General features: G+C 45.6%; 6 protein-coding genes across 18 annotated transcripts; 4 read left to right on the plus strand and 2 right to left on the minus strand.

The window, feature by feature from the left end:
• The first annotated feature begins 3,059 nt into the window (after positions 1-3,059).
• Positions 3,060-25,334, plus strand: MUC13 (mucin 13, cell surface associated). The gene is made up of 11 exons (XM_036242506.1): positions 3,060-3,069; positions 3,554-3,667; positions 5,790-5,896; positions 9,672-9,727; positions 14,510-14,673; positions 16,887-17,012; positions 17,353-17,482; positions 18,156-18,193; positions 20,003-20,084; positions 22,155-22,350; positions 24,275-25,334. The coding sequence occupies exons 1-10, from the start codon at positions 3,060-3,062 to the stop codon at positions 22,348-22,350; spliced, it is 1,023 nt and encodes a 340-aa protein (XP_036098399.1). The 3' UTR covers positions 24,275-25,334.
• Positions 25,335-43,103: 17,769 nt separating this feature from the next.
• ITGB5 (integrin subunit beta 5) lies at positions 43,104-169,332 on the plus strand. The gene is made up of 15 exons (XM_036243683.1): positions 43,104-43,214; positions 54,474-54,559; positions 69,675-69,879; positions 80,405-80,654; positions 89,809-89,977; positions 115,581-115,742; positions 117,080-117,175; positions 119,062-119,151; positions 127,463-127,597; positions 135,940-136,369; positions 158,229-158,451; positions 162,932-163,035; positions 166,151-166,270; positions 167,759-167,925; positions 168,574-169,332. Exons 1-15 carry the CDS (start codon positions 43,145-43,147, stop codon positions 168,667-168,669), a joined length of 2,403 nt encoding a protein of 800 aa, XP_036099576.1. The 5' UTR covers positions 43,104-43,144; the 3' UTR covers positions 168,670-169,332.
• A 10,325-nt stretch (positions 169,333-179,657) lies between these two features.
• Positions 179,658-212,475, minus strand: UMPS (uridine monophosphate synthetase). Of its 2 annotated transcripts, none has more exons than XM_036243701.1 (6): positions 212,303-212,475; positions 192,975-193,128; positions 189,889-190,560; positions 187,777-187,952; positions 186,230-186,344; positions 179,658-180,235 (listed from the first exon to the last, which is right to left on the minus strand). In XM_036243701.1, exons 1-6 carry the CDS (start codon positions 212,456-212,458, stop codon positions 180,066-180,068), a joined length of 1,443 nt encoding a protein of 480 aa, XP_036099594.1. In that variant the 5' UTR covers positions 212,459-212,475; the 3' UTR covers positions 179,658-180,065. The 2 variants fall into 2 exon arrangements, with proteins under 2 accessions (XP_036099594.1, XP_036099593.1); XM_036243700.1 differs by having other exon boundaries at positions 192,957-193,128.
• Positions 212,476-227,815: 15,340 nt separating this feature from the next.
• On the minus strand, positions 227,816-821,188 carry KALRN (kalirin RhoGEF kinase). Of its 10 annotated transcripts, XM_036242841.1 has the most exons (49): positions 820,966-821,161; positions 696,432-696,506; positions 689,482-689,596; positions 658,271-658,463; positions 655,135-655,647; positions 628,909-629,031; positions 600,033-600,224; positions 596,061-596,192; positions 593,195-593,425; positions 577,619-577,741; positions 546,061-546,252; positions 533,031-533,239; positions 529,557-529,731; positions 516,303-516,498; positions 508,259-508,425; positions 501,228-501,347; positions 494,717-494,935; positions 491,604-491,753; positions 488,777-488,891; positions 484,693-484,808; positions 484,116-484,238; positions 475,947-476,129; positions 474,447-474,565; positions 471,410-471,476; positions 470,736-470,845; positions 458,534-458,603; positions 456,079-456,168; positions 450,479-450,571; positions 445,163-445,274; positions 443,904-444,094; positions 443,387-443,488; positions 441,979-442,121; positions 438,519-438,621; positions 360,585-360,831; positions 300,312-300,595; positions 299,169-299,270; positions 295,709-295,804; positions 286,696-286,826; positions 283,408-283,474; positions 281,700-281,803; positions 281,456-281,525; positions 281,104-281,190; positions 280,188-280,280; positions 279,467-279,517; positions 278,564-278,641; positions 274,698-274,883; positions 274,180-274,351; positions 269,694-269,932; positions 266,747-267,837 (listed from the first exon to the last, which is right to left on the minus strand). In XM_036242841.1, the coding sequence occupies exons 1-49, from the start codon at positions 821,030-821,032 to the stop codon at positions 267,580-267,582; spliced, it is 7,194 nt and encodes a 2,397-aa protein (XP_036098734.1). In that variant the 5' UTR covers positions 821,033-821,161; the 3' UTR covers positions 266,747-267,579. The 10 variants fall into 10 exon arrangements, with proteins under 10 accessions (XP_036098737.1, XP_036098734.1, XP_036098739.1 ...); XM_036242843.1 differs by lacking the exons at positions 266,747-267,837; positions 269,694-269,932; positions 274,180-274,351; ... (11 more) ...; positions 300,312-300,595; positions 360,585-360,831 and adding an exon at positions 412,684-412,746 and having other exon boundaries at positions 494,717-494,908; positions 820,966-821,188; XM_036242842.1 differs by lacking the exons at positions 266,747-267,837; positions 269,694-269,932; positions 274,180-274,351; ... (11 more) ...; positions 300,312-300,595; positions 360,585-360,831 and adding an exon at positions 412,684-412,746 and having other exon boundaries at positions 820,966-821,032.
• Positions 821,189-965,346: 144,158 nt separating this feature from the next.
• On the plus strand, positions 965,347-975,243 carry ROPN1 (rhophilin associated tail protein 1). The gene is made up of 5 exons (XM_036243858.1): positions 965,347-965,462; positions 967,251-967,368; positions 968,596-968,757; positions 974,511-974,686; positions 975,177-975,243. Exons 1-5 carry the CDS (start codon positions 965,347-965,349, stop codon positions 975,241-975,243), a joined length of 639 nt encoding a protein of 212 aa, XP_036099751.1.
• An 11,342-nt stretch (positions 975,244-986,585) lies between these two features.
• CCDC14 (coiled-coil domain containing 14) lies at positions 986,586-1,029,701 on the plus strand. 3 transcript variants are annotated; one of them, XM_036243834.1, is made up of 14 exons: positions 986,597-986,676; positions 994,286-994,341; positions 994,660-994,732; positions 994,971-995,040; positions 995,132-995,254; positions 1,004,133-1,004,369; positions 1,004,467-1,004,561; positions 1,005,465-1,005,963; positions 1,009,231-1,009,372; positions 1,016,684-1,016,766; positions 1,020,392-1,020,610; positions 1,020,684-1,020,816; positions 1,028,766-1,029,151; positions 1,029,349-1,029,472. In XM_036243834.1, the coding sequence occupies exons 1-14, from the start codon at positions 986,647-986,649 to the stop codon at positions 1,029,363-1,029,365; spliced, it is 2,163 nt and encodes a 720-aa protein (XP_036099727.1). In that variant the 5' UTR covers positions 986,597-986,646; the 3' UTR covers positions 1,029,366-1,029,472. The 3 variants fall into 3 exon arrangements, with proteins under 3 accessions (XP_036099725.1, XP_036099727.1, XP_036099726.1); XM_036243833.1 differs by having other exon boundaries at positions 1,029,244-1,029,391; XM_036243832.1 differs by having other exon boundaries at positions 986,586-986,676; positions 1,028,766-1,029,701.
• The last annotated feature ends 123,732 nt before the right edge of the window (positions 1,029,702-1,153,433 follow it).

A 1,153,433-nucleotide genomic window follows, 5' to 3' on the forward strand; every position in this document is an offset into this window, starting at 1 on the left:
TCAGATAGAGCAGGAGGGAGAGAGAGAGAGAGAGAAACATCGATGTGAAAGGGACACATTGAGTGGCTGCCACCCGCACGACCAACCAGGGCCGGGGACAAACTGCAACCGAGGTACATGCCCTTAGCGGGAACCGAACCCAGGTCTCTCCGGACCGCAGGCCGACGCTCTAACCGCTGAGCCAAACCGGCCAGGGCTAAAATAGACTTCATTTTTTAGAGCATTTTTAGCTTCACAGCAAAACTGAGAGGAAGGTACAGAGATCAACATCCCAACCAGAGGGCACATGGTTACAACTGATGAGTCTGCACTACACATTCATCATCACCCAAAGTCCACAGTCTACAAAACTGAGAGGAAGGTACAGAGATCAACATCCCAACCAGAGGGCACATGGTTACAACTGATGAGTCTGCACTACACATTCATCATCACCCAAAGTCCACAGTCTACATTCAGGTTCACTGGCGGTGTTTGTACATTCTGTGAGTTTTGAAAAAATACATGTCACATCCTCACAGCATCTCATGGAGTGTTTTCACAACCCTAAGAATCTTCTGCGCTTCATCTATTCATCCTTCCCTCCCCAACCCCTGGCAACCACTGATCTTATAACTGTTTTATAATTTTGCCTTTTCCAGAATGTCATGTAGTTGGAATCATACAATACGTAGACTTTTAAGACTGGCTTCTTTCACTTAGTAATATGTATTTAAGGTCCCTACATCTCTTTTTATGGCTTGATTATTATTCAGCGCCGAAAAGCTCTCTTTTTTTTAGCACTGAATAATATCCCGTGGTCTGGATGTCCCACAACGTCTTTATCCATTCACCTGCCGAAGGACATCTTAGTTGCTTCCAGATTTATGGTATTTATGAATAAAGCTGCTTCCAGATTTATGGTATTTATGAATAAAGCTGCTACAAGTATTTATGTGTAGGTTTTTGATTGGGCGTAAGTTTTCAGCTCCTTTTGGTAAATACCAAGGAGTATACATGCTGGGTCATATGGTAAGAGTGTGTTTAGTTTTGTAGGAAATCCCCAAACTGTCTTCCAAAGCGGCTGCACTATTTTGCAACAAGCAGCGATGTTGCTCCGCATTCTCATCAGCACTATTTAATTTTATATATATTTTTTTTTTTAAGTTTTTTTTATTGATTTTATTTTTATTTCTTTATTTTTTATCTTCACTCAAGGATATTTTTGCATTTATTTTCAGGTAGAGCAGGAGGGAGACAGGGAGGAAGAGAGAGAGAAAAACATCGATGTGAGAGAGACACATCAACTGGCTGCCACTCGCATGACCCCAACCAGGGCCAGGGACAAACTGCAACCGAGGTACGTGCCCTTAGCGGGAACCGAACCAGGGACTCCCTGGTCTGCGGGCCAACACTCTAACCACTGAATAAAACCGGCCAGGGCCTTTCTTTATTGATTTTTAGAGAGAGAGGAAGGGAGAGGGAAAGAGAGATAGAAACATCAATGAGAAAGATGCTCATCTATTGGCTGCTCCCTGCACACCCCCGTCGGGGGATTTGGCCCACAACCTGGGCATGTGCCCTGACCAGAAGTCCATCCAGCAACCTCTTGGTGCATGGGTCAACGCTCAACCACTGAGCCACACTGACCGAACTATTTTATATTTTTTAATGAAAACGAATTAGGCCAGTAGTTATGGAAAAAGAAGCATACACAGGGTAAAAGTACATTCAGTAAAACTCTCCCTTTCATCCTAAATCCCTAGGACCCATATTTTCAGTTTTCTTCCCCAGGGGCCAGTTCTGTGGCCAGTGTCCTGTGACTCCCTCCATAGATAATCTACATAAACATAAACAGACATATGTGTGTGTTTTTGTGTATTCCCTCTTTTTTTAATCACAAAAAGAGAATGTTAGCCCTGGCTGGTTTAGCTCAGTGGTTAGCGCATCGGCCTGTGGATCAGAGAGTCCTGGGTTCGGTTCCCTCTAGGGCAGATACCTCAGTTGCAGTTTGTTCCTGCCCCAGTTGGGGTCAGGTGGGTGGCAACCAGTCGATGTGTCTCTCTCACATCAATGTTTCTCTCTCTCTCTTCCCCCTTCTCCCTCCCGCTCTATCTGAAGATAAATGCAAAATAAAATGTCCTCAGGTGAGGATAAAGAAAGAAAAAAAGATAATGTTATATACATTGGACCTTATATGTAGATTTTCTAAAAAATCTATTTCTACCTGTAGGTTCATAAGCATTCATACAGTTCTAAAGGCAATCAGACATTTAATTTATTCAGAAATCAAAGCTCAGAATCATTTTATTTTAAAGAGATGAATGAAATGGCCAGCCAAGATCATCGTTTGGCCACTGACCTAACTTTCTTCCTTGGATTCCTTCTGATCTCTGGAGATAGAAAAGATACTGCACTCTGCCTGGTGTGGGAGTCCCAGCCAGCACTGTGGAAATAGTACAGTATTAGTCTCACCGTTTATTCACGGCATCCACTCAGAAAGCCAGAGAGTAGAGTGTCATTTTATCGTTTTCCCTTAGAATTTTCACTGACATAATCCACATTCTCCCCTAAACATTCCTTTCCTTTCATTATGGATCTGGGCACCATGTGTGCTAACTAGAATATAACATCTAATTTCTTTTTGGAGCTTTTTGCCTTTTTGGAGCTTCCTCCCTATAAGACAGTTATTTATACCTTCCTTACAAATATTATGCTTTCTGTACCAATTTAAAAGAATAGATGCGTCCCTATGTTCATTGCAGTGTTATTTACAATAGTCAAAATCTGGAAACAGCCCAAGTGCCCATCAGTAGATGAGTGGATAAAAAAGCTGTGGTACATTGACACGATGGAATACTACTTTGCTGTAAAAAGGAAAAAACTTTTACCCTTTGTGACAGCATGGATGGACCTGGAGAACATTATTCTAAGTGAAATAAGCTAGTCAGAGAAAGACAAGTACTATGTGATTTCACTCATATGTGGAACTTAACAAACTGAACAAACTGAACTACCAAGCAGAATAGAGACAGCCCCATAGAGAGCAGGCAGACAGTTCTGGGGGGTGGGGGGGGGGCATGGGGGTGGGTACGTAGAAATTCAGCAAAAATGAAAGAGAGAGAGAGAGAACTCATGGACATGGCGGGGTGGAAGAGGGCATAGAGGCGATAAATGGTGATGGAATAAAGTAAAATAAATTTTTAAAAGATGATGCTTTCTATAAAATAGTTTTGGGGAGCCCTATCTAGTGTTAGAGGACCAGATATCAAGGTCTGGAGGATCCTTGAAGTCCAAAGATTCCTGACTTCTTGGAATTAAAAGACCACTCTGAGCCCATTCATGCCTGCCAACCTCTGACCTTTACTGTTGACGACATTGTTCCAGAGTTCCAGCAACAAACTCCCCAGATACATAAGAAAATATGTATTTGTGTCTAGCTCTTTTAAAGGTATGCCCTGGAAAACACAACCAAGGAATAAAAAGTGCCCAGGAGGGAGGCATGAAAATGTAAAAGCATGTTTCTGGGTGCTGTTTGTTCTGAGGATTTTTCATCTCTTTCTATCTACCTCAGGTCTTTGCCGAGAAAAATCCTGTTTTGGTGGTTCTTCATGTGTTAATCTGAATATGTCCCACTTTTGCCTGTGTATTGATGGGTATTACTATAACTCTTCCCAATGCAATAAAGGTGAGTTCCAAAGGATAAACCGTGCAGAGCTGCATCTCATACCTAAAGTGAAATAGAAAACTTAAAATAATGGCAAAAGGGGCTTCCAGAATAAGAGAGAGAGAGGAAACTTTGGGGGCAACAAAGGCCAGTCAAGTAGAAAAATGGCTGCTGTCTTTGTGAAAGTGGAACCAGGTGTGAGAGGAAATGGACCGAGTCAGATTTGTGAGCTCCTCTTGGGGGGGGTGGTGGTGTCCCTTCACTTCACCTGTTCAAGGGAGTGGTGCCATGAGGACAAAATGAGAATGACAGATGTTGAAGGCCCTGAAAAAGCACAAAGACTGCACAGAGTAGTGCTGTCACATGGGGACACTGAGGCAGAACAAGGTGATATACCTAAGACCACATGGTCAGACCAGCCCGGCTGGTTCTCCGTCATAGGATTTTCTTGCTCCATAACAGCAAGCCCCATTTTTAGAGACTAAGAGCCTCTCAGGTCTAGAAATGGACGTCAGGAGCAAATGGCCATAAACTTATTCATACCTTTTGGATTAGATCAGCTGGGTGCTATGAAGGTCCAAGGCTGTTTCCCGTGTAATATAATTTTATCTGTTTCGTGAGAGAGAAACATACCCCCTTGGCAGAGCAGATCAATTGTATAGAAAACAAATGCATAGTATTGCAAATGCATAGTAACACTGCAATAGTATTGGCCACAGGGATTAGAGATATTTCAAAAACCAAAAGGATGTTCCTATTTTTAGCATGAATAATCTTTTTAAGAAAATATGTTTTATTAATTTTTTTAGAGAGAGAGAGGAAGGGAGAGAGAAATAGAAACATTGATATGAGAGAAATATCCATCGGCTGCCTCCTGCACGCCCCCTACTGGGCACCTAGCCCAAAACCCAGGCATGTGTCCTGACTGGAAATCAAACAGGGACCTCTCAGTCCATAGGACAAGACAACGCTCAGTCCACTGAGCCACACTGACTGGGCAGCGCGAATAATCTTATTTCTGGGGATCCTCTCTAAGTAAAGGACCCCAAATATGGAAAGGCTTGGGCATGAAGATTTTCATTGCAACCTTTTCCCTACCCCCTTTCAAATAATTAAAAGTCCTAAAAACAAAAATGACTCCATCAATGAAGGGAACATATATTTCATAGAATATTATGCAGCTTTTTAAAAATAATAGTTATAAAGACCAGGTAACAATTTGGAAAAATGCTTATTATTTAATAATAAGTACAGAAGATTCATGATATAAACTAGGAATTATAATGATATAAACTATGCATAGGAAAAAGGGAGCCGGGAGAAATATAGGTTCCCCCCATTCTCTGAAAGTAGAGTATTACTATGAAACCTTTTGTAAGCTGAAATGACATATAATGAAGAAGCAATTATCTTAGGACACATCTTTTTTTTAAATTTTTTTTTCTTTATTGATTTCAGAGAAGTAGGGAGAGATAGAAACATCGATGGGGGAGAACATCAACTGGCTGCCTCCTGGATGCCCCCCACTGGGGATTGAGCTCACAACCTGGGCGTGTGCCCTGACCAGGAATCAAACTGGAGACCTCTTGGTGCATGAGTCGATGCTCAACCACTGAGCCGCACCGGCCAGGCAGGACACATCTTTTTAACGATGCACAGAATATATCGAGATAAAGCACAGATGCTCACAGACAGTTCAAAGCTATGGCAGCTTGATGCCAGGATGCTGAGTGTCATTCCCAGGGAAGGAGCTGGCGGGGCCACTCCCGCTGCCCAGGGTGTGTGCTGCCTCCATGGCAAACTGCTGCAAAAATGCGGAACACTATTTTCAATTTTCACCTTTTTTCATAAAAGCAAAAATTTTCTTAGGATTTCTTTTGGTTAGCGAAAACAGGTCCTAATGTGGGTTTCCCATCAAAGCGAAGTGGCATAAAGTGAACTTTTAGAAAGTAGGGGATATCTTGTACCAAAATGAAAATGATCGGTTAGGTTGGGTGGGATGTGGGGTCACATCCAGCATAGTCCCAGGCTTCCTGTGGTATCATCATATACTGTTTCAAATTTTTCAAAAGTGTGTTTTAAACAAATTGAATATGACCCTCTTTACATTAAACATTACAGCAAGATTCTGCTTGAATTTCAGGAAAGGTATTACCTGGAACAATTAAAGTTAAAATGTCAGAAATATCTGGCTTGGAAAATGAAACGTCTAAAGCCTATGAAATCTTACATAAGAAAATTACAAAGTTTGTAAGTATTTTCCAATCTTCCTTCCTGTAAAGTGTTCTTCATTCTAACACGGAGCTGTCCAGTGGTTGTGCAGATAGTGACATCACCCTCACTGGTTGGTAAACTGCCTCCCAGCGGCCCAGGCCCCTCCCCCATGACCATGCCCCTCTCTAAGGAACACCTGGCTCAGCGGAGGACTTTAGAAGTGTGCTCCAGCTGTGCCGTACTTGTCATTACATGAACTATTAGAATTTATTTTTTAATCCTCACCTGAGGATATTTTCCCATTTTTGTTCAGATAGCGTGGGAGGGAGAGAGAGGGAGAAAGAGAGAAACATTGATGTGAGAGGTACACATTGACTGGTTGCCTCCTGCATGACCCCGACCAGGGCCGGGAATCAAATTGCAACCAAGGTACCTGCTCTTGATCGGAATCGAACCTGCAACTCATTGGTCCACAGGCTGACGCTCTAACCGCTGAGCCAAACCGGCCAGGGCTAGAATATTTTTAATGAAACAGGTAAATATAGTGATGTTTTAAAATGAATTATTTCCACAAAATTGAAGAGAAAACTTTTTAAAGATGTTGCTTGTTCTTTCCTTTTTACATTCCAGTTTGCATACATTTCTGTACTGGTATGACTTTTTTAGAATCCGGCAGAGGAGCTCCATCTACAGTAACATCTGTTCCCTCCTTTTTTCCCCATTATCAAAAATGTCAGAGTGGCCCTGGCCAGTTTGGCTCAGCGGTTAGAGCATCGACCTGCGGTCTAGAGAGACCCGGCTTTGGTTCCCGCTAAGGGCACCTACCTCGGTTGCATTTTGTCCCCGGCCCTGGTTAGGTCGTGCGGGTGGCAACCACTCGATGTGTCCCTTTCACGTCAATGTTTTTCTCTCTCTCTCTCCCTCCCACTCTATCTGAACAAGAAAATGGAAAAATGTCCTTGGGTGAGGATTAAAAAAAAAAAAAATGTCAGAGTGAACAATAGCTTCTTTCCATGGTGGTTATTGTGAGTGACTGTGTCACAGGAGATGCCCACGCTGGACCCATGCATGTGAGATCTGCAAGGGTCTGCAGAGAGCATCCAGCCCGCACTTCCCAATGCGTAGCCAGGCTTTGAAAACGAACGCCTTGGTCTATGACAATGTCTTTCCATTTCGAGTTACGTATATCATTAAAAAAAGAGTTTTGTTATTAGAATTGATAAAATATGAAAAAGGATTATTCAAATGACTCTACAGGTTGTACGGGGGAAACGAGTGCTCACGACGGAACAGCCAGGGCCTGGCACCGCTGGGATAAAAACCCTCGCTGCCACAGCCCAGTGCTCGCCCTGGCCCCTTTGTCATACCACCTGTGCCTGATGGGCCAGCTGCCCAAGCCATCTCTTCTTATTCTGGATCTACAGCCCCATTGGCCCACTTGGATGACAGTCAGTACATTGAAGAAGGCAAGGCCAACGCCTTCCTATTTCCAGGGAGTCCCTTGATTTTCTTGTGTGCCTTTACTAAGCACTGGTCACTGTGGCCACCAAAATGCCCCTCCAACTCCAGACCTGTGCCCTGGTCTGCAGAGACCAGTTTAGAGACTTGATCTCAGTCAGGTCTGGATGGTCCCAGGGGGACCGGGAACGGGATAGTGTGTTTTATAATTTCCAAGAGGCTGTTCATCCGAAAGGGATGACCCCGCACTCCCTTGCACCTCCTAGAGATCAGAAAATAGAGACAATTCACTTTCTTTCCAGTCCTCTGAGCAGACTTGGTCACTGGGGCAGTACTAGCTCAGACCTTGCGAAGTCTCCCAGGATCCGTTTTATTAACCCACTGAATCCAAATGGATAGTCCCTGGTTCGGAGTTCCCCTGTTGTGTGCTGTACCTGGCATTTCATGTGTAATATTTCTAATTCTCAAAATAGCCCCGTGGGGAGAGAATACTGTGGTGCCTCTTTTGTGGATTAGGCAGTCATGGATCAGGAAAGTGAAGCAACTGACCCAGTTGCTGAGGGAGGAGGTTGGGACTGGAACCCAGACCTGCCTGACCACAGATCTGCCTTCTGCACACTTGCTGACTAGGGCAGTGGAGCCCAGGCAGGCCTGCTTGGCTAGCGCTGCCTTCTTATCCGACCTGGAGGTGTATATTCCAACACCCTCAAAGGGCGACCCGAAAGAGGGAAAAAAACAAAAAACACATTTTCCTATGCCAAATGCTAATCTAGCAATTTTTCCTTTTGGGATTAAGAAAACAAAATGGGCAATAGGAGAGCTAAAGGGACCCTGGGGGTCATCCAGTGAGCTTGTTCCTGAGTGGATTCCCAGGACCCTGGTAGAAATACCGACTATCCCTAATATTTAAAAGAATTAAAAGGAGTGGAGACATATTCTGGATATAAGGCTGCCCAGCCTAACTAGAGCATCAGATTTATTTGAATTTGACTAGATTAAAAGAGAAATTATTTAACATCTTTTTAAATGACATTGGTTGGCATGACCTTTTAAAAATGTGAGATTCCCCATGGGGAGAAAAGTAATAAAAAGTCATGGATTAGAAAAAGGTTGTGTCATCCCAGTTCAGCACCCATTAATAAATATGAAGACTGGGGCCCAAACAGGGGAAGACATGTCTAAGGTCATGTCTTTCACATTTAATTTATTCAATCATCAGTCAACCAGTGTTGGGCCTTTCCTAGGGACTGCCCTGTGCTCAGTGCTGTCGGGTAGGGGTGGGAAAGGTATCGTAAGAAGGAGAAAACAAACCCCATTCTTGGCATCAAAGAACTTATGTTCTAACTGGGACCCTCAACTCACCTCCACCCCATCCCTGCCAGGGGGCGCAGCTTTATCTCTGGCCACATCTCTACACGTATCTCAAGTTGTCTCTGTTCTTAGGACACAAGTCAAGCCTGGTACGATTCACCATCCAGCTCACAAAGCCTCTCATTTCATACCCAGTAGAGACCTGCATGGCAGGAATCTCTGCTCTCTCAAGTTTTTCAATGAGAAGAGTGAGGTTCAAACAAAATAAATTATGCAACTTATGAAAGAGAATTTCCTTGAACTTCCACAGTAGATCGTATTGCTCTGTGGCGTTTACCTGTCTCATGGTGTGGTCCCCTGTTTGATCAAAGGGCAGGGTCAGCCCATTTTTGTAATATCTAAGTCCCTTGGTATAATTGCTTTGTAGGCAATTAGAGACATGTGCCTTGGGTAAATTGATGAATGTATGTATGAAGCAGGCATATAGATAAGTCTAACAAATATGCAAAACTTTACCATGACTTTAAATATGGGTTGTTTTTTTTACTGATTTTTTTAGAGAGAGGGTAAGGGAGAGAAAGCTAGAAACATTGATGTGAGAAATATCAATTGGCTGCCTCTTGCACACCCCCTACTGGGGATCGAGACGACAACTCAGGCCTGTGCCCTGAACAGGATTGAACCAGGAACTCTTCAGTCTGTGGGATGACGCTCAATCCGCTGAGCCACATTGGCTGGGTTTTACCATGATTTTCAAAAGACAAACTTAATAAGTTAGTCACCTTAATTTTTAAGAGTATGATCATTGATTTGGCTATTTTAGATTTCCATCTTTTTCTTGGATAACCCTGACTTGTATTAAATTCTTAGTATTTTACAGCAAAAATCACTGAAAGGTGTTAGAGATCAAGTAAAGAATAAATCATTTGCTGTGATATTTATATACAGGAGTTTATCCTAGTATTTATGCTAAAACCTAGATATAGTATTACTCTCCTCCCCACTCTGTAGTTGTTATAAAATTTGTTCTTTTCTTCCACAGTTTGCAGATGTGTTTTTGAATGATGATTATGGACAGACTGTGATTTATAAACTAAGGTAAGTTTGCTATAGACCAAATGGAGTACTTTGGAGGCAGGTATGCATTTGCTGAACTTCTCATCTCTTGAGTTCCCTGTGCAGCACTAAGAAATCACAGTCAGGAGGAAATCACAAGTCAGGAGGAGGTAGTCATTCTGATGTCACACTGACCTTGGTGTGGATGGGCAAAGTTGTAACCTGGAGACAGCAAGATGCTGTGATTGGCTATTCAGCAATTTGCGCACATGGTCCTAAACATTACCTGGATCAGTTTGATTTGATTTGATTCCTTGGCTACAAACTGTACCTGGTCAATCCTCAGAACGTGCATTCCAGGGGGGCCAGGAAAGAATGAGTGGCTCATGGTCATCTCTTCCCTCATATGGAGGGAATAAGGGAGATAACACCCAAGTCTCACACTTGGCTACTAAAGAACCAGTAGTGAGCTCTTCCTGCAGTAAAAACAAGCATTTTTTGAGCATATCAATGGGCATTGTCCAGTGCGGAGGGCTATTTAAGGACCCAAAGAGGCAAAGGATTCTCCAGAAGTTAGCAGTTCTGTTTCAGCCTTCTCCGAAGCACATTCACACACAAGTGCTGCAGCCTGAGGAAAGTATGCTCTCAGACAATGAAGCTGAGCAGAAAAAGGAGCCCTAATGTATTCATATTTTATGGTTTTACTATTGCATCTATCTTTAGGAGCTTCCTCAAATTCTTTGTGGAACAAGATACAGTGTATGTTAATGCATAAAAATTCAGAGTGGGCCCCTGAAGCTGGTGAATTTTGAGCTGATAATGAATGAGGGGCCAGCGTGATTGGCAGCCAGGAGACCAGCAGGCAGACTAATGGGAGGCACAGTGCTGCATGGCAAGGGGTAGGCAGCAGGTGGGGGGGGGGGGGGCAGTACAGAGGCTCTGAAGCTGGAAGTTCACAGCGGACAGCTGCCGGAGGGCTAGGTGTAGTTTCAGGGCATTTGGTTTGACTTGGTGGAAAAGAGGGAGTCCATGCTTTGAGCATGACTGGATAACACAGGAACAGTGAGGTGGGATGGCTTCAGCCAAGTCTGGGCTCCAATCCTGGCCTTGGCACTTCCTCGCTGCATGAATGGGCAGTAGTTTTAACCTTTCTAAACTTTGGTCACCTCATCTGTATACCTAAGATAATCTGATCGCCTCTCCTAGAACCTTGGGAGGAATAAATGAAGTGACATTGGAAAGTTCCCCTGCACAAAGTGCTTGCACATAGATGATTTCAACATGTTAGTTTCCATCTACTTCCCTTCCAGAACATGGGGCCCTGCAAGGGTGATGGAGAGCTGGTCCCACAGGTCATTTGGCGGGGGTTGGGGGGTTCCTTCTGTTTCTATGGAGCTACTAAAAGGGAGCCCGCAGTGTTCCTGTGAGCTCAGTGTCCTGGCCAGTAACTACTTCCCTCAGGGGGCTGTGGCAGGGTAAATGTTTCTTAGTCTTATCTAGAAAGACTTTTCATTTACTTATTTATAATTTTTTAAAAAATTTTTTGGTACATGCCCCTAGCGGGAACCAAACCCAGGACTCTGGTCCACAGGCAATGCTCCAACCGCTGAGCCAAATCAGCCAGGGCTAGAAAGACTTTTTAAAAAAATCTTTACCCAAGGATATGTTTTTTTTATTGATCTTAGAAAGAGAGGAAGGGAGAGAGAGAGAGAGAGAAAGAAAGAAACATCAGCGTGAAAGAGGAACATTGATTGGTTGCCTCCCTTACGCACCCACAACCTAGGTATGTGCCCTGACTGGGAATCGAACCCACAACTTTTTAATGCAACCAATTGAGCCATCTGGCCAGGGCAGAAGACATTTCTTAGACTCCAGTGCAATACTCTTTCCTTTGAATCCCCAAGATCTTTATCTATGGTACAGATATTGGAATTGAAGGATCCTCAGAATTTCTCTAACTCTCAAATCTCTCTTTGGACAGAAGTGGAAACTTGGCTCAGGAGAGAAACTTGGGCCACAAGACATTGAGTCAGTCTTGGGTCTAGATCGCAGGTGTCTTAACTCCAAGTCCAGTGCTCTAGTCATTTATACTATACCTTTTGATGTCACTCAAGTCCACAGTGGCTCCTTTAACTCATGAGCATAATGTCTTGCTTCCTAAATTCGAGTGTAAGCTAACAGAATTTTGGAATGAATGAATTATGGATGGCATGTCTTTCCTCGCTCCACTCTGAATGCATGCCATAGATTTTTGGTCATTTAAAAAAAAATTTTTTTCTTTATTGATTTTAGAGCGGGAAGAAGGGAGAGGGGGAGAGAGATAGAAATATCGAAGAGAGAGAACATTGATTGGCTGCCTTCTGCATGCCCCTCACTGGGGATTGGGCCCAAAACCTGTGCATGTGCCCTGACTGGGAATCGAATTGGTGACCTCTTGGTGCATGGCGTCGATGCTCAACCACTGAGCCACACTGGCCGGGTTCTGGTCATTTTTTAACTGATAAAGATTAACTTGTGTCAAAGACCCCTCTCTTCTGCCACCTACCTGCCCCACTACCTCCAAATCCTATCACAAGTGAATCATGGGAGACCATTTAAAATGAGAATTTGAAGCCATTTGGTATTTTGGACTATGTTGAGGAGATCATTCCTAACAACAGAATTTGGTTAATGTTTTGGATCATGCTGATTGTTCTGAAGAACCAACAGGGCTGTAAACATTTCCTAAATAGGTGGGGTATGTTTTTGAGCTTCTGTATTTATTCAAAAGTCATAATGAGGTAGAGGGAAAAAACTGGGCAGGAAAAATATATCCTGAGTCTTAAAAATACACAGCAATGCCCTGGCTGGTTTGGCTCAGCGGTTAGAGCGTTGGCCTGCTGTCCACAGGGTCATAGGGTCAATTCTGGTCAAGGGCTCCTACCTGGGTTGTAGGTGTGATCCCTGCCCCCGTCAAGGTCGTTCGGGAGGCAACCAATCGATGTGTCTCTTTCGTACTGAATTTTTTTCTCTCTCTCCCTCCCTCCTGTCCACTCTACCTAAAAGTCAATGGAAAAATAATATTCTCAGGTGAGGACTAACAAAAATTAAAAAAAAAAATACACAGCCACAAATAAAATAGGGAGAGTGTTTAAAAAAATTTTTTTTATTGATTTTACAGAGAGAGGAAGGGAGAAGGAGAGAGATAGAAACATCGATGAGAGAGAACATCGATTGGCCACCTCCTGCATGCCCCCCACTGGGGATTTTGCCCACAACCTAGGCATGTGCCCTGACCAGGAATCGAACTGGTGACCTCTTGGTGCATGGGTTCATGCTCAACCACTGAGCTACACCAGCTGGGCAGGGAGGGTGGTTTTTTTTTTTTTTTCTCTCTTTTTTTAAAATTAATTTATTTATTTTTGTTACAGATGTTTCTCCTTTTTCCCCCACTGATTCCCCCCCCCTCCCTCCCCGCCCTGTCCCCAGCTTTGTTGTCCATGTCCATTGTTCATGCATACAAGTTCTGTGGTTTATCTCTCTTCCACCACCCCCTCTTCTGGGGATTGTTAGTCTATACCCGACTTCTACATCTCTGAGACTATCCCATTCCTCAGACTGTTATGTTCATTATATTCCACAAATAAGTGAGATCATATGATACTTGTCTTTCTCTGTTTGGCTTGTTTCTTAGGATAATACTTTCCAGGTCCCTCCATGTAGTCTCAAAGGATAAGAGATCTTTCTTTCTTACAGCTGCGTAGTACTCCATTGTGTATATGTACCACTGCTTTTTATCCATTCATCTACTGATGGACACTTGGGCTGTTTCCAGATCTTAGCTATTGTAAATAGTGCTGCTACGAACATGGGGGTACATGTATTCTTTCTGATTGGTGTTTCAGGCTTCTTAGGGTATATTCCTAAAAGTGGGATCACTGGGTCAAATGGAAGTTCAATTTTTAATTTTTTGAGGTAACACCATATTGTTTTCCATAGTAGCTGCACCAGTCTGCATTCCCGCCAGCAGTGTACTAGAGTCCCCTTTTCAGGGAGGGTGTTTTTAAAAGACCTTTTATTTCCCAGTGGTTGTATCATTTGATTCCTTTGGGACAATGGCAGAATTAGAACCTGGCCCAGCTGTTGTTGGGGCTCCAACTGCAGTGCTGATTAGAGAGAGTAACAAGTAACATCTGAAAGAGTAACTTTCAGTGTCTTCCTCTTAGCAGACACTCAGTATTGGGTGATATGATTTGGTATTATATGCTCATGTTTCCCACAGCCCCATCTGTCCTGTTTCAGTTCTCCTCTGGGTCTCGTGTACCCAGGCCCAATCACATGCCCACTTTGCCTGCTGACTTCCTGGCCATTGCTGGAGTGACCCAGACTCTGTGTGGTTGATTACCGCTCTCTCTGGGCACAGGGAGGAACGCCAGTCCTCTCTGTCTCTCTCTAAGTACAATTCTGAGGTTTAAAGGCTCAGCAAGAGACTTACTTTTGATTTTCTACAGAAGATAACAAGTTACTCTTTCAGATGTTACTTGCTCTACTTCTGATTCGTTCCAGGCTCCTAGATCCTAAAAATGATTGTCCACAGTTTTCTAAGTATCCTCCAATGGGTTAATTTAGCCTTTGGTTTCTTCCAAATACACATTAAATAGAGATCTCTGGGCCTGTAAACTGCCATCTTATTGTAACCCCAGGCCTCCTTATTGGGCCCCCCATTATGGATATATCTGTGCATCAGAATTAGAACTGGGAGACTTGGGAGTATGGGAAATTCAAAGACCAATTTGTTGATGCTTGTGTTTAGTTCATCAAGTGATGAATTCATTTCATTTTTAGATTATCTGCTCTAGCAAGATCCGAAATGCGTGCTGGTGACAAGCTTGTTGATGTAGAAGTAGTAAACATTTTTGCAGAAAATTCTAAACAAAATGAGATGACTGTATCTGAGGCAATTAATAAAAGAATTTCAAACAACTCTGCTGACTTTGAAAGCTATGCTAGTAAGTACCAAATAATTTTATTCAACGTTTACCTAAACACCCACCTACTTGTTTGTAGACGTCTCCATTGTATGTAAGAAGGGGGCAAGAAGAACTGATAACTGAATCTGCAGATGTCTCCAGGAACGGACCTTTTCACCAGTCCATTCTTCCTCCTTTTCTTCTCTCACTTGGCTCCCACGCCTTTCTAACCATCTCCCAGGTCATCAAACTGCCCAGTGTGTTTCTCTTTTTTGGAAAATAGTCTTGGACAAATGCTCTCTGGACAGGGAGAGATGAAGCAAGGCAAATCAAGAAGGTTTTATCTCCCGTTATAGCTTTCCAGATGATTAGAGAAATGTTACCTGTTGTCTTTGTCCATTGGTTATGTTTATATGCGTAAGTTCTTTGGATTGTCTCTTCCCCTGCCCCTCCTCTGAAGTTTGTCAGTCTGAACCCTACTTCTATGTCTCTGGATCTGTTTTGTTCATCACCTTATTTTGTTCATTATATTCCACAAATAAGTGAGATCATGTGATACTTGTCTTTCTCTGACGGGTTTATTTTGCTTAGCATAATACTCTCCAGGTCCCTCCATGTCGTCTCAAAGGATAAGAGATTTTTCTTTCTTACAGCTTCATAGTGCTCCATTGTGTATATGACCACAGCTTTTTATCCACTCATCTATTGATGGACATTTGGGCTGTTTCCAGATCTTAGCAATTATAAATAGTGCTGCTAAGAACATAAGGGTACATATATTCGTTCTGATTGGTGTTTCAGGCTTCTTAGGATATATTCCTAGAAGTGGGATCACTGGGTCAAATGGCAGTTCAATTTTTGATTTTTTGAGGAAACACCATATTGTTTTCCTAACATGTTTTTAAAATTTATTTTTCAATTACAGTTGACATACAATATTATATTGTTATACATAGTGATTAGACACTTATATAACTTACAAAGCGATTACCCTGATAATTCTAGTACCCATCTGACACCATGCATAGTTATTATAATATTATTGACTGTATTCCCTATGTTGTATTTTATATCTGTGTGACTATTTTTTATAACTGCTAATTTGTACTTTTTTAAAAAATATGTTTTTATCGATTTTTTTTTTTTTTTTTTTTAATCCTCACCCGAGGACATTTTTCCATTTTTTGTTCAGGTAGAGTGGGAGGGAGAGAGAGGAACAGAGAGAGAGAAACATCGATGTGAGGGGACACATCGAGTGGTTGCCACCCGCACAACCGACCAGGGACGGGGACAAACTGCAACCGAGGTACGCGCCCTTAGCGGGAACTGAACCCGGGTCTCTCAGGACTGCAGGCCGACGCTCTAACCGCTGAGCCAAACTGGCCAGGGCTGTTTTTATTGATTTTTTAGAGAGAGAGAGAAACATCAATGTGAGAGAGATACATCAACCAACTGCCTCCTGCACACCCTCCACTGGGGATTGAGCCTGAAATCTGGGCACATGCCCCGGCTGGGAATCGAACCAGGACCTCTCAGTCCATGGGACTATGCTCAATTCACTGAGCCACACTGGCTAGGCTACTGGCCCTATTTTATAGATGGAGGGAAGGACCCACCAAAAATCAAATGACTGAACAAAGAGAGCCCATAGCCAATAAATGGCACCGCCAAGAATTTTCTATTTTCTTCCACTTTTACCATCCTGTCTTTCCCCTACCCAAATACACCACTATGCCCTGACAAGAATTCTTTGCTTCTTTTCTTGCCTTGTTTACTTAGACAGACTTTGCCTCCTTAGACTGTTCAGATCTTCCCTGTCTTTCAAGACAACCCAATTCCCACCTCCTCCATGATGTCACCTTTACTACCTGAACCCCTAATTCCCATTGTACTTAAAGTCTGGACTAGGAGTTGCTATGGGTTCAAACATGTAACTCTACAAAGATGGGACCCAAAAGTTAGATAGCTACAAAGTCCTTTGTGGAACCCAGCATAGAGTAGGCGCAGAAGAGATCTTGAATTTGAACATAATTGCACTGCTTTGGATTGAATTAATTTGAATTGAATAATGTAAGGAAAAAGTCATGGAAGAGAAAATTGGGGAGTTGGGTTTTAGAATCCCAAATTTTCATTTGTTAAATCCCCAAACTTATTCAAAGGACATTATAACAACAAGGCGGGGGAGGCTTTCACATGTTGCTTTATCCATACTGTCTTACTGAATATATCTTTGAATTATTTGCAACCCTCAGTGCAAGATCGGTGTGAGTTTTATGGTTGTGTGAAGAATAATGTGCAAGATGACTGCAGCGATGGTTTACTGTGCCAATGCAAAGAGGGGCTGGAAAGGCCCAACCCACAGATTGCTATGTGTATTGGTAAGTGCTCCACCTGCTTCTAAATGGCCTTCACAACCCCTACCCTCTCTCCTCTCACATTTGCAAAATACAAACATACTGCTCAAGAGTCCAGGTGCATTTCAGATCCGAAGGGATATGAATTTTGGCTTTAGACATACAACCCTGAAGTGTGGCATTGGCTGTGAGCTGGGGTCGCAGCCCATGGGTAGCTTCATGGGGGGCACATCATGTGCACAGCCAGTGAGCACCTCATTTTGCCTAGAAAAAGAAATGTGGAAAAATTGTATTTTGTGACATATCACTTTGGGGCTCAAGAGGTTGTTTCTGAAAATCACCCAGAAATCACTCTGTTCTGAAGCGTTAGGTCCAAAGTGTGCTGATACCTGCAAGGCAGAACACAATATGCAATGCGTGGTGAAGAGCGATGGGACCCCTGACTGTGTGTGCCTGCCGGGCTACCAGAGGGATGACAGTAGGAACTGCCAACCGTAAGATAAATTGTTCCTTTTATATCTTGCCATTGCTGGAGCTTATGCATGGGGTAATGGATTAAAAGGACAGAGTTTGCAACAGGGCTTTAGGGTCAGGAAGTTGGTAGGATGGCATAAGTTAGGTAGAGAGCATCATCATCATTACCATTGTCGTCGTCACCATCTTCATCATCATCAGTAGTTTTTGAACGTTCTGTATGTGCTAGGACCCACACTAGGTAATACCTCCCACACAACAACACTGTCAGGAGTGTATTAGTCCTCCTTCACAGGTGAGGAAACTGAAGCTCAGAGAATATAAATGCTTCGACCCAGCTATAGGGCAGCAAATAAGTGGCAGAGCCCAAGGGGGTCCCACTAGGCATCATGCCTCTGGGGTTCGGCTTCACCTGAATTGCTGAATATTCCTGGAGCTCAGGGGATGGAGTATTCAGTCCGCAGAAAATAAGACCACATGGGATTGTATAACCCCTTCACCCCCCGCCCCAAACTTCCAGAGCTCCATGGAAGATGCTCACCTGGAACTGTTAGGAAGAAAAGAGAAAGGAGAAGGAACGAGGGAGGAGAGAATAGAAGAAAGATGGAGAGGAAGACATGGAGGTTGGGTGGGAACTCTGACATGTTCCCACACGCTCTTTACCATGGTTTCCTGTTACGTATTATATTTTAGGTGTGCCTTTGGCTACAGTGGAGTCGACTGCAAAGATGGTGAGTATAAATGTCTTGCTTTGTTGTTAAGCACCTGAAAAACAAACATTGACCACATTCAGAATTCAGTCCGGTCCCCCAAAGCCTCTGGATCCCTTCATAAAGAGGGAGAAAACCTGTCTGCAGTTTGTCTCCTGGGTCCAGCCATCCCGTCCCACCCTTAGGTCACAGGCAGCAGCACCTTTGCTCCAGGAAACCGTGGAGCTCAGCCTAAGAAGTGGGCAGGCGCCTCGGGAGGAGTCCCTGGTCGGCCAAGGGCATCCTTAGTTCTATGCATTTTCTACATTAAATATTCATTTTCTGCTACTAGAAAGGATAAAAGACCAGGATATTCCAAACATGTCTGTGGTCAGGGGAGAGCAGAACAAAAGGCCAGACATTTAAATATTAAAATCTTTTTGTTTCCCAGCTATTTCATAGTTTGAGATATGTTGTTGCAAATTTAATTGCTCTGTTTCCTCCCACGCCCACCAGATTGGGACAATACTAACTTTATATTTTAAACTATTTTATATTTAAATTTTTATATAATAAACTGAAGATCAGCCAAGACAAAGGAAATCCTACTGTTGGCCTCCCAGCTAGCCTTGAAATCAGCGATGGGGAACGCTGTCGTATCTGCAGGCAGGGCTGGGTTTGCTAAATCATTTCTTCCTTCCGGGCACTCAGTGTCCACACCTGTAAAGTGAGAGGTTTGGGCTGGATGACCTTTGAGGTCTTTTCCAGACATAATGGTCCACCGCCCCACGGCCCCAGGTGGGAGGTGGCGTACATGACTGTCACGTCACAGAGAAATACAGGGTCTAGAGCAGCACTACCTAGTAGACCTAGTAGAAATACAATGTGAGCTTCATATTTAACATCAAACGGTAAAATTCTAAATAAAATTTTAAAAGTAAAGAGAAATTGATTTTAATAACATTTTATTTTACTCACTATATCAAAAATATCACTTCGCCCTGGCTGGTGTTGGCTCAGTTTGTTGGGCGTCATCCCGGGCACTGAAAGGTCGCTGGCTGGATTCGTGGTCAGGCACATACCTAGGTTGTAGGTTTGGTCCCCAGTAGGGGTGTGTATGGGAGGCAACTGATCGATGTTTCTCTCTCACATCGATGTTTCTCTCTCCGTCTCCCTTCCTCTCTTTAAAATCAATAAAAAACATTTACAAAATATTATCACTTCAACATGTAATCAATATAAGAATTGTTCATGAGATATTTTACAGTTTTTAAAAATGTGTTTGAAGGCCACTGTGTATGTTACACTCACAGGCCAACTCATATCACGTGTCACGTGCTCAGCAGTGCTCCACGGCGATCTAGAGAAGGGAATGGGTGGCAAGGCGTCCCCAGGCTCTTCCCCCACCGACTCTGTCAAGCCATCACCTAGCTCCCCTCTTAGTGACAACTTGACTCCTCCCTCGTCCCCCCAGCTTCCCATGCAGGTCCGGTGTGGTGGGCAGGCAAAGGCGCAGAGCTCAGGAGGGAGTGTGGTTCTCGGGTGAGATCCCATTCCCCACGAAGTCCAGGCGGCGTCTGCCACCGTGGCCTCCTCTGAGTTTGTGGTCTTTTATCTGGCTGCCTCTTCTGACTGAGTTTTGAAGATATAGTTGGGTTTTGGAGGTGGAGGGGAGAGTAGATTAAAGGAGGTGAGCGACCAACCCATCCAGCCTGGCCCTGGAGGGGTGAGAGGTGAGAGTCTGGTTGTCCTCACAGCCAAGAGCCCCTGGGGACACCCGCACCTGTGCAGCAGACGACAGTGGGGCTTGCTTGTGGGGTACTCTTCCTACCCTTCTGTTTTCCCTTTCAGATTTTCAGCTGATTCTCACTATCGTGGGCACCATTGCTGGCATCCTCGTTCTTGGCATGGTGATCGCACTGATCTGCACGAGGTATGGCACGGAAAGGCCCCTGCCCCGGGGCACAGCGCCCCCGGCATTACACTCTGGTTTCCAAACACACGTGGCCTGTCCAGGCAGGGAAGGGAAGTGCGGCGAGACTTCTCAAAACCACTGACTTCCCCCCTCCTTCTGATTATATAAGATCACTGAAGAAAGTCTGGAAAATAGAGGGATATGTAAAGGAGCAGAATAAAAAACCACCCACAAATCCCACCACTCCGAGGCCACGAACATTTTGGCTTATTTCCTTCCAGGTTTTTCTCTATCTGTTTAAAGGATATTATATACATAATTTTGTATCCTTTGTGTTTTTAAATAATTCATTGAGGTTATTTTTGCTTCACACTCTCATGTGACATAGCAATCATTTTCTTATGTCATAAAAACTCTTTGTTAGCAGTACTGAACTCCACTGATATTGTCAGATGTCATTGTTGTTAAGTTAGTCCCCGGCCCAGGGCCTTGCTGCAGGTGATGGGAAATCGGCCTCACCTGGAGCCCCCTGGGTTTTAAGTAGGAGAGTTTTCTCTGCAGCAGTTTCTCAGCTGGGAGCCTTACATGATCATCTTAAGAACTTAAGTAGGGTCCATTCATTTATTCAACCAGTATTTAGACATCCTAAAGTTCCCTTCATTAACAGGTAGAGAGAATGCATTATCTATTGCATTCTAACTGTGCCAACTGGGGATCCATCTAGATAAAAAACAAGCTACTTAAAGAAATAGTATATAGCTCATACCTTATATTTTGGTAAAATGGTATTTTTGCACTATAATATGAGAGAATATATTTTTTTTCTCTTTTTAAAAATTTCATGTTGATAGTAACTCTTCTTCAGAGACCATCGTAAGGACAAAAATCTGGGAATGGGACTGTGTCTTTCTTCCCCTCCTCCAGGGAGAGGGCCAGAGCATTCCCATCACAGAGAAGGCTGACTCCTCCTTTCCGACTCCTCCTTTCTGAGGGGACTGGCCCTTTGCGCTGGGTCTCCAGGGCCCTCGGGGGCTGCTGCAGAACCCATGGCCTTGGGGCAGCCATGCCTCTCAAACCTCCTTCCTGCTGCAGAGCCCTGCTTGCTCTTAGCTCAGCCTGAGTCATGGTTCTTGGGTACACACCCCAAGAGTTATTTCTTGCCCATTTCGAAGGGAAGGAAGCCTCTCTGGTGCCCTAGACAGGAGTGTTGTCAAAGGGCAAGAACGGCTTTTGGGCTGGGCTGGGCTGGCCATCAGGGTCAGGGTGAGCAGGTCTTCCTTTGCGATTCTCACTGTGGCTGAGAAAGAGTGACTGTCACCCTGGCAGGGCCCTGTGGGTGTCATGGAGGTAACTGGCCCCACACCAGACTCCTACTGTGGAGGGTGCTACAGGGGCAGGTCCGTGGCCTATTAGAGAGAAGGAAGAATAGGGTCTCCGTCAGGGTTCATTGGACAGATGCCTCCCTCACCTGCAAAAACTTTCACTTGGCTTTAAATGCTTGGCCTTGAGGGGCCAATACCAAAAGCTATTAAGAGCTTTATACGTACCTTGAACTTGTTTCATTCACTGAGGTGCTTCTATAGACAGACTTTGCTCAAATATAAAATTATATCGTAAATCATTTCTTTCTGACTTCTATTATTATTTCCATAAATAGTTCAAAAGCACACTTAAGAATACTAACATCATTGGCAAAATGTACATGGACTGTGTACATGGACTGTGGAATTAGATGCTAATGTTGGGTCAGTGTTAGCCTTCTGGTTTTGATGGGTACACGAAGCCTGTGAGGAGACTGTCCCTAAACTTAGGGAATCTACACTGAACGAAGTAATGAAATATTATGGGTAATGGGTTATCAGGACTGCAACTTATGTTTAAATGGTTCAGAAATATTAACAGTTGGGGAATCTGGGCGATGATGTATGAGAACTCGGCTATATATATATATATATATATATATTCAGTAACTCACATGTAAATTTCAAAATATTTCCACATTTTAAAACATTTTTTAAAAGCGTTTTAATATTTGCTTTCAGGAACCTTCTGCCGTTTTCGTATCCTAATTCATGTTACTAATTACAGATCAAAGACAAGCAAGAATATTGAAGAACAGAACTTGATTGAGAATGATTTTCAAAGTCTGAGACTGCAGTACATGACAGGCTTCAGCAACCCAGGCACGGAAGGGCGCATCTTCCCGAGAGTCCAAACGAGCTTCCCCAACAGCCAGCCACGCAATCCCTATGCGCAGAGGAGCATGCCCCGCCCTGACTATTAGGTGAGTGTGTGTGTATGTGGGGGGGTATGATTGACTTTTCTTCGAGGATATTTTTCTATTTATCTTAAGATAGAGCGGAAGTGAGAGAGGGAGAGAGAGAGAGAGAGAGAGAGAGAGAGAAACATTGATGTGAGAAAGACACATTGATGGGTTGCCTCCTCCATCACCCTGACCAAACCACAACCACAGTACGTGCCCTTGACTGGAATTGAACCTGAGACCCTTTGGTACTCGGGCCAATGCTCTAACCACTGAGAAACTGACCAGGGCCTGATTGGCTTTTCTGAGTGCAATGCCCAGGGCAGAGTAGGGAGCTGGTCATTGTATCTTCATCAAGCCCTGGCTGCCTCCCAGGCCTTATTATTATTATTATTATTATTATCATCATCATCATTTATTATTTTTTTTAATCAAAAGAGGAAGAGCAGAAGAAGCTCTGTGCTGTTGTAAATAGCCACCACTTGGTCCCTAACACTGACCATCTTTGTGCCTTTAGTTACATCATGTAATTCCTTGGTCATCTATTTCCTCAACTGTAAAATAAACAAAGAAACAAACAAACAAGTAAATAAATAAAGCAGCAGCTTAATTTAGATTCCCTTAAGATCTCTTGAAAATAGAAGCTTCTGTGGCGATGGCTCCCATGGTTGTGTGGGGTTGAGTTACAATTCCCAGGCTGTTTAAGGACCCAGGGCACAGGTCAGGCCCTAGGAAGCCTGTAGGATATAAACATGGCTCTGTGGAGCCTTTCCAGGCAGCTCATGTAAATCTCTCCTTGGCTCCCCCCAGACTTCAAAGCAATCTGAGCACTTTCTAAAGAGAAAAGGCAAGTTAGACTGGTGATCGCTTATTTCCCAGGGAAGGACTGGAAAGGAGAAGAGCTTTTGCTCATGAGATTTGTACTGGATCATCGTAGCTGGCGTTGCTCAGTGTGGTTAATTGATCCAAAGCAAATGCTGAAAGGAGGAAGCCTGTGAGAGGCGACTCTTGTGGGAGGGTGACCAGGGGGCTGATCGATGGAAGGAGAGATGCTGAAGGAGGAGGAGACGGGGCTACAGAAGAGCCAGGAAAAAAGAAGGCAAGAAGAGAAGTGATTTTTTAAAAAAACCAAAGGAAAGACGAGGGGAGAAAGGGAGAGAAGAAAGGGTTAGGGTGAGGCATACCCAGAAGAGCAAAACAATAAAGAGGATAAAGGAGGAGGGCAGGGAGGGTGGTAGAGGCTGAGGACGGCAGGCATCGGCTCTGAGGCCCCGTGGGTACACTTCACTCTGCAGGCTGCCCAGGGGAGCACACTGCCCTTTCAGGATCTTAACGTACTTTGAACATGCTGGGAAAACTTGACTTGTTTTTATTTTGAAATCCTATGGTTTATATTGTGTATAAACTTCCCTTTAGTCAAGGAAATCTACATGATTTATGTGTGTACAAAGGGATGACGCATAATACGCACCACGTTGGGTCTTTCACAAGGTCTAGCCACCAACAGCCACAAATGGATGTCCTGTTGGCCCCACCTAAGGTGAACCTTAACCATTAAACTCATAAAAACCTCCTTTCCTCCTTATCAGTGGAGCCCTTACTTTCAGGATAACATCTAAAGAGAGCCCTTTAGTGGCAGAGTAACTGTGGGATTTAGAGTCAGACAGACCTGGGTTCAAAGCCTGGCCCTTCCTGTTACTAGCTGTGTGATCTCTGACAAGTTATTTGACTTCTCTGGGTTTGTTTTCTCATCTATGAAATGCACAGAATGAATCCTATCTCCTAGGACAAAGATCTAACACCGTGACAGGTTCTAATTTAAAAATAGTCATCAAATAATCTTAATTAAAATCATGTTAATTTATGGATCTAAATTTTCTCAGGTGTTTCTGTTGGAATACTTCTTTTCTAAGAGTTTTTCTTTTCCTTCTCTCTTTTTGTCTAGGATGGTAAAAATTTGCAACCATCCGTGGCTCTCAACCCAATGTCTGAGCTTTTATTTTGACTGAGAGACTGATGGAGAACTGAGCAGCAGTGAAGATCCAGCCTCTGGTATTATTCTGCCATCTGACATCCAGCCTCTCTGAAAGGAAGCTGTAACCGTTGGCCTGACTACAGCTTGTTTGCTAGTTCTTATGAAATTCAATGCACTTGGATGCTTATTAGCACTTGTAAGACAGTTGATTTTCTCCAGTCCGTACAATGGTTAGGGTTTTGTTTTTGTTGTTGCTTCTGGTGGGCAGTAATAACCATGTTCAATCTAGAGGAAAGTTCCTAAGGTTGTCTATTCCAGGGAAAACGTTGCTCTTGAGTTGATAGCCTAGATGAGTGACCTACTTCTGGGAGACTCTTACACATCAGCTGTGGGGGTCTCAGGGGATGGGAAGAGAGACCATGTTTTAAGGTTCTACTGTCCTTCAGCTGTAGGGATTTCATTGCCCTTGAATTGCCAGGAGCTCGTGACCAGGCCTCACACCAAGAAGGACAAAAAAAAAAAAAAAGACATGTCTCAGCTTTTTCAGGAGGAGTGATGAAATACAGGACCTTTTTGTGAATTAGAAGGCTTGGACAAATTAGAAGTGTCCATCATGGGGTGCATTCTTGAGTTTTTGGAATGCCGGCAGGTGGGAGGGGCTGGCAGCAGGAAAAACAGAGGCAGAAAGAAGCTGGACTGGAAGGATGAATGAAGGACGATTCGTCCTCAGATTCCCTTCCTCAATGGGCAAATGGGCACTTCCTCTAATTCATCCCCTACCCAATACTCAGAGCCTAGGAAAAAGTGTGAAGACAAAAACCCCAGGAGCAAGAGCTTTAAGTCACTTAGAAATTGCAGACATTCTGTCTGGCTGATGGTGGAAGAGGGAGTCTGTGCTCTGGATCCAGATGTCCAGCCTTGTGAAGCAGATTCCAGAGGTACTTCACTGAGGCCTCAGTCTTCTCTGGTGACAGAGGCTTAGCTGTGGCCACCAACACATACACACCCAAGAATGGGGGTGGCCACAGCCAGCAAGGGCTTTCCTTAATGTTAATAATGTCCGTATTTATGTCTAATGTCTGGTCCCCTTGCTAGGTGTTTTTATGTTATTATCATTATTTGCTTTTGACTTTATGTGAGAGGTAATAAATAAGTATCTTTGGTAGATAGTGGCCTTCCTTGTGTTTCTTGTGTTCGTGGCTTTTAGTGATGCACAAAGCAGGAAGTCTCGCTTTCAATAGCAACCATGACACATGACAAACTGGATTGACATCTGCTGTCCTGAGGGGCTGTTGGATGACCCAAGGCATTTATTAGCAGGTAGTAGATATTTTCAGCTGCTTCCTGTTGCACATCCTACTCCCCTCCCATTATGAAGCAGCCCAGCCCTTGGGTGGAACTGATTGGATCCTCAGCTCACAGGGGCGGGCTTTGGTTGACCTGAGCCAATCAGTGGAATCCCATCCCGCCCCTTGCCACAGTGACTGGCTTAAGAGTGAACACATGGCATAAGTGGACGCAGTGAGAATGAAGCCCAAACTCTGGTAGGAGGCTTAGAGGAAGAGAAACACTTTTTTTTTTTTTTCCCAAATCTTTATTGTTGGATGTAAAATGTATTACATATGTTCCACATTTTTCCCCCATTGACCCCCTCCTCCCCCCTCCCGCCCCCCTCCCACCTTTTCCCACACTATTGTCTGTGTCCATTGGTTATGCATATAAGTTCTTTGGTTTATTTCTTCCTACCCCCCACCCCAACCCCTTTCCCTTTGAGGTTTGTCAGTCTAGCAATGAGTTTGTGCTTCTTAATCCCTTCACCTTTTTCACCCATTCCCCCAACTCCCTTCCCAACTGGCAACCAACAAAATGTTCTCTGTATCTATGAGAATGTTTCTGTTCTACCTGTTCATTTTGTTTGTAGATTCCATTGTTGATAGATATGTATTCATTGCCATTTTGTTTGTTCATATATTTTATCTTTTTCTTCAAAAAGACCCTTCATCATTTCATATAATAACAGTTTGGTGGTGATGAACTCCTTTAACTTTTTCTTGTCTGGGAAAGTTTTTATATGGCCATCGATTCTAAATGACAGCTTCGCAGGGTCGAGTAATTTTGGTTGTAGGTTCTTGCTTTTCATCACTCTCAATATTTCTTGCCACTCCCTTCTGGCCTGCAAAGTGAGAAACACTTTCTTCTGGAGAATGAGCTTGAAGATGCAAAGCCTCGAACTGCTTCAGTTTTGCTGAGCTGACACATGGAGGAGGACAGAGCTGAGAGAACCACGGGAAAATGGAGCCAGAGCAGTGATCAGGCCGTACCGAAAGCCTCTGACTTCGCTGTTAGGCCAGCGTGAGTACAGGCACATCTCGAAGACATTGTGGGTTCGGTTCCAAACTGCTGCAATAAAGCGAGCTGTAATCTTGTTGGTGAGGGGTCTTGCCTTCAATTTGTAAAACATGCAACACCTGTGAAGTGCAGTAGTGCGAAGTAAAATAAAACAATGGAAGCCTATAGTTGTTTTCGGTTTTGCAGCTGAAAGCATCCTTACTGACACCACTTGTGTTTACTTTTGTGTTCTCAAGGCTAGATGGTGAATGGAATAAAAGAAACACACTCGTATGATCTATTAATGCCCACGGGGAGACATTGGCCATCAACCGACCACTTAACAGCAGCAGAATCAATGCAGACATAACTTAATATTGTCTGACCACTGTAACTTATAATTACAGACTTTATTTCTAATCTGCCTGTTACCTCCTTTACATCTGAAGATGGTTCTGGGAACCTATAGCTATTTGAACCATTTTTCTAAAGAGTCCCACCTCCCTGGTGCCCCTCTGCACTAGAGCAGGCCAGCTTCCATTGCTTTTAAAAGGTCCTGAGGCAAAAACTCTGGGCTTCATGGACCAGAGTATTATCCATTCTTCAGAGACTTTCATTGCCATTGTTTACATAAAAATAATGCTCTAAATATGTACATAAGTTATGTTTTTGAAAATAGCTTTCGCATTCAAAATGGTTTTTGATTCTTATAAAATATGACCTATAATTAATTTGTTTCTGCTCACTGGGACCTTTGCAAAGGCTTTCTGACTGATCGTCCTGCAACCTTGGAGGGCTGTCAATGAATTTTCTAAGATGCATATCTGATCATGACACTCCTTGCGTTAAGGCTTTCGGGGGTTCTCCAGGAGAGGATAAAGCTCATAGAATCAAGCCAGACTCCTATGGCTCATCACTCCTTGTCACCTGGCTGTTGTCACCAACTGCTCCCACTTTGCCTCATACCTCCATTCTCCCAGTGCACTAACACTGGCCACACCTGCTGCTACCTAAACATAGATCCTCTTCAACCTCCACTCTTTGCTCATGCTATTCCCTTCACTTGGAATGCTCCTTCCCTTCAACTGCCCAATAAACACCTCCATCTAGATCAGCTAAACCATCATCTCCTCTGACTAGCTTTTCCTAATCCTCTTCTCTCCACAGCACTCACAGGTAGAAGTGTGGCCTCCTTCATGGACCAGCTGGGTCCTGTAACCAGTTCTCATAGGGAAGGGGTGGTGCTTGGTTTCCTGTGTTTCCTTAAACCCAGCACAATGCCTGGCATAGAATGAGTAACAAATAATTGTGAAACAGGAGTATGAAATGGGACTCTTCCAGCTCAAGCTTGAAGAGTATGGTCTTTATCTTGAGTGTGGTGATGGTTATATCAAAACGTGTCAAATTGGTCCTGGCCAGTTTGGCTCAGTGGTTAGAGTATCGGCCCATGGACCAATGAGTCACAGGTTCAATTCTGATCAAGGGCACGTACCTGGATTGCAGATTGTCCCCAGCACCGGTTGGGGTTGTGCAGGAGGCAACCAGTCGATGTGTCTCTCTCACTTCGATGTTTCTCTCTCCCTCTCACTCTATCTGAAGATAAATAGAAAAATATCCTCAGGTGAGGATTAAAAAAAACTTGTCAAATTGTACACTTAATATATGGACAGTTTATTGTACATCTGTACCTCAATGCGATATTATGATTTATAAGAAATATGTATTTGGTCATTCAGATGACCAAAGTATATTTCTCATATATATTGGGCCTTGTTCACAATTCCTGGTTCACAACTCCTGGAATTCTTGGAATCTCCTAAGTGCTGAGAGTGGAAAAGGTGTCTTTTGTTATGTTAATGATGTGACTTTGGGAAAGCACTCCTCTAAGGAACCAGTGGAACTAACCATGTGATTGGAGGGTTGGAACTCTTAGTCCCACCCCCGAATCAACGGCCAATGGCCAATGATTTAATCGATCATGACTAGGAAACTGAAGCCTCCATAAAAACCCTGGGGTGGGGTTTAGAGAGCCTTGGGGTTGGTGAACACAGAGATTCAGGCAGAGTGGGACACCTAGAGAGGGCACGGGCATGGGCATGGGCACGGGCACGGGCACGGGCACGGGCACGGGCACAGGCACTGCTGCCTCTTCCCACACACCTTGCCGTGTGCATCTCCCCCATCTGGCTGTTCCTGATATCCCTTACAATAAACCAATGATCTAGTAAGTGATATGTTTCTCTGAAGTCTGTGAGCTTCAGAGAGTAAATTAATTGAATCCAAGGGGAGTCATAAAAATCTTTAATTTATATGGTCAGTTGGTCAGCAGGACAGGTGACGCATTATGAGTTGGAGGGGTTCGTTGGAACCGCTGGTTTGTGGCCAGTAGGTCAGAGCACAGTGTGCAGCTGGTGGCTGAAGCAGGGTGGAGGCAGGGAAGCAGGCAGTCTTCTAGGCCTGAGTCCTTAACCTGTGGAGTCTGATGCTGTCTCCAGGTCGACAGTGTCAGAACTGAGGTGAATTCCTGGACATCCTGCTGGTGTCTGAGAAGTGTGTGTTGGTGTGGGGGAACACCCCTGCAAGGTGAAATTGGGTCTGGAATCCAGTTTACTCAATAAAGTGGCAGGGGTTTTTTGTGCGTGGTTTTATTATTTGTTTACATGCGGGGCCTCTCGGACCTTGAGGAAGCATCCTGTGATCACAGCCCTAACACAGGACAGGAACATATACATGCCATTCTGCTGATTTCTGCATTTGTCAGAAAGTTCTTTGAGGTCAGTAGGGGGTGAAACCAACTGGGGATGGGCCACTGCCCTGACAGCTACAGGTCTCAGCTGCACATTGAAGTCACCTGAGGAGATTTAGAAATCTCTGATGCCTGGGTCCCATCCCAGAGCACTTCACTGGTGTAGGGTAGGCCGAGCATCGGGATTTTTAAGCTCCCCAGGTGTCTGGAATGTGCACCAGAGCTGGAGAACCACTGCTTTAGATCAGTGGCCTGGCTCCTCACTGTCCAGCCCCACATGACGTCATTGCCCATTCCTCCCCCAGAAGTCTGGAAACCAGAACCCCATTATGCAAGAAGCTTCAGTGGTCTTCCAGCTTCCTTAAGGAGGAGGAGGTTAGGCATACGGGTGGCATCGACACCCAAACCGCGTGAAACAAATCTTTGGGGGAGTTTTGAGTCTGAACCACAGCCCCCTCTCGCCTCTTCCTACCCGCTGGGCAAATTCCCGGGCCAGTAGGTGGCACTGTCTCCTATGGTTTGCAGAAAACCCAACTTTGCCTGGGGCAACTCTTTGAAAGGGCTTGTTTGAAATTGTTAAGGTTTAATGCACCAAATTCAAATAAATTTCCCTTGGACTTATTCTCTGTCTCTTTATTTCTCACTCTTGTGCTAGGGAAACATGAATGTTAACTCAGTCCATTCTTGTTACAATATTTGCATTATTTTTACTGGATTGTTAGAGATCATCCATTGTTCCTTTTTATTGGTATCTTATGTTGTACTGAAGTAGTGTCAATGTCATTAATGGTGCATAAAATTTGGTATATTGTTTAGATAATCAACATTTTATTTAGGGGTGATATTTTTCATAATAAAAAAGGAGATAAATCCATTTTCACGGAAAATTTCTTCTTAAAGTTAAGGTAAAAATATAATACCAAGAGTGGGAGGTCTGTCTTTCATTAGCTTTTGGGAGGAGAGCAAGGTCCGGCTGGGTTTTTTAGAGATGAGGTTGGAAGAGCTGAGGGGCACAGCCTGGAGGCTGGGAAATGTGTGTTCTTTTATTCAAGGACAGAAACAAAGGCCTCATCCTTTCTGAAGGCCTGGTAACATCTTTTCTGAGCCCACAGTCTGACATGCGGTCCACTAACAAAATTCTCTCCTGCTTTCAGGAGAGAGCCACTTTCAAAAATAATGATAATAATAGCTAACTTATTATGGAGTGCTTAATATATGCCAGGAACAATTCTCAGTGCTTTGCGTATATTAACCCCTTTAATCTCATGATAATTATGAATTCTGTTCACTAGTTGGGGAAATAGAGGCAAGAAACTTGCCCAAAGTCACATATATAGTAAGTAGTACAGCTAGGGTTTGAACCCAGGCAGTCCAATGCCAGAGCCTACTTCTCTGTCATTTAATGACAAAATATTGACATATAAGGTATTTCAATGGTTAGTAGGGACATTGAAACGGAGAGGTTCCTATATTTACTAGGCCTGGTGCCAGATAAAAATAGAGCTTTCTGGCCCTGGCCAATTTGGCTCAGCGGTTAGAGCGTTGGCCTGCGGTCCTGAGAGACCCAGGTTCGGTTCCCACTAAGGGCACATACCTCGGTTGCAGTTTGTCCCCGGCCCTGGTTGGGTCGTGCGGGTGGCAAGCACTCGATGTGTCCCTTTCACATCGATGTTTCTCTCTCTCTCTCTCCCCCTCCCACTCTATCTGAACAAAAAATGGAAAAATGTCCCCGGGTAAGGAAAAAAAATTTTTTTTAAATAGAGCTTTCTGGAGCTTATAGGTTAAAAGGACTTTCTTACCCCAAATGGAAAATTTTGTCTAAATTTATGCAATTATAATTTTTCAATTTTCAGAAAATAGTCTTTTTACTAAATTCACTTAAATTCATCTGCAAAATGCTGCTTATTACTTATTACCCCAGGTGTGTGTTCTGTCTTCGTATGAGGGATCTTCAGCTTCTCTCTCCACACTCAGACCAGCAGTGGTGCCCTGCCTTTTTGTGGAGTTGGAGAAATCTTTTGTTTTTAATGTAATGGGTTTAAAATCTTTTTTTCTATTACAATTAATATTCAATATTATTGTATACTAGTTTCAGGTGTATAGCATAATGGCTAGACAATGATATAATTTACAAAGTGAGCCCCTGATAATTCAAGTACCCACCCTGGCACTATACATCCTTATTATAATACAGGGTGGTGCAAAAGTAGGTTTACAGTTGTGAAACTGTTTATCCTTTTATTATTTATTAATTATTGTATTATTTTCCATATAAACAACTGTAAACCTACTTTTGTCCCACGTTATATTATTGAGTATATTTCCTGTGCTGTACCATATATCCCCGTGACTATTGTGTAACTAGCAAACTGAACTTCTTACCTTCAACTTTTTCACTCTGCCCCAAACTTCATCCCTTCTGGCAACCCTCAGTTTGTTCTCTGCATGTATGAGCCTGTTTCTGTTTTGTCTGTTCATTTATTTTGTTCTTTGTTTTTGGTACATGCCCCTAGCAGGAACTGAACCCGAGACTCTCTGGTCCACAGGCCTACGCTCCAACTGCTGAGCCAAACCGGCCAGGGCTATTTTGTTCTTTAGATTCCACATATAAGTGAAATCATATGGTATTTGTCTTACTCTGACTTATTTCACTTAGCATAATACCCTCTTAGTCCATCCATGCTGTCACAAATGCTAAGATTTCAGTCTTTCTTTTTTTGAAATCAGTATTTAAAAAAAAATTTTTTTTACCTTCAGGTAGAGAGAGAGGGAGAGACAGGGAGAGAGGGAGAAATGTCGACATGAGAGGGACACATTGACTGGTTGCCTCCCACAGGACCCAACTATGGCCGGGAATGAACCGCAACCAAGGTACGTGCCCTTGGCTGGAATCGAACCCGGGACTCACTGGTCCGTGGGTTAATGCTCAAACCACTGAGAAAACCGGCCAGGGAGATTTCAGTCTTTTTTATGACCGAGTAATATTCCATTGCATATATGTACCACTGCTTTTTTATCCATTCATCTACTGATGGATATTTGGGTTGCTTCTATATCCTGGCCATTGTAAATAATGCTGCAGTGAACATAGGGGTGCATATATCCTTTTGAATTAGAGTTTTGGGTTTCTTGGGATATATACCCAGAAGTAGAAATGCTGAGTCATGGGCAGTTCTATTTTTAATATTTTGAGGGACCTCCAAAGTGTTTTCCAAAGTTTTTGCACCAATCTGTATTCATACCAACAGTGCACGAGTTCTTTTCTCCACATACTCACCAATACTGGTTGTTTGTTGATTTATTGATTATAGCCATTCTGACTGGTGTGGGTTGATATCTCATTGTGGTTTTAATCTGCATTCTCTGATGGTTAGTTTGTTTAGCATCTTTTTGTATGTCTATGGACCATCTGTATGTCCTCTTTGGAGAAGTATCTAATTAGGTCCTCTGCTTATTTTTAAATTGGATTGTTTGGGGTTTTTTGGTGTTGTCTTGTATGAGTTTTTTATAAATTTTGGATATGAACCCCTTATCAGATGTATCATTGGCAAATATATTCTCTCATTCAGTAGGTTGTCTTTTAGTTTTGTTGGTTTTTCTTACTATGCAAACACTTTAATTAGATATAGTCCCATTTTTTATTTTTTCTCTCACCCGAGGATTCATGTAAGAAAAAAATATTGCTAAGAGAAGTGTCTTTACTACCTATGTTTTCTTTCAGGAGTTTTTTGTGTTTTTTTTTCTTTTATTAATTTTTAGAGAGAGAAGGAGGGAGAGGGAGAGAGAGATAAAAACATCTATGAGAGAGAACATCGACTGGCCACCTCCTGCATGCCCCCCACTGGGGATTGGGCCCACAACCTGGGCATGTGCCCTGACTGGGAATTGAACTGGTGACCTCTTGGTGCATGGGTCAATGCTCAACCACTGAACCACACCAGCCAGGCTCTTCTAGGAGTTTTATGGTTTCAAGTCTTACATTTATGTATTTAACCCATTTTGAGTTTATTCTTTTTTTTTTTTTTTTTTTTCCATCCTCACCTGAGGACATTTTTCCATTTTTTACTCAGATAGAGCGGGAAGGAGAGAGAGGAAGAGAGAGAAACCTCGATGTGAAAGGGACACATCGAGTGGCCGCCACCCACACGACCCAACCAGGGCCGGGGACAAACTGCAGCCAAGGTACATGCCCTTAGCGGGAACCGAACCCGGGGTTCTGTGGACCGCAGGCTGACGCTCTAACCGCTGAGCCAAACCGGCCAGGGCTAGTTTATTCTTATATAAGGTGTAAAAAGGTAGTCTAGTTTCACCTTTTTTGCATGTATCTGTCCAATTTTCCCAACATCATTTATTGAAATAGACTGTCTTTACTCCATTGTATGTTCTTACCATTGGGTAGGGTGACATCTCAAACTTTGTTCTTTGTTCTCAAGATTGCTGTGGCTGTTTGGGGTCTTTTTTTTGGTTTTATATAAATTTTTGGATTATTTGCTCTAGTTCTGTGAAAAACACCATTGGTAATTTGATAGGATTTGGATTGCATCTATAGATTGCTTTGGTACATATTAATGATGTTAATTCTCACTATCCATGAGCACAGCATATGCTTCCATTTATTTGTATTTTCTTCCATTTCTTTTTTTCAGTCTTCTAATTCTCCAAGTATAGGTCTTTTACCTCCTTGGTTAGATTTATTTCTAAGTATTTTATATATATGTATATATATATAGTTGTTAATCCTCACCTGAGGATATTTTTCCATTGATTTTTAGAGAGTGGAAGGGAGGGGCCCTGGACGGTTTGGTTCAGCGGTTAGAGCGTCGGCCTGCGGTCCTGAGAGACCCAGGTTCGGTTCCCGCTAAGGGCATGTACCTCGGTTGCAGTTTGTCCCCGGCCCTGGTCGGTCGTGCGGGTGGCAGCCACTCGATGTGTTCCTTTCACATCGATGTTTCTCTCTCTCTCTCTGTTCCTCTCTCTCCCTCCCACTCTACCTGAACAAAAAATGGAAAAATGTCCTTGGGTGAGGAAAAAAAAAAAAGAGAGAGTGGAAGGGAGGGAAGGAGAGAGAGACAGAGAGAAACAGAGAGAGAGAGAGAGAAATATCAATATGAGAGAGACGCATCAATTAGCTGCCTCCTGTACAACCCTGCCTGGCCAGGATCCAACTTGGAAACCAGGTTTGTGCCCTTGACTGGAATTGAACCTACGGGCCAATGCTCTAACTGCTGAGCCAAACTGGCCAGGGAGGTATTTTATGTATTTATTTTTTTTAGAAAGAGAGGAGGAGGGAGAGAGAGAACCACTGATGTGAGAGAGAAATGTCAATTGGCTGCCTGTGGCACGCCCCCTAGGTTTCAAGCCAGAAACCTAGGCATGTACTCTGATTGGGAATTGAACTGGGACCTCTCAGTCCATGAGACAACTCTCAATCCACTGAGCTACACTGGCTGGAGGGTATTTTATTTATTTTTATGTAATTCTAAATAGAACTGTTTTTTTAGTTTCTCTTTCTGATAGTTCATTATTGGTGTATAAAAATGCAACTGAGCCCCGCTGGTGTGGCTCAGTGGTTGAGAATCCACCCATGCACCAAGGTCGCCGGTTTGATTCCCAGTCAGGGCACTTGCCCAGGTTGTGGGCCCAATCCCCAGTGGGGGGCATCAGGAGGTGGCCAATCGATGTTATCTCATTGATGTTTCTATCTCTCTCTCTCTCCCTCTCCCTCCTTCTCTATCTAAAGTCAATAAAGAAAAATTATTTTATTATTATTTTTTTTGCATTTTTATTTTCAGATAGAGTGGGAGGGAGAGGGAGGAAGAGAGAGAGAGAAACATCGACGTGAGAGAGACACATCGACTGGCTGCCACCCACACAACCCCAACCAGGGCCGGGGATAAACTGCAACTAAAGTACGTGCCCTTAGCGGGAACCAAACCTGGGGCTCTCTGGTCCTCGGGCCAACGCTCTAACCACTGAGCAAAACCGGCCAGGGCGAAAAATTATTTTTAATAATGCAACTGATTTCTGAATATTTATTTTGTATCCTGCTACTAAACTGAATTCTAGTAGATTTTTGCTGTTCTTTCTATATAGCGTCATGTTATTTGCCAATAATGACAGTTTTATATCTTCCTTTCCATTTTGGATGCTTTGTATTTCTTCTTTTTGTTTGATTGCTGTGGCTAGGACTTCTAGTTCTATGTTGATTGAACAAGAGTGGTAAAAGTGGTCCTGGCCGGTTTGACTCAGTGGTTAGAGCATTGGCCTGTGGACCAATGAGCCGGGGGTTTGATTTTGGTCAAAGGCACATACCTCAGTTACGGTTCGTCTCCAACCCTGGTAGGATTCATGTGGGAGGTAACCAATGGATGTATCTCTCTCACACTCTCACATTGATGTTTCATTCTCTCCCTCCCTCCCACTCTATCTGAAGATAAATAGAAAAATATCCTTGGGTGAGGATTAAAAAAAAAAAAAAGAGTGGTGAAAGTGGACATCCCTGTCTTATTCCTGATATTAAGGGAAACAGTTTTAGTTTTTCCCTGTTGACTATGATGTTAGCTGTGGGTTTCTCATATATGGCCTTTGTTATGTTGAGGTATGTTCCCTTTATTCACACTTTGCTGAGAGTTTTAATCATAAATGGGTGCTGGATTATGTCAAATGCTTTTTCTGCAACTATTACTATGATCATGTGATTTTTATCCTTCATTTTGTTTATGTGGGTGTATCACATGATTTGACTTGAAGATATTATACCAATCTTGCATTCCAGGAATAAATCCCACTTGATCATGGTGTATAAACTTTTTAATGTATTGCTGAATTTAATTTGCTAATATTTTGTTGAGGATTTTTGCGGCTCTGTTCATCAGGGATATTGAATTTTCTTTCTTTGTCACGTCTTTGTCTGGTTTTGGGATCAGAATAATGCTGGCCTCATAAACCAAGCTTTGGGGTCTTCCCTCCTCTTGCAGGTTTTGAAATAGTTTGAGAAGAATGTTTAATAAAATTCACCTGTAGAGATATCTAGCCCAGGACTTTTTTTTTTAGGTTTTGTTCTGTTTGGTTTTTTTTTTACTGCTTTGATTTCCTTGGTTGTAATCAGTCTGTTCAGATTTTCTGTTTCTTCTTGGTTCAGTCTTGGACAATTATACGTTTCTAAGAATTTATCCATTTCCTCCTGGTTGTCTAATCTGTTGCCATACAACTGTTTGTAGTATTTTCTTATAATCCTCTGTATTTCTGAGTTGTCAGTTGTTACTTCTCTTTCATTTCTGATTTTGTTTATTTGGGTCCTCTCTCTTTTTCTTGATAAGTGTGGTCAAAAGTTTCTCAGTCTTGTCAAGCTTTTAAAAGAAGCAGCTCTTGCCCTGGCCAGTTTGACTCAGTGGTTGGAGTGTCAGCCCTTAGATCAAAGGGTTGCAGGTTTGATCCCTGGCCCCAATTAGGGTTGTGCGGAAGGCAATCAACTGATGTGTCTCTCTCACATCCATGTTTCTCTTTCTCTCTCCCTCCTTTTCACTCTATCTTAAAAAATATATATATATATATCCTCAGGTGAGGATTTTAAAAATAAAGGTGATGCGATCATTTTTATTTATTTATTTTTAAAATACATTTTTATTGATTTTTTATTTAAGAGAGAAGAAGGGAGAGGCAGAAACATCGATGTGACAGAGAAACATCGATCTACTGCCTCCTGCACACACCCCCACTGGGGGTTGAATCCACAACCAGGGCATGTGCCCTGACTGGGAATTGAACTGGGACCTCTCAGTACATGGGACAATGCTCAATCCACTGAGCCACACCAGCAGGGCCAATGTGCTCATTTTTAGAGTGCACCCTCAAGGTAGACCCTCACAGTTTTTCCACAGGCAGAACATGTTTTTAAAAGCATACGTCCTCTGTGAAAGGGCAGTGGTTTTTTGAAGGACAGTTTTTAGTTGGTAGAACAGGTTATGTAAACCAGATCCCTCTGCCAAGTGCCAAACAAGTATGACTTCACAGGTAGTAATTATCCAGCCAGCTCTGGCATGAACCAGAGCCTTTGATTTCCACATGAGCAAACTGAGGTCTAGAGAGGAGCAGGCAGTTGCGTGGTTGCTCAACTAGCTGACAGCATTGAGGACTGGAACTCCTAGTCCAGATTTGTACTTTTATTCCAGCAGCCTCTGCACACAGGGCAAAGTTGGGGTCCAGGCTTGCAGACTCAGTTCTTGAGCAGCTGTTTAGCCTCCACTTCCCTATCCTAACCTTGGCCAGGGCCACCATGAAGGAGGAGGGGTCAGAAGCTTGTCTCACCTTAGGAAAGGCTACCAAACTCCTACCTAAGCATCATCTTAAGGACCCTGATAGTCCTAAGACAAGGCAGAGAGAGAGGCAAGGAGGAAGAGGGGGTGGCAAGGAAGCGAATGGAGAATGGGTGAGAGGAAGAAGAAACAAAGTGGTACTCAAGTAGCCAAGGCAGAATGCTGGCTCAGCTCCCAGAAGCATTCCTGTTACTGGCTTCTCCCTTCTGGTCTACAGAGATCTCTGTCCTTGCCTGTGTCTGTGATGTTCCCTGTCCTCCTTCCCATCCTCCCACTCTGGGACATTGTTCCTCGGGCCACCTCTGCATGGACAATACCTGTTCTGTGCCCCTTTCTCATTCCCTACTCACTCCTTCTTTCTTGGCATTTACTCTAGAAGTTTTCATCCTTGATTAATTACAAATGTGTGTGTGTGTGTATACTTGTATTCATTCATCGTACTTTTTATTGAAATAACTGAAAAAGAATCTATGCCCTTTAGGTGGTATGCATAACTTCTCAGAACAGAGGAACAAATTTGATGGCTATGCTAGAGCAAAAGGGGTATTTACATAAAGACTTTAGCAGTCTCTTCTGGGTCTAAACCCTAATATAACTTTAGAGAAAAATTTTCTAAAAAGAAAGCAAACATGCCATAATTAATTGAAAAGTGTCACACTTTTATTGTATTTTTATTAATACTGTTTTTAAAAATTTGTTCACAAAAGATGGAAAACATGCATTCCATCTGGAATATATAATCTTGAAGAATATTTGCTCTCAGATATAATTAATGAATACTTTCAGAATTGATAATGATATAAACAGAGGTTGAAAACACATGACTTATTTGCCAAGGGTATGCCAGCTACTCCTTAAATAGTTTAAAATGCTTCTTAACTTCAGAGAAATAGGACATTTCTATGACTCACAGCTACATTTGTCATTAAAAGCCAAAACAACAAAAACATCTTTCCCTAATGTTGAACATTTCAGTCAAGACCTGTTTTTTATTCCCCCTCTCAGTGTGAAATTCCACCCACTCAGGCTGGGCATAACCACAGTGTTAACACCCCCCCCCCTCCAAAAAAAAAGCAAACAAAAATTACTGAGGGATCTACTATATGTCAGTTAACATAATAGGTTATTTTCACCAAAATGGCACCGTGGCCTGTCCTCTGCCCATCTTCCGTGTTCACCCATTATCTCAATGTTGCCGTTAGGACTGTCCTTGGCAGTCTGTGTAGGCTGTAAACTCTGAGAGCTGGAATGGGGATTAATGTTTCCTAACCAGGACCGTGGTATACAAGGGGAGAAAAATCTACAAAGAACATTTTCCTATTAAAAGGAATACACTTTGGCATTTTTTAAATAAAAAGTTAATATTAACATTAAAGAAAAATTTATACATTGCTGCAAAAGAATTTTATAATATTCTGTCACAGGGCCATCCATTCTTGCATTGTGACAAATCCCAGGCATAAATATTTAAAGCAGAGTACATTAAGCATATTACCTCAACTAAGGTGAATACTGTAGGGTGGTTGTCTTTTCCCCCTCAAACTTCCCCTCCCCCTGCATATTACATTTAAACCACGTATCAGTAAAATGTCATTGATCTAGATTATAAATTGAATTGTACAATATGACAATTCCCCATGGGAGTGAGTTAACATGTAAATCTGAATTGTGAAATAGAAGAGTTTTAACTAATCTGATTTTTAAGTGTTTTTTTTAAATTATGGTAAAATATACATAACATAAAATTTACCATTTTAACAGTTTTTAAGTATACAGTTCAGTGGTATTAACTCACAATGTTGTGCATCCATCACCACAATCCATTTCCAGAACTCTTTCATTATCCCAAACTGAAATTCTATAACCATTATTTAATTATTCCCCATTCTCCCTCTCTTCAGCCTCTGGTAATGTATATAATACTTTGAATTTGTCTATTTTAGGTTCACTCATATGTAGAATGATATAATATTTGTCCTGTGTCTTGCTGATTTCACTTAGCACAATGTTTTCAAGGTTCATCCATGTTAGAGCCTGTGTCAGAATTCAATTTCTTTTTAAGGCTTAATAATAATCCATTTTATATAGATACTACAATTTGTTTACTATTCATCTGTTGATAGACATTTAAGTTGCTTCCACTTATTATGAATAATGCTGCTGTGAACATGGATGTACAAACATCTATTTGAGTGCGTGTTTTCAATTCTTGGGATATATACTAGAACTGGAATTGTTGGATCATATTGTAATTCTTTTTTTTTTAGACATTTCTATATTGATTTTTAGGGAGAGGGGAAGAGAGAATCATCGATGTGAGAGCACAATATCGATTGGCTGCCTTCTGCAGCACACTCCCCATCTAGGGATCAAGTTTGCAACCTCCCCTCCCCTCCCCCGTGTGCCCTGACCCAAAATCAAACCAGTCACCCCTCAGTGCACTGGAGGACATCCAACCAACTGAGCCACACTGGTTAGGGCTGGTAATTCTGTTTCGCTTTTTGAGGAACTAACTTCATTTTAAAACTAATAAGAAACAAAGTTTCTCTGGGTTTTCTATGCTCAAACCTAGAGAGTCAAACCCAATGCAACCAGCAGCGTCCTTGGGGCCCAGAAGCTCAGCAATGATCAGAAATGGGATGTTCAGGAGGCAGCCACAAAGGAAACTGGTCCAGTGACTGTGGGAAGTACTGCCTTCTCTCTCTCCCGAGGGGGCTGTTACACCCTGACTTTGCTGATTTGAGAAAGTCAAAGCATTTGAAGGACACTTTCATCCTCCAGCTTAATAAAAAGAATGAAGGGTTCTTGGACAGAAAAAAGCTACAAACCAGAAAGCAAAAGCTTCAGAGGAATTAGAAAAGGCATCTTCAAACCAGTTCTAAGATAATGGAGCATGGAAAAGTGTTGTCATCACTTGGGATTCAGTGGCTTATGGCAGGTCTGGGCAGGTTGGGAACCCCTACGTAGGACAGGATGGGGGCAGATTTGATTTACAACCTTTTCCAGGTGCAGTCCAGGTAAATAGAGGTCTGTGTTGGTCTGAACAGTGAAGCATCATGTTGGGGTGGGGACGGTGATGGCACAGAAGACCAGACACCACAGGGCCTAAACTTCAAGGATGCTTGATAAATACAAGTTAGTATTGTACCTAATGCAGTATTTACCCAGTTTCTGAAACTTAACTTTCTTCTGTGTAATCTATCCTTTACCACCCTGCTAGACAAATCTTATAAAATCACCACCTGGCAAATGACACCTCCCAGTTCAAACTCTTTTACTGGCTTCCCACACTTTATAATCATTGCCTCTCAAGGTTGGATAAGAGTAGCCCAAGGCCACTGTCCTGAGAGGCAGAAAACCCAAGATAAACCTGGGGCAGCCTCTGCAGCACAAATTTTAATGAACAATGTTTGGAGACAAGCATAACTTTTACATCAAAACAAATAAGGAGATGTTATAGAGCAAATGATATTTGCATGTAGGTTAAGGGTGAAACACTGGCCTTCAGGGAAACCTGGAGTTTTTGCCTCCAGGCACAGTGTACTATAAGTTTACTTTCTTTGACATGGGGTCACCATCTTGGTAGAGTTGGTGGTGGTTGGGGGACTGGAGCACAAAAGGAGATTTAACTCCAAACACCCTAATCTGGGCAGTTAGAACTATCCTCTGCCTGGCCCCTGGTTCCTGACCTGCAAAGGCCACGTTACTCTTTTTTTTTTTATCCTCACCCGAGGATATTTTTCCATTTTTTGTACAGATAGAGTGGGAGGGAGAGAGAGGAAGGGAGAGACAGACAGAAACATCGACGTGAAGGGACACATCGAGTGGCTGCCACCCGCACGACCAACCAGGGCCGGGGACAAACTGCAACCAAAGTACGTGCCCTTAGCGGGAACCGAACCCGGGTCTCTCCAGACCGCAGGCCGACGCTCTAACCGCTGAGCCAAACTGGCCAGGGCAAATGTAATTTTTTTTTTTTTTTTTTTGAGTGTATGTGCCCTTAGCGGGAACCGAACCCGGGTCTCTCTGGACCGCGGGCCAACGCTCTAACCGCTGAGCCAAACCGGCCGGGGTGCCACGTTACTCTTGATTCCTTACTGCTTCTGTTCTGAGTCAACACATTCTGAACTTTTAGACAAGGCATCTGTCATGTCTGGCAAGTTAACGCCTCTGTGCCTCAGTTTTCTGATCAGATAACAGTAGGGTTGCCAGGAGTATGACATGAGTTAACAAGGTAAAGTATTTAGTGCGGTGCCTGGCTAGCAGTGTGCTGTTTTCTTCTACCTTTCCAGTCTTAACCCATTCATCAGTCCAGCTCAAGCCCTGGTCCTTCGCACGCGTTGTCACGGACAGTAAGTAGCTCCCCATCCTGGCCCCTCACCGGCTATTTCAGAACCAGCTCGGATGTAAATGATAAGGTCAAATTTCAACTGAGCATCTGTTTTTGAGTTAATCAGTTTGGCTACACCAAAACCGCCAGTGTATCGAGATAAAGAAAACAAACAACAGCAGCACATTGGCCAGGCGCGAATCCTAGAAAGGGGCAAAATATTAACGAGGAAAAGTGGGCTCCACGTCTCACTTGCCCTTCCTTCTCCATCAAGCTCCTCGCCTCACAATTACACGGCCTCTTTCCCTCCTTCGCAAGCACGGGCTGGAGGCACGGCTTTGGGGGAGACAGCCTCGGCAGGATCCCACCATACCTGCTTCCCTCCAGAAGTCTCGCTACCCAAAGAAACCCCAGCTCTCGGGGCAGAGAGGCCCGCCCCCTTCCGGCAGCGCCCGGCTGCAGAGAAAGCCCAGCCAGACCCCACCCAGGGCTTTAGAACCCCCGCCCCAAGTGCGCCGGAAGGTGCTTCCACCTGGACGCCCGCGGCCTTGCGTCCCAGGCCAGTCCCCACGCGGGGCGGAGCTGGCCGGGCCCGGAGCTCGCCCCGCCCCGCCCCGCCGTAAACTGATCGTGTGGCAGCCGGGCGGGGGCCAGGAAGGGGAGAGAAGGGGAGGAGAAAAGAGGGGAGGAAAGTGGAGCCGGGCGGGTTGGAGGGAGGGAAGGGGCGGAGGCGAGGAACAGTGTGCCGGCGCTCGGGGGAGCCTCGGCGCGGGGCGCGTCCCGGAGCCCAAGTTGCGGCCGCAGCGACTGCCTCTCCTCTTCGCGGAGCCGCCCGCCGGGGCCGTCCCGAGTGGCGACGCCCCAAGCGTCCCGGCGGCGAGCCAGGGCAGCGGCTGCCTCGGGACTCCGCTGAGAGCGCTGCGGGAGGGATGGTGGCGGCGGCGGGGCGCCGGCCAGCGCAGCCGCCACCGACTCCCGCCTGGCCCTGGGCACTGTGAGTCCCGGCTGCGCGCCGGGCATGCAGCTGCGGCCCCCGGCCCTCGGCCCCCGCGCACCAGCCCCGGACGCACATCCCCGCAGAGTGCGCCGCCCGCGCCGCCGCTGAGGCGGGCGCCCCCACCATGCCGCGGGCCCCGGCGCCCCTGTACGCCTGCCTCCTAGTGCTCTGCGCCCTCGTGCCCACGCTCCCAGGTAAGCCGCTCCGCCCGCTCGCAGAAAGAAACTTGGTTGTGCGCACAGCCGCCGGCAGGCGTCTTGGAGGGGCCGGGGTGGGAGGCGGTGCCTGAGGCTGGAAAGCGTCGTCTGAGCCTTCCCAGGTGGGCAGCCGCCGGGGTTCAGCCGGGTGGGGGGTGGGGGGATCCGAGTTGCGTGCGCCACCCCGGGCTGTCTTCGGCCGCCGTCCCCTCCTGGGCTGAGGAGGAGCCTTCCCTCCCTGGGTAAACAGCCTTGCCCGACTGCTGACCCAGTCGGCGTGCGCCCGCGCCCAGTGCGTGGGGAGGGCCGCAGCCGGCCTGAGTTTGGGCCGGGGCTCTGCACTCCCTGGCACAAAGCGGCTCTTGTGGCCGGCCGGGGGCGGCGGGCTTCTGGGAGGCGCCGACTGATGTCGCCGTTGCCCTGGTCCCGGGACGGAAAGGACACTTGGAGGTGCGAAACCTGGAGTCTTAGCTGGAGCCAAAGTGGGAGCCACGGCTATCCCGGAGAGCTCGTCTCCTGGAACTTCGGGTGCTCATGGCCCCATAGCAAATCCAAGAGTTTCACTGCGCCCTGGCCAACCGCCTTCCTTTAAAGGCGTAATCCCTCTGCTTCCTCCCCCGAAGAAACTGCAAACCCGAGGGGAGACCCGTGTCCCAAACCACAGCCGCACCTGGGACTACCCGACCTGATTTCTCTGCCATGCATTGTACTGCGATTTACAAACATTTCTTGCTGCACTCTCCCCTAACTCAGGAGGATTCTGGAGCGGAGGGCATGTGTGTGCGTGTGTGTGTGTGTGTGTGTGTGTGTGCGCGCGCGCGCGCATTAGCGCGACACTGCCATGGGCTGGCTGCAGCGTGTTACCTGCTTTAAGTTTTCGGAGTTGGGAGAGGGCTGGACGTGGCAGTTAGGAGGCCCCAGAGAAAGGATGCTGTGCTGGGGCTCTGAGGCAGTGAAGCTACTCCCATCCCCTCCAAAAAGAGCCAGAAGCTCCACACTTTCTCTTTTCCCTTTCCCGTAGGAAATAATTGTGTTGGGGTGCTCCCTTCATTTTCAACGCCCGCGTAATTAGAGGCTCTTGTGAGCCTAGTGCCTAGCTGCAGAGGGAGGGCAGCACTGGCCCCCTGCGGTGTCTCACAGGAAGGCAGTGGAAGTTTCTGTCTGAGAGGCAGGAGGGGTCTGAGCAAACCAAAACTTTTTTAGGCCCTAATTCAAACTTAATACTGTAGCTAGATTCCTTTTATGGGACACTAATCACTACAGAGCTTGGAACAGATCATTGGTTTCCAAACACCCATCTGGCAACCAGTACCCATCACTGATGTTTTTATGGGTCTCCAGGGAAATACAAAGAAAAAGATGTAGCCTGTCTCATACACAGGAGTGTGCCTTTGAAAGGACTGTCTTTTAATTTGAATTTTTTATTTTTATTTTTACTGAGAAACTTATTTTCTTTTAATGATTTAAAGTGGTAACAGAAGGTAGTTTTCATTTTTGACAAAATAAAAAAATCTGGCAATCCTATATAAATTCTGCTTTTTCCCCTGTTTTGTTTTGTTCTGTTCTTAATGTTCTGTGAAATCCAAAAATTAGGACTTGGTGGAGGAAATTACTTCTAAGATCTCTTACAGCTTGACATTCTGTGATTCTAATAAAAACTCATGTTTCCAGTTGCAAAGAATCCTTTCGGTGTTATTTGTCATTTGCGTTGTGATTTGTTTTTTTGAAGTTCATATGCACCCTTAAAATGATCTTCATTTTCGGGTGGGTCCAGGAGGGTGAAGCGACTTGCTCATCCTCCTTGTCCATGGCTCTCAGACTTTTAGGCCCAGTGCCTTTTGTCCTACTGCACCTTAGGTAGGAAAAAACATTGAGCCGTGGTGGTATGTTTCCACGTCCTCCAGGTTTCCCTTTTCTTCTTTGGTTGCCTTAGACCTCAGCCCAGCAGAAGGGTGATAGAGCAAGCCCATCGCTGGCCTGCAGGCCTGCAACTTCTCAAGGTTCGAAGGGGCTGACTCACATGCTGTGAGTTCCAGTTACCCAGTGGTGCTGAGCCAACTTCAAACATAATTTGAAACAGTTTCTTTCTTTTCTTTTTTTCTTGAAGCCCTGCAGGTACTCTTTCCAGAGCTTGTTTCTGTCTTGCGACTAGGAACATGGTTTGAAAGAAAAACCTTCCTTACCCATTGAAAGAAAGAGGTGACCTGCAGGGCCCTGCCTGCCTGGGTATCCCTAGGCCATTAGCCAAGTTGCCAGTACGTTGCTTTTACCACACTTTCGTCTCTGTGCTTAATCCAGCTGGAAACAGACTTTTAATTTAAGGGTGCTCATTTCAAACAAGCCTCTGGCAGGCAGACGGACCCCTGTCCCAGGGTTATCTTCTGCTCTCTGTATTATTCTATGGCTAAGAGCCTCTGGACAGGACCCTAGGACCGGTCTTCCCACAGAACCAAGGAAGGATTTCTCTGGGGTGATGCATAGCGAGTGGGGAATATGCTATTGATTTTATTGCAGGACTAGTCATATTTGCTATCTTCGTTTATTATTTTTTAAATGTTCTTTTAGTGATGCCCGGCAAATTACAATGAAGAGAGTACTTCAGTCTATTTAGGGGACTGTTGGCAGCCCTTCCCCACCCCTGTTGTCCTTGGTCTGTGATGGGGCTGTTGGAATTTGGCTGTGGGTTTTGGCTCTCTTCAGGTAATCAGACATGGGTTTAGAAGTGACAGGACAATGAAATGCAGATAGGTGGGCCTCATTGGTGGACTGCTGTTTACCCTAGATATTTACATTTTGGCTCCATCATCTTTGAATTAGGGGGCTTTATATAAAGGGGATTGAAGCAGAAGAGGGCAGGGTCTAATTAGCTCTAATTAGTATTCCTCTCCTGCTTGTTCTCCATGCTTATTTAGCTACTGAGGCAACGGAGAATTAAAATATCTAAGTAGTTGGCAAAAGGCCCTTTGTGCCTGCCTGCCCTGGTAACTACATTTTCTCCTTCAGCTGGTTCATGGACACGTTCTGAGAAGTTTTACTGATATAAGCAATGTGCAATGATTACACAGTATTTAAATAATAGTGTCCTTTCACGTGGTGGGGTGAAGCTGGGTTAATGAGGTAGGGGCTCTTTTCACAGGTATTTTCATTTGGCTGGGGCTCAGGGCTTTGGAAAGCCATGGCTATGATTTGTTTTCTTTCTTTCCAGTTGGAGTGGGATTAATGGCCTTTATAAATGTAAAGGAACACTTTATTTACAGGCGCCCATTTGTTTGTGAGGCTTCTTGCTTCTGTTGAAAGCAGGGTCTGATTCCTGGGCCACACCATGAAAAGTTTGCTCCGAGACAGGCCTTGACACATCCTCTAAGGCAGGTGTTTGGAGGGGCTGTAGGGTGGCTTATCCTCTCCTTTCTGCAGTCCCTCCCCCTCCCCACCAGAGTTTTTCAGAGATGGTTGCTTGTCTCTTGTAGAGCTGACACCAGCTTCTGTGCTTGTCCCTTGAGTTATTCTCAACTCTGACCCAGAGTGATCCTGTTAAAACTCAACTCAGATCATGCCACTCTGCTTAAAACCCTCCCATGGCTTCCAAGTCTTGATGGTGTCACTCAGGCTCTCCATGAACTCTCCCCCGCCCCCAACTTTCCTGACTTTACTTTTCTTTTCTTTTATTACTTAAAAAAATTTTTTGTTTATTATTGATTTTAGAGAGAGGGAGAGAGAGATAGAAACATCAATGAGCGAGAACATTGACTGGCTGCCTCCTGCATGCCCCTCACAGGGAATTTGGCCCACAACCGAGAATTGAACCGGCAACCTCCTGGTGCATGGGTCAACGCTCAGCCATTGAGCTACACTGGCTGGGCTCTTTTATTTTATTTTAATCCTCACCAAGGATATTTTTGTATTTATCTTCAGATAGAGTGGGAGGGAGAGAGAGGGGGAGAGAGAGAGAAACATCCATGTGAGAGAGACATATCGATTGGTTGCCTCCCACACCACCCCGGCCAGAGCTGGGGACTGAACTGCAACCGAAGTACGTGCCCTTGACCGGAATCGAACCCGCAACCCTTTGGTCCATGGGCCAGTGCGCTAACCACTGAACCAAGCCAGCCAGGGCACTGACTTTATTTTTCTTACCACTTCCCCTCGCATACCTCCCTCCAACAACAGGAGTCTCCTCCTGGCTGTTTCCAGCAGGTGTCCACGCTTCCGTTGCAGGCCCTTCCCTCTGCCCGGAATACTCTCTAGAGATGCAGGGCTGGCTCCCTCTACCTTTTCTCAGTAGTTTCCCACTCAGCCAAGTTTCCCTGGGCCACACCCAACTAAGTAGTTGGCAAAACTACTGCCCCACCTTCTTCCTATCGCCTTTTCTTCCTCAGTTTTTCCTCCTTAGCTCCTATAACCATCTAATGTACTTGCTTACCTTGTTATGGTCTCTCTTCCCCAATGAGATTCTCCCCTGACCAGGATGTAAGCTTTGTGAGGCAGAGGGTTTTATCTATTTTATTCATCTGTCTCTACCTTCCATGCCTAGAACAGTGTCTGAATCATATTTGTTGAATGCATACATGAACAAGTCTTGGCTATGTGTGGGGGGCTTGTCCATACCTACCTCCTGGCTGCCTTCTCCACCTAGTTTTGCGGTCAGGGACTCTGTATGTAGCTTATTAGGAAGAAACATTCTGGGGGAGAGAGGACCTATGATAGGGACTATGTAGTCAGGTTGTTTGCATGAAGATGCTGAGGCCCGGGAAGGTAAAGTGACTTGCCCAAGGTCGTGTAGCCAGTAAGTGGCAGAACATCCTGTTATCATCGCGTGATTCCAGCCTCCTCTGTAAAGGATTCTCTGCGTCCCTTTGTTGGAGCAGAATTGGCCTCCTTCCTTCCGTTGGCTCATAGCGCATACAGGGACTGGGATGGGGGGCAATCTGTCTCACCTGCTGCGAGGTGGATTGCCCGGGTCCTACTCACATTAGGTTTCTGATACAATCACAATCGTGGGCACTCAGTTGATTTCTCTCTTCACCACCTCCATGGTTTCAATGACATTAAAAAAAACAAACAAAAAAAACCCTTCAACTTTTAAAAAATGTGAAACAGTTTTAGATTTACAGAAAAATTGAGAAGACAGTACAGAGAGTTCCCAAATACTCACTTCTAGTTTTGCCTGTTATTAACATTTTATATTAGTATGGGACATTTGTTACAATTACTGCCGCATTGACGTTATTATTAATTGAAGTCTGTACTTATTCACACTTTCTCACTTTTTACCCAGTGTCCCAGGATCCCATCCAGGACACCACATGGCACCGAGTTGTGCAGGATATTGCCCAGACCCTTCCCTGCTGAGATCACCTCTGCTAGGTTTCTCATGTATCCAGAGTGTTTTCTATACATGTGCTACAAACATTCCTCCCCCATTTTCATTAAAAGGCAGTACTAAACACACTTCTGCATCTTACCTTTTATTTATTTATTTATTTATTTTATTTTATCCTCACTCGAGGACACTTTCCCATTTTTTGTTCAGATAGAGTGGGAGGGAGGGAGAGGGAGAGAGAGAGAGAGAGAAACATCGACTTGAAAGGGACACATCTAGTGGCTGCCACCCGCAGGACCCATCCAGGGCTGGGGACAAACTGCAACCGACGTACACGCCCTTAGCGGGAACCGAACCCGGTCTCTCTGGCCCGCAGGCCAACGCTCTAACCACTGAGCTAAACCAGCCAGGGCAGTTTGTTTATTTTTTAATCCTCACACGAGGATATGTTTTTTTTTAATCCTCACCTGAGGATATTTTTTACATTAATCTTCAGATAGAGCTGTAGAGAAAGAGGGAGGAAGAAAGAGAGAGAGAGAAACATTGACACGAGAGAGACACATTGACTGGCTGCCACCCGCATGACCCCAACCGTGGCTGGGATGAACAGCAAAGGATGTATGTGCCCTTGGCCAGAATCGAACCCGGGACCCCTGGGTCCGCGGGCAACACTTACCATTGAGCCATACTGGCTAGGGCATGTTTTATTGATATTTTAGAGAGAAGAAGGAGGGGGAGAGAGAGAGAGAAACATCAATTGGTTGCCTCCTGTGTGCACCCTGACCAGGGATCAAACCCACAACCTGGGTATGTGCCCTGACTGGGAATTGAACCTGTAACCTTTTGGTGTACAGGATGATGCTCCAACCCACTGAGCCACCCAGCCAGGGCTTGCCTTTTATTTTTAACTTAATATATCACAGTAAGTTTTATATTAGTATATAGAGAGCATGCACATTTTTAAAAAGTGGAAAGTACTCCATTATATGAAAAGATGTTAAAAATTCACATCTGGTCCGGCCGGTGTGGCTCAGTGGTTGAGCATTGACCCATGCATCAAGAGGTTGCTGGTTCGATTCCCAGCCAGGACACATGCCCAGGTTGTGGGCCCGACCCCCAGTGGGGGGCATGTAGGAGGAGGCCAGTCGATGTTCTCTCTCATTGATGTTTCTATCTCTCTCCCTTTCACTTCCTCTCTCTCTAAAATCAATAAAGGAAAAAACATTAAAAAAAAAATCCACATCTGTAAAGCTGACAGTGTTGGGTGTTCTGCCGACATCTGATGTTCAGAAAGGCAAGCTAAGATATGAACTAACTAAGACAGATCCTTTCTAGGGCATATTTACTCTTCACAGTAAGTTCTTTAAACCAGTGACCATTTCATTGCTAGATTCTATACTTGAAATAAGTTGTCTACTGTGTGACAAATGTGGTAGGTGTGGGTCAGGTCATGGGGAGAAGCACGTCAGTACCTTACCACCCTTTTTTCTCCCTTTTTAAACAAGAATACTGAAATGTTTTTACTTTAGTCTTGTAAACCGTGACTAAAATGTAATTCAGGACTGTATTTGTCTAGCCTGGCTTCTCGCTTGTACCATGAAGGGGATGGCACGGACGTGAACTGCTCCGGATATCGTGGTCTGTCACTGTTCACGTGCTTCCCGGGGAGGGTATCCACCCCATCCACGCACTGTGCTTTCCCACCGTCCCAGCAGAGTCGTGTCATGTCTCCTGTCCCCCAGCGACGAGGGCCCTTCCAGCTTGGCACTCACTTCTGTTGTCCCGCTGAATGTTTTGGATGAGGAAACTTCAAGTGTGGAATGTGCTGCAGGAGGTGGTGTCCGACCTTGGACCTTGGACGTGTGTGCTGGGGAGACGCACAGTGGAGGGAGGCCAGCCAGGAGGTTACTGCAGAGAATCTGCAGAGGGCCTGGCTTGGACTGTGTGGGGTGGAGGGGGCAGGCAGGAAGGGTTGGATTGGAAGAAAGAAACGTTTCATACATCTTGGTGGCCGCCTGGATATGATTGATGAAAGAGGGGTGAGTCAATGAGTTTCGGAAGGAGAGCATATTTTTAGATTATGGTTTGCAATAAACCCCGACTTCAGAGACATTAAGAGCTGCAGGAAGTTGAAGTTGAGTTGTGAATAGTCACTACACAAGCAGCAACTAAGGAGAGATGTGGCCATCGTCTGTGCCGCTAGGGCCCGTTTCCATGACCTAGACACAACACTCTGACATTTGTGAACTCCAGCTGTTTAGCTTTTTATTCATTGCTTCCTTCCTTTCACAATGCTATTGGTGCCGAGTGACTCATCCAGCCAAATCCAAACTGTCTGAAATAGTAATAGGTGGTGAGAGGAGAGATGCCAAAGGGAGTAACTCTGGCACTGTGACACGTATCGGCACACAGCCTGTGCATGCCTGTCTGCTGCCTGGTACCCGGCAGGCTGTGAGCTTTGGGGAGCAAGGCCTGGGGCATTCATCCCTGTACCTCTCGCATCCCCTAGTCCTGTGCTTGGCATGCTTAGTGCAGGTTTTCTTGAATTTGATTTTGTTCCAACAACATCCTAATTCTAGATGAATCATTGTGAGTGCAATAAAACTATTTTACTATTGCATGTGAATGTGTAATAATAAAATACCGTTAGCATTGCAGTGTGACAAATATATTACAGTTGTTCAGTATGTTTTCATACCGGATGTCTGTCACATTTGAACCTCTTCAGTGTTATGTCTAAGGTCTTTTAGGCTGGCAAAGCAGAAGAGCAGAGCTCAGTCTGATCTGGGTCAGAATCAAGGACTGCTGAGCCCAGAACCCCCAACATCCCTAAGTTCCCAGAGCTCATTGATGAGGCTGTGGTAATTAGAAAGTGGTATGTGTGAATTTATGTGGGTTGGAGCAGAGACATAAATGAGATGTCCGATCTCAAGTTTCTTTCTGACCAGTCTTGTTGGAAATTTCTTCCAGAGGACTCTGAACTAACTGGGCATGTGGCTTTGAGTCAGGGATGGTCACCAGGCAGGTATCCCACTTGCTGGCCAGCACCCTTTCTGACCTCTCCTTGTAGACTGAGCTTTTTGTGTCAAGTCACTCTTGTTTTTCATGTTTTCACCTATAAAATGAGGAGACTTGATTAGCTCATCTTAAAATATTTTTAGCCCAGCTGGTGTGGCTTAGTGGTTGAGCAATCGACCCATGCACCAAGAGGTCACCAGTTTGATTCCCAGTCAGGGCACATGCCCAGGTTGTGGGCCTGATCCCCAGTGGGGGGCATGCAGGAGGCAGCCAGTCGATGTTTCTCATCGATGTTTCTATCTCTCTCTCCCCCTCCCTTCCTCTCTTTAAAATCAATAAAGAAAAAAAAAAAAGTTTAGCTCCAAGGTTCTGTAGTTCCGTGATTTTATGGAAATAATTTCACATCAAAGCACACGACATGCCACCAGGGCCTGAGTTTGTGTTTGATGAGCAGAGGAGCCCAGGGTGAAAGTCACTTTCATTCTAGATTTGATTACTCCCCCCTCAGTTGTGGTTGGTTTCTGACAGGAAAGGAAATTTGACCAAAGAAATGAAATTGGCATTTTGAAGTGTATCCCACACACATTTTCTTTTTTAAAAGTTTAAGTGCCTATTTAAAAGTCACTTTAGCCCTGGCCAGTTTGGCTCAGCGGTCGAGCGTTGGCCTGTGGACCAGAGAGTCCTGGGTTCGGTTCCCTCTAGGGTCACGTACCAAAAAAAAAAAGTCACTTTAGCCCAGCCCGTGTGGCTTAGTGGATTGAATATTGTGCCATGGACTGAGCGGTCCCAGTTCGATTGCTGGTCAGGGCACATGTGGGGGGCATGCAGGAGGTAGCAGTTGATGTTTCTCTTTCACATTGATGTTTCTATCTCTCTCCTTTCCTCTCTCTGTAAAAAAAAAAAATTCAAACATATTAAAAAAAAAAAAGTCACTGCAAGCAGGAGGCAGGCCAGATTCTAAGATTTTCTTGGTCAGTGTTGGGACTTGGGATGGGCTCTTCCTGCTCAATGAGATTACGCACCGTGATTGGTCCCAGCTTGTTTCCTGTAAAAGTGTGTTCTGAGTCCAGGGCTGTGCCCAGGGGCCCTGCTTCAGCCCTTGCAGTGCGATACTGTCTGAGCAGTGCCATCTCTGTGGGTGTAAGGCAGGGGTCCCAGCAGGATGCTGGCTGGTTGGGGTCTGCAGCTGGTGGAAACAATTGTTTCCACCCTCAAAGCCCCCTTCCCTTTTCCCCAGCAACTCCGGTCCTGCTAGTTTCTCCTTCCTCCTATTCCAGCCACCATTCTTATCCCACCGTGTGGGTCACCCAATTTCTGTGGGTTTTTACTTCTGGTGACAAAGGAGAAGCAGGGACTTAAAATTAGCAAATTAGGGAAATGTTAGAGCTTCACAGTGCCTTACAATAAACGTTATGGTGTTTAGTGGAGATAGGGAACTATTTCCGCCTTCCTATATTTTCTCTTCCACTCTTCCCTTTTTCCTTCCTCCCTTCCCCCCTTCCCTCCCCTCCCGTCCCCTCCCCTGCCCTCCCCTCCCTTCTTTTCTTTTCTTTTTTGTTAATCCTCACCCAAGGATATTTTTCCATTGATTTTTAGATGGAGTGGAAGGGAGGAAAGGAGAGAGGGAGGAAGGGAGGGAGAGAGAGAGAGAGAAAGAGAGAAAGAAACATTCATGTGAGAAAGACACATAGATTGGTACCTCTCACCCTCTCACACTGGGGCCAAGAACTGAACCTGCAACCCAGGTATGTGCCCTTGGCCAGGAATCAAACCGGAGACCCTTTGGTCCTCAGGTTGACTCTAACCACTGCTCCACACCGGCCAGGCTCACCCCCCTTAACTTTCTAAGCCATACTACCTATGGCTGGTAGCCCTGGGTTTTTCTTACTCCATCCATCGTGCCTCCAGGCAACAACCAGGAGAGACCAGTGGGTCTGTTAGTGCTCTGAGGACCAAATAGAGTCATTTTCATTCAGAGATGAACCATCAAATTCTGCTCTTGGTCAAAAGAGCTCTGTTCTGATATTTCAGAGAGGAAGGAGAGCAAAAGGAAGATAAGTTTCACAAGGGATACCTGTACTGCTCATGGGGTGGGGTGGGAGTGGGTAGGAGAGATGGGGGTATTGGGGTGTGGTGGAGTTGGAGTATGAGAAGGAGGTGGGTAGGGAGGTGGGGGGGGGGAAGCAGGGGAGAATGGATTTAACCTCAATACCATTGATGTGATGGGGGGTCGCCTGGGTTTGAAGTAAGTAACTTTTACAGTAAAGCAATTTCCTTCTAATCTTAGTTTCTGAATTTTTTTTTTTTTTTTTAAGTGGGATGGGTTTTGAATTTGATCAAATGCTTTTTCATTGTCTGCTGAGGTGATGATATGGCTTGTGTTACTTGACCTACTAGTAGATGTATTGAATTAATGGATTTCCTTTATTGTAACTCAGCATTGTAGTCCTGGGCTACTTAATTCTCTAAGGGCTGTACAAGCTTCTTTCAGTACACTGGATTTGATACCTCCCAATTTGGGGTTTTCGTTTCTTATGCCTGAGGGAGGTTGTTCTTTTTTCTTTCCTTTTGGTACTTTTTTTTTTGTCTATTTGGCTGACTAATTGAAAAGGGGCCTATTCCCCCCTCAGTGAAGGAGAACCTGCTATGTTATAGGGAAGGGGGTAGAAATCCAAGCAGAAGAAATGGGAATTGCTAACACAGGTGAGCATGCACGCTAGACGCTTCAAAATGTCAGTGTTTAGCTTCAGCCCATGAGCCTTAACCTGCAATTAGCACTGGGGCCTGCACCCTGCAGCCTTGACCCAGACCCTCTGTATACTAAGAGGGTATGACTCCTCCTCCTGTCCCAGTCAAAGGCCTCATCAATAGGGATTATGGCCAGGAACTCATTGGTGCATCTTTATCTTGCTTTGAAGGTCTCAATGAATGCACTCGAGGAAGTGCCACCTCTTGTGAAGAATGTCTGCTAATCCACCCAAAATGTGCCTGGTGCTCCAAAGAGGTATGTGGGCGGCGGAAGGGGAGGAGAGGGGGATGCTGTGGGGGCAGGGAGAGGGTGGGCCGCACCGCAGCACACAAACTGATGGCGCAGAAAATGTGTGTGCAGATTCTGTGAGCTGCCTCTTCCTCTTTTTCTCGGGGCAGTGACAAAAGAAAAGCTTCATTTTTATGACATAAATAAAATTGGGTTTTTAGATCGTGATGAAAGTATTTTCTATTTTAGGGAAACAAGGCCTTCCTTTCCTTTGGGGGGGAACCCGCTATGACTCTTGTATAGATTTCTGCTTTCGAGTTTTCTGCTCAGAGACCTGAGCTTGTGAAGTGAGTAATACACCCATTTTATTGATGAAAAGTTGAGGCTCAGAGAGGTAAAGTGTCTGTCCCAAGTCCACATGATATTCCAAAGCTGGGGTTTGAGTCAGGCTTCTTGGACTTCTGTGTCCGAGCTCTTCCCTGCGTAGGCGACACTGCCTCTTCTGTGTGACTGTCCTAGAATTGTTTGTAGCAGAGAGTGAGACTATAACACAAGGGCTTTGAGAGCAGAATCAATGCAGTAGGTAAACCCTTCACTGACTTGTGTTGAATTAGTGTCTTTGTTATGAATGTTCTTGAAAATCTTTCGCTGGTTCCTTGTGACCTGCGGGACAAATCCAAGTGTCATGGCCACTGCCTGCCTCCCCACCATTGTCCCATGCCCACCCTCAACACTCAACCCAGAGGGGACCACCTGAAGATCTCAGAGAGCCCTGACTGATGGACACCTCCTGGGTTTCCCTGTGCCGCTCCTTCTGAAGGGCCTCTGGCATGCCACACCGTCCCCTGACCAACCCCTCGTCTTCCAGTTTTCAAGAATCAGTTCAAGCCTCATTACTCTATGAAGACTTTCATGGTTTTCCCCTGACACGTCCATTCATCCATCCATCCATCCATCCATCCATCTATCCATCTATCTATCCATCTATCTTTCTGTCCATATTTGATAGGAGAACACAAGCTCTTTCCACCAGAATGCTAGGGCAGGAGTTTTATCCATATTCTTCATTGCTGTATCTCCAGCACCCAGAATGGTACCTGACACACAGTAGTTGCTCAATAAATATCAATTGAAGTTCATTGAACAGCTATTTACTGCGTGTCTGCATGCGCAGGCCATGATCGCGTCCGCCATCCTCTGTATCACTTCAGTAGCACTTACAGCTCTTATTCTGTTCATGTGTTCTCGTGCCTGTTACCAACTCAGTCATCGTCTCCTTGAGAACCCAAACCATTCATCTTACTCATCTGAGCATCCTCAGATCCAGCCAAGAATCTGGCAGGAATTCATCATTGATAAAAGAGGCCCACTGCCCTGGCCGCTTTGGCTCAGCGGTTGGAGTGTTGGCCTGCAGACCAGAGTGTCCCGGGTTCGGATCCCGCTAGGGGCACATGCCAAAAAAAAAAAAAAGAGGCCCACTAAAAAGACATGGAGTTAGAAAACCAAAGCTTAAATATCAGTTTTGCCATGATTTATTCTTAGTTTCTTGATATGTAAAATGAATAGATGTTCCCCACCCTCCAGCAGTATTGGGAGTATAACACGAGAACAGTCCATGAGGGGCTTGTGGGTAGGACTGCTAAGTGACCAACCTCCTAAATGACTGAGTGAGAGTCATCCAGCAAACTGCTGTCCTCGATGGGTTTTTTATAACGAAATGTGGGCAGTGGGATCCCGACACCAGGATTAATTGTCTACTTTAGGTTTCTTCCTTTCTTGTGTCAGTATTGCCATGAGTCTGAGTCCTGATATTGACAGTGAATGACATTATTCCAAGGAGCACACCACTGTCCAGCCCACACTTTGGTTCCTTCTCTAGCCCCTTGGGCTCCCTCTGTGCTTAGAGAGAGCCCCATTCTCGGCTGCAGAACTTCCTACGAGGCCTGCACTGGAATGCAGCTTCCCATCTTCCCCGGGGTTAGCTTTCCCTGGGGCCTGAGTGTGTTTCAGGGAGCTGGGTCTGGAGAGTTCAGGGCCAGCTTTCATCAGTCCCTGCCCCTTCGTGAGACAGAATGAGTGTGGCCTAGTGCCTTCTTAACCATACACCCTGGGACATTATTGAAGAAATAATGTATTTGCTATGATGCATGTGTACTGAGGGCTCATACCGAGTGGACGGCATGAGGGGCCAGGTCCCTAACCAGAGTGTTCTTGTGGCTTCTGATCGGCAGGCTCCGTGTCATTGCATACCACCCGGCATGGATCCCAGCACATTCTCTGTTGGGGTCCCCGGCTCTAGATCCCACAATGACTTCCTTATTTCACTTGAGGAGATGGGGACTCCTTACCTTTAACACCCCTTGTAACCTCACCCCACCTCCCATACCCAATTCGTCCTTCCTTTACTGTGTCCCCCATAGGCCTCGCGTGTGAGTCCCCGCTGTCCTGACACACTCCAGTGCAGCACCACGTGCGGGTCTCTCCACCCAGTTCTGCTGCGTGGCCCGGTCAACCCCGCTCTCTCGTCGGTCTTCTAACATGCCTTACCGGTGGCTTCAGGCTTTAGGACCAGAGTTGCCAGACTCCTATTTCTAGACAAGAATGTGCAGGGGCTTCCTGTCCTCACCTGTCTGCACGGCACACCTCAGCCCGTCCCTTGTCCTTTGGGACCCCTGCTTCTCAGGCAGCTTGAACACTTACGCTGTATGGACTGCATGGCATGAAACACACTGCACACTCAGGCAGCTTTCCATCTATTTTGTCCTTAGTGTTTTTGAAGTGGAAACTCGCCTCTGCTCTAAGATTGGACATTTCACAACCCAGCCAGCTGTGAAGAGGAATGTGCTGGGAAGAATGCCTGTGGGTGCTTTCGGGGCAAGGCCTGGGGGAGCCCACATTTTCCTGTCTAAAACCCAGTCGCGATGAGAGCTGGAGACGTAGGGAGAAAGGGAGCCTGGCTTTGGGGACTGGCAGCATGCTGGAGGCAGGGAGGCCGCTGTGCCTTGCAGGAGGACAGCAGTTGAGGAGATGTGGCAGGCCTGAGGGACCCATGTTCCCTGTGGGACAGAAAGCAGGGTTGGTGGGAGCAGGAGAGGAAGCAAAGGCAGGCAAGGAGGTTTGGGGAAGAAGGGAGGCTGTGGGGTGTGATAGTGAGACACCTTGAGGTGATGTGGCCATGAGCGGTACAGGCTGCTGAGAAACTGGGCAAAGAAGGGCCAGGCTGCCCAGTGGGAGCTACATCCGCAGGAGAACAGGGAGCCTGTGCCGTGTGGATGGGTGGAAATAGGGTCAGTGTGGAAGGCGGCTTGGGGAGGCCTGAGCTGGGGTGAAGGGCCTTTGCCTTGGAGGTGGGTGTGGAGAGGAAGGAATGAAGGACTCCGTAGGACTGGAGGCAGGAATGTGAGGATGGAAGCAAGACAGGCTGACTGGACCTTCTGGGACAGTCTGGTGGCAGGGAAAGTAGAGGAGACATTACCAATATTTTCTTTGAGCTGGGAAAAAAGAAAAAAGTGAACATTTACTCCAGCTCACCAATAAAATATAGATTCTTTGAGAGAACATCTCTTTGTGGTCATGAGAGAGATAATCTTGGCCAGTTATATAGATGTTTTATAAATATTTGTTCAGTGCATCGAGTCAATCGACTGAAAGCTGACAGGGATTTCTCTATCCCCAGGCACTGAGTACACTTGGCGGTGTGTGGCTGGTGCACAGATTTTGCATTGCATCACTTACCTTCTGTCTTCCCTCTTCTCCAAACCCATGAGGGCTCTGCCAAGCCAGGGCTGCAGCCTTGGCATGTCAGAGAGCCTGGCCTCGTCATATCACAGGAGAAAGACCAGCCTTAGGACAGCCAGCTCCCCGCCTGTGCCCACTTCTCTGCTGGGCTTTCTGCCTGTTCACTAGTTTGCTTTTCCCCTCTTCATCCTAGGGATTGGCCTGGCTGCCTCCTTTCCTGCTTGGATTCCTCTTCTCCCAGCGCCTGCAGTTTCAAACAACAAAAAGCTGTCCCCCCACTCCCCCGGAACAACCACCCATGTCTTTTTAGCATTTTAGCCTTTGGCAGGAGTAGGTAGATGGTCTGAAGGTATACTGTAATGACTGGTGTGGCACAGACAGACGAACCTGTATGCGTTGGCCGAGATGCACTGGCGAGATGTGGGACTGCTGTGCTAAGAGCCAGCTGCGCACTGGCCTTGGCTACAGGAAAAGAGATTTTGATTAACAAAGTGTGCAGCCCTGGCCGGTTAGAGCTTTGGCCCGCGGACCAGAGAGTCCCAGGTTGGGTTCCCACTAAGAGCACGTAACTCAGTTGCAGTTTGTCCCCGGCCCCGGCTAGGGTCGTATGGGTGGCAACCAGTTGATGTTTCTCTCTCTCTCTCTTCCCCCCTCCCTCCCTCCCACTCTATCTGAAGATGAATGCAAAAAAAAAAGAGAGAGAAAAGTGTGCAGAGTTACAATGTTACAACAAACAGTAAACCTCAGTATGTGCTCTGGGTAATGGATGGAGGGAGTAGAGGGGCAGATTACAATAAAGTGCAAATGCCAGTGTTGAAACAAATGAAAAGGATCTAAATTTGGAATACCTCCCTTTTCTTTTTGATGTTATTACCATATAGTGACTGAAAGCTGCAAAAGATGTTTCAAGTTTCTGTTCCCATTCTCTTGCTTTTCTTGGTAATTTGGATAATTTGCCTATTGTGCAATGACCCCACGTGGATCCTTTGGAGAGTTGACGGAGGTTCTGGAGACCATCTACGGAGGCTTCCTTCGGGAACTGAAACCTCAGCGCCAAGCATCAGGAGCACCTGCAAGCAGTTGAGCTGTGCCCATCAGAATCAGAAGCCCATCCTGAAGCTAGTTTCCATTTTTCCACGTTGAGATGAAGTGCTGCTCCCCCCACCCCCCCTCTGATACTAATTCAGGGCAGCAAGGAGATACTAAATTCAGAGGGATAGAATCTGTGTGTCCAGTGAGTTTTCTGCTGTGGAATTCAGCAATGACCTTGGCTGAGATGGGGAGAGATGATGCAAAGAATAATGGACTTGGGTCCAAGAAGCTGAGGCCAAAAGAATTTAGACTTTTTGGGTGAACTCAGGCATGCGGGCCTCTGATTCCTCATCCACAGAAGTTAGGGGCTAGCACCAGGCGATGCTTCCCTGGCCCCGTCCCTTGGAACTTGCTTTATTCCCATACCTGGTGGAGGGTCTGGGTGTCAGGTATCTGGGATATGAAGGCTCTTAACCTTCACACATTGGGATGTCATTCATGTGAGGAGGATTTTCTTTTTGTATCCTCACTCGAGGACATTTTTTCATTCAGATAGAGTGGGGGGGGGGGTAGGGAGAGAAACATCAACGAGTAGCTGCCACCCGCACGACCCAACCAGGGCTGGGGACAAACTGCAACCAAGGTACATGCCCTTAGCGGGAACCAAACCCAGGTCTCTCTCTAACCGCTGAGCCAAACCAGCCAGGGCTAGGGTTTTCTTAATCACAAGTCTTCCTTTTCTCCAGGGGTTTATAATTTGGGGCATCTGCTCTCATTGAATTTGGAGCTTGGAATTGCCTCTACACTGTTTATGTATCTGAAAGGTCAGAACCATCACAGTATATGCCCCTGGCCTCTGTGGTTTTGGTTTTTCCTCTTTAAATATGCCCATGTCCTTGTTTAAAATTGACTAGAGAGGGTTTCAAGGGGATAGAGAAGTTCATGAGCTTGTGGGGTGAGCACTCTCTGTCCTTCTCTTGAGCAATGAGAACCAATAGCTAGAAATTAGCTATGGCTGTTTCCAGACTCCGTGCCATGGGGACCTTCAGCCATGGTGGGAGCCCACTGTTGAGGTAGCTGCCTTCCTCTCAAAAGGCTCTTCAGACCGGAGGCCCAGAGGTGCCTCAGCTGTGTCTCGAGACCCTAAAGCTCTGGAACAATGGCAAGGTGTGACATATAGGTCAGGATGTCTCAAAGGCTGTTGAGCACATCATTAAAACCATGAGGCCTGCCCCAAGTAGCAAGAAACTGAACCTGGGGAAACAGGATTTTGACGAACTGATGATAGAGACAAGTGGCACTGAGACCGACCAACTTTGGTACAGAGGCCGTAGTGGGGTACCCCTTACTGTTGTAAAGCTGGAGCTGCTGAGAAGGGGCGGCCTGGACAGTCACATTGCCGACTTGGTTGGCACTTCTGCAGTCATCCTGCAAGTGGCAGATTTAATGTGGTCAATGGTAGTTCTCGCACCGGGAACCAGGTGACAAAGCCGGAGCTCACTGTGCTCCCTGCTGGGGCAGCGAACTTCAGGGAGTCATGTGCAAGGGAGCCCAGGTTTTACCACAACCTTGAAGACTGCTATTAAGGAGAAAGAGGGGGAATGCTGCTACAGTGAGAGGAATGAAGAGGGCTTTGCTCCTAACATCCTGGAGAATCAAGAAGCCCCAGACGTATGACATCAACACTGTAAATGAAGTGGTACTTTCTGAAGGCCTGCTCAGTTTCAAAAGCTACGTTGGAATCCCTTTGTCCAACTTCCAAGACAGTGTTTTCCATTATACTATGGATATAATGTGGCTAAATCTATACTACCAACAATTTTACTTATACAATTTCATATACAAAAGAAAATGTAACCAGGAAAAAGAGGTGTTGTCTTATAGCTACTTTTAATTACTTTATAAAACTGAGAACCTGGCCAGTATCCGATCTTAGACTTCTAGCCTCCAAAATTATAAGACGGTAAGTTTGTCATTTAGTAGTAGTAGTAGTAGTAGTAGTAGTAGTAGTGGAGGAAGAAGAAGAGGAAAAAGAAGAAGAAGAAGCCACCGCCGCCGCCGCCGCCCCAGAGTTCAGTTGGAAAAGCCAGCTACACAAATAAGGTTGTAATTGGCACGAGTGTGGCTGCCTCTGAGTTCTTCAGATCTGGGAAGTCTGACCTGGACTTTGTGTTCCCTGATGATTCCAGCAGGTCCATCTTCCCTGGCCAGCAGACAGCCCTGGACAAGCCCTCTGTCAAGAACTGGTAGTGTCTGTCAAAAAACCCTTTCAGCAGGAGGGCCAGGAAGGTCTACGCAATAGGGGATGATCACGATGACCAACCTGGAAGCGAATGGCTGAGGCTGTGGATGAGGAATCATGCCGCTGCCTCCTACTTAGAGTGAAGCAGATGGGCTCTGTGACCGAGTCTATTTCAGAGTGTAAGCTGCTCGAAGCCAGTGGAGGGACATCAGGAGTTCCTGTTGCTCTGCAGAGACCAAAGATGCTTTCCTTGCCAACCTGGTGGCAGGGATCTGCATGGGACAGGTGTACCTTGCCAATCAGAACAGGGCCAAGGATAGCCAGCTCCTCAAAATTGGAGGAGCTGGCAGCAAGGCCCAGTGTGTGAGCCAGAAGTTCAGAAATCCTCTACCCAAGTAAGGTGGGAGCGGCAAGGCCCTAAGCCCTTCAGCTCTGGGCAGCTAATTAGACCTCTGCTTCAGACAGCTCAAGACAGCAGCCTGAGAGCCACAGGGCCCTCAGGAAGTTACCTCTCTCCCTTTCCCTGTACCTGTGCTATTTTATGGCTTCATTCGAATTGTTACATCAGAGTCAAACATGAACACTTGGAACCCAGTTCTGGAAACCATAACTTTGAGATCGTGTATAATTTTAAGGATAATCATTTTAAGCTAGAATAATCGTGTTTCTCGCCTTGCTCCACAAGTGGCTGGGGAGTCAGTTACACTTATGGTGCAGTCCTGAGGTTTGATGGGCAAGATTTCCAAGGGTTCAACACAGAAAACAAGAAAAATCCAGTTATAAAAACACACAAAAAATAAAAAAAGAGGCCCAGAACAACACATCTGGTTTTACTTATGTAAAAAATATACAAAGTCTTTTTTCTTGACTTCTTGGTGTTAAATCTTGCAGACTCGAACAGACATTGACTAGCCTCGGGGCATCCTAGACCATGCCAAAGGGTGAGTCCCAAGTCCCTCTGCATGCTTGCGCCTCTGCCAGCAGTCTGGCCATCGCCGCAGACCAGGGACACTCAGCCCACCCGAGGCTTCCGGGCAGAGTGTCCCGGAGGGGAGAGGTGATCAGCGCCCTGACTCCTCCAGCCTTTACGAGGATTATCCAGATCAGCACTGACATCTAACCAGCTGGAAGAGGTCATCTTAGTTTTCACATCTATTGGTGAAAGGGCATTCAGAAAGAATCCTGGGTTTGCTTTGCCATTAAAAATTTTCATTATTGGAAAATGATCAATACTTACTGTCACCATATCTTAAAACAAAGTATATTATTTTATTTTAAAGTTAATGGCCCAGCCCTGGCCAGTTTGGCTCAGTGGTTAGAGCGTCGGCCTGCGGTCTGGAGAGACCTGGGTTCGGTTCCCGCTAAGGGCACGTACTTCGGTTGCAGTTTGTCCCCGGCCCTGGTTGGTCGTGCGGGTGGGAGCCACTCGATGTGTCCCTTCACGTCGATGTTTCTCTCTCTCTCTCCCTTCCACTCTATCTGTACAAAAACGGAAAAATATCCTCGGGTGAGGATAAAAAATAAATAAAATAAAGTTAATGGCCCAAACTCTTGGTGCCCACATTAGGTTGGTTCATCCTGATGCCCCACTTCTCAATTCAGCTTAAGAAAATAAACATTTTTCTTATCAATGTGGCTTTATTGTTCAAACAGCAATAAAGATAAAAAAAAAAAATAACCATTTTACTTTCTCTGTTCTAATACCTCAACTGTCTTCATTCTAAAGTTTTCCTTTTGAATCCTATGCAGATACAATTATATTTTCTGATTTTTTTCTTAGTATGAATGTTTTAAAATTTCTTTTTTTTTTTTTTTTTATCCTCACCTGAGGACATTTTTCCATTTTTTGTTCAGGTAGAGTGGGAGGGAGAGAGAGGAACAGAGAGAGAGAGAGAGAAACATCGATGTGAAAGGAACACATCGAGTGGCTGCCACCCGCACAACCGACCAGGGCCGGGGACAAACTGCAACCGAGGTACGCGCCCTTAGCGGGAACCGAACCCGGGTCTCTCAGGACCGCAGGCCGACGCTCTAACCGCTGAGCCAAACCGGCCAGGGCGAATGTTTTAAAATTTCTACCTAGTCTTTATAATCATTGGTAATGGCCATGTCATCTGTTGAGGTGATAATACCATATTTTTCTTATGGTCTAGGGGTTTAGGTTTACAAATTAATGAGATTATGCTGTTCTAAATAACACTGCAGTATGTATCTTATAGAGTTTCCCGTTCCTTTTGATTATTTTCTTGTGGTAAATTCCTAGGAGTGGACCTCTAGGTCGGAGGATGTAATGTATATTGTGACATAGTTCTCTTAGCCAGATAGATGGGTGGACAGTTCAGAAGTTAACCCTTGATTGCCTGAGCGATGACTAACTTGGACACTTCTATCTGTCAAAAAAGTTTAGTTACACAACTTTTGACCATTTCATTTACTCTCCCTATCTAATCACATAGACATCTAGACACATTTATTTTTATTTTTATTGTTGAAGGTATTATGGATGTCCCCCTTTTTTCCCCATTGACCCCCCACTCCACGCCTGCTTTCCCCAACCTAATGTCCTTGTCCATTGGTTGTGCATATATGCATATAAGTTCTTTGGTTTATCTCTTCCCACCCCTCCCATTCCCCACCCCTCTGAGGTGTGTTAGTCTGTTCCCCACTTCCATGACTCTGGATCTCTTTTGGTCAACAGCTTATTTTGTTCATTTTGTTTCATAAATAAGTGAAATCATGTGGTACTTGTCTTTCTCTGACTGGCTTATTTCGCTTAGGATACTTTCCAGGTCCCTTCATGTCGTCTCAAAGGATAAGAGATCTTTCTTTCTTACAGCTGCATAGTACTCCATTGTGTATATGTACCACTGCTTTTTTATCCATTCGTCTACTGATGGACACTTGGGCTTAGCTATTGTAAATAGTGCTGCTATGAACATAGGGATACATATATTCTTCCTGATTGGTGTTTCAGGCTTCTTAGGGTATATTCCTAGAAGTGGGATCACTGGGTCAAATGGAAGTTCAATTTTTAATTTTTTGAGGTAACACCATATTGTTTTCCATAGTGGCTGCACCAGTCTGCATTCCCACCAGCAGTGTACTAGAGTCCCCTTTTCTCCACACCCTCGCCAACACTTGTTGTTTGATGATTTGTTGATGGCAGCCATTCTAACAGGTATGAGGTGATACCTCATTGTTGTTTTAATTTGCATCTCTCTGATGATTAGTGATGTTTAGCATTTCTTCATATGTCTTTTGGCCATTTGTATGTCCTGTTTGGAGAGGTGTCTATTCAGCTCCTCTGCCCATTTTTTAATTAGGTTCTTTGTCTTCCTTTTGTTGAGTTGTATGAATACTCTATATATTTTGGAAATTAACCCCTTATCTGATATATTATTGGCAATGATGGGTTGCCAATACAGTGGGTTGTCTTTCCATTTTGATGATTGTTTCTTTTGCTGTGCAGAAGCTTTTTAGTTTGATGTAGTCCCATGTGTTCATTTTTTCCTTTGTTTCTGTTGCCTTAGGTGATGTATCAGTGAAAACTCTGCTGCGTGTGATGTCCGAAATTTTGATGCCTACATTTTCTTCTAGAATTTTTATGGATTCATGGGTCACATTTAAGTCTTTTATCCATTTTGAGTTTATTTTTGTGTATGGTGTCAGTTGATGGTCTAGTTTCATTTTTTTTGCATGTAGCTGTCCAATTTTCCCAATACCATTTATTAAAGAGGCTGTCTTTACTCCACTGTATGCTCTTGCCACCTTTGTCAAATATTAATTGAGCATATTGCCTTGGGTCCATTTCTGGGTTCTCAGTTCTGTTCTACTGGTCTATATACCTGTTCTTGTGCCAGTACCAGGCTGTTTTGATTATAGTCGCTTTGTAGTATAACCTGATATCTGGTATTGTGATCCCACCTACTTTCTCCTTCTTTTTCAAAATTGCTGAGGCTATTCGGGGTCTTTTTTGGTTCCATATGAAGTTTTGAAGTATTTGTTCTAGTTCTGTGAAATATGTCGTTGGTATTTTGATGGGGATTGCATTGAATCTGTAGATTGCTTTGGGTAGTATGGACATTTTAATGATGTTAATTCTTCCAATCCATGAACAAGGTATGTGCTTCCACTTTTTTATATCTTCCTCTATTTCTTTTTTTCAATGTCCTGTAGTTTTCTGCAAATAGGTCCCTTACTTCTTTGGTTAAGTTTATTCCTAGGTATCTTAATTTTTTTGCTGCAATGGTAAATGAAATTGTTTTTTCAGTTTCTCTTTCTGTGAGTTCATCATTGGTGTATAAGAGTGCTGTCGATTTCTTCATGTTAATTTTGTATCCTACTACTTTTCCAAATTTATTTATTAAGTCTAGTAGATTTTTGATGGAGTCTTTAAGGTTTTCTATGTGTAATATCATGTCATCTGCAAATAATGACAGTTTCACTTCCTCCTTTCCAATTTGGATCTCTTTTATTTTTTCTTCATGTCTGATTGCTGTGGCTAAGACTTCCAGTACTATGTTAAATAAGAGTGGCGAAAGTGGACATCCCTGTCTTGTTCCTGTTCTTAATGGAAATGTTTTTAGTTTCTGCCCATTGAGTATGATGTTGATTATAGGTCTTTCATATATGGCCTTTATTATGTCGAGATATGATCCCTCTATTCCCACATTGCTGAGCATTTTTATCAGAAATGGATGCTGGATTTTGTCGAATGCTTTTTCAGCATCGATTGATATGATCATGTGGTTTTTATTCTTTATTTTGTTTATCTGGTGTATCACATTTATTGATTTGTGAATATTGTAACAGTCTTGCCTCCCTGGAATGAATCCTGCTTGGTCATGGTGAATAATTTTTTTGATATATTGCTGGATCCGATTTGCTAGTATTTGGTCAGGATTTTGGCATCTATGTTCATCAGGGATATTGGCCTGTAGTTTTCTTTCTTTGTAGTGTCTTTTTCTGGTTTTGGAATTAGAATGATGCTGGCCTCATAGAACGAGTTTGGAAGTCTTCCTTCTTGAATTTTTTGAAATAGTTTGAGAAGAATGGGTGTTAGTTCTTTTTTGAATGTTCGGTAAAACTCCCCCATGAAGCCATCCGGGCCTGAGCTTTTGTTTGCTGGGAGAGTCTTGATTACCTCTTTAATTTCCTTAGTTGTTATTGGTCTGTTCAAGTTTTCTATCTCTTCCCAGTCCAGTTTTGGGAGACTGTGCGTTTCTAGAAATTTGTCCATTTCGCTTAGATTGTAGAATTTGTTGCCGTATAGTTGTTCATAGTAGCTGTTAACAATCTTTTGTATTTCTGTTGTTACTTCTCCTCTTTCATTTCTGATTTTGTGTATTTGGGTTCTCTCTCTCTGTTTCTTGGTGAGTCTAGCTAAGGGTCCATCAATCTTGTTTATCTTTTTGAAAAACCAGCTCTTTGTTTCATTGATCCTTTGAATTGTTTTTTTGGTCTCCATGTCATTTATTTCTGCTCTGATCTTTACTATTTCCTTCCTTCTACTTGCTCTGTGGTTTTCTTTTTGTTTGCTTTCTAATTCTTTAAGTTGTGAGGTTAGACAGTCAATTAGAAATTTTTCTTGTTTCTTGAAATAGGCCTGTAGTGCTATGAACTTACCTCTCAGAACTGCTTTTGCCGCATCCCATAGATTTTGTGTTGTGTGTTCATTTTCATTGGATTCCAGGAAGTTTTTAATTTCTTCCTTGATCTCCTCGGTAACCCATTCATTGTTTAATGACATGCTATTTAGCCTCCATGTGTTCAAATGTCTTTGCATGTTCTTGTTGCTAGTGATTTCTAGTTTCATGCCATTGTGATCTGAGAAAATGCTTGATATGATTTCAGTCTTTTTAGAGATTTAGTTTGTGTCCTAACATGTGGCCTATCTTTGAGAATGTCCCATGTGCACTTGAGAAGAATGTGAATGCTGTAGTTTTGGGGTGTAATTCTCTGTAGATATCTATTAAATCCATTTGGTCTAGTGCTTCATTTAGAGTCTCTGTTTCCTTGCTAATTTTTTGTCTAGAGGATCTATCCAGTGGTGTCAACAGGGTGTTGAAGACCCCTGCTATGATTGTATTGCTGTTGATTTCTCCTTGGAAGTCCTCCAGAAGATTTTTAATATATTTTGGTGCTCCTATATTGGGTGCATATATGTTTATCAAGGTTATATCTTCCTGTTGGATAGATCTTTTCAATATTATGTAGTGGCCTTCTTTGTCTCTAGTTATGGCCCTCATTTTGAAATCTATTTTATCAGATATGCGTATTGCTACCCCAGCTTTTTTTGCTTTGCATTTGCATGGAAAATTTTTTTCCATCCCTTCACTTTCAACCTATGTGAGTCTTTTGTTGTGAGGTGGGTCTCTTGTATACAACATATAGATGAGTCATGCTTTCCTATCCAATCAGCTGCTCTGTGTCTTTTTATCAGAACATTCAGTCTATTTACATTTAAGGTGATTATTGATATGTTCTTGTTTATTGCCATTTTTGTTTAGTGTGGTTATATTTTTCTTCCTATTTGTTCTACTAATTACAGCTGTCCTTTTAACATTTCTTGCAGTGCTGGTTTGGTGCTAATGTATTCCCTTAGCCTTTTTTTTTTTTGTCTGGGAAGCTCTTTATTTGACCTTCTATTTTGAATGATAACCTTGCTGGGTAGAGTAGTCTTGGATTCAGATCCTTGTTTTTCATGACCTTGATTACCTCATGCCATTCCCTTCTGGCCTGTAGTGTTTCTTGTGAGAACCCAGCTGAGAGCCTTATGGGGTTTCCTTTGTAGGTATCCTGTTGCTTTTCTCTTGCTGCTTTTAGGATTCTCTCTTTGTCTTTAATTTTTGGCATTTTAATTACTATGTGTCTTGGTGTGGGCCAGTTTGGATTCTTCTTACTTGGGGCTCTCTGTACTTCTTGAACTTTAATGCCTGCCTTCTTTCTTCACCAAATTAGGGAAGTTTTCTGTCATTATTTCTTTGAATATATTCTCTGACCCTTGTTCATTTTCTTCTTCTTCGGGTACTCCTATGATGTGAATATTATTACGTTTCCAGTTGTCCCACAGTTCTCTTAAGCTGTCTTCCTGTTTTTTAATCGTTTTTTCCTTTTGGTTTTCTGATTGGTTGATTTTTTTCTACCCTGTCTTCTAATTCACTAATATGGTCCTCAGCTTCCTCTACTCTGCTTTTTAGACCTTCCAATGTGTTTTTAATTTCTGATACATCATTTTTTATCTCTTTTTGGTGGTTTTTAATTTTCAATTGGTTTATTTTCATCATCTCTATGTCCTTACTCATGTTGTTGAGATTCCTCAAGATCATGGCTCTGAATTCTAGCTCTGTTAACTTGCCTAACTGCTCCACATTGATCTCATCTTCAGTGGAGGTCTCTTGTTCTTTCATTTGGCTTCTGTTTCTGTGTTTCACCATTTTGGCTATCACAGTGGGCTTTGGAGCCTGTCAAGTTTTCCCTGTGGGTGTTGGTGTTCTGCTGTTTGTGGCTCCCTCTCCTGGGTTTAGATGAGTGAGGGAGGACCCACGTTAAACACCACTGTCAAGTCTTACTTTCCTGGTTAAAGTCTAGACACACTTTTTAAAGGAGCATTTTGACCATTAAAATAACCATGAAACATGTCTGGCAGTTGTGGCTCAGTGGTTGAGCATCGACCCATGCACCAAGAGGTCACCAATTCGATTCCCGGTCAAGACACATGTCCAGGTTGTGGGCCAAATCCCCAGTAGGGAGCATGCAGGAGGCAGCCAATCAGCGTTCTCTCTCATCGATGTTTCTCTCTCTTTCTCCCTCACACTTCCTCTCTCTCTAATATCAATACAGGAAAAAAAAACAACAAAAAACTTTATAATAATAATAAAAAAAAGCCATGAAACCAAACATTTTTGTTATGTATTTACAGTTTACAAAATGTTTTCATATCCAGCCCCTCAATCCTCCTAATACTTGGTGAGGCATTTGGGATACGGATGACAGTTTCTCCATTTTCACACAATGGAGATGGAATGTAGAGGGTTCAAGGTCAGCCAGATGGTGATGGCCCTACAACCTGAGGTGTTCTGGAGAGGCATTCTGACCACCTTCTGCTCTTCTTTGTTTCTTTTTGCCCAGAACTTCGGCAGCCTGCGGTCGGTCACCTCCCGGTGTGACTTGAGGGCAAACCTGGTCAGAAATGGCTGCGGAGGCGAGTTTGAGAGCCCGGCCAGCGTTACCGAGGTTCTGCGGAGCCTGCCTCTCAGCAGCAAGGGCTCCAGCTACGTGGGCGCCGACGTCATTCAGATGACGCCGCAGGAGATCGCTGTGAACCTGCGGCCTGGTGAGTGCCTTGAGGTGGGACACATTCACAGTGGAGAAATGAGCCAGGGCAGGCTGAGGGCCAGAGCCCGGCCAGTGGCATACAGGGCCCCTGTGGAAGGACCGAATATCTTTGCTATTTTTCAAATTGTGCTAAAATATTTGTAACATAAAATGTATCACTTTATCCATTTTTAACTGTGTAGCTGGATGGCGTTTAGCACACTCACAGTTGTGCCGCCGTCACCACCGTCCGTCTCCAGCGCTGCACGGAGATGCTGACTCCTCGTTCCTCTGCCGCCAGCCTCTGGCGAGCACCGTTCCACTCTCTGCCTCTGAGCTTCACTGCTCTAGGTCCCTCAGATAAGTGGAATCTCACAGCGTTTGTCCTTTTGTGTCTGACTTATTTCACTTGACATAATGTCTTCAGGGTTCATCCATGCTGTAGCACGAGTCAGAATTTCCTTTTTTCAGACTGGAGTATGTTCCATTGTGTGTATACACTGTATTTTATTTCTCCATTCATCCATCAATGGACACTTGGGTTGTTTCCACCTTTTCAATACTGTGAATAATGCTATTGGATTTTAAATCCTCACCTGAGGATATTTCTTCATTTATTTTCAGACGGGGTGGGAGGTGGGGGGGGTGGAAACATTGATGTCAGAAGGACACATCGATTGGCTGCCTCCCTCACAATCCCAACCAGGGCCGGGCACCGAATCACAAATGAGGTACGTGCCCTTGACCTGAATAGAATCCTCAACTCTTCAGTCCTTATGCCAATGCTCTAACCGCGGAACCAAACCAGCCAGGGCACGTTACTATATTTTATGGAGGATATAGTTAATGCAAGTTTCTCAGGGAAAGGGCTACTTCCCAGGAAAAGCAGTTTTTCCTGTCAGCAAATTCCACTGGAATCAGTGGCGTTCTAAAGGGACAAACTCTTAGAGTAGGAACGTTTTGTTTTATGGCCCCTGAGCCTCCGCAGGCCCTAGAGTTGATTGTGATGTAAGGAAACGGACAGATATGCACACCAGCCATGTACTAATTACTTGACCTGCCCTAAAGTAACCAATATCATTTTGTGCACGAGGAACAACCTGCTCCAGTTCTCCTGGTTAGAAGTGATGAATCTGATGCAGTCCCAGGCCTGGTGACCGCAGAACTCACAGTTGTTTTCAGTTCACCACTTTTGTTGCTCAGTGTTATACATATGCGAACGCTCGGGTGTCAAAAGATGGGTGTGCACATGGCTAAATTAGGAAGCGTCACATTGTTGAGAGAAGGCAGCTTTGTTCTAAGTTCCACTGATGTGTAGCCTTTTCTTCTGTACCATTGTCTAGGAAACTGTTGGCAGCCACTGTTTCTAGATGGCTTATTTATATTCCAGGGCAGCTTAGCACAGTGAAAATACCACGGCTCTGGTTGGCCGTTCTGGGTTCTGGCGCTGGCTCTGACCCCAGCTCATTCCTCACAGCTAAGTTCAGAGGCCTAAATGAGGCTTTAAAAAAAATTTTCTCATCTAAGGATACTTGTCCATTTATCTTCAGATAAAGTTGGGGGGAGGGACAGAGAGAGAAAGAAAGGAAACATCAATGGAGAGGGACATATCAATTGGTTGCCTCATGCAGGACCCCAACCAGGGTCAGGGACCAAACCACAACTGAGGTACATGCCCTTGACTGGAATCGAACCTGCATCTCTTTGGTCAGCAGGTTCGATTGGTTGCCTCCCACACAACCCCAACCAGGGCCAGGGACTGAATCCCGAACTGCAACTGAAGTACGTGCTCTTGACCGAAATCAAACCTGTGACTCCGGTCTGCAGGCTGACACTCCAACGGCTGAGCCAAACCCGCCAGGGCTAAAATTATTTTTAAAGAGTAATGGCCAGAGATGTAGATTCTGGAATCAGCCAGACACAGGTTTGACTGGGGATTCTCAGTGTCTCAGAAGTGGATTTAGCACAGCTCTGCACATTTTAAGTACTCAACAATGCTTCTTGTTTTGTTAGACAGAGCTCTGAGTCATCGTATATTTGAGAAATGTTTTATTTGCCTATTGAGTTATCTTGGAAATAAGAAATGAAAGAAGGATGTAAGTGACCCTGCTGGATAGAAACTACTGGACGGCTCAGGGATTAGAGCCGGGATTAGCTGAAGTTGCTATTTTTATAAGTCGTCTAATTATGAGTGACACGTAGCCATTTTGTTTGGTGAGACGTCAAGTTGAGACATGAAAAGACCTCATCCTGTGTATAGACTGGATCAGGGTCAAGGGCTTTGACCTGGAAGGGAGGTAGGAGTTGTGGTAGACCACTGAGATATTGGAACATTGTGTAGGATGAGAATGGTTACTAATTAAGGTAAATGATGCATCTTCCTTTTTATTCTAACAACAGTTTAACAGTAACTTAAAGGAGATTTTTAAAAGATCCATTTTGCCCTGGCCGGTTTGGCTCAGCGGTTAGAGCGTCGGCCTGCAGTCCGGAGAGACCAGGGTTCGGTTCCCGCTAAGGGCACATACTTCGGTTGCAGTTTGTCCCCGGCCCTGGTTGGTCGTGCGGGTGGCAGCCACTCGATGTGTCCCTTCACGTCTATGTTTCTCTCTCTCTCTCCCTTCCTCTCTCTCTCCCTCCCACTCGATCTGTACAAAAAAAAAAAAAAAAAAAAGGAAAATATCCTCGGGTGAGGATAAAAAAAAAAAAAAAAAAGATCCATTTTGCCTGGCTGGTGTGGCTCAGTGGTTGAGCATCGACCCATGCACCAAGAGGTCACCAGTTCGATTCCTCGTCAGGGCACATGCCCAGATTGTGGGCCAAATCCCCAGTGGGGGACATGTAGGAGGTAGCCAGTCAATGTTCTCTCTCATCGATGTTTCTCTCTCTCTCTCCCTCTCCCTTCCTCTCTCTCTCAAATCAATAAAGAAAAAAAAAAAATTAAAAAAAGATCCACTTTAACACAATATTATTTTTCATTTTCACTAGATCCTGTCTTAATTCATGTGTTCATATTTTTCATATACTTATACTGTATATATAATTGCGTATAGCTTTTACTGAATAATCTTTAAAAACAGGGACCAAAATTTATACCTTCAAAAGAGTTTCTAGTTTCAGGGTCATCACTGACAGAGGTCTTTTTTTCCTACTTATTATTATTATTTTTTTGGTACGTGCCCCTAGCAGGAACCGAACACAGGACTCTCTGGTCCGTTGAGCCAAACCGGCCAGGGCTGACAGAGGTTTTTATATTTTTGGAACTCCTCATCTAGAATTCCTCTCAGAGTCTATGCTATGGTATTCTCTAAGAAATACCCTTCAGAGTGGCACATTCTTATTCTTTAAAAAGAAAATTAAAAAAAAAATTATTTTAGAGAGGGAGGAAAGAAGAGAGAGAGACGTCCATTGACTGCTTCCTATTCGCCCCTGACCAGGGATTAAACTTATAACCTAGGTATATGCCTGACTGGGAATTGAACCCACAACCTTTGAGTGCACAGGACGATACTCCAACCAACAGCAACACCAGCCAGGGTGGCAAATTCTTTTCCTTTAGGGAGTAGATTTAATTTAGGAAAGAGTTGGAGGTCACACAAAACCAGAGATGTCACAGTTTTAATTCCAGTGTTTTAAATCAGGATTGAGGTGTAACTACAAGGTGGAGAAAATTATTGTTTGGTTTGACTTATCACCTGGCTTTTAAAACAGCCCCAAATAGGACCTAAAGAAGTGATGAGAGTGAGGGCAGCCTCCTTGGGCAAAGTTCTCCTAGCATTAAATTTATGCACAACACTTATTTATACATGAAGCTCAGTTAAAGAAAAAAAAATTGTCTTGCTCTCCCTGGCCGGTTTGGCTCAGTGAATAGAGCATTGGCCTGCAGACCAAAGAGTCCTGGGTTCGATTCCAGCCAAAGGCATGTACCTTGGTTGCATTTCGTCCCTGGCCCCGGTTGGGGTCGTGCAGGTAGCAAGCAATCGATGTGTCTCTCTCATATTGATGTTTCTCTCTGTCTCTCCCTCCCTCCCTCCCACTGTGTCTGAAGATAAATGTAAAAATATCCTCAGGTGAGGATTAAAAAAAATAATGGTCTTGCTTGGTGTAGTCACATCTCCTGCTAAGCATTATGATACAATTTCTGGTATTGTAAAGAAAATGGAAAAATGATCCTATGTTTATACAAAATCATGTTGTGGGTGCTGTGTGCAGCTCTGGTCCTGTGGAAAGTTTAGCAATGGAGAGCCCCTTGCTGGGAGGTCAAGGTGATGCAGGGGCTAGCTGCCCAGAGAAGACACCCTCATTGTGAGGATGTTTCAGTCTGTAGAGATGAAGACTAGGGGCAGATCTGATGGAAATACGAATTCTTAAAGGTCTAGAACCTTGTGAATATGTTTCTCAAATATAAAACTTGAAGCCGATGATGCCTCCTAACATTTTGAAAATGTTAATATTTAAAGAGAGATACAGGCAAACCCTGGATGTTTATTTTTTTGGGGAAAAGAGACAATGGGATGTTGCAGTTAGCAACATTTTCCGTTTACCAAGCGCAACGACCCTGATACCGTGAAGGAGGTCAGCTGTGCAGTGATTGCTTTTTCCATTGTGCTTCAATATCCTCCTTGCCCTGCCCCCACACCTCATAATAGATGTTTGCTGGATGAAATGTAACATTTTGCCAGCCTTGTACAGACTAGCCAAGGACAAGCCTCAGCATAATATGAAAGACTTCACCAAGGCAAAATTATTGTTCCAGGAGAGGCCTACAAAAAAAGACAAACATGTCCCTTTATTCAAGCAGGATTTTTTTATTTATTTATTTTCTTTATTGATATTAGAGAGAGAAAGGGAGAGGGAGAGAGACAGAGAAATATTGATGAGAGAGAACATCGATTGGCTACCTCCTGCATGCCCCCCACTGGGAATCAGGCCCACAGCCTGGGCATGTGCCCTGACCGGGAATCAAACTGGCAACCTCTTGGTGTGTGGGTTGATGCTCAACCACTGAGCCACACTGGCCAGGCTCAAGCAGGAGTTTTTTGTTTTGTTTTTATTTTCTTTTTAAATTGAGATATAATTCACATACCATAAAAGTCACCATTTTAAAGTGTACAATTTAGTGGTATGCAGGATATTTGCAAAGTTGCACAACCGTCTCCACAGCCGAATTTCAGAACATTTTCACGGCTCCAGAAAGAAGCCCTGGACCCATCAGCCACCTCTCCTTATCCTCTCCCTGCTCACCTCATTCAGCCTCGGATGACTGCTAATCTGTCTTCTCTCTCTGCGGGTACTTATGTTGGACATTTTATTTAAATCAGATAATATGTGGCCTTTTGTGTCTGACATCTGTCACTTAGTAAAACATTTTCAAGGTTCATCCGTGTTATAGCACATATCAGGACCGCATTCATTTTTATGGCCAAATAATATTCCGCTGTGTATAAGTAGATATACCACATTCTAGTTGATGACTCATTGGGCCGATTCTACTTTGGGGCAAGTATGGCTAATGCTGCTGTGAGCATTCGTGTACGAGTTTCTGCGTGGACATATGTTTTCAGTGATCTTGAGTGTGTAGTGAGGAGTAGCGTTGCTGGCCGTGTGGTGGTTCTGTTGAACTTTCTGAGGCACTGCCAAACTTCAGGCAGGATTTTGTATAAACACAGGATCATGTTTTCCATTTCGTTCTCAGTCCTGAAAATGTCAGGATAACAGTTTTAAAAAGGCCTTAACAAGGGACATAAAATCCTTAAGGAAGGACATAAACTTTAGAAGAAAGTTTATTGAAATGGTAAGAAGCTCGAGGTGGAGCAGTTGGGCAGGGTTTACTTAAGTCATTATTGGCCTCAATCCCTTAGCCTCTCAGAAGTGACCCTTGATTGGGGAGGGTTTTTGCTTTTGTTTTTAATTTAAAACTTTTTATTTTGAAATAATTTTAGATTCACAGGAAGTTGCAAAAATAGTAGAGAGTTCCTGAATACCCTTCTCAGCTTTTCCCAAGGATACCATGTGACATAACCAGAGTATGTTGTCAAAGCCAGGATATTGGCACTGACCCCATGCTGTTTACTAAACTGGGTGACGGGCTGCTTTGATAGGGGTTTCCTGTCAGCTACTTGTCTGTGTTGCTTCGGAGGTGCCAGTTACCTGACTGAGGTATTGCTTCTGCCGCCCAGAGTGACAATGCACACACTTCAAAAGACCTGATGCAGGATGGGTGAGAGTTTGCTGTGGACTGAATGTTTGTGTCCCCCCAACATTCATAAATTGAAATCCTAACCCTAGTGCGATGGCATTGGGGGCTGGGGCCGTTGAGAGGTGGTTAGGTCATGAGGGTAGAGCCCTCATGAATGCAGTTAGTGCTATAATAATAAAAACAAGGGCCCCTTTTACCACGTGAGGACATAGCAAGAGGTCGACAGTCTGTAACTGGACGAGCGCTCTCACCAGAACTCGGCTGTGCTGCCCTGGACCTCCAGCCTTTATCACCGGGACAACGACATTTCTGCTGTTTGTAAGCCGCCCGCTCTGTGGCACCTGTTACAGCAGCCCCAACTGTCCAAGACAGGGCTATTTTCAAGGAACCTGGGAATGCTGAGCCCGAGTGCTTGGGGGAGGACACTGGGGGCCAACCATGGTTCCATCTGTCCCAAGTCAGGGGGCGGGGGTGCAGCAAAGCGGCCTTGTTGCAGACCAGTGAGGCGACTCCTCGGCTGTGGGTCTGGATTTCATTCTGGGGTGCTCCAATCTGCTGCGGCCGTGAACAGAACTCAAGGGTGCACTAGAGCCCTGATTCCCCGTTCAGCTCCATTCCTGTTGTAATATAGTGGATTTTTTGGGTTCCTTTCTTTTCGTTTCTAGCAAAGAAGGGAAATTCTGGGGCATCAGACGTTGTTGACGTTTATCTGGGGATAAACATGTTTATCTGTTGAGGTGCTGCTTTGCCTTAACATAGTGATCTTAAAAGAACTGCAGGTTGTTGCTGGAGCTCTCTCCCTTCGCCACAGAAATGTCTGTCATCTCCTACATGTACCCAAGAAAAAGCTAGCTTTTCGCTTTTTACTGGAGGGCAGAGAGAAGAAAGCTTTAAAAAAAAGTCCGTTTCAGGTGGAATGCAAGTTGATACCTGAGGATGGTGGGGGGACCTCTAGTTAGGAGCTGAGCAGTGTCAGGAAGTCTGTGCAAAACACCCTTGGAGCCGGCTGCTTGGGAAACAGGAAAAACCAGGACACCAGCGGGCTGCTTGCAGGAGTAGACTCATCCTCACACTGCTCAGCTCCTAACTAGAGGTCCCCCCACCATCCTCAGGTATCAACTTGCATTCCCCCTGAAATGGACTTTTTTCAAGGCTTTTTTCTCTCTGCCCTCCAGTAAAAAGCGAAAAGCTAGCTTTTTCTTGGGTACGTGTAGGAGATGACAGACATTTCTGTGGTGAAGGGAGAGAGCTCCAAGGTGAGAACTTTTCTTTTAAGTTTGCTTTATCCTGTTTCTCTGATCTTGCTGCTGGCCCCGAGGCAGGAAGGATGTGGAATGTCCCCAGAGAGAAGGGGTGCAGCCACACAGGGAGGCAGCCCATGGGGTCTTATGTGGAGAAGAGGGGGAGGGGCTGTGTGGGCCAGGATGGTGTCACCAGAGACAGGCACAGACCCAGCACCCACAGGAGAGGTGAGAAGGCCTCCGCACCCTGCCGGACGCAGGGGAGGTGGTGCCTGGTTTGGAGCCGCAGACGGTGCGGGATGGGTGGCTGGAGGTGTGGCTGGAACATGGCTGAGTGTGCGTGGTTCCGGACATGTGTCCTGGGATGGTAAATGTACTCCAGACTTTCCCTCAGCAGAGAGGGCGCCTCGAACTCTGCAGCGCATCCCGGTCAGCTTGCTAGCCCTGGAGGCCACCCTTGTTGGGGACTTGGTGCACTGCAGCTTAACTCCCACACTGAGCATGGGTCCCGGAATGTTGCTCCCAACAAAATCTGCCGACAGCCTTGCATGAAGGCCAGGGCCCGCTGAGGAGTTGGTAGCATTTAAAATCAGGCATAGTTGAGGTAGCAATGAACCCTCGTTCTGAACACTGACGCTATTACTCCCTTTCTGGAAAACTGGAGAAATACTTCTTTTTAACATCTGCAGCCTCCCTCTCGGGTGGGTTCACATGCTGTCTCAGCGATCAATTTCTCTTAAAATTTCACGCGGAGAGACTGCTCACTTCAGAGAGATACCCTCATAGCGTACAGACCTGCATGTCACATCTTGTTGCCCTCTTTGCCCTCATGTCTGGAACATGTCATGCCTTTCACACTCAGGCTTCTGGCAGAATTTTCTGTCTCTCTTTATCCCCACAGGAAATTGCTTTAATAATTGACGTTGCGGGGAGTAAGGCTGAAGTTTTCCTTGTCAGCATTTGTACTGTGTTTGTGTATATTGTCTCCCTAATCCCTGCAGTAATCAACATCCTCCCATTTTACTAACCCAGAAACTGGGCAGCATGGTTAAAGAAGCCCCAGGTCTCTGAGTCCTTGGTGACAAGATCTGGAGTCTAGTCCCCCACCCCCACCCCACCAGGCCATTGTGTAACCACGTTTTCCTGTTTCCAGGTCCTAAAGTGCTCATCTGTTAATTACTCATAATTCACAAAAAGTGGAAGTGAATTCTGGTTAAAAGAAGGTGTAGCTGGGAACTTGGGGGGAGGGGTGCAGGTGACAGAAATGCAGAATACCCTGCACAGAGGTCATGGGAATGGACAGAGGGGACAGCATTGCAGGCTCTGGCCATTTGGGGTCTGTGGTCTCCCCTCCTCCCAAGATCTCCCTCCTTCCCACCCCTCCCCCAAGGTGGTGGGGCCTCCAAGGCTGGGAGGGACCCTGCTCTGTCTGCCTGATGGGAACCAGAGACAGTGCCACAACTGGGATTCATTCTGGAAGAAATCTCGAACCCTCTTCCACTTGAGTCAGACTTGGATGATTTTTTAAAAATAGGCTTATACCAATAGGCAATCCAGACGACATTAATCTTGAGGCGGCCGGAACAGTCCCCGCAACGACGAGTCGGAGGAAGCAGGCACGGTGTGTCATTCAAGCTGCAGATAGTAATTATAATGCTCACGTTCATTTCTGCAGGCTTCACTGCTTGCAAAACACTTCTCTCCCACGTGAGTGCTTCATAACCTTAACGCTGTGTTTTAGGGTTTTAATTTCATATCCAAGGAAATTAAAGCGCAGGTTATACCCCTAAATGAGGGACAGAGGTGGAACTTAGACTAAAATCTTGTGATCATTTTATTCTTCATGGTCTAGTTAATAATGAATATGTCTGATCTGGGGTGGGAGGAAGAGAGGGAGCCCAGTGGATTGGGTTCCCTTTCCTGCAAGTTCAAGAAGGCCTCAGCTTGCTGGTTGTCAGCTGGAGGTGAAAGATTGGTTTTTCTGAGACGTGACACCGGCAGATCAGGCGTGAGCCCCTTGGGCAGGTGTGACCACCTTCACTATTGCACCTCTGACCACATGGAGTACGTCCAGACTGCAGATGTGCGTGGACAGTTCTTCTACCCAGAGAGTTCGAGGACATCTCTTGGTGCCTCTGAGAGACTAGTACGCCCAAGGGCAGATAGAATTACCTGGTATGATTTGCTTCTTGATGTTGGATCTAAACAATGTGCTTTTAGAGATTATAAATGATTTAGGATCATTGTCCTGGTGTGAGACCTCCAGGTACTGAGTTGACTTGGGCCTTTCTGTACACCCTGGGATCGAGGTGAGACCGCAGAGGCCATGCCTCCCAGGCCCTGGATCTTCTCTTTGCTCTTTCCTCTGATTAATCCCCCTTTCCTCTGCCTGCTGACCATCTTGTCCTTCCTAAAACCAAAAATTATTTTCTTTCTCTTGTAGCTGGTGGACAAATCTAGTAGTGTTTTTTCTTGCTTTCTTTTCTTTTTGATGGAGCTAAAACTTGGAATCTGTCTTCCTGTATTTACACATATAATTTCAGATGATAATGATTTGTGTCTGTGATATTCCAAAACATCAAATGTGCCCAAGAACTAAATACTATTAGTAGTCTGCCATGACGAAGCAAGTGCTGGGGCTAAAGCCGCCCGAGAACGAAATACTCTTGTTGGATAAATAGCCAGAGCCATAGAAATAGGTGACATACACCTGTATCGTCTCCTCCCAGCCACATTCCCACCTTGGGAAGCTGGTGTGTGGTCGGTGAGCTTCTCTCACCCAGTTCGTGTCCATGGCGTTGTGCGGATCCCGTCCGCCAATTACCCAGGTGTCCTTTCTGCTGAGAAAACAGAGCACCACTGAGGAGACTGGTTGTTAAAGAGTTTCCTTAAATATACTGGGCCAAGTGTTAGGACAGAGAACCCAGAGCTCTATCCTCAGCACCCATATTCCCTTCTGTCACTCCACTTCCAAGAAAAATGTTTCTGCGAAGGTGCACAGTCTCTAGAGAAAAGGAAGCAGTGGACCAGCTTTGACAGCAAAATCCATCTTTCAGCCCCCAGCAAGTTGGATGACCTCTAACATGCATGGCTCTCTGTTGGCACAGGCGACAAGACTACCTTCCAGCTGCAGGTGCGACAGGTGGAGGACTATCCCGTGGACTTGTACTACCTGATGGACCTCTCCCTGTCCATGAAGGATGACTTGGACAACATCCGGAACCTGGGCACCAAGCTTGCTGAGGAGATGAGGAAGCTCACCAGCAACTTCCGACTGGGGTTCGGGTCTTTTGTGGACAAGAGTATCTCTCCTTTCTCCTACACAGCCCCGAGGTACCAGACCAATCCCTGCATTGGGTGAGTGACCAGTGTTCCTTCTGTTGGGTATTAAAGGGTGGGGGAATGGAGTAGTGGGACGGGCTGGGGGAGGGCATATTCAGGAGGGGGAACCAGGCTTAGGTGTTTAATTTGATTAACGACCCAGTTCTGTCACCCCCCCCCCCCCCCCGGGTGAAGAAGTGAACTGTCACAAGGTTGCATAAAGATGTGACGATCACTCTGGCCAGTTTGGCTAAGCGGTTCGAACATCAGCCTGTGGACCAAAGACTTGCAGTTTTGATTCTTGGTCAAGAGCACATACTTTGGTTGCGGCAACCTATCGATGTATCTCACATCGATCTTTCTCTCTCTCCCTTCTTCTCACTCTATGTAAAAAAATCAATGATAAAATATCCTCAGGTGAGGATTAAGAAAAAAAGATGTAATGATCATAGCTCATTTATTTTCCTGCCTGTTTGACTCGGGACTCTTTGCTCCATTAACAGATTTTGGAGAATGTTCTCAGGAAGTGATGGACCCAGGTGATCAGGGAGGGAGGAGACAGAACAACTTAAACTTTCCTCTTGTTTGGAGTGACTGAAATGCTTGGGATAAGTGAATTCAAAGTCTGTCCCTGTTGTTTATGTAAATAACTGCAACTTACCTTGACAAAACAAAATGAAAACCCTGTGTTTTAAAGGTATGACCGTTTTCCAACATAAGTACTCAAATTAGAAGATATTTGACACATTATTAGAGAAGAGGAATTTCTAACTGCTGCAACAAACAGATCCAAAAGTATCTAATGGCTCAAACTTGATGGGAGTTTATTCCTGTTTACCTAACTGTAAATGGGCCTCCTGACCAGTGGACACCTCTCCAAGCACGTCTCAGGGAGCCAGACTCCACCGTCTTCCACACGTGGCTTCCAAGGTCGTCACGCCTGGAGGTGGCTCCCAGGGGGACCTTATGGGCCAGGACTGAGTGGCCTTTGCCTCTTCTGCTCCTGCATTCTAAAGAATGGGTTCTAGCCCTGGCCAGTTTGGCTCAGTGGTTAGAGCGTCGGCCCGTGGTCCGGAGAGACCCGGGTTCGGTTCCCACTAAGGGCACATACCTCAGTTGCAGTTTGTCCCCGGCCCTGGCTGGGTCGTGTGGGTGGCAACCACTCGATGTGTCCCTTTCACGTCGATGTTTCTCTCTCTCTCCCCCTCCCACTCTGTCTGAACAAAATATCAAAAATGTCCTCGGGTGAGGATAAAAAAAAAAAAAAAAAAAAAAAGAATGGGTTCTAGCAAGGAGGCTGGAAACTGGTCTAGCTGTGCCCGGGAAGATGAGGCAGCAGGACTGGTGACTAGGTCTCTGCCATAGTGTATATGTGTGTGGATGGTGAAGGATCATATCCTCCAACTCCCCTAGCACAGCCTCTGCGAGGTTGGTTTGTTCTTTCTAGTCTTTCAAGTATCCCTTTCAATGCCAGGACTGTGCAGTGTGACTACAGTGAGTGGTAACTCCCAACTTTTCCCTGCCTCGTCTCCACATCCAGCTTCCTTTAGTCAGGCTTTGGCATGTCCCTGGATTAGAATAGCTAAGATTTAAGCTCTTACCAAGTGTCAAGCACCATATTAAATACTTTACCTGGATTTTAAAATTTAATCTCATAATCTTTGAGGTCTTTAAGGTAGACATGTGCCATATTTTGAAGATGAGGACACAGGCTTCATGAGAATAAATAACTTATCCCAGATCACACAAACAGTAAGGGATAGACTTGGGATATGAATCAGAACAAACGATTCCTAGCGTCTGCATGTCCATTAATATAATGTTTATTTCCCCCCACCATCCATTCACACTACAACACACACGGTTGACCTGTATCTAGATAATAATACCCATTCCAAGACCACCCTGACCCTAGATGCTCACCTAAGGGTCATGTTAGGCCATGCTGCAGTAGCACGTTATCTGTGGACCTCAGTGGTTCAACACAGTGAAAGTTCATCTCTTGCTCGTGCAAAATCTGATGAGGGCTGAACTGCTTGCTTTCCATGGCAGCTCTCTAAGCGGTGACTCAGGATCCAGGCTTTTTCCATCTGTGAGGTCACTTTCAGTTCTTGATCTCCTTGGCTGCCCCTAGGGGAAGAGAGCTGTTCTTAAGCCCTTGAGCCTGTCTAGCACCCCAACTCTTCTTTGGCAGCCTCTGCAGTTCCCAGGTCTGGGTTGGGCTGGGTGATTGGGGCGAGGTGGTATTTCTGGAGGTGTATGTTCTTTTGAATCCTTCCTGAGTCTTCTGTACCTGCTCCAATAAGTTAATTTAGATCTTCCCCAGGGGTTGGGAATGGACACAGTGGTGGAAAAAAACACTATGAGAAGTTTTAAATACAATTGAGATTGAGTTCCTAAGCCATGAAGAAGCACTAGGTGTCATCATTTGCTGGGTGTAGCTGCCTCCTGGCTACAGGTGGCTGTTGGCATTATTACCTTGGTCCTGTCTCCAGGACCCTTTCAGCTGAGTCCCAGTGCAAATGCCTTATTGTTAGAGTTCTGCTACTGACCAGGAGCACCAACATCTCAACCAAAACTTTTTTCAGTTCATCCAGAATAGTGATTCTGTGTGCTTCTTTTCACCTCTGACCTCCAGCTGGGCCCTGTCTCCAGAGAGACAAGGCATGTCCGACTTTCATTCTCCCATGGACCATCCACTAACTGAGAGACGCTAGCGTGGAAGCTGGCAGAGGCTGAAGGACTGGCTCTGGGCACCCAGCATTTGAATTCAGGTTATTACACGCTCCTTATTCAGAGCTCCTTTTCGGAGCCTTAGAAAGCAGAGCCAATTGCAGACAGTAAAAGTCTTGACAGCGAGTACAAGGCACACTGAAAAGCTGCTTGTAACACAGGAAATCTAGTGAAGAATGGGAGTTCTGAAGGAAACATCACCTCTAAGTTATGCAAATGTATCTTTTGCAGGCTGGGAAACACATCGAGGAGTCACACTTTGGCTCAGTGAGCAGGCTGAGATTTCTCTCCCAGGTCTAAGCAGTGAAACATGTGCAGTGCCCTGGGTGTCCATGGAGACGACGCACTGCTCCTGGGGAAAAACAGAGCAAGCTGTGGGATGTCATCTATTCTCATGTCTGATCCAACCTGTATATGTTTAGTCTGCCTTTCTGAGTTTTAATGGCACTGTGAAATAATTATCAACTTTTAGAAAATAGATTTTTAATCATGAATAACCAGGATTTCTAGGTTGTCTTGGAAAACTTAAGGTCTATAAAGCTGGGCTTATTCCACTTGTTTGGCTGCCGCAGTCCCCACCATTCCCTCTTGTCTCACAGCTGGCCTGCTTCACTGGTTTGCACTCCACACCTGGCTGGTAGATGTGATTATTATCGCTACTTTTTCTTTAGCAACTGTGGAGAGAAAATCACAGCATTCTTCTGAAGCTGCACTGGCATCTTCAGTTAGGTTTTTCACCCCTGTGGTGGCGGGAGCAGCAGGAGCAGCTCCCAGGAAGTTTTGGGGGCTTGTGGGGAGAGACAGGAGAGGTGACTTAACCACATGTGTAGGACATCTTAGAGAAAAGAGAGCCAGTTTTTCTTGTTATATGGGTGTGTGTGTGTACGTGTGTGTGTATCTATCTATACACACACACGTACACACACACACATTTATATTGATCCTTTTAGAGAGAGATAGAAACATCAATGTGAGAGAAACATCAATCGGCTGCCTCCTGCACGACCCCCCTACTGGGGATCAGGCCCACAACTGGGTATGTGCCCTGACCAGGACCTCTTAGTCAATGGGACGACACTCAATCCACTGATCCACACCAGCTGGGCGAGAGCCAGCTTTTCATGGGGCTTTCCCGAGGTTTATCCCTCCTCCTTCTGCTCTAGATGTTTCTGCTAAAGGATCAAAATCCTAGACTCATTCTTTCCCATGTTAGAATGCACCAGAAATGCAAGACTGAAGTAAATAGTACCAGGGTTGCCATAGGAGAAAAAAAATTGCAGAGTAGCCCTGGTTTGGTGGCTCAGTTGGTTGGAGCATCATCTCATACGCCAAAAAGTAACAGGTTTAATTCCCATACAAGACCCATATCTAGGTTGCAGGTTTGATCCCTGGACAGGTTGCATATGGGAGGCAACTGATCAATGTTTCTCTCTCTGTCTCTCTCTGTCTGTCTGTCTCTCCCTCCCTCTCCCTCCCTTCTTCCCTCCCTCTCTCTCTAACATCAATAAAGAAATATCAGATGAGAATTTTTTTAAAAAAGGTAGAGTAATTTAATAATCAAAGAACTATTTAATTGCTCTTCTGAGTAATATGAATAATATCACCGGGAAGAGTCACATGATAGTCACTGATTTGAAGGATTAATCCGGCATGCTATTTCTGGTTCCGAACACTTTTCCTTTTGTTAGAGGTATTAGGCTCTTGTTGAAATACATGTCATATTTCATGTATACGTGGAATCTAAAAACACCGAACTCACCCTGGCCGAGTAGTTCAGTTGGTTAGAGCATTGTCCCAATATGTCAAGGTTGCTGGTTTGATCCCTGGTCCGGGCACAACCAGTGAATGCATGAATAGGTAGAGCAACAAATCAATTTGTCTCTCAAAAAAAAATCAATTAATGAAATTTCATTTGTAAAAAAATAAAAAAGCCGAACTCGTAGAAACAGAGAGTAGAGAGGTGGTTGCCAGGGGCTGGGAGGTGGGAGAGGGAGAAAAGGGGAGACACTGATCAGAGGGTACCAGCTCCAGTTATAAGATGAATATGTTCTGGGGAATCTAATGTACAGCATGGGATTGATAGTTAACAAACCTACACTTGAAATATATACTTGTATAGTTGAAAGTTGTTAGGAGAGTAGATTTTAATGTTCTCACCATCCACAAAAGATGGAAATACTTGGTCTGCTTGTTTAATCAGAGAGTGCATCCTTATTCTTGAAAATTCTCAGACATGATCTCTTTGATTCCTCTCTCCTGTTCTCTCCATTTTTTTTCTTTTAATGTTTTTATTGATTTTTAAAGAGATAGAAAGGGAGAGGTAGGAATAGAAACATCAATTGGCTGCCTCCTGAATGCCCCCCGTTGGGGATTGAACCTGCAACCCAGGCATGTGCCCTGACCAGAAATCGAACCCGGACCTCTCAGTCCATGGGATGACACTCAATCCACTGAGCCACACTGGTTGGACTGTTCTCTCCATTTTCTTTCTAATACTATCAGGCGTGTGTCAGAGTTTCTCATTCTAAACTGTTTTCAAAATTTTCTCCCATAATTTCCACCTCTTTTTTACTGCATAAGAAATTTCTTCCAGTTTACCATTTTGTTCTTCAGTTGTTTAATTTGTACATTGAAGTTTCATTTTAAAATTTTGGTGACTGTATTTTTGATTTGGTTCTTTTTCAGACTCTCTGTTTTTCATACCATGTTTTCACAGCCTTCGGACTCCCCCCCCCCTCCCAATAATAGCCTGTTCTGGTCATTGGTATTTATTCCTTCCTCTCCCTGAATGTTTTAAATATCCTTGTTTTAAAGTACTTCAAATCATTTGCTATCTCTGCCTCTTGACCTGCAGAACCCTCGGTCTGTTGAATTTGCTGACACTCGTTCATGTGTTGGTTCTCATGGGACCTGGACTGCGGCAGCTCCTCTCCTTCAGAGGGTCACGTGCTTGAGGTGGGCAGGCTGCCTGCAGGGTGGTTTGGTGTTGGCTGCTGCAGGATTCTCCAGGTGTCACTGGGACTAGTTTTCCTGTTCATTTCTTAGTTTGGGGGTTCTTTCACTATAAAATAAGTGAATTCTGACTTGCTCGGGCCTGGAGTTGCAATTTTTATGGGTGATTCATCTCGCTCTTGGCCCGGAGTGGATGTTCCCTCTTTCCCAGGCCAGTGGCTGGAGTTTTTCTGTTTTTGATTTTAGTGACAGGGTAACTTCTCACAGCCCTCTGCTTGCCTAGTTCAGTGCTTGACCTGCACAGGCCGAGACTCATCATCGTCTCTGTGAGAATCCTGCCCCAAACCCGTAGGCCCTGCTGGCACATGGGGAGCTCTCTGCCATGAGCTCCTGCTCACTTCCCACCTCCACTCTGAGTGCATGCATTTGTTGCATGGTTTCCTCGTCATGGCTGACACCTGCCAGCCTCCTAATTTTGGCTACATATTAACATTTTAATAACTTCTACTTCCTCCAGCAGTTCTGTACAGAGTAAGAGGGGCTCTTCCCCTGGCAGCTCCATGATCCCACCGTGTTGTCCTGAGCGTGTTGTCCTGAGCGTTAGCTTGTTTTCTGCGTTTGTCTAGATCTAGTGTCTTCTAATTGAATTCACTCGTATGTACACATCTCCCCAGGCTCTTTAAGTACGTATATTGTATTTGTCTTCCTGGTTTATAATCCTTAATTTAGTAGTTCCCTGCGCATGGCCCTAAACTGAGGCCCTGTGACGCAGACACAGGGTGGAGGCGGGAGGGTTTCCTGACATGAGACCCCCAAACACCCGATCTTCAGGTCACTCAGCTCTTCCAGGGGTTAAATTAGTCACAGGTGACATTGTATTCCAGTGACTATGGAGATATTCAACAGGATCTGTTTTTCTCTAGCTAAGCTGTTTTTCTCCAAGAGATGAGTCTAATTTGGTTATAATAAATTCTCTGTAATGAAGACTTCTCTCTGGCAAACATATTTTCTAGTTCCTAATTACGTAATAGTAATTATCCACAGTAGAAATGTATCTACAAGTTGACCCTTGAACAACAGGTTTGAACTACTTACCTGCAGATTTTTTCAGTAACTATATACAGTATTGTGAATGTGTTTTCTCTTCTTTATGATTTTCTTAATAACATTTTCTTTTCTCGCCCTGGCCAGTTTGGCTCAGCAGTTAGAGTGTTGGCCTGCAGTCAGCAGAGACCCGGATTCGGTTCCCGCTAAGGGCACGTACCTCGGTTGCAGTTTGTCCCCTGCCCTGGTTGGGTCATGTGTGTGGTGACCACTCGATGTGTCCCTTTCACATCTATGTTTCTCTCTCTCTCCTTCCCATTCTATCTGAACAAAATATCAGAAAATGTCCTTGGGTGAGGATAAAAAAAACAACAAACCACACATTTTCATTTCTCTAGCTTTCTTTATTGTAAGACTACAATATGTAATACATATAACACACAAAATATGTGTTAATTGACTGTTTATGTTATCCGTAAGGTTTCTGGTCAACAGTAGGCTATTAGTAGTTAAGCTTTGGGGAAGTCAAAAGTTATATGAGGAATTTTACCTGCATGGGGCGTGGGGGGTGTCAGCGCCCCTAGCTCCCGCGTTGCTCGCAGGCCAACTGTACTTACTGCTGTTTGCAGGGTTGTAGGAGAAAAGGTAAAAAATGCTGAGCTTCCCACAGCTTTTCTGGTCTGCTCATTGAACGGCCCTTATTATTTTGCTGCTCTCCTCCCTTTCCTCAACTAACCTGGTTGACTGTGACAGTCAGCACATGCCTGAAGAACACAGAAGGAGTAGCAGCTTAGAGGAAGAGAGGGAGGGAAGTGAGAGTTTGTATTTACTTCCTCCTGGGCCTGTCCATTTGTCAAATAACCCTAGGTGGGACCTCAGCTCAGTTCCTTCTTCCAGATGGCAATATGATTCCCATGACTATGGCAAAATGGGATGAAAAGTGTGGGTGGCCCAGGCACGGGTCAGAGGAATCTGACCTGTCCAAGCACATGGTGTAGGTGAAGATTTGGGGGTAGGAGGAGGGAGTGAACAAATAGGACAGGCCAGTGGGGAAACCCCCTCGCTGCCCCTGTTGAGAGAACTGTGGCCATCGGGCCAGTGGGGCTGACTCTGTCCAGAGCCACCTTGTTGCTAGTGATTGATGGACAGAACAGGCACTGTAGGTCCCGAAGAAAATGGAATGGCCTCTCAGAACTCCAAAGAGTGCCTCTGCCGGAGCAGGGGGGCCTGCCCACACCTGCCCCGGCAGCCCGCTTCTTGGGGGCAGGTAGGCACGCTCCCTAGCAGTTGCTAAGCCTGTTTTCCTTCCCAGGCATAGGACTTGGATTGGAGTGCAAAGTCTTCTCCCCAGGCCTCTCTGTTAGTGTTTGTTTTTCATCTTTTTTTCTGAAAGAAAAGCTTTCTTAATATGTCCACAGAAATGAGTTTGGTCCAGCCTGCCTTCCCAGCCTGTTCTTAGCCCATTGCCGCCCGTACACCCTGCACCGCAGCCCACTGGCCTTCCCCTGTCCTCAGGCTCTCCACGCTGCCGCCTGCCTCAGGGCTCTTGCATGTCCTCTACTCTCTGGCCCGGATGCTCTTCCCTCTCCCCTTTTGCCTCGTGGACCCATTTGTGAAATAGTATAAAGCCTCTTGTCCTATTTCATTGGCTGTATATCAAGCTGAAATTCCTAGAACTTTAACTGGGATTGAACTTCCTCCAGGAAGGGGCCACTTGGGATCCCTACTGCATGCTCAAGATGAGGTCGCCCAGTATTTAATTAATATTGTGCATTAACCTGTGACTGAGATGCAGCACCTCCCTCTTTCCAAATGTCCTGATACAGTTTTCCATTGGGAGATGGTTGTTTGCTAAATGATATTTGCAGCATCTAGGAGAGGTGGTAGTTTATCGTCACAATATTTGTCAGTGAATGAAGAAGCAGAGAGAACGTATTCGTTCCTGTTGCATTAAGCACTGACTCGTGGCCAGCACATCCTGGTGGTGTCTGAGTAGGTTGACGCGAGGGGTTATGTGATCCTTGGTCACGTGGTAGCAGCCAAGTTGGAGAAGCTGGTTGCATAGAGTAACTGCTCACTTGCCTTCACTGGACGTCACCCACCTTCCTCAGCCGTACCGCCGTGCTGCCGAGGCCACAGCACCCAGACCACTGGCCCCTCGCATCTTTCAAGGCCACCACAGGGCTGCTCCTTGAGGTCTTCTCTGAGGCCAGTAGCTTACCATATTACCTACTTTCTCTCAACCAATTGTCCTTTTCATTCTCTTACAACCTGGTATGTGCTGTCTTGCCTGCAGTTTAGAGCTTGATGTTTGGGGAGTCGAGACTATGTTACTTCTCTGTTCTCCCCACTGTGCCGGTCCCGGGGGGCTCACAGTGGATGCTGGGTGAATGCTCAAGAAGACTTGGTTAAGATTTAAAGACAGTGATGGAAAAGTGACTCTTTTCTTCTTTCTCTCTAGTTACAAGTTATTCCCAAACTGCGTCCCCTCCTTTGGGTTCCGCCACCTGCTGCCTCTCACAGACAGAGTGGACAGCTTCAATGAGGAAGTTCGGAAACAGAGGGTGTCCCGGAACCGCGATGCCCCTGAGGGGGGCTTCGATGCAGTACTCCAGGCGGCTGTCTGCAAGGTAACTTTCCTCTTTGGTCCTGTCCCTGCGTGGGAGGTCAAGAAAGAGAGCATCAGGGTGGGCATTGACACTGCCTGTGGGAGATTTTGAGCCACTCCAGCATGTGGCTTCCCATCCATCATATCAGAGGGTGAGCTCAGTGGACCCTGGGGACTACAGCAGTCAGATCGGCCGGAGCTCAGGGATGGATCCGGGCTGGTGTGTATCTCTGTCAGGGTGTGGCTGTGCAATGGGATGCCGTCAGTGCCAGGAGACAGCTGTTCTCTGTTTATACATTTGGCTTTTAGCATCTCTTCAGGGAAAAAAATAATAATAAAGGTCCAGCCAAATGCATGGACGCTTACAGAGCTTTCTGGCCCAATTTTGGTAAACCTTAAATATTGCTCTGTTGGGGAATCCAGCTGAAGAGGAGAACTGCATGTCATCTTTGGTTGCATTTCTGTTTGTTTGTTTTTCTCCTGCTTCTCTGTGATGTATGAATCCAGAGGGAGGGCATAGACTTAGGTCAGAAATGAACTCATGCTTTGAGAGGCTCCAGCCTCAGCAAAACATATCATTGGAATGTTGGTAATAACTTATTCTTAAAATAATTTTCTGCTGTCAAAACAACCCAAATAACAACAACAAATCATAAAAGTCACTCTTGAGTTTGCTATCCCAACACACACTTTTGAAAAATTTCCATAGCGGTCATCGTAAAGCATGTGTAATTGGCAATGATTTCTTGAAATGTTAGGCGGGCTCGGCAGCAGGGCGGTGTTGGGGCGGCCGTGCTCCCGGAGGGCTGGGGAGGAGGTTGGGACTCAGTCTGGGAAGCTGCATATCGGAAGCTGCTGTTCCTTCACTAGATGACAAGCACTGAATTGTCCACTTACATGTTCTGATCCTAGAGAGCCTGTGATCAGTGTGTCTCTCTCACTTTTCCTCCACTCGGTCCTTGACAGGGTGATGAGAGCTACAGTCGCTCTTTCTGAAATAAAAAACCAAAATGGTAGACAAAGAGGAATAAGGGGAAGGAAAACAGTCAAGAAGGCAGCGGTCTCCTGTAGTCCTCATCCTGGTCCCACTGCCGGTCCTGTGCTGCGTCCTTGGGGCTGCTCTGGAGAGGAAGGTCTCCCAGCACCCCCTAACCAGGGTGGCTGTGAGCGGCCCCTTCCCAGCTGCTGGCCAGAGCCAAACAGTTTGATTCAGAGTCCCTGATGCTTTGTAGCAGTCGGGGAAAGCCAGATGGAACACAGCTAGAATATGTTCAGCTCTTAATCTCCCAGATGGGTCACAAAATAGACAGTGGATACATTTACTTCAGAAAGAAACATTGTATTTTGACTGGCCTTCAGACACGGATTGTAGGAGGTATCCTCTTCACAGACTTGCTGTCAATTCCGCTTCTTGGCCAGCATGAATAGTGCAGGGAAAACATAGGGTGCCTCTCTCTCCCCATCTTGAGAATTTTGTGGATTTTCTTTTTGGGGGCAAGGAATCCCATTTAAGGGTTTGGGGAAAGAACCTAATAACAGGCCTAAGCAATGTCCAATTATATAAATTCTGTTTAATTTCACTAATTGGAATGGCATGATTGAATGCTTAAAGCACAGTGATCTTTGAGAAGCCAGTAGAGGTGTTCTTGTGCCTGCAGAGCCTTCCTGTGTCATTCCTGACCTGTGACAGCCTCCTTCCCTTTGAAAACCTAGTTTTTCAAGATGGAGCCTTTCAGAGATTTCTTAAACTCATTGCCTGACTGTCTCGTGTGGATTATTGTTGGCAGAGAGGCACTCTGTTGACATTTTCTCTTATTCCCACCATGGCCTTTGTACTAGGGAATACCTGGAAAGTTAATAATTGCTTGGAATGATGCAGTCTGTGAGTCACCAGCTTCTCTCTCCACCTTTCTCCTGTGTGCTGTCAGCTTATGGTTGGGTATACACAGTCAGCAATTTCTTTCTCACCTGAAATCCCCTGTTTATAACAAATGTCATCCTTTCTGGTTCACCACTGCCTTATTTTCAGTAGCCAAATATTAAATACAGATTATGGCCTACCTGTGTTTTTTTTTTTAACTTTAAATAATTGTTTATTTTTCAATTACAGTTGAGATACAATATTATATCAGTTTCAGCTGTCCAACCCAGTGATTAGACATTTATATAACTTACTAAGTGATCATCCCGATAAATCTCAGGCCTATCCGACAGCATACATAGTTATTACAGTATTATTGACTGTATTCCCTGTGCTGTACTTTACATCCCATGACTATTCTGTAACTATAAATATGTACTTCCTTATCCCTTCACCTTTTCCCCCAACTTCCCTCCCATTTGGCAACCATCAAGTTGTTCTTTGTGTCTATGAGTCTGTTTCTGTTCTGCTTGTTTGTTTATTTTGTGTTTTAGATTCAATTGTTGATAGATATGTATTCATTATTCATATTTTTTTATTTATATTTTCTTCTTCTTAAAGAAGACCCTTTAACATTTCATGTAATACTGGTTTAGTGTTGATGAACTCCTTTGGCTTTTTCTTGTCTGGGAAGCTCTTTATATGTCCTTCAATTCTAAATGATAGCTTTGCTGGGTAGAATAATCTTAGTTGTAGGTCCTTGCTTTGTACCACTGAATATTTCTTGCCAGTCCCTCTGGCTTGCAAGGTTTCTGTTGAGAAACCAGCTGACAATCTTATGGAAGCTCCCTTGTAAGTAAGTAACTTTATCTTGCTGCTTTTAAGATTCCCTCTTTGTCTTCCATATTTTTCACTTTAATTATGATATGTGTTGGTATGGGCGTCTTGGGTTCATCTTCCCTTTTTTTTTTATTTGTTAATCCTCACCCGAGGGTATTTTTTTCATTGATTTTTAGATAGAGTGGAAGGGAGGGAGGAGAGAGAGAGAAACATCAGTGTGAGAGAGACACATCGATTGGCTGCCTCCCACATGACCCCAACCAGGTTGGTCGGGGATCAAACCTGCAACCCTTCAGTCCATGGGCTGACACTCTAACCACTGAGCCTAATGGACCAGGGCTGGGTTCATCTTGTTTGGGACTCTCTGCATTTCCTGAGCTTGTATGTCTGTTTCCTTCACCAGGTTAGGGAATTTTTCTGTCATTATTTTTTCAAATAGGATTTCAGTTTCTTGCTCTCTCTCTTCTCCTTCTAGCACCTCCATGATGCAAATGTTGGTGCACTTGAAGTTGTCCCAGAGACTTCTTACATTATCCTCATCTTTTATTCTTTTTTCATTTTACTGTTCTGATTGTGTGTATTCCTTATATTCCAAATCACTGATTTGATTCTTGGCTTCATCTACTCTAGTATTGATTCCCTATAAATCACTCTTCATTTCAGTTAGTATATCCTTCATTTCTGACTGGCTCTTTTTTATAGTTTCCATGTCCTTTTTTTTTTTTTTCTGTAGCAGTAAAAGAACAAAGGAGGGCCATGTCCTTAGTGAAGTTCTCACTAAGTTCATTGAGCATCCTTATAACCAGTGGTTTGAACTCTGCGCTTCGTAGATTGCTTGTCTCCAGTTTGTTTAGGTCTTTTTCTGGAATTTTGTTCTGTTCTTTCATTTGGGACCTGTTTCTTTGTCTCCTCATTTTGGAAACCTCCTTGTGTTTGTTTCTATGTATTAGGTAGAATACCTCCTGTGCTTGGAAGAGTGTTTTTATGCAATAGGTGTCCTTTAAGGCCCAATGGCACTGCCTCCCCATTCATCCAAGCTGGGCACTCCAGGTGCACCCCCTCTTATAGTTGAGCCTTGATTGCTGTTGGCACACTATTGGGAGGGATTTACCTCAGGCCAATCAGCTGCAAGGACTGGCGGTGACCACCATGGAGGATTAGCTGTGCAGGGGCCCACTCCATGGAGCAGGACTCACTTCAGCAAGGCTCTGATGCCCACTGAGTTCACACCTTGAGCGTGTCACTTGTGGAGGTGGTGGGTGGTGCTTCAACATGAAGCTCTGCACCCAGTGCACTGACTTTGGGGCCTCTTAGGAGGTGCAGGCCAAGGTCAGAACCACTTGTGCTGAGATTGGAGGTTCTCAGGAGAGACCAAGCTGCAAACCAAGGCAACTACCACTACTGCTGGGCCTGGGGCCACTTAGTGAGAGATACGGGCACAACGGAGGCCAGTGCTGCTTGTTTGAGAGATTTTAGGAAAGTCTAAAGCATGAGCCAGGGCTTGGGTGGGCCCGAATGTTGGGTGGGGTGTGGTCTCAGGGAATCAGTCACCAGGACAGGGCTAACAGTGTAAGCCAGGTTGATGGAGGCCTACCAGCTCTGTGGCAGAACGGCTTAGAAAAGGAACAGTGGCTTCTGTCAGCACTTCTGTCTGGAAGGACTTTGCCCCTCCAGCTCTTGCCCTGATGCCGGACAATTCAGTTTCTCCCCATATGTCCCTGGTGCCCTTTGAGCTGCTGACCCAGCACTAGAGCTCAGAGCCAATGAGTTCAAGTAAGTCTGTGTTAGGGCCCTTTAAGAGGAACTTCCTGGGCCCTGGCCGGTTTGGTTCAGCGGTTAGAGCGTCAGCCTGCAGTCCAGAGAGACCCCGGTTTGGTTCCCGCTAAGGACACTTACCTCGGTTGCAGTTTGTCCCCGGCCCTGGTTGGGTCGTGTAGGTGGCAGCCACTCAATGTGTACCTTTCACGTCGATGTTTCTCTCTCTCTCTCTCTCTCTCTCTCTTCCTCTCTCCCCCTCCCACTCTATCTGAACAAAAAATGGAAAAATGTCCTTGGGTGAGGATAAAAAAAAGAGGAACTTTCTGGGACTCTAGCAGCCTCTGTCTGTCACTCAGCCACAGTCCCCACTGGTTTACACAGCCAGAAGTTATGGGGAGTTTACTTTCTGGCTCTGGAACCCTAGGCTGGGGGGCCTGGTGTGGGACTGGGACTCCTCACTCCTTGGGGGGACCTGTGCACCTGAGATATCCTTCCTGATGTTTATCTGCCACACATGGGTGTGAGATCAGCCACCCCTCTTACCAGTCTCAATGTGGCTTCTTCTTTAAATCCCTATTTATAGGATTTCCATTCAGCCAGATTCAGGTGGTTCTGTAGTTTAGTTGTAATGACGTGGTTGTGGGAAGATAAGAGTACTCCGTTTACCTTTGCTGTCATCTTGACCCTGTGGCCTATCTTTGGGTGAATAACTATGCAGCAGTCATACCTTTAAGAAATATTTAAAGATATGAATGTGATGGAGCCGGCAGGCCCAGGACCTCTGAGACTCGGATATAGAATGTTCAGATGATCGACCTCCAACCCCACCTCCATGGCCTGCTCTATATGCCTTGGAAAGCGGTTCTTTGTGAAGAGAAGGAACCTGTCTTTCTATTTGAGATTTAGTTTAGGATAGGACCTTGCTTCTGCAAGTGGGAGTTTTGAATGGCCGTCTTTCCCCCAGCAGGTCACATTGGTGGAAGGCCGGCTGACAGTGTCCGGAGCTTGGGAATGCCTAGTTCTCAGTGCAGGCGTGTTTTCAGGGTGTCACACCCAGCTGGGTTGGAATGAGGGAATGTCACTCTGCTTAATTTCACGTCATTACCTAGAAACCTATTATCGAACCTGTGTATATGTTTTCTTGGTCAGAAAAACAGTTTCTTCCATTACCACTTTTATTGCTGTCCCAGGACTTTCTAGAAGTTGATGCTAAGTTGTTTATTTGGAAATAATGGGTGGAAATAGGAAGAAGGGTTCAGATTGGAACTGTGGTGCTGTCCTGTCCTCCCAGACGGAGTGATCTTGGCCTGGGGGGAAGGGAGGAACGGCCGAGGAGTTGTGTGTGCCAAGTCACCAGTCACCAATTTGCTTCTCTTCTTCATGGCTCTCAGATCAATACACTCTCTGCATATTTGAACTTAGCTGCGCACATCCCAGCTGCGTGGGGGTCTATGGACTGCTTTCTCCTTTCAAACAGAAAATGAGATCTATGCAACCCAGCAAATTCTGTTTTGGACTCAGCTTCTCGTGCCCTAGCATTTAGCTTCCATATCCTTCAGACAAACTTTCTATTTTAATCTTCAGTCTCACATTTTGCATTATGTGTTAAATTTTAAAAGTATTGTATGCCCTCCCAGAAATAGGTGGATGAATTAGTCTCAAAGCAAACAAGTTTACGTGCTGAATAAGATGTCTTGGCATGGTTTGGGTCCTTTCTTCCTTTGCTGATCTACAGTAGAGACCACAGCCCCAGGGGGGCTGGAGGGACAGCTTCACTCTGGCAAAGCTTTCTATAGGAATGCGAATTCTGTGGGCCTCTAGAAGCAAAACAATTTCTACCCTTGCTTGACCGTTCTCTGTGCTTCGGATGTTTTGTGTACAATGCCTCTGGTCCATACCGTAGTCCTTCAGTGAATTGGTGGTAGTTGTCCCCAGTTTTTGGTGAGAGCCTGGTTTTTCATTACTCTTAGTAAGAGGCTGAGCCAGGATGGGACCCAGAGCTGGTCCATTCTAAGGCCCAGGCCCTGTCTGTCACCTGGTGCCTGGGTGCTTTGAGAAGCAGCGACAGTGCAGAGCGGGGAGTCGTGTTGTCCTGATTCAAGCTCTGTCTCTTCTGTTGCTAAACAGCCCCGCAGAGGCCAGCTGACTTTTCTGGGCCTTGATGCTCACCTGGAAAATGCAGGAAGGTGGGATTGGAGGGGAGGTCTCCGGGATGCCCTCCAGCTATACCGGTCAGTGTTGCTTTTTACAGAGGATTGTCCCAGCCCCTGTTCTCTTTGCTCAGAGCTCTTGATTTTGCCTTTTTTCCCTCCTGCTTCAGGAATGTGCCTCAGGCTGGCCAGGGCTGCTGCAGATACTTAGTTCAAGCATGGAGTCAGGCATGACTATGAGAAGTTTCCATTCCGCACCCTCCCCTTTCCCAGCCTCCTGCAGAGTTGATTTGGTTTCTTTCGACTTGCTGCCTGCTTTCTTTTTTTTTTTTTTTATCCTCACCCGAGGACATTTTTCCATTTTTTGTACAGACAGAGTGGGAGGGAGAGAGAGAGGAAGAGAGAGAGAGAGAAACATCGATGTGAAAGGGACACATCGAGTGGCTGCCACCCGCACGACCAACCAGGGCCGGGGACAAACTGCAACCAAGGTACATGCCCTTAGCGGGAACCGAACCCGGGTCTCTCCGGACCGCAGGTGGGCGCTCCAACCGCTGAGCCAAACCGGCCAGGGCGCTGCCTGCTTTCTTGTAGACCTCAGACTTACATCGTTTTTCCGCGCATGTAGGGAATTGCCTTTTGTGGCTTGAGGAAGGCAGCCACCCCTGATGCCTACGTGCACCCCGAAGGGACTCCCCACATGTTCTGTTTTCGTGCTATCTGGGTTTTCTGCCCAGCATATGTGCGCTGTTTCTGCCAGCAGATAACCCCCCGTGTCTGGGGCTTGACCGAACCCAACCTGTTTGCTCTTCCTCTGGTTCAGGGTCTTCGTGAAGCGTGAAAGTTTGCCTCCCTGGGGCCAGTGGGAGCTGTGGGGCTGTGTGTGCAGGGGGCAGGCTCCCTGCCTGTGCAGCGTCTGTATGGGAGGAGGCGAAGGTTCTCCTTGGCTTTCTGTTTGCAGGTAGTTGTGGTTTGTGCACTTTTGAGTCCCTTGACTGTCTTCGTTGCTGAGGTGATGTTTCCTTGCTCTGCCTCCTGCCCAGGGGCTGTGCTGTGGGCTTCACTGCCCTGCTCACGGCTGCTTGTTCTGACAGGAGAACTGACTGCTTACAACTCAGAATTGTCAACAGGGCGTGAGTGAGAGTCTGCGTGTCTTTTTTTTTCCTTCCAGCATAAATCTCTATTTCCTGTTACAAGGTGTCTGCTCACCTGGCTCCTTGGCTAACGAAGGCAGGGAAGGCTCATCCTGGGAAAGTTAGGAGGCCCCTTCAACCACTGAGGCTGCGTTTCTGTACCTGGCGAGAACGTCAGTGTTTCAAGGGATGGCTCCTTTTTGCTTTAAATATCTGTTTGGCAAAGAGGAAAGGAGACAAGAATTTATCCTCGGCCCTCTGGGACCGCTCTCCCCAGACCCATCCCTGGCCTCTGCATTCCAGCCACAGTGACCTGAACGAGGCCCTTCGTACATAGTCTCCTCTGCTTGGAATATTCCTCCCCTGTATTCCAGCTCTTCTTTCCTTCGTTTCTTTTCTTTTCTTTCTTTTTTTAATTAATAGGCCTTATTTTGTAAAAGCAGTTTTAAGTTAATAGCAGAATTGAGCAAGAGTCTCCAGAGTCCCCATATACCCTCTCCCAAGCCCCCACACATAGCCTCCCCATTATCAGCATCCCCCACTAGAGTGGCACATCAGTTACAACTGATGAACCTACAGTGGTACATCATTGTCACCCAGAGTCTATAGTTTACATTGGGGTTCACTCTTGGTGGTGTACATTCTATGGGTTTGGACGAATGTACACTGACACGTGTCCCGTTATAGGTCACTGCCCTGGAAATCCTTGTGCTCTGCCTAGGTACCCCTCCTTCTCCTTCCTTGAAACTTCTTTTCTTTTAATGTCTGATCCATGGCTACCTGGGGTTCACATCTCTGCTTCCTTGTCTCTGAGTGATCCCCTGACTAGACCAGAGTCCCAAACACCAGACCCTTGGCCACACCCTCCCCAGTTCCCATTTTATTTCTTTTTAAGTTTTTATTGATTTTTAAAAAATAATTTTTAATTGTTTTTGTAGAGAGAGAGATAGAAACATTGATGAGAGAGAACATTGATTGGCCGTCTCCTGCATGCCCCATACTGGGGATTGGGCTTACAACCTGGGCATGTGCTCTGACCTGGAATCGAACCAGCAACCTCTTGGTGCATGGGTTGATGCTCAACCACTGAGCCACACCAACTGGACGGTTTTTATTGATTTTTATAGAGGGAGAGGAAGGAAGAGGGAGGGAGAGATGAAAATATTGATGTTAGAGAGAAACATCAATCAGTTGCCCTCTACTGGGGATCGAGCCCACAACCTGGGCATGTGCCCTGACCAGGAATCCCAGGACCTCTCAGTCCATGGGGTGATGCTCCATCCATGGAGCCACACCGGCCAGGCCCCATTTTATTTTTGTGTGAGCCACTCCTTGGGTGATACCTGCTTCCCCTTCGAGACAGTAAGCTCTCTGAAGACAGAGACCCTCCTCTCCCCAGACTTCAGGGGTGACCGTCTGCTCTGAGAGTTCCCCTGCCGGGAACCAGGGGTGCTCTGTTCTGAGTGGCCCTTCCAGCCCGTCCTCTGTGTTCTCCGCGGTGCGCCCTGTCCCAGCACCGGGCTCGCTGCCTGGCACACAGCCGGCTCTCCTTGCACGTTTGGGGAAGGAGCAGCTGCTCTGTTCATACAGATTCCTTTGTGCTTCCTCAGTTCAGGAGCCCCCAGACCCCCCTCACCACAGCAGGCTGCCGTCACTGGGCTTCCCACACGCCCATGACCGCAGACCCAGAAGGACGGTTACTTGGCAGGACTTCCCAACTCAGAAAGTATTCATCGAGTCCTCGCTAAGTGCCCGGCGGCAGCGAGGGGGACGGAAATGAAGGAAAGATGAGGGAAAGCCCCTGTCCTTGGGGATGGAGTTTGAGCTGGCAGATCCACGAGCGAGTCAGAAAAACCACCTGTCTGTGAGCATTGGGTGGAACCATGTGAACTTACTGACATTTGACTGACTGTGGTCATTTCTCCTACAAAAATAGAAAACTCATATGGTTCAGCCTTGCCCGTGCCCACTGCTCCTCTTCCTCGACTCAGATCGGACTCTGTAGAGCCCACACCGACTTGTCCTGCTGCACCATGGCGGGGCCTGGGTGAGGCCAATGCCTACATCCTGAGTCACAGGCTGAGGTTTCTTTTCCCCAACGAAAGAAATTCTACACTTTTGCCCTCAAGTTTAACCACAGAACAGATTTTTTTTTTTAAAGATTTTTTATTACAAAATATGGATGGAAGCAGGAAAAAAAACAAACTACTGTTGAGAACATGTTTATTGTTATAAAATGACAAAAATAGGCTTGAATGTCAGTAAGATTGGGAATGCCAATCCAGCCTGGTTTTTCATTACATGTTGGTTGGAATTCAGACCCCTCAGTGCCCAAGCTTAGATCTGCTGTGGGGACTGTCTCCTGGATGGTCAAGTCAGCCCCCTGTCCTTCCTCATCTTCTCTCCCAAACCTGTTCTCTCTCTCTCCGTGCTGGCCTGAAAGGTTAATGTGTTTATTATTATGACTTTTTTTTTTTTTATCCTCACCCGAGGACATTTTTCCATTTTTTGTACAGCTAGAGTGGGAGGGAGAGAGAGGAAGAGAGAGAGAGGGAAACATCGATGTGAAAGGGACACATCGAGTGGCTGCCACCCACACGACCAACCAGGGCCGGGGACAAACTGCAACCAAGGTACGCGCCCTTAGCGGGAACCGAACCCGGGCCTCTCCGGACCGCAGGCGGACGCTCTAACCGCTGAGCCAAACTGGCCAGGGCTATTATTATGACTTTTGACAATTTATTGAGTACTTACCCTGTGTAAGATACCACGGTAGGTGCTGTGAGGGCAGCATAGATGCATCGCTCCTGTCCCCGTGAACATCACTGCAGTTGGAAAACTGATGCCTGTGCAGCCACCTGAGTTACCAGCGGAGTGCACAGACGGTGGAAGGCCTGGCCCGAGGACCCAGTGGTTGAATCATAGTGCTCTTGTCCTGCAGGGGTCACCTTGGTTTCTTTGCCTGTGTTTGCCCTAAGGCTCCGATGCTGATGATGTTATTGATTACCATTGGCCAAATGCTCTGTGAGAGCAGGCTCTACGCCAAGCATTTCACAGAAGTTATTTTAGTTTACTGTCCCCTTTCAATGAGGAAACAAGCCTAAGAAGGAGGAGTAACTTCTCAAAGGTCTTACAGCTGGAAATAATGGAGCCAGAGAAGGAACTGTACCCACCAAAGCTAGAGCTCTTACTCCGGACATTAGCGTGCCTGCCACAGGAAGGGAGAAGTGGGAGACATGTGCTTCCAGAGGGAGCAAAGCCCTTATCCAAGGAAACACCCCGGTTTCCCACGTGGCCCAGTTTGCAGCCCGTGGAGCAGGACCGAGTCAGTCCTGGGAAGACAGTTGCACATGCTACTGTGCTCTGGAGCTGAGAGTTTCCTGTTCGTCAGGAAGTTACAACAACTCTGGCAGCCCTCAGGTTTTCCAGGGAGGCAGTTAGTCTCGTCCCAGGTCAGTGTGCTGCTGGAACCTAGCCTTTGCATGCGTATGTTTCTCTTTGCCCTTAGTTTTCCTGTCTGTGCATGGGAACACTGCTGTCTGCCTTCTCATCCATAATTCAGAGGGCGTCTCACAACTGTGGGGTCTCTGAGTCTCACACATAGTGCAGTGGAGATGCTTTTTCAGATGGTGGATCCTTTTCAGCAGTGAGGGAGCCTGTAGCTGGTGACTCTTCAGTGACAACTGGGGCCCCTGGGCCGTGTCTACAGCAGGCTAGAGGATCCATTCATTTGGGTGACCGTTCATTTTAATTAGACAGATTGGCCTGGAGATCAGAAAACCAGTCATTTAAAGGGAGTATTTCTGTCAACGCTGAAACTGCTCCTTGGACAAACACTGTTTACCAGAGTTTCGTGAGCGTTGTCTCCAAAGGAGAGGCCAAGGCGAGCAAGCCAGCCTCATTGAACCCTGTTTGCTGAGACAGCTGAGTGGGCGTCCACTTTCCTCGCTTCCCGGTTCGGTGTTCTAGGCCCTCCCTGCACCCTCCCTGCCCCTCTCACTAACTGTGGGCTGTCGTGCTCCCTGTGTGAGTCACAGTGAAGTGCATCAGGGGACCCTCAGGCTTTGTGGGAGCCCCTGGGAAGATTCAGCGGCCAGCACAGGACATGCACTCCAGGACCTGCTGGCCGCGGTCCCAGCCCTGCTTCCTCTGCAAGGCCAGACCACACCAGGGGGCCTGCGTCAGCCTCTGGAGGCCGCGTTTAAGACAGACGCTGCCGTCGAGAGCAGAGGGGCTGAGTGGGTGGTGCTGGACCTGGTGGTCCCTGAGGAGTGGTTAAAGGTCAACCAGGAGGAGAGACGCCACAGGAAGCAGCATGTGACCTGACCTCGGATATCATTATAGAAGAGGGATAGACTCCGTGTTAGGGTGGCCACAGGGAAACAGGTTTGAATTCAACATAAGGAAGAATTTTCTAACAAACATCGCTGCCCAGTAGAAAACTGCCAGACGTGCCCATGGTGGGGGGGTGCCAGACGAAAGATTTCTACATTGGCTGGAGCTTGGACAAGTCAGCCCCTGGGATTCCTTCCAAACTTTAAATGCTGCTGTTTCCTTTGAGTTAGCGTGCAGTTTTCTTCTCTAGTAACCACTGGTGCTGTTGTTCCGTGGCAGCCCCTCTCGTCTGTCTTCTGTGGTCCTCAGCGGTGCACCCTGAGGCTGTATTTGTGTTGACCACCCTGACCATGAACTCTCCCTGCATGCTCATTTGTGTGCCACGCTCAGCTTGCTCTGAGCTGGCGCCTCCTAAAGCTTCCCCTGGCTCCCAGGGGCTTCCCCATGGAGTCTCCTTAGCAGGTGGTGAAAGTCTCGCAGGGTGGAACGGCTGTACACGACGACCTGGGACAAGCTGGAGGTGGGCAGGGAGGGTGGGAGTCTGTTCCTGGTCCTTTGACTGACCGTCCTCCTTGCTCGGACCTTGCAGTCCCTGAGTGACTCCTTCCACTCCCAGAAACCAAATTGCCCATAGGCCGGAGGTCATGTCCTCCAACAGAGAAACCACTCCCTTACTCTCTAGCCCTTACTCTTCCACAGCCAGATATTGGAGATGAACAAGTCAGTATGTTTGTCTTCAGTCTTGGGAGGCGCCAGTTTTTCTCCATCTTCACAAAGGCTGGAAGGCTTGGTCTCCCATCTCCACTCTGCTTCCCCTTTTCATGAACCACCTCCTCTTCACCATTTCAGAGTCGCACATCCCCCGGGCTGACTTCCAGGCCTGGCTGCTCAGGTCCTCCTGTAACCATCCCCCGGCTGCCCTGGCCTCCCTCCCCTACCCCACCCTCCTGAGCTTGAGTCATACGATCCTGTGGTCTTGTTGCCACCCTTTCTGCAATTCCTATTAGTCTTCTCATATCTCAATGCGTGGCAGGTGACTTGATTACATGTCTTCACTTATGATGGCTTTTTAGTGCTTCTCATATTTATATGTTTAAATGAAGATATTTGTTACAGCCCTGGCCAGTGTGGCTCAGTTGGTCCCATACACTGAGAAAAGGTCGCAGGGTCGATCCCTGGTCAGGACACATACCTAGGTTTTGGGTTCAATCCCCGGTTGAGGCGCGTGCAAGAGGCAGCCTATTGATGTTTTCTCTCTCACGTTGATGTTTCTCTCTCTCCTTCTCCTCTCTCTCTCAAATCAATAAAACCATGTCCTCGAATAAGGATTACAAAAAAATGTTTAAGAAGATGTTTGTTAGCCCTGGCCGGTTTGGCTAAGTGGTTAGAGCGTTGGCCGGCAGTCCAGAGAAACCCAGGTTCGGTTCCCGCTAAGGGCACGTACCTCGGTTGCAGTTTGTCCCCGGTTGGGGCTGCCCTGGTTGGGGTCGTGTGGGTGGCAGCCAGTCAACGTATCTCTCTCTCATCAATGTTTTTTTCTCTCTCTCTTCCCCTCTCTCTCCCTCTCGTTCTATGCAAAAATGTCCTTGGATGAGGATAAAAATAAATAAATAAAGAATAAAATAAAAAGATGTTTGTTAGATTCCAAAGCATAATAGATAGCTGGTGGAATTGTGAGTGAAGTGATTGAAGATTAGTCGATCCTGTGAGGGAGTTGTTTTGGTGCCCAACCCCAATTTTGTTTGTCCTCACTCGCTGATTCCCCACTGAGTGGTTCTGTGCCAGGCAGTGGCTTGTCATTGTGCACACCTTCTCTTCTCTCAGCTCCAGATCTCTGCTTTCTGAGGGCAGAGCAGAGTTTGGGCACATTTTTTGCTGAGTTTCAACTCTGAGAAAGTTGTCTCGAGCCCCAGCTCTAGTTGGTCCTCACAGAACTAGAGGATTTGCTTCTTGCGACCTGGATGGAATCAGAGACTTGGGGCATGGTGACAGCTCCCCCAGCCACTCATTACTCCTGATGCATGTCCAGAGTCCACGGATGGCTGCTTTCACATACATGGCCACCCACCCACGTCTGGCTCACCTGCACCAGCTGGAGTAGCATGGGTCACAGAGCACCCTGGAGTGGCAGAGTGCAGGTTGGTGGCCGAGAGGGAGGTAAGACTCGGGCTTCGCCCGCTCGCCAGGGGAAGGTGCCACCCGGCCCGGAGGCTCCAGCTCAACCCAGGTCATGAGGATGGACTGTAAGACGGAATTGACGGTTCCGGACTGGACGGATACTGTTGGGAGGCGAGGAAAGTGTGATGGAAAAGACGGTTCCAAAGTTTCCTGACCAGGCATGTGACGGTCCCATTGTCGGCAGTGGGGAAGCCTGGCGCGGGCAGTTGATTTGCGGGGCAGTTGGTACAGCGGCTTCAGGTAAGTTAGTTCCGGGGGAAGGCACAGATCTGGGAGTGAAGCTCAGGAGAAAAATCCAGTGGTGGCAGAAGTGATTGTGAATTGTCCGAGCAGATTCCCGAACTTAGATAAATCTCTACAGGGGCATGTTACCTTTGACCCTGTCTGACTGCCGGGAGAGGAGATGGAGTCAGCAAGCAGCCAGAGCAGCCTGGGGAAGTCGAGTGGTGCCAGGTCGCAGAAGCCAAGGGCAGGAGGGTGGGGGACGGCCCTGGTCGTCAAGAGAGGCCACAAGAGTGAGGCCCGAGGATGTCTGTGGGGTTGGTGATGAACCTCAGCAGAGGTTCTCAGCCTTGGCTGCAGGGCAGACTCACCGGGGAGCTTTAGAAACCTTGGTGATGGGGCTGCAGGTCAGCCCAGGTATATGAGACCCTCTGGGCACCAGCCATGTGAAAGCATCTCCATTGCTTCCAAGAGAGCCACTGGGAGTGTGAGGTGGGCACGGGGCGGAGCCGCTGTGGGTGTGAGGTGGGCACGGGGCGGAGCCGCTGTGGGTGTGAGGTGGGCATGGGGCGGAGCCGCTGTGGGTGTGAGGTGGGCACGGGGCGGGGCCACTGTGGGTGTGAGGTGGGCGACGGGGCGGGGCCACTGTGGGTGTGAGGTGGGCGACGGGGCGGGGCCACTGTGGGTGTGAGGTGGGCGACGGGGCGGGGCCACTGTGGGTGTGAGGTGGGCGATGGGGCGGGGCCACTGTGGGTGTGAGGCGGGCAATGGGGCGGGGCCACTGTGGGTGTGAGGTGGGAGAAGGGCGGAAAAGGTCCAGGAGAGGTCGGATTGTAGGAATTGAAAGGAGGAAATAGAGGCACTACATCTGCTGGTCTTGAGATGGAGGGAGGGAGGAGAAGTGATGAGAGATTGGCAGAGTAGCTAAGTCACAAGAAGAGTTATAAGCAGATAAAAAAAATTGTTTTACTTTATTGATGTTAGAGAGAGAAAGTGAGAGGGAGAGTGAGATAGAAACACCGATGAGAGAGAACATCGATTGGCCGCCTCCTGCACGCCCCCCGCTGGGGATTGGGCCCACAACCCAGGCATGTGCCCTGCCAGGAATTGAACTGGTTACCTCCTGGTGCATGAGTCAATGGTGAGCAGATTTTTTAAAAATGTTTTTATTGGTTGATTTTTAGAGAGAAAGAAGGGAGAGAGACATCGATTCCATGTCTTATTGACTTATTGTCAGTCCACTTATTGATGCATTCATTGTTTGATTCTTGTATGTGCCCTGACTGGGGATTGAACCCGTAACCTTGGCATATCTGGATGACGCTCTAACCAACTGAGCTACCCAACCAGGGCCAATTATGAGCAGATTTGTAGGCACATGGGAAGGAATCAGAGAGACTGACCATTGAACAAATTCTCTGAAGAGGGTGGGATTTAGGGGCTGCATTTTCAGGAGAGGGAGAAGCACTCCTGAAACAGAGGAGAGGCCAGGAGGTGGCCCCTGTATTTACAAAGCGTCCTGGGACTGTGGAACCAGACGCTGTGAGAGACTGGAACAGGTGAGAGGCAAGTCCTGTCACCTGCCTTTCCGTTGGTGACAAGAAAGGTGAAGCACGTGAGGGAAGGGGGAGCTTGAAGGCTGACACAGAGCCTGTGGTGAATTCGATGCGGATGTCCTCAGGGTTCCGAGAGAAGTGAAGAGAATTGCAGCCTTGGCCAGACTCGAGTCTGGCGCGTTTCTGCCCCTCCTGCCCCTGATATTCTCATCTGAGGGCTGACCTCTGTCACCAGGAACGAAATTGGCTTTCAAAAACTTTGTTTTTACTCAGAGACATGGAGAAAAGTTAGGTCTTAGGTCTATAAGATGTTTTCTTAAAGTAGTTTGTATACCCCGCCCTTCAGGACTCTGCAAATTAAAAAAAAAAAATAGTTCGTACAAAAGAATATATTGAATCTAAACATTTAGAAAATGCTGGTAAGCAGAAAGGACATAAACATCACCCATCACCCTGCAACTCAACGATAAGATTGTGTGCTTCTGGCTTGAGACTTAAGTCACGGATTTTCAACTGCTTGGAATACCGGTGACCAGAACTGTCCATTCTTGACTGTTTCCTTAACATACGGGCACTGAGCTGGGTGTGCCATTTTGTTAAATCCTCTCAGCAGCCTTATTTGATGGGTACTCTTGTCTTCTCCTTAGAGCTGAGAAGCTGGAGCTGGGAGAGATTAAGTAATTCGCCTAAGATCACAAAAACAAGCTGAGGCAGATGTGGGGCTGGACTGAGGTTTGCCAGACATCTGAGCCCAAGCCCGACTGCTGTGCGGATGCTGCCCCAGAATGAAGAATGCATATAAGTGTTTTTCCCAGTACATTACTAATGCTCAGTCTATTAATATGATTTGTTGTATTTAAATAACTTTCTGAGCAAACCAAGCCTTCTTAAAAAAATAAAAGCTCTATTGAGGTATAATTGATATGCAAATAACTACATATATTGAAAGTATACAATTTGAAAATGTTGACATAAATACCTATATACCCACCTGTGATACACACACACACACACAGTCAAGATCATGAGCATATCTTTGTCATTTCTCCCTCCTGCATCTCCTGTCCCCTTACCTCAGGCAGCCACTCTAACTTGCTTTCTTTCACTACACATCAGTTTGCATTTGCTAAGATATTCTAAATACAGAATATACTATTTTTTTTTTTTTTTTGCCTATTGTATTTCACTTGCCACGGTTATTTTGCGATTCCTCTGTGCAGTGGAGTGTCCCCATTCATCCCTCTGTTACTGAGTAGTATTCTATTACATGGATCTACCACAGTGTGTTTCTCCATCTACCTGTTGACGGACATTTGGATTGTTTTGAATATTTATGGTTTTTGCTTATTGCAAATAGAGCTGCTATAAATGTTTGCGTCTGAGTCTTTGGATGGTTGTATGCTTTCATTTCTCATAGGCCAATGCTTAGGAGTGGGAAGGCTGGGTCCTTTGGCAGGTGCTTAACTTTTTTTTTTTTTTATCCTCACCCGAGGACATTTTTCCATTTTTTGTTCAGATAGAGCAGGAGGGAGAGAGAGGAAGAGAGAGAGAGAGAAACATCGATATGAAAGGACACATCGAATGGCTGCCACCCGCACGACCAACCAGGGCCGGGGACAAACTGCAACCGAGGTACGCGCCCTTAGCAGGAACCGAACCCGGGTCTCTCTGTACCGCAGGCCGACGCTCCAACCGCTGAGCCAAACCGGCCAGGGCAGGTGCTTAACTTTTTAAGTAACTTCCTGTTTTCCAAGGTGACGTGTGTCATTCTACAATTCCTACTGGCAGTGTATGGTAGTTTCATTTCCTCCACATCTCTATCAACATTTGGTGTGGTTAGTCTTTTTAATTTTTTTTTTTTTTTTTCCATCCTCACCCGAGGACATTTTTCCATTTTTTGTTCAGATAGAGCGGGAGGGAGAGAGAGGAAGAAAGAGAGAGAGAAACATCAATGTGAAGGGACACATCGAGTGGCTGCCACCCTCACGACCAACCAGGGCCGGGGACAATCTGCAACCGAGGTACGTGCCCTTAGCGGGAATCGAACCCGGGTCTCTCTGGACCGCAGGCCGACGCTCCAACCGCTGAGCCAAACCGGCCAGGGCAGTCTTTTTAATTTTTTTAAGTTGAGAAATAATTGGCATAACACTAGATTAGTTTCAGGTTTCAGGAGTACAATGTAATGATTTAATATTTGTATATATTGCAAAATGATCACCATAATAAATCCAGTCAACATCCATGACCACACAGTTACAGGTTGTGTGTGTGTGTGTGTGTGTGTGTGTGTGTGGTGTTGTTTTGGTAGTGAGAACTTAAGAGCCATTCTCCTGACTACTTTCAACTATGCGTTACCGTATTTTGAACTATAGTCACTATTCTGTACATTACATCCCATGTCTTATTTATTTTATAAATAACTTCTCAGATACTGGAAACTTTGGATTTGGGATCCAGAAACACATCGATCTGGGGATCAACTATGACCCAAGCGTTGGTGTCTACAGGCTAGACTTCTCCGTGGTGCTGGGTAGGCCAGGATTCAGCATCACAGACGAGAAAGGCAGGTCAGGCTGCGCTGGGCCAAACACAGAGTCGGCAAAGAGGAGGCCTGCGCTGGTGCCGGCAGAAGTGTGATGGCATCATCCTTCCTGGCAAATACATTCCCGTGTCTATCCAGAAGGCCAATACAATATTTTCAGTGAAAAACAAAACAAAACTGGAATTTTGTACCTTTGGACACTCCCCCCCTCCCATTTTGCCTTTTTAATTTTGGCCATTCTAGTAGATGTGTGGTAGATTCTCATTTAATGCCAAGCTTTTACAGTCTTTGGCATGCAGACTTCATAGTCCATGTAACAACTGGCGCCTCTCATATCGAGTAGTAAGAGGAGAAGTGAAGACATGTAATTATCACCTGCCTTAGAGTCATAATTACAGATCTTTGTTGAGTGCTTTTTATGTGCTGAGTACTTTAAAATGCGTTATGTCTAAACCTAACATCAACCTGCAGAGTAGGATTATCTCCATTTTACAGCTGGTGAAACTAAGGCGGAGAGAGGGGAGGTGGTTAACTCAGGGTCTCACAGTTAGAGCAAAGCAAAGATTTGAACTCAGCCTCGGCTGTTTCAAAGCTCACGTATTCTGGCCCCTATGCAGTACTTCATTTTTAAAATGTATTTTTCTACTATCGCCCTCTGCCCCAAATATGGAATACAGAACGTAAGACTTGAAAACAGATAGTTCTGCTGACCAGGCAGATAGTAGGAAGTATTTTGAATATAAATTCTTTGTGGAGTCACCACTTGTAAAATCTCCAAGCCCCATAGCCTGGGTGAATAAATAAGCCTGTCTTGACTCATTCTCTGTAGCCCTACCTCTGGGCCAAGTTTGTTAACAGCACTTACATAACCAGCGTCCACTTCAGAGAAAACAAAATGTGTTATTGTTATGCTATGCCACTCTTCATCTCTGGGGCTATTTCCATTTCAGAGCCAACCTTTAAATCCAACAAGCACTTACTTTGGTTCTGACAGTCATTAGTTGAGAGCTTACTATGTGGTTTCATGAATTATCACATTTACTACACACACACACACACACACACACACACACACCTCTTCCTCTTTTCCTCTATGACTGGGTAGTTTAGCCTTGTATGTAAGAGGCAAGTAATCTGAATCTGGCTTCTCTGCTCCTTATTAGTTCAGTGACCTTGGGCTAGTTACTTAATGTCCCTGAATGCCAGTTTTCTCATCCACAGCATGGCAGTACATGTATTACCTACTTCACAGAGGTTGCCGTGAAGATTAAATGGAACAGTGGAGGTGATCAATACATGTTAGGTATTATTATTCCTATTTTACTGACAAGCAAAATAGTTTTGAGGTGTTAAATAATTTGGTCAGAGCTACCCAGGTGATCAGGGCCACAACAGAATTCAGATGCCCTTCTCCAGGCACCAAGTTCCACGTTGTTCTGTCTCCTTGCTGCCCCAAGCCCCTTAGGAAGCTGGTGTGAAAGAAAAGGAGGCCAAACAGTTGAATGACAGAGTCAGCATTCAGAGCCCAGTCTTGTACAAGTAGTACTTGATTATTAAAGACAATTTGGAAAAAAGAAAAAGAGATCGGCCATCATCTTAATACCAACTCCATCACTGTGTATTTTGTTTCAATCTGTCTTACTGTCTTTTTTTAAAGAAAAAAAAAAGATACTTATTTCTTGCATAGTCTGCAATTCCAGTGCTATATTCTGTGTGTGTGTGTGTGTAATCCTTACCCGAGGACATACTTTCATTTATCTTCAGAGAGGGCGGGGAGAGAGAGGGGAGAGAAACATAGATGTGAGAGAGACACATCAATTGGTTGCCTCCCATATGACCTGACCAGGGCCTGGGACTGAACCGCAACCAAGGTACGTGCTCTTGACCGGACTCAAACCTGAGACACTCTGGTTCTTGGGCCGACACTCCAACAGCTGAGCCAAACTGGAAAGGGCTGTATTCTTTGTTTTTCACTTTATATCATACATGTTTATATCGTACACAGTTTCATACTTTTCATGAACATAATTTCTCATGGCCATAGAGGAGTTGTCTCCATTTCCTTATCTGCTCCCAAATAGTAGGATATTCATGCTTTCCCTTTTTGTCACTATTGGTTAAAATGCTGTTGTGCATTTTTCAGAATTCTTGTAGAGTCCCCTGAAGTGGAATCACTGAGTCAAATGACATATACTTCAGTAAGAGCTTTTTGAAGAGTTCTTTGAGGTCTATTGAGGTATAATTTACAGACTAAAATTAGCTCTTTTTAGGCATCAAGTCTTATAGCCACCCCCACAATTAAGATATACAGTTGTCCCTCGTTTATCGCAGTTAATCCGTTCCAGACTCTAGTGGTTGCACCTGGTATTGAAGGATTTCTGGGGTGCTTGAATACATAGACCTACAGTCCATACATACAGTAATTTTAATTTTAATTGTAATACAGGGGTATATAATTGACTCAGACAACTGAGTATGTGCTGTATCATTTTCACTATCTCAATCAAAATTTTTTTTTTTTGCATTTATCTTCAGATAGAGCAGGAAGAAGGGGGGAGAAGAGGGAGAGAAACATCGATGTGAGAGAGACACATCAACTGGTTGCCACACACCCCCAACTGGGGCCAGGGACAAACTGCAACCAAGGTACATGCCCCTAGTGGGAACTGAACTTGGGACTCTCTGGTCCATGGGCCAACACTCTAACCACTGAGCAAAACTGGCCAGGGCTCAATCAACTTTTCTTTTAATCCTCACCCGAGGACATTTTTCCATTTTTTGTTCAGATAGAGTGGGAGGGAGAGAGAGAGAGAAAGAAACATCAATGTGAAAGGGACACATCGAGTGGCTGCCACCCACACAACCCAACCAGGGCCGGAGACAAACTGCAACCGAGTTACATGCCCTTAGCTGGAACCGAACCTGGGTCTCTCTGGGCCACAGGCTGACACTCTAACTGCTGAGCCAAACTGGTCAGGGCTCAAACAACTTTTTAATGAATATATTTGAAAAAACCGCGATAGAGTGAAGCCGTGGAAGTCGAAGCGCGAAGTGGCGAGGGGTGACTGTATATCATTTCCGTCGCCAGTTTCCTAGTGTCCCTCTGTTGTCCATCCTCCTGTTACCCTCAGACTATGGCAACCACTTACCTGTTTTCTGTCCCTACATTTTTGTCTTTTCCTGAATACTATATGAATGGAGTTGGTAAATTGCCTTTTGAGTCAGGCGCTTTTCACTTAACACAATGCTTTCAAGATTCATCCAACTTGTTCTGTATCCGAAGTTTGTTTCTGTCATTGCTGAGCAGCGTCCCAAAAAGTACAGATACACTGCAGTGTGTCTGTCGGTCCACCACTTGACAGACATTTGGGTTGTTTCTGGTGTTTGCTAATTATGAATAGCTACTATAAATACTTGCACAGAGGATTTTAGGTGAGCATAAGTTTTCATTTCTCTTGCATGGGTAAATACCAAACAGTGGGATTGCTAGGTGGATGGTAAGTGTGTATTTGGCTTTATAAGAATTTGCCAAACTGTGTTCCAGTTGCTGAAATGTTCTGTATTCTCACCAGCAATGATGGGAGTTCCACTGTTTCCACATCCTTTCCATCACTGGTATGTCAGGGTTGGTTGGTTTGCCATTGGAATAGCTGTCTAATGGCTCTCTCATTGTAGTTTTAAGGTACATTTTCTTTTTTTAAATTTATGTTTATTGTTGAATGTATTACAGATGTCCTCCCTTTTCCCCCATTGACAACCCCCCCCACATGCCTTCACTATTGACTATTGTCCTGTGTCCATTGGTTATGCATATATGCATATACATTCTTTGGTTAATCTCTTCCTACCCCTCCCCCTTCCATCCGGGCTCTGTCTGACCCAGACAGTGTCATGGAAGGGGGAGCTTGCTGTGATTGTGGACACCCAGCTGTGTGGAAGGTGTGTCTGTGTGGCCTTGTTGGCCATGCTTGGGGAATAGGTCAGCAGCCCAAGAGCCCTGAGCTCCAACACCAGAGCCCGTTCTTGGGCATTTCTGTACCCCGCTTCAACAGCAGCCCCCAGGTCTAGGCTGTGGGCCCAGGAATCAGCTCCCAGCCCCAAATTCAGCTGCCTTACCCCCACCCTGGAGCCTCTGCTGCTCTGGTGCCTCAAATAAACAGATGTCCCCCCTCCCCCAAATAATGTGTATTTTCTTAATGACTAGTGATGTTGGGGATCCTTTCATGTGCTTATCTCCATCCGTATCTCTTTGGTGAAATGTCTGTTCAAGTCTCTATCTCTTCAAATTCAGTTATTTATTTTCTTATTATTGACCTATGAGAGTTGTATATATTTTAGACACAAGTCCTTTATCAGATTTTTAGTTTTTGCAAGTATTTTCTCCTCATCTGTCCCTTGTAATTTCATTTTCTTAATGGTAGCTTTCAAAGAGCAAATGTTTCTCATTTGGATGAAGTCCAATTCATCAATTTTTAAAATTCATTGAACTGTCTTATCTAAGAAATCTTTGCCTGTTACCAAGGTCACAACAGTTTGCTTCAGAAGTTTTATAGTTTCAGGTCTGTGATCTACTTTGAGTTAATTTTTATATTTAGTTAGTGAGAGGTATGGGTTGGGCATTTTTTTGCTTATGCATGTCTAATTGATGCAGTACCTTCTGTTGAGTTGGCCATATCTGTCATTTCTGGTCTGTCCGTCCTGTTCCACTGGTCTGTGTGTCTATCTTTCTGTCAGTACCGCACTGCCTCGATTACTGTAGCTTTCACAATAAGCCTCCGCCTTAGATGAGGCATCCCCCAACTTTGTTGTTCTTTTTCAAAATCGTTTGGCTTTCCATCCAAATTTCAGAATCAGCTTGTCATTTTCTCAAAAAGGTCTTCTGGGCTTCCCATTGGGATTGTGTCAAGTCATAGACCAATCTGGGGAGAATTGGCATCTCAGCAACTTTAACTATTCCAATCCATGAAAATGAGCTCTCTCATTTATTTAGGTTTCTGATTTTCTTAGGGTCCTTAAGACACCTGGTCAAATTAAAAGTTGGTCTTTTACATTCCTGTTAGGGTGCCTATTGCTGTGCCCTTCTGGCTAACAAAGCTACACTTTCCTGCAAAAAACCTTGCTGGTTTATACTCTCTCGACTATGCTTCCTCTCCCATGGACTTTGCCCCTCCCTTCCATACTCCATGTATTATAATTGCTGCTTTATTGATTTAAAAGTTTTAAGCTCTTTATCAAAGTATAATATACATATAGAGAACTTCACATAAGAATACATTTTGATAAGTTTTCACAAGGTGGAACTACCAGGTTAGGAAACAGAAGATTACCAACAACCCAGAACCTCCTTATGACCTCCCTTTACTCCCCCCACACAACCCTGCCACCAGTGGGAACCACCGTCTCAGCTTCTATAAACTAGTTGTGTCATGGCTTGAATTTCATTGCTGCAGGGGATCTTCTAGATTTCTTACTCCAAGTCCCCAAAAGGTACCCAGCCTCCTCATTTTGCCTTTGCTGGTGCTTAGAATGACCACCCAGCCCTAATCCCCCTTCAGCCTCAGGTCTTCCTCCAGCCTCCTTGAAAGGCCTCCTCACCTTCCAGCTCAGGTTCAGTTTCGTCCACCCTGGAAGCCTGTCCCTGCTCCTCCTCCCAGTTCCCACCGACCCTGCACTTGCCTTCATCAGCACATCGCTGACCGTACGTTCTTTACGTAGCAAACCACGGTACGCAACTGGTTTGATGAAGTCCAGTTCATCCGTATTTTTTATCCTATGAATCGTCTCGTCTGAGAAATCTTTGCCTAGACCCAGCGCCTTCACTGGGGCCTGGCACGCAGCAGGAGGTCAGTAATTGTGTGTTGGATGAATGTTGAGAGTCAAGGGAACGGATTCCCCAGAAGGTTTAGTTCTTTACTCACAGAAGGCCTCCTGGCTCTCAGTCCCCCTTTTCCAACCCCTTTTCTCCTGCCTGTTACTCTGACTTTCTGCGATTTTTAAAATATTTTTATTTCCATGCTGCTTTGGAACAAGTGAGAAAGCATCACAGCTCTTGAAGGCTGTTTTACCCATCGTTAGGGTGACACAACAGGGAGGAAGAAGCCCTCCGCCCCTCATCTGCTGTAGGAGCCATGGCCTTTAACTGAGTCGTGAGCCCAGCCTCGGTTTCCGTGTCCAGTGTAATGGGCCGAAGGCTGTCCACAGTGTGTGAACCCTTCGTGCGTTCGCCCTGCCGCCAACGCCCGGATGTCCTTTCAGGGTTGGTGAGACGGCAGCCGTGTCTCAGTGTTTGTTTCTGGGTATCAGGGTCCATTTGCTCCTAACGATAATGAGTGGGAGTGTCTTTGTGTAGCGCTGGGCTGCGTGGTTCAATGTGCAAACGAGTCCTTCCGCCGCGCTGCAGGTGGTGCTCTGTGCCTCGGACGGACGAGTGGGCGCACTCCATGCAGTGAGGCCTAGAGGGGCAAAGAGCTTACCTGATGGAACGAAGTGCCAGAGTGTTCAGCTAACGGTGGGAGTTACACCTGCCCACGTGGATAGCGGGTCACCAAATCCTCTGGACAGATCTGGCTGTTGGTCACTAGGGCTCTCCATTCTGAGCAAGTCAGTCTAACTTGGGGACTGAAGTGTTCACTTACTTGTCTCTCAAGACCAGCCAGCCAGCCCAGGTGTGTTGGGAGAGGTTGGGGTGGGGAAAGGCTGTTCTGGGAGGGAATCATTGATGAGGCTGGAAGGGGAAGCAGCCCTCAGGTGAACTGGAAGGAGCAGGGAGAGAAAGGTGGGCTAGGGAAGGTTCCAGGCACTTGGGCCCATAGGAGCCAAGCCTGGGAAACTTGTCTCCATTCGTTCAGGGTTCCCCAGTCCAGGCCGTGTCTCTTCTGAGCTCTGTGGGGTTCCTCTCCAGTGGTTTTATGAATATCCCCAGGTACACAGGGGAATGCCCCTGCTTCAGACCACGTCCTCTGGAGATGAGCCAGTGCCTTGTCCGAAACCCCCGGCAGGCTTGGCACGTGCCCAGGAAGGCTTGGCACCCACCAGCCCTCTGTCCCTCAGGAGAAGATTGGCTGGCGGAAGGATGCCTTGCACTTGCTGGTCTTCACAACGGACGACGTGCCCCACATCGCCCTCGACGGAAAACTGGGGGGCCTGGTGCAGCCGCACGATGGCCAGTGCCACCTGAACGAAGCCAACGAGTACACTGCGTCCAACCAGATGGTGAGGGCGGGAGCTCCAGGGCTCGCCTGGTGGTGAACCCCTTCTGGCCCTCTGCTCACGGACTTCCCGTCCATCCCGGGGACAGGGTTTCATTAGTCCGTCTTCTGCCGCTGGGCTTCCAGAACTCCTGATCGACTTAGAGCGGTTCTCAGGGGTTTCTGTTGCTGGGTCATCTTTCTGCCACTGTGCACCTAAGTGGGAGGTGGCTGTTCTTTGCAGGGGAGACGAGATGCATCTCAAAGAGGAGAGGCGATCTCACAGGAGGGTGGGGGCCGTGCCCCTGCAGGATCAAGGCTGGGATAGAAGGCACAGAACAAGCCAAGCCGAGGCTTCCTGGCTTCTAGGAGCGAGAGCTCCCTGAGCTCTGTGTCCCTTCAGTGCCACAGGCGGGCCAGGGCGCCCTGCATGGGATGGGAGGCCCAGGGACCTTCCACCCCCCAGGGCACACGGCCATGACCGTGTCGTTTAAAAGAATGTGTGTAAACTTTCAAACATATGTAATGATTACTAGACCAGTGGAATGAATTCCTACATTCCCATCACCCAGACCCAACAATTACCAAGATCTATTCAATTAAAACAGTAAATAAAACCATACCTTCTTCCTTCCCGAATCCACTCTGGTGTCTGGCTGGACAAGTCCATTTTCTCCATTTTCAAGAGGGGGCCAGTCTCAGCCTTCCGTGTTATCCAGGAATCATGGAGTCTGGGGAAGGGACTCATCACTGCAGAACTCGATGACTATAGAACTGATATGGACCCCCGTACCCATCATTAGCCCTTAAAATCCTTCAGGACATTGTTAAAGTGCCTCTCAGCCTCCTCCCGCCCTCCCTGCTTGTTCTCCTTGGCCCACCTTCTAGCACAGAGCTCAGCAGCCTCTCTGCCCATTCTGAGCCATGAGCAGGGCATGTGAGGGGCATTGGCAGGCCCAGTCGTGAGGAAAAGGAAAGTAGCTCAAGGAGGTCGGGAGGAACGGTCTTAAGGAACAGAGGAGAGGTGATAGAGGCCCATGGTAGATGGGAAGGTGCGGTGGCTGTTCTTTACAGGGCCTCCCAACTCTGCCCCTTCCCTGCGGAAAGGGTGGAAACACAGACAGGCGTGGGAAACCTCCATTCATCACTTCTCCTTTCTGGGGTGGGACCAGAGGGTCTGTTCTTGGAGGGGCTCCTCCGCACATTTCTGCAGTGGAAGCTGCCGACAGAGCTTTGTGACGAAGGGGCTGCCAGGAGCAGGTGCTTTCCATGGCACGGGATGGGTTACTGAACTCATGTTGGAGCCTGGTCGAGTCGCAGCCTGTAGAAGCCTTATAGCCTTGACTTTTGCCTTGGCCCTAGGACTACCCATCCCTCGCCTTGCTTGGAGAGAAGTTGGCAGAGAACAACATCAACCTCATCTTTGCAGTGACGAAAAACCATTATATGCTCTACAAGGTACACCTGGCGGGAGTAAGGGAAGCTGGTGTCTGATTCTGGGGGCCATACTGACCCTAAGGTGAATGGGAGACTAGAATGTGGGGTGAGGAGTGTTAACAGCCCTACTCTGTGTCGGGGAGAGCCAGAGGAGGGGTGGATTATAGTCCTGTCTGGTTCTAGTGGAAAATACCAGTGTTAAGCAATTTACCTAGCAGTGTGTCCCTTTACAAGGAATTTAAACATATGGTATCTAATTTAATCCTGAGAAAAACTTGGGAAATCTGAATTCCCCCTTTTCAGACAATGAACTGCAAACAGGCTCTAATGGGGAGGACAGTATAAAATGAAAACGTATGGAAAGCAAACTAAGGCGTCGAAGTAGCCTTCGCCACTCGTCCAGTATTCCAGCGTTTGTCCGCCTTGCCCAGAGGACGGGAGGCCAGCGGTTAGCCTGGGACAGGAATTCCCAAAGAGAACAGGGAATGTCTTGAGTGAACAGAGCGATCTGGGTATGAATCTGTTCTAGGAGACCATTTCTGGGTCATCCCATGGACCCCCGAATGATTCCCCTTGTGAACCTGCTCTTTCCCAGTCACAGGCAAGCGCATGGGAACTAGGGCGCCCTCCGCATTGCCCAGGTGTGCTTGTGAGCTCAGGGTGAAGCCCAGCCCGCCTCTGACATCTCGGAACTGAGAGGTTATGGGAACGTCATCCCCACCCCTAGCACAGCGGCCCTGGGCCCCTCTCCTTTCTGCTCTAAATACCCACAAAAAGCCTTTGTCTAGTTATGCTTTTCCACTGCTCCTGCCTGAGATTATTGCTGATAAAATGCCACTCACATGTTCCTGAGCTCTTTATCTTCTTTTAGTCTGAATGCATTTTAGAAGATGAAAACGAGGGAAGAGAGTTGTTTTTCTTTTTTTTTTTGTTTGGCGGAAGATAGCAGGATAAGACATGTCCATTCACAAAGAGCATTTTTAAAAAAAAATATTTTCTGTATTGAATTTTAGAGACAGAGAAGAAGGAAGAGGGAGAGAGAGAGAAACATTGATGAGAGACAACATGGACTGGCCGCCTCCTGCACGCCCTTCAGTGGGGATCGGGCCCACAACCTGGGCATGTGTCCTGACTGGGAATCAAACCAGCGACCTCTTGGTGCATGGGTCAGAGCTCAGCCACTGAGCCACATTGGCCGGGCGCACACAAAGAGCGTTTTTGAGGACCAGGCAAGCTGGCTGCAGAGTGCTGCCCCGTGCACAGGGGGAGCCACCTTGGCATCAGCCTTTCTTGCTCGGAACCTGGTGCACCTTGCTCAGGGAGGAGTCCAAGGCGGGCTGAGGGCATGGGTGTTTCTAGATGTTTCTGTAACTTTAATAAGTGACACACTCAGGTGTTGGTACAACTGAAAGAGGAAAGGTAATTACTTCAAGGCTGCCTACTTGGTTATAGGACTTCACCCAGAGATACCCAGAGGGCACCGTTCACATCTGCTCCCTATTAGGGAAAGAGACCAAATAGAATGAGGGCATTTTTGAACTGAGCCTGGGAAGACCTATAGACTAGGGGGAGATGGCAGGAAACATGGTAGAAGATGCTGACCTTGGAGGATGGATTTTCAGAGTTGTCTGTTACATGCCGGAGGAGAGGGGTCTCCAAGAAGGTGCAAACACCCTGGGCATTGCACTCTGGGATCAGATCTAGACCTCCAAGGTTGCATGCCTACTGCAATACCTGTTTCCCCAACCAGTCCCTTTCGCCTTTCCCGGGGCATCCTCTGCAGCATGGCATGAGAGAGTGGCAGACTAGTGTGGGGACCACTCACTGCTCTGGAGCAGGGTTCACTCTCTGATGGTATGGAAGGAAGGACACATGGGCTTACTTCTTTTTTCTTTTTTTCTCCCAAGAATTTTACAGCACTGATACCTGGAACAACGGTGGAGATTTTACATGGAGACTCCAAAAACATTATTCAGCTGATTATCAATGCCTACAATGTAAGTCATCAGTTTCTCTCCTGACCCCACCCTTCCCCCACCCTCTCCCACTGAGGCTTCGGGAGCTGACGTGGGCTCGGGTGTGCAGTGCATCATGCTGGGGAGCTGACGTGGACTTGGTTGCACAGTGCATCGTGCTGGGGAGCTGACGTGGACTCGGGTGTGCAGTGCATCGTGCTGGGGAGCTGACGTGGACTTGGTTGCACAGTGCATCGTGCTGGGGAGCTGACGTGGACTTGGTTGCACAGTGCATCGTGCCGGGGAGCTGACGTGGACTTGGTTGCACAGTGCATCGTGCCGGGGAGCTGACGTGGACTTGGTTGCACAGTGCATCGTGCTGGGGAGCTGACGTGGACTTGGTTGCACAGTGCATCGTGCCGGGGAGCTGACGTGGACTTGGTTGCGCAGTGCAGAGTGACGGGGAGCTGACGTGGACTCGGGTGGGCAGTGCATCGTGCCGGGGAGCTGACGGGGACTTGGTTGCGCAGTGCAGAGTGACGGGGAGCTGACGTGGACTCGGGTGGGCAGTGCATCGTGCCGGGGAGCTGACGTGGACTTGGTTGCACAGTGCATCGTGCCGGGGAGCTGACGTGGACTTGGTTGCACAGTGCATCGTGCCGGGGAGCTGACGTGGACTTGGTTGCGCAGTGCAGAGTGACGGGGAGCTGACGTGGACTCGGGTGGGCAGTGCATCGTGCCGGGGAGCTGACGGGGACTTGGGTGGGCAGTGCATCGTGCCGGGGAGCTGACGTGGACTCGGGTGGGCAGTGCATCGTGCCGGGGAGCTGACGGGGACTCGGGTGGGCAGTGCATCGTGTGGCGTGCTTGGCTCTGCTTCCTGTTTCTTGCCTCCTGAGTTTGGTGCCTTCCTCCTTTGTTCAGACTTGGGGTGGAGAAGGCCACCCTGTTGACGCAGCCCTCTGCCCTCACTTCTGCCAACTTGACTCTCATCATAAACTGATCCCTGCGAGCTGTGCTCAGTCAGGCTCAGCCTGTGGCTCCCAACCGTGCTTGGGTTCTAACTGCATGATACCCTGGGTCCCATTGGAGCACCTCGCGTGGGTGGGTCCAGGGGCCCTCCACCCATCAGTTGCCTGGGCAGTCCTGCCACTGTGCTCCCTGAGGAGAGACGGGGGAAACATGCACACTGAGGTCACCTTCAGTGGGCAGGACAGTTGAAATTCCCCAGGCTCACGGAGCTTGGCTTAGAGCCGCAGACCCTCTCCCTGCCGAGCCCCAGCTGGCGGTAGCTCCCAGCGCCCACCTTGCCCTTCTGAGGGCCAGGTAAATCCCAAATAGAATTCACAGTGTATCTTCCTGTTAAAACAAAGTTATATGTAGAGTAAGTATAGTTTAAGTAGCACTATTAGTTCTAAACTTATGTAAAAGAGACCTTTCTGTGGGCTAACCTGGGAACCCAGTTAACCACTGCAACATCATGTGTGTGAGAAACACCCTCTTTCCCAACCATGACTGTGTGCAAGTGAGCTTTGGAACTCAGCCTTTTTCAGTGTTGACTTTTCCAACTGACTGATGAAGCCCTTTTTTGAGTGACCAAGTACAGCTCAGCTAGGCCAGGAGCCACGGGGAAGGCCCCTCGCCACTGCCCGGGAGGAACCCTGGAGCTGGGGTGTGTGGGCAGCCCTCCCGTGGTCTCTGGGAGCTTCGGTGTGAATTTGGGGCCATGAGGATTTGGGGCTGGGTTTTCTTCCCTGCCCCACCTTCTGTTACAGTTAAGCGTCCTCTTCTTTACAAATTCTCCAGTTCCTCCTCACTCCAGACACTCCAGACACCCCATTGAGAGAAACTAAGACTTCCCTTTCCTCTCCTGCCCCACTCCCCACACAAACATCCTCTTTTCTGTTCTCTGACCTCTCATCTTTGCCAGGTTCATTGGCCGCCTTGGAACCCAGAAGTCAGTAAGATAGGGTTTTCAGGTTAGTTTTATACTTAGTGATTTTCCGATGTCCACCGTGAGTGGAGATGTAGCGGACAGAGAGAGGGTGGGAGAAAAGAGCATGGGTGAGGGGCCTGGCCTGCCCAGTGTTGTCCTTTTCCAAGGGCCATGCCTCACCCTGAACCTCCTGGGCACAAGCTCTGGACACTGGACTAAAGAAGTCACAGTGAGCCCGGCTGAGTGGTTCAGTTGGTCGGAGCATCGTCCTGTGCACCAGAAGGTTGTGGGTTCAGTTCCTGGTCAGGGCACATACCTAGGTGGTCCAGGTTCAGTCCCGGTTGGGGGATGAATAGGAGGCAGCTGATCAGTGCTTCTCTCTCTCCCTTTCTGTCTAAAATCAATGAACACGTCCTCAAGTGAAGCTAAAATAAAGTCCGTGCAAGAGCCAGAACCCGACCTGGGTGGTTCTCCCCATCCTTCTGGGGTCCTGAGGTCTGGGTTAGGAGCAGGTGCAGCAGCAGCATGCTCTTACTGGTAGGGTGTCCACAGCTCGCCTCCTGCTGAGCCAGGGCCTGCGAGGGAGAACTGGCCGAGGAGCAGCCACAGCTCAAGTTCTGGGGTGGGCTGAAGGTGTTCTCCTGAGCCGCTGGGGAGGAGCCACCTCCCAGCATTTCCATCCTCAGCTCCTGAGCCCAGGCCCCATGAGTGATGACAGACTTCTGGGCCTCCCCCAAGAGCATTTCCTGGTGAAGGCGCCGGCTCTCTGCTCCTCCTGGCTTTAATAAAGGAGGGCGTAACGACACCCGTTTCCATAGAACTGGCTGGGTGGTGTTCGCCAGAAATGAGAAGAGCATTCTGCTCAGTCAGCATCCTGGGGCTGAGTGGTTTTGCGTGTCCACACTTGTGTGTGGAGCTGCTAAACACCAGGGAGCACGAGGCATTGTGGTTGGTTCTCTGGGTGGGAATCTCAGATGCTTAGGGTGTTTTTTCTTTGAGATACGTTGCGTTGGCTCTGAGCAGGATTCATGCTAAACAGATGTGTTTTCTTTACGGACATCCAGGAACCTGGGGAAACATGCTCTGTCGGTGTGGTGGGCAGAGGTCAGGAAGGGGGTGGGGAGCCCTCTCTGCTGCGGAGGAGTCGGGAGGGATGAGTGGAGGCACGGTCTTTTCCAGGCCGGAGCTGCATCTGGAGCTGGGGGTGAGTCTGGTGAGGACTGTGGGAACCTCACACTGTAACTGGAATCTGAGTAAATTGTTCCTGTAAGAAAATATTTTAGGAATGAGACACACCACTGATGAATGAACATTTGAAACACCTTTTTTCAAATGGGCATTTCTGGAATACTATGACAATGACTAGTCAACTTTAGTGGAAATTTTTAAAACAGCTTTATTGGGAGATAATGAACATATAATAAACTGTACAGATGTAAAGTATACAATTTAAGTTTCTACACATGTATTTACTTGCAAAACTATCACCACCATCAACATATCGAACAGATCTATCACTCCGAGAAGGTAGGACATCTGATAATTGCCTAATTCTACCCTCCCTTCAGTGGAAATTTTAAAGTAATACATTAAATATAGAAATGTGGCCCAGCAGGTGTGGCTCAGTGGTTGAGCATCGATCCATGCACCAAGAGGTCACCAGTTCGATTCCCTGTCAGGGCACATGCCCAGGTTGTGGGCCAAATCCCCAGTGGGGGGCATCGTGGAGGCAGCCAGTTGATGTTCTCTCTCATCCATGTTTCTATCTCTCCTTCTCCCTTCCTTTCTCTCTATAAAAACAATAAAAAAAATTATATATAGAAATGTGAAATGGCAAGGAATTTGGAGCAAAGCCCTTTTGGTGGAAGCCATGTTGGGGGTGTACTGGAGCTCAACACTGATTAGTACCTGTTTCGCTGGTCACTAGTGTTGCTGGCAAATGGGAAGGCCTGGGCTGGACTTTAGTGCTTAGCCCTTCTCCTGGATGTGAGCCCAGCACTGGCCTCTGCTGTGGTGTGTGTAGTGTGTGTGTGGTGTGTGGTGTATGGTGTTCGTGTGAGGTGTGTGGTATTTGTATGTGTGTGTGGGGGGGATGTGGTGGTGTGTGGTATGTGTAGTGTGTGTCGATTTTATGTATGGAGTTTGTGTGGGGTGTTTGTGGTATTTATATGTATGGGGGGTGTGTGTGGTGTATAGTGTGGGGGTGTGTGGGTATGTGTGTGGTGTGTGTGGTTTGTGGTATATGGTATGTAGTATATGGTGTGTGTGTGGTGTGTGGGTGTAGGTGTGTTTGGGGGTATATATGTTGTGTGTGGTATATGGTGGGTATGAGGTATAAGGTGTAGGTGTGGGGGGTACAGAGGTGTAGGTGTGTGGGGGTGTATTGTGTGTGGGTGTATGGTGTGCAGGGGTATAGGTGTAGGGGATGTGGGTGTCAGGGTGTAGGGGTGTGTGGGGTGGGTGTAGGGGTGTTGTATGTGTATGGGGTGTCGGTGTGTGTGGTATATGGTGTGTGTGGTGTTGGGGTGGGTGTGGGTGTGTGTGGGGTGTGAATGGGGTGTAGATGTGTGTGGTATAGGTGGTATATGGTATGTGTAGTGTTGGGGTGGGTGTGGGTATATGTGGTGTGTAGGTGTATGTGGTATATGGTATGTGTGGTGTCAGGGTGGGTGTAGGTGTGTGTGGAGTGTGTATGGGGTGTAGATGTGTGTGGAATAGGTGGTATTGGTGCGTGTGGTGTCGGGGTGGGTGTGTGGGTGTGGGTGTGTGGGTGTATGTGGTGTGTAGGTGTATGTGGTGTATGGTATGTGTAGTGTCAGGGTGGGTGTAGGTGTGTGTGTGGGTGTCTGTGATGTGGGGGGGTATAGGTGTGTGTGGTGTGTGCATGTGGGTGTGTGGGGGGGCTTCGGTCTGCACTAAGGCTCCAGTGGCCCTTTCACCTGCTCCCCCCACAGCCAGGCTGTAAGCACCGCTCTAGCCGGACTCTGCATGTCTCTGTGTCACCTCGCCGTCTCAGCAGTTCGTTGTGACTTTCAAATGAGTCATGCAACACATGACTGAGTTCGGGTGTTGACTTTTACCACCCCCGAGAGCTGCTGGCGAACCCTCTGTGGGGAGATTCTGAAAAGATTTTGGTTGGAACATATGTAACAGATGAAATAGCTGTGGTATTTAGCTCAGCTGAGGAGGGAGCAAAATGGAAAGGGTATGTTTAATTTAATATCTTGCGGAATTGAGTCGGTCATATACAACTTCCATAGTGAGAAATCTTCAGCTCTGGGCTTTGATTTATAAATGTATTCTTGCTGTGCTGAATTCTTCATTGTGAGGGGTCACCACGTCCTCCCAAGGGCGTTTAGTGATGTGGAGCTTTGCTGTCTAGTGGGTGCTGGTGACAGGGTCTCCGCCAGCTCTCAGAGGGGCCCTGGCTGCACACACAACACCGGCAGGGTGTCGCACTGAGAAAGGGGAGGTAGGACGCAGAAGGAAAGAACAGAATGAGCTGGAAATCACTAGCGTTGCATGTGGTGGGTGACATCAGAGGCCATGTATATGTTTCTCCTCACTGAGCACATGTTTCTCTTTTTGTTGTTGCCATAAAGTCTGCTCCCACCCACACCACAGCTGCCTGACTTAAAGCAATTGCAGATGTGACCTAGCCTGACCGAGTATTTAATAGCTTTCAAACGTCTGACATTCTTGACATTGTCTCCTTGTTCTGGGATGAGGGGTAAGGAATCATCTTCGGGGCAAAACTGGTAGGAGTTTGTTGAATTTCAGGAGTCACACACAAGTCGTCGTGTGAAAGAACTGCATTGCCTGTGGCTTTGGTCCGCCGCTGTGTCTTGTTTTCTGTTCCTTTATTCATTCATCCGTTCATTCAGCAAATACATACTAATGGCTGTGGCAGGCATGATGCTCGGCCAGTGAACAGAACACAGTCCTGCCCCCTGGGATCTCACAGTCTATTAGGGAAGACTGACCCTTATAAGCAGAATACAGCCTGACCCTCCATAGTCTTCAAAGTGAGAGCCAGTTTTCAGAGAAGTATTGGGTGTAGTGACGACAGAGAGCACCGCAGGGGGATCCGAAGGCCTGGGCCTGGGCCTGCCTGCTTCCGGCAGCCAGATGGCCTTGGATGAGCCCTTTTCTTTGGCCTTTCTCTTCTGTCAAATGAGGGGTTTGAACTAAAGAATCTCCGTGATTCCTACCCCTCTAACATGTTGAGAGTTTCTGATTTTAGAGAATGTGTAGGGAGCTGGAATAATACATTTCAGATCAGATCACAGACTTTGGGACCTTGTGGCCAGAGTAGACGTAGAATTCCGTTTCCACCCATCGTAGTTACTGACTCCTAGGCTGGGAGTCCCAGGCCCCAGAGCTCTTCCCCTCCAGCACATTCCCCATCAGCGCTCGCGTCCCTGATCCTTAGGCTCGTGGGAGCACTGATGTGCCCTTGCAGCATCCTGTCTGTGAACCACAGGCCTGTGTTTCTTTTTTCTTTTTAATATGTTTTTATTGATTTTTTATTTTTAGAGAAGGGTGGGAAGGAGAGAGGGAGAGAGAGCGAAACATCAATGTGAGAGAGAAATATCGATCAGTTACCTCCCATAGGCACCCCGATCAGGGATCGAACCTGAAACCTGGGTATGTTCCCCGACCAGGAATCGAACTGGCAACCTTTTGGTGCATGGGATGATGCTCAGCCAATGGAGCCACCTGGCCAGGGCTCCAAGGCCCATATTTCTTTCATGTGACTCTTCCCAAGTGACTTTTTCCATAGCTGTTCATCCTTCCATCCACTCAACACCAAAGCCTGTGCTGGGTCCTAGAGAGAAATGTAGTGTGGCCCTTGGAATTCACGACTCAGTGGGGAAAAGATTGATAAGTAGCGAGTCAGCTCAGCAGGAGAGAGCCGTGTGTGGAGTGGTGCTGTCGCGCCCATGGCTGGCTGGGGCTGCGCCTCCAGAGGACTGGATCTAAGACCGAGTATTTTTGGAGTTGTAGAAGCACTTGCACAATTTGTTGCAAAGGAGAGACTTTTTCACTGAGACTATTTTTACCTTCTGTTAATTTGTCAGGAAAACTGCATGTTCAACTTACACAAGTGTAATACTACATGCTCAGCAAAAAAAGAAAGAAAAGCAGCCCCATGAGAACCAGAGGCAATTCTGCCTGTTGCTCTGTCAATGCCTTGTTTCCTGGAGGGCACCTGAGCAGTCAGACCGCCCATCAGGGGATCTGGGGTCCATGTGTTCACGAGTCTCTTGGAGTGCATGTGTCCTGCTATGCAGAGTGTACTAAGTGTACAGAAAAATTTTTGGTGGGGGAAGGTAAGATATTCCCTCTAAATATAAGCCACTTATTTTATTTGGTTTCAGTCTCCAACGTACATCCTCCTTAGAGATTTTCAATGGCAATTTTTTAAACTAACAGACACCAAAAATTTTTCATACTTTTCATAAACTATACCCAAGTATCCAGCACCTAGGTCAAAAACACAACAGAATATTACTAGCACCCAGAAGTCTCCATCATACCCTCCTCCATATCTGTTCCCCAAGGGTAAACATTATTTTTGCTTGTTTTCACATATACTGTATACGAGAACATGTCTGGCGTCTTTCGGATATTGTTATATTTATGAGATTCATCTGTGTTGTGACATGTCATATTTCATTCATTCCCATGACTGTGTGGTATTGCACGAACATACCACAGTTTAAAATAAAACCCGTTCTAGTGTTGATAGGCATTTGGGTAGCTATTATAGACAGTGCTGCTATAAACACTCTTGTACATGTCTTCTGGTTAGGACACATCTCTGTTGCCTGCCATCCTTGGGTGAATGGACAGGTCTAAGGTTGCCTAAGCCTCAGTAGATTCTGCCCAGTGGTTCCGAATGGTTTTCTCAAGGGCTGTACCAATTTACAACTCCACCAGCGGGGTGCAAGGGCCTGCTGAACTGATTTTGAAGGATGACAAGGAGCCAGCCAGGGGAAGAGGAGAGACGATCCAGTGAGCAAAGGAACGTTATTCCAGAGTCTGGAGAGCACGGGGCAGGATCTGAGGAGCTGCATGTCTGAAACTGAGGGTGGGATGAGAGGTGACCGGGGAGGCACACAGGACGGAGCGTCACCCCTTGAAGCAGATAATAACACCACATGGAAGGTGGACCATTATCAACATCTTCAAGCTCCCAGAGGGAGACGTCAGGCCAGGTTTAGCGAGATGGGGATGTGGGTGTGGAGAGAAAGAAGGGGATGAGAAAGGGGCACCGAAACAAGCCCCCTGGCCCTGGCCGTGGCTTGAGGCTCCCGAGTGAGAGAAAGCCACGTGGGTACCAGAGAACCACTGGAGAGCATCTCGGCCGCAGCCCTTACTAAGTGTTTGGCTTCATCTCCTCTCTCGGTTCAGAGCATCCGGTCGAAGGTGGAGCTGTCAGTCTGGGATCAGCCTGAAGACCTTAACCTCTTCTTCACTGCCACCTGCCAGGATGGTGTGTCCTACCCTGACCAGAGGAAGTGTGAGGGCCTGAAGATCGGGGACACGGTGAGTTCTCTCTCCCTCTCGGTTTGTAGAGCATGTGTTAGCAGTGGCCATCATTCTTTGGCTTCTGATAACTTTTGTGACTTATCAGTCTTTTAGGAGTTTGTATGCTGTCTTCCAACTAAACAGCTTGGGAGACTTTCCTAAGCCTGCTCTGTGTTGTATCTTCAAGGTGCCAGATGGACTGGTTAAAAAGCCCCAGTCGCCCTGGCCAGTTTGGCTCAGTGGGTAGAGCGTTGGCCTGTGGACCAGAGAGTCCCGGATTCGATTCCCACTAAGGGCACCTACCTCGGTTGCAATTTCTCTCCAGCCCGGTTGGGGTCTGGATGTGTCTCTCTCACATCGATGTTTCTCTCTCTCTTCCTCCCTCCTGCTCTATCTGAAGATAAATACAAAAATGTAACCCAGAACATGTAAGTGAGTTCTCTAGATCTGTGGATGAGTGGTTGGTGCAGTGTGTCAGGATGATGTGTGAAGAACACCAACAAGGAACCTTTAGTTAGAGAACTAAGTACAATAAAACAGGAAGAACGAGGATGCGCAGCGCACACACAGGACGCCTGGGTTCAGGAAGGTGCTTGACAGTGTCTGGTGCCATCCTTGTGAGCAAGTCCAATGATGTGAGTTGGTAACAGTGCAGTGGAGCAGATCTGTAGCTGAGTAAGCACACTTTCTAAGAATGTTGATGATGTCAACCGGAAGGAAGACTTGATGCGGTCCCAACCATCTCTTGTCTGTTTGTGCTTCCTACTGGCTTGGAGACCTGCCTGTCCATTATGGGAAGATCACAGAGCTGGAGAAAACAGGTGATCTTATAAACAAGAAAGCCAAGAATTTTATTTTTAAATGTTTTTCTGTGTTGATTTTAGAGAGGAAGGGAGAGGGAGAGAGATAGAAACATTGGTGAGAGAGAACATCAGTTGGCCACCTTCTGCATGCCCCCCACTGAGGATCAGGCCCACAACCTGGGCATGTGCCCTGACTGGGAATCAAACCAGTGACCTCTTGGTGCGTGGGTCGATGCTCAACCACTGAGCTACACCGGCTGGGCTTCACTTCCCTTTTTAAACAGACAGGTGACAAGCGAACTATCATGATGAATTGTCAAGAAACCAGGAAGGTCAAAGGAACCAGCGTCTATTGTTAATAACAGCATAAAATCAGAATTCTTTTTAGGTACAAGGAACTGAAACTCATGTATGCCACCTAAGAAAAAAAAAAGGAAAATTATTATAAGAATATTGGGGCCCCTAATGGACCCAAGAGGAAAAAGCATTTTGTTTGGGGAAGCACCGGAAACAAACAAAAGAGGGAGTCAGCTCTGTTTCCCCACCCAGTTCCCTGTGAGGGAGATAATGTTACTCAGGGAGAGAGAAACTGAGGCATGGAGAATGTAATTAAAGGCTCCACAGACAGGAAGTAGCAAAGTGAAAGTTCAAAGCCAGGGCTTCCTGGCTCTGCCACCAACCAGCACCCTACATCACCTTTCCCTGGCCTCTCGGTGCCCATGGTTCTGTTGTCACACCTGCGTCAAAGGCCCGGGTCAGAGCCCAGCACGACAGCGAAGAGCCAGGCCTCCCTCGGAATGCAGTCTAGTCGGGGCCTCTGGGAGCCTTCCGCACCCCCGCAGTTCTGCTGGGGACGGGGTGCTGCACTCACTGCTGCTGGCTGCCGAGATTCGGGGCTGTGATGACCTGCCCAGTGTCACCCAGCTAACAAGTGGTGAACTCTCCACTCCAAGCGAGGTCTCTGCCCTCCGGACTGAGGCATCATGTCACTAGTCACGGCCTCCTTGTCATGGAGGGAATAACCCGTTACCCCCGCGCGGGGATTGGTGATGCGCCCAGTACTGCGTGGGGGCTTTGCTGCTCCCTCATCTGCTTCCTGCGGTGGCCGTGGAAGGTAGACATGCACCATTGTCCCTGTCACGTGACAAAGACGCAGCAGGCTCGGGTGGGGAGGGTCGTCCTCTGAGAGTCTGGGAAGTCCCCTGCTGGTGAGCCCCTCGCACGGGGGTGAAATGTGAAACTGCTGCCACCCAAGTGGCAGGCTTGCCACCCCCGTCCCCGCACCTCACCTCATGCACTTCGGTGGTATCACTGCCACTAATGTGCGGATGGACACTCAAGTGTACACATTTTATTGTTTATTTTTTGCTGGGATACCTTAGGATTAAGGAGACATTGTCTAGAAGACAGAAAACAATTTTTTTTTTATCCTCACCTGAGGACATTTTTCCATTTTTTGTTCAGGTAGAGCAGGAGGGAGAGAGAGGGAGAGAGAGAGAGAGAGAAACATCGACGTGAAAGGGACACATCGAGTGGCTGCCACCCACACGACCAACCAGGGCCGGGGACAAACTGCAACTGAGGTACATGCCCTTAGCGGGAACCAAACCCGGGTCTCTCTGGACCGCAGGCCGACAGTCCAACCGCTGAGCCAAACCGTCCAGGGCCAGAAAACAATTTTAAATGACATTTTTTTTCCCACAAAAGTGGACAATCTCTGATGTGTTTGGATAATTTGTAGAGCACTTGAAATAGTAGAGAAAGAAGAATGCTCCTCCTCCCAACCCCAACGCCCTCGACAGCCAGGAGCCTTCCTGGGGATCGAGGCGCTGTGGCCCTGTTGAAACAGCAGCAGGCCCCAAAACAAGTGTCCGTGCTGGCTTCTGTCTCCTCTCAACATTGTAGTGTGTCTTGCTGTCCAAGGGGCTTGGTCACGTGGCCCAGGCTCCACTGCAAGGGCTGTGGGTTTTTGCTTTCAGTGGATGGAGACAGGCTGTCACAGAACAGCACCACTTGCCCGTCATAGCCGGACACAATGCTGCTTACAGGGCCACGGGAGGCCACGAGAGGCGAGCTCTTGGAGGGCCCAGGAGGCAGTGGGGAGCAGGGCCCAGTGCAAAATGAAAATGTTGGTACCTGTTCAAAAAGTATTAAGAAATTCAAGAAGACAACAGCAGAACATTAATCTAAGCACAGGGCTGTCAGAGAGAGGATGGTGCCCTGAGTCACCGCGCAGGCGTGCGTTCACAGGGATCCTGGAAGGGGAAACTGGGGGGCTTTCCCTCAGTTTGCTGAAGGAGAGGGCATGTCCAGCTGGGCCAGTCCGCTTTGCTTAACCCTGGGCCGGGAAGTCGGACTTTCTGTTCCTCCTCGTAGGCTGAATTGTCTTTCTCCAGAGTTTGGAGTTGGGCTTTGGCAGGCAGGCTTGCTGCTGAGTGAGTGGGCATTCCCCTCTTGGTGTTTGTCCCAAGGAGCTATCTGGCAGAGGAATGAACATGCAAACAAGTTAACCCTGGGGAGGCTGATGGGTGCGGTGATACAAGCTGGGCATGGTGCTACAGGAGCCCCCAGAAGTGAGGGGCCCCACATCGCAGAGGGTACTGTTTTTGCTGAGACTTGGAACATGAGAAAGAATTTTCCAGACAGAAAGGGAAGGTGGGCAGGTCCCACTAGTGGGCATAGCATGTGCAGAGCAGCAGGTGAGTCTTCAAGGGTGTGAGGGAACTTTGTCCTCTGTCATCAAAAAGCAGCTGAGGGGAGTGGGTTGGGGACCAAGGGGAAGGTGGTGGTGGAGCTGGGGCTGCAGAGGCAGGCTCAGGTCATGGGCTGGGACACGCGTGCAAAGCTGAGGTGTCTGGCTGTTATTTGGCAGGTGGGGTCCATTCTTTAGTGCCACAAGTTGGGAGGGCTTTGGGCAAGTCAGGAATGGTGCAGGGCTAGGCAGAAGTACAGAGAATAGCTATGGGCCCTGGGGCTCACCTGGAGAAGGGGGTTCGTGAAAGCAGATTGGGTGTAGCTATGGTCCGGCCGATGCATGAGGACATGTGGGCAGCTGTGGGACAGCTGGGTTGAAGTGGCAGCCAGGTGGTCTCACTTCCTCATAGCTAAAGCTGCCTGCAGGGGGTGGGGATGGGGGTGGGGGTGGCAGTCAGAGATTTGTGGTCACTTCCCGCCAGAGGTCGTGGCTGTGTGACTCTGTTCTCTGGGTTAAGATCTTGTCTAGGTAAGAAGCAGGAGAGGTGGCAGGCGGTGAGGGACAAGAATGTCCTCAAAGAGAAATATTACATAAATAAAACCTTGAAAGCCCCCAATCCAATGTGGTTCTCTTCTCCATTGACTTCAAACCCCCACCCCCCATTCCAGCACCAACCGGGACTGACTGAGGAGCCCAGCCTTGGGAGTCGGGTTTCTCATGGACTGGCTTTGACAAATCAGTATGCGAGTGGCCGGCTGTTCAGCGAGCCTAATGCCCAGTACAAAGGACCCAGTGAGCCCGTCATGGGCTTCCCATGGTGTCCCGTTCCTGTCCCCTCCTTTGGGGCTTTGCACTCCGTGCCCATGCCCGGGCTTTGTTTCCATGTGCTCCTAGTGGACTTGGCATCGGCACAGCCCTGGGATTGGTGGGTTTGGGGTGGGGGCTGGGTGGCCCATTTGAAAGGGTGGATCAGACCAGCAGCCCTGCTGGGGAACCAGGAGCATCCCAATGAGGTCTAAATAACATGCCTGGGCGGCAGGGAGGGCTGCTCTGTCCGTGGCCTTCCTCTGGGCGCTCTGAGTGGAGAATGAGAAGTCCCAGGAACTGAGGAGCCTGTAGTAGAGTCGGAGGGCATAGTAGTCAGGAAGAGCTCTTTCCAGACACCTGCAGGACCCTCCGGATTCTTTCCTGCTCCCTAGGGAAATGGTCTCAAAGGACGGGTCGGAGAACAGACTTACTGCTGTTTCCCAAGTGCTTTGTATAGCAGTCCTGTGCCCAGCAGGACCTGAGACCCAGGGGCTGGAGTAGAGCCAATCCGTGGTCTTCGGGTGGCCGACTGCCTGGAGGACGGAGGAAGGCCATTGGACCTGCTTAAAAGCCAGGTCCTCCTTGCTCTCCTGGCCAGGCAGAGAGGGTGTGAGCTTTTCTAAATCCTAGGTGGTTGGCTGCCAGCGCTGATGCAGGGGCGCCCCTAACCTCTCCACCTACTTCCAGCAGATACAGATACATCAGCAAGACTCGAGAGGTTTCATTCTCTCATTGCTTTGTCCTGTCACTCAGGCAGGATTTCCCGGGGGAAGGTTATGCTCACAGATGGGCACTTCCCACAGTGTTTCAATAATTAAATGCCTCTGGCTCTTGGTCCAGGTCATTCCTTTGTAGTTTATTCCACTTCTGACCCACAGATGCCTTTGGGGGCAAGGGCTTTTCATTAGTACGTGCAGCAAAGGGTAGCCCTGGAAAGTAAGTCACAGAGCAAATCACAGCTTCTCCAAGCTTCAGAAGAGACATGATGTTCATCTCTGCATTTTTTTAAAAAATTATTTTAAATTCCTTATTGATTTTAGAGAGAGGAAGGGAGAGGGAAAGAAAGATGGAAACATTGATGAGAGAGAACACCGATTGGCCACCTCCTGCATGCCCCCCACTGGGGATCGGGCCCACAACCTGGGCATGTGCCCTGACGGGGAATCAAACTGGCGACCTCTTGGTGAATGGGTTGGTGCTCAACCACTGAGCCATGTCGGCTGGGCCACCACTGCATTCTTGATGTCCCCATGGGAAGTTTCGGTCAGACGCAGTCTCCCCATTTGCAGGCTTAGGTCATCCCAAACCAAGGCAGGGGGATTCAAAGGAGCCTCTGGCCCTTGGGGGTCACCCTCTAGTCCCCACAGTGAGCCAGGCCACCTCTGTCCTGTACCCAGATATAGACACTGGGCATCTGCCTCCATCCCCACTTTCAGGAAGTAATATGCCAAGGAGAGCACAGGCCGAGCCCCTCAGATGTGAGGCCAGCACTAAACACACCAGCCCCGTTTTATCTGGTAAATGAGGGTGTCTCCTCCTAGGGCATGTAAGTGAAATGCTCATGAGCAGGGCTGCACAGTGCCAGGCACACGTGGTGCTTGGTACCTGGTAACTGTGAGTGTTGGCTGTCGTAGGCGGATTCTATGCCTAGTGGGTTCCCATCTTATTACTGAACCTTGAGAGCCCACCTGTACCTTAGGGCTGGAACTTTGTCCTGAACTTGCCTGTGTCAATCTCTCTTTTTGTCTCCCCGCCACCCCACTCTACACAGACTTGGGGGGTGGGGGTGGGCAAGTCCCAACTGTCTGCAGCTGGGTTGGTTTTCCCAGTGTCCTCTGACCCTGGCTCCTGGTCATTATTCTCAGCTCACCTGTCATCTCCTGTGACACCTTTGGCTAACACCAACTCCTGAGTGTATTGTCACGTTCCCTGAAGCCATGGCTTACTGCCAAGCAGGACTATCTCCAGGACCTAGGGAGCTGGGCCTACCTTCCTCTTCAGTCTCTCTCCACCCCACCCTGGGGTGTCCCTAGATGTCACAGAATCTGAAGGGAGGCTTTTCAGAATTAGTCAAGATATGCCCTAGCCGGTTTGGCTCAGCAGTTAGAGCGTCGGCCTGCTGTCCAAAGAGACCTGGATTCGGTTCCCGCTGGGGGCATATACCTAGGTTGCAATTTGTCCCTGGCCCTGGTTGGGTCGTGCAGGTGGCAGCCACGTTATGTGTCCCTTTTACATCGATGTTTCTCTCTTCCTCTCTCTCCCTCCCACTCTGTCAGAACAAAAAATGGAAAAGTGTCCTCGGGTGAGGATAAAATAATTAGTAAAGATCCCAAAGTGACAGGGATCTGTAGGACATTTAGGAAAAAATATATCTTCAGTGTTCTCCGAAAGTATATATTATTAACTGAAGAGTGCCCCGTAAAGCAAGTTATTGGTGACTTTTTAAAACTCAGCTGTATTCCAGCCCAAATAACAGAATTAAGAATAGCAATAGGGCCCTGGCCGGTTTGGCTCAATGGTTAGAGCGTCGTCCTGCGGTCCAGAGAGACCCAGGTTTGGTTCCCACTAGGGGCACACACCTCTGTTGCAGTTTGTCCCCACCCCGGTTGGGGTCGTGTGGGTGGCAACCAGTCGATGTGTCTCTCTCACATCGATGTTTCTCTCTCTCTCTTTCTCTCTAAAAGAAAAAAAATAGCAATAGGTAAAGGTGATTCCTAACCTGTTTTGAGCTTCAGAATGATCTGAGGAGACTTGAAAAGTAAAGACATTTGGGCCAGACGCATGAGTCGGTTTCTGGAGTGGTCCCCGGCCTCTGTCTGCGAGGGAACACCCCTGCCCAGGGGAGAAGCACCCCCGCTCAGGGAGAAGCCCCGGACGGCATTTGGTCAGGGTGTGCCAGCTCCCTGTCTGCATTTCCACGGTGCCTGCTACGAGGGCAGTGCTGGGTGATGCTAACCACAGGTGGCTCTGTTCTCCTGGGAGGAGGGCGGCGGAGGAGTCGCGCTCTGCTTCCTGGGAGAGACACTGAGCAGCGCCCTCGTTTTCCTCTCATTGCCGCAGAATGAGCAGCCAACGGGCCTCTTTCCTGCCATCTGCTGGTCTGGTCCACCTTGCTGCCTGTTTCCAAGGCAATGCATGAGTAGCTCAGGAGTTAGCATCGCTTCTTTACCTGCTTTATTTTAAAAAGAGTGTCCACGTGTGTGGCACATTTCATCAGTGATGACTTCTTTTTATTTTTTTAATCCTCAGTATATTTTTCCTTTTATCTTCAGATAGAGTCAGGGGGGGAGAGAGAGACATCGATGTGAGAGAGACACATGGATTGGTTGCCTCCCACATGACCCGACAAGTGCCGGGGACGAACCGCAACTGAGGTATGTGCCCTTGACCAGAATCGAACCCTCGACTCTGGCCCGCGGGCTGATGCTCCAACCTCCAAACTGGGCAGCGATGCCTTCTTTATGACCTCAGCGCCGTGGTCTGATTATGAAAGATGCAGCTGTGAGGACCACTCAGGCCCTGGGTGTGTCTGTGAAGAGGCAGGTGTACTAGGATGGACCCAGGTGTCCTATTGTCCCTTCTCCAGCAGGGAGGAGACTTCCAAAGAGGGGTCTGTGGGCCCCAGGGGCCATGAGCTCGGGACCATGTAACAGTGCCTGGCACAGAGGAAGTGCCCGGTAGATGACTTTCAAGATGGAGATGGGGAGAGGCTAGGGCAGAGGTGTAAGGGGAGGAAAAGAACTATGTGCTCGGAGTCTTTCTTCCTTTCTGTGGAAGCCAGTTCCTCGGGGTTGTGAGGATTAGAGAGATAATGAACGTTGAGGAACCAGGCTCGCTGCCTGTCACGTGTTGGCATGCCTGAATAGTCTCTTCTTCGATCGGCAGCTTGCTGACCCGGGGCCTCTTCCCGCCGGGCCCGTGAGCGTGGGCTGGGCTGGGTTTAGCTGCAGCTCCCCACTGAGAGCTCTTGGGCCGGGCCCCTGGGTGGTTGGGAGGCCAGCGCAGATACCCTGACTCACTGTGCCCACACTGTCCTGTCTCTTCGTTCTGCCCAGGCGTCCTTTGAGGTGTCGGTGGAGGCCCGGAGCTGCCCTGGCAAACACACGGAGCACACGTTCACTCTGCGGCCTGTGGGGTTTCGGGACACCCTGGAGGTGGGGGTCACCTACAACTGCAAGTGCGGCTGCAGCGCGGGGCTGGAGCCGGACAGCCCCAGGTGCAGCGGGAACGGCACGTACGTCTGTGGTCTGTGTGAGTGCAACCCCAGCCACCTGGGCAGCAGGTGCGAGTGCCAGGAAGGGGAGAACCAGAGCGGGCACCAGAGCCTGTGCCGCGAGGCGGAGGGCAAGCCCCTGTGCAGCGGGCGCGGCGAGTGCAGCTGCAGCCAGTGCTCCTGCTTCGAGAGCGAGTTCGGGAAGATCTACGGGCCGTTCTGCGAGTGCGACAACTTCTCCTGCGCCAGGAACAGAGGAGTCCTCTGCTCGGGTAGGCTCCCCGGCCAGCGCTTGCGCTCCGAGCCCGGCTCGTGCCCAGGTGCTGCGAGACTGTCCCCCAAAGCATGCCTTTAGCTTACTACCACCATCCTCTGGGAGGAGAAGAGGGCAAGCCCTGCCCGCTCCCAGGCCCGGGGGTGAGGACCAGTGTGTCAAACATAAACGCGGGGGAAGGTGCCGCCATCTGATGTGGACTGTCAGAGTTGGAGGGGTCTATCAGGGGTCACCCAGGACTTGCCTGCTCAGCACTCCTGACCCCTTCTGGATTGCCTTCCAGGACAGGGGCTCACTGGGGCCGGCAGGGTTGCTCCCTTGTTAGGCAGCACATTTCTCTCCTCTTGCTGCGCTAACAAGTGACCACAGACTTAGTGGCTGAAGACAACACAAATGTATTCTGTTATAGTTCGGGAAGTCAGACATCTGAGATGGATGCTGTTTGGCCAAAATGCAGGTAACCTCCAAAGGCCCCGGGGGGTCCATTTCCCGGCCTTTCCTGGTTTCGCAGAGCCGTGAGCCTTCCTTGGCCTGTGGCACCTTCCTCCATTTTCAGAGCAAGGCGGTGTAGTACCCGCAGGTCTTTTTCTGACTCAGATGAAGTCTCTCTCTCTGTGGTCACATCTCTTCCTCTGACGCCCCCGCCTCCCTGTTATAAGGAGCCTTGCGATTTCATTGGACCCACACGGGTAATCCAGGGAAGTCTCCCACCTCAGGATCCTTGACGTCATCACCTCTGCAAAGTCCTTTTGACCACGTCAAGTCACACAGACCCGGCTCCGGGGGTTAGGCCATGGACATCTGTCGGGGGCCATATTCTGCCTCCCACAAACAGGGTTTGAATGTTTCTTCTTAAACTGAACAGAAGATTGTTTCTCAATTACTTTCACCCAGTGGTTCACGTTCTCGAGAGAAACAACTTTATGTTTCTCTGTTCTTCTCCAGACTTCCCCAGGAGGAGGGCCCTGTCGTGTGCTGTGGGCTTCTCAGAGTTGAGCGCTATTTGTCTCAAAGGGGCATAACGGGGGCTCAGCCCAGGGCTCAGGTGGACATTGGCTTCCTGTGAGCTGCACATCCCACTGCCGTCAACACGTCCCGGCAACATGCTCACTTTTCTGCTCAAGAGTCACATGGTACTATTGAGCTTGTTTTTAACTTAACTACCAAAATATGAAGTTTTTATATTTTTTTAAGTGCAGCCCAGCCAAGTTTTTATTGTGTCATGTTTGAGCACTTAAGTGTTTTAATCTAAGCCTAGGATTTTACACGGATTCCAGTTAAATGACAATTTGGCAGTTCCCATTCTGGGAGTTGCATTCTGATGAGATAGTGTAAAATCGTGTCTCCAAAGGGCCATCCCGTCCAACACGGGACCGCTGCAGCAGAGTGAGCGGAACAGTCGTAGGTAGGATTGTCGTTTCTCTTGCTGTGTGTTCTGTGGGCTCTCTCTGGGCGGGCGTGTTGGTGTGAAAGGAACTTGGAGCCAGGGAAGGAAATCGCGACATGTCAATGAGCTGTGCTCGTGAGAGGAGTACTGTCCCTCCAGGGAAAAGCCTGCGCTGCGGCTTGCGCAGCGGTGGGCCGGCAGGCGGGGCCTGCTGGGGCTGAGCACACCATGCGACAAGCTCGGGCACACCGTCGGCGCAGTGGGTCTGACGTGCTCAAGATTGGAATTGCTCCAGAAAGTACAAGACATTTGAAGGTGACAGGAGTTAGGACGTGACGTTCTGAACCTGCAACACGGTTCCACTCTTTCCCTGTCAAAGGGACAAGGGGTAGATGTGCTGGCTGGTTCTGGCCGGCTTAGCAGAAAGCCTGCTCCGGACCCAGCGGACCTGGCTCTAACTCCAGCAGCACCACATGCTGCTGGGTCACTTTGGGCCTAGAGTTGTTCTGAGCGATGAGAGAGTGTGGGTACAGCTCCTAGCATGTTGCCTGGCCTGAAAGGAGGGCTTGCTGGTCACCGGCTGCCTAGGAGTCAGTGCCTCCCAGCTCTGGGAGGGGCAGCCTCCCCCGAGCGTGTTGGCGTGGTGGGACGGAGGCTGCGTTCCCCACAGCGGCGACCTTGAAAGCTCCAAGAAGCTGGCAGTGTTAGCAATTGGCTTTCAGCACGGTTTGTTTTGTTTTTAAACACATTAGCAAATATTTTCACAGAACTGTCCCCCCTTTCCCTCGGGAGCCACAAATAACCCTCCGAGAGGTCTTTCCCCAGAGGCTGCTGCCGTGCTGCCTGGAGCGAGGGCTCTGTCAGACACCGTCCGTCCCCACCGTTCCTCGGCCTGCTGCCTGGCTGTCCTGGCCTTCCAGCTCTCCTGTCTCTGAAATGGCCAGCATCCTTCTCTTCTGTGTCATTTGAATAACACGGAAGACATAGATGCAGGACCTGGCTCGGTGCTTGGCGGGAAACGGGGCCTACGTGTGGGCCAGGCCTCCTCGCCCTCTCGGACGTGCCGGGCCTGGGAACAGAGCACAGAGGCTGCCGGTGCAGGTGGCTGAGCGGTCTCAGGAGTGAGCACTTGTCACTGTGGAAACAGGATTATTCTATAGCTGAGTGAAAATGCAGCTTTTTTGCTCAACCACCAGAACACATAGTTCTTCTGAGTTAACCTTGCGGACGGGCGCGCGCTCTCCTCCCTTCACTCCACGCGGTCCTGTGGCGTCCCGAGACGCGTGTCCCTGGGTGGAGACACGGAGGCTCGCGAAGCCTTGGAGCCTCGCACATGCACAGCGCTTCAAGCCACCAGCTTCCCGGGATTGCTGAGGTGCCCTGCCTTCTCCCCCATGGGGAATGCCACGCACATCTCAGAGAACACTGAAAAACAGGGAAGTCGATGGCTGTGTGGTCACGGCGGGCCATCTGTCTCCTTCCGGGTGACCAGTACTCATTTGGACCCTCTGCTGAACCGCTCAGGGGCTTGACCCTCGCAATAACACGGTTGACCCACGCAATAACAAGCTTCACCCTCGCTGGCCCCCATGTGTGCTCCGTCAAGAGAATGACTAGATAGCTGGGGGTTCTTCTGAGGTCTAAAACATTCTAAAAAGTAGAAATGCATAAATTATTCATCACTCACACATTAAGAGTTAGTATGTTTCCTTCTCAACTGTTTTCCAAGTCAGGGTGTTCTGGTGGCTGTGTACCGTTTTGTATCCTGCTTTTCTCACATACTCTTCTACCCTAAGAAGCGCTTGGAGTTCAGTTACGTGACTCTGTCATTGGGTAGGACGCTGTGACTCTCTTTCATGACATTCCCAGTTAGCCTCCTTTATGCCTTCACTTTAAAAGCAGCAACGAGTCGAAGCATGAAGCTGTCCAAGTCTTCCTGGGGAAAGCAGTTTCTGGAATAAGGTCATTGTTGTTTTGATGATTGAGAAAGGGCTTAAAGCCCAGCCAGCTCCAGGCAGACTTACCACGGCCAGGCGGCTCCTGGAACATCTGGGTGGCTCCCAGCTCTTCTTCCTTCCTTGTCCCTCAAACAAGATAGCTTGTCCCATGGCAGCTGTGAGCGGGTGGGGGAGGGGTACCCGTGGCCCGCTCGGGGATGGTGCCTGTTCATTTTGAGCCCTTGGGCTGCTGCTACATTTGGGGTTTTTGTGGGAGAGAAGTCTGTTTCCTAATAACCACTCTGGTCTTGAAGATGCTGACTCAGAGACTCAGGCAGCCGACTTCAGCGTTCTCAGTCTTTCTCACCCCTTGGCCCTGCAGCCTGTCCTACAAGGGGACGGTGGTTGTGGTTTGTCTCCAGACTGGGGCGGAGGCAGAGCCCGGGCCAGAATTGGCAGGACGTCCTGGAGAAACTCCTTCCACTTCTCCCTGGTCTGTCCTGCCCTCCAGCTCCCCCACCAAGAGCCAGACTGGGGGGAAATGCAAGCAGTTGCTGGTTTGTAATAAGTTACACATCATAAAAGTTAGTGGTGAGGCGGATCAAACTAAGGTCTGGAAGCAACTAAACAACCGTGTTATTGCATTTGTGCCACACCGTCATGGGAATGCATGTGCAGTCAGGGCTGGCGTGTCTCCCTCTGGGTTCTGGAGGCACAGAACTGAGACTGGCCCTGTCCTTGGACTGTCCTGTGTGTGCAGAGGGAGTCCCACGGTGCCGTCGTGAGGGTTTCTGTCCTCCTGCGTCTCGTAAAGTGTTGGCCCTTCAGAGCCCCTCTGCTAAGAGCATATGGGAAGTAGGACGCGGTCTGGTTAGTTGTTTGCACTGTAATAGGAGATTATTGCTCCAACTTTGTTGTTCTCTGCTGGTCTCTGTTCCCAAACAGTGCATTTCTTGGGCCTTGAGTTACTCCTTTATGGAAAACTGTTGAAATCAGTCTCAACCTTGATGCTTTCAACAGTCTCTGTACTTAAAGCGACCGCACTGCGGTACAGTGGATACTTTGTTAATGGTCAGCCTACTTCTTGGGACTCACATTTTTTTTTATTCTCACCTGAGGACATTTTTTTTGCATTTCTCTTTAGATAGAGCGGGAGGGAGAGAGGGAGGAAGAAAGAGAGAAACATCGATGTGAGAGAGACACATCGAGTGGCTGCCACCCACACGACCCCAGGGGACAAACCGCAATCAAGGTACGTGCCCTTAGTGGGAACCAAACCCGGGACTCTCCGGTCCGTGCGCTGACGCTCTAACTGCTGAGCCAAACCGGCCAGGGCGAGGCTCCCATTTTGAGAGACTTTAAATCAAATGGGATATAGAATTTTGAACAGATCTCTTTTGGTCATGTGATTGTGAGAGTCCCCATAATAATCTAAATAAATGATCATACACCTAACAGGTTATTTGACCCATTTGTCCAATATATACATACATTATACACACACACACACACACACACACACACACACACATATCTTCTAATGTGTGACAGGTAGTTAGAGGTCAAGAGGCATTTGCACTTCTCTCCCAAACATAGGAATGTGGGGAACGACACGGTGACACTAGTGCTATCAGCCCTGGTGGCCAGAGCCAGCATCTAAGCACACGTTCTGGGTCTGGGCGGAGGGTTTCCAGAGGCTTCACCAGGTTCTGCCAACCCTCCCCAGTTACAAGTGCCTCTGACCCTGTGGCCTAGTTCTGGGCTTTTGGATTTTTGCCAAATGAAATATTTCCTGTGACAACAATGATCCAGATATGTTCATTAAAGTATGTCTTACTGCCCTGGCCAGTTTGGCTCAGCGGTTAGAGTGTCGGCCTGCGGTCCAGAGAGACCTGGGTTTGGTTTCCGCTAAGGGGCACGTACCTTGGTTGCAGTTTGTCCCCAGCCCTGGTTGGGTCATGTGGGTGGCAGCCACTCGATGTGTCCCTTTCACGTCGATGTTTCTCTCTCTCTCTTCCTCCCACTCTGTCTGAACAAAATATCAAAAAATGTCCTCAGGTAAGGATAAAAATTAATAAATAAAGTACGTCTTACCATATGTGTACTGCTTCCTTCAGAAATGCAGTGTTCACACAAGTCAGCAGCCAGGTGGGCACAGCTGTGTCTTCCCTCACTCCATTGCAGTGTACATATTATTTATTTTATTTTTAAATATGTTTTTATTGATTTTTTTAGAGAGAGAGGAAGGGAGAGAGAGCTAGAAACATCATGTGAGAGAGAAACATCGATCGACCGCCTCCTGCCCACCCCCTACTGGGGATCAAGCCGCAACCCCAGGCATGTGTCCTGACCGGGAATTGAACCAGGACCTCCCAGTCTATGGGACGATGCTCAGTCCACTGAGCCACACAGGCTGGCTGGGCACAGAGTGCGTATTTTTATACATGACTTGTCATAGGACCATCTTGAGTGTGACTGTGACAAAGGCCTCCAAAAGTACCTGTTAAATGAATCAAGATTTGACACTTACTTTCCCAGGAAACGGCCTCTGGCGGGTCGGCCATCCCTGTGTGCTCCGACGGGAGAGCCCAGAGAGTCCTTCAGGTTTTCACATGTACTAATCTCCGCTCAGTTTGCTCGTGGCTACAGGTGCTATTTGTAAATATAAGGATGCAAAGTATATATTTTTCTTCTTTTTTTTTTCCTAGATAAAGGGCCCCTCTCCCTCAAAGGCATGTCCCACATAGCAGTTCCCTCACCTGGTGGTGTGTAAATCCCAACTACATACGCCTTTGGAGTACTAAGAACACAGGGGCTCAGAACAGAGCTTGTCACAGGATTCTTCAATAACTGATTATGAGGAGTTATATACCCATAATTAGTAAAGATACGTCCACGTATCCATTTACCAGAATGGTTGAGGGTTAGTGCATGTTCCAATCTGGATCTTAACCTGGCAGTGCCCTTTTCTGCCTCTGTGACCTTGGACTCCTTGTGGGCCCTCTCTGACAGATACCCCAGGCCTAGAGGGTCGCTGTGAGCATCACACAGGGCACTGCTGTACAGCTCCTTGCACACTGCCTCGTCACCGGGGTGCCACTGCATGTATGCTATCACCTGTCCACGCCCTTCCTGGAAGAGCATTTTCTTACACACAAATAAGCATTAGAGGTATTCGCGGCATCAAAACATATTGGTTTGGGAAGTTTTCAATAGGTAAGGAACTCTCTGACTATTTCATCTATATCCAGATATTGCTCAAGTTCAACTGAAAGTCACAAAGGAACCAAAATGTGGGGCCAGGTCACATGGGAAACAGTGCTTCTTTCAGACCAGTCACTCAAACCCGGCGAGCTGGGCTGCTTAGATCTGGAGTCAGCTGGCTTCTGCAGCCCGTCGTTGGAGACACCAGAGCTTAATGGGTATCTGATCTTAGTACAGCTACAGATATGGAAACAAGGATCTCTCACCGAGGGTCATTTTATTTTAGATAGATCATTTTGTTTTGCTGCTTTCTTCTCATTCAACAAGAGCTCATTGAGCAACCCTCAGATACTAAGTTGTCCTGGCTGCCTTGGGTACAGAGTTGGAGTTGCTTGTGGTCTTGAATTAATTTCTCATTTTTGTGGCCCCTGGAATTTTCCATTTCTCAGAAACTTTCTGGGTTAGAGGAATGAAGATATGCATTGTTTAAGCTTCTCTCTTTACTATTCAGATTTATTTATTGATTGATTGTATTTTTTTTAGAAAGAGAGAAAGGGGAAGAGAGAGATAGAAACATTGATGAGAGGGAACATCGATTGGCTGCCTCCTGCATGCTCCTCACTGGGGACTGAGCCCACAACCTGAGCATGTGTCCTGACTGCGAATCGAACCATTGACCTCTTGGTGCATGGGTCAACACTCAACCGCTGAGCCACACTGGCCAGGCTACCATCCAGATTTATATGAGATCTTGAAAGACAAGAAAGAGAGGCCTGGCCCAATGGCTGAATTGGTTGAAGCGTGTCCCATACACCAGAGCATGGGCAGGAGGCAACTGATCGATGTTTCTCTCTCAAGTCAATATTTCTCTCTCTCTCTCTAAAATCAGTAAACTTATCCTCAGGTAAGGATTAAAAAAAACAAGAAAGAGTCCATCTGGTGTGGCTCAGTGGATTGAGCATCGTCCCATGGACTGAGAGGACCCAGTTCAATTCCCAGTCAGGTCACACGCCTGGGTTGTGGGCTTGATCCCCCGTAGTGAGCATGCAGAAGGCAGCCGATCAGTTTTTCTCTCTCCCTCTTTATCTCTTTCTAAAAAAAATCAATAAAAACATTTTGAAAAAAGAACGAAACATCTTATGCAGTGATTCACCTGTGATTGTGAAAATGGATAATCTATGCTTTGGGTCCTCCCTCACTGCCCTTCTCCCTCCACTTGGAAAGGGGTGTGTGTGAACGGGAGACCCTGTGATGAGGACTCTGTGCATGCCTTTGAACTTCAGGCCTGGTCCTCAAGGTCATATAGTTTGGCTTGTAAGGAAATAATGAAATTTCAAAAACACAGGAAGATCCTAGGAAGACCATGTGAATGACTTTGATGACTGTTATAGAATAACATGTTAGAAAATGTTTCATTTTTAGTTCAATTGAAAACTATGGGAGACCTCTGGTGACTGAAAGAGTTTATTACTAAGGTCCCTTTGGTTCCATTTCTTGGGTGTTGAGCCGTCACTTTGCCTTTGGTCTTGATTTTGGAAACTGTGACATCATTGATTACAGGCCTCTGCTGCTCAGTGCCTCTGGCCGGGTGGGGCGGGCTGGATGGAGCCCCGTTTTCCTTTGGGGTGAATGTCTGTGACTCTCTGAACGCTGACCTAAACACTCCACCCGGTCCAGCGGCTTCCTGGTATCCGGAAGTTACCCTGAGCTCATCTGAGCTGCTGGAAGTTTTGATTCTTCTCTCCAGGGCACCTTCCTGAGCCCAGCCTCTTGCCCTCTGACCTGGAGGAGGGGGCCTCCTATCACCCCAGCCCACAACTCCTACCCCCAAAAGTTGATCAAGTGGCTCCACTGTCCCCAAGCTAAAGAAATGTACTTCCCAGGTTGGTGTGCTATTCAACATCACTATGCTTTAGCAATAGGCCAATGTAGTAATGCAAGGAAAATCTATTTTAATATCCTTTCAGTTTCCTGGGAAACATACTGAGCTAACGTGTTCGTGTTTTGCACTCATCATGAGCAAGCACTAATAATGGCATCATGCCCATCTCATGCCTTTTGTAATGCCGCCAATCACACACTGGGTCCACTGTGTATACCTGCTTTAACTGTTTATATTTGGGGAAACTGAGGCCCGGAACTTAGACTAAAGCTCCTTGTGATTCTTGAATATAGATTCAGACATGGAAAACCTTGCAAGTAATAGTACCATAACTTCTACCTTGTTTATTTATTTTGATTAGCTGAGACCATTTGAATTACCGGTTCAGCCATCCCTGCTACCACCTAAACATTTAGCCCACGTTTTCCAAGTCTTACCTAATAAGTGCTCCTTATTTTTTTTTTTTAAATATAATTAATTTATTTATTTTTGTTACAGATGTTTCTCCTTTTTCCCTACTGATACTCCCCTCCCCCACCATTCAAAGTGCTCTTAAAATTTTAGGAAACATTTAGTTTCTGTTTTCCTAAGTGAGTGTCTCTGGGTTACATAAGAATATATCAGACACAGCAGACCAGGCCGAAGGACGCACATGGACCAAGGGACCGGCTGAGGTATCCGTCCTGTGATTATTATTGAATGAAAGGCACCGAGGGTCCCTCTTCGTGTTCAGCGGGTGCCTGGCTTTGTTATTGATTATTTTGACCCCAGTTTTCTTAAATGAACTTTTGTTAGCCTATGTTAATTTGTAAAACACTCTCGACAGGATGATCTCATTTAGTTGTTGCTGCTCTGCCAGGGGACTGGTGTACTGATCTCACCGTGTGGGTAGGCTGTGCTCCGGGCACTGGCCTGCTGGCCGCGCTCCTCACCGATGCTGGCCCAAAGCCCTGACCCAAGAAAAGCCCACCTCCCCTAACCCCGGGGGCGGGGTGTTCTCTTCTGGGCATTGCCTCCTGCCATCTCACGGCCTGGGCAGCGGGGCCCACTCATGTGACATTCCAGACCGACTCTGTCCATTGAGACTCCGCACCAGGCTCTGAGCAGCGGCCAGCGGAGGGTGGAATACGGCCACTGCTGACCAACCACCACAACATGACAGCGTTCCAGGCTGAAAATAGTAGCCTTCTCATCCTGTGGCTGTGACTAAGAGGGTATTGAATTCATGCCCTTCCAGATGTGGTTGGCATCTCCCTGGAGGTGCCTGGCGGGCAGATTGAGCAGGTTTTGCCAAATCAAGATGCCAATCTGAGGTACTTCTAATTTCTTCTGGCTGCAGGCCTTCGGTTTTTCTTTGTGAGTCAGCGTGCTCAGGGTCCTCTGAGGACTGCGCTTCGTCTCAGTTGTTTACAGGCTTCTTTGAACCCAGAGAGGTGAGTTCATTAAAGAACGTGGGGTTTTTCCATCGTCCCTTCACTACCGTAACCTCCCTGTGATCGGGAGAGTTGGGCCAGAGACCACGTCCGTTCCTCGCTGCTGCCGTGTGAAAGGCGGTGGTCACCAGAGGGACTTGGCTGCTTGGGCAGCCACACTGAGAACAGGTGTAAGACCAGAAAGGCAAAGCTGTCCTTGCTTTTGGCAGTGAGTCTGCTTTCCAGCTGCTGCTTTCATCTCAGAAAGGACTGTTGAGGTCTGAGGAAGCTTAGCTTACAGCCACATCACCTGACTGGTCTGGCCGTATTTTACTGCTCAGGTAAATGTGGCCCAGCAGATGGAGGCCAAGCTTGAGGGGCTTGTCCGGGAATTGCCTATTGGGAAGCACTGTTAGTTGACCTTGTCGGGGCTGGTTCATTGACACTAAGCCAAGCACAGAAGCAGCTGGCCCTGAGACGACGGATGACTCGTTGTTCGCCTCTCTGAAGAGGGGGGTGCAGAGCCTGTTTGACTGGGACATGTCCTGCCAAAGGAGAGAGCAGTCTTGATCCTCTTTCCCTCCTGTTACCGTGAAGTCTCTGGGTTTCTTGGACACGTGTTAAGAATTTGAAATATCTCGAGAATTGTATTTGAGTTCTTACACATCAATAAGACTTCTGTGCCTTTTCTAACGTCCAGCATTGAATGTTTGTCCCGTCCAGGACATCAGGCTTGTCCTGATGATGTTCACAGCTTCCGACAGCCAGCAGCATGGTCTTTGTGCCTGGCACCGTGCTGGGCACTGGACAGCAATCAAACACCATCTTTAACGTTGTATGGTGTAGGCTAATGAGATGAGGCAAATGAGTAAGTGCATAAACACTTCTCTTAACTAAGTATTCTGGTCGGTAATAGAGCATGCTCAGGTCTCTTAAATCTTTTTTTTTTTTAATTTTTATTGAATTTATTGGGGTGACATTGGTTAATAAAATTAGATAGGTTTCAAGTGTACAATCTGTATATTGTGTGTTCACCCAAAGTCATTTCCTTTTTTCACCATTTGCCCCCCTTTAGCCTCTTGTACTTCTCCCACCCCCTTTCTCTCTGGTAATCACCACACTGTTGTCTGTGTCTATGAATTTTGTTTTATTTTTGCCTAATCCCTTCACCTAGTCCACCTTCTTACACCATACACAGGAATAAACTCAAAATGGATTAAAGATGTAAATGTAAGACGCGAAATCATAAAAATCCTAGAAGAAAACACAGGCAATAACATCTCTGGCCTTTCTCAAAGCAATATTTTTTCTGATATATCTCCTCAGGCAAGGGAAACAAAAGAAATACATGAACAAGTGGGACTACATCAAACTAAAAAGTTTTTGCACAGCAAAGGAAACCATCAACAAAGTGAAAAGACAACCCACTGAATGGGTCTCTTCCATCTGAAAACAGAAAAGAATAGAAAGAGACATTCTCAGCCCACCCCCACTCACTGCCAGCTCCTTCCCTCCATGTCCACAACCGTATTTCTCAAAACACTGGTCTCCACTGTCGACTCCCACTCGCCCGCACCTCAGTCCAATTTGGATTCAGCCCTGTGATTCCACCAAAGTAGGTCTGTCCTGCTGCCTCTGATAACCTTTCTCAGCCCGCATCTTGACTTGCAGCAGCAGTTAACACTGTTAACCATGCCCACCTTGGCATGGTCACAACTCTGCTTTGCAGGATCCTTCTCCTCCAGCAACCTAGTCAATGCTGGGATTGTCCAAGGCATGGCCTAGCTTTCTTCCCCGTACTCTCTCAAACCCACAACCTCTGCTACCCCATGTGTTGCTCAGACTTGCTCTGAGCTTCCCCTGGCCCTCTTGACATCTCCACTTGGTTGTCTTAAATGCACCTCAGTCTCAGGATGTCTCAAACTGGTCTCATGATCTTCCTCCCAGCCATGGTTCTCTTCTGATTTTTCTCTTTCTCCATCTTTCCTCCAGTTGTGCAAGGCAGAGACCCAGGAATCATCCTTCTTCCTCCTTGTCAGCTCCTACATTCCATTGGCCCCCAAGTCTTGTCTACTGGCCTCTCATATTTCTTAGAAATTTATTTCTTCACCCTGGCCGGTTTGGCTCAGCGGTTACAGCGTTGGCCGATGGACCAGAGAGGCCTGGGTTCAGTTCCCACTAAGAGCACGTACCTCGGTTGCAGTTTGTCCCCGGCCCTGGTTGGGTCGTGTGGGTGGCAGCTAGTCGATGTGTCTCTCTCTCATCAATGTTTCTCTCTCTCTCTTCCTTCCTCTCTCCCTCCTGCTCTATCTGAGGATAAATACAAAAATGTCCTTGGGTGAGGATTAAAAGAAAAGAAAGAAAGAAAAAGAAATTTATCTTTTCTCCATCTTTGCTACCCCATCCCAGTCTATTTGCCCTTCACGGTGCAAAGTGATTATTTAAAAACAAAAGTATGCTAATGGTCATACCTTTTAGAGGCTGAGAGTGGTGTGGAATGGTTTGGGGTGCCTGGGGGAGCATGAGCAGGTGAAGAGACTTGAGAGGTCGGCTGGGATGTCAGACAATGAAAGACCTTGTACGTGGTGCACAAAGTATAATTATGGAAGATACACTTGAAGTGATGAGAAGCCATTGAAGAAGGGTTTTAAGCAAAAGAGCATCATCACATAATTTGCATTTTATTTATTTATTTTAAAATTGATTTTAGAGAGAGAGGGAGGGAGAGATAGAAACATCAGTGAGAGAGAAACATGGACCAGCGTCGTCCTGCAGCCCCCTACTGGGGATGGAGCCCACAAACCAGCCTTGTGCCTGACCAGGAATGGAACTGGTGACCTCTCCGTGCACAGGACGACACTCAACCAACACTGGCCAGGGCCGTAATTTACATTTTAGAGAAATGATCGAGGGGGCCACATAGGAACTGACTTGGGGAAGGGACAGACCATAGAATGGGAAAGCGACCAGGAGGATGCTAGTGTCCAGATGAAGCTTTCAGCCCACCTTAGTGACAGGAGGTTATTGTCAGGCCATTTGGGGCCTAAAGGATAAACTCACACTCCTCGGTCTAGCATTCAGTCCCGCTTCCTCCACAGTCCTCCCTCCCTTCCTCCCTTTCTCTTTCCTTCCCTCTTTCACGTCTTCCTTCCCTTCCTTTCATCCATCTACTTATACGTACAATGTACATACATATGTACATAGTACAGTAACCCTGTATTAGCCCCCTTGTTACCCATCTCTTCTTTTCAGACACTTCCCTTACAGGCTGCCTACTCGCTCTATTCATCCTCACAAATGAACTTATGCTTTTTTTGCTCCCAAAATGCCTCTCTCTTCTACCACTCCAAAACCTGTAGCCGAACCTGGCTCTTCAGACTTCTTTCTGCTGGATTCCTTTTCCCCCTTTATTGATTTTAGAGATAGAGGAAGTGAGAAGGAGAGAGAGATAGAAATATCCATGAGAGAGAACATCGATTGGCCACCCCCTGTATGCTCCCCACTGGGGATTTGGCACACAACCTGGGCATGTGCCCTGAACGGGAATCGAACCAGCAACCTCCTGGTGCATGGATCGATACTCAACCACTGAGCCACACCAGCCAGACTCTGCTGGACTTTGAACAGTAGTATCAGTGGTGGAGGAATCTACTGCCCTTACTTTACAAAAGATAAGAAAATAAATGGCCCAGAGTGATTTGCTGATTAGTGATAAAAAGCCAGTCCTGTGGCTCTGGTGGTCAACAGTTAGAGCGTCAGCCTGTGGACCAAAGAGTTGCAAGTTCGAATGCGGTCAATGGCATGTACCTCAGTTGCCATTTTGTCCCTGGCCCTGGTTGGCGGCCAATTGATGTGTCTCTCTCACATTGATGTTTCTCTCTCTCTCTCTCTCTCTCTCTCTCCCTCTCTCTCTCTCCCCCCCTGTCTCTCTCTCTCTCCCTCACCATCTCCCTCTCTCTCCCTCCCTCCCTCCTACTCTCTCCGAAGATAAATGGAAAAGTATATTCAGGTGAGGATTTAAAAAAAAAGCCAGCGTTGTGGATAGGTGTGTTGCACGTTTTTAACTATACCACACCCTGGGTCACCTTGAACATTTATCCTATGTGTTGTTAAATCACTTAATCAAGGCTAGATTATACTGGAGAGACAGTATGTATAGTGGTTAGGAATGTGGGCCCCAGGACCAACCAAATAAATGACATTCAAATCCCAGCCCTGACTCCTACCTGCTGTGTGACCTTGGATACATTACTTGGCCTTTCTGTGCCTCATTTTTCATATCTGGGAAAATTGGGGCAATCATTATACCACTACATAGGGTTATTGGGAGGACTAATGAGATAATCCAAGCAAAACGCTTAAACCTCACATTTCTCTGTTGCACCTTTACAGAGGACGTCCCCAGTCCTGGGAAGCCGACAAGTAACTAGCCCTCTTTTCTTTTCATTTATCTATTTATTTATTTTTACTTTTCTTAAAAATTATTGTTGAAAGTATTATAGATGCCCCCCCCCATTGATCCCCTCCTCCCTGCACCCACTCCCCTCCTGCTTTCCCCAAACTAATGTCTGTGTCATTGGTTGTGCATATATGCATGCATGTTCTTTGGCTTGTCCATCTTTTCTTGGTGAGGAAACTGGACCACTGCTCAGAGCAGCAAGCAAGTAGCTGCGACTGCACAGGCACCACTCAGAAAGGGCGTCCCCAGCCGAGCCGCTCCACGGAGTTTCCGGTGCAGGGCAAGGCCTGGACTGAGCTGGTCAGACACATTCTGCACGCACTGGATGCAGGTTGCCGTGTGACATGAGTGCTGTGCTCTCCTTGCTGGGCGGAAGTTGCCTTAGTTGGCAGGTGCTCCGGTCAGTAACGCATCCTTGGCAAGCCAGCGTGGTGTTCACAGGCTGAGGAAGCCTGTGGCGAGGACAGCAAGTGTCAAGAGTGACTTCTTTATTGCCCTGGGGGTTTATTTAGTTTCTGCTGAGGTGCCTGGAGCTAGGCTAGGATTCCTTATGAGGGAAGTGGGAATCTGTGGTTTTTACTCTTTGGGGACCAAAGCCAGTGCGTGGAAGGGAAAGATAAAGTGGGAGGGGCACATTCCCACAGAGACACTGGCCATGCTGGGACACTCCAGGCAGAGGGCCTGTTGTTATAACAACAACCTACTTGTCAACAAAGAACCAGGAAAAGCACTTCCTAGGAGGGAGTTCCCTCCTGTTCGGAAGCCCAGAGAGGCCAGACCCTTTGCAAACAAGCCTGTGTATGTGTTTGGCCACAGGGGTCAGCCCACGTCTGGCTTTGGTTCTCCAGGAAGATTTGTGTGGGTGCCATGAGGCTCCCTCTGCTGTGTGTCCACAGGCTCAGAGAGGGGCTCCGGACATCCCCTCTGGATGCTAAGAGGCAGGGCCGTGGGGTGTGCTCCCAGGGGCCCTGGGTGCCACGGCACCGTGACCGGAAGCACATAAAGCTCTGGGTTGGTTTCCTGCTCTTTTTAAGCTGGTTCTTGGAGGGCTCTGGGAGCGGGGCCCAGGGCTCACCCAGAGGTGTCCGGAACACAGACGAGACCGGACTTCCAGCGACAAGGAAATGGGCAAAGGCTTTCCAGGTGCCGTCCTCTTCTCGGCACCAGCCCGCCTCCCGTTCACATGGCTGGCCCGGTTCTGAGGGGAGGGGACAAGGGGCTGTGAGGAGAGCAGGGCAGTGAGGGAGGCAGACACTGAGGGAGCAGGGGTGTGATGAGAGGAAGTGATGTGACCCTGTGCGAGGGGGAGGGCGACCGGACGTGAGGAAGGAGAGGGGAGCTCCTTCCTGTCTCAGGAACTGAGCAAGTCCTGCCCTTCTCAGCCCTCTGCCAACCCGCTGGACTCCGGAGGGGACGGAGCTGCCACCGTGCATTCCAGAGCTGGACCGGAACTGTTTTTGGACCAGCTGCTGAGAGCCTGTAGGGACGCCCAGGGTCACATAGCCCTGCCTCAAGGCATCTAGCTGTCCCTTCCTGCTGAGGGCCAGGTCTAGCCCTCGCTCCCTGACTGCACTGCACATTCCCCAGCACACTGGCACACGAGGGGAGCTCCCCACCCAGGCTGGGGCCCCAGGTGTTCTCCCCTCAGGCTGGGTGTGGAGCAGTTAACCTTATGGGAGCTTTTAACCCTGAAAGTCTGATCTGATCCCAGAAAGTGCTCCTCCTCCCTCCAAACTGCTAGAAGATCTCCTCCAAGCCCCCCCCCCCCCACTGTAGCCGCCATGGTGGTGGTGATGGAGAGAGCTAGCGTTGCCCAGCACTTACACAGGCCAGCACCATGTGCTTTAGACAGACTGAGGGGTTGAACTCGCACAACAGCCCTACAAGAGGGCATTTTTATCAGCCCCATTTTAAAAATGAAGAAACCAAGATCCAGAGGGGCTAACCATTCATTCCTGCTGGTAAACAGCAGACTCGGGAGGCCAGCCCAGGCAGTCTGACGGCAGAAGTCTTGTGTCAACCACTACACTCCACCACCCCATTTTCTTCTTCTTAAATCCTCACCGGAGGATATTTTTCCATTGATTTCTAGATAGAGTGGGAGGGAGGGGGAGAGAGAGAAACATCTCAATGTGAGAGAGACACATCAATTGGTTGCCTCCCGCAGGACCCCAACAAGGGCCAGGGACTGAACTGCAACTGAGGTACGTGCCCTTGACTGGAATCGAGCCTGCGACTCTGGTCCGAAGGCCGTTACTCTAACTGCTGAGCCAAGCCGGCCAGGGCCACTGCCCCATTTTCTACGTGTGCCCGTGTACCCAGCTTTGTTCTTCTCCACCCTTCACGTGCTGTAGCAAACAGGCCCCTCTTCATCCTCAGCTGTGCAGAAAGCTCCACCCCTCTTGTTCCCGAAATGGATGGTCCCTAAGATCGTTGCTGGGGCGAAGTGGGGACGCTGGCCTCCTCCCACACCCCCGTCAGTGCTCGCCTGGGTCCTCAGTGCTCCTTCAGGTCTTTGCTTTCACCCCCTTGAAGGCCCCCCTCCTTTGAGGCTGTGCCCTCCCACTGCGTGGTCCTCGACCTTTCACCATCTGTCACTGACCTCCAGGTCACCCCTACCTTCCACCTCATACTCGCCCCTCTCTCTGAGTCCCACTGTCCACTGCATTTCCCTGTGTCAAGCTGTCCACCACACTGGTCCCCAAGTCCCTTGTCCCAGCAATTGCAGCCACCACTTCCCGAGCGCCCTGGTGCCAGACACCATGTGAGTGTGTTGACTTGCAGTAGTGCCCCTAGGTCTAACCATGTTCTCATGAGGCAGGCGTCGCCCTCATTGACAGATGAGGAAACAGATCACCACGCAGGTTCAGGGGCTCGTCAAGGCAGCATAGCGAATGGGGGGGACAGGCTTGACCGTGGTTCCAGCAGGGCCTCGCGGCCCTGCACGCAGCTGATTGCGACCGTGAACTCCCGCAGGAACTGAAAACTGGCCTCAGCCTCAGCCCTCAGCCTCAGCCCGCTCGCCCTCTCCCGTCCTCCTGCTACGTCTCTCTGCTGTGATCTCTGTAGAGCTTGCCGTTCACTCAGTTCTTCATTTCCCCCCAAACATTCTCTCTTGCGAATCTTTTTCTTCAATCAGAAGTACGCGTCAGTATATCCCATCTTCAAACTCCCGCCCTCCTCGCTCCCCTCGGCCGCTGAATCTGCCCTCCCGTCCACTGACTGACGACAGCCAGCGGCCACTGGAGGAACTGCCCTTCCTGAGCTCTGCAGAGCTCTTGCTGGGCTTCCTCTCCCGCCCCGTTGGCTTCCAGGCCACTGCTTCCTCCCTTCTTTCTGGCTGCTCCTTACAAGCGTGCTTCAAGGGCACCCCTTCCTCTAAATATCCCGCTTCCTGCTTTATGAAAGAAGACGAGAGGCGCGTCTTGGCCCCCAGCCCACACAAGCGCTGTTGTGCTGAAGGAGAGCTGCTGAATTCTGTATAAATAGGCACATTTACAACTTCCTGTCCGTTTAGCTATCAATCATTCTAACAAAGGTAGTACTAATAATAACTTGCACATGTAGCAATTCACAGCTCACAAAGTACTTTCGCATGCCCTTCAGTACCCCTATCTATGTGTAATGAAAATATTTTTATGTCTGCACAATATTAAACAGGCACCATTAAATTCAACTCACTTTGCCAAGGTGTTGGAGCTATCATTCTAAACGAGCTTCGTTTGGATGGGGAGGCATTGCTTAGTCCCTCTGTGTATCTTTAGCTAGGATCAGTTTTCCGCCCCCATTCAGGTCTGCTGGTGATTGACAGGTAATTGATCCTTGGGACAGGGCCTAATGAGCCTTGTCATTTTAATAACACCTGCTCCTAGGGTGTCAGGAGAGGCCACAGGCTGACCAGAAGATGTGGGGGATCCGTGCATGCAGGTTGAGCCCTAACAGAAGGACCTGAGACATCTGGATTAGGATGAAATATGACCAGACCTACCTAGTTTTTGACACTCTGTCTGGTCATGCTTTCTAAAGGAGACTTGGAAGATTTAGACGGCAAGTACTTGTATCTTGTGGTAGAACCTACTTGGGGTGCAGGGTAGGGGAGGATTCTGAGGCCCCGCCCAGGCTCACGGGAAAGGAATCCCATGACTCCACAGCACTGCTGCCGTGGGTGTGACGGAGGACGCAGTGGCCTGTGTCACGCCTTTGCTGTAGCTGCTTCAAGCTTTTCTGCAAGGCGATGAACAGACCGAACCAGAGCTACCAAGGGAGTCACTGAGGACAAGCATTGAGGTGGTTTCAGCCATTTCCCCAAGCGTAGAGCCCACAGTTTCTTTCCCGTTCGGCCTGCTGGGACTTTGCTTTGGAATCGTCAAATAGTTTACCTCCAAAGCCACACGGATAAGGATTTTTTGTGTCTCTCAGTGGCTCCCACTTGCTTTCCCACCCCACTGAAGTGGGCCGGGGTGGGTGCTCTGTCCACTTTCTGGGTTCTTTGCACACTGTTCTTTCTCGTCGTGTCTTTGCTGTGCTCAGGTGTCGTGGGAGGCTTTCGGGAACAGCTGTGTCTCCGGCAGTGCGTCCTGTTCCCCTGTCAGGTGACTCCCGCTGTGTCCGTCCCGACTCCTCATTCTCTACGTCAGCCCCAGATCTGGGGCACCCTCACCTGCACTGGCCTTGGGCTGGGTTTTGGAGCTCTGGGGCCTGCACGTATCAGGCGTATCCAAAGTCTCTGCGTTTACCTGCCGATCAACTGTCCTGGTGGCAAGTGCAGGCACCTCTGCCTGGTTTGCCATCGTTGTCACTTAGAGGCCCAGGCCCACGGGGAGCAGCAGGGTCTCCGTTCAGCACACACACTTCGACCAACACCCGGCTCTTCCACAAACCCAGCTCGTCCAAATCTTTGACACTGTGGAATATCGTGTCAGGTTGCAGTGGGATAATTTTATATTGCTGCCAAAAACAGTTCGAGCAGGAAGAAAACCAACACTGACCATGCCTTTCACTTCATGCACTGTGCTCTAAGGGACGGCGTGGCGTACAAGCCACCGGAAAGTGCCAGAGCTATACCCAAACCACCCCTGAAGCGCACTGGTGTCTGCAGCGCACGTGTTAAAAATATGGGTGGATGGATGGATGGAGGGCTGGGTAGATGGGGATAAAGGAACAGGTAACATACTAATGGTGAAATGTGGGTGGTGAGTAGATGAATGTTCACTGTATAATTCTTTCAACTTGGCTGCTGGTTTGGAAATTTTCGTAATAGAATGTTGGGGGGGGGTTTACCCCCGACAGTGAACCATGTTAATCTAAAACAGGCTCTTGACCAGTGTGGTCCCTGAGGCTGGAGAGTGAGGGAATTTTGCTATTGGAGCCGTTTCATTTGGGAAGACTTCCTGTGGGGAGTGGTTTCCTGCCTGCCAGGGCTTGAAACTGGTGCTGTTCATGGACGATGGAGGAGAGGGCTGCAGTCCTCCTCCCAGGGGGAGCTGTGCACCCTCTGCCATTCCCCTCCCCCACAGTCACACTGCACCGCACAGCCTCCTCCCGGCCAGCCTGGCTCCCGCCTCTCCCGGAGGGCGGGCTGCGTGTGCTCGGCACCGCCTGTGAGGTGGGAGGGCGCGCGGCCCAGCACAGCGTCCGCTGTGGCTCTGCGCCCTGGCCCAGCGAGCAGAGGCTGTTGGCCTGGCTGCTCCAGATGGCCTCCCTGCGCCTGCAGAGGCTCGAGCTACGGAGCCCACAGAGAGGGCAGGGGCACAAGGTGGTGGGGTGAAGAGGCTCTCAGAGGTTAGGTCCGGGCCTAGGTCGTGGGTCGCACTCACTGGTGGTCTCACAGAAGGTGCTGGGATCCAACTCCCAGGATGACGACTCAGGTGTGGGAGTGAAATGCAGGGCCCGCCTTTCTGGTGCCCATCCACGCCTCCAGGCCCCTGCTCCTGCTCCTGCGTAAGGGGGTGCTCAGTGAATGCACATTCTTGATCCTATTAATAGCAGCATTAAAAAAAATAAAAATTGAGTGCCATTTATAGCACTGCTTTCAGCCTCTGTTAGTGTAGCACATTGAGAATCCACTAACTGTTAGGCTCCTGGCCCCCTTGCACATGGCACTCTCCATGCCTGTCACTGCCTGTCGCATGTGCACACACACCCACTTACATGTACATGGTTGGTGCACACGCTCACTCTCACACATGCACTCAGTGCCTGGTGCACACACTCTATAATACATACACTCACACACATGCCTGGTGCACATGCTCTGCCATACATATACTCGCATACATGCCTGATGCACACACATACTCTTACACACTCACACGTGTGTCTGGTGCACATACTCTCTCACATGTGCCTGGAGCACATACTCTCTCACGCATGTACTCACACGTGTGCCATTGCAGATCTCTGTCATGCATATACTCACACACACTTGATCCTCTGAGCTGAGTGCTTCCCTGCCCTTGACATCTGCAGAACCTTGAGGGGATGCCTAGCCCTTCCCCCTGCAGGCTCTGGAAGGGGTCCCTCCTGTAGAGGGGAGCAGGGTGAATGACCCTCAGCTGGTTCTCGTCTTGGTTCCGGTCCTCTTTCCCCCTGAGAGGCAGTGGATCCTGGAGTCAGACCATGGACCTGGAGCCAGACCCCCTAGTTGGCGTCCTGGCTTGAGGGCCGCTGGCTGCATGACCTTCACCGAGCTGGTCCATCTTTCTGTGCCTCAGTTTCATCACTTGTAAAGTGAGGAGGATGACGATCCTTCCATCCAAGGTCTGGAAGATTCAGCCGAGTTTACACAGAAACCTGACGCGTGTCTATGAGCGCTGCTGGGTGTTAGCCACCGCTGTCCCCGTACCTGCCCCTCAGTCACCTGCTCAGGCGCGGGTCCAAGGCCGGAGCCAGAGCTCAGCATCTCACCAAGACCAAGGGATGACAACTGTTTTAGATCCTAGTGTGCTGTAACAAATGCCCACAAGCTAGTGACTTAAAACCAATCTGTTCTTTCAGCTCTGGAAGTCAGAGCCCAGAGTCTAGGCTGCAGTCAAAGTGCCAGCACTCCCTGCAGAGGCGTCTGGGGGCATCTCCTTCCTGCCCTCCTGTCTTCCTGCGTCCCTCGGCCGCTGGCTGCCTCCTCCTTCAAAGGCAGGAGCACGGCCTCTCGGTTCTGTGGGCCCATCTCCCTTTGCCTTCGCCTCACATGCAGGGCCCACTGGATAATCCGGGAGAATCTCCCCATCTCAGAATCCTTCCCCAATTGCTCTGCAAAGTCTCTTTTGCCATATGAGATGATGTTCACAGGCGATGAGGACGTGAGTCACACGACAACTGAGGCAGGAAGCGCTCTGGGTCCTGCTCCTGTGGCACGGCTTGGCCGAGTTCTGGGCCTACGCGGAGCACGGGCCCAGACCCGGCCAGGCCGCACAGCTGCCCTGACCTCCCTGGCAGCACTGGTCCTCCTGTCTGCCCACACGGACTCTGAGGGCACAGTGTCTCGTTCTGTTGGGTCCCGGTGCCTGGCACATGGCAGGCTCTGGGTGGTTGGTTTCGTGTCCAGGCAGGTGCTGATGTGCTGTGTGTGTCCTTTCAGGACATGGTGAATGCCACTGTGGAGAATGCAAGTGCCATGCGGGTTATATCGGGGACAACTGTAACTGCTCCACAGACATCAGCACATGCCGGGGCAAGGAGGGCCAGATCTGCAGCGACCGTGGACTCTGCATCTGTGGGCAGTGCCAGTGCACAGAGCCAGGAGCCTTTGGGGAGACATGTGAGAAGTGCCCGACCTGCCCAGATGCTTGCAGCACCAAGAGGTAATGGTCCCCACCCACAGCCCCTCCCTCCAGCTGCTCACCCCAGACCAGGCCTGTGTTCTAGCCAGTCAGCCCTCAAGGCCGGCCAGCCTCTCACTCCCTCGCTCCACCCTGCTGGGCAGCAAAACTCTTACTAGCATGAACTAAAATAGCATCTTTGAGATTCTAGTTCCATGGGGATTTTGTAAGAAAATAACAAAACAGAAAAAACCCGCCCTGGCCAGTTTTGCTCAGTGGTTAGAGCATCAGCCCGAGGACCAAGGAATCGCGGGTTTGATTCCGGTCAAGGGCATGCACCTCGGATGTGGTTCGTCCCTGGCCCTGGTCAGGGTTGTGTGGGAGGCAACCAGTCGATGTGTCTTTGTCGCATTGGGGTTTCTCTCTCTCTCTGCCTCTCCCTCTCTCTCTCTATCCCTCCCTCCCACTCTATCTGAAAATAAATGGAAAAATGTCCTCGGGTGAGGATTAAAAAAACAAAAATCCAAGACTGCTATTTTATTGCTAAACAAATTTAGAAATGACAAGATTACTGAGTTAAATGAAATTAAACGGTTTTGATACCAAAACAACATCTCAGAACCATTCGTGTGCTGCGGAGCATTTCAGAAGGGGACTCTGTGTGCACTTAGATGCATCTGCTTCCCTCCCCCGTTTAACATCTTCCAAACAGTGTGTCGGGGGAGATGTGCGCAACACAAAATGCGATCGGGAGGTAAACGGGGCAGGAGGGCACCTGACCTCGTTAGGGCATGCCAAGGCACACTGCCGCCGCGGCTGCATTTTCTGCTCCATTTATTCAGACAGTGGACGCTGGCCCTGTGCTGCTGCTGAAGGCACGATTGTCTGGCCCGGGCACCGGGCCTTCTCTGCCTCCGAGGGGTCACGTTCCCCAGGCCGGCCTCCCCATGGCCCGGGAGAGGGAGTTCAAGAAACCAAGGCGTTCCGCTGCCAGGAAAGCAAGGGCAGTTCCTCTGGAATCTCCCTGGAGGAAGAACCGCGTCCTCACCATCCTTGCCAAGGGGCCAGCAGGGACGGAAGCAGTGGCACAGATCATCAGAGACAGATAGTCACACAGCGGTGCTTCTCTGTGGTTGGAGAACGCAAGTGTGCAGCGTTCCCTTGGCAGATTTCCCTCCCAGCGTCTGGCTCAGGCTGGTGCTGAAGTGAGTCCATGCTCCCTGGGCCTGCCGGGGCTGCTGGTCAGCCTGTGCTCAGAACGTTCTGGATGGCAGGACCCCGGGTTGGACACTTGCCACAGACAACCCAGGCATGGGTCATGGGAGGCTGGCTGCAGACCAAGAGACAAGATAGACAGGGCCAGATTTTATGTTGTGTAACTGGAGGGGCGCCGGGGAGAGTAAGGGAGAAGAAAAACAGATCCACTTTAGGCCTGCAAAGAGTGGAGAAACAACAGAAATTCAGAGAGAAAGAGCCCGGGGCGCGGGTAGGGTCCTAGATCTGGAGCCCAAAGAGCTGTGGCCATGCGGCTGGCCGTGTAAACACCGCCACTATGTACGTTTTGTGTTGGAGGGAGGTGCCCTCCCCCAGTCCCAGCAGCAGACTTCTTGGAGTATATGTTCCCAGTCCTAGGGGCACACAGAGTTAGTGGGGTGGGGCCGAGCTCGGACAGCACACGTGGAACCAATCAAAGCAGATCAAGCCCCTTTCTTCCCTTCTGGGGAGCAGCAGGCAATGCACCGTCACAGGTCGGTTAGGAAATCCCAGGGCAGCAACCCTGGCTTTACGTGTTTAAAGCATCCACTTCCTAGAAGACACAGACGCGATCATTTATTATCCATTAAGCATTTATTACCAAAGGAGCGAGGAGAGCGAAGAGACGCTGCAACGGAACCTTCTCACTTGTTTCTCGGCCACACTGACCCTCTCTCTTTCATGGCCTAGTTGCAACTTTTTTTTTTTTTAATCCTCACCCGAGGACATTTTTCCATTTTTTGTTTAGATACAGTAGGAGGGAGGGAGAGAGAGAGAAACATCGACGTGAAAGAGACACATCAAGTGGCTGCCACCTGCACGACCCAACCAGGGCCAGGGACAAACTGCAACCGAGGTACATGCCCTTAGTGGGAACCGAACCCAGGTCTCTCTGGACTGCAGGCCAACGCTCTAACTGCTGAGCCAAACTGACCAGGGCTAATTGCAACTTTTTTAAAAAGTCCCTTTGCTAGTGACTTCTATCAATCTGATGTTCTTCTTGCTGCTCTGCCGAGAGCCACCATGTGAATGCCTTCTGTCCCCCCTGGGTTTCAGAGCGGCCAGTCTCTGCTTTCTAGAACTGACCGCACGCCCTTCACCTTGCGTGCGTCCACATTGAGCCTCCGCTGATTTCAAGGAACAGATTCTGTGCAGAGTCCTTCTCACAGACCAGACTTAGTGAGTACACGACGGCCACATGTTGCAGGTTTCAACCCACTATGACTCTCAAGTCAGACTGATATGTCCACAGGGGTAACAGGGAGTGTTTCCCAGCAGTGGCCCTGTGGCTTCATGACAAGATGCAGATGGAGGGCACAGTGAAGCCCGGGGCAGGGGGGACCCAGAGCAGCCCCCTCTGTGCCATGTGTTAATCCAGGAGGTTGGAGGGGGGTGGGGAGCTGGGTCACCCCTTTCTGCACTGCAGCCAAGTCTCACACACTGGCCCTCCGAGCTGTGCTGGGGGCAGGGATGCAAACCTACCAACTTGTTCGTAGCTCCAGAAGGTTTCCATGAGGTCACTCCTAGGCCAGTGGACTTTTTGCAGCCAATTCTGGAATAGTTGAACTCTTAAGCATATAAGAACCCTCTTGAGAAAATTTATCCACTTTCTCTTCAAGCTCTAGTCACGTGCCCATTCCTCCTTAATGATCAGAAAGTGGGTCAGGGTTTGAGAGGGTCGTCTGCGCTCCGGGTGCCTGGGTGCTGGACCCAGCGGCCCTTGACTTCCCCTTGGCCTCATTTCCCTCACCTGTAGACATAGGGGCCTGACGTGCCGTCCGAGCTCCCTTGCAGTTCTGCCCAGTCTGCCGTTTCTGCCCTGGACATGCATAACTGGCCTCTTAATCTCAAGGAATTAAAAAGGCGTGATGATAATAAGGGCTCTGCACTGTGATTGCACACCCTCTGTCTTTTGCTAGAGAGCTTTCCAGGTGCACAGCCCCTGGGGGCCCCACAGGCCTGTGGGGAAGCAGGGCAGCTGACCCCCACCTGGCTGAGGCTCTGCAAGGTCACCCTGAATTCCGGTGCCAGAGCACAGCTCTGGAGTCCACCCACTTGCCGGAGGGAGCCCCTGTTTGGGGGGCTCTCGCCTCCTGGCTTCACAAAGTCCCTGAAAGTTCACAGTCAGCTGGTTGTTTTGCCTCCGCCCACTCCCTCCTGGAGCCGAGCTCTCAACCGTTTATACTGTTTATACTGCCCCGTTCCGCAGTCCCGGGGGGCAGGGCTCCTCTCCCTCCGCAGACCTTCCGGACCTTCGTCAGAGCGGGGTTTCTCCGGCCTGGCACCCTCAGGGGTCCTGTTCTCCCCGATGTAACCGAGGTGGATGGAAACTTTCTGGAGTTGGGTTTGACCATAGAAAGTATAGATACTAATTGTTAATTGAGCATCTCAAGTAAGCATTTTGCACAATATCTGATTTAAACTGTTGGCCTGAGGTAGGAGGAGAAGGTCTCAAAGTGTCTCCTTATGGCTCCTCACCCTTTTTCTCCAGGCCTCTGTTGAATGTGGTTCCCTGGGAGGGCTGCCACCTGTAGCTTCTACCAGAGTTGAGTGTAGCTCAACGCACCGGTGAGGGGACAGCAGGGCCTTAGGGAGCCTGCCGGGTGAGCTCTGTCAGGGAGGGGAGGGGGCGAGGGCCTGAGAGTTTCCAGGCTGGTTCTCAGCTCTCACTGTTCATCTGAGCCCCAGGGGCCCAGGCTCTGCCCCAGAGATGCGATTCCATGGGGTGGTCAGCCCAGGCAGTGACATTTTGTTTTCAAAGCCCCCCTGGAGAATCCAACATGCAGGAGGGTTGAGGGTCCTGCCCTGTTGGTGACCAGGGGGTGGGGAGGATCCTGGGAATTGGGGCAGTGTGGGGTCATCAAGCACCGGCCATGGGTGTGAGGACCCCCTGCGGCCCTGGGATCACAGTGTCTATCACTCGGGAACTTCTTGCTTGGAGCGGACCCCTCCATCGGGCGTGTGATGTACCAGATGCAGATCACTTGGCTCCCGGCACCAGGATGCAAAAAGTCTGCAACCTGCGACTGACACATAGACCAGGCAGGGCTCTGCACTCACACGTGTTCCTCCAAGAACCCTGGGGCTTCCCTGCTCAGAGCCACCAGAGGGGCAGAGCAGAAACACTCCCTGAAGCCAAACATCTGAAGACAGGCAGTAGTTAGAGCCTTGGGACCGTAGGAGGGCTGGGGTTGCATTTGGGGGAGCTCATCATATGTGTGGAGCCACCACACAGCGTCTAACAACATTTATTGCCTCTTTTCCAAAGAGATTGTGTCGAGTGCTTGTTGCTTCACTCAGGCAGCCCAGCTGACAACCAGACCTGCCAAAACCTGTGCAAAGATGAGGTGATCACACGGGTGGACACCATCGGTGAGTGTGCAGGGCAGCCACGGGGAGCTGTCCACTTTGGATCTTACAGACACACACAGATTTTCTCCCCTGTGGGATGATCTTCAGGGCTACTTGGCTGGGAGGAGGGTGGTTTCAGTCTTGAGTGAAGAAGCATGACTGTTGCTCCCCAAGAGGATTTGGGGAACCTGTGCTCAGGTTTAGGTTCCAGGGTATAAGACCTCCTTGTTCATAAGTCTGCCCCATCATTTGAGCCCAGTCTTCTCCCAGGCTCCCTGAGAAGTTAGTATATTAGTTAGAATAAGTAACGTTAGCTGCTATAATAAACAAGCCTCAAACCTCAACGACAACAAAATATGTCAGTTTATCACTTACAGAAAGTCCAGTGGAGGTGGCCCTGGCTGACAAGGCCTTCCATGCGGTCATTCAGGAGTCCAGGCACCCTCTCTGCGAGGTCCCTTCTTCCTGGGGTCCTCTCAGTCCTCCCCATTGAGTCAGTGAACAGGGAAAGGCAGAGTGGAGGACCACGTGGGGATTTAAACGGCCAGGCCTGGAAGTGGTGCACATAACCATCCACATTTCATTGCAAGCGTGGCTGGGAAGTGTAGTCCAGCTGTGTGCCTAGGAAGCAGGAAAACCGCAGCTGGTGATCGAGTAGCAGTCTCGGCACTGTCTGGCCTCCGCCCAGCACAGCTCTCGATGCGGCAGGCAGCAGAGAGGGCGGAGCTCTCGTTCAGTCCGATGGAACCCGGACTGAGTGATGCCCTGGCTCTGCCCCCGTTTCTGCAGACCTCGCCCGCTCCCTGTCCTGTCTCTTGCCCGGCAGCTTACTTTCAAGGCTCTTCTCGCTCTGGCCACTTCAGTTTGACACCATCCCTCCATCCCTCTGCCTTTACCTCTGGACAAATGGCTCAAGTCCACCGCTGACTGTGAGCCCCCCGGAGGCTCAGACAGAGGGACCGAGATGTTTGCTTTTTAGCATCTTGGGGCTGCAGCCATAGCTTTTCTAGTACAGCCATGCTGTCCAGGCTGAGCACATATCTTAGCTCTAGGAGCATGTAACTAGGCTTAGAATTGTTCTGGAACATTCCATTTGCATCAAGTCAAACTGACCCTGTGTTGGAACCCTCATACACTATCGGTGGGCATGTAAAATGGTGCAGCCACTTTAGAAACAATTTAGCAGTGTCTCCAAAGCTAGACATAGAGTCACCATCTAATCCCACAATTCTACTTCCAGGTATATGCATAAGAGAATTGAAAACCTAGGTTAACGCAAAAGCTTGTACCTAAATGCTCATTGCAGCATTATTTATAGTAGTCAGAAACTGGAAACAGTCCGAGAGCACGTGACCTGAGGAGTGGAAAAACGAAGTGCGGTCCGCCTGTACGGTGGCTGTTCCTCAGTCGTGAGAGGGGCGCAGTGTCAGTCCACACTGCAGCATGGAGGAACCTCGAACACAGTATGCTAGTGAGAGGCTCCAGCCAGAAAAGGACATAGATTGTGGGACTCCATGTATATGACATGGCCCAAGTAGACAAAAGCAGTCGATTGTAAGCTGCCAGGGACTGGGGAGAAACAGGAATTGAGACTGACTGCTAACGCGTGTGGGCTTGCTCTTCGGAGCAATAGGAAAGTTCTGGAAGTAGATAGTAGGAATGGTTGCACAACATCGTGAGTATACTGGACTACTGAGCTGTGCACTCGAGGGCTCTGCATCCGAGGCCCCTGGCTGGCAGCCTTGCCCTCGACCTTGACTCAGCTGCTGCAGACTCCTAGCCCAGCCGCCTGCCTTGGCCCCTGCTTGCCTTCTTTGTAGACTTCCTGTTCCTGCTCATCCTGATCCTGACTGAGCTCTCTGCCAAGTCGTGGCTCCTGAGTATGTCATGTGTGCAGCCAGCATATTCCCCGGGCACCCGACTGTATGCCAGGGCTTGCGCTGCACGCCGGGCCAGTGGAGCTTACCGAGTCCCATCTTCCCGGCCCCTGTTTCTGTCTTGGTTCTTAAAGCGGAACAGCGGGTTCTGCTTGCAGGTCTGGGGCAGTTGCCCCTAACTAGATGCACGCAGTCGGGAAGGACGAGGCCTTGCCTGCCCACGGCCCACTAACTGGTTCGCTTGGAGCAACTGCACCGATCATTCATCCACCATTGCTCCACGGGGCAGGTTTCTGTTTGAACTTCCATTTACCCTTTCTCCTCCTCCTCCCTGGCTTTTACACACACACACTCACTCACTCACACTCACACTGACCAGCCTTGTGACTGGGGGCTGAGGGGAAAGTCCACATACACACACACACACACACATGTTCACACACAGACCAGCCTTATGACTGGGGGCTGAGCGAAAAGTCCAGGCCTTCGTGTTTGGAAACCACTACATCTGGTTGAAACCACTATATCCAGGTTGAAACGTGTTTGTACAACAGGGTCACAAAGGCCAGAGTGAAGGGCCTTCACGTCAGCCAGGATCCTGCGCCATTCAGGCCCCGCGCCCTTTCCTGGTCACTCAGCTTCCTCTGACTCACGCTCGTCCACAGCTCCTTCCCTCCAGACACCGAGGACGCCCTGGGAGGCAGATAATGCCTGGACGGGGCTTTACACCTTGACCGTGGGGTACAGCTGGGGAAGGGCCTGGTCAGTGTCTGGGCTCTGTCTCGGGGTGCAGGCACCACTGTGGGGACCAGTATTTTATCCAGATGCCCTCTTCTCCTGTGGGTCTTTTCATCTCACATCCCAAGGAAGAGCTGCCGAGGCTTGGCCTCGAGCCAGCGCTGACGCATGGATCCAGTGACCTCGCACTCGGGCCTCACAGGGCACCAGGAGGGCTCTTCCTGTCTCCACCCCTTCACTTCCACACCAGTCCCACGTGCTGGTCCCGCCCCCTTTCATTTCGCTCCCCCACAAACAGCGGTTTGCAGGTCCTGTCCTGCCGCCGAGGGAACTCACGTCCTGGAGCAAACTCCATTCAGTGCCGGGCCTGCGTTCTCGATGGGAGACGCTGAGCTCGTTGCTACAGGCCTCCCCTGCAGGCCTGTCTGCCCTGCCTTCTCTGAGGGGTCAGGCTCCTGCTCCTCTGGTGGGGTTCAGGGTTGCTCAGAGACACACGGGACATTCCTGCTTGGTTCCCCCAGTGAAAGATGACCAGGAAGCCGTGCTTTGTTTCTACAAAACCGCCAAGGACTGCGTCATGCTGTTCACCTACGCAGAGCTGCCCAGTGGGAAGTCCAACCTGACGGTCCTCCGGGAGCCAGGTGGGTGAGGGCCGGCTCGCCTGCTCCCCCAGGGGCTCGTCCGACACCACTCCCTGCTGGAGGCACTGACCGGCCTCTCCTCACCCCCGCCCGGGCTCCAGGGGAGGAGCGTTACAGTTCCTTAGAAAGATCAGGTCTGAGGCCACCCTCCCTGACTCCTAGAGTGAGAAGGGAGATGGTTGCATATCTGGGGACCCATTGCTGGGGCATAGTTCTAGGGGGCATGGGCCTTAGAGGAGATGGGGCCCTGCCCTGGGCACACATTGTTGGGGCAGCTCTGGGGGGCATGGGCCTTAGAAGAGATGGGGCCCTGCCCTGGGCACCCATTGCTGGGGCAGCTCTGGGGGGCATGGGCCTTAGAGGAGATGGGGCCCTGCCTGGGGGCATGTCCCATCCTGGAGGAGAGAGCACAGGTGAAAGTAAGCACAGAACACACTGCAGGGCTAAGGGTTAATGGTGGGAGCTTCTGGGCTCTGCAGGGAGCGCACAGAACCGTCTGGGCTGTGAGTCTGGACGATAAGGGCCCATGAGGGACGACAGGGGCCCATGAGGGAAGATAAGGGCCCATAAGGGACGCAGGCCAGCGCTTGCCTCGGGGCACCTGGGAATGCTCAGAGCCCTCGCCTGTGCTGCACTTCCCAGCGTGGAGTCCCCGGAGGGCAGAGGGAGCCAGTGACACGGTCCTGCCTGCTTTGGGGCTCCCTGGCCACTGGAGGCCACTGCCTCGTGCTTCCTGCCCAGGGACCAGTGGCCTTTTCCTTGGAGAAGAGTTTCTAGTGTGACCCCTTTTATTCTCTGGAGGGGGGTGGCGGGGGCAGAAACAGACGTGCTCTCTTTAATTCACAGCATCGCAAACTGTTTTTCCAAATTGGGCCAGACCACATAATGTGCCTCCCCGGGGAGGGGTGGTACAGCCCAGGGTGCGCTCCCGGAAGAATGGAGCTTTGTTTCCCAGCACCGACTTTGTGGTTCTTTGAAAATAAGCACATTTGCTCCAAAGGGCACCACACTAAGGGCTTACAAATGTTGGCTGGCCCGAGCCCAGCCCTTGTGGAGGAGGCTTCATAAAACCTTCTGCCTGCCCTGTCTGCTCCTGAAACCATTCACGTGGAGGCTGAGGCGTGGTCCAGCCTGCGCTGGAGACCGCGCCAGGCTGAAGCGGGTGCTTCGAGCTGGGAGATGCGGCCGTGTGTGTGTGGCACATGGGAGGAAGTGCAGCAGCCGTCGGGTCTCATCTAGACTTTGCGTAGACGTGCCACGTGGCCTTGGCACTGCCACCATCCCTCTCTGACTTCTTCACTGCTTGTGCGTTGAAGAAACCGCCTGCCCAGCCACGTCTCCCGAAAGCAGTGTGAGGATCTAAGAGAGAATGAGGGAAGGCCTTCGGGAGAGACACGTGCCTTTCATTTTATATGAGCCTGAGGTTGGGGGTGGGAGGGGCGCCCCGATGCTGGTGCCTCTGCTCACTGTGCCCCTGGTCCCGTCCAGAGTGTGGAACGGCCCCCAACGTCATGACCATCCTCCTGGCTGTGGTCGGCAGTATCCTCCTGATTGGGTTCGCGCTCCTGGGCATCTGGAAACTGCTTGTCACCATCCATGACCGGAGGGAGTTTGCCAAGTTCCAGAGCGAGCAGTCCCGGGCCCGCTATGAAATGGTAAGCCACTGGGAAGTGGGAAGTAGGAAAAAATGCAAAGTTTAGAGGTCTGGTTGAGTTCAAGCAAGTGATAAAGGTCCACTCACATCTTTGGCATTCAAAACAAAGAACAAAACCTGAAAGGTGTGCCCAGTTCTGGACAGTGAGAAGTGCGTGGCCCAGGAGCACAGCAGGCCCTAGGTCAGGAGACTCGTGGGGTGGACGTGCTTGGCGCAGCCTCAGCAGAAAGTATGGATGGTCTTGGAGGGATGACAGACCCAGGAAAGGACCTTAAGTTCTTACAGTCTATTACCGTATCCGTATGCATACGTCTTGTCTCCTAAGCGAACCACACACTCCCGGAGAGGACTGAGCACCGAATAAGGGACATCCTTGCCTGAATCCCCAGTTAGTTTCTGTTCGAGTTGGAAGGAACTTAAGAGACCATTTCCCAGCCCTCATTTCAGAGGAGGAGAGTGAAAGGTCATCGAAGGGGAAGGACTTGCCCAGGGCACAGCGCCTTAGAGGCAGCCAGTCCCTGAGCACAGTGTCACCTCCACCTGTGCTCTGCCTGCTGTCCTCTGGGTGACTGACAGGAAGGGCATCCCACTCTGAGTGTGTTGGAATGAATCAACTAACACATGTCCTCCTGCCTTTCATGTTCTGTAGGCTTCAAACCCTCTGTACAGAAAGCCCATCTCCACACACAGCGTGGATTTCACCTTCAACAAGTTCAACAAATCCTACAACGGCACAGTGGACTGACGGTTCCTCCTTCGAGGGCTGGAGGGGGCGCATGATAAAGTCAGAGACTGACACGCTTTGGACAGCTGCTTGACTCAATCACGGCTCCTTAGCTAGACAAGCGCAGAGACCCTGCCGTGAGGCTGGGAGAGGAGCCCATTGCCTGTACAGGAAGGCACACAGCCACGCCACCAGGCTGCTGGGTCTGAGACATGCTAGGGGCCGCCCTCCGAGCCTGGGAAAGGCCAGGGGAGCTCAGCGCTCTTGGCCTTCCTGCCACGTGCAGCTTGTCCTGTCACTGGACTGCTGAGTGGCTGGGCTGCTGCTCCCTCCCAGGAGGGCTGGGCCTCCCGTCTGGCCAGGGGAGGAGCTCTTGGGAGTGTCAGAATGTATAAAATGGACGCATGGTCTGGCTTTTTTTGTGTTGATCATTTTTATATGAAATAAAAAGATCGTGCATTTATGGTGTAGTTGTGATTCCTGAGAATTGTCTGCCTGGTGTCTATGCCTCGCACATGGGTGTTGGTGATGGAATTATTGAGACACCTGTGGAAGGCACCGAGTTTGCAAATGTCCATTTTCCTCTTCTGTCCATGTTTGTTCAGAACTTTTGTAATGAAAAGGAAAGAGGTTGTTTGGGATTGGAAGTAAAGATTTAAACCAAAATATTTTGTGTTTGCCTGACCCTCTCTACGATGTGTGTGTTCCTTCTGAAGCGGTTCTCAGTGGGGACTGAAGTGGCTGGCACTACCCTCAAGAGGGACACAGCCAGTCCAGGACTCCAGACCAGGGCTCTTCCAACACAGCTGCGTGGGCTGCTCAGGGGCAGTCGGAGTGGCTCCAGGGAGGGCTGAGCAGGTGCCCTTGGGACCCTCCCAGCTTTTGCTTAAAGAAAGAGTTTAGACTAGAAACCATGAAAACCACCCCTCTGGCCTCCCTCCCCAGTTCCCAGATACTGAGGCCAGAAACAGATTAAAGAAGGGGTCAAGATGTGGTTTCCATACAAAAATTACTTCTTACACTTCTCAAGAACATTACTTCAGTGCCTGCCCCAGCCAAATTCCTACATCCCAACCAGGCCCAAAGCACAAAACCCATTTCAGCTGGGTTTTTTTTTTGTTTTTTTTCTTGAGTCCCCTTAGGTTCCCATATCTGATATGGAAAAAGCCCCACAAGTGGTTTGACCCCATTCCCTGTTTATCAAAAAGGAAACTGATTGCCAGAGAGGGAAAGTAGCTTGTCCAGGTGTCAGGAGGATCACAGCTGACAAACTAAAGACCCAGGTCTCAACCGGAGTGCCAGCCTCCTACTACCTGCTCCTTTTTCTTTTTCTATTTATTTATTTATTTATTTATTTATTTATTTATTTATTTATTTATTTATTTATGTTTTTATCCTCACCCAAGGACACTCTTCCATCTTTTGTACAGATAGAGTGGGAGGGAGAGAGAGAGAGAGGGAAACATCAATGTGAAAGGGACACACCGACTGGCCACCACCCGCACGACCAACCAGGGCCGGGGACAAACTGCAACCGAGGTACGTGCCCTTAGCGGGAACTGAACCCGGGTCTCTCCGGACCGCAGGCGGACGCTCCAACCGCTGAGCCAAACTGGCCAGGGCTCCTTTTTCTTTTTGGCATCACTTCAAGGATACTGAGCTTTCATTCCAAATTCATCTGTTTTGCGCCTGGGACAAATGTGCAGAGACATTGAGTTTCCTTGTCTTGTGCAATTAGGAGCCCCTGTGACTTGGTGAAGCTGCCTTAAATCCTTTTTGGAATAAAGTCAAATGTAAATAAATATATAAAATAGGGCCCTGGCTGGTTTGGCTCAGCGATTAGAGCGTTGGCCTGCGGTCCAGAGAGACCCGGGTTTGGGTCCCGCTAAGGGCATGTACCTCAGTTGCAGTTTGTCCCCGGCCCTGGTTGGGTTGTGTGGGTGGCAGCCACTTGATATGTCCCTTTCACGTCGATGTTTCTCTCCCTCCCACTCTATCTGAACAAAAAATGGAAAAATGTCCTCGGGTGAGGATAAATATATATATATATCAAATAGGTAAATGGTGGCTTCAAGACTTCCTAAATTGAAAAAAATAGGATTTTGGAAGAAACATTGGATTTTTTTCTGTTTAATTGTGAGTTTTCTAGAGACAAATCATTAACTTGTTTGAGGTGTCATTTTCTGTAGGGTAGCTCTGGAAGGGTGCAGCATTCTTGAGAGCGGGCAGCAAAAGATTTGCTCCTGGCTTCCACCTGACATGATAGTCGGGGTGTTTCATCTGTGACACCAGGTGGCTGGTGATAGAACCAGCCGCACAGTGCCCTGCTGCCCCCTACTGGAAGCTCTTGGGACAAGCTGGAGACGGGACTTCTGAGATTCTGACCCAATACTCTATGTAATTTCTTAATGTCTTTCCTTTTCTTAGCGATTTGGTCATGCCCCCACCCCTCCTCCTTCACCCTCTTGTCCCCCAATTAACAAATAATGGGGCAGGAGCTAAAGGTGGGCTGGAAAGCTCAAACCAAGGGCTGACACTGCCCTTTCTGGGCTGTGGAAACAGATGAGGATGAACCTTCTAATGCAGAGCGATTGCCACAAGGAGCACCTGGCAGCCCCCGAAAATTCTTTCCTGGTGTCTGTCCGCAAAGATGATTAGTGCTGCGGTTGTTTGTTGGAAAGAAGGGGGCGCTATTTACTTTTGTAATCTATGTTGCTATACAGATTTCCAGACAGTTCTTACTATTTTTATTGATTTTAAACAAATTTTTAACTGCCAAAACCATACATGGAAATAGAGAGATTATAAAGTAAAAATATTTTATAATCATTCCATGTTTCTGACCTTTTTGTGTATGACTTCTCAACCCTTTTTTCTATGCATATATATGCAATTTGAACCAAGTTAGGATTCTAGTGTTCTCATTATAAGGACAGGGGACTGTCATTCAGCTTGGTTGACTAGTACTTAGTCAAACTGAAGGAACAGACACCTCTTCTGGGAAGACATGTTTTATTCTGCTTAATTCGGATCAAAGCTTGAGGTTGATTATCATGAAGCCCTTGGGATGAATTCCAGGTAAGAGCAAACAGATGGGGAGATCAGGGCAGAGGCCTTACTCTCTGTTCCAATCCTTTCACGCGAGCAGATCCTCCCTCCCTCTGAAGGGCTTTCCCCTGCGGGGCTCCGTTTGCTTCTGAGAAGGGCAGCCTGGCCGCTCCGCTCCAGCAGGGCTCTGGGGCCGGGAGGACAGGAAGGTGACAGCAGCTCGGATGAAACTCAGGAGCAGGTACGTGTTGGGCCTGGTGTCCGAGCCCCGGAGGGAGCCCGGCCGGGTGTCCGAGCCCCGGAGGGAGCCCGGCGGGTGGGTGCCCGAGCCCCGGGGGGGGGAGGGGGCCGGCCGGGTGCCCGAGCCCCAGGGGGAGCCCGAGCCCCGGGGGGAGCCCGGCGGGTGTCCGGCAGCTCCGGGAGTGCAGACAGGGCGCGGGTGCACCGGCGGTCCTCCGCCCGGGGGAAGCCTGGCTTCAGGGGCGGCTTCCAGCCCGCCTGTGAGTTCCGGCCCCTCGGCCCGTGGGAGAGCTGAGGAGCTCAGTCCCCCGCCTGGCTCTGTCCCCCTTCCCCGCCCCGCTCAGGCGCAGCAGTCTTCTCAGGACGGCTCCGCTCAGAGCTGCAGCCCCTCGGGGAGATGGATGCACGAGGGAGGGTGAGCAGCCGGCGGTGCTCGTGAGAGCGGTGCCTGCAGAATCGCCCTCAGCCCCCAAGGCCCCCTGCGGGCCTTGGGAGGGACTCAGGCTGTCACTGCCCGGCTAGTCCAGTCTGGCAGCGCCGTCCCCAGATCTGCCGGGTGACGTCACAGCGAGGAGGGCTCCAGGTCCAGTTATTCCTCCTGGAGCTCAGTGCCGGGAACTCTGACGCTTCATTCTGTCGTGCGGGGGACCGCGGTCACCCGGCCTGTTGGGGGTCTTGGTTGTCAGGAAGCTGGGAGCTAAGTGCGATGGGTTGTAACCTACCTCCAGTTCTCCCCGGGATCCTGGAACTCACCACCGAACCCCGCCCCGGCCCCGCCCCAGCCCCGCCCCGCCCCGCCCCCTGCTCCTCGCCCCGCCCCCGCCGTCCCAACTTCCCGCCCCTCGCCCCGCCCCCGCTCCAACCCCGCCCCGCCCCCAGCTCCTCGCCCGGCCTCCACACCGCCTTCTTTTTAAGTGGCCACAAATTCTTGGTGCAAAAAGGCGAGATTTAAATTGTAAGTAACCACAGGGTCCTAAGCCCCGGTGACTTTCGAGGCTAGGAGTATTTAACCTGTCCGTGTCCTGCACCCTTTTGGCGGTCTAGTGAACGCTACGGACCCCTTATCAGAATACACACGTATAAATGTGTCAGTAGGGAGCAGCCTAGAAATCTGGGCCTATTTATCAAGGCAACGTGAATCATTTAACATACGTTTGACTTAAGAGATACCCGGTAAGGTTCAGCAGTTAAAGCTTCTTTGGACCCTCACACTGGGCCCAAGTGATAGCCAGGGAAGGGATTCCCTATTTACAAGGGAGGACGTTCAGGTCAGTCACCTTGGAGTGAGGGTTGGCAAGTGAGACCCAGCTCAGGGTTCTCTTCTCTGGTTTGATACTCTTTCCTCTACTCCTGGAAAAGTGACTTTTTATCCCAGAACTCAGTGGTTCGATTAGGGGGTCATCTGAGTTTCTGCCTTGAAGATACACATCTCTCCTGCAATAAAATGAAGTACCTCTGTGCAGACTCAGAAATTACAGAAGGTCTCTCCCCCTTCCTCTTCCTTGTGTCTTTGTCTCTCATCCCCATCATGGGAGCAGTCCTTGATACGTGCATGTTAACCCAAAATCCAGATACAGGGCAATGAACTATCTTAAAATGAGGGAAGATGACAACTGACACAAATTTCATAATTCATGGTACAAAAGTTCAATACTTAAAAAAAAAAACACAAAAGTTCAGTACTTCAAAGATTCCTCCTTTCCATGGGGGGTGACACAGGGGTTGCCCTGCCAACCCAGCCAGCCCTGTGGCGACGGGACAATCCTGAGCTGACGTGTATGCTGGCTGGCATTCGTGTTCTGGCCCGAGACCACAAACACTATTTCAGAAAAGCTGCACTGAACAGGACACACGGTCAACTGGGGGCCTGTGGGCTGCACCTTGGGTGAGCTTGGTTTTTCCCGTCTACCCAGTGCCGACTCCAAGGGGCTCTTTCAAACTTGACTATGGGCTTGATTTGAGTTGGGAGACATTCCCCTATTGGATGGACCTGGAGTTTAAAAGGGGAAGAAGACAACAAAAATGAGGAAGAGGCGATGTAGCCCAAGGGGAGAGCACGGGGCTTTAGGAAAGTCAGAGGGCAGCAAGGTGGCAGAGGTGAGGGAGGAAGAAAGGACAAGGGACAGAAGGGACAAAGGACTTGACTGTTTTTCCTGAGCAAATTCTATGAGGTGAATTAGAATCTTTAGGCCATCCCTTCAAGGATGCAGAAATATAATTTTATATTTTTTTTGTCTCTTAACATTAGCTTAACTTTATTCAAATGAGGGAGAAAACAAAGTTACTGGGTAAAGAGGGACATTGTGTCTTGTTAAACAGTCATTTCAGGATCCTCCCACCCCTGGCCCTGGTGCGTGGCCAAGCGCAGGGAGACAGTACCGTGTTACTACACTGGAGGTAGGAAGGCTCACAGAGCCCAGTCTGACACCTGCTAAGACATCGTTGTCCTCAGTAGAACCACTTTCCACTGAGGTGTCCTTACATGGTGGTTGTCCTCACATTCAGGGCCACCAGCTCTGTTTCCCAGCTCACTCCCTTGTCAGGGAAGTTTGGCCTCTCTCTCATGTCACTCAGGAGCCACAGGCCACCTCAGGCCACCTCAGGCCACCTCAGGCTCTGGTCCAGACACACACAGCCTCCAAGTCCTCTGCCTTGCTCTGTGCCGGCGTGGGGGTCTCAGGATGGTCATCGCTTGCCTGGGCCCTCCTAGAAAAGTGAGACCCACAGCTTCTCTGTCTTCTGGGCAACAATTTCCCTCCCTCTTCGCCTCCTGAGGCGTGGCTTACCCCGGCATCTGACTGTGACACCGCCGCCACGCCTCACCTTCTGTTCTCCTCCCAGCGTTAGTGGGAAGGAAAGAGGCAGACATTCTTCCAAAGTAGTACTTGTGCAGAAACCTTGAACTTTAAAGTTAAAAAGTATTCTAATTGTTTTGTTGCTCTTTGTGTTTCCGTTGTGCCCTCCCCTTCCTGTGGCACAAAATCCAAGTGAGGACCTGGAAGGGCTTTGAAGAAAAGGAAGGGGGGGGAAAACTTGATAATTCATACAAGGCCAGATTATAAACTTTAAAGGCCCTAGAATCTACATTAAAAAAATAAAAAATAAAAAAGGCATGACATTTCATATTCAGTAATCCAAAATAAAAACAGCATTTAATAAAATAGCATTAACTGTAAAATAAATATAAAGAACCCCAAGGAGTCCCGAGTTTTTCCCCATGCTTAAAAAGGAAAAAAAAAAAAAAAATCAGATTCCTTCAAGCAACACGCTTAGGTATCACTGCTCCACTGGCACGCTTAGCCCTCACCGAGCCGGCCAGGTGTGCGGCTGACATAGCACACCCACCTGCACACGCCCGGGGTTACCCGTCACCACGCTCCATGATTGATACTGGGCTTGCTGTGTTGAAATGCTGTCTCCACACAAGAGCCAAATGGAGAGATCACTGAAAGCAGTCAGAGGTAGCTGAAGGAAGGTTGATCTTGGTGGAATAGGTTTTGTCTTCCTGGTCACCAGAGCTGGATCTGGGAGAGCCGGCCCATTGTTAGATGTATTGGTTTGCTACTGCTCCGTCATGAACCGCTCCAGAGTCCCATGGCATCCAGCAACAGGCAGTTGTTACCACGCTCACAGGCTTGCTGACCAGCTAGGGCCCTTGTGCGTCAGTCAGGCTGTGCGAGGTTGGTGTGGGCTCTGCTCTTTCTTTTATTCTTCTGGGATCTGTGGGCAAACCAAGGCATGTTTTTCTCATGGTAATGGCAGAAGTGAGAGGGGTGAGCAGAAATATATGAGCCTGGGCTCAGAAACGGTACCATCCGTCACCCCTACCCACATTCCATTGGCCGAGGCATTACGTGACCAAGCCCAACGTCAGTGGGGTGTGGACATATTCAGCTTGAATGGAACTGCTGAGTCACATGGCAAAGTGTGTGGATTTAGAGAGCAGGGAAGAATGGAGACAATAATGGAACTTCTATTTTGGTTTTGGCATTTACTACTGAATCCTGGTAGTAATGGAAGAACATGTCATTTGAGTTGTGACTGATAGGAAGGAAAAACTGGCTGATGTCTCTTCTGATAGTATGGAAGTCCTTTTGAAAGTTTAGTTTATAAACAAAGATCCATAATGTCCAAGACAATGTATATCTGGTTCACTTCATGTGTTTAGTAAAAATTTTTTTATTAAATGGTGTAAGAATATATGCATATGTATAGTTATGTGTCTGCATATAGACATAAAGGGTAAAAAAGTTAAATATATCTCCTTATAAAGGGGTAAAAGTGTAATAAAAATACCAAATTGGAGTCGAGACAGGGGTTCTAGTCCTTACCCTGCTTATTAATTCTTCTGCAACCTTGTGCAAATCATTTTTCAATGGGCCTCAATTTCTTCATTTGTGACATGGGGGGATTGAATTAGATTTTCTATTAGGAGCTCCAAATTTCAGTTTCCTAAGATGCTGGGATATAGTCACTTCAGCTGCTGACAGGTCCCATTTCTATTGGCTAGACAGACCGACTCTCTACCTCTGCACTCCCAGCCTCCACCTGACGAGCCGCTCAGAGCATCTCCCTCACTAATGTGGATGAGTCAGAGCACTGAGGTGCAACCTGGACAGGCCACCGGGAGTTATGAACACTCACAACCAGGCTACAACCTGAGGGGGGTCATATGGCTGGAATCAGGATAACTGGTTATGACAACCCTTTCTTCTGAGGGCCTATGGATGTCACTGTCACCAAGCTCCCAGTAGGTTAGTAGTCAGCTTTCTTTTACTTTGCAAGTAATTTATTCTTCTAGATGCTTGTAAAATTGTTTATCCTTGACACACAGTACTTTTTACAGAATGTGCCTAGGTGTATGCCTTTGTCCATAACTCCTGCCTACAACTTAGTGGGTCCTTTTAATCTGCAGACTTGTGTTTTTTTCAAACTAGAAATTTCCCTCATTTTATTTCTAATTACTTCCTCTCCTCACATTATGTCTTCTCCTCTAGCATCTCATCTACTCCCTCATTATTTCAATTTCTTTGTCCCGCTGCTTTGAATGTCGATGATCCCTTCCACTTGATCTTCCAGCCTACAAATATAGTTTACAGTACTAGACCATCTTCCATTTTTTCCATCAAATTTTGAAATTTAAAACTAAAATTTTCTTTTAGTTCCCCCAACAAAAGTTGTGTCTTGTTTTTGCTATTTTGGTCTTTGAAGGGGTTTCCTGTGGCAGCTCATTTTCACCAGAGTCTCGTGCTGGTGTTAGTCCAGAAACAGTTGCTGGGCTGTTCCAGGTGCAAGACCATGGAGGAAAACACGAGTGGAATCCCTGCTCTCTTGGGAGCTCACACCTGTTATAGGTTTTTTTTTTGCATTCCTCTCTGATTGGATTTCCTCAGGCACTTTCTTTTGCTTACCCTTGGCTCTGTCCACCAAGAAGTGGAGTGGACCCCCATGTAGCAGCAAACCCATGGTTGTAGGAGGCCGGTAGACTGCATCTATGGGCCAGCACTGCACTAAGCAAGATGCTGTCAGAAACAGTTCTTTCCAGTCAAGAGGACGCAGGTGGCCCTCTGAGATGCAGGCATGTGCAGGAGCGCGCGCGCGCACGCACACACACACACACACACACACACACACACACACAGTACCAAGCCTCCCCTCTATTGCTCCTTGCTCCCACCTGCCTTAAAGGAGAAAACACCCTGCACCTGTCCCCTTCTCAGGAGACCTAAGCAGAGCCTGTGGTCAGTGCTTCCAGGCCTTGCCTGACTGGAACCAGCAGTCACTGTGTTCAGAAGAGGTAGATGAATGGGAGTTGCAAGAACATTAAAGGTGTCCTCAGGCTGCCATCTTTGCCCTCCAGTGCCTTCTTTGCTATTTCACAGTCCCCAGGGGCTCCTTTAGGAAGCTTTTCCTAGGTATGACTCACAGGAGAATGAGTGAGTTGGGACTGAGATTACAGGCCTATGCTGGCCACAGGCTGGCTGTGAGCAGATCCCTTTCCTATCCCGGCTCTTTATTTCTGCAGGTTAAAGTAAAAGGCACCCCATCGGGCTTCTTAGGTTTCCCCAGCACTACAAATTGCCTGGCTCATGCTCTACTAAATGCCTGGAGTGCTGGAAGATGCCAGTTCTCCACTCCATTAGCTCTACAGATGTTCTGGGCACCTGGCGGGAACCATTCCTAGTTCTTCAGTAGGCCAGGTGCTATAATGCTCAGCGCTCATGCTCTGCAAATATTCCTTGACTGAGACAGGGCTGAACCATCTAATGCCTCTGACGTACTTCTATGCCGAATAGCACCTTCATAGGCCTGAGACAGCCCATTCTCCGTCTGAATCAGTTTGTGCTCCAAAGTTTTGACTCCCGGCCTGCCTGGGCTTTGCTTACACAAGAGGTCTACAACATCAATAGCACCTGGGCTCCTGCGAGAAATGTGGATTTCCAGGCCACACACCAAATCTGCTAAAGCAGGTTCTCTGACAGCAGGGCTCAGGGATTCTGCTTTTTAAATATGCAACAAGGGCCATGTGACTGACGGCCCTCTGATCTCCCTTCAAGTTTGATTGGGTCGTGGGTGAGCTTCAATAACAGGCATTGCCAGTCCTGGTATGGCAGCTGACACTTACCAGGGGTTGGTGACTCAGCACGAGGGAGGCAGACCCCGACTGTCCCATTGCAGAAGAAAATGTGACTAACAGTGCCGTGGTGCTGGGCGGTCCCTGCACAGCATCCCTGCTGCCCGAGAGCGTGTCAGGGATGCGTCTTCCAGCCCTAGCCTAGAATTATCCAGTCAGAAACGCGGGGGATGGGTCATGTGATGCACGCTTTAGTGTGACGACCACTGACCTCCTAAGTCCATTAAGTGGCCACTTGACACCCCAGCACATCACTCCAAAGGGCTCTCAGCCTCAAGGTCACCAAGACTTTGAAGACATCTAATTGGTTCCTACAGGCTCTGGGTCACTGGAAGGGCTGTCACCCTGAGGACACCTGCTGCGGTGGGTAGGAAGGGTCGCGACAGGAAAGGCAGATGGGGAGTGTGCGGCGGAAGCAGAGCCGAGCCTTCACGTGCCGCTGCCACCCTGGCCCTGCTGACAGGGCTCCGAAGGCAGAGCGGGGCCATTTCCAAAGGATCACCTGAGCCCACACCCTCGACGCTCCTCCCTCCAGGACGCTCCCTGAACAGACCAAGCAATATAAACGTGGGGAGTCTGTCAGTGCTGGAGAACAGAGATCACACGAAACTCGAGGAATTTCTGGGAAATAGTGCATTTGGGTGAGGAGGCAGCCTAACTGGTTATGCCCCACGTGTGACGGTGGGGCCGTGGGGAAGGTGGATGTCCCTGGCCCCACAGAATTGTGGTGGAAACCTAGAGGTGGGGACGACGTCAGCTCTGTTGCTGAGCTCTTCTCCTTACTTCTACTGGAGGCTGACTTCTGTCAACGACAGTCGGGACAATTACGTAGGATCCTGAAACCAACCTCCACACGGAACCTTAGCCCTCCTGAAGGAGCCGCTTGTCCACTTGTAATCCGAGTCAGCTGCTGCTCGGGGGAAGCGATGAGCCAGAGCGCCCTCTGTTGAAGTGAAGCCAGGTCCTGGTTTCAGGGGTCCGGCTGTAGGCATGTTCCCGCAGCCCCACCTCGCTCCTTGGTGAGCGAGCAATGGCAGCCCCGGAACCAGCAGCACTCGGATAACTGAACTACCACTTTTAAGAGGAGAACAACTAATATTTTATTATTGTTTAGGCATCACAGTAGACACAGAACAGAGGTCATGTGAAATGTACTTTGATGTCCTAAAATTTTTGTGTCATAGTAACTAAAAGAAAAAGTGTGATCTAGAGATGGGGGGATCCTCAGATGTGGAAGACTTCAACACAGATGGACTGGGACTGCCTGGCCAACGTCAGTCTCACTAACAGAATGCTCGAAACCAACTTATCACAGCACTAATGCAGTGATTACAGCGCTCAGTGTTTCCTCAACACTGTGGTAACTCTAGAAGTCATTCCAACAAAGGACCCTTGGAAGAATCCAAACAGTATTAAAGGCTGCTCATTATTTCCAGCCAATGCATTTCAGGAGACAACAGATCTTCACGGCCTTTGCAAAATGCATCTGAGACACTCAAACGCCAAGTCGACTCAAATAAGCTTCCCAGGCAGCTTTTCTGTACATCTCAGCTGCTTCCAGACGATTCGCTGATGTTAGTATGCCCCGACCTACAATGATGATATCAGAGCCTCGTTTGCCAATAACTTCTTGTGGGCTGTTGTACTGCTGGCCGAGATTATCACCTGCAAAAACAAAGGTTATTATTTAACACGATATAAAACATCAGAAAACCTGTCACATGACTTTACTGGAAATGTATCTAACCAGCTTTAATTTTTTTTTTTAATTATTGATTTTTAGAGAAAGAGAAAGGGAGAAGAGAGAGAGAGAGAGAGAGAAACATCAATGAGAACATCGACTGGCTGTCTCCTGCTTGGCCCCCACTGAGGATCAGGCCCACAACCTGGGCATGTGTCCTGACCGGAAATTGAACTGGTGACCTCTTGGTGCATGGGTTGACGCTCAGCCACTGAGCCACACCAGCTGGGCTCTCATTGTGGTCTTGATTTGTAATTTCCCTGATGACTAGTGATGTTGAGCATCTTTTTATGTACCTGTTGGCCATATGTATATCTTCTTTGGAAAAATGTCTTTTCAGATCTGCCCATTTTTAAATCAGATTGTTTGCTATTGAGTTGAACAAATTCTTTAATTTTTTTTTTTTATCCTCACCCGAGGACATTTTTTTGTTCAAATAGAATGGGAGGGGGAGAGAGAGGAAGATAGAGAGAACCATTGACGTGAAAGGGACACATCGAGTGGCTGCCACCCGCACGATCAACCAGGGCCAGGGACAAACTGCAACTGAGGTACGCGCCCTTAGCGGGAACCGAACCTGGGTCTCTCTGGACCGCAGGCTGACGCTCTAACTGCTGAGCCAAACTGGCCAGGGCTGAACAAATTCTTTATATATTTTAGATATTAACCCCTAATCAGACACATAATTGCAAATATTTTTTCCCATTCAGTAGGTTGCCTTTTCATTTTGTTAATGATTTCCTTTGCTGCACAGGACCTTGTTTGATATAGTCACACTTGTTTAATTTTGCTTTTGTTGTTTTTGCTTTTTGGTGTTAGATTTTAAAAAATTATTGCCGCCCTGGCCGGTTTGGCTCAGCAGTTAGAGCGTCGGCCTGCGGTCCGGAGAGACCCGGGTTTGGTTCCCGCTAAGGGCATGTACTTCGGTTGCAGTTTGTCCCCGGCCCTGGTTGGTCATGCGGGTGGCAGCCACTCGATGTGTCCCTTTCACATCGATGTTTCTCTCTCTCTCTCTCTCCCTCCCACTCTATCTGTACAAAAAATAGAAAAATGTCCTTGGGTGAGGATGAAAAAAAAATTATTGCCAAGACCTATGTCGAGCTTACCACCTATGTTTTCTTCTAGGAGTTTTATGGTTTCAGGTCTTACATTCAAATCTTTTATCTATTTTGTGTTAATTTTTGTGCATGGTATAAGATAGTGATCCCATTTCATTCTTTTGCATGTGGCTGTCCAGTTTTCCCAAACACATTTTATTGAAGAAACTGTCTTTTTCCCATTGTATATTCTAGGCTCCTTTGTTATAAATTAATTGACCATACATATATGGGTTTACACCGGAACTCTATTCTGTTCCTTTCACCGATGTCTGTTTTTATGCCAATACCATACTGTTTTGATTACTATAGCTTTGTAATATAGTGTGAAATCAATAAGTGTGATGCCTCCAGCTTGGTTATTCTTTCTCAAAATTGCTTTGGCTATTCAGGGTCTTTTGTGGTTCCATACAAATTTTAGGATTGTTCGTTCTTGTTTCTGTGAAAAATGCCATTGGAATTTTGACAGGGATTGCATTGACTCTGTAGACTGCTTTGGGTAGTTTGGACATTTTAATGATACTAATTCTCCAAGTCCACAAGCACAGAAAATCTTTTCATATATTTGTCTTCTTCAATTTCTTTCATCAGTGTCTTACAGTTTTCAGTGTACAGGTCTTTCACCTCCTTGGTTCAATTTATTGCTAGGTATTTTTTTTTTTTTAACTTTTTCGTAATCCTCACCCAAGGATATTTTTCTATTTTTCTTCAGATAGAGTGGGAGAAAGAGAGAGAAACATCGACGTGAGAGGGACACATCGACTAGTTGCCTCCTGCATGACCCTGACTAGGGCTGGGAATGAACTGCAACCAAGAAACATGCCCTTGGGCCCTGGCCGGTTTGGCTCAGCAGTTAGAGCGTCAGCCTGCGGCCCAGAGAGACCCGGGTTTGGTTCCCGCTAAGGGCATGTACCTCGGTTGCAGTTTGTCCCCGGCCCTGGTTGGGTCGTGTGGGTGGCAGCCACTCGATGTGTCCCTTTCACGTCGATGTTTCTCTCTCTCTCTCTCCCTCCCACTCTATCTGAACAAAATATCAAAAAATGTCCTCGGGTGAGGATAAAAAAAAAAAAGAAACATGCCCTTGGCCGGAATTGAACTCGCGACTCATTGGTCTGCACGCCGATACTCTACTGCTGAGCCAAACCGGCCAGGGCAAGGTATTTTATTATTTTTGATGCAACTGTTAATAAGACTCTTCTCTTAATTTCTCTTTCTGGTAGTTTGTTATTGAATAGAAACGCAACAGATTTTTGTATATTGTCTTTGTATCTGTCAAATTTACTGAATTATTTTAGTAATTAAAATAGTTTGTTGGCTAAATCTTTAGGATCTTCTGTGTATAATATCATGTCATCTGTAAACAGTGACAATGTTGCTTGTACCTGTATAATTTGGATGTCTTTTCTTGACTAGTTTTTCTAGTGCAGCGGTTCTCAACCTGTGGGTTGCGACCCCTTGGGGGATTGAACAACCCTTTCACAGGGGTCGCCTAAGACCATCGGAAAACACACATTTCTAATGGTGTTAGGAACCAAGACACCGTTCCTCTATCCGTCTCCAGGCAGGTCTGCCCACATACAACATGAGGAACTGCATTAAGGGTCGCGGCATTAGGAAGGTTGAGAACCACTGCTCTAGTAGGACTTCCAATACTATGCTGAATAAATTGGTGAGAGTGGGCCTCCTTGTCTTATTCCTGATCTCAGGAAAAAAGCTTTCAGCTTTTCAGCATTGAGTATGATGTGTTAGCTGTGGGCTTGTCGTTTATGGCCTTTATTATGTTGAGGTACTTCCCCTCTACTCACTTTGCTGAATCTCTATCATGAATAAATGTGGAATTTTGTCAACATTTTCTGCATCTATTGGTATGATCAGATGACTTTTATCCTTCATTTTGTTAATGTGGTGTATTACATTGACTGATTTGTAGAGTTAAACCATCCTTGCATGTCTAGGATAAATCTCACTTGATCATGGTGTATGATCATTTTAATGTATTTTTTTAGTTCATCTGCTAATACTTTGTTGAGGATTTTCGCATCTATGTTCATCAGGATATTGAACTGTAATTTTCTTTCCTCATGGTATCCTTGTCTGGTTTTGGTATCAGGGTAATGGTGGCCTGGTAAAATGAATTTGAAAGCATTCCATCTTTTTCTATTTTTTAGAAGGACTGGTATTAATCCATCTTTGAACATTAGAAATTACCAGTAAAGCTGTCTGTTCCTGGGTTTTTATTTGTTGGGAGTTTTTTCTGTCTTTTTTTTTTAGTGACTCAATCTCCTTACTAGTAATCAGTGTATTCAGTTTCTATTTCTTCATGAATCAGTCTTGGTTGGCTGTATGTTTCTAGGAGTTTACTAATTTCTTATAGGTTGTCAATTCTTTGTAATTCTGTGGTATCAGAGCTACATCTCCTCTTTCATTTCTGATTTTGAGTCCTCCCTCCATTTTTCTTGGTGAGTCTAGCTAAAGGTTCACATCTTTTCAAAAACCAGTTCTTAGTTTCAGTGATTTTTTTCCCTATTGTCTATTAGTCTCTATTCCATTTATTTCTGCTCTGATCTTTATTTCCTTCTAGTAACTTTGGGCTTTGTTTGTTCTTCTAGTTCCTTAAGGTACAATATTAAGGTGTTTGAGATTTTTCTTTGTTTCTTAAAGTAGAAATTTATCACTCTGAATTTCCCTCTTAGCACTGTTTTTGCCACATCCTATAAATTATGGTATGCTGTATTTCCGGTTTTATTTGTCTCAAGATCTCTCTCTCTTTTACTTTTATTTATTAAGGTTTTTCTCTTTTGATTTCTTCTTGGACCCACAGTTGTTCAGTAGCATGTTGTTTAATGTCCACATATTTGTAAATATTTCAGTTTTCTTCTTGTAACTGATTTCTAGTTTCATACCATTGTGGTTGGAAAAGACGCTTGATATGATTTCAATCTTCTTACATTTATTAAGACTTGTTTTATGGCCTAACATGATCTATCCTAGAGAATGTTACATGTGCACTTGAAGAATGTGTGTCTTTTGTTGCTTTTGGACGGAATATTTGGTATATATCTGTTTTAACATGTCATTTAAGTAAAGCCAATGTTTCCTTATTGATTTTCTCTCTAGGTGATCTACCTGTGATATAAGTGGGTATTAAAGTCCCTTACAGCCCTGGCCGGTTTGGCTCAGCGGTTAGAGTGTTGGCCTGTGGTCCAGAGAGGCCCAGGTTCGGTTCCCGTAAGGGCATGTACCTCGGTTGCAGTTTGTCCCGTTGGTTGTGTGGGTGGCAGCCACTCGATGTGTCCCTTTCGCTTCAATGTTTCTCTCTCTCTCTCTCCCCCCCCCCTCCAGCTCTGTCTGAACAAAAAAATGGAAAAATGTCCTCGGGTGAGGATAAAAATAAATAAATAAATAAATAAATAAATAAATAAATAAAGTCCCTTACAACAAGTCTGTTAATATTTGCTTTATATATAGGGTGGAGCAAAAGTAGGTTTACAGTTATTCATATGGAAAATAATACAATAATAAGTAATAATGCAGGAATAAACTGTTTCATATACTCACAACTGTAAACCTACTTTTGTCCCACCTGTATCAGCAAGCTGTAGCGAGGCAGAGGGAGAGCACAAAGATGGAATTCATCAGCTTATGTTCCCAGAGAATAGCTCTGTACGCCTCAGGTGTGTGCCAAACTGAAGCTGGCCCTCAGGCTCAAGCCCTAGCACAAATAAATAGGCTTCTTTCATAAAAAGACTGGGGCACATTTCAGTATGCTATCTGTGCAATGCCCTGGGGGTGGTAACATTCTAAGAATGTCACTCCAATTGTTAAGAGTCCTGTGGGACTCAGCAATGCAAGCCCCACCTGACCACTAGAGCCAGGTGACTAAGGGATGTCAGCTGCAAAGCACTGGTGTAAGAACTTCCCTCCAGGAGATACTAGAGCTCTGGAACACAGCAGAGGCAGGGCACACAGAGAGCACCTGCCTTTTGAGGTCTCTGGAAAGCCCTTGGATGTGGGTTTAATTAGAGGCCTGCCTCTCAGGCTGCAATTAAGATAATCAGCTAATAGGCATTTTTCACAGAAAGATGGAGTCAGTTGCCTCTTGCTGTGTCCTGTGGTGGCAACTGTTTAAGAACTTTTTCTCTATTGGTTACAGTAGGCCTAATCCATAAAGAAGGAAAGAGATGGAAGTAGGCTAGAATAAACTCCTATACTCGTGATTAGCCAACCTTTCTTGTACAACTCAGGAAAAACACCCATAGGATATTTAAATATGTATATTTTTATAACCTAGATTACTCTTCTATTGATTAGGGACTATCAATCAGTGAGAAAATCTGCACTGCTTTTTAGCCACTACAAATGTATTCCTCAGACTGCTGAAAGTGTTACATGTTCAAATACACTTGGGAGACCATGTATCTCCACACTGGAGTCACAATAGACATTAGCACATCAAAGGTCTGCCAAGTCCTTTAACAAGGAAACAACCATTTGATTTTGTTTAGCCCAGTGCATTCTTTCCCAAGCACCAAACACCTTTTTTGGCAGCATATTCAGAACATCAGCTGGGAAACACAACTAAAAAAGTTGGTACATTTCAATGAAAAGCAGCTCTCTAAATTTTCATCCTAAAATTAGACTGTAAGCTATTTTGCATACCTAAGTCAGTATCACTAGGCCAAAGGGGTCATTCATTACTGTTCTAGATAAACAAGCTTTCTCTTTAGCAACTTTATAACACACAACATTTCTTTCACCTTGCCCCGCTGACTTGCGTAAAGAAGTATATTAGAACTATGACCAATGAATGAACAGACTTACCTCCTGCTTCTAACTGAACTCCTGGAGTCAAGTGAAGAAATTCTGGTTTCATGCTTACTCGTGAGCCAGAAATAAAACCAATCACAAATTCAGAATGCTCTTCAGCCATTCTAACCTAAATGGAATGTAACAGAACAGATTACAAGAAAGCAGTTAATCACACAGAATAATAGGTCCACAAGTAAAAAATTAACTAGGAAGAAACTTTGCTGTTTTATAGATGTCTTTTCTCATTTCATATTAAACTCATTATATGCAAAACAGGCAATCTTGGCTATGAATCTACATACTTGCTCTATTAACCCTCTCTCCCTCTCCCAATTAACCGTACCCTAAAAACACTGAAAATCCTATTTGATGTGTATCTACAATCCAGATGCTATATAATTACTTATTTGTAATAATGCTTGGGGATCCACCTACTTCCAAAAAGGATATGAGGAAAGTACTCTAGAATACATTTCTAAAGGGCATAAAACCACACTGAAAACCTACTGCTTATTTACACAGGGTATTCCATATTCAAGGAGAGCTCTGTTGCCAAGAGCTAAAAAAATCTCAACTCGACAACTTTCCCTCTTCTTTAACATTTGCTTATAATTGGTCTCCACAATTTCTATACCACTGTCCAACATTCAAAGAAGTTTGTCTAGGTCTGTCTGACTTCCTAGTTTGGCTCTTCCCAAGGACGTACGCAGTTCTGTACTACCACCTACCAGAAAGCAATGCCTTGTCCTTGAGCCAGACCCAGACTCCCGGAATGCCTTATGGAGCCTCTGTTCTTATGAGAGCTGGGAAATCAGACATTTATGGACAGGCAGTTCAGGGGTGGGTTTAAAACCTGCTCCTAGGGCCAGGTGAATTCTTCACAGTTCCACAGACAGTATTTGAAATAATATGAAAAAATAAATTCCCAGGTAAAAATTAAAATGTTGTTAAAGTAAAAATTTCAGTTACTTTTAAAAGTAATAGTCTTTAAGACATCTGTAAAGGTGATCTATTCAACTCTCTAGGTGACTAACCAACTACGAAACTTTTTAACTAGGTAATTATCCTCTCTCCTTTTATCCTGACATGCAGTTGTGGGTGCTGGTATTAATGTGTAGGGTGTTATAAGAATGAGGGCATTACTAGAGGAAACAAAGTGTCTGGACTCTAGCTAAGAGCTTTCCCATACAATACCAATCAATAAAGAAAAGCCACTTCATGTGGGCTGCTGTCTTGAGAATGCATCTCTGTGGGGTCTGGGAAGAAGCTCTTCAGTTTCAACTGAGGTGAGATGAAAAACAACAATTCTATCTTAAAGGCCAAATGTTTATCCGACCAAATATCTGTTTCAATGTTTCTCTCTTAAGCATACAATTCAATTCTTTTAAGTGTCCACTACAAGATATAAAATGCTATGAACTATCAGGGAACTCTAGCCAGTTCGTATTAATATACTGTCACCTAAGAACAGCTGATTTTTTTTGTAAGCAGAGTTCCATAGACCCCAAATTCAGACATTTTCTTCCTCTGGAACACGCAGTGCACAGCGCAGTCCTTACCGCTGCTTTAGTGTAGTTCCCAGTGGCCAAGGAGCCGGCGGAGCTCATTTCTGCAACGAGCAGGCACCCCCGGTGCAAAGGCAGCCCGACTTCCTGCAGGCCTTTCACAACTCCCGAGCCTGGCACCACATGAGCATTTACTAGATCTGCCCAGGAAGCTATTTTAAAGACACCACCTAGGAAGGGAGAAAAAAGACACTTGTCAAATTTCACACAAAAACCTTATGAAATAATCTCTTAGTAACATGTTAATGAAATAGTGAAACACTTCAGGAATTTTCGTGTTTCAGTGGACTACTTGTGGTTCTAAATGTGAAAATTTATCTGTCTACCTTGTAGCTAGTTGAGAGATCACAATAAGAAAAAACTCTTGCAAGTTCTGTACTTAGTTTACAAGCAACACTAAGACTATTTTTCCTTGCAGCCTGAAGCCTGTGATCACCAACATAACTTGTGGAATTAGAAATGGACCCCAGTGAAGATGGTGCTTATGGAGGTCAAAGATATCAACATTCGGAAATTCCTTTGAGGATGACCAATTTTCATTCTGCAGGGATTTCATGGCAACTTGACCATTTCTCAAACCTTCTACTTGTTCCCAGGTCTGTCTCTTTCAGTCTTTAAATTTCAATAGGCAATTGTATTCTTTTTTTTTTTAATCCTCACCTGAGAATATTTTTCTATTTATCTTCAGAGTAGGAGGGAGAGAGAGGGAGAGAAAAGGAGAGAGAGAGGAACATCTATGTGAGAGAGACACATTGACTGGTTGCCTCCCACACGACCCCAATCAGAGCCAGGGATGAACCACAACCAAGGTACATACCCTTGACTGGAATCGAACCCACAACTCTTTGGTCTGTGGGCTGACGCTCTACCACTGAGCCAAACCAGCCAGGGCAGCATTTGTATTCATTGTAAAAGCTGACTGCAATAACCCGAATAGATTTTTGGAAAGATTATATGTAAACCTCTAGAAAGTTTCTATAACTTTTACTTCACTCAATAAACTAAGCAGGACATGTTAGGCACATAAAAAAAAAAAAAAAATCACTAATAGACAAATCTATCCTAAAGAAACAGCTTAAGAATATGCAGAAATTACTTTTAAAAAGATGCCTATCAATGTTATAAAATAAAAGGTTACATGAAAAAAAGTCTTAGAGTCCTGGCTGGTTTGGTTCAGCAGTTAGTGCGTCAGCCCATGGACCAAAGAGTCACGGGTTCAATTCCAGTGAGGAGCATGTACCTCGGTTGTGGTTTGGTCCCCAGCCCTGGTCAAGGTCATGCAGAAAGCAACTGATTGATGTTTCTTTGTTTGTTTCTTTGTTTCTTTCTCTCTCTCTCTCTCTCCCCCCCTCCCTCCCTCTCTCTCCCCCACTCTATCTGAAGATAAATGGAAAAATACCCTCGGGTAAGGATTAAAAAAAAATAAAAAGCTATGTACAATATGGCAGAAATTTGTATAGAATAGGTAGAAAATTAATCAATTTTTTTTCAACCAACATATGCTCTACTTTGAGTTCCTATTTAATAGAAAAAAAATGTAAATGAACGTATATCATCAACAAATTTTTTGCTAAAAGTAAATTTTACAACTTTATACTACTTTTTCATTGTTTTATGTTTCTGGAATTTTCATTTATCAAATCTCAGAACTCACTGTGTTCTGCCAGGGCCAACTTCTGTCATTTTTGCTTCCCTAAAACCTATGTCCCAGTCTTCTGGCATCGGCACACCCACTTTCTTTAGGGGAACTAAGTACCCTTGACCAGATCTCAGTTTAAGTTTACACAGAGTTAATCACCTCACATTACCAGGGGTGGGGGCATAGTACCCAGGCATTACCTATACTTCTAGCTGTTCTATACCTAAAGGTATTCTATACCCAGTGACTGAATTCAGGTAGGCATGAGAAGTGTGCCTACCTGAGGAAGAAGAAGGAAGAAAGCAGAGGTGATAGAAGAGAAAGCAAGTCCAAAAGACATCACTTGAGCTTCTGGATCCAACCATGCTTGACAGCCTGTTTCAGTGACGTGAGCCAATGTATTTCTTTTTTTTCTTCAGCCAGTTTAAGCTAGATTTCTTTCTTGTAGATTCCTGAAAAATACTTACCTTCATACTGCTTTTTTACTGTGTTTCCTATATCTGCAAATTTCCTGTCTTCAAATATTAAGAAGTCATGGTGTTTTGCCAGAGTTGTTAACTTCTTCATCACATCCAGAGTAAAATCATTCAAAATATCCACATGAGTCTTAAGCATGCAAATGCTGGGGCCTAAAGCATCTGCTAGCTGCAACAGCTCTCTGGACTCTGAAATGTCAGCAGACAGACACAGATTGGTCTCCTTCTTTTGCATAAGCCTGAGAAGCTTTGATGCAACTGGGTGGATCCTGGGCAACTCTGCCCGTGCACCAAAGCTGAGTTCACTGGGCGTTTTCTTTATAGATGGGAGAGAACCATTATGATCAGCTGCCACAAAAACATTCTCCTGAATAAATCTCTTCACTTTCTCGACCATTTCAGCATCAATTTTTTTCTGTTGCTCAAGAATCTCCAGCACTTTGGACAGTGTACACACCGAGTGGAGACGAATCCCATGTGCCTGCAGCGTGTCCTTGCCTCCTTGCTCCCTGTCCAGCAGCACTATGACATCAGTGACCTTCAAGCCCTCCTTCTGAAGAACGTCCACAGTTTCCAAAACACTAGATCCACTGGTAACGACATCTTCAATGATCAAACAGTTTTCTCCTGGATTAATAGCTCCTTCTACAAGACGTTTAGTACCTGGACAAGAAAGAATTATATTGATTCCAATTTAATATTTCATTCAACTCAAGATGTATCTTACAAAATAAATCTGGCATGTATTTATAAAGAGGTGGATAATCTAAATCTTATTTCCTGATAATCTACTTCGGAGCTACTTTATTTCTGATGAATCTTCAATATGCTATAATTACTGTTTTACTCATTGTCTCTCTATCTCAAAATTATTAGTTATAGATACAGAATATTTACAGTAAAACTAGCAAATTATTTTACAATGTAAATAAAAACCACTTAACATGTTTATGATCAAAGTTTCAAATATGGGGTTTCTTAAAGCAAGATCACCTAGATCAAGGACTGTGATGAAACAAAGAATATCACAATGAAATCATTCCGTTGGTCCATCAACAAACCAGTTCATTACTCAATCGCAGCCATAAAACTGGTCTTTGCATATATAGATTCAGGAGGAAAAATATTCAGCAACCATTCAGACCAATCACTACAACTTTATAAATTATATAATGCAAAGTGACTAAATACACTTTCCCATTCCAACTCCAAGATAGACTATTTTTAGATAATATACAAAATGTACATAACTCAGGCTGTAGTTTATAGATTCATTTTTAGAGACTCATTTTCTTATTTTTTACTACCAAATTTGTCTTATTTTGACGCAGAAAAGAACCGGTGAACACTTTGCCCAGGTTTTGAGCTTTACCACAGGTACCATCTTTGCCCTTTCCCATTCCTTTTCTCTGAACCCCTTTTCTCCCCCGTGAAGAACCAGCAAGTTTAATTGACTCAGCTTGAACTAGAACACAAGTCTGCAAGTATTTATAGGCATAGTTAAAAATTAACAATCTTATTTTAAGAAATATTTTTGAAGACATATAATAAGAAAATGGAAATAATAGTTTCCTTATGGGCAGAGATTCATATAGATCAGCGATTTTCAATCTGTGGGTCACGACCCCTTTAGGGGTCGAACAACCCTTTCACAGGGGTCGCCTAAGACAAAATAGTAGCAAAATTACAGTTATGAAGTAGAAACAAAAATAATTTTATGGCTGGAGGTCACCACAACATGAACTATATTAAAGGGTTGTGGCATTAGGAAGGTTGAGAACCACTGATACAGATAAACACTGTGCCTTCAAGCAACAAATATTTTTACTACTTTTAAAGTAGACAACTGCAAACAAATAAAACTAGACAAAATAGTTTAACAAACACCCCTAAACACAGCACTTCACCACTTAACAACTCATGGTCAATCGTGTTTCAACTATATCTCCTCTCCCCCCCACCCCCAATAGTTTTTAGGAACAACTCTCAGAAATCATGATTTCATCAAAAAATTTTTAGAATGCATCTATAAAAGGTAAGGATTCTTTAAAAAAAAATATATATATATATATATATATATGTATATAACATAAATGCTATCACATCAATACAAAGCAAAACAAAAAAACCCATTACTTCCTTAAAATCAAATATGAAGTCAATTCCAATATTTTTAGGTTGATTTGGTTTTAAAGCAAGTCCACATGTTTAAAACATCCACCTGATAACCTATTGCCATGGATGCAAGAAAACAATCTCTTCACTAAGAATTTCATGTGGCATTTATATTACTTTGAATAATTTTATTTATGCATTTTTCTTCATGCAATTTAAATATAAATATACTGGGCCCTGGCCGGTAGGGCTCAGCAGTAGAGCATTGGCCCACATACCAAAGGTCATGGGTCTGATTCCCAAGTCAAGGTACCAGGGTTATATCCCTGGTCCTGGTTGAGGTCATGCAGAAGGCGACCAATTGATGTGTCTCTCTCACATTGGTGTTTCTCTCTCTCTCTCCCCATTCCTCCTTCCTTTCTACTCTCTAAAAATATATCCTTGGGTGAGGATTAATAACAACAAAATATACACATATACACACACACATACTGGGAAAGTGCTCTTAGAACATTCTGACGAGAGAAGGGCTGGTAAAAATGTTGGGTCTCACAGATATAGTGCAAAATAAAGGCACTGTTTTTCATTCCCCATTTCACCCCTAGACTCTAAAGCAGGGGTGAGGAACCTTCTTTCTGCCAGGGCCATTTGGATATTATAACATCATTCTCGGGCCGCACAAAATTATCAACCTAAAAATTAGCCTGCTATATTTTTGGTCAGGCTAATTTGGTGAGGCATGTGATGTTAGCTGGTATGGATTTCGTGAGCCTTATATGGCCTGCAGGCTGGATGTTCCCCACCCCTGCTCTAAAGGAAAGGAAAGTGACTTATAGACACAGTTAACAAAGTCCAGAAGCCATAACTTAAAGGACTTATGAAGAACATTCAAGGTAAAACAGCAGTGCCTAGAAGAAGAAAAAATTATAGCAGCATGACATTACTTATGCACTTTATTTTACCATAATCCTTTGTTTCTTTTCTTCTAATGAGCATTGGAATTTGGTTAGTTGAACAGATAACTGTAGCCAACGGTAAAGCTGTGTAAGGTACGCCACAGACAGTGTCAAAATTGATCCTGGCATTTTGGGCAGTTTGAAATAAAAGTTCTGCAACCTGTAAAAAAAACAAAAAACAAACATATAAACTACTATTATTATATTTTAAATTATGTATAAATAAGGTAATAGAACTTCAAAGACAGTCATAGAACCTAGTAGGAAATAACCTCAAACCTGATTAGAAAACTACAAATGCCTTTTTGTTAAATCACCCTCTGCATAAACCCATTTGAAAACACAACAATAAATCTACTGGCCTAGACTCAGAGTCTGCTCTGAGGGCAATACAGGATGTGTAAGGGAAGGTTATGATGCTGACCCCAAAGACTAAGGATGGCTCCCAGGGTTCCCAGTTTCCCTTGGTAATCCATTATGCTTTCAGTATCTAAACGTTTATATTACCGACTAGTTATATTTTCTTCCTCAAAGAAAGTCTTCAGTTATGAAGTTTCATTATAGAAATGAAGAAAACAATCCCATTTATAATTGCATCAAAATAAATAAAATACCTAGGAACAAATTTAACCAAGGAGGTCAAAGACCTGTATACTGAAAATTATAAGGCAATGAAGAAAAGAAACTGAAAACACAAATAACTGAAAAGATATTCCATGCTCATGGATTGGAAGAATTAATATTATTAGAATAATCATACTACCAAAACAATCTATATATTCAATTCATTCCCTGTTAAACTTCCAATGGCAAGGGGCAAAGTCAACATGGCAGAGTAGAGGCCCTGGCTGGGTAGCTCAGTTGGTTAGAGCATTGTCCTGATATGCCAAGATTATGGGTTTGATCCCCAGTCAGGCCACATAAAACAACCAATAAATGTAGGAATAAGTTGAACAACAAATCAATGTCTGTCTGTCTTTCTCTCTCTTCCCTTCTTCTCTCTCTCTATAATAAAAATGGGCAAAGGACCTGAATAGACACTTCTCCAAAGAGGGCATACAGATGGCCAAGAGACATATAAAAAAATGCTCAAAGTCACTAATCACCAGAGAAATGCAAATTAAAATGACAGAGGTTATCACATCAACAAATCAACAAACAAGTGCTGGCGAGGATGTGGAGAAAAGGGGTCTCTAGTACACTGCTGCAGCCACTATGGAAAACAATATGGTGTTTCCTCAAAAAATTAAAAATGGAACTGCCATTTGACTTAGTGATCCCACTTCTAGAAATATATCCTAAGAATCCTGAAACACCAATCACAAAGAATATTTTCACCCCTATGTCCATAGCTATTTACAATAGCTAAGATCTGGAAACAGCCTAAGGGCCCATTAGTAGGTAAGTGGATAAAAAAGCTGTGGTACAGCCTTGGCCGGTTTGGCGTGGTGGTTAGAGTGTCTTCCCACAGACCAAAGAGTCACAGGTTCAATTCCAGTCAATGGCATGTACCTTAGTTGTTGTTTGTCCCCGGCCCTGGTCAGGGTCATGTGGGAGGGCAACCAGTTAACATGTCTCTCTCACATTGATGTTTCTCTCTCCCTCCCTCCCACTCTATCTGAAGATAAATGGAAAAATGTCCTCGGGTGAGGATTAAAAAAAAACAAACAGTGGCATATTTACACAATGGAATACTATGTAGCTATAAAAAAGGATCTCTCACCCTTTGAGACAACACTGAGGGACCTGCAGAGTATTACGCTAAGTGAAATAAGCCAGTCAGAGAAGGACAAGTACCACATGGTCTCACTTATATGTGGAATGTAACATACAAAATAAACTGATAAACAGAATTGATGCAGAGACGTGGAAGTATGGAACAGAATGACGATTCTCAGAGGGGAGGGCAAAGGTGGGAAGAGATTAACCAAATAACTTGCATGCATATATGCATAACCTATGGACACAGACAATCGTGTGGTGAAGTACTGGGAGTTGGCAACCCCATTGTTGCCAACTCCCAGTACTTCACCACACGATTGTCTGTGTCCATAGGTTATGCATATATGCATGCAAGTTATTTGGTGGAGGAGGTCAATGGGGGGAAAAAGTGGGCCATCTGTAATACTTTCAACAATAAAGATAAATTTTAAAAATTAATAAAGGCCTTCAAGAAAATGGAAAAATATAGAAGGGGAAAAAAATCAGTAATAAAAGAAAAAAGATGGCAGAGTAGGTAAACCCTGGACTCACCTTCTCCCATGAACATAAAAACTAAATTACAAAACCACCACCACTGAGAACCACCTAAAGACTAGCTAAACAGAACTCCTAAAACTAAGGATTTAAAGAAGAAACCACATTGAGACAGGTAGGAAGGGTGGAAACACAGACGGGGCAGGTCCTACACCCACAGTGTAAAGATTAATAAACGGGGGATAGCTAGGCTATGGAGGTCCCCTCAGAGGAGTACCCATAACATCTGGCTTTGAGAACTAGCAGAGATTATGTCCCAGAGAGAGAAAGGGTTATGGGAGACTGACATACTGTTCTTAAAGGTCTCAAGTACGAACATATTTACTCCAAGTTCTAGTACAGAGGTAGCAGCTTAAGAAGGACCTGAGTCATATGGGGAAGGAATTCAACTGACTAACTTTAGGATGAGTGCTGGAGGAGCAGGGACTGGGAGAGCAATCAGGGGATGGACATGCTGTCAAGCACCACTCTTCCTTTGCTCAGCTCTTCTCACCCCCAGCTGGCCTGGCATGGGCAGGTACAAAATATGCCACTCTTTATTAACCTAATAATAATCACCCTTCCCTGGCATCTCCCTGAGACCCTGCCCTATTCAACCTGTTCACCTAGCTGGAGCTTCTTTCAAAGCAGCCTCCCAAGGCCTGCACTGCTGACTCTCCCAAAGGTCCACAAACCCTACAAGTAGCAAGCACCCTCAGCTTGCATTGTAGCTCCTGCCAAGTGGCCCCAAGTCTGGCATAAGTGATGGCTCGGCGTGGCTTGCAACATGGCGCCAACTGGGCTGCCCCACACCTGGCACAAGTGGCAGCTGGCCAGTGCTCATATCTTAGCTCCCATCAATCTGTCCCAACCCCAGAAAAAGTGGTAGCCAGCCTTGGTTATCTTCTTAGCTTCTCCCAAGTACTTCCAAGGCCAGCACACAAAAACTGATGAAATGTGCAAGTACTGGAGCCTCTCCCAAGCAGCTTCACAACCAACACACTTGGGGGATGGCCTTGCCTGGCACCAGAGCCTTGCTAAAGTGACTTCCACTCCCTGGGGTCAGCCCTTGCACAACAGCTGGCCACTGTAGTCAAAACAGGCCCTCACAGCCAGTAAGCCTGAGGGTCAACCCCATTCACTAACATGCTAGCTATAATCGAGGCTCAGCTATAACAGGAAGGCACACACAATCCACAGAAGGAACACCCCTGGAGCATCTGGCTCAGGTGACCAAGGGAAACTATGCACTGGCCCCATAGGATGCCTTATATATAAAGACCAGTAGATGTAGTGGATCTACCAAATACATATACAAACAAACACAGAGAGTCAGCCAAACCAAAGAGACAAAGAAACATGTCCCAAAAGTAAGAACAAACAAAACTCCATCAAAAGAACTAAAAGAAATGGAGATGAGAAATCTAACAAATAAACACATCAAAACATTGGTAATAAAGATGCTCAATGAACTCAGGAGAATAGAAGAACTCAATGAGACTTCAAAAAAGAGATCTAGAATATAAAAAAAAGAACCAATCAGAAATAAATACAATAACTAAACTTAAAAAAAAAAAAAAAAATCACTAGAGGAACTCAACATCAAATTAAATGAAGTAGAAGATAGAATAAGTGATCTGGAAGACAAGGTAGCAAAATGCACCTGGTTGAAATAGCCAAAATAATTTTTTAAAATGAGGATAGTTAAGGGATCTCTGAGACATCATCTAGAGTATCAACATTTGCATCACTGGGGCCCCAGGGTATGAGAGAAAGGGACAAAAAAAACCTATTGGAAGAAATAATGACTGAAAACATCGCTAATCTGGCAAAGGAAACAGACATACAAGTCAGGAAGCACAGAGAGTCCCAAACAAGATGAATTTGGAGAGGCCCACACCAAGAAACATCATAATTAAAATGCCAAAAGTTAAAGACAGAGAATCTTAAAAACTATAAGCTTATTTCTCAAAAGAAACATTGCAGGTCAAAATGGATTGCCATGAAATATTTGAAAGTGACGAAAAGCAAAGACATACAAACAAGTTTACTCTACCTAGTGAGGCAATCATCTAGAATCAAAGAAGGGAGAGAGATTTGCCTAGACAAGAAAAATCTAAAGTGGTTCATCACCACCAAACCAGTATTACCAGAAATGTTAAAGGACTTCTTTAATTTATTTTTTTAAAGTATGTTTTTCTAAATTTTTACAGAGAGAGAGAGAAAAGAAGAGAGAGAGAGATCGAAACATCAATGAGAGAGAAACATCAATTGGCTGCCTCCTGCACGCCCCCCAGTGGGGATCAAGCCCACAACCCGAGCTTGTGCCCTGACTGGGAATTGAACTGAGACCTCTTAGTCCATGGGACAATGCTCAATACACTTAGCCACACCAGCCAGGCTAAAAGGACTTCTTTAAATAAATAAGATTTAAAAATGTGAATAAGAAAAATTCTCAATGACAAATGTAAACAATTAGCGAAAGCAGTGGATGAACCAACTATAAAGCTATTACGAAAGTTAGAAGATAAATGTAGGAAGATCATGTGCAATTACAACATTAAATTAAGGGACATATACAAACACACACACAAAAGTAAAAATAATGACAAAAGCCCTGGAAAATTTGGCTCAGCAGTTAGAGCGTCGGCCTGCAGACCAGAGAGTCCTGGGTTCGGTTCCCACCAGGGTCACGGACCTCAGTTGCAGTTTGTCCCCAGTCCAGTTGGGGTCATGTGGGTGGCAACCACTCAATGTGTCCCTCTCACATTGATGTTTCTCTCGCTCTTCCTCCCTCTCTCCCTCTTGCTCTATCTAAACATAAATGCAAAAATGTCCTTAGGTGAGGATTAAAAAAATATATAATAACAGCCCTGGCCAGTTTGGCTTAGCAGTTGAACATGGGCCTGCGGACCAGAGAGTTCCGGGTTCAGTTTCTGCTAGGGGCAAGTACCACCAAAAAAAATAAAATAAAATAATAACAACAAAAGCATAAACATGTGGGGGGATGTAGAAATTGTCGTGGTTTTAGAATGTGTTTGAACTTAAACAACCATCAACTTATAATAGGGTGCCATAAACATATTGGTATATAGGAAGCACATGGTAATCACAAACCAAAAGTCTATAAGATATATATATATGAAATAAAGAGAAATGAATTAAAAAAAAAAAAAAAAAAAACTACAGAAAGTCATCAACATACAAGAAAGAAAAAGAATAAGAAAAGTGTGGGGTTGGGGGTTTGGTGGATAAACAGAAGGTAACCTTGAGGTATGCATTCTTACGGCCTGGCCAGCCAAGGATCAAAGTATACATGTGAATAGATAAGGTATGCATATTGGGTTTGGAAAGCCACCCTGATAGCACCAATGGGCTTATTGCCCAAGCGTGAATATATTTGTTATATATCTCTGCTGAAAACAGTGAGAGACAGCTGAAATAGGAAGTATGCTGGGGTTGGCTGTAAGGTCAGCAGAGAAGCAATTTCAAGGACTTAATTACACATGTAACCTAAGGAACCACTTTGCAAATAAATTGGGCTACATCCAGAGATCTGGAGCATTTGCTCCCTTGTGATGCTCCCCCTCACTTCAAGCAGTGTCTGCCTGTAGTTCATTGCGTTGCAGTGACCCCTAGCAGGCCAAGAGAGTCAGCAAAAGGAACGGAGAAGAACTACAAAAACAATCAGTAAGCAATAAAATGTCAATGACTATACATACCTATCAACAATTACTTTAAATGTAAATGATTAAATGCTCCAATTTATACAGTTGCTAAGTGAACAAAAAATAAAAACCCATACATATGCTGCCTATAAGAGACTCATTTCATATCGAAAGTCACACCAGCTGAAAATAAAAGGATGGAAAAAATATTTCATGCAAACAGAAAAAAAAGCTGGGGAAGCAATAATCATATTAAGACAAAATGAACTTTATTTATTATTATTATTATTTTTTGGTATGTGCCCCTAGCAGGAACCAAACCCAGGACTCTCTGGTCTGCAGGCCAATGCTCCAACCACTGAGACCAACTGGCCAGGGCAAGACAAAATAGACTTTTAAACAAAGGCTGGGCCCTGGCCGGTTTGGCTCAGTGGTTAAAGTGTCGGCCCGCAGACCAGAGAGTCCCAAGTTTGGTTCCCGCTAAGGGCACGTACCTTAATTGCGGTTTGGCTCTGGCCCCGGATGGGGTTGTGTGGGTGGCGGCCAGTTGTGTTTCTCTCGTATCAATGTTTCTCTCTCTCTCTTCCCCCCTCTCTCCCTCCCACTCTATCTGAAGATAAATGCAAAATATGTCCTCAGGTGAGAATAAAAAAAAACACAAAGGCTGAAACAAGAGACAAAGAAGGGCATTTCATAAACATAAAGGGATCAATCCAGCGAAAGGATATAACTTTCATAGACATCTCCATATCCAACATAGAAGCATCTAAATATATAAAGCAAATATTGCAGACATAAAGGGAGATCAACAGTAATACAGTCATAGTAGGGGACTTCAACACCCCATTGACATCAATGGATATATCTTCCAAACAAAAAATCAGCAAGGAAACAGTGGCCTTAAATGGCACATTAGACCATATAGACTTAATTTACATTTTTAGGACATTTCACTCCAAAGCAACAGAACATGCATTGAAGTGCACCTGGAACATTTTCCAAGATAGACCACAAAACAAGTCTCATATATTCTCCTATTACAATGGTATGAAACTAGAAATCAATTACAAAAAGAAAAGTGAAAAACACAAATACATGGTTGCTAAACACCACACTACTAAACAATAAATGGGTTAACAATGAGATCAAGGAAGAAATCAAGATACCGTGAGACAAATGAAAATGAGAACACAATGATCCCAAATAGGAGGTATATAGCCAAAGCAGTTATAAAAAGGAACTTTATAGCAATACAGGCCTACCTCAAGGAAAAAAAAAAAAAACCTCAAATAAACAATCTAATTTTACACCTTCAAAAACTAAAAAAAAAACAAAACCTGAAGTGAGTAGAAGAAAGGAAACAATAAAGATCAGAGCAGAAATAAACAAAATAGAGATTAAAATAACTGAAAATATCAATGAAAAAAAGTGATAACCCTTTTAAGCCGGACTTATCAAGAAATAGAGAGGGCCCATATAAAAAATGTCAGAAGTGAAGGAGAAGTGACAAGTGACATCACAGAAATACAAAGGATTTAAAATAAGGAAATACTTTGAACAATTATATGCCAACAAACTGGACAACCTGGAAGAAACAGATAAATTCTTAGAAACATACCATTTTCCACAGCTGAAATCAGGAAGAAACAGAAAATCTGAAGACACTGCTACCCACTAATGAAATTAAACCAGTAATCAATAATACTCCCAACAAACAAAAGCCCTGGACCAGATTTCTTCACAGGTAAATTTTTTACCAAACTTTCAAAGAAGAATTAATACCTACTCTTCTCAAACTATTAATAAAACAAACAAACAAACAAACAAACAAAAAACACTTAAGAGAAGGGATGGCTCCCACACTCATTTTACAAGAACATTACCCTGATACCAAAATCAGACAAACACACTATAAAAAAAAGAAAATTATTGGCCAATATCCCTGATGAACTTAGATGCAAAAATCCTCAACAAAATATTAGCAAACCACATTCAGCAATACCATATAAAGGTTGTATACTGTGATCAAGTGAGATTTATTCCCAGGATGCAAGGTTGGTTCAACATCTACATATAAATTAACATTATACACCACATAAATAAAATGAAGGATAATAATATGATTATATCTACAGATGCCGAAAAGCTTTTGACAAAATCCAACATTCATTTATGATAAAAACTCTCAGCAAAGTGGGTATAGGGGAACATACTTCCAAATAAAGGTCATACATATATGACAAAAACCACAGCTAACATCCTACTCAAAGGTGAAAAGCTGTAAGTTTTATCTCTCAGAATGGGAACAAGACAAGGATGTCTACTCTCACCACTTTTATTTGACATAGTATTGAAAATCCTAGACTTAGCAGTTAAGAGAAAAAGAAATAAAAGGCATCCAAATTGAAAATGAAGAAATAAAACTGTTTGTAACATGATACTATAGAGAGAATAAAGAGTCTACCAAAAAACAATTACAACTAATAAATGAATTCAGGCCCTGGCCGGTTTGGCTCAGAGGTTGGAGCGTCGGCCTGCGGTCCAGAGAGACCCGGGTTCGGTTCCCACTGAAGGCACGTACCTCGGTTGCAGTTTGTCCCCGGCCCTGGTTGGTCGTGCGGGTGGCAGCCACTCGATGTGTCCCTTCACATCGATGTTTCTCTCTCTCTCTTCCTCTCTCTCCCTCCCGCTCTATCTGTACACAAAATGGAAAAATGTCCTCGGGTGAGGGAAAAATAAAAATAAATAAATAAATAAATGAATTCAGTAAAGTTGCAGGATACAAAATTAATATTCAGAAATTGGCTGCACTTTTATACATTAACCATGAACTATCAGAAAAAGAAATTAGGAAAACAGTCCTGCCTTGGCTGGGTAGCTCAGTTGGGGCTGGAGCATTGACCTGATGCACCAATGTTGCAGTTCAATCTCCAGTCAGGGCACATACAAGAAGCAATCAATGAGTGCATAAATAAGTAAAACAACGAACCGGTCTCTCTCTCTCTCTCTCTCTCTGTATTTCCCCTCCCATCTCTCTCTGGAATCAATAAAAAAAATTTTAATTATAAAAAAAGAAAAATAATCCTATTTACATCAGCATCAAATAGAACAAAATACTTAAAATAAAGTTAATAGAGGCAAAAGACCTGTACTTTGAAAACTATACAACACTGCTGAAAGAAAATGAAGACACAAACAAATGAAAGGATATAGTATTGTGTTTATGGGTTGGAAAAATTAACACTGTTAAAATGGCCGTATTACCCAAAGTAATCTACATATACAATGCAATCCCTATCAAAATATCAGTGGCATTTTTTTCACAGAACTAGAACAAATAATATTTACATATAACCACAAAAGACCCCAAATAGCCAAAGCAATACAGAAAACAAAGTTGGAAGTATCAGGCTACCTGATATCAAATTATACAAGGATATAGTAATTAAAACGGCATGGTACTGACACAAAAACAGACACATAGATTACTGTAACAGAACAGAGAGTTCAGAAATAAACCTGGGCTTATATGTTCAATTCATTTACAACAAAGGAAGAAAGAATATATAATGGGGTAAGGACAGCTTTTCAATAAATACCGTTGGGAAAACTGAATAGATACAGGCAAAAGAATGGAACTGGATCACTTTCTTATACCATATACAACAATAAACTCAAAATAGACTAAGACTTGAATGTAAGACTGAAAACCACAAACCTCCTAGAGGAAAAATAGGCGTACTCTTTGACATCACTCTTAGTAATATTTTTTTTTGTTAATCCTCACCTAAGGATATCTTTTTCCATTGATTTTTAGAGAGTGGAAGGGAGGGGGGAGAGAGACACACACACATCAATTGGTTGCCTCCCGCAAATGCCCTGACCAGGGCCAGGGACCGAACCTGCAACCCAGGTATGTGCCCTTGACTGGGAATGGAACCCACAACCCTTCAGTGTGCTGGCCAACGTTCTCACCACTGAACAACATCAGCCACGGCAGTAATTTGTTTTGCTATGTCTCAGTAGCAAGGGAAACAACAAAAATAAATAAATTAATAAATAATAAACACACACACACACACACACAGATGGGACTATATCAAACTGAAAAGTATTTGCACAGTAAATGAAACCATTAACAAAACAAAAAGAAAACCTACTGAATGAGAGAAGATACTCGCCAATGATATAGCTGATAAGGGGTTAGTATTCAAAATACAGAAGATACAAATTAACTGCAAAAACAAACCGATAAAACATAGGTAGAGGATCTAAATTAGCGGTTCTCAACCTCTGGATCGCAACCCCTTAGGGGGTTTCACAGGGGTAGCCTAAGACCATCGGAAAACACATATTTCCAATGGTCTTAGGAACCGAGACACCGCTCCTCTATCCGTCTCCAGTCGGGTACGCCCACATACAACATGAACTGTATTAAAGGGTCGCAGCTTAGGAAGGTTGAGAATCACTGATCTAAATAGACATTTCTCCAAAGAGGACACACAAATAGACAAAAGACCTATGAAAAGATACTAAACATCACTAATCATCCGGGGAGTGCAAATTAAAACCACAATGAGATATCACATCACATCTGTCAGAATGACTATCATCAACAAATCAACAAACAAGTTTTGGTAAAGATGTGGAGAAAAGGGAACCCTGTGCACTGTTAGTGGGAATGTAGATTGGTGCAGCCACTATGGAAAACAGTAGGAAGTTTCCTCAAAAAAAAATTAAAAATAGATGAGCGAAAAATGGTGGCGGAGTGAATGGAAGCTACACAGATGATCTCCCAGGACCAAATGGGAATTACAACTAAAATAAAGAACAATCATCGGAAAAAAGCAACAGAAAAGCAGCGGGAGAGGACCATATTACCAGGGACACTGAACGAGCCTGGTAGGCTCTGCAGAGGCACGAGAGGGTGGCAGGCTGGGAACCCATGGACAGCAGTAATCTTAGCTGTGAGCAGCGCCCTCGGGGTTAAAATCCCAAGCGGCTCCACAGCACAGAGGGCCGGGACAGAGCACTAAAGAGCAACAGCCACTTACCCTGAGCTCTGGCAGAGGGAAGGTGGAGTGGACTGGACTGGAATTCTGTGGGGACACCTGGGATTTGGAGGGTGCTCAGAGTTTGTGCTGAGTTGCGGCCATGAAGAACGGTGGCCAGCTTGCTCCTTTGCGGCAAGAAGCTGTGGCAGCCCCTCCCTCGAAGATTCAACCCCACCCAGGTGAGCAAAGAAATGCAAATTGAGGCTCATTAACAACCAGCATCTGCCCCACCCTTGGGAAATCCTCTTAAACTGAACACCTGAAGGAGTTTCCCATTGAACTGAGAACCCAAGGCTTTTCAAGTAACTGAAGCTAAGAACCTCCAGGCAAAAAGCTAGAGGATAACTGAACCTTTCCTAGGCTTGCAAATCTACCCAGGAAAGACTTCACCGTGGTGTTTAACGTGGGCCCTCTTGCGCTCTTCCAAACCCAGTAGAGGGAGCCACAAACAGCAGAACACCAACACCCACACCCACAGGGAAAATTTGGCAGGCTCCAAAACACACTGACATAGCCAAAATGGTGAAACAAAAAAACAAATCCCAAATGAAAGAACAAGAGAACTCTACTAAGATAAGATAAATGAAATGCAGTTAAGCAAGTTATCAGAGGTAGAGTTCAGAGCCATGATCTTGAGGAAGATCAACAGGATGAGTAAGGACATCAACACCATGAGTAAAGATATAGAAACACCAAAAATCAACCACGTGGAAATGAAGAATGACATAGCAGAAATAAAGAACACATTGGAAGGACTAACCAGCAGAGCAGAGAAAGCTGAGGACCAGATCAGTGACTTAGAAGGCAGGGTAGAAAAAAATCAACCAATAAGAAAACCAAAAGGAAAAAAACAATTAAAAGACAGGAAGACAGCTTAAGAGAACTGTGGGACAACTGGAAACATAATAACATTCACAACATAGGATTCCCTGAAGAAGAAAATGAGCAAGGCTTAGAGAATATATTTGAAGAAATGGTGACAGAAAACTTTCCTAACTTGTTGAAGGAAGAGGCATTCAAAAGTTCAAGAAGCACAGAGAGCCCCATGTAAGAAGAATCCAAACAGGCCCACACCAAGACACATAATAATTAAAATGCCAAAAATTAAAGACAAAGAGAGAATCCTAAAGGCAGGAAGAAAAAAGCAACAGGTTACCTACAAAGAAACCCCCATAAGGCTATCAGCTGACTTTTCAACTGAAACACTACAGGCCAGAAGGGAATGGCATGAAGTAATCAAGGTCATAAAAAACAAAGATCTGAATCCAACACTACTCTATCCAGCAAGGCTATCATTGAAAACAGAAGGTCAAATAAAGAGCTTCCCAGACAAAAAAAGGCTAAGGGAATATATTAGCACCAAACCAGCACGGCAAGAAATGTTAAAAGGACTGCTAAAATTAGTAGAAGAAATAGAAATAAAAATATAACCACACTAAAAAAAAAAGGCAATAAATAAGTACATATCAATAATCACCTTAAATGTAAATGGACTGAATGTTCCGATAAAAAGACACAGAGTAGCTGACTGGATAAGAAAGCATGACTCATCTACATGCTGTTTACAAGAGACCCACCACACAACAAAAGACTCACATAGGTTGAAAGCAAAGGGATGGAAAAAAATCTTCCAACAAATGAAAAAGAAAAAAAAGCTGGGGTAGCAATACTCATATCTGATAAAAATAAATTTCAAAATGAAGACCATAACTAGAGACAAAGAAGGCCACTACATAATATTGAAAGGATCTATCCAACAGGAAGATATAACCTTGATAAGCATATGTACACCCAATATAGGAGCACCAAAATATATTAAAAATCTTCTGGAAGACTTCAAAGGAGAAATCGACAGCAATACAGTCATAGCAGGAAATTTCAACACCCCGTTGACATCACTGGATAGATCCTCTACACCAGAAATTAGCAAGGAAACAGAGACTCTAAATGAACCACTAGACCAAATGGATTTAATAGATATCTACAGAGAATCACACCCCAAAACTACAGAACTCACATTCTTCTCAAGTGCACATGGGACATTCTCAAAGATAGACCACATGTTAGGACACAAACTAAATCTCTACAAGTTCAAGAAGATTGAAATTATATCAAGCATTTTCTCAGATCACAATGGCATGAAACTAGAATTCAATTGCAACACAAACGTGCAAAGACATTTGAACACATGGAGGCTAAATAGCATGTTATTAAACAATGAATGGGTTACTGAGGAGATCAAGGAAGAAATTAAAAACTTCCTGGAAACCAATGAAAACGAACACACAACAACACAAAATCTACGGGATGCAGCAAAAGCAGTTTTGAGAGAGAAGTTCATAGCACTACAGGCCTACACCTCAAGAAACAAGAAAAATTTCTAATAGACTATCTAACCTCACAACTTAAAGAACTAGAAAGCAAACAAAAAGAAAACCCAAGAGCAAGTAAAAGGAAAGAAATAGTAAAGACCAGAGCAGAAATAAATGACATGGAGACCAAAAAAACAAAAACAAAACAAAACAAAAAAATCAAAGGATCAATGAAACAAAGAGCTGGTTCTTTGAAAAGATAAACAAGATTGATGGACCCTTAGCTAGACTCACCAAGAATCAAAGAGAGAGAGAAAAATTACACAAAATTAGAAATGAAAGAGGAGATAATAACTGACACCACAGAAATACAAAGGGTAGTTAACAAATACTATGAACAATTATACGGCAAGAAATTGGACAATTAAGCGCAATGGACAAATTTCTAGAAACACATAGTCTCCCAAAACTGAACGGGGAAGAGATAGAAAACTTGAACAGACCAATAACAACGAAGGAAATTGAAGATGTAATCAAGACTCTCCCAGCAAACAAAAGCCCAGGCCCAGACAGCTTCACAGGGGAGTTTTATCAAACATTTAAAAAAGAACTAATACTCATTCTCCTCAAACTATTTCAAAAAATTCAAGAAGAAGAAAAACTTCCACACTCATTTTATGACGCCAGCATAATTCTAATTCCAAAACCAGAAAAAGACACTACAAAGAAAGAAAACTACAGGCCAATATCCCTGATGAACATCCTGAACAAAATACTAGCAAATTGGATCCAGCAATACATCAAAAAAATTATTCACCATGACCAAGTGGGATTCATCCCAGGGATGCAAGGCTGGTACAATATTCGCAAATCAATAAATGTGATACACCACATAAACAAAATGAAAGATAAAAACCATATGATCATATCAATAGACACTGAAGAAGCATTTGAAAAAATCCAGCATCCATTTCTGATAAAAACGCTCAGCAATCTGGAAATAGAGGGATCATATCTTGACATAATAAAGGCCATATATGAAAGACCTACAGCCAACATCATACTCAATGGACAAAAACTAAAAGCATTTCCCTTAAGAAGAGGAACAAGACAAGGATGCCCACTTTCACCACTCTTACTTAACATAGTACTGGAAGTCTTAGCCACAGCAATCAGACATGAAGAAAAAATAAAAGAAATCCAAATTGGAAAGAAGGAAATGAAACTGTCATTATTTGCAGATGATATGATATTATACATAGAAAACCCTAAAGACTCCATCAAAAATCTACTAGACTTAATAAATGAATTAGGCAAAGTAGCGGGATACAAAATTAACATCAATAAATTGAAACAATCCAATTTACCATCATGGCAAAAAAAATTAACATACCTAGGAATAAACTTAACCAAAGAAGTAAAGGACCTATATGCAGAAAACTACAGGACATTGAAAAAAGAAATAGAGGAAGATATAAAAAAATGGAAGTACATACCTTGTTCATGGATTGGAAGAATTAACATCATTAAAATGTCCATACTAACCAAAGCAATCCACAGAGTCAATGCAATCACCATCAAAATACGAAAGACATATTTCAAAGAACTAGAACAAATACTTCAAAAATTCATATGGAACCAAAAAAGACTCTGAATAGCCACAGCAATCTTGTAAAAGGACAAAGTAGGCAGGATCACAATACCGGGTATCAGGTTATACTACAAAGCTACTGTAATCAAAACAGCCTGGTACTGGCACAAGAATAGGCACATAGATAAATGTAAAAGAACAGAGAACCCAGATATTGACCCAAAACATTATGCTCAATTAATATTCAATAAAGGTGGCAAGAACATACAGTGGAGTAAAGACAGCCTCTTTAATAAATGGTGTTGGGAAAAGAGGACAGCTACATGCAAAAAAAATGAAACTAGACCATCAACTTACACCATACACAAGAATAAACTCTAAATGGATAAAAGACTTAAATGTGACCCATGAATCCATAAAAATCCTAGAAGAAAATGTAGAAAACAAAATTTCAGACATCATGTGCAGCAGAATTTTCACTGATACATCACCTAAGGCAACAGAAACAAAGGAAAAAATGAACACATGGGACTACATCAAACTCAAAAGCTTCTGCACAGCAAAAGATACAATCATCAAAATGGAAAGGCAACCCACTCTATGGGAGGGCATAATTGCCAATGATACATCAGATAAGGAGTTAATTTCCAAAATATATAGAGTGCTCATACAACTCAACAAAAGGAAGACAACCCAATTGAAAAATGGGCAGAGGAACTAAATAGACACCTCTCCAAACAGGACATACAAATGGCTAAGAGACATATGAAGAAATGCTCAACATCACTAATCATCAGAGAGATGCAAATCAAAACAACAATGAGGTATCACCTCACAACTGTCAGAAAGGCCACCATCAACAAATCATCAAACAACAAGTGTTGGCGAGGGTGTGGAGAAAAGGTGACTCTATCTAGTACACTGCTGGTGGGAATGCAGACTGGTGCAGCCACTGCGGAAAACAATATGGTGTTTCCTCAGAAAATTAAAAATTGAATTACCATTTGTCCCAGTGATCTCACTCCTAGGAATATACCCTAAGAAGCCTGAAACACCAATCAGGAAGAATATATGTACCCCCATGTTCACAACAGCACTATTTACAATAGCTAAGATCTGGAAACAGCCCGAGTATCCATCAGTAGACGAATGGATAAAAAAGTGTGGTACATATACACAATGGAGTACTATGCAGCTATAAGAAAGAAAGATCTCTTATCCTTTGAGACGACATGGAAGGACCTGGAAACTATTATCCTAAGCAAAGCAAGCCAAGCAGAGAAAGACAAATATCATATGATCTCATTTATTTGTGAAATATAATGAACATAACAGTCTGAGGAACACAGTAGTCCCAGAGACGTGGAAATAGGGTACAGACTGACAATCGCCAGAAGAGGAGGTGGGGGGGTGGATAGATAAACCACAGAACTTATATGCATGTACGCATAACCAATAGACATGGACAACAAAGCTGGGGACTGGGCAAGGAGGGTGTCAATAGGAGAAAAATCTGTAACAAAAATAAATAAAAATATAAAAAATAAAAAGCAATGGAAAAATATTCTCGGGTGAAGATTAAGAACAATAACAAGAACAAAATGGGGGAAGTTCTTTCACAGTGTATCCATAATACCAAATCACCAGATGTACACCTTAAACATCTTACAATTTTGTATGTCAATTATATCTCAATAAAGCTGAAGTTAAAAAAAAACTACCATCTGACTCAGCAATTCCCCTTCTGGGTGTTTATCTGAAGAGTTCAAAAAGATATCTGCACCCCTATGTTCACTGCAGGATTATTTACAATATCCATGATATAGAAACAACCTAGACATCCTTCAACAGATAAATAGATAAAGATATAAGTGAGCCAGAGAAAGAAATACCATATGATCTCACTTCTTTGTTGAGTCTAAAACAAAGAAACAAAAAGAGAGAGAGAGAAAAAGACAGACCAAATTCATAGATATAAAGAACAGACTGGGCCCTGGCCAGTTTGGTTCAGCAGTTGAGCGTCAGCCTGGGGACCAGAGAGTCCCGGGTTCGGTTCCTGCTAGGGGCACGTACCACAAAAACAAACAAACAAACAAAAAGAAGAGATTGGTAGTTTCCAGAGATGGGCGTTGGGGGTGGTGTAAGATGAATGAAATGGGTGAAGGTGGTCAAAAGGTACAGACTTGCAGTCATAAACGTCAAGCACAAAAGTGCTTCAATCCTTCTTATAATAACCACACAAACATAAATATACAGCACAGCAGCTATAGTTAATAATAATACTGTATTGCACATTTGAAAGTTGCTAAGAGAGTAGACCATAAAAGTTATCACCAGAAAAAATATCCTTCAAGTGTGTATGGTGATGGACATTAACTGGGCTTATTGCAGTGATCACTTTGTAATATATACAATTATTAAATCATGTTGTATACCTGAAACTAATGTAATGTTGTATGTCAATTAGACCTCAAAAAAAAAGTCATTTTGGAAGAATACAAAAATGTTAAAAAAATAAAAGTTTCATAAATATAGAACCTACTGTGAGATACTATTTTATAATATCCTTTCCACATAAATCATCAGATTTTAATGTTAGAATGCATACTCCCACTCACCACCTTATTTTAAAAAAGAAAAGTAAATAAGCACTCAGTTGCTTAATGATCACAAGTCTTCAACATTTTTGCTCAGGTATTTCTAAAGATATGAGAAAAATCTCTGAATATTTTAAAGTTGCAAAACATGTAACTTATAGAGTACTGAAAACATTAACATTATTCTAGAACTGTTACATCAATCTTTTAAGTAAATACAATGGGATCCAAATGCTATAGTGATTTGATACTTAACATCTCCATTAAAAAAAGAAAGAAAATGCTAGACTATGATAGTTGGAAAAATGGACATTTTGGAACTCATATTTTCATTCTGCTATTTCCAAATAATTTTATTCTAATGCAATATATATTTATGCCTGAAAAACTTTTACTGATCATTCTTTACCAGTTCTTCATAACAAAAATACGTAAATTGAAATTTAAAATTGTAAATTAAAAATAATTTTCTGACTGTAAGTCTGTTAAAAATTCTTCTGTATTGAGTTATTATTTACAATTTTTATGAGCATGAGAATAAAATTAATTAAAACATATTCGCAAATTTTGATAGAAGCATGAAAACTGATTTCAGAAACGCATTTCTTAGTGGCATGAATGGTACCTTCCCCCCCTCACATTAGTTTGTGTATCTACTGTAGTTCAATATTACTTACTTCTAGGAAGTTAGAGTTTAGTGTAAATTCTACTGATGTTTATGGGTGGAAATATTGAGAAACCCTATTAGTATAAGGTAGACATGAAAGAAGTTCTGTCACACTCAGGCCTCTCAATTTTTAGACTCCTTCCAAATTAACTACCAAAAATCACACCCACACCAGGATCTAGTATCAAAAAATAATTTAGTCACCTATCAACTGACGAATTGTTAAAAAACACCAATTTTTCATTAGAAGGCCCCCTGGTCATTCACTTTGTCAACATTGATGAGAGGCACCATAGCAAGATAAGGGTAGTGAGAGAAGTCCAACCCATTTCAACTAGCGCTTCAATCCTTTTTATAATAACCACACAAAGGGTGGACATAAAAGCCGTTAAGTGACGGGGAAACGTGTGTCTTCTAGGCAGAACCTACGTGATGACAGACATGTTCTATATCTATACTGTCCAACATGATAGCTACTAACAACAAGTGACTATTTAAATTTAAAAATTTATAATGCTCAATATTCACATATGGTTAGTAGCAACTATTAAACAGCATATTTAGACCCTTGTACTCAAAGTGCGGTCTGCAGCTTTGGCTGGTGCATAACCTCAGGCCCTGCCTCGGATCTGCTCTATCACATACCTTTTAACAAAATCCCCGGGTGACTCATATATACCCGAAGTTTGAGAACCACTGTGCTAGTAACCTCCAGTTTGTAGAAAGTTTTTCCTTACATTGACCAAAAAAAAAACAAACAAAAAACAACCTGCCTCTATGACATGTACACCCTCAGGTCTTAATTCCTGCTCCTGGTTACAAAGTGCAAAATCAAAACCCCGTCCAAGCAACAGCCCTTCCAAGTATTTGAGCAGCTTCTAACCCCGCCCCCCCTTTCCTCTTTTCCCCACATCTGATTTCCTCGAGGTTAAATACAGAGAACTCCTAGTTCTGTGCGAGACAGGGCCCCAGACCGGCGTCCCGACTCTCGCAGAGCACGTGTCAAGCTCGGTGAGTAAAAGAGCAGGCTGCTCTCTGGGTCCCCAAGAAACTAGGAGTTCTGGCCTCTGGGCTTCTCAAACTGACTTCCAAGGCCGACAGCAGGGTGGAGCCTCCTGCGTGGCTTCTCTGCTCCCACTCGCAGCCCCAGTCCTGTCACGCGCCTCCATCTCCGCCAGCAGCCTAGTTCCTCCCTTTCCCCGGCTCACACCTGACTCAGAAGACGTGGTCGAGACACGATGCCCCGCAGATCTATGTAGACGGGGGAGGAAAGCCCGCTCTTCAGCACGAAATCCCCAAACTTGAAAGCCTGCACGTCGTACAGACTCGTTACCAACGACCCCAAAACTGCAGGGACGGCCGCCATAGCGCAACGGACCGCATTCGCGCCAACCGCCCAAGTGCGCGAGAACGGCCGCGCTCGGGGACGTCATCGCGGAAGCCCCGCCCCTTCCGCCCCCTTTTCCGGCGGCGGGGTGACTGGGTGCAGCTTCTGCGGCGCTGGTAGCTGGGGTCCGAGTGGTGGTGCATCTTGCCTTGCTTGTGCTGGCCACCTCTGCGCGGGTTCAAGGGGTCTTAAAGCCCCGAATGTTGTGGCAGGACGGAGTCAAAGAAAGACCGCTAGAGAACTGAAGTCCAAATAAGAGCCGTTTATTGGCCAGCGAGGTCTGATTCCAAACACCCCTGTGGCAGAGCCTTTGGAGATCAGCCCGACCTCCTTACACACACCTGTTAAAGCTTAAAACCATGCCCTGGCCGGTTTGGCTCAGAGGTTGGAGCGTCGGCCTGTGGTCCAGAGAGACCCGGGTTCGGTTCCGCTAAGGGCATGTACCTCGGTTGCAGTTTATCCCCGGCCCTGATTGGTCGTGCGGGTGGCAGCCACTCGATGTGTCCCTTCACATCGATGTTTCTCTCTCTCTCTCTTTCTCTCTCTCCCTCCTGCTCTATCTGAACAAAAAATGGAAAAATGTCCTCGGGTGAGAATAAAATAAATAAATAATAAAAATAAAGCTTAAAACCACATTCCGCTATGCACTGGGGCATAGCAAGCAGGCGCGTACAGAAGCGAAAATAGGCAGTTAGGCAGTTGGCTAACCTGGGAACCTGACATTTCTTGGTCCAGTGTCTGGGAACCCGACATTTCTTGGACAGCAGGTATTTCCATCTACTAAGGTTATTTTGATCTCTATCCTGTTAATTAAATTCCTTACAAAACAGGTTCAGCTAGAGGGCACACAGTGATTTTACCAATCATCAATTATGGAGCTATAAACATGTCAGCACATTCCTCGCTGGTTTTTAGGAGGAATCAAGTTGTTTCCTCATCATTTCCAGTACAGATATGTTGATTGTTGTAACCCAGGAGATCGACCACACTCAGACTCAATTTTTCAATTTTGGGGGATGTTTTATTACCTGCACAGGGACTGCAGCCAACCTACACAGAGGAGAACTGCAGCCCCGAGCTCAGGGGGAGGGTTGCTTATATAGGGCAGGGGTCATTCAAGAGTTTAGCAGAGCAAGCAAGCTGCTTGTACAGAAGTGGAGGCAGTTAGCGATAAGATAAGCAGGAGGGAACGGAGGTGGGAGGGCTGAGGCGAAAGGGAACTGGGTCAGCATACATCTATCCTGCTATTCATTCCATTATCCAAGTTTTAAAAACTAACAAATTCGAGAGGGATATCAGCAGTCAGTCAGGTGCAATATACACATGTCTAACAGTTACAGTTTTATGGGGTAAAGGGAGCTTCAGTTTCTCCCTATCAGTTTCTTTACAGAGCATGCAGGACACTCTGGCCTTGGGGCCGTTTCTGTCCTCCCTTTTCCTGAAGGATGTTGCTTTTCAAATTCCCAGTGAAGGTCAAACTCTGGTTAATTTTTATGGGGCTAAAGCCCTCTATAACATTCCCCATTGTTCATCTTGCTGTCTCTGAGGTTGTTAATTAGGGCAGCTCAAAGACAAGTTGGATTCTAAGGACAGTGAGCTACAACAGATAATGGGTCTGTAAGACCATAAGTTTCACAGCCTGGATTCTTTTTCTAGCATATGCAGCAAAGCAATTTATGACGCAAGGTCCGAAAAACAGTCCTAGGATGATTAGTATTAGGGGACCTGCGGCAACAGATAAGAGAGTAGTTAGCCATGGGACCAGTAATATAATCCCTCAAACAAGTTGTCACCGTTTTTTTGTTGTTCCTCTCTCTCAGTCTTTGTCTCACCATAGATAGGCTGTCTTTGATAATGCCAGAATGATTGGCATAGAAACAGCAGGTTTCTTCTAGGGCCAGGCATAATCCCCCTTGTTTTAGAAAGAGTAGGTCGAGTCCTTGTCGGTTCTGGAGGACTACCTCTGCCAAGGAATTTAATGAATTTTCTAAACGAGAGACTGACTTTTCCAGATCTTGTAGATCTAGATCTATTCGGTGACTTAGAGTTTTGAAGTTTTTGTCTCCAGTTATAAGAGCAGCAGTTCCCACCACAGTGGAGCCTGCCAATCCCATGCCTACTAGAAGGGGCACAAGGATAGGGGCCCTTTTGGCCCACTGCATCTGTAATCAAAAATGTTCCTGTCCCGCCCTGGACGGTTTGGCTTGGCGGTTAAAGCATCGGCCTGCGGTCCGGAGAGACCCGGGTTCGGTTCCCGCTAAGGAACCTCGGTTGCAGTTTGTCCCCAGCCCTGGTTGGTCGTGCGGGTGGCAGCCACTCGATGTGTCCCTTTCACATCGATGTTTCTCTCTCTCTCTCTCTCTCTCTCTCTCTCTCTCTCTCTCTCTCTCCCTCCTGCTCTATCTGAACAAAGAAAAAAATGTCCTCGGGTGAGGATAAAAAAAAAAAAATGTTCCTGTCCCTCTTCTCCGGAGTATAAATAAACCTGTGGAATAACATGGGTTAATACACAGAGGCCAACTTCTTTAGTCATAGCACGAGGGTGGATGCAAGGGGTGAGACCAGTAGTGCCAGCAAACCAAGTGCCTTCAGGGGCTGCTAGGAAAAAGGGGCCCTCGTTGGAGTCGGAGTTCTCAGGTTCTTCAATAGATAGTATTCCTAGACAAGAGTCTCAGTATGCTGAGTTATGCACCCAGTAGCCCTTGGATATGAGACAAAGTCCCCATCCTTGTCAGTCTCCCAAAGTTAGTTTTGGTTCCTATCCCCAGTGACAAATATTTATGTCCCGCGTGATATTTTTGATGGAACTATTTCTGATCTAATCCATAGAGGAGCCTATGGATCCATTTGTCTCAATCTCCACATATTATGGAGGGGATGGATTTAGACAGAACCAGCAGTCTGAGGTGGCATTGGGATTAGTCTGGTTTACAAATCTATAGACCGTTTCAAGAGTGTCTAAGAGAGGCCTCTTGGGAGGTATCGGCTGAGTACTGTGGGACTCTGGAGTGTCTATGAGGTTGAGGGTAGGAGACTAGGAGTAGTATCAGGTTCCTTGTCCAAAATAGCGTTAAGAACCAAGTGAGGACCTATTGGCTTGGTAACCTGCTTGATGGGAGACTTTTGAATAGTAAAAGTCGTGCTGGGATTTCTACCTGTTGCATACAGGCGCAGGCCCCAAGTCCTGCCTGTCAGCCAAATGGGGAGGTCCTAAATTTTTAGTTGTTAGGACAGGGTTGCAAATTCCTGGTATTGTACATCTTTCTGGTGGGGGCTGGATTTGATGTAGGAAGTGAATATCTGGGCCCCTGGAGGTCCAGGGGGCCAAGGTTTCACAACCCCAAGAAGCACAATGATATTCATCTGGCCCCTGGCACTCTGGGCTCCCCTCACCAGGGCAAATATAGTGCTGAGAGTACCATATCCCTTTTTCTAAGGAGATGGTACCAAAACCGTAGGCTGGAACCCCTACACATCCCCCACATCTAGGTGGGGACATATTCTATTTTAGTCCAAAGAGGTTACACATATCAAATCGAAATTGGGGAGCCCCATAAGTGGGGTAGGGAGAGATGTATTGTCCATCAGCGGTTCGGGTGAGGGTCCAAATATGTAGGGTTGGTTGATGAAGATTTCCTTGAATTACAGTGGCCCCAATCAGGACAATCAGGATCAAGAGAGTTTTACCTTTAAGGATCCCCCGTAGGATGGATGGTCCATCTTTCCAGTATCTGGTCAGAGTGTGCCTTCTTTACCTGAGTATGGTGAATCCAAAATCGGTGGCCTACCACCTTACGGGCCATTGGAGTGGTTAGGATCACTGGCAATGGTCCAGTCCATCTGGGTTTGAGATAAGCAGGTTGGATTTTCTTGACCCAGATCCAATCTCCTGGTTGGATGTTGTGAGGTCTGAATTATCTGGAAGAGAAGGCTTAGGAAGAGAATCCTTTATTATCTGATGATTTCTCTGTTGGACGAATTGCAGAGCCTGTAAGGCAGTGGTTCTCAACCTTCCTAATACTGCGACCCTTTAATACAGTTCCTCATGTTGTATGTGGGCGTATCTACACGTGTGTGGACCCGTCTGGAGATGGATTGAAGAGCAGTAACTCGGTTCCTAAGACCATCGGAAATATGTGTTTTCTGATGGTCTTAGGTGACCCCTGTGGAAGGGTCGTTTGACCCCCAAAGGGGTTGTGACCCATTGATTGAACCGCTGCTAAGGACTTAAGAAGAGAATGATTATTCAACTCAGCTAATGTTTCCTCCCCTGTCTTGGGGAGGAGAGGTGGATGTAAGGGGAACATCTAGTCTTTAGTAAGGCAAAGGGAAGGAGACTCACCCAATCTTCGCCTGTCTCTAGTTTTAATTTAGTGAGGGTTTCTTTTAGTGTTTGATTCATCCTTTCTACCGGTCCTGAGCTCTGAGGTCTGTATATGAAATGGAGTTTCCAAGTTATGTTTAAGATTTTAGCTACTGCTTGGGTAATTTGGGCGATAAATGCCGGGCCATTGTCGGACCCCATTGCTAAGGGAAGGCCGAATTGGGGAACTATTTCCAAAACTAATTTTCTAGCAACTGTCTGAGCTGTCTCTGATTTGTTGGGAAAGGCTTCAGTTCATCCTGAAAAAGTGTCTATGAAAACTAGAAGGTACCTGAATATGAATTTTCCCAGGATCACCTCAGTGAAGTCTACTTCCCATTCTTCCCCAGGCCCTTGTCCTCTGGTCTGTGTCCCGGGTGTCAGTTTTTCCTTCCGGGCTTGGTTCACTTGTGCACAGGTAGGGCATCCGGCTGCAATCTGTTTGGCATAGCTGTGGAGGTTAGGTGTATAATAGTCCCTCCAGAGAAGTTCAGTTAGTTTAGTTCCCCCTAGGTGGGTATCTGGTGTGTCTTGTGGACGAGGTCCTGTCCCAGAGCCTCTGGCAGCAATATTTTGTGGTTGGGGAGTATATGCCATCCGATGGTGTCCAGTGTCCCGCCTAAAACATTATTTAATTTTATTTTATCTTCAGGGTAGTTGGGGGTGTTTGGGAGATGCCTTGGGGGTAATACAGGTAAAATTTGAAGAGGCCCCACTGGTTTTAGGGCCACTGCTCTAGCAGTTTGGTCTGCAAATGCGTTACCCTGGGCTATGTGATCATCCGTAGTCTGATGCCCCTTACAATGTATAATAGCTACCCTCTGGGGTAGCCAGACAGCCTCTAACAGGGCTGAGATCTCAGGGTTTTTTTTGTTTTGTTTTGTTTTGTTTTTTTTTATCCTCACCCGAGGACATTTTTCCATTTTTTGTTCAGATAGAGCGGGAGGGAGAGAGAGAGAGAGAAACATCGACATGAAGGGACACATTGAGTGGCTGCCACCCGCACGACCAACCAGGGCCGGGGACAAACTGCAACCGAGGTACGTGCCCTTAGCGGGAACGGAACCCGGGTCTTTCTGTACCGCAGGCCGACGCTCCAACCGCTGAGCCAAACCAGCCAGGGCTCAGGTTTGTTTTTAATGTCCTTTCCCCCTGATGTCAAAAGACCTCTCTCCTGGTATAGTGCCCTGTGCACATGGGTGGTGGCAAAGGCATACCTGCTATTGGTGTAGATGTAGAAAGATTTGTTCTTCCCCCACCATAAGGCTTGGGTGAGGGCTATTAGTTCAGCCCTCTGGGCAGAGGTGCCATGGCCTAAGGCTTGGGCCCAAAGTACCTTATCGTGGGTGACCACTGCAGCTCCAGTATACCGTGTTCCATCTGCTATGAAGCTACTCCCATCAGTGTATATAGTTCAGCACCAGGATCAGGCCATGGTGTGTCCCTTAAATCAGCTCTGAGATTGGTCAAAGAGCTGAGGACCTCTAGGCAGATGGGTTCCTCTGGGTCGTCATCAGAGAGCAGCATGGAAGGATTTAAGGCAGTAGTTTTCCGGAACCGAATCCTCGGAGGGTCCAAGAGCAGTACCTGGTATTGGGCAATCCTGGCATGGGACAGCCAACGCTCTGGCGGGCTCCGAAGGAGAGCCTCTACTGCACGAGGGGCTAAAATTTGTGAGTCCTGCCCCAAGGTTAGCTTTGACACTTCTTTGGTTAGGATAGCCGTAGCTGCCACCGCCCTCAAGCAATTTGGCCATCCTGCCACCACGTGGTCTAGTCATTTAGAGAGGTAGGCGACCGGGCATTTCCAAGGGCCCAAGGCCTGGGTGAGAACTTCCTTGGCAATGCCTCGGCCCTCAGAGATATATAGTTGGAAGGGCTTGGTGACATCAGACAGAGCGAGCGCGGGTGCACTGGTGAGGGCTTGCTTCAGGTTTTTAAAAGCCCTCTCCTCTATTTCTGTCCAATTTAGGCCATCTTCCTTCCCCCCGTGCTGGTATAGAGGGGCTTAACAATCTCAGCAAACTTAGGGATCCAAAGCCGGCAACACCCAATGGCCCCGAGAAATTCGAGGACCTGCTTTTTGCTTTGGGGCTATGGGATCTTTAAAATAGCTTCTATCTGGCTTGAAGAGAGGGGTCGTTTCCCCCCTCTTAGTTCACATCCACGGTAGGTAGCATTCTCAGTACATAGTTGGGCCTTTTCCCCTGTTGTTATTCTGACCCTTTTTCTGGTTCCAATTTCTGGCATTTCTCTCTGGCTTATTCCCTTCATTCATAGCTGCCACCAAAATGTTTGCTACCTTCTCAGTTTGAGTCACATCTTGGTCATCAAGGTTGTTGAATACTCATTGAGCGATTTCAACCAGTCTGCTTAAAACGTTCCCCTCAAATCCCTCTAATTTTTGTAGTTTCTTTCTAATATCTGGGGCCAACTGAGTGACCAAGGCAATATGAATCGCTCTCCTATTCTCAGGGGCTCCCGGGTCGATGGGGGTAAATAACCGGTAAGCTTCCATGAGACGCTCAAGGAAGGCGGCAGGTGACTCACCTGGGCGCTTAGTCTCGCTCACCTTAGATAAATGAGTCGGCCTCTTGGCTGCTCCCTGGATGCCCCGTAATAGAGTCAGGCGATATTGTTCGAGAGCCTCCTTACCTTGATCATCATTAGGGTTCCAGTCAGGTCTGGAGGTAGGCAACAGGTGACTAATTCGGTCAGAGTCGGGGGTGGGATGCCCGTCGGTCCGAGGACAGTGCTGGCAGCCTCCCTGTACATTCTGTCTCTCTCCTCAGAGGGGAGGAGGACCTGGAGGAGCTGCTGACAGTCACCCAGTGGGCCGGTGGGTGCGGAAAACAGTTTCTAACAGAGAGATTAGACCTCGGGGTTTGTCAGAGAAAGAAGGGTTCTGTTGTTTCCAGTTGTAGAGATCACTTGTAGAAAAGGGAACATATACCATAAAAGGTCTTTGGGGATCCCCATCAGGCGGAGGAGCAACCTGTCGGAGTGGCAGAATAGTGGCCGATGAAGAGTCAGGGGCTGCAGCCTCCCTACCGGCTGGTAATGAGTCCTCCGGGGTATGTGGGGGACTGAGAGGCTGAGCTTCCCCGGGGGCAGGCGGCCTGGGTGCCCCCGAATGGGGGGAGGCTCAGTAAGCAGAGGGTCCTCAGCTGGAGCCGGAAGGACAGGATAGAGATTTCTCCTGGGTGTAGAGGAATTATCATCCTTCAGGGAAGTCTGAGTCTTGTCAAGAGAACAGGCCTTTTGGATGTCATAGGACACTGACAATCCTTAAGATATTTAGGTTTATCATTAGTGCTATCAATCCAGACATCTATGTAGGGGGCCTGATCTGGGTGGCCAGGATTGCCATATATTTTCCGTTGAACCTTAAAAGCCAATTGCAAATTGAAGCTGCCTTCGGGTGGCCAGTCAACCCCGAAGGTGGGCCAGTCGAGTTGACAGCATTTCTGTAAGTCAAGGGCGTTACTGTGGCCCCATACCCAGCAGCCCATTTCTTAAAATCTTGGAAGTTATTAAGTAGGCATTGAAAGGAGTTACAGGCGTTGATGAAGACTGGCCCATAACGACAAGCAGAACAATGGACAGACACCAGCAGAGACCAACAAGGACTAAGACACAAACAGGAAAACACAGATACAGATACCGGTATGAACAGAACTCAGGCCTGACTGATTCAAATCCGGGTCCAGGGTGACGTCCCATCCTAGGACCAGGCTGGGGAAGTAATGCTGTGTCAGCCTTCCTCCAGCCACCGAATGGCGCCAAACAGAACAAACCGAAAGTTTGTATACACCGATGAGATTCAATCCAGATGGCTCATAAATCTGTTTGTAGACAAATTTGTGAAGACCGTCTGGGAAGTCAAGGAGCCCCTCTGAGCACCAGGGCTGAGGAACGTCTCTCAGAGGCCTTCCACTGGGTGGGATGGATCCAAGCCTCCCTGGCCGGTCTAGTGGTCTAGAGATTCCCCAAGAAAGAGAGAATCTTGCTGGGGCCTCCAAATGTTGTGGCACGACAGAGTCAAAGAAAGACCACTAGAGAATTGAAGTCCAAATAAGAGCTGTTTATTAGCCAGCCAGCATCTGATTCCGAACACCCCTGTGACAGAGTCTTCAGAGATCAGCCCCAACCTCCTTATACACACACCTTTTAAAGCTTGGGGCATAGCAAGCAAGCACATACAGAAGCAAAAATGTGCAGTTAGGCAGTTGGCTAACCTGGGAACCTGACATTTCTTGGTGCATTGCCTGGGGACCTGACATTTCTTGGTGCATTGCCTGGGGACCTGACATTTCTTGGTCCAGTGTCTGGGAACTTGACCTTTCTTGGTCCAGTGTCTGAGAACCTGATATTTCTTGATCCAATGTCCGAGAACCTGACATTTCTGGGACAGGGGGTATCCCAATTCACTAAGGTTATTTTGATCTCTATCCTGTTAATTAAATTCCTCACAAAACAGGTTCAGCTCGAGGGCACACAGTGATTTTACCAATCATCAATTATGGAGCTATAAACATATCAGCACATGAAGAGTTAGATCAACTTCAAGATTATGAAGCGAAGCCTTTCAAGAGACTTTGTATAAATCCTGCCCACTGTTTAAAGCTCAGTGTCCTCTTAATCATCTCTACTACTTGGCCAAGCATGTTGTTACTCGCTCGTTACTAGCCACGCCCCCGCCATGTTTCACCAAATAGTGATGTTCTTGAAGACAGGGACATTTTCTCGAGTCCTCTATTAACTTATTGGCATCAGGTGACAGTGCCAGCAGTTTGCACATGGGACTATAAAGAGCTTAGCAGGTTCATTACCTTTTCTGTCCGCTCTGTGGGTCCTGGAAGAGGACATATGTTTATTCCCCTTGAGTAGCTCATATGCTTGGCGTGTAACACGGGCACAGCTGATGAAGAGGAAGGAGAGTACAGTATGAAGTGCCTGGTATCAAGTTTATCCAGGAGGGTAACCTGGACTGCCAATTTGAAAATCCAAGCATCTTAGGTCTTTACAAATAAATCCCTAAAAGCGGAGGGAATTCTCATTATGTGTAGAAGGCATTACTTTAAGGAAAATAACCCATGAAGCCATAGGGTTAATGAGTGTCACTCATCAAATTGATTTTTATTTCATTTCAATATTTTTTATATATGTCTGCATTTTCTCTGAAGAAACTGTGCTGATCAGCCAGTGTGAAGAGCCCGTGCATTGTCAGGCATTTCTCGTTTTAAATAAATGCAGTAAAATCTTGATGAAATAGAAGCCAGACATTAGAAAGTTTTGTTTTTATTGGCAAAATAAGCTAATCGAAACACTTCAATCTCTAACATCCTAGCTAACTGACGCTGTGCAGTCTTTTCTGCACTCGGGCGGTACATGAAGAAATCTTTCAAAGCCTGATCGTGTTGGCTAATCCAGATTCCTTGAGTTGTGCAATCCAGCCCAAATGGCCGCCAATTTGCTAACAAAGTTGCCACATGAAACACTGGAATGAAGTTAACAATGCACACCTGAGCCTTATTCAGCATTTTTGGGGGATCAAGAAATGCCTTAGAGTACGTCTCCAGGCTACAAAATTGTTACGTTCAATCTCAAATCCTGGGCAAAAAGTGTTGTAATAAAAATGTGATAGTTTTACCTTGTCAAAGGCTTCCTTATATTGGGGGAAAGAGAAAAAATTACTTTTTTTGAACAAAAGTTTTAATTTGAAAGAAAAAAAATCCACCAGAAATAATTATCTTTAGTATAGTATATTTGTAGGAATGCATAACTTGTGAGATGTACATTTTGAAGTTCATCCATAACTTATAACATTTACTGTAGTAATAACACGACAGCAGGTAATCACTTTACAACATTACACATGGGTGAATTTGACTTATAAATAAAATATTTACAACCTACCTTTACAAAATGACATTGTGTGCATACAAAATGAATAAATGCAGAAAATAATTAAAAATAATAAGACAACCAAAACTCAGAAGATACACTTAAGGCAGACCAGCAAGACACTGAAATAATTAAGGCTGTGGAATTCTTCTGCACCTTGAAAATATAGAGCTATTTATCAATACTGTGGAGCAATTTTAAACTAATTATTATAAGCCTGATGGAAGTATGTACTTATATGTATATGTATAATGGTCCCTATGGGGAAACCTGTCCACTTATGGATAAGACCTTTTATCTGAATGGCCAGAGAAGCCACCCCAAATTCTCAAAAGATTTGGTGTGTGGGGGGGTCACTCAAAATCAAGAGGTGCCAATGCAGTTTGCAAACCAATGGTTAGTACTTTAAATATAAAAGTACTTCTGACTCCATATAAACAGAATAACCTAAACAATGGCCCCATTATGATTCAGGCTTTGTAGATTTGGTTTTGTGAACTTCAAAAGACAGCACATAATTTCTAATTGAGTAGAATCTAACTCTACCCATCAGCCCTAATGATTCTGAATGGCCCTGAATGGTTTTCCAATAGAAAAACTGACCCACCTGGGCTGAATTGAAATGGATAGATTTCTGCATATGAGCAATAACATATACATACATATTATACACTATATACATGTACAGATGTACATATATCCATATGTTCCAACAGTTTGCACTTTGATCACTACTGTTCTCTGACTAGGATCTCACTCTGAAGAAGATCTTTAGTTTTTTTCATAGTCTTCACATTTGTCTTAACTACAGTTTTACTCACCTTCCCCATAGAGTAGGCTGAAGTTTGGCAGAAACAGAGGCAAAAGCACCAGGGTCAAAAAAAAAAAAAAAAAAAATCAAACACAGAGATGACAGATATGGCTTAAGTTAGTAAGAGAAGATGTATGTTTGTTAACTTCAAATTCATAATGACAGTCTTTGAGATCATGGTAACAGTTCCCATAATACTCCTGGATGTGGATTAATTTCTTGATAGAAGTCGGGCATGGGTAGAACTCCTATTCTAGCTGTTCCTGGGCTAGCAAGACAGCCTGCTTAAATTAAGCCTCCAGAGTTGGGACTCCAAGAATTGTATTTGCACGTTTTCCCTCCACCCTCCCTTTTCTCAGATACTGTCACTATCCAAAATAACAGTTATCTGAATAAACAGTTAATCTTGAACATTTGAATAGAAACTAAATCTGACCACAGTTTAGGGTCTCCCAGCAAACAAGCTGACAGGAAAACACAATAGCATGAGTATTAATTTCAGGCTTTCTATAAATGTCCCTTAAATGTCTTAGCGTGATTGCTTTTTAACTTCTACTATATTAAAGATGAGGGAGAAAATATGGCCTGTGATATTTCTGTGGTATACTGTTTCTGTATTTCTCACATGAATAATATTTTCTAAATGTCTAGTGCTATGGACAAATTTCAGCCCTTTTAATTCTCTAGAATTAATGAAATTAATTAGAGTTTTTTGAAAATGAATAGGAACACAGCAGCTTCCCTTTTCTTAGTGGAGTATGTGTAAACTTTATCTTTCTTAACCCTGCCCCAGTTCTACTCATTCATTCCCAAATGACCCCTGTATTTAAATAGTTAAGAAAAACCGTAATACAAATAGACCCATTGGAAGCTCACAGACTGCGTTTGCCTACCCCAGACTCCAGAGATGCTACACGGCAGAGAAAGAAATCAGTCAACATTCCTCAAAATTGGGCAAGGGATGGTATTTGCACGTCTGCCCTAATGCAGAGACCACTTATGTGTGAAATGTTCCTGCCTCTCTCAAATTCACGGGACAAAGTTTTAGTTAATAAACAGAAATAACCACCATCGAGTTTATAATATATATGCTCCGTCACAATCTCACAAATCTAAATTTCCATGTTCTTCCACATCGGCCAGGAAAAAGTAATGACTAACTCAGGGGCACTAAGTCATGAAGACTATAAGAAAGCAAGTATGGCCCTGGCCAGTTTGGCTCAGCGGTTAGAGCGTCGGCCTGTGGTCCGGAGAGACCCGGGTTCGGTTCCCGCTAAGGGCATGTACCTCGGTTGCAGTTTGTCCCCGGCCCTGGTTGGTCGTGCGGGTGGCGGCCACTCGATGTGTCTCTTTCACGTCGATGTTTCTCTCTCTCTCTCTCTCCCTCTCTCTCCCTCCCACTCTATCTGTGCAAAAAATGGAAAAATGTCCTCGGGTGAGGATTAAAAAAAAAAAAAAAAGAAAGCAAATATGGTACTCCTGAAAAACCTAATTATGGAAAAAAAATTCTAAGGTTTTCCCTCCAAAAATCAGTGGTTTTATTAATTTCTACACCGGTGCGTTTAGTTTGACTCCTCCGTAGTAGGTGAGTGTGAGACACTGAAGAAGTGAGTTGTGAGATTAGAAAATATCTCATTCTCACTTCTGCCCTCCCAGCGAGGAAAGTGGCTGTTTGGGTTCCTCTCTGCCAATTATTCCAGGGCGGAACACTGCAGAAGAGAGTGTAGGGGTTGCTTCGGAGGACGTCTTATTCTTTGTCTGCCATGAGAAATATTGGAGAAAACCGTTTGCTGTCATAAGACTTCAGTCAGCTCTTCCTACCTTTTTCTGTAGATAAACTTTTACATAAATGTTCAAAAGTACAGGCTAAGACCCAACAACATTTAGACAAAGAGCACCTAGTACTTCCAATTAAAATCAATGTATGCGATTTAACGTCATGAGTTTGCAAATGGTATCTAAAGACATGAATATGAAAACTTGGAATGTTCAAAGTTCCTATCAGTAAAATTCTTAGCACTGGCAGTGTGTAGCACTTAAAAAAATCAAAGTATTTTCTAGACATCCCAACTAAGGTATTCTTCCAACATGCCTATGATAATGTCTGCTGTCCTTCTCCCTAACTTTCATTTGAACAATGGGGACATTTGGGGCAGAAAAAAACCCAAAGACTTTCTGTAAGAAAGGACGGATCAGGAATAGCTGAGGTTGAAACTCAAGTATTCCTAGGCTCACCCTATATTCAGATGTTTTCATTTAAAAGATATTATAAAATAAAGAAAAAATGTTGCAATATCAGTCAATCTAAATACAATGAACTTTATTTCCCATCCTCCCCTCTGAAAGGCACTACTATTACAAAGGCTTTGTGAACCACAAAGCAGTGAAGCCAGCTTCTCCTCTGCCTCCTCTACTCCCCCAAGAGTGTTTATGGCTGTGAGAGACCTAAGGGACACTGCCAACACTACATTTTTTTTCTTAAAAATGTTCTCACATTCAGCTGTAAGTGGATATAAATCTATTTAATTTGAAACAATTGTAAAAGATGCAGTAAATTATTATACCTTTTAAAAATTATTATGGGTTGTCCCTGATCTTTCTGCTCATTCTCCATCCCACCTTTACAAAAGAAAACAAACAAAACACCCTGAACCCTATGGAATGAATATAAGCCAAGCAAGAAACTTGTGACTTTAACCAACATTTATTTTTCCCAGTTCAACTAGAAGTTTACTTTCACTAATTCCTTGTTGAGTTTCGACTTCAAGGACCACCGTCATTAGAGAAGTGGACTATTTTTTCTTTTCTAACACAAAGGACTAAATATCTCTTCCAAAACAGGTACAAGAAAGTGGCCCCTGGTCCTTCATCTCTCACCACATTTGCCCACAGAGCAACCTCGTACATTTCCCAGCCCTGTGTGGGGATTCCTTGTTACTTCCAACTTGCTATGGGGAATTCTTGAACCAGGACTGCTACTTCATCCCTGCTGGGAAGAACCAGAAGCTTTGCAGACAGGAAGCTTCCCTGTTAGTTTCCTTCTGTTACCAAACTAGATAAAATATACCCTCTTTCTCTTGGGGCATCTAATAAATTCATTCTACTCTAATGATTGTACTTTGGCTCCAGTTAACAAAATCATACTACTTTTCATGTCTGTGTCCTTCCTCTCCTGTCTCCTCACTTCCCAAACAAGTGTCCTCGTTGGGGGGAGGGGGGGGATTCCATGCAGCCTCAGCCTGGATCATCCCCACACTGCTGGACAAGCTGACGTGAAAGCTTTGGCTCTAACATTCTGCCAACTGCCCTCCCTACAACGCAGTTCCATTAATGCTCTCCTGGGCGGTCTGTGCACCGCGTCCTGGACCCTGCCTCTCAAGCAGAAACAGCTGGTCTCCTGCATGGTCATAAACACCCAAAATGACTCAGCAGGGGGCTCTTTCCTCACCATCTGCTGCGGACTGAGCAGAACTCGCCAGGCCATGCTATACGGATATTGGGAAACCCCAACATCTGCACCCCATCTCACGAGAAGCCTAGGGACCAGGCTTTCTTCTTTTACGCTATGTCTCATCATGAAGACATGTTTACTAAAAGAGTTTTTAGTAGGTTGCTTTACATTTTAAAATATCATGTCATATAGCATTTGTATATACATTTGTTTTTAAATAAGACTGTGAAGGATTCGGCAAGAGAGTGCTCTGAGGAAGGAGTCCGTGATGACCCAGGGCCGTTGGAAAACTAGGAAACAAACGCAGCCAGAGTCAGTTTCCACATATTTGGTTAATCCTGAAAACACGACGTGCTATCTAGTCTTATTGCTTATACTTTCTACTCATTTATTAATTTATAGTCTTGGATGGGATGAGTGGAGGGTAGATGAGGAGGTTGACTTTGAAATCGGTAGAAAGGAATGATGAGTGTTTTTAATTCTACCTTTCCACTGTGGGAGTGTGTTTATATATTAACGTTTGGGCTTCGTGCCCACCCTTCTTCACTTAGACAGGTTTGTAGTTCTATTTATCCTTCATCCGCTCTCTGCGCTGAGCTGCATGATTTCAATGTCCGCAATCCTACTATAGGATAGAAGCAATGCCATCAAACCTGATTTGGACAAACACGTGAGTTATATTTTTAAAATATTATCTGCATAACTGCAAGTTTCAAAACACATTGTAGAAAACAAAGGGTGGATCATGTACAAACACAAAAATGCTTTCTAAAACAAACAAACAAACAAAACAGAAAACAAACAACATGAAACGCCCAGGTTGAATTGTTTCTCCACTAGCAGAACAAAGGGCAGTTAATAGTCATCTAGCATGGAGAATATACACCAGAAAGCAGCATCGGCCTCAAAGTGCAATTAGTCCTTTTAGTCCCAGGAAATATTGGCGGCTGAGTGGTGGTAGGTATTGCAATCACAGTTAAAACTCAATGCACTATTAAGGTGGTGTATCAAATTGTATTCCATGGCTTCAAAAAGGACTTGGGACCAGGCCTCTACAAGGCCTATATGGCTGCTTCCTTTTGGTGAGCACCCCTTAGCTTCCACGGGGGGTTAGAAGTCAAGGCCTGCTTTCTGAGGACAGCATCCTCCTGCTGAAGAGGACAGCACAATGTGTCGGTACAGAGTTCAGAGGGACTGTAGGAAAGGTTTCTATTTGCCCTTTTGTATGAACCTGTTACATTCGCTATCGATTTCAAACCAAGTGTAGACATGAAAATAGCCCACAACTCTTATTGTATTTGGACTGACTTCCTGGCAGGCTTTCCCACCAGGTGAACTCTGAGCTGCCAGTGAATTTGGGAGTAGCATTTCATATACAGAACCTATGCGAGTCAAATGCCTGTGACTAGAGAAAGGCCTTCTCGTCCTTAGATTGCAAAAGAGTAGCTGCTTTCTCTTAATGCACAGGTTCTGGTAAAAGATTTCTATACAAGACGTACAAAATGCTCTAAAAAACTCGTCATCTAATTGTGCTTAGTTAAAACAATGTAATGCTTCGGTAAATAAAGTACTGTCTTAACTGGAGCACTCGAAGTTACTTATGATTGATTTCATATATATCTCTATATTATAAAACTCTGAAACCTGAACGGGATAGATCTTACTGTATGCGTAGATGTATCCTGTTAAGAAACTATATCTGAGTAATCTAAACCACAATAGTTGGCAAACATGACATCTCTGCTAAATAGAACTTTTGCTTAACATTTCAGCCAAGGTAGAAACCTTTTATGCTCACTACAGTGAGCTGAAGTTTTGCCCAGTTACCCACTCATTTTGGAACGCACAATTAAAATTTTGTAACGGCTAGCATTCTTGTTATCCTTGCCCCTCTTAGTAATACTCTCTGACTTTTCTCCTTTTTGATCTCTTCTGAATGCCCTTCTGGAAAGGCCCCTGGACTTAGGGTGATTTTACTGCTGCTCAGACCCTGAATAACCACTGGCGAAGTTTAAGAGGTACCATCTCTCAATCCAGAGAACTGCGTGGAGTGAAATCATGGAGAGAATTATTTACAGACACATTCAGTCTTGCTTTGGTTCACACCGCAGTTCCATGTGAAACCTCAAGGGCGGGGACATGGCTACATCCCTTGGTTTACCCGGTTGACAATGTAGCTCTTGACATTGGGAACAGGCCGCACGTCGTTCTGATGCTTGCGGCGTTCTATGAAGCACGCCAGGCGGGAGGTGTCCAGAGGGATCTTGGAGTAGCTGCCGTTGTGGGGCTGCAGCCACGGATGCTGTAGGCAGGTGGCTGCTGTGGGCCGCCTCCGGAAGTCTTCCTGCAGGATCACGTTGATGAAGTCTCTGGCGGCATTGCTCACGCCACAGAAGTATTCATGGGGGAAGCTGAAGTCCACCCTGCATACATTGATACACGTCTCCTCTTTGCTCTCATCCAAGAAGGGGGAGACCCCACTGAGCATGACGTAGGTCAGAACCCCAATGCTCCAGATGTCAGTGCCCAGGGACACAGGGATGCCTTGGATCACTTCTGGGGCAGCAAACTCAGGGTTGCCCAGCAGGTGGTGGATGTGGAAGTGGCCTGAGATCTGGACAGCATCCTCCAAGTCGATGAGCTTCACTCGAGGCACTGGGATCCGCAGGTCGATGAGCAGGTTTTCAGGCTGAGGAGACAGACCCAAGGAGGTGGGGAGAAGAGAAGGCAAGTTCAGCTCTCTGTTTTGACTATATGCAGGACCGCACTAGTTCAAACACTGTGCTGCTATATTTTGATAAAGCCTATAGTGACCTCTGCAAAGCAATCAGGCTTCCAACTGAACGAAACTGAGTTTGGGTGGTGCGTCAGAGAAGTCGTTTGACACTGCAGATCATGTCTTCTTAACTACCCCTCACTTCTGCAGTGAATCAAGTAAAGAATAAATTATTCATTTTGGAGAACAGGGGCTTTTTTTTTTGAGCACCATGGAAAAGTTGACATTCATTTGCTTCCTTCTACAAAGTTAGACGTAGTGGTTAAAACCTGCCTACCTTCTCTCACCCCAAATATCATGTGTCATTGTATTCTCATTAACTCACGAATAACACTTTTAAATTGTGTGACAACCTAGTTTCTGTTTAATATTCATAAGGAGTCTAATCTAAGTAAATAAAATGAATTAGAATCAACACCCCTGAAGGGTAATGACTAGCAGGTCGGACTTGGTCATTGCCTTGCAAGGGTTGCTGTTTCTTATTACCTTGATGTCCAGATGTGCAACCCTGCAGTTGTGAAGGTACTGCAGAGCTTCCATGATGTCTCGGATGTAGAAAGCTACCTTTTCTTCCATCAGCTCATCGTGATTCATAAGGTAGTCTAAGAGCCGGCCATCGTCCATCCTGAGAGTAGGGAGGAAAAGGCAAAGGAAAGATGTTTGTAAAGAACAGAGAAATAACACACACACACACACACACACACACACACACATCTGTAAGCTCTTTCCTACTCCCTGTTGTAGAGATCCATGTGGTCATACAGGCATATTTGAGTTAGAGCCTTAAGTTAGTATAATGTTTAGAACTAAAGTAAATAAGCAAGTAAATAAAATTACAGATGTGGTGTGCTGTAAGTTCACTTACGACACATTCTTATTTGGTTAACTTTTTTTTTTAGTCCTCACCCAAGGATATTTTCCCATTTATCTTTAGATAGACTGGGAGGGGAGAGGGAGAGAAAAAGTTTTGAAACATTGATGTGAGAGAGACACACCGACTGATTTCCTCCTCACAACCCTAACCAGGGCCAGGGATAGAATTGCAGTCAAGGTACATGCCCTTGACCGAAATCAAACCTGCAACTTTTTGGTCTGCAGGCCAACACTAACCGCTGAGCCCAACCAGCCAGGGCACATACTGCTTTTATCTGTTAAGTTCCAGTTGGGAAAAAACAGAAAGTAGGCAAAGTTTATCCTTGGCATTCTTGACCCCCTTTTGAATCCTTTGCCTTTTAGCAACTTTCTATTCTTTAGTCTGTGGGCTGACGCTCTAACCTAACCGCTGAGCCTAACCGGCCAGGGATGCAACTTTCTATCCTTAAAAACCATGACTGAGAACAAGGTAGGAGGAGCTGGGTGGACCCTGATTTGAATCTTGATTCTGCCACTTATAGGCTGGGAGTTTAGGGCAAATCATTTAAATTCTCTGTTAGCTGCTGCTTCTTCTTCTTCTTCTTCTTCTTCTTCTTCTTCTTCTTCTTCTTCTTTAATAGTAACTACAGTTTTAATTTTTACACGTTATAATTCACATAGATTTTTTAATTTTTAGAATTTTTTTCTTTTTTATCTTTATTGTTGAATGTATTACAGATGTTCCTCATTTTTCCCCCACTGACCCCCTCCTCCCCACTCCCGCCCCCCTCCCGCCTTTTCCCACACTATTGTCTGTGTCCATTGGTTATGCATATAAGTTCTTTGGTTTATTTCTTCCCACCCCCCCAACCCCTTTCCCTTTGAAGTTTGTCAGTCTAGCAATGAATTTGTACTTCTTAATCTCTTCACCTTTTTCACCCATTCCCCCAAACCCCCTCCCAACTGGCAACCAACAAAATGTTCTCTGTATCTATGAGAATGTTTCTGCTCTGCCTGTTCATTTTATTTGTAGATTCAATTGTTGATAGATATGTATATATTGCCATTTTGTTTGTTCATATATTTTATCTTTTTCTTCAAAAAGACCCTTCATCATTTCATATAATAACGGTTTGGTGGTGATGAACTCCTTTAGCTTTTCCTTGTCTGGGAAAGTCTTTATATGGCCATCAATTCTAAATGACAGTTTTACAGGATAGACTAATCTTGGTTGTAGGTTCTTGCTTTTCATTACTCTGAATATTTCTTGCCACTCCCTTCTGGCCTGCAAAGTTTCTTTTGAGAAATCAGCTGACAGTCTTTTTTTTTTTATCCTCACCCGAGGACATTTTCCCATTTTTTGTTCAGATAGAGTGGGAGGGAGAGAGAGAGAAACATCGATGTAAAAGGGACACATCGAGTGGCTGCTACCTGCATGACCCAACCAGGGCGGGGGACAAACTGCAACTGAGGTATGTGCCCTTAGCGGGAACCGAACCCAGGTCTCTCTGGACCGCAGGCCGACACTCTAATCGCTGAGCCAAACCGGCTATGGCGGTTACTTCATCTTTAAAGTGGGAATAACAGCAATTCAATAATGCCCACCTTCATTATGAGGAATGTGCAAGGATCCAGTGGGACAATGAGGCCTTTATGCATAATTGGTAACAATAGTAAGTGCTCAATAAATGTCAACTGCTTTCAGGGACCCTGTGCCCTCTTTAGCAAGCAGTGACCAGATGTCAGGCACTTATCCTCTATTGTGCCCCGCCTGTTAAAGGCACATCCCCGGGAAACGCCCAGGCAGAGGCGCTTGAGCAAGAGTCAGAAACTACTTTCAAGCACAGCTGAACCTCCCCTGGCCAGCTTCCATTCTCTCCTCTAGTTCCTTCCTTCCCACTGGCCTCTTCTGCTTTCCTTGACAGGAGCAAAGGTTGGGACCGATGAAGACCTTGCCTTCCGTCCTCTGACCCTGCCAGTGGTGGGTGAGTGGTGAGTGTGGGGTGAAGTAGTACTGGGCCGTGTGAGGCACCCCCCGGGAGCACTTAAGGAAGAAATAAACAGTAGCACTGCTCTGAAATCCGAAAGTCTCAGCTACCAAGTTCACGCGTAGAGCCGTTGGATAATGCAGATGCCCAGGCTCCACCACAGACTAGAGTCAGGACCTCAGCTGTCTGCTTCAGCTGCCTGGTAGAGAAAAGCTCTGTTGGTGATTTGGATCGCCCCAGGAAGGGAGACCCACAGTCATGGTGTAACCAAGATTTAGCACAGGAACTGCCTCACAAATCTTCCCTGACACTTGAGTCCAAACAAGTACCTTTCTATGTTCTCACAGTAACCCTCTCCAAAATATGCGTTTACCATGCTATATTGAAACCACTCATTTCGCTATTGGTCTTCCTCATTGTATGTATAGCTCCTCAAGGGCAAGAACTACTTTTTTTAAATCCTCACCTGAGGACATTTTTGCATTTATTTTCAGATAGAGCAGAAGGAAGAGAGGGATGAAGAGAGAGAGAGAAACATCGATGTGAGAGAGACACATCGACTGGCTGCCACCCACACGACCCCAAACGGGGCAGGGAGAAACCACAACCGAGGTACGTGCCCCTGGTGGGAACCAAACCCAGCTCTCTCTGGTCCGCGGGCCCACGCTCTAACTGCTGAGCCAAATTGGCCAGGGCTCAAGAACTACTGTTTTCATCTTTGTTCCTTCCTCCCCGGCCCAGGTCTACACAGGGGCTGGCACATAGTAAGTGCCCAGGAAATGTTAATAAACTAGTTCAATCCAATATTCGTCTAATTTAATCCCCGCCACATCTCTGAGAAGTGGGAATAATTCTTCAGACTTCACAGATGAGGACCCTGAGGTCCAGGAAGCCACATCCACTGCCCACACCACAGAGCTGGGAGTGGAGCCCAGTCTCTTCCTTCCAAGGATGCTTCCGTCCACTGCACCAAGAGCCTGGCAATGAACACCCCCCCCCACCCCGCGAGTGGTGATCTGCAGGTCTGGAGGGCAGAGGTTTGGGGTGCTGTGCCACCTTGGCATGCGAGTGATAATACCTTACATTGGAAGTATGGTCAAGTAGAACATGTCACTTGTAAACAAAGATAATTCACTAGCAACAGAAGTCACCTGTTCAGCCAGGAGACTCCAAACAGGCAGGCGAGGCTCTGGAAGGCTGTTTGTAGATGTGTTTGTGAAGTCCACAGTGACAGTCTGCCAGTGACCACACTGCGGTGTGGATAGCACAGAAGGAGTACAAATACTGACAGCGTTGGGGTTGTCTCCTCATGTTTCTTTTCAACCACGTTAAAAGTTCAGCCTAGCCCTGGCCAGTTTGGCTCAGCGGTTAGAGCGTCAGCTTGTGGTCCAGAGAGTCCCAGGTTCAGTTCCCGCTAAGGGCACGTACCTCGGCTGCAGTTTGTCCCCAGCCCTGGTTGGTCGTGCGGGTGGCAGCCACTCGATGTGTCCCTTTCACGTCGATGTTTCTCTCTCTCTCTCTCTTCCTCTCTCTCCCTCCCACTCTATCTGAACAAAAAATGGGAAAATGTCCTCGGGTGAGGATAAAAAAAAAAAAAGTTCAGCCTAAATTGCCTGGCTGGTGTGGCTCGGTGGTTGAGTGTCGACCCATGCACCAAGAAGTCACTGGTTCTATTCCCGGTCAGGGCACATGTCCAGGTTGTGGGCCCAATCCCCAGTGGGGGGCGTGCAGGAGGCAGCCAATCAATGTTCTTTCTTATTCGATGTTCTCTCTCATCGATGTTTCTATCTCTCTCTCCCTCTACCTTTCTTTCTCTCTAGAATCAATTAAAAAAAAAAAAAAATCAGCCCTGGCTGGTTTGGCTCTGCAATTAGAGCATCGGCCCACAGTCCAGAGAGACCCGGGTTCGGTTCCTGCTAAGGGCACGTATCTCAGTTGCAGTTTGTCTCCAGCCCGGGTTGGGGTCGTGTGGGTGGCAACCAGTCGATGTGTCTCTCTCACATGATGTTTCTCTCTCTCTCTCTCTCATTCTATGCAAAAATGTCCTTGAGTGAGGATAAAAAAAAAAAAAAGAAAAAGAAAAAAAATTCAGCCTAAGATTTTTGCATTTTGGCTTTCTTTCTTTTTTTTCTTTTAATCACAAATAAATTTATGATAAGTTACTTCTTCAAAGACCCCATACCCATACAGCTAGTCCAGCAATTTTAAGCATTTTTCCTTTCAAACTAATGACTAAAATCCTGCAGCACACCAAAAAATACATTTTTTTGTCCATTTAACACACACACAAAATAGGTATAATTTTAAAAAATCGTTTTTCTTTATTGATTTTAGAGAGAGAGGAAGGTAGAGGGAGAGAGAGATAGAAACATCGATGACGATTGGCTGCCTCCTGCATGCCCCCCACTGGGAATCTGGCCCACAACCTGGGCATGTGCCCTGACTGGGAATTGAACCGGTGACCTCTTGGTGCATGGGTCGATGCTCAACCATTGAGTCACACCAGCCGGGGAAAAATAGGTATAATTTTGATTGATTTATACCGGGCGGCTATTGTTGTGTTTGTTGGCTGTTGTCATTTTTTTATTTGACAATCTAAGGAGAAAGATGTTAGTGCCCTTGACTAAATAGTCAGGTACCGCATGTTTTGAAAATTCCTGCGGCACATGGGTTGAAAAGCAACGAGCTAGACTAACAAGCACACGAGAGCAAGACTAAAGGGACGGTTGAAAGCTGTGAGTGGAGGTTTCTCTACTCAGGAGGGGTTCACACAGAGCCCTACACAGCACTGGCCTTCCGGCAGATGTCTGCCTTCTCTCCAGGCCCAGGCCTCATCAGCACCCATGTGACAACATTTCTCTGAGGGCTCAGCAGTCTGAGAATACTTTCTTTAGCCTCTGTCCACTCTCTCTCAACCACCAAGCATGTTCTCTGTCCTCAGCTTGGGGAGTGGTGAGGAGGATGTGACCGTACTTTACTTGATGTATTCTGGGGCCAAGTATGTGGGTGCCTGAGTCGCAGAGAATCTGCAGTGAGTGAAATGTTTTGAAGATAGTTTCCACCCTAGCAGGAATCTCTTGCATGGTGGACAGGGGATGCGATGGTGTGGATCAGTGCAAGACCCCCGTCTTTCATTTCAACTCCACCCTGTCCCTAAGCCTGTCGTCAATGACCCTTTCCTAAACTTCCAGCTCAAGAGTCTGTAATACAAAGGAAATGAACACTGGAGTGAGAGAGATGTCCCAGCTTTTCTGATTCTTAGTTTTACGGAGTTAGTTTTAAGGTGCTTCCTTATTCTTGGTTTTCTAATCTACGAAATGGGAATAACATTTTTGTAAACTGAAGGGCAGAGTGCAGGTGACACAGAGCACTTTGTAAACTGTAAGACCCTGTATTCAATGTAACCGCCCAGAAGCAACCCAAACAGCTGGGGACCCCCTCAGAGAGACACCTGTACTTACAGTTCCAAAATCAGGATGTAGGACGTGGGAGACTCATAGGTGTCGTGGAGGGTGATGTACTGTGGGTGCTGCAGGTGCTGGAGGAGGGCAGCCTCGTGGGCAGCCTGGTCTTTTCTCTTCATTTTTTTGCTAACGAACTTCACGGCGACATCTTTGCGGGTGGCTTTGTGAATGCACTTCTTCACTATGGAGAAACGGCCTCTGGAGAACAAAGGGGAGCAAGCATTTGTCAAGATTCTTTCATCATTTTTTAATTTTATCCGAGGATGTGTGACATTCTCTCCGAAGTGGTCAGATAGTAACATTTTATTAGGAATTCCATTTTCCTGTAACAGTAGCTGCCCCACCCCTCAGGCAGAGGAAGACGCCCCAGACCCCCAGTGGATGCTCAAACCTCAGACAGTACTGAACCCTGTATACACCATGTTTTTTCCTATACACACACACACCTTGCCGCTTAAAGGAAGCACTTTATGGCTTCTTTCTGGTGTATCTGAATTGCCAGCATCACTACTCTTGTGCTTTGGGGACATTATTAAGTAAAATAAGCATCCCTTGAACACAAGCACTGTGACACCTCGATAACTGATCTGACAACCGAGATGGCTACTAAGTGACTAATGGGCAGGGAGTGTCCACCACGTGGAGACGCTGGACAAAGGGATGATTCATGGCCCAGGTGGGACGGAACGGGATGGTGCGAGATCTCATCGAGCCGTTCAAATCAGCGCACAATTTAAAACTTAAAAATTGTTTATCTCTGAAATTTTCCATCTGATATTTTCAGACCATAGTTGACCACGGGTAACTGAAATTGTGGGAAGTGAAACTATGGATAAGGGGTTACAACGTGAAACTACTGTATTTTTAATTATAATGTTATTCAGAAACACTATTTTTTCCTGCTTTAGCATTTTAGGATTCTTTGAGATGCAAGAAAATGAACCAATAGCATTTTTTAGTCAATATATTCTTCTGTCATTTTGAACATCAACCAGAGGTTCAGTTTTCTTTTCAAAACAAAATATATTTCTATAAAATACAATAACAACAGTAACAATGTTAAAGAAGAAGGAACTCTACTTATGATAATTTCAAAACCATTTTTAAGGAGGCACTTTTCATTTAATTTTATATTTATTATCTTTTTATTATGGAAAGTTTCTAATATACACGGCAGCAGATAGGATGCTACAGATGTTTTATGCACCTAGCAGCCAGCTTCAATAATTACCAACATTTTGCTAATCTTGTGTCATCGATTCCTTTCCTGCCCCTGCTTTTGTTTTGGAAGTGTTTTAAGCAAAATCCAGATACACAATTTTACTCATGAATACTTCAGTTTGTGTCTTTACTTGACAAGGGCATTTAACAAGGATATAACCACCATTCTATTTTTACATCTAACAAAATTAACTGCACCCAAAATAAACAAAATGTTACCAGACTCAGCAGCAGTCCTACGGAAGGTTGCAAGAGAGTGAAATAGAAGCAGGGTGGGGAGCTGATCATCAGGAGAAGCAGAGAAAGGGAGGGTCAAAGAGGTGACAAGCCTGTGCCATCCAGGCCTGTCCATGAGGTGCCCTAACCCACGAACTGAGGAGTGAATGGTCTGAAGGGCGGTTCCTTCCCATCGCAGAAACGGACACACAGACACCATGACCATGACCAAGACTGTCCAGCTGACTCCTTGCCCTGGCTCTGTGCTCACCAAGCAACTTCGGATAAGTGTTTTTTGTTATAGATTTCCCCCAGAAAGAGACTGTGCTAATCAGTAAAACAAGTATCAAATATTAATTGAGTGCCTATGATATACCAGACATCCTTCTTGGCATAGTGAACATCATAAATCAATACACTGTCATTCTGGTTTTTAACAGCACTTTCTTGTGAGTTTGATTATTAGAAATCAGTCCTTCCAGAGGACTTTTCAATGCCGAGGATAGATCTGAACTCCGTGGCCATGTCAAAGTACTGCCACCTTAATTTTTTAAAAAAAATTTTTATTCCTCACCTGAGGATATTTTTTAAATTTATTATCAGATAGATAATTTATTAAGGCGAGAGAGACAGAGAGAAATATTGATGTGATAGAGCCACATCAACTGGTTGCCTCCCGCATGACCCCACCGGGGCCGGAGACGAACTACAACCAAGGCACGTGCCCTTGACCAGAATCAAACCTGAGACTCATCGGTCCACGGGCCAATGCCCTAACCACTGAGCAAACCGACCTGCCACCTTAATTTTTATGTGTATTTGTCAAGTTATGCATCCCCATGGTTTAAAGTCATTTAGCTTTACAAGATTTGTTATTAAAAATAATAGTATCCATCATCCCACCCATCCCCATTTGTCCTCCCCTAGAGGCAGTTGTGTAATAGTTTTAGCTGATTGTTTAGGTATTTACTTCCAAATATATTAAGTTTTGTGTGACTACTTGACTTTTTTCAGTTTTAGTTATCTGTTGACATCCCACTATGAAAGATGAGAGTTCAGTCTCTTTCCTCCTTCTATCTCTACCACATAGCCACTTTTTTCTTTTTTTAATCCTGACCCAAGGATATTTTTCCATTTATCTTCAGATAAAATTAGGGGGAGGAAGGGAGGGAGAGAGAGAGAGAAACATGGAGAGAATTAGTCTCTTGCTGAGAGAGACACATCGGTTGGTTGCTTCCTGCATGACCCTGACCAGGGCCAGGGATCAAACCACAACCAAGGTATGTGCCCTTGCCTGGAATTGAACCCGTGACCCTTTGGTCTATGGGCCAACGCTCTAACCACTGAGCAAGACTGGCCAGGGCAACACATAGCCACTTTTCCCATCCCCTCTCCAACAGAATTATACTGCAGTCAATGATTAGTATTCACATTCTTGGAACTACGTCAGTGCTATTCACAACTGACCCTCTGGTACATGGGAATATCTTTCCTTTTTGCGGTAGAACGCATTCTTCATTCATTTCTGACAAAGTGTGCAGGGAGGTACGTTGTCTGAGACGTCATATCTCAAAGGTGCTTATCCTCCATATACACTTGGTTGCTGGTTTAGCTGAGTATAATTCTAGGTGGAAACAATGTATTTACAGTTTTGAAGGAATTAGTCTCTTGCTGTCTAACTTCTAGTGTAATGATGACGTTAACTGTCCATGTCCGGAGCATTATCCTTCCTAATCTTTTGTGTGTGTCCCCTATAGGAACCCTTAGCGCTCTCCTCACTGAGATCTCCCCACATTCTTTGGCTCCTGTGGGCCCCTTTTTGAAATACTTCTGGCCAGAAAGACGGGATCCCCTCAAAGCTTCAGCTTCCTGCATCACCAGACAGTTCTCACGGATGCCCCTGGGGTAAACCAGCCAGAGAAAGAGGCGCACAAGGGAATTTCCCTCCTCTCTTCAGTTCAGAGGAACCCTTTTCCCTGCCTTTTGGCCTGAAGGATGGGTTTCTCTTGGAGTATTTCCTCTCTGTGCATGCCAACCAGTGTCCTGATTTGCCCACCCTTAGGGCAAAGGAGAAAAGAACAAACCGAAAACTCACAGCCACTGTATTTGTCTTTTGTCAAGTTTTGACTTCTTTCCCCAATCTCCCTGTTTTTCTCCCAGAATTCTCAAGTGGTTGCTTTTTGCATTTTTTCCTGGTATCTGGTTGTAATCAGTGGGAGAGAAAGACTGCAATGGGCTTATTCCATCTTAGTATCGGAAGTGGGCTCATTTTAAGAATTGGGGACTAAGGAGCTATTGGAAAGCTCTGAGTGTGGATAAGAGCTGCGGCCCTCAGCGCCCAGCGTGCGCATGGCCTCATAATCGCCCTGGTGGAGGCCGGTTCTGCGGCTCTCAGCTGTGCTGGGGTCCCTGGGAACAGAGGCACCTGCTGTGCTCTTTCCAGAGAGCACATGGCTAACCTCTCCTGGATGGAGGACAACCACACAGCTGCCGATGCCGATCCCAGCCGCGACTTCCTCCCGCAGAGTTCAGCCAGCCCTTCCCACGTCAGCATCCTTTGTACCGACCTCCAGAGGCTCTGGGTGCGGGGAGCCTGGGCCTTTAGGGAATTCCGCTTAAGTTTAATGGTTCCCACTTGACCCCACGGCTGACTTCTCTCAGGTTTCCCAGGTCATTTGCCACCCTTTCAATCTCTTTTTCTGCTTCTAATAGTTCATCGTTGTTGTCTCTTCTCCTAAAGTGCTCGTCCCTATGTGCCTGCTTTAAAATGTCTTTTTGGTGAAGTGTCAGGAGGGAGTGAAAGTAGGTGCCATCCCTACCTGGAGCTTGGCACTGCTACCCTTCGGATCCCGTACAGGCCCCAGTCAGCAGTCCCTGGGCAACTGTCTGGCTCTTAAACTGCACTGGTGCTTGTTTGTTTCTGGTTAATATGCCATGCTCAGGGGCTCTTTGCTTCTATAGATGGGCTAGAGGAGTGAAGATACTTCTCTTTGTACCACAATTTTTATAATATTCAGTTACCAGAAAGCTATTTTTTTAAATCCTCACCCAAGGATATTTTTCTATTTATCTTCAGATAGAGTAGGAGGGAGGGAGAGAGAGGGAGAGAAAGAGAGAGACATTGACTGGTTGCCTCCCACACGACCCCAACCAGGGCTGGGGAAGAACTGCAACTGAGGTACGTGCCCTTGACCAGAATCGAACCCATGACTCATTGGTCCATGGGCCGATGTTCTAACCACTGAGTCGAACCAGCCGGGGCCCAGAAAGGTATTTTTATTTACTTTTTGTTTCTTTTTTTTTTGTTAATTAATTTTTGTTACAGATGTTTCTCCTTCCCCCCCCACTGATTCCCCCCTCCCCCTCCCTCCCTGTCCTGTCCCCAGTTTGTTGTCCATGTCCACTGTTCATGCATACATGCATATAAGTTCTGTGGTTTATCTCTCCCCCACCACCCTCTCTTCGGGGGATTGTCAGTCTGTACCCCACTTCCACGTCTCTGGGACTACCCCATTCCTCAGACTGTTATGTTCATTATATTCCACAAATAAGTGAGATCATATGATACTTGTCTTTCTCTGTTTGGCTTGTTTCACTTAGGATGATACTTTCCAGCTCCCTCCATGTAGTCTCAAAAGATAAGAGATCTTTCTTTCTTACAGCTGCGTAGTACTCCATTGTGTATATGTACCACAGCTTGTTTATCCATTCGTCTACTGATGGACACTTGGGCTGTTTCCAGATCTTAACTATTGTAAATAGTGCTGCTACAAACATGGGGGTACATATGTTCTTTCTGATTGGTGTTTCAGGGTTCTTAGGGTATATTCCTAGAAGTGGGATCACTGGGTCAAATGGAAGTTCAATTTCAGAAAGGTATTTTTAACAAGCTAGTCATGTACGTTTAGAATTCCAGGTTTAGGTGTGATGGAGAAGTTGGCTCACATCTATGGCCCTGGCACAGATATCTTTCATGTGATTCATGTAAGTACCTAATGTTGATTTCCATTCTATTAACATACAGCATGCTTAGAGGATCTTCTGAAAACATGAGGAGTATGTTAGGGATAGAGGAAAAGTTTTAGGTTGTCGGAGATGTGATTTTTGAAAAACCACCGATTGCTTTGAACAGATCAGAAAATTGATCTCCCCTTTGGGAAATATCAAAACATCCATCTCTTCTAGTTAAAACATGCCTCAGCTGATAAGCAGGAAATTTATATCTTGGGAGGAATTAACAGGGCAACCAGGTGACGGGACCAGTTTGACCTGCTCATGATTAGGGTCACATCTAGCTTCACAAATGTCAGTATTACGGAGCAAACTAGATCTCAGCCTCTACAGTTTATTTCTGACAAAAATCACTGTGATGCAGAACAACATGTACTAGTGATCAGACTCAGGTTCTGAGGCGGCCGCCGGGGCTGGCATCCTGGCTCCAGGTGACCAGCTGTGGGACCTCCAGGAAGTGACTTAGTCCCCTGAGACTGAGTTTCCACTTACTGGAAGTCTACTCAAACACTGTCACAGTGTTGGAAGGATTAGACTACGTAACTTGTGTATAATATCTGCACAGTATCTGGAACACTGCAGATACTCAATAAGCATCGTCATCGTCATCAACATCACAAATTCCCATCGGCCTCTTGTCTGCACAGAGAGACAGGAAGGTAGAGCTGAAGTTGTGTTTTGGCGACCGGTGCTGTAGTGCAAGGCAGTGGTTGACACTGTGACTGCTGCCTATAGATGGGAATGACAAGCATTCTGGCTCTCCCTACAACCTGTCACAGTCACCCCACTTAGGACATTGTATGCTTCATTGAAAGGCATCGGTCAGAGATGGAGATGATGCTAATGGCTCATTGTTAGTGGGTGCTCCAGGGTGGGTGGGTGACCTCTAAGATCCACTACCCACATTTTCGCTTAGACCACCTGGAGGCTAATGCACACACAGGGACAAACCCTCTTTTTGTTCTTTTCCATCAACTATTTTAACTATTTTGTGGGACAGGTGATACATTTTTTTCATTATTCTGTTAAAAGTCATATTTTTATCCTTTTTTTTTTGAGGACACACTTTTCTAACCAAACTACAGCGAGAAAGAGAGGGAGAAAGTGTGTGTGTGTGTGTGTGTGTGTGTGTGTGTGTAGGGGGACTGGACTGTCCACAAAACAATGGGTTTGACACATGACCATCCAAAGAGACCTGTAGCAAACAGTTAGTGATTATACACTCTTCTCAGGAACACATGGAATGTTTAACAAAAACTGACCACATACTACTCATAAAGACGTCCCAACAAAAATCAAAGAATGAGCCCTGGTCAGGTTGCTAAGTGGTTAGAGCATCAGCCTGCGGTCCAGAGAGACCCGGGTTCAGTTCCCTCTAAGGGCATGTACCTCGGTTGCAGTTTGTCCCAGGCCCTGGTTGGTCGTGTGGGTGAGCCACTCAATGTGTTCCTTGCATGTCGATGTTTCTCTCTCTCTTCCTCTCTCTCCCTCCCACTCTCTCTGAACAAAAAATGGAAAAATGTCCTCGGGTGAGGATAAAAAAAAAAAAATCAAAGAATCAGTATCATATAGACCTAATTCTTCAACCACAATGAATCAGTAACAAAAAGATAATTTTAAAAAATTTCATACATTTAGAAATTTAAAATCATTTCTATTACCATTGGATCAAAGGAAAAAAATCATAGGTGCAGGAAAAATACTCAGAACTGAATGATGATAAAAAAAAATGCTATATATCACCTGAGGAGATGTACCTAAAATTGTACTTTAAAGAAAAGATTGAGCCTTAAATTCTTATATTAGCAAAGAAGAAAGCCTGAGAGCCGATGAGTGACGCCTCCAACTTAAGTCAGGCAGAGAACAATAGAAAATGCACATATGTGTTCTAATTTTTTCTTTAGAGAGAACGCACTTAGTAAGAGAAACAAACAACAAAAAAGCGAGTCATTACTTTGCTGGGGAACAGAAAATGGGGCCATTACCTTCCAATTTCATTCAGCTCAGTATAAGCTGAATCGAAATTTTCCTTCCAAGAAATGGTGGCACCATCAGCAGCAGCATCTTAGGAAGAGAGAGAATCCGTTTAGGAGATTGAGAAAGTCGTGGAAGAACGAAAAGGTTAACAGAAAGCTCCGGCCTCACCTCAAAGCAACTCTCAGGACCAAATACAGAGTCTAACTCGGTGGGAAAATGCCACAATCCTCTGACACGTTCTTTTAAAAAGTATCTTCCAAGAGGAAACTGACATGCCATGCGGACCCCCTCCCTGTGCCATCCACATCGACACAGGGACACCCAGGGGCAGTCGGGAATGGGACTTGCAGATATTTTACAAATCAATATTTGGTAGAAAAGATGAAAAGGGCGAGCGGACACCATGCTGAAGGCCTAGCAAAGTCGTGAGGACCAGGGCTGTGGGGAGGACACAGCACAGAGGGTCGGGGATGAGTACGAGGTCAGGAAAGGACAAACAGAAGGAGTGTGCTCAATACACCCTAAAAGCTGCTCTTTCTCACCCCGCTGTTCTCAGGCATTAATGAGCTCATCCCCTATATTGAATGATTTAGCTGAACCCAAAATGCACGCCTGAGTAGAATCTTTGCAGCATTTCCTTGTATGATGTGTTAGTTCCCCGGCAATGGTTTACACACGTGTGAGCATGCACGCTAAGAGGTGTTTGTGTTGTCTCTGGGGACCAGGGCCCGCGAGGAGCAAAGAGCAAGGTTTCCCAGTGAGTCCCAGGCCCACGGAACAACAGCCTTTGGGAGGGAACTGAGCAGTGGGAGTGGGGTGGGCAATGACCCACGAAGGGGCTGGGGAGCAGTTTCGGCTTCAGCTGGGGGTGGAGCTGTAGTCTGAGACCCCAGTAGGTTTCCTGTTTAGACTCTGGGATTCCCTTAACCCAAAGAGACACAGATTCACTGCCTTTTCAGTATAATGACCTCCTCTCTCCACCCCAACACGCACAGTCCACTCCCCGGCACTGCCCCAAACCCCACTCTCGAAGATTTCTTTAGGCTAACAAGTTTCTCCTCTTTCAAAATGTCCTTGGGACCAAGGTGGCTTGGTGAGATAGTGACCAGGTGGGCAAAGTGAGAGCCTCGTTTGTAAAATACTCATGTGTAGCTAGTTATATGCGTAAATTAGCTAATTATTCAGCACATCCACCCACAAATGTATCCACATTGAGAAAAGATGTTCTGGGAGGGTGGGGGGTGGGGAAATGATCTAATCCTTCAGCCAGGTGCTTCTCTCCCCATTTTATACTGGTGAGTGGGGAAGTGAGGTACGCTTGTGCCTGGCAGGGGTTCCCAGAGGAGAGGAGGATTTGGTGTGCCTGTCTTAGAAGAGGGGCAGGTAGCATCCATGTGACCCACGACGTCTGCCTGCCCCTCTGTTCCTGGAGACTCACGGTGCCCAGGGAGCCTGGCGGCCCAGGGTAAACATGGGTGCTCCCAGACCCTGAAATCCACTTGATGGAAACACCCTTGACTAGGCCTCTGAACTGTTACTTGACTGAAACCACTGAGCAAATCCAGGCCACCTGCTGCATGGTGGCTGCCAGGCCAGTCGACAGACAGTGCCAGTAGGTGTGTGACAGCTGGCTGGGCTCCTGGCCTGTACTGACTGGGGTCCCGGGCGTGGCTGGGACTCACCGTATTCTGGAAGTCGGACGAACTCCGAGGGCTCGCTGGGAAGGCTGATCCCCCAGGGGTTACTGGCACTGACTCTGAACTGATAAGGGCTCCCGGGACTGAGGTCTTCAATGACAAGGTAAGTGTCCAAGGTCGAAGCTACAGACTGCTGCCAGGCCTGGGAACCTAGCACACGATTTCCGAGGAGAGAGAAGAGAAAAAGCCAGAGGGACATTGTTTCAAAGACCTTCAGCAAACAAAGAAAGGGAAATTGACACATTCCATTCAAAGGACAGTTGTGGTCACTGTGTCAGGCTCTGCAAGCCTCCAGGCCCACTGTGGCAGATCTGGGTTCAATTTCCTAAGTGACTGAATATATCACAAGGGGTATGGAAGTGTTGGCCTGTCGATTCTGTTCATTTCAAATGTGCACATGTGAGTGAGAAAACACATAGATCATACAGAAGTTACAGAGGACCATGGGCAAATTCTCAATGAGGCCAGAAAACAAAGTAACAACAACGAGACGATATGCCTTTGGAAATGGCTTTTTTTTTTTTTTTTGGACGTGCCCCTAGCGGGAACCGAACCCGAGACTCTCTGGTCCGCAGGCCGACGCTCCAACCGCTGAGCCAAACTGGCCAGGGCTGCCTTTGGAAATGGAAATAGAGCAGAACTGATGCACTGAGCACTACATAGTGTGAAGACTGTAGAAGGCCTCCTCACATAACTCTCATTCACTTTCTCACCTAAATCACAGAAATCCTACAAGGTCAGGAGCATTCACCTACTTTACAGGTGAAGAAACGAGACTTGGAGAGGTCAGATGATTTTCTCAAGACAGATGAATAATGCTGAGGTTGATACACTGTGTGAAATGTGCCTGTCAGCTCAGCACGAACGCCTTGGTGCTGAGTTGGGAGACACAAGGGTGAACAGCCTAAGAAAGACGCGGAAACAGCTTTAGAACTGCACAGGGCCTGTTCAGCAGGAGTAAAAAGAGTTAACATAAGAAGAGTGATGGGAGGTAGGGTAAAATGCATGATTTTGGTTCTGGGTTCAATTCCACTGTATGGTTCAGAGATGTGATATTAATAATCAGCTACCTGTCAGCTTCTTATTTTATCGAATTCTTCTTGATAAGCAGGTGTCAGCTCAGTTGTTTACAACTGCTGAAGAAATATATGCACTTTTAGCATGTAAATGTAACAAATAAAAAATGGAACAATTTGCCCTGGTCGGTTTGGTTCAGCGGTTTGAGCGTCGGCCTGCGGTCCAGAGAGACCCGGGTTCAGTTCCTGCTAAGGGTGCATACCTCAGTTGTAGTTTGTCCCCAGCCCTGGTTGGGTCGTGTGGGTGGCAGCCACTCAATGTGTCCCTTTCACGTCGATGTTTCTCTCTCTCTCTCTCTTTCCTCTCCCTCCCTCCCACTCTATCTGAACAAAAAATGGAAAAATGTCCTCGGGTGAGGATAAAAAAAAAAAAAAATGGAACAATTTGTTACAAAGTTACTATACATAGTGATCTCTACCTTTTATCTGGGTGGGGGTGGGGTAAGACTCTGCTCCTGCTCCCCTACTTGTTACTCTGGAAGAAGGATCATGAATTAACAAACTAGAGACCTGGGTTCTGACTTCAGCCTGGGGCTTCTTAATTTTCTTTAGGCCTTAGCCTCCTGGTCTGTAGAACGGGCCTGACCATCTCCGTCTGGGTCACTGGGCCTATTAAGTAGGGAAGTGCACTTTGAAACACCTGCCATGAGTCATCATTGTGTCGAAAACCACTACTGGGTGTTGGAGATTCCAGAGGCACTGCAGTCCCCACTGAGGCCTCTGTGCTGAGGGGAGGACACAAGAGGAACAGCTGACCAAAGGCACAGAGACCAATAGCCTCATGGCTCTGACAGCCTTCTTTACCAGGAAGAGAAGACGAACAGATGGCCCACCTTCCTCTCTGTACTCCACGGTGTAACCAGAGATGGTGCAGTTTCCCGTGCTGGATGGGGGCAGCCAGCGGAGAATCACCGACGTGCAGCTTCTCTCCTGGGCAATGGGGCGGTTGGGGGCCGCTGGAACACCTGTGAGGACAGAGATGCGGGCCAAGTGCCGTTTCTGCAGAACTCGGCATCTTACACCAAGGTTGAACATCACCTGGGAAACGTTACCTAACCTGCATCTCAGATTCTTCCTATGATCTTTTCCACCGAGTGGCATACTTGGGAGATACACCTTGCTGTCAGAAATTCTTCACTGGGCTAAGTACTGACCACGGCAGATAAAGCTGGTCAGGAGGTGTAGCGTAGGCCACAGACAGCTTAGTGAAAATTCGTTCTCTTCTCGTTTGCTAGAACTTTACTTTGGGATTTTCACAGTGGAACCCCCCCCCCCCACCGCCCAGGTCTCAGTGAGCCCTGGTAACACCCACAGAAAATGACTAACACAAACTCATAGAGACAGAAAGTAGAGTGGTAGCTGCCACGGGCTGGGGCAGGGAGGGCTGGGGTACAGAGATTCGGTTATGAGATCAAGTGAGTTCTGGAGGCTGTTTGCACATCAGTGTGAATGTATGTCACACCACTGAACTGTGCACCTACAATTGGTTAAGACAGTAAGTTTTATGTTACGGGTGTCTGACGACCATAAAAGTAAATATTTTTTAAAAGCATGAAAAATGTTTAACTATAAAAGGGTCTGTACCTTGCACTTTAACCGTAGCAGACGTTGAAGCGCTCCCGTGGTCATTGGTCGCTATGCACGTGTAAATCCCGCTGTCTTGGGGCATCAGGTTGCAGATCTTCAGGGTGACTTCTCCCGAGTCACTAGGGACACCAAAAGGACGCCTTCAGACTCCAGTAATGAGACAACTGACTGGTGAAGGGCAGGCACCCGCTGTGCTGAACTGACTCCCTAGGCCCACGGTCTAGTTCGGTTGTGTTACACACTGTGGGTGATCACCTTGTCTCTCTCCACTCATGTCCTTATGGGGGAGAAGTTCTTGCCATGCCCGTCTCCCAGTTTGTTGTATATGAGGGACAGGGATAGAAAGAGTAAAAGGCGGTAGGAATTAGAACATGGTTTGGAACCTATGAGGCCCGATGAAAGCTCTGGCCCACAGTATTGCTCGTGTCACCGCCACCAGCAGCTTAGTGTGCACTGCGCAGCCGCCAGAGGAAGCTCGGGCAGGGGGTGAGCGCAGGCCGCAGGCGGCTCTTGGCAAAGACTAACAGCTGATCAGTAATGAGTGGTACAAAAAAGGGGAAGACTAAAGAATGAAGATGTTCCAGTATTTCCAAGTCTTACATGTGGGACCCTCAAAATAGCTCAGTGAATTAAATAAAGGGCAAGTTCCTCCAATGAACGATACCTGCCCCAGTAGTCCCAGTCTGGGGTCCAGGTCAGCACACGGGAAAAACTGCCCTGAAAGGGTTAAGTGCTGGAGTCGCAGTCACCCCACTCAGTCCCCACTGGCCCTGCACAATGTGGTCTTCACGGTCCTGTGGCTGGATTTCCTGTTCTATTGCACATTTTGGAGTGAGTCTTTTTATTTTTTCTTTGGTAAGAGAACTGTTCTCGGGTTAACGGGAGAATGAAATCTACCCCTGCTTCACAGGATCCTGAGGGCAGAGATCGCCGGGGCGTCTAGATGTGAGGACATAGTCCTCCTGCAGCTCTGCAGCCCCCTCACCTGTCCTGACAGACTCTCCTGGGAACTTCGGGGAAACCATGACCCAGGCGAATGTAAATCAGGACTGTCCACGCTCTTCAAAAGTAAGTGGTTCAGCCTTGATCTGAGAGGTGAAAGGTTTATGTTTTTCTTTCTTTGTTTCGGGTGGGTCCAGAATGCAGTCATTCTGAACCGTCCTTTTGGCTCCTAGGAATGTCTACACACTGCTGAGCGACAGGTGAATAAGTGCCGGCTGTGACCAGGTGCGCAGAGCTTAGGGCCTCGGAGTGTGAGCACAGCACTGAGCCCAGGGCGGGGAGCCCAGGGCGGGGAGCCCAGGGCGGGGAGCCCAGGGCGGGGAGCCCAGGGATGGGGAGCCCAGGGATGGGGAGCCGGGTGCTTGTCTCCGCCTCTCCCCTCGTCAAGGCCAAGCATTTGCACTAGAACGGGCTCCAGGGCCGCTGGGCTCTGGGAGACACCAAATCACTGGGACAGTAGCTGCACCCGGTGCTGCTCTAGCCCACTGGGGGTGCTGAGGGCGGTCTGCTCACCAGGAGGAGACGCTGTATGTGGCTGAGCCATTGTCACTGTCAAGGATGTTCTGGTCTGGCCCCTTCCAGGTGATGGTGGGCTTCGGCCGCCCACAGACTTTGCACTGCAGTGTCACGGTGTCCCCGAGCAGGCAGGTCACATCCACCAAGGGCACAAGGAATTCTGGGGCCACTGTGGTCAAATTGACAGAAAGTCACAGCACTCAGAACTTGGAATAAAACAGCCACTCGACAACACATCACTCTCATTTCCCACCCACGTTGTGTAATAAAGCAAATAGCCTTGGGCGTGACACTGGTGAGTCTCTGTGTCCCGAGAGAAAGTGTTTTAAAGGTGATAAATGTTTGTTGTAGAAATATTAGGAAATACAGAGAAGCAAAGTGAAGGAGAAGCTCCGCGATGTCACGATCCGGAGGTAACTACTGTGACGTTCTGGTACGCGTCCTCTTAGGGTTTCTGTCACCACACGGGGTCTTCCAGCTGCCAGTCGGTCACAGGCACGGTTCCCTGTCTGCAAGCCCGGCGCTGCCTCCCCCCGTTCAAGGCTGTCTCAGCGCTGGGCTTGCCATCAGCCGGCAGCCAGTCCCCATGTTTTCAATTCTACCACCTTTTAAACTCACCTTCTTGGATGAAATTTGGATTTAAGATCTGAAAGACACAAAGAGACAGAAAATTGCGTAAATCCTAAACTACTAAAAGAGAACAGGAGAATTTCCCCTATTGAGTAAAAAGCACAAATTAGGGGGAGACGCCCAGAGCCCAGCCCCTGTTGCTTGTGACCTGTCACCATCACAGACACGGCAAAGGGCATTGGTTTACTTCCCTGCCTGTTCTGGCGGGTCCCATTCTCTGGGTGGTCCGGGTGCAGGTGGGCCATCGTGTGAGCTCTGCTGGCCACAGCTGGCCTCTCTGACCTTGTTACTTCAGCTGCTCTTCCTCCTGGCACCGGCATAGAAGCCCATTCTCCTGCCCACCCGTTCAGCACCCACTCGTGCTATGACGGCCCTGATTCTTCCCAGCATCGTGACTTTTCCAAAGCAGAGAACCCGACATTTATCAAACTGGAAGGGTCATTGACGTGAACACACCCCCACCGAGCAGGGAAGCCTCTTTTCAAGCAGCTACATGCAGAGCTTGTCTGGTTGAAGGGGAAAGAGAAAGGTCATGCCCCATCCTGCCCCCGCACGGCCTCCTGTGTCCTAGGCCCCCACAGGGCACCCCGGAAACCGCGACCGAACGGTTCTAGCCCCTTGGGCTGCAGAGGAGAGAACACTGAGACGTGGGCCGACGAGGCGACTTGTCTGGTCGCACGGCTGGTTGGCAGAGGTCCCGAGGGAGCTCTTTGCGCCTGCCATGCAGCCTGCTTTGTGACACCAGGGATCTTCACAGAAGGAAACCTCTCCAGCCACTAGCCATGCTGGGAAGTTACTGCATCTCAAGGGGAAGGGAGCCTTGATTTTCCTCCCATCTGTGCGTTACTTCTAATCATGCACATTCAGTCATAAAGCCTGGGAAGGTGAGCAGAGCAGGGGCTTTGGAGTCAGAGAGGCTGGGCTCACCTCTTTTATTCAAAAAAAGTTTTTTTTTCTTTATTGATTTTAGAGAGAGAGGAGGGGAGAGGGAGAGAGAGATAGAAACATTGATGAGCAAGAACATCGATTGGCTGCCACCTGCATGCCCCCCACTGGGGATTTGGCCCATAACCTGGGCATGTGTCCTGACTGGGAATCGAACCGGCGACCCCTTGGTGCATCGGTCGACACTCAACCACTGAGCCACACCAGCTGGGCCTCACCTCTTTTATTTAATGTGATTTCATGCTAACTACTTGAAATTTATTAGCATCAATTTCCTCTACTATAAAATGGGAATAAATAATACTTAGTGCAGTGTTATCACGAGGATTAAATGAAATCATGTATGTCAAGAGCTTAGCATGATGCTTCACAAGAACAAGTAGTCAATGGCTATTTAAATAAAGAAAGGTTATCTAACTCTGGTCATCTCCCTTCTGCTCGCGGCCTGTTGTTACAGCGGCTTATCGCTAATCATTTATCTTGCAGAATTCTTCTTTCCTTCATAATGAAGCCAGGAAGCTCATGTGCCTCACCAGTAGCACACTGGGGCATCCACGCCTACCTCCCTGTGTTTACATCACACTGGGGCATCCACGCCTACCTCCCTGTGTTTACATCACACTGGGGCATCCACGCCTACCTCCCTGTGTTTACATCACACTGGGGCATCCATGCCTACCTCCCTGTGTTCACATCATACGTGAATGTGGTTTCTGTGTTCTTCCCTTACACAGGCATCCGTATGAGCCCTTTGGAACAGAGATGCTACGTCCTCCGTTGGGGTCCTCTCTGCAGACAGATTGCCCGTGATGCTGCCAGGCTTCTCACGAGGCGACTGCGAAGAGCACCCCCCTGCTGCCAGTCCTGGGGCTGAGCTGCTCCACACTGACTACTGCAGTGCCCTCTGCTGGTCTCAAGAGGCCCCTCCACCCTGTCTGGCCTTCCTTTCATTGGTGGGTCTCAGTCTTTGACCTGGGCAGCTTTGAAAACACAGAGAGACCAGTGCCTGGGCCTCATGCCCAGAAGTTCTGTTTTAATTAATGTAAAGGGGATCCGGGCACCAGGAGTGTTGAAAGCTGTCTCAGGTGAACCAACTTGCAGCTTGGTTTGAGGAGAGCTCCTGAAAGCGCCCCTCAATTCAAGGGGGCTGATCTCAGATATAGCAAATTCCTGCCTCCAAGGCTCTTCTGGGGTAGGGTGGGGGGTGCGTGGGGGCATTTGGTAAAAGCTTCTGCCTTCCCCACACGTGAGAGACCCCTCTGTGTGAGGAGACATGTAGGGGAGTGCCCTAACCCTGGTGGGCAGCATACATCACTTGTTGGGGTGCTAAGTAGGCTTTAGATTTTCCCACCTGGCTTAGGTCGAGGCGGAGAGAATGACCTCTGGACCAGCCATTTCCCAGTCAAAGAAAAAGACTCAGAATGTGGCCTCCAGTCCACAGTGGTTGTGTTATCTCGGGGTGGTGGGGTAAAGGGTGGCCCCGTCCACTGCCGTCTCCTCCGGGCCGGTGTAAGGGTCTCGTGGACACAGAGATGCGAAGACACAGGCCCTGCCCCCAGGATTTATAAGATGTTCGTAGATTCTGGGGGATACTTTTCTTTCTCTTCTTACCTGGACTTTCCGCAGTCAGGATGTTTCACTTTTGTGATACATGTATCTATGGGGAAAGGTGCAGTCAGAGCTATCAGGCTGCAGGTCCTTCAAAGGCAGGAACCACTTGTTACTGGTCTTTGTGCCTCAGGCCCGAGCATGGGGCCTGCTGCACAGCGGGTGTTTGACACATGTTGGTTGGATGAATATGTGCTCTTTGTTCTCATTCCTAGTTCTCTTAGGAACTGAGGACTGGTTCACAAATAGAACCTGGACATAGGGCCAAAAACCTATGAAATAGCCCTGGCCGGTTTGGCTCGAGGGTTTAGAGCTCGGCCTGAGGATCAAAGGGTTGTGGGTTTGATTCCTGGTCAAGGGCACATACCTGGGTTGCAGGTTCCATCCCTGCCCCGGTCAGGGTCACACGGGAGGCAACCAATCAATGTCTCTCTCTCTCCCCCTCCCTCCCTTCTAGTCTATCTAAAAATCAATGGGAAAAAAAGCCTCAGGTGAGGATTAACAACAACAACCACAAAGACCTATAAAATAATCACTTCTGGGTATATTACTATTTGCCTAGAGTCTGTTTTCAAGCACAGATGGAATGCACACTTTTGGGAAATGATTAAAAAGACTAAAACCCGTCACCTCTGAGAGAGGAGGTTCTTAGCAGCACGTCGGGCAGGAGGGAATGCAAACTCTGTGAGCCGACAGAGCATGAAGAATCCGGACCCTGAGGCAGACGTGCTCTCTTGCCTTGGAAACTTCTTAAAGCAACTCATGCCTCACTTTGATCTGTAAACTGGGGACGATAATGCCCACCTGGAAGGGAGTTTGAGGCAAGGCCTCACTAACTGATGGAGTTTTCCAGCTGACCCTTGGTTAGGCGGTGGTGTCCGGCAGGGAGGAAGGCAAACACGCTCGCTAACTCCTGTGGGCCAACAGTCCAGTGGGACGATGGAATTAAATGACATCTGTACAGGGTCCAGGATGGGGCCGGCTGACGTTAACAAACAGCCTTCAATAAGCATGAGGCGCTGCCCTCATCCTGTCCCACCTCCACTCAGTGAGAAGGACTCGGGTAAGAATATGTGGGAATTCGGCCAACCTTGTGTCGTGGTCCGTATTTCCCATCCCGATGAAAGTCCACAAGGAGCAAGACAGTGAGTCCGTGCCAGGGGCTAGGAGAGGAGGCAGTGCCCAGTGGAAGAGCTGAAGGGCAGTTCCCCGTTGTGAAACGTAAGTGGGGTTTCACACACCAGCACCGCGCCGTCCTTTCATAACTACGTTCAGAGGACTTCTTGCCTTATTTCTCTCTCTCATCACAACCCCACTTGCAATAAGTATAATCTTAAACACAAATCTTCCTAGTTTGGGTGTAGACTTTAGTGGGGAAGTTGGCGAGAAAGGTTGCCAATACGGCTTTATTGCAGGGTCTCTGTCTGGAAGGGCTCGTGGGAGACATCAGTCTCCCGCGCTGCAGCTTGGCTGGCCACGTGGGGTATTACACTGCCACGGGAGAGGCTGGCCCAGGTGCTGCTGACCACGGCGACAACCTCACTGGTTGTGTAATATTACATAGTGGGCATCAACCACTCAAACCTCCTGGGCAGAAGCACCGACCAGGGGTCGTTCACATCCATTCCCAGACGAGCTGGGGAAGTCCGTGAGATCCCGGATGGTGAGGGGACTGGCCCTAAGAGCCCCTTCCACCGCCACACCCAGGGTAAGGCAGGGGCTGGGCAAAGTGTCGTGAGACTTCCTCCTTGACATCAGAGGCTACCTGCTGACCTCGCTCTCCAACCTTGCTCTCCACCCCATCTCTACCTAGGTCCCCTCTTTAAACGCCTCCTGCAAGGATCAAGGGCCTGGACAAAACCCACACAATGATTTTCCTAACGGTGACTCTGGATTATGCCCATAGAAGACTTCCCCCTTGTTTTTCCTCTTTCCACTTGGATGCAAATCAGAATGTGGACTGGAGGAGGGTCATCGGCCTCTCCCACGGCAGAGTGATACCCCATGTGTTTGTCTGGGCTCCTATGGACTGACTGCAGGGCCCACGTGGGAAGGGCCATGTTTTGTTGAGTGTTGATGCCTCAGAACCTGGCACAGTACCTGGCACATAATCCTGATTTAGGGGAGGACAGTTGAGAAAATGCCTTGCCATGAAGTGGGATGTTTTCCGATTTCCATCACTCGGGAAAGTGACAGGCTCTGGAACGTCATCGGTCAGCCTGTGCCAAGTCTCGGTCAGCAGTGGCCTCCCGCTCCACACTTTCCCCAGGCTCTGGCCAAGCGCGGACCGTTCTAACATCTCCCCGCACGTCATCGCCCCACCAGACTGTGGATCCTCAAAAGATGGCACCTTGTGCACACCTCGTGAACCGTCTGGCATGCTGCCCAACGCAGCCCTTTGCACCTAGCAGGAGGTCAAGTATTTGTTGAACCAAATTCCCTGAGGTCACGCAACGAGCAGATGCGGGTGCTGATCTCCCGATCACCTTGTGTAATGACTCTTGTGCATGTGTGAGGGGACCTGAGGCATCAGGCCGGGGCCGGAAGGATTCATCACAAGCTGCACATACTTCTTGGAACCTCGTGCTTCCCTTCCCCAGGAACAGTTTGGGAGTCTGGGCAGAGTGCAGACAGGAAGGAGCAGAGACTGAGCCCAGAATGGACGTGGTAGTGGAGGGAAGCTGACGCTCTACGTGGAAGGCACACGTTCTCCCCCGGGAGACAAAGCCAAGAGGACACAGCTGGTGTGGACTGTGTGGGGAAGAGCTGCTGAGGACTCTGGACAGCAGAGGGCGGCAGGTGGTAGCGCTTCCTCGGATGGGAAAATCCACCACACGGTGTCCATCCACAACCTGGTTCTTCCCGCTGGAGAGGATTCCAAAGCTCCTTGAGCACCCTCCACATGGGAGGGCAGTGAGGCAGCAGGAGAGGGTGACCGGTGGGATCAACCAGCCTGAGTAACACGCTGACACTGAAGACATCGCGAGTCTGTTTTTCTTGCCAATGTCCAAGATCCTGACACTGAGGACAAAATCCTCATCTGACTAGAAAGGCAGGTAACCGTCTCCAGAGGAAAAATACCCACCCCATTGTTCTAAAACCCTCTTCACCTGTCACAAAACAAGTTCAAAACTACACAGCGAGAATGGTAAAGGAATGAAGATGATCAAAAGAAACCCCAAATAAATGTCCTGCACTGAACTCAGCTGCCCCGAATGAACCAACGTTCCTGTTCTCCGCCTCCTCCTTCTATTCCCTTCGTACCTGGGACCTGTGTTCGGAGGAGGGCGGAAAGGGATTTTAGGTCACGAGATCTGGCAATTCAATGAACAGATAGAAGAAAAATAATTTCTAAAAATTTAGGTATGGTTTCTGGTTTGGAGGTTTAACTCTGTGTGTTTTCAAGCTGGCCAAACCAGACACAACTTTTTGAGTTTTTAGAAAAGATTTTTCTAAATTTTTAGAAAATCTTTCTACCTCTGCTCATAAAGGGGCACAAAGCTGCCTCTGAAAATGTAAACGCAACTCGATCCCAAACGGCGACCGAACCAGCTAGGAGCTGCTCCCTTGCTTCCCAGCTACTTCCATCATCACTCAGGGCTAAGTATTTTAATTCATCACTCAGGGCTAAGTGGTTTAATTCTTTGACCCAGTTATAATAGAAATGTTTTATAGTTTCTAAGCATAGGAGATTTTTAAAAATTATTTTTTTCGTTGCTGATTCCTAACTTAATTGCATCACGGTCGGAGTCGTTGGTCTATGATTGTTTGATGAGACTTGCTTTACGAAGTCAGTTTTTGTGAAAAGTTCCACGGGCTCTTAGGCAGGTGTATAAAGCATTGATTGTTGGGTACAGGTCTCCATGGATGGCCTTGGGTCAAGCACATTGTTTTATGGGGATTCCTATTCCAAATTCCTCTCCCACCCCTCCTTGATATTTTGGTTAGAGAACTTGGAGTGTGTCCTCAAAAATTAAAAGGACGAAAATAGGACTTTTAGCAGAATAATGAAAAGAAGTCTGTAACCTGTCCCACAGAATAGTTGAGGGGCAGGAAGAAAGCAGGTGCTTTAGCTCATGGTGCTCGGTACTAGGTGCCCGTCGGGAAGGGGCTGGGCGGGGCGAGGACAGTCAGTGGTGTTGTAACTTCCTCCTCATAAATCACACTGCCAGTCTGGAGGCCAAGATGCTGACTTTGGATACAGTCCTTGTGGACGAATGTTTTGAGTTCTCATCCCTATCCCCAACACTTTTTATGGAGTGAAACAACCTCCCGTGGTCTCAAGACCCACAACGGGTAAAAACTGGCTCTGAGGATTTTGGGAAATGCAAGGGTGACTTGGGGGCTCAGTCCCCAAATAGGAATGCCCTAACCTGACACCTCTTCCCTGGCCCTTACAGTACTCACTGCAATACCGCCGTGCTCTGTGCTATCAAATCCTGCCGTGCTGCCCTGGCCGGTTTGGCTCAGCGGTTAGAGCGTCGGCCTGCGGTCCGGAGAGACCCGGGTTCAGTTCCCACTAAGGGCATGTACCTCGGTTGCAGTTTGTCCCCGGCCCTGGTTGGTCGTGTGGGTGGCAGCCACTCGATATGTCCCTTTCACATCGATGTTTCCCTCTCTCTCTCTTTCTCTCTCTCTCTCCCACTCTGTCTGTACAAAAAATGGAAAAATGTCCTCGAATGAGGATAAAAAAAAAAAAAAATCCTGCCGTGCTGACCTGACCGGGACGTCCCACTGAGTGACCTGCAGGGGTGGGCGGGGCAGGGGAGGAAGAGGGTGGCCTTACTCCTCGAACAGCCGGTCCTGAGAGCAACTTCTCCTGGGTTCGTGGCACTTCATGATCTCATTAGCACACAACATACATGAAATGGGCTAGGCCTCTGTTCTCGGGGGAGGGTGCCACGGGACACGCATGACTGAGGTGCACTGCGTTCCCTGAGTAACCAATTCTGATGTTTCTAGCTCATGCACTTGGACTTCCTTTCTTGGGTTCCATGAATGGACTCCTGAGTCACTGGGAAAGGGTGTGGGTGAAGACAAGTAATTACCTCAACTGTCAAAAGATTTAAAAAGTTGTTGAGGAAGAAATACTCCTCCAACCAGCAGATGTGCAACTAGGGAGGGCCTGAACCTGCCCCTCCTTAGAAAGTACCCGAGCCTCAGGACAGACCTCCACCTCCCTCGCCAGGTCTGGCCCAAGTGCGGACGCGCTGCGATCGAGACCTGCTGCTCTCTTCATTGGCTGAATAAGCATGACCTCTCTGGAGGGTAAGAAATCTGCTTCACTGGCTGGTTGGAAGGAGCAGAGCGCGTGAGAGACGTGAGCACGCAGCGGACGACCTCCAGGACAGATGCCGGCTCCCGCAAGCAAATGCCCTTCTCGGCGGCAGAACATAAACCCGTCTGCGTGCAGAGTCAGGACAAAGCCAGGCAAGAAGAGGGAGTCTCCAGGCCAAACCCATCAGATAGATTACAAAGAAAATATTTTGTAAAAACAAAACAAGAGGAATGTGATGCTTCATTTTCTTTTCTCCAAAGAGTTCTTTTCACACAAGAAATTCTTTTTATAAAATGCAGAAGCAGGAGTGGGTGGAAACACACTGGTGATGCCAGGGGGTCAGTCACTTGACCAGGGAGCAAACGCTTCCTTCCATCGGTCTGGCCAGGTTATTTTGAAGCTCTGAGCCAGGGACCAAAGCAGCCGAGGTGGGAGCAACAGGCTCAGCTCTTTGAAGACGTGGACGCTGGAGCTGGGAGTGTGGGGTTGGGGCAGGGGAGAAGGGCCTGCTCCGGCCATGCCAACCCTTGCCAGAGCAGGGAGTGGACAATGCGGTCAGGCCTCAGGAGTCCATCCCTGCCATTGCCCCTGCAAAGCAAGTTTTGGGAGCAAGGCACCAAATCCTCTGTTTTCTCTTCTTTTGGGGTCTCATGGTTTTCAGAATCAGAAGTTCAGGAGAGCAAAGGGTCTCAAAGCCCTCCGGCAGCACACCTCAGAACGCATGGCGCTTGAAGGGTTCCGCGTCACTTACAAAAACAAAAACGCCTGTACCCTCGGAGCCGTACGACCTCCCACAGAGCAACCCCACAGCTGCCAGTGCCCGGCCTGGAGTCCAGCTCCTTCCCTGTGACACCGGCTGTGTGCTCTTGACTGGACTCATCCTTCAGCCTTGAAAAGCTGGGATGGGCAGAAAGGCTGTTCCTCTTGGTTGAGCTGGGACACTGAAGAACGAATTCACGCAAAAACTGGCCTTAGATGCCGCCAGGATCTGTGTTTTAGGTGAAAACCAACCCGGAGAGGGGTGCCTTAGAGGAGCAGGTGGCGAGGGGGCGGCATCGACCAGGGGCAGCCAGGCACTGCCTTCGGGCACCTTCTCGTTTTCCGACAGAAAGCTACAAGTTCCTCTGCCTCAGTTTCCTCTTCTAGGAGTCCTCCCAGGGCCGGAGGGAGGGGGTGGGGAGTTGTGGTCTAGTGGTCTAGTTGCAGTTTGGGAGGATGAGGAGTCCGGAGGTGAATGGTGTTGACGGTCATGCCGCGTGGGAAGGTGTTTGGTGCCACTCAGAAATGGTGAGGATGGCAAATTCCACGTTATGTATATTTTACCACAGTTTAAAAGCAGAGGGGCGAGGGCTACCTAAAGGTTTCCACGTTTTCGTCGCCTCGGAAAGTCTGATTCTTACTCTAATTGGAAAATGTCTCCCAAATCAGCTCCACCTCTCTAAGTGTTTTCTCCCCCTCATCCCTCAGAACCCTCTCCCGCAAGCTCCCAGGCCGCATCATGACCACGGGTGACGTCCGCATGGAAACGTGCCCGTGTTAAGGGTGGGGGCAGAGGTGCCGTCTTTCTGGAACGCGGACAACCTCTTACTCGGATGGACTGGCCTTCTCCGCTAAAGGTGGTATTGACATTAAAAAACAAATTACGATGCAGTTGATGAACTGGGCTTGACCTACAAGCTGGGCTAAGAGCCCTTGCGCCTGAAGACAAAGGCTGGAGGCTGGCCCAGGGCTCCCTGCTCCAGTGTGCGAGGCAGGCAGGTGCAGTGCTGGGCGGGGGCAGGGGTGAGCCCCACACAGTCCTCAGACAACCAGTCAGGGTGGCACGGGTGTGGGAGCTGCCTGGCCAGGTCCTGAGGGAGATCAGTACAGCTCAGGCATCTCAGAGACGGCGCTGGCTCCGACAGCGGATGCCGAACGTCGAGCCCAGAGCCTGGCTCCAGCCTGGGCGTCGGTATGGACACAGGGCAGGGGCAGGACCGAGAAACTATCAGGTGGGCACCTCACATCTACGCTCCTTTTTCAGTAAAAGGCAATCAGTGGTCTAAGCTGTCCTGGGAATATTAACTTATTCCCAAGACAGCCTAGTGTTTGATTTCTAGCCTGATTTGACTTGTCTTTCATGTAGAAACATTTCTCACCTACCATATCCCCTCCACTCTCACCCTGAAGTGTACCCAGTGCACGGTAAGGACGTGAGCTGAACCAGGGGCAGATCCTTGTCATCTCCGGAACAGCTCTCCCTGAGGTGCTGTCGCGGATCGGCAGGAGAGAGGGGTGACGGGCCACGAGGGGGTCACGTGGACCTGGAGCCGATCTTGCAGCGGCTGGTGGTGCTGCGGTGAGGCTGGGGTTGCACTTGAGAATATTCACAAGCGTGTCTACAGGGGGAAGGATGTAACACTGGAGCAGCATTGCCTCCTGCAGATAACCGGTGTTCTCGGACAGCTTTGTAAGTCAGATTCCTAGGGTTCACGGTGATTTATCTTCCTCTCAGCTTTCAAGGATGCATCTCTGTATCTCCCCAAAACAGTACGTGGGACATATGCCAGCTCTGAGGGTGGCAAGCAGCTGGTGTGCACACAAGGACCCCAGAAACGGCTCCTATGGGAACCCTTCGACCCGCCAACTGAGGGAAAGTAAAGAATGTTGGGTAGCGGTAAGCAGGTGGAGGCCGGAGAGGAGCCATACACAGCTAGGAGTGGAACTCACGCGCTAGCACCAGTCAAGGGCAGACGGTCAGCAGGGAGGGACCTGGCAGTCGGTGACCTAGCACGGAGCGGTGCACAGGGTTCCAGACACGGGCCCCCGGCACAGGCCACGGGAGTCGTAGTAAAGCTCAGTAGAGCACAGGGGCACGTTCTCACAGAGACAACTCCCACGACAACAATCAGGTTCTGAAGACAAGAGCGAGGCTGGGGACCGGGCCGGGCCCTTGAGAACACTCTCAGCTCACGTCGAACAGCTTGGCTTTCTAGACCTTATTTGTTCCTTGTGTCTGAAAACCCTAAGCCAGCAGTGCCCAGACGCCGGTGCCGCTCAGCGCTGCCGGTGTGCTCAGTCAGCTTCAAGAGGGCACCACAGCTCAGAAGCGCTCGCTGATGCTCAGCGGGATCGTGTGGCACACACAAGGGCTGCCTGCAAGCCAACTGCAGGAAATGTTGGGCTCCCCAGAATATTCGCAGCTTCCGACCACACCCCCCGGAGAGCTCGTTAACTGAAATTTGGAAACCGTTTGGACATGCATCAAGGCCATTTTCGCCTTTCCTCTGTTCAGCCCTGAACCCCGAGGCCTTTGCTCAGGGGCCTCACAGCAGCTCCCTGGCACACGTCACTCAGGCCCTGCAAAGGCTGCGAGTGTCGGATGAATAGCAGCCTCAGCGTGCAGTTCACGCAGTGGGCTGAGATGTGTGCTTTTGCTGAGCCAAGGTAGACGAGAGCGTCCGAGTCCATCAGGGAGCCTCAGTGTGTACTCCTCACCTGGTACCCTGTTCCCCTGCCCACCTCTCTCTGTAAAGAGCAGAGTAGCGAACGCACTCCTCTTCCCCAAGCCCCCAGGGCTGAAAAAGGTCCCAAAGTGCCTTCTGGAACACAGATCCCTGGCTCTCCCCTGCCCTCTGCTTGCAGGCGACATGGCCGACACCTGCCAGCAACACTCAGGCTGGAGACCCAGGGGCCCCCAGGCATCTGCGAGCTGCCAGGGGTGGGCTCCACGGGAGCTGGTGCCTGTCCTAGGAAATGCAAGGAAAGCAGAGCCAGGAAGCGCCCAGCGTCCTGTCTCTAAGATGCATTTAGCTCCCATGCAGTCCTCACTTCTTCCCCAGAGGCAGCGCGTGGACCCACACCTGCCAGCTTGAGCTCCGCGCAACAGCCACATCCGCAGGGGACGGGTTGGTCTTGGCAGAGCTCCTACACCCAACCACTGGTCTCTGGCCCGGTTCAACTCAGCCGGCCTCTTCCACAGCTGACTCACCGCATCTGGGCAGCGTGGGCTTCCTTGGGTTTTGTGGTGGCTGTCATAATACGGAGGTGGATTTCTTTGGGGTTAGGTCAAATGAGAATGAAAACGATAAAAATCCATCTAGTTAAGTGGAAAGCTTAGGGCTATAAAAAGGAAAAGGTTTGTTTGTTTGTAAATTCTCTACTTTGTCCTCAGAGGAAATCTCTCAACTTTTATCCATGGTTGGAGATGGAGGCATAGGTGTGGAGAAAAGCATGTCAATGAACTCAGAAAGACAAAATGGTAGGGGGTGCCAACCCCAAGTCTGCCCGCACTCTCTCGGGTTTGTACATCTGCAACAGTTGTCCTTCCCTGGGGAGCCCGGTGAGTCTCCAGCCTAGGAGGAGCTGGAAGTCCACTCCATGTCCTTGTGGGTGGAGGTGTGGGCCCCAGGGCCGTGTTTCAGTGTCCCTGCCTCTAGGAGGGCGGCCTTCCCAGGGCTGCCATCCTTGGTGGTGGAACAGCCGGCGCCCGAAGCCCGGGGTGGGCGGAGGCCGCACGCGTGACCCGGCGCCAGGCTCCACAAAACCAGAGTTAGAAGTGATTGTGCGGGCGTCTCGAGGGAGGAATGGGTCCCATGGGAAGAACCACATAAAGAGGATAAAGGGGAGAGAGAAAGAGGAAAAAGGGAGGAGGGAGAAACAAAAGTGGGGAAAATGAAAACGAACGGGTTCCTGTCCTTTAGCTGGGAACCGACCCCTCTTCATGACGCCGTTTCCCGTGAGACACACCTTGTGCTAAGTTTCCAGTAATGAACCTGGGTCTTTTCCACACAAACCCAACCCCCCAAAGGAGGAAACACCCAGCAAGCATTTGTGTGTTTCAGGAAGACACCTGGGGAGAGTTTTCTATCGAAATCGGGCTGCTCTGTTTGTGTCTGCTGGTTGAGTTGGGAGGGACGCCCAGGAAGCCCTGACCCGGTCCCCCTCCACGGCCTGGCCATTCCGCAAGGCCACCGTCCCAGAGCACATTCACAAAGACAGTCAGGGTGGGGACAGGACAACGAGAGCTGCTTCTACCTCCATGCTAGTATTAGGGTCAAGATCGTCACACTCTGACTCCTCGGAGCTGTTCGTCTCCTGATGGGCAGCATGAGGAGGGGAGAAAGAGAAGACAGTTAGAACACAGCCTGGAGCACGAGGGGCACTTCAGAGAAGCATGGGCGGTGGGATCGGGCGGAGAACCCAGGCGGGCGTGAGTCACCCAGGGCGGCAGCATGCTCGGCAGGAGTGGAGGCCGGGCCACGGGCAGCGGCTCATCTCGCAGGGGGTAGCCATGGAAGCGACCAGTGAAGCATGGGTGCTGTGGGACTCAGACTGTGTCTTCTGTGAGGCCGGCCTCCCCCCATGAGGGTTGGGGGGGGGGCACAATTTCTTTTCCCCAAGAAAGACATTACAATGGGTTTCAATTCTGATTTTGCTCAGGAAGGGGGAAAAGTGCCAGGTAGATAATCACACATAATAGCACAATTAAACAGAGGCAGTCCAATTTCCATGTTCCAGAGGGCACAATGTAAGAAAACAGGTCACATTGTTTCAAGGTGGGAGGCAACAAGGCTCTGCCGAGGCCCAGAGGCAGGGAGTTCAGAGTACTAGGTGGGTTATTACAAAGCCCTAGCACGGGCTTCACCCATGTGCCCTGCCTGCCACGCACAGGCTTGAGCGGGAGGTCTGGGTTCTGGGGAAAAGAAATGAAACGTGACCAAGCACACAGTGGCCCTCCAATTCCAAACCTCAGACTTCACAGGGTTGAGGGTTTGGAAAGCATCCCTAGTCTCTTGGCCCTGCATGTGTTTTCTAACCTACGACACTGAATGGGAGACTTGGAGAACTTCAGTATGGATCAAGCACCTTGCATTTCCAAGAGAAGAATGCCGCAGATAATTTTGCTATAAAACATCTGCACAGTGTAACGTCATAAAAGAAAATAAAGAGTGATACTTACTTATTGGAATCGAAGTTGCCAGGAGGAACAAAAAATAAAAAATAAATTGATCTTGCATGCAAAATCCTGCTCCACGACCTCCCCTCCGGTCCCCACACTAGGAAAAAATGCCCATCCACCCAGCTCGCCTGGTGAGGATGCTGCAGGGTGGGAGGAGGTGAGGGTGGGACGCAGCTCTGATACCTTACTCACTTTAACAGAGACTTTGTTGCCCAGAATATCCTTGGGTTTACGAGGCCCTGTGGCTTCATTTTTACCCGTGTTCTCCACTTCCGCCCGCTTTCTCATGCGTAGAGTATGCCATGAACATGACTTCCTGTTGTACCAAAAAATGCACCAATCAAAATGGCAGGTCGGGGCAGGGTGAGGCGGTGGGCGGGCGCGCCACCCGTGGGTGGGCCAGCAGGTGCTCCGGTCACGCCTGGCTGCAGAGGCTGCAGGCCTGCCCGCCAGCTCGCGAGGATGAACTCTGACCCGGCCCGGGAGATGGGTGAGGTTGACTGCGGCATTTGAGAAAAATCTGAGTCCTGGGTTATTCAACTCTACCAAGGGACATTTTTATAAAACCCTGGTGAGGTCATACAGGACGGAGGAATTCCCTTCCTGAAGGGTATGGTGGCTAGGGGAACAGGAGAGAAGAAAGAATATTCTATCCTGCACAAGCTACTGACACGTTCCCAGGACCAGACAGAGATCCAAATGGATGATTGTGAGGTCCCCACCTCGTGTTTGTGTTTGCGCTGTGACCATTCCCAACCACCAGTGCAGAGAGGATTTTCTGGGGTGTTTGGGTTAATGAACAGTTGAGCACCACTCAGTTATCTCGGTATTTCTGGATAAAGGGACTTGCGGCCTGTGTCCCCACGCCCGTTTGTGAATGCAGGGCTCTGTCAACCACAAACGGTCCAGGGTTTTCGGGCTGGGAGGAGAGCAGTGTCGCTCTCAGGGAGGGGAGGCGGCAGTGCCCCTTCTCACTGTCCTGCTTCCTCCCAGGGGGGCGGGAGCTCCTTCTTCACAGACCTGGAAAGAGAAGCTCAGAGCAGAGCTCTTGACATGTTAGGACTCAAAGACAAAGACGCCAAAAGCCAAGTCCCACGTGGCGTCAGCGACCCGGGCAGGCATCACCAACCCAGGTGTGGTCGCAGAGTCGGGCCGAAGCTCTAGTAGCATCTGGAATAAGGGAGGGTGTCCTCCCTTCAGTGTCTCCTTGTCCAGTCTGGGCCTATGCAGACCAGAGCCCAATGAAAAGAGCCTTCATTCAGGGAGAGAGGAGAGAGGGGGGCATCTGAGGTTTAGGAGGGAGGAGGATACTCCCAAATGTATATGTCCCCTCCGCGCAATTCCATGCGTGTTAGGAATTTTAGGGTGTTCTGAGGAGGGTGTCCCAATGGTATCTGTCACTGACACACATGGCCAAACTCAACCTCCTTGGTAGGCAGGCGCAATCACAGTCACATTCTTGAGTGTTTTGGAAAAGTGGGCCCCTTCAAAAGGCCAGTCTCTTGGCCCGACCTTCTCTTACAGCCCCTAGAGGCAGCTGTCTGGGATCCCCTGCACGCCAGCTCCTGCCCCCCCTGCATCTGAGTGAGAACCAGCCATGGAAGCATGGAAGCTAACCTTAGAGGATATCACCCTGTTAACGTCAGACTTGCATCCCATATCTTGTCCCCAAATCCATGTCTCCAGCTCTTTCTGAGAACATGAGCCGGGCAGGTCCTTGCTGAAGCCTCCTGGGCAGACAGCACAGTGTGTGCGTGTGCGTGTGCGTGCATGTGTGTGTGTGTGCACGTGTGTGTGTTCCTCTGTGCAGTACCCCCGGGTCACTCAGTATGCTTGGTGAGAAACCAGGAACGTGACGCACACTGTTCAGAGGAAGACTCGGAGCAGACAAGTGGCGGGACAGGCTCGGTTTCATATTCTTCTTCCCAGGAGAACTCGTCGTGGTTGGGGAGCTCCCACCTCTTGGCCACAAGCCCAGGCACTGATGTGGAAACAGGTCGCAGTGCACGGATCCTGCAGGCACCACACTAACGCTGACCTCTGTGGTCACGGCAGGCCCTGGTGGGCCTGGGAGTGTCCTTCACTGGTAAGTGACGGCCGCGTCTAGTCAGCTGCTCTGCTCCATCCCACCAACCCTTGAGCAAGAGCAGCTGACAAGGAACCAAAATGACCAATTTGTATCAAATCTGTTGTCTTTCACCCAGTCTAGCCCACCTCCTACCTTCCCTCCCACAGAAGGTGTGAAGAAGTGAACAAAAGCCCCGAAGGCAAGGAGGAAGATGTGCTCAGCGTCTGGACAGTTAGATCGCAAATCACTATGAGTTAGTTCTGTAAGGCCAGCGATGAATAAGAATTTCGAGGGCCTTTATTTCCAAGGCTTCTTAAAAGGCACCAAAGCCAAGTGACTTTAGGATAAAATGAATTGGGCCTATGTGTGCCTTCGGGGACACTACTGTTTTCCAGTTGGGCCTGCGGTCACCTGGAAAGGCCAGGGTAAGGTCAGTAGCCTCTACCCCTGAGCTAGACAAAGTGCCAGAGAAGCACAGCTCTGTCGGTGACCCTGCTCGGATACCCTAGGGAGCTCCTTCCACCCAACGTCGATGACGCACAGCATGGAAAGTGGGGATACAGGGCCAACACTACCTTCTGGCCCTTCATTCACAGCAGCGCCTGAGGTTGCCCAGGTGGGCGGCACCGCCTGCATCATCCCTCCCCTCGGAGGTCAGAGAAAACCAAGAGGGGCTATTTAGAAGGGGAGGCTGGGGTTGGAGCTTTAGCAACTGTTTGTGTAGGAAAAGACTGTCAACGCATTCAACCAACTCCTAAAATATAGAAAAGAAAAGGAAAGAAAAGAAGGAAAAAAAACAAAAAAAAGGAGGAGAAGAAGAAATCATTTGCACATTTAAAAGTCCCAGTGAAATGGGGGAAAAAGGGTCAACTAGTCGTTAACCTCATTAAAACATGCTCATGGTGAAAATTTATTTTACATATTTAAAATAGTACATTTAAAATTATTAGTTACATTACAGGTACAATGATGAACATTGTGACTCTCCATTATATTGCACAACCTGACTTCATCCATATGGGTTTCTTTAAATAGTGCAAAATACTTTATACAGGAATGTGTTCGGAACGGTCTTTGCAACCAAAATAAGGAAAAGAAATATCTTACAAATTACCATGAACATATATTAAAGGAACAGGGGCGGGAGAATAAAAAAAAAAAAAAAAAAAAAAAGGTACAGTCTGTACAGAGGAACCGCCGTAGACAACCCAAATGCCCCCTCTCTCCTGGGAGAAGCAGCAGCCTCTGACCTGTGCGGGTCTGGCATTTGTGCTAAGGTAATTTTTTGGTGTCAATCAAAAAAATATATATATATCAGTTACTTAACACAATATAAATACAAGTCCAGTCCAGTGAATCCTGGGGGGCCGCGGGGAGCAACGGAGGGCATGCTTTTGTCACCTAGGGTCTCAGTAGGGCTCTTTTCTTAACGAGGGGGGAAGAGAGGGGGGAAATGAACAAAAATGATAAACAAAAAGGAAAGAAAAACCACCGCCACTACCGTCAACGAAAACAAAAGACTCGGGACAATCCAGCCCGGTGCCTGCACGGCTGTGGCTCCGGCCTCCAGCTCTGGTTCCGGTGGCGCTGGCGCGATTAAGCAGCAGTAAGTCCCTACCGTGTGTTTGCATTTTTGTGTTCTCTGTTTTGGAATTGTTTTTTTTTTTTTTTTTTTTAATCCACATACTCCTCTCCCGGGGGAAGCCAACGAGGCACTTACTTGATGCTCCCGTCACTATTCTCTGCCGCCGCCGTGGCTTTGGTGAGGGGCGCCAGGATGCTGCCTGGGACCCAGCCCTCGGCCGCGGGCGAGTGGTCGCTGGCAGGCTGGTACACCAGGCACATGTTCTGCTGGTTGATGGCGAGGACCTGGACCACCTCACCTTGGCTCACACAGATTTCGTTCTCTTTCAGTGCATAGTAATCTTTGATCACGGCCATAGACGAGGTCCCATTGCAGCCTCCCAGGTCACTCTGCTGGGAGACAGGGCGAGAGGGACCCAGATACAAGGGGCTGGTTCACACGGGCCTGCTCTGCACCCTGCTGTGTGGTTACAAGCCAGACCTCCCCCTAGCAGGGTGAGTAGCAGGCAGATTATCTCAAGTAGTGACATTATATTCATAAACACACTCTTATTCCATAGAATATATGATCAAAGTGAATAGGTAGAGATACTGCTGACCCAGGTAAAGGTGTGAACACACTCTCCACGCAGAAGCCCCTCCCTAGCACGCAGCCTTCCTGCCTGCATCCTCGGGTTAACAGAAGGGATACATGAACACCGGGGCAAAGTGAGGTCAGGGCAAAGGTCAAGTTAGGGGTCATAACCCCCAGTGGAAAGAACACAGACACTTGGATATACTTTTTTTCTTCTTTTTGAAAAAGCATTGGTCTTACTCTATTGCTACATTCTGACCTTCCTTGAGACAGGAGTAACAATAAGACATTTGCCCAATTCAAAGGCAAGTCATGACCTATCCTGACCCACCTCCTGTGGAAACAGAAGTCCTCCAGTTTCCCCTGTTGTCATTCCTACAGAGGCCTCTGCGGCCTTTTCACATGGCTCTGTACCAGGGAAGCTGCTTCTGGTCAGACCTGTGGTCCCAAGGAGGCCTGGCTGCTTCACCGAGCGTGGTGAGAACCAGAAATTCGTTAAGAAGTTTGACAAAATGCCTCCTGCCAGTGTGGCTCAGTGGACAGAGCATCGGCCCGTGGACAGAGCATTGGCCTGTGGACTGAGAGGTCCCGGTTCGACTCCTGGTCAGGGCACATGCCTGGGTTGTAGGCTTAATCCTCAGTAGGGGGCGTGCAGGAGGCAGCTGATGGATGTTTCTCTCTCACACTGATGTTTCTATCGCTCTCTCTAAAAAATCAATAATAAAAAAAAAAAGTTTGACAAAAATGCCAATGTGACTTCAACTTATGCACAAGGGTAGGGGTTTTTTAAGGTAGAAAATCATTTCTAGGTGATATAAAGTCATAGGTCAGTACAGTTCCTCTGATACAGAATTGAATTCAGACATCATTAGTTTAAAAAAAAAATCAGTATCACTAATAACTTGGGTAAAAAGAATAAAAGTGTAAAATCAGAACCTGTAGGTCAATGTAGATGTTCCTATTCACAGACCCTCCTAGTTCTAGAGGAAACTGGGGCCTAATCTGATGAACTAACTTGCTGAGGTTCTAGGGCAAGTGAGCGGCACAGTTTGGAATGGGAACCAGATTACCCAATTGTCGTCCAGCATGTTCCCATTGGTTCCTGTGATCCTACCACCTTGTAGGATCAAGACAACTTGTGTAGCCTGGGTCTACAGCTAAGTCTGTGGCTATCCTCATGGTGATGTCTGAACAATGGGTTATCTATGATAAGTGTTTAATCCAAGGCTGGCTTCCCCACTCACGCCCACGGGTGACTTCTTGCCACATCAGCCCCTGCGTGGTGGCTTGTGCGCTCACTTCGGCAGCTCATCGTTAGAAAAGGGGATCTCTTTAAACATCAGACACTAGAGTGCTGACTTTCAGTGATCTACACCACAACTCTCTGTTGGCTATAAATCACCTGGTTTCATCATTGCTACTGCAATAATACCTGCCGTTTGTATGAGGGTTCTGCAGATGACAATAGCCCTTGAACACAGAGTGTCTGAGCCAGAGGAAACTGGTCTAACACTCAATTTGCAGGGAAGAAAGAGAAATAGCTGAGACTAGTCTGCATCCAGTGGGCTGTTCCTGCCCAAATGATCTGCATAAAAAGATGCTACTTCCTAACGTGAGCCCTGAGGCGGTGCCCTCAGAGTGGTAAGAACAGGAACCACAGGCTGTCACCTACCTTGCTGGCCTCAAACTTGTCCCCAGGCTGGTGGTAGTCAAACCCTGGACTGCCATTGGAGGTAGATATCTTCAGGGGTGGCAGAGGGGGGTTATAGCTGGAGCCCTTCGGGGGCTTCTCGGAGCCCACAGGGACAGCGGAGTAGGGCCGGGGGCTGGCCTGGGGAGCCCTGGCCGGCTGGGACCTCATCATGGCGGTGCTCTTCTCCTTCCGCTGGTACTCGATGGGCGACTGCAGCGCTGCGGGCGAGAGCGGACGGCTGCTCTGAGCTTTGGGCACCCACAGGATTTGGAGGCTTGTGGGCACAAGCTCTGTGCCAGGCCCAGTGGGGATATAGAGGAAGACACTACCCTTGTTGTTAAGGAACTTATCATCCACTGTGAAAATAAGACACCTACCTGGAGAAGGCAAACACAAAGCCCAGATGGCAGCCACACGTGAGGTGCAAGTGCTGTGCGAAAGGAAGGAGAGGACCGGGGGCCTGTGTGGGCTGGGTCCCTCCGCGGCGGAGGGCCGGCTGTCTGCCTGACTGCAGACCCTGCAGCAAGGAAGCGCGTGTGGCCCGGGGCCTGTGTGAGCTGGGTCCCTCCGGGGTGGAGGGCCGGCTGTCCGCCTGACTGCAGACTCTGCAGCAAGGAAGCAGTGTGGCCCGGGGCCTGTGTCAGCTGGGTCCCTCCTGTCCGCCTGACTGCAGACCCTGCAGCAAGGAAGCAGTGTGGCCGGGGGGCCTGTGTGGGCTGGGTCCCTCCTGTCCGCCTGACTGCAGACCCTGCAGCAAGGAAGCGTGTGTGGCCCAGGGCCTGTGTGAGCTGGGTCCCTCCTGTCCGCCTGACTGCAGACTCTGCAGCAAGGAAGCCGTGTGGCCTGTGTCCGATTTCGTGGAGCACAGGGCCACGGGTCTCCATGGAAGAAGAGGTGAGACAGGTGGGCGAGGCTGGAGGTGCCATGGTGTGAACAATCTAAAAGCCAAGGCTCACAAGCTGAATTTGATTCTGAAAATCATGAAAAGTGATCGGATTCCAGGAACGTGAACGTTTTACATTCAGAGCCCATCACCAGAGCCAGCCTCAAAGAACAGGAACCCTGTAGCAGTTGGAAGGAGAGGCTAGAGAGGCTGGTTGAGAGGCCGTGGGACAATGACAAGCGAGAGGCCCGCCCAGAGCAGTCGGGGCCCGTGGAAGGGATCTGGTGTGGGAGTGTTCCGGGGGCAGACTAGACCCAGCCCAGGCGGGAAGAGAAGGCAAGAACCGAGGGTCACTCAGGTTTGGAGACAGGGAGAATGGTTGTCAAGGAGACAGAGGAAAAGCTGACGTGGAAGGGAAGACGTGAGCTTCGTTTTACTGAGTTTAAAACAACAAAGTTCTGAGGACTGAGTCCTAAGAGGTACAGCCAGGCAAAAGCCGTACAGGCCCAGTTTTGTAACAAAGACTTCAAGGGCTGGCCCGATTATGTCGGTTTTATCAGTAGTCACTGTCACAAATACTTAAGTGGGTTAACAGTGGGACCAGGGAACTTTCAGTTATAAGGCTGTTTCTACAGTGATCAGTATGAACTTCCAACAGGACTCAACCCAGGTCACACTTCCTTTCTATTGACGGTCTCAGGAGGAACAGATGGGCTCGGAGACGCCGGCACATGTCTCTGTAAGTCAGCCTGGCCCTGGTCCATCGTCACATCCTTGTCTCGTGAGTGTGTCAAAGCACAGAGCAGGCTTCTGCCGGAGCCCGGCCTTTCTCCCTGGAGAGTGTGCTGTAGGCAGTAATATGGAGGGACTAATAATCTAATTTGGCAATCACTCCATAATTCACTGAAATTAGTAAAAAGGTCTCTTGGAACCATGTAAAAGTCTGAATCATTGACGAGGCTCCAAGAAATGCAGTTCTAAGTTTTAAGTAGAGTTGTGAAGCATGTCTTGCCACACTGACCCCCCAAAGTGACACCCATCACACAGAGAGGGCACCTGTGTTCTCCCTCCAGCCTCAATCTGCATAACCTAGGTCTTCAGAGGGGAAAGCTGTGCATCTACTGATGGGCTTGTTCCAGCTGATAGATACAGTGTCTCGTACCCGAACCTGTTTCTTTCTTTGCTTTGTTGGCTAGGGAGCTCATACATGAATGTGAGTTCTACCACCGGCAACTCTACTGCAGTTTTGTGGTTAAGAGCCTAATTTTAAGTTATACAGTTCTGGGTTCAAGTCTGTCTTTTTGTGACTTTGGACAAGTTTCTTAACCTCTCTGAACCTCTTTTTCCTCACCTCAAAAACACATGATGACAGTACTCACCTTTCCTTGTTGATATGAGGATTAAACGTGATAATACATGTGAAATGCTTAGCATGGTGCCTAGCTATAGATGGCCGCTATTACTGTTATTTCAAGTTTCAGTTTATTCTACCTTATTTTTCTTTTGTCCTGAATTGATGAACTTAGAAATCTCATTCCAGCTTAGAGTCTATCAGAAATTCCTGATAAAGTGAAATTTAATAAATGTATGTTATATAGGCACATGCTTTTGCATAAAATTATTTTATCAACCTAAGTGTTAATTCAAAGTTGTACATTCATACACTGTAAATTATATACAACTTGCATTATTATCCCTCAGGGTTAGGCTGTTTAATTTTACATGTTTTAGAAAGAGAAAAAACCCTAGAGATCACTTAATTTAGCTTTTTAAAAAAATTCTCACCCGAGGATATTTTTCCATTTATCTTCAGATAGAGTGGGAGGGAGAAAGGGCGACAAAGTGAGACATCAATTGGTTGCCTCCCACAAGACCCCGACCAGGGCTGGGGATGAACCGCAACCGTGGTACATGCCCTTGACTGGAATTGAACCCGTGACTCTTTGGTCTGTGGGCTGATGCTCTCACCACTGAGCCGAAATGGCCAGAACTGATTTAGTTTTTATTCTTCCTCACACTGTTGTACAGTGGGCGGCCAGGGCCATGACCCAAAAACACTTTCTATAAGTATAAAATGGCTTTGAAGTCTCACATTCTATCTTAAAATATCACAGCATCCTCCTATATAATTTCTTTTCATTTGTTTTAAAATAAACACAATGTGGCCCTGGCCGGTTTGGCTTAGCGGTTAGAGCGTCGGTCTGTGGTCCAGAGAGTCCTGGGTTCGGGACCTGCTAAGGGCACATACCTTGGTTGCAGTTTGTCCCCGGCCCTGGTTGGGTCGTGCGGGTGGCAAACACTCGATGTGTCCCTTTCATGTCGATGTTTCTCTCTCTCCCACTCTATCTAAACAAAAAATGGGAAAATGTCCTCGGGTGAGGATAAAAAAATAAATAAATAAAATAAACACAATGTGTTAAACCTTTTATCATGGGGTAAAACTGACACTGTGCCATGTTCTCCGATTCCCAGGACTGCTGGCACTCCGTGGCACATGCCAGTGTGGGCGGAGTACACCGTTTCTCCTTTTCACAAAACGAGCCAACCAAGACCCAGGGAAACGCCACGACTTGCCAAGGTCCTCAACTAGTATGTCACCTGTAACCTTCCCCCACAGCCTTCAGGTCCATGCTGACACCCAACAAATACTCTGTTCACATCATTTGAGAGTCCAGACTGCAGTCCTGGCAAGAAGAGGTGACACAGTGGAGGGTGGGCTGTGCGCGTGCGCGTGTGAATGTGTGCATATACAGGCCTATGTGCTTGCCGAGTCTCCAGATTTGCTTTCTTGCTGGTTACATTTTGCCCTCAACTTCAAGCTCCATTTCTGCGCAGAGAGACTTCTGAGCTCCTCACTCACAGACCTCCACAGGTTTATACTGCGCACCGTCTTTCCCACCCCGAGCTCAGCATGAAGCGGATCCCAGCAGGACAGAAACAGGGCACCGTGAGTGAAGCAGCGACTGCACACATTCCAGCTCACAGCCCACGAGGCGCCTGCTGCAGGGTCCACGGAGAGCTACCTTCTCTGCGTAACCAATCTGTTCAGGGCATTTCAAGGGATGACCGACATGTTGAGAGTCATCACCTCTTACTGGAAGAGAGGACTTCTCCAGGTTCCCACACTGTTGGGAGCAGAGGGGCATTTGAACCAATCTGCCAAATTCCCAGCTGTCTCTGGATAACACTGGAGAGCCTGTGAGAGTGGCAGCCACTAGCCACCCAATGGGAAGACACTTGTCACTGATAGTTGGCTCCTAAGAGAAAGAGGGTGTGCCCATCTCAGACTTCTGCCCCAAACGCTGCCAGCTGTCAGTGGTGCCCCCAGGTGTATGCTATGTGTAGGCTACAAGGGAGTACCCTTCCTTTGGAAAGATGGGGCTTCTTTATAATGCGCCATCTGTTCCACCTGCGTATTCAGGTTCAAAAAATTCTCAACAAAGTATTTCTGAAAACCACGAAGCTGAACTCCATATAAAATGCAATCTGGGCTCATAACTCACCACAAGCCCAGACCCAGGGAAGCACAGAGGTGTGGGGTCCCCTAAAATTGCCCTGCTGGAAGCCAGGCCCAGGACCCACCGTTTAAGAAGTCTCGCTGTGTTTCCAAGACTTGATTGATGTCTTGCACCCAGGCCTGCTGGATGTCCGCGTTGGCGGCTTGCAGAATGACCCTCTCCGAAGTTTCCCTGTTCATGAGCGCAAACTTGCAGGGGTCATTGTCCACGTTCTCCTCCAGGACCAAGTGATTCATCTAGAAGACACCAAGTTGATCCTGTTCATACGTAAGGGGTTTCATAAAAATCAACAACCTATTTCAGTTCCTCCAAGTTTTTATTTCAGGAGACGTTTCCAACAGTTTGCCCTGGATCTAAGCACTAAGTACCCTGGTCTCTGCCTTGGTGCGAAGGGCACGAGCCTGGGGACCGGCAGGACCCTGCTAGGACAGCCACTCCCCTGTCACTTCCCACAGAGGCTCAGCTTCCATGCCTAAAGGTTTGCAGGTTCAGGATCCTGCCTCATGCCATGGCTCTGTCTTAGGGAAGCAACGTCCCCAAATTTGGCTCTTCCTTGTCCCTTCTCATCCCCACGGTCCTCACCTTGATGCTCCTTTTGAACATGTAGCCCGGGGTGAGGGAGCCCTTGCGGAGCAGTTCACTGAAGATGACAATTTGCTCGAAGAGGAACACGCGCCTCTCCTTGGTCCGGGACGGCACACCGGCGTCCAGCTCAATCACGTAGAAGGTGTCCTGCTGCAGCAGCTTCCCCTGGGCGGTCAGGGTGCCCTGGAGGAGCGAGGGCTGCGGTGAAGCGGGTGCGAGACTGCAGCCCTCTGGGCCCAGAGTCTCCCCTCTGGGGACAGGACAGCAGCCTGATACCAAACCCTCGGGGCTTTAGTGAGAGCCCGAGGCAGGGCCTGCCCACTCGTCTGGGGCCGGCGCAAAGGCCCTGGAGGGAAAGGGAAAGAAGCCCCGGAAAGTGCCAGAAGGACGGTGAACTTGTTAGCTAAAGAGATGTTCAGAAATTATCCTGGCCCTTCTTGTGTTTTATTAGGAGAACAGAAAGTAAGTGACACTTGGAGCTGGAAGTGGCCTTTCTGTCCTGGAGCTCTGAGAAGCGGCCTTCCTGGCTCCCTTGCAGACGGGCCAAGGACCTGGGGTCCTCAAGTAGCCATTAACCTAGAGCCAGCCGTGGCCAAGGGAGGTGATGTAGGCAGGGCCACGCATGGTCTGATGAGTTGGGCTCCTCTTTTCCCCTATTATTTCACAATGGAGGAAATTCTGTAGTCCCCTGCTACAGATCTACGGGCCAAGTTGGGGTCCCACAGATATGTGCCCACATTTTATAAGCTGGTAGATATTTTTCTGGATCCTGTGATCCTTTTTCTTCTTCTTCTTTTTTTAATTGACTTTTAGAGAGAGGAAGTTAGAGAGAGAGAGAGAAACATTGATGTGAGAGCTCAATGTCGACTGGCTGCCTCCTGCACACCCCCCACCCGGGATCCAGTCCGCAACCTGGGAATGTGCCCTGACTGGGAATCGAACTGGCAACCTTTCAGTGCACTGGACGATGCCCAACCAACTGAGCCACACCAGCCAGAGCCTGTGATCTTCTGAGATGCCTCCAGCTACCAGGCCACTTGACACCCGGCCTGGGGGGCGGGGGGGGGGGGGGCTATTGAGTTTGCCAGTTTCTGATCAGATTTTCAGAGGCATCTTCAAAGGAAATACGGCTCAACCTTGCAAGTCTTCACAGATGCTGTTGAAGAACCGCGCTTTTTCTACTGCTCTGCAAAAACATGCGGACATCTCAGACAGCAGCGGGGGGCCCCGAACTGCGCTCTCAGGTGACAACTGCTACCCTTTAATGCCAGTGTGGGCCATTTTTTGCAGGTGATGCCATATGCCAGACATCACCCAGCACACAGATCTTTTTTTTTTTTTTCTCTTTTAATTTGAGACAGAGCGAGAGATAGAAATAGCAATCCGTTGTTCCACTTATTGATGCATCCATTGGTTGTTTCTTGTATGTGCCCTGGCCGGGGATTGAACCTGCACCCTTGGTGTATTGGGATGATGGTCTAGCCAACTGAGCGACCCAGCCAGGGCTTTCATTTTTCTTTCATGTTTCTGAGAAGCACCTTCCCTCTCCTTGGATCACGGCCCCACACTGTCAAGGTCAGCAGCCAAACAGGCTTATCTCCACCCTCGCCCTGAGTTAGCATTAAGCTGGAGAGCCAGCCAGGAGAGCTCTGACCGCTCTGTTAATGTCACACACGAGCCTGAGCCAGGAGTTACAGCCCTGCCAATGCCAAGGGAGAGCTAGGGGACTGCAAAGGGGGAGGGCTCTAAGTGAAGGGGCCGCCTTCTCCCTGGGCCAAAGCCACGGACTTCAGAAGGAATGGAAATACGGTCCTTCCCATGAGCTGAAGCACTGGAAAGCAGACCCTCTGGGCTTGATGAAAAAGGAGAGGGCGGTACTTCACTTAAAAGAGAACACAGCTGCCCTGGCCAGTGTGGCTCAGTTGGCTGAATGTTGTCCCGTGCACCAAAAGGTGGCACATACCCAGGTTGTGGGTTTGATTCCTGGTCAGGGCGCATGCAGGAGGCAACCGATCGATGTCTCTCTCTCTCTCTCTCTCTCTCTCTCTCTCCCTCTCAAGTCAAAAGCAGGAGAAACAGAGAAAATGCCGAAGCACTGGGCGTGCAGCCTTCTGTGGACACGTGTGCGCGACAGCGGTTTTGTGAAGTCTGACTTGAATCAGGCAGCAAGTCAGATGCTGTTCCTCTCGTCAGCGGTCAGTTCCTCCAGAGACCAAGACAAAGACAAGCCAGGCTCCTGCTCAGAAAACATGGGGCCTCCAGGTTTAAGAGCCAAAGGAATGACCTGCCTCATTCAGAATCGCCTCAGACCTGGCGTAAGCCTGAGGGAAAGGGACAAAACTTCATCTAGTGTGACCAAGGAAACACCGAGAACCCAGGGATGCGTCTGCTGCGTGACCCTGCCACTCCCTGCCTCAGGTCTGCCGTGGAGCACTGGGACCTGTGGAGAACAGCACAGAGGAGCCTCCACCTGCTTCCCGGTCACGACACAGCAGTGGCCTCGGACAGGGACGCCAGGATGGGCTGGAAAGGCGGACAACAGAATTGGCCTCGGGAACCCAGAGCTGAACACAGCATCTCCTAAATTTACACACGGACCAGTCGGCCTCATACCTAGCCTGGTCTACATGTCTTCATTTAGCCAGAAGAAAAAGAAGCTGTTGCTTTAATGATGTCAACTTCCAGGACCCCCTTTTCTCCAAAGAGGAACAATGAGATCTCAGGTTGCAGGATTACCAGCAAACAGGGCCGGGAGAGTCACCTCTTTCTCTGCGGGGTCCCACAACAACTGCATGCAGTCAGTAACGCTGTCTGTTCCAATGTTATCATATCGATACTCAACAGGTTATGTTTAGTCAACATATGAGACTGGGATAGAAACTAACAACAGCCACACATTAAGTTAAATTAGAAAAACTGATTTTCTCTAACGGTTCCCAGTTACGGGTTGAATTGTATCCCCTACAATTCATACGTTGAAGCCACAGCCCCCAGTACTTCAGAATGTGACCTTATTGGGAGGTAGGGTCCCTACAAAGTGAAGGGAGGCTCCGGTGATCCCTGATCGAGCATGCCTGTGTCTTACAAACAGGAAATGCGGGTGCAGAGGGCAGATGACGTGAACCCACGGAGAACGCCGTGTGGCCGTGGAGCCCGCCGTCCACAAGCCACGGAGAGAGGCCTGCACAGACCCTCTCCTCACAGCCCTCAGAAGGAACCACCTTGCCTTTTCCTTGATTTCGGGCTTCTGACTTCTAGAGATGCGAGGGGGTACGTGTCTGTCGGGGAGGCCACCCGGCCTGCTTCGTTACGGCAGCCCAAGCAGACTAGCCCATCAACGGAAACCAAAACCCTGGGGACGTCTGGCTGTCCCTCCTAAACTCTGACCCTCCTCTTCGAAGAACAGCAGTGAGCACGCTGATGTGTTAGAGCGTCAGGTGCTCATTTCACGGAGGAGCCGGCCACCCTGCCGACCTGCTCATTAGAACCACCCTCTCGAAAGCGGGTCCGCTGTCCCTCGGGTTCTTTTCCGCCACAGTCCCGCTCTCCCTCCACAGCGAGCCTTTCTCGGGCAGGAAGGAAGAGGGAGAGGGCGGTGCCTGGGAAGGGAGCTTGGGTCTTTCCAGCCCTCCTGGAATTCCGACTCCTGCCGGGGTGACTGCTCTGTAACTTCCCGTGGCGGGTCTGTCACTGCATATCCTAACCAGGGGTGTCTTCTAGGCCTGGGGACCGGGGCCGGCACAGGGAAGTAGATGGTGAGGGAAGGAGGCAGAGGAGGCGGGCACAGGACTTCAAGGGAAGCCGCTTGGGCTGGGCTCCTGCTGCCCAGAGGTGGGGAGCTCAGGAGCATTCTAGGGGCTCACCTCAAAGCCCTGCAGGCGTCCCAGATTCATCATGTCATTGCAGCGTTTCGGAACAAGGCACATTAACTCCACTGCTTTCTGTGGGAAGGAACAACATCAGCTCAGGAGGGGGACAAGTTCAGGGCCCTCTCATGCTGGAGGGCAGGGACCTCCTGGTAGTCCCTTGATTCTAGGGAAGGACCTCGGTCCCTGCTGCCCAGGGCACTGTGGAAATGGCGGGGGGCGGGGGCCATCAGGGCAGGGGCTCCACCTGAATCAGTGGCCACATGGGGAGAATGCTGTCCAGCCCATCCTTTTCCTGCCTTCCACTTTGGGTTACCAAGTCCCTTTCCCTCTTGTATGTTCTTTCTTCTCTCTGTTGCGTCCTAGCTGCCCAAGTAACAGCTTAGCCTGGCTTGTGAAACACTAGAGGTTTTCACGTAAAATAACCTGCCAGAATGGTTGGCTTAAAATAATACCCACGATGACACTGTCTCAAAGAACTTCACTTAAGGAATAATCTTCAGAGGCGGGGAGGGAGTGAAAACGGAATCCTTTATATGTTAGACTCAAACAGGACCTGGGGTCATGGATAACACTGCACATTGAGACCGCCAGTCTCTGAAGGATGTCAGAGGCTCGAGTATCACCCTTTCCCCCGCATGTCACTGGGAGCCACCAGGACACCTGTGGGGCTAAGCTCTGACCGGGCCTGGGACAGAATTCTCGGGTTCTAGAAAAACACTCCATGTGTTCATCAACACTCGCTCTTCCTCATCCTGCTCCCCAGCTGCCTGCAAGGGGCTCCTACTGTATTGGAGGAGGCGGTGTGGACCCTTGGTCACCAGGGACAACCTTCCCCTTTAGAGAGAGACCTCCCACAGCCGTCCCTAAGACAGGCAGCATTACACGCAGAACACTCACCTCGATATCGGAACACTCCAAACCCGCCTTCTCGCTGTATCTCAGGAAGTCCTGGCACGTCGGGGAAGTGGGGAAGGGTGTGGGAGAGTGAAATCAGTCAGGAAAACAGAGCACAATGAAAACTTCGCAGCACAGAAGCCGTGGTAACAACCGGGGACTTTCCTTCCCAGCGAGACGGCAGTGCCGCGTAGCAGCTGGGACATGGAGCCATGAGTAATACTGTGCGTACATCACAGAGAAAAGCCCAGAATAGTCAAAGATTCAAAACTGAGAAAAGGGAGGGAGGGAGGGAAGCTAAATCTCTGTTTACCTCCTATTTCTGTAAGACAGATCAAATTATACCATTAAGAAAAGTAAAACATGATCGCATTTTAGGTATTACTCATCGAAGGTTTTTCGGACCTTTCCCTTCCTTTCTCCTTGTATTCCACTCTGATTTTATGCTCTTACTTTTTATTTTTTAAAGGTACCAAGTCAGTGAGGGTGACAAAGTAAGAAACTGGGGGTAGAAAAAAAAAAGACTGAACCAACCACAGGTGGGAATAACAGGCATACAATGATACAATTTACACGGGGGGCAAAGCTGATACGAGACAAGATGAAGTCCCACACGTGCGAGCCCACGGGAACAGCATGGAGACGACCTCAAGCCAACCTGTTTGCTAACACAGAGCTGGTGAAGACCTTCTTTGGCCCTGACCCTGGCTCCCAGCTTTCTTACCTTGAGGAGCAACTGATACTTTGTTATTCTCTGAATGGGCTTGATAAGGAAGTCGCTAAGCGTCAGCCTTTGGTTTATCTCCTGTTTCACCTCCTGGAACACAAGGGAGCTACGTTAGAAAAAAAAGAACCAATGACTTGGGGTGCTCTGGGTCAGGGTTCAAGGCCAGGAAGACAGGTCTTCGTGTTTGCTAAGAGAGTTTTAGAATCTTCACAGCACGCGAGGTAGAACTGCCTACACGACTGCCAGTTTGTTATTAGTAACAGAACACACGTCGCCACCTCCGCACGTCCATCACTGTCACGCCCTGGGTCCTCGCCTGGTCCTGGGGACGGGCAGAGTGGGTATTCTGCTCTCCCCACCGCTCCAGGGCCAGGTGGAACGGAGGGCTTCTCCTAGGACACCACAAGCCGGGGGACCCTCAACTCCGTTCTGCAAACACTCCATGGAGGGCTCTTTCCAAGCGGTGGTTGCCTCTCCTCCAGCAAAACACACACTCCCAGGCTGGGGCAGAGCACACAGGCAAGGTGCTTGACAGAACCTCCGGGGACAGAGGCAGAGACTCTGAGCACCTCAACAAAGTGGGGGGGCCTCGGCAAGAAGTTTTCAGGGACTGGTGAGGAAGCCTGTGGGTGCAGTCTGCCCTGGGGCCCAGAAAGGAGGCTGGAGCTTTGGAAGTGGCCTCTGCGTCACCGTCACCGTGCACCGGGGCTTCTGAAGCCAGGCCACACAGCGGGCCACCTCAGCTCCTCTCCAGCAAGGGGCACATGAGGACCTAACTAAGCAGCTCACGGCCGTGTTGAGGCAACTCTCCCTGTCCTGAAGGGTGGGTGACGGCTGGTGTTTCTGGTGTGGCTGTCTTGGCCCGAGTGCCTCCCCCCAGCCCAGGTCAGCCCAGCTGGACGGAGCAGCTTACTTCGAAGTAGGTGTCGTACTCGGCCACGATGTACTCGGAGCGCGGCTTGTTCTGGCAGTACCACACGTAGATGTGCAGCTTCCGCTCCTGCAAAGGGAGGGCGGGCTCAGGCACCCCTTGCCACGCCGAACCTGGCTGCCAGCGCCGTGCTGGCCCACACCGGAGGGACAGACCCTGCTCCGCACGCTGGGGACGCACCGGGGCAGTTACAGTTCAAGCACAGAAGAGTAAATGGAGTAGCAAGAGCCCATCGTCCAAACGGCCATGAAAGTTCAACAACCACTCAGAGAAGGGCGAAGGGAGCAGCAGGAGAGGAATCTCCAAACGCATGTCGGGGGGACGGGACACTCACGTGTTTAATGAAGAGCTGTGCCAGTCTGTCTTGTTCCTGGATGCATTTTTCCAGTTCAGCCAGGAAAAAACTAAAAGGAGGCAGGGGATAAAAGAAGGAAGCCACGTTCTTCAGCACTGTGTCATTTCTCAAGGCTGAGATCAATGACAGAAGACTCTCCCCAAACCCGAAGGTCAGACGCAGGGGGAGGACGAGAGTCCCCGGTTCCTAGGACGCCCGATCCTCAGGAGGAGGACGTACTTACTCCTTATGCCAGTCGTAGATCTGGTGAATATTTCCGAACACGATTTTGTCCTTTCCTCGCATGTCCTCAGGGACCCCCTTTTCTTCTGTTCTCTTCATGAAGCCCTGCAGGGCAGAGGCCGTGAGGAGCTGAGCACTTTCTACAAGAAAGCTCCCTGGGCTGAGCGCCACGCCACAGCCCTGTGCATGCGCCCGCTCTCTGCCTGAGTTTGGGGGGCAGGCGCTCCTGTGGCTTCTCACTATGCACCCAGAACTTCACCCTTGTGCAGAGTGAGACACGGAACTTCCATGAATTCTGGGTCTCTTTGTCTCCAGCCCCTTAAAAAAGCAGAGCAGGGAAGACATCGCCTGCCCTTCTCCCTTCTCCCAACCCAAGTTCTGGGTCTTCAAAGGCTCAGAACTAGACACTTCTGGCCTAGAAATAAGTCTTACTATGTTAATACTAGAGAGTCTGCAAAATGTTATCATGTATGATCTCATTTCAGCTTTTTTTTTTTATCCTCACTCGAGGATATTTTTGCGTTCATCTTCAGACAGAGTGGGAGAGAGAGGGGGAGGAAGAGAGAGAGAGAGAAACATTGACGTGAAAGGGACACATCGAGTGCTGCCACCCACACGACCCCAACCGGGGCCGGGGACAAACTGCAACTGAGGTACGTGCCCTTAGCGGGAACCAAACCTGGGACTCTCCAGTCTGCAGGCCGACGCTCTAACGGCTGAGCCAAACCAGCCAGGGCTCATTTCAGCTTTTAAGTCAAGCTTTGAGGTTGCACAGGCAGCATGTGCCACCGTCTGACAGACATGGGGGAGCTGTGATTCGGCTCACAGTCGCACTGCCATCTGACTGTCCCCAAGCCTCAGACGCCCAGGCTGGACTGCAGATGGAGGGGGCCCCTGCCTGCCCCATCCTTCCTGGAGAAGAGAGTAACTTTCCACAAATTAGAATTCAGGTCCTCTGTAGGCCAGGTTCGTTTGTTTACCCAAGGTTCAGGATAAGCAAATACAAACCTAAGTCAGCAGATTCATAGGATGGGGACTTGCAGGTCCAAGGTGAGGAACCAGCAGGCGACGGATATCAAACGTTCAATTTTTAGAATTCACATTCTTTTGCTTAAGATGTTTAGCCACAGGGCTCCAAGCCATCTAAATTATCCACTTACTTTCGTTGACTTTCTCATCCAAGTGTCTAAATCCCCATAAAGTAAACCCCTATGGAGAAGGAGCTGCTTTATTTACTGTCAAGTTGACTCTAATCTGTGGGGCTGTCAATCTTGCCTAATGGGTAGTTTTTTCTTTGTCTGTCTTCTTGATAGTCATAACATCCTCCTTAAAATCTAAGGGAACATATAAGCTTAGTGCAGGCCATGGTGGCTCATAGCTCTGAAGAATATCTGTCCATAGGGTTAAACACCCATGAAAAGCTCTGGCACAAAAACTGGGTCACCTAAACAAGGTGAATGCCCAGCTCTAACCAAGAGGCTGCAACCTTGAGGCCCTGTCTCCCTCTAAATCTCTTATATTATTCAAGAGGACAAGAAAAAAAAGTCCTTACCTATATATTCTAGTTCGTCTATTACCATTTTTAGTTTCAATTCTGCAAATACTGGGAGAGAGTCAGATACATACTTCCAAGTGCAAACACCTCAGCTCAGCTGGGCTCCACTGTGCCCCTGGCTGATGCCCAGACACACCCCCAGCCCTCTACTCACCTCCACCACGATGCCCAGGTCCTTGACATAGTCTTTCTCAGTCTGCACCAGCTCATTCAGGACAAACCTGAGCAGGGGATTAAGAACAATGAGGATTCATCTTCATTGTGAAGCAAGGAACCTTCACACTTAAGTTCACAGGAAAGTTACGCTGGTGCCTTTGTGACGAGACCATCTAGAGCTCACAGTTGGCACCGAGGCCAGGAAGGTGCTCACTGCAGCTCTGAGAGGGCACCGACGGCCGAGGGCACTGCTCAGGGAGGGCCCACTGCAGCTCTGAGAGGGCACCGACGGCCGAGGGCACCGCTCAGGGAGGGCCCACTGCAGCTCTGAGAGGGCACTGACGGCCGAGGGCACCGCTCAGTGGGGGCTCACTGCAGCTCTGAGAGGGCTCCGACGGCCGAGGGCACTGCTCAGGGAGGGCCCACTGCAGCTCTGACAGGGCGCCGAGGGCACCGCTCAGGGGGGGCTCACTGCAGCTCTGAGAGGGCACCGACGGCCAAGGGCACCGCTCAGGGGGGGCTCACTGCAGCTCTGAGAGGGCACCGACGGCCGAGGGCACCGCTCAGGGGGGGCTCACTGCAGCTCTGACAGGGCACCGACGGCCGAGGGCACTGCTCAGGGGGTGCTCACTGCAGCTCTGACAGGGCACCGACGGCCGAGGGCACCGCTCAGGGGGGGCTCACTGCAGCTCTGACAGGGCACCGACGGCCGAGGGCACCGCTCAGGGGGGGCTCACTGCAGCTCTGAGAGGGCACCGACGGCCGAGGGCACCGCTCAGGGGGGGCTCACTGCAGCTCTGAGAGGGCACCGACGGCCAAGGGCACCGCTCAGGGGGGGCTCACTGCAGCTCTGAGAGGGCACCGACGGCCAAGGGCACCGCTCAGGGGGGGCTCACTGCAGCTCTGAGAGGGCACCGACGGCCGAGGGCACCGCTCAGGGGGGCTCACTGCAGCTCTGAGAGGGCACCGACGGCCGAGGGCACCGCTCAGGGGGGGCTCACTGCAGCTCTGACAGGGCACCGACGGCCGAGGGCACCGCTCAGGGGGGGCTCACTGCAGCTCTGACAGGGCACCGACGGCCGAGGGCACCGCTCAGGGGGGGCTCACTGCAGCTCTGACAGGGCACCGACGGCCGAGGGCACCGCTCAGGGGGGGCTCACTGCAGCTCTGAGAGGGCACCGACGGCCGAGGGCACCGCTCAGGGGGGGCTCACTGCAGCTCTGACAGGGCACCGACGGCCGAGGGCACCGCTCAGGGGGGGCTCACTGCAGCTCTGAGAGGGCACCGACGGCCGAGGGCACCGCTCAGGGGGGGCCCACTGCAGCTCTGACAGGGCTCCGACGGCCGAGGGCACCGCTCAGGGGGGGCCCACTGCAGCTCTGACAGGGCACCGACGGCCGAGGGCACCGCTCAGGGGGGGCCCACTGCAGCTCTGACAGGGCTCCGACGGCCGAGGGCACCGCTCAGGGGGGGCCCACTGCAGCTCTGACAGGGCACCGACGGCCGAGGGCACCGCTCAGGGGGGGCCCACTGCAGCTCTGACAGGGCTCCGACGGCCGAGGGCAACGAGGCCCAGAGGCTTTCCCAGACGGCACACAGTAGTCAGACAAAGCATGCTGCTCACAACCACCATTCTTATTCCTGTTCTTTATGCTCCTGCCTCCCCCACCTGTAACTGAACAACTGGAAAGACACCAGGTAGAAAGAACGACAACCACTGTTGCAAAACTGAGCTTTGAAAGCTTTGAGGCCAAGGCATCAACGTGAAACTTTTCTTCCTTCATTTCAGCTCCGCAAGAGGAGAGCCCTGGCCGGTTTGGCTCAGCGGTTAGAGCGTCGGCCTGTGGTCCAGAGAGACCCGGGTTCGGTTCCCGCTAAGGGCACGTACCTCGGTTGCAGTTTGTCCCCGGCCCTGGTTGGGTCTTGCGGGAGGCAGCCACTCGATGTGTCCCTTTCACGTCGATGTTTCTCTCTCTCTCCTTCCCACTCTATCTGAATGAAAAATGGAAAAATGTCCTCAGATGAGGATTAAAAAAAAAAAAAAAAAAAGAGGAGAAAGACATTTGTCTGATAACCAACCTCTGAGGCCTCGGAGACACAGACACCAAAGGAAACTTTTGAGATACAGAAGCTACAATTCTTCAGGTGGGTATCCACGGTCACGGGCCTGCAGACCCCCAGTCAGGCCAGCAAGGCTGACGGCAGACATGCCAGAACCACAGCTCTGAGTGCACAGCCTCCCTCCCCACCAGCCGGTGTGGGATGGCACCACCTCAAGGACATCTGCTTTCTCGGTTTCTTTCTTGTGAATGATCTGTTCCTCTTGGAGCATTTACATTATGCCAGTTACGTCATCGGCGTTTGCTCATGTTATGACAAGGCAGGGACTGTGTATGGATGAAAACGCTCAGGCAGTATTGCCCAAGAGGACAAAGCGAGTAGCTGAGTCCGGAGAGTCTGCTCTCTCACTGGTGCCCACTGCCTGGCAAACTACTCGGACTGGCTCCCAGGAGTCCCTGAGGCATCAAACCCAAACACCTCTCTGCCCGGACAGGAGGGAGCTGGCCACAGAGCGCGCGGCTGGGCACCGGCGCGGCTGGGTGCTGTGCGGCTGCTGCGGTCTGGCGAGTATTATCTGCGTTTGAAAGTTTTGCCCGGAGCCACACAACTGCTTTTTTGGCCCGAGCGGCAGAAGAGATAAAGTTCTGGGATGTCAGAGGGGCCCCGGCACAAGGGTTGCAAATGGTCTGAGTCCAGGAAGCAATTCATTTGGAAGTCTCGATCTATTCAGCACAGAGAAACCACCAAATCCCCCGTCGGGGGCCTGGGGCGGTGGGGAGGAAGCCAGGAACACATGCTTCTTTATCAGCACTGCCAACCAGCTCCCTCTCTCCAAGACACACAATCATGTGTTGTAGGCCACAGGAAGGAACTGGCAAGGCTAAATAAAAACACTTAAATATATCTTCAGCACAGTCCAAGTTACTGCTTGGAAGAAAGTGGTAAAGGAAAACCCACAGGCAAGTCAGAGTGGGAATTTGGGGTTGGCAGGGCCCTGGAGATGAAGTCAGCACTCGGTCTCCAGGTGATATTTTTATTCTAAGCTGTCGGCTGAGAGATTCAGGGCTGCTTTGGGAAGGGGGCTGGAATAGGTGCTGCCAGGGGACCTGGCATCCCTCCCCTTGAAGGGCCCTCTAACCCCCCTCTGACCCCCCCAACCTCCTGCGACCCCTGCCCGTCGCCCACTGCGCCCATGGCACCAGGGTGGAGTCGGGGAGCCACTCACATCCTGCCTCTCAGGGCCTTGGCTTTCTGTTCTTCCTCCAGGTTTCTGGTAGGTGTGGGTGGGGTCATCCCCTCATTCAGGCAGCCTGCTGGGTCTTTCAAGCTCCCTCGGTATGAGCCTCCTTCCAGGCTCTGAAAAGAGAAGAATTAACAGCCTTAGAGAAGTGTACGCTGAAAAGTCATCTGGAAGGCCCTGTGTTCCCCCGGCCAGCCACAGGCAACTTGGTAGATCTGTAGCTGAGGCTGTTCTCGCTGGACCTCGGTGAGGCGCCAGGAGACCTGAGACGCCCATCTTCCTGCAGCAGGGAGCCCAGCACGGCCGCCTTCTCAGGCAATCAGAGTATGCCGCCTGCCGATTTCCCAGACACCGGACATAGTGAAAATGGTCAGCGTGATCTGTCTCTGGGTAAGAGCTCCAGAGGTGAATTCTCCCAACAAGCAGCTAGGAAAGAAAATCTAGGAGCATCAAATGCAATGATAAGAGGGTAGTGACAGGAAAACGAACTTGGTTAAAATCATGTTGGTTTAATTAGCTACATTTTTTTTTTGAAGCAGTCAATAGATTTAGCCTTTTCTAAAAACACCTTTGCTGGATTATTTACCAAGAGCTTTCTTTCATTTATTAATCCCTTGCATCTAAAGCAGTGGTTCTCAACCTGTGGGTCGCGACCCCTTTGGGGGTCGAACGACCCTATGGTTGGGGGTCAACACAACATGAGGAACCGTATGCAGCATTAGAAAGATTGAGAACCACTGATCTAAAAGGATGAATATGGTACTCTGGAAAGAGCTCAGTGTAAAGGATTCTGGTCCCAGATCCTCTAGGGACTGGATACTCTTAAGGGAGGGCTAAAATTATTCTGGGCCGGGGAAGAAAGATCACACAGTGACACTTAGCATTTCACTATGCAAATCGGCAGAAGTCATGTGGACGGACAATAAGACTGGAGAGCAGGTCCATGTGGGCAGCTGTAAAACAAATACGGGCGACCAACCCAAATCCTCCAGACGAGACGCCTGTCTACGCAGCCACTAGGGCTTGAAGGAAAGGCTTCGCTTTAGCCTTCTTCGAAAACATCAGCCCTGAGGTTGAAGTCACAAAGATCAAAAAGTGTCCAAAAATGTAGCAGGAACAAAAGGCGTCAGCATGGCCCTAAACTGCCTGCACTTGGAGCGGCGTCAGGAACTCGTTAAGCCGCCGTGTCTCAACACAGGCCGAATAGTGGGGGGAAAGTCCAGGAAACAGAAACACAAAGCAAAGAGGTGGCTCTGGCTTGTTTGGCTCAGCGGTTAGAGCACTGGCCCTCGGACTGAGGGGTCATGGGTTCAACTCCTGGTCAAGGGCATGGACCTGAGTTGCAGGTTTGATCCCTGGCCCCAGTCAGGGTCGTGCAGGAGGCAACCAGTCAATGGGTCTCTCTCTCACATCAATGTTTTTCTCTCCCTCCCTCCCTCCCTCCCTTCCACCCTATCTAAAAATCAATGGGACAATATTCCTGGGTGAGGATTAACAAAACACAATAAAAAGCAAAGAGGTGCCCAAGGAGGGGGGCCACTATATGAGAACAGGTGGAGAATATTAAGACTTGAAGCTGAACAACTTAAAGTTGAGAAGCGATGTCAACCTCTTTCCCCCCGCTGTACCCACATCCACAGAATGTGTTAAGGGCCAAACAGGAATTGGTGACCAACACTAGAAACCAGAATTAGGAGGGACAGGGTTTTTAAGTTTAAGAAAGAGAATTCCTTTTAACTTGACAGGAAGGTATTTTATAGAACAAGTCATCAACCATGGACGTTATCCAGAGAAGTAGTGCAGGCTAAAAATACCGAAGGTCAGGAAGAGTTTAGCTCAATTTATAGGTTCAGGATCTGCAACCAGTTATTAAGGAAATGAGTGTCTGCTGCTGAGACTTGACAAGCCACCGGACAGGCAGGCTTTGCAATGACATGTGACATGTCCCCTGGTGCCATCAGCAGAGGCAAGCTCCCAGGCAGATGGATGCAGCTGGTGATTGATCTGATTACACGCCTTTTACCTCCCCTCCCCCTCTCCCTACTGTCCGGTCCCAGTCTTGGTTCGGCAGCCTGTTGGCTGGCAGGGTGCCGGCTGCGAGGCCTCTGAAACGGGCTTGTATCAGCTTGGCGTGGTCCGCTCTCAGCTACTCTGTAGAATGAAATACATCTGAGGCATCCAAAGTGTCACACAGAAAAATAGGTTCCCTCTCCTCCTGCCTGACCTGCTCTAGGAGCCAAGAAGCCCAAGTTATCTCTGGGACAGAGCTGAGAAGGACAGAAGCTGCGAGAGAGGAAGAAGAGGGAAGTAAAGGGTTTGGCTAAGCGGTATGCTGGCTCTTTGCTTCAAATAATGGTGTTGGCTGTAAATGCTTGTGCTAATTTAACAGTGATTTCCCTTTGAGGACTTAGCCACCTGTGCTAGACTTGGGATCCTCGGTCCCACTCGAGGGCCACCGTGCTGTCCCTGGGGGGGAAGCAGGTGGTGGAGGCTGGCTATATGGGTGGGCTGTGCACCCCCACAGGGAGAACTTCTGCCCAGCCAGGGCTGGTCACAACAGTCTCAGTAGACAAAGGAGAGAGGAACCAAAAAGGCACAATGGGTGCTCCTAGTTGGTCCAAGGTCGGGGTACAGAAATGCGAATAGAATTTTAAAAGCAGATTAAGCGTGGAGGAAGGCTGCCCCGTGTTAAAAATGAACACACTTCCTGTCCACTGGATCTTGGATCACATATCCACAAAACGACCTTCCACTGGGCTCTCACAGAACTCCCCCCCCCCCCCCCCCCAGCATTCACTACACAGTATCCTGACTGATCATCTGCTCGGACTTAAGCAACTATGTATCTACATGCTGAATGTTTACAAAGTGCTGGAGAAACAAAGATGAATAAATGTGGTCCCCTGCCCTCCACAGTCTAAGTAAGCTACAATGGGTGCTCTTCCAGAAAGAAGAGATTCCAGGGAGCAGGAAAAAAGGAGCAGGCAGCTCTACAGTGGGGAGGGAGGAAAGAGAAAGGCTTAATGGAAGAGGCAACTGGAACTGAGTGCTGGGGAAGACCTGACTGGATCAGCCCGTGGGAGGACACCAGGCTACACCGTGAGAACAGGGCCAGGCCGTGAAAGACCCCGGGCAGCCTGCCTGGTCTCGACAGGGGTGTGAAGTTGAGGCGGGGAAAGGGTGAGTTGGTAGTAGGAAAGAAGCGGTGAGGAAGGGAACAGATAACCCTAGAGACGTTGCAGGGGTCAGATCATAAGGAGCCTTGTGTGGAGCATTAAGAAGTAGAGACTTGACCTCCCAACACCGATGACAGGAGAGTTTTAAGCAGGGAAGTAGCATCATTGAATTTAAGTTTTAGAAAGATCAGTCTTGGTGTTCCTTTTCACGACTTGGGAAAATGTCTCTGACAGGATAGTGAAAAAAAAAAAAAGGCCTCACATTTTTTACACTCTATGATTGCATTATTTAAAAAAGAGTCCTGGCTGTTTTGGCTCAGTGGTTAGAGCGTCGGCCCACGGTCCAGAGAGACCCGGGTTCAGTTCCCGCTGAGGGCATGTATCTCAGTTGCAGTTTGTCCCTGGCCCAGGTTGGGTCGTGTGGGTGGCAACCACTTGATGTGTCCCTTTTATGTCAATGTTTCTCTCTCTCTCTATCCCTCCCTCCTACTCTATCTGAACAAAAATGGGCACATGTCCTCGGGTGAGGATAAAAAAATAAAACAGCCGCTGACCACGGCTGCCCGAGGGAGGGGAGTACTGTTGAGGCGGGAGTCCCAGAGGGCGGACGGTCTTGCTGGAGCGGGTGGACACCTTCCCCGGAAGCCAGGCCACAGGCAGACTGAACAAGAGCTCAGCCCTGGCCAGCCCCTTCCCTTAAGGCAGAGACTGTCAGCTAAGGGTGCACTGGTGCCATCCTGATCCCGGTGAACTACGGTGAGGAGCTCAGGGAGGAGCTGGCTTTCTAGAGACTCAGCCCTTCACCTCGAGCAGGTTGGGGAATCTTGGGGCTGAGAGGCACAGTAGATTGTTAGCCAGCCAGGAAGCTCTGCTGCTCAAGCTGGAGGAATGCAACCCAACCATACATATTGTTGAGCTATTACCCAGCAACATTCCCCCAACCACCAGCGTCCTGACTGACAAACGCTGGGTCCCTGTGCCCAGGGCCTGGCTACAGAGCATAAAGCGGGACCAGATTCCCCTGGCCGGCCCTTCGCAATACACACGTGGCTTCGAGCTGAGGTTGGTGGGATGCTCACATCAGTTTACAAAGCACATTCACACCTGACTCAGTCTTCATTACCACTCTCTGGGGAGTAGATTTGGGTGGACAGAACCTGCACTGTTGATACATGAGATAAAAGCCCAAGCAGCCTAAGTCACTTGCTCAGGGCTACACAATAAGCAGCAGAAGCAGTACTAAAACACAGGTCTCCTCATTCCTTATCTACCCCGCCCCCCCCCAGTCCACAGGTCTGGAAAAAGCTTTATTAAAAATTACATAGGGAAAGCAGGGGGTGTCCTTAGGCCTACCTCAGAATAAAGACAACACCTTAATGCAAAATCTAGAGAAAATATGGTAGCTCGATTTGGGGAGGTGAGTGGGTACCCTCCCTTGGTAAACACGAGCACTGGTTCAAGACCAAGGCTGGCAGGAGAGAACCCAGAAGGGCCCATTAATGTCCAGAGGGACTTGCCAAAGGAGGTTCTGGGGCATTAGGGGTTGATCTGCAGGTGGGAGGAGAAGGCTGCCCCCATTCCCAGCGCCAGCTCTCAGGCAGCAGAGATCACAGCTCTGGGGAGGAAGCCTTGGGCGGCTGTGAGCACCAAGGGCAGCTTTGTGGCTCAGAGACAGGGTCTCTCGGGGCTTTCTGGGAGGGCTGGGGCCAAATGCATTCTCATGCAGAATTTGTGGCCATCTCTTGAGCAACCAAAACAGAATTCCAGCCTTAGATGTAAAAGTCCACGCATGCCAGATGCCCCTGCAAAATGTCCAGGCTCTGTACATGGAAAAGGACCTTATGAGTTCTTATACTGAACTAAGGTAACTTCCACCCACAGGTCCAGGACCCACCCTCTGGAGCAAAAGAGCGTTGAGACCCACCCTTCTTTCCCATGGCAGTGCTCAGTTATTAGACATGTTCTCTCTCTTAACTTCTCCCGCACTTAACTCCAGTTTCTTCAGCTTCCCTCCAAATGACATGGACCGCATGGTACTGGTCACCTCCTCGGGGGTGACTTCCACCAAGTTCAAGAACGTTTGGAAATGCCAGGTTCAGAACCCAATACGTGGCTCACACACAGCTCATGACAGGTGTGGTCGGACAGCTTTGCCCACAGTGGCTACTACTCTTTTTTTTTATTTATTTTTATTTTTATCCTCACCCGAGGACATTTTTCCATTTTTTGTTCAGGTAGAGTGGGAAGGAGAGAGGAACAGAGAGAGAGAGAGAAACATCGACGTGAAAGGGACACATCGAGTGGCTGCCACCTGCACAACCGACCAGGGCCGGGGACAAACTGCAACCAAGGTACGCGCCCTTAGCGGGAACCGAACCCGGGTCTCTCAGGACCGCAGGCCGACGCTCTAACCGCTGAGCCAAACTGGCCAGGGCGTGGCTACTACTCTTCACCTGCACGTTGTGCTTCATTAACCCAGCCCACGGCCACGTGGCTGTTCTGGCAGCTGTCACACTTGCACTTGCAGTCAAATAACAATGCCAGAACTTTCACAGGCTCTGGGGCTTACCTTCCCCTAAGCTGAAGAGCTGATGAGGACCAGGAATGCAAGCCCGGGGGGTGAGAATGCAGCTCAGCACTCCCCAATGGGGCTGGGAACACCACCCACTGTCCCCGTCACCGACACCCCAAGGAGGGTACGCGTGGGGACGGGAAGAAAGAGGAAGGAGAGGAAAGGACACAGGACTGAATTTTGGTGAGAAGCTTCTGAGAAACCAAACCGCTGCTGCCTCATTCCTCTCCCTGGTATGAGCCTGGTTTTGTAAGTTCAGCCAAAGAAATCTCTATAATTCTGGGCTCACGGCAGGTCCTCATGAAGTTGTCATTGGTGGAAGACAGTAAAGCCCTCATTATGGTAAACTGGCCACAGAAAGGCCACTCATCCGAAGACATTTACCGAGCGCCTGTTCCAGGGCCAGTCCGCTCACCACCTCCTGCCCTCCCTCTCCTTTGGGAAATTTGCTCCTACAGGACGTTTCACTATCTGCCTCAGATGTTTAACACCAGCTCCTCTGCTCATACAAACTGGAGGTGAACAGAGACTCCTAACCGTGAGCAGCAGGAGGAGAAAGGTAATCCAAAATACGAAAAAATACGGACTGTTAGAAATGTTTACTGATGTAAGTGTAAAAGGCTTCTACACACAAGTGGAGGAGAAAATAACATTCTAAATGACAAATCACCTACCTGGAGAGGTAAGCTGTCAGTGAAAACATTGAGTGATTGTAACAAATAACACAACAGGACCATCTAAGAGCTGTCCCGGGCAGCATGTGGCTTACACAGTCATTACTGTGGGATGCAGAAGATAGCCGGCCTGGGCTGGAGATGTGATTTGAGGGGGGGCCTCAAAGGACTGTTACGCTTTATCTATCTATCTATCCATCCATCCATCCATCCTCACTGAGGATATTTTTCCATTTATCTCCAGATAGAGCGGGAGGGAGAGAAGGAGGAAGAGAGAGAGAGAGAGAAACATTGATGTGAAAGAGACACATAGATTGGTTGCCTCCCACATGACCTGGGCTGGGGACCAATTGCAACTGAGGTACATCCCCTTGGCCAGAATCAAACCCTGGGCCCTTTGGTCCACGGGATGATGCTCTGACCACTGAGCCAGACCGGCCAGGACTAGGACTGTTATGCTTTAGACAAGCACAATTAAGAGGGAGAACATTCCAGAGAAGTGGAGTGGTATGAGCAGAAATTTGGAGGGAGGGAAGCCAAATGTGTATTTGGGGATAGTGAGGAAGACAGAGTTCATCAACCGGAATAAGTGGATGCTGGAAAGACAGGTTGGAGAGGAGGCTACAGAACATTAGACTGCTGGGTAAGTGTGGACTTTATGGGCCAGTGATTTCCAAACTTTGATTGTATACTCTATCAGTGAGCATAGGTTTGGTCATTTCCGAAGCATGTACCTTACTTATACATTACATAGCTGTGTTACAGTATCACCATTATGTACAGATTAAAACATACACAAAACCATTAAAACAAAATGAGATGGAGAGATGGTAACATTTTCTTCCTGCATCTCAATGAGCTGTCTTGTGTGTCCGAAGGGCAGCCCCACTGGAAAGGACTACTTGTGTAGGTGGGAGGGAGGTCGGGCACCCTCCCGAGGAGGGAGGCGGTAAACAGCGCTGGTGAGGCCCCCGGGAGAGTGGGGCCCGAGGCTGAGCAGCGGACACTGCAACAGTGCAGGCAGGAGGTCAGGGCCCAGGCTCCCGCGGTGAAAGAGAAGGTGCAAAAACAAAAAAAGGGTGATTTTGAAGGAAGGAAAGGGACACGGTATGTGGAGAAGGAAGAGGGTGTAAGGCCAGTGCAGAGAGGGAAGGTGAGCAGCGAGACATGGTCAGAGGTGCCCTGAGAAAAGTCCAGTTAGTGCCGGAGAGCACATGCTCCCCTCCAGGAACCGGGAGATGGCAGGGAAAGAAACAGCCTTCCAGAGTCTGACGCGAGTTGCTAAGTTTCCTTAATTAGGAAGGAAAGTCAGAAGGAAAAGAAGAAATGCACATGTATTAAATTGCACTGGCACCCTGAGAGAGCTGGGATGTTTCAAAAGGGAGCGCCTGGGATCAAATGTATTATCAGGCAGCTTTCCCCGGAGAGCACCCACCTTTCCCTCTCCCCCTGCGCCCAGTGGAGGTGGGTCCAGATGGCGCTGATTGACAGACTGCCCAGCGCCCAATGGAGGAGGGTCTAGATGGCGCTGATTGACAGACTGCCCAGCGCCCAATGGAGGAAGGTCTAGATGGCGCTGATTGACAGACTGCCCAGCGCCCAATGGAGGAGTGCTAGATGGCGCTGATTGACAGACTGCCCAGCGCCCAATGCAATGGAGGAGGGTCTAGATGGCGCTGATTGACAGACTGCCCAGCGCCCAATGGAGGAGGGTCTAGATGGCGCTGATTGACAGACTGCCCAGCGCCCAATGGAGGAGGGTCTAGATGGCGCTGATTGACAGACTGCCCAGCGCCCAGTGGAGGAGGGTCTAGATGGCGCTGATTGACAGACTGCCCAGCACACGCCTGGCAGAAGCACTGACATTTATCCTAATGAGAGTTGTGACAGAGATCAAGTGAGCGACATGAGAGCAGAGGAAAGAACAACGCTTCAGAGCCACCCTGTCTGACACACGTACATGTAAAAACATGGGAGCAGAGGAGCAGCCCTACCCAGAAAGGAGCTCTTTCACCAGCGTGAATGCTGAGACCCCAAACCAGCTCGGACTCAGAACGGGATAGGCGCCAGCTCCCTTAATTTCTCGTGGTGAGGTGTCCACAGACTTGTGCCCCCCCTTCATAATCACAGTCTACTTATGGACGACTTTGCAAGCTAGAAGGCTATTTGAGGTCCCCCAATAAAACCACTCAGTGCTTCCAAAGAGCCAGTCCATGTTCTGTGCCTCAGCAGCAGTTAGCTTCAGGGCTAAGCAGACCCACATCAGTCACTGTCCCAATGTCACTTCCCTGGAGACCAGTGGACCAGGTGTATCAGGCAGCTATTTTGTCTTGAGTACTTTTCACCTTTCATCAGTGTCATAATCCCAAAGAGCCTGTTCAATGCCCATGCCCATTCCCGAACAGAGCCCAAGAGGACTTTGGGGCACAGCTCCTTAGAAAGCACCATTGGCTGGAAACAGTCCTGTAGGAAGAACGAGGGTAGGTGCAGAAGAGAACATGGCTGATAGATGCCAGGCCCTGGGAGCCACATGGAGGTGCGATACAGGCAGAACTGCCTCCAGGACCCCCACTTACCAGCTTGCTTTTGACCAACTGTTCTATTGCACTGACAAGGTCTGCAGCAGTAGGTACTTCGGTGGAAGCCTGCCGGGCTGCTAGCAAAGAGGAGGACTGCAAGACATTGAGCAGCAAAGGAAAAGCAGATTAGCAAGGAATGAGGAACAGCAATTAGGAAGCAACACAGCAAGTCCAAAGCTCAAGGCAGGCAAGGCAAGCAAGGCTCTGGTTTCCAGGGAAGAGATGACAGAGGGAGATGGGAGTGTGGGGGTGGGACACGCCTGCCAGCCCCCTTGTCAGGAAATCTGGCCAGAAGCGAAGCAGGGATGGGGCTAGGCTCTCCTTGGGCAGGCCACCAAAGGAGCGGAGGGAGGGGCACTGTCGCTGTGTTCCCTGAGAGGTCAACAGGTAAGGGCTACATCTATTGACAGTAATGGGGGTGGGGAGCAGATAAGACTGTGGCCACTATATGGCTGCCCACTGCTGTACCAGAGTGTGAAAGGAGGAAGAAAACTGGCCTCAAGTGTGTCCAGTGAAGAGAAGCTGCCTTGCTTTTCTTAGGTGTGGATCTTAAATATACAGCTTCACTGTGTGCCAAGCAAAAATGCTGGGAGCTGGGCACTTAGGGACCAGAAAGCTAGACACCTCCTCCCACCCCCACCCCTACACGGACACACACAGTCCTACACAGACACAGCTGTTTCCAGTCAGGCCCCACACTGGAACACTGGGAAGCAAGGAAGGGCTTCAACGGGGGTGTGTGTCTTGCGTGGAGCAACAAGGGTCTCTCCTGCTCACAGGGAGGCCTGTGCCTCTTCCCTGCACCCACAAGATGGGTCCCTGTGACTGTGTGGTCCGTGCTTTGGGGACTCCTGCTGACTGAGGGGTGGTGGTATATTTTCTTCCTTCTCCTACTGGAGAAGAGACTGGGGAACACGATTAGCCCCGCATGCCTGTGCGAGCTTCCCCGCTGGTGCACGGACACAGAGGGCGCTGGTGTCGCGGGCCCAGGACGCGTTCGCCTTCAGCTTCTGAGACCAGTGACTGGGAGCAGAGAGCTGAATGTCCCGGCTGTGCTCTGGTCCCAGTTTGTCCCTTAAGTTAGGGGGATGAGTTTCAAATCAGCAAGCTTCTTGCTGTCTAATCTAAGTGTGAGCTTAGGTCTCTGTTTCTGAGATGGGGTAAAAAACAAAACAAAACAAAAAAACTCAAATAAATGTAATTAAGAGAGACATAAAAGCACTCTTCTTTTTTTCTCCTGAGGAGTACAGGAAAAAAAAAAAAGAAACATAAATCTGTTTGAAAATCCAAGTTATCAATTTTCTGGTCTAGCAATCCTACCCCTGGGAACTGTTTCCAAGGGCAGAAGCGAAGAGACAACTGCTGTGCGTACCAGGGGTCTGGGCCGCGCCTCCTGGCGTTCCCCAAGCAGGCCAGGGAGCTAACTGTGGCACAGCAGTGAACGGAACACTCCCCAGCTAGTGAAATTATAGTTACAGAGGTAAAATCAATACGATTTTAGGAAATATTAAATAAAACATCCATGCATATGAACAAATAATAGAGGGAAACATGGAGAATTGATCGCACAACATTACAATGAGTAGACTTTTAAAAATTCCTTTTACACTGTTGTAAAAATTATCTTTATAAATCCAACAAGTTCTGAGGATCCCCAAATAGTCCAGAAAACAGTTCAGCAGTCAGACAAGCGGACGGAGGAGGGAAATGAGTCTAAAAAGCAACTGTTGCCATCTGCCCTGTGTCTGGCTAAGAAGAATCTACACAAACATCTGGGGTAAGTCCCCATTTTCAGTAAAAAGATGATCCAGAAACAACATAACATCTTTTCCCCCCAAACAAGCTGTTGCGGAGGGTGTTAGAGGGGAGGGTTCACGTCCTTTACTTATCTTTTGCAAGCTGGCTGTGAGGGCTGTGTGGGTGGCAGATAACGTGACATGAGTGGCCCGATCCCCGCGGGCACTGTCACTCTCGCAGACGGCTGGACGAGCATAGGCCTCTGGGAACACAGTGGCTGGTTCTCGTCCCCAGCTCGAGGTGGAGCACAGGGATTACGGGACGGGCACCATGCCATGCTTCCTGCTGCCTTTTCCCAACAGTCGAGTCAGACTGGCCCTAGAGACCAGGGTCACTGGCATCACCTTAGGAGGGACCATCACTGAGTGCGTCTCATGGGTGAGTGAGTCACAGGGGGGGCAGTGACCACATCTTAGTCATCATCCTGTCCCTTGAATCTATCTTTCTGGCACAGAGGAAGCACTCAATTAGTGTCTGTGGGTTAACGACCCCAATGTCAAGCAGAATTAAAACAAGAACTGGGCCATCATCAGAAATGCTAAAGCAGCCGCACAGTCCTTTTTGAATAGCATCCTGGGTGGTATTATATGCTGGGCCACAGCATCAGAGGGGACTGCCCCACTGCAAGGCAGAGCACTAGAGAGCATGGGGACACCTGGACAGAGGCTAAGCCACATCGCCACCACCACTGCCGCCACCACCACCACCACAACCACTGCCACCACCACCATCACCATGACCACCACCACCGCCACCATCACTGCCACCATCGCCACCACCCCCGTCATCATCACTGCCACCACCACCACTACACGACACTCTGAAAAGCAAATGCAAAGTATAATAAAAAACTAAAACCACTACTTCAACCCGAGTCCAAAGGACAGAAACACTAGAGAAGGCAGGAAACACAACGCAGTGTAAGTGAGCTCTGTAAGGAAAGTGAGTGACGGAGCGCACAATTAAAGCTGCCTCGGGTCAGACCTGAAGGCACATCCCACCTCAGCCTCTGCCCCAGAACTACCGGAATGACGACCCTGCCATTAAAGGCCCAGTGGACATCACACTTCCAACACTCATGAGCCTCTGCCAGTGAGTCAGGGCACTTTGCAAAACAGAACTTGAGCAACCTGGCATGTCAGGTTTGCCCACCTCTAACGACAACCACTCCTAAGCAGCATCTCCACCCTCATGCTGTGTTTGCAGAACTTGAACAGCTCTGGGCTTGGCTGGAAGGTACCATCATTTCAGTGTTAGAGCTGAGGACAGGGAAAACAGAATTAAAGCATAGGTCATACGATCAGATACAAGAAGATGATCGTGGCCGGGAACCACCTTCGATTCCTTGTTGAGAATAATAGTGCCTTTTGGGATCTGCTGCTTCCACAGACAGAGCCATTTCCCTTCATCAGTAGGACAAGACACCAGGCAGACTCCCACTCTGAGCATGCTACACACATGGCTACACTGCCCAGAATGAAGTCAGGCCTCCAGGGTTAGGGAGGGGACCCTCCCAAATACAGTCAGAATCTACATCACCGTGGATTCATGTGATGCAAGAGATAACAAGGGAGAGAGTATTACTTCCCACCACACACACAACATGAAACCGCACACATCACACGCTGTTCTTCTGAGTGAGGAAGCAAGTAAGTCCTACCATCTCATCCTGCGTAGGGTCATTGTCAAAGATCTTCATAGGTGGGGGGAGGGGGGTGTGCGATTCTTCATCTGGCTCATCTTCACCCCAACCCTTCTTGCTCTTCTAGAACAAAGAGCAGCATTAGTCACTGTTTCATACAGTTAAAGATGCCAGTGGACTTGCATTTTTTTTACAATGCAACATATAAGATACCTCCTCTCAATGGACCCTTACTGGTTAGCCAGTGAAAGAGAAAGCTGAGTGTGATCAGAGGGAGAATAACTTCTTGAGTTTTTGAAGGACTATTAAACCACAGTCTGAGTATCGCCAGGCTTCCCTGCCATCATCATAGGAAGAAATGGCAGACAGCATCAAATCACACACAGCATATGGTTACATATCAGGAAGTATTTCTCAGCCACATCAGCGACTAGTGTAGGTTAGTTTGCAGATAAAACAGCTATCTCATTCCACCAACCAAAACAGACCCAACTGTGTTCTGATCACAGAATCTCGGCTTTGGAAGGAACTTCCGAGGTCCTCCAGTCTGACCTCTTGGCTAACACAAGCATCTGTCTGTTATGTGAGAGCAGTCTCCCAACCCTTCCAGTATGGGGCTCATTCATTTCATGAAAGCTCATCTCATCACTAGTTGACACCCCCCCCCCCCCCCCCCCCCCGTCAAGTCCCTCCTTGAGCTGGAAACCTCGTCTGTTATAACTTTCACCTGTCACTCACAATTCTCCCCTCTGGAGCAAACTGGACTTTCTCCTCCCTTGCACATGTGGTATTGCTCAGGGCACCGCGAACAGCGGCCTTCTCCCAGCAGTCTTCTGTTTTCCAAGTGAAACGGTCTCTGTTATTTCATTCCTATTCTAAACAGGCTGAGCAGGTTCTCATGGAGGCCTTAGCAGTGGCCGGGGACTAGGTGACCCACTGGCTCCCCTTGGAGCCAAATCTGGCAAAATGAAGTCTGTGTGCTGGATGTGCTCGGTGCTGGTCAGTCTCTGAACTGGTCGCAAATCAAACTGGCAAGGTCTTGAGAACAGAGAGGACGCGGGTTACCTAGGCTCAAGAAGACACTACTGGGGACTAGAGACTGTCCAGTTTACCACACCCACGGAAAGATGCCCCACGGGCTCCAGGGCTACATGTAAGTACCTCATCAGCACTGTCTCCCTGAGGTGTCGTCTCATCCCCAGGCTTGGGAGAGCCCAGGTCGAAGCTCTTCCGGCCATCACGCACTTTCTTCTGCTTCTTGATGTTTCCGTCTGCTTTCCCGCTGTTGAGCCGGCGCACAGGACTTGTCAGCCACTTCTTAAGGGTGTTGGTGGAGCGCTTGGGACCGGGGGAGCTGTGGATGGAGTTCAGGGAGGGCTGAGACTGCAGGTTGGCCACTGACTCGGACTTGCCTCCATTTTCACTTGAGGAATGTGAGTATGCATCTGAGGAAAAAGAACAGACAGACAGAGCCATGTCACGGGCAGCAAAGGCACCTGCCAGCCTGGGAGTAAGACGCCTCTGTCCTCAGGAAACTAGAACACGGGGCAGCATGTCAAGGCCTGATGCAGACCCTGGTCAAGGAAACACGCTCTGGAGCGGCAGTCCTGGCCGAGACTCACTCAGCTTTCAATGTGCAAAGGCGCCTCTCCAGGTGCTGTGGGTAGAGGAGAGGACAGAAGGCAAAGACGCCGGCCTTCATGGAAAAGCCCAGGGTCCTAAGCAAGACTCACTGACCAATAACAATGTCATGGAGCACCCACAATTGTATTCTAAAGATATATAAGTCTTTGAGTTTATTTTCATAGACCCTTTAGCTACAGAGAAAGAGAGAGAGAGAGAGAGAGAGAGAGAGAGAGAGAGAGAGAGAGAGGAAAGACCAGCACAGAGTACACAGCAGTAGGAGATTAATTGCCAAAGGACTGGAATGGGCTCTCGGCGATAAGGCAGCAGAGTTCAGAGGGGGGTCAGATCCGAGTTGGCGGGTCTGGTCTGCTGTAGAGTTGGGGGTTGGGTAGATGAACATTTTCTGCAAAGGTTTGTGGCAGAGAGTGGGGACAACAGCATAGAGGCAGGAAAATGGAAAAGTTAAGTTACCATGGCCCATAAGTAGATCTTTTGAATGAAATAAAGATTAATGGAGAAGGAGAAACTGGATAGAAAGATTACTGAGGACATTCAGTAATGAGCTAGTTTATTATGAAACTTTACTGTGATGACCTGATAAAAGGGTTGGTGGTTTTTTGGTTGGTGTTGTTAATTAGGCCACAAAGGCCTACGCACAGGGACCGCAAAGCAAGAAGTGATACCATTGTGTTTGGATGACAATCAAAGGTGAGTTATCTCTCTGTATGCTGTTTCTTTCTCATTACCAAAATGGTCTTGGGAGAATACTTGACCAGCTTTACCTTGATCCCAGATGCCCCCATCACCAACCGGCACACTGATATTTAACCAAACTCATGACTGTGTATTTAAACAAATTATCAGAGTAGCTCCTACTTATCTCAAAGGCTGAGTCACCTTTCCCTATAATGACTTCACCCTAGACCTAGATTAGAGGTTTAATCTAGCGTTGGAGCCCACTGGCTAGACCAAGAAGAAATAAAATCTTGAGAGAAGGTGAATGGATGCTTTTGCCAATGGAGAGCTAACTCCAGCTCCTACAACTATCTGATCTCAAGGGCACTAAGCGTGAACCCCTAGGAACCTTCTTAGATATGGCTGAGTTTTGTACATAGTTTAGAAAATAACAGCAGGATATTTGCATCTAGAAGCACAAAAAATTGAGCTTCTAAAGTCCTCTGGTATGGAGGGTGACTTACTGGACTGTGCTGCTGAGGGAATGTTGGGAGCTTGACTGACTTGGTTAGTGTCCCTTTAAGGGCAAAGTTGTAATCTTATCTTAGAGAATTCCTTGCTGGCTGTGGTCTTGGGTATGTTGACATTATTTCTGAAGTGTTGGTATGGGTCAAACTGCTTTTCTCAGAAGCCTGGGTGATAAACATCTCCCCCGGCCCCAGGGCCTTTCTGTTATCTTTATGCTGATAAACTGAAGAAGCTTGTCATTTGCCTGGCCCCTGAGATACTACATGGCTCTCTTAAACCCAAGCCTTTGAAACTTAGATTTATCAGCACACCCTCAGTCAGCAGAACCAGAGGCCCAGCTGCATTAACCGGGCCTCGTGTCACTAAGCAAGAGAGAGATGACTGCCCATGTTTTCTGTTCCATGGCAAATCGTAACCTGGCTTTGAGATGCACTAATGCAAAATCGGACAGACCTTTTTCTCCCCATTGTCAGCTGGTTCTGCTTTGGCACATCCTGTACACATTAATGGCAAGAGTACAAATTGCAAAGTACAAATTAAAAATCAAGAGTGTTCTCAATTTTGTTTTTTCTATGTAAACAGGGCCATTCAACCACAGTCCACATACAAGAGAATCTAAGAGTTGGAAGCAATGTATAATTCATCTTCTAGTTAGAATTGCGACAGAACCATTTCTAAATCACTTTTTCTTTGTTTTTGTTTTTAAGTTTTGAGATATAATCATTTATGTTTCTTTTATAGTTATAATTGTTTCAGTTTTGAGACATGTAACACTGTATCAGTCCAAGGTGTGCAACATGGTCTGATACCTGTGTCTGTATTGTGAAATGATCCCCCCATGTTTAGTTAACATCCATCATCTCACATAGTTATACTTTTTTTTTCTTGTGATGAGAACCTTTACTAAATCACTTTGAATGCCTCATTTAGTTTGTTGCTACTTCAAAGAATGACTGGCATGTTCTGCTCCTCCCATTTTGGAAGATGGCAGCTATGTGCTGCTTGGGAATTTATTCTAGTACCTTTCCAGGCACAACAGTTAAGGTACTGATTTGCAACATCTTCAGCAATAGTACTGTTGTCTCATCAAATTTTTCCAAGCTGAGGTAGGTGCTATTTTATTCTTGTCTTAAGAAATAGAAAACCAGAATATTTTAGAAAACCAAGGCTCATAGTTAGTAAGTGGCTGCAAGGCAATATTTAAATCCAGATCTGACTCCCTGCACAAATAGCTAACGTTATTCCTATATCTGTGTTCGCTCCATGTATTCCTTTACCTCTGTAGTTACTGTAAAAAGGAGCATGAAGTCACTAGTCTTTGTAATATTTCAAATATGCATTTACTATCATTTATATAGGTTCTAAAATGTCAATATTGCAAGCAATCTCAGTAGCACTAATTTTACAGAGAAGGTAATGAAGGTTTGGACGTAGGAAACCCACTGTCGCAGTTGAGTTGTTGCAAAGCTAGGACCAGCACCCAGGTATCTGTCTGCTCCGGGCAATGGGAGGAGGCTCCCTCTTCAGCCCTGAGGTATAGAAACTGCCCATTAGACTGATACCTGGTTTTAAGTCACTGGGAAGAAATGTGTCCCTGGACACTGCGGGTAATAAAGATCCTCGGATGTTCTGGTATGTACCATTTGTTTTCTAGATTAGAAAAGAGTTCACATTCTGTGGCTAATTTTACTATGAAATATTTTTAAATCCAGAAAAAAGTTAGCACCCATAAAGCCACCATTTAGATATAGTAACTGTAAATATTTTGCCATATTTGCTTCAGTTTTTAAAAAATGAAATAAGATATCATCCAGTTGAAGCCTTTTTTATTATTTTTGCCCTTTTGCAATCCTATTACCCACTGTCCCTTCCCAGAGTGAAGTTCTTTTCTGAAACTGGTGCGCATCTTTCCCATCCACCTGGTCAGCCATTTGCTGTGTACACAAATATGTTACTATTTTGTGATTCATATTTTGCATAATTATCATAATGTAGGTATCATTTTGTAACCTGATCTTTTTAAAAATATTTTCATTGATTTTTTTTTTTAGAAAGAGAAGAAGGGAGAGGGAGAGACAGAGAGAAACATCGATGTGACCACGAAACGTCCATCGGCCGCCTCCTGCACGCCCCCACCCGGAATCCAGCCCACAACCTGGGCATGTGCACTGGCCGAGAATCAAACTGGCAAGCTTTCAGTGCATAGGATGCTCAAGCAATTGAGCCACACCATCCAGGGTGTAACTTGCTCTTTTATTCAAAATTATTTGATTTATCCATGTTTATATATGCAAATCTAGTTCATTCATTTTAACTGTCGAATAATAGTCTTTCCTAGGACATATCATGATGCCATATCTACAGTGCCATAAGAGTAGACATTTAGGTTGTTATGCACTTGGCGTGCACACACACACAGAGGTACACAGTGATTTTAAGCACTCTTGTACAGGTCTCTTTGCATATGCGTGAGAATTCCTCTAGGACAGGGCTCCCCACAGCACCTGAGGTAAAAGACCCAATTTTCTTATTTCCAGTCTGCTTTGGGCCAATAGTTTTTTTTTTATCCTCACCCGAGGACACTTTTTCATTCTTTGTTCAGATAGAGCAGGAGGGAGAGAGAGAGAGAGAAACATCGATGTGAAAGGGACACATCGAGTGGCTGCCACCCGCACAACCAACCAGGGCCGGGGACAAACTGCAACCGAGGTACATGCCCTTAGCGGGAACTGAACCCGGGTCTCTCTGGACTGCAGGCCGACGCTCTAACCGCTGAGCCAAACCGGCCAGGGCTGGCCAAGAGTTTTATAACATATAAAGTCATATTCTAGGATATCATCAAAATGTCATATTATTATAAAAGCTTCTAAACACTTACTCTCCTTTCCTTAACTCACTGTGGACTGGAAACAGCTCACAAACCCTCGCCGTCTGCAGGTCACACACTGAGCAGCACCGCTCTCAACTCCCTGGCTTTGGAAGCACGGACCTCAAGGTGGAGTCTGGGGTGGGGCATGCACGTCACCACCTTCGTGGGTATCGTCACCCTGCTCTCTGGTACTCCCTCCCACTGCCCGTGTGCACAAGGTCTTGTCTGCCTGCCTTCCCCTCGATGCTCAGTGACGTACATTAGCACATAAGTTCCCTCTGGAAAAATGAAATGTGTTCTCCCTAACCCAAAACACATACTTCAAGGAAGTAAGCTGAGAGGAATGTAAACTGCTTCAAGAAAAATAAAAAGGTAAAAGCCAGCGCCTCTAGGTCAACAGGAAATGCATCCTATAGCAGGTATCTCGGCCACGGCGGGGAAAATAGAAAAATCGGCAGGGTAACACATGAGGTTGAGGGGCCCACTGCATAGACAGAGTGGCACAAGCTTATGTGTTTGGCCATGGGAATATAATGATACTAATGAAATCAAGGAAATCTAAATAAGCCAATAAACTGCGAACTCTTATCTATCAGCAGACTTTCGTATTATTTGCATCCCTACTTTCTTCAATTCCCAAGCTACCTCTCTAACCACCCAATTTCTTCCTTAGTACTTGGGAGGTGGGGGTGGGGAAGACATTCTATATGGTTACAGAATCTACTCCAAAGCTTAACCAATAACTAGAGATTTCCTGACACCAACATTCACCTTTTAATGGTATTTTGTTGAAGTGGACTTTGAGAAGTGCTGCTGGTCTGATTGTTCTTGGATTAGATGAGCAAGGTAGGGAAACTATCTTCTCGTGCCTACTCAGTGGACTGCACTTCAGAGATGACCTGGGTTCTGAACCTGCTCTGCCACTTACGAGCTGGGTGGCAATGGACAGACACTCAGGCCTCTGTTTCTCCATTAATAAAATGGGCAGATTAGACAGGAGGCATCACACCACTGATGAGCTGTGTGCCTCTGAGCCTCTCTGTATTTCGGTTCCTCACCAGCCATGAAGATAATATTAGAATCTATCCCATAGGGTTGTTGGTAGGACTAAGGAGTTCATATTTGTAAAGTGCTGAGACTACTTTAGACCCATAGGAAGCACCATCTAAGTTCAATAAAAATCAGTAAAACCATAAATGTCCTCCCTAACTCCATGACTGTGATTGTATTCTGTATGTTCCTTCATTCCATCTGTACATTCTTCTAAGGCTGAACTAGATCATTTAAGGTTATTTACTTATTTATTTTTAAGGCCATTTTTAGCTTCAAAGTTTTATGCATCATGAAAACAAAGAAAAACGTAATGCTGCCGGTTGCCATTCTGTGTCACTCTGCCTCCCCACTTCAGGTAAACACTCCTATGACCAACACCTGAAATCTCTGAAAGTAAGGTAGTCACAAGCTTGGACAAGCAGGCACTGTGGTCCCTCTCCTGGCCAGTCGGAGTTATCACTCCAGTTATCACTGGTGATGACACAAGCCTCCATATCTATAATGGTATCTACAGAACGGGGGCTTCTGCTGGACTTTCTGACCAGGCAGCTGAACAACTGATGAGTCTGGGGTCTCAGACACCACCACGGGATTGGAGTCAATAGGTCAAGGTTATCATACTGAGCCCAGTGTTATCAGAATAAGCCTTGGGGCAATGGCTCCAGGAACTCAGGGTTTGGTGTGTGTGCCTGTTTGTTTTTGGTTTCTAACCATAGCAGTGTTTCCAAGCAGCACAGGAGATGACAGCTGCCTGCTTGACATGAACTTGAAAACTAGAATAAAGCCCATGAGCATTTGTGCACTGAACACATCGCACCAAGACTACTGTCCATGTCAAACGCCATCCTTCTTTTACTTGGGTAGCCCTTCCTTAGCAAACAAAATAGAAGATACTTGTGTACAACATGGGGAGTAACTGACTATACTAGACATTTGTTATATCTAAATATAGCTCATTTATAAACTCTGATTTCCCTTTTACAAAGTTTCAACTCATATTTCTTTCATGTTTATGTTGCACCTTAAAAGAAGCTCCTACCCTTTTTGTTCTAGTGTAAATTTGGTAAAACTATTCTGAAAGCAAAATACATTGTATATGAATCATCAAAGACTACACATTTAGGATGTGGCAAATGTCTTGTGTTTTTCGAATCACAAAATGTCGATTCGGCCTTCTTTCCACTGACCTCAAAGTGAAGAAGGACCATACCTCCTAGACAAAGAGAGAAAATAGTTTTGTTAGTTCTGTGAGCTTAGTATCCCTAAAAACTAGGGATGATGTCCTTGAAAGACTCAGCTGGGACCCCAGAGAGCCCACGGAGGTCTCTGTGGATCGTGAGTACCCCGGACACGTAACTCACAGAGCTGGACCATTTCTACACTGCTCAAGACCGAAAAACTCATTTTCAATCCATTCTTCTGGAGTCCACACACTAAAAACATGTATTTCACATACTGTATTGTGTAGTTGCTAAAAAATATATGCTAAAAAAATAATGAGGTCTTCTTATTCTATATTAAATATACCTGTTTTATCTAAAGGGTCAGTGGGTCTATAAATGTCCCCCTGGTATTCATTATAATTCATTGGAAGCTTTGACTCCAATGGCCAAAATCAGAAGAAATCATGATGGTTTTACCAGATGTTTAGAGAAGAGTCCGCAATCTCCTGTTCTTTCGTTTTGCTTTAGTTCCAATGATACAGGGGTAATTGTAAACTCACCCTTATTGCTTTCCATGGCTTGAACTGCATAAGGCAAATGCATTTTAATACATCTGTCTTATATATCCAAACATTGCTGTTTTCTTTGGTTTTCTACAAATAATTCACTTAATATAAAAATCATCAAAGTATTGTCTAGCCAGTGTGGCTCAGTGGTTGAGCATCGACCCATGCACCAAGAGGTCGCCGGTTCAATTCCCAGTATGTGGGCCTGATCCCCAGTGGGGGGCATGCAGGAGGCAGCCAGTCGATGTTCTCTCTCATCGATGTTTCTATCTCTCTCTCCCTCTCCCTTCCTCTCTCTCTAAAATCAATAAAGGAAAAAAAAATTTTTTTTAATTATCAAAGTATTTATACTTTTTTTTTTTTACACTGGAAATTGTACACGTAGAGAAGGGCATATAATGGGAAGATGGAGGGTGAAACTTCTCTGGGCAATACGTCCATAAATCCAGTGGTTTGTGCAGAGACAGCGGGAACCTGCAGTAAACGCTAATGCAGCCCCCACGGCCGGGACAGCGGCTCTGGCGGAGCTTCTGGTGGAACGCGTGCGAAAGCCAGTTTGCTGGCTGCACATTCAGCTGAGGTCCCGAGGCCGTGGATCACCAGATCCTGGCATGGCTGGCTTCCCAGCAAACCACCTGGCTGGCCACTTGGTGCAGAGGATGAAGAAAGCTGGTATGGTGGCAGCAACTGGAAATGGGGAAGGGGGAGAGTCAGCCTGGTCCAGAAACTGTTTTTTTTTTTATCCTCACCCGAGGACATTTTTTCATTTTTTGTTCAGCTAGAGCGGGAGGAAGAGAGAGAGAAACATCCACGAGAAAGGGGCACATCAAGTGGCTGCCACCCGCACGACCCAATCAGGGTCGGGGACAAACTGCAACTAAGGTACATGCCCTTAGCGGGAACCGAACCCCGGTCTCTCTGGACTGCAGGCTGACGCTCTAACCGCTGAGCCAAACCGGCCAGGGCCAGAAACTGTTTCTTAACAGGAGGAAGTCCACCATCCTTGCAATTGGTCCTTCACAGCTTTAGACACAATGTGGCAAATACACTGCGGATAATCCTTCCCCCTTTCTTTGCCATCCTTATTATGCCTCCTGCTTAAGATGCCATAGCTGTCATACAGCACCGAGGTCAGGAATCTCTTCTCCAATGAGTCCTTTGCCAACCCCCCACTCTTTACTTCACCACTTTCCTCAGGCTTTATGTTTTTGTTTTATCATTTGTTTTTGTTGTTTTTTTTTTCATCTAAATCCTTATATATTAGGGACGACCTTGTCTGATTTCCCCCACTAAACAAGAGTACAAAATGAAGGCCCACTCGGAGCCTCAAAAGCACATTGTACTGGACTATGTCTTGGTTCATTTCTACGTATCGGCCCCCTCCTCTTCCCTCTACTGCTGTTTATACCCCGGTGGAATATGCACAGAGAGCTGAGCCACAGGGGTGATTCCAAACCCAGTGGCATCTGCCCAGGGCAGGCATCCTTTTCATCTTCAGAGCCCAATGGGACATTAGCTCTTAATACCAGGATCTTCTCCCACAGACAAAACAATCTGCATGGGGTGGAAGTGAGCAGCTCTGGCTTCACTGGAGATGAACGCTTTGTAACGGTTCTAATTCAGTCCAGGTCGCCCTCAACTCCCGCAAGCTCCTGCAGTGCCTCCCGCTCCCCCCGACCCCGACTCCTACCAGGATGCCAACGGATGCAGAAGGTAAAATGACAAAGTTTCCAACTGCTTGTTCTCAGGTCCCCTTGGCCTCAGTTTTCCCTGTGCACCCCTCTCTGAGCCACAGGCAGAGGGGGGAGAGCCCTCAAAGCCACCCCCGCCCCAGGATAAGCAGCCCTACCCCTGGCGTCCCCTGTGGGACATGTTGCCACAGTGACTTGCTTGATTCACTACCCCTGTAGTTGTCTTTGGAAGTTAAGGGTGAAAACATTGTCTTTCTTTCTATTTCACCACCACTTGCTCTGTATTCCAGGGGTGGGTTCTAGAGCTTGATACAGCAGATCAAGTACAAGTCCGTGAGCGCGGCTCTGCTGCTCTTCCAAGAGTAATTTATATTTTGTTGTTAATCCTTACCCGAGGATATTTTTTTCCATTGGTTTCTACAGAGAGTAGAAGGGAGGGAGGGAGGGGGAAGGAGAGAGAAAGAGAGAGAAACATCGGTGTAAGAGAGACACCTTGATTGGTTGCCTTCTGCATGACCCCAATTAGAGCTGGGGATTGTACCTGCAACCCAGGTGTGTGCCCTTGACCAGGAATCGAACCCACAACCCTTTGGTCCTAGGGTTGATGCTCCAACCCGAGTCAAACTGGCCAGGGCTCAAGAGTAAATATTTTAGATATTATTTCCAATTATATCCATTTCATTCTCCAAGACCGGTGTACAGAAAGGAAATGCACATTTCTTCCAAACGGTGGAGTAGAGAACTCTCCTAAAAGGCTTCTGAACTATTTAAAATGTAACCACCAAAAGAACATGGCAAAGCTTCACAAATTCAGACTGGAAAATGGACATGCCATATTCGTATAAACCCTAAATACAGATTTGTACTTAAGAAATGGTTTCTACTTGTGACAGGGAGATCAGAATCAGTGGACAAGCGGGCGTGAGGTCACCTGGGAACTGCTGTCATCTATAAAGAGATCATGAGCACAAGGAGGTCATCTAATCATGACACACAGCACTGGCCAAGTTCCGAGGCTGGTAGGCATCTTCTTCCAACTTCCTCTCTCTCTCTCTTTTTTTTAATCCTCACCTGAGGATATTTTTTCCATTTATCTTCAGATAGAGTGGGAGGAAGAGAAAGAAATGTTGATATGAGAGAGATATCAACTGGCTGCCTCCTGCAGGACCCTGACCAGGGCCAGCGACAAACTGCAACCGAGGCACATGCCCCTGACTGGAATTGAACCCGTGACTCATTGGTCTGCAGGCTGACGCTCTAACCACTGAGCCAAACCGGCCAGGGCCCAGCTTCATCTCTTCACATGCAGCCCTGCCAAGCTTCATCATATCTGGCAGGTCAGCCAAATTTCCCTGGTAAAATAGGGCCGGCCACCCCTGAGCCCAGGATGTACTCATACCTGAGTGTTCTAGGCATTCAAATAAGCCCTCAGGTAGATTAAATGAGTTCCCTAAAACAGTTTACCCAGGAACGTACCTAGCAACATTTTCTGTTTTCTTTTCAGATTGTGTGAATGTAAACAAATTCCATCCTGGTAATATTCACCAAGCCTCAAAATAACATTATACAAATTACCGTACAGAACCGAAGACTCTCCCAGAGGTGATCAAGGCTACCTTTCAGCTCGCTCTTCTCTGCTCGCGTGTCCTTCACTCACGGAGATTTCTGCACTGGCCTTTTCTCTCCATTTCCACTGTCGCAGCCCCAATTCAGACCTTTTAGAGCCATTTTCTCTAACCACATAACAGCCTCTAAATTGAGCCCTGGGCATCCTTTTCCCTCTCTCGCCCATTCGACCATCTCTGCTACCAGAACAATTGCATTGCTTTGTGCAAATCACCATCCACAACTGGGTCAGTCAAGCCCAGCTTGTCAGCCTGCCATTTACACCCCACGGTCAAGTCAGAGTTCACCTTTCCAGCTCTGTGAATTTCCATTCCTTGATAACCCAGGGTTCTCAAACCAGGGTCCCTGGACAGGCAATGGAAGCACCATCTGGGAACTTGAAAGTCGTGGGTTCCACCCCAGAGCTAGTGGATGAGAAACTATGGGGATGGCCCAGCACTCTGTGTGTTAACATGCCCTCCAAGTAATTTCGATGGATGCTCAAGTTTGGAACCAGCTCTTCTACCTGAACCCTCCTCACTAGTCTAACTGTTCAGTTTGCCGCCCCAGCTGCTGGGGTCCTCACTGCTCACACCGCCCTGCTGTCTCTCTGCGTGCCCAAAGCCTACCTGGGGCTTCTTAGATGAGTAAGCCCAGCACGTTTTCCTATTTCTCTGAGAGGACCTCTTGTACCATTCGTTTGGCACCAATAAATGCTTGTGTGCAGAACCCCCTTAACTCTAAGCAAAGTCCTTGAGAACAGAGGTGACTTCAGCTCTCTACCCCCAGCAACGACTCTTTGGTCACAGAGGAGCTCATTAAGTGGCTAGTGATGAACAGTTAAGGACAAAGAAAAAAAAATCATTGGAGTATGACTATTTTTAGGTCCAGAGACCTCTCAGGAAAAGTCGGCATTGGTGAGACATGCCTCTCTGAAACCCAGTGACGTGACCACCACGATAGGCTAGCCTTCCTGTCCTTAGGCCGGTCTCAGTGTTGCCCGGCCGATCAGGGTGCATTAGATGAAGTTACCTGTCTCCTTACTTCAGGACTTTTAAGAAACTTTAGTATGCTAATTAACATATTCATGTAGACGATGACTCTGCAAGAACATTTAGCATTTACCAAATTTTATTAATATGTTGTAGAAAGCAGTGAGGTTAGCATTGATCTTGGCTATTATTCCACCTCGGGTTGGAATACAAAAGGTGAATCGGATTCCTGAGGATGGTACCCTGGCAGCAGGGCTGCCCGTCAAACTCAAACCCTTTTATGAATGCAAAGTAGGAGGAGGTAAGTTCCAGTCCGGTCCAGTTGCTTTCAGCTTGTGCACGGTCACCATGGTCTACCCAGAAGCCAGCGGGAAGCCTGACCCGGATCTCACTTACAGTGTGCCCTGCGGCAGTAACCCTAGCCAAAGGTCACCTGGCAGGCTTCATTACGGAGCAGAGGGAGAGACTGAAGCAGAGTGACTCTGGAAAGTGAGACTGTAATTAAGCCCTACTTAACTGAACACGTTGCAGTGGAAACGTTCTCCTAGGGAAGCCGAGGGAAGAAGGAAGAGGAGGATACTGCGTATCTGGAGGGAGGAACAGGAGGCTGGTGGTCAGCACCATCTGCCTTCAGTGTCCTTTTTTGGCAAACTACATTTGTATGTGGGGGAGGGGGGAAAGAAAGTGTTAAGGTTTAGGGTCTTCTGGACTTAGGTAGTCTGAGATCCTGAAGTCTTCATGCAGCCGTTTCTCCCAAGTGTCTGAGCCAAGGGAATTGTCCTCCAGGTCCTGGCTCCCTGGCTTGGGTGAAAGTAGCAGAGGAAAAGCGGGGTTCAGTCTGCGCCTCCTGGCCAAGCGTGTGTCTCGCTCTCCATTCCTCCACTCCGCGTGTGCTCTTCACACCTGGTGCCCTGGGATCCTCCTCCCTGGCCTCCTCGAACCCAGAGCTCAAACTCACACTCCGGGCACACATGGCCAGGAAAACCCACCGCCTGACCTACTTGGGATGAGATTCATAAATGTGATACCACTGGCATCATTTCGTGAAAACTTTTTATTTGGATATGATTTCAGATTTAGAGAAAAGCTGCAAGATTAGTGTGAAGAATTCCTATATACCGTTCCCTCAGACCTCCCAAATGCAGCATTTTACTACTTTGTTTTTTCTTTTCTCTCTGTCACTCACTTGCCCTCACTCTTTCTGAGCTGAGAATATGTCACAGAGAAGATTCCCACTTATCCCTAAATTCTCAGTGTACATTTCCTAAAAACAAGGGTGTTCTCTCATGTAACCGCAGTACAATTAGCAAAATCAGGAGTTTAACATCCATACTTTACTTTATTCAAATGTTACCAAGTGTTCAAATAATGTCCCTTATCGAAAAAAGGTCACGTCTTTCGTGACTTGGACATATTCCGAGTACAGGGTAGTTATTTTGTAGAATATCCCTCAGTTTGGGTTTGCTGAATATTTCCTTATGATTAGGTGCATTTTTGGCAGAGTGTGCATTTTTGGCAGGAATACCCCTGAAAATAATGTGCCATGTGGGGAGATACATAGTATTAATACGATCCAATTCTAACAATGCTGACTTTGACCCCGGCATAATTTTATAACCCATCAAGTTAAATTGCATAGATGCTTAGTCTTGATGTTTTAAAATTCTGGTACAAATCAACTGTAAGTGATGTTTCAACAAAATTCTTGTATAAAAGACCCAATTCCATTCATGAAACAATTTCCCGATCACAAATATGAAAGGAGAATATGTACTTTTCCGCTCCATTGAAAGCAGATTGAGCAATGTATAATGAAAATGGTGATTATGCTCAAGGCTAGAACTAGATTTTGTTAAAGTGTTACAAGTTGTGCTTTATTTGACATGCTACATTTACAACTGATTGTAACCTTGTGGGTACACAATCAGTCAAATTGAAGTTTCCACATTAAACTCGTCTTCCCATTGAGGAATCTGAAAGCTAGTCAGGGCTCAGGTTTGCATCCACCCGTGAGTCCCTTCTGTAGATCTTGAAATTGTTACTGAAAATGCTGTTGGAGGATTTTCGGGGAGGCAGAGAATTCTGGGTGGCTCTGTTAATTACTTACACTATTTTACTAATAAATACAGACAGCTCATCGTGACAAAGAACACTGGCTGCTACGCAGACTTGAATATGACCAGCTGGAAAGGCCAGAGGCTGAAGAATGGACACTTGGTTCTAAGGTCCTGGCAGACAGCAAGGCATTTCTCTTCTCATGAATCAAGTTCAAGAGTGTTAAAGGTGGGAGAAATGGCAAGTGGGTGAAAAGAGAACAGATCAGTGAGAACCTTGGAGGCGCAGATGTTGGCCTCTAGTCTAGAAAACACTGAGTGAGCTTACTTAACTGTTGTAATAAATAATAAACCTTGGGCACATGAAGAACTGGGTGGAGAAACTGGTTGAGACAATACCTCAGGACCCTAGAAAGGTCACTTCCTAATTATACTCTACGTTATTTGCATAATAGGGACCAGAAACTCCCTTCAGCAAGCAATCTCTGCCTTTGGAGCAGGTAAGACAAGATGACACCTTGTCCTCCAGTCATGAACTGGTTCCTAAGACAGCAGTATTTCAACAGTCTCTTCAGTTAGGAAAAATATCCAAGTACCCACTGGGCTGCTAGGACACAGGTCTCTTATTCACCTAGGGTAGGGGTCAAAGGTCAGATGTCTTCAGGGACCAACAAGTAAACACGAGAAGACTTTAGATATAGGACAATCAGGAGAGGCATTGTGTGCAAAATGAAGAGTGTCAGTTGGCTAAAGACATTCATATTCCTATTTTTAAAAAGGCCAAACACTGTGCTCCCAAATACTACACATCTGGGGCCCAAGGCACAAGGGCTGCTATTTTGTCATGCCTGCCCAATGGTGACGAGCCCTCTCCTCTGCCAGAACAGGAACCCTGGCTTCAGGTCACATCCCAGGAGACATCCTCTGTAGGAAAGATGCCCAATGAGGCTATTTCCACAAGAGTGCCTCTTTCCTGGACAACTGCTTAGGCCCCGCCCCATCACGATGGCTCTTTTGTTATGTAAGTACCGGGTCCTGCAGGCTCAATTTGTATAACATTTATATTTAGAGACAATCTGTTAATATCCATTCATTCGACGAGGGCTTACTGAGTGCAGTCCCTGAACCTGGTGCTGTTCCTGATGCTGGGCTGCCGCAGTGAAGACGACGAAGTCCTGACATTAAGAAGTTGACATTCTAGTTGTTGTGGGGATGGGGTTAGATAATAAACTAATAAATGAGTCAGAAAAATTTCCAAGATGGTTCAGCAGTATTTAGTATCTGGCTCATGGGCTGAAGAGGACCTGGACAGCTTCTTCAGAGCGAGCAGCTGGTGACCGTCTCTGAACAGCAAGCTGAGAACTGAATGGTAAGAAGGAACCAGCCGGTGAAGACGCGGACAGGCCTTGCCAAGGGCACAGCCTGCGCAGAAATCCTAAGGCAGAGATGAGTTTGGGATGTTCAAGGTACCGAAAGGAAGTTCTGGTGGCTGGGCCACTGCTGGTGGGTGGAGGGACACAAAGCAAAGTTGGAAAGGTAAGCAGTGGTCAGGCAGATCCGTGGAGGCCACGGCAGGGAGCTGGAACTTTGTCCTAAATGCAGTGGGAACTACTGGCGGGTTTTCAAAAAGGTTGGATATGATTTTACTGTAGCTGACACTCTTCAGTTTCCGACTGGTCAGTGTTGGTCCAGAGCCAGGTTAATTTCTCCTGAACTAGAATTACTTTTCTACCTTTCTTCTAAAGGATTTGGGGAGAAACATTTTACCAAATCTGGTCCCTGGACAAAATACTCCACATTCAGCTAACACACATAAGGCCATCGGGTTCCTTGCTGCCATCAGCTTGTTTTCAATGCCTGTGCGTCACCTCATCTCTCAACTCTATGCTTCCGGCTGTGGTCTAAGGCATACGGATACAGCGCTAGGTGGCATTATCGATGAGATGTGCTCCCACCTCTCATCTGCTGACCTCTCTGCTGATCCCTGTGGCTCATTTCTCTCTGCCTTCAGGTGTTTATTGAAATGCCCCCTTCTCAGGATAGTCTTCCCTGACTATTTAAAACTGCAACACCCCTCCACATGGACACTGCCTATTCCCTTCCCTTTTATTCCCTTCCCCTTTTATTTATTTATATTTATTGTTTTAATCCTCACTCGAGGACATTTTTCCATATTTTGGTCAGATAGAGTGGGAGGGAGAGAGAGAGAGAAAGAGAAACATCGACGTGAAAGGGACACATCGAGAGGTCGCCACCCGCATGACCCAACCAGGGCCGGGGACAAACTGCAACCGAGGTACGTGCCCTTAGTGGGAACCAAACCGAACCGAACCCAGGTCACTCCGGACTGCAGGCCGATGCTCTACCCACTGAGCCAAACCGGCCAGGGCCCCTTCCCCTTTTATTTTCCTGTGGCACTTACCGCCTTTAGCCTACTGCATTAACCAAGCCTTTTCATTTTCTGCATTCTGACCCTTAGCTATCTGGAGCCTTGCTGACTGTGGAGAGACAGCGAATTCCTAAAGATAGCAAACAACTCAACTGAGATTGTGCCTTTTACATGCAAAACCACTAACTCAGAGCCCAGATCTGCACCATCTCCTTTAATGGGCTCTGTATTTTGGGCTGCTGTCTGCCAGCCCTCATTGCCTAGGGCCAGGTACCAGATAGCTGGCACAGCGCCAGCACTCCGGAGCCTGCTGAAATTATTCAGACTAGCCCATCTTCAACTTGATTACCCTGACCCACCTCTTAGAGGCCTCTCCCCACTAATTTCTTGTCTCTTTCTTCCTGCAACCAACCTCAGCATTCTCTCCCGTGGGGGGTGTGCGTTCTCCTCTTCGGAACTGTGAGGAATGGGTCTTTTAGTGGTAGTGAACTCCTGATCCGTTGGCCTTACTGAACCTCAAAATTTTCTATTAATATGCTACATATAAAAATACCTACTATAGGCCTTACTTTATCATTGGCCTCTCCTACTCCCCTTACTAAAATATAAGCTCCATGAGGGCAGGGCATTTTTGTCTGCTTCTGTTCCCTGTTGTGTTTCTGGCCCCTAGAATAATGCCCGACACAGAACTAAACCACTCAAACACCTGTTGGAAAAGGATTTCACGGAAAATGCTCAACAGCCCAGCTGGTGTGGCTCAGTGGCTGAGCATCGACCCATGAACAAAGAGGTCCCTGTTCAATTCCCGGTCACGGCACATGCCAGGTGGCAGTCTCGATCCCCAGTGGGGGGGCGTGCAGGACGCAGCCGATCGATGTGTCTCTCTCATCCATGTTTCTATCTCTCTCTCCCTCTCCCTTCCTCTCTCTCTAAAAATCAATAAAAAATATATTTTAAAAAAGAAAAAAATGCTCAACAGGGATGTTCCAAATATTACATGAATAACAAGAAGCCAAGGCACCTGCTTGTGTGTGTGGATAAATACAGGGGCCAATGGTAGGGGGAGACGACTGTGGAATTTGAGCTCCAGCTCCACCTCTTCCCCTTTCTGAACCTTGGTTTCCTTATCTATAAAACGGGGATAACCAATCTCTGAGATAATAATACTCACTTCACTGTAATAGTGAAAAATGAAAGGTTACTATGTGACAATAAGCAGCAATGACAACAATGACTGCTGAATGACAAGGAACAGTCTGGTGCTGTAATACAGTAATGTCCACGGGGCCTAAGGCCCGGGATCAGCCCGCCCTTATCCTGCGCACCAGACAGCAGCAAAGGGGAGCTCACTCCCCTCTTCGGAGCTCTGCCCCTTGCCCTCCGGAGCCTGGAGCTCCGCAGCAGGTGCACGCGCAGAAGCAGACCCCAGCCAGTGCAGACACACATGCACTCACAGATGTGCACAACTGTCAATGGGTTGGTGACAGGGCACACGCAGAATTTCCACAAACTCGGGTCCAGGACCCATGAGCTACCCGACTCACATTAGAAGAAAGGATTGATCTGGTTCACAAAATGTCCCACCCATTTCTAACTCCAGTGTTAGAAAGCACTTCAGGACCTCAACAAATAAAAATACTTAGATAGCCCTGGCCGGTTTGGCTCAGGGGTTAGAGCATCGGCCTGCGGTCTGGAGAGACCCAGGTTCAGTTCCCGCTGGGAGCACGTACCTCGGTTGCAATTTGTCCCCAGCCCTGGTTGAGTCGTGTGGGTGGCAACCACTCGATGTGTCCCTTTCACATCGATGTTTTCTCTCTCTCTCTCCCTCCCACTCTATCTGAACAAAATATCGAAAAATGTCCTCGGGTGAGGATAAAAGAAAAATACTCAGATAAACAGGAGGACTTAAAAAAGTCAAGCTTTCAAATGTAATACATAGTCATTATAGGAAAAAAATGGAAGACAATGAAAAGTTTCTTTAATCCTACTACCCTGTGATAATTATACCTACAACACTTGAAAACCTCATCTCTCTGTGTGTACAACAGGATATTTGTTGAACGAATGAACTAAAGCTTAAGCCCAGATGACCTTTCTTCAGCCACTGTCCCTCTAAGTTTCAGGGTAGCCTGAATGCTGCTTGGGTACCTTTCAGGGCACACTCTAAAGGGCACCGCGCCACACCAAGGATCCCAGGTGAGGATTCTGGCTTCACTGCTAACTCACAGCATGGTTGTAGGCAAATCCCCATCTGGGACCTCTCAAATGGAAGAACAACTCTAGGCCATCTTTACCAACCCTTTCCCTTTTCAAATGCAGAGATATCAAAGATTGTAACTGGTATTCTAAGCTCCTTTCAGATGTTATCACATCAGGGGAGGGACAACATTTCAAACCCTGCCCTTTGGCCCCAATTCTGAGGTGGCCTACAGTACCCATTAGCACCGAGCTGGGGAGGACCAAAATCATAAGGTCTGCTGACCACCAGAGGACAAGACTAGAGAGGAGAGGGCCGCTGTGTGGTTTCCACACACTTCCAGTCCTGGGCCTGACTCAGCTGCCCTCCACTCGCCACTTCCACGGGGCAGGCCGGGCGGGGCTCGGTCTCCCGGTGCCTGGCCCTCGTGGCCCTTGAACATCCTACCATCTGTTCTTGAGCCCGAAAGTGTGTGCGTTTATAACCAACATTTACAGGTAGCATGAGACTGTGAATGTGTAAAACTGTGGGGATGCTTCTCCAACACCAAGCCAAACGCACACGCAGTGCTGAGAGTAAAAATGGAGCCCGCTGTGCACAACTGCCCTGTGGGGGGCTGGCTTCTTCTCATCGATTGATCAGAACTCCTCACACCTCCCGGAGTAACTGTCTGCCAGTCATGGAGGCTGCAAGCCTTTCCTCCCCGTTACCATTTGTCTTGACTCCCTTTAGAGTGTCTACTACACCTGCCTAAAACCCATCTGGAAGTTATTTTTTATTTTTATTTTTTTATCCTCACCGAGGATATTTTTCCATTTTTTGTACAGATAGAGTGGGAGGGAGAGAGAGGAAGGGAGAGAGAGAGAGAAACATCGACGTGAAGGGACACATCGAGTGGCTGCCACCCGCACGACCAACCAGGGCCGGGGACAAACTGCAACCGAGGTACGTGCCCTTAGCGGGAACCGAACCCGGGTCTCTCCGGACCGCAGGCCGACGCTCTAACCGCTGAGCCAAACCGGCCAGGGCTGGAAATTATTTTTATGTATGGTGCTAATTGGGGCCATAATTTACCTTACTTAATTGTCAGGAAAAATATTTTAGAGTAGAAACTTCAAAGAACCTGTTTTATATCTGTCCTATAAGCCTCCCACATTTTATAAATCGAAACGATGGAAGCTTGAGGAGACAGGACAACGAGAAAGGCTCAAGAAGCCCTGCCCCACACGGCAGAACCTGGGTCTTGTCATGGCTCAGGGCTCCGGCCAGGCCTGTGAGAAACAGGTCTCGGCTCTCGCAGCCCTTCCCGCGCTCCTCTGAGTCACAGCGTCACCAGCGAGGCCCCCGCTAAGAGGATACACCGTCTAATGATCACTTAAGGCTAAGGTTTGAAGACCTAGGAAAGCCCCATAGGAGAAAAATATAGTAATTACTCCAAAGCGTAATTCCCCTCATGCAGAAACTTCAACAAACGTGATTTTATGTCTCTGTCTGTTTTAAGTTTCAATATATTAGATTCAATAAATATTTGACGAATGAATACAGGGATGTGTGAAGTCGAATCTTTAAATCATTCGTGAGGAGGGTAATCAGGGGCTGACAGGCACTGAGAGGATCAAGGGAGCAAAGTTAATAAGAAGTAGATTTTCCAGTAAAGCCTGGGAGAGCCGCTGGGAGCTGTGGCAGGAAGAACGTTCTGGTGTGTGTTTGGGGCAGGGGCATCCTAGTGTAATGGGAGGAGGGGTGGTATTTAGAGGTAGAGCCAAGTGCCTCTCTGCCCCTGGGGGCTCTGACACATCATTGCTGCTTTGGGTGACACACAGGGGCTGAAAAACACCTGTGTATATACATGCATCTTTAGTAAATACTTGAGACCAAAACCCTAAGGTACTGAAACTCCGGAGTTGGGGTCAAACCGGACATGGTGACTGCTGACATTGTAGCTCAGAGGGGTGGGCCACAGAAACCCTCTGCGCCGTCAGGGCAGTGACTGTGGCCATGGGTGTGGCAGACAGCTGACTAGGGTAGAGGTCAGTGGTGGGCAAGGACAGGGAGGGGCTGCACTTGTGACCCTGCCCCCACCCACCCCAAGAACTGCTGGGGCAGGTGGAGAACAAAGGGTCTGCTTGAAAGTCTGCTTATTTTACTTAGCTCTACTTTTGTCCACTTAGCCTTTTGTTGAAATTTAATATATTCTAGTTGTAGAAGAAAATATTATTATTGTAGAAATTTTTTTTTAAATCCTCACTCAAGGATATTTTTCCATTTATTTTCAGTCAGAGTGGGGAGGGGTGGGGAGAGAAATTCGATGTGAGAGAGACACATTGACTGGTAGCCTCCCGCATGACCCCAACCAGGGCTGGGGACCGAACTGCAACGGAGGTACGTGCCCTTGACCGGAATCGAACCTGTAACTCTTTGGTCTGCGGGCCGATGCTCTAACTGCTGAGCCAAACCGGCCAGGGCTAGAAATTTTTTTAAAAATCAAAAAAGTTTATAGAAGAGAATAAAAAAATAAAAATTAACCAGAATCCTCCCATACAGCATATTTTGGTGAACTGCCTCCCAGTCTTTTATAAATCAATTAATTGTTCTCTTTCACACCTACACTTACCTTTTTGGGGTATAATGTGACACTTATTTTTATTGTGATAAAACACATATAAAATAAAATTTATCATGTTAATCACTTTTAAGTGTCCAACAGTATGCAACCATTACCATCATCTACGTTTACATTTTACATGCCACTCTTCACTGAGGACTTACAACGGGACAGATGTGCTAAGCATTCCCCCGCCACTGTTCTGTAACACTTGCAACAATCCACGCACACGGGTGCAGTTATTACGGCCACGGGAGGTTAAGGCCCACACACCGCTGGTCACAGAGCTGATAAACGAGGAGCCAGCACACAGGGCAGGTCTGCTGGACCCTGAACTCTCCCCTGTTACAGTTTTGGGCCCATTTGCACGAAGAACCACAGTGGGGGTGGCGGTAAGAGTGTTTAATGCATCCATTATCTGCACACACAAATACGGACTTAAAAATATCTGGTTCGGATTTCTAGTGAGAAACATCTGAAATATTTTTAACCCAATAGAATGAAAATTGCACAGTACTCATTCTCTTTATTTAGTGGGATAATTTATTTTAATGGTGATAAAAATATTTATAGGGCTTTCATAGCTCATTTGCAACCCTCATCTCCCAAACCTATTTTCCACCATTAAGCGCCATTCCACTGTCTCGGGGATTTGCAGAAACAACCTCTGTGGTTTGGGAAGAACAATCCAGTCCAAAACTGGCACCAAGCGTGGCTCTCGCCAGAGCTCCGTGGGTGACCTCCACGCCCCCACTCTGGAGAACACTTTGTTCAAATCATAGGGTGAGCCTGAGACACGGGAAAGCAATCCTGACCAGCTATTCTTTCAGAGTCCTTACTCGGTGGGTGTTAGTGTTTGCCATCCACGTGAAAAGGGATCTCTTTGTGAGAGCATCCAAGTCCGGAGCTCGGAACACAGAACGGCATGTGTGAGTGGACACTGTTCATTTCCTTCATCCTAGCGATGGCTCTGAGCAAGACCTTCCCAAATAAGACCAGCAGGCTCCAGCTGGCAGCAGTTCTCCCTAGCCTGGGAGGATGTGTTAGTGGGGTGGAGGAGGGTGGGCGATGCAGAGACAGAACCACGAGGAAGGACACCTTTTTCATTATCTTTCTTTTTGCACTCTCAAGTTCAAAGTCAAAATGAGGCAACCTTTACGTCAAAGCAAAGGAACCCAATAGACTAGCATAGGGGAACTGCCTTTCTCTGAGCTAGAAGCCCTAAGCAATGACAGAAATTTTCATGCTCGTACTGGGGGCCTGGGGGTGGGGGAGGGGCCAACCTACAGGTCAGACATGGCTTGGCTTTTAGACCACTCTCTTTGGGGAAGTCGACCCCTGCCTATTGGCATGGCCTGTGGGCAGAGCCAAGGATAGCAAGGAGGAATGCTGATGGACACCTCAGGGAGGGCTATACTTTCAATGACCTGAGTCAACAGGTGGGGTCTGATAGGTGAAGTCCAACACTCTCACTTGGAGAGGTCTTCAGATCCTATGGAAAGACTAAGGGTGCCAACACAAGGGAGCAGGGGAGTTCACGACAGTGAATCATGGCTGCTAAGAAACCAGGAGAAGGCAGGTAGACGAGACAGCGCTCTTGGAGGGCTGAAAATAGCCTCCTTGGGAGAGTCAACACTATTTTAAGAGACAAACAAGTGTGACTGTGGTTAAAGATAATCCCAGTCAGATGCTGGCAAAAGTAGACAAACATTTCTAGGTCTCTGCTATTTAGGGTATAAAAGCGAGTGTGTACCAGACAGTGCTTCTGTTAAGAGCTTTGGCGGCGCAGGGTTTATATATGCAAATAAAAGTAACAGCCCACAAGAAAAAGCTGCTTCTGGAACTGCTAACCCACCCCTTGGTTTCAGGGACACAGTATGGAATTGTACCAGATTCCATTACAGTAATTAAAAAACACACACAGATCTTGATACAATGATCGGAATCTAGTTGGGCAGCAGGGTAAATGGGAGAGAGAGTAGAATAATGAGAGGAAACCAGGACTCAACTTAATTGACCATATGCGCTTGGGAAAATCATTTAATCTCTCTGGGCCTGTCTTCCCATCTGTGAAATGTGTAGGCTGACTCCCCAAAGCTGAAGACCAAAGGAGATGCTACAGTACTACACGTTCACTATTTCCAGACACCCCACTCCAATGCAGGGCTCATGTCCTTCCTCTGCTGTTCCCTTTGCCTAACATCTTAGATAAAGCACACCCCCCCGACCCTCCGAGACTCAGTCCCGAGTGGCCTCTTCACAAGGCCTCCCCCTCGCAATCCTCCTCACTCCTCCACAAGAGCTGGTCGTGCTGTCCCCTGAGCACCTACAAGGGACGAGCAGAGCAACTTCCACAGTCCTTCACTCACCACACTTGCTCATTCAACGCCAACAAGGAGATGCCGGCTGGTTTCCTCTCCAGCATCCATGTTTCTCTCGCCCCTTCCTGAGAGCACCCAGATCTCTAGCTTTATGAGTGCAATTTCCACTCCCCACCCCACCCAGGGTGGGTCCTAACCTAACTGGAATATTTTATTCCCTGGGTCATGGGGATTCAAGTAAATGGAATAATCCGACTCAACACAGACAGGCTCAAAGAGAGTCAATTTTGGGGACTCTTGACTTCTTCTTTTCTACTGAATGTGAAGGTCTAAAAGCAAGTTTCACTATTGGACAAAGTAATCTAAATCTAATCAATAATACATTAAAAAAAATCCTCATCCGAGGACATTTTTCCATTTATTTTCAGATAGAGTGGAAGGGGGGGTTGGAGAGAGAGAGAGAAATATGGATATGAGAGAGACACATCAACTGGTTGCCTCCTGCATGACAGTGACCAGGGCCGGGGACCAAAACCAGCCAAGCTACGTGCCCTTGACCAGAATTGAAACCTTGAATCTTTGGTCCTTGGGCCAACGTTCTAACCGCTGAGCCAAACCGGCCAGTGCTAACCAATAATACGTTTAACCAAAATGTCAACTTTTTTGTTTTCAACTAAAAGTGATAAATGTGGTTACTGAATACAAGAACTCTGATTTGGTTGCCGATGACAGAATAGAAATTTTTGAGCCATAAATGGCAGATCAGATATTTACTGGAACACAGCAGATAACTGAAGTAATTAAAGGAACATATCCAAGATGATCAACTTTGGACATAAATAGAGGATAATGGATAAACGCTATGCCGCCAGAGCTCTTAACATGAGCATTGCTTGTCACGAGGGTACGAGGGTACGTACACCCACACACACACACACACACACACACACACACCCCATATCCTAAATAGCAGAGGCCTAGAATAAATATAAAGGTCTTTAGCACTGGCTTACAAGAATTGCTTAAGAATCCAATACACTGGCCTCCAGGTATGGGGCGGAGACCTTTTGTCTTTCTTAATTAAACTGCCACTCTGAATCAACACCATGACCCACCAGATCAGCAACTTGTGTTGAGCAGGGACACTCCCAGGGATCAAAAACTGAGCAAAAGGCCAGTAATTAGAGGCCCAAGTTAAATGTCTATTTTCCCGGACAGCTTTGAAGGATCTTCACTAACCCCCGTCCCACTTAACGGTCCCACGGGAACGACTGCTCTACGGTCAGAAACAGATCTGACAACGAGAGAAGATCCTGTTACCGGCTGGCACTTACTGAGCGCGCTCAGTGCCAGGGAACCCTACGTGGTGACACACGCACAATCCATATCTCTTTTATTTGAACCCTCACAAATACCCCAGGGATACGCGCCTGTATTTTCCCAAGTATACAGATGAAAAAATTCGCATAAATACCTTAACTAGACTAATGCAACTTAGTAAGTGCGGATGCCAGCACGGGAACTCTCTAGTGCGTTAAAGAGTTAAAGAGACATTTGCCCAAAAAACCCTCTGGTTGGTTTATTTACAGAACATGACAGGTGAGCACAAGAATGCCAACTCGCCCGTGGTCCCTCCTAGTCCAGTCCCTGTTTGTGATGCTAACAGCATTTCCAGGGGGGGCTACAGTCCCAGCTCCACACTCTGTGATCTGGCCCTCCCCTCAAATGTAAGCTAGGGCGTTTTGCACAGACACATGCGCGCAAGGCGGCCTCTCCACCTGCCTCTAACTGTTTGTGAGACATCCAACAGAAAAATGAAGACCGTTCTATGTGATCCACAGTCTGACGCCTTTCTCAAAATGTCACATCGATACGTCATGTGAATTACATTGTGCGGGGTGCTAATCATGACTATAAATACAACTTGGAGGTGGGACTAAATTATAATGAACTAAATTTTACAAACTAAAGCAGTTTCAATGCTTTGCACTGATACATTTTTAGTCTAAAAATCTGCACAACGATTTCACTACAGAATTGCAGATACTGACCCTGTCCTGACTCTGAGATAGGCACCCATTCATTATACAGAGAAAGATGCAAAGCAAACAAAGATGCAATCCAGACAACCAAACAAAGGCTGAAATCTACACGACACAATGTGCAGATTGTACCTCGTAAACCTGGGGTTGGAGACTCTGGAATAAGGGACAAGAATGAACATATAACGGAGGTACAATGCTTGGCAGGAGGCCATGGTAATTACAAACCCAGGTGAGCCACTTCACGGATACTTTACAGTGGGAAGAAACCGAGAGGGTGGAGAACGTGGCTGCCTTTAGCCCAGGGATGAACTCCAGTCGTCATTTGGGATGACTATCCTTCTGATCCTGACGCCCCCTCTTCTCCCGCAGGGGCTGATCTGGCCTTTTGAAGAGCCTTGCCCACCTCTCCTAACTCCTGCAGGCACACACACCCTCCTGAGAACAGCCCAGCTCCGATGTTGCTCTTGCAGCCCTGGCCTGCGTATGCTGACAGAAGGTCACGGTTAAATTTAGACCTGACCACCTCACTAGGAAGGAGCTGGGAAACTAGCTATTTGAGGAGATCCATAGACACTCTGGTAGAGCTGGCTGCTTATACTCTAAATGAAGGCACTCTTTGGTGGTTGGGATGGAAGTTAAATTAAGAAGGGGGTATCATTCCCAAACCAAAGCACAAAGAAATGGTCTGAAAAGGTTTCAAGCTGAAAAAGGCCCTCGAAAGGTTACTGAGGCCTTCTCCTGCTTTTATGCAGAATCCAAGTAAACCAATAGGATCATCACCATTTTTTAAATCTCTCTGTCGAATGGGAACTGGGTCAGCTCTCTGGGGCCACGGAGTACAATGTCCTGCACGTTGCAGAGTCAAGGGTACAGCAGTGCCCAGAGAAGGTCGCTGCGGCTCAGGGAGCCCTGTCATCGCAAGGAGTGGTGTGTCAGTGCCTCAGAGCAAATCCTTGAGCCAGGTGGGGAGGTCCAGGTGGGAAATGCGGATCTGGCCCTTTTATCTGGATCCCAGTGTCAAAATGTTCAGGAATATGACAGTTGCTTGGGACCCCGGTCAGGAATTAGGAAGCGAGGGTCTCAGGGATGGTCCCTTGTGGACAGAGCACAGGCTCCTCTGGGGGTGACGGATCAAAGAACAGCACATGAGCTCTGGGAGCAAGTCAGCTTCAAGCCAATACCAGGCATGTGAATTCCAAAAGCTGTCTGGTTTATGCTTTTCAAATTCTCCTCCCCTTGTGTTCTCCCATAATATTTAGCAAAACCTTTTGGGAAGACTCTTTAAACTTGGTATAGAATGCAAATAATACCCACGCGGGGACCAGAAGAATGGCAGTCCCAGGACTTCCGTGCTTGTACCAGCTCCTCAGATGGGGCCCCTGTTGCCCCATCCACGACCCATCTCTTCCCCCCCATCCCTCTAACAGTCTCACAGAAGCCTGTGAGGACACTCAGGAATCGTGTCTGCGTGAGAGAGACCTGCTGCCGTGCTGAGGGGGAACTTTACAAGGGCTGTGCTGTGTCCATTCTGTTCACTGGCTGTGATTCGGACCCCCCCCTCCCCAGTCCCGGAGGAGTCAGAGATGACCAGTCCCAGGGACCTTGGGTAAGGCTCCCAGAATACGGTGGCAGCCACAGACACCCCTGGGTTCTACAGGAAGACTTCACGGGACCCTGATTCGATTGGAGCACACTGACTGCCCAGGCCTGACTTTAGATCAACATGGGCCTTCTATCTGGCCTGGAAGGTCACAGGAAGGCCCCTTGAGATGTCTTAAGAAGGTTCCTTGTGTAGGCTGGCCTTGCTTGGAGACACCAGGCCAGTGGGGCAGATCCTGATTTCGTCACGACCAGCAGGACCTGGCCCTCAGTGCTGGGTTCTGGAAATCTGGCTATGGTTTCAGAGTGGTAAAGTCCCTCCAGAATCCCTCGACACTCAGAAACATCAGATTCAAGCTGCCACTGTGGGACAGATTTCTGTGAAAGCTAATCTGGAGCCGGTGGCTAGGAAATAGTTCCAGGAACCTGAGTGATTTCCGATTCACTGAGGCCCCAAGCCCGATTCCTCCCGAAGAGCCGAGTCTCCCTGCAGACTTGGTCCAGTGCTTCGACCCTCCCCATTCCCCCCAACAAAACGGCAGGACTTTCATGGTATATTTCACTGTCTTCTCTATAAACATACAAGCAATATCCTACCGACAGAATGATATCATTTTACTAATTACTAGATGAGGCCTCAGGCAAGTCGTTTTCTTTTACAAAGTGCTCTTCTCATGGCTGAAACTGAGATCTTTATGGTCTGACATGCCATAAAACTGTAGAGGTCTACGACATGTCAGCTACACACGCAGCTTTCCCTAGACGAACGGGGAGACGGTTCCGACAGCCTGCAAGGCACTGCTCAGCCAGGCGCTCAGGGATGCTTCACGAAGACAAGTATGGGGATGAAAAACGCTGCTCCGAATGATACACTCGAACACGCCAATCATCCAGCTGAAGGACAAAATGCAGCTTGCCCAGGTTCTGCCGGGAATCGGAGCAGGGGCTCCCCTCGCCCTGCCCCCCAACCCCATCTTTTCCCTTAGACCCCGGGCCTGCGGGCCAGCAATGCTTATGCCTCACAAGGAAGCAGGATTGGACTGAACCAGTTAGTTGTGGGGTTGAGAGTTGGGAGATGGTGGCATATTGTTATCTCTTCCCGTCCACTATTCTTTTCAGAATTTTCCTTCATTATGCTCTTAAAAGCTGGCTCATCTGAGCTCTGTGTGGAGAATATACGAGTTGAGCCCCGTTTATTCCCTCACAAAGTATTTTGCTGAGAAAGGAAAATGCGTAACTGCTTTCCCTGACAGTGACAGCTGAGAAGGTCTGTGGGCATCTTTTATTTTTTTTATCCTCACCCGAGCACACCTTTCCATGTTTGTTCAGATAGACTGGGAGGGAGAGAGAGGAAGTGAAAGAGAGAGAGAAACATCGATGTGAAAGGGACACATCGAGTGGCTGCCACCCGCACGACCAACCAGGGCCGGGGACAAACTGCAACCGAGGTACATGCCATTAGCGGGAACTGAACCCAGGTCTCTCTGGACCGCAGGCCGACGCTCTAACCGCTGAGCCAAACTGGCCAGGGTTCTGTGGGCATCTTTACACATCAGAAAGACCACCATTCTCCTGGAGTTTAGAGAGGGCTGGAAGGCCTTGGGTTGGCCCTGGAATGGAATAAAAGGACACAGAGTTGGAAACTTTCTACTGTGGCACATCAATGTATCTATAAACTATAGATACTATCAACTCTAGGATAGCTCATCCAATAGAAACACAAGACAAGTCACAAATGGGAGCCACATATATAATTTTAAGTTTTCTAGTAGTCACTTTATTTTATATTTTTTTATCCTCACCCAAGGACATTTTTCCATTTTTTGTTCAGGTAGAGTGGGAGGGAGAGAGAGGAACAGAGAGAGAGAGAGAAACATCGATGCAAAAGGAACACATCGAGTGGCTGCCACCCGCACAACCGACCAGGGCCGGGGACAAACTGCAACCGAGGTACGCGCCCTTAGCGGGAACCAAACCCGGGTCTCTCAGGACCGCAGGCCGACACTCTAACCACTGAACCAAACCGGCCAGGGCTCTAGTAGTCACTTTAATAAGTAAAAGCAAACAGGTGCACTTAATTTTAATATATTGCCTTTAATCTAATATCTCCAAAATATTAGCATTTCAACATGTGATCAATATAAACATTACTGATGTTGCCCTGGCCAGTTTGGCTCAGTGGTTGGAGCGTTGGCCTGTGGACCAGAGAGTCCCGGGTTCGGTTTCCGCTAGGGGCACATACCCCCCCCCCCAAAAAAAAAATATATATATATATATAAACATTATTGAGATACTTTGCATGTTTTTGGTACGAGGTCTTGGGAACGTGGCTTGTGATTTACATTCACAGCACATCTCAGTTTGGACTGGCCTCCGCTCAAGTCCTCTGCAGCTGCATATGGCTAATGGCCACTGAGCTGGACAGTGCAGACCCACTGGCTCTTCTGACCTGCCTTCCTCTGTGGTCCCTGTATCTCTGCCGCGATGCTCACACTGCCTCCCCAGGCCTGTGAAAGACCCTTCCTGCCCTTCAGGCCCAGAGAGAACCTCTCTCTCCTGAGAAGTCCTCCCAGAGGACCCCGGGCCACTGCGCTTCTGCATAATTATTTCAGTCAGCAATCAGGTAGCATCTTGGAGCATCCTTCCTCTAATTGTCTTCAGCAATGATTTTCTTCTTTTTTCTCATTATTTACTGTTTCATACTTACAGAGCAGCTCCCAACTTAGACAGCAAGATCCCCAGGGGCATGGCAACACCTTAAATTCTCTATGGTCATTTGTCCAAAACCTGCCACATGGTACTCACATATCTGGGGATTGATACCAAAAAAAAATGCTCAGCTCGATTCCTCATGTGCTGACGTGACCGAGGAAAGCACTGGGACGTGACAGCTGGCACAGTCCCACAGACACGCTGTGGACTCAGTGCGGACGCTCATCCAGCACTAACCCAGCACCTACCACGCGCCAGCACCAACGGTTTACCTGTCGACCCACTGAAGCCTTGTAAAAACCCCATGACTAGATTCTATGATCACTTCCACCTTCCAGATGAGGAAACTGAGGTGAAGAGTTTACACAACTTGCACAAGGTCACACATGTAAGTAGCAGAGCTGGGATCCAAACTCTTTCTGACTCCAAAGTCCAAGTGCTTAATCATCACGATGCATTGCCTCTCAACCCAGAACAACCACAGGATATTTTTTTATACCCAGTATATCAGTATGTAGCCTAAGAATCAAAGGCATGCCTTAATTATACTCTCAGCCAGGGCATGTCCTTATATAAAAAGAATTAAGTTAATTAAAAAAATGTAAACAGAAGTAAACAATAGAGAGACATGAAATCCCTGGTCCCAGAGGATGTTCCTCATCAATCCTCTCAAAACAAAAAGCAGTGCACTCTTCCTTCCAAAGGGTGTGAAACAGGAAGGTAACTGGAAACAAATAAGTCTTAAATTCTGGATGTCCTTCATTCAGGAACTCTACTTCTAGGGATGTATCCGAAGGAAGTGATTATGGGTGTATGTTAAGACCTAACTATAAGAGTGGTCCTACAATATTGTTTGCAATGGCAAGAATGAGAAACCACCAAGAATAGGGAGATTGGAAAGAAAAGCCATTTCTACACAAGAGAAATTGTGCACCTAATGCTGTGCTGACAAACCAGCTCTCCAAACCAAACAAGAAGACCTTGATCTGTGGTGCAGGCGATTTTCCCAGTATAAATGCTGCCACCATGGCCCATCTCAAGCCCCCAACGGCTTAACAGTCTGCTATCGAAATCCCGAATGTCTAACAATCCCAACCGGGCTGAGCTGGCTCCAGCATATTACTGAACGCATCCAGAAAACACCCTAGAGGCTGCTCATGTGTTATGTGGAAAAGTCTGTTACGCCGCCATATCATGTTTCTGAGAAAAACGCACACGTGGCAAAAAGACTAAAGGGATATATTCAGAGTGTTAATGAGGTTCTCTCCAGGGAATGGAATTTTATCTTCATTTATTTGCACTTCCGAATGATTTCCCAAATGATTTTTGCTAGGCAGGAAAAAAACGTTAATCAAGGCTCTCTTTCTCAGTTATAATAATTTAAAAATGACCTATCTTTGGAGGTATGACTCAAAGAAAGAATAGAGAAATCCCTGGACCATTGCAATGAAAGCATCTGCATATTTAGAAGCCTCAGGAGGGAGAACACTCCTAACGCCACATAAATAAGAAAGGGGGCCCTGGCCGGTTGGGCTCAGTGGTTGGAGAGTTGGCCCATGGACCAGAGAGTCCCAGGTTCGGTTCCCGCTAAGGAAACCTCGGTTGCAGTTTGTCCCCGACCCTGGTTGGGGTTGTGTGGGTGGCAACCAAATGATGTGTCTCTCTCACATTGATGTTTCTCTCTCTAACTTCCTCCCTCCCGCTCTATCTAAAGATAAACGCAAAAATGTCCTCAGGTGAGGATAAAAAAAAAGGGGGGGGGGTAAGACCTATGGCTCTCGCCACAGTGCACATTGATCTCCTGAGGAATAAATCACACATCCTGCAGGAAGTGAAGGGGGGAAGCAGGGTGCTGACACGTAAACCCCAGGACAATAATCAGTGTGTCTACTTAGTCTGACTCTGCAAAGATCTATTTCTTAACCCAGGGCCATTCCTCAGCCCTTCCCACCAAACTTGAACCATTATTTTGAATAAATACTAACCACTGTCAAGTTCAAGTCTTGTAACAAAACACTTTGCAGCCATTAAAAAATATCCTAAAAATGCATCTACCTAGGAAGACGTGCAGAGGAGCGAGTGAAAGCAAGTTTTGAGGCAGTATATAAAATACGAACCCATTTATTTTAAAAGGGTTGGTAAACATATAGAAAAGGTTATTTATTAAGTGGTTGAGTAGTAGTTGTTTCTAGATGGTTTAGGATTATGCTATAAAAGTTATGCTTTTATCATTTTTCATTTGCCTAACTTGATCCCCCCACCCCCACCCGCTATAGTGAGCATAATTAGCTTTAAGAGTAATGAGGAAAACAAAAGCAAAGGAGTCTTAAATGGGAAGAAGGATGCAACAACTTTCCCAACTGAACCCTTGGGGGCTGAACTGCTCAATGGACATGTAGCTGATTCCTAATTCCTACACCACCCCACCCCCACCCACCAGGCAAGTGAAAGTGAACAGGGAAGGGGCCTCTCTACCGCTTCTGAAAGCAAGACTCTGCAGAAGCAGGAAGTCTTCAGTTACAGAATGCTTTCGCTAGCGCTGGGGGAAAGGAGGAAAGAGGGGAAGGGAGGGCAGAGAGAAGAAAGAGAGAGAACAGAACAAACCAAAGAAGAAAAGCCAGATGGAGAGCTTGTTACAACACAGACTGCTGGGTCCCACCCCAGAGTCCCTGTGTCAGCGGGGCCGAGAATCTGCGTCTGTGTTCCTGACTTGTTTCCCAATGACCACCCTCCGGGAACTTCTGCCCTAAGAAGAGAAGAAGGCACGGCCCAGGTGTACAACTGAGACCGGAAATCCGTGCAGAAGCAGAGTGGCAGCCATTCTTTTTAACAGCGAGACTTGGTTCCCCTTGGATGGGACAGATAACATCCCTTTCTCCGCCGCAGCAGTGTGGACGTTCTAATGGCAGCAGGGCACAAATGGGAACCGTCCTAAGAGCCTGTTACACACCAGGTCCTCTGAGAGAACACACACATGCCTACAATTAATCCGACCCAAGGAAAAGCAAATAAACCTGGAAACAAGTTTTCGGAGGCACTGTTTCAGTCTAGGGGCAGGAGGGGTTCCCTTCCTGCCCGTGTGACAGTTTCCTCACGGTAGTCATTGGGAAAGCAAGAATGTGGGACAACCTGTTCTGTAACTCTGATCTTTGTCCTTTTATCTGGTGAAAACCAACCGGCAGCCTTCTGGCTGCCTCACAGATGTAACCAGGCCTCTCCTCCTTCTAGGAAGGCCAACCCAGAAGGTTCTGTCAACCTGGAAAGAGGTGCTCCATTACTCACTAAACAGACTGAGTGGGGTGCCAGGCTACTCGTGCCCCCAATCTACATGGAATGCAGACGATGTCTGCCAACCCTCAGGGAAATGAACAGAACCTCGGGGGCGTCGTGGGCAGCAGGTCACGATTTTTATCGAGGCAAAAATGGCCTGGCCTTGGCCCGGTGGCTCAGTTGGTTGGAGCATCATCCTGTACACCAAAAGGTTTTGGGTTTGATTCCGTCAGGGCACAGACCTCAGTTGCAGATTGAATCCCTAGTTGGGGTGCACATTGGAGGCAAATGATCAATGTTTCTCTCTCTCTAAAAAAATCAATAAAAACATATCCTTGGGTGAGGATTTTAAAAATAGTGTTAAAAAAGCCTGAGGAAGAACCAGCAAAGCTTTGCATATAAGGGATGTGTAATAAATCTTGGCTGAACAAAAAAATGTAGCCAAAGTCAAGGGGTAGGCAAAGAATAACTGATGTCTTTTTATATAACTTATGTTCTCAGGATTTGAACTTCAAAATTGGTGTAGCTATTCTCCCATTCTTTTTTGTTGTTGTTAATCCTCACCCAATGATATTTTTCCATTAAAATTTTAGATAGAATGGAAGGGGGAGGGGGGTAAGAATGAGGGAGGGGAAAGGGAGAGAGAGAGAGATACGTTGATGTGAGAGACACACATTGATCGGTTGCTTCCAGCACGACCCTAACTGGGGCCAGGATCAAACCTGAAACCCAGGTACGTGCCCTTGACAGGGAATCAAATCCTAGAGCCTTCGGTCCAAGGGCCACTGCTCTAACCACTGAGCAAAACTGGACAGGGCTATTCTCCCAATCTTATACCTCAAGTTTCCCCTCAGAGAAGAACAACTTAGGGGTGCTTAGGGGTTTTTTGTTTATTTTTTGTTTTGCCAGATCTTCTTTCAAATACTCCTTTATGTAACACACAGTGATTATAATTCTAGAAGTGTTCTGTGTGTTTTCTTCCAAAATTGGTTTAATTTAAAATGATGATGAGAAAATCCCTATCATATGTCTAGCTTCCCTCCCCCACCTAGACAGCTCCACAGCACCGAAGCAGCTGACAACTCTTTGAACCAAGACCATTAAATTGCTGAGGAACTTAGATTTACAGCATTGCCACCGAGAGGACCCACACAAATTTAGCTATTGGGGTCCCCCGAGGATGGGCTTATATATGTATGATTACAACTACTGTTACCATTAGCAGCTAACCTTTTCAAGGCCCTTTATATGCCTGGTGCTATGCTCAGTCCTTTACGTACATTATCTGAACTAATCCTCACAACAGCCCGGCGGGGTTAGCACCACTCCGACCGCCCCATCCATTCTGCCCCAGGACCCAGCGCGGGGCTGGCAGGCAGTCAGCACATAAACACTTCTCAGAGGAATTAAAACACTGTGTGTTACATAAAAACCAGTGCCCTTCAAAGCTGGAATTACAGGAATGCATTTCACTGATCCATTTCCACCTGGAAGGGCACACTTCGCGAAACGGGACAAGGAAGGAGAGGGACTTCTCGATTAAACTGAAGCCGAGGGAAACCTCGAACGCATACTCATCAAGACCACGTGTACAAGCGGCTCTGGAAGACACAGAGCCCTGCCTTCTGTGGCACTGGGACAGAACAGCCACGCAAAGCAGACCAGGCAGGTCCAGTTCCAATGGCCCGGGACAACGCAGTCCCCCTCCCTGGCCCCCAGAACTACAGCTCATTCCAGCCAACCACTCCCAAGTTCCAGGGGACTGTCTCTACCCTTCCTCCACCCAGAGCAAGAGGAAGCCACATGCCCAGGACGCCCGCGACGGAGGCGGGGCAAGGCAAGAATGGGGTTCTAGTTCTGCACCTGCGATCACGTGGCTGGACCTCAGTCCCCTCCGCTATGAAGGGGAAGGTCTACTGAGTGATCTCCGGGGCGCCTTCTAACTGTCCGTGATTTGGCCCTCCTGCCTGAGAAACCCGCCTCAGGTTTCAGACCCATGCTTTTCCCAGGGCCTCCGTTCAGGGAAAGCTGGGGATATGGCTGAGGGAGCTGGCACGCCACGCAGCCTCTCACTCGCTGACACATGAGCGGTACTCCAGAAGGGTGGGGACCACTTTTAGGGCAGAAGAGAACAGCATCGAGATCCTCAGGAGGAACGTCGGGAAACAACACCACCTGCACGGCTACTCCGAGTAAGGTGCGCCTGCCACCTTGTCCGGCTCCCAGGTGTTCACTGGTGCGCGCGGTTTTTGTAACGTTTACATTATTTTGCATAAAAGCACAGACAGAGTCTGAAGTTTTACCTTTTTATTCCAGGTCAGGACTTACCACCCTGTAGCACCTGGAACCACTGGGGTGACAGGCCTACAGAATTGTCAGTGACCACTAGGTCCACAGCTGTCCCAGAGGAGGGACGTTTAGCTTCAGGCCCCCACCTCCACTGCACCCCCCAAACCTGCACACTCCCATTGCTACTAGGCCCCACTCTGACTGGCTGTCAGTACTGTTCTCCGGGTGATCACTGACATCCCTGTTTCTATCCGCAGTCTGAGAACAGGCATGAGAAGAGAAGCATAGGATTTGGGTTGGGGACAGTAGGTGTGTGTGGTAATTCTTCCCAGATTGGGGTATGTCCCTGGGAGGCAGAGAAAACCAGGAGATATACTGGGAAAACATACATGCTAAATGGTCAATCCGATTTTCATCACGGTCAAGGCACTTCCGGGAGAATGAAGAAACAACAGGGTGTGCACCAAAGTCCCAAGGATTCTGTCCCTTGGGTAGAGAATGAAAGTAAGTGATAATGGGTGTCACAAGGGCTCCTCTTTGAGGTTACCGACACCTTTCTAAAGGAACTTGGTGTCGTGGTTTCACACATTAAATTCCGTTTAATACAATGAGCTATCTTAATTTATAGGCCACAGAAGAGACAATCACATCAAGTCATAAGGTTCTTGCTTTGTGATTCTGGGAAAAGGTAGGGAAAAGAAAAAATGTATATAGATGAGAGTAACTTGGGATGCCCTGTGAACCCCCGTGACCCTTGTCCATACTTCATGACATCGGAGTCAAGCTGGGTGGGACCCAACTGCCCTTGTGGTAAAAGAGCCATGGGAATGCGATTCAGCCCGAGCAAGTCACCACCCCTTCATCTCTTCTGAGATACTCAGACTTCTGTCACTGTGTCCCAGTGTGAATGGGGACACATGATGGGCTTGAGATGCAAGGACAATGATGCAGCAGGAAGCAAGTATAAATAAACTCCCCCCACACTGTGGAGGAGCAGAGGAGGAGAGTCATCAGGAAAGGTTTCCAGGAAGGGACTTCGGTCCACATACCCAAATTTAATTACCAGTGACCAGAAAATTAAAGGTTCTAAAACTGGCTTCCACCGGGCAAGGTCAGAAATATCTCTAGGCTCCGGGAGCTAAGAAGTCGCAAACTCAAGCCTGCGGCGTACGGCTTAGCAACCTCCGTGTGATGTGACACCCCTTTTGTCAACTAGTTGCTTTAAAAATGTTTAGGATAACTAAAAGAGAATCCAGAACTGACCCACTTCTTCAGGCCTAAAGGAACGAATAAGAAGCCAAAGCAATCCTGCAACTTCCCACAGGGTATGGCATCAGTGACTAATCACCCGTCAGACACATGCATGCCATTTTCTCACATTTGGCTATTTTTCACTTCAAAAAAGGCAGCTATAAATGTATTTGTTGTCTTTCTTCCCCCTCACCTGATCTCTATTTCCATCCTACCCTTGTCTTTTCATTTCCTCGCCCTTCAGCATCCATTTCAAGGTACAGAAGAAAGATCACCTGTCATCAAACCCCTTTACATACTCAGACTCAAGAGAACCAAAGCCTGGAAGAGAAAAACAGTTGCTTTTCTCACTTTTCTGAATCAAAAGACAAGCTCAACTAACTTCATTCCATATTTTTCTCAAATATGATACGTATTTAAAGGCCACACGAGTACACCACTGAATCCTTGAGTCTGACCCTCAATTGTTAGTGCTAACAATTACAGCCACTGAGGTTTCACCAGAGGGTGCCTCTCTTAGCTTTGAGTCAAAAATAACCAGAACATTCCATTTCCTCTTGGTTCCTTTGCCTCAGACTTGAGCCGGGGGTGTCCTTTCAATCCTGAGGGACCAGGAGCCAGTTCATGAAGGCCCCTGGAGTTCAGAACCATGGTGGTGGGTTCTGACCCATCAGCTTCAGAGCGCAGCTCCCGGAGGAGCAGGAAAGAGCCAAGTTCTCTCGGGAGAACAGATACAGACCAAATAACCATCTGCTTTTTAAATATAAAAGCGGAAGCTGCCCTCCAATGGTATGAAGTCTGAACAACCAGAGAAACTGGTTTAACTGAAAAGGGAGGAAGACCTCCCTGGCTGAGATGCCCTGTACTCTGTCCAGCCTCTCCGACTCTTCCCCGGGCTCCTCTGTGATGCGATTGGGCAGCCTTTCCTCCACACAGTGTTGGGGCTCTGGGCAACATACTCAAGCTCGGTGTGACCTTATCTTTTCAATCTGCTTCTGAATAGATGCCTACAGGCTGGGTGGAGGCTCAGCTCTGCCTTTTCAGTTGAGCTGACCGGGCCCCAGGGGAGTTCCCAAGCGAGCCAGGAGTTCTCTGGAAGATAGCTAACTCACCTCCCCCACCACCTTCCTCAGATTTGAGCTTTGCCATCTTCACTTGTTTCCAGTCTAGGAAGGAGTAAGGAGTAAAGAGGAAGAAGGTGACAAGACATCCATCTTTGTTAGCCTCTTTTCCCTTCAAAGCTGCTTTCATTGCTTGGGCCTTTGGGTCCTTCGGTGTTCAGCTGAGGGTCAGTGGTCTCCTCCAGCTCTGCCTGCCTTCCCGTGCCCCCTCTCCAAGCCAAAGAGCCTGCAGACACCGATTTCCCAATCCTGCCAGCAGGAGGCAGCCTAGCCATCTCTCTGAGCAGGCTCCCCACCCCTCCTCAGCCAGGGACAGAGGGCCACAAACAAAGCAAAAGCTGGAGAGACCCTGAGAGAATTCCTCTGTAGGGAAGCTGGGCTGCCACACATCTGGAAGAGCGCCCGAGTCCCTGAATTCTGCCTTTGGACAGGAAACGGACTCCCAAGAAATCCTGCTTGGAAACCCTTCACCAAGAAAGCAGAGCAAACCCACCCACTCAGACTCCTTTTGGCTATTTCCTGCTTTCTCACCCTTTCAATACCCCTTCCTTCAATTCCCAGCCTTGATTTTACATGTCCCTGAACTAGGCTTGGACTTCCGCGAGGGTCCTGGCCCGCTGTAGCTCCTTCTCCATCTGAACTCCAGCTTTTACAGCTGGCTACTACACAGTTCCCGGCTGTTCCAACTGACGCAGGCTGAGAGGATCCAATGCTGGGATTATGAACAGTTTTGACTTGGGGACATGTCCTTCAGATTTAATTAGTTTTTGTAGCCGGATATCGGTGCAGGATGGGGACCATGCCAGGGTGTGTGTGTGTGTGTGTGTGTGTGTGAATAATTATTCATCAGTAACTCAGAGAGAAAGTTCCATTTGGACTTTGTTGGTACAAGAATGAGGACAGAGACTGGGCGCTGTAAATGGGGTGGAGATGACAGGTCCAGTAGATGATACTTAAAAAGGGCAAATGTCAAGTGAGCGGCTACACTCTCACTTCTAACCACACAGAAACGGAATCTCTCCCCCACACCCCAAGCTGAAGTGTTCAAGTGATTGACAGCTTTAGGAACATCTGGTAACTCTGTCTAGGAAAATCGTATTTCTTTTTTAGGAGAGGCTACAAAACTGATAACCCTCCCTCTATCATACCTCTCACCATTTTGTTTTGCAGGCTGATTGGGGGGGGGGGGTGGAGATTAGTTGCTTTCTGCAAGTCTCCCCAACATTAACATTAGCAGAATAATTAAATACAGCCCTAATTGGGTACAAAGAGAGTTCTTGGTTAATTAATGAGCCAAACTCTGGCCCAGAGCTGCAAACCTACGTAGGCCCTGCGAAAGCCCAGGTAAGAGAAAAGCCCGCTCCAGTTCCCAAAGAAAACTGTCACTTGGCAAAAATAGTTCCTGGTGCAGAGCAGTGTCAAACACATTCCTATAGCGAGGAGTCATCAGTTAATCCCGAAGCTGAGATCCATATGTAAATGAGCACGAGGAAGTGCCACTCTGCCACTTCAGGGGAGTGCCCTCTCGCCATGCCCTGCGTCTGCACCCCACTCCCCTGCAGGCTGGCGCCCTGCCGGCCAAAGTGGCCGATATGGAACAGTTCCCAAACTGCAGCTCCCGACCCAGTCCGACCCTCACGGAGACCGGCCGGCGCTCGGCCAGGGAGGCTAATAAAGGCGGTTCAGAGTGAAGGCGCTCGCTTCGCCGCCCTGGCACTACCCACCCCCATTTCTCCCAACTCCCTCGCATTCAGCCGTCCCAGTCTTGGCTAAAAGAAGGCGCAAAGCCACTCACCTCTGCAGGGGAAGCAGCAGCAGCACTTAGCAAAGAGCCACCCCAAAGCGGGAGCGCGGGTGTAAGCCCGGTCGCCGCCCTTCATGCTGCCGCGCGGCCCAGCGGCTCCAGCATGGCCGGGGCGCGGCGCGGTGGGAGCGCAGCGCAGGAAACTTCGGCGCGGCCGAGCCAGCTCCCTCCCGCCCTCCGCTGCAGTCCCCTCGGCCGGCGCCGCGGAGGCAGTCGTACTATCTGGGAGCCCGTGCCACCTTGGGGAGGAGGGAGGGGCTCCCGAGGAGGGAGGGCCGAAGGGGGAGGAGTTCCAAAGTCCAGCTGTTTGCGGGAGTCCCTGCCAGCGAGTGGCCCGGTGGCCCAGGGCCTTACGCAACGCCGCCTGTGGCTGTGGGCACAGGGCAAGCGTAGGGAGGACGGTCTGTTGTATACCCAGCCCCTGGCACAAAGCCGCGGCGTCTCCTTCTGTGCAGCTTCCTCTCCTAAAGGGCACCAAGATCTGCTTTAGCTTAAACCGTACAACCAGATGAGGCCAAAGACACGGGACAGGAGCAGATTTAGATTCAAGAGTCAGTAATGCTTTTGCTCTCCAACAGGTTCACCCTCTTCTCCCCCTCAGCCTTCAAACAAGGCCAGTCTCCTCTGCACTGAAAACACCGTCACCTATCCCCTTTCTTTCCCTCCTTTTAATATTTAATGCTAATACTGGTCACAGTGCCTCACTTTGCTATTGGCTGCCGGGCTGCCCTGATGTGGGAAGCACTCTGGATTGGAACCATAAAACCAAAGTTCAAAGCTCTTTTGCCACCGACTGCCTGTTTGACCTTAGGCAAGTCACTTCACCTTCTTTATCTTCAATTTAATCATTTAAAAATTAAACAAAAGGAGAAAGAACCCCTATGTTACCAATTGTTAATTTTAAAAGACACATCCACAGGAAGACCTGTTGCAGAGGTGTTGAAAAGTTCTAGTTCAGTAAACACCTGCAGAGAAATTCCAGACATCTTACTTGTGGTAGAAGACTTGCATTCATTGCCTCCATCCCACCCATACCCAGTGGAGCTTATATCTCCATCCATTTCTTCTTTAAATCTTTTTCCTATTTCTTTTTTCTTTCTTTTTTTTTTTATCTTCACCCGAGGATATTTTTCCATTTTTTGTACAGATAGAATGGGAGGGAGAGAGAGGAAGGGAGAGAGAGTGAGAAACATCGACGTGAAGGGACACATCGAGTGGCTGCCACCCGCATGACCAACCAGGGCCGGGGACAAACTGCAACCGAAGTACGTGCCCTTAGCGGGAACCCAACCCGGGTCTCTTGGACCGCAGGTCGACGGTCTAACCGCTGAGCCAAACTGGCCAGGGCTCTTTTTCCTATTTCAAGGCCAAGTCTATATTCCTCCTTCCCACTGTGAAGCGCACAGGGACCACAGCACCTGAACCTACTCAAGAATCACTGTGTTTATCACTCACAGGGCATCTCTCCCATTCCTGTTGTCCAGATGTAGGAAAAAGGGATTGCTAGAAACACACAACACTCATAAAGTACAGAGGGCGCATTCATCGGAAAACAGGGAAGTTTGCCCTGGCCGGTGCGGCTCCGTTGGTTAGAGTGATGTCCAGTCACCAACAGGCGGTGGGTTCTATTCCCTGTCAGGACACATACCCAGGTTTCGGGGCACATACCTAAGGAGGCAACTGATTAATATTTCTCCCTAAAAAACAAAAAACACAAACAAAACAAAAAATTAATTAAAAAACAAAGAAACAGGGAAGTTTGTGAGAGAAATTTAAAAAAACCAGAGAAGCTTGATTACCCAGGTAACCAATTCCCACCGGAAAGAAAGACAACCAAAAGGCAAGACTTTTAGGAATTACCAGGCTTTGGGGCTTCCTTTCTCAGCTTGAACTCTGCTGAGATTTGTGCTTCTTTATCTATATGTTGCAGCATCTGCCTCATGGCTGGAACACAGTAGATGCTCAGTAAATGTTAGACAACTTAATGAGTAACAACTGCTAACATGTATTGAGCATTTATTTGTGCCAACCGGTTTCCTAACTGCTTTTTATTAATTTGCATGTCCACACGAAAAAACCTTATAAGGAAGGGTCCTCTTTTATATCCGAGGAAACTGGATGAATGAACACAATGAGGCTTTGCTAGTTTAACTCTAAAAAGAGCTCCACCTCATAGGATAAACAAAATCTGAAGTCAGATCTAATTTCTAGTTCTACCACTGCCATCTCCCCATGGCCCCTCCTGGCAAGAATTACATAAGATTCTCCTTGTTGAGCAGGAAATGTGCCTTGGGAGCTCCACTTACCAAACAGAGAGATCAAAGTTCAAATTGCTTATGCAGCCTGCACCCAGATTCCGGATTCCCTGACCCTCTTAGACGGTTGGTCCGTCTCATCTTGCCAGCTTGAATTACCGCAGGATCATAGCTCTCCTGGGTTTCAGTTCTGAACTGTGACAACTAGTACTTCGTCTAGTTCTCTTGTCCATATCACCAAAGACAACACCCACGTTGCCGCTCTTTGCAAGCCCAGAGCAGAAAGTGACCAGTACCTCCCGCCCTTCTAAAAGCGAACTTCACTTGTGATCCACTGCATGGGGACCATGATACAAGAATCCACAGATATTTGGTCTACCCACCCAATCCATCTCTTTGGATTCTATGTGCCAGGCTCTGTTCTAGGCAGCAGGTCTACACTGGTGAACAGAAACAATTCCAGCCCTTGCAGAACTAGCCGCTGGGACAGACTCTTCATGAACATGAAAGAAAGGGGACTCAACAGCAGATATCTGACCAAGTTTTGAGTTGAGGGATTTCAGAAAACAGATGCCTGAATTCTGTAACCTGCATCTAGATTAAATTTTTATTTTTTTTTAATCCTCACCCGAGGACATTTTTCCATTTTTTGTTCCGATAGAGTGGGAGGGAGAGAGAGAGAAACATCGACGTGAAAGGGACACATCGAGTGGTCGCCACCTGCACAACCCAACCAGGGCTGGGGACAAACTGCAACCGAGGTATGTGCCCTTAGTGGGAACCGAACCTGGGTTTCTCTGGACCGCAGGATGACGCTCTAACCGCTGAGCAAAACCGGCTAGGGCAAAAAAAAAATTTTTTTCTTTGATTTTAGAGAGAGAGGAAGGGAGATAGCAACATTGATGGGAGAGAACATCGATTGGCCGCCTCCTGCAGGCCCCTCACTGGGGATTTGGCCCATAACCTGGGCATGTGCCCTGACTGGGAATTGAACCGGCGACCTCTTGGTACATGGAGGTCATGGGTCGATGCTCAACCACTGAGCCACACTGGCCAGGCTTCATCTAGATATTTTAAGGTGATGTCCTTAGGACAGTTTAGAGGGGATGGTAGGTCAATGGTTTTTAAACGCTGGCACTTATTAAAATGATCAGAGAAGCTCTTAAAAAACATTAGGAATTAGTTTTGTTTTGTTTTGTTTTGAGTTTCTCCAGGTGATTCCAAGGTGGAACCAAGATCAGGAGCCATTGATGCCTGGGGCCCCCCTATCTCTCCCCACTGCCATCCACAGCGCTGCCTCAAGATTTGGGTTAATTCACTTTGGGTGCAGGAGGGTATCAGTAGTTTTAAAAGTCCACAGGTGCTTGTAATATACAGTCTACTTTGAGAACCACTGGTATAATGTGGTGGTTCTCAAACTGGGGCGTGCATCAGAATCACCTGGAGGGTGAGTTAAAATACAAACCCTGGGCCCCCTCCCAGAGTTTCTGATTTAGCAGGTCTGGGTGGGGTCTGAGGATCTGCATTGCTACCAGTGCCCAGGTGGTGCCGATGGTGTTGGAATAGGGACCACACTTTGAGAACCACGAGCATAGAGGATCCCCCCCCATCTATTTGTGATCTATGGTCACTTGTTTTTATAGTAGCACCTTGATTTTTCTTTAAGCAACCAACCCCCCATTCTCGGACCATGTGTTTGGGCATGGCTGACATCCCCAAGCCCCCCACCCTTCTACATGCTATTCCAAGGATCAGCCCCATGATCTGTGTTTGGCCAGTCAGTCACAGGGATTGGTTCAGATTTAGCAAATGATCCAATTTCAGCCCGGAGGCCTTAGCAAGAACTACTGGGAAAGCAGCTTCCCCCGAGATTTCTAAGTTGGTACAATGTTAGCATAAAGCAGCTGGAGGTGATCTTGCCATAATCACACAGCAGAAGCTGCCTGAGAATAAAGCCAACATAGAGGAAAGGGAGGAGAGAGAGATTGAGGGAGGAGAGAGGTTTGACAATATCATCTGAGTAACTAGATACAGTTTTTCCGGAAACAGTTTTGATCCCTGAACTTTATTTGAGCCACCCAATAAACTCCCTTTTTAGCATAAGACAGTTAAATGTCTATAATTTCAGGGTTCTCAAACGCCTAGCCACACACTCCCGAAGCTCAGGCTAAGAACCCCGGAGCTACAGCGATATCGTTAGTGTTCTTAATTTCCAGACAGATGGCTGAGCCCCATCCCATCTTCGGCAGAGTTCGTCTTTAGTGATGCCTCCAAAGTCCATTGGCATGAATCAGGTGTTTTACCTACCTGTCTGTCCATTTTATGTCTCGTCTCCATTCCCCACAACAGTGAACGCCACAGAATTCCTGACGGTCTCAGCCTGCAGACATCCGGGCCAGGGCTACCACAACACCCAGCCTGATACCAGGATGAATAGGACTACCCTCTCCCTGCTGGGTAGCCACCGGCTTCCGGAATGCTGGACCATGACCTCAGGCATCTGCCCTTTACACTGACAGGTAAAAATTTCCTCTTCAGATTTGTAGGAACAGAGGTGTTTTGTTTTGTTTTGTTTTGTTTTGATCCTCACCCTAGGACACCCTTCCATTTTTTGTTCAGAGTGGGAGGGAGGGACAGAGAGAGAGAGAGAGAGAGAGACATCGAGTGGTTGCCACCTGCACAACCAACCAGAGCCGGGGACAAACCGCAACGGAGGCATGTGCCCTTAGCGGGAACCGAACCCAGGTCTCTCTGGATTGCAGGTCGTCGCTCTAACCGCTGAGCCAAACCGGCCAGGGCAGGAACAGAGTTTTTCAAATCATACTTCCCCACATCTCTTAGTGAGGGCTCAGCCCAGAGGCAGAAAGAATAGCAACTGTGCCTAGACATCCCCGAGAAGCTTCCTGTGATAAGTTCAGTCACACCTTTTACAGGACATGCTGGAGTAGGCGCAGAGGGGGCTGTGCGCTGTATCCTGGTGACAGAAAGGCCAGGCCTGTTTTCCTCGTCCACGCATCGCACCGCACCCCGTCGAGCTGCTTCCTCCTCCAGCACTGACCCTCACTTCTAGCATCTACTCCCAGATTCGACCAAGATCCCTTTCTGCAGTTTTAAAAACTCTGCAGGTGGTTTCAACGTGAAGTCAAGGTTAAGAACCACTGACCTGGGGCTCCAGGCCACGTACACACACTCGGGTTACTTCCTGCATGGCTGACACAGAGTTTGGGACGTGCCGGGACTCCAATGCGCTCGCGTTCTCTAGTTCTGACAACAGGTCCCTTGACTCACCTTCCCCCGCCTGGTGTGCTCTTCACTTGCTAACTGTATGTTCCTTAATCCTCGTCTTCCCTGGGAGCTGCCTGAGTGCTGGTGCCAATGTTCTCCAAATTACCCTCAGCTGGCTTCCACTTATGACTGCGGCTTCAACTCGAAGGGTCCTCCAGGTACTGATCACGTATTCAACAAATGGCTGGCTTCTGAACATCGACTCCACGCAAGTCACTAAGCTAACCGGTGTATGGGGGGTTATACAGAACCCTGCATGAGAATATGAGTGACTAAAACATGTTCCTGAGCAGAGACAAAGAACAGGGTAAGTTCTAGGAGAAGCAGTTGGTTCCATTTTTTTGTGGCAGTAAAAGGAAACTGGAGACAGGTGGGCACTGGACATAGGTAGAGGTTTTGTCTTTATGTGAAAAAGAGGAGCTGAGATCATCAATGACCAGAAACACTTACCATTAGAGAAAGGAGGTGCTCTATTTAATTTGAACTCCAAATGTATCTTTTTAAATCGTACAACATCCATGTGGATAACTATTCCCAGGTAATATGTGCTATTTTAATACTGCTTTCCGACAAAGCCTGGTTGCTAGCATTATGCATTGTAATGTCTTCTAATTATCTCCGGTTAGTGTGGTCTATCTAACCCCTGCACACCGCTGGCCTGTGGGTACCACCATCCACCTGGTGACGGCTCCCGGACTCCAGTGACTACACCATCACTTGCTCATCCTATAGTGTACGTGGGTTCCTCCGTGCTTGCCCACGGGACACCTGTGGGCCTTTCTGGCTGTCTCACTTATCCTCAGGAAAGTTAAGCTCCAGCTCATCCTCTCAATCATCCTGTCTCCACCGACCACCCTCTGGTCTGAACCAGGCCTGGGTCAGGAGTTCACACAGGACTCCTAGCATGACGAACACTGTGGGCTTTCACAGAGGCCCAGGTGTCTCCCAGCACAGCCTCCGCCGGCGCTCTGTGGGACGAGGCAGGGCTGCGGGCGGCCCGGTGGCTTCCCGGACCTGCGCTGAGCGGCCTGTGCTCAGGAGGAGGCGAGCTATTTATCAAAGTGAACGAGGACTGCAGCTGCAGTTGCTAAAAACAAACCACTCCAGGTTTTATCTACTTCAAAAAACGTTTACTTCTAAGTAGGCCAAAGTGTTCCCAAAGTGGGTCAGTAGAAGTGCCAGTCGATCACTCCGAGTCTCAGTTTGGGAGGGCTTACGGGTGCTGGTGTCCACCATGAAGGATGGCGGGTCAGTTCCCACCGGCACCACCACCTTCCTCCCTCGGCAGGGGGCGGCTGCAGAGCCGATTCCGGGGCCGTGGAGAGGTTTCGGAGACATCACATGCAAAGTGCACTTTGCCGTGATGTAACTCAGGTCAGTGTATTGAAGATTTCAATAATAGGAGGATGTGGGAGGCACTGCCCGTCCTTATATTTCTGACTTTTCAACAACTTCAAATAAATGCGAGGTGCTGAGCCCATGTGTCCCCAGAGAAGATGTCTCAGGGAACAGGATTTCAAAGACCTCCTGTCAGAACGCCTAGCATGAGAACATTACTTCCTGTTCTCATCCTCAGGCTTCTGCTGAAGCTCCTTCAGTTCTCAGGGGCTGGAGCACGGACTGAGCTGGTCCTCCACACAGGGACTCCTGGAGCCCTCCCTCCCTCCCTCCTTCCCTTCCTCCTTCCCTTCCTACCTTTACTGAGAACTTCCTATATGCTAGCCACTGTTCTAGATCTTGGGGATGGAACAAGGAATAAAACACAAAATTCCTGCACTTACTGGAGGAATTTGGAGGGTGGGGCAGTGGGAGGAATAGACAATAAACGTTAAGAAATATGTCAGGTAGTGAAAACGCCATGAGGAAAAGTAAACAGGACGAGGCCCGTAGTGTGATGGGAGAGGGTGGGGGTGAGGGAGCCCTCTCCTGTAGGGGCTATCCTGGCAGAGACCTGAAGGACGTGAGGCACACCATCCAGGTGAGGACAGGAAACAACAGGTGCAGGTGCACCTCTGGGTGGGCGTGTGCACAGCTCTGCTGGGGAGGAGCTCAGGCAGGCCAGGGGCGGGGGTGGAGGTGCAGCAGGAAGAATATGCCCCCTAAGATGTCCACAGCCTAATCCGCAGAGCCTGTAACTAGTTACCTTACTGGGGAAAGGGCTTTGCAGCTGTGATTACATCGAGGCCCTTGAAACGGGGAGGCTCTCCTGGGTCGTCCAGGTGAACACAATGAGATCACGAGATTCCTTAAAAGCAGAGCACCTTTGCCACAGTAGTCAGGGAGACATGACTGTGGAAGAAGGATCAGAGAGATGCGACTTTGCTGGCTTTGAAGACGGAGGAAGGGACCACGCACCAAGGAAAGTAGGCAGCCTGTGGAAGGTGGGGAAAAGCTTCTCCGGAGAGCCTCCGGCAGGAGCACTGCCCTGCTGACGCCCGGAGTCTCGCCCCATGACACCCCATTGATTTCTAACCTACAGAACTGTGGGAGAATAAACGTTTGAAGCCACTAGGTGTGTGGTAACAGAAGTAAAAGGAAACTAAGACCTAGGAGATAAAGTCAGAGAACAGGTCTGGGGTGGGTTCGGTAGGAGCCTCCTTGCAGACACAGAAAGGCCTTGGTTTTACTCGAATGAGACAGGAGCCACGGGAACGGTTTGAGGGGAGCAGGGCCATTGGCCCAGGCCTCTTCCCTACAGCGGGGAGCCAGCAAGGGGGGTCGTCTCCTTGCCCACCCACCTGAGGACAAAGATAGGAAACCGCACCTCCTGTCCCACAGGGCCTGCTGGGCGTGAGGCAAGGGGGCAGGATATCAGGATCCACGCCCCTGGCTGGTTGGTGGAGGACGGTGGGAAAACCAGACGGCCCAGCCGCATCCCGGAGGCAGGGACAAGGAAAGGGGCAGGCTGCTCCGTGAGCGGGCGGCCTGTCTGCGCCTGGAGGTCGGGGGGCTGGCATCACGCATGGCAGGCATCACACCGAAAACCACCTCCCACTTGTGGCGGGTTTGGGTACAAGGAGCAGCTTCCATCCTACACAGGTCCTGGACGAGGGGCAGTTGTTCTCAAGGTTGGACAGGCACAGGGAAGGCAGTGAGGGGATGAGAAGAGGGTGCTGACCCCCCTGTCCTGCCGAGGAGCATCAGAAGCCCCCACCCAGAGCCTCGCGCACTGTGGCCCTGAGGACCGTTCACCGGTGACCTTCCCTGAGCGGACAGCAGGCATCTCCTCCCCCCAAAGTCAGCCGCACTTGGTACATGTCATTTCTGGTCTCTTTGAGGGGAAAGGACTTTCAGCCTAGCTAGCTCTAAGAAAGAGAAAAACACATCGGCTCCTCTCAGGGGGACATTTTGTTTGCTGGGGTGGCCTCTCCATCGTCTGCAGCTGCTCCTCAGAAAGCATGGTTGGCGGCAGCCCTTCCTGCCTGGGATCAAATCCCAGATTCTCAGCTTAGCTCTGCGCTCCATCCGCTGGCTTGCGAGGCTCCAAGGAACAAGGACACTGGTGAAGCCCCCCCCCCCCCCGCCCCGGGCGAGGAGGTATCCTCATGTAGCTCTCACAGGTTTACAGTGCACCCAGGAGGCATGGAACTACGCTCTTGGGATGGGCACCGGGCATGAGCTAGGTCGCAGCAGGCGGCCACGAAAAGGAGAGGCAGGAGGCCCCAGAGAGACCCCTTCTTACCCCAGACAGTGCTGCCCTCCTCCTGGAGGCAGTACCACACCAGGATGCACTTAGAGCAGGGGGTGCCTGGCCCCACATCTTCCTCTCTGAGGCTTCAGTCCAAGCCCTTTAGTGTCCTGAGCAATGTCAGACGGGTGGTAGCCAGCTGAGGCAAGACTTCTCTCTCGCCCGGAACAAAGCAGGCTGGGGCACACGTCCTAACCATTCCTACTGAACCCTAGTCTTGAAAATAAAAGGGGGGAGGGGGAGAGTGTAGACTGGAGGGCACCTGCACCTCCCTCTTCCTGAAACTGTGTCGTGGGAGGGCTCCCAGACTGCTGTTCAGTAACCAGTGAGCCAGTTCTGGCCCATCCTAACATAGGCAGGCAAGAGGGAGAAATTCAGTTAAAAAAATGAAATAAGAAAGGCCGTTTTCACAAAACTCCCCCTTGTCTTTGTCTTGTTTGAACTGAAGCATGACCTGCTCCTAGCCACCCCAACACTCAAATTCTCGCACAGCCTTGCATCCCCCAGGTCAGCCCATCACTCTGAGGTGGTGCAAACGTTACTGTCAATGACCAGAGTTAACACTGGCAGAGAATAGGTCATTGGGAGGTGTCAGAGGTGCAAGCCAGGGATAACATGAATTTTCAGCTCAAATATATCAGCTCTGATCTCGGCCCTCTGTGTAGAAGGCAAAAGAATCTTAGAGCCAGATGGATCTGCTATTGGTAGGCTGGAGACATGGCCCAGAATAAGCCATGAATAGAAACTGAGGGAAGGGGGAGGGCACAGACTAGACACAAAGTCAGGGCCTTTGCAAAACCCGGGGATGCAACTAGAAACCACCTTGATCCTTTGAACAGCTCTGGAGAGGATTCAGGCTGGAAACACCCTAGACTCAGCCCTACAGAGGTGTCAGAACTGGGACAAAGGGCAGGCAGGGACACATTAGTGGACTGCCTCTGGTACACCTGGGCTGGGAAGTCAAAGTCAAGGGAAGTAAGCACTTTGCCCTGTTTTGTGGATTTTAAGTATGGTGCTCAAGGTCATCAGCTGGTCAGTGGCTGAGCCGGATTCACTCAGGTCTCCCACCCCGAGACCCTTAGTTACTCTGCACCTTTCATCACCACACTTGATGGCCCAGTACTCCCCACTGTCAGGCCTGTGGTAGCCGGGCCACTTGTGTTTTTATTTTACATGTTATCTTGTGCATGAAACAATAAGGTCAACGTCACAGTCTAAAGCTGTTTTACTTAACACTGCCACCCTCACCTCCCCGCTACTCTGTAAGGTCGACACTTCCATCAGCTTCTCACCGCAGAGACGCGGAGACTGAGATGATGGGACTCATTCCACACCCTGTCCTCTTCCTGGCCCATCTGACTCCCAGAGACCCAACCCTTCCCTGCTTTCTCAAAGATTTGCAAATGCCTTAAAATACAGGCTGATTGTAATATACTAGGTTGAACCATTTATTTATTTCATTTTATTTTTTTGTTAATCCTCACTGGAGGATATTTTTTCCATTGATTTTTTTTTTTTTTTAAACCTCACCCGAGGATATTTTTCCATTTATCTTCAGATAGAGTGGGAGGAAAGAAGGGGGAGAGAGAGACATCAGTGTAAGACACATTGACTGGTTGCCTCCTGCACGACCCCAACCAGGGCTAGTGACCGAACCGCAACCCAGGTACATGCTCTTGACTGTACTTGAGCCTGCAACTCTTTGGTCTGTGGGCCGATTCTCTAAAAGGACTCTATAAAGTCTGAGCCAAACAGGTCAGGGAGGATTTTTTTTTAAGACAGGAGAGGGAGAGGGGGAGGGAGAGAGAAGAGAGAGGGAGAGAGAGAGAGAAACGTGGATTGACTGCCTCCTGCACGCATGTCTCCCACATGCACCCTGAGTGGGGCCGGGGATTAAACCTGCAATCCAAGTATGTGCCCTTGACCGGGAATTGAACCCGTGGCCCTTAGGTCCGAGGGTCAATGCTGTAACCACTGAGTCACAGGCCAGGGCCTAGGTTGAACTATTCAGCAACTGCTGATATTCAACCACTTTTTACTACAAATATGGCCATTTCATGTGGTTCAACCTACTAAATCCGACCTCAAATGAAGATATTTATGTTAGGCTTGGATGAATTAAACATAGGATACTTGGGTTAATCACTCGAGTTTACCAAGGGTACTTCTCTGATGTGGAGAGAGAAAAATAGACATTTTTTTTAGAACTGGAAGGGATCCCAAAGGTAATTCAGGAAGATATGGAGGAAAGGTAGTAAAAATGCTATTTTAGAACACATCACAATATGAACCGCAGCAGACAATGACCAGGCAAGAAGCCCAGCCCCGAAAGGACAGGGTCAGAGGTCTGCGAGGAAGCCTTGAGGCTGGAAGGGCCAAGTCCAAGGGTGGTTAGGAGGACTATAAAGTGGAACACACAAATAACCACTTTACAGAAGTCAGGATTACGGAATCTGATCCAAAATGTGTTGTTCTGCTCTAATGACTTAATAAAAGAATTTATGGAGACATTGCTAGGCTCTTGTTAAGTACTACCTTAGGAGAGAAGTGTCTCCTATTTCATATGCAAATCAACTTCCTTAGTTCTGGGTGAAGCTCAGAAGGAGATGGAGAATGGGAATTAAGACTGCTGGGCTTCAATGGGGGTGCTCAGGTAGCTTCCGCTGACCATCTATCAGTAACATTTGAGGAGGTGGTCCCCACATTAGGGGCCAGAGTGAACCAGGAGATCTAAAGTGCTTTTCAAGCCTAAGATGCCAGGAGCCCATAAAAGCCAATGTTCTGAGCTGAAATGAACTCTAATCAAGGACCACTCTGGTCCAATGATAAACAGAGAAGGTTTAATTCTAACTTTCTAAAATTCAAAAAAATGACTAGGAGACTTCTTCAAGAAGTCTCAGCACTCAAGTGAATTACATTTCGTTTTCAAATGCAGTATCTTATTCTTATCCGACAGTACCACAATTTTTAAAAAACAATCTCACCACTATTTTCATTGCAAACATGCTATATTCAGCTATGTAATTCCTTTCCCTGTTTTTATTATTTCATTTTATTAATTTAAATGGGGTGACATTGGTTGATAATAATTAGGTTATTCATCTTTTTAAAATCCTTACCTGAGGATATTTTTCTACTTATCTTCAGATAGAGAGGAAGAGGGGGAGAGAGAGAGAAACATTAATGTGAAAGAGACACATTGACTGGTTGCCTCCTGCATGACCCTGACCAGGGCTGGGAAGGAACTGTAACCGAGGTATGTGCCCTTGATTGGAATCGAACCCACGACTCTGGTCCGTGGGCCGACGCTCTAACCACTGAGCCACACTGGCCAGGGCAATGATGTTATTGTTCAATGGAGCTGTGCGGGCTAGCGTGGAAGCCCATCCCCATCCTCACCCCCACACTCCCATGTGTAACTCTGTGCCGTGAGGAAGTGAGTTCTGAACTTCAAAGTGCCCCCTTCACAGCTGCTCAGTTACAGACGTGGGCTGTACAGATGAACGGAGTGGAGTATGGATCAGGACACTGGAGCCTGTAATGTGTCACTTCGTGCCCGAAAGGAAACATTTGGGGGCAATATCCATTCTCCGGGGAGTTCTCAGCTTCCTGTAGTAAAGCCCTGTGTTAGGCATTATGGAGTAAACTAAAAACCTGAGAATAGTTGCTCTTAATGCAGAATTATTCTGAAAAGTGAGAGAGAGGGAGAGAAAGACTTTTGGTGGACTCTCCAGAGCTGGTAGGCAGGAGGAGCCTGTAAGTTTCTGGATTTGATAGCAGAAGGGACAGGAAAGGTGCATTTTGGCTCCTGGCAGAAAATTCAGAGAATTCCCATCCTGCAGAAAATCGGGTGGACAGGCTGGCCCAGCCCCAGGCGCTGGCTGGCCCCTATCAGAGCTGGACCCAGGGCAGCCTGCTGTCCAGAGTGCTGCTCAGAGGTGCTCTGCTCTGGCCGGAGACACCAGGCTCTTTCTAGTGAGCAAGCTTCCACGGAGCAAAACCTGTATGATTGTTGTACCTGCCCCTTGGGAAGGGAGCCCGTGAGGCCAGAGGTGGCAGGGAGCCCACGCACCTGTCTCAAATGCCTCAGTCTGGGAGGTCATCGGGCACAGTAGTAAAGAGTGAGGCCTTGGGAAATAGACAGACCTGGGTTCAAGTCTAGGTCCACTACTTTCAAGTTATGCGACTTTGGGCAAGTTACCATATCTTTCTAAAATTTGGTTTCCTTGTCTGTAAAACAAGGAAAATAGTATTGTTATTGGTATTAAAGCAAAACTTGGCCCATAGTAAGCTCAATAAATGCCGGTGTTTTTATGAGCTGACTGCAAACTTAACCTAAGTCAACAGTATTGCAGAGTTGCTCAGCCTCTTTGGGCTGCTGGCAGTCTACAGTCCAGAGCCCAAGTTTTCTCCACTGTTCTACACCGTCACTGCCTGGGGCCCGAGGCCAGCTAGGTGGCAACGGCAGAAATCATCAGGAGACCCGTGGGAGAGGGCTCCCCATGAACAAGCCAGGACCACCACGGACCACTGCCCTTCTCTGCCGGGAAATCTGCTTCCAGAGTCTACCGGGCCCTGGTTTAGGTTTGGTCAACAAGGAGGGACTCCCCTATAGCTTCCCCAGGCACTCGGCTGTGCGGGCAATGCAAAGGCACACGGGTGTCCTACATAGTTGGGTGGAGAAGAACCTAGACTGGTTTTTGGAGCCTGAGGCAGACATACCCAGGATTTTTACCATTTTTAAGTTTGCAGTTCTGTGGCATTAAGTACATTCACATTGTTGTGCAACCATCACCACCAACCATCTCCAGAAACCCTTTCATCTTGCAAAACTGAAACTCTGTAGCCATTAAAGGCTGACCCCCAGGCCTCCCCTCCCCCCAGCCCCTGGCAACCATGGTACTTTCCATCTTTGCATTGGACTGCTGTGGTTGCCTCACACAAGTGGACTCACAGTGCCTGGCTTCTTTCACTGTTAACATAGTGTCCCCAACGTTCATCCATGTTGTAGCACTTGTCCGAATTTCCTTTAAGGCTGAGTAACATCCCACTGTATGTAAATACCACCATTTGCTTATCCGTGGCATCGGTTCATACACACTGGCATTGCTTCCAGCCTTGGACTATTGTGAATAATACTCTATGAACATGAGTATACAAATACCTCTGAGTCCCTGCTTTCAACGCTTTGGGATATACACCTAAAAGTAAAATTGCTGGATCATATGGTAATTCTATTTCTTTTTAGCCTTTGAATTGCTTTTATTACTCAAAACAGCTTTGCACTGGCCGGTTTGGCTCAGCGGTTGGAGCGTCGGCCTGCGGACCAGAGAGTCCCGGGTTTGGTTCCCACTAGGGGCACGTACCAAAAACAAAACAAATCAAAAAACAGCGTCTTTTTTTTTTTTAATTATTATTATTTTTTTTATCCTCACTCGAGGACATTTTCTCATTTTTTTGTTCAGGTAGAGTGGGAGGGAGGAACAGAGAGAGAGAGAGAAACATCGATGTGAAAGGAACACATCGAGTGGCTGCCACCGCATGACCGACCAGGGCCGGGGACAAACTGCAACTGAGGTACGCGCCCTTAGCGGGAACCGAACCCGGGTCTCTCAGGACCACAGGTCGACGCTCTAACCGCTGAGCCAAACCGGCCAGGGCAAAAAACAGCGTCTTTTAAAAAAATTTTTATTTTTAGCTTTCTGACTCTGGGCTTGTGTGGTAATTCTATTTTTAATTTTTTGAGGAAACCTATACTATTTTCCACAGCAATTCACCATTTTACTTTTCCACTAGCAGTGCGCAGGGTTCTGATTTTTCCACATCTCCACCAATAGCCTGTTATTTTCTCTCTCTGTGTGTTTAATGATAGCCATTCTAATGGATATGAAGTGGGATCTCACTGTGGTTTTGATCTGCATTTCCCCAATAAATAGTAATGTTGAGCACCTTTTCATGTGGCTGTTGGCCATTTGTACATCTCCTTTGGAGAAATGCCTATTCAAATCCTTTGCCTGTTTTTTAAACAAATTCTGTTGTTGTTGAGTTGTACGAGTTCCTTATATAACCCGCATACTAACCTTCCCAGTGCATCTTAAAGTATCTCCTAAGCCTGACCTGTGGGGGTGCCAAACCCATCAAGCAGTGCTCAGTCCTCATGGACCATCAGAATGACCAAGGGAGGAAACTTTTGAAAATACTGATGCCTCATACACCATCCCAGACTGAGATAAACAATTTCAGTTTATCTCAACCCAGTTTGCATAGCTTGTAAGGTAGAGTGGCTGCTGGAGCCAAATCACTGCCCAGAGGCCGGCTGGCCAGCAGGCAGCCCGCTGAAATGGAGGAAGGAACTGTTTATTTAATTTCCTCTAAGAGGCCGACACTAGGGCAGGCCCTGGAGAGAGAGGGAGGGGGGTTGCCAAGCCGGGGCAGGTGCATGTGCACACACGGCACCCCGGTGGGGCCCTCAGAGATGCTCCTGGGGAGTGGGACCAAGTCCTGATGCGGGGGGGCAGCCACCTACCTGTGCATTCTGAGCCCACACAGCGAGGGCAGCGAGAGCTCACAGGTTGCCTTTTTCTTTTCTAGATTTGACTTATTGTATTTCACAAAACAATTCCAATGTGATAATTTGTTTAGGTATATATTCACACAACGTGTAATGATTGAACTATTCTTTTTAAACCCTCACCCGAGGGTATTTTTCAGTTTATCTTCTGATAGAGTGGGACGGGGGGAGAGAGGGGAGGAGGAGAGAAAGAAACATCGACATGGAAGGGACACATAGACTAGTTGCCTCCCGCACGACCCCAACCAGGGCCACGTACAAACCGCAACCAAGGTATGTATGTGCCCTTGGCTGGAATCGAACCCGTGACTCATTGGTCTGTGGGCCGACGCTGAGCCAAACTGGTCAGGGCTAATTGAACTATTTTGACCAACACAAAATGCCATAATTTTTGTGGCAAAAATCTTATTTCAGAAACACTGACCAAAGGGTATTGCACCGAATATGACTTAAATATCGCTCACCGGCTTTGGAGTCGACTTTGTTCCAAGGTTCTCTCACAGATGGCAGAGTGCAGCAATCGGATTATCTGTTTATAAGGCAGCTACAGGATGCATTTACTTCTTTACTCCCAGGTTGCCATTTGAAGGCCAGCCTAATTGGTCTATGCTTGCAGAGAGGGGAACCAACTTGCAAACAAACAGATCCAAGGAAACGGGTGAAGGCGCTGCAGGGGTGGAGGTGCGGGTGCCGTCGTGAAGAAGCCAGGATGGCTGGCATAGTTAGCTGAAACGTTCTGTGGCAGCTTCCTTCCTTGCTTTCCCTCAGCCTCTATTTTCCATCCCTCCTCCTCACTTCTCATTTTCAGGTAACTCTCCACTAACTCCCTTCTCCCTCGAGTTCTTACCCAGAATGTCTCCACCTCCTGCCTCTGGATCACAGACCCACTCTGACGGCTCTCTGCTTCTCCCCCTTGGGTTTGCTCCTTCCAAACAGCATACAGAGGGGCCCCAGCTGGGCTGGGGGTAGGGAGGGGATGGACATTTTACTCAGCCATAGGCCAGGGAGGCTGGACCTAGGTCAAAAAGTGTAGGGTCACACCCAAAGGGTAGACTTGGCAGGCATCAGCCCAGCTAAAGTGAATCCTGCTCTGTGGGTTCAGTCCCTGCACAACTCCTCTTCTGTGGTCACGATCACCCCTCACAGCACATCAGCCTGAGGGTCAGTCCCTCCCATTGATGTGCCAACAGCAATCAAGGCTCCACTACAACAGGAGGGCACACACAACCCACACAAGGGACACACCTGGAGCACACAGTTCAGATGGCCAGAGAGACTGTCCACTGAGCCCCATAGAACACCTACGCACAAGGCCATTCTACAACCCAGGAGATATTGCAGCTCTACCCAGTACATAGAAAAATCACAGGGATGCAGCTAAAACGGGGAGAAAAAGAAACATCTTCCAAATGAAAGAAAAACTCCAGAAAAAGAACTAAATAAAATGGAGATAAGCTATGTATCATATGCAGAGTTCAAAACATTTATAAGGATGCTCAACGAACTTACAGGAAGAATAGATGATCTCAGTGAGAACTTAACAAAGAGATAGAAATGAAGAATAACTAAAATTAAAAATATATTAGAGGGAATCAACAATAGATTAGATGAAGCAGAAGAATGAATCAGTGATTTGGGAGACAAGGTAGTAGAAAACATCCAATCAAAAAAGTAAAAAGTAAAATAAAATAAATGAGAATAGTTTAAGGAGCCTCTGGGACAACATCACATGTACCAACATTCACATCATAGAGGTACCAAAAGAAGAAAAAGAGAGAGCAAGGGATTGAAAACTTATTTGAAGAAATAATGACAGAAACTTTTCTACTATTGTGAAAGAAATAGATATATAAGTCCATATGTTCAGAGAGTCCCAAACAAGATGAATCCAAAGAGGCCCACACCAAGACACATCATGATTAAAATGCCAAAGGTTAAAGAAAGAGATAATCTTAAAAGCAGCAAGAAAAAAGCAGTAATTAACCAAAAAGGCGTTCCCATAAGACTTCCAGTTGATTTCTCAACAGAGACTTTGAAGGCTGGAAGGGATTGGCACAAAATATTCAAGGTGATAAAAAGCAAAGACCTACAACCAAGATTACTCTATCCAGCAAGGCTATCGTTCCAAGTTTAAGGACAGATAAACATCTTCCCAAACAAGAAAAAGCTAAAGGAGTTCATCACCACCAAACCAGTATTACAAAAAATTATACAGGGATAAATAAGAAGGTGAAAGAGAAAGATAAAAGGAGGAAGGAGGAGGGGGAAAGAGAGGGGAAGGAAAAGGAAAAGGAGGAGAAGAAGAGATTAAAAAATATGAATAACAGCCCTGGCCGGTTTGGCTCAGTGGTAAGAGCGTCGGCCTGCGGTCCTGAGAGACCCGGGTTCGGTTCCCGCTAAGGGCATGTACCTCGGTTGCAGTTTGTCCCCGGCCCTGGTCGGTCGTGCCGGTGGCAGCCACTCGATGTGTCCCTTTCACATCGATGTTTCTCTCTCTCTCTCTCTGTTCCTCTCTCTCCCTCCCACTCTATCTCAACAAAAAATGGAAAAATGTCCTTGGGTGAGGATTAAAAAATATATATATATATATGAATAACAAAGGGGTAATAACTATATATCTATCAATAGTTACTTTAAATGTGAATGAATTAAATGCTCCAATCAAAAGACATAGGGTGGCCTAAAGGATAAGAAAACATGACCCACATATGTGCTATCTACAAGAAACTCACTTCAGATTTAAAGACACACACAGACTGAAAGTAAAGTGATGGAAAAAATATTTTATGCAAATGGAAATGAGAAAAAAAGCTGGGGTAGCAATATTTATATTAAACAAAATAGACTTTGAAACAAAGGCTATAACAAGGGACAAAGAAGACCCAGCAATTCCACTCTGGGTATCTGTCTGAAGAAATTCAAAACACTAATTTAAAAAGACAAATGAATCCTTATGTTCACTGCAGCATTATTTGCAATAGTCAAGATATGAAAGCAACCTAAGTGCTCATCAATAGATGAGTGGGTAAAGAAGATGTGGTACATATATACAATGGAATATAACTCAGCTATAAAAAAGAGTGAAATCTTGCTATTTGCAACAACATAAATGGACCTAGAGGGTATTTTGCTAAGTGAAGTAAGTCAGACAGAGAAAAAGACAAATGCCATGTGATTTCACTTATATGTGGAATCTAAAAAAAATAAACAAAACAGAAACAAAGTCATAGATACAGAGGAGAAACTGATGGTAGCCAGATGAAAGGGGGATTTGAGGATGGGTGAAAAAGAGAAAGGGATTAAGATATGCAAATTACCAGTTATTAAAAACAGTCACAGGGATGTAAAGTACAGCATAAGGAATATAGTCAATAATACTGTAATAAATATGTATGGTGTCAGATGGGTACTAGACTTACTGGGGTGATCACTTCGTAAGTTATATAAATGTCTAATCAGTATATTCTACACCCAAAACTAATGGAGTAGTGCATGTTAACTGTAATTGAAAAAAAAATTACTTAAAAAAAGAAGTATCAGGCCTTCTCTTGAAGCCAAGTCCTTCCTGATGGACCTACTTGAACTTGGTTGTCTGTGACAAGTAGTCCTTCCCAGCAAACTGCTGTCCTTGGCTTTGTCTCTGGAGATGGGGTCTCTAGGCAGCACTTGTGGGATTTTATAGCTATTCTGCTGAATAATCTATGACAAATGATGTAATAACTATAACTTATGACAACTAAATATATTGAGTGCCGGGCACTGTTCTAAGTGTTTTGAGTATATTATCTCATTTCACTTTCACAATTCTAACCTCTTTGGGTCCCAGTTTCCCTCTTCTTTAAACTTCAAACAGAATCACATTCCTGTTTCCTTGGTTTTCTCTTCCCAGGTACCAGGAGTTCTTCTAGTGGCTACCTCAAAGGACAAAGGAGCTCAGAGTTCAGATTCCACACGAATTCCTGACCCAGTCCCTCCGGAGTCCTCAGAGAAAAGGGGAGAAACGAACCGGGTGTGGGCTTAACTGAGGGAGGGGACACAGGTGTCTGTGTATGCAGAGGGAGAAGAATCAGGTTTTTGTTCACATTTTTCTCCTGGTGGAAAACCCCAGGGGGGCTGGATGAAGGGTCCTGCAGTACTCACAATGCCGCCCGCTATCGCCATCTGGTGGACACAAGGAGGAAGTCAGGCTTCGGAGATGGACCAGATGGAATTCCAGAAACGAGAACATTTAAGCATTATTACCCTGTGGTGTCTACTACGAAGCTCCACGTGACCCTCGTCCCTGACTCCTGACAGAACCAGGTCCCTTCGCTCTTCCTATCCCAGAAATACCTGCCACAGGCCTGCATACAAGGTGCCGCTGGTGCAGATGATCCGACTAGCCACAAAAAGCTCAGAACTAAGTCGCTCTCTGCGCCTCAGTTTCCTCAGTCAGTGACTTCAAAGCCCCAGCCTCTTTCAACGCATCATCCTGGGAGGGCTGGTTAAAACACAGAGACTGGCTCACCCCAGCATCTCTGACCCAGCAGCTCTGGAGACTGGTCTGAGAATCTGCTTTTCTAACAAGTTCCCAGGGGCTGCTGGGGCTGCCAGTCCAGAGACACCCCCACCTTGGAGAATCTCTGTTCCCATTGGTTAGTCTTGCTGGTGTGAGAAAATGAATAAAGAAGCGTGGGGCAGGAACACAGGACTATGCACACAGAAGCCCGGCTCCAATAATTTACCCGTCAAAGACACATACATGAGTGCCTCGGGTCCCGGCAGGGACTTGACCCAGGGTTGGGGTGCCCCTGTGTCCGCATGAGCACTCGGGTGAGTGGGGGTGTCAGGAAGCCGAGGCAGCTGTGCAGGGGAGAGCGGGGAATGGAGAGGAGGGGTCCAGGCTTTGGCCATAGGTAGAAGAGGACCTTTCTAAACGTAGGTGATACAACGGGGGGGCTGGAAGAGATATCAGGAACCATCTAATTAAACCTTCATTTTAAAGGTGAAACCGATTCAGAAAGCTTAAACAACTTTCCCAAAGTCACAGGGCTACTCAGCAGGTCTCTCTCTTTAAGGCCCAACCCACTGTCTTCACAAGCAGGTCCCAGGGAAATCCCAGGAGGTGGAGGCGGGTTCATGACACAGGTTAGTTCCATGCTGTCCTTCAGTTAGAGGGGCCAGCGTCCCCAGCGGGCTCCAGTCCACACCCTTCCCTTCTGTCACCCTACCTTTCACCAAGGGGAAGAAGCAGTCCATCTCCACGCTGCTTCGGGAATGGCTGATGCACAGGGCGCTGCTGGGGACCAGGCCCTCCTGCGGGGGGCTCCGTTCCGTGGTGCGCACCAGACACCAGCCCGGCCGCTCACTGGGCCGCTCCAGCAGCTCCACCGTCTGTCCCACCTGGATGGTCAGCTCGCTGCTGTGGCTGGCGTTGAAGTCCTGGAGGACCACGGTCAGCTCACATCCGCCAGAGAGCTGGAGGCGAGGGGGGATGGGAGCAAACATGAGAGCACGGAGGGAGGAGATGGGTGGGGGCGAAGGAAGGGGAGAAAGGACACATGAGAACAGAGGACAGGATGGAGGGAGGAGGAAAAAAGAAAAAGACGGGATTCAGGAAAGAAGGCAGAAGATGGCGAAGGGAGTTGGGAGCAGGAGAGAAAACAAGAAAAAAAAAGGAATTAACAGTGCTATGGAATCACTCAGCCATTCTAGCTGCTGCCCGTCTGCGCCTGCCCAGAACCGGCTTTCATTCTAACTCCTTGTTTGGTTAGTGATCTCTTTGCCACGCTTCCAGCTCACTGCCTTTAAACCCCTTCCCCAATACGTTTCTTCCCCTCTTCCAAGGGCTTTACCCCAGGCCCCTTGTCTGCCCCACAACCGCCCCTCAGACTCACTAAGCATCTGTGTCTAAGTCACTTGCTCTCACTTGACTAGATGTGTGGGAATAACGGAGGAGACAGCTGCCTTCCCCACCCCCCGCCCTCACTGCAGCCATCAGTGAAGAAACAGAGGCCAGTAACACAAAATGAATGAGGCTTCATCTCAAAGGCAGGCGCTGAATTCTGTTTACCTGGAAGGGCATCGGAATTGTTTGACATTAGCTCAGGACCAGGGACCAAGGGGAAGGATGGTGGGGAAGAGGAGTCACATCTTACGTAGGGGCCATCCTTAGTGTTCCGTCCTGCCCTCCTCCAGGCCTGGCCCTTCCCACTAACCGATCCTGGGGCAGAACCAATAAAACTGGGTAGAGAGACCCGGAGACAGGAACAACCTCTACTAGCTAGATGCTGAGACTTTCCCTTTCTCCATGAGAACCCATTAGTCACTGATTGGTCTCATAGAGCTAAGCACAAAGCTTCTCTTGGAACAGCAGCTGCCCTCAGAGGCAGAGGCGGGGGCGGGGGGGGGGCAGGAGAAGAGTGAGAGACCCAGGGGCCCAACTCAGCAGCCTGTTGTCTAAGGTTATGCCCTGGCGCCCGTTCAGGGGGAAGCCCCTGCGCCCCCTCCCGGGCTGCCCCTTTGGGCTGCACACCTCTGATGTAAGCCTTCGGCCGGCATTGTCTGCACCAGCAGCCGTACTAACACACGAGCTCGAATATGTTGTGTAGCAACTGCACACACGTCTGGGAAGCCTCTGTGGAATGGTGAACTCCAAACATCGCAGTAAGTGGGGAGTCAACAGCCCCACCAGCACCAAGAGCTCTGTGCTCAGGCCCACGAGAGTTTTCTAACAGAACTTGAATTGATTGCCACACGGGCTTACAAAGGTTAACGAGAGGCATCAGACTGGTGGTTGCAGTATGCATCAGGGCGTCCGCTCTAGACACACCCCACGGCGGGCACGGGACCTCTGCACTGCCCTTGGCATTAGACCAGGAAGAGAAATCTGTAGGACAGAAGGTGAGACAGGGAAAGGGCCACTAGAAGAAAAAACAAGCTTGTTGTCTCAGTTTTTCCCAGTTAACTTCCCTGGTCCCCTTAAATGTGCAGTCCCACGCCCCCACTTCCCTGGTGCCCTCTTCCTCGCATCACGTCGAGAAGATGCCGTGGACAGGAGCAGCTCACATCTGCAGTGCTTCCACAGTGTGCAAACCACCTGCACACTCGTTACCACTCGGTCCTCACAACAGCCAGCTGAGGTTACCATCTCTCAGTCGTCAAGGAATGTAAGCCCAGAAACACCAAGCTCAGCGGACAGAACAGCGAGTGTGCACAAAGATCACCTAGGTAGCTTATTAAAAATGCAGATGCCCTTGCCGGTCCCTCCCTTGCCCCAGCTCCCTGATTCAGGGGGCCCGGGTTAGGACCCCAAGGACTCCAACTCATGATTCTGAGAAAGGAGTTCCTGGGATCATGTCGGAGAAACACTGACTAGATGGTTTCCCACAGTCACCTACCTGGACTGAACCCAGAACTCGACTACAAATCCCATGGTTCTTAAACCCGCCAGGGCAGGCTATATATGTATTTGTAGGTATGTTTGTGGGTGGAGGGGATGGGAGGCAGATGGAGAGAAGACATCAGCGTCTAAGCTGCTGGCCCTCCCAGGGTTTGCTTGGCCTACATCAGGTCTCTCCAACGTTTTGGATCGCAGTCCTCTGTAAGAAATGCATTTTACATCTGACCAGCCCACACTGTGCACGAACAGTGACATCACTGAAACACAAGTTTCACTCTGATACTCAATTTCGTTTCTTTGTCGCAATTGCTGGTGGCATCCCACAAAATCGATGCCACTTTCCACTAATGGACGATTTGTGGGACGCTGGCCTAGATGACCACCAAAGCCCTTGGAACTCTGAGGATTTCTGCCGCTGAGCTCAAACGCCTCACGGCGGTTGTTCCTTTGTGCCAACTGTCGAGCCCTTGGGGCTCTTCCCGGGTCAGGGGAGCACCTGGCCTGAGGTCGACCTGCGGCCCTTCTGCTGACCTGAGGCACAGCAGAGAGGCTCTGGTCACGGACGCCTAGCGTGCAGCCCAGAGACAAGGCCCGCTGTCCCCTAGGGCAAATCAGAGCCGGGCTGGCTGGCAGGTTTGGAGTGGGCAGGGGAGGGTACCGAGCAGGCTGTGTGATCCACAGTTCAGTGATCCAGGTCCTGGAGAGAAGTCTGGAAACATCACCAGATGGTGGAGGTGGCCTCCTGTAGGCTGCCCGGTCCAGACAGATGAAGGAGGAAGTGGAAGAAAGATGACCAATGGGCAGTGTCTCTGGTGATCAAGCTTTAGATCCAGCCAGACCACTATGGATGAGTCTGCTTCACCTCACCTCAGCGAGCGGTCAAAGAGATTCACTACACCAGGGCCCACCCAGGGCAATAAGGGAATTCCAGAGAGTGGCAGCTGGGGGGTTGAAGAGAAATGAATGAGCGGGTGGTCAGGCAGGGATGCCCCTGACGCAGCCCCTCCCCATCTTCTCCCCAGAGCCACAGGGAACGGGTAAGGTGCCCAGGGAGCTCGGGGTTCACACCTCAGAGAATGCGCAGCTAGAATCAGCACTGGGAAGTTCTAAGAGCTCCTGCCAGCAGGGGAGGAGTCAAGGACGCAGGGCCAAAGACCTCTGAGGAATCCTGGCGCAGGTCAGATTTGTACTTGCAGTCCTTAAATGTAATTCATTCAGGTTCCAAGCCACCGCCTGGACTGGGAGGAGTCACACCACCTCCTGAGTGTTGATTAAACAGCGGTCCCCTCTTTAACCCATAAAAACCCAATTCCTTCACGAATGCTAGCTTATATGTTCCTTAGACATGTTTTTTCATTCTGACCAGTTCCGGTGCGTGTCCTAAAGACCAGGGTCACTGTTTCCTCTCCCTCCTCTTTCCATTGCGAAAGGAGCAGTGCACGGCACCCACTCGGACCGTGTCTCCTGCTCTCTGCCCTCCATCCCCAGCACCTGGGGAAGCCGCCGCTCCTCCCTCTGATCCCAGGACTTCAAATAGGTTTTGTCCAACACCTGTTTTGGGCAATGTTGCAAAGCACATCTCTGTTTAGTCCTATTTCTTTTCTTCCTCACAGCCTTTTAAGAACTGTTTTACTGTACTCCTTTGCACATCTTTAGATTTTTTTTTATATTTCTCAGCATATTCATTTTCTAACTTTCCCTGTTAGGCCCACATACCATTCTTCCTTTCAACACTCCCTTGTCAGAGATCCCCTTATGTTTCCTAATTTTCTTCGGGCTGAGCCTTCCTTCCCAGGTTCCCCTGCACGGGCTGGTGTTGCCTCTCACTCATTTCCTGGTTGATTCCTCAGTCACTGAGACAGACGTGGAGCTGGGGGACTGCTGTCAGTCTGTCCTCCGTCCATCCTCCTCGCCTCCCTGCTGGGCTGATTGGTTGGCTACTTGGTCTCTCTGTGGGTGGAGCCATTCACAGCTGAGGCAGCACAGAGGTCGGTCTCTCTCTCTCTCTCTCTCTCTCTCTCTCTCTCTGTATACTCCCACATGGCTTATTTTAAGTCGACTTTATCTTTAATTGTCAATTCTCTGAGCATCCACTTCCCTGCGTATGCCAAGCCTCCCCCCAACCACACCCCCTCTTACCTCTCTGAACTATCTTTCCTCCCTTCCCCCGTCCCCATTTCCCCCTTTCATGGCTCTAGACTCAGATTATTTATTTTTTTAATTTTTAAAATCTTTATTGTTGAATGTATTACAGATGTTCCTCATTTTTCCCCCATTGACCCCCTCCTCCCCACTCCCGCCCCCCTCCTGCCTTTCCCCACACTATTGTCTGTGTCCATTGGTTATGCATATAAGTTCTTTGGTTTATTTCTTCCCACCCTCCCACCCCCTGCCCTTTGAGGTTTGTCAGTCTAGCAATGAATTTGTGCTTCTTAATCCCTTCACCTTTTTCACCCATTCCCCCAACCCCCCTCCCAACTGGCAACCAACAAAATGTTCTCTGTATCTATGAGAATGTTTCTGTTCTGCTTGTTCATTTTGTTTGTAGATTCCATTGTCGATAGATATGTATCCATTGCCATTTTGTTTGTTCACATATTTTATCTTTTTCTTCAAAAAGACCCTTCATCATTTCATATAATAACGGTTTGGTGGTGATGGACTCCTTTAACTTTTTCTTGTCTGGGAAAGTCTTTATATGACCATTGATTCTAAATGACAGTTTTGCAGGATAGAGTAATCTTGGTTGTAGGTTCTTGCGTTTCATTACTCTGAATATTTCTTGCCACTCCCTTCTGGCCTGCAAAATTTCTTTTGAGAAATCAGCTGACAGCCTTATGGGAACTCCCTTGTAGGTAACTAACTGCTTTTCTCTTGCTGCTTTTAAGATTCTCTCTTTGTCTTGAATCTTTTGCATTTTGATGATGATGTGTCTTGATGTGGGCCTCTTGGGGTTCATCTTGTTTGAGACTCTCTGTGCTTCCTGGACTTGTATGTCTGTTTCCTTCACCAAGTTAGGAAAGTTTTCTGTCATTATTGTTTCAAACAGGTTTTCAATTTCTTGTTCTCACTCTTCTCCTTCTGGCACCCCCAAGATGCGAATGTTGGCATGCTTAAAGTTGTCCCAGAGGCTCCTTACACTATCCTCATTTTTCTGGTTCTTTTTTATTTGTGCTGTTCTGATTGGGCGTTTTTTGCTTCCTTATATTCCAAATTGATGGTTTGCTTCTTGGATTTACGTACTCTACTATTGAATCTGTGTAAATTATTTTTTATTTCAGTTAATGCCTCCTTCATTTCTGACTGGTTCTTTTTTATGCTCTTGAGGCCCTCACTAAGTTCATTGAGCATCCTTATAAGCAGTATTTTGAACTCAGCATTTGTTAGGTTGCTTATCTCCATTTCGCTTAGTTCTCTTCTTGGGGTTTTGTTCTGTTCTTTCATTTGGGACCTGTTTCTTTGTCTCCTCATTTTGGCTGCCTCCCTGTGTTTGTTTCTGTGTATTACTTAACGAGAGGTATGGGGCTTGCTGAGACCAGATGCTGCTTGTTTGAAAGAATTTAGGAAAACCTGAAGCAGGATCCAAGACAGGCCAATTCTATGGTTAAGCAACTGGCAACAGCTTGGGTGGGCCTGAAAGTTGGGTGGGGCGGGGCCTCAGGGAGTCACCAGGGTGGGGCTACCAGTGTGAGCCAGGTTGCTGGAGTCCCAGATATGGTGACTGTCTGCCGCTCCAGGGAAGGGCTCACCAAAGGAACAAAGGCCTCTGACAGCACGCCTGTCCCCGAGAAAGCCCCCTTTCCAGCCCTCGCTCCAGTGCCAAACAGCTCAGTTCTTCCCTGTATATCTCTGGCGCCCCTCGAGCTGCCTCCCCTCCGAGCTTAGAGGGAGAGAGTCCGATAAGTCTGTGCGTGGGCCCTTTAAGAGGAGCTGCCTGGGGTTCCAGCCGCTTCAGCTTCCCTGAGCCTCAGTTCCCGCTGGTTTTTCCAGCCATAAGTGATGGGGATTCTCTTCCTGGCACTGGAACCCTGAGCGGGGTGCCTGGTGTGGGACGGGGACCCCTCAGTCCTCAGGGAGGATCTTCCCAGCTGAGGTGTCCTCCTGATTTTTATCCGCCACACGTGGGTGTGGGACCAGCCCGTCCCCTCCGCCCCTCCTACCAGTCTCGATGTGGCTGCTGCTTTAATTCCGTAGGACTTCCATTCAGCTTGATTTCAGGCGGTTTTGAATGATGGTTGTTCTGTAGTTTAGTTGTACCTTTGATGTGGTTGTGGGGGGACGATACCGTGGTTACCTACCCGCCATCTTCACCGGGAGTCCTAGACTCGGATTACTCTAAAAACCTCCTCAGTGCCCCCAGCGCCCTCTTCACAAGCTTTTAACCACCAGCTCTCCCCCCTGTGGCGGGTGGTCTGGCCATAACGCTGTGTTATCTCCGCCTCCTGCTCTTTGACCTGCAGGTTCCGCTGGGAGGTCAGCCCACGTAGATCTGACACACCGGCAGCTTGCTGACTCTCCCGGCATTTAGCTGTCCTCGCCACTGGGCTGAGTTATGCTAGTCCTCGAAAAAGACAAACCTATAACCGGGGACTCTTCCTCTAAATATTTCTCGAGAAAAGCAGGCCCTGCTGAGTGGACCCATTTTACTGACCTACATGTAAAAATCACTTTGCTCTCCCTTAGCAGGGCCCTGATTTCTCCAGGATGATCACCCCAAGTAGCTTTTAAAAAAAGATTTTCATGATGTATGTTTCGGTCTCTTCTATGAGCTAGTTGGCTGTTCTTTCAATGAGCATGTTCCCATTTGACAGGCGTCCTCAGCCCCATCCCTCAGCACCACAGTGGGCAGCGGGGCTACCACACCCTGCTCAGAACTCCGAAGCCGCGTCATATTTTTACTGTATATTTAAAACTACCTGCTATGGATGCTTAACCTTCAAGGTATCAATTCGTTCTTGCTTCAGATTCTAAAACCAAACTTATTTCTACCTGTGAAATGCAGGGGCCTGGAGTGGGTAGCACAGGCTCTCAGCATGAAGCCTGGGTCTCCTCTGACCTGCACCCCAGGATCTGTAACCAGCTCCTATCTCACTCCCATCACAGGGCCCCGCTACTCCAGCAGAGAGCCTGCCCGCTCCCTAGGACTCTGACCGAGGCCGCCCCGGCCTTTTTGATACCATTTGGATTTCCTCCAATTGCCTGCTGTGGAGACATCATCTGATTCTTTCCCAGTCTCCTCCTTTCTGGGTCCTGGCCTTTGCAGGGGAGCCTGTTCCCCTGCTGCTGAATCCCAGGGTGGACTCTGCCCTCCACCCTCCCTGTGCTTCCCGAGGGGCAGAAGTGGCTCCTCAGGTCCTCACTTTCCTCCTGCTCCGCCGTGTGGCTGTAATGCTTTCTCTCCAGCATATACGGCTACAGGCAAGTTACGGAGAGGAGACTTCATACATCCCCACCCTCAGTTCTTACTCCTATTCGCCAGCAACTATGGCTTTTATTTAGGTCCATTTTCGCTTGGTTCCTAGTTGGGAATTAACGGAGCCTCCCTCGTGTGTAAACAGTGTGAGCTGGAATATCCCTTCCACATATGGAGAAGAACAGATTACTCCCTGCGGGTTTCCCCACAACACTCTGAGGCGGGGACACTACACTGCTTTCCACACGCCTTCCACCTGAAGAAGCCCCTCCCCCGTGAGTCTGCTAAGTGCCCACGATGCCTGCCCGCTGAGCCTGCTGATAACGGAACGTCAGTTTCTGACACTGCATCGCGGTCAGGTCAGTCAGACCTCCTCCTCCTCTCCTGGCTGCCTGCCCTGCAACTGTGGGTCCAGGTCCTCTGCAGCGCTGAGGCAGGTCAAGGCACAATCTCCGGTTAACATCTACACACGAATGTCGACACGGGAGGCCAGAGCTGGCCTCAGAGGAATGTGAAGCTGCAGGTGTCTCCTTGGTGCGGTGTAAAGGGCACTGAGAAGGTCTGCCAGCTCCTGTTGGAACTGTCCGTTTCTGCCCTGCACCTGCCGCCAGTGCCTGGACTCCCACCGTCAGAGGTCCATTTCATTTCTCAAGGTCGCGTATGAGATGTCTCAAAGCAGACCGTGTATATGATTCCCTCCCAACTGCAGCAAGATGAGAAGCAGCATGCGGGTGACAGGCAACTGTTTTTATATGGTTTTAAGCATGAAGATGTTCATAATAGCAGTTTTTTTGTTAGTCCTCACCCGAGGATATTTTTTTCCATTGATTTTTAGAGAGAGTGGAAGGGAGGGAGGAAAAGAGTGAGAGAAAGAGAGAAGGAGAGACATCAACGCGAGAGAGACATGTCAATTGGTTGTCTCCTGTACAACCCCGACTGGGGCCCGGGATTGAACCTGCACTCGAGGTACATGCCCTTGACCGGGAATCAAACCCACGACCCTCTGGTGCATGAACGGACGCTCTAACCACCAAGCAACACCAACCAGGGCCATAATAGCATTACTTTAATGAGAAAAGCTTAACCACAACATAAAAAAACACCTAAAACTAAAATATAAAAATCTAACAGGAAAAGAATGGTTAAGTTATGCTATATCCACTAAGTGAATGTGTAATTAGGCAGCCATTACAAATTGATAAAGCTTTATAAGAGCTTACAAGATAATAGGGTAAGGTAAAAAAAAAAAGAAAAAAAGAAAAAAAACAAAAAAAAGGACAAGATATAAAGTTGCATACATAACTGGGTGAAGAACACCATCAATGACTTAACAACTAACTAGAAACTAACAGGAAGGAAATTCATCAAAATGTTAAGACTGGCCTTGCTGGGTGGGGAATGCTGGGTAACCCCTCCCCCTTTCTCATTTCCAGTATTGCCTCATGTTTCTCACCTAAGAGGTTTTTTTTTTTTTTTTAATGAAATTAATAATAACATCAATAATAATCCATAAGACAAATCAATGTAGTGGGGGAAAAACCTGAGAATATTCCAGGGAGGCACACTGGTTTGAAGGAATAAAAGGGGTGGGAGGATGATGGCTGGTTTCTGGGACCACGGTGTGAGCTTTGGGAGAGCCCCAAGCTGCTGACGATGCCTCAGTGCCTGGCTTCCAAATCTGTGCCTGTAACCTCTGCCCTGCACTGCCGTGAAACTCAGACGAGCCTTCCAGAAACCAGCGGCCTCGAAACATGTTCAGTGCAGTTTCCACCTTGAATTTTCGAAACAGAGGTGGAAAACCACGTCTGGCACCTGGGATGCTACTGCGGTGCTCTGGAAGGTCTTCAGTTTGCACTCTGGTAGCCTCTGGAGCTGCTGGGTCTAATTAAAGCTGATGACTTGCTGTATCTTTGTTCTCTGGAGCTGGGCTGCTGGCTGCAGCTGAAGGAGCTAACAGCTCTGTTTCTCACAGTGCTGGAATGAGGGCAGGGACAGAGGCTGGAGCGTGGGCTGTGGTCACTGCAGGCCTCATGGGCTGCAAAGTAAGAAATAGTGGGAAGAGCACAGGAGCAGGAATTGGGAGGCCTGGGCGCTGGTGCAGGTTTACCCGTGTGTCACACTGGGAAAACCCCGTGCTCTCTCCACACCAGAATGTCCTCACGCCTCAGATGAGGAAAATGGACTTCAGGCCCCCCTCCAATTTTAGTATTCTGTAAGCCTAGCAGCTTGTATATTGACTTTCTAACACATAACCCCATTTAATTTTCTTGAGCATTTATCATTAACATGTTGTCTTGTTTGTTAACTTTTTTCTTGTCATATTGTACATCACAGTGTAAGATCCAAGAAGGGATGTAAGATCCAGAAACATTCTCTGTCTTGCTCATGGCCATATCTCCTGAGTCTAGAGTGATGCCTGGCACATAGCTAATGATCAGCCAATATGTGTTGGAGCACCAGTGGGTAAACTCCAGGAGCCAGTGCCCGTATTGTAACTGTCTAGCTACATGCCCGAAAGTTCTCTTTCATTGGCTGCCCACGATTCCCATCAGTGTCTTCCGGATCCCACAGTTTATGTTCTGAGCCTCTTTCCAGAAAAATGTATCTTGTTCTTTAATCATTCGGTTATATCTCCACTAATTCCCAAACCTGACAAAAATGACATGGGGGTGGGGGCGGGGTGGAGACTCACAAAAACAAAGAGAATAAGAGGTAGTAGTAGAGAAGTAAACGTTTTATTTGAATGACAAAGAAGCTTCAGGAGTGGTATCCGCCCTGGCTGCTGTGGCTCAGTTGGTTGGAGCATTGGCCCAAGCACCAAAGGGTCGTGGGTTTGATTCCTGGTCAGGGCACATACCCAGGTTGTGGGTTTGATCCCCTAGTTGGGGTGTGTACAGGAAGCAACTGATTGATGTTTCTCTCTTTTTCTTCCTTTCCTTTCTTCTCTCTCTAGGGTCAATGGGAGCATATCCTCTGATGATTAAAAAAAAAACCAAAAAAAAAAACCAGTGGTATCTGCCTTGGTAGAAGGGAGGTGAGATGAGTTCCTGGCACTCGGCCCTGCGCCCGCCAGAGAGGCCGGGGAAGCAAAGCACCAGGCTGCACGGAGGGAGGACTGCAGGTGGGGCTGAGGAGGGCAGACAGACAGAGTGAGTCTGTCAGGGGAGCAGACCCCTAGATCTCTCCTCTACCCACTGCATACGTTCCTGAAAGCTGAATTCTATGCAGGTCTACGTACAGGATAGGGAGCTGGCCTCCATCCTCGTCCCTCTTGGCTCCCAGAACACTGCAGTCAAATATAAACATTTAAGGTAGATCTGAAAATCTTGCACTGCAGAAACCAAAAAGATGTCCAGATATTCAAATACCAACATTTGGAGATTCCTTCCCCAAACCTGCAGTGCCCAGTCAGATCACTGCACAGGGAAGCTGTCCCATCAATAAGCTCCCCGTATCCACACAATAGCCTGTCAGCCTTTTTGGTGCCTCTGTGAGAAATCGAAATACGATTCAGCTAAGGATCACCAGACTTTTCAGAAAAGCCCCTCAACAGAGGCCAAACTAAGCAAACAAAAAAGACCAGGAACACAGAGGAAAGATACTTCAGGCAGGACAATAAAACTTCAACACTGTAATATCCTCAGAGGAAAAAGAGGTATTGTATCCAGGACAAAAGAACAAGCTGTTACAGAAAGGGGGGAATTACAGAATGAAAAAGAGCTCTTAGAAAGGAAAAACATGGTTGAAACAAAACATTTCAGACATGGGTGGGAAGGTAAAGTCAAAGAAATTTTCCAGAAAGGAGAACAAGAACACAGAGAAGGAAATTAGAGAATCAATCGAACAGGTTTTAAGTAGACAGAATGAAAAGGAATACATTATAAGGAAAAAATCCCTAAGGCTGAAGGGCAGCATCAAATTGCTACAATGTTCCTAGTGCCCACTGCAAATGAAAAAGACCCACCCTAAAACACAGCTAGGACATGTTGGCAGAAAAAGAGTGTTCTAAAAGTTCTCAGAGAGGAGGCAAAAAAGTTGGGTAAAACCCAACAAACCAAGGACCACAACGACAGCAGATTTCAGCAACACCATGAAAGCATAGAAGAAAATGGAGCAATTCCTTCAGAATTCGGGTTGGGAATGATTTCCAGCCTAGAATTCTGTGCCCAGACAAACCATTAGTCAATATGAGGGCATGTTTAGACTTTCAAAGTCTCAAAAGGTAGCCTCAATAGGCATTCATTAAGTATTAACTACTACGATTAGTTAGCATTGGTTGTCCTCTCAATTTTTCTTCTTTTATTCAGTTTATTTTTTCCTGTTTCTCTTAATATGATATGCCTTTGACATATACAAATTAAAACAATGTTTTTATTCACTTGAAATTATGAGTTAATAGGCAGACAGATTTGAAAAATGCCTGAACCACAAAATGGTTTTTGATTTTAGCAAAGTGTTCATCCAAGCCTTATGTGGCAACCTTTCAGCCACCAAACAAGCATGTGGCTGAGATAAGTGCATTGTCAGGTGGATACATGGCCTCTTAGATGTGAAGGGGTGGACTTTGGGGTTCATCTAATCCAAATAACCTTATTTTACAGACAAGAAAAATGAATTCCCGAAAGAAGGGACTTACTTAAGGAAGACATGTCTAGAAGATGGTAGATAAAAAACATTTGTTGAATAAATGACTGCATTGATAAGTAAATGAATTAAGTCAGAGATCATCCAACCATTTAAACTCATAATTGATAAAACTGAGGGTCCCAAGCTAGTTAGTAGCAGAGATAAGACGAGACTCAGGTTTTCAAATTCTAGGCTCAGAACCCTCTTCACTCAGTCTGGCTAGATTAATGGCTGTATCCATCTACCAGAATGTCACAAGGCATAGATCCATGCTTGTACCGAATGTATTGATGGTGTAAGAATTGGTGAAACTGTGGGAAAGGGACTTTCGAATCCATGTTTGACAAAGCTGCAGAGGACACAAAGCTGGGAGATGCAGATAAAATTAGAGATCATAGGAATGTAGGACCTTAGTGACCTCTACCCTAAACTCCTACTCACGGCAGGGCCCTTTAAAAAATACCTAGCTCTCTTTTTTATGAAGCTGTCCCTTCCTGGTGCAGGGCTGTGGTTTTAACATTTTCCTTGTTTTTATAATTTCCATCCAGGGTTCTTAGTCTGCCCTCTAGTGGTAATACAGAAGTAACTTTCTTCCATAGAGCTCCATGTCTGTGAAGATTACATCAAGCCTTCATGAAGTCTTCTCTTTTCTAAAATGTTATTTCAAATAGCTCTCAATGTGGGGTTTCCAATATTTTTATCATATTCTTCTGGATGAACTCTATTATGTCACTGTCCCTCCCACATAGAATTGAACCCAACCTTTGGATGTGGTGTATCCTGTACAGCCTAAGTCAAGCATTCACTTCCCATGTCTAGTCGCTATACATCCATCACCATGGTCTGAGAGTTAGTTAAGTCATGCTTTTGGCTTCTATTGAACATGTAGCCTACCAAGAACCCCAATCTGAATCACAGGGTCTTCTCAAGCCAGCTCCCCTATTTCTCTATGAGGGGTGGTGAGGCTTTTAACTTGGAGAATTTTCTATTACTCTTCTATTAACTTTCTAGCTAAGACATAGTGTTCTTGACTCTCATCTATCAGGGTAGCGAGTCCTTCCAGCATTGTGTCATCTGAAAACCTGAAATGTATGCTTCAGTGTGTTCCTCCAAGTGTGTTCCTCCAAGTGAGAGATAAAGAAGGAGAACAAGGTTGGAACAAGGACAGAGCGCCTTAACAGATGGACTGGACTCACCCAGACGAGGAAGGAGACTTGCTCCCGGGCATAATTAACACCAGGGGCAGAAGTTATAGGGTTTCAGATTTGGCTTCACTTAATGTTTATTCATTTGTTCATTCAACAAGAATTTATCCAATGCTGGTTTGAGATGTCCAGTAAGTAGGGAGGGAAATGCAGACTGATACAGAATTCTGTCTGCTCCAGATCTCTGTACTCCTCACCCAGCTTCAGCAATCGTCTAGACTAGACACAAACCGTCAACAGAAATGGGGTCAGGAGGATTCAACCTGGCAATGAACTTGGGCCTCTGCAACACTGAGCCTTAGTCTGGAGATAACTGTCCTGCCAAGGGGGAGGCTCTCAGGGCTCCTTTGTGCTTGCCCCGGTCTGTCTCCACTGCTGCTCTGACTGTTCTTGGGCTGGAAGGCTCTTTCCTGCAACCCAAGCCACAGCATGGGCTCTGGAAACCCCGAGGTCACCTACAGCAGGGGGAGGAGAGGTGGCTGGGAGAAACTTGAGATTGCAAAGAGCGACTCTCCAGGCCAAGAGGAAAGCTGTGGGCGCCCCCAGGCATTCCTGCAAACTGTCCACCGTGTTTGTGCAACACTGAAAAGTTGAGCTTCAGGGGAATCCGGCCAAAGACCAGAAAGGATTTTGCAAAAGTGCAAAATGTTATCAAACCTCAGTTATTCAGATGTGAGTCACCATTTCTCATCTAGTGGGTTATTGGGCCTGGAGTTGGACGGCTAGGTTTGAATGTCTCCATTGCTCCTATCTGTATAACCGTAAGCAAGTTAAATGGCCTCTCTTTGGCTCGTTTTCCTTATCTGGAAAACAGGGATAATACAAATTCCTACCATACAGAGTTGTTGCAACAGTTACATGAGTTCACACAGACGGACACACACAGTGAATGTTACTTGGCACATACCTGGCCCCTTGTCTGCACTGATACCGTGGGTCTAGGGAACAGAAACCCGCTTCCAAAGCATCTCTAATGACACATATTGAGGGAAACTGGCAGATTTGGGAAAAAAGAAACAAAAAGCAGCCATATATTCCCATGTCCAGGGGTAAAAAGCTCAGGGTACAATTTAGGCTACAGTTTCCCTCTGCAGGGCCATGGATGTGAACCCCCCCCCCCCTTCCTACACCAGGCCTCCTAGAGGGACAACCAGAAAGGGATTCTTGGGACTGTTTGCCAAATTTGGATGGACAACACATCCACACTGCAGTGATAGGGCGGAGGCTGCGGCATCCACTCACACATAGAAACTTGTCAAAATAAGCCCTGGAAAGAGGCCATGTTTCCCATGGCTGAGCAGGGAACACGGGTCAGCCCGATTGTTGATGGGCAACCCGAGTGCAGCAGCAACCTGCAGGACTGGAGTCGGACACAGGGCGGGGGGGGGGGGGCAGGGGCAATGCTGCTGGGTGCCTGGGAGGCGCCCTGTCTCTGCAAGGGGCCAGCCAGCCCCGGCAGGCTGGGGGTGCACGGCCTAGTCCCGTCCAGAAGAGCACCTTCCAGATACTTTCACTCAGAAAGGAAACATCCATAGTCACCGCCTCCCAGGGCCAAAGAGGTACCAGGGGATGTCTCATTAATTTCTCATTTTCAAGCAGAATAAGAAAATAATTCACATTTATATGGACGGCCCTTTATAGTTTATAAAGCTCTTCCGTAGACATTGTTGGATCCTCACGGAGCCCACACAGTGAGCATTATCATCTGATTTTATAGATGACGTGCAGCTCAGAGAAGTGAATACCTCGCTCAGATCACACAATAGCAACCTGCAAAGGCAGGACTCCAGGTCTGATAAACCCAGTCACCTCATCCATGCGCTAACTCACGTGTTCACCAGCCAGCCACAGTGCTGGGAACAGGGCGCAGAGCAGGGAGGCAGGCGGTCACGGTGACCCTGCCTTTACCTCGCTTACTGCCTGCTCGGGAACATACATCATACAAGCATTTCGAGCGTGACAGCAGCGGAAGCGTGGGCTGCTGGCCCAGGCATGAGGGGTGGGGTCCCTCAGAAAGTGATCTGCTCTTCCCATTACTGCCTCCCCCAACTGTCCCACTGGATACGCCACGGCTGTGTCTCCTCGGAGCTGTTTGCATTGTTAGCCTTGGCACCTCCTCTGGCTGTGATGGTCAATAACAACCTCGCTCGGCTCACCAGAGCCAGCGGGAGCCCGGAGCACCTGCCTCTTCGCCGTGCCAGCCTGCTCAGCTCCATCACCACCAGGCCATCTCCAGCTGTGCTGGTGCCAGCCTGGCGGTGGGAGCTGGAGGAGGTGCCAACTCTTCAGAGGAATGATCAGATCCTGTGCCCAACAAGGCTCCCAGAGTCTGTGTCTTCTTCAACAGCTGTGAGGGTTTTGCCCTCACCAAATTACAGATTTCCCCGTATTCCTGACCCTGCCCTTGTCCCTTCAATGTGAAGATGGGCCTTTATCTGTGACCCCCACTCCTTACAGTCCAGGTTCACCTTACTGGGTGAGTTCTAATGAGACTGCTTCTATCTGCTGCCATGGGCTGGTTTTGCCACAGGATACAGTCACCTCCTGTCTCAAGTCTGGTTCTTGACATCGTATCTTTCTTCCCACCACCTGCCCACCTGGTCACCACTATCACTTACTCCCTGTTCCCTTGACCTTGTGTGTGGTCTACAATTCAGCTCTGTCTTAACTTAGCCTGCAGCTCAGACTTGCAGTCCGGGAACAGAAGGGCAAAAGCACCGCTCTAGTGGCACTAAGCGGCCACCAGAGGGAAGCAAAAGCTAGGATCCATTGAAGGAAATAGCAGGTTTTTTGAACAGAAGGCTGGACCCTACCTGGCTGGGGCACACCACCAGCCCCAGCCCACATGGGAAACATGAGACAGACAACGGCACAGCGCTTGGCACACAGTAGGTGCTCAACAATGTCTCCTGGGTAACATTCCTAATTTTAGAAAGGAGAATGCAGAGACCAGGTCAGATTTTTTTTTTAAATCCTCACCGGAGGACATTTTTGCATTTATCTTCAGATACAGAGGGAGGGAGAGAGAGAGGAAGAGAGAGAGAAACGTCGATGTGAGAGAGACACATCGAGTGGCTGCCATCCACACAATCCCAACCAGGGCCGGGGACAAACTGCAACCAAGGTACGAGTCCTTAGTGGGGACTGAACCCCGGACTCTCTGGTCCACGGGCCGACACTCTAACTGCTGAGCCAAACTGGTTAGGGTGAGACCAGGGCAGATTAAGTGATGTGATCACAAAGCTGGTTGGTGGCAGGGCCCAGCCTTCCCGGTTCTCAGGCCAGTGTGCTTTTCCACCACATAGTATATCGGTCCTCTCCATCCCCTCCTCCTCTCTGCTCCCGGATAAACTGCCTACCCATCCAAATTCCAAACAGAAGTCCCTTACACCTAATCTGCCACCGCCCTGCTGGTTATTACAATCCCTCCTCTTGTCTTTTGGACAGCTCCCTTGCCAATCCCGACCCTCATCACCCACCTGAGTGTCTCCTCTCCATGCTCCACCCTCATCGAAACACTGACTTCAGAATTCACACCAGCTCTGCTGTGTCTGCCCCTCCAAATTCCACCACCCTCATCGGGCATTCGAAGCCATTCACACTCCTCCCCACTCACTGTTCAACCCCATTGTCCACTTGCCCATAGATTTCCTCTGCTTGGTCTCCTGGTGGCGCCCTGACTATGCTCCAGGCGTTTCTGCTTCTGGATTTCTACTGTGGATGACACTGCTCCCCAGACCCCGCCCTCCCTACCACCGGGGGTCAAGTACAGCTCTCAGTCTCACGCAGTCTTCAGCCGTGGTCTCCACTGTGGGCTTCCCCCTCCCGGGACTCAGGTGTTCTGATACTCAAGCAGCCGGAGGACACATCCCTCACCTCGGATGGCTTGTGTACATGAGCGCATTATGAAGTTCATTCTATTGGCTATTTGCTTTGTGACTGAATCGTCACTTTTAGAGTGCCCTCTTGGTTTGCTCAACCTCTCCTATTCTATGGCGTCGTTTCACCAACGGGCATCCCAGAGCTCCGCGTTTGGTACCAGTCAAAATAAGTGTATGCCACATCACAGTATTTCTCTTCAAAATGCTTAGTTCCTTGAGTTGTTCCTACCAAAAGTATGTCACCATCTCTAACCCCTAATCTTGTTTCCGTCTATATTGGTGGCAGTGCGGCAGGGAACTGGAAGGGCTAGCCGTCATTGGAGCTTCAAAGTCCAGAGTTGGGACTCCGCAGCCCTGAGTTTGAATCCCAGGTCCCCCACTGACTAGCTAAGTTACTTTGGAAAAATTAAAAATACAAGATCTGTCTAAGCTTAGGTCCTCATCAGAAATACTGAGGTACTACTAATAACAGCATTGCTATTTCGATTAGAGACAATAATGCCCGTAAAACACTTGGTATCCAGTCAATGACCATTGTCACTGTTATTGTTACTGTTGTCATTATTGGGTGCGGCTGGTTGGATCACTCAGTGTATATGAAATGGTGAGAGAAATTAATTTTAAATTAGAATTAAATTTCTTAAAAAACATTTTTTTTTGGTACGTGCCCCTAGCGGGAACCGAACCCAGGGCTCTCTGGTCTGCAGGCTGACGCTCCAACCACTGAGAGAGGGGAGTTATTCACTACCTTTTAACTTTTTATAACACGCATACAAAGCACTGCGTCTACCAGCTCAGTGAATCGTCTCAAACTGAACACACGACCTGGCGTCATCAGCACCAGATCCCGGGAGAGAAACCTCACTCACACGCCCCCCAGGCACTATTCCTCTGCAGCCCACGAGTCACAGCATCTAAAAATCTGTACCGAGGACAGGAACACGTGGTCTACCCTTTCGTCAACATTGCAAGGGCGTGAAACAGCACCATTAACAAGCACACTGTACAGCAGGCCGCTCGGACCTGGAATACGCCCTCTACACCTCTTCTCCCATGTCCTGCTCAGCGGCTCAGCGGCTCTGAGCACCGAGGGGTCAGCGGGACTGGAACATTCGGAACCTTCTGGCAGCTTCAGGAGCGAGCGCCAAACATTAAGGAGGGGCACCACGGCAGGTGCAGCTGGAACACCGGGCTGGAGGGAGATGCAACGGCCACGGAAGAGTGTAAGTCAGGATCGCAGGCCTCCCACAGACTGGACGGGAAGGGGGTTTATTCTCCTTGAAGGAGAAATCAACTATGTCAGACACGGGGTGCGAACAGCCATCTGGATCGTTGCAGAGAGAGCAGATAAAAACTACTCAGTACCTTTTAGAGTTTTATGATTCTTTCCTCCCCTTGCCCCCTTCGCTGTGGCTAGGAGTTCAGTAGCTGGAAAGGGCCAGCGTGATCTGAATATGTCCTGGACAGAGCAACAGAGGGAAAGCGGCGAGGACTGGGTGAGGACACGGATGTTCCCGGGAGACGCCCCATCCCAGCTGAGTTCCTGGTGCTTTAACTCCATAGGAAAAGGCAGAAATGGGCAAGTTATAGGTAACTTGGGAACTTCTCTGGGGGAGAACTTCCACGCCCCAAAGTTTAGCACTTAGGGAGAAGAACGAACTCTTAATTACAGAGATGGTGAGTAGTGCCAACCACACGACATAGTTTGGTATCTATGAGGCAAAAAAGGGAGTCCCCTGCTTGAGCTGAAAACGTTGGTGTACAAGTGGGAAGCACAGCCACACTCAGCATCACAACAGGACCCCGCTTCACCCCCACAGGCCTTCCCCCCACCTTCCTGGGGCGTCAGCTCTGGAGTCCGACGGAGAAACAGTCACACCTCCCCCCAGGCACAGTATGCCTCTCGGTGCTTTGCCATTCCTTCTGGAAGGCCTTGGTCAACCTCCGACCAACTTGGATTCTGAGGGTTGGAGACTGTGGAGGTAGTCTAAGGTAGATTTAAAGGTAGAAATGATGGCCCTGGCCAGTTTGGCTCAGGGGTTAGAGCGTCGGCCTGCGGTCTGGAGAGACCCGGATTCGGTTCCCGCTAAGGGCACGTACTTCGGTTGCAGTTTGTCCCCGGCCCTGGTTGGTCGTGCGGGTGGCAGCCACTCGATGTGTCCCTTCACGTCGATGTTTCTGTCTGTCTCTCCCTTCCTCTCTCTCCCTCCCACTCTATCTGTACAAAAAATGGAAAAATATCCTCGGGTGAGGATAAAATAAATAAATAAATAAATAAAAAATAAAGGTAGAAATGATGCTTTGAGCCTGATCTTGAGCTCCTCATTAATTAATAATTAGTTAATTCATCCATTCACTCAACAAATATGTCTCGAGTACCCCTGCCTTTGGATCCACAGTCGGGACAGAGTGCAGCCTCCAGACGCCTGCCCCAGTCCTACAGACGTGTTTGGGCAAGGTGTTTGCTCCGTATGCTCCCCGCTCCCCGCACTGCTGAGACCTAACTGCGTTCACACTCTCCTCCACCTGCTCTGTCTCCTTGAGAAGGCTTCACTGGGTTCTGAGACCTCCCGGGGTGCACCCCAGATGCTCCCGACCTCCTCTGAACTTGTCTGAGATGGATCCAGATGGGGAGCTTATGGGTCTAGGACCACGCTCCAGAATCTCAAGAGTTCAGGGTTTCCATGGTAAAGGAGACACTGATTCTGCTTTTTCCCAGAGGCGCTCACCCTGAACACTCACCCCCTCAGCACCCCTCTTCTATACTGGGGTCCAGGTGAAGTCGCTGCTTAACATCACCACTGCCTGGCAACCACTAAGCACGTGGACATGGGAACATCGAGTTGTCAATAAAAAGGACAACCAGGGAACTGGTTTCCTTCTTCTGAAAGTAGCATTAAATCTTAAATCTCCTATTTTTTGTAAAAAATGTTATCAGTGGCCGATGACAGCTGTCTGCCGAGCTGCCTCCTCTCTCCCATGACAAACCTCACTCTCCAGTCCATCTGGCTATTTCTCCTGCCTCTGTGAAGGAACATGGGACAGAGGAGACCATTTAGGGAGACCTCTCCTGTGCCTGGTCTCTGCCTTCTCGACCACAGAACCAGATGTGGGCAGGGCTGTGTTCTGAACCTGGGCTGAAAGAGATTTTACAGCGCTAAGACTCAGTTGCCATCCTGACCTAAAATCACGTTCCCTTCATGAGGTCTCGACTCCCCAGGACCTCAGAGAAGCTCCATTTGGTGCGGCACGGCGGCAAGTGTCAGCCTGGACCCCACACCCGCCTCACAGTGAAAGCTGAGCAGCATGAAATGACACCTGGTGTCCAGGGCGGGGCAGTCTCCTCCCAGCGGGGGGCTCAGCCTCCCGCCCGCCTCTGGGCAGAAGGCACGGGGAACCCAGCCCTGGGGCTGCTTCTCTTCTGGCGAAGGGCGGGAAGCAGAGGCCCCTCGCCTGCTGGGCCTCCAGAAACAGCCCTGTGTGCTTATGTGAGCCCCCACACTCCATTCAACACTGCTGCAAATAGCTATGTGGCGGGCCTCTGACATCTCAGCACATGAGGTCTGAGGAAAGAGAGCACCCTGCACATTAGGGAGACTGAAACTTACAGCAAGAAGTTCGTGACTCATTCCTTGGACATAAAGCTACTGTGTCCTATGGGCCACACCTGCCACCGAATTCCCCAGGGCCTAGTGCTGACCTCGGCTCCCTGGCAAAGCAGGGACAACACAAAAGACCCAGGGCAGAGAGAGTTTTACGCTGTCTCTGTTGAAAGAGAGATGACGAACGGAATGCTGCTGGCTACCGTAAAAGTCAGAGTCATTGGTCAGTGAGCAGCACATACAGTGTTAGGTAATATAGAAATTATAGTATTCTTTAAAAAAGATTTATTAAAAACATTTTTTTCTTCATTGATTTTAGAGAGAGAGGAAGGGAGAGGGAGAGAGAGAGAGAAACATCAATTGGCCGCCTCCTACACACCCTCTACTGGGGATCAGGTCCACAATCCGGGCATGTGCCCTGACCGGGAATTGAACCAGCGACCTCTTAGTGCATGGGTCGACGCTCAACCACCAAGCCACACCAGCTGGGGCCTTGAATATTCTTAAATACAGCCAGACCATAGAGAAAAACAGACATCACCCCTGGCCTTAAAGCTTAATCAGCTCCCCTTTGTGTATAATAAAACCCTCACCTCTTCACAAATATCCTCTACCACCTGCTTGACAAGTCTTACCTTTGGCCACAGCAGCCTTCAACCCACAGTCCCAGCCACAGATGCCAGGCCCAGAATATCCCGATGCCTTTGGTCAGCTGTCCCGTCTACCTGGAACCCTTCCCCCCAGTCCCCATCTGCCAGGTTCTCCTGCTCTTTGATGGCTGCGCTCAATCTCCTTGTGTACTGATTAATTATCTAATTTATTCATTCAACAAATGTTGTTGAGTGCTTGCTTACTATGTGCCAAGCACTTCTTTAGGTGCTGGGCTTCAGCACTAAACAAAAGAAACACATTCCCCTCTTGGGGTTTGCATCCCTATGGGGAAGGCAGGCAGTAAACAAGATAAACAGGCCAAGTAAACAGAACATCGAATGTAAGGTAGTGCTAAGTGCCAAAGAGAGAAACCAAGCAAGGAAAGGGTGTAGGAAGTCTGGTGTGTGGCTGCTGGTGGTGGGGGAGTATCTGCTGGACTGCACAGCTTCTGCAAGGATTTCCCAAAGCCAGCGCCTCAGAATGGCTTCTTTCTTACAGGTTCCCACGTGTACTACAGGTACCTCTAATAGTGCTCAACACAAGCTTCCTTGCATTTCCACAGGGGCTGCTTATATACACGGGCCAAGCTCTGCAACTAGAACTGGGATCCCTAGAGGCTCTGCATCCTCAAGCTCCAGCCTGTGGACACACTGTACACAGCACCTGTTCACACACAGTTTCCCGATTTGAATGAGAACTTGGCCCACGGAAGCCGGGTCTAATGCACCCTTGCGTCTGTTTTTCCCCTTGGCCTTGTTTTCCTTCACCTTTCCCTCCTGTACCTTTTCTTTCCTATGCCTTTTGCTTTCCTGTTGGCAACATAGGTTTTCCTAAGACTCAGATATCCTCATATATTCACTCCCCTTCCAGCAATTGCTTCTCAGTGAGAATAACCTTTCATCAAGCGATGGGAAAAACTGATGTCTTGTGGAAGTTCATTTGTAGAGAGAAAATAATGTATTAAAGAAAACCTTCCGTGGTGTTTTAAAAACATGTCCACAGGTTCTCTGATACTCGACGCATCTATTGGTGGAACTTAATTCCCCTCCACTTGAGCATGGACTGGACTTGGTGGCGCTTCTAATGGACAGGCCACGGTGGGCGTGATGGGTGACGTGTGGCTTCTGAAGGCAGGAGATGAAAAGCATTGCAGCTTCCTCCTGGTACTTTATGGGATCACTAGCTTTGGGGGACGTCAGAGCCACGTCCTGAGGACATTCAAGGGACGGGTCCACATGGTAGGGAACGAGCCACGTGAGGGAGCTATCTCGGGGGCAGGTCTCCTCGCCCCTGGCAGACCTTAGGAGACTGCATCTCCGGCTGACATCTTGACGGCAACCTCACGAGAAACCCTGGGCCAGAACCACCCAGCTGAGCCACGCTCGGATTCCTGACCCACAGAAACTGTTCAAGAACAAATGTCTGCTATTTACGCCGCTAAGCTTTGAAGCAATCTGTTACACAGCAAGAGACAATCGAGTCACCTGTTCTAGTCCTTTTCACGGACACAGGAAACAATGAGCCTCTCGAAGCCTCGGCTCCTCATCTACAAATGAAGGTTTGTTCAGAGGACTCCAAGGAGCGCCACCTCTCCCACCGAGTTCTCCGAACAAAACGCTCTCAGAATAGCATAGTTAGGCTCAGCTATGTAAATGGAATAACCCTGCTTTCTCTAGGGTATTTCTGCAGGTTCAGACAGCAAGGCAGTGGTCACCTGGACCTAGAGGTACAAGCCGGATTCTGGGAGGTGATGGTCCGCTCAGAAAGGGGTCCACAGCAGTCCTGAGGACTTTCTGCTCAGGATGGGCCTGGAGGAGGTCATGGGCTTCACACGGGTGTGGTGCTCCGTGGCTGACAGTATGTTTCATGCGTAGTATGTTGTCTAATCCTCACAGGTCTCCATTTTACAAAGAGGAGGTTGGGGCTCAGAGAGTTTTGGTAATTTGCTCAAAGTCACGCAGTTATTAAATTCCAGAGTTGGGAACTGAACCACAACTTCTTTGTTGCTAGATTCTATTTTCCACCACTCTCAGCTGCCTCCCTGATGTCCTGGCCTGTGTTGTATTAAGCGGGGTAAGGACACGGCCTGGCCTGGCCAAACTCCAGTGAGAGTTGTCCTGCTCATAGCTGCTGATGGAGCAGGCCCGAGACTGTACTCCTGCTATCACACAGCTCCATGTGTCCTGCTCCCACAGGGATGCTCACGGCTGCTGATGGAGCAGGCCCGAGACTACTCCTGCTATCACACAGCTCCATGTGTCCTGCTCCCACAGGGATGCTCAGGGCTGCTGATGGAGCAGGCCCGAGACTACTCCTGCTATCACACAGCTCCATGTGTCCTGCTCCCACAGGGATGCTCACGGCTGCTGATGGAGCAGGCCCGAGACTACTCCTGCTATCACACAGCTCCATGTGTCCTGCTCCCACAGGGATGCTCACGGCTGCTGATGGGGCAGGCCCGAGACTACTCCTGCTATCACACAGCTCCATGTGTCCTGCTCCCACAGGGATGCTCACGGCTGCGGATGGGGCAGGCCCGAGACTACTCCTGCTATCACACAGCTCCATGTGTCCTGCTCCCACAGGGATGCTCACGGCTGCTGATGGGGTAGGCCCGAGACTGTACTCCTGCTATCACACAGCTCCATGTGTCCTGCTCCCAGAGAGATGCTCACGGCTGCTGATGGGGCAGGCCCGAGACTACTCCTGCTATCACACAGCTCCATGTGTCCTGCTCCCAGAGGGATGCTCACGGCTGCTGATGGGGTAGGCCCGAGACTACTCCTGCTATCACACAGCTCCATGTGTCCTGCTCCCACAGGGATGCTCACGGCTGCTGATGGAGCAGGCCCGAGACTACTCCTGCTATCACACAGCTCCATGTGTCCTGCTCCCACAGGGATGCTCAGAGCTGCGGATGGGGCAGGCCCGAGACTACTCCTGCTATCACACAGCTCCATGTGTCCTGCTCCCACAGGGATGCTCAGAGCTGCTGATGGGGCAGGCCCGAGACTACTCCTGCTATCACACAGCTCCATGTGTCCTGCTCCCACAGGGATGCTCAGAGCTGCGGATGGGGCAGGCCCGAGACTACTCCTGCTATCACACAGCTCCATGTGTCCTGCTCCCACAGGGATGCTCACGGCTGCGGATGGGGCAGGCCCGAGACTACTCCTGCTATCACACAGCTCCATGTGTCCTGCTCCCACAGGGATGCTCACGGCTGCTGATGGGGCAAGCGGGGTTCCCACGGTCACCCTGGATCTAAGATCACCCGACAGTTCAGGCTCCACAGGTCAGATCCCCTGTGCTCCCAGCACTGGAATCCAACGAGATTCCACCTCCCTCATCGATCCTGGTAACACTCCACCTGCCTTGAGCTGAGAGAGCTGGTGCCTTACAAGCAAATGAACTGAATGGCAGCTGGCCAGGCTGATGCGACATTAAAAAACAAAAGTGTGTGATTATAAAACTCCAAGAATAAGGATTTTCTAAAACAAAATACACATACTCAATGACCCCCCTGGGTTCTGACAATTAAACAACAGAGTCCCGCATGACACCAAAGACGACGGCATTTCATGGCACTGAGCCACGGGAGGCGAGTTCTGCTGCCTCACAGACGAGCTGCGACCAGGAACCAACCAACGGCCCAGTTCAGAAGACACCGCTTCTCTCTGTCCCAGAGAGGTGGCATCAGTCCAGAGTAATGTGAAGACCAACTGTGACACTCATGGTCCTAAGCTCTGCTGTGGGGCTTTACCTGGCATACAAGTAAGGCACAGGCTTCTGAATCTCTGACTGTCACTCGTGACGGTCATAAACCAATGCCTCGTAGAAGGCTGCGTTTTGTTAACTGGTGCCTAGAGCAGCCCTTCACTTGCCAAAAATTTGACCTTCAAAGACTGGGACAGACAGATAGAGTGTAGAGAGTTCTAGCCCAAAAATGAAGGGTCCCAGATAGGACTCCCAGCTCTGTTACTTAGTAGCTACGAGGCCGGACAAGATATTTCAACTGTCTAAGTAAGCCACAGCTCCTCCACTAACACCGAAAGCGCGGGCTAGAAGATCTTGCAGGCCCATTCTTGCTCTAAAACCGGATAAGTGTGATTCAAAGATTCCCAGCTACTCATGCCCAGCTAGCCACTCACCACACACATACGGTAACCACGTTCCCAAAGCACGTCTATCAAACTCCAAATAAACGAGAAACCAATGCATGGCGTGGCCACAGGCAGATTCTTTAAAATCAGACAGCTCTGACCTCTTGCCCCTTTTTCTCCCTTACTTCCTTTTGAAAGAATCTAGAAAACCTAAGCCTTGTCTGGCTTCTGCTAATTTTTTTAAGGTTTTCCTACCAAAACACCAGCAGTCACAGGCGCGTGTTTATGTAGCACCTCACTAAGCCCCTGGGCAAAGTGCTTTACTTGCATCCCCCTCTAATTCTGCTTTGTGCTAAGCCCTGAAGCATGCTGCCAGCTGGGGGTGCAGGGGCGCATCTGTCCTGGGTCTCAATGAGCTGGATAATGGGCTGGTGGAAGAGTTACTCACATGACTGTTGTCATGTCCATCATTGCTAACGTTGTAATGCTTCTAGTCTTTCACCTCTCAGTTGGGAAAGGGACTGGAACTTTGTAGGCTGTTTCCCTCAGAGGATCAATGCTCTTTGGAAAGAAAACCTACCAGTCCCCAGAAGGCACAGAAAGCCTAAATGCAGGAGGGCGGTTTGCACCGCATTTTAATATCCCTGAAACACTGCGGTAAGGAGATTTCCCCCTAAAACCTCTTAAACCACTTTAGGACATTTCCTGACATCCCCATCTGACTGCTTCCCTCGACTCCTTTTCGTGGGCAGGCTACAGGCTGCTCCTCCAGAGTTGCCTCTTTCTCTGGGAGTGAGACACCCAGCCATGAGGGCCGGCACAGAGCTCGGGTGCGGCTCTCTGGGTGGACTCCACTGGCCTTCAGGACACCAACGGACAGCCTAGTAGAGATGGTGGGGAGCACTGGGCCAAGAGTCAAGAATCTGGGCAGTCACCAGCTTTGCCCTTAATTGGATGGTAATCTTCAGCAAGCCACTGGCTCTCACTGGGCCTATTTACTCATCTACAAATGAGAGCATTGGGTAGATGAAAAAAATATATAAAAGCGCTAACTTTGTATTTCTATTTACAGCTTGCCCTTCACTGATCACATGGTGGTGAAAGTCAAGGACTCAGAGTGAGGCGTGCGGGGTGAGCGCCCTGAGCGCGTTCCGGCCCCACCGTGGGCTCTGCTCCAGGGCTGTCATTCTGAAAGGTATTCCGCTTACATCTCTGCATTGACCACTGGCATTCTGGCGTCACCCTTCTGAAAGAAAGGAGGGAAAGTCTGTCTCCCTCCAGCTCCAGAGATGACATCTCTGAGTTTCCACTTAAATTTCTCTTGCTAAAAGTTTCTGTACGGAAAATTCTCTTCTTTGAACATCACTGTGCCCAGAATACCCAGCGCTGCTTTAGACACATCCCGAATGTCAGCCAGCTTGTCCACATCATACACAGTCCTCTGACCGCAGACTACTACACAGTGCTCATTTCTCCTTAACTACTTAGCTGGGGTAACAACTACTGCTCCTCTCTCCACTCGCTGTCTCTGCTTGGTTTTCGGACACACACACACACACACACACACACACACTTCAGCTATTCAAGGTTATCATCCTTGGTTTCTACATTGTCAAGGTCACTCAAAATCATCCCACTGTGCTGAAAGAAGGTGCATCTTGAAATGTCAGCTCACTCAGTTCAAGGAAAACACACCATGGTACACTTGTACGTGTCAAGAGCCAAATGCTATTTAACTTAACATGCTTGCCTTTTTGCTCTTGCTGTCAGAAAATCTAAATACAAACTCACTAGCAACACCTCAGTGGGGGTTTTGAGATTACTCCCAACCCCTTGGTCATTCCTTTTTTGATTCTTCATCCTATTTCCTCTTCTAGACCGTTTACATTCCTCTTTAAAATTTCTATTGATTGATTGATTTTTTTTTTTACAGAGAGAGAAAGGGATAGAGAAAGAGAGAAACATCAATTTGTTGTCCCACTTATTTATGTATTCATTGGCTGATTCTTGTATGTGCCCTGACCAGGGATCAAACCCACAACCTTGTGCATTGGGATGATGCTCTAACCAACTGAGCTACCTGGCCAGGGCCAGCCATCTACATTATTTAGAGCTAACAAACTTCTTCTCTGCAATAAATAATTTTGCTCATGACTTTCTGAGAGAATAGAGTTCATAAAACATGAACACGTTCAATTTCCTTCTCCTGCTGTTCCTCTAATGTCCAGAGAATGAGGTCCGAAATCCTGAGCATGAAATTTAAAGCCCCTCAGAAGCCATTCCGTAACCGCCCACCTCTTCTGCTACTAAACCTGACCCTGTGTTCCAAGTCACACCTACGCTGGCTGATTCCCAAACATACCCATTATTTCCCCAACTCCCTGGCTTTTATTTATGATGCTTTCTCAGTCTGGAAAAGGTTCTACCTCCCTCTCCCAAACCAAACCCACTTATCTTCTGGAAATCCTCTCCCATCTGTAAGTCCAGCCCAAATGCAGCCTCACCCACCGACCCCTGAACAAGCAGCTCCGCCCATGTCATCAGCACCAGCAGTTACAAATACGCGTGTCTACCTCTCTAGCAGAATGCTCTCTGTACCTCTACTACAGCATACTTTGCCTGGGAAATCTGTTTACCTTTACGTATCTGCCACTGGACTGAAAGTGCCTTCACGGTAGAGCCCATGAGGTTTTAAAACAATTTCTTATACACAGAGATGTTCAGTTATTGTTGACTTGAACTTGCTGAAGTAGGTGGAAAGTGCTACACTCTGCTTCCTCATGCTTTGGAAAATTCCTACATCCCCTGCTTCCTCTGAATGGACTCTCTGATGTTTAATTTTAAAATTTCACATCTTTTCCAGTGTTTTAAACTCTCTGAAGCACTTTTGGAAATATGTAGAGTATATATTTTAAATGCCTTTTATTGGCTTATAATTTTGGACTTTTCACTGGGCTATCATTAATTTTAAGAAAATTTCTCATAATTAAAAAATTAATCGGTTTAAATGTTTTAAATATTCAGGGGGGAAAATGCAGTGCTCCGCTGTGACACATGGCAAGGCTGGCGGGGTCCCAGGACACTCAGCTGAGCATTACCCCTCTCCTGCGCAGGGTCAGCATGGGTCGGGGGGGGGGGGCACAGACTGCACCGCCACTAATGACTTCTCTGAAAGTAAGAGGAATGGACTAGGTGCCTCCCAGGTCCATTCTGCCCTGGTTTCTTCATTATGAAGACCTATTTTGCACAGCCGGTGTGGCGCAGTGGTTGAGCGTCCACCCATGCACCAAGAGGTCGCCTGTTTGGTTCCTGGTCAGGGCACATGCCCAAGTTGTGGGCCCGATCCCCAGTGGGGGGCATCTAGGAGGCAGCCAATTGATGTTCTCGCTTATCGATGTTTCTGCTTCTCTCTCCCTCTCCCTTCCACTCTCTCTAAAATCAATAAAGAAAAAGAATTTTTTAAAAAAGGGACCTTTTTTCGGGGGGAGGTATATAGCCACCCAGTAAAAGACTACATGCCCCAGGTTCCCATGTAGCCTTATTATCAAGCTCTGGCCAGTGAGGTGTAAGCCCGAGTGCTGGTTAAAATGAGCCGGCTAGTGCCTGGGGGCTGGCTCTCCCCTGCCCAGTCTCTCCCTGGAACGCTGACGTCTGGGCTAGAGCGCAGACCAGAGCTCCGTGTAGTGGGGGACAAGCTGGAGGGATCCCGGGTGGGTTCCTGCTGAGCTTGCGGATCTCTCCACAGTCCCAGACTGCTGGTCTGCAGGTCTGTTATGTGACAGAAATAGAAACCTCTGACTTCCTTCAGCCAGTGCCATCTGGGAGCTTTTACGTGCAGCCTGGCCTTCTCGTGCCAATAGAGATGATCGATCTCACGGGGGCAGAAGGGGAAGTTTGGAAATGGTTTTGAATCTCCATAATTTTTTTTTCTTTTATCCTCACCTGAGGACATTTTTCCATTTTTCACTCAGATAGAGCGGGAAGGAGAGAGAGGAAGAGAGAGAAACATCGATGTGAAAGGGACACATCGAGTGGCCGCAACCCACACGACCCAACCAGGGCCGGGGACAAACTGCAGCCAAGGTACATGCCCCTAGCGGGAACCGAACCCGGGTCTCTGTGGACCGCAGGCTGATGCTCTAACCGCTGAGCCAAACCGGCCAGGGCGAATCTCCATAATTTTCTATTCTGATCGTGGGAGAGAAATAAATTCAAAACCAGCTTGGATCCAAGAGCCATACATCTTTGACTCAAGAAGACAGAGAGTGAGGGCGTGCCAGGGAACGAAGCCTGAAGCTCAGCGGACGGCAGAGCGGGTGACCCGGCTGCTCTGAAGCCCAAGGGAGCAGCACAGGCGAAGAGACGGGCGGCAAGTCCGCCCTCAGCTACTCGCTGCGGTCCTGGGAACCGGCGCACGAAGCCCAGAGCGTCTCCGCCTCGGAGAAAACACTGAAAACAAACTGTAAACCAGCCTAAGAAGTAAATACAGGGCAACCTAGAGGGATTGACGACTGAGGGTTTTTGTTTGTTTTTGAGTTAATGTATCTTTTTTTTTAAAAAAAATTGTTGACACTATTGTGAGACTATATACAATATCCATGCTTTTCTAATTTGTTTCACTTTATACAATTTAATGTTCACAAGCTTAATATTTACAAGACTGTTCCCAAGTGCGTGATACTAACATAATCTTCTTTATATGTAATATCTCTCTACCTGCTAATTGACTGTAAAATCATGTGCTGGCTCTAAAAAAATTTAGCCCTGGCTGGCGTGGCTAAGTGGTTGAGTGTTGGCCCAAGCACCGAAGGGTCATGGGTTTGATTCCCAGTCAAGGGCACGTACCTGGGTAGCAGGTTTAATCTTGGCTCCCCGGTTGGGGTTGTATGGGAGGCAACCAACCAGTGGATGTGTCTCTCGCATATCAATGCTTCTTTCTCTCCCTCCCTCCCTCCCTCCCTCCCTTCCGTTCTCTCTAAAAAACAATAAAAAAAATATCCTTGGGTAGAATTTAAAAAATGTACATTGCAAGGGAGACTCTGATGCTTTCCCACGTGCTGAAAGACCTACATAGTTCCCTGGTGAGAACAACAGAAACTGCAGGAAAAGTGTCGGTGATGGGACAGGTAGTCTCTCTAGGACTACCCTTGAATTTCTAAACCAATTAAGTAATGATGAATATCAACCAACTCAGCTTTAACCCAAAACGGCAGTCTACTGCTTCCACCAGCCTTCTTGACGACCTCTCCACCGTGAGTGGAGCCACTTATTCCCATTTTCTCCAAATCCCAAATTTCTAGAAGATTCCTGTCCTCTGGAAGTTCAGTCAGCAGTCAATTCCTTTTTTTTAAAAAATACACATATATTAAAATTTTTTTTATAGAGAGAGAACTATCGATCAGCTGCCTCCCACCCCCCCCCCCCCCGACTGGGGATCGAGCCTGCAACCCAGCCATGTGCCCTGACCTGTCATCGAACCGGCAACTAACTGAGCCCCACTGGCCAGGGCCAGCAGTCAATCTTGTAACCAACGCCACTCGCATAGACTTTCATGTCTGTCTTTGACAGCAAGCTCTGGTTGCTCTGTGTTCTCCTTGATGAACCTTAGTCCTGCAGGCTAGAGTCCCCTGCCCGCCTGTGTGAACGCAGACTGGAGCCACCTGAAACTAATGCAATATTAGTGTGGCTATAATATAATGTATTATTATATGCGAATAGAATAGAATAGAATAGAATAGAATAGAATAGAATAGAATAGAATAGAATAGAGTGCAGCTTTCTCAGTCCTCAGAGACTCTCCCGCACACGGAGGACGAGTCAACACCTTTCCCAGCCTCTGCTTTCATCTGGCCTGTCCCAGAGTCTAGTCCTGCAAGTTCCAACCACGGGAGCGCTTTCATCCTTCATTTCTTTGGGCTCCTGCTTCTGAACCTGAGCTTGGGCCATTCTGGATGCATGAAAACTACTTTCCATTTCTTCATTTGCTTGGCCAACCAACCCCTCCCATGTTGAATCCACAGGTTCATCTCCTCCAGGGAGTCTTCCTGAATGACTATAAGCTAGGTTCCACACACACGTCCAGTTTTCAACCCATCGTCATTTCCTTAAAATGCTTGTCATTCAGTGGAGTGAATATCTTTTTTCTGTAGTTCACATGCCTTTTCCATCTAAGAGGACCTTGGATAAACCCGCCAGCTGAGCACCTCCCGCTGCAGCTCACCACCTGCAGAGGGTCTGCCCCTCACATCAGCTCTCCTCACTGCCCCTTCTCTCCTGTGAAGTTTTCCTTGTTAACTAAGAACTGTTTCCAAGATGCAACTTATCGGTACTCGGCACCCCCATAAGCGAGTGTGTCCTCTGAAGTGCATGGCTTCATTCAGGTAGCATTATCCCCAGTCTCACAGACTAGGGGCTTCCTTTACGCCTGAGTGGACTGCAAGTCAGAAAACCTGGAGCTAGTCCTGGGTCTAAGAGTTACATGAATTCAGGGCTAGTTAATTCACTTTCTCGGGCTTCAGATTCCTTATCTACACAATGGTGATCATTAAGGACTCTTCCAGATCACACATTGTACTATTCAATATCTGTGAGTTAATTCCCTACGGGTCTGCTTCTACCATCTACCTTGTCACTCAAGCCGGATACTTCCACTCCAGAGGGTTTAGTAAGCACCTGGCACCACAGAGTGATTGCAATGTTACCGACGATGTTCCCTCTGCTGTACTCTACGTCTCCATGACTATTTTGAAACTGCCAATTGGCACTTCTTAATCCCTTCACCTTTTCCACCCATCCTCCAACCCCTCTCCCCTCTGGCAACCATCAGTTTGTTCTCTGTATCTATGATTCTGTTTCTGTTTTCATTGTTCATTTGGTTTTTAGATTCTACAACTAAGTGAAATAGTTTTGATACAACACTGAAAGAGAGCTAAATATACTTGAGTGATTAAACAAACATGCAGATTTCAAGGACAGAGAACAGAGGAGGAATGTATTCTGTGGACTCCACAATTCTCCCATGTTCTCAGAAGACACATGACTCGGAACAGTGAGTTCCATCCCTGTCCCCTCCTGGGGGAAATGTTACATCAGATCAAGCCCTTCCATCAGGAGAAGTCACAGTTCATTTTCCTGAAGCCTTATAATCATGGTAGATGAGGTTGGGTAAGGGGCACTGGAAGAGGTCAGTAGCCATAGCTGCCTGAATGATCAGTTGTATGAAGCTCCAAATCCTGGTTTTTCCACCAGTGAACCTGTTTCTTGGCTTCTCCATCCTGGGTACAAGGAGGACTATTTCTCAGGCCTCTCTGTGACTGGGGCTATGGAGGCCAGCCCCATGCTGATGCTGGGAAGATCCAGGAGAATTCCTCTTTGAGGAAGCAATCTGCAGCCAATCACCTGTCTGTACAGATGAATCCTCCCCGACTGCTCGTAGTAAGTGGAGGATAACTCCCCTACTGCTGCCTAGCTCTGGGTGTCACTGCAGAGAGGATGTGTTCATTTCTCATTCAGTACCTTCCCATTTCCCAAAACAGTATCTGGGGTGGCTTATACAGAAATATATACACATTAAGACATTTAAGATGCAAAGAGACTATCAAAAGCTAATCACAGAGGGGGAATTCACAACTCTCTTGTTTATACACAAGCAAACAGAGGCTCAGAGAGACAAAGTGATTTGTAAAGACAGCAGAGTTGGGACTAGAAACCTTTCTTTGTTGGTCTCTTGGGCACCAGACTAATAGTTCTCCTTTCCACTCCAAGTTCTGCCATCACCTTGAGTGACTCAGTCTCCCTGTAGGCAGCCCCTCCAGCACCCTGGCCTCTAGGTTCTTTGACTTCTTCATCTCCACTGAGTGCCTCTTCACTCCGCCTCAACAACCTACTCTGGTGGTCACGCCTTGCGTTTCACGGTCACCGTTTTTGACTGCGCCGACTCCCACACTAGTAAATTAAACATCTTCCTTTCATTGGTGGCAATTTACACATTCTGATATGCTGTATTTTTATTTTCACTCAATTCAACTAATTTTCCTTTGGTTTCCCTTTTGGGTTATTTAGAAGCATGTTATTTATTTCTTAAATATGTGAAAATTTTCCAGAGGATCATTCTGCTATTTATTTCTAATTTAATTTAAAATTTCATTGTGGTCAGAGAACATACTTTGTATAATTTGAACCCCTTTAAATGTATTGAGATTCATTTTATGGTTCACAAAATGGTCTCTCTTGGTAATGATTCTGCTCTGTAACTATCAATCAGGTCAAGTTGGTTGACTCCATTCTCCAAGTCATCTACAGCCTCACTAATTTTCTATTTACCCTATGTCTGAAAGAAGAATATTAAAATCTTCAACTGTAATTGTTGATGCATCTATTTCTCCTTGCAGTTCCTTTTGATTCTTGTGTTTTGAAGTTTTGTTATCAAATGCATAAAAGTTCAGGGTTGTTAAGGTCTTCCTGATTATCATTATAAAATATACATCTTTATCCTTGGTAATATTCTTTGCTCCAAAATCTACTTTGGCTGATGTTAATATAGCTACTCAAGGTTTTCTTTTTTTGAATAGTGTTAGGATAGTATATCTTTTTAAAAAACCTATTTGTATATTCATGTTTAAAGTGTATTTCTTATAGGTAGCATATAGTTCGGTATTTAAAAAAGATTCAATCTCTGACTTTCAATTGGAATCTTCAAACCTTTTAATTTTACTGTGATTATGAATATGATTATGTTTATGTCTATTTTAAAAAATAATGTTTTTCTTTATTGTTTGAGAGAGAGAGGAAGGGAGAGGGAGAGAGAGATAGAAACATCAATCAGGGAGAGAACATTGATTGGCCGCCTCCTGCATGCCCCCCACTGGGGATCAGGCCCACAACCCGGGCATGTGTCCTGACCGGGAATCAAACCAGCAACCTCTTGGTACATGGGTTGATGCTCAACCACTGAGCCACACCAGCTGGGCTGCATCTATTTTTTGCTATTTATTTTCTATTTTCCTCTTCTGTTCTCTTTTCCCCTTTCCCTCCTTTTCTGTCTTCTTCTGTATTACCTGAGAACGTTTTATGATTCCATTTGATCTGCTTTGTTGGCTAATGTCATGGACTGAACTGTGTCCCTTCCAAATCCATATGTTGAAGCCCCAAGCCCCAATGTGACTGTATTTGGAGATAAGGCCTACATGGAGGAAATTAGGGTTAAATGAGCTCATAAGGGTGGGACCCTAATCGAGTAGAACTGCTGCCTCATAAGAAGTGGAGGGGACATCAGAGCTCTCTCCAAGCAAGCACAGTGGAAAGGCCACACGAGGACACAGTGGGAAGGTGGCATCTACAAGCCAGGAAGAGAGCCCTCATCAGAAACAGGTTTGCCAGCATCTCGATCATGGACTTCTAGCCTCCAGAACTGTGAGAAAATAAACATGCTGTTTAAGACCCGCCCCCTCCCAGACTGTGGTCTTCTGCTCTGGGAGCCCAAGCAGCTAAGAGAGCTCAGGGGCTATGATTCTCTGCTCTGTTATTGTAGTGGCTGTGTTAGGATTTAGGGTGTACTTAATTCAATATTTACTTTTAAATCTCACTGTTATTATGGTGGTTGTGTTAGGATTTATGGTGTACTTAATTCATTATTTACTTTGAACTCTCACAGTGTACCTTCAAGTGATACTATACCACTTCATGACAGTATATGAACCTTATAATAGTACACTTCTATTTTTCCCTTCCTGGCCTGTATGTTGTTATGGACATACAGTTTATAATTACAAATGCTACAAGCAACACACATCACTGTCATTGCTTTTGTTTAAACATTCAATTATTTCCTTTTCAAAGAAATTCCCAGGGTCTTTCATTTTAATCTACAAATTCATTAGATACATTAGCTGATAATTCCGAATTGTTGTGAATGACAGTTTTCAAAGTGTCCCATCACTGCACAGTGTAAGTCTCCAGTTTCCATTCTCCAGTAACACGTTCCTTCACCCTCAGCGCCCCCAAAGCCAATGCACATAGTTGTGGGTTTTTTTCTGTTTTCTTTCTTAAAAAAATTTTTTTTTTGTCATGGCAGTAATCCAATTCTAGGTGGCAATTTCTCTATTAGCTTTGCTGGAGTAATAAACATACCACACATAATAAATTCAATATTTACTTTTGAATCTTGTTTAAAGAACAAGAGTGCTGCAGATGATTACATTTCATCTGACGTTACAAATTCTCTACCGGCTTTCTGTTGGTTAAATATTTGCTTGGCGTATCTTTTTTCATCACTATCTTCTGTATCGTTGTTTTAGACTTGTAGATCTCTTATACAATGTATACCTGAATTTTTTGGGAAAGTATTTGCATTTTAATAAATGCATTAAATCCATTTGCATGTACTGTGATTAATAACATACTTGGGCTTCTTTCTGACTTTTTTTGTTAGTATTTCCTGTTTGTCATGAATTTTCTTTCCTTCCTTTTTCTTTTCTCTCTTGAATTAGCCAAGCTTGTTTTATTCTCCTCACTTTAACAGTATTAAACGAACATATTCTATTTTTATTATTTTGGTGGCTATCTTTACATTGTCCTTACAAATTTATATTTTTCTAACAAAGTCTAAATTAATTTCTAATTCTATTTTGTTCTTAAGTCAGACAAGGATCTGACCTTGCCTAACTCTCCCTCAGAATATTCCATTAGTTATTATTAGTTAAATATTCAAATAGTTATTATTATTCTTTTTATTTGCATTCAATGTTAAATTATATTTACCACAGCATTTTAGTGTTCCTTCTACTCACAGTATCTTTTTGTGTCAGATGTCTCCATTCTAGGTTCATTTACTTTCTTTTTGCAAACGAGTGAGGACTTATGATTAGTAAAATTTCTAAGTTCTTATATGTCCAAAAATATCCTTATACTATCCTCATTCTTAAATTATAATTTTGCTGGGCATAGCATTCTAGGTCACAGTTTTCTGTTAGAACACTGAAGCTCTTAAGTGGCAGATAAGAAGACTGTTATTAAAATTATTGTTGTGCCTTTTTAGGTAACCAGTTCTTACTCTCGCTTGACTTTAAGAGTTTTATATTCTTGATTTTCTTTAGTTTCACCGCAATGTTTCTATATTTCTTCATTTCTGGAAAATTCTTAGTCATTTTCTGTTGGCAAAGTGTATTTTTGGCATCCTTCCCACTTTATTTGAGAATTCTTATTAAAATCACGTCCAGCCATCTCATCCCTCTGGCTGTGCTCGAAGAGATTTCCTCACTTCTATTTTCCAAATCAGTACTTCTCTCTTCATCTCTTGTATTCTTGTTTTATAGTCACTTGTTTCTGTTTCACGTATAGTATTTATCCTTTACCTCTTTGAGGATTCTAAACATACTGTTTAAAGGTTCTTTTGTGCTGCTCTTGTTCTGTAAATCTTGCTTATTTACCTATGTATCTGACATTTCCGGTGCTCTTTATATCTTTGTGTAGATCCATATTTCTAGGTGGTATTATTTGCTTCTACCCAAGGGGACTACCTTTAACATTTCTTGTAGTATAGATCTGCTGGCAAAGAATATTTTTTAGCTTTTGTATGTCAAAAAAAAAAAAATCTTTATTTTGCCTTCATTACTGAGAGTTTATTTTCACTGGGTAAAGAATTTGAGGTTGACAGTTTTCTTTTTAAGTACTCCACTCAGAGGCTCCACTGTCCTCTCACTTGCCTTGTTTTCTTTTTTTTAATTTTTTTTTTATCCTCACCTGAGGATATTTTTTCATTTTTTATACAGATAGAGTGGGAGGGAGAGAAAGGAAGGGAGAGAGAGAAACATCGACGTGAAGGGACACATCGAGTGGCTGCCACCCGCACGACCAACCAGGGCCGGGGACAAACTGCAACCGAAGTACGTGCCCTTAGCGGGAACCGAACCCGGGTCTCTCCGGACCGCAGGCCGACGCTCTAACCGCTGAGCCAAACTGGCCAGGGCTCACTTGCCTTGTTTTCAATGAGAAAATGCTGCTGTAATTCTTATTTTTGTTCCTATGTATATACATGTCTGTTTTACTCTGGCTGCCTTCAGGATTTTCTTTTTTACCACTAGCTTTGAGTAATTTGATTATGTCTTGGTGTAGTCTTCTTCATAGTTTTGTGCTTGGGGTTATTGGGTTTCTTGGATCTATGGGTTTATAGTCTTTACCAAATTTGAATTATTTTAGCCATTATTGCTTTTAATATCGAAAAAAATATTTATCTACTCCTTCCCCTTTTGGGAATTCCAATTACATCAATATTAGTCTGCTTTAAGTTATTTCACAGCTCACTGATGCTTTGTTCTTTTTAAAACTGATACTTTTTTTTGTCTTCTCTGTTTCATTTTGGATAGTTTCTATTACTATGCTTTAAAGTACACTTATGTTTTCTCCTGCAATGTCTAACTTACTATTAATCCAAGTATTTTTACCTCAGACATTGTAAGTTCAACATGAATTTTTCTTTATGTTTTCTATGTCTCTATTTAACTTTTCAAATGTATAGAATACTCTTAATAACTGTTTTTATGTCCATGTCTGTTGATTTTCTTTTTATCCTCACCTGAGGACATTTTTCCATTTTTTATTCAGATAGAGCGGGAGGGAGAGAGAGAAACATCGACATGAAAGGGACACATTGAGTGGCTGCCACCTGCATGACCCAACCGGGACGACCCAACCAGGGCCGGGGACAAACTGCAACTGAGGTACATGCCCTTAGTGGGAACTGAACCCAGGTCTCTCTGGACCACAGGCCAACACTCTAACCGCTGAGCCAAACCAGCCAGGGCTATGTGTGTTGATTTTAACATCAGTGTCAATTCTGGGTAGGTTTCAATTGATTTTCTCCCCTCATTATGGGTCATTTTTTCCTGCCTTTTTGTATGCCAGGTAATTTTTTATTGCATGTCAGACATTGTGGATTTTACTTAATTGGATGTAGTTAAGTTACTTTGAAACAGTCTGATCCTTTTAATATTTGTTAGCAGAACCAGGGCCTTGTTCGTCTAGGCCTTATTATCCCCACTACTAATGTAAGACCTTTATGAATATTTTACCTGATGCCCTGTGAATTTGAACTTTTCTAGTCTGGCTAGTTCAAACAGTCACCAAGTACCTCTTTTTTTCTAATTATTTCAGGCAATTATTCGCCATCCTGGGGTAGTGGGATTGATCATATATATGTTATGATCAATACTTTAACAAATACTTGAGGGAGACTCTCTGAAGATCTCCAGGGTTCTCTTTCTGTGCAGTTTTCTTCCCTCCACTATTCTATCCTATGAAGTCTAGCTGCCTTGATCTCAGTGGGCTTTAAGATCCATCTTTTTAATTTAGGGAGGCTACTGGGTTACCTCTCCCTGCACAGAAACCTGGACACCCAAGGCAGTAAGCTAGGGTATTCATAGGATTCACTTTGTTTCCTGTATCTCATGGATCACATTGTCCTTTGTTGTCTGATGTCCAGTGTCTTGAAAATGGTAGTTCCTTATATTTTGCCTGCTGCTGTTATTTTTGTTTGTTTTTATTTTTGGTTGATTCATGCAGAGAGCATATCTGGTCCTTGCTTTTCTATCTTGTTCAGAAGCAGAAGTTTCAGATCTTCTTTCCTATTTTCCTTCCAACTTGCTTATTTAATTACTCTAATTATTATCTTTCTTTAACCCCACTGGGACCTCTAGTTCATGGAGGTCCAATGAACTAGCCATCTCTGACAGTCTTCCTTCATCGCTTTCCTTCTTATGAAGCTTGGCTTTGGTAATGCTTCTTGCCAGTGTTCCCAATCCCCTTGCCCCCCTCAGCTCATTTAACCAAGCTGATTACATGATCAAGTTTTAAGAGTTTTGTTAAGGAACAGGTAAATAAATGAATGAGAAAATAGAGCATACACATTAATTTCTGACAATCTCTTTGCCTATATTTCAAGTATGAACGATTTTTAATTTTAATTTTAATTTATTTATTTTTGTTTGTTTTTTTTTATCCTCACCCGAGGACATTTTTGCATTTTTTGTTCAGACAGAGTGGGAGGGAGAGAGAGGAAGAGAGAGAGAGAGAGAAACATCGACGTGAAGCGACACATTGAGTGGCTGCCACCCGCACGACCAACCAGGGCCGGGGACAAACCGCAACCGAGGTACGTGCCCTTAGTGGGAACCGAACCCGGGTCTCTCTGTACCGCAGGCTGACGCTCTAATCGCTGAGCCAAACCGGCCAGGGCTATGAACGATTTTTAAAAAATGACTGCTATACAGTACTATGTCTCTCTTATCAATGAAGATAATTATTACAAATAAAACTGTTATCCTTTTTTATCGATACCATTGTACCAATTCTACATTACTATGGATATGTGCTTATTAATTTTTCCCCAGTAAAAGTCATAGACTTGTGAGTTTCAATGAAGCTAGTAATAGAAAAACAGACTAAGCATGAATCATATCTAGAGATATGTTTCTATTACTTTCCAATTTTATAGATGAGTAAACTGAGGTTTTGAGAAGATAGATGATTTCACTAAAATATTTTTCAAAGCTAATACACCTGGTCGATAGAATTAAGAACAAAACCAAATTTCCTGACTACGATGCAGGGTTCTTTCCATCCCACTGCAGTGCTGTATTTTCCTGCCTGGTCTGCTTATGTCCAATACCCTGTGTTTGCAGACAATTTGAATGTGGTTTACAGTAGAGCTTGCCCTGGCTTCCCAGTGATACCATAAGCTACTTAATAATGGAATAACCATGTGATTTATGGAACAAGGTCACGCAATCATAGAGGAGCAAAGTGGCACATGGATCACATCTCACACTTAGGTAAAACATCCTTTCCAACAACATCAGTTAGTGTCTCTGCCATTGGGGATCCAATAAGTTCACGTCCCTCCTGTGCAGCACCACTATGTAGAGTTTGATGTCAGATGCCACTAAAGAACTCTACAGGTTAGCACATAAGTAATATAATAAATTAAGCCCTACAGGCACGTCCCTGTAGACTCATCACGATATTATACCCTCAAAAATTGGTTCTGTAAGTCTGGAAAAAGTTTCAAGAAGAAGAAGCCTTCTCATCTTCATACTCTGGCTAGACATTGACATTAGCACTGACCCAATACAAATAGGGTCTAATACCATGGCCAAGGCGTAGTAGAAATTAGGCAGTGGGAGTAACATAAAGCAAACAATAAATTACACATGAATAACATTATTTCATTGTATTTGTTTGAAATTCACACACACACACACACACACACACACACACACACACACACACAAATTGAATAGATCCAAAATTTGAAAATCTGAGATACAGCTGAAATGTAAATTATTTGCAAATATAACTTAATAGTAACTGCTAATATAGTCATTCTGACATTTACCAAATATCTCTAGCTCTTTGACTGCTAGGCACAGAATCAATTGTTTTTCTGGCCCCTGTTGGTTGAGTAGGGCCATGTAACTAGTTCTGGCCATGGATATTGTGCTATGTCCAGGCTGGATCATTTAATTGTTGGTTAAGAGCCTTCAACATTCCCTCTCTGTCTGAGATGGTAATTGGCAACGTTAGAATCTGGTCCATCAGCCAGAGCCCCTGACTCCCTATGATGAGCAGAGCCCCCTGCCAAGCCATAATGAACAGGTAGTGCCAGCAAGAAGTACAACCTTGTTGTTTTAAGTCACTCAACATCTTTAGAGTTATTGGTCACCACAGTATAACCTAGCTTATTCTAACAGACATATCTGCTTTCATGCTCTTCTCTGGATGAAATTGTCTTAGGCATGAATATTGGTATGAGTCCAGGAACACTGACAGAGTGGTAGGCAAGATAAAGACAAGAAAGGGACAGAGATGTAATGGGGCCATTCTAAGACAAGTACAGACATATACAAATTGAATGCAATTTGGGCAAACCTACTGGATTTTATTATTGTTGTGTTACTACCATTACCATGATTATTATTATTATTTTCTTAAAACCTAAAGATTACTGCCATTACATGCTATGACTCATCCTTGGGATTGAATAGAGATACAGAGGGAGGGGTGATCATTATAGCTTTTGGACCTCTTAGACTAAATGCAATAGCTATTCGTACCACACATTGTGTGAATTTTCTTTGAGTATTTATATTTTCTCTCTCCCAATTGGACTATACAATTCTATTAGTTAAGGACCATATTCTATATTCCTTTTGTGTACTTTTGGAATAGCCTCAAAGCTTGATAAATTCAAGCTGAAAGCCAGCTTCACCGCCCTCAGGAAACTGGCATCAGAATGCACTGTTGCCCGTCTTGGGCTGACTCACAAGAGATGCATCAGTTCTCACATTTTCATTCCCTGGAGCTTCAGGGATGTTTAATGAGAATCACGAGCACGGGGACGGGTCAGGGCAGAGAGGAGAAGTGCATGTTTCTGTCTTTCTAACTTTAGTCCTTCTTGTTGGCAACCAACTCATGGAAACAAGCTAAATAAGAGACATTTTTCAAATCTGACTTCTCAGAGCAATTGTTTCCCTTTTAGGGGACCTGTGTTCTGCTGGGTTGATGCTTTTCCTTTTTCAATCTTCCCATTTGCCATTCTTAATTAGACATGATCTACAGAAGTCAAGTGGTACTTTTAAAAACTCATGGGTGGGGAATACAATAAAAACTGTGTTGAGAGATGAGTTGCCATTTATTAGACGTCTTTGACTTGTTAGTGAGCCAACCACACAGTAGCTTCCCACACCTGGCTGTGCACCTGGGCTTCCACTGTCCACTTGCTTATTGAATATTAGCCTTGGAACTTTGCTTAGTTTTCAGTTGCTTTCTTCATTTATCAATCCTAGCCTTGATTCCAGAGTTCAACTGTGCCTACCGGATCATGCACTAAACCTGTCTTCTACTCTTGCGTTATTTGGAAGTCAAGCAGCATGCTCCTCGTCTTTGCTAAATATGACACTGCTCTGTAGGGCTCCTTCCCACCCCTCAGTGGTGCATTGAAGGCACTTGCCTACCAGTCTGGTTGCACTAAACTGGAGAATAATTCTCTCTGTATTTCTGCCACGAAGTGGCTTGCACTTGTTCTTGCACTGTGCAATTGAATGTGCAGTATGTACTGTGTTCCTGGCATTACTATAGGTAGCGGGGATACAGCAGTGGAAAAGCAGACAAGAATCCCTGCCCTCATGGAACTCACTCTGTAGCAATGACAAATCTAATTACTAGTATGACTTGACCTGAATCCTATAGAGCTATACTAGTTCTTCATCCAGCTTACATCTACATGCAAGTTCAAAAGTTTTTGCATCCTACAGATGAGGTCTGAGTCATGTTCAAAACCAAATTTTTATCTGGGCAGGCCAAAAAATGGTTGACCTATACCAAGTATGGTCAGAACGCCCCTGCTGAGCACAAGTCTTGATCCAAGAAAATAGAAAATAACCAAATGCCACATTTGATTTTTCATAGCCACATGGAGAATGTGATTTTGTTTGTCATTACACCACTTGGCTCCCGGACCAAGATCTGAGCTGGAATGAACTTGTCCCAAGCAATTCTTTTCTGGAGGAGATACTGACACTATTTGAGACTACTTTTTCTATACAGCAATGACAGACAACTCTCTGGACGTAGTGTTGCAATGTGTCTCTCCAGAGATAAGGCTTAGCAATAGATAAAACACAGTGAATTACACAATGAATGGAAGTGTGTGTGTGTGTGTGTGTGTGTGTGTGTGTGTGTTGGTACTCTGAGCTCCTCTTTCATTTGGCTTCTATCTCAAAAATGTGTCTTTTTGAGTCCATGCTGATGCAGTTGGGAGGAGAGAGCTACCTTATTCTTAACTCCCGAGTCTGCTGCCTAAGTTCAATGGGTGCTAAGCGGGGTCTGGGAAGAGGAAATGGGGAAAGTACATTTACACTACGACTGTGACTAAGCACAGTTTCTGCAGTCTGGGTTGAACATATCTATTACGTGGTCTCAAGACTCGGACATGGATTCTTCACTGGGTTTCCCGGGGCCCTCTGTTCTTTGTGATAAAGGACTGGGACTCTCTCTGCCTTCATACTGGTGACTAGGGTTTGCCCCAACCAGGTGTAGTTGGAAACTATTCTTCTTGCTGCTGCTGAACCTTTATCAAGCTGGATTTAAGAGGCCCTGCAGCCTGTTGGGAAGAGGGAGACAACCAAAGGGAATTCATATCTTAAACCAATGAAGGGCAAAAGAAATACTTTACCATACTCCTCAGAATCTGCAATGCCCATTTGAGATTTCAGAGATTTATGAATAGTGTGTGCCCTAAACTCTTGGTTCTTAGATTCATTTTATACTTGGACCATACCTGGATTTATTTTCAAGAATCTCACCATGTGAACTTTGAGGGATGTTTGACTGCATCATGGGTGAGGTCCTCATCACTCTGCATATAACCCAGATTCTGCTCACCGAGGCTAACCCTCCATCAGAAAGGCTCCCTTTTCTCCTGGTGGAGGTTGGCAAAAGAGTCTGCAGTCCCCCTTTACTTCCAGGACACATTCCTGGGCACCGTCTTGGCTCCAGTGCAGACATGAAGCTTGAGGGAGAGACCACCTTACCCGAGAGCTCCTGCCTGTTCCTAGATAAGACCACTCCTCCCCACATCTTCGTGGTTTCTTGGGGAGTAATGAAGAGGGATTGCTAAAACCTTGTGTGTGTCCCAGGCTGGCGTGTGCCCCCAACACTCCAGCCTCATCACCACTACTGGCCTTGAGACCATTGGGACTCATTTCATTAAGTCCTGTATCCCTCGTCAGGTCTGTCACTGGAACTCAGGTCCTCTCCTACCCCATCCTGCAGCTACAGTTTTCTCTATAGCATGTATCATCATCTGGCATTTTTCATATTGTCCTTGTCCATATGCCCACGAGGATGTAAGCTTCATGAGGATCAGCTCCAAGAAAGTCTTGTCTTTTTGTTGTTGTATGGGGCCTGGCACGTAGTATACATTCAATAAATATTTGTTGATGGTTATCTAGTATTATTAAGAGTCACTAATTAGTAACAATATCCCTTCTCTTGTTTTTTTTGATGAATAACCCCCTTATTGATCTCTTGTATTAGCCTTTCCCATAGTTGAGGGGACCCTCTAGAATCCACATCATTACATTACTTTGGGCATAACCCTTGACACCCCTGGAGACCAATGTGTCCAGTGTAACTACTGATACTATCCTATCTCAACCCTCTGCACCCTACCCCACCTCTGCTGGCCTCTGCATCCTTTTATAAGACATTTAACCCAGGAGAAATCAGTTAGCCAGATTTCTTTTTCTTTCTTTCTTTCTTTCTTTCTTTCTTTCTTTCTTGCTTTCTTTCTTTCTTTCTTTTTTTTTTTTTGGTACGTGCCCCTAGCGGGAACCGAACCCAGGACTCTCTGGTCCGCAGGCCAACGCTCCAACCACTGAGCCAAACCGGCCAGGGCATAGATTTCTGACAGTTATAGCCAAATCAGGTATAGGGCATGATGGGAATATGGCATGTGGTGATGGTCTAAGCAATCATCTCTGCAATGCCATCAGAGGTATCGGGCTAATTACCTTATCACTTTAATTTCTGAAGAAGTCCTTCCTCTGAAGTTACAAACACTGGGCTGATGATGGTCTCTCCTAGGCTACGCACCTGCCTGGCCCTAGAAGCAATCTTGTTGCTGTGCCATTAATCCGGAATGTCACCACGTATATTCTGCAACACCAACCAACCAATCAGACCCTGCAAGGGCCTCCCTCCTTAACCACCGATTCCATTTCTAAGCATGCCCGTGTGGCCTTGCACGGTGGACAGAGTGCACTTAGATCATATCGATGGCCTGGTCTATATCTACGACTTCCCCAGAAGTTTGTTGATTGGATAGTCCCAGAGATACCAAACAATAAAGCAATAGGTCAGCATTCCCAATACCAAATGAAGATGCAAGAAGACTCTGGGAAGTACAAAGCCTCCTATTTACGTTGCTAACTTCTAGCCGGCCTTGAAGAACCTAACTGTGTAAATCAATTTTATCACCAACTGGCTCCTTTCAGGGCCAAGATGCCCGTGCAAGTCCTCATGAATCTAGGAGATACCAGAGCAACACCTGGAGTGCCAAGCACATTGGTCACGCTCAGAGCGTGAGTGCCAACCAATGGAATCTAAACCTCGCTTCTCCATCAACAAGGGTTCAGAACCCATCCCCAGCCTGGCATTTCCTTTCGCCCTGACATGTGCCAAAACCACCACCCAGCAGAATTCAGCACAGCCTCATCTAAAAACTCCACGCTGTACTTGGGTGCAAGGTACATTAAAAGACCACCATCGACAGGCAACCAACAGAATAATGTCCTTATTCTACTGTCCCAGAAACTCCAAGGCAGATATAGAGGGACCCTTCTCTATCACTACAATTTCTGAGCCCTCTAAAGTCTCCCTGTGGCTACCACTGTCCATGCCCACGCTCGCCCAGTGTAGGCCTGGCTTTATTATCATGCCACTAGTGCCCTTGATGGTCATTGGGAAGCTGTGAAAATTCTCTCCAGGTTGCAGAGGTGCTAGAAATAGGGTCCAAAGGACAGATCCGAGCTCCGGCTGCACATCTGCCCTGAGTCCCTGCCTGGGAATTCCACTGTTTCAAAGCCCGGTCGAAAGCAGAGAGGAGCCATGGCCTGAGCAGCTCCTTGCAGGTGGTGATGGTGGAGGTGGTGGGGGAGGGTAGTGAAAGCTGATGCGCATTCCTGGGGGGCAGGCGGGTCAGGGGTACTTCAGCTGCTTGCTCACTGGAACTACACTCTCACCCTTGATTTCTGACTGTGCTTTTCGTTGTCTTCCTTTTTGGATTATGAATTTGAAATTTATTTAAAGAGCTCACATCCTCATAAAATCCTTGTTACTGGCCTCTAACACCTTTCTGTGCACATGTATTTACACACAGATCTGCATCCACCCCTTGCTGAATTATTGTCCGTCTCTTCTCACAGATTCTCTCACACTGAGCCAACTGTGTCCACTACCTCCCACTCCATCTCCCCCGATCCAGCCTATTTTCTTCCATGCTCAGTCCCCGTGTTGCAGTGGGCGTAAACTGTAAGGAACAGTCTGTTGTACAGCGCACCATGGAGTCTAAAACTCAGCAAACCACATTCACACGGATCTTCCATCAATATGGAACTTCTAATCACCCAAGCTCTATGACCCTCACATGTCCAGTTCGCCATCATCCCTGGGTGCAGTATCTACAGCAGACTTCGGGTCCCCCTGCCCTGGCGCTGCCATGCCTCGGGCTGCAGCCGCAGATCTCCATGGTGCTCAGAGCTTCGGGGCGGAGCTTCTGCCTCCCCCCCTCTTCTCCCCCCAGCTCTTCTCTTTCCTCTATGTTGACGCTAACAAAACTCATCAATTAGCTTTATCTGAGCACAAGGTAAGTCCAGACAATAAAAACGGGGAGATGCTCACATAGGTTTATAATCTATTTCTAGACTATATTTGAATGCTGATTATTCTACATAGTTTACAGAGTAAATCTATGATATGACATTATAGGGTTTTATCTAACTCATTTTTGTAGCCTGCTGAGTGGCTCATACAGGGCTTGGTACACATGAAGTGCTTAATAAACGCTTTACTGAATCAATGAGTGGCTCCAAAGGCAGTAGCAGAGGAAGATGTCAGAATATCAATGGGTTGAGAGAACAATGAGGGCAGTTTTAAATTTCTGAAACTCAAAGCTCCTCAGTGGTCAAAAACAGTATGGAAGCTGAAGAGAGATGGCCCCAGGTAACCCACGGGTCCCTGTCTGTGAGATTCGGTGGGAGACACCCCCTATGAGGGATCAGTGCAGAACTGGAGGACGCAACCGGCAGGACACGTACCGCACGTATCTTTCAAGCTCATGATTTTTTTTTTTTTTTTTTGGCATATTTAAATACCTGAACATGTGATTCACCAGCCATCCCATTGAACAAAATCCACTCTCATTGTGCTGTGTGCTTTCGTGATACAGAAAACGTTCAATTATCTCTAGTAATGGAATGGGAGCAATGGTACATATCATCAAAATGCCATTTTTATTTGTCTTTGGAAAGTATTATGTGTGCTTTCCCCCCAGCAGGTTTGCTTTCATCATGATTAGTTCTAGCTTATGCGAATACTAAAATGAATTAACATTTTCTCTGAACAATACCTCTCCATAGAAGAGAAGAAATGTGTTTATGGCAGAGAAAACCCATGCAGAGCCCAATATCTGCCACAGTTAATCGCCCACACGCATAATCTACTTGCAGCAAGTGGGATCTGGAACAGAGCCACCCAGGCGAAGAGCGACTGTATGTCCTGGATGCTAGCGGCCCAGGGGTAGACACCCTACGAGAAAGCCATAGCTAGTGCTACAAAGAGTGTTGAAGAAGAAAGGACACTGGGCGAGGTGTAAGCAACTGGGCTTCTCATCCTTGACGCCCAAGGGAGGCCATATAATCTCTCAGGTCTCAATTTTCTCATCTAGAAAAGGTAACACTGACACCTGTTCTGCCTACCTAACAGGTTAGCTGTGTCGAGAGAGAGTAGTAGGCAAAGGAATTGTGAAGGTGCCAAGTGCTATGAAGATGTGGAGCACTGATAGGCAAGAGTGAAGTACTGTGGGCACCACCTTTTCAGGGGCTGGCCTTTGCCCCGACGCCTCAGTGCTTAAGGGTCTTGGGCTGCAGCTTCTGAAACTTATCCCAGACAGAAAAGAGTCACATTTCTTAAGGGTCCTGCTCTTGGGACAGCTATTCTGATCCATCAATCCCAACGAATGGGTGTGTCCTTTCTCAGACAGTAGTTTAATGTTTACAGGATCTAACAGCTAGAACAGCTTCACCGCGTGGCTCTCAAAGTGTGGTCCCTGGATGAGCATCAGCATTACCGGGAATTTGTCAGACACGCAAATTCATGGATCCACCCCTGACCTACTGAAGCATGCACTTGGGTAGTGCGGCCCAGCAGCCTGTGTTTCCACAAGTCCTCCGGGTGGTTCTGATGTACAGTCAAACGTGAGGACCACTGTTCTAGGTCAAATGAAGAAAGCTAAAGCTGGGAACGGGGCTCTGGGATGTGCTATTGGGAAACTTTATTTTTCTGAAGGAAGTAGAGGAAGGCTTGTGGGACTATTCAAACGACACTGCACAGCTGTGTGTATGTGCATATACCTGAATGTATAAGCTATCTATCTATCTATCTATCTATCTATCTATCTATCTGTCTGTCTGTCTGTCTATCTATCTAAAATGATGACCCAGTACATCATTTTCTCAGGGAAATCTTTTCCCCAGGCACCCAACCTAAAAATGCATCCCTACGTCTGGGCACTCCCTACAACCTTTCCTGGATTTAGTTTTCTTGGCTGCTCTGTTCCTACTTTGGGCTCTGAACTAACTCTGCAAACAAGACTTAATAAATGCCATCCTCAGGGTTGGTTCACTGTACTGTTTATCACTACAAAATGTGCCGTCTGGGTTTTCTTAGTCAGGTATGGAGATAGTGTACCGACTGATCATGTTTATGTGGCTGGCCGGGGTTAGGGGCAGTCTATGGGTGCACAACAGATCAGAGTGTGCCGTGGTAAGGACAAAAAGGTGTCTGCGAATAAAAATCAGGAGTTCTGAATTCCAGTCCTCCTTCTGCCCCTACCTGGCTATATGGTATTGGGCAAACGGCTTAGCATTTCCGGGTCTCAGTTTCATCTGTTGATCTCAATGATCTCCAAGGTCCCTTCCAGCTGTAATTACATATCCATTCATATGTGACCTAATTAATGTCTGTCCTTGTACTGGTAAGCTCTGTGAAAACAGGGGCTTGTCTATATGTATCTGTCCACCTAGTTCACAATGCTTAGCACCATAGGCATTCACATATTTGATGAGTGAGCACATCCCCATGAAAACCAAATGGTGATCTCGGCCTTAGCCTGTGCTCTACAAGTCACCAGGACATGAATGTGGGTCACAAAGACCCTGGCCTAGAAGGGATCTCCCACCACACAAGGAAGAGCCCGAGCTGGCTGCCCCTCCCCCACCCGGGGCACGCAGAAGTTGCACAGGTCACTAAAGTGAGGACCGTGGCAGTGTGCAAGGGAGAGTCCCGTCTGGGCAGTGGGCCAGGAGCCCTGTGGTGGGAGAAAGCACAGGCTGGAGGACAGAGACCGAATTTGAATCACTGCTGGCTTTATGACTTCGTGCGAGTTACTCACTTCCCTTAGCTTCGGGCTCTTCATCTGGAGAGTGGGGACAGCACTGCCTGCCTTTCAGGACGCTGTGACGCTCGGAGGAGATGCCGCATCCGGTGCCTTCTGGCCTCCGGCACTGGAAAGGCGCTCAGTAAACGGAAGCCTCCGTGTCTGGCTCTGCCTTCCCTGCCCCTTGCAAGGTTCCTGACAAGGTGTCCTTCCCACGGCAGTGCCCTAACCTGTCTGGCTGAAGGGGGGTACAGACTGGGGTTAAAAGGGTTTCTCAAAATATCTACCTTTGGAAATGTGTATTTTCTCCTTTTGCTTCCAGTTTGCTTCATGAGATTTTGAGATGTGTAACTTGTGATGGTGCAGCTTTGTAAACGAAATCTAACAATGGATTGCCATTGCACGTGCTGAGATTTATCACGGAACAGACCAGACCCTTCTGAACTCTGCCCGGCTCTCTCATCTGCTGCCCCCTCTGCTCCCCGGCGCCCTCCCCCGCGCCCTGGCAGCCTGACTGCACTCCTCTCTTGCCCTGCCTCCTGCTCCTGCCCCCCACCACACTCATCGACCACATAGCCATCTTCATCCTGGAGAGTAAGTTCTGCTGCTAGGCAACCAGAAGACAAAATCGCTGTGGGTGCCGTCATTCTTATTAGTGATTGTAACTGCGGTGGCGCCGCCCTCATGCCAGACGCATGCTCACGGCATCTGTCCCCAGCGAGACAGATCTTTCCAGAAAGTGGGATGGGGTGGATTCTTGGTAGAACATTAAGGGCCTCAGCACTCAACAGGAAGTATTTATAAATCACTGTATCTCAACAGCCTGCTTTAGAATCATTTTATTAGAACACATTCGAGAAAGTGACATATGGAAAAAAGACAGCAGCAATTCTCAGTCATGCAAATGCCCGTGTTAAGGTTCTCCATTGGATTTAAATTCAAGTACAAAGACAGTCCTTTCCTGAGCCAGGTGCAATTCCAGAGAATGACACTTTGAATTGAGAGCATTTCTCCTCAAAGTTCAGAACACTGAACCAGTCCCGTCCTCACAGTGAGGCTGTGAGTTACATGGAAGTGTAAACTTTCAGGATTTTAGGGAACCCTTGACCCAGCCCTCCCCCAACCCGCTGCGGGAAATTAGCTCAACTTCGGGACCTCTTAGAAACAAAGTTTATAGTCTATTGAAAATAAAGCAGTGGGCCTTAAAAAAATTAGAAAATGAATATATATATATGTATATATATAATATGTATGTATATATGTAATGGAATCGTCTTCCCTCGGGCCTTAGTGTGGGGTTCCCAGAAAACTGTGTTAGGGGCTGGGGCTCCCTCTGAAGTGTCTCAGAAGCTGAAGGACTTTTTTTATTCTTTAACTTTTTATTATGAAAAACTGCAAACATATACAAAAGTAGAGAGAATGGTATAATGAACGCCCACGTACCCGTCATCTAGTCTCAACAAGGATCAACATGTCGCCAGAGTGCTTCATTTATTTCTTCTCCTACTTCCCATCGACCCCCTACCAGGGTAATCTGGAAGCTACAGAAGGCTAGGAGGGCGGTCTTTGAACCAGAGGCCTCAGGAGTGAGTGAGGTTCGGAAGAAACTAGAACATCTTGACACAGCCCGGGGCGGCTGAAGCAGACGGAACACTTGTTGGGGAGTGCTTGCTGCCCATGCTGGGGAACAGCTCGCGTGAACCCTCCTCTCTCTATCATACACCCCTTCTTCCGCCTCCCTCTTTCTCAGGATGTGGGGATGCAGGCTAGATAAGAGCGATGGGGTTTTCCGGACTGGGGGCTACTGACAATAGAAATGATCAAGCTGAGGAAAGCTTCAGAGGCAAGTCTCTCCCTCTAATGAACCTGTCCACTGGCACTGTAGACCTCTAGGGCAGCGAGGGCCTGGGGTACCTGGTGTTCAGATTGGGAGCTGGGGGAAGTACCTTGGGTCATGAGGCCCCTCACAGTTCCCCACTGTCCCACCATTTTAGACTTTGGAGAGAAGGCTGGCAACGTCAAATTGCACCCAGTAGAGAAGCAGGGAGCCCTGAGGGGTGAGCCCATGGCCCAGGTGGGTAGATTTCGCTTGGAACGTGTTGCCCTCCGGGCAAAGGCTGCACCCCACACCAGCCCTGCCAGAACAGTCTCAAGAGAAGTGGGTGATGGGAGTCCAGGTGGGAGGTCTCGGCGGCACGGCTAACCCGGAGAGCTGCAGGGACAAGTCCCAGGCTGCGCGCTAAACGTAAGTGGAGAAAGGATCTCCAGGTCCCAGGTGCCACCGAGGAGCAAGGTTGCCATCCTGTTAAGAAAAGGGCCGGGTCTCTGTGATTTGCATATGACTTTGTAAAAATCCACATGAGATCACATAGCCCTCTATAGAAAACAGAGTTAAATCATCAGTGCAACCTACTGCGTTTCTAGCAACCCAGTGCACAGAGCTCAAAATGCAGACACACAACCAATTTCAGAAGAGGCAATGCAGCAAGCAGGGCTCTGCAGGGCATTCCTGGGGCTGAACGTCCAGAAGAAGCCAGCCAGGTCCAGGATCCAGGCGAGGATTGCTGACTGGCCGCTTTGGCTAACTTGGTCAGGGCTCATGTCCAAGCACTGATCCTCGCATTAGTCCTCTGTAGGACAGTCCTATGGTGGCTTCCCAGTGTCCCGGACATATAAGCAGGGGTAGAGCCGGGAATAATATACACAGAGAAGCATTAAATATGAGATCCTAGTGGCAGTGATCATCAGTGTTTATTACAGCCTTTGCATTTGTTTTGTTTTCTGGTTTCAAACCCTTCCAGGATCCCTATGCCCTACCCACAAGGCTTGCTGTGACATTCAACTGGGGGAAAGAAACTTAGAGAAGTTGACCCATTTATGTAGTAGATCTTTAGCAGTAATAGACTTAACATTCGTTATTTCAAGTGTTTCCAGGGTCCATGCCATGGGCCAATCTGTAACATTCTAAGGCACAAGGTTGGTTCCTGCAGCTGCCAGGCTGCTGAGGGAATGGGTCACTGAGTGAGGGGAGTGAACCACGGGCCCTGACTCAGACCCGGCTTCCACATTCCAGGGTGGTCGCACCACCTCTACCGGCCATCTGAGGCCAGGAGCCATTGTGTCTTTAAGAACAGTGGTCCCTCCCTCTAAGAAAGTCAACTTTTAGTGGAATTGGAGGAGTGATATTTGGAACAGCAGTGGCTCCTAGCCGGGAGAAACGTCCAAGAGAAGTTACAGGGCATGATCTCACATTCGACCGTAATTCAGCTCAGGATTCAAAGGCTCCTCATCCTTGCCATGTAGAAATGAGAAAAACAGTGTCCAACTCTCTCAGTGAGAACTCCGGCAGGGCAAAACCTACTCATCTAGGGAGAGAAAACACTTCCGCATCAAGTCAAATGGTGGTTACCCTGAGCTGGGAGGACGCGGAGGACTCAGATTCTGAAGAAAGCCAGGAGTGTACACATGCATTTGTGAAGCAACTCACAGTGAAGTCAGTGGTGATCACCCAGCTCACATTTACCAGGGAATAAGGGTCTGTCAAATTTCACATCACGTGACATTCACAGGGGTTGGGTGGGGGTGGGGTGGCATCAGCTGTCCGGATTAGCTAGTCCCCCACACTGAAATTCACTGTCATTTCCAGTTTACTTTATAGATGTGCTAGAAGGTCTGTAGTGTTTATATTAGTGGCAGAACTCCATGGTTTTAGAAATACTGAGTTTGACATTCTTCATATAGTTGTTAAAATTCTGAAGGGCAGAACGATTTTTAAAAATATTTTTATTGTTGTTTCAATCAATATCTAATTTATATCATTCTTTTGATTACCCTTATTATGAACAGCTAAGGTTTATTGAGGGTTTAGCATGTGCCAAGCAAAGGGCTGCATGTTTGGCAATGCACCGTATCACATGATCTGCAGCTCACCTGATGGGTGGGTAATACCATCATCCCCGTTTTGCAGACTGAAGCATGAGAGGTCCTGCCCAGGATCATACAACTGGCAAGTGGAGGGGGCGAGATGGGGACCGAGGTTGGCTTGATCCAAAGCTCTCCTGACCCACTGTGCTATGTATGCTGCCTCTTGTAAGAGAGACTCCATCTGCTAAATGAGATTTGTATGTTTGTATGCTTGTGGATCCCGAATGTCTTGGAAAGCACCCCTCATGTATTTTGAAGATCCATCTTATCCTCAAGGACCTAGCTACAAGTGGTCTGGGTCACTTCATTATATATATGCATTAGGTTCTGCCTAAAAAAAGGGTATCTCCTCTTAAACTTCAAGTTGTGATTGTCTCTGTGCACCTGCGAATCTGTCTGATGAAATAAACGCATATAGGCAGACTGAACACTTGTTCTCTAAAAGCCCGAGAAAATACAGACACTTTTACATAGGAAGCCATTATATTACATAGCTCGGTTGGTACCCTGGAAGAGTAACTGGCACCAATGCACAGATAAATGACAGTCATTCCCAGTCTCATTGAGATCATTAAAAAAAAATCTGGCCTAGGGAAAGGACTAGTGGGGAAAGTTTAAGTGGAAATGTGAAGAAAAAGAAGGCCATTACATTTTTTTGAAACACAAATGATTTCTATTATTTAGAAAATAACTCTCAGCTTGGAATTCACACATATTGTCCACACCCCGTTACCCTGTGTCCTTGGCCAAGGTGGGGCTGGGGACTCGCTTTTTGAAATATTTCCTGGTAACTAATTTCCCTGGTTTGTTATCTTTAGCACAGGGGCTTTTCTATGTCTCAACCACTCTACCACTGGGAAACCTAAGTCTTGCAGTGTTTCAGCTGCATTTTCACATCCGCCAGCACACAAAGCCCTTGGCTTTGGCATTATCCATGAAGAGCAGGAATCATGAGACCTGCTCTGGTCAGTGTGGTTCTGTGATTAGAGGAGCCTGCTCACCAAAGGGTCAATGCTTTGATTCCCGGTCAAGGGCACGTACCTGGGTTGCAGGTTCGATCCCTGGTCCCGGTCCGGGCATGTGTGGGAGGCAATCGATCAATGTGTCTCTCTCACATTGATATTTCTCTCTCTCCCCCCTCATCCCTTCCTCCCTCCCTTCCATTCTCTCTAAAAATCAATGGAAAAAATAGTGTCTGGTGAGGATTAACAAACAAACAAAAAAAGAATCAGTGAGACCCACTTTGACAGGACAGCGGCTTTTATTAACCAGCCTTTTATTAACCAGCCTTCCCAGCATTCTCTTTTTGGAGGGTGAGAGGTCTATGCTGAGATTTCCCCCATCTCCCACTATTCAGGCGCAGACCCCTTCATGTAGCTACTTCACCTATTTATGTAATATGTCTTAGATCCCATTCTAATACTAGACACTCATAATATGAGTTTTCTGAGCTACAGAGATGGTCTGCCATCCCTGGGTGCATAAGAGGCATCATTGGTCATCCAGTGAAATAAAAATAGCTGCCAATGGGGAACATGTTTATTATAGGTTTATACTTTTTCTTGTTCCACAAAGAGTTTGAGGCAACTCTTTTGCAATATATTTTTAAGTGCATCTTCAGTTGACTATGCATTCTGGATATTTCCGTCTGGTGAATTAGGAAATCCCCAAGGCAGGGATATGCCTGAGTTCTACTCCAATGGCCAAGACATAGTCATCAGCCTCCTCTGCACTAGCGTGTGCCTGGCTCTGCAGCGGGCGAGCGACACATGCAGCCCGTGGAACACGGAAGGCTCTCGGTATTTTAATTCAGGCGTGTTCCTTTCAGTGGATCAGGAAGGGGCAAATGGCAGAACTAATGCTATTTGGGCTAAAATGTTGCTCTGTGTGTTTCTGCCTGAATCATCCCATTGTTTTCTCTGGTGGACTCGGCCAGTGCAAAACGGTGTGCACAGTGGACCCCCAGGGAAGACTGGCTTCCCATCGCAGCTCTGCCACCTTCTGGTTGTGTGACCCCGGGCAAGTTACGGAACCTCTCTGAGTGACATTTTCTGCAAGATGAGGATAATGATACTTACCTGGAAGAACCGCTGCGAGGGTCACGTGAGGGACCGTACAGGAAATGCCAGGCTCGCACGAGGGGTGCAGCAGGGAGGCAGAGGCACCGTGACCGGGTCAGTTAGGTTGTGGGGATCTCCCTGCAGGCAGCCCTGTGCTTTCCCAGGCTGCCAGGGACGGCAGGGACTCCGAGGGAAAGGACTGCCTCTCCCGTCAGATGGGTGGGGGCAGCGTCCTTGGTGGGGACTTATGTGCTGTCTGTGTTCCTCCACCTCGAATTTCAAACTAGAGCCTGGACTGGACATTGTCCTTGATGTGGCCATCAGAATTAAAAACTGAGTTACAGAATAATAAAAATACTGAGTTGTGCCTATGGAGAAGACATAAAAAACTGGGAAATGTATTTCCAGTTTAGCTCTTGTTCAAGGATTGATTTTGTGACCTTCCCGTCTGCCCCTCATGCTTTCTGCGCTGCCTGAAGGGCCTGCTTCGGGCTTCGGGCTGTGTGCTGACCCCTGGCTCCTCGTCCTGAAATCTGTGAGGTTCCTGGTTGAGCAGCTCACTGATGAGCAGGAGGCCTCAGCGGGGTGCAGGGGGCCTCTGCTGTGCTCCCCACCTCCAGCACACCAGCCCGAGAAATCAGCCACAGCGAGAAAGAGGAAGGGTCAACTCCCTGTTTGTCCTCTTTGCATGTCCCCCCCGCTCAGGGCACCTCCGAGAGAACCATGGCGCTGGGCAATGTGGGAGAAACATCCCTGAAAATACTTGTTGCATGCATCAGTGTTTTGTTTCAAGTTCAGAAAGGCTAGAAATGGCCTCTTTATCAAGGATTCTTACAGAAAACACGCCCTCTGCCCTTCGACTGGGGATGGGGGTGGGAAAGAGATGGGTGTGACCTGCCGTGATGATGCGCCTCCTGCTGGAAACCTCGCTGCCCGTGCCAGGCTCACTCATTCCTAGTGAAGGCTCTCTGTCTGCCTAACCCATGCCAGTGTCCCACACCGAGTCACCTGCAAACCCCTCCTGCTGGAGCCACAGGGCTCTGACACTACACTTGACGCAGGTCCACGTCTCTCTCTCCCACTGCACGACTCTCCATGAAATCTCTTCCTGAACTTGAAGGGATATATCAGCGTCCATCCTCCACCCACCAAACTCTCCTCTCATTCCTTTCACTGACCAGGGCCCCTGACCTGCACCAGCAACGTTGCCAGTGCCTCGGCTCACAGCCTTGGCCCAACCTCACGTCAGCCTAGTTCACTCTCTGGTCACTTTGTCTCATCTTGAGATCCTGGGAAGTCGATCACTCTGCTCCCTCTAGGCACCGGCTTGTCCCCTTGACCTTGGATCACATATAGAGTGGACCTCAGCTGCCATCTGTTAATTGTGTCTCTTTCTAGCCTTTAAAAATAACATTAGGGTTTTTCTTGCTAATAAAAGTAATTTTCTTATCTGAGAGAATTTGGGAAAAAGCCACCATCCAGAAATAACCATTATTTATATTTTGGTGTATTTCCTTCATATATATATATATATATATGAACTTGTTACATATATATATGTAACATACACACACACACATATACATGCTTTCATATATAAACACACACACAAACACACACACACACACACACATATACAGGGTGGGGCAAAAGTAGGTTTACAGTTGTGAGTACACAAAACAGTTTATTCTTGTATTATTATTTATTAATTATTGTACTGTTTTCCTTATGAACAACTGCAAACCTACCTTTGTCTTACTGCATATACATATAAAAGCACAAACACATACACACACATATACATACACATTTCTTTTTTATGTTTAACAGAAAAATGAGTCATCAATAGTTAAGGGAAAAGGACCCCCAGCAGGTGGGAAAGAAAGTATCTGCAGCTGCAGCTCGGGTAGGCCCTTTGCGGAGCCGGGCACAGCCCTGGACTTCTGGAGCACCTGCCTCAGCGGCTTACGAGGTCATGGGCCTGACGGCCAGGGCAAATATCCAAGGCACCCCTGCCTCCCGGACCAGGTAGAGGACTAGTTCTTAGAGCGTGTATGGGCAACACATGTAGAGACACACAAATTCATAAATACATACAAACAGAAGTACACCCAGTACATATCATTCAGACAAGTATTTCCTGAGCACTTCCTGTGAACACCTATCTCAGTGCCCTGAGACAACAAGGTATCACAGGTGAGCCTCGTCGTCATGGACCTCAGGACTGAGCTGCTGAGACAGGAGCTAAGTCATGGACAGAGCAAACCGGAAGGAGATGCTTTCTCCCGAAGTGCTGAGGGAAGGGACTCAGGAGGTCATTCTAATAACCAAGATGTGTTCCAGCAACACTCTTCCTGAGGTCAAAAATGTAGCTATCAAGACAGAGAAATAATCTGGGGATACAGTGATGCAGTATGAGTTGTTAGACAAAGGTAATTATAATTTGAAATGTCATTATATTTTAGTAAAGATAACCACACAAATCTACCAGAAAACTCATGTTAGAGGACAGGTTTGCTGCCACACCCAGAGGAGGGGCTGAACCAGGGGAAGGGGCCTATGTACCGGGAGGCTCTAGGTCTCAGAGCATATTACTGTGGTTTCGGGGACATGCTTCTCCTCTCAAAGCTTCTAGGAACAGACTTTATATAGTATATGGAGAGAGAGAAAGGGGAGAGGGAGAGAGAGATAGAAACATCGATGAGAGAGAGTAGCATCGATATCTATTGATGCTACTGCACACCCCCTACTGGGGATCGAGCCTGCAACCCGGGGACTTGCCCTGACTGGAAATTGAACCAACAACCTCTTGGTACATAGATCGACACTCAACCACTGAGCCACACCAGCCAGGCTCCTTATGATTTGTTTTTTATCCTTACCCAAGGACATTTTTTGCATTTATCTTCAGATAGAGTAGGAGGGAAAGAGGAAGAAAGAGAGAGAGAAACATCGATGTGAGAGAGACACATCGAGTGGCTGCCACCCACACAACCCCAACAGGAGCCGGGGACAAACTGCAACCGAGGTACATGCCCTTAGCGGGAACCAAACCGGGGTCTCTCTGGACCGCAGGCCGAAGCTCTAACTGCTGAGCCAAACTGGCCAGGGCTCCTTATAATTTTTTAAATGACATTTCCTTTTCCTTGACATACTTGAGTGTAAGAATACAGTATATAACACATATAACATACAAAATATGTGTTAATTGACTATTTATGTTGTTGGTAAGGCTTCTAGTCAACAGTAGGCTACAAGTAATTAAGTTTTGGGCAAGTTCAAAGTTATACACGGATTTTCGACCGTGCAAGGCGTCAGCACCCCGACTCTCTTGTTTATGGGTCAGATGTATTTGATCTGGGGTGGCGCAATACTGGTAGCTCAGAGTGGTGGGGGGTCGATGTGGAGAAAGACTGAGCATTTCAGCGAAGGGACGTGAGTCAGGCTGGCAGTGCAGGGCGGTGATCAACGTCAGCGGGCATCACAGCGGATGGAAGCAGCTGGCGCAAGCGTGGGTGGGGGAGCACTCAGTTCCCAGTTGTCCCCATGTGCCAGATGCTGACACAGGCGGGGAACACACAGCATCATTAAGACCAAGGCCTGATCGTCAAGGAACTCACATGTAGCATGGGAGAGAGACATACAGGCAACCAACGATTTGGACATGTGCAATTAGGTTGACACATAAATTGCCGATATTCGACCATTACGGATACCCCCAAATGGCAGTTTCCTATGGTTTGATTTAATGTAGGCACATTACAGTGTTTGTAATGGATCAAGGTCTCTAGAGGATTGTGTGTTGGAGGGAAAACCATATAAATGTGTGTGAAAATGGGCCTGTACTTTATCCTACGAAACTGTGCTATTGAAGGCTTTTAACGGACAAGGGCGATACTGAAAGAAAGGTTTTAGGAAGACAAATCTGGGGTCAGAAGAAAAGATAAAACGCGGGGCAAACCCCCAGAAAGCAGAAAGGCATTTAGGAGGCTCCTGGAAGGCTCTGAACAAAGGGTGATCATGGCCTGCCTGGGGCAGGCGACAAATTCTGAGGGAGTCATTCTCAGGACTCGGCAAGAGACGGGCTCTCTGGGAATACGCAAAAACGAATCCACAGACACAACCTGCGTATCTGGGAACATCATGTTATTCTGCCCAAAAAAGGGAAATCAAACCACGTTACTGGTTCGAGAGAACAAGGAAATCATCTTCTGATGCTGAGACCGAGGAAAAGCCAAATGTCGCATTGGAAACATACAGGTGACCGATGACAATGACGGCACCCAGCCCTAACAGCGCTCACAATGGCGCCAGCGGGCCTGGTTCCTCAGCAGAACCTAGCGTTCCTAGGGGTAGGGACTGGCCCGATTTGTCTCCCTGCTGCGTCTCCATCCTGGCACAGGGCCTGGCAAGTAACTCTCGGAAAATGTGGTGAGTCAACGAGTCAACGGGAAGCTGCCACCAGGAGGCAAGTCAGCTCAGGGACATGCTCTTGGAGTTTTGTCACGGACACCAGAACAAAAGGGCATTTGCTGAAGGTCAGTGGGATCTTGAGGAAGAAGAGCCGGGGGCACACGTCCCAGCGCAGGTCTCCCGGGAGCGTGAAGTAGCGGATGTGGCAGATGGCGGAGGGGAGGACGTGGTGAGACAGTGGGAAAGAGGAGCGGCCATGCACTGGTACTGGAGGTGGGCAGAAAGGATGAGATCCCAGGACTGTGGACAGTCCTCTAAGGCTAACCTTAGACTCTTTCCGAGTCTAGAGGAGGAATGAGAGAATAAAAGGACAGCGATTCATCCAGATGAAAACAGAAGTAATTCTGTCACCACCGTGCTAAAAATAACTCCCAGTGTTTCTTGGGTACTAATCAGTAAAGTCTAAATTCCTTGAAATGGTGTCCAGGGTCTTCCATGGTCTGACCTAACCCATCGGCCGCTTTATTTCCCACAGCTCACCTCACAAAGCCTGACCTTCAGCCAGGAATATCTACTCTGCACGCTCCCAACTGTCCCATCCTTTCCCCTCTCCCTACCCTTCCTCCCGACATCAGTGCTGCCTGGACTAATTCTACCCGCTTCGTAAAGCCAAATGCTGAAACGTCTCTGAACTTATCAAACTAGAAGTTTGACTTTCCTAATTATACTCGGTCTCCATCTCTAGATCTCTCTCTTACCCACAATGCTCTGTGTTTACATGTTCCTCATTTATTCATTTAACAAATATTTACCAAGTGCCTCCTCTGGATCGGTGCTTACTTAGGTTCAGTGATGCCAAGGGGGTACACAGCAGACAGGTCTCCGCCCTCAGACCTCAACTCTGGTGGAGGAGGCAGTCACAGGACCACGCAATGCTTGTATTGATGGTGCCAAGAAATAACGGTACCGAGTGTTGTGAGAGCTACGACTTGGGGAGGAGACTTCGTCACTGACAGGACAGGCTAAGATCAGAAGAGGGAGCAACGGGGTGGACTGTGGCATGGGAGGAGAAATCGTTCTCCAGGCAGAGGAAACAAAGTCTCCTTGCAAGGGCCTTGGGCTGGGAAGAAACTGATACATTCGAGCAAGGGCGGGGGGGGGGGGGGTTGTCAGGCAGGAAACATAAGGAAAAGTGGCCTCAGCGAGGCGGGAGAAGTGGGCCAAGGCCAAGACCGTGCAGCCCTCGTAAGTCAGGTTGAGGACTTCAGTGCTCGTCCTAAGAGCAAAGGGGTGCGGCTGAAGGGCTTCACGCCACAGAGTGATGGGGAGAGTTTACAAAGGTCACGTGGGCTGCAGAGTTGGGGAGATTAGAGAGGGAGGCAAGGGTGACTGTCTGGGGACCAGTCAGGAGGCTTCTTTCTTTCTTTTTTTTTAATCCTCACCCAAGGATATTCTTCCATTTATCTTCGGATAGAATGGGAGGGAGGGAGAGAGAGAGGAAGAAAGAGAAACAAGAGAGACACATCGACTGGTTGCCTCACAACCCCAAACATGGCAGGGGACGAACCCCAACCGATATATGTGCCCTTGGCAGGAATCAAACCTGCGACTCTTTGGTCTGCGGGCTGACGCTCTAACCACTGAGCCAAAGGGCCAGGGTGTAGGAGGCTTCTTTCATAGGTCATGTGTAACAGGACAGTGGCCGGAGTAGAGTGGATCACACAGACGCTCAGTCAGTTCCAAAGGAGGGCAGTGTCAGTCTGTGGAGTCAGTCCCGGTCTTCCTAGGCCTTGAATCTATTTGTCAGACAGCCAGTTCCAGACCCAGTGCAGAGTCAAACCCTGGCTCTTGAATGTCTCCCATCTCCAACAATTTGGTTCTCAAACAAATTGTTCACAGAAAAAAAGATCTTGGTTAACTTTGGTTCTCCACCTGACAACTCTCTCCTGCTGATACACCAGCATGACAAAGAGTGTCTCTCAGACCACAAACGAAGGCGAGAACGTGCCCGTAGAGGTCAGTTTACCCCTAAAGCTCGTCTTGTTAACATCTCAGGCATCATACTGTGAATTTTTTGTTTTCGTTGCTAGTGAAATGGATGATGAGCGCAATTTTAAAACATAAAGAGTGCTAATGTTTCACTCTCCAGGTCCCTCCATGTCGTCTCAAAAGATAAGAGATCTTTCTTACAGCTGCATAGTACTCCATTGCAAAACAAGCCAAGCAGAGAAAGACAAATATCACTTATTTGTGGAATATAATGAACATAACAGTCTGAGGAACAGGGTAGACCCAGAGACGTAGAAGTAGGGTACAGACTGACAACCCTCAGCAGAGGGGGTGGAGGGGGGAGGGAAGAGAAAAACCACAGAACTTATATGCATGTACGCATAACTGATGGACATGGACAACAAAGCTGGGGGCAGGGGTGGGGATGGGGAGGAGGGTGTCAATGGGAAAAAAGGAGAAACATCTGTAACAAAAATAAAGAAAAAAAAAGAGTGCTAATGTTGCTAAGGGTGTGAAAGAAACAATGATCACAGTCAATTGAAGAGGCAGAAACATTGTTGTCGATTTGGATAGAGCAAAGCAGTTAGCCAGTTAGCCGGTGACAGCATTCCGAAGGCAGTGCTAAGTGAAAAAGCGAGGGTGCCACATGCCGACCCCCTGAAAGACACCCTGGACCGAGTGCTGAAAGAGATCCATTTAAGGCTAGTAGGAGATGGTTCAATAAATTTAGGAAAAGAAGTGTTTGTTTATAGATTAAACAGTACATTAGACATGTACTGTATATGAGAAGGGTTAAAACAGGGAATCATTTGGGGGTCTGAAAGGAATGAACTCAATTTATATTATTTCTAATGGGAAAAAATGACTCAATTTTCGAACAAATTGCTTCTCAAACAGTCTTTGGAATGAATTAAGTTCAAGAACTGAGGTTCCACTGTATATATCACCCCCCCCCCCAAAAAAAAAACATTCCATTGCTTTAGCTATATTACCTGTTACATAATGTATACAATAAAACACAACAGACAGATACATTTCAAAAGGTCAGCTCGTTCTTACTGTTTTGGTAGAGCAAAGGTGTACTGAGGGATTTACAGGGCCTGCATTACATAGAAAGTCTCTGTGCTGTACACTATTCTGTGTAGAAATACATGGTGAATCGTGTTTTAAAATACTAAATATAAGAAATGTCTCATATGTCACATCATAGGAGCCTCTCACTTACAAATGTATTGTCTAAAATGTCAAGTTATATGTTTATCAAGACAAAATAAAGGGAGTAAAAAGACTAGTCACAGAGTGACAGCAGATACTGACAACATGTATTACCTACAAAGGACTAATATCTAGAATATATGAAGAACTCCTTAACATGCATAAGAATAAAACAGCTAACTAGGTACGGGGCAAATGTAGGGAACATCATAAAGGAGAAAATCCTGAGGCCCAGTAGGATATGAAAAGGTGTCTAACTTCATTAGTAATTAGAAAAATGAAATCATAAGCAGGTAATACCACATACCCACCAGACTTGCCAGAAGTTTGATGTCCAACAATTCCAAGTAGAAGCAAAGATATAGAGCAACAGAAAACTTCACATGTATTGGTAGGGGTGTAAATTTGGTACCAGCATAAAAAAATAATAATAAAAATTTACATCATCTAGTAAAGCTGAAGATATATCTTAAACATACCCTATCACCTAGCAATTTTTTTTCATCTAGCAATTTCACTCCTGGCTGTACACTCGAGTACATCCTCACAAAGATATATATACACAGGAAAATTCATAGCAGCACTGTTCACAGTAGCCCCAAACATCCCATGTACAGAATGCATAAATTAGTTGTGGTATATTCTTACAATGGAATACTATACAACAATGAAAAGAAATGAACAGCTCTACATGTCAGTATGGATGAATTCCATAAAAATAAGTGTTGAGTGACAGAAACAAGACACATACACACAAAAACATACAGTATGATTCCAGTCATATAAAATTTAAAAACAGCTACAGTGAAACTCTATTATTTTAGAAACACATACATAGGACGTAAAGTTATAAAGAAAAGTAAGGATGTTATAATTACAAATGTCAGGAGAATAGTTGCCACCAGAGGAGAAGGACCGGTTGTGACCAGGGAGGGGCACACATGGGCTTCAGAAAAGCTGGCAATGTCCTGCTTTTGTGACCTGCATGGTCATTACATGTATGTTCACTTATAATGATCCATTGACTTGTTTAGCCGTTTTTATGCATTTTCAGCATATATATTTTACATTAAAATTTTAAAACTTTAATGAAAACCAGATGTTTACAATCGGGAATGTATTTTATTCATGGGACTAAGAATATAAATAACAGTCAGTTAGCCAGATAAGCCCATAACTTAGTAGATAAAAATATAAATTAAATACTGCACATTTAATATAACTAATAGAAAATGATATGGTTGCAATATTATCAGTTAAACAAAACATACAAGAGCAATAATAAATGAGGATTATTTTTAAAGACTGATATCAGATTGGAAATGATAAAAAATATTAATGATACACTGGATTGCAAGACTGTGGGAAACAGGCACTCATAGCTGGAGGGAGTATAAATTGCTCTAACATGTAGAGGGTGATTTGATAATGTAAATAAAATTTAATATGCATATTCCCTTTGATGCAGTAATTCTACTTATAGGAAGCTATCCTATTAATACACTCACAACTCACAAGTGTGAGAAACTACACCTGTACAAGAGTATAGCCTTTTTTGCAATGGTAGAAGATTGGAAACATCCCATAAACCATTCAATAGTGGACTAGTAAAATAAATTATGGTACTCTAAATAATGGAATATTATGTAGCCGTCAAAAAGAATGAAGCAGCTTTACATATCCTGTTATGTAGTTACCCAGATTTGTTACATGGGAAAAGAGTAAAACAGCACTTATTATATACTACTACTTGTTTAAGCATTAGGTGATTATGAGGAAGTAAAGGAAGGTTTTGGTAAAGATTCTAAGGGAATTTTTGAATAATTCCTATCAGAGCTAAGAGTTCATTAAAAAAAAAAAAGTACAATTCTACATCAAAATGAAATACTGCTTTTGATACAGATGTATCAGTAGCACTGCTCTTTTATGTACTGTCCGTGATTAAAATACTTATTTTGGGATCATAATTGATACAAAAGAGGAGAAATAGAAAAAAAAGATGAACTTCAAGGCCAAGATCAAATTTCACTGCTGGTGTAATAGTCTCCCCTGGTTCCCAGGCTAAATCTGCTGTTCAATATGGGTGTACTTCTGATATAAAATGTAGCATATTATGTGGTAAGTATGTGTCTCATCTGGCACATTCATCTTTGTAATTTCTCAGATGCCCAGCACAGCAACCAGCATAACAGAAGTGCTGTCAACTGATCCTTTCATAAATATATGTAACATATATAGTCACTCTATTTGGTATCACATATGAGACACTTTGGGTACTAAGTCAGAGGACTGTGGGACTAGAACAGACATTATTCTTATATATCCTGAATCTCCATGGAGTCTGGTCACCAGCACTCATTAAAATTCTGTTGAATAAAAGAATTCATTCATTGGCCAATATATTTGAAATAATTTTCTATTTTGCCTCTGATTGACTTCATCCTTCTCCAGTAACAGGTTTTTCTGCTTGGTCATGTGTTGATGGTAGTGCCTACTTGTTGGCCCTCTGAGTAACACAACCAACTTAGTGGTTTGGACTTTATATGCCCCTGTTGGAAGTATCATCTTAAATGTAAATGTTGGAGAACATACCCTAAAATTTTTCTTTAGAAAATTTTTGAGAAATTTTTCATGAATGCAAGAAAGGTTCTCAACAGTCTGTGTGTATAAAGCTGTGAACACTGTGACCATTCTTGTTTGGGGCGGTAGTGAGGTGACGTGAGCTGGGAGGCGCGATTGCTGCAGGACAGATTTCAGACGCCACAGTTTGAAGCACCTTCCTTAACAAAACTATCCCCACTCCTCATCCCTTCACATCTTTTTTTTTTAAAACATAGAACAATTTTACAAAAAAATCCTCACTTGAGTATATTTTTCTATTTATCTTCAGATAGAGTGGGAGGAGGGAGAGAGAAAGGGAGAGAGAGAGAAACGTGGGAGGGACACATTGACTGGTTGCCTCCCACATGACCCAACCAGGGCCAGGGCCGAACTACAACCGAGATACATGCCCTTGACCGGAATCGAACCTGCCCCTCATTGGTCCACGAGCTGACGCTCTACTGCTGAGCCAAACTGGCCAGGGTGATTTTCCTTTTTTTATTGAAGGACAATTCTTCTCTGACATTCCTGTTCTATGAGATAGGAGAAATTTAATAATATGTGGGGGTTATGTGAATACTTCCTGACCTTTTCTTTGTCTACCCAACATGAAAGTAACCTTCCTTAATCAGGAATCTGCTGACTGAAACTACAGCACAGTGAGGACGGGGGTGGGGTTCTAGCATCGGGGTTTGAAATGGTTATGAAGCAGGGAATTTAAAATGTGGGGACTACCTTTAAGAATTCCCAAATGATCTTTTAAAAAGAACTGCTGAATTCTTTTTAAGTAAAAGCTGCATTGGGGTCAGTTGCACAAGCATATATGGAAGTAAAGGTAAAAATAAAATGAAGCAAGTTTTAGTGCATTTCAAATATCCCTAAAAATGAGCATATTTGGACTAAAATCGGCACAACAGAGAAAGGTGCGGGCAGGCCACCAGGCTGCTTTGTCGGCCGTGTTCTCAGCCACCTGTGTCTAGAGTAGTGTCTGTCACATGGTAGGAACTCAATAAATGGTCGATGAATTAAAGCGATAAAAAGGTAGCATACATCAAGTTCCCAAGGAAAAGAAAAGAGAATGGGTTTTCAATATCCTTTAGTGCTAAGTCCATCTGTTGTCCATGAATGAGTGAGAAGCAGCAGACAGTAAGTCAAACATTTCCCACCCCATCCTGCAACTGAAAGGCCACCAGCTAGCAGGAGACAGGACACGGACACGGTAAAATACAGAGCCCGTTCTGTTTCGTTAGTACATCACAAAGTTCAGAGAGGAGCAGAAGCCCCTGCAGCTGGTACAGGGCAGCCAGCTATGTACACAGGGGCATTCACTAAGCCTTTACAGCCAGCATCAACGGGGGCCATGCGGACGAGAGGAGGAGCTCTGCCGAACTGCTAATCAGTGGAGTATCTCTCAGCAATGAGCAATTTCAAACAGAATCAATCAGAGCATTAAAAAGGGCAGTACACGAACACTCTGAACTTGGAAGGTTTAACTTTAAGCCCTAACCTACGAGGAGGTTGAACACTGACTACAGCTCGGATACAAGGACGCAGCCGCCCCGACACAACCAGGGCCAGACCCATGTGACACCTGTTGCGAGAAGATGCTGCCACTGATGAGTACTGGGGACGGTGAGCGAGGCAGTGGACGCCTGCCATGGGCCCGGTCTGCACAGTTCATCTTCTAACAGTTCTCCCACACAGGAAGGGCTATCAGGGCACCCTGGGCACACCTGCTATGTTGTGGCCCCCGGGAGAAACCCTGAGCCGAAGTCACATCCTCACTGTTGCTCCCAGTGGGAGGTCACCACAGAGACCATTCCGCTTGCTTCTCTTAACACATCCCTGCTTTCTGGCAAGAGGATCACATCATCTCACCCAATGACACAGATTCTTAGATCCCCCATCCCTATCATCCACCTACTGCGTTACCCTGGCCGTGCCGGCAGGTGGACAGTAGCCATCAGCAGGGAGGAAGTGACAACCCAAGCAAGCATACGATCAAGGAGCAGGGTAATATGTACCCACTTGTCTGTCCCACAGGCTTCCCCACGTGTCCTGCGAGGCGGCCACGGGCAACGCACGCCGTGTTTGCAGTGCAGCACGCACGGGGCAGGTGCTGCGTCAGAAGCAGATCCACCCTTCCGAGCCACCCCCTGCCCCATTTCCAGTCTCACTGCTTTGGTTCCAGACATTCATTTCTAGCAAGATTTATTTCTGCCTGAAGTTTCTAAAAGAGTTCATTTTCATAGCCCCGGATTGCCTACCACACTCCTGGTGTCACTTCTCTCATCCAGGAGCACGACCTTTTAAGAACGGTATTTTCCACAGCCTGTTCCCCCTGCCATCAGCCTGACCCGTAAGGGATTCGGTCCTTCCGCACTACACTAAAAGGACTTCTTCTCTTTAACTGGCATGGAAGGGAAGCCAGGTAAGTGGTGTGCCAAGAGGTCTGAGCAGAATACTCCAGTAAGATCCCTGCCCTGGAGCTGCTGCTTCCGCCCGCCTGCAGCCTCAGAGCCGAGCCCTGCCCACCCTGCCCTGCCTGCCCTGCCCGCCCTGCGCTGCCCCGGCCCGGCCCGCAGGCTCCCCTCCTCACGCCTTCTCCCCTCCTCACGCCCCTTCTCCCTGCACAACACATCCAGCCCAAGGTGTACTACTCACTTGGGTCTTGTTTGCCTTGGACTGTTGCCAGCTAATCCACTTTGACATCTTGGTTTCCCCTGAGATTTGTTTTCTCCTTCCACCAACTTTTTAAAAAACAGAATTAAAATGCGTGCTGGGCTGTGGCAGGGCTGAGCGGGTTCTGGAGACTTCTGCTTGCAGGCAGTTCGGAGGCGGGTGCAGCCCTGCCACAGGCCGGTGCCCCCTGCCAAGCGCTCAGCCCAACCAGGGGTTCGCCTTGAGAGGCTTGGGGACTGTCTAGGGCAGAATCACACCCCCACCGAGGCCACTATGTGAGTCACAAGTGCTTGGCATGAAAGTCTGTGATAGGCACTAATGCTTGAGGAATTATCTTTCCTTTGGCCACATGCCAGCCCTAGAGACTCTGGACGGGCTACAGAACGACTCTATTTTCTTTGGGTCACTATGATTGGCCAGGGCCAGGCCAGGGTGGTGCGGGGGCGGCTGGAGAAGGGGGTCACGACAGTGTTTACTTTTTGCTATAAGGACCTAGAAGCTGAACTATCAGGGTTACCCCAAAAGTGTTATGCTTTTCTTTTTTTTTTTTTTTTTTTTATCCTCACCCGAGGACATTTTTCCATTCTTTGTTCAGGTAGAGTGGGAGGGAGAGAGAGGAACAGAGAGAGAGAGAGAGAAACATCGATGCGAAAGGAACACATCGATTGGCTGCCACCCACACAACCGACCAGGGCCGGGGACAAACTGCAACCGATATACATGCCCTTAGCGGGAACCGAACCCGGGTCTCTCAGGACCACAGGCCGACACTCTAACCGCTGAGTCAAACCGGCCAGGGCCAAAAGTGTTATGCTTTTAATCCAAGTTAACACGCAGGACATGGACTTGAGTTTGAGTCTTAGGTCTGCCATTAACTGATTTCGTGACTCTGGGCAAGTAGGTCTCTTTGTTTATTTTAAACAGGAAGAGGACAGAAGGCTGGATGATCTTTCAGGTTCTTTTCTTCCCAAAGCTTCTGTGTTCCCACATTCCCAACTCGCCTGTCAAATCTGGCCTCTGGCCCCCGGCAGCTGTCACCCGCAGCTCCTGTCTCCTGGAGAATCACCTGTTGCAGTTTCCCCATTTCTGTAACAGATGCTTGTGCAAAGCTGCCATGGGAAACAGATTCTGCACGAACGCGCCAGCGCTCAGGCATCGCAGGGCAATCTGAGGTCTTCCTCCTTCTGCCTGTGTGCAGCAGCCTACTCACTGGCTACTTTAGTTTATGAAACTTAATTGCTTTTTCAGACGATTGGCAACTTTTAAGGTGGGTCTCTCAAGGGAGGGATTCAAGATGTGGAGTATAAATCAAAATACTAAGTAAAGCAGTGCAGCCATGGGAGACTGCCCTGCGGTCCCAGGATATTCAGGGTGAGGCAGAAGTAGGGTTACAGTTGTGAGTATGCAAAACAGAGTTTATTCCTGTACTGTATTGTTTTCCCCACAAACAACTGTGTTTTCAGTGAAGGGTCTTGCACACCCTTTGGTGGTGTGCACTTCTGGAAGCCGGTCATTTGAGCCGCCTGGGACCTCGGCTCCTCACACAGTATCAGTGTTCTGAAACGCCGGCACGTGTTACTGTGCAGCATGTCGCCCAGGAGAGAAGGAAGCTGTGCTCCTGGGAAGGTGACCGAGCGGCCACACACAGGGAGCCTCTGGCGTCCCAAGGACCAGGGATCCCAGGTCTTTTCTTCCCCACTGCCGCCACCTCCCCGCCTCCAGCCACTGCCACCACAGATTAAAGTAACAAAGGAACTACACTAGGAAAAACAGCTATGTATTTTCAAATCTAGTCCCCGACATGGATTGTTCAGAAAACTAGAAAAAAATTCCCAGTTTGGGCTTAAAACTTTAAAGTGAAGATGGTATTTTTAATTTTTTTTCCCTACTGATATTAGAGAGAGAGGACGGGAGAGGGAGAGAGAGAGAAACACCGATGAGAGAGAACATCGATTAGCCACCCCCTGCATGCCCCTCACTGGGGATCGGGCCCACAACCTGGGCATGTGCTCTGACCTGGAATCGAACTGGCAACCTCTTGGTGCATAAGTCGATGCTCAACCACTGAGTCACACTGGCCAGGCAAAGATGGTATTTTCCTGCTTTGGAGTGACTACCAGAATCAGAAATCACTGAGAAAAATGTGAATGCCTCTATCTAAGATCGATACAGCAAGTCTGGCCCACTGCACCATCCGGCATGGGGTGCAGCTGAGACACAAGATCACACGAGCGTATGATGTCTACGTTCAGATTTCAGATGCATCTACTCCAAGCCCTGGGAATAGAAAGTACAATTATATCCTCTTTTCGGGTATTTATTTAAGAGCAGAAGGTGTTTTATTACTAGATGGAGGTAGCACAGACCTGTCCCTATGAAGAAATAGTTGATGGGCCCTCACCCCACTGGGACAAGGGCAGAGGAACGGTGCTGAGGAAGGTCTCTGGCAGACCCAGCACCTTTTCTTCAGCTTTTAAGACAGTGCACTGCACAGGTGGCCACCTGCTCAGGCACCCCAAAAGTGTGACACACTGTCACAATAACTGGAGTCCCAACCTTAGCTGGCCCACCTGGGTGGTTTTTAAAAATTTGTCAAATGAAGATCCTAGTGTGAACTCGGAGGATTCTTATTAGCCCCAACACTGCTGAGTCTCCCCATTTCCAGATGTTTGATTTTCCCTTCAGTGGCAAAACCCAGTGAGCTGGGTCCTTACGACCCCAGGCAGCATGCTGTCCATTCTCTGGCACGGGAGTGCCCTGCAGACACCCGGACAGTGACCTACCCCAGGTCTCCTCTGCTTCAGACCCTTTTTCATGCAGGATCTCGGCTAGTCCCTCACAATTCTGGGGAGCAGAAATCATCACCCTCACAGCACAGATGAGGAGACGGAGGCACAAAATGATTAAATGATGCACTTAAGGTAAACGATCAGGGACTGATCCATGCCTGATCTCAAGACCCACCCCGCTCCTACCATATTCCCCTTGCCTTCCATCCCACCTGGATCCCCTCTCCCACCAGGACACCTGCACCCCAGCTCTTGTGCATGGTGGCTACTAGCAGCTCACAGCTGACACAAAAGACTGGCCCCCTGTCTCCAGGTGGAGCAAACTCGGGGTGCAATTCATACTCTGGAGCTCCGGGAGGGGTCAGACTGAGCCAGACTCCAGCTGAAACCACATGCATGTTTGCCTTCTCTCGCCCACTGGACCCTGTTTCCCGGCTCCTTTGCCTGAGAGCACCCCCTTAACTACATGAACAGGAATCTCAGACTCAGACTCTGCTTCCAGGCAATCAGACCCAGGAGTCTCTCCTTCCCTTCCCTCACTCTCTCAAGTACCAAGTACCCCTATCCTATCCCCAGGCCTGTGCTTTGGGGGCATTCCCCTCAATTTATAAGCCCATTTAAATGAAGAGAGTCCTTTTCCCCGAGTCATCTGTTCTCTGATCAGCACTAATCCCTAAAGGAAAAATAATTTCTTACATCAGTTTCAAATTCTTCCAATGGTAGCATCAGCCCATGTTTTCTTTCTTTCTTTTTTTTTTTTAATCCTCACCTGAGGACATTTTTCCATTTTTTGTTCAGACAGAGTGAGAGGGAGAGAGAGGAAGAGAGAGAGAGAGGGAGAGAAACATCGACGTGAAGGGACACATCGAGTGGCTGCCACCTGCACGACCAACCATGGCCGGGGACAAACTGCAACTGAAGCACATGCCCCTAGCAGGAACCGAACCCGGGTCTCTCTGGACTGCAGGCTGATACTCCAACCGCTGAGCCAAACCGGCCAGGGCAGCCCATGTTTCCTTAGAAGAAAAACTGAGTAAACTTTTATCTTGGATGCTCTTAGCTGAAGACTAGAGAAGTCAGCTTTCTATTTCTGGCTGTTTATCTTTCCTCCCAACAAGAAAGGAATCTAGAGGGCGTGCTGGCCTTGTTTTCTCCATTGCTGCACACCCAGCATGAGCGCTGCACCTGCTATGGAGGACGCAGGACGTGTACACAGTGAGTGAACAGAGAGCTGGAATAGGCCAGTGAAGGGACAGGGCCCTCACCAATGCACCAGCGCATAAGCGCCACCCTCTCTGACTACAGCCCCTGCATCTGGTGGCTCACTACATGCTGCAGAGTGCAGGTCTCAGGATTACCAGGTCTGATAAACCAGGTGAGGCTCCACAAAAGTCTGTCCCTGGGAGGCTCCAGCAGCCAGGCTGCCTCCGCCCTTGCAGGCCCATCATGTTACACAGTGGGCAACACCGTGAGCATCTGTGACTTTCCCTTCGGTTACACATTCACCATCTCTAGACAGAACCTTTCCTCCCACTTAGTAAAACAAAATTTTGGTCATGACCCACTACATTAATGTGACAGTCCAGAGTTTTAAAAAAATCAGAGTTAGATCTTGAAACCTCCAGGTTCTCCAGCTGTCCCCTTCAGCTCTGCTGTTATCAGTCCATCCTGCATCTTAGATCACATTAGCTTGTTGTTGAAATTCCTCCTTCAAATCATAATCATGTCCCAGCAGCGCGCGCTCTCTCTCACACACAATTTTTGCAGAGAAAGAATCACACCTTTGAGATATTTTCATTTCAATTTCCCTGTCTTCAGCCAGCCTGGACATGTCAAGAAGTTCATAGTGATTTTTGGATGGAGAGTATCCCCACCAGGATGCGCTTGTAACGTGCAATGCAATAAGCATTTACTGAGCGTCCCCCGCGTGCCCAGACTAATCGGTAAATATGTGCACAGGGACCGTCAGTGCAGATGGCCGCTTCTGAACCATCAGCTGGAAATTATTCACAGACATCCAGCACGTTAAACAACAAGATACTTCTTCACGGCAACCTCATTACTCAGCCTTGCTTGACTAGATTCTACAATTTTGGATTTATCTGAAGCGTGGATGCAAAGCCCCATCACTTCATAATAAACCTATAGGCAAAAGACTCTTCAGCGGGGAATGCCTAGGGGAGGGAGAGCACACTTCTGGGCAGAGCAGGAAGGGCTCAGACCACTACAGCACAACGTGAGCTCCCCTTCTGCCTTGGGGATAGCACTTCTGCACGGACAGGTGTGGGTAGAACTAATTACACAGACGCCCGGGGGGACTATTCAAAGCGACTTTGGGGGAAGTTATTAACGGTATTTACTGAGGCCCCATGTTGGCTTCATCGGTGTTTAATGCAAAATTAAGAATATTAGACTGATCCCTCATCAAAGAAGGATTTATAACTTCAGTGAGCAATCCCAGCTCTCCTGCTAGAGAAAAGTGAGGGAGTTTTCCTTTTCAGAAAGAAGGAGGGTTCCAAGTGCTAAATCTCAGGTGGGAAGTGAGGAAGGGGCCGGGCACTGATCTGTCCTCAATCTTGTCTTTTTAGCAAGAATTTGGATAAAGCCATGAAAAGTATATTTACCCACTAATGTTAGGAGATGTAACTGGTATACTGGACAACATAATTGATACTCCAGACATGCTGGAATACTGGGATGTAATCAAACGAGAGAAGTCTGATAGATAGAAAGCAGTCTAACAGCTTGCTAAGTCACCTGCCCAACCAAGGCAGTCCACGGAAACAGGTGTGGAGAGTCCTCCCGGACACGGTGTGCCGGCTCAGGGACGTCAGGCAGAGCGGCCCTAGACCGAGGAGCTGAGTCCGCTTTAGTCAGATCACACCCGCAGCAGTACGTACCCTTCCCGATGCCCCATTTTACAGGGATCATTATGTACTGGAGCCAATCAGAGGAAGGCCAGTAGGGCATGGAAGGGTCTGAGAACATGTTAGTATGAGGAACAGCTGGAGAAACTGAGGGCTTCCAACCTAAACAGAGAAGATTAAGAGACAACTGTCTCCACATATATAAAGCCTTACAGGTCACCATTGGCCAAAGGATTAAAATGAATACCTGACAATAATGGATTATAAACCATTAAATCATAAAACCCATAAGCCAATGCTGAGCACAAATATCTACGCCTTAGACTCTAAGGACCAGCAAACAGAGGCTATTCTGGGTGTAGACAGGTAAATTGAAGCAACATCTTTTAGGTCTCACATGCCAAAGAGCCTGTGGGCAGCTAGTTAATGGAGGGTGAACCCAGAGGGCAGGACTCTACTCAAGAACTTTCAAAGACCCCCTCAGTCTGCTAAATATTCAGGCACTCTGATTCATGGTACATAAACATTTGTTTTCCCTGTAATAAGGGTGGGAAATTAACCTTTACTGAATGTCTGACTCTAACAGGTGCCAAGTCAATGTATTTTACTTAATCTTCCCAAGGCCTCAGGGAGAGAGGGTGCTCTTTGCTTTGCAGGTAGGGAAGTTAAGGTGCAGAGATTCATGCAATGTGACAGATACAAGTGCCAGAGCTGAAATGAACCCGGGCGTGTCCAAAGCCTTCCTCCCCCCCACGGCACACGGAATACTTGCAGGGCAGTCAGAAAGGGGCCGCTCAGACGGTCAGTCACGGCCCTTGAATGGTTACATTTTCCTCCTCCACCCAGGCCAGTAGCCCCGTTCTTCTAACCTCTGGGGCAGAAGAAGGCTGGGCCTTCTACAAAGCCACTGTTAAAATGACCCTGGTCCCTGAAAGCTGTCTGCCCCCCAGCCTCCATTTGCCCTCTATTGAATATGGTTCCATTTCCCCGAATCAATCCATTCTGTTACCTTTCTCTTCTTCAAGGTCTGTTTGCCTAACCACTGGGAAACCGATGGAGACCAGCTTCCTGGTCTTCGGTAGAGTTGGGGAAAATTGAAACATAATGGTTTCTCTGATGAAGGGGAGGGAAGGTCAAGGACACATGCTGTCTTGTTATCACTCTTCAGTGTTGGAAAAGTAAGAACATTCTGCATCACAGTGTGTGATCACAGACAGGCCCTCATTTTATTCTGAAAGTTTAACTTTTTCCCCAGTTTTCCAGGTTTCACGTGTGGAACACAGGCTCTCCCATCGTCTCCCAACCTGCTGCCCATGCTTCCCAAGGCCTGAGAAGGCAGCTGGGGGTCAGTGTTAACAGGCCACGTTCTCCACACGACGGGAGCCTTCTGCTTGTGGGTAAGGAAACGGCTAGTCTTCTTCAGCATGTGTGAAAATACAACGTTTGCATGTTTCTGCTCTCAGACCTCCTGTCTAAGCTACCTCTTAACGCTGGAGTTCCCTGAGATCAGGGACCTGTCCCCTCTGTTACTTCACTCCTGTCTCACCTGTGTGTGCTGTGTGCCAGGGGTACAGCGTGGTACAGACAGACGCAACCAATGCCCTCATCAGGGCTTTACAGCCTGGCTATAGAGACACACACAACACGGAAGTTACACAAATAAGGATTCACGTTCAACAAACAGTCCACACCTCTCTACAGATCCAGCACAGGCTCAGAACACGGTGGTGCATTTTCACAAACAGGTGACCAATGGTTTTGGGGAATGTGCAGAAAGACCCGTCAGCTGAGTTCATCTTAGCTTGGGGTGGGGCTCAGTGCTTTGACTTTCAGAGTGAGGGGGAACATGAGAGTGAATCGGGAAGATCCGGGTTCTAGCTTCTGCGTTTCCACTAACTACTAGAATTTCCTTGAGCAAGCCACTCAGTCTTTCTGGGCCTCAGTTTCCTGATGGCTAGAATAACGTGTAGGCACCAGGGTTCCTCATTAACGAGATGCCTGCTGTCAGAGTCCTCTCGCTCAGCCGCACGTACCTCGCCAGAAGACGAGGCATGGCTGGGCCCACAGCTTCCTAGGACAAATGGCTCTCCCAAAGGGGTCTGAGTAAGTCAGGCTGCGGGGAGACAGAGCAGCAGCGGGGAGGGCTGACGTCCCTGGACCCCGAAACTAACAGGCCACGTCTGAACGTGGGAAGCGCGGCAGTTCACGTGCCGCCCGCTGCCTGTCTAAAAAGCAACACTTGCATTCATAGGATATTCTAGGTTGTATTTCTAAACAACAGATTCAAGAAGAAAGGAAAGTACAGAAATAATTTTCTTTGTATGTTTTTACAAGTGGAAAAAAACCCCACCAATTTTCCATCCACTCTGATCATCAGAATGGCTTAGTAGCTTGAAGGCAGGAATCAGACAGAATGCCCTTGCGTGTCCTCGAACACTAGAGTGTGATTTGGCACCATGCTCTTAGGAAGTTTGGGGGGCATAGCCCTTTTTTTTCAGTAAGAAAAAAATTAGGAAAAATCCTAATGACTGCAGATCATCTTTTTGGGGAAAAAAAACCCAGCCATAACTTGGAAAATTCAAGTGAAGCAGGACACAGCCTGCTGCCTGAGGCTGACGGACTAAGCCAAAATGCTAGGTCTAGGTGAGCTGGGGCCAAACAGTCTATGCCAACCCATGCCCTCCTTAATAAAATCACTGACCTGCAGCAAAAGACCATCCCGTACTCTTCCGACCCCGGTAAGCACGTGAGCGCAGGGTCAGAGACAAAGCCTTGCGATGTCCCTGCTGCAAATCCAGACAGCTGAGTTCTTCCCGGGCTTGAACAAATACTGTCTCGGGCACAGTCTCCTTCCCTCCGCTTCCCGTGAGAGCCCCTGGCTTTTGTTTATTTGCTCCCCAACGTAAGAGAGCAAGTGACCAGGCTTTCTCACCAGACAACCACATCCCCGCACACTGCTTCACACACCACTTCCTGGCCCTCGCCTCTCAGGAACTGAGCCCCAGTGTCTGGCCAGAGGAAGGCATCATTCCCGAGGGAGCCCCTTTGTATAGGAGGCTCCCACCAACCAGCAGCCCTGTGGCCATTTCCCAAAGCATTGCTCTTGGTCTAACTTTGAGATGAGCCCATTCAAATCATCATAAATATGAGCCAATCACAGCCACTAAGGTCTCAGAAAACTACGCCAGCCTCAGCTCCCCGAGTTCCAGCCTCTCAGAAGGCAGAGTGGCCCAAGCAGCCAGGTGGGGCATCTCGGAAGGAGATCCAGAGACCCCCCCCTCTTCACCCTCGCCACTTCTGCTGAGCCCTCTCAGGAGAGGCCAGTTGACAGTCCCGCTCTCCGGCCCCAGACAAGACCGTCATGTGTGACGTACCTCCGTCAGCCCGACCAAGAGACAACTGGCTCCCGAGGTCAGGCGCCACAGCGGGAGAAATCCTTCTGGGGGTAACTCTCCAGGGGTAGTTAAGCCAACAGGATGTCTTAGGGGAAGGAGGGTTGGGGCACTGTCCTACCTTGTCACTGTCCACTGTGTTCTGAGAGGTCCTGGAGGCAATGGAGATGGTGTCTGGCTGGCTGCTCCCATCCCCCTGGCTGTCCACATCCTCCACTCCATCCCTGCAGGAAGAAGAGAAAAAAAACAGGGGTGGGGGTGGGGGGAACCACTGTGGGTGTAGAGCACACGGGACTCCAGCTGGGCTGGCGGAGCAGAGCCTCAGCACTTTCTAGCAGGGATTTGTCTAAAATTATCCCACGGAAGAGAGCAGCCCTGTGTGATTTTCAGTGATGTAACCACTTGTACTTGGTAAACACAGAATCGCTCCACTGATAACTGAACACAAAGTGGCTCCTTCTCCCAAACTGCTCTGGGCCACGATGCAGAGGGACAACTATTTATTCATTCTCCTGGGAATGGGTCGATCATAGGCTCTAGGAAGAGGTACATCCTACTTAGGACCCAGGCTTCGACCCAGCAGACTGGGTCATCTCCAACCAACCCAGAGTTCAGGGTGTTCGCATAGTTTTTCTGCACACTGTAACCGGCAGGGGTGGGAACCGTTTTTCTTCCAAGGGCCCTTTGGATATTTATAACATCATTCACAGGCCATACAAAATTAACTCAAAAATTAGCCTGCTACATTTGGTCAGGTTAATTTGGTGAGGCGTGTGCTGGTGGCTGGTACTGACTTTGCAGGCCTTATAGGGCGCGCGGGCGGGACGCCCCCACCCCTGCCGTGGGATGGGGTTGGTTCCTAGCTGGCCTAGGAAGCAAACAGAACTGATAAGACACTGTTCTGACTTGTGTTTAGTCTGCTCAAAAAACCGGGCAGGGATATTTTCTCCAGGGGAGACTATCTTCGAGAAGTTCCTAATGTCAGACCCTCCACTGCCTTCGTTTTGGTTGGTCCTGTGTATCTCAGGCTTGTTTGTGATGCCTTCTGATAAGCAGAGAAGGCCAAGGCATCGTCTCAAAGACAGGGAGCAGCCACGGTCCCACGGCAGCTTTGGGGACAGCGGTGCTCCTCAGCGTCTGACAAGACACTCTCCCCAGCGCACTCCTGACATTCGGACCCGTCCTGCCCCCCGGACCGTACGGCTGTCCCGCGTGCTCCTCCGACTCTCCAGCTTTAGGACTGTGTCCCCATCCGGCACTGAACCCGCAGCCAGGGCCAGGGTTCGATGGGAACTGGCGAAGGCTCACTGGTCTGCGTCAGGAGATGTGGGCCCGGGTCGGGTAAGTCAGCAGGCGGAATGGCAGCTCTTCCCGGGGAGGCTCTTCTGGAAGTCACAGCCCCGGTGCTGCTCACAGGGGAGCTATGGCGTTAAGGGGAAGGGGGACTGCTGTCTGATGTCACCTCATGGACAAAACCCGTCTATTGGAGCTGCCTCCCGGCGTCCAAACAATGACACCCTGTGAGTGTACGTGGACCTGCGTTTGCATGGGGCATACATGGGGTGCCCATGTATAACACACGGTGTCTGTTCGTCATAAAAAGTGTTTTCTTCCACCCGGGGTATTTCTAAGTCAATTGCTCTCTTACCACCCCTTGTGGACTGGGAAAATTTTAATAGCATAAGCCCCACCTTTGTAGGAAGGAAAATCTGCTGTAAGAAGAACTTACAGGATGCACTGCAGAACCAACAAGAAAGGCCTTTCAGATCATCTGTTGCCGCGCCCCGGGCACTGCTCCCCACTTGCAGAGTTAACAGCTGGCTGTACTCTCTGCTTCCCACCATTCTGGCCCATGGCAGGCCCTGCTGGGCCCCTCCAGATGAAACCAGTTCTGAGGGAGGTAGGGGAGCCCATCCAGGAGTATGGGCTGCATTCCCCAGGCCAATCCACTCCTCCATCAACTCTGTCCCCATAGCCAGGAAGCCCAGCTAATGAAATTACAGGTGCCCAGCGAGTCTCTGCAGACTATGCCTAGGTTTCTCATGGTCTCATCACAGAACAGTGACAGAGTACAGGCAAAGGCCATTTCCAGGATATGCCCACCCATGTTGTAGAGATGCTCAAACTCCCCTGCTGTAGGAAGAGGGGCTCGCACAGAATCACCCTGGCCCCTTACCTGAATATTCTTTCCTGCCATGGTCCCGGACAGTCAGCTCTTTATGACATTTCCATTCTACCTTCTTATTAAAGCAGGGTTTTCCTGCAGCAGGGCCTGTCCCTAGTGTTTAAGTGTATCCCTTCCCTGGAGTCTGGACATAGGTAACTGAAATCAAAATAACTCTTCCCCCAACACAGTCATAATTTGTCCTTCCAGCACAGAGGTGACAGTATCCTGGCCATACAGGTCTTGGGGCTTTTGCCCCATGGAGGTGTCTCTCTAGCTTAGTCACACCCTCCTTCTGGCCACCACCTCCTCGGGACCAGTGCGGCTACTCCCCAGGCCCTGTGCTGGCGCTCCAGCCTGTGTGTCCTGGCTGGCACCAAAGGGCCAATTAACCTTCGGATTTAGTCCATTCATGAAGAGGGAGGGGAGGAGGGCCTGTTACTGCTAATGACCATCACCACCAGCTCTCTGTTTTTGTTTGTTTGTTTGAATACTGACATGATGTTCTTGAATGCTTTCTTTTGAAGTGCCTCCAAAAGAGTCCCTGTAGGTGACTGTCACATGGAGACTTGAGAAAGAAATACTTAAGAAGTCATTCCTTCATCTAACCCAGGGGTTCTCAACCTGTGGGTTGCAACCCCTTTGGGGGTCGAATGCCCCTTTCACAGGGGTCGCCTAAGACCATCGGAAAACACATATTTCCGATGGTCTTAGGAACCGAGACACGGCTCCTCTATCCGTCTCCAGGCGGGTCCGCCCACATACAACACGAGGAACTGTACTAAAGGGTCGCGGCATTAGGAAGGTTGAGAACCACTGGTCTACGGGAAACTGGGACTCAGAAGGGCCCAGGGAGATGAAGGTACAAAAAATAAGTCCTCTTCTGCCCGATCACATTGCTTTTCTTGTATGAATACAGGTGAGGACTCTGGGGTGTGGTGGTCGGAGCTGCAATGATAACCACGTCACACCACCCCCACACATTACAGTACACGAAACCCTTTTACTGTCTAACAAGCCCGGAGAGCTCCCCACTGACGCCCCCTCCTCCCCAGAGGCTTCCCGAGACACACCGCCCTAGTGCTCACTGTCCCGCTTCCCACTGGGACAGGCGCTCTAGTCCACGTGTGAGGACAGCTGTCAGATGGTCCGGGGGAGCGGACTCATCTCACTCCCTTTTACCTTCTTGTGGCACCTTGCAGAGTGTCTGTCAAGTAAGAGGTGCTCAGTGAAGCCTGCCGAATTGAACTGACAGTAGGCAAGATGCTCAAAGAGGAGATAACCCATCTTGGGCGGACCTCGTGGGGCTTCGTGGAGAGGGGTCCCTCCTGCAGAACACACCGCCCTGAGGAGGCCAAGGCTCACCCTCGCCCGCTCCCGGAAGCACATGTGGCAGGACTGGGGGGACGCTGGTTACCTCTTACTATTGTTCCTCTGTTTGGCTGGTGTTTTGGGGAGCTGAATTGGCTCCTTTAAAGCTCCTTTCAGGTGAATGATCCTTTCTTGTATCACCTCACGTATGTTCTTGATCCACTCCTGCTTCGTTTCTATGTTGGAGGCCTGGAGTGCCACAGGGAAAAGAGTCAGAACCCCATGTCCTGCACCCACCAAAACATGTCCCAGCCCTCCTCCCGTCTCCTGCACCCACCAAAACAGTCCCCAACCCTCCTCCCCATCTCCTGCACCCACCAAAACAGCCCCCAACCCTCCTCCCATCTCCTGCACCCACCAAAACAGTCCCTAACCCTCCTCCTTCATTCGTCCATTATTTTTAAAAGACCAAATGTTTAAGGAGCTCATTTCTCGTTTTACACTCAGGACTCTTCAATCCCAGGGACATGCCGCTCCAACTCTCAGAGCAGGGTTATGACCTCCAGATGCAGTGTAGACTGGTCCGGGGGTGATTTCTAAGCATTTACACCCTGCAAGGTGTTCACCAATACTGACGTCTGCCCTGGGGCTGGAAAGTACCTGGAGGCCCCCTCCCCGGGCCAGGGATGAACATGTCAGTTACTAGATTCTGGGGGGTCTGGGAGCACTGGGGGGGGGGGGCAGCAAGAGGGCATTGGCAGGCAGCAGCTGGTAACCAGCTGGTGCGGACAAAGCTCAGGACGTGCAGCACCCAGTGCGGCCACATGGGCCGCGCTGACCGTCGGTCCTGGGTTTCCAGCCTGGTAAGTGTGCTCACTGGAGGCATCGCTGCCATTCCCTGAATCCCACTGGTGTCCGTGGGGCTGTGTTCAGGTGATTCTGTCTCACGACGGGCAGCCACTGTGCTGGGCACTTCCCGGGTAAGCCAGTGACTGGTGCTTGCCCCACGGGCCCTGATCGGTTCCCAGGCACGTGCAGAGCTGAGATGGCTCCTCAGGCCATCAGCTGGCGAGAAGCCCTTTCTCAGCATTCCTGTGCTCCTATCATCTACTAGAGCTTCTGGAAGGTACGTTCCCAGAGGACGGGGCCATGTCTTACACATAGCTGCCCTCCACGGCACTGGGCAGAGTGCTCCACATGTGCAAGGCGTTCAGGAGACATGTGGGGTGAATGTGAAGCAAATCAAGGTGCCTTTTGTCAAAGGGGCAGCTGTTGTCCTCTACACCTGGGGGGACACATGGCCCATGGAGGAAGCCCAGCAGGCCCACAAGTGCACGGGCTCCGGGGACCACTCGTCTTTGAGGTGTGGAATCCACTTTCTCCATCCCCACGCGATGCTGCCCTTGCCAAGTCGGGCCAGTGGCTCTGTGGTCTCCTGGCCCCTGCTGTTAGGTGCGAGGGGCCCATGTCCCTCCCCGCACCCTGGCCTTGTGCCAGCACAGAACAGCACTAACCTTCAGCACGGTTTTATTGTCTGAGGATGGGGTGCGCCCAGACCACAAGGCGAATTTGCAGGGATCCCCCTCTACGTGCTCCGTCACACCCAGCTCTGAGGTCTGTAGACAGGAAATGCCTGTGAGAGGCGGGGAGGGGGCAGTGGGGAAACTTAGGGCTGGGGCGGGAAGGGAAAGGCGACACAGAGGAGAGGACCGAGGAGGGGGCTTCTGTCAATCAAACTTAAACAGACTGGACGTTTTGTTCATCTACCCAGGACGAGAGGACCGACAGGCGGGCGCCTGCTCGGCAGGTAGCAGGGAGGGAAGGTGAAGAGGGCGGTGCTCAGAGCAAACAGGAGGAAGAACTGTGAACTCTCATATGCAGAAGTGGGGCTGGGGGGAGCTTTCCAAATAGGCACTTTCATTTGTCCAAGGCGGCTCTGGTGTGTCGGGGGTGAGCTGAGTGTGTGTGACCCTTCCTGCCCAAGGGCTCTAGGGAAAGGGGGTCTTGTCTTACCCCACGTGCCCCACCTACCAGTAGCTTGTTCTTGTAAACATATTTCGTGTGTCCTGAAGAGTCTTTGATCTCCTTGCTAAAAACCAAGGAGATTTCAAAGAGGAACAAGTGCCGCTCCCGCCCCTTCCGAATCAGTGACTTCGGGTCCCACACTTGAAAGGCGTCCTGGAGGATCAGCTCCCCCTGCACGTCCAGGTTCTCGTCGAACCCTGAAAAACACCCATTTCCACCCTGCGGAGTTTCTCTAGCGTCACGTTCGGGGGGCCATGTTCCACCCCCTCTTGGAGAGACTCCCCTAACTGTGAGCCCACAGCTCCCACAGGATCTCTCTGCTGGTTCCTGAGCGGCCTGAGCACGTGAGCAGACAGCTCTTCAGAACTGCAATCAGGTCCCCTTCCTGCCCGGCACTCCCACACATGACCAGGATGGCTGGGGTCTCCTGCAAAGCTGCTATGCACCCCCCTACAGCTCGACTGTCAGTCTGGGACCTCCCATCAGTCTGGGATCTCCTGGGACCTCCCATCAGTCTGGGACCTCCCATCAGTCTGGGATCTCCTGGGACCTCCCATCAGTCTGGGACCTCCTGTCAGTCTGGGATCTCCTGGGACCCCCCAACAGCCTGAGACCTCCTGGGACCTCCCAACAGTCTGAGACCTCCCGTCAGTCTGAGACCTGTCAGTCTGGGACTTCCTGTCAGTCTGGGACCTCCCATCAGTCTGGGACCTCCTGCTAGTCTGGGACCTCCTGTCAGTCTGGGATCTCCCGGGACCTCCCAACAGTCTGAGACCTCCTGCCAGTCTGGGACCTGTCAGTCTGGGACCTGTCAGTCTGGGACCTCCTACAAGAGCAAACCCCACAGCTTCCCATAGTCCCTGACTGAGCTCTGGAGTAGGGCTGAGGACACACACTACCTGAAGAAGGGCATTGGGCTGAAGAGCATGTGCTCACGCCTGCAGGATTTCCACGTGTTCTGCTGAACACTCTGCAGATGAACGGGACTGCTGTGGGCCAGGGCTGTGGCACCTGTACTAATGACGGCCTGTCCTGGACTACCTCACAGGCAGCAAGTTGTTCACAGACCAGGCTTAGGCCTGCTTCTACCTGGAGGCGGGTGTTGCCTGAGCTGGGCCCTGGGGACCTCGGTAACAACCTGCTATTTCTCCTCTCTCCCAGCCTCGCCCCTTGCCTGACTTTATGCCACTTCCCTCCCATGACACATGCCTCTCTGGTCTGCAGAAGGGAGGAGGCTCCCCCAGGGAGGCTGACAGGACAGCTACCTTCCAGCATGCTGACATGCATGGCGTCATTGGCTTTCTTTGGGACACTGAGCATCACCTCCAGGCCATCCTTGAGCTCCCCTTTCCCTTCTTCACAGCAAGTTAAAAGTTCCTGGGGAAAAAAGTCCAAACACAATTAGAACCATTTCCCCCAGCGTCACCACCCTCCCACCACCGAACCCATTAAGGCGAGTATATGCCAGCTTCATTCTCTATAATGGGTCCCTCTAAGCTACAAGGAAAGTGGTATGGAGTGGGATAGGATTATCTCTAAAGACTTCAACCACAATTTTTCTCCCCCACTGAGTTTCCTCAGCTCCATCTCATCCAAACTAACTCAGTTCAACCCAACTCCCAAATGGCTGACACTGTAAGTCAGCAACTAGGGTGTTCTCTGTCACTTGACTGCCCTCCTGGGGAAGGAAATACCCCTTGCAAAGTGCACGAACAGAGGTGCAGTGCTGTGGAATGGTACAGAGAAGAAAGGTGTGCAAAGAAGGCCCAGCATCCATTCATCACAGCACGCCTATCACTAGCACCACTTTCGTGCACACCTCTGCTGCCTGGATGCTCACTTCACCTCCCTGGGAGCAATCTGGGGGTGCAGACATTATGGGTTCATACACTTCAGAGTTATAATTGATTTTCAGATCAAAATGACTCAGGGGTTCCTAACCTGGGGCCAACAGATGGGATCTGGACGTCCTTTCATTGTCAGATGAGGAAACTGTGGTTAAGAGGAACAGAGATTTCCCCAGGGGACAGAATTCATTGGAGGTAATGCAGGGGCTTGAATCCAGGTCTCTTAATCCCAGTCCAGGGGTCCACCTACCACGCCAACCCTGCCTCCTCCTGTCCTCCACCACACTGAGACCTCTGGGAGCATGCCTGCTCTGTCACTTCCCCTTTGGGAACTAGGTTATCATCATCTCGATATGATAGATAGTATCTGGTTGATGGAGAAAAGGTAATTTCCAACTATCTTAGGAAACATAAAGACCATTTGGAATGATTTTAGCCAAATCAGAAAAATGCTGGCTTTGATTTTTCATATCAGGGTTATTGTCTCTTGCTCACTTTGACACGGGGAAGGACACAGTTAAGCAGCAGCTCTGCAATCCACACTCTCTCCTTGGGGGGTCTGGGTGGGGAGAGGCGGCGATGGGTGGATGGGGAGGCATGCACTTCCAGGAAAGAAAGAAGCTGACCAGATCAAGCCTTGTAAACATGTGAATGACAGATCTTCTAGCAAATAAGTGAAAACACTTGCTACGGAATGCTTTTACTAGCATACATCTGGCCTCTCTATGCAGGACTTCCTATGGTAAACATACCTGGGATCTGGGGCTTTCTGGGCAAGGCTCCCCGGAAAGTATCACGTAACCTATGCAACTATTTAAGTAAAAAGTGAGCACACTTCATGACCAAAATGGCTCTCTCCAGGGTAGGTGATATGATGCATCATTTAGAAACCTCATATGTTAACTGGGGCCACACCCTGATGCTCCAAGAAGGGACTTGGAGCTGTTGGCAGTCCTGGGTTTCTCTCTGTTTAGCCTCTGCCCTAAGATTATTTGTATCCTTGAAGTCACAGCCATGGACCATGAGTGATGGGCATACATTCTGAGAAATGTGTCATTACGCAGTTTTGTCATTATGCGAATGTCACAGAGTGCACTCACACACATTGAGATGGTATAACCCATGACACACCCAGACTACGTGGTACAGCCTATTGCTCCTAGGCTACAAGCCTGTATAGACTGTTACTACAAATCAAGCACAAGAGAAAATGCTACAGTCAAGAGATGAGGTAAACACCAAGTGTGGAGACCGCTGCCAGTGCCACAGGATACTGTTTCCAGCAAACTGCTTTTATAAGTAGAAAGAGTACCTTCTAAAATAACAAAAGAATAGCACATACAGAAAACCAGTAACAGTCATTTCTTATCACGCTCAGGCATTACGGACTGAACATGATTGTGTGTGCTATACTTTCCCAGGGCTGGCCACGCCGCGGGCTCGTCGACAGCATCACCACAACGGGTGAGTGACGGGTCGTGCTGCAACATTAGGATGGCTATGGCGTCGCTGGGCAGTAGGGATTTTTCCAGCTCCGTGTAAACTTTTTCTTTTTATCCTCACCTGAGGACATTTTTCCGTTTTTTGTTCAGATAGAGTGGGAGGGAGAGAGAAGAAGAAGAAGAGGAGGAAGAGGAGAGGGGGAGGAGGAGGAGGAGGAGAGGAGGAGGAGGAGGAGGAGGAGGAGGAGGAGAAGAAGAAGAAGAAGAAGAAGAAGAAGAAGAAGAAGAAGAAGAAGAAGAAGAAGAAGAAGAAGAAGAAGAAGAAGAAAGGGAGAGAGAGAGAGAGAGAAACATCGACGTGAAAGGGGACACATCGAGTGGCTGCCGCCTACACGACCCAACCAGGGCCAGGTACAAACTGCAACCGCGGTACATGCCCTTAGTGGGAACCGAACCCAGGTCTCTCTGGACCACAGGCCGACGTTCTAACCGCTGAGCCAAACCGGCCAGGGCTAATCTTATGGAACCACTGTCACACATGCCACTGGTTGGTCGAACTGTCATTAGGCAGAACAGAACTGGACTGGCAAAGCTTTCCCCTTGCTAAGATATCTGGTTAGTGAGCATCTGGTAGGAGAGTCCAATCCTTTGTGTTTTCTTGGACACATTCCACATGAAGAAGGGAGCTTTGAGTGTGCACAGGGGAGGCGGAGTGCCCACAGCACACGTTTGGGAGGCAGAGAGATCAAGTCTCAGCTCTGTCCTGGGCAGCAGTCAGTATAACGGTCTCACTGTTAGGAAAGCTGCATCTACTTCTGCCCAACCTGAGCTTCTCTGATTCTCCCCACCACTTTCCTAACCCTAACCTCTGGACCCTCGTTTTCATACACCACCAAAAGAACTGCTAAGCAGAAGCAGAGGAGAGAAATAAGAAATACGCTTCAGTATACAACAGAAAACACCAATTAGTTAACCCCCAAAGCAAGCTGACAAATCCGCTAATTGAGCAGCAGAGCCAATAAGTTCTACTAGGTCCTGGCTCCAGTTTATGATGAGGAGAAGGCTCCATGTTTCAGCTGCACCCCAAAAGGACAGCTGTGGCAGATTCACATGGAGAAGAGTGAACATCTGAACTGGTATATAGTTTGTACTTTCTTGTAACACCGAAAGTGAGGAACCCCAGAGGATACTGATAAGTAAGTATCAGTTTATTTGGAATAGAACCTACTTTAATGAGAAAATAAATCCCATATTATATATTTATAGCAAAAGCTCAGCGAACTATTTTTCTTTTACTCAGCAGACACTCTGTGACCGGCACATTTAAAAGAGGCCAAAATTACCTTAAGTGTTTTTTCCCAATAATTCTGCCACTTCTCCACAATCAAATGTCCACTGCTTTATTTTCCCTTCTCAAGTCACCTGAACAGTCATGTCCTCCCACAGCACTCACCAGAGAATGAAGGCTCAGCGCCCACCTCTCCATCTGCCTAAAGCCTAGCCCAGGCCAGCCCAACCATCCTCACGCCCCCCCTTATCTGGATCACAAAGTAAGTCCTAGGAGCCTCGGCCTTATGGGCTTAAAAGGGAGAGGCGGAAAGCTGTCTTCCTCTTAGAACTGCATCTCAATTGATTTAAGACACTGTCAGTGTAGACGGGTGAGTTGTTCCCCCCTCTCCCCCCACCAATTTCTGAAAAGCCCTGGGATACTTAAAATAAAAAAACAAACACAAAAATAAATGTACAGAAATCTTTTGGCAGAATAAAAATCACGTAGAAGGGTCAAGCATCATGTGGGGCAGTGGAAGGGGAGGAGAATTCCACACAGAAATCTGGGCCAAGGAGAGACTACTGTGAGGAAGCCCAGAACTCAACGCCAACCACCTGCCAGTCCAAAGAAGGACCTAGAACTCTGGTGATTTAAAGGTAGAAAGCACCCACTTTTTCAGCAGAGAACACCCATGCCATGCCCACTCTGAGATCTTATGAGAAATTCTGAGTCTTCATATAAAAAACTCCAAAACACAAAGAGGATGACATCTTCAAAGCGGTTCTGCCGAAACAGCCGAGATGCCCTGCACTTTGCTGTTTCTCACACTAGTCCCCAGCCGAGGCCATGGGCATGACGCCCGTTGTCACTCTCTAAGCCATTTCTGCGGAGGTGGATGACTTGAGCGCCTGGGAGCAGAGCCTAAAGTCTCTTCTGGAGACAGGAAGGTTGGCAGGAGGAGGCTGAAGGGAAAGGATGGCACAGGCTCACTGCTGCCCCCTCTCTGCGCATCCCAGAACCACAAGTGCTAAGCCAGGGAGACCCCGTGAACCTGAATGGTGGGTGGGCACACTCTCTAACATGACTAGACACCTAGATTTGAAAGCAGACTGGTTTTCAGGTTTCGTGAAGCTAGAATAAGTGAGATTCTTCAAGCATCTCTAAACATGAGCTGGGTTTCATTCGATTTTCTCTGGAACTACACTCCTTATAACAGGCCTCTCACTATCCTTTGCATCTGAGGAGCAACCAGCAAAACATTCAGACTTAGGGAGAGCTCCACTTTTCCATCTTACGATTAGGATAGACGGAGGCTATGTAACCGCCGGTAACATCACTTTCCCAGGCTTTCTGTGGGGAAATGTCATCCTTTCAGACTGCCAGTGTAGCCTTCTCTGAGGAGAATCAGCCCACATTACTTAGCAGTTTACATACTTTTATTATTTGACCTTTAAAGAAAAGGTTTCAGAGGAAATCCAAATCTCTCGGTTGACTCCAGAAGAACGTCTACTACATGGGACCCTACAGACACAGGTGGCACTGTGCTCTAACACACACTCTTCGACTGCTTTCCCTCGGCAACCTCACAGTCTGACAAACACAGAGATAAGGCAGTGCCACCCTGAGCCCCCGTGCCCATGCGGGTCGGCACTGCCCCTGAGGCCCTGACCCCGATCCTGTCACGAGCAGGGGCCACCAGGGGGAATCTGCCCCAGGAGAAGGGGCAGGACAGGCTCTACATATCAGCCAGTGGCTGGGGTGGCAATCACCCCAAGTTGTGCAGTGGTGGGTGGGTGTGAAAACAGCCACAGCCTATTCCTGCTCCCACTTCCCCTCTGCCCCCCAGTGGATGCGCATCTGGAATTTCCCGGGATGGGGCCGGCAGTCCGGAGCAGCGATCAGCACGGCCCGTCTCGGGAGCTCTAAGGTCTTTGGGGGACAGCTTTTCCGTTCTTGACAGAGCTGGGACTCCCCGGGCCTGGGCAGTCGTGTGGCTGGGGGAGCCACGGGGAGGGGCGGTACCTTCAGGAGCAGCTGGTACTTGGTGATCCTCTGGACGGGCTTAATTAGGTAGGAAGAGATGGAGTTGGCCAGACCGTGCCGCTGCTGTATCTCCTACAGGAAGAGAACGAGCACCGTTAGACACGGGGGGCGTGCGTGCGTGTGTTCGCGAGCATCAGGCCGGTGAGAGGGGAGAAAAGAGGAAAGGGTGGGAATTTGTGAGGAACTGTTCTTTGCTGGGGAGCAGGGAGGAGAAAGAAAAATATGAGACTGAGGTGCACTGATAAATAGAAAAAAGAGGAGAGATGAGAAGGAGAAGCTTTAGGGAAAGAAGGCAGATCTGTGAAAAAAAAACAAACAAAAAACAAACCGAACTTAACGAGAAACAAAGACAAAGGTAGAAAAGAAAGCAATACGGTAAATAACAGGCAGAAGGGTAAGGAAGAGGCGAGAAGCAGGAGAGAAAGGAAATACACCCAGGAGGGAGGAAATGAAAGGGGGATAGAAGGGAAGATGAGGATAAAGCGAAGGCAGAGTGAGGCCCTGATGGCTATTCTGACGGCTCTCGAGTCTTTACGGGCCTGGGGCCTCCCTCTTAAACCTGCACAAGGACAGACCTCATTTTCCTTTCCTCCTCTCTTCAGATTTAACACACCCTGACTTAGAATCGCCACTTTCTCCTCATCACTTGTCCACTGTGAGCAGTGGTAGGCACTTCCCTCATTCTTCGGGTCTGCTGAGTTGGAAGCCATGGAGTCATTTCCACTTGTCTCCCTCTGTGACCCCTGACACCTGGGGGGGACAAGTCCTTCCTGTCCCTTTCCACCAACACTGCCCACACCATTCATGCCCAGGCTATGGCCATGGCCTCCGGCTGCTGTTCGTGCCTCCAGTTCTCAATTTAGTCCATTCTCCATCCTACCTCCAAAACAATCTCCCATTCTCCAAGGTCTAGGTGCTGTGAAAGCAGAGAAGGCTGCATTGTAGGTCCTTGCCTCAGAACCTTATATTCCAGCTAGCTGATGATACTCACACACGTGCAAGAGAGAGCAGCAAAGGGTGACGGCGTCCTCTCGTGGGTTACCACCAGGGAGACTAGGGGGGAGTCCCGGGTCCAGGGGTGGCTTGAGAGAGAGAAAGCCTTTGGCTGGGGCTTAGAGGACAGGGAGAGGTGGAGTGGGAAGTTGGCGGAATGGTACTCAACAAAGGGGAAATACATATGACAAAACACACAGGAAATAATTACTATGCATTTGGATGGTAAAGGACTGTGCCTGAGTAGTACAGAGGATGCACCTAGATTCCAGGAAAAGTGAAAAAATACAGATAGATAAGCAAGATGCTTTTAGGGCACTGGTTTGGTTGAGCTAGAATAGAGAACTAGGATTTGATGGTGAGCTTCTCGATGTAAAGGGTTGTAGATATTAAATGGAAGGAAAACATGGTGAAAGCAATGTTTCAGAAAGAGTAATTTAAGCCTAGTAGCCACATAGGAGGTGGAGGTTAGGAAACAGACAGGGAGACCGCTTAAGGAGTTATTGCAAAAGCCCAAGTATAAACAGAGTTACCATGTAAACCTACTTAAAAAAAATTTTTTTTTCTTTATCGACTTTAGAGAAAGAGGAAGGGAGAGGGAGAGAGGGATAGAAACACTGATGAGAGAGAACATCAACTATCTGCCTCCTGCATGCCCCCCCACTGGGGATCGGGCCCACAACCTGGGCATGTGCCCTGACCGGGAATCAAACTGGCAACCTCCTGGTGCATGGGTCAGTGCTCAACCACTGAGCCACACCAGCAGGGTCATGTAAACCTACTTTTGCCCCGCCCTGTAGACCCAAGAGAAATGAAAACGTATGTCCACACAAAAGCGTGCATACAACGCTTACAGCAGTATTATTAATAATAGGGAAAAGGTGGACACCACCCAAATGCCCATCAATTGAATGTAAAAACAGAATGTGGTATATCTGTACAATGAAATGCTCTTTGGCCATAATGAGGAAGGAAGTACTGAGACGTGCTACAACACAGACCTTGAAGTCCTCACACTGTGTGAAAATAGCCACAATAGAACACATAGTATCTGATCCCACTTTTACAGAATGTCCAGAACAGGCAAATTTACAGAGAGAAAACATGTCATTGGTTGCTTGGGGCTGGGAGAACAGGTAGGTACATAGGTAGGGGGAGGTAATAAAAATATTCTAACCTTGTGGGGATGGGTGTGCATGTCTGTGAGTACACTAAAACCATAATATATATGTATATCCATATATATCTATATCTCCAGGTGTGTAACGTGGTAGCTTGCCCTAAGCTAAGATTAGTGAAATAAAAAACTTGTTAAGAGGAATAAAAGGAGCACTTAAAGTTAAGGCTTGCTATGTGGCCATGGAGGAGGGTGAAGAAGAGATCATGATATAAAACCATCATTCCGTTTCCCGCCAATTACCCCAGAAAGTAGCAACTTTCTCACTCGTTTGCCTCTTCCCTAGAGGTGTGCAGGTTTAGCAGGCCTTGTTCAAGGATGACGGGCAGAGCAGCTGGCAGCCTGACTCTCCTTGGGCCAAGAACACCGAGTGTCTGTGCGGGCTTTGGCAGACAGCACACGCAGCACTGAGCCTGTGACTGTCCTCCCTCCCGGACAGAGCCCAGCTCCGGGAGGGCTGCGGTGGGACAGCGAGGAGGGGAGAGGCCTCTGGTGGCCTGGCCAGTGAACCGAGCTTAGGAATCAACACCGCATCAGACATCCCAGCCTCACAGTTCTCGCACTGGAGCAGAAAATTCCAGATCATGTGAATGTGTGACCCCTACCAGGGCTTCAATTTTCTGTGTTTTCTTTACAGTAACGGGTGGTGAGAGACTGCCTGTATGAAGGGTTTATCTCTTCTATAGAACGAGGGCCTAAGCAGAGGGCTCCTAAGCATGAACTGAGGAAACCCTTCTGGCGGGTTGAGGAAAAGCTGCAAACACGCTGCTTTGGGAAAGCGTTGGGGACAATCGGGGTTTGCTGCTCTCCCTCTCTGCCAGGACCAGCTCGGGAACTCCTGTTGGACTGCAGTTCTGGCGTCCAGGGGCCTTCCCAACTAACGCAGAGGCTAATTGGGCACGGTTTTGGAAACGGAGGACAGGGTGAAAAATTTGGGGTCTATTTGATTTATCAGCCAAAGTCCAGAAATTGGCTAGAAACAGGAATATGAGGAATGTAGGAGTAAAGGAAAACAGTTTAACACCAGACGTGGTGATGTGTAAAACGTGAACCAAGCAAACCATCAGCCAACCTCACGGGATGGCGGTGGGGAGGGGGGCAGTGTGAGTAATAGAAAGATACATTATTAACCTGCTAAAGGGCAAATGGTTGAAAATGCTCTGAGAGAGATACAAAATAGAATGTATGCATAGAGAAAGGGAAGGATTCATGCAGAGAGCAACATTTGACCTTTAAAGTAAAGGAAGAATTCTGAAGAGTGACTGTGTGTGCTTTGCATGTGCGGGCATGTGTCAGTTCACAGAGGGGGCACAATCCATTTTCGGCAGAGAGAGCAGTGTGAGCAAAGACAAGAGAGCAGTAGAGTCTGAGGCACAGGGCATGGATGTACAGAAAAATGCAAAGTGGAATACAGGACATAGTGTATTTAAAACTCCAAAAAGACCCTTCTGGATACTGTTGATGAATAGTCAACTGGAATCATCTTCAGGGAAATACATTATTAAGCAAAGATAAGGGCATAAAGTATTCCATAAACTCTGATACCAAGTTAGGGAAGCACTTTACTTGGGTTTTCTGTTTTATCAAATCTAACCTCAGGAATTCCAGTCTGGGACCTTTAGAATCATTTCTATATTAATACTCCATTGAAAAAAATCATCTGTGTGCCCAGCCGGTGTGACTCAGTGGTTCAGCGTCGACCCATATACATCAAGAGGTCGCTGGTTCGATTCCCAGTCAGGGCACATGCCCAGGTTGTGAGCACAATTCCCAGTGGGGGGCATGCAGGAGGCAGCCAATCAGTGTTCTCTCTCATCAATGTTTCTATCTCTCTTCTTCTCCCTTCCTCTCTCTCTAAAATCAATAAAGAAAAAAAAAAAACTTAAAAAAAAAATCATGTATGGTTTTTTTTTCCTATCTGGCCTTTTCTGATTCAAGTGCCTTTTTTCCCCTGAGCAATAAATCCTTGTAGAATATTTTGTTAGGACAGTGTCAGGCTAGGAGGATGCTCAGAGAAGATTTATTTTGTGAACTTGAATATGGAAACTGTAATTAAATATCTGTATTCCCCAGGGGGCCCAGCACAGGATCTTGCATAAGGCAGACACTCAAATATTTATGAAAAGAATGAAAGCAGGTAGGCAGAAAAATAGGCCGACAGACGTTAAAACGTCCTGAATTTCAAGTTTCTGTCACTTCTGATATACTACCAGATTGACCTTCCCTGCCACAGCCTCTGACTGAACTTCTGTTTCCTTCACTTCTTCTCTCACTCATTCCTCCCTTGCATCCTGCAGTGACCCACTGATTCTGTTCCCTTTAGGCCACTCTCTGGGGACCAGGACTACACAGACTTATACCATCATCCACCCACAGGGCTGCATCCTCATTGCAAACAAAGACTCTGCCGAGGCCCCTCAGCTGTGACTCCTCTCCTGTCTTCCATTACTGCACAAGTGCTCAATCCTGACTGCACATTACTTGCACCCGGAAACTTTTCTTTCTATCCTCACCCAAGGATATCTTCAGATAGAGTAGGAGGGAGGAACAGCGAGAGTGAGAGCGAGAGAGATCGATGCAAGAGAAACACAGACTGGTTGCCTCCCGCACGACCCCCACCAGGGCCAGGGATGAATCACAACTGAGGTACGTGCCCTCGACCAGAACTGAACCCGTGACTCTTTGGTCCGCAGGCCAAAGCTCTAACTGCAATCCAAACCGTCCAGGGCTCACCGGGAAACTTAAAATGCTCAACGCCCAGCCCAAACCCAGGCCAATCCTAACAGATTCAGGGTGGGACCCAGAATCAGTACTTTTCAAAGCTCCCAGGGGACTCCAGGGTGTAGCCAAGGTTAAAACAGTTGCACTCGAGTCGTGATTCCCAAACCTGAGTGGGCATCCGAGCCACCTGGAGGGCTCCTTAAAACTCAGATTGTTGGGCTCCAGCCCTGGAGATTCTAACAGATCTGGAGGGGAGTCCAAAATGCACACGTCCAACAAGTTCTCAGGACGCAGATGTGGATGGTCTGAGGGATACACCCTGAAACCCCTCCACGTGACGGAGCTGTGCATGTGTAGAAGGGAAACATCTCAGTCACCCCCTGCACCACTGCCGGCTCCCCTACAGATCTATGGCCAGCTCGGTTTGGGTTGAGGCATGGAGGCAAACATGCCTTGTCCAAAATCACAGCACTTGAAATGGGTCTGTGTGTGTGTGTGTGTGTGTGTGTGTGTGTAAAACAGAAGATAAAATAATGTTTTTATTTTTCTCCATGCTTTGTCTAGGAGAGAGAGGTTTGGGATGGCCAGTCAAGAAAAGCGAGGAACAAAGGATAGCAACCCATTATCCCACAGGAACGAAGCATTTCCACGTGCCTCAACGGCTCAAGACGGGAAAGTCTCAGCTTACGTCAAAGAAGGGGCCTGCGTGCTCCAGGACCAGCTGGTTGGAATCGGGCTTGTTTTTACAGTAGGTGACGTACATCTGAAATTTGTCTGCCTGAAAAGAACAAAGACAGTAACAAATAAGCCTCCGTTCGTTGCTCCCTTCTGTCGACAGTGCCTACAGGGTCCGGCAAGGGCTGTGCGGTCGAACCCTCAGATACGGAGTGCCACAGGACTGTCTGGCAAATGTCCTGGCCTCAGCTGCTCCATGCTCCCCAGACCAACTTTGGGATGCTTTTCGCCTAACAGCAGGAGAAGTCAGCTCCTTTTAATACTAGTCAGTGCTGGACAGAATGAGCAAAACCAATTCACACCTCACACAGTACTCTGAAGTTGGAGAGAATTTATTTAGCGATTATCCCCTCCTTGGGATTACTACAGTTGTGCTCCCCATCTTGAACATGACAGCATTTGCTCTGAAAGCAACAATCAAGAGTGAAATAAAGCATGGTTTCAGAGCTGGATCTGCAGGTCCTCCAAATGTGTCCACGGGGTAGTTTGTAGGGTGTGTCAAGTGACTATGCCTCCACCCCCAATCTCAGAAGCAACGGTGGGGGAAAGGAAAGCAGGGTGACCCTCTGGGGCAGGGTCTGAACAACGAGTCCTGACCGGATTGTTGCTCAAGTCAAGAACCTTATGGCTTGGTGAAAATTCATTTCTTATTTCTCTCAGGACCCCTGAGTTGGTGCTACCCAAATACACCAAGTATTTTGGCCACCGAGTACTTTTCCCATTTGTGAAATGCTGCCCATCTTGGTGCCGACAGAACCCTTGGGGTGTCCTCTTGTGAGAAAGCAGCCTAGATATGTGTTATGTACGTGGCAGGTTTTATTGATGCCAGTGCTTTTCTAAGTGCCCTACACATATAACTCATTTGATCCTCACTAGAATCCTATGCAATGAGTTCTGGTATCATCCTCCCCATTTTACAGAGGCGAAAACTGTTAAAAAGTTGCAAAGCCCAGGGAAGCTGACTTCAGGCTTCTTGGTCATAGCCTCGCAATACATTACAAATAACTCTTTTTTACCATTTACTCCTGCACTACACTCAGAAGTAAGGTTATAAGACTTAAAGTCACCTTGGGATAATTCTTGGCAAAATGTGCATAATTTATGCAATCATAAAGGTTTTTGGAAACTGGCTTTTGGATTTATATACTGCTTGGGAGGCATTTGTCATCCCTAAGAGATGCTGCTAAATCATACTTATGGGTGACTGTAAGGCAAATCTGCAAACTGTATGCAACAAGATTTTAAAAATCCCTTCACTTAATGGTAAGACATTTCTTCTCTACATTAGCTGTGCAAGGAAAAAAAATATATATATACAAATTATTTATCGGCATTAATGTGAAGTGTGCTTGGGCTCATGTATTTAGAGGTAGAAAATGTATTAGCACAAAATAAGACAGGCTGAGACTCTTAAGAAATGAGAGAATGCCAGGAAGCAAATGTGAAGGTGTCATGGAAAGAAAGCAACTCAGGTCTTGAATTGTGGAGAACTGACTGTGATTTTACATCAGTGGACTGGTCAGTCTCCAGCTCATCTGCAAGGTTTCCATCCATAAAACATAAAACATAGCCATAGCCATAACCCTGCCTTATTCCATAGCCTTATTCCATAAGGCTGTTGAGAGCATTAACTCTTGAATCCTGAAGATACTTTTAAAAGTAATTTGCCCATTTTGAGTTGAAGTTATAATTAGTAAATAATTATTAAATATTAGAACTCCTGACCCCAGGGAAGGATTTCCATGTTTAGTTACACTTGTGACCTATGTGATCTCCTCTTTGGAGATCTTTGCAGTCATATCACAAACCTTAGCTCAGAATAATGTGACAAGGAGATGCTAATGGACACTAATGTTCCCATTTACGTAGTTAGAACCTGGTACATTCAGTCCATTTACTTGGCCAGGACAATAGCACCTAGAAAGAGAATGACGAGGCACTCACCTTGTAGGTCAGAATTGGGATGGATACCCAAAGAGTGTGTTCTTCTCTATTAAGGAAGAAAATGTAACCAATGGTTTTGTGGCTTGATGTATTCCTAAAGTTCTAATTCTCTAATCCTCATCCAATTAAACAAATAAAACAAAACAAAAATAGTAGACAGAGCTATAGAGTAGTTCTCTATCAAGGATGGTGGTCTGGTTCTGCTCTCCTGATACCTTAACTTTAGAAAGTGTTTAAAAAACAACATGGCACTTGGACACACTATCTAAGGACTTTTCCTAAGGAGGGCTCTGTTCCCCGGGGAGGGCCTGCTTCTCTCAGATCTACTCTGGCCTTTCTGGTCCTATGTTAGCACGTCAGTGACAAATGCTCAGGTCAGGCACCGAACAGTGATGCCATCTGGTACCATCAGCACTTCTGGAAAGCAAGGGACAATGGGAGAGACAGGATTTTGGGTCGGTTACCCAGGTAACAAAGCAGTGTCCCACATCCTCTGGCAGCTGCTCATACTTCTCCAGCTCTTTGAGGAAGATGCTGCAAGGGGAGAGAAAGGCTGAGTCAGATTCTCTGTACTGCTGACCCGCCCCCAGAGGCTCATGCTGAGGTCAACACAACCTTGTAAACTCTCCATTATTTACACATGGCTTCTCCACTAAGTGATAACATGGTCAACAGCAGTTTTAAATATGTTGGAACTAATTTCATTAAAACATACATTAACTGATTAATTAGTGCTACTTAGAATAATACAGTTTCCCTTAGGGGTTTATACTTCTCAAGCTGAAAATAATGAAATATTATATTTGTTTTGGGCTTTTTATTTTAATAAAAACTACCAACCTATTTTCTATACAAGTCATCTGAACACACTGTACCATTAAAAAATATAGATATAGCCCAGACAGTGTGGCTCAGTGGTTGAGTGTTGACCCATGCACCAAGAGGTTGCTGCCGGGTTCAATTCCTGGTCAGGGCACATGCCTGGGTTGCAGGCTTGATCCCCAGCAAGAGGGTTGTACAGCTGGCAGCCAATCAATGTTGATATTTCTTTCTCTCTCTCTCTAAAAATCAATAAAAACTTAAAAATGTATATAGATATAGCCCTGGACAGTTTTCTCAGTGGTTAGAGCATCGGCCCATGGACCAATGGGTTGTGGGTTTAATTCTGGTCCAGTGCACGTAACTCAGTTGTGGTTTGTCCCTGGCCCTGGTGGGGGTTGTGCGGGAGGCAACCAGTCGATGTGTCCCTCTCATATCAATGTTTCTCTCTCTCTCTCTCTTTCTCTCCCACCCTCCCTCCCTCCCTCCACTCTATATGAAGATAAATGAAAAATATCCTTGGGTGAGGATAATATATATATATATATAATAGATAGATATAGATATATAGGTATAAATATAAAAAAGAACAAATTAATATCACCTACAACCCCAGAGACAGTGGAAATATTTTTAATCCTATTTCCTTCTAATTCTTGGCCTTCTACTTCTACCATAGCCAGTTTTTGCTAAAAAATGATGAATTAATGTTTTCTAATGCAGACATTATTAGGGAAAAAATTTAATGGAGAAAAAGTCACAATCCATTTCAAATCTGAATTGAATTACCACTGAATTATCCACTAGTGTGGGTATCTGTGCCCTGGCCCCTTCCTGTGCCAACGAAGAATAAAGAGTTGACTATATTAACTTCAAATTTATATTAAACAATTTGTTTGAGCTCAGAGAATATAAACTCTTTAAGTTGGAATCACTGAAATAGAATTAGCTTTTTAAAAATTACACAAAGTTTTTCAAATAAATAATTATGAGCCTGGTGGTGATACATGATGATGGAAATGAATGACAGCGTAATCTTTACAAAGCACAATTTGACGATGTCTTTCAAAATTTTGTCTCTGCAATTTTAATCCTAGAAAATTTCCTAAAGTTGGATTCACACTTGTATAAGGTGATGTGTATACGTGTGTATTCACTGAGGCACCATTCGTAACAGGAAAGACGGTCTGTAGATGACTAAATGAACTGTGGTACATCCCAGAACTGAATGTTCCATAGAAAAATGGCAGAGCTGTCTATGTTTTCAAACAGGAGATCTCCAGGGCAGGCCATCAAGTGAAAAGAGAATGGTATGGAAGAATGCATATGAGATGCTGCCTTTTGTCCAAGTAGGAAATATATCTTCTTATCTTCAACCCAAGAAACGAATGGTCAAAGGTACAATTTCAGTTATACAAGGTAAATTCTGGAGGTCTACTATATAGCATAGTATCTATAGCTAAAAATACTATATTGGATACTTAAAATTTGCTAAGATATAGTTCTTATGTTAAATGTTCTTGCCTAATAATAATAATAAATAATAACAATAATAACTGGATAAAGCTTTGGGAGGTGATGGATATGTCTGTTGCCTTGATGGTGGTGATGGTTTCATGGGTGTATACTTATCCCTAAATTCATCAAGTTTTATATGTTAAATGTGTACAGCTTTTTACATGTCAATCATACTTCATTAAAGTGACTTAAAGAAAAACTTTTATGAAATCAGGTGAAAAATAGGTGAAAGAGTGGGTAGGACTTCTCAATCTATACTTTACATATAATTTTGATTTTAAAAATTAATTCAAAAATTAAATAAAATGTTATAAAGCAGTTCTAAATTATTCTAGAACTTTACCATTGGAAAAATTAATTTTACTGGTTTGATTTATTCTACCTGGCTCCTACTGTCCAAGCACTCTGACAGTATCTTATAATTACAATCGGTTACGGGTTCTGTGAGTGTGTTACTGTGTGCTCTCTTCAGTGATACAGAAAGATGTTGGTTTTGGCTTAAAAAAATAGGTATTTGTAATTTAAACATATTTGGCAAGTCATATTTGGCAAGCCAAAATGCTAATCATGATTGGCGGGATCATAGATATTTTTATCTATCTGCAATTTAAATTTTCTATAATAAATTGGTATTTAGTCATAAGAAAAAGTCACTTAAAAATTTGGGGTACTAAAAAAATTGGGGGGACTCCTGGCAGTACCCATTTGATGGTCATCATCTTCCCCGTAACGTGAATCTTAGAGTACCCTATCTGAATCATGGAATAGGAGTAATTATAATACAATCTGAGCTTTCAACATGCAAACATGCAGAGCTCAAAAGTCAATAATCCTGGAAAATTTCCCAAAACCACATTTACTACTACTTTTAGAAAGACTGCAGGTGACACACATATATTTAATACAACTTCCAAAGTAGAAACAGGAAAAAATGTTCCGTAATGCTATAATTGAGGATTAAACCTTTTTTAAGACCAAAAAGGAAACATCCCCTTTTTGTAGCTAAGAGAAGCAATCTGGCTCAGTACTGTATATATGATATGTTAATTCTGGAAAATTTCCATAGCATAACAATCTGTTAATATATTAATATAATATTAATGTATTTTTAACACATATTTTTAATTTCTGGAACTGAATTCTAAAAAACTTTTATCATGTGGCTCTTTTCCATGAGGAACACTAAGTAATTCATACAATGCGCAATCTCCTCACAAGTAGTTTCTCAGAAGATGCGGAGAGTGTTTTTACATGGTCGTTTCTCTCATTGGTCTTCAATATAAATCTCAGTGAAGACAATGAAGGGAAATCCAGCTCTGAGCCATGAGGACAGGCCAGGGCCTGGGGTGGGGACTGGAATGGCTGGGCAAGTGGGGGAAGAAGAGCTGAGGGGCTCTCTCGGACAAGGACAGGGGACAGGAAACGAATTGCTTTAGAGAAAGGAAGAAACCCATTCTATTTGTAGACTACACCTTACGCTAATAACCATAGTTGCTTCTGAGGAGGGTGCCAGGAAGACAGGATGCTTTGTTTTTTATCATGTACATCTATGACTTACAAAAAATAAAACTATAAAAGATAAACACACAACAAAAGTATAATTTTATATCCTGTGTGGAATGCCATGATCCAGGTTGTTGTCCCATTTATTTGATCACCCTTGTAGGAGACGGGTGTAGTTATTACTTTAAGGTGTAGTCTATGAATTGAATGGGCTCTTGCTTCGTTGTTAATTTTTTCTATTTTTAAAAAATGTATTGGGGTACAGACTGACAACCCTCAGAAGAGGGGGTGGTGGGGGGAGGGAAGAGATAAACCACAGAACTTATATGCATGTACGCATAACCGATGGACACAGACAACAAAGACGGGGATGGGGTGAGGGGGATGGGAGGAGGATATCAATGGGGGAAAAAAAAGGAGAAACATCTATAACAAAAATAAAATTAAAAAAAAAAAATGGCCCTGGCCAGTTTGGCTCAGTGGTTGGAGCATAGGCCTGCGGTCCGGAGAGACCCGGGTTCAGTTCTCGGTAGGAGAGCGTGCCTCAATTGCGGTTTGTCTCCGGCCCTGGATGGGTTGTGTGGGTGGCAGCCACTCGATGTGTCCCTTTCACGTCGATGTTTCTCTCTCTCTCCCCCTTCCTCTTTCTCCTTCTCACTCTATCTGAACAAAAATTGGAAAAATGTCTTCGGGTGAGGATAAAAAGAAAAATGTATTGGGGTGACAATGGTTAATACAATTATATATGTTTCAAGTATACAGTTCTGTAATACATCATCTGTATATATTTTTGTTTTAGAAGTTAAAAGGATACCCATAATAAACTCAGGGAGAGTTTTTCTCTTTCCTTGACTTATGACCCCAGCTCAGTGGCCTGGTCACTTAAGGTTTATTTTAAACAAACAGTGGTAATTACAACCAGAAAACTGATCATTGATCTAGATGTTGAAAACAGTGCTAGCACTTTTACTAAAATTCCTGGTGATTTAAATAGAGCAATGCCCCGACTTTTTGTGATAGTAGCTATCAAAAACCTATGGGAGGATGCTGTTTGAAAATCCTCAAAAATGAAAGCACTATAAAATGAATTAAATGCATAGCATATGATTTCTACATTTAATGCCTTTCTGGAAAATGCAGGTTTTAACAACCACCACCACTAGTCTGTTCTTCTGATCCATGTCTCACTTTCTTATCCTCCCACAACCAAGCACAAGGTAAAGCAGAGCTCACACTTAGTCACAGTTGTAAGGAAGTCTTCTAAGGCTTCATTTTCTCATCTTTAAAGAACACCCTCCTGGGGCTGTTGTGAGAATTTAATAAATGCATGTGGTTAAATACCCCAACCCAGTGCCTACCATGCAGTGGGCACTAGGTAAACACCGGCTCTTCAGGATCAGTGCTTCCGGGTCCGGACAGAACCACACTCTCTCTGATAAACATACGTATCTCACACTCTCCCCCACAGACACATATTCAGGGAGCTCCCCCTACTAAGCTCCTGTTAAAAAATCTATAGTAGATTACTTTCCACTAAACCATATCCTGGGAAAATCTTGATTGGATGTTAGTGTAAAAATTGAATTCCAAGGCCACACATCATTTTAGTTTGGGAAAGGGAGCTGGTTTCCTTCCTGCAGGACTGCCACAATCCTGTAATACGATCAGGTACATTTCAAGTCTCTGCAGTGCTTCCCACACTTCTCTGTGAGAGGAACACTTTTGGAGGGAGTATCAGATTGTCTCAGGAACACTCTTGGAAAACCGAGTTAGTGGTCCCCACACCTGGCTGTGCATGCCACCTGGGATAGGATCTGAGGGTCTGCTCTGGGTAATCCTAATGCATCCAGTCCGTAGACCAGCATTTGAAGGTCACTGCAAAATGCCAGTGTGCTTCCACTTGGCAGACCCTACACTGACTCTGCATGATCGAAATTGTAAATGACGAGTTAAGAATTAAGGAAACTATCTTGTGCTAGCCTATGAATTCATAACTTCGAGTAAAATATTCACTACAATCTCAAGGTACTTGTTGAAGGCAAGTGGCAATATTGAAGTCTACTTTGCTTTTAAATTTGAAGCTTATGAAGATGACAGATTATGTAAGTCTGATCAATATCACTCCACCTACTTCAAATAGACATGGTAAGTTTCAATGAAAGCCCGGGAGGTCAGAACTCTTCATAAAGGAGGAAATAATTCATCTCATCTGTTTTATAGCAACAGCTTGTTCCTCACCATTTCAATTATTATATGTAATAAATCATGAGAGAATAAGCAAAGCAAGTAGTTTAAGTGTTTATGCAAGTGTCTGCGGTTCTTTCAGGTATGAATAAAACTTTTATTTTTTTATTTTTTATTTTTTTTTATGTTAGGCTATTTGAATAAAACTTTTAAAGAAATGCCAAGATCTAAGCAACGTCATTGCTCTATTAAATTATTCTAATGCAATATATTATGCAGTTGTTTCATGAAGAAAATGCTTCCCTCTGGCTTTGCACAGAACACTTACTGACAGAAAAGCTTTCTGAGGCTTATCATTAAGCACCATGGAAACAGCACTATTTCAAAGGTACCCTGAGTCACTTTGATTTTGTTCTCTCCAGAGATAAATTTGGCTGATAGTCTCAGTGCTTCTGGAGAAGTGTTTCCCTCTCTGAGAGCCTCCCAAGGTGGTCCAGCAGACAGACCTCGGCATCAAGGTGCGGCCAGCACTCAAAGGATGCCGTCTGCATGAATAGATTTGATGGCCTTGTGTATGCGTGTGTGCACACGTGTGTGTGTGCGTGCACATACTCGTGGGCATGTACATTTGTTGGGATGCCAGAGGCGGTGAGAAGGAGAATCACGGCAGGGGCTGTGGCGTGGGGGGAAGAACAATGAGGAGGATACACAAAGTTGGTCAGGTGGGGAGGAAGGCAGCAGGTTCGCTTATTTGCAGGAGGTACAGGACACTGCCTCCTTATCAAAGCAGGGCTTGGTTACTGCTTTCACACAAGTAGAGGTAGAGACCATGTCTAAAAAACCCCTCAGGGACCAAACAGATTCAGAGCCTAGCCTAGAAGAGGTTCTAGACCGCCGGGGCCAGGACAGCTGGTTAGCACACTGGAGCAGCTACTAAGCTAATGTAGAGGCACGCGCACCCCGAGGAGGGTGTGGGGATATTCACAGAGCTTCAGCACGGTTTGATTGCCCAGGCTGAGCCATGAGAATCACCTGGCTCTGCCCCTTCATCGCTCACCAGGAACCTCAGCCTGGGCTGGAGATGCCAGCGAAAGGTGTGCGGGGCCGGACTCCTGCTCACCATATCCCCACCCTCAGGCTCCAACCTCAAGCAGCAGTTCACCTTGCTGCACTGCTACCTGCTCAGTAGGGTTTGCTAACAGTTCCTAATTTGGTTGAACTTGTGTGATCAGATGAATCAAGAACTATCTGCATAGGTATATAACACGTTTAATGTTAACATACGATATAAAAATTAACCTCACATTTAATGTTATACATATCCATTAACGTTCTGTTTAGCACCTAGGCATGGATGCCAAGCAGTTAGTGCACACAACTAACATTACATTACTTTGACACACCTAAAGCTTTGTTTAGACTTTATCTGGCCTCGGGTATTCCACCATATTTATAACCAGCACCAATGTTGACAGCACGCTGCAAAACCAAACACCAAGCAAACCACAGCTCTATTTCTGTCTGGCCTTTCGGACGGGCTGTGTGAGGCCTGCAGTATCCCTCAAGTGAGGGTTTGGGGCCACAAAAAATCACAACAGGTCTCCCCTTTCCTCTTTCCTTGACATATGGATATCCAGAAAATGACAGTGTGATGCAATAGGGAGTTATAAAGACCTGATTTCTTTGGCTGTGCTACTGATTGGTTTGGGAAAGTCACCAACTTTTATAAGCTCCGATTTCTATGAAACAAGGGAGTAGAAAAGAACTAGATTATCTTTAAGGGTTTTTTCCCAGGCTCTCATATTCTGTTATTTTATGACTTTCTGTAATTGGATAAAACTAATGCCGAAGGCATCCAGAGGAGAGAAGCAGCAGAGAAAGCAGAGAATATGGGTATCTTGGCGAGGGCTGTGTGCTGGGAGGGCCGCAGCCCACGCGCAACCCTGCCCGCTCGCAGGCTGCACATCCTTTGTCTCGGCACCTGGTGGAGCCAGCGCCTCGCCTGTGGCTGTGGACTGGCCCACGGAGTTTCAAGGGGTTGTAAAATCAACACAGTGCCCATAAATCAGCATTTAAAGAGGAAGAGTTGGGGGAGGAGGAGGGGGAGGAAAATAAGGGCCCAACCTAAAATATCAGCTCGCATCACACAGTGTGAGGATGTGATTTTGAAAAATAACTACTTGATAGTGAAGGAAACCTTCTGAGCCTGACAGCAGAGATTGTATTAAAATGTTATTGCTCAGACTCACATATATGGCCATATCTCCAAACAAATGAAAAGGAAAAAGTAAAGTTCAGATTTACCTGAAGGTGATGGATATTTTAAACAAACAGCTGTCCTCACCAAAGCTAAAAATCTAGTAATCAAGGCAAACAAAGTACTTTCTTTGACTTATATGTCAGTCAAAGGGGGGACCGCATTACACAACCACAGCTGTTTGGAGACCCGTTTACGGAGTACACTATCAGACCCGAGTGCTCCTGGAACGCTTGGCAACATGCAGTAGGACTCAATCTAGTTCTGAGTAGATATGTTTCATGATCTTTATATTTAGTTCTGTAGAAAAGAGATGTAGTGTAAGAGACTGGAGGGCAAAAATGAGTCTCATTCCATGGGAACCTCCAATTTGTGTTAAAACCACTATTTGTAGGTATTAAATTCTACATATTGAGTTGTTCTTTACAGAAATTTTGGTGCTTGGGATTTTCTCCATTCAATACCTATACAGACAAAGGTTCTTGAGAAAGATACCCACACACACAATTAATCTTGGTAGTAATTTTTCAAAATGACACCATTTAAAATGATCAATACCTTATCACCCTTAGTCTAGGTACTAATTTCCTAGTGACTCAGCTAATTGGGTTATCCAGGCAGTGTCAGCCTCAATCCCTCTGCCTCCCCAACCCTCCATCTCCCGACCTTCCTTCCTTCCTTCCTTCCTTCCTTCCTTCCTTCCTTCCTTCCTTCCTTCCTTCCTTCCTTCCTTCTCTCCCTCCCTCCTTCCTTCCTTCTCTCCCTCCCTCCCTCCCTCCCTTCCTCCTTCCTTCCTTATTTCCTTCTCTCCCTCCCTCCCTCCTTCCCTCCCTCCCTCCCTCCTTCCTTCCTTCCTTCCCTCCTTCCTTCCTTCCCTCCCTCCCTCCTTCCCTCTTTCTTTCCTTCTATGGAATACTGGCAGATAACCTGAGCTATGCACTAGAAACGAGAGGAGTATGTTTCTTTGTAAGATAGCACTTAATTATAACTTTGGAGTTATAATTGGGGTTAAACAACTGGGGTTAAAAAGAACCCCTGGAAATTCTCAGGTTAAAAAGCAACCATTTCTGAAAACAATCCCTGAAGGGTGTCTGATCATTGTATGGTCCTGCCACTAAGAAGCACCCCGGAAACTCCTCCATTCAGATGTTCAATCATTTTGCTGGTCCAGAAGGTTCTGGTAGTGATGGGGAAAATCATACCAAATGGCTTTCTCTGTCTTGAGACTTTCACAAGCAAAAGACTGGATTATGACTTGAATGACATTAGCTATAAGCCTGCAAATTGGAATTCTATTTTTAGTCCATCCAACCATCCATCCATCAATCAAACAAATATTTACTGAAAGTTTGTGTGCCAGATACTGTGGTTATACAATGAAAGATACGGTCTCCTATGGAGTTCACAGTTCCTGCATTTTCAAAATTGGGTTGTCACTTTGTCGCTCATTTATTAGAGATTGTAGAAGTGTTATGCTTTCTCCATTAATCAACATTTGTATGGCATAAGTAGAAAGCATACATTATGGGTAAAGCCTTAGCCCTCCAGATCCTGTAGGAAATTAACATACTTGATTTTCTCAGATGTTCCTTTAAATTGTAGATAATTTAAAACTTTTTTTTTTGTGTGTGGATAGCTTTTCCAATGTGTTACTTGGTTTTTTTTTTAATACAGAATATACTAATGATTCAGGGTTATTAATAATATCAATTATTATGTTATCCTGTAAGACCACGGCTGTGCTAGGCTCTGTAATTGTTATATCAATGCTGTATAATAGCCTTTGACCACTCTGATATTTTGGGTTCTTTTGCCTATTTTTATTGCAGTTTGTTTTCTTTCCTGTCAGATTTCACTTTATGCTGCTGGCATTAAACTACTTGCTCAAGGTCTTGATTCTTATTCGGTTCTCTGTAAATTGCTTGAGCTTCGAAACAACCTAACCAGGGGGTAAAGTGGCTTTTAGAGTGGATACAAAGGTGCTCTGTGGAAAGGGGGGAACTTTATCCTGTGATAGCTCTTTTAGTTGCTCAGAGGTTGGTTTTTATTTCCTTCTTGTTTCTTTGTAATGTCGTAAGTAGGTAACGTCTGCTTGGTAGCTGTGTTCTTGATCACTGAATTTATTCCTCTACAGTATGCAGCATTCTATATGGTTGAACTCATCCTCACCCAAAGATTTCCATCGACTTTTCAGACGGGGGGGGGGGGGGAGACAGAGACAGAGACATGGATGTGAGAGAGACACATTGATTGACTACCTCCTGCACAACCCCAACCAGGGCCAAGGATCTAACCACAACCAAGATACATGCCCTTGACTGGAATCGAACCCAAGAGTTTTTGGTCCTCAGGCTGACGCTCTAACCACTGAACCAAACCAGTTAAGGCATAACTTAACCTGTGTACAAGGGTTTCTTAGACTATACTTTGTAACTGGCAGGTAGCTTTCAGCTATTTAAAAACGAACCAAACACTGCTTGCCATAATGTTGTAGAGTGACATTGTGAAACCAGACAAGAGGCATGGCTGTGTTAAATATTTTGTTATAATTGATCAATTTTAAAATAAATATCCTTTCCCTTTACACATTGATTTACAGCTCACAGGAAGTGCATGTTATGATCTCTAGATTTCTATACTTCAGTACTTAGACAATTTGGTAAGAATAAGAGGAAAGTGAGACTTGTTAACTAAATCCCGGAGATCATACATCAGAAAAGTCAAGTAACGTGACTTACTGCTTACCAGTCCCGTCTTCTCAGACGTCCTGGGGGAGATGGAATAATGCTGAGCTGGGCTCAGATGACAGAATTTGGAATCGGTCAAAAATGGCTTTCCTGGGGTCTTATTAAATAGGCATGAAGAGGGACTATTTCTATGTCTGAAGATTTTCAACAGACCACATGGAGACTTAAAATTTGTGGTAAAAAAGACTGGGAACTTTTATTAAGTTCTCCAGAAAGTCAGATGGTTTATCTGCCTGGAGCTTACTGTTTACACAGTCTGACAAGGTTAACATGTCTATGTTAACTACACCGTCTATGGTCTCTTTAAGCTGATGCCATTTGATAACAACTAGATTAATCATCAGGAGCTGACAAGAGAGGCGTGGCCCCCACCCCTGATGAGACTGTTTAGAACGCAGGGTTCTTTTACAGCTAGCTCTTGCCTCCTCCTCATTCTTAGCAAAGGGCCACACTGAGGTCTGACTCTAGAACTGGTCTGGTCAATGTGGCAGCTACCCGCCATCTAAATTTATCAAATTAAGTAAAGTTAAAAATTCAGTTCTCAGTAGCATTCGTTACATTCTAAGTGTTCAGTAGCCACACACGTCCAGTGGCCACGGTACTGGACAGCACAGACCCAGGACATTCCCACCACTGCAGAGCCCTCTGCTGGGCAGCACTGGTCTGCAGCCCCGCCCAAGGCGGCTCTGCACCTGGGCCCGTGGCCTCCTCAGGGCTCCTGGGGCTGGCGGTTTTATCTCCAGCACGACTACTTAACTCAGCGAAAGCCTTGACTGGTCTGACTTCTGGACATCCTCAGAATTGTATCTTACAACATTGAACCTCTGCCTCTTTTCCCTTCTCTGGAGCAGGGTTCTGAGTGAGCTTTCGGACTTTATACCACCCTACTTCTTGTGTTTTGAGATTCCCTATTTGTATTTTGGCAACTGAGTTACTTCCATTAGCTCGTTATGTAACTAAATAACCAATGTTCTTGCTGACCCCTGGTTAACGATGGAACATGGGGTGCAGAGTGTTGTGGAAAAGATACTTAAATCCAGTTGGGAGCTGGACAAAATGAGTTGTGAGGTTTTAGGGCTCTAGGATGCCACTTATTTCAACAAAACTCAGAGGGTCAGTTGATGGTCTCTGCTCTAGGCTATGAGGTATTTTGATTATTTATGTATCTATTCGTCTATCTATCTTTACTATGTGTTGTTTTGGTTGAGATGATGCGGTAGTTGGGAGGAAATATTTAAGTTGAACGGAAGCGGTGGAATTTGAAACCTAAGGCTCACGAGGTAGAACAGTTAGCCTCATGTGAATTCTAGTGTCAGGACTGCCCACAGTTTTAATGAGGAAAAGCTACTTTTACTTCCTCAAAGCCTGGCTATGATTCTGATTAGGTACAAAGATGTTGCCAGTTAGGTCTCTAAGGAGAACACTGCTGAACACTTCTCTCCACCAGGAATTTTGTACAGCTGTGGAGAAATATGGTGAGTGAGAGAGAGGACTGACAGCAACGGACTTAGGAAATTTAACAGGTAACAGTTTACTAGGCGAGATTTTCCAAGCAGCTTTGATCCACGTGTTGGGAAGCCCTGCTGTTGGGCACATACGACCTTAAGTGTGCTCCGTGGAAACCCTCCACCAACCTACTTGTTATGAAAATCGTAGATCTCCTGGATGTTGCCGAAGATGATATGCTCTTTATTAAGGATCCCAGGGGGGATCTCCTCCACACCACTGGTCATTTCCCACAGGTAGGTCTGTAAGACAGCAACAGTTTCATCACCGGCAAGAAGAGCCACGTGAAACACAGATGAAACAAACAGGCCTTCACACTCGCAGAGTGAGACTCAGACCGGCAACGCAGGCAGCGGGTAAAAGTGAGATGGCAAACAGCAGGGTGGGAAGAAAGAAAACTGGATTTCCGTGATTCTCACCTGTGGCCAGGCAAACGCACCACGACCTTCAGCAACAGCACAAACTCCACACCAGTCTTATTTATTAAACATGTGCATGTGCGAGTATGTTGAGGGGAGGGTGCAGATTTTCACACTCAAGTTCACTGACTGTGTTATTTTGAACTCAAGGGTCTTATAAACTTTTCTTTGCTGGGTCTAGCTCAAGTCTGAGAAAAGTTTCTTTTCAAAAGCACTTTATCTCCATGCAATTACTATTGACCCCGGTAGAAAGATTTCCTCCAGCCGGCTTTTTACTCCTTAAGCTCTGGGAGAAGACAGAGCGCACTGAGCGCCTCTCCAGGACTTGGCACTGTCAAGGATGTCATTTTTCTCGTACAGCTATAAACTGGTGACTGCGGGACTTACCTCCAGGCACTCGTGTAAGTCCCGTACGTAAGCCTTCTCTGTCTGGAGCAGCTCAGCCATGATAAATCTAGGAGGGAACATGCGGCGTTTAGTTGGTCAGAGATAGAACACCTCCTTTCCTTCAGACCTCACTTCCCCAGCCCAGCATGCATGACATTACTGAGTCTCCTATTTCTCTACTTCACCTAAACACGTCTCTCCCTCTCTTCGGAGCTCCTTGCCTCTGAGTACCACCCGAGTCCCTTGCACTGATCATTTGCTCTGTACCCTTTGGCACCTTTGTGCTCAGCTAGTTCCACATTCTCCCTCCCCTCTCCACCCCGGTTCTTCCATTCAGAGATTCTGCGCTGATATGCACGACTGCTCGATGGCATGTGTGTCTGCATGTGAGCACAAGCATGCAGTGCCCTTCATATCCGTTCTCACCGACTAGACAGCTCTGACCTCAGCTTCTACATTTCTCTTACAGAACGATGATTTATGCTTAGTAGAGTTGTTGGCTTACACCAAACGATTCACAGTACCATAAGTTAAACCAGATTTAAAAGCTAAAAATAAACCAATGCAAAGACACCACCACCGAGACTGGGGGTTGGCCAACTTTTATCTGTAAAGAGTCAGGTATATTTGTGTGTCATTCATTCTCTGTTACAACCACTCAACTTTGCTGTTGTAATGTGAAAGGAGCTACAGGCAATGTGTAAAATAATAATAATAATAATAAGAAGAATAAGAATAATAAGAAGAAGTATGGCTGTGTCCTGATAAAACTTTATGGACACAAAAGAATTTCATTTAATTTTCACATCATTAATATTCTTCTTTTCATATTTTTCAATCATTTAAGCATATTAAAAAAATCTGTAGCTTACAGACTATATAAAACAGGTGGTCATTAGCCAATGTCACGCAATAAGTCTAACTTTTAAGAAAGCAGTGGAGAGTCACTTTTGGCCTGCAGGCCACAGTGTGCTGACTGCTGCCCTGGATTACCCTGTGCCCTCCAACACTGTTTGTAATGGGCTCGCTTCCACCCAGACGGATGTGCATGATGCACGGTGTGATCACAAGTAGACAATGTTAAGTGACCACTCTTCAGTCTCCCATCAAGAGAAGCTGGGCTGTTGGCCAGTTTAGCTCAGTGGTTAGAGCATCGGCCTGCGGTCCAGAGAGACCCGGGTTCAGTTCCCGCTAGGGGCATGTACCTCGGTTGCAGTTTGTCCCCGGCCCCAGTAGGGGTTGTGCAGGAGGCAGCCACTCGATGTGTTCCTTTTATGTCAATGTTTCTCTCTCTCTCTCTCTTCCTCTCTCTCCCTCCCACTCTATCTGAACAAAAAGTGGAAAAATGTCCTCGGGTGAGGATAAAAAAATAAAAAAGAGAGAAGCTGTGCTGCACACCTGCAGGGAGAGGGCTCCCTTCCTCCTGGAAAGCACGTATTTACGTCTATTTTAGATTTACCATGTTGGTTTTTCATGGTAGTTTTGGGAATGACTGCCCCCCAAGTATCCCCTGTTGGAAATTTCACAAGAAATAGGAAAACAAACAGCATCTTTTCCTGGACCTTCACTGTGGCGGGATTTTCCTTAAAGCGGTACTCTGCAGCGGTGGCCTTTCTATTAAATTAGAGTACTGATTTAAAACAGTCCCCTTTGCAGGAATTAATTAGCCACTTTCCCAGCCTCACTCCATTGGTGAAGTGGAAAGGGCATGAGCTTTGAAGCCAGGCACACAGGAGCTGAATGATGACTGTCGTTTACTAGCGGGAGCACGTGCTTCTCCGCGCCTCGGACCCCCGCTTACAACGCAGCGGACCACACAGGATCGCCGCAGGGGGCAGACAAGACCGTAAGCCAAGTTTCTAGTACACTGTAGGTGCTCAGTAAACAGGGAGAGAAGGGTCAGAAGGAACAGAATCTGACACGCTTGGGAAAGTTGTCCTCGATTTTACTGCACTGGGTTTCTGGCCTTCTACCTTCTTCCTTTTTCTTCACCTGCTTCCCACAGTTTTGTGTCTTTGTATAATTTAGCGCCACTACCCTCGACCCCATTTTGTTTTATTTCCAATGCTTCCTGTACATCCTCTGGCTATTCAGTGCCCCAGCGAGAGCCCAGCAGCAAGAGCTGGCCAAGTGTGGTCTCATTCCCCTCCCTGCGTGGGCTGAATCGTGTCCCCCCAAATTTCATATGTTGAAGTCCCCACTCTCAGTAACGCAGAATGTGACCTTATTTAGAGATAGTCATTGCAGATGTAATTAGTTAAGATGATGTTAAATTGGAGTAGGGTGGGCCCCTATTCCAAAATGACTGGTGTCCTTAGAAAAGAGGGAAATCTGGACATGCAAATATTCAGGGGGAACACCATGAAAATATGAAGACGGACATCTACAAGGCAAGGCGAAATGCCTGGGACAGAGCCTTCCCTCTTAGCCCGGAGAAGGAACCGACCCTGTCAACACCTTGATTTCAGACTCTTAGCCTCCAGAACTTTGAGACAATAGGTATGTGCTGAAGCCACCTGATCTGTCACACTCACAGCAGCCTAGACAAACCGATACACTCCCCGGTAAAACACAAGCTCTGACCTAGCAGGACCAGCTTTAGTTTCTTCAGCTCCAAGGGACCTGCGGTCCTGCTTCATTTTCTATAAAATTGACTACCTAGGGCTACTTAATAGGGCTTCTTAGGAAACACTATTTTTTCCCAGCACTACCCAAAAGGAATCTGTCAAAATAGTCTTCATAAAGCCCTTGAAAGATCTCTGGATATATGTAACTGTGCAGGGCCGAAACAGAGAGCACCGTATACAAGCAATGCTTTGTGAGGAGGACGTGATTCATTGTTGCCACTACGCAATGCCCTAAAGTTCTTGGTTAGCGCGACACGTGGGTGGAAGCATCATGCATGCCCATTCCCACCTCTGTAGGTGGTCTTGAGGACACATCACGCTGTCAAATGGGACAGGTGACTGAAAACCAAGCATGTTCAGAAGGAGCCTGCTAGATGGACAGAAGCCACCCCCCCCCCCCAAAATCATACTCTTTCTTCCGGGCAGATTTCCGCTTCTCTTCATTGACTTCGTGGTTGGCGTCCCGCAGCTTGACCTCACGATCTGAAAGGCTTGCTGGGATGATGTCCAGTTCCAGGTCCTTGTTATCCTACACAGAGAGATCAGAGGTCACCTCGGAGATGCTTTAGGAAAGCAACTAAGCAGAGTTGGGGAGCGTGGTGGAGGCGAACAATAAAGAAAGATACAATGGAGAAGGGTGAGAATATAGGGAGTCTCCCAAACTGCCCCCCACAAGCATTCTCCTTCATGTGATCATTTTCTTTCAAGTGAGAAAGATATAAAAGGTTCAGGTCAAATGTTTCAGGGCTAACATCTGTAGCAAGAAGAAACAATGAATACATTTGATAATTAGTGCCATATTTCTCCAAGGACTTTGGCCCTGAATAAATCTAAACACACACACACACACACACACAATTAGTCCAAGATTAGTTATTACATATTAAAATATATGTGAAACAGAAACACATAAAGACACAAGAAAACTTTCATTTGTTAAGGGAAAATAATAAAAGCAATGATTTTTATATAAATAGGAAACTTCCCTTGGAAATAGAAAACAATTACTGAATTGTCCCTGCTCATTTCAACACTGTTTAGTATTGATACAGGAAGAAAACATCTGGGGAAAAAAGTCTCGCAGGTTAGACCTCAGTTCTCCCAATTTTAGTGGTCTGACCACTTTCCTGCCCGGTCTGCTCTGCCTCAGGGCAGGTACCTACTTAAAGATTTAAGAATTAGAAACCCTAGGGCTGAATTGCCAGCCCGTGTTTAGCTCTTAATTCATAGGTACTGACCCCTATTATAAAGAAGAAATTAAGTCGGTCTTCACGGCAAATAGTACCTCTTTTCAGTTGAAATGTCAAATAGCCTTTGCACAAATTACATCCCTTATTCTTGAAAGAGCACTATTATACATACTGGGGACTCTAGTCATTTGCTGATTAACATAATTGAGAAGATGGTACTGATGAAGCCAAGATAAAGGGTTTAGTCTTCAAAGTCAGCAGTTAAGTCTATACACAGAAAAACTCTGTTCTGTAGCCAAAGGCCCAACCCTAGCCAGACAATTTTGCAATATATATATACACATATGTATATAATTCCATATTTATATAGTTTCATATGTATATAGTTCCATGTATATATCCATTATATATAGTTCCGTGTATATATATGTGTGAGTGTATGCACACACACATATACACATATATACATGTACACATATATACATGTACATATATATACATATACACACATATATGTAGTTCCATAATCGTGCGAGGCCTGCGGCCAGTGGCTGGCTGGCTCAGTGAGACGCATCTCCACTGGACACCGCGCGAGGCCGGTGCTGCGGGGTCCGTGCTCAGAAAGAATGCTCTGGAGCCGCCTCCTCCCACAAGAAGGCCGGCCGCTGCACGGAGGGAGAGGAGAAACGCGGTGGCCCAGCCGGGCAGCCCCACACCTACCTCTGCGTTCACTCCCAGGGCTTTCTCCAGGGAGTACTGGTACTTCCCCATCCTCAAGGAGAAGTCTCTGTAATGCTTGTCCACTGTGGTCACCCATTTCCTGATCTCCGTGGCATGGATGTGCCCCTTTTCCACAAAGCTGTCGGCCAGCTGTATCAGAAGCTTCACCTTCTCCTTGGTTTGCTGCCCGAAAAGATGGTTTCGGTTACCAGGTGACATTACTCTCATGGCCCTCACCACCCCCCTTGGTCGTCCTCACAGCAGCACAGACAGACTGCCTGGGTGTCTGTCCCAGTGCTGTCACTGACCAGCTGGGGGGTCTTGAACACATTACTTAAACCCTCTGTGCCTCAGTTCCTTCATCTGCAAACAGGGATGACAGTACCCACGTCGTACGGCTGCTGTGAGCATGGTAGGCGCTGGCAACCGGAACGCTTGGGGTGGTGCCTGAAACCGTGCTCACAGGGAGAACTCCATGGGCAACACATGGCAGTCATTGTAATTACTGGAGTAGGAGTCTCTTACATGAATACAGTGCTGTACTAGCTTACAGAGAATGCTAATGTCACCGCTGAGACTCAGCTGAGTCTTACAGCATCCCTAGGAGGTAGGTGGAAAGAGGTGGGGTGGGTCCCTTTGAACCACAGACCAAAAAAACAAAAACTGAGCTGATAGGCGTAGGGCCCGTCCAAGCTCATACCACCTGTGAGTGACAGGGCGGGGTGCCTCTGTTCCATAGTCGCGTCAGGGGGCACACACCAGACGGAAAGAAATCCAAGCAGCAGATTTAAGAGTAAACTCTGTCCCTCCCACCACCTGGATCTGTCTTTTGTTTCCCCAGAGAAAGAGAGAAAAGAATGAATGAAGCGGGTCTCCATCCCAGGGCTAAGGACAGTGGAAGTCTGACGTGTCTTGGGTTAATTTCATTTCTAGCAAGAGTTTGCTCCACACCTACCCTGTTCGCACTACTGTCAGAGGTCTGTGTGGACAGGTTAGGGGGGTAAACAAAAGAAGAAAAAAGATATTCATTTTCCCCAAACAGTCTATATCCCCAGAGGGGACAAGATTTTCACCAAGAGCAGTTAAGTGACTCGGGGCATTATGTAATAGAATGTTAAAATGAGCAGTATCTCTAGCTACACGGCAGACATTTCACTCCAGGAGAAAAGCAGAGGGGTACTGGCATGCGCAGAAAGGGTCTCACAGGGGGCTGCACGTCGGGCAAGACGGAAGTGAAGGGTGTTCAATCAGGTCAATACTTGCTCACCTTTTACCTTAAGTTTGGGTTTTGAAACTGAAATCGACCAGGGAAGCCTAACAGATTTTAAGGGAGAGGAAAGAAGAACACTCTGGGAAGTAAAATTATCTTTTGGACTGGAAGACAGCAGGTCCAAGGTTTGCATCCCGTTCCAGTCTCGATAACTGAGGGAAGTAGGAAGGTAATCGCGGGAGGGGGAGTAGAAAGGACAGAGGGGCCTTTCCAGGCTCACTGCAGCCCCTTCCACGTCACTGCCCTCCCAAGAAAGGCAGAGAGGCAAGCTGAGAGGACTCGGGCCTGCCACAGGGAGACTCGGGCCTGCCACAGGGCCAGGGAGACTCGGGCTTCAGCTCTCCAGCAACTCGACGCGCCCGTCTCTCCTGTCTCAGGACTGGGCTGGCGCCCAGGGTGGGGACGGAGCCAGAAGAGCTTCGGTGTGAAGAAAAGAGTGGGTATGAGGACAGGAGAGACATCTTGGCCATGGAAAGGCTAAGAGTAGTAGCATTCGGAATTGGTGAAGAAAAGATACCCGGTATCCTAAGGACTTCTATCTTACTGCATTTAGGGGTATTTTTTCCTGAAAAGAAAAAATTTTTTTTAGGTTTGCTATTTACTTAAGACAGAGATTCATTTTTATAGCTATAGTCAAGAAATCCACCTTTGCGTAAAGCCCTGGAAACACCCACTTATTCTCTGCTCTTGGTCAGGAGACTTCAGCATGGGATGGGGTTTGGAGAAACCTGGTGGCAGTAGCCCTACGAGAGGAAATTTTATCCCGAAACATCAAAACTGTGAGTCAGAGTCAACAAAAAGAAAGGCGTGTGACCAGGTACGTGTGAAATCTGGGAGAGCCAACAGACAATAACATGAGCAGTATCCACAAGACCTTCCTCCACGTGACCTCACCTGCGTCGGTGACTGTCTCCGCCTTCTCCGTGGCCCCTAAACTGCAGCAAATTGAACCTCTCACGCCCCTCCTGCTGTGATGAGTGGCTCCTACTACTCCCTGCTTTTAATCCAGTGGCCCTTTTCCCCTCCTCCCCTGCCACAGTCGGAGCGGGGTCCCCCCTCCCGGTGTGCCCCAGCAGCACATATGCCTCCACGTCAGCATGTATCACGTTGAATCATGCATGTGCCTCCTTCATTAGACCATGAACTCCTGAACGATAGCAGTTATGTTTTATTCATATCTGCATTGTCTAGAAATAGGAGGCGTATCGCACATGTTGAATACATGAATGAGCAAGTGACTAAGTCTTGTGTTTGGAGGTGTGTCTAGACCAGTCAGAGCTGAGGGTTTATACTGAGAAGAATGACATGATAAATTTGGCCCATGAACTGCACACCAGCCATGCCCACAGCCCCTGCTGAGAGCAGTCTGAAATGATTTCTTATACATGGGTGACTCTGGTGGCACCATGTCACCTGCCACATGCCTGGCCACAGCTGACGAGGTCAGAGGTAAAAACTTGTCCCGCAAGGGCAGCCCATCAACATGCAGCTAGTTACTTGTGAGTTATCCTGTCCCCAAACCTCTGCCTAAACAGGGACAGTGGCAATAAGCTGGGTCAGCTGAGGTGGTCTCTCTGGGAATATGAAATGCAGAGACAAGGGACTGGGTAGTTGGCTGCGGAGTAGAAGTGAAGACACAGACAGCAGAGAGGAGCCATGAAGGGAGCCGAGTGGTAGCAAGAGACCCTGCTGCCCTGGATGAGATGACCCAATAAAGTGGCTGCTGGAACTGCCCCGCGTCTTGGTGACATTCCAGTTCTCACCTCCAGAGGAGAGACTAAGCCACATTTCCTGTCTTTCCACAAAGCTGCGTCCTTCAGCATGTCCTGGGCTCCTGGAGCCCAGCAACATAGCTTCCAGCTTCCTTACGTCCACACACAGCAATACAATATCTCCCCCTTCATACCCGAGCCTGAAACTCAGACCTTGCTACGGAGAGTAACTTACATGGACTGATGAAGTGAGGGTCAGGTGGCAGCGGTTCTTGAATGCTAGGTTCAGAGGATGTACATGATTCTGTGGACAAAAGGCAACCTTTGGGGGAATACAATTCATCTGGGCCCAGAAATCTGGAACTGGCATCTCACTTATATTGGGCTTTGTATGTCCCTTAAAGTATATTCTAACATTTTCATTTTGAATTCTATGTTATCTACTGGGGGAAAAAAACGTAAAAAAAAAAAAAGGATTCAGCAGTTATTTTTTCTTCTTCTTCTTTCTTTTCCTTCCTTTGACCAGTTAATATATCATCTCCCCCTAATCAGTGAGCCTTACACTGAATATAGTTTTTCAAAAGCCCTTTTGGTGTCTTTAGTACAGTTAATAAGTCTTTAAGATTTAGCCTTTTCTGTATTCTTATACTTTCAGTATCACCTTCTAATTTGCCTTTCATTGCTGATATTCTTTTTATGTACTGATTGATACATTCTTTGTAGATATGAAACTATTGAGCTCCCTTTGTGGGAAAACAGTTATCTTGAGATATACCTTCATATTCAGTCCGTAGAGGAGAGTGTGTGGTTATATATAAACTAAACTTCCAAAAATATCCACCTGCGTGAGCCATATTTCTCTTGAGAGTCTCAGGAACAGAATTATGCCCAGCTTTTATCGGAACTGTTTCGATTCCACTTTTCTCATTCTAATGTGCCTGACACACCGAGAGGTCCCTTTCCTCGCTGTCTGAATTCCAAGACACAATTTAGTTCAGGTAAGGCTCCAGCGACTTCCATTACCCCTTAATTCTCTTTCATTAGTAAGAATTAAGTCCAGTTTATCTCCTAGCTTCTTTCACTTTCAGAGATAAGACTGCCAGTTTAAAAGAGCATCTTCTCGACATCCCTGCTCCCTGGGACATGTAACTCCAAACCACGGCGAGACACCACTCACACCCTCCACGGTGCCGGTATAAGGAAGATGGACGGTAACAAGTGTCGGGGAGGATGTGGACAGGTCTGAACTCTTGTACGTTGCTGGTGAGGATGTGACATCATGCAGCCACTTTGGGAAACAGTCGGGCAGTTCTTCAGAAAGTTAGACAGAGTCACCACGTGACTGGGTCACCCCACTCCCAGGTATACACCGAAGGGAACCGAAAACCTATGTTCACACCAAAACCTGTACACAGATGTTCACAGCAGCATTATTCACAGGGGCCCCAAAGTGGAAACAACCCAAATGCCCATCAACTGATGACTGGCTAAACAAAATGTGGTATTTCCACATAATGGAATATTATTCAGTCATAAAAAAGAATAAGTACTGATACGTGCCACAACACGGATGAATCTTGAAAACACTGTGCTAAGTGAAAAAGCCAAACACAAAAGTCTACATATTATACGATCCCACTATTTTATTTATATGAAATGTTCGGAACCGGCACATCCACAGAGACAGATGAGAGGTTGCCAGGGCTGCGGGGAGGGGAAAATGGGGAGTGACTGTTAACGGCTCTGGGGTTTGTTTTTGGGTTTTGAAAACACTCTGGAAGTAGACAGTGGTGACAACTGCACAACTTTGTGAATATACTAAAAAGCAATATATTGTAAAAAACGTAGAAACAGAAGAGTTTAAAAAGCTTTGCTTTTAGAAGAAATGGAGTTCTTCTAGATGTCAATTCAGCTTCCCTATCAGTCAATGTGCCTTGACCCCTTCTCAATGTAAAACCCCCGACAGGAAAACGACACTTGTATCCTTCTAACTGGACTGTCTACAGCATACCACAGCCAGAACATTTTGTATTCCGCTTATCCTCACCCATGTTTTCTCTATCTTATTTTTATTTATTTATTTATTTTATCCTCACCTGAGGATATTTTTCCATTTTTTGTACAGATAGAGTGGGAGGGAGAGAGAGAGAGAAACATCGACGTGAAGGGACACATCGAGTGGCTGTCACCCGCACGATCAACCAGGGCCGGGGACAAACTGCAACCGAAGTACGTGCCCTTAGCGGGAACCGAACCCGGGTCTCTCAGGACCGCAGGCCGACGCTCTAATCACTGAGCCAAACTGGCCAGGGCTCTCTATCTTATTTTTAGTCCTACTTTGGTGGACTGCTATTAGAAACTATCTTTTTATATTCAGTGTTTCTTGCACTTGCCTGTTTCTTTAGAGCTGAGTCTAATCATTCGGTATGCTCTACGGCCCATTGAGCCACGAGGTCCACCACACTCACTCTCTTGTGGTTGAACGTTTCTTTGGTTTCCATTTCAAATCCATTTCATTGGTTACAAAGATTAAAGTCAATGATGCCTAGTTAAAAGGGGGTTTCCTCTGGAAAACGGGACCCGGCCAGACGCTGCTGCCTTTCCCAGACGCCCTCCACCGGACCTGTCGTCCGGGAGCTACTGCCACCGAGCAGCCCGAGACTGGGGACACGATGGTGGGAGAAGAAACCCCATGAACAGAAACAGTTAAGAGGTGAATCAACAGAGTCAACAGAAAGGAATCACATTAAATACAGATTTTGAGGATGGGGTTGTTCAAATCTACCCAAACTTCTTTTTTCCCTTATGCCCACAAATGTTCGTGTCCTTCCTTCAATGCAAAAGGTACGGTCAGGCGAGTGAGAGAGTGTTTCTTGTCCTCTGGATCTCGCGGGCTCACAGAGGGATAACAGTGCACACGGATCACTGTTTAGGGCAGTCTACACCAGGGGTCTTAGGGGTTCTCTAGGCAAGGGCTGTAGTGCAGGGTGGGCCAGACCATATCCTAGTATGCAGGCAGGATTGCAGAGGAGGAGGCACTGAAGTAGAAAGGTGGGTTCTTTTAAAAAGGACAAACTAGCCCTGGCTGGTTTGGCTCAGCAGTTAGAGCATCAGCCTGTGGACCAGAGAGTCCTGGGTTCGGTTCCTGCTAAGGGCATATACCTCAGTTGCAGTTTGCCCCCAGCCATGGTTGGGGTCGTGTGGGTGGCGACCAGTCGATGTGTCTCTCTCACATTGATGTTTCCCTCTCTCTCTTCCTCCCTCTCTCCCTCCTGCTCTATCTGAAGATAAATGCAAAAATGTCCTCGGGTGAGAATAAAAAAGAAAAAAGGACAAACTAGAGGGAAGGAAGTATATTCTATAGAGAAATGGTATAGAAAAGGTACAGAGGCAAGAAATATCAGGTATCTCGCAGACGGTAAGAAAGTGCATCTAGCCCGGCCGGTGTGGCTCAGTGGTTGAGCACTGACCTATGCACCAAGAGGTCGCCGGTTCGATTCCGAGTCAGGGCACATGCTCCGGGTGTGGGCCTGATCCCCAGTGGGGGACATGCAGGAGGTGGCCAATCTATGTTCTCTCTCATCAATGTTTTGCTCTCTCTCTAAAATCAATAAAGAAAAAAAAAGTTTTAAAAAGCAAAGAAAATACATCCATTCCACTGGAATTTTCATAAAAGGATAATTTTTTATTCTTTTATGTGAGGTGTAGGCTGTGGCGCTGCTGGGTGGAGGTACTGGAGAATCAGTGCAGTTCCTGAGCTGGGTGGAGATGTGACCACACAGTGCTTTAGGTGAGCAGCAATGAGGCGCCGATGGGTTGAAAGGAAAGAAAGGCCCAAGACACGAAACCCGAGTAGGCGGGTAACAGTGTAAGCAGAGCAGAGAGAGCTAGGAAGAAGATGGTCAAGGAAGAATGGATTTAGTTGACTAAATGATTCTCTGCATTTCCTCTTCGGTTGTGGACAGTTTCGGATCCTAGGAAGTTCAGGGTGTCTGCTCTGACCCATCCTGTGTGAGTAGGACCAGTGGAGCTGGTGCTATTTGGCTTGTTCAGGGCTCATTACTGACACTGTTTAGAGAGGGGTGGATAGATGCAAAGTGGGTAATTCCAAAGCTATTTCATTTGGATTTGGAAAGGGTTCTGGCCACCTGTCACCTTCCTGGTGCTGTTTGTTCTAGCTGGTACTGAAGTGAGCTTCCTATCTGACTGACAGCTTTTCACATTGGCTGAAAAGGCCAAAGGCTCACCAGAACGCAGGGGATGGCTTCCCGCTGTCAGGAGTTCACAGTGAGGACTCAACAAGCGGGCGACTGCTTCTGAAATGGCAGCTTCAGGAATGAGGCTAAGGGCCTGATTTTGCCACAGCAAACTAGAGGAACATTCACCGTCGTGTCAGAGGGATCTCTGGGCAGGATGGGCTCCCCTGGACTCACACAAAATCAACTCGTTCCCTGGGAAGAGCACCTGCCATGTGTGGAGTGAGGCCAAGAAAGGCCCTTGCAGGGCAGGGAGCGGGAGGGAGGGACAAGGAGGCTGCAAAGAGGGAACCCAGGCAGATCAGATTTTCATTCAGACCCAAGTGTCCTCGGATCAAATCCTGGTTGTGAAACCAGATGAAGAGGAGAGTTCCTCCATCCGCAGGGTTCTCTGCCTCAGTGAGAACGGAGGGTGAGCGTGTGGTGTGTGCACGTTTTGGTCTCCAAGGACCCCAGCCTGGCTCATTTGCAGGTCTGAGGCCAGACAGAAGAAGTACAGTAGACCCGTAAACAACATGGGTTTAAACTGGTAAACTCACCTGTGTTGTGAGCCCACCCACAGCCACCGGCTCTTCCCATAAGGTGGATTCTCCAAACCACTCGTTTTAAGAATAGGCAGCTAGGTGCGGATGCTCACCCAGCAACGTGCGTTTCACCTGAACACATCCCTGTGCCTTATTTGGTCCCACGGACCACAGCAGGTCCCAGGACCTGGAGCACGAAGAGGAGCATCTGGAAGCACAGTGCAGAGCTGGCTTCCTGCGCTCAGATGCTCTGCCCCTCGAGTTCCCAAGGACATGACCCTACCTGTGCTCCCCCCCCCCCCCCGAGGTTAAGCGTCTTCATGCCAGAGGCTGCTCTCCTGTCCGTAATGTGAAATTGGTCAGACTGGGGAGCTGGGCGGATCGGGAAGGCCCAGGGTGCGTCCTACCTTGGCAGGGCCCCTGAACTCCCCGTACTCCTTCAGCAGCTCCTGAGTCTCCTCTGGGCTCTCTCCGGTGGAGGTATGTGTTGAGAGGTAAAATTCACCTGTTTCTTGGATCCAGTCCAGCGCCTGCGGGAGAAACGACCCACCCAGTCCCCACGAAGTCAGCTGTCAGCAGGGGAACATGCCCTGCTACCCCGAAGGCTGCGGTTTGGGACAGCCTGACGGACCTGGGAAATTCCGGCACGATGCCAGTCACTGCGTAGCTGGGAAGCTGATTTTATGAACAAGCCTCTGTTAGACTCGAAATGTCCCACTGACAAAGAGAATGTCTTATCCGTTACACTGACCCAGTTTCATCGTGAGTTAGGGGTACTTTTCCCCCGAGTCTCCCCCCACTCTCTAAATGGAGTGTTTGGTGAAGGCTGAGGACGGACTGGCCTGCTCTCTCTCCTCTCTCACCTCCTCCCACCTCCTCTGCCCCAGCTGCTGCCATGGCCCTCTTCCGGATGTCCTGAGTCGGCCACCGTGGCCTCTGTCTGTCCCAGAGCCGAGGCAAAGCCAGGGAAAGCCCTGAACATACCTGCTTAGCACTGCGCTCAAACACCACGTACTGCTGGCACTGGTCCAACCGCCGCTTCTTCAGGGTCCAGAAGTGCAGGACGCGGTTCTCCCTCTGCAGGAGCTCACTCAAGATGGCTGTGGGCAGGGAGACGGCGCGGTCACAGAAGGCCCCGGACAGATCTGGCCGGCCGCTTCGGCCCAGCCCCACTGTGCCCGTCAGGCCTCCCCACAGGACTAGTGCAGGCATCAGGGGCAAGGGAGCCAGAGCATGGTCCAGACAGAATCTCCCAGAGGGGTGCAAGATGCGGGAGGCTGGAGCCTGTCCACGAGGCTCCATCAGTTAATGAGGAAAGAGTATGTCCCTAGGGTGACTTAAAAGTGACTGGTTCTTTTCATACCAATGCTAGTCCTTGAGGGTAAGAAACCAGAGGAAGTGTCAGTCCCTAAAATAACAGCTGACTCAGGTGGCCACTGGAGACTACAAGAGCAAATGGACTTGACGGAAATCCCAGCCATTGCTGAGAATTCTAGGACAGGATGAGAGGGAGCCGTGGCACCAGGGCCGGCGGGACGGCGTGGATAGGACAGGATGAGAGGGAGCCGTGGCACCAGGGCCGGCGGGACGGCGTGGATAGGACAGGGTGAGAGGGAGCCGTGGCACCAGGGTTGGTGGGACTGCGTGGATAGGACAGGGTGAGAGGGAGCCGTGGCACCAGGGCCGGCGGGACGGCGTGGATAGGACAGGGTGAGAGGGAGCCGTGGCACCAGGGTTGGTGGGACTGCGTGGATAGGACAGGGTGAGAGGGAGCCGTGGCACCAGGGCCGGTGGGACTGCGTGGATAGGACAGGGTGAGAGGGAGCCGTGGCACCAGGGCCGGCGGGACTGCGTGGATAGGACAGGGTGAGAGGGAGCCGTGGCACCAGGGCCGGCGGGACGGCGTGGATAGGACAGGGTGAGAGGGAGCCGTGGCACCAGGGTTGGTGGGACTGCGTGGATAGGACCGGGTGAGAGGGAGCCGTGGCACCAGGGCCGGCGGGACTGCGTGGAGAACCCGAGGCAGGTGCCACACTCCCTGCCCTGCACGTGCGGCTGTGCACACAGCACCGGAACAGCACAGCCTCAATTTTCAAACTTCTAAATCGTGGGCAAAAGGAAATTGTGCTGGAATCATGTCCACATGGAATCATGCCTCTAGGACTACACTGCCACATTGCTTTGGATCCGGTCATGAGAAAAACTGAAAGCTGGTCACGTTACCCATAATGAGGTTAGGCGGGAGGATATGAACAAGGCATAGGGCACCGCCGTGGGCCGTGGACGGGGTTCGTCCAAGGCATTCCGCTTCCTTTCTGTTTCAGGAGCAGCTGGCTACAGGGATAGATTTCCTAAGTGTTCTAATAGCAGGCTCTGCGCTCGAAACAATCACATTTATTTTGTGTTACATCTGTCTCCTCCTTGCTGCTAAACTATATTAGATACCAATAAAATACACAATAAGGATTTTATGAAAAATTAGTATGTATTAAGCCCCCTCGGTGAGGCAGGCACATATGTTGTGAGGCATGCACCACCGTCTCCCTTCTACAATGACGAGGCTGAGGTAAGGAGGGTGTAGGCGGTGCCGGGGGCATTCAGATGGGAAGGGTGGTGAGTCCTCAGCCACCACGTGGTCTCCAGGCTACTGGGGCTGTAAAACCCAAGCTACTCTGCTCTGCACCGGACACAGCCCAAATCGCAGTGTTTATGCTTAAAAGCTTTTGCTGATTTTGTGTACTTTGGATGCTCCATGGAAATCTGCTGCTCTGAGGGAGACTCTCTCCCCCCGTAGGCTGAGCGCTTGGATGGGCCCCGATTATTCACCTCTCCCTACACCTATGCCTTTGCCATGTAACTTTTTCGTTTTTCCCCAAAGAGACAAAGTGTGTTTTCTCACCCCTGACCACAGGCGCGGCCATGTGACTTGCTTTGGCAAAGGGGTTGCTAACAGATATCACATAGCAGGGGCCTGAAGTGTGCTGTGCACTGACCTTGCCTCTTGTCTCTGCCATGGACACTACACGCTCCCCTGGTAACTGCTGCCCCTTCCGCCGAGGTCCCAGAAGGAATACACGCGGAGCAGGCAACCTAACCTGCAGTGAAGGAGCCAGGCCAGCCCGGCTGAGACAGCCGATGCCCAGCCGACGGTCTCCTGAGCAACAGATGCTTACAGCTGCATTCCACTGACCGGTTCGGTCGTTGGGCAGCAGCAACCGCTCCCGCACAAACACTTAAGGGGCACTGCTCTGGGTCCAGCAGCTGGCGGAAAGGAAGCGGATGTAGGGAAGAGTGTAGTCCCCGCGCGGGCAGAAGCTTCAACTGGGCAAGTGAGTGAGAACCTATGTTTCCTTCAGTCTGTCTCCTAGTCAGAGCTTGGCCCATGGCAGCTGACAGAATTAACCTAGATCAGGCAAAAACCCTAGTGTTTCTGGTTTCATTTTACCTCTTCCCTTTTTTGTTAAAATATCCTTACCTGAGGATATTTTTCCATGGACTTTTAGACAGAGTGGAAGAGAGGGGCGGGGGAGATAGAGATATAGAGAGAGAAACATCTACGTGAGAGAGACACATGGGTTGTTGCCTCCTGTAGGACCCCTCCTGTAGGATGGAACCTGCAACCCAGGCACGTGCCCCTGACCGGGAATCAAACCTGAGACTAAGCTCTGAGCCAAACCGGCCGGGGCTACCCCTTTCTTAAAGCCTTTCCTGTGCCCTCATCCCCACGATGTTGGAGCAAACCCTGTTCTCTCTGGCTGCCTGCCCCCCTTAGCACATGGAGGTGTAGGTGGAGTGTCCGCTTTGAGCAGGCAGCTGGTCTCACCCAAGCCGCCACCTGCATTTGGAAGTCAGAACATATGCTCTGCAACGTGCAGGAAGGGAGGGTGACATCATGCCAGCCTCCCACTAGGTTGCTTGACCACAAACAGTAGCACACCTGGAAAAGAAGCCTGCTGCCTTCTTCTCTGTGGGGGACTTTGATTCCTAAATTCGTTCTTCCCATTGGCCTCTGACCTTCTCAGCTTCTCACGGCAGACCAGCCCCTCCCCCTGCCCTCCCACCACCCATTCAGCAGCTCTCCAAGCCTGTCCCCACCCCCTCCAAGTCAGCTTCGTTCCGCACTAGCCTCCCTAGCCTCAGCCTCCGGGGTTTTATTTCTCTGTTGTATCAAGACAACATTTGTTAACTTCTATACCCACTCAAAGGCGACTCTCTTCGTGGTCCAGAGTAAGTGAGTCCACCAATAGTAATTTATGCTTACTGTGGTCAGCTAATAGGTAGTTTTTAGAGGTTACTGATTTTTTCATACAATTACAAATGTTATAGGATTTAGAGATTATCTAGACCAGTGCTTATCTAAATTTTATGTGCACACAATTCGCCTGGTTGGGGTGGGGTCGGGAGCTCTTGCTAACATTCAGGTTGACTCAGTGGGTTCAGGTGGGACCTGAGATGCCATGTTTCTTACAATGATGTCAACACTGCTGGTCAGGGACCACATTTTAAGCAGCAAGAGTCTAGATATCTTTCTTTATGTTTAAATCAGGAAACTGAAGTTTAAAAAGCTTAAGCAGTAAGTAACAAAGCCAGGATTGAACTTGTCTCGTTCCCAGGCTGTAAGATACCCTAGCGCCGTGCTGTTTGATATGTCAGTCACATGTGGCTACTTAATGTAAATCGATTAATACGCAACAGAAGTAGAATCCTAGCTCCTCGGTCGCACGGGCGCGGCAAGCGCTCCACAGCCGTGCGTGCTCGCGGCCACTGACTGCGCAGCGCAGATACTGGCCACTTTGGTTGTCTCAGAAACTCCCATCAGACAGCACTGCTCTAGACGCTAAGATACGTGAAAAAGCTTTGGTGACCTTTTATCATCATTTTTCATTTCCCAATCTTGACGCATGTTTTAAAAATTCCCCGTGCATCATCACTGTCCACGCCTTCCCACATCTCATTCTTATTTATCCAGGGAGAAAACCCAGGAAATCTGAGAGGGCATGAAGACCAGGGACACGGCCTCTGGTCTGCACTGCTGAAGCGGCTCGTGGCCGGCACGTGTCACACTGACCTTTCACTTGCTGCTCGGGTCCCCGAGTATGGCTGGCGGCACTGGGCATGCTGACGTTGTTCCTGTGGATGTACTTGAGAAACACCTCGGCGTTCCGCCGTGCCAGGGTGCAGGCCTGCGGGAGACAGAGGTGTGAAGCCCCCGCACTTGAGTCCCGGTCCAGCAGGTGCATGGGGTCCAAGACCCCGGAGAAGGGGCTTCTGAAGCTCCGGGTGAGCAGAGCCCCGAGGCCACTCTGGTCCATGGACACTCCAGTCCCAATGCGAGAGGCTTGCCCTTTCACCAGTGAAGAACTGCTCCTGAGCCTCTCCCCTCCCATCACAGATAAGTCAGAAATCGCCATCCCCTGCCGAGGGTAAGTTGAGTCAGCCTTACTAACACTCACTCTCAGGCTGGGTTTTCTCTGCCACCAGAATGCCTCTTATATGCCCACTGGTGTAAGTCACTTTAAAATTAGTTTAGTTTAGAGTCGAGCAGGCATATTTGGGAAACAAGCCTATTAATCATACATTCCAAAGCTAAATGGATATTACCCACATTTAAAATTTCACCTGTCCATCAAATCAACCCCCACTTCAGTAACACGAATAAATATCCTGTTGCTGGGAAATACTGCTCTACCTCAAGGAATAAGAGCTGTGACACCACCCCTTTCAGACACGGCAGCAGGGGTGGCAGAGGGGACAGGTCTGTCCCATGATGCTGTACCCTGGAGGAACGGAGGCCATGGAAGGCAGGAGCCATGAAGCAAGGCAGGGCTAGAATCTAGGTCTACTGACGATATTTCTAGTTTCTCTCAAGACCACAGTTGTTCTGAATTTCTTGAAAAAGCAGTTTTTTCCTGATTGTAGAAGTAAGATAGAGTAGTCCGCTAATTTTTAATTTTTTTTTCTTTATTGATCTTAGAGAGGAAGGAAAGAGAGGGAGAGAGATAGAAACATTGATGAGAGAGAACATCGACTGGCCGCCTCCTGCATGCTCCCCACTGGGGATTTGGCCCACAACCTGGGTATGTGCCCTGATGGGAATCGATCTGGCGACCTCTTGGTACATGGGCGACGCTCAAACAGTGAGCCACACTGGCCGGGCAGGTCCACTAATTTTTAATCCAAAGTTTTCAGAATTAAATGATCTCTGGACAAAACTGTCAAGACGTAAAACCTGTGTTCACTTAGCATCTGATTCTGCAAATGATAGAGTAGAACATACTTTGAATGCTGTACCGGCACAACGGTGTCTGAGAGCTCTGGTGAGAGACATGAGCTCTGCCGCTGGACGGTGGTCAAAGGCTAAGGAACCCAGACAGGCGCACCGTGCGCCCGGAGGAGGCCAGGGGCCCATCCGCAGCCCACACTGCCCACCGCCCAGGGAGTCCCTCAGCCATACTTTCAGGCGCATGTGAAAAACATCTGACCAGCACATTTTTTTTTCTTCTTCAAAAGAAGCATTTAATTTTATAAAAAAATACCTTTATACCGCTATTTAAAACCTTTGATATGTTCTACTTACGTTGTTTGGTGTAAAATTTTGTTTTATAATAGAGGAGACTTTAAAAATCATCCTAAACCCTGTATAGAAGAATTTCTATTTAATGTCATTAGTGAGAGCTGATTCCTAAGGATCCTGACTGAATGCAAGTAAGACACCAGAGAGATGGGAGGAGGGCCGGGGAAGGCCATCTTAAAAAAGAACAAAAAAAAATCAAAGAGGTAGTCCAGCAGAGAAAATCCCTGATAAAAGAAAGGCAGATAATTAGAGAATTGTAGAAAATCAGTGGCAACATATTAGGGTATAAGAATTCTCTCTTGTATTTTCAGAAATCCGAGGGGAAGCAGAGCATGAAAGCAAGAACTCTGAGAGTAAACGGAGGCTGTAGATAAGTTTTAGCACAGAAGACTCGGTCAGAGAGAAGATCAAAGGCGGCCAGGAACCAGGGCTGGGAGGACCTCCCACACCGCTGGGAGCCTGTCCCAAGCAGCCCTGTGCCTCCTCCCTGGGGGGCTGGAGCTCTATTAGCAACAAAGAAACAGGATAAGACATTTCTCTCTGCATACAGCAGAATACAATGTTACAATGATCAGACATGGATCATTATTCATTAATTGATTAATTATTTATTTATTATCCTCACCTGAGGACATTTTTGCATTTTTGTCTGGATAGAGTGGGAGGGAGAAAAGGAGGGAGAGAGAGAAACATCAATGTGAGAGAGACACATTGAGTGGTTGCCACCCACATGACCCCAACCAGGGCCGGTGACAAGCTGCAACCGAGGTACATGCCCTTAGTGGAAACCGAACCCGGGACTCTCTAGTCTGTGGGCTGACGCTCTAACCGCTGAGCACACCCGCCAGGGCGGATCATTATTAAACTGATAAACAAAGAATAAGATGTCTCCATTTATTTCTTTTCATTCTTGCTCTAAATATTGCATTACCCATTTACAAAAGGTTTATTTTAAGTTGTTTTATATCTAGGTTTATATAGTTCAATGAGAAATATTTTAATAAACCGAACACAACTTAGTGAAAATATGTGTTTTTCTCAATTAACACGAGAGGGATATCAGGATATCCGCACACGGCACCAGTGGTAAATATTTGATGTGAGACCTTTCAGTCTTTCAAGTTAACCAGCCAATGTTTTCTCTATAAATACCTCCTTTTAGATAAGAAGCTAGAAAAAAAACAAGGGTAAGGATAGCCCGTATAAAGCAGTGGGTGTGAGAGAAAGGAGGAGGAGGAGGAGGAGGGAGAGGGAGAGAGAGAGAGAGGGAGAGAGGGAGAGAGGCTCAAGTCCCCGACCTTGGATGACAGTGTGCTCTGACCTTAAGAAAGGCCTCCTTTTGTTCCAAATGTTTACTGATGAGCGGAATGACGTGGTCGATCTCTGCCGCTGGCCCCAGTTTGTCTCGTCCACCACACCAGTCCTCATCTCTCCGGTATTCTTGCTCTAAGCTCTCCAGGACACTACAGACCTAACGAACCGTGGAAAGAAAAGACTCAGTAAATTACTCGGTTGGGAAGTCTTTTACGAGGACCTTTAGTGGAGAAAGCCCTGAGCAGATGCTCAACTTTCATTCGAAGTGCAGCTTTCCCCGGAGGCTATGCAGTGGCCCTAGGACAGTTAACAGGGGTCCAGGAGGCGGCGAGATCCAGCTTCTGGACCTTGGGAGACAGTCTGGGACTGAGATGTGGATTTTGGAATCATCTTCTGACAGTTGATGGCTAAAGGCTGAAGCTGTGGAGATTGGTGATATCCCCTAGGGATACTATGTAGAAGATAAACTAGTAACTTTTAAGGGCTTTTAAAACTATATTAAATTGCTCTAACTTTATGATAACTCTGTGAATTAGGTAGGACAGGAAAATGAGGTGTGGAGAAAATACTCGGGTTGCCCAAACATCTGTAATGGCCCTACAGGAAGTAGTTTCAAGCAGAGGTAAAGAAGGAACTTGCTATATATTGTGTGATTTATGGGCCATAAATATCTTTCCCCTCCCTGAGGAAAATGTCCCAGCAAAAATGTATCAAGATACTACTCTATGGGAATGACATCTCTGTGCCTTCTACTGCAAAATGTACATTTCCTTCAGAGGGATAGCCTAAAAGAGAGTTAAGGAGCTTTTTCTTTTCAAAAAATGCTGAGAGGCCATGCTCTAAAGGACCTTATACGTGAACTTGTAAGAAAGCAAAAGCATTCTGAATGGAGCTTGGAGGGACAGGTTGAGTGTAACCGTAGGAGACCGGGCAGCCTAGCGCCAGGGCCTGGGGACGGATGCGGGACATAGACACTCCTGTTCCCAGCCTCTCCTTCAGTAGGCTTTGCTTACTCGCTTGGCTACGGCAGCAGGCGAGAGCAGCTATTACCCTTGGCCTCCTCTGACTGCGAAAGTCATCCTTTTTGATGAAGAGTGTCGCATTAGACAGGACGTTTACTGAGTTATGAACTGAGCTGAAAGATGCCCCCGCCAGGACACTCTCGTAGCCAACAAGCTTCCCACGCGTGAGAGGCCTGTCCTGGACTCGAGCTGCCTTCTCCAGCACCTCACCTCTCCTTAGGCAACGCACGAAAACATCTGGCATGGCTCACTTCTTGAGAGAAAACACGATAGACGTTAAAAAAAAAGTTCTTGACTCCTGTCCTGTGACGGTATTAGACTTAAAACCAATCAGTTCGGAAGCTGAAAAGATGATCAAGCGTACATCTTATTTAATAGGTGGAGAAACAGAAATTTTGAGAGATAAAGTGACCTTTGGTAAAGTTCATTCAGGATCAAATTTCCTGACTCTTAATCTAGTGCTCTGTTCCCTCAGTAGCTTAATCCATCTCAAATTAAAATTTGTGTGTGACAGTAGACAGGGTAAGCCTCATTTTTATATGAATATTGTTTTCCAGAATCATCTGTTTAAAAGACTTTACTTATTAAATTGCTTTGTTAAAAATTAACTGATTGTATATTTGGGGGTCTACTCCTGGAACCTCTATTCTGTTCCATTGAGTCTCTTCTTACACCCGGTACCATTCTGTCTTGATCTCTGCAGCTTTAGGGTAAGTCTCAGAATCAAGTAGTATAACTCCTTCAACTTTGCTCTTCCTTCTCAAAATTGTTTTGGCTACTCTGGGTTCTTTGCATTTCCATGTAAATCTGTGAATCAGCATATCGATTTTTAAAAAAATGCTCGCTGGAATTTGGAAGGGATTGTGCTGAATGTATTGGTCAGCTGTGGATGCTCCTTGTCCTCTTTGTCCACTGCTCCCACTTCTGGGCCATCCAAGGCGCCGTCTCCCTAAGCAACAGGGGGAAGGATGGAGACGAGGTACGAGACTGGAACACTGGCTGCGGGCCCTGGAGAGACACTCTGCATTTGCTCCTAGACACTTCCCATGCTCCTACCAGCCATCCGGAAGACAATGTTTCTCTGATCTATGTCTCCTAGGGAGCAGCTGGAATGAGGAAAAGTATTTTATACTGAATAAAATTACTTCTGTTTTAAACCTCTATTTCATGGAAAGAATTCCCTAATAGCAACCCAATCATTTACAAATCCTTTTAGCTCTCATGCAAATTGCTGTACAGATGTAATGGTCATGGGTCTGCATCTTTATGGCCCTGCTGTGTATATGTCCTGCCTATCCTCCCACAGTGACACCATCCTGCCAGTTAGGCTCATAGTTCTCCATTGACAAGGAGCTGTGTTTCCGGTTAGACTGGGAGCCCTATGAGTAAAAGAACTGTATGTTTTTCAAGCAATGCATAGTTGCCTGCTTGTGGCAGATGAGATTATGTTCAGAAAATTGTCACTCTCCTCTCCCAACTTCCATAGGAGACGTACACTTCTCTGCATCATTGATGTTGGCTTGGCCACATGACTTGTTTTGGCCAAAAGGATGTTAGAGCACGTGACATAAGTAGAGACTTGAAATGCACATTCACAGATTTTGGGCTCTTACACTCCTGCCTTTCACTCTAAACGTGCCCCTTGTAGCTGCTGCTCAAGGAGGATGAGAGACAAGGGACCAGATCTAGTCCCAACCTGCAGCCTGGAGCCAATTCTACCAAACTCAGCCAAGACAAGAATATGAATGCGAATTGTTTCATGCCACTGAGTTTTGGGATAATTTGTTATACAGCGTTATTGTGACAACAACTGACTAATATACCACTCCAATCTTCTAATCTAGCATTTCTATTTCGATAGCAAGATCCAATGAGTTTGAGAAATTTATAAGAAACAAGTTTCACAGTCCATTTCTCGAATGGAAAGCATTATAAGGAAGCCAACCATGGTGTTTCCACAAATTCTTCTCCTACTCTCAAAGGTTAGTGCCAAGAGGACCCGCTTCTTGCTGTGGTAGGTATTGCAGATTTACAGTGTGAGGCAGAAAACAATCCTCCGTCAGTCCCAGCCTCACACATCCCACAGCCTTTCCCTCACCTGTTCAGAAGTTTTGTAAAAGGCCACGGAGGCATTGACCAGTTTCAGCCGGTCTTCCATCTTCAGCATGAGCTGCTGCCAGTGGAGGGCCACCTTCTCGGCACATTCCCGGATGGCGTCTGCATCGTAGTGGCCAGCCTGCAGCAGCGCCTCGGCTTTCTGCTGTACCTGCAGGGCGCTCTGGTGCGTCTTCTGCAAGGAAGTGGCATGAAAGAGGGACTGGGCACAAGGGGAGGAGAGAAAGGTCCATGGGAACGACCCAGGCGTGGTATGGGAGGGGGTGGAGTGAGGCGTGAGTGGAAAGATGCAGAGAAGTTAAAGAGCTTTAAATGACGGATTCAAACATTTTGTCATGATGACTAATACATCATCATTTTTAAAGCATTTTTTAAAAAAGAATATCATACATTTTCATTAACTAATTGCTCAGGTCCCTAACTTCTGTCCCCACTGCTTTCTCTTCTACTTGTATCACTCTGGGTCTTAAAGACATTTCAGTGTCTGTGGCAGAGAAACAACAGTTGTGTATAAATCTGCTCTCTGATTGGCTCACACATGAGTCAAATTTCCTTTTCAAATCTAATCATAAAATTGATCATCATAATGCATTTTCAAAGGTTACCGCTGTTGTCCCATTTTACAGAACAAATAAACACAGCACATAAGAAATCCCCATGTGACACAAATCTGAGCCAACAGCACAATCATTTTAAATATTAACGTCAGTTGGAAAGGATTCCAGTAGAAGGAATACAGTTGGTAGGTTAATAAAGCGGAAGAACAGCGCCTCACACCATCCCTGAGCAACCTCACCAAGGGAACAGAGCAGTGCCGTAGGCAGTTCGGCTCAACACACAATTCCCACATTACTACATTGTTTATGTTTGCCTATATGTTTTTCTTCAGGCGCAAAGTGGTTTGCATCCTCTGAGTTCACATTAACTGTAGGTGTAGGAGGTGGGGAGACCAGGCTAGAGGACTGTGTGGCCAGGAGAGCACCAATGGGACTAAAATGGATTAAAATGAAAGACCGATGTGGATGAGCCACACGACTTCAAGAGCTGACAGTATTCCAGCCTCGGAGGCTGGGATCATCTCAGCTCAAAGCACAGCCTGCATCTGGCCTTGGCACTTTCAGGCAAGTGCAGCTCGGCTGGCTGTGAGGAGCAGCTAGAAGTCCAGTAACTGACTCCAGAAGGATTTCCGCCCTTCATCCTGGCAGCAGTGCTGGACAGTTCCCAAGAGCAGGTCCACCCTGCACTCCCTACGTGTGAGTGTACCTCCTTTTTCACCTCTGCCTCCCCCTTTGCCCTCATCCCACATGGCAGTCCCACCGCCCTATTTATTTTTTCCTGTTGACCACCTTCTGCCTGCCCTTCCCTGCCTCCAGAGCCCGCACCCAGCGTGAGCCCTGGGAGCCCCACCTCCCCTAGGCCTAGGCTCCTTTCTCCTCTTGCTTGCCACTGCGTCAGCCTTAGCCTGATGGCCACAGCACTTCGTTCCTAGTGGCTGAACACAGCTGGAAAAAGTAAACTCTGAGCAGCAACGACCCCACTATAAACCCCTGGTTTCTTTCTCTGTGTTACTTATTAACGGCATTTCCTTTTCCTGGATCCTAAAGGCAAAGGTACCCCAAGGCCCATTCTTGCCTTTTTTTTCCCTTCTTTATTTTTACTTTTGCAGAGCTCTCATCTAGTTCCTTGACTTCTACGATTTCCTCTTTGTAAATGACTCCCAGCCTACGTCTCTCACCCCGACATCTGACCCTGATCTTCAGTTGTCAGGGTTGAGGGCAGCTGCACCCAGGTCAGCAGCACGGACTCGGTGGATCTGTCTGGCGGCCCACCTTAGTGGCTCACTAAGATGCCTTCTCAGGGAAGGAAGCGAACGGTCTCCCTAGAGAGGAGGAACGCTCCCCAGCGAATGTGTTTCCACTACCCTGTCAGGGCCTTCTCCTTCCTCCCAGACACCTCCTCAAGTTCCACATCTAAAACTAGACCCCTCCTCCTCCTCCTGAAACAGTCTTCCAGGGCAGTTTCCCTTCTGCGGACGGTGCCCTCCTTGACGCGCCTGACATTACAGCCTCACCGTCCCCTTGTCTGCTCCTCACCCTTGATCTAGACCGCTGTGCTGGCCACCTGGCTAGTCATCTTGCCTTCCTTCAACCCACCCCTTACATTGCTGACTGACAATTTTCTGTGAAGGGAAGTGCTTGGGTTACGTGACTTCTGACATACTTTCCAGCTCTACAATGCTAATTTTGTGCTATAAACACCTCTCTCTTATTTCAATACAAAAGCCCTCAGTAGTTCCCTCACTGCTGTGGAATTAAGCCCAAATTTTACAGGATGGCATCAAAAGCCACCCATAACGTGGTCCTAACTGCTTCCATACCGTCATCACCTACGACTCCCTTACAGAAACGCCGTGAAAACGCACCATGCACTTTTTTGGTTTTGCTGCCCTCATTCTTCCTGCCTGCAATGAACCCCCCTTAGCCTCTCCCCATCTGTGTTCCAGTTACCCTCTGAGACTCAGCCCAGGCCCGACCTCCTTCAGAGAAGCCTTTCCAGACAGCCGGAGCCTCACTGAAAACCACCCTCTTCTGAACTACATGGCTCATCCACCACTTGGCCGATTCTCCTGATTTATTCTGTGAAACTCAGGCAAGGACCATTCAAACACCCACTGAACAGCTGTCACTGAGCCGAGTGTGCATTCGGTCCTAGGCTTTGTGCTTGTGCATATTTTTTTCTAGTTCTCATGACACCTCCACAAGGTAGACGTTACTATTCCCACTTCTCAGATTAAGAAACTAAGGCTCAGGCTGGTCAAGTGACTTGCTCAAAAACGTACAACCAACGAAGTGGTAAAACCAAGAATAAGATTCAGGTTTGATCTATTCCCAAACCAATGTCCTCTCTACTGTATCACATCCCATCGTTTTATCTCTAGCCATCAGAACAGTATCTACTGCACCTCATTTAGAGGAAGGGTTCACCAAATGAACATTTAGTGGTTATGATAATTATCTAGCCTCTCCTCATTATCTGAAACCAGCATATAATTGTCATCATAACCCTGTTATTATGTCTTTTTCTCTGTCAGTGGAGGAGTAACTTTAATTTTCCTATAATTTATGCTGTGTAATAAATCCTCTTCTTCATTCTAAAACTCATTATCATGTCACAGTACTGGGAAACCCTTCCTCTTTTAATTTCCAAAATGATAAACTCTTATGTATGTGATATATGACATAATCTTTGCATTGCTAGGTTTGAGACATTATTTTGCATTTATTTGTGCTCTTTATCTAATCCTGTTGAGTGCTATATCTTTAAGACATGGATTATCGAGAATGTTAATATTTAGTAGCAGAACATGTTAGAAAATGGAACCAAATCGATTGAATTTATCATCCAGCTATAACTGGATAAGTATTACAAACTATTCTTGCCATAATGCTCAAGCTTAAAATGCATAAGAGGATTTCAAATAAAAATGGAATTTAAAACTGAGCCTGTCTCTATGATGTTCATACTCCTTGAAGACAAATCAGTCACATTTTGGAAACTAACAAGTAATAATCGGGTTTGTTGATAAAAGCTATGCTTCTGAGTGCTGGGTACTACTCTGCTCTGAATGGCTCTGGGATTTTTCCTGAAACCAAGGCTACGTCAGGTAGAAATTATGACCACCTTTAGCAAGACCAAAACCTTCAAACTGATGAGGCCACCCAAGCTAGCATGAGTAAAACCTGGTTTGCTATTGACAGGCCTAGTATATGCCTATTTTCTTACTTATTTGTTAATAATTCCCTCCTTCACTCTCTCTCTTTTTTTTAATCCTTACCTGAGGGTATTTTTCCATTGATTTTCAGATAGAGTGGGAGGGAGGGAAGGAGAGAGAGAGAGAAACATTCATGTGTGAGAGAGACACACTAATTGGTTGCCCCCTGCATGACCCCAACCAGGGTTGGGGATCGAACCACAACTGAGGCACATGCCCTTGACCTCAAGACTCTTTGGTCTGTGGACCGACAGTCTTAACTGCTGAGCCAAACCGGTTAGGACCCTCCTTCACTCTTAAACGTGTCTCTATTGCCTGGCTGGTGTGGCTCAGTGGTTGAGTGGCTCAGTGGTTGAGTGGCTCAGTGGTTGAGTGGCTCAGTGGTTGAGCGTCGACCCATGCACCAAGAGGTCGCCAGTTCAATTCTCGGTCAGGGCACATGCCCAGGTTGTGGGCCAAATCCCCAGTGAGGGGTGTGCAGGAGGCAGCCAATCGGTGTTCTCTCTCATCAATGTTTCTATCTGTCTCCCTCTCCCTTCCTCACTCTCTAAAATCAATAAAGAAAAAAAAGTGTCTCTATTATATATGGAATCTAGAAAACAAAAAAAAAACTGACAAAAGTGTCTCTATTTTAGCAATAAAATACGTGATCACCCTACCTATTTTATTTTGTAACAATTTTATTTTCCCTTCTGGAACCCAGAGTTCTTTCCTAGGGCCTAAGAAGTCAAATTATGTTCTCTATCAGCAATCATTGCAAAGGCCTTTGGTAACACCATCAGAATGGGTTAAGCCAAACCAGGCTAGTTAGATCTGCTTTCAAATTGCTCGTATTGTCCCTAGCATATTCCCCCACCCCGTGCAGAACCTGGAGTAAACTGACAAGTTTAGGGAGAAGCACAAGGCCACCTGAAGGAGTGCACGTTGACATTCTGGTTCTGTTCTCTTCATTACTCCAGCCATGCTGCAGACCCTGCCTACCTTGCATTCCCAAGACCTTTCAGAAATCCTATCTGCTCTGCCATGTCCTCTTGGAAACACAGACATAAACTCTACAGGGGCCTCCATCTCAACATCCATTCCAAGAATATCTGATCAAGTTGCACCTAGGCAATGAAGAGACATCTATGCTCAGGGAGCCTTTATTCTTTAAGGATGCAACAGTGTCCACCACAAATGAACACATGCTGCACAGCAAGTCGTGACATTGAATCATTTCGATAGCATGGCAAATGCATTTACCCACTGTTTTCTAGCTCAGTGAGATGCTCAATCGTGTCATGACGCTTGGTTTTACTTTCCCAACATCTGATGGAGGGACTGAAAAGTTAATTACCTGCCAGGCATATAAACCTTCACATGCAAGATAAACAAGGAAGCGGTGTGGCCCAGAGTTGTTTGCTCTCTGCCTAGCATCCCTCGCAGCGTCCTGGCATCCCTCCAGTCTGACTGACACACCTCTGTTCTCTGCAATGCCCCTCTCCATGGGCCCTGTCCACTGTGTGCCCGATTCCTGACTGTCACCCCAATCCTGGTTTTTCTTTCTAGTGAACAGGGCCCAGCACTGTCAGGTGGGGCATGCCGGTGGAATGCAAGAGACAGCTAATGATAATAAAACTCTCCTGTGGTTAATTCTTCCTTAGAAAATTATTTGCTCATGCTGTATGGGTGATATCCAGTTTATTTTAAAATCCTAAATCCTAGACAGTACCCTAGTACTAGCAGCACTAGTATATCTGATAGGAGATATCAGAAATCTTATACAAACATGTCATTCATGTTCATGCTATTTCACACATATAAGATGGATTTTAGAAAATTAAATGATTCAGATCAATCAATACTAGTTTAGAAAATGAGAAGCAATCGATTGAATTATTGTATTAAACATATACAAGTTAAAATTGTATCTTTGTGGTGGAAAATTCTCATTAACGATATTATTTTTTGCAGAAGATAATGCCTTTGCATTTCTTACACACTCAGAAGTCAGTCCAAAATTGCATTGAACCAAAAATGAGGAACGTCTTTGAAGTTTTCACTTTTTATCTCTTTTCCCATTGGTACTGAACTTATTTTATTTTTAATATTGTTCCCATTTCCTACTCTTTTCCCCCACACCACTCTAAAGCAATCAGCTCAGGTCCCTTTGGGAAGGATAATGTTCTAGCAGAAAAGATCATTAAAGGTATTATTTAAAGCAAGATAAAATCTATATCAGATTATCACAGGTGGCGTTTTCTTATAAAGCAGCAGCACTGGACAACTGCTCTCAGTGAAGCGAGCCATCCAGTGCCCTCAGCTCCTGTGATCACTGTTCTTGTTAAAAGGCAGAATCTGACAATGGAATCAGCCTGACATGTAAACTAAACATTTGAAAACAAAATCCTAACTTACTAATGACTTTTGCACTTGTTTATCCTCAATTCCGTGTGATCTTTACATTTCTCACATGGTGCATAGTCCATAATGACTTAAATATTCAATGTACCAGGGGCCTTGAAGGTTAAAGGTAGCAGTGTGTAAGAACTTGTCTTCTAAGACCAGGCCTCCTTGGGGTGATGAACCCTGCATTTGCTTCTCCATCAATCCCCGGGCAGTAGGGAGGCTACTGGACTGTTTCACTAGAAGAGTAAGGGCTTCATGACACAAAGGCATGCCCACCCTGCTTGAACCACAGAGCAGAAGGGAAGGGAGCCATGCAGCCAGATTTGGGTGTTACCTCGATGGCCAATTGGAACTGCTCGTGCTCCCGCTGCAGCTGCTCCGCTTCGGACAACGAGCTGGCGTTGACCAGGCTGGCGTTGAGCATGGACTCCCCGTTGCGGATCCATCCCAGGACCTAGGGCGGCGCGACAGGAACACCGGTGAATGGCCCTCAAAGCTTCCCCAGAGCTGCTGCCTTCTCTGACGGGCCCTCAGTCAGAGAGCTCACTCTCTTCTACCCACAGCTGGAGCGAGTCCAGGACGGGTCTAGGTGATTAAAATGGTCATCTTTCTAATCTTACCTGGAACCCTGTGCCATAGGTACTGATTTTAAGGACAAACCGCATTCCTAGCTTCCTATATTCTTTCCTACCCTTATCATCCCTGTCCCAACGTTCTCACCCACTTATTTTAAACATTACTTTATCTGATTGCATTGTATGTATGTTTCTGAAGTTCCTCTTGGAACACAGAACAGTATAAATAAATCAACTCCCTCTGTTGGTATCCTTTTCTCTTTTAAAGGCCCATTTTAAATATCAATAATGTCTTGATACCTAATTACTCCCATTAGAAGCAATGTCTTTGTCATCCAGCCCAACCACATCATTTTGTAGCTTTGTGGCACTCACCACAGACTGCCTCTGGTCAGTTATTGGGACCTATGTTTCATTTCTCCCTTAGAATGTAAACTTTCAGAAAAGTAGAGAATTATTTCAGTCATATTTTCATTTCATACAATGCTTAGCACAGTACCTTGTATATGAGGGCTATGAAGAAATGTTTTTGAAAGAGTGAGTGATAATCTATGACAAACACCCAGGCCACACCTAAGCACTGGGTCCAACCTCCTCTGCCTTGAAAAATAGCCAAGAATAGACAGGCTTGAGCTTTGGTAGGTAAGCAACCCAAAGGAATGAGGAAAGAGAAAGAAAACATGCAAAATGGCATGAATAATCCATACACGGGATCGTTAGAAAAAGGGGGAGTAAGTCATAATGGATTTAGAGGCTATGATTAGGCTGAGTAAAATTTCCAGGTGACCTTAATTAGTACGCAGCTGGGGAATATCGGAAGAAGAAACAGCCGGCACAGTCTAGACCATCCTAGGTGAAACGGACATGGCACAGATATCCAGCTAACAGACTTAGTGCTAATAACCAAACTGGAAGAATTAGGCCTTGAAAATCTACCTTGTGTCTGGCCACCAGAAAATTGCTAAATATTCTCTTTATTAGGAAATCTGAGAGTTTTAGTGGAGAAAAAATTCTTTTGAAATTTCAAGATCAGTAAATACCATGCATCTGCCACTTCAGCATAAACAGAAGCCACCACAATCTGTTCCAGAATTTCCTGTCTTTTCTCAACTTCTTCATGTTAAACAATTAGACACATACTAAGCCTGGTCTCCTACGCCATAGCCCTCACAGGCACTTTGCAATTTTCCTCCTTGGGCAGCAAATGACTGGGGCCATATTGTGCTTGCTACCACCAGGGCAGAGTTCCCGCTGAAGCCGGGCGATCGGATTGAGATGTTAATTCACGGCCAGAATGGCAGATTGCGGATGAGGTGCCAATCTGCACGGCAATCAGCTGCAGAAAATAACAGCTCAGAGTGTGTGTGGGAAATCTCCGATGCCACTGGCTAACGTGCTAATGATTTCCCAAAGCTGCCTATAAATTTGGGTACATGCATACATGGACTGCATGCCCCAAAATGCTTCATCTTTTTGCAAAATGGGGCTCACAATGTATATTTTCGAAATATGTATTTTTGCCATGATTCACTGTATTTTGCTTGGTTCAAGATTCGTTTGAGGGTGTCTGAGAAACATTTTCTCTGTGCACATCACAAATCAATGCTTGAGGGCCGATCTGACACCCCCTGGGCCTCCTGAGTCTTGCTGCAATATTTTCCTCCCTGGTTTCAGCCAACTGAAACATCAGTTATAGCAGTGGTTGTGGGATTCCCATTTACCGGCTTTTTCACTTAGAAATATGATGGGCTTTAGTCCCTACCTCTTCCATTAAATCATGCCATATCCTTGACATCCTTATTCATTTTTATTTCCCAAACGCTGTTTATAAAAGCACTGCAGGACTTTAAAGTGGGAGATTTGATTTTAGGGAGATAAAAAATGCATGGCAGTTTATTTCCAGGCCGAGATCAGGGTGGGACTGATCCCTGTGACTGAGGTAGTCACAGACGCAGAGCTGGGATAGTGCAGAGCAGTGGTTCTCAACCTCCCTAAGGCTGCGGCCCTTTAACACAGGTCCTCGTGTTGTGGTGACCCCCAACCATAAAATTATTCTTGTTGCTACTATGTCTTAGGCGACCCCTGTGAAAGGGTCGTTCGACCCCCAAAGGTGTCGTGACCCACAGGTTGAGAACCACTGAAGAGAACACAAACTCTGAAGTCAGAGCACCTGCCTTTGTTACTACCTGAAAAATCCACTTAACCTCTCTGAGCCTCAGTTTTCTCATCTGTAAAGTTAGGATAGCAGTACCTTCACTTTCTGCATCACGGTTGATGCAACATACTGTAATATATCTAGTTGGAAAACAGTGGTGGTTGTTTTTAGTTTTGGAGCAAAGCGAGGTAATGCTATGATTCTTCATTTGCACCCCTCACGTTGACAAGAGAGAGTGCAGGAATATTCATTTTTGTCTCAGAATTTTTAGCACTTATTGGCATATTCTGGGCCTCCTGATGTTACATAGGTATCTTAGCCGTTTTGTTATCATCATTCTTTGTACTCTGGTTAACGACAACCATTATTGGTAAAATTTTCTATTCTGTAGTCCTTTGCTGTCCTGGTTCATAAAGTTGGTTATTTTTCTGTGAGCATCCAAATGAATGCCCGCTACTAGAAGAAATATTGTAATAAAAATGAGAACATGCTGGCCCTACGGATCTTGAGCTGCATGAGGTTGGAAGCATTTGATCTCTCTGAGGTTCAGTTTTCTTTTCTGTAAAAACGGTAATGCTTTGCTTGCCTAAGTCACAGGGCAAAGACAAAATGAAGCAATTAATGTAAAAGCATTTTGCAAACCACAAAATAGAATCCATCAAATGAACATTTTATGTTGATCTATCACTGAGGCAACAGTTTACCTATGGGTTAGATGATCTTTGAAGGTCACTCTGAGTCCTAACCTTCCACACTTCTTTCAAAATTCAGAGACTCCCCTTGTAACCACAGGATACCAGAGCAACTTAGGTTTGTGGAAACGAAGGACTGAAACGCTGCCTGGAGACATCGAAGCTCGGCCACAAATTCAGCTCAGTCAGAGCTGAGACAGGGAGGGAAATGGAACTCTATGGCTCCTCAGGCCAAGGCAGCTCATCTGACCACAGGTCAGTCAACTGGATGTGGACGCCCACAAATGCTGCTGCTATCTCAGCTGGGCGGGTGGACCCCATCCCCACGCAGGCTGAGGCAACTGCTGGTATAAGGCTGCACTCCCTAGGTCACACCTCAATACATCTGTGAGGGTGCACTCAAAGCCACTGGCTCTGAGGTCTGCTACTGCAGATCACATCACAAGGCACAGTCGTTTCTGAAACTCCAGCCACAAGAAAATCATCAGCCCCTTAGATGGTGACTGGGAGCCGCTCATGTTTTCAATGTTTCTTAGTTCCAAAAATTCACGATTTTTGAGACTGTACGGGTTCATTGTGGTTTTATAGACTGTGACCATGTGTCTTCTTCGTTATCTCCACCTGGAAACAAATGGATAGCATTTGTCCCTTTGTTGCCTCTCTTCTGGATCTATTCCAACTCCTCTGCAACTTTTATGTACACTGAGCCCAACTGAACACAGTATTCTCAACAGGAACATGAGGACAGGACACTATTTTCTCTTTTGTTTTGAATGTCCATCTTGAATGTCTATGCAGAATTTGGCTAGTCTTTGGTGCACAGAGCTAATTTAAGTCAATATCTTTAGTAGACAAATACATGTGATTTCTTTTCCCATAGTGTCGAGCCCCCAAATCTCATAAGTCCCGTTTGGCCTATTTTCTGCTAAATGCACTGCTCTGCAGGAATGCCTATGGAAATATATTCCATTTTATGTCCATTAAACAGGTTTTTAAAATCTTCCTGAATTTGCTAATAAATGTGAGGTCATCCTTAACCAAGTAGCAATCAGAGCATTCTGTAGGGTCTAGAACAATCTGAACTATTTTTCTAGAAGAAAGGAGGCATCTGGGTGGCCCAGAACCCTGGACCATGGACTGTAATCAAGACAGTGGTTTTCCTTCAAGACTCAACATTTTTCTGAAAGTATCTGGACCATTTATCTTAGAGATAAAGTCCTAGGCAATCCTTCAGGAACAAAAAAAAAAACCAGTTGCGTTCTTCAATTTCCTTTGTCCTGAACACTTGAAAATAACTTTCAGTCTAATGTCTGGGGCATCGTCACTCTCAAAGCATCAGTTTCATAGAACTGTGATGTAACAACACTTAGGGTCATGATGGCCAAATCCAAACCTTTCATCTTTCATCTCCGAGAGCTCCAACAACAGAGCTGTATAAGAGCACATTGTCCTTTCTGTCCCCATTAATGGCTTTGCCATGAAATGTCCTTTTCCTTTATTCTTTTCCTTTTTGAAAGCATATTCAAAAGAAGAACGCTCAAGCTAGTGTCTAAATGTAGCGCCGCTGATCAATACTGACATCTAAATTAACTCTCTCTTTCCAGTGTCAACAGCTCCCAAATCAATATTTCCTGCTCCACCAACTTCCATCAAACACAAATGCCGCCTCTGAAACAGGATCAGATGACTCTCCAGAGAAAGAGCCTGACATTGACAAGGAAAACGAGCCTGTCTAAGGAGGTTGGGCGGCTGAGCTGAGGAGTAGTCCCTGTCGCCTCCAAAGGCCACTGTCCCTTGCAAAGGCCTTCAGTTTTTCTGAAGTCTGACCTGAGCAACCTAGCCCTGTTTTGAACCACAATCCTACTGTGTGTCATTCTGAGCATGGTGGCGAGAAGGTATTTTCTCACCCCCATGGAAGAATTCTTTCTTTGTTTTCCAACTCTTAAAATACTGAATGGAAATGTGCACAGATAGTAGTCACGCCTGGATCACTCATAGATAGATGTTCATTTTCCCATTTGACAAACTGCGTTGCCATCATCCCGGCTCCCCATTCCATACAGGATGGGTACTTGGAGAATGAATATTCATGTCCATTTCTATATCAGTTGAAAAAATAATAATAATTAGCCCTGGTCGGTGTGGCTCAATGGATAGAGCACCGGCCTACACACCAAAGGGTCGTGGGTTCGATTCCCAGTCATGGACACATACCTGGGTTGCAGGTTCCATCCCTGGCCCCAGTCAGGATGTGTGTGGGAGGCAACCGATTGATGTGTCTCTCTCACATTCATGTTTCTCTCTCTCTCCCTGTCCCTCCCTTCTATTCTCTCTAAAAATCAACGGAAAAAATATCCTCCGGTGATGATTAACAACAACAAGAAAACATAATTAGGGTGTTGGCTCTATTATTAATGTGGAGCAAAAATAAATAAATTAAATTAAAAACCAGGAACAAAAGCAGAAGTCTAGATTCATTTCAAAGTCAGACAGGGATACTTTTCACATTCTCTGTCCCGTTCAGATGCCTGTCCCGGGCACCATCCACTGACAGAAAGAACTGCGTGTGCAAAGCACAGATCTCCCAGGACCGCCGGCCGCTGTCTGACCCGGCAGGCGCTGCCCCCAGCTGTAACCACGCTGCCCTGCAGATGCAATGCTGCCGAGGCCGAGAAACCCGGCTATGTTCTGCAGGAGGGCTTCTTTCTCCTCCTGAACCCACAGTGGGAGTGGGACCTCGCAGAGGCCAATTGTAGGGCCGTGGATATACGAGACCTGGGTTCAAGTCAGTTTGAGTCGGTCGAGAGGCCCTGGGAGCACTAACCCCATGGTACCTCAGTCTCCTCATCTGTAAAGTCATCGTACACCACTGCCCCCATGAGTACTTCTCATGAAAAGGGAGTATGACCATCACCGCCAAGAGTTTCAGACTGTATCCTCATCCCTGCTCCGGGCCTGCCAGGATTCCCACCATATGCCCGTGAACAGTCTTCTCTCCAGAGATTCAGAGCCATCCCAGGGCAACTGAACAGAAAGCAACGCAGTGCTGTGTCTGGTCTGGTCTGACTCTTCAGCACAGCATGTCTGGGCTCTGGCTGAGCACTGACTGACGGGAAGGGGAGCAGAGAAGATACTGTTGCCCATCATAATAAATAACGATGTAATGATAAGACATAGGCATTAGCAAGGAATACCCTGACTATAAAGGACCAATAATAATTAAATTAAATATGATGTTTTTGTTCCTTGGGTTAAATGAATAGATTTAAATGTAAACACTCCAGCAGTCAGTATACATAAGAAAAAAAAAAAAAAGTATTTTTTAAATGTGCCATTGGTCATTGAATGTCCCTAGAGATTCCTGGAGACCTGGGTACGTCCTTAGAAAAATGGCTAGTATAATGTCTCATATAGATGAGAACTCTTTTTCCTTTTTAAAATGGACTTTAATATGGTTGGAAAACTGTATCAAAACCACATACATTGAGAAGAATGATGGCAGCTGCTACACTCAGACTCTCAGCTGTGTGTCAGGTACTGTGCAGGCTGTGTCAGGCACACAGGTGCCCCAAACTAGTCAACCCAACCCTAAAGGGTCCGTGTATTTATTGATAAAGAATTTTAATTTCCCATGAACTGTATGCCAGAATTGAGGATGGAAAGGAAGAGAAAAACTTCAGCAACTGAGGACAACTCGGGAATGCCCTCCTTAGACTGTTACGAAAGAGAAATTCTGCATTTCTTGCTTCAGCCACTGGACCATTAGACCTGCTTGTCAGATCCACACACGGCAGCCTAGCTTTCAGAAACTCACACAGCCATTCCTTAACTTCCCTACTTTCCCAGGTCTGGTGACATCTGTGGCTCCGGTCGCCCTGCCCCCGACAGGAGCAGGCGCAGCGCAGGCGGGAAGCCGGGCTGAAGGCGGAAGAGCCGGGCTCACCTGTTTGACCTCGGCCTGGAGGTGCCGCAGTTGGAGGCACTGCTCCAGCCGCTTATGCGTCTGCTCCGCGTTGAGCTCCAGTTCGTGCTGCTTCTCGTGGAGAAACTCCAGTAGCTCTTGCACCTGGGCCGCCAGATCAATGTCTTTCTCACAGATTAACTCGATTCCTGATTTAGAAAATAAACAGTTAAAAACCAGGTAGTACTGTAAAGGCTACATTTCATTCCAGGTGCATATGAAAGCTGGAATTTAGAAATAGCCATTATCAGCACCCTCCCAACCTCTACATATCTGTATGGTGAATGGGAGCAGAGGCCCCCTTCCATGCTCCAACTCCCCCTCCCACCTGTGGGAGATCCGGTGCAGGCCACCTGTGAGCGGACTGTGAGACCCTGGGAATCTGGCCAGCAACGCAGTCTAAGGCCAAAGAAGGACTACTTGTAGATGTGAGCCTGGGTTGTAAACATGCGTGTTGATCTCATGCACACACCCCTCTGTTTTCTGTATGCTGGTGGTGAGGCAACAGCACAGGCCAGCTGCTCCCGGTGCGCGTGTGTCCCCAGGCCGGAGGGGACTGAGTGGTTCAATTTCACCAGTGGCAGCCAGTGTGGCTCTAAACTTCACGGGTCAGCCGCCACCGGTGTGCGTGGAAGTCCTGACGAACCTCTGTCTTTCACAGCCGGTCCTCCAGGCTGTTTCTCTGGGAGTCTAAGAACAATATGCTGAGGTTTTCAGGGGCCTCAGCACTTTGCACAACAATAACCGACAGACTGCCATAACCGGCTTTGTTTGGGAGGCTCCAACATGCCATCTCTTTTGGATTAACTGATCAGAAATGATGAGTCCCTTATCATCAACTGCAGTTACAGAGAGGTGGTGCTCCGGAAGTTCATCCCCAGACAAGATAGCACCCGGCAGTCTCTGAGGGGGCATTTGCCAATACCCGCAATATTCATAAGCCCACCTCTGGGTCATATTAGGAAATACAAAACAAAGCGCAAAAGGCCCTGTCAGGACCTCCTGCCGAACTCACACTCTCGTTAGCTGGTTATAAGGGGAGCCCACCGATCTCAAAGTCTGGCTGCCTGAAAAAGAAATCCTCTTTGGGGGACTTCCCCATTGCTCTGACTGACACCCTCAGACATTCATCGCTGCCACCACCAATACACCTGCAGAATACCGTCGGAGGGTGTAGGGAATGTCTGTGCACGCTAAAGGGAATTCATTTCTAGGGAGGCACAGAGAGTGCTTTATATAACGGCAATATGGGAGAGTGGGAGAGACATTTTCTGGTGTTACATGGTAATAATTTCAGTATCTTTTCAGGTTTATTTTTTTTCTGTCGGTTTCATAATTCCCAGTCCTAGCTCCTGAAATATCTGCGGGAGACAGAGAAAAGAACGTCTTGTCCCTTTGGCAGTCAACTTCCTCCACTTACTATTTTCAATTACCGAGAGGATGAGGTAGAGCACCTCCTTGACTGAAATAAAAAATGAGAATACAAAAATTTCTACATCTGCAATGCTCAGCAAAGAAAAATGATCCTTGACCCCCATGTTTACTTTCTGAAAATCTAATTAAAATCTATCTGCAGAAGTAGATGCTCTTCCCTGCTTCCAGCCACCATGTGAATTTTCTCCCGCTTGTTTTCATTCTGCATGCATCTCTGGTGTTTAGTACGCTGGGCTTGGGCCAAGTGTCTTTGTATGGGAAACTCATGGCTCACCCCTGCCACACTGCATGTAAATTGGCTCTCTAAGCCTAGTTGCTCATCAAAGGGGCCATTCACCTGCTCAGGACATCATCCAGAAGAGGCTTGCAGCCTGCCCTTTATTGTCATCTACCTTGCTCGAGATTGTTTTATGAGAGATGAACACAAGAACTGGAATGGGTGAGAACGATGCCTACGACACCTCTGCCCTCCTCCTCAGCACATCATGTTGTGGTTGGAGAATGGGACTTACTCCAGCTGCACTAGAAGAACAGAAACTTACCCTTCTCTCCCATTGCCCCCAACACACTGACATGGGTCCCAGTTAAAACCCATCAACTGGTGCATATCCATCCATCAACAGCAAACAGTTTTCTTGTGTTGACATTACTCCTCTCACTCTAATCATAGGCTTAACTATCATCCTCAGAACCACAACAGGAACGTTTGTTCTTTGCATCAAATAGTGAAATATACTTGTGATAAAAGTTTGTCAGTCTTCTTACAGAATGTTGACTGATGTTTCTGATGTACTCCCGGTACCCATGGACATGGACACTAGATCCACATCTATCTTAAGTCTCTCTGAACATTCAGGACCTAGACCAGTACTTGACTCATAACACCCAATAAATACCTGTTCAATGAACTCATGTGCATCCTCTCCTGAGCCTGGGTAAAATGGGAACCCCAAGAAAGACTTCTAGGGGTGTCATAAGGACTGAGAGATAAATAATATACAGTGCTTGTCATTTAGTCAGCTAAAAAAATATACATTTTCCCACTATCCTTCCTCTTGGGGGAATTATATTTACTGTTGATTACTGATGGGATGGGACTGTGAATGGATTGTATAAAATACAAATGTAAAAATTTACTACTGGTGTTTATGTACTTGCTCAGTGTATATCATTGAAAACTATGGTGTTTTGGATGCTATTAGATCAGTGCTCTCAACCTTGGCTCACATTAGATTCATCCAGAGAACTTTAAAAAACCACCACATCCTGGCCACACCCCGGACCAAGAACACCAGACTCTCTGGGGTGGGTCCCAGACATCAGTAAGTCTTAGAGCTCCCAGGGTGAGTCCAACATGTAAACAAGATTGGGAACCACTGGATACGATGGTACAATGGCCAACACTCCAGGGACAGAGACATTCCTTGTGCTACACTCAGTTACTAGAATGCTTGGCACTGTGTTTATTTGGGGCTCAAGGCCACAGCTAATAGTAACTCTTACTTTGCTTTCCTTTGCTGCCAGGTCAGGGGAACTGCTTTAATGTCCTCAAAGAGAGGTGGCTGTGGTCTAGGGTCTAGGGCAGTGGTTCTCAACCTTCCTAATGCCACGGCCCTTTATACAGTTCCTCATGTTGTGGTGACCCCCAACCATAAAATCATTCTCGCTGCTACCTCATAACTGTCATTTTGCTACTGTTATGTCTTAGGCAACCCCTGTGAAAGCGTCATTCGACCCCCAAAGGGGTCGTGACCCAGAGGTTGAGAACTGCTGGTCTAGAGTAAGAGTTAGGGATTCCTGGCTCTACTGCCCATACTTATAATTATTTTTTCTTTTTAAGAAAGATTTTAAAATAGATTTTGAGAGAGAGAAGAAGGGAGAGGGAGCGCGAGAGAGAAACACCGAGCGAAAGTGGAACATCGATAGGCTGTCTGCTTCACACGCCTTACCAGGGATCAAGCCCACAACTTAGGCATGTGACCAGACCGGGATTTGAACCGCCAACAACCTTTCAGTGCACAGGAGGACACCCAGCCAGCTGAGCCACACCAGCCAGGGCACTTGTAATGTGTTTTTTGACTATGTTCGTTAAATATGTGTCTGCCTCAGCCAGAGAACATCCTCTTTTCTCCTCCCCTCCCCACCCCCCTTTCTGCATCACTGCCTCAGTAGAACACCCAGCTCAGGAATTACAAAGTCCTTTAATCAGGTTTTTAGATCAGTCTTCTCAACCTTGGCTCTACATTGAAATCACCTGGGAAGTTTTAAAAAATATGGACCCACTCCAGACTAATTAAGTAAGAATCCCTGAGGGGTGGGGCCCAGACCTTGGTATTTTAAAGAATTTCCCCATGGGATTCTAAATATGCAGCCAGGTCTTGGGAACCCCTGTTTTACATCAGGTTCTCTTCTGCCTCCTCTCGGCCCCCACCAGATCCACATTCCCATCAACCCCAGAGTAGCTACCATTTTGGAAAAACACAGGTCTTTCCTGCCTTTTACGACTTAAGTAAAATTATTTGTGGCCCATTATTTTTACCTACATCTGTTTCACCCGCATGCATGTTCAATCTTGATGATTCAGCAAATATGATTACTCAGAACTTGTGACGTGCAAGACATAACCCTCTGCCAGCCGCCAGGAATGTACAGAGAAGAAAGAGTCCTGCCCCCATGGGAGCACAGGAACCCCACCAAATGCACTGTGTCTGGAATACCGGTGCAAGGGATAATCATCATCGAGCGCTACTGAACCCTTCCCGTGCCCGGGTATTATCCCACTGCACCCTCACCGGGACTCTTTGGTTGGTAGTCTCATGATCGCCACTGACCCAGGAAGGCAAGGCTTAGAGGGAGTCACGTGCTCAAGGACACTCAGGTAGTAAGAGGTGTCTTCCTCTCCTTGCTGTACTCTTAACTTCTAGGCTCAAGAAGAATAATCCCTCCCCCCCAAATTTATTTTAAAACTTTATTTTCAAATACTGTGACCAGAGTCTCCTCAGGCATAGCAAATTTTAAGCATCACTGCCACAGACTCCGAAGATTTTAGTCCCTTCAAAGCCCTGCATAAAGAGCGAGCTTGACTCTGCCCGGTTTGGCTCAGTGGTTGGAGCGTCAGCCTTAGGACCAGAGAGTCCCAGGTTCGGTTCCTGCTAAGGGCATGTACTTTGGTTGCAGTTTGTTCCCAGACCAAGTTGGGGTCGTGCGGGTGGTAACGAGTCGATATGTCTTTCTCACATCGATGTTTTTCTCTCTCCCTCCCACTCTGTCTGAAAATAAATGCAAAAATGTCCTCGGGTGATGATAAAAAAAAAAAACAAAAAACAAGAGAGAGCTTGAAGCTTTGATTGACCCACAAAAGCAATATATCCATAGGCTCTTGTCTTATCCCTACGGTCAAGCAGAACAGTCTCATGGTCAGATTACACTGGAGAGAAGACCTGTGGCATAACCAATGGGGGTGGTGGGGCTGAGTCACGGGGAGCGAGAACTGGAGGGGACTTCAGAATCAAGGTCCACCTGCACACTAGCCAGAAGGAAGTGACGTCTAGAGAGAAGGAAGAGGCACTTCCAGCTTTCGAGGGTGGAATTGGATCTTGAATTCAGCCAGCATGTTTTCTCCAGCTTGACTCTTACTAGCAACACCTCCCAACTTGAGGCTCAAATAGGTGCCGCTAATGCGAAGAAAGAACAATGAGCAAGTGCAGAAATTGTTCCTGTTTTGCCTTCTCTTCCTAAGGCTGATGTTGATTTAAGCAAAGGCGTTTTCTTTGGTTAGAGTTGTTGGCACCCAGAGGGATTTCATAGAACCTGGCTCAATGTTATACACTTCACACCTGAAAATAAGTGTATAGACATTCTCTACTTCCATGTACTCCTGCAAAATCAAAGTCTACAACCCTTAATTTAGCACGAAGAGCTAAATAGCGACAAAAGTCTTAGTTTTGCTTATTGTCCTTTTTCTAACACAACAGTTTATTTCACCCTTAGTTAAAATATGGCTCATTAGATGTACATCGTAACTGCTCAAGCCAGTTAGTGCCTCAGTCCTATGTCTCTGAAGTCCTGCATTCTTCGGCCACCTGGGTGCCAGTTCCAGCTGGGTCCACCCCAACCCCCCCCCCCCACTCCCTAGCTCTGACATGACTCCACCCTCCCCTCCTCCGAGCCAGGGATGAGATAGATGCCTCCCCTGCAGGACCAGGCATCCAGCAGCAGAGTGGGCGTCCTGCAATCCCTGGATCCCTTCCCTTGGCGCCTCCTGGGCTATGCCAGACTGAGCAGCTAGAGGCGGCAGGAGCAGGGGAACAGCCAGTCCCGCATGGAGGGCAGAAGAGGCCAATCCAGTCTCTTTTGACAAAGTTCATTTGTAGAACAGGATACTGTGGGGGTAGGCAGCCCATCTGCCTGGGGGGTGGGGGGAGTTCACCCATTCAGCCCTCATAGTTACAGTGGCCGCCAAGTACAACCACCCCCAATCTGGAGCAGCCTTCAGGGACTGCCAGCTCCCAGCAATCTTCCTGTTACCATGGATACCTGGCTCTTGGAACTGAGGTGGGCTTCCCCCAGGTCATGCCAGAACCCTGGTCCTAAGTGCAACAGGTTTTCAGGTAGACAAGCCCTCCTCCTGCCAGACACATCAATACCGAGGGATGAAGGGTGACCATCCCTGGGGGACTTCTCTGCCCCAGCCTCTCTCCTGGGAACCGTGTCTGCATTTTCTCGTGCTTCCCTGCTTAGCTGGATAGCCTGCTATTGTGCGCAGCACGAAGGCAAGCCATAGGTGAGACCCTGAGTGCAGAGAAAGTTCTCAATCACAGAGAAAAGGTCAGTTTCCCCTGCTGCCTAATAGGGTCTTGAAAAGGCACAGGCCATGTTCTAGAACTCTGCTTCTCAACCCGCAGTGTGTACATGGTTCACCTGGAGATTGTGCTAACGTGCAGATTCTGATTCCTAAGTCTGGGATAGGGCTGCAATTCAGCATTTCTAATCAGTGCTCACCGCTGGTGATGGCGCTGGTCAGGGCCCACACTCTGAGTAGCAAGGTCCTAGATCAGCAGCGGTCCATCAGAATTATCGGGAGGGCTTTGAAACCCAGATTGCTGGGCCTGACCCCACGAGATTCTGGTGCGATAGGTTCTAGGAACAGGCCCTTAAACACCTTTCTAACAAGTCTGCAGGTGATGCTGATGCTGCTGACCTGGGAGCCACATATGGGAGTCACTGTCCTGGGCATTCATATCATAGGCATCAGCTGTGTGATTTAACCACTGTGATGAAGAGCAGTGGTCTCAGCCCGGGCTGCATGGTGGAATCACCAGAAGAGCTTTTACTGATGCCTGAGGCCCACTCAGGTTGTTAAATCAGAGTATCTTGGGTGTGGGGCCTGGGCATTTCCATAAAACAGTCGACAGATGAACTACAATGTGAATGACCCTTTCCAGGGCAGTAAGGGGCACAGTCTGCATCCCTATAAACAGACTCGCTCACGAACACAAATGAAAATTCAAGGAAAGATTATGCTGACCAAAGTGAACAGAATTTACTAGGTGTCTCTCCTCCGGTTAGAAGTGAAGTTCCTTTGAACACTGGTATGTACTGATTCAAGTCATTAAAAGAAACACAGTACCCAAAAGTTAGGTTTGATTGCTAAGGTCCACCCAGCAATCTCATGATTGTAAATATCCTCATGAGCAACAGCGACATGGATCAACAGCGCCTTAGAGATAATAGCCTGAGCCTGTGTCTGCCTCCTCCTTGAGGGTGGGGAGCCTGAGCCAACATGCTAAGGGGTGGGGGGAGCAGGGCCATGGGCGGGTTTGGGTGTACAGGCCTGGGTTCTAGCACTCCAATGGTATGTGCTCGCATGAGTGGTTTCTTTTTTCTGTGCTAGTTGGACTAGAGACTGTGCTAGCTCCCTCCAGTTCTAGTGACAAAGGCCAGTTTGGAGGTATAATGGTAAGGTTTTATGCATTTGTAGGATAAATAGTGAAGAAATCCTGAACAGGAAAATAAGTCAAACCTGGGTAACTTAACCACATTTTTTTGAGAAGGTATAAAATTGTATGACCTTGCCATAAACTTTTATCAGCACTTCTTCGCTCCTGCACAGACCAGTGACACAACACAGGACTCTGAGAGCAGGGACAGGGGACAAGGAGCCAGGCTGGGGGGAGGGCAGAGCAGGAGAGTGTGTGCCGTGGGAGGGGACGAGCAGATGTCTCCATCTGAATACAACTCACATGGCTGGCCGACGGCTCTTGGCGCCCACCTGGACGTTTCCCCAGCCACCATGGTTTGGGAATCTGTGCTAATTTCCACCATCGGTTTTCCCCATTCTCTCCACAGTGCCAGGAGAGCCTGGCCCTGTTCCCATTTCCCCACAGCCTAACTGGTCAGCCTCACACACGTTTTTTTCAGCTCTCATGCTTCTGTTTTGTTTGTTTTTCTTTAAAATGGGGGCAAACATCTGTTCCTTGTACCCGTAGGAATAAAATGAATGAACGGAGTGGACGTGCTCACTGGAATCAAGCTGGTGTGCTCACGTTCATCCCCTCCCCGCCCGGAGGACGAGACGAGACGGGCTGCCCACCTGAGGCCTGGACCTCCATGATGTACTGGTGCAGATCCTGGCCCTGCTGGATGACCTCGAAGGTCATGTTGTTCATGGCTAGCTTCCGCTCTGTGTGGCGCTGCAGCCGCTGCTCTGCCAGCGTCAGGTCCTCCGTGTTGAAGTCGTTCATCTGCCGGAGCAAGTCCTCATTCCAGGCGTCCAGCTCCGCGGTCACCTGCGAGGGAACAACCATCAGTCCAGGCTCGCTGGGCCACGCGAGGCTGCTACGCTCCCGGACCCCAAGCCTCATTAACGAACCCGACTCTCGGATCGGTCTCCACGTTGCATCGCTTTAACTTAGAGCGTATTTAAGCAACGTTGCCACACACTCACGTACGCACGCCTTTGGAAGTGTTTTGTGTGTTTCAATGTCTATAGCAAGAGCAATGGAATAACAGGAGATGTTTATTTGGTGAATTATGGTTTATAAAGTTTTTAGTACTCCATCCTGTTCAACCACAATGCCCTGGAGAGGCAGGCAGGGTGGAGACCTCCAGTCCACCTTGCAGAAGGGAAGATGCTACAAGGGCAGACCGGAGGCCATAGCTCAGGTCTCCTACCGACTGCCAAGACTTTATCCACCAGACCACAACTACTCTAAAAAATCTCGTCATTGGAGAGTCCTCAGAACTTAAGGATTGAGTCTAACTCTTTTCAAGAAACAGAAACTGAGGGCTGGAGAAGGTAAGCAGCCTGAGGCTACACAATCAATGAGAGCTGGTGTACATCGAAGCCAGGGTCTATATATGGTTCCCATGTTCTGTTCTGTAGGTTCTCTCTCTATTACAAAGGCTGATATCTGGAGATGGTGACTACTCAAGTGGCAAACGTGTAGTCTATCTGTAGAAATCCAAGCAGATTATACTCTATTGAAAGGCACTAATGAGTCTAAGATGGAAGCATGTAATGAATGGAGACTTTGTCTTAATATGAATTTGCTTATTTGTTATCGCTTACACCTCTGCTCATGTGACTGCACAGAGAGTCTAACTCCTGCACTGCCTTCACGAATGCTGCAGTCACTCAGGACGGGAATGCAGAAGCACTGCACTGGGCAATAATTCCACCTGATACACAAATCAGATAGAAACTTCTAACGTGGCTTTCCGGTCCATTATCTCCTGCTACCCCAACAGTAGCCAGTGAGGGCAATGGCACAGGCGCTGTCACCCCCTTTCCCCAGAAGAGGAAATGAAAGCCCCACCCCAGACCGAGCAGCCACAGTCTGGCCCAGGCAGCCTGAACACCTCTCCCAGAGCCCAGCAGCGATGCTCGTTGCGCTGGACTTCGCGGCAGCTGGCATGAGGCATAACCTCCCAGTTGCCAAGAGCTGCTGCTCCAGGAACATCAGGGGACAAAGGGAAGGAGGCAGCTGGGAGGTGGCACCCTTCTGTCCTGTGCTGGGGCCATACCGTCTGGGAGGGGAAGGCAAGCCGTAAGGAATGAGAGGCTGCTGTCTGACACAGGATTCCATTTTTCGTGTAACAGGAGGGCCTTTCTTCATTGAACGTGTACCGCTGTCTTTGACACACAGGTGGGGGAACTGTAAAAATACCACCTTCACTGTCCTGGCCCCCAGCCCGTACCCCCAATCCTTTCAGGCCAACTAAGGAATCCCTACTGATTGTGGGGAGGCTTCGGGGGTCAGGTTGGTAAGGAAACAGGTTCTTGTTGCATCCGTTTTTGAAAGGCATTTCATTCTCTAACTAGAGAAAGAAGTTAAACTGAGAAGAGAGATAAATGACTTATAATTTATGAGATAATTTATGGGATGAGTAGGCCTGCATAGACTAGGAGGCTTATAAATGTTTTCCTTCTTGTATTTAAGAAAATTGAAGTATAACTAATATACAATAAAATACACATACAGGGTGGGGCACAAGTAGGTCTACAGTTGTTCACATGGAAAATACTACAATGATTAAAAAATAATAATAGAAGAATAAACTGTTTTGTAGACTCACAACTGTAAACCCACTTCTGCCCCCACCCTGTATTTTAAGCATTAGTTCTTTGAGTTTTGACAATTTTATACACCCATGTAGACATCACCAAGCACAAAATATGCACCTTTCCACCCCCCTAGGGAGTCCACTGTGCCTGCTTCCCGTCAGTTCCTGCCCCACCCTCCCTGCTCAGGTACCGCTCTCCAATTTCTGTCATCACAGATGTAGTTTAGCCTATTCTCGGATTTCAAGCGAAATCACCGTGTGTTCTCTTTTATGCCTGGCTCTCTGTGTTCAACACGCGGTATTTCAGACTCATCCATGCTGTGTGTATCGGTGGTTCATTCCTTGCCACTGTTGCCCCTTGTAAGGATGTGTTCATCTAGTCTTTGGCTGGTGAATTTGGGAGTTGTTTCCAGTGTTTGGCTATTACGAATCAGGCTGATGTGCAAGTTCTTACACAAGTCCCTCGTTGGACGTGGGTCTTCGTTTCTCTCGAGGGTTCCCGAAAAGTGCAATTGGAGAGGCACGGGGTAGGTGTATGCTGAGCATTTTTAAATAGGAATTTACATTCCCAATAGGCACGTACGAAAGTTCCAGTTGCTCTACACCGTCACCATCGCTGGGTATCAGGAGTCTATTTCAGTTCAGTCATCCTAGTGGGCGTGAAGTGGTATCTCATGGTTTCAGGATGACTAATGATGGAGAGCACATTTCCATCCACAATCGGTCATTATGTCTACCTTTTTAAAGAGTTTTTTTTTTTTTTTTAAAGAATTTTGCCCATATTTTAAAAACTAGGATAATTATCTCTTGATTATACACTTGTGAGAGTTATTAATATATGCTGGATATAAGCCCTTTATCAGATAATATATTGAAAACTGCCCAAATATTTTCGTCTATTTCCTTGCCTATAAACTAAGAAAAGTTAGAACAAAACGAAGATGAATAAAACCAAGCATGAAAGGTAGTAAGAGCCTGCCTTTGGTTTTTGTTTTGCTTCCATAAAACTGAGTCTGTGAAGGGTCTATTTGCTGCGGAAGATCCCGGAGGGATCCCCAGGCCGGGAATCTGTGCAGTGGAAAGGCCAAGGGTCGGTGCGGAGGAGCAAAGTTGAGGTGCTTACGTCGGGACAGACAGGCTCGGAGGTCTGGTATCTTGGGGATTTGAATCTCAACCAAATGTGAAATATGTCCAGGATTCTGTATCCAGTGTTTCTATAGTCTTCTCCCCTTCCCTACCTTCTCCCACCCTCACCACCTGATACCATTACGCTATCGGGCCCAAATCTGTTATAGAGCCTGAAGAATGAGAATTTCAAGGAGCTACTCAGCAGGACAGCCTGACTCCAAAGGCTGCCCTCCCTGTGTTTACATGCTCTGTACGCTGTGTCTGACTTCCTCTTCCCATTCCGCCCACACACTGATGCCCAGAGCCTTGTAATGGTCCGATGTGTGTATATTTTTTCTGATTGATTTGTGTATATCTAATGTTTGCTGGAATTTAAACTATTCTCTTTTCTATTCTCTTTGTTGTTGTTAATCCTCACCCAAGGATATTTTTCTATTGATTTTTTTGTTTTTTTTTAGATAGAGTGGAAGGGAGGGAGGATGAAAGAGAGAGAGAGAGAAAGAGAAAGAGAGAAAGGGGAGAGAGAGAGAGAGAGAGAGAGAGAGAGAGAGAGATTGATTTGAGAGAGACACGTTGACTGGTTGCCTCCTGCAAGACCTGAACCAGGGCGTGGATTGAACCCGCAACCCAAATACTTGCCCTTGACTGGGAATTGAACCCGAGACCCTTTGGTCCAAGGGCTGATGCTCTAACTGCTGAGCCCAACTGGCCAGGGCTAAACTTATTTTAGAAAATACATTTTTATTGATTTCAGAGAGAGGAAGATAAAGAGAGATAGATGAGAGAGACAATGATCGGCTGCTTCCTGCACACCCACTACTGGGGATCGAGCCCAAAACCACGGCATGTGCCCTGACCAGGAATCAAGCCATGACCTTCTGGTACTTGGGACAACATTCAACCAACTGAGCCACACCAGCTAGGCAGCTCTTTTCTATTTTCTATTTGCTCAAGGAATGTTCTTTCATTGGGTTCCTCTTCTCTACCTTCTTTCTAGGGTACAGGCCTGGTATAATAAGTGCTTTTTTTTTTTTTTTTTCTTAGAAAAAATTGTTTTCAAACCTGAAGCTTACCTACTGCTAATCAACAAACATAGCTTTCCAGCCTCATCTCATGCACTTATTACATGAACCAATCAGCTGCTTTCCTCGCGGATCCTGAGAGTCAGCTCTGCCCTCTCCAGCCTCCCTCCTGGTCCAGTAGCCTGGAAACACTCCTGCCCCTCCTCCAGGTCTATGCAAGTTCTCACCGCCTTCAGAGTAAACACTCTGGCATGAAACAACCCCCAGACACCGTTTATCCCTGGATCTCCTAACACGGGGCAGGGGCTAGTACGCTAAGACAGACACGAGAATCTGCAAAGAAAAACCTGCACTGGGGAATGCATTTGGAGATTTAACACCATTTGGAAAAGGAATCTGGAAGAATTTGTTCAGGGCAGAACTAGGGCCTGAACCAAATAAATGAAAGAACACAAGGTGCCCACAGGGAATTCAGCTTTTAATCAACCTATTTTGCTTTCTCCTTCCACTCAATTAACTCCATCCCAGCTCCTGGCCCACTCACTCTTGGCTCCAGTGGCCTCCATCTCCCTTGCTCTCCTGAATTAATTGGACTGTTAGGGTACAATGACCTCTTTGAGAGATACATTGGCAACGTTTCTGTTCTAACAACTGTCTACTCTAGAGCCACAGCCATAAGGGAAATCAAAGAAGGAGCTAAACAGAAATTTATAAAGGGTGAGAGGCAACGGGAAATGGTAAGGCTCATATCAAAACGAAGCCCAGGGCTCTCCTGCCAGACGAGAGTCACTGAGTCCAGCATTCTGCTGCCAAAAATGGACCTCAGGGACTTGGCTTACCAGCTGCCATGGGCTCTGGTCTCAGGGAGCCCTCTCCATTGGTTCCTCCCATTTTCTGGGTCTTTCCCAGTATTGATATGTGGAAAACACTTTAGCTTCTCTCCTCCAAATGTTTTATTGCGTACCTGCCTGAATTAAAACTTACCTGCCCCTTCTCTTCCCACTTCCTGTGGTCTATTTCCATCAACTTAGCTCTCTGTTATCTATCGCCTGTAGAGTTGGAAATCTCAGTGTGTAGTCCTTTTCTTCAGCTCATTTTTCGATGCTGGTGATCATGATAAAGGTAATGATCATGACTGAAGAAGATATTTTACCTGTGCACGTATTATGGAGTAGATTGTACGTGAAGCCTTTGACTAATCTTCTTTTATTTAATCCTCACAGCAATTCTGAGAAGTCAGCTCGTTTTCCCCATGGTCACAGAGCTGAGCACAAAGTCCGGTGCTCTTAACCAGGTGTTATATCAGTAAGGCTGGTCCAAGAACTGATTCTGGGGTAGCTTTCTTCTTCTTCTTCTCACTTCAGAGAAGAACGCATGTAACCTCTCCCATTTTCTTCTTTAAAAACAGAAAACCACCTCCATGACAACTCCATTTCTTTACTTCACATGCACCTTTTAAATTAATCATGTGTTTCTTGAAAAGGTCAATAAATTAATTGTGTGTTTATGATCATATATAAATGCCAAGACTAATTTAATTGACCCTTGTGAGAAAACACACAGGATTTGTTTAAGAGTTTGGTAATGTTTTTCTTGTTCCAAGCTGACTGCCAGGTTACTTCGTGGAGAGGTCGTGTTAAGCTATCTAGAATTTTCTGATCCCCTAGGAGCCTCTGTCATGAGCAGCAGCCACATCTGCAACAGGACACTAGGGCGGGAACCGCAGGACGAGAGCTTTGGCAGAGAGAAGCGGAGGTGCCCTGGGCACAGCGGGAGCATCGCCTCTGCTCCTCACGACAGCTGGGTGGGCGCTCAGGGCCTCGGAGAGAAACCAGTGGTGGGTGACAGGGAAAGACACCACAGTGAGAGCGACCGCCCGCTGCAGGGAAGAACGACTTTCTCTGTAATTGGTTTGTGCATTTGCATAGGTCACCACTGTAAAACGACAATAAACTGAATTGCCACAGTCATTTACTCTTCTTGTCTGAGAATATCACGTCAAGTTCTTTTCTGTGAATCAATTTACAAAATGATGAAATTAGTGAATTCTAATGCAGATTATTTTAGAGGTAGGTTATAGCATTTCCCTATTTTAGAAATATATATAATCTGTCTAAAGAGTTAAACTATTTCTTTATGTGGCTATATAAAGACCTTTGGGGATATGACAAGAATTTTCTGGAAAAGCAAAAGGACTTGGCAGGAAAGAAATACACTCAGTTGTTTTTCATTTTTGGCAACATAATGTAAGAACATATTGCAACATGTTGTAATTGATGAGTTCCAATGTTCAGTTACCTAATTTTTATTCCAATTGGATAATTTGGAAAATTGAATAATTTTTATGAACAATTTTATGTTCTTTTTTCATTATCCTCATGATTCAAACTGAGATCTCTGATATAATCATGACTGATTTTGAGTGGTTATTTTGTCCTTATCTTTGCTTCTTAATCAGGTTGAGACTGGTGGGAATCTATTCTGTTTTCTGAAGATCTCCCTTTGTTGAAGAGCTCCTACAACATCTTTGTTCATTCCTTCTACTGCTTACGAATGCTTCAGGGTTAGAATCTTTTCTCCCCTGTAAGCTAAGTACTAGTGCTGGAGCTTACGTCTGCTTCCTTCCTTCCTTCCCCTACCAGACACCGGGAGCATACAACATTGAACTTGATAACGTAACCTGAGTTCAGTCTATAGCCCCAGACCCGTAACCCTAACCCACCTCATTACAAAGTGATACAGAAGTTTCCATTAGGGATCTTTTTTTTTTTAAATCCTCACCTGAGGTATCTTTCTATTTATCTTCAAATAGAGTGGGAGGGAGGAAGAGAGAAGAAGAGAGAGAGAAACATCGATGTGAGAGGAACACATCAACTGATTGCCTCCTGCACAACCCTGACCAGGGCCAGGGACGAACCACAACTGAGGTACGTGCCCTTGGCCGGAACCGAACCCCAGACTCACTGGTCTGCAGGCCGACGCTCTAACTGCTGAGCCAAACTGGCCAGGGCTCCACTAGGAAACTTTAATAATTTACTAAAAATATGTGACTTGCCAGAATAGGAAAGCTGTATGAAGAATCCTTAAAAAAAAAGATGGAAGGGGAACCCCTCCCCCCACCGCTGCAATGATCCTGAAAAGTCAATTGGATAACAGTCTAGAACAGACTAGCACATAAGTATTTTATGCAGACTTTGGTTTATTTTATTGTATTTATTCTGATTTCCTTCTCAAAGGATCCGAGGCACATTTAGAAAATGCTACAGTGATCTCTAGGAGGAATCCAGGACCATAAACAGATCTCATGCTCTCTCTCGATACAGTTACCACGCTGGTGGATTGAGGTACATTACAAACATGGAGAACAGCAAGGCTTTGCAGATTCTCACTGTATCTATGGAAGAAAAGGTTATGAAACTGGGCAGATGACGTGGCCCTTCAATGGTCCACGGTCGACAGAACGACTGTGCCGCCCATGGCTCTGGGTGACTGGAGAAGAGTGAAGTCCTGTCTCACCTGGTCACGATTTCAACGTTACAGCAATAATAAATTTAACTTATTTTGATGGGCCAACAAAAAAGGTAAAATTTGAGAGGCAAAATATAAAAAAAGCTTTCATTTAGATTAATAAAAAAGCTAGTGTCAACAGCATGGTGATTACCAGAAGGAAAAGGGGGTGGGGGAGACAGAAGAGGGTAAAGGGGGGATGAATGGTGATGGAAGGAGATTTGACTTGGGGTAGTGAACACACAATACAATATGCAGATGATATATTCTAGATTGTACACCTGAAACCTACATAATTTTATTAACCAATGTCACCCAATAAATTCAATTAAAAAAAAAAAGGTCTGTGTATGTGAAGAAATTACCTTGAAAAAACAACCAGGGGCTTTTAAGAGAGCACAGCCTTGCCCTGGCCAGTTTGGCTCAGCAGTTGGAGCGTCGCCCCACGGACTGGGGATTCACGGGTTCGAGTCCAGTCAAGGGCATGTACATCAGTTGCGGTTTGGTCCCCAGCCCTGGTCGGGGTTGTGTGGGGGGCAGCCAGTCGATGTGTCTCTCTCATGTCCACGTCTCTCTGTCTCTCCCTCCTCCCTCCCACTCTAAAAAAAGAGCACAAGCCTAGACAAGATAGGTGATGAGGTCACTAAAAAGGCTCCTATCTCCTGCAGTGGGAGGTACCCGTGTCCTGAACACCTCACATCTGGTGTGTGTCCAGTAAGCTGGGCATGGCTAACCAGAGCCCCTACAGGTGACCAGGAGAGTCAGGTGTCTGGAAACCATGTCATATCCCAAGAGAGGTGAATAAATTGCAACTATGTACCACAGAGAAGGGCTGACGATCGCGAGAAATAGTCATCAAATTTTAAGAGTTGGAGGGGACTGCAGAAATAACTTACATGATCTCAACATTTTTCAGATAAAGAAAAAGAGGCCCATGATAACCATTTTCAAATATTCTTCAGGCTGCCAAATAAAAGAGGGAACAGATTTGTCCTGTTTTTCCAGAAAGCAAATCCAGGACCAAAGTGTAGAAGGGTGAAGAAATCATAAGCTCCCTCTTGTCTCTTCCTTCCCCTCAACCCCTTGCTTCTGGGCTCTGGAAATACTGTAGGAGAGGCTGGATGGCATCCTCCAGGAATGCCAAAGCCTGACCACCAACTTTGACCTGTCCTCTAGGTGAACGTTCTTTGGGAAACCTTCCGTGGCAGCCTGGTAAAGCTAGGCATTCCTGCCTCCGTGTTCTCATCAAACCGTGAGCTTCTCTCTTCCATAGAATTATCACCAGTACGATGGTTCTATTTGTTTCTCCCCATTTGGCCCTCTAATGCCAGGGGCTGTATCCTCAAAGCCCAACTTAGTTTTTGGTACGTAGGTACTCAATGAAGGTTTATTGAGTTGCATTTCTATCAGGTAAAAGGCTGACTCAGTGATCTCCTTCAAATATAAAATGCTAAGAGGCTCTGCATAAAACCAATTGAAGAGTTGAGCACACCAGTAAATTACAACTAGTTTTCTCTCCTCTAGGCAGAATTTTCTTCCATGAAGGCCATTTTGTCCCAGCCACAGCCTGGCCCCAACTTGCCCTAATGTGGATCCCATGGATTTATAGTTGGCTATTCAGTCCTTACTCAGGTTAATTGTACAGATTAATTTTCAGGTGCATATGCATATATGATATGCATACATATTAGATCAAACCAATAACTAGGATAAGAAGTTTCCCTGAATGTTCACTAGCACACTGGGTCTCCGTCCAACCACCTGGCAGACGGTACGGCAGGAGAGGGCCCCTCGGGGACAGCGTGAGCCTCAGTGCAGGGGGCTGACTGTGGCCCATCCGTCCAGCTGCTTTCATCACATTTCCAAAGATTGCTCTTTTCACGTGTCCAATTGAGTGGTTTTAACTAAACTAATCTTCACAAAAAGACACATGGCCCCATAAAGTTCCTCAAAGACTTGCAGCTTGATGATTACACCAACCATGAAAGCACAAGAGAACTTTGAAGTCTTTGTCAGCCACCTTATGAGGTAGAGAAACAATGACAATCTAATCAGATCTTTAAGAAACCAGGCCACAAAAATAACTGGAAATGACCCAGAAGATTATTTGAAGTGTGGAACCACAACTTCTAAAGAAAAACCAAACTACACCTTAAGGGCACATTGAGTGTTTAAGTACTAGTCAGTGATGGTAAAACATGTATAATTTAAACACTAATATATATGCATATGTGGGGGGTTGCAAGTTCAAAATCATCTTATTGACAGGGTGCATAATCAAGAGTCTGGAGACCACTAGACTCTTCTTGCTTCTAAACACACTTTTTTTATTCCTTTCTGATTGTTCTGATTAATTGTAGAAAACTTGAAATGCACTGAAGCATCAAAAACAAGAAAAAATTACCCATATTCCTATCATCACAAAATAACACTATTTATATTTGGGAAGTGTCTCTTTAATCATGACCATTTTATATAAAATGTTCCTCCCAGAGGGAGGCTGACCCTACAGAGGAACACTGTGCGGAACATCTGTAGGTCGCTGTCTAGTCTCCATGGCGTCTAAAGTGGAATGTCAGGAATGCAGCTGCAGTCCTGGTTTTTATTTTTTTTATTTTTTTTATTTTTTTTATTTTTTTATCCTCACCCGAGGACATTTTTCCATTTTCTGTTCAGATAGAGTGGGAGGGAGAGAGAGGAAGAGAGGGAGAGAGAGAAACATCGACGTGAAAGGGACACATCGAGCGGCTGCCACCCACACGACCAACCAGGGTCGGGGACAAACTGCAACCGAGGTACATGCCCTTAGAGGGAACCGAACCCGGGTCTCTCCAGACCGCAGGCCGATGCTCTAACCACTAAGCCAAACCAGCCAGGGCCAGTCCTGGTTTTTGAACCTTTGCTGAATCCATTTGGGATGAGTTTCACTCTTCCTGGGGTTGCCTGTGACTTCATCCCAGGTTACACTGTGGGAGCCATCTACACCATTCTTACTGAGCAGGAGGAGAATGGTGCAGCAACTGCTGTATTATCTTAATTCTTGAATTAATTAGCCCATTTCAGCCATCAGGGATCTGGTTAAGGAGCCATGCTTAGACCTCCAGATGTCAGGGGAGCAGGCCTGCTCTGGTTTTCTTCAGTAATCCCCAGGAATTCGGGGTATGCCCATCAGATTCCTTCCTTTAGGGGGGAAACCAGAGCTTTGGTCCTGCAGTGGCAGCCACTGCCCTGCCTTATGTCACTCCGACACGTCTCTCCGTTCAGAAACCACCCTCGGTTTCACATCCTGAAATGTCTCTGGAAGCTTGCTCTCCATCCCCACAGTGAAACACTCGCTGGCATTTGAAATAATCTCATCACCCTCAAAAATAACTTCTACAGTCTGACTCGAAGCAGAACTTTTCCATGGGTACAGCAGGATTTCCATTTTTATCTAAGATGAAATGCAGCGGTTCCCCAAGGTTTGGGTCACACCCCAGAGGGGAACAAGACCCCTGCACTGCCTAACCCGGAGGGGCAGAGCCAAATCACGACCGGTAGCTCACTCATTGCATTTGCCCCTCATCTAGTGCCCCACGTCCCTCTACTGTATGCATAATCACTACTCAAGCTCATCCAGGATTCAAGGTGGGAGGGGGGATTTTGTACAGATGGAGGCTGAAGAATGCAAATCCACAATTTAAATATCAAATTCACCTACTGCAACATTTAAAGAGATCTGTTTGATGTGCAGCTAGCTGCTTTTTTTTTTTTTTAGCATATTGTTTTGCATATACTTTGGGTTCTTTTTCAGAGTGAAAATGGATTTTTCCAGAATCACTACAGGCAAACACACCCTCGTGATGCCCCCCAGCTGATATCAGGGTGCAGTCCACGGCCAAGCGAGGCTAAATGATGCATCTGAAAATAAACCAGTGACCCTGACCTCAAAACCACAGCCATCTAATGAAATAACATTTAAACATCCGACTCTTAAGATTGTTTCCTTCCCCTTATGCATTTTTTTTTTTATGTGGATCCGGAACGACGGGAGAGTAAAGACCGCAACAAAATCACCACACCTACTAACATGATTTCCCCTGGATGTGTTCATGCTCCACGGGCAAAACAGAGCTGAGGAAGAACTGCAATCAAATGCAACCTCTGTTTATTTCTGCGAGTTGGATTCCCAATTACCAAAGACCGAGAACTCACCTTTGTCACCCTGCCTGTATGAAGTCCGCCCTGTTCACTCTTGGCTGCATGCCAACATCTCTAATTCCCTACCGCATGTAAACTGTTGTCTCAATACGTGCTTAATACTGTGACACCCGAAATCCTTCTGAGTGTAGATTCAAAATAAACTAAAGATAAAAAGTATAAATCAATGCACCTAAAGTTATGAAGTAGTCGGAAGGACGGTCGCGATCTAGATGTAAATACTTGCATCTTTTCCCGTGTCCCACACAGTGTCCAGAAGGAACCCTGAGACATGAAATCCCGAAGCAGACGCAGTGGCTCCCAGGGAGGCAGGGGCAGAGACCGAAGGAGCGAAAGGGGCAGGAAGGACTGCTTGGGGACCGCTGCACTCACAGCTTCTGTTCCAAATAGAAACACATTTGGTCTCAGGGCCGAACCGAAAGGGCAGCTGCCGCCAGGGCACGTTTCTGTCCTGCGTGGGACTGGGACAGCGGAGACGTCAACGTTACAAAGAGACATTTTCCTTCTGAACCAGTTCCAAGGAAGTGTCTACAGGCATTTAAAAGAACAGTTTAAATGCCAATGGGAAGATCAGTCCCAGACACCCGGAAGCCCCAACGCAGCAAAGATGGTTAAAATGCAAAACAAAGTTTTATAAAGGGCAGATGGAGAACGGGGTCTCTCTGGGAGCGAAGAGAAGAGAGTGCTTTTAATTTAACCCAGAGCCACCCCTGAGAAGACAAAGCACCCAGGTGTCTGACACTGTTCACACCCCAGAAACCCTACTGCCCTGGCTTTGGTTACTGTTTCAAAGCCATAAAAGGTAGATATTATTTCTTCGGGGCAGACATTATTAATGGGTATCCCAGAGGGGACATTACTACACCAGAACAGCCAATTCTGACCCTTTCAGAATGAACTGAGGAGGATAGGAGATGACCACCAAAAGGCCTGAATGAACACGGACTTTCTTCATCAGCAGAAAACAAACTGAGGACACCTGCGGGCCTTCCTTCCTGGGGCCGCGGGCTTCCTGGCTGCTGCGTGCTGTCAGCGGATCCCTGATCTACAGTCATCAGCTGAGCACACCTCCTAATTCTAACACCTACCCACTCATGACGACGAGAATTCAAGGACTCTACCGCAAGCTCCACACACAGGAACCAAAGTACCAAGCGTTCAAAGCACGCCAACAAAAACCTTCTCAATGAAGTCATCCCCAGACACGCAGTAACACAGAGGAACGCTTCTTGGCAGGAGCTGAGGGGATGGAGGACTGCAACAAGGTGGAATGTGAATGTGTTGATTTCTATCAATGTATCCTTGAGGCATCATCCCTTCTCATCCCCTTCGGCTGCACGCCCGTGGCCAGGCCGCGGGCCATCCTGCAGGCCTCCCCAGCACTCCCCACGACCGCCCGCCCCCACTCTCCTCCGCCTCTCTACCTCGATGGTGTACTGCTCAAAGATGCGCAGCTGCAGGAAGATGTCCAGCTTGATCTTCCGCTCGTGGAACAGCTCTTCCATCTGCACCTGGGCGTCGTCCAGCTGCTGCAGGACCGACTCGATGTGGCTGATGGAGCTGCTGTGGGGTGTCTTGTTGTTGGACACAGCCGAGTCCCTGTGGCAGAGGGGGAGAAAGAAGGGAGGGGCCTTGCCATGTTAAAAGTGACAGAGAGAGCAGGGGGCCTTCCTCTTCTGAACAAGGGGGATGCGGATCAGTTGAGTCACTCAACTGAGGGACATTTATCAAACTCCAACTGTGAGCCAGGCCCTATCTGCTCAGTAGATGAACCAAAGATACATGCATCCTCTTTGGGGTTCACAGCCCCAAGACTACCTGCTCTCCTACTCCTCAGACAGAATTGTGAAAAGGATCAAATGAAATACCTGGAAAGGGCTCTACAAAGCATAACATATTAGAGAAATGGAATGGTTCCATGCACATATGTAGTCTAATATGTACAGTTTTAATGCACACACATACACATGCATAAGAGTAAACACATGAAACACAATGCATAAGAGTAGAGACATTAAAGACACAGAATAAAAAACTCTTCCTAGCTTTACTCCACAGGACTGTTGAAGTAAGATCATGGCTGCCAACATTATCCCCCCTTCACAATGCTCTGCCAAGGTTGCAGGCCGGTGTTATCACACAGGCTTCCAACTGTGGTTAGAAAAGCATGGGCCCTGAGGCTGCAGCCTGGGTCAAGTCCCTGGTGGCCTTGGAAAAGGACTCCCCAAGCCCCAGTCGCCTCCTGTGAAGTGGACTTAAGCCCTGCCCTGCTCACGTCGCAGTTGGCTGTGCAGTAAGAGCGTGTGTGAATGTGCTCTGTGACCGGGAACGTGCTGTGTGCACGATGTTGATTCTGAAAGCACACACGCGAGACGTGCTCCTGGGGGAGGGGGGAGGGGAGGGCACAAGAGGCTGGGCAGCAAAAAGATCTCAAGGAGCATGAGTTCCGATTCGGGTGTTAGAACAACAGGACGAATCCACCCAGGAAGATAGGAGGGCTACGGTTTCTGAGCAGGAGGAGTCCATACACAAGTATCGGGGGAGATGACACATAGAAGGGAACCCAGAGACAAACATATTGACCTGCTCAGAGAAGTGAGGGGGTGGAGAGACCTCCAAAGAGATCATTATAATGGGAAAAGTGGAGGTTAAGAAGTGAACATCCTACAGGGCCTTGAGTAAAGTAGAGCCCTAAAACTTGAAAGAAATGGGCACAGCTAATGTCCTTTGATGTCTTACTTTCTTACATAATTTAAAAAGTCGGAGGACAAGGGGGAAACCGTTAGTTTTGAACCCTCTCGTCAGCAAGCTTTCTGAAACTCAGTCCCTGTAGCCAGTGTTTGTCTCAGGAGCAATGGTATCTGAGCTCACACTGTCTGCTTCTGAAGGGAGCATACGACCAGTCTGTAAGAGCCTCTCCTCCTAGCACTCGGAGAGCTTCTATTCCTGCCTCTTCGCCCTGGCCTGTTTAGGCACAAAGCCCCATCACTGCATGGATACCCCAGTCATGAAGCCCGTGAGAGATGTACTCAGTACTATGCATCATGCATTTGTGGAGGGCTTGGTGTTGGGAGGACGTGACTGTTCTGACAGCTTCTCTCAGTCTTTCTCCATCACACATCTTCCAGAAGGAAGAGACTAATTTCTAACCATTCTGCATGGCACTGACGTCAGTGTCACACTCACTAGGAGTCACGGAGAGGATGGGAAGCCACCTGAGACTTCAGGATGAGGGCCAGACCCAGAGAAGCAAAGACCTAGCGAAGATACATGCCCGCTGTGTGTGAGGCAGCCTGCCAAGTCTACCGGGCACCACTTACTTCCTTTGCTCTTTGACTGGTCTAGATATCAGGGAGGAGTCAGGCTGGAGTCAGGCTGGGGCGGGGGGCGGGGCACAAATGGTCACCAGTGGGTCTCGGTCACATGTCTATGGTCCTCTCTGAATCCACGGAACTTAAACTTGTGGAAGTGGCATCGGCCACAGCACTGCCTTCATCATCTCCGAGTAGCCTGCCACCCTTAGGCCCTGTGCAGGCTGGCAGCTTGTAAGAGCGAGAGGCATCTCCACAGACCAGCCCCACAGAGAGTGAAGCCAGCCACGCTTGTGAAAAGTATCAGAGAGGACACACTAGCTGTCACACAGTTCCCGAGTTGACGGGCGCCTCGAGTGAGCCCCTCAGTCATGCCGACAAGGCAGCTGACACCCAGAGAGGTGAAGTGACTGCCCACTATTTGGAATTCCCCCCCACCCAAAAAATAAATAAATAACAGTGGAGTTTCCAGACCAAACCATCACGTGTTAATATTCATGAAGATGGATCGAGGGACTGGGGAAAGAGGCTGTCTTGTTGGTGTGTAACCGGAAGATGCAGAACATCTCATGTGCATGTCTGGAGTAGAAATAATTAATTTCCAACCGAAAAACATGCCAGGGACGTTAAAAGGTAGGCTCTCATTGTTTATTTAATTAGACAACTGATACGGGGGCGCCCTCTAAACTGAAGTAATTCCCTCCGGCCCCAGGACTGGCCTGGGACTTGTTGATGAGATTATTTCTGTCCAGAGCTGGCAGAGGTCCCAACACTCAGTGGTTCTGGGCTAGAAACAAGTCCCTGCGGGCAGGCATCATCAGTACCATCAAACCCTATTTAGACAGCACCTGGGCACAGGGCTGGCGGCTGAGGGCTTGCTCCAGGCCCCGCGGCATTTATCTGAGGAGCCGGTGCCCTTGACAGGAACAGGAAACTAGGTATTAATACGAACAGAAAGGAGGCAATGGTGCGGACAGTTCTAAATGAATAGGAGGTATTAGACAAGATTTTCCTTGTTAGTTATGCTTGTTTATGTTGCTGCAGAAGAATTTTTATTTTCTGGGCAGCAAGGAATGGAGGGAAGGTCATACATAAGTGGGTAATGAAAAGCAGAGCGGGGTAACATCACACTCCACGTTCTCGTGGGCCAAAGCCAACCACGTTTGGTCACATTTTGCCAACCGGAGCCCTGGAGTTCAGAGTTCAGCCTGAGATCAGGTTCCAAAGAACACGACATTCCTAATGGCTCTTTCTCCCCATGGCGAAAAAGGCCATAATTCTTAATGAAGCTGTTACTTGTTTTTCTGTTGAATGCTGCTAATTTCTGTTATAATTAGGTTACTTATCGATTGCTGAATAACCTCACTGAATGACAAATAGTGCTTTGGAACACTAGCGCTTTTCCGTTTACTTTTTCATTTCAAACTCAAGTTGAATGTGCTGCAGGCATTTTTATATGTGACAGACGGAGAAACGGAAGATCACACAAGACCACAAAGCTGGCTGTGGCTGAGCCAAGACCAGGACATGACTTATCTCGCATCTAGTCCGAGGCATTTCACACTGGAAAGCACTGCCCATGCTGACCTGGCCTCGCTGGGCTCCCCCAGGGAGGGAGGCGCTGACCTGAGCTGCTGGATAAGGTCTTCGCCTTCCTTGATGACGTTGAGCGTGGCGTCCAGAGTGGCGGTCTGCTGCTGCTGGAACTGCTTGATCAGTTCCTGGACCGCGTCCACCGAGTCCGCACAGACATCCTCCAGCATCTCCTTCTGAAGGTCTTCCATCCATGTCCACAGCTGTGGGGAGAGAGCAGAGACTCCACTCAGGGCAGACAGGAGAGGCCAGGGCAAGTGTCAGACTGGGGTCACGCCACGTACCTCCAACCAGTCAGTGCAATATCAGACTGTCCTTGTCAGCACACCTAGGAGTCAGTGTGTGTTTCTACATTGATATTCATCCCCATCTTTGCTAAGTGCACTCCATTAGTGCTGCCCCTAAGGATGGGACGCGCCCCTGGCTTAGCTTCCTTGTGGTTCAGAAAAACTGGGGTCTTAGAAAAAGGAGAACACTCATCTTTGAGACGGGGAAGAACAGGAGACTGTGATGAACAAATACTAGTTCATCTTTCAGAAAGGAGAAAAGGAGGGCTCTGTACACCTCCTCCCGGCAGCTAGATGTCAATGCCTAGAAATGTATCACCATTTTGCAAATACATAAAAAAGAATGTGATACGCATAAGAACCAAATGAAGGTTAATTAAGGAAATACATGCTATGTTAAATCATTTTTTTCTTTGCAGGATTGCTAGGTTGGTTAGAAATTTGAATGCTAAAGATGTAGCTTATCATAAGTAAGTACATTTCCCCCATGATATTTGAGATGATGAAATGCAGTCAGAATGATATTACTAGTCAGACAACTTTAGATTGACAAACCTCAGAGGTAAGGGGAGTGGGGGAGTGGGAAGAGATAAACCGAAGAACTTATATGCATATAGGCAGAAACAATGGACACAGACAGCAGTGCTGTGAAGGTGGGGGCTGGTGTGGTGGGGGCAGGAAGGGGGTGTCAATGAATGGGGGCGGAAAGACATCTGTAATACTTTCAACAATAAAGATAAATTTAAAAAAATAATATAGCTAGGTATAGTGTTTTGAACAGAATAAGCACTGGAAATGATGAAGAGTTGAACTGAATTACTGGAAACTCACTTATTGCTAGCTCTTCCTCACCCTGAAAACAGGTCCTCAGTGGCCTGCCATAGTGCTCCACGTCTAACTACTCGCACTGAGCACTTTCACAATGATGGAAGGAAAGATGAGTCTGATGTTTGCTCAGAAACAAGGAATCTCTAGCTGGTTAGCAGGAAAGATAAGCTCAGGGCTCCACCAGAAATAAAACCAACAGAAGGAGAAAACTGATAGACAAGTCAGAAGATGTGGATTTTGGCTCCTGTCTTTCCCATAACTTGTGGTGCCTTTGAGTAAATGACTATACCCTTTGCTCGGCATGGCTTCATGTATAAAATAGGTTGGGGGATACGTAAAATAAAGTTGTTAGTTACTTTCTGGTTCTAACAGTCTGTAAGTTAAAAACATGTAAAAAGCCCAGGCCGGGTGGCTCAGTTGGTACATAGAGCATTGTTCCACACACCAAAAAGGTTATGGGTTTGATTCCTGGTCAGGGCACGTTCCTAGGTTGTGGGTTTGATCCCTGGTTGGGGTACATGCAGGAGGCAACTGACTGATGTTTCTCTCTCACACTGATATCTCTCTTTCTCTCTAAAATCAATTTAAAAACAAAGAATAAATATCCACCTTGAGAATACTATGTCACCTATTTGGCTTAGAATAGTAAATCATGGTATGACCTTTGTAATAAAAGGTGAGAAAAGAAATAATAAAGAGAGACAAAAATAGTCTTCAGATTTGGACAAGTTATTTTCTGTTCTTTAGACATTAGAGAGAAGAGGTTGAGTCAACAAGCTTAATAAGCCCTGAAGATAAATCAAAGATAGAGAATAAGGGGGTATAAAGCGTGTCCTTCTTAGACAGGTGAGAACCTCTCCGAGCCTCAGTTTCCTAATTTAAAAAATGGGAGAATAAGAACCGTCCTGCTTACTTCAAAGATTAGGAGGACTGAATTGTTACTTATTACTAATACTTTAAATAAACATATAGCCTTATTACTAAGCCTGTAGCATTGTGATGATAGCTATAGTGAAATTATTATTATTCAGTGTCCCTTGGCAATTTAGTTGTAATTAGTTCATTGTATTTTCTTTACAAATAAGCTGTTTGTTATAAAAACACAAAACAAATTTTTCAGACTACATAAGCTGGAATACATATTCCTACAAGTATGAATGTACTTATTTCAAATCAGTATGAAATCAGGAAGTTCAGGATATTGGTCACTATAGCTTAACACTACTTCATATTCCTGGCTGTCATTTTACCTAAAGAGCAAAACCATTTTCTAATTGTGCTGAAGTCCTTGGGTAAGAGCTAATGAATTCTCTGAAAAATTATTGTATAGAGAGGCAATATTGCATAGTGGTTAAAAGTTTTTCAAACCCCAGTTCTAATATGTATTAGCTATATAACTTTGGTAAGTGACCTATCCTCTCTGTACCATGGTTTTCCTTATCAGTAAAATGGGGATAATAATAGTGCTTACCCGCACAAAGCTGTAAAGATTACTTAGTCGATATATATTGTGTGTATGTCTATGTGTATAGACACACAAATAAGTAAGATGTCTATTTATCACTTAGAAACAGTGTCTGGCATATAGTAAGTACCAGAATTATTTGGTTTAAAACATATTTTTTATGCCCTCTCCAGCTCCCACTAGCAGGCAGTGGGAAAGTTTGAAGAACTCTTTCAGTTTGGATTTGTAAAAGATCAACCATGGATTTGGTTCTTTATTATGCTAGGTTGACCTGGGCCTCTCTCTTCTGTCTTTGCTGCCTTGTCCGGGGATGTCTAAGGAGAGCCCAGAGGCTGGAAAGTTCCGACATTTCTAAGGAAGAAAGAGAGAGAGAGAGAGAGAGAGAGAGAGAGAAGGTGGGGAGGGAGTGTGAGGAGGCATGACCAGTGCAGACATGGAGCAGGTCATTTGCGAGAAGAGAAAGAAACCTGGCATCTCAGTGGAGGGCAGGCACTGGGACACACTGGTTAGGGTACACCTGGCACTTACTATCCAGGAAGGAGAGAGGCAGGAAAGAGGCTTACAGGTGTCCTGAGGATTTTATTTTAAGATAATTTTGTTCTCAGTACCATCTTTAAGCTATATTAATGGCTTCATTGCTAGGAGGTTCTTCCTCCCTGCCTCCCCCATTAATAAAAACGTGAACACCTCTGGCGTAGATCCAGGAAAGAAAGCATCATTTCTTTCTGAGGAAATCCACCATGACTCCTGACACTCTCTCCCCAGGTAGTCATGCAGCTAAATTGTAGAGACAAAGACAAAAACTGCGTCCCCAACCCCCAAGAAATGTCAGAGTTCTAAACAAAAAGACTAGAGATAGCTAAGGATACCCACTGACGGCAAGTCAGTATCATTAGAAAAATGTGTCCTTCTTCCAAATATTCTTTGATTAATGAATTGAAACCGACTTCTCAGATTTCTGCTCCTATATTCTACTATATTCTAAAGAAACGCTTGTCTACAGCAGAGTTAAAACCTACTGCCGAGGGAAACCAGCTAAGAGACAAACTAGTGCAAGACAGATGCCGCTCAGCCCAGTGCTCAGCAGGTTGGGCAGGAAGGGAAGGTCTACCTTCAAGAGAATAAAGTGTCAAAATTGCTAGTGATGGAAGAGAATCTGACTCAGAGATAGGGAAGGAGGCTGAGGCAGAACAATAAAATGGCAATTAATATAAATCTATCAACAACTGAATTCACAAACAAAATGAGCAAGCAGAACAGAAACAGACTCATACATACAGAGAACTTTTTGTTGCTAGCCAGATGGGTGGGGGCTGAGGGGATGGGTGAAAAAGATGAAGGAGTGAAGAAGTACAAATTGGTTGTTAGACTGATGAACCTCAAAGGGAAAGGGGGAGGGAGGGTGGGATGAAATAAACCAAAGAACTTCTATGCATCTAAGCATAACCAATGGACACCGACGACAATAGAGTGGGGAAGGCAGGAGGGGGCGGTAATGGGGAGGAGGGGGGGTCAAAGGGGAAAAAGGGGAGAAACATCTATAATACATTCAACAATAAAGATGAGTTTAAAAAAATAAAAATAAATAAAAAAGAAAAAAGAAACAAAGGGTCTGTGACTTCTTTCTCTATTTTCCCTTCTGTAAATATGACAAAACAAAACAAACAAGCAAACAAAAGCCCAGCAGAAAAGGAGTTCTCGAATAGAATTAACATTTACTGAGGATAATTCTTGATTCTGCCCTTGTCTGGCTAGATCTGTGACCAGAGAAAAACTACTTCAATTACGTCATGTATAAAATGAAGTGTGTGTGTGTGTGTGTGTGTGTGTGTGTGTGTGTGTGGTTTCTCTAGCTTATCTCTGAAATCTCTTCTAAGGTTTGTCAGACAAACCTCACAGGTGGGGGAGGGGGCAGGAAGAAATAAACCAAAGAACTGACGTGCACACGTGCATAGCCTATGGACGCAGACAACATGAGGTGAAGGTGGGGGAGGCGGGAGTGGGGAGAAGGGTGTCAATGGGGGCAAGAAAAAAAGGGAACATTTGTAATACTTTCAACAATAAAGATAAATTAAGATAAAAATGAAAATAAAAGACCACATATAGAGGAACTATGAAAATCCATCAATATAGTTCAAAAGGAAACTGGATCTCAAAATAAGTTAATATGTCCTCCTAGACAAAGGTCTTGAAATCAATTAAAATGTTTTTAGAGAATAAAGTTACTTCTTGTTCACCTCTGGAAAAAACAAAAACAAAAAACACAATAAATTTGGAAAGTATCTTCTAGCTCTAACCTGCTACGGTTTCCCTTCCAAGCTGATATAAAGAAGGCAGTAACAGAAATGCCTCCCTAGACTGAAACGCTGCAGTCACAGCGATGACACCGTCACCCGGCGTCCTGGAAAGCTGGAGTAGAAAGCCGCTTCAAATTCCACGAGACCACATGCACACAACCGCCCCTGTAGGCAGCAAACTTAAATTGCAGACTTGGAGGCATAAAGTGGACAGAAATAAAAACATCACTGTCACTAAACCATGAGTAAGGGTCAATATCCCATTTCTTAGGCTGTGCTTTTCCTACTATCCGAATGCCCTGGAGGTCTCCTTCTGTGCATGTGTCCATCCGACTTATCCCGGAGAACATGCCCAGAGTGCTCTGCAAAGAATCCAAATCAGAGTCCCTTCTAGTAATAACTTACTAATTATCAGGCAGCCAATGAGACCCAGTCGGAATGATCTCTCCCTTCAAACCACGACAAGCAGTACTTTCACAAACGAGGTAAGATTACCGAGTGGGGGTGGGGGAGGGGCTTGGTAGCAGCAACCACATGTCTTTCCTCCTGTTCTCCATTTTGGTTCCTCTTTACCCTCTGCTTATCTAGAGTCTAACATGCTAGCCCTGTACTTTCCCTATCCACCCACCTGCTCCCCGGAAAGAATCTCATGTCTCAGGCATTTCCAGACCCCTCTTCTTGATCAAAGGCACCACCTGTGGCCCATTTGTGCAGAGTTCTGCTCTCCTGGCAGAGATCACTTGGTCCATGCCGATATGCACACTGAGATGCCTTCGTGTTATTTCTCTCAGAGAACACATATGGTTGTGGCCAAAATGTCTACATCCAAAAGAATGGGCCTAATTTGAGAATTTCCAGAGCCTTAGCAGGGGCAGAGTTAAGACAGCCTTTCAGTGCCCTACATAAGGTAGCCTGTCACAGCGAAGCCAGCGAGTTCCAGGGGGCCAGCCCACAGACCCTATCCCGTTTGCACAGGGAGATGGCCGGAGTCAGGGGCAGCTGGAAAGGCAGGAAGCAGGGGGCGAGGGAGGAGAAACAAGGAGGTTTACAGAAATCTTAGGCTTGTGGATGAGTGGTTAAGAAAAGAGGTAATTTCACGTCTCCTGCTCACTGACTGTGGCACAGCTCTGGCAGCCACTGCGCTGTCCAGCGGACTGACCCCTGGAGATGTTGGAAGGAGCACTGATTCCACAGGGTGAACCACTCCCTCCCTCATCTTGAAGAGATTGTTTTTCTCTGGCACCAGCTACCAGCTTTTATTTCTTAAATAAACACCATGACAGTTTGGCGACTGAAATAGAGAACGAAGCTCTTCCGCGCTTGAGGCCAGCATCGTCTTTAGAAGACTGAGTTAGTGTTGGTTCTAGAGTGGGTGGGCTGAAGAACATGTGTCCGTGCGAGAGAGAGAGAGAGAGAGAGAGAGAACCTATTTGAGCAGGAAAGAGTGTGGAGGAATGATTCCCAAGGTGAGAAACAAATGGAAATGGGCATTTAACTGAGCTGTCTAATGAAGAGATGATGTTGATTATCTGGCCACATTCCTTGTTAATTTGACTTTTATATTATTATTATTACAAAATATCTAAAGATGGATATTTTGAAAGCCCAGCAATTATAACATTTGCGTGGACATACAGCAAGGGAAGAGAACTCTTGACAATCTCTGAAGAGCAGACGACACTTGCTACAAATGTCAATGCTTCTCCTACGTCCTCTCTAGCTCTCCAGACCAGCCAACAGCCCGCTGCCCTCTGGTCTCCAGGCAAAGAGATGTTTGAAAGTTTCGGCACAATATGTACTAACACATACTAATAGCTGAGGTTCTGGATGCATCAAAGGTTCCCCCAGCACATGTTTGTCACTTTTTTAAAAATCACATTGCTCTTCTAAATATGAATGAAAAGTTTTATTTTTGTAAAATAACACTTATTGGAATTGTTTCTGATTTTCAATCAAAAATGTCATTGAAGAAAATGTATACAACTAAAAAAATGCAAAGAAAAATTAAATCACCCATAACATTCTTAACTTCTTTGTACATTTTTTCTAGTCTTTATTCTATGCATGTGATAAAAACTGTGGTCATTCTGGAAATACAGATTTTTATGTATTGTACACAAGCCCTTCTCATGCCAACTAATGATCTTTGACAAGGAGATTTATGATGATTGTATAATACTTCACTATATAGATACACCATGATTTGTTTAATAAATCACCCAACATGGAAAATTAAGATGGTTTCTAATTACTCAAGGTTATGAATAATACTGTAATGAAACGGTTACAAGGTTTTAACCTCCATCCAGACTCCTATGGTGGCCAAGAATTCACAGAGCAGGGCCAACAGAATTAAGCAGACTCTTCAATCTGCAGAAGAAATGAGACTGGAGGGTATCTTTTTCATATCTTTCTTCCATCTTCTCTCTGATCCTAATTAGAGTAAATCTTTTGATATAGGAAGGAGGCAAAAGTAAAACTATGAACTTCAGCCTAGAGGGTCATAGGAAGACTAGGTGAAATAATTTATGAAGACAGATACTCAGTTCCTGCTCAGAAATCTCCTATAAAGGGTGCTTTAATTCCTTCAGAATTACATCCTCCAGTGACATTCTATTACACATTGGCATTAGTGCAAAAACTCAGCAAATAATTGCAGGAATGAAGGAAGAAAGACAAGGAGGAAAGAAGGAAGGAGTTAACCATAATTCGGCTGGAAGAATCTATGACAATATCTACCAACAACCCCAATACCACCCATGGCCACTTCAGTAAAACAGAACAGAAAGATCATCCATTCACTCTATTTACTGTGAGAGAGAAAAACAACCGTAGCAACTCAAGATTCCATAACAGACTTGTAGATCTGGCTACTAACACTGCCTTGGGTGAAAAACCAGAAGTCTGTACATAGAGTCAAGAGGAAGAAGGCATAAGTTATTAGGCCCAGGATCAAAAAGGACTCACACTTACTAGGGTTTGAGAGGTGGCCTGTCTTGAGAGGTATTAAATAGAACATGGAAAGATCAAACCACAGGAGTTTCTTCTTCATTAGACTAAGGATGCTCACTTCTGCCTACCCAATAATGCACTTCTACTTGCTACACAAGTCCTAGAGAAAAGCTCCCACAGGGGATTCAGATTCCCCATCCCACTCCCCTTCATATACCTTGTTTATAAAGTTCAAGTCAAAGAACTGGAGTAGATGAAACATATGATTAAATGGGCTTTTCCCTCTTTTGTCCCCCATTTTTTTCTTCTTTTCTTTTAATGACACGACTAGCTTCCTATTGTCAAGTACACCTGCTCAATATTTATTCAGCACCTTAATCTATCACACACAGTAGGAGAATGTACAGTAGAATCAATATCTGCACATTTAACCCACAAGCACACTCTACATATGAGCACTTGGAATTTAACGAAGAGCCAATCAGCTCGGTGTGATCCCAGCCCCATCGATGGAGGAGTGCACATGGTGTTCTGGTCAGTCTGGGTAGGACGTTGGAAGCACCAGGGAAGAATTTCAAGGAAAATAATGCCCCAGCTGAGTCTTTCAGTTCCTTATTAAGCCTACTTTAGAGGTACTCTAAGGATAAATTTGGGAGGAAGTTTTGTACCAGGAAAAAAAATACTGTTAGTATACTACTACTCAATTTTGTAATCATCATCATCATTATAATTATCACAAAGTAACAGAGATTAAGTAATTTTCCCAAATGTACATACCATGCCCAGTGAAGATCTAGATCAGGAGATCAGACCTCCCTGACATCCAAGACCTTGCTGTACTTTGTGTATGCATGTAAAACCTAGATGCATGTACACGGACACAGAATGGACAGGTGTGTACATAGTCTTACTCTCCACTCTGCCTAAAGGAACCTCAGACAGACTAGTTTGGGGCAGGATGGTGACTGGGAGGGAGCACGTGGATGCAAAGCCTGCTGGCCCTATAAACAGCTCTTCCACAAGAGCCACTCAAAATGATGCTTGCCTCTCCACCCCGAGGAAACGTCGGAATCCATTGATCTGAGAGTTACAGATCGTCTGCACCCAAGGATCCTCAAAGTACATACCCCTTTGCCTCCAGGCAGGACTGCTCCTAATTTCTCTCGTATTTTGGGATCCCAAGGAAAGAGACTGTTACTCCTGACAGTCTCCTGTTTTCTCCTGGTGGAGAAAACGCCTCCCGGTCTCTATTTTCTGGCCTGTTTGTGTGGTAAAGCAGAAAAGTCACGGGTCTTGGAGTAAGAAAGATTTGGGGTCAATTCCTACATGTACCACATCATAGCTACAAGACCCTGGGCAGATGATAAATTTCTCTGATCTGTAAAATTGGGATAAAAATTATAATTCTCATGGCTATTGATTTGATAGATTCTGTAGCACACAGTAGGTGTTAAATACGCTTTCTTCCTGTTCTCTTTTTCCACCTGCCCCCAGTATTGCGCTGCTCCCTTCAGTACTATTTCATGTGAACGTGATTTTATAAGCTGAGCCTCAGTGTAAAAACAAGTCTCAGGTTCAAACAGGACCAAGCTGAGCAAGGTTTGAGAAATACGTGGGAAAACAATGGTTAATGACTATTCCTCTCTCTCACACCCCCAACCCTGGTCGCACTTTACATTTTTCAGTGAAGGTCTCCCCTCCCCATCAAGCTTTGGGGTTTGAAAGCGTAAAGAGGAAAAAGAAGTGTCAGAAGGAAGGAGAGCAGAGGAGAGGAGCAGATACAGAGGGAGGAAGGAGGACAGCAGGGTGTGGGCTAGCAGTTCAGAAAAGGGCACAGTACTTAGGAAGACAGGTCAAGTCGGCACTACTGAGAAACTCTGTAACCTTACATGGTTCTTTTCTGAGCCTTAGTTCCCCAACTTGAAAATATGTTTAATAAAATCTATATCACACAGCAAAGGAAACCATCAACAAAATGAAAAGATAGCCCACTGAATGGGAGAACATATTTGCTGATACATCTAATAAAAGGCTAATATACAAAATTTATACCAAAAACACCACCAAAAAACCCCAAACAATCCAATTAAAAAATGGGCAAAGGACCCAAATAGACACTTCTCCAAAGAGGACTTACAGATGGCCAATAGACATATGAAAAGATGCTCAATGTCACAAATCATCAGAGAAATGCAAATTAAAACCACAATGAGATACCACCTCACACCTGTAAGAATAGCTATCATCAACAGTCAACAAACAACAAGTGTTAGTGAGGGTGTGGAGAAAAGGGAACCCTTGTGCACTGTTGGTGGGAATGCAGACAGGTGCAGCCACTGTGGAAAGCAGTATGGAGCTATCTCAAAAAATTAAGATAGAACTGCCTATGACCCAGACTCTCCACTTCTGGTAATTTAGCCAAAGAAACCCGAAACACTAATTCAAAAGAACATATGCACCGTTTGTCCCCGGCCCTGGTTGGTCGTGCGGGTGGCAGCCACTCGATGTGTCCCTTTCATTAAAACCACAATGAGATACCACCTCACACCTGTAAGAATAGCTATCATCAACAGTCAACAAACAACGATGTTTCCCTCTCTCTCTCTTCCTCTCTCTCCCTCCCACTCTGTCTGTGCAAAAAATGGAAAAATGTCCTCAGATGAGGATTAAAAAAAAAAAAGAACATATGCACCTTTGTTTATTGCAGCATTATTTATAATAGCCCAGCTTTGGAAGCAGCCCAAATGTCCATCAGTAGATGAGCGGATAAAACAGCCACAGTACATTTACACAATGGAATACTACTTGGCCGTAAAAAAGAAGACATTTTACTCTTTGCAACAGCATGGATGGACCTGGAGAAACTTATGCTAAGTGAAACAAACCAGAGAAAGACAACTCCCATATGATTTCACTTGTATATGGAATTTCATGAACAAACAAGCAAAATAGAGACAGAGCCATAGATAGAGAGCAGGCTGACAGCTCGGGTGCGAGGAGCTTTTGGTGGGGTGGGGAGTGTGAGCAAAAACTTTTTAAAAAGAGAAAGAAGTCATGGACACAGACAACAGTGTGTTGACTGTGGGGGAGGGGGTTGGGTGGAGGTGGAAGAGGGTATGGGGGGATAAACGGTAATGGAAAAAAATAAAATTAAATAAAGGAAAAAAAATCTATATCGTAAGATTACCATGAGGATTATGTGTGAGGATATATGTGTCTGGCAAGTAGTAGGTACCCAAATGCTAGTGCCCTGGCCAGCATGGCTCAGTGGTTGAGCATCGCTGAAAGGCTGCTGGTTCGATTCCCAGTCAGGGCACATGCCCAGAGTGTGGGTTCAATCACTGTCTGGGATGCGTACAGGAGGCAATCAATTGATGTTTTTCTCTCACATGAATGTTTCTCTCTCTCATTCCCTCTCAAAAAAAATAAATAAATAATAAAAATCAATAAAAACATATTTAAAAAACACTATCTAATATACTTACCAATATCAAATAACAAAAAGAAGAGAAGAAAAGGAAAGAAATCTTGACTTCGCATTAGACTCATAAGGGGCCTTAGGGCCCCCAAGCCCAACTGCATGTTTTTATAGATGAGACAGCCCAGGGCAGGGACATATCGATGTGCACAAGCTCACATGGTTCTACAGCAGCAGAATCTGAACTAGAATCTCAGCCTCCTCGTTCCATGTACAGAAGGTGGGAGAGGTAGCTAGAAAGGGCTCCTGGAAGCCACAGTCACCCTTTCAGGGGTGGCACTTCATGGAGGCTGACCTAGTCCACCCCTCCCTGGACAGCCAGCACCCCCACAGCCCTGACAAGGAGCGTGACTTTGGTCCAGTCATGCTCCATTCCGTCATCTTCAGGCTCATAACTAAAGGAGAATACACATGCCTCTGGTTTCTGAGACCATTATTAAGAATCGGGGGAGCCACAAGCAAGCAGACAACCAGGCAGGAAAACGTGGATTAATGCTAATCCCCTTGCTTTACAGACACTCATCAGAGAGCGGCTGTGGGTCCCACAGAGAGGAAGCAGAATCAGCTTCGGGGAGCTCGCCAGCCCTTCATCTGCTGGGGAATCTCAGTTTAGAAAACATTATCTTTTCATGTTTTTCTCTGATAGGCACTGTAATGATTTGCATTCATTCCCACAAAGTGTCAGGAAGCCTGTGAAGTAGTAATAACCAGGCTTCTTAATGCATTTCAAATTTCAAAAATCAACTTAATTAAGTAGGGTTAATTTTTTTTTCCTGAGCAGCAATCAAACTTTAATTAATACTCCATTAAAATGAATTCCTGGGGGAATGCAAGTACGCATGTACCTAATGAGTTTCTCTGCCACGGGTGTTATTATAGAAGATGCTAAATGGGCCTCCTCGCTGGCCATGCACTCCATTTCAGAGAGCCCGTGTTAATCAGAAATGAAAAGCAATAGTAGGTTTGCAACCCTCCGCTCCATGGGCCCTGTGCTGTGCTGACAACACAGCATCCCACCCTCCCTCTCCTCTCCACTTCCCACGCGACTGGGCCAGATTTAGGCTCAGCTACCTTCCTCCTGTGTGGAGGGCACCTCTGTCCCCTTCCCTCCGTGGCTGTCACTCCACAATCAGGCAAGGTGAGGACCAACACAACTTTAGTATCACCCTGTGGCAGAGCTCATCATGGAGATTTAATCTTCTCTTTAAAAAATAAAATAAAATAACGAACACAGTTGTAAACTCCATGTTTCCTGTTAGCAGCAAAGGTGATCCAAGTTCTGCAGGTCTCTGATTTCTGATGGGAAAGAGCAACCAGGAGCCATGGGGTGTGGGGTTGAAAGGGAATCTTGATCCTCTAATCTTTCCTCCTATAGTGACTATTTCGATTCCAGGGATCCTCAGATTTCTCCAGCTGAGGAGAATGCTCCCGCAGCCTCCGAAACCACCTGCCTCTGTGGCAGCCTCCGAAACCACCTGCCTCTGTGGCCCCCTCCTCACCCGAAAGGAGGAAATGTTGCCCCATATTGTTTGTGAGCTAAATTACCCACAGGTTATCAGGCGCAAATTGTTCATACCATCAACCTTAGGAGGTTAGCGACCCCCTGACCACCAGGGCCCTGGGCATACCTTGAGGGTCATTATACTAGGAAACTGACCTGACCCTTGCCAGAACAAACTGACCCAACCCTTGCCCCTTCTCCACTGGCTGCGCTTACCTCTTTGGTGTGTGTGTGGAAGGAGACAGACATGTCCAGGAGAAGCTTCCGCTGCTCAACCCTACGCACAAAATCCTGGATGCGCACCTCCAGGTGCCTCGCTGCCTTGTAGATCTCCTCGGGGTCACATTCCCCGGTCTGCGCCAGCTGCTCCGCCGCCTCTAGGAGCTTGTCCGCATTGGTGTACGTATTCTGCCGGCAACAACAGTGACAGAAAGTCAACTTGCAGTCAGGAACCCAGCTTCGCGCCTTCCCCCAGCCCACCCGGGGCTGCCCAGAGCGGGCGCGCAAGGCGTGGGCGCTGAGCCGACAGCTCCCTGATCTGGCACAGAGGAGCCGAGCGCCCAGCCTGCCTGCCGCCTCGCAGCAAGCCAGCAGCCTGCCTGGCAGCTCTCCGCATCCGCGGGCACTAGCGAGGTGCCTCCTCAGTCCCTGGGATTTCTCAGACGCGGGGCGCCCTGGCAAGAAGCGAAGAGACATGTGTGAGTCCCCATTCCCCATCTGCTCCCAGACCCACCCGACCCTTATGAAGATCCATCACTGCCCTCACTGCCCTCACAGCCGTCGTTGGCAGAGTCGGAAATACCTCATCTGCAAAGATCCTCTGGGTGTCTAGTGAGAACACCAGGGAGCCGGCAACTGGGAGACTTGCTCTACTTTCCCCCGCGTTCCTTGCGACTACTAGTGTTTATCTTCTGAAACGGAGCTATCTCTTAGGGGGGGAAGGGGTCAACAACTCCGAGCTGACAGAGCGGAGCAGCCGGGGTGAGGCTGTGCAGGCTCTTCCCTGCGCCCCAGGGCTCACTGCCCGCAGGAAGGCTGGGGGAGGCTGCGGATACTGTTTAGTATAAGCCACTGCGTGCACACCCACACGCTCCTCCAGCCCCTGTCTGTGCACACCGGGTGTTCCCTAGAGCATTCTGAAAGGCAACAAACTCCTAGTTATGATTCATCAGGACATAACAGTTCTTACATATTTGCCATGGAGACAGCTTTTCCTTAGCAGGCTCCCCTTTTGAAAGATCTGATATTCACCGAGTTAGCGCTGATGAATCAGGTGTACATTATTTTTCTAAATATCCCTACATTCACCAAATGTCCTAGAGTGGTGGGCCAGTGCTCCCTGGCGACGGGGCGAAGCTGGCAGCAGACAGTCAGCGGCAAACAGAAGTGAGTGGAGCGCCGGAATGGGCTCGTGACAATGGCTGTGTGGGCTCTCCTTGGCCCATGGAGAGGAGGCCTGCAGCCTCTGTGGTTTTTTGGATTCACCAAAAGACCTGGGTGTTTAGGGTTGCATTGTGTCCCCTGTAAATTCGCATGCTCGTTATAACCCCCAGTGCCTCAGAATGGGACCTTCTTTGGAAACAGAGTCATTGCAGATGTAGTTAGTTACAATCGAGTCGTAGTGAAGTAGAGTGGGCCCTGATTCAATACGACTGGTATCTTTGCAAGAACAACGCCATGGGAAAAATCAGACACACGCACCCAGAGGCAGCACGCCATGTCAACATGAAGGCAGAGATCTGGGCATGTATCTACAAGACGGAATGACAAGGATTGCCAGAAAACCGCCAGGAGGTAAGAGAGCGGTGTGGGACAGATCCTCCCTCCCAGCCCTCAGAAAGAAGGGACCCTCCTGACACCTTGACCTTGGACTACCAGCTTCCAGAACTGCGAGACAATACATGTGTTGTGTAAGCCACCCAGCCTGTGGGACTTTGTTACACCAGCCCTAGCACACGGTAGACTGGGGCAGAAACTTCCAGAGGCTGCTGACCCAGCCTCGGCTGTGTGGAGAAGATGGGCAGGCTCCCGCAAATGCCCGTCGCGGCTTTAGGGAATACCAGGAGAGGCCACAGTGGATTCTAAGACATGCCGTCTGAAAAGCACCCGCCCAAAGCACTGTCCCAAAGCAGGTGAGTGGGACTGGGACTGAAAAGGAAGACGATCCCCTTGGCTCCACGGGGGGCAATTCAAGGTAAAACAGATGATCCTTGTGTGAAGGAGGAGGTTTTGCAACTGAGTTAAATAAGGGTATGTCGATTCTGAAAGCAAATGAAGGCAGTACTGAAAGTCACGGTGGAAATTCTGGGAGAGGACATGTCAGGCAGGAGGAAACTTCTGGGGCCATGGGGCAGGTTAAGGAAGGCCCTTATGGGGTTGTCCACAATCTCTAGAAAATATACGCAGAGCTGATGGAAGAGACATTTTTCAGGAATTCTTCAGATCATCTGCTTTAAAGTTAAGGGAATAAAGTTTGCTTTCAAGTTACGTTTGGGATCAAAAGAGAGAAATAAAAAGCAAAACTGAAGTGCCCACTGCTTGTAAGGTGGACAGCTTTGTCTCGGACTGCCCAGCACTCTCCTGGCTTCAGCATCCCAGAAAGCCTGTCAGTCCTGGGCACGTTGGGCTGGCGGGTCAGCCTGGCACACACCCCACACTGCAGGTGTCTCAGGAGGATGGACGCATGTACAGTGTATGCTGCCTCAAAGGAGAATAAAACCAATCTTGAGAAATAATATGACAACACATAACACAGGTCATGGAACCCAGTAACAGATCATTAGGGGTTCGAGTTTCCTGGCACGATACGGGTGCTAAGAAGAAGATGAGTAAAAACTGACAATAATAATAGCTCACAAGGATTCACATTTCAAGGACCACGCTAAAGCTTTATGTGCACATTAACTCATTCAGTCTTTTCAATAACCCCTTGAAGTTTATACAGCCACCAGCTCCGTTTTACAGATGAAGAAACCGAGGCAACAGGAATTTCTGGTCAAGGTCACATGTCTTGTAAGTGGTAGAGCAAAGATTAAAATCTCGTTGTCTGGCTTCAGGGCCCAAGCTGTAAACCATCACATGACTGTGTCAGATGAAGAAGGGCCTTGAGTGTCACGCTAAGGTGTCTTACTCCAAAGTCGTGGGAAGCCACTGAACAGTTCTGGGTAGAAGAGGGCATGACCGGCATACAGTGCAGAGACACCGCCCTGCCTCTGGACAGAGGGAAGGCAGAGCCTCAGGAGGGGCAGATTTAGCAGAGAAGGGGGAGGGCTTCTCATATACAGGACCCTCTTCGCCCACGGCACCGTCTGTCCCACACCACAGCCGTGATGGTGCTCACAGTAACTGTGCTCCCATGGGTGTCTCCCTACTGGTCCGTGCTCCGGAAAGCCATGTTCCATGTCTCATTCGTCTTTGGTTCTCCATGCCAAGCACTGTGGCTGGTACACAACAGGCACTTACTAAATGTCTGTTGAATAGAAAGACTCAGAGATGGGAATGAGCATGGCAGGTTTGGATAAGTTGAGTCAACCTGACTAAAACTGGAGAGTGGCAAAATATCACACTGGACAAGGAAAGGAAGAGCCAGGTAATCGATTTTAGAGAACAAAAGGGACAATAAAGGCGGGGGGGAGGTGGGGGGCAATGGGGTCAGCATTAAAAGCTGGGCTCCCTGCTCTACCCACTGCCCAGCCCTTCTCCCCATCACGGAAAGAGCTTCTAAAACCCAGACCCAGTCACACCTCTCTTCTCTTTAAAACTGTTCAGTAGCTTCTCACTGCCTTTGCGGTGAAATGCCTTAGCATGGCAGGCAGGCCCTTCCTTCTTCATCTGACACCTGCTTTTTTCCTTCAGCTTCCACTCACATCACTGCCCTATGGAACTGTCTGTGAAATAAATTGCTCACACTCCCAGAAACTCCTTGCACTGAATCTCACCTCTGTGCTTCTGCCTGGGATGTCCCTCCCTTACTTTTGTACCCGACCAACTCTTAGCAACCTTTAAAGACCCAGCTCTGGCATTGCTTCCTCCAGGAAGTCCACCCTCATATCCACTTCCCTCCCAAGGCTGTGTAGGGGTGCCTTCTGGGCTCCCGGAGTGAGCCGTGCTGGCCCTTCCCAGGGCACCTGTCTCATTCTAATGCAAATGTTTGCCGGTCTCATTTGCTTAAGGGCAGAAAATGTCTCTCACCTCTTTCCCTTAGTGACTGGCACCAAGTAAGTGCTCCATGAATATTTAGTGAATGAATTAATAAATTATAGACGACATCAATCCCCACCAATTATAATATTCAATCCTTGGCCTTCATCAAATACCTGGCATAACACCTCACATGCTAGAAATCATGTTCCATGTTCAGTCCCACTTGGTTTGTCCTACCTCCTGGCACAGTCTTGAAATAGAAATATGGCTAGAGGATATCAGCTGGAGTATTATCAGAGCACGACATTGATGCTTGTCATTGCCTCAACCTGGACAAAGATCATGACGGGCTTCTGCTCACCAAATCAACAATAGTCTCTGCCCCAGGGCCAGAGCTCCACCTCAGTTATGTGTGTAGTTCCTAGGAATTCTTTGGATTCCCAGCCTCTTAGCCTCTGCCGTGGACTTGACTCCTTATTAATATTTCCATCTGATGTGCCAAAAATGGGCTGTGAGTGCAGGTGTATCAACCACTAGGCCCTTGAGGTTTTCTAGCAGGGCCTGTGGGAGCCAGAGCCCAGAGTCAGAGATTCGGGCTACGGTCCCGCTCTCCCCTCCCAACCCCTGTGTCAACCAAGGAAAATGCCCTTAGGTGATTCAGCCCTCAAGTCTACCTTTCATTTCCCCTGGTGCAGCCTTGGCCCATGCGTTTTTTTGCTTTCTCCTCAGGAAAGAAACAGAACAGACTAGAATAACTTGTCTCTACAAACACAGGCATCCCAACAACACAGGGCTGGTGTCAGACTCCCAGGGCTAAAGCAGAGGGGCAGGGCTTGTTAAAGGCAAGGGGAGGAAGAGTCAGTGCATGGAAACACTTCTGGTGTTGGAGCCGATGTCCCTGATAATCCGGAGTGAGCACCCTTGGCTCTGTGCCCTGGGGACGAGGAAAGAAGAGGCTGAGAAGCCCTCTTACTCCAAAGAGGCAGCGAGGACTGGACAGCGTGACTGCCGGAGGCCCAGGGAAGAACTCCAGGTAGGCATGGCAGAACCGGCAAGCAGCGAGAGGGAAGGAGCAAACGCACACAAGGATTCGTGGGAAAGGACATCAAAGCACAGGTATTGGGGAGGGTACAGACTTGTCTCTGGATCTTCACATTAGTGAACGGCCGGCAAATTAAGGTAATGTCTCAACCTTACATTTGAATAGTACTTTACAGGTGACAAATCTCTTTCGCCTCCCTTCCTTACCCTACAGGGGCAGATCTGCACAGGATCCCTCTGTGAGTGAGGAAACTACCCCAGGCTGGGAAATAAAGCACCTGAGAGGATCAGGGGTAACAACCCCCACACTCCCACAGGGCTAGGAATAGTGCCTATTCCCATCAGTCAGTCTGGGAAACCTCATGATTCACTGGCTATTTGGTGGCGTATTCAGAAGAGTCTTTCTTGCCTTATCAGCGGTAATTAGCCTAGACCGAGCACTGCTCTGGTCTTGCCTAACAAATTTTAAAAGAAAGACCTGTAACGGCAGTTCTCAACCTGTGGGTTGCAACCCCTTTGGAGGTCGAATGACCCTTTCACAGGGGTCGCCAAAGACCACCAGAAAACATATTTCCGATGGTCTTAGGAACCGAGACACGGCTCCTCTATCCGTCTCCAGGCGGGTCCGCCCATGTGCAGCTACGCCCACATACAACACGAGGAACTGTATTAAAGGGTCGCAGCATTCAGAAGGTTGAGAACAACTGACCTGGGAGGATCAAACTTTTTTCAGGTAACTGAATTGTGGCACAGAACAAAGCTTAGCACACGCGCACGCACTCCCTACCCCCAAATGACAAGGTAAAATTCACGATGTCTACTATCTGATAAAATATAAAAAATTACCAGGCATACAAAGAAGCAAAACAAAAAAAACAATAAACAAAAAACAAACAAACAAATCTATAATGACGAGAAAAGTCATTCAAAACTGACCCAGAACTGACATAGATATTAACGTTAACAGGCAATAAAAAATGGTTATTGTAACTATTCCATATGTTTAAAAAGTCAAGTAGAGAAAAGAAGACATTAAAAAAGACTTTACACTTCAAGAGATGAAAAATATACTGGATGGTAGTAATAGCAGGTTAGATATTACAGAAGAAAAGATGACAACTTGAGAACATAGCAATAGCAACCATTCAAAATAAAATGCTGAGAGAAAAACAGAATTTTAATTTTTTTTCTTTATTGATTTTTAGAGAGAAAGGAAGGAAAAGGGAGAGAAAGACAGAAACATCAATGAGAGAGAACATCAATTGGCCGCCTCCTGCATGCCCCCCACTGAGGATTTGGCCCACAACCTGGACATATGCCCTGACTGGGAATCAAACTGGCGACCTCTGGTGCATGGGTCCATGCTCAACCACGGAGCCACACTAGACAGGCAATATTTGAATGTTTAAACAAAAATAATAACAGTGTGGGCGTATAACGTGTGTCAATAAAACACAGGACAACAATAGCACAAAGGCCAGGAAGGAAGAAATACAAGTGTACTATTGTAAAGTTCTTATGCTATATGTAAAGTAGTATAATATCACTAGAAGGTAAACTGTGATAAACTAAAGACACATTCTATAAACCCTATACCAACCATTAAAGTAACAAAATAAAGAATGATAGATAATAAGCCAACAAAGGAGATAAAATGAAATCATAACAATATTCAATTAATCCAAAAATGGAAAAAGAGAGAAAAGTAAAGAATAGATGAAACACACAGGAAAAAAAAAACCCCAAAACCCTACAATGATTGATTTAAACCTAAACATAGCAATAAACACATTAAATGTAAATTGTCTAAATACTACAAACAAAAGGTAGAGATTGTCAGATGGGAAAAAAGGGCAAGTCCCAGCGATATGTTATCTATAAGCAATGAACTTCAAATGTAAAGACACAAATAGGTTAAAAGTAAATGATAGACAAAATATAGTATGATAACAGTAGTCAAAATAAAGCAGAGGAAACTATATTAATATTAGACATAGTAGATTTCAGAACAAATAATGTTGTCAGAAAAAAGGAGGTCATTTCATAAAAATAAAGGGGTCGATTCATTAAGAGGATATACTAATCCTAAACATTTATGCACACATGAACAAAGTTTCAAAACACATAAGGCAAAAACTGGTACACTTGCAAGGAGAAATAGACAAATCCACAATTACAGTCAGAGATGTAATGCCCCCTCTCAATAATTAATAGAACCAATACACAAGACATCAGTAAGGATATAGGAGATTTAAAAACTCTCCATCGATGTAACCTAATTGACAATTATAGAACACCACACCCACAACAGCAGAATGCATTTTATTCAACTGCTCACAGAACATTTACCAAAATAAACCATATTCTGAGCCATAAAACAAATCTTAAATTTAAAAGGATATGAGTTATACAAAATTTTTTTCTGTGATCATTATGTAATTAAATTATGAATCAATAAGAGAAATATCTCTGGAAAATCCCCAAAGAGTTGAAAACTAAGTAACACACTTCTAGATAACCCAAAGGTCAAAGAGACGGTATCAGTTTACCAAGTGTCCACAGTGTGCTAGGCTTTGTGTTAGACTCTGTAAATACAGTACCTCTAAGCTCAATCATAACATTTTTTATTAATTTCATTTTACAAATGAGAACACCCAGGCTCAGGGAGGTAAAGGAACATGTTTGAAGAATGTTGCATAGCTTGAAAATAGCAGAACACATGTTTGTAAACTCCAGGCACTTTTCAATGAACCAGATACCTTTCTAAGACTCAATGTAAAATCTCCATCTCCTTCCTGGCTTCTCTGTTACTTTGCATTATATTCACTCTTATGCCTTTGATTTGTAAATTATGACATTGTAATTGTTCATTTGCTACTGCCATATTGTTTTGTTTTGCAACATACTTGCAAGTAACACTTGTTGACTTTAGGGAGAATTGTATTCTCCTTGAGGAAAGAATCCTATCTTGCCCCGGCTGGTGTGGCTTAGTTGGTTGAGTGTTGTCCTGTGCACCAAAAGGTTGTAGGTTTGATCTCTGGGGCATGTATGGGAGGTAAAAATAAGTAAGAGAGTCCTATTTAACTCATCTTTTCTATATCAACTACTCATCAATATACCTAGTAAGCCAAGTGTTCTCCTTCCAATAATCACTCAACCAAAATCTCTGCAGCCCAGCATCTTGTCAGCAGGACAACTTGGGAACGGATCTTTGCCTTATCTCCTAATGGAGGTAATTCCCAGTTTAAGAATGAGTAGTGATCCAAAAGTTCCTTTGTAAGCCTCTGATTTAGTGCTGGGAATACATTTTCCATGTAAGTGGCAGCCAGATTCCCAGGATAAAGAAAAATTCAGTTGAGCACATCATATCTTAAAAATATGACACTAATATAGCACATCATGTACAATCAACGGAATTTAGAAATCGGGAGATACAGGAAAATGCCTTTCAGTTTTCATCCAGGAGCACTAGGCACACATATCTCCTCCATCTGCTGGCTCCTGCAAGGGAGGAGGGGGTTGGGCTTGGGCAGTGGCCACGTAGGCTTTGCTGGGAAGCAGTAGGAAGGAAAGGAGGAAGCCACTTGGTGCCAGTGAGGGGTTAAGCCACCACATTACTACATCTGCTGGAACCTATATCTGAGGTTTCCTGACTCAGGAACAATTATTGCCTTCATTGGGGCAATCTGTATGTCCAAACAAGGGGTGTCTACTGAGTAGTCCTAATCATATGCTCCTTAAATTGGAGACTGTACCAATCTTCAGTTTACTAACTGAGACTGTTTCCAAAAATAATGTCTGCAGGAGCCTATTCCGCCCAGCACAAGGAGTTTGGTGCTGAGATGACCCCTGGGGACCTAAATGCCGGTGTCATCACACTTGCACATGCAGTCAGCACCTGCCCGTTCTCATACACACCTCCACCTGCTAGCGAGCACCTTCCTCTCCACGTCGGAAATGCTTCAGCATCTTTCCCTATTCATGAGAAAGGGCATATTTTCAGAACTCCACATTTTTTCAGTAAGTTTTATTATCCTACAGTCTAACGTTTGTATGTGTTTATGAATGTACCCAGACCTCGGAAGTCTGAGAGGAGCCATTATTCTTCGCTAGGGTGTCCTCTCTTTTACTGACTCTTCTTTCCTTCTAATCCACACTGACCCTCTTCATTCATGTTATGCTATAGGAACATCAGTGCATTTCCTCCCAGCTACAGGCTGGAAGCTGAAGATCTAGTCCCTCAGGCAAGAGAGCAAAATAAATAATGAGCTTTCACTGCCAGCAATATTCTCTCTTTAATTCAATGACAACATAGAAACACCTTGTTTCTGGACCAAAAAGCAGGGTCAATCCCAGAGGTTGCCAACATAGGTTACAAGGTATGATTTCACAGGAGTCACCAGGTCCAGCTTGTAAGAAAGGACCAGCCAGGTTCCAGAAATTGTGGCCACCCCTAGGGGACTGAGACACAAAGCAAGGAAGGACTTTCTCCCTGAGCCTCCCCTCTGATTCCCCGGAGCACGAAGAGCAGCTGAGGGCCGAGCCGGGGCTGTGAGTCAGGCTCGGGGGCCAGGACTGGTGCTCGGACTGGAACACAAATGAGAAGGTGATGCAGACAGGAAGCAGACGAGCAGCCAGGGGCTGCCCCAAAGCTGTGTCATTTGTTTCTGAGATGAAAACCAGGAGAGTGCCATGCAGACACAAAGCTCTGAAGTCTGCAGAGGGAAGCTTTTAACTTTCTCCCCATTGAGCAGGCCCCAGATGCAGCCAGCTGGCATCCAGACTGCTGGGGGGAAGCAACCCACCACTCAGGGAATTCGATAACACAGCCTGCACCCTGAGCACCCTCCCCCCTCCCTTCTGCCCCTCATTCTAATCAAATTGGCAAAACAATGAAGGGGAACATGTAACCCCAACAGGAGGATGTGGACAAAAAACCTTTCCAAGAGAAGAAGGTAGACCTACGAGTTCAGACAGGGACCCGGGGATTGCCCAGCCGCCCTGGACTTGCAGAAGTGCATGCTCGTGTGGAATGCTTAAAGCCACAAGAGCAAGCAGTTGGTAGGACAGCATCCCCATGGAACCCAGACGAGTAGGGCCACCTGCTGCAGGGTTTGGCCATTCAAGAGACATGGGGGAATATGTACCCAAAGCAATGTTCTCTCCCCGAAGATGTAACGCTGCAGGGTTGCTGTTTTTCCTGTTTTCCACATTCTATGTTTGGCTGGCAGTGGGAGGCAGTGGGCGGGAGAGGGAGAGGCAGGGCTTCAGAGAGACAAGACAGCTGGCCTGAAAATACTGCTGCAAACCTAGGGGCTTGTGGATTTATTTTTTTTTCTGTTTCACCCCTGAAGGGGACAGACAGGGAAAGGGTAGGCCTGACCCAGGAACATGGGGGTCAGATGATGAGGTGAACAAGGCCCACACTCTGCTTCTGCCCCTGTTAGCATAGTGCTCCCCAAGCCCTTTACCCTCCTGGAGTCACAGATAGCCCGGTAGGTCCGAGGCTGCCCCTATCTATCCAGATCTACAGGGAGCCCACCGCCTCTGGCCTGCGAGCCGAGGTCACTGACCCTCCTTGCTGATGGTGTCCCTGCTCACTTTCCATCTTTGAAGACCCGGGGCTCCTCCTACCTGCTCTGTTCTTACCTTAGCTAACCTCCCTGGGTTTGAGCCACAGACTTTGTCCAACAGGGTTTAACATTTTGGGTTGGATAATTCTTTGTTATGGGTTGAGTCCTGTCCCTCCAAAAAGGTATGTTGAAGCTGTAACCCCCAACACCTGTGAATGTGACCTCTTTGGAAATAGTGTCCTTGCAGGTGTAATTGGTTAAGATGAGGTCAATACTGGGACTGGGTGGGCTTTAATCCAATATGAAGGGTGGCTTTATAAAGAGAGGGCCACACGGGGACAGGACAGAGAGAGCGCCATGTAATGTAAAGACCGAGATTAGAGTGACACAGAGGAGTGCCAGAGAAGGCCAGCAAACAACCAAGTCGGGAGCGAGGCCTGGAGCAGACTCTTTCTCACAGCCCTCAGAAGGAGCTAACTGTTGACACCTAGATCTCAGACTTGCAGCATCCAGTCTGTGAGATGATACATTCCGCTGTTTTCAGCCACCCAGGTTGTGGTCCCTTGTCACGGTCGCCTTAGGAAACCAATACAGGGGCTGTTCTGTGCACTACAGATGTTTAGCAGCATCCCTGGCCTCTACCCACAGGATGTCAATAGCAACCCCTTCCCCAGATGTAATAACCTAAAATGTCCCCAGTCATTGTAAATGTGCCCTGGGGGTGGGGGTGGGGCAAAACTGCTTTCCTCTGCTTTCAACCTTCACTGCTTTCAAAGACAGCCCCAGTGAAGGAGACCATCTTCCTCAGTGCACAGTGTGTTTCTGATAATCCTTCAGGTGACATAAACCTAAGGGAGTCTCTAATCTGTGGTTCTCATAGGACAGGAGGTTGAGGGGTAAAGGAGCTTGCGGGGGTGGGGGTGGGGATAATGCCCAGGCCGTGCTCCAGGATAAACCAAACTATGGTTTAGATTCTATCTACCAATCAATTGATGGATCAAAAAAAAACTTCTGATAATGATGGTTGTGGGTTTTGGATCCACTTACAAACACGCAGTAGACTATGCCATTCTTTCACGTTACAGATAAGAAAACCGAGGCTTGGAAAGGCAAAAGAACGAGAAAGCTCACATAGCTGGTGAATGGCGGATGCCAATCTGGAATTCATACTTATTTGACCACAAGTAAATTCCACTCTTCTGTGCTGAATAGAAATTTGCCAATAAATATAAATGGTTTATAAATAATTATCTCTGAGTGATATTAGGGATGATTTTTCCTTTCCATTATTTTCTTGTTTTCTAAATGTTCTATGATGAACATGTATTAATTATATAATCAGAAAAAAGGTGGAAAGAGCAGCTAAAGTATAAAAATTACTTTAGGTCACTCTTTAGAAATTATTTTTTAAAAACCCAGAAATTTGTGTATTTTCATATGTTGGCTTATTTTTATATGTGGAAGAAGAATGATGCACAAGGTAACTGATTATCTTGAGAGAGACTGGGAAGGGGGAGTCTGGGATAATTAGCATTTTATTTATATATCTTTGCAATGTTATTACAACTAACAGGAATCTCTTTCAAAATTTGAAAAATACTAAAACAAATACTTCAAAAGTTCATATGGAACCAAAAAAGACCCCAAATAGCCAAAGCAATCTTGAAAAAGAAGAACAAAGTAGGTGGGATCACATTACCAGATTTCAGGTTATACTACAAAGCCACTGTAATCAAAACAGCCTGGTACTGGCACAAGAAGAGGCAGATAGATCAATGGAACAGAACAGAGAACCCAGCAATGGACCCAAGACAATATGCTAGATTCATATTTGATAAAGGGGGCAAGAGCATACAGTGGAGTAAAGACAGCCTCTTTAATAAATGGTGTTGGGAAAATTGGACAGCTACATGCAAAAAAAAAAAAAAAAAAAAAAAAATGAAACTAGACCATCAACTTACACCATACACAAGAATAAACTCAAAATGGATAAAAGACTTAAATGTGACTCATGAATCCATAAAAATTCTAGAAGAAAATGTAGGCAACAAAATTTCAGACATCATACACAGCAGAATTTTCACTGATACATCACCTAAGGCAACAGAAACAAAGGAGAAAATGAACACATGGGACTACACCAAACTCAAAAGCTTCTGCACAGCAAAAGAAACAACCACCAAAATGGAAAGGCAACCCACTCTATAGGAGAGCATCATTGCCAATGATGTATCAGATAAGGGGTTAATTTCCAATATATATAGAGTACTCACACAACTCAACAAAAGGAAGACAAAGAACCCAATTAAAAAATGGGCAGAGGAACTAAATAGACACCTCTCCAAATAGGACATACGAATGGCCAAGAGACATATGAAGAAATGCTCGCCCTGGCCAGTTTGGCTCAGTGGTTAGAGCATCAGCCTGCGGTCTGGAGAGACCTGGGTTCTGTTCCTGCTGAAGGCACGTACCTTGGTTGCAGTTTGTCCCCGGCCCTGGTTGGGTCGTGCGGGTGGCAGCCACTCGATGTGTCCCTTTAACGTCAATGTTTCTCTCTCTCTCTCTCTCTCCCTCCCACTCTATCTGAACAAAAATGGAAAAATGTCCTCAGGTGAGGATAAAAAAGAAATGCTCAACACCACTAAACATCAGAGAGATGCAAATTAAAACAACAATGAGGTATCACCTCACACCTGTCAGAATGGCCGCCATCAACAAATCATCAAACAACAAGTGTTGGCGAGCGTGTGGAGAAAAGGGGATTCTATTACACTGCTGGTGGGAATGCAGACTGGTGCAGCCACTATGGAAAACATTATGGTGCTACCTCAAAAAATTAAAAATTGAACTGCCATTTGACCCAGTGATCCCACTGCTGGGAATATACCCTAAGAAGCCTGAAACACCAATAAGAAAGAATATATGTACCCCCATGTTCGTAGTAGCACTATTTACAATAGCTAAGATCTGGAAACAGCCCAAGTGTCCATCAGTAGACGAATGGATAAAAAAGCAGTGGTACATATTCACAATGAAGTACTATGCAGCTGTAGGAAAGAAAGATCTCTTATCCTTTGAGATGACATGGAGGGACCTGGAAAGTATTATCCTAAGCGAAACAAGCCAAACAGAGAAAGACAAGTATTATATAATCTCACTTATTTGTGGAATATAATGAACATAACAGTCTAAGGAATGGGGTAGTCCCAGAGACGTGGAAGTGGGGTACAGACTGACAATCCCCAGAAGAGGGGGTGAGGGGGAGAGATAAACCACAGAACTTATATGCATGTGTGCATGAACAATGGACATGGACAACAAAGCTGGGGACAGGGCGGGGAGGGAGGAGGAGGGGGGAATCAGTAGGGGGAAAAGGAGAAACATCTGTAATAAAAATAAACTAATTAAAAAAGAAAAAAATGCAAAAAAATAAAAATAAAAAGCTGTGGTACATATACACAATGGAGTACTATGCAGCTGTAAGAAAGAAAGATCTCTTACCCTTTGGGATGACATGGAAGGACCTGGAAAGTATTATTCTAAGTGAAACAAGCCAAGCAAAGAAAGACAAATATCACATTATCTCACTTATTTGTGGAATATAATGAACATAACAGTCTGAGGAATTGGGTAGACTCTGAGACGTAGAAGTAGGGTACAGACTGACAACCCTCAGAAGAGGGGGTGGTGGGGGGAGGGAAGAGATAAACCACAGAATTTATATGCATGTACGCATAACCGATGAACACGAACAACAAAGCCGGGTATGGGGTGGGGAGGATGGGGAGGAGGGTGTCAATGGGGAAAAAAAGAAGAAACATCTGTACCAAAAATAAATTAATAAAAAATTATTTGAAAAATATCAAATAAAAGAAATTTTAAAGAAAAATAATCCACTATATTCTTGTCAATTGAGTGCATTTAGAAATACAAACAAATTTCGCTACAAATGTATTGACCTTAGAGATGGATGCATTTCCTAGTTCTGGTAACTTGACGACACTAATGCTTGACCAACAACAGTGAACTATCCAATCACAAAATATGCAAAATTTCCGTTGCCCTAGTCAAGAGATTTCACCTTTCTCAGTTTGAACTTTGTGACACTGCTCAGCATAGCTTAGAAGAAACATGATTTTGGTATGACATATATATGCAAAAAAATTCCAGTTAAAAATAATCACCTACGGAACCCTAAAAAGCATTCTGCCTGGGTACAATGCCAGCATCAACTACCCATAACCCTGAGCTGTTCTGTGCAGCCATCAGAAGTACGGGACATGTCACATTTGAAAACACTTAAATGTGAGGCAGGCTCTTCGATAACACCCCCAAGAGTCTCTGTCTGGAAGGGCTGTTCGGTTTGCTTGAAAGGCTCCCCTATCAACATCATCGAAACATCACGGCCCTCATGGAGCTGACGGCAGCAGAGTGACAGGCAGGGGCCAGCCTTGGGTGCCTGTGTGTATGAAACTGACAGGCTGTTGTGGACTGAAATGGTTAGGGCCCTTTAAATAAAATCAGAAATAAAGGTGGAGTGATATACAAATGGAAGGGATAATAGGAGGTATCTAGTTCCAGAAGAATCGGTCTCCCTCTATCAATCTCATTGGTCCACTGCAGGACTGAGATTTCAGTGACTTTAGACAGCCTTGATCACTTACATCTCACCTTCCCTGGGTAGAGCATTAAATCTACCACCACCACCACCACCACCTCCACTACCACCATCTCCATCCCTACCACCACCACCACCTCCATCACCACCACCACCACCACCACCACCACCACCACCACCACCTCCATCACCACCACCACCACCACCACCACCACCACCTCCATCCCTACCACCACCACCACCTCCACTACCACCATCTCCATCCCTACCACCACCACCACCTCCACTACCACCATCTCCATCCCTACCACCACCACCACCTCCATCACCACCACCACCACCACCACCACCTCCACCACCACCTCCACTACCACCATCTCCATCCCTACCACCACCACCACCTCCACTACCACCATCTCCATCCCTACCACCACCACCACCTCCACTACCACCATCTCCATCCCTACCACCACCACCACCTCCACTACCACCATCTCCATCCCTACCACCACCACCACCTCCACTACCACCATCTCCATCCCTACCACCACCACCACCTCCATCACCACCACCACCACCACCCCTACCACCACTACCACCTCCACCACTACCACCACCTCCACCACCACCTCCACCACCATCAGAGAAATACGGCTCTCAGCCATGGGGCTGTTCCAGGGCCTGCAGGGAATGACACACACCACCCTGGGGCCGAGTCCCTGGGCAGGTGCCCTGAACACAGGCCAGCACTGGAGGGACTCTGCAGTGCTGGGAGGGACCCTCAGTGACGGGAAAAGGAGAACCGTTGCCTCTGCAGTGGCCCTGGGGGTGTCTTTACTCATGACTGGAATTAGTGAGCATTGCATGCACCCCAAGGCATCAAAAAAAAGGAGGTGACTCATGTTCAGACTATTCTATATACAAGGCATGAGAAATTTAAACTGTATTTCAAAGTTTACCATCAGTAAAAATGAAATTTGAGACGTTTCCGCATGAAGTGCTCAGGGTTAAGTCTTGGTTCTGTATGACATGAAACTATGTCAAACGGTTCATTCTCCGAGGACGAGAAAGCGGTGAGGCGAGACAGTGGTAGGAAGTGGTGGTATAATGCTCAGGGCTCACCAGCTCATGGACAGCTCAAGGAAGATGAATGAGCCTGAAGAAGTTTTCAAGAGGCAAACATTTGAGCCAATTTTAAAGAATCTAAAATGGAAAGGGAAAGGGGCGGACTCTGTTAGGCAAAAGAATGTCTTGGACAAAGGTCCTGATTGGAAAGTCAGGACGACGTGAGGTGTCCTGGTGAGGAACTGAGAGAGGTACAGTCTTGGGGGTCTCTCGTTCAAGCCGGAGCTGGTGATGCAAAGCTTATTGAGGGTACGTACTAGAAGTGGCTAATGGCCCCTTCAGGAAGAAAAGTCCACTTGGGAGTCTGAGGGTCCAGCTCTGGCCTCCCGGGGAACAAGCCCATACAGTGCCAGGCGGTGGGGAGGTGTGTGAGGGAGGCAGGAGAGACGGGAGGAGCCGTGCACTAAGATGAGGCCACCTGCACACCCTTCTCAGAGGTTTCCTCTAGGACAGAAGAGATTCCATATATCCACCGAGGCCTGTTCACCACAGACCACTGGTCTAGACCCAGGGCCCTCCTAGTCCTTGGGATCCCCACTTTCAAAGAGGAAACACATTCTTCTTTTTTTTTTTTATCCTCACCCGAGGACATTTTTCCATTTTTTGTACAGATAGAGTGGGAGGGAGAGAGAGGAAGAGAGATAGAGGGAAACATTGATGTGAAAGGGACACATTGAGTGGCTGCCACCCGCACGACCAACCAGGGCCGGGGACAAACTGCAACCGAGGTACATGCCCTTAGCGGGAACCGAACCCGGGTCTCTGGACCGCAGGCGGACGCTCTAACCGCTGAGCCAAACCGGCCAGGGCGGAAACACATTCTTCCTGTTTCCTTTCCTTAGGAGACTGAGTGAAGACTCACCCACTGGAGCATCTCCTTGGAGCAGAGATGCCGCAGGAGACCAGTCTCCCCACATAGGGCCCTCAAGGGAAAGGGCAGAATCTGAATAGCTGGAGATTGGACCACGAGGCCGGGAAGGGCCATGAGGTTCAGGCTCACATCCCATCACCCACCTCGTTATCTGGAACTCTTGAGTGTTCCTAACTTTCAGAGGCCAAGAGCTGTCTCCCAGGACCACAGACTGTACCCATGATCCTCAGCTGTGAGAGCACCAGCAAGAACCCCGAGTAATTCAGTACAAACCCCACCCTCCACACTACAGAGGGAAAGTAAAGCAACGGGGTTATGTGACCAGTGACACACTGACTAGAAGCAAGCTGGCTAAAATGCGGGTCTGACAGGGCATGAGTCATTTCACGGAGAGCCCCAGGACACTCGGGAAAGGCTGGGCATAGCTGGTCAGTACTGCTGGCCAATGGGCAGGTCACGGTGAGTGGGGCTTCCCCGTTCTCTCTCGTTGGAAGGGCATGCAAGATAAATGGTCACTGTGGTCTGCGTGCAAAGCATCCTGCTGTTTCCCCTTCCATTTCCAAAATCCAGTTTTGACCCTAAGCCTCACTGGTCTACACTTATATAAACATCAGAACAAGGCTCATTAAATCACTAGCTTTAGCGTTAGAATGTGGAAAGTCTCCCCGGCTAATCCTGCTCCACATGGGAATCTGGCCCTCAAACAGCGTAAGGAGTCGGGGCATGGAGAGTTCACTTAAACGCAGAGGCTGGTCAGCACATTCTCTCTCTTGGGAAATACCCTGTACAGGGCAATATCATCAATCTTTCCTAAATCTTTAGTTCCTCTTTCTGAGCGTGTTCCAGACATGACCTCATCCACTGTCACTGTATCCCCCGAATAATAATGATGCTAATTTACATTTGCTCTGTGCTCTAGACTTCAAGCGCTGTCAAGGACACTATCTTATTGGATGTCTACTTCAGCTATGACAGGGTGATCATTTCCCCCATTTTATAGATGTAGAAATGAGGTTTGGTGAGAGCAGGTGACCTGTGCACACAGCTGGAGTAGCTCTGGGCCTCCCACCCAGGAGGTCCAATCCCTGTACTCCCCACTGGATTTTGTCACCTCCCAAGGTGACAAAGGAGAAGGAAGAACCTGTAACTCCGTTCTGTTGATGAGGAGATTATGGCACTAATTGCTGACGTGGCCTCCATGTGAGGCATAGGGTACAGAAAGAGACAATCTAGGAAATGCCCTGTGCCAAGGTCACCTGGTGCCAAATCATCTGGCCACCTGAAGCCAGGATGGTGTAAACCTCAAAGCTTTCTAATTTTATAAACTTGTAAAACTTTCCCAGAGGTAGGCGGGCTGGACCCAAGGTTTGCATCCACATAACCTCTCTTTTTGAGCTGTATTTTTTACGCAAATGAGATTGACCTGGTGAATTCCAAGACATTACAGAGTCCGTGGTTTTAGGCAGAGTCCAAGCCCCGTGAAGAAGACATTGAAACACGTCTATCACATGGATTTGGAGTTTCCTTTTCAGCTTTATTCGATGTCCCCGTCCCTTGCTGATATTTTCAAATTCTAGGCATGTGATGGACTGAAGTCCACTCGAGAAATTTCAATCCATACTTGGCATCACCGAGGCTCAGAAATATCGTACAAACCAGCCCACAGTGTGAAACACCATGGAGATATGTGATTACAGCCGAGGTTGCCAGCACTTAGTGCGGTCGGCTCCTGTAATGTAGTAGGACAGCTGCACTGGTCTCTCCTGAAACCCAAAGGACAGTGCCCAGGCCGGCTGGGCACTGGCCTTGTATGTCCCCAGATGAATACAAGTGTCCATCGTGACGAATCCTGCACATTGCTGGTTGCAGGAGGCTGCAAATCTCAGCTCCCCCTGCCCTGAACCCAGCTTCCTTTCCAGGTGGAATGAATCAGATGCAATGTTTCTCCTGTCAGAATTTGGCAGTGGGCTTTTCTCCTGTTGAAAATTTATTCCTAATAAAACTGGTTCATGAAAATGCCTCCAGTTACTCATTGGCAGAGGAAAAAAAAAAAGACACAAAATCTGCTTGGAGGGTTGTTCTTGTTGATGCGAGTTTGTTTTTCGGTTTGTATCACCTACAGCCGGAAGCCCTTTCACTCAGGGCTCTAAGGTGTGGTTCCTGGTACTCGCCACCTGACCCCGCTGCCTCATCCGCCCACACATTCTCAAAAGCCCTGGTGCTTCAGCCCAGACACTCCATCACCCTGAAGGCCACAGCAGGGGAGCTCCGTCCTCAAGGAGCTCTTTGGGGTGCTGTAAAGCACCTCCCACCTGAAGCTGCTCTTGGACCAGAGCTAAGCACTGCATCCTGGAGCCTGACTAGAGCCCCAGTTCAGGAAAGGGTCATCCAGGAGAAGACGGGGCAGATATGAAGGGGAAAGAGGAGGCGGACAGAAAGGAGAAGGAAGGAGGTGGAGGAAAGAGGCTACAAAGTTTCTGATTTGACACGCGCACCCCCCCCCCCCATCGCCACACCATCGCTGCGCCCCACTGAGCCAGGTTTAGGGACCCAGAAGGTCCTCACAGTCCTCTAATATACATGCACCTACCATGGGGAACTGGAAAGGCTTGGGAAGACACTTGTAAACAGCCATTTTCTGACGCTTACTCGTGGGAAAAAGATCCTGAATGCCTGGCTTAAACCCAGCCCTGTTTTCAATGCTTATTTCGCTGCTTCTTACCCACTTATAACCTTCTTTTGATAGCCTATAATTATAAGTTACTAGGATCTGGAAAAGTGTAAGAAGTCTTAATATTAAAGACTTCACAAGCAAAGAAAAATAATATCATAGATATATCTCTATTACCATGGATAGATCATTAAGTGAAAAATGCTAGTGAACAATATACATACACGTATGTATAGAGAAATAAATACCTGGAAAGTATTGGCAACTGTTATACAGACAACTGAGTGGGCGGATTGTTTTTGTTCATCTGCACTTCTCTATTGAAAATTGCATAGTTTTATAATTAAACATTTAAAAAATGAAGATAAAACCCCATTTGGAACAAAAATCGAAATGAGAGTTAAATAAGCACATTTCCCCCCGTGACCCTAGAATGTATGTGAGCTAGAAGCGTGGGCTCAAGGGCCAGACCGCGGGGGTTCACATCTTGCTTTTGCACTTAAATCCTCTCGAGGTCTGACTTTTCATCTGAAAAATGAGGACAATATTCAAACCTACTCTGTGGACTTACTTCAAGGATTACATGAGATATTTCTTATAAGGTATGTATAAAATAAACGGCAGTTGTTATTACGTATTCTTACGTTTGTCTTTACAGCACAGGTTTAAAACCTCACAAATACTTTGCCGAACACCCTTATCCTGGAGAAACATTTTCATTGTGGAGTCTGCATGTTCCCCTGTCTGCAAGCCCATCAGATGCTCCCTCTTCCTCTCGGCTCACAGGCCCGGCTTCTGGAGCAGCACCCCTGCGCCACCCTGCTCCAGGATCTCACGGAAATGGAAGGAGGAGGGAAGAGACAGGAAGTCGATTTGGCCTCTCTTGATCTGGGCAGGGTGACCTGTGTTGAAACTAATTATTGGAAGACACGGCAGTAGACGGCTTGCTTTCAGAATCAATACCAGGCAGATGAGAAAGTGTTCCCCGGGAGCCGCTTTCCCTGTCTCCTCTCTAAACCGTGTCGACGCTCTCTGAGAGCAACTTTATTCTTTCCGTCTGCGTGTCACTCTCACTGTGCAAGGTAAGTACGTTGTCACATTGTGAAACTAGTGGGCAGGCCGTCGGTACCCCTTAAGGAGGCCCACTGAGTCACAGAATCCTTCAGAGTGCTCTCACTTGGTGCTCAGACTCTTCTTTCTTCTCTGGGGCCCCAGTTCATTTACAGAAACCAAATGCAATCACACATCTTACTAACAGACTGGTCCCTGACAGCAGATCCCATGAGCAGCCAATCTAGCCCTGCCCTGGTGCCCAGGTTTGCCAGACTTTTGCCTGTTCCCAAGAGCCAGCCCTTCCCCACCTGGCACCCCAGCCATCCTGCCTCTGATTTGCAGCCCTGTGGCTGGAGCCCTGCTATCTGTTAAGAGTCTTCCCAGTGAAAACTGTCTACCCTCCCCCTTGGATCTCTGAACCCATTGGTTCCTGATGCCCAGGGCTAGGTACCCCCATGCCCCTCCCTCAGGTAGGACAAACCATTGCCTTTGTTGGGTTCTCACTGGTCAGATTGACTGGCCACCTCTTCCATAATGCCTAACCTGAGGGCCAAGCTTGTCAGTACCTGTAGCTGATTGCCCCTTGACACATGACCCATCCCAAAGGACAGGCCTACTCATTCCAACATATACACAGACCACACCAAGTTGAGTCTTGAGAGATGACAACACAGTCCTTGATAACCTAGCCTGGCAGGGAGTGAGGCTCAGCTGTAGTCCGTCACCACTGCCACCACGGTCACCCTGCTGCCACAGCGCCCACCACTCATCAAGCACCGCCATGAACCAGCCTCTCTTAGGCATTTCCATACGTTATTTCTACCCTCACATCTTCTTCAGGGTAGGTGCCACTCTGTCCATTTCAGAGTGGACACCGAAGCTCAGGGAAATTAAGTGATTGTCACAAGACCCAAGGCCAATAAAAGGAAAGAACGGACCGACTGTAAATGCTGCGGTTTTCTTCACTACACCATGTGCCCCAATAGATGGGACATCAGAACCAAAAGAAATGTCTCAAATAGATTTGTGGGGCTATCGAGGGGGAAGTATTTGGAAATTAGGAGTTTCAGTTGATAGCATGACCTCAACAAAAGGTAAAAGGAAAGAGACAAAAATAATGTCCTGGGCTGGGCCATTTTGTGCTAAAAAATGGAAATGAAGACTCGGGCAAGACATTGGCCAAGTTGATCGTTAAATAGGCCAGCGCCAGCAGAGGGCAGAGCCAGGTGTCCCAACGGTGGGTGTATGTTTCAGATAAGCCAGAGGACAGGTAGAGAAAGGTAGAAAGCAGTCATAGGGTTCCTGGGGTCGCGCAGATCTTTTGGATTAAAATGCTGTCATAAAGGATTATGACGGCGACCCTTGAGTCCACCAAGGAAATTCTTAACCAGAAAGAGGGGGAAAATGTCCCATCGTGATCCCGTGGCCACAGTGCTAACATGTAGCAGTCTGAGAGATTGCCCAGATCCACACTCGGAAAGAGGACTAGAAACTGGTTCTGGTGGCAGTGAGGACCCCACCAGGCCAGATCCCAGAGACGTCCAAAGTTCCTGTGAGTCACGACTCCGTGGCGAGGTGGCTGAGGCCTGAGGTCTGGAGCCAGGCTCCGGGGATCTGAATTCCAGCTCCAGCACTTTCTAGCTCCGCCAACTTGAGTTAGGTTATCTAATCTTTTTGCCTCAGATCCCTTATTTGCAAGTGAGAATTAGAAATGACCAACTCATGGGATGTTATGAGAACTGAGTTAGAATAAGAATAGAGTGTACTCAGTAAGTGTATTGCTATCATCATTATCATTACTGCTGTTGTTATTAGGGTCTCCTCAACAGGGACAAGGAACAGAGTCTATCAATGAAGGTGACACACTGAATAAAAATGATGAATAAATGAGTTGTCTTGGACTCAAAATCAATATACTGAACATAAAATCAATATGCTTCCTTTGTCTGATTTACTTTGTTTTGTTTTGAAAGGGAAGAAGAACTTCGCCACATTTCAGCTAACAGAGTGAGAGGATTAAAGCCTCCCCTGATAGCCAGGCACAGGGTGATGGTAGTGATGGTAACTATCCAAACTGGAAAAAAACACGGAAACTTCGTGGACAGAGTGAGGAATACCATGTCCTTTTGTCAAAATTGGTTTTCTATGACTTCATCTGAAATAATTATTTAGATGTTTTTAAATTAAAAAAATACAGACAAGTCCAAAGAACTCACTCAAAATTTGTCTCAAAGATGCTTCTTCTGGGCTGGGGCTGTCTCAGCCGACTCCAGTGCAATGAGGTTTCTGATCCCATCAGGATGGCTCTCCATTAGGTCCAGGGCATCTGATTCTAGGGCCTGTGTTTTATGAATATTTCTCTCTCTTCTATTTATGTTTTGAGAGCTGGGAGGGGCTGTAGTGATCATCTGGTCTGATACACACCCAACAAAGAAATCCCCTCTATACCACTCATTCCTTTATTTGTCAAATGCCAGTTACATGTTGGACTCATCATGCTGGAACTGGGGTAAAAAGACTAGTGAAAACAAACTCCTGCTCTAAGGAAGGAACAGTCCAGCTGGGTCGCGAGGCTAGCATACAGTCGATGACACTGGGTGATAACGACCGCAATGACAGGGATGTAACCCGGAAAAGTGGCATTCAATCCAAACCACGGAAGTCACTGGAGGCTTCCTGGAAGAGGTGACACTTGAGGTGAATAGAAGCTGGTCAGGAGTGGTCCAAGTTAAACAGGTGGGAAGGATTAAAGAGGCAACAGCACTGACACTTGAGAGCATGGCACGCTCAGGGAACCATGGGAACAGCAGGACTATAGGGTGGGGTGGAGGGAGCACAGAAGTAAAAGGTAAAACCAGAGGAAGCAGTTGTCAGATCATAAAAGGTATATACTGTCAAGATGGGGAGCCATCCATGGGTTCCGTAACCAATGGAGCAGCATGATGAGATGTGCATTTTAGGAAAACCACCCTTGGAGCAGTGTGGGGTGGATTTAAGGAGACCATGACTGCAGTCAGGGAAAACGGGAGGCTACGGTGATAATCCAAGCAAGAGGTAAATCAGACTTTGATCTGAGGCTGTGATCATGGAGACAGAAGGGAAGGGACATCGTAGAGAGGGAGAAGCTGGAGGACTTGGTGATGGACTCATGAGGGGTGAGGGCAGGATGGGAGTCAAGGGGCCTCCCAAGCTTCTGGCTCGAGCAACAGGGTGGGTGGTGTCCTTCTCTGACACGGGGAGTGCGGGAGGAAGGGCACACTGGGAAGGGGTGGAAGATCATAAAACACACATTGGACACACTGGTGTGAGAACCCTCTGAGAAACCTAAGTGGGAGTATCCGGAAAGCCAATGCGTTTATGAACAGGAGCTCAAGATCAGAGCTGAGAGGTGGATCTGGAAGCCAGCAGAGCAGGGGCAGCCCCTGAGCCTGGGAAAGAATATAAAATCATGCAGGGGTGTAAAGAGAAGATCTGCGGAAGAAATCCCGGGGAAAGGGAGAAGAGTCTAAGGACCAGCCAGAAAGACATAGGGAAGCACGGTATCATGGAAGTCGTATAGAGAACTTAAAAAAGAAAAAAAAGAAGAAGAAGAAGTGGTTGGCAGGGTCAACTGCTTCAGAAGGACCAATTCATATCTGAAGAGTGTCCTTTGGATTTAGAAACAGAAACGTTCAGGTGGAGACCTGGGTAAAATTAACCCCCGTTCGCCAGAGGAAACAGAAGCCAAGGGGCAGGGGTCAAGGGCATCCAGCAGGTGAGACAGTAGAGGTGCAAACACAGACTCTTCTCCCGAGAACTTGGGCTATGACAGGAAGGGGAAACGGGAGAGGGGAGCCCCCTAACGTTAGTCTTGGTTTCTTTTTATCTATTTGTTTTTATGGTGGACAAGACTCAGAGATGTCTATATTCTAAGGGAGAAGGGCTGCCTCCATTGGAAAACCTCTGTGATGAGCAGCACCTTACATCCCAAAATCGCTCACTCTGCCTTTGGACAACGCATAAAAAAGCAACTGTGGGTTAGAAGCGATGCCTAAAATAAGTTAAAATCGGCTTCTCTATACCTCCCACCCTTATCTCTTCTACAGAAAGCCTTCAACTATCAAATCCACTCCCCTGCCTTCCATAAAATTAGTATTTACTCAAAACTGAACATATCCAGTTATTTCAACTTTACCATCCTTTAACAATCATAGCATAGTTTATTAATATCTTCTTTTTTTCTTTTTTCTTTTGTTAATCCTCACCTGAGGATATTTTTTCTATTGATTTTTATTATTATTATTATTATTATTTTTTTATCCTCACCCGAGGATATTTTTCCATTTTTTTGTTCAGATAGAGTGGGAAGAAGGAGAGGAAGAGAGAGAGAGAAACATGGACGTGAAAGGGACACATCGAGTGGCTGCCTCCCGCATGACCCAACCAGGGCCAGGGACAAACTGCAACCGAGGTACGTGCCCTTAGCAGGAAACAAACCCGGGTCTCTCTGGGCCGCAGGCTGATGGTCTCTCTAAACGCTGAGCCAAACCGGCCAGGGCTATTGATTTTTAGAGAGCATGAAAGGGAGGGAGGGAGACAGAAAAAAACATCGATGTGAGAGAGACAAGTTGATTGGTTGCCTCCCACACTCTCCCCAACTGGGGCCAGAGATCGAACCTTCAATCCAGGTGCCCTAGACTGGGAATCAAACCTATGACCCTTCATTGTGCAATCTATATTCTTGGTATTTTTTTTAAACCCAAGATGATAATTTAAGGGAATTTACTTCACAAAGTGCTTTTAAGTCACGTGTGTGGTGCCTCACACAGCTGGTCTGGGCTTTACTGGGATCATTTCCTCATTCCACTTCAAAATTCCCTTAAATCCTTCTAGATGGGTCAACAAGGTGTTCTGCCAAACCACATCCTCCCCTATCTTTACAAGATGCAGTCTGCCCTGGTCAGAAGACCATTGTTCTGGTTCTGTAGGATATAGTTCAGAAAACTTTCCTTTTTTTAAAAAAAAATATTTTTTCTTTTATTGATTTAGAGAGAGAGGAAGGGAGAGGGCGAGAGACAGAAACATCGATGAGAGAGAACACCATTCGGCTGCCTCCCGCATGCCCTCCTGGGGACTGGGCCCACAACCTGGGCATGTGCCCTGACCAGGAATTGAACTGGCGACCTCCTGGCACATGGGTTGATGCTCAACCACTGAGCCAGAAAACTTTCCAGAACACCATCGACATCGGCAGCCACTCGTTTCTCAAAGCCTCTCTTCTTTTCCAGTCATTGCCATCACATGAAACAAGACATAAAAACACCACCTGTGCTCTCAAATCTTTCAGTTGGCTACCCAGAACTTTAAAGTCATTAGGAGTGCAGTCCCAAATCCTTCTGAGTGTGCCATTCATTTCACACAGAAGCAGCAAAGTGAGGGGACAATTCATGGCCTCAATAAGAGGTTTTTGGTCGGCTTTATAATCTCTTGGCTATTGGCTCTAACCCCTCTCAATATTCCATACCAAGTGCACCCACCGGGTCCAGAGTTACCATGACGTGAAACATCTTTCTTCTTCCTGAGTGTCACAAGAGCCCTCCCAGCGGCTCAGGCTGGCACTTCGGCCTGTGTCCGTGGGGGGAATGTCCTGAGGCCACTGCGAAGGGGACAGTGCTGTGCAAGACCACAGGCTAGGGCTGGCCTTGAGCTTGCTGCTGTTTCACATTCTTCAGCTTGCCCACTTCATGACATTCATTTCTCTGCATTTTCCTGGCTTTCTCCATCACTATGTTTTTTTCATCCCACTTATGACCCTTTCATCTTCTCTAAGAAGCTGGAGTGTGAAAAAGTAGCTATTTAGGCTCTTTTCCTTCTGCTTGCATTTGAAGCTGCTATAATTGGTCTCAGGCATGAAAAGAAAGATATAACTTATTCCAAAGGTCACTACACCACCCCCGAGGCAGGTGTATTTACTGGATTGCCAAATGTTTCCCTTCCATTTTTGCTGATTTTGACCCCAAGACTCAGAATGAAAAAAAATTTAAAGTGTATTCTATTCAAGTTTGAGAAAAAAGCAAGGGCCAGATAGATAACCAACCAGAGGTTATTGAATGAAGTGCTTACTTGTGACTATATTTTTATGTTTCTTAAACATCTTTCTTTAAATGGTCTGCTTTTTCAAAAATTACACAGATGCTACTTAATGCATAGCTCATTAAATGTGATTTGGTGCTCTGAGATATTGGATAATATATATTTGAATGTAAATGCTTGATAACTTTGACTAAGCTAGCTTACAGAAAGTCTGGCATTTCAGATAACGAAGTTATAAATCAGATGAGAATGCACAGCTGCTATCACCACCACAGGCACCGGAGTCCTTTCCCACCAATAGCAAATATCTCAGGACGGAACAACATTCTGTATCCCATTCTACCTCCTGGGCAGCTGTGGGCACATCTGTCCTGACAGCTGTGCTATTAGAAGCAGCAGCTTCACCTTACACTTGTTTATACTCCTGCTGATACCTAACATGCCAGAAATACACATATAAAAATAGAGTAAGTTACCTTTTAAAATCTCATTTACTCTATGGCCTGCATCATTTGATGAGTTTAAAGGCAACTTGAGTCACGTATCTACCAGAACCCAGACGGGTCCCGCTAGTGCCCAGGTCTTCTGTTTGGGAACAGAGAGTGTCAGCAGCTTGGACTAAGAAAGACCTGTAGCGACAGGGCCCTGGTGCATCGCCTGGCTCAGACCCTCACCACCTGCCGGTCGGGAGCTTCCTGTCAGGCTGTCGGGACTGTGGCTCTTTCCCTCCTTCCTCCAGCTTCGACGCAGGCTATTCAAAGAGTGCCATCTGCAGGGTGAACTGAGCTCTCATAGAGACTTACCATCTCCTTTGAACGACAGTTGAAGAGCCTATTTAAAATGTCTTCAAGGCTAATAAACACAAAATTTAAGCTAAAGTTGAATGAGAGATCATGGATTGCAACATTCATTCTTCACAGTTATCACTTATATTTATTTCCATAACTGCCTTATATGTCTTTACTCCAAAGAATAACCAGTGATGAGAATCACAGGCGCCCCCAGCCCCAGGGTGGAGACGGGTGTTCGGCGGCCTCACACCGCGCCCGGCCCGCTCCCTGCACAGGCATCTTCCCCGCTTGAGGGCTGCTGCCCCTGCAGAGGGCAATATCCAGGAGCTGAGCACATGCCAACAGCACCCTTCCTGCTTTGACTCAGGTCCGCTTCTAAAACCTGAATACAGACCATGGGAGCTCAGCGTTCCCTTCTCATGTCAGCCTCAGATCAAACAGTCACGGCATCACAAAGCTGAAAGCGGTTCCTTCACTGAATCATGACCCTCCATCGCACTGCTGATGAGCGACACCCCAGCCTCCACTTCACACCATGGGAGACACCTTTCCTGGCCACAGCTTATAACCAGCACCCCAAAACAACAAGGAACAACTTTGCATACCTTCACACTGTGTCACTGACCTCTGACCAACTCAAGAATGATCAGTTCCTGGTTAAAGCCACCCCTCTGCTCCAGTGGCCCTCACCTTCCTGCCTGGATCGCCCCCGTTCTCACCACCTGAGCGTGATGATCACACTGCACAGAACAGGGTGGGTGGAGGCAGGCCCTACCGCCTGCCTGCGCCACCGTCAGACTTGGTTTTCTAGGTGGACTACCAGTTCCAGGACACGAGGAAGCCCCGCTGCCCAGTCCCTCCCCCACCGTGGGGGAGGGACCAAACCGGACTGATTTCCAGACCACGTGACCCAGCCTGTCTAGAGGCCTCTGTACAGGGCAGTGTGACGGCCTCGTGGCCCCGTGCTGAGGTGTTTCACACCTGCTGTTCCTCTTTCTGGAGGAAACATCCTCCTAAAAGCAGAGACCTTTGGAAGGTACTCGCTCTTCTTTCTCACCAAGGCACAGTCTTCTCAGAGAGCAGAGGCAGGGAGAAGTGAATTATATCAGAGTCTCTTTGTAATGCATGTCAAATGGGGTGGCCACGGCAGCACCCCACTCCTCCCATTCCTGCTCTTTGTCCTGTACTTTTCATGAGCAAACTGGCGCTCGGAAATGAGCTTTACACCCGCACCTATACCCTCTAAAAGAAGGGCAGCGTGGAGTCGGGCAGGAACGTGACTGTGGGGCCGGACAGACCTGGGTGTGAATCCCAGCAGGACCACCACCAAGCCAGACGGCCTGAGCACCCGCAGGCCTTCTGAGCCTCGGTGTCTCCTCCATAAACAGGCCACTACCGCCTGCCACTCAGGACTGGGGGTGTGCAATACATAATGGAACGTCAGCGTTGACAACGTGTCCGTTCTTTCCTCAGTATGAATCTAAGTTAACATGTGTCTGGCGCTAGGTGAAAGGCACTGTCCCGAGTGAAAGGCATACCGGACACCAGCGAGAAAGTGCAGGAGCAACTGGGAGAAACAGGGTTCAAGTGGGAGTGGCTGCCGGGCCCACCTGGTTGTAAAAACACGCAAAACGATAGCCGGCTCACGAGCCTGTGACCGAGGCTGGTGTTGCCTCTAAGGCTGCAGCAGGAGGAGCGCAGGAGGGATGGGCCGGGCCAGGGCTGTGGGGACGTCCTCCCTGTGTGAGGAGGGGCTGAGGCCCAGGATGGAGAAAGGCAAGAGCATCAAAGCTATGGGATGCCTCCATTCCAACAGATTAGCCAGGTGCCATAACCCCACTCTCAGCAGACAGGGAGACCAAACAGCCCTCTCCCATCCTTTGCCCCCTAAGAGGCTGGAGAGGTGCCCGGAATGCCTGGTCACCCAGATATTCCGGGTCTGTGCTACATCTTGTTCACCCAAAGCACACTAGGCCTGTGTCTATACTACGATGGCATAGCCTAGTTCACTCTGCAGGAGGTCCGAGGCATCTTTTTATTGTTGTGGTGGTGGTGGTGGAGGTGGTAAAGTACACAACACAAAACCTGTTAAGTTCAGTGGCACTAAGTACATTCACATTGCTGTGCAACCATCGCCACCATCCATCTCCAGAACTCCTCATCTTGCAAAACTGAGAGTCTGCACCCATTAAATAATGACTCCTCATTCCCTTCTCCCCAAGCACCCTTCCATCCTTTGCCCCCTAACAGACTAGAGAGGTGTGCAGAAGGCAATCGCCACTCTATCATCAGTCTCAGTGAATGTGACTATTCGATGAATCTGACTATTTCACATAAGTGGACTCATACAATATCTGTCCTTTTGTGACTGACTTATTTCACAGAGCATACTGTCTTCAAGGCTCATCCAAGTTGTAGGGTCCTTCTTTAAGGCTGACTAATATTCCATTGTACATATATACCACATTTGGTCCATTCATCAATGGACACCAGGGTTGCATCCACCTTGTGGCTATTGTGAATAATGCTGCTATGAACACGGGTGTACAAAAAGCTTTTCATACCCCACCTTTGAATTCTTTTAGGTACATACCCAGAAGTAGGATTGCTGAATCATATGGTCATCCAGCAGTATTTCTGTTTTGTTTTGTTTTCCACAGTGGTTGCACCATTTTACGTTCCCACCACAGTGCACAAAGATTCTATGGAAGGTTTGATTCCACAGGTTGGGTCTAATCTACCTTCACGCACCAGGTTCAGGCTGCCGCTGACACGATTTTGCAGCTCCTGCCTGGCCTCTCACTCTTCAGCATAGCTCGCAGCTGCCCTGAAGATGTGGTATGCTCCCACCACTTCCTGTCCTCCGGCATTCCTTCGGGTCTCCCTCTTCTTTTGCACCCACAGCTCATACTTATCTGGGGCTGGCAGCCTCCCCGGGTGAGGGAGGGGGCTTTGCACACTGCCCAGCTGACACCCCCACCGAGGAGTGCCCACACACTGGGATCAGAGCCAGCCCCCGTGAAGCTGTGATGTGGAAACCCAAGCGTTGTGATCCTCACTGCTGCAGAGCCCCCCTCTCTGTCCCATACTGATGCCCTTCCCGGCTGCCCTTCCCTCCTTTATTCATAAGGCTTATTTTTCCCCTGCAACTGATCACACCTGACGACATAACTGGACAGCAATATTTCATCTTGAAGAGGAAGATTTGGGGGATCCATTAGGAATACTCCCAAAAGAGAAATGTAGGGAGTTAAGACAAATGGTTAAGGCCTCTCATACAGCCTCTGTGTGCAAATTAGAAAACAGTGCCCTTTTTGGAACAGGCATGCAGCTCGGCGAAAAGGCTGAACACCGTGCAAATTGCAGACTAGATACTGTGCTAGTGATACAAAGGCACTTTCTGGGGGCACAGGTAGCCTTGCTGGTGATGGCTTGGTGAACAAGTGCCATCTCTTCCTGCAAGTCCTGGACGGTATGCAGCTTTGTAAGCAGAGCGGCCGCTGATTTTTAGCTCCCACTCGACTGCAGTGACAACCATAGGGGTGGTTTTAGGCCGTTGATGGTCCCAATGCCATTCCCTACTGCCATCACCACCTTGTAGATGAGGCATTTACAAGAATGATTTTCTTTGAAGACCATAAACGGAAAGTCTCTTTACCACTCACCGAGGCACCCAAGAGCAGACAAAGGTCTCCTGCCCAGAAGCCATGGGCTATCACCCCAGTATGCCCCTCCAGACACCAGAGCCACAGCCCTGGTCTCTCGCCCTGCCCCCCACACACGGGCGCACACACCTACAACCACAGAGCAGCTCACCTGAGCCACCTCCTCGAAGTCATCGTGCCTCTTCTGCAGGGCTCGGGCTCGATGCAGGGACTTCCCAACCCCTGTGTGCTTGCTGAGAAAGGCCTCACCATGGTTTTCGATCCAGTCCAACACCTGGTCAGAGGAGGAAGACAGAAACAGTGACTTTTTGGCAGGAGGAATGACATGGACAACATACGCAGTTGCTAGAGTCCTAGAGTCCCCACCCCAATCAGAAAGCAGCAAGCAGTCTGGGGGGAAATGTTCAATCACTGTGGACACAGGGGATTTCATTACTCCCATCAGCAATATAACAGCTCATGTTTGTTTGTTTTTTATCATCTCCAGAACATCCCCTCATTACTTTTTTAGTTTTCTCAACCTTAATGAGTTCATTTTTTTAAAAACAAGCTACACAGAGCATTGGGTACAGTTTAACCTCCTCATTATGTTTATTCCAACCACATAAAGTCAGACACATTGGGAGAAAATGAGGCAATATCAGGTAGGGGCAGTTCCTTGGCGCTCTCTCTACCATAAAAATGATCACAGCAGTGGCGACCAGTTATGGGTATACTGCCTCACTGTGCTCCTGGGAATCTCCTCCTAATCTTGGAAACAAAGTTCAGGGTAGTCCATCCCCAAGTGGGGCTATGCTCAAGCTAGCTGGTCACCAAGACAACTACCTCTCTGGCTTCTTTCTACCTCTATCCTCCAATCAACAACAACCGACCAATCAACCAACACGATAAAGGAAGCTCTTTGCATCCTTAAGGCCTTTCGTATCTATGATTCTCTTGAGAAGCAGTGGTGAGTCCATGCTCTTCCAGGCTTAAGATTTGGCCTCATAACATTTTCTTTGGTGTTCAGAGAATAAGAGGTGGTCAGAGCAGTAGAGACATGAGTGAAGGGGTGCTGAGAAAGTGAGAAGATACGTTGTCTTGAGGAACACTTGGAGGGGGAGTAGAAACTGCTTAGTAAACACCTTGAAATGTACGGAGGACCAAAGCCTTTTGTGTCCATTTCGCATTTGCTCAGGTGGTCTAACAAAATTGTGGGCGAAAGAAAGCAGTTCATTTTCTGGTCTCTGAGGAGTTGGCGCTCAATAAATCAGGTGGCCACCATTACACCAGAATAGTGCAGACACACCTAGTACAAATCCGTCCCAGACTCAGCTGAGCCCACTCTACTCCTGCTGAACTTGAACTGAACATGTGACTAATGACGTATTAGCCTTCTCAGATTTTAGAAGGGCCTTTGGGGAAATGATTTCGATGAATTAGGCTTGTTTGAAAGGATGTTTTAATCCATTTCTCTGTTTCTTCTACAGATTTCCCTGTGGCAAGCAGACAGATACAATCATTCTGTGGACAGCAGGGAGTTCTAGCTCTACGAAATCCAGCCTTTGGCTTCACTCCCTCTGACATCTGAGATAAATCAGTGCCTGCAACTGTGCAAAGTATGGACGTCCTCAAAGGCTTCAGTAACAGTGTCATAAAGCCCACAACACGAGGGCATGAGTTCAGAGAAATGTACAGGTGGATATATTAACGAGGTTTAGCAAACAACCACTTAACAAAGCCAGAAAAGCCAGAAGGTCAGGTAATTGTCTGTTAAAATGAAGAAAAAGGCGTTTTTAAAAAATGACTTTATCTAAACATTGGGTATAGAGATTTTAAATATTTTGCATAGCCAGTTCTGGAGATATACATAATTTTGGAGGCATGTGTGTAAAAAGAAATTGCAGTAGTAAATGACTTGTATTTTTACCTTTTGCAAACACTGAAAGGCAGTATAGAAAGGTCCTCTAAATGTTCCTTTCTTAGAAGAAGAGCCTACGTTTCCTTAGAATTATGTATGGTGAAATTTTAAGAAAATCAGGAGAGTGCATTTTTACTTGACTTGCCGCATTTGATCCCACTCTGCTGTGTTATAAGGGAAAGATGAGTATCAGCATGCAAGGTCAACAACAAATACTTCCAGTCACAAAGTGTCCCATGCATTTTGTACCATGGATAGTGCAGTTTTATAATTTTTATGCATATATGAACTTTTATTAATCCCCCTTTGAGAATGAATTGCAGCTTGGGGACCATTTTTATATACAAAATAGCTGTCTTGCAGCCTTTCATGAATGCTTTGGAATTTATGACAGATTTTCAGATTACCATATTTTTCTTAATTTAGTTGTGAGCAGTTAAGTGTGACCTGCTTGTCTAGCACTGTTGTCATGAATTTTATTTTATTTCATTTCATTTTTTATCGCTCGTGTTAATAACATCGGGTATTCTAAATTTTTTTTTTCCTTTACTGATTTTTTAGAGAGAGAGGAAGGGAGAGGGAGAAAGAGACAGGAACATCAATGAGAGAGAACATCGACTGGCCGCCTCCTGCATGCCCCCTACTGGGGATCAGGCCTACAACCTGGGCATGTGCCCTGACCAGGAATCAAACCGGCGACCTCTTGGTGCATGGGTCAATGCTCAACCACTGGACCACACCAGCCAGGACATTGGCTGCTTTAAAGCACATTGGTTGATAAAGAATGCTTTTCATCCACTAGTTCACAAATGGTTAGCTTTTATACTTCCTGGGGGTGATTTCATAACTTTCAAACTGGTTTTTTTAAAAGCCATTTGTTTCCTGTTTAAGTTCTCTTGCCTTCTTTAAAATGACGATTCATTTTCAGTTAGTGACAGTTTACTTAACTAGCTCTACCTTAACCACTTAAAAATGTATTCACTTTATATTTGAGAGGCCTTTACTTAGCTTAAACATAACTTCGGTTGTTCTGTGATGTCCCATTGCCTCCACTGAGTGAGCTCCTGCATTCGAGCTGAAGCTGTGGGGAAACCTGGGCGACCTCAGTGAGGGTTCAGGAACTGCACGGAACTCAACTTAATAGACAAAGAAGCAAATGATCTAGGGAGTGAACAGAATTACTCTAGTAATACACAGAGAACAGAAACGCACCGGAGAATAGATACACACCATCAATCTGTAAGTTACCAACTAAAATGCTGATTTCTGTCTACTTGTATCTGACTGTTCATGCACAGCCAACATAGCTGGATACACACATTTAGACAGACCACATGCTCTCTTAACCCTGATTCCACGCCCCCCCAACCCTGGAGTACAACCCAGCTTCCCACACAGAAACATGCCTCTGAGCAAACACTAGCAGTGCCTGACAATTAATCACACACCATAAATTAATGTGCAGCCTTGGAAGTCTGCATATCCCTCAGTTTCTGGCGAGTCCCAGACTCTGAACATCAAAGGTTGAAGAATAAATTTCATTTCTAGCCAAACCCTGGACCTACCAAAGTGTAGGTACCTATCAAGGTACTTCTTCTTAGCTACCCCTGCTTAATTCTCTCATCTACAATATTTTTTAAAATATTCAATCATTGCCCTGGCAATATGGTTTGGCTCAGCGGTTAGAGCGTTGGCCTGCGAACCAGAGAGTCCTGGGTTTGGTCCCCGCTAAGGGCACATACCTCGGTTGTAGTTTGTCCGCAGCCCCAGTTGGGGTCATTTGGGTGGCAACCAGTCGATGTGTCTCTATCACCTCAATGTTTCTCTCTCTCTTCCCCCCTCTTTCCCTCCTGCTCTATCTGAAGATAAATGCAAAAATGTCCTAGGGAGAGGATAAAAAAAAATTCCATTATCAATCATAATCAGGAGAGTACAGCATGGTAGTTAATCATACCTATTGATGTCTTTGAATCAGTATTTAAGTGTTCCCAACCTAGAAGGCTTTATCTTTTTGTTTTCACGTGAGAGCTCTTCAGGAAGCAGAGAAGCACATGTGGGATGTGAATGTCACGTATTCAAACAGATACTTGTTAGTCTCATTGTGCCCTAGAGCTGGGCACAAGGATAGCCCGGGTAGGATGCTAAACAAGGCAGGTGCGACCCTGACTCTGGAAAACTCAGGCTACTTCAGTAACAAGCACTCGACGCCAAATCACACAACTCATCATTAACTGCACTGGTGAAACGTGTCAGCCGTCAGGTGCTCCCAGGTGGGGGAAGGGAAGACCTCTCTGCAGTGAGGTTTAGCTGAGATGTGAGAGCGAACAGGACTTGTCAGGAATTCGAAAGATCCGCAAGGCTTGAGTAGGAAGCAAGGAGGAAATGGGCCCAGAGAAGGCAGGAACCAGATGGTGCTGAGCCCTGGTGTGCTGAGTTAGTTTCCAGTGTCCATCCCACAAGCCACTGAAGGGCTGCAAGGAGAAGGCAGACATCAAGGGATCTGCATTTAAAAGTTGTGGTTCTGACTGCTTTGTGGGAAATCATTTGGAGGACAGCAAGAACACAGGGAAAACAGGGTTACTGCAGAAATCCTGACACCAGGCAATGGTGGCACAGACAGGCCCATGGCGGTGTCCGTGGGGACAGGTTTGAGTAGTTCAGGGGAGAGAATTTGGTGACTGGGTATGAGGGTGACGGATACGCAGGTGGAAGCTGACCCCAGGGGCACGGCTTGAATAACTGCACAAAATGAGGAGCTGGTCACTGGTGTGGGAGCAAGTTACCAGGGACAGCACGGAAATGACAGACTTTTCTTAAGTTTCCTTTCAATTTTCATATTCATGCTCTGGTTTTGATACGTGACCACTGTGCCTCTGAACTTGATAGCTGTTAATCTGCTTCTGCCAAGAGGTGCCTTTAGTTTCAAAGAAATAATTTTATACACTATGGTTTAAAAATAAATTATAAATTATTAATATAGCTGGATCCTAATAATAAAACAATTAGGTACAACAAATCCATCTGAAGAACATAAATTTAGGCTTAAATGGAATTAACCCATGCCTTCTCGTAAGGGCATTTCACTGGCATATAGTTTTGAGGGGCCCCTTAACCTGAAATGCAGAGTCTTCTGTGGCTGGCCCCACCCTTTCACCCCATCTCCACTAAGTTTCTGCCTCACCCCTAAAAACCCAAAAGCTGCTTCTTGCTTCCTGAGTTTTGCTGTCTTTATATTTAACTTTACTTGAAATGTCCACGTCTTGCTTCTCCCTATATCCGCATTCCAGGCTCCCTCCTACTCATCCTGTAAGCACCATCTCAAAATCACTAGTTCTGGAAAGCGTCGTCTCTTTAATAACCCACCAGGCTGGGGGGGTGCCCCTCTTCTCTGAGTCTGTCCCAACCGCAATTACTGCCCAGGGGCCCGTCTCTCCCACTAGACTCTGACCTCCTGTGATTTCCAGACACAGCATGGTACTCACCCCAGAGTGCTTTGCTTAAGACATGTTGAACTCTACTCAACTCAAACTCATCCCCCCAACACACACACAACGTCGGGGTGAATGTCTCCAGCTCCACACTCCTGTGATAACTCTGTCGTCTCTCACAGTCTGCATTCCAAGTTCCCCCTGCGTCTCCACCCTCTCCACTGCCCCCGTGGCAGGGGTTCCCCCCTGACGTAGGGAGTTCTCACACTGTATCCTACCCTTCCATCCCACCCGCCCCAGCAGCCCTGCCAGCACCACACACGCAGGAGATACTCAAGGCATGACTATAGCCGTGATCATGCAAATATGGCTGAAGCTCCTGCCCGCCTGTCTTGGGAGAAGGTGCATCACCCTCTTCAGCAAGAGGTCTGACCTTCCCCCGTCAGTGGGAACAACAGCCCGGTAAGCGCAGGACTCCTCGCCACTACAGCCGCCAGGCAGTCTTGTAAATAACGTGTGAAGCTCCGCCTCCTTTCTTGTGCCCCAGCTTTTCCACCAGAAATTACTCCTTTCCCAGAACATCCTTTTTCCAGGAGGAACACTCACTTCCTAAACCGGATTTGAGAGCCAATCTAACAGCCATCATGCATAATTCTCTAATCACCCCCTTTCTTCCTCTTCTAATTGTGTTTATTTCTATCAGCATACAATCAAGACAACGATTTTCAGGGGAAGAGACAGTCCTTTCTAGCTGCTAAGGAGAAGAGAAAAAGTCCTTTTGAAGAGAACTATTGATTAGTTTCTGAACAGTTGGCATGAATGTAGCTGAGTCAATGGGAGACAATCAAAGGATCTAGCTGGCTGCCTTTAGTCCCACGACTCTGATTTAAAACAAAAATGTTTGGCCCTGGCCGGTTTGGCTCAGCGGTTAGAGCATTCACCCGTGGACCAGAGGGTCCCAGGTTTGGTTCCCGCTGAGGGCATGTACCTCGGTTGCAGTTTGTCCCTGGCCCTGGTTGGGGTTGTGTGGGTGGCAATCACTCGATGTCTCTCTCTCACATCGATGTTTCGCTCTCTCTCTTCCCCCCTCACTCCCTCCTGCTCTATCTGAAAATAAATGCAAAAAAAAAAATGTCCTCGGGTAAGGATAAAAATAAAAAGAGATAAAAAAAATAATAATAAAACAAAAATGTTTTACTCTTCTAACTTGATAGGATCTTAGTTTTAGAGGAGACCCAAACATCACCCAGCCCAGTGTAGGAGGCCCCTGCATTTAGGGACAACCACCTTTAGAAGTTTTAAGTTGGTATCTAAGCTCCACTTACATATAAAAGTGTCTTAGGTTCGGCATCCTTAAAACGTGGCACCATCGTGATCCTTCTACCTGAAAGACGCCATCCTCGGGGTCTCTTCCCCGCTTTGCCCGCCGGCCCTCTGTGTGGTTTTCCTCCCTTTGCCCTAGCCATGCCCGTCCACACAGGAGCCAGTCCCATTTCTGTAAACATACATCAAATCATGACACTCCCCGATGGAAACGCGACAACTGTTTCCTGTCACACTTAGAAAATCCAAATTCTCTCCACAGCTTGTAAAGCCTAATTTGACATGGACCCAGCCCATTTCTCCAGACTTCTCACCCTTTCTCCTGCTCTCTGCTCACCAGCCATGAACACACCAGCTCATGCTAGTCAAGGACGTTGTGTGTCCCCTTTCACATACCTGGAACCTCCTCCCAAATACATCCTGCGGCTCAGTCAGTCACCTCGCTGCTCCCTGGCACCGTACCACCATGCAGCTGTTATGTGTTTGTGTTTTCTCTCTACCCCCTGTGTAAGCTCCACGGGGCAGGAGCTTTGTTAGGGTCACTGCCAGGTTCTCAAAGAGCATTTGTTGAATAAACGAGTGAATGGACTTAACCAGTCTGATCTGAGAACTTCCCGTGTGATAAAGGGCAGAAACCATGAAAGGAAATGGAAAGGCTTTGCAAACAGTTGTGGAGTCAGAATCCCAACTCTCGGATTCCTTCATCTGGCTCTCTGACCAATCATCTTCTTTGAAATCGATGACTGAATTGGGGTCATAATTTGATCCAGGGTAAGACAAGCAAGACACCTTGGCATTTTACATACACAGGAGAACTCCCCCCTCGCAGCGCCTGCCTCCCAGCCCCAGCTGCCCGCTCTTTAGAAAGCCACTTTCCTGAGGCCAGTGGGGGACAGCTTACACAGCATCAGGTGTCTGTTCTGGTACAGGTTCAGGTTCACACGATGTATAGAGCGCCTACGACAGCCCAGCAAGCCACTACCTCTGTCTCCTCGGACAGCGCCCCCAGCGGCAATGCCGAAGCACCACTCGGACAGCACGCGGCCGCCACCGGAAATGCCCAGTTACTGGTGATTCATTTTAATTCATTTTCCGTTCCCTCTTCGGAACAAGTGTGATCAAAATAAACGTCCTACTACGGTGGGAGAGGCCATCATGTTTCTGAGAGGGCTCAGCTGGAATTCGTTGGCAGGGGTACAAGACTGTCACTGTGAACCGTGGTCCTTCCCCGTCAGATGCCATGCTGGGTGCAAGTGGCTAAGAGACTGGAAGACCCAGAGTTTTAGCTGCGTCCCTCCGAGGGCCCCCCCACTCCCAGCCACCCACACCTGACCCTTCCCCACACAGTGGAGGCTGGGGTGGCTGGGACTTGTCCTTGGCGCCTTCCTGGGAGAGCCTCCTCACCCTGGTGCCTTGACCCTGTTGGCGGTGTCCCCATGTTTTTCACTATGAAGGCTGGAACTTCTTAAGTCAGAGGCTCTCCAGCGTTAGAATGCTTAAGAATCTCCAGGGGTTCTTTTCAAAACCCCGGCACCAACTTCCCCGCAGATTCTGAATCAGAAAGTATGGAATAGGGCCAGATAGTCTGTGTTTTTAATAAGCCCCCACTCCCTCCAGATGATTTTAATGCTAGGGGTCCAAGGACCACACTTCAGAAAATAGTTTCATATGCACACTTGACACCTCCCTTGTTTTCTATAACAAAATGGATACATTTCCAGGGATTTTTTTTCCATAAATGCTCTCACATCTAACCTTGCCTCATCACCCTAATTCATGCTCTGTGACCACACCAAGACCAGGGCTCCCAGGATCTTCCCACTCGAACCCTGTCCCACACTGGCACCAAATACCTCACACCTCCACTCTATCACCTGTTTCCTCTGCTCAAACTCTTTCGATAGCTTCCCACTAGTCATAAAGTTTGAGTGTTTTATCTTTTAGCCTGGTATTCAATGCTCCAGAAACTGCATGTCGACCGTGTTGAGCATAGGGGTGATCAAAAAGAAGTAACCCTGGGTGGTGGCCGTCTTGTCATTGTCAACATAACAGGACCTGAGAACATTAACGGTGTTTAAAATGACCACGGATCAAGAAAGCCCTCGGGCTCAGGGACTCCCGGGAAGGGGCTTCCTCTCACTGTCCCCAGGCCCCACCAGCCTCCCTGCCCGGCCCCACGAGGCACCCGGGTGCTCCCTGGAAGGCGCTCATCATGGAAGGAGCACTCTGCAGTGAGAACAGAGTCTGCATTCAGAAAGTCAACGTCAGTACCCAGGGTGAAGGCCATGATGGGGGAGGGCAGAGAGGAAGGCAGAAAGCAGGGCAGAGGGGAACAGGGTGGGTGTGGAGCGGAGGGTACTGGGAGTCCATGAAATCCCCGGGCAGGAGGGTCTGAGAAGGTCAGAGGCAAGACTCTGAAGCTCACGCCCCACCCAGCCGCTCTAGCTGGGGAAAGCAGGCAGAGGACCGGAATAGCGCCTTCAGTACCCGTCTCCTCCGGCGGGAGAGGGACAGCTGCTCCCTCTAAAATCAGTGACACCAAAGAGGCAGGCAGGAAAGTGTCCTCATCTTCACTCCAATCAGTAAGCAACCCTGACAGGCGAGCCCCCCTTGCCCCCTCTCCCTACCTCCCCAGTTCAGCTGAGCCTTAACCCAGTTCTCCTGGGCATTCACCCTCCCCAAGAATTACCTGTTGTGTACTTGAATGCAGCTGAGTGATTGGATGATCGCCATCAAAAACTTCACTGAGAACTTTAATACTGCCAAATACTACCATGGAAAAATGGATATCATCCAAACTATGTGCACAAGACAAGTATCAGCAACGCGGACTTAACACAATGATGACTGTGAAAAGCAAATGATAATGGGCAGTGTCTGTTTTAGGAAAATCTGTGTAAGATAGATAACTGTAGGGGGCATTTTCTAATGCCAGACAGATGGAAAAGAGGGTCTGGTATGAGTAGGACTGGGTAGGTCTACCTGGACAGGCAATCTGAGCCTGAATCTCAGATGTCAGAGGTCATACAACCTTGGGCAAGGCTCATCCTCTGGGAACAAGTAATCCACCCAGGGTCCTTTGAGCAATGACATCCCAGCACTAAATGATAAACCCCTGAAGGGCAGGGCTGTGCCTCTCTGCAGTCCCATCACCCAGCATAGTGCCCAGGGCCTAGCAGAGAGGCTCAGAGCAGGGACCTAATGGTTGGGTGGACTTGCATTTGAATTCTTGCTCTGCTAAAGTAAAGGGCAAGTTTACTTACCCTTCCTGAGCCTCAATTTCCTCATCTGTAAAATGAGGACCAAACTCACCTGGCTTATAGTGTTGGAAATTAAATTGAAAAAGGCACATGAAGGGATTAGATGCTCAATCCTATTTACTCATAAAGATGATGAATCCTGAGCTTCGAACAATAAAACTTTTATAGACAATTAATCCTAGTAACAAAATCTCAGGGCTGGGATCCAACCATGTCTGATGCTTGAGTCCCCTCCCCAACCCAGCAAGTAACTCCAGTTCAAAGTCTGAATGTGCCCCCTGGGTGTGTCTCCCCCCTCCCCATCTATCTGGGACTACGTTCTGAGCATTTTCCTTTTTAGATGCTTCAATCCTTCCTTCTTACAGGGAGAGTTAGTCGCCAGATCTATCATCATCTGGTCACTCTTTTCTAAGGAATCACTCTGCAACCCGAAGCCCGCATCTGATACTATGCAGCACTGTCCATTGGATCCCACCATGCCCAGGCTGGTTCAGCAAGACTAAGTGATTACAGTCACGATAGTTAGTAAAAGACTGGATATTTGGAGTTAAACAAAATGACTCTCAATATTCTTAGGCGGGCAAGAGCTGACATTGTAAAAGCTGTGATTTTCCATATGAGGCTCCAGAAAAACTGATAGAAACAGGTGATATTCATTTGTAATACAAGAACTATGGATTTCAATATTAATATATTCATTCAGAATGGAAAGTCAGTGAGCCAGGTAAATTCTGCCATCACTGCCCCCCACTAGCTCACCTGACTAGACTGCTTAAAAACAAAGACATCATCATCATCATTATTATTTTATTATTATCATTTTATTTTTAATCTTTACCCAATGATATTTTTCCATTGATTTTCAGATACTGTGGGAGTGAGGGGAGGAGAGAAACATCAATGTGAGAGAGACACATCGATTGGTTGCCTACTGTACAACCCCAACCAGTGCCGGGGATCAAACTGCAACCCAGGTACGTGCCCTTGACTGGAATCGAACCCACGACTCTTTAGTCCGTGGGCCAACGCTCTAACCGCTAAGCCAAACCGACTAGGGCACAAAGACATTATTTTCAAGGGAGGGTATTGGATCTTCAAACGTGTCACTGTCCCCACACACCACTGAGACCGCTCCTGAGCCTCCCAGCCTTGCCTCTCTGTTCTACTGCCAGGAGGGGTCACCCTGTTAGCCTTCTTCTTCCCCATCCCCTGACCATAACTTAACTCCCCATCCCCATCTGCTCTGCTTGAGCTCCAAGGACCAGGGCAGATCCAGCCCCAACAGCAGGCCACTTTCCCTGCTTTGACTCCACCAGACCATTGTTGTTTTGCTTCTTTGGCCCTGAACCTAGGTGGATGTGGGCCATCCACGTGTCCTTAGGTGTATATGTCTCCTCCCAGGCCAGCAATCTCCAACTCCTAGCACAGGGCCTTGCACAGAGCAGGCTCCAAAACACTTAAAATGGAGAAGAAAAGGGGGAGAGAACAGGTGGCCTGCTCTTGCTGCCCCTCGTTCTCACCACAAAGGCAGGTCTGTCTGGGCCCGGAAGCAGTCCTTTACATCCACGGGAGACGAGGGGAGTTAGGGGAACAAGGGACAGAAGGTGGAGGGCGCTGTCATAGAGCACCTTCCAGCTGCTGCTCAGTGCTGTCCCACTCGAAACCAGGACAGTACTGAAAACTACTCCACCAGCAGCACTACGGCAGGTGTGTCCTCCTCACGCCTTTCTGCAGCTTAATGAACCCAAGTGCCAGTGTGATCTCTAGAGATGTATTTCCACTGTCCCCAAGCCCAGCTGGGAAGAGACAGCTGAGACTATACCTGTTGGGACCCAAGGGAGGGCTACCACGAGATGATGTGTTAGGCCAATTCTGGCTGCAGATGTTTAAATGGAATCTCATTTTCACTGGCATCTCTCTGTGCTTGTCATCCTCTGCTTTGGGCCCTTAAAGGGCAAACGGCTCCTGCCTGAGCAAAGAGCACCCATCCTGGAACGGCAATGGGGCACCGGGTCCGCCGGCACTGTCTCCTTCCCTTCTCTCTCCCCTCACCTTCCTCTTCCTCTTTCTCCTCCCATCCCATGTGTGTCTGTTTCTCTGCTCTGTCTTTAACTTTCTCTCCTCCTTTCTTTCCCCCATGTCTGTCTTTGTCTCCCCGCCTCCATGTTTTTGGGTGTGTGTGTGTGTCTGTTTGTCTCTATGTTAAGTATGCATGTGTGCTTCCTGTCTCTCTTCTCTGTCTCCCTTGATGCTCTCTCGTGTGGCTTCTCTGTAAGGCACCTGGACTGGGAGCCAGGAGACCTAGCTTCTAGTCCTAGCACTATCATTAACTGGCTGTGTGGTGACGGCCAAGTTACTTTACTTCTCTGGGCCTCAATTCCTCCTCCGTAGAGTAGGTTAGACTGGATGCTCTTCCAGGCCCTTGACAGCTCTGAGAGTTTATCACTGAATGAAATGGAACTCTGCAGGCCCACAAAACAGTGGCTGTTGTAGAAACAGGAGAATCATGCTGCAGGTCCCCAACTGCACAAGCACCAGGGGGCGCCCAAGTACCACTCAAAGAGGAGATGACCAACAAGCCGGACAACACTACTAAAGGATTACCACCTGCTAGGCAGGCCCTGTGCCCAGCCCTGTACTTGTATATCATCCAGTCTGATGACCTAGGTACTATACATGTTCCCACTTTACAGGAGAAGCAACTTGCCCAAGGTCACACAGCCCAGATCTGTCAGGCAGGACGAAGGGCAGGCTGTCTGACTCCAGGGCCCATGCTTGCTGAATGACTAAGAACCTGTGATCCCGTATTGCCCCAGCCACTGATTCTCGCTCATAAGCGTCCCACTTAGGCTGCTGAGCAAACATCTCTGGACTCACATGTGCTCAGGAGTCTTAGATCCAGACTATACGGTTCCATCAATTCTCTCCTCCTTCGAGACACCACTCCTCAGGCCCCTGCCTCCAACTGTCCCATCCGCACTCCACTGCCCTGCGCGCTGACCAGCGTGCTCTCGCAGCACCGTCCCTCCCCTTTGCAAGTGTGTGTGTCTCAATGCCACTCTAAGTGCTCGGGCATCTGCTGGAACCTAGCGAAGGGCCGGGCAGCTGCGGGACTCGAGCTTCCTGAGTAACTGAGGGGCACTGAGGGTACGTCTGTGTCCTCCGCCTGGGCTGTACACACCTGGAACCCTCGGCACTTCCACACCGCAGTTCCTGCAGGCAGACTGCCGCTACTCCCTGGCAGCTACTACATGTTTCCAAAGGGAGAGTTAAATGATGATCATTTCACAGAAGCACAAACTGGGGTCCTCCAGTGGTCACTTTAAGCAAAAGTAAAGAGAACCCCAGTTTCGTGCCAGACACAGCGAAGAGCTGCAAGGGGCACAGAGAGGAAGAAGCCACGGGCTCTACTCTCAAGAAAATACTGAAATAGAAGAGATGAAACACGAAAAATCAGTGAGTACGTGAAATTTACATATTAAATACATAAACTGTATAAGCCTTTATATAATATATAAAATAGATATAAATGATAAACACGTAAACTTTCTGGAGTCAGGAGTCCTTCACTCTAACCATCAGTGCACATTCCAGCACCTTCTGAACACCGCTCAGTCACCTGCCGGGCACGGGTGGTTGTCTGGGAGTCAGGTGAGCGTTTGAGACCGTCACCAGGCTTGGTCGCCCTCGTTCTCTGAGTTTTCTTTGTGCATCTGTCCTGATGTCGGACACACGGTGAGACAGAGAGCCAGGAGGACAATGGGTGGAGGAAGCGATGTTCCCGTAACCCGAGAGGGGCGCTGGGATTAACCACTCTGGGAATTCAGTTCCCCTGGGCAATCCAAACCCCCATCAGTCCACCTCGGGGTCTCTGCTCCTCCTCAGTGCCAACAGCTGGATTTGTACAGTGGAGATGAATAGTGGGGTCTCACTTCCAGAGTTGCTCTCATTTCTTAGAGCACGATACAGATCAGCCACACGTGCGGTTCTGTGATACTTCCCAGCTCTGGCACAGGCGTCACAGGGGCACAGGAAAGTCTAACCGTTCCCAGAGAGTCCCGGGCTGGACGCCGCCCTCCGGGCTGGGGAGCCTTCGCCTGTCCTCCTCGCAGCCCCTCTGCCCTTCCAGCGGCCGTCCCAGTACAACAGCCATGAGAGCAGAAGGAAGGCGAGGAGCAGCAAGAGAGCCGCACGATCCGTAGACCGGGTGACCTCCGCGAGTCACTCAGTTCAGGGAACTAGCCACGCCCACCCTGGGTGCCCGTGGAGGCTGACACGCCCCATCCCGATCACCCACAGACTCCTGCTCTCCTGTGCTCAGGGGAGATGTGTTTCTCTGGACAGCTCCAGACGCAGGAGCAGGCGACGGCTTCATTGCTTTTCCATTCCCAGCAGGCCGCACAGGGCCTCAGAGCTGGGCCAGCACGTGGGCAGTGCCCGTATCTCCTGGGGCTGAGGCGTTACCTCTAATGACTCAATCACTGCCCCAGCTGGGGGGGGGGGGCTGCAGGAAGTTAGGGCAGCCCAAGAATGGGGGGCACTTCTGAAGGCCTGTTTACCGCTGGGACTCACTGACAGCACCCTGTGCCCACAGTGGGTCACAGCCAGGGACAGGACGCCCTGCTCTCCCCCCACCTGCCTCTGTCTCAGGGCACCACCACCAGGTCCCTCCCAACAACAGCGGGAAAGGAATCCGTACTCCGAAGACACCTCCAGTCAGCTCTCAATTCTCCATGTACAGAGTGCAGCAAAAGTAGGTTTAGAGTTGTTTATATGGAAAATAATACAATAATCAACCAATAACACAAGAATAAACTGTTTCACGTACTCACAACTGTAAACCTACCTTTGCCCCACCCTGCATACTGACACACTTTTGGATTATATGTGGTCAATGCCACAGAAGGATGGGAGGAGAGTGAAACATCATTTTATATGTATAATCTTGAAATGCTGTGGTGGTTACTCACTCCAGTGCCCCCACCCCTGCCTCTCACAGTGAACCAGCAGGGAGATGATGCTGAGCCTCCATCCGTCCTCAGCTCCCAACAGCCCCCCTCCCCTAAAACATCAGTCCTCAGAGCAAAGCCCCAGGAGTCCCCAGGGAGGGAAGCAGAGAAAGCAGGAGGGGAGAAGGACGGGTGATTTCATCCAAAAGGGCGTTTGTGGCAAGGCTGGCCTTTTAAAGCTAGAAACATAACCATGTCTTTATTATCTGTGGTAAAGAAAAAAGCCACGAGTGGTATAATAATGCAAAAAGACAGGTTAAGCCAGAAATAACCTCTCATTATGGGACACACAGTTATCAACAGCCCATGCTTTAAATCTGGTTTCCCCAAGTCCAGTCTTGCAAAAAAAATCCCCTACAGGCCCTGTATCCCACCCCAAACCCCTACTCTAGCAGGCCACCTGCATCCTTAATTTAAAAAAAAAAAAAAAAGTGAACTCTTTTCATGTGGGGTCCAACTCTGATAGTGCTCAGATAACCCCAGGCCCTTGAATTGTCCAGAAAGCTCATGCCTGAGTGAGGTCAAGCTCTCCCCAAAGAAAACGACGACATCCAACTGCATGGAATTGATATTCCTCAAGCTGAGTCTCCCTTCTCAAAACCACAGGGGGGAAGGCCCAGTCTATAAAGCTGCTTGGGAGAGAAGCATGCAATGAACAAGTCCAGATGTCTTTAAGAGGAGGGGGCAGCTGCTGGGGGCAGAACTGCCCTCTTCTCTTCATAAATCCGGTGATCCCAGGCCTGACGGCCCAGGCCAGGGACCCAGCCTCTGCTGGCCTGGGGTGGAGGGGCTGCAGGGGCCTGTTACCTGCTGGACGTCCTGCTGGAAGACGCAGAGCTGCAGCCGCTGGTGGAGCCGCACCTTGCGGTGCTGCCAGATGCTCTCGAGCCGCCGCTGGTGGTGCAGCACCTCGTGCACCACGTCTAGCACCTGGTGCACTGCCTTGGAGTAGTTGGCCGTGGCCGTGAGGGACTCGGAGTTCCCCGGACTCAGGGGACGCTGCAGCACATCCAGCAGGGCCTTGCCATCCTGGCTGACCTGCAGGAAGGGAGGAGGGTCACGTCAAGGGAGCGGAGTGGCAGACAGGGCAGAGGCAAGGATGGTCTGCTTGGGGTCTCAGTCCTACTCAGACCCATGACAACCAAGGAATGGGCCAGCCAGAGCTGCCATGGGGCCCAGCCTGCAGCCCAGGGGAGCACCCTGGAATCCTGGGGGAGAGGAGCTGTAGGGCAGCCGCCAAGTATCTGCGAAGCTTTTAGATCAGTCTCTTCTTCATCATTTCTCTCTCCTGTTTGCTTTATTTACTTGTCATTTTCTTTCTTCTATACTGACCCTTCTTTTGCTCTCCTTCTATACAACCCCTGTTTTCTCCTGAAAGTGGTGACACCCTCATCTTTCCAGGACGTGCAGAGTAAAGAAAGGACCCTACGACTGTGGACACACCACCCATGCTCCTGGGTTCCCCAAACTCTCCCTCAGTGCTGAGTCCAGTGTGTGTGTGTGGGGGGGTGTTCCCTGTCATTCCTCATTGGAAACCTGGCATCACGGGCACCAAGAATTCTGGAAAGTGGCATCACATGATCGACACCAGTGGCTCCCCAGTGCTTGGCCGAGTACCCAGTGGAGCACGTGCCTTTCAGATTTAAAACAATGGTGACTGGAGAACCAATAGGAATTTTAAAACCCCAAATTAATTTGGTTAACGATAAAATCAAGGTTGGTTTGCAGTGAAATGGTCTCTTTTCCTATCAGCAAGTGGGGGAAGGAGGTGTGCTTCTACCCCCAGCCTTATAACAGGAACGGGCAGCTGTGCATGGGGCCCGCAGCCTCTCCTCACCCCACCTTCACGTCCTAATAACAGCTTGGGTAGGGGGTCAGGAACACAGAGGCAACTATCACTCCCCCTGCTCACGGGGCCTCAGAAACGCCCGTGGGGCTGGAGCTGATGAAGAGGAGGCTGGAGAGCTACAGCTGAGACAAGGCAGGAATCCCGGCTGGAGGAACACAGCCAATCTCGGTGACCTCCACCACCCACCCGGACCCAGTGTGCCTGCTCTTCTAACATCCCTCCAAAGACACGGATAAGACAAATACCCTACTGCTGAACGCAGCAGAGCTTTCGTCGGGGAATTCTAAGCCAGTGCTGCCTTTTGGCATTGCGCTATGTCCAGTCCAAGTCCACACGAGCTCCAGTCTTCCGCCTCAGTCCACATCTGCAGGAGGCAGGGCAGCCCACTGACTGTGAAGTGGGCTTGGAGGGGCCATCTACGTCCCACAGTGCTAAGGTCCGAGAATAAATGGGGGAAAATATTGCATCTATACTTACAATTACACTCACACCCGATACATGTGAAATGTGTGAGCATAATGTAAATTTCATTCGTCAATTTTTATATTTTTTGAAGTAGTAAATTTTAGAGATTCCTGACCCATGGGCAGAGGCACAGTTCTGTTAAAAGGGAAAGTCTTGGGTCATCTGAATAAGAGCCGACGAGATCAGCATCGGCTCCCAAGCTGTCCTCTGTGCCTCCTATAATGACAAAACCTGTTGCCGTTTTTAGCACTTCTCATTGCCAGGAACACTGTGCCAGGTGCATTGCGTGCATTATCTTCATAACTCTTAACAAAACGCCCCTGCGAGGCAGGTATCACCACCTGCACCTCGCAGAAGAAAGGGAGGCTTCGAGGAGTTAGAAACCGCCTGCCGTCACACAGCTGCTAAGGAAGCCGAGATTCAAACCCAGCTTTGACGGTGGCAAACACCCCAGTCTCCCCCAGAGGCCGCTGGTGCTGTGACTTCACCATGCATCAAACACACCTGGGTGATATTTGTTAAAACCTAGGTTCCATTCTGATTCGGTCTGGGGTGGAACCCAGAAATCTGGACCTTTAACAAGCACCTCAGGTGAGTCTGAGGCCTGTGGTGCAGGAACCCACTTTGAGAAACACTGCCCTAATAGCCCTTGCCCCAGAAGGAACCCTGGGCCAGATGTGAATCCCCTTGGTCCTCCTCCTCATCCAGTTTCCTTAATCAGCCCATCTCTTCACATCCCTCAGCGCCGCCCTCAGAATCCGTGCCAGTCAGCAACCCACTTCCTTGTGCACACAGATGCACCTACGTGCCCTTTCCTTTTACTTTGAAAGAAACAAAGATCAAGAAGTGTTTCTCCCCTGCCTAGCTCTGAACCATGCCCCCAGCCTTTGACTTTTCAGTGGAAGAGTCTTTCAGTTTGTCTGTCACTCCACGGCAGCTTCTCCTGCGAACACATCCCCACCGTGTGGGACCTCGGGACCTCCCAGTGATGAGCTGCTGCAGGAAGGGGCGGGAGGCTGGTGTGTGCCAGCCAGAAAGCAGCTCCAGCGGAGCACGGCATTGCTCTCACACACTCCTGCCCAGAGCAGAGTCCGATCTTCACACACACTGTGAGGGGCGTGGGTGGGTGTGCGCACGCATGCAGGGAGGTGGTGCCTGCTCATGGCCCCACCTGTTCAGCTTCCTGGCTGGAGACACCATTATTCATATACCAAAGATCTTAAAAAGTCTCCAAAGAGAGAAAAGTGGACTCTTCTTCTTAGTCCAACCTAGGCTATTCCACAGTGTACAGGCTGGTGCTCTCCCACCCACCCGTGTACATACGCGCTCAGGACCCTGGGTGTCCTGCTTGGTCCTCACCTCTGTGTAGGCCTGAGTCACCTGCTCATACAGAGACTGGTGGTGGTGGATCGCCAGCTCCAGGTCCTGCATCTCCGACGGCAGGCCACCCTCACTGCACATCTTGCACCAGGCGTCCACTCCCGACAGGAACTGGAAGGAGAGGCCAGCTGGGTCAGTGTGGGGCATGGGGATGGGCAATGGGCAGCTCTACAGAGATGGTCAGTTACCTTTGGAAGAAACCTCAGGACCTCTGGAAGCCTTCAGAGGCCACTGCAGAGGGTGAAGTTTTTTCTTTAATTGTACAAACAGTAACTCCATGTAAGAAGCTTGACTAGTACCTGTTTAGGAAGTGTGGTTCCCACAGAGATGACTATTATGAATCGGCGGGGGGCGGGAGCCACTTGCATGTTCAGCAGGTTATATGCACATACTGACTATAACATACAGGTGTGCAAACAGCTCACTACATTACATGTATACGTTCGAGCTGCTTGTCCTGTGCACACTCACAGGCACCTGGGAGGGACGACCGAAAGCCGTGGGATGTTTCCATGCAGGAACTTTGTCGTGTGTACCCTGAGCTGTGAAGAGGAGCAAAGAACACCTCATGCAGGCCCCGCAGGGAACGGGCAGAGACTCTTCCACAGGAATGCAGACCAACCCTCAAGAAGATCAAGAAGATCCCTACTGCTGGGGCAGCAGCCTCCGGGGGAGGGGACTGGAGGGCAGCTTGGGGGACGGACTGTACCGTGCACGTGGTGGCCGTGGCTCCTGGAATGTGATATACAGACACAGACCTTGACAGATATCAAATTATTTAAAAAAGAAAACTGACAACTGTGGAGGACTGTGGGTCTCTGCGCACCAAGGGTGAGCCAACTCGGATTTATTGGGTGGAAAAATACACCTTTGAAATGCAAATAATTCTTCACCCAACAGTCTGGAATGGTTCTGTCTGTGATTCCTCTCACCTGGGTGCACAGCTCTATTCAAATTAATCGCCTACATACCTTTTCATCTCCTTGCGTAGAACAGCCCATGTGAGGACAGCAAAGAGCTGCCTAAACAAACGCATTGAAAAAAACAGCCTGGAATCAGTTGTTTGGTGTGTTTTTTCCCCCCTAGCTAAAGAGAATCATAGTTTACGAGTTTCCCTGAAGAACTGGTAATACCTGAGGAAACTGCATTACAAATAGATAGAAATAAAATTGCCCCTGATCCAAACTAAGTCAGGGGACTGCAGCGCGGCGCCAAGTCCTCCAGCGGCTCTGGGCTCCGGCCGCGTTCCCCACGACTGCTCGAGTTCTACTCTCGCATCACCGTCAGCTTCCAGGCCCGGGGCTGTTGGTGGCTGTGGCTGACTTTTCACCCAGTATGTTTGTGTTTTAATCACGTTGGGACATCTCTTAACAATTCTGGGAGAGTGCTGGGTGCTGCCCGGGATCGGACTGAGTGTACTCGGAAACGTTGCAGAAGTGTCTTTGCGCCAATAACCATTTTACAAAGAAACCTGGAAACACCTTGACAGTCCTGTGCCAGTTGTGAGGGGAGCACCTCTTTAAGGTCTTGGAGATTTCTCTGTAACACTCTAGAGCAAGAATCCTACAGCAGACCCCACAAAGTGGGAGCTCAAGGAAAGACAGAGAAGGGAGCATGAGTCTCCCTTGCCAATGTGGATAAACCTTGAATAGAGTGTGCAAGTGATGAGGTTGAAACAGAACGGAAGATTAGATATGAATATGTTCATGGCCCTTAGAATGAACTAGTCACAGTCAGTCATTACCACAAGCATCTTAAACAAACAAACACACACATGGCTAGATCTCTCTCAATGTATAGGGCTGCCCTCGACTCGCGATACAAGTGTTAGTCTTTGGGAAGGTCTCAGGAGGAAATAGGCACAGAGGAGGAAATACAAACACCAGGATGGTGTGTTGAATAAATACCCACAGTAGAAATTACCATTTAAAAAACACACCAGGCACCTTACGTGCCCCATCGCTAACCCTAAAACCGCAGTGGGAGATTTCTGATTACCCCCACATTGGAGAAGAGGAGACAAGCTCAGAATGGTGAGATGACCTGCTGGTGTCAGTGGATGATGAGGCTGTGAATGGAACCTGCATGTGTCTGTCCGCTAAGCCTGGGCTTTTTCAATGATCCAATCTGACCTTCCATGTTAGGGGGGTAACAGAGGGAAGGACTTAAGGCATGACCTTGTGCCCAACTCTCCATTATCTGTGAGCTACCAAATATCATACAAAGAAATTTATTTAGAGATTAAGACCACAGTCTTTGATGTTAGACACAGCTGGGTTGAAATCCCAGCTACCCATAAATTGTGTAAATTTCACAGTGGTGTGTTAGTAAAGGTTCAATGACCAGTATATATATGTACACACACATACACATGCATGTATTTTACACTTTACTAACATAAAATATATGTAACACATAATTTATACAATAACATCCGTGATGCTCTTTATTGTAAATCCCATGTAGCCAATTGATTCTCACACGATGCTTTTGTATGTGACACGCTTGCATAGTTGTGACATGAAAGCTGGTTGACAGTTTCACTTATGCTGGTGTAAGAAAAAAGTGAAAACACCCCAAGGCTTGTGTCAGACATTTCTCATTCATCCACCATGTGAGGGACTTCTTTGCTGAATGGACTAATAGTTACTGAATATCAGAGGAATATTTCCTCAGTTCTGTGTGCTATTCATAATGTAAGAGCTACAGACCAAACACATTTTTAAGTTTAGTCTGCACTTTTGAATATTTTCTCCCTCATTTTTTTAAGACTCTAGACAATCAATGAAACATTGAATCAAGCCTTGGTTTGTAGCATTTGATGATTTCCACAGAGTAAAACTCCCACCTTGGTCTATTTCAAGCTACCGATGGAATGGAACGCCCCCAAATGTGGAACTAGGCAGAGATGACAGGCAGCGCACACCCTACAGTGTTTCCACTAGATGTAACTTCCAAATAGATCTAAACAATGACAAGAACCTAGATAATACAATGTAGTAACATAATCAGAAAGTAATGAGTTTTGACTATTTGTTGGCTTTGTCTTTAATGCAACATGTTTAATGTAAATTTTGTTTGAAGTAATAGCTATATTTAACAACCAGTTCACAAAATTCCTGCAGTTTTACAATTGGAGCTCCATGATCTGGTCAGACCAGCTCCAACACACCCCTGGATCTTAGTCAGGTCACTTAATCTCTCTGAGCTTCAGGAGTTAGTAATGTCACCGGCCAATACCGGTAATATATGAGAACAAGTAACTGTTATTTCTAGCTACTGTATTATTGCTACATTAATGTCGTCCCTCGCCACTTCACGCTTTGACTTTCCCAGTTTCACTCTATCATGGTTTTTTTCAAATACATTCATTAAAAAGTGGATCGAGACAGTGAAAATGACACAGCACGCGCTCAGTTGTCTAAGTCAATTATACACCCCTGTATTAACAATTAAAATTAAAATTACTATACGTATGGACTGTAGGCCTATGTATTCGAGCACGCCAGGTGCAACCGCTAGAGTCTAGAGCAGATTAACTGTGATAAACGAGGGACGGCTGCATTATTGCTCATAGTAAATGCTTCGTGTGAAATCAGTTTCCCCTGCTCTCAGGACTCTGATCAGTTCAGTTTCACCCCTTTGGCCTATGCTCAGGAAACGCACACTAAGCAGTCAATACACACAAGCACACACAACAGTAACTACTCAGAGGAATGCAAGCAGGCTCCGGCTCCTTGTTCGGAGATAAGCAAAGCTGCCAGTGTTTCTTTATATACTCAGGGGCATCGAAAGTGGTAGCCTTGTGTTACTGTTGCGACTACTCAGCAGGCTCTTCAGTGTTTCAAAGAGAAGAGGGGCTCTCTACAAAGTGTGTCTCCTCCCATGCTGCCTTCCCCGGTCCTCCTCCCTGCCCACCAACAGCCACCTCAGCGTCTCCCTTGGCCTCACCTGCTCGGCCTTCTGGTGGAACACCGCGGACATGGCGAGGATGGTGCTGCGCTCGTCCAGGGCAGCCGCGAAGCTCTTCCACTCCTGGTCCAGCTGCGTGGAAATCTGCTTGATTTGCTGCGAGGCATAATGGCCGGCTTCAGAGAGGCGGGAAGCCACGGACATGATGCGGTTGATGTTGACATAGGCATTCTGGAAAGCAAAGCAGAGGGAGCGTTCAGCGGGGCAGGCTGAAAGGCAGCCACTGAGCACTTTGGGGGTGGTGCGTACTCAGGGAAGGAAGCTACCCCAAACACAAAGTATGAGAGAGGACGGTGTAGGCCACAGTAGCCTACAAACATATCCGGTTTTGGCCCAAGGGAAGTCTTTGTCTATGATAACATTTCAACGGATAGCAAGTACAGTAACTGAGGCTTTTCATCCTGGGGACCAGCACCGTTTTTGTGACAGCTGTTCATGCACACAAATGCAGTCACTTTGCATGGACTCCCTCAGTAAACCTCTCCATCTCAGGAGGGCATGCCAAGGGGCAGCATGGTATTGCTAAGAGTTACTCTCTAGAAGCAGTGGCTCAGATTAGGGCAAAAGCTCGAGGAGGCAAAAGCACCTCTCTGGCTCTGGAGAGAGCTGTACCGAGGGCATAATTGCCACCTATCACAGGGCAATCAAAGAGGACAAAGACCATGTTACACGGTAACTCCACACCTTCCAATCACAGGGCGAAGACCTTGCTGCCCACGCCACTCCCCCCACCAGAAGAGCTGGGGCACTGGCCATCAGTCAGGGTTTCAATACGAGAGCGTTTGAAGTCCCAGCATTTTTCCACGCTAATGGAAGATGGATGGAGCTTTTACTTATCTCTGCTTGACTTAGGAACAGTTCCCCACCTGACCCAAAAGGCATCTGTGGGGCTCCCCTGGCCCTGCGGACTCCTCCCATTTTGTGTTTTGTTCACACACATCCCCATCGTGATTGGCAATTAAATCCATGACCGCCATGTGTGCTGGTTCCTACTAGGCTAGTGGAAAACTCCAGGATGGAGCTAGACCAAAGAAAAACCCCACAAACAAAAGACTAGTGAGCACGGTTATATTTAACTGCTACCTCCTATTAATTGTCTGAGGTGTCAAGACAATCAAGTAATACTGCGGCAACCACAGAGAGCTTTCCTGACTCACACAATGTCTGTCTGAAGAAGGACGAGGGTGGCAGGTGGTGTGTACACCTCTGTTCTTTGTTACAAGTCTTCTCAAATGATAATAAATATTCTTCAGCAGTAGCATTTTCTCTTAGTTCTATTAGCTCAGGGGTAGCTTATTAAAACTAGGTAAGTTCGCCCTGGCCGGTTTGGCTCAGCAGTTAGAGCGTCGGCCTGCGGTCCAGAGAGACCCGGGTTCGGTTCCCGCTAAGGGCACGTACCTCGGTTGCAGTTTGTCCCCGGCCCTGGTTGGGTCGTGCAGGAGGCAGCCTCTCGATGTGTCCCTTTCACGTCGATGTTTCTCTCTTTCTCTCTCTCTTCCTCTCTCTCCCTCCCACTCTATCTGAACAAAAAATGGAAAAATGTCCTCGAATGAGGATTTAAAAAAAAAAAAAAAACTGGGTAAGTTTAATAAAGGTTCTTTTCTTTTCTTTCCCTCTTCCCTCCTATTCCCCATTCACAGTACTTTCCCTAAGCACTCCATCCCAAACCTGAGCCAGGTAGATAGGTCTCTCTTCATTTAAAAGGTCTCCGTGGAAGTTAAAATGGTTAAGTGACACGCTTGAACCCAAATCCATCCTGATGTCTAATGGCCCAAGATCTTTCCGACAATACATTTCCTTAATACACTCGAATATTACTGACTCTTATTTGAAATAACTATCCTTCAAAGATTCAGAAATCATTATCAGCCCTGTTTTCTGTGTTAAGACACAGATTCTACTTAAAATTAAACTTTATTTATAGAACTGACAGGAAAAAACAAATCTGCACTTAGAAACAGAGAGAAAGAAAAAGAAAAAAGGCATGTACTGTTTGAAAAGTTCTATCTTCTCAGGGAATAACCTTCGGATTCCCCCAAATTTCCTGCTAGCGTCTTTGTCTTAGTTTGGGTTCCCCCAAAGCAGACCCCGAGACAAGGACTGGGGGCAGATGGTTTCTTTGGGTGTGACCCCAGGAAGCACAATGAGGAAGGGGGAAGCCAAAGAAGACAGGGAGAAAGATGAATAAATGATTCGTGCATGAGGGAGTTACTGTTATGAGCATTTGAGGGCTATCTGTCCCGAAACTTTCTGAAAGGCTGTGTAGAAAGTACTTCCTAGCTGTCCCACTGGGAGGAATCTGGGGTGCTGATGCACCAAGTCCCATTGCTCATTGTTGAAGGTCTCTCCTGGAGTAACTCCCTGGCGTTTCCAGCCTGACCTCCGCACCGGCCAAGCACACTCCCCAGGTCAGGGAGGGACCATGGGCAGGGAAACACAGGAAGCTGACAGTGTGTGTGGGAACCATTTGCAGACGACCCGCAGGGGGGCTGCAGGAACATGGGTGGGGCACTGACGCACTGGATTCAGATCCTGGAACTCTCTCCTCACTCACATTTATCCAGTCTGTCCAGGGTGGTTGGGCTTCCCTGTCCTGGAAAAGACCTTGTGTTCTTTGGCCAGATGGGAAGCAAGACAAGCAGCGAGAGCAGGACCCCGTCCCAGGGTCCCTCATGGACATCGTGCGGATGCCTGGCCCTCTGTCATCGCCGCCTGTTTACATTCTCCCCCACAGGGAACACGGGAGGCACACGTCTGCTCACTCTCAGGAAGAACTTTCCAGCTATTAGAATGTCAAACTGTGGCTGCCTCCTTGAGGCTGTTAACACCTTGTCGCTCATTCAAGCATTCATGGGCAGTGGGCCGGGCTCTGTGTCGTGGACTCTGGGAGATCAAAGAGGCATGAGAGGATCCCTGCTCTCAGGGGGTCAGAGCTGAGACTAAAGAACAGCCCTCAAATAACTGTAATTTAAAGCAAAATGAAGTAAGTGTTTGGACGGAGGTAGAGGCAGCTCGCCGTGGGGATGCAGAGGGGAGAGGCCGCGACGCCGGCCGGGACGCTGGGAAGGGGCTTCCTGCACAGGAGGTGGTGCTGAGGCTGGCCGTCCTCCAACCCTAAAAGCCTGTGATCATAAATGAAAGCTAAAAACAAACAAAAAAACCCACCACAGCTTACAGTTCACATGCCAGGAACTAGCACAGTAAATGCCTCTTTGCTTTCCTTATCAGTGGGCAGAGAAATGTCTTACTGAAACTAACAAACGATTGTGCTTCACAAAAGAAGTGGAGGCAGTATTCCTCATAACACAGGGATGAACCCCATGTCGACTCAGGAACTGCTCATTTTCCCCTCTAGGCCTCTCTTCAGAATAGCAAAGCACAGCAGGCAAGTCACATTGCCCAAGTTCATCATCATCTTCTTCATTCTCCTGTAGCCTAGAACCTGAGACAAGTGGGCAGATAGATTCTAAACTGCAGCCACAGACCAGATGAGAACGGGGTGGTGGGGGAGGCCTCAAGTGACTAAAAAGGAAAGAACAAGGTTAAAGAGCTGGATTAAGAGGCTGGATAAATAGGGGTGCTCAGTCCTTAGGCACAAATGACATGCCTTTGGCCAATCCATCCACGTGGTTCTTCTGTGTCACTGTTTATGCCTCTGTTAAGGAGCATTTGGGGACATGGTCTGTCCTGGGGACATAGGAATGAATATTTGGACTCTTTATGGCCTTCCCATTTCCTACCAGCTGCCTCCTCGCGCCCTCCCATCTGCCTGGCCCTGCCACTCCCGCCTGTCCGCCTTGGTGCCCTTCATCTGCAGAGCTAGCTGTCCATCCATCGAGGACACCAGAGTCCCTGGGCCAGGAGTCAGGAGTTCTGGTTCATCCCTGGCACTCACTTAAGATGTCACTTGCCTCCTCGGTGCCTCAGCTTCCTCATCTGTACAGGAGGGAGCTGAGCTGCATGACCTCGCCATTCCATTTCTGAGAAGGCAGGTCAGCGCCACACAACCTAGGCCTGTAGGCACTTTCTCTGTCTCGGGGCGCCAGATGGAATGCAGCGAGGATTTAGGAGGTCACCCTTTCTTCTTCCTTCCCGTCAGTGCCTGGGGGGCATGATGACTAAATCTCTTCCCCTCCTAAGACCCTCTTCTTTGGTGGAAGTGGGGTATAAGCTGAAGAAACAAGGGTAACTCAAAACTTTCAAGTGTCCATGTGCAACGTGAAGGTTTTAAACAAAAGAGTAACTTGATCTTACTCATGCTTTCAAAAGGCCACCCTGTGTGCTAAAGAGCTGGTGAGGGGAAGTGTGCAGGTGTGAGACCAGGGAGAGCGGTGCTGCCTAACGCAGAGGTACACGGAGCCCAGCCTGGGCTGTCCGTCTGCCTCAGCCTTCATCCTGCTCTGCTCTCTGCCCTGTCCTGTGAGGGCCACAGCTGGCGCTCAGTGACCAAGGGCCAGCTGCTCCCCTCCCGCGGTCCTCTTCCGCCCCTTCCCCTGAGCAGAGCTGCCTAGACGAATCCGCTTCCCTGGCCAGAAGTTAATAGTATAACTAATCATTCTGGTTTAGTGAGTATCTTCTTAATCCCTCACTTCAAAACTGCTTTGCTACTTTAAACCCCCCACATACATGCAGTGCTATTATCACTAGCATTACTCAAAGTATTGCATGGTCCAGACGTAAACACTATCTCCCCTGCAGAATGCATGGCTCCCACAGTATTGTCTGCTGCTTCGTCCACCCCATCCTCCCTCCCCCAAAGGCTCTCCTCCCATCATCTGGTCACAAATGGGAAAAGTAACTAAATTCCAGCAAAATTTTGCTAACTCAAAACCCCTCTACATTTATACACTGCCTCCAGTTTTGTTGCCTAAAAAGTTCTGTTTTCTCCTTTCATTCCAGCATTCATTAATTGGAGAGCATGATCACGGGATGGATGGCCCCCTTCTCCTGGGGACTTGTCTCCTGTTGTGATGAACCAAATCAATGGAGCAGAGTCATTCTCCGGAATCTTGGCGCAAGTTTTCAGCCCTGCCAAAGTCTTTCACTTTGAACCTGGCTCCTGGCTGCCCTTGACTGGCCACAGAGACATGCAAAGTGGCTTGTAGTTAACAATAACTTTTCCACTCAAAAAAACAGCCAACTTTTCTCTTTAAATGAAGTTTCTTACGTGGTACACTCTGAAAGAGATGCTGGTTGCAATAGAAATAATCATGTGATGCAAGCTATCATTTTGGTAACCCTAAGCTCTGTGTCAAGGGCTGATCATAAGAACAGATCATTTCTGAATATATGTATGACCTGAATCCCATTCACTCCACTCCTACAAGCGGGGGTGAATTTTACACTCCTGTGGTCACAGTTCCCGTTCTGAATCAGAAACTCTCTCCTGTGGCTTACATGAGACATAAACCATCCAGTCCATTGCTAGCCATATAACTAATAATGCAAAGAATGTCATATCTTTTCCCTCATCCAGGCTCAGCAGATTGGAGTCAACTCTCCAAATTAAATGCAAACTGACTCAAAGTATCACTTAAAAGCATAACAAAAGAAAAACATATTAACTATTCCAACCAGAGGCAGAAATTCCAACAGAGTTCAAAGTCCCATTGTATTTCACAGAGCACACCACAGTGTGCCCAGCATTCCTGGGAAAGTCCCTGCAGCAGGCGACGCTGCCCTGGCTGCTTGTTAGGCCACTGCCCTGCACAACACCCCCTCTGCCGGCAGACGCCCTCCCCGAGAATTCAGGGTCTGGGGCCCTGACTCGTCCACAGGCCTTTCCTTGGCCCCGCGAGATCAGAGAATGTCAGCATCAGCCAGGGACTTGCTCCCTGAGCCATGCCCTTTCAGCAGTGTTCTGCTTACCTTACGGTGGAAAAGTAGAACTCTCTGTCCCTTGGGACAGCCTTCTTCAGGCATCTCCACTCCCTCGGCATGTGCTAGCCCCGCCCAAAGTACCCAGAGGTGGGAATGCCTTGTCCTCATACAAGGGGACAGATGCTTCTCCTTATTACTACTTTGCAAAAGGTTGCAGAACCTCCTCCCCAGGCTGGGCCTGGGCCTTCCTTTTGTTGTCCAGGGGCAATACTTCTCATCTCCAACTCCAGAGAGGCAGAGGGGAGTCGGTGAGGAGCTGTCCCATCTCTGGGAGGGACGCGTCCTGGGCACGGGGTTCTTAATTCCATTCCAGCTAATGGGGCTGCGGTTTTTAAATTATGATTAAGAAAATGGAAATTGTAATCATCGAATCATCAGAGATGGTGAGGTACAACCACCATGTAGTAGGGGTCACATTCCTGAAAGGGATTCAGTCCTCTGGACAAGCTCTGGAGACCCTGCCCCCCCACCTCCAAAACGCAAGGGAGGGAGGCCAGGCAAACAGCCGTCCAAGGCCAAGGTATTCAGCTAAAATCATTCAGGTCAAATGAAAACCAAATGTTAAATCAAAATGTGAAGGGCAAAATACATAAAAATAGTATAGCCTCTCTGAGAAAAACATTATGCATAGTAAGGAAGCACACCCAGATATCATCAGTCATTAACTGCTTGTTTCGAATCAGATATACATGGTAGTGGGAACTTTTCTTTAGGGTCTTTTCCTCATCTCAATTCTTGTGCCCAGAGAAGAGTTTTTTTAAGTTATATATCATGTAATTTCTTAAAGTTATACAGAAGTATACAGTATATCCCCCATCCCTTTTCATCCCCACTGACCCATCAAAGCATCGAATGTTATAGGTGATGGAGCTGAGGGGATTGATGTTTAACCTTTTGCTTTTACCAAACTCCTTTCTATTGAGAAACAAAGGTTGTTTCTAGTTTTTGTTTCCTCTGCAAATAATGCTAAGGGCTGTGAAAATGTTTTTCCTTTTCTTTTAATACATTTCGCATTACATTATTTTCATGTATCTTTAATTTTAATAAATTTGGTCAGACTGTATTCCATGAAAGCTGTAATTACTCTAATTACTCAAATTTCTTCACCTCTTTTACTTTGGTAGAGTTTTTTTTTTTTAAGTAAAGTATAATTTATATACAAGTGAAGTAGGCAAGTTTTAGTGAGCAAATACTACTTTAATAAGGAAAGGAATATAAACACACTATTTAAAGTGTTTTAGAAGCCAAGTTCACGTATCGATCTCATTTTACAGTGAGGAGATAAAAGAACAAACCAGGCATGTCTTGAGTCCACCTAGCAGGTACTTAAATTTTTTTACATCAACCAAGTGGTGTGTTCAAAGTCATGAAGAGAGAGGCAAATTGGGACTAGACCCAGGCCTCCTGATTCCTACTCTCCGTGGCCCCTCTGCTTTTAGCTACCTGTTCTCATGCCCTGCAGCTTACATTCATTTAAGTTTTCATTTTGTCACACTCAGAGAAAGTCATAAGGAGAAGTATTTGGAGATTTTCCCATTCAGCTTTCAGTGGCTTCATGAGTAACGTTAGGCATCAATAAGAAAATAAAGAGACTGTGCCAAAGCAATGGAAAAAGCTGAACCTCACTTCCTCTCTCCAGATTCATAATGCCATATGTACTGCTTACATCTTTGCTAGTACCAAACCCACTTTGGGTCCTGAAGCTGTTAAAGCATCATCGCATGATTAATTAGTTTAACATTACCATGTAAACCTGCTGATCCCCCTCGAAACATATGGGCACTGGGATAGTAACATCTGGAGTAAGAACTGTCCATGCTTGAAACTCTTCTGCAATAGCTGAGATGTGATGAGCTTTAAATGAAAACTCCAACTTCTGCTTCCCACAAACCACAGGGTGCCCTCTGGGGGGCCAAATAGGGCAGTTGATGGATGACTCTCTGGTCAAATCTGGCCAAAGAGTAGGTCAAACCATGTGGAAGCCATCTGTCACTGTCGAGGGGAGAGAGGGAAGGAGCTGGAGCAGCCCTGGTGCTCAGCAAAGATAACATTGGCCCACGACTCCTCTGTCCCTTTCACCTGGCGTGCTGTAGCAATGCTTCCTCCAGCAATTGCTTTACAAACCATTAAGCAGCCATGAAAACAAGCACTTGGCCATATGTCCAAGGGCCAAGGGAAGCCAGCAGTAGATTTAAGTTAAAAAAGAAGCTAGCCCTTCTTTCTCAGTTCTGAATGAAACTTCCTGGGAAGGGGGGTGAGTATCTCTGCATGAGGAATCACTGCAGGGTGGATATGATAGGAAGGGTGGGGACAGCTGGAATCCGGTTCAGCGACACCAGCAGAGAGAGTGGCGGGGAACCACGCGGCTTGTCCGGGTAATCTCAGGCTGCCTTTACAGTTGAAGCAGAGGCTGTGAGACGTCAAGAGAATGCATTCACCAGTATTTCATCCCCTCAGTCCTTTCTCTTGTAAGACCTGGGTATTCCGAGCTTGTTCTGTGGCATCAGAACCTAGGAGTTGGTTAGAAATGCGAGATCTCGGGCCCCTTCCCAACATCATGAATCAGAATCTGCACTTTAACAAGATCGTCTCACATGGTACATATGTACATTACCGTTGGAGAAGCTCTGTAGGTGGGAACTCTGGGGAGCTTCTCCCGAACAAGGAGAACTGTAGCACTCCCAACTCTTACAAGAATAATGCAGAACATTCGCCAGGCAGAACACCATGCCAAATGTTGTACCTAAAATGCATGATCACATCTCATCCTTACAACATCCCTGGCAAAGACACAACCATTACTCCCCATTCACTGTAGTGAGGCTCTGAAAAACCGAAGTCACTTGCCTATGACCGCACCACAAGGAAGGAAATAGGGAGCCACGGTTGGCTCCCGGTGCCCCTGTTCCTTCACGCCACGCTGTCTTACTTGGCCATAAATGTGAAACTGTGGGGCTGACCAAGGATGTCCCTTCAAGGGAGAAGATTTAAAAACTCATACCTGAGAGAAAGAGGGCCCTGGAGAGAGAATTCAATAAAAATGTCTACATCAGAAGCCTCCCCATTGGGGCCCTTGACCTGTCCTTGGAATGCCCTTGGGAACGGCCCAGCTCCAGAATGGGCAGGGATCTGGCAGGGGAGCTTCTCTTGTCTTCTCCCTCCTGGAGCAACTGTCTCCATCTGTAAACCCAAGGCCAGGCCCCTGGGGGACAAACAGGTCCTTGCCTCCACAGAACCACAAGAAAGTTAAGGATTAAGGCAACACTCTGTGCCTTTCATCAATATTTTGTGTTATTGCTAGAGTCTTACACCTCTGTCCTATTTGTTTATTCAACTACTCATTCAACAATATAAGGCACTGTGCATACAGGGGACAAGACAGACAAAATTCCTGCATTCATGGAGCTTGCATTTTAATAAAGGAGTCAGAGACTACATTATATATTATAATGTAGTCAGAGACTACATTAATATTATATATATCTTATTCAGTGCTGTATAAAATACAGCCAAGTTAACGGCAGATCGTGATGGGTTTGGGAAGCACTACTTAAGACAGAGAAGTGGGGGCAGACTGGCCGCTGAAAGCAGGTTTAGCACACCTGAGCTTAGCCCTGAATGAAGTGAACAGGTGGGAAGGGGTCCCAGGTCGAGGGAACAGCAAGGGCCAAGACCACGGGCAGGAATAGCCATGCAGGGCTCAGAGAACAGCAAGAAGCCCAGGGTGACTGTGGTGGAGGCTGAGATCCAAGAGTTAACTGAGGTCCAGACCACACAGAGCCTCCTAAACCATGGTAAGGGGCTTCCGTTTTTATCCCGAAAATAGGAAGATATTAAAGCCCTTTGAGTGCGGCGGCGGCACTAACTATACGATGTATTTTACTTTTAGCAGGATGGAGAACGGACTGTAGGGGAACAAAAGTGGAAGCAGGGAGACCAGGAAGGGGCTACTACCATAGTCCAGGCAGGAGCCGATGGCAGCTTAGACCAGGGTGGTGGCAGTAGAGATGATAACAAGTGGCCGGATTCTGGGTATATTTTGAGGGTAGAACCAAAAGGACTTGCTGATGGAAATCCTTTAGTTCTTCCTTATTTCTGGACCTCCAGCTATGTCGTAAACTCTGACCTCTGCTTTAAAGTGCTGATCCCTTCCCATCTGCCTACCTGGTCCTGACCACTCAGTTCTCAAGTGTCCTGATTTGTAAAGGTCTCACCTGTATGTCCTTGATCAGTCTCTGTGCCTCGTCTGGTACTCCTGGCTGGTGACCACCTGTAGCCTGGGTGGCACATGCAGTGCCGCTGCTTATTATTATCAATACTGCCTATCGTGTTGTGCTTTGCAGTGTGAGCCCTTTCATGTATGTTATCTCATCTGACGTGCTAGATTCCATAGACCATTTCATGCCTTTCATTCGGCTCCAGGAGACCTCAACGAAGAGGCATGAGTCAGCTTTGGCTGAATTTCAGACAAATTAACTCCTTGGTGGCTGCAGACGGCAGAGAGCAGACACTGGCTGCGTGTGAGTATATAAAAGTGTGAGGCGAGGCTCAGGGGTACACACCCAAAAGACACATCAATAACCTGAGGGTCGTCTTGGCCCATTTAGGTCAGTGGTTAGAGCATCAGCCCATGGACCGGGTTCAGTTTTTGGTCAAGGGGATGTACCTGGGTTGCAAGTTCGATCCTTGACCCTGGCCAGGGTCCTACAGAAGGCAACCAATCGATTTGTCTTTCTCACATCGATGTTTCTCTCTCTCCACCTCCCTCTCCCTCTCTAAAAAAGTCAATGGAGCACTGGCCAGTTTGGCTCAGTGGTTGGAGTGTCGGCCTGCGGTCCAGAGTGACCCGGGTTCGGTTCCCGCTAAGGGTATGTGCCTCGGTTGCGGTTTGTCCCTGGCCCTGGTTGGGCCGTGTGGGTGGCAGCCACTCGATGTGTTGCTTTCATGTTGATGTCTCTCTCTCTCTCTCTTCCTCTCTCTCCCTTCCATTCTGTCTGAACAAGAAATGGAAAAATGTCCTCAAGTGAGGATTAAAAAAAAAAAAAAAGTCAGTGGAAAAATATCCTCGGTGAGGATGAACAAAAAACAAACAAACAACAAATCTGAGGGCAAGGAACATGCTGACAGAGGCCCCAGAGAGCAGTGGTTGGAAGCCACAGGAGAGGTACCAGGGCTGTGGGCAGAGAAGTAGGAGTGAGGGGGACGAGGGGAGGAATCTGGGGCCTGGGGAGGGGCGGTGTATGATCGAGAGAGAAGACTGCACCAGGCCACTGCCAGCCACAAGTTAGAGATCTGAGTGGTCAGGCAAGCCCTGCTGGTCAGCTCAGAGAAGCCTTTCAGAAGGCACCCACGTCAGGTGACTGGGCAGCGGGCGAGAGAAACCAGCATTATGTACCAGACTGATGCCGAAAAAGCCTCACCCTGGCCGGTTTGGCTCAGCGGTTGAGCGGCCTGTAGTCCAGAGAGACCTGGGTTCGGTTCCTGCTAAGGGCACGTACCTCAGTTGCAGTTTGTCCCTGGTCCCAGTTGGGTCGTGCGGGTGGCAACCACTCGATGTGTCTCTTTCACTTCGATGTCTCTCTCTCCCTCCCACTCTATCTGAACAAAATATCGAAAAATGTCCTCAGGTGAAGATAAAAAAAAAAGCCTCTGCCTACACCAAGGAGTTTCCCTATATTTCTTGTTTGAATAGGAGCCAATCCCCAAAACATGGCTGAATAGAGACCAATGGGTAAAGGTTAATGGGCACCTAGAGAGATTGGGACAGGGAACAAGGTCGGGGTAGAGAGTAAAGACAGATACTCCCTCCCCCTGGATGCTCCTGACCTTGAAGGGAAATTCTCACCTCCACTTCCACAGGCTGATTGTCCAGTAGCTTTAGAGCTTGACCCCAGGACAATTGTCCGTTGGCTTATTTTGTTCACCCTGGAACAGTGATTCTCAATCTGGCTCTCAACCTTGTACAGATTTCCTGGACTCCACCCCAGCACAGTTAGATCAGTCTCGGGCAGTGGGGCCCGCACGTGGTATTTTTTCCAAAGCTTCCCAAGTGATTCCAGTGGGCAGCCAGGGTGGGGGACCCCTGCCTTAGAAACGTTCACCCACTTCACCAGGCTCAGTTCAAAACATATTCTTCTCTCCTTAGGACAAGTTTAACGCAACAGTGGTGCCAAGAACAAGGATCATAAATGGATCCTGAACAGATCAGAAAATAAAATCTAATCCTCCCACGGAGCTGGAAGAAAAGGGAAGTTCCACCCACAAGGCTGTTTGTGGAGATACAAACACTGCATCCTGTTCAACTTGATTAGCAAGAATAGTGCTGGCTGGTGGGACATGCAGTATTTTACAAGTGCAGATTTCCCTGGAAGGCCTGCCTTAGGAATCCCAGTGTTAACAGCAAACACTGGCTCTCACATTCCTGTCAGGGAGAGACACATGTCAGAGGCTTTACCTCCCATCCTTGGGGTTAGAAACTCAGAAACAAAGATGCTCGGGGTCAGGTGGAACTCGAAAGATCATCTAGTCCCATAGGTCCTGGACTTCAGTGTGTACGACCTGGGGACTTTGTAAGACTCATCCCCATGGAAACCCTGCTCTCATCCATCGTCTTGTTCAGCTACTGCTGGAATCACATCCTGTAGGGCTCCCCTGGATGTGAAGGCCCTGCTTGGCCAGCTCTGTGTCCTTTTCGGCCCAAACTCTGCTCCAGGTTGGTGGCAGATGCTGTGGCATGCTTAATATCCTTATTAAACTCCACGAGCATTTGTTAGAAACCTACCAGGTGCCAGGCATTGCTATAGGTCCTGGGGACGCACGTGTGAAGGAAACACATCCTGCCCTTAGGAGCTTGCATCCTACTGGGCAAAATTCTCTCTGCATTAGGTACGTGAATTTGAGGATGGCCAAGTTGCAGGGTCCTTGAAGACAGCTTTGTGTCTTATGAATCTTGCTGTTCTCAGTGTCCAGCAAAAGGCACCGAGAATATAGACAGCAAAAGTGTGTTGACTACACCAGTGAGTGACTGCCAAGTGTGCCCGATCCAGCCTTGCTACCAACATCATGGTCACACTCTTTAACCATTAAGAAGTTGGTATCTTTTTTTTTTAATTATTTTTTTATCCTCACCCGAGGACATTTTTCCATTTTTTGTTCAGATAGAGCGGGAGGGAGAGAGAGGAAGAGAAAGAGAGAGAAACATCGATGTGAAGGGACACATCGAGTGGCTGCCACCCGCACGGCCAACCAGGGCCGGGGACAAACTGCAACCAAAGTACGCACCCTTAGCGGGAACCAAACCCGGGTCTCTCCGGACCGCAGGCCAACGCTCCAACCGCTGAGCCAAACCGGCCAGGGCAAGAAGTTGGTATCTTAAAGCTACTGAGAACCCACTTAAAAACATTCCCTCTCCAATTGTCTTTTTCTTCTTTCTCTTAACAGTTTTACTGATATAATTCACATACCATACAACTCACCCATTTGCAGTACACAACTCAATAGTTTTTAGTATAACAGTCTTTAGTATACAGATATGTGCAACCAACATCACAGTCAACTTTAGAACTTTTTTGTTTCATTTTATTTATTTAATTTTATTTTTGTTACAGATGTTTCTCCTTTTTTACCCCATTGACACCCTCCTCTCCATCCCCCCCACCCGTCCCCAGCTTTGTTGTTCATATCCATTGGTTATGAGTTCATGCATATAAGTTCTGTGGTTTATCTCTTCCCTCCCCCCACCACCCCCTCTTCTGAGGGTTGTCAGTCTGTGCCCTACTTCCATGTCTCTGGGTCTACCCTGTTCCTCAGACTGTTATGTTCATTATATCCCACATATAGGTGAGATCATGTGGTATTTGTCTTTTCCTGCTTGGCTTGTTTTGCTTAGGATAATACTTTCCAGGTCCCTCCATATCGTCTCAAAGGATAAGAGATCTTTCTTTCTTACAGCTGCATAGTACTCCATTGTGTACATGTACCGTTGCTTTTTTATCCATTCGTCTACTGATGGACACTTGGGCTGTTTCTATTTTAGAACATTTTCACCATCTCGAAAAGAAGCCCTGTACCCTTTAGCTATTGTCCCCACATCTCCCATCCATCGCAACCCTAAACAACATCTAATCTACTTTTTGTCTCTACAAGTGTGCCTGTTCTGGACTATGAAATCATATACATAAATGGTCTTTGCCGACTGGCTTCTTTCACTGGCTTCTTTCAAGGTTCATTCATGTTGTAGAATGTGTCGGTGCTTCATTTCTTTTTATAGCCAAATAATAATCCGTTGTATGGATATACCACATTTTCTTTATCCATTCATTAGCTGGTGAACATCTGGGTTGCTTCCACCTTTTAGTCATTATGAATAATGTTGCTGTAAACATTTGTGTATACTATGTGTACATTTTGTGTAGATGTATTCTTTTCATTTCTCTTGGACATACACCTAGGAGTTGAGTCACTGGGTCACAGGGTAACTCAATGTTTAACTGTTTGAGGAAATAGCAGGCTGCATTCCAAGGTGGCCACACCATGTTTTACTCCCTCAAACAGTGTATGGGGATTCCAATTTCTCAGCATTCTCACCAACATTTGTTATTATCTGACATTTTTATTATAGCCATCCTAATGGATGTAAAATGGTATCACATTGTGGTTTTGATTTGCATTTCCCTGAATATTAACATTTTTTGTGTGTACTTTCAAGCATCTTTTCATGCACTTATTGACCACTATATATCTTCTTTGGAGACCCTGTTCAGATCCTTTATCCATTTTTAAAAATGTTTTTATTGATTTTTTTAGAGAGAGAGGAAGGGAGATAGAAAAATCAATGTGAGAGGGAGAAACATGGATCAGCTGCCTCCTGCATGCCTCCTACTAGGGATGGAGCCCAAAACCCGTGCATGTGCCCTGACCAGGAATTGAACCAGGACCTCTCAGTCCATGAGACAATGCTCAATCCACTGAGCCACACCAGCCAGAACCTTTATCCATTTTTAAACTGGGTTATTTGTCTTTTTGTTACTGTGTTGTAAGAGCTCTCTGTATGTTGTAGATACACATCTCTTATCAAATAAATAATTTGTAAATATTTTCTCCCATTCTGTGGGTTGTCTTCCCACCTTCTTGATGATCTCTTTTGAAGCACAAAATGTTTTAATTTTGGTGAAGTCCAATTTATCTACTTTTAATTTAGGTTGACATAAGGGTCCAACTTCATTTTTTATATGTGGCTATCCACTTGTCTAGGCACCACATGTTCTAAAGACTATAATTTCTGTGTTGAATGGTCTTGGGACCCTTGTCAAAATCAGCTGACAACAGACACATGAGTTTATTTATGGACTTTCAATTCTATTCCATTGATCTATATGTCTATACTTATGCCAGTACCACACTATCTTATTGTTGTTTTGTGATAAGTTTTGAATTCGGAAAATATGAGTCCTCCAATTTTGCTCTTTTTAAAGATTGTTTTGGCTATTCTGGGTCCTTTGCAATTTCATACAAATTTTAGAATCAGGTTGTCAACTACAAGGAAGCCAGCTGGGATGATGATAGAGATGTGTTAAATCTGTAGATCAATTTGGGGAGTACTGCCATCTTAACAATATTAAGTCTTCTAATCCATGAATATGAAATAGTTTCCCCTTTATGTAGGTCTTTAACTTCTTTCAACAATGGTAGTTTTCAGAGTACAAGTTTTACACTTTTTTGGTTAAAATTTTCCTAATTATTTTATTATTTTTCTTGACATTAAATTGTACGCTTTATTTATTATTATTATTATTTTTGTTAATCCTCACTTGAGGATATTTTCCCACTTATTTTTAGATAGTATGGGAGGGAGGGAGAGAAAGAGAGGAAGGGAAAAAGAGAGAGAAACATCGATATGTATAGGTTGCCTCCCGCATGACACCGACCAGGACCAGGGATTAAACCCTCATCCCAGTTACATGCCCTTGAATCGAACCCATGACCCTTTGGTCTGCAGGCTGACACTCTAACTCCTGATTCAAAATAGCTGGTCAGTGCTATTTTATTCTTTTTGATGCTACTATAAATGGAACGTTTTCTTAATTTCATTTTCAGATTGTTCATTGTAACTATGTAGAAATACAATTTTTTTGTATACTGATTATTTATTCTGCAACCTTGCTGAACTCATTTACTAGTTCTAATCATTTTTTAGTAGATACCTTAGGATTTCCCACATATGAGATCATGCCATTTGAGGACAGAGATAGTTTTGTTTATTCTTTTATAATCTGGATACATTTTCTTTTTCCTGAATAACTGCCCTGGCTAGAACCTCTAATAATTGATTAAATGTGGCAAGAACAAACATCTTCGTCTTGCTTCTGGTCTTTCACTATTAAGTATGTTAGCTGTGGGGTTTTCATAGATGTCCTTCATCAGATTGAAGAAGTTCTCTTACTGGTTTTCTGAGTGTTTTAATTATTAAAGGGTGTTGGGTTTTTCCAAATGCTTTTTCCGAGTGTATCGAGATGATTGTGTGTGTTTTTTTGTGTGCTGGTTTTTTTGTTTAATTTTTTTTTTTTACTTTTAACATTTTATTTTTTATTCTACTGATGTTAAACCAACCTCACAATCTTGGGATAACTCCCAATTGGTCACACTATACAACTTTTTTATATGTTGCTGAATTTAGTTTGCTAGTATTTTATTGGAAATTTTTACATCCATATTCATAAATGATACTACGTGTTTCGTTTTGGTATCAAGGTAATACCGGCCTCATAAAATAAGTATGAAAGCATTCCCTCCTCTTCCATTTTTTGGAAATGCTTCTGAATAATTAGTATTAATTCTTCTTTAAATGTTTGATAGAGCCCTGGCCGGTTTGGCTCAGCAGTTAGAACGTTGGCCTGCGGTCCGGAGAGACCGGGGTTCAGTTCCCGCTAAGGGCACGTACTTCGGTTGCGGATAGTCCCCGGCCCTGGATGGGTCATGCAGGTGGCAGCCACTCAATGTGTCCCTTTCACGTCGATGTTTCTTTCTCTCTCTCTCTTCCTCTCTCTCCCTCCTGCTCTATCTGAATAAAAAATGGAAAAATGTCCTCGGGTGAGGATTTAAAAAAAAAAAGTTTGATAGAATTCAGTGGTGAAGCCATCTGGGCCTGGGCTTTTGTCGATTTCATCTGTTACCTAATTTATTGGCAGGCAATTATTTGTAGTATTACTTCATAACCTTTTTTAAAATTATTTCTGTAAGGTCAGTAATAATTTCCACGCTTGTATTCTGATTCTAGCAAATTTTTTCCTGGGTCATGCTAGCTAAAGGTTTATCAATTTTGTTGGTCTTTCAAAGAACCAGCTTTTACTTTCATTAATTTTGTGTATTGTTTTTCTTTTCTCTAGTTCATTAATGTACATGCTAATCTTTATCATCTCCTTTCTTCTACTTGTGTTAGGTTTAGTTAGTCTTCTGTTTCCAATGCCTTTCAAGTGGTAGTTTACATAATTAATTTGAGATATTTTTTTAATACAGGTATTTATAACTATTTGGTTTATAGTCTTCTATCTCTTTGTTCAAGTTTTCTGTTTTCTTGTTGTTCTGCTTAGATATTTGATCCACTATTACATGTGGTGCACTGAAGTCTCTTTTTTTATTATTGTTGAACTGAATTTCTCCCTCCACTGCTGTCAGTTTTTGCTTCATATATTTTGTTGTTCTGTTGTTAGGTACATACATGTTTATCATTGTTATCTATTCCTGATAAAGGAATCCTTTTGTCATTAAAAAATGTCCTTTTTTCTCTCGTAACATTTTTTGTTTTGAAGTCTATTTAAAAGTCTATTATAAGTGTAGCCACTATGGCTTTCTTGTGGTTGCTGTTTGCATAATACATGTTTCTCTATTGTTTTAATTTCAATCTATTATAATTTTTTAATCTAAATTGTTTCTCCTGTAGACAGCATATAATTGGATCTCATCCTTTTGTCCAGTCTAAACATTTCTACCCTTGACTAGACCAGGGGTAGGAATGTCTGGCCTATGGGCCATATAAGTCCCGTGAAATCATTTGGTCTGGCCCTGCCAAGGTAATCGCAGAGAGGACTCGAAATTCAATAAACTAGAAGCTTTTTTCATAGCAACATAAGTTTATCTTAAGTGAATAATAATAACATAAATTTTGAGGACAAGCAATTGATATCCATTACAGGATAGACAGGACACACACACGTACATGACGGGACAGACACGTATGCTTCTCATCAGCTGCCCTGTATCGTGGTGACTCAGGACAGTCAGTGCCAGGCAGGCTGGGAGTGTACCTGCTGAGAAAGTGTTAAGACACTGTGGCAAAGTTATGGTGATCCGGTGATGATGAGACGAGATGCAATGAGACAATTCTGCTCAATGTTGATGACCTTGCCTCCAATGATTAACGACGATGTTGTCAACTTCTTTATACGTTTCAAATTCAAGATGCAGGATTAGAACAGCAATCAAGCCTGGCCGGTGTGACTCAGTGGTTGAGGGTCGACCCATGCACCAAGAGGTCGCCAGTTCGATTCCCCTTCAGGGAAAATGCCCAGGCTGTGGGCCAAATACCTAGTTGGGGGCATGCAGGAGGCGGCCAATCGATGTTCTCTCTCATCGATGTTTCTATCTCTCTCTCCCCCTTCCTTCCTCTCTCTCTAAAATCAATAAAGAAAAAAAAAAATTAAAAAAAGAACAGCAATCAAAGGAAATAATTGCATTGCTGGCAACACACACTGGATAGTTACTAAAACTTAAGTGGTGTGACATCCTACAAATGGTGACCACAAAGAAAAGTTGATGAGGAGTGTCCAACTTTCCAAGAGAAATGAACAAATGACTATTTTTTGTTGAAGTCAAAGGCAAACCTGTGTGCCTAGTGTTTGGCAATGCGTTAGCAGTAATGAAAAGAGCCAATCTGGAGCATCATTATAGCTGAAAACATGCTAAACAATGAACTGGGAGGCCAAATGTGTCTGGATAAAATCAATGCTCTTCAGCAGAGTTTAGAATCATAACAAACCGCTTTCACTCGGCCTTGTTGTGACAGAGACAACATTATTCAGATGAGTTATGTAGTGAGTGAGCTAACCCCAAAGAAGCCGAGGCCTCACGTAGAGGGAGTTTATGAGAGTGCATGGTGGCTGCTGCGGAGATGTTAGCACCAGACAAAGTGAAATTGTTTCAGCGTTAGTTTGTCTCAGATCGGACTACTTAGCACAAGATATTGACAAAACACTGAAGGATTCTGAAGGAGATTTCCAATTTCTCTCTCTGGCTGTGACAAGACAACAGACACAACAAATACTGCCCAACTGGCCATTTTTGTTTGTGGGACAACTGCAGAGTTTGACCCTTGAGAAGAACTGCTGTCACTAGAAGCCGTGCATGGCACTGCAAGAGGTGAGGACTTGTTTGAGAGGCTTGTTTTATCAATGACAAAACTTAAGCTAACATTTGAAAAGTTAAGTGGCCTCACTACAGATGGAGCTCCAGCCATGGTTGGCTCAGAAAAAGGGTTAATTGCATTTGTCAAGAAATAATTGAATCATCTCAGTTTTATCCAAGTGATTTAATTATATGCCACTGCATCACACACCAAGAACGTCTGTGCACAGTTGTTGTGGCTCAGCAATGTGACGTCAACAGTAGTATCATGCATACATTTTGTTAAAAGCAGAGGGTTTAACAGCGCCAGTTTAAGGAGTTACTGAATGATCTTGACCCTGAGTACGGTGATCTTGTTTATCACTGTGAAGTGCAGTGGCTGAGTCGTGGAAACATACTCATGAGGTTTTAGGAACTGCGGGATGAAGTCAAGTAGTTCATAGAAATGAAGGGGAAACCTGTCAGGGAACTCAATGATGGCAAGTGGCTGTGTGATTTAGCGTTCATGGTGGTTATCACCAAGTCCCTCTCAGAGCTGAGCGTCAAGCTGCAGGGCCCCAACCAGCTTTTCTCAGCTCCCTGCTAAATGAAGGCTGTGGAAAGTGCAACCCAAAAGGAATAATGTGGTGCCTTTCCCCCACTCTGGAAGGACAAAAGCCATCTATGACACTTGAATATGCTGGTGAATGTGCGAAACTCATTGAAGAATTTAATGAAAGATTCAAGGATGTGAAAAGGAAACAAATGGAATTGACTATCTTTGCTACACCATTCAATGTGGAACCAGCTGATGTGCCTGATAACCTACAGCAGGAAATCATTCAGCTGCAAAGTGATGATGAGCTGAAAGCTAGGTACACCACCTCCCACTGCCTAAGATCTATAAACACTACATGAGCAATGAAGAATTTCCCACTTTGAGGAGACATGTATTGAAATATGCATCTGTGTTCAGAACAACTTACTACTGTGAGCAGTTCTTTTCAAAATTTACCATCGCAAAGAGTCGACTGCGCTCCACACTGACTGACACAAACCTAGAAAAGCACGAGTAGCAACATCATCAATACCAGCTAACATCACCCACCTCGCCAAAGAGAAGCAGTTCCAGCCACCACATTAGGGATGAGTCAATTAAGTGGTTGGCCAAATATAGAAGGGTAGTTTTTAAATTGATAATTTTATATGGCCTGAGAATGATGTTATAAATATCCAAATATCCCCACCCCTGGACTAGACCATTGCTTACTCCTTTCATATTTAATTTTATTATTAATACGGTTGGGTTTATATCTGCCATTGAAATTTTTTTCTATATGTTACATGTCTTTTTTTATGCCTTATTCCTCCTATACTGCTTTTTCATTAAGTGAATATGTCATAATATAGCATTTTAATATCTTCACTGGATTTTTACACTACGTTTTTTAGTTATTTTCTTAGCTGTTGCTCTAGGGTTTACCATGAACATCTTATCAGAATCAGTTTCCGATGTATACTAACTTAATTCCAATGAGATATTAAAATGTTACTCTTACATAGCTTTATTCCCTTCGCCCACTTTTTGTGACACTGTTATTATATGTTACATCTATAAATGTTATAAACCCAACATTAGATTATAATTATCACTTTTTATCATTGTCTGTCTTTTAAAGAAGCTGAGATAAGAAAGCAGAGTGTGTGTGTGTGTGTATGTGTGTGTGTATATATATATATATATATATATATATATATTTACAGCTTTTGTTATATTTTCCTTATTTATCATTTCTGGATCTTTTCATTTGTTCTGTGGACTCAAGTTACCATACAGGGTAATTTCCTTAGTTCAGTACAGCTTTGTTCTCATGCACCTGCCTTGTTCTATTACTAACAAATATATTTCTACATGTAAAGGCCCAATAGTATATTTTGTACAATGAATTTTAAAATCTTATAAGAGAATAAAAAACAGATATGAATTTATGGTGTCTTTTATAGCTGCATAATTACTTTACTGGTGCTCTTCGTCTTTTTGTGTGAGTTCAAATTACTGTCTGGGGTCACTTGCTTTCATCCTAAAGAACTTCCTTTATTATTTCTTATAAGCTGTGTCTGCTAGCAACAAATTTTCACAGTATTTGTTTATCTGGGAATATCTTTACTTCACTTCACACTTGAAAGAGTTGCCCTATCATAGGACTCTTGGTTGACAGTTTTTTTCCTTTGAGCACTTTGAATATATTATCTCACTTCCTTCTGGGCTCCACTGTTTCTGGCGAGAAATCAGCCATTAATCTTATTGGAATTCCCTGTGACAAATCACTTTTCTCTTGGTGCTTCCCAGATTTTCTCCCTGTCTTTGTATTTCAGTACTTTTACTATGATGTCTCTGATTACGGATCTCTTTGAATTTATCCTATTTGGAGTTCCTTGAGTTTCCCAGCTGTGCTGATTAATGTTTTTCAATATATTTGAAAGATTTCAGCTATTATTTCTTTTAATATATTTTATATTTATTTCTCTCTCCCTCCCCTCCTTCTGGTACTCCTATTATGCATATGATAATACCTTGAATGGTGTCCCATATTTTTCTGAGACTCTGTTCATTTTGTTTTCCTCTCTGTTCTTCAGATTGAGGAATTGCTATTAAAGGTTGCTAATTCTTTCTTTTGCCAATTCAAATCTACTGTTGAGCTCCTCTAGTGAATTTTTCATTTCAGTGATTGCATTTTCTCTTTTGGTTCTTTTTTATTTTTATTGATATTCTCTGTTTAATAAGACATTGTCATTATAACTTCCTTTACTTTTTAAATTCCTTTAGTTTTGTTTTTTCAAACAAACATTTATAATGGCTATTCTGATGTCCTTGTTAAATCTGGCAATCAGTGGCTCTCACAGTCAGTTTCTGTTGCCTGCTTTTTATCTGTTTCCCTCTACCACCACCCTTGATTATAATTTTCTGTTTCTTTGCATGCCTTATAAGTTTTGTTGGAAACTAGACATTTTAGATAGTATATTGTAGCAACTCTGGATACTGGTCCCCCCACTTCTGGGGCTGTTATTTTCTTACTTATTTGTTTAGTAACTGGCTAGATTGTTTTAATGAAGTCTATTTTCACCTCAGCCCCCACAGGGGAAACCTCTGATGTTGCTCCTTAGGAGGTGTTGCCTTGGGCATGCCAAAGTCACCCTGGGAAGAAGTGGTGTTGGCAGTGTTCTCTTTAACCTTCTCTTTCCCTAACCACACCCAGCTGTTAAATTCCACTGATTTCCAGATGATTATTGTTTTCAAGAGTGTCCTGGGGCATAAATTTCCTCACAAACTTATCCAACCAAATTTGGGCTCCTTTGAAGAGATAGTATCTGAGGTCAGTGCTTGGGATTTGTTCTGGTCCCGGGAGGTCTCTTTCCCCGGTGCTCTCTGGTGAACCAGCATGTTCTGGTCCCGGGAGGTCTCTTTCCCCGGTGCTCTCTGGTGAACCAGCATGCCAACCATTTATCCTATATCTCCAATGACTGTACCAATCTTCTCCCAATTACCTTTCACCAGAGCCTCCCTAAGGGCATTTTTGAGAGTGCTGTGGGTTTGAACTTTTCCACTCTCAGGTGCAAATGAAGTCAGTTGCTTTGGGGAAAGATTTGGCACTCTCTGTATTACAGCTTCTACCCCCAGGCAGAATTCTCTGAGCCATGGCTCCGGAGCTGGCATTAGGGAAAATGATGTGCTTCCCTGAGTGATAACCCCATTTTAAGAGCTGAACACTCAATGGAGAGGAGAGAGCAGCCTCAGAGGGGGTCTTCTTGGCTTGCCTCTCCCAGCATGGCTCTGCAGGACGAGCTGAGGCAAGAGCAATCGGAACTCAAGAATTCTCAGCAGTGCTGCACCTATGGGAGGGCCTCTGTTCCATGAGTACGAGCTAGGCAGAAGGAGCTCCCAGCTCTCGGCCACATTCACCCAGGACTTTGCTGTAGCAACAGGTAGCTTGGAGAAGAATAAGAAATGCCCCATCTGGAAAGACAGTCCTTCAAGTGGGAGCTCAGGGAGAAAGGGAGCCCCGTGTCCTTGGTTGTGACAATCTGGAGTAGAGTTTCCACGTTATTGAGCTGGGATGACAGAGGCAAAGAGTGGGTCTCAGTTCAAATACCACTGACTCATTGTTCTTATTAAGGTTTAGTGGATTTTCTTGAATAAATGTTCCTTCACTTGCTGTATGCACTTAGGACCATTTCCAGAGATTTTAACTGTTTTTAAATAATTTTCACCAGTTTCACTGGTGAGCAGGTCTGTAGAGCTCCTTATGCTGTCTTGCTCAAAGTAGACTGTCTTTCAGAACTGGTGATGCTTTTAGTACATAACGAATTTATGTGTATAGTTACCCACAGAACAACAGTTCTCTAACCTTGATGTGCATAATAAATCACTTGGGGAACTTGTTAAAAATTTAGGTTTCTAGGGCCCCATCCCCCAGAAATTACAATTTTATAGGACTGGGGTGCAAACCACAAAGAAATTTGCATTTTTAGCAAGCTCACCACATGGTTCATTGGAAAAAATCATACTAAAAAGATAACACTTACCAGATAAAATTAATTTCTTCTTTTTTTGATGAGTTCTATGTTTATGATAGGGCTTTGCAACTATGGCAGGGTCAAATGCTAGCTAATTAAACATCACAATAGCGTGTGTGTGTGTGTGTGTGTGTGTGTTTACATACCAAAATTTAGAAACAGTGTCATTATAAAAAGTGCTGCCTGTTTAGGGTTGGGGAAGTTTCAGAATCACAGTTTAGGGCTGCCAAGAATCAAAGATGACAGAGGACCCCAGATCAAGGCTTCTCAGATTGGCGTCAGGAAACCTACTTCAGAATCTTTATTTCTCTTGCTCTAGGTCTGACTTTTCCTCCCTTTTGTACTTATCCCTCAAAGAGAGAGCACTACAGGCTTTGTTGCAGTTGGTCTGATTTACACACCATCAAGTGGCCATATGTGCCACTGGTAAGAAACATAATAGGATTAAATCGGCTATCAGATATGCCTCAGCAAAAAAGGTTCCTACAGCCTAGCTGCACATAGTTATCACTAATGTGAATCCTCACAGTCATCCTAATAAAAAATGAATATTATTTCATATTTTAAAATTCTAGACAGAAACCATTAGCAATTTATTTTTCCCCATAGAACTAGGCAATTAAAATTGTAAACAAAGCTGTGTTATGTTTGCATGTACTCCTGTGACTTTTTCATGAAGAACTAGAACTGGATGGCTAGATGATTGTTCCATTGCATATTACAACCCGACCCTTACTTCCACCTGCCCACACTCCCAGCAGAGGAGAAGGCCACGTCAGGAGAAGGAGAATTTGTGATAAAGGCTTTCACAACAGAAGATATAATTAAAAAAGAGGAGAGCCCCAGGGAACTCAGGAAGCCTGGCTTTAATGAGGCACTATAAGAAGCCAGAGAGTATTTCCCTACTGGTTTAGTAGGTGGGTTATCATTATTATTTATTTTTTAAAGATCAAAAGACTAGGACTCTCCAGTGGGAACTGTAAAAAATATGTTAGAAAAAAAGCCAACACCCAACCAATTTTAACCTTTTTCTTTTCTTTTGCTCACATACCACACTCAGTAGGGTATCACTCCCACACTCTTGGCATGTTAATAATTGATAGCTTTTATCGGTACTGATTCATAGATAAAATTTAGGAAACATCTGATTTTTCCTCTATGGTGTAATGATATGCAATTATTTGTCAGTAATGGTCATCTTAGCTGGAGTTGGGTCTTTAACTGTACACAATACTAGCCACATGAAAACGAATCTTAGGAAACAGATAAATTATAAATTGGTAATTTTCATTTACAAAACAATACAGCTAGAGCTTCTTTAAATTATAGGTTCTTTGGTACATTATATAGTTAATTCACAGATCATAAATTACTATCAATGAGTAAATAATGAGCAAATCATTGATTGAAAAATACACCTGACTTCCCTTCATTTAAATCGAACCTTTTTGTTATCATCTAGCATAGTGTCCCTTACTCTGTCAACATAAAACTTATTGGTTCTAATTATATTTTTATATTAGATTTTATATTTAATATCTGTCTTCTCACTGGAACCTCCATGGAACAGACTACCTCTCTCTTTTATTCACCACTAAATGTCCAACATCCAGTGCAACGTCCAATCCTTAATTATTTGTGGAACATGTGAATAAAGTCATTAGGCTCTTGGGACCTTAAATTTGGAAGGTTGATTGACAAGCTTTAAGATTCCCTTGAATTCCCTGAAATCATCTTTTTAAAATTTTGTGCATATATACATTTCTCTAGGGAGAAGACCCACCACCTTCCTTAGACTTCAAAGGGGTCTGTGACCTCTCCACGAGGTAAGAGGTGACTGGCCTATTTCAGTTATAGAACAGGATTCCATACCAAAGAAATCACATGTAGCCTAAAACAAAGCATGCCACGTGCATATACCCTTACGTGGAAAGATGTGTGGCTGAGTGTATAGGTGTGTGCATAACTTCCAAGAATAGGAACAGAAAAGCCTCACTGAATCTACAGAACAATCCACATTCTCGGTTCCCCGGAGTAACTGATCGTTCCTGGTCGCTGGGCCCAGCAGTAGCTGCTTGAATGCATCTGTTTCTTGGCAGCAACATGCTTCACTCCGGCCAGAGAAAAGGAGACTGCAATTCCCTCCTCTCACCTGTTTGGGATGCTGACGTCCCTCTCTGTGGAAGTTCCTTTTAATAACAAACCCGTATGCCTCCCAGTTAACAAAAGCACGGCTGTGTTTATAAAGCACAGGTGCCCAGGCAAGTTGATCAAACAGCCCTGGGATTTCCCTTCCCTTGCCCTGCAGCCAGAGAGGAGATCCAGCCTAATCAGGCTACAGCCTCTGCGTGCCAGAGCGCTGCACACATTCAGGGCGTGGGAGACTTCGAGATGGGCTGCAATAGGCTAATTGGCTGTTGTATATTAAATCTCTTTTTCCTTCTCTCCCAGCTCCAGAAGATGCTTCCCTTCAGTAAATTTTCTCCTTCATTTTTGTCCTGAATATGGAGACTTCAAAAGGAAGTTTGACAGAGGAAAGGTTTTTGATGTGCCACTAACTGTCATCCACGTTAACAGAGACAAGCAGTGGTGCAGATAATTCAAAACCAAAGGCTCTTTCTAGTTAGCTCTGTAGTTCACTGTTTTAAGGGGCTTGGTGGCAGACTTACCTCCCTAATTATGTTTGTCTCTGCTTCTTATTAAAATGAGTGTGTCTGCCTGAGGGCCAGGCAAATGGGTGACACGAAGATTCTGGCATAGAATTTGTACAATTCACCAGGGGAAATCCACAAGGCATCCAGATAATCAGACTTGACTAGATTTGAATTCACGCCCTTAATTACCTGTGATCAATTGCTTTGCTCCTCTGTGACTAAAGTGAGAGCCAGGGATAAGACATAATTATAGGAGTCTAGTTGGAAGGCAATGCTTCTTTACATTTAGATGAAGACACAAAACGGTTGTGGCCAAAACTGATAACAAAATCAATGTTGATGTTTTCCCTGCCTGGGCCCACAACCTTCCGTTCTGCAGCCTGAGTTATCTTTCTATGCAAATCTCCTGATGTTCATCTCCACCTTACATCTCGCAATGGCTCCCTGTGCTAGGCATTAGGGCTATTCACAAATATCCGACTCTCTCCTCCCCAACACGTGATAGAACCGTGCACTTCCACCGACAAAATGAGATGTGGCTTTGGGACTGGTGCTGGCTAATGAAATATGAGTGAAAGTGGCAGGTGTCACTTCTAAGCGGATGGTTGCAGAGCACATGTTTTGTCCGGCGAGACACCTGGCAGCACCTGAGGTAGTGGCTGTCCATCAGCCCAGCTCCCTGAGTTACTGTGATGAGCAGACCTCCCATCAGCCAGTGATGGACATGTGGTAGGAGCAAGAATTAAACCCCTGTTGTTTTATTTATTTATTTTTATTATTATTTTTTTTTTATCCTCACCCGAGGATATTTTTCCACTTTTTGTACAGATAGAGTGGGAGGGAGAGAGAGGAAGGGAGAGAGAGAGAGAGAAACATCGACATGAAGGGACACATCGAGTGGCTGCCACCCACACGACCAACCAGGGCCGGGGACAAACTGCAACCGAAGTACGTGCCCTTAGCGGGAACCGAACCCGGGTCTCTCCAGACCGCAGGCCGACGCTCTAACCGCTGAGCCAAACCGGCCAGGGCAAACCCCTGTTGTTTTAAACCACTGAAATTGTAAGGTTCTTAGTTAACGCAGTATATCATCATGGCAACATGCCAAGCTGTGCCATGATTGTCTGCTGAGCTCCCCAACTACACACTGAACAACCTGAGGCCAGGATTTCCTCTTCAGTACATTAAGTCCAGTGTGTTGTATATGTAAAACAACCTGCTAGAAAATGAAATTCTCCTTCTTCGTGGCCTCCGGGATGCTCTATGTTTATGTTTTTCTAACATTTGCCCCCCTATCAGCATCACCGGCTAAAATGCTAAGGGTCTTCGGTGTTCAGATACAAGGGGTATGATGCAGCGATTCTTCTGGATCAGCAGTACAAGCAGGAAGAGCGGCAGTGGGGAGAGATGCGCACTTAGGTTGCAGGCATTTCAAATACAATGCATGTGTTCAAGGGGCAGACACGATTTTGAAATGAAGTCTTAGAGTGACCACATGGAAAAAAAATAGTATCCCAACATGTTAGCTTTATGAGGTGTTATCTGAACTAGGCTTCTACATCATCATTATTATCATAATACCAACAATTACTGATAACTTACTATGTATCAGGTACAGCTTACCACCTTACAACTAACTCACTGAATTCTTATAACTCTATAAGGTAGGTATTATTACTTCCATTTTATAGATGAAGAAATTAAAGTACAGAGAGATAAATTTCCTATGGCCACACAGCTAACAAATATCCCTCTCTAAATTCAGTGTCTGCTTGAACACTGCCCATGATGGGGAGCTCACTAACTCACAATGCATCCCATCCCCCTGAGTCATGTCCTGCCTCCCCCTCCAACCGCTGTCCCCCAGGCAGTTATGCTTCCAAGACCAACACCAGGCAATTCCATCCTCTTCTGTCCAAGGTGGCCCTTCACATGTCTGAAGGCAGCAACTGTGTATCCCTTTAGGCTCTTCCTCTCCAGTCTAAACAGCCCCAATTCACTTAACGGGTTCCAGTGTCCTGAGGTCCTTCACCATCCCAGCTCAGTGACTCACACGTGCTGGTTGTTAAGTCAGCAGTGTGGAACTGGTGACTCTCCCTTCTCGTCTTGCACTGAGCGAATGCCTTCTACAACCCCAGCATATTTCTTCCACCTTGTACAGCAAGGTCCAGAGGCAGAAATGGGGCCATGATCCGCTACAGAACAGCTGGCTGGCCACAGGTCCTGCACATGTCCCCATCCTGGCAAACAGGATGCTAAAGTTTCCGCACACTGAGTTCCTCCCTCTTACCCAGGTTGGAAGTCTTCTCGTCCTCCCCTCCCACCCTCCTGCCCCCAGAGGCGGTGCTGAGAGCAGGTGCCCCACTCACCATGGAGTTCATGGCGAAGTGATTGTGCTGCGTCTGGAGGTCGAGAGCGTGCTGGTAGCTGACTCCGATCTCCGTGTGGCTTTGGAGGAACAACTCCTTGTTGTGGCTTATCCAGTCGAACATCTAGAGGGGACACGATCATACAGAGTAATCAGAAGGGTCGTGGGGCCAAGAGTGCAAACTGTTTACAGCTACAGGAAGAAAAAAAGCCCCCCTGCTGGTTCCCAGTGAGAACGAATCATCACTTTGAGTCGGGTGGTCCGAAGCCTGGTTTCCTAGGAGGGCCCTCACTTCTAGCATAAGGACCCAGTGTAGACCTCTGCATTTCTCTACAGAGCCTAATATAAACAGAGTGAAAGGATCAGGGAGGTGGGGATGAAAGTGATTTACTATATCACCCGTTACTTCCCCTTTGTAAAAACTTTAGAAAACCTCCAAAGGGCCCCATGCATGCTTTAGGGACAGGTGACAAAGGAACAAGCTGGGAGGCTTGATCTATTTCTGACTGCCCCAGCAGAAGAGAGAAAACCTGTTGAAAGTAACAGGGCATACTAACATGCCACATATGCCACGACCAACCACATACTTCGTTGAATCAACCCTGAACTCTGTCAACTTTGTTGTAACTCCACAGACTCATAAGGGCAGGGGTTCTGCTATAACCCATCAGAAATCAGAAGATTTTAAAGGTACAGTAAGCACTGCTTGGCACAGTGGGCATCAAGACATTTCCTCCCCTGTAGCTCTGTAACCTGGTGTTCATTTAGGTTTCTCCCAGACAGCTGCATGCCTTAAAGGTCGCAGGGCAGAACCCCAGTTCCAGAGGAGCACCTGGTCACCGTAAGGGTGATCCCCACTCAGGACACCAGATCTGAGCCAGTCAGGGAATATAACATTCCCCGGCCGATGGGATTTTCTCAGATATAGGAGAGTTATCCAATTCAGTACAATAAAACATGAGGGGAAGTTTGCTGGAAGTTTCTGGGAAAACAGAACTCGAGTTCTTTAGATACAACCTCACTTCCCCTGATACTGTCACTGTGACCTGGAGCCTCAGATTGCCAGGGCCACTCTGTCCTCGGCAGCTTGAGTGTGAAGTCCATGGGCAGAGAAAGGGTGTAGCCGAAACAATGGCAGGAAACACAGGCAGAGCCCTGACTGAGCCTACCTTGTCCCTGGACTTCTTAGTACCTGAGTGAAATCCTCTTTGGCCCTGGCCGGGTTGGCTCAGCAGTTGGAGCATTGGCCTGTGGACCAATGAGTCTCGGGTTCGGTTCTGGTCAAGGGCACATACGTTGATTGGGGTCGTGTGGGAGGCAGCCACTTGATATGTCTCTCTCACATGGATGTTTCTCTCTCTCCCTCCCTCCCTCCCACTCTATCTAAAGATAAATAAAAAAATATCCTCAGGTGAAGATTAAAAAAAGAAGAAGAAAGAAAAAGAAATTCTCTTTATTATTCAAGCCTATTTGAGTTGGATTTCTGTCTTTTCCCGCCCAGAACAGTCCTGTGATAGAGCCAGGAAAGGTGTGATCCTTTGGAGAAGAGCCATGCATGGAAATGATGCTCTGTCGTTTGGGATGGGCCAAGGTGTGCAGCTCCGGTGCCGAAGCTGAGTGCAGGTGCAGGCTGGGGAACCTACAAAGATCATGTGAGCTTTCCTGGAAACACAACCAGACTCATTCATTATTTCCTTTTCAACGGAAAAGTAAATTTACTTTGTCAGTTACACTCAACCAACACTGAAGGGACACTCGCTGTGTGCCAGGCACTGTCCAAGCCAACAAAAGACATAAATGATTAAAACGTGGTTCTTGAGTTCAAGTGGCTGAAAGGCCCGTGTGGAAAGCAGACATAGACTCAGATACATTGTTAGTACAACTTGCATAAGACTTGATTAAAATCACAACTCGGGAAAAAGGTCTATGAGGAGAAAGGCCGGTATGGTCTATCGAGGTAGCACCCACCCTCGATGGTGTGGAGCAGGGGAGAACAGAGGCTCCCCGGAGCAGGTGACACCTGAGTTGAGCCTCCACTCATGTGGGAATGAGCCACGTGAAGATGAGTAGGACGCGGGCTCCAGGCAAAGGAGAGATCAAAGGGACAGGACTGTGGGGCAGCTCCGCGTGTCCAGGGCGCTAAAAACACCTCGTCTATGCTTCCGGAGCCCAGCACGAGGAGAACATGGGGCTGGCGAGGGATGGGATGGCTGACCATGAAGAGCTCTGAGCACAGGCTTCAGAAAACCTGGACCGTATACCGTGGGCAGTAAGATGTCGGTGGAGGTTTTAAGTTGAGCAGTGAGGTGTGATATGAGCGCTGATGACAGTGTGGGACGTGGATGGGAGGGGTGGGATGGGGCAGAGAGAATGGTTGGGAGGCTGTTCCAGAAGTCCTGGCGCGAGAGGGTGAGAACCCGGAGACCGCGATTAGGGGCGTGGCAGTGGAGTCAGAGAAGTGGGCCAACTTGAGACGGACTAGGAACCGGCCTGAGGACTCACTATTGCTTGGGGAGGGAGGGCAAGGAAGGGCTTAGGAGAACAGCCAGGTGCTCTGCGTCCTTAAGGAAAAGTTGCCACCACAGGTGCTACCTAAAGAGAAGGGTAAGAGGCTGGGTGGGTGGGGAGGCAGTGCGTCTGTTTTCGATGTGCTGAATTTGAGAGGCTCTGAGAGTTTCAACTGGAGGTGCCCTATGGGCAGTTAGGTTGTGTGTCTGGAGGTCAGGAGAGAAGCATCAAGGCTGTGAAAACTCGCACCTAAGTATAAAAGTCACCTTCTGAAGGCAAACGTGCATGATTTGGAGATGATTTTCCCTTTTGAATGACCCAGATCACTTCTGGATACCTATACAGATAATAGAGGACAAAGTATCATTCTTTACTTGCAAGTGGCAGTGGATGACTCGGGCTGGGGGCTCCTGGAGAGGCTGGGTCCGTATCTGCTGTGTGCACCATCCTGGGTCTGCTAACCATGGCCAGCCCCACACTGTAGACACTAGGCAGGGCTTTTGTTTCTTAAATATTATTATTAAGGCCCTGTCTGAGTTGCTCAGTTGGCTGGAGCATCGTCACATACACCAAAAGGTTGTGGCTTTGATTCTGGTTAGAGCACACACCTCGGTTGCAGGTTCGATCCCCAGTCAGGGTACATACAGGAGGCAGCCAATGGATGATTCTTTCACATCAATATCTTCCTCACTCCCTCTCTCTCTCTCCCTTCCTCTCTCTAAAAAATCAGTAAAAGCATACCCTTGGGTGAGGATGAAACACAAAAATTATTACGAAGGACCAGAGGGAAAAGAAAACAAGTGCCCCAGGATTTGGAAGAATCTCATTCTTTAACCTTTGATCACAAATTTCTGCCTCTCAACCCCATTTTAAAATAATGTCTCATCTCTTTTCCTTATTGACAAAATAATCAATAGAGTACATGAAAATCTAAAGCGCCTGAAGTTCTTGCAATTTGTGACAAAAAGAGCTCACTCCACAAACATTTTTGGCTAAACCCTTGGCCAAGAAGTTCCCTTCCCTGTATTTTCTGTTAAACGCTATTTAAAAATGCAAATAAGCAGAAGAGTAATAGGCTAGTTTCAGAATGATTCGATGGCCCACGCCAGGTCTCTGCTGGACTGCAGAGCAAGGGGAGCTGAACACAGGCCGGAGTAGAAAGCACTGAGAAACGTGAGTTAAAAGACACACCAGACAGCAAGTACTAGAGGAACTTTGCACTTCTTTGAATGGGCTCCTCACAGCATGGGGTCTGAGCACATGCCATTCCACGCCGGACTCTGCATTCCCCTTGGAGCAGAGGAGCTGCTCTCTGGCGGCTGGGCCTTCTGGGGAAGTTCAGCTGTGCTGGAGGCAGCATTCCAAAGAGCTGGCACACATCTCAGGCCCAGAGAAAAAGACCTGCTCTGAGGACCAGATGGTACCATGTGATATCAGGAACTAGGCTCCCTCCAACATGGCTATTTGCTAAGGGACCATCTCAAGTCTGCTCTGGGCCTGAATCTGTTGCCTAATGGTAAATAATCCTCACCCTTGCATGCCTGGCTGGCTCCCTGTGAGGGTCATTTTTATTTCTGTTGCATTCAGTGGAACTGCCTGCATAGAGGACATATGTACATGTGCATATATGATGTGTGTGTGTGCATGTGCACGTGTACGTATGTGTGTGCACTCATGTGCATGTGTGCAGTCAAGTTGGATGAAGACTAGGCTGGTTCCAAGCTTGGATCTGTCACTAATTACCCATAAGACTATGGGCATGTCTCTTCACTTCTGGACTTCTCATTTGCAATGAGTAAGTAGTTCTTAGAACGGAGGTAAGCGTTCTGGTTGACCATTAGCACCATTTGGAAACTTACAGAATGTATTTTTTTCCATTCAGAATAAAAACAGTTGTATTGAGTCTCCTGGATCAGAACGCATATTCATCACTACACCTGACGTTTTTAAGGCTTTGAGATAAAAGCACGTCAATGAGAAAACGGACCTTCATTGATAGCCAGAGAAAGGCGGCTTCTTCACCTCAGCCCTGACCTTGTCTGGTGCATTAGAGTTTAGAATGGCCGTCTGCACACTTCATGTCACTGCCTTCATCAGCCCACTTCACAGATGGGAAGCGGGCAGAGAAGTGAAGCAGGGTCTAGAGTCCACCCAACGCACATTCACTGAGAGCCTGCTGAGCCAGGCTCTGGGGACACTGCCCTACCTCCTCCACTCTGGGCTGCGGGGGGCAGTTAGTTACCCCTCACTCGGCAGCCACCTGGACACTGGGGGGCTGCAGCTGAAGTAAGGTGCTGTCCCTCACATGAAGTCAGTCACTCTCCAACACCCAGCCTCCTCGTCTCTCCTCACCCCTGCCCCATCAGTGCCTGGGACAGCTGATTCAAACAGCCCCACTCCTCTCAATGAACATGAGTGGGTGAGTGGATGAATGAATGAATGAATGAATGAATGAATGAATGAATATGCAAGCTGGCCACAGGCTCTCCAGTTGCTGATCTCTAGACAAACTGACCCTTTCTAAACTCCCTTCCAGCTAGAACAGTTTAGGATTTGATCTATTTGAATTGGGCTCTCTGGAAGACACTTGAATAAGATTGACCCAAAGATCTAAAGAAAAACTAATCTCTATAGTGGTTTCAAACATTTTGATCTTTTTTTTTTTTTTTTTTTTGAGAAGCTACAAATGGTAGGTTCAACGAAATGTAATATAACAAATTCCTCTAAGAGAAGGTTCATGTCTAAATAATGAAATTTTATCTCTTTGTTTGGAAACCAACATAGTTTTGTCTAGTTAAGAAGATGGATGTTACATATAAGCTACTTGGGTGTTTGTCTGTTTGTTTTTTATTTTTTCCTTCTTTTTCATGTTTTGCTTTTAACTAAGCTATGTAATTTTATATGCTAAAATTCAGTGAAAATATAAAAATCTGATTCTTACTATGTAACAAATGATCAAATAATCTATTTAAATGCAAATTAGGAAACTAACAAGGAACCTTTTCCCCCTTTTCTTTTAAAGATGGAGATAGCTAAAAGGTCATTATTGTTCTGTTCTCTTTTTAGTAAAGCATAAACTATTTCATAGAGCAAAGATATTAAATAAGAATCTTGGGCTTATTGTCCTCATTTGCCAAATTTGGCAACTTAGACTTTTAATTGTCAAGCCACCTCACCACCGACCGTTGGTATTTTCTACTGTCTGTAATTATAGATTATACTGATTTTTAAATTGCTCATATTCAGCTTTGATGAGTTAAGAGGGCATAAGACAATCCAATGGATTTTCTTTGCCCAAATATGGACATTCCAACACTCCGTGTCCCCGAGCCCTGCGTTTGCACTGCAGTGACCTATCCATAAAGCCTGCATCCTGGAGTACTAACAACCTCCTCGAGGAGAAGGTTGCTGCATCTGGAACCTTGAGGCAGTCAATGCCACAAGAGGATTCTGAGCTGGAGTGCAAAGAACAGAGGCTTCACAGAGGACACCTCGGTTCCAGTGAAGATTCTGCTGTGTAAACTTTGACGTGTGAGGTTATTGGTCTGAACCTCAGTTTCCTTATCTGTCAAACAGGGATGGCAATTTACACTATTTCCACCTTAGCGGAGTAGTAGTGAGATTCGAACAAGACAATGGCTCCACCTTTAAGGGCTGCATACCCGGCAGATCTTAAAATCCACCGAGTGAGCATATTCTACAAAACATATTTCCCCAATATTTTCATTTAGAGCACAGAACAGATGAAAGGTGTGGATTTAGAGTTGCAGTAGGTTCACCCTGCTGCAGGTGTCCATGGGCTGACGGGACTCACACCTGCAGCTCGAACACGAACACATCCATAGCCCAACACTCTCGGAGGCGCAGCCCCAGAACAAACACAGGGTGCTGCACAGAACAGGGCACCCACGCGTCTTCCCACTGCCTCCACCTCGACATGCACGCAGGGGCTGTGCGGGTACCCTTGCCCACACAGGGCTCAGAGACCCACACGCTCTCTCAGCGCTTTGCCTGAGGGCACTGATGCCCTCCTGCCCTCCCTGAGCGGCCTGCCCAGGGTCTCACTCCTTCCTGCCTTGCTTCCAAACTCTCCCTTCCCCATCCTCTCTGACACACCCCAACTCTTTCACTATTAGACACTCAATCCCTTTGGCTCTCATCACTCAGGAGACATTACTATTAAAATTCATTATACCTGCAACCCTTCCCAGAATTAGTTTATCCTCTTACAGAAATAGCTCAGTAAGGAAGCAAGGTCCTTTGTGAGCATAACACAGGGATAAGATCCTAAAACGGGGTGACGGAGGAGTCCTAGACAGAAGGAGAGAGACCCTACAATGAGAAGTAGGTGGGAAACAGAAGCAGATTTCCCCATTTTACAACTCTGCTTCCACATGCATCCTAACCGACCCTGGGCATGTGCTCTTGTGCAAAACGGGCAACACACAGACTCCGTGTGTGTTCTGACCCGGGACCCTTACGCCCCTTCCACCCTGATTTTCAATTATCCACTCTCCTGGTTTTCCAAAGTGAGGTAAAGAGAGGAAAATATAAATGACCCCCCAAAACGCAAACCTAGTTTCCAGGTTCTGGAATTCTTGCCTGAAGGGAATTTGACACCTTGCCTCCAGTATTTTGCAAGGCGTGAAGGCCAAGGGAACTCAGGGTTCCGAGGGAACAACTTTCCACTGGTTTCTGTAGATAGAGAAGTGGTTGGGATTTGTGCCCAATAGACTGTAGTTGTCAATACCTATCGATTGAGAGAGGTAAGATTCTCTGGGCTCTGCCTGTTTTCCTTTAGGATTGTGGCATGCCAGCTGGCATATGTTAGTATATTGTACAAAAGAGAAGCTATTTTTTATCTTTCACCATAAACCCAGATGCTCCAGGAGGATGGCTCAGCCCGGTTACCTGGGAGACCTCATCACGTAGCCTCAGGAATCAGCCAGGTCACCAAACAATTTCACACGCCAGGCTGTGATCTGACCTGTAGATATGCTACGGATCCCCAACCACATTTTTTACTCTCCCCCATACTCAAATTCCCGAATCTCAGATCTAACATCCTAGTATGTTGCTCACATCTAGGACTGTCCTGGTTTCTCTTTAAACATGTAAATGTCCCACTGTGAGCCAGGGATTAACAAAACCATTTCCCCTTCTGCATGATAGTCTGATCTTCAGTTAACATCCCAGTTCTGTTTTCCTGGAGACAGATAAAGATAATGTGTGTCAACACAGTACTAAACATGCCTATGGTAAACACAAACTCCAAGTGGTCGTCTGTATCTGACTGGAAGGACTAACAATAAACTATAAATACCAGTGGGACACCATACCTTGGGCTTCCCCAAGTGGGGTGACTCCTGTAGCTGGCATGTTCATTGCGGGGACCCTGGAAGCTGTGCCAATTCAATTGTTACAAAAGATACTGGCTCCCGTGGGACACAGACTTTTTAAATCGTAGCAGCTTCTGCCCTCCATGGATCTAGTTTGCTTGCACCTGAGCTGGACTGCACAAGGATGGTCCTGCTGGTATGGTTCCCATCTCATGTCATCCTGAGTAGATCCATGCCTAAGGTGGCCCATGGCAGTCCGTAAGTCAGAGCACTTGGTGGAGTCTAAGAAGACACCCTGGTAGGCGATGCATCCGTATTTCAGAGCCAAACTGTATGTGCAACTGTGTCTCTCCTTATCTTCCTTTTCTCTGTCCTCGATTTTTCTCAATAGCAGCAGTCAGGATAATGGTAACGACAATAATAGTAACAGTAACTCACATTTGTTGAGTGCTCACTATGTGCCAGGCATTGTTCTAGCACCTTACATATGTTAACTCATTTAATCGTCTTAATGACCTCACAGTTATCTCCCTAAAACTAACCCCCAATATTATCATCTCCATTTACAGATTGAGAAACTAAAGCACAGAGAGGTTAATGAACTTGCCCAATGCCACACTGCTAAGAAGTGGCAGAGCTGAGATTCAAACCCAGGAGGCCTCGTTCCAGTGTGAATGCTCTTAACCCTGTTGGTCCACCTTCTAATGTGCTCCGCGCTTCATTCCGTCTATCCTTCGCATCACCACCAAATTTTCAGAAGCGTGCTCTGCCCCTGCTGCCTTTGTTTTCTCTCCATCCACTTTCTCCTTACCCTGTGATGGGTCCTACCTTAAATACTTCCTTAAGTCTGCAACCACAACGAAAACCCATCATCTTCTCCTTTCTGAGTTCTTCATTCAGCCACTTCTTCCCTTCGACCAGATGTGGCCCTTCCTGGAATTCTACCCTCTCTCTGGCCTTTGAACAAGGTCATTTTCAAGGCCATCTGGCTGCAGACGTGAGGCGCTTTCCCCTCCTGCGTTCACAGGTCTACCCCTGCACTAAACTCTCAGGAGAACCAGCACTTCCTTGACACACCATGTCTGGTCTCAGTGTGACAAAAACAACCAGAACACTCTGGTTTCACAATCCTCCAGTCCTCCACTGGTTTACCCAAACTCACTTCCATTTCTCGTGTTGATTTCTCGCAGCTTCTTTTCCCCTTCCCCCACACCCTGACGGTCACAGCCTCGAGACTTGGCCATCAGTCCTCTGCCCTTTATTCACTAGGCTCTGTCCATTTGAAAATCCACCCCGGCTCACAACTTCAACAACATAAATAGTGTTTCCTATTTCATGTGCCTGGCCCTGTGTCAAGTACCTCTGTGGATTATCTCACGTCGTCCTTATCATGCTACAGAAAAGTATTGTTAATTCTATTGCAAACATGCTGAAAACTCAGTACAAAGAGGGGAAGTAAATTGCCGAAGATCACACAGCTTGTAAGTGATGGAGATAAGTTTAGAATCTAGTGTCCATCTGAACCTTAATCCCATATAATTTCCTCTCTTCCAGGGTGTCCTCTCACCTTCACTTGCAGATAACTGACAAGAGTAAATACGTGCCAGGCTCTGCACAACGAGATTCACACACACTCTCTCAAGCCTCCAAACAGCCCGATCAGGTAGTAGAGACCGTCACCACCACCTTTTTGTAAGTAAAGAAACAAATTCAAAGAGATTAAACAACTTGGCCAAGCTCACATAATGAAAACTCAAATGGCATATTGAAAACTCCTATCTAGGTCTGTATAACTCCAACGTCCATGCTTTTAAACCAATATTAAATCGTCTCCCAACTACACACCTAAATTTCAGGCTATTCTCAGTCACATGGTGCCTATGGAATCAATGTGAATATTCCCTGATGTTCCTGAACAGAGCATCTCCAACTGCTATGTCTTTTCCATGAAAATATTACTTTCTCCTGACTTCCCACATCTTCACCCCATTCGTTCTTCCTTTCCTCAAACCACTCTGAAATATACCCTTTACTTTCCATTGCTGCTGTCACTCACCACTAAACCTCCTGCCTAGATTATTGCAATCAGTTCCTTAGTGGTCTCCCTAACTCCATTTTCTCCCTTATACCAAGCCATCTGCCCCCATCAAGTCCTCTGCACTAGTATCTAGTACACAGCTTTTACTATATCATTCCCTCAGTCACAAATTTTTGTGAGATAGATAGATAGATAGATCACACAAAATTATTGCTGCTATCATCTGCAATGCACAATTCAATCTCCTTATTCTGATGTTCAAGGTGCCCCCTTCCGCCCCGACTAGTCCAAATCTGCCTTTCCCTATAATTTCACACCACTGTCCTACACCAAGCATCCTTTCCAGCCATATTCTATTCACTGCCATGCAAACACATCATACCATACTCATTGCCACCCCCATTTTTATGCTCACATCTTCACCCCCCATAAAATTCTGCATACCCACATATCCAAATTATCCCCACCTTTCAAAATACAAGTCTCGCCTCCACTTCATGCCTTCTTTGACCAACTGAGCCCATACTGATTTCTCTTTCCTCCAAACTTACTACTCCAGTGTCTACCACAGTATTTCACAAGCCTTCATTCAGCACTATCTGAAATGTTTTCTTAAAAATATATAGCTTCCTAGGCCCTTCCCTTGAGATTTTGACCCAGTAGGTGCACTCCAGGTGATTCTGACGCACTTGCATTTTAATTTAAATGGTGCATGTGGAGATTTATGCTCTGATTAACACTGGATAGCTGTATCAGATGTAGTCCACCTATAAACTAGTCGAAAGCAATGGTAAACAACCAACATAGCCCAACAATCCTTCAAGGAAGGAAGCACACATTAAGCCCCATATTCACACTGGATTTCTCCTTGAGGGTATTTTCCAAAGTGTGGAGCAAGAATATAGGAGCTGCAAAGAAAGCAGAAGTCTTGATGGGTGTGAAAAAACAGAGATTAGAGTTCTGAGCTGGTAAAGTGGTTGGAATTTCAGTGATAGGATAGGAAGGAGCCTAAAAAAACCTTCATTAAAATTTCCTTCAGGTCCTTGGCCAAATCCTAAGCTTTGCATATGTAAGGCACAACTCCAGAATATCTAGCAGAGAACAGCTGTGGGAGGTGAAGGATATTGAGAGCTAAACAGAAATCACAGAGGTTACACAGTGCTGGGGAAATAATAGAAAGTCTTAGTGTAAGGAGACTTTGGCACACATTCTTGGCATCGACTTGGGACCCCAGAAATACCAAGCTGTAGGAGTAAAAACCACACCCTAAGAAAAAGGACTATACCTTATGATTAATGAAAAGATGGGATTAGATCTGCCACAGCAAAGACTAAACCAAGGCTCAACTTGATCAAGATCTATCTGTAATTTAACTGCATCCCAGAACAATGTTTAACAGTATTTAGAGAAAGATAACCTAATCAAGAGTCTATACAAAAGAATGTCATTTACAATATCCAGTGTACAATATAAATTTCTATATATATGAAGAAGCAGAGAAAGGTGATTGCTAATCATAAAACAAAATAGTCAATACAAATAGACCCAGAGATGATCAGGCTATGAATTAGCAGATAAGACTTTCAAAATAACCATGATTAACATCTTTAAAAAATAGGAGGGAAAGGAACAAAATGGATGAGAAGATGAACACTGCAACAAAGTCTAGTTTTTTGTTTCTTGTAGCCAGAAGCATCCTCATATAACTAGTGTCATGTTCATGATGCATAGCATAATATTTTATTCACTTATTGAGTACCCATTGTATTCCAGGCATTGAATTAGAAACTGATGATAAAAGATCAAGCTCAAAGTCTATTGAGGGAGACAAATGTATTCAATAGTCTGTCAATTTCAAGTGTGAAAAGTATATACTATGAGTTGATAGCAGAGGAGCACTTGGTACAATCTGGTAGAGGCAGAGGTAGGGAAAAGCATGGATAGCTTCCAGAAGGTGGCAATAGGTGAACAATACTCGAAAGAAACAGGACTTGGGTGAAGAAGGGGTAGATGAGAAGGGCATCTTAATGAGAGAAAATAGCTTGAGCAAAGGCCTGGAGACGTATAACAACATGGAATCAAGAGGAGGTATAGAAAGCTCTCGAGCATGAAGGGAGTAGTGAAAAGGGATGGTGGGTGACAAGGGGGTGCCAGGTTACAAAGGAGCAAAGGTTGAAAGGCAGAAGAACTGGGCCTTTATTCAGCTACAGTGGGATGGCACTGAAGGGCAGTGACATGTCAATTTACTTTTAACCCTGAACTGGATGTCTACACTGAGGCTGCCAGATAGACAAACATTTATCTTGTTGCAAAGGGGAGTCCAAGCCAGCCCTGATCTCACAAACAAAATCAACTACCACATTACAGACTTCTCACCAACTAGGGTTCTCCACCTCCATCTACCCCACCTCCCTTACTCCTTTTTCTCACACACCCTTCAATGCCTCGGTCAAAGAAGATAAAGAAAGAGATAACACATGAAAGGTACCCAGCACAGTGTATGACACACAGTAGATGCTGAACGATGCGATTCCTTTCCATGCCAGGATAAGCTGACAGTCACAAAAAGTAGCTGCTTTCTGATTAGAGAAACCCAGGCTGCAAAACTTCAGGCTAAAGTCACACTGTCCTTGAAAATGAGTGGCTGCTCAGCTCTGCCTGAAGAAGGACATGCTTAAGTTAAACCTAAAAGGCCTCCCTCCTTGCTCTTGCCCTCCTCATGCTAAGTGATGTAATGAAAAGTCTCACCAAATCCATTACTAATGTAAATATTTTCAGACTTCAAGTAAGGGGTTTTTTGTTTGTTTGCTTTTACATTTCCAGCCTGTTCGCTGGATGGGCTGAATCCCCTGCAGCACTGGCAATGCACCCAGTATCCCACTGTGGGGAAGAAATGGTCATCCAGGAGCCAGCAAGTCAAGCAGACGAGAAACAGGACCAACCAAGCCAGGAGTCAGAGCCCCAGGATATTGACTCCATGGGGCCGAATTCCTTCCATCTGACCCACAGATGCCGATAACATATTTTCAGGAACAGAGTGAGGGAATGTGCTTCACTCACTTCCCAAAATGTGGAATTGAAGAGGTCAAGCCCTACTTAATTCAAGCTAAGAAAATAGTGCCCAACTTTATCCCATAGCTAAATTTAGGCATAAACTGAGATCTGGTCCTTGGCAAGTTAATTTAGATGAGCTAATGCTTGTTCCTGGCATACAGGATGCTCTCAATAAATGGTGACTATTATTGTTACTGCAAAAATGGAGTGTCTGCTATGTGTTCGCATCCAGCCCTCCCACGCATCCTAAAACTGGCGGTGCCGATCACTTGCACATCTGGGAAAAAATTTTCACATGGGCTAAGGAGGGGGCGGTCCTCCTTCAGGAGTCCCTCTCTGGGAGAAGGGGGCAGGTGCTGGGCTAGGAGGGGTCTGTACTGAACGGGCTTGACCTGAAGCTCCCATCTCCCAGCAGCAGCTTCAGCAATGGGGCCCAGGCAGGTGAGGGCCCAGGCAGGTGAGGGCCCAGGCAGGAGTGCGGTGCAGGCACATGCAGGAGGAGGTGCTGGGTCAAGCTTCCAGCTCCCAGACCCCAGCTGGCAGAGCAGACCCTGCAGGAGCTCAAGGAGGACTTTTGGAAAAAAGAGCTCAATCCCTTTTCAAAACCCTCCTATTTTTTGAAAACAAAACCCTCCATTTCTTATTCAGAAGACTAAGGTGAATTCCTGTGTGTGGATAGTGTCATCGTCCCTAAGAGAAGGACAGGTGTGCAGTAACCAGGTAACTCACGGTAACGTTTCTAGTACCCTTCTCCACCAACTCTCTCACTTTTCTGGGTCTTAAAAGAAATTACGCTCTGAGGGTAATTCAGTGATCCATCCTCCTTCCAAAATGTCTGTGATTTTCTTCCTGTCCTATCCTACTGTCACCATCTTACAAGGCCTGTGGCCACCTGAGATCTCCTTTTGCCGACGTCCAGTGGGCGGGTCACCTGGTCCATTTTCCTCCCATCACTGTCTCCGGGTTTGCCCCTCTCTTTCCGCTCCCAGTGCCGCCTCATCGGCTCACACTCAGGCTGGTTTAAAAGGACCAGGACTGGAGCCCCTGCCCCCAGCTCTCTCCCTTGCAGGATGAAGTGTGCTAACAGCCCGGTTAAGCGAGAGCCTCTGGGCAGTGCCCTGGGAACCACCACTGGGCAGTAGGTGGTGCTCTTGTGCCAGCTGAGAGCGCTCAGAGAAGTTCCTCCGCCGCAGCCTCCTGAGCACGGGCGGTTGTTTGGCACTGACTGTGTGCCCTGGGGAACAGAGTTGTCTAAGACACTGGCCCCGACCCCCAGGAATCTGTAATGTAATTGGGGAAATGAGGCCTTTGAGCATAAATGTATCATCATGAGATAACATGAGATGGACTGGAACAGGGTCCATTTGAGCGGGGTGGTTAAGGGCTACATGAAAATACCCAGAGCAGAGAAAAACAACTCCCAACAGGGAGGCGCGGGGACAGGAGCACCTGAGCTGGACATTCAGCTGGGGTAGGCTTTCAGTGGGCAGCATGGGAGGGAGGGCGGTGTAAACGAAAGGACGAGCAGGTGGGACAGGGCCAGGCTGTCCTGAAGACGGGAGCTGAACGCCCACGGCCAGGCTCACTCTCCATCCTCGGTCCCACTGGTAGCACCTCCTCTTGGCACTCATGACAAGGGTCAGCTCCCCCAGAAAACCTCCTAGGGCAGGACAAGGGCCACTGTGAGGTAGGACCAGTCAGTCCCCCTGACCTGTGTGGAGAAAACTGAGTATCACGTTTTCCTCCATACCATGAGAGGGCATGTTTTTTCTCATCACATCAGCAGGGCCTTTCTTACACTGGAAGAGGGTCTCTAAGGAGGGGCTGGAATGAGCCATAGGGCAAGAAGGTGAGGTTTCTTGGTGGGCATGGAATGGGGGGGGGGAGGGGGAAGAACCCTTCTGAGATTCAAGTAGAGGCAGATTTCCTCCAAAAGAATAAACGTTCCTTTGCGTGTTTTACCACGAGTTTCCTGACTCTCCCCAAGATAAGACCATGAAACTTCGGCTCTGCTTGGGAGGGTCATGGGACACGGGGATGGCACTGGAATGAGACTTCCCCCTGGGGAACAGTGACCACTACTGACCCGGGCACCCCTAACTCAGGGCACCCGACACCTGTCAACTGCACACTTGCATCCTGGAAGTCTCTCTGCACACCCGAGGTCCTCTTGCGCTCACCCCGGACGGCGCCTCTCTCTGTTTGGAGGACAGATTGTAATTCTCTGGGTGGACACATCTTGGAGTTCCAGACCAGCTAACTTGAGCTCCGGGGAACGAGTGCACCTACACACAAAATCATCTTCTCACTTGTGAACGCGGGGTCAAGAAATGCAGACCTTTCCCCATCCCTTCTACTATTTGAAGAACTCGTCGCAGGAAGGCCATGTTGAAGGGATGAGTCCACGTGAAATGAAAATAGGCCAGAAGGAATGACGGGGGTTCACCTGGAGCAGAGAACACCGGGAAGGTCAGTGGGGACTGTCTGTGAGCCACTGGAAGGCTGCCCTGGGGGTGAAGGGAGGGACTAGTTCCGGGGGACCCCAGAGGGCAGAGCTGGGACCAGTGGAAGCTCCGGGAAGGCAGATTCGGGGCTGGTGGGAGAACGGCGCTGTGACAGGTGCCTCCCAAAGCCGGGCTTCCTCAGCCCCAGAAAGGCTCATCGGCCGAGAGTGCGTGTCGGTGAGGGAGGCGGAAGGGAGCGCCGCCCTGGGCTGAGGCTTAGACCCTCTGACTGACGCACACATTCCAGTATTCTCAGATGCTCCTGGCAGGGCCTGATCCATTCATCAGAATCCAGCTTTCATCATCGCCCCTGGGAGGAGTGTGAGCATTTCTGACCCTCTGCTGTGACTCCTGGTAATCGGCATGACATGGACTGTGCCCTCCTGCACTCCTCCCCGCAGAACCTGAGCTCCAGTCACACAGGACAGTGGGTGTTCCCAGAGCCCAGCCTGTACTTTGAGGCTGTCAAGCTTCTCCTGCACCCCAACTTCGGCTGAGCGCTTCCCATTCGTGTTGTTCCTACAGCAGTGACGGTGCCTCATGAGCGTCCCCTCTGCAGCAGCTGCCTGTTCTCCAGAGCCCTGTGCCCAGCGTGGGGAGGCCTGACTCGGGCTCATCTTCCAGTTGCCTGGCCCCACAAAGTAGCCAGCACTCGTTGAACTGGTTCATCTTCAGCGGCAACGTTCTAAGAGCTTGCCAACCTGGTCACATGCTTCCATGTCCCTTTCCTTCTACCAGCAGCAGACCTTGTACCTCACACTCAATGACAGGGTCCTTCTCAAGGTCCCTTCCTGGTGTCTCCAGGCCCCAGGTTCCTACCTCACTTCACACTTTGCTGCCGCGTGCTGCCCACTGTCTGCTCAGCAGCCTTGTTGTGAACAGGGTGTACTCGTCACCCCCTCCCCAGGCCATGCATGCCTCGCTTCCACCCCTGATCCCATCTCTGAGACCCAGCTCAAATCTGTCTCCTACCAGGCTCCGGGCATACTAGATGCTTTATATACGTTTTTAAAAATTCCATACACAATCCTAAGGCATGTATTAAAATCTACATTCACAGATAAAGAAACTGCTCAGAGAAGGTGAACTGGCCACCGATGGCCTGCCAGCTCCGCAGGGGCTCAGCTGGGATTCAAACCCAGGTCTCCGTGTTTGCAAAGCCAGCGTTCTTTCCACAAGCTCATCTGGTTCTCTCTGCCCCCATGAAAGGACCGAAGCACACTTGGAGCTCCTCCTTAGCTCCACCCAAGGAAGGAAGCCGCTCAGCCAAAGGGAAGCTAAGCAACCAGTTCCGAGAGAGTGGGTGCGTGAAAAGGGTGCGTGAGTACCGCAGGAGGGGGGCCAAGTCAAGGGGAAGGGAGGTCCCAGTGAGAAGGGAATAGAAGGGGTGCAGTGGGTAGAACAGAAGGTGAAGGGAAGGAAGGTAAAGGGGTTCTTCAAAGTAAAATGCCTGGAAAGGAACCCTGAGAAAGCTCCCTCCCCCAGAGACTCATGTGTTTTTTTCTGTCTTTAATTCTTCAAAAAGGAGCTTAAGACATTTCCTCCACTTCCTCTACTGGGGCAGAGCCGGCAGTCTTTCGATCTTCTTGGACTGACTCCACTCTCTCCCCCCATCCACACCAGTTCCCCCAAACCTCACTCCTGCTGAGTAAGGAACAGAGACCTTGATATCTAAGTGGGGTCTAACCCCTGGAGTGGTTACTATTTCTAAGTCATCTTTTTCTTGCGAGGTATCAGAATCACATCAGTGCTGAACATGATTTCACCACCCTCTTCCCCATCCAGTGCCAGGGTGGGGAGGCATGGTCCCCAGCACCTAGCTGAGGACCTGACAGATAGTAGATGCTCAATATCTGTTGACAAACGAATGTTTCCCAGTTACTTCCCTGTGCCTCAAACAACTTCTATCACTGATCAGGACCTACCTCTCCTAGCTCACCTAAATTACTATAGATAGAATCCATGTGACAACCTGGATTCTGGAAAATACCGTTAATATAGTGTCCACGTTCTCAGCTCCAAGGGCTGACCATGGGGTATGGTGTTCTGTGGGGTTCATTCATAAGTAGAGGCCACATATGCAGGCAATTCACATACAACAATTCAGGCCTTGGCCCCTTGCAGCCCTCGTGAGAGACCTGGGAGGGAGCCAAGCCTCCGATGCCTGGCGTTCCCTCCTCCGGCTGCGCCCACACCCACACCCCTGGTGCAGGCCTGGGTACCTCAGCAGACGGTGGGGCTGGAAATGCGGGCGAGGGAGAAAGAAGACGGAGAGAGGATGTAAGGAGGAGAAAAACAGCTTTGGGAGAAAACACACTTGCAGACTGCAGAACATTGTGACTTGGATTATTTTTGGAATCTAATGTTTCTAATGTTCAAGGGGAGGAAATGAGAAAAAGTAAGCAGAGATTCCCAGGATCAGCAGGCTGGAAATAATACAGGACACTGTGTCCTGTGTCGGAGTGGAATACAGACACACTTCCTCGCCCTGAGCCCAGTCAGCGGGGTGGAGGTGGCGTGTTTTGGGTTCCAGTAGGAGGGAGGGCAGCACTGAGAGGGCACTGGAGCCTTTCTCAAAAAAAAAAGCAGGAAATTACAAACCTACCATAAAGACCTTGCCCTTCTGGCTGCTCCCTAAGGTCACAGCTTTTTGAAGCCTCACTCCCAACACCAAGGGCTCAGGCAACTGAGTCACAGAGACCTGTTGGCGCCCCCTGGAGGCCTGTTTGGTGCCTGCCCTTTTACCACAGCAACAGCCAGGACACAGGTCAGAGGACTTTCACCCTCCAATCCTCCCAACCCCCCCAGCCACCTCCTAGGTTGCTGGTATGTGTGTTCTTTCTCCTGCAGGGCGAGGTCGGGGTGGTGGTGGTGGTGTGTATGTGTGTGTGTTTGGGGGGGTTGGGGAGCAGCTTCAAAGCGGAGGGCTTACCTTCCACGCTGCCTACCTGTCTCTATCCCAGGTACACCTTCCAGACACCAGGTCTCACTTTCCCATCTGTCACACAATACTCACACTCACACCTGCCACACAAAGTAGATGGGAGACCAAATGACCCACCATGATGGATGACTTTGGGTGGGTCCTGCTTCTGGGTCAAAGTTTTCTACGTAAAAGGAAGGGTTGGACCAGAAAATCTCTTAAGGTCAGGGTATGAGAACACTTTAAAAACCGACATTCAAAAAAATACTATGCATTATAATGACTACAATGGCACTTCAGTTTGACAAATGGCCGTGGAGTCAAGCTCACCGCGGGCTTGGGAGGCGTGAGGGTGGGAGCTGTAGTGAAGAGAAGAGGCGGCGGCAGTGGACCAGGGACCAGCAGGAAGGACAGGCAGTGCAGTTTCTCCCCAGCTGGCCCCCTGGTTCTGGTCATCCCACGCAGGATGAGACTCTGGGTCCTACTTTGGGCCCTAGGGAGTGATCAGAACTGTTTATGCCTCAGAGGGAGAGGGTAGGAAACAGCAGTGAATAGTTTGCCCAGTAACGGGGTGTCCTGGGGATGTCCTGAATGGCTAATGTGATTAACAGGACATACAAGCAGCAAAACAATAAGCATGTAACCCTCAGCACTGTGCCCTGCTGCCTACCCCGATGCCCTTCACCCAGTGGGCCCCGTAAATATTTTCGCATGGTAAGTGCCATGAGAGTGACACTTTGTTTGCATAGACCTCCACTAAGATCAAAATGCATAGATGTATTTCTTGGATGGACTGTAGGAAGTGTTTCTGGCCCCAAGTTTGCAGGAGAATAAGACAAATATACTCTTAGCTATAATGCAAAGCAGAAGGTGAAAGTGTCTCGGAAGTTTCAAAAATGTATGGAAACTTGCCCACTCTACTTCATACCCTGAAAGGTGCAGAGGAGGTAAGCTGTGATCCATCTGACCCTGCGTGAGTTGGTCATATCTATTTATATAGCCTAAGTACACAACCACCACCACCACCAACAACACACACTCACAAATAGAAACAAAAATAACCAACTCAGTAAGGTTGAAAATGTAAAGGAGCTGGCAATTGGAAGGTCAGAGTTATAATCATTTGTAGGTCATCAACAACCACATGTTCTTTCATTCTCTCAGCCCAGGGTCCAGCCTGCAGCCACAGCGGAACACATCACTCAGGAGAGAACCATGGGAAAATCTGCTGCATTCCTCTTGGTTGGCCAGTACTTACGGAGCATCCCTGAAACTGAGGATAGAGCAGTGGTTCTCAAGAGTGTAGGGCCATCAAGTGCACAGGGAAGGGCAACCACATCCCCCTGGGGAGAATCAATTTCCTCGGTGGCTGCTTCAAGGACAGATATTGTTTTTCTAGAGACCTTCCCCAGCAGCATTTCCCCCAAACCTGACCCATCAAATATGACCCCAATTTCATCTGGGTGCTCCTCTCTGTCTCATCCAGGGGCACCAACAAGCTGGTGACCTTTGGGGGCCCACATGAACCTATGTCATGATTGCCAGTTCTTGATTTTGTTCCATTAGGGATCACTGAAAAGTATTCGGAGCAGGTTCATTTGGAAGATAGCATCAGGGACACTCTGCATGGTCTCGGCCGGCGCTGGTGACTGGAACTATCATGCCTGACATAGTGCAGGGAGAAGGAAGGGCAGCCGATGCCTAGGGGGCAGCCATGCTGGGCTGGCCATGATGCTGGGCACTTCCGCACACAGCATCCCATTCAGTTCTCCTAACAACCCTTGGCAGCAACTTGGACCTTTACTTTTTTTTTTAAGCAGGAAAATAATTCAACAGATTTTGATTCTATTTGCTGAGAAAAGTTTCTTATTTTCCAACATCACCAAGGTGACAATCCTGAGAGAAAAGAACCTCCTCTAGATGTACAGAGAGAATGAGCGGCAAAAAGGCAAAAACTGTTTTAGAATCGTTGCCCTATAAAGGGGCTTAGGTACCCTTTAGTGCAGCAAGTCTCCAAGGAGGAGGAACGGCAGGCACATTTGGGGTGGGTGGGGGCCTTTATCAAAGTGCCCTGGAGATGCTGATCTGTCCCCTTCCAAGAGTATTCTCTACCACCATGGCCGCTGTCACCACTAATGATCACACACACACCCTGCCACCCCACTTCTCCCGTGGAAGATGTCACGAAGAGAGAGTACTACAGGTGAGAAGAGCACGTGTGGGGGCAGAAGAAAAGCTAAAAGTCGCTGAGATAGCCCAAATTCTTCATCTGTGTGTTTTGGGGAATATAATTGGAGGTCACAGGTCAAAATGTACCTAAGGTCTCCCAACTGGTAAGTGACACCCCAGGACAGCTGCGAACCCCCACTCACACAGCTCCATTTCAGCATGAACATGGCACCCACAGGGGAACAGAATTTCATACAAGTATGAATATGCAGGAAGGCATTTAAAATTAGGTTCGCCCTAGCCGCTTTGGCTCAGTGGTTAGAGTGGTGGCCCATGGACCAGAGAGTCCCGGGTCCGGTTCCCGCTAAGACCACTTACCTTGGTTGCAGTTTGTCCCCGGCCCTGGTTGGGGTCATGTGGGTGGCAACCAGTCAATATATCTCTCTCATGTCGATGTTTCTCTCTCTTCCTCCCTCTCCCGCTCCATCTGAAGATAAATGCAAAAAAAAAGTCCTCGGGTGAGGATAAAATTAGGTTCTTCAAAGGGAGCCTTCCCATAGGCAGTGTGGTGAGGCCCGTCTCCCCTAAGCAAATGAGAGGTCCTCATCTGGGCAGATGCCTTGGTCAGAGAGGGGGTGGGCACCTAAATACCCTCCCCAGCATGGTGATAAAGGTCTTGTGGACCTGCCCAAATACAGGACTGCACATGAAACAAACACAGCGTGCTGTATCAACCAATAGTAAGTACACTCCCAGTCCTGGAAGCCCCTCTGGGTAGCTTTGCCCATGCTTTCGGGGATTCTCCCACAGGAAGTGGGACCATGCTTGTTTCTGGACCGGCTTTGGGCAAGCCTAGAGCTTGTCTTCTGGGTAGACACCAATATCATCTTTTTTATTCAGAAGCAAAGTAGACAAAGGTTTCTCCATCAGTTAAGTCTGGTTGTGAACTGGAGCCCTTCTAAGCCTTTCTCCTCCCCGATAAAGCCTGGACGCTGCCGGCCTTCCCCAGATCAGAAGGCAAGTGGTACGGCAGCTTCAGCATCTTCTTTTTTTTTTTTTTTTTTTTGCATTTCTCATCAGATAGAGTGGGAGGGAGAGAGGAAGAGAGAGAGAGAAACATCGATGTGAGAGAGACAAATCGAGTGATTGCCACCCACACAACCCCAACTGGGGCCGGGGACAAACTGCAACCGAGTTACATGCCCTTAGCGGGAACTGAACCGGGACTCTCTGGTCCGCAGGCCGACGCTCTGACTGCTGAGCCAAACCAGCCAGGGCAGCATCTTCTGATACTTATCACTGGCATCAGCACACAGATGGGCATAGTGAGGTCACATGGCTGTCATCAGGATGACAAGGCTGGGTTCCCTACAGTGCATGGAGGGTAGACTTTTCTATATCAGGGTCTCTTCCAGTTGTACTGTTCTAAGCTGTCCTAGGCACCCAGGAAAGGGGAGGGGCCTAAGGAGGATCCACCCCTGAGTAGCACTCACCCTTCCATTTTCCAAGGGGACATCTACAACGAGTGTACTTAATGGGCCTTGATACCACAAACGGCCCCTAATGGGAAAGAGGCCTCCCTTCTCTCTGGGAATGGGATGTGATTACAGGGCAGACACCTTCATCACACAGGTTCCACCGCAGCTGAGGGGCTGGCTGTGCAACCAGGCTGCAAAGAGAGCCGTAATCTGCGCCTGCTAATGAGGAGCAGCCCGGCCTGTGTTCTGTGAACACAGTGGAGGACAGGCCCATTAGTCACAGACCGAGGGCAAGGGCCGAGGCAGTGGTGTTCATCTTCCAGCAAGACGCATCGAGTGCTACTTGCATTACCTCTGAATTACATAGCTCTCCCGCAAATTGCTCAGTAAGGCATTCCTGTCATTCCTGAGCTGCAATATACCCTATTCTCCCCAAACTCCCCAATCACAGAGCCTGTGCCTAGGACAGCGGGGTGCACACAGCAGACATAAATGATAATAAGTAGGAGTTTATGACAGCTTATGGCTCCAGGGCAAAAATTCTGGCCTACTGGTCCTTATCCAAGTGCCTTGTTTGGGGCTCATGACAGCTGCTCAACAGAAGTTTATGAAATAAACGGGAACCCTGCTTTATGAATTATCTGTGAAACAGAGCCCTCCTCCCGCAATGCTTCACTGGGAGAGACAATGACACCCTCTCCACCACCCCCAAGATGAGGAATGCAGGGAGTCATCACAGAGGTCAGGGGAAGGTGATGAGAGGTGGCTTCACTCTCCAAAGCCAGCTGGTAAATGGGCGCACCACCTACTCTTTAGCCCTGGGAAACAAGCTGCCACCCCACAGGGCCAGAGGGGAGACTGCATCCACCCCTTAACCAAAATAGAAGCTGGGTGAGCACCAGACTCCTCCGGTTGCCAAAAGCTTCCCAGATCTGGAATCAGCCTCCGACGAGCCTCCCACCAGAGGGGAGGCTCATGGCTCACGCAGTAACTATTTCCTCACGCCTTGTTTAGACGGGGATCGCGTCCGCACGGCCCCCACCCAAACCGCCACCCTCCTCACCCCCTTTCAGAAACACCAAATAAGTCGAGGGCCGAGGCACTTAGTTCTGCACAGATATTTTAAATTAATCTCGAAGCCACTTAAAAGGACTGTTTTCCTCCCCTTCCCCACACCCTGCACATTTTCTGAGGCAGCTGGGTCAAGCCTGAGCGGCATTTCACCACTGATTCAATATCAAAATTATCCTTTTACTGCTTGTTTTGTTTTTGATATTCTCTCTCCGCCCCCCCCACACACACACACTCACACACACACACTCACACTTCTTTTTTTTTTTTTTTATCCTCACCCGAGGACACTTTTCCATTTTTTGTACAGATAGAGTGGGAGGGAGAGGAAGATAGAGAGAGAGAGAGAGACATCGACGTGAAAGGGACACATCGAGTGGCTGCCACCCGCATGACCCAACCAGGGCCGGGGACAAACTGCAACCGAGGTACGTGCCCTTAGCGGGAACCGAACCCGGGTCTCTCCGGACCGCAGGCCGATGCTCTAACCGCTGAGCCAAACCGGCCAGGGCTCACACTTCTTTTTAAGGCTGAGCACACCATGGTATATAGAACCTAAACTTAGCATATTGGATTCAGGGGTCATCTACTTGGATGGGGGAAAAACATGCCTTTATTTTCCCTAACCTCTAACTGAAATACAGCATTCTCTTCCATTATGAATGTAGCAATGAACGACATTCCCGTTCGCAATCCCTGTACCTCTGACAGCAATAGAAACATACACATTTTCATAGCACATCAGGGTTGGCTGCCCTCAGATAGCACGTGTGCTCGTTGCTACTTCAGAATCATGGTAGTTGAGAGATGTCAAGTCGAGTTTGTTATGTAACATGTGCCTAAGGAAGCACATATGTTAGTTATTTTTTAAACTTGTAAACTATAAATCTTATTCTGAGAAGGGGTCCCTAGGCTTCCACAGCGCAGGATGGCTGAGCCCCTGCTGTCGAGGGAGCATCAGGAGATGGGATCTGAGACTTTCCCTGGAGCCATCAGAGCCTGGGCCGGGGGACTCGGGGACTAACAAGCAGTGCTCAGTATGAAGCAGAGGACAGCACGGTCATTGGATAAGAACTTGGGTGGGCTTTGGAGACAGACAAAATGCTGGCTCTAGTTGGCAGTGTGCTCTCGGGCAGGCCACTTCGTCTCTCTGGGCCTCCACTTCCTCAACCAGGAGAGGAATAACAATGCGCTGTGTGACCTGTGAGCAGAAACTGACAGGACGCGTGTGTGGCAGCAATGACTGCTTGGCTCCCTAGCACTCGTCTGACTCCACGGTCAGCCTTCCCTACTGGGGCCTTCTGGTGCTGAAGGTACGCTGCCGTTTGGTGAGAGAGGCGCCATCTGTGCCTCAGGGAGTCCTCCCCTGTCCTGTCCTTGAGCTTCCAGGATGCTGTGAAGTGCCTCAGGCTCTAAAATACATCTCGGCAGACCTGAGTCCCCTCCTCCCCCGCCCCTGGATCACTGACATGGTCACCTAGGCCAGGCTGCAAAGCAGATTCCCTGCCCCAGAGAAGAGACCCCAAGTAGAAAGGAGCTATTCCAGACTTTTCTAACACTGGTCACAGGAGCCAAAGTACCAGCTACTGGCTTCCCAGAGCCGGGTGTCTCATCACTTGATGAACAGTGACAGGATTATGCTGTCCAAGTGGCCCTTCCCAGAGCAGGCCAGGGTCAGACCCAGGCTACCAGGTCACTGGGTAAACAGCCTTCAGGAAGTTCAAGGAAAACCCGCAACTCTTAAGGACAGGCAAGAAACCCCTTTACATGTTCTTTGGCTTAAATGATGCTCAAAAGTTCTGTTGTAGGAAGGGGCTATGCATGCTTTAAAAATTACATGTATTTATTTTCTTCTGAGTATAAATTGGAAAACATATAAAATGCATAGAGAAATCAGAATGAGCCATAAGCCTGGGCCCTGGACATCAGAACCGCGTACACTGGTGAGCTCTCTCCAGGGCACACCTACCCTGCCACGTGCCCCGAAATTGGGATCATCAGTATGAAGTTCTACATCCTCATTTCATCACTTTAAAATATCGAGAGACATTTTCAATATGAGCTCTGAAAAGACACAAAACTATTATATTAGACACTGTATGTAAGATTCACAGGTTACTGAGAGACAGAGAGTCGTATTGTGTGTTTAAATAGAAGTTATTTCCAGAAAGCTGACAGGATTTAAATATGTCATTTCCAGAAAGCTGATAGGAGTAGAGCCCATTTCACCCCCCTGAAGCTCACGGAGTAGCCAACTCTCTTCTTTAGCTAGAAGAGAACCTAGAGAAGATACCTCTGTGTCCTCAGCAAAGAGGCACTAAATGCTTTTCTTTTTCGCTTTCTCATATCTCCCCTGATAAGAGGAGCGCTGTGGAAATTACTGCTGGAAAAATGGGGCCTTACTTAAGTGCTGAGCTGCTGAGGGAACACCTTCAGAAAGAAGTGGGATGGTAAAAGAGCCCTGAACTTCAAACTGAAACAAAGCTGGGTTCACACGACAAGTCTGCTGTTGTAGCCCCGAGATCACAGAGCACTCAATTGCCCTGCACTCCAGCAGAGACACCAACGCACGTCAGAAGACTGGGAAGGCTGTGCAGATTAACTCTGCATGTGAAATGCTTAGTCAGTAGTCGAGCACACTGCCCGGCAATAATCAACAAGTCACGTTACTGTGGCCGGTCACAGTATTGTCATGTTTGGTGCTCTGCCGGCTTGACTCATTCACTGCGTCCTGAGGGGGCAGTGCCCTGCACTGGGGTAAAGCATGCACTCCGCAGCCTCACTGCACTTCCTTGTTTGGCCAGGTTATTTAGCCTCTCAGTTTCTTCATCTGTAAAATGGGATAAGGGTAATACATCTATAGGACTTCAGAGGATTAAAATGAGTTCATTTACACTTGGTGCTTAGAATAGTGCCTGGCACATAATAAACACTGTATAAGGAGAGCTTTAAAAAGTCAGTGATCAATGGCCAAATATAAGACTGAAATAAATGTACCAGCTAAAACCAGCAAGCACATTTTAAAACCCTCCACAAAAGCAGTGTCATTAATCAGAAAGCTGGACTAGCAGTCGCAACTAGTTTCCCAAAGAAGCAGTGCTCCCCGCAAACCCCAGACCCAGGTGGGTGGGCTCCCCGCCTACCTTCTCTGCATCCTGCTCGAAGAGCCGAAGCTGGAAGCACTGGTCCAGCTTGAGCTTGCGCACGTGCCACATCTGGTGCAGGTGCTGCCGGGTGGAGTGCAGCTTGTCCAGGAGGCTGGTGATCTTGGGTACCAGGCTCTGGAAGTCGGCGCTGCCGGGGATGCAGTTGCGCCCTGAGAAGCCATCGCTGCAGCGGATGCACTGCAGCAGCCGCTGCCCCTCCCGGTCCAGCTCCTCCACAGGGGCCTTCAGCACCTTCTTCTTGAGCTGCGTGTGCTCGTCAATGAGCCGCCGAGAGCCCTCCACGTCCACAGGGAACTCCTTCCGGGCCAACATCTCCTGCAGGTCCTCCAGGCGCGACAGCAGGTGCACGGCACTGTTGAAGAACTCCTCCAGGGAGAGCCGCAGCTCGATCCACTCCTCGTGGTTGTAGTCCAGGGAGCCGTCAAACTCCTCGGTCAGCTGGGATGGGTCGACCAGCTTTGTGAGGCCCTCCACGGACACCATACTCGTCTAGAGGGCAGACACACAGAGGGAGACTCAGTGAAGTGTGGGGAGTGAGGGGAAGACCAGGGCAGCAAAAGGCAGGAGGAGCCCTGGACAATTTGGCTCAGTGATTAGAGTGTCGACCTGCGGTCCAGAGAGACTCGGATTCGGTTCCTGCTAAGGGCACATACCTCGGTTGCAGTTTGTCCCTGGCCCTGGTTGGGTCATGCAGGTGGCAACCATTCGATGTGTCCCTTTCACATTGATGTTTCTATCTCCCTCTCTCTCTCTCCTTCCCACTCTATCTGAACAAAATATAGAAAAATGTCCTCGGATGAGAAAGAAAAAAAAAAAAAGGCAGGAGGAGAGAAAGTCAAGGGGAAAGGCCAAGGTAAGTCCACATAATAATGACCACAGCCTTCTGGGTACTAGCTACCAATCAGCCAGGGTAAGCAGTTTCAACAGACTGGCTGACTAGCTCAAAAAGCCTCTCCAGGAAAAGGCTGCCTTTAAGGCTCAGCTGCCTTCATCTTCCTTCTCTCCACCCCTGAGTGCACCTCAGCAGGGCTTCAGATGCTAGAGGCAGGAGCAGCAGAAGTGCCTGGGGGTCTAGTTCTCCATAGCTTGAGAACCCACCCAGGTCCATGACCCAGGACATCATCACGGTTGCATTAAACAATGTGGGTCAACTTTGGGCTGCCGGGATCTGAGTGTAGCTTCCTGCCTCTGGCTGGACAGACCTCAGCCTCACACTGAGGCTCACCCTGGTGGCAGGTACCTTTCTCTGATTTTGTTGGCCTGGACTGGAGCGTGGGCATGGGTACTTTCAAAACCTCCCCAAGTGTTTCTAAGGTGCAGTCAGGGATACAAACCTCTGCTAATCAAAGTGTGGCCCTCAGGCCAGCAGCATTGAAACCACCTGGGAACTGTTGAAAAGCAGCCTCTCGGAGCTCTCTCAGACCTGCTGAATCAGAATCTGCATCGCACGAGTGCCGCAGGGGACTCTGTGCGTTCGACTTTGAGCAGCCCTGTTCTAGAGCACTTTCCCCTTCAAATCTGGCTCCAAGTTTACCACGTCCAGGAAGTCTCCTATGATTGCATTCACTCCTCGTTCATTAAGTATCTGCGCTTGAACAAGCCTGTGCTCTCAGTCTGCAGGAGGTATTCACTGGCTTCAGTAGGCTGCTCTTCTGAGCGGGCGGCCCCAGCTCGCTCTCCTGCGCTTCTGATTTAGGAGGCAGAGGCAAGCTTGCTCCACTTGGGGTGAAGGGAGGCAGAAAGGGCTGGGCAGCTGTGCTGAAACAAAGTTTCAGGATTTGTTGAAAAGATTACTTTCAATCTTTTCAGGTTAAAAATATATGGGCTCATCATCACTGCCTCTGTCTAAACAAACCCAAACTACAAAAATAGAGGACTCCTCAGGTTGGGTAGGGGTGCTGGGAGGATATGAGCACTAACTGTTTTTATACCAAGTCCAATTCTTTGTGTTATTTAAACAGAGTGAGAATTGCTTCGCTCAGGTGGTTGTGCTCAGTCACAGACTACGGGGACCACACACAGGCGCTCCTGAGCCTGGGTGGACAGGGGCCAGGAATGGAAAGTGGCCACACGTTTAGGAGCAGCTCGGCCTTTCCGACATGGACACGGACACGGACACGGACACGGACACGGACACGGACACGGACACGGACACAGGGCTCGGCCCTTGCAGGTGAGGGCTAGAGTTCCGAGAAAGGCAGACAGCTTGAATTTGGCTGAAACAAAGGTTCCTAAATCATTGATTTAATCTGATGTGTCACCATTAAAAATTCTCAGGGGACACATACGCTGTCTGGGAAAATCTAGCTAAAAAAGAAAAGAACATGTTCTCCCTGAATAGAAAAGAAAATAGAAAAATATGAAGAAAATAAAAATCACTTTTAATCCAGCCACCTCTACTAATCTACTAACATTTTCATGTGTCTCTCAGTCTTTTCATGCACTTAAAAAACAAATTTCAGATTATATTGCCCATACTATTTTATAACCTGCCTTTTTCAAACAATATATCTTGAGCATTTTTCAAAGACACTATTTTTCTAAATATGATTTTTATTGAGATATAGCTGATGTATAACTAAATATCATTTTTAATGGCTTCATAATATTTGTGTATTAATATCACCAAAATTAATGGACAATAAGGATACAAGCTACATATGTTTGTGCATGTATGCATGTATATTATTGCAAAATACACTATGATGAATGAGCATCCTTATAGGCCTTTATTGGTTTATAATTATAATTAAGTTTTCAAGAGGCTTTGTTTAGTTTTTGTAGTAAAAATATTTTCCGAGAAGAATTAGCAGATCAACAGATACAAACTCTTGTCAAGGCATTTGACCCAAATTACAAAGTTGCCCCCAGAAACAACTGTCCTAATTACACACTCACCAGTAGCACACAGAATTGCCTACTGACTGTACATTTAGGACAATCTCTTGATCCCCTTATTCCTCCCCAGATACTAACTGGTGAGGCCACAGAGGCCAAAGCATCCCGAAATACCAGCTGCAGACACACACGTAGCGGGGTAGATGAAGCAGCACACGAGAAATCTGCGCGTGGCGGAAGGGAAAGGGGGCGCTGAGAGAGCAGTCTGGCTCACCTCAAAGATGAATTTGGAGCTGCCAAAGTTGGTCTTCTGTTTCTGCCAGAAGTTGTCGGGTTTAATGATGAGGGCCACATGGATCTCCGCTGGAAAGGCTTCCTGCAGCGTCTTGAGGAGGGGCTTAATGAGGTCCCACTTGGAGCCCCGCATGTCGATGATGACGGTGAAGCCACGTTTGCACACGTCCTCACTGCAGGGAGGTCAGAGGTTGGGCATGGTCACTCTGGGCAGCTGAGACTTTGAAGTACACAGAAAGCATCTGGAAATCTGCATTCCTTTTCATCTGGACCACCCTACCAGCAGTCTCCTGGCTGTCTTCCAGTCTAATTCAAAACGCACTGCTGAGAAAACCCTTCTAGACTAACCCCATCTGACTGAGGGCATTCTACCTTCTCCTAGCACTTAGCAAATGGCTCAGCCTTCCCTATAGTCATTTGCACTTTTTGGGGTGTTTTCTGTTTAGGCATTCACAATTATTATTATTATTATTATTATTATTATATTTTGTTTTTGTCTCTCTAGCTCCTGGGAGGAATCATGTTTTCCCCATTTGAATACAAGCTCCCTACAGACAGGGACCCTGTCGCCCTCACATCTGAGATGGAAAGTCCTGGGCATGAGGCCTCCCTTCCCCATGCCCACATCAATGGCAATCACTGGTGCACTTTACCCAAACTGGGCCAAAGAATCTTTTTCAGTAAAAGGTTCTAGGCTGGTTCTATCAATTGATAAGAGATGATACACAAAGTACTACAAATACATATTTGCCACCACTGTATATTTAAGGTGTATTGTAGTTCGAAATGTTTGTCAACTTATCAAAAATCAGGTTGTTGAGTCATGCTGATTACTCATAGACGGCCAAATGTGGGACTGATGAGAAAGGAAGATCCAGTCAGTCTATTGTCTCATGTGCTTCCATAATGAGTCAGGGAATTAAAAGGCATATTTCAGTAATTAAGAGAGGGGAAGCTACTCGTAAAATCAAGGCCAAATGAAGTGACAGTGACCATTTTGAAAACCAAAATATAAGCAGGGTAAGTGAATCAAGATATTGCTATATAACTAATTAAGTAGTTATAACGTTCATTTAAACACTTGGACTTTATAACTCCTAAGAATCAAAAGGAAAAAAAAAAAAAGGTTAAAATAATTACAGCATCTCAGTTTGGAAGAAAGTTTATGTTTTGGTAGTTAGGGGGGTCTTCTCCTTTTGTTGGCTTATTTAACCTATCCATGTATTTTATAACTCAAAATATACCTTGGTTAATTCACATTTTTATATAAACACTAGTATAGTATTTCCTTAGGGTCTCTCACTTAATTTCCAATTCCCCAGATTGTACTTGCTTAAACCACTGTGTGTGTTGTATGACCCACAGACGGCACCACCACAGACCAATTGCTTACAGCTCTTGGAGGTAAGGCCACAGTTGGAAGAATTAAGCCACAAATGGAAACAAAATCTCTTTTCAGGCTTCACTCTCAGATCTCAGCAGTGATGAGAATGTTGCAGCCTGGTGAAGAGACCACAGCTCCTATGGCTATGTGAATATCTCAAGCATAAGGTAGCTTACTTAGGCCTCCCGGTTGAATGGGGAGCTGCCCATGCAGGAGGCTCCATTCCTTCTTGCTGATACAAAGGACTAGACTCAGCATGGGAAGAAGGCTGAGTCTTTTGTTTCTTCCAAGTCTGAGTCAACAAGTGACCAGAGTGATCCATAAATAATTTTGTCTGACCTATTGTATGAAAGCAATGTGTCATTTTCTTACATTACAGAATGTCCTTCCCATTATAAGAGAAACACCTGCCAATTATAGAAAAGTTCAAAGATCTATATAAGAGATGCTAATGGTAGGAATTTATAATACCCTGTCCCATTTCCCTCCAGTCTTCTTTATGCATGTAATTTTCATACCATACAGTGTTCTACTTTTCATTGTAACATAGTTTTTTTCTCATGTTTAAAATTTCTTTGAAACTGTTACATTTAATGACACATAGTCGATCCATCTTATATCTATAACATAACTTATTTAATCATTCTCATTACTGCTTTGCAGAAAGACATATCAACTGACATATCTACCAGCAGTGCATGAGGGTCCCCCCACCCGCTTACTACATCCTTACCAGCACTGAAATCTTTGCTCATTTTCTAGGAAAAACATTGCATTACATTTAAATTTGCATTTCTCTCATTACTAGGTAGAGCTTACTGTCCTGGAAGTATTTCTTCTGTGACTTACATAAGCAGATCTTTTATCCACTTTTCTACTGGGATTTAATGGCTTTTTTCTTTGAGCTTAGTTTTGTTCAGCTTGACTCACATCTGTTGCATGCCCACCTCAGTCAGGCACTGTAAGGCAACTGTAGGTCTTACCTTCCCTTCGATACCACCAACTTCTTTGTGTACCTGCTCCTCAGGCTCCATCCTTGTTGCCATAATTGTGCTGACATGAGAAATCTCCATCCTTAACAACAGTCAGGATTGCTACCAAGAGCTGGAGTGTGACTACCTCAGCATCTAAGTGGGCTTGTCAGGAGCAGGTTTCTGACAACTGAAGTAGAAATCAGGTACTAATATTCTCTAGGAAGTTTTCACTAACTCAGGAGATGGGGAAAGAGGCCCAGGGCTGAGAGCTAATGTAATTGGCATCTTTCTGGGAAACAGCCTGATCTCTCAAGGTGCTTTGTGTGTTTGGTTTCAAGTAAGAAACAGAGCTTATTCTATGTCAGGGCACTTGACATAGAGTATTGCATTTTATCCTCACAATAGCTTATAAACTTGGTATAGTAATCTCCATTTAAGAGGTGATGAAATTGAGGCACAGAATTTGCTGAAGGCCACGTCACATGACTAGCAAGTGGCTAAGCAAATAATCAAAACCAGGACTGGTGACTGTGAAGCCCACACTCGGGTCATTATATTATGTCAATCCCACCACCATCGCCACTATGGGTGGTGTTTTGGTCGCTGGTGGTGGGGGTGAAGAGTCAGCAATGAGGGGATTAGGTTAGGGAGCGCAAAGGAGACGAGGGAAACTACAGCAAGGAGTCCAAGTGAATGACCTCAATTCTACAGTCTGCACGATTACAGAATCACAGAAGCTAAGGAGCACAGCACATTGAGAAAGTTCAGTTCACTCCGGTTTAGGCATGTGGGTAAGGAAGAGAGCGATGGCAGAGTGATGCTCTGAGTGCTTTGGCAGCCCTGTTCCAGGCCCGGAGCCTCCTCTTGCATACCCTCCCACTCCCATCCCACCCGGGGCCAAGGAGACGTGCCCAGACAGAGTCCATGCTGTACTTCTACCCTCTTGTAGACCAAGCTTCTAGTACCTGAAGCCTTCAAATTCTCTGCTCAGAGGCCCTTAGCCTCCTCCCCGGGCCCATGTGTACCTGTCCCCCAGGGCTACTCTTCTAAGGCAAGTACACCATCGGTATGAGCAGCCCTAGGCCTGAGGGGTAGCAAAGGGCTGCTATTTGCAGAGGTGTGACTAGAACCTGGATGTGTGATCTGGGTCCACATGCATGCATGAGCCCTTTCCCCTGCCCTCACTGCACCGTGGAAGACAGAGCGGGGCAGTGGGCAGAGAAGGGAGGCAGGGCATGGCCTGGGGCCGGTCTCCCTGTGCTGCCAAGTTCTGGCTTGGAACTCGGGAGTCTAACCAGTCTAAATGTGAAATTGGCCTCCTCTGTTGCTAGGAAGATATAGTTGTCAAGGGACAAAGATAGAATGTGTTTTATTTAACAGTTCGTTAGCTTGATATATTAATTTTCAATATTTAGACATAGGGTACGTGGGTGCCCATTTGCACTCTTGCGCGGACACCAGAGAAGAGGCAGGGACGGAAGCAGGTCCCACATGCGGATGGCAGGAGGGCTGGAGTAATCCTGAGGACATGGGAAGCCCAGGGTCAGGTGGTTTGGAAGACGGCCCCAGGCTGTGCAGAGGGGCATGTACTGGGCTCAGCCAGAGGGAGAGGCACTAGCAGAATCAGAGGAAGCAGCACCTCCTGCGAATCTTTGTTCAAGTGCCTCCTAAGTGAAGCTGTCCTTGGGCCACCCTACTTGAGGCTGCAGCCGTCACCTAGCACTCCCTCCCTGATTTATTTTTTCTTAGCATTACCATCTGGATCACATATTTTACTCACTCATTTATTGTCCATCTTTCCTCACTAGAAAATAAACTCCGCGAGGGCAGGGTTTTTGTGTTCGTTCACTGCTGGATCCCAGTGGCGGGTACAGTGCCTGGTGCCCAAACCCACACACTGAGGAAGCAGAGGCAGCAGCTAAGGGATGCAGTCTGGAACCCCCCTTCCTGGGTCTAAATCACAGCTCCATCATTTACTTATTGGGAAACCTCAGGCGAGTCGCTTTTAACCTCTATGCCTCGGTTCCTGCACTGTAAAACATGAGTAACAGTAACTGCATTACAGGGTTATTTCAAAGTGAAGTTTGTTATATACATAAAGCACTTAAGTAGTGCCAGGCAGGTGGTCTGGACGATGTCAGCCTTCGCTGCTATAGGATTCGTTGTGGGAGCCCCACCCGGCTCCTTTGCCCAGCCCCAGCTCCGACAGTGTTGCGGCTATCAGCTCGCACCTGCAACCATCCCTGGAGGCTTGCCCCTGGCTGAGGGCTCAGGTTCTCCAAGAGACACGGGGGAGTTATACCCGCACCCCAGGGCAGGGCCGCTCTCATACAGGGTGCCAAAGCTCAGACTCTACCTTAACGCACTGGGACCCTGAAGTGGGATTCAGGGCCTCCCCATTCTTCCAGTTAGCCTCTGTCTAGACTGAGACCACATCCTTGCTCCGTCCTTCCTCTTCCCTCCTCCATTTCTCTAACTCCCTCCTCCCTTACAAGTTTTTCCCGAAGAGAATGCCCTAACTAAATCATTTGCACCTGAAGCCCTGTCTCAAGAAACAGCCTAAGACAGTTATTTTTTATTGTATTATGAATAATGTAAATATAAATAATATTTTCTCTATATATGAAATTCTGAAGGCAATTTGATGTACCCTCTGGAGATCTGAAGAGAAGGTGGATTGCAAATCTCGACCTGGGAGTCACACGGGCCTGGCATGCAGTAGGTGTTCGGAAGCATTTGCTGAATGGATACACCCATGAACGGTGGCAGGGGGTGTGCACAGAAGAGGTGAGGTCACCCGGTGAAAGTAAGATGAGAAGAATCACCTGAGTCAGGGATAGAACACTGATGGAACGAATACCAATGCTTCAGAGATGGGAGAGGAAAAGAGATGAGCCCGAGGGAAAAACTGCAGAGAGGTTGGAGGGGAAGAAATGCAGAGAGGCTGGTCAGAGGGGAAGAAATGCAGAGAGGTTGGAGGAGAAGAAATGCAGAGAGGTTGGTCAGAGGGGAAGAAATGCAGAGAGGATGGTCAGAGGGGAAGAAATGCAGAGAGGTTGGTCAGAGGGGAAGAAATGCAGAGAGGTTGGTCAGAGGGGAAGAAATGCAGAGAGGTTGGTTAGAGGGGAAGAAATGCAGAGAGGATGGTCAGAGGGGAAGAAATGCAGAGAGGATGGTCAGAGGGGAAGAAATGCAGAGAGGATGGTCAGAGGGGAAGAAATGCAGAGAGGATGGTCAGAGGGGAAGAAATGCAGAGAGGTTGGTCAGAGGGGAAGAAATGCAGAGAGGATGGTCAGAGGGGAAGAAATGCAGAGAGGATGGTCAGAGGGGAAGAAATGCAGAGAGGTTGGTCAGAGGGGAAGAAATGCAGAGAGGATGGTTAGAGGGGAAGAAATGCAGAGAGGTTGGTCGGAGGGGAAGAAATGCAGAGAGGATGGTTAGAGGGGAAGAAATGCAGAGAGGTTGGTCAGAGGGGAAGAAATGCAGAGAGGTTGGTCAGAGGGGAAGAAATGCAGAAAATGCAGAGAGGTTAGAGAAACCAGGAGAGGAGTCCAGTGAAAGAAATCAGGGAGGGGAGGATGTCAAGGAGGAACAGGTGCCAAATGCTGCAGAGAGGTAGGTCATTAACTGAGACCAGAACTCCTGCATTCAGCAACGAAGAGGCCTTGGTCCCATTGGTCAGGGTGCTGGGGTTTCAGTGGGTGCCAGGGCAGGGACTGGGTGGGAGCTGGGAAGCAGTCTTCCTAGCTGATCTCTGGGGTGACTGAAGGAAATGTCGTCAGAGGTTGTTTTGGGTGCACTCCCATCCCTTGGCCCTGTCTCGACTCCAGAAGTGACCAAGGTCTGCACACTACTCTTTGGTGACCCGAGCCCCACAGGGACCCCCTGGCCTGCCTCTTTCCCAAGCGCCATGCCCCAGACATCTTTCCCTCTCTGCACTCACTGTGGAGCCGACTGAGCACAGCAGTTTACACGGGACCATAACTAACAGGTAAGCCTCCTTTTCTCCTTCGACTATTTACCTTTTAAAAGATATTTATTAGCCCAAATCACATTTGCAGGGGCTGAGTGTTTGCACTGTGGATTGTAAGGATGGGGACATAGAAAGGGAAAGCTTGGAGCAGCAGGCCTTCACATCCTCGGACAAAGGCAAAGGAGAGTGAGGGCCCTCCACAGTCCAGCCCCTCGTCAGAGGGGGAATGTGGCCACTGCTCCATCACCCTGCCCCTCTACTTCTCATCGGGGGCTTGACACCTGGGCCCCTTGGCCAGCCTCTCACCCCTTGTGATAAATTCCAGTGCCTTCAAACTGAGCTGGGAACTGTTTCATGGGCCCTTAGGGGCTCTCGGCCCAGAACGTAAACATACTGAATGACCGGATGACTGATCAGGTATTTTTTGTACTCAGTTCTAGACCATTTGTTTTTTTGTTCATTACATGTCACTGGGGCTGTTTGCCCTCAGCGAGCCCTACTATCTCAAAAAAAGCATCGTCATGACTTTATGCCAATGTTTTGTCATCTTTAGTGACTTTCACTTATCATGTAGGACACATTTGAAATGATGATTTGAGGGTTCCCTTTCAGATATTCTGATGAAAATCAGTCTGGGATGAGGCCCAGGAACCTCCCCAGGTGATCCAAGGACAACACCCAGACTCTCTGAAGTGTGGTTTGTGAGAATTTAATGATGAAGACTCCCTCTGTCTAAATCAGATTAGAACAGGCATTAATAAATAGCAGGTCACACACAAATATATCAGACAAAACAACAACAAAATACAGTCAGAACAATGTCTGCAAAGAGAACCAACAGCTGTGCCTTACAGGAGCCTGTCAGAATCGGGAGCAGATGTCTCTCTCCATCGCCCTGTGTTCTCTCAGTGGGGTTATTTACTGTAAGCACAGGCTTGGGAGGGGCTCAGTCCTTGCGGTGCATTTCTGTTTGTGTGTGTGTTTGTTTTTCTCTGCAAGGGAGCTTCTCTTCTCTTGGCCTCAGGAGGCTTTCCCTTCAGGCATGGCAGCTGCCCTCCCAGTAGAACGGTCTGTGCTCAACCAGTGCCCGCTGGAGAGCTGCCTTCCGGGGCGTCCCTCTCTGCTTCTGACTGGCTGTGAAATCACCACGGAGTTACTGCTTCTTTTCATACCCCTGGCCTGGCAGCCTTATCTAAAACGTCTGGGTAAGTCATGGATGTCTTTTTGGGTGCGCTGAGGTCCTGCCCACATCTGCTGCCCCCAGAGTCATCTCTTGGCCCACTGAGCTGGGAACTGTGAAGGCTGGTCCAGCTCAGACTGGTCCGGGGTGGGGGGGGGGGGCTCAGCAGTGGGTGGTAAGGAACCACTGAATAGGTGTCACCACTGACCCTCGGTACTCCTGGTGGCCTCCCATGCCTAGCAGAGATCACAATGTAGCAGCCCACTATTGAACCCCATGTCCCAAAGTGGTTTTATCAGGCACAGTTGTTGGTAATGCTTTCAAGTGTCTTGAGAGGAGGCTTAAACTCTCCATTCTTTAAACCTCTCCTGGTGCATTCACACCACACACATGACCAGTCTGCTTGTTGATCTTTGAATCTGCCTCCTGTTTTAGCTGATATTATTACCCTACCCTGTTTCACACATTAGAATTCTCAATTTGTTTAGAAAGCAAAAATTAAGGTACGGGTGCCTCAAGCCAAAGGGCATTCTGGGACCTGGGCAGCAGGGCAGAGCACCGTCAGCCACAACTGCAGGCCAGGGCTTCCCTCTGGGTCACAGGGCTAGCCTCAGGGGGTCAGTGCCCCTTCCTTCCAATGCCTGCTCCCTCAACCCCTCCCCGGGTCCCAGACTGTCCAGTGAAGCCTAGACTGTCCCCCTGGTTTCCATCCAGCCACATCCGTGAACCACTCTGGGAACCTCTCATTATCGTCTGTCCACAGGGTTGGATATAACTGCTACCTTCTCCCCAGGGTCTTCCCTGATCTCCTCTGTCAGAGTGCTCTCCCCCTCACTAAAACACACAACCTTATCCACGCCTCTCTTAACTTCTTTATTAATTTTTTTTATCCTCACCCGAGGACACTTTTACATTCATCTTCAGATAGAGAGGGAGAGAGGGAGGAAGAGAGAGAAACATCGATGCAAGAGATACATCGACTGGCCGCCACTCACATGACCCCAACTGGGGCCAGGGACAAACTGCAACCTAGGCACGTGCCCTTAGGGGGAACCGAACCTGAGTCTTTCTGGGCCGCGGGCCAACGCTCTTAAGTGCTGAGCCAAACCAGTCAGAGCACTTCTTTATTAATTTCAATGTTGTATTACACTTTGCCCTCTCATCCCTCTACACCTTTTTTTTTTAATCCTCACCCAAGGATATTTTTACATTTATCTTCAGAGAGAGAGAGAGAGAGAGAGAGAGAGAGAGAGATGTGAGAGAGACACATCGATCAATTGCCACCAACTGGGGCCAGGGATGAACCGCAACTGAGATATGTGCCCTTGGACTCTTTGTTCTGCAGGTTGACCTTCTAACCACTGGGCCAAACTGGCCAGGGTCATCCCTCTAACCTTTATGCTTGCCCACCCCAATCCCATCTTTGCTTAGACAACCTCTCTTTTTATTTTTAAATAACTTCTCACACTTCAAGTTCAACTCACATCCCTCTTCCTCCAAGAAATCTTCTCTTATTGATACGTTCCCTCTCCATCCCATTCCATCCCCAATGGTTTAAGGGCTCTTCCCACGCATTGCCATCATCTTGTGCTTATTCTGTGCAGCAATTGTCCTGTGGGGTAACCACAGCCAGGCTCTCTGGCCGATCAATCTCTGTATCCCTTTCAGAGGTTTGTAGGACTTAAAAATGAGCCTATTTTGAAGGTGCTGCATAAATAATATTGTGCCATATAAATAAATATCATATTAATTAATTTATTCATTCAACAAATATTTACTGAGCAGTCACTTTGTGGCTGTCCCACTGCTAGATACTAGGGATATAAATGTGCACGAGACAGAAACGTGAAGGTTACGTTCTAGGGTGAGAGATGGACATAAGACAGTAGCTAGATAAACAGAATAAATGCAAACTGTGATAAGTCTTAATAACTATCAGGTCATCAGGACAGGCCACTATGAGGAGCTGACAATTTAAGCAGAGATCAAAACTATGAGAAGGAGCTAGTTAAGGGAACAAAAAAGAATAATGCAGGCAGCGGGGAAAGCCTGTGCAAAGGCCCTGAGGTGGAAAAGAGCCTGTGTGCTGGCTGCTCCTCCACTGAGGAAGGAAGCAGAGATGGTGGAGTTCAGTAAGGAAGCAGGAGCCAGCAGCCAAGTAGGAGCTGGAGCTCCAAATCTTTTTCTTTTTCTTTTTTTAGAGAGAGAGAAACATTGATTGGCTGCCTCCTGCACACCCCCTACTGGGGGTGGAGCCCACAACCTGGGCATGTGCCCTGACTGGGAATCGAACTGGGACCTCTCAGTCCACGGGACAATGCTCAATCCACTGAGCCACACCGGGCAGGCTGGAGGTCCAAATCTTGAGGAGTTCAAAACCTCAAGCTGGAGAGAAGTAGAAAGTGAGAGTCAAACTACTGAAACTGGGAGCAGCTGTTTTTGATAAAAATGGGACATACACATATATTAATGATAAAAGCTAATTTTATTGAGCACATGAGAATCTACTTTTGCTAAGCATTTTATATACATTATCTTATTTATTCCTCATGTGAAACTTGCCAGTAGCTGCTGCCATGATCCCACCCTACAGTTAATAAGGAAACTGAGGCTCAAAGAGGTTGAGTAACTTGCTTAAAGCAACAAGAAGAGGTAACATCAGCATCTGAATCTGATCTGTGTGGCTTCAGTATCTGTCGTGCTACCTTGCCTCAGAGAGACACAGAATGCTCCGACTTGAAGAAACTCTAACGCTTACTCTTGCTAACCCTTCATTCCAGTGATGAGGGCAGCAAGTTCCAGAGGAAAGAAGTGACTTGCTCAGGGTCACACTGTTGGGCGGACGTTTTGGCCACGTGGGCCAGATTTTCAGGTGTCAATCTCCTTATTTCAGGTCTTCTATTAAGCCATGAGGACTCTGGAGCTGAGAGGAAGAAAAATCCTACACACCAAGTAATCTGGTTTGGGGGCCCAGGGTAGCTTGCGTTCAGTACTACAACCCCTTCCCCAGGCATGAGGACCATCCTGCTCATGGTTTCCACTGTGCTTCGACCTGACCCGTTTGTCCCAGCTCCCCTGGTGCCACCTGAGGTGTACCCTATTATCTGTGAACGTCTGGAAGATCCCCCCTTGAAACAGCTGTTGGAAAAAAAATATAACAGCCCAGCTGGTGTGGCTCAGTGGTTGAGCGTCGACCCATGCACCAAGAGGCCGCCGGTTTGATTCCTGGTCAGGGCACATGCCCAGGTTGTGAGCCCGATCCCCAGTGGGGGGCATGCAGGAGGCGGCCAATCGATGTTCTCTCTCATCAGTGTTTTTGTCTCCCTTTCCCTTCCTCTCTCTCTAGAATCAATAAAGAAAAAATATGTCTAACATTGCTCCTTCATGATGACAGATGGGGAGTAGCGACCCGTGATGAGCACCACCCCAGCAGACCAGGCGAGGGCGACAGGAGTTTCTGCTTAGTGTGGGCTGTTAGAGGCTGTTCAGTTGGTGCTAGTTGTGGAGTACGGGGTGCCAGTGAGGCAGAGGGTCAGATCCTAGTGTGGGGAATTGAGTTGTGATGGAGCAGAAATAACCTTAGAATCAGACCTGTTCACTACATGGTCCAGGGAAGGTGACAAACTGATTACTGGGGTAGAGGGTTAGACTGAGGAGTGGGACAGAGGAGGGCAGACGAGTGAAGGACTTCCTGTTCAATGAGGGCAGCGCGGGCCCTGCAGGTGCCGGCAGGACGATCAGTGCCCGGGGCTTTGGAGGGTGGCCGGAGTCTCACCCACAGGCATGGACGGCCCTTAACACCTTTACTCATAGAGCAGCAGAAACCAGGAGAGGAGGAAGAGTAGACACAACACGTCGCCAGCTTCACACTTTTCCCCAGAACATGCTGTATGCATGTCTCCTGAAATCACTTCAGGAGCCAAGATCTCTCTTCGGAATTTAAGGAGAAAGAAAGGTCTCGGAGTTCTGAGGAGAAAACAATTCCCCTGACCCATTTGTGCAAAGGTCTCAGGGGATAGAGGGTCTGGCTGCAGGGTCTAGATTTTGTTTCCACCGCTGGCCCATCACTCTGATCTGTGTTCATCTATTTTTGGGTCCTTATTGCTATTCTAGCAGCAGCTCTGCTGACTGCCCCAAACCACACCACACCCACTTTCTCTTTTTTATCCTCACTGGAGGATATTCCTCCATCTTTTGTTCAGATAGAGTGAGAAACATCCACGTGAAAGGGACACATCGAGTGGCTGCCTCCCGCATGACCCCAACCAGAGGCGGGGACAAACTGCAACCGAGGTACGTGCCCTTAGCGGGAACCGAACCTGGTCTCTCTGGACCGCAGTCCGATGCTCTAACTGCTGAGCCAACCTGGCCAGGGCCACACCGACTTTCTTAAACAATCAGAAATCAGCAGGTGTTAGAGATACATCAGCACCTGCTTTAAGCTTCCTGATTGGTGTAAGTACTGAGAAGCAGTAACGAGAACTGTGGAAGGAGCAGTGTCTCACAGAGAGAGGAGCCACTCCAAGCAATGCTGTGTCCTGGGTGAGGGTCTGCTGGCACAGACCCTTCCGAAACTCACCCTTCACAACACGGAGGGCTCCTGGAGGGCCCATGTCCGAAGGGCAGGGCAGGAGCTCAGAGAGGTGCGGGGCTCCCCGGGCGGACCTCTCTCAGCACTGCCCACCACCAGCTGGCTCTCTCGCTGTGTGATTCAGCTACCATCACGGCCTCTTCAGGGTCCACGTTTACCACCCAGAGGGTTTTTTAACAAAATATTTTTATTGATTTTGAGAGAGAGAGGAAGGGAGAGGGAGGGGAAGAGATGGAGAGGGGGAGAAGAAGAGGGGAGAGGAAGAGGGGAGAGGGAAAGAAACATCGATAGGAGAGGGAAACATCAATCACCTTCCTCCTACACGCCCCCTCCTGGGGGTCGAGCCTGCAATGTTTCCGTGTATGAGACAACACCCCGCCGAAGGAGCCACATCAGTTGGGCATACAGAGGTTTTTGTGGGTTGGTTTTTGTTCTTTGTTTTGTTTTTATGAGAAGACACTCTCTGTCCACTTTCCCAGGTCATGATTATTTCAAAGAATTTGTGTCTATTCTAGCCATTTAACAACATATCTTTTGCCTCTGTACCTCTCCCCTGTGATTCCAGGACTGGGGGCAAAGGTTAAAGGCAATGCTTCCCTCTAAATCGAAGCCTCTTTGCAGCGAGGAGGTTCTGGCTAATGGGTCTGGGGCTGGCTCAGCAGTGTTCCGGCTCCCTGGTGACTCGCGTGTACGGTTGTGGGTAAGTGCTGCTACAGTACAGATTCTAGAGGTTTGCTAGCCCATTTCCAGGTCGGGGAACTCCCCCTTGCCAGGTCCCACCCTTGACTTTACCAGTAGTAAACCCCACTCCTGCCCCAGTCAGAGTCTCAGGGAAACCCCACTCTGGAGGCCAAATGAGGGAGGCTGTCATTTTTTGCCTGTTTTAAGTTGCTACCTAATTCCAGCCAAATGAAGCTGTTTAATAATAATAATAAAATCCCATTGCAAAATAACACGATTCTTCTTTGCTCCCCTTGACAGGGCATGGTGAAGTACTAGATAGTACAGACCCAGACCCCAAGATTGCTTCCTGCATCCCCGCGTGTGGCCATCAAGTGGCAGGTCCAGTGGCCTCAGAACAAAGCAGGACCTCTGCATCTGCATACCGACTTCTCCTAGATGCCACCTTGAAACAAAACACTCTCAAAATCAAGTCTGCTCCGAAAGAACACAGACTTGCATCTGCAGAGAGTCCAGAGAGCATGCCACAGACTGAAAGGCACTGCCAGAGCGAGTTCCAGACGGCGTGGTGACAACCAAGGAGCAAGTAAGAAGCCTTCCCCAGGATGGCTGCCTCAGAGCGCCCAGCCCGGGCTCACTGTGTGAACTGGTGTGCTTATTAATCAGCCAGGGTATCTGAAGCCTCACAAGCTCTGGAACACGCCCACCACTCGCCAAAGGAAGAGATCCGCGCCCCACTCTGAGATGAGAGAGAGCTTGGGAACTCGAGGAGAGGGGCCAGACCACTGCCCCCGGAAGTCTGGGGCTGCCCAGCCAGAGAGGGAAGGTGGCAGAGGGGCGGGCTCAGGGGGATGGGATAGAAACTGTCAGATTCATTTCCCATAGCAACTTCCTGCCTATTTCCCACCCTCCCTCCCAGACTGTTCATCCCTCCCTTCTGGGACATTCAGAACATGCAGCAGAAATGAAATGGAAACCAAAGCAGCTGAGCGAAAGAAAGGAAGAACCGGAAACCGAAACCACAGCCTCCCCACAAGCCCTTCCCTGGCTCCCTGCAGACAAGCCCCAGGGCCGTGCTCCTCTGGCCTTCTCCATAGCCTCTGCTCCCCCCCGCCCCCCCAGTTAGGCTGGATGAAAAATAAGTCTTCCTTAACTTAAAAGAAAATCATTATAATCACTGCTTATACATCGGTGAGTAGAAAATCCAAAGATCGAGTCCATGTTCCAAAGACTGTGACCTGTCTAACCACAATACCTCCATCACCACAACTAGAAGACACAGTGGTTTTTCCAAAATGGGGTGGCAGAGAGGAGGGAAGACAGCTGGCCCGGGAGAGGCTGGGACGGCGGCCCGGTGCGCAGCTGGCCAGGGGGCGTCCCTTCCTTTGCTCACTCTAACCGCTGTTGCCCCCATCATCACCCGTCCTCTCCTCTGCCGCATCCCCACCTCTCCCCCTCTCACGGGATCCCCTACTCTGCAGCTGGGCTTCTGCTTCCTATCAGGGCAGGTGGAATCCTCATTTAAAAAACCATACACTTCCGCCAGGAAATAGTCTTTGGTCTAAACTCACCCACGCTACATTCATCCCTCCCTCCTCTTCCTTCGCCTTAAGCAACTGTCGCTTTCTTGAAAGCCCAATGCTCTTTGCCTGCACAACACACAGACAGACACACGGACACATGCCCACCAAACCCACCAACACAGTCACCCTCCGGGCACGCCCCCAGGCTTTGCCGGCGCAGGAGCTCCGCTTCCTTCAGGGCAGGAGGACCCGCCCCCAGCAGCCAGCCTTCCTTCCCGCTGACACCCGGCAGGGTGGTTGTGGCCAAGGGCGCTGATGAGGTCCCCGTGATTTACAGGAGGAAGACACTGTGTGAGGCTCAGGCACTATGCAAATCTGACAGCAGCAAGGGAGGTCACGGAGAGCCAGATGGAGGACACCTGAGGGAGGGGACATGTTTGGGACTGGAAACTAAACAAGCAGGGTTCTAAGGGTTCCTCCTCATTAGCCTGCAACTTCAAGGGCAGCCCGAGAAAACCAGAGGAGTACTTGGCCATTCTAAGTTGGTGTCCGTGTGAGAACTAGACGAGTGTCCTGTGTGTGCAGAGAATTGAATCTGGACCCATTGGCAGGCATCCTAATGGACCGCTCCATCACGGTCAGGGAGGGGGACAGTGCCACTCGCCTGCCTCCTCGTCCAGCACGGCTGGAACCTTCAGTGAGTGAGGTCTGCAGCCTGAGCATCCTTCAGAGGCTAACAGCCTGTGCTCTGGCGCTGAGAGGACATCGCTTCCTGGGCAGGGACCCAGAGGGGGGCGTGTCACAGCACAGGGTTCAGACCTGCCCAGGCACCAGGCCAAGAGGGGTTGCTGTGCAAAACCTGGCACATGAATTACTAGTGACGGGAACACAAAATTCCAGCTCAGGACAGCACAGAACAGTCTGAGAGATGAGAAAGGGAAAAATCCTCAGTTTTAGGATTTTGGGGTAGCTCTCAAAACCAAGGTTGATCCTCTCTTGACCTAGAATGAGTGGGGGCTGGGGAGAGGAAGGAGGCTCAGAGAGAAAAGGAAACACGGAGCAGGGCCATCAGGACACACACTTGGATTATGTCAGTAAATTATCCGGAAAAACATCTGTCCTAGCTGAGTCACCACAGTTCTGACCAAGTGCTCCTGTCTGGGTTCTGCGAGACATGGCTATCACATTGCCTCAATTTAGAAGCAGTAATGCTCCCCCTTGGTGAGACAGAATCCACTCCCAGCCCCTGGCATGCTCCTCCATGCTCTGTCCTCAGGCAGAGGGCTCTGCCTTCTCTCTGCTGCAGAGCCAGTCCACCTGCCTTGACCTGGCACTCCCGTTGGGTGCAGCCCCTTACAGAAGAAAGGACATCCAGAAGGAGACCTGTGGCATTGGCCCCAAGGGGTCTGGGGATGAGACACTGCTCTTCACCCTGGGCGAGCTCCCAATCTAATTGAATTCAGCCAACTTGCAAGGTGCTGCTCTGCAAACTGACCCACCAAACGAGACCCACCATCCCTGCCCTCAAGAAAGTCACTGCCTATCCAGGAGAGCCTTGTGGACAATCAGAACTCGTAGAAGACAGTGGGCCCATCACTCTGTGATGCTTTTCTAGATTCAAAAGTCTTTTTCAAATTTTGTTCAAATTATTTTGTTCTACTTAGGTGGTGCTGGATGTTTAAAAAAGAAATTCTTGCCGTGGCCACTTTGGCTCAGCAGTTAGAGCGTCGGCACATGGACCAAAGAGTCATGGGTTCGATTCCGGTCAAGGGCATGCACCTCAGCTGTGGTTCGTTCCCCAGCCCTGGTTAGGGTCGTTGGGAGGCAACCAGTCGATGTGTCCCTCTCATGTCAATGTTTCTCTTTGTCTCTGCCTCCCTCCCACTCTATCTGAAGAAAATGGAAAAATATGCTCAGGTGAGGATTAAAATTTTAAAAACAAGAAGTCTTAAGAAGTCTTTTTATCCAAGAAGAGACGAGACGGAATGAACAGGTGAGAGGGGAGGCTGTTCTTTCAGTAAACGCCACAGCGGCAAATTAGTATAGAAATTATCTGCAGCGAGTGAGTGCATCCACCAAGGTTATACTCTCAGCAACAAAAAGCCTCAGGTAGTGTGATGTGTTTCTTGTCCTCAGCTTCCACGTTCAGAGAAAGAAAATAGTGTTTAGAAGGGAAGGCTTGAAAAGACAGGCTTTTATCTTCAATGTTTGTGGCTGATGAAATAGTGAGGGAGATAGGAGAAGTTCCAAGAGGTAAGCATGCTTGGGGCACTGTGACTTCAAATCTACCAAAAACTGAAGACAAACCAACAGGAAGGGATATTTTTTTAAATTAAAAAAAAATTGATTTTATAAAAGAAAATTGCAGAGTGGTGTAGCCACTATAGAAAACAATATGGTGTTTCCTCAAAAAATTAAAAATTGAATTGTCATTTGACCCAGTGATCCCACTTCTTGGAATATATCCTAAGAAGCCTATATGTACCAATCAGGAAGAATATATGTACCCCTATGTTCATAGCAGCACTATTTACAATCGTCAAGATCTGGAAACAGCCCAAATGTCCATCAGTAGACGAATGGATAAAAAAGCTGTGGTACATATACACAATGGAACACTATGCAGCTATAAAAAAGAGAGATCTCTAATCCTTTGATATGACATGGAGGGATCTGGGGAGTATTATGCTGAGCAAATTTAGCCAGTCAGAGAAAGACAGTACCATATGATCTCACTTATTTGTGGAACATAATGATCAAAATAAGCTGTTGACCAAAAGAGATCCAGAGTCATGGAAGTAGGGAACAGACTGACCAACCTCAGAGGGATGGGGGATGGGAGGGTGGGAAGAGATAAACCAAAGAACTTATGCATATATGCACAACCAATAGACACGGACACTAGGCTGAGGAAGGCAGGAGGGGGGTGGGAGTGGGAAGGAAGGGGTTAATGAGGGGAAAGCAGAGACATCTGAAATACTTTCAACAATAAAATGAAAGAAAGAAAGCCCTGGCCGGTTTGGCTCAGCGGTTAGAGCACCCGCTTGCGGTCCGGAGAGACCCAGGTTCGGTTCCCGCTAGGGGCATGTACCTTGGTTGCAGTTTGTCCCCGGCCCTGGTTGGTCGTGCGGGTGGCAGCCACTCGATGTGTCCCTTTCATGTCGATGTTTCTCTCTCTCTCTCTTCCTCTCTCTCCCTCCCACTCTGTCTGTACAAAAAATGGAAAAATGTCCTCGCGTGAGGATAAAAAAAAAAAAAATGAAAGAAAGAAAGCTGAGAATTGACTTAGACAAACCACATTATTTAGGCCTTTGTTTTCCCCCCAAATAGCATCACTATAAAATTCCCAGTTTCACCCTGGCGGGTTTTGCTCAGTGGTTAGAGCGTCGGCCCGTGGACCTGAGAGTCCCAGGTTCGGTTCCCACTATGGGCACATACTTCGGTTGCAGTTTGTCCTCAGCCTGGTTGAGGTCCTGTGGGTGGCAACCAGTTGATGTGTCTCTTTCACATCAATGTTTCTCTCTCTCTCTCTCTTCCTCCCTCTCGCTCTCTCTGAAGATAAATGCAAAAATGTCCTCAGGTGAGGTGAGGATAAAAAAAAATTCCCAGTTTCAACAGGCAATTATTACATACCCAGGCTTTTCACAAATGCTATTTTAATAGATATTTACTACAGTTCTCAGCGAAAGATGATCTGCAACCCATTTTGTGGTTTAGGAAAAATAACTGTTGCTTAGTGGTTACATAAGTTTCAGTGTTTCAATAAAAATTCTTAAAGTAAAGTCTGGAAAATCCAAGGTCTAATGAGTGAAGAAAGAGCAACACATTTTCATTTGAAGTCTTTAATAAAAATCCATCGTTGTCTTCTTGGGCAGCTCATCTAAGGTACTCCACCACTTGGTGGCAGCATACCTAACTTGCCAGAAGTGTATACAATAAAGGCAGTCTGTCTACAAAATTAGTGTCATAACATAAAATATCAATATCCAATATATGCCCCAAACACAAAAACCCAAAACACCAGTGAAAGACACTTGATAAAACTTAACCAATGACAGGTGGAGAAATCCAAAATATGCTGAAAATGATCATATCATGGATGAGGGGAAACAGCCCCAAGTCTGGAACCCACCAAGTGAAAAACACATCATTCTTCCCTCATCCTTGCCTGTCTCTCCAGCATCTATATTCAGGGAACTCCCTCATTTCCAATATCCCAGCAAAATGAATCTGAACAAAATTTAAATCATCCTGATGCCCTAATGTGAATTCCAGAAAACCATGAACGTACTGGGACTTACCCCACCTGACATGCTCAAATTTACCTAATCTAAGTGCCAGAAATATCACCTTCCTAATAAGCCTGCTGGTGGTGAGCCATGGACTTCAGGAGCCTAATAAAGAAATTAAAATGGTACACCTAAGCTTTAGAGGCTCATTGAACACTGCTGCCCAGAAGACGAACGCCAAGGAGGCCTAACGTTCTTGATGGAAGGCAGATAAGGATCTCAGTTCAAATGAGCACAGAGGAGGTTGAAACAACTTTGGGCCAACCAAGCCAGAAACTGAAACACACCCAGAGGAAAAACTAACAACTCAGGTACAAAACAATTAAGTCTTTCTAGATCTCATCTGAGAGCTGAACTTTCAGTATGGTCCCCATTAAGAGGCCAATTAGTTGAAGAAAGTAAAAAGAACCCACCTGGCAGAGCCCGGTGGGCAGGCCTTAGGACCAATTACTCTTTTCAAATCCGGGCTCAGTACTTAGGGCCCTTAGTCAGGGTTTCTTGATGATTATGATAGCACTGTTTGCACAGGGGAGGCTGGGCAATGATGAACAAATTAACTTAAATTTGGAGACATGGAAAGGCATACTGGGAAAATAAATTGGGAAATTTTGAAAACAATTTGGCAATGTGTATCACTGGTCTTAAAAAGAAATGCCTATGATCGCCACAAATCTATCCCAAAGAAACCATCTCAAAGGTGAACAAAGATATTTACTGAGTTATTTATAGCAATGCAGTTTTGGAAATAACATAGACATCGAGTGATGATGGGGTTATAATTAAATTAAAATAGGGTGCATCTCAAGATACACTATCATGCATAACACTTTTTTAATGTGAAGAAAACATTCTTATGGTATGATGCAAAGTGGAATAAAACAAGAAGCAAAATTAAATAAACAATTTGATTGAGGCCATGATGTGACTAGTGCCCGCCACCACCTCCAACCCCACGAGGTGGCAGCTTGTCATCTGAGGGCGAAGAGAAGCGATGCGCGTGTCCACACAGGGGCCCACGCTGGAGGGCACTGGCAGGCTTGCAGAAGTGCCAGGTAAGTCGATTACTACTGCTAATCAGAGCACAACCACCCGGTGAGCAAGAGCCAGAGGCCTGGGGACAGGCGCCACACCCTCTTTGATACGGTCCTCAGGAGCCAGGTATGTCACGAATCACGAAGAGATTTGAGGAGAGATGACCTGAGAGCAATAAGGAATAACCCCTTCTCTGCGAATCCCACCTGGCCTTTCAAAAGCCTCCACCTGACAGCATGGCCTGATGGAGAAGGTTCTGGAACCCTGGAACTGTAGGGTGCCAAGAGCAAGGCTGTAGTGCCAGTCCTTAGTTCCTAGCTCTCCGCGGAACCCACCCAGCGCTGTAGTTTACCTGCTGGACTCCAGAGAAAACGGTGCCCACCCAGACGTGTTTCTCACAAGCGAGCTTGCCACTTCCTGGCACTGGGTGGCGCCACTCTCAGCACCACTGAGCTGGGTTTATTTTCACAACCCACTTCCTGTTCCATCCTGGACCCTCCTCATGAGCTGGGGACAAAAGGAACCCTTTATCCAGACGCAGCTTCACAAGGGCAGCTTTTCCGGCTAATATTTTCCTGCCGTGTCCTCTAGGCCAAGCCTGGGTTCTGGAACTTACCCTGCCAGGAGGGCAGAAGATGAAGAGCAAAGCAGGAAGTGAACAGGGGCCAACCACCTCAGTTACAGCAGAGTGAGGCCCCCGGGGAGCAGGCGCAGGGTTTGAAGACCTGTTTTGCCAGCGAGAAAGAGATGGCTTTCATTCCTCAGTAAGGCGAAGATTCGCCTCGCGTCAGACTGACACGCGCCCCCCCAGAGCGCGCCGTGTTCCGTGTGCAGGAGAGAGCGACCTGAACGCGTGACTGCACTCACTCCAGCTGTCAGCCCACGGTCCCAGAAGTCTGGTGGGTCTAAAAAGTCCTCACTTAGGATACTTGGAAATGGGCTTAAAAGTCTTCCAGTCTACAATGATTCCAAGCAGAAAGGGTCATTTTCCAAGGATGTATTTGCCTGATTGTCTATGGCTAGCTTTCACACTTGTTTGCTTCCTTTTTTTTTTTTTTTATCCTCACCCGAGGACATTTTTCCGTTTTTTGTATAGGTAGAGTGGGAGGGAGAGAGAGAAAAACATCGACGTGAAAGGGACACATCGAGTGGCTGCCACCCGCACGACCAACCAGGGACAAACTGCAACCGAGGCACATGCCCCTAACGGGAACTGAACCCAGGACGACGCTGTAACTGCTGAGCAAAACCGGCCAGGGCTTTTTTTTTTTTTTTTTTTTTTGCTTTTTAAAGAGACAGGAAGGGAGAGGGAACTAGAGAAACACTGATGAGAGAGAATATTGACTGGCTGCCTCCTGCATGCCTCCCACCAGGGATTGGGCCCACAACCTGGGCATGTGCCCTGACCTGGAATCGAACCGGCAAACTCTTGGTGCATGGGTCAACACTCAACCACTGAGCCACACCAGCCAGGTTGTTTGCTTCCTTTTAACACAATTTTCTGTATGCCCACCAAATTCCAAATGCCAAGTGTTATTGCAAGGCCCTGGATACTGCAGTGCTCAGATGCATATTCATGGCATCCTGAAATTCCTGATGTAGTGGAGGATAAAGACAAGTCTACGGGAAACTACAATATTCTGCAACAAACTATGTGATGGGGGGCAAACCCCCATATGGGCTTGCTGTTTGCTTTCTGATCCTTCGCCCATTAGTAGCCAGCAAGTACCTGGAAAATGCAAAATTGTTTCATGATTAGTCAAAACCCATTTACAAGGTGAAATTGCTATTCTAATTTGTAGAACACATCCAAAGCCCATCGGCAAATACGTTTAGACTCTCTGCTGCCTGGGATGATCTGCTCATCTGTTCTCTGCACCCATAGATGGTAAGAGATTGCCCACATTTCAGATGTTTTAAAAATATCATTTTAGTGTTGAAAATTAAATGAAAACGCACTTAGGCATAGAAAAGAGGATGAGTCAAGTGTCTTGAAGAGTCCAGCTTTGGGAAATTGGTTCAGGATACAGATATGGTTAAATTCAAAGACATCTTGACCTGAAAAATGTTGACCTCCCTGACTTAGCAAAAAGAAAAAGAAAAAACCCTAAACCACAACTTGATTTTCAAAGTCAGTCCATACAAATATTCAATGCTTAAAGATGCCCCTCATAGTGTTACTTCATGATAGAAGAAATTGGCGACCTCAAGAGTCCGTTAATAGGAGAATGGTTACGTAACAATTATGTAGCCACTAAAGAGATATAAAAAGCTTTCACTGACTTGCAAAAGAAATGCTACTGATGCTAGGAAAAAAGCAAAATACAAAATAAAACTTTATTTTAAATAAGTCTTTTTTTTTAAAAAAAAAATTAAGGATAACAAAGACACCAGAATGCGAACAAAGGTGCCTCTGCATCGCTGAGATAGCTGTGACTCAGCGAATGAAATCTGGTGTCAGAACTTCGGATCAAATCCTGGCTTCACTACTTTCTACTTGACCTGCTTTGGGAAAATTAGTATTCTCTCTGAACTGTGCTTTCCTCTTCTGAAAAATGGGGCTCATAGCAATACCTGCCTCGTAAGACTGCTGTAAGAATTTTTTTAAATAATGGAGATTATTATTTATGCTAAGGGAAATAAGCCAGTCAGAGAAAGACAAATATCACATGATCTCACTTAAATGTGGAATCTAAAGAACAAACTAAACTGACGAACGAAATAGGTCCAGAGACATGGAAAAGTGGAACAGACTGACAGATCTCAGAGGGGCGGGGGTTGGGGGTGGGAGAATAGAAAGAAATTAACCAAAGAACATATGTGTATATATGCATTGCCCATGGACACAAACAATAGTGTGGGGAAGGCCTGGGGTGAGGCAGGGCTTGGGTGGAGGGGGAGCAGGAGGGAAAATGGGGGTATCTGTAATAGAATCAACAATAAAAAAATAACAACAGTAAAGAACATATAAGTGTTCAATAATGAAAGCAACTATGTGTATACATGTGATTAAACATTATGGGTGTATAATTTAAGAAGCTTTCCATAATTTAAATATACTATATATTGTATCAGAAAGAGACAGACATTATATACACTTAAATTTTGCAATTAAAATCAAATCAGAATCCCAGATGTCGAACTGCCTGGTAAAGCACTGTATTGGGCTTGGCAGGGGTTGTGGTGATTAATTTATCTGAGCAAGACTTATCTGCTGGTAAGGATCATTTCTTATCTTTTTAGAAAAGTTTTCAATAAAATAATGAGAGAGGAAAAATAAAATAAAAAGTTCTAAAGAAAAAAGATGAAGGAGATATGTCACCATACTGTAACTATCTCTAGAAGATACAGTTACAAGCATTTTTTAAATTCTTTATATTGTTCTGCACTTATTTTTATAATAAAGAGATGCTTTATTAATTACTAAAAGAAATAAAGACTATCACACCATTAGGCAGATATATTCATTCAGTATTTATTACGAGCCTGCTAGGTGTTGTTCCTACTGGCTCTAACCTAACCTTAAGCATTACCCTAACCCTGACTTTGGCAAAGCAATGCTAGGGGCATGAGGGACAAGTGACAGAACAAGACCCCTACTTCCAAGGGAAAGAAACTGCCATTTGCCATCAGCCCCTTCTGTGTGCCAAGGCCTGAGCTAGATGTGTGTTGTCATGTAACCTTCACCACCGCTGTGTTTGGTAATAGCTCCACGTCTCTTACAGGTGAGGAAATTCGTCAGCAAGCATGTGCGGCTCTCCTCCGAGGGAGGACTCTGGGGTTCATTCTTTCTGAGGGGGAATCCCCTGCAGTTTCCCAGGGTCAGCATTCTTCCTCAAGCCCCCTCCTTCTTTCTCTGCTATCCACAGTTCCACCCCCACAGCTCTGCTCTCTCCTAAGGGTCACATCGAAGACACGTGTGCAGGAGAAACAATAACCCCGCTCCCTCAGGAACCCGAATGTCCAAGGCTGGGCCCTTGATTTATTACCTAAGTCACTTTCTGGTTCCTGGAATTACCAGGGCTGCTTCTCATAGTTACTTCGTGACCACATGGTTTCCGCTTCTGACTGCCTAGGTTATTGTTCTCCAGGGGATCACAAATGCTTATCTCTGCACTTGAAACATCACGGCTGGCTCTCCCTCAGGCCCCCACACTTGCTTTTCCTAAGATTTCCAGAACCCCCTGCCCCTCGGCCCATCACGACTATGCTGGCACAGCCCTGTCTAGTCCAGCAGTGGCATGGTTCAAGGAAGGGGACCAACTTCCAAGTGTGGATCAGCTGATGGCTAACTAATGTCAGAATCCTGCTTCTGACGGCAGAGCTGTGCAGAGACAGAACCAGGCAGGTGACTGAGTGAAACATCCAGACTGAAGGAAGCTGAACAGGAAAACCATCCCTAGTACACAGCAGAGACCCCACCACCGCCACCACCGCCACCACCAATCCAGACTTTAAATTCAGGGTCCTTGCTGTTGACAGTCATTTACTCATCTCTTTAAATAGTTTCCACAGTCTTAAGTACTCTTGCTTTTTTACTGCATCTCTTGATGTAATTTGATCACTAGCGCATACTTAACTATCATCTGCAGATGAACATAATGAACAGTGCTCACTGGTATAACACTGAATGCAAACACAGGCGGGAGGAAGTCTAGGGTTCCCCACTCCACCTCCATTGTCCTGCTCATCCATAGTCACCATCGCTGCCTGGGCCAGCAAAAACCCAGGTGTGAGGCAACCACCATCTGCATTTCCCACATGTATCAACTTTCACACTTAGAATGCTGAGAGAACCTTAGAGAAGAAGGTCTGATGCTCAGGTAGTGGCTGCTCACTGTCATTACACCTGTCTGGCCCCTAATCTCCTTACCACCCTCTTTCAACGTCCTGTTCCAATCCAATCCTTAGCCCATCCTTCAGACTCCACCTTTCTACTCTGCCCAAATGCATCCCCTGCACTCCATTACTCCTGCCTCCTTCACTCTGACCTCATCCCGCCTATGGATTAAAGCTCAGGCTCTGGTGCCAGAACACCTGGCTCTACATCACTGGCTGTGTGTGCACAGGTAAGTTACCTAACCTCTCCGAGCCTGGTTTCCTCATATGTAAAATGGGAATAATAATACCCCTCTCAAAGTGCTGTGAGAATTAAGTTAATACATGCAAACTACTCATCAAAGTGCAATAATGTTGGTTAAAAATAAGAGTAATGACTTACTAGATCAGGTCCAGAAGTAGGAAGCAATACGTGCTTCCTCCCTGCCCCCAAAATTATGTTTGAAGATTCATCCAAGGTGTTGTATAATAGTTCAAAAAAGTTAGTCACCAAAAACTACATATGACACAATATCATTTTTATAAAGTTCAAAAACAAGCAAAACTACACAATATATTTTTTATGAAAACGTGTGGTAAACTATACCAAACATAAAAGAAGGGTAAACACAAAACTCAGAATAGTGAATATTTTGGGGGAATGGAAAGGGGACCATGGTGGGGAGTAGTCACAGGTAGCTTCAAGAGCAGAGGTGACATTTTGCTCATGAAGTTGGGGGTGGGTGGGGTCTCAGGTGTTCATTACATTACTATTATACTTCATAACTTACATATACATTTATTCCTTCATATACAGCAAACATTACTATATGTGTGTATATATATTATTACTATTGTTATTATTGAGCTCCTTCAGGAGGAAGACTAATAAGTATTGAGTGCCTGGGTACTACAAAGAGATTGCCAGATAATTTCTTCACAACATGCTTGTGAGATGGACATTCTTCTCCCAAATTAAACTGGACTAAGAAATGCTGAGTAATATGCCCAAGGTCTCACCCTGTGCCAAATATCTTCCATTTACCCCTCCAAATCCATTCTCTATCGTCTCCCCTCTACGTGGTGCCCTGGGAGGCTGACCCACGTGGACCCTGCCACTTGGATTCAGTTTCATTCAGTCGATGACAAATAGTGATAGGAGGCCAGAGAATAGGAGGACAGTGAAATAAGAGTGTTTCCCTTGTCTTATCATGCAATCCCGAGTGGCTGGCACCTCTCTACCAAAGGCCACGGTTCCTGTCAGCCCTCTCCCTCCAGATTCTAGGCACTGCTCCCCATGTTCTCCTCCAGACCCAGAGGGGGTACTGACTCCCCTCTCTGCTGTTTCAAGACCTGGGGTAACTTGGAAATTCAAACCTTGTTGATTTCCCTGTTCCCTGCCTGCATCACTGTAGACTGTCCCTTCACTCGTGTCTCTGAGATTACCCAGGTTGAATGGTCATGTGTTTCCTGACTGAGAAGGGGGCAGCTGTGACCTGAACCCCCATGTCCTCTGTCCATCCTAACATGCCTCTTTTCCCCTTGCTGGGAAGGTGTGCACGGCCCCAGTGAAGGTGACCACTCACACCAGTAGTTACTATTATGACGTTATGTTCCTTAGCAGCGGAGTAGAACACTATTTGCTCTTTAGGGCTTGTGTTCTGCACAGCTAACAACAGGGACGCAACTGATATTGTTCAGAAATTTGTGTTGAGTGTGGGAAATGTAATAGAAATGATAAACCCTCTACACATAAGCAACAAAATAAATTAAAAATGGATATTAAAAGGTATAAGTTTTAGGCCAATGGTCCTGTTTCCTGAACTTCCCATCACTGCTCCCTGTACCCTCCTTGAATGGATGATCCCAGAGCAAATCAGGACACTGGCAATACATCTCCACGGGCCGTTACACGAGACACGTTTAGTGAGGACGGCGCGGACAGCCGGGGCTCTCTCGTGCTGAATATAGTGGTAGGAAACCCTGGCAGTTTTACCTCCTCATCTTTTAACTGTCTTTTTAACTCTCTGCTTATTTCTATTTTTCTGGTGATGCTGCACAAAGACAGTGCTGGCAATAAGCCCAATCTATCGTTGACTGAAATCAGTAGAACGAGAGCAAATGTTATCAAATAATAAGCTGTGAATATTGGCACTTTGGTTTGATTGGCATTGCAGAATATCTCATCTTAATTTCTTGCCCTCTTTCCTCACCAATACGACACCTGCATATTCCTTGCCAGAACCCCGAGCATCTCAGCTGCACTGCTGAGAGCAGAGTTAAGGGGCAGAGACGTCAAGTTGCTAACAATCGGTGCCCTTAGGAGCAGCAGAAAGAAAATCATGACAAAGCAGGGTAACAATGATGATAAAAAGAAAGGATTCAATGCAATAAAAATGGCCCAGGATTTCTTTACTAGATACTTAGCAATTCCTACTTCAAGCATATGGTCAACTCTAATAATCACTGTGGGTAGATTATCCACACTGTGAGCTCTGCCTGGGCCATTGTTCACTCTCCGTCTAGATTTTATATCCTGTCTCTCAGTTTCTAGGGACATTCATCAGCTGCTTGTATCTGAGTGTTTCCTTTCCACTCCTTTCATGTACTAGTAACTGCAAGCAGACAGCGGGCCAGAAAACGGAAAAAGCTAGATAAGCGTAGGATTGATGACAGTCAGAAAAGATAACACAAAAACTCACCAAGATCCCTATCCAGGCCCGAGCTCATCACTGGCGCTCGATAAATATTTGTGAATTGAGTGAAAAGAGTTGTTAGGAAATTGAATTAGAAGACTATTAAGGCATCTTTCTACCCTGGTGTTCTATAATTCCTCAGCACGAAATGATAGAAAGTTTGGAGAAGACCCAGAAGGCATATGCTCAGACTTATCAGGAACACGACAGGGAAGTTGGAAAGGACTCATCTCAGGCTAAGATGGACCCCAAAACAGTAACTAGGACTGTTTGAAATTGTCACATCCAGCATGATCCTTGGTCCCAGGTGAAGCCCCCAAATTCCCACCCAGGATCCAGGGGGACTAGAAATCAGTCTTCTTGGGATTTTAGGTGCAGACAAGATCTGAAGTGAAACTCTAGGCCTTAACTTATTTAGGGAGCCTGAAAAGAGAGTGTTTGTTGGTGGGGTAGTAATATTCTGTTTTGAGGTCCTAGATTTTATGATGTATGTTTTTTACAACATTATAGAAACACACAATTCAGGGCAGGAAAGCTTCTTAGAAATGGTCTGATCCAGCCTCCAGACCAGTGGAGGAATTCTTCCTACAGCATCCCTGACAGGTCATCCAGTCTCCAGTGACGGGAAGCTCACTTTCTCCAGAGGCAGCGGCACTACTGCTGGACAGCTCCCACATGGGCAACCTCACTTGAGTCCCGAGTCCTGGTATCTTTAACTTCCACCCATCAATGTGGCAGAGACTAAGCCTATTCCCTGCTCCTTGGGGCAGCTCTCATGACACCTTCTATTTTCACTCCTTCCAGAAAATGTCCTTCAATCCTTCAACTGCAGAGACACAGTTTGTGATCCCTCAACGTGCCGCTCCCTGACGATACTCTCTAACTGGTCGTAGTTCTTAAAATACAGCTGGCAGAGTTCAATGCTACAGAGTTGAATGCAGTGGTCCAGACACGGCCTGGCTTTCACAGAGGATAGTGGCACTATTTCCTCCCATTCATTTCTAAATTATCACCACCATCTGTTTAATCATCAATTCTAGAATGGTGCCTGAAAATGGCCATCAAGTTAAATTTATCAGGAACAAGAAAGGGAAGTTGGAAGGACTTATCTCTGCCTAAGATGGATCCCAAAAGATCCTCTTTCATTCCTTCCTGGTCCTTATTTGCTTGTCTTCTGCTTGTCGGTTCATCTCCTATGCTCCCAGCACTGCCCCTTATGGTTACTGGTCTGGCACTGGGTAGGGAAAAGCCAGTTTTTCCCTAACCTTATCACAATATCTCTTCCTTGTCACCATGACTCCCCAATCTGCCTGGCACAGGAAAACTCTAAAATTTTGGTAAAGAAAGAAAGAGTAAGTGCATGTCAAGTGTAGCCTACAGACGATACACCAGTGTGTAGAGCATACTCCACCACCACAGGAGCCTCCTGGACCACGACCCTGAACCGTTCATTCCTTCTCATCAGTACCATCCACCTAATCTAGCTGTTCATGTTCAGTCCCTTCTTTCTCAAAGCCGCAGCTCAGGGGAACAGCAGCAAACACTATCTGACCTGCTCCCTCTTCAGTTTCCCTCCCCACACTTCACTATCTTTAGAACAGTTCTAGAATATTCCAGGTTTTGTTTCCAACAGTCATCACATGTGACATTGTAGCCAGCAGAACTAGAAAGGGATGGGGTGGGCGGGGCTAGTTGGAAAACTCTGCAGCCTGCCAGGTACCCACACTCCTGGTGAATGCGGGCCGCTCGGGAGAGAGGCAGCGAGCATCTCAGAACAATTCTTCCCACCGAAAGCAGCAACAGGATTCTTGCCTCCCACCTGCCAGGACCTGTGAAGAACCTTCTCCGTTCTCAAGAGCACAGGGTGCAATGTCTGTGACCACTCTCTGGGAGGCAGAGGGCCTGCCTCTAGTATATTCCTCCCATGATAATGTGCTGCTCCTCCTTTTTCATGACCTTCCTCTCAGCCCCTCTGGGGTTTCATTCCGCTTCACCCAGCGGAAGTTTTTTTCCTTTTTAATTGCTTCCAATCTGTTTTATCCCATCTCTACTTAACAAGTCAGAATAAAGAGAAGTGTTCTTCCAACTCTTTCACCTTCTATTCTACAGAAAAGATGAGCATGCATTAGCTGCAGAGATGTGATAAACGTACCGCAAAGAACAAGAATATACCCTTCCTATCCCCAGGGATGCCAATTTCTTTTGGCTCTAAAAGAACGAGGAGTCCATTATGGGTCCCCATGAAAACTTTTCTTGTAAATTGATTTAGAAACTCCTGGTTTTATGGCTGTGAGTGTACCTGGGAAAGGTGCTTTTAAAACTGCTTAGCCCCTGAATGGCTAAATTGCCTTGCTCAGTCGTGGGTTATTTAGTCCATCTCCTTACCTCCAAGACTGATGGGAATACGTCTACTGAATAAAGACCTGCACCAAAAAAGTTTTCTATTCTGTTCTTCAGCTCAAAGTCTTATGTACAAAGTTTAGAGGTTCTTCTTTGAATATTATCTGAATTCTTTTTGTTGGAGCTTAAGACCTTTTGTCTTTTTTCTGGTCCCCAGTGGATATCATAAAGAAACAAAAAACAAAAAACCAGACACTATTCGATGTCTATTTGTTCACAGCCTTCTGCTTGGAGCTGAGGGCTCAGCATTCTATTCGACATCCTTCCAAGCATTTGATGCCTGCTCCTAAATACCCATTACCACCTGCCCATCACCATCCACCAACCTTTACCTCTGCCTCCCCTGTAACTCTTCCAGATGTAGTGTTTGCCTCACCTGACACTTGCTTCAAGAACTTAATCAGCATGTTCAAGAATTATCCAGGGTTGTCCAGCAACGGCAGTGCTGAATATATAGCTCCTCTTTATAATTTACTAATTCTCCTATAAAATGCACAGATACAAGATGAAGATTCTGAAAGCCCCAAGCGCTACTTCTTATTTGCCACAGCAAACACTTGCCAGTTCCGGCCCCACTAAGAGACAGAGAACAGAGTGCTCACCTCCGAGAGGATACGGAGAGCCCTGGGCATCAGTCAGGAGGACTCAGTTCTGGGCTGAGCTCTGCCACTCACACACACCCGCCACACACACACACACACACACACACACACACACACCCCTCTCTTGCCATCTCAACCCTGCTCCCTAAGCAGACCTCAACACGTATCTACCTGGATTACTTCCAGGGCTCTTCTGGCTCTCACCTTCTATGATGCTCTGATTAGGCAGAGACTTCTCCTCTCCCTCTTTAAAATAATACACACACACACACCCCATAAATATACCATGTTCTTGACATGTTTCCATCAACCTCTATGGCCAATAGCACTTAGAAACACTCAGAAACCAGTGTTTTTCAACCTTTCTATTTTATTATCATCATCCCTTACTACAAAAAAAGACTTGCTATACTTTTTTCCTTAATTGTCCACCCAATGAAAATTTAATACTACAAATACACTATATATCTGTTTACATCCTGTATGTAGAGCTGTGCTTAATGCATAAAAAAGCAAGTTCTTTTGCTGTCCCCACAAACCAATCCCCCTTGGTGGCACTGTTACCCCCGTTGAAAACATATGACTAGGCTGAGCTGAACGCAGCCTCTTAGTGATACAAGTGGAGTTATTTGACCCAAACTCCAAAAGCCACAAATATATTCACAAGCCACGGGTTTCAAAAATAATCCAGTACACAAGCCACAGTGTAATCAGTTAGAGCTCCCATTTTCCCAAAGTAAACAGTAGCGTCCCAGTCCTCCTCCCAGGCCACCTTTCCGGCTCCAGGCCCTGTCCTGTCCCCTTGGCCTGGGACCTTCACCTCTGCTCACAGATGCCCCTTTCAGCTCCCACTGCATTCCTATGAATCCCAGAGGTAACGATGGGAATGAGACGAACAATGGCTGATGATGATCCAGGAATAATTAGAATCCACTGCAAAGGCAGAAGCAACCCTGGCGTCTGGCAGGGATGGAGGCTCATTTCCAACTCCCTTGCATTAGCCCGGATCCCCTCCCCGCCCCCTGCAGGACATGCCCCTTCACCTTACCTTGGCACGCTGGCCAAATAGGTCACGAGTTTCCGTAGGTCTTCCTGTCTTATTCTGTCATGATTGCTGCGAGCAGGGAAGGTCAGGATGGGTCCACCTCGCTTATCACGGCCCCCTGCAGGGAGGGACAGGAGTGAGTTTAAGAAAACCAGCCCGCCAGTACGCTGCAGAGGAAAAAGACTTCATTCGTCTGAGTGCTGGATGAAACGGGCAGGAATATGGTGCCCAGAGCAATCTGGTCACTGCCTAACACGGGGGCGTGGGATTTGGATGTGGTAACAGCGTGTGATATTGGACAGGTCTTTTGCCTTCTCTGATGCCTCATCTGCAAAATGCAGATGAAAATAAAAATGACCACATTACGGGATTGCTGCAAGGATGGACGATGGCACATGGGGAAGCACTTTGAAAAGCAGAGCTCTTTGCAAATGGGAAAGGACAATGATGGTGGTATAACTGTTCTCATTGAGAAAATAAGCCGCTAAAAGTGCTATGGTCTTTGGGAATTTTGCCGCCAACTCACTTCTCTTTGCAGGGCTCTGTGAGGTGGGAGTACTCAGGACTGACTACCGCGGTGCGAGCCCTTGAAGGTCCACCGGGCAGCCCTGCTGCGAGGTTTCTAGGTTCGTAGAAAAGACATTACGTGTTTTCTACACAGCCCAGGGCCCACCTGCTGCTGGAGGAGCACATGCATCTTAATTGGAAACAAGGACACTCATGGTCTTAATCACTACAAAGGCACTGTACACACTATGGTTACAAATGTTTTCTAAATATCGCATTTTTTTAAAAGCTGGAAGGAGTACAGTGAAACGATGTTATTAGAAGGCTGGGATTTTACATGATTGCTTTTCCTTTCCTCTCTTTTCTAAACTTCCCATTCACTGTTTACTCCCTGATTTCAAATTGTATTCATTAACGGGCACTCTGATTAGGAAGCAGGGCTGTTCCTCAGGAGAGTCAGGTGGGGCGAAGCCATGGTGCAGCAACCATGACCTTAAGCCACTGACTACTGCAAAGGACCCCTGTGCCGTGGCCACAGACCCCCATCCCATACGCTTGCCAGGCAGCCTCAGAGCCTCAGCCCTCCGAACGGGGTCCCAAGGGAAACCAACGCCGGAGGGAGGGGAGGTTGGCCTGGCCATCCTCAACCCTGGGAAACACTTGGAGCTCAGCACTTGGAACAAGGATCTCATCCAAGGAAAGGCAGACCGTCCAAGGGCCCCATTCACGTGTGAGTTCATGAGCAATGCTTCCTGTGACTGTGGGGCCCTGAGGTCACACAAACAGAGGGGGCTCAACAAAGAAAACCTAGCCCACCCCAGAACACCCCTGGAGAGGAAACAAGGGGGCTGCAACGACAAAAGGGTTAAACAAGATCAGGGCCACTGAGCGATCTGCTCGGACGAAAAAATGTTTCCACACTAACCGTCCCCGCCCCCCCCAGCCCCACACCAGGCAGCATTGAGCAGATATACCACAGAGTTGAAGCCAAGCCCCCAGCTCTCGACTTTCCAAACCATGGATCCTGGTTCTTTATACAAATAACCACCCCAACTCGTCTGCCCTGGAAATAGTCCACATCCCCCAACAGCCTTCCACATCAAGAAACGGAAGCAGAGGGCTGTACGGAAGTCTTCCTGGGAGCTGGGAGGTTCTCCCACACCCTCCACCTTTCCCTCCAGCCTTGACGTCTCCCTAAGGATTTTCACTCAGCTGCTGCCTTCCTTCCTGACCTTCCACGGGGGTGTTAAGAGGAGAGCCCTGGGAACCAGGGGAGCAGGGCTGGGCAGATGGGCAACACTAACTCGGGGGTTTGGAGGGCTGTTGGCAGTGTCCTTCCTGAGCCAGAGCCAGTTCTGGCCTTGGAGACAGACGGTTCACAAAGTAACGGCTGGAGAAGGTTCCAGAGAGCGGGGGGCGGAGCCCAAGGCAGTACAATCCCCTCCCTTCAGGAAGTATGGATAGGAAGTCAAGAAGGGCAGCAGGATCAAGCCAGGTATTTTTCAGAGAGAAGAGAACCTTACATGACTGTAGGAAGAAGAGGAGGAACAAACACAGAGGAAGAGAATCATTAGGCCAGAAAGAAGGGGTCCTGCCTTCTCTGTGGCTGATAGAACTCAAGGAGGGAGGAGAAAACAGATCACTACAGAGAGGGAGGAGCTCCGCCTGCATGGGGGGCACAGTTTTTAGGTGAAATAGGAGATGAGGTCACTGCCAAGGAGTCAGGGTCCGCTTGAGGTGCTGGGAGAGAGGTGAAATGGGCCCTCACTGGCGAGTGTCCCGGAGAATAAAGAACAGGACAGGGTATGATATGGGCTTCAGGGAAGGTGGCAGGCCACTGGGGCATCGTGTGGGCTCTGTAGAAAGGCCTGGCTGTGGAGGCCACGCCAGGCTGAACCTGCGTGAAGCAGAACAGAGCTAAGGCCTGGAGTGAGAGGAGTGGACCACCGCGGGGAGGAAACATCCCGCTGGGTATGAGTTCCCAGAGCAGACGGGACGGCATGTGTTTTGTGCATCTGCTATCCACATGCTGGACAATGCAACTGATAGGGGCTTATCAGGAAGGGTCAAAGGTAAGAGCCGTAGGCCACAGACAGACATGTCAAGGGTCAAGGTCTTGGATGTGCACAGCCATGGGAGGGAGGGAGAGGACTTTGTTGCCAAGGAGGCTGAGCAGCCACAAAGCTGTACAATCTGGTCCATAACTGACATGGTGCTGAAGTAACAGAGGGGGATAAGCAGAGATGAAAAACCAGAACCCCTGCTAAAGTCAGGGTGCATCATAGAAGTGGGTCCCAGAGGTGGTGGCAGTTAGGATCTTCCAAAGCACCATTCCCTTACTCATCAAGTACCTGCTATGTGTCTGCTCGTGCAAGGCTTTGGTGACAGAAGCTACAGAATAGGAATGTAGCGAATAAAGGAGGAAATGGTTTGATGTCCTAGAAATGGCACTGATCCCCTTCCACAGAGGCAGGGCAATCAGGGCTGGGGAGGAGGCAAGGCCAAAGGAGGGCAAGTTAAGACTTCCCTGGCTGAGGTGGAGGAGAAGGGTGCTTATATTTTTCAGGGGGAGTCAGGCTCCAATCAGGGTAAGCAGTTCAGGGTAGTTTTGAGGGAAGACAAGAAAACTATATCTAAAGAAGCATACCAAAATTTGCTCCATGTAACTTTAGTTCTGCAAGGTGTTAATGGATAACGCGATATTTGTAAGGGAGTGAGGTTGTTCTGGAGTTTGGGAAATGTTCTGTGCTTGTTGGGTATGCACTTTAATGAACATGGCAGCCCTCCAAGAGGGGGGCTATAATATGCAGTATTTTCCAAACTGATCTGAGAGTAGAGCCCCTTTTTCTTTTTTGAGGATCACCTCCTAGGACTGTTGCTCCATGGAACACACTTGGAGCGACACAGGACTAGAGCACCAACGACGGTGCCACAGCAGCGTGGTTTCCCTGGGAACAATGTTGCTGCTATCACCCACTGCGATGTCGGTGGGAGATGAGGAGGCTGAGAGGGACATCAGGAGGTGGCCTGAGGAGGGTGTGAGTGTACATGAAGATAATAGGGGTGCAGTGGGCCCTGCACAAGAAGGCTGCATAAAAGGGACAGTGGGTATTGCGAGTGGGAGGCATAACACAAAGGCAGCGGAGAGAGGGCAAAGGGGAGGTTGTGAATGACGGAGCGGATGGAGCCTGGCTGGACCGACAAAGGCTACGTGAGGCAGTCGCGGATCCCGTCACACACACGTGCACACGCCCACACACAGAAGCTGCGGGCTGCACCGGATTATTCCAAATGTGCGTTCCCATGGCAGCACGGCGTTCCTGTACCCTGCCACGCCGGGGGCACCAGCACCGGAGGGCGGGCACCATCGACAGTTTTGTTTCTCTGCTCACCACCTTCCTGCAGTGCTTTCTTCTCAGAAAGACATGCAACCACTACACTGCGTTATTTAATTCTAGGGTTCCTTACTTCGTCTTATTTTTGTGTTTTGTCTTCTAAAAGCTCAGGATACAAGGAGCCTTTTTTATTTGCTTTTTGTTTTCTTAGATGCAGGCAGTCATCTCCCTGGTACCCTCAGCGTCCCTCCCAGGCACGGAGAGACAATGTTCCCTACGCCCTTGTGCACACGAATAAGACTTACCCCAGGCAGCTTGGCCGACAGCGACCTGCACACCCCCACCCCCTGGGTCCTGCTCTGGGAAGCCTCGACCTGCTTCATGCCGGCTAACTGCTTTCCTGGCGCCTTGCTTCTAGGTGCTGTATCAGGACAACTGCCTAGACTTTGACTTTTTCTTTTTATCTTCACCTGAGGATATTTTTCTATTTATCTTCAGGTAGAGAAAGAGGGAGAGCAAGGAAGAGAGAGAAATATTGATGTGAGAGGGGCACATCGACTGGTTGCCTCCCTCACAACCCCGACCAGGGCCCAGGACAAACCACAACCGAGGTATGTGCCCTTGGCTGGAATCAAACCCTGGACTTATTGGTCCATAGGCCGATGCTCTACCGCTGAGTCAAACCGGCCAGGGCATAACTGCCTATACTTTGGAAGCTCTTTTCTAGGGCTGGCTGGGCTCTGCCCCAGAAATCCGATTGAATCACGTGGAAAAAATAAACCATGAAGAATCAAGCAAAAAGTCGCCATGTCCAAGTTTACCATGTCTGCATTCATATACCCCAAACCGATGTGGAACAAGGTGGGGCTTGAAGACTATGCATTAAAGCCAGGAAGGCCTCCTGGAGGAAGCAAAGTGGGAACTGACCTGGAAAGGGGAAGAGAGGCTCAGACTGGAAGAAGGTACTGGAGGTAGAGGAAGCACCAGGCATGAGAGAATGAGAGGGCTGGCAGGACACCCAGAAGACAAGGAGACATCGAGTTGAATAGGCTCAGGCCGTAAAGAAGAGGAAAAGATCCAGTTGGGCTCCCCGGAGGGGCAGGGGCCATGTCCTGAGGCCTAGATGATGGGCAACAGCGCAGGTCAGAGGCTGAGTGCTGCCCCAGGGCCTCCAGGGCTTCTACTCAAGATCCTCCCTCGTGCTCAGCAAGCATTCAGATCCAAGTGTGCAAAGTCTTGGGAGGCTGTCTTAACTCTCTCTGCCTCCACTCATACTGAAATTGCTGCCACGTAGTCATGCCAAGGGGTCAGCCTGTGTTTCATTCAACATCTTTAATGACAGGAGCTCACTACCTATCAGACATACAAGCACCTAGTGGGGACAGGCAGTTTTCTGGTCACTATTCTCTAACAGCAACAACAATAATAAAATATTAATATTACTACTATTAACTACTACTACTACTACTAATAATAATAAAGAATGCACATAGTACCTTGCAAAGGCTAACATACTCCCATCTCATACTCTGCCCTCACCTCCCACCCCGACACTCTGAATCACTGAATTTGCTTCTTCCCTCTGGACAGGCGGGAGAGACCTGCTGGTTTCTCCTCCCTTCTCTCCATTTGGGCCATCGTCCACCAGGCAGGCCAGTACTGGCCGTGCCGTGAACCCCTGCCCTGCGGGACAGCACTGGCTCTTTCCCTGTGATTCACTGCCACTCCTTGTAGGTGACCAGGATCATCCAGAAACAAAAGCTCAGTCCACGAGGCTTAAGCACTTGAACATGTGATCCGTGGCTATTCACACTGCCACTCGGCCAGCCCCTGCCAGAACTCTGACCCAGGGGGCCTGCATGCAGCCCTAGAACTGGCACCCAGAGTGATGCTGGTGCACCTCATAGTGTGGCTTCAGTTACATCAGGAGTCACCAAACTTTTTTTAAAGGGTCAGACAGCAAACATTTTAGACCTGAGGCCATCTATCTCTGCTGGAACAATTTTGTCACTACTCTGGTAGTGAAAGCGGCCCTTGTTAACACTTGCAGTAGATTGAACGATGGTCCCCAAAGAGACCAGGTCCTAATCCCTGAAAACTGTAAATGTTACCTTATTTGGAAAAAGAATTTTGCAGATGTGATTAAGTTAAGAATCCTGTGAGGGAAAGGGGGTCCTAGATGAAGAGAGTGGGCCCTAAATGCAGTCACAGGCATCCTCACGGTGAGGCAGAGAGAGATGTAACACACCTGCAGGAGGCAGTGTGGCCGTGGAGGCAGAGACAGGAATGGTGCTGTCACCAGCGCTGGAAAAGACAAGGAACAAACTCTCCCCTTGAGCTCTGGTGGCGGCACAGCCCAGCTGATGCCTTGATTTCAGCCCAGTGAACTTGGACTTCTGGCCTCCAGAACTGTGAGAGAATAAATTTCCGTTGCTGTGAGCCACCAAGTTTGTGGCAACTTGTTACAGCAGCAAGAGGAAACTAATACACTTTCTAAACCCCATTCACATGGCTGCATTCCCATAAAACGTTACTTACCAGAAACAGGTGGTCTGCCTGTAGCAAAAATACAAGCTATAGTTTGCAGACCCCTGAATGAGACATTAAAAGGTCCAGGTGCACACAACGGATTGAAGAGAGAAGTCAGAATTAAATATTTGGAAGTTATTATTGAGAAAAATAAATAGACACACTCACTTGAGTTCCCTTTGCCAAGAAGGAGAGATAAGAAGGAGCCAGCAAAAATTTAATGCCCTGCCCATGACCCACTCAAAGATGCACCAAATTAAAACCTCTGAGAACCGTGACATGGACAGACTCCCACAGCTGGAACATCTCTGCGAGGAGCTTCCGCGCCTCCTGCTGGGCCTGATCCAGCTGGGAGCATGGGCAGGAGAGGTGTGTGGGGGGGTGTGGTTGTAAACATCTTCCAGAACACCCGGCTCTCCCAGAGCTCTCCCTTCCCTTTCTGCCCCCCTGCAGACAGGAAGCAGCTCTGCAGGCACGACTTCCACCCCACTTCTCTCACTGACCCACGAAGAAGTGAGTGCCACACGTGCACACACACGACTCCTCTGGGTCCACTGAGAAGAAAGTTCCACAGACACTCACCGGAAACGAAGGCCACTTTTTCCTTTAGGATGGGAAGGACATCAGAAGCTTTCAAACCATCATTCCGAAAAGAACCTGTGGGACAACAAACCAGAAGGAATCAGGGTGAAAAAGGCCAGGCGGCTGAATCCTGGGTCCTACCCTCAGCCTCCCAGCCCCATCATGGGCCAGAGAGTTATGTCTTGTTCAGGCCCTACAGCCCAGCCCAAAGAAACAGGAGAGAGTCCACAACACGAGGAACACGTCCACACGGTGCCAGGCCACAGGGATGACCAAGTGTGAGCCCTCCTGGTCTCTTTTAGGGAGAAGACAGTCCAAGTCACCACCCTCCATATACAAAGCTCCATCCCCTGAAGGCAACAACTATAGCCCTGCTGCTGTGAACTTGAAGACAGGGGCATTTCTTTTAAAATGTCATTTTTGTACGTCTAGTTCTAGCACAGTATCTGGTATACAGTAAACACTAAGTAAATATCTGCTGAACAGGTTCATGAATATCAAGATGGACCGCAATGCCCTAAATACTTCCATTTGCCTTTCCTCTGAGTGGCACGGCAACCGTGAGTCTTCATTTTACAAACGGGAAAAGGAAACCACAAAACAATCCCCAAGCGGAAAGCAAAGTTGAATGTAATACCCTTCTCCACTCCTCTCTCCCTCCCCTTCAAAGTTGCCCTCATCAGTCCTCAACAAACAGGAGGAAGACGACCCTTCTCCTGGGAAGAAAATGGATTCCCTTCTTCAGCAGCCTGTTCTCTGCAGACATCTTGCTCTTCTGTTGCAAAGTCCTTTCTGGGGTCTAGTCGAGTTCCTGTTGGGGGGTTGGAGGGAGAGGCATGGGGCTCACACAGAATGAAAGATACCCATGTGCCTGGAGAAGCAGTAGCTTCAGGAAGCAAAGGACAACCCAGCCGGGGTGAGCTGTGTGGGCAGGGAGGACCCAGCTTCCACACACAACCAAAAGCCCAGGCCAGCCCACTGTGCCGCTATTGTTTAGCCTGAGTACCCCAGAAGGACTTCCCGGGAAAGCCAGCCCACGCTCACATCTCGGCAGTGTATCACCACCGCAGGGGACAAGGCACAGATGGACCCCAGAAGAGAGGCATCTCTGTGTGAGCTCAGTGAGACAGAGCAGCACACCCCTTGAGTGCCTTTCTGCACATGGCTTACTCCCTTGCGGTACAAATGTGACCGTCTACAGAGGGCAGGACAGCCTCACTCAGGGCCACTGCACCTCCAAACACTGACGAGTTCAAGAAATCCAAAATTGTTGGGAATTCTGACAACAACCAGGACTAAGATCACTGGCTGAGGGAAGGGAAATCAGGCCACTGCACACTCAACCAAAGAAAAGTGATGTTTCCCCAGAATGCCAGTCACCACGGTCAGACGTCATACCCTAACCCAAAACAAAGTTCCTAGCGTCTCTGACAATTTCACTTATTTCTTCTCGTTCATTTTCCCCTAAATTGAGACAGTGAGCCTTTTTTATTTGTCAGTTGCTTCTCTTTACAAGTTGGCCCATCGTACCTGATGCTGGAATAACCAATTGCAAAGCTCACTTTAAGAAAATCACAGGCAATAGAGGAAAAAAGTTAATGTCATAAAAAAGAAAGTTTTAATTACAAGCATTGTTTTGTTATTTCTATCCTTAGTTTCTACAGATCTTTATGCTCTGACTTTATCTTCCAACACAGAAAAGCTATTACACCTCACTAGCAGAAATTCATTAGGATCAATATAAATTAAGACAGAAATAACAAATAGACATGTAGGTTTGTTTGCTTTTACCCTTATGCCATTAGGACAAGTTTCAGCTTCCTTGCTTTGCCAACCAGACAAGGATCATCTTTAATTGATACATAAATTGTTTATGTAAAATTATGCCTCTGCATCAAACTAGCTTATTTTCATACATGAAATGTCTTTCTACATGTCAGTTTTGGTTTTTTTTTCATTCTCACCTGAGGATATTTTTCCATTTGTTGTTCAGATGGGGGGGGGGGGAGAGAGAGAGAGAGAAACATCAATGCGAAAGGGACACATCAAGTGGCCGCCTCCTGCACGACCCAACCAGGGCCAGGGACAAACTGCAACTGAGGGACATACCCTTAGCAGGAACCGAACCCAGGTCTCTCTGGACCGCAGGCCGATGCTCTAACCACTGAGCCCAATGGGCCAGGGCTCTATATGTCAGTTAAAACATTCTCCTCTACATCACTATACACACTACTCATTTCTATAGACCATCGATTTTCAATCTGTGTGCCACAAAAAATTTTAAAACATGCAATATCTGATTTTTTAGTCAGGGATATTTAACTCTTTTCCCTTAGAGTGTCAAATAAAAAAATGACAACAGCCAATACAACAATAGCCATCTGGTGAGAATGAATCAAAATTATACCTATTTTTTTTTTTTGTCAGATGGGCAAAAAATAGATTTTTTGGTGTGCCACGGAATTTTAATTTATGTGTGCCATGAGACTTTTTGAAACAGCTGAAAATCACTGCTATTAAAAAAAAATCTTAGAGTTTTAGATGAAAATCTTGAAGTTTTAGATGAAAATCTAAACTTCAGTCTGTATCCTTCCCGATTATTTACAAATTCAAAAATAGCAAGGCCCCAATCTAATGAGATTATACTGTAAAACAAGAATCCATATAACGTCTTCTCTCCTAAATTCCTGTCCTATTTTTCCAGGGCTCTTCCTGTCCTCCCGACTGTGTTAAAGTACACAAGAGAGCTGTAAGTCCACACAGGCAAGGGAGCTCAGATCTCTTCACACCCCATTCGTCACGCCCGCTGCTCCCTTCTCCCCTCCAGGCTCTGGACCGCAGAGAAGGGAGAGCTTGTCCATGCAGCTTGCAATCGCGGGCTCCAGTAACTGTCAGTACCTTGGGGTGGGAGGGTCTAAGATTTCTAGGGTTTCCTCTTCCCAGGCCGGAGTCCTCCCCGATCCACTCAGAGCACCGCTGTGCTCTCTGCCAGGTTGTGTCCACTCTGAGAAACCCTAAAGTGTCCAGATTTACAAAATCCTTAACTAACTAGGGGGTGATCATTTCCAACAGCAATAGCAAGATGTTTTACACTACAAAAGGAGTTGCTCCAGGGTTTCTTTCAATGAAAGCTGCCTTAGTGGTTTGAATTAGTTTTTCATTTGCCAGATTTGAATTACAAATAATTTTTCAACAATATATGTATTAGGTAAAGCCAAGTAGAGCTAAATTAATTAGCCCAGCAGCTTAGAAGTTGGTGACCTCACACAGAAAACCTATTTGCGCTGGCTGAAGATCCTACTTATCAATTCCGCTGGGGCCCTGGCAAAGCCAGCTGTCAGAATCCATAATAAAGGGGAAGTTCATTGAATGCTAACTCAAACAGGACCAATAACATGGCGACATGTTTTCACTATCAGGTACCTGTCCGGGCAGACCTTTAGTAAATGGTCAATAAATATTTGATGAAAGAATAAATAAGTGACTAAATTGTTAACCCTTCCTAACGTGACTTGCACGAGGTCAGTGGCCTCATCTGTCACACCAAGCGCTGGTGGTCTGAGCAGACAATCTTCAGAGTACCACTCAGCACTGAGACTTTTCAAATCTTTTCTTCATATTCATTAGCCTTTAAGATCCTCAGATGATCAGATCAATATGCTTTGAAAGGAAGTACTGGGAACAAATTCCCTAATGAGATTCAGTGTACTTTCAGAAGACAGAACAACTCTTCCCTGGCCTCCCAGCCTACTCTTACCCAGGAAGCAGGGGAGCGACTGTGATGCTCAAGGCACGTCCCCCTATTTTGCAGGCAGCCCAAGTTACCAAAATGGGAGAGGAGTGATGGAAGACTTCTGTGAGGCAGCCTGGAACCACAATTGTGATCTCTCATATAAGGAATATTTGATTATAAACTCAGATTATAAGCTCTACTGTTGTACACCAGCTTCCCCCTTTCAAAGAAAAGCCTGTTGAAACAGTAGACCCCTTGCTGCCTCTGAAGAAAGCCTGAAAAGAAATAAAAGCCCTTACACCCTTGGAAGTTACTGCAAGGAACAAAAAAAGAAGAAGGACCAGAGGGCACTCTCATGGGCCTGACCCAACGTGAGTGCTGTTTTCTCTTAAGAACGAAGGCATGCTCCACCGGCTGGGCATTCAGCGCCAACCCCACACCATCCGTGTCCTGCTGCTGGCAGAATTACAAGCCTGCTGTTCCCTTAATTAGCAAAGTTGAAATGCTCTGCATCTATTAGGGAAGTAAAGATTGCCATCACTCCAGATCTCCAGGGTGGGTCTTCCCCAAGCCCACTTCTGCCTGTGCCCGGTTCCGAACGCCTCATGCTCAACCGCGGCTGCCTGTTCCCTTCACGTTTTCCTGTCACCATTCTCCATGCTGGGAAATGCCGGTCGTCCTCACCCTGGCCCCAGCCTCTCTGCGGCGCCACGCAGCAAAAGCAGGACTGGTGTCACACGGTCCCTGTGCACGGTTTAGTGGCTCTGGGATGGCAGTGAGTCTCCTGGCATAGCTGGTGCCTCGTGCTCCCTGCTAACATCCTTCAGGAAGCAATCCTGATGTCAACAAGTGAAGGAACAAAAACTAAAGGTTGAGCACTTGGAAGTGTAAGCTGCCAGGGCACCCATGGGTTGCTCTTTACCTCCTCTGGTTCTCAGTTGCACGCGCTTCATCTGCACTGATTTAGAAGGTACCGCGTAAGTATGCTAACGTTGCTCCAGGCGGGCCTGAGCCCCGTGCCACCACCGAGATGCTGAGCTTCCCCATGCTCGGGTCTGGCCGGCTTTTCCTGCTCTCTTTGGGGTGTCTAGCATGGAGCCTCCGCCAAAGTGGCGCCGAAACACTGATTGGTCTGCTCCAGGAAGGAACCTGGCTTTCCATGGAGAGAGAAACCCAAGGGCTTGACAGGCCAATGCTTGATTTGGGCATAATTTGGACAGTTTTCTATTCCCAGAGTCATCCTTTCATCAATTCTTTACTGAGCACCTATTATGTATTAGGCCTTATGTTCGGCTTTGACGATACTGAGACAAATGAGGGACAGGCCCTGCTCTCCAGGGACCTTCCAGGCCGAGATGGACAGGTATGCAGACAGGATAACGAGCTTTTATCACAAGTAGAATATCACCTGTACAGATGCAAGGGAGCTCAAAAGAAAGATTTCCTAAAGGTGAGTCCTAAAGCCTTGCTACTCAAAGTAATAAGCATCGCCTACCAGCTAGAACCTTGCTAGAAATTCAGAATCTCAGGCCCCACCCAAGACCTGTAGAATCAGGACCTGCATTTTAATAAGAAATGTGAATGTACCTTTTGGGAACTGCTATACACTAAAGCAGTGGTTCTCAACCTTCCTGATGCCGCGACCCTTTAATACAGTTCCTCATGTTGTGGTGACCTCCAACCATACAATTATTTTTGTTGCTACTTCATAACTGTAATTTTGCTACTGTTATGAATCGCCATCGGAAATATGTGTTTTCTGATGGTCTTAGGCGACCCCTGGGAAAGGGTCGTTTGATCCCCAGAGGGGTCACGACCCACAGGTTGAGAACAGCTGACTACAGCATAGTTTTCTATTCCAGAGTAGCCTCAAGGCAGAGATAGACAAAAGCATCCTTTAGCCTTGTGTAAACAGAACCTCTAAAATCTGAGCTAGTGCTACTTATCACCCCTCCCATCTCCTCATGGGAACTCCAGAGAGCCAGCCATGACCCTGTAACCCATCGCTCAGCTTCACCTCTGGAATAAAAAGGCTATCCAGGAGATAGATACCTTTCCTTCCAGGGCTTTGAGACCAGACCATCCATGTCTTATTTTTTGGCAGATGAAATGGTTATGAATAACACCTGCCCCAACCGCTCAGAATTTTCGTAGCTGCAACCACTCTTTCGTGCATCAGATATTTTAATTTGACAGCAAATCTTTCCCACTACCCCAACCCTCAGACCCCTGTTTTCCCCACTGCTCTCAGCACCATAAATACTGACACTGATCATTTTTACAGACCAGGATTCCGTCTCTGAGCCAACTGTCCACTCACGCCTCTTACTCACGCCTGCACGCTCACCCACTGGCAAAGCCCCGCATGCTGGGCAATACTGAAAGGGACACAGAGGAAGGAGAGGTGTCCCCACCGCAGGGAGCCCCGAACCTAGTGAGAACACACTGCATCTCAGGCAGTTCTCCCCCTTGGAGGGGAGACCCGATTTCTGCCTTCTCAGGGTTTCCTCATTGAGGACTTTTTTTGTGTGTGGCATTTATCTTTAGATAGAGTGGGAGGGAGGGGGGGGAAAGAGAAAGAGAAACATTGATGTGAGAGAGACACATCAACTGGCTGCCACCCACACGACCCCAACCAGGGCCGGGGACAAACTGCAACCGAGGTATGTGCCCCTAGCGGGAACCAAACCCGAGCCTCTCTGGTCTGAAGGCCGATGCTTTAACCGCTGAGCCAAACCGGCAGGGCAGAGTTTCCAACCTAATAAAATCCTAGCACCCATGTCCCCTGACACCAGGAAGCTACCCGTCTCTGTATAAAAGACGACTTACGAATCTAAGATTCTAATATAGATCCTCCAATCCTCAACCTTGCTGCTCTGTATCCCCAATATCCTGATGGCTGGTGCCATCATCCACCGAGTTACCAAAACAGACACCTGGGCAGCATCCTAGACTCTTCCACTCCTGCATCCCAAACATCAATTCAGTTGCTCGGTTCTGTAGATTCTACTCCTTGAAACTGCCTAATCTATCACTTCCTCGGTGCGTTTCCCAGAACTCCGGTCAAGCGGAGACGTCCCTGGCTGTTCCTTGTACTCGACCACTCCTGAAAGGCATTGCCGTGTTTTTCATTCTACTCCCCGTTAACTGATCCTGCCCATTGTCCTGCCCCAGCACCTAGTGCCTGTCATACAAAAGGGGTTCAAGAGATACTGAACTGAGCCTGAGCACAGACAGACCCTAAGAAGACAGGGAATAAGGATGGTGAGTTGGAGGTGGATCATGAGGGTGGCTCCCCCAAGAAGGTGATCTCTGGACCAGATTTTGAATAAAGTAAGGGCCACTGAATGGTGTTCTGGTGGGGAGCAACGCATGCCAACACAGAGAGGAAGGGGCAAGCAAGCCGGGTGCCAGAGACGGAGAGAGCTTACGGACTGAACAGCAAAGCAGACTTGGGGAGTGACCGAAAGGAGGGCATGGAGGTGATCTCACGCTGAACCTGATCTCTCCAGAGGGTGGGCTCCCAGGACGATGACAGCAAAGATGTGGTTTCAAGTGTCTTGGGAAACTCCGAGAACCAGGAGCAGGGGCCAGAGCTGGGTAGGATGCGACTGGTCCAGAGGAAAGCTCTGACTCCAGGGCAGAGCTGGACCCAGCAGGCTCTGACCCCAGCCTCCACATCACGTTCCGCTCTGTCTGCAAGGACACAGAGGACGGGACACAGGGCTCCTGCTGAGATGGGGGCAGGGCATTGGAACTTTGTCTCTTGTTATCTTCTCAAGTCAGAAAGGTTTATCTGTGAGGTACCTCTTGAGAGCCTGCCAGGCCAGTAGCAGGCAGGGAGTTCATGTAAGACCCCATGAAGATGCAATGTGGAACTAAATAATAAAGGAAAGACACTGAAGGTCCCTTCTGTATGGGGACTAGTTGGGCAAAGCCCTTGGGAGAAGACATTGTCAGTGCAGCTGGGGACAGGAAGGAACCTATAGGTGGGTAGAGGTGATGATCTTCATTCCCTTCACTGTCCCTTCTTTCCTTCCCCCCTTTTTATATTAATATAAGAGAATGAGAGAGAGGTGGCAAGAATGAAGGAAAAGGCTAAGGAGCAGGAGAGAAAGACACACACACACACACACACACACACACACAGAGATGAAGGTTAATGTCTCCTGTTTAGACACTAATGAGCTATGGAGGAAACTGCCTGTTGGAAAACTCCTCCAGCGACAATGAACATGTCCCCTGGAGTTCTCCTTAAAACAACTACCATTGGAGGCTGGAAGTGTATGCTGAGAGGAAGGAATCCATCTGGCAGAGAAAGAGACTGGACAGCTTTGTGTCCGCAACAGAACACACAGCACAGTGAGACCCACATGCCTCTCCTGCTTGGGATCCATCTGCCCACTGTGAGGCCCACTCCCACATCCGTCCGACACCACAAGTGTTGACCCAGCCCCAGCAGCACCCCCTTCCTCGAGTGAGCTGCAGCCGTGGAGGAGAGCCAGTGTAGTAGTTCTCTCTGGCCCTGGGCCATGCGACTTCCAAGAGGACACTCAGAGCCTCAGCTTGCCCTGATTTCAATGCACAAGGGGGAGCAGAAACAAACAAGGCTCCTCTTTGGCAAGTGCTAAATACTAAGCTTTCCCAAGCAAACCAACAAGGTCTCATGCAATATGAGGAGGTGGCCAGGGACTTGAGGTGACAGGCAGATTGGACAGTCTTTACACTAGGGAGAAGCCATTGTCTAGCTTCTTCCAATTTGGCATGTATTTGAACATCACTCCTCACAATAACTGTTTTCTGCCCTGTGCTATAGTGCCCTGTACCTTCCGCAGGGAGCCTTCCCTGTGGGGCTGGTTCCTCCTTCTCTGTGTATCACATGGCAGGTACATCACTGCTGGGCCATCTCCACAGCTGCATCTGGACCCCCCTCTAGGCTCCAAGCTCCTGAAGGCAGCACTGGGTGCCTATCTCCATACCTCCAGTGCCTGCAGACAGCTGGTGCTTAATGAGTGACCCCAGGACTGACTGCTACACATCTGCAGTGCCATGGTGCCTTCCACAGAAAAGCTGCTTGACAGTCTTCACGGAGAGTCACCATGGTTTCCTGCTTCAACAGTGCTTAAATGGAACCTGGCACTCGATCCATCCCAGCCAGCCACCCAGATCCAGCCTTCTGCCACCACTGGACAGCGCTCCAGACAGCCCCAAGCCTCCCCCCCACACACACACACACCTCCAGCACCACGCAGCTGCCTCTCCTTAGCCACCCACGGTGAGGACACAGCATCCGCCTCGCAGGTGCACCAGAACTACCACCAGGCCTCGGAGGCCGCCATCAACCGCCAGAGCAACCTGGAGCCCTATGCTTCCTACAGCTCCTGTCCATGTCTTACTACTTTGACTGGGATGATGTGGCTTTGAAGAACATTGCCAAGTATTTTCTTCCCCAATCTCAGGAGGAGAGCGAGTATGCTGAGCAACTGATTAAGCTGCAGACCAACACGGTGGCCCAGTTTTCCTCCAGGATATCAAGACACCTGACTGTGACAACTGGGAGAATGGGCTGAATGCGATGGAGTGTGCATTACGCTTGGAAAAAGTGTGAAGCCATCACTACTGGACTTGCATAAACTGGCCACTGACAAAAATGACCCTCATTTGTGTGACTTCATTGAGACGCATTACCTGAATGAGCCGGTGAAATCCATCAAAGAACTGGGTGACCATGTAACCAACCTGCACAGGTTGGGGCCCCATGAAACTGGCCTGGCAGAGCATCTCTTTGACAAGCACACCCTGAAAGACGGTGATGAGAGCTAAGCCTCAGGCTGGCTTCCCATAGCCCTGGGGGTTTCTTCCCTGGTCACCAAAGCAGGACATATATATTCGAGTTATCTTTACCTCTTCTGTAACTTGTACCAAATCATCCACTTATGTCTTTCATTTGTACCATTCCTTCAAATAAAGTAATTTGGTACCCCCCCCCAAAACCCAGGTGCTTAGTCACTGCTGTAGCTCCTCTTCCCCTGGCCCCTCACTATGCCTATTCCTACCCTCATCTCCATTTTTCTCTCACACTCCCATGTACACCTGAGGCCAATTTCAATATTAACTTTTTAAAGTCAATATTAGATATAAAGGCCTGGTTAATGGGCTACTTTAGAAGAGCAGAAATTTGTAACACTTATCATCATTAAATTAGCTCCATTAAAGATCACTAATAATTAGCACTTTAAACATGTGGGTGACACCTCTCTAAGCCCAGCTAATGAGCAAACTGTTTCTGTTTATTCTTCACAAGATTTAATATTAGCTCAAGTTGAGACCTCAGCTGCAAACACACAGCCTCACTCATCCTCCCTCCTTCCCTCCCCAGAAAAGCTGGCATCATTCAGTGTACTCTAGATGCAAGAAAGTGGCCACTTCAGAAGTAACTGCATCTGCCCATCAGGTTTGTTTGTTTTTTTTAAACTGATTCTTTGCTAACTGACCCAGTTATTTCAAGTGCTCATGAATGGTGGTGGTGATGAAGATTCATTGTCTTTTTGTTACACTGGGCTTTATTCTTGGATGGGTCTTCAAAGTAACACAGAATATTAGTCAGCGATGAATATGAATCAACTGTTGAACATGAGCAGTATATTTGCTTTTGTAATATATTTAGAGAGAGTTAGGAGGACCTCAGAGGCAGAAGATATGCGCTGTGGAGTTCAGACATATGAAAGTCTTGCTCCTTGAGACCCTCGCTCTCAGTCCCCTGTCCTCTTCCCCAGTGTGCCTATTAATAGTATTTTTATTTTAATTCATTTTAATTTAATTGGGGCATAATGACTTTAGCTCAAGATGAAATTGTTGATTTGAGAAGCCGACCAAATTGTTGATTTGATTCCTGTCATTATGAAAGGCACTTTGGCAGGCATCCAAACGTGAAATGGCGCAGCACCTCCCAGTGCCTCTCCCCTCTCCTGTTTCCCATGGCCTGAAATTCAAGTGTAGGTGGCAAATGGCAGCAACAGCTGACTGCAGAGCTCAGCAGGAAACCCTCATGGCAGATCCCGGAGCAGTCTCTCCAAGCCCAGCCCCGAGCTCTCCCTGCTCCACCTCCGTGTTTTCTGATTCCACAGCTGTGCCCTTCCTGCCCTAGTCTCACTACCATGCCCATCAGTGGAAGCAATGCCACAGCGACACAGGCATAGACTGGACACAGGCCCGCCACAGACAGGGAACTACAAGGGCCAGAGTAATAACCAGGGTGAACTGCAACCTGACAGGTGAGAAGGGCCACACCCAAAGGTCATATTATTGAGCCAACTTGAGCAAACTGAAGCACCTTCTCCCCCTTCAGACCCATGTGACGCTGTCCTTGGTCCTGAGCTCGTTGTGTAGTCACTACTTGGAGTGGCTGCTGTCCAGCCTATCCTAAGATATATGAACCAAATGAGTAAGACAGAGATAAAAGATATATTAAAATATCTCAAGGAGATAAACAAATGTAAAGAAGTGTGAAGGGGACATAGACATGGTTTTGTTTTCAAAAATTGCAGTAACCAAGAAAGAAAGGTCTGTACACATCACACACACACACCCCTGCCATGGAAATGAGACAGCATGAAATACATTATACCATGTCTCTCAATATTATGCTTCTGGATAAACTGTTTGACTATATCTAAAGTGGATAGGTTGGCCATGAAAAGATTCCTGGGGTTTTAAGCAATTTTTAAATCTTTCCTTAAATTATTACCTTGGGTATCTCACCAGAGGACATACTAAGCCACATATACCAGGAGCACTTGGTAAACCAAGCAGGCTTCCTAACCCTGCCTCAAATATGTGTGTGGTTGGGGAGGGCCATGAACCTCATAAACTGCATGCAAATTATTGCACATATGTCCACATGTGTTATTTTTCTGAGAAGAGAATCTGTGTAATTCTAGTTTTCATCAGATTTTCAAAGGGTTAATGGCTCCCTAAATGGCTGGGAACGACTTGTCTGAGGCAAAGTCAAAATGAGACTCTAGATCGTATCACCCAGCATCTGCCTAACTCATGACCCAGTTTCTCACACTCATAGTTTGCCGGGGATCCAATGCTGTGGTTAGGCTGGCAGAGAAAGTAACTAGTAAAGAGAAATTATTTAGATTCCAAAGCCTGAATAAAAGGAAGCTGAGGGAGATGGCGGGAGGTAAAGGCTGTGTACAGGATCCTATGCTCTGAGGATACGTTTAATCAGAGGTGCTTCTTTTCTCTCTCATTGTGGAGTTACTGAGGACCAGGAGAACTGAGGTGAAATGTGTAGTGAGTGTTACAGATGCGTGGCAGTACCTTTTCTGGAAATCTTTCAAACTGAAGGTTCCCCTGGCCTCTAACCCCTGCCAACAGAGGCAAGACAACCTGACTCCTCCTATATCCACGAGAGCTATGATCAGGGTTAGAGCCAGCCAAATGGGTCTGCAGACTAATTTCGCAAGATCCCTTGGAGGCTGATTCACGGCAGTATAAGAAGGGGTTCTCAAGTGTTCCTAGTCAGGCAGCCACAGCCGGGCATTTGCTCAATGAACCATTTTCTGCATGAGATAGCAAGCTTTCCCAGGGCAGGCACGTCCTGTGTGCCCTTGGAACACTTACTTAACCTCTCTGAGTCTCTGTTTTCTTATAGAAGATAACAACACCTACTTCACAGGTGATGATTAAAAGAGAAAATCTATTTGAAGGCACCAGACACATAGCTGATGCTAAGCTAACGTAACACTCCTTCCCTTTTCCCTGTTCATCTTGGCAGCCTTAGCATGGGGCATGGCACACAGATGTTCAGTAGTAATTGCTGATTATGTAAATGAACAAATGAATGAGTGAGTGAACAACTAAGGGAATGGAGTAAATTCAGAAAACACCAGCTAAAAACTGCCTCCTCACCTTACCACTACAAACAGTAACCCATGCTGCTCACGCTCATCTGAATTTTTTTTATTTCTCTCCCCTACCTAATCTGGGTTGTGTGGCTCACACTCCAACCACTCCTGTTCCTCTAGGCAGGTTTCCCAGATGCAAAGGGAAGCCTCCTCTCCCCAAAGGGAGACCAGCTACTGATTGAGATGATTAAGTACTAGCACCCTCCTCCTATGTCCCAAGGGCTATGATCATAGGCACCCTTCCCACATTAATCTCTATGTGCTGGTGCCTGGAGCTGGCATGACTCATTCCTTCTCCCCCCCCCCCCCCACACTCTTATGAGACTGGGTTCCGGGTAATGGTGTACGGATCCAGGCAGTGTTTCGTTACTCCTACTGAAAATGCACCCTGATAGCAGCTCTGCCATCTGAGATGAGGTCATCCCAAGGTCTACTTATAGACAGACAACACCTTCAGAGCCCCATGAAGAGCCCAGGCTGCCAGGAAGGAGAAAGGACAAGAGGCCTAAGGAGAGTCCGTGCCCTGTGGATCTTTCCCTGGGTTGGCCTTGAGCTGGCAGGCCATCGTGAATGAGGAGTTCACAGAGGAAGAAAGGTTAGGGAGGTTGCAGAGCTGGGTGTGGAGGCACAGGGACATAGCAAACTATACAAACTCAGGTGAGTCAGATCCTCAAATCCACCTGCTCCAAACAATAAGTGGCCCCAAACTGCTAAAATTCTATGTCCCATGCTCTCTGAAACTATTTTCTCATTAATTCTCTAATACTTTGAATGTCCTCCAGTAATCTGAGCAGAACACTTCCAGGAGGCGGGAATACCTGGTCCTCTTAGCCCTTTTCCAGCTCCTTGAAGACAAGGGACCCTTGCTGTGCCCAGGGAGTCATGAGGTTGCCTTGTCCATGGATGACAGTGCACATGTACTCACAATGCAGATTATCTGCTACAGACTAGAATAATGTTAAGGTAGAGAGTAAACATGTTTATTATGGACACTTCCGGTCAAGATGGCAGCGTAGGTAACCGCGGTATCACATCCTCCCACAACCACATCAAAGTTACAACTAAACTACAGAACAACCATCATTCAAAACCACCTGAAATCAAGCTGAATGGAAGTCCTACAACTACGGAATTAAAGCAGCAGCCACATCGAGACTGGTAGGAGGGGCGGAGGCAGACGGGCTGGTCCCACACCATGTGTGGTGGATAAAAATCCGGAGGACACCTCGGCTGGGAAGGTCCTCCCTGAGGACTGAGGGGTCCCCATCTCACACCAGGTGCCCCGCTCAGGGTTGCAGTGCCAGGAGGAGAAGTCCCTATAACTTCTGGCTGGAAAAACCAGCAGGAACTGAGGCTCAGGGAGGCTGAGGCAGCTGGAGCCCAAGGCAGCTCCTCTTAAAGGGCCCACACTCAGACTTTTCGGATTCACTCCCTCTAAGCTTGAAGGGGAGGCAGCTCGAGGGGCACCAGAGACATACAGGGAAGAACTGAGCTGTTTGGCATTGGAGCGAGGGCTGGAGAGGGGGCTTTCTTCAGGACAAACATGCTGTCAGAGGCCTTTGTTCCTTTGGTGAGCCCTTCCCTGGGGTGGCAGACAGTCACCATATCTGGGACTCCAGCAACCTGGCTCACACTGGTAGCCCTCCTCCGGTGATTCCCTGAGGCCCCACCCCTCCCAACTCTCAGGCCCACCCAAGCTGTTGCCAGTTGCTTCACCATAGGATTGGCCTGTCTTGGATCCTGCTTCAGGTTTTCCTGAATTCTTTCAAACAAGCAGCATCTGGTCTCAGCTAGCCCCATACCTCTCGTTAAGTAATACATAGAAACAAACACAGGGAGTCAGCCAAAATAAGGAGACAAATAAACAGGTCCCAAATGAAAGAACAGAAAAAATCTCCAGGAAAAGAACTAAGCAAAATGAAGATAAGCAACCTAACAGATGCTGAGTTCAAAATACTGTTTATAAAGATGCTCAATGAACTTAGTGAGGGCCTCAAAGGCATTAAAAAGGACCAGTCAGAAATGAAGGAGGCACAGTCAGAAATGAAGGAGGCACTAACTGAAATAAAGAATAATTTACACAGATTCAATAGTAGAGTACATAAAGCCAAGAAGCAAACCATTGATTTGGAATACAAGGAAGCAAAAAACACCCAATCAGAACAGCAAAAAGAAAAAAGAATCCCAAAATTAAGGATACTGTAAGGAGCCTCTGGGACAACTTCTAGTGTGCCAACATTTGCATCTTGGGGGTGCCAGAAGGAGAAGAGAGAGAATAAGAAATCAAAAACCTATTTGAAACAATAATGGCAGAAAACTTCCCTAACTTGGTGAAGGAAACAGACATACAAGTCCAGGAAGCACAGAGAGTCCCAAACAAGATGAACCCCAAGAGGCACACACCAAGACACATCATCATCAAAATGCAAAAGGTTCAAGACAAAGAGAGAATCTTAAAAGCAGTTAGTTATCTACAAGGGAGTTCCCATAAGACTGTCAGCTGATTTCTCAAAAGAAACTTTGCAGGCCAGAAGAGACTGGCAAGAAATATTCAGAGTGATGAAAAGCAAGAACCTATAACCAAGATTACTCTATCCTGCAAAGCGGTCATTTAGAATCGATGGCCATATAAAGAGTTTCCCAGACAAGAAAAAGCTAAAGGTGTTCATCACCACCAAACTGTTATTATATGAAATGTTGAAGGGTCTTCTTGAAGAAAAAGATAAAATATATGAACAAACAAAATGGCAATGGATACATATCTATCGACAATGGAATCTACAAACAAAATGAACAGGCAGAACAAAAACATTCTCATAGATACAGAGAACATTTTGTTGGTTGCCAGATGGGAAGGGGGTTGGGGGAATGGGTAAAAAAGGTGTAGGGATTAAGAAGAACAAATTGGTTGCTAGACTGACCAACTTCAAAGAGAAGGGGGTTGGGGGGTAGGAAGAAATAAACCAAAAAACTTATATGCATAACCAATGGACACAGACAACAGTGAGGGAAAAGGTGGGGAGGGGGGGAGAGTGGGGAGGAGGGGGTCAATGGGGGAAAAATGAGGAACATCTGTAATACATTCAACAATAAAGATTTAAAAAAATAAACAAAACAAAAAACAGTGAAGGCTTTAGGTGATAATGTGTTAGTGTAGGGTCATCAATTGTAACCAACAATAAAATATAATATAAATATATATATATATGTATATGATGTTTATTATGGCTTTATACTACTAAAAAATCACACCAAACCTAAATGTTCAACCACAGGGGAATGGCAAAATAATCCATGGTATACCCACTCTACACAGCCATTAAATATGACACTGTACAAGAATAATTAATGCCATGGGAAATTGCATGGTATATTGTGAAGCAGGAAAACAGATTATAAAACAGCATGTAAAACCTTATTCCATTTTTACATATACTGGTGTGTGTGTGTATAAAACACATACATACATGCACACAGTGGTTACCTCTGGAAAATGAGATTATAGCTGATGTTAATGTTTCTTTCATGTTTTTCCCTATCAAATTTTTCTTATTTACTCCTGAAATAATGAGAGAAGAGCAAATTCCCTCCTTTGCATGTTAATTTTCCATAAACAGGATCAGTACATAATATTCATTCACTAAAAAGTTTAATAATTGCCTGGCCAGTATGGCTCGGTGGTTGAGCACTGACCCATGCACCAAGAGGTCACCAGCTAGATTCCCAATCAGGGCACATGCCCAGGTTGTGAGGCTGATCCCCAGTGAGGGGCATGCAGGAGGCAGCCAGTCGATGTTCTTTCTCATTGATGTTTCTATCTCTCTCTCTCTCTCTCTCCATCTCCTTCCTCTCTCTCTTAAAAAAAAAAATCAATAAAGAAAAAAAAATTTTTTTAAGGTTAATAATTGAGTTGTTATGATACCATCTGCAGACAGCGTTGAAAAGCAAACTTCTTTAGAGTTGAGTAGGACAACTGTGTTCTGCAGCTGTTCACTCTGTGAAGTGATTCCGTGGCAGATAAAAATGGCTACCATTCATCATACACAACATTGTCTTATGGCTAAAGGTACTGAAGTCCCAAGAAGATGTAAAAAGAAAATTAAATTTTCATTAAATGTCATTTAAAGGTCTGCCATGTATGCAAATAGGGCTTATCTCAGAAATGCAAGACATTAAAGAAGATTCAAATAAAATAAAAATTCAAGTAAAATCAACATGTCATTGAATTTAAAAAGCTAAATATTATAGCAGATATCTGTTGAATTCATTTCTAAATACCTGTTATGTGCCAAAGGAATTTTAAACTAGACTTCCATTTGGAGGAATTAATGAATAAAAGTAATTAAACATTTTCTTGGGGAAAAAAAGATGAATGGGTTGGGCTTGCACTACTAGATATTAAAATTTTTTTTACCTACAATTATTAAAAGGTAGAACAGGCACAAGAATTAACATACAAATGAATGCAGCCTGATTTATAGACCCAATACAAATCTGCCATATATATATATATATATATTTTTTTTATCCTCACCCTAGGACATCCTTCCATTTTTTGTTCAGATAGAGTGGGAGGGAGAGAGAGGAAGACAGAGAGAGAGAGAAACATCAATGTGAAAGGGACACATCGAGTGGGTGCCACTCGTACAACCAACCAGGGCTGGGGACAAACTGCAACCAAGGTACACGCCCCTAGCGGGAACCGAACCCGGGTCTCTCTGGACCGCAGGCTGATGCTCTAACCGCTGAGCCAAACTGGCCAGGGCCAGATCTGCCATATTTAAGAACCTAATAATATGATAAGGGAAGAGTCTGAGACTCAGTGGTTCTCAACATTCCTAAAGCCACGACCCTTTAATACAGTTCCTCATGTTGTGGTGACCCCCAACCACAAAATTACTTTCGTTGCTACTTCATAACTGTAATTTTGCTACTGTCACGTCTCAGATGACCCCTGTGAAAGGGTCATTCGACCCCCAAAGGGGTCGTGACCCACAGATTTAGAATCGTTGGAAAGTAATGGGGAAAAGACATTTATTCAATAAATAGCACTGGAAAAACTGACTATTTAGAAAAGAAAAATCAAGTTAATCTTCACAACTTCATGCCATATACCAAAATAAATTTGAGCCAGATTAGAAACTCAATCTTAAAAATGACATAGAAACAACTTCTTGAGAGAAAATATGGGTGAGCATTTAGCTGATCCCAGAATGAGAAAGAGCGCTCTAGGCATGAAAGCAATGAAAGAAATTGAGAAGGAAAATACTAATGGTTTTGTCTGCAGAAAGCTGTAAACTACACACCACAGTATAAGCAATATTTAGAATATAAATGACAAGCTGGGAAACATATTTACAACAAATCTGACAGAGAAAGGATTAATACTATTCCCTTTGAAAAACAGGCAAAGCATATAAATATACATTTCAAAAAAGGAGAAGTGGGGAATAAACATTAAGAAAAAGTAATCTACCTAATTAGTAGTCTAGGAAATGCAAACTAAACAATGAGATGTTTCCATTAACCCTGCAGAGATGTTGAGATGGCAACAATTCTCCCTACTGGCAAGAGTTCAGTGTTAGTTAGCCCTGCCTGCCCATATCCCTGCTAGAGGAAGTAAAATCACTGCCCCTTTCCAGACCCCAATTTGGTACTATGAATCATGAATAATAATGCTATGCATAACCAGTGACCTATGATTCCCCTTCTGGATGTCTATCCCAAAGAACAAAAGAAAAATGAGACAAATGTTTGAGGACATTTGTTTGGAGCAGTAGCTTTAATTGTGGTCCCAAACCGCAAACAGCCTAACTGTCCAACGGAAGGGGACGAACCAGGAAAACTTGAGAGAGTTATAAATGGAACACAAATCAGCTATTAACATTTTCATTTTTGAGTAATTTATAATTTCATGGAAGAATGCTCAAAATACGTCAAGTAAAAATTAGGATACTAATGATACATGTACTATACAAAGGTTAGATCGAATGATTTGAAACTGCTAAGGCTCAAATGGTTTCATACCTTCAGAAATAGCCATTTGGTATGATCTCAAATATGAATATAAATGTATCTCTGGGTTGTGGGATTATGGAGATATTTCACTTTTTTCTTTAAACTCATATAGTTTCAAACTTTCTACAATGAATATGTATTGAAATTTTAAAGTTGTATAATTACATGAAGCTCATATGAAAATAACACCCAAAACTCAAATTTACATTAAACCACTCTGCTTTCTCTTGTCTGGATTTTACAGCCCTCTGCCTCTTTGATCTCTTCATTCCCATGTTCTTCATCTTCCTCTCCTTCAATTTCTTTGCATGTTCTGTAACCTGCTCTTCAAGGCTAATCCCCAGAATAAGAAGCAGAGCCCCAGACAACATGTGACCTGGGCTGTCAGCCCCCCTTTCGCCAGGGAGCCTTCCCAGACCAGGCAGGAGAGTGACCAGATTACCGCCCAGAAGTGGCCGGCTGTGGCACCACAGTCATTAGAAGTACCACGAAGGGGAGGGCAGACAGCCCCCCATGCTCCTCCCCACTCATGTCACCGCCCCTCCTTTAGAGCTGGGACAGGTTCCTGCCCCTGTCCTGTGAGCTCCGGTAAAGGTAAAGGCCCACGGGCTTGGGGGAGAACGGCCGGCAGCGTGCCCACACCAGCACAGTGGTGAGAACTAATTGCAGTTGCCCGACCTGACATCTTGGTGCTTGCTGGATGTCTGTTGAAGGCCTCATCCACAACATGATGAGGACTCATAGCTCTCGGTGACGTCCTCGCTCAGCACTTCCTGACTGTGCCACGCATGGCGCTTCTGGGCCCCATGAGGCGGCAGGAAGAACACCAGACTTGGAGGCAGATGACCTGTTCAACTCACGTCAACTTAGCAGCTTTGATAAGGCTCCTCCCCTCTCTGCCCTCCATTTCCTCAAGTGGATATGTCACTACGACCCCAGGAAGGATGGAATAAATTCAAGGTAAATCCGTTTCCAAACCGCAAAGCCCTATACAAAAGTAACGTATTACCTATCATGTCTCTATTGCAGTCTTTTTGTGGAAGCAATTACAAATTTTATGCCTTTCTGAAGCATGCCTGTGCTTTTAGGCTCGAGCTAATGCCCTCCCACCACCACCACCATCACTACCACCCTCAGGAGGGAGGCAGTCGCCGGCCCTGGTGACCATGATCAGAGGAGGTCTGGGTCATCCCAAGCCTCACTGCACTGCTCTGGTGTCTCAGCCTGAGGACATAAATGTGCTGGCTGTAACCCTGGACTCGGCAGGCATTGGTCCGCAGGCAAGTGTGGGCAGGATGCTGGGTAACTGTGCAGCTGTGCTCCCATTCCCATTCAGAGAACACAGGGAGCATGTTCCCAACGCGGGGCGAGGACTGTGTCAAAATAACCGAAGGCACTTCCCTGAATTCCTACATCTCAGCACCCCACTAGGACACTCAGACAAGCAAAACCTAGAAAGACACTATCAGTTCTTCATGAAATGTCCCAGTAGAGTCCTGACACACTCTTCCTCTTCTGAAGACTGAATGTATCCTTGCAAGCCCTATAACGCATCATGAGATGGATGGCCACCCCAGGAATGGGGCTAGGGCCTCTACCCTCCACATTTTCACCAGCTTCCCCAGTAAAGCGTTACTTCCCCTCACCTCCTTCTCCCAATACCCTCATCCAGAAAGAATCTCTAAATGTGCACAGTGGCTTTATAAACAGCTCATGCCAGTAAGTTGAGCAGAGAGAACAACCTTCCTTCTCCTCAGATCAGTGGACAAAATATTCCCCTTCCTAGAGAACCCATCAGAGGCCAGAACCTAGCAGAACCAAATGGAATGCCATAGTTAGAAAGTCCTTATAGAGCTACTAGTCCTTCGTTTACAGGAAGCAAAAATGAGATGCAGGGAGGGGAGGGGACTCAGGTCTCATCATCATGGGTCTAGAAGCCAATCTTAGTCAGGCATTCCCACATTAAAATGCACTGATGGATAGATGACAGTTTAGGGCTTTGCTATCAACACAGTAACCACTTGATACATGAGGCTTTTTAAATTTTGATTAATTAAATAAAATAAAAAATTCAGTCCCTCAGTCACATTAGTCACTCTTGAACCAGTTAATGGCCGTCATATTGGAGACACAGACAGAGAACATTTCCATCACCGCAGAAAAGTTCTACCGACGGTGCTAATCATTGGATAACTATGCTACAAAGGGTTGCGTGCTCTGAGGGCAGGGTCTGGGTCAAATGCACCCTTGGGATGTTCAGGGAATGTTCTCCATACCCCATAAACAAGACTGAATGAGAGAAAGAACAGCCCAAGAGACAACCAGCAAGAGGCTCAGCCAGCAAGGACCCAGAGTTCATGAAACAGCTCTGCCACCCAGGGAGCCACAGAGATGGCCATCTTTGGTCTAAGCACATGAGCCCAGGGAAGAAATAAGTGACTTCTGTCTCCTCACCTCTTTTTTTCAAAAAGTGTGATTATTAATTTTCGAGATTTGATCAAATTTTCCAAAGGGATCCAAAGCCTTCAGTTCCTAGTTGCCAAGCCTCATGTAGATGCCTTCGGGCCTCTGCCACCTTGGGGGGCAGCTGTGCCGGAAGGCCAAGAAGCCTGAATGAGAAGGGAAGTCCTGGGGTCCCCATGGAAGAACATCTTCACAAAGCTAGGAGACTCGACGTGTCCAGGAGGCATTAGAAAACGTGCATGTGTGCTCACTCTGCAGTGCCCAATCACTCTCCACCAGGCAACACAAAGCTGCAGCCATACTAGACATCAGCCTGCCGTACTAGAGCGAGAAGCCCACCTGCCCACTGGCTTTGGAAGCCCACATTAACACATGGCAAGGCGAGAAGTCACTCAAAGACTGGGTGAACATTCTGTCACAAAAAAATCCCGTTAGCAAAGAGGTTTGATTTCTGCTGTATTCGAAATTGTAAGTATAGCCTGATTAAGAAAATTCCTGCCAATAAAAAATGAGTTTTAGAAATTTCTGGTTGGAAAGCCTCCAATAAAGACATTCTTTTTTTTTTTCCCTCACCCGAGGACATTTTTGCATTTATCTTCAGATAGAGTGGGAGGGAGAGAGGGGGGAAGAGAGAGAGAGAGAAACATTGACATGAGAGAGACACATCGAGTGGCTGCCACCCACACGACCCCAACCAGGGCAGGGACAAACTGCAACCAAGGTACGTGCCATTAGCAGGAACCAAACCCAGGACTCTCTGGCCCGTAGGCCGACGCTCTAACCACTAAGCAAAACCGGCCAGGCCAAGACATCCTTTTTATTATAAAGTATCATTCATTAAAATCAGATCAAAGGGGAGATAAATTAGCTGCTTACAGAGGCCAGAAAAAGACGAGGCCCTCCAGATATTTTCAACAACTGAAGTTCAATAATTCATATTGTTATTTCCATTTTAAAACAATTTTCTTACAACAACAAAGTTCTCTCTTGCTTTTGGAATGCTCTAGCCCATTAAAGGATTCATCAGTGTCTACCTCAAAAAAATGTTACTGAGCATAACTCTTCCTCAGTTTTCCCATCTGCAAAATGTAACACCAACCGCATAAGGCTATTGTGAGAATTAACTGAGATTATGTGCCTACTTTGTGACTGGTAGATAGCAGGTGTCCAGTAAGTGCTAGTTGATGAAATGAATGGATTAATTAATGAATAGATGGTGTCTAGACTGTGTGACTGATTTGTCACTGGGCTCAGCTATACACACATGGAAGCAGCCAAATTGTAGAAACCACTGACAATTTAAAACACAATCATCCACATGCTATCAGCTCCTGCAACTGAAGACACATCACTGGGAAGACATAAGCTGCCTCCAGAGAACATGCCTTGCAAATTCAGACTACTGCAAAAGTGAGGACATTATAGTTCCCATGGAAAAAATTCTTTCCTTCAACTCTAATATTTTTTTTATTCTGTGTTTATGCATATGGGAAGAGTAGTCAACAGTCCAATCATTCCAGCGTTGGGATGCTAGGATTAAAATCCTTCCATCAAAATCCATATGTAGCCCCTGGCCGGTTTGGCTCAGTGGCTGGAGCGTTGGCCTGCGGACCAGAGAAAATCCACATGTAGATTTGGAAGTGTTCACCATCGGACTAGGGTCCAGCATGTAAAGAACAACCAGGTCATAGCTGTTCAAGGCTAACAGCTTTCCTGACATGGTAAGCAACACTAGACTAGAAATCTGAAGACCTGAGTTCCCTTGTGTCTTTTTCAAAGTCTCTTTCCCTTTCGGGCCTTCACTTTCAACACCAGTAAAATAAACAAGCCAGACAAAATGATGACTGAGGCTGCCCCCTCCCCCCAGCTGTTTCATTCCCCAAGTCTGCTTTGCTGCAGAAAAGATAATGGCCAGCAAGAAGTTAGAGAAAAGGGCATCCCAGAGGAAAAATGAGAAACTGTGGGGTGAGAATGTTGGGGAAATACCATATTTAATTAATGGTAAGATGAATCATTAGTTTATGTACAGTAAGAAAGAAAAAACTGTTGCAATTAAACTACTACACACCAGAAACTATAAAATGTATCCTGATTTCAGAGACAGCAAACTGGGGGTGGGGGTGGGGGGTGGGGGTGGGGTGTCTCTGAATCAATGAAATATGGAAACTAGCATTTCCTTGGTACTTGTTATATTCTAAGCACTGAGGCTACTGTGTTATACGTATTACTATATTATTTCATTTAATTCTAAAACAACCTTGTGAAACAAATAGGAATGTGTAAAAGATCAGCATTTACAGGGAGAAAATTGAGAAACAGAGGGTTTACAGAACTTGCTTAATGTTATTTAACTAGTAGGTAAAAAAGGTAAGAGTTGAACCTACCACTGTTTCACTCCAAACTCCATCTTCTTAACCCTTTACCCTTGGCAGAAAGGCTGAAGCATTTGACACAGAGCAAAAGTGAGTTCTCAGGTAGAGAAAGGGCTGAAACACTGAAACTGTCAGAATACTTTACAGGAGCTGATTAGGATAAACTACTTCGAACTAGAAGGCGCCTGAGAGATAAGGGTAATACAAACACAGAGTTTACAAAGAAGCTAAAGCCCAAAGGATTATGTCATTTGCCCAAGGTTACACAGCCAATTAGTACGAAAGCTAGAATTCTGGAATTTTGTCAGGTAATTAGATCAAGCTCACAAGTCTGTAGTTTCTTGAATCTGCCCATTTCTGTCTTTTCAAGGTCTAGGCATTTGCCCAACTGTACGCAATGATTTCTTGATGATTTCCCTGCGATCACAGCGGCAAGTTCCTTTAGCATCCCAGAATACAGTTCTTTCAGGCCCAAGACACAGCCATTCCCAAAACAGTATGGGGAGGTGGACAGACAAGTTCCAACCCTCCCACCTCTAGAAACCCAGTTTGCTTAATTTCTCTGGACCTTATGGACTCATACAAAGTGAGGCCAGTAACACCAGCCTCAGACAGAGATAACACATAGAAAGTCCCCATGGCACATAGTAGGTGGCTATCTCTGCAGCTGTGGCGGTGACTGGTGAAGTAGCTTGGTTCTTTCCCTATCGCCTCAGTTTCTTGGCCATCTATTTTGCATTTTACAATCTGAAGTACACTCTCTTGGCTGAAGACAGTGAAAGCAGAATTACAGGCCTGTATCCTTAGCTTCTCCACCTCCCTTCTCCAAGCAGAAAACCCAAATCCTCCTCTATCATTTCTGTTCAGAAACTGGACTCATGTGGGTTTTAATCCAGTTACCGGCCCTTCCTTGAAAGTTTTGTGTAAGGCCTTTAAAAAAATCAATCTTCTCGAAAAAGTCCCTTTCCTTTCATAAGTCATTCTGTTTGTCTTAAAAAGAAAAGGCCCTTTCCAAGGCGTGGGCAGCCCTCAAGACTTCACAGCCATTTGAAGCTCAAGGTCAAAGCAATTTATGTTCAACTTTCCGACCATTAGGGGTTGAGTGCCAGTACAGGAAAAGCTCCTTCCTACCCTTAAGGGATCGTTTTGTGCTTCTAGTTACATACATGTTAGAAGACAACGTGTGATAATCATGTTGCATGCTTCCGGGGGAACGGGCGGGCCCTCAAGCTGGGAAGTAAAAGTGCCAAAGAAGCTGAGTTGCCAGGATGTGGGCTGACTGACTAGTCCTACTTTCCATTATAAACACACCTCACTGGCAGGGAGGAGCCGGAGGGGAACATGTGCCCAGCCCCACATTTAACAACACTGTGGAAAACCCAGCTGGTGAAATCAGAGAGCATAACTAAGGTGCTACCTAACCCCTGGTGACAGCGTACCTCACGAAACACGGGCTCTGTAGCCCTAGCTGCGTGGCTCAGCTGGTTGAGAGTTGTCCCGCACACCAAAAGGTTTTGGGATCAATCCCAGACAGGGCACATACCTAGATTGCGGGTTCAATGACTGGTTGGGGTATGTATGAGAGGTAACAAACAAATGCTTCTTTCTCACATCAAACAAACATATCCTCGCCCAGCCGGTGTAGCTCAGTGGATTGAGCGTCATCCCATGCACCAAGAGGTCACTGGTTCGATTCTCGGTAAGAGCACATGCCCGGGTTGCTGGCTTGATCCTCAGTAGGGGGCACGCAGGAGGCAGCCGATCAATGTTTCTCTCTTATCGATGTTTCTATCGCCCCTCTCCCTTTCTCTTTCTCTATCTTATCAAAACAACATATTTTTTAAACCATATCCTTAGGAGAGGATTAAAAACAAACAAACAAACAAACAAACAAACAAAACCATGGGCTTTGTAAATCAAGCATCACAAGAGCCCAAATTTCAGCCCCTGCCTTTGCAAGCCTGCCTGGCCGAGGCTGTTCCTGCTGTTTTTGTGGACTCTGCAGGAGATGTTTGCTTCCACGGATTAAAGGTGCCTGTCTAGGTGCAGCCTCCTTAAATGCCTTATATATTTTATGTTGTTTAATTCTCACAACTACCCCTATGACATACATATTATTTTTCCACATTTCATGGGTGAAAAACTAAAGATTAGAGAAATCAAATAATTTACCCAAGGTCATAGAGCTAGGAAATGATGAATCAGGATCTGAACTCAGGTCTACCCATTCCAAAGACTATGCACAAACTCTCCTACCATATGAATCTGTCTCATCGAGTTCCTGGGTCCCCTGGGTAGAGGCACATCGGAGCATCAGTCCCTTTAGGTGGGGATCTAACTTTGTTGGGTGCAACCCAGACAATATTTGGTGTGCCTGGGATGAGCACCCAGCCCCTGAGTTTGCATGGAGTCAGAGGACAGCCAGACTTCTGAGCTTTTGCCTCAGTTTCCTGCTGAGTGCTACAGGTTGTACTCTGTAGCTAGCATTGAGATCTGAAACCCCACCTGACTGTTTAGGGTCTTTCTCACTCCTTACCACACTCCTCTCCTGGAAGACACTAGAGAGAAGTATGTCTTAGTCCCTGTGCCCCTAAGTCACTGCTGGGGGGCCTGCCAAGGAATGGATTGGTGGTCCTCTAGTGTAGGATCACTGACTCGCCTGACCCAGTGTCTCCCACCTCTTGCAGACTCTGGAGACAACCCTTCCCTGAAGGACTGCCCAAATCTCCCTCCCCCACCTTGGCTGGTGATGCTGGCCTGAAGGAAACTTGCTTTTTTTTTTTATCCTCACCTGAGGACATTTTTCCATTTTTTGTCCAGATAGAGTGGGAGGGGGAGAGAGAGAGAGAGAAGGAGAGAGAGAGAAAATCGATGTGAAAGGGACACATCAAGTGGCTGCCACCCGCACGACCAACCAGGGCCGGGGACAAACTGCAACCGAGGTACACGCCCTCAGTGGGAATCGAACCTAGATCTCCCTGGGCTGCAGGCCGACGCTCTACCGCTGAGCCAAACTGGCCAAAAGCGGAAACTTGCTTTTGTGATGCTCCATTGGATCCCAATTATTTCACAGCTGGCCATTCGCCTCTTCCAGGTCAGCTAAGCAATCCCTGAGCTCCCAGCCAGACATTCCACCAACCCCTCGAAAGTGCCAATGCCAATCTTGGTTTGAGTTGGGAAGTCAGTTTTCTTCATGTAGGCAAGTGACTAAAACATCCCATAAAAGACTGTCTAAAGAATTTTAGATAACAAGCAGCCAAGTTAAAATAAAAAGTCCATGAAAAGCCCCATGCCAATGACTGTTAATGATGTGGTAATTATAAGCACAACAACAAATATTATTATCCACTTCAAGTGTTAACTTGAAACCAGCTGGTGCAGTCAGCAAAACACTCCAGTCCTGGAAAGTGCAGAGAACTCATGAAACACAATCAACTCAACAACCATAAATCCAACTTAAATGAAATCTCCGTCTGAGTGGGAATGGGTTGGACTTCTCAATATGCCACCCTACCCAGAAAACCCTAGGGGCTAAGCACAAGAAGTCTGTGATCTCCTGGATTGACCTATGTCCATGCTGGCCACTGTTTCTGCCAAGTCGTGTACATATGAATGGGCTAGACACAGGCCAGATGCTCACCAAGCCATTCTCTCTTCTTCAGAAAGACACAACTCACATTTCCCAGCCTCCTGTGAAGTTAGGAGTAGCCATGTGACTGAGCTCTAACCAATGGAATGTGGACAGAAGTGTGATATGCCACTTCTAGGATTGGCCCATAAAATCAATCCACCAGTGTGTCCTCCACACTCTCTCCCCCTCCTCAAAGACTAGATGCAGCGGACTACACGATCCTAAGGGATAGCAGGGTCATGGAATGGAAGGAGTTTGGATGCTCAGTTGTCACCTGTGACATGAGCAAGAAATAAATTTCTATTGTGTTACCCCCGATAGTTGCAGGTGATTACAGCAGTCAACCTAGATGACCAATGTGCAAAGAACACTGACCCTGTTAACAGTTTTTGGTGGAATATCAGTGTGGCAAACTATAGAGGCTGAAGAAATTACTTTCCATCTCCATCCAAAATCTTACACCTAGTGCTAATGTACTCTGCACATGGGTTTTTGTAAATGCAATAAGGAGTATGTGAGTGACCTGGGAACAAAACCTGTGAGAGAACTTCAAAGGGAAGGAGAACAATAAACACAGGAGAGGGGAAAGAGCTTCAATACCAGCTACCAGTAGTGAGCCAGGCTCTCTATTCTTCTAGCTAAAAGAGTTCGCCCACGACAGAAAACAGCAAGGTTGTCAACAAAGGGCAAAGGGGTGGTGAACACATATACAATATATATTATGTATTATAGAATTGTATACCTGAAACCTATATAATTTTATTAACCAATGTTACCCCCAATAAATTCAATAAAAATCAATCAATCAATCAAGAGTTCACCCACTTCCATGCGTCTGACAAACATGTGGGAAAGTACATTTTAGGGAGTGATATGAACACAAGGTGCTGCTGTTGTTCTGACTCCAGCTCTAAATCCTCGGCCTTGTCTCTCACCCAGGCCAACTCCAGCTGCACTTCCAACCAGCAGCAGGCATTTCTCTCCACTGAGATGGCAACCAAACGTCAAAATCTCCCACTGTTCTCAGCTTTGTGTCTCCATCAGGTCGAAGAGGGGAATAAACATTCACTTCACACCTACCATATGCCAGGCCCATTGTAGTAATTACCTCATTAAATCCTCTTATATTCTTTCTTGAGACAGATACTATCTGCATTTCACAGATGTGAAAACTGAGGCTCATAGAAGTCAAACAATTTGCCGAAAATCAAACAATTGGGAAACAGGACTGTAAGAATGATTATCATTTGTGTAGCACACCATATCCGCCTGGAATCCTCCCTTAAACAGCTAACTACAACCAGTGGTGTGCGGGAGGGAGCCTGTTTGTTCTGGCTCCCAAGAGACAATGATAATTTTCAGGATTTTTGCCAGCTGGTTATTGAACAGGTTGACAGGTTGAAATCAGCCACAGAGAAGAGTATTTACACAATAGATATCGGCAAATGCTACAAAGACTATAATCAGGCTTTTTAATCCCCCTTGGAAACATTTACCAACATACCACTAGCTACAGCTTTCTATGTGGAACCATATGGCAAGGCAACACTGTGTTGTGTTGCAATTTCAGGAAAAAAAAGTAGAACGAAAGAGAGTCCAGATGCAGACTTCAAACAAAAACTTACCAAAGTAAAGATAAATGTTACAAAGCCACAAAAGAATGAGGAAGAACAATGTCTCTCTTAGCCAAGCTTCTGACTTCCACAAAGAGTTCACCTAACAAGCTGGTAAGAAATGAACAACACTCGTTTTAGGTGGGAAGGCAGTTAAATTCTGCAGCAATGTGAAGAACCATGAAAACTAAGACTTAGAGATTTAGTTTTAAACTAAGATTCAAGGAGGCATTACAATTCCTTTGTGGTAAATTCTGAAATACAGATTATACTTTTTTAAAGAAAAAAAAGAATGCAGTTAGCACATTAATGCAGTGGCACAGATAATCCAAAGCAGAAGATGAAATCACATGCTGCATTCCGAGGCCAAAGACAAATGGCTAGAATATTTTCTTTGATCAACTGCGTATGATTTACCTTCTGGAATCAAAGTGCGTCTTAATTAGATGAGCATGCAGTGATTTGATATTTGGGACAAGGAATGTAGAAGCTTATGGAGCAGTTAGGGGCAGTCACCTTACATTCACTTTTTTCAAGTTAACATTCCACGCGTGGAAAGCAATCCCCATGTGAAAAATAAAGAATTTGTTGTTTTTATTTGTGGTCCAGAGCAGTTGTGCCCAAACCTGGCTGATCATCAGATTTGGTTGAGAAAAAATGTTTAAATACAGACTCTGGTATCTATATTTAGATTTAGATTCAGTGAGTCTGAGAGATTGTGTTTGCCAGAACTGAGAGACTCATAAAAGCCTAACAGCAAAACAGTAATTATGACTATGAAAGGATCCTAAAAAGAAACCTAAGTAAGGTTGACCAACAGACCCAAGTAGGGCCAGGAAAGGGAAAAACACAACAGAGGGTCTGAAGGGATTCCAGTTTTTTGAAGAGGAACCAGATCTAGCCGGACTCTGCGTGTACAGGGGGAAGACTATTTGCACTTATTAGCTTGGAGGACAAGTGACTTAACATCTCTGAGCTTCAGAATACTCATCTTAAAACGGGGGACTAGCTCCTAACAACTCCCATTGTTGGAGAACGGAGAGCACCTATCACAGTTCCTGGCAGGCAGTCATTATTATCACCCTACTATTACTTTCTCTTTCTCACCCGGCTGCAGGAACATTATCCTAAGCCAAAGCACAAAGTACCACAGAAGCTGCTGCCTGGGCCCCCAACCTCCCTTCTCCCTCAGCAGCTGGACTGCAGGCTCACGGCCTCACGGCCTCCGAGGACCACAGAGGCGATAACCACTGCACCCTGGGTCAAAGAGCAAGATAGCGGCTTTCACTTGGCTCTGCCCTCAACTCGCTACATGGCGTGAACAAGCCTCCTGCTTCCTTCCCTTGGTCTTAATTTCTAGCCCTGCTAAATGGGTGCAATCAAACAGAAACTGTTTTGGCCAGAGGCTTTAATGAAGAGCCCAGACGATGAGTTAATGTGAAGGCTGACACTGCTCAGGGATAATGAGCCAGCCTGTCTCTGTACCCAGGAGCCTTTCCTCTCTGGTTAGGGAGATTGTTGGCACCCAAACTGCTGCACTGAGCTTCAGCTAATTGGAGACTTGAGGACAGATGACACCAGGTTTCTGGGAAACAAACTGACATCTCCAGCCCCAGAACTCTGCACTGAGGAGGAGGAAGGTTGGGAAACTTCCCCAGAGTAATGCAACCAAGGTCCCTGGGGCAGCTGACAAAGCATCAATGGAACTCAAGCCACCACCAGAACAGGTCAGGGAGTAAAGGAAACGAGCGACGCTGAGGGTAGAGACTGCTCCCCGCCCAGCCTGCCAGCTGGCACAATACACTGGAAATGAGACATGGCCAGCAAGACGAGCGGCAGGACAGCGCAGAGGACTGCAGAGACTCCGGAAGGTTCCCAGGGATCGAGGGAATGACACTGTTCTCTTCTAGAGAAGAAAAGGTGATGAGGCAAAATTATGGGGGAAGGACCCCAGTCATATCTACTGCAAGAGAGAATCGCAGGAGAGACAAACCAATGCCACAAGGGGTGGAGGCAGGCTTGTGGAGAGGGGAAGGGCAGGTGGGTCTGTGAAAACGCAGCCTGAAATATAGGTAAGGGAGAAGGGACGGAGGTTTACCCACCTCTCTACACAGAGAGGAAAAAAGTCATGCTCTTTTCTAAATCACTTCCACGTAAATGAAGTATGTCAAACACACGGGGTTTCAAACTTCTAACTTGAGCTAGCTCCGAGGCCCCTGTTTTCTCTTGCAGGTGAAGGGAGGAAGGAGATGGGAGCAGGGGGAGTGACAGGATAGGACAATGAAGGTTTATGTGGCCCCAGCCCGCTGGTTGGATGATCCTTGTTTCCAGCTGCTCCTGGTCACAGCTCCAAGGCCCCAGACTAGCTAGAGAAGAGGATATAGCCCCAGTAAAAGCTGCTTCTTCCTAAGACGTAGCCACATAATTGGAGCTAGTCCCTGGGCTGCATTCAAGGTTTTAATTCATAACAAATTAATTTACATGTCCTTAAAAGTTAAACATTCTCAAAAAGTAAACATTCCCAAGTCTATCACTTGTCTATGTTTGAAGTCCTCCACCAGAGCTGGGCAGCTCTACATATCTCCCTCCCACCAGGAGCTTTGGAAAAAACAGAAATCACCTGTACAGACCCAAACAGAGCCTCCACACACCAGGACTTTGTCAGTGCTTTTTGATGAAGATGGCATTTTAAATCCCTGTTTCCCCCAAGGATTCTTCTCCAGGAAGAGAAAAGTCCTGAAAACTAGCAATGTCTGTTAAAAAAGAAAACATACACAAGGCTCCAGCCTTCCATAGGAAATGCCAAGATGCTGGAGGGACCAGGAGCTCAGCCAGCCAGAGTCAAGGGAAGCCATTGTTCTTCACGCTCCAAAGGATGGCCTGCACCACCCAGTGTCTCTACCACCCTCTGAGCCCAGGTTCAGCTGAAACTTCCCAGACCTCCCCATCCTGCAAGGTTAGGATTGTGTTTGGCTGAGAGTAGCAAAAAGCCCAACTACAATGGCTTAAACAAGTAAAGCGCTTGTTTGTCTTAAGGAATAAGACACTTGGAGCTGGCAGTTCGGGGCTGCTTCAATGGCGGCTGTCAACTTGACCCACCATCTCTGCACAAGGCTTTTGCCTCTTGGTCACAAGATGAACGCAACACATCCTGGCATCGTGTCCCCATCCCAGTAAGGAAAAAGGGTGACGAGCAAACAGCTTTCTTTTTGGATGGCTTTATCTCTACTTAAGAAGAGAAGATCTTCCCATTGACTTATGCCTACATATCAACAGTCAGAATTGTCCCACACGGTCTTCCCTAGTGGCAAGGGAAGCTGGAAATGAAAGTATTTCACTCTGTGCCCTTTATAACAGAAGAAGAGAGAAAGTGTGTGGAATGAAAGTTAGGTACACCAGCCTGCAGTATCTGAGCCACATTCACAGATTCCCAAATCAAGAGGGCATTCACGCCCCCCAAGAGGGATGGTGTGGGATGCTTCTCCTTTGCCTGCTCTCTCAAATGTGAAGAGCTGTGAAAAAATACACCCCAGACTCAGAAGAGTCTCTCAGGCCCCCAAATTGTCCCCTCCCATTTAATATGCTGAGTATACATATTTTTATATGTATTCTCTCATCCACTCCTCACCACAACTCTCCAAGGTTGGAATAATCTATCCCACCTTTACAGACAAAGAAGGAGAGGCTCAGACAGGTTAAGTTACCTGCCAAAGGTCCCATGGCTTACCAGTGGTAAACTCAGGTTCCGAACCCAGATGTCTAGCCTCAAGCCAGTTCTTCCTCCATGATACCACTGGCCTTTCTCATCACGCTGCATGCCTGACTGCGGCTGCCGCTGCTGCGACCCTTACCCTTCCTGTTTATGACACCCTTTCCCATTTTAAAATGTAGATTAATGCAGGAGAAGATAGGTCATGGGGAGCCTTGCAAATACCATGAAAAGTTGTAAATAGTCAAGAGCCTGTTGCCAACAGAACTAGCATCTTGGTAGGACGCTATTCCAAAGCTTACCCCAAAGAGGTTCTAAGAAACCAAATCCAAGAAAAGAAAATGACTTCCAGGGGTCATCCCTCCATCTCCCTCAGCCCACGCCCTTCAAACAGCAGGGCCGGGCCGGGAAGTCCCCCTGCAGCGTGCGCTGCAGACCCGGCATGGCTCGGGCAGCCATGCACCCCTCTGGTAGAGCACTCCCTTCACCGCATGGCAACTGCCTGGCCACTGTTCTGACTTCCACATGACACCTTTCCCTCCTTAAGAAAAATGACTATATATAACTCACCATTGTTTCCCAGCATCCAGCATGGTGCTTGCACATGGTAAGTTCTGAATATAAAAAATTCAAATAAATGAATGCAAAACATTAATCCTTCTTTTTATAGTGTCCATACATTTCTTTTTACCTTTTTCAGAGTGGAAAAAACAAAACAAAACAGCTGGCCACTCCTGTGGGTGCCCAATTAGGACTCCACAGATCCCAAGGAGGGTTGAATTGGGGCCATTCAGCACAAATCCAGAAACCTCTCCAAATGCAGGAGCCCAGGGAGGTGGAGGTCTGTGGCAGTGGGGGGTGATCTCTCTGCATTTCTGGGGTGGATGGAGTATGTGAGGAGCGGAAACTGGGCTCTGAACTGCTAGCCCAGGTCAATTTGGCTCAGCAGTAGAGCATCGGCCCGTGGACCAATGAGTCCCAGGTTCAATTCCAGTCATGGCCATGTACCTGGGTTGCAGTTTGTCCCTGGCCCTGGTCGGGGTCATGCGGGAAGCAACCAGTCAATGTGTCCCTCTCACGTCAATGTTTCTCTCTCTCTCCCTTTCTCTCCCTCTCTCTCTACCTGAAGATAAAGAGAAAAATATCCTTGGGTAAGGATTAAAAAAATAAATTAACTAACTTCTAGCAGACAGAACTCTTGGTGCAAGGAAAGCAGAGAAGGGAAATGGGAAGAAGCCCAGCCTTGAGCAGCAAGTGTGCATGCCAGGTGTGCACTGCAGTGCGAACCTCCACCTGGCCCCCATTCGGGAGTCAGTGTGGCAGTCACTCAGCTTCAAAGTCTTGGGCCTTTCCTTAAGTCTGCCCCATTGCCTTGCCTTGACCTCTGGCACCTCTGGCACCTTCCCTCGCCCTCTCCTGGCTCTGGCCCATCCCGTCCATGGACTTCCTGAGCCTGCCTGAGGCCTCGCAGTCCATTCCCAGGCCCCGCCCCTCAGCCCACAGCCACTGCTGACAGAGGAAGAGGATGCAGAAGCCAACAGAGCCTCTAAAGCAGTGATTCCCAGCCTCTCTGGAGTCAATGACCCTCTAGAGAACCTGACAAAGGCCACAGACTCTTGTCCCAGTCAATCATACACATATACACAACCACAAAATTTTAGGAGCTGCAATTATAGGAGCTGCGTAGACCTCCAAAAAGGCCCACTCATGGACCCAGAGTAAGAACTCCCGGCCCGGAAGGGGTCATGCACCACTTTTGTTTTAGGGCCCCCTCAGAGAAGCTCCCAGTAGCTCAGCCAGGCAACTCTCAGCATGTCCTCCCCATTGGGAAGCATTTGGAACAGTGAGAACACGAATTATCTCTTTGATCCCTCCCACCTCAGAAGCCTTTAATGAAAAAAACATTGAGCCCTTACTGTGTGGCGAGCTGTGGGAAGCCAAAGGATTTGACATATTTTGGAAATCTAATCTTTACAATAAACTTGTAAAGTTCCTTTTGTCTCATTTCAGATGAGGAAATTGGGCTTAAAGAAGTTAAGAAATTTCCCTGGCCGGTTTGGCTCTGCAGTGGAGCGTCGGCCCCTGGACTAATGAGTTCGCGGGTTCACTTCTGGCCAAGGGCACGTACCTCAGTTGCAGTTCATCCCCGGCTCTGGTCGAGTCGTGTGGGAGGCAACCAGTCGATGTGGCTCTATCACATCGATGTTTCTCTCTCTCTCCCTCCCTCCCACTCTATCTGATGACAAATGGAAAAATATCCTTGTGTGAAGAATAAAAAAACAAGTTAAAAAATTGACTGTAGTCACACAAATTGTTAAGGTGTGCAGATCAAATGGAGGCTTGTCCAAGGTCTACGGCTGCTCTTGTGAGCACCACACCCTAGAGACTTCCCAAGGCTAGGTCACTTTTAGGAGTGACCAAAAAAAAACTCCCCTCACCATCCAAAATCTACCCACCTAATTAAATCATGTTGCACCAAGCCTTTAATTCCACAATCAGAAATCTAGCTAAAAGAGAATGCCTCATGGCTATGTATCTGTTTCTCTGGCTTTGGATAAATGTGGTATCGTTTTCTGGACAGTTCATGGAACTGTGTCATCTGAGTCAGTGAGTGTGAACAGGAAGAGAGGTTTAGGTAGCACTCCAGTAGGAAACAGGTGGGGTGCGGGGAGAGAACATATAGAGGAGCATCTTTTAATATGAAATAAGGAAAATTAGCCAGCAGATGGAAGGGACATTCCTAGATAAACTGCATAGCAAGAAAGAAAAAAAAGATAAGACTCCTGGTAAATTCCTTCCTGTTCACAGTACTACAAGGGCCCGGGGTCAGGGCAGAGGATAAGCCCTGTTGGGTGCCTGCTGGAGGACTGGAGCAAGCTGGGGACGGAAATGGCATTTAGAATGGGCTGTCTTCACATGCTGTCTCCAGCCCATGAGCGATGCGAGGCTGGGCAGGAGGGAGAGCCAGGGAGAGAACAACCAGGAAAGACGTCGCCCACAGCGGGAGGAGTGCCGCAGCTGGGAGGGTCAGGGGTGTGGATGGCATCAAGGTATGCTTTGGCAGAGTTCGGAGTCCAGGAGACAAAATAAAGTGAAACAGGTTGGTAGCGAATGAGGGGGCAGAAGATTGCACTCTGGGTGCCTGTTCACAACCAGCACTCAGGGTTGATTTTCGAGATCAGAGGCAAAGGCTTGGTGAGCAAGAGGACTGGTCTTGATTAAAGCCCCTGGAGAAGATGGGCACCATTACCCACCATATCATGGATGTTCAGGAAAACAAATAAAACATTATTACATAGAATGCACATGAAAAGCTTAACATGTTATGACTCTGCAGAATACCACGTTCTTCAAAGATAGAACAATATAAGCCAGATCTAGTCAAGGATACAGAAGTATGCAAAAATTATACAATGGTTCATTTTTTTCATAATTTAAAAAATTTGAAATGTCTAACAATAAGAGAATAGTTAAATAAGTGATGGCACCGTGGTGCAATTGTTAGGTGTGTAGGGTCTGAAATCAGACAGCCTAAATTAAATCCTGGCTCTGCTACTTAAGAACCGTGTGAACTTTGGAAAATTGCTTAAATTCCTTAAGCTTCCATTTCCTCCCCTGTAAATGGTCATAATTATAGTACCTGCCTCTTGGTATTTTAATTTAGCACAATGCTTGAGATATCCCTAGATATCTGTATGGCAAGAAATAATTCAATAAATGTTAGCTAGTAGTACTGTTGTCATCAGATGCATGAATAGGGCAGAATACTACTGAGCCATTAAAAATAATTTATAGAGCCCTGGCCAGTTTGGCTCAGCGGTTAGAGCGTCGGCCTGCAGTCCGGAGAGACCCGGGTTCGGTTCCCGCTAAGGGCACGTACTTCGGTTGCAGTTTGTCCCCGGCCCTGGTTGGTCATGCGGGTGGCAGCCACTCGATGTGTCCCTTCACATCGATGTTTCTCTCTCTCTCTCCCTTCCTCTCTCTCCCTCCCACTCTATCTGTACAAAAAATGGAAAAATATCCTCGGGTGAGGATAAAAATAAATAAAAAAAAATTTATAGAAATATAATGGTATTGAAAGATGCTTTTAATTGAATGATACCAAACAATGTGTTTTAGGTTTCAAAAAGCACATTATAGTATGTATGCTTTATTTTTGTTATACGTATATTTATATATTTATGTTTATATATTTTTATTATCTATGTATTTAGATGATTAGAAAATGAAGATTCATAAGTAAATAGCCAAGGAGAACAGGAAAGTAGTTCTGTGCTCAGAAATGAAGTGGGAGAAAAAGGCAAACTTCAATAAAGCCAAAAAAGGGAGGAGAGAATGTACTCCCGAGGAATTTCTTTGATGCAAGCTTATAGAAAATTCCTGGCCATCTCTCTGTCCCCACCCCCACCCTGCCCTTCTTCGCTCTAGTCTTTGGCCCACGGACTGGAATGTGGGCCTCTCCAATCTCAGAAACAGGCAGCAGCAGTCTCCACAAGTATCAGTATTATCACCACCTCTTGTGGGAAGAGCACCTCAGCTTTTTTCAGAGCCTTTCACTTGCCAGCTGATCTTTAAAGCAAGCCTTCCCTGAGCACTGTCCCTGAGCAGGACCCCACCTGCAGCTTGTCAGTCTGAGTCCCATGGGAACCAGGAATTAAGCAAATCAGACGTTCACTCAGGCCACAAAGTCAGGAAGAGGACCACGTACACTGTGCAGACATCACTAAGGGGCAATTCTAGGGGTTCTTGGTTAAGGTCAGTAGGTTCATGAAAAACACTCTCACCCTTTCTCATTTGTTTCTGTTTTTCAGAGTGGAGAGTTGGGGACAGAGTCCCAGGCTTTGAGGACAAAGCTGATGATGAAAGAAAGGTCCCCAGTTCCCTCCTCCTTGGCTCTGTGGTGTTCCGCCTCCTCCCAAGACAAAAGAGCACTTTTGACAAGAACCAAAGCAATTATGGCAGTACATTGCAGTGAGTTTGATGCAAGTGTCTGAAATTAGACTCTGGCAGGTTGGCAGGCCTTTGCAGGCATCAGCAGCTGCCCTTTTGTGCAGAAGCATGGACAAAGCACCCCACGAGCATGGCTAAACTCAGTTCCTCATTGTTATCCAAACAATGGAATCAAGAGGTAGATGACAGTGGAGGCAAAGACAGGGCTCTGGTGGAGCTGATTCTGTGCCCAGGAATAAGTATGCAGGGTCAGTGATTCACTGAGGCTCTGTATTTTAAGACCTTCCCCTGTTCCCTGTTAAAGACAGGTGGCTCTATAAGGCCCTTGAGGAGGAGAAGGAAGAGATTTCTCCCATTGTCCCCAAACAGGGGAGCTTCAAGAGGAGGTAACAGAAATGTCAACATGCTCTATTTTGGCCCTTAAAATGGCAGGGCCTGCTGCCCGGGGGCACCCTCCCTGTCACTGACAAAGCACTCCTACATGCCGTCAGTCTGATCCTTACACCAGGGGAACTGGGCAGCTACCGGTCTACAGCAGGCAGCAGTCCCAAGGAGCATGTTGCACAGGAGGTTTGAGTAAGGTGAGTGACTCTGTGGAGGAGGAATGAGGCCCCGTGAAGTCTCTCACAGGCTAAGCTCCCGGAGAGAAGATAATTAACGTGAGGCTACGGTGCAAGTTCTTTCACACCTTCTGAGGATGTGTGTATGCTTTCTCCCTAAGTCTTAACCAGCTCACTCATTCTTCCAGTCTCTTCTAGAAGTGATAACGTGTCTGCAACAACCACACACACGTTCTCATGCGTGTCAATCGCCCGACCTCCCACCCCTACCATCACTACCATTTCTTCCTGACATTCAGGTCTACTAGCCCAGGGTCCTCAAACACATGTCCTTAGCAAACAGTCTCCCAACACACAGCCCTCCTCCCAAGGTGATGCAGATAAGGGCCTGCCCAGAAGGGAACAAACAGGGACAGGATGAAATCTGAGAAGCCACACTGACCCATGGGCTGGCAGTGCCTGGTGTATGAGACACGGGGGGTGGGCTCAGTGTCCCATGGGTTCAGCCGCACCAGGAGATACAGCTCCAAACTCAACCCCTCTGTTCTCATAGGGCAGGCCACTGATGCTTTTGGTAACATGGAGAAGCAGTTTTAACTACAGGTAACAATTCCCAGCAAGTGCTTACATGAAGGTTATTCATGTCTGTGCTCACTTAGAAGAAAGTTTGAATCCTGGTGTGAATAAGGTTGTTACTCTTCCAAATACTGTATTTCATTCCAAAAAATAGTAATACTATCACTGCCACCAGGAAACGAGCAGAGGGAAGCTCCTAACCTACTTGTCATCACACAGCTGGTAGAGATGCGACTGAACCAGGACGAGGCCCAGGTCTGCCTGACTCCAGGGCCCCTAGTCCGTAACCTGCTTCCCCCGGAGCTCTTTCCATCTCCTCCAGACCCACCTGAATTCGGCCCATGTTGACTCTATCCCAACGGCTTCCCAGGGAGAGACTTCGGGGAGCAGTCCAGCTCGTATTGATCTCTCCCTCCTCTGCTTCTCCATGACACTCGCGATCTGAAGCGCCCCCCCTGGCAACTGATTTCTAACCCTCCCATTGCTCTCTAATTGCTTCACGTGCGTCCTCTTGGCTTCCTAACCAGTCTCTGCGCTTCGGCAGCTTCGTCTCTCACTTCTCCCATGCCATTATGTTACTTCTCCCATGGCCACCGCAAGCACTCAGTGAACGCCTGCTGAATGACTGGTTAGAAGAGACAGATGCAAACCCTAGTGGGCAGCCTCTTTGTGGGATACAGCATTTCAAGTCAGCACTCTCCCTAATTCCACTGTTGCGGTCCCTTTCACAAGTTAAAAATAGTTCTAAAGAAATGGGGAAATGCTTCTGATAAAATGTCAAGCTAAAAGAGATAGGATGCAGAAATAGATTTACTGTGTGAACTCAGCTATATAAAATGCATAAATATATTGGAGAAAACATTTTTTTAAAAAGGGAGGGGAGATAAAGACTGGAAAGAAATACATCAAAGGCTAAAGAGGGGTTATTTCTGGCAGGTGAGACTATGAAAGATGGCTATTTTTCCATATAGTTGTCTGTCTTTCTTTTGGAAATGCCAGACATTTCACTTTAAAGGAATTCCAGAATGAACATTAAATTGGATTCTTTTTGTAGAAGAGGCTATGGGAGTAAAAAGGTGTATGCAGTTACTTAAATTAGGCAGAAATATTTTAAAAATATATCATTCAGGGTCCAACCAGATAAACAAAAATCACTCTAGGAATTAAACAGGGAATTCAACGCAGGGTATTTGTTACCCAAGTTATAGAAGTGCTAAGAAGTCAAACAGGACGGAATGGAAACCCAGAGGTTATCAGGGGCCAGGATCACCCGAGGATGGCTGAGCCTCATTTCCCAGAAAGTGTAGTAATCAGAGAGGGAGGGTGAGAGACTCCTGCTTCCCCTTTCCTTCCACCTTTCAATCTCCTGCCATTGCTTTCCACTAACCAAACTCAGCCACGAGTCACCTCTCATCAAGCCTGGGAAACGTGGTCTACAAGGGATGGCACCATGCAAAACAGAAGAGAGCAGAAGTTGGGGGGAAGGGGGAATTTGAAGGCAAACTGTTCCATGACCAGCATGAAGGGATTAAAAAATAGCTCAAATATCAAACAGATTCTAGGTCAGGTCAATAAAGGATAAAAGTACAGTCTGTTCCCTACTTCCATGTCTCTGGATCTATTTTGTTCATCAACTTATTTTATTCATTAGATTCCAGAAATAAGTAAGATCATGTGATATTTGTCTTTCTCTGACTGGCTTATTTTGCTTAGCATAATACTCTCCAGGTCCCTGCATGTCATCTCAAAGGGTAAGAGATCTTAACAGCCGCATGTATTCCATTGTGTAAATGTACCACAGCTTTTCTATTCACTCATCTACTGACGGAGAAACCTCGGAGGAAAGCGGGGGGTGGGGGACACAAGAAGAGATAAACTAAAGAATTATATGCATATATGCATAACCAACGGTCACAGACGATAGTGTGGGGAAGCGGGGGAAGCCCTCTTAGACATTCCAGCCCCCGCAGACACGATGCGTGTATGTGGCATGGGGTGTGGGGAATCTAGCTATAGGCAAAATCCAAACCCCAAACATATGGCCCTCATGCACCTGTCCCAGCCATCTGTAACTACTGGAGCCACCCCTGAAGCCCCAAGCATTGTGGGGTAGAGATAAGCCACCCCCACTGTGTTCTGCCTGAATTCTTGACACACAAAATCATGAGCATAATAAAATGGTTGTCGTTTGTTGTTTCATGCCCTTATGTCTTGGGGTCAGCTGGCCAGTGATTTGGCAGTCTTCAGAGGTGATCCGATCTGCCCCCAGCCTCCTCAAGTAGGACTGCGCTTCAGGGAACCTGCTCACAGATGAGTGTCGGGGTTGGTGATGGAAAAAGGGACTAGGTAGGACCTTGGGAAATGACAATGCTCAGACAAATAACCACTAAGGGAGAAAGTCAAAGGCCCTGGAAGGGTTCAGAGGAAAGTGGGCAGAACCATAGCCCAAGCTCGCTGATGGTTTCAGCCTTTGGACTCGCACGCGCACACACACACACACACACACACACACACACACACACACACTCTCTGCCTGGCCACAGGCCCTCTGTTCTGCCTGCCACTTCTCTCTCCGTCCCACCTTCACCACCTTCCAACTCTGTTTAAAAGATGCTTCCTGGAATAAGTGGGATCTGACCTGGTTCTAATTGGCATCATTTCCTACATTTTCTCAGTGTCCATGCACAGAAAATGGGGGAAATAATTGCGGACTAAAGTGAGATAGTTTTGGAAAGTACTTGTGTGCTGTAAAGTGCTATTTAAAATACATGTGCATCTTTTTTTTCTTGTATGTTGCTTTTTATACAATCTTTCTTGCAAGACTTTTCCAAAGTCAAGAACTGGGTGGTCACACAGAGAAGCATTTCTACCTCCTGCCCCCTGTGACTCTTCCTAAACCCCTGGAATGCCTCGCCTGCACCAAGGGTAGGAGCTCACATACCACTTGCAGGCTTGAACACTATGGGCACTTGGCCTAGTGTCTCAGGACACTCTCTGTGCCATTCCAAGGTGAATCAGCATGCCTTTTCTTCCCTGGAGCATGTGATATGTGGTGAGAAGACTGGGACAGTCTCATTGGTACGCCCCCTCACTGGACGATTCTCCATGGTCTCTTGCATTTCTTCACATCTTGTGAGCAGAGGCCCTGAGAGTTTTTGTTCCAGACTACATTTTCGAGGATGTTCATATAGCAAACAGCCTTGGAAGGTAGACTGGCTCCCTCTGAGGGGAGCAGATCTGTTTGCTGACCAGTATAATAAAGACGATGTCTCTCTCTGGGACAAAGGTTGGCTAGGTTTGCTCGTCGCCCCTTTAGAAGCCTGGAGTTTCCTAAGGTTGGGATTCCCCAGCCGTGATGTAGACCCACTGCCTAGGCAGGATCCACCGGGGCCCCTTTGCATTGCCCCTGTGGGACGTGGGCAGAGGGGTTCCAACAAAAATATGCTAAAGCTCAAGCTACCTGCTTGGCCATGAGTAATTAGGCCCTTTGTCTCTGACCCAGGAATCTCATCTCTTCCGGCAGCATCCACGAGACGACGGCAGGCTAACTTGTCAGCTTGCAAAGAGGGAACAGCTCAGGCCCTTCACAGCTCCTGACACTAGGTAACAGCACACGCTCCTCCCCTCCGTAACGCTTACTCCAGCTTCTCTCATTCTTCTTGTCCAAAGTACTTCCTTCCGCCAGACCCCTGATTACAAAACCCACTGCCTGCGCTGGCACAAGACAAGGGAAGCTGAAGGTAAATGTAATTAAGTGACTAATTCAAGTGCTAGACACCAATTTCTCTCAGAACCAGCCGTGCTAAGGGGATCATTTAGTTAGTAATGATACTAAGTAAAGGAGCTTTTGCTCCGAAGGAAAGTTCTTTTCAGAAATGTCTTTTCCCCTGCAGAGCTTCTCTCTTGCACACCCCCTGACCTCTCATCATTTACTGTCTTAAGTGCCTACAGCCCCCAATCCCTCTTCTATACTACTGTAGAATCCGATTTCTCTTAAACACTGTGGGCTCAACCCTGGCTACATGTGAGAACCTGACTCCAGGGCTCCCGGCTGGAGATTCTCATTAATTTCTCTGCAGTGGAACCTGAACATGGGGTTTTTAGATGCTTTCCCAGGGGGTTCCATTTGCAGCCAGGGTTCAAATCCTCTAGTCTATCTACCCTAATGGAAACAAGAGCCAGGTGAAAATGCATATATTGGGGAGTTTTTCCCCATAATGCTCTGCTCCAACATCCTAACTGCCTTTCAACAAACTCATTTAGTTCTTCCCTGCTTCAAATATAAATCTTAAGAACTCCCCCCACCTTGTAATTCTCTAATAATCACTTACAATAGAAATCTACCCCCATGACGTAGACTTAATTGGCCCATTTCCTTTCTTTCACTCCACCTTGGCACTCCAATTAATCCATTTACAGTTATCTATCCATCAACTCTTGTGTGCCTTGCTAAAGATATCTTTGGAAACAACTGGGCTTCTCATGGCTTATGACTGTGCCATTCATGGTCAATTCTTCATGCTTCTATTCTCTCTGCCCCCATATCTCAGCGCCCAAATCTTCAGAGGGAATGGCAAAGACTTTCCATGCCAAAGACTTAGGAATTCTTGCTAATAAAATGGAGTTTGAACAGCTGCTTAGATCCCTGTCTCTCCTCTCCAGTCATGCCCTGTGCCTGAATGAGTGCAGAGGGTACTGTAGAAGCCTCTGGACACTAACTTCAGCAGGTTTGATATGGAAGGTCCACCTCCTTCCCACTGTGCTTCTGTGGGTACCATTAGTAAGAGGGCCACTTGGTATCTCTATGCATATAACATTTACTTCTTATACTTGAGTATATACAGAGCCTCCATCTTGGCAGCAGGAATTTGTCGTTAAGGATGGTGCAGTCTGCCCTGGCCAGTTTGGCTCAGCGGTTAGAGCATCAACCTGTGGGCCAAAGTGTCACAGGTTCAATTCTGGTCAAGAGCATGTACCATGGTTGTAGTTTGATCCCTGGCCCTGGTTGGGGTCTTGCAGAAGGCAACCAATTGATGTGTCTCTCTTGCATCAATGTTTCTTTTTCTCTCTCTCTCCCTCCCTCCCACTCTGTCTGAAAATCAATGGGAAAATATCCTCGAGTGAGGATTTTAAAAAAATTAAGCCCAGCTGGTATGACTCAGTGGTTGACCTTTGACCCATGCACCAAGAGGTCATTGGTGTGATTCCCAGTCAGGGCACATGCCCAGGTTGTGGGCCCAATCCCCACTGGGGGGGAAGGGGGCGGGACACAGGAGGCAGCCAATTGATGTTTCTGTCTCTTTCTCCTTCTCCCTTTCTCTCTCTCTGAAAATCAATAAAGAAGGAAAAAAAAAAAAGATGGTGCAATCCACTTGTTCCACGTCCAAATTGCCGTGCCTTTCAAAAAGATACTCCCCACTCCCACCAAGGTGAACTCTGGGCAGCGTTGACAAGCCATCAAAGTCCATCTGTGTATCTAATAAATTGTGAGCTGTTTCCTCCATCATTCTCCTCTTCTGCCATGCCCCCTCCTCCCAGGAGAATATTCCCATACTCTCCCCAAAGTCACCTCTGTCAAACCCCCACTGAGAAGGGATCTGGTATGCTCAGGCTTGGAGCACAGATAAGGCATTACACGGGAAGTATGTCAAAGGCATGAGTTACTTTAATGGTTGAAACGTGTGATGTGCCCTGGCCAGTTTGGCTCAGCGGTTAGAGCGTCGGCCTGCGGTACAGAGAGACCCGGGTTCGGTTCCCGCTAAGGGCACGTACTTCGGTTGCAGTTTGTCCCCGGCCCTGGTTGGTTGTGCGGGTGGCAGCCACTCGATGTGTCCCTTCACGTCGATGTTTCTCTCTCTCTCTCCCTTCCTCTCTCTCCCTCCCACTCTATCTGTACAAAAAATGGAAAAATATCCTCGGGTGAGGATAAAAAAATAAAATAAAAAAAAAGAAACGTGTGATGTGTTGAGCTGGAGGGAGAGATTCTTTAAGGGGACAGTGGGAAAGTTTTCATTCTTAGGGAAAAGGAGCAAGTTTATTAGCCTCAACCCTTGCCTAGTGAAGTTTAAGCTATGGGAATTTAGAGAGCTCAGTATTTCATTCAGTAAATTACCAGGCACCTGCTTACAACAGGCTCTGGTTTGACACTGCGTGGATTCAGTGATGTCTGAGACAAGTTTTCTCTCCAGAGCCTACCACAAAAGGCAATTGCATTAAGAAGACTTTTGAAGATGTACAAATGACCAATAAGTTTACAAAAAGATGTTCAACATAATTAGAGAAATGCTCATCTAAACTACAATGAGATACCACCTTACATTCACTGGGATGGCTACCATCAAAAAAAAAGAAAAAGAAAGAAAGAAAAACACAAATGTTGGCAAGGATGCAGACACTTGAAGGCATTGTGCACTGTTGGTGGGGATGCAAAACAGTGTGGCCACTGTGGCAAACAGTATGGTGGTGCCTCAAAAAATTAAAAATAGAATGATCATATCCAGCAATTCCTTCTCTGGGCATATATGCCAAACAATTAAAAGCAGGGTCTCAGAAATGGGACACCCATGTTCACAGCAGCATTATTCATAACAGGCAAAATTTGGATGCAACCCAAGTGTCTACTGAGAGATGAATGGATGAGCAAAATGTGATATATACATACTGGAATATTATTTGGTCCTGAAAAGGAAAGACATTCTGACACATGCTACAACATGGACGAACCTTGAGGACATTATGCTAAGTGAAATAATCCAGTCACAACAAGGACATACTATATGACTCTATTTATTTGAGGCACTTAAAGGAGCCAAAATCATAGAGAACGAAAGGAGAAAGGTAATTGCCAGGGACTGGGAGGAGGAGATAATGGGGAGTTATTGTTTAATGGGTATAGAGTTTCAGTTTTACAAGATGAAAAGGGATACAGAGATGGATGGTGGTGATGGCTGCACAACATCATAAATGTATTTAATTCCACAAAATTGTACACTTGGTTAAGATGGTAAATTTTATGTGTATTTTACCACAATAAAAAACAACTGGGGGAAAAGACTTTTAAAATAATATCTACTACACAGGTTCTAGGCATGCTCCTAATCACCTTTAATACATTAACTAATTTAATCCTCACTACAACCCAGTGGAGTTTGCTCCTGCAATTACCCCTGTTTTACAACTGGGAACACTTAGGAATAGCAAAGGGAAATACGAGGACCAGGATTTGAACCCAGGAAGTCTGGCTCCAGGATCGAAGAACCTAACCATTGTGACAAACATCGACGAGCAACCAGGAGCACCCAATACCCATGACCGGTGTCCTCAAGGGCAGCCCCGTGGGTGGCAGCATTATTCCAACAGACTGCCATTGCTCAAAGGAACTGTCCCTCGGGGTCTTGCGAACATCGTCCCACAGTGGCTCTTTTCTGACAGAGAAGGGAGAGGAATTCAGGAGTAGGCAGAGATAGGTCCCTAGGACCAGGATGAGGCAACCATAATAAATAAGCAGGGCCCTCAAGCCGCGTAACTTCACTCAAAGTCACTACTGAAGTGTGACTCTAATGATGTGAGACTTTGCCTCTGCCCTTTAACCTCAGAGGGCAGCAGACCCCACAGATCTGTCCCCAACTCTCTGCTGAACGTGCTGCTTATACACCAGGTCCGAAGTGGCCTTGAAAATGAAAGCCCGAGGGGCAGCTGAGCGCAGGGGAGGGGCACTACCACCACCTGAGTACTGGGGCTGAGAGGGGGTGCTCTGGACTGACACTGGACCCTTGTGTTGCCTTGGGTCTTCCTCGGATCCTCTTCTCCCCTTGCCCTGGCTGCCTTGTGGGTTTATGAAATGGGTCCCCAAAGCAAGGCAGAGGACAGCTGGTACTATCTGGACACCAGGTTTGCCTGGGCCACAGGCATCCCATATTGAGACCCTGACCACAGGAACAGAAAGGAACAGATACTGGAGCAACTACCAGTCAGTCACCCAGGAGCCAGCACCAGACAGATCTTCCAAGGACAGGGCCTCAGCTGGGAGGACCACAGTCCACAGGACACAATACAGAAGCCCTACAAGTAGGAGTTTTCATTAGAGCTTTGAGAGAAGAAGGGACGTGACAGGGAAGAAATGAAGCCCGAGTGGGTGTCTTTTCTGACAGAGAAGGGAGAGCAACTCAAGAGTAATGAGGGGTCCCCAGGACAAGCTTTTGCCGTGAGACAAGGGGCTGGCTGGGTCAGTTTCCTCTGAGTCCTCTCTCTGCCTGCAGATGGCCACATGGTTGCCCCTCTGTGCACCCGCACCCCTGGGGTCTCTCCATAGGTCCTAATCTCCTCTTCTCATAAGGACACCAGTTTGGCCTCATTTTAACTTAACCAGTTCTTCAAAGGCCTTGTGTCCTAATATAGTCACATTCTGGGAGTTAAGGCTTCAACATGTGAATGTAGGGGAACACAATTCAGCCCAAAACATCCTGTGTACATATAGATATTTAATATTTTGAACTTTTCTGTCCTTCTTCCCCATCACTTTAGTTTTCTTTTTATGCATTTTATATTCCATATGAAAATCTTCCTTGAGAAAGAACAGCTGTGAAGATGCAGTCTTCATCAAGATGGGAGCACAGCACAAGGAACCCAGGCAAAAGGCATACCTCTCAGGACTACAGGCCGGTGGTGAGATGGCTGAAGAGTCGCTAGATGGAACCAGATAGGATTGGGCCACCAGATACCTCAATTTCCTGGGTCCTCGTCTTGGTTAGTGCTCCCTGCCTGTGGCAAGCAGACTCTAAGACTGTGCCCAATTATCCCCAACTCCTAATTCTCATGCATTCAGGGAAACCCCCTCTCCCTGAATGTACATTGGCCTAGTGACCTCCTTCTTAACCAATAGGATATGGCAAAGGTAATAAGATGTAACTTCTGTGATTAGGTTACACAGTTCTGTGACCTCAATTTTGCTAGAGGACTCTGACACACTCTCTCTCTCTCTCTCTCTCCCTCTCTCTCATTGACTTTGATGAAACAAGCTACCACGTCGAAGAGACCCATGTGCCAAGGAACTGAGATCAGCCTCCAGGCAACAGCCAACTAGAAACTGAGATCCCAGTCCAACAATCCTTGAGAAAGTGCCAACAACCAAGCCAGTGAGCTTGAAAGTGGATCTTTCCCCAGTCAAGCCTTCACATGAGATCCCAGCCCTAGATGACACCGTGATTGCAGCCTCATGGAGACCATGAGGAAGAGGACCCAGTAAGCCATGTCTGGACTCCTGACCCACAGAAACTGTAAGATAATAAATGTGTGTTATTTTAAACCACTGAGTTGTAGTGCAATTTCTTATATAGCAAGAGATGACTAATACACTGTCCTAAGGTCCTCTCTCTAGTCCCCAAATATTTGCTACCCTACTGTTTTGACTTCTGATCAATTAATGTCTTCCGGTATCCACATCTGTGTTTAATTCCCTTGGGATAATTTATCTTGTATATAATTTCCATGAAATAGATCTTCCCTACTGCGAAAGACTGCCGTCACTATAAAGGCAGTCCTGGGATACGAATTGCCAATGTGGAAATATCCAAAATTAGGTTGGTAACAAGAGTCTCATCCCTGATCTGCCACAAGGTCACTGAACTCTGTTCCTAAAACACTTGAAGGTACTTACTCTCACAATTGACTTGGTTTTTCTTCCTTAATTCTTCCTTTCTTCCCCATCACCAGGAAGACGTTATGCTTCCTTACCCAGCAGAGTCACTCCCATACATGCATGCCCGTCCTAGGCTGTCGCTCTTCTCTATTTCCAATTCTTTCCAAACTAACTCGGGAAAAGATTCCTTTCTCCTTCCCCTCTACTTTCTCCTCCCTGCCTTGTTCCATTTTTGAGCCAAAAATAATCCTACTGGTGGCTGATAAGTGCGCCATCAGTGCCAGGGATTTACACCTGCACACGGAAAAGAGGCAGAGCCATGAGTTTTTAAGTAAATAAGAGCTAATAAAAAAGCGAAGACAGCAAAGCCCTTGAAAGCACCCTAAAACCAACGTCAGATCCTCTACAAAAGCTTCAACCGCCCACCTCCTCATCGTCTAATTTAATTCAACCTCATTTTGATCATAAGCAGCTTTCCAGAAAAAGTAAAGCAGGCCTGCTCTTTGCTGAGCTTTTTGTTATGCTTGCTATTAAAACGATGTTGTTCTCGACATCTTTTCATTAACTGTGTGCTATGTGGTGTGTTATTTGGGGCCTAACCCAGGAATGTTTAACCACTATGCATAAATGTGAGGCTTTTACAAAAGCACAAGCCTAGTTCTGACACCTGACTTGTTCACGTCTTTTTTAGATATGACCCATGTGTAAGTTGGGGTCATAGATATGAATGAGGAGGTGTTGTTTGCCATAGGAAAGGAGGTGAGTTGGGGGAACGTGCGAACATGGGCAGGGGGCCAAGCAGAGCTCGAGGAAGGAGAGCGCAGAGCTGTGTGGGAGCAGAACCCGGGGAAGGACGCAGAAGGATGATATTGACTGAGTAACTCATGTGTGAGGTGCACCGAGCTACAGCTTCTCCGGTTACAGCAGCCCTGTGAGGTGGGTCATCTTCTCCTGACACTTTTCAGATGAGGAGACTATTCTTGGCGTTGATATGACCTGCTCAAGGTTACACAGCTTGTAAATGGTCGGGTCCAGATTCCAACTTGGTTCCTTATGAAGATCCAGAAACGACCTTCTTACTTCCCCTTGCGCCCACTCCCTTCTTTTTCTAGGTTAAGACAAAGGAGGAGGTGGAATGTTCCACCGTTCCTGATGAAATTAGGGGAAGGAAATGCCGAAGCACAAGAGTAAAGTGGCAGAGAAAGTCTGGGGAACCAGAGAGTTTCCATCTCCCAAATCATGGAAAACTCGACAGCCTTCCAAGCAGGGGCTGAAGGGCTGGAGACAGGGGGTCTGGCCAGGGGCACCACATCGAGAAAGCCAGGGTGCTCCTTCCAGAAGCCACCACAAGCCTCCTTCAGCTGGTGAGGAAACAGAGTGACCCTAGCAGAGAAGGGCAAAGGCAAGGTCAGCAGCTGAGGAAAGCCACAGCTACGACACCAGGAAAAGCCGAATGCCCTACTCCCAGGGGTTCCCCGGGCTCGGACCGCGCATCGTCCTGATCAACGTTTCTGTGTGTGATTATGGTTAGGGGAAACTGAGGAAGGAGAAGCTGTGGCTTAATGAGGAAGTCACAGCTATGCATCTTGGGCATTTTTTCTTTAAAATGTTTGCTCTGAAATAATTATCTTCTTTTTACTGCTTGTTTTTTTTTTTTTTATCCTCACTCGAGGCCATTTTTCCATTTTTTGTTCAGATAGAGTGGGAGGGAGAGAGAGGAAGAGAGAAACATCAACGTGAAAGGGACACATCGAGTGGCTGCCACCTGCACGACCAACCAGGGCCGGGGACAAACTGCAACCGAGATACGTCCCCTTAGTGGGAACCGAGCCCAGGTCTCTCTGGACCACAGGCCGACACTCTAACCACTGAGAAAACCGGCCAGGGGTGCTCATTTGTTTTTTATTGTTGTTTACCCCTTCTAATAAAGAGGTATATTGTGGGCCAAACCAGAGAAATATAAAAACCATGCTCTTCTTTTATCTGGTAAACACTTGGACGCCACTGACCGTCACGTCCAGGTGAAAGAGCCCCCAAGGTGGTGGTGATGCAAGTGGTCCAGATCGCTCTTTAGGAAACACTGGCTGGGGCCGGGTGGCTATGGAGCAGCCCACCTATTACACAGCGATGTATGGGTTAGACTGGGGAGGCTCATCAAGAGATGAGGTTTAGGAAACTGGGAGAACTGAGACGGATAAGAAGAAATTTCGGGGCAACTGGCCACTACATGCAATTACCTCCAACATGTTTCAAATCTACTCCCCACCGGCACTTTATAAGCATCGTCTGACTCCTTATGACCCCCTCTCAAGCTTCTGACTCAGCTGGGACGCTCACCTCGCTAACACAGAGATTGGCAAAGTAGGTTTACAGTTGTGAGTATGCAAAACACAAAGTTTATTCTTGTAGTATTATTTATTAATCATTATATTATTTATTATTACTATTATTATTACTCGCCTACTTTTGCTCACCCCTGTATTGCTCCCAGCGAATGGCCATTCCTGATATTTTTACTACAACGTCAGGTCATGGTCAAGGTTACCAGGATAGTCATTAAGTTTAAAATGCTGAAGGGAGGCAACAAGGGCTCTGTCTGAGTCCACAACTGCCAAGCGACGGCTTTGTCCTGAGTGCATGGGGGTGGCTGGCTTTCCCGTAGGGAGCACACGCAAAGGTCTGCATCCGCAGAGCAGAGCCCCCAGACTCCCAGGTGTGTGGAAAGGAATGGAGAGAGGACAAAGGGCGCCAGCGTACCTACCCCCACCGTGGTGACCACCCACGCGTCTGTCCACCTATGAGGAGAGAGAGAGACCGGAGACCGCCTCCACCCTTCTCAGGGAAGGTCAGGTGATCTTACTAAGTGCTCTGAGCCCTGGGGCCCAGGGGCCCTCTCTGCCCCAGGAGTCTGACAGGAAATCAATCTGCTGTCGCCTCTGCTTTCTGAACACTATGGATGCCCATCAGGGAGAAGTTTGAATCGGACGATCTCCAAGGTTCCTCCCTAAAGCCAACTCTCTAATTCCTTTTAGCCAAGGCCTGAGGCTGCCCTTTGGCATGAGGCAAGGAGAGAATTGACATACATTTAGAAAATACAGTCCCCTCTCAAATTCCCTTGAAAATAAAGGAGGGTAATAGTATAAATAATTCAGAACCGAACCTTATTTTGCATCTGAAGAAACTGAGGCCAGATAGGAGAAGCAACTTACAACCGCGGCGATACAGCTGGTGGTTGAACGTGGCTTCTCGTGCCTGCCCCTCCACCGTTCAGGTCCACCGCCTTTGGCTCGACAGTGGACGCTCTGACTTTCGGCACCAGCAGCTGCCTCACCCTCTTAGGGGAATATGGTTCCAGCTAATATCCCAAAGAATCAAAGTCCTCACACCAGTCAGAGAGTGAAGACAGGCACCATGGCCACATTTAAGTAGCAGAGAGACGCCAGCCTCAGATTTTAAAAGTCACTGTAAATGTATCACAATGTGGGTATTCTACATGGATTGTGAGTAACAGAAATGATCCCTGACTACTGTTGGGGGGATCCCTCAGGATGGATTGTCCTGGTGACCCCAGGCATCCCACTCGATCTTCTCCCAGGTGATCCTGAATCAGTCCTGTCACCGCTCTAGGGGGTGGACAGCATCTGAAGATATTTGCTGTTTCAGGAACATTGAGCTGGTGAGCTAGAACGGAGCAGGGCAGGACCAGAAAGGCTGGGTAGGAGACCTCTGAGGCTCATTGGCACGAGATACACGGTGGGAGGAGTCGAAAGGAGAGGTTCTAAATGGCAACTGGATCAGAAGACTAAGATAAGGCAGCCATGGAAGGGAGAAAATCATAAAGAAACTCTAGGTTTTCAGTCTTGAGAAAGAGGGGTACAATATCCTGGGAGGAGAAGCTGAGTTTAGTGTTTGGCATGTTGACCAGGAAGTTCACAGAGGGGCACAGAGCACAGAGCTAGAGAAGAGAAGCTGCGATCTAAAGGATGTGTGGAGGGCAGCCACACCCACCGCGGTCCTGGAGAGCAGGCCCGGACACGGCAGTGCGCACACTGTGCTGGGCGCTCAGGGCCTCCGTGAGGGTGTGTGCGTGTGTGTGCGTCTCAGGGCAGAGAAGGTGGTACGTTGTTATTCCACATGCATCACTGTGCATAGCACAGGGCACAGGGACGCACAGCACTGAAGCCCCCTCTGGCTGCCCACGGGGACAGGGCCGTGCCTGCCAGCCCAAGGCCCTTCCCATCGTCTCACCTGCTGCATTAGTTTTCATAACAGAAGTCAAACTGGCCCCGGGCCATGGGGCAGTGGTGCTGCCAGCTGCCCCCTTCCCTTGGGAGGACAACACAAGGTCCCCACACAGACTGACCAGGCAGAAAAGGAAGCCCCACTGTGAAGTAAATCCTGCCACTGTTTTCTCAATTCTGAAGATGGTGACGAGCTCACAGGACTCAAGCCATCCTCCAAACATCTTCCCTGCCAAGGATTATATGAGTTGAAATTAAGAAAGGAAGGAGCGCTCTGGCTGACTAGGGAAGCCAAGAATCTCCAGGCTCCAGGCCTTGTGTGTGGGTCTGGCAGAAAAACCCTCTACCTGCAGTTGAGGCCAGACAGAGGTCGCTCCTGGGCCAATGCCCACCTCTGGTTCCCAACCACATAGCCTTCCCACCCCTCCCTGGATCCTGGTGCAAAGTGCCACTGTCAGCCTTTGCATGCCTACCCCTGCCATGACAACCGCACTCCTGCATCTCTGTCAAGGCACGTGGTGAGGGCTAAGCAGATAGGCTGACAGCTAGATGCTGATACATTCCTCAGACAAACAGGTGCATCCGCCTTCTAGAGAGTGACTGTCACTGAGGGACATATTTAAGGTAAGGTTTATCTCTTTTCCTTCTGTCCGAGGCAGGAGCCAGCAAAGAGGGTCGGGGTGGAGAATGCCTAAGAAAAATACAGGCCTCTACGCCCCAGAGAGTACCATAAAGCGCCACATCTTCAGGTGAGATGGAGGTGCCAGTGTGGTTCATTCCACCTGTTTGTGTGATGAGGAAGCAAAAGCCGAGAGTCCTAGCTCTGGAACTGACCCCAGCAGCGACGTCCTGCATTCACAGCCAGGACTCTGCCCCAGCATGCGCTGGGACCCTCCAGGGCATCTGCAGGTGCCCTGTCCTCCCTCTGTGGGAGCCTCTCCTCTGGATGAGCTCCCCCCGGGGCCTGGTCAGGCTGCCTGCTCTGCAGGGGGAGGCGCAGTGACAGAGACCCAGCACCAGGCCACATGCCGGGGCCCTTCTCTAGGGAGTCTGCTGCGATTCCAGCCTTCTGAGCACTGTACCCAGTGGCCTGACACCCGGGGGTGGGTGTGGGGGGTGGGGGAGAGGCCCACCTGGCACCAACAAAGGAGCCCGATGTGGGAGTGTCTGGTAGAGACAACCCAAACCCGAGGGAGACTGAAAGGGAGTGGCAAGCAAGTCAGCCTTGTGCCTAAAATGAGCACATGCTGTACTTTTATTTATTTATTCATCTATTGTTATTTTCAAGCCTCACCTGAGGACATTTTCTTTGATTTTTAGAGAGAGGGGAAAGAACCAGAGAGAGAAACATTGATGTGAGAGAGAAACATGGATCAGTTGCCTCCCTCGCGTGCCCAACTGGGGCCAGGAATTGAACCCAAAACCTGGGTATGTGCCCTGACTGGAAATCAAACCAGTGACTGGGATGACGCTCAACAGAGCCACACTGGCCAGGGCCAAATGCTGTACTTTTAAAAGCCCCTACCTTATTGCTACAGAAAGTGCTGGAACACCAGGGACTCCCTGGCAGTGATGAATGGTATCAATAACAAGCTTTACATATGTTCTTCAAAATTCCTGGAGAAACTTGATCTCTGCCTGGCTGGGGGCTTCCAAGGCCTTGGCCTGGTCTCTCCAGCTGGCCCTGAGACTTGGCCATTCAAAACAACAGGAAACCTTGACACCTTCCATTTACTCCCCCTCCCCCCACTTATCACCAGGCCAGGAGGCCGAGGCAAAGACCAACGAAGCAGAGGAAGCTTCAATGCAGTGGTTTGCTGACACTAAGCACCACTTTCACAGGCTGGTTCCACCCTCAAAGCCTAAGAGAGAGTTCATGTCCATTCCTAGTTCTGTCTGCTCTTTGTCCCCACATTCCCTTCTAGTCTGAGACACCCATGTCCATAATCAACATAGGCTTAGGTTCCGCTCTCCAACCTTTCTTTTTCTCAATTTACTATTTTTTCTTAATAAAATTTATTTAGCCATTATAAAAGCAACACATGCTCAGCCCAGAAATTTTGTTAAAGCAGACATAGGGAATAAAATGATAATGTCTCAACCCCATCCCCCGTAGAGTAACTATGATATTTTTAATACATTTCTACCTAGTCTACTTGCTGTGCATTTTTCCTCCCCCCTCCAGCCCTCCATCCGGACAAAACAGCCTTGTTCCCCAGCTATGTCACTCAATAGCTGTACGTAATTGTGTGACCTTGGACAAGTCATTTACCTAGCCTCCAAAGCCTGACTTCCTGGCCAGAATGGTGACAGAGGGAAGCTGACTGTGGCAGCTCTCCTCATTCCTGTTACCCCTGCTTCCCAATAAACACTTTCACTGAGACCAATGACCAGATCAGTCAATCAGGAAGCAGGATTCAGTTTACAAAAATTCACATGACAGCCCTGGATGGTTTGGCTCAGCAGTTAGAGCATCGGCTCTCCAGACCAAAGGGTAGCAGGTTCGATTCTGATCAAGGGCACGTACCTGAGTTGCGTGTTTGATCCCCAGCACATCAGGGTGGTGCAGGAGGCAACCAATCAATGTGTCTCTTTCCTCTCTCTCTCCCTTTCTCTCTCTCCTCCCCTCCCTTCTACTCTCTCTAAAAATCAATGGAAAAATATCCTCGGGTGAGGATTAAACAACAAAAAAAAATTTTAATTCATGTGACACACAACTTTTCTGAAATGCAGCGCTCATGTCCCAGGAGGCAGGTCGAAGTGCGAAATGGTCTTCCTCCATCACTCCCTGGGATTGGCGCAGCAGAGCACACGGGGCAGTGATGTACGGTACTGAGAGGGTCGAGAATAACCACAAAGCTTCCACTCGCTGTGCACCTACTGTGTCCTAGGCACTCTGCTGGGAGCTGGGCAGTTTTTTCCTCCTATTCTCAACAAATCTGCAAAACAAAATTCTGATCCTTCTTCTACAGATAACGAAAGCTAATTGAAAAAGCTTGCCCAAGACCCCAGATCTAGAAGGCCTAGCGTCCCTAAGCAGGGACCTGATTCTCTGCATCGTTCCGGCGGCTCCATTCAGTCCTCCAGCAGAATTTCTTATCGAGAGCAGACTTTCTGGCTGGTTTTCATACACTCACTCCTCTCCCTCCCTGCAGGGGGCCATGATAAAGGAAGTGGCCCATCCTGACCTTCCCTGCTGACAGCAACCATGGCAGAATAAGACAGGAAGGCCTGTGGAAACTTGCGACCTTTTGGCCAATGTGCCAAGGTAAGGTGAAGGGGGCTGGGGTGGGGGTGGGGGTGGGACTGGCTTGATTCGGGAGATCTGAATGAGAAGCGTGAGCTCACTCTGCCCTTGGAATGGATTCTAATTATTCCTGGAACATCATCAGTCATCACCATCACGTCACAGCAATCACACAAAACACATACACCCATATTATAAATGAGGATGAGTCAAATAACCTACTCAAAGCCACATACTGTAGCCAGTCAGGTTAAAGCTGAACCGGCTGAACCCAGGTCTTTACAACTCCCAAACCCATGCTTTTCATCTCCACCACACTGCCTTCCTTCCTGGTGCCCAGTGTACGGAAGCAGCACAAGGTTTTGGTGGGTGGATGCTTAGGACGTCCACGGGAATCTTTCCCAGAACCCCCAGAAAGATTATTTTATTCAGGGACCCTGATGGCAAGTGCTTGCAGTTATTCAACCATCTGCCCGAACACCCCAATTCTAACTTGATCTCCACAGGCAGGAATTCATCAGGGAACATGTAGTTCAAATTTCAGGGAGGGGGAGTCAGAAAAACAAGTCAATCTATGATGGGTTAATTCCAAAGCTGGCCCCATCGCGTCCTTCCGTCCATGTATGCATGCTCCTCCGCAATGTGACTTGTCTCTCATTCCAGCAAGAGGTGGAGTCTATCTTCCTACACCCTGAATCGGGGCTGGTCTGAGACTTGCTATCACCAAAGAATACAGCAGAAGAGACACTGTGATTTCTAGGCCTCGACTTCAAGAGGTCTTGCAGCTTCTACTCTCGTCCTCTTAGAACACTCCTGCCATCAGGTAAAGACGCTCAGTCTGGTCTTCTGGTGGATGAGACCCCACATGATGAAGAGGAAGAGGCGCCCAGCTGACAGCCAGCACCAACTGCCAGGCGTGTGGGTGAAGCCACCTTAGACCATCCAGCCCCAGTCAAGCCGTCAGCTGACCACAGCTACATGAGTGACCACAGGTGAAACCAGCAGAAGAACCACCAAGCTGACACCATCCCATATGGTGGACCCATAGAATTATGAGCAAATAAACAATTGTTTTAAACCACTAAGTTCCAGGTATTTTGTTGCGCAGCAATAGATAACTGATATACCTTTCCTTTGCCTCCGGGAACACTTCCCTCATCTACTCCTCCCAGCAATACCCATCCACCTATCCCGTGAGGAATCTCCTTTGGTTCTAAGCAACTCCTGGGTAGGACTTTCCCCAGAAGTTTCTTCCTGATAATCATCTTTATTCCGCATATATGTATGTAGTGTATCCTATAAGCCCAGCATGGCACTGGCAAGCGTAGAGTATTAATGAATGAGAAAGTAAAGTACTTTTCCCCCAGTGAACTCACAGTATTACAGATGTCCATACGCCGAGCCCCAGAACAGTAGCAACACCACGTGGAATGTGAGGTGCACGGCTGAGCTGGACAACACAGCATGTGCACCTGGTGGGCAGACGTGTGAAGAAATTGCCAACATATAGAAAAGTAGTCTGTGGTCCAGTTCCCCAAATAAACAGAGGATTACTCCAATGCACAAATCCATCACTTATAAGAGCAAGGGTAGCACAAAGAATGAGGGAACTGAAGAAGACTGTAAAGTATATTTCAGACAAGGCAGCTGATGTGACTCATGGCCCGAGAGACTCTCCAGGCTCCAAGAAACCCCAAGACTGGTGCCAGAGAGCACAGAGTTTTGACTGCATAAAAAAGAACCAAGCCTGAGGATTTCACAAGGGCTCATAAAAACAGGGAGAGGTTTAGAGACTGTTTTATTGATGTACAACTTCTCTGTGTGGACTCATCTCTCATTTATCAAGCTGCTGGTCAGTCAACAACTCCCCGTTGCCTTCTAAAAGAATCCCAAACTCCTTAACCTGGCATTCAGGGGCTCTCCATGAGCCGGTGCTAAAGTCAGAGCTGGACGCCTCACCCAGCACGGCCACTTATCCACCCTGAGCAGGACACTGCACATCTGAGTCTGCTTCTTAATCTGTAAAACTGGGATTTTTACATGCATGGATCACGGGAACATTATGGAAAGTAAAATGACATAAAGTGCGCAGTGTTATTCCTTCCCAGTGGTTCAACCTCCTTCATTATTTTTGGGGAAGAGAGATCCCTTCGGTGAACAGTTTGTGAGATGCCAGGGAGGAAGTAAAGGTTCCTTGGGATAAAGAAACATCCTGAAGACTGATGTGGTTGGTCAGGGACCAGAGTGATGACTAATCTCTGTATCATTTGCCTGTTTTTGGTTTTTACTGCATATCCCAAGCACACCTACACACCCATCAGGCAGCTAACCAAGGCTTTGCCAAGGTATCTGCTGAGAAATGAACTCTGAGACATTCTTGATGGGGTTTAAACAAGCCAACTTTCATCGAAGCCTTATACTTTGTACCCATCGATAGGCATTTGCCTCTTCTCAGAACACTGGTCCCACGTTAGGAGTATTCTCACCTCCTTCTTCAGTTTTTTAAGTGGGAAAAACTCTCTAATTTCTCCTTAGATGCACTCCAGTAAGGCATCACCCCGATAGCAAAGCCAACAGAGAATCCTGGAAAAGAATGACCCCCTCCTCTTCCCATAACTGTTCCCTGTTGACAGTCCATTGTTCACCATAACTCCTTCTCTATATCTCTCACACAGATATACACTGATATTCTATAGTAAAATGGGAAACCAAACTAACAGAACTAAATATCCATCAGAGACCAATCAATACCAATGATTGGAACAGCATTTCACTGAAGGTGAGTTGCCAGGAAGCCACAGAGATCCCTCTCCCCTTCCCCTAGAAGCACCCACACTGCCCCTCCATCAATCCCTGGTATTCCACTGCATGAGTAGTTGTAACCTGTCCATAAGTATCAACCCCTGTCCAACTAGGACCCACAGCTAGAGAGAAGCTATAGCTGCTAGAATGTCATCCACTGGCTCAGGATTAAAGAGAACTAGGCTCCTTCATAACTGTGAGCCTTTATTCTGTAGGGAGGGTCCCCCCCGACCCAGTGAGCCAAACCCACCCCTACCCCCACCATACCATTCAAACATCCCAGAGAGTCCACATGTAAAGTGGGTGATTCCCAATCTCCAAGATGAATTCCCTACAGTTGCTCCATCACTCCCATTCAAGTCACAACACTGACCCCTCATAAAGGCAGTAGAAATAATTTAAGTTACTAAGGGTTCCAGGTCTTCTGTTTGGTCCTTTACATGTGTGTTCATCATTCATTCCTACAACATCCTGTGACTAAGGCATTATTATTTCCATTTTACATATGAGTAAACCGAGGGTAACAAAACCCAAGATAACACAGTCAACAAATAAGATTTGAATCAAGGTCCATGTAACTCAAAGACCATGACTTTCTACCCAAAAGTCGACATTTAGAGTTGTACTCTTATTAGATATTCTAAATACACCTGCCTGTGTTTGGGTGTTTGTCTACCCAAGGACAGAGTTTGTGCCTTAACTGGTTTCCTGCAGTCCCCAGCACGGTGTCATGTTTGGGCGTAGTGCTGACCATGGTGACAGATGGGGCTGCCTTCCAAACCAATGCGAGTTCTTCCATCAGCAACCCACTGAGACCTAACCCAAACCGGAGGGCATGTGAATGTAGTTACACATTCATCGGAAGTGATGCCTTTCCTACAATAGTTAACATTCCATACTGTCACAACGGGAGTTCAGGCCATGATAAAGACACGAGAGGAAGTAGAAGGGAAGCCAGACCAGGAGACATGCAGAGAGGGCAGACAAAAAGTCACTTTTTCTATGTTCTCACTCTTCACCTGGGAAAAAAGATTGCACCACTAAGCCTCTCCCTAGGGAGCGTCCCCTAGTTTTCAAACCTAGCTAAGACCCTGATCCAGGTGAACCTCATGATTCTCACTACCACTTTGGGAACGCCCTTAAAGCTGAGGCAAACAAAATTCTCCCTAGCAGAATCCGGCTCTCCATGCTCTTCCCTGAACTCTCTCACATTCTACTCCAGGTTCCCAGGGCTTGGACGAGGTAGATAATCAGTTGCCAATGGCAACTAAATCCCACTTCACTTTAATTGGCTTCGAGTCAAGAAGGAGCCAGGACCAAGTTGCCTTTGTAGCTAATGCATTCAGTTAACAATCATCATGCCTTATACTCCTGTAACTCTTCAACTTTTCTAAGAGCTTCCCAGCATCATCTCATCATCTCTTAATCTCGCTGCAGTTCTCAGAGTGAATGACAATGTCTGCAGACAGACAGGAACTCCTTGCCGTTGTTTTCACCCTCTCCACCAGCCTCCACACCTTCGGAAACCAAAAGACTTTCAGCAGAAGAAGAACAGAAATTCGATCTTCCCAGTACAAAGCCACAGAATCACTTAGCTTAAGAGATGGGTGGGGCCTCAGCAGCAATCTAACGAGACATCTCTGATCCTCAGCGGGGGTGCCCTCTAAACCAGCATTGCCCAACTGAACTTTCTGTGGTGGTAGAAATGCACATATCTGCTCTGTCCAATACCTCTCTGTTTATTTAAGAAGGATGCAAATGTATAATGCATGTCAGCCTAGTTTACGTTAGTGTTATTTAGAGATCTTCAATCATACTGTTTGTTAAGGAGAAACGTCGGTGACATATAACCATTAATTCATCAGACATTTATTAAACACCTTCTTTCCAGTCACTATGCTAGGCAGAGCATTATCTTATAGGAGAAACAACATTTATCCCTTCAATATGTAGTGAGTCCCTACTAGGCAGGGAAAGTCCCTATCTTTAGAGAACTAATGTGCCAGTAACAGGAAGCTTTCAATAATTGTGTGTACAAAATAAAAATTTAATTTCAGATAGCATAAGCCCTAAAAGAACACACAAGCAGTAGAATAGAGGATGACGGGTGCAGTAGGCTGCTCAGGAAAGGCTGCTTTAAAGAAATGACATTTGGGCTAAGATCTGAGTGTTGGGAAGGAAGCCAATGAGAGGGTGAGAAAAGATGCCTCGGGTGGAGGGAGCAACAGGTGCAAAGGCCCTGAGATGAGAACAAGCCTGACGTGTTTTAGGAACAGAAGGCTGGTAAGGCTGGAGTGCAGTGAACAGGTAGGAAGTGGTAGGAGAAGAGGTCTGAGAAAGAGGCAGGTTCAGATTATGTATGACCTTAGGGGCCAAGGTAGGAAGTGTGGATGTTATCCATGGCACAATGAGAAAGCACAGGGAGTGTTAAGCATGAGAGAAAGAGATGATCATATTTATAAATATGCGTACATACAATTATCGATAGAATAGTTACAATACTGGAAGATGACTACAAAGCAGGATTACAAAGTATGATAGGAATTATACTAATAAAGAAACCTACACTGCAGAAGGGGTTCAGAAAAGACTAGGCTTCTTGGGGCGATGGCATTCCGGCCATAACAACAGATGCAAAGGTGTGGACGTGTGAAATGACACACGAGACGTGATGGCACAGTGGAAGGGTCCACAGGCGGTAGGCACGGAGCACAGTGGATTCAAACCATGTGTGGAGAGCCTTCCTTATATACCAGTCTCAGGAACTGAATTTGTTTTGCAGACTACTGGTTCTTAACTAGGCTCTTAAAAATACTGGTACCCAGACCTATGCCAAACCAATGAGGTTAGAACCTCTGAGGTGGCAGGGCAGGCACCAGTATGTTCCAAATGCACGACCAGGGTTAAGAACCACCACTGTAGATGATGACTGAGGGGCGCTGACAGATCTGAGACAAGATGTAACAATTGTTTATTTTCCATAACAAATTTGTTTTTCTGAAGATATTTTAGAATACAGTATTTTTAAAGTATAATATATTCAGGCAGTGATGACAAATTAATTACCTACATTTGCATTTAAAAGTTTTAACATTGTTGCAAATAGAGTCTCAAGTCTCCATTCCTCCTGAACTCTGGCTCTTATGAGAAACCTGGAAACTTCCAAACAGAAGAAACCATCAGCAACATAGAATTGATAGATTTTAGAGCCAGAAGGGTACTCCAGAGAGGTCCCTTTATTTTGCAAATATTTTTTTTAAAAACACGGCCCAGAGAGATGCCATGACAAGGCCAAGGTTACCCAGAGTTAGCAGCAAAGACAGACTGGAACCCAAGCTCTTCCTGCCACACTATGTTGCTGCTTGTTCATTACTCAAGGAAGAAAAACCTTCCTAATATCTGGACTTGGCATTCTTCACAATGTTCAGTAGATTGCAAAAGAGCAATAAACTTTAGAAGACAAATATAATAGAAGAAAAGGATTAAAAATAAGAGTCCAAACTAATCAAAGGCAGTTTTTGGCAAACAGAACTTTATTTTTCAGGTTATCCCCTTGGTTAACGACCTCTAATGTTACTGTGAGAATTTGTTCAAAATAAGACAAGTTTTCTATAGGTTAGTAATTCTTGTTCAAGGCACGTATTTCAAGAGGTAGACCCCATGTTTCTCTAGCCTCCAGAAGGTGGAAGAGTTTGAAGCCAGAGACACAGGAGGCTGGGTCCTTTCCCCATGCCGCAGGCCACGTGTGCAGGACAGAATCCCTGGCTCTAGGTTACGATCAAGCACCTGAGGGTCTTTTGAGTCTATATTTGGGAATAGCACTCCAACACTGAAGTCTGAAATATGCTGCATAATTTACAGGTGTGCCAGGCAAAGTCAGCAACGATGCCATCTGCATTTACACTGCCACCTTTGAGCTTGAGAGCCAAGATTCACTCAGCAGCAATCGCCAACCGTGCGTTTCTTCTCCATTTCTTGGTGAAGTATTCCACTGTGCTTTCCTCTGGATGATTTGGGGGAGTGCACTGAGATTTTAAATGCCAGCTGAGTTTATCTGAAATAGAAGTAAAGGAGGTCTCAGCCAGGGTCCCTGTCCAATTTGGATGCAGCAATAACTATAGAAAGGAACTGTACACTTAAGTATGTGAGTTCTGCAGCAAATCCAAAAAACAGTGCTTCCTGCTGCTCAGAACAACCACAGAAGAGACTGGATTCAAGCCGGACTGTGTGTCAGCCATGAAAGCTATGACCATCCCCAGCAGGGGCAGATGTTGCAACTAAGTCGATAGAAATAATAGCTTGGCCAAGGCTTGGTCATGCAGAGATGGAAGCAAATCCTCAGGCATTAAAATGAGTCAGGTGGCCCAGGAACAAGACTATGTATGGGGAATCTTGGAAGGAGGAGCCCAGAGCTTGGAGGTTGGCCCAGAGCAAGCCTGTGGGTAAGAAATATGAGGTCCATGGTCAAGGGCAACCCAGCCCGCAGGTGGTCACTTCTGACTTAAAGGTACCATGCTCACCAGGACATTCATTATTGGTATGCTTTCTTCAGCCAAAATCCTCTGAAATTGTCTTGGGATCTTCACAAAATAGATCCAGAACTCTAGCAATATCTGGAATAGAGATAAGGACTCCCAGAATTGGGTGATTTTTCTAAGCTGTTGAACTACACTTTACACTCCTTTGAGATCCTTAAATAACACTCTCTTGAATTAGTTATTTTGTTTTAAAACTCCCTAAAGGATATCACTACTCTACATTATCTAATTTTTTCCACAGTCTCTCTGTGTCTTTTATAGACTTATCCATTTTTTTTACAAACCCTGTGTAAAGGTTCTAAAATAGTTCAGTGTCCTATTGCAGTATTTATACATTCCTTCTTCTACCTTTATATCATTTCTTTTTACTTCTTATGCAGCTCTAATTCTAGAACCTATTACGTGTTTTAGATCCCATTTTGCTCATCTATTTTCTGGAATGCACTCAACTTGTAGAAATCCATTAAAAACCCCAACAAAAAAAAATGTATTTTAACGTCATCAACAGATGTGGGCTTCAGGATGCACACCCTACTGCCACATCAGATGAGGATATTTTCTCCAAACTGCTTTGACAAGGTGACTTGTCAAGACAAATACTTTACCACTTCTTTTCTGTAAGACATCCTACACCCCATACATGGTGGTTCCCTTCTATTTTCAATGCTCTAGAAACACAAAAGCTGGTTCAAGAGTCATTATCATGGAGTCCCTGGTTCCTTCCCTCTGTGTGAGTGATCAACCACCCATCAGCAAGTACTGCAAAAGATCCTTGCTCTTCGTGGATACATCCACTGCCCAGTCACATCCTCACTCTAAAGAGGTTTTTCCAAGAGTCTCTGCTGGACCCGCGGCTGATGTGCACAGGAAACCTGACCAACGTCACTTTCAGGCAGTCATACCAGCATGCCAGCAGAATGCTCTTCTTCTGTTTTCTTTTTTACCCTTCTCATCTTCAAGTATCGTCTGCGCTATGAGTACATCGAAGAGGACTGCGGGCACTTGGCGCTTGCTCCTGGCGTGGTCCTGATGAGGGTGCTGTGGTTTCAGACACAGCGGCAGCAGGCATTCGGGCATAGCAGTGCTGGAAGGAGGTGCTGGTGTTATTGCCATCATGCACCTTCTCCCACTCGTGAAAGAATTGTTTAGTGTAGCAGACATGGTCCATACACGGATACGCATCAGCTGTCCTCATTTCCTTTAGACAGGCCTGTTTCCTTTGATGGCATTTGGAAGTCATGCTGCTGCTTCTCCTTTGGAATAACCTGCAGGCAGGAAGAGCCTGGTGTGCAGAAAGAGGTTCCATTTTGCTAAAAAGTAAAAGGACAAAAGTATGGTTAGTGCCTGTCTAGTTTCTAGAGTTTCTTCTGCCTGGTATACAACTCCTGGTAGACAACAGCCCCTCCACTTTTCACTAAGCGGGGTCCCAGCTCTGCGGGCCCATCTCAGGAGTAAGCCTGGGTGTTCGACTTTGCTTCAGAGCGTGAATTTACAATAATTCAAATATAATTTACATACACTATGGAACTGTGCCACTGGAGCTAAAATAGGCTGTAATATTCAGTTTAAATACATTTAAATTCTTACCTTTCAGCAAGAAGACACCTCTTTTTCCTTTGTGAATCTCAAAGGGAAGGGTCACAGGAGCTCACGTCCACCTTCCTTCCCACTCCTGCGCCTTCACACTGGCTCTGACTCCTGCCTCTCCTGCCCAGGCAAGGCAGTGAGCTCCTTGTTTTATAATCTCCACGGGTTCCAGCGAGCATCCACTCCACCCAGACTTTAAGGCCTAGTTAGGAGGACTGGAACTTATCCTCCAACCTGTGGAGCAAAATTCAAGAAGAAGAAGCCCACCAGGAACACACTGGTTTTTCCCGTCCCCGACTCCCTCAGTAACTGGCTGCCTGCCCTGAAGGCACAAACTCAGTCGTCGTTAATATTCGTGCTGAGCCTGGCTCTGTGCATGACTCAAGATCCCCTGGCCCCATGAGCAGTTCTGCACGAAGCAGCATTCTGTGTTATTTTCAGAGATGATTTAGAGGAGGCACGATACAGGTTCCGATATTTGAACACGAAACCTGAAAGTTTATTTTGTGCTAAAATAAAAAAATTTCTCAATCCAAAAGATGTCCATCCTTCAGCCCCTTTCGGAGTTGTTTTCTGGGCCTTCAGCCTATGGGGGCTCCTCAGAAATGGAGAGGACATCAGGCAGCACTGATGCCTGCGGTTCTGATCTTCAGAAGCAGTTCGGAGCCAGAGAAAGGAGAGAATCGGGTAAAATGGTAAGGGAGATGGAGCTGTAGGCTTTGCTGTCAATGGCCACAGGCTTGGAGAATGAAAGGCTCTGGGGGGTGTGCAAATAGCTCTCCCTTCTGGGAGCACAGTCTGGCCCAGAGGACCGGCGTCCGTGATAGCACGGGATATTTTTGCTGAAGAGCATGAGGCCCTATGAGACTCATCAGAAGCACAGAAGCACATGTTTCTGTGCTTCAGATGCAAATCTGCTTCTACCCTGACCTGGGATAAAGAGTAAATTGGGAACCAAAGTGAAGGAGGAAAGAAGAAAGAGCAGTGCTGAGGAGGGAGCATAACCTTGGGGGCAGAGGTAGAGTTGGCGAGGTAGTCTCAGATCATATGTTATTAAGTACAGTTTACAGTGATTTCAATTCCGATTATGATGATCTATTTGTCCCCTCCCAAATGAACTTCCAGAGCCATCAAAAACTGATAACAATAATATATGGTGTTAGTTCAGTCCTAGTATACAGGGCGAATTCCTCACAATGATTGTAAATATGACCATTCACCACAAAGTGCAATAAATGCCCTGCCACACCCGAGGGTCAAATTTACTTCGATTTCAGCTTTGTCCAGTATCTGCTACTTTGTTTGGAGGTGCTTGTGATTCTTTCTGTGCTAAAATACACGTGACATGAAGTTCAGTGTTGTAACCAGTTCAGAGTATGCACTTCGGAGGCATGAAGCACATGCACATCTTCAAACTTTTTCATCTTCCCAAGCTGAAACCTGCATCAGTTTTCACACAGTCTGTGCGCCACCCCGGAGCCAAGGAATGAAGACTCCACCTCTGTCCTGGGTAGGACTCTACAATACAGTATACAGCATTTTAAGGTTCACAAAGTGTTTTTCCTCAATGCTCACATAAACCTCATGCCTCCTGTAAAAGGGAGAAGACTGAGGCTCAGAGAGAGGGACAGACTTGCTCAAACCGAACAGAGACAATGAGTGCAACCAGGGGAGGCTTCCGGTGGCATCCCTTTGCACCTCACCCCCTCAGCAGTGAGGAGGAGGAACAACACCCTCCAAGGGCAGAGTTGCCTCTTGTCCCACCCTCTGCTTTATGGAGTTCTCACTGCTTTGGAGACAAATAGCCAGAACTGCCTGGTGGCCCAGGAAAAGAAGGCAGTTCTTATATAGTGATCCCTGAAAAAGCCAACTTGGGTTGCTCAGCATCACTTCTCCTCTCCTTCTTCACTTGTATCAAAGCAAACCTGCATCCCATTCACTCTTTCACAGGTTCACCGTAACACACTCCCCATCCCCCTCTCCCTGTCCTCTTCCTAAGCACACACCTCCTCTATTTCTGACTATCACTTTACCCATATTTCTTCTGCATAAAAATGGAAACAACCTGGGGATCCTGCCTGCTGTGATTTCTCCTTCCTGCACTTCATAGGACGGCTCTACCCGTAATTTCCCATCATGCCCCATGCTTCTTGGGCCAGCCACCTCCATCCAGATGACCAGGAGCTTCCAAGAGTCAAGGTACCCCTGGGTAGTTCTTGGTAAAAATGCATCACAAATGACACGTGCAAACTTCTTACCACAATTAGAACCACAGTGGGGTCGTAGTACTGAAAACACAGATACATAGTGTCGTCCAAGCATTAGATACCCTGAATTTTCTGATACATATATGCCTTAAATATACTGTTTTCATTTCCTAGGCTGCCACAACAAATTATCACGCTGGGTGGTTCAAAACAAAAGAAATGTATTCTCTCACAGTTCAGGCCAGAAGCCCAACATCAAGGAGGCAGCACCTAAGGCTCCAGGGAGGGGTGGTTCCTTGCCCGTCCCCCTTCCGGCGGCCCCCGGCAATCCTTGGAAATCCTGGGCTCAGAGCTGCATTTCTCACGTCTGCTTCCGGCTCCACATGGCCTTCTTTTCTCTGTGTCCTCTGCTCTTCTCAGAAGGACATCACTCATTGGATTTAGGGCCCATCCTAATCCACTATGACCTCACCTTACCTTCACTAATTACACCTACAAAAACACTATTTCCAAATAAGGTCACATTCTGAGGTTTGAGATAGACATGAACTTTCAGAGGACATTTAATCAACCCAAACATTCACCTTCCATCTCCAAGGTGTGTTATATCCAACGTCTTGTTTTCTTTTTGCCTCTAGCATCTGCTCCATTTCAGTCTTGCTCTTGACCACTGCCTTGTTGGAAACCTTTTGGAAGCATCTGCCTTCACTCCACTCCCACCCCCATTAAACATCTCCAGACCTCGCTATAAAATAGGTACATGAACACCAGGCCAAGACTTAGTTGTCCAGAGAGGGTTCATTGTTTCAAGTACCCATCTCCGTCATTCACCCAAGAAGCCGTGTGTGCATCTCACATCCAGCCTTGTACTGGAGGATACAGGAGTTCCCATCTCCAGGGACTTGGTACATGTTAGATAAATGGGCTGTTGCATAGCTAGATGAGAAGAGAAGACTAAAGGGCCAGGTATGGAAAGGGGGACTGGATCTGAGCAGGTGGCATAGCAGAAGACCCAGGAACAACCTGGGAAGAGGCATGGAGGTTCAATAAGCCTGGAATCTTCAGGGGATTGCGAGCAGACTTCACCTGACTAGACAACGGGCTTTGCTGCAGAGGGTATGCTTGAGCAGTGATACGGTTGTAAAGGCAACTGCTTGTGGATGTGAACCTGAACCTGCAGGGCCTTGAGTACAGGCCAAAAGGATCCATTAAGCATTTCTAAGCAATTGGGAAGTTTGACTAAGTGGTGTTCAGGGAAGCCAGATCTAGTTGGGTGTGCATGATGGACTTGGGGGGAGTAGGGAGCTGGCAAGGAAGCCCTGGCTGGGAGCCCAGTTAAAACACAGGCTCCAGGGCCAGAGCTTTATTCCTCCACTATCAGCAAAGCTCCCATCCATTGCCATAACCTTCCTCTAGACACTGCACTCAATACAGCAGCCCGGCACAGCGGGACCTCCAGCCCGCCCTTCCTATTAATGTGATGAGCTGCAGAGGGCATGTCAGGGAGAGCTTTCAGTGAATTCCAGGAATGAAGCTCCCCTTCAGGCAAAAATCCCCAAAGAAGAGCTCAGGAGTACTTTGCAAACCAGCACATGAATGCTTCTTATGGGCAATGCCTGTCCAAAGAGGATAGAATCACCACCTTGGCTCTGATGCAGCTTCTTCCCACTGCCATACTTCCCTGGGAGTGGAGCTGGCATCCAGGAGGCAACAAAGTGACCCCAGCTTGGGCACTGCTTTGCAGTGGAGGCCATCAGTGGAGGAGGTGCTTCTCATCTCCCCATCACTGGGAGCTTCCCGGGAAGGGCAGGCTATCTCTCCCATAAGGCTCCATCAGGGTCCTTCCAGTCACCAGACACAAAGCCCAGGGGGAAAACACAGCCCTTTCTCCACCTTCCTCATTCACCCACAAACTCCCCTGCTTGGGACCTTAAGGAACAGCAGGAGTGAAGAGGTGACACACTGGGGGCAGGAGCAAGCCGAGAGTGTGATGGGAAAAATAATTTCTGAAATCCACAGGCACATCTTTGAGCTTCTTCTCTTGATTTAGGACTTCCAAGACAAACATGAGCAGAAGAAGGGGGGCTCCCAGAAGCAGGAGGATGGCTGACTCCTGGTTTCCCTTATCCTCAAGAAAAGCGTTGTACCCCATCACAGGAAGTTCCCACTAGCTCCACAACCGTAGCCACCCTTGCCTAGCTGTGTACCAGTCCAGAGCAACAGGCCTCAGGAAAGAGCCTGAAGCAGGGGCACCCGCCAGGTTAAGGGGCCTGCAAGGAATTTCCTGACTGCAGCTAAGGCCAAGGGGAGAAAAGGTACACTCTCCACTTCCACCCCTGTGGACGGGAAGTCCAAGCTTTGCTAGAAATAGATGGTACACAGGACAGCAGTCTGCAAGGAATATGACCCTCCTCCAGATGTTTTCCCATTTTTTTATTATCTTTTTATAGATAGAGAAAGAGAGAGAAACATTTTTTGTTGTTGTTCCACTTATTTATGCATTCGCTGGTTGACTCTGTGTGTGCCCTGACCAGGGATCGAACCCACAACCCTGGCAATATCAGGCCGACACAGTAAGCAACTAAGCTACCTGGCCAGGGCCCATTTTCCCATTTTTAGCAGTCTATCTAATTTTAGCAGTCAATCTAATTTGAAAGACGTAACAACTTCCACCTCCTTTATTTCTGAAGGGAGATGTGAACAGGCGATCTGTTTGAACTAAAATTAAACTCCCTCTGTGTTTAACGTCTTGGTGGTATTCATATATTGAATCTGACTCACACTTTTGATGTGGAAAGGTTTTATTAATGTATCTACTTATCCCAGCCCATCCCCATTGGGATTCATGGCACTTGCCCAAGGTACATTTTGGCTATTTCTATGTTACCTTAAATCCTGGCATGGATTAATGTTGCATGACAAGAACATTCATGGATTCTATAAGAAATTCCTGGCTGTTTTGAATAACAATTATGAAGCAAAATTGGAAGTGAGAAGCAGCCTTATCTACACAAGCAAAGACCCCCAGACTGGGGGATCCGGACACCCGGGATCTGATCACACCACTATATGTGTGATCCGGCCACTGCCCCCTCGGAGTCTTGGGTTCCACGTCTGTAAAAGGAGATCGCTAGCCTCACACATTTCTCAGGTCTCTTTCAGCACCGACTTCCTGCGATTGTAAAAGACATTTAAAAATATCTCCTGGGAGAGAAATCTCACCACATTATTTAGTCATGAGAAGATTGGACTAATGATATCTAGTATCTCTGGAAGTCTGTTATTCTATTATATACAATGGTTTTTTAATGTGCAAAAATTAATTTAAAAATTTTTAAACAAACAAAACAGAAGGGTCTCTTTTAAATGCCCATTTTAAAAGAACAGAAGTTTAAAAAGCTAAAATAAAATATCTAGCCATCCTGTGTACACACAGAGAAAATGGGTGGATAAGATCAAAGCTATACAACATCTGGGGTAGCACGGTCTTGTGGTGACTAGGACTCTTCCCTGATTGAAATAAGACATGACAGACAATTATGGGGACATAATACCATATTCCTAACTCATATCACTGTTATATACCATTTACCATTAGGCACAGGGGTACCCCAAGATCCCAGTATATGGATGGCATTAAGTAAAAAAGATTACTTCTCTCTTGTAAAGGGAACCAGTCTGTCCCCAGCTCAATGGCAGGCCCTGGGGAAGCAGAGCAGCATCTCACGAGACATAAGAACTTGGGAAGGGCAACCAGGGCTTCAGCAGCTGCCCAGGTTAGATGTTGCTATGCAAAATCTGCTACCACATTTATAGTCCTCCTGGTTGACAGACCACAGATTTGCTCAAGTCACAATAGAGGTACAAAGTGGGGTACAATACAGGGACAGGCAGGTGAGATTTATCACCAAATGCTCAGCTAGGTCTGGCCATAGCAGGAAACAGGGATGGGCAAGAGCTGAGGTCCCGTGGTCAAGCATCAATAGGTTTTTGTCAGGCCTCAAGTTTAAGTAGAGACTGTCATTTCACCCAATCAGAAATAAACTAAACTCCTCAAGGGCTAGGAATAGGTTTTGAATAGCTGCTCAACTGTATTTGTTGACCAAATGGAAACATAAAGAAGCTATTGCTTCATTGTCTGTTGAACAATGTCTCCCTTTCATGGCAGCTCACACGTCTAGGTCAGCCCCAAGAGAGGGGACCAGGGCTGAGGGGTAACTCTCCAAGCTTAAAGGTGCTGGAACCAGGTCCACGCCCCCTAGAGGGGCAATTCCACTTCATTGACCATCTGGGTATCACTGATAGAAAGGAGCTGTATTACCTGGATGGGTTGGGGATCTATCAGAGAGCCTGTGACCTCCGTAGTTTGTGTTGGGTGGGGCCCTTGGAAAAGGGGTGCTCATCCATCTGAGGAACCACCCCTTAGCAGCACCCCAGACCCAGCTGCCTCAGGAAGATTTCAGGCTGCCAGAAGTAGATGGACACAAACAAAAGGGCCTTCACAGAGTAATTAAAATAAACAACAACAAAAAAGGTCTGGGTGCTCTGGCCGGTTTTGCTCAGTGGTTAGAGCATCGGCCCGCAGACCAGAAAGGACAGGGTTCGGTTCCCGCTAAGGGCACATACCTCTGTTGCGGTTTGTCCCCAGCCCCAGTTGGGGTCATGTGGGTGGCAACCAGTCAATGTGTCTCTCTCACATAGATGTTTCTCTCTCTGTCTTCTTCCCTTTCTCCCTCCCGTTCTATCTGAAGATAAATGAAGAAAAATGTCCTTGGGTGAGGATAAAATAAAAAAGGTCTGGGTTTAATTCCTGGGCATGCAGATTAGGCAGATGTCATGAACCCAAAGAACAGGCACTAATTGAGCCTGTTTGAGAGAAAGCATTCTCTTATTGTGGGGAGAGCTGGTATCAGATAAAGTAGCAATCATTTTCAGTTGACTCTTGTGAGAAATTGTATTTAATTTGAACCTAGGTATCGCATTCCTTTAAATCCTGTTTCTTATGGTATATCCATCTTCTAATAGAGAGGACAGTTAACCCCTACATATTCTGATTCTACTCGAGTTATTTATTTGGAGAAGTATACCTAAATACAGTCTTTGAGTCCATGGGTTTTCTATCTGGAAACTCTTCTGGACATCCGATCCTGCCTGGCTTCTTAGTCATCCACACCTATGCTGAGAGTCTAGCCAGCCACTTATTCAATACAGTCAAACTCAAGGTAATACCAACTACTTGGTGGCACCTCCAAACTTTAATGCTTAGAAACATACCCACACATATATAGCAACTTGACTTATGACAAAAGTGACACTACTGTGCCTTGGGGAAAGGACGGTCTTTTCAACAAATAATTCTAAACCAGTGAGATGACAAAACAGAAAGGATACAAATAACCTTTTCCTTGCCATACACACAAAAGCCTATCTAAGTGGATTGCCTATCTCAACGTGAAAAGTGAAACAAGAAAGCTTTTGGTAAAAAACTTTAGGGTAGATGAAGATTTCTACTGGACACAAAAAAGAAAACTAACTGTAAAAGAAAAAGCTTGATAGACTGAACCACATTAAAATTAATAACACCAAAATACATCATAAAGAGCATGAAGAGTCAAGCCGTAAACTGGAGGGAGACATTCACAATATGTATATTCAACAAAGGACTTATATCCAGAATATATAAAGAACTCCTACAATTCAATAAAGTAAAGACAGATAATTCAATAGCAAAGGCTGGGGAAAACAACTAAAGATTCGCTTTACAAAAGAGGATACCCAAATGGCCAATAAACATGAAAATGTTCTTGACTCCATTCATAATCAGGAAAATACAAAAACAAAAAACCAACACAACTCAAAATGTGGTACTACCACAGAAGCTAAAATGGAAAAGACAAATAATATCAAGTATTGCCAAAGATGTGGAGCAACTGGAAATCTCCTATCTGCTGGTAGAAATGTACATTGCTACAACAACTTTGGAAAACTATTTGGTAGCATTTACTAAAGTTAAACATACTCATACTCTATATTTAGTAAATTACTCTCTTAGGTACATACATCACAAAACTAGATACATATATTCATCAATAGACCTATACAAAAGTGTCATTGTAGCTTTATTCACAATAGCCCCAAAATGGAAACAACTCATATTCCTTATACAGTAAAATGGATAAACTGTGATATAAACAGTTGACTCTTGAACAACATGGGTTTAAACTGCATGAGTCCACTTATATGTGAATTTTTTTCAGTAAACACATATACATGATTTTCTTAATAACATTTTCTTTTTTCTAGCTTACTTTATTGGAAGAATACAATACATAATACATATATACAAAATATGTGTTAATTGACTATTTATGTTATTGGTAAGGCAGCTAGTCAACAGTGGACTATTAGAAGTTAAGCTTTGGGGGAGTCAAAGTTATGTGCAAATTTTCAACTGCAGGAAAGATCAGTACCCCTAACCCCAGTGTTATTCAAGGGTCAACTGTATATACAATAGAATATTGCATAACAATGAAAGTGACATACAATTGCTAACACACCATGGAATAATCTATCACATATAATGTTGAACAAGGCTACAGTATGTACTTTAAGATTCCATTTATATAAAGTTTCAAAACAGAAAAACTAATCTTATGGTATGAGAAGTCACCCTAGAGATTACCTTGAGAGGAAAGACTACTTAATGGAAGGGGACATTGGGGGACAAGTGGTCTGGGGTGCTGGTAATGTTTCTTGATCTGTATGCTGGTTCACTGGGTAAAAATTCATTGAGCTGTATACTTAAGATTTGTATACTTTTCTATGTGTGTGGATCTACAGTAAAAAGTTTGTAATAAGAAAATATAAACATAAAACAAATTTAAGACAAAGTCTATGTGAGGGAAAAAATCCATGAAAACTGCCTTGCAAATCCAAACCTATTAATGACAGCAAAATTTATAGTTTCTAATTGTTCAGATTAGAAAACTTGCTTTAAAATTTAAGATTTATGCCCCACTTTCAAAAAGAAATGGAAGCCACAGTATTATTTATTGAATAAATACACATTAGAGGCTTTTTAGTCTTCATTGGAAGTTTTTAGGACATTAAAAATTTTTAATTTTGTTTGGTTTACTTTTATTTCCTTTCCCATGTTAATATATGTGTTTTTTAAAAATACAGTTTTTCTTGGCTAACACTCTCTAATGAAGATTAACAACCCTAATATTTACATAACCAGCAAGCAAATTATGCTGAGCAGAACATGGTCTACCCAATCAGAACCTTTGGAAGGCTTTCAGCCAGTGGTTATCGGTCAGGTCTAATAGCCTTGCTCTCATTGGAAAGGGAAGATTGGGAGCAATTATCTCAACAATCCAAGCCAAGAAACACAGCCATGCTATTCAGGAAAAGAAGACAAACCTGCTCTAGTGAAAAGCCTGGCTGGCCAGAGGAGCTCATGTTTTCCTACCCTGATGTGTGTGCTGGCTTCTGGCCCTTCCAGAGGAAAGCTTTTCCAGGGGACTGGATCACTCTTTTTCATGCACCAGACTTACTTTTGTACAATGCCTATGGTTTACAAAGTTTCCTAGATTCTAATATCATCTGAGTCTCATGCTAAGAAGAAGGGGAAGGAGAAGGAGAAGGGAAAGGGGAAGAAGGAGGGGGAGGAGGGGGGAGGAGAGGTTATTACTATCTTCTTTTAGCTGGTGAAAAAAATTGAGGCTCATCCAACTAAGGGACTCCTTAAAGCCACAGAGCTGGTAATTCATACAGCAAGGACAAATCAGGCAGAGTGCTCTATCTCCTGTGCCATGGTGTCTCCCAGCTTCTGTCCAAGCCTGCTTATGAGAGTAAGAACACAATCCCTAGACTGAAAAAAAGACTTAGACTAGGATTATTAGACACTGGGCAGCAGGCAGGCTGGAAACTGTGCCCCAGCCCAAGCACAGTGTTCACACCTTCAGAATCATGCATGCTAGAGGCACTGGGAGGAGGGTGAGCTGGCGGTTGAGTGTAGTAATGGTCAAATGGCTCAGGCTGCTACAGAAAGGTTATCAGCAGTGGTGGAAATGTGCTGTCTGGGCAGGTTTTCCTGCAGATAAGGTTTGAAAATAAGATATGATTCTGAAATCTATTGATGAACACAGTAGGTTTGGATTCTGCTGGAGATGGCATATTACCAACACTAAACAGCATAAAGAACACTGGCTTTGGAGTCCAACAGATCTGGCTTTGAATCCAGCTCTGTTTTTCACTAGATGTGTGTCCCAGAACAAGGTACTTATCTGCTCTGAGCTTCAGTTTCCTTGGCCATAAAACAGCACTGACAATACCTACCCATCATAATCATTGTGAGAAGTAATGAAATAATATATGTAATGTTCCCGGCATATAGTAGGCAATAAATGTTAGTTCCTTTCTCTACTCCCTCCCTAAAAAAAAAAGGTAAGTTTTCTTTTTGTGAGTTCTTAAAAACACATGACATGTACAGTGTCTGTTTTCCTTGGCAGCTAAAATGAAATTAAAACATAAATCGTCTAAATTCAAACTTTACAGGGTAATCATATATGGATATATAATAACCTTCTCGGATGGACTAATTTAAGAACCTTGGCGCATTTTTTTTCTTTTTCACCTGAAAGTTATCTGATTAACTCAGTACCTACTTCATTTCCTGGAATAGAAATTGCAATAATCTTCTTCTTAATTTCAATAAGTGATTAACATGACAAAAACATGTCAGCTGTAGTCAGACTTGAGCTCCCCCAATTTTCCCTAGGACTGGTGTTGCCAGATGCTGCCTGAAAAGATAAGTGTCTGATTACCAGGTTAACTCCAGATGTCGCCTTGGGCAAATTCCACAAGCTATACAGAGAAGCTACAATAATGGGTTTTATATATGGTTGCCCATGACGTTTCCTTTTATAAAGCAAATACAGTCTTTACAAAATCTACAGACGTTCTTCCATGAAAATGTACTGCTGTCATCTCAAACTCCAAGAATACCCTGTTCCCATAAACTGGTCCCCCTTCTCAATTGCCTTATTTCTGTCCTTGCCTTCAGGTTCGTAGACTCTCAGAAACAAGAAACTGGAAAGACTTCCATCAAGCCATTTGGCCCAATATCAATAAAATGCAGGAATAATTTCCACTGTATCCCTGATGGTCTGCTACTGACTAAATACTTCCAGAACAGGGGCGCTGACTACTTCCCTGCTGCACTGTTCCCATTCTCGGTCCAGTTCTTCCATAAATCCATCTGGGTGTTTCTCCATAAGTCTTTTCCCCATTACCTAATCCTAGCCCTGCGCTCAAGAGCAACAGGGGGCACGGATCGCACCCTGCCTCCACACCGCAGGCCCTGCAACATGGAAGGCAGCCAGCATACTTACACAAACTCTTTTTTTGCTCTGAATCAAACATTCAGTTAAAAAAATAGCACCCTGGCAGCTTTGCTGAGCGGTTAGAGCATCGGCCTTTGGACCAAAAAGTCGTGGGTTCGACTCTGGTCAAGAGCACGCACGTCAGTTACGGTTCTGTCCTCGGCCCTGGTCAGGGTCGTGCAGGAGACAACCAATTGATGTGTCTCTCTCATGTCAATGTTTCTCTCTCTCTTTCTCCCTCTTTCCCATTCTATCTGAAGATAGAAAAATATCCTCGAATGAGGATTAAAAAAAAAAAATTTGTTGAGGATCAACTAAGTGCCTCACACTGCTCGAGGTGCTAAGTCAGGAGCACTAAATGACACATGACATCTACACACAAGAAGCTCTCACTAGTTCCTGGATACCTGGCTTCCAGACCACCCATCCTCTCCCTCCTCCAGATAGGCTGACTTGTTGATGCTTCTCTCAAAGCACGGTACCCAGAATACGGAAGAAATAAATACATGTTACCTTGTGCTTCTTGGTATTTACCCTAAGGAGGTGAAAACATGTCCACAGAAAAACCTGCACATGGATGTTTATAGTAACTTTATTCATCATTGCCAAAACTTGGAAGCAACCAAGATATCTTTCAGTAGATGAGTGAATAAATAAACTCTGGTACATTCAGACGATGGAATAGTATTCAGTGCTGAAAAGAAATGAACTGCCAAGCCATGGAAAGACATGGAGGAAACTTAAATGCATATCACTAAGTGAAAGAATCCAATCTGAAAAGGCTACATACTACATCATTTCAAACATGGAAAAGGGAAAACGATGGAGACAGTAAAAAAGATCAGTGGTTGCCAAGAGTTAACAAGGAGGGAGGGATGAATGGGCGAAGTAGGGAATTTTTAGGGCAGTGAAACTACTACGCAGGATACTATACTGGAGGATATATGCAATTGTACTTCTGTCAAAACACACAGAATGTACACCACCGAGAGTGAGCCCAAGTGGAAACTATAGACTTTGGGAGATTATGATGTGTCAGGGTAGGTTCATCAATTGTCACAGATGCACCACTCTGGTGGGGGATGCTGACAACGAGGGAGGCGGTGCTGGTGTAAAGGGGACATCTCTGTACTTTCCTCTCACTGTTTCTCTGAATCCAAAACTGCTCTTTAAAAAAAGTCTTTTTTAAATTTAATAGAAAGAGAAATTAGATGGGTGAGTCTGTGGATTATCCCAATGTCGACTTTCTGGTGTTGATATTGTACTATAGCTGTACAAAGTGTTAACAGTGGATGAAGGGTGCATGGGACCTTCTTGCATGTTTCTTCGCAACTTCCTGTTATTTCAAAAGTTAAAATGTAGTTTAAAAATAAATGGATGGATGAGATGCTACTGGCAAAAGATACTGACAGGACAGTGTAGAGTCTAATAAAAGGCCCAAACCAGAAGGGGTCCATCTTCTGAAATACCTCTGGAAATACGCACCCAGGAGAAGAGAAGGCAGAACAGCCAGATAAAGGTCCACAGCCTGCCCCTCCCTAGGAGCTAGGCCACCTTTCTGGAAGGACAACCCTGAGCTCCCTGAGCTAAATAAGGACCTTCTCCTCATTCTTATTCTGGAACGTCCAGATGGATGGAGTCTGTGGCCCCTGCTGATCGTCACCTGGAGTGACAACTGGGGTGGGGGCAAGGGGCCATGAATCATCAAGGCTCTGGAGTCCAACACACCTGGCTTTAAAATAGGCCTGCCACCCATCAGCAGTGGTAACCTGGGCATTATTTGCCCTCTTCAGGCCTGTGAAAAACAGAAATGGTAACAAGCACTACTGTCACATACGGTTGTGAGTCAATGACATAATTAATACCAATCATATAAAAAGCACAGATAAAGTTCCAGCATCCATCAAAAAATCAATAAATAGTCATGGTCTTAGAGCCTCCATGAGTAAAATCGAGGTTTTCAGAACACACTCTTACTCTTACAATATCAGCTGAGAACACCTGCCCTTCCCCGCCCGCTGGGACCTCTGCTGCATTCCACGGCATCTCAGACTTCCAGCACTCCAGTCCAGGGCGTCTCAAACCATCGGTGGTGAAGGATCGGCTTGGTTTGTTTTTTTGTTCATGTTTTTTATTCCAACCTATCATAGATAGTGCTTTTGTAAAATATAATAAAAACGAATTACTAGAGAAATGTAATTTTGAAAACAAAATGTAAGGCCCATTTTTTAATTTTTAGATTCAGAAGACAAAATGACTCTGGCAGATTGCTATAAAAGTTTCTAAATGCTTCCTTTCCACTTCCGTACTTGTCGTCACTGACAGACGTCTGGCAGAGCTGCGCACGGCCGTGCTTTAGGGAGTGCCTCTCTCTACCTCCCTTCTCCAAACTCCCACTGCCTTGTAGTCATCAAACACAACTGAGTGTTTAAAATCTCAACTTCTTCATAGGAACCTTAATTCCCCCGCCAGACTGCCTGTTCTCTGAGTGTCAGGCCCGTGTCCACCATACCCAGCATCAGACAGTTGCTCATAGGGGCACAATTCCTTTCTGATAATCCAAATAGTAAATAGGCACATTATTTACCTTTTTACATAGACAACTTGATAGTGCATTTGTGAAAATCTGCCTGATGAACACATTTTGTGCCCTTAGCATCACCCCCTATGTGCCTGTCTTCCACCTGTTGCTGTGTCTTTTTCACCACCTGCTTCACCTCCATTTAACTGAAATGCACCAGAGAGAGTCACGGTTTCTCTTCCACCAAGGGACAAGGCAGGACAAATCACGGAAAAATCCCATTCATTGGAAGAGCTGGCTTTGCGTCACCAGATAAATATTCAAAGAAATGGAGTATGTGTATTAAGTTACTTCCAGGGGATATTGTTACCCTCACCTCTGTGTCTCTCTAATGCTAGGTCCCCATAATAGCTGCTCAATAAACACTTATGTGGACTGGCTATAGAGCGTCAGCTCTATTTCAGTGACCTCAAGTCACATCTTCAGTGAGGCAAGAGCAGCCACAATCAAAAAGGGGCAATGAGGGGTGGTGTTATAGGAAGGATCCTTGGGGTCATTTACATCAAGGCACAGTGGTTTTCTACCCTGGCTCCTAAACCTAGATATTTTTAATTTTTTTATCCTCACTGGAGGACATTTCTTCATTTTTTGTTCAGATAGAGTGGGAGGGGGAGAGAGAGAGAGAGAAACATAGACGCAAAAGGAACATTATCGAGTGGTTGCCACCCACACAACCCAACCAGGGCCGGGACAAACTGCAACTGAGGTACATGCCCTCGGTGGGAACCAAACCCGGGACTCTCTGGACCATAGGCTGATGCTCTATTCGCTGAGCCAAACCGACCAGGGCAGTATTTTGTAATATAATTTTTCTGGGGTGAAACCTGAGCATTAGTATTTTTCAGATTCCACAGGTAATTCCAGTGTTCAGTCAGGATGAAAAACCACTGATTTAGAATACCCTCCCATTCATACTGGTATTAGCAGATGTTCCTTAAATTTTTGTTGAGTGGATAAATGGCTAAATCAATGGTTCACTTCATTGGTCAACCAATTAATCAACAGATGAGAATAGGTCTGAAGCAAATATGGAGATGGTCTTGCCTCCCATCTCCTCAGACTGCTCCAGTACACATCTCCTCCCATGGTCCAGCCTTCAGCTCCAGCCAGAAAGCATCCCTCTTCCAGCCTCGTGCTGGTGGGGAGAGGAGGGCTTGTTTCTCCCATGGAGCACCGGCCCTAGGAAAGCACTAGCTTGGCTCATCCTCACCATTTTAAGCAGGAAACTCCTGGGCTTTCTCCAATACACACCCAAAAGGTTCCACGAATACCACTGGCCTCAACTCATACAGGATGGGAACGTGATCTCATCTATTTCGTGTTTATTTAATGGTTGTTCTTTGATTGTTTTTCTGGCAGTCCACAGGTCCAGGATGCTATCTCAGACGACAGACTTCCAGAGAGGACAGAGGCCCGAGAACACTTAGTACAAAGTGACTGCTTTGTGAAACGTCTCGTATATGACGGCCTTGTGTGGCTGAAGAAAGGCAAGATGGCTAGTAGGATGGCAGTGTGTGAGGACCACAGGAGGAGGAGGGCTGGTGTAGCGAAGTGATGTACAAGCCTGGAAGGGTGAAGGAGATGCTGGCCGCCCACTGTGGGCAGGCACAGGTGACACACAGAATTGGGCAGTGTCCGCCGCATCCCAAGGGGCAGGGATCAGCTTAGCTGAGCTCCAAGTTCTCTGCTGAGAATGTGTGCCTAGGGTACTCCAGCTTCTGACCTCTGGCTGCTCCCTTAGCTGCTGCTGCGGCTGCTATTTTTAGCTGAACTGTGGCCCCTCCCCAGCCTCCTCTACAAACTTATCTCCATAACCCCAGAGGAGCAACTGAACTTTCATTCTCCCTCTGGACCCTGAACCTTCCACTCCTCCTAGAGGCTTACACTGAGTCAATAAGGATGCTACATGAGGATGTTTGGAAGGAGATGAACACAGAGTATCTGGGAAGTTGTGAAATCCAATACTTATTTTTTAAGCCAGGAAAAAAATACATTAGGTCTAGGAAGAATGGCACTCCCTCTGGCCCCCAAAAGCAGTACTCCTGGGTCTCCCCTTGCCTGCCCACCTGCATATTGATAACGTCACACTACTAGCATCAGCAAGCATTGTCTGGTATGTTTCTGCTCTCCTCCACTAAATGAAGAAAAGGAAACTGGCACTATTTGAGCATCCCTGTTTCCTGGCACTCTGCTGGGGTCTACTTGTAAATTTTCTCACACAAACCTTACAATCCAAGAGCTTAGTTAAGGGACCCACCCAGGGTCACACAGCTTACAGTTAGCAGAGCTAGGATTCAAACCCAGTACTTTGTGACTTCAAAGCTCACAAAGGATCCTCTTCTTCTAAAAGCAAGCCTCATGCTCCTCTCACCAAGAGGAGGAATCTGCCCTAGCCCTTTATGCTGTGCGCTTCCCAAGGCAGGAATCGTGAAATCCCATTGATTGGTACCTCCCACTGGCCTCAGTAAACCATGAGGGTTGACTGAACCCCCAGTTCCAGAAATTTCACATGCCAGTGAAATACGAAGGAAAATGTGCCCTCTCCTGCTATATCAGCTTCTTAGGTAGTTGGAGAAAGGGAGGAGGAAGGCATCCAGGCAAGAGAGGTGAATTGTGAACCATCTGAGTCCATAATATTTCCCAGTCCCAGAAATACCTCTCATCTGTAGGGAATCCTAGAAACTCATTCGTTCATCATCCAGTAGATATTTATTAAGCACCTACTATGTGCCAAGAACTGTACTAGGTACTAGGGATAGAAAAGTAAACAAAGCAGTCAGTTTCTGCCTCTGACACTAGAAGCTACATGGGGAACAATGCTGGGGTTCGGGGACGTTTGTGGGGTAATGGCATCTTCTGACACACTACCTTAAATTTAGTGCTGAGGGACTTTTGTGGGAGGAGGATGAGAAGGAGGAGTAAAGGAAACCAAACTCGTTGCTATGCAACCATGATGATTTATTCTTAGCCGGAGCCAGCAGAGCAGCAGCTCTAAGCAGGGAGTGGGTGGGGGGAGGAGATGGGAGCAGAGGGAGGCCAGAGGAGTACAGAGTGGGAGGCAAAGTGGCGCACAGAGAGCACCACAGCTACACGCACAGGCCTCTCCCCGGAGCTGCTCACAGATGGCACTGCACAGAATCAGGCTGGCCAGAGGTAGTCAGATGCCGTGGGACAGCCCAGGAACCCAGAGAGGACATCCCGCCTGGATGCGAAAACCTTTATTCTTGGGCCTGAAATTAACCTTCCGTTATTATAACCAGGTCTGTACTGAATACCAAAAAGGACAAACAGCAGTGTGAAGGCTGGCATGCTCCCACCTGGGGGACATACAGTTCGCCAGGGCAGTAAGATGCACATGCATAGAAGTGGTCCATCAACAAGTAGTTATTACGCACATCCTCCACATTCATTCTGCACAGCGCAGGATGTTGAGGGGGCACACACAGCCCTGGGGCTGAGGGAGGGAACACTTTTTGTGCTGACAGACACCTGCTGGGACTCAGGTCTGAGTGTTAGACCTGGCTCAGCCGCCCATGGGCTCTGGGCAGCCTGTTGCAAGCCCCTGGAGACCTCTGAGTCTCAGTTCCCTGATCTCTAAAATGAGAGAAAGTGGGGTACAGACTGACAATCCCCAGAAGTGGGGGTGGTGGGGGGAAGATAAACCACAGAACTTATATGCATGTGTGCATGAATAATGGACATGGACAACAAAGCTGGGGACAGGGTGGGGAGGGAGGGAGAGGGGTGATCAGTGGGGGAAAAAGAAACATCTGTAACAAAAATAATTAATTGAATTAAGAAATAAAATAAAATAAGATGAGAGACTTAAACTAAGCAACCATTCCAGGTCTGCCATGCCTGAGTCTTTGACATTAGAAATGTTCCCAGATGTCAGTGGGAGCAGAGTTGAGTGTCAGAAGGAATATTCAGGAAGGGCTACATGGAAGAGGGAGGATTTGAAGATGGGGGTGGGGAGGGAGGCTAATGTTTACTGAGGGCCTGTTACCTAATGATAAAGAAGTTTCAGAATTGAAAAGGCCGACACTCGGGGAGGTTGAGTAACCTGTTTAAAGCCACCCAGCTAGTAAGGAGCAGATCCAAGACTCAAACCCAGATCCACCTGGCCCCACACCTGTGCACGTTCCGCTGGATCCCGCTGCTCTCAGAGGGAAGACCTGGATCGGCACGGAGGGCTGAGCAGGCCGGGGGAAGCAGCCCCGGCCCACACTGACGGCCTGAAAAGTCGCCAGGATTTTCAGCGGAATATTCCTGGGGACACCGGCGGGGCATGAAAGAACAGACAGTGCGGTGAGCAGAACAAAGGAGCACCGGGAAGTCCCCTAGCCAGCACTGCACTGCGCTACATGCCGTCCCCTGGCCAGCACTGCACTGCGCTACATGCCGTCCCCCGGCCAGCACTGCACTGCGCTACATGCCGTCCCCCGGCCAGCACTGCACTGCGCTACATGCCGTCCCCCGGCCAGCACTGCACTGCGCTACATGCCGTCCCCTAGCCAACACTGCACTGCGCTAAATGCTGTCCCCTAGCCAACACTGCACTGTGCTAAATGCTGTCCCCTAGCCAACACTGCACTGTGCTAAATGCTGTGGGAAAGAAACCGCCTATCAACGGGCCTTGTCCTGAATTAATTTGCAAACAGGGAGATGAAATGTGAAAATTAACAATTAGTGAAATGCCATAAAAAGTGCCAAAGAAGGCATACAGAAATAAATCATAGTATAGTTTAAGCGGGGGAACTGTTGCTTCCAACGGTGGCAGCCACAGGAGATTCTGTGGAGGAAGGGAGTGGAAGTGGGCCTTATAGGATTCAAAGGGGGACAGGTGGGGAGAGAGGAAGAGAGGTAAGGACACTTGGGACAGGAGAAATCTCATCCACGTGAGAAAAAGCAGGACACATGTGCTCTGTGTTAGAAGAGAGCACTGGTAGGAAACAGTAGAGACCGGTTGGGTTGGGCGGGACTGGAGAGCCTGGATTGATCAGGTGAAGAGTCTGATCCTAGTCAGAAGGCTCTGAGAAACCACTGACTGCATGAGCAGGGGAAAGACACGGCTAAAGAGGACTTTAAGTAAAGAAAACCAGCAGCACTCAGAGGGCCAGGAAGGGACTGATAGGCATGGGATGAGGAAGGTCAGAACCAGGAGTGTCCCTGAGGATGGCACGGAAGGACTAGTTTCCTGGTATTTCCAGATGAATAGAAAAGTACTAGTGACTGGGCAGCAGCAGAAGCGGGGAATCAAAGCTAACCCAAACTTCAAACCACGAGAATGATAGTGCCATATTCAGAACTAGAGAAGCCCAGGAAAAATTAAAGCTTAGGAGGAGGATGGTGACGAGGTTGAGCAGTTCCACTCGGATATCCAAATGAAAAATTCAGGAATCACAGACTCAGGAAAAGGAAACCTGAGGCTGGGGAGGAGAGGTGGGTTCACCCACCACCCAGGACGAGATGAGCCGCTCTCCCCTGCTCCTTAAGCCCCAGGGAAGGCAGGACAGCTGCTCTGTGACTTAGGAACTGTATGTCCTGATGAGAGAAGTCACAAGAAGAATGGAAACAAAGTCCCTGAGCCAACTCTTAATTATTCCCATAAATAGAGCCAGTGAGGCTCTCAAACAGGCCCAAGCCCGGAAGAACGGAGTTCACTTCCCTCTCCAAGCAGGAACCCCTGCTGTGCTCTGGTGAGGAATCATCAGCCTTGGCCAGGGGCAGGGGATCCCAAGAGCCCTTGTCCACCATCTTGGTAAAGAGACAAGGGATACGATTTTGCAGTCAGAAAGATCTGGGTAGGAATCAGTTTTGCACCTGAGCGAGCATGGGCAAGTCACTCAACCTCTCTGAAGAGTAAATAAGTGTCAAGTGCCTGGCATAGTGCAGGGCATACAGACAGCATCGGGTAAACGGTAGTTCCTCCCACCCCCACGCCAGAGCAGGTCTTTCTGTTCTGTTCAGTTCCCATTTATACCGTTTTTTTCATTAATATCTACTCAGAAAGCCTAGTTATACTCTCTGGGATAGCTCAAATAATAAGTTGGTGTCTCCTTCTGCCTGCCAAATGTTGATCATGTTCCCCTGAAGCTGGATGTGGGGTACCTTGAACTGAATTCTGTCCTCACAATAAGGTCTGACAGATATACTGCAGAGAGGAGGGGCTTTAACTGCTCTTCTACAAATGTACCCAAGGGCCCCCAAAATATCACCTCCACCTGACTTTCAGTGGCAGTAAAATGTCTACCATTAGAGACTTTCTTTAGCTCAAGCTTCTTTTAAATAACACATATCCCACGAGGAATAACCCATTGAGCTGTGTTACCAGTCATAATAACAAAATGTGCATTAATTTATAGGCTGTCTTGGGGAGCAAGAGTTCTAATGTGTTGGAGAGGAGGAGGGGAGCATTCTTGAGTTACGGTCACTGGTCCTATTTGGGGAGGCTGCTGAAGTGCGTTAGAAACCAAAGGGCAAAAGGACCCAGAAGAGTGAGTTTCACAGCTTCACTACGGATCAGCCCTGATCACTGACTGGGGGGAGGGGGGCGCACAGAAGAGGCAAGAGGCTGGCTGCAATTACCATGTGATACTGTGGGGCCTTGGGGTGACAATGTGAGAGTTAGGGGCAGTACTTCTCCAAAGGCCCCACAGAGCACCATAGAGAAGCCTTCTCTATCTCCCACGGGAACAAGGTGTGCCAGGAAAGACTGAGGTCAGAGCCCAGAAGCACTTTGAGATGATGCAAGAATTTCCCCTTTTTGCCCAGCAATGCTTTCCCTGTGCCCCCACCACTCTCCTGACACTGTTCCTTTAAAGATACCCCAAGATCTCCTGACACCCACACCCCAGGGTTCTACCTCACACCTCGGTAGACCGAAGGCCAATGCCTGCACCTCCCCTGAAACCCCTATGAGATGGAATCCAGGCACCCTCCCACATTCCTTCTCTCCGTGCCCCAGCGCGCGGCCTTTCTCCGCTCCGCGTTCACCCTGTGCCCAACAAGGCAGAGGCCCCACTGGCCTGCTGTCCTCACAAGAGAAAGGGGTGGTTCCAGCGAGCCTCTACCACCCAGGGCTAGCACACAGCCAGTGCATGGTCAACTGCAGACATAATGAAGGGAGCTGATGCATTCAAATGCTGGCCAAAGTGTGGCTCAAGAGGGTCACACCATAAAAGCTACAGAAGGCACAGCACTTCGTTGTGTTTCTGAGGAAGCTTTTACTCAATATATACACCCTGCCTGACACACAAGCACTCGTCCAACATGTTTTCTCCAGAGAACAAGTTAAACAGAGTGCCTCAACCTCAGGGCCCTTTGCCTCTTCCTCACTCTGGTCTCCGGTATCCAAGGAGACGTTCTCACAGAGGACATCACCATAGGAAAATTTCCATGGGTGGAACCCCAAGAGGAGCACGCTTCTCTGCCACACAGGGCCTGTTCTCCTCAGGGCCAGCTTGCACAGGGCCTCCCACAGCAGGCCTGCAGCACCCTCCCTGGCCCACCGTTGCCCAGTCTGCACCAACTTCCTTTGCAGTGCAGTCTGTCCATCACCTCACGTCTGTATTTTATGTACCCTCATAGACAGGTAGATGACCCACATCAGAGAACACCACACTCCCACCTTTGGGCTCCCTCACACCAACGCCCTTCCTTTCCTCCCAGCAGAAGTGTAGGAAGGAGCCCTCGTTCTTCCCCCACAAGCAGCAGCTCTCTGACGACCAAAGCCATGATGAAGAGTCACACACTGGTCTTTGACTCGTTCTCCCTTGCACCCACCACTTCCCTTCAGCACCCAGCAGGAGCCTGTCCATAGGGGCACCCCCACTCATGCTCCTGACTAAGCGACACACAAAGGTGACAAGAGGCCCCAGGAACTTCACAGGAGGGGGAGATCGGACTACACAAGGAAAGGTGGAAGGAGAGGAGACAGGACAGGAAAAGAACTGGAGTGAATCCTTTGTGACCTCAGCAGTTTCTCATATATTGTCCTAGTCCCCCTTTTAATCTTTGTCCTGACCCTGATCACTGATATTTACCCTGTGACCTACAACTCCATCTCTGCCCCTGGAGCATGAAACATGGAGACTTGTCAGATATTCTGAGCACCAGAACCCATGCAAGGAAGTTGCCAAGGCAACAGAACACTCTTCTTTGGTACAAATGGTTGTGGGTGATGCCACTGGAGAAGTAGAGCACAGACACCCTCTCCGTCCCCTCCTGCAGTTACATCTGGCTGATTCAAAGTTCGGGGAGCCATAGATGCTTCAGACAGCGGGGTGGGAAAGAGTGGACCTCTCTAAAGACTAGCTAAGTTGCAGTCTAATGGGCAACCCAGCAGGGAGAGAGGACTCTGCAGTTCTGACTAATGCCCAGATCCCACTGGACCCAGGGGCGGAAAGAGAGGCAGACAGGAGGTAGTCAGAGAGGGAAAGTGGCATAAATTGTGGGAGGGGACTCCTGAAACCACAGCATCAGGACACAGCACCCAGAACGGGCCCCGTGGACTTGGAGATACCGGCCAGCTGGGGTCACTGGGAGATGTCCAGGGCCTTATGCTCTGACTAGGGCTGTTCTGACCTCCACAGTTCTCCATCACTCCTACCCAGACCCACAAAGGCAGCAACTGCACAGAAAACCCTAGGATCAAGCCCATGTCCCAGCGATAGTCAGGGAAGACTGTGCCCTTCACCCCATTCCATTCAGATAGACAGCTTGGCCATCCCCTGCATCCAACCCACACCCAGAGCATCATGTTTTGCCCCTTTCCTTCCCTAGACCTCAGTCTTCCCATCTCTAAAAGACAAGTGTTTTCTTCTCCTCCTTCCAACCTCCAATATTTCTGGCAAAGCTTAGAATACAATGAAATTTTGCCTGTGAGGACTCCTTGAAGACATCCTTTTAAGAAGTAATCAGGCCCTAGCCAGTTTGGCTCAGCAGTTAGAGTGTCGGCTCCCGGACCAGAGAGTCCTGGGTTCAGTTCCCGCTAAGGGCACGTACCTCATTTACAATTTGTTCCTGGCCCCAGCTGGGGTCCTGTGGGTGGCAGCCAGTCAATGTGTCTCTCTCACATCGATGTTTCTTTCTCTCTCCCTCTCTCTCTCCCTCTCGCTCTATGCAGAAATGAGGATTAAAAAAAAGAAGTAATCAGTACCAACTGCCGCAGGAGGCAGGGGTCCTTGGGGTGGTCCGCAACAACCCCAGCTCTCGTGCTGTGAGGGAGAAATAGGACAACAGCCCAGAACAAGGTTTCTCACATTCACTTCGCCTTCCATCCACATCCTCACTGTTGCTTCCCACAAACATCCCTGTAGCCAGGCTGAGCGATTCACGCATCGGGAGCCATACTCCACATCTTCGCTCCCACCATCATCACTGCACGCCTCGCACTCCTCCTGCCAGGACCAGCAGACCCACCCTCCCCAAGCCGTCCCAACCACACGACCAGCAGGACTCTTCCCCCCGAACCGAAGACCTGCCATCTGCACCAACCATTGGACACACCACACGGCATTTTATCATTACATTTTTGATGCCCCACACAACATCTAGAACACTTAGTAGGCACTCGTGTGAAGATTTGGCTTAAGTTGATTTTTAAAAGTTTTCCTTATTCAGCAAACCCAGGTGACTTGTGTCTCCAGGTTTTTAAGCACATCCCTCCAGGAGAATGGAAGCTCCTCTCTCTGCACTCACCATCACAGCTCTCTCCCACCCATCCCTGCTCTGCCCAAACTCTCACAGCATCTCTGCCCCGCAAACCCTCTCCTTGGCTCCTCCAGGAAGGCCCAGGACCCCACTCCCCTGCCACTGACATCACTAAGCCATGTTTCCATCACGAGTCTTCTGACTTTCCCGTGGAGCACAGACAAGGTGTCACTGTAAAGCAGCATCAACCATATTTATAACAAACAGGTGTCTGTGTCCTGAGTTACAACTCCAGGATCTCTTAGCTGCCTTCAACTGCTAACCAGAATTTCAGTGCTCCAACAGCCACTCGGTTTCCTGACAGGAAACTAGTACTCTGCCCCCTATGGGGAGACTGAGAAGACCAACAAACTCCACCCTCCGCCCTGAAGTCAAGCAGACATCAGGCCCATCCCTCTTGTCTTGCCCGATTCCCAAGAGTTGGCCTAGTGTCATAGGAAAAGGGTGGGCTTTGCTACCAGGCAGGCTCGGGTTCAAATCCTGGGAAATATGATGTGCCCAATTCAATTGGCATTTACTGAGGGCCTGCTCTTGTTTTAAGAGAGCAGGGACTCTCCAAATGTGGTCCTCGCTCCAGCAGCATCAGCACCAGGGAACTTGTTAGAAATACAAGTTCTTAAGCCCTAAACCTGCTGGATCAGAGACTCTGAGAGTGGAAACAGCAATGTGTGTTTTGACAAACTCTCCAAGTGATTCTGATGTACACTCAAATTCGAGGACCACTGGTCTGGGCCCTGAGGATATACAAAAACGAAAAACCTACACTCTAGACCAGCAGTTCTCAGCACTGGCTGCACATTAAAATCACCTGGGGAGCTTTTAAAATAACACCAAAGCCTGGCCCCATCCCAGACCAATTCCATTAAATCTCTAGGAGTGAGCGAATAACCGTAATGCAACGTGCTGAGTGCAAAGACTGAACGAGCGTGCTTGGCGGCTGAGAAGGGAGAAGACAGTGAGGAGAGCGGGGAAGTGGCTTCACTATCTGCGCCTCCGCTTTCTCATCTGTAAAATGGGGCTTGTCATGTCCATCTTACAGGAGATGACGTATGTAACTGGTATACAGTGGTGCTCGCTCTGTGCCAGGTCCCTCCCTTCCCCAGACGAGGCCCCCTGCTGACTCTGAGCTCAGCAACTGGACTAACGTGTTTAGAATGCGTTTACATCGTTCATCTTCGAGGACCCCACCCTCCAAGGAAAAGCCTCCTGGCTGTTCACAGCTTCGGGCAAGGGTTCTCATCTCGACATTCCCATATCTTCAGTCACTGTCCTGAAAGACAGCCTGGGTCCCTGAGAACCAGATTGTCCCCAGAGGGCCGCTCACAGCCCAGACCTCAGCTCTAACACTCCCAATTCTCCCAAAACAGCTCTTTAAAAACAACTTGATAAAGGCCACTTGACTTACACTAGGGACACACTGTCTTATTCCTGCCCCCTCTCAAACTCTTACTTCCTGTGGGTCCAGGCAGGTCCACTGGCTCCGGGTGAGGGGTTTCTCTCAGTATCAGACAGTGCTCCCTAATGCAGAATCTTTGATTATTCAATCTCCCTCCCCAGCAAAATCTGAATTCAGGTCTATAGGGGACTTGGCAATGGCCCCAAATTTGTCTACCTCTCCCTCCCTACAAGGCACAAGAGAAGGTCTGCAGTCACAGAGAGGGCCCTGGGCCTCCCACAATGCCACAGACCCACAAGCCACCCCCACGACTTCCCCACTAAACAGAGAAATGGGGACTGTCCTTGTAGCTGCCCCTTGGGCTCTATGCTTAGCCCAGCAGATGCTAAAAAATTGTTGTCTCCTCTTGGGAACAGCCATCACTGTCATTTTAAAATAAAAACAAGCAAGTTGTGTCATTACTTCATAGGCAAACCCTGCTTTTTTTATTTTTAATACTAAAAACACCATCAATCAACTTGCCCAGATTTGGTTCCCTCTTCCCTAGATTTCCCCAAATGAAGTTGGGCCGTTTCCAAAAATCAAATTATCATTCTGAGAACAAAGTTTTGTCACCATTAAGGATCATCACGGGAAAACCAAACCCAAACAACCTGCACCACCAGATCGGAAAATAGCTCCCAGAATGCGGGTCCCACCGGGTTTGAACGTGGTGGCACCCCCGGCCTTTGCTCCCCTCAGGGGTCTTCCTTTGAAGGGACCACTGCTTCAGTTGGTCAGGGAAGTGGGCAGTCATGCCACCATCTATGAGGGGCTTCAGAAACCAAACTCCCACCTCAAAGAAGTGAGTGGCAGAGGGGACAGAGAGAAGAGGGGATCTGACTTCAGAGAAGAGGATTTAGACACTCCAGAAACAGGAACCAAGGACTATTCTCTAAAGAGGTGGGGCTGCCAGGGCAGGAAGAGTGTCTTCAGAGGCCAAAGCCTGGCCTGGTTCCCTGCCCCTGACCCGCAGAAGACCATGCACGTGAGACAGAAACAAAACTCCCTGCAGAAACAGTCGTTAGAGGAATAAAGGTGCCACGCAGCTTTTCCCATTCTCTGAGCAGCAGCACTAGGACCTGACTCCTTCCCAGACACCACAGAGTTGGAGTCACCTCTCCTGGCCCCATCAACCCTCCTCTCTTCCTTCCCCAAGTCCTGCCACGTGAAAAATAAGACCTCTGCCCAGGCTGGCCTGAGGAGAATGAGATATTTTCTCCTTGGCTCTGCATTTTCATTCAGCCCTAAAACGCTCAGGCTGGGCAAGCAGCCCACAGTGTGTCATGCTGCGCCTGGGTGTTTACCTCCCCAGTGCTGGCGGCTCTCCTTCGCTGGATTCCTGCTCCTTGCACCAGCATCTCACTGGCTCAGGTGCTAGGCCCTGGGCTCCGGAGGCACTGCCCACGCTGCCCTTGCAACCCTCAGGAAAATGTGGCCCAAAACAGAACATTACCAGGGCTCAGCTTTGCTCAGCAAGGCACGCTGAGCTGGGGCTCCGATGCGGAGACTGAGGCTGGAGGACCTAGAAACGGTTATGTTATCGGGTGATGTTCAGTCATTTGCACTAACAGTGGGTAATTAAAATAATAGGCAATCAATAACCCAGAATTTATAACATTGTTTGAACGGAGACAACATGATTTGTTGCAGCAGAGTAGTGAAGGATCTATTCCTTCAAAAATGAATTTGCATTTCCTGAACACAAAGACCAAGAAGGATAGAAAACAGCCACATGAAAAGAGGAAGCTAGTTCCGAATTTAATATTGACCACATGTTACACAGAGACATAATTGAGAATCAGCTGTGTGGGGAAGACACATAGGAAATTAGAGCTGAGAAGAACTAAAACATCTTCTAGGCCCCCATTTCACAGATGAGAACACTAAGACCCAGAGAAGTACAGTGACTGTTCATATCACACAGCCATTTGGCAGAAGAGCCAGAACTGGACCTGGGTTGTCTAAGCAGAGCACTGTTCACTTACCCACATTAGTCTCCGGGCTTCACCTTGAAAAGAACCATCATCGTGAACCCCTGGTGCTGACAGTGTGTGGCCTGCACCCTGCAGGCCCTTGACATTGGCTGCTTCTGTAATCATTGTATTTGCTACACACGAGTCACCCTCTGCCCCAGGCCAAGTAGCAGAACGATTCATAAATCACTGCCCAATTGTTTGAAATCGCAGCATGGCCTTTGATAGCAGCACCTTATATGTTTCAAATCAGTAGCTGCTATCAATTTCATCCAGTTCAAGTATAATAATATTCTTGGTATGTGGGTGGCCCTTTTGATTTTTTCCAAAACTCTTTGACATGTTGTACCTAACATGATGTTCAGCAAACCCCGTGGATGAAAGGTGGAGGAGGGATTGAGATGCCTATATCATAGACCTCCTGATGAACTTAACCGTAAGTAAACAGCTGGCAAGTGGGGCTGAGAGTCTATGGCAGAGACCTCCTGACTCCCAGACCTGGGCTCATCTCAGAGCAAGCTGGGGGCAGGATAAAGAAGCTGAAATTCACTAGAAGCTTCAGCAGCAAGAGCCATAAAACATTGTCTGTTAACCTGCAGGCAAACAGAAGGTACTGGGGTCTGGGACAAAGTACTCAGCCTAACACTTTCTTAACACCTCCTATTACTTTAAAAAGAACAACCTGCACGCAATAAAGTGTAAAGCTTAAGGGGAATGCTGGGTAAAGTTTGGTATACGTACATACTGATGCAATTAACCATCATATAGACCAAACTTAGACCATTTACAGCTATCCAGAAGGTTCCCTCATCCGCCTTTCAATCACGAATAACCATTATCTGCCCTCTACCCCACACAATAGGTTTTGCTTGTTCCTGAACTTCACATAAATAAGAGAATCTGTATTTTTTTATATCTGGCTTCTTTTGTTCAACACACTGCTTGGAAGATTCCTCTAGGCTGCTAGTATGCTAACAGTGTGCTCTTTTTCATTGTTGTATAACATTCTGTTGCATCAATATACAACAATTTATTTACCTATTCTACTGATGATAGAAACATTTTGGTTGTTTCCAGTTTGAAGCCCTTACCAATAAAGCTGATATGAACATTCTTGTACATGTTTTGATGAAGATAAACCCTAATGTCTGTTTGGTATATCCAGTTGCAGAACTGTAGGGCCCTGGGTGTATACGTAACAGATGCCACCAAAATGTTTTCAAAGTGACTGTACCAGTATACACTGTCACCGGCAAAGAGAGTTCCGGGAGTTCCATCCTCACCGATACTTGGTATTCTTGGTAAAGACTCCTTTTTCAGGTATCACTGGGAAACAAGGTGCCTCAGGTAGGTTTCCAGATAACTGATTTTAGTCTTTAAGCAGCTTAAAAAAAAAATCTAAAAATCTATCTTCTTAAGCAGTGTAAACCACTTCACCCTTGAAGACCACCCTAAAATGTGCAGAGAGGTGACTGCCTCTATTTATATATCTAGGCATTTCACCGCCTTCTCCCACTTGCATAGACATCACTAAAGTATTAGCAGCCATAGCATGTCTCCTAATCGCTATACTATGAAATACTGAAGATAGCTCAATCAGGAGCACTACACACAACCATAGATCAAGAAGTTACGTCTCATTCATTGTACATGGGCTTTGCTGCCGCAAGGCTATTTGTATATTCTGAATGGTAAAACGTTGCCCCGTAAACAGATAAGGGAGTTATTATTCATTTCATTTGTTTTAATGTGGCTTGGCAAATGTTACTCAGTTATCAAACAATCAACATACATTTATAAAGCACATATTTTATGTTACTGAGCTAGACATTCCGGAAGTCACAAAGAAAAGCAACAAGGCTTCCCTTGAGGGGGCAGGGTACTAGGGTAAATCACATGGAATGTTGTCATCTGCCTTCCTTTTCTTATTTAACCCACCCAACCTCTTTCATAGATTAAATGCGGCTAAAACACACACACACACACACACACACACACACACACACACACACACACAATCAATGATGGCCTTGGTCTTGAAGGGGAAAACAAGAGTCTTAGGGAATAAAAATGGAAAAGAGGTGAACAGCCCTGTCCATGATGCCAAGGTGACACGTGAATGATGATAGATGATATTTCAATCTATAGTCATCAGTTAGGACAGAGTCAAGTTCTACCGCAGCCCATCTTCCCCTGACCTCCACCCACCACCACCTTCCTTCTCCCCAGCTAATCTCTCTTGTTGCCATTTTCCAAGTGACCCAAGCAGAGTGCTGCCCATCTCACATCTCACCACCAGGTACAGTTCCCAATATAAGACATGTTCCCTGATCTTACAGAAATTGCCAACCTTAAAGAACATACCTATGGTGCTCACCAAATGCAGGGTTGAGTCTAAAGAGGAATCACACCTGGCTGGTGTGGTTCAGTGGATTGAGCATCATCCCATGCACTGAGAGGTCCCGGTTCGATTCCTGGTCAGGGCACATGCCTGAGTTGTGGGCTCGATCCCCAGTAGGAGGCGTGAAGGAGGCAGCCAATCAATGTTTCTCTCTCTCTCTCCCCCTCTAAAAAAAAAAAAAATCAATAAAAACATATAAAAAAATCAATAAAATAAAAAGAGGAGTTGCTATGGACTGACATGTGCAGACAAAGAGTGGACGGGCCTTGAGCTGGTCCTAAAAGCAGGTAAGACTTAAGAAAGAGCCATGGAGCAGTGGGGAAGATTGCTCTGCCCTCTAGTAGAGTAAAAGACAAGAGTGGGAGGAAACATGGGACCCTGTGAATGGACAGGATAAGCTTTCCACACCACTATGATGCTGGGACATGATTCAGCTACTGTTCCTGAGAATAGTCTGACTTCCTTACTCAAACACAAGCTGCCTAAGCACAGTGACTGAAAATTGCATAGACTTTCTTAGAAATGCCCTCACAGAAGCAAGTAGATAAGGCTGGGCACAATTTTGCTCACCAGCATTCTACAGACTCAATTTCTCAATCCATAGTTTCTGGCTTAGTCCTCTAGATGTCAAATGCAAATGACTGAGAACATCTTCATGGCTTTTCCGGACTGGAAACCTGCTTCTGTCCCTGAGCAGAGGTGTGACCAAGTCAACAGGGCAAAGCTTGTGGAGTGTGAGAGGGAACAGGCACAGGAGGGCCAGACCCATGAGGTGGCTCTAGACCCCAGAACCCTTCAGAACCAGGTGAAGAGGGCAGACACAGCACCTGAGCAGGGACATGCGGACATGCCTCATAACCGTAAGGGCCACGCACATGAAGACAGTTCTTGAAGCACCAAGATCCCCTCCATCAAGCTCACTTCTTCTCAAACTATGTTTTGGGCCTAAATCAAGTTATTTTTCAGGAATCTGTAGTCTCATTTCATCATGAGAGACCATCTACTTGCCGCTTGGTTTAAATTTTCATTTGGTCTTTCTGCTTCCCTGTCTTGTCAGCTCAGTGGAAACACCTCCCCTCTGGATGGGGCAGAAGCAAAATTACCACTTTGGAATCTGTAAAGCAGGATTGGGCTGAGACTTCCATTCTCAAACCAAAAGTGTATTTCACCTTGGGCTTCCGTCCTCATCAGTGTTTGTTATCTAAATAACCTCTGTAGGAAACACATCTTTTTAAAGACAACTGTCTACTCTTTAATCTTTTTTAAAAGTTTTACTGTATTGTTGACAGTGTTACAGATGTCTCCCATTTTCTCCCTTTTTGCCCCCAACTACCCAACCCCCACCCCGCCCCAGGCCTTCCCCATGCTATTGTCCATGTCCATGGGCTATGCATATATGTATATATATTCTTTGGTTAATCTCTTCCTGTCCCCCAACCCCAGCATCCCCCCGCCAGATCTGTTAATGAGTGGACAAAAGTTTTAATACACAGAAAGGAAGCAGTAGAGAAAGGGGAAAGTAGCAGCCATCAGTTGAACAAACATAACAGTAGCTGAAAGCATCTATGTCCCCGCATTCCAGTCCTCTGGTTTTCTCAGTTCATTGGCTGATCTTACTCCATTGATAAGCTGGACTGCAGGTACAGAGAAAGACTTGGGAAGAGTGACACATCAGTAAGTGCTCCTTGGGGGCGGGGAGTTGGTTGGTCTTATTCACGACTGTCTTTCTAGCACTTACCACAGACTTGCACACAAACAAAAATACTTCATAAATATTGAGAGCGAATAATAAGAAAATGATTGAGTAATTTAAAACATATTGCACACATCAACGGCATAAATTCTTCAGGGACACAAAATCACGGAGAGGATTAGCCTATAAAACTGAAATAAGAGAGATCACATAAATGAAGCATAAGAGGAAGGAAAAAATAAGGAGACACAAGGATCCACCAAAAAGTGTAAGCATTGCCAAACAGACAATATGGTAATCATAACTGCTGCCCTCAGTTATCTGAAGGGCTCCACGTAAAAACGAAATTATACATCTCTAAATTACTCTAGAGGGCTGAACTAAGAGCAAGGTGTCCAAATTAGATAAAGTCGGGTTTCAAATACATACAGCAACTTACTAACAGTTAGCTCTGTCCAATAAAATGAGCTGTCTTGTGGAGTCATGAGCACCTTAGCAGAATACACAGATCACCACCCATTCAGAAATCACCAGTGGCGATGTCTGCCTCGAGTGGGAGTGAGACTCAATGGACTCTTAAGATTTCACCCATAACTAGTAGTCTACTAGTCTAGAACTCTGTGGTCAAAAGTGGAGAGTCAACCAAAGCAGACTTTCTGGCAGGGGAGAATCTGGAGTCAGACTGAGAAGAAGTGACATGGAATGGCAAGTTAATCTAGTTCCTACAATGAGTATTGGGGTGTCAGCACCTAGAAACTCACTAAGGGTGGTGGAGGAGAGCACAAAAATCACCCTATAAAATTGTGTCAGAGACACTCTAGGGTTCATATGTATTGTGCTCAGAACCACGTACTTAGAGTAAATTGAGACTTTACTAAATGGGCAGATACTCCTAACCTGGATCAAACTGAAATGGGAAAATCTTATCAGGTATTTAGTGAGTTGATGCCATATGGAGAGGCCAGAGTTGGAAATGAAAAGAAACCAAAACGAGGCAAGTCTAACTCACAATCTGTAACCAATTTGAAACTTGTGAATGGTAGTCTCTGAGCTGTCGCCATAAAAGTGCCCATCCTGGCAAGCTTTGGAATCCTGTCATTACCAAACTAGGGGTCATTATTTTATGAATCCTATAATGTAGCTGAGCCCGATGGACAAACAGTACCTTCTTTCATTCTGCTTGAATAATGGCCAAATACAAGACACTTTACTATGACTTAAAGAGTACGTGCCCATCTGTTCACAATCGATGGGAGTAATTGAGGGGTGGAATGTGCCAGGCACACTTGGACAATCCTGTGGAAGTGGGTCAGGGACTTTCTTGGCCATTTGCCATATGACAACACTTCCTTCATCTGTAAACATATGGACTTGATGAAACTGTCTCGTGGAGAGCATGGTGCAGCAGGGCTTAGGCTATTTCATTTTCACAAGAAAACTTACCTAAGTTACAGCAAGGAAATAGCCTTTACATTCTGTGTGACATCATGAGAAATGCTTGCAAGCATGCACCTCTGTGTTATCTCTCTTAGAAGAATCTGGCTTGAGATTAAAACAAGGAGGTGAATCACCTCAAAGGAGAGAAGTGGTCAGGTGATATCCAGAGACCAGAGACAAACCTCCACTGTCCACCTCTCCTAAGATGGGGTGGTGCTGGGGAGCAGGAAGGGTTCTCAAAGATTTGCTCAGACTTTGAAACAGTTCAATAGTTGAAGGACACCGACCTCACCAACAGTGAGGTAACACTGGATTACTTTTAAACATAATTTTGAGTAAAAAATAAAGGGACCTTGCTGGGAAATCCTTCTGATGTCCGTCTTTCCATGTTTGGAAATTTTTACTCATAACTTAACTTTTAAAAAGAGAGGGAGAAAGCAGAGAACTGTTCATTTGAGGCCTGAAAAAAGCTAGAAAATATCTCCTAATTCTTAGCCAGGAATTCCCCAAAGCATGATCCTCTTATATGCAACATTTCTATAGTGAACACCAAGGTAAACCATGAAGGCAGAAGAGATACTGCTAAAGGGCACCCCAGAGTGAGGAGTATTAGTAGGTGGGCTGTTGAGTTTTTTGGTACAAGCTGATAGAGTCAGCTCCTTTTCCTCCACACCTGCCTGCGGAGTCAGGACCTAAACCAAGCGGAGTCTTCTAACTTATGGAGACATCACTGCTCAAAGTGGTCAGTACAGCCAAGTCTTAATCAAACAGAGAGGCTGATGGCCTAATTGTGGGAATTCCAGATGTTTGACATCTCCTATTCTCTCCTAAGCATTTCTGGGCTCATGGGGGAATCAAGGACAGGAGGGGAGGAAATTCATTCCAAGGCATTTTGCTGTTTGTCAGCCATGTGTTGAAAGCATTCCTAGAAAAGAAGGCTCATGTTGTAAGTTAAAAAGAGATCTTTGTGTTTACTCTGATTTCAATTATTTGGGCCCTCAGTGCCCTTGACTCCCCCGAGTCTCCTTTGCATGCCCAGGAATAAGGGAGGGTGGGCATGAATAAGACGTCTGCCAGTATTTCCGGGAATACCACATGCAGCCCTCTGCCCACCAAAATCATGGCTTCTTCTCCTTTGCATGACAGCTCAAGGTCACCTACTCCTAGAACCCTTTCTTACTCAGTACACTATCTCTAACTTTGTGTATCCCTCTTTACAATACTAGCTTCTTTGAGTCATATGTGCATATTTGTCTGTCCCCATGATTAGGGTCTGATGACATGAAATAACAGAACAAAGCAAGAGGCACGCAATCTGAGGTCCTGGATTCAAAGCTTGGCTTCTTGCTAGCTGGGCGACTTCAGCAAATCTCCTCATCTGTTTGAGCTTCAGTTTCCTCAGATGGAAAAGGATGGTCACAATCATTGCCCTACCTATCTCAGAAGGCTGGATTTCAAGTGAAATAAACCATGTGAAAGGTTTTTGGAAATTGTAAAGCAACCTGTTTCTATTGTTGGTGGTGAAGAGACTGTGTCTCTTTCTTATACTCCAGCATCTGAACTAGAATTGTGCCCCATCTTTGCGCTCAGCACAAATTTGGTTCAAATGTCACTGAATGGCCCCCTGTCCCTATAGTGCTAAACACAGATCCTTCCCCTTCTTCACCATGTTTGCTCAGAAGTTTAGCTTCCATGCACTTCATCGTAAAGACACCTTGCAGCCTGGCCTGGTGCACTCCAGACATGAGATAGGAGAGCAGGTCCAGCCCCTCAGGGCCTGCTAAAGGACAAAATAGCAGCAACAGAGGTGCTGCCTCTTCCAGCACCACAGGCTAACTGATACATCCAACCCCACTGCCTAGAAGGCATGTTATCCCCATGACACCTACAAATTTTTCTCCTTCTCTTTAGCACCACCACCTGCAGAACGTCCATCACAACCACTGCAGCCAAATTCCCTGGCACCACTTACCTCATCCTATTGGCATGCGAAGAGCCCAGAATTCTCTCACTGGGACTTGTTTTTAGAATCATAACTAAAATCTCTGATTGCACAACAGAAAGCACCCAGAAGAGCAAAGGGGAGAAGGATGCTAGGGGACATCTAAAGCCGCTGACTGCCCACCTTCCTCCAGCAGTGTGCTGACCGTGTCCTGTCTTCTCATAGGTGTCATAGGTCAGCCTGCAATTAGGAGCACTCCTAGTGATACCAACTCACTCTGCATCTTCAACAGCTGACACTAGGAGCGGCTCCTTTGTTTTACAACAAAGCAAATTCAATAATTAATGGCCTTATGGAGAATTCCAATCCACGGACTCTTTCAACAGGGCTCCACAGGCATCCCCAAACTATAAAAATGCTTCAGGTAGAAATAAATCACTATTTCTTGCCCTTTATCATACAACCAAGTACCTCAGAAACCAGAGTCAATCCTTCCCAAATAGTCTGATAAAGGAGTAAGAAATGGCTGAGTGCTCATGAGTGACTTGTGCAATACTTTATAAGCATGAAAGGGAAATCAATATCAGAGTGCTATGGAGGTGGCGGTGATTTCCCCTGAAAAACCTGAAATGCCCTCCGCAATGCTACCCAAATTCAATCATGTTTTAAATATCTAACTCAAATTGGACTTCCTCCATGAGGCTTTCTCTCACCACTCCAGCCTAGCAAAATTCATTCATTCATTCATTCAAATTTAATTTATTGATCATCTACATGTACTAGGCACTGTGCTAGGTTCTGGGGGTACAACAACATAAACAATCAAAATCTCTGTCTGGTGGCTCCATCCTCTAATCTACTAACAGAAGTGGTGTTTATATCCCTGCATCAAATACAGTCTTACACAGAGAGCATTTTCCTGGAACTCATATTACTCTCCACTTTACAACATAATTATGAACGTCTTTTTAAGCAGCTTGAAGGTAAAATCACTTCCGATTTCTTTTGTGGTCTGCTAAGAAAAGGTGCTGAGTAAATGTTGATTATATGTTGAATTCGTTAGCTAATTAGTTAGCTAATTACATGAAATATATAAATGTATATGTTTATATAAACATATACATATTTAGTTTTTTAGTCTAGCTTGTAAGTTTCTTCGAAGACAAGGATTTCTCTGTTAACATTTCTACATCTTGTAGAGCACCCAACCCAGTGCTGGGCACGTGGGTCATTCTCAGGACAGATGCTTCTTGACTTATGATGAGGTTACATCTTGATAAACTCATAAGTTGAAAATATCATAAATCCAAAATGCATTCAGACACCTAACCTACTGACTATCATAACAGCCTAGCCTACCTTAACTGGGCTCAGAACACTTACATGAATCTACAGTTGGGCAATTATCTTGAATTTCATCTAAGAGTAACTGCTTTTCTCTTCTCACTAGAAGCAGGAGATACACATGGGCATTTTGTAGACGTGATGGGATACAAAATTACAAAACACTATATTTAAAAATGCTGGCAATACGGTACACTGCAGAGTAGGATCCCGTGGCTGACTGGGAGCTGCTGGCTGCTGCTACTCTGCCTCAGTAGAGCGCATCGTACCACATATGTCTAGCCTAGAAAAATATCAAAACTCAAAATCTGAGGTCCAGTTTCTACTGAATTCATATGGCTTTCTCACCGATGTAAAGTCTAACACTTGTGAGATGGACAGTCGTTAAGTTGGGAATCATCTATACATACTTAGTTGAATTCAGTAATTGTGCAGCGAGGGTTCCTGCTCCATGCCAATCATGTAAATCATGCCCATAACTTAGATAATGGGAAGGCTAAGGTCAAGGAAAAGAATATAGTCAGTCTTAAGTAACTACAATCCCCCACTTACTGGCTAAGCTTTCTCCTGGACCAGAGCGCTTCGTTTGTGTAAAAGGAATAAAGTTCTCTCTCATCCATGAGGACTGGCATAAGTCACTTGTGCACTGCAAGAAGAAAACCTAAATGAAATTAGAGCAGCAAGCCTAACTTCAGACAGCCAGACCACCCATGGAAAAAAGAATCCATCATCTGACACACACAGGATCTGCCGGCCGAAAGATCATGAACCCATGAGTCGGGGCCACCCACCATGTCAGGGGTACAGTTGCAGCCAAAACCAGTCCAGGGAGCCCAGAGTTGCCCTAAGTACCCATAATTACTTATATCCTGAAATCCATTTCCTGGAAGAGGAGTCTCTGCTCTGATTACCCTTAGAGGATGCCACAGCTAAGGAATCTGTGAGGGAGATGGACCAATATCCTGTATTGCCCTAGGTGAGACCAGGTGAATTGACGGTGCTCTCCCAATCCCCACAGGCACTGTGAGCTCTACCACCCATACCACCAATGAGCACATCATTAGCGTTGGCAGAGCACACCAGCCAACAGACTGGAAATGGCACCAGGACATCTGTGTGTGACCTACAACAGCTTTAACCCAAATCAGAGATTGACGTTCTAGACATCCTCAGATGATATATCAGGATTTACTATCTGAAAATTAAAGGCACTTACCCTGAAGCCCATCCTCTCTCTTCTCCATATTAGAAAGTACCCTAGGACCTTCAAAATCAACACTCAATGACCAAAATTAAATTCCCTTTTCTATTCCAGACACAAGGCTAGACTTTGCCTCAGTCTTTCCAGATCAGAGCAGTCTGCCCCCTGATCGTGTTGGGTCAGCTTGGAAGTATTCCTTCTGCCTCCCCATCCTGTGGTCCAGACGGATCCTGAAGAAGCTGCTCTTGGAAGACAGCAATGGTATTTAGTCATGCAAAGCAGTGAGCTGACTTCGTTTGCCTCAATAAATATTTCATTGAGATTCAGAGAAATAAGAGAAACCTTATTCATGAGATTTATGTTTGTCTTAATGATTCGCAGCATAATTTGTTCCAATTAAATATTTAGTTAAACATCTTCTTGGGTCTGAAAATGTCTGCCCATTCATCAGTGGGCCTTCGTATCATCAGTGCCCTCACAGACGTGAAGGCACTGGGAATAGGCTCATCTTTCCCGAATGTGGGCATTTTTTTCCTGTCCAGCTCCTTCAAGGGGAGCCTGCGCCAGGCTTGCTGTCTCTGACACACCCCCAGGGCCCTGTTGGTCAGTCTCCAAATCCTGGTCCCTCTCGCCGTGCATCTCTTAGCCTGCTCAGAGGCCCTTCCCGGACACGGGATCCTGAGAAACTCCCCCGAGAAGAGGAGAGAGAGGAAAGAGTGCCAGGCACTGTGGGGTGATGAAAAGGAGACGAATTTCAGTGAAGAGGTCTTAGCTCAGGTTCCAATGCCACTGCTTCTGAAACTCTTTTCCCATTCATAGAATGAAGAAATATACATTTTTGGAAGCATCAAATGAGATGTTGGAGGTGCTTTATAAATTCTAAAGAATTACAACTGCCTTCCAGTGTTGTGACAGTTAAATGGAAAGATATATTTCCAGCCCTGGCCGGTTTGACTCAGCGGTTAGAGCGTTGGTCCGCAGATCAGAGAGACCCAGGTTCGGTTCCCACTAAGGGCATGTACCTCGGTTGCAGTTTGTCCCCAGCCCCGGTTGGCGTCAAGTGGGTAGCAACTAATCAATGTGTCTCTCTCACATTGATGTTTCTCTCTCTCTCTCTCTCTTCATCCCTCTCTCCCTCCCACTCTATCTGAAGATAAATGCAAAAATGCCTTCAGGTGAGGATTAAAAATAAATTAAATTAAATTTTTAAAAAAAGATATATTTCCAGTCTTTAGGACAAACCTGGTATATAATAAATATTCACATAAGACACAGTTATTATAAATATATGAAAAATGAAATGTGTTTACTTTTACTAGAGCTCATGACTAGTTAGGCCTTACTGCCTAACTTTTCTGCGAGTTACCGGAGTAAACATTTCTGTTACTCCCATATATAAACGGACTGAGTCACACCCAGGCCCTATGTCAGGGCAGAGGGTTTCTGTATGTATGTATGTTGCACTTTTAAACTGCTCACATTTACATACATCTTCATGGGCCTGAAGAAATTCTCACCCTGGCTGGTTTGCTCAGCGGTTAGAGTGTCGGCCCAAGGACCAAAGAGTCTCGGGTTCAGTTCCAGTCAAGGGCACGTACCTCAGTTGCAGTTTGGTCCTCGGCCCTGGTCAGGGTTGTGTGGGAGGCATCCAATTGATGTGTTTCTCTCATATAGAAGTTTCTCTCTGTCTCTCTCCCACCCCACTCTATCTGAAGATAGATGGAAAAATATTCTTGGGTGAGGATTTTAAAAAAAGAAACTCTCATGCAGAGATGGCGTAATCCTCACTCGGTTGCTAAAGCTTCCCTAGATCCTAAGAAAAGCATTCCTGTTTCCTTTCCAGGGAGCCATCGAAGCCCCTCCCACCCCCTGGATCCCAAGAACAGCCCCCATCAGATGACAGCCAGAGGTGGCTGCCATCTGTGGGCCCTCTGTCCTGACCCCAGCTGAGTGTGCACCACTCAGCCTCCCTGAAATCTGGCTCCTGACACAGGGGAAGTGTCTCCTGCATCCCCACGGAATGTTCCTTATTCCTTGGGCCCGGAAAGTGCAGCAGTCACCCTCGGGGAAGGCAATCCCCTCCGCCCCCCTCCATGCCCGCCAGCCCTCAGGGGGCTTCCTGGATCATGCTGAGAGGAGGACGGGCTGGTGGGGGAGAATGGAGAATGGGTGCTTCCCAAGGCAGCTTGAAACCCAAAGGAATCTTACCTTTTGCACTAATTACATGTCAATTCTAAAATTTCCAAATCCTTGGCACTCTGACAAAGATTTACTATATCAAAGCAAAAGGGGTTTTCATGAAGTAATTATAAAAGCTTCTAAGTTAATAATGGGTTTGTACCTTGTACTACTAGGGCTAATTTTATTATCTGAGAAATTAAAAACTGATGTTCAGTAACTTGGTGAATGCCCCAATCCACAGCTCCTCAAAAATCAGTCCTCTTTGCCACCGCACCATGTGAAGTACTTGTCTCCTCCAGGAAAGCCATCCCAGAATCTCTCTCATCACCTCTGAGTCATTCCATTCACTCTAGACACCAGCCCCCCAACACACACACACACACACACACACACACACACACTGCCTTCATGTTCCGCTTCTTCCAGAGCCAAGGAATCTTAAATTAACACCAGAGTGCTCTATTTTCATACTCATAAAAGAATTAGCTGAGTGATATTGGCCCAAAAGAATAAGTGAACCCAGCTGGGGCACCAAGGCACGCCAGGGTCAGGGAGGTCTGGGCAGGGAGCACTTTCCCAGCACCTTTCCAATCATACCATTTTAGCCTTATCCAGAGATGATTCCTAATAAATGTTTTAGTTACTTAAATATCAAGTAATTTGCTGATCTTCCCCCACCCACACACACTCACGAAAAAAATCACCACTGTTTTTCTCCTAGTATAGGCCCCCAGCACAGGGCAGTGGTCTATAGAATATTGTCCACACACTGACCAGTACCCCCCCTCTCCCTCTGAGTTGTTGCAGGTCAAAATGAAGCCGTCAATGTCTGAAATCTGATCTTCCATCTGTCACTTGATCGTCCATCTGTCACTTCCCCAATTTGGCAGGGGGCTGGGGGCTGGAAGATAGAGCCAGAGAGGTCTCCAGGGGTCCACTTGGCAATGAGCAGATGTTAACTTGAACACCAAATGAGACAGAGGTAACTGCTTCAAATAAAGAGGCCTAAAGTCATAGCCAAATAAATCTTGGTGGCCAGGGGATACCCCAAGTTGTCACTGAATGGTCCAACATCTGACTCTGCCTCCAGGTGGCTGGGGTATTCTCATCACAGTTTCCAGATGGAGGAGTGAAAAGGACATGAGGTTTAGGGGAAAAAAACCTAGCTTAGGATCTTAACTTGGACAAGTCACATAACTTCTTTGAGCCTTAGCTTCCTCATCTGTAAAATAGGGACAATCCTATTGTGACATTTGAGATGAGCACCTAGGACAGTTCCTGGCACATAGGAAGTGTTTAATCAATGTCCAAAATCACAAAATTACAACACAACCATTATCAACAGGCTTCCTTTTCCAGTAGGAGGACTAATTTTTGTTTTCTGTCTATACAGTTTTGCTGGTCCTTGTATGAATAATAAAAAGCTACTGAGAGACTACCAGCTGGGGCACAAGGTGTGGTCTCTAACAATAACCAGAGAGAAGTACCCAACAGAGAGAGAACTCCAGAGCTGAACCATAACCTTCGCCTCATGAATACAGTGCCCAGGCCAACTGAGCGAACAGCATCATAAGGGCATTTTAAAACATCACTGTCACTGGAAGATAAATCTGCACCATACCCTTCATTTGAATGCAGATGAGAAGTTTTAACTAAATTTGCTTCTTTGTAGACTGTGTCCTGGAAAATACATCTTTTCTTTAAAAATGCATCCCCTTCTTTGTTGACAATCTGTCTTCCACAATAAGAAATGTTCCTGGAAACGGGGTCTGTTTCTGGAAACCAATTTAAATTTATGAAACTGCTTGTATTTATGATAAAATGGAAGTAAATCTGGCTGAAGCAAAGACCTACACTCCCAAGATAACTGACCATTCATTTACTAGTTGCTGCCCCTCACTAACACCCAAACCACAAGCTGCCCCTTGTTCAACCTCCTTGAAGGAACTCTGGGTCATTCAAAAGCACCGGGAAGGAGCTTAGAAAGCAGGGAAAGCAAACAGCATTAAATCAAGAGCCACACCCTCTACAGCCAAGGTCAACACCAGGGACGGCAACAGAGCCTAGACAGCCACGGAAGGACTCCACCCACACAGCACTTTGAACAGAAGCTCTCTTCCAACTGCAGGCATAGAACTGCTAATCTGACGCACACCCCAAACAGAGATGTGGGTAAAAATAAAACTGAGACTGCTCCCATGAGAAAGCCAGGAAGAGAACATATTGAAACAATCATGACCTGAAGCTGTGCCTAACACCAGTGCTACTAAGTGACCTCAGCTAGGGGCAGGGAAGGATTGATCAAGTTACTTTCCTTGCTCAAAATCTTCCAATAGATGCCCATAAACTACTAAATAAAATGCAAAGTCTCTAGTGTAGAACATAAAGCCCACTCAGCCAGCCTTTCCAGCTCACTCGCTCACTCTCTCCCACCCTCATTATCCCAAAGCCCTGCACACACACTTGCAATGAGCATGCACACACCACCGACCTCCATATGAAGACTATTTCCCAAACTCTTCACACTTTCCCACTCCCTACCTTTCCTCTGTTGCCCTCCTACACCTCCACAAGTCCAACTTCTATCCACCCCTAAAGGTCTTTAAAGGTCAAATCCAGAACTGGAACCTTCACTTCCTCTTCTGTGCTCCCAGGGCACCTTCCGGCTAAGTAATTCTTTTTCCCTTCATTGCCATTTCCATGAAGACAACGACTTTGCCTGTCTTGCTCACTCTGATAAGGGTACCTTTTCAGAGTAGGTTTGCAATAAATACTTGTCAGTTTAAGGAGTACCTTGATGCCAAGGTATTTCATCTATAACTTGAGTTTTGTTGTCCTCACCAGACAGTGTCCCCATTAACAGAGGTGATTCAAATTTCTCTAGTTTGGGCCTAATTTCCTTTCTCATGTGGTACCTCAGCACATTATGTCCAAGAGCCCCATTCACATCTCCCCTGAGCTCCCCTGAACTCACCAAGCATCCCATCAACCACACGCGCCATGCCTTCCTCCCCTCTGGCTGTCCGGTGCTGCTGGAGGTGACTTCTGTGGGGACACTAGTATCTGACCCACAGTGCTTGGCTCTGGGGCTCTCAGATCCCCACCACTCCAAATGCCAAGCACCACTCCAAATGCCTGGCATTCTCACTACCCCCAGATCCAGCCCTGATGGAAGCTCAGTCCCTCTTCCCCACTCTCTGTGCACAGGATCAGCATCATCTGTCCCCATATGCCACACAGAGCCCTCATGAGGACAGCTCCTTCAACTTCTGCACAGCACTCCTCTCCTCGGCACTCAGACATGAGCCCAAGGGGTTGACTGGAGACAAACACCCAGGAAAGAGAGCATGTTGTCTCTCCAAAACCCATTTCCCCCTTCCTCCCACTCAAACCCATCACATAAACAGGGACCAATGGGCTGCCTGCCTCTCCGATGAAATGGTCCGGACACTTCCAAATCCCCACAGTGTACACTGAAGCTACTACACTCCTTTTGCCTCTGACATAACCTCTCTTCCAATCTGCTGCTACAGACCTCGTCAGTCATCCTTCTGCCTGAGGTGACAAAGGAGACGAGCTGACTACAACCACCTTTCCGATTTCAAGAGGAAAACCCTTACTCTGCCTCCCTCCTCCTTCTAATGATTCTGCCCAGGGAGGTTCCACCCTTCCAGCACTTCTGAGGACCCATGCCTCAGCCATCCCTCTTCCTCAGCCAGGCATTCACCATTGCCCTTGGATCCTTCTCTCCAAAAGTGGTCGATAAGAATGATTTCAGCAGATACTGCCCAGAGCCTGAAGATTTATCAATGCTGAAGCCTTCTAATGCTTGCCAATTAGTGAAGCCATTATTCTGGACTGGAACATCCAAGCCCTTAATCTACTTAATGGAGAGGAACTCCACAGAGGCAGGGAGCACCTTGAGCTAGCAGGCCGAACCAGCGGGAGACAGCGGGGAACTGCCCCTCAGAGGCAGTCCAGCTCAGTTGCCTGGCAGGTAGTCTCAAGGTGAGGAGGCAGGGCCTTAGAATGAGGAGCTACTGACGGATGCTTCGACTCCAGCAGGAAACCCACCCCAGTCACACAGAGGTGCACAGGACAGCCTGGGGCTGAAGTTTTCCCCCAGGGTCTTAGGCCAAACTTCAAGGCAAGTGCAGGTTGGTCTTTGATCCCCCACCCCACTGCACACCCAGTTCTCACCTGCTCCCTCTCTCTCAGAGCCCCGGGACACAGCACTCACAGTACCTTCTGTCTCTCCCACCCCTTTGAAACCTGCCTGAGCTTCCAGGCCCCTGATCTCCTCTTGACCATTCCACTGCTCTCTTCTCATCCAAAAGTTAGATTTTAGGCAATATGGATTAAGAGTTAATACCTGATATTAAGCTTTTAACACGTGTAACATCACTTCATCCATACAACAACCCTATTAGGTAAACAGTAATATTGTCAGCATTTTATGAATGAGGAAACTGAGGTCTAGAGAGGCTGAGTGACATGTCTAACACTAGGCAACAATGAATGGTGGAGATATGAGCTAAATCAGGCCATTTTGATTTCAAAGTCTTGTCACACTAAAACATTCAGCATACAGTCTGTAAAGCAATCCAATCCGCAAAATAAGCCTGGCCACTAGGCTTAATACTTCCTAACTTTATTAAGATTTAGGTTTTACTTTGGGTTATGCAAATCAATAGCTTTAACTGGTGGGGTTGAAGGATGAAATATATTGGAGGTGATAAAAGAGGACCTACATGTAGGCATACTTTCAACTCACTTTCACCCCATTTTAAACCACCCTACACACACACACACCCAAAAAAAACCAGTTGTACTCATCTGCCCATGGCCAAAAATATCACCCCATGCACACTTTCAACCTGCTTGGCACACCTTCTTCGGGTAGCTCCTTTGAGGGACTTCCTAACAACCTGTGGCAAGTGATGGACTGACAAGGGAAACTTCTAAGATAAGGTCAAGCCACAGACATGGTATAATTAAAAGAAAGGGAGGGAGATGGATCCTGAACTTGTGGAAGGCATTGATTCAGGAATCGGGTCTCCTCTCGTCAAATGGAACTATGGAGTGTCCAGTCAGGGATGGGGGAATAAATGTCCCTCCCCTGAGGCCTCTTGTCTCAAACAGAAGCTGTGGAGTCCATTCAGTTTCTCTAAGGCAAGGAGCAAGCCAGCCTTCAGGAAAGGTGGTCTTTGATTGATACCCGCATACGTCACCTCCGTGCCCTCCAACCCTGCTCCTAGGTAATAAGGGTAGGTATATTAGAACAAGAATAGCCTTCCAGCCCTGCCGGGGAAGTGATGCCCTTGTTACTGAGGTCTGCAATGCTTCTGCAAGCTGCAGCCCACCTCTGCCAGAAACCCCTGGAAAAAACCCAGCTAACCCAGTGAAGCCATATGACTCCATCAGATGCATTCGTTTTTTTTGTAATATGCAGTTATAGAAGTATTTTGTGATATAATTAAATTTTGTGAATAAACTTCCAATAAGGCCATTCTTTCAACTATAGAATATTATTTTTGAATAGTTTTGATTAAATAAATGTATTACATGTTGACCATGGGCTATCTCAATTTTTTATAGTTTTTAAGTTACAATGTCTGTTTTCCAGGAACATGGCTCTGATACTTCTGAATCCTTTCCATTAAGGGTTGGCTCCACATTTTTATACATCATTCAGAGCAAGTTTGCCCCCAGGTAGGGCAAGAAACATCCCTCCACTTCGTAGTCCCCAACTCTAGCTGAGAGTAGAACAGATAGATATGGTTGGTTGCCTGCCCAGGAGCTACTCTTCCCCTTTTTCCTTGCTGATAAAACCTAGATTCTGTTCAGAAGTCAAGCATCTGTGCTTTAGTAGAGGTGGAGACCCTTCCAACCCACAAGGTAAGTGTTCATTTGTTACACCAATCGGAAAAATTGAATTCCCTTTCTGGTGACTTGTTTAAAAACACAGAAATACTGTGTTTTTTCAGACATGAGGAACAGTCTCCCAAAGGACACTGGGAAAGATTTTCTTGCTCTTAAAAAGACCTCTGTGAATACATGCATGAAATACATGCTCCTTCAGTTGTGGGTTCTCCATGTGATAAATGGGGTGTGGCAGCCACCTTGCAACTATAAGGAATGGAAGATGGCAGAGAATTGGGGTCCTGTGATCTCCATTTCTTGTAATGGCTATTTGGCCAATTAGCACCAACCTGCTCACTGAAGACTTTTTAAATCTTCTTAAAAGCATACAAGAGCTAAAAAATAACAAAGAATTATTAGGCCAAAACCTAGAAGGTGAGAATCCAAAGTGGTTGGCCCCAAACATAAAGCTGCTTTTGCCCTGACAGCATCACCAATCTGCAAGAAATAGTGGCAAAACTAAACTGTGCTGTGGGCAGCCAGTGTGGGAAAGGGAGGCAGAAATCAAAGTTCAGAGCATGACTAAGGGAAAGAGTCTGGTAAATAATAACCCATTCTAAGCTGGGCTTCCTCGCCCAGGAAGGCTTCAGCCTCAAGGTAAGGTAACCTAGAAACAAATCAGCTCCTGTGAAAACTTGAAACACAGCTACCTGTAATCTGAGTCCAATGCTCAAGCATTCAACTTCGGTTAAAATGGAACTGGATTGCCCTGGCAGGTTTAGCTCAGCAGTTAGAGCTTCGGCCCCCGGACAAGACAGTCCTGGGTTTGGTTCCTGCACAGTGGTTCTCACCCTTCCTAATGCTGCAACCCTTTAATACAGTTCCTCAGGTTGTATGTGGGCGTATCTGCATGTGGGCAGGCCCGCCTGGAGATGGATAGAGGAGCAGTGTCTCGGTTCCTAACACCATCGGAAATATGTGTTTTCCAATGGTCTTAGGTGACCCCTGTGAAAGGGTTGTTCGACCCCCAAAGGGGTTGCAACCCACAGGTTGAGAACCGCTGCACTAAGGGCACGTACCTCAGTTGCAGTTTGTTCCCAGCCCTGGTTGGGTTCGTATGGGTGGCAACCAGTTATGTATTTCTCTCACATTGATGTTTCTCTCTCTCTCTCTCTCTCTCTCTCTCTCTCTCTCTCTCTCTCTCTTTCTCCCTCTGTCCCTCCCATTCTATCTGAAGATAAACGCAAAAAAAGAATTTCTTCAGGTGAGGATTAAAAAAAAAGGAACTGGATGGTATCCCAGTTAGTATCCCTAGGTCTCTGGTAAAAAATAATAATCATTGTAGGAGTTACCATTCTAGGCTTCAAATTATTTTCATAAAATCTTTTTCCAAAATAATGACCAGGACGCAATCAAAGATAACACAAGGGGGAAAAAACATCATGAGCAAGAACCATCAGAAAAAACAGACTATAAAAACACACTCACAAAGACTTCAGATATTGGAATTATCAGAGACTATAATGTAATAAAGAAATAAAAGACAAACTTTAATATTTTTTATTAAACTTATTTGAAAAAGAATTAAGTAGAGATTCTAGCACTGAAAAATACTTGAAATTAAGAAGTCAATGAACAAATTTAATTGCAGATTAGACAGAGCTGAATAGAGAAATAATAAACTGGAAGATAAGTCAGAAGAAACCATCTAGGATGCATCATAGAGAAATAAAATTATGAAAAATGTAGACGTCACAATAAGAAATACAGACATACAGTGAGAAATGTTCATTTCACTCCATTTTAAAATTTATTCAAATTCAAGTAACTTCCATTTCAGTCAATTGGTATTCCAAAAGAAGAGAAGAAAAAGAACAGAGATAATGGATGAAAATTTTCCAAAACCAATGAAATGCAACAATCTATAGATGTAAGAAATCTAATGTACCCAACCAAAATATGTAAGAGAGAATCTGGTGATAATTTTGGGCCTCTGATTTAATGACCAAACTTCTAAATTTCTTGTTAAGAGAAGCAGAAGAAGAAGAAAGAGAGGAGAAGAAGTATTTATTGGAGTTCAGGTTCAGTTACCAGCAGCCAAAAGCATCCTAAATGATATTCATAGCAAAAATAAAGTATCTACCATTTATTGAATGTCTACTCTTTGGAAGGTACTGCATCAAGACTTCAGTTTTGTGTAATGCCCCACAAAGCCTTATAAGGTAATATATATCAATCAATACAGGCTTTATAGACTAAGACTACCAACCACCTCAACAGGACGATTATCCTTAACTGGATGACTATTGCTTGTTCATCCTACATATTCATTTCAACATGGCTCAGCAGAGGACTAAATTCAGTCACTCAGGGTCCCAGGCTGATAGAAACTTTATGCCAATACAACTTCTATAATCTGTGACATAAACAGTATATCATCTTTTAATTTTTTAAAATTTCATTTTCTTTATTAACTTTTAGAGAGAGGAAGGGAGAGGGAGAGAGAGATGGAAACATTAATGAGAGATAACATCAATTGGCCTCCTCCTGCATGCCCCCCACTGGGGAATTGGCCCACAACCTGGGCATGTGCCCTGGCCGGGAATGGAACAGCGACCTCTTAGTGCATAGGTCGACACTCAACCACTGAGCCACACCAGCCAGGCTCATCTTTTAAAGCTTCCATTTAGAAATGAAACACCTAACTCTGCTCACATTTCATTGGCCAAAGCAAGTCAGACAGTCAGAGGTGTAAAGTACAATCAATCTTACCAAGTGACAGAAAATGGAAAGCTGGAAAAATTTAGTGAATGGCTCTTGTAAGTACTATAGAGAGATATTACCTTAATCCTTCAAATGAGGAAGCCGAAGCTCAGAGATATATTTAATACTTGTTAGATAGAGGAATCAAAAATGTACTCATCAATACATCTTCCTGAAGGTGATGCTATGCACATAGCTCCCTTTGGTGATGGGGGTAGTGAGAAGAAAAATGAAGCGGTGATATGATCTCTAAGGCACCAAGCAGAGTGCTGAGCTCTGTCTCATGGTTTTCTATTCCAGAATCACTACCCTCAGGGGCAGAGTATGGGACAAAGGCGGTCAGGGGCAAATATCCTAGGCCTTCCATTGTTCCTTGTGCTAACTAGAACCTTCCCTATATGGATAAGATTGGGCTGAAATTGGCCAGAGTAAGTTTGTATATATGCACTAAGGGTTCCCACTATCTTATATTTTCCAGGTGTTCAAGATGTGGTTAACATGGGGAAAAAATAAGCCCACGTAATCCAGTTGGCCGTGCCAAGTTTCTTAACTTTGATCTTTGCAGATTGAGAAAGCTTGTCAAGGCCAAGGAGACACAAGTTGAGAGAGATCTCAGTCCATCATGTCCAAACACAAGAAAAGGGGCCACCTCGTTCTCTTAGGTCCTCAAGACATTCCTATGAGGTGGATTTTCCAGCCTGTAATGTGCAAAACATTCCCCACCTCCTCCCATACCTACTGACAACACATGCACCGCCCCCTTCCCGTACCCCAATCTATTGTCAGGCTCCCTTGACTGTCCTTCATGCCACATGTGTCCTGCCTCTGTCAGCCCTGTCCAGCCCTCCACAGACACAGCAGCATCCCCCTGAGATTCTCTCACTGTGGCAAGGAAAGAGTCAATACCAGAGTTATTTATTTATGTGTTGGTTTATTCCTTCCCAGGGATGGGGCAGAGGTTAAGGAGAAGAGGAGGAAAGGGCCAGAAAAGGAGCTGTAGTAGGCCAGATCGTGGAAGAAATGTCTCAGTAATTTCAACTGCTTTCCAACCACATTGTTTCTAGTTGAGCCCCCCTGGGGTGAAAGGTCTGTGCATTACTGGGGATGGGAGTTTATAACCTTAATTACGCCTTGAAGCATTTGGTTGTATTCATCCAGAAACTTCCAGCAGGAGAAAAAAAAAATGTGGTTTCCATTACAGTGTCACTGAGGGACTTGTACTGGGGTTGGAATCATTAAAATGAAAACACTGATGAGTAAGCCATGGCATTTTGTCTCCAAGACTTACGTCCTTCTCCACCCCTAGCCCTGTACTTTATTTTGAGACAGGCTTAAAATAGTCTATAAAATATGGAGCTCATTATCCCATCTAACAGATTTCATTTGGTATGAACAGAGATGAAAAGCCCCATGCCAGTTCTTCCTCCTTGCCTTGGTTTACAAAGAAGACACTCCTCTGCCTTTGCCCTGGGCTGGGTTCTTTAGAGGTCAATTTGCAATAGACTGGGAGAGCCAGGAGGTGCCACTTCCAACTCTACTCAGTTTATTTTTCATGATAATAACAAGGGAAGATGGAGAAAGAAATACAATCCCGCTTTTGGGGCTTCTTAGAAATTTTGCCTGGAGTCTTGAAACGCAGAATCCGAACTAGACACTCTTCAAACCCGTGAATTCTCCAGTCTGCCCGTTCTTCCACATACAATGATACATCAGGGCTGCTGAGCATGTAAACGGGCAGACCTGAGTTGAAACCACAGGGGAATGTCATGGCTAGAAGCCTCAACTAGGAGTTTGTGTGCCCTGGTTTCATATGTAGGCTCAGCCAACAACTAGCTGTAGGACTTCAGAAAGTGAAATCATCTCTCTGAGCTCAGTTTCCTTGCCTCCGAAATGAGAGGTCTCTTCCAGCTGTGTGTTTTTCTTCTTTTGCTGGGGGGTAAGTTATGGAGGCAAGAAAATGTTAAATAAAAATCTGTTCTTGCCCTGGCCGGTTTGGCTTAGCAGTTGGAGCGTCAGCCTGCAGACCAGAGAGTCCTGGGCTCAGTTCCTGATTGGGGCACGTACAAAAAAAAAAAAAAAAAAAATCTGTTCTTACCACTGATCTTGTTTGACCTAATACCATCTCTCCAACCGGTAAATTCACTTTTATCTGGTAAAGACCCAGCCTTCTCTGAGTACACCTATCCTCTGAATCACTACAGTGTTTGCACTGCATTTTCTCTCACCCTGAACGCCCTTTTCCCTTGCTCTATAAAATCCAAATACTCACAAGGACAGTATGCTTAATAGAAAATATGAACTGATGGCTTCATTTATCAGTTTTTATTGCCGTCCAGGCACAGATGTCATCTCCTCTCCAAGAGTTTCCCACAGGGCCCAGCATAGGGTTTTGTATAAGAGGAAGGAGGAACTGATCTCTTGATTGCACTGACAGGCTGGTGGTTCCTCACTCATTAACAGTCCCCTCTGAGCTGCTGAATGGCAGACTATCCAGGTGATAGACCTCCCCCCTTGCCCCTAGTTATGGGTCAATGGGGGTTCTCTCTGAGTCCCCTCATTATCTCACCTATTTAATGAGAATAACACTTCCCACATCACAGGGTTGTTGGAGGCTTAAATGACGCAGGTAAGGGCCTATCCAAAGTCTTGGACTATCCCACCCCTCAGGTCTCAGTCCATGGCACTGCCTACTCCTTTGCTTAAGAATACAAAACCACTTGAATTGCATTTCCTCGTGTTTTCCTTTTTTCTACTTAAAAATAGCTTCCCAGGCATCCCTTTCTTCCTTCCAACAGAGGAAGCACTCTCCCTCCTCCGTCTACTACTTCCAACTGCACTCTTGGTTCAACCCATCCTCTCTCCTCCAGGTCACTGCTGCACATTACAGCACTTAGCACAAGCTCTGATCATAAGACATGTGCACTGTCTGCCTCACTCACTGGGATGTAAACTTCATGACGATTACATGCCTTATTCATGCTGTATCTCCACCAAAAAGTACAGGGCCTAGAACATGGTGCTCAATGAATATTTATTGAATGGATTAGTAAATCCATTTCTGTTCATCATTTTCAAAGTTCTCTCTGTCCCTGGCCTCCTCCCCCAGCCTCAAACACATTCAGGCCTCCCTTCTTTAACAAACTCATGCCCCTAATGTCCCACCAACCACCATTCTATTTGACCTTGCATTTTCTGATATATTCCTCAAACAAACAACATGTGCTTGCTGCTGCCTCATCCCCACCACCTCCTACCACCACAATCTGGCTTCTCCTCACTGAGGAGGCTGAAACAATGCTGTGAGTAGTCACCAGTGCCTTCTGTCCCCAAACCCCTCAACATTGCCCTATGTCCCTACAGATGGGGAGCCCTAACTGTCCCTTCTCCTCTACTCTCATGAGCTTATGGTCCCCTAGCTCTCCTCCTACCCTTAGGAATACTCTTCCCATTCCTTTGATTCTGTTTCCCTGTGTCCACACTTTCTAAAATCAGTCTACACTAGTCACATTTTCCCCTATACTATCTTCCCTGAGCTAATATCAATGTCACTATCACTTTTAGGCAGATGACTCAAAATCATGCCTCTCCTACCCTAAATGCTCTCTGGAAACAGACACACTTCAAATGCACGAAGGTACTGAGCATTTGGTTCTGCTATGTTATACATTATGCTTCTTTCCAGTCCCAGCACCTAGTCTACTGCCTGGTGTGCAGAAATTGCTCAGTGCATTTTTAAAACTGAATGCTACTACCCTGCCATCATTTGCCTTTAGCCTGATGTATAAGCAAGACCCTTTACAAGGTAGCCCCAACCTATCCCTCCAAACTTAACTTTGACCACACAGGCACCCTAGACAGTCTGTACTCTCCAACTTCCATCCTCATCAGTAAGGACTACTAAAGCTTAACTCAGTACTCTCTTTATTCTACCTGCTACTGTATTATTTACTGTGTTATCTGTCATTGTCTATTTCCCCCACTAGACTCTAAAGCTTCACGAAGACAAGAACACTGTCTTCTTCACATTGTAATCCCAGAGCCTTGAATAACAAGGCATAGCATATAGTAGGCCCTTAGAACATATTTGTTGAGTGAGTGAACATTCCCTCCTTCATTCAGACCCAAATATTTATCCCTCTTGTGAATTCATAGCACTCATTTAGCTACTCTGAATGAAATGATACCTTGTGGGTCACAAAGATATATTGTAGGTGTTGTAGGTGTATTATTTTGCAGGTATTGTCCACATAAAACCATGGAACCAGAAGGAATCCTTATAAGTAGTCCATCATTTAATAGAGGGGCCAACAGAGACTCAGAGAAGTTATTGCTAGTTCCTAATCTTTTAGGAGTTTGAATTGTGAGCTCCCTGAAGGCAGAAATCCTACTTCCTACCCCTAAACACTCCCTGCTATGCCTGGGCCCTTAGTGGGTACAATTACTACTGCCACTAATAATAACACTATTTATTACCTTCACAATTGCTGTGATAACAAGCCACTTCCATCCACAAGGTGAAGAGCAAACCCAGCACTTACACCGGAATCTGGTTGGCTTTCTGACCATCCAGGGATACAGCTGCCCCACTGCCCTTTGGCTCTAAGCAATTGCTGAATATGCTACAACAGAAGAGCAGGCTCTGGGAGGTCACAACACACCCAGGGACGTGCTGCTTTACTGTTCTCACATCACAGTCACCTCCAGCCCACTGGACGGAAACACCACACCAGGACCTCACAGAGCGCTATCAGTGTCCTTCCCCCAGGACTTGGCCTACATATATCATGTCTAGTGATCTCACACCACAGACAAGACATCCCAGTGATATGCTCTACTTTCTGCTGACAGGGGAGATGGGCAGACATGCAGTGTAACATGCATGCTGGAGACAGAGAAGGGTGGGGATCTCCCCACCTGTATGGCAGCAGGTATAGGAAAGAACTCATCCCAGTTGGAGGCAGGAGTCCTGGACTGACTCTTCTAGCAGATCTGTGACTTTAGTACAGTATGTAACCCCCACAAAACCATTTTCTATCTGTGAAATGGGAACTAAAGTAACCTATCTCAAAGAGATATAATGAGGACCCAAAGTGATAAGATATTGGAATTGTCAAACCATTAGTTATATGTTTTCTTTCCTCCTTAACAATTCAGTAATAATCTGTTCCTTTTCTTCTCTCCCTGGAGAGTTCAGACACTCTGTTAGCCAAAGTTACTTACTGGTTCTCCTCTGAGAATACAACCTTGAACTAGATGTCGGGGTGAGACTACACAGGGAGGGTGGGAGAGAACCTGTCCTCAGGGAAGCTCTACTGTCAGTGGAGGGAAAGGACTCCTAGAAACAACTAAGCTCCTAAAAGCACCACTTATCTGAGAGAACAGCACACATTTACTGAGCACTTATCCACTCCAGGCACTGACCACACATATGAACTCCTTCAATGCTCACAACAACCCCTTGAGGTGGGTCCTATTACTACTCACAGGAGCACATTGTGAATCAGTAACACCAGCTTTGCCCTGGCCAGTTTTGCTTAGTGGTTAGAGCATTGGCCCAAGCACCAAAGGATCGAGGGTTCTATTCCCGGTCAAGGGCATGTACCTGGGTTGCAGGTTCGATCCCCAACCCTAATAAGGGTCATGCAGGAGGCAACCAATCGATGTGTCCATCTCACCTCTCTCTCTCTCTCTCTCTCTCTCTCTCTCTCGCTCTCGCTCTTGCTCTCTCTCTCTCTCTCCTTCCTTCCCTCCCTCCCTCTCTTTCACTCTATCTAAAAATCAATGGGAAAATACCCTGGGTGAAGATTAATATAAAAAAAAATACCGGCCTTGCACCAAAGTGCCCACACGTCTCTGAACAGAACCTGGTATGATTATCAGAGCAGCTTTTCCTGGAGGACATGGGGCCTTGAATTTTGGAAGGGGAGACTTCGGGCATTTCCAGTGGAAGCACGAAAACTATGAAGGTTGCTGGGAAGGCTCTGGTGTGGAGAAACAGAATTACTCTGGGACGGTGTTTCAAGCTGTGTTCAAACTGTGTGCAAACTGTTTATTGGACAAGAAGCCCGATTCCTTTAGGGAAGTAGTCCTGTGCCAAAAGTCAATTAAATAACTATAAGGGATATCTATTTGTGACCTAAAAAGCTAAGTTAAAGTAACTTCTTGATGAATTACATGAATATTTAGCTCAAATGAGGAGGTGATTATAACCTAACTTCCTCTAATTAAGAAATCCCCAGCACAGGAGAGCCATCTGATGCACTCTTCATACACATGCTGCTCGCTTTTCTTCACCTTTTCCTACTGACCATAGGAGGAGAGGAACAAGTCATAAAGCTGGTGCAAAGACGCCACATATCATGCTGGGCACATATATGCAAGAGCTAACAAGAGAAGGACAAGCCAAGCCAAGCCTGTCCATGGCAGGCTAGGAACTGGCCTAAATGGACAAAGCAGAAATACCAAGTCTGACCCAGTAAGGGCCAGAGCTGAGCAGAAAGCAAGCCAGAGACAGGGCATCTGTCAGTGAGAGACCAGGAGCCAGGAAGGGGGCCCAGGCATGGGAAAGAGGACAGCAAATATCAGGGTGCTCTGAGAGCTGCAGCCATGAGGGCCAGCTGCTCTTGACCCTGCACTGCAGCTGGGCAGAGTCGATCCCTCATTAGAAGGTCTGGGAGATTTGAAGGTTGAGGCACAGAGAATGGCCGCACAGGGAGAAGAGAACCGCAGTGAATAACACAAGTAGCTTCCTGGCTGAAGAAGGGCCTGACACCATGAAGGCTTGAGGCAAGTTACTTCCCTCACTGCCCACCTATCCAGAAGGGAGAAGGAATTTTTCTTTCCCTAATTGTAGCTGAACACGGGCAGTGCCCGTCTACTGGAGTTATACTAAGCGAGCGAGGAAAGCTGTTTTGTTGTTGTCTTCCGACATCTGCGGTGACAGACTGCCATCTCAATCTCCAGAGCCCTGGGGAGCCAGAGCAGAGAGCGGCGAACCCACAGCAAGCTGGGGCCAGACAGCACCCTGGGCCGCACGTACGTTTTTTCCTGGGAATATAAAGGATAGGTAGGTAGTGATAGAAAACACTCGTAGCTGAAGTTTCTGAAGAAAGTTGCATGAATTATAGGCGCAGGATTGTGTTCTTTTAAATTTTGCTTCTTAGTACATGCCTATGTTTATTCCTGTGTTTACTATTCTCGTACAGAGACTGATTTTCTCATTTAGTTTGTTACTTTGCTACAGTAATTTTTGCCTCTACTCTCTGGCATCCATATTAAAGGATGACAGTGAGCACTTCTCAACCCGGCTGCCGTCAGAATCACCCCCAGAGCGCTTTAAACATGCCAGTGTCCAGCCTCCTTCTCAGCAATTCCAATTTAATTGCGAGGGGGTCGGGGGAGGGAGGAACTGGACATTGTATAAGAGATCCTGGTTGATTCTTACATCCAGTGATGAGAACCAGTTAGTCTCTGATCCAGAAGCCAGAGCATTTTGTGGTAGCTATAGGAATGCAGACAAAGGACCAAGAAGAAATTAGCAGCCTAAAGCCTATGTTGTAAATTCAATATATCACTTAAGTTTTCCACAGTCATTTTTATACTTCTGTTCCCATTTCACCATATCCACATACCTCCTGCAGCTGCTTCCTTGATAATGTTTTAAATCATCTCCATTTTTTACTTAAATTTATTTGTAACATAAACCAGTGAGCTAGGGACAATGGCAAGGTCACATGAGGCAGGAGCAAAAGAAGAGAAGGAGAGGCTCCTGGGGGGAAAGAGCGCGGAGTCAGAAGCCAGGAAGGCAGGAAGGAACAGGCCCAGGGCAGGAAACCCAGGCTCCACATGGCAAGGCTGACCCGGCAGAGGGATGAGAAGGGATGGAGGCTGGCAGCGCGTGAGAGAATAACAGAGGAATGCCAGGGAATGGGGTTACAGGTGGCATGGGGCTGTGCCTTTACAGGAGCTAGGAGAGAAGGAGAGAGCTGGCTGCAGGAGCAGTGGGGCTGGAGGGGGCAGCTATCTGGGACCAGAGAGGAAGGCAGGGCAGAGGAAGGCCCAGGCAGGGCTGGTGGAAAGGTAAAAGAGAGGTGAAGCTCTGGCCGGCTTGGCTCAGCAGTTAGAGCGTCGGCCTGCGGTCTGGAGAGACCCGGGTTCGGTTCCCGCTAAAAGCATGTACCTCGGTTGCAGTTTGTCCCCGGCCCTGGTTGGTCGGGGCGGTGGCAGCCACTCGATGTGTCCCTTTCACGTCGATGTTTCTCTCTCTCTCTCTCTCTCTCTCTTCCTCTCCCTCCCTCCCACTCTATCTGAACAAAAAATGGAAAAATGTCCTCGGGTGAGGATAAAAAAAAAAGAGAGAGGTGAAGAGGTGGGAATGAGGGAAGATCTGAGGGATGAATGGGGCTAAGGAGGGTCTGCACTGGATGGGATGGGGGCGGGGGGATACAGCTCAGCAGAAGCAGACACAAGGCATATCAGATTGTCCTCTGGGCAGTGCCAGGCAGTGATCAGCAAGAGCACCTCCAGCAACACCTAAACATCATTGCACGTACTCCTAGTGGCTGACATTCCCACACACTGGGAAACACTGCCTGATGCTTTATAAATAAAGAGCATCAGTACTTTTTGCTTTCCCTGTTGCATTACCAAAAAAAAAAATACATATAAACAAAGGAATATAAACCTCTACCTCACTTGTCAGGTTCCCATGGATACACCAAAACTCAACAACAAACAGCAGTGTTACTTCTCTTCTCTCATATACCACTCATGTTTCATATCTGTAAGAGCTCCTTTCTTTTGATGGACAACCCCACCACAGGAACCGTCTCCCTAGTCACCGTCTGTAAGCACAGAACACAATCAGCAGAGTGACAAAACCCAACGACAAACACCGTAACAACAGCATCTGCTATTAATGAAATAAATCATCAAAATAATCACGTTCCTGAGCAAGCTGGCAGTTCATTATCATATGAATCCTTACATATAGCTAAGTACAGGCCTAGCAAACAATCCCTTTGATGTTTTTAAATCCTTACCGGTAATGAGCAATGATGGGGGAGACAAAAGATTGGTCTGCAACCACCGAGCACGCACTGTCATCTCTACGTAAAGTTTATTTCCGCTCTGTGACGTGTTCCAGTGCTTCCTCCCTCTTCCTAGGTGTGTCAAATCACAGCTTCATTTATCCCCAGTCACGGCCAAGAGAATGACTCAGGCTGGCACACGGCTTGTCGATATTTCAGTTTCTTGGGCTACACTCATCATTTCCCACTTCTTCTTATTTCTTATTCCCTCCTCACTTTCCTGGGGCCTGTTACTTTTGAGATGACATGAGGCACAACAATGTCAGGGTGAAATAGCATAAAATCCTATAACAGAAGAAGAGAACTAAATTCTGTTACACTAAAGAGAGATCTAGGAGAATTTTGTTCACTGCCCAAAAGGACGGGTTCATCACTCAGCCGTTCATTAAACAAATATGTATTGAACCTCTCCCATGAACTAGCTCACTCGAGCATGGCCATGTTAAAGCACGCCATTGTCTAGAGAATGTTAGCTAACATTAGTTACTAGAGGGAAGTTGCTATATCCAAAAAGTCTGCTTGAACATGGATGTTAATGTGCATACATGTACATGTGTAATACTGTGATACCCATTAACCAGAACTGGGTAATATAATCAACACTTAGCTCCCCAAAACCCTGGAAGTAAGTTGCCCCACACGGTCAGAAGCTGCTAGTCTAAAACCTCACATTAAAGAAAACCATAGAGACATTGTTTACGAAAGACCATGAGCTTTCCAGTTAACAGCCATACAGGTGACAAAACATGCACAGAAGAACACACAATTCTGGCAACCAACTTTTGCTATCAAGGGGACAGCTTAATCCTTCAATCCATAAATCCATTAACTTAACACTTCTAAAAATGCCCGACACTTTTACAAGCACTAACACAATTTCCCCAAAATTCTATAAGATAGGTTTTCTTATTAACATTCCCATTTTTCAGGTTAACAAACTGAGAGTAAATCATTTATTCAAGGGTACTTAGAAAGTAATGGAGCCAACACTTAAACCTTGGTTTACAGTTCATGGATTCAAGCACTTTCTAAAAAATAAAACTTAATTATTGGTTTATAGCTTATACATTAACATCTAGTTTCTTCTTATAATTAGCATCATATGTTAGTTGGGATCGTGTTTTAATTCGTGTAAGTATAAATTGTCTCTAAGCCTCTAACAATTCTTAGCTGGACTTTTCTCAGCTCCTGGTGATTATATACCACCTGTTCTGTCTTTCCTGAGATGTCTGTGGGAGAGTAAAAATGAACTGTCTTGGTAATGAAAACTAACATTTAAGGGGCACTGTCTTCATGACAAGCACTAGGATAAGTACTTCACTGAACCTCTATAGCAATCCTCCAAGTTGGTGCTACTATTATCATCATCATCATCCCCTCTTATAATGAAAGAAAGGAGGCACAGAGTGGCTAAGTAACTTGCCTGAGGTCACACAGATCCCAAGGGGGGTTCACACCTGTGGTCTCCTTCCCCTTCCCCCAGGCTACATTTCCGTGAGTTAGAAGTTCTGGCTCTCTTCCTAACATTCTTATCTCATCTCAAGTCCGGCTCCCACTGGCGTGTTTCTCAATGCTGGTGAGAGACTGCTTTTCGCATGTGCTGGCTTGGTTCCCTCCATCTTGGATTTCTCCCTGATAAGAGCCCTGCTCTGTGCGGCTCTCTGTCCACCTGGCATCGACCTCCTGCACACCTAAGACTGTTCCCGGCGGAGATAAATACACACTGGGCTATGTAGCAGGGCTTCCCCAGCACCATCTTTTCCGTCAGGGGTTTGATATCATTCTCATCAAAACCTTTTAAAGGAGCCAAAGCTTTTAAAAATAACACTAAACATTTTATACATACCGATTACTCAACCCAGTTAACAACGGCTTTTCCTTACAATGCAATGTCTGGATTTGTGTCACATGACCAGGAGATTTAAAGTGCATCAATATTGGATGGTGGAATGTATTAAGGTCAGGTGAATCTGAGGAATAAAATGAACTTTCCCTTCCTTTTTCCACTAACTGCAAATTCTGTGCCGGCTCTACCTACAGATAAGCCACAAAGGGAGCTGTCCCTGGGACATGTTCGGTAGCTCCACGATGCTGAGAGACATGGAAGGAGGAAAGAACACTTTCAAAGCACCTACTGTGCACCAGACATTATTCTGTGTGTTTTACAGGTATGAATTAAATAAGTCCTTCACAACCCCAGCAGCTAGGTCTTACCATGCCTATTCACAGATGGGGAAATAAGCTCAGAAAGCTCACATCAGTTAGCTGGGGGGCCCAGAGCCGGTGTGCAGCAGAGCTGAGATGTGAGCCTCTGTCTGCCTGCCCCCAGCTTCCTGCTGCAGGGACCATTCTTCTTGCTGCACTGCTCCTCGGTGTTCTATCAAGAGCCCTGCAAGACAGGGCTTAACTTGTCTTTGACTATAGCACTGAGCAAGAAATGAGATCCTGATATACAGATGTTCCCCAATTGGCCCCATGCTCCTGATTCCTAGCTGGGTCACAAATGTCCCCAGGAAAACAGCCTTTCTTCACTTTCATGGGTGGCTACTGACCTCTGTGTCATTCCCTCTTCTCTCCTTTCTTATTCTCTCTGCTGTGTCTTTCTCTGTTTCTATCTCTGTGTATGTCCATGTGAACATATCTTCCTCCCTCTCTCTCTCTCTCTCTCTCTCTCTCTCTCTCACACACACACACACACACACACACACACACACACACACTCAGGAATACCTCGGTCCAGCAGCCGGAGCAAGCGGAGATACCAGAGATACCACTGGTCCCAGAAGCGGTCCGTCATCCCACCCTGAACTCATCCTTCACAGCCAGTCCCCTCAGCAGAGCCTAGTTCCACCAACGCTGATTGAGGAGGCCGGAATTTCTTGACGCAGGGCTCACACGCAGCCTGCTCTAAGCAAATGCCTGCCTGTAAAGACAACCACCAGTCCTCCCACACAGAGGCTGACTGTGCCGGGAGCCCGTTTCACAGCAACAAAGGAACAAGAGCAGAATACCGCCACCTGTGCAGACCGAGCCTGCATAGGCCCACGGGGAGGTCAGAGATGGGGAGGGGAGGCAGGGAGGGCTTTCACAAAGAGGTTAGGTTAGAGGTGGGCTTAGGAATGAGTCCACAGTCAAGGTCAAGTCTTGAATTTCACTCCAGGATCTCCTATTGTCCTGCCTTCCCCTGCCTCCCATGCCAGAGGCCAGTGGCGCCCCTAATAGGACAGGGGTGGAAGCCAGGAGCTCAGCCGTCCTGGGCTCCACAGCCAGCCCAGAAGACCCAGAGCCTCGCTGCTTTGCTCTGCAGAGACCATAGGCACACCCTGCCGAAGATTGCTAGACCCGTGTGACCAGAAAAAGACCACAGACCCCTTCTCCCGATGTCCCTTCACGGATGGGTCTGCTGTCACAGGGGAGACAGCACAGGCCCTGCAGTCACACAGCCATGGTTCACATCCTGCTACCACTTAATAGTCGCCGGGCTTCAATCAAGTCACTTCAACCCCTAAGCCCCAGCTTCCTCCACTATGAACTGGAGAGAAGAGACTTGCCTCAGGGCTCTTGGGAGGCTCCAAGGAAAGGAAGAATTGAGCCTTCCTGGAATAGCTCTCGGAAGACAGGCGAGCTCACGTGCTTGTTCCCCACTCCCCGCCAACCCCTCTCCCCTCCTGCCAGATTCTGGTTCCCACACATCCATGCATCCCATGGTTTCTCACCTCCATGCCTCTGCTCCTGCTCTTCCCAAGAGCACATCCTCCCCCCTCCCCCCACTTCAGCATGGTCAGATCCTCCTGAATTTTCTAATGTCTGACTCAAATGCCACAGAACGCAGGCAGCCTTTATATAGGACTCTGCTCCCTTACTTAGCCATCAACCCCACGAAGACAGGTCTACACGTCATCATCACTACGTCCCCCGAAGAGCCTCATATAGTGCCTGGGACTTTGCAAGTGCCCAAGTATTGACTAACAGCACGAATAAACAATGGATAACTGAGTCTCAGTACCTATAGAAACACTGTTTCTATGTCAGGGAAAGGAGTGGACTGTGCGGGGCTCAGTCCCTGGGCACTGCCTAAGGCTTAGAGAAGGGTGACAGGGCACCATGTCCTTGGCTGGCTCGGGGGGAGGGGTGGTATTTCACAGTAGACTGCCCACCTACATGGTGAGGCTGTGCCCTGGTGGCTGGGACAGCTGCTCACAGAAGTGAAACCCAAGGGGACCCCAACCTTGTACCCCAAGCCTAACAACTCCCCAGCAGCCATAGACACAGTCATCACAGCTTTTGTTTCAGCCTAGACGGGCCAGCAGTATCTTCTCCCTGTCCTAACAGAAACGTTGGCTTCGCAGGTCTCCTCCGGGCAGCTGACGGAAGCAGAGCCCTCTCAGCCAGCTCTTCCTGGGCCCAGGCCTCCAACATGAGACAGGCTGCAGATTCTGAGAGAACGCCGACTGGGGAGGAGGCATGTCAGGGGCAACAGGCAGGAGGGAGAAAGTGAGCAGAGCCCCAGTCTCCACTGGCCTGCCCTGCCCAGCACCACCATTGACTGTATCGTGGCTCCTTCTTAAGGAGTCTGGGGACTGAGCAGACACCACTGCCCAAAAGCTACCTCTCAGGCTTTGTGAGTATTATTTTGTTATAACCTTAAATGGACAAGACTCCAGAGTTTAGTTAGCACCAATGCAAACCCCTCCTCTCTCTTTCCAGACAGAAGTGCAGGACCCATAGCCTCCCCCTTCCTTTATGAATAACAAAACCCATCATTCAGGTGCAGCCTGAATGCAGCCCTCTGAACAGCCCTGCAAGGTCTATAAGGATGGCACTCACTTTCCTCAGGCTACAGACGAGAAAACCCCTGTTGCCAGAGGTTAAATAACTTGCTTATGGTCAAATGCCTAGTAGGCAGCTGGGCCATCTGTCTCCTCCCAAAGAGAGTTTCCGGGGCTCTGAATTATTCTGAGGAACTGTGACATCTTTCAGAGTGACGGAAGCCCCCACCATAGGGCAGGATTGCCAGGGCAGTGCTGACATGTCACGGGCACAGGCTGAGTACAGAGCCTGCATGTGTCCACGTACTAGCAGCCTTTCATGTTTTTCTTGGCTCCTGGCTTGTGGCTAACCCAAGGGAGAGCATCTCCAAATAAGAATGCCCAAAGTGGCTTTCTCTAACACCACTCGGGAGGCATGTGATGGGAGAGGGGCATACCCATGGATCCCAGCATGCAGGAGACACAGACAGGATGGCCTGTGGGAAGACTGACCGTGGCTGTGGACACTGTGTAACTAGAGTACTCTGACAGTGCTCATACTACTGACCCACATCCTTTCTTGGGCCTGTTCCCTTCCTTCTGGTAATCAAGGGCAAAATATTCCATACGGCCTCATTTTCAGAGACCGAAAGAGAACAAAGATAAAGAACAGCGTTGGTGCAAGCCCTTCCCTCACAAACTGTGAACCTACGAACCTAAGCATACCTGTTGGGTCCAGCCCAGGATGAACCCATTCAGCCAGGAGTTTGACTAAAGATTGGCACCAACCCATCAAGCTGGGCTCCTTGGAGCTCTCCAGCTCACCACTGCTCTTTCCCCGTTTCCCACAGAGCCTCATAAGCCTTACTTTAAACACAGCCCCGCCAGAAGTTGAATAAAATGTTCCAAGAGACTGTCAGAGTTGCAATTCAGCTGCAGTGCAATTAGAAAGGATGGGACATTGGCCAGGAAAGAGCTCTATCGGGTTGTTGCTGTTTGTCTTAATGCTTCTGCAGTGGCTCCTTCCTTCATCGTGGTCAAAGCAAGCAGGCCACTGGCATGGTTCCTCCAGCCCACCCAGCTGGCTACGAGGACAGGGTCTCCAGGGACAAGCAGCTTCTCCAGGCCAGTTGCAGCCCGTCCATTCCGTGCATCATGCCCATCTGAATGATCACCGGTTACTCAGTGTCACTACATAGATGTGTTCCCTTCCCTTCGCTCTTCCTTCTTCTTAATTTGGCACTGTTCTTTCTCCCTCTCCCTACCCACCCCAACATGAAAACACTGTGTTCCTGAGGAGATAAGACCAGCACTAGTGTATGGAGCAGAAGGCAAGCAGCATGGAGGGAGGAGAGAACCAATCACATCCCAGTTCTTTCCCACTCATCTCCCCAAACAGTGACCACCGCTGTTCCTGCAGCAGCACTGGCTGGCTCCTCAGACACACGGGGCTATCTAGTGAGTAAAGGCCACACAGAAGGAGGCACAGGTGCTAGTGTCTGCGTGCCAGCTGAAGACTGCCTGCCGACATGATGTTTCCGCCCGCCCCACCCTAGGAAGTGGGCTCCACCACTTTGCCCTGCAAGCTGTGCTCTGGTTGCAAGATGAAACAAACACTCCAGCAGACACCATCCTCAGCCACCTCCCACACCACTTCTGTCCCCTCAGCGATTAGCGCCCAAGTGGTGGAGTGACGCCTGTGGCAACACATTCACAGCCACACCATCCATGGGATGGGATGGGCACCTGCCAGTCTCTCCTATGAGAGCCTGGTGTCCCCAGGTAAACAGGCTCCTTAGGTCCACACCTGAGGACAGCACCTAAGTATCACCTACCACACTGAAATTCAAGTCCACTTCTCCCAAGGGGCCTTTTCCAAGCTAACCTCATTCATTCTCTAGCTCAGAGGTTCTCAAAGTTTAATGGGCAAAGGAATCACATTAGAGGGTTGGTTATCCATGCAGATAACTAGGCCTCACTTCCAGAAGCCTGCATTTTTAACAAACCCCCCAGATGATTCTGAAACGGTGATCTCTACTTACTTCTGTCCTGGCTCTCTTTTGTTAAACACAGCACTGAGTTAAATCATTTAACTATTTTGGTTGAATTTTAGAGTGTACCCCATTTTATCCACCTACCCTAAGGGTCCAGGAGGGAGAGAGATTCTGAGTCCTAAATCAGACTAGAGTCTCCTAGATAGAAAAGGGAGGTCCTGCCTCCCCGCCAGGCCTAGGGAAGGGCCCCATATGGAGAGGCTGGGAAGTCAGCCTCCTCTCTCCACAGGCTCCAGAGAGTGTTCATTCCACCATGGCCTCACCACACATCTGTACAATGGCTTTAAATGTCACCTCAAATATCAGGTCAGGCAGCAAGAGGGAAAGGAGGAAGCTAATTAGCTTGCCTTGGCCTGACTATGGTGTCACTTTCATCCTTGCTCACCTCTGACCTCTGCTGAGATCTTCAACTCTTCATTGGTCAAGGGAGTCCCAGCCCACGAAGACGTCACACAACCACACCCTGCACTGGGTTCTAAACCAAACTGCTAAATGGAGAGACACAGTCCCTCCTGGGACCCTCCCCTGAGCACTTATGGTTCCCCCACCAGTTGGTAACCCCCCCCCGCCCCAGCCACAGCACATCACCCCAATACCCATCACGTCCCAAAAGTCAGATTCTTCCCCTCTTTGCCTTTTCAAAGTTCACTCATCCTTGGCCCATGAAAAGTATAATAATCTCATCCCTTCTAAGGTTTTCTTGATAAGAACTTAATATTTAGGCCCTCAGGGAATATTTACATTTTGGCAAAAGATATTGCCTTAGGTCAAAGGAAGGAGAGCGGAAGTCCAGGCCTTAGCTGCAAGCAGTGGTGGGTGGATGCTGGGGCAAAGAGGAGGGCCCACGACTCTCTTCCCCAGGCCTTTGGAGGCATCTGCCTGTCAGGCCATCCTGATGAAGACAACTCACAGAGCTGTGCCTCTTCCTCCTCCCTCACTCCCCTGACCACTCACCCCCCACTCTGTAGCACCTAAATTATAAAGTAGTTCTTGAAGGAAAAAAAGCTAGTAAGTAGTTGGACCGACTACCTCAGAACCTGACCCAAGAGGCCTAAGTAATCCAGAGAGTTCATGATCACCTCCTGTGTCTCCTTCACAGCCAGAAGGTGGAGCCTCCATCTACCTCCACTACAAGCAGTACCTTCAGCGGACAGGGGAGGTGGTGTGACTCCATGACACAAGGACCCCTCAAGTCAGGCCCCCCTCCCCCCTGAGGTGAGGTTTCTCTTAACTGTTTCTCCTACCTCTCAATCCCCACAGTTCATCAGCAAGGAATCAGGGAAACCTAAGTTGTCAGTCATCACAGATGAAACCTGGAACCTCACCAAGCACATAGGATCCCTCCTGTGGAGAATTCTCTCCCTTCTCTGCTCGTCTTTCCATGCCCTCCCTCTCCATCTCCTCCGGGAAAGTTTCCAAATAACCCCTCTCAGCACATCTGTCCTGTAAAACCAGGTACCAGAATGACACCTGGGGCTGGTAATAATGAATGTGAAGTTCAAAAAGAGCCTATGGTACCATCAAAGAAATACTACATTTTGGTTGCATATATTTAGAACTGAACACTTTTTTTCTATATTCTGTTGGGGTTTATTCCTTTTTTGCAAAATGTATAATCTGTTTGTGTTGCATAGGGCAACCCATTATGACATCAGAATATTTGATTCATCCGAGTGCCCTGGGCCTCTCACCCACACATACACAACAGGCTTACATAAGCCATTCTGAATTCTTTCTTGGCTCCTACTTTCAAAAAAGTAATGAATCAGTTGCCATGATCACTTTACTTTGCAGCAAATGAAGTCTGCTCATGGTTCTTAAAAACAACTGACGCCCATAAATTCTATAAAGAATCTCTTTACTTTGTTAAGTTGAAGCCTTCTAGCTATTAGGAAAGGGTGTGAGCTTTGGAATCAGACCAACTAGGTTCAAATCCCAAATCTTTTCCTAGCTAACTGAAAAACTTGAGGCAAACCACTTACCTTCCCTAAATCTCAGTTTCTTCATCTTTGGGGTGAAGATAAGGCTGGTCTTATAAAACCTGAACAAAGTTCACAAGGAGAAAAGAAAATAGCATATATAAAATACTAAGCACTGTACCTGAGACATAACAGGTGCTGAATAAAGTTCGTGCATTCTCCCACAATAGAAAAACTCGTGAGGTTGAAATTCTCAATTCACTGGATCTAAGCAGACAGACATACCAATAAAAACAGCATCAGCCCTGCCACTGAGGAGAGCTCTAAGCCAAGTGGCCCTTAGGAAGTCCTGAGTTAGGGAGAAGTCATGGCTCCAAATCCCCCAGCTTCTCTACCTGACTTCAGGCAGGGGCAGAGTCCTAGATCTTACTTGCGCTAAGATCTTACTTGCGCTAAGCCACCTCATCTGGCTTCCTCCCTCTGCCCTTACACAGATTGAAAAGTTCTAAGAGAGATTCAGTTATGAAAAATCCTTTGACTCTGCCCATGTAGATGACCCTCAGCCCTGAGGAGATGGGAAACTCCAATGATCTGGCCGCCCTAAAAGTCCATCAATTCTGGCCTCATACCATACACGCAGGAAAGCTTAGTTACAGATATCCATGTAAAAAAATAAACTATAAAACTTCAAGAAGAAAAATTTAAGGTGGAAAGGTTTTCCTAAGCAAGACACAAAGTTCAACATAGTGGCTTGCATATGCTTTTTTTCTCTCTGGAAGGATATACAAATCATCTAAGGACAACGGATGCTGGACAACAGCAGTGAAAGTAATATTTTTCACAGCATATCTTTTTACAACTTTTGAATTTTGGCCTTTGGAATGTACTACCCAACTTTTTAGTTTGTGTTTTTCCTTTTATTTATTCATTTTTCTTTTTGCTAACAGTATTACAGATTTCCCCCATTTTCCTCTCTTCTGCCCCTTCCACCCAGCCCCTGCCCCCCCCCCCCAGGCCTTCACCACTGAGGGCAAATGCCTATACACATATAAATTCTTTGGTTAATCTCTTCCCATCCCCCCACCCTCCTCTACTCTGATATCTGTCCGTCTGTTCCATGCATCCATGCCTCTGGACCTATTTTATTTTATTTTGTTCATTAGATTCCACATGTAAGTGAAATCACGTGATATTTGTCTTTCTCCTACTGGCTATTTCACTTAGAATAATACTCTCCAGGTTCATCCATGCTGTCGCAACAGGTTAAGAGCTCCTTTTTTACAGCCGCAGAGTGTTCCATTGTGTATATGTACCACAGTTTTTTTTATTCACTCATCGACTCATGGGCATTTGGGCTGTTTCCAGATCTTGGCCATTGTAAATAATGCTACTATGAACATAGGGGTACATATATTCTTTCTGGTTGGTGTTTCAAGATTCTTAGGATATATTCCTAGAAGTGGGATTGTGGGCCAAATGGCAATTTCATTTTTAATTTTTTGAAGTAACACCATAGTTTTTCCATCGTGGCTGCACCAGTCTGCATTCCCATCAGCTGTGTACTAAGGTTCCCTTTTCTCCACACTCTCACCAGCACTTGTTTATTGATTTATTGATGGTGGCCATTCTGGCAGGTGTGAGGTGTGAGGTGATACCTCATTGTGGTTTTAATTTGCATCTCTGATGATTAGTGACACTGAGCATTTTTTCATGTCTATTGGTCATTTGTATGTCCTCTTTGAAGAAATGTCTATTCAAATTCTTTGCCCATTTTTAATTGGATTGTTTGTCTTCCTTTTGTTGAGTTTTATGAGTTCTTTATATATTTTGGAAATTAATTCCTAATCAGATGTATCATTGGCAAATATGTACTCCATACAGTGGGCTCCCTTTTCATTTTGGTGATGGTTTCTTTTTGTTGTTGTTAATCCTCACCTGAGAATATTTTTCCACTGATTTTTAGATGGAGTGGAAGGGGGGAGGAAGAGAGAGAGAGAAACATTGAGGTGAGGCACATCGATTGGTTGCCTCCCACACAACCCCTACTGGGGCCAGGGATCAAACCTGCAACTCAGATACATGCCCTTGACCAGATATCAAACCCACAACCCTTTGGTCTGCGGGTTAACAATAACCTCTAAGGCAAACCGGCCAGGGCTTGATGATGGTTTCTTTTGCTGTGCATAAGCTTTTTAGTTTGATGCAGTCCCATTTGTTTATTTTTTTCCTTTGTTTCTCTTGCCCTAGGAGATGTATCAGCGAAAATTCTGCTAGGTGAGATATCTAAGATTTTACTGCCTATGTTTTCTTCTAAGATTTTATGGTTTTGTGACTTACATTTAAGTCTTTTATCCATTTTGAGTTTATTCTTGTGTATGGTGTAAGTTGGTGGTCTAGGTTTTTTTTCTTTTGCATGTACCTGTCCAATTTTCCCAACACCATTTATTGAAGAGACTGTCTTTACTCCTTTGTCTGCTCTTGCCTCCTTTGTCAAATATTAATTGACCATGATGGTGTGGGTCGATTTCTAGAGTCTCTGTCTGTTTCATTGATCTATATGCCTGTTCTTGTGCCAGTACCAGGATGTTTTGATTACAATGGCTTTGTAGTATAGTTTGATAATCCACTGTTGTGATCCCTCCAACTTTGCTCTTCTTTCTCCAGATTGCTGCAGCCATTTGGGGTCCTTTTTGATTCCATATACATTTTTGGAATATTTGTGCTAGATTTGTGAAATATGCCCTTGGTATTTTAATAGAAAATACATTGAATCTATTACCTAACTTTTTAAAGGACAGTTTAAGATGATGGAGTCAAGACCAAATAAAACTGTTCTTAGAGTCTAGCTGCCATACCGTGAGAAGCCCAAGCCACACGGAAAGACCACATAAAGAACAAAGGACCCAGACTCATAATTTCAAGTTCCATCCCCACCCACACCAACTGCCGACCATGTGAGTGAGGCTGCTTTGGACCTTCCAGCCATCCCAGCACCTGACAGATATCACATGAAACAGAAGAACTGGCCCGGCCGGTGTGACTCAGTATTTGAGCATTGACCCATGCACCAAGAGGTCGCCAGTTCGATTCCCGGTCATGGCACATGCCCAGGTTGTGGGCCAAATCCCCAGTGGGGGGGCATGCAGGAGGTGGCCAATCAATGTTCTCTCTCATTGATGTTTCTATCTCTCCCTCTCCCTTCCCCTCTCTCTCTAAAATCAATAAAGAAAAAAAAATTAAAAAAAGAAATAGAAGAACTGCCTGGTCAACCTTCATAATCATTAGAAATGATAAATTGTTGTTCTAAGCCATTAAGATTGGGGGTGGTTTGTCATGGCATAATAAATAAATGAAACAGGGAGTCATTGGTGAATGGAGAGCAGTTCAAGTCACAAGATTGAATGAGGTCACCAAGGAAGTACTGAAAAGTATTATATCTTATCTAGAAGACAAAAGCATAGCTAGTATCAGAGCCATATCTACTTATCTACCTATCTTAGAACTAGAATTCTAAAGACAGGGTTATCACAGATATGGGGCAGCCAGAGGGAGTGAGAGGCTAACATGAATTAAAAAAAGTTAGACTTTCTCTAACAGGAATTAAGTATATGTTATTTGGCTGTTTGCTTTGACAACAAGAGCCATCTTTTCCAATTCATTAAATTTACAGCTCCAAGATTTTGAAGAAAATATTATTTAAAGCCTGTATACAATACATGCTAGGAAATATATTACTTGCAACCATTTAAACTTGTAGTAAAAGAAATGTTAAACATCAACTTAAATGTGTGAGAGGAGTATATACAGTTTTCAATATTGTTTTAGGGCATACATAAGCAAAAAAGTCTGAAGCCCACTAACTATGGATGTCATACACAAACAATGGAATACTATGCAGCTGTTGGAAAAGAATAAGGCAGATTTCTGTAAATTGATATGAGAAAATATTCCAGACATAAAAAATGCAAGACATTGAACAATATAGTTAGAATTTACTTGGTTTTGATAAGAAAGGAGTAAAATAAGTATGGATTCAGATTTCCTTATATTTGCAAAAACAAACACTGGAAAGATTCACAATAAACTAACCCTGATGGTTATTTGTGGGGCAGAGGGCTGATAGACAGACATAACGGTTTTTAAAATACTTTTATTAATACTTTATATTGTATTAATTTTTTTTAATCGTCACCCAAGTATTATTTTTCCCATCTATCTTCAGATAGAGTTGGAGGGAAGTGGGGAGGGAGAGAGAGAGAAACATTGATGTGGGAGAGACACATCAATTTGCTGCCTCCTGTATGACCCTGACCAGGGTCAGGGAAGGACCTAACTGAAACCGAGGAACATGCCCTTAACCAGAATCAAACTCATGACCCTTTGGTCTGTGGGCCAATGCTCCAACTGCTGAGCCAAACTGGCCAGGGCTGTATTAATTTTTGAAAAATATAAATTGTGGGGTTTTAAGTCTTTGCAGAAAAAAATAGATAAAATTGCAAAAACATGAAAATTTTAAAGATGATTTAGGAGACAAATACTTGCCACACTGCAATACATCACACAAACATTTAGTATCTCTAATTTACAAAAAGCTTCTAAAAAAATAAAACACTAAGAAAAAGTTAAGCAACTCTGTATTTAAAAAGTCAAGAATATGAATCGGCAATTCACAGAAAAGTAAATACACGTGGCTGATAAAAATCAAAAGATGCTAACCTGCCCTGGCTGGTGTTCTAAGTGGTTAGATCATAAGTGTGTGCACCAAAAGTTCACAGGTTCGATTCCTGATCAAGGGCATGTACCTGGGTTGTAGGTTGGATCCCCAGACTTGGTCAAGATGCGTGCAGGAGGCAACCAATCAATGTGTCTCTCTCTCTCCTCGTCTCTTCCCCTCCCTCGCCTCTTCCCCTCCCTCGCTCCCTTCCACTCTCTCTAAAAATGAATGGAAAAAGATCCTCAGGGAGGATTAAAAAAAAAAAAAAAGATGCTAACTTCTATGAATGATAAGGGAAATGCAAATTAAAGCAATAACAGCACACCACATTTTACCTATCAGATTGGAAAGAAACACATATAATCTGGAAGGAGAGCAAATTGATGTAACATTTTTATAAATCAGTTTAGCAGCCCTGGCCGGTTTGGCTCAGCGGTTAGAGCATTGGCCTGCGGTCTGGAGAGACCCGGGTTCGGTTCCCGCTAAGGGCATGTACCTCAGTTGCAGTTTGTCCCCGGCCCTGATTGGGTGGTATGGGTGGCGACCACTCAATGTGTCCCTTTCACATCGATGTTTCTCTCTCTCTCTCCAACTCCCACTCTATCTGACCAAAATATTAAAAAAAAAAGAAAAAAAGAAATCAGTTTAGCAATACGTATCAACATTTCCAAAGTGCATTACTTCAACCCAGAAATTCTACTTCTACGACTCTCACCTACTGCACTTATGCATATATTTCAGTGTATTCTATAACAGCAAAAACTGGAGACAACCTGTTTCAACAATGAGACTAATAAGATAAATTATGATAGTTATAAAACAATCTATGTTATACTTTAAAACCATTTGCCCTGGCCGGTTTAGCTCAGCGGTTAGTGTTGGCCTGCAGACCAATGAGTCACAGGTACGATTTCAGTCAAGGGCACATACCTCACTTGCAGTTTGTCCCGAGCCCTGGTCGAATCGTGTAAGAGGCAACCAGTCGATGTGTCTCTATCACATCGATGTTTCACTCTCTCTTGCTCTCTCTCTCTCACCCCTCCTCCCTCCCTCCCACTCTACCTAATGATAAATAGAAAAATATCCTCAGATGAGGAATAAAAAATGAAAAAATAAAACCTTTTAAAAAGACCATATAGTGACACAAAAGGATGTCCATGATAGGTTGTTAGGTAGGAGAAAATGTGCAAAATAATTTGAAATAAGTTGTATTATCCTAGTTATTTGTGTGAAAATACACATATATAAATGTACCCATGCACACTATGAGTATGTATTTCAATGTGCATAGAAAAGGAGTTCTGGTAGGATCTACACTAAACTGTTACCCGTGGTTTTCCTTGGAGGATGAATTGATTTTATAAAATTGTATGGTATACTTCGTTTTCCATAAGCTGTCATTACTTTGGTAACCTTCAAAGCATTTAAGTATTCAAGCTGACTGAAGTAGCAGCTCAGACCTTCTCTGAAAAATGAGTGCTTGCTCAGGGCCAGGACAGCAAGTTCCCTCTCCTCCCACCCATAGGGTCTGGAATGTGAGATGGTCTCCCCAGGTCATAGTAACTAACTCCTAGGACTTAGGCACCTGTCCACTGGCCGGCAGATGCAGCATGTCTCCCCACTTTGCCTCATAACAACAACAACAATCAGAGGAGTGCTCCATGGACTTAATAAGCATCCAGTAAAACCCAACTCTTCTCAGACCATTCATTCCCTCACCAGCCACTGAGACACCTGCAGGACTTTGGTCAGAAATAGCAGCTACATTTCATCTCAAGTTCCAATTCTAACCAAGGGGAAGTGATTGTCCGGAGCTTTGTGTTAAATAGAATTACTATCTTTCCCTTTGCATTAATATAAGTATCTTTGAGATGGGGTGGGGGGATTTTGAGGCCACTGGCAGGACAGATGGGGAAAGAGTGGCACTGTCAAGTAAAGGTGTCTGTCAAGACACAGCAGCAAGAGCCGTAACACAGACCATGAAATCTGACATCTCTGCCCTTGTACAGTGGGCTCTGACTCACTGGCACCGATACTTTCACATCCACCATCTCTACCTACTGTGCTGTACTTTGGTTAGAGGGGGCTGAAGGTGGAGAGAGGCGGCTGAAAGTGAAGGACAGTGACTGTGACTGTGACTGTGTCCTTAAGTGCTGCACTTATTAGCAGACAAGATGCAGACTTGAAGAGTCTGAGGACGGGGAAGAAGCCCCAAATGGGGAGATGGGGCCTCAAGCAGCTGCACATGGAAGAAGACTCTGAACACCGGGGTACAATGCAGGCCTTAGGTAAGCCATGAGCCTGGGTTCCATCTGTCAGGTCTTACTGAGTTCCTCCTCCCAAGGATTCAGCAATCATGCACACGTAAGAACATGTCTTTCACAATTCTGAAATGTCCAAATGTCCTGTTAATTGGAAATTCACTCATCTCCCCTATCCCCACAACCAAAACCAGGAGGAAAAAAACTCCCGAAGCCAAAAAAATCTCAAACCTTCACGTGTTGTAACTAAAAACACTCAATAAACATAGCCAGTCTTTGGGCTCCCTTGGGGAGTAATTGTCTAAGAATGCTTCTTTTCTTTCAGCTGGTGAGAGAGAGAGACAGACATGCTAAAACGATGCGGAGCTCATCTTGAAAGCATTAATTTTTCCAAATACCAGTGTGCAGTTCCTGGTGCTTTTCCTGAGCGAGTGACAGCAGGCAGGAAGGAGGCTGCTGAGGACACCTCTCCATGCAGGTCTGTCCGTAGGGGTTCAGAGGAAGTGATCACGGTGAAGCCTTGGGGAAAGGATGGGAACTCAGAAGGCAGGGGACAAGGCCCAGAGACCATGACCTGTCCCGGGGAGGGGCTGCAGGCGCCTTGGAGGGCACTGACAACTTAGTGTGGGTGACTCCTTTCTAACCTGAGAAGAGAGCAAGCAGAACCAATACCTTCACCCCTTTTCAGACCCATTCTCTAGGGGGAAATCAACCAAGATCTTCTGCCTCACCCTTCACAACCTATAGCCTGACCACCAAACAGCAGCATAGCACCGGGACAGGTTGTCCAGTGTCTGGGTAGGGGTCTTCAAACCATTTTCCCTCTTCTCCCCATGCAGGGACAAAAGTCCACAGTAGACAATAAAATGTGGTCATCCACAGTTTAACTCCTTTGTTGCTCCAAGTCCATTCTCCTTAGGAGACTATGGACTCTGTCTCCTCCACAGTCTGTTCACCGAGGAACAAGACATCATAAAACCATCCACTGAGACAAGAAAAAGTCCCTTCATCTGCCTGATGAAGGCAGATTCAACAATCAGGATATACCAGAAGCCTTGTTGGTCTTGACAAGACATTCACCAAGCAGATTGCTACCACCAGGGCCTTTCCACATCCAACCATGTGCCAGGATTCCCAATGGAAATCAGGGCCCTCCACACGTAAGTGTACATGCTTTATCACCGCCAAGACTTCATGTGCCGATTCCACCACTTACTAGTGTGAAACTGATCAAGTTATTTAATACCTTGTGCCTCCATTTTCTTATCTGTAAAATTAGGATGATAATAATACTACTTAAATAAGTTAATAAATGTAAAGGGCTTAGGACAGAGCCTGGCACACATTAAGTACTATATATGTGTTTATCATTATTAATATGGGTTCAGCCATCACTGTCCATGCTAAGCCAGCTCTTCCCCATGGACTACTGCCCATGCTTTGGAACATGGCTCCCCCCTGCCTTCATCTGGCTATCTGTGCTAATTCTCCATGTCTCTAGGAAGCCTTCCCTGACCCACCCAGCTGGGCTGAACGTGCTCGAAAATGCACCCATCACAGCTTGTACTTCCTTGTATCACATTACATTCCAACTGTCCATATGTCTATCTCCTCAACCAGGTCCTGTTCGTTGCTGTATACCTGGTGCCTGGCACAGAGAGGGCACTCGGTAAATAGGTGAATGAATAAACAAGGACTAGATGAAGGGCGGCTTTCATTCATTCAACAAGCATTTACTAGGTGCCTACTCGGTGTCACACCCTGGACTATGCCTGGAAATACATAAAAGAGTAGAATACGCAGGCTGGTCTCCAACAACACACAGTCTGAACAGCAAAATTTCTGCCTTCTAGTAACTCGAAAAAGAATATGCATTGAGCCCTGGCTGGTGTGGTTCAGTTTCTTAGAGTGTGTCCCATGCACTGAAGGGTCTCGGGTTCAATTCCTGGTCAGGGCACATACCTACATTGCGGGTTCAGTTCCCAGTTGGAGCACATGCAGGAAGCAACCTATTGATGTTTCTCTCTTACATTATTTCAAGCTCGCTCCTCCCTTCCTCTCTCTCTAAAATCAATAAAACCATCCTCAGGTGAGCATTTTTTTTAAAAAAAATGTTAATAAATAAAAGGAATATTGGGTGGGTATAGCCTTGCCCAAGACAAAAGGTCACCATAGGAAGGGGTGGCTCTCAGAAAGGAATACAGGTTTGCCTAGAGTGGGTCTGTTTCATTTAAATCAAGCAACAAAAGCCTTGAATCTAAGATTCTGTGTATCATCCCTGCATGTGAAATATAAATGTAGCTCTGCATGAGCTATGAAAAAGAAAAGGTGGACTCTTCTTTCTAAAGATGGTCTAACACGTAAGAGAAACACTGGTCAGCTCTTTGCACTCGCCCTGTCTGCAAACTGACTTCACCAGACTGACCTCCTATGGGCAGAAATCACAGTTTGTGTGTTTTTATATCCCACCCCATTCCCGCCTGCCATGGCACCGAGCCCCTAGCACAGTGCCTTACCCAGAGTAAAGACACAGTGCAGGATGCAAACAGGAACAATTCTCTCATTTTGTATCACTTCTTCCCTTCTGCGTTTCTCACTACCTTTATGTTTGTTTTGTTTATTGGCTTAAGAGAAAAGAAGGGGGAGGAAAAATATTAGGAGTTAAAGAAATATTTGCCATTCCTTCTGCTTTTCTCTTCTGAAGCAGAACCAGCATCCCCACCACAGCACTCGCCCAATAAAGACGGATGCGGGCTTTTAGAGATCTGCTTGGCTGTAACTTTGCCAGGAGCTGTTGATAGCTCAGGCTCAATGAAGGGAAAAAAGGAAACAGAATTTCTGTAAGAAATTCTAAAGTAAGAAAAAGCTGAAGCAACTTTTTCCCTTGGAGATTATATCATAGATACTTGAGGTTATGTTTTCCATCCTGGTTGCCCTAAAAATAAGGTAACACAGGATCTTTTCCTCAGTGAAAAGTTAAGCCTCTCCACCTCCAGAAGAGCAATGCTGCTGCCAAACCCCAGCCCAGGGAGAGAGGGACCCGGAGCACTGCCAGCCTGTGCTGTTGCAGCAATGTGACTACGCAGCTGTCCCAGAGGAGGACTGTCAAGGAGTCACGCTGCCTCCATCCTCCATCAGTCACCCCAGGACTCTGGTCCCACCGTCACTACCGTTTTAAGGACCACCTGTGGTACATCACATAAATTTCAAAGCCAAAGAAAAGTGAGCTGGAAATTATCTGCCCCATCAAGGCCATCCTTCTTGTGGATAAAGAAAAGTTAGTTAGTAAGGCCTATAACTTGGATAATGTCCTTTACCATGAGTACCAGACAGAGAAAACTTGTACAGAAAGTGTGTGGAGGCACATGTACGTGCACAAGGGCCTGTGGGTGTGTCTGTGTGAATATACTTCTGTTTATATTGTAACAGTGGTGGACACATTAGCCTGAATAACACTGGAAGTATAACCCTCACCACGGAGCTTGTCATTAGGCAGCTGTGTCTCCTCCATCAGACACAGTCTCCCTAGAGACCAACTGGCTTGGGAACATATAGGTAAGAAGGGCGATTTGGGAATAGAGAGCTTATTTTCCCCTGATATCTTTGAGATCGAATGTACTCTTACATGAAGGTACATAAAACATTGTTCACTGAAGTGTTATTACAGGATCTATTTTAAAAGACACTTGCCCTAGGGCACTATGTGCCATCCTCATTTTCCTCCATGACAGGCTAGAGTGGGTGGTCAGGAGAATGTCATAGAGTGTGTGTCTGGACTTCTGCTAAACCTTTGACAAATGTCCTCCACAACCGTCTTATAGATAAGATGATGAAAATGAACAGGATAAGAGTATAGCTGGATGAAATTACTGCAAATAAACTGCATGGCCCAAAGAGTGTTTATTAGGAGAATACAGTGAGCTTCAGGTAGAACGCAGCTCTCTAGTGGTGGCCACAAAGCTCTCCCTGTGACTGTTGAGTTTGACTTTTAAAAAAAAATTATTTCCTGCCCTGGCAGGTTTGGCTCAGCAGTTAGAGCATCGGCCTGCAGTCCAGAGAGACCGGGGTTCGGTTCCCGCTAAGGGCACGAAACCGCGGTTGCAGTTTGTCCCCGGCCCTGGTTGGTCGTGTGGGTGGCAACCACTCGATGTGTCCCTTTCACATCGATGTTTCTCTCTCTCTCTCCCTCTCTCTCCCTCCCACTCTATCTGAACAAAAAATGGAGAAATGTCCATGGGTGAGGAAAAAAAAAAAATATATATATATATATATATATAATTTCCTGCCCTGGCCAGGTAGCTCAGTTCATTAGAGTGTTGTCCCAGTATGCCAAGGTTGCAGCTCAATCCCCGGTCAGGGCACATACAAGAAGCAAACAATGAATGTATCAATAAGTGGAACAACAAATCAATGTCTGCCTCTCTCTCTCTCTCTCTCTCTCTCTCTCTCTCCTCTCACCCCACCCTCCCCCCCTCTAAAATCAATTAAAAATTATAACAAAATAATAAAAAAAATAAAATAAATTATTTCCTAAGATGACAAGTTAAAAGACATGCTTATAGTATGAGAAGATGATACAAAACTTGATATAGTATGCTTAATACTATAATAGATAGCTAAAATCAATACGTGAATTTATCTCAGCAGATTCTAACACTGGGTCAAAATGAACTATTTTATCTCTGAAATCCACATTTTAAAATTTAAAATGTTATATATCACTTGCATAGCAATTGCTCTCCTTTGTATCTACTCTAGAGAAACACTTGTGTACGTGCATGCTTGCTCACACATGTTGACTGTAGTACCACTGCTTATAATGGTACAAAATAAAAGTAAAAAACAGAAACAACAATAGAAGAATTGCTAAGACAATTATGGAATATCCACAGTGAGAAATACTATAGAAGATATTCAATACAGAAGATATTCAATACAGAAGATATTCAAGACATGTCACTGCAAGAATAAGAAGGTGTAAAATGATATGAAAAACATGATATATTAACCTGACATATACACACACAAATTTACAAATTTCTACAGATATACATCTATACAGGCAAATGAACAGAATGGCCTGGAAGGGTCCCTAATATCGATACCAGGATTTACCTCCAGGGAGAAACTAAGTTGGTATAAAATCAAAAAGGCTTTACCTGTTACATCCGAAATTCAGAATGCATTGTGTTAAGCTTGTATAATCCCACTTTCTTTTTTAAAGTCTTGCTTTTGGCTTTTACTAAAAGCTCAAGAATATATGGCAGGGGACAGATTCTTAGGCTTGTTGTTACCACTAACTTAAGAGGAGTCGGCATTGTGGAAATACTACAAAAACCTACTTCATACTACACAGAGTGCATTAAGTTTGGTGTCCAGATAGCCTGCAAGTACCAGGTACCATATCACTAAGCTGGTCAGTCATGTCTGCAACAATGTGTTGGATCTAATCCTGGCAGCACAATGGCAGGGACCTTGGCAAAGCAGAATGCAACCAGAGAAAAGAAATGCCTGTGGGGAATCTGAAAAGCATGACTCAAGCATAATAATTGCTAGAACCATGACTGTTTAATCTCAGGACAAGAAGATTATAGGGAGACAGACAGGTTCCTCATAATATTTGAAGAGTTATTATGCAGATGGTGCATTAAACTTATTTGGAGTTTTCTAGGGATAAAATACCAGGATTAATAAATACAAGTGATTTTTAATTAAAAAGAAAAAGACATTCTAATTAATAAGAATGAATGACAACAGAAGAGTCTAATAGGCAAGATCATGAGCTTCCTGTCACTGGAGGTATTCAAGTAAGAGATTCTATAGAAAAGGTGTTGGATTTCATTAGAAGCAAACAGTGTAGACTTTAAGATCTCTAACGATTCTGATAGTCTATGATTCCATTTGTTAGCCGTAGAATCAATTTTCAACGTACCCCCGTCAACTCCAAATCCCACAGGTGGTGTACTCTGCCACCAGGTGGCAGTAGCTTCCTTGGACTCTGGGTCCTAATGGCTACATGTGGTAAAAAAGAAATTTGCAGTTTTCCAATATTTTTTTATTCAAATAAATAAATAAAAGCACAGATGCATGCATTGGGCCTAAATGTAGACGCTTTCAAAGCAATATATAAATATGATTCATTATTTTTCTGATTATTCCATCACAACAATTCTTAATCACTAGCTTTCCTTTGTACATTTTTGTACAGGGTCTACAAAGAGACCCTTATCTTCTTCTGTGGCCTCCTCTCTCTGGTGTCAAGTTTCCTGACTTGCACACACTTCCAGATCCCTTAATGCAAAAATGCCCCCCTGCTTCCTCCGCAGCTGCAGACCACTTCTGCTACTACCAGGTCTTTCTTCCCAGCCCAAGCAGAAAAACCAACAGGAGGGTCAGAGAAACACCCCAGCTATTTCCTGCTTTTAGCTTTCCTGTCCCTTTATCCACACAGCTGAAGCCACAAAACAAGCAAACAACAAACAAAAGCAGAATCGCGGAGTCCCTGAATCTCCACACCCTGACAGAGTGAAAGTATGTGATTATCCTTTAGTAATTTTAAGAGAATAATCTCCCACCCAGCTCTTAAAGAAAAGAGAAAGTATGCTTCTCAAGCCACAGCTGTGTGTGTTGGGGGGGGGGCGGGGATAGGGGAGGAATACTGCTTAAAATTTGAATACAATCAACAACCTTTGTCCCAATCCCTAGCAGCCTAAAACTGTTGGCATTGCCTTAGTTACTGATCACTTCAGTAAACCTGGTTCTCAGCAAATATTTCTGTCAGAGCTTGTGAGTGAAGGAAAATGAAGCAAGGTTTTCTTTAAAATGAAGACCTAAAGCAGTTTCATCACAATAAACCATGAACCTGAGTCAAGATTCTACTCATCTTTCTGGGATCGGGTGAAACACTTCTTCCAGGAAGCCCTCAGGAGCCTAGCACTATGTTAGTTGCTCCTGCAGTATGCACCAATACCACACTGTCCCTGCCCAGTCACAGGCCTGTCACATCCATGTACCTGTCCTGCCATAGCCCTACACCTGCCCTGCAACACGCTACACCTGCCCTGCCATACCCTACACCTGCCTTGCCACACCCTACACCTGCCCTGCCACAGCCTGCACCTGCCCTGCCACAGCCCTGCACCTGCCCTGTCACAGCCTGCACCTGCCCTGCCACAGCACTGCACCTGCCCTGCCACAGCCTGCACCTGCTCTGCCACAGCCCTGCACCTGCCCTGCCACAGCCCTGCACCTGCCCTGCCACAGCCTGCACCTGCCCTGCCACAGCCCTGCACCTGCCCTGTCACAGCCCTGCACCTGCCCTGCCACAGCCTGCACCTGCCCTGCCACAGCCCTGCACCTGTCCTGTCACAATTCTGCACCTGCCCTGTCACAGCCCTGCACCTGCCCTGCCACAGCCTGCACCTGCCCTGCCACCATTCTTACCACACGTTCTTCAGTGGCATCTGTACCAGCCCATTACCCTATTTCACTGCAGGACCCATGAAGACCTAGCCTGTATCTGTTTCTTTCACCACTGAATCCCCTAAAGATAGTAGGACTCAATAAATATTCAGAAACTATTATAAACATATACCTTATCAACTGATTAATGAATGCAGAGTTCAAGTCCAGGCAGCTGTTCCATTGAGGATAATGTGCATCCATTCCACAAACATTTCCTGAGTGTCTCTTGTGCCAAAACGGCACAGGATGAGTCAAACCTGCCATCAATGAGCACACATGAAGGAAGGAAGCCAAGCCAAGGATACAACTACCTACAGTACAAAGCAGACACAGCAACACCAGAAAGGATGGGTATTGTAGAATAGGAAAACAGAGGCCAAGCCACAGTGATCACCTATAAGGCTGGGGGACAGGTAATACTGAGACCAGAGCCTGGAGGTCCTTGAATAATACCTTCAACTAAATAGTCAGCATGTGCCAGGCTAAATGCTTTACATTCATGATTTCATGTATTTCTTGAAATAATTCTATGTAATAGCCTCCTATTACAGAGAAGGAAAGCCTGAGCCTTCAGAGAAGTCAAGAATTGCCCAAGTTGGCACAGCCAATGTGGTTGACTAGGATCCACACCCAGGCCAGCCTGATGACTATAGCAGCAAGGTCACAGTGCTCTGAAGGCTGAAATGCCAAGTTAAGGAGCTGCTACTTTCTCCAATGGGCAATGGGAAGCCACTTGGAGCAGGAACATGCCAAGGTCAAAGCTTGTGCTTGGGAAGATTTATCAGGTAGTAAATGCGGAGAATGGATTAGGAGCAGTCAGGCTTGAAGCCTACTGAAATGATCCAGCGTTGTATCATGAAACTCCTGGACTGGACAGTAGCAGTCAGGCTGGAAAGGCAGTTCAAAGGCTGAGGAATTCCAGAGGAAGAGTGGGGACAGTCAAGGATGACTGAGAGGATGGAGTGGCACATACACGCTTCTCCAAAGCCTCTGCACATGTGCATGGGTGTCCATGGAAAAGGGAAGCCAGTGCCAGTGGGAAAGAGTAGGAATGCGTGCAGGCATGAGCCTGAGTATGGCAGCTTTAAGTCCTCAGGAGCTCCAAAGCCTACTCCTAACCCCCCTATCTCTCCTTATGCATTGCTGTCACCTGCAAAAGTCTCCTGAATTCCCCTAGCCATCCCACCCATTTGGGACATCTGAGCTATAGCCACTCACACAAAAAATAAACAAACAAACAAAACAGGAGTAATAATGTGGCATGAGGCATCACACAATCATGTCCACCCAGGTCTACTCTCATCTGGCTGACCTGCCCCAGCACAGAAAATGCCTGGTCGCAAATCAACACCAAGAAGCAGAAGAGTCCCAGACAGGAGTCACAGGCCCCGGGCAGTAACTCATTCCCTGTAACCTTGGCCCAGAGGCTTAACTTCTCTGGATCTCAGTTTCCTCATCTGTAAGACAAACAGTATGGCCCTGGCCGGTATGGCTCAGCAGTTACAGCATCAGCTTGTGGTCCAGAGAGACCCGGGTTCGGTTTCCGCTAAGGGCACATACCTGGGTTGCAGTTTGTCCCCGGCCCTGGTTGGTCATGCGGGTGGCAGCCACTCGATGTGTCCCTTTCACATCGATGTTTCTCTCTCTCTTCCTCTCTTTCCCTCCCACTCTATCTGAGCAAAAAATGGAAAAAAATGTCCTTGGGTAAGGATTAAAAAAAAAAAAAAAGACAAACAGTATGGACCAGAATCCAAAGTTGTCAACTGCAGACCGACAGGCCAAACTCACCGTGCAAATGGACTTTGCTTGACCAAAACAATGTCCTTTAGTTGAATGTATTTGAACACTTAAAAAAATCAGGCTATTTCACAAAGAAAATGCATAATGCATATTTGAATCCTCTCTAAAATAAGCAGATCTGGCCGTAAGGAACTACCATTTCCTCATGGCATCAATCAACTGGAACTGAGAGGCTGCTGTCTCCCTTGGAGGAGGCACCACTCTCCAGTTCACCACAGTCCCCACCACCCCTTACTGTTCCCTGAGAGTTCCCACTCATCATCTATACCTGGCCCATTTCTATCTTTCATGCTAATGGACTGGCTTCTCTGAGCACCTGAGTTCACAACCCCTAGGAAGATGATCTAAAATATCAGCACTCTAAGGCTCAGGAACTGGGGACAGCAAACAGAAGCACAGGGAAGTTGGCTGTGAACTCCCACAACGGCAGATGTGGGCTCCTCAGAGGAACAAGGGCTTGCTGCAATTGATCAAGGTTCATGAACACGTGTATCAAGCTTGCACATCATCCCCCTCCCCACCCCACCAAGGAGGAACAAGGCAGATGACATCAGCCTTGGACACAGCCAGAGAAACACCATCATGAAGCATTTGCTTCCCCAGCCACTCTAATTTAACAATTAGCTGAACAGCCCTGGCCGGGCACTTGCCGCTGGAGCAGAGAAGTGATCGGCGGCGGCGGCAGCAGCAGCTTGGCCTCAAAGCTTCAAAAATTCCTTCCCCCACCACCCTCACTTCAGCTAGGCCTGAGTCTCTTGCTTACATAAATGGATATTCTAAATATCTCCAAAGAGGTTCCACCTTCTCCTTGAGTCTCCCATTCGGGCTCCTTGGAAATTCTCCCGTGTTCAAAATCAGTTTCTCCTGCTGCAACCTCAGCCCATTCTCTCTTGATTCTGTCCTGCAGAGATTTGGACCTCACCACAGGAAGCATGCCAGGCCAGTATGCTCATGTCAATCACTTCACTGGCCCTTCAGGAACTGAGGTGTGGAAAGGAAGCCTGCACAGAGGCCACACTGCAGAGAGGGAGTAAATTCACAAGGCTGGAAGCAATGGGACATCCGGGGCACAGATCCCAACTCAAAGAAAAAGTCTCAGTAACTAGGCTTGCCCCAATTGGGACAGTATGCTCAGCTCCCCATCTGCATCACCAAGGGACTTCTTGGTAAAATGCACAATAAATACTTCCCTTACCCAGCTTATCCTGCTCCTGACCCAAGTCCTTTCTCAAGCTGTACCGTAAACCCCAAATGCCAAATTTCAGAGAGAAACACACACACACACACACACACACACACACACACACACACACACACTGGAAAGGAAGACGACTGAAGAGTTTATAAAGTCACAAGTTTACAGAAACCTGGAGGCTATTCTAAAATACAGTATTAGAATTCCAGGATTGATGGAATGAGGCCAGAGCCCCAAAAATCAGACCCTCCATGAGGAAAGCATCCTTGAATGACCAGGTAGAAATTTCGGAGAGGCCACAAAGGAAGAAATGGCACAAAAATACAAAAGAACAACCCAGGAATGCCAATGCCAATGGCAATCACAGAGATTATTTTGTTCCACCAAAGGGAGACAATGAGATGGAGAGTCAGGGACCAGTTGGTAATGCCTTGGTCCAAGAGGTATCCTTAAGAATGAAAGTCCTTCCCAAATTGCCCTCCTCAATGGACAGGAGGTCAGGGTTGACATTGCAGTAAGCGCTCAGGAACCTGACTGACAAATGAGGTATAAATAAATCACCAGGACCATATGGCATCCACTTGGGAGTCCTAAAGGAATTCAAGGGTGAAATCATGGCACTGCTAGCCAAAACGTGTAACCTCTTATTACAAAGTCACTCATGCCCTAGAACTGTCAAGTACTCATGTAGCCTCCATTCATAAGAACAGATCCAGGGAGAATTCTCATTTTCACACCAGGAAAGTCAGCAGAATATATACGAAGAACAGGACTACTGAACATGTAAGATAGTACTACTTATCAGAGGAAAAGACAGGATGATTCTATAAAAGCAATCCATGTGTATATACGAGTTTTGTTTTGTTTTTATACGAGTTTTTGAAAGAGTAAACATGCATGTGAATTAAAGAGAATCTGTGGATGTAATTTATATACATTTCTAAGAAACGATTAGCAAGGCATTATTGTAAAAACTATTTTTTATTTGAATAATGATACAATAGTGAAAACACTTTTTCAGGGAACTGACTTGGACACCAGAAACAAAATGAAAGAATAAACTGACACATCCCCAAATTAAGAAATAAAAAAGTGGGTTTCTAAGGCATGAACACTAGAACTGGTCTTATATAACATTCTCATAGATAATCTGTCAGAGGGAATTAGCAGAGAGATACTGTACAGGTCTACACTCTTCCAGGTGAGAAAAAGAACTGCTGATCCAGAGAAATGATAGAAAGGTCTTTTCAGGTTCTAAGAGCTGATGAAAAGAAGAGACTGAGTTTCAGTGTGATGGGAATCTATCTGGCCCATGACAGCTCCATAGCCTTCTCTCTTCAGATAAGAGGAGTTCTGGGCCCCATTTCTCGGATCGTATGATTGGGGACTCCAGAACCTATATATGCCTGGTAAATAGGAACAAATCCAGATTTAACTCACAGAAAACACGTCTGCTTAGACCAGTGGTTCTCAACCTTCCTAATGCCGGGACCCTTTAATACAGTTCCTCATGTTGCATGTGGGCGTATCTGCATGTGGAGATGGATAGAGGAGTGGTGTCTGGGTTCCTAAGACCATCAGAAATATGTGTTTTCCAATGGTCTTAGGCGACCCCTGTGAAAGGGTCATTCAACTCCTAAAGGGGTCGCGACCCACAGGTTGAGAACTGCTAGCCTAGACTAACAGGGAAACTGTCTGCTACATTTGATTAAACCCTGACCAGTTGGGGCCAAACATGAGCCAGCCCTTCTTCCCTCATCTGCAGTGCCCATTCAATACATAGAACCTCAGGTTTATACCCCAAAATAGACATCCACAGAAAAATCAATTTGACGCTATGAGCCAAGAAGTCTAAAACAGAGAGTATGACTGGAATTACCTATTCCTTTGAATTAATCTGTTACTGCATCTCTATCTTAAGCATGTAGCAGAGAGCTGACCATGGAAATGAAAACCTGAATGAGCTCAGCATCCCTTAACAGGCCCCACTGTCCCGTGACCATCTGCCTATTCTGCTTCTCCTACTGCCACTAACATGAGTGACTGCCACATGGTAAGACTTTCCCAGCATCCATCTCTGCTTATCCACATCCATTCATTCCTTCAAAACAAGGAGCAAAACAACCTCTCCCCTAGTCACTCCTAACATCATGAAACCTAGAAGCATCATGGAAGCTCCTCTTCCAAACCTACTCTATTGTTTTGGGTTTGAAGTCAATGCCTTGTTGGAGAGCCAGATACAAGAGTTCAACGTTGTGTCACCTGCTAAAGCTTGTTCTAACACAGCGGTTATGTGCCCAGGTTCAAATCCTGGCTCTACTAATTACTAGTTGAGTAAACTTAGAGCTCAATATCCTCATTTTCAAATGGGTATAGGAATGTTTACCTACTTCAAAGGGCAGTGCTAGAGATCAATTGAGGTGGTATAGTAGCTGGCACATAATAAGGACTCAATAAATGTTAGCTAGTACTAACAATGTCTTCCTAAACAGATCTATTCCTTTCTTGATTTTCTCGATCTAAACATAGCTTTTAAAAGGCTGCTTTTTAAAAGGTGATTAATGATAGCTCTTTGTTCTACAAACCCTCAGCCCTCAGTTGTCTCTTTATTAACTTCTTGTGCAGTATTTGCTTAAGTCAGTATGTTGCTTTATAAATTGTGAAGTCCTGCCCAGCCAGTTTGGCTCAGCGGTTGAGCATCGACCCATGCACCAAAAGGTCACCAGTTCGATTCCCGGTCAGGGCACACGCCCAGGTTGTAGGCCAAATCTCCAGTGGGGGGCATGAAGGAGGTGGCCAATTGATGTTCTCTCTCATTGATGTTTCTGTCTCTCTCTCCCCCTCCCTTCCTCTCTCTCTCTCTCCAAAATCAAGAAAGAAAAAAATTTTATAAATTGTGAAGTCCTTTCCAGGTACAATGGCCTTGCTTCCTGTTCTTGGGTTAAAGTTTGCATGGAAACAGGCAGCAAGCCCAGTTCGAACAGTAGTGAGACATTAACTGCTTCCAAGAGGGTTCACATATGACACTGTCCTTGATGAATCTGTCAAGGTAAAGGGAGTGCACTCTGAACTAGACTTTGTCAGCACTTTGAGAGCAGATTCATTGTTGGTGAAGACTCACTAACCAAGCTCACCAAGCTGATGCATAAGCGAGAAGCTTCATTTATTGGGTGCCAAAAACAAAAACAACAAAACACAACTGTCACAGGACCTGGAGTGCTGTGGTCAGCGTGGTCAGTGTAGGTTGATGAATTGGGATAATAAAACCATCATGCAAAAGGTGCATAGTGAGCATGTAAGCAAGTCTAGGGGAGTCTGTAGAACAATTCATGGCTAAATGGCAGCAGGCAATGACAAGTTGATGTATCTGCCCCAAGATTAGGGCTAGAGCTGCCAGAGAACCCAACGTTCTCTTGTCTGTGGCCAGGCCTGAATGAGCACTGCCAGCTTCTGCCTCTTTAATTTGCCTTTCGGAAGCGCTCCAGCTAACCAGCACCTTCTACACACAGTCTTTCTCCAGACTGCACTCAGTTCAATTAATTAGGTTTCAAATTACTAAATTACAGTCACATTTCATTCAGCTCAGCATCCCTGAGATTATTCCCAGGTCACGCTGATGGAGTCCTTTCTCTTCCTTTGCATATTTACAGAACATCTTCCAGTCCACAGCTGCAGAAGGTAGATCACATGCACATAGAACATATGGATGGACATAATTTAACCCTCAAAGGAAGCTTCATGTATGTTATTTCCAGGCTCCTGAAAGACTTCACTGTTACCTCCATGAAGCCTTATGGGCAAAACTCACCGCAGCCAAGATCTTCATCTTCTATTTTATTTCGTGGTTCTTCAGCAAGTAGAACAAGAGTTCACTGAAGAGAAGCTGCAAACATTTGCTTTCATTAACAGGAAAAGACCACTTTTCAAACATTGGTAGGAGGGAGAGGGAGGGGAGGGGAGGAAGAGATCAGAACAGAACAAGACCAGGAAGAAGAGAGCTCTGAGCTGCTATCTCTGCTATCTTTACAAGGACTTGCAGAAGGAAGTGTAAAATGTCCCTGGGTTGTATTTAGAAAATCGATACTCACTACTTGAAAAGAAACAGCTCCTCTTCCATCACATTTATCCTGGCCAATATCCTTTTTTCCTTCCCCGGTGTCTTAACAGCCCGTAGAAGAACATTCAGTTTTAGTTCTTAGAAGAAAGAAACTTGGAGCCTAGGAGTTTCCAATCAGACTCCTTCAGCTGGAAAAGATCTTCAAGAGTCTTTCAGGATCCCCTCTGGCTCAAGGACTATGTGCCTGAGGGAAATTCTAACACAGGAGACACCTTAGGGGATTCTCACCTTCCTATGTGGCATGGATGTCTTCTGCTCTCTTTTGGGGTTGAGTTGATGTTGATGAAAAGAGCCCAAGCTTGGAGCCAGATGGCCTTAGGTGAGATCTTGGTTTTGACAATTTCTAGCAAAACACCTCTCTAAGCCTATTCTCTCAGCTATAAATGAGAGTAACTACTACCTTTCAGAGTTGTTGGAAGCATTAGAAATGACATCTGGAAAGTGCTTAATCAATGGTTATTTTTATTATGGAACATTTTTTACTAAGTTGGCACCTGTAAGATTCACCACCATTAGAGAAGTCACCACCAAGTAATACCTGACTGGGCTCAGATCACCAAGCATCCCAGCACACCAGAACAGGCAGGAACACCATGCCCAACATGCCATTCAACCAGGCACAAGGCTGCCTCCTTCCCCTCCCTGGTCATCCTTCACATGGGAGTGCTACCTACCTGAGTCTAGAGTTTTAAACCCTTCAGTGACAGATATCAGCACATGTGGGGGGAAACGTAGTGCAGAGAGAGTATGACAAGGCAAAAAAATAATCCTAACTAAGGCAATTTCAACCACACAATTACATATGTAGAGGGACCCTAGCAATCATTCAGTGCAGCCCTCTCATTTTATAGGTGGGAAAACTGAGACCCAGAAAGGAGAAGAGACAGATCTGAGTCAATGACAGATTGACCCTACAACCAAGAGCTTCAGACTGGGACAAGGGCTTTATTCACCACACTGCACAGACCCACTGAAACTGGCACACAAGGCGAGGCAAGATACCAGAGAAAGGGAATATCAAGCTCATATTTATTTAGCTTCTACTGTGTAAACAACATTGGATAACCACTAAGACTTCCCAGCTACCCTCCAGGAACCTAACATCTAGCTTGAGGGGAAATACCTGGACTGTGAAACAGCAATAATGAAAGGAGGTTTGTAGTGACAAGTCCTGAAATGTGTTCAAAGAGATAAGAGGACCAGGGTGATATCACAGAGACTTCTTCCCTACCTGGAATGGGACAATACTGGAGCCTCACAAAATAGGTAGGCTATGAATACACCAAGGCTAGGATGGATAGGACATTCAAGCAAAAGTCCCAGCAGGAGCAAAGTCTTGGAAACAAACCTGAGTAACTACATACTGCTTTCTGGCCCTCATACCATAGATCATGGAGCTTGGCACTCAGAGCTGAGACCTTGAGGATTCCATGTTTCTCAGAAATCATCATGGAAGTAGTGAGCTAGCACTCACTCGTTCTTTCTCTCTCTCTCTCTCTCACACACACACACACACACACACACACCCATGTATACAAACAAGGCCTGATGATGGAGTCAGCTGCTCAGATTTCTCTCTTCCTACATGGTCCACTACGCCTGGGAGTTCTCATCTGGGCTCCACCAGGTTTTGACCAGTCCATCACTGAAGCAGCCTTCATCCCTGGTCTCCACAAAGGTTTGTCCAGCTATTCTTGGTGCTCACAGTCTCTAACGTTTACAGTAATCTCTGTCCATAAGCTTTGGAGAACACATTCCTAGAAAAGAGGGATTAAATCCAGCTAACTACACTAATCTCAATGTTAATAGCTAGCTTTTTTCACTTTTCCACCTTAATTTTTCTTCTGCTCCTATTTCATCGCCTCATTTTATCTTGTTGTAGAGCATATTTCTTATAAGCTGCTGTAACTCCTTTTTCAAGCAAGGTGGTATCTAAACACATGCCTGACAGTCTAGCCCATTTGCACACCAGCCTGACACTTCTCTCCTCCAGGGAGACTTCGCGCCTCCCCCATCACAGGCTCCCCAAATTCATCCTTCCAGTCCTAAGTCATATGTCACTTTCCTACAAACCATTCCCTAACTTTTTCAGGTAAAGCTCCCCTCCCTCCCCTCTGAGCTTCAACTGCATGTGGTATGTATGTATGTATCCCTTTCATGACATTTACCCTATTCCACTATAATCCACTCTAGATACTAGTAAAATAAAATTTTAAAAATGTTGTTAAAGCAAAGCAGCTCTATCACGTCATTCCCTCACTCAAAAACACTCAATGGTTCCCACTGTACAATGAAGGAATCCCTCACTTGACCATCAGTTTACCTCTCATTTGAGTTCCTGTGTTCGTCCTACACCTGCTTATCCAAACTGCCTACTTTTCCTCAAGCATGCCCTTTTCTCTGCTGCAAGTACAAGAGGGGTAGCAGATTCTTTGTGTTTCTCTCTTGTCCCCTGGGCTGCACACTAGAGAGACACACTCATACACTCAGCTCTGGGAGGTCCCCAGTCTCTTAGACATTTCAATTTTGTTTCCTCGGTATTTCTTTCTCTTCCTCCTACTAGGTCTCATGAATTTATTTTCCCCTGGGGTAGTGCAGCAGAAATAACATGGACTGTGGAAGTGGACATATAGACTATTTCTTGGTTCAAATCCTAGCTCTGCCATTTAATAGCTGTGTGATTTTAGGGAGGTTCCTACCCTCTCTGAGTCTGTTACTTTACCTTAAAAATGGGAACCACGAAGATTAAAGATTAAATGAGATATGTGTGACAATACCCCAGCCTTATTCCAAACACGTGAAAGGTGCTTAATAAATACTAGGTGATTCTTGATGATTACTGTCTTTGTTATTATTCATTTCTCCATGCCGTGGAAGACAAAAGCAGCAAGTCAGACATTGCAGCCTGGGTGTCCAGTGTAAGGCAGGCCCTGCACAGGGCCTGGAGGCCTGCTCTTCATCACACATCACAGTGCTTCCTCAACATGAAGCAGCAAAGGCCACTTTGTTCCTTCCTCAACCCGGCAGTCAGTGGGGGCTTCTCTTCACCCCTCCCCAACTCCTCTGAGCTCCATGATTTTATTTCCTTTTGTATTACATGTCCCAAATACGTCTGTCAAAAAACATTATTCAACTGTTAGGGGAAAGGATCTAAATCAATACAGGCCTAAAATCCACCAGCTTCTCTATCATCTCCAAACATGGCAGGGCAGAGGGAGGAGGGTCTTGATATTCAAATGAAAAATGAACCAATAGTGTGTGATAGAGGCAAGCAGGTTTTATTCTAGTTGCCTCATATTTGTGTCTCTGGGCTACACACAAATATCAAGTGTATTTGGCAGAAACAGGAGTAGTACTAGGTGAACTGTGAAGGTTAGATGTCTACAGCAAACTCAGCAAAGGCACCTCTCAGAGACTCAGAACATAAGTGTAGTTTGGGTCATCACTGGTGTCACTGGGAAAACCTACCTTTTTGGTTTTCGTCCCAATTTCACAACATAATTCGAACACCAGTACTGCAACCTGGCACAGCATCCCTGAGGCTACTACCTGTGGAAAAGTGGGTTACACCAGGTAGAGGCTGACAAAGGCCCATGCAAGGGCCCTTGAGCTCCATGGACAGAGGGGGATGGTTTCCTTAATGAAGGAAGACCATGCCCCTTGTCTGACTTCTAGTCAATCTTAGAACTCAGATCTGGTTGAGTTGAGCTATCCAAACTTTATCATCTTGTTCTCTTGATGAAGGGATTGTCACAATAGCTGCCCAGGGTTAGAGGAGATACCAACTATGGAGGGAAAGCCATGTTTTCCTCTGTGCAACACTAGCTGGGCACTAACCCATCAGACCTGTGGTCTGGCCTCCTCCAGGCCACTGCCAACCACTGAGCTAACAGCACAGGTCCTGAGAAGACACATGCAGGACATCAGGAGGCATGTGGTAGTCAGGAGACCCTGTAAGGAGCCTCTAGACTGTGCCTTCACATCTCATAGTCATGTAATGATCCAATTCTGGAATCCACCAAGCTGAACAAACAAAAGGTTAACTTCAGTGAGGAAAAAGCCACTCTAGCTCTTTTTATCTTCGAAAATTAAAGAATTGCCTCAAATGTTTTATTATTTCCAAAACCTAGAAACTAAGGTACAAAATGTAAACATTCAGTCTAACTACACAGAGGTATAATGTGTGTTTGCTCTCTAATTTAAGAATGTTCAGTTTTTCTCTATAGAAAACAAGAAACACAAAGTAAAGATAGATAAACCCGAGTATAGGCAATCAGTAAGTAAGTAGCTCATGAGACAAGTTATAAACAGATAAAATAAGAGCATGCATGTGTTGAAGAGAAGCTAGGCAGGGAGGAAAAGAACCAAGTAGACACCTAGCTCTCATGCCGAACATCGACTGCTCTTTGGTCACCCTCATTCGGGCCTCATGAGTCCTCTGCCCACACAAGACACGTGGCTTTTTATCAGGACTGCTCCGGCCAGGCTTACCTGCCCCAGCACCTCTCTGAAAAAAGTATGCATTGGCCACAGGCACTTTCTGCCTGCTGTGCCCGCTCATTCACCTCTCAATTCTGGTTTCTATAACCACATTATCCATGGGGAAGGCTGACATGGCAGAGGGTCAGATAGGACCCATGACCCAGTATAACACAGAAGTCAGGGATGTGTCTTTCCACCCACTTTTACCCTATCCTAAGTGCATAAGCCTATCTCCTATCTCATGTCTTGACTGTGAGCCTTTAGTTCTATGACCTCTAGACGGGGCTCCCACTATGTGTAAAGCACACTTAAAGTCCACCATGGCATCAAGCTATTTCATATCACAACACGGGTGGGGTAGTGACCATGACGAGTAAAGGTCAGAGAAAGTAAAAAGAGGGGGACGTTTCCAATTTCATGCCTGAGGCTAGAGTAGAATTAGGGTCTCAAGGAACGATCATTTCGCTGAGAGCCAGGATATGAGTGTCCTCTTTCTGACTTGGCCACTAAGAAGCCACTTTGCCTCTCAGGAACTCGGTTTTCTTACATGTAGAAATGAGGCAGTTAGGTAAAACTACCTCTAATACCCCTTCTGGAGCTCCCATTGTCACCGCAGCGAACACTGTATCCTTAGAAGGCGGCGTCTGCATAAACCTGGTGCTTCTGTAGAGTACAAAGATTGCCCACACCTCTTTATTGAGCTTCACTTTATTGTGCTTCACAGATGATGTTTTTACAAACTGAAGGCAAGACCCTCCACCAGCAGAGATTATGACTCGCTTTATTGCAATACTTGCTTTATCGTGGTGATCAGGAACGGAACCTGTACTCTCTACAAGGTATGCCTGTATTAGCAATGGGGCAGTAACTAAGAGTGAGGCTGGGAAAAAATGTATTCTCCTAAAAGCCTCATATTCTCCTAGTGGACTAGATAACTCCTGTTTGCCCCTTCAGATCCACCCTGCACCCTGTTCTAGGCACACCTGCCATCCTTCTGCAGCCTGCTTTGGCCCTAGAAGCTGAGCAGTTTAGACTGCATCAAGGCTCCCCTGCCCCCTGGCACCCTGCCAAGGTCAGCCATCGGAAAGTTCTGGCAGGAGTCAGGAGAAGCAAGGGGAGTGAGGCTGGGATATGATCTCCCTCTCCACAACCTCCCTGTGGGGTCCCTTGACCTAAAGTCACACCTCCTTTTGAGGTAGCCCTCAACACAGACTCTCTGTCTCCGAGTCCTGCTAACCACTCCTTCCTCATTCCACTCGGTCTAGGGAAACAAACCTCCCCGTTACTAGCCCACACCTATGTAAAAGCCCCTTCATCAAACCTTCCTTAGATGACCCAACAAGACTGATTCATCTGTTTCCTGCTGGGGCCCTGACTGGTATACCTAATGAAGCCATGTTCTCCCCAGGCCTATCTTTGAACAATTGAGTCACTGAAAAATCTCTGCTCTATGCAACTCACATTCCAGCCTTTCTCTGGTGCAGCTGCATTCCCAGACAGAAGCCGAGTTGTCTCTTTTCTCACTAGCCCTCTTCATGCCTACCTGAAAAATTCCCCGTTCCACTTGAAAAGAAAAAGGCATCATGATGGCTAAAGAAGCTCCGTTCTGTGTGTGGATGAGCGGCACACATTCATGTCGTTGTCGACTATGCTCTTCCACACAACCTGGTGACTCAGCTCCTCTCCTTGGAGATGACCTCACGGCAGTGTCTTCCTCCTCACAAGCCTCTCCCAGACAACACCCAGCCCACCCTCCCAGGGGAAAGGTTGTTATCAGGGATCCTGGACCCTCATTAAGCCCAGCTCTACCTGTTCCCCCAACTCACCACAGACTGATCCAGGTTGGATGCTTTTGTCTGGTCTCTGGAAGAATTTTTTTTTCAGCTTTATTGAGGTATAATTGATTGGCGTATATAATTGTAAGCTATTGAAAGCATACAGTATGGTGATTTGATATTCAGATACATTGTGAAAGCATTCCCCTATCTAGTTAATAAACCCATCATGTCACATGTTTATCTTTTTGGAAAGGGGTGGGTGAGAACATTTGAGTTCTACTTTTTTACCATATTTACCGTACAAAACAGTGTTATCAGATATAGCCACCAAGTTATATATCAGATCCTCAGACCTTATTCACCAGTACCCATTCACGAACCTCTACCTATTTCCCCGACCCTTCAACCCCTGGTAAGTACTTGTCTATGCTGTTTCTCTGACTGACTTTTCTTTCAGATTCCATATTTAAGTGACACCGTGCAATGTTTATCTTTGTCTGGCTTATTTCACTTAGCATAATATCTTCAAAATCCATCCATTTGTCACAAATAGCAGGAATTCCTTTGGTCCCTGGAGAAATTATGTTCTCTCTCAGCTCCACTCTTAGCTTAACATCTCAACTTCTTGAGATGGTTTCTTTTAAATAAAAAGAAGAATTTTGAGTATTTATGTATCACACACCAATCTAACCATTTTATGTGTTACATAACTCAGCCTTCACACAACCGCATGCAGTAGGTACCTTTATCGCCCCATCCCATTTTAAAGAAGAGAACGTAGCACATACTAGGATTCAGGCCCATTAACCCTGATCCCAAAGCCTATATTCTTTTTATTTTTAATGTTGTATTATGAAACATTTTAACCATAAAGTAGAAAGAACAGTATAATTAGTCCCCATATACTTACAACCTAAGTTTAATAATTATTAAGTTATTATCATATTTGTCTTATAATTTTAACAGAACTACTTTGAAGTGAATTACAGATATCATTTCACCCACAAATGCATCTCTTAAATATGAGGGCAATTTCTTTTTTTTTTTTTTATTCCTCACCCAAGGATATTTTTCTATTTCTTATCAGATAGAGTGGAAGGAAGGGAGAGACAGAGAGACAGAGAGAAACATCAATGTGATAGAGCCGCATCAACTGGTTGCCTCCCATACGACCCAACCAGGGCCAGGAACAAACTGCAACCGAGGTATGTGCCCTTGACCGGAATCAAACCCGCGAGTCATTGGTCCACAGGCCAACACTCTAACCACTAAGCCAAACCAGCCAGGCCACGAGGGCAATTCTGATCCACAATATCATTATCACACCTAAGAAAATTAATAATAATCCCACAATATTTATTACCTAACAACCAGTCCATATTCAAATTTCTCTTACCATACCAAAAAAACTCTTCATGAGTCTGCATGTCCTCCTCACACATGGGCTGCTCCCCTCTTGTCCGACTGTTCCAATTTTAGTTCACATGGTGTACCCACCCCCACTGCCACTACGCTATTTGCTCTTTTTCTTCTTAAAAATGAAAATCCTGCCCTGGCAAGTGTGGCTAAGTGGTTAGAGCACCAGCCCACAGACCAAAGGGTCTCTCTTGGGTTCAATTTCCAGTATCTGGGTTGCAGGTTCAATCCCCAGCCCTGGTCAGGGCACACGCGGGAGGCAACCAATTGATGTGTCTCTCTCACCCTGTTGTTTCTCTCTCCTCCTCCGTCCCTCTCTCTAAAAATCAATGGGAAAATATCCTCAGGTGAGGATTAAAATACAAAACAAACACCTTCCCTCTTGTTCCAGTTCTCCTCCCACTCAGTTCTTGTATAAATCTAGTGCAAACCAGTCTTTCCTGGTGGAAAAGAACAACCTCCCCAATTTAGCTACTGCCCCACTGCGGCCCCGACCATGTGAGAGACACAGGACACAGCACACACAAGACCTACTACCGCTTAGTCCTCTATGAGCAACTAAGAGGGAAAAGGTGGGGGAGGCTCCTGAAGGGAGGGATGGGGGTCTCTCTGTAGTGAGTAGTGTCTGCCAGAGGAAGGAAACTCAAATTTGCTCCATGTCTTTGCTTCGGGCACACTTTTTCTGAAAACAATGTGTGTACAGCTCAAGTGATGTCAGATGGGAAGGAAAAGCAAGGTTGGGTCGCTCCCAGTTTCAGGGTCACCTTTGAGTTGCTAGACCCCAAACCAAAAGCAGTCCTAAATATATACACCATGTTCTTCTCCTCAATGCCCAGCTAATCGGCTCGTACACTGGTCAGATGTCATCTTTGGGCACCCTCTCACAAACCTTTGTATTTTCTCCTCTCCCCTGGGTGCACAGCACATACAGAGGGGGTTGACAAGGAGGATGAAGCATCATTACTATTGTTGCTTCTTCTCCTCCTTCAAACCTCTTTGATGAAGAAAAAAGATGATGGCCCTGGCCGGTTTGGCTCAGCGGTTAGAGCATCAGCCTGCGGTCCCGAGAGACCTGGGTTCGGTTCCCACTAAGGGCATGTACCTTGGTTGCAGTTTGTCCCCGGCCCTGGTCGGTCGTGCGGGTGGCAGCCACTCGATGTGTCCCTTTCACATCAATGTTTCTCTCTCTCTCTCTCTCTCCCTCTCTTCCTCTCTCTCCCTCCCACTCTACCTGAACAAAAAAAAAAAAAAATGTTCTCGGGTGAGGATAAAAAAAAAAAGAAAAAAGATGATGAAGAGAGAAATGGAGGAAGAAAGGTACAGAGAAGAAGGCATCATCTAAGTCCCTAAAATACCTCTAAATACCAAAACCATATATCCTGCCTCTAAAGGGCTGTCAGAGGAATCTCATTTCATTCACTGATTTTTTTTTTTTTTTAAGTGTCTTACCATCTCTCAGCAGTTTAAACTCCTACTTGTTCTTTAGGCTTAATCAAAATCCCCTCCTGACTTTGGTGCCCTCGTCTATGTTTCCTTAGCATCCAGTGATGACCCGATTGCGGAATGTGTCAGCATGAGCTATAATTATCTGCTTCCTTACTTGTCTCCCCCACTGTACTCTAAGCTCCTGAGGCCAAAGCCATGTCTTATTTATCTCTGTACCCTCAATCCTTAACACAGGGTCTGTCATATATCAGTCACTTAACAAGAACTGGTCAACAGGTACTGAATTCTAGCACTTCTTCCAAAACCACTTTCTGTGTCTTGCTAACAGCACTAGAGTATGTTTCTTTCTCTACCTTTTCTTTACTTAAAAAATAAAAATAAAAAATAAAAAACAACTGCTTCTCAGTTGCTCACCTGATAAAGTAACTAGAAAACACCACACATTCGGAAAACATGTGTCCATGCATATAGAGAATGTAAGTCTGCCTCTTATTACTTTTGTACATCAATCTTTTTATACCATGACTCCTAAAGGGTTGGCCCAGTCTTTTTCAGCCGTCACTACACCAAAGTCAGTACTTTACATATGGTTCACCCTCAAAAAATGCTTGCTGAATTGACATGATGGTGTCCATGATCCGAGTTCCCGAGAGAAGCTGCCCATCTGCCAAACATAGCTACAGTGTGTTTGAATTATGTTAAGTAGCTGACAAAGTTCAAACGAGGAAGAAAATTACCAATCCCTCCTGGAAGTGAGCAGAGAGAAGGGCTTTCTTGCTTCCAAAATGTCCAAACATCTTGTTCTAAATACTGACATCTGTTTGCCTCCAGCTTGCTGCTCCCAATGTTTGCCAACTGGCCAAGAATATTTGTGTCTTTACTAACCATCTTCCCCCACCGCACCCACATCCCTTCCTTCCCAAGCTGGCAACTTCACACACTACCATATAAGCACTATGCGGGCACCAAGCGCAAATATACCCACCCGGTACTGAGGAGGCCAGGCCACTGCCTCTGCACCCTGGACAAGTCCACCATCAAACTGTCTTAGTGGCTCCCCTCTCCTACAAAAAAGTCAACAGTGCCATCACCCCCATCACTGGCCCCAATTTCTCCCCTCCTCTGCTTCTCTTGTCACTGCCCTCCTAACCTGGCTGCCAAAAACATTGAACCCTCATTCCAAATGCATATGTCTTTCTGGAGACAGACTGATTGACCTCCAGTGTTTGACTGATGACCAACTCCAAGCTCTTCTCTCCTGGTCTCACCTTGGGCTGTCCTGGCTCTCCTTCTGTCTCGCCAACTCTGCTTGGATGTCTTGTAGACTGCTCTCTCCCTCCCACCCTCTAACTCTGAGCTTTCCTCAAAGTCGAACCCTGAAGTCATCTATGAGCTCTCTCCCCACACTCCCCGCACCCTCCCACTCCTGGAAGGCTCCTCTGCCTCGTGCAAAAACACCTTCTTGCACTTAAATGTGCAGCATTCTTTTTACTTTATATGCTCAATGCCCAAGGTGACTGGTTGCCAAACCTACATCAGGCACTCCCAAATTCAAAGCTCGACCCTTTCCCTCCTAGGTACTTAAGCCCCACAGCCTCAATTGCATTGTAGTCACTTGTTGTCACCACATATTCAATGTCTCCAAATTAGCTCTCTTTCCCCTCTTCCTCCTTTCTTCCATTGTGCCTCCATTTTTCTAAAGTACCAAGGAAGTATGTGTAATGTTTAGAGAGAGAGAGAATAACTAGAAAAGAGTAAACTTTTGTGGTACTTGCAGGAAAGTATTAACACCTACATTGGCACCAGAGGTTAAAGATGTGGATTTCTAGGACCCACCTCCAGAGACTACAATTCAGGAAGGCTAGGCTGGGACCAAAGAATCTGCATTTTAATAATGTCCTCCATTGATTCTGATACAAATAGTCATAGGTCATATTCCGGGAGAGATTGGGTTTTAGCAGTTGGGTACAGGATAAAGCAGACAGAGCTAAAAATGTGTAAATGCCCAAAGGTGGCTTTAAATAGAAGCAATAAACTGTTACAAAGCTCTGTTGCATAGGGATTTCTACTAAAACCATAGAACCAGGATAGACTGCAGAGATTATGTGGTCTCACTTATTCATTTGACAAAGAAAAACAAAAGCTCAGAGGAGGTGTACTCAAGGCCACACAAGTCCAAGGCAGAGTGTTTAACAAAAATGACAGAGGATATCTTTTTTTTCCATAGAAGTAAATAAAATAAGCACACAAACTGACTGAAAATGGTACTTCTCGTATTTTAACATGCAAATAAATTAAATGAAGCTCTTTTTACTATGCAGAATGTGACTCAGCAAGTCTAGGAGACCTGAGACCTTATATTTCTACAAAGCTTCAGGTGACGCTGATGCTGCTGGTCCCTGATCCACCCTTTGAGTAGCAAGGTCTTACAAAGTAAAATAACTGCTCTTCTGTTGTTCTAAATTAACAATGAGCACTTGTGCTGCAGAAAGCAATGTACCCTGGTTTCCTTGGCGGCACTGTGTGAAATGAGTGGACTTACTGCAGTGCTGACTCAGATTTGGGCCACTAATCACCTGTTGACAGCCAGCAGGGGTGGAGACCAGAACAAAGGAGAGCTACCAAACCTCCTACTTCAGCCTTGTCACTGAAACATCCATGCTGAAAAGTGCGATGGGATGATGAAAATTGGGGATTGAAAAAGATATTGCCATGTACTTTTCTTGAATACATGTTTAGAAAATCAGGAGACTGTTTCATTTTGAAGAAAACTTTCAAATTAAAAATAAATGTCCTTGACAGGAAATACATGTAGAACCAAACAAAAGGTTTTGTTTGGAATTAGGAAATAAAGACGCATTTAAGCACCATTATTATGAACAATATCTGGATTACACCCAAAAAGAGAATGACATCCTGATTCAACTTGGAAGTGGACATACTGTCTGGCTTCAAAACTTGGCTTCAGCACTCACATACCACGGAATTTGAAACAAGTCATTTAACCTCAGTTTCCTCATCAGGAGAATGGGGTTATTATAAAAATTAAATGTATTACTCCAGGTAAAGCACTTAGCATGATGCCTGACACATGGAAGGTATTCAATACAACTAGGCTATCAACATTTCCAGAGATGTCAGTACAGTCAATGAACCACAGTTTCGTGAATTCCTCAACCACTAAGAAATTCATCTTGATCAGTCACAAAGTAGAACTGTCTACTGTGCCTGCCTCAGGAGAAAAGAGACATACACAAAGCTTACTAGTTCAGTCTTTTCCATTCATCTTGGGGCATCTCGAGTTCAGGCAACATGGCCTGTGACTGAGGCAAGTGCGGTCAGTCGGCCATGTCTGAGTACGTTACTCACCCCTTAGCAACCCCAAGATCGGCAGAACCAGCTTCACGGGTGCATAGTCGCACAGAACCCAACACTGAGAAGGCTGTGTGCTTGGAATTTAATGCTCTTGGTCACTCTCTGAAAATTCTTAATAATTTAATCTTTGAAACTGTGTGTTGTAAGTGAAATCTAATGGGAAAACAGAGCAAGTGCCAGGGGGCTGAGGCACAGCCCACCTCCAGCCCTCTCCTCTCCCACCCCTGGGGCACCAGGTCTCGTCCAGTTCTCTATTCCTGTCACCTAGCAGGGGCCTGGACAGAAATATGACAGGAGGTGGAGTGGTCAAGGTCAAGCACACACATACCACAACAGCTCAAGGCAGGCACAACGGCAGCCATCCCTGCCCTGGTGACACCACAGCATGCTAAATAGGCAACTCAGCAAGAGCAAGCCTCTGCCCACCTGCAATCCAGGTAGCTAGCCTGTCCCTGTGCTTGCAGTATCCTTGGGGGTTACCTACCCTGGGATGAGGCAGTGGACCCATAGGAAAGGGAAACACCTGGCTCAACTTACCCGTCCCTGGCCAGGGGTCAGTCCTACAGATGGCAAAGAGGATCCCAGCAGTCCACAGGCCATGTGCACCAAATCACAAGACAGGAGGGGCCTGTGAGGGTCTGCACTGGTCTCCCCAGGTATCCTTTGCTAAGGGAGCACATCATTACATATCAAATTAGTAACACCATGCAGGTCAAGAGAGACACCATGAGAGAAAGAAAAAGCTTTGTATGTTAACACTTTAACAGCACTTTTTCCTGTTTTGAACAAATGTTTTGCATGTGCACTTAACAGTGGGCCCTATACATTATGTAGCTGGTCTAAACCCCAGCCCCAGCCCCAGCCCCCCCCCCCCCCCCGCCCCAAATCCCCTACTTGGTGCCATTTTCACCTCTCCCTCATCTTATGCTGGAGGAGTAAGATCTAGCCCTTTCTTATGAAAGGAACCCCTAATACAGGCTCTAATAAGTACTAGGCAACCGCCAGAATGGTCAGTAAAGCCAACAGAGAATGGAGGAAAGAATCTTTTGAGATCAAGGTCACCTGGAAGCTAAGGAATTCTAAGGAGATGTCTGGCAACCTAGAGAATGGCAACTAGGCTACAGAGATAAAAGCACTAAAATCATCCCCAGAAAAGATTTCCCAACAGTTATGCCACTATCCCCATGGTTTCCAAACTTGTACCTAAGGCACCCTCAGCACCACAGCAAATTTGTAGGGGATCCGCAGGACGTTTAAATTTTTTGAGGGAAATAAATCAGTGCTTGACCTCTGTCAGACACCACATGACCTACTAGCACTAGACAGTTCTCAGTTTCAGCATGAAATCACACTTTCATGACATCACATCTTTGCAAAACAGGATTTGGGGCAGTTGCTATGATAAAAAGCAAGCATAACACGAAAAATCAATGCAAAACAGGAAAGAAGGGAGCCATAGCCAATCTGATTCCAAGGTCTGAGAAGCCGTGCAGTGCCCAAACAGTCACATACGTCTCAGCAGTAAGTAACCAAGGTTATTTAAGAATAAAATAAAAATTCTGAGACGGTAAGGTACCATGAGCCAAGAAGGTTTGGGAATCTCTGCACTACACAGTCCCTGTATTTTATATAATGGAATTCTCTGGAAGGGAAAACAAGGACAAGGATTTTAAGGAGCATATACCCAATGGAACCAGAGCTGGATTCAACAAGTATAAATCAACAACTGACACAGAGTGATGTTTCTCACATTACATTTAAAGAAGCCACTGCCAAATATCAAACATTGCCTTGGATATTTAATAATAATAATAATAATAATAAATGTAGACCCTTTCATCTTCAGCCTGGAGAATGAATGGTCCACTTTGGAGAGAGCTGAAGGAAATGTTAAATCCATGGGTGAAGGACGCAAAGACAGAGACAAGAGGGACACTCTTTGATTTAATTGGGCTGGATTAATTCCAGTGAGAAATTACAGAAAAATCCAATTGCAGGTCAAGGCTATGAAGCCTGCAGTGCTAAGGCAGACCACAGGTAAGGCTGATGTTCTCTGGCACCACGGGGAAATATGTAACTTCAAAACTTTCAAGCTTGAGAGGGAAGAAAAAAATAACCGAGAGGAGAGTTCGGGTCAAAAAATAATAAGGTGTTAGATTACAACCTGCTTTACTTGTGGCCAGAAAGTACACCTGGCCCACCTACCAAAATTAGCTAGCCCCACCCATGGACTTGGGGACACGAAGATGTGGCACTGGTCAAAGAGACAGGGAAAGACAGGTAGCTCTCCTTGAAGGTGGAAATTACATATATGACGACCCTCTAGGGGAAATTTGGATGCCCAGTGTCTCATTTTCTTAATATAATCAGAGAGTTGGAACCTTCAAATTGTCACCACAGGCTTAGGGAATAAGCCTGGATGCTGGCAGGCTTGGTGAACGAGGGAGGACAGAGGGCCTATGAGCAACAGAAATGACAGAGCCTCATGAGGTGACTTGGTCCAGAGAGGGGCATGGGGACAGCAGCTGATGACATCAAGAACTAGGTCCCAGGCAGGTGCTCTCGCCGGGCTCCTCCAGCTTGGGAGCTGGTGCCTGCACATACAAGGGACAGCCCAAGCAAGGTGACTCCTCAGTCAATAAGGACTGCTGTAGTTAGGACTCACATCTGGTCCCTCTCTCGTGTTGCCCCTTACTTAGCCTCTGCGGAGGACCTGGGTGCTGAATGGATCTTTTACTGCTTTCCTTGATGACCTCCCCCCACTTCACCTCTTGGTCTTTATCTACCTTACCTGTCCCTGGCCCCTTGCTGTCCTGAATCTGGCTTTGAGGTACAATCCAACTTAGCTACCTCTCTGGTTCTGACTCTTTGTCATTTTATAAGCTTTAAGATCTTTCTGACCTTTTAAACCTTTGCTTGTGTTTCCTTAATCTGTTTCTCATCCTCTGTCCAGCATCCAAAATAATACTCACATCTGAAGACGGAGTGGCAGAAGAGGGAGTGCGGCGGGAGGCTCTAAGAAAAAGAACAGGATATGGTCCTGGAGGCTTGATCTCCACAGGAGGAAGCACTCAGGACCTTGCCCTCCCCACCAGCTCTTCACCAAGCCAAATGTGGTAAAGGATAAATCAATGGAAGTTAAAACTCCCTCTAATAGGGAGAGAAAAGATCTGGCAGGGCTAGCCAAGACGAGTATCTCTGGGGGAAAAGATTTGCCAAATATCCAATTTAAAGAAGTTGGAGGCTCTGAGAAAATTTAAACAAAACTTTTCTCCTTTCGAAAATCCTCTTTACAGACCAGGAGAGAAAACAAATCATGTTTAAGAGTAGTTGTTATATATAGATTATGGCTACCCCAAAATTGTTGACTGCACTTTCTTGGGAAGCTCGTAAATACTTGGTGGGTCCTATAAAAGTAAGGACTAAGGATACAGTAACTGGCTCAGGATTTACCCTGCGCAGCTCACCCAGAGACTGGCAAGACGAGGGGTTTTTCATTGCTGGATCTCTAATGGCTGGGGACAGCCACCAACCCGTGGCAATTTATACTGAATTTTGTGTGTCATGTGTAAAAAAAAGACACCTCCCCCTACCCTAAAGCAATCTTTACAGGACCAGCATTTTCTCAGAGTTGAGACATGCAAAGAAGAATCTTCTCCTAAGCCCATTCTCAAGGAGACCCGTAGACTTTCAAAATGACTTAGAGCTTAAAGGAACTTCAGCCATCCTCCAACTCAGCACCTTCACTTCACAGTGACGGAACTCGGACCAGAGCGGTGCAGTGGCCTGCCCAAGATCCCAGAGGAGGCCAGCACAGAGATGCGCGCAGGACACGGGGTCCCAACTCCAGACTGGGGACATCCCCCTTTGTATCACACTGCAGCCTCGGCTGTGCCACAAGCCAGTCGGCAGACTTGAGAAGGTCACTACTGACATCCAAAGCAGGGCAGACTTCCGCTGATCACATTTTTGGGGAGTCTTTCCCCTCCAAAAAAGATAATCATACACAAATTTCCTTCCAAGGGCTGAGCAGTGCCTGGAAAGTCCAGCCCCAACTACAGCACACACGACATGCAAGGCAAGGGGCGGCCAAAAGTCAAACAACTCTGAAGGGGAGGATAAAAAACATAGAGTTAAAAGTCCTGACACTTGGAGAGATAAATCGCCTCCTTTGTTCTTAACCACCATAAAGGCTGTCCAGAAAGTTGCAAGGCTCTAGCTATTTAAGCTAATGTATAGGGAGATCAAACTGAATCCAACAGCCCAGAAATGGAAAAGTCCCAGAGAACAAAGCCTCAGGAGCGACGTATTGAGGGTCCTAGAAGTAATGAATAAAGCATGCACCTGGATGCAGAGCCATTTAAATATGTAAGAATTGAAAAGTCTTGTGTGGAAAAAAATGGCACCACCTCCTCCCTTTGGAGTGCTTGACAGAGTCCTAAAGGGATTGCTTTTCTGCTCTACTTTAAAGAGATTTGGGGTTGGATTTGATGGTGCCACCTCTGTCATCAGGCCCTGCCAAATCTAGGGTTCTATGAGCTTAGGGTCTCTGGGAATCCTAAGGTAGCACAGGATCACACATTTCAGCCATGCGTCTATCAGAGAGGACCTCATCTGGGAAGCTAGCTGCCTTGATCTTTCTCACAGGGAAAACTAAAACCTAAGGGGAAAATCACAAATATCTTTATTTAACACCTAGCATAATGCTAGATGGAATAATTGGGGAGATCCTGAAAAAAAGTCTCAGAGAATTATCTCTATGCCTAACAAATCAAATAAATACTTCAAAACAAACTAGGTAGAACAAAATGAAAGGCTGTCAGAGCTTAGAAATGGGGCCAGGAGGAGAGAAGAAATTAGATGACCTCCTTTTGGATTCACAAGGCATGGGTGGCATCAGGAACAGGGAAGAGGAAACATTCTGGCTAACAACAGTCAGCAGACTTCTGTGAACCCTGCACCCCTCCAGCAGTCCACTTATCCTGGCTCAAAAGGCAGACATTACAATCAGATTCTATGAGAAATGTAGAGAATTAAATTATATAACCAAGTGTGCCCTCTGCTATAAGTGATACATTACAGAATCTGTTGGGAAATGCTAAGTATCATTTCTGTTATCAATTTATATAAAAGTTTTTGGCCAGTGGAATCCAAATCCTTCCCCCAAAAGTAACTGTTCTACCAGATAATGTGGACATTTTGCATTTTACCCTTTGGGATAAGGAATTCACCAAACTTCTGAAACTTCCAAAGATCCTGAAGGCTAGTGGTTAACTAAATTAGCTAAAATATTTTCCATAGCCCCACTAATTAAAGAGCTATATTCACCTGGCTGGTGTGGCTCAGTGGATTGAACATCCTCCCACGGACTGAGAGGTCCCAGTTTGATCCTGGTCAGGACACATGCCTGGGTTGTGGGCTCGATCCCCAGTAGGGGGCGTGCAGGAGGCAACCGATAGATGTTTCTCTGTCACAATGATGTTTCTACCTCTTTCTCCCTTCTTCTCTCTCTCTAAAAAAAAAAAAAATCAAATCCATAAAAACCTATTAAAAAAAAAAAGAAATAAAGAGCTATATTCAACTAGACTATAGACAATAAGCTCCTAGAGAAACTTTGGTTGGAACTACTGATAATCACAACCCACAAAGTTAAACTTAAAGTTAATACATGCTATTTAGGGCTTCCAGAATTCCAGGTTATAGGAAAAGAATACATAACCATTCTCAGGAAGACTCTATCAGACATTTCACAAAGTTCCTACTGCCAAGATACAAATTAGTTCACCAGTGGACAAATATAGGCTAGACCACCCTGCTGTACACAGGCCAGCTGACCAATGGTTTCAGCTGTGGGAAACACAGTCTGGAGGCCCCTGGCCTGGTGTCTGGAGTCAGGCACAATGTAATAAGGCTAGCTGTCTGCGCATCATGAAGTTAGGGGCTACCTGCTAGAGAAAGGCCTGAGAGGTCCATTCTGAGGCCCCACCAAAGCCCACAGGCAAGCATCAGGACAGGGGCTCAAAAAAAAAAACAACAACCCCAGAGCTTCCTGAAGCTTTCATAGCAGTCAGGTGGAGGATAGTCGGCATGTTCTCCACTTACTTCCAGAGGCTTCTGCAACCTTTTAAATAAAGCAGTAACAGGAAGACGGGGCATAGAAGTGAAAGTGGTACCACAGCCAATGCTGAAAAGCCTTGTATGCAGCCATCTCTACCCAGCCTCAAGTTTTCCTGTTTCCTAGGAACACTCACAAAGCATGCTGAGAAGAGTAGCTAGTGTATCCAGATGCAAGCTCTGCAGGTTATCTAGGCCAATTCTTGACCCAAGCCTGATTTTACTCGTCTATCTGAGCTTGCATTTGGCTAGTGGCCCAGGGATTTCCCCATTTTCTACATGGCAGACATTCTCCCTGGGAAGAGAAAAAATTAATTTGACATAAGCAATCAATCCCACTGGAATGTTTGTGCACACCGAGCCAAGCAGAAATGGATCCTAAAGGGAGCACTTCTGGGAGGTGATGGGAATTTTAATGCTGAAAAATGATACTGTGTCAAGAACCCAGTATGATGGAAGAAGCATCTAAAGCATAAGCAATATTACACATATGCACACAAGCACATATGTGCGCACACAGACGTCCTCATGGGAAAAGATGTCTGGGTATATAATTGTCCAGCCTTCAGTCACTCTGTTTATGTTTTATATTCAAAATGTTTTAAATAGGTTGAAGAATAGAGTAGTGCTAAGCTCCTTTACAGTAGAAAGCTAAAGTAGCTTGTGAAATGTTCCTGATTCCAAAGTGATCCTTTTGGTGCCAGGCTTCGTAAAAGCACCTTTACCAACAACCCAAGTCGAAAACTGGAGATTACCTGAGACTTCACCTCTCCTTCAACCCCCACAATCAACTCCACGTGAAATCCTGTAGACTCCACTGCCGTCACATTCCTTGTATCAACTACCTTTCAGTAGTTTCCTAACTAGAATTCTTATCTCCACTTTTGCCCCTTCCAACTTTACACTGTCCTTTCTAAATTATAATTTTCATTCCATCACTTCAATTCTTTATAACTCCTCATTACTTACAGGATAAAATCCAAATCCTGGAATATGAAAATCTGAGATCTCACATTCACCTCCAGCCTCTCCCCCTGCAACCTCTAATTCACCATGATCTCCCACAACTCTCTGCCTTTGCCCACCCTCCCCTCTCTGCCAGGAATGCTCCTCCCTACCTGTCACCCTGGATAATGAACTCATCTTCCAAACGCCATTCGAGCATCTCTTACTCTATGACTACCACCACATTGCCAAAATAGGCTTCACTACTCCCTCGTTTATGTCTCTGCATTCCACTAGTGGAGTTATATCATATACCTGGAATGCTTTAATGTACTTTAAAAAAAAAAACATAATGTTTCCTTCTATCAAAATGCGAGTTCTCTGAAGGTATAAAAACTGTGAGGGAAAGGAGTTGGAGTTCTGGGTAGAAGGAAATGTAGAAGACAGCCAAGGTAGCTGCTTAATTACCCAGTGTCTCCTCTGGAGATGATGTGGTGGGCTGGGTTTGCACATGCCCTAGGAAATGAAGACTTTGCATTGCTTTCACCATCTTCTCTATCTGACTCAAAAGAAGAAACATTCAAGGACATGAGCTGGCAGGAAGATCAATAAATTAGTCCTCCCCGTGCCCTGGGATAGCTGGCAGAGCAGCTCTGATGGGGCCCTGATGAAGGCATTATCTAGGGTGTTCAGGCACATCCCTAATTACAGACTTGGGATCCAAAGGAACAGGCAAGAAAGTGTAGTCTTTTCAACACAGGCCCAAAAATTCAAGAAACTTGGCCATTCTTTCAAAATATTCTAAGGGCCAAAACAGCTTGAAACTGTTGACCACAGGATGATTCTCCTCAAGGGAGTCAGAGTCTGTCTTTACCAAGTAAGGATGCAGGGGTCACCTACACACTCTGGCATCAAGGGGTCCGACCAAGCAGTCTCTGGCTGCAGAGACCAAAGGCCTCAGAATGATGGAAAGTCTTCACAGCCCACTTACTACCTGGTTTCTATCCCTGCTGGCTTTTCTGTTGTCCAGTTAGCTCAGAATGTTATAGGTGGAAGAGGCATTGAAGACCACCTAGCTCAGCTCTCTCAGTGGTCTCAGAGAGATAGGAGTCAACCTGGCTTATCAGTAACAGCACTGTTCTCCCTTATACCCCGCCCACTGCTTTCCACTTTAACACAACCATCTGGCACCATCATTTACCTGCACCATCATGTACCTGCTTCTTTATTTCTGCTCTGTACTTTCCAGACCTGTCTGGTTTGCCAGTCTCCCAGTTTCACCACCTTCACAGGGACTAGTGTTCCCATTTTCCCTGATCATAGCTACCAAGACTATTTGAGCCCCAGAGCCCTGGAGTGACAGTGTGTAAAACACAGAAGTTTTCCTGTGTAAAGAGAGGTGAAAGAATTTTGGTTAAAAACAAGAGCAAACAGACAATTCCACCACGGAAGAAGGAGAGCAACTGCCCCAAACCGGACTTCATTTCTCTATCATTGATTTACATTTATCTCATTTACCATGTCCTTTCTATAGAATACATAGAAATATTCATGAAAACCTAGATTGATGTTAAAGGAATTAGCTTTTTTTGGAAAAAGCAAAACTCACTAGAACTGGTCATTTTAGAACGCTAAAGAGACTCAGAAAGCAGATCTTACCAAGGTAAAGGGGAAACCAGGCCCAGCAAAGGCCTCTAACTCAAATGTTAGTCATATTTACCAGACCAAAATGCCAACCTCTCTGAAAGCAGGATTCAGCAGTTCAGCTCTGCATGTAATTCATCACCAACCCATGGCCCTCCTAAGCCTGGGAGCTCCTTGAAGACAAAGACTGTGCCATACCCCACAGTGCGTGGGGTGTAAGAAGTGCTCACTAAATGCTCACTGAAGAATCAACAACGCCACATTCTTGCATGTTTACATGCACATAAACATACATGGAATAGATGGAATCTCAGTGAAAGCAATCTTAGAAGCTCCATTTCTAAATTTTTCCCCCAAAATTATTGTTTTAACCAGGGTAATACTTTTAAAAACATAATGCACTTTTCTCTTTTGAATGTCCTAACATATATTTAAGCTGTCATCTATTTGCCTCAGAGACATTTAGGATAGTTATAGTAGCAGGCAAAGAGAAAGTGTCAATGTTCAGCTGTTGACATTCAAAATAGAATTTTTTTAGTATGCAGCCTGAATTCTCAAGCTCCCATAAACATGTCAAGATCCAGACTGGGTGAACTTGACCGCTGAGATCATTTTAAACCAGAGGTAGAGAGTACTCAGTATGTGACAAAAGGGAGATTCTTGCCATGAGAGAAGGAGGATTGCCCTGTCCTTCAAGTGTCAGGGGAACATGGGAAAATTTCAGTCTAGGAGATCAGATACCCAGGTCTCAGGCTCCTCCTATACACCCAAGTCAAGGCCCAACGGGAATTTAAGGAATGGGGGAGGGTAGCTTTAAAATATAATATCCCGGCCCTGGCCGGCATAGCTCAATGGTTGGAGGATGGCTTTCAGATCATGGGTTCAATTCCCGGTAAAGAGACCACACCTAGGTTGCAAGTTCAGTCCCTGGCCCCAGTGGGGGTGCGTGTAGGAGGTCTTTCTCACATTGCTGTTTCTCTCTCTCTCTCTCCCCCACTCCTGCCCTCCCTTCCACTCTCTCTAAAAACCAATGGAAAAAAATATCCTTGGCTGAGGATCAGCAACAACAAATATATATATATAATATCCCAATAGATGTGAAGGCACCTGAGATGAGAACCCTGAGGCCACTCCTGAGGAGGCTGCGGGCCTCTAAGAGAATACCTACCATCCAGTCTCATCCCACAATCCACACAGTGTAGAGGTGAGGAAATAAAAACACAGCACTGGCCAAGGTGGTCCATGACCGAGTGGGCCAGGTGCACAGCTTCTTCCTTCTCACAATTGGTACTGAGTGAGCTGATGATAGTACTCAGAGATGCTCCGAGAGTCTATGACCAGTCAAAGACTTAGGGTCAGGACTAGGAGGCTGTAATGTGCAAGGACTTAGACCCCGTAAGCAAATGGTCAGGGCATAACTAATACTACTATCAGCACATACCCTCAAAAAGCAGAAACAGGTCTAGCTACACCTTTGCAAACACCAGCACATGAATCAGACCAGACCAGCCCCCATGAAACAAAGATTAGGGGAATCCAGCCATCATACCATGGCTCTAAGTACCCTTAGTGCCTCACCCCACCACTACACCACAAGTTCACATGTGACCTCTAAATAGAGCCCGTTCTGAAGAGAAGTGGGAGACAGGAGAAATTTAGCTGAAACAAACAATCATCCAAAACAACTGATCCAGGAAAACAAAACAAAAAAACCTGATATACTATAAACTAGCCAAGTTGGGGTAAAGGTTTATGAGAAAAATTAGCTCCACATTAGTAAATTTCAAAAGCGAACTTTTCTTTGCATGTCTGGGTGGTAAAAAGTAAGTGGGCAACTGAGCTACACTGTCACCCGTCAGAGAAAAATCCTCTCCCACTCCTGTACACACGTCTCTTTCCCAAAAGCAAATGGAATGTATCATGAAGCATTTTACTCCATCCCTAGTGTTGCCAATTTCCTACCAGACATGAAACAATGTACAGTCCTCAAGCACAGTTTGGGCTGTCACTTCCATCTGAGTCCCCTAGCTCAGCTTTCAACCACACTCAAAACCGAGGGAGACCCCAGAGAAAGGCAGCGACAAAAACTCTTTTCATTTAGTCAGCAATTGTTTGTCCAAAGGATTTTCTTTCTATTATCTCACTTTATCTCATACTATTCTGAGGAGATGTGGCAGGACAAGCATGTTTACCTCTTTCTTCAGATGAGGAAAGAGAGGTCCCATCTGTAAAAGCAGACATGCTCACTGGCTTGGCCAAGTCACAGGGCTAATTAGTGGTGGGTAGAGCTGAAAACCAAGGTCTCCTGAATCACATCCTTGGATTCTTCTAGCCAAATACAGACTACGGCTTTTGCACACACAACCTAAAGCACTTCCATACCTGTGGTATTGGAATTAACTTTCACTCAAGCCCACAGAACACATGTGGCTTTTTTTTTGGCTAATTGTGACTGCAAATCTGGCTCCTTAGGTCACTTAAAGACACACAGCAAAAGAAGCTAAGAATGGCCTCTACCATTTATTTAAATGTCACTAACAAAAGCGTCCTTAAACAAAAAGTTATCCTCCAGAGAACAGGGACTGGCTGTTCTCCCTCTCTCCTGAGGATAAAAGCAGAGGAAACATCCTGAACCTACAGTGTCCTACATCACCTTTGAAAAGGATCAAATAATGGGTGACCCTTCTTGCTACTCTTTGGACCAAATAATGTCCCAGAACAAACACCAGCCCACAGAAAAGCTGGGTTATAAATATCCATCATTAGGAGAATGGTTAAATAAAATATAGCACATCCACACAACAGAATGTAACACAACTCAAATCAAATGACGTAGAGCTATATGTACTGACATGGAAAAACGTCCATGGTTATAAAATGATAAAAGCAAGCTGCAGAAAAACAGGTATGGCATCATTGTTTTGTTTAATAAGAAAGAAAGCCACACATTTGTATAAACATGTACATGCAACAGGTACATATGTCTGTTGAATTTATCTTAACATCAGGAAGAAGGGAGAAAGAATATTCACTTTGGACCACAAATCCTACACTTGTGTTTTGTGTAAATATTTTATACAACAATAAGTGTCAATGCTTTTACCCCTCCTTTGTCTTCCTACATTATTCCCATATAAAAGTTACTTGGCTTATGTGTATCTTACTTTGCTCAACAGAAATGTGTATACTGGTGTATCATACATTTAAATTAATTGGGAAAAGTGGCTTCACTTGGAAAAAGTCAACACCCCCTTCCCCCAATTTGTCTTTCAACTTAACTGAATGATCAAAACACAAACCATGGACCAAGGGTGATTGTACACATAGAAAATAAGACCAGAAGGAAATATCTCGAATAAATAAACGGGTTTTCTCTGGGTAATGAGATCACAGTGGTTTTTCTATCCTTTACATTTGATCATATTTTCCAAATGCACTACAGTGAGCCAGCATTAATTTTATAATTAAAAAAAAACAATTTTAGGGTAAATAAATGAATGTTCTATGAAAGTATGCTGAAAATCGAATCTCTCTAAATGAAACCATGTTTACCACTTACTTAAGTTAAATTATCTTTTAGCTTATAGACAACAAATACATATTAAATAAATCAATGAGTGAAACTCCCTTTCTGATTGATCTCCAATTAGCCAATTTTTTTCCTATGTAAGTTCCACCCACCCAATGCAACAAGGCCATAAACTCTTCAGAGACAAGAAACGTATTACCCATCTTTAGCAGTCCCCTTAGCATCTGGAATAATACTAGGCACATGGCAGACACTCACTCAATATTGATTAGTTGGTCCATTTGTATGTTTGAACCTTTCTGTGTGGGTTTTTCTGAAAGAAGAATATATCTTTACTTTTCCAGTGCCTATGAAATATATGCATATTTGTAAGCAAATGATAAAAAGGGTTCCCTCTAATTAATCCAGAATCAACAAGAGCTGTGCACTATATTTCACAGTCAATATTGATTTCAAAGGTCTTTTTGTTTAAGGTAGAATTACCTGTCCACAAGAAAATGATTCATTTCCTTAGCACAATGTTTCATTATAAAACTCCCAAATGGCCTACACACCAATAAATAGCTCTTTTTAAAAATCAAGCCAACAAATACTAATCAAGCGAGTATTATCTTCAAGGCACTGACCTGGGTGTCAAGAATAATACAGACAAGTCCAAACCAAAGGTGTGAGGTATGTACAGTCTAGTTGGGGAAACCAGACATGACCATTTTCCAAGGTAGGGCCTCCAAAAGGCCTTTGAGCCATCAATGTTCAGTAAGATTTTAGGAAGAGGCTAGTGTCCAAACATATCTGGTGCACACCTCATCTCCACCCTGGACATCTTGGTTAAGTCACCAATCAAGAACTCAAGAGTCCACTGTTTTCACGTCCACCCCAGAGCCTCCAAGGCTGAGCAAGATGCAGATGCCTGCATACCTGGCCCAATCTGAACTCAACCAGACAAATTATTCTTTTATGCATTTCTCACTCATTCTCCAGAAAATTGATCCCATCTGTCTCCTCTATTTTCAAGTTCTCAGCATCCTTCAGTCCATCATATGACTTTGGCTCCCATTGGCACAGAAGACTAAAGTCAGCTTAGTAAAAGCTCTAGCATCTCACCTGAACTTTTCCCGTAGCCACAGAGGAAAAAATGTTCCTCCATCCCAGAGACAACATCTTTGCCTAGGCATCCCATCCTTTTCTGACTTTTTGTTATTTTGTTAATCCTCACCAAGGATATTTTTCCATTGATTTTTTTAGAGTGGGAGGGGGGGAGAAAAGGAGGGAGAGAGGGAGAGAGAGAGGGAAGGAGAAACATTGATGTGAAAGACACACATCGATTGGTGGCCTTCCACCCCCCCTCCCCCATTCAGGTCTACAGATCAAACCTGAAACCCAGGCATCCAGGTACGTGCCCTTGACTGGGAATCAAACACTAGACCCTTCAGTCTGCGGGCCAACACTCTAATCACTGAGCCAAACTGACCAGGGCAAAGCCCTTTTCTGGCTTTTGAGGAAGCTAGAGCTCACCCTGTTACCCTGTCCACACACATACCATCTCCTAACACCTTTAGTGTCTACCACTGTCTCCTCCAATGACTTTTTCACTAAGATTTTTCTCTCTCTGAAAAATAAAAAACAAAAAATTCCACTGGACCTGATGACTTTTTAAAAATTATTATTGAAGTATAATTTGCATGCATAAAATTGCACATATAAGTCTCCAGTTCACTGACACCACAACAGGAACACACTTATGGTCAAAAAACAGGACACTGACAGTACTCTCAAAATGTACTTTCAGTTACCATTTTATTCTTCTCCTTATTTTTATCACCAAGCTTCTTGAACAGTGGTCTTTCTTCAATTTCCCACCTCCTCATCTGTGCCTAAGCAACCCCTCTTGAGTGAATTCTCCCCACACCCATCTAGATGAGACTGTTGATCCTTCTTCCATATCCTCCGTGTACATAGCATGTGATCCTCTTATGGCACTTACTACATTGCATTGCGATCGTTTGCTTATGTGTCAGGCAATCCCACTAGACTGTTACCCTCTGTGTGGAAAACATTATTTTTAACTTGTTTGTGTACCCCCAGTGCCTTGCACTTAGTAGGTGCTCAGCTTGTGTTTGACATTTGAATGAATGAGTGCAAAAATAAAGAGATCCACTCACTGAAATCTGGTACTCTGTTGAACTTGATCCATTTTTTGTCCAGTTTAATCAAAAGTAATAATATTTAGCTGTCAAAACTCAATGGCTGGAATCATAAAGAAAGACTAGAAAGTTGTACTGTTACAATATTTGGTTAAGCATTCTCCTTACATCCAAGTATCTGAGCCTGTTATGTGCCAATGCACTGAGGTACAGAGAAGACACTTAACATCTCGCACCTACCCTCCAAATTAAAGCTGTGACATCACTCCCAATGGTGTTCTGTCCTTCCAAGGATACACACCAACATGGAGTCCTGCCAATCTTTTCCCCAACTGCTCCTGAAGCTACTCCCCTCTCTCCCCACAGCCTCCTTTCCAGGACAGTAAAAAGTCGGAGACAGGAATCCCCCAGGAGCTCCAGACCCCGCCTCCTAGCCCCCTTTTGTCATATCCAATTAACCATCTGCCAGTCTCTGGGGTCTCCTTCTAGGCCTACAGTCCAGCTGCCAACTCAATACTGTTTCCCCACCCCCCACCACCCATAGATGCCCATTGTTCCTGGGCTGCAGGGTAAGAGTGTAAAAGGGGGGGATTTTAGCCACATTCCCAGTCCCTGCCTGCCATTCCCTGGAATGACTATAACTGCAAGCTTAAAATCATACCCCTACCCATCTCTATGCTGTTATACATGGAGGGAGGGAGAAAAGGAGGGAGGGAGGGAGAAAAGAAAGGGGAGGAGGGAGGGGTGGGGAGGCGAGGGGGAAGCAAGTTATTGAAGCATCATAATTTTCACAATTTGGAAAATAGATTGATCTAAATAGTAATATGACTATATTATATATGTAATATAATCATATTACTAGTAATAAAATCTCATTTCTATTACTATTTACAATATGAATATAACTATAATAATATACAGTATATCTACAAAAATCCAGCAATCCTGAGAGATAAAGATTTTCTTTTACTCAGTTTACTGATGAGGAAATTGAAGGTCACAGAAGTTGTAACTTGCTCAAGGTTACACAACTAGTTAGTTCCTGTTCTGTTTTAAGAATCTATGATTCTGGGGCTGATCTACACCTAAGGAAAGTCCCACCTTCTTCTACTGTAAGAAATATAAGCCCAGCCCCCACAGCCCACCTTTTGGTAATAGCAGCCCACGGATTCCTACTCCCCACCCCTCTGGAGGACTGCATCAGGTCCCTAAGAAGCCTTTGATGAAATGGAGCTTTTCATGTAATGACAGTTCTTGGGCTTGCCCCTAAAAGGAGAGTTGAGAGTCAGAGGGAGTACTCTGGGGCTAATGGAATGAGAGTGCTCACTAGCATCTTTCCTCTTGTGTGAGGGATCCCTCTTCACAAAGAAGCACCAACAAGAGGCTCTTCCATGATCACTATGCTTCCCATTCTTCTAGAGGCATTGAGGAAACTCTGGAAATTCAAAAGCAGGTCCCATCCCTGAAAGATACAGTACCCGACAGCCAGGTATGGATCACTTCCTAGGATCCATGCTTCCCTGAGTCCCTCTCCCTCTCTCCTCTCCCCACTCACCCTCCATCCCACAACCTTGCCTTTGGGGCTCACTCTGTTAGAGGTGATTCCACAGACCCTACTGTATAACCTGGAGCAAATCCTACCTCAGGCTGCAAAAGGAAACCACCAACATTTCTAAAAGGATTGCTAATTTGGGATCTCCCAGACTTCTTCCCATCTTTTCTGTCCAAGGGCCTCCTAGGGCCACATACCAACCCAGCTCACCCATTTCACCACTGCCCTCAACTTACACCACCCTCCTCAAGCTCTAAAACTCTCTCACTGGGATTGTTGATCAGGCACACTGTGCCCTCAGCTGAGGTCCTTGCCAGCCAGGTACTTTACCAAGGTCCACTTCCCCAGTCTCCTCCTCTTGCCCAAAGGGCACCCTGCAGCTGACATTAAAATTCACCCCTCCAGGCTCATCCAGGACTTTCCTCCATCAATTCCTCCTGTCTTTCCTAAATATTCATTCTTTTTCTCATGCCTGCCCCTCCCTCCTCCCCACCCCTAGGTATTCGCATATCATCCCCACCTAAAAAAAGCCTTCCCTCCACTCTGCTACCCATCTCCAACTACCTTACTATTTTGAACCTTCCCTTCACAGCCAAACCTTTCCAAAGAGTCATCTATATGCACTCCCACACTTCCTCCCCATCCACTCACTCCCCACTCCCCTTGCAATCGGATTCTCCCTCCCATACATAATTTCAAAGGTTACCAATGATCTCCCAATTTCCAGAACCAAGGGGGTTTGCTCAGTCCCCATGTCCCTGAATGTCTCTGCAGCTTTAGGCTCCAGAGATGACCTGTTTTTCTCCAAGCACTGCTCTCTCCTGGTTCTCCTCTAGCCTTTCACTTTAGTCTATAGCTCTGCCCTTGGCCCTCTGCCCTTAAGTCTATATACGCTTTTCATTTATTATCTCATCTATTCTGATAAATCTAGCCACAACTTCTTACGGATATCTCCCAAATCTACTTTTCCAGCTCTGGCCTCCCTCCAAAGCTCCAGACTCTCTCAGTTATCTGCCTACAGAATCAACACCTCCCTTAGCTATTTCACTGACACCTGAAATGCAACACGTCCCAAAGTAAATTCCCAAATCCTCCCTCTCCTCCTGCCTCCCCACAGCTGCTTGTCCTCTCCCTAACTTCTTCTTTTCCTTCAGGGTGTCTACATCCTCCCAGTCACCCAGGCTCTAAGCTTTGGAGTAATCTTTGATTCCTGCCTTTTCCTTGACATTTCTACATCCAAGTTGCCAAGTCCTATAAACTCTACCTCCATGAAGTTCCTCCTATCCATCCCCTCCTCTCCATTTCCACTGTGGCATCTCAAGTTCAGACCCTCCATACCTATCACAGTGGTCTCCTGGCCGGTAGTACCTCCCCTATTCTAATCAATAGGACTGCCACATTCATCTTCCTGATCAATCACCCCATTCACAAACTTTTAGTGTCTCCCAAAAGCAAACTGCAGAAAAGACCGAACTCCTTAACTTGTCATTCAAAGCCCTTCATGATCTAGGAGCCCAGTGAATGTTTGATAAATGAAGCAAGCAGTCAACCCGGTCCCTGTCCCCTTCTGAATTTTATCTCCCTTTGATCCTCCACCTGCATCCTGAGTCACATAAACTGGACCTCTTACTGCCCTAAATATGCCATGGATATTCACACCGCCTTCTAACAGGGGTCAAACCTGGAAACACAATACTTTCTGTTTTTCCCATCCAAATCTGCCCATCCTTCAAGTCTCGGCTCGAGAAGTAACCACTTCCTCAAGAACACAGCTCATCTATCACTTTTCACTCCTACTTGTTTATCCCTCATGTCCATGTTTTCTACCTAATGTCCAGCTCCCTTCTAATAATGCCATGAGACAGAAGGGGAGGAGACAAAGCTAATTCTCCAACAGTTTCTTCTCTACTTCTATGAATTAATTCTTCTATCCTACCAGCTGATTCTTTCTCTTCCCTCACTCCTCAGCAGACAGGATTTCAAGCAGCTCTATTGATCCAACAGCCCTGTGGCTGTCAGTCATTTCCTAGTTATTTTGCTGCCAGTCATTCACACGCAAAGCAGTAGCAGGAGAAGTCTGAACTTCATGCAGAGAAGAAGCAGGAAGGGACTGATTCACTGCACCCACCTGAGGCTTGGCAGAAGAAAGAACCCCATTCTTGCTAGGTGCCTCCAAATGGCATGGGGCCGTGTGCCAGGGCCTGAGGGCTGGCATTTTTATACTTTTGTGTAGGAGAGAATAGGAGTGCCCCAAAAACAAAATGAAGAAGAATTGTTCTCTTCCTGGGCTGGAAAGGTCCCATGGAAGTCAGATTAAATAAGATAATACTTGTCAGAAGAGGTACTTAGAGTAATAGAATGTTTAATTTGGAAGGAATTATCTACATATATTTGGATAGAACTGTACAACTTATAAAGAAAGACCTTTCACATACACTGTCTTGTTTGAGCCTCTCAATAACCCTATTGGGGTGGGGGGTGGGTATTATCCTCATATTACACAGATGTTCAAGTCACTTGCCCTGCCCAAGTCATTCAAATAAGTAGAGAGCAAAGGGGAGTGTACATCTCCTTTTCTCTTGCCTGACCTTCTAAACTTCCTTCACAGTCTTCTTTTTTCTCCTTTTCCTACCCACAGTAGTCACTTGATAAATATTTGTCAAATCGTTAAATGGCTGAATGAAGGAGCTGAAGCCCAAATCCTAGCCTTCTGAGTCCACAGACAGGCTCCCTGCATTCCATCAGGCTGCATGTCTGGTACCTTCTTCTACCCCATGTCAAAAGCCCTGCACAGCACCCCTTCCAAAGATCCCCAGCCTCTGTGCCATCACTTTCACTTAATAATTAAAACAGCAGAACACAAGGACAGCTAGGATTTCATGTGCTCCTACTGTGTGCCAGAAACCTACAGAGGCTTATTACACACTGTTTTCCTTTTTAATTCTCTCAACCTGTAAACAAGTAAGTATTATTAGTCCAGTTTTGCAGAAGACTGAGGATGAGAAAGAGTAAATAATTTACCCAGGATTCTAACCCTAGTTAGTGTTGAGTCTATCTTATACAACAAAGCCCACAGTCTCTGATACACCAGGGTTTCTCAGTCTCAGCATTATTAATATTTTGGGGCTGATAATTCTTTATTATTTTGTGCATTATAAGACAATTAGCAGTACCCTAGACCTCTACCCACTAGATGCCAGTAGCAACCCCCCTCCCTGAATTGTGACATCCAAAAAAAAAATGTCTCCAGACATTGACAATGGTTCCCTGGGGGATAAAATTGCCCCCAATTGAGAACCACTAGACTATAAACCCTACTGACTATCTCCAAAAGTAAACTGCCAAGTTCCAGAAGCAGAAAGGACTTTGAAAAGTAAAAATGTTCATTCTCCAACATCTAAAAAGGACCTTCAGTTCACCTATCTAGTGTTTTATTGATATAGTTAGTAGAGTTTTCTTAGTTCTAACTTAATTCCTTTCTGTAGATTCAGTTTATTCTAACATCTCTTTCATCCCACAAAAGATTACTGAATACAATTAGACAGAAAGTACCAATAATAGAGTTATTGATGATTGGTAGCACAAGGAAGACACGGTGTCTCCCAAATCTTATGGAGATGTGCCTGGATGTCATTGATATGTTCTAAAATACATTAACATAGAAAGAGCCGATATAAATACAATATTAGAAATACTAACAACTTTCCCTATCCAGAACAACAAAGTCCTCTCACTACTCCCCAGAAGTTTCTGGGAAATGGTGTGACCAAAAGCCCAATGCATGATGAGTAGAAGTGGAAAAGAATCAAGAAGACATTCTGAAGCACCAAGCACAGCATCAAAAAGAGATGTTTCCCATTGCTGCAAAACAGCACTCAGGACATGAGATATATCTTCCAGTAAATATCCCCTCTCCAATGCACAGCCAGGGTGGGATATTTACTTGAAGAACTGCACACGAACATAGGTCGCTATTCCCAAATCTCCTTTCTCCATGATCTGAACATGATGATGTCCAGTTCCTCTGTCTAGTTAGGATGGGGCTATCATCTGACAGAAAGGTTTAAAGACTCATACAGTAAATACCAATATACCACCACTTAGATTCAACAACTGCTTATGTATTGCCATGTTTACTTTCTCTAGATTGGGAGATTTTTATAAATCACAAGCTTTTTATTTTTTTAATATACTTGTATTGATTTTTTTTAAGAAGAGAGGGGAAGGGAGAAAGAGAAAGAAACATCGATGTGAAGAAGAACCATCAATCTGCTGCCTCCTGCATGCCCCCTACTGGGGATTGAGCCTGCAACCCAGGCATGTGCCCTGACCAGGGAATCGAACCAGCGACCTCTTGGTGCATGGGTTGATGCTCAACCAATGAGCCATGCTGGCCAGGCCACAAGCTTTTTAAAAGATCTTTTCCTTAACCTCCAAAGAATAAATAACTTCAATGGTAGAGATCAACCCTAATGTATGAAAGAGAGGAAATATATATATATATGCGCTACGACTGATGAAGTGAAAAAAAATGAGTATTGACCCGTGAGTGTTTTAGAAATTTGGAGGACAGAGTTGGTCTTCTGAAAAATCCAAAAGTTCCCAGAAGAAGGTGGGGCTTGAGTCTTGAAGAATGAGTTGGATTTAGAGAGTGGGGGTGCCAGGATGGATGATTCAAGAAGAATGAGTCAAGGTGCCTTTGGATAGTGAGAAGAGCAGCCAGGCTAGAGCTGAGCTGTGAAGAACTTGACCCTGAGGGCAGTAGGGAGTCACTGTAGGTAGGTCCAAAGACAAAGCAGCGATGTGATGAAAGCAGTGCAATCTACTTTGTGAAATGCAATCTGCCCATAGGTGCCAATTTGGAGTGGGGTCGAGAGCAGATTCCAAGAGACAAGAATGAAGGTCACTAAAGGAGTCCATGAGCGGCATGACGGGTCCTGGCCTAGGAGAGAGGCCCTGCGGATGAACGGTTAAGGGCTAACTAAGAAAGATAATTCAATAGGGTTTGTTAGAGAAGAGATTTCTCACAAGACAATACCAAGGTTTTACATATCATGACTGAGAGGGGGAAGATGCCACTTGCAGCATTCAGGAAGGCAAGAGAAGGAGCTAGTTTGGGCGGGGGGAGACATACACAGTTGAGTTTGAGACTGGCCAAAGTCTGAGTAACAGCAAACACTCCAGTTGAAAATGGACTCACAGGACAAAGCTCAACAGAAAGACTAAGGTAGAAGATATTTCCACATCATTCTGTTTTCATTTACCTTATGTTTTTTTCTCTGAATCTTAAAAAAAGAGGCTTCTCCTTTATCACCAAAACTAAGCTCTTATATTTGTTAGAAAACCTACTCTTATCTCACCTATTCAGGTAGCTAACTCAATCAATCTCACATCTTCAGTTTTTCCTGTCCACACGCTTTCTCCCTTCCACCTCCAAACCTTTTCTGACTCGGACAAAGAAAACAAAAACTGCTTTTCTTGATACTAACATCCCTTATGACCAGCACACAATCTCTTTCTCCTTTCACTGATAAACTGTGCGAGTAATTGCTTCCTACCCACGACCCCAAGTCCCTCTTTTGAATTCCTTTTAATACTGTGCTCCCAAGAGCCCCCAGTGGCCTTCTTTTTATCACATCCAGTGACACCTACCCAGAACTCCTGCTCAACCTGTCTGCAGCCTGTCATCACATCAAAACCCATACTGACTTTCTTGGGTCCCCGGGATCAGTTCTCCTTTGCTGCCACTTCTAAATCAGGGTTTCTCCTCCAATTTCTAACTTTATCCCTTCTTCACTTTCCTCCAACCCCTCTAAGAGTCAATGCATCCTAAAGCTTCAGCTGCACCCAGCCTTGATGCAGAAAGCCTCCGAGTCCAACTCTAACCTCCTGCCTGTGCTCCTGTCTTGAGGCCACATTTCCCACAAAACAACTCCACCTGGATATCCTTCAACCACCCGCAATTATCCACATTTGAAGCTAACATCACTACCTGCAAAACCAGCTCTTATCTTCAATCAGACTAAGTCAGTGGGGACACTATCAACCAAGTTACTTCTGTTTCCTCATGGGCTTAATTTTCTTTTCCCTCTATAGTTTGTCAACAAATCCCTACATTTCCACCTTTGAAAATGTCTCTCCGTGTTCTCCCTGACTCTTCTTCCTTTCTGCCACCAACAGACACCAAGCCCCGCCCCACCTCAGGTCTGGATCACTTTTGCATCTCCCTGGATTTTCTTTCTTCCTGTCTGTCTGTCTTTCTTTCTTTCTTTCTTTCTTTTTCTTTCCTTCTTTCCTTCTTTCTTCCCTTCTCTCTCTCTCTCTCCCCCCCCCCCCACTTCATCAGACATATTACCTACAGATTAACTTTTCCAAATACCACTTTCTTCAGGATATGCCCTTGCTCAAGAACCTAAATGACTCTCTACTGACCCCGAATCAAATCCAGACTCTTTCCTTGGGCTTCCAAGACTCTACCCTATCTGACTTTGCCCTACTTACCAATCCTTTTTCCAGTTCCTCCCCAAATTACACCTTCCATTCGGTCAGCCAGAAATCCTCAATGCCAATGCCTCAACATCCCCGTGGCTTTGCCCACACTGCTATTCCCACTCCCTATCCACATTCCCCCTCAAGGGCGACTCACAGTTCTACTCCTCTGTAGTTCTGTCAACTTTTTATCTTATAGCACCATGATGTTTAGCAATTAGTTAATCTCTGAGAAGTAATTGTCAACCTTCTTTTAAAAGTTCTTCAAGGGCAGAAAGCACTTTAAATCTTTCATTTGTATTCCACAATATCCTGGACAGCAAAATACTTCTAGTAGAAGTTGAAAAGTCCTTGTTGGTTTTCTATTCCAGTTGGTTCCTATTCCCAGTTCTGAGTTTCCATTTCCCCCTCTCTGCCTCATAACTATGATCAATATAATTAATGAGACACTTTTCCAGGCTTGGAACAGAGAAATCCCAGGAAGATAATATAGAGTCTAGCAATCTATAAGAATAGTGGGCTGGGGGACATCTGTGTGTGTCCACATGCACGCAGGAATGTAAGATTTAAGAAATCTAGTTTAATCAGTTGGTCAAGAGAACTGAAATACCAAAATAATCAGAAGATGACAAGTAAGGAACCAAAATCACAGAATTATTCGAAACATGCATACTCAGAGGCACAGTATGCCATGGTTTTGCCAGTCTGGTCTTTGTGCATGAAAAATTTTCCACCAAAAATAAGGGGGTAACCTGGCACTAGGGTCTTTGAGAATTTGAAGGTTTTCTCAATTGTTCAGTTGAATAAATTCATAATGTCCTGACTACCAGGTGTAGTGCTATGTTCCATAGAGGAAGGAATCAGAAGGAAGAAGGTTAAGAAATATGGCCTTTTTTAGGTTTAAGAATCCCCAGCAAGAGCCCAGACTAAAGGTTGGAAGGGATACAATCAGGGAGCAGTGAGGGCCAGGAAGAACCAAGGGCAGCCTGCACTCCCTTTTGAAACTTATTACAGGTCATTAATCATTTCCAGCCATATGCATTGAGGACTTCACATTTCTCTGATTCTAAGTGCACATCAGACCTAGCTTCCCTTCAACAAGGCTGCCCAAGGAAGAATATCCCTAACAAGAGTCCCGCAGGAGTCTGCTATTTACTCTGTGATTTGAGCCTGGGATAGACAATGTAAGCCCCATGTTGTGTTTTTGAAAGGCCCTGGGAAAAGTAACACATTGGACCATTATAGGCCATTAATACCATTAACACTGTGTGAATTCATTTGTCAGAAATTAGCAAGCCTCCAGAAACTGAGCTCTGCTCCAAGGGCCTGGGACAAAAAACAGACAGGAACTGGTGTTTAGATGGTAAGAAAGGGGAAGGAGGAGTGGATGCCAAAAAATGAAAGTGGGGTCTAGAAAGAAAAAGTGGGAAGGCTCCCACTTCCAGAATTTTCCCAAGCTAAGAAAAGGCAGACTTTTGCCCCAGATGAGAGGCAAGAGGGGTCAGGAAAAACCCCTGGTGAATGTTTCCAGGCATCACCTAGCTCCAGAAACTTGACCCTAGATGGCAGGCTATAAACTCAGGTCAAGTCTGAGATGCTAGTTCCCCACAAACACTTTAGAATCCATGCTTTGAGTCAGAGAGAGAGAGAGAGAGAGAGAGAGAGAGAGAGAGAGAGAGAGAAAGAGAAAGAGAGAGAGAAAAGAATGAATGTGGGTGTAGAATCCACCTCTAGGGAAAAGGAAAGAGATTGGGAGGCAAGGCTGAGCCCGGGGAAGCAGGGTAGGGTAACAGGGGCTCCTTCTGATTTCTTCACGTTCTGGCATCAGCTCCTGAACTCCAGAGTTTTCCTTTCCAGACCCACTAGAAAATGAACATATGGGCCAATCCAGTCTTGACTTCTAAAGCCACAAGTCTCCCCAACAAAGCACTCCACCCCCTTCCCTAGAGATGACCTCCAGGGCAAGGCAATGAGGTTAGGAAACAGATGGATATGCAGAGCCTTCAGAGCTAACCTGATCCCTGACCCCACCAGTTCATGCCCTCTAATCCAACTTACTGAAGGAGAGGGCCGGAGCGCAGGGCCTCATAACTTATTGGACTCCTTGGGACAAAGATCCTAAACAAAATGGTTCCAGACATGGGAGATGGGGAGCTGTATCTACCGAGTTGGTGGAAGCCACAGGTAAAAGGGAAATGGGGAATCCCTGGCCACCAGAGAAACAGGGCCACAGGTGGTGAGAGATGAGGATGGTAGGTGTCTGTTCTGGGAAGGGGCTCTGTAGTCGGGGAACAGGAGAAGCTATAGACCTGGGGGATGGGAGGTGGCGAGGCTGCAAACAGCTGAAAAGACATATCTGGGGGCTTTACAAACCACAGGCAAGCAAAGATTCAGTGGGTGTGTGAGGGGGACGCTAACTCACACTTCCAGGAATGAGTGATTCTTATGAAAATCTCATCCGTTCCCAGAACCGGAGGAGAGGAGGACGAGGAGGAGGTCCCAGGCGCCCACCGCCCTCCCAACACGGTCTGCCTCTCAAGTCTGAGACGCTGGCTGCACACACACGCGGCTTGACCGTCCTGGATCCGCCCCGCTCCTGACTGTCAGTCTGCAGCCTGCGTGACTCCGGGTCCCCACGGCCCTTCTCTTTGCCCCCCAGGGCCCCGGGCCCGAGAAGGGGTGCCAGCCCAGGCGGCCGGAGCCGGGCTGACAGGCGCTGGGAGGAGGGGGACCGAGGGAGGGGCCGGGACGCCGGTAGCTGGAGCGGCGCGCTGCAAAGTGATCCAACATCGCCCCATCCCCGCGCTCCGGGATCCGGCGGCCAGAGAACCGCCCCCCGCCTCCCCACCACAGACTCCCGCAAGTGGGGTGAACACCGAGGGGCGCCGAGCTCCCAGCCCCCACCCAGCCCCGAAACGCGACCAGCATTGCCATAACAACAAGAATCTCGGCAACTCCAACCGGGACGATGACGGGGACTGCCCCCCAACACGCACACCCGGGCAACAGCCCTGCTTCCCCAAACTTGCCCGAGACGCCGCGTCCGAGGCAGCGGCCCGGCCCCCGGCCGCCCGCGCCCTGCCCAGCCTACCTGTCCGGAAAAAGGCGTCCACGTCCGAGTCGGCTGCTCCTCCTTCCTCCGCCGCCCCCTCCGGGGGGTTCATGACTGAGCGGGGGAGTCCGCGAGCAGCCGGGGGCCGGCGGAGCCTGGGGCCGACGACTGCTCGGCGCCGGGTGGGCGGAGGGCGCCGGGCGCAGCGGCTGCGGCCGCAGAGCCGGCGGACTCGGGCTTCGAGGGCTGGAGGCTGGGGCGGCGGGGCTGGGGCACAGGACGCCAAGCCTCCCTCAAGCGGAGGCGCGCGGCGGGCTGGGGGCGCCTGCCGCCGGCTCCCCCATGGTACCCCTTCCCCGGGGGCGCTGGCCGCCTGCTGTCTGGCCGGGGCCGGGGCCCGGGCCGGGGTCCGGGCAGCCTGGGCGCCCGCTCGTGCTCAGCAGCGGCAGCTGGCTCTCCTCCTCACCGTCTGCCTGTCTCTATTGTTCAGCCCTGCTCGGCTCTCCTCTTTATTTTTCCTCCTCCCTCCCACCCTCCCTGTCTCCCTACCTCCTCCCTCCCTCGCTCGCTGCTCGCCCGCCCGCCCGCTCGCTGCCTCCCTCCCTCGCTCGCTCTCTGGCTCCCCCTCTGGCTCCCGCCGCCGCCGCCGCCTCCCCAGCTCCTCCCCCGGCTCCCGCTCCCCAGTCCCGGCCAACACTGACCCGGGCAGCGCTGCGCTCGGCTGAGGCGTCGGCCCGGGCCGGGGACTCGCCGCCGACTCCCGGCGGCGCGATCGCCTCCTCGCCCCGCGGCCCGGCGCCCGCCTCTCGGGGAGCCGAGAGCCGGCCGGGAGCTATTGTTCCCGGCGGTGCTAGGCCGGCTTCCTGAGCCCCGCAGGAAAAGCCCCGCGAAGGAGGCGGCGAGGAGGGGGCGGGGCCGCCGGGCGCACGCCGGGCTCGCCCGGGGCTCTGCCGCGGTCTGCGCCGCGCGCCCCACCCGCTCCCAGGTGTGTGACGCGGAACCCCAAGATGCTGGTCTGCCTCCTCTCAGACCCGTCCCCAGGCTGGACTGACCTGTCCCTAGGGGCTGGACTTTTCCCCCGTCCTTCCTGATAAGCTCTCTCCTGTCTTCCCCTCCTGAGCCTCTTGCATTTCCCTCATCATGTCCCCACACTTCTTTTTTAGCTTTCTCTTCCTTATCCCCGTTTCAGCGCCCCTTGAAACATTTCTGCCTGTCTCTGTGACTCTTTGTCCAGTTCATTCCTCTTGCGACGTCTCCCTGCCTGTCTCTCCCTCCCTCTGTCACTCCTCTGTCTCTCATTTGTCTCTGCCCTGTCTCAGTACTTGGCCAGTATCTCAGCTCTTCTCTTGGACAGCTGTCAAAACTCCCTAATCCCCGGGGCTTTCTCTGTTTTGTTCTTCTCCCTCCTGTGAATGGAGAGATCCAGTTGGCCAGGAGAAGGGAGGTGTTACAGCAAGCTGAATTTCAATTAAAGTGGGGAGAAGGGCTGGAGAGGAATGGGGATGACAGCAAAAAAAGAAAGCAGATGCTGTATGGGGTAATTAATGCAGTGATTGTATTGTGCCAATTGGTTTTTAAGCAATAATTAAACAATAATTAGCCAGTATTCTGTTTATAGTTCTAGTGACTGCAGAGCCTATAAAACAGAGGCTCTTTAACCTGAGTACTTAATGTGGTGTGTTGGGGGTTGTAACACGCTGCTGCCTCATCCAGGCAAATGAAGAGGCTGTGGCCTGACCTAATGTGTTAAGCACACCTAATAGGAAAACCAGGTTCTAGTCTAAAGTTGATGGCCTGCTATCCACCAGCTGGAATCTTCTAGGTCTGTTTATCTCTGACAACCTACTGAGTTCTACCTCTCTTTGGGTCAAAGCACCTGGGACCTTTCTAGATATACCAACTGGACAACTCTAATAGCAAATAGAATGAATTAAATAAGTTTTTAGTGAACCCTTTCTGGCTCCAAGTACTCATCACTTCCTTTACTGAATATCACAATTTTTTGTTTGTTTGTTGTACAGTTACCTGTCTCCAATCTTGGGTATATCTGTCAGACCCCATTTCTTAAGAATTATTCATAGTGTCTCTGAGATTACAAGTTAATTGCCATGAAATCTAAATCATCAGGCCCTGATATCTGGAACCGCCTTAAAGTAGCCAAATGCCCCCTACTTACCACCTCCCCTGACAATGAAAGTACTTCTCATTTGTCTTTTCTAAATTTTGCCTCCCTAATTTAATCCCATGACAAAACCCTGACCTCTCACGCCCCACCCTGCACACGACACACACACACACACACACACACACACAGCAGAGGGGCTATTAACTGCCACCACTGTGCAGATAGAGAACCACAGGCATGACAAGAGTATTATCTCATCCCAAATTGAGAAGAGACATTACATGTTTAGAGGAAAGTTCATATCAAAATCTCAATAAATGTGGACCAAAGTGGGGGATAACCTTATATAATAACATCAATTTTTTTAGAAGAAATTTGGTGATTTCTATTAAAATTGTAATTGTTCTTAGTTATAGTAGTAGACAAATATTTCAGAGCAAAGAATATTACCGGGGATAAAGAGGGACAGTTCAATTCATTAACTGGACATACAAATATCCTAAAAGTTTTTGTACTTAATAAGAATTTCAAAATATATATAGCAAAACTGATAGGACTACAAGGAAAAATAGACAAACTTATAATTACAGGCAGAGATTTTAATATCTGTCTCAATAATTGGTAGAATAAGAGAGATCATCAGTAAGATATGAAAGACTTTAACAATGGTATCAACCAACTTAACCTAACTGACATTTATAGAATGTCAACAGCAGCAAATAACACATTTTTTTCAAGTACACAGGTAACATTTATCAAGATAAACCATATGTTAAGCCATAAAACAACTCTCAGTAAATTTAAAAGGATTAACACCATGCACAGTGGTATGCAAATTATACTTTAGTTTAGTTTTGTTTTTTAATCTTCACCCAAGGATATTTTTCAATTTATCTTCAGATAGAGTGGGAGGGAGAGGGAGAGAGAGAGAGAGAAACATCAACTGGTTGCCTCCCACACAACCTGGACCAGGGCCGGATCAAACCAAAACCAAGGTTCATGCCCTTGACCGGAATTGAACCCAAGATTCTTTGGTCCAAGGACCAACGCTTCAACTTCTGAGCCAAACTGCCCGGGGCTACCTCAGTTTTTTTGTTTTTGTTTTTGTTTTTAATCATACAAAGTATATTCTCTGAGCACAACACAGTTAAATTATAAATCAATAACAAATATCTGGAAAATCCCCCCAAATATTTGGAAATTAAATAACATACTTCCAAATAAACTCATGATCAACTAAGAACTCAAAGGGCATGTTAGAAAGAATTTAAAGTAAATAAAAATGAAAACACTTCTTATAAACATCTGTGGGATATAGGTAAAGCAGCCCAGAGAAGGAAATTTAGATTCCTAAAATATTTTTAAAAGAAAGTTCCCAAATCTATTCTACCTTAAGAGCAAATGAAACCCAAAGCAGAAAAATAGAAATTTTTTCTTTTAAAGGTCTTTTTTTTTTTAATTGATATTAGAGAGAGAGAAACATCAATGAGAGAGAACATCAATTGGCCACCTCCTGCATGCCCCATACTGGGGATTGGACCCACAACCTGGGCATGTGCCCTGACAGAGAATTGAACCGGTGACCTCTTGGTACATGGGTCGATGCTCAACCACTGAGCCACACCAGCTGGGCAAAACAGAAATTTGTAATAAGCAGAGACAAAGCAATGAAATAGATAACAGAAAAACAAAAGAGAAAAATCAGTTACTCCAAAAGTAGTTTCTTTGAGAAGATCTATAAAATGTATAAACCTCTAGCCAGACTGAAGTAAGGCAATCAGAGAGAAGAATCAAACTACAATTAGCAGGAATGAGAGAAGTGGCATCACCATAGATTATAAAGATGTAAAAAAAAAAAGTGAGGGGATATTATGAACAGTTTTATGCCAATAAATTTGACAACTTACAAAAAATGGACAAGTTCCTCAAAAGACACACACTACTAAAGCTTACTCAAGAAGAAATAGATAATTTAAATAGACATGCATCTATTAAAGAAATAAAATTTGCAGCTTAAAAACTTCAAAGAAAACTCATATGGCTTCCCTGGTAAATTCTGTGAAACAATTAAGAAAATAGTAAAGCCCTGGCTGGTTTGGCTCAGCAGTTGGAGCATCGGCCTGCGGTCCAGAGAGACCCGGGTTTGGTTCCCGCTAAGGTCACGTACCTCGGTTGCAGTTTGTCCCCGGCCCTGGTTGGGTTGTGTGGGTGGCAACCACTCGATGTGTCCCTTTCACGTCTATGTTTCTCTCTCTCTCTCTCCTTCCCCTCTATCTGAACAAAATATCAAAAAAAAAAAAAAAATGTCCTCAGTAAGGAAATGGTAAGAAATAATAGCAATCCCACACTCACTATTCCAGAAAAATGAGAAGAGAGAATTATTTCCTAATTATTTCTATAAGGCTAGCATTACTCTGATGCCAAAACTGAACAAAGGCCAATTAAGTAAAGATAAACTACAGACCACCATCTTTCATAAACATATATGTAAAATTCTTAATAAAATGTTAGCAAATCAAACCCAGTAATATATAAAAAAGGACAATACATCATGGCTAAGTGATTTATCGTACGGATGTAGGGTTGGTTTGACATCTGAAAATCTATCAATGTAATTTACCACATGTTATGAGTTGAATTTTGTCCTTCAAAAAGATAAGTTGACGTCCTAAAACCTGGTTCCTGTGAGTGTGATCTTATTTGGAAATAAGGTCTTTAGAGGTGCATTCAATTTTAGGTGAGGTCATTAGGGTGGGCCTTAACCAAGATATGACTAGTGTCCTTATAAGAGAAAAACTCCAGGTTAAGACAGAGACACAGAAGGAAGACACCGTGTGACCACAGAGGCAGAGACTAGAGTCCTGCTGACTGCAAGCCGAAGAATGCCAAGGATTAACAGAACACCAGATGCTGGGGAGAAGCAGGGAAGGATTTATACAGAGTCTGAGAGGGAGAATGGCCCTGCTGACACCTTGATTTGGACCCCTAGCCTCTAGAACTGTGACAGAATAAGTTTCCATTGTTTTAAGCCACCAGTTTGTGGAACTTTGTTATAGCAGTGCTAGAAAAATTAATATACATACCACACTAACAAAGAAAAACCACATGTTCATCTCAGTAGAGGCAAGAAATGCAGTTGACAAAACACAACATTCGTTTTTTATCAAAACTCTCAGAAAACTAGAAATAGAAAGAACTTTCTCAATTCAGTAAAGGGCACCTACCAAAAAACCTATAGCTAATATCATTCTTAATGGTGAAAGACTGAATTCTTTTCTCCTAAGGTAAAAACAAAGCAAGGATGTTCACTCTCACACCTATTGAACATTGTACTGGATGTTTTAACCAGTACAGTAAGGGAAGAAAAAGAAATTAAAGGCATCCAAATTGGAGAGGAAGAAGTAAACTGTCTTTATTCACAGACAACATAGCTATCTATTTAGAAAATTTTACCAAAATGCCACTAGAACCAAGATCATGTTTAGCAAGATTTCAAGATATAAGACAAATATATAAATAAATTGTATTTCTTTACGCTAACAAGATTTGGAAATGGAAATTTAAAAAATCACTATATAAGCTTTAAAAATATGAAATATGAAGGCTAAATCTCATTAAAGATAAGCAAGGCCTATACATTGTAAACAACAATACATTGTTGAACAAAATTAAAGAAGACAAGTAAATGGAGAGATATACTGAGTCATTGATCATATGACATCAATTTTCCCAAAATTGATCTGTGGCTTCAATCAAATTCCAATGAAGTTCCCAGAAGGTTTTTTGTAGATATCGACAAGCTGATTCAATGCAAAGAAACTAGAAAAGCTAATAACTAAGAAAGAAGAAAGTTGGAGAATTTACAGTAACCAATTTCAAGACTTATTATAAAGTTACAGTAATCAAGACAATGTGATGTTGGTTTAAAGATGGACAAATGGCCCTGGCCGGTTTGGCTCAGTGGTTAGAGTGTCAGCCTGCGGACCAGAGAGTCCTGGGTTCGGTTTCTGCTAAGGGCACGTACCTCGGTTGCAGTTTGTCCCCAGCCCCGGATGGGATCGTGTTAGTGGCAACCACTCAACGTGTCTCTCTCACGTCAATGTTTCTCTCTCTCTGTTCCTCCCACTCTGAGGATAAATGATAAATGCAAAAAAAAAAAAAAAAAAGATGGACAAATGAATCAGTGAAATAGAATGGAGTCCTAAAACAGACTCACACATTTATGGTCAATTGATTTTCAACCAATATCAAAGGGAATTCAGTGTAAAAAGGATAGTCTTTACATGATACTTGAACAATTAAAAATCTCTATTCATTTTCTATGGCAGTTATAACAAATTACCACAAGCTTAGTGGCTTAAAATAACACAAATGTTCTTATCTTGTACTTCTGGAAGTCACAAGTCCAAAATGGATCTCACTGGGCTAAAATCAAGGTGTTAGCAGGGATACATGTTCTTTTCAGAGATTCCAGGGAAGAATCTGTTTCTTTGCTTATTCCACCTTCTAGAAGCCACCTGAATTTGTTGGCTTCTCTCCCGCTTCCCCCATCATCAAAATCAGAATATTGTTCAAGTCTGTTTCATACTGCCATCTATCTGGTTCTCTCGTTAGTTCCCCTCTTCCACTTTTAAGAGCCTTTATGATTACATTGGGCATACCCTGATAAATCCAGGATAATTTCCCTATTTTTTTTTTTTTAATCCTCACCTGAGGACATTTTTGCATTTATTTTCAGATAGAGCAAGAGGGAGAAAGGGAGAAAAAGAGAGAGAAACTTCGATGTGAGAGAGACACATCAAGTGGTTGCCACCCACATGACCCCAACCAGGCCGGGGGCAAACCGCAACCGAGGTACGTGCCCTTAGTGGGAACCAAACCCAGGACTCTCCGGTCCACGGGCCGGCGCTATAACTGCTGAACCAAACCGGCCAGGGCTAATTTCCCTATTTTAAGGTCATCTGATTAGCAACCTTAATTCCATTTGAAACCTTAATTCTATTTGCCATGCACCCTAACATATCCATAGGTTCTGGGGATCAGGACGTAGATATCTTTGAGGAAGGGCATAATTCTGCCTATCATAATATCCATATGCAAACAGAAAATGAACTTAGATCAATATCTCACACCATTTACAAAAATTAACTCAAAAGGATCATAGACCTAACTATAAAACCTAAATCTATAAAATTTCTATAAGACATTGAAAGAAAATCTTTTTGTCCTTAGGGAGGCAAAGATTTCTTAGATATGACACCTAAAGCATAAATCTTAAGGGAAAAAAAGATAAACTTGACTTCAAAATTTAAAAGTTCTGCTCTTCCAGGCAGACAGCTGGGGGTTGGGGGAGAGGGAATGTTGTGGGGGAGGATGGAGGGATTGAGCAAAAAAAGAAAATAAAGAGAGAACTCATGAACATGGAAAACAGTGTGGTGATGGCGGGGGCAGGGAGGAGGTGGAGGGAGGCATAGAGGGGATAAGTGGTATTAGAAAAAATAAAATAAAATAAAAATTAAAAGTTCTGCTCTTCAAAAAACATTGTTAAGAAAATGAAAAGGTAAACCATTGGAAGAAAATATTTGAGATATACATATCTGATGAGGAACTATATCCAGAATGTATAAAGAACTCTCAAACTTTTAAAATAAAAAAATAGACAACCCAATTTTTTTTAATTGGGCAAAAGATTTGTATAGACATTCACCTTAGCATATATATATGAATGGCAAATAAGCACTTGAGAAGATGCTCAACATCAATAGTCATTAGGGAAATACAAACTAAAACCACAGTGAGATACCATAATCTATGTCTATAATTAAAAAGACTTGTTCATCAAATGTTAATGAAGATGTGAAACAACTGAAAATCTCCTACTCTTCTGGTGGGAAAGTAGAATAAATACAACCACTTCAGAAAATGATTTGACAGTTTCTTAATAGTTTAGCATGCACCACCACATGACCCAGACATTCTTGACAAATAAAAGCATATATTCATGCAATGACTTGTACACAAATGTTCATAACAGCTTTATTTTTAATAGCCAAAACCTAGAAGCAACCCAAAACCCATCAACAAGTGATAGGATAAACAAATTATGATATATACATATGATGGAATACTATTCAGTAGTAAAAAGGAATGCATTGTTAATACACCAACAATACACGAATGCTGAGTGAAAGAAGTCAGACATAAAAAAGAATATATACTAAATTACTTCCTTTATGTAAAATTCTAGGAAGTGCAAAGTAATCTCTACTGACAGAAAGTAGGTCAGTGGTTGTCTAGAGATGAGCAGTGGGAGACTAGGAGAGGAGGGGTAAGAGGGTGGGATGACAAAGGGGAACAATGAAACTTTTGGAGGTGATGAATGTTCTTGATTGTGGCAATAGTTTCACAGGTATCAAAACTGATCAAATTGTGTACTTTAAATACATGCAATTTATCAAATGCCAATCATACCACAGAAAAGCTATTTTTTCAATCAATAATTTTTTTCAAAAGAATGGCATAAAGCTCTATTTGCTTACAAGGAAATAACAGTTATCTTGGGGGGACTATATGATCTATAAAATATATATCATATTTAAACGTTTAAATTTCATAATGTGGATTCTTTCCAATAAGGAGAAAGAGAGAGGGAGAATCGTTACCTGGGGATTTTTTCACATGATGCACAAAAGGAGGAAGTAATTAAGAAAAATATTACTTAGTCTGACCCCTCATTTCATCAATGAGAAAACTATAAACTAGAGAGTAAAGTAATTTTCCAAGGTCACATTGCAGACCTTAGAACTCATGGCTCTTAGGTCAGTGTAGAGGAGGATAGAAAGATGTTCAAGTATAAGTATTTGAAAAAAAACTCTTAAATAATCTTGACAGGTACCCCCTCTCTTCACCCCTCTTTGAAGATTTTCAGAGGAGAGGGGTAATGAAAGCAGTGTTTTAGGCGGAAGAAGTGTTTAAGACAGTAGATGCACCCAGAAGACCGCGGAAGGGTTCAGCATCCACAGGAACAGCGTAGGAGCAAGGTGGTGAGCATCTCCAGGAGGATTTGGCTGTGGGACTGAAAGAGGAAGCTGTGGAAGTCAGCAAGAAGGAAAAAAAGCAATAGCATGTTTTGGTGGCTTTCATACGAAGGGGAGAAGGTGTGTGCAGAAAAGAGGGAGAGGTGGTTAACAGTTTAAGACACCTCTGGGCACGAGGAAGCTCAGAATGGTGGCATGACCAACAGAAAAAAAATCTAGGAGAGAAGTCAATCTGAGGAAAGAGGAGGAAGTAATTAAGAAAAATATTACATAGTCTAACCCCTTATTTCATCAATGAGAAAACTATAAACTAGAGAGTAAAGTAACTTGCCAAGGTCACATTGCAGACCCTAGAATTCATGGCTCTTAGGCCAATTTTCCATGCTTCTTCCCAGTAACACATTTCCCCTTACCTGAGGAGTCTGAAGTGATGATGGGCATCCAGATGGTAATGTCCAATCAGCAATTAGAACTGTCAGCACAGAGCCTGGGAGGGCTTGGAAGCTGGAAATATTGATTAAGGAGCTAGGAGCTGGCTGAAACAGCACGAGCAAATGAGATAAAAGGTTTTCTATCCATTTCCGTTAACTTTCCTCTTTAGACAGACATATTATCCACTTGTATGTCCTGCTCTCTACTCAAATCAATTTGCCTTAGAACCAGCACCTCTTCCTGACTTTCCTGGCTTCATTAATCCAGTTTCAGAGACTAGAACCCTGTGAGACTTGCTTGGCTCATCAGCCTCCCCTACTTCCTGCATCCATACTGTCATTAAGCCAACCTTCTCCCTTGAAATGACATCCATTGCCCCTTTCCCTCTAATGCCATCCTAGTCGAACCTTCAGCTCTGTAATCTTGAATGTCTAGAACCGCTTGCCGACTGGCTTCTCCAGGCATGGGGGCGATGTTAAGCCAATGCCTGGGGAAAAAAGATAGGCCAGAAACACAGACAAATTACAGGAACATGCTGGCCATGGAGACAAGAAACAAGAGGGTATCAGGAGGCAGATGGGTCATTTGGACGCCACAGAGAAGCGAGGGGCAGCAAGGACTAGGACATGGAGACAGTCAGGGTACAAGGGACCTGAGAGAGAAAGAGGAGGGTGGACCCCAAGTGCAGGAGAGAGACTGTGGTGAGGGAGCAAAGTGGAGGGTGGAACCTGACTGGAGAGAGGACAGGAGGAGCCCGGGGTGAGAATGAAGCAGCGGCACTGAATCATCTGTTCACCAGGTTCTGGCCATGGAAAAAGAAAAGACAGTGTGGCTAGATAGGACGGTCAAGTTTCGAATGTTTATTTCTTTTTTTTAATCTTTACAGTCGTCCCTCACCACTTCGCGCTTCGACTTTCGCGGTTTCACTCTATCGCAGTTTTTTCAAATATATTCATTAAAAAGTTGATAAACAGTGTTTTTGATACAGCGCATGCTCAGTTGTCTGAGTCAATTACGCACCCCCGTATTACAATTAAAACTAAAATTACTGTAGATATGGACTGTAGGCCCATGTATTCGAGCACCCCAGGAATCCTTCAATGCCAGGTGCAACCACTAGAGTCTGGAATGGATTAACCATGATAAACGAAGGACGACAGTATTGTTAAAAGTATTACAGATGTCCCTCCTTCCACCACCACCCCCATTTTGTTTTTTAAAATGGACTAGTTTTCAGAGTTGAAAGACACAGCTCAGAGGAAAAGTGAGGGATCAAAAATTCTGAAGCTGGGAAACTATCAGCATCACTCAGAAGCTGGAAGGGCGGGTGGCCTTCCCTAATGCCAGGATCGGGGCATCCTGAGGGTTGGTCTGCATAAAGGAAACTGGTAGAAGATATTCTGGCCTCGAATCTTGATTCCCAGTCCTCAGCTCTTACTGCACAGGAAATTTCTAACACAAAGCTGTTTCCTCTGTCACACTATTCTCTGTTCGGAGTGAGCATAGGAAGTAATCTGTCCTGTTCTTTTAACAATTCCAAGGGAATGCCAAAACATCCCCTGGTCTTGGCCTTGCTTGATATATAGTGTAACACAACCAAAGTTCTTCCTGACCTCTGCTCTTAATCTTCCTGCTGCGATTGAAGCCCCTTCCCTCTCATCCTGTCGTTAGGGACGGCATGTGGTGGCCAAACAACCCTGCCTGGATGAGGAAATCTGCATCAGGTAAAGTGGTATGGATTTCCTCTATGTCCTAAGGAAGTCGTCCTCATAGATTCTGCATTCGTGTCCCTGTTAGCCTTGCTCTCATGAAGACATGGGGGCACTCAAAAAGACTAAAGAACATTCTAATATACCTCAGTTTCTACTGACATTGTGAGAGAAATGACCCTTAGGTCACCTCAGAGAGTCATGTCTGAGGAGGCCAGAGAAGTTCCACAGCTCGGAAACTACAACATATCTTAAACTACCCAAGAAGACTCACATGTACTTACGAAGATACATAATCCAGTCAGCCTCGGAGGCTCTCTGTGTCACCAAGTAGACTAAGGAAGAATAAAGTTTCCTCTGAAATGCCATCTCAAGAGGCTAGGAGGATCTGCCAAGCATCCCTCGGGGATGTGTCTTGCAGCAAGTGACAAAAAAAGAATCAAAATGTGGGAGGGGAAAGTGAGAAGCAGAGAAGTTAAAATGAGAAAGGAATAAAGACAAAAGTGGAAGAAAAATTTTGATAAGGAGAGAGAGAGAAGTACAGAGAGAAGGAAAGTGATGCAGAGAAAGAGAAAGAAACTCTTCCTGATGTTCACTTAGATCAGAGGGCTTGTCAATAAAGTTTTATTGGAACACAGCCATGCCCATTCATTGACTTAGTGTCTATGGCTGCTTTTGTGCTGCAATGGTAGAGATGAGTAGTTGTGACAAAGACTGCATGATCTGCAAAGTTGAAATATTTACTATCTAACCCTTTTCAACAAAAAGTCTTGCTGACTTACAATAATAGCATCATAACTTCCTCTAATACTAGTAAGCTCTTTGAGCTTCTTTAGCAAGTCTTTATGCTTAAAGTTATCTACAGAAAACATTATTCTGAAAGAAATGAGGGCTAGAGCCAAACAATGGAAAAACTAGTCAGAGCTGGAGCTTAGAGAGTGACCAAAGCAAAACTGCACCAAAGAAATCGCAAAGCTGAAGAACAAATCTGACTCTTTGGAGGGAGATAGGAGAGTGTAAAGGATAGATAAATGGTGATGGAAAGAGACTGGACTTGGGACAGTGGGCCCACAATACAATATAAAGATAATGTATTATAGAATTGTACCCCTACAACCTATATAATTTTATTAACCAATGTTACCCCAATAAATTCCATTTAAAAATATCTGACTCTCAAAAAGATGGCTACAGATGTGAAATGTGTGTGTGTGTGTGTGTGCATTTGTGTATAAAATACAGAAATATATATTCTTATAGGTATTATGTTTCTGTATATGCATTTTTTCTGATTTGTATTTAGCAATACTAAAATCACAATTGTTTCATGATAAAAGGTTGATATATATACTGCCCAAGGGAATTAAAGAAGTAAATTAATATATGTGGATAATAATAGAAATTTGAAATATGGACAACAGGTAAATTTAGGGAAAGGAAATGGTATAAGTGTTTCCATTGTCTTCTTCTGATATTGACACGAGGGTACAGGTTTGAAAGTGGTGTTTTTTATATCTCTATCCAAGGTGCTGTATAACATGATACTGAGGAGAAAAAAAGGCTGGGAGTAAAGGATGAATGCCACCCCATGAAACATTAAAAAGTGATCTAGGCGCCCTGGCCGGTTTGGCTCAGCGGTTAGAGCATCGGCCTGCGGTACAGAGAGACCCGGGTTCGGTTCCCGCTAAGGGCATGTACCTCGGTTGCAGTTTGTCCCAGGCCCTGGTTGGTCGTGCGGGTGGCAGCCACTCGATGTGTCCCTTCACATCGATGTTTCTATCTCTCTCTCTCTTCCTCTCTCTCCCTCCTGCTCTATCTGAACAAAAAATGGAAAAGTGTCCTCGGTTGAGGATAAAAAAAAAAAAAATTTTTTTTTAAAGTGATCTAGGCTATTCTTGAACTTTTGCAGAGAAATTAAAGAACCAGGTGAAAGCCAAGTCTCCTGCATTTGGCTCATCTTCTTTTTTTTTATCCTCACCCGAGGACATTTTTGCATTTATCTTCGGATAGAGCAGGAGGAGAGAGAGAGAGAAACATTGATGTGTGAGAGAGACACACCTAGTGGTTGCCACCCACATGACCCCAACTGGGGCCAGGGACAAACCGCAACTGAGGTACGTGCCCTTAGCAGGAACCAAACCCAGAACTCTGGTCTGCAGGCTGACTCTCTAACTGCTGTGCCAAACTGGCCAGGGCTGGCTCATCTTTTTACGATCTTATCTTCTATAGATGACTCTGCCCCATACCACTCTATCTTGTCCTGCCTATACACACACACACACACACACACACACACACACACACACACTTCATTCCAGGTATAAGATTTTGTTCTTCATTCTCATTTATCCAGCAAGTCCTGCCCTGTTCCCATCTCAAAGCTTTTCTGCTCAAAGTCACAGACACTGCTGGTTACATATCCAAAATACTTCTCTCGTGCCTCTTTATTGAAAGAACTGCAATATTATTCAGGAGGACAACATGTCCAGATAAAATGCTCACCTTCCCTGACTCCCTTGCAGCTAGGGTGGCCATGTAACTTGTTTCTTGTCATGAGATATGACTCAGAGAAAGTGTGCTAGAGAATTGGGGAAAGTGTTTGTCCTCCTAATATATACCTTGCCTTTCCCTTTCACATGCTTTTCTTTTTCCTCTGTTTTCCTATTTTTCCTTCCTCCCTTCCTTTCTTTCTTCTTTTTCCTGCCTGCTTCACAAACAGGAGACTTGAGGTGGGGCAGCCATCTTGGAGGCATGAGACAATAAAGTCATAAGAATGGAGGAACATAAAGAGGAAAGAAGCCTGTGACACTGGTGACACCTTGAAACTACTGCATCAGGCTCAGACTGCTTTTTATGGGAGAGTAATATGCCTGCATTTAGTTAAGGCCCTATAGTCAAGTTTATGCAATAAATAGCCTATGCAATTAATTGTCATGCCCATACTCTTTCTTCTACCTGGTAAGTCTCTCTCTCCCTCCCCCATAGCCAGTTTTTAAAGTCCTATGCTTTCTTCAAAGCCTACCTTAAGTCCCACCTCTTTCAATAAGGCATTCCATAACATCTAAAGATTAATCTCTCCTGCTCCTATAGGGCACAATTAAAATCATTAAACTAGCATGCATGTATCAAGGCTGCTTCATGTCCTAAATAATTATGTATGTTTAGTCACATATACCCCCACTAGATTGAGAGCTTTTAAGGGCAAAGATGCTATTTCTCTCACTCTGAATGCCCTGCAGTACTGCCCACAGCAGTCACTCAGTAAAAGATTGTTGAGTTACTTTGAGTGAAAAAAATGCTGTTTTCTTCCCAAATGTATATTACTGATCATATTAAAACTCCCAGCGTTTTAATATGATCAGTAAGGGTAGAAAAGTTACCAAATGGGAAAAGAGACCTTAGAAATCCTAGTCATGTTTTGACCATGCTTTGACAGTTTTGAAACTGTGCAGCCTGTTCTGATTAATAGTCAAGATGTATAAACTAAAGTCAGAAGAAGGAACAGAAATAAGATGGTATTTAAAGCCCAACACTAGGCTTATATACCATTAAACACATATGCTGGTTTCACCAAGCTCAACCTCAAATTAGTATCTGCTGGAGGTATACCCATATCCACAGCAGTTAATCCAACTTATTGCATTATAATTCCAGTTACAATTCTACTAATTTATTTCTTTTGTTTGACAAAAAGTTTTGAGCACTTAATATGTTCCAGGCCTAGGGTGACAGATCACTCCAGAGCGCCTGTGACTAGGGGGTTCCCAGAGACACAGGACTTTTCAGTGCCAAAACCAGGAGAGTCCTGGGTAAACCAAGGTTAGTTACCCAAGAAACTCTGTGCTTGATACTGGATATAAATCAGTAAAAAAGACAGATGTGATCCTTCCCCATGTGGAGTTCTACAACCTACCTAGCTTTATTTGGGGCTCCTAGTAATTACAAGTAGGTTTGCATCCTTTAACTATATTTTCAAGTCATTCATGTTAGATTTTATTGCATAGTAATTAAGTCCACCCAATACATCCAGGTGCTAACACCACAAATCTCTCAGCACGGCTGGCTGTCCATGTGGAGGAAAGATGAAGGACTTTGGAATAGGAGAGTAAGCAGAAGTTCAGTTTATGAATGTGGTCATTGTTCTACCAGTTGTGAATTCCAACCAACTTTAATCATAGCCTGAGCCAGTTGTCTGTTGTTCTTGGAACAGCAGGCACACTCTATCTTCAGGTTTTCAGTCCTCTTTGTGACACTGATTAAGACCTGTTGGGTGGAACACTGCCTACTTTGGAAAGGGCCAGAAGATGTCCACCTTTCCCAGGGTGATGTAGAGGTAAATCTGACTGTGGCATCTGCTGATGTAGCCATCACAGCTAGCTGGGGCATAACTTTTTCTCAATTATTGTTCCAGATGAATTCCTCCTATAGTTGAATGCTGAATTAAAGAGGAAACTCTTTCATGCTTGGATCAAGGGCATGTGAAAAGCTTATTTATCCCTTTAGAATGTCAACCCTTTCTGAAATAGATAATATATTTCTGAACTTCTTAATCTGAAGATGCTATCCCCCAACTGTAGCCACTCGGCAAAGGCTGAAGGTCCAGTTCCTCCATTCCAAGAATCAGAGGATTACTTTTTACTCTATGGTGGACTTTTTGTCTTCGAGTCCCAGCTTTCATTTCTGCTAGGCTTTGATAACAACTACCAATTGGTTTTCTATGACTGGCTAGACACCATGCTATATATTTTTATATTTATTATCTTATTTAAACTACACAACAACTCAAAGTAGATGTTGTTATTCCCACTTCTAGGTGAAGAAACTGAGCTACAGAAAGGTTAGAGAACTTTTCCTGGATCACATAGTATTATAAATGGACAGAGTAGAATTTGAATTTAACTCTATCAGACTTTTCTGGAGTTGCTTTGATGATCCAAAATGGAATAGATCTTGTATGCTTAGAGATAAGTGTGAGAAGGACTTCAAGAAGAGAAGCAGCCCAGCCGGTGTGGCTCAGCGGTTGAGCATCATCCCATTCACCAAAAGGTCGCGGGTTCAATTCCTAGACAGGGCACATGCCCAGGTTGTGGGCCTGGTCCCCAGTGGAGGGCATGCAGGAAGTGGCCAATCGATGTTCTCCCTCATCAATGTTTCTATCTCTCTTGAAAATCAATAAAGAAAAATAATTTTGGAGGGAAAAAAGGAGAGAAGCAATTTTGTATCTATTGACAAATAAATTTTGCTTGAAGACGGGCTGGGTGGGGCTGGGAACACTGCAAATCGAGGAGAAAGGCTGGACAAAGCCTTGGTCTAGTGCCCTGCACTAGACCAAATGTTAATTTGTAACTGTATGTGAGTTTGTGCTTTGAAACAATCAGGAATTAATTTTCAAACTGCCTTAGGAGTTTTTTATGGGCACTTCTCAACAAACAAAACTAAAATTCCTAATTTCATTTTCATGAAAATTTTTATGGCAAAGATGCTTTTTCTTTTAGAGTTAAAAATGAAAGAGAGTTTATTAGTGAAGCAGTGGAACTGAAAGAAAGCTACTCCACAGACAGAGCAGCTGCAAAGATGCTGTAAGTGGCCTAAAATTACCCTTCGGAGAGATATAGAGCAGAGAAGTTAGGAAGTCCCATCTTTGTTATACCGCCTAAGCAGCTTTATCATTGAGGCATAGCATTGAGAATCTCAGAGCCTGACTACCTCACTCCATTAACACAGTGGTAGGATGGTGCAGGGATCCCAGACTGAGCATTTACAATTAAAGAAAGCAAAACCTAGAGTCATATATATCCCTAGTGTCTTAAAAACTGCCTGATTTGCAGCAAGTACTTGATAATTTTATTGAATAAATGAATAAGTGAACGAATAAATAAACTAAGTAATTTTTCAGAAGGTCACACAACAAGGGGAAAAATCCAATGTCCTGAATCTAAACTCCATCCTTGATCTATTTACATCATCCTCAGGGTAGCCTTGCCAAGTTTAAAATGGATATTTGGATGTCAGAATGAATAGGGCACTGTACTTGACTTGAGCAATATCAAAAATTTAATTAGAGACTTGGAAAAGATGGAGTTGGTGAAAAGCCCCTGTTATCCAGATGCCAGGACCATTCGGTGTGGTTGGTTTCATTTCTGATGAGCATCTGCTCCACGTCACCAATCCCCTTACACTTGACACAGTGCACAGTTCCCATTACAAAGTCAACTATTCATTCACCCTTTTGTTGTCTCTCCCTTCTAAGGGTTTAATCTGGCTTCCCTTCCATATTTTTTTTTCTTTATTGATTTTTAGAGAGAGAGGAAGGGAGAGGGAGAGAGAGATAGAACCATCAATGAAACAGAACATCGATTGGCCACCATCTGCATGCCCCCACTGGGGACCAGGCCCACAACCTGGGCATGTGCCCTGACCGGGAATCGAACCGGCAACCTCTTAGTGCTTGGGTTGATGCTCAAAAACTGAGCCACACTGGCTGGGCCCGTCCATATTTCTTGACTGCCTATTCCTGCCTGTCTTTGTCAGTCAGGTGGTACTCAGGGACTGTAAAGGCACAGGAGGCATTCCAAAGTCAGTTATAACTGACTGGGTATTTATCCACTGTTCTGCATGATCCCCGTGCCCTGTATGGATACATGGTATAAGCTGGTTGAGCAACCATCCATGGATTGACCATCCACGGTTTATTAAATATAATAAACCATGCATGGGTTTATTATATTCAGCTGCTCCACTGTCTGTGCTAATAGGGGGATGAGGAGTGCAGATTCACAGCAGACATATTTTTTAAAATGGATGTGTAATTTATGCCCATTGTAATTGTACATTTTATTGAGTTTTTACAGCTTTATATAACTATGTGATCATCACCATAATCAAGACAAAGCCCATTTCCACCATCCCAAAAAGTTCTCTTGTGCCCCATCTCAGTCATTTTTCCCCTACAGTGGTTCCCAGTCTGCTTTCTGTCACTCTAGATTAGATGTGTCTTTTCTAGGGTTTCATATAAGTGGAATCATAGGGTATGTACTCACAAAAGTTATTTTTACTTGACTTTGGAATAGCTTCTCTGATTTCCTTCCTAGTGATGTCTGGTTCAGGCTGATATTAAAATGAGTTCATGTTCTCCACACCCACACTGATTTGACAGGGTGGGCAGAGCTAGGACTTGGAAGAAACCTGAGAGGCAAGATACAGAGGCTGATGAGAATAATTCTTGGCGATGAGAATAATTCTTGGTGATGAGAAGAATGTTGATTCTTCCCAGCATTGGTAGAAAATGGCAATGAGTGTATACCCACTTTGTGCCTTGAAACTATTTTTCAGTGTCGCTTAGTACAGCTTCTCCTAAACCTAACTGCCTAGGAATTTTGTGTGCTTTGTCTTGAATGGGCACTTTCCTTGGAAACTCCAACTCCAGTCAGCCCCTCTCAGCCACGGAGTCATTGCACCCTCTGGTGTAAACATGGGGATCTGTCACCCCTGTGGCATGAGGCATTCCCACCCACGCATCTATCACCTGCCACAGCCCTCCCCTGCCAGCAGGATCCCTTGGCTCCCCTCACCAAGAAGCCAAGGGCAAGGAAATGTCAGGCTCCCTCCAGCTGTTGTTAGGTTCATGGGTCAGAGGCTGAGCTAGTGAACACATGAATATAGAGGAATACCAAGAGATCAACCACTTGAGAGAAGACAAGAACAGAGAGAAGGAACCCCAGAGAAGACAAAGCAAGCTAAGCATGAACGATGAGGTGAAGGGCAGAGGCACAGCCCAGAAAACAAAGCAGAAGCAATAGAGGGATAGATTTTTTTTTTTCATCTAAGAGAAATCTTAAAAATTCAATTCTCTGCTCCAAATAAATAGATTCAGACCCAGCTATGGGAATCCTTAAAAAGTGTATTTTAACATAAGAATGCTTATTTAAAAACAAAAACAAAAAACCCTATATACTTTTAGGTGCTGCTGAACCTGCTTAATGCCTATAAACCTACAATAACTTCAGCTATGGTGTTTAAAGTCTCATAAATCTGCACTAGCTTAAAATCGAGAAACCTCAATCATATTCAGAAGCTTAGGGGTAAGGACAGAAGGTGGGCATCCCAATGCCATTTAAAACCACAGCACAGGCTTTTCATCAGATTTTTCCAAGAAGAGCCGAAATTGAAAACCTCGGGTTATTAAGTTCCATTGGTTCTCAATTTGTTCTTTTTTTTTTTTTTTTCCTCCTCAAGGGGCGGGGTGGAGTGTGAGGGACTGCTCAAGTGCTGTTTAGCTGGAGACCAAAAATATTTGCAAAAATCTATCTCATTTAGTTCTATTTTTACACAAAATAAAACCAAAACAAACAACAAGAATGTTTAAAACTACTGCCAGAAGTCATTAGAAAACAGCACTGTTTCTAATAAGGCACCAACAAAAGTGATGTCTGGTCTTTGTTAAATGATTAATTCATGCCAGAGAGTAAAAGTTACGGAATGTTTCTACTATTTCTAGAAGCTATTCTACCAACAATAACTACCTTTTCTTTTTCATTCCAGGCAACTTCTGTGTAAAGAGGTTTAAGTATATCATCTAATTTCATCCTCACAGTAGCCCCATGAGAAATAATATTCTCTATGTTTTACAGATGAGGAAACTGAGGCTCAGATTCTTTCAGTAACTTGCCCAAAATCACACAACTGGTAAATTACGAAGCAAAAATTCAAACCCAGAGTTTACTTTAGAAGCACTAATGTTATCCAGGACACCTTCTGTGATGCAATGGACCCAGCCCACAGACCACCTGGGCAAATTTCATATATCACGCTCTGATAATTGATGTGCTTTCATCTTCCTCTTTCTTTTGTTGTTAAATTTATCTTTATTGTTGAATGTATTACAGATGTCCCCCCTCTTTGTTCTCCCTTGACTCCCTCCTTCCCACTCCCGCATTCCTCCTGCCTTCCTCACGCTATTGTCCATGTCCATTGGTTGTGCATATATGCATAAAAGCTCTTTGGTTTATCTCTTCCTGCCCCACCTCCCCCCTTCCCATTGAGGTTCATCATTCTAACAACCAATTTGTACTTCTTAATCCCTTCACCTTTTTCATCTATCCCCCCAACCCCTTTCCCATCCGGCAACCATCAGAAAGTTTTCTGTATCTATGAGTCTGTTTCTGTTCTGCTCGTTCATTTTGTTTGTAGATTTGATTGCTGATAGATATGTATTTATTGCCATTTTATTGTTCATATTTTTGTTCTTCTACTTCAAGAAGACCCTTCAACATTTCATATAATAATGGTTTGGTGGTGATGAACTCCTTTAGCTTTTTCTTGTCTGGGAAACTCTTTATATGGTCATCGATTCGAAATGACAGCTTTGCAGGATAGAGTAATCTTGGTTGTAGGTCCTTGCTTTTCATCACTTTAAATATGTCTTGCTACTCCCTTTTAGCCTGCAAAGTTTCTTTTGAGAAATTGACTGACAGTCTTATGGACGCTCCTTTGTAGATAACTAACTGTTTTTCTCTTGTTGCTTTTAAGATTCTCTCTTTGGCCCTGGCTGGTTTGGCTTGGCGGTTAAAGCATCTGCCCTTGGACCAGAGAGTCCCAGGTTTGGTTCCCACTAAGGGCATGTACCTCAGTTGCAGTTTGTCCCCCTGGGGTCGTGTGGGTGGCAACTACTTGATGTGTCTCTCTCACATTGATGTTTCTCTCTCTCTCTTCCTCCTTTTCTCTCTCCCACTCTATCTGAAGATAAATGCAAAAATGTCCTCGGGTAAGGATAAAAAAACAACAAAAAAACTATTCTCTCCTTGTCTTTAACCTTTTGCATTTTGATAATGATGTGTTTTGGTGTGAGCTTCTTTGGGTTCATCTTGTATGGGACTCTCTGTGCTGCCTGGACCTGTATGTCTGTTTCCTTCACCAAGTTAGGAAAGTTTTCTGCCATTATTTTTTCAAATAGGTTTTCAATTTCTTGTTCTCTCTCTCCTTCTGGCACTCCCAAGATGCGAATGTTGGCACGCTTGAAGTTGTCCCACAGGTTCCTTACACTATCCTCAATTTTTTTTATTCTTTATTTTTTGCTGTTCTAATTGGGTGTGTTTTGCTTCCTTATATTCCAAATTGATGGTTTGCTTTTTGGCTTCACCTACTCTACTATTGATTACCTGTAAATTTTTGTTGTTGTTGTTCAGATAGTGTGGGAGGGAGAGAAAGGAAGAGAGAGAGAGAGAGAGAGAGAGACATTGACATGAAAGGGACACATCGAGTGGTTGCCACCCGTATGACCCAACCAGGGCCGGGGTAAAACTGCAACCAAGGTACAAGCCCTTAGCGGGAACCGAACTCAGGTCTCTCTGGACAGCAGGCCAATGCTCTAACCACTGGGCAAAAACAGCCAGGGCTGTAAATTATTTTTTATTTCACTTAGTGCATCCTTCATTTCTGAATGGTCCTTTTTTATGCTCTTGAGGTCCTCACTAAGTTCCTTGGTATTCTCACGAAGTTCTTTGAAATTCTCACTAAGTTCATTGAGCATCCTTATAAGCAGTGTTTTTGAACTCTGCATCTGTTAGATTGCTTATCTCCATTCCATTTAGTTCTTTTCCTGGAGTTTTGCTCTGTTCTTTCATTTGGGACATGTTTCTTTGTCTCCTCATTTTGGCTGCCTCCCTGTGTTTGCTTCTTTGTATTAGGTAGAGTTGCTATGTCTCCTAGGCTTCCTAAGGTGACCTGTTGTAGTAGGGTCCAGTGGCACAGCCTCCCTGGTTACTCCAGCTGGGCTCACAAAGTACACCCCTCATATGGACTGTACACCCTTCTGTTGTAATTGAGTCTTGATTGCTGTTGGCATGTCAATGGGAGGAATTTAATCAAGCTGATCAGCTGCAATGACTGGTTGTGCCCACTGACAACTGGCCTCTGACCACCTTGTAGAATCAGCTGTGCAGGGGCCACCACACAGAGAAAAACTTACTTTAGCAGGGCTCTGGTACCCACTGAGTCCACCCCTTGAGTGTGTCACTTGTGGAGGTGGTTGGGTGGTTGTGCTTTGATGTGGTCTGAAGCTGGCCACTGGGTGTGCTGGCTCTGGGGCAAGGTCTGCCTGTGTTCTACCCAGGGCCATCAGGTATAAGTTACAAAGCAGTCTGTAGATGGCTGCTTCTTGTGCTGGGTTTTGAGGTGCTCAGGCAAAGCCAAGCTGTGAACCAAGGCTGGCTGCTTCTAGTGCCAGGCCTGGGGCCACTTAGCAAGAGGTATGGGGTTTGCTGAGGCCAGATGCTGCTTGTTTGAGAGAATTTAGGAAAATCTGAAGCAGGAGCAAAGACAGGCCAATCCTATGGTAAAGCCACTGGAAACAGCTTGGGTGGGCCCAGAAGCTGAGTGGGGCAGACCCTCAAGGAATCACCAGGGCAGAGCAAAGAGTGTGAGCCAGGTTGCTGGAGTCCCAGACATGGTGCCTGTCTGTTGGGCCAGTGGGAGAAGGGCTCACCAAAGGAACAAGGGTCTCCACCAGCACGTCTGTCCAGGAGAAGCTGCCTCTCCAGCTCTTGTCCTGTTGCCAAACAACACAGTTCTTCCCCATATGTTTCTGATGCCTTTCAAGCTGCCTCCCCAACTCTGGAGCCTGGAAGGAGCAAGACTGAGTAAGTCTGTTCACAGGCCCTTTAAGAGGATCTGCCTGGGACTTCAGCAGCCTCAGCCTCCCTGGGCCTCAGTTCCTAATGGTTTTTGCAGCCTGACATTATGGGGACTTCTCTTCCTGGCCCTGGAACCCTGAGCTGGGGATGCTGATGTGGGATAGGAACCCCTTGCTCCTCAAGGAGGACCTTACCAGCTGAGGTATCCCTCCTAATTTTTATCCTCCACATGTGGGTGGGGGACCAGGCCAACCACGCCTCCACCCATCCTACCAGTCTCAATGTGGCATCTTCCTTTAATTTCGTAGTTGTAGAACTTCCATTCAGCTCTATTTCAGGCAGTTCTGAATGATGGTTGTTCTGTAGTTTAGTTGTAATTTTGATGTGGTTGTGGAAGGAGGTGAGTACTGCATTTACCTATACCACCATCTTGACCAGAAATCCAGACTTACCATTCCATCTTTCTTTTTCTTGACCCGGTCCAAGCTTTTCAAACCCCAAAGTCCTAAAAAAAATGGCTATGCTGACTGAATCTTTGCTCCAAGTTCAGACCACACAGAGAGAATAAGAGTTCCTTGATTGTGTTACTTGCTTCAGATCCCAGTTTTTCTGCACTGATGTACTACTAAGTGATCCTGGGGAACTCTCTGAACTTCCGTCTCCTCACCTATTAAACAAGAATCTGTAAGATCTAACCTGGGGGTATTAGGAGGATTAATGTGTTGGAATGCAGTCTGGAAACTGGAAAGATCAGGCAATTGCTGGGTTTATGATTATTATGGTATCCTCAATATAATTAGGATTAACAACCCCACTAAAGTCTAGCTTCACAGAGAAGACAGAGGAAGAAGACATTTCAGCCACTGGGATGAAGGACAAAATTCATTTCAAAACACTCATGATTGAAAGATATGCATTTGGGAAAATGAAAATAGATGTATCTCAAATGCAAATAAAAACTACAATGAGGCACTACCTCACACCTGTCAGAAAGGTTATCATCAATAAATCAACAAACAACGAGTGTTGGTGAGGATGTGTAGAAAAGGGAACATTAGTGCACTGTTGGTGGGAATGCAGACTGGTGCAGCCACTGCAGAAAACAGTGTGGAGATTCCTCAAAAAATTAAAAATGGAATTGCCTTATGACCCACTTCTAAGAATATATAAAAAAAAAAAAAAAAAAAAACCCAAAACACTAATTCAAAAGAAAATATCTACCCCCATGTTTACTGCAGTGTTATTTACAATAGCCAAGATATGGAAGCAACCCAAGTGCCCATCAATAGATGAGTGGATAAAAAAGTCGTGGTACATATATACAATGGAATACTACTCCACCACATGAAATCTTACCCTTTGCAACAGCGTGGATGGACCTAGAGAGTATTATACTAAGTGAAATAAGTCAGAGAATGACAAATACCATATGATTTCACTCATATGTGGAATCTAAAGAAAAAATAAAGCAGAAACACTCATAGATACAGAGAACAGTCTGATGGTTGATAGAGGGGAGAGGGGTTGGGGGATTGAGTGAAAAAGGTGAAAGGGTTACGAAGTACAAATTGCACCCTGGCCAGTTTTCTCAGTGGTTAGAGCATCGACCTGCGGACCAAAGAGTCACGGGTTTGATTCCAGTCAGGGGCACGTACCTGGGTTGCAGTTTGTCCTTGACCCCTCTGGGGCCGTGTGGGTGACAACCAATCGATGTGTCTCTCTCACATTTATGTTTCTCTCTCTCCCCCCCTCCCACTCTGTCTGAAGATAAATGTAAAAATATCTTGAGGATTAAAAAAAAAAGAAGTACAAGTTGGTTGTTACAGAATAGTTACAGAGATGTAAAGTATAGCATAAGAAATATAGTCAATAATATCATAATAACTACGTATAGGGCCAGGTGGGTACTTGAAATATCAGGGGGACCACTCTGTAAAGTACATGATTGTCTAACCACTGTGGTGTACACCCGAAACTAATACAGAATACTAATGGATGTAAACTGTAATTGAAAAATAAAAATAATAAAAAAATTTAAATTTTTAAAAAAGAAGTAAAAATTGGTAATTACAAAATAGTCATGGGGGTATAAAGTACAGCATAGAGAGAATATAGTCAATAATATTGTAATAACTCTGTGTGGTGCTAGGTGTGTACTAGACTTATGGGAGAGATCACTTAGCAAATTATATAAATAAATGTCTAACCAAGTATGCTGTACACCTGAAACTAATGGAACAATGAATGTCAACAGTAATTGAAAAAAAATTTTTTTTCTTAGATACACAAGATCCATGTACAGGCACCAGTTGTTTGCTTTAATGTGCTCTAAAGATGTTGCGGGGTTTTTTTACCAGTTGAAGTCAAGACACCCCCTTCCCCCAGCAAAAGATTACAACTGGCTTGATTGCGGTATTGGCTTTATCATGGTGGGGGGATACACAGTAGTATCTCGGAGGTATGTCTGCATGGATAGGGTTGTTGGATACCATAGGAAGGTATATAATTTTAAAAGTTTATCATGTCATACACTTAAGATTGCTATTTTCACTATATTTTAATGTATACTGATAAAGAAACATACATATAGAGATAAAGGAGAAGGAGCATTCGGTAGTCATGGAGATGAGGACATTTTGTTTACAAATCTCCCCCCACCCCAGCGATATCACTGAAGACTAATGAGGGTGGCCCTTGCTGGCCCGGTTCTGGGTAGAATGTTGGGGTGTCACCCATCTTTTGTGGCCGGAGGCTCCATGGTAACGGGGCAGTCCCTTGCGGATGGTCCACGAAGGGGCTGCGGTCCTCTGTGAAGCTGGGTTTGGGGCCCATCCTTGGGAAGCTGGGCGAGGTGGCGGTGGACCCTCTGCCCAGTGGCCTTAGTCCACGCCTCATGGTCCACGTCCTCCGGTGGGAGACACTGGCGTTTCCGCCTGTCGTCGGCTTCTTGGTGGGTCTCATATTGATAATCAGACTTGTTTGGTCTGTGCGGAGTGGACTTGCTGTAGGATGTGAAGCGCAGCTCACAAAAGCACTGGCCACGCAGATGGAGGAGGAAAGTCACCGCATCGACAAGAACCCCCAGAGACAGGAACACACGGGGGCATCCTTGGAGAATGCCAGGCGTGAGGGAGATCATTAAATATACCCAGCCTTAGCGACGCTTACAGAAAAGTGACCACACCTCCTGGGTGCTGAGGCAGGAAATTACATCCGTGGTTCACAACTGAAGGAAGAGAGATCCAACCGCTCATGGCAAGAGGAGGAGATGGTGGAGATGCTAAAGACACTCAAGTCCCTGGAAAAGGTCATGAACATCACAAGCTGCATTTCCACACCTTCCAGAAGGCCAAGAGCCAAGCCCTGATGGTCCCCCAGGAGTGGACCTGGGTCTTAAAGCAGCGATGTTCCCTGTTCTCCACGAAGGCCTCCCCAGCTGTCAGCTGCACGGCCCACCTCCGGGGGACAATCCCTGAGGCCAGCGATGTAGGAGAGCCCTCTCCTGGGCCGGGTTCCTCCTCCTCCACAGGCCGCACACAGCAGTCAGCTTCTGCGTGGACGATCCCCCTTCAGGTGTAAAGAATAGGAGGCTTCCTGGAACACACCAAGAAATGGGGGCTTCTCTATAGTTAGAATGTTTGGATTCTCTCAGCAGCAAGAAAAGAAATGCTGTACTTAAGAGATGTGTCTTTTACTCAAATTTAATCTTTTTTGTTTTTGAAATATGTTTTTATAGTTGTTTTTGTTTGTTTGTTTGTTTGTTTTTGTAGAGAGAGAGGAAGGGAGAAAGAGATAGAAACATCATTGTGAGAGAGAAACATCTATTGAATGCCTCCTGCACGCCCCCCATTGGGGATCCAGCCCAAAACCTGAGCACTTGCCCTGACGGGGTATCCAACTGGGACCTCTCAGTCTATGGGAGGATGCTCAGTCCACGGAGACACACTGGCTGGGCTACTCAAATCGAATCTTTATCAAACTACGTTTCTTGGTGTTTTGTAAATAAATAAATAAATAAAAAATATATATTCCAAATGAACATTTATATTTCTCTCCTTAAATATTGTATTTTATTTTGAAAATATATGCAGCTTTACAATAAAGACTTTTGTCAAAAAAGAAAATAGATGTTTCTCTACCATCAGTTCCAAAACTGTTTCAATGGGGTATTTATCAGATCTTTCCTCAAAAGGTCTATAGTCAGAGAGGTTTGGAAAACACCATGTATATAATCCCTAACTCAGAGAATCACAGTGCACTTTGTCTTATTAAAGGTCCTGGGAAATCTTACTGTAAAATAGTCTCTGCTTAATACAGCAGTTCCCAGACAGTGGCTATAGGAATTTGATTTTGAGGTGTCCATCTATTAAGAATCTTCCAGAACACCAGGGAACTTAGTTTAGGAAATGCTACTCTCAATAAAGATAGCTCCTCTCACCTACCATCAATACAGTATCTGATCCACTCTCTGTCCATTGTGACCAGTGTTCTTTCATTTAACAATTCATATCAATGATAAGACTCCTCAAAGCCCGTGAACGTGTTCTTATCACACCAGGCTCTTCACAGAGGAGAGTACATAGAGTGTGCCCTGAACATCTGTGGGTACAGGCCCCCATGCCTTGGGTGAGAAGTAAGAGGAGAGCGTCTCATTGAGCAGCTCTCCAGCAATGCGAGTTTAGTGAATCTAACTTATACCAGAGAACTGTCAGTTTCAGGGTCCTCCAGAAGCTGACCTTGAAACAAGGGTTTAAGAGCTAGTAGTTTATTTGGGAGTTAATCCAAGGAAATACCAGTAAGAGAATGAGGAAATGAGTCAGGGAGGGGAAGACAGCCAATAAAAAGTGAATTATTAAGCCAACTACACAGTGGGCAACTATAGCTTAATTCTGCTGGGAAACAGTATAAAACACACACCTCAGAATTATTCCATCCAAGGGATGAGGTCGCTAAGATATTTATACATCTCCCATCATTCATTGGGTCAAGGACGGGGGGGGGGGCGGGGGGCGGGGAACAGGGCAGCTGATTTTCCTAAACTTCTGAACTTCCATGTACCTTGGGCCTAGTGATCTCCCAGAGTGCCAGGTAACGTCCTCCAGCATCAAGATGCAGATGCTGGCTGTTGAAAGATGTCTGGAACACACTGACATGGTAAATCCTGAAGGATATGGGTCTGCATCAGTGTTTCTCCTACTGGTTCTATATTTCCAGATGGGAAAAGGAAGTTTGAAGGAAGTTGTGTACCCATGAGCAACTGTTTCAGGTATTTCTGAGGTTCAAGGCTGTGCTGAACATAACCTTGAGTCCCTAGTCCCATGCCAAGAAGACGACGATTTGAGGACACAGTTGACCCCACCTCTTTCTCTTTCCCTGGTTGCAGTGGCTGCCAGGCTTTTTTCTGGCTCCACATCAGTAACATTTGTCATTATAAACAGTGATTCTCAACAGCTGAAAGTGAGGGTAAGCCACATTCCTCCACAGGTGGTGTGTGAAATTCAGAAATGACAAAGTCTGTATTTAAAATATCTATTTACGCACTGGCCGGTTTGGCTCAGCGGTTAGAGCATCAGCCTATGGTCCACGGAGACCCAGGTTCAGTTCCTGCTAAGGGCATATTCCACGGTTCCAGTTTGTCCCTGGCCCTGGTTGGGTTGTGTGAGTGGCAGCCACTCGATGTGTCTCTTTCACGTCGATGTTTCTCTCTCTCTCTCTTCCTCTCTCTCCCTCCTACTCTATCTGAACAAAATATGGACAAATGTCCTCAGGTGAAGATTAAAAATAAATAAATAAATATCTATTTACAGCGGCCTGACTCCCTCACCTTGCCACAAGTCTCTTGACACTAGGTCATTGTGAGAAGTGGTCATAGCCACACAAGATGGACTAATTCTTGATCAGATGAAGGCAATGTGCCTCTGAAACAAGCAACTATTTCAGCTGAAGGTATTGCCTTTTTTTCTAACCATGTAAGAAAAGATACAGTGAGGCATCGAAGGAAGTGGTTTTCACTTCAAGCCAAGGAAGTTGGCAAAAGACCAGACTTTGGGGAAAGGTGAAAGCAAAGTTATAGTTGTGAACCACTTACCGTGGTTCAGCTTGAGACCATCATTCAGCATCCAGTTAGGTTGGAAGTCAGAGGTTCCCTGTTTTGCTTCAAGGGATTACTACTTTCCGTTTCCTTTTCCTGAAAATTTAACCTGCTACCCTTCCTCTTTCCATGAGTTCATTCCTATTAAAACATTTACAGATGTGACTAAATTAAAAGTAAAAATGTCAATATGTTATACCAAAGAGAATCCAGTTACTGTGTCTCCACAGTATTCCAAATTATAGGACCAGAATTATACTTATGGTCTGAACTTCTATTTTGTCAAATTATGAAAAGTAAGTCAAAGACAAGGAAAGAACATTTGAGAAATGACCAGGAGTGATGATTCCTTCAGGTAAGTTATGCTTCTTTTACTAACATTACACCATATGATTCTTTGGCCCCTAATAAAAGTTATTATTGGTGCTTATAATTTTCTCTCCAAGCTCCTAAGCATTTTAACTCAAGTATCTCCTCTTCTTGTTGACATCTTCATTGCTGGACACAGCTTCAGGGAAGGCAGCAACAATACTGCTTTGCCCAATTATACCATTCCAAGTAAGAACTCCTTTTCATAACTCCCCTATAGACAAATACTATTTATAATGCTAGAGATATTTACAAGTCTGGACTTCAGATATTGACTATCTAAGAGCTTCCATCCATCCATCTTTGCCTCAGGGAAAAGAAAGAACTCAAGCCATCTTCACTTCTCCCTAGCTCCTCATATAAATATGACAGAGAAGTCAAATCAATATGATGGAGAGATCCTAGCACACTGAGTGGGCATCTTTTAGTAAAGGATGGCGACCCTCTTTCTGACACTTTCCGTTCTTCCTCTTCCCTTCGCCTTGCTGAAGAGGGTGTCTAGCTTACAGTTTTCTCTTCGCATGCTTGCTGCTGTTCACTCATCTCTTGTGGTCTTGTTCCAGGAAGAAGGTCCCCAAACTTAGGTTTATGCTCAGAGGAAGGAGAAGCACAGGTAAGCCTGTGGCCTAAGCCATGTGCGCTGGGTCATCTAACAAAGAAAGAAGCACTTAGCTTCCAAACACAAGCTCAGAGGAGCTACTTTCCTTTGTCATTGCTCCCTTTACATATATTGTCCTTAGGAACTTTATGGGAAAGAGAGAGAAGACTAGGTGCCTTGTTTGGGGATGGGATTTGGGCATTTCCTGAGGTCTCTTGGCCACCTTCTCCTTCCTGCTCCCATGTTTACTGTAAATATGTCAAACAAATGGAAAAATTATAAGAATAAAACAATGATCACCTTTGTATGCTCCTTCAAATTTACCAAATGTTAACATTTTGCAACATTTGCTTTATCTATATGTGTGGCATATCCTCAATTGCAAAAATACCATTTATAGCCCTGGCCAGTGTGGCTCAGTGGTTAGACTTTTGGCCCATACACCAAAGGGTCTCAGGTTCAATTCCCAGGCAAGGGCATGTACCCGGGTTGCAGGTTCAATCCCGGGCCCTGATTGGGGTGTGTGCAATAGGCAACCAATCAATCTCTTTCTCTTTCCCTCTCTCTCTCTCCCCCTCCCTCCCTCCCTCCCTCCTTCTCTAATTCCCTTCCACTCTCTCTAAAAATCAGTAGAAAAAATATTCTCCAGTGAGGATTAACAAAACAAAAAACCATTTATAGAGTTTTTTATTGCGGTAAAATATGCATAATGTAAAATTTACCATTGTAACCATTTTAAGTGTACAATTCAGCGGCATTAAGTACATATATATTGTTGTGCAACCATCACCACCACCCATGTTCAGAACTTTTTCATCTCCCCTGAAACACTATACCCATTACATACTAACCTTTCATTCCCTCCTCCCCTCAGTGCCTAGTATCCATCATTCTGCTTTTTGTCTCTATGAATTTGGCTATGCTAGGAATCGCACATACGTGAAATCATACAACATTTGACTTTTGATGTCTGGCTTATTTCACTTAGCATAATGTCTTCAAGGTTCATCCATCTTGTAGAATAAATCAGAATTTCTTTCCTTTTAGGGCTGAATAATAATCTGTTATATATATATGCCACATTTTGCTTATCCATTCATCTATTTACCTGTTGGCTACTGTAAATAAGGTTGCTAATGTCAACCTGTAGTTGTTGGTGTCATTTCAATGCCAACAGGAATCCCTAATTTGAGATGCAATGAAGAGGAAAATTTATTCAGTGCAAAACAGTTCAATTGTGATACGGCCAACAGCGTCAGCATGGCTGTGAGGCAGCCTGGAGCCAGGCCTCTCTCTGGCCAAACAGCTGTGCTGGTCCTCACTGGTCTGGTCTGCTTTGCTCTTTTCTGGTCTACTCTGTTCTGTGCCCATCTGCTCTGGCCTGCACTGATCTGCTCTGGCAGCCAGGAAAATGCAGTCTTCGGTGGAAAAGAAAAGTGCACTCCAAGAGTCAGAGAGGAGCTGACTTATATAGACAGAAGTCCCCATCCCTGGTCCCTGATTAGTATGTCCTCATGCAAATGAGAACTCCAAATTCTCACAGTTTGATTTGTCCAAAAGATACTGTCCTGATTGGTCAGAAAGGATCTGTTCTGATTGGGTGAAGAGACTAATGGGAGATACAGCTGTGAAGCCCCAACTGGATGGGGAAGGCCTCAGTCCTATTGGTTGAAATAGGATTTCAGGAACTCCTTAAGGGCTGGCTCAGATGGCAGAAACACAGTGCGGGCAGGCAGTTCAGTGCAGAGGCAGGTAGTTCAGTGCAGGCTTCTCACTGAAGTGTATTTTGCATGAAAGGAGGCCCCTCTGTAGGAATGGCTGCTAGGCTGTTTTTGTTTTTAATTTGAGCCCAGTTAGCCACGGGGAGCCCTTTTTAGTGTGTATCTTCTTTCTCAGGATCCACACTATGAATATATACACCTTAGTATAAATGTGTTACCTTGAAGAGCTATACAAATATCTGTTCAAGTTCCTGCTTTCAGTTCTTTTGGGTATACACCCAGAAGTGAGATTGTTGGATCATGTGATAATTCTACGTTTAATTTTTTGTGGACTTGCCTTACTGTTTTCCACAGAGGCGGTACCATTTTACATTCCCATCAGCAATGGTTCTAATCTCTCCACATCCTCACCAACACTTGTTATTTTCCATCTTGTTGCTAATAGCCATTGTAATGGGTGTGATCTCATTGTGGTTTATATTTGCAGTCCCCTAATGGTTAGTGATACTGAGGATCTTTTCCCATGCTTATTGACCATTTGAATATCTTCTTTGGTGATATGTCTATTCAAGTCCTTCCATTTCTTAATCTAGTTTTTTTTTTTATTTGTTATGTCCTTTGATGTAGAGAAGTTTTTAATTTAGATGTAGTCCAATTTAGCTATTATTTTCTTTTGTTGCCTGTGCTTTTGGTAGCTACTAGAAAATTTTAAATTATATGTGGCTCATATTATATTTCTTTTGGACAGTGCTGGCCTGGAAGCTTGATTAAATTCACTTTTGGCAAGAATACCTCATAGGCAATGCTGTGTACTATATAATGTATTCCAGCAGGTTTGTAATATCAGATTGTCCCACTAGAAGTGATGGTAAATTTGATCATCTGGTTAAAGGGGTCTTCCAGATATCTGGATTATAAAGTACATTTTTCCCTTTACAGTTTCTGAATAATTTGTGAAATAATATCTTGACAGCATAATATATATATATTTTTAAGCTTCCAGGCATTGTCACCATTCACCATATAGTTTTTAAAAATAGTATTACACCTTGATACCAATCAGCCCTCAGTGAAACCAGCACCAACAGAGCAATGCTAAGGCTATAATCAATGAGTCAGATCCTAAATGCATGACCCTCTTAAGGAAAGCAGTTCAGATAACTACCTGCAGTTTGCAGCCTTTGACTTTTTCATGGCTGTCAGTCAGAGAACATGCCATGCCTGCCATTTCCCCCATCATCCTTCCTAATGGCTATAAGTAATCAGTAACTGTACTTAAAGCTCACAGGTCATTTCCACCATAACTGTACCTACAGCTTACCCAGGTCTCATCTCAGGTCCTGTTACTGGCACTAACCCTCCACTCCTGCATTTTTGAGAGTTCCCAAGGGGCATCTCTCATGCACTCAAGAACTTCCCTCCTGTTTTTCATCTCTGTCCCCACTTCTGTTCTGCGACCACACTGACATCTGAGCCAGGCTGGTGGCTCTTAGAGCTTCCAGAGCAACAAATTCCCACAGTACCAAAGAGGCCCTGTATTCCCTAGAGCAGTGGTTCCTAAGGCCATGACCCTTTAATACAGTTTCTCATGTTGTGGTGACCCCAAACCATAAAATTATTTTTATTGCTACTTCATAACTGTAACTGTGCTTTCTGGTGGTCTTAGCGATCCCTGTGAAAGGGTCGTTCAACCCCAAAAGGGGTTGCGACCCACAGGGTGAGAACTGCTGCCCCAGAGTGTTCCCTGGGTCAAGCCATGCTGAGTCGATGTGAGGTGGGGAAGGGCACTTTCTCCCAGATGCCAAAGCGACACCTCTGTCTGTGCTCCTCTGCCTACAGCATCAGTTGTGAAATCATATCCCTCGGTTTCCCTTTGAGTCACTAGAACTTGGCTCATCATAAATACCCAGTTTAAACACCTTGCTCCCTCCTGATCCCTCTTTTCTCCCCAGGTGCCTGAGCAAAAACACCTTTCCACTTCCTTTAGCCAAATCAGTTCCTGGCATCCATGACTACTTTTCTCCAGAGTGATATGAATCTCATTTATGCTCCAGATGGGACAACTAGTCATAGTCTACATTATGGTACCTAAGTAGGGAGAAACACTGTAAAATTTCTAAATTTTCTTCTATATGTTTATGTGACTATGAGTCCAAATGGCTGATAATGTAATCAAAGGACTCAGGCTAGGTCTTAAGGTTTAGTCCTATGATGGATAAAAGAGATACTTCTGTTATTATAATACAATTGACTATATTTCCCTATGAGTACTAGACTTACCAGGGTAATCACTTTGTAAGGTATATAAATGTCTAATCACTATGTTGTACACCTGAAACTAATATAATATTTATGTAAACTGTAATTGAAAAGTAATTTTTTTTTAAAAAGAGGGATACTTCTGACCCTTCCAGGAAAGACCCATGGACCTCAGAGATCAAAGGAGGAAGATAAGATTATGCACAAATGGTATAAAATCTTAGAACATACAATTTTTATAAGAAAACACTCAAGAAAATCTGCAACCGCCCTGGCCAGTTTGGCTCAGCGGTTAGAGCGTCGGCCTGCGGTCCGGAGAGACCCGGGTTCGGTTCCCGCTAGGGGCACGTACTTCGGTTGCAGTTTGTCCTCGGCCCTGGTTGGTCGTGCGGGTGGCAGCCACTCGATGTGTCCCTTCACGTCGATGTTTCTCTCTCTCTCTCTCTTCCTCTCTCTCCCTCCCACTCTACCTGTACAAAAAATGGAAAAAGAAAATCTGCAACCTTGAGTTAGGTAAAGATTTCTTAGTATACAAAAACAAGAATGATAAATAAATAAATAAATTGGACCTAATAAAAAATTTTAAATGTTGCTCTTTGAAAAGACACTGTTTAGCCCTGGCCGGTTTGGCTCAGCGGTTAGAGCGTCGGCATGTGGTCCCAAGAGACCCGGGTTCGGTTCCCGCTAAGGGCACGTACCTCGGTTGCAGTCTGTCCCCGGCCCTGGTTGGTCGTGCGGGTGGCAGCCACTCGATGTGTCCCTTCACATCGATGTTTCTTTCTCTCTTCCTCTCTCTCCCTTCCTCTCTATCTGAACAAAAATGTCCTTGGGTGAGGATAAAAAAAAAGAAAAGACACTGTTTAAAAAATGAAAAGTTATGCCACAAAATGGGAAAACATATTTGCAATACACATATCTGTCCTTATATCCAGAACATAGAAAGAACTCTTATAGCTCAATAATAAAAATACAAACAATATAATTTTTAAATGGGCAACAGATTTGAAGCAACACTTTACCAAAGAAGATATATGAATGGCCATGAGCACATGAAAAATGCTCAACATCATTAGCCCTGGTCAGTGTGACTCAGTTGCTTGGGTGTCATCCAGTACACCGAAAGGTTTCGGGCTCAATTCCCGATAGGGGGTGTGCGGGAGGTAGCCGACCAATGTTCCGCTTTCATATAGATATTTCTCTCTCTCTCCCCCTTTCCTTTCTCTCTCCCTCTAAAAATCAGTTTTTAAAAAATCTTTAAAAAAATGTTCAACATCATCAGTTGATGTTGAGCATTACCATTATGCTAATTAAAATCATACTAAAATGCCATTGCACACCTATTAGAACAGCAAAAACAAATTTTAAAGGCTGACCATATTATCTGTTGGCAAGGATGTGAACCAACTGAAACTCTCCTGCAACGCTGTTGGGAATGTAAAGTGGTACAGCCACTTGGAAAAAGAGAGTGGCAGTTTTAAAAAATGTTAAACATCTACCTGTCATTTGATTCAGTCATTGAACTCCTATTCATCAGAGAGAATTAAAGCAAACACAACAATTTGTTCATGAATATTCATATTCAGCTTTAATCAGAATAGCCCCAAACAGAAAACAACTCAAATGTCTCTCAACAACTAGATAAACAAAATGTGATATAGCCATACAATGGGAATACTATTCAGCAATAAAAAGGAATAAATTATTAATATGCCAATAAGATGAATGAATTTCAAAATAATTATGCTGAGTGAAAAAGCCAGACACAAAAGAGTGTATACTATAAAATTCTATTTATGCATAATTCTGGAAAAATCAAACTTCCCTATAGTTACAGAAAGTAGATCAGTGGTTCCGTGGGTCTAGGGGCAGAAGGCAAGATGGACTGCAAACATGTATAAGAAAATTTGGGGGATGATGTAACTATTCTGTGTTGATTACAGTGGTTGTTTTCTAGGGGTATGCATCTATCAAATTCATCAGTTTTATAGACTGTATGAATTTACAAAGTGGCAAAGAGACTTGAAGAAGAAGGGGAGTTGGAAGCCCAGAGCCCCTCACATTCCCAGGCAAGTTCAGAAAAGACTTCTCTCCTTGGGTGGGAGGATGAGTGTGAGGCTGGAAACAGACTGGACTGCGTGCCAGAAACCTATGATCAAAAGAAGAGAAATCGCCTCTGTCCATAAGGACCATTCATTGGCGATTAGTCTGAGACCCTGTGAGCCCTGCACATATCCTGCCTAGGAAGCTTTCACTTTCCCAGCCCATCTGTCACTTCTTGCAAGACTCTTTCTCCAAGAATTAGTTTCTAATTTATCCCTGCCCATTCTGCATTCACAGTATGATTTCCACTAAATCATCTATACTTCCTTTCGCAGCTAGTTGTTGCCAACAGCTATATGTGTTTTTGGGGTCAGATATTATTACCAAACATTGGCAAGGAAGTGAGGAAACAGGACCCTCATTCACTGTTGGTGCAGCCATTCTGAAGGACAATCAAATACCTTAAATTCCAGCAAGTTGACCTCTGGGTACACAGGTATACACCTGCGAAATTCTTCCAGGAAAAACAAGGAGACAGACATAGGAACTTCACTCCCACACTGCTGAGGGTAACTAGCTGTCCATTTCTAAGGAGTGCTCAAGTAAGAATATATGGAGTGTGCATACAACAGGACAATAAACTAGATTTTTATATAAGCAACCTGAATTGATCTCAAAAACAGAGTTGAGAGAGAAGTAAAAAGAGATGGAGATTTATAGCACAATTCCATTTATGTGTTATACACCCACATAAAACAGCTTCGTATGTTTTTGTAAGGATGCCCATATATCTAAATAAGCATCCATCAGATGGATAGAAAGGATTGTATTAAATATACTAGAGTGAATTCCTGTGGGAGGAGGACAGTGGGATTGGGAAGGGTGGATGAAAGGGGGAAGGGAAGAAAAACAAAATAAAATGAATTTTTCTTAAAAAGAGAGAGTTCGTCCTTGGATAGATGATGATATTCTCTGAACTGATAATGGGATTAGCTCAAGCATGTGTGCCTGAATTCCAAAGGATTTTTTTTTTTTTATCCTCACCCGAGGACATTTTTCCATTTTTTGTTCAGATAGAGCGGGAGGGAGAGAGAGAAAGAGAGAGAGAGAGAAACATCGATGTGAAGGTACACATCGAGTGGCCGCCACCTGCATGACCATCCAGGGCCCGGGACAAACTGCAACCGAGGTACATGCCCTTAGCGGGAACCGAACCCGGGTCTCTCTGTACCGCAGGCCTACGCTCTAACCGCTGAGCCAAACCGGCCAGGGCAGGATTTTTTTTTTATTGAGATAGTTTTTGTTTGTCTGTTTTTCATATTCAAAATGAATGAATTGTTTGCTGATATGGTGTATTAGTTTCCTCCTGCTTCCATACAATGTACCACAAACTTAGAAGCTTAAAACAAGATACATCTATTATCATACCATTCTATAATAAGTCCAACATAGGTCTCACTGGGCAAAAATCAAAGGGTCAGCAGGGCTGCATTCCTTTCCGGAGGCTCTAGGGAAGGATCCATTTCCCTGCCTTTTCCAGCTTCCAGAGGTCACCCACATTCCTTGACTCATGGCCTTCTCCCTCCATCTTCAAAGCCAGCAAGGGCAGGTAAACAAACTTCTTCTCACGTCATCTCTTCTGGTTCTGACCTCTTCAGCCTCCCTCTTTTACTTTTCAAAACCCTTGTGATTACATTGAGTCCACCTGGATAAGCCAGGCTACTCTCCCCATCTTAAAATCAGCGGACTAATTTTCCTTTGCCACGGAAGGTAACATATTCACAGGCTCCAGGGATTAGGGCATGAATTTTGGCCTTCGTTATTCTGCCGGGGCATGTGGCAAATTGTGAAAACCACAGATTCTTTATTATTGTGAATCAGTTGTTATTCAGCCAAATAACAACAAAAATGCATTGAGTCCTACTATGTACCAGGTCCCTGTGGTAAGAGCTGAGGTTATAGCAGGGGTCAGGAATTGGGGGTTTGGTGATTTTTTTCTCCCTTTCAAACAAAACTCCCATTCTGGCTTTTTTTATTGTATTTGTCTTTATAGGTTTTAGAGAGAGGAAGGGAGAGGGAGATAGAAACATTGATGAGAAAGAACATTGAATGGCTGCCTCCTGCATGCTCCCCTCTGGGGATTTGGCCCACAACCTGGGCATGTGCCCTGACTGAGAATCAAACCGGCGACCTCTTGGTGCATGGGTCGACTCTCAACCACTGAGTCACACCGCCCAGGCCATTTACTTTCTTTTTCCTTTTCTTTTTTAAAACTTATCTTTATTGTTGAATATATTGCAGATGTTCCTCCTTTTTCCCCTATTGAAACCCTCTTCCCCACTCCTGCCCCCCTCCTGCCTTTCCCCACACTGTTGTCTGTGTCCATTGGTTATGCATATAAGTTCTTTGGTTTATTTCTTCCCACCCCCCAACCCCTTTCCCTTTAAGGTTTGTCAATCTAACAACCAATTTGTACATCTTAATCCCTTCACTTTTTCACCCATTTCCCCAAACCCCTCCCATCTGGCAACCAACAGAATGTTCTCTGTATCTATGAGAATGTTTCTGTTCTGCTTGTTCATTTTGTTTGTAGATTCCATTGTCGATAGATATGTATTTATTGCCATTTTGTTTGTTCATATTTTTTATCTTTTTCTTCAAGAAGACCCTTCAACATTTCATATAATAATGGTTTGGTGGTGATTAACTCCTTTAACTTTTTCTTGTCTGGGAAACCCTTCATATGGCCATCAATTCTAAATGATAACTTTGCAGGATAGAGTAATCTTGGTTGTAGGTTCTTGCTTTTCATCACTCTGAATATTTCTTGCCACTCCCTTCTGGCCTGCAAAGTTTCTTTTGAGAAGTCAACTGACAGTCTTATGGGAACTCCCTTGTAGGTAACTAACTGATTTTCTCTTGCTGCTTTTAAGATTCTCTCTTTGTCTTGAACCTTTTGCATTTTGATGATGTGTCTTGGTGTGGGCCTCTTGGGGTTCATCTTGTTTGGAACTCTCTGTGCTTCCTGGACTTGTATGTCTGTTTCCTTCACCAAGCTAGGAAAGTTTTCTGTCATTATTGTTTCAAATAGGTTTTCGATTTCTTGTTCTCTCTCTTCTCCTTCTGGCACCCCCAAGATGCGAATGTTGATATGCTTGAAGTTGTCCCAGAGGCTCCTTACACTACACTCATATCTTTGAATTTTTTTTTTTCTTTTTGTTGTTCTGATTGGGTGTTTTTTGCTTCCTTATATTCCAAATCGGTGGTTTGCTTCTTGGCTTTACCTACTCTACTACTTAATATCTGTACATTATTCTTTATTTCAGTTAGTGCCTCCTTCATTTCTGACTAGTCCTTTTTTATGCTCTTAAGTCCCTCACTAAGTTCATTGAGCATCCTTTTAGAACTCTGTATCTGTTAGGTTGCTTATCCCCATTTCACTTAGTTCTTTTCCTGGAGTTTTGAGACTTCCGGTCAAGATGGTGGCGTAGGTAAACGCGGTTATCACGTCCTCTCACAACCACATCAAAGTTACAACTAAACTACAAAACAACCATCATTCAGAACCACCTGAAATCAAGCTGAATGGAAGTCCTACAACTACGGAATTAAAGCAGCAGCCACATGGAGACTGGTAGGAGGGGCGAAGGCAGACGGGCTGGTTCCACACCCACATGTGGCGGATAAAAATCAGGAGGACACCTCAGCTGGGAAGGTCCTCCCTGAGGACTGAGGGGTCCCTATCCCACACCAGGCACCTCGCTCAGGGTTCCAGTGCCAGGAAGAAAAGTCTCCGTAAATTCTGGCTGTAAAACCAGCGAGAACTGAGGCTCAGGGAGGCTGAGGCGGCTGAAGCCCCAGGCAGCTCCTCTTAAAGGGCCTGCGCATGGACTTACTCAGACTCGCACCCTCCAGGCTCCAGCATGAGGGAGGCAGCTCGAAAGGTACCAGAGATATATGGGGAAGAACTGGAAAGGTGGCTTTCTCCTGGACAGACATGCTGTTAGAGGCATTTGTTCCTTTGGTGAGTCCTTCCCCCACAGGGCAGGCAGATGGCAGCCATATCTGGGACTCCAGCAACCTGGCTCACACTGGTTGCCCCGCCCTGGTGATTCCCTGAGGCCCCGCCCCACCCAACTTTCAGGCGCACCCAAGCTATTGCCAGTTGCTTTACCAAAGGAATGGCCTGTCTTGGATCTTGCTTCAAATTTTCCTAAATTCTTTCAAACAAGCAGCATCTGGTCTCGGTGAGCCCCATGCTTCTTGTTAAGTGGCCCCAGGCCTGGCACTAGATGCAGCAGCCTTGATTCACAACTTTGCTATTCCGGGGCACCTCCAAGTCCAGCACAAGAAGCAGCCATCTGCAGATCACTTGGTAGCTTATGTCTGGTGATGTTGTGGCACAAGAGAACCATCAGAGCCAAATTAAAGCCAAAATAGAGAGCAAAGCTGGCCGGTTACTGATCTCGAGTTCTCAGAGACCAGCACTAGGGCCTCCAAATGTTGTGGCACGACAGAGTCAAAGAAAGAACACTAGAGAATTGAAGTCCAAATAAGAGCCGTTTATTAGCCGGCCGGTGTCTGATTCCGAACACCCCTGTGACAGTCTTCGGAGATCAGCCCTGATATGCTTTATTACATGCCTTTTATACCTTACAGAAAATAGGATCTTCTTGATATAATTCCCAGGGCCATAGCAATGCTGTATAGAATTAGTTTGCCTTGTGGATAACAGGACCCCCCAGGCACACCCAGAAGCACCCAAGTATTTCAGGTATTTCAAGGTACACTGGGTCACACTTAGCCCCAAGCTGCACAAACACAATGCAAGCCTAATTCCTTGAGATTGTGGGGAAAGGTCGAGTCTCTGACTCAAGACCTCCAGGCTCCATGGACTCTTGTCAGACACGAAGCAGGTTCCCAACAATTGCTTGGTTCAGGAAGTAGTCTAATTTACTGAGGTTATTTTGACTGAATAGGTTCAGCTAGAGGGCATACAGTGACTTTTTCAATCATCAATTATGGAGCATCACAATAATTTACCAATCATCAGTTATTGGGTTATAAACATGCCAGCACAGTGGCCCCGGGTAGAACACCAGGCAGTGGCTGACGTTGCCCCAGAGCCAGAACACCAGTGGACAGCTTCAGAACACTGCGAAGCACCACCACCCAACCACCTTCACAAGTGACACACTCAAGGAATGGACTTAGTGGGTACCAGAGCCCTGCTAAAGTAAGTCTTGCTCTGTGTGGTGGGCCCCTACACAGCTGATCATCCAGGGTAGTCAGAGGTCGGTGGATAGTGGGCACAGCCAGTCCTTGCAGCTGATCAGCCTGAGTAAAACCCTCTCATTGATGTGCCAGCAGCAATCAAGACTGAATTACAACAGAAGGATGTAAAGTCCACAGGAGGGGTGCATCTTGAGGGCCCAGCTGGATCAGGAAGGCTGTGCCATTGGATCCTACAGGACACCTACTACAACAGGCCACCCTATGAAGCCCAGGATACACAGCAACTCTACCTAATATATAGAAACAAATACAGGGAGGCAGCCAAAATGAGGCAACAAAGAATTAGGTTCAAAATGAAAGAAAGGAATAAAACTTCAAGAAAATAATTTACTTTCTTTTTAAAAGGAGCACCCTAACCCCGTGCTTCTTAAACTTTAATGGGCATACAGGTCACCTGGGAATCTTAATGCAGTTATTTTTTGGTTGGTTGGTTGTTTGCTTTGTTAATCTTCACCTGAGGATATTTTTTCCATTAATTTTTACAGAAAGTGGAAGGGAATGAGGGAGGGAGAGAGAGACAGAGACATCGATTGGTTGCCTCCTTCATAGTCCCTCACCAGGGCCGGGGATCAAACATCCAACCCAGGTATATGCCCTTGACCGGGAATTGAACCCGAGACCCTTCGATGCTGGGGACCAACGCTCTAACCACTGAGCCATAGCATCCAGGGCTCAATGCAGTTTTGATCCAGTAGGGCTGGAATGGGGCCTGAGACTATAGTCCCAAGAGGTCCCCAGGTGATGCTGATACTGCCTCTTTATGACAAGGCCCTAACTCAAATAAGTAGTCTGACCTTGCCATCAACCCATCCTTACAAAACGTTTGCCTCCTTCTAAGAGGTTATGGTAGTCAATCAGTTTGCCAAAACACCACCTTTGTCACTAACAAAGTACCTATAGCAGAGAGAACAATCTGCCTACTGGTTTCCCATGAGGACAGTTTCGGACCAAGACCCACATTCATCCCCACAGACATGGGGCATACTTTTTACAACCCTTGATATAATAATGAGTCTCCTGTCTCCTAGACCAGGACTCCCAACATCCATGGCTTATGTCCACCCAGACAGTGACCCAATGACCCAGTACCTGGATTTACACCTATTGTTGGAAATTTATAAAGTTTGAGCTATTTCAGAATTCCCCTAATAGACAAAGTAATAAAGGCTGATAACATTGCATTTATTTCTCTAGTGGGGTGGGTTTTGCATTCTAGTTCCTTTGGGGTGGAGGGATGAGGAAGTGGGGAAGAGGTGAGCAGGAGGGCAGAGCAGAAGCAACTGAATCTCTACAGGTAACATAATCTTTGTAGGGACCTCTGGCCAATGAGACAACCTTAGCATGCTCATGGACCAATGGGAGGACACATTGTTGCTTCAAGGTGAATTGATAATGTAATGTTTAAGGTAGAAGAATGCAATTTCTACATATATCACATGGCTGTTCCTAATTAATGAGTTTGGGCAATATTATGTCATAGCAAAGTTCTGAACACTGCTGTACTTTGGTGTCCCTATCACTTCGCATATTCTTATTTTGGCCTCAGAAAGACCTGTCACTTGAGGTAAGTGAAGCAGAATTATACCTACAGTTACATGTCTTCTACTTGCAAGATTAGGTACATCTCATCTCCTTGGTCGATCGCTGGTATATTGTTTCTCTCAAGACCTCCTTGAGGAGCCTTCATTTTATGTCATTCATAGGCCTCCTCCCCACTTTACTTGGGCATGTACTTGCTAAAAACCCTCTTGTATGGCCTAACTGCTGGGGCTCTCTGACGCAAGCAGCACAGATCCAAACTCGGCACAGAGAGGTGGCAGAAGGCATGAATCTCTGCAGTGCAAAAGGAGATATACTCTGGCTAGACCAAGACTTAAGGCTACCCATTCATCTAGCACCTTAGCTGGATGCTGTCTATGAGAGTTGTTTCCTATTGTAGAACAAATTAAATTATTTTCTCCCATCCAAAGCATTCACCCAAGTATTAAACAGTAGAATTACAAACATTGAATCATCATGTTGCACACCTGGAAATGATATAAAGTTGTATGTTGATTAGACTTCAATGAAAAAATGTAGAATTGTACACTAGACAGCAGCTTTTAAGTCAGGGGGCCTAATATCCATCACTGTTTGGATAAAGAAAAGGAAATCCAGATAAGGGGAATAAATAGATCAAAATCAACTAGGCAATTCATGGTAATCTATGTTCAAACTCATCTCACAGAGGTTAGTCCGATGACTAAGGTCACATTTCTACTTAATGGCAATACTAGGTAGGACTAAACTCCGTCTTCAACTACAAGAGTTTTTCCCACTATAGCCTCCCTCAACCATAGTTAGAACACCCTCTACCACACCTAATAGGACATCTCATTATGGATTTACTAATGCCTTTAAAGATACTCACATTGAGAGATTAGGGTCAAGGTCAGCTTTGGGAGAAAAGGTAAGTGGAGCCACCTGAGAATGCTACCGACCAGGCCTGGCCTTTTATCTCACAGTCATATCAGCCTTCCACCTAATTCCATTTTTATGGCTTAAGCCTTTTAATTCTTTTCCCACCCAATCCCTTTTCTAGCCTCCTGTGATTAGTATCTTGTTATTTCAAGATTCTCTCCAGCTAGATGCATCTTCACTCTTCTTTCTAGCACTGGCTTTTTCTCTTGGACTTTATCTCACCTGCCCCAGAGAGCCGTTTACCTTCCCACCCCTCTGTTCACATCTCAGTCAGTTCTCCCCACCTCTCCACTTTCATACCTTCCCCTCCCTCTCTCCCTACCACTTCCCTTGGGACGATGGCTCCTGAATTTCTTGTCCCCATGAAAACTGGATGGCTTTCTCCCTCTGCTTGAGGAAGGGGGGCGTGAAAGCCCCAAATGCCATCTTTCATCTTATTTCCTATTTCCAGCACATATCCTATTTATAATTCTGCCTCCTTCTTAGCAGATTGACACAGCACTCCGCTTGCTTCCCAGAATAAAGGCAATTCAAGAATGAGATGCAAGTCCAGGCTTCCAGAATTCTTCTGTAGTCAGGCGTTGGTTAGGAGTTTCTCTGCCAGCATTTGAGAAGTCTCTGCTGGCAGCGTGCCTCTCTGAGCCCATCTTCCGCTGTCCTGGAAAGTCCTTCCATACAGGATTTTCTTCCTAGCAGATTTCCCTTCCTGGTCATGTGTGGACCAAGCTTATATTAACAGTGGCTTTTATTCCCTTGGCATACATTGACCATACCATTAAAGTTACTTAAGAAATACTTGTTGGGTAAATAAATGTTGACATATTAATAACAGATTATATGTGAGTTTGTAGGAAGTCAGTATGGAATTATAGCTGATTCACACAGTGAACAGTGTATATGTAAAAATTCACATTTTAAAAATAAAAACCAATTTCACATTATACCCAATCTTTCTGATGTCGCCATCAACAAATCATTATAAAACCTGAATGAAGAATAACTTCCACTACTAGGAATCATGCTTTGCTCAAATAATTTCATTTATTCCCATACCTCTAAAATGGCTATTTTTATCCCCATTTTGTGGGTAACAAAACAGATTCAGATAGGCGAGCAGCTTGACCTAGAGAACATAAACAGTAAGTGGATTTGACCCAAGTCCATCTGCCTTCAAAGCTCACTTTAAAACCCGAAGTAGCATGTGATGACCTCTGTCTAGTTCAGCCTGTGTCCTCTTGCCTATTTCTTTCCTGCTTGGCACATAGGAGGTGCTCAAACAAATATTTGTTAAATTAAATTATTGAATGTACCATTTAGACTCAGTTTCTTAACCTGGTATTATTCTAATATTCAGGGCTTCACACAGACAATTTAGATGAAACCCAGCATTGGAAGGTTATCAGACAGGAACACGAGCCAATGTTCTCTGTCTTCACCAAGGTAAACAAATATGAGAGGAAACCTTAGTAGGCGGGAGGTAGTTTAGAACTAAGGAAAACATTGTAAGTCACTGGACCGGGCCACTGAGGAAGACAAAATATTTTGTCTGCAGATCCCCGTCTCTCTGAGATGAGCCCGACTCCTGCCTGCTGGGAAGGCTCTGCTTCTGACAGTCTGCAGAGGCACCAGGAGCTGTTCTTTTGAATTTGTGGCAATGGTAAGAAGCTGCAGAAACTGCCCTCATTCGGTGGCATCCTCTTCACAGTAACATAGAGTTATTAGTTCCCTTGATTATTCTCTGATGCGTAGTTTTAATTGTATCCTTGCTTTCGTGTAGAGAATAGAATCATGTTCCCAAGGGGATGGCTCAGAAAACCCACTACCAGCCTCAAATACAAAGAGGAACCTGCAGAAACTCTGCTTCATGGTCACAGGGAAAAGGAGAAGAGAAAGGACAGCTACCTCCAAAAGTCTGGGGTGTAGGCATGGAAGGATCACCATCCCCCTTGCCCTATTCTAGGAACATAAACAGCAGCATCATTATTCATAGGAAACAGCCTGGAAATTGCATAGGAAATTACCTATGCATAGGAAATTCCCTGAGGGGAAGAGTTTATGTGGTGTTGAAAAGCTACCATCCCCCCAAAAGCTGTCCCTCGTACCCACACAGGAGCTTCTTTGAATTAATACAACTGTTGACATAATTATCTATTACCTTTCTCAAAATTTTATGCATGTTTCTATACAATTAAGTCATACTATGTGTAAAATTTGCAATCTGCCCTCTTCAGTTAACATTGTCATTTATAAGCTTCAAGAAGGGGGTGCAGTGAAATCCAGCCACTTTACAGTTGAGGCAGCAAACAAATGGCAGCAACAACCAGCAGTCCTGGGGCAGCTCCTGAGAGTTTGAATAGTTCTTTCCCACCCATGGTATGAGTCACCTCTTTATAAACCTTCCTGGGACAGTGGCAGTGGGTGGTTGGCCCTAGGAGATAAAGATTTTTAAAGGTTATTGGTTTTTTAAATCTCTCAATTTCTTTTATCTTTAAATTTTTATATAATATTTCTGACTTTTATAGTCAGAAAATTTTATTTTAAGTATTTCTTCTTTCTGCTGCCAAGAAAGCAGCAAGGCATTAAATCTGAAGAAGGTGCAGAAGAGCAAGTCACCCAGGCTCCTCCCCCAATGCCTTAGGTTCTCCATTCGTGAAATGGGACTGATAGAGGAAGTAAACCACATTTTAATTGAGCCACCATTTAGAAGTGACATGACCCCTTTCACTTCCTGCTTCTGTAAGTTACTTACTGCTTTCGCGCCAAAAGAATGCTCCGCCCAGCCTCTATAAAGCTAGGCATGTCCTCCAACTCGGGGCCCAGAATTTGGAGACTGCCTCCTCTGGGTCCGCATGCGTACATAAAGGAACCTCTTTATTCCTCCAGTGTTCTGTCTGAGTCTTTTCCGTAACATTTTGGTTCCCTGACCGGGAAACGACTCACTTGAGCAGGCGATTGCCACTGGCGAGGTGGCCCCGCGGGCGCTCCGTGGAGTCCTGTGATGGAGGGAAGCGCACGCCCCAGCCATTCTGGGTCCCTGCCTGTTCCAGCTCCGTGGCCAGCTGTCCGCGGCGAGGTTCACACCCCACCCGGGCTGCCGGGGGAAACGAATGGGTCCAGCTTCAGGGACTGTGCAGCTTTAGGACCGGTGAGTGCCCCGGGGACCAGGAGCCCGAGTACAGGCCCACCCTTGAGGTGGAAGGAGAGACTGATCACCTCTCAGGCCTTCTGGCCACCAGGTAGGGCCAGTCCTAATGGGAGGGAATGTTTAAACTCGTTTGAATGTCAGTGCGTGAGTGAGTGTGAATGTCTGTGTGGCTCCACCCGAGCAAGCCTACGGAGTCTGAGTGGGCCCCAACCTGCGGGACCGTGGTGACCTCATACGGCTCAGGGCAGTATCAGGTTCTGGGGGACACAGTCCCTCCCTGTGAACCTGATCCGAGTCAGGGGTTTGTACTGACCTGCCAAAGCTAAGAGGCACCTAAATCCCCACAAAGGGAGTGGCCAGGTGGGTGAACCAAAAATCCCCACCCCTTGTCTGTCTGCATCCTTACGGGAGGAGAAACCATGGGAGGAGGCCCATCAACAGTACTCTACTGCATGTTGCAGAATTTTGATCGGTTCCGGGGCCAGGATCTAAGCATGACCCCAAGCCAATTGGAAACCTTCTATTCAGCCGAATGGCCTAGTTTTGGGGTAGGCTGGCCCCCTGAGGGAACCCTCAACCTAGGAATCATACGGGCAGTACATCTGATAGTAACAGGGAGGCCAGGACACCCAGACCAGTGCATCTACATAAACAGATGGCAGGAACTAGCTCAGGACATGCCAAAGTGGCTCCAACGCTGTGCTGGGCAGAAGCCAAAATTGGCAGGGGTAATTGGAACAAAGAAAAAGACCTCACCTTGCCAAACTTGGGCAGTCCCTGCCCACGTCCTTAATCTAAGGAAGCACACCAACCCCCCATTCTCAAAGGCGACCCAGAGGAAGAACCGCCCGTCCCACCCCATATGCACCTGAGATGGTCCTCCAGGCCCCCGAAATCGAAACTCCACCATCATCTGTCTCGCCAGCACCAGCCCCAGAAGCGCCCCCAGCCTCCACAGTCTCGACAAGGCACCAGCAATGGCAGCCACTCCAGATGCCTCTCAGGGAGACCCAGGCCCCACCACAAATTGGGCCAGATGGTACCGAGCAGCCAGGATGGACCATCGTTCATTACCAACCATTCACCACCACTGACCTTTTAAACTGGAAGCACCATACTCCGTCCTACTCAGAGAAATCCCAAGCCCCGATTGACCTTATGGAGTCCATCATGCAGACACATCATCCCACCTGGTACGACTGCCGACAGCTACTCCTCACGCTGTTCAACACTGAGGAGCAAAGGCACATTCTCCAGGAAGCCCACCAATATCTGGAGACGATGCATCCATGGGCACTTTAGACCCAGCCCAATGGGCAAGAGCAGCAGCACCTGAGGCCCAACCTGACTGGAACAACCACTCAGAAGAAGGAAGGGCCGAGCTTCAGAGATACAGGGATGCCTTCTCTGCAGAATCCGGGTCAGGGGGGCCCAACGGCCTACTAGCATGTCAAAGGTAGCTAATGTGACTCTGCGGCCTGATGAATGCCCTGGGGATTTTTACGAACTCTGTGTGAGGCCGATCGGATATACATCCCGTTCGATCCTGAAGGGCCAGACAACCAGAGACTGGTCAACACAGCGTTCATCTCCCAATCAGCCTCGGACATCAGGAAGAAGCTTCAGGAACTTGAGGGCTTTGCTGGAATGAACATTAGCCAACTAACAGAGGTTGCCAACAAGGTAACAATATCAGAGAGGAGGCAGCCGAGTGGGAGACTCAAAAAAGAATGGAGAAAAAGGCAGCCCTCCCAGCAGCCGCGCTAGGAAAGCCCCTGCCACCCAGGAAAGGGCCAGCGGCCAGAAGGAAAAAACAGGCCTACACACTGGAGTGTGGAAGCAGACCAATGTGCATACTGCAGAGAAAGGGGACACTGGAAAAGAGAGGGTCCCAACCGAAAGAAGAAAAGGCAGGCTGATAGGCAATTGGGACCTGAGACCCAGGCACCTACCATCCTCAGTCTGGCAGGTCTAGACTTGGACTAGGGGAGACCGGGCTCACTATACCTCGGCCCCCATGAGCCCAAGGTCCAAATGACAGTAGGGGGCCAAACTCTCCCCTTTATGGTTGATACTGGGGCAGAACATTCAGTAGTAACAACCACAGTTGCACCTCCCTCAGGGCATGAGATCTCTATCATTGGCGCCACTGGACAGCCTAGTGGCCCCGGACAGTTTTGTCAAGCCCAAACTGTAGAACTCGGGGGCCACCAGGTAAAGCATGAACTCCTGTACATGCTGGAGTGCCCGGGTCCACTCCTGGGACGTGACCTGCTTTCGAAGCTACGAGCCCAGATCTCCTGTAGCCCATCGGGAGAGGCTCACCTACAAGTTGGCACCCCAGACCTCATAGCAGTCTTAGTTGCCTGGGAAGAAGAATATCAACTATATAAGGAAGTGGAGGAAGGCCAACGGGAGCCCACAGAGGGAAGGGGGATTGACCTTCGAAAGAGATACCCAAAGGTCTGGGCAGAAGACAACCCACCAGGATTGGCAGAGAACAATCCACCTATAATTATAGAACTGAAGCCGGGAGCCGGACCGAATCAGATCCGCCAGCACCCCATCCCCAGGAAGGCCCGGCTGGGCATCACAGAGGCAATCCAGAAGCATCCGAGGGAAGGTATACTTGTCCCGTGCCAGTCCCCCTGGAACACGCCCCTGCTGCCAGTGAAGAAGCCAGATGGGCGCGGACACAGGCCGGTACAGAACCTGCGAGCCGTGAACAAGGCAACAATCGCCCTGCACCCCATGGTACCGAACCCATACACGCTCCTTAGCCAGCTCCCGCAGGAGGCGGCCTGGTTCACCTGTTTGGACTTGAAGGACGCCTTTTTCTGCCTCCGACTTGCAAAGGCGAGCCAGCCACTCTTTGCTTTTGAATGGGAAGACCCCCACACTGCAGCAAAGACCCAACTGACCTGGACCAGATTGCCACTGGATTTAAAAATTCACCCACTCTCTTTGGAGAGGCTCTGGCCAGAGACTTCAAACCATTTACTGATACAGAAATGGACCTAGTGCTGCTACAATATGTAGATGGTCTCCTATTAGCCACCCCCACATTGGACCGGTGCTGGGAGGGCACCTGCCAGCTCCTTGAACTGACAAAGGCAGGGCACTGGACCTCATGGAAGAAAGCACAGGTGTGCCAGGCCCAGGTAAAATATCTCGGATTCCTCATTTCCCAAGGGAAAGGGTCCTGGGCCAGGAAAGGAAGCAGGTCATAATGGCCCTACCAACTCCAGCCACACGGAGGGAACTTCGAGAGTTCCTAGGGGCGGCTGGGTTCTGCCGAATCTGGATACCAGGTATGCAGCATTAGCCAAACCACTTTACCAACTGCTAAAAGGCCCAGACACAGCACCCCTCTATGGGAAGCTGAACAGGAGAAAGCCTTCCAGGCTATAAAATATCATCGTGGGCACGCGCCAGCCGTGGGGCTGCCAGACCCCAGTTGGCCTTTCAAACTCTACACGCACGAAAAGAAGAAAATAGCATTAGGGGTCCTTACGCAACCAATGGGACCAAGGCAAAGGCCAGTTGCACACCTGTCTAAGCAACTGGACAACGTAGCGGCAGGCTGGCCGCCCTGCCTGAGGGCCATAGCTGCAGCTGTCACTCTCTTACAGGAGGCAGACAAACTAACACTGGGGCAAGAGATCAACATATTTGTTCCCTACACGGTATCTAGCCTTCTGGCTGGACAGGGACACAAATGGCTCCCCAACCCGAGACTGACACAGTACCAGGGACTTCTCCATGAGAATCCCTGAGTGACAGTCAGCACTGTCGGCGAATAAACCCGGCTACATTCCTGCCTGCTGAGCTGGGAGAACCAGACCACCACTGCCTCGAGACAACTGAAGAGGTGCACGCCAGCCGACCCGACCTGCGGGACCAGCTCTGGACAAGCCAGACTTAACGCTCCACGGCGATGGGAGCAGGTACATGACTGAGGGAAATGAATGGCGGGCGCGCTGTCATGGACAATGAGAAAATAATTGCAGCAAAGCCCCTGCCGGCCGGCTGGTCTGCCCAAAGGGCAGAACTCTGGGCATTAATTAGGGCGCTTGAAATAGCAGAAGGAAAAAGGGTCAATACAGACTCTCGGTGTGCCTTCGCCACCATTCACATCCATGGGGCAATCTACCGAGAGAGAGGACTCTTAACAGCCGAGGGGAAAGAAATTAAAAACAAGGCAGAAATAGTTTGACTGCTAGAAGCAGTCTGGACCCCTCGGGGAGTAGCAGTAATGCATTGCAGGGGCCACCAGAAGGAAGACAGAAGTAGTCCAATAGAACAGAAGGGCAGATCAGGCAGCAAAGGCAGCAGCTACAGAAAGAGAGGCCCTAACAAATACCCCAGCCATAGAAGGTACCCTATTAGAACTGAACCTCAATCAACCAGACTACACCCCGGAGGAACAGAAATGGGCCATACAAGAAAACTGCCTCCAAATGCCCACTGGCACATGGAAACTGCCAGGTGACCGATCGGCTCTACATACCCCAAGGCCAGGCCAGCAATCTCATCAGGCAATGCAGGCCCTCACACGCCTAGGGAAAACACCTCTAGAGGCCTTACTCGGGAGGTATTACTACTTCCCTAACATGTCTGGACTATGTGCAGTGGCAGCGACTCAATGCCTGGCCTGTGCCAGGAACAATGCACCAGGTCACCTGAAAAGGCTTCCTGGAATACAACACAGGGGGCAACAGCCTTTTGAAAACCTACAGATTGATTTTACTGAGATCAGGCCAAGCCGGGGATACAGATACTTACTCGTATTAGTCTGTACTGTCTCTGGATGGGTAGAAGCATTCCCCACCAGGACAGAAAAAAGCAGAGAGGTAGTCAAGACCCTCCTCAGGGAAATTATCCCCCACTTTGGGTTGCCTATGACCATTGGCAGCAACAGCGGGCCAGTGATTGTTGCAAAAGTGCTCCAGGAACTACAGCACAATTAAAAATTACTTGGAAGCTATACACTGCTTATTGCCCTCAGAGCTCAGGAAAGGTGGAACGCATGAACCGGACTCTAAAAGAAACCCTTGCAAAGTTCCATCAGGAGACCGACCTGCCCTGGCCAGACCTGCTACCCTTAGCATTATTCAGGGTACGAAATGCCCCTAATGCCACAGGGTATACACCATTTGAGTTGGTTTTGGGAGGCCACCAGCCATACGACCCCTACCTAGAGGAGAGCTTCAGATTATAGGGGAATCAGGGCAGACTAAGTACGTCCAGAAGCTAGGGGAGACACTTAGCCAGATACATCAGGCCGGATTAGGCCAAGGACCCTTACCACGAGGGGGGCCAGCCCACTCACATAAATCAGGGGACTATGTATGGATTAAAGACTGGAAAAAGAAACCCCTCCAATCCACGTGAACCGGGCCCCATCGTGTCATACTAACAGCCCCTACTGCACTTAATGTTGCAGGAGTCACCCCCTGGATCCATCACAGCTGAGCCAAGAGGGCAACAGAGCCAGCGAATTCCAGGAGGACGGACGGGGACCCAGAGGACCAGCTGCCATGGTTGCCGACCCTGAAGCTGAAAAGGAAACCAGGCATTGACGGAGGCTCAGAGGAATGGACAATTGCCCAGGATGGTACCTGACTGCAGTGGGAAGTTTTGCTGTAATCTTAGGAATTGGACTGATGACTGTAGCCCCACAGAATGGAATACCTGGGAGCCTCTCGGGGGAACATATCTTGGATTGTCTGTGCTTTTCGATACTTAGTATGCTTTGCTTAGCAGACCCCGCCCCAATTCAAGCCCCTGTATGTAAATGTAGCAAGCCTGCAGAAAGGATATGACTTGTGGAGGAGTAGCAAGCTATAGATTCCCTGCATCGTCCTTCACACATGCCACTGCTATGCCTGCGGAATGCCTACAAGGCTATCTCCCAGGTAGGGACCAGGCTGGGGCCCCCACATGTGTCTGGGACAATAAATTATACATGAGGAGGAAATTGGGAGGGACTATTGGATACCAGAGTCAGAAGTGTCAGGTATACGGGCCCCTGGGTAGACAAGTTTTTTGGAGTACGGACCATAGTCCACTGTAACCAGGCGGGCCACGGCCAAAATACTGGCCCTCCAACAGTATCAGTACAGATATCAGCTCCTACAAAGGTCTGAAGACCCAGATTATAGAGATCTGTATCAGGATGCAATTGGCAGCAACAGTAGCTAATAGCATCAAAAGGGGGAATGATAGAGGATGTAAACCACCATTTTAATTGAGCCCCCATGTTAGAAATGACATGACCCCTTTTGCTTCCTGCTTCTGTAAGTTGCTTACTGCTTTCCTGCCAAAAGAATGCCCCGCCCACCGCTTTGGAGCCCAAAGAATGCTCCTCCCAGCCTCCTATAAAGCTAGGCATGTCCTACAACTCCGGGGCCCAGAATTTGGAGACTGCCTCCTCTGGGTCCGCATGTGTAAATAAAGGAACCTCTTCACTTCCTCCGGTGTTCTGTCTGAGTCTTTTCCGTAACAGGACGATCACCCTGCACCCTCCCAGAGTAGAAATTGTAACACCATCTGTATCATACAGAAGAGGTGTATGGGACAGGTAAAGAGATAAGCAGCCCATATCTGTGAGGTGACTGAGCTTCATGGTCCACAGTTGGCCAACTCTCCACAGCCCCTGACCCCAAGCCTCTCAGAGGGAGAATGTTCATTCACTTTATTTATGATCATAACCTCCCCAGACTTAGGTTTTACTATGCAATATTAATGTATTTGCTATATGCCAACACAGTTATAAAATATAAGTTTTCATATGTTTTTTAAAAAAATTTTTTTCTTTATTGATTTTTAGAGAGAGAGGAAGGGAGAGCGAGAGAGAGATAGAAACATTGATGAGAGAGAACATTGTTTGGCCACCTCCTGTATGTCCCCCGCTGGGGATCGGGCCCACAACCTGGGCATGTGCCCAGACCAGGAATTGAATCGGTGACCTCTTGGCACGTGGGTCGATGCTCAACCACTGAGACACAGAGGCCAGGCTAAGTTTTTATATTTGTAATGAAAGAAGGAGCCCACGAAAGCAAAAGTGCCTAAGGTCCATGAAAGTCATACTGTGGCCCTGCTCAGCCTGTATCAGCTTCATTTTTTCCCAAGCTCTTCCATTAAATCATCAAGGTGATTGTGGGCCAGAATGTCAACCACTCCTCTCTATGCATCTTCCTTTTCCTTCTGATACAAAGGAAATGGAATGTGGGTGTGGAATTTGGGCATGAAAATAACCAGAACCATGAGGTAAACTGAGACCCTATAGCAGAACTAGGCAGCTGGAGACATATTTAGCTGAGAGTAGGAGAACTAGCTTTTTTAATTGCCCACACAAACAACCATTACAACACAGGAAGAATAAGAAGCAATAACTCTAGGAAATGACTTGGCATTTCCTCCCCATTTAAAAATTTTATTGATCTGAGCGAGAGAGAGAGAGAGAGAGATGGATTTGTTGTTCTATTTATTTATGCATTCATTGATTGCTTCTTATATGTGCCCTGACCAGGGATGGAACCCACAACCTTTGTGTATCGAGACAATGCTCTAACCGACTGCGCTACCTGGCCAGGGCCTCCCCCACTCTTTTTCCCTTTTTTTAAAGAATGATTAGCCCTCATTCCTTAGGATAAGATTTCTGTAAGATGTGAACATCTCCTTGATAACTCTGGTCTTTCTTTTCAAATCCGAATCATAAATAAATAAGTACTATTTGCAAACCATTTGATTACATCCCTGAGCTTTCTCTAAGATTCTCTATGGAGGCACTTACATCAGTTTTTGCATCATTAAATATTTAAATAAAAACTCGAGATGAATTGTGGGACAAAAAGGCATTTACAAAGCTCATGTTTGGGCACAACGTAGCACCAAAATTTAGACGTAAGCAGCAGTAGAAGCTTTGGTTCCAGCAGACCAGAATCAGAGTAATGAAGCAGCAAAGAGTTTTGGAGGAAGAGAATGTTGGTTTTGAGGGAGGAAGCCAATACAGAAACCCCTAATTTTACTTTCAGTCTCTTGTCCAGCAGCCACAAATACACAGACCGCCCTCAAGGACCAGGAAGGAAGCAAAACAAAGCAGCCGAGCAGCAGAGCAGCCAACCTCAATTCCCAAAGGCCATTCCTCAGTCAGTTTTATAACATTGTGGAAAAGTTACTGAGTTCAAGTCACCCCAAATACCTGTGGTACAAAAGAAAACAAGTAATTTGAATTCAGAAAACTTTGTTTATAAAATCAGGTGATTTTTTTTTTTTTCATATATATATATTTTTTTAATCCTCACCCGAGGACATTTTTCCATTTTTGGTCAGCTAGAGTGGGAGGGAGAGAGAAGAAGAGAGAGAAACATTAATGTGAAAGGGACACATTGAGTGGCTGCCTCCCGCACGACCCCAACCAGGGCTAGGGGCAAACTGCAACCAAGGTATGTGCCCTTGACTGGAATCGAACCCAAGACTCATTGGTCCGCGGGCCAACGCTCTAACCGCTGAGCCAAACCGGCCAGGGCTCATACTTTTTTTTTTTTTATCCTCACCCAAGGACATTTTTTTTTTTTTTTGATATTTGGTTCAGATAGAGTGAGAGGGAGAGAGAGAGAGAGAGAAACATCGATGTGAAAGCGACACATCGAGTGGTTGCCACCCACACGACCCAACCAGGGCTGGGGACAAACTGCAACCAAGGTACATGCCCTTAGCGGGAACCGAACCCGGGTCTCTCCGGACCGCAGGCTGACGCTCTAACCGCTGAGCCAAACCGGCCAGGGCAGGGCTCATACTTTTTATTTTATTTTTGTTTTTATCCTCACCCGAGGACATTTTTCCATTTTTTGTTCAGATAGAGTGGGAGGGAGAGAGAGGAACAGAGAGAGAGAGAGAAACATCGACGTGAAAGGAACACATCGAGTGGCTGCCACCCTCACAACCAACCAGGGCCGGGGACAAACTGCAACCGAGGTACATGCCCTTAGCGGGAACCGAACCCGGGTCTCTCCGGACCGCAGGCCGACGCTCTAACCGCTGAGCCAAACCGGCCAGGGCAAGGGCTCATACTTTTTATTGGTGAACATTTATCGAGCACAGCACTATGACAAGAGGTGTAAATGATGTATTAAATAGTCCCAACCCACAGAATTTTGCAGTGTGTTTGGGAAGCATGGGAAATACTAGATGAAAATGGGTTACAGTGGTATCAGGGCGCACACAACAAATGGGGTTCAGACTATAAATTCTGCATTCGAGCCAACAGAAAGGGGAATCCTCAAGTGACTGACATGTCATTGAAGATCCACAGGAAGCGGATGGCACACTCTAAGTATTTAACTAAAGGAGTTTAACTAAAAAAAGACTGACCCAGGTGTGGGTGGAGTTAAGCCAACTAATCACGGTGGTGAACTCAGAGACTAGCAACAGTGGGAAGTAGTTACCACATTACCACTCTGGGGCCTGACAGGGCAGAGCAAGGAATGATGTCACTGGAGCCCCACTGAGATCTGATGCCATGGAAGAGGGGATACTAGACAGGAGCTGAGGTTACAAAGGCAGAGCAGGATGCTCAGGATGGAAGTTGGGGAATGAGTACCCAACTTCTGTTCACCAGCAGATGCCCCCCACAGACCAAACCCAACCCCAAACTGGAGGGCAAGGAGCCAGAAGATGCACTTTGAGGGCACAGATCAGGAGAGAGAAGAGGAAGAGTGGGCATGGAGGACAAATGGAGACTAGCCCAGCACACAGGCTGGATACCTTCCTATGGGTTTAAAGAGAAAGGGGAGATTTCTTGGCATAGAAATGGAAGTTGGTCTGGCCAGTGGGGCTCAGAGAATTGAGTGTCATCCCATGGACTGGGAGGTCCTGGTTCTATTCCCGGTCAGGGCACATGCCCAGGTTGGGGGCTCAATTCCCAGTGGGGGGCATACATGAGGCAGCAAATTGATGTATCTCTCTCACATCGATGTTACTATCCCTCCCTTCCTCTCTCTCTAAAGAAATCAATAAAAACATATATTTTTAATTTTTTTTAATCCTCACCCTAGGATATTTTTCTATTTATCTTCAGATAGAGTGGGAGGGAGAGAGAGAGAAACATCTACTGATTGCCTCCCACACGACCCTGACCAGGGTCAGGTACGTGCCCTTGGCCAGAATCAAACCCGTGACTCATTGGTCCACGGGCTGACGTTCTAACTGCTGAGCCAAATCAGCCAGGGCAAAATATATATATATATATATATATATATATATATATATATATATATATTTTTTTTTTTTTTTTTAAAGAAATGGAAGCAAGAGGACTCTTGGGCTGAGGAAGACATGCATACATAGGAAATGGGAAATAGTGTTTTTCAGCCAGGTAATGTGTACAGAGTGCATTTTCCTAACAAGGGGCAGACTGTAACATTCAAAAAGCCTGGGGGACTAGACATAGAGGAGGGTTTCTTAGTCTCAGCACTGCTGACACTTTGAGCTGGATACTTCTTTGTTCAGGAGATTGTCCTGTAGACTATTTAGCAGCATCCCTGGCCTCTACCCACAGGACCACCATCCTCTCAGTGTGATAACTAGAAGTGTCCTCAGGCATTGCCAGTTGTCCTCTGGGGAGCACAAAATTGCCCCCAATTGAGAACCACTGGGAGAGGAAAGGAAGGAGACTGTAGAAAGAAATCTGTTGAAATGGTGCAGAGAGGAGATGCTAAGGACTGAGACCAGCGTGGAGCAGTGAGACCGCCAAGAAAGGGGTGAGGACACAGACCCTGCAGACGAGGAGCAGGCAGCCCGTGTGGCAGAAAGAGGGAGTGGTTGGGAGTGACTTTGAGGTTTGTAGATTGGAGAGCAGGGAGAATGATGTCTCCACTGACAGAGCTGGGATGTCTGAGGCTGCCCTTGAGGAAAGATGATGCATTTTTGTAAACTTGTTTGAAGGAAACCCAAGATGTATAGACAAGGGACTCAGTCGAGAGAAGTCGGGACTAGAGATGTAAATCTGAGTCATGCACACTGAGGGACAGACTTCTAGACAGAAATTCTCATGAAGGCAAGGTGGAGGAAACCAAGGACTGAAGTTTTCTTTTTCTGGTTTTGTTTTTTGTAGGAGCATGGTGGGATGTTGTGCATATTTAGAAGAAGAAGCACGTGGGCTGAAAATAGAAGGCTATAGAGATAAGAAAAGCAGGCAGTTTTAAGTCCAGCTCCTGACCCACTGGCTGATCCATATGCCCCAGGGACTATGTCTGCCATGAGAGACCACCTTTTTCTAATGTATACAAAGGTGCCATGTAGACTGAGGAAGTCCTGAGGAGAATCAAAGCCACCACATAAGCCACAAGTGTCAAGGAAGGAGAAGTCCTGTCTGCCCCACACCACCCTCAATTGTTAATGTTTCTGGTTTTTTTTTAAATCACTTAAATTCTTAAAGGTGTAGATCTTGACTAGGTGGACATTTTCCCCTTACACAGAATAACAGTTTGTTCTTCATAAGGGAGTGTTATAGGAGGCGTCGCTCCCCTAGAGTTGGGAGGAAAAGGTTACACACAGGGGTAGCAGGAGGAGGAGGGGATCCAGAACAAACGGTAGGGGTGTTTGTCGGCCTCTGTGGTTCTCTCTGAAGATAGTGTGTTTTCTTGTTGTTGTTGTTGTTTTTCCTCACAGAAATGTATTTTGTGGTTGGCAGAATTCTAAGATGGCCCCAAGATTCCAGTCCCCTACTGTATATGTCCTGTATAATCTCATCCCTTTAAGTGGGGGTGGGACCTGTGAATATAATGGGAAATCACTCCTGTAATTAACAATTTGTGCAAAAGAAATTTTCAGATGTAATTGAGGTCCCTAATTAGTTGACTTTGAGTTCCAGAAAAGGGAGATCATCCTGGGTGGGTCTGGCCTAAGCAGGTGAGGCTTTAAAGCAGAGGCAATAGCAGACACCCTCTGCTGGCAGGGAGAAAACAAACAGCTATGTTGTGAGTTGCTGTGACAGGTCATATAACTAGGACCTGAGGGTGGCTTCCAGGAACTGAGAGGGATCTCTGGCCAATAGCCAACAACAACAACAACAGGGATTTCAATCCTGCAACAGCAAGGAACTGAATTCTACTGACAATCAGTGAGAATGGAAAAAGACTCTGAGCCTCATATAATATTGCAGCCCCAGCCCATACCTGGATTTCAGCCTGGTAAGACCCTTAGCAGAAGATCCTACCCTGTGGACACTGAGATCATAAATTTGTATTGTTTTTAGCTGCTAAATTTGTGGTAATTTGTTATGCTGCTGATGAAGCTGATGTATATATGAAGAGAAATTATGCCCACAGGGTAGACTGGCTCCATGAGGAGAGTGACAACCACACCACACAGCTGAACCCCAAAAGTGTATGGGGCCTGGACAGGCCATCAACTGTGGTACAACCATCACCGCTCCACAGTGCCAACCTCACCATGACCCAAGAAGCCCACACGATGGGGTCCCATCTCATGTCCTCCGGTGAAGTGGCAAACTTAAGATCTGAAAAAGTGACCCATGATGTAAGCTCCGCAAAATAGAACTTAACTTTTTGAGCTATAATAGTGGTGGCACTAAGACAGGTCAGGATTCCTACCCCTGGTGCCAGACTTGTCCTTATTTGTCCAAATACAACTTTAGCCCCTAAGATACAACTAGAAACGCTGAATGGACACTGAAGTATCACTTCTCAGGAGGGCCTCTTGGAAGCAGCTAGGATGAGGTAGAAAAGTGGAAGGAGAGGAATAAAAGGAGAATTTTATTTAGTAAGCAAATATTTATGGTGCACATTATATGTACAGATCATATGGAACCAAAAAAGACCCAGAATAGCCAGAGCAATCTTGAAAAAGAAGGACAAAGTAGGTGGAATCACAATACCAGATATCAGGTTATGCTACAAAGCTTCTGTAATCAAAACAGTCTGGTACTGGCACAAGAACAGGCATAGAGACCAGTGGAACAGAACAGAGAACCCAGAAATGGACCCAAGACATTATGCTCAATTAATATTTGACAAAGGAGGCAAGAGCATACAATGGAGTAAAGACAACTTCTTTAATAAATGGTGTTGGGAAAATTGGACAGCTACATATAAAAAAATGAAAATAGACCATCAACTTAAACCACACACAAAAATAAACTCAAAATGGATAAAATACTTAAATGTGACCCGTGAATCCATAAAAATCCTAGAAGAAAATGTAGGCAACAAAATTTCGGACATCATACGCAGCAGAATTTTCACTGATACATCACCTAAGGCAACAGAAACAAAGGAATGAACACATGGGACTACATCAAACTAAAAAGCTTCTGCACAGCAAAAGAAACAACCATCAAAATGGAAAGGAAACCCACTGTATGGGAGAGCATCATTGACAATGATACATCAGATAAGGGGTTAATTTTAAAAATATATAGAGTGCTCATACAACTCAACAAAAGGAAGACAAAGAACCCAATTTAAAAATGGGCAGAGGAGCTGAATAGACCCTGCTCCAAATAGGACTTACAAATGACCAAGAGACATATGAAGAAATGCTCAACATCACTAATCATCAGAGAGATGCAAATTAAAACAACAATGAGGCATCACCTCACACCTGTCACAATGGCCGCCATCAATAAATCATCAAACAACAAGTGTTGGCGAGGGTGTGGAGAAAAGGGGACTCTAGTACACTGCTGGTGGGAATGCAGACTGGTGCAGCCACTATGGAAAACAATATGGTGTTACCTCAAAAAATTAATAATTGAATTGCCATTTGACCCAGTGATCCCACTTCTAGGAATATACCCTAAGAAGCCTGAACACCAATCAGAAAGAATATATGTACCCCCATGTTCATAGCAGCACTATTTACAATAGCTAAGATCTGGAAACAGCCCAAGTGTCCATCAGTAGACTAGTGCATAAAAAAGCAGTGGTACATATACACAATGGAGTACTATGCAGCTGTAAGAAGAAAGATCTCTTATCCTTTGAGACGACATGGAGGGACCCGGAAAGTATTATCCTAAGTGAAACAAGCCAAGCAGAAAAAGACAAATACCACATGATCTCACTTATTTGTGGAATATAATGATCATAACAGTCTGAGGAATAGGGTAGACCCAGAGATGTGGAAGTAGGGTACAGACTGACAACTCTCAGAAGAGGGGGTGGAGGGAGGGAAGAGATAAACCACAGAACTTGTATGCATGTACGCATAACCAATGGACATGGACAACAAAGCCGGGGATGGGGTGGAGGGGGGTGGGGAGAAGGGTGTCAATGGGGTAAAAAAGGTGAAACATCTGTAACAATAAATAAATAAATAAATATTTTTAAAAACATATGCACTGGGGTGTGGGGGAGACACAAACATTCAGTCTACAACAACCAAAAAATGAGAACTGAGAAGAGCCAGTGAGGAAAGAGAAAAACCAAAAGAGTGCGATGTTCTGGAAGCCAAGGAAAGAGTGTCCGTAATGACAGAGTGATCAACAAGTGATAGGCTGAACTACAGCTAAGAGAGAACTTTTTATTTAACACGTCATTTAGAATCTGGACAAGAATCATTTCAGTGGAGTGATGAGGATAAAAGCCCAATTCAAGTGGATTCAAGACAGACTGGAGGAGAGAGGTCAGAGGCAGCAAGTACAGACGACTCTTTTAAAGAACTTTGCAATTAAGCACAAAAGAGAAAATGAGGCAAATCTGGAGGGGAATATGATAGAGAAATTATAGCATGTTTCTATGTTGATGGGGATGAGGGGAAAATGAAATGAAACATATACAGGCAATTCTCAATTATAAGGAAAATAGAGAGAAATAGTGTGACCTATTTGATGAGTTTAAAAATTTTAAGTAGTATCTGAAACATATAAAAGAGTATATGTAAGCTCTGAAACATAATGGATTCCCACCCAACTACTGTCCACACCAAGAGCTACACCACCACCAATCACATCTATCTATGTGTTCCTCCCTCATTCACTTCCCTGCTTCTCAGCATTTTCTTTTTCTTTCTTTTTCTTTCTCTCTCTCTCTCTCTCTCTTTCTTTCTTTCCTTTCTTTCTCTTTCTTTTGGTGGTACGTGCCCCTAGCGGGAACCAAACCCAGGACTCTGGTCCTCAGGCCGATGCTCAACCGCTGAGTCAAACTGGCCAAACAGGGTAGCATTTTCTGATTATCATTTGCTTGTAAAGTCATCCTCTTCATTATATTCTGTTGCATTTATTGACTGATAGATCAAGGATAACCTCACCTCTGTCCAGCAACCTGGCCTCCTGCAGACAGACATCAGACTGCTTCGGTCAGACATCATCATAAAATTCCTCTCTTAAATTTAACTGGCCACACTAAAATTCTGTTTTCCATTTCCCATCTCCAGCTGGCTACTGGTTTACTGGAAATACCCCTTCTATATGAAGATTATTATTATTCATCCCTGTCTGTATCACCTACTCTGTATGAAAGCAGGAAGAGGCCAGAACAACTTCTTCTCTCATGCGCACAGAGAACAGACCTCATTGGCCTTTTCATCCTGGAAGATAAACCCCCACCCCTCAAACCTCTTGCCTCCCCCTTCAGTACTAAGGCACACCCTGAAGGACAGGTGCCTACACCAATGCTTGGTGGCCCCTCCACAGAAGGCTCTGGAAGGCAACTGATGGCCAGTGGTTAGATTTCTTTCATCACCAGTCGCCTGTGGGCTAGTGGCCATCCCCAGAGCATCCAGAATTCCCCAGGTGTGCAAGGATCTGCAAGAGATTAACAAATACCAACAGACTGGGCCCTTTACAAAAGGATGGCAGCAAGCTCTGAAAAGCCCTCTGCATATATAAACCAAAAACCGGGCTCCCTCCCACCCTTATTCACTGATGCTTGAAATTGCTTTAAGGAAAGACAACAGCTTTCATTTCACAACTAGAGAAAGTTTTTATGACTTTGGATGAACACATTGATGTAGAGTAGTGCACAGTAATGTATAAAAGGGTTGAAAGATTGGATGGTGCAATGGATACCTTAAAAGAAAAGGTGGGGGTGTAAAGTGACAAAAGGTGTACCAGAAAAAGACAGGCTTTTCTTGCCTTCTTGAAAACTTGAAAAAGAAAAATCTTAAAAGTATTAGACCTGCAGTCCTCGTTAGCTCTACTGTCAGCTGTTCGTCCATAGGTAAGTTACTCAAAGTTTTGAGCCTGTTTCTTATTTCTCAAATGAAGCTAAATGCCTACCTCCTGAGTTACTGTGAAACTTTGACGCCATTCTACACGGTGAGAATGTTCCTTCTTTCCCTGTAGCTCCACGCATCTCGAGCTCTATTCCTATCGACAGTAACTCCGTCCCCTTGCCTAGCATTCTAGAGAATAAGAGTGAGGATCCAGAACCACCCAACGTAGATTCAAATCCTAACTCTATCAATTGCTAACTGTGATCTTGGACAAGTTACTTGACCGCTCTGCTCGTTCCTAATCTGTCAATGAAGATAATAATAGTACTTGCCTCAAGAAGAGTCCTAAGGATTGAGTTAATATGCGTCATGCACTTAGGAATCATTCTGGCGCGAGTGCGCGCGCACACACACTCAACACTGCAAGAAATGCTTGCTACTATTATTCCCAAGGGCTTCTCCTTACCTGTCCACCTTCTACAAGCCAAAGGTCATTTTAAGCTCCCCCACTTCTGCTCTCTAATGTGCAAAAGCTCACTGTAAATTGGCACACATCCCCCCAGGTTTCCTAACGCCCCCAGCCCGGTCCTTAAACCGCCAGGCCACCTGGCCCTCCCACCACAAGCAAACCCACCCCCACTCCCACCCCCACCCCCAAGCTGTTCTCAGTCTCTCCCAACCCCGCACTGGCGGGACTTTGGAAACCCAGACTCGGCAGGACATTGGGTCCAGTGGGGAGGGGCGGAGCGAGATGGGTGGGCGGGGCGGGAGGGTGGCTCTGTGACGTCTGCTCCCGCCCCTCCGCCGCGGTTGCTAGGCAGCGCAACCGGCGTCGGCGTTGCCTAGTGAAGGCTAAGAGCTAACAAAGCCGGGTCTCTCTCCACCTCTCCTGTCGCTCCAAGCCTAGGCTGGTACCTCCCTTTCCCGTCCAAGTTCTGCTGCTTTCCCTTTGCCAAGGGTGCCAGGCACTGAATCTCTCCCCACGCTCCCGCCTGGTGCCAGACAGCTTGTTTGGGAGCGAGCCTCAGGTAGCAACCCCAAAGGGGAGGTGGAGGGAGGGGACCACGGTGAGCTCCCCGACGGCTGCTGGATCTGAGGGAAGAGTCCTGTCCATGGGTCCCCCTGGATTCTGTCTACAGACAGCAAGAGGAGGGGACTATGATCTTTAAGAGAATATGACCATGGGTGATCATTGCTCCCTGCTCATACTATATCTATGTTTTTGTACCAAGAACTACTATTTTATAATTTCTTACACAGAGGACAGTGATTTGGAAACAACAGAATTTGGGATCAGAGCCCCCGACCCCACTGAGAAGCCAAACCTTTTCTTTTTCTTCTGTAATGTAGATATAAGAATACCTAGGGAAGGATTGTCATGAGGACCAATGAGCTTGACTAACACTTTATAAACGACTATCATTAATTTTCCTAATATTTATTAAGCACTGACTATATTCCAAGCACCAGGCTGAGCAGTGGGTATTCTATAGTAAACAGAAACTGATTGTTCCTGCCCTCAAGTTTACAGTCCATTGGGAGAGGCAGTTGTTAATCAAATACTCACGTAAATAGTGTATAATTAGAGCTAAGTGCTGGCAAGGAGAGTTGGTAAGTGGTGCTCTGAGGAGATACAATGGAACTAACAGAGAGCTCAGGGAGAGCTGAGTTGAAACCTGAAGAAATTGTGAATAGGTGGGGAGTGCTTTCTAAGCAAGGGCAACCATGTGTCCAAAACCCACTACCTCCTATTCCAAACCTAGAAAAGTACATACAGTAGTTGTCTGGTCTTAGGTTCCAAGAGTTGTTCATAGAAACTGCCTCTGGGATTGTGGTGTCTGGAGCCTTTTATTCATATAACTGGAGCCTCTCATTTACATAACTGAAGCCCTGCTAAATCCACACCAGTAAAACCAAATGAGAGGTTCCAGAAATAAATCTATATTCTATATATGATAAGACCTATATTCTTCAGCACTCAGCATGTATGTGTTGGCCACAATTCCACACTGGGAAGGATATGAGCTTTAAAAAGAGGAAATCTGTTGAATTTTTAGAGCTGGGGGTGAGGTGACTAGAATGGATAATTGAGGAGGGTCTACCAAACTGAGAGTTCTAAGAATGGAAAAGAACTTTACAAAAACATCGCAATCATGGAATGTTAAGATGAGATGGATCTTTCCCCACTTCTTTAATCTGATGTGAACAAATGATCCATACTACTCCAAGGCATAAAAGTTGGGCTTTGGGTTTTCTCCAACCGAAGGAGCCTATGATTCTAAGTCTCTGTGGCTCAGAAGTACAGAGAACTCCTGAGACTATATGGGAACATGGGAGTAGAATTTCACCTTCCCCGTCTTCAATGATCTCCATTTCTACTGTGGTACCACCATCTACCCAGTTATTCAAGTTTGAAAAGTGAGGAGTTACCCTAATTCTTCTCTCTCTTCATCTTTCTACCGCAGTGGTTACCAAGTCCTGTAACTCCTGTCTCTCCTCTCCCTCCCCACTGCAACTGCTTCTCAAGGCAGTGATGCTCAAGAGTTGTTGCCAAAAGTGCTGCCTTATTCTCCTAACCAGATTCCCTGTCTGAAGCTTCAGGAGTGCACTCCCTTTAGCTCGTCTACACAGCTGTCAGTCAATACACATTTCAGAGTCCAATAAAGAGAAAGAAATCATATAAGTTTAACAAAGAAAATCCAATATAAAGAAGTTTTAGCCCTGGCCAGTTTGGCTCAGCGGTTAGAGCGTCGGCCTGCGGTCCAGAGAGACCCAGATTCGGTTCCCGCTAAGGGCATGTGCCTCGGTTGCGGTTTGTCCCCGGCCCTGGTTGGGTTGTGTGGGTGGCAACCACTCTATGTGTCCCTTTCACGTCCATGTTTCTCTCTCTCTCTCCCTCCCACTCTATCTGAACAAAATATCAAAAAAAAAAAAAAAAAAAAAATGTCCTCGGGTGAGGATAAAAAAAAAAAGAAGTTTTAACTATAAAAGGATTGAAGTAATGGAAGATTGGCTAGTAAGACCTAAAGAGATCTAAAGCATACACAGATATAAGGAACAACCACAACCCTTGAGATAGATCACCCAAAAAAGAAACAACATCCCAAGAGCTTGTTGCAAATGTTGTGATTTCATCTCACTGGATGAGAAAAATTGCAGAGGTGTCAGGGTGGCAAAAACTACTGTCTGGGATGTCAGAGAAGCCATTCAGGAAAAGGTGACCGACTCCCTGGCTGCACTCTGCTACAAAGCTTCCCAAGAGAGGTGCCAGGGGATGCTGGGACTGCTGGCTACTGTGCACTGCAGCAGCCGGGCACTTAAGAGATCACGTACTGCAGATGCTGGAGAAGCCCTGCTCGTCAGGATCCCAGCACCGGAGAAACCGCACGCTCCTGTGCCTAGCAGAGAGAGTACATCTGTGGAACCCACAGAGGAACCCCTTCCTCTTCTAGCATCCCTCCGGCTGCCTCTACTGAGGATGCTGAACATATGCTCACTGACAAAATAAGAACTATTTTAAGGGCCTAGTTCTGCTTTTGTTGAGGAGGCAATGCAGGGTGAATTTGGAGCATAGAGACTCTAAATGGATGACTGGAGCATCAAGCTAACACCAAAATCTGATTGTATGACTCTAGTGCTTAAATTTTCTAGTGGCTTGCTGTTGCATTAAATATAAAGTCCAGAAGCCTTACCATGGCATACCAGGCCTATTTTATATTCTGATTTTGGGCATATTTTCAGCCTTAGGCCCAACCACTCTCCTTTTGTCCACTCTAGCCCTCCACGATTATTCATAGTTCCCTGAATTCACCATGTTCTCTGATATCTCCACACCTTTGTCTAAGTAGTCCTAGCCACAAATAATTTTCTCCTTGCTCTCATCAGTAAACAGATGCTTATTAAGTACCTGCCCGGTACCTGGCACTGTTCTGGGGGCTGGGATTGCAGCAATGAACAAACCAGGCTTCCTCAAGTCTCTGTTCAACTATTATAACCCTTTGGGAAGTATTCTCCCGACCCACTTCTTCTACCTTCACATGAGTCCGATTCCTTATCTAGGACTTTCTGGTCCCCTATATGTAGTGCAGACCTGTTAACACTTACAATATCCTGTTCTAATCACTAATTTCCCTGTCAGTCTCTTCCAGTAGCCTATGAACTCTCTGAGGACAGGGTATGTGACTAGTATATTTCTCTATCCTAGTCTTCAGCACTATTCCTAATACATAGGTTTTGTTAGATTAAGTATTTTCCCAGGATCACATAATGAGTCAAAGACAGGCTCAGGACCAGAATCCTGGTCTCCTGCCCTATGGTCAAGAATGACTCTTAGATAGAGCTTAATCCACCCTATGGGATCTACTGGAAAAGACAATTCAATGTTGAACATCACCAGGAATGGTAACGGAAACAGGACAGAAAAACATAGCCCTGATCTTACACTGAAAACTTTGGTGAATTCATCCCTCAGAGCCCTTTTATACTTTGAGTCCCTGGATCATAGAAATGCAATAATAAAATTAGAAGTTAGGAGGACAAGGAATGGGTGAAAACGATATGGGGGCATTCTGACACTTCCCTCTGAAAATGAAGACTTTAATATACTTATGAAGGACAAGGTCAAGGTGATCTCAGATTTGCATACCAAATTCCCAATTCAGAGGACGTGCTGCACAGCTTTAAGGAACACAGTTAACATGGCAGTCTATAAATAGTAGCCTTGGAATTTTGGACCATGATGTGAACATGGGGGAAATCATTGGAATACAAGCATGGCTAAGTTAAGATAAATCAAAAGATTTTCCCGTGTTAAATAATAAACATGGAATTCATAACTTTTAAGAGGTGATACTAGCATGATATACAAGCAATTGGGGGGAATTTGCAAATAACAGAGTCAAAGCTCTACTCAAAAACAAAAAAAAACATGGGGGGACAAGCTCAGGTAGGACTGCTTTTAGCAATTTTTTTGTTGGCATCCAAATGCTGGGTTGGCTCAGGATAGAAAAAGATCCAGATTTAGGTGAAATAAAGTTAAAGAGGCAAGATAATATGAATAGACAAATTGTGGAGAGCTTGAAAGTCAGGACACCATTTTGATAAGAAAAGAAAGGAAGATGTCTAATTGTTTTATCCAGAGAGGGGCAGTGTGCTGTAGTGTGTAAAGAGCAGTGAGGTAGGCCTGAGATGTTGATTCAGCTCTAATGTAAATTGTTACCTTGTGCCAAACACTTCACCTATCTGTACATCAGTTCTCTCGTTTGTATATTGAAGATATTGAACTATATTATCAAATTAAGTCAAATTAAGCCCCTTCACATTGATATTTCTCTCTTCCTCTTCCTCTCTCTTTAGAATCAATAAAAACATATCCTCAAATGAGGATTAAACATTTTTAAATTTTTTATAAAGAAATAGAATCGTGCCCTGGCCGGTTTGGTTCAGAGGTTGGAGCATTGGCCTGCGGTCCAGAGAGACCAGAGTTCGGTTCCCACTAAGGGCGCGTACGTCTGTTGCAGTTTGTCCCCAGCCCTGGTTGGTCGTGCAGGTGGCAGCCACTGGATGTGTCCCTTTCGCGTTGATGTTTCTCTCTCTCTCTCTCTCTCTCTCTCTCTCTCTCTCTTCCTCTCTCTCCCTCCCACTCTATCTGAACAACAACAACAAAAAGAAATAGAATCGTGGTGTTGGGGAATGGCAAAGATCACTGCAAAAGCAGGAGTGGAGGAGTTAGAGAGTAGAGGTGATGCAAGGTTGGCATGTGCTACACTGGATGATAATGTAAGATTACTATTATGTTATTGTTTTATTTTTTTTTTTTTTATCCTCACCCAAGTACATTTTTTCATTTTTTGTTCAGGTAGAGTGGGAGGGAGAGAGAGGAACAGAGAGAGAGAGAAACATCGATGTGAAAGGAACACATCGAGTGGCTGCCACCCGCACGACCAACCAGGGCCGGGGACAAACTGCAACCGAAGTACGTGCCCTTAGCGGGAACCGAACCCGGGTCTCTCAGGACCTCAGGCCGACGCTCTAACCGCTGAGCCAAACCAGCCAGGGCTATGTTATTGTTTTATAAAACAAAAATAGAAAGAGGCCTAAAAACTAATCTGCATCCAAATATGATTGCTAATTAAAGGAAGCCTAACTTGACATAAGCTTACTTTTCTGGTTCTTTCAAACTCTGAGACTCAGTTTATCTCAATCTTAGAATCACATGACCATCTTAAATTTTGTTTATGGCTTGGTGTTTTATAGGTGTCAGAAATCTTAAAGACCCCTTCCCTCTACCAACTCCAGCCAGCAACTTCAATTCTCTTGCGGAGATTGCAGCTCCTATTTATAAACTAATACAAAGTTACATTGCTTTATCATGCTGTCAGTAAGAGAGTTAGTGGTTAGCTAGATGATCTTATTTCTTTCTCTTGGTTTCTATTTTCTTGAGAAAGTACCAGGTGTCTTAGGCCTGTGTGAGATTCTATGAACTCTGCAATCAAAATATCTCTGCAATCAAAAGAAGTTCATCTGCTTTGCTAATTTGTCTCAATCTTTCTTCCTGGCTTCTAATCAATACTTAGTTCAGTAATTTAAATTAGAAGCTAATTGTTCCCTTAACAAACGTTTTTTGTTTTTTTGGTTTTTTTCACAGTTTACTTTCTTTTTTTCCCCCTCACCCAAGGACATTTTTCCATTTTTTGTAGATAGAGTGGGAGGGAGAGAGAGAGAGAGAAACATCAACGTGAAAGGGACACGTCAAGTGGCTGCCACCAGCATGACCAACCAGGGCCGGGGACAAACTGCAACCAAGGTACGTGCCCTTAGCGGGAACCAAACCCGGGTCTCTCTGGACTGCAGGCTGACGCTCTAACCGCTGAGCCAAACCGGCCAGGGCTTTTTTTAATTTTTTTTTTTTTTTTTGGTACGTACCCCTGGTGGAAACCGAACCCGGGACTCTCTGGTCCGAAGGCCAATGCTCCAACCACTGAACCAAACTGGCCAGGGCTACAGTTTACTTTCTAATGAGTATTCCTTTTAAATGATATAAATCTCAGGTTTTACTAGAAATGGATTTTAATAACCATCAGAATCTCCTCCATAACACATAATTTTAAAAAGATTGAAACAAAACTTAGTTTTTCAACAGAAGTACTTGACTCTCCACTGTACCATCATTGCTTCCCCAACTGTTTCATGTCATGGCACACAGAGAAAATATTTGTAAAACACACCAAGGTAAAGTATAGGGTATTGATGGTGTATATTGAGCTTATGAAAAATATATATACATTACATAATAATAATGAAAAGGAAAATACAGAATAAGAGTTAAGATATTAAATGTTTGATTTCAATAAAACTTCTCCAAGAAAACATTTTAAAGCTTTTTAAGGAGAAATCAAGCTTGCTTTCTTATCTTGGGTTTGCTTTATACTAAATTTTGTGCTGAAATGACTACATGCAGTTCCTGACCCCAAACTTTTAATGCTGTTCTCTTCGATTCTTTCAGCCACCATCAGTGAGAAAGCTGACCGCACAGAAGGGTCTTTGCAAATGGTAGAAGAGTGTTTATTGATTTTTCTCCAATTGGCAGAAACTCCTTTCTCACTGTTAACCAGGATAATTTGATGTCTTCTTTCATTTAAATTCTTGTGATAATGTGAATGAATTTGCAATGTACTCGAATTTTTTCATATCATGTATTTCCAAATAATGTGACACTTAACCGATGTTTTGCTATTGATCTTCTTTAGGATTGAAGATAGGATATCAGTTAAACTCCCCCACTGAGCTAATTCTAACCTCACATTTTCTTTGAATTCATGAGAATTGTTGGTATACTTTATTATATTTTCACACATTCCTTGCAATTTTGATTAAATTCATTCCTGTGCTTAAAAATGTCAAGTGAGCCAATTGTCTGAAGACAATAAATTCTCCTCACTAATTCTTCAATAAGGATCATTGATATTATTTAAAAATTCTTCTTTTAGCTCCTAACCTTCAGAAAACCTTTTCTTTTGCTGGTACCTTGGTAGGAAATATCAAACTGTTTCTTCACATAAAGCTGAAAACAGTCCGACAGAACTATAGCCCCTTGGATTTTATTAGTAACATTCTTTAATGTGGAATTTACATCTACAGGCGAACATGTAGACAAGAGCTCTATGTGAACAAAACAATGTCTTGGTTGCATCTTAGGTCCAGAACATGGAGAACAGATATGAAGTAAAACCTTCCCACTTCCCCGTCATCACACCTTTCCCACCGGTACAGAAACTGTTGTGCTTGTATAATCCAGAAAACCGTGTTTGTTTTAAGTATATAAAGTACTCCAAATACTCCATCCTGAGTAGTTTATTTTGGTAATTTTTGGCAAAACAATTTTTGGCAAAGCATATTCTTCCAAGTATTCCTCTCCATGGATTCTCACTAGCGCCGTTATCCTGAACACTGTCACGGATACCTGCAGATCCACCGCTCTGCAAGGAAATGCTCTGATGATTAGTCTCGTAGAGAGTGCTGTCAGTGCATCTTCTTGTATTTCCTTTACTTCACTCAGTCCCAAACATGGTCATTTCCCAGGCAGGTTGGTAAATGAGTGAGTCTATAATTGTAAGAGACATTTTTGCTTTAGTTCTTAATTATGTGACCTTTTAATTAGCTTCTTGAACCCAATCTGATGTAAACTACTGTTGTAGTTGTAAATACTGTTGTAAACGGTTTCATAAAACAGTGGTTTTTCAAACTGTGGTTGCAGAGACTTCTGAGGATCCTCGAGATTTTGAGGGGAAGGAGTCCATGAAGTTAAAACTATTTTTTGTAATAATATTAAGACATCATATACTTTTCTCACTCTCCTTTTTCGTAAGAATGTACAATGGAGTTTTCCAGAAGCTACCTGATGTGCGATGTCATAACAGATTGAATGGAAAGCAGATATGAGAATCTAGCTTTCTCTATTAGGTCAGATATTAAAAGATTTGCAAAAATGTAAAATAATGTCTCAGGTCTCATGAAGGATTTTTTGTTTCTGGAAACTATAGTATTTTTTATAAAAGTATATATGTTAACAAGAATTTTTTATTATTTTTATTTTATTTTTTAATCCTCACCCAAAGATATTCTTTCATTTATCTTCAGATAGAGTGGGAGGGGAGAGAAAGAGAGAGAAAAAAACATCAACGTGAGAGGGACACATCGACTGGTTGCCTCCCTTGCGACCCCAACCAGGGCCAGGGACAAACCGCAACCGAGGTACGTGCCCTTGACCGGAATCGAACCCGCGACTCATTGGTCCGCAGGTCGATGCTCTACCACTGAGCCAAACTGGCCAGGGCAATATTATTATTTTTAAATAAATAAATATTTTTAAATTTCTAAAATGATAAATATTAATACATATAACTCATATTAACAAAAGTTCTTCAGGGTCCTCAATAAGGTTTAAGAATGTAAAGGGGTGCTGAGGCCAAAAACTTTAAAAATTACTGTTTTAAGAAACTCTGTGTATACACATTCTTTTTTCACTGGAGAACCCCACGGATTTGAGTGTCACTCCTGTGCAGGGGCCACGTGAGTCTCCCCTGCATTGCCCCAGTTTTAGTGTATGTGCTGCCGAAGTGAACACAATATAGATATTTTCTATTAAGGCTCTGGCATAATTTACCTGGAACCATTTCTTTCATTTGATAACTTTTCAATAAAAATAAGATATTTAGGCAGACAGAGAAAAAAATTATCAAGGCAAACAAATCCAAATTTGAAATAATCTTCACTATATTGCCTAATAAGTGACTTAACTTTATATTTTAACTACTATCTCTGTCTTGTGAATCTCTAAAATGTATTTAAATATAATTAAATATTTTAAAACTATTCATATTTAGATTTAAATTATACTTATGGTGGGAAATAAGTAACATATATAAAGTACGTAAGGAGACATAGGCCTTTTGACTATGACTAATCAATATTCAAAGGAAATAAGGTCCATATTTTTAAACTATTTTAAATCATAAAATTTTTGGAAATATTATCATTTAATTTAATAATTGAAATGTTATATTTTGCATAAAGTATTAATATTATTTATACTCAAGTAGTTAAAACATTTTGAAAAATGTTTTTCACAAAATATTAAAGGCCTAAGTTCCCTTTACTGAACCAATTATTTTTTATTATTATTTGTTTTTAGTAGCAAGCATTATATATTTCTATAAACAACAAAAAAAGGTCATTATGAAATGATAAAATATCCAAATTTTGGATATTTTACATCAAAAGCCAAGAATAAAAACATGTATAAATCAAGTCAACTTAAAAATTAAATAAAATCAATTATGTTTTATTAGAGAGAAGTGATGAGGATGGTGATGATGATGATAATGATGATGAAAGTACATATACCTTTTTTGTTGGGAGAAAATAATGTGAAAATAAGAGCAAATTAAATCAAAGAACTATATATTTGAAATACATATTTGCAAAATATTATACCTTATAATACATTATAATTAAAGCAATAATCAGAATTATGGTTTTAACATAATGGTTAAAGGGGGAAATCCTATATAAGCATCTCTGTTGGCAAGTGCTTTGTATAAAACATTAAGAGTAAAAACAATAATTATTGATATTTGGAAGTTTACTGACTGATCCAATTTGTGAATGGTTGTAAAATGGTTGTAAATGTTGTATCACTATAAAAAGTTTACAGCCCTCAATCTCTGGGGGCATATCTCTAACCCATTCTGCCATGACCACGTGTGGGAAGCTCAGCTTTAGAGATCTATAATAGGTAGAATGGGATGAAATAGCAAAACCTGTATTATATATAGTATTTGGTGATACTCAAGTCTTCTGGGAAGGCCTATGGTATAGCTTGGACCCAAGATGAACCTTGAGGGCGTGTAGGGTTTGAATAAATGAAAAGGAAGAGGAAACGAGAATTAGCAACATCCTAAGGGAAAGAGTAAAAAGCATAACAGAATACTGTTAACAATAGAAGAAAGAGTGTTGATCTTTGAATATATAATTTCTTGGAAAAGGGCCAGAGTAAACTTTGTGTTGGAAATTTGTGTTGGTAAATACTAGCTGAAAATTCATTGTTTAAGATTATATGTATAAATCATGGAGAACCTTGAAAGTCAGCATATGATTGCTATATTGTGAGCAGGGCTCTCTGACCTATTAATAGCAGCATAGAAGATAGATCTAGATACGCTGGTCAGAGTAGACCAGAGAATGACCAGAGACAGGGATACCAGCTAGGAGGCTGCCCAATAGGTGGTGAAGGGATGAACCAAAGTAAAAGGAGTGGAGATAGATAAAGGAAGAATTGAATTGGAGACATATTTCAAAGGAAATATCAGTGGGATTTAGTGACAGAGTCAACAGAGTGAAGAGAATGGATAGCCCTAGGGGTTTGATGCCAAATGACTGAGAAAATGGTGGCAGTGTGTTCAGAAACTAATTTGGGACTTACTTGGGAGATGGAGAATGAATTTTTGTAGAGATGTGTCCTTGAGGTAGTAGGAAGTGTGAAATGGTAGCATAGGTGAAAGGTCAGGGGTGAACAGACAAGTGTAATCAACACAGTTTTGTGAGCTCTCCAAGAAGGGCGACAGAAAGATACCAGCTCAGAATGTTGCAGACTCAGCTTTTAGAAGCTTGTGAACACTTGCTTAGCAGGAGGAAGGAGGAAGAAGAGTTATGGTGACCGAGGAGGTGAAGAAAATAGAAAGTAAGAATGGTGTATACCATCAAAGAAAGAGAAAGCCTCAAGAGGACAGGACAGTCGTCCTGAACAGGCTACTTCCCATCTCAGACTGTGTGTGTTCAAATCCTACCGCTGTCACTTATCAGTTACATGTTATTTCAAAAGTTTTGTTCTCTCTCTTAGTTCATCATTTCTAAAATGCTGATAATCTACCTCATAAGAATATTTTGAGGATTAAATGAGAAAATGTATAGAAAATACTTAACACAGTATCTAGCACAGATCAGAAATTAACAGATATAATTGATGACTTTTAAGGAAACAATAGAATGGTAAAAGAAGAAAAAATTGCAAGATATTAAAGAAGAACTGAACATTGAGAAAAGACAATAAATATTGAGAATTTACTAGGTTAGGTATTCTTTGGCTAAAAATTATGAGAGATCACAGAACTAGAAGAGGCAATGGAGTGAAGTAAAGGTTTTGCTTAAGCCTAGTCTATACTAAGCAAGAGTTATCATTCTTAGTGTTGTCATGGAAGCCTATTTCATTAGGATTGGGCTATTTTTCATTTACATTAGGACAATTGAGCCTTCAAAATAGAAATAAAAGAATTACACTGCTAAAAGATTATGTTAAAATATATGTGAACAGTAAAAGGGTGCAGCCTCTGTGGACAACAGTATGATGGGTCTGCAAAAATCAAAAATAGAGCTACCATTGATCTAGTAATCCCCCGATTGGATATATACCCAAAAGAATTGAAAGCAGGGACTCAAAAAGATATTTGTATACCCCTGTTGATAGCAGCATTATTCACAACAGCGAAAAGATGGAGACAACCCAAATGTTCAACAACAGATGAATGGATAAACAAAATGTGGTGTATACCTACAATGCAATGATATTCAGCTTGAACAAAGAAGGAACTTTGGACATATGCTACAGCATGGATGAATCTTGAGGACATTGTGCTAAGTAAAATAAGCCAGATACAAAAGAACAAATATTTTATGATTTCACTTCTACAAGGTACCTAGGGTAGTTGAATTCATAAAGACAGAAAACAATGCTTTCTGTTTTCTGTCTTTATGAATTAAGAAGGAAATGGGGAAATGGAGAATTATTGTTTAATAGATAAAGAGTTTTAGTTTATGAAAATTAAAAAGTTTTGGAGATAGATGGTGGTGATGGTTGTACAACAATGTGAATGTACTTAATGCCACTGAACTGGACACTTAAAAATGGTTAAAGTAGTAAACTTTATGTTAGGTATTTTATCATGATTTAAAAATGAATATATATGCAGACAATATGAGAAAAATAAGACAATGCTATTTGCTAGATAAAATGTATTGAAAAGTTATCAGACAATCAACTTGTATTAGTAACTTTTAAAATTATGAAATATTTCACACAATAAAATGCATAATGTACAGAGGCATAAACATAATGAAAAAAAATCTATGCAGCCATCATTAAGCTTAAAACATAGAATATTACTAATAGTATTGGGATCCCTGTTACATCTTCCTCAAGATACCCCTCTCCTTCCTTGACACAAGATAACAGCCATTGCGAATTTGTGCTTATCATCTGTTGCTCTTTATTATACTATTATGGCATATGTATGTAACCCTAAACAATAACTTGCCTATGCAGCCATTATCGTGAGAGTCAACCATGGTGATGTCTGTAGCACGCTCATTGAGAACTGTGCTATCTTCTCAATGAATTGAAGCTTTCATCATTATGTAGTGACCCTCTTTACTCCTTATAATACATTTTGCCTTAAAGTCTCTTCTGTCTGGTATTAATATGCCTACATCAACTTTCTTTGGGTTATTATTTGCCTATTTAATTATATATCCTTTTTTCAAGTGTATTTTTAAATATGCTTTTATTAATTTTAGAGAGAGAGGATGGGAGAGAGAGAGAGAGAAACATCAATGAGAAAGAAACATCAATTGGCTGCCCCCTGAATGCCCCCTGCTGGAGATCGAGCCCGAACCCTGGAGCATGTGCCCTGAGCAGGAATTGGAACAAGCAATTTCCTGGTGCATGTGTCGAGGCTCAACCAACTGAGCCACACGCAGCTGGGCTCCTATATCCTTCAGTCGTCCTGTCTCTATGTCATTTCAGATGTGCCTATAGCTGAATTTTTTTAAAAACTCCACTCTGATAATTTGTGTAATTTTACTGGTACATTTATCACTGTTTCTTTTTATTGTGATTGCTGATATATATGGATTATTTTCTGTCATGTTATTTATCCACTTTTCCTTCTCCTTTCTTCTTTTTGACTGATCAAGTTGTTTTGCTGTTGTTGTTTTTAATTCTTTATCTCTTCTTTACTTGTTTTGTGGTGATAGTACATTTATAGCAATTACCCTTGAAATGTTACTGTGTGTACTTGCATACTTGACTGTTTATAAAGTCTAAAATTAATATCTTTATACTCCTCTTCCTCCAAATAAAAGGACAGAAAGTAAAACGTTATAATAGAGTACCATCAATCTGAGGCCACTTTAATTTTTTGTCTTGAGGTTTTCCAAGCAGGCTGGTGGGTGGTATAAATTTAAAACTTAGGCCTAGTGTGTGGTTACAAACTCGTGGGAGAGACTGTCTTACCCCCAACAAGAAGCAACAATGGAAACAGATTTCTGTGTCGGTTCCCCTGCCAGTAGGCAGGTATCTTTGAGACAGGCCCGTAAGCCAGGACAAGTGGAACAGGGAAACTGAGACAGACAGGAACAAACTGGCAGAGCAATTTACAGCAGATACAGAAGGTCACCTCCCTAGAGATAACATCTGGGCCTCAGTTGTATTTCAGCTCCAGATCGGGAAGAACAGCAAAACCAGGTAGGTAACACCAGGACTAGCTGCACTGGCACTGACCAATCAGTGAGGACCAGGACCCTGAAGGTGCACACATAGAAAACTGATGAATGTTCTGTTCAAACCCTCTCCTGAGACCTCCCCTAAGATTCCACCTGCAAGAGAGAAATAAAAGCCTCAAGACAAAGGACTGACAATAGTCCACCCTTTCACTCTAAGGGTCTGTGAACCTTGGAGGGTCTCAGGTTGGAGAGGGTGTGCAGTGGTAAGAGAGACGTTCAGTTCAGCTGTTTGCATTTTGTGGGCCCAAGAGCTGGTCTGTTCCCAACTAACCTGGCCATTTGTCTGAAAAGTTCAAGTTTCTGGCATCTATATTTGCCCCTAATTTTGACATTCACTTACCATTCTGGTTTCTGCTTATGTCACTTTCTTGCAACTTAACAAGGAAATTTGGAAGGTAGAGGTTGCTGGGATTTGTCTAACATCTAGGTGTTGTTTGAAGAAGGGCTTTTCAGAATATCTATACTCTTTCTCTACTAACAAGCTGACAAAATCTTTTAATCTGTTATTTGTGTAGAAACCTGTATACCATTTTCATATTTTGTTTCAATTTGTCCTGGAACTTTTTAGTGAAATGTATACACTTTTTTTCTTTTACAATTAGATTGGATAAGTACATACAGATATAAAGAGAGATGTTCATGAAATGGCTACTTAATGATTGATTTTATTTGGACATAACCTAATGTCAAATAATAGAGGATTCACAGAGTAAATCTTGCTATACTCTTATTTGGCCAATAAGAGTTGCATGACATGGAAGATGTTCATGATATGCTGTGGAGTAAATACACTGTTTTGCATGGCCCCATTTTTATTTATGCAAATATATAATTGCATTGAAAAATTCTGGAAGAAGACACCCAATATTTTGGGGTGACATCATTAGAAGATATTTTTTGCTTACTTCTTGTTGATCTATACTTTTAAAATGTGTTTTTTATGTTAAAGGACAGAATTATTTACAGCAACAAAAAGCAGGGGTCAGTAAACCACGTTCTAACCTCAGAGCTGTGGAACTATGGAATGCATCTGTCTTGTGAGCTAGTGAACTCTCCAACATTGAGAGTGTCAAATAGGCTGGGTGTCCTCCTGTCCAGGATTCCTGTCATTTTGTGATTCAGAGATTCCCATTTTATTTTCTCTACCAACAGGTCAACCAATCAATGCTTCAGACCGATAAGCAAATATGCATTCCCCCGGAGCTGCCCGAATTGCTGAAGCAATTTACCAAAGCCGCCATTCGGACCCAGCCCCAGGATCTCATCCAGTGGGCTGCGGAGTACGTACTCCTCCCTCGTTCCCATTGGAGGTGGAGATGGGTGGAGGAGGGAAGGTCTCCGAAAACTGTGAGGAGGTTGTCATGGCTGCAGCCTGGGAGTCGTGACTGATTAGCATAATTGTTTTCAGCTCTCGCATTGCTTTGGGGCTTTATACTCCACACACAAATCCGCCAAACTGGGTGAAGATGAGATGTCCTTAAGCGAACCAGACTGAGCATTAGGATCCCAGGGCAACAGGCAAAGCGTCCTGGGGCAATCAGCAAATTCGTTTATCACATCACATTCGCACTCTCACACTCCAGCGGATCCTTGCACCCCAGCCCCCAGCCCCCAGCCCCCAGCCCCCAGCCCCCAGCCCCCAGCCCCCAGCCCCCAGCCCCCAGCCCCCAGCCCCCTGTCCAGGAGAAAGAAAAGTTCAGAATCGCGGGAGCCTGGCGGGCCTTTCCCGTGTAAACTGGGGTCTCGTTCTCCAGCCTCACCACTAGATGGCAGCAGGGCACCTAGGGGAGGGCTGCGATCAGCCCGTGGGGTGAATTGTTTGGAACTAGTCCAAGCTGCTTCACTCCTTTTATTAGCCACTTTCCAACGGTGCTGTTAAAACTGCTCTTGCCCCAACCAGTGACTTTTGTACTTTGTCATGGGGGAAATTGTTATTCTCTTTCGTGTTTCTTTGAACTGATTCGTCCACACAGTACACATTATATTTTGGAGAAATGCGGCAAAACAGAATTATAAGGGCGGGAGATCTCCTGGCCTGGCTAAAAACAGTGTGCCTCAAACGCAGGTGCCCTCGGTTAGGCAGGTGCCCCCAGAGGCTGCTCAATGGGGGGAACTTACACAATAGCTGCTGGCCGGGGCTGAAACGGCTTTACACAGAAAGCCTCTGGGCTTCGACATTGCTTTTTAGACAAGGTGCCTCCTTGAAACTGGGGGACTGGGACGATTTGGGGCAGGAGTTGGGAACTAACCAGACCTCCTAGACCATTTTCAGGCTATTTTTTACTGTTTGATGGCCTCCAGTAGCGTTTCAGAAGCAAGAGAGGCTGTTGAGCAGAGCTGGTGGGTTGGGGGAAGGGAGAAGGTAAGGTCGTGTAGGTGTGCTGAGCATGGTGGGCAAGATGGACACCTGGAGAAGGCACACAGTGGAATCTAAGAGGAGGCTTCCAGGGGCTCTGAGCCAGTGCGCTTATGCTCCTGGGTTGGGCCATGCTGAGCTTTTACAAATGAAAGGAAAATAAGCCAGTGGTGCTCATAGACAGTGGTTGGTTTGTTAGTAATGAGGCCTGTTTGGTTCTCCATAAATTTTATGTATTATCTCTAATTCTGAATTTCAGCATCAGAAGACTGACTTCTTTAGGCATCTCAAGCAGACTTTGTTTTATACTATACAGTAGTTTAAAACCCCATTTTATTATTCCTGTGCTGCTGTTTTATAGCAAGAAAAATGACATCTTGGTATTGTCCCTGACATTTATGTAAGAAAACACTCCACTCTCGTAGCCAGCTTACTCTCGTATTGTATCATGTGCTTTAATTTTTTTAGCCATCCATGAAGAGTCAGTTCTGTAGTTCAACTGCAGTGAAAAAGGACAGCATGACCTAAGAGCACTCTCATATATTCAGACATTGAAAAGCTTTTAACAGATGGTTTTATGTGACTTACAAACCTGCAGCATTTTAGACCATAAAAATCCACAAAGTATTTCCAAGACAAAATAAATATTTAATTCATCACAAGCAAGAATCTCTTCACATGTGCTATCAATGAAGAAATGTTTTTCTTATAGTTATTTTGGGGCTCTGTCCCGCGGAGAGATTCCTTCAACGAGGGAGCAGTCTGAGCCAGTCCCTTCGTCTAACTGGGCAGAACTCACTCCTGAGCTGTTGAAGATGCTGCATTCTAGGGTAAGGGTCGAACTGCAGCAGCAAGTGGAAATGTGGGGACAATGTCAAGGCTGGGAGGTTACAGACAAAAAGCCCACCATCCCCCTGCCAAGTCAGCTGGCCACTCAGCATCATCTTAAAGTTCACTAAATCATACACTGAATGAAATTCTTCCCTGAGGAAAATAGCAATGGTATTGAAATGGGCAGTAAGCTGAGCTGTTAGTGGGGTCACCCCAGATTTCCCTGAAGCTGGTGGAATGTCCAGGGGCTCCATGCAATGCTAATCCCTTCTCTCCAGAAAGTGCAGGTCCATGCCCCTTGACAGTGTCTCTCTTACTGATCAAGATCATAATATGAGGACAATCATAGTTTGGGGAGGGGCATATTATCATTCTCAGTTATCCCAGGTGTGGACATAGCCCGGCTTTCAGGATAACCCTGGCTCTCTTTAGTGCCGCATCATCCTGGGAGCTGCCTGGTGAATGCATGAGGCAATATGGTTTAGCAGCACTAGACCCTGCGTTAGGATCCAGGACAGGGCAATTTGGGTGATTCAGGACGACTGAGAGGCTTAGCATCTCACTAGACTCAGGGGGCCTGCGGAGGTGTAGTAACGCTTCACTGGGGCATCTGTATCCTTGTCCCATTGTTGGCCAACAACTGGCCATTTGTTCCCCTTTTCTCTTAACCACCCAGTACCTTGTACTGTGGACATGGCAGAGATCTGGGGTAACTGGGACCAAATAACATGAAGCATCTAGACACGGACCCCATGTTATTCCTAGGAAAGGTGAGGGGTTGCCTGTGAAGTCTAGTGCAAAGAACTGGATGAAGTCTAGAAGCAAGAGATGTAACACCTCGTTCTAATTTCACCACCAATTTTGGTCTCAAACAGTCCTCTGCCCCTTGGTTTCATTTCAGGCTGCGCTATCTGCCTTACGGGGACAATAGCAGATAATAAAAGCATCAGAAAAAAATTAAAATAGAATATCAATTTACATTTGCTCATACTTCTGACATCTGAAGTTAAAATGATTAAATTATATCTTAGTGTATCTTTCATTGGCTGAGTATTTCTCTACCCTTGGCAAGGATAATTGCCAACCAGAGTCCCTTTTAACTCCTGACCCCCCATCTCTTACTGGGTGCTGGGAGAACACCCTGGGCCTCTCCTGGGCAGGTATTTCTCAGGGCATGCTCTCATCCTGCCCCTCATTCTCTGTCTTGTCTGTCTCCTACCCTGCAGGTTGGTGGCAGACTGATTGTCCATGTTAATGAGCTAGCCCAGATGTGGAAGGTGCTGCATCTCCCAACAGAGCTGTTTAATAGTGTGATAAATGTGGGCCGCTTCATGGAGGAAATTGAGTGGCTGAAGTTTTTAGCCCTTGCTTGCAGCTCTCTTGGTGTTGTAAGTTAGCTTTAATGCTTTTTGTCCTTAAGGGAAAGTCTCTCTCTAGGTCTGGAAGGGCAGTACATCTGTATACACTGAAGAAGAGGACCCCTCTTCTTGTCCCTCTCCTGTCTGAATTAGGTCATTTCTCGGCTCATCAGCCAGAATCAGGACTTAGGAGGAAAGAGAGGGGAAAACTGTCATCAGGCTCTGGGGAGAGGTTGACTAAAAGGTGGCTTCTGGATTATTTATGAATTTCAATCACTGCACTTAGATTTATTTCTATCACCACTCTACTCCCTCCATTCATATTCCTAGAGATAACAAGACCCAGCTGTGGAATAAGATTTGCTTACACTTGGGTTCCAGTTACCTAGAAAATATACATGAGAGACTTTTACAAAGAGGTGCAGCTTTATATAAAACTATTTGATAAGCATAATTGGATAAAAAATCAGAGATAAGAGAGCAGGAAAGGAGAGATGAGGCTGTGTCTACACTTACAGTCATGACATCATCATGGATGCATTATGCTCAGACAAGTTTATGCCATTTCCAGATTTGACTTGGTTTACAATTGGAACAGCCATTTACCTGTTTTAAAGAAAAAAAATACTGTAACCACTCCGTATATATATTTAAAAGCTTTAGGTATCTTATATGTGACTCAGTCTTGTTAAATACTGTTATAACTTAAATGAGAATTAATCAGAAACATGGTTGTTGTTTTTTAAATCCCTGAAATACATACCAGTTTAAAAGTTAATGAGAAAATGATTGCCTCTGCCAAAACCAAATGGTATGAAAAGGTAGTTTGAATCATTCAGCATATCTACATGCGATCTTATCCTTTCTCCTCGAATTGGTTGAAATATGCATATTTGGCATTTTTGTTTCTGGGAAAAGGTAGAAGAAATACTGTAGTCCACCTTTTCCTATGGGTTTCCCTGCCACTTTCATCATCGCCATTTTTTTTAGAGAGGAGGAGAGAGGCCATTTATGGTTTTTTTCTCTTGGTTGTTCTTTATGGCAATATTATATAATGAATAAATACTCTCCTCCAGAGGACAGGGAAATGCAGTGGGGGAGTTGCCACTCAGCACCATCACACTTCTGTGGAAACAGCCTCAAGGACTGGGGGAAAACACAGAAGGGAAAATAAAAAGTTGAGTTTTATCAATAAAAGTCTTATAGGGTCATGATTGTATTCATACCACATTCAGAGATGTTCGGGGGCTTGGGGGCAAATTATTTTATCTGTAGTTAATTGATTTTCCTGATCTACCCCACCTACAAAGCATCAAGTAAGAAAATAAGTAGATTTAATCCAATTCAGAAATTTTCATCTGATACAATAAGTGAAAGGGCTTTAAGGCAGATAGTCCAGTCTCTCAGTTTTCTCCTCAATGTCCCTCTCTTTAAGACAGCAGCTGAGCCCTGGCCAGGTGGCTCGGTTGGAGCATTGTACCTTGCACCAAAAGGCTGCAGGTTCGATTCCCAGTCAGGGCACATACCTGGGTTTCAGGTTTGAACCCCAATCGGTGTTTCTCTCTCACATCGATATTTCTCCCTCTCTCTAAACATATCCTCGGGTGAGGATTAAAAAAAAAAATGACAGCTGAAAATTGGCAGTTACTAAATAGTCATGGGGATGTGAAGTACAGCATAGGGAATGTAGTCAATATTATAATATCTATGTGTGGTGTCGGGAGGTACTAGACTTATTGGGGGGAATCACACCATAAATTATGTCTAACCACTATGCTGTACATTTGAAACTAATATAATATTAAATGTCAACTGTACTTGAAAAATAAAAAATTTTCAAATCTGTTGTTAAAAAAAAGATGGCAGTTGAGTGTATTAGAAAAGGGGTGACTCTAGGACCCTGGAACCCCCAACTGCAGGGTTTCCCACATCCCTTGGCCCTCTCTGGCGCCTCTGATCTGCCTGGAAGTAAATATTCATCTTTGTGCTTGCTAACTGTTTGCAAGTTAAGTCTTGAGTCTCTCCTCTCTCATAGCACAGTAGTCCCACCAGCTCATCTGCATTCTTGCTGGTGCTCAGGGCCTCCCGGAGTCTCTGCCAGATTGCCCTCATCTGCTCCCCGGCTTCAGTGGCCTACTTCACAACCCCTTACCACTGCTTTGCTTACTGTGCAGCTGCTAGGTTCACTTTGATATGGTTTGCCTCCCAAATTAGGAAGGGAAAACCACAAAGTGAATTGTATCTTCTACCTCCCTGCCAAATGATGAGGTTAGATGAGATGTTCCATGAGGTTCTTTCATCTCTTACATTCTGTGATTCTATTCCCCTTTCTCTGCTTCTTCTGTGACACCCCCAGGTCTAGCTCTGGATAACAAAGGACCTCTCCAATTCTGGGAGGTCCTGAGATGGATGACTTTGCCCCTCATCATTTCTGTGTCAAAGAACATCCAGAGGTGAAGTCAGCTTGAAGTTCTAGTCCGTGAATAAAGGGTGCTGTGTGAATCCAGGAACCAATACTGTTATACCCATCTGCTTCATGTTAGACTATTGCTGGGAATTTAAATGTGGGGGTGGTGAGGGTTTGCATCCTTGTTCATCCATATATCCTTAGAGGCAAGCCCAGAAATCCCTCCTTTCTCTGCCAACTCACCAGCCAGCCATGATTGCTGCACCATTTAGAAAATCCAGTTTCCTCCTTCCACAAGAGTCTAATGGCAGGAATTTTAGGTAGCAGGTCCCTTTACTCCAGTCTTGAGCTCTCTCAGTCTACACACATGGTTCTGAATGCTACACAAGGACCTGTATTCCTCTTGCCTTCCGGCACTCACCCCTTCCAGAATAGCCTACACCACCTCCTGTTCCACCGAGACCAATTATATAAAAGAAGACATTGTGTGATGGTGTTCACTGAAAGGAATGACATATCTTGTTAGCAAATAATTCACTTTCTGAGACTTTCAACTGAAAGTTTGAAAATGAGGCTCGTCAGATGCTGAAAGGCTGTCTCTGTGAAGTGGATCACCATCTGACCAAAGAGTCTGTGCCCCAGAACGCAGATTTGTTTACTCTAGATTCAAGGGTATCAGAAAGCTCCAGTCCAGGAAGTTCTTTATCCATCCATTTATTAAATCTTTTTAAATCTTATGATGGCAGTAGAATTTGAAGGTTGGTTGAATGATCAATAAAAGATGTTTGGGGTAGAAAACATCTATATTAGTTTGCTAGGGCAGCCATAACAAAGTACCGCAGACTGGGTGGCTTAAACAGAAACTTTTCTCACAGTTCTGGAGGCTGAAAGTCTGAAATCAAGGTGTGTCTGAGGCCACACATTTGGCTTGTAAATGGCCAATGTCTCCCCCTTTCTTCACCTGGTTGTCCCTGTGGCATGCATGTATCTCCTCTCTCTCTCCCTCACCCTCTCTCTCCTGATCTCCTCCTCTTATAAAGACTCCAGACCTATTGGATCATGGCTCACTTTAATGACTTCATTTTAACGTAATTAACCTATTTAAAGGCCCTATCTCCAAATATGAGTTGGGGCTTCAACATGTGAACTTTGGGCAGACATAATTCATCTCATAACAGCACCTCAATTTGAATGAGCCTGTAGGAGAACAACAGGACAAAGGCAGTACAAGAGCAGGTTTTTGTTTGTTTGTTTTGTTTTGTTTTGTATTTTAAGAGAAGCAGAGGGAATGAACTATGGATGGAAATACAAGGTTCAGTGCACACATGCTGGCAAATCTATCCAAAACCATTGTCATGCCAACCTCACATGCATGTTCTCCATTCTACTGACAGCCCCTTACCCACCTTCTCATTTGCCTGGCCTCCCACCCTCCGCCTTGGTAACGCCTGGCACACGCCTCATTCAGACCTCACAGCCATTTCTAGGAGAGGCCTCCCACCCTCCGCCTTGGTAACGCCTGGCACACACCTCATTCAGACCTCACAGCCATTTCTAGGAGAGGCCTCCCACCCTCCGCCTTGGTAACGCCTGGCACACGCCTCATTCAGACCTCACAGCCATTTCTAGGAGAGGCCTCCCACCCTCCGCCTTGGTAACGCCTGGCACACGCCTCATTCAGACCTCACAGCCATTTCTAGGAGAGGCCTCCCACCCTCCGCCTTGGTAACGCCTGGCACACACCTCATTCAGACCTCACAGCCATTTCTAGGAGAGGCCTCCCACCCTCCGCCTTGGTAACGCCTGGCACATGCCTCATTCAGACCTCACAGCCATTTCTAGGAGAGGCCTCCCAAGGGCAGGAAATAGCAAAAGAAAGTGGCTTGCTACAAACCTAAAGTTTGACATCATGTAGTATAGCTTTTGAAAACTCATGGACATTGAAGATTCTTTTTCATAAAACAGCCATGTTTGTAAATGTCAAAGAACAAAATTTAAATATTAAATCAATTATAATTAATTAATGTGCAAATAATGTCTAAATCACCTGCCATCGGGTAAAATTGTCACTCCAGGAAGGTGGCCAAGTTTAATCGGCATCTTCACATACCTCCTGACATACAGACTTACATCCCTGGGTAATACACGCCACAGTTACAGAAACACCATCTCGACGACATTCATAATGCTCAGGGAGAGGGAGGGAACCGAACAGCAAACAAGCTGCAAACCAGGGACGGCTGGCTAGCCCCAGGGGAGTTACAGTGGTGGCTGCTTCTTTCACCCAGTTCAACACTTAGGACTCCCTTTCCCCTGATCCCTGGAGAGCATGGAAGGAGAATCTACACATCATCTCTTTTTGTAAACCACAAGATATTTATGCTGACCTGTCTTTGCTAACTCAGAGCTAAACAATCTTTTCTTTGAATCATTTCTTTCCTTTATCCCATCATTTCACACCACTTTTACTTGTGAAATTTATTCAAAGGGTAGGTATATTTAAAGACAAAGATAAGTAAAACCTCAGTTCTGAACATGATCCTTTAATGTTCAAGTTTCATTGTAAGGAGTGTTTCCTTCTGTAGCAACCCTTCCATTAAAAGGTCTGCATTCATCATCTACTAATTTTTCCCAGCAATAGTGCAGTAGGTGATTCTGATTATATGGATCCACATGTCTTAGAAGAACTATTTTTATTGTGATGTTCTGTGTCACTTTTCCTGAATCTGGGACTCTTATCTCCCTAGGGGCATTACCCTTCTTCTCTCCTCCTGTGGCATTTGCTCCAAGTATCTGGCTAGACTAATCACCTCATCCCCTTGGAGAGACTGGTGAACAATAAGAATAATAAATCAATTTTATAGAATGCAAATCAAATTCTCGAGTAAGGTTGTTCTGATTAAAATCATAAATATTTTAAAGTATTCAGCAGTTCATAAACTTAGTATCCCTCCAACAAAGAAAAGGAAAATAAAAAAAGATACTCGGGAGATCAAGATTTTTTTTATTGCCTTGGCTGGTTTGGCTCAACAGTTAGAACGTTTGCCTGTGGTCCAGAGAGACCTGGGTTCAGTTCCCGCTAAGGGCACGTGCCTCGGTTGCAGTTTGTCCCCGGCCCTGGTTGGGTCGTGTGGGTGGCAGCCACTCGATGTGTCCCTTTCACATCGATGTTTCTCTCTCTCTCTTCCTCCCACTCTATCTGAACAAAAAATAGAAAAGTGTCCTTGGGTGAGGATAAAAAAAAGATTTTTTAATTGAATTAAGTAACATTTGGGTATGCAAAATTCAAACTTGCCAGGATATTATATCTAAACTGATCTTAGGAATCTATTCCAGAATAGTGACTTTCTCCTGATTTAATCTTATGGCTTTATAGACCATTTCCAAAACTCTCCAGATAGCGTGTGAAGTTTTATCATCTGATCACGATGGTGGACCTGCCCGGATCCCTTTTAGCACCTTCCAGTTTCTCTACACGTATATTGCTGAAGTGGACGGGGAGATCTCCGCATCACATGTCAGCCGAATGCTGAACTACATTGAACAGGAAATGTAAGTAAACTTCTACCAACTGGAGGGGAAAGAATATGAGAAAAATAAATCTAGCAGGCCTAGGTATTCAGAGGTTACTATATTATACTGCTCTGGAAACAGAGAAATATTGTGGAGAATAAAAGATAAGGATCCAAAAGAGAAGGGGATGGAATGGTCCTGAGCAGTGATTCTGAGTTGCAGCACAGCGCCACCTGGGAACCTGTTAGACATGCAAGTTCTCAGGCTACACCCTGAACCTACTCGATCAGTAGCTCGGGGGCAGGGCCCAGGCACCTGTGTCTTAGCAAGCCCTCCAGTTGATGCTGGCTTGAGTTCAGGGTTCACCAGTGGGGTAGGAGTGGAGGAGAGCAGGCAGTCAAGAGTTAAGGGAAAAGGAGGGTGATGAGGGCAGGAACCACAGCAGAATTCATTCAGAGAGTTTATATATTCTTTCTTAAGATAAATTGTTAAATGGACTAACCTCAGATATATATTTTTTCCCAAACAGAATCGGTCCTGATGGTTTAATCAAGGTGGTTGACTTTACCCAAAACCCTAGGGTTCGGTTGGAGTAAAAGCACAATTTTGGAATTTTAAAGGGAGATACAGAGGTGACTGTGCTTCAGAATAGCTGAACTCCACACACCATCTGACGCCCATTTTCTTGTACAACTGGTACTCACTAATAAACAATTTGGCAAACATATGAAATCAGAAGCGTGTGAAATTAAGATGTAAAATTATGGAGACAAAACACATTAAGCCCAGCCGGTGTGGTTCAATTGGTTGAGTGTTGTCCCATGCACCAAGAGGTCACAGGTTTGATTCCCAGTCAGAACACACGCCCAGGTTGCAGGCTTGATCCCGAGTAGGGGGCGTGCAGGAGGCAGCCAGTTGATGTTTCTATCTCTCTCTCCCTCTTCTTTCTTTTCTCTCTAAAAAAAAAAAAAAAAAAAAAAATCAATGAAAACATATAGATATTTTTAAAAACCCACATTAACAAAAGATTAGTATTCTCCCCACATGGGCACTTTGTAAAAGTGGCTGGGAAGCATGGATAGAAAATGCATCTCAAAACAACACCAGACTGTCAGGTTTTCAAAGATAGAATATTAACCAGAAAAAGTTTTGATGTTTTGTTATTGTTAGGCATAACTTAGATAAGTTTCTTTTTCAATGGTCAATCCATATTTTTACCAGTTTATTTTTCCATTTGTTGGTGCGATTCTAGTCATTCATTCATTTACTCACTCACCAATATGTACTGAGGTAGGCTATATGCCAGGGACAGTATTGCCAGATAAAATACAGGACATTGGTTAAATCTGAATTTTGGATAAACAAATAATATTTTCATTTCCCCCCTAAATTTGTCAACCCTAGGCAGGAACTGTGCTGGCTTCTGGACATAAACAAATAAATCGTATTTGAATTCTGCCCTCAAGGAGTTCACAGTTTAACACTAAAATAAGAAAGAAACTTAAATCACTTTAATCCGAATGACCCTCAGAGGTACTAATGAAGTGTTTCAGACATCAGCATTGAGGTCAATGTCAACAGATTTTTCTGACACCATATACAGATGTAATGGGACCCTCTTGGGAAAACCCCCTGCATGAGCTTAAGACTGGCTGACAAGGTCACAGAAAGGTTTTCCTTTCTTCCATGAAACAGATGAGATTAACAGGCCTTGGGGTTATTGTTCTTAAAGCCAGGTGTATCAAAGTTGCTGGGTCCCTTCTATCTGTAATACTACCCCCTCTTAAAAGTTATATTTGTATAAAAATCATGTTAGCTTGCTTTTTTATACATATCTCTCTCTCTACTGAATCAGGGAGAACTTTGTCTATTAGTGTCTAAATAAGTAAAAGAAGATTGTGATGGAATATCACCATAGGCCCTTGATTTCGAGCTACAGTAAAACAACACAAAGAGCTGAAACATATTCTATAACCATAGTCATCCAACTACACCTGAAGGGGCATGGCAACAACTAAGATGGCTGTCTGCCATCTTAGCCACAGTGGCCCATCATTTATATCTACTCTGGGACCTTAGGCTGTTTGCAAAGGCTAAACACTGTAGGCGAACCTGGCAGTGTAATTAATCAGGGTGAGAGAATGAATGAAATCCTTTAAAATCTGCCTCAGTCTCTCAGTTTCTCTTTCACTGTGATCAAAGAACTTAAACATGATCTTGCCTGAAAAGTGAAGGGGAGCGAAGGGAACAACAACCCCATTTGAAAGAGCTTATGACAGCAAATTAAGTTCATAAACATAACAAAAGCAATGTTTCTTTGGCAATGTTTCCTCTAAGTCATTGATATTGCTAAGCCCTGTACACCCATCAGACACCCAACCCTGCTTCAGTAGTCACCCCGAGGGTGGAAAACAGCTTTGCCCCAAACCTGCACTATGCTGTATTAACAATATTATGAATATGTTATTAATAATAGTCAACATTTATTAAGTATTTACTAAGTACAATACGTCACATACATTCTCAAATATTTTTTTAACCTGATCTGATGAAGTCATGTTTTATCTCCATTCTATAGATGAAACAGTCTTAAAGAAATTAAGCTGTTCACTGTCACTGGTAAGAAGGAATTCAAATTCAGGTTTGCCTGACTCCAAACTTGTATGCTCAATGCCTATCTTAGTATGGAGTACCCCCACCATTACCCCGCAAAACAGCCTCTGAAACAAGGATTTAAGTGCAAGCAGTTTAGTATTTGGGAGGCAATCCCAGGAACAGGGGAAAGGGAGAAGGAAAAGTAAGTAATGTGAAGAAAGCTAACAGAGCGTGTGCTATCAAGCCAGCTATCCCTGGAGCCCAAGCCTTCTGGAGGACTCTGGGAGACACTGTAGAACGTGTCAGAATTATCCCAGCCTGAGGGATGAGGGAGCCCTTTATTATCTGCTAAGGGCTTCCTCACCAAGTTCCATCTGTCACTGACTAGAGGCCACTTCCAGGGGTATTAACTTTCTGGCATTTCCAGTTTGCCCAGCTCATGACCTGAGCTTGCTTCCTTTGCTCCAGAAAAGAAAGTGCCCAGGTAAGAAGTCTTAGGTGTTCACAATAAGCACATGGATTGGGACACCACCAACATCTGCTGCAATGCCTTACATAGATTTTAATGAGACAAATTTTTAGATTACTAATCACTATCATTTCTCAACTTGGGTCAGGCACAAGCCCATAAGGGCTGTAGGGCAATAACTGACCAACACTATGTATTGGGAGGCAATCCCAGGAACGGGAAATCATACTATATTGAAATCACACTTGACCCTCAAACCTGGCACATTGTCCCAAACCAACGCTTTCTTCACTGTAATGAGATCCTTCCAAAGGGGCTCTTTTAGTCCCTGTGGCCAATAGACCCTTGTCAGACCCATCCCACTATCCTTCCACTCGTGACCAGAAATATCTGAATCCTAGTATGACCCAAGTTAAGCTGTCAGACTGAGGCCCCTGTAACATATGGTTTGTATTTCTCCTTTAAAAAGAAAAAACACTCAAAAAGAAGCAATAAAATCAGGATTTTACAAAGAAAAAGAAGTTGGCTCTTTCTTTCCTAAATTAAGCTATTTTGATTAAAGTGAAGACTGCAGATACATTTAAAGCTTCAGTGGGAAATGCAAAGATTATGACTCAATTCCATTTTCTCTGTGCTCCGTGTCTTTTCTCTCCTTGCTGTTCAGTCAGGCACCTCACTATCCCTAGTTAATCAACAACTTCCAAGACCACCAGGGCCCTGAAACAGAAGGAGCTGGACACTCAAGTGTGGAAAGTTGGTCTTGAATTAGGTAAAAACAGTATTCTTAACCTGAAATCCTTGGAGAGGCTCCTGAATGCTTCTGATATATATATTTCAGACAGGTGCACATTAATGTTTTCTGAGAAAAAAAATACAAAGCTTTTTAGCAAATTCTCAAAATGGTATATCATCTCAAAAGGTTTAAGAACTGGTGGGTTAGAAATAATTCCGGGAGACACCAAATGACTTGAAGAAAGCAACAGGGCAATCTCAGATCCTTTCAAGCAGATCTGAGCTCATGCTCCCAACATTTAATTTATTATCCAGTATACAGCTTCTTACTTTTTGAATCTTGTATCCTGGTTGTAAATCTTAACTGTGTTTTTAGTTTAGATTTTCATATTCTTTGCAACACTGGTTGTTTCCTATAAATTGGAGCATAGTTAAATATGAACAGCCCTGGTCAGTTTTTCTCAGTGGTTAGAGCGTCGGCCAGCACACAAATGAGTCACGGGTTCGATTCCGGCCAAGGTCGCATACTTCAGTTGTGGTTCATCTCTGGCCCTGGCCTGGCCATGCAGAAGGCAACCAGTCGATGTGGCTCTATCACATCAATGTTTCTCTCTCTCCCTCCCTCCCACTCTATCTGATGATAAATGGAAAAGTATCCTCGGGTGAGGAATAAAAATAAATAAATAAATAAATAAATAAATAAATAAATAAGAACAGAGACTTCTTTCACACTTCAGAGGTGAGCCAATTGGAAAAGCCATGGTCCAATGCACTAAATTATAAAACACTGCCTCAACCAAGCACAGTCATTAACCATGATACTAGAAGGACTTAAACATCCCTATCAGGCTCAAACAAGTGAGTCCTGGACAATCCTGAGTCTCAGAGCATTCAAGTGGTTATCAGCTCCAATGCATCAAAGCAGTCCAAACACTGACTGGTTCATTTATTTACTCGACAGTTAAAAAATCCCTATTAGATGCAAGGCATTGTGCTATGTATTGGGATACTATACTAAGATAAGGTCCCTGCTTTCAGAGACTAAATTCTACTTGGGAAGACAGACATTAAACAACTAATCATACCAGTGAAAAAGTGGTGTCATAACATTCTAGTATTGGGGCACATGACCTGGTTTCCAGGAATGGGACAGAGATATGGAAGGAAAGGCTTTCTTAAGGAAGTAACCTGAACACGAACTCAGAAGCCTATGGCTTCAGTTCGCACAGATGACTCAGAAATGTGTATCTGTAACTGATCCCTCTCCACCAACCTCTAAACACAATTATCCAATCGCCTTCTTGATATCTCTTGGATGACTCGAAGGCATCCCTAATCAATATGCCCCAAAATGAGTTCCTAGTTTACATTTTTTATAATAAAACATTGGGAGAAATGATTTAATAAACTTCCCTACTAAATATGGATCTCCCCCATCACCCATCCAGATACAAAATCTAGAAACCAAGGTTAACATAAATACCTCCTAAATCTTCACCAAATCTTGTTCATTTTACCTCCTATAGTGAAGCACATCTGTCCTCTTTATCTTCCCTCACCCCATCCTCTTCTCCCAGCTACCAACATATTTCCTCTGGACAATATGGTGACTTTGAGTCTCAACATGGTAGGAAAAAAAGGCCTTCAGCCAAGATTTTAAAGATAATTTAAAAATTAATAGGGATGTAGATGAGGAAACCAACAAGGAATGTTGAGGCAGAGATTAACAAACCATCCTTTCACAATAAGAGGAAAAAAGCACTCAGCAAACTAGGAATAGAAAGAAACTACTTCAGCCCTGGCTGGTTTGGCTCAGTGGTTAGAGCGTTGGCCTGCGGTCCCGAGAGACCCCGGGTTCGGTTCCCGCTACAGGCATGTACCTCAGTTGCAGTTTGTCCACAGCCCTGGTTGGGTTGTGCGGGTGGCAACTACTCGATGTGTCCCTTTCACGTTGATGTTTCTCTCTCTCTCCCTCCCTCCCACTCTATCTGAACAAAATATCAAAAAATGTCCTCGGGTGAAAAATGTCCTCCGGTGAGGATAAAAAAAAAGAAAGAAAGAAAGAAACTACTTCAGCATAATACAAGCCATATATGAGCCCTGGTTGGTTTGGCTCAGTGGTTAGAGTGTCGGCCCGAGGTCCAGAGAGACCCGGGTTCGGTTCCCACTAAGGGCATGTACCTCAGTTGCAGTTTGTCCCCAGCCCCAGTTGGGATCATGTGGGTGGCAGCCAGTCGATGCATCTCTCTCACATTGATGTTTCTCTCTCTCTCCCTCTTGCTCTATCTGAAGATGAAAGCAAAAATGTCCTCAGGTGAAGATAAAAATAATAAAAACTAAAAAAAAATAAAAGCCATATATGAAAACCCCATAGTGAAGATCATACTCACTGGTGAAAGACTGAAAACTTTTCTTTAAAGATCAGGAACAAGGCAAGAAGGACCCCTTCTGCCACTTCTGTTTAACACAACACTGGACGTTCCAGCCAGACCAATTAAGCAAGAAAAAGAAATAAAAGGTATTCACATGGGAAAGAAAGAAGTAAAATGATCTTTGTTCAAAGATTATATGATCTTATATGCAGAAAACCCTAAAGATTCCAACAAATAACTTAGAAGTAATAAATGAATTCAACAAAGTAGCAGGATAAAAATTCAGCACACAAAATTTAGTTGCATTTCTATACAACTAACAATAAGCATTTCTATACAACTAACAATAAACAATCTGAAAAGGATATTAAGAAAACAATTCTATTTTCAATGGCATCTAAAAGAATATAATACTTAGAAAATAACTTAATCAAGGAGATGAAAGACTTGTACAATAGAAACTTCAAAACAGTGATGAAAGAAATTAAAGAAGACACAAATGCAAGTACATCCCATGTTCATGGATTGCAATACCAAATATTAAGATGTCAATGCTATTCAAAGTGTTTACAGTCCAATCCTTATCCCATTCCTAGTGATGGTTTTTGCAGAAATAGAAAAACTCATCCTGAAATTCATATGAAATCTAAAGGAACCCTAAATAGCCAAAGCAATCTTGAAAGAGAAGAACAAAGCTGTAGGATTTACAGTTCCTGATTTCAAACTTACTACAAAGCTTCTGTAATAGAAACAGTAAGGTACTGGCATAAAGGCAGACATACAGACCAAAGGAATAGAGCCCAGAAATAAACTCTCACATATATGGTCAAATGATTTTTAATTAATTAATTTATTTTTTATCCTCACCCGAGGATATTTTTCCATTTTTTGTACAGATAGAGTGGGAGGGAGAGAGAGGAAGGGAGAGAGAGTGAGAAACATCGACGTGAAGGGACACATCGAGTGGCTGCCACCCGCACGACCAACCAGGGCCGGGGACAAACTGCAACCGAAGTACGTGCCCTTAGCGGGAACCGAACCCGGGTCTCTCCAGATCGCAGGCCGATGCTCTAACCGCTGAGCCAAACTGGCCAGGGCTGGTCAAATGATTTTTGACAAGAATGCCAATACTATTAAATAGGAAAAGGACAGTCTTTTCAATAAATGATGCTGGGGAAATGGATATCCACATGTAAAAGAATAAAAAGTTAGACCCTTACCTAACACCATGTGCAAAAAATAACTAAAAATGGGTCAAACACCCATTTGAGACTTAAAATTTTAAAATCTTATAAGGAAAACAGAGCAAAAGCTCATGACATTAAATTTTCCAGTTACTACTTAGATATGACACTAAAGATGAGAAAAACAAAATGGACAAATTGGTCTCTTCATGAAAATAAAAAACATTATACATCAAAAGACAGTATCAACAGAGTAAAAAAGCAACTAACAGAATGGAAGAAAATATTTGCAAATCATATAAGAAATTAATACCCAGAATATGTACAGAACTCAAACTCAACAATAAAAATATAAACAACCTTTAAAAATGGGAAAAGGATTTGAATAAACATTTCTCCAAGGAAGATATACAAGTGGCCAATAAGCACATGAAAAGGCTCATCATTAATCATTAGGGAAGTAGAAATCAAAATTACAATGATAAACCACCTCACACCCACTAGAATGGCTACTATAAAACAACAACAACAGAAAATAAAAAGTGTAGGCAAGGATGTGGGGAAATTGGAACCCTTATGCACAGTTGATGGGAATGTAAAATGGTATAGCCATTGTGAAAAAGAGGATGATGTTTCCTCAAAAATTAAAAACAGAATTACTACATGATCCAGTAATTCTGGCTATATACCTAAAAGAATGAAAAGCAGGGTCTGGAAGAGATATTGGTATGCCCATGTTCATAGCAATATTCGCAATAGCTAAAATGTGGAAGCAATCCAAGTGTACATCAACAGATACATGGATAAACAAAGTGTGGCATACACATGCAATGGAATATTACTTAGCCTTAAAAAGGAAATTTTGACGCATGCTGCAACATGGATAAACCTTGAAAACAAGTGAAATAAACCAGTCACAAAAGGACAAATACTGTGTGTTCCCACTTATATGGGGTACTCAGAGTAGTCAAAAGCATGGAGACAGAAAGTAGAATTGTGGTTGCCAGGCACTGGGGATGGGGGAAGGGGGCTCAAGTGGAATGGGAGTTATTGTTTAATGGGTATAGAGCTTCATTTTTACAAGAATAAAAGAGTTCTGGAGATGGATGGATGGTGGTGATGATGGCACATTATGAATAACACCACGAAATTGTACTTAAAAATGGTTAAGATGGTAAATTTTATGTTTTGTGTATTTTATCACAATAAAAATTGGGGGAAAATGCAAAACAAAAGAAAACAAACAAACTCAGAAGCTATATATATAAGTGTGTGTGTATGTATATATGTGTGTGTGTGTGTGTGTGTGTATATCCCTGGCCGGTTTTAGCTTTGGCCCTCGGACCAATGAGTCTCAGGTTCCAGTCAAGGGCACCTACCGAGGTCACACACAATGAACTAATGGACTACAACTAGCCTGATGCTGAACTGAACCTGGTTAAAAAACAAGAGGGAAAAAAATACCCAGCAAACAAAGTAAGTGGGAACATAAATTTCCAAACTTATGGGGAGATAGAACACCAGGCAGTAGGGAGATAGAACACCAGACAGCCATTTTGTAATTGTAGATTAATAAGAAACAATGTTGATGAGATATTGACAGAAAACACTCATGTTACAGTTATATGCATCATATTGGTGAAATATATATACATTATTATTTTTTTTTTCTTTTTTTTTTTTTTTTTATCCTCACCCGAGGACATTTTTCCATTTTTTGCACAGATAGAGTGGGAGGGAGAGAGAGGAAGAGAGAGAGAGAGATAGAAACATCGACGTGAAAGAGGCACATCGAGTGGCTGCCACCCGCACAACCAACCAGGGCCGGGGACAAACTGCAACCGAGGTACATGCCCTTAGCGGGAACCGAACCCGGGTCTCTCCGGACCGCAGGCCGATGCTCTAACCGCTGAGCCAAACCGGCCAGGGCCATTATTATTATTTTTAATCCTCACCTGAGGATATTTTCTAATTATTATCAGACAGAGTGGGAGGAAGGGAGAGATAGGGAAGAAGAGAGAGAGAGAGAGAGAGAGAGAAACATCGATGTGAGAGAGACACATCAACTGGTTGCCTCCCGTACAACCCTACCAGAGCCAGGGACAAACCAAAACCTGGGTAGGTGCCCTTAACCGGAATCAAACCTGAGACTCATTGGTCCGAGGGCCGATGCTAAAACCGGCCAGGGCTATATACATTTTTAAAAGAATAGTTTATTGATTTTTAGAGAGAGAAGGAAGAAAGAGGGAGAGGGAAACATCCATGTGAGAGTGCAACATCCATCTGATCCTGTTGTAATTAACCTAGTTATTAACAACAGAAAAGGAGCAAAAGGAAGGCCAAATATTACAGGTATGTCATTTAGGCAGCTTCACCAGGAAACTACAGCTTTACACTCCCCAGGAAGCCACCAGTCCATTCCCTGCAGATCACTGGGGGACTGGACAAAGGGAAGACAGATGCATTGCTCAGTAAAACGAGCGGAGGTGAGGGGTGGGGAAACAGGGACCTTCAAAGGCACTTGCCTGTCAGTCATACCTACATGGGAACAGGCCAGAGTAGGCTGTGGCCACTTGCAAGAATAGTAAAATTTGAGATATTTAATATCCTAAACAAAGGAGTTTGCTCTCTTTGCCCACTTGCTTGCTCTTGCCTCTTTTGGGACTCTTGTTGCATGGCCATGTGGACCTCACACACAATGGACTAATGGACTACAACTAGCCTAATGCTGAACTGGCCCCAGTTACAACATGGAACAGAAACTCTGGACACTGGTTTTGCTTTTAGCTATACTGAAATGCCAATTGCACTTCTTCCAAGACTGGATTAAAAGAAATGGGAGTTTGGAAACACAGAGATGTAATTCCATGCAAATCAAAATCACTCATCCTCCCATGCAAGTCTCAGAAAATTTTTTCTTGAGATATCGTAATGACTCCACTGCCAGCACTCAGTGGGGAAAGGGATACCATACTTCAACCAGTAACACATCAGCTGTCTCCTGTAAGGCCCCCACCAGCCTGCAACCTGAGCATGTGCCACTGGCCAGAATCAAACCAGCAACGTCCTGGTTTATGGGATAATGTCCAACCAACTGAGCCACATGGGCCAGGGCTGTTGCAATATATTTATATATGTATACACATTTGGAAAAAGTCTAGAAGGGAATGCAACAAACTGTTACGAATGGTATTCCCTGGGTAGTAGGATTATATGGGTGATTTTTATTTCTTGCTGACATGTATTTTCTAAAATAAGCAGTATTTAAAATATTAGTATCCATTTTTAAAATATCAAGTCAGCTAAGAAAAAATTCTGTAACTTCAGGTGAATATATTAAACATATTATAGGAGAGGGATGAAGAAGGGAAAGGTTTCATAGTCTACTCTAATTTAAGACTAAATTTCTTAAATATCCAGTTTCCCCTAATCAATACATTGAAAGTGTGCAATATATTGGTGGACAGGTTTGTTTCTGAGTTTTTGTTTTAATTGCAATTTAGAGACTTTCAAGAGGTTGTTCTTTTTCCTATTTAGAAAAATGGAATCAATTGATTTAAAACATTAACCCAAAACTCAATGCCTTAAAAACCAAAGACTGCCCGCCCAGAGTGGCTCAGCTGGTTGAGCGTCACCCCGTGCACCGAAAGGTTGCTGATTTGATTCACCGAAAGGTTGCTGATTTGATTCCTGGTCAGAGTACATACCTGGGTTGCAGGATTGATACCCACTTTGGGCAGTTACAGAAAGTCATGATCAATTGATGTTTCTCTCTCTCCCCCTCCCCCTCTCTAAGCATGGCCTCAGGTGAGGATTAAATTAAAACCCCTTTCAAAAAAAAAAAAAAAAAAATGAGGACTAATTTCCATGAAAATTGATGCAGAATGCTATGCTAACAATACTGTGTCATTATTTAACAGTATTTTTTACCTAGACTTAAAAAGAATAGACAACTATGCATGCTATGCATGGAAAACCAGAATCCCAACTTTCAGGTAATGAGCACCATTCTGAGATTTGGGGCCACAGTGAGTCATTTTGAATTGCCATCATAATTACGCAAATATAGTGAGACCAAGGATTGATTTCTATTGGCTATCAAATAGAAAATCATTCAAAATGGCACACAAGACACCAACTAAAAGTAAAACGCCAAAACCTAAGAGCCCAGCGCAATTCTTTCTCCAACCTATCCACCCTCTACCCGCGTCCCTTGCTCTGGCCCTGTTGAGTCCTTGACTTGTCTTCCCTCAGCTGATGCAGGGCGGCGATCCTCCACCAGAAGCCCTCGCAGCAGGACCGCGAATTCGGGTTTTCCAGGTATCGCAGAACCGGGTTACTCTCAGTGCAGCGCCTGGACTCCGCCCCCGCCCCGCCCCGCCCCGCCCGGGCCCCGCCCCGCCCACCCGAGTGTAAAGAGCCGGGAGCCGGGAAAGGTCTGTTGCGCAAGCCCAGAGCCTCCGGGGCTAGAAGGAGAGAGGCCTCCGCGGCGCGCCGGAGACTATGAGGCGCGACATTCCGCGGGCTCCTTCCCGGAAGCGGAAGCCCAGGGGGCGGGCCAAGGGCGGCGGGGAGTCCACGGCGGTTAATTCCTATTACCGTGCCGTTTCGCTTCCTTCGATCTGGGCTTCTCTGAGGCTGCGAGAGATGGTTAGGTCGGGATTTCGACCCGGCCAGGTGAGGGTCGTGGACCTGAGGCGTCCACTGTGGGGGTGGAGAGGAACTGAGGGGGATTCTCGGGCCGGGAGAAGTGCAAAACCGAAAAAAACAGTGCGGCCGCATTAGAAATGCTGGGGAAGAGGAGGAGGGGAGGCACCTGCTCCTAACATCCTAACACAGCCGCTCTGTCCATAGAGGTACATTCTGTTTTAATCGTAGCCCTCCAGAGCGCTGGCTTTGGTGGAGGGCCCGGTTCGAGTTCGAACCCTGCCGCTGGGTCGGGTGACTTGACCTCTCCGAGCCTTAGTACATTGTTGCTTAAATCCAGGTTCTCTTCTCTTCCACCCAGTGCCGCTCTTAGCTGATCTTTCGTCACAATTGCTGGTATTTTACTAGTTAGTAATTATAAAATAAAGTCTCCTAGTTCATGTCACTGCCTTTAGCCTTACCCCTTTCAAATGCACACCCTTGTAAATAATGACTCTTTTCTGCGTACAATCTTATACTGGGACACTTCTTTTTCAAGATAAAAAAATATCTGTTCTTTGACCTGAGATTGCATTTCTTACCAGCTGCTGCTCCTATTCCAGTGTTATCCAGCACTGTTCACCTATTCTCCGGTGTCCTGGGCACCCCCTGTCCTCATTCTTCCATGCCTTTGCACTCTGTTAGCGTAGAACGCCCTTCTATCTCTGGTATCTCCACTTCCCATCTCCTGTCGCATAGCTACTTCTAGAAGCCTTGCAACACTCTCCCTTCCCCGTTGTTAGGGGGCCCCCTGGCTCCCCTTTTGTGCCCTGTTCTAACCTTTATCAGACTTTTCAGGCTAGAGAAATTGCTAATATATATGCCTTAGTTATTACACAATTTAGGTCTACATCTTCAAGGCCTAGGACAGCACCTGGCATATAGTAGATTTTCAGGCAATGAATCAGCTCTTCCTCACACAGACCCAGTACTTAGAGTGATCTTAATTCTCCTTAAACATATCCAGCCCCCTCCCCCCTTACTTTTGGTCTTCCATCATTTATTAACGCACCTGTAATGCTGTCTTCCCCGTTAATGTGAATCTTACCTTTTTTCAAGACGTGGCTTAAGACTTTCTCTTGAGTACTTCCAGACCAGCCTCACCCTTATAGATCTTTCTCGTATGTTGACTTAACTTAGAATATGCCCAGTCAGCAAGAGGTAATAACATGGTTTTGTAGTCATAGTCAGCTACAGATTCAAATTCCTATTCTGCCACTACTATTATAGTGGTAGTATGCAAAGCACTTATTACTTCTCTGAGCCTCCTTTATAAAATAGGTATAAATAAGTATAAAACTATGCCTCGAGCCCTGGCCATTTTTGTTCAGCGGTTAGAGCGTCGACCTGCGGTCCAGAGAGACCCGGGTTCGGTTCCCGCTAAGGGCATGCACCTCGGTTGCAGTTTGTCCCTGGCCCTGGCTGGTCGTGCGGGTGGCAGCCACTCGATGTGTCCCTTTCACATTGATGTTTCTCTCTCTCTTCCTCTTTCTCCCTTCCACTCTATCTTAACAAAAAAGTGGAAAAATGTCCTCGGGTGAGGATTAAAAAAGCTATGCCTTGAAGAATTGGGGACATTAAGTCAAAGAATCAGGTGAAACATCTACCTCACACTAGGTATAAGTGCAGCAAAATTTAATCCCCTTTAAAATTTACTTTACTACTATCTTAATGATAACAATAGCAGCTAACATTTAGATAGCACTGTGAAAAGTACTGCTGGAAATGCTCTTACATATTACATATAATTTATCATTTAATCTTCACTATTCTTAGGAGGAAGATAGGATTATCATCCTATAGATGAGGAAATTGAGGGATTGAGCAAATAACTTCCCTGCAGTTACATAGCTGGTTAGCAGTGGAGGCTGGATTCAGATTCACAGAGCTGGTGCCAGAGTCCATTCTTTTAAACTACCCTATGCTGAGAAGGTGTACAGCTGAATTAAGCCACCTTTGTGAAATTTAGATTTCTGCCTCTTACAAATAATATCAGATCACAGAGTGTGAAAATGAAAGGTTTTAGTACACTCTAAATAATTCCACAAGTGTAATTTTATCTTGCACTGGTTGGTAGGAGGTATGACTCCTAAGAAATGCATATATTTTTCTCAAATAGCAAAGTAAAAAGTAGAAGAAAATGTGAAGTACAAGCAAACTGGTTCTCTCGTGCATTGTGATTTGGGGCATTCAGTTTGGAAAGCAGTTTTACAGTTTATATCAAGGGCCATTGAACAACAAATAACCTCTCACCAAATAATTAAGCTTTTTTTTTTAATCCTCACCAACGATTTTTTTCCAATTGATTTTAGAGAGAGGAAGGGAGAGAAAGAAACATCAATTTGTTGCTTCCTGTACACTCCCTGACCAGGGATAAAACCTTCAACCTAGGTATGTACCCTAACCAAGAATTGAGCCCACAAACTTTTGGTGTACAGGATGATAGTCCAACCAGCTGAGCTACCCAGCCAGGACTAATTAAGCTTTTAATCCTGAATATGAAAAGGCTATTTTTAGTATATGGAAAGGTTTATTTCAAGTTTGTGTTTTAATTGTACAAAACAAAAAGCAAACCAAGGGCACATTATATTACTTGCAATCATTAAAAAAATTTGAAGGCTATGTTAATGTGGAAGAAGATTTAAAAGTAAAAACACAAGATTCAAAATTACAACTATCAAGTCATGACTAAGTAAATAATCCATATGAAAAAAAGATTGGAAGCCCCAGTAGCAAAGAGCACATCTAGTGCCTAAATCTTGGTTTCTCAATACCATTGTCTACTAAAAGGAACCATGGCTTGTTGGAGAAATGGTCAACTCCAGGGCCAAGAGAAAAATCATAAGATGAGCACAGCGAAGGGAATAATTAACAGAGTGAAAGTACAACTTATAGAATGGAAAAATATATTTGTAAGCCATATATTCACAGTATATAAGGGACTCCTACAACTCAAAAGAAAAATAAATAATCTGATTTTAAAATGGACAAAGAACTTGTAAATATTAATTATAGACATACAAATGGACAGCAGATATGAAAAGATGGTCAACATCACTAATCATCAGGGAAATGCAAATCAAAACCATAGTGAAATACCACCTCATACCAGTTAGGTTGGCTATTATCAAAATAAATAGGAAATAAGTACTGGTGAGGATGTGGAGAAATTGGAACCCTTGTATACTGTTGGTGGGAATATAAAAGGATGCAGCTGCTATGAAAAACTGAAAGTTCCTCAAAAAATTAATCCCACTTTGGGTATCCAAAAGAATTAAAAATGGAATCTTAAAGTGAAATTTGCATTCCTATGTTCAGCATTATTCACATAGCCAAGATGTGGAAACAACCTAAATGTCCATTGATGGATGAGTGGAAAAAGAAAATGTGCTACATACTCACAGTGAAATATTAATCAGCCTCAGAAAAGTAGGGAATTTTGCCATATGCAACATAGATGAATGTTGAGGATATTATGCTAAGTGGAATAAGCCAGTTACAGAAGGATAAACATCACACTTCACTTATATAAGGTATCTAAGAGAATCAAACTCCTAGAAGCAGAGAGTAGAATGGTAGTTGCCAGAGGCTGGAGGGAGGGAGAAATGGGGAGTTGCGATTCAGTGAATATAAAGTTTCAGTTATGCAGGATGAGTAAGTTCTAGAGATGTGCTATGCAGCATCATTCCTTTAGTTAACAATATTGGATTGTACACTTAAACATTTGTTAAGAGGTTAGATCTCATGTTAAATGTTCTTATCACAATTAAAAAAAGAGCCTGGAGCCCCTTGTACAAAGTAAGGGATAGCTCAGAAACTAATGGGAACATGTTCAAGGATACAGGAGCTAATTTGAAGAGACTCATACTGATAGAATCTGGGACAATTTGAGCATCAAAATAAATAAGAATAGTGGACATAACCCATTGAATAAAACAGGAATCAATGAGTCTATGGTAACAAGTAAATGAAGGAAAAGTGCTTCACTGAAGTCAAATGCCAGTTAATAAATGTGGAAGAAATTATGTAAGTTAGAAAAATCGCTATTTGGCAAGCAATTGATTAAAGCAAGAATCATCAATGGATGCTAAAAGTATTGGGTAAAAGTTTGGTGAATGGGATGTCTGCATAATCTCAAAGTGTCTCCTCACAAGATGCTTAATATTTACAAAAGTAAAAAAGTAACCTTACAGTGAAAAATTTGGTAGGCACCATCTTCAGTAATCAAAGTTTACATCACCAGTAATGGAACAAACTGACATCACATACCTACTCAGGTAGTATTGAGAAGGACACAGCATCCCTTTTGTGGTATTATTGCCAAAAACACACAACCTCATTCTAATCATGAAGAAACATAAGATGAGTCTAAATGTCCAGAGGGACACTACCAAAATAACTGGTTTGTACTCTTCAAATATGTCAAGGTTGTAAAAGAATGAATGACAACCCAAGAAGCTGTTTCAGACTAAAAGATACTTTTAACGAGGTGATGCAATTTAATGCAACTATGATCCTGGATTGAACATGGACCAGATTTTGTGTGTGTGTGTGTGTGTGTGTGTGTGTGTGTAAAGGACAGTATTAGTGTAATTAAATGTGAATAAAGTCTGTAGATTATAGTATGGTGTTAATGTTACTTTCCTGATTTTGATAATTATATTTTAGTTAAATGAGAGAGTGACTTTGTTTTAAGAGTAAATATTTAACTATAAAGGGGTATCATATCTGAAACTTACCCTGAACTTAACTTCAGACAAACATATATATTCTGAAAGATAAAATGGCAGATGTGGTAAAATGTGAACAGTTGGGGAATCTGAGTAAAGTATACACAGTTCTTTGTACTATTATTTCAAAATAAAAAATACAAAAAAAAATGGACAGAAATTACTGTTGCAGGGTGTTTTATCCTGGGGAATTTTCTTTGATTGTATGTAATATAACCTCATGTATATTTTTTGGAGAAATGCTATATATAATCTTACAATTATGCCATACAGTTATCTCAGATAGTACTTAATTTTTTTTTTTTTTTGGTACGTGCCCCTAGCCGCTAGGGTCTAGCAAGAACTGAACCCGGGACTCTCTGGTTCGCAGGCCGACGCTCCAACCACTGAGCCAAACTGGCCAAAAATTCTTTTGGGCTTAAAAATTTTTTTAAAGATAATAATTGGCCTGGCTGGTGTGGCTCTTGGATTGAGCATTGTCCCATGGACTGAGAGGTCCCGGTTCCATTCCCAGTTGGGGCACATGCCTGGGGGTGTGGGCTTCATCCCTAGTAAGAAGTATCCAGGAGACAGCCAATTGATGTCTCTCTCTCAGATTGATGTTTGTATTTCTCCCCTTCTCTCTAAAAAATCAATAAAAACATAAAAACATTTTAAAAGATAATAATTGTGGTAGTGTTTTTGGACTTAGCAGCCCCATGGTTTGGATTTTTATTATGGTTCTGGCTGGGACACCAGCATAGATATACTGAAGAGAAAGACCCTAAATGTCTTCAGGGAGCAATAGAGCTACATTGCATGGACTCTTACTCCTGCAACATTGGTTCTCACTGCTGGCCTTGTGACTCCATCGTACTATAATTTATCTTAAGGAGAAATATGACTCTCAATGTATTCTCAGTAGCATTCTTAAAAGGAAGGGGTACATATTCAAACAAATAATAGAATATTATGTAACTTCCAAAAGTTTAGTTATTGCTCAGAGCTATCTGGGGATGAAATATGTAAACATATCAAGAAAAATCATGCATGTAACTAAACATTGACTACACCTGAATGGTGAAATGAGGGATTGAGTAGGGAATTTAACCATGTCTTTTAAAAATTATATATATATATATATATATATATATATATATATTTAAATATTGTTGAATGTAGAATGTATTACAGATGTTCCACATTTTTCCCCCATTGACCCCCTCTTCCCCACTCCCGCCCCCCTCCCACCTTTCCCCACACTATTGTCTGTGTCCATTGGTTATGCATATAAGTTCTTTGGTTTATTTCTTCCCATCCCCCCAACCCCTTTCCCTTTGAGGTTTGTCAGTCTAGCAGTGAATTTGTACTTCTTAATCTCTTCACCTTTTTCACCCATTCCCCCAACCCCCCTCCCAACTGGCAACCAACACAATGTTCTCTGTATCTATGAGAATGTTTCTGTTCTGCCTGTTCATTTTGTTTGTAGATTCCATTGTTGATAGATATGTATTCATTGCCATTTTGTTTGTTCATATATTTTATCTTTTTCTTCAAAAAGACCCTTCATCATTTCATATAATAATGGTTTGGTGGTGATGAACTCCTTTAACTTTTTCTTGTCTGGGAAAGTCTTGTCTGGCCATCGATTCTAAATGACAGCTTTGCAGGATAGAGTAATCTTGGTTGTAGGTTGTTGCTTTTCATCACTCTGAATATTTCTTGCCACTCCCTTCTGGCCTGAAAAGTTTCTTTTGAGAAATCATAAAATTATATTTTAATAGAGGTAATTTATTTACCTGGTATAAAGTTACCAAGCTATGAAAAGGTATACCATGGAAAGTCTCCCTTCTTGCTCTATCCCCCAGATTCTCAGTTTCCCTCCAGAGGCAGCTGCAGTTAACTTTCATGTATAACTCTCAAGATATTGGATACATGTAAAAGCAAATGTATATTTTTTCTTATACACAAAAGGTGGCCCATTTATGTTACTTTTAATTTAAAATTTTAATAAAACAGTATTGCTATATGACTTACAAAAGAAAGATTGAGAGGAGATGTGGAGAAAGAGAAATGGTAGAGGTTTTGTGTACTGGTCTTGTCAGGCATTATAAAAATGTGTGGCTCAGTGGTTGAGCACCGACCCACGAGGTCACCAGTTCGATTCCCAGTCAGGGCATATGCCCAGGTTGTGGGCCCGATCCTCCCCCCCTCTGCCCCGTGGGATTGTGCAGGAGGCGGCCAGTCGAGGTTCTCTCTCAGTGATGTTCCTCTCTCTCCTTTTTCCTTCCTCTCTCTCTAAAAATAATTAAAGAAAAAAAAAAAAGTGGATAAATAGAATTCGAGTTACGGACTCTACCCTGTATCTTGAATTATATGTTTTGAAGACTTTGGGGAATGTAGAATGTGTTCAGGGATTGAATGTAGTCTAACTTAGTATAGTTGGTTAAAATAATATTTCAACTTCAACTCACATAGACTTAAGGAACAAATATATATGTTGCTTGCTTGACTTTATATTGAGAAAATTGTGAGTTCAATTGTAATTGTGAGTTTTTAGAATATATCACATTTATTTAAAATTAGGATCATGGTACATTAATAAAATGGAATATTATTCTGCCTTAAAAAGGTGGGAAATTTTGGCACATGCTATAACATGGATGAACCTTGAAGACGTGCTAAGGGAAATAAGCCAGTCACAAAGGACACAAATACTGAACTTTACTCTTAGAACTATACACTTAGAAATGGCAAAAATGATAAATTTTATGTTTTACCACAGTAAAGGAAACAATGAATAATATTTCAGGTTTTGTAAAGACAGCATACTGAGAGTATAATAGAAAAATATTTGTACATCTACTGTAATATAATACATTATTTCATAGGTATTATCTTCAGGAAAACATACTGGACCTGCTAAGTTAACCAATGGAAAGAAGCAGTAAGTACTTAAAGAAGCTGATGACTTTAGGAAATCTCACATTTTTCCAGGTCTTTGGGCTGGACTAAATTTAACCTACCCTAGAAAACTAGATGAGTCTCTACCTTCACAAAACTCTGGAGAAGAACCTTCCATATCTACCCACATTGATCATTTTAGTATTTAACAGTCTTTACAATCTTCATAAAGTGCTATATAAATCCATCATATACATGGTTGGACAAGTCTCCTTATCCAAACTTTGCTAGAAAGGAAATGATTTATATTTTGGAAAAAAATTTCTTTATTATTTGTAAAAATATTAAACTTGTTTTCTAGGACCCATTTAAGAAAGATAGCACGTTTTAATGCAGATTCTGGCTATCCCATCCATTCTGACTCAGAAAGTCAGGTAAGGTTAAACTGTATCAATACAATGTACACTATTATAATTAGTCTTCAGGTAAAAGCTAAAAAGTGGGCATAAAAATTCAAGTATTAATTGCCCTAAGGAAGTATGAATGCTTTTGCTTTAAAACATGTTTTCTACCAACACTAAATTGTTCCTAAAAGAAAATTTAAAACTGCCATGTTTTTTTCCTTGCATTATAATTTTATATAATCATTTCTAAATGACTTCCTCCTTACAGACTGAAACCGCACAGGGGCTTGATGGTTGTGCTTCTTTGCTGCGGAACATTTTGAGAAATGAAGATTCAGGTTTTATTTTTTGAATGCTTCTTTGCTAATCACTTTTTCTCAGTTAAGTAATTCTCTTAATGCTTATAATTTTGTTTTAAATTATTAATAGGTTCAGAAGTAGGATATTCAGAAAATAGATGTAATCCTAGAATTTTAGAAGGAAAAAGATATGGATCTAAAAAGAAAGGACATGAAAAACATACTGTTCCTTCATTAGTCCGGAAAGAAATTTGTAAGTATTATTTGACTTATTTATTTAATGGTTTTTTGTTGTTTATTTTTTATAGTACGTGCCCCTATCGGAAACTGAACCTGGGACTTTCTAGTCCACAGGCCGACGACGCTCCAATCGCTGAGCCAAACCAGCCAGGACTGACTTATTTATTTAAATATTTATTTAAATATAATACTTAATTCTGAGGGTTTTGATAAATTATCAGGATTATGCGATTGGTCTTTCATTTTAATAATATGTTGGTTATTCAAGTGTGTGAGTTTATGCCTCTCTTTTTCTATTCAGCTTCTAATTGTTGAGTAGTTACTTTGTTTAGTGACTGAGTTTTGTAGGCGAAAAGATTAAAGTTCAGAATGACATTTGGGAGGTATCTTTGTTCTTCCTGCCATTTATAAATTCCATAGATATTTTTGGTTGGGTTACATGTGTATACTTATTATTTTTATTATTTTTTTTTGTTTTGTGTTTTTTTTTTAATCCTCACCTGAGGACATTTTTTTTTTGCATTTATCGTCAGAGCAGGAGGGAGAGGGGTGGAAGAGAGAGAGAAAAATATCTCTGTGAGAGAGACACATTGAGTGGTTGCCACTCACATAATCCCAACCGGGGCCAGGAACAAACCACAACCAAGGTATGTGCCCTTAGTGGGAACCGAACCCAGGACTCTCTGGTCCATGGGCCAACACTCTAACCGCTGAACTAAACTGGCCAGGGCTACTTACTATTTTTAAATTGTTGCATATGTATATATCCTAGTAGGTTCAGTGGCTCAACTTGTTGAGCTGTACATGGTACATAAGAAGGTAAAATTTCAAGTTGGATAGATACATAAGAAGAGAGGGCCTGCCACTGATTGATGGGATATTTCACACCTTCATAGTTAACTTGCTGACTTAAGTGTAGTAATTCAGCAAGCAGCTTTGAATAAGTAAGTTTTGCTTATGGTGTCCCTTGGAGACATATAGAATAAGATAGCCCAAAATGGAGATGAAAATGTCCACAATGGGAATTCAAATGGAGAAGAATGGGACTAGCTAGTTCCATAACTCAGTTGGGCCAATAGTGTTAGCACAGCAGTGTATGCTGACATTCAGCTCAGGCAAGAGGTGAAGTTTAGAAAATTGTCTATGGCAATAGCCCTGGATATTAACAGATCAGGATCCAGGCAAAGGGCTGAAAAAATGAGAGTTGAGCATTCATAGAATTAGAGGTTGATATTCCACATGGTCCCTGAGTCAGAGAACTAAGGCAGAGGAAACAATCTACTAACCCATCTTGGAGGTCAGTGACATTTAGTCTCACATTATCTTGACCTGCCCTGTTTAGGATGGTCGTCACTAACCACATGTGGCCATTGAGCACTTGAAGTATGGCTGGTACAACCAAGGAGCTGAGTCCTAAGTGTTTTTTTTTTTAATCCTCACCCGAGGATATTTTTCCATTTTTTGTACAGATAGAGTGGGAGGGAGAGAGAGGAAGGGAGAGAGAGAGAGAGAAACATCGACGTGAAGGGACACATCGAGTGGCTGCCTCCCGCACGACCAACCAGGGCCGGGGACAAACTGCAACCGAAGTACGTGCCCTTAGCGGGAACCGAACCCGGGTCTCTCCAGACCGCAGGCCGACGCTCTAACCGCTGAGCCAAACTGGCCAGGGCGAGTCCTAAGTGTTTAATTTTAATTAATTTAAACTTGGAAACTGTTCTTTGATCCTGTTACTGGAAAACATTTAAGTATGTTTGGAATTATGTGGGTACATGAATACACTTTTTCAACTGTAAACTTTATTAACTCTAAATACAGATCAAGTATTTCTGATGACAAGTTAGCATCCATATTGAGGTGTGCTTTGTATAAAATACATACCAGGTATAGATGATTTAATATAAAAAATAAAATAATTTTTAAAATTAATTACATATTGAAATGTTAATATTTTGAATATACTGGTTTGAATAAACATTATGAAAATGAGTGTTATCTGTCTTTACTTTTTAAAGATAGCCACTGTAAAATTTTAAATTGCATATATTATTTACATTCTATTTTTATTGGTCAGCATTGGTCTAAACCAGTGGTCCACATACTACAGCCAGCTTTATTTTATAAATAGTTTAGTTATTTTATATATTTTGTAAATAAAGTTTTATCAGAGCATAACCATGCTCATTCATTTATGTATTTTCTATGACTGCTTCTGTGCTGTAACAGCAAAGTTGAGTAGTTGTGACATAAAGACCATCTGGGCTGCAAAGCCTAAAATATTTATCCTCTAGCCTTTTGAGAAAAAGTGTGTTGATCCCTGTTCTAAACTCTTAAAGCAGAGGACTATGTATTGGGACCCAGTGGACAAAGAAAGGATTGGCAGTACCAACTGCCTATTCCTCCAGTGTCCTGCTTTTTCCTCGAGGCAGGTTCTTGTCCAGGGCACCCTTCCTCAAGGAACTCTCATTTGGAATGTACATGGCTGACAGTAGTGCCATGGCCACAATTTGGATCCTAGCTTAACTACTTGTTACTCAGTGTTCCAACAGGAAACAAGTGGCAACACTCAAATTAAGATAATTCAAGAAGGGTTTATTTACAAAGAAACTCGTTACAAAGGTATAAGTCGGTTATAGGGAAATCACAAAGGATTAAACCAGCCCAGTGCTTGTAGCAGCAGCAGAGCTGTTATCATCCCTAGGCCTTATAGGATGAGGTGACGGAAAGGTTACTGGGACGCAGAAGTAGATACTGTTGTGTAGAGTAGGTCACCGAGAGAAGAGCAGTGAGTTTCATTGGTGACATCATAGAGTTGGAATGAGCACTCCAACTTCATGCTGTTTCCTTTCCTTGATAATGCCAAGAATCCCATTGGATCAGACCCAAGTTGATTTTTATTTTTACAAGCTAATAAGTTAGCCTTATAATGTCACAGGTACTGGCAGGAGACACAAGACTCCTGGGTCAGAGACAAAGGAGTTTATTATTCATACCACAGCAAGCAGCATGTACTACTTTATCTTGGTTTCCCTTTGCCACCAACTCCCATGGGGATGATGTGATGGACCCTGGTGGATGCTGCACACGCTGTAGGTTTAAGTTTCAGCTGAGGAGCACTGTGTTGGTGATTCCATTGCTTTGGGTAGGAAGCAGTAAGCAAGCCTGTACTTTCTCAGGGGAAACATTACCGTATCCCTCAAGGTTGCTCAAGGTTTCACCCTTAGAAATGGCCCAGGTAGAGCTTAGGTCAAGCAAGGCCTTACCTTCTTGGTATACCCAGTAAGACGTAGGAGCAGAAAAGCCTCATGGACTCTCTCTTAACAATGTAATTCATATAGGTCAACATATTAGGGAGAGCAGGGTGAAAACAAGTAGAGGATGGATTTGGAGGAACAGATGAGAGATATTTGGCATTCTAGGTCCCAAGCATTAAATTTTATATTTGGATTAGAGTTAAATCAGCAGTTCTGGCCTGTGATCAGATTACAGTATTCTTAATGTCCTTTCCCTTATACCTTTGTCTTCAGAAGATGGGACCTACTTCCCATAAGATAATCTCCTTTAGGGTTGCAATGTTAGAAATTTGTTCTCTTTGACTTATTTACTTCTACGGTTGACTCACTAGAAGCAGAAGCCTCCTTTCCTTTGGGTCAATACTCTATCTTTTGTAGTTTACCAAACTGTAGCACTCTCTAGAAAGAATATCTTTTTCGTGTGTGTGGTTGCAGCTGTTGATACTGTTATCACAGTGTTCAACAGTACACAAAAACCATGCTCAGTGCTTGGTCTCTCTTCTATCTCCCCACAAGTGAGGTAAATCATAAATAGAATTTTAAGGAATCTGTTACACAGTATGTTAACTAGTATCTATGTTTAACTTTAATTTTAACATACATTATCTTAGTATTTTATGTTAACCATCTTCTGAGGTGTGGTCTCATGTGCACTTTCTGCCTGCGACCTACTTGATAATTTAGTGTCTATGGAATCAAGCCTGCCTACCTTGATGCATACTAGGAGTAAGGAGGCAGAGAGGCAGTTCCACAAGTGCACTGAGCTTACTTTTTTATACTGCTCCTGACAGTTAAAGAAAAAACATTTTTTAATAAGCAACTTTTTACATTTGATATAACTATGTTGAATGCTGTGGGCACATGACTCTGCTTTCAGTAACGTACATATATTGCCGATCTCACCTTGGGGAAATAAACCAGTACAGGCAGAATACTTTCAGTATTGATTACCCTCATCTAGGCCAGGTGTTCTTTTACATGTTTCACATTATAACAAGCATATAGCAGTTGTAATCTGCAGTAGATGTTTGTTCTATAGTTGGCTGGCAGGAATGATCTTACCTGTCAGACAATGTGTATACCCAAGCAAGAGTGTGTACAACAGCTGGAATTCAAAGACTGAAATAGTTTTGTGGACTGAATAGATGATTGTATCCCTTTTGTGACTAGTTATCAACTGACACCAATTAGGCATATTGCCATCCTAATCTCTTAGGTAAAATTTTCATATAGGGTACTTTGATGTGATGAATAAGAGCAAGAAAATATGCTTCATTTGTATTTGTGTAGTAGCAGACTCATTTTGTTGTTTGTGTTTGTTTTTATTATTTTTTTAATTCTCACCCGAGGATTATTTTTTTTCCATTTATCTTAAGATAGAGTGGGAGGGGGAGAGAGAGAGAGAGACAGAGACAGAGAGACAGAGAGACATCGATGTGAGAGAGACACATTGACTGGTTGCCTCCTGCACGACCCCAACCAGGGTCAGGGACCAAACTGCAACCAAGGTACGTACCCTTGACTGGAATCAAACCCGTGACTCTTTGGTCTGCGGGCCGATGCTCTAACCTCTGAGCCAAACTGGCCAGGACTGTTTGTTTATTTTTAAATTGCATATTAATATAAATACAGTCTTTTAAAAAAAAATCTATGTATTGTTTTTTGTTTTTTTTTTAATTTATATATTTTTTCTTATATTAATTTGTTTTTGTTACATGTGTTTCTCGTTTTTTCCCCATTGACACCCTCCTCCCCTTCTCTCGGCCCCATTCCCAGCTTTGTTGTCTATGACCATTGGCATATAAGTTCTGTGGTTTATCTCTTTCCCCCCAACCCCCCTCCTCTGAGGCTTGTCATTCTATACCCCACCTATATGTCTCTGGGTCAATTTTGTTCATCGGTTTGTTTAGTTCATTATATTCCACAGATAAGTGAGATCATAAGTGATATTTGTCTTTCTCTGCTTGGCTTATATTGCTTAGCATAATACTCTCCAGGTCCTTCCATGCCATCTCAAAGGATAAGAGATCTTTCTTTCTTACAGCTGCATAGTATTCCATTGTGTACATGTACCACAGCTTTTTTATCCACTCATCTACTGATGGACACTTGGGTTGTTTCCAGATCTTAGCTGTTGTAAATAATGCTGCTATGAACATAGGAGTACATATATTCTTTCTGGTTGGTGTTTCAGGATTCTTAGGGTATATTTCTAGAAGTGGGATCATGGGGTCAAATGGCAGTTCAATTTTTAACGTTTTGAGGTAACACCATAGTGTTTTACACAGTGGCTGCACTAATCTATTGTTTTTAACTTGTCTTGGATAGTTTGCTTTAAGATTTTTTTCCTCAAATACAAATATTCACCATTATTGGTAAAGTTTCATATGGACTGAGTTAATAATAAACTAAGTCATTTTAATTCAGAGGCTTTGATTTTTAAGAAATATGTTTGAAGTTCATTGATTTATGTTGGATGATGACATCTGCTGGCAGAAGCGTAATATTGTAACTCAGCTTTATCAGAGATTGTGAAACCACCCCTTGCAAAGAAGGTGAATGAGAGGTGGAGACCTGTGAGTGTGAAATCTGAGAATTCCTCAAACCACACAGTTCTTGTCTTAAATGAGGCCAAAGGAAATTTAAGAGCAGAAGAGAGACCCACAAATTAAGAGGAAAGAAAGAGCTATGTGCTGGATGGCTATGGCTGTCTGTGATCTCATCCTCCATCGTTTTAGATTTCAAATTTAAAATATTTTAGAGGATACTTTTCCGTTTGTTTTATAGTAAAATTATATTTCCAATAAGAAATATTTTTACAGAAATGTTAAACCAATTTTGTTGTAGCTCATCTATTCAGATAATAAAGAATAACTTACTGCTTAGAGGGGGGAGACATACATGGAGGTTTATTACTGATATCAGATGGGAAGTTTGAAATAAATATGAAATATTTATTTGTCTGCTTAAGACTTTGCAGCCATTTGGTAATATAGATAATATTGTACTCTGGCCAGTTTGGCTCGGTGGTTGAGCGTCGGCCCATGTACCAAGAGGTCGCCAGTTTGATTCCTGGTCAGGGCACATTTCCAGGTTGTGGGCCTGATCCCCAGTGTGGGACATGCAGGAGGAGGCCAATCGATGTTCTCTCTCATCAATGTTTCTATCTTTCCCTCTTCCTTCCTCTCTCTCTCTAACATCATAAAGAAAAAAATAAAAATATAGATAACATTTATTCTTACTATATGCTAGACATTGATACTTTACAAGTGTTATTTACTTCTTACAATAACTTTAAAGTAGGCTATACTTTTATTATCATTTTTATGATGAGAAAAAGGAGATCAAGAGAAGTTAAGTAATTTGCCCTAAGTTACTTAGCTAATTCATGTTAGAGCTCATATTCCGGCCTGGGAAGTATGTTCACAGGAATAGATCATCTCAAAAGGAGGCGTACCCCAAGTCAAAATGGAAGTATCTAATATCTCCAACCTTTTTCATAGTCAAATTTTAATTTAGTAGTTTTTTTTCTTTAAAATTTTTTTTCTTCATTGGTAATATTTAATCTGCCTTTTGCTTTTTACATGTAAGTTTTATGCTTCTAGAAATATTTTTATTTTCAGTAAACTGTATATTTGTGGGATCCCATACCAGAAATTTAACTGTTTAACTCTTTAAACAGTTAAGGAATAACTTTCATAAAGCATAAATCTTGATAAATTTTTGTATAGATACTCCCATATGTTCACCACCCAGGTGAAGATGTAGAACATTTTCAGTACTTTACCAGGCTCTTTCCTCATCAGTATCTTCACCATCACTTATCCCCTCATCCCTGGGAAACCAGTATTCTGACTTCTATCTCCACTGGATAGTTTTACCTCTTTTCGAACTTCACATAAATGCAATTGTACACTGGGCAGTCTGTGTCTGATGTCTTTCATAAAACATTATGTCTGTTATATTCATGTAAGTTGTTGTGTATATTAGTAATCTGTTCTTTTCCATTGCTGTGTAGTATTTCATAATAGGAGTATACCACAGTTGATCCATTTCTACTATTGGTTGTTTTCAGTTTTTGGCTACTGCAAATAAAGCTATTGTAAACATTCTTGAGTACATCATTTAGTATACATAAACATTCACTTCTGTTAGGTATGTACCTGGCCTCCAGTTGCTGTGTCATAGAATATTTGTGTGTTCAGCTTTGGTAGGTACGCTAGAAGCTACATATTTTTCTAAATTTATCTTGTACCCTGATAACCTGTGATCTACCAAGAACACAATCATTTTTGTTAATAGTCTTTAAAAACTACTTGGGAAGGAGAACTTATTAAACAGGTAAGTAGATTTTGATACTGATCTATAGAGTAGTGCTATGTAGATAACTTTTTTTTTTATCCTCACTCAAGGACATTTTTCCTTTTTTGCTCAGATAGAGTGGGAGAGAAAGAGAGGAAGAGAGAGAGAGAGAGAGAGAAACATCGACATGAAAGGAACACATCAAGTGGCTGCCGCCCGCACAACCCCAACGTTGCTGGGGACAAACTACAACCGAGGTACGTGCCCTTAGCGGGAACCGAACCCCGGTCTCTCTGGACTATGGGCCGACACTCTAACCGCTGAGCCAAACCGGCCAGGGCCTTTTTTAAAAAAAAATGTATTAATAAACTAATACCAGGTTTCTATGTTGTATTACTTTGTACATAGACTAATAGGGGACTATGGGAGAAAATAATGAAGTGTAAGATACAGTTCTGCCTAGAGAAGCTTAGCTTAGTCAAGAGAATGAAAGATAAGCAATGTAGTATAATCTGCAAGTGATATATGATTTGTATAGACAATATGTGCTCTGGGATATTGAAGAGCAGTCACTGGACTGGAATGATTGGAAAAGGCTTCATGGAAGAGGGAAGCCTTCAGATGAGCCTTGATAAGTGGGTAGAATTTCATTGAAGAAATGGTTCATCTTGAGTAATGTTATAATAGGAGGATGAGAAAGGCTTTTGGGGGGTCTAAATGGGCCTGACTAGAGTAGAAAACTTGAATTGGGAGTGATGGAAAGATGGTTGGAAAAGTAAGTATGGTCAGGCTTTAGAGACTTGAAATGTCAGGTTAGGATTTTGTTTGAGTGCCCAATGTGTAGATTAAGTCCACTTTTATTCTTGTTCTCCAAGCTCTGAGTTTTTTTATAGTCAAAACATCAGAATTGTTACAAAGTTTTCTGCTTTTTAAAATTTCATTCCTACCCCCTCCCCCCAAAGTATGCAACCGGATAAGGAGCAAGGTAAAAGAGTCTTAACTGGATTTTAGAGAGAAATAACACCCTTGAGAGGGGTCTTGTAAATTGACAGATTTTACAAATAGCATTTAATAGGAATTTTAAAGACATGGTGTAGATAATTTTTGACTGGAGAACTTAATTGATTACAAACTGTATAAAAAGAATTTGAGGTCATTTTCTTTAGAGGTTATAGACCTCTAAAGAATATAATGAATTGAGCTGCCTGTGAAAGCCCCTTTTCCCCCTAATGTCTTATGATAAAAGCTTCTGAAGAATCATATTTCCAGAATTTGTTTTTCCTTCTTCCACACTAGTATCTTCAGATTGTAAGAAACAGATACATAATGAAACTTCTGCTGGAAGTGGAAGAGACTCATCAGCTATACAACAAAATTGGTCACTCCAAGATCATTATAGGATATATTCACCTATGATATACCAAGCCCTCTGTGAGCATGTGCAGACTCAAATGTCACTAATGAATAACTCAGCTTCAAAGAATAACCCTAATGGAATTCGTGCTGTACCTTGCCACACTGTGTCTGGTTCTGGTTAGTATGAATGATGTTTTTAAAACTCTAATTAAGTTGTCTGATAATTGTATAAGCAGTCTGAGATGTGAATGATTTTTTCCTCCTTATCTTATAGAAGCTCAGGAAACTCCACATTCTAGTTATGGCTTATCTACTTCCACACCAGTCCAGTTACCTCAGCAGCCACTCCACCCTTTAATGGTTCATTCTGTAGGTACAGTTTATATGCTATACAAGTAATTTGTTTTTAGAAATTGTTATCTTAAGAGAGAACATTGAAGGTATTGATTGTATGTATCTTAATACTCTAGGATGTGTAAAGACCAATTATTTTTTCCAAGTTATTTTTTATTTCCCAAGTTTTTATACCTATTTATTAAGAACAAAGGGGGTGGGGGGAGAGGGAGAGGAGATCAATAGAAGAAAGAAATCACTCATACCCACTACCCAAACACAATAGCTGTTAACATATTGATAGAGCACTTTCCAATCATTTAATTTTCTATGTAGACTGTTTTCTGGTTCTTATTTGTTAAGTTTGCTTTAAAAAAAATACTTGTAATTAAATTTTATACAGTGTTATATTCTGCTTCTTTTCACTTAACATTTTATTATTAACATGTTTATTTATATACATCATGTAAATTTGTAATTAGTTGATTATACACTGTTTAGTCGATATACTATAGTCTGTGTAACTACTCCCCTCTGGCAGACATTTAAGCAACAGTTGTTTATTACCATTACGTTTCTGTAAGTTTGTGCAAAAGCTTTTTGAATGTTTGAGCCTATTTTCTTACAATTAAATTTCCCAAAGTAGAAGTTTGTTTTAGTCCCCAAGTGGACTAATTTTTGATGCCTTTACCTTTAAACCATGTGTGATATTTATAAATAATCTATTTTAGTCATGGCTTTATAGTGTTCACATTGAAGAGTAAACTAATTAACTTAAAAAACTGTAATATTGTGCTAAGGGGAAATCCAGCTTACTCACTGGTAAGCTGTAACTCCATCCTGGAAAAGTCATTTTCTAATATTTCTGGTTTGAGTTTATTATAATTAATTTCAGTGCTCACATTTTTGAAGGCTTACCTTGTTTTTTTCTTTCTTTAGGAAGTTCAGACTGATGGTGACAACCAATTTGCGTCACAGCATAAAACTGTTTCTGTGAACTGTACTGATATTTTAAGGAATACCTTTAGTACTAGTCTTGGTGTTCAGTGTAACCTGCCCCAAACTGACAAACCAGCTGTTCCAGCATTTCAGCAACTGGATTTTGCTAATGGAATTCTTCCACAAGAAGAAGCTCCTCAGGAACCAGACCTGTTGAAGTACTTCCAAACGTATATGAATCTGTTGCGTTCTCATTCAGACAGTCAGACACACCGAAGCCCCACTCTATTACAGCCAGCTTTCTTGGCCACTAATGAAGAAAATTGTGCCAAAGAACAAATTGGAGAGGTCACAAGTGAAGGAAAGGATTTAAACATACACATGCGAGATTCAAGAATAAAAGGTGTCCAGAAAGCAAAAAAGGAGAACCAGGATGATGAAAAAGTTATAACTATAAAGTATTTGTTGGGAGAGCTGAAGACCCTGGTAGCAGAACAAGGTAGATGAGTACTTTCTTTATAATTTCCTCTAGCATGGTTTTAATGCTGTGTAGCAATGCCATATTATTTAGTCCTCCTTTAAATTCAGAGTAATCGATACGGAGTTTGTGGTATTCTCCATGGAAATACATCTTGAGCTAATAAGAAAATGAGTTCTGCTAGTTTTATTTCTTACTTACTAGGTTTTGATCCCTCTACTGTGGATTTGAATGTACTAGGGAATATCAGGCAACAGCCTTACTTGCAAGTATGTATTCATTCTGCTTGATCCAAAGGGATTTGAAAAGATTCAGCTGAAGAGAATTGTAGAGATAAACTTGAAGGGATTAGAGGATCCCTAAAGATGATTAACTCCCTGGAGAAGACTGATAATTATTTTATTTTATTTTTAAATGTTTTTAATGATTTTTTTTTTTTTTTTTTTTTTAATCCTCACCCGAGGATATTTTTCCATTTTTCTGTACAGATAGAGTGGGAGGGAGAGAGAGAGAGAAACATCGATGTGAAGGGACACATCGAGTGGCTGCCACCCGCACGACCAACCAGGGCCGGGGACAAACTGCAACCGAAGTACGTGCCCTTAGCGGGAACCGAACCCGGGTCTCTCCGGACCGCAGGCCGACGCTCTAACCGCTGAGCCAAACTGGCCAGGGCGATTTTTTTTTTTTTTTTAGAGAAAGAGAGAAACATCGATGTGAGAGAGAAACATCAATCGTCTGGCTGCCTCCTGTGCACCCCCTACTGGGAATTGAGTATGCAACCCAGGCACGTGCCCTGATTGGGAATCGAACCGGGACCTCTCAGTCCATGGACAATGCTCAATCCACTGAGCCACACCAGCTGGACAATTTTTTAATTTTAAAATGATGTAGAGATGCCCTGGCCCATTTAGCTCAGCAGTGTGCATCGGCCCATGGACCAAAGAGTCTTGGGTTTGATTCCAGTCAAGGGCACGTACCTCAGTTGTGGTTCGTCCCAGGCTCTTGTTGGGGTCGTGCGAGAGGCAACCAGTTGATATGTCTCTCGCTCGTTCCCTCCCTCCCACTTTATCTGAAGATAAAAATGGAAAAAAGTATCCTTTGGTGAGAATTTAAAAATAAATAGATAAATATAAAAGATGCAGAGATTATTTTCCCATTGTTTCTTTAATAACCAACTGTTCTAATGTTTAACAAATCTCACTGTGAGAAGTAACCCAAACCTTTATATAGCTTTTTCGTTTTACTTTTGGGTTTTATTTTTAATTAAATCAAGAAATATATTTTAAGTGGAGTTATGAGATAGTTGAGTCAAATTGTATTCATTTGTTTGCATTATGTGTGTGTATTCTAAATAATGGCTTTTGCTTAGAGTGAGTTACAGATTTGTCATCTTAGAAAGCATGGTAATTGATTGTGGAAGCACTAATTGAATACCTGATATTTGCAGACTGACAAACAAAATATAAAATCTTAAAATGTATCTATAGGAATATAGCATTATTATTCCAGAAGTTTGATACATTAAAATCTACTTTCAGACCTTCAGTTTATCACTTAACCAAATACTTAATCATAGTAACAATAATAATAGTAACAATATTTGCTGTCACTTATTGAACATTTACCATGTGCCTGGCACTGTGCTGTGTTTTTTTTTCATCCTCACCCGAGGACACTTTTCCATTTTTTGTTCAGATAGAGTTGGGGGGGGGGTAGAGAGAGAGAACATCGATGTGAAAGGGACACATCGAGTGGCCATCTCCTGCACGACCCAACCAGGGCCGGGGACAAACTGCAACCAAGGTATGTGCCCTTCGCGGAAACCGAACCCGTGTCTCTCAGGACCGGAGGCCGACGCTCTAACTGCTGAGCCAAACCGGCCAGGGCTGTGCTAAGTGTTTTATGTGCATTATCTCATTTAATCCTCACAGCAACCTTATGAGGTACTGTTACTGCTTTCATTTTACAGATGATGAAACCTAGGCTTGGAGGACAGTATCTCATTTAATCCTCTTAGCAACACTATGAGGTACTGTTATCTCCATTTAACCATGCAGAAATTTAAGCTGCAAGAGTTAAGAAATTTGACTAAAGCTATATTGCTAGAATGTGGTGGAGCCCAGGTCACTGCCTCCAATAATTATGAGGAAAACCACTGTACTGTACAAATGATTGGTAAAAGACTGCTTAGTAATTGGGCACAGTTGTTTACTGTGTGCATAAACTTTTCATTAGAGTGTTAAAATACCCATATGATGAGTTATTTTTATAACTTAGAATATACTTCCTACTTCTTTTGGGTATCACACAGTTAATATTATAATTATTAAATGTTTCCAATCTATAAAATATTGAGTAGAAATGAAGGGGAAAAAAAATAAAAGGACAAATTATCTAAATTCCAGCCCTGGCCAGTTTGGCTCAGTGGTGAGAGCATTGGCCCACAGACCTGAGGGTCTTGGGTTTGATTCCCAGTCAGAAGCACATACATGGGTTGCAGGTTCGATCCCCAGCCCTGGTTGGGGTTTTGCGGGAGGCAGCTGATTGATGTGTCTCACATCATTGTTTCTCTCTTTTCCTCCCTCCTTTCCACGCTATTTAAAAGTCAATGGAAAAATATCTTTGGGTAAGGATTAAGAAAATTAAAAAATAAATAAAAAGTGATCTAAATTCTACCTCCTACCTGTTTCTGCAACCTTCAAAACCATCCAGTTCTCCCATTAATTAAAAAAAAGGGGGGGGGGGTACTGCTATCAAATGAGGTGTGACTAGTTGTGTTAAATCTCCTTTATAAAATTAAATAATAAAACCTCATCTTAGTATTCCCTCAATATTTTGCCAAATTGAATCATTTAAAGTGAATTATTTGCAACAGAATCAAAGACTATGTTGTAAATGTGAATACTGTGTCAATTATAGGAAACCCATTAGCAATTACAGGAGTCTCTAGTCCTTTGGCTATGTAAACTAGGAGACAAATGTAAACTATCTTCCTGTTAGACTCTTTAACTGAGAAATATCACTAATATAATAATGCTATGATTTAAGATGAATCTTTAGTGTCTGAATGTAACTTATTTAGAATTTTTCTGAATAATCAGGCAGCAGGAAAGAGGAAAATAGGGTTTGTGTATTAAATTTAGAAATAATTAAGTTGAGAGTTTATTTATAACAAATATGTACATATCTGAAAATTTTTCGTTTTCAGTAATGCACATGAATAATCTTACCCAAAAAACGACTTATAATATGTTTTTACTCCCTTCTGCCTTCTGCCTTTTGTAGAGGATTCAGAAATTCAGAGACTGATTACAGAATTGGAGGCCTGTGTATCTCTGCTTCCAGCAACAAGTGGAACCACAGATATTCAAGTTGAAATAGCACTGGCAATGCAGCCACTAAGAAGTGAAAATGCTCAGTTACGCAGGTAAGAATTGCTCTGAAATATTTTTGTCTTCATATAGAGATGTTCCATGGCCAGAACAAAGGTGCCAAATGAGATATCTAGGGCTCCATAAGAAAAATAGATTTACTGTGTTTCTACTTTTTCATCCCCATTTTTTAAACTTTGTTAGCATGTTTTAACATTTCCATTACTTCTGCTCAGTGGTACATATTTTCTCCCACCTCCCGTACCTCTATTATCACTGGTTGGTAGTGTATAGAGAGCAAAAAGAAGTACCTCAGGGTATTTATCAGGTTAGTCTAGGCTATACTATAGTAACAAAGTCCAAAATATCAATGGTATAACATAGCAAAAGTGTATTTCTCCCTCGCAGCAAGACTGGCTTGGGTCATCAGCGGCCTTCTTTCATCCTTTGACTCAGGACTTCATTTCCCTTCATTCGAAGGCCATTGTCTGAGTGTTTTCCAGGAAAAAGAGAACATAGATATGGCACACTGACTCTTACATGCCCAGCCCAGAAGTGACTATCTCACTTTTTATATTTCATAGGCTGAAAATAAGCATATGGCCCTCATATTTCCCACACAGGAAATGAGAGCCTGATATGTGTGAGCACTAGTAGCCCCATCATACTCAGGCATAGGAAAAAAACCCCACCTCATTTCAATTTCTTTTGACCATCTGAACTTACAGTGGCATTACAGTTTTAATTTGTTTAGAAAAGATGTAAACCAGGGTTCTAATCTTGAAATGAAGATATCACTTACATATTATCAATAACATCTTAAATTTGAGTGTTTCAGTGATGAACACCAAGGCCATCACCCCAGTGTCTGTTTATCACCCCAGTATACTTTGCAGAGATTTTGGCACATTTCTAGATGCTTCTGCAGCTCCGCAATGTGAGTGTGCCCTGAGAGGGCATTGCAGTTGCATGAGTGATAGAAGTTATACCAGGCAGTACCTGGAAAGGCCTGAAAAAACATTGTCAAGAAACCGGAAAGCAATAAAATAGAAATCCTAGCCCTGGCCATTTTGCTCAGTGCTTAGAGCATTGGCTCGTGGACCAAAGAGTCTAGGGTTCGATTCTGGTCAAGTGCATGTACCTCGGTTGTGGTTTGGTCCCTGGCCCTGGTCTGTCTGGGTCGTGCGGGAGGCAGCCAATCGATGTGTCTCTCTCACAACAATCTTTCTCTCTCTCTGTCTCTGTTTCCCTCCCACTATCTGAAGATAAATGGAAAAATGTCCTCGGGTGAGGATATAAAGAAAAAAGGGATCCTGGTTGTAAAGTTGCTTAAATTCATGGATCTGGTGCCTGCAGACATGACACCCAGTGAGATTTACTTGCTTAGGATTATTTCTCTGACGATCATTAGTCCCTAGATACTATGATATATGATAGGGTTGCAGAGTTTAAACTCTAATAACGTTGTCCTCATTTCTGGCCTAAATGATTTCTATACTAATAGCATTAGTTTTTCAAAATCAAAACCAGTATAAATAATAATAATGTTAATAGCCAATACTACTTCTTTTATTGGATGTTTCTTATGTACTAGGATAAAAACAACCTTTTTTTAAAAAATCCTCATGCAAGAATATGTTTTTATTGATTTTAGAGGGAGAGAAAGGAGGTAGAGAGAGAGAGAGAGAAACATCCATGTGAGAGAGAAACATCTATTGCTTGCCTCCTGTACACGCCCCCACCAGGGATCGAACCACAACCTGGATATGTGCCCTATCCAGAAGGGCGCTCCAGCCAGCTGAGCCACACTGACCCAGGTTTAACAACCTTTATATGTGTAATCTCTTTTAAAATCTCACAACAGCTCTGTAAGATAGGTATTGTGTTATTCTCATTTACAGATGAGGAAACCAAGGCACAGAGGTTATGTAACTTGCCCAAGTTCACATACCTAAGAAGGAACAGAAACAAGACTCAAACCTGGACAGTTTGATTTTTTAGAGCATAGTCCTCTTAATTTCTGTACTTTTACATTGCCTTTGCTAGGAAGTAGAGACTAACTTATTTATACTTCAATATTTAGGTGCATTTTGTGAAGCAAAAGAATATACTTTAAGCCATTTAAAATAAACAAGCATGTTTTAAAGTTACAACTATCAGATAATTGGTTTCTTAAGTAAATGACCAGAATTTAGTTTTAGAATACTATTTTAACATTGTGATCATGGGTAATGTCAATGGTTATTATTTATTTTTACTCCTTAGAACATTTTAAAGTTGTTTTATGAGCTTATTTTTAAACCCTTTAAGAAAATAATACTCACTACATTATTGGTCATTTGTTTTTAATTCTTTTAAAAAGTTATTAGTTTGGCCCGGCTGGTATGTCTCAGTGGATTGAGTGTCATCCCATGGACTGAGAGGTCTTGGTTCAATTCCCGGTCAGGGCACATGCACAGGTTACAGGCTCTATCCCCAGTAGGGGGCATGCAGGAGACAGCCCATTGATGTTTCTCTCTCATATCGATGTCTCTGTTTCTCTCTCCCTTCCACTGTCTGTCTAAAAAATCAATAAAAACATATTTTTTAAAAAGTTATGAGTTTGATGTCTTGAACTAATTCTTCAGACTCAGCATCAGAGTTTTTGGCTCTGTGTCCTTAGAGGACAAAGATTATATAGCATACTATTGCCACTAGTTCAGTGGTTCCTAAACGAAGTAGTACTGCTCCAAGGCACATCCAGAAAATTTGGAAATATACCAGGGCTTTTGGAGGTCACAATGAATGGGGCACTGCATACCTTTTGTGGGTAGGAACCTGGAAGGCTGAATGTGGAGCTCTGTGTCAGGAATCCCACATAAAAACTGTCCAGCCCCAAATGCCCATTTGCCTTGGAAACAATGCACCTAGCTATTTTTTTAAAGCCACAAGATAGCAATAAACTCCAAGAAAGCCCTGAAAGATCACTTTCTGGCTAAAAAGAACCATGTAGTTGCTAAATGTCCAAACAGAAACAAAACTGTTTTGTTTGAAAGTGCTGCAGAACACTTTTGAATGAGCCAGTGCATTCCAACTTTCATTTGTAATGGAGATTATGGTTGATTCTTTCTAAATTAAGATTTCCAGAGACACAAAAATTCCTATACTTGTACTGGAAACTTGGTTCTGCTAAAAAAGAGAGCATATATCTGACAAATTCTTCATTTTTCAATAATTACATTTTTAGAAAGTCAAGTTAACAGTAGAGAGTGCCTTAATATTTATAGGACAAGTTAGAATTCATGACCACTTCTTGACTTTAGACTCCAATACAAGACCGTTATGTACCCCCGCAGAACAAAAAAGTGAAATGGAGTGGCATTCAATTTTTTGGTTTGATCATTTGACAGATGGTAACATAATTCTTCCAGGTGGAAGCTACTAGAGAAAGACTAGATTATTTGTTTTTTATTTCACTTTATTTTTGAGTTAGAAGATGTAATGGGAAAGAGCCAGTGAGCTAAGATTTAGACATGCTGAATGTGTTATTTAGACCATCTGGCCACATGCATGGTACAAGTGGAACACAGGAATATGATCCAGGATAGAAATGTGGACTTGGGAGTTATTCATTGAACACATTTTTATTGAGCTTTTACTACATATCTGGCACTGGAGACAATGGTGATTAAAAGCAAATGATTTATTATCAGCGTAGAAATGATAAATTCACCAGGATGGTATAAAATGTGAACACAGCCAAAGATGAATTGCTAGGGAATAACAGCTTTTTAACACAGGAAGAGAAACCTGTGAAAGAAACCTGAGAAGGAACTAAAATGGAAGTGGCAAGAAAACTAGGAGAGAATGGTGTCACAAAATCTATGGGAAGAAATAATATATAGAAGGAGAGATCATTGCATTACATTCAAAATAAACTGACAAAAGAAACTAAGGTGATCAAGAATAAATATCCCAAGATGAATCGCCCAAAGAAAACACAAGTAAACTTGAAACAGTATTATAGTCTCCAGGAAATTAATAGAATCCTTTTTAGAGGCAGAAAAAGAGATTGAGAGAGAAAATTCTTAAAGACAAGACAATAAAAGAAGAAAAGTGAATATGATGAGTTCAGGAACATAAAAGAGATAAGCAAAAAAATATTATTAAAAAAGGAATGCCCCATTAGAAACAATAAAAAGTAAATAAACATGAAATCAGGGATATTATATTTCATAAGAACCTAAGCAATATGAAGACTGGGTGTTTTTTATTGATTTTAGAGAGATAGGAAGACAGAGGGAGAACATTGATTAGCCACCTCCTGCATGCCTCCCGACCCCCACTGGGGATCTGGCCCACAACCTGGGCATGTGCCCTGACCGGGAATCAAACTGGTGACCTCTTGGTGCAACCACTGAGCCACACCAGCTGGGCAAGGCTGAGTGTTTTTTGTTGTTGCTTTTAGGATTTATTGTTATTTCTGCTTCAGTTGCTACAAATTCATAGTGTCTCCTGATAGCGTTATGTTACTTCTCTTCCCAAATCCTTTTTAAAAATAATCTATTAATTTTTTATTGTGGTAAAATATATGACATAACATTTATCTTTTTAACCATTTGTAAGTGTACATTTAAGTTCTATTAAATATAAATGTATTCACAGTGCTGTCTTCCCATAACCACTATTTATATCCAAAACATTTTGCATCCCCAATATAAACTCTGTTCCTCTTAAACAGTAATTCTCCTTCTCTCTTCCCCTCAGTAATTTCTATTCTCCTGAATTTTTGTTTGTTGTTTGCTGCTGTATTTCCTGTTCTGAGAATTGTGCCTAGCACTCACTCTGATAAATATTTGTTAAATGACTGAATGCATAGTGGATAAGCTTGAAGAAATAATATAAAATTAAATTAAAAAGGAATAATCTAAAAATTATTACAAAGAAGATGATACATATGGAAGAGAAGCAAAATTGACATAGTGTTCCTGAAAAAGAGAACAGAACAAATGTATTAAAGACAATGTTTAAAAAATACATAAATAAAGGAAAATACACTAATCTACAGATATGTCAGAAGATCAGTAGGTCATATAGGATCCCAGAAAAACTATAAAAATGATCAACACCAGGACATATACCTTAGGTATAAGATAAAATTAACTTTTATAGACACTCAAAATAAAAGGCGTATCATGTATAAAGAGAAAATATCAGGCTGACTTCAGCCTTTTCACAGCAGTATTCATTGCCTGCAGATCACAGAATATAACTTACAAGGGGAAAGAAAATATGCCCAAGAATCATGTGATCCAGCTGCCCTTTTAGTTAAAGGCAACAGTCATATTCTCAAGTATGCAAGAATTCAGGAAATAGAGCACCGTTGAACTCTTAAAAAAATTGTTCAGTGACAAAGTCCAGTCAACCAAGAGTTGAATTTACATAAAGGAGTGGATTAGAGATGAATACTGAATCGAAGACAACTGTGAGAATTATAATTACAGAATATAATATGTTCGTAATCTTGACAATGTAAATTTTATTTATTTTTTATTTAGGAATGTGGGATTGTTTGGGGGTGTTTTTTGTTGTTGTTGTTGTTGAGTTTTTGAAATAGAGAAATATTTACCTAAAGTTCATTAATGAGTTCTGGTTTTACTTATTACTTTTCCTTCAGTTAAAATCACATAATCTTAAATTCAATACATATTATTTTTAAATGATGTTTGTAATAATAACCCATTATTTAAAATTTTTGTTTAGCTTATTTTTCTGTTTGTCTCTACTAGAAAAATATGTGAATAATATCTAGCAAATAATGATTAATATTCTGTTCAGGATTGTGCTAGAGTGTCTAGCCAGTGCAAAAAGGCAAGAAAAGAAATAGAAACCAGCCACATTGGGAAAAAAGAAGTAAAACTGTCTTATTTACAGGTGACATGATAGTTTTTGTAGAAAAGCCTAGGAAATCTACAAAAAAGCTACTAGAATTAAAAAAGAGCATAGCAAAGTTGTAGGAGATCAGTATACAAAAGCCAATTATATTTGTATGTATTAGCAATGAACAATTTGAAATGCAGTTAAAATAAATACAACTTATATTAGCATCCAAAAATACGAACACTTTAGGGATAAAATGGATAAAAGATGTATAGGACCTGGACAGTGAAAACTACAAAACATTGCTGACAAAACTTAAAGACCTGTATAAGTGAGAGAGAAATCACATCCATAGATATTTTCTTCCAGACTATTAATTCTAGAACAACTTTCAAATTTTCACATAAATTTTTTATTCTTCCCTTTGGTGGTTGCTAGATTTTGAGTCTTGCTTAGGAATGCCTTCCCCACTTCAATATTATGTAGATTCCTACCTAAAACTTGAATAGTTGGTTTTGTTTGCAAATTTTATGTTTAGGTGTTTACTACGTCTGGAATTAATACAAGTAAACAGTGTGATTCAGTAACAGAATTCATACTTTAATCTAGAATATTTTCAGGTAAGTAATTTTAGAAAGATACTAGAGATAACCTTTATTTAATGTTAACTTCTTAGAAGTAAAGGAAACACTTGTAATTCCCTTTGTATGTTCATATTTGTGAAGCAACTATATATTGTGAAGTTCATTTGTAGGGCAAAGTTGCTACATATTAGCATTCTCTTTACCTAAACAGGCCATTAACTTTTCCATCCAATAAAGACAAAATTAGAGACATAGATTTGCTTCCCAATTTTTTTAGTGTATGACAAACTAAGCAGATAGATGTCTGATAGCAGTCAGTCCCTGTAGGTATTCTAGTTCATAGTTATGTCAGATCTTTTAAAAACTAGATCATTCCAACAGTAATGAAAATACAGAGAAGCCCTGACCAGTGTGGCTCAGTTGGTTGGGCATAGTCAGTGTACTGTTTAGATTCCCAGTCAGGGCATTTCCTGGTCAGGGCACATGCTGGGTTGTAGGCTTGATCCCAGGTAGGGGGCTTGTAGGAGGCAACTAATAAATGTCCCACTATCACATGAGTGTTCCTCTTTCTCTCTCCCTTCCTCTCTCTCTAAAAATCAATACAAATATATATTTTTAAAATACAGAGAAAACAAAAGAAGAGATAGGAAATGAAAGAAGGAAACAAGGGAATCACTGGAAAGAAAAGAAAATGAAAAAGAGGTTAAGAGAAGTTATCCTTTTAATCTTAGGCCTACAAATAGTAGTAGTGTGGTTTTGTTTTGTTTATGTGGTTTTTCTGTCTTTTGTTTTGGGGATGATATGGACTTCTGCTCTCCTCCTGGGTGCCACCATTTGTGTTGTCTTTTTAAATAGGGTGTCAGATGTACACTGTTAAGTGAACTTGGGATTTTTGCATTCATATTTCTTCATTATTTCCTTTAGGCAATTGAGAATTTTGAACCAGCAACTTAGAGAACAAGGAAAAACTAAAAAGACATCTGGTTCACAGGAATGCAACCTTGAATGTAGGTAAAAGAACCTTAAGAACTTATGGTAAATTCTTTGTGGCTCTGGAAATATTGATAAAGAATTGAGCTTTCTTGCCCGGCCGGTGTGGCTCAGTGGATTGAATGTCATCCCATCTGAGAGGTCTCGGTTCATTTCCAGTCAGGGCACATGAACAGGTTTCAGGCTCTATCCCCAGTAGGGGGCATGCAGGAGGAAGCTGATGTTTCTCGCTCACATCGATGTTTCTATCTCTCTAAAAAAATCAGTAAAAACAATTTTTTTTCTTAAATTGAGCTTTCTTAATTATTATTATTATTATTATTTTAAATCTTCACCCGAGGATATCTTTATCTTCAGATAGAGTGGGAGGGGGAGAAAGAGACCTAGTGCAAAACATTGACATGTGAGAGACACTTCACCTGGTTGCCTCCCACACGACCCAGACCAGTGCTGGGGACAAACCACAACTGAGGTACGTGCCCTTGACTAGAATTGAACCCGAGACTCTGGTCCACGGGCCAATACTCTAACTGCTTAGCCAATCCGACCAGGGCAAGCTTTCTTAATTATTTTGTCTTAAGTGTGCTTTTTTTTTTTAAATCCTCACCCAAGGATATGTTTTTATTGTTTTAGAGGGAGAGAAAGAGAAACATTGATGTGAAAAGAAACGTCAATCATTTGCCTTCCATATGTGCCCCAAGCAGAAATCGAACCTGCAACCTAGGTTTGTGCCCTGACCAGGAATCAAACCTGAAACCTTCTGGTGTACGGGATGATACTCCAACCAACTGATCCACTGGCCAGGGTAGACTTTCTTTTTAATCAAAGATTTTAAAGAAATGAATAATACTCCTTATTAAAACTTAAAATCGCCCTGGCCGGTTTGGCTCAGCGGTTGCCTGAGGACCAGAGAGTCCTGGGTTCAGTTCCTGCTAGGCCCTAGCGGCTAGGGGCACGTACCAAAAAAAAAAAAAAGAGAGAGAGAGAAAAAGAAGACAAAACTTAAAATATGTTAGAAACAGAAAAATAAAAGATCCATATCACTTCCCAATAATATATCCCTATTTCTTTTAAAGAAGTTATACAGTATTTCCTTTTATATATCCTCTGTTAATATAATTAATTCATTTCACAAATAGTTACTGAGTACCTATGATGTAATACTAGGGAATACTAGAACTATGTAAGTACTTTTCTTTTTTAGAAGTGAGATTTGTATGGTACATACTTTTCTGTAGCTTGCATTATTTATTTAACATGTAGTAGCATTTTCCTCAAGCGAAATACATAAATATGTTTTTTTCTATTTAAGAACTACTTGGAGCCCTGGCCGGTTTGGCTCAGCGGTTAGAGCGTTAGTCTGTGGTTCAGACCCGGGTTCGGTTCCTGCTAGGGCCGCGTACCTCAGTTGCAGTTTGTCCCCAGCCCTGGTTGATCGTGCGGGTGGCAGCCACTCGATGTGCCCCTTTCACGTCGATGTCTCTCTCTCTCTCTCTCTCTTCCTCTCTCTCCCTCCCACTCTGTCTGAACAAAAAATGGAAAAATGTCCTTGGGTGAGGATAAAAAAAAACAAACAAAAAACTACTTGGAACCCTGGCTGGTTTTGCTTAGTGGTTAGAGCATTGGCCAGCGGACCAGTGGGTCTCGGGTTCAATTCTGGCCAGGGGCACATACCTCGGTTGCGGTTCGTCCCCAGCCCTGGTCCGGGTTGTGCAAGAGGCAACCAGTTGATGTGTCTTTCTCACGTCAATGTTTCCCACTCACTCTCTCTCCTTCTTCATCTCTCCCTCCCACTCTATCTGAAGATAAATAGGGAAAAAAAACCAAACAACTACTTGAATATTCTGCTTATATGGTTATATTCATAATGTATTTAAAGTCCTCTGCTGATAAATATCTAGGTATTTCCCCTATTTCCGAAAGCAGAAAGTGCTACAGTGAAAATCTTATACATGTGTCTTTGTATATGTGGGTGTGCATTTTTACAGAGAATAGTAGAATTGATGAATCAGTGGGTATATATCATTGCAATCTTGACAGATATTACCATATTGTCCTTATGGATCATGGAGCTTGAAGTAAAAGAAAAAACTATTAGTACTAGAGGAATTTTTTTTTTTCTTCTAATCCTTACTCGAGGACATTTTTGCATTTATCTTCAGATAGAGCGAGAGGGAGAGAGTGGGGAAGAGAGAGAGAGAAACATCGATCTGAGAGAGACACATCAAGTGGTTGCCACCCACACACCGGGGCTGGGGACAGACTGCAACTGAAGTACATGCCCTTAGCGGAAACCGAACCCAGGACTCTAGTCCACAGGCCTACCCTCTAACCGCTGAGCCAAACCAGCCAAGGCTTATTTTTTTTTAATTTCGGGAACTTTTTCTAAGTCTGAGAAAAACTCAGATTTCACAAAGGAAAAGACTGATAAAATATATCCCAGATTTTTTTTTATTTTCTGCACAGCAAAATTATAAATACATTCAAAATGCATCGACAAAATGGGGAACATTTTTTTATTTTTTATTAAATGATATGGCAAAGGCTTGATTTTCTTAATATTTGGAATAAGAAAAATACAAGCATCCAGCAGAACATGCACCTCATAAAAGTGTTCAACTTCACCAATGTAATTTTGGAAAAGGTCATTTGATCCTACTCTGAATAAATGTTGGGTGGGTATAGGGAGGGAGAGAGGAGGCCAATATGGAAAGTAGGGAGATCAGTGGTTCCCATTTTAAGTAGCTATTCTCTTTTTATTCTCCAGGCATTTACTTATTGTTTCCTTGAGAGCATTTATTGCTATTTATAATTACCTGTTTGTTACCATCTCTATGAGAGCATCGACCATGTCTCTGTTGTTCACCACTGTATTCCCAGATTTTATTGCAGTGCCTCAAACAAAGTAAGCGTTCACTGAAGGCTGCATTTTTTAAGTGGATGGTGTCACATAGATAGCCATGAAAAGGAATGTGGTAACCCTGTGCTAAATTATAAAATCTTAAGGGAGGAAAAAAGGCAAGGTTAGAAACTGGATATATTATAGTATGACTCAGTATGTTTGAATATTTATGTTATGCAAAAGTATTTTCCAGAAAGTATTTTCAAAATTAATAGTGATTGCCTCCAGGGGAAAGTTGAGGTGGGAGTGGGAGAGAGACTCTTAATTGAGAATCATTGGTATTATGTGGTTTTTGAAATTTTGAAAAATTTGTGTATGTATTATTCTTTCATTTAAAAAGGTAAAAAAAAAATAGCACGGCCGAAGTGGCTCAATGATTGAGCATCGTCTCATGCACCAAAAGGTTGCTGGTTCAATTTCCGGTCAGGACACATACCTGGGCAACCCATCAATGATTCTCTCTCACATCGATGTTTCTCTTGCTTTCTCTAAGCATATCCTCAGCTGAGGATTAAAAAAAAACAAACGTTAAAAAAATTGTTTTAATGCCCCAAATAATCAATTGGAGAAGAAAGGCATGACTTTTGGCAAATAATTTTTAAAAATTCATTTGGTATTAACATGTAATTAATTGTTAAGCAAAATCAGTAAATTTTAAACCTTTTTTTTTAAACAGCTCTTTTCCAGGTTTGTACTTTATAAATTGGGGAAACAATGATTAGATCTGTTTTGTCTTATAGTGTTTTCCCTTCAATCATTGAATAAGTCACTGCAAAATCAATTACAAGAGTCACTAAAGAGCCAGGAATCACTACAGAGTAAAAATGAAGAGCTTTTAAAAGTGATTGAAAATCAGAAAGATGAAAACAAAAAATTTGCTGATATATTTAAAGAGAAAGATCAAACTATACTTGAAAATAAACAGCAATTTGACATTGAGACAACCAGAATAAAAATTGGTATGTATTTGAGCTGTAGTTATGGTCACCTTTTTAAAAAAATAAGAAAACTGAAACTTATTTGTCATTTTAGAATTGGAGGAAGCTTTAGTCAACGTGAAAAGCTGCCAGTTTAAGTTAGAAGCTGCTGAAAAGGAAAATCAGATATTGGGAATAACTTTACGTCAGCGTGATGCCGAGGTGACTCGACTGAGAGACTTAACCAGGTAACGTTTGACATTTGAATAACTGCTCCTTTTAATAGGTTTACCTGTAAACTTCAAAATAATTTTAGGCCTGCTCTCTTTTCCTTATTTTGTCAATGTTTTTGCTAATTTTTAATGTTGTTGTTTTGTTTGTTTTTCTATTTCAAATAAGTTAATTTAGAAGATCAGACCCTGGCAGATGCTTTTTAAAATGATTTTAGGAAAAGGGCTCTGGTGAAGAGCTAAAGACTTGTTTAGCAAAATGGTTAAGAGCTTTCTGGCTCTGATGCTAGAGAGAGACCTGAGAGAACTCTGCCATGTTTTAGCTATTGACTTTGAGCAAGTTTATCTCTCTGAACTTTATCTATAAAGTGGGGACATGAATAGGGTTGATGGGGGCACAAAGAAACAACTCAGGAGAAGCAGTTAGCATATAGTAAGCCTTCATGCCATGTGATCCTGGACAAGTCATTTAGCCTCCTTGAGCCCTGTTCATCAGTAAAATGAGTTGGCAGCTACCCTTGAAATCCCTATGTTCCTGAAGAAGTCTTTACTCAAATAAAATCACCTCACTCAATTTTCAGATGATATAGCACATGATATATACTTATAAATTTTAGTTTTCTCGTTAGACATTTGCAAAGAATTGGATTTTCAACTACTTTTTAAAATCCCAGAAGGGAAGGAATTAATCTTGGGCCTGAGTATCCTCAGATCTGCACATACCTTTGAATGATCCTGGAAGTTCATAGTTCCACATATAAAACAATCTTGACTATAAAACAATCTCCTTTGTATTTTAAATGAGGGGATCCATTTTGAATTATAAACTTTTAGGAAAATAGATGAAATAATAATATATATGTAATATTTAATTTATTAGTTTAGTTTTATAAACATAGCATAGAAATACTGCTTTTTGTCCACATTTATATTTCAAAGAATAATTTCATTCAAACTTTATTGAACAGTGGGAAAAGCAAAAGGCTTCTTGTATCCACAGAGTATTATAATTAATTAGGCTTTAGTCATCATTTCTAAAATATTGGCCTATACCACTCTTGTTCAAAGTGAAGTAATTGAGAGAATTTTCTTTCTTATGAAAGTCTTTATAAGGTTTCCAAAGAAATAACATCTCTTCTGAGGTTACTTTTGGGGTGAAAACTGTTATTAAGTATTTATGGTAAAAGAAGCCAGTCACAAAAGGCAACATATTGTGTAATTCCATTTATATGAAACGTCCAGAATAGGCAAACTCACGGATATAAAAAGTAGATTAGTTGCCGAGGGCTGAGGAAAGAGGGGAAGAATAGGGAGTGACTGCTAATGAGTATAGAATTCCTTTTTAAGGTGGTGAAAGTGTTCTGAAATTAGAGATGACGGTTGTACAACTCTATGAAATACTAAAAATCACTAAGTTGTTTAATTAATTTTTTTGTTGATCCTTATCTGAGGATTTTTTTTTTTTTTTAAATCCTCACTTGAGGATATTTTTCCATTGCTTCCCCCCCCCCCCCAGATAGAGTGGGAGGGAGAGAGAGACAGAGATGTGAGAGAGACACATCAATTGGTTGCCTCCTGCATGACCTTAACCAGGGCTAGGGATTGAACCTGCAACTGAGGTCTGTGCTCTTGACTGGGAATCAACCTGTAACTCATTGGTGATGCTCTAACCTCTGAGCCAAATGGACCAGGGGCTGAGGATACTTTTCCATTGATTTTCAGATTGAGTGGAAGGGAGGGAGGGAGAGAGAGAAACATCAGTGTGAGAGAGACACATCAGTTGGTTGCCTCCTGCATGACCCTCACTGTGGCAGACACTACTCACTCCAGAGAGACCCCCATCCCTCCCTTCAGAAGCACCCCCCCACACACACCTTTTCCCTCTTAGTTGCTCACAGAGGACTAAGCGGTAGTAGGTCTTGTGTGTGCTGTCCCCTGTGTCTCTCACATGGTCGGGGCCGCAGTGGGGCAGTAGCTAAATTGGGGAGGTTGTTCTTTTCCACCAGGAAAGACTGGTTTGCACTAGATTTATACAAGAACTGAGTGGGAGGAGAATTGGAACAAGAGGGAAGGTGTGTTTTTTTTTTTAATCCTCATCTGAGGATATTTTTTTCATTGATTTTTAGGAGAGTGGAGGGGGTGGGGGGAGAGAGAGAAACATCAGTGTGAGAGAGACACATCAATTGGTTGCCTCTCGCATGTGCCCCGACCAGGGCTGGGATGGAACCTGCAACCCAGGTACATGCTCTGGACTGGGAATTGAACCTGCAACCCTTCGGTCCGCCAGCCTATGCTTTGACCACAGAGCCAAACCAGCCAGGGCTAAGTTGTATACTTTTAAAAGGTATATTTAATATTGTATATAAATTATATCTCAGTAAACTTTTTTTTTTAAGTATATATGGTATATAGTCAATTTGGAAAAGAAAAACAGGACGGTAAGTCAGCATGGTCAAGGGTGATGAGTGTTTCCAGCACTCTAAGGTGCTTGATCCACAGCTCCAAGCTATAAATTAAGTAGAAGACCTAATTAACTGGGAGTTTGTTTCTCACAATTTTTAAAAAAAATTTATTTATTGATTGATTTTAGAGAGAGAGAGAGGAATGGAGAGGGAGAGAGAGAAAAAGAGAGAAACATCGATTTTCATTGTTCCACTTATTTATGTATTCATTGGTTGATTTCTGTATGTGCCCTGACCAGGGATCGAACCTGCAACCTTGGTGTATCGGGACAACACTCCAGCCAACTGAGCTACCCAATCAAAGCCTCACAATTTTTTATTCATACCACAAAATCCAACTCTTTTATTGGTGTGAAATCAGAAGCTGATATTATCTTTTATTTATAAAGTATTTTGACTTTTTTTTAAGTCCTATCTCTCTCATATTTATTGTTTTATTTGTCCTTATTTATGGAAGGAAGATTTTAATACCTGCATTTTTATAGATGGGAATACTGGTACCATACAAGTTAAATATCTATAGAAATTTGATAATAGATTTTGGACTAGAACTCACATCTTGATTCTTAGCTGTGTTTTCTTTTGTTCTTGCATGTCATGGCCTTACATAAAATAGTTTATTCCTGGTAACAACTTCATGGCTAATGTCGTCTAAGTAAACCTTAGCATTTTTACCTGGGAGATAAATGGATGGACTCATTTGCTTATTCATTTATTCAACACACATTTATTGTATATTATGTTTCAAATATATATGTGTGAAAAACACAAAAATATTTAATCACTTCAGTTGCTAAACATCTACATCATCAAGCAAAATGTTTATTCTAGTGCTTTGTAGGGAGATACACCTTCTGTAGTGCTGTGTAGGAAGATTAACATCTTTTTTAAAGGATAAACTGGACTAAAAACTATTTAACATGTGTGGTGCATTTGTAAAGAAAATTAACAAAAATGTAAGAACAGTTTCAGAGTAAGTAATAGTATAATTATTCCAGAAATTAGCATAAATGGAAGCCCAAAGCAATGAAGGGAGTTACCTGACTTTCACAGCTAGTTGGTGCCTAAGCTGGGACCTAAGCCAAGATTTTGGATTTCTTCTTCAGCCTTGCTTACTGCTTTGAAAAGAATAGCTTCTGTCTGAGAAAAAATGACACTCATTGTTGAGAGATTTTCTACCTTTGTACCTACGTATTCTTTCTAAATAACACACATTCTCTGCCTTTTCCAGTGTGTATTACGAATGAAAAAAGATTTTCTTGCGACAGGAGCCTTTTCTTAACATTTATTGTAACACAGAGCAAAGGAACTGAAAAAAGACTAATAATTCTTGTATATTATCTGCTCTTAGAAAAGACTGTCTAAACTATTAGATACACAGATGTTTTGTTCTCCTTTTCTTAAGACTCCCAAGAATTTTCCTGTCAGTTTTTTTCCCATTGTTGTCCAGGACTTTTTATTTCTATAACTGGCATGAATCCTGCCTCATGACTGCTAGCTCGTCCATTAGATGAACTTTAAGTGATTATAGAATCATTTGTGGGCTGGCTTAGCACAATGTCTTATAAGGGTTAGTACTACTTGTACATTTTCTGAAGATTAATAGCTTCAAATTGCAAGTACATGTACCTATTGATGACAATGTTGGTTTTGTCCTTTAAATTAAAAGCAAAACAAAACCAAAGAGTCTGTCTTTGAGCTTAATTGCATCCAAATTCACCCATGTTGGTTATTTATAATATGCTTGGTGACAGCATATGCAATTCAATTAGTTAGGAACATCTCCAGTACTATACTAGGCTACTGTGACAGCTTTAATTTTACTTTGACACTGAAAGGTAAACTAGCAACACCTGGCAGTACAGAGAAATAAATCTTCACATTCATCTACCTCATTCCTTGTCCCTGCAGTGATACACCTCAGTCAGATAGGTGTATGTCTTTTTATGTGTGTCTTAAAAAATCTCTTAGAAAAGAGATTTCACAAATTTTCTGAATGCCTTTCTCAGACTATTAGGGAGAGATCATGAAACTAGAAGATATACATACAAGTTCTAAACAAATATCCCCCTAAACCATCTCTCTCTCTCTTCTCCAACCTTTAATCATTTTGAAATGCATTTTATCATTCTTTTAGATTTTCCTGCAACACATATTATAAAACCAATAAAATGTTGGGAATATTAATATATTTTTAGTGAATAAGTGGAAAATCTTCTAATAGCTTCTGAGAGCACTTTTATATGTCCTGATAATTATTTAAATTTGTATATCTTTATAGCTAGGCAAGAGAGAACCCTGCATATCTTATGAAATGTGCCAGTTTTCTAGACATTAAAAATCATTGTGTTTAGTTGTACCCCATGTACAGATATGTTCACTTTGTGGCTATTTAGGTGCTTTACAATTTTGATGTATTCTCATTTTTTTAATTACAGAGATTTTTCTTTTAATTTCAGAGACAGTGGTAAGTCACATTTTGTTTATACACCAGAAGCTTAATGGTGGTTATTAATTTCCATAGACTAAGCTGTTATTAATGTCATTGCCTCTTCCTCCCTTTCTTGATCACTGATTTTGTCTACTGCAAAGATAACATTTTTATTTCAGTCTGGAAAGAAATCTCACTATAACTATATATTCCTTTATCAAAAATAAATAAAAATTTCAGTATGCAGTTCTGATTGAATTAAAAATATGTTTTATTGATTTTTAGAGAGAGAGGAAGGGGGGGGGAGAGAGAGAGAGACATCAATGTGAGAAAGAAATATCAATTGGCTGCTTCTGCATGCACCCCAACCAGGGATCGAACCCGCAACCTGGGTGTGTGCCCTAACCCAGAATCTAACTGGCAGCCTTTTGGTGCACTGAACAACACTCAACCAACTGAGCCACACTGGCCAGGGCACATTTTTTTTTTTTCTTTTTTTTTTTTTTATCCTCACTTCAGGACATTTTTCCATTTTTTGTTCAGGTAGAGGGGTTGGGAGACAGAGGAAGAAAGAGAGAGAGAGAAACATCGACGTGAAAGGGACACATCGAGTGGCTGCCTCCCGCACGACCCAACCAGGGCTGGGGACAAACCACAACCAAGGTATGTGTCCTTAGTGGGAACTGAACCTGGGTCTCTCTGGACCACAGGCTGATGCTCTAACTGCTGAGCCAAACCAGCCAGGGCCATTTTTTTCTTTTGATAATAGCTCATTAGCTTCTTGGAAGAGATATGAGAAAAAATAGCAGGAACCATTACCATTTGAAAAGCAATCAGAATTCAAAACAGCATGTTTAAGATGACAGTGTAAGCAAAGTTGGAAAAAGTAATTTTTTTTCTTTTGTAGGAAAAAAAAATCACTCATTCTGTATTCCAGAGATATAATCACTGCTAACTTTTTAGTATAGAGATTTCATTTTAGTATTTTATTTAGATGTGGGTGACTGTTTTTGCAAAATAGTATTTATTATACTGTTTCATGTTACTTATGGTCTGCTCTTTTTAATTTAACCTCATGTAATGGACATTTCCCCATCAATATTCATTTTTTACAACATTACTATAAATGGTGTGATGCAGTTATACCTTAGTTTACCTAAATCAGTCACTGTATTTATTTATTTATTTATTTTATCCTCACCTGAGGACATTTTTTCATTTTTTGTTCAGATAGAGTGGGAGTGAGAGAGAGAGAGAGAGAGAGAGAGAGAGAGAGAAACATCGATGTGAAAGGGACACATCAAGTGGTTGCCACCCGCACGACCCAACCAGGGCCGGGGACAAACCGCAACTGAGGTACATGCCCTTGGTGGGAACCGAACCCAGGTCCTTCTGGACCTCAGGCCGACGCTCTAACTGCTGAGCTGGCCAGGGCTTAGTCACTGTATTTAAAGATAAAGATGTTAAGTCCATCTATTTTTTATTATGAATGATATCTTTGTAAATATTTGGATACAGTCTCTTGTATATAGTTATATCAGTAGGATAAATTCCTGGAAATGAAAATTGGTGGGTCAAAAGGTGTGGGATATACAAATCTTCTGATGTATGGCCAGTGTGTTCTCCCAAAGAGTTATACCAGTGTGCGCTAAGTACCTGCTTCTCCAAGCTTCTTTAACAATGGGTATTTTTATTTTACTATGTTAATTTGATAGGCCAAAAGAAAAGTCACATTTAAAATGTTTTAATATCTCTGATTAAAAGTTGAACCTTTAGCCCGGCCGGTGTAGCTCAGTGGTTGAGCATCGACCCATGCACCAAGAGGTTGCCAGTTTGATTTCCGATCATGGCACATGCCCAGGTTGTGCACCCAATCCCCAGTGCGGGGGGCATGCAGGAGGCAGCCAAGCAATGTTCTCTCTTATCGATATTTCTCTCTTTCCCTCTCCCTTCCTCTCTCTCTAAAAATCAATAAGGAAAAAAAAATAGTTGAACTTTTTTTTTTTTTTTTTTATCCTCACCCAAGGACATTTTTCCATTTTTTGTTCAGATAGAGCGGGAGGGAGAGAGAGGAACAGAGAGAGAGAGAAACATCGATGTGAAGGGACACATCGAGTGGCTGCCACCCGCACGACCAACCAGGGCCGGGGACAAACTGCAACCGAAGTACGTGCCCTTAGCGGGAACCGAACCCGGGTCTCTCAGGACTGCAGGCCGACGCTCTAACCGCTGAGCCAAACCGGCCAGGGCAAACTTTTAAAACATGCTTATTGGCTAGTTGTAATCTTTTAAAATTACTTGTTGGTGTCCTTTGTATCTTTTTTTAAATGGTGTGTTTCTTATCGATATGGACAACTGTGATTTAATTCAAATCTACTAAGGCATAGTATAAAATGGTTTTGATAGGGCTACTAATAAAAGCTGCCATTAAATGAACACCTATTTAGCCTGCAACTATGCTAAGCACATTATCCTTATATTTTAGTATTTTATTTAATGTTCATTGTAATTCTGAAGTAGGAATCTTCATTTTGCAGTTGAGAAACTTGAAATTCAGAAAGGTTGAGTGACTTGCCCAAGATCACAGCTAGTGATAGCACTAGGATTTGATTCCATTTCTGTCTGACTTCAAAACCCTATGTGGTTTTCCTTAAGTCACACTTTTCCTGGTACTTAGCAGTTGCTTATACCAATTTATGCCAGATAATTTTCTAACCATCCTTCTTTACCAGCATTGCTCCAGTGTTCTTTGAATACATATTTGAAATGGAGAGAAATAACTTAATTACTAACAGAATCCACTATCAATGAGTAGTATAGTCAAGAATAAAGCATCTCTGAACCTCTATTTTTAGACATAATAATTAGATTTGATGCAGACCAATATCTTTTTATCATTTCTTAATTTGTTCTTTGGAATGGTGTGTATTATATAATTTTGTGTTTTAGTTGCTTTTCTCCATATTAAGAACCGGGCACTTGCCTCAAATTCTTTTTTTTTAAAGATGAGGAATATATACATAAATGAAAGAAATGGGTAAAAAATAATTAGTGTACTAAATTCTTCTTAACAGAACTTTACAAAGCAGTATGGCAAAGCTGCTCTCAGACCTTAGCATGGACACTGCTCGCTGCAAGCCTGGGAATAATCTTACCAAATCACTTCTGAACATTTATGAAAAACAACCGCAACATGACCCAATCCCTGCTCAGACTTCCATAATGAGCTACTTAAATAAGTTAGAAACGGATCACACTTTTACACATTCAGAGCCACTTTCTGCAGTTCACAATGAAGAATGCATAGTTCCAGACCGGCCCTATGAAAATGTTCTGCCTTCCAAAAGCCCTCAACGTACTAATACTAGGAGCATGGAGGAAGTATCAGCCCCTGGAATCATCTCTCCCCTTTCAAAACAAGATTCTGATGAGGAGAGCGAAATTACAACTTTAATAGAAGGTGAGTGTAATCTGGATAATACAATTTATATTCCGTTTGCTAGAAGTACTTCTAAAAGGAAATCACCACTATCCAAGAGGTTATCCCCCCAGCCACAGATCAGTGCCGTTCCACCACAGCTGCTCAGCAACAGCGGACCTGTCTCAGAAAAAGAAAAGAAATCATGTGCACCTAGAGTTTGTTCTTCTTCCAAAAAGGAAGAAGATTCATCTGAGAAGCTTTCCAGAACCGCTGAAATGGAGGACAAGCAGCTCCTCAAAAAAATAAAGGAAGCCATCGGCAAGATCCCCGCCGCCGCGGAGCAGGAGCCCGCTGCGCGTCACCGCCCCTCCACTCGCCAGAGCTGCGGCTTTCAAGTGAAAGGTAGTGCTGTCTCCGATGGCAGCTTTTTAAATTCTGACTTGGCATCGGACTGGAGCTTCTCTTCTTTCTCAACATTCACATCTCGTGATGAACAGGACTTCCGAAATGGCCTTGCAGCACTGGATGCCAACATTGCTCGACTGCAGGAGTCCTTGAAGTCTGGTCTGCTAGAGAAATGAGCTCGGAAGAAAACGGATTCAGTATCAATGTAGCTTGGTTACATTGAATGTATATTTTAAATTTCTTTATAGAGAAATGATATTTTATATTAATTATGTGTGAAAAAATAAATTGAATAAATTTATTATTGGAATATATTGACACTGGAGCTTATAAAAAGTCATCTTAAATTGACATTTGCTAAGAGAAGAAAGTTGTAGATAACTTGGGAAATACTATAAATAATATTTTATTTTAGTACTTAGCAATTAGAGTTCTTTTATTACCCTTCTGGGCAAAGGGTAAAGGTTGGAAGGATTCTTAAAAGATGATTGGAAAGGAGTCTCTGGGTATAGTTTACTATATTCAAACTAGAGTTTCTCTTTCAGGATTCTTTTTTTTTGTAATGGCATTCTGTTGTTTTTATGGGATGCTCTGTGCTACAGGCTAGTGCTTTTGATGAGATGTATAAACATTTAGGACAAAAAGTAGTCCACCTCTTAAAAAACATTCTGTGGTCCAATAAAATATAGCTAACATTCTAAGTTAGCATATGGTTTCTTAAAACTTTGGCATTTCTATTTATTTTTATCCTGAATGCACGTTTAAGATCTTTAAAAAATAAAGTCAGACTGGTAAATGCTAACAGATAAGTTTCAGTGATGGAAAATTTTTTTTTATAAATATTTGGTTTTTGTCTTTATTATATTTGAACATGATGGGGTTAGTAAATCTTGCACTGGTTGTAATTACGCCTTTCTGGACCAATTATTTTCAGTACTGGAGCTGAGAACTTTCTCTATTCTATAAATAATATGAACTAGATTGGGCTCTGCTTCTCTATACTAGCACCCCCAATTATTCAGACTCTCCTCCCTCCATGTAAGCAGTACATTTTAACTCTTAGGAAGTTGAGTGTTGTGCTATCACTAATACTCCATACAGGTCACCTGCCTGGTCTCATGTGTTTAGTGCTTGAATAGGCTTTACCATTAAAGAGTTTTCTGCCAGCCCTGGCCAATTTGGCTCCGCAGTTAGCATCAACCTAGCAGACTGAAGGGTTGCAGGTTCAATTCCCAGTCAGGCACGTACCTGGGTTGCAAGTTTGATCCCCCGCCCCAGTTGGGGTCATATGGGAAGGCAACCAATTGATGTGTCTTTCCCACATCAATGTTTCTCTCTCTCCTGCTCTCCCCACTCCCTTCAGGTGAGGATTAACAACAAAAAAAGAATGTTCTGCTGGCCCCAGAACCTCTTTCTGCTGTTTTTTTAAAATACTGGTGCTACAACTTCTGAAGTACTCAGATACAGTCTGATATACTCAAATTTTAGAAATATAAATTTCTTGAGTCAAAGTTTGTTAGTTGAATTCTACGCTATTTTCACAGAATTTTCCATTAATATTTTTAATTTTTTTTCATAAATTAATACATTGGTTTATTTGGAGGTAATAGGTCACAATTCCTTTTTTTTTATTTACATTTTCTTTCTTTTATTTCCTTTATTGATTTTAGAAAGAGAGGAAGTGATAGGGAGAGAGAAACATCGATGAGAGAACATTGATTGGCTGCCTCCTGCATGCCCCGCAATGGGGAATAGGCCCACAACCTGGGCATGTGTCCTGACTGGGAATCAAACCAGCTACCTCTTGGTGCATGGGTCGATGCTCAACCACTGAGCCACATTGGCCGGACCAGGTCACAATTTTTTAGCATGTAAGTTCAGAAGTGCAGTTCAGAAGTACAAAATATTAAAGCAAGGAATGAAATTGTATGCCATCTGTCTACTCCCAAATGCTCAATTGTTATTCATATGTGGAAATAAATTCTTAAAATTATTATATGATCGTTCTATTTAGCCTTTAATACAGAACAAACATCCTTATGTGCAAAGGAAAATTTAAAATGCTTATGAGTTCATTTAAATAGGGGTTAATAGTTTGATTGAAGAACAAACGAGACTGGGAAATCCTTGAGGGGCTTTTTATTTGATATAAGATTCATTTGATGTAAGATGAAGTACTATTTATTTGATACACATGGCATAGAAACATGAAAGAATTCAGTTAAATTTCAAGGTGGAATATGACCCTAACAAAATGGAAGAGACTGGATTTCATAGAAGTTTAGAGAAGAAGGAAGCCAAAAAATGGTAGGGGAAGACCTAGAAGGGAAGAAATTTCATTTGGATCTTAAATAATGCATAGGATTTTAACAATCCTGTGAGTATCCTCAAAATGTTTACACCAAAGGAAGTCAGTATCATAAAATGTGGGAGTTGGTTGAAGAGTATATTAAGAGGATGATGGTAGGTACACCAACCTGACTAAAATAGAGGGGTCAAGATTATATAATGGTAATAATAGATGATGATAACACATTTAGAAGAGTTGGGGTCAAATTATAGAATGTCTTAAGCTCCAGGCTGAGAAATAGCCATTAAACATGAAGTCACTGGGGTTCTGCTGCTGTTTTTCTGCATGAACTTTTGTTTTCCAGTTATAAAATGTGAGAATTTGACTACAAGTTCTCTATAGTCACTCCACGAATCAGCAATATTTAATCATCTATTCTAGCATTTTGACAAAACATTTCTTTGAATTAGTCAACTGCGAGGGTTCTGCTCAGGTTATTTAGTACTCTATATGAAGTAGACATGCCATTCTTCTAATCAAGGATGGCCCTGCCGACTCCAGAGAAGATTTATGGAAAGAAGGTAGGTCGTTATTTGTCACGAGTGATTCAAAAAAAGCTGTGACATTCCTGGTGTCTGTGAACAACTCCATCTATCTCTAGACTAGTTTTTGAACATCACTGTTTCTATTAGCATTCCCGACTTAGAAGATTGAAATACTGGTATAAAAACATTGTGGGTAATTTTTGCTTTGTATTGTACAGACTTTTATAGCTAAAAGAGACCTTATGATCACCTAAGTCAATCTCATTTTTAGAAATGGAGACAAACCAAAAATGTAAAGCCATTTGCTCAAGGCCACACAGCTAACACCGTGAACCAGCTACTATGAGTCCCAGTCTGCTTTCCTCCCTATATTGTCTTCCCACTTTCAGCTACATCTCATAACTATTTGAACCCCTGGGCCTAACTCTGTTACCAGAATCTATGCCATTCTCTACTAGCATAATCTAATAATAAATTATTTCCTCTGGGATCTGTGAGGATTAAACAAGGGACAATACTTTTAGAACTATAAACACTAAATGGATGCTGATGATCACTAATTATATATAAGATATGTGGTCTTCATGTAAATGTGTGTACTGTACTAGACCCTTAAGGTTTTACTTTTGCTTTATGAAAGGTACACAATGTTTTTCATTTTATTTTTTATTGATTTTATTAGAGAGAGAGAAACATCAATTGGCTGCCTCCCACATGACCTCTACTGGGGATTGAGCCTGCAATCCAGGCATGTGGTTTGACTGGGAATCGAACCCAGAGCTCTCAATTCATGGGATGACACTCAATCCATTGAGTCACACCAGTCAGGCAAGGTACACAATGTTCTTAAAATCTGTTTAGCATGTGACATAATGCTAGTAAAACAACTTTTCTACCTGTCACTTGGCCAATTCCATTTAAGTCACTATTCTTATTTTTAAACTAGGCAGAGAAAGGTACGTGAGTTTTTCTCCCATTGACACTGACATTCACAGTGAATTCTGACATTTCCAGGAACCTAGCACCATCTTCTGCTCAGCCTGGAGGGTAAGATGGCTCATTTCTCCATGGAGATCTCCTGGAGACATGCAGAGGCATCATACACTATCCAGGATGAAAAAACGGTCACCTTTGGAGCTGGAGACTTAAACAGTTGTTGGAATCTATAACAAGAAATGTTGCCCACTGCTCGGTAGGAAACACACAGCCAAGGTACATATTTTCTCCCCATCATCCTTTCCAGATTATTCTGTTCTTGGCTGTGAGCTCTAGGCCCAGAATGGGGTAGGAGACCAGAATCAAATATTTTAAAAGTCAGCAGCTCCAAAACAAGCAGAACAGACCTCTTGGAGGGTAGTAGTTTGCGGTTTGGCAAGAAGAAATGAGTAAAGGAAAAATAAAATTTGAAATCCAGAGAGCTTCAGTAGATGGAGAGAAAATCTTTTTTTAAATTTTTTTTTTATTTTTTTAGGTTATTCAGTACTATCAGACTTGGCTGAGATAGGTTGGTGGAAGATAAGACAGAAACTAGAAATTAACAAATCTTTGCGTAAATAGGTCTTTCTTATTTGAACCATGACCTATATCCCACTACTCCACTCTTCCCCCACCACAAAGCTAGTGATCCTTTTTTTTCCACCAGAGATTCAGACCACTGTCATCACCTCTTCCCTCCCCCCACCCCATCCAGTCTAATAATCTGGTCAGATTATTGGAATAATGAATGATTAACACATAAAGCAACTTCTCTCATCCCCTAACTTGCCTGTTATTGCTCTATTAGCTCTTTAGATCAGTGATCTTATATATTTTTTCCTAATTCTAGAAAAATTTCAGTTAATATTTCTTCAAATTTTTTTGTAATTGATTTTTCTCCTTCTGTTTCTCATTAATTCCTATTAAGTTTCTACATCAAACCTTCATGTCTCTTAACTTTTCTGTTATTTTTACCATTTATGTGTCTATTCTTGACTTTTCTGGGGAAAGTTTTCTGATCTTTTATCTCACTGATTTTGTTCTTTAGTTATAATCTATTTTGCTAATAAATATACTTACTGATTCTTAATTTCAACTTATATTATTTACATAGTTTGTTCTTTATAACTGTCTGTTTCTGTTTCATATATCCAATACTCTCTCTTATTTTGTTAAACATATTTATAATATGTATTTTAAATTCTTCTCTGACTGGTCCATTGGTTTTGTTTCCTTTAGCGTGGACTGCTAAGCATATGCGCCTTGTTTGTGTTATTCTTTCTCTCTGTACATTCATATTCCCTTGGGAATATTAGTTACCTAGACTGGTAATATATCATATATACCTGGAAAAAGTAACTGAAATCCAGCCTATAATTTAGACCCCTCATGATGAATTTATAGAATGTACATGATGTGTGGTGATGGTCATAGTGGTTGAAAATTTTCCTTAGATCGATGACTTCTGTTATTTCAGTCTAGACTTTATCTCTCCCTATTTATTGACCCATATGAATTGACTTTTTCTTTATCTACTCCCTCAGCTCTGCTCTTTTTCAAGAATTTCCTCCCTTAGGACTGGGATAAGATTTAGAACTGCTCAGAGATGACCTTGTTCTTCACCTGTTATTAGCTGCTCCCCACCAGCCAAGTTCCAGCTCTGCCATAACATTCTTTGTACACCCAGGGCACTGTGCTGGACTTGCCCTTCTGCCCACATGGGTGATGAGGTGAGCAGTGACTCACCCAGAGAAATGTGAGGAGAGAAATACAATGAGCCTTCACCTGCCTGGCCCTCTTCTATTCTAGGCTGCCATATCCTATATTCATACTGGAATGCAACCACTTCCTGTCTTCCTAAAAGTTTCTCCACGTTTGTTTTCTTTTCTTTATTTTTAGAGAGAAAGGGAAAGGAAACATCAATGAGAGAGAACGTTGATTGGCCACCTCCTGCATGCTCCCCACGGGGTGTTTGGCCCACATCCTGTGCATGTGCCCTGAACCTGCGACCTGGTGCATGGGTCGATGCTCAACCACTGAGCCACACCAGCTGGGCTTAATGTTTTTATATTATATTCTGTTATCTATTGACCTGTTTCTCACTTCTGTGTACAGATATCTGAAAGGATGATCCTTTTTATTGATATTTAAATTGTCTTGGCTATTCTGGGTCCTTTGCTTCTCTGTGTGAATCGAAGGATTAGTTTGTCAAGTTCTGTGAAAAATCCTCTTGAGATTTCATTGGAATTGCTTTGAATTAATAGGTTAGTTTGGAGAATTGCCATCTTATTATATTAAGACCTCTAGTCCATTAATATTGTATAATATTAAAGATCTTGTTAAATATTTGTGAGGTTTGTTACTAGGTACTTTGTAGCTGTTGCTACTATTGTAAATCAGTTTTTTGGCATTTCTTTGCAATAAAATAATTTTATTTCTGATCATATAAAAAATAAGTGCTCATGCCCTGGCCGGTTGCTCAGTGGTTAGCACATTGGCCCTCACACCAGAGTCTTGAGTTTGATTCCGTTCAAGGGCATGTACCTCAGTTGTGGTTCAGTCCCTGACCCTGGCTGAGATTGTGCGGGAGGCAACCAAGTAATGTGTGTCTCTCACATTGATGTGTCTCTCTCTCATCAATGTTTCTCCCTCCCTCCCTCCCTCCCTCCCTCCCTCCCTCCCTCCCTCCCTCATACTCTATCTGAGGATTAATGAAAAAATATCCTCAGGTGAAGATTAAAAAAAGTAATAAGTGCTCATTGTAAAAAATTGATCATTATTTAAATACATCAAGAAGAAAGTAAATCTCACCTGAAATACACCACCCTGAGATTAACATATTGATTATCATTGATTAACATTCTTTATACTTGCAATGTTCATACACAAATAAATTTACACATTTTTTTTTCATCAAAACCTGCCCTCTATTCCTCCTCTTCCCATATTATCCCCTTTCTTATTCCCTAGCCACATACCTGTAATCTATATTCAAAACCCAGTGTGTGACCTTCCATATTTTCTCCATGCTCATAAAATTATTTATAGATCTTTGTATAAATTTCAAGGAATTTTTTTTGTCATTGTTTTACAAAAATGGGTTATGTTACACTTTTCTGTCTCTATTTTCTCACACTTAGAAGTTCCTATGAAAATCTCTAGATGTCATCTAGAATATCATTTAGTATGGATCTAACACATTTTTAATGGCTGCTTAATGTTCCATGATAGGGGTATATAATGCCCCAATTTATTGGACAGTTTGGTTCAGTGTACATAATGGAAACTAGTTATTTTAGGTAGAAAGGGATTTAATATAGTGACTTTGGAACTTATGCAATTATTAGAGAGACCCAAGTAACAGGATTTAGGCTGGACCTTCAGGAATGTCTCTTACAACAGGACCACATAACCTGCCCCAAAAGGGGGAATTGCTACATCCATCACAGAAGGTTGCTGTCCAAGCTGCTGGATCCAGAATCATACTACCTTAGCTGCAACTTGGGGATCTGAATGCTACTACCAGAACTTTTGACTCCAGACCTATATTGTGTCTGTCAGGCCTGCACTATACCTCTTATTAGTGAACTTAAATCACAATATAGATGTCTAACTTCAAGAGAGTCTGGGAAATGTATCGTTAGTTTTACAGCCTCTGCAAAATAGAAAGACACACAAGGAAAGGGGTCACTAGAGGAAGACTGGGCCTATATACCAAATCTGCTGTGAGCATTCATTTTGTTTGCAGTTTGGGGTCCCCTGTGAACAATCTCACTGTAAACACACTTCTCATGTGGCCTCGTATGTTTCTACTTTTATTTCTAAGGAATAGTGGCCCAGAAGTAGAATTTTTGGGTCAAAGGTGTGTGTGTGTGTGTGTGTGTGTGTGTGTGTGTGTATGATTTATTTTTTAAAAATTATCTTACCGAATTGCCTTCCAAAAAGGTTATGTGAGAATTGCCACCAGCAATCAGCAATAGAAACTATGGGGCTTAGGGTGTGTGTGTGTGTGTGTGTGTGTGTGTTTAAAATGGAGAATTTCAGACACACACAAAAGTGGGTGAATAGTACAATGAATTTGCATGTTCCCATTAGCCAGCCTCAAACACCATCAACCCACGGCCAAACCTGTCCCATACACTTCCCCGTTTCATATGATTTTTTTTGTTGGTATTGTTAATCCTCACCCAAGGATATTTTTCTATTGATTTTTAGATAGAGCAGAAGGGAGGGAGGGAAAGGGGGTGAGGGGGGAGAGATCAATGTGAGAGAAACACATTGATTGGTTGCCTCCTGCACAATCCTGACCAGGGCCAGGAATTGAATCTGTAACCCAGGTACCTGTCCTTGAACAGAATCGAACCTGCGACCCTTTGGTCTACAGGCCGATGCCCTAACCACTGAACCAAACTGGCCAGGGCTGTTTTGTATGATTCTAAAGCAAATTCCAGACACCATATCATTTCTTCCATAAATAAAAATGTATTTCTAAAAGATAAAATAAGCACAATATTATCATAGCTAAAAAATTAACAATGGCTATTCATTAAATACTCAGAGTTTATACTTTGTTTGTGTAAGGGTTCAAATAAGACCAATAAATTGCAATCGATTAGTCTTTTATGTCTCTTAATTTATATTTTCTCCTTTCATCTTTTAGTTCTTTACAATATATTTGGAGTGGAATATTTTCCTCATCCTGGTTATTTCCTGTGAACTGGTAGTAGACTCTATAGGCTCGGTCAGATTTGGGTTTGACCTTTATGGCAAGAATAATTCATAGATTGGTGTCTGTTTTTCCAACAGAAGTCACATAACATCTGCTTGTCTCTTCCTTTGTGATGCTACCAAACATTGATAATACTCAGTGTCCTGATCCATTAGGGTTGCAAAATGGTGATAGTCCAGCTCTATCCTCTTTCATTTATGACATAGAGTACATCTATACAGAAAAACTTCCTCACCTCTGATTTTCAGTTATCGGATAATGCAGTTCATATACATACACAAGAAAAATGCTAGGTTCTTTCCAGTTATTTACCAGTTTTCAAAATAATGAATTGGTTCCCTAGCATCCTTCAATGGTGACTTTTTTTTTTTAATTAATTAATTAATTTTTATTATTTTTTATAGAGCAGGAAGGAGAGAGGGAGGAAGAGAGAGAAACATTGATGTGAGAGAGACACCTCGAGTGGCTGCCACCTACACGACCCCAACTGGGGCCGGGGACAAACTGCAACCGAGGTACATGCCCTTAGTGGGAACCGAACCCGAGACTCTCTGGTCCACAGGCCAACACTCTAACCACTGAGCAAACTGGCCAGGGCTAAATTTATTTTCATCCTCACCCAAGGCATTTTTTGTGTGTGTTTATCTTCAGATAGAGCAGGAGGAAGAAAGGGAAGAGAGAAAGAGAAACATTGATATGAGAGAGACACATTGACTGGTTGCCACCCACATGACCCCAGTGGGGTCCAGGGACAAACTGCAACCGAGGTATGTGCGCTTAGCAGGAACTGAACCCGGGACTCTGGTCCACGGGCCAATGCTCTAACCGCTGAGTCAAACTGGCCAGGGCTGTTTTTTTAAAATGTATGAATTAAATTTATTTGATATATTTCAATCTATTGCAGTTATGATTCTTACTGATATTTAAATTGCCATACGTTTGATTAGTGGTAGCTTTGCTATGGCTGTTTTATTTTTGTCAATGTGATGGTTGTCAAATAATTTTATGTTACTTTCATTTTTATTTTACTAATTATCAGTGAATCTGAGCATACTCATTTTTGTTGGGCCTTTTGGGTTTACTCACTAGCGAATTTTTCATTTGTATTCTTTGCACAATTTTCTATTCAGTTGTTGGTTTTGTCTCACCATTAAAAAAAAAATTTTTTTCTTTATTGATTTTAGAGAGAGAGGAAGGGAGAGGGAGAGAGAGATAGAAACATTGCTGAGAGAGAACATCGATTGGCTGCCTCTTGCATGCCCCCTACTGGGGATGTGGCAATCTATTGGTGCATGGGTCGATGCTCAACCACTGAACCACAATCCTTTTCTTTCTATTTTTTTTTTCTTCAATTTTTTTAATCCTCACCTGAGGATATTTTTGTATTTATCTTCAGATAAAGTAGGAGGGAGGGAGAGAGAGAGAAACATTGATGTGAGAGAGACATATCAACTGGTTGCTTTCCACACGACCCTGACCATGGCAGAGGACAAACCACAACTGAGGTACATGCCCTTGACCAAAATCGAACCCGTGACCCATTGGTCCGTGGGCCGACGCAATAACCACTGAGCCAAAGCAGCCAGAGCGAAAGCAATCCTTTTCAAGAATATAGTAGCACAAACATTTTCCCAGACATATTTACTGCTATTAACTTTGTTTGAGTACCTTTCGCCATACCAAAATAATTATTTGTATATGGTCTTTTATATTATGCATAATTTCTCAGTACTTAGTAAGCAAAATCTCCCCGCATGCTAGATTGTACATGTAGTGTCCTAGATATTTTTCTTCAACTTTTAAAATTATTTTTCTTTTACATTTAAGTCTTTAATCTATTTGCAGTTTACTTTTGAATTTAGTATAATATGGCAGTCCAGTTTTATTTTCCGCTTGCATGCAAACATTTCTAATAACCACTGTGATATAATTGTCAATTATATATTCTGTGCCGCAAATATATTTTGTTCCACAAATACCATATTGATTTGAATACATAAACTTTATATTAGGACTGATATCTCTGTAAGCCCCCCTACATACACATTCTCTTTTAGTTCATTTTTATATTGTTTAACTATTCATTAGCATTGTTTTCCTATGTAAAGTTTATAATCATTCTAACTAATTCCAACAAAAACTCTGTTTAAATTCCAATTGGAGCTACATTAAATTTGTATATTAATATTTTTAGAATTAACTTTTTATATTGTCTTTCCTTCCAGGAACATGATGTGAATTTCAATTTACTCAAATACTGTTTGGTGTCTTTTCCCCAGTTGTTGTTCTTTTCACTATAAATCCTGAGTCTATCTTGTTAAATTTAATTATAAGTATTTATTTTTTTAAATCTTTATTGTTGAATGTATTACAGATATTCCTCATTTTTCCCCCATTGACCCCCTCCTCCCCAATTCTACCCCCCTCCCGCCTTTTCCCACACTGTTGTCTGTGTCCATTGCTTATGCATATAAGTTCTTTGGTTTATTTCTTCCCACCCCCCAACCACCTTCTCTTTGAGGTTTGTCAGTCTAGCAACCAATTTGTTCTTCTTAATCCCTTCACCTTTTTCACCCATTCCCCCAAACCCCCTCCCATCTGGCAACCAGCAAAATGTTTTCTGTATCTATGAGAATGTTTCTATTCTGCCTGTTCATTTTGTTTGTAGATTCCATTGCCGATAGATATGTATCCATTGCCATTTGCTTGTTCATATATTTTATCTTTTTTTTTTCAAAAAGACCTTTCAACATTTCATAAAATAATGGTTTGGTGGTGATTAACTCCTTTAACATTTTCTTGTCTGGGCAACCCTTTATATGGCCATCGATTCTAAATGACAGCTTTGCAGGATAGAGTAATCTTGATTGTAGGTTCTTGCTTTTCATCACTCTGAATATTTCTTGCCACTCCCTTCTGGCCTGCAAAGTTTCTTTTGAGAAATCAGCTGACAGCCTTATGGGAACTCCCTTGTGGGTAACTAGCTGCCTTTCTCTTGCTGCTTTTAAGATTCTCTCTTTGTCTTGAACCTTTTGCATTTTGATGATGATATGTCTTGGTGTGTGCCTCTTGGGGTTCATCTTGTTTGGGACTCTCTGTGCTTCCTGGATTTGTATGTCTGTTTCCTTTGCCAAGTTAGGGAAGTTTTCTGGCATTATTGTTTCAAATAGGTTTTCAATTTCTTGTTCTCTCTCTTCTCCTTCTGGCACCCCCAAGATGCGAATGTTGGCACGCTTGAAGTTGTCCCAGAGGCTCCTTACACTATCCTCATTTTTTTGGATTCTTTTCTCTTTTTGCTGTTCTGATTGGGTGTTTTTTGCTTCCTTGTATTCCAAATCGATGGTTTCTTCTTGGCTTTACCTACTCTACTATTGAATCTGTGTAAATTATTCTTTATTTCAGTTAGTGCCTCCTTCATTTCTGACTGTGCATCCTTCATTTCTGACTGGTCCTTTTTAATGCTCTTGAGGCCCTCACTAAGTTCATTGAGCATCCTTATAAGCAGTATTTTGAACTCAGCATCTGTTAGGTTGCTTATCTCCATTTCGCTTAATTCTTTTCCTGGAGTTTTGTTCTGTTCTTTCATTTGGGACCTCTTTGTCTCCTCATTTTGGCTGCCTCTCTGTGTTTGTTTCTGTGTATTACTTAACGAGAAGTATGGGGCTAGCTGAGACCAGATGCTGCTTGTTTGAAAGAATTTAGGAAAACCTGAAGCAGGATCCAAGACAGGCCAATCCTATGGTAACAACTTGGGTGGGCCTGAAAGTTGGGTGGGGCGGGGCCTCAGGGAATCACCAGGGCGGGGCTACCAGTGTGAGCCAGGTTGCTGGAGTCCTAGATATGGGGCTGTCTGCCACCCCGGGGAACAAAGGAACAAAGGCTTCTGACAGCACGTTTGTCCTGGAAAAAGTCCACTCTCCAGCCCTTGCTCCAATGCCAAACAGCTCAGTTCTTCCCTGTATGTCTCTGGCGCCCCTCGAGCTGCCTCCCCTCCAAGCTTAGAGGGAGCAAGTTCGATAAGTCCACGTGCGGGCCCTTTAAGAGGAGCTGCCTGGGGCTCCAGCTGCCTCAGCCTCCCTCAGTCTAAGCTCCTGCTGGTTTTTTCAGCCAGAAGTTATAGGGATTCTCTTCCTGGCACTGCAACCCTGGGCGGGGTCCCTGATGTAGGACAGGGACCCCTCAGTCCTCAGGGAGGATCTTCCCAGCCGAGGTGTCCTCCTGATTTTTATCCGCCACACGTGGGTGTGGGACCAGCCCGTCTGCCTCCGCCCCTCCTACCAGTCTCGATGTGGCTGCTGCTTTAATTCCGTAGTTGTAGGACTTCCATTCAGCTCGATTTCAGGCAGTTTTGAATGATGGTTGTTCTGTAGTTTAGTTGTAACTTTGATGTGGTTGTGGGAGGATGCAATACCGTGTTTACCTACGCCGCCATCTTGACCGGAAGTCCTATTTATAAGTATTTACAATTGTTGTCACTATCATAATTTGAATGGAATTTTTATTAGTGGCATAAGAAAGAACTTTCCCAGGTAGAATGTTCAGTCATTGGAACTTATAACTGATTGAAGGCTCCTTCTCATATCACCAGGAAGGAAAGGTGACTATTCGTCCTTCTAAGACTATTTAGGTACAGTCTTGCAGAGCAGTAGGAGAAGGGACAAGATGAGACCCTGGAAGACCTACAAAGAACAGGAATCTTAAAAGTTGCTATTTTAGCCCACCTCCTAATTTCTTTCTTTTTTTTTTTTTTTATCCTCACCCGAGGACATTTTTCCATTTTTTGTTCAGATAGAGCGGGAGGGAGAGAGAGGAAGAGAGAGAGAGAGAGAAACATCGATGTGAAGGGACACATCAAGTGGCTGCCACCCGCACGACCAACCAGGGCCGGGGACAAACTGCAACCGAGGTACATGCCCTTAGCGGGAACCGAACCCGGGTCTCTCTGTACCGCAGGCCGACGCTCTAACCGCTGAGCCAAACCGGCCAGGGCCCACCTCTTAATTTCAAGCTTCTGTTCATGTGAGAGCTCTTGATTTAACTAGGCAGTTTTTCCAATAGGTACATGGACGTGTAGGAGTCCATTATAAAACTTGCTGGGACAATCCAGGCACAAATTTCCCAAAGAAGGCTTCCTTCTGTTTTTTTTTTCCTCTTAGAAATATTATTTTATTATTATGATATAATTTGGTTGTTTTGTTTTTGAAACGGGTATCTTTTTGTTGTTGTTTTCCACAGATAAGTAGTACAATAAATGTACTTTCATTCGCTGTGTGTTTTTTACAAATAATGAAATGAATTTTAGCCCACCAGAGGCCAGAATATTAAATTTGGCATGGCATGATTGAATAACTAATTGATATTCCACAGAAACATAGTTACCTTTGTGGAACAATTATTGTGTCGAGCACTCTGCTTTGTAGTGCATCTTCTCATCCAACCTTAGAGCAATGCTGTTTTATCTTGTTTCTAACAATTAGGAAATTAAAGCCCAGAAGAATTTAAGTTCCTTGTCCAAGGTCACACGACTCATTAATGACAAAATGTGAATACAAAACAAGTGGCTGACTCAAAAGACCTTACCACCATACTGTACTCCTTCCACACAAAGAATTTGAGGTAGAAATGTACGACTTGCCCTTTAACCTCCATTTCCCCTTCCACGAAACGATAGATTTTTTCATTGATGATACCATCTGGCTGTAGCTTCTCACATGCAAAAAATTGAGATTACAGAATGTATATTAAGAAAAAGGATCTTACATATAAAATGTCCCTAAATTTGCTTTATGTGATTAATAGATTTCTTACCCATGATTTTGGTGTACTACTTTTGTCCTTAAATGTGGTCTTTGCTGTGCTGGGTTTTTATAGCACCTCCCACTGTGGTTTCTAAGATAAACCTCTACATGTTTGGAAGGTGGGGGATTAAACAGAGAACCCATAAGTAATTATCAGTAGAATATGAGGAAGAATGATAAATAGAATGTGAAATAATACAATGTGATCACAAGTTTATATTTGTTCATTTAAACTGTTGTTGCTATTCTTTCAGACTATATAAAAGAGTGGATTTAAGTGTTCTGTGAGACTTTTCTGCAGTCTTTCATGACATAGAGAAAAGCAGAGCTGCTCTGGTTAAGGAGTGTGTGGGGACCTGAGGTCCTGGCCCCAGACCACATCCCATCCACCCCAGTCACCTTCTTGGATCCAGGGGTTCTGCAGCTTGAAATCATTGGTTTAGATTTCAGACTTGTTTCTAACATAATAATAACCACAGGAATATTAAAATAACAGTTTGGACTACATTTTAGAATTATTATTATAATAAGTGATGTAATAAAACAGTCCTTTCCTGAAAGATGCCCAAGAAATTCTCCACAGAGGTTATTTGGAAGGGGGTGGCTGTGGGGGAGATGACATTTACTTTTCACTTCCTACCTTCTGTTCTTTCTTTCCTTTTTAGCAATTAGAATACGTGATTTTTATGGTTAAAAATTTAATGAAAATAGCTTTCTGGAATTTGGAATTACATTTTCATTAGTGGCTTTATAGTAAAATATTTTCCCCCAAAGATTAACTTTTTCAATTATATAATTACACTGCATGAGATAATAGGATTTAAAGTACAGAAAATTATTTACAGTAAATATTTACAGAAATAAACCACAGACACATTCTAGAGTTCAATATGTATGTATTTTTGTATGTTAATACATCTGGTCAAGACACTGGTATTTAAACAAAGCCTTTAGAACTTAAGAACAAACGGAAGCATATTTAATTTCCAAATTTCTCTGTCTGCTTTGAATTTTATCTAAGCTATAAGTAGTTGTGAACTTGGATCCCACATCAGAATTGCTGAGCAATTAAAGAAAAAGTCATTCCCCAGCCAACTGAATCCATTTCTGGTGGTGACATCCAAGTATAAATATGTCTTTAAAAATATTTTTTCTTTTTATTGATTGTAGAGAGAGAGAGGAAGGGAGAGAGTGAGAGATGGAAACACTGATGAGAGAGAACACCAACTAGACGCTTCTGCATGCCCCTTACTGGGGATCGGGTCCACAATCTGGGTATGTGCCCTGACAGGGAATCGAACCCGCGATCTCTTGGTGCTTGAGTCAATGCTCAACCAATGAACCACACTGGCTGGGCAGGTATAAGTATTTTTTAAAAGCTCCACAGGTGAGTCCAACATGCAACCAAATGTGAGAACCAGCAAGTCTTTAACCTTAATCCACCAATGCTGATCTAGGTGGATTTAATAAATTCATAAGCTAAGGTGAGGCATTTATTATTTCACACTTGTGAGACATCAATAAATTGTGATGTTTGCCCTTCTGTTTCTTCTCCTTTGGGTTCCCTAACAAGGATTCAGCAGTGAAGCGGGCCAGGCCACAGAAGGGATCCAGTGAGAGGAAGGAAGCACAGATGTGCACAGACAGATAGAGGCCAGAGCTTGCAGATTAAACTTCTCAGGAAGGCGGTAAAAATAACATGTCCCCCTCACCAAGCAAAGGAATATTTCGACAACTAATGTTTTGCTTTGGAGCAATGGGGCTAAATTGCATTATTTCAGAATGTCTAAGGGAAGAAATAGCCAGTTTCTCTCTAAAGCAGATGTATTTATCTTGACAAACCAGATATCATGTGCTGGGTTTGTGTGTTTGGACCACGGTATTTTTCAGGTTAAATGATATATTTCCTAGAACTTTGTGAAATCCTCTTGATCTCTAGTCACTAGCCAGAGTCCAGAAAGACTGGTGTGACCTAGTCCTCATTAACTCTTGAAACTGACCAGCCAGGGCTCTGTCCAGGATAGGACTGCACACTAAGGAGAAATTTTGGAAATGAAATGAAATTGACATAAAAGAGCAGGACACAGAATCAATTAACAAACAAACAAACAAAAATCAGTTGTATTTCTAGATACTAGCAATGAATAATCTAAAAATAAAATTAAGAAAATTCCATTTTTGATAGCATCAAAATGAATAAAGTACTTAGAAATAAATTTACCAAGGAGGTGTAAGACTTGTACACTGAAAACTATAGAACATTGCTAAAAGAAATTAAAGAAGACCTAAATAAATGGGAAGACATGCTGTGATTGTAGACTTGGAAGACAATATCGTTAAGATGACTATACTACCAAAATCAATCTACAGGTTCACTGCAATCTCTATCAAAATCCCAATGCTAGTTTTTGCAAAAATACATGCTAATTTTTTAATGAAATTTCAAGGTACCCCCCCTCACATAGCCAAAACAATTTCCAAAAAAAAAAAAGAACAAAGTTGGAGGTCTCATGCTTCATGATTTTAAAACTTAATACAAAACTATAGTAATCAAAAGAGCATGGTAGTGGCATAAAGGCAGACATTAAGACCAAACAAACAGACTAGACAGTCCAGAAATTAACCTTTACACATATGGTCAATTGATTTTATTTATTTATTTTATTTATTTATTTATTTTTTTAAAATCCTCACCCGAGGACATTTTTCCATTTTTTGCACAGATAGAGTGGGAGGGAGAGAACGGATGAGAGAGAGAGAGGGAAACATCGACGTGAAAGGGACACATCGAGTGGCTGCCACCCGCACGACCAACCAGGGCTGGGGACAAACTGCAACCGAGGTACATGCCCTTAGCGGGAACCGAACCCAGGTCTCTCCGGACCGCAGGCCGACGCTCTAACCGCTGAGCCAAACCGGCCAGGGCTGGTCAATTGATTTTAAACAAGGGTGTCAAGATCATGAAATGGGGAAATGACAGTCTTTTCAACAAATAGTGCCAGGAAAATAGATATCCACATGCAAAAGGATGAAGTTAGACTCTTACCCTACACCATATGCAAAAATTAACTAATAATCCAATTAAAAGTGGGCAGGTCCTGGCCAGGTAACTCATTTGGTTAAACTGTCGTCCAGATATGCCAAAGTTATGGGTTTGATCCCTGGTGAGGGCACATACAGGAAGCAACCAATGAATGCATAAATAAGTGGAACAACACATTGATCTCTCTTTCTCCCTCTCTCTCTCAAATCAATAAACAATTTTAAATATGTTTGTTTATTTTAAATCCTCACCCAAGAACATTTTTCTATTTATCTTCAGATACAGTGCATGGGAGGAGAGAGAGAGAGAGAGAGAGAGAAGCAAACATTGATATGAGAGGGATACATTGACTGGTTACCTCCTGCATGACCAGGGCCGGGAACAAACCGCAACCATGGTACATGCCCTTGACCGGAATCAAACTTGCGACTCTTTGGTTGGCAGGCCAACACTCTAACAGCTGAGCCAAACAGCCAGGGCATAAATATGTTTTATATTGATTTTTTTTAGAGAGAGAGGAAGGGAGAGAGACTAGAAACATTGACATGAGAGAGAAACATCAATCAGCTGCCTCCTGCATGTCCCCTTCTGGGGCTCCAGCCCACAACCTGGGCATATGCCCTGACTGGGGATCTAACTGGGACCTTTCAGTCCATGGGGCAAAGCTCAATCCACTGAGCCACAACAGCTGGGCAATAAATAAATAAAAAAATATTTTAAGTGGGCAAAAGAATCTAAAAACATTTCTCCAAAAGAAGATATACAAATGGTCAATAAGCACATGAAAAGATGCTCAGCATCTTTAGTCATCAGGGAAATGCAAATCAAAATCACAATGGGATATACTTCACTCTTGCGAAGATGGATATTATCAAAAAAGCCAGAAAATTTAAGATGTTGATAAGGTACTTCAAGTTTTTGGTTTGACATGTAAGAAATTTGGAAATCTCCATCCAAACAAGTAAATAGTTGAACAAACAAAAATTAACAACCCTTCTTAGATCTGTAAGAGAAGTAATCTCACAGGGCAAACTGCTGATTTCAATATTGGAGAGACAGACGGGTGGATACAGAGAATTATGATTTACCAGAGAAGAAAACCACAAGTAGAAATATTCATAGGAACCAGTACCTGGGTGGAAAAAACTGATGGAAGCTCAGTGTGGATAAGTTTGACAGTTAAAAACTTAAGGGAGACCCAGATATAGAGAGGGAGGGGCCCATACTTTTGTGAGTTTTACCTCCACTAGCCCAACTTGATTCTCACAGTGAATGAATATTAGGGAAAAGAACCTGGGCACCAAATAGAAAACAGCAACAAACATGGCAACCACTAATCCAATTATGTCAACAGCCACTTTGAACATCAATGGTCTAAATGTACCAAATTAAAAAACAGAGATTGTCAGAGTAGATTTAAAAAAAAGACCCAAGTATATGTTGTCTAAAAGAAATTCACTTTAAGTATAAAGACACATATTCAAAGTAAATGGTTGGAGAAAAATATACTATGCTAACAGTAATTATTTTTAATTTTTTCCTCCTTTATTGATTTTAGAGAGAGAGGAAGTGAGAGGGAGAGAGAGATAGAAACATCAATGAGAGAGAACATCAACTGCTGCCTCCCGCATGCCCCCCGACTGGGGATCAAGCCCACAACCTGGGCATGTGTCCCGACCGGGAATTGAACTGGTGACCTCTTGGTGCATGGGTCAATGCTCAACCGCTGAGCCACACTGGCCGGACGCTAACACTAATTTTTTTTTGGAAAGAGTAGTTATAAGTAGTTATATTAATTCCAGACAGATCAAACTTTAAAGCAAAGAAAATTTTCAAGTATAATGAGGGGCGTTCCATAATGATAAAGGGGTCAATTCTCCAAGAAGATATAACAATCCTTAACATGTATGTACCTAACAACAAAGCAACAAAATACATGAGGCAAAAACTGATAGAACTGCAAAGGAAAATACACGAATCCACTACTAAAGTAGGAGACTTCATCACCCCTCTATCAGAAATGAACAGATTAGCAGACAGAAAATCAGTAAGGATGGGGTTGAACTCAGGTAACCCAAATGACTAGATTAGAGAGACATAAGGAACTAATGGTGAGCATCAACTATATATTTACCTATAAACCTAAGGTTAAATTAGGGTTAAATGAGAAAAATAATAGTATGCAATGGCTATAGAAGCTGACAACTCGTAGAGTACAACTATAATAAAATAAATAATGTATGCAAAATTGTTTTCAAGATTCCTAATCGTTGGTGGTAGTATTAATATTGTTATCTTGAGATTATTGTATGTTTAATGTGAAATAAAGCAAATTAGCAAATTGGGATATTCTACTTTCATCTTCCCTTGTATCCTTGAGAATCAGATTTTTCCATGTGGAATTTCTTCAGAGCTTCTTATGTAATATAGAAGAGGTTAATAAAAAAAAAAAAACTCTGGCCCTGGCCAGTTTGGCTCAGCGGTTAGAGCATCGGCCTGCGGTCTGGAGAGACCCGGGTTCGGTTCCCGCTAAGGGCACGTACTTCGGTTGCAGTTTGTCCCCGGCCCTGGTTGGTCGTGCGGGTGGCAGCCACTCGATGTGTCCCTTCACATCGATGTTTCTCTCTCTCTCTCCCTTCCTCTCTCGCCCTCCCACTCTATCTGTACAAAAAATGGAAAAATATCCTCGGGTGAGGATAAAAAAAAAAACTCTGTAGCTCTGAAATCAAATTAGAAATATTAATATGAATTCATGAAATATTCTATCTCAATCTATCTATTGAAAAGGGCTAGAAACTGCAATCTAGTAGCAATGAAAACCCCTAGCACCCATATTTTCATCTTGTTAACTCAATAAAAAAAACTAAAACTTGGAGAAATGGCTGATTCCAGGTCTGATGCAGCATATGTACAAGATGAGGCTGCAACATTGTCATATCAGGTGGCAAAGGAAACTATGTATTGGCCAAAGATGGGACAATCTGAGCTTTAATGAAGATTGACATTGCAGTAGATTAAACCCATCAGATATATTTAAATCCATGAATTTATAATGACACTGAGAAACCAAATAAGTAATTTCTGAGTATGACAGAGAACCAATTTATTATCTTGAAAACTGAGTAAATTAAAAGAAGCAAGTATTTATCCAGACTTCCCTATATAAATTTATTCATGGTAACTAAGCACTAGATGAGAGAACGATCTCCTCATAAATTTATTTAGCTAATAAATAAAAACAAAATGATAGAATTAACATATTATTATTTTGTAACCCTCAGTGAATTTATGGATGTAGGAAATGAGCATCAACAGCTGACAGCTGCTAACCTCAAAAAAGAGCAATAGCAGACATCACATGCCTCTTGATGACAGAGCACCACCACCTCTGGTCTTGCAGAAGGGATCAAATCTCAGTCTGATGAAGCCTCTGGATTAGCTCCCAATGTGCAGGAAATACAGAGGACAGAGGAATATGCTGAACTGCCCCAAGAAAATGTAATGCCCAGAGTGTGGGAAACTCCACAGGTCAAAGGCTCAAGTTCTTCAACAGATGATTGCAACAGAAGACTTAAAGGGCACATTGAGTTTTTAGAATGGGCAAGATGCACACGGAGATAAGCTAACGAAACTAGCAAAAATGATTATATAAAAGACTATGGGGATATCTGCAATAGTGTCAACAATAAAAATTTAAAAAGGACAGGCCAATGGTTACTTTTGGGAGGAGGGTGAGAGGGGGCTGTGAGTGGAATGGAGGCACATGGAAAGTCTTCTGGGAGAGTTCCAGTTGTTCACCTGGGTGGTGACTGCAGGGATGTTAGCCTCATAATAATTCACCAATCTACATACTTGTTTTGTGTGGTTTTCTGTACCTGTGTTTTATTTTACAATAAAAAGCATGACAAGTACTCCTTGGAATAAACAGTTTTAAAAAAAAAGTCCAAGTGAACAGCATGTGCAAACTAAATATTAGGCAAGCCAATAAAATAAATAAGTAAAAGGACTTTGTAAGTACCCTCCAGACCAGTGAGAGGTTCTGAATGCAATACCAGGAAGATGTCAGAGGAACGCTGGGGCTATAGTTTCAGAGCTGGAATATGCCTGAAAAAAAAAAAAATTCATGGACTTTCCTCATTTTACAGATTAGAAAACTGAAGTTCGGGGAGTGAGGCATGAAAGCTCCACAAAGGTAGTGCAGAACCAGACCTACCACTCATGTCTCCCAGTCTGCTGGGACTTTTCCCACCACACAACAGACTCCACTTCCTTTCTTCCTGTGGCTGAGTTGAACATATTCTATTTCTCCAGAACATTCCCAAGATAACGTTTCAAAACGCATGCAAGGTTGGAGCTTCTGGGGAGAAAGAAGATGCAGAAATGCTTTCTCAGATATGGGTCTGGTTAGCTTGACAGCAGAGTTGAGTGGAAAATCCTAGTCTGAGCTTCCAAAGACTGTCTCTAATTTTAGGACATTCTCTCTTAGCTTTCTATGGCTTCTTCCGCCCTGCCTCTCGCCTCACCTTGATATGATTGCTTCTTTGCTAAGTAGATATATATCATACTTGTATATTTAAGCGTTAATAGTAATCGTAAGCTGCGCACTGCCATATCTCACTGAAGCTTCACATTCCTGTAAGGCACTTATATTTCCCCATTTTAGAGATGAGGAAACTGAGTAACAGCTATCATAACTAGCCCAAGATTTTGCAGCTAGAAAGTAAGAGGTAGTGTACTCAACTTCAGACCCGCATTTTAAAGGACTGTTACCCTGCCTATACAATTTCGTATGTCCTCATTTACTGAGTAAAATTGCACGTTAACTTGTTTCTTTTTCTTTCTCTCCATTTTATTGGTTTTATTGAGAGGAAGGGGCACACACACACACACACACACACACACACACACACACACACTCACAGATTTGTTGTTCCACACATCTATGCATTCACATGTCCTGACGGGGGGGTAGATCGAAACCTCAACCTTGGCGCATCAGGACGACGCTCCAACCAAGAGAACAAGTTACGTTTTTCAAGATACTTTGTTCAAAAAAAACAAAGTTGTATTCATTTTGGGAATCTACTCGATTATTCGTTATTGTTTTTGATATAAAAAGTAAATTAATTGAAAAGTCTACAGAGTTTTCCAGTGTGTGGTCCTCTTTTGTCCTGGGTCGAGTGGCCAGCTGGGGAAAATACAAAGAAGAGACGAAAGAGAGAGAACACCCTGACCGCCACTAATCCGGGCTGCGAGGAGCTGGGGCGGTGCGGGGGAAGAGCGCGGTGGACCGGCGTCGGGCCGGACTTCTGCTCCGGATTCTCCCCGCGGACTCCGGGAAGGGGCTCGGGTGGGCGTGGCGAGAAGGGCGGCAGGTCCACTCCCGGAGCGCTATGCAAATGAAATGCAAATCAGCGCGTGCGAGCCGGCGCCCGCAGTTGGAGTCCGGCAGCGGAGCGTGGCGCTCTCAGTCGTTCTCCCTCGCGCGCGTTCGCTTCGGAATCTCCCACTTGCTCGCTCTCTCGCCGGGCCGCTCACCCCCGCCCCGCTCCGCTCCGCTCCATCCCGCCGGGACGCGCCTCACCGGTTCCCGGCAGCGCCGGGTCTGCAGCCGGCGGCGGAGCGAGCGCTGAGCCTCGGCTCCGGGCCGCCTTCGCCGCGCCGCGCGGGTGAGTGAGCCCGCCCCACGCTTTTGTCCCGGCGCGGTGCTGGGAGCCCCTTTCCGAGGGTGGGGTCGGGACCCTCCCTCCGAAGCCGGCCCGACCCGCAGTGGGAGGCGGGTTCCTCCGTGCGGCGAGGAGTCGGGGCAGGGGGCGCGAGCGGAGACCAGCCCAGGACTCCGGGCAGCTAGCTGGGTTTTCTTTCGGGAGGTGAGGTGCTTGGGGACGGTGCTGCTGCTGTCTCTCTTAGCAGCACCCGAAAGACGTGCCTTTGACTTGGGGGGTTCGAATCGCCGCTAGTCCCCAAGGAAGAGAGGTGGGCTCTTCTGCCAGCTCCCCAACCCTGGCAGGAGGACTCTGTGAATGCAGCCACGGGGCCGGGGTGACACGTTAAGGTTCTCCCAGCCCAAATGTGAGACCGAGAAAGTAGGGCAGTGAAGGCGGCCGCGGGGTCCCGGGCAAAACCGGGGCATCGGGCGTTGCCTCTTGCTCTCTCTCCCTGCCCCTCACTTAAGCCCCTCGCCTGCTCTGCCTCCTTCGCTTCAACTGGTTGAAGGACCCTTGTTTGGAAAGTTTTGGATAAACTAAGCCCCAGGTGTTAGCTGTCAGTGGTTGAGGTAGAACTCCCGGGAAGTTGTGCGGCTGTCATCCTTCAGGAGCCAACGGATTGAATTTAGGAGTGGTATTGCAGATGCGAAGATGGGCTAGTGGGGAGAGGTTTGCCAGGAATTTTTGTTTGGTTGGAGTGGGGATGCACCCTGTTATAACCTGAAGGAGAAAGACCCCACTCCTTTGGGGCCTAGACGGGGTAAAAGTAGCTGTTGCATTATGGAAGCTGGATGGGCGTGGGGATACACCTGGGCAGTGGGCATAGTGCCAGGCCACTGTTTTTCACCGTCCCTCCACTCCCCAAATTCAATGAACATAGTCTGTGCAATGTCCCCCCTCCCGTGCCTTAGAGAACTTGCCCTAGAGCTGCACCCTCCTTCCAAGTGGGATAGGTTCTTCCCCACCTTAAGGCAGTTCTTTTGGTCAAAATGCACAACTGTCAATATGTTATTTCTAAGTTGGGTGTTGGGGAGGCTTGAGAGGATCATTTGGGAAATCCCTCATACTTCAAAGCATCAGATATCCACAATCAAGTCTCTGGGGGAAGTGTGGGTACTTCTGGTAACCTTGCTGTGTTCCTAAAACGTATTTCAGGTTCTAAAAAAATAGTTTTTATTTTTCTCATTTTCTTTCTCTCTTCCCCTCCCTCTCTTTTTTTTCTCTTCAATTCTTGACCTCCTTTTCTTCTGTTTTCTGTGATCCTGTCATAGTCCTTTTCCCTGCATTGCACACTTCGGGGACTGTGGAGGGTGACGCTGCTGACCCACAGTGTCCTAGGCCATCATGGAATGTTCTCTCCTGGTGTCCAGAGTGAGGTTGGCCCTTTGTCTCCCAGCTTCAGTGGGCTAAGAGCCTTGAGCTGGAGGAGGTAGGTTAGGAGCCTGGGCAGTTGGCCCTGGGTGGGGAGTGGCTGGATGGATGCTGGGTGCTGGATTGGGTAGTGGGTACTCTGGGGGCTTGCATAAGAGCTTTTCCCACCAGGATGTGCATGTCTGCCCCCTCATTCACTAAGGATACAAAAGGATGCTAGCCCTCACACAACTTTAAGCATGAGCTTGGAGAACCACACCACAGTGATGAGGGATTAATGCGTTTGGTTTCTTACACACAGTAACTAACTGCAGCGTTGGAGTCGTTTTTCTTTGTGTGAAGTTTACTGACCTCACATCAGGAGACTTTCCCCAGGGGCCATATCTTAGGGGACATGTACAGAGAAGACTAGGCCCTTGGGAAGTTCCTCATCTAATTGGTAGGTCAGGTGCAGGGATCTTAGATGCAGTCACTATAGGACTGCACACACACACACACACACACACACACACACACACAGTTGTAGGTGAGGGGAGTCTGCTGGGAAGGCTTATCAGAAATGGAGGCTGGCCCCAGGTGGTGCTGAGGAGAGAGGTGCTCATTCAGTGCCAGAGTTGAGGGAGGGGTCATGATACTGGCTGGAGAGGGCTTCCCCAGCCCCAGGGGAACAGATTGTGAATGCTCTGGAGTAACCATGTACTTAGTGGCTACAAGGATGACTCCTTGCTTTTCCCCAAAAAATATGAGTCTAGAGTCTGTGAAACAGAGCTAGTTGATTTATTTACTCTTTGCCTATTTAGAGGGTTAAGAGGTGGCAGTTTGAGAATGCAGCCCGGCCTGGGGTTAGAGACCCCATGAACAAGTGGAGTCTTATTTACTATCTTTCTGAGAACATTTCTTGTTATTCTGGAAATATACACCAAGGCCACTTGAAAGCCTGACTACTCTTCCCCCAGTTCAAACCAACACAAACCAGTTGGAAATTGTTCGTTTTTATATGTTTCTTGTCCTATCCTTTCTGTAAATGGAGTGACATTTAGAAAACAACCCTTAGAAAGTAACCTCTCCCAACAAAAGACATTGTCCTCACCCAACTTGACTATTGTCATTTTCCTCTGACCAACAGAAGGTATACCCCAAAGCCCTGAGGCAGGACCATTTGCATGGAAAATGCACAAGTGGACACTTCAGTGGCAGGTGGGTTCAGAATCAAGTAACCACCCAGCCAGTAATCCAGAGTGAGCACATCACAGATGTCACTAGATTAGGCTCCATACCCTGTGACTCTGCCCCATCCCTTCACTCCTCTATCCTCCCACCCCACAATCACAGAGAGGTGAGTGTACCGGGCTGGGGTCTGCTGTGTGAGTCACTCACCTCTTCCACCTGTGCCATTCTGCAGATGAATGTTGTCTGTTTATTGAGTTTTGGCTTCATTCTTTTGTTTGTTTTAAGCCAACCTATTGAAAAAAATAAATGCAGTTTTCCTTACAATCTCAAGGTGAGTGGACCTTGGTGTTTGTCGCTGTAAGCCAACTGATGTATCCCTCTTGCCCTGTTGTATGCACCTGGTATGCTAGGGCTGTAGCCCTTGTTAAAGGGACAGTGACAGCCAGCCCATTGGGGCTTGGGCAGGAGGAGGACCAGTGAGAATTGCTCCCTGTTTACAGCTGGTGAGGTGGGGATAAGGCTGGATTTCCAGATGCTCACACCACCTTCTTTTCATTGCCCTCCTGCTCACTGTCCCTTGGTGTCTGATGGTGAATGCTTACAATGGGCACCCCACTAGGGAGCTGTGGGAATTTTGGTGAAGATCCGGCTTCTCGAATTTCCTATTGTCCCCATCCCACCACTGTTGGTCCTTCCGTCCCCCTTTCTCTTCTCCTCTTTTCTCTTGGATCCTGAGTGCAGTGCCCTCTGGAGACAAAAGGACGGGGAGAGGATTTTCTTTTCTTTCAGATTGACTGCTTGATTTTCTTCTCCTCCTCACCCCCCATCTGGCCCCCAGAACTGATGCTAATTTGTTAATGTAGAACCTGAGTGATTTCTCATATTCTTTTGGGAACCAAACACCTACAGTTTTGAGCTTTCATAGTTGAAAATGCTGTTTTTTGTTTTTTGTTTTTTCAGAGATTGAGATTTCTAATGAGGGTAGCTTTCCTAAAGATTTATGGCAGGAGGAAGCAGCACAAGGGTTGGTGTTAAACTTCGGTTCAGAACCATCCCGTTCATTGACTGGCTGGATGTTCATGGGCATTGTATTTAACCTCTGTGAATGACTTCAGTTTCCTCATCTGACAGTGAGGGCGGTTATGAAAATTAATTGAATATGCGAATATAAAGTGACACAAAAGAAGGAATAGTTATTACCCTACATACCAGATAGTGTTCTCTATGCCTATAGAATGACCTGTACATCAGCCGACAAACATTAATTACTGACGTGCTCTCCATCTAGCTCTGTGGAGGGTTATGAAACAAAGGCAACCTGCTCAGGAGACTTTGGATCTTTATGGGGACACAGTCAACACATCTGAAGTAATGAAAAAATGGGAACACGTTCTGTGGTACAGACTCAATTAGGGAACTTACGGGTGGCAAGAAATTCTGGGGAAGGAGTGGTCAGGAGAGGCTTCAAAGTTGAGGAGGAGTGAGGGTGGTCAAGAGCAGAATCCTGAAGGGAGGGAAGGCACTGGCCGGGAGAGAGGAAGGCTGGAACACTTGGCTCCAGTGTCCAGAACTCTCAGCTCCTCCTTGTTGGAACCTGACGCAACACCTCTGACCCTATGGTGAGCTTTCAACCATGCAAGACCTGCTTGTCCTGAGATTTATTTTATGGGTGGTTTCCATTCCAGTCTTATTTCCCCTCTATTGCCCAGGATATTCTTGGAACAATTTTGTTTTAATTTTATACTGGATGGAAAATAATGAGAAGCAAATTTATAACCAGAGTGAAAGCCCAGTCCCATGGAAGACTGTTGGGTTTCCAGGGCTTTGTATTCTTTCCTTATGCTTCACTTATTGTAGCTTATTTCTCGGTTCTGGAATGGCAGGTGTTAGGGCTGCAGGAGACCAGTCCACCTGACACCTGCATTATACTGAGGTGGAAACCCTGGCCTAAGAGGCTAAATGATGGGGTAGGGGAGGAGGGGAGGTTGAAACAGCCAGTCTTATCATCCCACCCTAATGGAGGATGCTGATGGGGTTGGGAAGGCCTGACCTAGGCCAGAGGAATGGATGCAGATGGTTCCATCATGTGCTCTACCTGGTTCTCCAGAATCCCTGAAGTTTGTCTTCTTTAGTCTAAAGGTCTCTGGGGAGCAGGGGTCAGTGTTCCTTTACCCGGTCTGACTCTGTGATTACTGCCATCTGTCTGTCTCCAGGTACCTTGTATCTGCCCACACAAATTCCACCTACCCTAAAGTCCTAGCCCCCATCCCACCTAATATTCAGGCTCAGTACCTGTGTGTAAATGGAGAGAGGGGCCCCTGCTTTCCTTACCTGAGGAGGCTGTGGGCAGATGAACAAGTGCTCAGTTACCTTATGATGTAGTTGTAAGGCTTGGTGTCCCACTAGGCTATGAGCTCTGGAGGGCAAAAGCCATGGTTCATCTTTGTGTCCTTAGACTTAGCTGAATACCTTACACAACACAAGTGCTTGGACATCTGGGTTGAAGGACTGGCTAATGGGGTGAATGGAAGTGCTCAACAAGATTCTCAAGGATTTCCCCTTTTCTCCTCCATATGAAGACACTTTCCACTCATCTGTCTCACTTCTCCAATTGTCTTCTTTATGCTTAAGTATAACCATTCTAACTTTTCTCCTAAGCTTTATGTATGCATTTTTTCTGCTAAGTACTAAGCCTGCTCATAGATCATCCCTAAAATGGACCTGTTCCTTCCCTTCCCCATTCTCCAAGTCAAGTTCCATTTGATATGTTTGTATTAGTGATCTCGTAATCACTTGATTGCCAATCTTGTGGAAATGAGTCTATTAATGAGGAGCCAACAGGTTGTTTCAGAGTGTTCCTGGGGTAACACAGTCCTTACCCTTTAACTTGCCTCTTATTACTACCAAAAGCTTCTGTCTTCACAGTGGGGCCTCATTGTGGGCATGGTACAATTAATTCATTGGCTGCTGATTTTACCTCTTCGTGTTTTAACCAGTATTTTAGGGAGTTCTCAGGCTTTTTGTAGTGATTGGGCAGCCACCTAGGGCGCCAGCTGGTGGTAGATGACCTCAGGGGCTCAGCCACTTCTATGGATGGTCTGATCATCCCAGTTAGAGAAAGCCTTGTTTTTACTTTCATAGTGCTGTTGTTCCTGACTAGACCTTCACTGGCTCACACTTGGACTATTAACTATGGCATCTCTGTGGGACAAACACATTTTATACTTGATTGCTTTGTTAATCTTAAAACACAGTCTAATGGTGTCACTTCGTCTTCAGAAACCTTCAGTAGCCCTGCTTCTCACAAGGCAACCTTAACCTGGAGTCCAAGGGCCTCCAGAATTTGACCTCCAAACCAGGGAGACTTGTTAATTTATTGTCCCTGAACCCAACTTACGCTTTCCTGTCTCTCTGCCTTTGACTGTGAGTTTATCCTTTCCTGGAATATTCTTCACTTGCCTCTTTGACTGACAAGTCCTTCTATTCTTAAATATTTGTTCAGGGGATGAATTAAGTTCCTAATAACTGTTAGGCAAAAGGGGGCTGCCTCCAACCTCTTTGGCTTCAAGTTCTCTTCCTTATTTGAATGTCTGTAGCAATTAGTCCCTGAAAAATTCTCTTGAAGGTGACAAGTCATATGTTATTATGGGATGTTTATATCTTTTGTTTGGTTCTTTTCATGCTAAAAGTTTTATATGTACAACTACATTGACAAAACGTCAAGAGAAGGACAGGCCTAATGCCGCTATTTCCTCATAGCAGTGGTGCCGGAGCTGGCAGAATCCTTCTGGGAGTCTCGTTTCCAGAATAATCCATGTCTCCCTCGTCCCCAGCCCAGCACCTGCGTGGGCTCAGGGAATTTATGTTTTTACAAAGTGCCCCAGGTATTTCCAATGTCAGCCAGATTTGGAAATCAATCTTGGTTGCCTTTTCACTATGTAATTATTTCTTTGATTTGTATATTAGGAGGGGTTATTCAAAATTAACAGAAACCAACTCAGGCTAGCCGAAGAGAAAAACAAAGGTAGGAGATGACATTCCATATTTTCTTGATTCCAAGTTACTGCAAGCTATAAGATTCATATCACTTTATTGTTTCTCAGGAAAAAAGCACTCCCTTTAATTCAGTTTTAGAAAATTTCCTAATTTATCATTTTATTTACAAAATTGTATACCACTTTCTCATTATTATCAGAATCAAAATATTAAGATCCTTCTGAACTGTGTTTGCCTATCAGAGTTACACATGATTTCAAGATGAAGTAATGGTTTTCATAATCTGTGTTAATGATTTATTTATTTATTTATTTATTTATTTATTTATTTATTTATACATTGTTGACAGTATTACAATGTCCCCCATTTTCTTCCCACCCAGCTCCCACCCCACCTCAGGCCTTTCCTACACTAGTGCCTGTGTCCATGTATATATGTTCTTTGGTTAATCTCTTCCAGTCCCCTCAACCCTCCTCCCCACTGCAACCTGTCATTCTGTTCCTTGCATCCATGCCTCTGGACCTATTTTGTTCATTAGATTCCACATATAAGTGAGATCATGTGATCTTGTCTTTCTCTAACTGGCTTATTTTGCTTAGCATAATAATCTCCAGGTTCCATCCATGTTGTCACAGAGGGTGAGAGCTCCTTCCCTTTTTTTTTTTTTTTTTTTTGCAGCAAATAGTATTCCATTGTGTAAATGCACCACAGCTTTTTCATTTACTCATCGATGAGCACTTGGGCTGTTCCAGATCTTAGCTATTGTAAATAACATTGCTGTGAACATAGGAGTGCATATATTCTTTTAGATTAGTGTTTCAGGATTTTTAAAATATATTCCCAGAAGTGAGATTGCTGGATAAAACAGCAGTTCCATTTTTCATTCTTTTTTTTCTTTTTCTTTTTTTTATTTATCTACAGATAGAGTGGGAGGGAGGGGGAGAGAAAGAGACAGGAAGAGAGAGAGAAATATCTATGTGAGAGAGATACATCGACTGGTTGCCTCCTGCGTGACCCCGGCCAGGGCTGGGGATGAACTGCAACTGAGGTATGTGCCTTTGACCAGAATCGAACCCGCGACTCTTTGGTCCACGGGCCAATGCTTTAATATTTTGAGGAAACGCCTTGCTGTTCTCCACAATGGCTGCACCAGTCTCTATTCCCACCAGCACTATACTAGGGGTCCCGTTTCTCCACATTCTCACCAGCACTTATTGTTTGTTGATTTAGTGATCAACAAACCATTCTGGTAGGTGTGAGGTGATACCTCATTGTAGTTTTAATTTGTACCTCTGTGATGATTAGTGACGTTGAGCATTTTTTCATATATCTATTGGCCATGGATAAGTGTCTATTCGGGTCCTTGGCCCATTTAAAAAAATATATGTTTTTTGTTTTTTTATTTCAAAGAAAGGAAGCAAAAGGGAGAGAGAAATAGAAATATCAATGAGAAAGAAACATCAGTTGGCTGCCTCCTGTATGCACCCTACTGGGGATTGAGCCAACAACCTGGGCATATTTTGATTACACTGGTTTTGTAGTATAATTTGATCTCTGGTATTATGATCCCTCCAACTTTGTTCTTCTTTCTCAAGATTGTTGAGGCTCTTCTGGTTCCATATAAATTTTTGGAATATTTGTTCTAGATCTGTGAAATATGCTGTTGGTATTTTAACATGACTGTGTTGAATCTGTAGAGTGCTTTGGGTAGTATGGATATTTTATTTTTTAAATTAATTAATTTATTTATTTTAATCCTCACCCGAGGACATTTTTTCTTTTTTAAATTTTTTCTTTTTTTTTTTTTATCCTCACCCGAGGACATTTTTCCATTTTTTGTTCAGATAGAGCGGGAGGGAGAGAGAGGAAGAGAGAGAGAGAGAAACATCGATGTGAAAGGGACACATCGAGTGGCTGCCACCTGCACGACCAACCAGGGCTGGGACAAACTGCAACCAAGGTACGTGCCCTTAGCGGGAACCGAACCCGGGTCTCTCTGTACCGCAGGCCGACGCTCCAACCGCTGAGCCAAACCAGCCAGGGCCATTTTTTCATTTTTTTGTTCAGCTAGAGTGGGAGGAAGAGAGAGAAAGAGAGAAACATCAATGTGAAAGGGACACATCGAGCAGCTGCGACCCACATGACCCAACCAGAGCCGGGACAAACTGCAACCAAAGTCCATGCCCTTAGTGGGATCCGAACCCAGGTCTCTCTGGACCGCTGGCCGACGCTCTAACCGCTGAGCCAAACCGGCCAGGGCAGTATGGACATTTTAATGATGTTAATTCTTCCAATCCATGAACATGGTATATGTTTCCACTTGTTTGTATCTTCCTCTATTTCCTTTTTCAGTGTCCTATTGTTTTCCAAGTACAGGTCTTTTACCTGCTTGGTTAAGTTTATTCCAAGGTATCTTTTTGTTTTTGTTGCATTGGTAAATGGGATTTTTGTTTTTTTTTTAGGTTCCCTTTCTGAGAGTTCATTATGGGTATATAAAAATGCCAATGATTTCTGGCCCTGGCGGGTTTGGCTTAGTGGTTGGAGCATCAGCCTGCAGTCCAGAGAGACCCGGGTTCGGTTCCCACTAAGGGCATGTACCTTGGTTGCACTTGTCCCCGGCCCTGATTGGGTCATGTGGGTGTCAACCACTTGATGTGTCCCTTTCACGTCAATGTTTCTCTCTCTCTCTTTCTCCCTTCCACTCTATCTAGACAAAATATCCACACAAAAAAAATGTCCTTGGGTGAGGATAAAAAAAAAAAATGCCAATGATTTCTGGATGTTAATTTTGTATCCTGCTACTTTGCTGAATTTATTAATTAAATCCAGTAGTTTTTTGGTGGAGTTTTTAGAGTTTTCTGTGTATAATGTCATGCCATCTGCGAATAATGACAGTTTTATATCCTCCTTTCCAATTTGGATGCCTTTTATGTCTTCTTCTTTTCTCATTGCTATAGCCAAGACTTCCAGTACTATGTTAAATAAGAGTGATGAATGTGGGCATCCCTGTCTTGTTCCTGATCTTAAGGGAAACACTTTTAGTTTTTGCCCATTGAGTATGTTGCTTGTAGGTCTGTCATATATGACCTTTATTTTGTTGAGGTATGATCCCTCTATTCCCACTTTGCTGAGAGTTTTTATCATAAATGAGTGCTGGATTTTGTTGAATGCTTTTTCTGTGTCTATTAATATAAACATGTGATTCTTGTCCTTCATTTTGTTTATATAATGTATCACATTTATTGATTGGTGAATATTGAACCAAACTTGCATTTGCTCATTGTGTATGATCTTTTTAATGTACTGATGATTCCAATTTGCTAATATTTTGTTGAGGATTTTAGCATCTATGTTCATAAATTTTGCCCTGTAATTTGTGTATAGTATCTGTATCTGGTTTTGAAATTAGGATAATGCTATCCTCATAAAAAGAGCTTGGAAGTCTCCCCTCCTCTTGAATTTTTTGGAGTAGTTTGTGGAGGATAGGTGTTAGTTCTTCTTTGAATGTTTGCTAAAATTTGCCTTTGGAGCCATCTAGTCCAGGACTTTAATTTGCTTGGTTTTTTTGTTTGTGTGTGTGTGTTTTTTACTACTTCAATTTCATTAGTTCTCATTGGCCTATTCAGGTTTTCTGATTCTTCCGGATTGAGTTGTAGAAGATTGTGTTCATCTATTTCGTCCAGGCAGTCCAGTTTGTTGGCATATAATTGTTCATAGTATTTTCTTACAATCCTTTGTATTTCTGTAATGTGAGTTGTTACCTCACCTTTTTCAATTCTGATTTTATTGATCTGGATCCTCTCTCTTTCTTTTGTTTTTTTCTTTTTTAATCCTCCTCTGAGTATATTTTCCATTGATTTTCAGATAGAATGGGAGGGAGGTAAGGAGAGAGAGAGAGAGAGAGAAAGAGAGAGAGAGAGAGAGAGAAAGAGAGAAATCTATGTGAGAGACACACACCAATTGATTGCTTCCTGCAAGACCCCCACCAGGGCTGGGGATTGAATTGCAACCAAGGTACATGACCTTGACTGGAATCAAACCTGCGACTCTTTGGTCTCCAGGCCGATGCTGCTCTAATGGCTGAGCCAAACAGGCCAGGGCTCTCTTTGTTTTTTTTACCTTTTTTTTTGGTGGTTATTTCTCATGCAAGGATATTTTTTTCATTGTTTTTTAGAGTAGAATGAAGGGCGGAAGAGAGACACACACACACACAAACATTTATGGGAGAGACACATTGATTGGTTACCTCCTTCATGTGCCCCAGCTGGGGCTGGTGATCGAACCTGCAACTCAGGTACATACCCTTGACTAAGACTCGAACCCATGACCCTTCAGTATGTGGACTAACTCTCTAACCACTGTGCCACACCAGCCAGGGCTCTCTCTTTGTTTTTTGATAAGTCTGGCTAAAGGTTCATTAATCTTGTTTATCTTTTCAAAGAACCAGCTCTTGGTTTTATTGATTTTTTTTTTTTTTTTGGTCTCTCTGTCTTTTACTTCTGCTCCAATCTTTATTATTTCCTTCTTCTACTTACTCTGGACTTTTCTTATTGCTCTCTTTCTAATTTGCACTTTTTCTTGTTTCTTGAGGTAGGTCTGTAATGCTATGAACTCCTGTCAGGATTGCTTTTGCTGTCATCCACAGATTTTGGGTTGTTGTATGTTCATTTTCATTTGTTTCCAGAAAGTTTTTGATATATGCCTTGGTCTCATTGGTAATCCTATCATTGTTTAATAACAAGCTATTTAGTCTCCATGTTTTTGAGTATTTCATATTGTAGTTGATTTCTAGTTTCATGATATTGTGATTCGAGAAGATGCTTGATATGATTTTATTCTTCTTGAATTTGTTAAGGCTTATGTGTTCTAACATGTGGTCTTTCTTTGAGAATGATCTATGTACACTTTGGAAAAATGTATATTCTGCTACTTTGGGATGAAATGTTCTGTAATATCAATTAAATCCATCTGATCTAGTGTGTCATTTAATATCATTGTTTCCTTGTCGATTTTTGTTTTGTTTTGTTTTTTTTTGGTCTGGAAGATCTATCTAGTGATGTCCGTGGATTGTTAAAGTCCCCTACTATGACTGTATTACTACTGCTTTCTCCTTCCAGTAGTTTAAAAAAACAAAATGTAATAGTTGCTCCTATGTTGTGTGTGCAGATGTTTACAAGTGTTATATTTTCTTGTTGGATCCATCCTTATAGTATTATATAATGTCCTTCTTTGTTTCTTGTTATGGACTCTGTTTTGAAGTCTATTTTGTCAGATATGAATATTGCTATCCCAGCTCTTTTTTGTTTCCATTTTCATGGACTTTTTTTTTTTCATTCATTTTCACTCTGTGCATCTTTTGTTCTTTGGTGGGTCTCTTGTAGACAGCATATATATGGGTCATGTTTTCTTATTCATTCAGTTACCTTATATCTTTTGATTCGAGTGTTTAGTCCATTTACATTTAAGGTTATTATTGATAATTACTTGTTTTATTGCCATTTTTTTTTAATATTTATTTTCCTCTCTCTTGGTTTTTTCTTCTTCTTAAACAGTCCTTTTTTTTTTTTAATCCTCACCCAAGGACATTTTTCCATTTTTGTTCAGGTAGAGTGGGAGGGAGAGAGAGGAAGAGAGAGAGAAACATCGATGTGAAAGGAACACATCGAGTGGCTGCCTCCCGCATGACCCCAACCAGGGCCGGGGACAAATTGCAACCAAGGAATGTGCCCTTAGCGGGAACTGAACCTGGGTCTCTCTGGACCACAGGCCAGCGCTCTAACCGGCCAGGGCTAAAGCAGTCTTTTTAATATTTAGTGCTGGTTAGGTAGTAATGTGCTCCTTTAACCCCTCCCCCCTTTTTTCTTGGTCTGGGAAGCTCTTTATTTTGCCTTCAATTTTAAATGATAGCCTTGCTGGTCAGAGTAGTCTTGGGTTCGGGTCCTTGATTTTCATTACTTCAAATACTTCATGCCAATCCCTTCTGGTCTGAAGTGTTTCTGTTGAGAAATCAGCTAAGAGTCTAATGGGAAGTCCCTTGTAGGTAACCTTCTATCTCTCTTGCTACCTTTAAGATACTTTATTTGTCTTTAAGGTTTGTCATTTTAATTATGACATGTCTTGGAGTGCATTTCTTTGGTTAATCTTGATTGGGACTCTCTGTGCTTCCTGAACTTGTGTGACTTTTCCTTTCACCAGGTTAGGGAAGTTTTCTATCATTATTTATTTAAACAGGTTCTCTATTCCTTGCTCACTTTCATTTCCTTCTGCTGTCCCTGTGATGCAGATGTTGTTATGTTTCATGTTGTTCCAAAATTTCCTTAAGCTATCCTCCTGCTTTTTAATTCTTTTTTCTTTTTGCTGCTCTAATTGTTTTTTTTTTCTTTTCTTTTGGGGATGTGTGTTTTTTTTCTACTTTGTCTTCCAAATCACTTATTTGATCCTCTGCTTCAATCAATCTACTTTTAATTCCTTCTAGTGTATTCTTTTGTTGTTGTTGTTAACCCTCACACGAGGCTATTTTTTCATTTATTTTTAGATATGGAAGGGAGGTAGGGAGGGAGAAGAGGGAAACATTGATGTGAGAGACACATTGATTAGTTGCCTTCTGCACAACCCTGACTGGGGCTGGGGATTGAACCTGCAACCCAGGTGAGTGCCCTTGACTGGAAATTGAACCTGCTGCCCTTTAGTCTGAGGGCCTATGTTCTAACCACTGAGCTAAACTGGCTGGGCTTTCTAGTGTATTCTTTAAAAATTTTTTGTCCTCATGTGAGGACATTTTTTTGCATTTATCTTCAGATAGAGCAGGAGGGAGAAAGGAAGGAAGTGAGTGAGAGAAACATCGACGTGAGAGAGACACATCGAGTGGTTGCCACCCACACAACCCCAACTGGGGCCGGGGACAAACTGCAACCGAAGTAAATGCTCTTAGCAGGAACTGAACCCAGGACTCCCTGGTTCGCGGTCTGACGCTCCAACTGCTGAGCCAAACTGGCCAGGGCTAGTGTTTTCTTAATGTCAGATATGATATTCTTTATTTTGACTGTTTTTTTGGTCTATGTTTTCTATTTCCTTTTTCATGCTGTTATAGTTCTCACTAAGTTCTTTATAATTCTCACTAAGTTTCTTGAGCATCCTTATAACCATTACTTTGGACTCTATATCTGATAAATTGCTTAGTTCCATCTCATTTAGTTTTTTCTGAAGTTTCCTCCTTTTCTTTCATTTGGGAATTGTTTATCTCCCTATTTTTGCTTTCCTTTTGTATTTATTTCTGTTTATTAGATGGAACTGTTCCACCTCCCAGTCTTTATGGGGTGGCCTTATGTAGTAAGTGTCCTGTTGAACCGAGTAGTGCAGTCTCTTTGATCTCCCGAGCTGGATGCCCTAGGAATATACTTTGTATGGGTTATTTGGGCTCTCCTGTTGTAATTGGGTCTTGATTGTTTTTTCTTCTTTGTGGGTGTGATCTCCCCTCAGGCTGGCTGGCTGTGAGGTTCTACCACAACCATGTTGTGTGAGCTGTTTGCACGGCTGACCAAACAAAACAAAAACATACAAAATACCTCTATAACAACAACAAAAACAACCACAAAGGAAAATAAAATTAGGAAAGAGAAAAAGGAAGAAGAATAATAAAAGAAGGAAAAAAAATTAGAACAAAAAAAGTGGAAGAAAACAGAATGTGAAAGGAAAGAAGGGAGAGAAAAAATAAAAATAAAGAATAGGAAAAGAAAAATGGTATAAAAGAAAAGAAGAAGGAAAAATTATGAAGAGAAAAAAAAGGAGAAAGAAGAAAGACAAAAAGTAAGACAAGGAAAAAGACAAGAAAGAAGCCCAGCTGGTATGGCTCAGTGGTTGAGCATCGACCAATGCACCAGGAGTCACCAGTTTGATTTCCAGTCAGGGCACATGCCCAGGTTGTGGGCCCGATCCCCAGTGGGGGGCATGCAGGAGGCAGCCAATAGATGTTCTCTCTCATGGATGTTTCTCTCTCTCTCTCTCCCTCTCTCTCTAATATCAATCAATCAATCAAAAAAAAAAAAAAAAACGAGAAAGAAGAAGAAAATAGAGTAAGGAAAGAGAAAGAAGAAGTATGAAAATAAAAAGAGGCAAAAATAATAACAAAGCAACAAAAAAGAAGATAATGTAAAAAAAAGAAAAGAAAAAGAAGGTGAAGTGGAGTTTGTCTTGGCAGAGTTTAGTGCCTAATGGGAGCTCCCTTTGGATCTTTCTCTTATATTGATTGAGGCTGACTGTTTTGTTTGCCATTTCTGGGGACTCCCAGGAGGTAATTTGGTGCTAGCCACTGTCAGAAGCTGTCTACGCTTGGCTCTCAGCAACCTGTTCAGAGCTTCAAGCTGCCTGCTCAGGGCTTGGCTCTGCGCGGGAGGTGCCAAGCTTTACTCTAGGGCTGGCTTGTTAGCTGCACGGGGCCCAGGGACAGGTCAGCAATCGTTCCAAGGCTCCTTGGGCTCCTCCAGCGTCCGTCTCCACCTGCTGGCTAGCTGTTTCCGAGAGGGCTTTGGCAGAAACAGGAGCATGAGACCTCTGTGTCTCTTGTGAGGTGGAGGTGCTCTTTAGATTTCAGGGAAGATGGTGGGTGTGTTCCCCCATCCCAGAGCCGCTTGTCTGAGTCCGACCTGAAGAATCTTCCTGACCTTGCAGCACGGAGCCCCTCATATGCAGTCCGGTGTGGTCTGCTGGAAGGCGGGGGTTTCTATCAGCTCCCCTGTGACGTGGGAGCACCAGTCAGGTTCCTAGGACAGTGGGGGAAATGGCCGCATTCCAAAGCCAGGCACTGACACCCCTTGAGTCTGTTCAAACCGGTGGGCTTGGCCTCTGCAGATGTTGAGAGGCTGGGTGGGGCAAGCGGGATTCCTGAGGGTGGGGCCCGCTGTGTGCCCGAGGGCAGGTATTGCTGGGCGGGGCCTGCGCCCTCCAGGGTAAATGGCCGCTGGGTCTGCGTGGTCTCCAGGCCACTGCTTTTTCACATCTCCCCCCATATGCTTCCCACCCTAGCTTCTCCTCAGGCCATTCCAGTCCGCACTGCCCTCCCTCCACTGAAGCCTTGGGTGAGTGGCAAACGAAAATCCTGTGCTCTGGTTAACAAAAAATCGTGGCCTTTTCTCTGACTGGCTCTCGCTCTCCCCACTGGCCAGAAGCCCTGATGCCTTTCACCGCTGGATGTTATGAGGGCCACTGTTCTCACCGCAGGTGCTCCAGTCCGGGGAGCCCAGCTTGGGGTCTGGGCCACGTTCCTCTCGGGGAACCCCCCCACCCCCCAAGCTGAGACATCCCTCTTCACTCTGCCTGCCACCCTGGAAGCCTGGCCACCCCGCCTTGCCACCCAGTCTCCAGGTGGTTTCTGCCCTTCCTCGCTAAAAGTCTTCTCTTTGGCTACTCCTCAGTTGAACATTCTGGGTGAATGTTTCCCCATTTAGTATTATTTTCAGTCTGGCCCTGGGAGGAGGTACGAAAAAGATATACCTACTCTGCCTCCATCTTGAAAAACCTTGTGTTCATGATTTTTAAATTCCTTGAATTCAACCTTGAATTATTGGGATAAATATTTGGTCATGACATCTAGTTGTTGTTTTTTTTAATACCCTTTTGGCTTTGATTTTCTAATGTTTTATTGGATTTTTTTCATTTACGGTAATAAGTAAGGTCGAATTATTAATTACCTTTGCTCTCCTTGGCCAATTTTGAATGTGCCCACAATTTTGATTAGCACCTTTAGGACTGACAGAATAATTCAGAGGAATGTTAAAGTATATCAGGATTTTATCTACATTACCTTTATGTTAAACTTAGAGTTCTGTTTTTTCTGTAAGTAAATAATGTTGCTAGAAGTTAAATGTTTTCTCCTGAAAGTTAACTGAAGGCTTTGAAAAAATTACTGTTCAGTATCTAGTGAGGACCTGTTACACATGAACCAATCACACCAACTTCTCTTAGCATGAGGAGTGCTTTACTTTGATAAAATTGGCAGTTTCCACTGCTGTTTGATTCCATTGCTTGTCAAGTGGTAGGCATTATTTTAAGTACACATACATTTTTTTTTCCCAATGCTGCATCATAGTAGAGTCAGAAGCCCTTTTTCTTTCTCATTAAAAAAAAAATTGAGGTATAGTTAACATACAAAAATTCCCCCCATTTTAATGTACCATTCTGAGTTTTGAGAAACATATGTAGTCATACAAGCACCACCACAATCAACATATAGAACAGTTCCATCACCCCCCCCCCCCAAAATTGCCTTGCACACTTACGTGGTTAACTCTTCCACCAACTGAAGACCCTGGGCACCACCCTATGATTTTGCCTTTGAATGCCATACAAATGGAGTCTTATGTAGCTTTTTTCATTTGCCTTCTTTCACTTAGCACGGTGTTCTTGAGATTTATCCATGTTGTTGGGTGTATCAGTAAGTTGTTCCCTTTTGATGCTGATTGTTATGTGTAGATGTACCACAATAGCTTTATTCACCAATTGCAGGACATTTGGTTTATTTCCAGTTTGAGGTGATAATGAATAATTCATTATAAGTATTAGTGTACAGGTTTTTATGTGAACATAGATTTTCTTTCTCTTGGGCAAATACCTAGGAGTGGGATTGCTGGGTGTTATGGTGCGTGTATTATAATAAATACCAAACAGCCCTGGCTGGTGTGGCTCAGTTGGTTGGGCATTATCCCGTGCACCAAGAGGTTGCTGGTTCAATTCCTGGTCAGGGCACATGCCTGAGTTGTGGGCTCTATCCCCTTTGGGGGGAATGCAGGAGGCGGCGATTAATGTTGCACTCTCACACCTATGTCTCACTCCTCTTTCCTCTCTCTCTAAAAAAATCAATAAACTATTCTTTAAAAAACAAAATTAAGCCAAGCCATATTGGCTGAGTTAGTTGAGCATCATCCCATGCACTAGGAGGTCACTGATTTGATTCCCAGTTGGGGCAAATGCCCAGGTGGCTGGCTAGATCCCCAGTAGGTGGTGTGCAGAAGGCAGCCAATTGAAGTTTCTCTCTCATTGATGCTTCTATCTTTCTCTCCCTTCCTCTCTCTGAAATCAGTAAAAACATTAAAAAAACAAACAGTTTTTCAAAGTGACTGTATCATTATGCATTCTTACTAGCAGTGCACAAGAATTAGAGTTTTCACATCCTTGTTGGCACTTAGTATTTATCAGATTTTTAAATTTTAGATATCGTAATAGATATAGTAATTTTATCATTGTGATTTTAATTTGCACTTCAATAATGACTTATGATGCTGGGCGTCTTTGTTATTTGGCTTATTTGCAATCCATGTTTGTCTTTGGTGAAATAGCATTGTCTTTTGCCTCCGTTTTATTTGATCATGATTGAGATTTGAGATATAATTCTTTTTATATTCTGGACATGAGTCCTTTATTGAGTATGTGTTTGGCAAATATTTTCTACTGTCTAGTTTTTGTCTTTTCTTTCTCTTAAAATTATTATTGCCCTTGCCTCTGTGGCTCAGTTGGTCAGGCGTCATCTCATGCACTGAAAGGTTGCCAGTCTGATTCCTGGTCAGGGCACATGCCCAGGTTGCAGGCTCGATCCCCAGTAGGAGGCATGCAGGAGGCAGCTGATCAATGTTTCTCTCTTTCCTCTTTTTTCCTCTCTCTCTAAAAATCAATAAAAAATATTTTTTGAAAAGTCTTGTGACAGAGGAGAGGTTTTCAATTTTAATGAAGTGTTATTTATGAAATTTTAAAAATTTATTATTTTGGTTTTGTATCTAGGAAATATTTACCTAATATGAGGTCATTAAGTTTTTCTCCAGTGCTTTTCTTTGCAATATTATATGTTTTATGTTTAGATCTGATTTATTTCAAGTTACTTTTTGGACATGGTAACAAGGTATGGCTAGAGGCTCTATTTTTGCATATACAAAAATATGCCAGTTATTCTAGCACCACAGTAAAAAGACTGTTCTTCCTCTGTTGAATTGCTTTTGTATCTTTGTTGAAAATTAATTGTGTGTGTATTATGTGGGTCTATTTCTGACTGTATTGTTCCATTAGTTTGTGTTTATCCTTTCAGCAATGCCACACTATCTTGATTATGATCGCTTATTGTAAGTTTCAAAATCAGGTGGTGCGAGTCCCTCAACTGAGTTCTTCCTTTTCCAAATTGTTTTGGCTATTCTGGATCTTTGCCTTCTATACATATTTAAGCATATTTTTATTGGTTTCTATATAAAATCTTGCTGGAAGTTTGGTATTGTATTGACTCTATAGATCAATTTGGGAAGAATTGACATTTTAACAATGTTAGGTCTTCTAATATATAAATAAGCTGTACCTGTCTGGTTACTTATGTGTTCTTTGATTTATTCATCAATGTTTTGTGGTTTTTAGCATGTAAATATTGAACATATTATGCTAGACTTATAGTTATGCATTTCATGTTTTTGGTGCAATTGTAATTAGTACCATTATTAAAATTCTGTTTTCCAATTAATTGTTCATTGCTAGTATATGTGAATATAATTTGTTATTTTAATGGATTTAAAAAAATTTAAATCAGAATAAAGCAAAATATGTACTGCAGAATTTGGAAATCATTATAACTAATATCTAATTATTGGTAGATAGCCAACAAATTAAAATATGTAATTTAAAAAATTTAGGATGCTGGGCCCTGGCTGGTGTGCTTAGTGGTTAGAGCATCAGCCTGTGCATTCAAGGGTTGTGGGTTTGATTCCTAGTCAAGGGCATGTACTGGGATGCAGATTCAATCCCCATCCATCTTTCCCTTCTACTCTCTAAAAATCAATGGAAAAAATATCCTTAGGTGAGAATTGACAAAATAATTTAAAGCCTGGCTGATTTGCCTGCAGACCAAAGAGTCTCTGGTTTGATTGCGGTCAGGGCCACGTACCTCAGTTGCGGTTCAATCCCCAGTCCTGGTTGGGGACTTGCGGGAGGCAACCAATCAATGTGTCTCTCTCACATCCATGTTTCTGTCTCTCTCTCCCTTCCACTCTATCTGAAAATCAATGGAAAAATATCTTCAAGTGAAGATTAAAATAATAATAATAATTAAGTAATAATAATTATTAATTAACTAATAATAATCATTACTTATTATTACTTAATAATTAATAATTATTATTATTTAGGAGGCTGGGATATATAACTCATTTTCAGTCCTCATCTACCTCTTAACTATTTCCCTGAACTTTTCTTTTTTTAACAATTGATTTTTTTTTTTTCTTCACCTGAGGACATTTTTCCAGTTTTTGATCAGATAGAGTGGGAGGGAGAAAGGAAGAGAGAGAGAGAGAAACATTGACGTGAAGGGGACACATCGAGTGGCTGCCACCCGCATGACCAACCAGGGCCGGCGACAAACTGCAACTGAGGTACGTGCCCTTAGCGGGAACCAAACCCGGGTCTCTCTGGACAGCAGGCCTATGCTCTAACCGCTGAGCCAAACTGGCCAGGGCTTAACAATTGATTTTTATATATTGTTCTTATATCTTGTGACCTTTCTAAACTTACTTATTGGTTCTGTACCTGGTCCTGTGTTTGCTTCTTAGTTTGTGTTATCACCAAGCTGTGAGCTTCTCAGAAGCAGGACAATATTTCCGCCTCTTATCTCCCAGCAAGCATATGGTTGATGGCTAGGAAACATTTGTAGTGGATGAAATAACTGTGTGTCCATGGTATCTCTGCTGAATTCCTATATGGTGTCCTTAGGGGCCCCCAGGAAGTGGGGGTTGCGTGGAGGAGCTGGGCCCACTGCAGGCACAGGCTGATCTTTCATTTTGGAGACTATTTTGGAAACATGACTTAAGTTTGGTCTGCGGGGCGCTGCTTTCTAATTACTCTCTCCTTTTCCTGAGGGTTGTGGTTGGCACAGTGGCTGCCAGGCCCAGAAACTCAGGCATCCAGATGCCAGCCCAGAGCTGGTATTCTGAAAGGGCTTGACTGACCCCTTTCCAGGCCTCCTTTTACAAAGCAGTGTGTGCGGGGGAGGTGGAGCAGGAGGGGCCAGCTCTCTTGACCTTCATGTCAGCTGTGTGTTGACCACGTAGTGCCGTGGTGACATGGTACACCAGACACATTTTGTACAGGCAGATGGCAGAGTCCATCTCAGCTACTTTTCCTCATTGATTGGGAGAGCTGTATGTGTAGTTGATGGGAAGAGTCTGGGCTTTGCAGCTGACAGATCTGGATTTGAATTCTGGCTCAACAACTTATTAGATAGGTGACCCTGGGAAATTATTTAACTACTCTGAACTCATTTCTAAAATGGAGATGTGTACAATGTCCCAGCATGTGAGGGTTACATTAGCTCCACACTCTCTCTGCTGATAAGGCTCTGAAGGATACAAAGCAGGGAGTAGTGGGCAAGTCTATAGAGAAATGCAAAACAAATGGCAAACATGATGGGGAAATCTGTTGGAAGACTAGGGTGTAGAGATAGAATTGGTCACTTTCTCCCTCCTCAGATTCTTCTGGACTGAAGGGTAGGCAGGGTGACTCAGGGGCTGAGTCTCTGATTTTGCTCTGGGTCAAGGAGGGGCTGACGGCCAGGTCTGGGTGATGCCTTAGAGTGTTTGGCCCTTTCATCTTTCGTCATTCATCCTGGTTCGCTGGGATGGAAATGGGGTCCTGGGCTGTGCCAGACCCTGGTTAATGGAACCAATTGCATAATTCCTGGGATTTGGTGGTGCCAGGTCCCTAAGACCTGGCGACAATAATAACCCTCCTTTATTCATATGTAGTTCCTCACTGCTTATAAACCATGTTACACAATCTTTACAACTACCCAGTGAGGTAAGGGTTAGGAGAGTTCCCTTCAAATGCCATCAGAATGCCCGCACCTCTTTGTGTGCTCTGCTTTCCTCTTACCAAGGTTCCAGACCCCTGGGTATAGCTGTTAGGGGATGAAACCCCTCCCTTTCTTGCAGAAAGTCAGTGAATTAAGGAAAGTGCTGCTTCTAGGCCCACCCTGCCCACCCTCTGAAGAAATCAGACCAGGTTTTACTAGAAAGCTCATAAAACTTATTGAGGATCAAGAATTAGATACAATTCTAATTTTTGTCACTCTGAAATGATTTTATATTATTATACCTTAAAACAACATTATTCACAGATCTGCTTGTAACACCCCTGTTTATAAAACAGTCTTAATCTTCTAAAACATAAAAAATAAAATTTTAGCTGTTAACTTGGCATGCAAAATAGACTACAGTCAGATTCATGCCACATAAGATATTCAGAGTTATCAATGAGTGGCTGTACTTTTAATTTAGTTAATGCTTTGTAGTTTACTTCATGTTTCACACTTTTTAAAAATAGATTTTAGAGGAGAATATAGAGGGAGAGAGAAACATCACTTGGTTGCCTCCTACACACACCCCAACCAGGGATAGAATCCACAACCAGTGCCCTGACCGGAAATCAAACTGGCAGCCTTTTGGTGCAAGGGATGATGCCTAACCAACTGAGCCACACTGGCTAGGGCTGTTTTCACACATTTTGCATTTTATCTTTGTCAGTCTTATGAAGTTATTCTTGTTCTAATTTTGTAGTCAATGGCCTAAGGCTTAAAAAAGTTGAAAAGAACTTGCCCAATTTAACATGGCCACAGTCAAGTCACTACTTTAAGCAGAGGACATATAATAGAGGTCACTGGCCCCTTCCTGTATGACCTTGGACAGGTTTCTGTATCTCTAAAACCAGGATAATACAGCTATGCCATAGGTTTTTGTGAGGGTTAAACAGGATAATCTAAATGAAGCACTTGGTATAGTACCTGCCATATAGTAAGGGCTCAGGAAATGTTAGGTATTATTATGATGCTCTCTTTGAACTGTTCCACAATTAGTGTTTCCAGTTTTTATTCCACTATTATGAGTAACACTGCTGTATTATCTTTGTCTAAATGGTTTATTTTTTCTGTTGTGTCATTTCCTTGAATTATATTCCAAGAACAGCATTACCAGGTCAAAAGATATTCTCCTTTTTTGCTTTTGTTTCATATTGCCAAATAGCCTTTTAGTGTGATGATTCCCATTTAACAGGCCGCTACTTGACCCATGAAAGTGATCCATCTCCTGTGGGTGGTACTTCCCTGTGACTTCTCAGCCCATCAGAGGGCCCATCAGTCATTCTTAATGAAGGTAAAAAGACCAACAGATCCTAGACTGGTTGGAGCCAGACCTTATCAAATCAGTTGCGCCTACAGCAAGACATAGACCAAGCTGGTCAGCAAACTGTACTGACACCACCAAGAATTGCTGTGTTCTCACCTGCTTTCTGCAGGGCCCTGTGGGAGGTCTTTGCATGTGCACTGTAGCTGGACATGAAGGAGAATAATATTGAGGGAGACAGGAGCTGCTTCTGAGCTCTGGGATTGCAGAGAGAAAGACTGTGCGTGGGGACCACGAGTGGGTCTAGAATTTATCTCTGAGGGTGTTCTAGTTTCTTAGGGCATCTAAACGGAAGTACCACAGACTGGGTGGCTTAAAACAAAATGAATTTATTCGTTCACAGTTCTGGAGACTAGACGTCTGAAATCAAGGTGTTGACAGGGCCGTGCTCCCTCTGAAGGCTTTAGGGAAGTTTCCTTTCTTGTCTGTTTAACTTCTGATGGTTCGCTGGCAGCCCTGGGTGTTCCTTGGCTTGTGTATATTATCACTCCAATCTCTGCCTCCATCTTCACATGGCCTTCTCTCTTCTGCGTCTGTGTATGTTCACATGGTATTCTCGTTGTGTATGGGTCCAGATTTCCATCTTGTGAGGACACCGGTCACTTGATTAGGACCCACCTTACTCCACTATAACCTCATCTTAATTTACAAGGACCCTATTTCCAGTTAAGGTGATAGTCACAGGTTAGGGGTATTAGACTTCAACATGACTTTTTGGAGGACACAATTCAACCCACAGCAGAGGAACTATCAGAGACTGCTTTGTGGTGGGGTGTTGATGGAGATGTTACGGGCAGTGGTAGTGCACTGGTGGGAAGGCTGCATTGTTGTCTAGGGCCAGTGCTGCTTCTATCCTTGGACGCCTCTACCCCACTCACCCTGGGGACTGGTCCCGGACTGTCTAGTGGCAGTGTGGAGCATCACATTCATCTAGCTGGGTGCTGCAGCCATGTGAGAAAGAGCTTAGTTACTGAGGGAAGGTGGTTTCCTAGGAGCCAGTGGGGAGTGGGAATAAGAACAAGGGCCTGGCAGATATGCAGATCTTATGTTAAGCCCTAGGTGAGCTAGAACAACATATGGCTTCAGTTCGAGATGACAGGGTGAGACTGGATAGCTTCTGAGAGCTCTTCCTGCTTCGGCATCACATATTCTTTTTCAAGAGTGGACATTTTGGAGAAGCCCATGCTCTTTGACCTTAAGGATTGTTCTGAGTCTGCCTGGATGATAGTGTGTGAGCAGCTGACGTGAGAAGGGTGCTTAGCTGGGGACAACCAGATGGACTTGCTATTTCCCATCCCAAGCCTTTTCTTTTCTTTAAAAAAATTTTTTTTTCTGTATTGATTTTTAGAGACACAGGGAGAGAGAGAGAGAAAGAGAGAGAAAGAGAAACAACAATGAGAGAGAACATTGATTGGCCACCTCCTGCATGCCCCCCACTGGGGATTGGACTCACAACCTGGGCATGTGCCCTGACCAGGAATCGAACCGGTGACCTCTTGGTGCATGGTTTGACACTCAACCACCGAGCCACACCAGTAGAGCCCATCCCAGGCCTTTTCAACAGGACTTTATTCAAGTCACCTTCCCAGCGAGGCCTTTCCTGGGCACCCTGTCTAAAATTTCATCTCCATCCCTGATATTTCACATCCTGGCTTTAGTGTTCTCCATAGACTTACCCCATCTTACATGGTTTATGTTTGACTTCCTTGCTCAGTTTTTGTCTGTTTTCTCCACTAGATGGTAAGCTCCTGGAGGGCAGAGATTTTCATCCAGTACTAAAACTGACTGTCACATACAAGGCACTCCATACATATTTGTTGAATGTTGAATAAATGAAGGTATAGAAAACTTGATAAACGGGGTAAAACTTTAAAAGGGGCATACCAGTTTATCTTTAAGGGATGTCACTCTTTGTAGGTACCTGGCCCCCAGCCTAGCCTGTCCAGGGCCCTGCCATAAGTAGCACCTGCTTTTGAAAAGATTGTTCTAGTTAGCCATTGCTGGTAACAAAACACTCCCAAACTTAGCATCAAACATTATTATGTTCAGCATAATAATATTAATAATAATATGTTATTTGTTGTGCTCAGGCATTCTATGGGTCAGGAATTTGAATAGGACATGGGGGTGGGGGGTTGTGAAGACCTGAATGGCTTGGGTGACTCAAATGGCTAGAAGCAAGAATCATCTGGAACCTTCTTCATTTACTATCTGGTTACTAGGCTGTGATGACTTGAAGACTGGGCTCAGCAGGGACACATGCTGCTAGCTGGCCCACAGGTGGCCTCTTCCTGTGGCTGGGTTGGAAAAGGGGGTGTCCCCAAAGGAGCATTTGAAGAATGAGCATTCCTTTAGAGCCAGGTGGAACCTTTCTGGCCTTTTATTACCTGACCTCAGAATTCAAAGTGTCACTTTCATTGTGACAGGCGTCAAAAGCCAGCCCAGATTCAAGGGAGAAGGAGCATAGATTTCCCTCAACTTTGAGGGGAGGGGTGTCAAAGACTTTGGGGCCATGTTTTAGAACTGCTGCAGGGATCCTACTATGCACTCACCAGCCTCAGTCGGGGGTGAAACTTGAGTGAAATTTCTGGTACTTCCGCCTTCAAATCAGAACTTCTCATGCTTATGACTATTCTTCTGCCTCAGTCTTTCACTAATTGAGTTCCTTTGGGGCAGGGCCTTACCATTTTACCTCTTTTTCAGCTCTTAGCAGATGATCTGGCACATAATAAGTACTTAGCGAGTATCTAGAGAGAATGAATCCATGCGTGAACAAGTGAAGAAAGGGGTAGGTGCTTTCTGCACTGGCATAGCACTGCTGAGTATCTAGAGGAGGCCTTGAAACGTATCTACCAAGGCCGAAGTTTTCTGAACTGCCCCCTACTACTTGGTGTAAAGCACTGGTCGTATGCTGTACTCCTAAGACCTGTGGCTTAGCCTCTTGCTACTCAGGAGTAGATTCCTGTGGAGGAGGCAGGGGTGTAGAGATGGGAGCTGTGTGTCATGTTAGGGGATAAGCAATAATCTGGTTAATCTGTAGCAAAGACTTTCTGTATTTCCCTAGGGCAATGGTAGAATAAGACTAAAATGCAGAGACCTTGTTGTAGGCTGCAAGCTTTGAGGTTATTAGTTAATGGAAAGTCATCCAATATTGCTGACCTTCACAGTTCACGTAATAAAAGCTCTGAACTAGGAAGACTGACCTGTCAGTGACATTCACGATGGGTTGGAGTGAAGGGAACACCAGCAATAGGGAGGACAGTGGTTGTGCAGTTCAGGTTTGAGACCAGGGCCTGGACCTGCCTAGAGATTGCAGAAGAGCAAGCAAGGGGAGGGACATGAGTAATTGTGAAATTAGCAGGTGTTGGAGAATGTGAAAGATGACAGAAGAGACAGTAAAAGATACAACCATCTTATATTGTAGGTACTGTTTTCTATAATTTTTTTATGAAAAATTGCAAGTATGCAGCAAAGTTGACATAAACGAGGTGAATACCTAGATACCTTCCAGCTAGATTCTAAAATTAACATTTTGCTGTATTTGTTTTGTCAAATATCCATCCATTCCTCTATCATCCTTCAGACCATCTTATTTTTGCAAGGCATTTCAAAATAAGTTGCTGACATTCGTATGTTTCCTCTTAAATATTTAAATATGCATACCATTAATTAGAGTTCAGTGATTGATTACATTATTTTTCTTTTGAGGTAAAATTTAGATACACAATCTTAAGTGTATCGCTGGATGGCTTTTGACAAACACATGCGCCCGTGCAACCCAAGCCCCTTTCAAGATTTGGAAATTACCAGCATCCCAGAAAATTCTTTTATATTCCCTCCCAATCAGTTTCTGTCCCCCCTCTCCAGAACGAGCCACTGTTCTGATCTTTAAATCATAGATTTGTTGTGCCTTTCCTGGAACTTTGTATAAATGGAATTGGACGGTATGTGCTCTCTGGTTTGAAGTTTTACTCAGTATAATGTTTTTGAGATTCATCCATGTTGTTGCATGTGTCTATAGTTTGTTCCTTTTTACAGCTGAATATTCCATTGTACGGTTTGTACCACAGGTTGTTTCTCCATTCATCTGTCGATGGACACTGGGCTGTGTTCAGTTTGGGGCCATTTTGAATAAAGCTGGTATGAACCTTTTTTTGCAGGTCTTTTTTTGGTAGACATACGCTTTTTTATTCCTCTTGAGTAAATACATAGGAGTAGAATATCACTGAGTTATAGGGTTAATTTAGTAAGAAACTGCCAGAGTGGTTGTATCATTTTTACACTTCCACAGACATGTATGATTCTGGTGGTTCTGCACCCTCATCACCATTTGGTATTGTTAGTCTTTTTAATTTTAGCCATTCTGGTGGCTATGTAGCAGTATCCCCCAAATGGTTTCAATTTACATTTCCCTAATGATTAAGTTATTTTTCCCCTTACACATATCTAGTTGTTCCTGCCCCATTTGTTGTAAAAATACTTTCTCTTTAGTTATATACTGTTTTTTTTTTTCTCTTTATTGATTTTTTTTAGAGAGAGAAGAAGGGAGAGAGAGAGAAAGATAGAAACATTGATGAGAGAGAACATCAGATGAGAGAGAACATCAGTTGGCTGCCTCCTACATGTCCCCCCACTGGGGATTTGGCCCACAACCTGGGCATGTGCCCTGACCGGGAATGGAACCGGAGACCTCTTGGTACGTGGGTCAACGCTCAACCACTGAGCCACATCAGCCAGGCCTGTTATGTACTGTTTTTTAATCCTCATTTTGCAAATGAAGAAACTGACAGAACTGGATTAAATAACTTGTTCATAGGCCCTACAGCTGGTGGAGACAGACCCAGGATTTGAACTCAGAGCCTGTGTTTTTTTGTGTTTTTTTTTTATCCTCACCCGAGGATATTTTCCATTTTTTGTACAGATAGAATGGAAGGGAGAGAGAGTGAGAAACATCGACGTGAAGGGACACATCGAGCGGCTGCCACCCGCACGACCAACCTGGGCCGGGGACAAACTGCAACCAAAGTACGTGCCCTTAGCGGGAACCGAACCCGGGTCTCTCCTGACCGCAGGCCGACGCTCTAACCGCTGAGCCAAACTGGCCAGGGAAGAGCCTGTGTTTTTTAAAAAAAATAAATTTTTATTGATTTTTAGAGAGAGAGGAAGGGAGAGGGAAAAAGACATAGAAACATTGATGTGAGAGAGAACCATCGATCAGCTGCCTCTGTATGCCCTCTACTGGGGATCGAGCCCATAACCCAGGCATATGCCCTGACCAGGAATCAAACCAGGACTTCTCAGTCCATGGGACGACACTCAACCACTGAGCCACCCAGCCAGGCCAGAGCCTGCGTTTTAAACATTGTGCTCTGTTTTCTTCTCACACTGATGACTCTGAGGCTTTTGACCTGAGCGCCAGGCAGCTCAGTGTAAAGCACTGGCAGAGAAGTCAGGAGGGGGTGAGTTTAGTTTGGAGTTGAGTTGGGGAGCCTGTGGGATACCTGAGTGGGCAGATGGTAGAAAAAGATAAAGTAAGGAGTGGGGAGGAGCCAAGCAAGGGAAGAGGGAGGCAGGGCTGCTGAAAAGGGGACAAAAGCCCAACCTGAACTTGACCTTTTTATTTAGTGTTGAGATTGGTACCATGTCACATCAACCCTGGTCAAGAAGAGCCTTTGGAATAGGCAAGATACAGTTAGACTTGCTCTTGGGATTAGGTGATAAGGGCGACATGAGCAAGAGTCATAAAGCTGGAAAAGAGAAATAGAGTATGTGGGTCAGGGAGAGTTAGCAAGCATGGCAATTAGAGTGCCTCCTCTGTGCCAAGTAAACTTGGTTTTTGGCCTTAATTCCAGCCTTGCAGCTCACTAACTATGTGAGCTCAAGCAGTTACCTCATTTCTGTGCCTCATTTGTATCATCTTTAAAATGAAGATAACACCAACTTCACTGAATGACTTTAAGTCAGTGTGGTATCTGACACATACTGAAGATTTAGAAAATGGCAGGGTAGTAATTTTTACTAATATTCAGTATTTTAAGAATATGGTTAGTAGCTGGAATAGAGGAGGCCCTCAGGGAAGCTTACTAAGTGAACAAATGACCTCCGGAGATGTAAAATTCTTAAATTGCACAACTGGGCAGTTTTAGAACTCATGGCTAGGAAGTCAGAGTAGGAAGCTAGGATTGAACTGGAGCTGGTCTCTAAATACCCAAGGTGGCCCAGGAGGAGGTCTAGATGGCTGGTGCTGAGCCAACTTGGCCTTAAAGATTTCCTTGGGAAGGACACAGACTAGACTGATGGCCCGGATTCTGCATGTGGTCCCCACAGGCCTAAAGCTCTGCAGCAGGCAGGGAGTGACAGAGAGCTCCCAGATAGCAAGTAAGACAACACCCCTGCCTGTGGAAGGGATGGCACCTTCTAGTGTGTTTTTGCCCAGTGAATCACAGAAACCCATATTGTCTCAGGTTTTGATGACTCTGCCCTGCAATATCTAGCTGTACTTGCAGAAAAGCCCATTTAAATGGAGTCTGTATTGTTAATATTTTGAGTCCAGTCCACTCCACATATGAAGGAGCAAGCAGGAGCTAATCAATTAAGTATTCACTGAGTGTTTACTGGAGACCAGACTCTGTGCTAGATGAGGATACTGCCTGCCCTCCAGAGCTCGCCGTCTAGTTAGGGAGATGACGCCAGCACTAAGCGGTGCATGTGCCAGACGTAGACGGCAAGCATGTGAATGACTTGAAGACGGGTTGGGCAGAGCATATGAATACATGCCTTCTACGCGTGTTGTCAAACCAATAATAGACAGTCAAGCCCTTTAGCATTCCCTACAACCCCACCACCTCTCCCTTCCAGGGGTGATAACTAACATTTGAGTGCTTACTGAGAGGGTGACAGCACTTTAATGGGATCAACTCACTTGCCCCTTACGATGACCCTGTGAGGTGAACCCTGTTATTATCCTCATATTTTATTATTTTTATTTTATTTTCTTATTAATCCTCACCTGAGAACATTTTTTCATTGTTTTTATTTTAGACAGAGTGGGGGGGGGGGGAGAGAGAGAGAGAGAGAGAGAGAGAGAGAGAGAAGAAACATCAATGTGAGAGAGAAACATCAATTGGTTGCCTCCCACATGCGCCCTGACTGGGGCTGGGGATCAAGCCTTGGCCATGAATTGAACCTGTGACCCTTTGTTGTGTGGGCTGATGCTCTAACCACTGATCAATGCCAACCAGGTGTGTCTCCACATTTTAGACGAGGAAACAGAGGGACAGAGACTCCAGGAGACTGACATAGTCAAATAGCTGGAAGCGATGATGCCAGGGTGTAAACCAGCAGTCTTGCTTCAGAGCCTGTCTTGTTAGGCCCACAGGGCCTAGCTGGAGAGTATTTTATGGCTCTTCTCTTTCAAATACAGAGCAGAAAGGAGGATTATTGACATTTCTTTCATGAACTTACCATGTAATCACATAGAATCCAACCAGTTTTCAACTAAATATGGCCTCCTGTACATTTTGCCCTGGCACTAGTTTAGCTAAAATATTCTTAATGTCAGAAGAGGAGGCAGTAAGGCTGAACCACAGTGTTTATTGACAAATTTAGACTGTCTCGGGCACTGCTTTGAGGATCCGAGCACGCTGGGAGTGAATGTTTTAACAATCCATGGCAAGATGACAGCATCTTGGGCTCAGACACAGAATTATTCTCAGACAGTGCTTTTTTTCAGTGCCATAAATTTAACCAGCTGGAATTCTTTCCCATCCTATTCAACCTCCCCAAGTCAAGAATTTTGCCTTTTTATTGGGAAATCTGTGTTTCATTGTATAGATAGAACGCTATGTCCTTGGCTCAGTGGGTCTCCAAGAGAAGCTGGGACTCTATTTTATCGTAGGTGCTGGGTGTCCTAAGGGTTCAAACACCAGTAAGTCTGTTTCAAGCATGAAGTCTCTGATCAAAGAATATGTGTGGCAAATTGTCTACCCCATACAACCCAAGCCTTGTAAATGAGAGTGTGGGGAAGAACCACAGTCGAGGAGAGAGTGGTGCTGCTGCTCAGTAGTGTGGCTTCCTCCAAGTCCCTGGTCAGGAGCCCTGTGCTGGGTCAGCCAGGGAGTGAGCTCTGCCACCCTGTCCAAGATGGGACTGCAGAGTTGGAAGAAGGGTATTTTAATCAACAGATCATCGTCTGTATCACTGATGTCCTTCAAAATAGTCCTCTTCAGAGAGTATGTATTGCCACCTCTTAATCCAGTGATGCTGCCTTTGCTCACAACGTGTTTGGAATTTTAGTTTTACAGTAGTGTTTAAGGCTTGGTACGGTCCTTTTTTCCTTCTGAGGGAGAGTTTTCCTTTTTATTTAGCTGCATCTGAAAACATTTTGATAATCCCATCACTTAAAATTTGTTTATGACTCTGGCCAGGTAGCTCAGTTAGTTAGAGTGTTGTTCCAACATGCTAAGGTTGTGGCTTCGATCTCCAGTCAGGCCACATATAAGAATCAACCAATGAATGCATAAATAAGTGGAACAACAAATCACTGTTTCTCTCTATATCCCTTCCTCTCTCTCTCTCAAATCAATAAGTAAAAATTTATGGTATAAACTTTTTGTTTCTACTACCAATAGGAAATTACTGGTAACATTGTGATGCCTACACCTTACCCAAATCAGATCATATCAGTCATTTAAACTTTTGTCAATATAATAGGTAATAAATGCTAAATCATTGTTAATTATTTACCTCTAGTAATTTTGGGCATGTTTTCATGTTTTTTGGCTATTTGTGAATTGTCTGTTCTAGTCCTTGGCTCAATTTTCTATGAAACTATTTGTCTTTTTCTTCTTGAGTTATAGAAGTTCTTTATATGATAGTGATGTTTGGGAAGTCTTTTTAATGTCATGAATTATAACACAGCTTTGTCTTTTAAACATGGATTCGATTTTTGGAAATGACTGACATGTGGCATGATTGAGTCAGGCTGAATTATATGTGAAGTTAGCTTTGGGGACAGGCCAGCTGTCAGCTTACATGGAAAGAGCAGAAGTGTGCAGGTGGACTAGAGAACTTGAGAATAACCTATGAGCCCCGAACATTCAGCATGCTGTGGCATCAGTCACTATCTTGTGTAGAGGGGACATAAAGTGTTGGCTAAAAGGGTGATTCTGGTCAGTGAAGGTTATATAAAAGGGCTTCTACTCCAGCTGACACTTACTGAGTAACTGCTAAGAGTAAAATGTGCTGTGTGCCAAGGGCCCTTCTGTCCCCTCCAACTGAGCAGGCATCCCTTAGAAGACAGTGTGTGGAAAGGTCAAAGAGTATAGCCCTTTCACCAGTAGAAATATGGGTTGTCATAACCCAATCCCCCCAAATCCTTATGACTAGTTATATGCACATACAGATTTTATGTTCATCTTTTCTGGTTTATACCATGAGGTTATTTGTATAGTGGTTTAGAGTACAGCCTCTGTAGCAAACTGCTTAGTTTCAAATCCTAGCTCTGCCATCTATAAGTTATGTGATTTTGTTTAAATTATAAAACTTCTCTTTCTGCCCAGCCGGTGTTGGTCAGTGGTTAAGCGTTGACCCATGCACCAAGAGGTCGCTGGTTCGATTCCCGGTCAGGGCACGTGCCCAGGTTGTGGGCCTGATCCCCAGTAGGGGCCATGCAGGAGGCAGCCAGTCGATGTTCTCTCATCAATGTTTTTACCTCTCTCTCCCTCTCCCTTCCTCTCTCTCTAAAATCAATAGAGGAAAAATATTTAAAACAACAACAATAACAAAAACTTATCTTTCCCTTGGTTTTCTCATCAATAAAATGGAGACACTAGTACCTACACCTCATAGGGTGATGTAATGATTAAACAAAACAATGTACACCAAGCACTTAGCACCTTTGGTTTTATTTTTTTATTTTTTTTTTGCACAGATAGAGTGGGAGGGAGAGAGAGAGAGAGAGAAACATCGACGTGAAAGGGACACATCGAGTGGCTGCCACCCGCACGACCAACCAGGGCCGGGGACAAACTGCAACCGAGGTACATGCCCTTAGCGGGAACCGAACCCGGGTCTCTCCGGACCGCAGGCTGACGCTCTAACCGCTGAGCCAAACCGGCCAGGGCTGCACCTTTGGTTTTAGTATTGGGCGGGGAGAAGCTTTTTGGTGACTTGATGCCTATGGTTATCTCAGGCTGTTCAGGGAATTAACCAAAGAGGCCAAAGATGTGGGTGAAAGGTTAGAGCCAGTCCTCATTTCTGGGGAACCAGTTCCATTTTCTCTTTCCTTAGTACTTTGAGGCCTCTCCTACTCTGGGAACCTCTCAGTCCTTTCAAGTTCCACTCTGCATTTTTCTGCCTATTATACCATCTTCAGGGTCAAGGCCAATACCACAGGATCTGGGCATCATCGCAAGTGATAAAAATAAATTTGACAAACAGACAAATCCCCAGAGCTTCAGCAGCAGAAGCAAGAAAACTACCAAACTTCAGGGCACTAACTGAGAAGGGCCAGTAGGAACTCAAACGTGCTTGGTGCCTCTGCATTCTGCCTAGAGCTGAGAGTTGTTGGGCCATAGGCCCCAGAGCACAAAAGGCAGAATTGTGGAAGAAGGGAAAAATTAATACATACAGGCCAAGTGACAGCTCTAACTGGAATTGCCTCAGTTTGAAAACATAGAGCCATAGCCCATAACACACAATTTCTTTATACCAAAAAATAGGTGTCCTCAGATTGCAAAGCAAAAGCAGTATGGGTTTTGGAGTCATATCCAAATTCAAGCTCCGGCACTGAAATTCTCTAAACCTGTTTCCTTTATTGAAAAATGAGAATAACATCGCCTATTTTGGGTATGTAAAATGTGTTGTCATGTATATCGACAGTCACCATTATAAAGGAGCTGTTATTGTCATTATAAGTAGGTGCATGATAAATATTTGAATGGGTAGTGTAGCTAAATGGAAAACTGGCTCTGCTAAGATAGGCTAATCTCCAGTGGTTAGTAGGAGATGGTTGTGCCTTTTCTAGTCTCTCCTGATGCCGAGACCAGTTCTGGGAAGATCCCACTGGATGCACAGATATGTCGGCCCAACATAAACAAATCAGGAGGCTTCACTAGAACTAAATGACAAAGTTTTATTTGAGGATCTTATGCGAACTAATCTGGAAACACTGCCAGGCAATACCCAGAGTGTTCCAAAGAAAAAGAAAAGCTGAGAGTTTTTATGGTAAAAAGCACATTTTTGAGAAGAATCAGTGCTACATTCTTAGCTTCTGGATTGATCTACGATGGTGATCTTCCAGATGTTCAGTGGTTTGGACACAGGAACGTTCTTTCTTGTTTTTCAGAGGGTTATCTATAGGGTATATATATCTCTGGGCATTGACACACCGAAAAATTCAGAAGTCCAAGTTTTCGGGCTAGCTAAAGTAAAATAAAATTGTTTTCCTCACATTTCAGCCTGTTCTGATTTTTGTTAATGACTTCATTTCGTTTCTTACTCATTTCTCAAATGACAGAGTTGTAGTGCCATATTACAGTGGAAAGCTAAATTGATTTGTTCCAATTGAAAGCTAAATTTCTTCCTATGTGTTCATAGGCAAGAAAGAGTCCTTTTCCTGGTCAGGGGGAAGGAAAGCTACTTCAATGTTGTGGTTTTCCATTTATTGGTTCCAAGAATAGATTATGTCCCTTTATTTGTCCATAGCTGTGTAAGGATGTCATGAACACTGGAGACTCAGTTGCCGATGCTCCCATGTACCAAGTTCTGTTTTGAAACAAATGGGCTTGTAGTTTTGAGATACACCACATCAAAATGTTTACTGTTTCCTTTGGAGTGAGGAGACAGGAACAAAAAAAGAAAAGTGAGAAGAACAGACTCAAAAGGAGCTTGCAAATCTAAAATTGTAAATAAATCATAGCCCTGGCCAGTTTTGCTCAGTAGTTAGAGCGTTGGCCTGCGGTCCAGAGAGACCTGGGTTCGGTTCCCACTAAGGGCATGTACTTCGGTTGCAGTTTGTCCCCGGCCCTGATTGGGTTGTGTGGGTGGCAGCCACTCGATGTGTCCCTTTCACGTTGATATTTCTCTCTCTCTCTCTCTTTCTCCCATTCTACTTGAACAAAAAATGAAAAAATGTCCTTGGGTGAGGATAAAAAATAAATAAATAAAAATAAAATTGTAAATAAATCATAAAAATACAGGTAAGCGTCAACTGTAAGAATAAGAAATTATCCCCAGTAAAGTTTATTTTATAGAATAATCTAAAAAAGACTGTATAATAAGGAGGTAGAGGATGTGCCCCTACACTGAAAAAATAAAAAGTAGGCATAACTTTCATTTAAAAAAATAAAGATGTACAAAAAACAAAATAACAAAATTACATATGTAGAGAAAAATTAAATTGTAGAAATTAAAATTGTAGCTATTGAAGTAAAGATGCAATAGGTAGGCTCGGTGCCTAGATACTATTGAAGCATGAGTTAACAAGTTGGAAAGTTGTGCAAAGGAATGTATCCTGTCTGTAGCACAGAAATAAAAAGATGTAAAAACAAAATGAAAGAAAAGTCTAGAAATATGAGTGGTGAATTGACAGGCTAGAGCATTCTTTAATAAAAATTATAAAGAGAACAGAGGGAATGTAAGAGAAGCAATAAATAAATAATAATTTTCTAGGGTTGAGTAACAAGCGTTCTTAGATTAAAAGTGCATTCTAATACTATGAAAGTTAAGTAAAAGTTAACCCACAATTAGCCATATTGTAGTGAAGCTGCAGAATATCAATGAGGAAAAAAAGGCCAGTGTATGAAATACTATAGACTGGGTGGCTTAAACAAGAAACATTTATTTCTCAGTTTTGGAGGCTGGGAAGTTCAAGATAAGAAGTGATTCGGTTTCTGGCGAGAACTCTTCCTTCTCACTGTATCCTCACATGGTGGGGAGAGAGAGAGTGCTAGCTCTCTCCTGTCTCTTCTTAAAAGAACACTGGTCTTATCTGATCAAGGCCCCACTTTTATAACTTCGTTTAGCCCTAATTACCTCAATAGAGTCCCAAACTCCAAATATAGTCACATCGGGGGTTAAGACTCCAACTATGAATTTTGGAGGGACACCAACATTCTGTCCATAATAACCAACTAAAAATCAGAGTTAAGAATAGGTGTAAATAAATGCAGACTGATAGATGGTTCAGCAGCAGCAAGAAAGGTAAGAAGATCGAGGAGTAACAACTTGTACGTGCTGAACCTAGAATACTATACCTAGAATACTATCCTACAAGAATGAGGGCAAAACAAAGACCAAGAATATGAATTCACACACTCTCAGTAAAAGGACTACTAAAAGATACACTTTAGAAAAAAAAAATTAAACTGAGAAAAGATGCACAATATAAGAAACAATGGTGAATACAGAAACTGATAAAATTATATTCATTTTGTTAACTATGATAAATGTTAAGTGTGTGTGTGGTTTAAAAAACATTAAAATGAAAAGGAGGCAATGATAAGATTGGGGCAAGCTATTTAGGGAGGAAAATGTTATAAGTATCTTCAGTGTCAGGAAGATAATTATTGATTTCGTAAGAAAAAATTATAATTTTATCAGTTGAGTTTTTCTGCATAACAAACCACTACAAAACTTAATGGCTTAAAACAAACATCTTTTTTTTTTTTTAATCCTCATCTGAGGACAGTTTTGCATTTATCTTCAGATAGAGTGGGAGGGAGAGAGGGAGAAAGAGAGAGAGAAACATTGATGTGAGAGAGACACATCGACTGGTCACCACCCACACAACCCCAACCAAGGCCGGGGACAAACTGCAACCGAAGTACGCGCCCTTAGTGGAAACCGAACCCGGGACTCTCTGGTCCATGGGCCGACGCTCTAACCGCTGAGCCAAACCTGCCAGGGCACGTGTGACTGTTTTTAGAATCTACTACAGTCTGCTCCTTGGCCACAAATTATATTCACATTTCTCCCACATTAAAATTTGCTAATCCTCATCCCAGGCTCTCTGTTTCATCCTACCTGTAGCATCTGGCTGGAAGCCTGTGATAGCATGGTCAGGATATAAATGAGGCTCCCCAGATGTAGCTCCTTGGGTAAGGCTTCTCTTAATCAAAAGACCTATGAATTAAAGATGATACCTGTTCCCTACACACAGTGGTGAGACAGGGACAGTTTATAAGAGATTGATAGCAATTACAGGTCTAAACTTCCCCCTGGGTAAATGTAGCCAGGTCACCCTACTCCAGAGCAAAGAAAAGCATTTCATTAGGGTTCAATTCTGCTTCCTAGGAGTGTCCTCCCAGTCCATTGTTCTTCAGGCTCTTTATTCCATTCTCTAGTCTCTTGGTCACCACCTCACTCTCCGGGAAGTCTTTCCTTTATTTCCATAAGAAATCGCCCACATTAATAGTCAAGTAACTTTCTCATCTGGCCCCTTGCCCATTGATAGTTGAGAGCTCAGAGACCTTTTTGCAGTTTAATCAATCTTCGTCCCTCTAGTCCAAGTTGATAGTGCTTTTGCTGGTATACTTTTCTTTAAAACATTTCACAATTTTTAAAACATTTCACAATTTCTCTTTTTTCTTCTCCTCCTCCTCCTCCTCCTCCTCCTCCTCCTCCTCCTCCTCCTTCTTCTTTCTATCCTCACCCGAGGACATTTTTTTCATTTTTTGTTCAGATAGAGTGGGAGGAAGAGAGAGAGAGAGAGAGAGAGAGAGAAACATCAATGTGAAAGGGACACATTGAGTGGCTGCCACCCGCATGACCAACCAGGGCCGGGGACAAACTGCAACCGAGGTACATGCCCTTAGCGGTAACCGAACCTGGGTCTCTTTGGACCACAGGCTGACGCTCTAACCGCTGAGCCACACCGGCCAGGGCACATTTTACAATTTCTATGTAACAGGTTATTGTCCACCTCATTTGACAACAGTCATACCCACAATCATTTTTTTTCTCTAGATTTATTCACAGCTATTTGAGATTAGGCTTCTGTCATGCTCTTAAGATTCTTTTTTGTCTAGCTAAGAAGATGTAGTAGGGTCTTCCTTAAATCCTTCAGAGGTCTTTACAAATAGTCATACCTTTGATTTGCCCTTTGTCTGAGAGCCACCTTTTACTATGAGAATCTTTTACTCAAAGATTATCAAATATGGGGACACTGGAAATGAGAGACAGTTTTATTTTCCAACACAGCAGGTCCTGGGCCTTCTGTATTTCATCTAAATTCTGGTTGCAAACTGAACATTTCCTTCTTTAGCTCATCGTTGTCTTGCTATACTTTATTATATGCAGTTAAGCGCACCCAATTCTTCATATTCTGTCTGGAGAGCCCCTTAGCTGTAACTGAAAGTTCATTAGGTTCATTTGTTTTCCTCTCAAGTTACTTCAGACTTCAGTTTTACCAGTCCTTCTATCCCTACATAACACGAATCATCATTTTCCAAGCCTGGAGTAGCAATTTTCATTCCATTTTTTCAGCCTTTCCAAGCTGTTTCCTTAATACTTTTTCTAGCCACTGTCCTAATCCAGAGCCAACACCACATATTTTAGGTTTTTGTTATGGCTGAACCCCACTCTTGAAACTGTTGGGGGCAGCAAGAACAGTACCAGGTGTTAGACTCGTGGGGTCAGACTGGACCTGGGTTCAGCAAACTCATTACTTGAGTTCTGGCTAGGAAAGAATTCAGAGCCAAGACTCAAACTATAAGGGAACATTTATTTGGAAAATCACAGAAGTAGAAGAAGTAATTGGTAAAAGAAATGGGTTGAGGAAACAAGTTATAGAGGTAAAGGGAAGGGCCCTTGGTGCTTAGAAGTGAGGAAGGAAAAGGTGATGTTCCTGAGGGGATGGGGAGGAGGTGGGGGAAGGAAAAGGCTTGGGTGTGCTGGGTCCTTCGTCCTAAGGGTAATAAGGGGAGAGATTTTTAGGGGAGGTCCCAGGGGAAGATCTTAATAAAATATTCATCAGCTTTCCAGGTGTATCCTTTCAGGGAAGGTGGGGATCTCCACTGATTGATTGGTCCTTCCAGGGTCAGGGGGCATTATTCAATGCAGCTGGTCCTGAGGTCAGGGGGCAGTGGTAGCTACCTCTTCTTGCTTATCTGTTTTTGCTGCTTTTCTAGGCCTGGAGCTGAAATACAACTAAAGCCTAGATGTTATCTCTAGGGAGGAAAGGTCAGCAGTCTAAACCAGCAGTATTCTAGGGGAGGAAAGGTCACCCTGGGGGTGAGGTCCCACCTTACAGTTGTCCTTATCTAGGTACCCAGAACATTCTGCCCTGATGACTTTCTGTACCTGGCCCGTCGTCCTTGCTCTGCTCATGTCTGTCTAACTGCCTACCACAAAACCAGTATCTGTATTAATTAGCTTTTACTGCATAAGAAGCACCCCAAATTAAGAAACTTAAACCATAGCCATTTTTATTTATATTGCAATTCTTTGGGTATTCTTTCTGGTCTGGGCCAGAACAGTTGATCTCTTAGTAGAGTCAATAAAGCTATTCTTTGAGAAAATGTATGGCCTTGTATGCATTAATTAACAATATAAAATATGAAAAAAAACTTGTTGAATATCGTATTATGTTAAATTGTGTTTGGCTGTGTATAAAAGAGAATCTAAATAACCATGGCTTAAATGAGCTAGAGGTTTAACATTTGACATATAATCAGAAATTTGGAATGAGATGGTCCACACCAGATGTGGAGACTCCATTTTGCCATCAAGATCCCAGGCCCTTCTAATTTTCCATTCATCTATACTTAGCTTTCAAACATATGCTTGCAGCTTCATGGTTGCAAGATGATTGCTTCATCTCCAGCTTTGTATCCAAAGTACGATGGAAAAAAGGACAGACTGTGAAGGAGGCATACACCAGCTGAGTCTGCTACCTTTATGTAAAGGGCTCTCCCAGAAGCCCTACCCAGTATCTTCCACTTATGTCATTGGTAAGGACTGGATCATAGGTAGCTCCTAGATGCAAGACAGCCTGGGAAGTATAGTTTGTTTCTTAGCTTGGCACAATGCCTTCCCAAATCAAATAGGGGTTATATCAGTAAGAATCAGAGGGAGCATAAATATTGTGTAGGTAACTGTTATTATCTATTACACATGTCCATGTCAAGAAACTAGAAAAAGAACAAAATAAGCCTTTAGAGAAGTAGAAGGAAGGAAACAAAAATAAGGAGACAAATGAAAAGAAAAAGAAAACTATTTGGAAGATTGAAAAATTATAAAATAGATAAATTCCGAGTAAGACCTTTTTCTCAAAAAAACCACAAGTAATATTTTTAAAGAAAGGGAAATAGTGGACAGCTTTAATACTTTCAACAATAATAAATAAATACATACATAAATAAATAATAAATAAATAAACAAATAAGTAAAAATAAAGGGAAATACAACTAAACATATGAAATAGATAATAAAAATCATAAAACCATCTATCCTCTGAAAAAGTTTATGCCAAAATTTGGACAGGGAAAAGATGTGGCACTTCCTAAGCAAATTTGCCATAACTACTTCAAAATAAACAGAAAACTTCAATAAAAGAGCAATTATTTAAGAAATTAAACTAGCCCTGGCCAGTTTGGCTCAGCTGTTAGAGCATCGGCCCGCGGTCCAGAGAGACCCGGGTTCGGTTCCCATTAACCGGTACCTCGGTTGCAGTTTGTCCCTGGCCCTGGTTGGTTGTGCGGGTGGCAGCCACTTGATGTATCCCTGTCTCTTTGATGTTTCTGTCTGTCTCTCTCTTCCTCCCACTCTACCTGCTCTGTCTGAACAAAAAATGGGAAAAATGTCAAAATGTCCTTGGGTGAGGATTAAAAAAAGAAAAGAAATTAAACTAATAACCAAAATACTTTCTACTCCCAAAAAGATCAGGCTTAGCTGATTTACATTTGTACTTTGTTTCACTTCTAAGAATTAGATAATATTATACAAACTATTTGAGAGAATAGAAAATGAGGAAACACTATCTATTTTTATAATGATAATATAACCTAAATACCCAAACCAGATGAGAAAAATAAAGTAAAATTATACATCAGTCTCATTTATAAACTTAGATGCTTTTGAGATATTTGCAAATATATTTGAAATATGCACATTCTGACTAAGTAGAGTTTATGCAAGAAATTAAGGATGATCTAACATCAGAAATATATCAGTGTAACAAACCATATTAACAAATTGATAATTCCTATAGGCTATAAGATACAAAAAGGACATTTTTTGGTTTGTTTTTAAATTTTTATTTTTGTTACAGATGTTTCTTCTTTTATTCCCCATTGGCACCTCCTCCCCATCTCCCCCGCCCTGTCCATATCCTTTGTTGTCCATGTCCATTGGTTATGCATAAATGCATATAAGTTCTGTCTCTTATAGGTTTATCTCTTCCCACACCCCACCAACCCCTCTTCTGAGGGTTGTCTGTACCCTACTTCTGTGTTTCTGAGTCTACCTTATTCCTCATACTGTTATGTTCATTATATTCCATATATAAGTGAGATCATGTGGTATTTGTCTTTTTCTGCTTGGCTTGTTTCACTTAGGATAATACTTTCCAGATCCCTCCATGTTGTCTCAAAGGATAAGAGATCTATCTTTCTTACAGCTGCATAGTACTCCATTGTGTATATGTACCACTGCTTTTTTATCCATTCGTCTACTGATGGACACTTGGGCTGTTTCCAGATCTTAGCTATTGTAAATAGTGCTGCTATGAACATGGGGGTACATATATTCTTTCTGACTGGTGTTTCAGGCTTCTTAGGGTATATTCCTAGAAGCGGGATCACTGGGTCAAATGGAAGTTCAGTGTTTAATTTTTGAGGTAGCACCATATTGTTTTCCATAGTGGCTGCACCAGCCTGCATTCCCACCAGCAGTGCAATAGACTCCCCTTTTCTCCACACCCTCGCCAACACTTGTTTGATGATTTGTTGATGGCAGCCATTCTGACAGGTGTGAGTGATACCTCATTGTTGTTTTAATTTGCATCTCTCTGATGCTTAGTGATGCTGAGCATTTCTTCATATGTCTCTTGGCCATTTTTATGTCCTGTTTAGAGAGGTATCTATTCAGCTCCTCTGCCCATTTTTGATTTGGGTTCTTTGTCTTCCTTTTGTTGAGTTGTATGAGCACTCTATATATTTTGGAAATTAACCCCTTATCTGATGTGTCATTGGTAATGATGTTCTCCCATACAGTGGGCTGCCTTTCCATTTTGATGGTTGTTTCTTTTGCTGTGCAGAAGCTTTTTAGTTTGATATAGTCCCATGTGTTCATTTTTTCCTTTGTTTCTGTTGCCTTAGGTGATGTATCAGTGAACATTCTGCTGCGTATGATATCCAAAATTTTGTTGCCTACATTTTCTTTTAGAATGTTTATGGATTCACAGGTCACATTTAAGTCTTTTATCCATTTTGAGTTTATTTTTGTGTATAGTGTAAGTTGATGGTCCAGTTTTATTTTTCTGCATGTAGCTGTCCAATTTTCCCAACACCATTTATTAAAGAGGCAGTCTTTACTACACTGTATGCTCTTGCCACCTATGTCAAATATTAATTGAGCATATTGCCTTGGGTCCATTTCCGGGTTCTCTATTCTGTTCCACTTGTCTATATGCCTGTTCATGTGCCAGTACCAGGCAGTTTTGATTACACTCGCTTTGTAGTATAACCTGATATCTGGTAATGTGATCCCACCTACTTTGTCCTTCTTTTTCAACACGTTCTTTTTTTTTTTGGTATGTGCCCCTAGCGGGAATCAAACCCAGGACTCTCTGGTCCACAGGCCAATGCTCCAACTGTTGAGCCAAACCAGCCAGGGCTCTGACCTTCTTTTTCAAAATTGCTGGGGCTATTCGGGGTCTTTTTTGGTTCCATATGAACTTTTGAAGTATTTGTTCTAGTTCTGTAAAATATGTTGTTGGTATTTTGATGGGGATTGCATTGAATCTATAGATTGCTTTGGGTAATATGGACATTTTAATGATGTTAATTCTTCCAATCCATGAACAAGGTATGTGCTTCCACTTTTTTATATCTTCCTCTATTTCTTTGTTCAATGTCCTGTAGTTTTCTGCACATAGGTTCTTTACTTCTTTGGTTAAGTTTATTCCTAGGTATCTTAATTTTTTTGCCCCAATTGGATTGTTTTTTCAGTTTCTCTTTCTGTGAGTTCCTCATTGGTGTATAAGAATGCCATCGATTTCTTGACGTTAATTTTGTATCCTGCTACTTTGCCAAATTCATTTATTGTCTAGTAGATTTTTGATGGAGTCTTTAGGATTTTCTATGTATAATATCATGTCCTCTGCAAATAATGACAGTTTCACTTCCTCCTTTCCAATTTGGATCCCTTTTATTTTTTCTTCATGTCTGATTGCTGTGGCTAAGACTTCCAGTGCAATGTTAAATAAGAGTGGTGAAAGCGGACATCCCTGTCTTGTTCCTGTTCTTAAGGGAAATGTTTTTAGTTTCTGCCCATTGAGTATGATGTTGGCTGTAGGTCTTTCATATATGGCCTTTCTTATGTTGAGATATGATCCCTCTATTCCCACATTGCTGAGCATTTTTATCAGAAATGGATGCTGGATTTTGTCAAATGCTTTTTCAGCATCTATTGATATGATCATGTGGTTTTTATTCTTCATTTAGTTTATGTGGTGTATCACATTTATTGATTTGGGAATATTGTACCAGCCTTGCATCCCTGGGATGAATCCCACTTGGTCATGGTGAATAAATTTTTTGATGTATTGCTGGATTCGATTTGTTAGTATTTTGTTCAGCATTTTGGCGACTATGTTCATCAGGGATATTGGCCTGTAGTTTTCTTTCTTTGTATTGTCTTTTTCTGGTTTTGGAATTAGAATTATGCTGGCCTCATAAAGCGAGTTGGGAAGTCTTCCTTCTTCTTGAATTTTTTTGAAATAGTTTGAGGAGAATGGGCGTTAGTTCTTTTTTGAATGTTCGGTAAAACTCCCCGGTGAAGCCATCTGGGCCTGGGCTTTTGTTTGCTGGGAGAGTCTTGATTACCTCTTCAATTTCCTTAGTTGTTATTGGTCTGTTCAAGTTTTCTATCTCTTCCCGGTCCAGTTTTGGGAGACTGTGTGTTTCTAGAAATTTGCCCATTTCGCTTAGATTGTCGAATTTGTTGCCATATAGTTGTTAACGATCTTTTGTATTTCCGTGGTGTTGGTTGTTACTTCTCCTCTTTCATTTCTGATTTTGTGTATTTGGGTTCTCTCTCTTTGTTTCTTGGTGAGTCTAGCTAAGGGTCCATCAATGTTGTTTATCTTTTCGAAAAACCAGCTCTTTGTTTCATTGATCCTTTGAATTGTTTTTTTGGTCTCTATGTCATTTATTTCTGCTCTGATCTTTACTATTTCCTTCCTTCTACTTGCTCTGGGGTTTTCTTTTTGTTTGCTTTCTAATTCTTTAAGTTGTGAGGTTAGACAGTCAATTAGAAATTTGTCTTGTTTCTTGAGGTAGGCCTGTAGTGCTATGAACTTCCCTCTCAGAACTGCTTTTGCTGCATCCCATAGATTTTGTGTTGTTGTGTGTTCATTTTCATTGGTTTCCAGGAAGTTTTAAATTTCTTCCTTGATCTCCTCGGTGACCCATTCATTGTTTAATAACATGCTATTTAGCCTCCATGTGTTTAAATGTCTTTACATGTTCTTGTTGCAATTGATTTCTAGTTTCATGTCATTGTGATCTGAGAAGATGCTTGATATGATTTCAATCCTCTTGAACTTGTAGAGATTTAGTTTGTGTCCTACAATATGGTCTATCTTTGAGAATGTCCCATGTGCACTTGAGAAGAATGTGAATTCTGTAGTTTTGGGGTGTAATTCTCTGCAGATATCTATTAAATCCATTTGGTCTAGTGCTTCATTTAGAGTCTCTGTTTCCTTGCAAATTTTTTGTCTAGAGGATCTATCCAGTGGTGTCAACGGGGTGTTGAAGTCCCCTGCTAGGATTGTATTGCTGTCGATTTCTCCTTTGAAGTTCTCCAGAAGACTTTTAATATATTTAGGTGCTTCTATATTGGGTGCATATATGTTTATCAAGGTTATATCTTCCTGTTGGATAGATCCTTTCAATATTATGTAGTTGCCTTCTATGTCTCTAGTTATGGTCTTCATTTTGAAATCTACTTTATCAAATATGAGTATTGCTACCCCAGCTTTTTTTTGCTTTCCGTTTGCTTGGAAGATTTTTTTCCATCCCTTCACATTTAACCGATGAAAGTCTTTTGTTGTGAGGTGGGTCTCTTGTAAACAACATATAGATGAGTCATGCTTTCTTATCCAATCAGCTACTCTGTGTCTTTTTATCGGAGCATTCAGTGCATTTACATTTAAGGTAATTATTGATATGTCCTTATTTATTGCCATTTTTGTTTAGTGTGGTTATATTTTTCTTCCTATTTCTTCTACTAATTACAGCAGTCCTTTTAACATTTCTTGCAGTGCTGGTCTGGTTCTAATGTATTCCCTTAGCCTTTTTTTTTTTTGGTCTGGGAAGCTCTTTATTTGACCTTCTATTTTGAATGATAGCCTTGCTGGTTAGAGTAGTCTCGGATTCAGATCCTTGTTTTTCAGGACCTTGATTACTTCATGCCATTCCCTTCTGGCCTGTAGTGTTTCTTGGGAGAAGTCAGCTGAGAGCCTTATGGGGTTTCCTTTGTAGGTAACCTGTTGCTTGCCTCTTGCTGCTTTTAGGATTTTCTCTGTCTTTAATTTTTGGCATTTTAATTACTATGTGTCTTGGTGTGGGCCTGTTTGGTTTCTTCTTCCTTGGGGCTATCTGTGCTTCTTGAACTTGAATGCCTTCTTCCTTCACCAGATTAGGGAAGTTTTCTGTCACTATTTCTTTGAATATATTCTCTAACCCTTGCTCATTTTCTTCTTCTTCAGGGACTCCTATGATGCGAATATTATTACGTTTCCAGTTGTCCCACAGTTCTCTTAAGCCGTCTTCCTGTTTTTAATTGTTTTTTTCCTTTTGGTTTTCTGATTGGTTGATTTTGTCTACCCTGTCTTCTAATTCGCTGATCCGGTCCTCAGCTTCCTCTACTCTGTTCTTTAGACCTTCCAATGTGTTCTTTATTTCTGATATGTCACTCTTGATCTCTTCTTGGTGGTTTTTAATTTCCAATTGGTTTATTTTCAGCATCTCTATGTCCTTACTCATGCTGTTGCACTTCCTCAAGATCATGTCTCTGAATTCTAGCTCTGTTAACATGCCTAACTGGTCCACATTGATCTCATCTTTGGTGGAGGTCTCTTGTTCTTTCATTTGGCTTTTGTTTCTGTGTTTCACCATTTTGGCTATCACCGTGGGCTTTGGAGCCTGCCACGTTTTCCCTGTGGGTGTTGGTGTTCTGCTGTTTGTGGCTCCCTCTCCTGGGTTTAGATGAGCGAGGGAGGACCCACGTTAAACACCACTGTCAAGTCTTACTTTCCTGGTTAGAGTTGCTAGCCCAGGAAAGGTAGTGTTATCCTCTAGCTTTTTGCCTGGAGGCTAGCAGTCCAGGTTGCTAGAAGGGTTTTGGGTTGTCAGTTGATTGAAAAACTCCCTCAGGTGCTCAGCATAAGGGGATTTCCCGAGGGTGGGGCAGATGCTGTTTGCTAGTGAGCCTCAATTTGCATTTCAACGGCCCACCTGGGTGGGGTTGAATCTCCGAGGGAGGAGCTGCTGCCTCTCTCTAGAGCCCTGTGAAGGAGCAATATGGCCACCATCCTGCGTGGCCGCAACTCAGCAAAAGCTCTGAGCACCTTCCAAATCCCGAGTGTCCCCACTCAGTTCCAGTCCAGTCTGCCTTCCCTCTGCTGGGGCCCAAGGTGAGTGGCTGTGGCTATTTTAGCGTCTGTCCCAGCTCTGGGCTGTGGAGCCTCTTGGAATTTAACCCTAGGGCGCTGCTCACAGCTAAGGCCACTGTCGACCATGAGTTCCCAGGCCCCCCCCGTTGCGCCTCCACAATCCTACCAGGATCGAGTCAGTGTCCCTGATTATATGATCCTCGCAAGCTGCTTTTCTGTTGCTTTTTCCCGTCGATTTGTCTGTGTTTTAGTTGTAATTCCAGTTTGTTCCTGGGAGACAGTCTGTGTAGCTTCCATTCACTCTGCAGCCATTTTGGAATCTTATTAATTATTTTTAATAAACACTCTTTATAATAATAATTTTTAATTATTGTAATAAACACAACCTCAAAATGTAAACTTTATTAATCCGACAATGTATGAAAAGTATTTAAGATAACATTAAACTTAATGTTATAATACTGAAGGTTTTCTCCTTAATTTTGGAAATAAGTTCATCACTGTTCAGTACATTACTGGAGGTTCTAGCAGTACAATAAAGAAAAATAAATAGAAAAATAAATAAGATACAAATTAAAATAGGAACTAAAGAGGTGATATTACCAATAACCTACAGACATTAAAATGGTAAGTAAATATATGACTATGTGTATATCAGTAAATTTGATCCCTTTATATTTACTGTGGAAGAATTGCTGATAGTCATCATGATAGACAATCTACTACAACAGTATACTAGAATATACTTTATAAATGTAAGTTCTCCTGTCCAGCTTCTTCCTCCAGTTTCTGCCTAGTATATTCTCTCTCTCTCGCTCTCTCTCTCTTTCTCTCTCTCAGACACCCACACCCACACCCACACACGTTGATTCAGGTTTGTTGGTGGCCCAGGATATGGTTTATCTTGGTGAATGTTTCATGCACACTGGAAAAGAATGTGTATTCTGCCTTGTTGGGTATAGTGATAATTCAGTCAAGTTGGTTGACAGTTGTGTTCAGCTCCTCTACATCCTTACTTACTTTCTATATACTTCTTTTATTAATTACTGAGAAAGAAATGTTGAAATACATATACACATGTGTGTGCATGTATGGCAGCTATATGCTTCTTACAAGATGAACCTAAAGCACATAAAGAGGCTGATAGAAATGAACAAAAACAATATGAAACTATATCTCACAAAAACTAACCATAAGAGAGTTGGAACAGTATAATTAACATCAGACAAAATTGATTTTAATGTAATAAATCAGGAAAAAGAATCACTGTGAAATGATAACAGGAATGAGATAAAGGTGTAGAGGATGTCCCTGGTGTTGGTTTTTGGAATAAGTGCCCAGTAACTGCAACACTCAGAATCAGGCCAATTCTGCTTAATTTAATTCAATCCCACAATTACTTGTGTGAAAGCTCCCAAGTTTGTTACCATGGGCAACAAAGCTTGATCTAACAGACACATACAGAACCCTATATCTGATAATTATAAAATATGCATTTTTCTTTTCAAGAAAATAGGAAATATTTTTAAAAATTCACCTGCAAGAGGCCTTGATACAAGTCTCAATAAATTCCAGAGCCACACAGTAAATATGAATAGAAAAGTTCATCTTGTCTGTCGGTTTCCTCTACCAACATCTCATTCCTCTGAAACACCCCTATTCATTGTTGTACTTATCTCTTTAGACTTTGTATGTGGAGGTTCTATCCATCCATTAATTTATTCAATTCATTCTTATTAAACACTGAAATACCAGCTATTGTTCTAAGAACGGGATACATCAATGAGACAAAGCAAAGGAGACAAACATCCCTTCTTTTAGGAGCTTACATTCTAGTGTCATCCCTGTCACTAGCCACAGGTGCCTTAAGGCAGGACCTAATGCAGACTTGGCTGGCTCCCATTGTGCTGCTGGGCCAGACACCATGTTGGTTCTGGCAGGGTAGAACCTACAGACTCTAACACTGAAGACAAAGGGTTTGGTGGAGTTTAGAGTATGGTCCTTGAGTAATGTGGTGGGAGTAGAAAATGGCTCATCAGGGAGGGACCTGGGACCATGATGCATTACAGAATCTAGACAACCCTCACCACCCCTCTACTGGTGATACAATAGCTCAAGTCTCAGTGGTCTAAGCATCAAAGCAGGCCCAAGTCCAGAAACCAAACTGTTAAAGCAGAGCTACACAAGGCCAGATGGATGTCAAAGGAAGAGGAAGACATGAAGATTAGAAGAAACAATCAGCCAGACATATAATGCCACAGATTGGAAGAAACAATCCTGTCCCTTTTTTTTAATCCTCACTCGAGGACATTTTTCCATTTATCATCAGATAGAATATGAGGGAGGGAGGGAGAGAGAGAAAAACCAATATTGATGTTAGAGGGACACATCGACTGGCTGTCTCCTGCATGACTCGACCAGGGCCAGGGACGAACTGCAACTGAGGAATGTGCCCTTGACCAGAATCGAACCCACAAGTCACTGGTCCGTGGGCTGATGCTCTAACCACTGAGAAAAACTGCCCAGGGCAATCCTGTCTTTCTTTTTAAAGACTGAATATTCCTCTGTGTGTGCACGAACACGCATGCGTATGTGTGACATTTGCTTTATCCATTCATCTATCAACCAAACAGGTTCTTTCCATATCTTGGCTATTATGAATAACACTGCTATAAACATGAGAATATGGATATCTCTTCCAGATACTGATTCTATTTCCTTTAGATATATACCCAGATGTGAAATTGCTGGATCATATGATGGTTCTAGTTTTAATTTTTTGAGGAGCCTTTCCTCCATAAGACTGACCAGCATTTATCATCTCATATTTTAATAATAGCCATTCTAATAGGTGTGAGGTGATATCTCAATGATTTTGCATTTCCCTGATTATTAGTGATATTGAGCACCTTTTCATATATCCGTTGGCCATTTAAATGTCCTTTTTGGGAAAATGTTTATTCAGATCCTTTGCCCTTTGCTGTTTGTTTTTCTTTTTTTAGAAAGAGGGAGAGAGAGAAACATCGATCGGTTGTCTTCCGCACACACCCTAACCAGGGACTGAACCTGAAACCCACGTATGTGCCCTGACCAGAAATCGAACTGGCAACCATTTGGTGCACAGGAGGATGTCCAGCCAATTGAGCCACGTCAGCCGGGCCCTTTGCTCATTTTTCACTCAGATTATTTGTGTTTGATTTTTTACTATTGAGTCATATGAGTTCTTTATGTATCTTAGATATTAATCCCTTATTAGATATATGGTGTAGAAACATTTTCTCCCATTCTGTAGGTTGCCTTTTCATTTTGTTGCTGGTTTCCTTTGCTGTGCAAAAACTTTTTAATTTGATGTAGTCCCACTTGTTTATTTTTGCTTTTGTTGCCTGAGTTTTTGGTGTCATATCTAAAAAACCATTGCCAAGACCTATATCAAGAAGCATTTTTTTTTCCTGTTTTTTTTCAAGTAGTTTTACAGTTTCAGGTCTTATGTTTAAGTCTCTAACCCATTTTTATTTTATTTTTGTGTATGGTATAAGGGTCTAATTTCATTCTTTTGCATGTGGATACCCAGTTTCCACAACACCATTTATTGAAGATTCTCTTTTCCCCTATTGTGTATTCTTGGACCCCTGGCCAAAGATTACTTGACTGTATATATGTGGATATATTTCTGGGTTCTCTATTCTGTTCCATTTATATATCTGTCTGTTTTTTTTTTTTTTATCCTCACCCGAGGACACTTTTGTATTTATCTTCAGATAGAGTGGGAGGGAAAGAAGGAGGGAGAGAGAGAGAGAAACATCGACGTGAGAGAGACACATAGAGTGGTCACCACCCACATGACCTCAACCGGGGCCAGAACAAACTGCAACCAAGGTATGTGCCCTTAGTGAGAACTGAACCCGGAACTCTCTGTTCTGTGGGCCTGTGTTCTAACCACTGAGACAAACCAGCCAGGGCTATATCTGTCTGTTTTTATGCCAGTACCATATTGTTTTGATTATGATAGCTTTGTAAAATAGTGTGAAATCAGGAATTGTGATGCCTCCAGCTTTGTTCTTCTTTCTCATGAATGCTTTGGCTCTTCAGGGTCTTTTTTGATTCTATACAAATTTTAGAATTGTTATTCTAGTTCTGTGAAAAATGTCACTGGAATTTTGAAAGTAATTGCATTGAATCTGTAGATCACTTTGGGTAGTATGAACATTTAAATAATTTTTCTAATTCATATCTTTCCATTTATTTGTGTCTTCTTCTATTTCGTTCATCAGATTTCCGTGTATAGTTCTTTCTTTCACTCCTTGGTTAAATCTATTCCTAAGTATTATATTGTTTGATGCTATTATAAATAAAATAGTTATCTTAATTTCTTTTTTAAATAGTTCACTGTTAGTGCCTCCAACTCCTGACACAGGTTTTAACGAAGACTAGTTCCTTCTACAGGGAGTCACCCCTTTCCAAAAGCCACATCAATCCAGAGAGAAAAACCCAAACAAAAGCCCACAGCAAGAGACAGGAAGGAAGGGAAACTATTCAAACTCCCTACCCCCTCTCCTCCATAGCACACAATAGCTGAGTCTTCTACTGAAGAATCATGGCTCCAAAGGAATCCCTCTGACCTGGTGTTTTCTGGTTTCTAAGCCTCTGTTTGAGCACAGTCACTATGGTGACAAGTCTGGGATGCTCTGCTCTAAGTGAGGGCGCTTATCCCTTCAAATATGCTTCTTGAGTTACCAACAAAGGAATTCATTGAACCTCAACTAATCTCATATTCTCCTGGCAGACCTTTCTCAAAAGGCACTTTCCCCTCTGCCCCCACAAACCTCCCTGGTTTACACTCTGTTCAGCCAACAACCACATTTATATAGTGATTTACAGTTTACTTTTACCCATATCACCTCAATTAAGCCCTGAGGTGTCCTCTTCAGTCACATGACCCTTTCCACACCAACGAAACAGAGACAAAGTGAAGACCTTGGTTTTCAGGAGGCCTCCCCAGGAAGGCTAGCTGGCACAGGCCTACAGCAGGGTTGGGACAGAGGAATGAAGACTGGAAGGAGTGAGGAGCCAACCTATGTGACTTTTTCCTTTCCAGAGGGAAGAATCCACAATGGCTCATGGCCCTGGCAGGCCTGATGCCCGCCCCCCACCCACCACTGAAGCTCTTCTCAACCTGTTCCAGGTTGTTTTGTCTTGGCTCATGTCCCACATCCTTCGCAGCCCCAGCTGTTCTGAGAGTGGTCAGCTCGGGAATTTCTCCTGCCTGCCTTCAGAAGGGTCTTCCTTAATCATGAGTTCTTAGAGTCAGCCCTGACTTCTTGTGCCATAGGTGTGAAGAGAAAACTCTCCATTGTTTTTCTGTACTCTGTGACAACTCCACTCTGGTGACCAAATGCGTGTGGGCTTTCCTCACACCAAGCAATTCTCAGACATCAGCTAGGTGTTCAAAAATTCAACTCAATTCTGACACTATTCACTTGGAGATAGTGTCAAATCCCATAAGACTGCCCAACTTCAGGTGCCAATCAGAAGTTCAGGTTGTCACTTGTGCTTCTGACTAACTGGCTATAAATCAGAGGTTCCCACGACCCCCTCCTTGGGTTTAATGTGTGCTAGGATAGCTCATAGAACTCAGGAAAATAGTTTATTTACTAGATTAACAGTTTATTACAAAGGATTATAAAGAACACAAATGAACATCAAATGAAGCAATACATAGGATAAGGTCCAGAAAAATCTCAACCACAGAAGGCTGGGGTACACCACCCTATAGGCACATGGATGCATTCTTGTTTACCAGCCCAGAAGCTCTCCAAACTGTTCTGCAGGCAGTACTGATTACATCATTGCCACTGAAGATCAAGTCAGTCTCTAGCTCCTGTCCGCTCCCAAGAGGTAAAGGGGTGATAATACTGAAAGTTCCGACCCTCTAATCGCCTGGGTTGTTCCCCTGGCAACCAGTCCTCACCCTGTGGTTATCTAGGGGCTTTCCAAAATTCACCTAATTCTTATAAACTCCAGTGTAGTTGAAAGAGGCTTGTTATAAATGACCAAAAACACCCCACCCATTTCTTCTTTATGCTCTAGAGCTCAAAATGAAAGATGCCCTATAGTTTTTATCGATTAAGAAATTACAAAGGATTTAAGGGCTACTGCCAGGAACCACGGAGAAATTTATTGTATCACAATAGGCCTACTTCTTATTAGTTTTATGGCCTTGAGGAAATCATTTAATCTTTCTAAGCTGTTACCTCATCTGTAAGATAGGAGCAATTACATCTGTCCAGAGGGCTGTGATAGGATCCAGGGCCAAGATGCATTCTACAACTGGTTCCCTCCGCACCCCGGCGCACTCTGCCCCCGGTGGTAGGCAGTCTGTAATACTAAGAAGATTCATAACAAAGAGACAAAAATATGCACCAACCTCACCTTAACCTCTACAGCTCCAGTGTTTCTGTCACCTAAACCATTTCTGGGTAATATATAACTCTTTTCCTCTGGTTTTCAAAACAAAAAAATAAGGGAGGCTATTCAACCCCATTTGTCTTTATTGTAGAGACAATAAGGTGAGAACAAAGATCATCCCAGGAGGTACAACTTCTGGGTTCCAGTCCTCACTGCTCACAGGGTCCCACAGCCTCTCTGGCCTCCAGGTGTTTCTTTTGAAATAACTTCCCTGTCTTACCTTCCTGTGGAAAGAGGTTGGACAAGGTGCTCTGTTAGGATCCTTTCCCACTCTAAGATCTCTGAGTACCAAACAGCCCATGAAATTCGAGTAAGTCAGATTTTACAAACACTAATCTTGCCCTCTAGGAGTGTTCTGAAGCAGGGCAGATAGATACATGTGCAGGACACAACCAGACCAGAAGCATTAAACCCAAGGAGGAGTGACCACAAGGACCTGTCAGAAGGGAATCCACACAAGGACAGAGGTCAGGGTAGACAGGAGGGTGTGGATCAAGGGAAATACCTGTGAGGACCATTTAAAAAAACGAAATCCAGCCCTGGCCGGTTTGGCTCAGCAGTTAGAACATCAGCCTGTGGATCAGAGAGTCCCAGGTTCGGTTCCCACTAAGGGCACACACCTCAGTTGCAATTTGTCCCCGGCCCTGGTTGGAGTCAAGTGGGTGGCAACCACTCGATGTGTCTCTCTCACATTGATGTTTCTCTCTCTCCTCCTCCTCCCTCTCTCCCTCCTACTCTATTTGAAGATAAATGCAAAAAAAAAAAAAAAAAGTGTCCTCGGGTGAGGATCAAAAAAAAAAAAAATCCAAACTCCCACTTTTCTTTTAAGCCTCACCTGAGGATATATTTATTGATTTTAGAGAGAGGAAAGGTGGGGGAGAGAAAAACATTGATGTGAGAGAGAAACATCGATTGGTTGCCTCTCCTGTATGCTCCAGACTGGGGCTCAAACACTCAACGTAGGTATGTGCCCTGACCAGGAACACAACTTGAAACCTTTTTCGGTGTACAGGATGATGCTCCAACCAACTGAGTCACCTGGCAAGGGGCAAACCCCTCACTTTTTAAAATAAAAGGGTTTTTTTTGGGGGGGGGTAACTTCAGATTTTTAGAAAAGTTTCTATGATGATACACAGAGCTCCTTTATCCAATTTTCCCTAATGTTAACATCTTACATTACCACAGTACATTTGTCAAAACTAAGAAACCAACGTTGGCAGATTACTATTTACTAAATTCCAGGCTTTATTTGGATTTCACCAGTTTTTCCACTAATGTCCTTTTTCTGTTCCAGGATCTAATCCAGGACACCTCATTACATTTAGGATAAGACATCTTTTAATGGTGAAAGATTTCTAAAATAGAGACAAACAGATCTTTATTAAAAAGAATTATCAAATACACTTGAGGCTCTTTGTGAACCCTCTCTTTCCATTTTTATGCCATTTCCTTCCTCCCTAGAGAAAACCACCATCATAATCTCATTGTTTATCATTCCCAGGCATGTTTGCGTGGATTCCTAAAAGGACAATATAAGCATAAATGCTTTATACAGGGTATAGCAAAAGTAGGTTTACAGTTATTCATATGAAAAATAATACAATGAATAAATAATTATGAAAAGAATAAACTCCATTTCACATACTCACAACTGTAAACCTACTTTTGCTCCATCCTGTAGTATTGTTTCCCAGGCTTTCAAATTTATGTAAATACTAAAAATAAATAAATAAATCAACAAACAAATGCTGACGAGGATGTGGACAAAAAATTTCTATAAATTCTGTTCTTTTCATATCTTTCCATAACTTGTTTCAACATTGTTTTTGAGACTGATCTGTTAAGAAATAGCATTCTTTTTTAATGCTATAGTAGTCTATATATGTATAGTATTTCTTTCTATGAGTACACTACTATTATCCATTCTCCTACTGATGGAATTTAGACTGTTTCCTATTTTTTGCTGCAGTACACATGTTAATATGTATGCTGGTGTACACAAGAAAGATTCTCATCTAGGACTAGGGTTTCTGTGTTAAAAGGTGTAATCAAATTGTTTCCAAAAGCTGTTGTGCTGATTTACACTTCTTTCAGCCGTAAATGACTCTGTTGCTCCACATCCTCGTCCACACTTATAAGTCTATTTATTTTATAAGTTAATTGGGTAGAATTGGCATCTTTATAATGAGTCTTCCAGTTTATAAACATAGCCTTTTTCTCCTTTTATTTGGTTCTTTTTTTTTCTTTCAAAAATTGTAATTTTCTCCAAAAATATTCTTGTACATGTTTTACTGAAGAGTACTTCTAGGTATCTTGAGGTTTTTATGCCTACTAAAATTGGGATCTTTTATCTATTAATTTTCTAACTGGTTATTATTAGTAAACAGGATTTTGATATGTTGATTTAGTGTATAAGGAAATTTGCAAGCTCTTTATATTCTCCACTTAAAAATTCCAAGAAAATCATATTGTATGCAAATGTGAGCTTCATGTTTCTTTCCAATAGTCACATCATTTTTTGGGTCTTTTTGCACTGTCTAGAACCTCCTGTTAAATGCTGCATATAAATTGTGAGAGAGTTCATCCTTTTTTTTGTTTTTTTGCATTTATCTTCAGATAGAGTGGGAGGGAGAGAAAGGGAGGAAGACAGAGAAAGACACATTGATGTGAGAGAGACACATAAAGTGATTGCCACCCACAAGACCTCCACCAGCGCTGGGGACAAACTGCTACTGAGGTACATGCCCTTAGTGGGAACCGAACCCAGGCCTCTCTGGTCCATGGGCCAAAGCTCTAACCGCTGAACCAAACCAGCCAGGGCAAGAGAGTTCATCCTTATCTTTTTCATGACTGTACTGAAAGGGAGCCTAGAATCTTAGTGTTAAGAATAGTTTTTGCTGTAATATTTTGATAGGTGCTCTTTATCAAATTAAGGAAATACCCTTTTATTCTTGGTTTCCTGTAAAGTTTGTTTCAATTATGAATGACTGCAAATACTGACAAATGTCTTTTCTGGTGGAGTGAATGAAAGCTGCATAGACTGTCTCCCAGGACCAAACTGGAATTACAACTAAAACACAGACAGATCGACGGGAAAAAGCAACAAAAAAGCAGCTTGCGAGGATCATATAACCAGGACACTGACTCAATCCAGGTAGGAGTGTGGAGGCGCGGAGAGGGAGCCTGGGAGCCCACGGTCGGCAGTGGCCTTAGCTGTGAGTAGTGCCCTCGGGTTAAACTCACAAGCGGCTCCACAGCCCAGAGCCGAGACAGGAGCTAAAATAGCCACAGCCACTCACCTTGGGCCCCAGCAGAGGGAAGGCAGATTGGACTGGAACTGTGTGGGGACACTCGGGATTTGGAAGGTGCTCAGAGCTTTTGCTGAGTTGCGGCCACGCAAGACAGTGGCCATATTGCTCCTTCCCAGGGCTCTAGGGAGAAGCAGCAGCTCCCCCCTCGGAGATTCAACCCAACCCAGGTAGGCCACTGAAATGCAAATTGAGACTCACTAACAACCAGCATCTGCCCCACCCTCGGGGTCCGCTTATGCTGAGCATCTGAGGGAGTTTTTCAATCAACTGACAACCAAAAACTCTTCTAGTAACCTGGACTGCTAGCCTCCAGGCAAAAAGCTAGAGGATAACACTACCTTTCCTGGGCTAGCAACTCTAACCAGGAAAGTAAGGCTTGACAGTGGTGTTTAACGTGGGTCCTCCCTCGCTCATCTAAACCCAGGAGAGGGAGCCACAAACAGCAGAACACCAACACCCACAGGAAGAACGTGACAGGCTCCAAAGCCCACGGTGATAGCCAAAATGGTGAAACACAGAAACAAAAGCCAAATGAAAGAACAAGAGACCTCCACCAAAGATGAGATCAATGTGGACCAGTTAGGCATGTTAACAGAGCTAGAATTCAGAGACATGATCTTGAGGAAGTGCAACAGCATGAGTAAGGACATAGAGATGCTGAAAATAAACCAATTGGAAATTAAAAACCACCAAGAAGAGATCAAGAGTGACATATCAGAAATAAAGAACACATTGGAAGGTCTAAACAGAGTAGAGGAAGCTGAGGACAGGATCAGCGAATTAGAAGACAGGGTAGACAAAATCAACCAATCAGAAAACCAAAAGGAAAAAAACAATTAAAAACAGGAAGACGGCTTAAGAGAACTGTGGGACAACTGGAAACATAATAATATATGCATCATAGGAGTTCCTGAAGAAGAAGAAAATGAGCAAGGGTTAGAGAATATATTCAAAGAAATAGTGACAGAAAACTTCCCTAATCTGGTGAAGGAAGAAGGCATTCAAGTTCAAGAAGCACAAAGAGCCCCAAGGAAGAAGAAACCAAACAGGTCCACACCAAGACACATAGTAATTAAAATGCCAAAAATTAAAGACAGAGAAAATCCTAAAAGCAGCAAGAGGCAAGCAACAGGTTACCTACAAAGGAAACCCCATAAGGCTCTCAGCTGACTTCTCCCAAGAAATACTACAGGCCAGAAGGGAATGGCATGAAGTAATCAAGGTCCTGAAAAACAAGGATCTGAATCCGAGACTACTCTAACCAGCAAGGCTGTCATTCAAAATAGAAGGTCGAATAAAGAGCTTCCCAGACCAAAAAAAAAAAAAGGCTAAGGTAATACATTAGAACCAAGCCAGCACTGCAAGAAATGTTAAAAGGACTGCTGTAATTAGTAGAAGAAATAGGAAGAAAAATATAACCACACTTAACAAAAATGGCAATAAATAAGGACATATCAATAATTACCTTAAATGTAAATGCACTGAATGCTCCAATAAAAAGACACGGAGTAGCTGATTGGATAAGAAAGCATGACTCATCTATATGTTGATTACAAGAGACACACCTCACAGCAAAAGACTCACATAGGTTGAAAGTGAAGGGATAGAAAAAAATCTTCCAAGCAAACGGAAAGCAAAAAAAAGCTGGTGTAGCAATACTCATATTTGATAAAATAGATTTCAAAATGAAGACCATACTAGAGACATAGAAGGCAACTACATAATATTGAAAGGATCTATCCAACAGGAAGATATAACCTTGATAAACATATATGCACCCAATATAGAAGCACCTAAATATATTAAAAGTCTTCTGGAAAACTTCAAAGGAGAAATCGACAGCAATACAATCCTAGCAGGGGACTTCAACACCCCATTGACACCACTGGATAGATTCTCTAGACAAAAAATTTGCAAGGAAACGGAGACTCTGAAGCACTAGACCAAATGGATTTAATAGATATCTGCAGAGAATTACACCCCAAAACTACAGAATTCACATTCTTCTCAAGTGCACATGGGACATTCTCAAAGATAGACCATATTGTAGGACACAAACTAAATCTCTACAAATTCAAGAAGATTGAATTCATATCAAGCATCTTCTCAGATCACAATGACATGAAACTAGAAATCAATTGCAACAAGAACATGCAAAGACATTTAAACACATGGAGGCTAAATAGCATGTTATTAAACAATGAATGGGTCACCGAGGAGATCAAGGAAGAAATTAAAAACTTCCTGGAAACCAATGAAAATGAACACACAACAACACAAAATCTATGGGATGCAGCAAAAGCAGTTCTGAGAGGGAAGTTCATAGCACTACAGGCCTACCTCAAGAAACAAGACAAATTTCTAATTGACTGTCTAACCTCACAACTTAAAGAATTAGAAAGCAAACAAAAAGAAAACCCCAGAGCAAGTAGAAGGAAGGAAATAGTAAAAATCAGAGCAGAAATAAATGACATAGAGACCAAAAAAAACAATTCAAAGGATCAATGAAACAAAGAGCTGGTTTTTCAAAAAGATAAACAACATTGATGGACCCTTAGCTAGACTCACCAAGAAACGAAGAGAGAGAACCCAAATGCACAAAATCAGAAATGAAAGAGGAGAAGTAACAACTGAAACCACAGAAGTACAAAAGATCGTTAACAGCTACTATGAACAACTATATGGAAACAAATTGACAATCAAAGCGAAATGGACAAATTTCTGGAAACACACAGTCTCCCAAAACTGGACCAGGAAGAGACAGAAAACTTGAACAGACCAATAACAACTAAGGAAATTGAAGAGGTAATCAAGACTCTCCCAGCAAACAAAAGCCCAGGCCCAGATGGCTTCACGGGGGAGTTTTACCGAACATTCAAAAAAGAGCTAACTCCCATTCTCCTCAAACTATTTCAAAAAAATTCAAGAAGAAGGAAGACTTCCCAACTCGCTTTATGAGGCCAGCATAATTCTAATTCCAAAACCAGAAAAAGACACTACGAAGAAAGAAAACTACAGGCCAATATCCCTGATGAACATAGATGCCAAAATCCTGAACAAAATACTAGCAAATCGGATCCAGCAATACATCAAAAAAATTATTCACCATGACCAAGTGGGATTCATCCCACGGATGCAAGGCTGGTACAATATTCCCAAATCAATAAATGTGATACACCACATAAACAAAATGAAGAATAAAAAGCACATGATCATATCAATAGATGCTGAAAAAGCATTCAACAAAATCCAGCATCCATTTCTGATAAAAACGCTCAGCAATATGGGAATAGAGGGATCATATCTCGACATAAGAAAGGCCATATATGAAAGACCTACAGCCAACATCATACTCAATGGGCAGAAACTAAAAACATTTCCCTTAACAACAGGAACAAGACAGGGATGTCCACGTTCGCCACTCTTATTTACCATTGTACTGGAAGTCTTAGCCACAGCAGACATGAAGAAAAAATAAAAGGATCCAAATTGGAAAGGAGAAAGTGAAACTGTCATTATTTTCAGAGGACATGATATTATACATAGAAAACCCTAAAGACTCCATCAAAAATCTACTAGACTTAATAAATGAATTTGGCAAAGTAGCAGGATACAAAATTAACGTCAAGAAAACGATGGCATTCTTATACACCAATGAGGAACTCACAGAAAGAGAAACTGAAAAAACAATCCCGTTTACCATCGCGGCAAAAAAATTAAGATACCTAGGAATAAACTTAACCCAAGAAGTAATGAACCTATTTGCAGAAAACTACAGGACATTGAACAAAGAATTAGAGGAAGATATAAAAAAGTGGAAGCACATGCCTTGCTCATGGATTGGAAGAATTAACATCATTAAAATGTCCATATTACCCAAAGCAATCTATAGATTCAATGCAATCCCCATCAAAATACCAACAACATATTTTACAGAACTAGAACAAATACTTCAAAAGTTCATATGGCACCAACAAAGGACCTCGAATAGCCACAGCAATTTTGAAAAAGAAGGACAGAGCCCTGGCTGGTTTGGCTCAGCAGTTGGAGCATCGGCCTGTGGACCAGAGAGTCCTGGGTCTGGTTCCCACTAGGGGCACATTCCAAAAAAAAAAAAAAAGAACGTGTTGAAAACGAAGGATAAAGTAGGTGGGATCACAATACCAGATATCAGGTTACCCTACAAAGCGACTGTAATCAAAACTGCCTGGTACTGTCACAAGAACAGGCATATAGACCAGTGGAACAGAATAAAGAACCCGGAAATGGACCCAAGGCAGTATGCTCAATTAATATTTGAAAAAGGTGGCAAGAGCATACAGTGGAGTAAAGACAGCCTCCTTAATAAATGGTGTTGGGAAAATTGGACAGCTACATGCAGAAAAATGAAACTAGACCATCAACTTACACTATACACAAAAATAAACTCAAAATGGATAAAAGACTTAAATGTGACCTGTGAATCCATAAACATTCTAAAAGAAAATGTAGGCAACAAAATTTCGGACATCATACGGAGCAGCATTTTCACTGATACATCTTCTAAGGCAAAAGAAAATAAAGGAGAAAATGAACACGGGACTACATCAAACTAAAAAGCTTCTGCACAGCAAAAGAAACAACCATCAAAATGGAAAGGCAACCCACTGTATGGGAGAACATCATTGCCAATGACACATCAGATAAGGGGTTAATTTCCAAAATATATAGAGTGCTCATACAACTCAACAAAAGGAAGACAAAGAACCCAATTCAAAAATGGGCAGAGGAGCTGAATAGACACCTCTCCAAACAGGGCATACAAATGGCCAAGAGACATATGAAGAAATGCTCAACATCACTAAGCATCAGAGAGATGCAAATTAAAACAACAATGAGGTATCACCTCACACGTGTCACAATGGCCGCCATCAACAAATCTTCAAACAAGTGTTGGCGAGGGTGGTGAGAAAAGGGGACTCTAGTACACTGCTGGTGGAAATGCAGACTGGTGCAGCCACTATGGAAAACAATATGGCGTTACCTCCAAAAATTAAAAATTGAATTGCCATTTGACCCACTGATCCCCCTTCTAGGAATATATCCTAAGAAGCCTGAAACGCCAATCAGAAAGAATATGTGTACCCCTATGTTCATAGCAGCACTATTTACAATAGCTAAGATCTGGAAACATCCCAAGTGTCCATCAGTAGATGAATGGATAAGAAAGCTGTGGTACATATATACAATAGAATACTATGCAGCTGTAAGAAAGACAGATCTCTTATCCTTTGACACAATATGGAGGGTCCTCGAAAGTATTATGCTAAGTGAAATAAGCCAATCAGAGAAGGACAAATACCACATGATCTCACTTATTTGTGGAATATAATGAACAAGGTGGGGTGATGAACAAAATAGATCAAGATACATAAAAAGGAGTATGTTTCAGACTGACAAACCTCAGAGTAGTGGGATGGCGGCGGGGGGGGGGGGGGTAATGGATGAGATGAACCAAAGAACTCATATGCATGTATGCATAACCAATGGACATATATAACAATGCTGGGGTGGAGAGGATGGAGAGGAGAGGTTCTGGGGAGGGGGGAAGCAGAAACATCTGTAACAAAAATAAATTAATTAAAATTGGGACGCCCTGGCCAGTTTGGCTCAGCGCTTAGAGCGTTGGCCTGAGGTCCGGAGAGACTCCAGTTCAGTTCCCGGTAGGGGCATGTACCTTGGTTGCAGTTTGTCCCTGGCTCTGGTTGGGTCATGTGGGTGGCAGCCCCTCAACGTGTCCTTTTCACATCAATGTTTCTCTCTGTCTCTCTCTTCCTCCCACTCTCTGAACAAAATTTTATTCTACCTTTACCTTCTTGTAAGTCCTCTCACCTCCCTTTTCCTCTGGTAATCACCATACTCTTGTCTGGGTCTATCAGGTTTTTTTTTGTTTGTTTGTTTTTCTTAATCCCTTCACCTTTGTACCTAGCCCCACAACCCTTCTCTCTTCTGACAACTGTCATTCTGCTCTCTATCAATGAATCTGTTTCTGTTATCCCCAGATTCCACATATAAGTGAAATCATATGGTACTTGTCTTTCTCTGACTGGCTTATTTCACTTAGCATAATACTCTCCAGGTCCATCCATGATGTTACAAAAGGTAAGATTTTCCTTCTTTTTTTTAAATGACCAAGTAGTTTTCCATTGTGTAAATGTACCTCAGCTTTTTTAATCCACTGATTTCCTCTGGACTGCAGGCCGACACTCTAACTGCTGAGCCAAACCGGCCTGGGCTCCACTCATTTACTGATGGGCACTTGGGCTGCTTCTAGATCTTGGCTATTGTAACTCATGCTACAGTGAACATAGGGGTGCATATATTCTTCTGAATTAGTGTTTTGGGTTTCTTAGGATATATTCCCAGAAATGGAATCACTGGGTCATAAAGAAGTTTCATTTTTAATTTTTTGAGTAATTCCATACTACTTTCCACAGCGACTGCACCAATCTGTATTCCCACCAATAGTGCCTGAGGGTTCCCTTTTATTCACATCCTTGTCAGCACTTGTTGTTTGTTGATTTATTGATGATAGCCATTCTGACAGGTGTGAGGTGATATCTTATTGTGATTTTAATTTGCATTCTATGATTAGTGACGTTGAGCATCTTTTCATATGTCTATTTGTAATCTGCATAGCCTCTTTGCAGAAGTGTCTATTCAGGTTCTTTGCCCATTTTTCAGTTGGATTGTTATTTTATTTTTATTTTTTAAAATTTTATTTTGTGCCTGGCTGGTGTGGCTCAGTGGTTGAGCATCGACCCATGCACCAAGAGGTCGCCAGTTTAATTCCCGGTCAAGGCACATGCCCAGGTTGTGGGCCCAATCCCCAGTGAAGGGCATGCAGGAGGCAGCCAATCATTGTTCTCTCTCATCGATGTTCCTGTCTCTCTCCCTCTCCCTTCCTCTCTCTCTAAAATCAATTAAAAATTAAAAATTTTATTTTATTATTTTATTTGCAGCAAAGCAAGCAAGAATTTATTGACCACAGCAAAAACACACTTAGGACGGTAAAACAAGGAAGGGCTTAGCATTGAAGAAGCAACAGGAGAGCCTAGGCTGTGCTGCTTTGGGTCACTGGGGAGTCAGAGAAAAGAGCGCCTTGAAACAGGTTCAGGGGGTTGGCCCGGGAAGAGCTGCTGCTGTCCATTGCTTTCCTGGTTGCCAGTCTCGTGGGGTCCCTTGGAGTTTAGAAGATGCATGCCTAAAAGGGAAGAAGGGGGGAATGGCACGGGCTTGCTCCCCTGGGGGAGAGCACTCACTGGATTATTTGTTTGGTGTTGAATTTTATAATTTTGGATATTAACTTCTTATCAGATGTATCATTGGTAAATATGATTTCCCATTCAGTGGGTTGTCTTTTCATTTTGTTGATGGTTGCCTTTGCTGTGCAAAAACTTAAATTTGATGTAGTTTCATTTGTTTATTTTTCTTTTATTTCCATTGCTCAAGGCAATATATCAGAAAAAAATATTGTGAGAAATGTCTGAGATTTTGCTGCTTATATTTTCTTCTAGGATTTTTATGATTTTGAGTCTAACACTTAAGTCTTTAATCTATTTTGAATTTATTCTTGTGTATAGTATAAGAAGGTGATCTAATTTAATTTTTTTGCACATATCTGTTCAATTTTCCCATCATTTATTGAAGAAACTGTCTTAACCCCATTGTATGTTCTTGCCTGTGACCAGCCCTGGGTTACCTGTTAGGAGCTACAAAGCAATCCACAGTTTTTGGCTGCCTCTACTGGGCCTGGATGAGAGTGGAAGGGGCCAAGCTGCATACCAAGGCTGGCTTCCACTATCACTGTGCCTGGGGGGCCAATCAGCAATAGGTCTAAGGCACCTTGTGATTTGCTTTCACCTGCAGGCTGCCTGTTAGGCTCAGTCACTGAAGGTGCCTCTGGTGGTACATGAATTGCATTAGGTAGGTTCTCAGTGAGTCACCAGGTAGGGGCAAATAGTGTTTCACCAGGTTGATAGAGATTCAAACTTGGTGCCAGTGCTGGGTCAGAGGCCAACTCAGCAAAAGTCTCAGAGTACGTACACTAAAGCCAGCTGCCACCTGCCGGGCCCTGCAGACCTTTGTGGTGGGACAGGGTCTTGGGGAGTGGTCAAAGAGTGGTCAGCAGAGTCCATCAATCTAAAACAGATGAAAATTTGGCTGTGTGGAGGGAGGGCTCTGCACAGGAATGATGACCCCCATCAGGACATGCAGGGGTTGGGTCTAGGAAATGGACCTCTTTGAGAGTCTTCTAAGTAAGTCTGCATTCCAGGCCCAGGCTGGCCACAGCAGACTTCTTTGCAGGGTGAAGCTGGGCAAGGCAGGGCCATAGGGAGTCAGGAGGTTGAGGTTAGTGCATTCCCCCGAGGCTGATGTGACATGGACAGGAATGCTCTACCCAGGAATGATGGCATCTGTGGGCTGTGTGGGAGAGGGACTCAGCACAGGGAAAATGGTAGTTGTCCCTATAGCCCTCTCTTCAAAGTCAGACAACCCAATCTCTTTCTGTTTGACTCCTGTTTGCTCTGAGCCATCATCCCTCTGCCAGAGCCCAGGGTGAATGACCTTGAACAAGATTTTGTGTGCTGGCCCTTTAAGAGGGCACCTGGGTCTCTAGAACTGTCTCTCCCTGGAAGACGTAATTCCCATTGATTATCATGGCCAGATGTTATGTGGGCTCTTCTTCCTGGCACTGGTGCTTTGAGCTGGGGAGCCTGACATGAAGTTGAGACCCCTTGCTCCTCAGGGGAGGACCTTTGTAGCTGAGATATTTCTCCCGATTTTCAATCACTGTACATGTGTGCAGGGCCACTCCTCTATGTGTCTCTACCCTTCCTACCAGTTTCTATGTGCCTTCTTCTGTAAATCATTGGTTATAAGACTTCTGTTAAGCTAGTCTTCAGTTGGTTATTCAGATTGATCTATAATTTAGTTATAATTCCAATTTGGTCCTAGGAGGAGGTGAATATATCTTCCACCTACTGCCTGCCATCTTGAATCTCCTTTGTTGTTGTTGTTGTATTTTTTTCTTTATTGATTTTAGAGAAAGAGAAAGAGAGGGGGAGAAAGATAGAGACATTGATGAGAGCAAACATCGATTGGCCACCTCCTACATGCTCCTCACTGGGGATTTGGCCCATAACCTGGGCATGTGCCCTGATCAGGAATCGAATCAGTGACCTCTTAAGTATTATTAAGATGTCATTTTGTTGTTTTCTTGTTTGCATCATTTTAGATGAGAAGTGTGCTTGAATACTTATCTTTCTTCCTCTGTTTATAACATGTTTCCCCCCCTCTCTCTGACCACCTTTAAGATTTTCTCTTACATTTGATTTTCATCTGTTTGAATATTATATGTCTAGTGTGTTTGATTGTTTTGTATTTATACTGCTTGGAATTTTCTGAGCTTCTTAGACCTGTAGTTTGATATAAGTTTTGGAAAATTCTTGGCCATTCTTTCTTTCTTTTTTTAAAAAAATTCTCATCTGAGAATATGTTTTTGTTGACTTTTTTAGAGAGAGAGGAAAGAAGAAAGAGTGATTTTATGTGAGAGAGAAACATTGATTGGTTACCTCCCATACATGCCTTGACTGGGGATTGAACCCACAACCTAAGTATGTGCCCTTACTGGAAATCATACCCACCACCTTTTTTGGTGTGTGGGATGGTACTCCAAACAGCTGAGCCACCCAGCCAGGGCTTGGCTATTATTTCTTCTTTCCCAGTCTCTATCTTCTTTTTCTAGGGTTCCAGTTACACATAATGCTAGACCATTTGATATTATCCCATAGCTCTTAGATTGTTTGTTCCTCTCACCACTTCCCCCACTCTTTTATTTGTGTCTTGGTGTGAATCAATTCTGTTGACCTTTTTTTTAATCCTCACTCATGCATATTTTTCTGATTATCTTCAGATAGAGTGGGAGGGAGGGAGGAAGCAAGGGAGGAAGAGATAGATAGATAGATAGATAGATAGATAGATAGATAGATAGATAGATAGATAGATAGATAGATAGAGGAAAACATGGATGTGAGAGAGACACATTGATTGGTTGCCTCCTGCATGACCCTGACCAGAGTCAGGGACAAAACCTTAACCTAGGTACATGTCTTTGACTGGAATCGAACCTGAGATTCTTTGGTCCACGAGCCAACATTCTAACTGCTGAGCCAAACCAGCCAAGGCTGGTTGACCTATTTTTAAGATCACTGATTTTGTTTCCTTAGTTGTGCTGAGTTTGCTGATGAGTCTGTTGAAGCATCATTTAGCCATAGAAACAGAAAGTAGATTGGTGGCTGAGGACTTAGGAAGTTATGGGCAGTGACTGCGAATGAGTACAGGGTTTCTTTTGGGGGTGATGAAAATGTTCTAAAAAGCATTGAGGTGATAGCTGTATTACTCTGTGACTATACTTAAAAATTGTACACTTTAAATGGATGAATTATATAGTATTTGAATTATATCTCAATAAAGCTGCTGTTAAGAAGAAGCCCTCATGTTTTAGGTTCAAAGGCTACATTGATAAAAACCTATTGGGAATCAGGGAGGGACAAGACATCTTACTGATAGTGCTGAAGGACAGAACAAAAAGTAATTCTGAAGGAAATGCTACTATAACTAAAGCTGGTAGAAGGATAGATATTATATGTATTATTGTGTTATGTGTTATATATGTGGTTCTAAGTGTTCTTAACTAGTTCCTGTCTTTATCCTTACATGCATTTTGTTCATTCCTATAGATCAAATGTGATTTATGATTATTAGCCTTATAGATAAAAACATGTCAAGTTCTCTTGCTGCTTTGAATTCTCTTGTGTTCATGATCCCCTCTACTGTGTATCCTTCCTAGAATGCCTGACCTATTAGGTGCTGGTGTTATCTGGTAGTATTACTGTTAGGTATTTTGTTGTTGTTGTTGTTTCTTTTAACATGTTTTTATTGATTTTTTAGAGAGAGAGGAAGGGAGAGAGATAGAAACATTGATGTGAGAGAGAAACATCAACCAGCTGCTTCCTGCACACCCCCTACTGGGGATTGAGCCTGCAACCTGGGCATGTGCCCTGACTGGGAATCAACTGAGCCACACCGGCCAGGTTAGACTTTTATGACTTGACAGTCTCTTTTTGTTATAAAACAACCTTCATGCAGAGCCTATAGAGAGTTCTCCAAAATGAGAATTTCAGGACTATTTCCCTATAGGGGATTCACTAAGAAATCCACAAGAATCACACAATGGCCTAGGAGATGTTCCCTCTGCAATGAAGATGCACATGCCCCTGGAGTATTGAATCTTCTCAGACACTCAGAAGGTCTCTAGGGGGGTTTTAATGTTTCTGATGTAGAAAAACCCAAGAAATCTATTAAGTGGAAAAAGCAAGGTATGGAACATTGTATATAATATGCTATCATTTGTATTTAAGATAAAGTAGGGATGGAAACATATAGGAATGTTTATAACATATTTCTAGAAGACACTGGTGACATAACTCGCTGATTCCGAGGAAGGGAAGTTAGAGCTGAGCACCTGAGAGCAGGGGCAGGTGAACGACCTTCGCTGCATATTCCTGTGTGTCACTTGAATGTTGAACCATGTAAACGTATTGGCTATTCAAAGAGAAATACAAGTTAAATTTTAAAAAATCTGCTGACTCTCTCGCCCTGCTGGGGGTCGTGGCAACCCAAGGAACTACAAGCAGACACTGCTTGGAGTGAGGGGGAGCATCACAAGGGATTAAATGTTTCAGATTTCTGGATGCAGCCCAATTCATTTGTAAAGTGGTTTTTTAGGTTACATGGTGTTTAAGGTAATTAAGTCCTTGAGATTGCTTCCCTGTGACCTTACAGCCAAGCCCGGCATATTTCCTGTCTCATCCCTGTTTTCAGCGGAGATATATAACAAATACATTCACGCTTGGGCGATAAGCCCATTGGGTGCTTTCAGGGCGGCTTTCCAAACCCAACATGCATATTTTATCTCTTCACATGCATCTTTTGATCTTTGGCTGGCCAGGCTGCCAGAACGTTTACCTCAAGGTTACATTTTGTTCATTCACCAAACCCCTAACCCTACATCTCCCTCTTTTTTGTTTTCTTGTAATTGAGGAATTGCCACGGCTGCGGTGATCAGGAATGTCATTATTTGTTTTTTAGTCTTTTGATTACAAGACATTATTTGCCAGAGTCCTCAGAATATTATGAGGCCAACACAAACAGGAAAATAACCAACAGCTGTAAAAATCCAGATTTTAAGATTGAAACCCTCAAACCAATGCTTTGGATTGAGTCATTGGATATTATCTGAGATTGTCTTTAAAATATTTTGTTGAGTAAGTTGTATATTTGTTAATTGTGTTTTTATAGTTTTGTTTTAGATCATTTATTTGCTTTCCAAGGTTATTAGTAAATGTTCCTTGTGAGTGTTGTTTGACTATTGTCTAATTGTGGGAGGTGGCATTCTAAGGTAATGTAGTTATATAGATATTATGACTAAATTTTCAATCACAGTGTAATGTAGAGTGAGTGGCTAAAGCCTCTATGATTTTTTAAGTTATAATATAGCCGCCTTTAAGGCATTTAATTGAATTAGAATTTTTTATTAGTTTTTGTCTGGGAAGCCATATTCTTAGTAATATTGGCCATTATTTCAGCCACTGTATGTGTCATTTGGACTGATTTTGTCAAGACCGTGATTGAAACAGCTATAGTAGCAGCAATGACTATCGCTGAAATTATGAATGTTATAAGTCATCCAATGAACCTCTTTTTACGAGGGTGTCCAGATGTTTTAGTTAATTGTGTTAGGCCAGATTTACCTTTTTATGGTTGAGTAAATGGTATTCATATTTTTGTTTTATGGAGTATGGGAATAATGCTAGTAATATTAAGCATTGTAATATTTTCATGAGTAATGTATTTTAGATAATAAGGTTGATTAACAGAAATGTTAACTCTATTATTATTTTTAGAGATAGTTAAAGAGGAGGTAGCCAAGAACATATATAGGTGAGAGGTGTAAATCATTGCAGAATCAGTATGATTAGTAGTCAATGTCATAGTAAAATTACTACTATGGGTATAATTTCCATGAGATATATAGCTCATAAAGAAAGGCAAACCCTTATATGCATGTACGCATAACCAATGGACATGGACAACAAAGCCAGGGACGGTGCGGGGGGGATGGGGAGGAGGGTGTCAATGGGGTAAAAAAGGAGAAACATCTGTAACAAAAATAAAAACTTAAGCTCTGAAATAAAAAATTAAATTAAATTAAATTAAAAGAAAGGCAATGGAAGTCTGCTCAATTCTGCCAAAAAAAAAAAAGGCAAACCCAGTCTCCACATTCCTGTGTGCCAGGGGCCAGTATGATTTTTATAGATAGTCCTGAGAACAGGTCCTGAGAGACCTCTTTTTGTCCACGAAACAAAGGCCCTGGAGGGTGTGAAAAAGTTTAAACTCATGATGATTACTGGATAAATGTCCTTGAGGACCCCAGTCCTCAATAGTAAGGTTCAAATTAGGGCTAGCTGTGGACCGTCCTTTTCTCAAGTGGCAAGCTTTCAATATGGGGCCAGGGCCTCAAGGTTGTTTCCTTGAAACGTAGTGTAGGTGGGAATAGACACAGGGGGTTTGGAATTTTGAGAGACATTCTGTGCTCTAATTCCAACACCCATGATAAAGGTCAAGTTAGCAGTCTGGCCCAATGTGGCCGGCTTATAGTGTAAATGCCACTGTAGCCCTGGCCAGTTTGGCTCAGTGGTTAGAGTGTTGGCCTGCGGACCAGAGAGTCCTGGGTTTAGTTCCTGCTAAGGGTACGTACCTTGGTTGCAGTTCATCCCAGCCCGTTGGGGTCGTGTGGGTAGCAACCAGTCAATGTGTCTCTCACATCGATATTTCTCTCTCTCTCTTTCTCCCTCTCTCTCTCCTGTTCTATCTGAAGATAAATGCAAAAATGTCTTCGGGTGAGGATTAAAAAAAAAATTATAAATGCCACTGTAATTGTATGGGAACACAGTCAGGGGTTTCATAGATGGACAAATAAATGGGTGGTGGTTCTGATAAAAATGAAACAGTGGCATTGGCCTGGAACCAATCCTCATTTTCTGGTAGTGGCCCATCGAGGGGAAGTCAAGTTCCTCCTGTCCAGCAAGTGTCATTGCTAGATAACGGGGCTTCCGAATCCCACCAAGTGACAGGGCGGAATAAAGGGGGTGAGTCCATAATATGAGTCCAATATAAGTGTTGTTCTGCTGCTGTAGGGCTTAATAATATAAACAAGCAGCATAAAATACCTACCCCAGACTGTGTGGAGACTACAGATAAGTAAGCCAAAAAGTATTCTCCGGGGTAGGAGGAGCCCCCACTCTAGTTAATATTTTTTCAGAATGTTGTTGTAGCTGTTTAAGGCTTCCCCAGGTAACCCCAAGAAAGGTTCGAGAGGGGCCCCAAGAAGAAGTGTGAGTTCTACGATTAGCGTCCAAGGTCAGCTGCACCATTTGAGAAAGTGGGTTGAAGGGCAGGTCCTTCCCGCTCATGGTAAAGTCTTATTCACTGAGCCGCCAGTCACTTGGGACCTGTAGGAGACAAAACACAAGCATACCCTCGCCCCCACACCAATAACTCTGCAGGATCTTGCCATTCAGGCCACCATTGTGGATCTCTGGACCAGACGAAAGGCTTGGGCCCTGTGGTGGAAGCTTTTAGCTGAAAATGTCACTCTGCAGCTGTAGTGCCAAAGCGATCTCTATTTAAAAAACTAATGGTATAGCCCTGGCCGGTTTGGCTCAGCAGTTAGAGCGTCGGTCTGCGGTCCCAAGAGACCCGGGTTAGGTTCCCGCTAGGGGCATGTACCTCGGTTGCAGTTTGTCCCCGGCTCTGCTTGGGTCGTGCGGGTGGCAGCCACTCGATGTGTCCCTTTCACATCGATGTTTCTCTCTCTCCTTCCCTCCCACTCTATCTGAATAAAAAATGGAAAAATGTCCTCGGATGAGGATAAAACAAAAAAAAAACAAAAAAAACTAATGGTATAGATTGCCAGAGAAAGTTGATTCATAGGGGGTTCACCCATATTCTCCCTTTTTTGTTTTGTAATTAATAATTTTAAAGTAACATGAATATGTTTAACAGTAGCTTGCCCAGAAGGGTTATAGGGGATGTCAGTTTTATGTCTAATGTTCCACTGTTGGAGAATAATGTAATGTTTTGAGATGTATAGACTGGCCCGTTATTTGTTTTAATTTCTAACGGCACCCCCATATGTGCAAAACAGGAGAGCCAATGACACTTAATGTCTGGCTTTTTCCCTGGTAGTGGTGGTTGTATGCAGAAAATTGAAATGGTATCAACAGTAACATGTACCCACTGAAATTGACCAAATGATGAAATATGTGTTATATTTGTTTGCCATAAGGAATTAGGGGTTAAACCCTGAGTATTGACTTCTGTTGATGTTGGAATTCCTCCCAAAAGTTGGTGATCTGGGCAAGCCTTAATAATATCTTGAGCTTGTAAAAGGGTCAAATGATAGGTTTTTATGCGTACTTGAGTACTTCGGTGAAAAAAGGCATGTGAACTTTGTGCTTGTTGAAATGTAAGAGTTGTCGCTATGATGGCATCTGCCTGTTGATTTCTTGTGTTAAAAGTCCGGGGAATGTGGAATGAGATCGAATATGGGTTATAAAAATAGGATGATTTTGTTGATCTATTAAAGTTTGGAGAAATAAGAATAAGGTTAATAGATGTTAACCTTATTTAACTAAAGGTTTAATAAAGGCTTGTTCTATTTTTAGTAATATTTTAACTATGTATTGTGAATCACTAACTATATTTAAGGGCTCTTTTGTAAATTGCTAAAGAGCTAATATGGCAGCCCCTAATTTAATACGCTGAGTTGACCTAGGCTCAAGATTTAATATTTCTCCATTTCTCATTTCTTTTTCAGGCTCTATCTGCTTTGTGAGACTTATCTGTGAATAAGTCTCAATGAATATAGTTCTAGCCCCAGGTAGTGGGGTATTATTGACTTTTTGTATTATGTTAAGGTGTAATTGAGAAATATTTTATAAGAATTTATTTTCCAGAAGAGAATAATTAATTTTCCCGATGAAATTTGCTCAAGTTATTTGAAAGTCTGTTGTCTGGGAAATCAAAATGGTAAATTATTCCTGAGTAAGAGGCAAATGTAGAATCTGAGGGTTATATCCTGTCAGTTTTTGTGTTTTTATTTTTGGCTATTAGATTTGTTAATTGTTTCATAAATGGAGTTATTGTTTTAGATGGGGTAGCTAGGAGAAAGATCCTTTCAAGATACTTTGCTTCAGGAGTTAATTGTCCTATTAATGCTGTAGGGTATGGAGTAGTTGGATATATAAATAGCCAAATAGGGTTCTATAATGACCAACGATGAGCTTGTTGGGTTTGTATTTGAGTGGTTATTTTTTAAAGTTTTTGTTGTTGTGTTTATAGATAGAGTTCTAGATGAATTTAGTGCTGGATCACCCTTGAGAGTATTAAACAAATGTGTTAACTGCTGAGTAGTGATACCAAGCATAGGTCGAAGCCAATTGATGGCCCCCAATAATTTGTAATTCATTTAAAGTTGTTATTTTTAGTGTAATGGTAAGTTTGGGGGGCAAATAGTTCTTGCCCCTAATATTCACCCTAAGTATTACCAAGGTTTTAATTGTTGTATTTTGTCTGGAGTAATTTGTAATCCTGTCTTTTTAAAAGTCTCCTGAAGCATTATATAGGCCTGATTTAATTTTTTTGGGGTAGAGGCAGTTAATATCATCTATATAATGGAATAGATAAATGGCAGAAAATAGTTTTCTTACTGGATTAATAGCATGATGGACATATTGGCAAATTGTTAGTCTATTCATCATTACTTGGGGTAGTATTTTTCATTGAAACTGTTGCATTGGTTTATAATAATAATGGAGGGAACAGAAAAAGTGAATTTTTTTTGATCTGTAAAGACTAAAGGATAGTGAAAAAACAATCCTTAAGATTTATAACAATTCCAGGCCATTTTTTAAGATTGGGGAACCCAAATTGTAGTGTTTTCATGGGTTTCATAATAGCATTGATTGCCCTCAAATCATGTAGTAATCTCCATTTACCACCTTTTTTAGGAATAACAACAATGGGGGTGTTTTAGGGACTGATTGAAGGTTTTATATTACCTGCTTTCAATTGTTCTTTTACTAATTTGTTTGCTTATAATAATTTTTCCCCTTTTAAGAGCCACTGATTGACCCACACTGGCTCTGTCATTTTCAAGGCCATTGAAAGGAGGGGAATTTTACCAGAGACCCCTAGCCAAAAAGCTGAGTTTTAATAATCATTCCCCATTGAGAGAGATGATCCCTTCCCCACAAATTTAGGGGAGACTCCATGACATAAGGTTGAATCTATCCTTTTTGTTCATCTAGACCAATACAGAAAAGGGAGTGAGTTCTTGTTGAGGAGTTTGAGTTCCTCCCACTCCTGTTACTAGCAGGAGTACTGGGGCTTTAGGCCATTTTCTTGTTGTTATAATAGAAATGTCTGTTCCTATATCCACTAATCCTGAAAATAGTTGTCCTTGTATTTTAATGAAGAGCAAGGGCTTCTTGGTGTTAATAGCAGATGTCCAGAAAACATCACACTGACCAGATGTCCAGAAAACATCACACTGATCATTTCTTCTTAATGTGGAGGTGGCTCCGGGGACCCTATTGGGTAACAAAAGGAGTTGAGCTATTTGGGTTCCTGGTATTAATACATGAAAGTCCACTGCCTAAGCATTACTTTAATTTCTTCTTCAAAATCTGAGTCAATTATTTCTGGCATTACTTGCATTTTTTTCATTGTTAAACTTGATTTTCCAAATCACTAAACCTATCTTTTCCTCTGGCAAGGGGCCATAAACTCCAGTAGGAGTTAGATAAGTAACATCAGACTCCTTAAGGGTTAATTCTGTGGTAGTGATAAGGTCCAGGCTGGCACTTTCTGTTGTTGATGCTTGGAGGTCTTCAACCCTCCCCTTGACTGACTGAGAAAAGTCTGAGGCTCAGGGACCCAAGGAGCTGTTGGGGTGCTGGGTCTCATGCCCCTCCTCCTGTTTCCCCACAAGGGATTTCCAATTTTGTCAAATTTAGACTTACACTGATTGGCCCAATGCAGTCCTTTGCCACATGGAGGACGGGGCTTAGTAGGAATGCCACTGGTTTTGACCTTTTTCCCCATTATATTCCTTTGGAAAATGTCCTGGGTTGCCATAATTGAAACATAATTTGGACCCTTGTTGCCCTTTTTTTGAATTCTCCAATTTGTAACATTCTGAGAGCAGCAGCTAATGCTCTGGACTGATGTGCTTCTGTCCCTACATTCTGACATGCTTTTATATGTTCCCCTACAGTTGAGGTTTTTCCCTTCAAAGGTGCAAGTATAGCCTGACAATCTGTATTAGCACTCTCATAGACTAATTGTAATAACAATGTATTTGTTGCTTTTGTATTATCAACCTGTCTATTTACTGTTGCTTGCAAACGATTAATGAATGACACATAAGATTCCTGTGCTTCTTGTCTAATTGTAGCAAAAGAGTCTGTCCTTTCTCCTTCTGGAACCCTTCCCAAGCTTTAGTAGCTAAATCTGAGGCCTGATGAAACAATCTAGCATCAGTGCCTTACCTGTACTCTGGGATCCAAATAGTTTCCTTGCCCTAGTAACATGTCTTGCCCAGTAGGAATCCCTGTTCAAAGATTATTGCCTGCTGCGTGGCTCCTTCCTGATATTCTAACTTCCACAGGGTAAATTGGGTGGGGGTCAGCACTGTTTTAATGAGTGTAGCCCAGTCCCATGGAGTCATCTGATAACTACTAGCTCTAATAGCTATTCGATAACAACTCCCTCTCATATTCCTATAGTAAAAGAACTTTGCAAACCATTTTCCACTATGTTTCACCTGAATTCTTTAAAAACGTGATAGGACAAACATTCACGCACAGGTTGTTGACTTGGCTGAATAATAGCTGGGAAAGCTCCAAAATCTCCAGCTTTCCTAGCTTCTCTGAGACAGCCTTCCATAGTTGGGTGTGGAGAGGCTGAGGAATCCTCCACAAAAGGTGGAGGAGAGGGAAGAGAATTTTCCTCCTTTGATAACCATGTTGGGGGTCATCGCAACCCAATGAACTACAAGCAGACACTACTTGGAGTGAGGGGGAGCATTGCAAGGGAGCAAAAGTTCCAGATTTCTGGATGCAGCCCAATGGATTTGTAAAGTGGTTTTTAGGTTACATGGTGTTTAAGGTAATTAAGTCCTTGAGATTGCTTCTCTGCTGACTTTACAGCTAAGTCCAGCATACTTCCTGTCTCTCACTTTCAGTGGAGATACATAACAAATACATTCACGCTTGGGCGATAAGCCCATTGGGCACTTTCAGGGCGGCTTTCCAAACCCAACATGCATATCTTATCTGTTCACATGTGTATTTTACATTCAGGTTGGCTTCCAGCCCTATCATGCATACTTTGATCCTTGGCTGTCCAGGCTGCCAGAATGCATGCCTCAGGGTTACATTTTGTTCATCCACCAAAACCCCAACCCTACAAAAATCCTTCTAGGGTGGTTAGTCAAACTTGAGACTTAGATTGGCCCCTAATATTTTACCCTGTGCCCCAATTTCTCCTCACTTAGGTCTTTCCTCTTTAGGCCCTTCACCTCTGACCATTCACTGACAACTTTCCCCTCCTTTTCCGAGTCTTCTCTGCACAGAGGTTGAGGCAGCATTTCTAAAACACCTTGTGACTGGTTGCCATATTTGGCCCTAAACCATCTAAACCAGTAGTTCTCAACCTTCCTAATGCAGCGAACCTTTAATACAGTTCCTCATGTTGTGGTGACCCCCAACCATAAAATTATTTTTGTTGCTACTTCGTAACTGTAATTTTGCTACTGTTATGAATCGCCATCGGAAATATGTGTTTTCCGATGGTCTTAGGCGACCCCTGGGAAAGGGTTGTTTGACCCCCAAAGGGGTCGTGACCCACAGGTTGAGAACCGCTGGTCTAGATCAGCGGTTCTCAAACTTGAGCCAGCATCAGAATTCCCTGGAGGGCTTGTTAAAACAGATTACAGGATCCCACTCTCAGAGTTTCTATTCAGCAGCTTTGGGGTAGTTCTAACTTGCTCCCAAATGATGCAAGTTGGGACCACATGTTGAGAACCACTGCTCTAGACAAAAATAGTTCCTCCTGTGATGTGTTGATGTGCAGTTTTGGTGTCCCAGCTGTGTGTCCTCGTTTAGATATGTGAAGAAATAAAAAACAGGAAAGGTCAGTTCCTTTCCACTGGCCTACCTATAGCTCACCAGTATCCAGCACTCTGTCTAGCCAACAATACCCAGTCAGGCTCCAGCCCGCTCATAAGATGATAGGCATGTCACCAGAACTGACACATCAAAAACCTGCCATTCCCCTTCACCTGTACTTCCCAGAGCAGACATTCTTGTGGTCACTGCTGTCAACTCCCTGTGAAGTCTTAGTTGGTATTTAAGGGCAGGCATTAGAAGAGTCATGCTAATTACTGATTCTTCTTCCAGTGTTTCTCAAAAGGGGCACTATTAGCATTTTAGACTAATAATTCTTTATAATGAGCATTCTGTTTAATGTGAGATGTTCAGCATCCTTGCCCCCTTTCCCTGTCCTCAGTCCTTAGAGCAGTCAGTATCCCACTGCATTCCAGTTCTGCGTTCTCCCTCCCTGCCCTCCCCCACCTCCCCCACCTTCCCCACAGAATGGGTGGTGAAGGCAGCACAGCTTTCCACTGAGGACCACTGTGTCTTGCAGTAAAGCAACCAGACCGCAGCCCAAACTACATTGCTGTAGCTCCCTACAAAAACTCCAAGTCATTTTAATATTTTTCTTGCTTTCGTTAAATGTGGATATTAAAAAGTGACCAAATGGTGACTATTTCTTTGTGAAAACTCTATGGGAGGAATTGTCCATTGTGATGTTCAGCCCTTTCTCTGTCGAGATTAGCCTTGTTTCCCGGTGGAGTGGCTTTGCATCTGGGGGATAGATGTAGTGCATGATCAGGTTGCAAAATTACCTTAGAAACCATTGTGTATACATTATCAACTTTTATACAGTTCTGGTTTTTAAGTAATCAGTAGCTTACTTTTGCATTTTCTTGTGAGTAACTTCAAGTCCTTAAAGAAGCAGTCTTTGGTATAGGTTGAGGTGTGAAAGGGTTATAGTCAGGAGTGGCCTAATCAGCCAGGCAAAAAGACGGATGTGGAAGAGGAGCCAGGGCCTCTCGTGTGGGCACAGGACAGGGGGTGGCCTGAGGCACAGGAGGAGCTCGAACAAGGTGGTTCCTCTTGCTGGTGGCGAGTTGAAGAGTGGCTGGTGAAGATGACATATGAGGTGTGCTCAAGCTGGAGGCAGAGTCGAGATCAAGGGACTAAGAGTCACTGACATGCCTGAGCCCTCACCAAGGGTGGAGAATCCCAAGCAGCAAATGGGTTGAGCTTACTGGGCCAATAGAAATTCTGCTGTGACTGACTGGCTTAGTTTAACCCTTGAGAAATGCAGAAACCATTACTTATGGAAACTCCACTGTGCTTTGGCTCCCACTTGGTCCTGTGACCACACATTCCCAGGAGCCCCTGGGTGCAGATGGGCTGGCATTCTTGGGATCAGCTTTCTGCTGAAGGTGCCTGTCCGGGTGGAAAAGAACATCTGGCTGTGGGACTGTAACCGGGTGGGAATTCCACCCTCCTCTGAGGGCTCAGTCACTTCCATTTCCTCTTCAAAATAGGCCTCAAGGGATGGGGGGACCACCACCCTAGAGCTAGGGTCTCCACCTTTCAGATCCTCTGCGTGATTTAAGGGATGTATAAGGACCTTTCAGTGTGACTGTCTCTTTGCTGAAATTCCACCTCAAGAGCTTGATTTCCTCCAGGCTTACAAACTAACCTTTACAAATTAATAGATCTTCTGGGAGGGTCGCACATAAAGGGCTCAGAGACGAGTCATTTGCACCTTTGAAAGAATGGATTTATTACTTACTCTGAGCATTTGTTTCCCCCTGAGGAAGTATGTAAAATCCGCTGTGGAGAGAGGCAGGAGTTTCTGAAGGGAGGAAAAGGGGTGAACTGCAGGAGTCTGGCCCAGGCTGAGGCCTGGGCCCTGTGGGCTACCCGGGCAGGGGTTCTGGGGAAACAGGGATGTGGGTTGGGCCCTGGGACAGTAAGTAGGGCTGGCCACTCACTTCTGAGGCCAGTCCTCTCCCAGGTGTGGGTATTTTCTTCCTGTGCTTTCGGATCCTCCTTCCCCTGGCCCTGCCACTGAGCTGGGCCCTGGATTACCCAGGAGCCAGCTCCCTCCAGAGGCTCCTGCCTGCTCATGCCCTTCCTCCCTCACCTCTGCTAGGGCTTCTCGCCAGACCCTGCGACCTCACCCCAGCTCCACCCTCCTCAGCTCTCCAGCATCTGTTCTCTGTGGAGGAAGAAAGCACTTTGTTCTGGTTCTCCTTGTAACTATTGTTCTGAACTCTAAACCCATAGCCCCCTACACTCGGCAACAAAAGCAACTGTTGTCTCTGGGACTTTTCCACATGGCCTCTCTGAGTGATGTGCTCCTCCCAGCTGCTCCCACTCCCTTTTGCATGTCTGTCCCTGATTTGGCTTCCCTTTTCTCCTTTCCACCAGGCGCCGGCCAGGTAGCTCACACATTGGCTGCCTCTGCTGCACTTCAGAACAACTTAAGGAGCTATCTAGCTGCGGGCTTCCTGAGTCCAAAGGGAGGCAGACCTCTTTCCTTGTCCTCCCAGTCCAGTTGCCACAACAAACAGCTGAGGAGATGATGAGTGAGCGAAGTTTAAACTATGCTGTTGACTGGTCCTCCTCAGTCCACCCTGAGGAGGCTGCAGGGAGGAGAACTGTGTGTCTTCCTGGGTGGCCAGGAGAGACCGATGCCCCCAAGGTGAGCTGACACCTGGCCAGGTGCCCAGGCAGGTGGGGGTGAAGTCAGCACGCTTTAGCATTACCTGTTGACCTTGGCTTAGCTGGTCCGAATTCTAGAACTTGTGTCAGTGGGAACTGTCATTGGAGCCAACCAGGAAACCAGTTTGATTAAGTGTCTGCAGGGTGCCCTGGCTTCTGCTAGAAACCGTTCACACTGCCAAACTCTGGTACTCTATCCCTCCAAATTGGCCCAAAACGTCCTCCTGCTGCTCAAGGAGGCTGCTCTGAAGAACACTATTTGGCTTTGATTTGCTTTTGACTTTCTGGTTCTTTAGCAAGCAGACATTGTCAGGGTTGGAGCACAGGTAGAATTCTGTGTTAATTGTGGGACTGAGCTATTACAGGGCCTGACCAAGACTTTTCACAAGCCCTGCTTCACAGGTGTGGTCATCTTCACTTTGTTCAGTGTGGAGTCCCATGTGAGCATGTAATGCTGAGTGAGTCTGTTTAACAAAGATGGTGCCTTCTTACAACACTTACAATAGTAAGTATTCTCAATAATATTTCAAAAATGTGAGTAATCTTTTGTGATTTCATATGTATAATTTGGGGGCTGAGGTCCATTGCTTTCTGCAACTTTGGCTCATGAGAAAGATGGTTTCCCTATGTCATCCTCAACCATCTCCTTAGGGACTCACAGTTCAGGGGTCATCAGCCAGCATCAGCCTGGGGGCACTCTGTTCACTCTCAGGGCAAAGGAGGCTGACAGGGTCACGCCCAGTTCTAGATAAACAAAGAAAGTGAGGACGAGGAGGGGAAAGAGGAATCAGTGGAAGGAAGCATGGCCTGTGGTTTTATAACACTGATGGTTTCCCACAGGGTTGTAAAGCTGCTTTGAACTCAAATCCCATCACTGCAGTGAGAGACTAGCTTCTTAGACTACTTTGAAAAACAAAACTAAGAATGTAGGTTCTGCTGTTTTGTTAAGAAAATAAATCCTGCAACTTTAAAGGAATTTTTAAAAAGTGACTATAAGGTTGGACTCTAAAGTGGCTGATAAAGGGAAAAAGCAGTGTCCCATCACTGCCCGAAAGGAAACAGAAAACCTGTGGCTGAGATGGGAGGCATTATTTTAGGATTCAAGGGCTGGATCAAAGTGAACACTATATATATGTGAGCAAGGTTCCCTTGAAAGGCAAAGCCTTAAGGCACATTGTGAAGCAGCAGAGGCAGATCAAAGGATGGAAACGTTGGTGCAAGTCCCTTTATTTTCAAGGCAGGTTTGCCTTGGCTAAAATCAGGATGAAGGTAGAACCTCTGGTACTGAGCGTGGGCTGGCAAGAAACCCATCCTGTGTAGTTACCAACTCTGTGTTTATGATAGAGAAGTTTACAATGAGGAAAAGAGGGCAGACTTGCTGATGGGACTGCAGGGATCATCCAGTACTCCTTTCTCTGCTTGAAGAGGAAACTGGGCCTCGGGAGCAAAGCCATAGCAACCCACCTGTCAGTGTGGAGGTGGTCTAGAACTTGGCGCCCTTCTCTGGAATCCCTTAAAGTCTGACCTGATGGACCACTCACAGATGGCACCGGGACCTTTAGTAAGATACATTTCTTTTTTTAAAAAATTTTAAGTTGATTTTAAATTTTAGAGAGAGAGGAAGGGAGGGGGAGAGAGAGATGGAAACATCAATGAGAGAGAACATCAATTGGCCTTCTCCTGCATGCCCCCCACTGGGGATCGGGCCCACAACCTGGGCATGTGCCCTAACCAGGGATCAAACTGGCGACTTCTTGGTGCATGGGTCAATGCTCAACCAGTGAGCCACACTGGCCGGGCTATTTCTTGATAGACTTCTCAACAGGGCAAGTAACCTTTAGTCTCCTCCACACATTTTTTTCAGAGATGACTGTGGAAAATTTCTTATCCGAATTTCATGACCTTAATGAAGATGTCCATTCTGCTTTTGATAAAATAACTTTGAACAATAAAGTGTGATACTCTATCACATCAAATTGTATTCACATAGGCTTCATGGTGATTCTTCTAACGAAAGCGCGTGTGTTTTAGAGAGCTTATGTTGCTTCACATGTAACTTGTAACTTAGTATGGGGTTTAATTATACAGTAGTCGTCCCTTATCCACAGTTTTGCTTTCTGTGGTTTCAGTTACCTGTGGTCATCTGTGGTATGAAAATATTAAATGGAGAATTCCAGAAATAAGCAATTTGTAAGTTTTAAATTGTGCGCTGTTCTGATGAAATCTCACACCATCCGGCTCCATCCGGCTCCATCCGGCCTGCAACAGGAATCATCTCTTTGTCCAGCTTCTCCTCGCTATAGATGCTCTTTGCCCATTTGTCACTTAGCTGTCTGGGTTGTCAGATTGGCTGTTGTAGTATCGAAGTGCTTGTGTTCAAGTGAGCCTTGTTTTACTTAATAATGGCCCAAAGAGCAAGAGTAGTGATGCTGGCGATTCGGATACGCCAAAGAAGCCGTCAAGTGCTTCCTTTTAGTGAAAAGGTAAAGAGGGTTCAGTACTATCCATGGTTTCAAGCATCCACTGGTGGTCTTGAAGCATATCCCTCTCAGATAAGAAGGCATTACTGTATTTCTTTAAAAGTTGGGCATTAGGGCCCTCCATCAATGTTGTATCCATCCCTTATAATATGGTTTCTATGAGAAATTCAGTCCCCTTTCCAAGAAAAGAATGTAATCCATGTCAATGTGGTTAACATTGATCTGATTAATGTTCATCATATCTCCTTGCTCTTGTGTAATTTCCATTCTCGTGAGAAAGGAAGACAGTAATGACTGGCATTGATTTCAATGTGCAGTGAAGAAAAATAGAGCAGGGTTAGGGGATGGAAGGATTGAGGTAGAGGATTATTTAAAAAATTTATCTTTAGCCCTGGCCGGTTTGGCTCAGCGGTTAGAGCGTCGGCCTGCGGTCCTGAGAGACCCAGGTTCGGTTCCCGCTAAGGGCATGTACCTCGGTTGCAGTTTGTCCCCGGCCCTGGTCGGTTGTGTGGGTGGCAGCCACTCGATGTGTCCCTTTCACGTCGATGTTTCTCTCTCTCTCTCTGTTCCTCTCTCTCCCTCCCACTCTACCTGAGCAAAAAATGGAAAAATGTCCTTGGGTGAGGATTAAAAAAAAAAAAAGGAGAAAAAATTTATCTTTATTGTTGAAAGTATTATAAATGTCTCACCTCTCCACCTTTTTTTCCCATTGACTCCCTCCTCTCTGCTCCTGCCCCACCCTGCCTTCACCACACTATTGTCTTTTTCCATTGGTCATGCATATATGCATATAAGTCCTTCGGTTTATCTCTTCCCACCTCCCTGCCCCCTTCCCTCTGAGGTTTGTTAGTATGTTCCCTGCTTCCATGACTCTGGATCTGTTTTGTTCATCAGTTTATTTTGTTCATTAGATTCCACATATAAGTGAGATCACATGATACTTGTCTTTCTCTGACTGGCTTATTTCACTTAGCATAATACTCTCCAGGTTCCCTCCATGCTGTCTCAAAGGATAAGAGATCTTTCTTACAGCTGCATCATATTCCATTGTGTATATGTACCACAGCTTTTTATCCACTCATCTACTGATGGGCACTTGGGCTATTTCCAGATCTTAGCTATTGTAAATAGCGCTGCTATAAACATAGGGGTGAATATATTCTTTCCGATTGGTGTTTCAGGCTTCTTAGGATGTATTCCTAGAAGTGGGATTGCTGGGTCAAATGGCAGTTCAATTTTTCATTTTCTGAGGAAACTCCATACTGTTTTCCATAGTGGCCGCACCAGTTTGCATTCCCACCAGCAGTGTACTAGAGTCCCCTTTTCTCCACATCCTCTCCAGTGCTTGTCATTTGTTGATTTGTTGATGGCAGCCATTCTGGCAGGTGTGAAGTGATAACCTCATTGTCATTTTAATTTTCATCTCTCTGATGATTAGTGACGTTGAACATTTTTTAATACATCTCTTGGCCTTTTGTATGTCCTCTTTGGAGGATTTATTTTATTTATTTATTTTTGTTTGTTTGTTTGTTTTGGAGGATTTATTTTATATAGGATCTTCAGATAGTCAAGGGAGGCCTCTGTGGAGGTGAGATGTGAGCAGAGAACAAAATGAAATGAGGGCGTGAATCTTAAGATATGGAGAAGGAACTCTATTCAAGGCAGAAAAAACTGGCCACTGCAAAGGGCAGGCGTGCACTTGATGTGGTTGGAGGAACAGCAAGCACTAAAGTGGATAGTGAGGTGCAGCACAATAGCAGGTGACTTGGGAGCAATAGACAGGGCTGGGTGAGGTGGGGTCTTATTGGCCACAATAAGGAGTTTGGATTTATCCTGTGTATAGTGGCTGGTCGTTGGAGGGTGTTGAGTGTTATGATCTGACTGCTGTGTGGAGAATAGACTGTAGGGAAACAAGTGTGGAAACGGAGGCAGTTTGCAGTGGTTTAAGAGCATGATGCGAGTGGCTTGGATGACTGGTGACGTGGAGGTGGAGAAGAGTGATCAGATTGAAGGCAGAGCCAATGGGAGTTGCTGATGGATTGGAATAGAGTGAGAGGGGGAGCGAGGGAGCAAGGGTGACTCATAGGCCTGAGCATTTGGATAGATGGTGGAGCCTTTGCCTGGGCAGGAAGTGCTGTAGGAGGAACACATTTGGCTGGAGAAGATTAAGAAATCTTGTTTGATAAATTAGTGGAGATGAAGAGTAGACAGTTGGATGTACAATTCTGGAGGTTGGCAGAGAGGATGGGAGGGGAAATGGGTTTCAGAGTCTTCAACTTCTAGGTGGTATATAAAACCATGGGATTGGATTTGATCCCCTTGGGAGTGAGCATGCCCATCATTTAGAGACCAGCAAGAGGAAGTAGGAAGTGAAAAGAGGAGAGTGCAGCATCCCAGAAACCAAGAGAAGAGTCTTTCTGTAAGGAGGGTGCGATTAACTGTGCCAGTGCAGCCAAGAGCAGTTAAGTACATTACCCAGCTGGGAACGGCGTCCTCTTGATGATTTCCTGGTTTCCCATGCACTCACAGAGCTTGTCTTCCTCCATCTGCCTGGGAACTCTCTGAAGTTAGGGATTATGTCAGCGTTGTTCTTCTTGTATTTGGAGCCCCTCAGAGCTGGGATTTAACTGCCTACTGGCAAAGCTGTGCTATGTGGAGATTGAGGCATAAGGGGACACTTCCTTGTGGGAGCTACTTTTGGAGTTGTCCATCAGTGGGGTGTGGGGACAGTGTTGCTGAGGAAGGGATAGGACCAGTCCCACTCTAGGCAAAGAGGCTAGTGATGTCCCAATTCTGAGTAGAAAGGATTTGGTGGTAGAAGAAAAGGCAGATGGGAGGAGCTGGAAGGAAACACAGAAGTGTCCAATTCTGGGTTTAGGGGACTAATTAATCTCTTAAAGGTAGTCAGTAGCACAGCGCCATCCTGAGGAAGGAAGGCACTGACAGGTCAGTATGAGCTCTGAATGGTCATTGATTGACACAGCATTTGGATTCTGTACCTTCCACCTCTGCAAAATATATATGACCCTTGCTGTGGCTAAAGAGGGATGGAGGAGCCCCTCAAGGCTTTCCTTGGAGGTACCTGACTCAGAACCACCAGGTCAGGTCCTGACAAAGGACAGAGTCCCACTGGGACCTGTGTCTGGGGAGGAGGTCTATGGGCAGTGCTTCAGGTCAGTCATGGCCTCTTTCCTTGACTGGGTTCCATTGATCTGTATCTAGGCAGTGAAGGGACCTAGGCCTAAAGGTCTGGCCAACCGTGACTGGGAGCAGCATCTGTGATGTAACAGCCTAGAAGACCATGAAGGCCCTGGCCGGTTTTGTTCAGTGGTTAGAGCATCAGCCTGCGGTCCAGAGAGACCTGGGTTCGGTTCCCGCTGAGGGCGTGTACCTTGGTTGCAGTTTGTCCCTGGCCCTAGTTGGGTCATGTGGGAGGCAGCCACTCGATGTGTCCCTTTTACATCGATGTTTCTCTCTCTCTCTCTCTTCCTCTCTCTCCTTCCCACTCTATCTGAACAAAAAATGGAAGAATGACCTTGGGTGAGGATTAAAAAAAAAGACCCTTAAGGGCTGGGTACACTGGGAGTTAATCTGCACTCAGGAGTCTGCTGTAGGGTTTGGATCCTGTCCTGTCTCATACAGAAGGTGGAACTAGAGGACCCGTAGGATTATAGGAAAGCATAGGAATAGTCTCTGGTTGGGGCACTGAAAGAGCTTTGAAGAGATGGGAGAGGGCAGGACCAGAAGTTGAGAGTCCTCTACAACACAAAGGAGACACTAGTTGTAGGATGCAGGTAGATCCCTGGCCCTGCAGGGTTTAAACTGATAATAAGCTTGCGAGCCGAGGGTCCACCCTTGGAGTTATCCTGGGAACCTAATTAAACTTTTCCCGATGATCCCTGATCAGGGGGCCTCATAAATGCCAAGTTTACTGTTAAAACTATGTTAAGATAAAAGCTGTTTTTATTCCTTTTACATTCATTAAAGCCATCACAGATTATTTCAAAAGAAAGAAAACTGTACCACGGTTCTGCAAGTAACTTATGACCAGATATTGAGGTCTTGGGTCACCTTGTCATGCTTAACAATATTTTAAGAAATCTTTAGACAGTAGGATTTATTTTAAATAAAACTAAATATACTCCCCCCCCCCAAAATTTAAAAAGATGAATAAGAGAAATGCATTGTAGTTGAAGAGATTTATTGGCTTATTAATTTTTATTTATTTTTGAAATGAATCATAAGTTATAACTTAATACCAGATGTTGAGACCTAGATTTACTCAGTTTTGTAGCGGAGAGGGAGGGTAATTATAAAATGCAAGGGAGAAAACTATGAGAATCACTGGTAGCTCAGCCGAGTAGTCAGTGGGCGTCTACAAGCTAGAGTTTATCATGCACACACGTCCTTGAACTAAAAATGAGCAACGGTGGTAGTGGCGGTGGCAGAAGCAGTGGTAAAGGCCACATCCCATTAACTCACTGACAGCTCCCATGGCTGCCTGGGGTGAGTTGAAATTATATGGGGTGAGTTGAAATTGTATTTTATAACATTATCCCTAACTGAGTTCCTTCCTTTCTTAATGCTCGAGGTGAGTCTGGAGTACACAAACGGCAGTATCTACACTTCTCTGCACCCACTCAGATCTCAGCTTGCTCTGGGATACAGCTTCAGGGGTTCTATGCCAGAATTCCCAGAGGGACATGGGTGTTCTTACCTCTTTTCCCTAACTACACTAGCTGGAGTCCTGCTGACCTAAGCTGTGTCATATGTATCAGGTCATGCATTCCCACCTTTTGAGAGGTGGGAGGGATTAGTATGAAAGACCTGCTCAGTGCTCTCAGTGAAGGGCGAAGAGAGAATGAAGAGCATCCTGGGATGATGTTAGAACTTACCATTCTTGACTAGCTGGTGTGGCTCAGTGGTTGAGCGTTGACCCACACACCAAGAGGTCACTGGTTCCATTCCCAGTCAGGGCATATGCCCAGGATGTGGGCCAAATCCCCAATGGCGGAGATGCAGGGGGTGGCAAATATATGTTCTCTCTTATCAATGTTTCTCTCTCTCTCCCCCCCCCCTTCCTCTCTCTCTAAAATCAATAAAGAAAAAAAATTATTAAAAAAGTTACTGGCTTTTAGCCCACAAATCCAATGAAGGTAGAAGCTTGTCATGAGAGTTTCATGGGCAAAAGTGGTTTACAGTTGCAATACAAATAAATAGTATAATAAATAATAAATAATAATACAAGAATAAACTGTTTTGTGTCCTCACAACTGCAAACCTACTTTTGCCCATGCTGTACAAACCCAGTGTCTAATGCCATGGATGAGAGTCTAGATTTGGACCGAAGGTTTGCCTGGTATGGCAGAAGAGAGTGGGATGGAGGAGAGGCTAGGGTCTGTGCGTCTCAGACAAGGGAACTGGAAAGGGGGAACTCCAAGTTTAAAAGATGCCCCCCCCCCAAAAAAAAGCTCTAGAAGGACCTCAAATGAGTGAAATTTTTTATTAAAATCAAGAAGATAAAAAATTAACATGAATAAATAAAGAAATAGATAAGGAGGAATCCTTCACTTAGAATTTTTTAAAAAATCAGTTAGCCATGGACAGAATGTAATGGGCTGATGATAGTTTACAATAATGACTGTGGGGGGCTGGAGGAGTTTATTTTGCCACCATCTCTTTTCTAGATTGCTGTTAATAACTATGGAAGTTCAGAGATTTCACCTACTTGAAAGCTAACAGGTTATTCTGCCACAGTTTCATGACTGCTAGTTGAAGATGAGACCCGTAGGATGGGGACAGAGGACTTTTGCTTCACAACAGTAACAGTGACCAGGGCATCAGCATTTTCTTGCGTTGGTTCTATGAGCTCTAGTCACATAGGGTGACACAGAAGGCCACCTGGCACCCCCACACACACAGGAGAGAAATCCTGAGCTTAGGGAACTCACGTCTTTTCTAATGAACAGGCAACATGCCTATGCTCTGCTCCAAAGGTAGGCACTATCTCTCTCCTCCAAGGCTGTTTATGATACAGATGTTCTTGAAAACCTAGTTTGGAACAAAGGCAATCCATGCCTCTACTTGCAAGAGGTGCAAAACTGTGAGAGACCCAGGGAGCTCCCAGCTGCAGCATCAGTACAAAGGTAAAGAAAGGTAATGTTTATTGTCTCCTTGTTATGCACCAACTCCTGACCAAGAGACTTCTCATTCCTTACCTCATCAAAGCTCAGAGGTGCTATTGTTGTTTTATCAATAAGGAGGCTGGTGAGTAATGAAACTGGAATATCCAGATGCAGGGTTGCGTATCATATACTTTTTTTCCTTTGTTGGTTTTAGAGAGAGAGAGAGGAGGTGAGAGGGAGAGAGAGATAGAAACATCAATGAGAGAGAACATTGATTGGCCGCCTCAGTCTAGGACTAGGCCACACCAGTCTTTCTAGACTCTGGCTAGTGACTAGAGATCAAGAGGATTTCACAAAGTTCTAGGAAATAGCCCTGGCTGGTTTGGCTCAGCATTTAGAGCATCGGCCTGCGGTCCAGAGAGACCCGGCTTTGGTTTCTGCTAAGGGCACGTGCCTCAGTTGCAGTTTGTCCCCGGCCCTGGTTGGGTCGTACGGGTGGCAGCCACTCGATGTGTCCCTTTCACATCGATGTTTCTCTCTCTCTCTCTCTTCCTCTCTCTCCCTCCTACTGTATCTGAACAAAAAATGGGAGAATGTCCTCAGGGGAGGATTAAAAAAAAAGATTATCAGATGCTAAGGAGGAAACTGAGGCACAGTGAGTGATGGGTCTGGGATCCAAACCTGTGCATTTAACAACCGTGCTCCTGTGTTCTTTCTCCAGCCCTCAGGACCATACCAAGGTCATGATGAAACTAGTGTGTGCCCAGAGGATGTGGAAAGGTTTGGAAACAGTGCCAAGTAGGAATAGTTGAAGGGGCCAAGTGTGTTTCATCTGCAGAGGGGTAAAGGATAAATGATGACTGCCTTCAAATACTTGTAGGCTGTCTTGTAGAAAAACAGAGTTCACTCTATGTGACCCTGGGGACAGAATTGGGTCCAGGGACAGGGAGGCAAATCATGGCTCAGCTCGTGACGGAATGGGCTGCTTGTGAGGGTGGGAGCTTACTCCTGCAGTATTATCTGGGTGATTACCTTTTGGGATGCCCTGGCTAGGATCTTTCAAGGGCGCCACAGAAAGCCCCTTTGTTTCTACTCTCTACCGAAGCTGGGTGATGGAGGACGATGGCCCTAATGAGGTGCTATAGACTTTCCCTAAGAGAGCAGACCCTGCTGAACACAGTGACCTGAACTCCCTCCCGTGCCATTCCTTCCTGTCCCCTTTATGAGAGTTCTCTACTGTCAGACATGCCCAGAGAGTGTTTCTGCATGAGTGACAGGGATGTCCTAACCCTGGGGCATCCTGGCCTGCCCTAAGTAGGCTGGTGGAATTCATCGCAACTGCATTACTAGGCCTGCAGCTCCTGGCACGTGTAGGTCTACTCTGTCTCATGGAGGGACCATCCAGGATCATGGCCAAGTCCTACCTCTAACCCTGGTGGGAAGGGTTCCTCCCTGCTGCCAGCCTGGAATCACCAGCCTCGTGGCTTGCTAGGCTCTGGCAGTTGTGTGTACACACACACACACACACACACACACACCCCTCTCTCTCTCTGTTGCCCAGCTTGGGACAGAACAGAATTCCTCTACTGGGAGGACGGTTGAATGAGAACATTTTCATGGCCTCTTAATTTTATCTGTGGTTCTGGGGTTCACTCTTTCTTTGTCTATTCTTTGTCTACAGCCCACACTTTAAAAAGCAAAAGGAAACAGGTGGTCGGGTCCTGCACTGTTCAGTGAGGACCTGGCTGTGGCCCTGTGGCCATTCCCTTGGTCTTGGGCAGCTCCAGTCCTGAGCAGAGCAGGTCTGGTCCAGATGCAGGTCCGGGGAGGAGCCTGGGCGGGGAGGGGGACAAGGTTTGGGGAGATGGTGAAGAATAGGAGTTGTGGTGACTGGTGTAATGGCATCTGCTCCACTTACCCAGAAATGTCTTCTGTTGGAAGCTGAAGACTCCCTAAATGTGGTCTCAATTAGTCTGTGCGTATCTTTAAAATAATTATATTTTCTCCTCAAAGAGTTTTAGAGAGTGATGTAGCCCAAAGTAAAGGGTGTGATTAGGATCTGGTCCTGAAATAATGTCTCTGCTATCCCAGATGTAAGGAGTACTAAAAATATACTTGAAATTTTGAGAATTCTTGGTTTATTGGACCCATCTCCTTTTTCTGTCAACCTCCCTCCAGAAAGTGAGAGAGTGAAGAATTGAGCCAACAATTTTTAATTATCCAGTCTGCTGACATTATTTTATCTGCACCACTGATATTAAATCTGGACGGCATTCCATTTCAATCACAGAGCTGAGAACAACCTCTGCAAATTTGGCCTTTGTCCTTCTGCTGGCTGTGGCCAGTGTTCTGTTTTCTCCCCTGCTCCATCCTCCCTCGGACTCCTTCAATTCCAGAGCTCTCTGTGACACCCGAAAATACCTGTCTGTGGAATGTTCATACTTCAGGAAAGTCCCTGAACTCTGTGTTTATCCCAGTTCTGTTCCCCTCGACTCGTCTTGGCCATTTATGGTTGAGTTCTGGCATGTGCCCAGCATTGGAGTTTCCTGGGTTCGGCAGGAGCATTTACCATATTTCCATCATTGACACAAATGAAATCCTGTCAGTGTCTACCATGGACAATAGTGAAGAAGGAAGAGAAAGTCCGGCTAGTTCTAGTTCTTCTTTCCCATACAAATTCATTTTCCCTGTTATACCCTTAGTTTTTCTGGCGAGTCAAATGAATCGTTAATTTTAGTTATATTCCCTGGTCTATGGCCTTTCACTTGGTTTAATATTGACATAGTCACCTCTTAGCTGGTTTGTTTATTTATTTTTATTTTTTTAATCCTCACCCAAGGATATTTTTCTATGTATTATCCGATAGAGTGGGAGAGAGGGAGAGAAACATGGATGTGAGAGAGACACATCAACTGATTGTCTCCCTCACGACCTGACCAGGGCCAGGGACAGACTGCAACTGAGGTACATGCCCTTAGCCAGAATCAAACCCTCGACTCATTGGTCCACAAGCTGACGCTCTAACCACTGAGCCAAACCAGCCAGGGCATAGCTAGTTTATTTAATAGCACCCAATTACACTGTTGTCATTGCTACAACTGGGTTAATTTATTGGGGAATTTCGATGTGTCAAGCACTGTGCTGAGGCCATCAGCCTTCACTGCCTCTTGAGGCAGGTACTATTATCACCTTTCTCATTTGACAAGTGAGGCTCAGCCTGAGAGATGAAATCATTTGCTGAAGGTCCCACAGCAGAGCCAGGATTGGAAGCCAGGCAGCATGGCATTGGAGCTGGCTAATTTCATACCCCTCCACACTGTCCACTGGCCCCTGCTGTGCACACAACTGCCCCCACTAATTCTCTGGGAGGTGTTGGTGTCTTTATGAAACCCTGTCTTCAGAAAATATGTAATGAGAACTGACTGTGCAGGACACCCCGCCATGGAGATATAAAAATGTATAAAGCTGAGTCCCCCGGCAGGGCACTACCACAGTCAGAGCTCAAGCTCTGGGCAGGGACACTGTGTCCTGTTTGTCTCAGCCTATTGCTAGTGATGCTTTGGCTAGAAATGTGTGGGGACACTCACCTGGGCCCACCCGCACTCTGGTGAGCCCTCACACACATTTCCCAGACTGGAGCCAGTGTTGTGGCTGGACTGGCCCTTGTGGTTTTTACTAAGATTGCACCATCCATCAACAACTATCCATCGAAGCAACCACCATCAGGGAACTTAGAAAATACAAGGTTTATTGCTCACAGGTCCTGGAGGGTACATTGCTTGCCTTGGGCCACACAGTGAGAGGTCCTGGGTAGAGCAGGGAGGAGGAGGGAGAGAGGGAGAGGGAGGCAGACAGAGAACGATTTCAGGCATGGACCTGGAGTTCTGCTTTTATTGGGATCGAGGGTGGAGTGTCTAGGGTTTCACGGGTTCACTCTTCATTGGCGAATTTAAAACAAGAGCAGGAATTAAAGTGCGGGAAAGGAAAAGCAAGCTATTTAAAGGTCAGTTATTTAAGTCAACCAAGCTCTCTAAAGACAAGGGTGAGATGGCTGAGATGGCCGGTCTTTATCTAGTCCTGAGGCTAGAGTGTGTTTATTCCAAACGGATGTCTCGGAGGTAGGTACCTTGACAGCCCCTAGCGGGAACCGAACCCATGACTCTCTGGTCCACAGGCCGACACTCAACCACTGAGCCAAAGTGGCCAGGGCTGGGCACTTCTTTACAATGAAAAAAGCTCATTGTCAGGCTTCACACTACAGGTGCCTTTGTCTGCTGTGTTCACTGCAGTGTCTCCTAGGGTCTAGCATGGCACCTGGCAGGTAGTGAGCTCTCAAACAATGTGAGGCATGAGCAAACTACTAATTAAATAAAACCATGACATTTCTTTTTTTTTTACAAATAAATTAAAGAATACATTAATTCCAAAAAAGTATAAAGGCCATAAATTGAGATTAAAGGGAAGCCTTTAAAAGTATGTATATTGAGCTGTATGGAAAGCACGCATCATTCTCATTTTTTGTATTTTATCATGAGTTGCTGGGAACCTTGTCCTGGATGGGCTCTCATGAACCCTTGTCTTAGATCCTGCTGGGAAGCCCTAGAGAAGAGAGAGTCTTGAGGTTGGTTAGGGCAGGACTCAGCTAGGTGGAAAAGACTCCCAACCGCCCAGACCTGTCCCACAGGCGGGATTAGAGGAGAGGGCAGAAGGCCTCAGGTTTTGCTTGATTTGAATTTCATGACTCCTTGGGGTTGGATCCTTTCCTGTCTTGCCACATACTTGCCTCCCTTTCCAAACCTTGCCTAAGTCGGTTGATATTTAAGTGCACACCCCTTCAAACTGTTCAGGAATCCCAAACCTGGCCCTTGCCTGAGGCCAGGCAGCAGATGGAGGAGCTCAAGCTCAAACAGGCTGAGGAGAGTACAGTGTTTGGGGAGCTCTGAGTTGGCCTCAGGTGGTAGGTTGACAGACATCAAGAGGACCCAGATTCAAGAGCTATAAAAATTTCATGCACTTTAACACAGTAATTGAAATTCTTGAAACATATCTTGGGGAAATAATCTAGAATGAAGGAAAAGTTACGTAACTTGTGATGTTGTTTTAATGGAATTGGAAGCAACCTAAATGGTAAATAAGAGGGCACAGTTGAGTAAATTATGGTGCATCCATTTGATGGAATATTAGAGAATCATTAAAAATGAGATTATGAAGTGTATGCCGTAACCGGGAAAAAGTTTGTGATTTAGCTTGAAGGGAAGTATGAAAATAAAGGCAATGTTAATGTGTATATTTCTAATTTTGTTTTGAAAGTACATATTTAGAAAAAGACTAGAACTATATATATAGAAAATAATAGTATTTGCGTTAGGAAAAAAGGCACTTGTAATACTGTTACTCACAACCAGACTTTCAACAAATATTGTTTGTGAACAAGGGAACTGGGGTGAATTTAAAGTTCATGCAAAAAACCAGCAACCAAGACACTGTTTAGAAAAGGAGCAAGGACATGTATGAGAATATGTCCAAATATAACCCAGTGTGTGAAATAAAATAACAGTTTCCTGGACTGAGGGTCTGTGAAGCATGAGCTTGGCCAGAATAGGGTGACTGTGCCCAGGAAAGACATCTTTGAAGTCATATCTCACGTCTAGACTTGGGGAGACTGTGGAAGTGTTTAGAGTGGCCACACATACATTCTGGTTTCCCTGGACATTCCCAGAGTAAATATTCATAGTGCTCCTCTTCATTCTCAGAAGAGGCCTGGTTTGGATAATACATCATGTGGTCACTCTAGTTATTAAAAAGGAAGGTCGGGAGGACATTCTCGGTTGAGGACAATTGCTCTGCTAGCTGCCTCTAGCACTTGAGAGCTGGTGAAGTAAGATTCCCGAATGCGGAGGTAGGTCCAGCTTGATGAAGAAGTGACCCAGGTGTAACGTGAATCTGTACAGCCCTGCTTCCCGATTAGTTGTAGGATAGTCCAGGTGGTGATTTCCAAGTTGCCCCAGCATGGGGCTAGGCATATTTCACCCTGACCCAGGAGCTCCTCTTTCCCTGTGTCCTTCCTCACCTATCCCACAAATCTCTAGTACATGGCAATACCATTTTTAATGAGCAGAAGCAGTAAGAGTAGATAATTTTCCAGCTGAGCCTTCCTCCTTGTTTGTATATCTGGAAGCATCGCTCCCTAGAGAAGTTCTCGACTTGGAGTAGAAAAGGCCATGTATGGCTAGTGCAGAAATAAGTTAAAATGGTAGATTATAACTTGAAGCAGATAGGAGCTTGGCCTGGGTGGGCTCTGTTTACTTCTTCTTCTTTTTTTTTTTTTATCCTCACCCGAGGACATTTTTTGTTCAGGTAGAGTAGGAGGGAGAGAGAGGAAGAGAGAGAGAGAGAGAGAGAGAGAGAGAGAGAGAGAGAGAGAAACATCGATGTGAAAGGGACACATCGAGTGGCTGCCACCCTCACGACTGACCAGGGCCGGGGACAAACTGCAACCAAGGTACATGCCCTTAGCGGGAACCGAACCTGGGTCTCTCGGGACCGCAGGCTGATGCTCTAACCACTGAGCAAAACCGGCCAGGGCTCTGTTTACTTCTTGATATCTGACCTCTGTTCTGTTGGCTCTGTCAAAGCTGGCGTATTGAAAACCCTGTTCCTGAGCTGAACACCAAGTTGACCATCTGCGTTTGCAAGAAAAATGGGGTGGGGTTATTAGGAGGCCTACTTCCCTGTGCCCACAGGAGGATTGGTCGGACCCTGAGTGCCCCAAGATGCCTGCCTGGACAGCATGGGACTGGACTTTTGGTAGGCATTGTCTCCTCACAGTCCCATCTCAGAGAGGGTTGCAGTCAGTGGAAAAGCCAGTCAAACGCAGCCCACCCTGCACCTGAGCAAACAGATAAATGAATGGTTCAGGGACTGCAGAAGTGAAGAGAGAGCTAAATCTTTTTTAGATGTTTTTTCCTGTTATGTGTTTGAGGAATGCTGATGGTAAGTGTGGGAGCAAGTTCTCTTTGGCTTTTCCTGGAAGCAAGAAATTACCTTCTGGCCCCTGGAAACTATTTTAAACCTCTAGTTAAGACATAAGGGAAACCATTGCCTCACTTAAAAAGAGAGAGCTCTGCTTTGGAGGCTATAGACAGACTGGCCAGGAATCTTGTAACTGAGGGAGGACACCTGAGCAAGTTTGACTGATACCAAATTGCTGCTTCCCACAGTGGCCCAGTGGGGAAAGTTGACCTTTTCATGGGGAATAAAGTACCATTGTGGAGGCTTAAACCGACAGTAAGTAAGCAAGGCAGTTTTTGCCTTTCCCTCATTTTATTTTAGCATGCCACAGAGAACAGGTATGGTCACTAGTGAGGTCCAGGTCAACCTGGGCCCAGAAATCAAGAGGGACAAGGCCCTTGGGGAGATGAAACCCAGAGCAGAGCAGAGTTGACGGCAAGAGTTCTTCAGTGTAATGTCCTGAATCTTTCCCCATCAGACCCTGGACTCTGGGAAGTCCAGGGGACTGATTTCTCCGAGAAAAGTCCCATATCAGGTCATGATTAAAAATCAGAGAGAGAAAAAACGTTGATTTATTACCTTAAGCATTAATGATAAATGCTCCAGATGAAAGCATTTTGTTAAATGCTATGTGACTGTTAGAAACGGAGGCTAGTAATTAGAAGTTCATTGTTAACTTAATATAACTATCGGGTATAGATGAGCACATTCAGTACGCCTTTCTTGGTCTAGTCACACCTCGAGAGGCCTATCTGGCTGGCCGCTGTGCCTACTAGATAGATGATTACCTTAATTGCCTAGAAGAAGATGTTCCAACAACTAGAGTGGTCATTTCAAAGCTTTGCAGTGATGGTCAGCAATATACTTCTCTTCAGAGCTCTGTACCACCTTGTTGCTGTAGGGGAAAGAGAACATTTAACACCCAATGAATGCTGGGACCACACGCCCCACTTGGCTGAATACCAAGAAATGGACTGCTGCTTTTGTATTGGCTGAATGTCCTGAGTAGGTAGGGTGCAGAATTTCTGGGTTCATGACTGGGAAATCATGAAGGGTTTAAGGGCCTGTGACCAAGCCAGTGCCCGACTAGCTGTTTATCTCTGTCCTCCTTTGTAATCTGGCCTCTCCAAGAGTCTAAGTCCCTTGTCCTCAAGGTCTGTGCTCCCCTGGCCAGTTGTGAGCACAGCTAATACTTGGGGGTGGCCCACTGATCTTCCTGCTGGTTTGCACCAGCCTGCACTTCCCTCTCTGGTGGCTGATGGGGTCTCCTGTGGGAAAAGGCCTTCCCCTCAGGTGTAGTGAGCCCCTGTTTCCGAAAGAGGGTTGGGAGGGACAGAGGCTGTCTCCTCCCCACTGGGAGCCAGTTGAACTGACACCTCTGAGCACAGGTGCTCTCTCCTGGAGGTTAGTCACATTTCACTGTTTTCTGCTGATGCACCTTTAATGCAAGCCTGAAATTGGGGCCCAGAGAGGCCCAGGCTCTGTAAACACCAGCTCTTGACCCAAAGACATCTTGTTTACCTGCAGCAGTTAGGGGCTGCAGATTGGAATCTTCACCCAGAGAGTGGGTACTTCAACTGGGAAGGAAAAGCAGGGGAAGGTGTGGGAGGGCAATCAGGAGGTGAGGGATGGAGCTCAGGGGAGCAAACGGACCACTGGCAGAGTGAGTCCAGAAGTAAGAGGTGTGTTATCACTCTCCCTGCAGCACTATGTCATCCTATTGGGAAGATGTGGTTTCTGCCACACTCAGTTTAACCTCTCACCTTATGTATGATTGCAGTGGTCATGTAAGTGCTCAGCAAACACACAGTGATGGGTGTGAGGGACACACAGTGACCCTAGGGCTGAAGTTTTTCCTTCTCTGATGGGAACACAAACTTGATAAACCTGGCTTGATTGGCCTAGGTGATCAATATGGTAACCAAGGATAATATAAATATTCTAGTTGTCAAGAGGGAGTTACATCTTCTCAGCATGCTTTTGTCTAGCTGTGGAGTAGGCTTTTTAGGCAAACATCAGTGGCCTAAGAAGTTGGGATCTGGAAGAAGATTCCTATAGATGTGAACCACAGGATGAATGAACTTCTGGGATTTCCTTGCTGAGAGGGGGGCGAGTGCGGTGGCTGTGGCTTTTGGCTACTACTGTATACGTTCTGCTTCCTGGTGTGCAAGGCTTAGCCAATTACTAGCAGACTGGCTAATCACTTCAGAAACAGAAATGACTAGCGATTGTCAACGGACACACCATGCAGCCAACTGGCAACAGGGTAAAGGTAGCTTGTCTGAGCTGCTGTCTGAAGATCAAAATGTGGGAGGCCTCCCAGGCTCATAGAGGCTGACCAGGTGTGCACGTCAGATTACAAATTGATACATCCAAGAGGGACATTAGAGGTTTTCTAACACCAGAGAGGTTAGGACACTTCCCCAGGACCTACTGTTAGATTCTGTCTCTGAAATTCAGTGGCTCAGGCCCTTCTTGCTGGGCCTCGGTTTTCTTATCTACAGATTGAGGTGCGCTAAGGTCCCCTTGTGTTCTGTGGCTATGTGTAATCTAGTGGAAGAGCCAGGGTAAGACGCCAGGACTTTGGATTCTAACCCACTCCCAGCTCTTTCCTGTGGCACCTCAAAGTGTGGGACCTTGTTTCCAGGGGTCTGAATGTTGGAGTCAGAGACCTGGATTCAAACCAAACTGATAAGAAGTAGTTTTTGTTAGCTCTTCAACCTTGGATGTATTACTCAACTCATGAGTCTTCTCTTCATCTTTAAAATGAAAATAATACCTCTTATAGAGTTGCTTTGAAAAGGAAAGTTAACTTAGGTAAAACCCTCAGTACCTGGACCCTAATAAGCATTTAATAAATGGGTTATTTTTTATTACTAACAGTAGATATTGTGGTTCACAGTCACTTCTTTCATCTGGATCTGAGGTTTCCTTTCTGTGAAACAGGAGGGTTACATGGGACCAGTACTTCTCCAACTTTTCCATCCCCAAGGGAAGTGGAGAGAGATCCTGTATGGTGAGGGTAGGGGCTTGGGGCATAGCCTGAATGAAGCAGCTTACAGAAAGTATTGCATGCCTTTGAAGTCCTATAGTTATTTGTAAAATCTGCATATAGTTGTCATTCTGTACAATAATGTGAGTGCATTAGTTTTCATATAAAAATGCTGCCCCCACATCTTTATAGTTGATCCTCCAGGATTAGGTGGCCTCAGTTCTCCCCAAGGTGCACACAGCTGCACGCCTCTGTGGATGAGGTGGGATCTCATCGTTTCTAAGGTCCCTCCCAGCCTTGACATTCTAGGCTCCTAGGGTAAGTGAGTCTCCTCTTCAAAGGACCTGAACTTGGTACCCAGGGATCCTGAAGGAACCTCAGAGAGGCAGCCTCCCCTGTGCCCCTGCCCCTCCTAGGACTGGAAATTGCTTGGTGGAGGAACAACCAGCAGAAGGGAGGGAGATGACACAGCCCCTTGGAGTCAAGAATGAAGAAGTCTGGAGGAGGCTCAGGGCTATGTCTGAGCCTGACTTTTGGCTTTTGGGCTGATAAACCTGGCTGGATTGAGTTGGCAGCGCTCCACTAGGTGAGTTCCAGGAAACACTAAGCCATTGTTTCTCAACAGCTGGAAGCTGTCCTGGGGACCGGCCCTCATATCATGGGAGGTTGGGTGAGGGCAAGGGGTGAACAGCATGTGGAAGCATAGGGCTTGTCACACGGCCAAGGTATTTTCCTAGCAGTTCTGATGTAGCAGCCAAGGCCAAGGCCTGGGGTTGTGCCCAGCCAGTGGGAGGAGAGTTGAGGGGAGCCTGAAGAAGAGCAGCAGGCTTTGGGGAAGAGCACAGAGATTTCTGTGAGTGGGAAGAGAGAGCATCTCTGTGTATGGGGAGAGGAACATCTACTTATGGTGGTGCATACATTTTCTAGAAATTAGCCACTATGCCTGGTCTCCCCCTCAGGCCTGAGGGATTAAATGAAGGCATCTATTTGTTTAGGACAAATGTAAGGGGCTTTCCCTGGGCTTAGGGATTGACTACATTAGTCAAATTCAAACCCATCAGATATCATTCCAATAAAATCCAAGAGGCTATCAACAAAGTTGTTATGCTGGAATTTTGCTGTTGGGCATAGTAATTATTATAATAAGATTTAACATATCTTACTAAATCTCTCCTGAGCATCTTACCAAACTGAGCCAGGCTTTGGAGTAAGGACTAGATTCTAGTTCTTCTTTATTAGGTATGTGACTTTAGGCAAGGCATTTAGTCTTTGAACCTCAGATTTTCCATCAATAAAATGAGGGTTATAACATGTCTCAGTATGTAGTGAAGTTGAAGATCTTGATTGGGAGAGATTTTGTAAGTTGTCTGTAGCTCAATGTTAATTTGAAATAGAAGCCCTTTGGCAGCATTATCCAAGGGCATAGCTGTCCTCTAGGTTCTCTAGAACCTAGTCTCAATCAATCTGATGACTGTATTCCTCAAAACTCCTCTTAGCCCAACCCTTTCCCAAATGAGTTCCCTTGCTTAGACATGCAGCCCCATCTGCCCATCCAGCCCAGCTCTGCGTTGACGGTCCTGGCCCTTTCTCTGTGCCTTACAAACTGCAGAGATCCCTGCCCCTGTCTTTGAGGATACATAGGTCCACTCTGGGCCTGTTTCCTCATCTGTAAAATAAAGGGGTTGAATTAGATAATTTAGGTCTCCTTTCAGCCCACATATTGTGCGATCTAGCCACATCCCAGTGTGCTAACAGTAAGTCACAATTTGGGAGGGTGAGAGCAATGCTTCTTGTCTAACTATTGATGAGCAACTGATAAAAAGAAGTCAACATAAAAGCATGAATTATAATCTACTCTTTGTGAGAGATAGGGCTGTATCTGCAGCAATACTTGTTTGTTTATTTATTCTTTTGTTAATCCTCACCCAAGGATATTTTCCTTTTTTTTTTTTTTTTTTTGATAGAGTGCAAGGGAGAGGGGGGCAGGGAGAGAGAGAGAAACATGGATGTGAGAAAGACACATGGATCAGTTGCTTCCTGCACAACCCCTATGGGGCCTGGGGATCGAACCTGCAACCCAGGTATGTGCTGTTGATCGGGAATCAAACCAGCAACCCTAACTGCTGAGCCAAACCAGTCAGGACTGCAGCAATATTTAAATGAACTAGAACATCTAAGTGCAATATGATACCTCTGCTTCTTCATCATCATTGACTATTATTAGAAAGTTACCATTTGTTGAGTGCTTGCTATGCACATGGCATTGTTAGAAATTACATATTATGGTTACAATATATTGGGCATTCTGAATATCTGCTTTGTGTTAAATACTTGAAGTTGCCTCTAACCTCCACCGAGCCATACAAAGCAGATTTACAAATGAGAAAATCGAGGTTTAGAGAGATTAAGTAAATCACCCAAGGTCATCTGGCTACTAAGTGGCAGAAGCAAGTTCATGTCCAGGCATATCTGACTACAAAGCCTGTGATGGGGTCATTCACTGAAATCCACTGGCTGAGTGTCACCACCTAGCTTACTCTTAGACTGTCAATTTATTGTTACTAGTGTGCTAGGACTAGTGGTGACCCCACTGTGTTCTTGATACAAGTCTCGGCTTGACCCTAGAGTAGTGATTGGGTCTCTCTCTCTAGGTGAGGTGGCCAACCTGAAAACTGCACGGGAAAACTCACCTGGGAAAATTGCATGAAAACATCCCACGTGGATTCAGCACACTCCCTCCTCTGGCATGTTGGAGACACCAGTTTCGGCTGCCTCCTCATTCACCTTCTCTGTGTACCTACCCTCTTGTCTCAGTGCTAACCAGGAGTGGAAAGGAAACTAG

The sequence above is a fragment of the Molossus molossus genome, unplaced genomic scaffold, assembly GCF_014108415.1.
Source record: "Molossus molossus isolate mMolMol1 unplaced genomic scaffold, mMolMol1.p scaffold_m16_p_5, whole genome shotgun sequence".
NCBI classification, from domain to species: Eukaryota; Metazoa; Chordata; class Mammalia; order Chiroptera; family Molossidae; genus Molossus; species Molossus molossus.

Coding starts and splice junctions, on each gene's coding strand:
- MUC13 (XM_036242506.1), top strand. Junction 5,897..9,671: donor ATAAGAAAATTACAAAGTTT/GTAAGTATTTTC, acceptor TTTCTTCCACAG/TTTGCAGATGTGTTTTTGAA. Junction 17,013..17,352: donor ACAGATTGCTATGTGTATTG/GTAAGTGCTCCA, acceptor TCTGTTCTGAAG/CGTTAGGTCCAAAGTGTGCT.
- ITGB5 (XM_036243683.1), top strand. CDS start 43,145: ATGCCGCGGGCCCCGGCGCCCCTGTACGCCTGCCTCCTAGTGCTCTGC. Junction 117,176..119,061: donor ACCATTATATGCTCTACAAG/GTACACCTGGCG, acceptor TTTTCTCCCAAG/AATTTTACAGCACTGATACC. Junction 158,452..162,931: donor GATGCTTGCAGCACCAAGAG/GTAATGGTCCCC, acceptor TCTTTTCCAAAG/AGATTGTGTCGAGTGCTTGT.
- UMPS (XM_036243700.1), bottom strand. CDS start 212,458: ATGGCGGCCGTCCCTGCAGTTTTGGGGTCGTTGGTAACGAGTCTGTAC. Junction 190,561..192,956: donor TGGTAAAATAAAGTGCATAA/GTAATGTCATGC, acceptor TTTCTTGTCCAG/GTACTAAACGTCTTGTAGAA. Junction 186,345..187,776: donor GGAACTACACTAAAGCAGCG/GTAAGGACTGCG, acceptor CATTCCATTTAG/GTTAGAATGGCTGAAGAGCA.
- KALRN (XM_036242841.1), bottom strand. CDS start 821,032: ATGACGGACCGCTTCTGGGACCAGTGGTATCTCTGGTATCTCCGCTTG. Junction 491,754..494,716: donor TTTACAAAACTTCTGAACAG/GTGAGGGAAAGG, acceptor ACGGTTCGTTAG/GTCTGTAGTGTCCTGGAGAG. Junction 300,596..360,584: donor CTTCTTCCCCTTGGTGAAAG/GTAGGGTGACAG, acceptor CTTTTTCCTCAG/ATGCATACTCACATTCCTCA.
- ROPN1 (XM_036243858.1), top strand. CDS start 965,347: ATGCTTCAGACCGATAAGCAAATATGCATTCCCCCGGAGCTGCCCGAA. Junction 967,369..968,595: donor TGAAGATGCTGCATTCTAGG/GTAAGGGTCGAA, acceptor CCTACCCTGCAG/GTTGGTGGCAGACTGATTGT. Junction 974,687..975,176: donor AACTACATTGAACAGGAAAT/GTAAGTAAACTT, acceptor TTTCCCAAACAG/AATCGGTCCTGATGGTTTAA.
- CCDC14 (XM_036243832.1), top strand. CDS start 986,647: ATGGTTAGGTCGGGATTTCGACCCGGCCAG. Junction 986,677..994,285: donor CGGGATTTCGACCCGGCCAG/GTGAGGGTCGTG, acceptor ATTATTTCATAG/GTATTATCTTCAGGAAAACA. Junction 1,005,964..1,009,230: donor GACCCTGGTAGCAGAACAAG/GTAGATGAGTAC, acceptor TGCCTTTTGTAG/AGGATTCAGAAATTCAGAGA.